Raw genomic sequence first — 905,761 nt, 5'->3', positions numbered from 1 at the left:
TTACCGTCCCTGACGTGTCGTCTGCAAAGTCCTAGACCGGAAGAGACGGTGATAAAGTGACCGTGTCTTGCAGAGTCTGTGTCAGGCAGAGTCCGGGTCTCGTTTTTCGGACAATTTCCAGCATTTTTTGATTTTTTGACAATTTTGAAATTTTTCAAAATTCCACCCACCTGATGCCTTGCAGAACCGTTCTCTCTCGGACTGTCTCTGACGAATGGGGTCTCTGCCTGACTCGGGCTTTGCACGGACCGGTCCCTGTATGACATGGCTCTGGCGTGACGTCTCTGAGAAGCCCAGGTACCGCAGACAACACGTAAGGCAGAGAACCTGACCGGCAGAGACCGAGTCCTGCAGAGGCCAGTTGGTGCAGACACCGAGGCAGGCAGCAACCGGGTGAGTTGGAGGCAGAGACAGGGTGAGGCATTCACCAAGTTTCGCAGGCATCTCTTGGGGAGAGTTTAGAAAAAATATTCAACATTTTCGAGAAATCAAAAAATGCTGGAAATTGAAAACCGCACAAAACGAATGTTTTTGAAAAATTTTAAGGTGAAATTTTTCAAATTTTTTGGACAATTTCCAGCATATATTAATTTTTTGAAAATTTTAGCATCACCCGCTCTCCGCCGGACGCAGTCTATGCCTCACCAGATCACGTCTGTATTAGTCTCTGTTCTGCCACATCCGGTCTCTTCGAGACCCGGAAATTTCCTCACACATACTCTGCAAGACACGGTCTCTTCATCACCCGCTCTCTGCCGGACGCAGTCTCTGCCTCACCAGAACACGTCTCTGCTAGTCTCTGCCCTGCCACATCCGGTCTCTTCGAGACCAGGACACTGCCTCACATAGAATCTACAAGACACAGACTCTGCATCACCCGTTCTCTACCGGACGCTGTCTGTGCCTTAAGGCAAAGTGAGGCCAGTCGAAGCCAGGCGAATTCAGGCGTGGCCAGGCCATTCAAGGCGAGGCCAGGCAAGGCCAGCAAGACCAGTTAAGGCCTGGCAAGCTAGGCAAGGCAAAGCAAGCAAGGCGAAGCAACGCGAGGCAAGGCCAGGCAAAGCGAGCAAGGCCAGTCGAGGCAAGTCCAGGCAAGGGCAGGAAATGCCAGGCAAGCCGGGCAAAGCGAGGAAAGTCCAGGCAAGGGCAGACAAGACAAGGCAAGGTCAGGCACAGCCAGGAAAGTCGAGGCAAAGAGAGGCGAGGCAAGGCGACACAGGCGAGGCCAGAAGAGGCCAGGCGAAGCAAGGCAAGGCGAAGCTTGGCTAGTCCAGGCGAGTCAAGTAGACGTAAAGCGAGGCAAGGCGAGGCAAGACGAGGCCATGCGAGACCAGGCCATGCTAGGCAAGATCAGGCAACGCCAGGAGAGGCCAGGCGAGGCAAGGCGAGGTAAAGCCAGGGAAATTCAGGCATGGCAAGGCAAGGCGACGCAAGGCGAGGCCAGGGAAGGCGATGCAAGGCGAGGCAAGGCCAAGTAAAGCCAGGAAAGGCCAGGCAAGCCCAGGAGAGGATGGTCGAGTCAAGGCTAGGCCAGTCGAGGCCAGGCAAAGCCAGCAGAGGCCAGGCGAGGCAAGCTGTGGCAAGGCGAGGCGAGGCAAGGACAGGCAAGGCGGGGAAAGTGAGACAAGGCGAGGCGATGCGAGGTCAGGCGAGTCAAGGAGAAGCCAGGCGAGGTCAGGCGATGCCAGTCGAGGCAAGGTGAGACCAGGAGACGTCAGGCGTGGCCAGGCGAGTCCAAGCATGGCAAGTCAAGGCGACGCAAGGCGAGGTCAGGGAAGGCCCGTCGAGGCCAGGCGAGACCAGGAAAGGCAAGACGAGGCCAGGCGAGTCAAGGTGAGGCCAGTCGAGAGCAGGCGTAGCAGGGCGATTCAAGGCGAGGGAAAGCAAGGCAAGGCAAGTCAAGGCGAGGCAAGACGAGGAAAGGCGAGGCCAAGCCAGGCTAGGCAAGAAGACGCAAAGCGATGCCAGTCGAGGCCATGGGAGACCATGCGAATCCAGGCGATTACAGACGAGGCAAGGCAAGGCGAGGCCAGGGAAAGCCAGGCAAGGCTAGGCAAAGCCATGCAATGGCGAGGAAAGGCCAGGCAAGTCCTGGGAAGGACAGGCGTGGACAGGAAAGGCAAGGCAAGGCAAGGCTAAGCGAGGCCTAGCGATGCAAGGGGAGGCATTGCGAGGCAAGGCAAGGCAAAGCGAGTCAAGGCGAGGCAAAGCAAGGCAAGGCAAGGTTACTCGAGGCAAGACGAGGCCAGGCCAGGCTAGGCAAGACCAGGCAAGACGAGGCAAGGCAAGGAGAAGCCAAACGAAGCAAGGCGATGCCGGTCGAAGCCATGCGAGACGAGGCGAAACCAGGCGATGCCAGGCGAGGCGCCGCAAGGTTAGGCCAGGAAGGCCAGCCAAGGCGAGGCATGCCAGGCAGGGCCGGGAAAGACCAGGAAAGGACAGGCGAGGCCAGGAAAAAGGAGACAAATCCAGGTCAGCCAAGGCCAATCAAGGTCAGGCAAGGGCAGGAAAATCAAGGCAAGGCTAAGCGAGGCCTCGCGAGGCAAGGCGAGACGAGGCGAAGCCCGGCGAGGACAGGCGAGGCGAGGCCAGGCAAGGCGAGGACTGGCGAAGTAAGGCGAGGCCATTCGAGGCCAGGAAAAGCCAGGCGAGGCTAAGCGAGCCAAGACGAGGCCAGTCGAATCCAAGTGAGGCAAGGCGATGCAACGCCAGGCAAGGCCAAGCAAAGCTATTCATTGCCAGGTAAAGCCAGTCTAGGCCAGGCAAGGCCAGGCAAAAGCCAGTCAAGGACATGCGAGACCAGGCGTGGTCAGGCGAAGCCAGGAGAGGACAGGAAAGTCCAGGCAAGGCAAGGCAAGCCAGGCACGATCAGGAAAGGAAAGGCAAGGAGAGGCGAGGCCAGGCGAGGAAAAGCTAGGCCAGCCAAAGCGAGGCAAGGCGAGGCAAAGACAGGCAAGTTTAGGCAAGGCAGGCAAGAACAGGTAAGGCGAGGCAAGGCGAGGAAAGGCAAAGCGAGTCAAGTCCAGGCACGGCCAGGCAAGGAGCCTTGACTTGCCTCTCTTTGCCTGGCCTCGAATTGTCTCGCCTTGGCACGCCTTGCCTGGTTGTACATGACTTTGCCTGCCCTTGCCTGACTTTGCCTCACCTTGCCTTGCCACGCCTTGCCAGGCCTTGAATCGCTTTTCCTAACCTCGCCTTGCCTTGCTTGTCACACTTTGCATCGCCCTGTCTCGCTTTCCATCGACTTACCTCGCCTTACCTCGCCTTGCCTAGCCTTGCATAGCCTTGCCTCGCTTTGCCTCGCCTGGCCTCGAATGTCCTCGCCTTGCCTTTCTTCGCCTTGCCTCGCCTCGCCTATCCTTCGGTGGCCTTGACTCGCCTTCGCTCGCCTTGCCGCAATTGCCTGGCCTTGCCTTGCTTTGCCCACCCCCGCCTTGCCTCGCCTTGCCTTGACTTGCATCAACTTGCCTCGCCTACCTTCGCCTTGACTAGCATTGCATAGCCTTGACTCTACTTGCCACGCCTTGCCTCGCAATGCTTCGCCTTTAGTGGCCTTGACTGGCTTGCCACACCTTGACTTGCCTCGTTTTGCCTGGCCTCTCCTGACCTCGCCTTGCATCGCTTTGCCTCGAATGGACTCGCCTAGCCACGCCTTGCCTTGACTTGCCTGGTTGTGTCCTACTTTGCCTGCCCTTGTCTGGCCTTGCTTCACCTTGCCTCGCCTTGCCTTGCCACGCTTTGCCTGGCCGTGAATAGCTTTGTCTGACTTCGCTTTGGTTCGCCTTGCCTCGACTTGCCTCGCCTGTATCACATTCCCTTGCCTTGCATCGCCTTGAATAGCCTTGCATAGCCTTGCCTCGACTTCCCAAGCCTTTCCTCGCTTTGCCAAGCTTTCCTGGCCTTACCTCGCTTGCCACGGTTTGCATCGGCTTTTCTCGCTTTGCATCGATTTATCTCTCCTTTCCTCGCCTTGCCACGCCCTGCCTCACCTTCCCTCGCCTTGCTATGACTTGCATCGAATTGCTTCACTTAGGTTCGCTTTCAAGCCTTGAGAAGTCTTATCTCCCAAGACGTGAGATGGGACATCGTCCAAGAAGCGCAAAAAACCAAATTTTTTTGAAAAATTCCGAATTCAAAATTTTCGTCGAAAATTTCGAAATTTTTTAGTTTTCTATGCGTTTCATGCCATTTGCAGCCATTTTTAATTTTTTTAAAATTTCGAGGATTTTTGAAAATTTTCGAAAAATCAAAAAACGTGGGAAATCGTCCAAAAAGCGCACAAAACTAAGTCACTCGTCCCAAGTCTTGAGAAGTCAATTGTCCCAAGTCTTGAGAAGTTACTTGTCCCAAGTCTTGAGAAGTTCTTGTCTCAAGACTTGAGAAGTTCTTGTCCCAAGACTTGAGAAGTCACTTGTCCCAAGTCTTGAGAAGTTCTTGTCCCAAGACTTCAGAAGTCACTTGTCCCAAATCTTGAGAAGTTCTTGTCCTAAGTCTTGAAAAGTCACTAGTCCCAAGTCTTTAGAAGTTCTTGTCCCAAGTCTTGAAAAGTCACTTGACCCAAGTCTTGAGAAGTTCTTGTCCCAAGTCTTGAGAAGTCAATTGTCCCAAGTCTTGAGAAGTTCTTGTCCCAAGTCTTGAGAAGTCACTTGTCCCAAGTCTTGAGAAGTCACTTGCCCCAAGTCTTGAGAAGTTCTTATCCAAAGTCTTGAGAAGTCACTTGTCCCAAGTCTTGAGAAGTCACTTGTCTCAAGTCTTGAGAAGTTCTTGTCCCAAGTCTTGAGAAGTCTCTTGTCCCAAGACTTGAGAAGTCACTTGTAACAAGATTTGAGAAGTTCTTGTCCCAAGTCTTGAGAAGTCACTTCTGCCAAGTCTTGAGAAATCACTTGTCCCAAGCCTTGAGAAGTCACTTATCCCAAGTTTTGAGAAGTTCTTGTCCCAAGTCTTGAGAAGTCACTTGCCCCAAGTCTTGAGAAGTTACTTGTCCCAAGTCTTGAGAAGGTCTTGTCCCAAGTCTTGAGAAGTTCTTGTCCCAAGTCTTGAGAAGTCACTTGTCCCAAGTCTTGAGAAGTTCTTGTCCCAAGACTTGAGAAGTCACTTGTCCCAAGTCTTGAGAAGTTCTTGTCCTAAGTCTTGAGAAGTCACTTTTCCCAAGTTTTGAGTTGTCACTTGTCCCAAGTCTTGAGAAGTCACTTGTCCCAAGTCTTGAGAAGTCACTTGTCCCAAGTCTTGAGAAGTTTTTGTCCCAAGTCTTGAGAAGTCACTTGTGCTAAGTCTTGAGAAGTCACTTGTCCCAGGTCTCGAGAAGTCACTCGTCCCAAGTCTTGTGAAGTCACTCGTCCCAAGTCTTGAGAAGTACTTGTCCCAAGTTTTGAGAAGTCACTTGTCCCAAATCTTGAGAAGTTCTCATCCCAAGTCTTGAGAAGTTCTTGTCCCAAGTCTTGAGAAGTCACTCGTCCCAAGTCTTGAGAAGTCACTCGTCCCAAGCCTTGAGCAGTTCTTGTCCCAAGTCTTGAGAAGTCACTTGTCCCAAGTCTTGAGAAGTTCTTGTCCCAAGTCTTGAGAAGTCACTCGTCCCAAGGCTTGAGAAATCACTCGTCCCAAGTCTTGAGACGTTCTTGTTCCAAGTCTTGAGAAGTCACTTGTCCCAAGTCTTGAGAAGTTCTTGTCCCAAGTCTTGAGAAGTCACTCGTCCCAAGTCTTGAGAAGTCACTCGTCCCAAGTCTTGAGAAGTTCTTGTCCCAAGTCTTGAGAAGTCACTCGTCCCAAGTCTTGAGAAGTTCATGTCCCAAGTCTTGAGAAGTCACTTGTCCCAAGTCTTGAGAAGTTCTTGTCCCAAGTCTTGTCTGCTTGTTTACGGCTGTGCCTCACCCGTCTTAGCTGAATTCAAATTGTTTTCGAAAATTCTTAGTTTTCTTCGCGTTTCACGCCATTTGCAGTCGTTTATATTTTTTTTAAAATTTCGAAAAATTCCCAGTCCCAAGTCTTGAGAAGTTCTTGTCCCAAGTCTTGAGAAGTTCTTGTCCCAAGTCTTGAGAAGTCACTCGTCCCAAGTCTTGAGAAATCACTCGTCCCAAGTCTTGAGAAGTTCTTGTCCCAAGTCGTGAGAAGTTCTTGTCCCAAGTCTTGAGTAGTTCTTGTCCCAAGTCTTGAGAAGTCACTCGTCCCAAGGCTTGAGAAATCACTCGTCCCAAGTCTTGAGAAGTTCTTGTTCCAAGTCTTGAGAAGTCACTTGTCCAAAGTCTTGAGAAGTTCTTGTCCCAAGTCTTGAGAAGTCAATCGTCCTAAGTCTTGAGAAGTTCTCGTCCCAAGTCTTGAGAAGTCACATGTCCCAAGTCTTGAGAAGTCACTTGTCCCAAGTCTTGAGAAGTCACTCGTCCCAAGTCTTGAGAAGTTCTTGTCCCAAGTCTTAAGAAGTCACTTGTCCCAAGTCTTGAGAAGTTCTTGTCCCAAGCCTTGAGAAGTCACTCGACCCAAGTCTTAGGAAGTAACTCGTCCCAAGTCTTGAGAAGTTCTTGACCCAAGTCTTGAGAAGTTCTTGTCCCAAGTCTTGTGAAGTTCTTGTCCCAAGACTTGAGAAGTCACTCGTCCCAAGTCTTGAGAAGTCACTCGTCCCAAGTCTTGAGAAGTTCTCGTCCCAAGTCTTGAGAAGTCACTTGTCCCAAGTCTTGAGAAGTTCTTGTCCCAAGTCTTGAGATGTCACTTGTCCCAAGCCTTGAGAAGTCACTCGTCCCAAGTCTTGAGAAGTCACTCGTCCCAAGTCTTGATAAGTTCTTGTCCCAAGTCTTTAGAAGTCACTTGTCCAAAGTCTTGAGAAGTTCTTGTCCCAAGTCTTGAGAAGTCACTTGTCCCAAGTCTTGAGAAGTTCTTGTCCCAAGACTTGAGAAGTCACCTGTCCCAAGTCTTGAGAAGTTCTCGTCCCAAGTCTTGAGAAGTTCTTGTCCCAAGTCTTGAGAAGTCAATCGTCCAAAGTCTTGAGAAGTTCTTGTCTCAAGTCTTGAGAAGTCACTCGCCCCAAGTCTTGAGAAGTTCTTGTTACAAGTCTTGAGAAGTTCTTGACCCAAGTATTGAGAAGTCACTCGTCTTAAGTCTTGAGAAGTCACTCGTCCCAAGTCTTGAGAAGTCACTCGTCCCAAGTCTTGAGAAGTTCTTGTCCCAAGTCTTGAGAAGTCACTCGTCCGAAGTCTTGAGAAGTCACTCGTCCCAAGTTTTGAGAAGTTCTTGTCCCAAGTCTTGAGAAGTCACTTGTCCCAAGTCTTGAGAAGTTCTTGTCCGAAGTCTTGAGAAGTTCTTGTCCCAAGTCTTGAGAAGTCACTCGTCCCAAGTCTTGAGAAGTCACTCGTCCCAAGTCTTGAGAAGTTCTTGTCCCAAGTCTTGAGAAATCACTCGTCCCAAGTCTTGAGAAGTTCATGTCCCAAGTCTTGAGAAGTAACTTGTCCCAAGCCTTGAGAAGTTCTTGTCCCAAGTCTTGTCTGCTTGTTTACGGCTGTGCCTCACCCGTCTTAGCTGAATTCAATTTTTTTTCGAAAATTTCGAAAATTCTTAGTTTTCTTCGCGTTTCACGCCATTTGCAGTCGTTTTTAATTTTTTTAAAATTTCGAAAATTTTTGAAAATTCTCAAAGGGGTACCCCTTTGAGAAATTTCAATTTTTTCGAAAAATTTCGAAAAATCGAAAATAGTGGCAAATCGTCCAAAAAGCGCACAAAACTAAGAATTTTTGAAAATTTTTAACTTTTAATTTTTTTCCGAATTTTCCGAAAATTTTTTAGTTTTGTGCGCATTTCAGAAGGTTTGCAGCGTTTTTTGATTTTTCGAAAAATTTGAAAATTTTTCCTTCTAAATTTTACCTGTCCAATCTTTATCAGGACTAGACTCCCAAGTCTTGAGAAGTAACTCGTCCCAAGTCTTGAGAAGTCACACGTCCCAAGTCTTGAGAAGTCACTCGTCCCAAGTCTTGAGAAGTCACTTGTCCCAAGTCTTGAGAAGTTCTTGACCCAAGTCTTGAGAAGTCACTCGTCCCAAGTCTTGAGAAGTCACTCGTCCCAAGTCTTGAGAAGTTCTTGTCCCAAGTCTTGAGAAATCACTCGTCCCAAGTCTTGAGAAGTTCATGTCCCAAGTCTTGAGAAGTAACTTGTCCCAAGCCTTGAGAAGTTCTTGTCCCAAGTCTTGTCTGCTTGTTTACGGCTGTGCCTCACCCGTCTTAGCTGAATTCAATTTTTTTCGAAAATTTCGAAAATTCTTAGTTTTCTTCGCGTTTCACGCCATTTGCAGTCGTTTTTAATTTTTTTAAAATTTCGAAAATTTTTGAAAATTCTCAAAGGGGTACCCCTTTGAGAAATTTCAATTTTTTCGAAAAATTTCGAAAAATCGAAAATAGTGGCAAATCGTCCAAAAAGCGCACAAAACTAAGAATTTTTGAAAATTTTTAACTTTTAATTTTTTTCCGAATTTTCCGAAAATTTTTTAGTTTTGTGCGCATTTCAGAAGGTTTGCAGCGTTTTTTGATTTTTCGAAAAATTTGAAAATTTTTCCTTCTAAATTTTACCTGTCCAATCTTTATCAGGACTAGACTCCCAAGTCTTGAGAAGTCACTTGTCCCAAGTCTTGAGAAGTTCTTGTCCCAAGCCTTGAGAAGTCACTCGACCCAAGTCTTAGGAAGTAACTCGTCCCAAGTCTTGAGAAGTTCTTGACCCAAGTCTTGAGAAGTTCTTGTCCCAAGTCTTGTGAAGTTCTTGTCCCAAGTCTTGAGAAGTCACTCGTCCCAAGTCTTGAGAAGTCACTCGTCCCAAGTCTTGAGAAGTTCTCGTCCCAAGTCTTGAGAAGTCACTTGTCCCAAGTCTTGAGATGTCACTTGTCCCAAGCCTTGAGAAGTCACTCGTCCCAAGTCTTGAGAAGTCACTCGTCCCAAGTCTTGATAAGTTCTTGTACCAAGTCTTTAGAAGTCACTTGTCCCAAGTCTTGAGAAGTTCTTGTCCCAAGTCTTGAGAAGTCACTTGTCCCAAGTCTTGAGAAGTTCTTGTCCCAAGACTTGAGAAGTCACTTGTCCCAAGTCTTGAGAAGTTCTCGTCCCAAGTCTTGAGAAGTTCTTGTCCCAAGTCTTGAGAAGTCAATCGTCCAAAGTCTTGAGAAGTTCTTGTCTCAAGTCTTGAGAAGTCACTCGCCCCAAGTCTTGAGAAGTTCTTGTTACAAGTCTTGAGAAGTTCTTGACCCAAGTATTGAGAAGTCACTCGTCTTAAGTCTTGAGAAGTCACTCGTCCCAAGTCTTGAGAAGTCACTCGTCCCAAGTCTTGAGAAGTTCTTGTCCCAAGTCTTGAGAAGTCACTCGTCCCAAGTCTTGAGAAGTCACTCGTCCCAAGCATTGAGAAGTTCTTGTCCCAAGTCTTGAGAAGTCACTTGTCCCAAGTCTTGAGAAGTTCTTGTCCGAAGTCTTGAGAAGTTCTTGTCCCAAGTCTTGAGAAGTCACTCGTCCCAAGTCTTGAGAAGTTCTTGTGCCAAGTCTTGAGAAATCACTCGTCCCAAGTCTTGAGAAGTTCATGTCCCAAGTCTTGAGAAGTAACTTGTCCCAAGCCTTGAGAAGTTCTTGTCCCAAGTCTTGTTTGCTTGTTTACGGCTGTGCCTCACCCGTCTTAGCTGAATTCAAATTGTTTTCGAAAATTTCGAAAATTCTTAGTTTTCTTTGCGGTTCACGCCATTTGCAGTCGTTTTTAATTTTTTAAAATTTCGAAAAATTTTGAAAATTCTCAAAGGGGTAAACCTTTGAGAAATTTCAATTTTTTCGAAAAATTTCGAAAAATCGAAAAACGTGGCAAATCGTCCAAAAAGCGCACAAAACTAAGAATTTTTGAAAATTTTCAACTTTTAATTTTCTACCGAATTTTCCGAAAATTTTTTGTTTTGTGCGCATTTCAGAAGGTTTGCAGCGTTTTTTGATTTATCGAAAAATTTGAAAATTTTTCCTTCTAAATTTGACCTGTCCCATCCCTATCAGGACTAGACTCCCAAGTCTTGAGAAGTCACTCGTCCCAAATCTTGAGAAGTCACTCGTCCCAATTCTTGAGAAGTCACTTGTCCCAAGACTTGAGAAGTTCTTATCCGAAGTCTTGAGAAGTTCTTGTCCCAAGTCTTGAGAAGTCACTCGTCCCAAGTCTTGAAAAGTCACTCGTCCCAAGTCTTGAGAAGTCACTTGTCCCAAGTCTTGAGAAGTTCTTGTCCAAAGACTTGAGAAATTCTTATCCGAAGTCTTGAGAAGTTCTTGTCCCAAGTCTTGGGAAGTCACTCGTCCCAAGTCTTGAGAAGTCACTCGTCCCAAGACTTGAGAAGTCACTCGTCCCAAGTCTTGAGAAGTTCTTGTCCCAAGTCTTGAGAAGTCACTTGTCCCAAGTCTTGAGAAGTCACTTGTCCCAAGTCTTGAGAAGTCCTTGTCCCAAGTCTTGAGAAGTTCTTGTCCCAAGTCTTGAGAAGTTCTTATCCGAAGTCTTGAGAAGTTCTTGTCCCAAGTCTTAAGAAGTCACTTGTCCCAGGTCTTGAGAAGTCACTCGTCCCAAGTCTTGTGAAGTCACTCGTCCCAAGTCTTGAGAAGTACTTGTCCCAAGTTTTGAGAAGTCACTTGTCCCAAATCTTGAGAAGTTCTCATCCCAAGTCTTGAGAAGTTCTTGTCCCAAGTCTTGAGAAGTCACTCGTCCCAAGTCTTGAGAAGTCACTCGTCCCAAGTCTTGAGCAGTTCTTGTCCCAAGTCTTGAGAAGTCACTTGTCCCAAGTCTTGAGAAGTTCTTGTCCCAAGTCTTGAGAAGTTCTTGTCCCAAGTCTTGAGAAGTCACTCGTCCCAAGGCTTGAGAAATCACTCGTCCCAAGTCTTGAGACGTTCTTGTTCCAAGTCTTGAGAAGTCACTTGTCCCAAGTCTTGAGAAGTTCTTGTCCCAAGTCTTGAGAAGTTCTTGTCCCAAGTCTTGTCTGCTTGTTTACGGCTGTGCCTCACCCGTCTTAGCTGAATTCAAATTGTTTTCGAAAATTCTTAGTTTTCTTCGCGTTTCACGCCATTTGCAGTCGTTTATATTTTTTTTAAAATTTCGAAAAATTCCCAGTCAAAAGTCTTGAGAAGTTCTTGTCCCAAGTCTTGAGAAGTTCTTGTCCCAAGTCTTGAGAAGTCACTCGTCCCAAGTCTTGAGAAATCACTCGTCCCAAGTCTTGAGAAGTTCTTGTCCCAAGTCGTGAGAAGTTCTTGTCCCAAGTCTTGAGAAGATCTTGTCCCAAGTCTTGAGAAGTCACTCGTCCCAAGGCTTGAGAAATCACTCGTCCCAAGTCTTGAGAAGTTCTTGTTCCAAGTCTTGAGAAGTCACTTGTCCAAAGTCTTGAGAAGTTCTTGTCCCAAGTCTTGAGAAGTCAATCGTCCTAAGTCTTGAGAAGTTCTCGTCCCAAGTCTTGAGAAGTCACATGTCCCAAGTCTTGAGAAGTCACTTGTCCCAAGTCTTGAGAAGTCACTCGTCCCAAGTCTTGAGAAGTTCTTGTCCCAAGTCTTGAGAAGTCACTTGTCCCAAGTCTTGAGAAGTTCTTGTCCCAAGCCTTGAGAAGTCACTCGACCCAAGTCTTAGGAAGTAACTCGTCCCAAGTCTTGAGAAGTTCTTGACCCAAGTCTTGAGAAGTTCTTGTCCCAAGTCTTGTGAAGTTCTTGTCCCAAGTCTTGAGGAGTCACTCGTCCCAAGTCTTGAGAAGTCACTCGTCCCAAGTCTTGAGAAGTTCTCGTCCCAAGTCTTGAGAAGTCACTTGTCCCAAGTCTTGAGAAGTTCTTGTCCCAAGTCTTGAGATGTCACTTGTCCCAAGCCTTGAGAAGTCACTCGTCCCAAGTCTTGAGAAGTCACTCGTCCCAAGTCTTGATAAGTTCTTGTCCCAAGTCTTTAGAAGTCACTTGTCCCAAGTCTTGAGAAGTTCTTGTCCCAAGTCTTGAGAAGTCACTTGTCCCAAGTCTTGAGAAGTTCTTGTCCCAAGACTTGAGAAGTCACTTGTCCCAAGTCTTGAGAAGTTCTCGTCCCAAGTCTTGAGAAGTTCTTGTCCCAAGTCTTGAGAAGTCAATCGTCCAAAGTCTTGAGAAGTTCTTGTCTCAAGTCTTGAGAAGTCACTCGCCCCAAGTCTTGAGAAGTTCTTGTTACAAGTCTTGAGAAGTTCTTGACCCAAGTATTGAGAAGTCACTCGTCTTAAGTCTTGAGAAGTCACTCGTCCCAAGTCTTGAGAAGTCACTCGTCCCAAGTCTTGAGAAGTTCTTGTCCCAAGTCTTGAGAAGTCACTCGTCCCAAGTCTTGAGAAGTCACTCGTCCCAAGTCTTGAGAAGTTCTTGTCCCAAGTCTTGAGAAGTCACTTGTCCCAAGTCTTGAGAAGTTCTTGTCCGAAGTCTTGAGAAGTTCTTGTCCCAAGTCTTGAGAGTCACTCGTCCCAAGTCTTGAGAAGTCACTCGTCCCAAGTCTTGAGAAGTTCTTGTCCCAAGTCTTGAGAAATCACTCGTCCCAAGTCTTGAGAAGTTCATGTCCCAAGTCTTGAGAAGTAACTTGTCCCAAGCCTTGAGAAGTTCTTGTCCCAAGTCTTGTCTGCTTGTTTACGGCTGTGCCTCACCCGTCTTAGCTGAATTCAATTTTTTTTCGAAAATTTCGAAAATTCTTAGTTTTCTTCGCGTTTCACGCCATTTGCAGTCGTTTTTAATTTTTTTAAAATTTCGAAAATTTTTGAAAATTCTCAAAGGGGTACCCCTTTGAGAAATTTCAATTTTTTCGAAAAATTTGGAAAAATCGAAAATAGTGGCAAATCGTCCAAAAAGCGCACAAAACTAAGAATTTTTGAAAATTTTTAACTTTTAATTTTTTCCGAATTTTCCGAAAATTTTTTAGTTTTGTGCGCATTTCAGAAGGTTTGCAGCGTTTTTTGATTTTTCGAAAAATTTGAAAATTTTTCCTTCTAAATTTTACCTGTCCAATCTTTATCAGGACTAGACTCCCAAGTCTTGAGAAGTAACTCGTCCCAAGTCTTGAGAAGTCACACGTCCCAAGTCTTGAGAAGTCACTCGTCCCAAGTCTTGAGAAGTCACTTGTCCCAAGTCTTGAGAAGTTCTTGACCCAAGTCTTGAGAAGACACTCGTCTTAATTCTTGAGAAGTCACTCGTCCCAAGTCTTGAGAAGTCACTCGTCCCAAGTCTTGAGAAGTTCTTGTCCCAAGTCTTGAGAAGTCACTCGTCCCAAGTCTTGAGAAGTCACTCGTCCCAAGTCTTGAGAAGTTCTTGTCCCAAGTCTTGAGAAGTCACTTGTCCCAAGTCTTGAGAAGTTCTTGTCCGAAGTCTTGAGAAGTTCTTGTCCCAAGTCTTGAGAAGTCACTCGTCCCAAGTCTTGAGAAGTTCTTGTCCCAAGTCTTGAGAAATCACTCGTCCCAAGTCTTGAGAAGTTCATGTCCCAAGTCTTGAGAAGTAACTTGTCCCAAGCCTTGAGAAGTTCTTGTCCCAAGTCTTGTTTGCTTGTTTACGGCTGTGCCTCACCCGTCTTAGCTGAATTCAATTTTTTTTTCGAAAATTTCGAAAATTCTTAGTTTTCTTCGCGTTTCACGCCATTTGCAGTCGTTTTTAATTTTTTTAAAATTTCGAAAATTTTTGAAAATTCTCAAAGGGGTACCCCTTTGAGAAATTTCAATTTTTTCGAAAAATTTCGAAAAATCGAAAATAGTGGCAAATCGTCCAAAAAGCGCACAAAACTAAGAATTTTTGAAAAATTTTAACTTTTAATTTTTTTCCGAATTTTCCGAAAATTTTTTAGTTTTGTGCGCATTTCAGAAGGTTTGCAGCGTTATTGGATTTTTCGAAAAATTTGAAAATTTTTCCTTCTAAATTTTACCTGTCCAATCTTTATCAGGACTAGACTCCCAAGTCTTGAGAAGTAACTCGTCCCAAGTCTTGAGAAGTCACACGTCCCAAGTCTTGAGAAGTCACTCGTCCCAAGTCTTGAGAAGTCACTTGTCCCAAGTCTTGAGAAGTTCTTGACCCAAGTCTTGAGAAGTCACTCGTCTTAATTCTTGAGAAGTCACTCGTCCCAAGTCTTGAGAAGTCACTCGTCCCAAGTCTTGAGAAGTTCTTGTCCCAAGTCTTGAGAAGTCACTCGTCCCAAGTCTTGAGAAGTCACTCGTCCCAAGTCTTGAGAAGTTCTTGTCCCAAGTCTTGAGAAGTCACTTGTCCCAAGTCTTGAGAAGTTCTTGTCCGAAGTCTTGAGAAGTTCTTGTCCAAAGTCTTGAGAAGTCACTCGTCCCAAGTCTTGAGAAGTTCTTGTCCCAAGTCTTGAGAAATCACTCGTCCCAAGTCTTGAGAAGTTCATGTCCCAAGTCTTGAGAAGTAACTTGTCCCAAGCCTTGAGAAGTTCTTGTCCCAAGTCTTGTTTGCTTGTTTACGGCTGTGCCTCACCCGTCTTAGCTGAATTCAATTTTTTTTTCGAAAATTTCGAAAATTCTTAGTTTTCTTCGCGTTTCACGCCATTTGCAGTCGTTTTTAATTTTTTTAAAATTTCGAAAATTTTTGAAAATTCTCAAAGGGGTACCCCTTTGAGAAATTTCAATTTTTTCGAAAAATTTCGAAAAATCGAAAATAGTGGCAAATCGTCCTAAAAGCGCACAAAACTAAGAATTTTTGAAAATTTTTAAATTTTAATTTTTTTCCGAATTTTCCGAAAATTTTTTAGTCTTGTGCGCATTTCAGAATGTTTGCAGCGTTTTTTCATTTTTCGAAAAATTTGAAAATTTTTCCTTCTAAATTTTACCTGTCCAATCTTTATCAGGACTAGACTCCCAAGTCTTGAGAAGTAACTCGTCCCAAGTCTTGAGAAGTAACTCGTCCCAAGTCTTGAGAAGTCACACGTCCCAAGTCTTGAGAAGTCACTCGTCCCAAGTCTTGAGAAGTCACTTGTCCCAAGTCTTGAGAAGTTCTTGACCCAAGTCTTGAGAAGTCACTCGTCTTAATTCTTGAGAAGTAACTCGTCCCAAGTCTTGAGAAGTCACTCGTCCCAAGTCTTGAGAAGTCACTCGTCCCAAGTCTTGAGAAGTTCTTGTCCCAAGTCTTGAGAAGTCACTTGTCCCAAGTCTTGAGAAGTTCTTGTCCGAAGTCTTGAGAAGTTCTTGTCCCAAGTCTTGAGAAGTCACTCGTCCCAAGTCTTGAGAAGTTCTTGTCCCAAGTCTTGAGAAATCACTCGTCCCAAGTCTTGAGAAGTTCATGTCCCAAGTCTTGAGAAGTAACTTGTCCCAAGCCTTGAGAAGTTCTTGTCCCAAGTCTTGTCTGCTTGTTTACGGCTGTGCCTCACCCGTCTTAGCTGAATTCAATTTTTTTTCGAAAATTTCGAAAATTCTTAGTTTTCTTCGCGTTTCACGCCATTTGCAGTCGTTTTTAATTTTTTTAAAATTTCGAAAATTTTTGAAAATTCTCAAAGGGGTACCCCTTTGAGAAATTTCTATTTTTTCGAGAAATTTCGAAAAATCGAAAATAGTGGCAAATCGTCCAAAAAGCGCACAAAACTAAGAATGTTTGAAAATTTTTAACTTTTAATTTTTTTCCGAATTTTCCGAAAATTTTTTAGTTTTGTGCGCATTTCAGAAGGTTTGCAGCGTTTTTTGATTTTTCGAAAAATTTGAAAATTTTTCCTTCTAAATTTTACCTATCCAATCTTTATCAGGACTAGACTCCCAAGTCTTGAGAAGTAACTCGTCCCAAGTCTTGAGAAGTCACACGTCCCAAGTCTTGAGAAGTCACTCGTCCCAAGTCTTGAGAAGTCACTTGTCCCAAGTCTTGAGATGTTCTTGTCCCAAGTCTTGAGAAGTCACTTGTCCCAAGTCTTGAGAAGTCGCTTGTCCCAAGTCTTGAGAAGTTCCTGTCCCAAGTCTTGAGAAGTCACTTGTCCCAAGTCTTGAGAAGTTCTCATCCCAAGTCTTGAGAAGTTCTTGTCCCAAGTCTTGAGAAGTCACTCGTCCCAAGTCTTGAGAAGTCACTCGTCCCAAGTCTTGAGAAATTCTTGTCCCAAGTCTTTAGAAGTTTTTGTCCTAAGTCTTGAGAAGTCACATGTCCCAAGTCTTGAGAAGTTCTTGTCCCAAGTCTTGAGAAGTCACTCGTCCCAAGTCTTGAGAAGTCACTCGTCCCAAGTCTTGAGAAGTTCTTGTCCCAAGTCTTGAGAAGTCACTCGTCTTAAGTCTTGAGAAGTCACTCGTCCCAAGTCTTGAGAAATCACTCGTCCCAAGTCTTGAGAAGTTCTTGTCCCAAGTCTTGAGAAGTCACTCGTCCCAAGTCTTGAGAAGTCACTCGTCCCAAGTCTTGAGAAGTCACTCGTCCCAAGACTTGAGAAGTCACTCGTCCCAAGTCTTGAGAAGTTCTTGTCCCAAGTCTTGAAAAGTCACTTGTCCCAAAACTTGAGAAGTCACTCGTCCCAAGTCTTGGGAAGTCACTCGTCCCAAGTGTTGATAAGTTCTTGTCCCAAGTCTTGCGAAGTCACTCGTCCCAAGTCTTGAGAAGTCAATCGTCCCAAGTCTTGAGAAGTTGTCGTACCAAGTCTTGAGAAGATACTTGTCCCAAGTCTTGAGAAGTCACTTGTCCCAAGTCTTGAGAAGTCACTCGTCCCAAGTCTTGAGAAGTTCTTGTCCCAAGTCTTGAGAAGTCACATGTCCCAAGTCTTGAGAAGTTCTTGTCCCAAGTCTTGACAAGTCACTCGTCACAAGTCTTGAGAAGTTCTTGTCCCAAGTCTTGAGAAGTCACTCGTCCCAAGTCTTGAGAAGTCACTCGTACCAAGTCTTGAGAAGTTCTTGTCCCAAGTCTTGAGAATTTCTTGTCCCAAGTCTTGAGAAGTCACTCGTCCCAAGTCTTGAGAAGTTCATGTCCCAAGTCATGAGAAGTCACTTGTCCCAAGTCTTGAGAAGTTCTTGTCGCAAGTCTTGAGAAGTTCTTATCCCAAGTCTTGAGAAGTTCTTGTCCCAAGTCTTGATAAGTTCTTGACCCAAGACTTGAGAAGTCACTCGTCCCAAGTCTTGAGAAGTCACTCGTCCCAAGTCTTGAGAAGTCACTCGACCCAAGTCTTGAGAAGTTCTTGTCCCAAGTTTTGAGAAGTCACTTGTAACAAGTCTTGAGAAGTCAATCGTCCCAAGTCTTGAGAAGTCACTTGTAACAAGTCTTGAGAAGTCACTCGTCCCAAGTCTTGAGAAGTCACTTGTCCCAAGTCTTGAGAAGTCCTTGTCCCAAGTCTTGAGAAGTCATTTGTCCCAGTTCTTGAGAAGTCACTCTTCCGAAGTCTTGACAAGTCACTCGTCCCAAGTCTTGAGAAGTTCTTGGCCCAAGTCTTGAGAAGTCACTCGTCCCAAGTCTTGAGAAGTCACTCGTCCCAAGTCTTGAGAAGTTCTTGTCCCAAGTCTTGAGAATTTCTTGTCCCAAGTCTTGAGAAGTCACTCGTCCCAAGTCTTGAGAAGTCACTCGTCCCAAGTCTTGAGAAGTTCATGTCCCAAGTCTTGAGAAGTCACTTGTCCCAAGTCTTGAGAAGTTCTTGTCGCAAGTCTTGAGAAGTTCTTATCCCAAGTCTTGAGAAGTTCTTGTCCCAAGTCTTGAGAATTTCTTGACCCAAGTCTTGAGAAGTCACACGTCCCAAGTCTTGAGAAGTCACACGTCCCAAGTCTTGAGAAGTTCTTGTCCCAAGTCTTGAGAAGTCACTCGTCCCAAGTCTTGAGAAGTCACTCGACCCAAGTCTTGAGAAGTTCTTGTCCCAAGTCTTGAGAAGCCACTTGTCCAAAGTCTTGAGAAGTTCTTGTCCCAAGTCTTGAGAAGTCACTTGTCCCAAGTCTTGAGAAGTCACTCGTCCCAAGTCTTGAGAAGTCACTTGTCCCAAGTCTTGAGAAGTCCTTGTCCCAAGTCTTGAGAAGTTCTTGTCCCAAGTCTTGAGAAGTCACTTGTCCCAGTTCTTGAGAAGTCACTCTTCCCAAGTCTTGACAAGTCACTCGTCCCAAGTCTTGAGAAGTTCATGTCCCAAATCTTGAGAATTTCTTGTCCCATGTCTTGAGAAGTCACTCGTCCCAAGTCTTGAGAAGTCACTCGTCCCAAGTCTTGAGAAGTTCATGTCCCAAGTCTTGAGAAGTCACTTGTCCCAAGTCTTGAGAAGTTCTAGTCGCAAGTCTTGAGAAGTTCTTATCCCAAGTCTTGAGAAGTTTTTGTCCCAAGTCTTGAGAAGTCAAACGTCCCAAGTCTTGAGAAGTCACTCGTCCCAAGTCTTGAGAAGTTCATGTCCCAAGTCTTGAGAAGTAACTTGTCCCAAGCCTTGAGAAGTTCTTGTCCCAAGTCTTGTTTGCTTGTTTACGGCTGTGCCTCACCCGTCTTAGCTGAATTCAATTTTTTTTTTCGAAAATTTCGAAAATTCTTAGTTTTCTTCGCGTTTCACGCCATTTGCAGTCGTTTTTAATTTTTTTAAAATTTCGAAAATTTTTGAAAATTCTCAAAGGGGTACCCCTTTGAGAAATTTCAATTTTTTCGAAAAATTTCGAAAAATCGAAAATAGTGGCAAATCGTCCAAAAAGCGCACAAAACTAAGAATTTTTGAAAATTTTTAAATTTTAATTTTTTTCCGAATTTTCCGAAAATTTTTTAGTCTTGTGCGCATTTCAGAAGGTTTGCAGCGTTTTTTGATTTTTCGAAAAATTTGAAAATTTTTCCTTCTAAATTTTACCTGTCCAATCTTTATCAGGACTAGACTCCCAAGTCTTGAGAAGTAACTCGTCCCAAGTCTTGAGAAGTAACTCGTCCCAAGTCTTGAGAAGTCACACGTCCCAAGTCTTGAGAAGTCACTCGTCCCAAGTCTTGAGAAGTCACTTGTCCCAAGTCTTGAGAAGTTCTTGACCCAAGTCTTGAGAAGTCACTCGTCTTAATTCTTGAGAAGTAACTCGTCCCAAGTCTTGAGAAGTCACTCGTCCCAAGTCTTGAGAAGTCACTCGTCCCAAGTCTTGAGAAGTTCTTGTCCCAAGTCTTGAGAAGTCACTTGTCCCAAGTCTTGAGAAGTTCTTGTCCGAAGTCTTGAGAAGTTCTTGTCCCAAGTCTTGAGAAGTCACTCGTCCCAAGTCTTGAGAAGTTCTTGTCCCAAGTCTTGAGAAATCACTCGTCCCAAGTCTTGAGAAGTTCATGTCCCAAGTCTTGAGAAGTAACTTGTCCCAAGCCTTGAGAAGTTCTTGTCCCAAGTCTTGTCTGCTTGTTTACGGCTGTGCCTCACCCGTCTTAGCTGAATTCAATTTTTTTTCGAAAATTTCGAAAATTCTTAGTTTTCTTCGCGTTTCACGCCATTTGCAGTCGTTTTTAATTTTTTTAAAATTTCGAAAATTTTTGAAAATTCTCAAAGGGGTACCCCTTTGAGAAATTTCTATTTTTTCGAAAAATTTCGAAAAATCGAAAATAGTGGCAAATCGTCCAAAAAGCGCACAAAACTAAGAATGTTTGAAAATTTTTAACTTTTAATTTTTTCCGAATTTTCCGAAAATTTTTTAGTTTTGTGCGCATTTCAGAAGGTTTGCAGCGTTTTTTGATTTTTCGAAAAATTTGAAAATTTTTCCTTCTAAATTTTACCTATCCAATCTTTATCAGGACTAGACTCCCAAGTCTTGAGAAGTAACTCGTCCCAAGTCTTGAGAAGTCACACGTCCCAAGTCTTGAGAAGTCACTCGTCCCAAGTCTTGAGAAGTCACTTGTCCCAAGTCTTGAGATGTTCTTGTCCCAAGTCTTGAGAAGTCACTTGTCCCAAGTCTTGAGAAGTCGCTTGTCCCAAGTCTTGAGAAGTTCCTGTCCCAAGTCTTGAGAAGTCACTTGTCCCAAGTCTTGAGAAGTTCTCATCCCAAGTCTTGAGAAGTTCTTGTCCCAAGTCTTGAGAAGTCACTCGTCCCAAGTCTTGAGAAGTCACTCGTCCCAAGTCTTGAGAAGTTCTTGTCCCAAGTCTTTAGAAGTTTTTGTCCTAAGTCTTGAGAAGTCACATGTCCCAAGTCTTGAGAAGTTCTTGTCCCAAGTCTTGAGAAGTCACTCGTCCCAAGTCTTGAGAAGTCACTCGTCCCAAGTCTTGAGAAGTCACTCGTCCCAAGTCTTGAGAAGTCACTCGTCCCAAGTCTTGAGAAGTTCTTGTCCCAAGTCTTGAGAAGTCACTCGTCTTAAGTCTTGAGAAGTCACTCGTCCCAAGTCTTGAGAAATCACTCGTCCCAAGTCTTGAGAAGTTCTTGTCCCAAGTCTTGAGAAGTCACTCGTCCCAAGACTTGAGAAGTCACTCGTCCCAAGTCTTGAGAAGTTCTTGTCCCAAATCTTGAAAAGTCACTTGTCCCAAAACTTGAGAAGTCACTCGTCCCAAGTCTTGGGAAGTCACTCGTCCCAAGTGTTGATAAGTTCTTGTCCCAAGTCTTGCGAAGTCACTCGTCCCAAGTCTTGAGAAGTCAATCGTCCCAAGTCTTGAGAAGTTGTCGTACCAAGTCTTGAGAAGATACTTGTCCCAAGTCTTGAGAAGTCACTTGTCCCAAGTCTTGAGAAGTCACTCGTCCCAAGTCTTGAGAAGTTCTTGTCCCAAGTCTTGAGAAGTCACTTGTCCCAAGTCTTGAGAAGTTCTTGTCCCAAGTCTTGACAAGTCACTCGTCACAAGTCTTGAGAAGTTCTTGTCCCAAGTCTTGAGAAGTCACTCGTCCCAAGACTTGAGAAGTCACTCGTACCAAGTCTTGAGAAGTTCTTGTCCCAAGTCTTGAGAATTTCTTGTCCCAAGTCTTGAGAAGAAACTCGTCCCAAGTCTTGAGAAGTCACTCGTCCCAAGTCTTGAGAAGTTCATGTCCCAAGTCATGAGAAGTCACTTGTCCCAAGTCTTGAGAAGTTCTTGTCGCAAGTCTTGAGAAGTTCTTATCCCAAGTCTTGAGAAGTTCTTGTCCCAAGTCTTGATAAGTTCTTGACCCAAGACTTGAGAAGTCACTCGTCCCAAGTCTTGAGAAGTCACTCGTCCCAAGTCTTGAGAAGTCACTCGACCCAAGTCTTGAGAAGTTCTTGTCCCAAGTTTTGAGAAGTCACTTGTAACAAGTCTTGAGAAGTCAATCGTCCCAAGTCTTGAGAAGTCACATGTAACAAGTCTTGAGAAGTCACTCGTCCCAAGTCTTGAGAAGTCACTTGTCCCAAGTCTTGAGAAGTCCTTGTCCCAAGTCTTGAGAAGTCACTTGTCCCAGTTCTTGAGAAGTCACTCTTCCGAAGTCTTGACAAGTCACTCGTCCCAAGTCTTGCGAAGTTCTTGGCCCAAGTCTTGAGAAGTCACTCGTCCCAAGTCTTGAGAAGTCACTCGTCCCAAGTCTTGAGAAGTTCTTGTCCCAAGTCTTGAGAATTTCTTGTCCCAAGTCTTGAGAAGTCACTCGTCCCAAGTCTTGAGAGTCACTCGTCCCAAGTCTTGAGAAGTTCATGTCCCAAGTCTTGAGAAGTCACTTGTCCCAAGTCTTGAGAAGTTCTTGTCGCAAGTCTTGAGAAGTTCTTATCCCAAGTCTTGAGAAGTTCTTGTCCCAAGTCTTGAGAAGTTCTTGACCCAAGTCTTGAGAAGTCACACGTCCCAAGTCTTGAGAAGTCACACGTCCCAAGTCTTGAGAAGTTCTTGTCCCAAGTCTTGAGAAGTCACTCGTCCCAAGTCTTGAGAAGTCACTCGACCCAAGTCTTGAGAAGTTCTTGTCCCAAGTCTTGAGAAGCCACTTGTCCAAAGTCTTGAGAAGTTCTTGTCCCAAGTCTTGAGAAGTCACTTGTCCCAAGTCTTGAGAAGTCACTCGTCCCAAGTCTTGAGAAGTCACTTGTCCCAAGTCTTGAGAAGTCCTTGTCCCAAGTCTTGAGAAGTTCTTGTCCCAAGTCTTGAGAAGTCACTTGTCCCAGTTCTTGAGAAGTCACTCTTCCCAAGTCTTGACAAGTCACTCGTCCCAAGTCTTGAGAAGTTCTTGTCCCAAATCTTGAGAATTTCTTGTCCCATGTCTTGAGAAGTCACTCGTCCCAAGTCTTGAGAAGTCACTCGTCCCAAGTCTTGAGAAGTTCATGTCCCAAGTCTTGAGAAGTCACTTGTCCCAAGTCTTGAGAAGTTCTAGTCGCAAGTCTTGAGAAGTTCTTATCCCAAGTCTTGAGAAGTTTTTGTCCCAAGTCTTGAGAAGTCAAACGTCCCAAGTCTTGAGAAGTCACTCGTCCCAAGACTTGAGAAGTCACTCGTCCCAAGTCTTGAGAAGATCTTGTCCCAAGTCTTGAGAAGTCACTTGTCCCAAATCTTGAGAAGTCACTCGTCCCAAGTCTTGAGAAGTCACTCGTCCCAAGTCTTGATAAGTTCTTGTCCCAAGTCTTTAGAAGTCACTTGTCCCAAGTCTTGAGAAGTTCTTGTCCCAAGTTTTGAGAAGTCACTTGTCCCAAGCCTTGAGAAGTTCTTGCCCAAGTCTTGAGAAGTCACTTGTCCCAAGTCTTGAGAAGTTCTCATCCCAAGTCTTGAGAAGTTCTTGTCCCAATTCTTGAGAAGTCACTCGTCCCAAGTCTTGAGAAGTCAATCGTCCCTAGTCTTGAGAAGTTCTTGTCCCATGTCTTGAGAAGTCACTCGCCCCAAGTCTTGAGAAGTTCTTGTCCCAAGTCTTGAGAAGTTCTTGACCCAAGTATTGAGAAGTCACTCGTTCCAAGTCTTGAGAAATCACTCGTCCCAAGTCTTGAGAAGTCACTCGTCCCAAGTCTTGAGAAGTCACTCGTCCCAAGTATTGAGAAGTCACTTGTCCCAAGTCTTGAGAAGTTCTTGTCCCACGTCTTGAGAAGTTCTCATCCCAAGTCTTGAGAAGTTCTTGTCCCAATTCTTGAGAAGTCACTCGTCCCAAGTCTTGAGAAGTCAATCGTCCCAAGTCTTGAGAAGTTCTTGTCCCATGTCTTGAGAAGTCACTCGCCCCAAGTCTTGAGAAGTTCTTGTCCCAAGACTTGAGAAGTTCTTGACCCAAGTATTGAGAAGTCACTCGTTCCAAGTCTTGAGAAATCACTCGTCCCAAGTCTTGAGAAGTCACTCGTCCCAAGTCTTGAGAAGTCACTCGTCCCAAGTCTTGAGAAGTCACTTGTCCCAAGTCTTGAGAAGTTCTTGTCCCAAGTCTTGAGAAGTCACTTGTCCCAAGTATTGAGAAGTCGCTTGTCCCAAGTCTTGAGAAGTTCTCATCCCAAGTCTTGAGAAGTTCTTGTCCCAAGTCTTGAGAAATCACTTGTCCCAAGTCTTGAGAAGAACTTGTCCCAAGTCTTGAGAAGTTCTTGTCCCAAGTCTTGAGAAGTCACTCGTCCCAAGTCTTGAGAAGTCACTCGTCCCAAGTCTTGAGAAGATCTCGTCCCAAGTCTTGAGAAGTCATTTGTCCCAAGTCTTGAGAAGTTCTTGTCCCAAGTCTTGAGAAGTCACTCGTCCCAAGTCTTGAGAATTTCTTGTCCCAAGTTTTGAGAAATTCTTGTCCCAAGTCTTGAGAAGTTCATGTCCCAAGTCTTGAGAAGTCATTTGTCCCAAGTACCCCTTTGAGAATTTTCAAAATTTTTCGAAATTTTAAAAAAATTGAAAACGACTGCAAATGGCGTGAAACGCGAAGAAAACTAAGAATTTTCGAAATTTTCGAAAAAAAATTGAATTCAGCTAAGACGGGTGAGACACAGCCGTAAACAAGCAGACAAGACTTGGGACAAGAACTTCTCAAGACTTGGGACAAGTGACTTCTCAAGACTTTGGACATGAACTTCTCAAGACTTGGGACGAGTGACTTCTCAAGACTTGGGACAAGAACTTCTCAAGACTTGGGACGAGTGACTTCTCAAGACTTGGGATGAGTGACTTCTCAAGACTTTGGACAAGAACTTCTCAAGACTTGGAACAATAACTTCTCAAGACTTGGGACAAGTGACTTCTCAAGATTTGGGACATGAACTTCTCAAGACTTGGGACGAGTGACTTGTCAAGACTTGGGACAAGAACTTCTCAAGACTTGGGACGAGTGACTTCTCAAGACTTGGGATGAGTGACTTCTCAAGACTTGGGACAAGAACTTCTCAAGACTTGGGACAAGAACTTCTCAAGACTTGGGACAAGTGACTTCTCAAGATTTGGGACAAGAACTTCTCAAGACTTGGGACGAGTGACTTCTCAAGACTTGGGACGAGTGACTTCTCAAGACTTGGGACGAGTGAATTCTCAAGACTTGGGACAAGAACTTCTCAAAATTTGGGACAAGAACTTCTCAAAACTTGGGACAAGAACTTCTCAAGACTTGGGACAAATGACTTCTCAAGACTTGGGACAAGAACTTCTCAAGACATGGGACGAGTGACTTCTCAAGACTTGGGACGAGTGACTTCTCAAGACTTGGAACAAGGACTTCTCAAGACTTGGGATTAGAACTTCTCAAGATTTGGGACAAGTGACTTCTCAAAACGTGGGACAAGAACTTCTCAAGACTTGGGACGAGTGACTTCTCAAGACTAGGGACGAGTGACTTCTCAAGACCTGGGACAAGTGACTTCTCAAGACTTGGGACAAGAACTTCTCAAGACTTGGGACAAGGACTTCTCAAAACTTGGGACAAGTGACTTCTCAAGACTTTGGACAAGATCTTCTCAAGATTTCGGACAAGTGACTTCTCAAGGCTTGGGACATGAACTTCTCAAGACTTGGGACGAGTGACTTCTCAAGACTTGGGACAAGAACTTCTCAAGACTTGGGACGAGTGACTTCTCAAGACTTGGGACAAGAACTTCTTAAGACTTGGGACAAGTGACTTCTCAAGACTTGGGACAAGAACTTCTCAAGACTTGGGACGAGTGACTTCTCAAGACTTGGGACGAGTGAATTCTCAAGAGTTGGGACAAGAACTTCTCAAGGATTGGGACAAGAACTACTCAAGACTTGGGACGAGTGACTTCTCAAGACTTGGGACGAGTGACTTCTTAAGACTTGGGACAAGAACTTCTCAAGACTTGGGATGAGAACTTCTCAAGACTTGGGACAAGTGAGTTCTCAAGACTTGGGACAGGAACTTCTCAAGACTTGGGACAAGTGACTTCTCAAGACTTGGGACAAGTGACTTCTCAAGACTTGGGACAAGAACTTCTCAAGACTTGGGATAAGAACTTCTCAAGACTTGCGACAAGAACTTCTCAAGACTTGGGACAAGTGACTTCTCAAGACTTGGGACGAGTGACTTCTCAAGACTTGGGACAAGAAATTCTCAAGACTTGGGACAAGAACTTCTCAAGACTTGGGACGAGTGACTTCTCAAGACTTGGGACAAGAACTTCTCAAGACTTGGGACAAGAATTTTCAAGACTTGGGACGAGTGACTTCTCAAGACTTGGGACGAGTGACTTCTCAAGACTTGGGACCAGAACTTCTCAAGACTTGGGACGAGTGACTTCTCAAAACTTGGGACAAGAACTTCTCAAGACTTGGGACAAGGACTTCTCAAGACTTGGGACAAGTGACTTCTCAAGACTTGGGAGTCTAGTCCTGATAGGGATTGGACAGGTCAAATTTAGAAGGAAAAATTTTCAAATTTTTCGAAAAACCAAAAAACGCTGCAAACCTTCTGAAATGCGCACAAAACCAAAAATTTTCGGAAAATTCGGAAAAAAATTAAAAGTTGAAAATTTTCAAAAATTCTTAGTTTTGTGCGCTTTTTGGACGATTTGCCACGTTTTTCGATTTTGCGAAATTTTTCGAAAAAATTGAAATTTCTCAAAGGGGTACCCCTTTGAGAATTTTCAAAAATTTTCGAAATTTTAAAAAAATTAAAAACGACTGCAAATGGCGTGAAACGCGAAGAAAACTAAGAATTTTCGAAATTTTCGAAAACAATTTGAATTCAGCTAAGACGGGTGAGGCACAGCCGTATACAAGCAGACAAGACTTGGGACAAGAACTTCCTAAGACTTGGGACAAGTGACTTCTCAAGACTTGGGACATGAACTTCTCAAGACTTGGGACGAGTGACTTCTCAAGACTTGGGACGAGTGACTTCTCAAGACTTGGGACAAGAACATCTCAAGACTTGGGACAAGAACTTCTCAAGACTTGAGACTAGTGACTTCTCAAGACTTGGGACGAGTGACTTCTCAAGGCCTGGGACAAGTGAATTCTCAAGACTTGGGACAAGAACTTCTCAAGACTTGGGACAAGGACTTCTCAAGACTTGGGACAAGTGACTTCTCAAGACTTGGGAGTCTAGTCCTGATAGGGATTGGACAGGTCAAATTTAGAAGGAAAAATTTTCAAATTTTTCGAAAAATCAAAAAACGCTGCAAACCTTCTGAAATGCGCACAAAACCAAAAATTTTCGGAAAATTCGGAAAAAAATTAAAAGTTGAAAATTTTCAAAAATTCTTAGTTTTGTGCGCTTTTTGGACGATTTGCCACGTTTTTCGATTTTGCGAAATTTTTCGAAAAAATTGAAATTTCTCAAAGGGGTACCCCTTTGAGAATTTTCAAAAATTTTCGAAATTTTAAAAAAATTAAAAACGACTGCAAATGGCGTGAAACGCGAAGAAAACTAAGAATTTTCGAAATTTTCGAAAACAATTTGAATTCAGCTAAGACGGGTGAGGCACAGCCGTATACAAGCAGACAAGACTTGGGACAAGAACTTCCTAAGACTTGGGACAAGTGACTTCTCAAGACTTGGGACATGAACTTCTCAAGACTTGGGACGAGTGACTTCTCAAGACTTGGGACGAGTGACTTCTCAAGACTTGGGACAAGAACATCTCAAGACTTGGGACAAGAACTTCTCAAGACTTGGGACAAGTGACTTCTCAAGACTTGGGACGAGTGACTTCTCAAGTCTTGGGACGACTGACTTCTCAAGACTTGGGACAAGAACTTCTCAAGACTTGGGATGAGAACTTCTCAAGATTTGGGACAAGTGACTTCTCAAAACTTGGGACAAGAACTTCTCAAGACTTGAGACTAGTGACTTCTCAAGACTTGGGACGAGTGACTTCTCAAGGCCTGGGACAAGTGAATTGAGAAGTCAGTCGTCCCAAGACTTGAGAAGTCACTCGTCCCAAGTCTTGAGAAGTCACTTGTCCCAAGTCTTGAGAAGTCCTTGTCCCAAGTCTTGAGAAGTTCTTGTCCCAAGTCTTGAGAATTCACTTGTCCCAGGCCTTGAGAAGTCACTCGTCCCAAGTCTTGAGAAGTCACTAGTCTCAAGGATTGGGACAAGAACTTCTCAAGACTTGGGACAAGTGACTTCTCAAGACTTGGGACAAGAACTTCTCAAGACTTGGGACGAGTGACTTCTCAAGACTTGGGACGAGTGACTTCTTAAGACTTGGGACAAGAACTTCTCAAGACTTGGGACAAGAACTTCCTAAGACTTGGGACAAGTGACTTCTCAAGACTTGGGACATGAACTTCTCAAGACTTTGGACAAGATCTTCTCAAGACTTCGGACAAGTGACTTCTCAAGACTTGGGACATGAACTTCTCAAGACTTGGGACGAGTGACTTCTCAAGACTTGGGACAAGAACTTCTCAAGACTTGGGACGAGTGACTTCTCAAGACTTGGGACAAGAACTTCTTAAGACTTGGGACAAGTGACTTCTCAAGACTTGGGACAAGAACTTCTCAAGACTTGGGACGAGTGAATTCTCAAGACTTGGGACGAGTGAATTCTCAAGAGTTGGGACAAGAACTTCTCAAGGATTGGGACAAGAACTTCTCAAGACTTGGGACAAGTGACTTCTCAAGACTTGGGACAAGAACTTCTCAAGACTTGGGACGAGTGACTTCTCAAGACTTGGGACGAGTGACTTCTTAAGACTTGGGACAAGAACTTCTCAAGACTTGGGATGAGAACTTCTCAAGACTTGGGACAAGTGACTTCTCAAGACTTGGGACAGGAACTTCTCAAGACTTGGGACAAGTGACTTCTCAAGACTTGGGACAAGTGACTTCTCAAGACTTGGGACAAGAACTTCTCAAGACTTGGGACAAGTGACTTCTCAAGACTTGGGACGAGTGACTTCTCAAGACTTGGGACAAGAAATTCTCAAGACTTGGGACAAGAACTTCTCAAGACTTGGGACGAGTGAATTCTCAAGAGTTGGGACAAGAACTTCTCAAGGATTGGGACAAGAACTTCTCAAGACTTGGGACAAGTGACTTCTCAAGACTTGGGACAAGAACTTCTCAAGACTTGGGACGAGTGACTTCTCAAGACTTGGGACGAGTGACTTCTTAAGACTTGGGACAAGAACTTCTCAAGACTTGGGATGAGAACTTCTCAAGACTTGGGACAAGTGACTTCTCAAGACTTGGGACAGGAACTTCTCAAGACTTGGGACAAGTGACTTCTCAAGACTTGGGACAAGTGACTTCTCAAGAATTGGGACAAGAACTTCTCAAGACTTGGGACAAGTGACTTCTCAAGACTTGGGACGAGTGACTTCTCAAGACTTGGGACAAGAAATTCTCAAGACTTGGGACAAGAACTTCTCAAGACTTGGGACGAGTGACTTCTCAAGACTTGGGACAAGAACTTCTCAAGACTTGGGACAAGAACTTCTCAAGACTTGGGACGAGTGACTTCTCAAGACTTGGGACGAGTGACTTCTCAAGACTTGGGACGAGTGACTTCTCAAGACTTGGGACAAGAACTTCTCAAGACTTGGGACGAGTGACTTCTCAAAACTTGGGACAAGAACTTCTCAAGACTTGGGACAAGGACTTCTCAAGACTTGGGACAAGTGACTTCTCAAGACTTGGGAGTCTAGTCCTGATAGGGATTGGACAGGTCAAATTTAGAAGGAAAAATTTTCAAATTTTTCGAAAAATCAAAAAACGCTGCAAACCTTCTGAAATGCGCACAAAACCAAAAATTTTCGGAAAATTCGGAAAAAAAATAAAGTTGAAAATTTTCAAAAATTCTTAGTTTTGTGCGCTTTTTGGACGATTTGCCACGTTTTTCGATTTTGCGAAATTTTTCGAAAAAATTGAAATTTCTCAAAGGGGTACCCCTTTGAGAATTTTCAAAAATTTTCGAAATTTTAAAAAAATTAAAAACGACTGCAAATGGCGTGAAACGCGAAGAAAACTAAGAATTTTCGAAATTTTCGAAAACAATTTGAATTCAGCTAAGACGGGTGAGGCACAGCCGTATACAAGCAGACAAGACTTGGGACAAGAACTTCCTAAGACTTGGGACAAGTGACTTCTCAAGACTTGGGACATGAACTTCTCAAGACTTGGGACGAGTGACTTCTCAAGACTTGGGACGAGTGACTTCTCAAGACTTGGGACAAGAACATCTCAAGACTTGGGACAAGAACTTCTCAAGACTTGGGACAAGTGACTTCTCAAGACTTGGGACGAGTGACTTCTCAAGTCTTGGGACGACTGACTTCTCAAGACTTGGGACAAGAACTTCTCAAGACTTGGGATGAGAACTTCTCAAGATTTGGGACAAGTGACTTCTCAAAACTTGGGACAAGAACTTCTCAAGACTTGAGACTAGTGACTTCTCAAGACTTGGGACGAGTGACTTCTCAAGGCCTGGGACAAGTGAATTCTCAAGACTTGGGACAAGAACTTCTCAAGACTTGGGACAAGGACTTCTCAAGACTTGGGACAAGTGACTTCTCAAGACTTGGGACAAGTGACTTCTCAAGACTTGGGACAAGAACTTCTCAAGACTTGGGACAAGTGACTTCTCAAGACTTGGGACGAGTGACTTCTCAAGACTTGGGACAAGAAATTCTCAAGACTTGGGACAAGAACTTCTCAAGACTTGGGACGAGTGACTTCTCAAGACTTGGGACAAGAACTTCTCAAGACTTGGGACAAGAACTTCTCAAGACTTGGGACGAGTGACTTCTCAAGACTTGGGACAAGAACTTCTCAAGACTTGGGACGAGTGACTTCTCAAAACTTGGGACAAGAACTTCTCAAGACTTGGGACAAGGACTTCTCAAGACTTGGGACAAGTGACTTCTCAAGACTTGGGAGTCTAGTCCTGATAGGGATTGGACAGGTCAAATTTAGAAGGAAAAATTTTCAAATTTTTCGAAAAATCAAAAAACGCTGCAAACCTTCTGAAATGCGCACAAAACCAAAAATTTTCGGAAAATTCGGAAAAAAATTAAAAGTTGAAAATTTTCAAAAATTCTTAGTTTTGTGCGCTTTTTGGACGATTTGCCACGTTTTTCGATTATTTGAAATTTTTCGAAAAAATTGAAATTTCTCAAAGGGGTACCCCTTTGAGAATTTTCAAAAATTTTCGAAATTTTAAAAAAATTAAAAACGACTGCAAATGGCGTGAAACGCGAAGAAAACTAAGAATTTTCGAAATTTTCGAAAACAATTTGAATTCAGCTAAGACGGGTGAGGCACAGCCGTATACAAGCAGACAAGACTTGGGACAAGAACTTCCTAAGACTTGGGACAAGTGACTTCTCAAGACTTGGGACATGAACTTCTCAAGACTTGGGACGAGTGACTTCTCAAGACTTGGGACGAGTGACTTCTCAAGACTTGGGACAAGAACATCTCAAGACTTGGGACAAGAACTTCTCAAGACTTGGGACAAGTGACTTCTCAAGACTTGGGACAAGAACTTCTCAAGACTTGGGACGAGTGACTTCTCAAGTCTTGGGACGACTGACTTCTCAAGACTTGGGACAAGAACTTCTCAGGATTTGGGATGAGAACTTCTCAAGTTTTGGGACAAGTGACTTCTCAAAACTTGGGACAAGAACTTCTCAAGACTTGAGACTAGTGACTTCTCAAGACTTGGGACGAGTGACTTCTCAAGGCCTGGGACAAGTGAATTCTCAAGACTTGGGACAAGAACTTCTCAAGACTTGGGACAAGGACTTCTCAAGACTTGGGACAAGTGACTTCTCAAGACTTGGGAGTCTAGTCCTGATAGGGATTGGACAGGTCAAATTTAGAAGGAAAAATTTTCAAATTTTTCGAAAAATCAAAAAACGCTGCAAACCTTCTGAAATGCGCACAAAACCTAAAATTTTCGAAAAATTCGGAAAAAAATTAAAAGTTGAAAATTTTCAAAAATTCTTAGTTTTGTGCGCTTTTTGGACGATTTGCCACGTTTTTCGATTTTGCGAAATTTTTCGAAAAAATTGAAATTTCTCAAAGGGGTACCCCTTTGAGAATTTTCAAAAATTTTCGAAATTTTAAAAAAATTAAAAACGACTGCAAATGGCGTGAAACGCGAAGAAAACTAAGAATTTTCGAAATTTTCGAAAACAATTTGAATTCAGCTAAGACGGGTGAGGCACAGCCGTATACAAGCAGACAAGACTTGGGACAAGAACTTCCTAAGACTTGGGACAAGTGACTTCTCAAGACTTGGGACATGAACTTCTCAAGACTTGGGACGAGTGACTTCTCAAGACTTGGGACGAGTGACTTCTCAAGACTTGGGACAAGAACATCTCAAGACTTGGGACAAGAACTTCTCAAGACTTGGGACAAGTGACTTCTCAAGACTTGGGACGAGTGACTTCTCAAGTCTTGGGACGACTGACTTCTCAAGACTTGGGACAAGAACTTCTCAAGACTTGGGATGAGAACTTCTCAAGATTTGGGACAAGTGACTTCTCAAAACTTGGGACAAGAACTTCTCAAGACTTGAGACTAGTGACTTCTCAAGACTTGGGACGAGTGACTTCTCAAGGCCTGGGACAAGTGAATTCTCAAGACTTGGGACAAGAACTTCTCAAGACTTGGGACAAGGACTTCTCAAGACTTGGGACAAGTGACTTCTCAAGACTTGGGAGTCTAGTCCTGATAGGGATTGGACAGGTCAAATTTAGAAGGAAAAATTTTCAAATTTTAAGAAAAATCAAAAAACGCTGCAAACCTTCTGAAATGCGCACAAAACCAAAAATTTTCGGAAAATTCGGAAAAAAATTAAAAGTTAAAAATTTTCAAAAATTCTTAGTTTTGTGCGCTTTTTGGACGATTTGCCACGTTTTTCGATTTTTCGAAATTTTTCGAAAAAATTGAAATTTCTCAAAGGGGTACCCCTTTGAGAATTTTCAAAAATTTTCGAAATTTTAAAAAAATTAAAAACGACTGCAAATGGCGTGAAACGCGAAGAAAACTAAGAATTTTCGAAATTTTCGAAAACAATTTGAATTCAGCTAAGACGGGTGAGGCACAGCCGTATACAAGCAGACAAGACTTGGGACAAGAACTTCCTAAGACTTGGGACAAGTGACTTCTCAAGACTTGGGACATGAACTTCTCAAGACTTTGGACAAGATCTTCTCAAGACTTCGGACAAGTGACTTCTCAAGACTTGGGACATGAACTTCTCAAGACTTGGGACGAGTGACTTCTCAAGACTTGGGACAAGAACTTCTCAAGACTTGGGACGAGTGACTTCTCAAGACTTGGGACAAGAACTTCTTACGACTTGGGACAAGTGACTTCTCAAGACTTGGGACAAGAACTTCTCAAGACTTGGGACGAGTGACTTCTCAAGACTTGGGACGAGTGAATTCTCAAGAGTTGGGACAAGAACTTCTCAAGGATTGGGACAAGAACTTCTCAAGACTTGGGACAAGTGACTTCTCAAGACTTGGGACAAGAACTTCTCAAGACTTGGGACGAGTGACTTCTCAAGACTTGGGACGAGTGACTTCTTAAGACTTGGGACAAGAACTTCTCAAGACTTGGGATGAGAACTTCTCAAGACTTGGGACAAGTGACTTCTCAAGACTTGGGACAGGAACTTCTCAAGACTTGGGACAAGTGACTTCTCAAGACTTGGGACAAGTGACTTCTCAAGACTTGGGACAAGAACTTCTCAAGACTTGGGACAAGTGACTTCTCAAGACTTGGGACGAGTGACTTCTCAAGACTTGGGACAAGAAATTCTCAAGACTTGGGACGAGTGACTTCTCAAGACTTGGGACAAGAACTTCTCAAGACTTGGGACAAGAACTTCTCAAGACTTGGGACAAGAACTTCTCAAGACTTGGGACGAGTGACTTCTCAAGACTTGGGACGAGTGACTTATCAAGACTTGGGACGAGTGACTTCTCAAGACTTGGGACAAGAACTTCTCAAGACTTGGGACGAGTGACTTCTCAAAACTTGGGACAAGAACTTCTCAAGACTTGGGACAAGGACTTCTCAAGACTTGGGACAAGTGACTTCTCAAGACTTGGGAGTCTAGTCCTGATAGGGATTGGACAGGTCAAATTTAGAAGGAAAAATTTTCAAATTTTTCGAAAAATCAAAAAACGCTGCAAACCTTCTGAAATGCGCACAAAACCAAAAATTTTCGGAAAATTCGGAAAAAAATTAAAAGTTGAAAATTTTCAAAAATTCTTAGTTTTGTGCGCTTTTTGGACGATTTGCCACGTTTTTCGATTTTTTGAAATTTTTCGAAAAAATTGAAATTTCTCAAAGGGGTACCCCTTTGAGAATTTTCAAAAATTTTCGAAATTTTAAAAAAATTAAAAACGACTGCAAATGGCGTGAAACGCGAAGAAAACTAAGAATTTTCGAAATTTTCGAAAACAATTTGAATTCAGCTAAGACGGGTGAGGCACAGCCGTATACAAGCAGACAAGACTTGGGACAAGAACTTCCTAAGACTTGGGACAAGTGACTTCTCAAGACTTGGGACATGAACTTCTCAAGACTTCGGACGAGTGACTTCTCAAGACTTGGGACGAGTGACTTCTCAAGACTTGGGACAAGAACATCTCAAGACTTGGGACAAGAACTTCTCAAGACTTGGGACAAGTGACTTCTCAAGACTTGGGACAAGAACTTCTCAAGACTTGGGACGAGTGACTTCTCAAGTCTTGGGACGACTGACTTCTCAAGACTTGGGACAAGAACTTCTCAGGACTTGGGATGAGAACTTCTCAAGATTTGGGACAAGTGACTTCTCAAAACTTGGGACAAGAACTTCTCAAGACTTGAGACTAGTGACTTCTCAAGACTTGGGACGAGTGACTTCTCAAGGCCTGGGACAAGTGAATTCTCAAGACTTGGGACAAGAACTTCTCAAGACTTGGGACAAGGACTTCTCAAGACTTGGGACAAGTGACTTCTCAAGACTTGGGAGTCTAGTCCTGATAGGGATTGGACAGGTCAAATTTAGAAGGAAAAATTTTCAAATTTTTCGAAAAATCAAAAAACGCTGCAAACCTTCTGAAATGCGCACAAAACCAAAAATTTTCGGAAAATTCGGAAAAAAATTAAAAGTTGAAAATTTTCAAAAATTCTTAGTTTTGTGCGCTTTTTGGACGATTTGCCACGTTTTTCGATTTTGCGAAATTTTTCGAAAAAATTGAAATTTCTCAAAGGGGTACCCCTTTGAGAATTTTCAAAAATTTTCGAAATTTTAAAAAAATTAAAAACGACTGCAAATGGCGTGAAACGCGAAGAAAACTAAGAATTTTCGAAATTTTCGAAAACAATTTGAATTCAGCTAAGACGGGTGAGGCACAGCCGTATACAAGCAGACAAGACTTGGGACAAGAACTTCCTAAGACTTGGGACAAGTGACTTCTCAAGACTTGGGACATGAACTTCTCAAGACTTGGGACGAGTGACTTCTCAAGACTTGGGACGAGTGACTTCTCAAGACTTGGGACAAGAACATCTCAAGACTTGGGACAAGAACTTCTCAAGACTTGGGACAAGTGACTTCTCAAGACTTGGGACGAGTGACTTCTCAAGACTTGGGACGAGTGACTTCTCAAGACTTGGGACAAGAACTTCTCAAGACTTGGGACGAGTGACTTCTCAAAACTTGGGACAAGAACTTCTCAAGACTTGGGACAAGGACTTCTCAAGACTTGGGACAAGTGACTTCTCAAGACTTGGGAGTCTAGTCCTGATAGGGATTGGACAGGTCAAATTTAGAAGGAAAAATTTTCAAATTTTTCGAAAAATCAAAAAACGCTGCAAACCTTCTGAAATGCGCACAAAACCAAAAATTTTCGGAAAATTCGGAAAAAAATTAAAAGTTGAAAATTTTCAAAAATTCTTAGTTTTGTGCGCTTTTTGGACGATTTGCCACGTTTTTCGATTATTTGAAATTTTTCGAAAAAATTGAAATTTCTCAAAGGGGTACCCCTTTGAGAATTTTCAAAAATTTTCGAAATTTTAAAAAAATTAAAAACGACTGCAAATGGCGTGAAACGCGAAGAAAACTAAGAATTTTCGAAATTTTCGAAAACAATTTGAATTCAGCTAAGACGGGTGAGGCACAGCCGTATACAAGCAGACAAGACTTGGGACAAGAACTTCCTAAGACTTGGGACAAGTGACTTCTCAAGACTTGGGACATGAACTTCTCAAGACTTGGGACGAGTGACTTCTCAAGACTTGGGACGAGTGACTTCTCAAGACTTGGGACAAGAACATCTCAAGACTTGGGACAAGAACTTCTCAAGACTTGGGACAAGTGACTTCTCAAGACTTGGGACAAGAACTTCTCAAGACTTGGGACGAGTGACTTCTCAAGTCTTGGGACGACTGACTTCTCAAGACTTGGGACAAGAACTTCTCAGGATTTGGGATGAGAACTTCTCAAGTTTTGGGACAAGTGACTTCTCAAAACTTGGGACAAGAACTTCTCAAGACTTGAGACTAGTGACTTCTCAAGACTTGGGACGAGTGACTTCTCAAGGCCTGGGACAAGTGAATTCTCAAGACTTGGGACAAGAACTTCTCAAGACTTGGGACAAGGACTTCTCAAGACTTGGGACAAGTGACTTCTCAAGACTTGGGAGTCTAGTCCTGATAGGGATTGGACAGGTCAAATTTAGAAGGAAAAATTTTCAAATTTTTCGAAAAATCAAAAAACGCTGCAAACCTTCTGAAATGCGCACAAAACCAAAAATTTTCGGAAAATTCGGAAAAAAATTAAAAGTTGAAAATTTTCAAAAATTCTTAGTTTTGTGCGCTTTTTGGACGATTTGCCACGTTTTTCGATTTTGCGAAATTTTTCGAAAAAATTGAAATTTCTCAAAGGGGTACCCCTTTGAGAATTTTCAAAAATTTTCGAAATTTTAAAAAAATTAAAAACGACTGCAAATGGCGTGAAACGCGAAGAAAACTAAGAATTTTCGAAATTTTCGAAAACAATTTGAATTCAGCTAAGACGGGTGAGGCACAGCCGTATACAAGCAGACAAGACTTGGGACAAGAACTTCCTAAGACTTGGGACAAGTGACTTCTCAAGACTTGGGACATGAACTTCTCAAGACTTGGGACGAGTGACTTCTCAAGACTTGGGACGAGTGACTTCTCAAGACTTGGGACAAGAACATCTCAAGACTTGGGACAAGAACTTCTCAAGACTTGGGACAAGTGACTTCTCAAGACTTGGGACGAGTGACTTCTCAAGTCTTGGGACGACTGACTTCTCAAGACTTGGGACAAGAACTTCTCAAGACTTGGGATGAGAACTTCTCAAGATTTGGGACAAGTGACTTCTCAAAACTTGGGACAAGAACTTCTCAAGACTTGAGACTAGTGACTTCTCAAGACTTGGGACGAGTGACTTCTCAAGGCCTGGGACAAGTGAATTCTCAAGACTTGGGACAAGAACTTCTCAAGACTTGGGACAAGGACTTCTCAAGACTTGGGACAAGTGACTTCTCAAGACTTGGGAGTCTAGTCCTGATAGGGATTGGACAGGTCAAATTTAGAAGGAAAAATTTTCAAATTTTTCGAAAAATCAAAAAACGCTGCAAACCTTCTGAAATGCGCACAAAACCAAAAATTTTCGGAAAATTCGGAAAAAAATTAAAAGTTAAAAATTTTCAAAAATTCTTAGTTTTGTGCGCTTTTTGGACGATTTGCCACGTTTTTCGATTTTTCGAAATTTTTCGAAAAAATTGAAATTTCTCAAAGGGGTACCCCTTTGAGAATTTTCAAAAATTTTCGAAATTTTAAAAATATTAAAAACGACTGCAAATGGCGTGAAACGCGAAGAAAACTAAGAATTTTCGAAACTTTCGAAAACAATTTGAATTCAGCTAAGACGGGTGAGGCACAGCCGTATACAAGCAGACAAGACTTGGGACAAGAACTTCCTAAGACTTGGGACAAGTGACTTCTCAAGACTTGGGACATGAACTTCTCAAGACTTTGGACAAGATCTTCTCAAGACTTCGGACAAGTGACTTCTCAAGACTTGGGACATGAACTTCTCAAGACTTGGGACGAGTGACTTCTCAAGACTTGGGACAAGAACTTCTCAAGACTTGGGACGAGTGACTTCTCAAGACTTGGGACAAGAACTTCTTACGACTTGGGACAAGTGACTTCTCAAGACTTGGGACAAGAACTTCTCAAGACTTGGGACGAGTGACTTCTCAAGACTTGGGACGAGTGAATTCTCAAGAGTTGGGACAAGAACTTCTCAAGGATTGGGACAAGAACTTCTCAAGACTTGGGATAAGTGACTTCTCAAGACTTGGGACAAGAACTTCTCAAGACTTGGGACGAGTGACTTCTCAAGACTTGGGACGAGTGACTTCTTAAGACTTGGGACAAGAACTTCTCAAGACTTGGGATGAGAACTTCTCAAGACTTGGGACAAGTGACTTCTCAAGACTTGGGACAGGAACTTCTCAAGACTTGGGACAAGTGACTTCTCAAGACTTGGGACAAGTGACTTCTCAAGACTTGGGACAAGAACTTCTCAAGACTTGGGACAAGTGACTTCTCAAGACTTGGGACGAGTGACTTCTCAAGACTTGGGACAAGAAATTCTCAAGACTTGGGACGAGTGACTTCTCAAGACTTGGGACAAGAACTTCTCAAGACTTGGGACAAGAACTTCTCAAGACTTGGGACAAGAACTTCTCAAGACTTGGGACGAGTGACTTCTCAAGACTTGGGACGAGTGACTTCTCAAGACTTGGGACGAGTGACTTCTCAAGACTTGGGACAAGAACTTCTCAAGACTTGGGACGAGTGACTTCTCAAAACTTGGGACAAGAACTTCTCAAGACTTGGGACAAGGACTTCTCAAGACTTGGGACAAGTGACTTCTCAAGACTTGGGAGTCTAGTCCTGATAGGGATTGGACAGGTCAAATTTAGAAGGAAAAATTTTCAAATTTTTCGAAAAATCAAAAAACGCTGCAAACCTTCTGAAATGCGCACAAAACCAAAAATTTTCGGAAAATTCGGAAAAAAATTAAAAGTTGAAAATTTTCAAAAATTCTTAGTTTTGTGCGCTTTTTGGACGATTTGCCACGTTTTTCGATTTTTTGAAATTTTTCGAAAAAATTGAAATTTCTCAAAGGGGTACCCCTTTGAGAATTTTCAAAAATTTTCGAAATTTTAAAAAAATTAAAAACGACTGCAAATGGCGTGAAACGCGAAGAAAACTAAGAATTTTCGAAATTTTCGAAAACAATTTGAATTCAGCTAAGACGGGTGAGGCACAGCCGTATACAAGCAGACAAGACTTGGGACAAGAACTTCCTAAGACTTGGGACAAGTGACTTCTCAAGACTTGGGACATGAACTTCTCAAGACTTCGGACGAGTGACTTCTCAAGACTTGGGACGAGTGACTTCTCAAGACTTGGGACAAGAACATCTCAAGACTTGGGACAAGAACTTCTCAAGACTTGGGACAAGTGACTTCTCAAGACTTGGGACAAGAACTTCTCAAGACTTGGGACGAGTGACTTCTCAAGTCTTGGGACGACTGACTTCTCAAGACTTGGGACAAGAACTTCTCAGGACTTGGGATGAGAACTTCTCAAGATTTGGGACAAGTGACTTCTCAAAACTTGGGACAAGAACTTCTCAAGACTTGAGACTAGTGACTTCTCAAGACTTGGGACGAGTGACTTCTCAAGGCCTGGGACAAGTGAATTCTCAAGACTTGGGACAAGAACTTCTCAAGACTTGGGACAAGGACTTCTCAAGACTTGGGACAAGTGACTTCTCAAGACTTGGGAGTCTAGTCCTGATAGGGATTGGACAGGTCAAATTTAGAAGGAAAAATTTTCAAATTTTTCGAAAAATCAAAAAACGCTGCAAACCTTCTGAAATGCGCACAAAACCAAAAATTTTCGGAAAATTCGGAAAAAAATTAAAAGTTGAAAATTTTCAAAAATTCTTAGTTTTGTGCGCTTTTTGGACGATTTGCCACGTTTTTCGATTTTGCGAAATTTTTCGAAAAAATTGAAATTTCTCAAAGGGGTACCCCTTTGAGAATTTTCAAAAATTTTCGAAATTTTAAAAAAATTAAAAACGACTGCAAATGGCGTGAAACGCGAAGAAAACTAAGAATTTTCGAAATTTTCGAAAACAATTTGAATTCAGCTAAGACGGGTGAGGCACAGCCGTATACAAGCAGACAAGACTTGGGACAAGAACTTCCTAAGACTTGGGACAAGTGACTTCTCAAGACTTGGGACATGAACTTCTCAAGACTTGGGACGAGTGACTTCTCAAGACTTGGGACGAGTGACTTCTCAAGACTTGGGACAAGAACATCTCAAGACTTGGGACAAGAACTTCTCAAGACTTGAGACTAGTGACTTCTCAAGACTTGGGACGAGTGACTTCTCAAGGCCTGGGACAAGTGAATTCTCAAGACTTGGGACAAGAACTTCTCAAGACTTGGGACAAGGACTTCTCAAGACTTGGGACAAGTGACTTCTCAAGACTTGGGAGTCTAGTCCTGATAGGGATTGGACAGGTCAAATTTAGAAGGAAAAATTTTCAAATTTTTCGAAAAATCAAAAAACGCTGCAAACCTTCTGAAATGCGCACAAAACCAAAAATTTTCGGAAAATTCGGAAAAAAATTAAAAGTTGAAAATTTTCAAAAATTCTTAGTTTTGTGCGCTTTTTGGACGATTTTCCACGTTTTTCGATTTTGCGAAATTTTTCGAAAAAATTGAAATTTCTCAAAGGGGTACCCCTTTGAGAATTTTCAAAAATTTTCGAAATTTTAAAAAAATTAAAAACGACTGCAAATGGCGTGAAACGCGAAGAAAACTAAGAATTTTCGAAATTTTCGAAAACAATTTGAATTCAGCTAAGACGGGTGAGGCACAGCCGTATACAAGCAGACAAGACTTGGGACAAGAACTTCCTAAGACTTGGGACAAGTGACTTCTCAAGACTTGGGACATGAACTTCTCAAGACTTGGGACGAGTGACTTCTCAAGACTTGGGACGAGTGACTTCTCAAGACTTGGGACAAGAACATCTCAAGACTTGGGACAAGAACTTCTCAAGACTTGGGACAAGTGACTTCTCAAGACTTGGGACGAGTGACTTCTCAAGTCTTGGGACGACTGACTTCTCAAGACTTGGGACAAGAACTTCTCAAGACTTGGGATGAGAACTTCTCAAGATTTGGGACAAGTGACTTCTCAAAACTTGGGACAAGAACTTCTCAAGACTTGAGACTAGTGACTTCTCAAGACTTGGGACGAGTGACTTCTCAAGGCCTGGGACAAGTGAATTGAGAAGTCAGTCGTCCCAAGACTTGAGAAGTCACTCGTCCCAAGTCTTGAGAAGTCACTTGTCCCAAGTCTCGAGAAGTCCTTGTCCCAAGTCTTGAGAAGTTCTTGTCCCAAGTCTTGAGAATTCACTTGTCCCAGGCCTTGAGAAGTCACTCGTCCCAAGTCTTGAGAAGTCACTAGTCTCAAGTCTTGAGAAGTTCTTGTCCCAAGTTTTGAGAAGTCACTTGTCCCAAATCTTGAGAACTTCTCATCCCAAGTCTAGAGAAGTTCTTGTCCCAAGTCTTGAGAAGTCAGTCGTCCCAAGACTTGAGAAGTCACTCGTCCCAAGTCTTGAGAAGTCACTTGTCCCAAGTCTTGAGAAGTTCTTGTCCCAAGTCTTGAGATGTTCTTGTCCCAAGTCTTGAGAAGTCACTCGTCCCAAGTCTTGAGAAGTCACTCGTCCCAAGTCTTGAGAAGTTCATGTCCCAAGTCTTGAGAAGTCACTTGTCCCAAGTCTTAGGAAGTTCTTGTCCCAAGTCTTGTCTGCTTGTATACGGCTGTGCCTCACCCGTCTTAGCTGAATTCAAATTGTTTTCGAAAATTTCGAAAATTCTTAGTTTTCTTCGCGTTTCACGCCATTTGCAGTCGTTTTTAATTTTTTTAAAATTTCGAAAATTTTTGAAAATTCTCAAAGGGGTACCCCTTTGAGAAATTTCAATTTTTTCGAAAAATTTCGCAAAATCGAAAAACGTGGCAAATCGTCCAAAAAGCGCACAAAACTAAGAATTTTTGAAAATTTTCAACTTTTAATTTTTTTCCGAATTTTCCGAAAATTTTTGGTTTTGTGCGCATTTCAGAAGGTTTGCAGCGTTTTTTGATTTTTCGAAAAATTTGAAAATTTTTCCTTCTAAATTTGACCTGTCCAATCCCTATCAGGACTAGACTCCCAAGTCTTGAGAAGTCACTTGTCCCAAGTCTTGAGAAGTCCTTGTCCCAAGTCTTGAGAAGTTCTTGTCCCAAGTCTTGAGAATTCACTTGTCCCAGGCCTTGAGAAGTCACTCGTCCCAAGTCTTGAGAAGTCACTAGTCTCAAGGATTGGGACAAGAACTTTTCAAGACTTGGGACAAGTGACTTCTCAAGACTTGGGACAAGAACTTCTCAAGACTTGGGACGAGTGACTTCTCAAGACTTGGGACGAGTGACTTCTTAAGACTTGGGACAAGAACTTCTCAAGACTTGGGATGAGAACTTCTCAAGACTTGGGACAAGTGACTTCTCAAGACTTGGGACAGGAACTTCTCAAGACTTGGGACAAGTGACTTCTCAAGACTTGGGACAAGTGACTTCTCAAGACTTGGGACAAGAACTTCTCAAGACTTGGGACAAGTGACTTCTCAAGACTTGGGACGAGTGACTTCTCAAGACTTGGGACAAGAAATTCTCAAGACTTGGGACAAGAACTTCTCAAGACTTGGGACGAGTGACTTCTCAAGACTTGGGACAAGAACTTCTCAAGACTTGGGACAAGAACTTCTCAAGACTTGGGACGAGTGACTTCTCAAGACTTGGGACGAGTGACTTCTCAAGACTTGGGACGAGTGACTTCTCAAGACTTGGGACAAGAACTTCTCAAGACTTGGGACGAGTGACTTCTCAAAACTTGGGACAAGAACTTCTCAAGACTTGGGACAAGGACTTCTCAAGACTTGGGACAAGTGACTTCTCAAGACTTGGGAGTCTAGTCCTGATAGGGATTGGACAGGTCAAATTTAGAAGGAAAAATTTTCAAATTTTTCGAAAAATCAAAAAACGCTGCAAACCTTCTGAAATGCGCACAAAACCAAAAATTTTCGGAAAATTCGGAAAAAAATTAAAAGTTAAAAATTTTCAAAAATTCTTAGTTTTGTGCGCTTTTTGGACGATTTGCCACGTTTTTCGATTTTTTGAAATTTTTCGAAAAAATTGAAATTTCTCAAAGGGGTACCCCTTTGAGAATTTTCAAAAATTTTCGAAATTTTAAAAAAATTAAAAACGACTGCAAATGGCGTGAAACGCAAAGAAAACTAAGAATTTTCGAAATTTTCGAAAACAATTTGAATTCAGCTAAGACGGGTGAGGCACAGCCGTATACAAGCAGACAAGACTTGGGACAAGAACTTCCTAAGACTTGGGACAAGTGACTTCTCAAGACTTGGGACATGAACTTCTCAAGACTTTGGACAAGATCTTCTCAAGACTTCGGACAAGTGACTTCTCAAGACTTGGGACATGAACTTCTCAAGACTTGGGACGAGTGACTTCTCAAGACTTGGGACAAGAACTTCTCAAGACTTGGGACGAGTGACTTCTCAAGACTTGGGACAAGAACTTCTTAAGACTTGGGACAAGTGACTTCTCAAGACTTGGGACAAGAACTTCTCAAGACTTGGGACGAGTGACTTCTCAAGACTTGGGACGAGTGAATTCTCAAGAGTTGGGACAAGAACTTCTCAACGATTGGGACAAGAACTTCTCAAGACTTGGGACAAGTGACTTCTCAAGACTTGGGACAAGAACTTCTCAAGACTTGGGATGAGAACTTCTCAAGACTTGGGACAAGTGACTTCTCAAGACTTGGGACAGGAACTTCTCAAGACTTGGGACAAGTGACTTCTCAAGACTTGGGACGAGTGACTTCTTAAGACTTGGGACAAGAACTTCTCAAGACTTGGGATGAGAACTTCTCAAGACTTGGGACAAGTGACTTCTCAAGACTTGGGACAGGAACTTCTCAAGACTTGGGACAAGTGACTTCTCAAGACTTGGGACAAGTGACTTCTCAAGACTTGGGACAAGAACTTCTCAAGACTTGGGACAAGTGACTTCTCAAGACTTGGGACGAGTGACTTCTCAAGACTTGGGACAAGAAATTCTCAAGACTTGGGACAAGAACTTCTCAAGACTTGGGACGAGTGAATTCTCAAGAGTTGGGACAAGAACTTCTCAAGGATTGGGACAAGAACTTCTCAAGACTTGGGACAAGTGACTTCTCAAGACTTGGGACAAGAACTTCTCAAGACTTGGGACGAGTGACTTCTCAAGACTTGGGACGAGTGACTTCTTAAGACTTGGGACAAGAACTTCTCAAGACTTGGGATGAGAACTTCTCAAGACTTGGGACAAGTGACTTCTCAAGACTTGGGACAGGAACTTCTCAAGACTTGGGACAAGTGACTTCTCAAGACTTGGGACAAGTGACTTCTCAAGACTTGGGACAAGAACTTCTCAAGACTTGGGACAAGTGACTTCTCAAGACTTGGGACGAGTGACTTCTCAAGACTTGGGACAAGAAATTCTCAAGACTTGGGACAAGAACTTCTCAAGACTTGGGACGAGTGACTTCTCAAGACTTGGGACAAGAACTTCTCAAGACTTGGGACAAGAACTTCTCAAGACTTGGGACGAGTGACTTCTCAAGACTTGGGACGAGTGACTTCTCAAGACTTGGGACGAGTGACTTCTCAAGACTTGGGACAAGAACTTCTCAAGACTTGGGACGAGTGACTTCTCAAAACTTGGGACAAGAACTTCTCAAGACTTGGGACAAGGACTTCTCAAGACTTGGGACAAGTGACTTCTCAAGACTTGGGAGTCTAGTCCTGATAGGGATTGGACAGGTCAAATTTAGAAGGAAAAATTTTCAAATTTTTCGAAAAATCAAAAAACGCTGCAAACCTTCTGAAATGCGCACAAAACCAAAAATTTTCGGAAAATTCGGAAAAAAATTAAAAGTTGAAAATTTTCAAAAATTCTTAGTTTTGTGCGCTTTTTGGACGATTTGCCACGTTTTTCGATTTTGCGAAATTTTTCGAAAAAATTGAAATTTCTCAAAGGGGTACCCCTTTGAGAATTTTCAAAAATTTTCGAAATTTTAAAAAAATTAAAAACGACTGCAAATGGCGTGAAACGCAAAGAAAACTAAGAATTTTCGAAATTTTCGAAAACAATTTGAATTCAGCTAAGACGGGTGAGGCACAGCCGTATACAAGCAGACAAGACTTGGGACAAGAACTTCCTAAGACTTGGGACAAGTGACTTCTCAAGACTTGGGACATGAACTTCTCAAGACTTTGGACAAGATCTTCTCAAGACTTCGGACAAGTGACTTCTCAAGACTTGGGACATGAACTTCTCAAGACTTGGGACGAGTGACTTCTCAAGACTTGGGACAAGAACTTCTCAAGACTTGGGACGAGTGACTTCTCAAGACTTGGGACAAGAACTTCTTAAGACTTGGGACAAGTGACTTCTCAAGACTTGGGACAAGAACTTCTCAAGACTTGGGACGAGTGACTTCTCAAGACTTGGGACGAGTGAATTCTCAAGAGTTGGGACAAGAACTTCTCAACGATTGGGACAAGAACTTCTCAAGACTTGGGACAAGTGACTTCTCAAGACTTGGGACAAGAACTTCTCAAGACTTGGGATGAGAACTTCTCAAGACTTGGGACAAGTGACTTCTCAAGACTTGGGACAGGAACTTCTCAAGACTTGGGACAAGTGACTTCTCAAGACTTGGGACGAGTGACTTCTTAAGACTTGGGACAAGAACTTCTCAAGACTTGGGATGAGAACTTCTCAAGACTTGGGACAAGTGACTTCTCAAGACTTGGGACAGGAACTTCTCAAGACTTGGGACAAGTGACTTCTCAAGACTTGGGACAAGTGACTTCTCAAGACTTGGGACAAGAACTTCTCAAGACTTGGGACAAGTGACTTCTCAAGACTTGGGACGAGTGACTTCTCAAGACTTGGGACAAGAAATTCTCAAGACTTGGGACAAGAACTTCTCAAGACTTGGGACGAGTGAATTCTCAAGAGTTGGGACAAGAACTTCTCAAGGATTGGGACAAGAACTTCTCAAGACTTGGGACAAGTGACTTCTCAAGACTTGGGACAAGAACTTCTCAAGACTTGGGACGAGTGACTTCTCAAGACTTGGGACGAGTGACTTCTTAAGACTTGGGACAAGAACTTCTCAAGACTTGGGATGAGAACTTCTCAAGACTTGGGACAAGTGACTTCTCAAGACTTGGGACAGGAACTTCTCAAGACTTGGGACAAGTGACTTCTCAAGACTTGGGACAAGTGACTTCTCAAGACTTGGGACAAGAACTTCTCAAGACTTGGGACAAGTGACTTCTCAAGACTTGGGACGAGTGACTTCTCAAGACTTGGGACAAGAAATTCTCAAGACTTGGGACAAGAACTTCTCAAGACTTGGGACGAGTGACTTCTCAAGACTTGGGACAAGAACTTCTCAAGACTTGGGACAAGAACTTCTCAAGACTTGGGACGAGTGACTTCTCAAGACTTGGGACGAGTGACTTCTCAAGACTTGGGACGAGTGACTTCTCAAGACTTGGGACAAGAACTTCTCAAGACTTGGGACGAGTGACTTCTCAAAACTTGGGACAAGAACTTCTCAAGACTTGGGACAAGGACTTCTCAAGACTTGGGACAAGTGACTTCTCAAGACTTGGGAGTCTAGTCCTGATAGGGATTGGACAGGTCAAATTTAGAAGGAAAAATTTTCAAATTTTTCGAAAAATCAAAAAACGCTGCAAACCTTCTGAAATGCGCACAAAACCAAAAATTTTCGGAAAATTCGGAAAAAAATTAAAAGTTGAAAATTTTCAAAAATTCTTAGTTTTGTGCGCTTTTTGGACGATTTGCCACGTTTTTCGATTTTGCGAAATTTTTCGAAAAAATTGAAATTTCTCAAAGGGGTACCCCTTTGAGAATTTTCAAAAATTTTCGAAATTTTAAAAAAATTAAAAACGACTGCAAATGGCGTGAAACGCGAAGAAACCTAAGAATTTTCGAAATTTTCGAAAACAATTTGAATTCAGCTAAGACGGGTGAGGCACAGCCGTATACAAGCAGACAAGACTTGGGACAAGAACTTCCTAAGACTTGGGACAAGTGACTTCTCAAGACTTGGGACATGAACTTCTCAAGACTTGGGACGAGTGACTTCTCAAGACTTGGGACGAGTGACTTCTCAAGACTTGGGACAAGAACATCTCAAGACTTGGGACAAGAACTTCTCAAGACTTGGGACAAGTGACTTCTCAAGACTTGGGACGAGTGACTTCTCAAGTCTTGGGACGACTGACTTCTCAAGACTTGGGACAAGAACTTCTCAAGACTTGGGATGAGAACTTCTCAAGATTTGGGACAAGTGACTTCTCAAAACTTGGGACAAGAACTTCTCAAGACTTGAGACTAGTGACTTCTCAAGACTTGGGACGAGTGACTTCTCAAGGCCTGGGACAAGTGAATTCTCAAGACTTGGGACAAGAACTTCTCAAGACTTGGGACAAGGACTTCTCAAGACTTGGGACAAGTGACTTCTCAAGACTTGGGACAAGTGACTTCTCAAGACTTGGGACAAGAACTTCTCAAGACTTGGGACAAGTGACTTCTCAAGACTTGGGACGAGTGACTTCTCAAGACTTGGGACAAGAAATTCTCAAGACTTGGGACAAGAACTTCTCAAGACTTGGGACGAGTGACTTCTCAAGACTTGGGACAAGAACTTCTCAAGACTTGGGACAAGAACTTCTCAAGACTTGGGACGAGTGACTTCTCAAGACTTGGGACGAGTGACTTCTCAAGACTTGGGACGAGTGACTTCTCAAGACTTGGGACAAGAACTTCTCAAGACTTGGGACGAGTGACTTCTCAAAACTTGGGACAAGAACTTCTCAAGACTTGGGACAAGGACTTCTCAAGACTTGGGACAAGTGACTTCTCAAGACTTGCGAGTCTAGTCCTGATAGGGATTGGACAGGTCAAATTTAGAAGGAAAAATTTTCAAATTTTTCGAAAAATCAAAAAACGCTGCAAACCTTCTGAAATGCGCACAAAACCAAAAATTTTCGGAAAATTCGGAAAAAAATTAAAAGTTGAAAATTTTCAAAAATTCTTAGTTTTGTGCGCTTTTTGGACGATTTGCCACGTTTTTCGATTTTTTGAAATTTTTCGAAAAAATTGAAATTTCTCAAAGGGGTACCCGTTTGAGAATTTTCAAAAATTTTCGAAATTTTAAAAAAATTAAAAACGACTGCAAATGGCGTGAAACGCGAAGAAAACTAAGAATTTTCGAAATTTTCGAAAACAATTTGAATTCAGCTAAGACGGGTGAGGCACAGCCGTATACAAGCAGACAAGACTTGGGACAAGAACTTCCTAAGACTTGGGACAAGTGACTTCTCAAGACTTGGGACATGAACTTCTCAAGACTTGGGACGAGTGACTTCTCAAGACTTGGGACGAGTGACTTCTCAAGACTTGGGACAAGAACATCTCAAGACTTGGGACAAGAACTTCTCAAGACTTGGGACAAGTGACTTCTCAAGACTTGGGACAAGAACTTCTCAAGACTTGGGACGAGTGACTTCTCAAGTCTTGGGACGACTGACTTCTCAAGACTTGGGACAAGAACTTCTCAGGACTTGGGATGAGAACTTCTCAAGATTTGGGACAAGTGACTTCTCAAAACTTGGGACAAGAACTTCTCAAGACTTGAGACTAGTGACTTCTCAAGACTTGGGACGAGTGACTTCTCAAGGCCTGGGACAAGTGAATTCTCAAGACTTGGGACAAGAACTTCTCAAGACTTGGGACAAGGACTTCTCAAGACTTGGGACAAGTGACTTCTCAAGACTTGGGAGTCTAGTCCTGATAGGGATTGGACAGGTCAAATTTAGAAGGAAAAATTTTCAAATTTTTCGAAAAATCAAAAAACGCTGCAAACCTTCTGAAATGCGCACAAAACCAAAAATTTTCGGAAAATTCGGAAAAAAATTAAAAGTTGAAAATTTTCAAAAATTCTTAGTTTTGTGCGCTTTTTGGACGATTTGCCACGTTTTTCGATTTTGCGAAATTTTTCGAAAAAATTGAAATTTCTCAAAGGGGTACCCCTTTGAGAATTTTCAAAAATTTTTGAAATTTTAAAAAAATTAAAAACGACTGCAAATGGCGTGAAACGCGAAGAAAACTAAGAATTTTCGAAATTTTCGAAAACAATTTGAATTCAGCTAAGACGGGTGAGGCACAGCCGTATACAAGCAGACAAGACTTGGGACAAGAACTTCCTAAGACTTGGGACAAGTGACTTCTCAAGACTTGGGACATGAACTTCTCAAGACTTGGGACGAGTGACTTCTCAAGACTTGGGACGAGTGACTTCTCAAGACTTGGGACAAGAACATCTCAAGACTTGGGACAAGAACTTCTCAAGACTTGGGACAAGTGACTTCTCAAGACTTGGGACGAGTGACTTCTCAAGTCTTGGGACGACTGACTTCTCAAGACTTGGGACAAGAACTTCTCAAGACTTGGGATGAGAACTTCTCAAGATTTGGGACAAGTGACCTCTCAAAACTTGGGACAAGAACTTCTCAAGACTTGAGACTAGTGACTTCTCAAGACTTGGGACGAGTGACTTCTCAAGGCCTGGGACAAGTGAATTCTCAAGACTTGGGACAAGAACTTCTCAAGACTTGGGACAAGGACTTCTCAAGACTTGGGACAAGTGACTTCTCAAGACTTGGGAGTCTAGTCCTGATAGGGATTGGACAGGTCAAATTTAGAAGGAAAAATTTTCAAATTTTTCGAAAAATCAAAAAACGCTGCAAACCTTCTGAAATGCGCACAAAACCAAAAATTTTCGGAAAATTCGGAAAAAAATTAAAAGTTAAAAATTTTCAAAAATTCTTAGTTTTGTGCGCTTTTTGGACGATTTGCCACGTTTTTCGATTTTTCGAAATTTTTCGAAAAAATTGAAATTTCTCAAAGGGGTACCCCTTTGAGAATTTTCAAAAATTTTCGAAATTTTAAAAAAATTAAAAACGACTGCAAATGGCGTGAAACGCGAAGAAAACTAAGAATTTTCGAAATTTTCGAAAACAATTTGAATTCAGCTAAGACGGGTGAGGCACAGCCGTATACAAGCAGACAAGACTTGGGACAAGAACTTCCTAAGACTTGGGACAAGTGACTTCTCAAGACTTGGGACATGAACTTCTCAAGACTTTGGACAAGATCTTCTCAAGACTTCGGACAAGTGACTTCTCAAGACTTGGGACATGAACTTCTCAAGACTTGGGACGAGTGACTTCTCAAGACTTGGGACAAGAACTTCTCAAGACTTGGGACGAGTGACTTCTCAAGACTTGGGACAAGAACTTCTTAAGACTTGGGACAAGTGACTTCTCAAGACTTGGGACAAGAACTTCTCAAGACTTGGGACGAGTGACTTCTCAAGACTTGGGACGAGTGAATTCTCAAGAGTTGGGACAAGAACTTCTCAAGGATTGGGACAAGAACTTCTCAAGACTTGGGACAAGTGACTTCTCAAGACTTGGGACAAGAACTTCTCAAGACTTGGGACGAGTGACTTCTCAAGACTTGGGACGAGTGACTTCTTAAGACTTGGGACAAGAACTTCTCAAGACTTGGGATGAGAACTTCTCAAGACTTGGGACAAGTGACTTCTCAAGACTTGGGACAGGAACTTCTCAAGACTTGGGACAAGTGACTTCTCAAGACTTGGGACAAGTGACTTCTCAAGACTTGGGACAAGAACTTCTCAAGACTTGGGACAAGTGACTTCTCAAGACTTGGGACGAGTGACTTCTCAAGACTTGGGACAAGAAATTCTCAAGACTTGGGACAAGAACTTCTCAAGACTTGGGACGAGTGACTTCTCAAGACTTGGGACAAGAACTTCTCAAGACTTGGGACAAGAACTTCTCAAGACTTGGGACGAGTGACTTCTCAAGACTTGGGACGAGTGACTTCTCAAGACTTGGGACGAGTGACTTCTCAAGACTTGGGACAAGAACTTCTCAAGACTTGGGACGAGTGACTTCTCAAAACTTGGGACAAGAACTTCTCAAGACTTGGGACAAGGACTTCTCAAGACTTGGGACAAGTGACTTCTCAAGACTTGGGAGTCTAGTCCTGATAGGGATTGGACAGGTCAAATTTAGAAGGAAAAATTTTCAAATTTTTCGAAAAATCAAAAAACGCTGCAAACCTTCTGAAATGCGCACAAAACCAAAAATTTTCGGAAAATTCGGAAAAAAATTAAAAGTTGAAAATTTTCAAAAATTCTTAGTTTTGTGCGCTTTTTGGACGATTTGCCACGTTTTTCGATTTTGCGAAATTTTTCGAAAAAATTGAAATTTCTCAAAGGGGTACCCCTTTGAGAATTTTCAAAAATTTTCGAAATTTTAAAAAAATTAAAAACGACTGCAAATGGCGTGAAACGCGAAGAAAACTAAGAATTTTCGAAATTTTCGAAAACAATTTGAATTCAGCTAAGACGGGTGAGGCACAGCCGTATACAAGCAGACAAGACTTGGGACAAGAACTTCCTAAGACTTGGGACAAGTGACTTCTCAAGACTTGGGACATGAACTTCTCAAGACTTGGGACGAGTGACTTCTCAAGACTTGGGACGAGTGACTTCTCAAGACTTGGGACAAGAACATCTCAAGACTTGGGACAAGAACTTCTCAAGACTTGGGACAAGTGACTTCTCAAGACTTGGGACGAGTGACTTCTCAAGTCTTGGGACGACTGACTTCTCAAGACTTGGGACAAGAACTTCTCAAGACTTGGGATGAGAACTTCTCAAGATTTGGGACAAGTGACTTCTCAAAACTTGGGACAAGAACTTCTCAAGACTTGAGACTAGTGACTTCTCAAGACTTGGGACGAGTGACTTCTCAAGGCCTGGGACAAGTGAATTCTCAAGACTTGGGACAAGAACTTCTCAAGACTTGGGACAAGGACTTCTCAAGACTTGGGACAAGTGACTTCTCAAGACTTGGGAGTCTAGTCCTGATAGGGATTGGACAGGTCAAATTTAGAAGGAAAAATTTTCAAATTTTTCGAAAAATCAAAAAACGCTGCAAACCTTCTGAAATGCGCACAAAACCAAAAATTTTCGGAAAATTCGGAAAAAATTAAAAGTTGAAAATTTTCAAAAATTCTTAGTTTTGTGCGCTTTTTGGACGATTTGCCACGTTTTTCGATTTTTCGAAATTTTTCGAAAAAATTGAAATTTCTCAAAGGGGTACCCCTTTGAGAATTTTCAAAAATTTTCGAAATTTTAAAAAAATTAAAAACGACTGCAAATGGCGTGAAACGCGAAGAAAACTAAGAATTTTCGAAATTTTCGAAAACAATTTGAATTCAGCTAAGACGGGTGAGGCACAGCCATATACAAGCAGACAAGACTTGGGACAAGAACTTCCTAAGACTTGGGACAAGTGACTTCTCAAGACTTGGGACATGAACTTCTCAAGACTTTGGACAAGATCTTCTCAAGACTTCGGACAAGTGACTTCTCAAGACTTGGGACATGAACTTCTCAAGACTTGGGACAAGAACTTCTCAAGACTTGGGACAAGTGACTTCTCAAGACTTGGGACGAGTGACTTCTCAAGTCTTGGGACGACTGACTTCTCAAGACTTGGGACAAGAACTTCTCAAGACTTGGGATGAGAACTTCTCAAGATTTGGGACAAGTGACTTCTCAAAACTTGGGACAAGAACTTCTCAAGACTTGAGACTAGTGACTTCTCAAGACTTGGGACGAGTGACTTCTCAAGGCCTGGGACAAGTGAATTCTCAAGACTTGGGACAAGAACTTCTCAAGACTTGGGACAAGGACTTCTCAAGACTTGGGACAAGTGACTTCTCAAGACTTGGGAGTCTAGTCCTGATAGGGATTGGACAGGTCAAATTTAGAAGGAAAAATTTTCAAATTTTTCGAAAAATCAAAAAACGCTGCAAACCTTCTGAAATGCGCACAAAACCAAAAATTTTCGGAAAATTCGGAAAAAAATTAAAAGTTGAAAATTTTCAAAAATTCTTAGTTTTGTGCGCTTTTTGGACGATTTGCCACGTTTTTCGATTTTTCGAAATTTTTCGAAAAAATTGAAATTTCTCAAAGGGGTACCCCTTTGAGAATTTTCAAAAATTTTCGAAATTTTAAAAAAATTAAAAACGACTGCAAATGGCGTGAAACGCGAAGAAAACTAAGAGTTTTCGAAATTTTCGAAAACAATTTGAATTCAGCTAAGACGGGTGAGGCAAAGCCGTATACATGCAGACAAGACTTGGGACAAGAACTTCTCAAGACTTGGGACAAGTGACTTCTCAAGACTTGGGACATGAACTTCTCAAGACTTGGGACGAGTGACTTCTCAAGACTTGGGACGAGTGACTTCTCAAGACTTGGGACAAGAACTTCTCAAGACTTGGGACAAGAACTTCTCAAGACTTGGGACAAGTGACTTCTCAAGACTTGGGACAAGAACTTCTCACGACTTGGGACGAGTGACTTCTCAAGTCTTGGGACGACTGACTTCTCAAGACTTGGGACAAGAACTTCTCAAGACTTGGGATGAGAACTTCTCAAGATTTGGGACAAGTGACTTCTCAAAACTTGGGACAAGAACTTCTCAAGACTTGAGACTAGTGACTTCTCAAGACTTGGGACGAGTGACTTCTCAAGACCTGGGACAAGTGAATTCTCAAGACTTGGGACAAGAACTTCTCAAGACTTGGGACAAGAACTTCTCAAGACTTGGGACAAGTGACTTCTAAAGACTTGGGAGTCTAGTCCTGATAGGGATTGGACAGGTCAAATTTAGAAGGAAAATTTTTCAAATTTTTCGAAAAATCAAAAAACGCTGCAAACCTTCTGAAATGCGCACAAAACCAAAAATTTTCGGAAAATTCGGAAAAAAATTAAAAGTTGAAAATTTTCAAAAATTCTTAGTTTTGTGCGCTTTTTGGACGATTTGCCACGTTTTTCGATTTTTCGAAATTTTTCGAAAAAATTGAAATTTCTCAGAGGGGTACCCCTTTGAGAATTTTCTAAATTTTTCGAAATTTTAAAAAAATTAAAAACGACTGCAAATGGCGTGAAACGCGAAGAAAACTAAGAATTTTCGAAATTTTCGAAAAAAAATTGAATTCAGCTAAAACGGGTGAGGCACAGCCCTAAACATGCAGACAAGACTTGGGACAAGAACTTCTCAAGACTTGGGACAAGTGACTTCTCAAGACTTGGGACATGAACTTCTCAAGACTTGGGACAAGAACTTCTCAAGACTTGGGACAAGAACTTCTCAAGACTTGGGACGAGTGACTTCTCAAGACTTGGGACAAGAACTTCTCAAGACTTGGGACAAGTGACTTCTCAAGACTTGGGACGAGAACTTCTCAAGACTTGGGACGAGTGAATTCTCAAGACTTGGGACATGAACTTCTCAAGACTTGGGACAAGAACTTCTCAAAACTTGGGACAAGTGACTTCTCAAGACTTGGGACAAGAACTTCTCAAAACTTGGGACAAGAACTTCTCAATACTTGGGACAAGAACTTCTCAAAACTTGGGTCAAGTGACTTCTCAAGACTTGGGACAAGAACTTCGCAAGACTTGGGACAAGTGACTTCTCAAGACTTGGGACAAGAACTTCTCAAGACTTGGGACAAGTGACTTCTCAAGACTTAGGACAAGAACTTCTCAAGACTTGGGACAAGTGACTTCTCAAGACTTGGGACAAGAACTTCTCAAAACTTGGGACACGCACTTCTCAAGACTTGGGACACGCACTTCTGAAGACTTGGGACACGCACTTTTCAACACTTGGGATAAGTGACTTCTCAAGACTTGGCACAAGTGACTTCTCAAGACTTGGGGCAAGTGACTTCTCAAGACTTGGGACAAGTGACTTCTCAAGACTTGGGACATGATACTTCTCAAAACTTGGGACAAGTGACTTCTGAAGACTAGGGGCAAGTGACTTCTCAAGACTTGGGACATGCGACTTCTCAAGACTTGGGACTAGTGACTTCTGAAGACTTTGGACGTGTGACTTCTCAATACTTGGGACGAGTGACTTGTGAAGGCAAGGCAATTCAAGGCGAGGCAAGGCCATGTAAGGTTAGGCGTGGCGAGTCAAGTCGATGGATGGCGAATAAACTCGATGGTAGGCGAGGTAAAGATATGCAAGTCTAGACAAAGCGAGGCTAGGCGATGTAAGGCGAGGCAAGGCGATGTAAGGCGAGGCAAGGCGATGCAAGGCTAGGCAAGGCGATGCCAGGCAAAGCGAGCAAATGGAGGCAAGCCCGGTAAGGCGAGGCAATCGATGCAAGGCGAGGCAAGGGTATGCAAGTCTAGGCAAGGCGAGGCAAGGCAAAGCCAGGATAGGCAAGGCCAGGCGACGTGACGAGATGCCAAACGAGGCCAGGCGAGGGTAAGCAAGGCTTGTCGAGGGATGGCGAACCAAGGCTAACCAAGGCGAGGCAAGGCAAGGGAAGGCGAGGCAAGGCGATGCAATGCGAGGCAAGGCGATGCAATGCGAGGGAAGGCGGAGCCAGGCGAGGCAAGGTGAGGTAAGGCGAGGCAAGGATATGCAAGGACAAGGCGAGGAAAGGCTAGGCAAGGCGAGGCCAGGCAAGGCGAGGGAAGGAGAGGCAAGGCCATGCAAAGCTAGGCGAGGCGAGTCGATGCAAGGCGAGACAACGCGATTCGAAGCGAGGCAATGCGAGACAAGGCGATGCAATGCGTGGCAAGCGAGGCAAATCGAGGCAAGCCAGGCTAGGCGAGGCGAGGCCAGGCAGAGTGAGGCAAGGCCAGGCAAGGCGAGGCAAGTCGATGCGAAGCGAGGCAAGGTGAGTCGATGCGAGGCAAGGATATGCAAGGCTAGGCAAGGATATGCAAGGCTATACAAGGCGAGGCAAAGCGATGCAAGGCGAGGCCAGGCAAAGCGAGGCAAGGCGATTCAAGGCGAGGCAAGTCGTGGCAAGCGAGGAAAGGCGAGGTCAGGCAAAGCGAGGTAAGGCCATGCAAGGCGATTCAAGTCGAGGGAAGGCCGTGCAAGGATAGGCGTGGCGAGGCAAGTCGAGGCAGGGATATGCAAGGCTAGACAAGGCGAGACCAGGCTTATGCAAGGCTACGCAAGGCGTGGAAAGCGAGGCAATTCGAGGCAAGGCGAGGCCAGGCAAGTCAGTCAAGGTGAGGCAAGCCAGGAAAGGCAATGCAAGGCGAGGGAAGGCCATGCAAGGCTAGGCGAGTCGATGCAAGTATATGCAAGGCTAGACAAGGCGAGGCAAGGATATGCATGGCTAAACAAGGCGAGGTAAGTCGATGCAAGGCGAGACAAGGCGAAGCAAGGCGTGGCCAGGCAAAGCGAAGCAAGGCCAGGCAAGGCGATTCAAGGCGAGGCATGGCCATGCATGGCTAGAAAAGGCGAGACGAGGAAAAGCGAGGCAAGGATATACAAGGCTAGACAAGGCGAGGCAAGCCGATGGAAGGCGAGATAACGCGATGCGAGGAAGTCGATGCAAGGCGAGACAAAGCGATGCAAGGCTTGGCAAGCGAGGCAAGTCGATACAATTCAAAGAACGGCGAGGCCAGGCAAAGCGAGGTAAGGCCAGGCAATGCAATTAAATTCAGGCAAGGCAAGGCGAGGCCAGGCAAGGCTAGACAATGCAAGGCGAATCCAGGAGATGCCAGGCGAGGCGATGCAAGGCAATGCAAAGCAAATTCAGGCAAGGCCAGGCTAAGCAAGGCGAGGCCAGGAAAGGCCAGCTGAAGTTTGGCGTGGCAAGGCGAGGCCGGGAGACGCCAGGCGAGGCAAGGCGAAACTAGTTGAGGCAAGGTGATGCTAGGCAAGGCAAAGCGATTTAAGGCGATGCAAGGCAAAGGAAGGGGAGGCAAGGTGAGGACAAGCGAGGCAAGGAGAGGCGAGGGAAGGCGAAGCAAGGAGAGGCCAGGCTAGGCAAGGCCAGGCGACTGTAGGAGAGGCCAGGCCAGGCAAGGTAGGGCTAGGCGAGGAAAGGTGAGTCAAGGCGCGGCCAGTCGAGACCATTCGAGGCAATGCGAGGCCACTTGAGTCAATGCGAGGCTAGAACAGAAGAGGCAAGGCCAGGTAAGGCGAGCCAAGTCGAGGCAATCCGAGGCCAGGCAAAGCGAGGCATGTCAGGCAAGGCAAGGAAAGGCTAGGCGAGACAAGGAGAGCATGACGAGGGAAGGCGAGACAAAGCGAGGACACGCCAAGCGAGGCAAGGCCAGGCAATTCCAGCCAAAGCCAAAGGTCAGTCAAGGCCACGCTAGGACAGGTAAAGCTAGGCAAGGTCAGGCACATCCAGGCAACGCAAGCAAGGCAAGGAAAGGCGAGGAGAGGCGAGCCAAGGCAAGGCGAAGCGAGTCACGGCTAAGCCAGTCGAGGCCAGGTAACGCCAAGCGAGGCAAAGCAAGGTGAGGCAAGTCGAGACAAAGCGAGGGCAGGCAAGTGTGGCAAGGCCAGGCAACGTTAGCCAATTCCAGGCGTGCGAAGGCGAGGAAATTCGAGGCAAGGCGGGGCCAGGCAAAGCAAGGCAAGGCGATTTAAGTTGAGGCAAGGCGAGGCGACACTAGGGAAGGCGAAACAAGGCCAGGCAACGCGAGGCAAGGCCAGCAGAGAACGTGTCTTGCATAGTCTGTGTGAGGGAGAGTCCGGTTCTCGAAGAGACCGGATGTGGCAGGACAGAGACTAGCAGAGACGTGTTTTGGTGAGGCAGAGACTGCGTCCGGCAGAAAACGGGTAATGCAGAGACCGTGTCTTGCAGAGTCTGTGTGAGACAGAGTCCGGGTCTGGAAGAGACCGGATGTGGCTAGTCTCTGTTCTGCCACATCCGGTCTCTTCTAGACCCGGACCCTGCTGAACGCCGTCTCTGGATCACCAGAACACGCCTCTGCTAGTCTCTGTCCTGTCACATCCAGTCTCTTCGAGACCCGGTATCTGCCTCACATAGAGTCTGCATGACACGGTTTCTACCGGACGCACTCTCTACCTTACCAGAACACGTCTCTGCTGGTTTCTGTCCTCCACATCCGGTCTCTTCGAGACCCGCACTCTGCCTGATAGACTCTCCAAGACACGGTATCTGCATCACCCGTTCTCTTCCGGTCATTGTCTTTGCAGACGACACGTCAGAGACGGTAATACAAAGACCACATCGTGCCTGCGAAAGGTGTAGGGACGGTCGCAGGTGGATGAAGAAGGCCTCAACACCATCTTGGTTAGCATAGAAGCTGCACTGAACTCCAGACCAATATCGCAGGACGAGGTAAATCCTGACGTACTGACGCCTGCGCACTTTCTCGTCAGGGAACGCCTCACTATGTTTCCAACAGGGCCAGAGCCGGTAGCTAGAAGGGATTTAGCGAAGGAATTCAGACGACAACAAAGGGCTATGAGAGACTTCTGGAGAAGATGGAAGAGGGAATACCTAACTCAGTTGAGGAGTTTCCATGATGTCCGCCAGCTGCAGAGAGGTTTGTCGAGCCTCAGACTAGGGGACGTCGTACCTCAGGAGGATACGCGCCCACGTCACATGTGGAAGAAGGCGCGTATAGAAGAACTTCCAGAAGGAAGGGATGGAAGGATCCGAACTGTCATTCTTCGGACGCCAGAGGGGTCTACGATCTCCCGTCCAAAAAATGTTTGAGAATTTTCAACTTCAAAATTTTTTCAAGAATTTCGAAAATTTTTGTTTTTGTGCACTTTTTAGACAATTTCCAGCATTTTGTGATTTTTCGAAAATTTTGGAAGATTTGAAATTTTTTTCAACATTCTCTCTGTCCCTGACACACTCTGAAGGACGCGGTCTCTACTGGACTGTCTCTGCACAATACGGTCTGAGTATTACCGTCTCTGATGTGTCTTCAAAAACCTAGACGGGAAGAGACAGTGATTCAGAGACTGCATCCGGCAAAGAGCGGACGATGTAGAGACCGTGTCTTGTATAGTCTGAGAGAGGCAGAGTCCCGGTCTAAATGAGACTGGATGTAGCATGAAATAGACTATCAGAGACATGTTCTTGTGAGGCAGAGACTGTGTCCGGCTGATGCAGAGACCGTGTCTTGCAGAGTCTGTGTGTGGCAGAGTCCGATTCTAGCAGAGACCAAGTTTGGATGTACAGACACTAGCTGAAGTGTTCTGTTGATGATTGGATGGGAAAAAGTATGAAAATTGTTCAAAATTTTCAAAAAACGAAAAAATGCTGGAAATTGTCTAATGAGTGCACAAAACCAATTTTTTTTTATAAATTTTTGAAGTTGAAAATTTAAAAAAAAAATTGTGCACCATTTGGACAATTTTCAGCATTTTTAGATTTTTTTAAAATTGTGGAAAATTTGTATTTTTTTTCAAAATTCTCCGCACCCGTTACTACTACAATCGGTGTCTGCCGCACATGGTCTCTGACACACAGGCCCTCTGAAGGACGCAGTCTCTACTGGACTTGGTCTGCAAAGACCTAGACTGTACGAGACCAGGTGACTGAGAGACCGTGTTTTGCATAGTCTGTCAGGCAGAGTACGGGTCTAGAAGAGACTGTATGTGGCAGGACAGAGACAGGCTTCACACAGTAGTTAACATTTTTGATGTTGCTATGTTGCACTGTATAATGCATTCCGTAGCAAAGAAGCAACAAAAATACATGAGAACAAATATGACCCATACTAGGATTTACTGTACACAAAGTCATATATGTGAGACGTGACGGAATGCAACTGACTCGGGGAGCAAATTCAATTCTTCTAGATGACTGTATCATTCATGACTGTTACCACTAATAACAAATGAATTGACAAATGTTCATTAGATTTGGTACAAGCATCATACAGCACACATTTGTACTTTCTATGACCTCATCACACAAAATGCATGAAATTAACAAATAATGGGGATGTGATATCCATTCAGTAACAAGTAATTGGATTTTAATGGAATTTAGTATTGGAAGCCACAGTAAATGTTGCATATGGCTGAGGGCAAAGTCAACCAGTCCTAGTCAAATGGTGACTGCTGCCATCTTTCTTTCAATTAAAAAACAATACTATGCCTGACATCCTTCAGATATCATGCCATCATGGCTATATTAACACTGAAACTTTATTAAATTAACAGTGATAGTGCACAAGATAAAAATTTGGAAATCACAAATAAAATCTGCGTCTGCTTGTCTCCAGATCGTGACGTTTGTCAGTAATGATCCACTCATAATCACCAGTTTTTGAATCAAACGTTCCATGTTGCAGTGATCTCAACTTCAGTGTGAACCGTGGCCCTAACTCTCGCAGTTTTGCTTTTCCATTAGAGGTGAATTCATACCTAGAAAAAAATATCAAAATTATGTATTTGACACTACATACAAAAATTGCAAAAAAATTATATGTGGAATAAACATAAATGCATCATTGAATAGATCCATCCCACATACGCTAATTTGAGAAAACAAATATTTTTTCATGCTTATTACAAATAGAATTTCTAGTCAGAAATATAACACCGTTGCCAAATATCCCACAGCAGTTTTAATCATGTCCTTATTAAATCATTTTGTTTCTCTAATTGGCTGATAACATCGCTTGATGAGAAATGGTAATCTGATATAACTGTAAGCCACAAATTTCAGGCTAAGAAGTTCGCTTAGCAGTCTATTTTACCCACTTGATATTCAGATGCGGGGAGAAAGTTATGAAGTGTCCAAAAAATAAGTACAATACCATTTCATATTTACAGTAGAGTGAGCAGCGTAGGGAAATGTGATTAACATCCTCTCTACAAAAATTATATTTTCGATAATTTATTACGTGGGTACGATTTTGAAGATATATTCATAGTGAATACTAGTAAGAATTATGAAAATATTGAAAACAGGTGTGAAGACATCACCTTGTCGTGGTGGTGGAGCTTAAGTACCCCAAGTGACCCCAAGAGCTATGTTGGCGGTAGCATAGCTACTGGTAGGGCCTCCCTAGCCAGATTGGTCGAGGGGGAGAGGTCAGACTAAGACAGGTACCCTGGTTCTCCAGGTTGGGGGTTGGTTGCAAGGCTAACAACCTTGCACCATAAAAAGGAAGATGTTTCGAAACTTCAGTCAAAGCCTCGGACACAATGGACCTAACAAAGGACCGAATAAAGAGGAGAATTGAGGAAGCTGTGGACCAAACACGGACCGGTGAGCCATAGAAGAAGAAGGTGTGAAGACATTAAAAATAAATAGTGTTGGAAATTTACTACACTTTGCTCTTTTGCTCTGAACAAAAGTAATATAGAATATGGAGCAAATGATGCATTGGGGGGGGCGGGGAAACAACAACAACAATAAACAAACAGTTTTCACAACAGACAAACCTGTGGTGTCTGAAGAAGATGTAGTCTCTCTGATTATGGAATGTTACGGCACGACGGCCCTTGAATTCTGGTTCATAATGGAAAAGTGCCGCTAGCATCCGGGACACCGTGTTACCTAGGTGGGTATTGAAATTGTTGAGGATCACTTCTGGACGATGCTCTGAGATTTCCTTGTAATTTCGCTAATAAACACAAGACTCATATTAGCCAACGATACTGATATTCATTTGGCAGAATGTACAGCTATAAGGCATAGTGGCATTTCAACATATACTTTGTAAGAAAGATACATTTCTTTGAACAGATACAAAGCAACTGTGTTTACATACCTTCAACTCAGGCGTCAGTTTTACATTACTCAGACGAAAATGAGCTGTAGGCCCTTCTGGTAAATGAATAACTAACAAACCATCTATACAAACGTTAAGGAATTATCACTTATATGGAAATAACACGATCAAATAAAACAAAATTAAAAGTTAAAAGAAAGCAGCTGATAAATATAAATAAAAACACACAATCAGTTATCACTTATGAAAAAAGAAGAACCAAGCAAAAATATTGATTTTAGGATTATTTCATAGACATGTTTTCCAAAAACAAACATTTTGTCGATGAACAGCTTGGAACTTTCTATACTATTTCCTGTAGTTCTTACATATATTGCTTCATAATATTACAATAAATAAAGGACCTCAGAATAAAACTCTCCAGAACACAAATCACACTAAAATATAAAAAGGATAATTAAATTTTTATACTGTTTCAGGCAAAAACCATCTGACAAGTAAGGTTAGGAATGCATGGACTTTTCTTCATTTTCAATGTAAGATTTAAAGGATACTTGGCTGGCACCTGTCCTCATTGATGACAATAATATCAGTAAAACCTTTACCAATAGCACTCTGCACCATTTTCTTGACACCTGATCTACTCCGGTAAAGAGAGACAGAGTTTGGGATGATACGAGTAAGCTCGCGTCCAAATATGCGACATTTCTGAAAATTACGGAAATATTATAGATCGTTGTAATCCCTACGTTACTTCCAGCTGTAATACAGTGGCAAATGTAAAGTTTATTAGTTCTGTGGAATTACTGTTCTTAATCTTACTGTGACCATCTCTGGATGTTTACATAGATCAAAAACATACACAAAATGGAGCACATTTTATAACTGATATTATGAAATGTCAAATTTTCACAAGAGTATCCACATTTTGCACCAAGATTCTGCAACTTTGTTTACAATAACCATTGGTTGTGCTGCCGGGCTGTTTTGGCAGTTTCACTAAACACACATTCACCTTGATGATTATAAACAATAACAGCTAATACAATGATTACAAATAGCAATATGGGAAGCTCATAGGTAGAGCTTGAAACCTATTTCCAATCTGCTGAATGCATTTATTCTGATGAGTACTCACTGACATATTCTCCAGAAATCAGGATGACTGCTAATGGTGAATAGGAATGGACATAAAAGGAAACAATCAAAACTTTCTTTAACGCACTACCTGAACATCTGCCCAGAGCAGAAGTAAAAGTTAAAAAAACATATCAGATTTCTGGGTCAAGACCTTTAAAAGAAAATAATTAACATAATAGTGACAGTAACAAGAAAACAACAAAAACAAGAACATTTACCTGGTGTGGGTTATCAGAAAATGTAATAAGAACTTTGGGCTCATATGTCTTCTGGAAGTAGCTGCTTAACTCATCTCTGTCCAGTTCCAAGTTCAGTTCCAATTGATCTTCCTCATCCATATATACTAACATTGTGTGATCCTTCTCTCGCATACTGTCAATAGTTTTTGGAACATTCTTTTGTGTTCCTGAATCATTTTTCTTTTTCCGTTCTTCCTTTTTTAGCTGTTTAAACAAAATATAATAACACATGTACACTTATGAAATTTCACAAACATATTTACAAAAACCTCCATTTGTCCCTATCCTGAAGAACTTCAATCCAATGCACACTTTTAAACATAAATTTGAAGGTTATTCTTCCATTTACAATAGCGTTCTACATTATCATAATGACAAATGAATTAGTTTTTCAACAAACTGGTTTTGTCCATGACAACCAAAGACGAACACAAGTGTGTGGGTCCTGTATGTAGTCAGGCTTTGTCCCCTCATATAAGGAAACATGAAATAGTCTCAGAGAAGTATTATGCAACAGAACTACAACCGATACTATAATTAAGGCTAAAATAATCGCTTACAAACTGAAAAAGAAATACTTTAATTCTACTACAATGAGCCTGGACCTCCGCAGGAACATGAGAATCTGTAGGTTATGTTACTTTTATCACACATACCTTACTCTTCAGGCGTTTGTCTTTTAGAACCTGTGCTCGACGGAGAGTTTTGTTTCTTATTTGGTTAGCAGACTTCAAATCAACTAAATTTATTTCCTTTTCATTGTGAATTAACTCTGCCTCTAAGGAATCCATGTCTATTTAGCAATATTACTTTTCAGCTTCCAACGCTACGATATACAAAGATATCGATGACACAGATGTGAACTTCGTCTCTTTCCGTCGAAACCTATTTCGCCTGAACTGCCATCTATGAACAAGCATGAATAGCGGTTGGTGCACACGACTGCCAACGGCAAATTTTGCATAAAGTAAAAACACTAATCTCAACAAAACAGGGAATAAAATTATAACAAAAATACAGTAAATATTCTGCCCTTTTTACAGAAATTAATCTTGACGCATCATGCATCATTTTTCCTAATCAATACCTTTTTTATATTATTTTAACATGTACTTAATAATTGTGGCATAAATAATATTATAAACCACAGGTTAGCAATTTTTTATTTGAGTTGAAAATGTCATTTTATAAATTTCTGTGTATACATAGTACACAAAATTCAAAATAAATCAAAATTACACAGAACACATTATAGTTTAATAACTTTCATAAACAGATGTTATATTCTTATTCAAATGATGCATTTTGTCCAGTTATTTTACACATGGTCAGTTTTCACATACTGAAACACCACATTTTAAAAATATAATTTACAATAACCAATAGCATGTGAAGGACTTTGTACACAAAGTTAAACAATGTCACAAGCTCTTAAAAAAAACTTTTGGTCACCAAAGAATAGCAATTAGTGGTAGCATTATTCAAGAACAGGGAATGCAGCCCTTCCCATACCATCAAAAGTTACTTTTCACTACAGGACTGATCATGCATTATACATTTTTAACTAAATACCGTATGTACTTCCTTCAACATGTAACTCTATTATAATGGTATACTATTCTGTCCACTGAGTACTAAATTACATATCATGACATTAACTCAACATCCAGATTAAAGATAATTTCTCCATATTTTCCAAAACTCCTTTACCAATTTTCATTCTCAACACAATACATAAATCAAGCATGATTCATGCACTTTGACATGACTAGATGCTAGTTTGGCTAGAATGATAAAGCAGTATTCAGGATTGACATTTACAGAATATTAAAACTATTTTATTTTAATAGTACCAATGCGTGAAGATAAATTACCAATAATAAAGAGAAGATCATCATCATGCTTATGTCCCACCACAAATCATAAATAAATCAAATTTCAAATGAAAAGCTTCAGTAGCCTCTAGGAAATTTCTAAAGCAAGTTACTGTATAATATGTTTGTGTTATGTTGTGAAGTACAGCAAAGTGGCAAGCATGAACTAACACACAGCCTTGCAAAACCTTCAGTAACTTAGATGCATAACTACAAAAAAGCATAAGAAAACATATTTTAATGTTAAAGTGTAAAAATAAATGTAATGAACAATGCCACAAATAATATTTTACTCTGATATGTTCCAACAGATATTAGTAAAAAAATTTTAACTTATTTGGAAAGCTGCTATGACTATGTATCTTTACTCTAATTTACAAAAGAAATAAGTTTTACTATGAAATACATAAATACAATAATACTTAAGTGTTTTGACAATTGAAATTAAAGAGTTTCACTTATATTTATTTTACAGTAAATACAATATTTTAAAAGTGGTGTTTTCTTATTGACTAAATATGCAAATAAAAGCTACCATTTGTTTCAGTTGACAGTGCATATAAAATCTTGTATCCTTCTGCATGGTGATTGTACCAAGTGCCAGATGACTTCCACAATTATTGCAGAACTTCTTTTGTTGCTATAATCCAAATCTCACAAGTAAACAGGTTGTGAATTTCAAAGAATTAATTGTAAATCTTGAAACCTCAATTTAATATAGAACACATGAAGAAATTAAATGCACAAAGTTAATTGATTTCATATAAATATATACTCCTTTTACACAGAATTTGATAAATTTCAGTGGTTATGTATGCTGAAGTTGCTGATGATACATAAATATTAATTTTCCACTGTATATCACAAGTTTGAGGACTGAAACTACTTATTTCAGTAAACTCTTTTTATTTGTTTCAATCAATAAATTCTGCTATTCTTTTCTACACTATTAAGTATTGCATTTCTAAAACAATTTAAGAAAAATTAAGTAGGCCAATCACATTTAAATAAAAATCTAACTGATACTTTGGGATTTACTCTGTCACTGTATGACTTGAATCTACCTGTGTGCAATACAAATAAAAGATGCTTAGTACATTTTTGCTTTTATTTACTTAAACTGAATATAATTTGCAAAACTATAGTCAAATTCTTAAGTATTTAAAAGTGAAATAAAATTAAAGCAGTTGATTCAAAACAAAATGACAAAATTAAAAACCTTCCATTCAGAGTCACAGAAGGTAGAAAATTCACGAACTTTATGAACTACAAGCAATTCATATTTAAAAATGTGAAACATATATTTTCAGGAGCAAAAAAGGTGATCATAATCACCTCCAAACTCAGTAACTTAATCAGCACACTTTCGATCACTTGGTTTATAACTTCCTTTTTGTGTCCTGCTCTAGAATTCTGATATAGCCAGTTACTGCTAACTGAACTGTAATAACTAAATAAATCACTATTACATAACTATAATAAGGAGTTTAAATGCTAATCATAAAACAAAGAATGCTGGAGTTTGTATAAAAAATATAACAATAATATTAAGACTCACCATCATCAAGTTCAAGAACTTCCACAGACCATGAACATACTTGAATGTGCTCAACACACTTTGATTACTGGCAATACTTGTTCTTCATTTATACATAAGGTCACAGCCATCATTCTTTCCTTGATGTACATTTATTGGGAGAACCAGGTATAAAATATTAATCAGTTTTAAGTTATATAACCTCTGCCTAAATATTTTGTGATCAAGACAATATAAATGCATATTTGAGTGAATGAGATACATACACTATGAGGTTATGGTTCTCATTGAAGTGAAAATGTTTATGTTGGTCTTCTGGGCCTGTAAGCAGATACCAATATTTTGGAGAAACATACTCTTAATTGGCTGGTATGGAGGGTCTCATATATCCATTACAATGGGCTTTCTTGCATGACTATGTTTCCCTTTGAGGAGTTTATATGGTAGGCTCAAAATGCAATTATACTGATGTATATGGAGCGCCATTGTAACTGGCTGTTTTATATTCTAGGTTAAAAGAATCTGCAGTTTGAGAATGATTTATTGAGAGTCCTTGCCCGTCTTTTCTGACACAGAAAAATTTCGCTAACTCAGTTTGTTGTCAAAATATTTTTTCAGTTGAAAAACAAAGACAAGGCCAAAAATACAATAATAAATATATCTTACAACCACACAGCCAAAGATCAGTTTTGTGCTAAGTATTAAAAAAATGAAGCAACTTATTCTTTGATTGTTTCACCATTTGGTTGTTGTTGAGAAAATGGGTTGATCCACCTATTTCAATGATTTTCTTCTTCAAAGAAAAATTCCTACAAGGAAATTAATTTTTGAAAAAGTTCTCTACATACATAGTACAGACGACTTTATTCGAGAATTTTCGTTTCTATTCAAGTCAATGCACGTGTACAGGAAAGTTTACGCAATTAAAAGCTCCATAAATGTTACACAGTGTGCTACGTCAAAAGCCAGCATTCAAGAAAGTATCATGATAACATTTTAGTTTTGGCTAACATATGCCTTGGAAGGTCATACAGGCTCTCCGTCCTGCAAGTCTACACTATATTATGTCTGTTCTCAACGAGCCTGTGCAAACAACAGGTACACATTTAAGCTAGGCTATGTTAGGCCAGAATGGGTGGCTATAAGCAACTCCCTGGCTGGAACTGCTATGATGACTTTATCTGATCATTACTCTGTGTTTCAGTTTATGGAGTACCATTGAACCACTTTTTATTTAGCCTAACATGGACACATTGCCCCTGAGGGCAATTGTCTTGATATAAAGAAACCTACTATAAGAGCTGCTCACTATGTGAATGGTACCATTCTCGTCCCACTACAGCACAGTATGCAATTTATTTATTTATTTATTCTTTCTATGGCTATCTGGTCCGTATTCGGTACATGGCCTCCTCAATTCTCCTCTTCCATTCGGTCCTATCCTCCGCTACCTTCTTCTGTTAGGTCTGTCTGTCCGAGGCTTTGATTGAGGTTTCGAAACATCTTCCTTTTTACAGGAGTGCCAATATATTGTTTATAACACTATAGCCCACTGTCTGAGATATTTATGAGTGCGATGTTTACTATAATACAGGTTGCCTCTTGAGTTATTAGCACGGTAACAATATGATTTTCATACTGCTCACAGTATGAGATATTTAGGTGTGTTACATTATCGGCACAATGTAGCCTACTGTAGGATATTTCAGGAGTGAAATATGCTGGTTGTAGTATAGCTTAGTATATGAGGTGCAGGGTAACAGTGTCATCATAATATAGCTCGCTAGACAAACTTGCATAAAGTAAGACTTTGACTATGTTTTGAACTTTCAGTAAAAATCTGGTAATAATATCGATCACTATTTGATGTATTATACAAGCAAGATTTCTGGATATAACAGCCCACAACTGAAGCTGTTACAGTGGGTAAGATTTTGGTCATTACATAGCCCATGGTACTACTACGGTACCATTCTGATTATGATATAGCTCAATACATAACCTATAAGGGAGTGTAACATTCTGTTCATAACATTAATACATATTCAAGCTATCAGGCAGGCAACTTTCTAACCCACAAGTTGTGCTCTTATAGATTTTACCATACCAGCCATAACACAGTTCACTATAAGCCATTAAAGTAGATACAATTGTGGTCTATATATAGGCTGAAAAGCTATTACACAGAGTATCACTCTGATCATAATATAGACCACTATATGAGCCATTTTGGAGGATATTATGCTTGTCATATAACAGCCCTATATAAGGGCTACAATTATTATAATATGAAATTTTATTTTGGTTTGTCTTGAAATTTGCACAATAAAAGAAGGTAGAGATCTTAAGCCAAAATACAAAGAAGATCAAGAGCAGACAGAAACTACAATACATGATTTTAATGCATGGTCGTTCTTCTACAGCAGTGATCCCCAACGCGGCGCCCGCAAAAGCCTTTTTTGAGTGCCATGCGTTGTTACGGAAAGAAGTTATACTGAACAATGAAGGCTGTTCAACCATGAACATTATAAAATCAAAGCACAGACCTCTACTTACTGATGCCCATCTTGATGATTGTTTGCGAGCAGCAACTTCATCCTACTCCCAAATTTGAAAAACTGGCTGATGAAATGCAGCGCCAAACATCGCACTAACTTCCCACTTGAGTAATAATAATTGTACTTATAGAAGTACCTATTTTTGATTGCACAGCTTCTTATATCATTAAACGTCGTGTTGTTTTGGGTATTATTTGGTGTCCATATCTTATTTGTCCACAGAAAAGAAAAGTTGGCTTTGTTAATTGGTTGGTGCCCGCCACGATCTCATAAACTCTCAAATGTGCCCGTAAGCACAAAAAGGTTGGGGACCACTGGTCTACAGTCACTGATCTTATATGATGTGACGTGCACTGTGTCTTTCAACTCCACACCGGGTCAGCTAGTAATAATTCTGATGTTGGTTAATGTCATAATGACCCTTTAAAGGTTAATAAATTTACGAATATTGTTTTTTTTCCTTCTGTTTTGTACTCTGGAGAATAAGAATGGGTTTAGGCGTCTGAAGTTTAAATGGACACAGAATTAGTTAATACCGCATATGAGCAGAATATTTAACCTTTTGATTTTTGAGTATGTTTGTCACATATCACCCATGTATACTGAGTTTCACAAGGTCAAATCACAATCACTACATTATGAAAATTACCATAAAGATAAAGCCTTATCACAATGTCTGTACACTCAGGTTCTGCATGTATATTGAGACCACTATTTTGCTGTTATGATGTAGACAGAGGTGATAAGTAGGATGCACATTCTCATAAACATCATTTTCTTGACTGGTATCTGGTTTAATTGTACATACGGTTTTAGGTTATGTGTATTGAAAATATTCTACACAGATTCTATGATTGTAGTTTGCTACAGACACTATGGATCATAGAAATTCAAAGAAAGAATGCATCCATAGCTTGAGTGGGATTTGAACCCAAGGGCCCTGCGACCAAGCGGCACAAGACCCACGCCTCAGACCGTGCGGCCACTGCAGACCCCCCTTTTTTATTCTTTATTAGCAACAAATCTGTGGCATGGGAAATATTAATTTGAAAGATTATCTAACTTGGACATAAGAATAAGATCAACAGAAAAGTTAAAATTGTCTTTCACGAAAAGGGAGGGCCATATCTGAACTGTGACAAAACAATAAAGGAATTTAGGTCATAAATATGAAAGCCATAAAGTCATGACATCATACTGTAAAGACAATCATCAGTATCATACAGATTCAGACCATACTTCTTCCAAAATGAGACTGCAGTTTGAGTCCAAGAAACAAAAATACAACCAAATTTAATTTGCAAAAAAGTTTCAGTTACGCAATACCAGTCAAGAGTAAATGTTTAGATTTGCAGATGAATATTGATTTGTCTCAATAAAACACCCTGAAAAAAAGCAAGGATTAAATGGCTGTAGGGCCTCTGGATGAGCACGTTTAAGATTGTTGAGTGGAGAATATGCCGAGATCCTTTACTCCTGCTTCCACGTGTTCAGAGAGGGATGAACATTCCGCGGGGAGATCTGGGTGCCGATATCCCAGCAGGAAGTGACACGTGCCTGGAATGTGGGCGGGGAATCCCACAGGTAGACAGTCACTTGGGCGTGGAGCAAAGGAGAAACCAGGAGTCTGCTGCAAACACCTGGACAAAGAAATCAGTATGTTTACACAGTTCAATTTTAAAGGCATAAAATGGATAGTCAGTCCACTATGATATTTTTGTAACCAGTTACAAAATACGTAACATGTAACGGCGTATAGTAAAATAAAAATTTCATCAAAGGGAATCCCAGTTAAAAAGCTGCGTAGAATCAAATAAATTATGAGTGATTCTGACGTGTGAATTGTGAGGAATTGGAAGGAATCAATACACTGTCTGAATGAACCGAGTGAAACAAGGGTAAGACTCTACCCTTAAGGTTTTCTGACCAAAATATTTTGAACATAAAATCGCAATGAACACGGTTTGAAATTACATCGCTCATAGGTTTAGGGCACTTTTCTACTTCCTTACCATGAAAGGTAAGATGTGGTACTTACTGGTATGTGGTCGGACTGACATTTGTCTTGAGTGGCTCGCTACCCGATTCGAACTTGTTTGCTATAGTGACGTTGTGCCCAAACAGACAGTACCGTGGCATCTTCTTACCAACTACTCCTGCCAATACTGTCCCCGTGTGTAGACCGATGCGCATCTGTCAACAAAGGACACATTCAGTGCGTTTTCATTTCCTTCCTAGAATGCACTCAGGCAGAAGATTAGGGGATATTTCCCCTCAAATCGTCCAACCTGTGACACAGTTATGCTGACAGAGAACTCACTGTATAATAGCGCAGTTTGTAATAACGTTAAGAATTTTTCACAGGTGTGGGGAGGGAAATTCCGAAGAATACATTGGTCTAATACTGGGATATTGGGAACGACCCGTTCTTCAAGTGCCTGAGCACTGCGGGTCCCAACTTTTCGTTGGCTTGATCTATAGACATTCGGTAGGACTCCTTGGACGAGGGATCGGCCCGTCGCAGGTCCTCTACCTGTACACAGGACAGCACGACACAGAAAAACGCGGACAAACATTCATAGCTTGAGTGGGATTCGAACCCACGGTCCCAGCGGCACAAGACCGCGCGGCCACTGCGACCCCATTGGTCTAATAACATTTCCAAAATAGATTATCAAAATCTATGGGCTTAAAATCCCAGTTCAGCTTCATTTCACAGATTCAAGTTTTAATTAAATTGTTCCAAACATGTTCTGTGGAGGCTCCAAATATCACATTTCATATCAACGCCTTTCATAATTTTGGAGATTAAATATGCGGACGGAAGTAAGCATTTTTTGCAATCTATGTAAGAGAGCAAAGTGAAGATATTTTAACCAAGTGACCCACGTTCGTAAACAATTTCTAAAACTGATATGCTTTGTTCACGATGTAAAAACGCATGCCACTCTTTGCTGCCAGTAGAAGTGCTCTTATGCGCCGATCACGCGATGTTTTTTAAAATCAGAAGTACGGTCAGAATATCAGTAAGATAATAAGCCTAAATATAATCCCGTGACATCCAATCATCACGATTTCTTCACCTCTCGTCATACATCTTGATATTTATGTGCTTCAAAAGCCTTTCTTACATCTTTAATTCCGTCTGTAATCACCAGAGTTGCTCTTTCATTTGACATAAAAAATCGTTTGTCTCATGTGAATCTTTTGTTTATCTCTAGCTTAAAAAATACAGAATCCATTCCCGTGTACAAGAATGTTTTGTTGTAACATTACGGAATACAATACTGATTTCAGAAAGTGTCTACTGAGTTCAGTAGATGCGACATCCTGGAGAAAATGTATGAAATCACGTACAATTAAATTAATGTAGAAACTGAATGAAAAGTTGGACCAAAATAAAAGATAATAGCACAGTACAAACAAAAACGTTGAAAATGGCAATAATTTGTACAATAAAAGTGAACTAAACATAGTAAAGGCAAATAATGAAACGGACTGCGCCAAGATAAACAAAAGAAGGAAACAATATAGTAGAAAGACGTTTTGGAAACTGTAAAATTCCTCCTTTAGAAACTCTTTCAAATTAACTTTCTTTTGTCATGGGTTATCCCTGAGTATTCTGCCATTAACGCATATTTGGTGCATGGAGGAAAGGATCATCTTGGCTAGGTTACGTTAGTTAGTCCAAATATGTTGTTAAATAATTATACGACGTATAATTAATAAAAGTAAATACATAACTACAACAAAAACAGAATGTCAATGTCTAGCTAAAACAATATTTTCTCTCGGACTTAATTTTTAATAAAGCATTCAAGAGTCATTACTTCTAAAGCCCAAAAGGAGAGTGGGTTTAGGACGTTAATAGAGGCAGTAACATTTGGTGGCGGCAGAGTTATTATCCGGATATGTTGGAAATTAATTCTCACATGATTATCATCCAAGATTACACTGCACACAGTCGTCGTGAAATATTAAAATCTCAGACAGGTATCTGTCAGAAAATGCGCCAAATATTTAATTCATACGGTGACATAATATTTGAAGTTATAGAAATTTCATTACACATTTATACAGCGGTTTCCGAAAGGTACCTATGGGTAAATTTACTACACAGTTTTTCCTGTTACAGATATATTACATATCATATTAGTATTATCACTGTAAATTGAATTTAACTAGATTGCTATATTATAGGAAGCTATGCATTGTTCTGAGAATTTTATTAAAATGGACCTTAGAGAATAATTAACTGGGAAAAATAATGAAAAAGATAGTTATAGATTATGCATGTTCTTGGAGGGCCCGAAAAAAGTCACAAACAAGTTAGGAAGCGAACACGTACCATAAAAATTGTGGCTCTGTTATTGATTCCGGAAGATTTTTAGAACAACGTGTGGTATGTGTTCCATAAACTGGGCTTTCCCTCGTACACGAACTCACCTTGATGGGTTTCCCGTCGTGTGTCCGATGCCTCGAACAAGTTTCAATCATCTTGAGCGCCATCCACGCGCTCTGTTGAGCGTGTGTTGAACTCTGTTTGTGCAGGCCACAAGCAACACAATATGCGTCTCCTATCGTCTCCACCTGCCACAATACAAAAACAGCCACTCAGACTTATGCTGCGAGGGTAGAATATTTTATTTTGTTACAAACAAAAATGAGGCCAGGAGGAGAATAAACTTGTGAAATATTTATTAATCAATTCAAAAATTATTTAATTTCGAAACTCTAAATATTTATCGACTATGGTCGTCTGGATTGTAATTCCGCATTATCCTTTAGGTGACTACCGACGTTTCGGAAAAGCTTATTTCCCCCGTCTCCTCCGTGAAGAATGTGTGGGTATCTAAATGTTCTGTATTGAAGAAGTACAACATTTCTGAGGTTTGGAAAGCTAGCGCCTTCAAGATGGACAGTGTACTTAATCAACAGATCTATGAAGAACGCTAATTATTGTCACTGGATACTAAGAAGATCAGGGCTATCTTACATACTGTCCCACATCATCTAGTTCAAAACATAAGCGACGAAAATTATAATTTCCGTCGCTCCATGGTCGAACTAATACGCCGTGCTTCATCGGCAACTTCTCCGACTTACTTGTAACGCGGGAGCAGATCATTCAGGCGTTACAGCTTCCACCTTCTTCCATCAGGCCATATTTAGGATTGTTTTGCATGCTCAAATATAAAATTGATAATGCTTATATAGAAGTCCACCTGGACGTAAACACCACAGATACAGATTGCTTGTGGATTATACTACAACTAATAGTAACCTAGTACTTAAATTTTCTTATATATTAACATATACATTTCCTAAGTCTGGATAAGAGCCAGTATTTGTCATCACACCAATTTATTACACGGCTCTTAAAAAAGCATGATACGGCAACTTAATGAAAGTTACATATTTTATGGAATCCTATCACAATAGAGATTTTAAGGATATTAATTGATAGCGTCAACGTTTTCCCTGTACCAAGAGTTCGCATAGACACAATTTGATATTACCGATGAAATAAATATAAACAATTTCTTATTACTTAAATACGCTATATCAACTACAGAGGTTACATCACGTCGAATAAGAACTGTTGGAAAGTGTCTAAGAATCGGGAAGTAGGAGGCTGTGACCATACCGTCATACGCCTTGAGAGACTGAAAAAACCCACAGAACCTAATTTAAGAAAACCTTGAAATACAAACCAAGAAATTTACTGTTATAGAGGTCCTATAGCGGTTTGTATATGGTTACGGGTGGCATGGGGAGAATACTAGAAGATTACCAAAAGACAGCCGTGAAAATAACGTGCAGCTGTCGAAGAATACTCTCGAGGGACGGGCAATAAATGCGCCTCTCCTGGACGCTTATGCGAACTATAAACGCACATAAAATGTTCGCTGCCATTTTATGTATGCGTACAGTTCTTTACAGTAAAGCATTTTGCTGGCCTAGATGTATGTTCATGTCTCGTCACTAAAACGTAGGACATGATCGTAAAAAATGTAAAAAAGTATTATGATACATGCTTCGAAGATTTATGGATTTCAAATGTTTGGAAATTTTTCGGACAGATGAAAATTACATTTACGACGAAATTTAGAGCGGGTAAAATTCTGGGAAAGTTTGCTGTTTCCTCAGCACACTGTTCACAGGCACGCTCGATCAGTGTTTGAGAACAAACTGCCGTCAGGAGCATTGTTTCCAATTCAATCATTTATAATAGTCTTGGCTTTCGATGCTAAATAACTTGTCCAGCTGATAAAGTGTTATTAAGTAACCCAAGACTATTTCTCACTCAAGTTTCTGTTATTTTCAAGACCCTCTGTTTGAAATTATTGAGTTTTCATCTAATTTAGAAGTATATATCAGAAAAAATTCTTACGGAAATTAACTTAAGGCTGAGGTTCAAAATTAAACTTTCCTTTTTGTCATTCACTCCTATTTCTTGTTGCTTATTTTCTCTTTCAGCACGATGTATGTTATCTTAAGAATATTACTTTCTAGCATCTTGTATACATGCTGTCTCCATATCAACGCGTAATTTGTTCGATTAGTCAGTAAAGTAACTGGGTACTGTCTGTATGGCCGTGTTCGATACCTGAGACACACAGAAACTTTTGTGTTTGGCGCAACTGAGTCCAAAATCTCTTCGACTGCCCACTCAGCTTCATATCAATTCATACCGATTAATGCATTCCTAGACATAAAGCAGCCGGAGCGTGAAGGTGATCACTCATTTTCGTGTTGTGTCGAGTTCCAAAATGCGCTGAGTTATATTTCCACATTCCCCATTAACAGTTATGGAATAATTCTTAGGCAGTGGCGAAACTTGTGTTTGTAATTTGGTCTTTACTTTAAAATATATTCAGTCTTATTTCAAAGAATTTCGTTAAGTCAGAAGTGTACCAGCTAAAATTGTAGTAATATTGCTCCTTCCTAATTTCAGCGTTTGCACTACAATCTTTCAGATTTATCTCAAGAATGAGTCCTTTTTATCGCTTATTTATTTTCAGAAAACATCTCAATATCTACTACGGAGTAATATACATGCGTTTTACAGATGTTTACACCTACCCAAAAACCGAATACATTTCTAAAGGCCGTCCCTCTCTGACCATTTTGAAAGGTGAATCATTTCAGATGTGGTATCACCTTTTAGACGAGGCATCAGAATTCACATTCTCACCCCAGTCTCGTGGCGCAAGCTCCCGCGTTTTCCCAGTTAAAAATGTAGCATTTCGCAAAACACAGCACGCAGCATCCTCTCATGGGACAGACGTGGAGACGCGCAGTGGACTAAGAATGTACGTATGTATATTCCATGAGCATTCAGAGTCATCTTTCAATAAAAGAGGCTGGCGAAATATTAGTATTATCAAGAGGCATTCTGTATCACATTACGAAACTTTGTTCACATCTCAAAGAGAACAGACCAGTTTCTTGCTATGAAGTTCTCTCTCCCTCGCGAAGTGAAAATTATAGGTTAGGTTGGGTTGAGTTAGGTTAGGTTAGCGGATGCCGGTTACAATTTTTGAGGCTCTTCTCTATTTCTTTCGATCCCCCAAGCACATTATAGAATTATTTTTATTATAATATTATTTTATTTAGTGTTCTGTCTGACGACAGGTCCATATGAACAGGATCCTTCCATCCTTTTCTCGGACTGGGACCTGTTCATATACGTTCTTGGCAGATGATCCAGAAGTGGTTTGCCATTGCCTTCTTCTGTGTGTGAATGGAGTAATTGTTGGGATGCCACGGAGAAACCGGGGAAGCCCCCGGAGGAAAACTCCGTGTTGCCTAGACCACGGCCTTGCCCAACACAAGTTATAAATTCGGGCACCGCCGGGAATCGAACCCGAGACCCCAGGATTACAAGGCCAGCGTACATTGTAAGACGTATGCGAAAAAGTATTAAATAAAGTAAGAAATAAATGAAAGCAAAAATAATGATAAAAAGTTTAAATTAACATGCGTCAGTGTGTGTGTGATTCGGCGTGTTTATTTCTCATTAATAACATACGAAACAAGTGATGGTTTTTATGAGCGTTGTGCGATTTGTGTCATATACTTCTTTGTTATTAAAAATATATCAACATGGTAGCAGAGTGCAGTTCCGTTGTGACAGCAATGTCAGACTTCCTTTTGATTTAGGAGTCTAAGATTTTATGAGGCGGTGGGCATTAAAATACCCCTGTACGTTTTTAAAAGTACTTTGTGTGTGTCTGTGGAAAGGTGGTAGAACGGCCGGATCGTGAGGCAAACAGCTCACCTCAGTTTAGTGTCTATCTTTGTTGTTGATCATTAATTAAACGCAAGAAACACTTTAGAGTGTAGGTTTAAAATTTACTTGGAAAATATTTTTATACTGACTTTCTTTGAATTTCTGTGCTAGTCAAATTAGGCCTACATGAGTTCTAAACATTGAAGATATTTTATTTCTTCATAAAGTTTTACGATACGAATTTTAGAACCACTGTTACTTATTATGATGAAGTTATTGAATATAAGAAAGTTCAAAAGCTTTTAACTTCTGTTAATGTTGATAGTTCTTATTCAGACTCTCACCGAATGTCTCTTTAGAGTTCTAAACTCTTTCCTCTCGATCCAAGACGTTCTTCATATTGATGAACTTGTAATATCCATTAGAGGCGTTATTGAAATGCGTGGATAGAAAATTTACATAGCGAAAGGAACCTGACTCGAATTCAGAAAACATTCAAAGTTACGGAGGGACTGCTTTTTTTATATTCAACTCACAAAACGAAATCAAAAAAGAACTTTTAATCTCGTTTTGGACAAAACATATCTTTAATGAGAAACATGTTTCAGTATTCTGATACACACTTTTCTAAGTCTGCTTAACAATGGATTTTTACACTCTCGTACTAATACTACAGCTGAAGTTCAGTTCATGTACGAGAGAGCAACTCAGCACCTTTCTCGCAAGAATTGTCCAGATGAAGGAAGGAGACGTGAAATAAGATATCATATTTTAAAATGAATTGAAATTACATGATTTATAACATAACCAGACAAGACTTGTAATTGACAACCATAAAAATATGTTATGACGTCTTTTGTGACTAGTAAATGGAATTATGTCGTCTCCCAATATTTATATTAGGTTTTCTGAAGATAAGAAGCAGAAGAGTGACAGTGGTTCCGACAGGCTTCAAGCAGAGTGGGCACTGAATTGCATACTGAAAATATTCGCTACATATTTGCTGAGCGCAATAAAGTAAATTACTAATATTATTACCCACTGTATGATTGGTTAGTCAGTGGGCTGGTCACTCACTACTCACAAATGCACACTTCAAAAGACCAAGAATCCTCCTAAAATGGAGGCCATGGCCCGAAAACTGGCCGAAACAAATAGATGATGATGATGATGATTGGTTTAACATTTCGTACTATCTGTTTTACTGGTCCTATCTTTACTTATGACATGTTGGTCCTAATTTAATTAAAATGTAACGTCTCTAGAATGTGGTATGCATCTGGTAACTCCCACTTTATTTAACGTTGCCTATTATGGGAATTCCGAAGGCGTGGCTGTATTATTATAGCGAGGCCAACTTCATTAAGCGTAATTTTGTCCACCGGAGCCCGTAATTCGGAGCAGTAACAATTGTAGCAGAGGGAAAGCTAAAACGCAGTTTCTGACCACATCGTAAATGCAAGTCGTGAGGAATGGGTAAGTGTGGGGCGGTATCGTAAATTATTGGTGTTGCATCGGAGTCGTAAATGTCTCTTAGGCATAGTATTTAGCGTCGGCTGTTACGCAGCCAAGTAAACCACAGTAGCTTACGTTCAGGTAACCGCACAAACGGGAGGGAGCAGTGAAAACGTTCTGAAGACAAGAACGACTCACGTGACGTTAACGTTAAATGTGTTGCGAGGAAGGAAATGGGGCCGGAATGTGTCAAATTCCGGATTCTCTTACAGCGGAATTGAAACTTACGGTTCAAATACTAGAGTGAATTTTCTACAGCAGTGCTTTACCAAAGTGGAACTCCGAATAGTAGTGTGATTTATAATGTGAGCTGTAATGTGCGCTTTAGGTTTTAAGTACGTGATTTTAAGGGCAAAAATAGACCGACGTATTATTTAACTAACTCCATGGAGCGAAATTCTTATTGCGAAGCTAACAGTCAATCACTTAAGAAATCATGTGCCGTTCAACAGATTCGGCTCGTAGAACCAAATAAGTCCACTCCAAGCTTCCCACCCTGATTCTCCTAGCCATTTTATTATTAATATCCTTTAGGCCTATATATTAAGGTCCTCCAAGCAGTCACTTTGAATGGAAAATGATCTTTCGTAAATAGAACATTTCTTTTCGGCTAGTATTTTATCTTATGATGTTTCGGATTTCTTCCAAATTAAAATTTGTCAGGAGTCGGTGTACCTATACAGTTCTGCCTCTGATATCCTCCATTCTCCATTACTCTGTGCGTGCAAGCAAGCCGCCATGCTAAAGCCAGACGTTGTATATCTTCATTTCTCTTGATGTTTCACTATAAGCATTTACAGTCCATTTGGCAAGGGGAAGAATACTGCACAAACAGCACTAGTGGTAACGTTTCGTAAGGTACAGCGGCACATAAAAGCAGAACAAGTAAAGTAAAATGTAATTTATCGTTGTCACTGATGAAGTCGTGAAATTTTGAACGGCTTGCTTCGAAATGCTTTTAACATTATAAAAAAAATTATAATTTATTGCTGAAATTGAAAAGCTGTGCATATTTTTAGGGCAGATATGAAGACGCTTAAATTTTACATAGCCATTAATTATTACAGGACTTTCAAAATAATTACGTTAAAAATAGTTTGTTAGCGTAATTTTAATTACCTTTGTTGATAAGTAAGAAAAGGTGTAAGCTCTTATAATTTCTATGAAAAGCACAAAGGGCTGATGACAACACGTGTGTATTAATTTTCTCAAATTTTCTCGGAATCCCTTGACCTCAAACGCCCTTAATCTGTGACTTCATTTAATATGTTATGTCAAGCTTCAGAGTCTTATATAACAACAGATAATATTGGGGATTTATATATATATAATCTTTAAGTTTCTTGACAGAAGCTTGGAAGACAGAAGATTCTGAACTGCGTTATAATTCTACCTAATATTATTAATTACAAGACGGGTTCCACAATTCTGCCAGCTCTCATTCTACGGTCAAATTGCATCCAATTTTCTCTATAACAGGACCTCTAATTCAGGCTTCTTATACAATTGCCCTGCTGATCTAATTCAATACGGCACGGAGTCCGTTCTGGCCTCCGTCTCTGGGGGTCCTTCAAGAGCCACTTTGTGGATGGGCTGGTAAACTGATAACGGAGACTTCCACCCAATGTTACATCGATCGCACGATGATTAATGATATGTTTCGCACTTGAGGGATCAAATAGGTCCTTACAGTGAGTACGAAGGAGATTACACAGGTAAAGAACCGGAAGTGTGTTAACGATCGAAGGGACTTAAATATAACAAAAAATTATCAACGGACATTTTCATTTTTGTATAATTATACTAGATTAAATTATTTCCTACTGTTATTATGTGTGAAGTTTGCACGTTTGAGAACCGGGTGCTGATCAGAATATTTGGTACTTGGAGACGGGCAATGCAACTGGGATCGAGAAAACTGCATCATAAGGAAGTTAAAAATTCGTATTCAACATCAACTTGTGTTAGGATATCAAATAAAGTTTAACGATAATGATGGGTGGAGCATATAGAATTTTAATGGGAAAAGGTGGAGTGCAAATAGCACTTGTGACACTTACGTGTAGATGTGAGGGTAATATTACAACCAATATTAAATAAATAGGATAAAATGATACGGTTCAAACTAATCTTGTTTAAAAAAATAGGGCCAGTGGTGTGCCCTTCTGACAAAGTGATGAACTTTTATGATTCCTACATTACTGAGAATTTCTTAGTCAGCCGTGTGACTTGAAAATCCGCAAGAAGGACTTAGTAACGAAACAAAATAATCTCACAAAGTACTTAGGAGTTTCCATGATCTTTAAGGTTACCAGTCAATACCGACACTTAGTCTATTTAACCCCGACATTGTTATACAAAACCTCAAACTTCTATGCAACTTATAATTTTGCCTAATGGAAAGTTGAAGTGTTAAGTTTTCGCCCTGGACCAACAATGTGAGGCTGTACCAGGACACGCGTTCACAGTTAAGTAATCTGATAATCGCATTGATTTTCTTTACGTTAAAACTGATAACTGCTGTTATGAAATTCATTTTCTCCTGAAAGATTTCATCTCGCAGAAAGATTGTTTAATTATATTTGAAATTACGTTATTTTTATACTAAGTGTGTGCAATCAGCAGCCAGGCGGACTTTCCACTATGACCCGTTAAATTCACTAACGAAAATATAACAACATTTTATTTACAAGCGTCTGGATACTGAATAAATAGTATCATAGAGAGAACTACAACTTCCTTTCGAATTCCTACTTACTCACCGTCGATGTATGAACTGAACGTACTCCTCGTTTCTGTTCTATGTACGTGATTTAATTTCTAATACGTTCTTATATTTCGTGAAATTTAAATATGAATATGTTGACGGTCTTTTATGTAACAGAAGAATGTTTGTTAAGATTACAAATGGCCTATTCGGTATCACAATTCTGAAAATAATATAACACATTTCATAAAACTTACAGGCCGCAAAACCCATCCGTAATGACACAAAGGAAATGTCAGGAAAAGTTTTCAGCTCAGAGAGGATACTTCGATTCACATAAGCAATTACATTGTGGGCTACTTCTTTCCTTCGGGGGGGGGAGGAGGAGGAGGAGGAGGAGGAGGAGGAGGAGGAGGAAGACGTGAGAAGGAGTCCATTTCCTTCGACAAGCCTCTTAAATTTATGGAGAAGCCGTTTGATTTTCTTTCTGAAGATCTATCACTTCTTCCAAGACAAGGAAACCAGCGTGTCTCAACACGACAATTTGACGTCATACTGGCGGTCTACGTTCGCCATTTCTTCATCGAATGGAAGTGTCGCTTTTTTCATCCAAAACTTCAAACACATCTTTTCGACAGCCACTTTGGTTGTAGAATATGATTTAAGAGAAATAACTTTCGATTGTGAACATTTTTCACTGATTTTCTTCTTTTATATATGGCACCAGAGACGTATAGACCTGTACTGGAAGAAGTTAAATAAGCTGTCAAATGCATCTAGGCCAGCAAACAGTAGAAGCAGGCTTGCAGGTCTCTGTCACACATTATTTTCAGGTAGTAGGGATGTTTAATATACGTAACTAAGCAATCGATCTGGATTAAATTTGGTATCAAGTGTCCAGACTGAAATTTACCAGACAAATTTAGATCTGGCCCATATTGAAACGATATAATCTCATCAAACGTAAAGTTTAAATCTTGTATCATTTACAAAACTGTTCATTGTAAAAACACTGGCCCACAATAAAAAAGACAGGCCTGTTTAAGACCTGTAATTATTATATGAAATATTTGTTGAAATACTTATTATTTAAGGAAGTACAACAGAAAATAATTTATATTTGTATGGAATGTTCGCGACTATTTTTGTAGCCGAAACTTAATTACCACATTCACATAAGTTCAACTCTGGGCATTACCTCGGACCATTTCTCTAAAGACCTAGAGCTAAAATTAAACCTACGGGGAAACTTTACTAGTAAAGCGACTGTTAATCCGTAATAGGCCTATGTCATAAATTTATTTAACATGCAAGGGAATGTACGAGATATAAAACACAAGCGGGCCACGAGGGATAGGCTGTCGCGGGAGAAATAAATTCGTACAAACACCAATGGTGTAGAAACCCACATATTGAATTCAGCCAGCGGGGAACCATGATGAAAGCTAAGATAATCCAACTCCGCTGAGCCACAATGTCCATTTCACAATGCGCACTGAACTGACAACTTTGTTTTTAGTGCTGGCAAAGTATGATAACCATAACCAATGACAAATACAAGCGAATGAATTCACTCACACTTAACATATTGTGCTCATACAAGAGATGGGTTAAAACAGATCTATGTCTCAGCTCCAAGAGTGTGAAACTTGTTTACAACACAGTTTACAGATTTTTTACAGTTCATTGGATGTTTAAAAAATAATTAGGTTAACAATTATAATATCGAGAAGGCAAAAAAGTAGCTTCCAAGTCACATACAACTTCAAGCAATTCCTAATCTGTAAAGTATTACTGACGTAGCGAAACACGAAACATTTTTGTGGCTGCAACAAAATGTCACGTGATTACCAGCTGTGACGTAGTTACGTCCCGTCCTTTCCAAATAAGACGAAATCGTTTCAAAAGTGACGTCTACGATGTCTTCAGCAATTTTATAAAAGCGTTTGTCTTGATTATATTTTGGCGTCATATTGTGGATCTAATAGATTTCGATGTGATTCATAGTCTTAACACAACAATTTACAGCAAATAGCTTTTACTTTACGTGCGTTACTTGTTCAGTGTAATTAATTCTTATTATCACACGTTATCGTGCTAAATTTTCCCATCATCACACATCACTATTTACAAATGGAACTTAAAATAACACAAAAGAGCATATATCCACAATACAGAACTTTTGATAATATTATAATGTAACAATAAAATAAGACGTTAGAAATAGTAATAATTCCATAAATATCACTAAATATGTTATAAGTAATGATGTCTGATGGAAAAAATTGTACCTGAAGCATGTAATAATATGGGGTAATGACGTAAAAATAAGTAATGCATCTAAAGGAAAATGTTATTAATGTAAATTGTTGTGTGAATCAAACTGAGATATTTCCTGACTCAACACATACATACTAACAAACCAAGTGGACTACCCGCCCATCCATTCTCGAAACAAAGCCATTCACCATCCTTTTCCTTACTCATCCACCCAGTCTCTTCTTCCATCAACTCCACACTCACTCACTCATACACTTATCCGCAAACACACACACACACCCGACTCCCTAAGCAGCCACCCGGCAGGACCTAACGAATCGGAACGTACAATATTGCTTCAGGTATCGATGTTTAACACAGGGGCTATTACGCAACCATTTCCATATCGACCCGATCGAAATATATCAATGTTTGGTTCCATTATTGGAAACTGGAGTAAAGTCAGCTGAATTACTAAGCCGCAGAGAACTTCGTCTTCTGTAATTGACCAAAAGCTTTCGCATGCAGATAGAGACGACACAGTTGGTGGATCACGTACAGACAAACGGCGTTAATACCATTTGGGTTATCACAGTGTTCTTGACAGATTGTTTTTCTCTGCAGATCTCACAGATTAGGCCGTCTGGCCTCTTTCAATTCAGATTAATTCTTATCGGAGTTTGTAAATAATGCCTAATTCGCCTTGATAAAACAAGCACTGAATCGGCTAACTGGGGAGCGCGAACGTGTGAAGGCTGGAATGCCGCACTGCACATTGGAGTATGCCTACACATAGTAAACAGTTTCCAAATCCATTCTTTCCGACACCTGCCTCATTGGCCTTGATGGTCGTTTATTGCGAATACAAATCTGTTTTACGATACAGAAGACAGTTCTGAGAAGTCAAGTATCTGTAACAGCTGACGTCTTTCTAGTGTTCTGCTGTTGCATGTCACGATAGAGGAAGTAATGCCATGTACTGCAGCTAAGTTTTAAGACGCTCTAAGGGGTGCACACGAAGTAACATAACATGAAAAAGAATTTACGCCGAAACAAGACTAAGAAAATTGACAGACTTACGTTCAGGTTCGCAGGTATGTTACATTTTTCTGTTCATAAAAGTAAAGCAGCGCAGATCATGACATGCTTTTGGCATTTCTCAGGTAATTTCTAGCATACGATATTACATTTTTAATAGAACTGCACTATTCTGCAACACCGTATTTCAGTTTGCATTATTCTCTAAGAATTTCCTTACGTGCAAGGTGTTTATTGATTGAATATCAAAGTTTATTAAATAAAATTTGCAGATATTATTAGATTCATATTATGTAAACCAACAAATACTTTCTACCAGAAGCTGAATCTTAGAAAACTCATGAAACGTGATTTTAGTTTAATGTAGAGTTATTTTTGGTCGAACAAACCTATATTACGTCTACCCTATCATTTTGGCGCAGGGTCCTAGTACAATATATCAAAAATTGTTATGCAGTTTCGGAAATAATACAAGCGGACAGAAAGGCATGTCGTCCTCCATGCATGTTTACTTCGTTAAATCTGCACAAAAAATGCTTAAAAACGTACATTCGTAGAGAAGGAAATTCATTAATCTTTCCCCAGAACAGCAGTACATTCGAGTGACGTAAAGAACAGCGTTCATTTAGATTGCAGTTCTACTGAAATATTCGCATGGTTGATGTTTGTCTGCATTTATTGAAGCTATTTTAGTTTCCTGCTCAAAGAGAGAGCGAGAGAGAGAGAAAGCAAAGCCCTGGTATGATTAACGATGAATTCTTCAGTTATGACAGGATATTAAGGGACCTGCTTCGGCCATCTAATGGTGAGTGAGTGATAGATAGATAACCGACATTTCTCCATTTTCTATATACGATCCCAACATTAAAATCACAGCATGAATTTGTACAGGGATACATAACGACTTTGTAAATTTTTATTCTCCAAGTGCTTAAAATAAAATTATAAAGACAGAGCAAGAAACGAATACCACCGAATAAAGAAGTATAGCAAATGGGACACGAAAATCAAGGTCTACACACAGTCTCAATGTATTCCACTGAAGTCACCAAAAAAATTCTCCATAGCAGCGTGAAATATCTGGCGTTATCAAGAACATCTACCTTGCCTTAGGGAACCTGTTCATTAGCTCAATAACGTGTTTTGAAATGTTTGTACCCTGTTACATTTAAGAAAATCAAATCAAATTTTAATAGAAAATGTATAATAATATAATACCAAAAATTACAATAATTCCGAACAATGCCATACGAGAGTAATATATCTCACCCTAATCCCGAAGTCTCTGATTTGAATTTCAATTAAAGAATCTGACTTTCGTTAATTTTTCAGTCCTACTGAATCTGTTCTTTCTTAAAATATACCACGACCGCTTCTCTGTATATTATTCGCTATTGAACATTAGTAATCACCTTTTAATAGCTCCTTCGATGCTACAGAATCTCAGCAGTTGATCTAGCCTCCGTAACAACCAACAGCCACAGAAGAATAAATATATTCTCAATTATTCATCATGTTCACAATTTGTTGACTTTAACCGAAATCTAAAGCCTTATATGTTAGTGTAAAATAATTCTACAAATTTCTCTTACGTCTATAAAATTAGTGGATAGGTAGAAATTAAGCAGAGTAAGTAAAGAGGTACAAAGTACACAAAGGCAAAGCAGTGAAGCGAGCAAAATGCCATGTGGAAACCTGTAACATTTGGAGTGGCGGTAACAAAGGAGGTAAGCCTTTTAGAGAGTGGGCTCAGTACTGTTTTGACAAGTCGCATATACCAAACAAGAGAGCGCCAGTGGCTGAAGCCCCATAATATTATCTTCCACTAAATGAATATTAACGCCTGTCTGAATCATTGATGTTCTCTTTCGTATATATGCTTGAATATAAATTTAGTCAGACATCACAGTATCTCAATGTCAGGGAAATCAACGATTATTGATTTGCTAAATTTTAAACATTTATAATACATTCTGCAGTGGCATAGATTTTTTTAAAATTGCCCCGGAACATATGCGTAGCTGTATGTACAGTACAGGTAATTCACCAGTAGTAAACAGTTCTTTCCTTCCTTTCTTTCTTTTATTTCTTCTTTCCTTTCTTGTGTTCTTTCTATCACATCCTGTCTCTAGGATATCAAAAATGTATATAATGCAAAAAAGTGACATATGTTGACACCTCTGTCTTCACTACGAAATAATATACAGTTTAATAGACAATGCGATGAACTTTGTATATGCGGTATTTCTCACCTGGCTGTGTCATGACGATAAATACTAATAAACATACGAGATGTCACATAATTTCGATATTTCTTCAGTGTTGGCAAAACGTAACAATGAAACTGGCACGTATCCGCGGAACATATCTGGGAAACATAGACTTAGTACATCAACTGGCCCACTACGACACTTTCACAACTAGCATTGGAACTAGTCACTTCAGAGCCTGAGGATTTATGTCTGGATGTTGAATTACAAACGAGTGGCTGTAAAGTACTATTCTGTACTTAAGTTTCAGAAAGTGAGCCATACAAGTGAATCCTTTTAACCCTTTCTAGTACTGAGGGAATCGGTTTGGCACGGACAGGATGAACGGCCATCACAAGAGTTCCCTTAGGATGTTTTCCGACTGACCTGTGAAAATCTATAGATACGTTGGTACATGCCGGGACAGACGCCCTCTAGATCAATATGAGATCTGTGCAGACGAAGTAAATTGCAATGCGTAGATTCTGATGTAACTCAGCGGCCTTGATGCACACTTATTTTAGACAAAAATTTCTGCTTAAATCTTTGAGAGATTAAGGTACATACAGAGAAAGAGAGAAGAAAAATCAAGAGCAGAGAGAGCGAGAGAGAGAGAGAGAGAGAGACTGCATTCGATACGATGAGTAATACATATTTAACCTCCTGGTGAAAATGGTAGGAGACGAGGTAGTGGTAGATCTTCAAAGTATTGTTCATTTATTAGTTGTAAATTTCAGAGAAGATTTTAAGGAAGCTATTTAATGAAGAGGGGTGTAATTTTCTTTTTTACTTACATTAGGAGCGATACATTAAAATTACTCGCGAAGTTAATCTAAATAGTACTGAAATTCTAGCACAAAGAAAACACAACGCGACACCATTACAAAAATCAGTTCGTTAATGATATTCAGGGAAACTGTCTACTTGAGAATCATACGAAACTCATATAATCACTTTATGGGCAAATTTTATGCTTTATGAATGTTAAATGACGTGGGGTGTACAATTAACACCATGCTCTAAAGAGTTAAAACACTCATGAAAAGATATCTACATTAATTTGATAAACCTTCTTTTACTCCTCATAATCAAGAAGTGACTGACGGAATTCACGTTATTATTATTAATAGTGTTCTGTCTGACGACAGGTCCATATGAACAGGATCCTTCCATTCTTTTCTCGGACTGGGACCTGTTCATATACGTTCTTGGCAGATGATCCAGAAGTGGTTTGCCATTGCCTTCTTCTGTGTGTGAATGGAGTAATTGTTGGGATGCCACGGAGAAACCGGGGAAGCCCCCGGAGGAAAACTCCGTGTTGCCTAGACCATGGCCTTGCCCAACACAAGTTATAAATTCGGGCACCGCCGGGAATCGAACCCGAGACCCCAGGATTACAAGGCCAGCGTTCTAACCGCTAGACCACCGTGGCAGGAATTCACGTAGGCAACAATAAGAGAGACGGCTCTGTTACAGACTGGGAATCTATTCCAATCTGCAGTTATTACACGAGTTATGACACCCTCGTCTGTGCCTGTCTCCAGTCGCGTGAACGGCGAAGTGAATACCGATTCAATTTCTGAACTCTTCACCACACTCATGTCTAGGTTATTGGGTACTAATGCCGATTAGACGTTTCTAGACGAGATGATGTGCAGATAGTAACCACTGCGTCTATTTCAGCGATTCGTTCCTCAGTTCTCATTTCATTTCACATGAACTAAAATTATACTCACGAGAATTGAGCAATTCGATATAACGGTATCGGAGCTTGCTTTAGATCTATCCTACACTCCGGTTTCCCAGATGAAAGATTTTTATTTTTGTTGCAAACTGTAATATGTTTTTATTTCAGAAAGATTATTATATTGTATAAGGTTATATACCAATTCTATACAGACTTGAATTCAGGGACATTTGTTTCCGGAGGGTTCCTTGTTTATTTAACAACGACGTATTTATTAAATCATAATGCAACAATCAAAGACATTAATGATGGCTGTCTTCTGGATTGGAAGCAAGGACCTCTGAAACGTCAGTAAACTTCTACCAGACAACACGGCGCAACAACCCAGAAGACAACCATCTTCAGACTCACCGCTGTGAAAACCTAAAATCCTAAGTAATCAAAGACATTTTATCAAGAAAAGGATTGCAATTCAACCACACATTTGTAACCATTCGATCAGTGAACAAATATGTTTACCTTATGCGATAAAACAGCTGATCAATAAAGAAATGTCAACTTTCCTACCAAATATGTTAACTGTACATATCTGACTGTTCTGTAACCCCCATGAGAACTCATCGCCCTATCAACACAGGCACGGTGACAAAATTTCACGAAACTGGATGTTTCAGCTTCAGAGAATGAAGTAAAATCCTTGCGTTTATTGACAGGACGCTCAAAGCAAGACAACCAACCTCCTGTCCGTGTCAGGCGAAATCCCAGTGTGCATTGTGTAGGAACTGAGGCTATTTCACGCACCGTGAGGCACAGTAACTGGAGCGAGGCTAAACTGTCACTGAAGACGAGAGGACTTCAAAAACCGGATTGTGTCTTTATCTCTGGAATATCCCCAGTAACTTGTTAATACCCCACATACATAACCCCGTGAGTCTGAAAATTAGGCGCTCATAGAGTTAATAAAATTATGACTATAATGGGATTATTGATTGATAATAATATGAGAAATAAATAATTGAATTTTCATTTGTTTATTTATTTACTGGAACATAAATACATTTTTTATGTGATAAGGGCACAACCAGGTCCGACAATTTTGTAAAAGAACTCGCGAGGAATACTAGTAATACTTGTATGTAGATTATTGTATTTAAGTGACAAAGGTAATAACTCAGATCCTTTTGGGATGTAATATGACTGAAAACGAGAAATAAGAACATTAATGTGATTGAGTGTTTAATTTAGCGTACTACGGTGTTCTCGTTGGTTTAACCACGACTTTCATTAAACTTGAAAATGAGGTGTTGAAATTACATGAATTACGTCCAGCAGACGATATTAGGATTCCAAGAGATTTTAACAGAAGATTTGAAAAAATTCACCAGCTTACCACATGTCTAGTCTCTGATAAAAAACGTGGAATAAATGCAAGACAAATTATGTCTTGTTAAACAGGAGAGAAAGGTCATCTCAAATTTCTTCAAAAATAATTTTCCATCTTCTGATATTCCTCTGTCATATGTATCGTATAATTCAAGGCTGAAAATCGTTTACAGAATGGAGATCTAATTAATGCGCTAAGGATAGTTTATAACCCCTTACCACCTCAAAACATTTTCCTTCGCGATTAAAAGAATTTAATATACATGTGGCGGTTTTCTGTGTAATATATATTTATTTATTTAAACAGTCTCTTCGCGGGAGTAGGCAACCGGAAATTAAAATGTCTGTATCGACATATATCGAATAGGGGTAAAAAGGCCCAAAACCCTATCCGGTCTGCAAGCCAAAAGGCAACAGTAACATTCATATGTTATTGAATAACGTCATGAGTAAGGCTTTCACTCAAAAAGTAACATGCTGCCTTTTACAGTGCGAAGTGGTTAGACCCAGGCCCAATCTACAAACTGGATGACCACCGATTTTCTGCTGTCAGCAACAGATTCCACATCAGGAGGTCTGCTCCTCCATCTGCAATCTGAGGATGTCAGCTGATGTGGTAATGCGTTTGACGTAATCTCAGCTTGAATTCTGGACAGAGAATTGTCTCTCGTAACTCAAGGTATCGTGTTTGGACAGACATTAACCAATTTCTCGTGACTGACAGAAAGTGCACAAGTGAGTCGTTGGTTTGTACTTTGGCTGCGCGTCATAAACCATGCAGAATCAGCTTGTAATTATGCCCTTTTTGCACAACGTGAAAAAAAATGAAAGCATGTTGCGATACCAACTGCTGTCATAAAATAGCCTGCACGACAAGAACACGAAATTTGTATGTAACAATGTCCCTGTACTCATTTTTTGGTTAGTATGTAGGCAATTTTACGACACTGTTTCAACTGTAAAGATTATACAAAGCTGAATGGGATAAAGAAATGTCTCTGTACATGCGTATGTAGATTGTGTTGTCAAGTGTGTTTTTCGAAAGTTTTTGCAGATCACGTAATTGGGGAATCATAATCCAGCATACACTTTTACTGCAAGGTGTGATGAGCGCAAGCCACCGCTTTGAGTTATAAAATTTCTTGTGCCATTGCAGAATATGGTCACTGCGCTATCATATTTGCTCCAGACTTTTGTATATGTTCGTGGTAAAAAAACTGGACACATTGTACAGTTAGTCTTGTCTGGGCCTTTGTCCTACAGATAACACCAAAAACAATTTTCTGGAAACTACCTCGAAAAACAACAAAAGCTCCATCAATACTTACTGTGCACTCAATTTTGTTTTTTGCTTGATTCTATCGTAAAGACAGACTTAGAGTTCATAACGTTTCATGTGCGCCAACTAATTACGTTTGAACTATCAGACGGATTTCAACAAACGTTACGTGCACGTCATTCCACTGAAATTAACAGTGCCTCTGTACTTTTAATTTCTTACAATCAATATCAACATACTCGCCGTGTGCATCAGCCATTACGGGATTGTGGTAAAATATATTTGAAAAAGAAAATATATAATTTCTCTTTCAGTAATTTTTACAGAACGAAATACAACACGGCTACCGTACAAGTTATGTAGTATATTTAATTTTTCAATTTGATGATTAGTAATGAACTATTAGAAATTCATATGAGAAGTTTGGTGTGATTATAAACCACAAATTTACTTGCACATTTCGTATATAAACTATCTAAACCGTAAGAATCACAAACATGGCATAAGTGAAACATTTGAGTTATAGCTGGCAAACTTAACATAGTAGGAAACTGTACTAGGAGAAACTGAAGTTGTCTAACTAAATTGTATAAATATAAATCCGAAGTATATCTAAGATATACCACACAGAGTGAAGCATTTGAAGTTAGGCGGGCATCATGTTCCAATAACGTCTTGTTTTAATATATTTTATGTGTAGTCAGATTACCGCGTGATATGCGAAGAAGATGAATAGTTTATTATGATATTATATTTTAAAAACTGAGCATTTAGAATCGATCTAAAGGCCTCTTTTATGTATTGTATGCAATAATAAGTAATAAGCAGTTGTTTTGTTATGTTGGAAAGTTAAAGGAAGTGGAATTCAAAACGAAAACGTAATTTCCTTCAAATGACTGTAAATAGAATATTTTTTTTTTCAGATCCATATTATATAAAAGTAAGAAACAAAATGAAATATCTTTTAGCTTATTTGGTTTTAAAGAAGGTTATGTATGAATAATTCAAGAATCTAACCGCCAGCACAGCATGAAGGCGAACAAAAAGCCAGCATCGAAAACATGCTTGCAGAAAACTAAGAAAAGCCTTCGAAATAAGAAAAGGAATAAGAAGTCTTAAAATTGAACCAGAGGGAGAATACAATTCAATACGAATTTGAAATTGAAATTTTAAACACAGTGTACAAGTAAATTCTTTGGTTCTACAAATCAATTCAAATTTCACTAAAAGGAAATAAAAAAAAAATCGAGGCAGAACATCTAACACAAAATTATGTAGGCCTATTTCATTCTATATTCATACTGTCTTAGTATGGACATATAAATTTTTTCCATAAGATTTTAGATTTTCTCGGCGATCCATTTACAATTTTCGGATATTTTACTTTCTGGTTTCTGGCGCGTGTATTGGTCAAACACGCTTAAAAATATAAGAGGAATATGTAACTTCTATCTTCAAAGTATAATTTATGTATTAACTTACGTTGGAGTTTCTCGTGGTTTTCCTAAATCCTCCCAAGCAAAGTCTGTGGGAGTGCAACAAAAGGCCAAGATGTCATACTTCCCAATTTATTATTCATAAGAATGTTACTATTCGGCATTGTATCTAACATATGCTATTTAAATTCGCCTTTAAATAAACCAATACATACGAGGTGCGATCGGAAAGTTTCAAGACTGCGCGTATAAAAACCCGTACACTTATCTCAGGTATTAAATTCATCCATCACTCTCGAAGTAGTTCCCCTGGGAGTGAACACAACGATCCCAGCGCCGCTGCCAAGCCTGGAAGCATCCCTGGAAATCTTTCTTTGTCAGCCTGTCAAGCACCATCTGCGATTCTGCCTGAATCTCTTGCCAAAGACTCGCCAAAACGGCTACGGAAACCTATGAAATGCTAAAGCAAGCATTTGGGGAGTCCGCAATGGGTCGTGCACAAACTTTTGTGTGGCATTCACGTTTTAAAAATGGCCGAACCTCTGTCGATGATGACGAGCGTTCTGGACGACCATCTTCGAGCACAACGCCCGAAAATGTTACGAAGATTCGGCAGGCCATTCACGAAGATCGACGTCGTACCATCAACGACTTGTGCGACATTGTTGGGATAGGCTATGGGACCTGTCAGCTGATTCTAAAGGAAGAACTCCACATGCGACGCATCATGACAACGCGCCAGCGCACACCGCCCTCCGCCCTCAAAGTTCGGCAGTTTTTGGCCTCAAACACTATGGCCGTCATCCCGCACCCTCCTTATTCGCCGTGTGACTTCTTCCTCTTCCCAAAGATGAAAATTCAGCTAAAGGGAAGGAGATTTGAGACGATAGAAGAGATTCAGGCAGAATCGCAGATGGTGCTTGACAGGCTGACAAAGAAAGATTTCCAGGGATGCTTCCAGGCTTGGCAGCGGGGCTGGGATCGTTGTGTTCACTCCCAGGGAAACTACTTCGAGGGTGATGGATGAATTTAATACCTGAGATAAGTGTACGGGTTTTTATACGCGCAGTCTGGTAACCTTCCGATCGCACCTCGTATGCCATTAAGTTACATGGAATCGATAAAAGGAGTGGAATAACTATGGTTGCGGCAATGTTTCCTCATTCCGAATTCTTCTATCGTCTTATTTTTTAAGTGGTGCAGACTTTTTCCGAGTTTCAACATATTTCACTTGTTCACATGCAACAGCAGAGCTTGGTGATCTGACATATAAAGTAGGTCACTTGTATGTCTAATGTGCAGGAACCGTACACATATCGACTGGCAGAGAAGCGGACATAGAGAGAAGAAAATGGTAGACGGAAAGCAGCAGACAAAAGGGTAGAATGAAGTGAACAGATCCATAGAACACAAATAAGTCTAACCTACAGGTGGTAAAATTTGAAATGACGTGCTGAAGTGCTGTCCACAATCAGTTCACAAATTATAATTTCTGTAATGAAAAAAAACTAAATCCCCTTCGTCCACTCACGTTATTTATTTTTACTTCACGTTTGAGTACACTGACTTTCCAAATATATTATTTATGAATTTGAACGTATAATTGGCGTTAAAGTTAATTTGTTTTGAATAAGTTAAATAATCTATTAATATATACAAAGATACTATTGCAAACCTAAATTAACCTAAGATACAAGTACTCAGTTAAGAATTATTTTCCATAGTATTCTATTAATATTTACCATATAGAAAAACGTTCGAGATGAAATTTGTACAAATTAATGAGATCTGTATTTTATGGTAATGCTCAAATTATTCTTTGTAAGGTAAGGTTCTTTAACAAAATCGATCAAGCGTGGCTTCAGCTTTAATATAAAGTAGATGCTACATTTAATACATACGACAAAATTTAAATTCCCCAAATAAATTTTAACGTAAACCCTAAAACCTAGGTGAAAGTGCAGCGGTTTCAAACGAATGTTGTCAAGATGGATTCGTCCGCATTCACTAGTGGTCAGAGGTCATACAAGAAGGGGCGCTATTTTTAGTAGATATAAATCGTTCCTGATGATGGAGACAGACAATGTATCTGAAAAGTTCGACTTCTGCTCTATTCTGACGCGGCCTGTCACCCGAGAGGATTTTATCACCAAATTTAATCTAAACCTATCAGAAGTTTAGGAGCTGAAACACGCGGAATCAGGTATGACTCGACAAATGTTGCGCGCATTCCTCCTTACTTCTGCGAGTGATACATGCCCAACCTATTTCACATTTTTCACACGACCATCTCAAAAATATCTGGTGTAAACAGTACAGATTATGAAGGACCGCATAGCATAAATTTCTTCATTCATCTGTTACTACTTCTTTCTTTGATCCAAATATTCTTCTTAACACCCTGTTTTCAAGCATCTTTATATACAAAGGATTTGAGGTTTTCACGGCGATGTTAATAAACATGGTGGTCTTCTGGGGTGTTGCGTCGTGTGGTTATATGACAGTGTTTCGGAGGAACATACTGCCTACATATTCAACAACAATCCAAAATACCACCATCTACAAAACCGACATATTTTGTTTCCTAACACTGAGACCAAGACTTATAACAACACAAACAAAAGGTCAAACTTACATCTCTTGATACCTCTACTATGAAGTGTGACATTTACAGTACTATTAGTTTAGTGACAGTGAATTAGTGTTTACAATAAATTCGCAAACGGCAATAGTATCGGCGATATGCCAAGGAGCGCATTTGGAACATGCGTATATGAGCTCTAATGGAGCACAAAGCTTCCCTCTTTTTCCGTCTTTGTCCCAAAGTTCCCGTTTCCAATCATTAGTCACAAACAATGAGAGAAATCCAGGGAGAGTTGCAGCAATGATGTCTCGCTATAGGTAATCGAAGATTAATTTCGTTTCGTGTTGTTTTACTGACACAGGTTTTAAAATGGATTAAAACTAATAGACTTTTTCGGTGAAACAGAAAAATCCTTTAATGGAACGTAATGTGTTTATAAAGCCGTCGGCGAATACAGCTCTCAAAAAAGGTTAGTTACAGGTCCATTTAAGTGCTGAAGTTTAGAAATTAAAGTGACTTATTTCAAAGTTAGTTGATAGAAGTTCATGGAAAAACTTAAGATGGCACTTTGCTTAAGATAATTCGATCTCCTTGACGAGGCTAATTAGAACCGTAAATCGATTAAGTTTCTGTGCATAACTTAAAGTAATGCGTATTCAGGCAACTTTATATACGTCAAATCCAACCTTAAATATTCGGACCATTGCCATGTTAGTAATTAATTAACTTGGAGAAAACATTACAAATAAAATCTCTGTGCACCTATAAGACTATATATTTATCGTCGTGAACGTTCTGTTACAACAATTTACAAGGTAACGATCACGGCCACACAGGGACTTTTGAATCATCCTGTATAAAGCTCTGATATATGACTTCAATTAGAGTGTGTCTGATAAAGGCATTTATAAAGATTTAATTAAATACCTTATTAAAAATTGTAGCCTGTAAAACAATGAGGACTTTGTAAAAATTACGACAGGACCAAAGTGAAGAATGTCCTAATTAATCACAGATAAAGAACTATTAATTAATACAAAGAAGTATAATCTCCCAATTCTGTCATAACTGTAAAGAAAAAGAATAAAGAGAGAGAAAGAGAGAGATCAGAGAGGGGGTATCGTGGTACATTAAAACGCGTCGGAAATGTTCATAACACGTTTTAAACATGTACCATTACACACGAATAAATTAATCGGTCGGTTCACCTTTCAATTAGGAGGTAGCTGGATTTCAGAGAACTCCTGAAAATTATACACGCTATTCTGCACCAACCAGTTCCCAAGCACCACTGATGTATCCCACATTAAATACGTACAATGTTGGGTGCATCCGTGTTATGCAAATTGAGACCAACAACACTGGCTTCCCAGCCATGCCTGGAATAATTATAAAGTTTAACATAACGATATTAACAAACAGCATGAACGTATGAATTCAGCATCAGTATCTACGCCATCTGGAACATATTAACATTAATTGAGTTGTTCCCACCTTGTTTAATCTTCATTTTTGCATTAAAATCAGAGGCATTAGTATTTTTAATACGGGTAGGAAAAAAAAAGTCAAACTCTGATGAAAGAATGAGAAAATACTCTGGTTATAGCAAATAGGTTATTTTTACAATTTCTCACTCTACTTAATTCAACCAGACGACGCGTGGTTAAAAATAAACAGTTACAGGAACATATATGCGTTATTATATACCGCCGGAATGACTCCTAAGCACTGGGCCACCGAAATTGTTAGCGTACTAGCCTTTAATTCGGAAGGCCCCCGGGTTCGATCCAAGTAAGAGTGATTAATTATCACAAAAAGTGATAAAATTTATGTCAGGATAACGACAACTGATCATCCGGAAACGAGAGTACAGTACCTAGAGAAACGTCAAATATTTCGAGTACATCTCAGAAACTTAGAAATTTCCAACACAATATTCCTACCGACATTCAACCATTGTCATAAACCTTACAAAGTTTCATCTATAAACGGGTTTAGAAGAAAGTGAAAGAGTAAAAACGTCTTTCTGTCATCTATTACACACTTCTTCACCCCGGAATCTGCCGTACTGGAGTCTGTCGGACCATGTAAGCAAGCAGGCGAGCGCATGAGTGCAACAAAGGATGAAGCTGTTCGGTCCTCACCGCACTTAGCAGGGAGCACGGATCTCAAACACTGCTGAGACGCGAGTTTGATTGATCACCAGATATGGGACTTTGAAACGTGTTTACAAACAGCACAGAATTAACCTACAGTGCAGCCATCTGTACGGACTCTCACTTATGTAGGAATTTAAGAATCATTGTAGATTAAAGAGCTATCTAAACAAGAAATGCAGAGCGAAGGAAACCACCACAGCATTTTTGGTATGCGATATTCTGTGGTATCGGCATTTTCTAACTCCACAGAGCAAAGTTATTCATGAGACGATAGTTTCATATGCACGTTTCATTTTCGAGATCTTGATACACGTAGGCACCTAGTTCATAGCAATTAGCTTAACTACTTTAAAATACTTATAAGTATTAATATTTCAAGATAATTTACTACGGTTCTTCCTTTGGGTCAACGTAACTACAGCAACACTTTTCCCTCAAACACCATAAATCTCTAATTCTGTTTGTTTCTTAGTTTATTTATTATAGTCGTCAACTACGTAGGCTACGATTTAGTATGAGAATATGACAACTGAGAATTCTAAACTTCAGCTCCAATTTTCCAAATGTAAAGCGAAGTATAAAAGCAAAAACGACAAACAGACGTCTCTAGAGATTTATGGTAAACGCAAATTCATCATTATAACACACACAAAACATTTCGGGAGTTGGCTGTACTCAAAACGTCAAGCATATAAAATATACCTCAGACAATGGATAATGTTTATCATAACATTAGAATAACTACCCAGATATTCAGTAGATAGCTTGAAAAAATTATAATGCCCTTGTGTTTCTCATCCCTGCCCCCTCAGTTCCCGGACTAATCCGGAGCAGAAGTAGCATGCCTTTATAGAGTTGATATTTCGTAAACAACAGGCTGTGGGGAAGGACAGTGAAATGCAATTTCCAGAGACCGATTACATTATTTAACATGTCATCGAGGAACGGGTAAACAATTGGAGGTTAGCTTCAATTACTATGTATGTAGTTGATGCGATTGTAAATCAGGAATAGTTTTGAAGCGGTATGTTGTTTCATGATCATCCACCCACTTTATGTGGGCGTCTAACAACCACGCCTCTCCACCCTCCTCCTCAACTTTTTCCCATGTTATTCCATTCGTGACATCTCTCCTAGTCTGTTTTATAATCTCCACTCTTGCGTTGTTCCATTTTGCTTTCATGTTCAAAGCTTTATCTCGAACACTCTCTTCTTTCAATCTTAAAACGTGTCCGTACAATCTTATTTTGTTGTTTGTCGCTGAATTTTTCTTTTCTTACTTCCCAGCTCTCGGTGTTTCGTTCTAGACTCTTAAAAATTCCATCTCTGCTCTGTCCGATAAAATGGGAGTGTTGTAACTTTTAAACAAATGAATTTGTCTCCTCTTAAACACCTGCCATTTCCAGGGAGTGCCTTTTACTAATTAGGAAAGTTGTCCTGCAATTTAATTCTATCTGTAATTTCTTCTTTGAAACTTACGTTTGTCGGTATTTTAACTTTATGAATACTTCAGAACCTCCACGTTCTTATTTTATGATTATACCGTTCACATTTCGCTTTCACCACTCTCCCTACCTTCCGACTTCTTTTTATGATCACACATTCATCTAAATTGACACTTAAAACTCTTTACACATCGTACCTACACTTTTAAATCTCTCTTCTAGAATGCTTTCATATGGGAACTGCGATCTCAATGTTGGGAGAAACGCAAGAAGGTATGAACGGGCCATAAATTGTTCTTCGCTTACGCTAGAGCGTATAGAACACCAGAATTCGCAGACAGTTTACGTTGTATAACTGTTATGCGTAGGTCATTTTAAAAGTAACAAGGATAAATAGGATGAAAGCGAATATTAACGTGTTCTACGTTCACCTCTTTAACCGTTTCGTTATACGCGGCGATTAGCAGAAACATAACCCCTGTGTATGACGACAGTCACATGAGCACAATTAAATAATTACAAATCCAGTCAAGAATTTCTAAAACTACGCTTGAATTTCATTTAAATGTCACATCGTATTAAATTAAATCGAAACAAAATATACTGAGTGAAACAATAACATAAAAATATTTTTAGAAAATTTATGGTATAGGGCACAGTTGCAGTTAATGGTACATATAAATACCAAAGGCTAAAACACTGTTTGCTGTAGGTTTCATAGAACTGCGAGCAGGCTGACCACGCACCTGATCATAAAAGAAGAATTTTTGTTTTATAAACTACCAGATCAACTGAGTGCAACCTTACCTTATATACGTCGAGTTGGCCACAGAAGACATCGAACTGATTGTACAGGTCCTGGAGCATGTTGATCACCATCATGGGCGTGGCTGTAGAGCAGATCGACGTGAAGCCGACGATATCGCTGAACAGCATCGTTACGTCATCGTGTGTTTTCGCCTCGATCGGCTGCCCTGCAAACAGCAGCTGAACAGTAAAAAGGCTTCGACAATTTAACTGATCTCCGATTTAGCCTCAAATTCTAAAGGTAAGAGACCACTTAGAAAACCAAGAAGTAGATGGGAGGATACTACTAAAATGGGTGTTGAACAAATTAGGTGTAAGCTGTGGATTGGATTTAAATGGCTCAAGCCGGATCAAGTGGTGTCTATTAATATTAATTGGGGTTACAGAGGAGCCTAGGTATTTCGTGTTATTCTGAATAACTCTCGCGTTACCGAGAATAATTATTTTCTATGAAGTTATTTATCTCCGAATTTAAATTAGAGACAACAGTAAAAGAACATAATTAAAATATAAATCCGTTTGTCTTATATATACTAGTTTTCATGTACAGGATAAAGTGTTTTCTGTCACGAAAATATATTTTCCTTTTACAAGTCGCGTACCCTACATGTATATGCACATTCAACACGTATTCATGACGTTATCAAAAGATACGCAATTTTGTTACTTAAGTACAATTTATTTTAAGGAAAATCCGGAGTTCGGGAAGAATGGGCGCTGACTTCAAAACAACATACAGCAGCCGCAAAACATAACAAACATAACGTAAGTCCATAAAATAATTTAGAGTTTTAGATTTAGACGCAAAACGTTGTTCGTACGGCTTAGCTGTTTGATACAGAGCTTGTTTATGGGCAGGTTGGATCCAGGGGTGACGAAGGTACTTTGCGCCTGTTAAATGAGACCCGCTGGGACCACTAACCTAGCCAGAGCCTTTTGGCGATGTCCGGGGGGAATATTAGATGCAGCAGGCTCACGTTCTTCTGACGTTCCTTGTCGACGGCTTGATTAGTTTCTTCAATAGAGTTCTTCAACTTATCCATTCGTCTGCGCAATCCATCCTGAAAATTACAAGATACGTCACCACTTGATAATTATGCTGTGAATTGTTTCAATTGAATAAAGTGTTCTAAACATGGGTAGTTGAACTGGCTCAACTAAACAATTAAACTTTTGTTTGTTATGTTAACCCGTGACACGATTTCAATTGTCACAGATTTCTGGACTTAAATTTGTTCTACATGTCGACCTGTAAGTGGCATTGCAACTTATAGATACACATATAAGGAATTCAGTTTCCTCTTGGATATAGAATGTTTAAAAAAAACACTCTGTATCCTACTGAAAAACGGATTTTGTTATCAGTCTTTCGCACTACAAAAGTATTTCGAGGAAAATGATGTTGGATTCAAGCGCCTTTTTATGTAGGATCTGTACATACTGTAACAAAATGAACCGAAATTAAATTCACCTGACAACTTGTAATTTGTATCGCAATACCAAATACTGTTGAGTAGTTTTGAACATGGAACATGCAGAGAGATGGACGAAGCGACTGAAGACACGACCTCCTTATGGCTCATTCACTGTACAGTGCGGTTATTTGACGACTGTGCCGCTAAGACTACCAAACGCGGCGGTCGACGCAGTTACATCGCAAAGCGAAGAGGTACTACTGTTTCTTATCGCCATCAAACGCCGCAGGATACCTTCAGTGTAAATTGATACTATAAACGTTATGCACAGAACTAAAACGTGAAGCCATCTTGTTTAATAGCGAAGATAATGTTCCACGTGTTCGTAACATCGCCTATAAAGGTGAATGATCGGCTCCACGCCCTGGGAGTCTTCACCCCAGAGAAAAAGCCCACTATACTTTGTTCGATGGGAGTAATGTAGAGGAGACAATCCTGACCCTCCTATACTGAATCGAACCTCGATCGTTTCTTCAGCAGGCAGTTAAATGAATGAAGTATCACAGTTATTATTATTATTACCATCGCTATCATCATCATCTATGAGGTGGGCTGTTGAAACGTTCCTACACAAAAGTAATATTTTTCATCCTGTCCAGTGTCTTGTAACCGCGACTAACCTGTTCGTAAATGCCCCATTTGATTCTATTCGCAGGCGCACGTGCTGTCATCATGACTGACTGAAACAACTTGTAAGCTGTAAGACTTGAGGTTCTCACAGCGGTGAGTATGAAGATTTCCGTCTTCTGGGTTGTTGCGCTGTGTAGTCTGGTCGATGTTAACCAACGTTTCAGAGGTCATACTGCCTCCTTCATCAGAGTATGAAGATTTCTGTCTTCTGGGTTGTTGCGCTGTGTAGTCTGGTCGATGTTAACCAACGTTTCAGAGGTCATACTGCCTCCTTCATCAGAGTATGAAGATTTCTGTCTTCTGGGTTGTTGCGCTGTGTAGTCTGGTCGATGTTAACCAACGTTTCAGAGGTCATACTGCCTCCTTCATCAGAGTATGAAGATTTCTGTCTTCTGGGTTGTTGCGCTGTGTAGTCTGGTCGATGTTAACCAACGTTTCAGAGGTCATACTGCCTCCTTCATCAGAGTATGAAGATTTCTGTCTTCTGGGTTGTTGCGCTGTGTAGTCTGGTCGATGTTAATCAACGTTTCAGAGGTCATACTGCCTCCGTCATCAGGGCGATTCATCGCCCTGATGACGGAGGCAGTATGACCTCTGAAACGTTGGTTAACATCGATCAGACTACACAGCGCAACAACCCAGAAGACGGAAATCTTCAACTTGTAAGCTGCTTACTGGGAAAGCATTTATCACGAGTTTATTCTTTACTCATGTTGACAGACAACATCCTTAGTAATACGTAATCGAATTCAGTATTGAATACATTTAATGAATGAAATATGACCATGTCGCTGGTTTATTTTTATCTGACTGCTGAAAGTTTATTACATAATGTATTTAAAACAGTAACAGAAAATGTGTTACAGGTCCATTACATTCGGAGTTATAAAACTGAGCAGCATTTTGTGATCTTCAAAGTAACTATTTTTTTCTCGCATAAGGATCACACGGAAATTCATTCATTACTAAGTTTTGTAACAATAAGAATTAATTTCCAGAATCTCAAAGCAATGAAGTAAAACTTTAATTTCCTCTCCGTTCCTTTACGAAATTATTGAGCAAGATTACAAGGACAATGATACATTTAATTAAGAACAGGAAGTTTCTTTTAACCAGCCCCAAAGAGACGGGACAAAGGTTGCAGTAATATATTAATTAAAGTTCTCTGTGTGCTAAACTAAATTTGTTGGAAAGAAAGCGGATCATCGTTGAATTCATAAAACCCGTTTTGGGCTAAAACCACCGAAGGGCACTAAAAACTTAAGAAGATTCTTAAAAAGTCACTAGCCCGAATTTATTGAAGAAGATTAAAATAATCTTAAGTTTGAATATTCTTGTGTTACGATTAATGAAGTTACATATTAAGTATTCTTCTAAGTACCTGCTTAAACACAGTAAACTCAATTACTAACTACATGAAGCAGAATTTTTCTTGTAAAGCTGGTAGTCGCTCACCTAGTCAAAATCATCTATTATGGAACCATGTTTCATTACCCTGTTTACAAGAGCCCTCTACCAGTCCTTATCCTGAGCAAGTTAAATCAAGTCCACATTATCCCTCCTTATATTTTCAAGATCCATTTTAATATCATTCTACCACCATCATAGTAATAAATTTTATTTAATCTCTGAAGACAGAGTTTGTAAGTACGGATCTTTGGCTGATTTCACGATATCAAGCTTGAGAAGAGAAAGACCTACTAAAGTAATTGCCATGACTATAAATTATACTTCATTTGTTCTTCATTGTCACAAAAGATACAGCCAGAGATATATCGGTTCTCAACAGCTTTGCATAACTCAGTTTCAGAAGTCAAGTAACAATTTTTATTTCAGCCATAAACACGGAACAGAAAGAAACGAAGTCTGCTATAAAGTCGAGAACTAACGACAACCTGTTAGGCTCATTAGTTGACTTGTATTATAAATACTCACATCTTTGATATCAATGATGATATTACAGTAGAGGTGGCTAAGGAAAACACGTATTAAAAGCACCAGTGGTACGCGTACCATGGGTTGAGAAACGCTGAGCTAGAGGTAAGGAATCAGGACCCTTAATTGCACAACCTGAATTCAAAAGAAGTTTCGTTTATTTCAGAAGATGCGTCCTCTTAAACCAAATTTGTAGCATACATCATTAATTCGTCTTCCTTTGCAGTTTCCCCTAATATTCTGCAGTCAATACGCCAAAACATGTTTAGGTTAAGTGCGTCTTAAAGTAAGTCAAACCTGAATAGACTACGAGGTACAAGACATTACTTTTAGACAATGGATTTTCACCATTGCTTTGTAGCAGGAACCACAGGACTGCCATTTCTACCAAAGCAGCTGCAGTACGGAAGACAAATGAGTTCTTTTAAAACCTGGAATCCCGTTAACAGCAGGCTTAATAGCAGGTCATGTTCACGCCAAAGAAATCTGCAACAGGATCTCTACAGCTTATGGAGTTCCCTTGAATAACAATTTATGCATAATGGAGCAGGAAAGTAAGAAATTTAAGACTGGGGAAGCGGATACATTAACGAAACAGACAATTTAACTTGTTTCATTAACGGTACGGGCCCTAATTCATAAAGAAGGAAAGTTTCCTAAAACGTACATTATGCAATATAACGTGTTTCGTACCACGCAGGATTTAGCCTAACAGTTCCTCTGTAGGTGCTTGATATAAAGCTAATCTCAGAACTATGGTTATCAGTGAAGTGCATATACAATATGAGTAATATGCTAATCTCTGAACAAAATTTTATCATCTAAAATTCTCTGACTTCTGTATTATATAACACCATGTGAAAAGGAGTTATACATAAAAGCTATAGATGTTAATGAGATATTAACTTTGCGATATAAAAGATTTTTCTAAATGGTTCTTTTCTTTAATCTTTTTCCCTTTCATTCCAAAATACAAATCAATCAACAATACCGTCTAAACAGTAACCTGTACAGAATCAGGCGTTCCTTTCGGAGAACCAAACAGGCTTCTTTCCAAACCACTGATATCGTAAGCACTGAACACACGAGGCTAATTTAGCTTACGCTTATCAGTATCTTTAGCAATCAACCATTTTCTCACATTAATTGAGTAGCCTAACAGGAAGTTCTCCTTTTGTCAAAGTGCACACAATGAGGTTGAAGCTAACACTACCAGCGACCTGTTCGGTACGGTCGGAGTACCCATGTCACGGAAGATATCGCACCAACATTCCGATGCAATGTTATCTGTCGTGAACATGACTGCACCAGCACAGTATATAACAGTATCATACGCACGTCATTGCCACGTGACATAAACATTAATTAGTAGGTTGATAAAGATGCTGTATTAACTATAGGCTTTGCATAAGACTTCGTGCGTAAAACAAACAGTTAAGTTAATTATTAAAATATTAATTTCTTTATGTTAATCTACAATGCTTCATAATTCTTCGCATAAATTAGAACTATAAATAATCATGTGGTTGCTATATTATTTAAAGTTATAAAAAGATTGCATAAGATGAAATTGCTTTTTTGCAGGTCTACAATTACGCAAAATTTGAAGGCCCTACTTTGTGTCTGGGACGTCTTTTTTTAACTGTGTGACGACAGAGCGATAGCGAATTATAAATCAGTAAATATGTGAATGGAAGAGGCAAATACCCAATTTGAAAGTAAACAGCACAAAATGAGGGAATCCACAAAAATTCTGACAGGATAATCTTCAGGCAAAGAGTAGAACCCAGGACCTCACGAATATAAAGTAATGGACTGGCACTCTAACAAACAGTTCGGTTTGATTACTTCTCGAAAATGAAGGGACTGAGGAACAAATTTCTAATGTTCTAATGTTAATTCTAATATTAACAAATTTAAAAGTTGAAGGCAAGCCGGTTGTTAAACTGGATGCCCTCTACCAGGGATTGATCGAGTGAATCTGTCTCTTAGTCTTAATACACAATATCATGGGATACTATATTGGATTGAATATCCATTTAGAACACTAATGTCACACGAAATATCGCATACGGTTGCGTGGTATGTTATACCATTACTTAATGATTAGTGGGATTCCAAGAACGCCTTGTCAAGGTTAGAACGCGTGTATGGAACTGAAAAGTATGTTGAAGCAAATTGGGCCAATTTGAAGGTCGTCTCCACAATTTTATTTGAAGTACCCAGTAAAACCATGGAAATTTCAAGTGAGGATAACTAATGCTTCACCGGAGATTCGAACCAGATTATCCACCAATTTCGAAAGAGAACTATATCGCCTCAACTGGTGAAATAAATAGAATTAATTCCAGAATCATATGAAGTACTGAGATGTGGATCTTCGATTTGGACCAAAATATATGGTACAAATAACGGAAATATGGAGACAAAGAGCTAAATACCACAAATCAATTTTAGCAAAAGTTGAAAATTACTGCATCGTTGGATTTAGCTTACTTTTGCATTCTCCTTTTCCAGTACTACAATGAAACCACATCCAGTATTCCACATCGTATATACATCGATACAAATTAATTCAATCTCACGATCAAAGACAGAAAATTGTTTACCCTTTCCAGTTTCGTTCTTTTAATGATGGTGATTTTTATTGTGATTAAAATGTTTTGTTGGTTTGGAATTTCAATTATGTAAAAATACAATTACCACATGCGGTAATAATACGGGTTTCTGAAATATATTGAAATATATTTACATATTCACTTCAATTCAATGCCATAAATTACACGGTACGCGTTAGCAGTTACAGTATGGAATAGGGGTAGTCTTCCGCTAAGGATTCTCCCATAAATCTGGCTTTATACGGGTGGTCTCCATGGAAACAACACCCCTTAATATCTGTAGTCTTTTCTTCACGTGAAATGTTTTATAAGTTGAAAAGTCCCCCTGGAGTGGAAGGACGAAAATAAGTTGTCTCATACTTCAGTTCAGAAGGTAAATTACGTTCAACTAATGGGCACTTGTAACAATGAATTTCATACAAGGCCACTGGTTGTATGAGTATTCATAAATAAAATAAAGAAAGGCATAAGGAAACGCTTTTAAGTTTCGTTATAATAATGAAATCTTATGATAACACGTACGTCCGAAACGTTGGCAAGCTCTTACAAGCCACATGGTGTCACAAACCAGATTATGGGAGCTAATTAATCGACTTTCGTGAAACTCGCTGTGATCAACAGTATTAATCTCACACTGACAGGATACTAAGTAATGAATCTGTGTAACTAACTTTCTGAAATGTCTATGTTGAGATGTTTCAAACACATCTACGACTACAAAAGTCTTGCAAATGCATAAAAATTCCCAGTCCTTCTAAGACTTACCTGTCCATGAACGTGGATAATCGCACATTTTTTCTCCAGTACACGAATTTGTGTATAGACTCTCTCGTTTGTTACGAAGTCATCACAGATACCGTCATGAAGTGGCATGTGTGGTGTGATGCGGCTCTACAAGGGGTTCTTCCGTTAACTCTTAGGTTAACAATGAAGCTGCGAGAACTCGGGTTATGAATTTTAAAATCTTCTCATCAAAGCAAAGGAAGGGATACCCTATGTTCCATCATAATTTGAATAATCGAGTCATCTTGTCTATAGGTAAAACATGAAAAGTAATGCAGTAGGAGAACCTGTGGAGAATATGAAAAGTCAAGAAAAGAAAATGAATACTACCTCACTTTCTTTGAAGAAACACAAAGAAAGAGAGATGTTAGTCGTTTATTTATAATGAAAAAAATATGTTTGTTTATTTCAATTTTCATTTTTTATGTCTACAAGATTTGTGTACTATTAAAGTCGTCAGTTTTATTTGAGTAATATTAATTATCCTTCTCGAAGGTATCACCACCTTGTCGAAGGCAATCTGCCGGGTGAGGAGGCTTGCGTGCTCAAATGACCCTTAGGGCTATGCCGGCCTGAGCTTCGGCTCATGGTAGGGTCACCCAAGCCGGACAGGTCTAAGGAGATGCGCTAGACTAAGAGTGATACCCTGGTCCTCCAGGTTGGGGGTTGGGTGTAGGGCTAACAACCTTTCACCTTTAAAAAAAATATGTGTTACGAAAAAATCAACCAAGCCTCGGATCAGGACGGACTCTTTGGCACGACCACGGCAATTGAAAAAGGACATGAGATTTGGTACCTGGAACATTAGGAGCCTCTATAGGGCTGGGGCACTGAAATCAGTGTGTAGGGAATTAGGGAATTATAAGTTAGACTTAGTGGCAGTGCAGGAAGTGCGATGGGAGGGGGAGGGCACGATCCCAGTGGACAATTTTACATTTTTCTATGGAAAGGGGAATGACAATCATCAGCTAGGGACGGGTTTTTTTGTTCATAGCAGAATTAGGGCAGCAGTTAAGAGAGTAGAATTTGTTAGTGACAGGTTGTCTTACGTAATTTTGGAAGGACGTTGGTGCGACATCATTGTCCTTAATGTTCATGCCCCAACTGAAGACAAAAGCGATGATATCAAGGATAGCTTTTATGAAGAATTGGAATCAGTATTTGATACATTTGGCAAGTATCACATGAAAATTCTGCTAGGAGATTTCAATGCAAAAATTGGGAGGGAGGATGTCTTCAAACCCACAATAGGCAGCGAGAGTCTCCATGCACTTAGTAATGATAATGGCGTCAGAGCAGTGACCTTCGCTACGTCAAAAGATTTAATTGTAAAAAGTACAAAATTTCCACACCGTGATGTTCATAAATACACTTGGACTTCCCCAGATGGCAGAACACACAATCAAATAGATCATGTTTTAGTAGATAAGAGAAGGCAGACAAATGTAATTGATGTGAGATCATTCAGAGGAGCAGATTGCGACACTGATCATTATCTGGTGGTAGCAAAAGTGAGGGAGCGGCTTTCAGTAAGTAGACGAACTAAACAAAATTTTGACACAGAAAGATTTGATTTGAAAAAATTAAGTGAGGGAGAGGCAAAGGAACAATATCAAGTTGAAATTTCGAATAGGTTTCAAATTTTAGAGACAAATGAGGATAATGAAAGTGTGGACATCAACAGGGAGTGGGAAAATGTCAGAAACTGCATCAAAATTTCAGCAAAAGAGAAACTAGGATACTACAGGAGAAAGCAAAATAAACCGTGGTTTGATGAAGAATGTTCAAAATTAATAGATCGAAGGAAGCAAACAAAATTTCAATGGTTGCAGAACCCAAACAAAACAAATGCGGATAATCTATGTAACGTGAGACGTGAGGCTAGTAGAACCTTTAGGACTAAGAAAAGGGAATACCTGAAGGGCAAAATTGCTGAACTTGAGACAAATAATAAGGAAAAAAACATCAGAGACCTGTACAGAGGCATTAATAACTTTAAGAAAGGATATCAACCCCAGACTAATTTGGTAAAGGATGATAGTGGCAATTTGCTTGCAGATCCAATAAAAATTGTGAATAGGTGGAAAAATTTCTTTAGCGAGCTCTTAAATGTTCATAATACTGGTGATATTAGACAGATTAAAATGCATACAGCTGAACTGTTGGTGCCAGAACCTAGCTTAGATGAAGTGGAACTAGCCATTGGGAAGTTGAAAAGTTATAAATCTCCAGGAATTGATCAGATTCCGGCCGAATTAATTAAAGCAGGTGGCAAAGGGTTGCATATGAGGATCCATAAGCTTATTCAGTTAATTTGGGATAAGGAAGAGATGCCACATCAATGGAAGGAATCCATAATTATTCCTATTTATAAGAAGGGGGACAAGACTGAGTGTGGTAATTACCGAGGAATATCGCTGCTATCAACCTCATACAAAATTCTATCCAACATTCTTTTGGCAAGATTAACCCCATATGCGAATGAAACTATTGGGGATCATCAGTGTGGGTTCAGACGAAACAGATCAACGATTGATCAGATCTTTTGCATTCGTCAGATACTAGAGAAAAAATGGGAGTTCGGTGGGACTGTACATCAGTTATTTATAGATTTCAAAAAAGCCTATGACTCTGTGAAGAGAGAAGTGCTATATAATATTCTTATTGAATTTGGTATACCAAAGAAGCTAGTGGGTCTAATAAAAATGTGCTTAAATGAAACCTGCAGCAAAATTCGAGTAGGTAAATATGTATCTGAGACATTCCTCATCAAGAACGGTCTAAAACAAGGAGATGCTTTGTCTCCCTTGCTCTTTAACTTTGCGCTAGAATACGCCATCAGGAAGGTCCAAGGTAGGCAGGAGGGTTTGCAATTGAACGGGACACATCAGCTATTGGCATATGCTGATGATGTTAATTTATTGGGGGACGATATAAATACAATAAAGAGGAACGCAGAAGTTTTACTAGAGGCTGGTAGACAAGTGGGGCTGGAAGTAAATTCAGAAAAAACTAAGTACATGTTAGTATCTCGTCATCAGAAGACAGGCGGGCAAAATTATCTTAGGGTAGCTAATAAATCCTTTGAAAGGGTTACAAAGTTCAAATATTTGGGAACAACAATAACAAATCAAAATGATACTTGTGAGGAAGTTAGGAGGAGACTAAATTCCGGAAATGCTTGCTACTTCTCAGTCCAAAATATTTTGTCTTCCCGTCTGATTTCTAAGAACCTGAAAATTAAAGTATACAAAACAATAATCTTGCCTGTTGTTTTGTATGGGTGCGAAACATGGTCTCTCACTCAGAGGGAGGAACACAGATTGCAGGTGTTTGAGAATCGGGTGTTGAGGAGGATATTTGGGCCTAAGAGGGAAGACGATGGGGCGTGGAGAAAACTGCACAATGACGAGCTTAAAAATCTGTACTGCTCCCCCAGTATTGTGAGGGTGATTAAGTCGAGAAGAGTGAGATGGGCGGGACATGTAGCGCGCATGGATGGGACAAGAGGTGTGCACCGGGTACTGGTTGGGAAACCTGAAGGGAAGAGACCGCTGGGGAGACCTAGACGTAGATGGGAGGATAATCTCAGGCGGGATCTATCCGAGATAGGAGTTGAAGGAAACTGGATTTTGTTGGCCCAGGACAGGGTCCGGTGGAGGGCTTTGGTTAATTCGGTGATGAACCTTCGGGTTCGGTAAGCCATCTAGTTAGTTAGTTAGTTAGTTAGTTAATATTAATTATGCGGTGGAGAGTGAGAAAGTGTACGAGCGTGCGCATGCGCTAGTACTGTAGCCAGTCCCCTTAGTAAATATTTAACCGAGTAAAGAATTTTCACGAAAATTTATTTATTATTTTATTTGTAGAACGTGAATCTTTCAGATGGCGGCCGCTCAAAACTTATATTTGGTTTCCATTTTGGCGAAAATAACCTCTAGACTACTGGAGAAAGACATGTGGAACTTTTAATGGAGCTACTGAGAAATATTCGGTTTCCATAAAATATGGAATTGTTTTGACTAGTTGAGCTTTATATTGTCCTCTCGGGTTGAACTTTTCTCGGCGGAGTTAACTCAAACAAACCACTACTCGTTGGTATAAAATATTTTATGCAGTTTCTCAGCCACACACATGGAAAGCAAGTAGATTTTATTTCAAGTTGCATCGAATATCCCCTGACTTCGTCCATGAATAAGAGAACAAGCACCAGAACTGACCTGTGCTCTCGCCTGTTCTCCGATGAGGATGACGTCACGAGTCGCATCGTGCAGAGGAATATCGGAGATAAATAGCCCGCGGCCCGTGAGACCGTCCAGGCCATCAAGAAATGGGGATCCGACGAATAAGATCGAATCCGATTCTGGACAAAACACCATCTGTCCTTTGAGTTCCAGACCCTGCAAAAGACATTGGCAAAATATGTTAATTAACTAGGCTAGCCTTCATTAACTGCGTTTGTGTCGGAAAAAGAATTCTCTAGGTCCATTCTTACATGTCCCCCCCCCTCCAAAAAAAATAAAATGGAAGAAATAAAATAAAGAATAAGAACAGAAAAAAATATCTGCACAATGTTACTTCTGCAGTAAAATGTGCATAAAATATGCATAATGTTTCTTCTGCAGTAAAAGGTGATGAGCTTCAAGACGCCATGCCATGTAATGGAATGTTCCCTTTGGATTAGTGTCCAGAAAGATACTGCAAAGAAAACCATTTCTTTTGATTCCCTTGAAGACTTAATGGGCTTTTTTACAGTGGCAGATGTTATCGAATATCAGAGAGATAAATCTCACTTTTCATCACGAGTTTTCACTGCCGAGAAAAGTTTTCAACAGGGGTGTGAAAAGTGATATCAATTGTATACCTACAGCATGGAAGTGTAATGTTTTCACATTCAATCTATTTTGTAAATAAATTTTGTAAATTGTGTGCCTTCAATGCGATTTGCAAAGATAAAGTGAATTTTGTTGCTGTTCAACACAAGTGAGATTCATTCTCGTCAACTTCGACGGGTCATAGTACGCTACTTTGACTCATAATCCCTTAACTATAACGAAGTATCAGTTACAAAATGACAGGCTGAGTTTCCTGAACTCCATAATTATCAGCATTTCAACTGTAAAATTTGGTAAAGTGGCCTATTGAAATAAAGAAATGTGTTATTATCTGCTGAAGTGTAAGGTTTAAGATGGATATTAATTATTTCGTAAATAAATGAAATATATTTAGACGAATCTCCTGTATGTTCCATCTTACTGCATTTAAAGGAGTACAAAACGCGAAAGATTTTTCTGTGTCTTGAAACCAAAGTTTTCGATCGTTCACTGAGGTCCCCTTTTTTCGTTAGTGTCCCTAGTTACTGAGCTACCTCGGTATAAACTATATATACATCGTGACTAAACCCTTTGTTTACTGCTCCATTCTCTTCCTGACATTTTATTTACCTCGCATGGTGTCGTATCCTGCGGACAAACTTCAGGACCTAGAGCATTCAGAAAGCGTAACCCCTCCCCGCATTTTGTATAGTGGCATCTTTCTTCCAGATTTATTATCATCGCCGTCGTCGTGTCTCTCCCTGTTCAGTATTCCTGCCCAGGTCCTGCTTCCTGTATGCAGGATGTGTCGTGCAGTTACCATCACACAGACATGACCGAGCTTAGTTTCGTCATACTCGTTACAAACCAACGGCCTCTTATCTGAGCAGACTTCCATGGAAAACTAATGTTACATTCTGGTTCATAGATGAAAGGAAGTTTAAGGAAAAGCATTGCACATGCCACCTCGTGACTCTCTTATTTTTTGCGGATGGATAATTTACTTTTGGTTCTCAATCCATCAGTTTATCTTTCTGTCTTCAAAAATGTCTGCAGAGAACGCAAGACAGATACATTCTTTCCAATTATTCAATCTATTTGTTAATACTAGCAAAATGTAACGAATTATATTAGTTTGTGATTAATTTCTGCGCATAATTCCCATGTACGTTAATCTGCCTGAGGTAACCTCCAATTTTTGCAGTGATGCGATAGTTACAGCAGTAACAAGATGCCGACACAAAGATTCGAGAAAATCTCTCGTGTGTTTCAGAAGTTATTAAAAACACAGACACAGGGACACGTAGATGTTACCATATCACATCCTTTATAAAATAAGAAATTAAGGTTATAAATACAAAGTATACCTCCATCTCCCGACTACGTGTTTGTTTTACACTAAGCTGAGGTCATGTCATTGTTCAATTCGTACGTAAATCTGGTTGACTTACCTCAGCGAGTCTCTCTTCTGCCTTTGAGTCCGGCCATCTGATAGCCAGCACGAAAGGGGTGTTGGCACGTTTCACTATCTCGCTGAAACAGAGAGCGATGCCCCTCGGTCGACGGAACTCGAAGTAGGTGGCGACGGATGTACCAAGAGTTTGAAAGTCGTGAGCGAAAAGTTGCATGAATCCCGCTCCCAGTTGCACCATCTCCAGCCGTCGGTCCACCACAAAATGCCACGGAAACGCCTTACAGAAACTTGCAACTCCCATCCGGAGATCCAACGCAGAACGGGACAATGACGTGCTCGCGACGTCATTCATACTTGTTACGACGTCCGCGTCATCATCGGTGTCGCCTTCTTCCGAAGGCATGGTGGGAATTATGCGGTACCTGGGAAAGCAAGAGTGGAAAGATGTCATCATTTTCCAAACTCGTTCTGAGTGATTCTGCTTAACTCAATGGCTTTTTTTTCCGTTTATTAAAAATACGAATTTATTGTTGCAAAACGGACTAAATTTGTAATATCACTGCACACATTTATAAAGTCGTTCTAACTTTTGTTTAAATTATCACCAGACGCCTTGAATGGAACCTGCATCTCTTTAAAGTAATTCTTTAACTCTGTTTCAGTATTTTCTAGCCACACATGCCTACAGTTTCACAAATTATCTATGCCCATTGGAGTTTTGCAATCATTCTGTATTTATATGCTGTTTGTATGATTATTTATAATACTAGGCCTATTTAGGCATAAGGTTGTCCGTTGAACCCAATTAAATTAAAGCCAAAACTTTATTTCCGTCAAAGTCAGCAAGCTTTTCGATTACAATCCTTTCTTATATGTAACAGTAAATTACCCGTAACGATAATCTTCCTGTTCTTAATTAAGCTTCATGTACGCATAATTTCACGAATTCTTAAAACTCTACTGAAGACGAATGGACAGCGTCACGCTTCGGCCGCATTACCTTCGTGAAAGAAGCCCTTGTCCTTGTTGGGTAGTGGATTGGAAGGATTCAAGAGTAGTGAAAACTAATTTAATCCGAATTATTCGTGTTTTTTTCCGTCTAATCACAATTGTATATAAATAAAATTATACATAAGATATTAAAATATCATTTACATATTTGGTACAACTTTTTACTACATGTTTATTTTAATATCTTATATATATAATTTTATTTATATACAATTGTGATTAGACGGAAAAAAACACGAATAATTAAATTTTAATTCACAATATGACGCAATTATATCAACTTAATTTAATCCGGTTATTTGTGCCAATGATTACTGATTATAACTTTTGCGGCTTTGAGAAAGTTCCATATGACCGATGTGTTATGTGATCTAACTTTCCTGATAAGTTTATTTTGTAACATTCACTTAAAAGGGGGTTAAACGTGTTAAAGCATAATTTTATCACTGGATTACGCATTGACCTCAGAAAAATAATTAATATATTATTAAAGTTTAATTTTGTACAGTTTATATGTGTAATCTCGTATTATATTCGCTATGAGAAGTTTATTAATCGCTGGAAGAGGAAACAATTATCTTTGTAAATTCGACATCAGGTAGACTGTGAGAAAATTGTGTTCGGCTCTTAACCTCCCGATACATCATAAGATCACCTAACATGAGTCTCCATGGAATTTAGGTATTGAGAAAGTTAAACTCCAGTTGAAGTACGATGGAATGAAAACACCTCCCCTGAAGTTAATGCTAAGTTCTGTCCTCTGAGGTTGAGTAAAGTATATACACTGTACTATATTTAGCTCTAAGGACACTTCAAACCGAAGTTAACACATGGTAACAAAATATTACGACGTAAATACTGCTGTACACCCACCTGCAGTACCGCACTGAACGCGTTATACACATCGTTTCAACTTAAATGGCTTAAGTTTAATTATTCGGTTTTGTCCGTCTAATCACAATTATATTTAAAATTTAAAATTTACAAATAAGATAATTAAATTATCATTTTATGTTCCACATCGAATAATCGATTTACATTTGGAACATTTTTACAACATGTTTCGGTTTCATCGAAACATCTTCAGGTGTAAAATTATATCAATAAACTTAAAACATATTGGAAAATAATATGGATATGAGCATCACAAAAAGCTACACAACAGAAATTGTAGTTGAGTTTTAAGTTTATTGATATAATTTTACACCTGAAGATGGTTCGATGAAACCGAAACATGTTGTAAAAATGTTCCAAATGTAAATCGATTATTCGATGTGGAACATAAAATGATAATTTAATTATCTTATTTGTAAATTTTAAATTTTAAATATAATTGTGATTAGACGGACAAAACCGAATAATTAATTTAATATTTGATTCACAATATGACGCAATTATACTATTTTATGGGTTAAGTTTATTAAAGTTTCTCTTCTATTTGTTAGGTCAACAAGAACGGAACGCTATATTCTATCCGCTGTACGCATATTTTCCAAATATTTTTTTTAAATCTTTACTTTAACTTATAAACAAATACGACTATTTATTGTGCTGAAAAATAAAGTGATTTTTTTATGTATATCATTAAATATGAAGTAAGTGAGAAAATGGTTTCAAGAGCGTTATGAATTGAGATTATATTGTACGAATTGTATGTCACATAACATTTTATTGTATATTAAAGTCTAATTAGCAGAACAGATTAAGTTCGAATTGTGATTCATGTAAAGACGGCCTCTTTCCTTGAAACTCGACTAATGCAGAAAAAAATTTAAATTCAGGCTAAAACTTAACGTCTAATCAAGATCAAATTCGTTAGTTTCGGACAGACGGATAGACAAGTCTTCCCGTTTTCGTTTTTTGAGAAAATAACTTCAACATATGTGTAACTAGTTTTAAAGATAGATTTTTACAAAATGTTTAAGATTTTCTCTACTTGGTTCGTGGATTACTTAACATACTATACCACATTTTTTGACTTTGTAAAAAACAGAATAATATTTATAACTGTCATAATGATCAGCATATTGGCAGGGACGAAATGGGGTGTGTATGTAATCTTCTTGGAGGTAATGCTGTAACATCCACTGGAATTTCCGAGGAAAACCATGCAATTATTTATACTTTACATTTTGTAAAACATTTTTACAGAGTGTAATTGTACAAGTATAGATGAAAAATTACGATGAGGGAACTGAAAAAGAAACGAGCCTTACCTTCGTACCAAGCTTTATGAAGATCGTTCTATTTATTCAGAAGTTTACTGGAGGCAAAGGGTATCTCACAGGCGAGCCCTTCTGTCAGGGAAACAGTGCTTACACACGGAGGGAGACTTGCAACTATTAGTCCGAACCGCAATGTTGACCGAGATTATAACAGTGTCCCTACAACCCATTCCGAAGTCGATCATGTATGCAGTCTGGGACCTCTGTTGACCATAGCTCTACCACACGTATTGAGATGGGATTAATCGAAGCGCACTAATGCTTGTCCCCGAGAATGTGCACGGACCTGAATAGAAGTACAAAGTGCGTGACTTTCCCGATACTCTGTAATACGAATATTGTACCGTGCTGAGTAAACACAATGATACTGTAAAAGAGGCTACATGTTTAGTAGGATAGATTGTTTCATTACTATGTCAATAGATCAAATCTACAAACCTGTTCCGAACTTTGAATCCAACGTAAACAGGTCAGTTAATATATTTCTCTCTTATACATAATTTTATTTCAGTTACATATACGGCCCCATTATTCCTAAATATTTATATATTAATAGATTATTTAAAGATAATGTTTATAGCTCAAACTGTATGAAATCTAATAACTGGATCTTTAATGAGTAATGAATTCGAAATGATATGAACGGAAGCTGTCATAACCAAATTTAAGGCAAAATCCAGGAATTTTTGAAGAACTAAAAAAAAACATGTTTATATTACCCGACAGTTAATTCACAAAACGAATTATTTTTGGTCAAATGTTGACTGAAATATGTCATACTTACCGGTAACGACCTGGTTCATCATCATCGCTGACGGATACTTTGGCGTCAGTACGGTAGAAGCGATCCGCGATGGCCTTCAGGCTGCCTAACAAAAGAAGTGCGACTGCAGGCCGCTCTGTGGCGAACAGGAGGTCTAGGTGACCTGCCGGGTCGGCAGTACACACGAAACTAGCACGCTCCGGCTGCCCCTCCCCCTGCAATACGTCGTGAACTCCATCCAGAGTGGTCAGAAACTCCTGTAGATTGCCTCCCAGGCAACGGAACGCACGTTCCATCAATCGCTTCTTGCATGTCGTTGCAATCAACTCCTGGCCCAGCTGATCCAAAAACTCTTCCACAGACACACCTGGAAGAATAAAGAACGTTTCTAGCTAAAACGCAAAAACAATGGCAGTCAAGAGTTACGACGGCGATGTATTTAGATACACAAACATGAAGATGGAGGTGACATGTTTCTCCGAATCGTTGGTAACCACGTGCAAGACCACACGATGGTCATAACTCAGACGTCCCCGACGGAGAGAGTATAAAGAGGACAGGCAGCAGTCTAACACAAATATTCGGAAAAGGGATTTACGAGAAATATCTTACACCAAGCTTTACATAAATAATTAATCAACTATCTAATCAGATAGCTGTCTTACTAACTAAATAAAATATTTAAATCATGGTTTAGCGTCACCTTATTCCCTGCGAAATTTTCAGGTATTTAGCTGTTACTTTTGCGTTGTTTAGTGAACCACATTTATTTATTTTCGGTTTATTTTACGTTGCTCTCAATAAGGAAGATTATATTACGTCGAATAATAAAGACGTTTAGCGATGTCTAAATCGGAAATGATAGGATAAAAAGGTTCTGGACTCATTTAAGGCTCTGTACCGGCATTTGTTGGTAGGAATTGAGGAATGCCACAAGACGTTTCCGTCACATCCAGTCTCCGGGTCGAGATTTGAAACCTGAACCTCTCGGAAAAAGAAGTAGGATAATTATTAACTCGGCCACGATGTTCATAGACTATATTAAATATTATGTATTTAATACAGTAACTTCCTTTGTTTACATATTTCAAATTTATGACAATCATATTTTTTCTTAGCATACCGTAACGTAAAAATATACCGGTATTATGTCAAGGCAAATAAAGATAGTTAAGGTTATTTAAGTACAAAGTTCTTTCGAGATACTCGTCGGCTAAAGTTCACGTCCACTTTGAGAGAGTCCGTTCCAGTTTTTGAGTGAAAACAATTTTTTGTTTCTTTCAGATGTCCTTTACGCGATTTGTACTTTTAGTTATGAACATGCTAGATTGAAAATTACAGAAACAACGGATCTGATTCCTGGCACTTCGGCAACTAATTGCCAAGCCATAAAGCCACTGAATAAAACCTTGCTATGTGCTATTGCGACTTCCACTTAAACATTTACAGCACCTAAATGATAATAAGAAATTCAGTTCTTATCTCGAATAAAATACAGTGCGTTTCCATTACAAGAACTAACAATGAATGTTATTTGGGAAAATTAATACTGTTTATTCTGAAAATAATACGAACCCATATATATGATTATGTTAGCAAAGTGCAGAGTTATTGAATATATAGTAACCACTAGGCTTTAAAAAGTTAATAGCCCTATATGATCCTAATTCAAATGGAACTGTTATATACGCATGGATGCATAGTCTAAATGTAATGTACTATAAAATTGCATTATGGGCTGTTTTAAACGGATTTGGTACCACGGAATCAGGAATTGAGTGCGAGGTTAATTAAAACATGGTGTAGTGAATCACCGATAATAAGAGTATAAAATGGATTTAGTTATCACTTTCCATGTTATGATGTTATAGTTATAATTCCCATTAGAATCTTAGATTTTTTTTTAGTTAATACGTGAAACGAATTTTTAGCTAATATTGAAAATGTTACTCATGGCCTTGATAAAACTACTTTTAATAGTACTATGAATATTTAATTTGAAAATCTAAATAAAATAATGGAATTCGTTTCATATAACACTACACAACTTATTGATATTACATTAAAATTAAATATTGTTTTCATTCACAGTTTCCGGTATCTCTTAGAAACGCGTGTATGTTTCACCAATGTATCTAATAAAAATACTTTTTATCTTCCCTGCCAGATCACCATGTCACGACGGAATTAGGAGACGGATTTAAAGCTCCACGCTTGCTACATCTCGGCAACACATGTGACTAATCGTTTTACTCCCAGGGAAGGAAACCCCGTCACCCGTTGAAACGAGTTTGGTGGCATCTTGTGTGGTGGCCAAGAGGAAATTCTTTCCTCCGACCGTGATCGAACTGTACCGTCTCATGCAATCTGTCTAACGCAGAATAACAGTTTTAACTTTAATTATACTGTAGGTATAGTCTTATCTGACTCTGTGTCAAAACAAATGTTTTGAGAAAAATTGCCAAAAATAATACTTGAGAGCAAAGCATCGAGGAAATGGAGAAACTTGCATAATGAGAAATTCACATTTCGTACAATTTATTTGATGTTATTAGTGTGATTAAATCAAAACCTCGGACAGACGGTCCTAACAGAAGACGAATGGGGGATAGGACCGAATTGAAGAGGAGAATTGAGGAGGCCATGGACCGAATACGGACCGGAGAGCCATAGAAGAAGAAGAAATACAGAAATTTAAGATGGATGTAACATGTAGAACGCGTGATAACCGGTGACATACATTCAAATTATTGACTGAGAATCTCGTGTTATTTTTTTTTATTTATTAGTCCACACCAACATAAAATATGAACAGAGCCTTGAGTTTAATTCTGGGAATCGTACGATGTGTGACAAATAATATAACTTTGTGCAGCAAATCATAACAATGTTGTATTGATAAAAAGTGTTAAAATAAAAACTGATCTCTTCATCATATCCACGGGTGGCCCAGGATTATTTTTCCTAAGCTTTAATCTTTATAAAATATTCTATGGGAAACGGGAATTTTCAATTGTCTGTAAGGTTATATGTACTACGATTATGTATGTAAAATTCTACTATGCAAACACACCGAGTTCAAAGTGGGGAATTGTAAACATAAGTTTAATACATTCAGCAAGGTGTTCGTGAAATGGATTTTTGGAGGAAAGTTTAGAGCCTGGGGAAGGTTTGAAGTTATAATAAAGTAATTTTAGATAGGAAATTGAAATTCTATGTATAACTTGAGATACAACAGAATTCAGAGGAGCAGTTTGTTGACATAAGTTTCAGATTTAAGATAAAAGATGACATGACGATGAATAGATTCCAGTGGACCTGTTAACAGTGAGGAAACCAACATACAAATATCAAAGATTTTAATAATGATCATGGCGACGTATTAGACATCAGCTGCTGCTAATCCGCCTGATGATTTAAAACTTAAGTTAACCTAACCTAACCTAACCTAAACAATAAGCGAACACGGGAAAATCTTACACCGCTTTGCGGTGAGCCATGCATTAGTACCCTCTAAAGAACAACTATTGTATTTACAACACTAGACACTATCCTTAGGCATGAATCTAGTGCACTCAGGTCTCGTGACAAAGACGTTATATGTATTTAGTATTTACATCCATGCATGCTACATTATCCGCTTACCTCACACGTCTAAACTTAATTCATTAACAACAGGAGGATATCAGCAAAAATACTGTAGCTTTCACTACTTTCTTTTAGTGTTTTCTTCCGCAGGTACATTCTACTAAACACGCTGTTCTCATCCTCCGTCTACATTTTACTTTCAAAGACAGGCCAAATTTCATATTCATATCAACTATGTATTTAATGAAACGTAGTGAGTGATACAATCATTTAAACAAAAAAGAACATTTTATGGTGTTCTTTTACGTGTAGTCATTTAGTGTCCATGCTATTTAATAATGAATTTCGTTTTCCTCATTAAATACTGAACTATTTTATTACATAATTTGAATCAGATATACATGAAAATTATGCTTAAAACACAATACGAATACTTTCAAAACTCTGATGAGTTTCACCACCTAATAAACAACTTTACAGACCAAAACAAGCGAAAATCAATTTGCATTTTCAATGTACTGCACATTTCTCTCTTCAGCCACACAGGCATATGTGCAATCGACATTCCAGGTAGAATCCCGTAACAAAGCACACTTTTGTCTGTTCATGGAGTTAGCATGAAGTTAGCTTCCCCACAGATCCAGTGACCAGCCCATATAATGCTCGGTTAAGGGTCAGTTTGTAATCATAACCATGTGAAAACTACGCAAAAGTTCCTGTGAACATACATGCAAAGTTCTATTACCATATTGGAAATGTAATTACGTCGAGAAATTAAATGTCGACATATAATCTAACTAGGAAATATGACCATTTCACAGATAAGCAGTTATTAGTCTATTAATCTGTGATGATGACGATGTGCTAAACTGCACACATTGCGTGGTTTGCAATAATACGGCACATGTTAATATAAACTACACAACGTTTAGGGACACATTAACCATCTCGTTGAGAGAATCTTGCTAGAGAACTAAACGGCCAAAGTTCGAAGCTTTCTGACGATGGAGCGTTACATTGTGTTACATTGCTCCATACAGCAGGGTCTTCTAAAAATGTTCCACGTTTTATGGAATCTGGAGGTTCATTGACACGCCCACCAGAGCTCGCCAATGGTCCCTGTTCTGATCCAGATGACTCCAAGCAAAGCCCTCCTATCCTCGTTCATTTGCCATTTATTATTATTATTATTATTGTTATTGAAATATAAATTCTCACAGGCCTGTTCGCTTCCGTATTAACAAAGTCAGTCACACTTTTGGGTCCGACGCGTCTCGACGACGCACTGCGTTTCTCCCCTGGTCTCCAGAATGTGTGTAGGCGTGACGTAAGGAGCAACAACTAATCAATCCGCCCGGTTACTGTATCACAAGGATGCGTGGCAGGTGGTGGCCGAATTGGCTGAACTGCACGGGTACATGTGTCAGGGCCACTCATTTCGACAGAAGCTGGTCGGAAGACCACACAATTGGTACGAAAACCTCCAACTGCGCTGAATTCTGGGCCCTGCGATCTGTCATTGACAAAGACAGACTACATCGGGATTTCTGTATGGCAGTCCTGTTCTCTCTTCCACCCAGTCCCTTATTCGTCGTTCCTTACTTTATTTAACGACGACTTCTCAACTGCAGAAAACGTATAGCATCGAATAGGAAACTGACTGTAAACCAATGTGGAGGTAAGAGGTCGTGGCTTGTTTTAACGTGATATCGAGCGTCTGCCTGCAAGGGCTGATAAATGGAAAATCCTCTCAGGGTATTTATTCTTTGGCTTAAAAACTGAGACAGTCACTTTTCAGATATAAAGCACAAGCGGAATTTTAATTACGGACAGACAACCTCAGGAAATATCCAAGGCGCCATCTGTCACAAAATACGTAATAGTAATGTTAACTATGTCAACAAGCTAAGAAACTGGCAGATTAACAACAGTTTTCCAGCGAATATACAAAGAAACAAATCTAAACTTGACAACTGAGAAGTGTAAGTGTACCCTCTTCTATCACTCATTCCCAGCTTTCCAACTGCAAACGCTTTCCACGAAAATAGAACTGTATAAAAAGTAAAGATTTTTATGGCTTTTTTCAGACGCTAAGTCAGAGGCCTGATATTTAGACACAGAAGAGTTTTCGGTTAGCTTACAGCAATGGCATAGAGGATAGAGCTTATAAAATCTCTGATGCATAGATAAAAAACACATTCAGATATTATGTTAAGTCTGGTATCAAAAATCATGAACGTCTGTGCATTAACTCCGAGCCAAGTGTGGGCATTTTGCTTTGGTTAGGATTCCAAATTTACACAAAGTACCGTGATAAACCGAAAATATATGTGTTAAAGAGAACTCTATACCATGACGCCAACAAGTCACCAACTAGCTAGTAATGCAGTCAATCGGTCAATTTAGTCAAGCGAGAAGTGGATCTTATTTGCACACAACTTACAACTTCATTAAAGCCAGATATGGTTTTATACAAAACACTTAAAAGAACTTTCCAATGCGAAGCAGGAGTGATAAGCAGCTCTGTCGTAAAGTACAGTCAATATTAAAACTCATGTTTGCAGTGACTAACGCACAGTACCGCTTCAAACGTTTACAAGCTCTATTAACGACACACAGGCCAACATAAGCAAACATGTTATTCTACTAAACATAAAGTTACATGGTAAAATTAACGACCATGCCACCTACCTTCAGCTTCTGAAACCAAATCGTAAATATCCTCTAAGTAAGAGTAATGATTGTAACTGCTGACGTCATGTGGCAGCTTCTCTTTTCTGAAAACAAAAGAAGAGATATTTTCTCGTAAATAGGTAAGGCATTAGTAACATGTAATTAATTCCAGGATAATTTCATCATATATCCTACACACACGTTGCAAGAGTACTTTATTTATATAATTAGCCTGAACATCTCCAATTCTGTACATTCTTATTGTCTCTGTAGGAACTTCGTAATCCAGGCAAAAATCCGACCTCCCAGCGGCCAACTCAGAAGAAAATATCTGGTAGCTATTAAGTTGGGCTACAGAACAGGGCTTAATATAACATTTCGCAGATCATTTCAAGAACATTAATTCATCTTGTGTCGATTTAATTACATATACTGCAGATTAAAGTAAATTAAAATCACACCCTATTCAAGACAACACACAGAAACTGACGGTCTTATGGGATATTGTGCTGTGCAGGATTATAGAAGTTGACAGACGTTTCAGAGGTTATCTGACATTACGTTTCTCCTCTCATCCTAACTGTATCTAATTCATGCAGTCAACGACAATATCTTACAACTCGATTAAAATAGAACCAAGGAAGTCGATAATAAAAGACTATAGCGTTAATACTAAATTAAATTGGTCCGTAGCAGTAATTACGTATTTTGAAGTTCTGCTTTATTTTCTATAGTCTTTGCATTCGCCTGAATAGAACCTTCCAAAAACTATATTTTGCTACGCCAATCACTTATGTCACTATTGGGCTGGTCCTGTGTAAAACTAGCTCTGCAAACACTGTATGATTTAAATACATCTCAAGACGGAGAACAATTTACAACATTATTATACAATAATAAGCAAGCGTGTTTGAAAGAGGAGATAGGATTTCCCCAATGCTTACGAACCCACGCCGACATCTCAATATTGTTACTGATGATTTACATTCGCCATCAATCAAGGAGGAAGACGCTTTGTTCCCTTCTGCAGACAGCCGTGAAGACAGTGCAGGAGAAGGATGTGGCAGACACCCCGTGCGCCGTTGTGCCGGTGACGGGGGGTGAGTGGGGTAAGAGAGCGTCGATAAAGCTGCTGGAAGAGGGAAGCTGATATATCTAAAATGTGTGTAATTGAATAGCGAAACAACATATTTTGGAAAATAATGAATGAAACAATTATGTATCTTCGTCTTGAAAAACCAATTACAAACGTTGATATATGCTTATATGTATAACTGTACATATAATCTTTCCAAATACGTAAAAATAACAACAATTATTCTTTCTGTTAAGATTTGGATCAACTAGGTTCATTATTTGGCCCTTTCATCTCCTCTGTAGACAGGCAAGGCATTTTTTTCTGTCAAAATAATGCTTCACGCTGATATCGAAGAGCTGGGGTTCCTTATTACATGTTCATTATATCTTTTTCGGTTATATTCAATTTATTCTACAATATTATATACCACAAACTCTCAATGTCTTCAAACCTCATTGTATACCTAATCGACGAATGTTCGGAAGGAATGCGTGGAAGGAATGAGCAAAACCACAAAAATTTTCATTCAAAATATTCGATGATCTGAGCCGGTACTTGAGCTTGGAACGTCCCGGATACGAAGGAAAAGGATTATGCAATTTAATATTCCAATACAATTTCCCTTAAGCACCCAGGTAAACCGGCGCTCAGCTGATGAAGTCTTAAGCCTAAATGATGAATATTTAGGTTTCATAAAAGCAGGACTTTAATGAGTGCTTGAATGGAAAGCCATTAGAATTTTAGCACGTTTGCTATATTTTGTCCCACATCTTGAGCTAAGCGACGACCTAGTTGGAAATAATAACCATTATATGGTCTCCTGCTTGAAATCATACCGCATTGCTTCTAGCGATGTTTTTGAAATAATTACACCGCTACTTAACTAATCGCTTTGAAGTGAATCGGCCATTCATCTCGATAAATGAGTTGAGATCCTGGTCACTTCAATTCACTCCAAGTAGGTTATCAGCTGCGTAACACTAGTAGCACTGCATTAGTGCACACTACGACAAAAGACGTGTCTAATTCTTCCTCACGAAACTTTATTCATTCTCCTCTCAGTTTACCGCCAATTTCTCACTTTCTTTTTTGTCTTGAGTTTTTGCTCTCTTTCACGCTTTCTTTCTTTTTCATTCACTGTTCCCTTACCCTTACTACTTTATTCTTTCTCAATCCCATTTTTACTGTTTTGGAGGAGGTAGAAAGACCATCATTAAAGATGAACAGGTCAGAAGTGAATCCCGGTATTTTATAGGGGAGAGTCAGAACCATGTGGAAAGCACGTCAAAATATTCTGTAGATCGACCAAGATTCGAACCGGGTAAATCCCGAAGCGTCGCCTCGACACCAGACTCCTCGATGCTGACACCGTCTTTGACGTACAACTATATACTTCACGCCCCACTCAACATTCGTAGCATATGATTCTGTAGAAAGAGGTGCCGTTATATCGGGGTGGGGGTGGGGGGGCAGTTTTAGCACCAACCATTTAGTCTACGAGTGACGCAGGTAGCAGACCATCGAGGAGTCCAAGTTAACTAAAATCCCAAGCGACTAAACGTGCAGAAAGCTTTCGCAGAATCTGGATCACGACAACTGTCACCGCGATGCAACGTACCGAAAATAAAGCCGGTTAAGGTGGTTACACTCCGCGAGTATTTGGTTGCTGCTGCCTGTTACAGTTACCGCATCACTGCACCACACTTCCTTTCCATCTCAATAATTTCAATTTTTTAGTCCAAGCTTATTACAGCTCGGATCTAAATCCCCAAGGACCGATTTAGTACGTCCTTCGAGTTCTATCTCACTGATCCACGAGACACCACGAATACCACAGAAGCTTTCATATTATTCCTTATTTCCCTTTAACCACTAAATTACACTTGGCTTCCATTTTCACATTATGTTATCCTCAGCGGGATCCTTTATACTCCACCATTTCACAGCTCTATGCAACGCTCCTTCATATTCCAAATACACCTCTTATTCTATCACACTATTCTTCAAATCTTCCTTCCTCAACCATAAATTTTCCTTAATGTCAATCCATATGTCTCCCAATTCTTACTGTAATTGGCTCACACCATCTTTCTAAGATCGGCTGCTTTATCGTATTCAATCAGGGTCTTTGTGTTCCAAAAATATCTCACTTCTATTTTACACACTAATGCCACACAATTTTCTTTAGAAAATTCTCATTCTCTGCTCTCAGAAATGTTATAAAACAAAGTCTAGCCATACATTCACAACCAGCATCTTGAGATTAGAGAAAGGGGTGTACAACTTTCATTAAAATCTGTACATATGAGAACATACTTAGCTCGATGCGTTGCGATTTTAAGGATTTATACTGAATGTCGTAAATTACAGATTTGTAGCTAATCTTATTACAACAAAATTAGTTACAACCAACAGAACATAATTTTTATGTAATATTAAACTACCCACCATTAATGCGATAGCGGACACTCCATGAATTTCACGTCACAAACGTCCACTATTACACAAATAAACAAAACCCCCCCTTTAATATGTCTTTCCAACGCAACTCTCTTTGCTAACAAAATACAAATTTACACAGCACTCCTGTTACACGAGGTGCATTAAAAAATAGTCCATTTCCAGTGAACTCATCACTGCGATAATCAGACCCTATTACAACCGACATTAATTCATTGCATATATTCAAAACAAAATTTCTTTAACATTTATTTAAAATTTGTTTTGTTACTATCTTTCTATCTTTTCCTAGGTCTCTTCCAAGTGGTCTGACCTTCATGTCTATCAATTAAAAATTCGTATATGTTTCTCACCTCACCCTCCCCTCATCTCATCCTCCTTGATTTTATACCAATAAAATCTGCGAAAAGTGCAATGTATAAAGCTCCGCTACATGCAGTTTTATTCAACTATCTTTTACTTCTCTGTTTTAGGTCCAAACTGGTTATTCTCACACATACTGATTCTCCAACATCCTCGATCATTTTCACCCTTAGGACGACAGACTCACACATTCCTACAAAATGAAATGAGGGCCACATTATTAAACTAAGATACACAAAACTGCGTATGTAGTATTTGTAAAATAAATTGTCGTTACTCTCTAAAATTATAATTGCTAGAAAGTATACAATATTTAAACAAGTATTTGCTAAACCAAGGAAATTTAGAATAATTTAGCATGTATATGATAAACCAAGTTCTTCAGACACCACAATCTTATAACATACGTGATATTTCATCTTTTAAGATGAAGACAGTATGTACCGCCAAAACGCTGGTATCTGCCAACAAGACCCCACAGTGTTACATACCAGGATACAAACATAAGACACTTTTTCCATATAAAGTCCACTTTTCTTTCAATTTCATAAGTCCTAAGCAAACGAGTGACTTGTTTTGATACGAATCAATAGCGAATTTTTCAATTAATTCAGAAGAATGTCTTTATGAATACAGAGGAAACAAATACGAATGTCCAACCCATCACATCATCAGAGAAGAACATTTTGAGAAGAAAGGAAGCTGCAAGAAAGAGACAGAGATCTATATGAATCCTGTCTTTAACAGATGCTCACTTCAGCATTTCAAAAATTCGATGATAACGCCTTACAACGTAAAAGGCAGAACTGACGAGGAAAAGATTTAGAGTGCAGGAAATTTCTGTACACATTTTACCGGAGAGGAGAAAAGAAAGTGCTTGGTGTTATTTCAAAACTTCGGGGATTTTTAACAATGACAGCTTGAGATATTTCCATGCACACTACGTACCAACTCAACCACCTAAGTCAATACACTTAATAATTTATGTTACCAGAAAAACAGACCCCGCCAAAGTGGGACAAATGTTAAAAAAAAAAGAGAAGATGTTACCAGATATTTTTAAGAAATTATCAAAACCATTCCATTTAGTTCAGTCAGTTTTAGTGTTAGGATGGATTACACATTGTAGGCCGATGTTTCAATAATTGTTATAATTTAAAATTGCGATTGTAACGTGCTATCATAAAAATGACAGAGAAGTTGCAATGAATAGTCAGTTATCAGTTTCAGGTCAAAACGATCGCACAACCGCCATGTTCTAATTCTCATGTTTTCGTAAAAAATATCTTACATTTAATTCTACAATTCTGATACATTTATCATCATACAAAATTATGAGCGCTAAAGTAAATAGCGCTTTATGTATTGTTTCTTATGCAGAGGTATTCAAAACGTAAATTAGGTCAACATATCCATGTTAGTTGATTCCAACTGTTTTCTATGGAATTTGACTTTCCTTCCAGTCGAATATGGCGGGGTGCCAAACATTGATTCGTAAAGTTGGCAGACACTCTACAGTCTAAAACGTAAAACAGGCGAAGGGCAAAACACAAGAAGATAAACGCACAATCAGAAGTTAAATAATTATTACACGTGGGATTAATACAAATTTGTGAGATCTGAGGTTGTCACTGTTGCGAGTAAGAAGATGGCTACCTTCTAGGTTGTTGCACCGTGTAGTCTGGTACAAGTTTACTGACGTTTCAGAGATGATTGTTGTTTCCATCAACATGGTATTAAACGCAAATTTGTTGCATATGACGTAAAACGTGACGTTCCGCACTTGCGGGACCTGATAACGATCGAGTTAGTCTGGATTGTGACGTCGTGTAGTCTTGCAGGTGGTTACCAACGTTTCGGATGAGCACATCGCCTTAATCCTCAGGAATTTATATGAAGATGGATAAAATGTTATCCTCCATAAAAAACTTAGATCTAAGAATTTGACGAAGTCATTTATAAGCAATGTGCTCAGGTTTTGAGTAGTTGAACGACATTCATTTAAGTGTATCACCGAACAAGTTGTAAAATAATCTATGGCCGTGGACGATTACAATTTATTTAAAAGTGTGTGACTATTGGTTGAAGAATCATACTGCTGATTTTACTTTGGGTAAGGTACAAATCGTATTTACGTTTCATCAGGAGCAGACTCTGATATCGTTATCTGGCAATGCGTCATCATGTTGACAAATTTTATAATTACTTTTTTTTAAATCCTTAATGGCATTATTTTGGACCTAATACAGAACCTATTGAATACCAGGCTACTATTCCAATTATAAATAATAAAATAGTGTTCAGAAGGTCTCAGGTTCGCGCCCAACCGTCGCCGCTGATATTAAAAAATTATAGAAATATATCAACATAATACCAGCCAACTGCCTGAAGACTGGAATACAGCCAACTTTTGAAGGACCGTCCGTATGAAAAATACCTCGAGCAGCAGACTACGTTATATTAATCCTATTAGCAGAGCTTCTCTGAATGTTCAAATTGGGCGTTCACCAGGACGTCAGGAAGACCCTGGATAAATCCCGCATCATAGTCACTCGTCGATAAGCTGGTGGGTACGCAGGCATACTCCGCTCAATAAAACACCTTGATAAATTTATGCACCCACGAGTTCCTTCCATCTCATCCATCTTGTTAATCTTCTTCGTCTCTCCTTCTTCCTCATCTTCTTTTCTGTCTTCTTGGCAGTACATAATTCCTTTCGGCGTATTTAGTTTAGTTACCTTAAGGCTACAAGAAACACTATTTTTTAGGCTCTGTGTCCATCTATTATTCTTGTTCAAAATATTTTTGCTTCATTACTTCCGTCACTCCATCAATCTCTTGTCCTTCCTGCCTCCCTTTCCTTCCTCTTCTGTCATCGCGTAACATGCACACACATACTCGGGCATTTCACCTTCAGTCTCTTATTCATGCTGTTAAAACTTTCAGTGTCTTAGCTGCTAATAGTTTCTGTTATCATCACTCTTCCCAAAATTTGTATTATTTCAATATCTGTTATATTTTTGTAACCCTCGAAGATGCTGTCAACTCAACGCGTTGTTTGTGACTTTCATCAGTCATTCCAGGTAAATATTCTAACACTACTTTAAAATATTCCACAATATTTTCCCTCAACATTCATAAATATTATTCCACTAAAAAATACAATACTCCGTTAAGTAAAAATCGCCAAATAAGCTAGGACACAATCTATGCTTCCCCTTCATACGTAAAAATTCTTTGGATAACAAAAGAATGGATTTATTATTATATATATGAAAGATATTTATTTCTAAATTTTTATTAAGTTTGTTTATATACGGTACAACAAAAGATTATATAATGAGTTTAGCGTCAAATACTTATGAAACTTAGCCTATTAGCAAGAATATAATTCTGGATAACAACATTTGGAGTTTTACAAAAACAAAGATCAATTTTCTTAAAATCGTGTGAAATGTTAATACAAAGTTGGCGATAAATTGAACAGAAGAAATTAACAAGTATGGTTTAGAAAGGAATGTTATGTGCATTCGACGTCTACATTATTTCGCGAAACAGTGCAAAGCTAATGCAGTAACGCGCAATGTGTATTGAACAAATACAAAAGTCGAAACGCACGGAAGGGGCAAACACGCACCAATCCGCATCCTAGCTGTTGTCAATGTGGTTTCTCCCACTGAGTGATTGATTGCGTCTCTTCCCACAGGACGTTAGTGCAAGCTCATCCCTTACCGGGTGTCACGACCCCATATTATTTTTGAAAAAATCATGGAAAGACTTTCATTTTTAAACCCAGGTGCCCATATCTGAGTCCGAAAACAATCTATCGGGGTTTGACTCAAAGTGAAACTCGAATACGTCATGCATCGTCATGTTATTCTGTGAGTGAATTGTCATACTGTTACATCTCTTCTCGGCAGATATTAAAACACTGTAGCAAAAACAACGTTAAATAAACAATTAAAGCCAGTTTAGAATCAAACACAAACACTGAAAGAAAAACCTCGTTCGGCATGTTCGCAAAACATGACAAACAAATATCGGGGCATTTTTCCACAATATTTGCTAATAGATCAAACTACCGCTCCAATGCCACATTTGTCTGTAAATATACGACATGTCCACAGCAATGGAAGTAGCGTGTTTTGTTTCTGGCACGCCATCAATTATGCATTCAACGTATACTAGTTCATGAAGAAACAAATTTCGCACTGCCTAATCCCGAAGTTGATATGAACTCCAGGTGTCTCTGCGTAGATAGACACACGATCCACACTTTTGACTATTCTTTCAATGACATGACTATAAAGCAGAACGTAAGGTCAATTCTAGCACACAGAGTTTTATAACAAGAGTTATACAGAAGATGATGAACTATGCCTGCACGTTGCTGCTCAAATTGTACATGCTTGAATCAATTAAGAATGTAAAGTACTAAATAAATAACTGCATGTTGTAGTAATTTTCTTTAGCAGGAAATATAACTCTGATTCCCAAATGTCCTTCTATTACAGAACCAGAGAAATGTAAGACTTGAGGTTCTCACAGCGGTGAGTATAAAGATTTCCGTCTTCTGGGTTGTTGCGCTGTGTAGTATGGTCGATGTTAACTAACGTTTCTGAGGTCATACTGCCTCCGTCATCAGGGCGATGAGTATGAAGATTTCTGTCTTCTGGGTTATTGCGCTGTGTAGTCTGGTCGATGTTAACCAACGTTTCTGAGGTCATACTGCCTCCTTCATCAGAGTATGAAGATTTCCGTCTTCTGGGTTGTTGCGCTGTGTAGTCTGGTCGATTCGCCCTGATGACGGAGGTAGTATGACCTCTGAAACGTTGGTTAACATCGACCAGACTACACAGAGCAGCAACACAGAAGACGGAAATCTTCAACCAGAGAAATCATTGCCATCTTCACAAAATCCCGCAAATACGTACCATCAGAATCCAGATTATCACAGTTCACATCCTGACACCTTAATTAAAAATGATTCTTTTGTCTAAACACAGGTATTAGAATTAGTATCCTTCGGATAAAAAGTTACATTCGTCCTTCATGGTATTCCTCCATTTTATGTGTGTTTACATTGCGGAGCAAATCTATTGTCCTGCAAAGGACACTTTCTTCCTTATCCCTCCACCGTAAATTTGTCTTAATATTGGTAGCATCATTGCCTATATGTTCGTCGTCTTTTCTTAAACCTGGATGCATATAGTTGAGGTGGGAAAGACCTTTTGAGAACATGTGGGAAAAGTTAAATGTCTACACAGGACAAATATGTTGCCCTCCATAATCGATCACAATATTATAAAACTATATTGAAGTTACTTAAAATAAAGATTACAATTCTTAAACGTCTTGCGTTGAGTGAGCTTTATTCCTGAGACTGGTTTTATACCTACAAAAATACATATTACCACAAGAGTCTAAAATGTTCTTCCACTGTTATATCGTGACGTAATTTGTGTCTACAGTAGCATCAAATATTTGTTTCATTAAATTCTGTAACCGCGTATGTATCTACATTACCCTGCTCTTTATCTACCATGTGGTTAGTATGGGTGTGGCTTCTCAGACGATAATTGAACTTGTAATAAGTAATTAAACGAGGCGAACGGGGCTTACGTGTACGTTATTCGCACGAAGTATAAAGCACTTGAACCGAGGTCTTTGTCTGTCCGTCAGTATGCACAGTCTAAAATTCATCATCAAAAGCATTAATAGATTTTGGTGAATGGATTTTAATTTTGCCTTTAATCCAATATAGCATTAATTTTCATGGCATTTCACCATGTTCTGAACAAGTAAAGGCCATCAGAAAACACATTTTGCACGACAGCAAATATTTACAATATTAATATTTCTGAGGAAACACATAATTAGGGCAATGAAAAAATGAGAAGAGCGAGACATATAGCACGCACGAAAGAAATAAGAAATGAATACAGAATTGTAGTTGGAAAAACTTGAAGATAAGAGAACGGGGTGCAGGAATGCATCATCGTCATCAAAGTTTGGCGGCTGTTGGAATTCGATGCGATCACAGTGCTTTAGATGCGGTTGGATGACCCTGGTCACTGGGAGACTGCAGAGATTACCTGCAACGTTATCCCGAGGCTGAGGCACTGTGAAACTTGTCGAGAATTCGAGATTGAGTTAGAAACATGGGTCGCACTGCTAAGGCAAACTCTAAATTTCGTAACAGATCAATGGCGAAGGGACATCATTTGGAGACATAAAGAAACAGGAGTAAAGGCACATGCAAGGCGTGAAGGCAAAGAACCAAGCATTCTTCCCCTGGTTCTATGTTTATATATTTGATAAGAGATGAGGTTGGTCCGAGAACAAATCAAGGCGTAGTGATGAAGACACGATTCCCTATAAATTCCGAATAGAAGATTAAAGAAAACAGACAAAAGAAAATCTTAAAAACGAGGAGGAAAGATATAAAAGGAAAAGGAATGAAGAAGGAAAGAAAAATAAAAAGTGATCCGGTATATAAAGCAAGAGAAGGAAAGAGGTTCGAAACAAACACAGAGACAACAGAAAGGATACTGAAGAAAACCAGAAATAAGGAAAATAAAAACATGACCTTAGGAATTTCAAAGACCTATATCTGGGAAACTAGTGGGCCAATCTTGTTGTGAATACCGTAGGACCTCTTCCTTCACCAGATCTCATTTTGACATGAGTATGGTCAACCTGGTATTCACCGTTTGGTAGAAATAAGCGTGAAAAGATATGACCTTGAGAATGTCAAAGACCTATATCTTGGAAACTAGTGGGCCAATCTTGTTGTGAATACCATAGGACCTCTTCCTTCACCAGACCTCATTTTGACATGAGTATGGTCAACCTGGTATTCACCGTTTGGTAGAAATAAGCGTGAAACGATATGACCTTGAGAATTTTAAAGATCTGTATCTCGCAAACTACTCGGCTGATCTTGTTGCGACTACCATATGATCTTGACTTAAGCACGGCCTCATTTTGACATGAGTATGGTTAACGAGCTAATTACGTTTGGCAGATATAAGCATGACAATATATGACCTTGAGAATTTTAGAGATGTGTATCTGGGTAACTAGTGGGCCGATTTTGTCGTGACCTCCGTATGACCTAGACCTATACATGGCCTCATTTTGACATTAGTATTGTCAACCAGGGATTTACGGTTTGGCCGATATAAGCGTGAAACTATATGACCTCGAGAATTTTAAATACTCGTATCTAGCAAACTATTAAGCCGATCTTGTTGTGACTTCCATATGAGCTTGACCTGACCACTTCTTGACATGAGTATGGTCAACCAGGTATTCACCGTTTGGTATAAATATATATACATGTTTTCATGTTTTATGTATATAAAACCTGAGTAATAAATATCAGTAACTGTAATAACCCACGTACCCATGAAACAATTTGATTTTGCATTGTTTCTGTTGTTATATAACAAAAGATTTAGTACTTATATAACTTTGTAAAATTGCCCTTCTATTAAGTTTTAAATTTTCATCAATACACACACAAATTTACGAACTCAAGACGTGTCCACCGTGAGACATGAAATGTTACTTCCATTATCACTGTCAGAATAAAACGGAATACTGTCACCATGTTGTCAATGAAATGGTGGCGATGGCTCTAGAAATTCTAGGACGTTTACGGGGTGTTTGAAGGAACAGAAGGGGCAAATGCATGCTGGTCTTGTCATACTTCATCGATCGAACTAATCTCATCCTCCAACCCCAACAGTCAACGTCCATTACAAAAATTTAACTCCCCCTATATTATCAGGTTTCTGGAAACCTCAAGGAACTGTCGTCGCGGAGAAAATTACTCCACAGAAGTGATGTGAAAACTACAGGCTTTGACTCACGGCTCTTCACCAGAATGTGGGGAAAAATCGTGATTCAAGGGCAAGCAATGGTTCTTTCAAAAATGTGGCATAATTCAAACATTTGAGAAAGACTACAACAAACAAGAGACCATTCAATAAGCAATTAAAATCATATAGGAAATGAGTATGAAAATGGCAGATTAAATCGGGCGAATGCACTCCTTCAGTCTACTATCTGAAAACCTAGATATTAAACAATTCTATGCCATAATTGTACCTCTTGCTTTGTACAGGTGTGAAACTTGGTCTTTTCATTATGGTAAGAAGTAATTGAGGTGCTGAGCAGAATATTTTGACTTAAGACAGATGAAGCGAAAGTAAGATAGAGGTAACTGCATAAGAAGAGGATGATAATTTGTACCATTCAAAAAATGTAATTAGGACAGTCATTCAAACATGATCAATCATATGGATGGACTTACGCAACAATCATGGGTAGATGAGAAATGAATAAAACAATTTAGCTGGATAGCCTGAAGAAAAGAGACGGTTCGGAAAACATAAGACTAGTTTGGAGGACCAAATTAAAACACACGCTAAAGAAATACGTTCGGATTGTATCGACTGGATTCATATGGCTCACGGAACGGACCAATGGTGAGGTCGTATGAAAACTCTAGTGATTTTCGAGTTCTATAAAAGTCGGAGAATTTCTTGCCTAAGTGAGCGACATTAGTTTCTGCATGAGGCGTTTGTTGCATGCAGTCATTTAAAATTGCATTCTGTTTTGGTATCAATTTATAGCTTAATGCCTTTACTAAGGCTTAAAATAACTTTTTTATAACAGTGTTCAAGAAAATATTTGTGCTTAATAGGGATTAAATAAGCGGGAAAAATACAATATTTTATAATGATAAACTTGGTCACGTAATGTTGTTAGAATACTGAAACCTACGATGTAGCTCAAATTTCAGAGACAATAAATTACTACAGAGTTCAAAAATTGAATGCGATCGAAGTATTAAGACGGAAGCTCAGGAGCCAGATATGAACTCTGTCGAGGTCGTGTTAAACGGCGTCCATCGGTGTTAGCGCCGTTAGATATTCTGGCCCATCTACCAAATTCTTAGTTATTTCGTTAATTGGAATTTAAGAGGACGTAACGTGTTTAGGGAGTTTCAACATAGCAAATTGTTGTCATAAGCACACTGGTAACTGTCGTGTTCCAGTCATGTAATCATTAGTGGTGTAATACTGGCACATAAAGTTATGTAACTTGCAAAAAATTATGTTAGTTGTTTTGCAAATATGACATTTCCTCATTTCAAAAAATACGAACTAAACATATTGACACTGTCTGTGGTTATTTACATTCAACGGGGCTTTGTAACTAACACCACATGAATAGTTACCCTGCATTCACGGACGAAATTAAATTCTGATTACGTTACATGTTAAACATTACAAACAGTACAACACAACCGCATTGCTCTCGGGATTCAAATTTCTGCCACATGATCAGTAACTCAGCACGATACAACCGCTAATGTTAACTTTCCAAGGTTGCGGCTTCATATCCTACGAAGTGTATTTTTATTACGTGTTCCCCTTTCCACCACACTTCATCACAAAATCTGGCATCTACAACTGTCTTTGTTAAAAAATATCACATGTCACCAGCTGGAACGACATCGGACTACATTTAATACACACAAGCAGAAAGAGGAATATATGAGAAATGAGATGACAACGACGTTATTCACTACATATTAGTTTATAAAGCTTATATTGAAATTATAAATATCACTCAATTTCCCCTGCAATGGTCAGTGAGCAGTGGCGGTGAAGTTGAAATATGCCTTACACTCTGACCACAAAAGTGTATAATGTAGAAGAACATCGGGGAAGGTAAAGGTCGACGAACATTTCAATTTTCTTCTCGACACAAGTGGTAAGGCACCTATGAATCAACTTGTATAAGCGAGTTTTGTGTGAAGAATCTTTTCGACGTAATCTTCTTTCAACATATAAAACAGAGAAAATAGTTTTTAAATGGCGGGTCTGCATGTCTTAACAGCCTTGAAGCTTATTTACTTAAGGTACAAATTTTTAGTTGCAAGATAAAGTCACACAGCCGATAATGTATCATAGAGCCTTAAAGAAACATTTAAATAGACTTTCAGACTATAATTATATTTACTATAGGCCTATTTAATGTTTCTTAAAACTTGCACGGCGTGTCTTTAAAATAAAAGACGTGAAATTAGATCTCAGCTTCTTATTGGCTGAAGTGTTTTTTATATCTGTGGTGTTACAGCAAACGTGGTTAAGTCATTGAGCAATTTTTTTAGAAAATAAAATAACTTTAACGTTATGCAGTTACGTACGATGTTAATGAATGGAAATTTCTGTGCTATAGTCACATAACTGGGTTTTTACTTGATAAATGAATTAATTCGAGTTTTATAAACTTATCTCATTTTCACCATTTACTGACTGTGCCACCACAAAGATTTTACGGATATGAAACTAGATTAAATTTTCCCAATTAGCTACTAAAATATACCACCAGTACCAAACAGAACTGAAAAAATCCTTTATGTCGTGGTCTTCTAGGTTATGCCACAGTGACTTCTTGTAACTGGTCATCAACGTTTCGGAGGAACGTACCACCTTCATCTTCATGGTGAAGTAAATTATCGCCTCGATCTTCACTCTAAATATGGAAGTCACACGTTCCTCAGAAACGCTGGTATATAAGACAAAACAGAATTACAATATATTCACCGCCGAGCGAACCTCAAATCTCAAGCGTAATTTTGGTTTCACAAATAAAACTTAAGGATGAATAGATTGACGAACTTCTCAAGATATTTCTTGTTCTCATAAAACCCAAATGATAATCAACGTACTTAAGAAGATAAGACATAACATCCTAACTTCAGCCAATACATTGCAACCAACATTCTTACGCATTTAAAATAATTCATCTTCGTATTATTTCCCATCCATGCCTGATTCTTTCACGTTTTAACAAGCATCGGTGCTTTTCAATCAAAATTTCACATACATTTTTTGGTTCCCGGGTTTTAAAATTACACAGAAGTCTCAACAGTTCAGTGTCAATGTGTTCGAATGTGTAACTGATCAACATTGATAAAGCGTTAGAATAATATGCGAAAGATAATTTCTTAAATATTTCTCTTTACGAAGTTTGCGTCAGTTAGCTTAATGCATTAGGGGATTCTGCAGTAGTGAGACGTGTTCTCATCCACCCATCGTTTTTGTCTCACTCTGTCATGATATGTCCACAGCAATAAGGCGCACCACTTCTTGATTACAAAGCCCTTTCTCGCTTCAGTACAGATGGCCATGCTTTCCAACTACTACCTTTACTATTGATCGGAAATGTTTGCAACGAAAATGGCTCGTACAGATCCCTCAACTTACTACAGGGGTGCCCAAAATGTGTTAAATCTCTGCTTTCCACCCGTACCTTCACGTCGCAGAACCTAGGTTTATACACCAACAATACCAGCTAATAGACACGATCTTTAGACAAATTAATCCACCTTTCACGCGCATCATGCCCAGCTAACAATCCTATAAATATAGTAAGTGAGCCATATAAATCACGTCATTTCTTATTATGTGATCTCGTAAACTCCTTCATCTTCCTTAAGATCATGTTTCTTTCTGAACAGTTTATCTTCAAATATTTGAAATTTGTGTTCATTCTTCGAATTAGGGGCCACACAAAACAGAGCGCCAACCATTTAAAGCCAACATAAATAGGTTTCAATTTACCCACGACAACATATAACCTTCGTACCTGCATTTTCTACGCCATAACGCGCAATCCTCTACAACCAACATAAAATAGTTTCACTGTATCGCATATCAAAAAGCCTAACCCTTTAAAGGGCAGCTCTAAGTGTAGGTAAGTGCCACCTGCTTTAACAATCTCTAATTCTGCATGTTCCCGACAGAGTGTAGTGATAGGTTTTGTGTGATTTCTCACAATATATAGGACTGTTCTTAACCGCCACTAATAAACTCATCTTTGAAATAGCTAAGTGTTGTTTTTTCGGTAGAAATTGAATCTTTAATTACTATTTAGACGATCTTCACCTTAAAGTGATTAACCTGTATATTACCTACATCATATCGTGCTGTCATTTTACAGCCAACATCAACAGTTTACGCTGGATTCAAAACTACAAAGTTTAGCCTGCAACCAAGTATTACCAGGGCCGTAATTATTTATACTAATACTCTGATATGTTTACTGATGTCAGATTAATTTACTATTTCGGAGGCTGAGGTCCGTTAGCTGTCACGTGAATTCAAAATGCCTCATATTCCACGAAGTCTGAAGGGAATTAAAGCGGATATTTGAGAATAATCCCTTTCGTCCGTCGATTTCATATATTCCGTCCGAGTTTCTCTGAAATTTGCAGCTGAGAATTGAGTACCGAACAATCACATATGCATAAAATTATGTTTTTAACATATGATATGTCGCTGCATCACATTCTTGCAAAGAGGTAAGGGAGGATCATTAAATTCTTTAACAGCGAGGGCAGTTTCATAAACTCACTACGACAAAAGTAATTTTATACCATGATTAAATGACATTAATAGGCATACTATTCTGAAACCAGCCTTGTGGAGAGTAACATTCCATATTATCATGGTGTAACATCCCAGAAGACAGCCATCTTCAGGTTTGAGCTGAAATAACAAGCATGGTCACGTGGTTCTTAACCAAATTTCCTTTCCTTGTTGACGGTGTCTGTACGTACGTGTGGATCTATTTATCAACTTTTGGACCAGGCAGTATATTTTTACCAAATTTTGTATGAACGTTATGCCATTGAAACCCTGCAACAGGAATTAAGAAACTACACGATGGATCCACGAATTAAATATGTGTGCGATATTACTGCCATAAAACACAGGATACTGAAGTTATACATGGTAATACATTTTCAAAAAATGTACAGCTTTCGTGAAAGTAACTTTCATACAACGTAAACCAACGCCATAGAGAATGGACCGCGTGCCTCAAGTTAGAGGTAGAATATCTGTCCGAAACGTTTGTGTATAATGAGAAGACTTCACATCAGAATAACTCCGAAAACCACAATGTTAACTAGATTTGTATGACACTGTACGTTATAAAATTTAGCCCTCCTTCCTGCGACAAAATTTCAGAACAAAATGAATAAGACAGAAGAAGGAACCTTACTTCTATGTGCAATAAATTAACAGAAGTACTTCAGAGAAATTAAAAGATAACCCTACAACATCCAGAACAGATGCAGTTTTAAGACCTGAAATGCACAAGCAAAGATACTTCGCTTTATCGTACATTTTCTGCGTATATACATACAGCTAGCGTACATACACACACATACGAGTTGGGTGAAACCTTTTGTCACCGGACCAAATAAAGAGCACATCTCTGTGAACAGAATTGTGCACACTTTACTTTATAATAGAGTGTATGCGACTGTACTTAACCCGATCAGTTAAACGCGAGTCAGGTCATTAGATATGCATCCAGTGTCACCCCCACACTCTCACCTCATTTCTAACTTCCATTTCGTCTCCTATATTTCCTGTAATTGGAACTTCCCGCTAACGAAAGAGGTGCCCAGTGCATTCTTGGCTGTACGCCACCCGTTCCTACATCTGAGTTCGCATAATCGTAACCAGACGCCATCAGCCTCACGTCTACACCACTCCACAGTAGGTATATATATCTGCACTTAACATGCTACGCAGACTACCAACAAAGCTTCTATAGCCGAATTCCTGGCGAATCTCACAAGTTATGTGTTGCTCATAACGGGTCCCGCAGACAAAGGAAGACGTTTACACACTTTTAACACTACAATCTCGGTTTGCAATCCGAATAAATTTAGAAGCGAATAAATTAGAACACTCAGAAGAGGAAGGTATAAATGAGAGGATAATATTAAAATGGACAACAAAGTAACAGTGTACGAGGTAGACTTGATCCATACGGCACAGGACGAGGTCTAGTGGTGGGTTCCTGTAAACACGTAGTCAACCTTTGGGTTCCATAAAATGTATCAATTGTTTTAACTAGCTAAGAGACTATTAACTTCTGAAGGCAGAGTCTAACTCCTGCAGTTCATTGGTACCTTCGGCTAACAGAGGAAGCACTTTCAGTAACACCGTCGAAGATGTTTAACTCGTAATTTGAGTTATTCCGATTACACGGAGCCAACATATTAAAATGCACCTAAACTTAGAAGGAACGGGAAGGAAAGGTGTAGATTTACTCCACTTTTATTACATTTTAAGCGTTCTACATAACACTGCTGCCTGAATGGATCTTAAAGGAACACAATGTGAGGGTGTGGATTTGGTGTACCTGGCTTAGGTTAGGGGACGGTTAGAGGTTTTTGTGAATACGGTAATAACTTTCGTGTCCCATAATCAACAACGCAGCCAAACCGGAATATTAAATATGTGCAGTTATATTATTTTCCGAATAGTCTTCTAGAATGCACACAGACGTACATAATTTAACATTATTTTTAAATGATTTCTACTGCTTAATTAATACACAAATAACTATTTGACTTATTTTGCAGTTACATAATTAATAATGAAAGGTTTGTGGAACGTGTCTTCGCCTGTGTTTAAACATGCAGCTAGGAATTCTTGTGTCTTGGCTGTCAGTATTTCGCGGTTCATAACAGAGAAAGCAATGTAATAAAGGGGGAAATGTGACGTCACATTTCTGTAATCTTGCCCTTTTATGTTTGTGTCAGAACAGATTTAACACTTCACAGTCTGAATTTAATTAATTGTTCCGCAGTGTCACAGAAACTCAGTGTTATAACTGGCACAAGTACAGAAACCACATTTAACATATTTTAAATAACATAACATGTTTCCATGCACAGCCTGTATATAAATGACGTTTAATCTTTTAAGCATTTAATCTGACTTCTTCTTAATTATTATCATATACTGAAAATGCATATCCGAATACTTCAACAAACTTATTGTATTAAATATTTCAGTATATAGCGAGACTGTTTCTATGGCCCAGTGCCTTGCAAAAGCAGTAGACTAATTATGATGTACGTAAAGTAGTGAGTAATTTAGACGAAGCCATCTTTCTACTTAGTGTAGCAAGTTTTACCTTCTAATCCGATACAGTTTTCAAACATTCATGTCTCTGCATTAAATTACGACAAAGTTGAACTAAGCACAAAGAAGTTCACGTCCTTGCATTGAATTCAACAAAGGAAGAAAGTTGTGGATCAAAAGTTAGCACAGCAATGGCACACTCACTGAGGCAGGTGAAAAACTCCCACAAGTCTCACTTCTCTGGATAAAGTAAAGCATATAAACGTTTGATGCCAAAATTCTGAGAACCTAAAAGGAATAAATTCAATGTAAATGTTGTACGATAATTCTCTGGATATTTGTGGCACAGGTTGATTCGTCATGCAAATAACATGTTGGGTATTAGTGTACATGATGTGTCATAGCTTAGGTGGCTGTACAATTCCTCCACTTCGCGGAGACCCAGGTTCAACCTCCGGTGACATCAAGTGAGATTCGTGGTGGACGAAATGGCAATGGAGAAGTTTTTGTACAATTTCCTCCGATAATAATAATTAAACCGTTGCTCCATACTCCTACATCACCGCTTCATGACCTGTGCGACAGACCTGTCAAGATATACGATAATTCTACACAGCGAAAAGCCCACAAGCCGAAAGGTCTTTACAATAACGTTTCCGTCGAAATCATAACTTGTATTTCATTTATGTTAACGATTAAAATAACTTCTCTGTACATTGCATGAGATATCACAGATTGATTTTGGTCATCGTAATATACGAATACCATCACACACAGGATCTAACTTTCTCACGAGTCGTATTTTAACCATCCTTGACTTACTTGCTGCGCAAAACATTTTGATGCAAGTTGAATTTACTCAATATACACAACATTCTGAAATGTTATATCGAGACAAAACTTTTGGAAAGTAGATACACGTTTCATAATGTAATTTTCATCGTAAACGAAAAATAACATTGCATCTATGAGAATCATACTGCCTTTCAAATTTTGCGAAAAAATTAAAAAAACGCGATAGGAGTTTAATCTTATTATAAATAAAATTAACATACAGTCATGAATATCAGCTCACAGATTTAGATCTTGTTGAACTGATATTGCCGAATGGCATGGCTTTTCAGTCGGACTATTTTCTTTGGCCCTTAATCTGCAGAACGGACCCGAAGATAAGAGACGCAGGAACAGGGGCGTGTTTTTAAGCTGGCAGAAGAGCTGCTGTGGGTTTAATGTCTCTCGTCACACAAAATTTAAAATAAATACAAGTGTCCGTAAGATACCGAGTACAAGGAGCATAATCCTCTCAGCTGGTAAATCAATTTTCGACCTCTTATCAAACCTAAGGTTCATTACTGCAATCACAATATTCATCTTTCAGTCCCTGATATAAATTTGAATGCAGCCAGCATCATCAATATATTTAGTTTCTTTAAGATCAACTTTAATATTATTTTCCCGTCGACTCCTAGGTCTGCTAAGTATTCGCTTACCTTCAGGTAACTCAACTTATATTTATATGTGTTTCTCACCAATCCATTACGTGCTATATTCTCGGCCTATCACATTCTCCTTAATTTAATTATTCTAATAAAATTTTGTAAACAGCACAACTTATTAACGTATTAACTACACAGTTTCTTTTATCCTTTTCTTATTTAATCTCTCAGATTCAACTATTCTCAGCATCCTGTTCAACACACCTTCAATACCCGTTTACCCCATACGGCGAAAGACCAAATTTCAAAATCACATAAAGCAGCTGAAATTACAGTAGTGTGTATATTAACTGTTACGTTTCTACACAGGAGACGAATTTTCTACCGAACGGCAGGAAACGTCTGACAAATAAAATTTAAAACAGGGACGCCACTCATGTTTTAATGAGTATTCATAAAAAACAGAAAAATAAATATTTCAAACCTGTCATCAGTCGACATGATTTTTAAAAATGGTTATCTGAGAACAGTTCACTGGGACAGTTAAACAACAAAGATCATTATAATAATAGAAAATTTTGGCCTATTCAAAGGTCAATAATCGGCTTGTATCAGATAACTGAATTGTTATATGGATCCTATAGAGAACTAAGGAGTTAAGACCAAATGTAACACTAAATTAAATATGCTTTCGTGGTAATCTTACTGGGAAGAATCGCGAACACTCTTTACGGGCATAAAACTGAATGTATTGGTAATTGCTGTTTCCAGAAAAGCACTGCCCCGTAAAAGAGGTGACTCTGTATGACGACAAAGATATATATATGATACTGTGAAAGAAATCAGAATTCCGTCAGCGTAGGTGCTCTTGCTGGGACTTCTACGAAACATCTACATAACTTATGAAACACTTCCCTAGGATTTCTCCAGGACTTCTCCAGAATTTCTCCAGCAATTCTCCAGCAATTCTCCAGCAATTTTGCAGGATATAATCACGTCCACCAAATGAACACAGTAGTAGTTCTCCAGGAAACTACTGAACAATTTATAAAACCATAACGTTAACTTACCTAACCTAACCCAACATGAGCTAACCTAACACAATACAAAATAACCCAACTAAACCTAACCTAACCTAACCCAAAACAACTCATCCTACTTAAATGTAACCTAAACTATTCCAACATAACCTCAACTAACAGAAACGCATTTGATCGAACCGATCAACTCTTACGGACTTGTAGAAAACCTCTCCAGGACTTCTCCAGGATTTCTCCAACACTACTCCAGGATTTTTCCAAAACGGACCAAGGACTCTTAGAGAACCTGTGCACAAAATTTCAGCACCAATCTAAGATTTATCCAGAAGTTCTCCAGCACTTCTCCAGTATATCTCAAACTCTCCTCAAAGACTTCTACAAAACATCTGCATGACTTTTGAAACACTAAACAATAATTTTCATGGATCTAGAAAGTGTACATGCTAAGTGGGTCTCTTTGCAAAAATGCACCAATAAAGGAATAGTAAACTAATTACATGTTATTGACAAGACGAGTTAATGACAAGTCATTCAGTTGGTAAAGAAATTCTCCTCCTCTAATGTAGACAGAAGTTTCATTATCATGTTCGCAAGAGCCATGCCATCCAAGTAAACGAGACATGCGCAAACCGAACTGCTTTCAAAATACTTAATTTCCACCAGTTCTATATGACTGCGAGTTAATGCATGTCTTCTGTATTTCTGAACCACATCCAGTAGAAAAGTAAAAACCCAATAACTTGTTAGGAAACCACAAACAAAACTGCCGATACACAACTAACGATCCATAACACCAACGTCCATATAGACTCGTTTGCTTCGCGTTAAGAGTCAATGGAGGGTTCTTAACATCACGACAATGACCCTTGAGTCTCAATAACAACGACAAAGTTTTTGATGAATTGAATGATTATTAAATTCTCGTGGAGGACTCCATGGAATTAGTGTGATGTAAGCTGTTCTTTGGCAAGAGCACTCTACTCTATGACTACGTCGTTATTAATTCAAAGAGATATTCACATAAATTACAAGTTATGAAAGAACAAGACAGATTGGAGCATTTGCAGAAGAGGGATAGATCTACAATGTAAGAATTGTGGAGAAGCAGTGTCTAGCAATAAGCTCTAAGAATCCCCTAACTGAGCCTGTCTTTTGTGTAGGGATTACTTCTTTTGGACGGCGCTGAAGGATTTCCTCTTTAATGATCCCTAATACAAGCACGACTTATTAAAATAGACCAGGTTTAATGGAAGTGCCATTGCTGTTCTCTGACGCTCAGTGAATTTGCATGTTAAAACACATTCTTAAGGGGGACTGAGATTTGTAATGGTCTTTAACTACAAATGGCTGTGGTGGCTTACAAAAGAAAGGAATATTATTATGTATTTAGGCTTTATACTTAGGTCCTTTCTTCATGCGTTCTATCAGAAATTTGTGACCGTATATTACTACCTATTCTTTGGTAGAAGAGAGCAGCATTTGCCATATAAACCTACCATTGCGTGACATATGAAACTCTTTCTAAACCAGTGTTCCTCTAAATGCTAAAGTCCTTGATGCTAACCGTACGTAAAATGTAGTTTTTTCAAAGCAGCCTGACATCAACAGACTGGAATACAGCACTGCACAATATTAAACTGCAGGATAAAATAAGCATACAACACTATAAGCCTGATCCTTCTGCTGCAGGATTTCGGATTTCGCCTGAGGGCGTTCGTGGATGATTACATATTAGGAAGGCTATATAAAGGAAGCAGAGAAGGCAAGAGAGGCACTGCGAGTGCAGTGCTGTGAGGCTGTATATACCAGTCAACAACAAGGAACAGTTTTCGAAATTCGCTAAGGGCACTGTTTGGCCAAACAACAAACAAATCCTTCAAAATATGGCCAAGTCCAAATATCTGGAAAAGGCGTCATTCATTCATTCATTCATGAGAAATTCAAGAACAGATTTAATTCGGGAAATGCCTGCTATCATGCGGTTCAGAATATCTTTTTCTTCTCGTGTGCTGTCAAAGAACGTAAAGTTATAATACACAAAATTACAATTATTCTAGTATTACGGGTGTAAAACCTGGTCTGTCACTTTGCGAAAGAAAACAGACCGAAGAGGGATAAAGTGAATGGAGAATGGAGTAAAATACATAATAAGGAGGCCCACAATTTGCCCTTTCTCACACATTATTAACGTAATTATACCAAGCCGGATAACATGGGCAGGGCGTGTAGAGTGCATGGATGAGAAATAAGCAAAAAATTTAAAAAGTTACTGAAGGGACGATATCACTTGGAAGACATAGGCGTAGATGGGAGGATAACTTTAAAATGGATCTCAAGGAAACAGGACCTGGGTTGTGGACTGAATTAATCGGAATCAGGAAAGGAAACGGTGGCAGGCTGTTGTAAACAAGGTAATGAACCCTCGGGTTCGAGAAAATGCGAGGAATTTCTTGACTAGCTGAGCTTCTCAAGGACTGTTCCATGGCGTTAGAATTTGTTTCAGTTCCCAATGGCGTGAGAACATATTCAGAATAACACAAAAGCAAATTCAGGCACTGTAACGTATTTAAAAACAAATTAGGCTAGCCGCGGCCGGCATACTTTTACCGTGGACTAATGGTTAATGGTTTAAGAAGACGACGAGGCGAATTCATATGCGAGAAGAAGGCTTTCAACGCAATGGCATGCTACTTAGCCAACAAGAAGCTGAAATAGAAACAGGCAACATTAATTACAGTTTTCGGAGGCATAAGTAGTCCACTTTGCTACAAAAGACGCTAAAGGTAATATGATACTTAAAACGCTGTAATTCCGTTTATAAATATTAAAAATTTTGCCACACTCAAGGGCTTCTAACAGAATGACAAAGATGCTAACAGTATGGCCACGTTAAAATTTTTTAATTTCAGCGTGTTTGTTTTTCTCTTCCTGTGTCTTTCTGTTTTTACGGAAACAAAGATCTGGTTCTTCTTGTTTTTATACTTCTACTGCTGAAAATTTTTAAGTGCAAGGTAAGACTGAAGATGCATGACAAAGTATAATTATCGATTTTTCTTTCGTATATTTAACTCTCTGGTAGTTTCATTAAACGAAAATGTCACTATGGTTGAAAGAACACGAGTAGAACTCTGTAATACGATCTTTACGAGCTTAATATCCTTTATCCTTTCCCCCCGTGGACTATACACGCGAATGAATCATTCTTTATCTATTCCTCTGTGACAGAGAGTCAAACTACAAATGTATTGTGTCGATTAGCCACCAGTTTACTAACTGCTGCAATACATCAGCTGCTTCTAATACTTTTCGTACTATCTTACAACTCAGTTTTCACTGCTACAAAAGTTGTTATCGCCGATGGTAATTTTGCTTACGTTAGAAATGGATTCGCTTTTTAATCTGGTGCATAGGTTTCTTTGTTATTACGCACCACGCCACGAAAATTTACAACGGAGTGAAGTTAAAGCTCCACTCATTCTTAACCTCGACACTAGTGGAGGTGAATAACTTCAAGCTCTGGTTACTTTATCTCTGGCGAAAAGCCCCTGTAGTCCATTTAATAGGAGACTGGATGTTAAAACTTAGTACTGTCTATAGGATTTGAGACTTTCGCGGCGAGTACAATCAATAAAATCTTCTACGGCAATCAGCCGCGTTAACTGTTTACCGTAGTAAACCGACGTTTCTGGAACAAACTCTGTCCCCATCTTCAGGGTTCTGATGTGACTGGATCCTCGGAAGTAGCCCAGTCACATCAGAACCCTAAAGATGGGGACAGAGTTTGTTCACGAAACGTCGGTTTACTACGGTAACCAGTTAACGCGGCTGATTGCCCGAGAAGATTTTATTGTTAGTATTGTCTGTTACTCAGGGCAGTATGGATGAACGTTGTGGAGGGAAACATACAGGCCTTGTAAACAAATGTAAGGTTTTAATTTTGCGTAATATAGCGTTTTAGCTAATAACTTTTAATTGATAAATTTCTAGTCATAGACTTACCGCCATCTGACTTCCACATGATTCATATTGCCAAGGTAAAAGTTTTTTCTCCTGAGTAACAATTCTGATTAGTACATTCGAAGGAAAAATACGGACGACAGAAGTACACGATTTCCTCATCACGGTAATCCGCCTAAAATTCGAGGTGGATACTTTCCGTGTAAATATCCGCAGAATTATTGCTACACCAACCTCATCGTGTATTAGTAAATTATGAAACCTAACTTTACATAAGCTGTTCTAATCTCAAGTGTATGGATTCCTTCAGTGGGAAGTCAGATCAGAAGACCAAAGAACGGAGTTGCGCGTTGGTACTGAACTCCCCTGATGGGAATTTCTTGACAAATAATTTTATCATTTGAACTTGATCTTGATTGGATGAAAAGTTCAATTACTGAATCTGCAAACTTCCAGTTGAAGTAATTAAGTTACAGTTGCTCTATGCTATCCACGATCAAATAGAACATAAATTACATCTAGTAATTAACGAAACTAATAACCAGATTCCAAAAACGGAATTAATTTTTCTGAACTCTGCTCTCCATTAACAATGTAGCAATAGTAAGCGGCACAACTCGCAATTTAAATTTAAATTTTACAGGCACTGATTTCAGCTCTCTCATAGACTCGACTGTCAGTTTTTTTTTGTCAAAATATAGGCTGCCATGCAGCTCAAATACATTTTATTTTTGTGCAAACTACAGAACGGAAATAAGGCGTGTGTATTTTACTTACAATTCTAGTGAAAGGGGATATTCTTCTAAAATTTTATAAAACTAGGATAGTCGTACTGAGATACAACGATAACTATTGGACACAGAATGCGGCTGAAATTAATTTTTATTAATTACTCAACAAGGGAAATGATCTAGCTTCGTTATCTGTCTTTTTATATTTTTTAAAGTTTTACAATTATATTAGTGTTCCCTAGGTGGATTATTTGTTTTTGTTTATATTTCTTCATTTTTTGCTCTGTGTTAATATTGTTTCTATTTTGGGTTTGCCTGTACTTGGCAGTTATATTTAATACTGTTCATGTATAAGTTTAGTTAATCCGTTTGTGTAATATTATCCATTATTATTTCACTATTATTGTATATATTATCAGTGTTTGCCTGTTATTGGCTTCTTGCTGTTGGCAAACACGTAAATAAATTAATTGAATTGAATTGAATAACTTCTTGAGAGTTGCGTCCAAAAATCCCAAGAAATAAAACGCGAAGGGTTAACAGAAATAGAGAGAAACAATGAACGAAGGAAAGAAAATGATAAAAATTGGTAACATAATAGTTCCAACACGTAGGATGACTTCTTTGTGATGACCCCTCGTGCTCTCAGAGAAATGAATAAAGAGTTCTATGGGGCTACACATGTGCACACAGAAGCGGTATTCACTCTACAGTGTCGGTTTAATAGTCCATATAAAATATAAGGTACTCACAGAAATTCGTATCTGGAAGCTGCTTCAATCTTCTCGAAGAGAGATGTCAACGCCACGTCAAGAGCTTCGTTCTGAAAAATAAAAAAAAAGCATGACTTCTATCACATTCTCTGCATCGCAGTTTCCGTAGATAATGTGAAAATGTTGATACAAGCCCGAATAAATACGTAACTACTAGAAACTGGGGTTCACACATTCTAAAAATACGTTATTTGAGACTCTGCATACTTATTATCATTGATGTTCGAGTGTTGCAGATAAGAACCCGCTGTTTCGGAAATAATCACGCTGCACACAATCAAAATAACGTACATGAAAAAGGTTCAGCAAGGAATCAGTAAATCTCGCTTTATGAAGTTGCTGTTCCAACCCACTGCAGACGCCATCGTGTCTCGATTTGAGGACTAAAGAGAACTCGTAAGTCAAAACGGATTGTTTTCGAACAGACGTTCGAGGGCAGAACACGTATACAATTGTTTATTATGAGGAAATTATTTATTATTGCACAGTTAATGGGGAAGAACATATTGAAGGTGTTTGAAAACGAAGTGTCAAAGAAAATATTTGGACTTTGGAAAGAGGAAGATACAGGAGAGTGGAAAAAAAATACAAAATATGTCTATTATTTAGGAGCTTTATATCAGTCAGAATCAGATGGGTAGGAAATGCAGAACATTTGGGGAAAGATGAAAGAAATGTGTGTGAAATTTGGGTATGAAAACCAGAAAGGAATATACTAGGTTTTGATTGTATTAAAACAGATCTCAGAGAAACCGTGAGTGAAGGGATATAATGGTTTAAAGTAGACCAGGATAGGAGGATCAACTGGTGGGTTCTTGTAAACGTAGGGCACATATTAACAAATACTCAAAATTCACTCTGCACCGTAAAATCACTTTGCAATTCTTATACGTACTAAATGTAATCATAAGTGATTTCGTAATAGAATTACCACATGATAGATACAAATAAAAGAAATAAAAGATAAACATTTCAGTTTCATTAAAACGGATCAAACAGCAAACGGAATCTCTTCCATTAGTGTATTATAATATAATGTTCCTCGTGTCACTGGATGCTATTCTGCATACAGAGACTTGTATTTGATTCCATTAAACTGTGTCTTGTTTCGTATATCTGATTGCACAAACTGTGTACAATGCATAGATTGGAGCCAGAATCGTCCTGTTTGAACAATAATTGAACCATCTGTTATTTAGGAATATCCCACGCTTGCGCATTTGTAAGCCTATAATTCTAATTGGAACAGAAGCTACTAAAATGCAATATGCATTTGTTTGTATTTGTCCAAAACAACTACAAACGGTTTCACACAGAGAACAAAATCAAAAACAAATATACTCTTGATCTGAAATTCAGTGGCAATTAATTTGCATTACATTATGTCCAAAGCGTCATTCCAGACTAACTTTCTGTAGGCCATTTTCTTCTGTCTATCAGGAAACGTTACTAGTATCATCATTAGTATATTTTAAGATGGCTGTCTTCGCAGTCACCACCGTAAAACTTCAAAACCTAATCAGTATATTTGATACCCTAGTAATTTTGAAGCAACTGACATACTTGGTATAAATACATCCCACTATACCACCTCTCACCGGTATTTTTTTTAAAATTTCTACTACCTAAAATACCAAACGTCTGTGCACATTTATGATGTCAGAGTGGGAATTAACGTACTGCTCTGGATGGCGTGAGGTAAAAACCAGTAACTTTTAAACGCGTATACGCCTTACACATAGCAATTTACGTACGATAAACTTAAAAAAAGTACTTAGTTCTTTAAATGTGTATTTTTGTATAAATGACATTCTTACGGGGAACATTAATCGGAATTATATAATTTAATATTTTAGAATGTAAAATTAATAGTTTAAATTGTTAATTTTCTAGGCTTTATCTATTTGCTTTCTTTCTTACAATTTTGTTCGCTGAAGATTTAGGTGTCCGCCACATTTCTTTACTTTAACGACTTACGATGCTTCTAAAAATCTCCAAATTCTCTTGGTTTCGAGTTCTTCCTGTGTCTGATTATGTAATTGGAGTGCTTCAAGCCATCTGCATGTTGCAGGCAATAGAAGCCAAGTGTCGAGTGGATTCTGAACACATAAACAATTGCCTGCCGCAACATTACAGAAGCATCTTATTTGGGGCCGTACTTCGTACTCGAAGTATATGAACTCGCGTTGAAACGAGACACAATATCTGGTTTTGCAAACATACGAGTGAAGAGAAATTAACACAACCTACTTTAAATTTCAGAAAGTGCCAATGTCTTCAAAAGTACATGAACTTTGCATTATAAAAGTTTAGCTGACGAATGTAGGCACGGTAATAGCCTACATGTGAAGTGGATTTAAAGTCGTTCAAAGTATATGTGGAATAGCGACTTTCTGACAAAACTGTGATCAGCTACATGAAGTACAGTCCTTGAGAAGCTAGCAGTCGCTCAGATAGTCGAGAATTCCCCGTCTTTCACAGAACTCGACAGACGAGTAGCGTCTTTGTGTCTCATTTTTTTGGAATTTCTTGTTAACTTCTCCTCATTCTTCTTTACAGTTACTTTGTGTATCATAACTTATTTCCCTTTTATTATGTTTCTTCTTCACCTTATTACTCGTATTTATCTTCGTATGTGATAAGTATCGTCATTATTGTCAATCTAACTTTGTTACTTTTCTCCATCTCGTTCTTCCCAATCTTCTTGTCTCCTTACCCCTCTCATTCTGCTTCTTATTCCTTCTCATGTCTCACATATTTTCTTTACCTGACCAACTTTCCACTTCTATTCGTGCCTTAAAAATATAGCCTACAAGCAACGTTTGGGGCTGTTTCCATGAGATCTGTTAACTCAAAAAGGTTTTAACCTTATTTGTGACTTTATTTAGAAACTATTTCCCTTATTCATTAACTACTCCATTACCTCTCATAAGATCGCATTAAAATTCTTAACATCACGTCGTCCTGTAATTCGTATATGGGAAATTATTAACAGAAAATTACTTATACTAATATTGGTAGAGATACTTTCCACAAAGGGAATTACAGGTATTTCAGAACGGGTAATACGTGGATAGTTTTAATCCCGCTTCTGCGGGCCAGACATGTTAAGAGGATTTGGTCCACGAGTGTCCTCTCAACAAGTTTAATTAAAAAATTCGCTCAACCTTGCCACGGCAAGTACATCACGATGTAACATGTATAGGAACATGCTCTAATTAAGTGAGTTACTGCTGTATGGAAACTTTAATCTTTACTGGATACAGAATACTGTTCATGTGCCAGCAGCGACCAAGCGTACGTAAAGTACATTTCTGTAAGAATGTTCCGGACACCAAGGTACGGAAAAGCTTTCAACATATTTCGCATGGAACACGGAGGAAAGTCGTAAGGTCAGACATGCAAAAAAAGCCCCCCCTCCATTATCATTTTATATTAGTGACATTGAGATGGTAAAGTTGCGTCATATTGTGATATAATAAATATATATTGTTTAAATCTTGTCCGTCTAATCACAATAAATATTATAAATATATATTAGTGACATTTTTAAATGCATCATACTACTATGAATAATTTACACTAATACTGAGTCATGCTATGTAACGTCGCCCTGATGACGGAGGCAGTATGACCTCCGAAACGTTGGTAAACATCGACCAGACTACACAGCGCAACAACCCAGAAGACAGAAATCTTCATACTCATCGCCCTGATGACGGAGGCAGTATGACCTCTGTAACGTTGGTAAACATCGACCAGACTACACAGCACAACAACCCAGAAGACAGAAATCTTCATCGCCCTGATGACGGAGGCAGTATGACCTCTGAAACGTTGGTTATCATCGACCAGACTACACAGCGCAAGAACCCAGAAGACAGAAATCTTCATATTCACCGCTGTGAAAACTTCAAATCTTACAGAGTTGTACAAATTCCAGACCTCAGCACTCGACTGATCTGAGTGGGTCAGCTTTGCTCTTCTACCGAATTTATTCCTACTGTAAGCAGAGATTGGGAGCCACTGATGATGCTGGATGCGCTCCAGAAACGGTCTACACGAAGTGTTGAAAGAGGAAGCATTCCTGCTTTAACGTCAATCGGGGTCATCCAGCTCTTCGCTGACTCAGCTGCCTCCACATACAGCGTGTCCACAAAAAAAACAAAAAAAACAAAAAAAACATACATACTGAATACGCACTGTTAAGTAAAGGCGGGGATCGAACTAAATCGGGTTAAATCTGAAGAGCAACTTTTAATATCGACTCTCCAACACGGAATGGCGTTAAATCATTTCATTAGCCGGCGATGAAACACGCGGACAGTTGGTCAGAAACGACCTCTTCATTATCGGTGCATTTGTTATTTATGTAAAGTTCATCCAATATACGAGAATAAACAAACATAATGAACGTATGTCATCATTATTGTTACGTAATATAATTTATTGAAGTTTTCTGGCTCCATGGGAGAAGGAAACATCCGACCCACCTCCCCCTTTATCACATCCTCTTCCTCTCGTTTATGCCCGACAGGTTTCCACCGTTCCAGCTATCCTGAGCACTCAGTCCCACCTCACCAGAAAGTGATAGGCTCTTTAACGCCATTTTGTGTCTCACTTCCCACTAGCTATCGCGTGACGATCATGTGGAGCAGTTTCTACCGACATCTGGACCTGTAATAAATAACAGCACGGCTCCACTGGGTAGGTCACTTTGCCTTGGAAATTGAGACCGTAAGGACGTTCAAAACGTTGAGGATACAGGCTTCATACACCATCAAAAACAGAGTCCACATGAGCAACGTTCAAGCCTTTATCTACTACCTTTTTTATTTGTTCTAATATTTTAAATGCAACAAACCTAAATACTAAAAGCTGTGTTGCGCAATCATTTTGATAGAAATTTAACATGTCAGTAAATACATTATAGTTATCAGTAGAAAGGACAGTGAGAAATATAGGCATATGAGAACATCACATTAGATTAGAACTGTGTGGTGTGAAATTAATGCATTATTCATACAACAAAATAGCTCTAGAACATACAAATTACCTGTTAAATAATATAAAGCAAAACCATTTATGAGCGGTCGGTTGGTGTCGTGGCGTTATCCCGCCAAAGCAAATAAAGCCACGGAATATTCATAGCCATTTCGCACTTGAGTGGGTGTGTGAGGCCACCTGGTACTTTATGTGTCACATAATCCGGGATCCGTTCCAGCATTACCGTGGTTTTATTTCCACAAATCTACGGATACATCCGTGGTGTTCGCAACTGCAATACGAAGCAAGGATCGGCGTTAGGTCCTTGTGCAAAAGTAGGATCGTGTCATGCTTGTGCGATATCGCAGTCTAGAGACGAACTAAATATATTGGGAATTGACATAGCATGCATTGGTGCTGTGTTAACCCGCTCAATATTATTCCTTTATTTTATTTTATTCTTATATTCCATCTTTTTATCTTACTTCACCTTTTGTTTCCTTTCTTCTCTCGTATTTACCTCTTATTTTTCCCCCTTTCCATGTTAGACTTCTTCTCGTCTTCTTTCCTTTCTAGTCATTTCATCATTTCTTCCTTCTCTTTTCGCGTCTACTTCATTCCATCTTTTCCGACCTCTCATTACATCCGTCCATACTTTTTAGACGTATTCCTTCATTTAATTTTTTTTTCAATTTCATTCTTCATATTTTTTCCTCGATTCCTTTATCACTTCCTCATTTCTCAATTTTCGCTTTAATATATAAAAAGGCGTACATACCCTTCTCTATTTGCACGTGTGTATACTGACAAAGATATGGCAACTTTCACTTCCCAGCACCCACATGGAACTGCTAGAAAAGGGAAGCAGATTTTACTGTTATATGGAGCAATATTTGACTCGCATCGGGAAACCTGTACAGTTGGCCGGTGTCATACAGTCCCAAGTAGGAGCCGGTCGGACAGCAGTTTCTTTCGACTTTATTTCTGAAAGAAGTGTATTTATATATATAAACCTTTGTGAGAGTATGTCTTTCACAATCTATCTCTGTGCCTTCCTTATCTTATTCCGTCTCTTTCCGTCTTTCTTCCTACTTTAATCTTCCATTCTTATCATCCTTTAGCAAAACGGATACCCTACACTTTCGCTCTGCAAAACAAATTGTGAACTCTACAATGTCAGGTCTCAAAGCTAATTCGATTGCTGAAGGAACGGAAACAGACAATCCCCTTGCAGCGTAGCAAACAGTAACACGAAATGCGTGCGTGTCAAAGCTTTATTAACAGCACTGACGGTAAGTATTTAGAGCAGATATCTTCACGCGGATGAAGCAATAATATTATTATTCAAAATGCGGCTTAATGGATACATCCGATTATATTACAACAGCTACAGAACTTAATTATTCGTTTATTTTTATAATGTGTTAAAATTAGTAAGCTATTTTCCATTTCATACTGTTCAGCTAAGAAATGGTCGTTAGTAGACAGAGGAACCAAAAAGTTACTGTACAATGTCGCGAGCCATAAGAATACGAGGTGCGATCGAAAGGTTTCCAGACTGCGCGTATAAAAATCCGTACACTTATCTCAGGTATTAAATTCATCCATCACCCTCGAAGTAGTTCCCCTGGGAGTGAACACGACGATCCCAGCCCCGCTGCCAAGCCTGGAAGTATCCCTGGAAATCTTTCTTTGTCAGCCTGTCAAGCATCATCTGCGATTCTGCCTGAATCTCTTCTATCGTCTCAAATCTCCTTCCCTTTAGCTGAATTTTCATCTTTGGGAAGAGGAAGAAGTCACACGGAGCTTAGAAAGGAAGTTGGGTTCGGTTCTTGCAAGATCTTTGAGCTCCTGACAAACGAGAAGTCGATTCTGCTTCTGGTCCTCAGACAGGATGCGTCGCATGTGGAGTTCTTCCTTTAGAAGCAGCTGACAGGTCCCATAGCCTATCCAAACAATGTCGCACAAGTCGTTGATGGTACGACGTCGATCTTCGTGAATGGCCTGCCGAATCTTCGTAACATTTTCGGGCGTTGTGCTCGAAGATGGTCGTCCAGAACGCTCGTCATCATCGACAGAGGTTCGGCCATTTTTAAAACGTGAATGCCACACAAAAGTTTGTGGACGACCCATTGCGAACTCCCCAAATGCTTGCTTTAGCATTTCATAGGTTTCCGTAGCCGTTTTGGCGAGTCTTTGGCAAAATTTGATGCAAACGTCATTCCGAAATCGCAGGAGGGTCGGTGTAATGCACTACCAAAACGCCCGTAATTAAGAAACAAATGCTAATTCGATGATGCCGGCTGGCACACTGATTCACTATGAATGTAGGCCGCACCCCCTAGCGGCAGAAGATCGTACTACATCCGGTTCGCCCTCTATTGACACAGTCTTGAAACTTTCCGATCGCATCTCGTACAGCGCCTAACATTCATTTCAGTACAAATTTTTCCCTGCTCTGTCTCATTTATTTAAATTTCCGGTTTCATGATGTTGCACATTAATTACCCGGCAGGTTTTGTGTGCATTGTTTGAATTACACGTCTAGAATAAATATATGCTTGTAGAAGGACAATACCTCAATAAAATTTCTCAATATACAGTGAGTAACACGATTTATTGACATGTTATAAAATACGGAACAAATTTGAACCGGCAGGAATAAAATAGGTAGGGTTTATTGATTCTCGACATACATCCAAGAGAAACGTTTATGAAAAAAACATGTTAGTTTATCTGTTTAACCGTGGAATTTAAACGTAAGATCATGTCATGACTGTCTCCTTCGGAACCCGTACCTATTCATGAACATATTTCCATTCCATTAAGTGTCTTATAACTGTGAAGTTCAAATAACGTCATTAAATACTTTAGAAGAAATAAAAAACGCCTGTTAGGACAGTAAAATATCTTTATGGTCCTAAGAACAACATATGCCATTCTTTTACTCACATGACAGCATGCAGTTGGTAGGAACATCACTTATGTTACAATGCAGGACGGACTCTCCCATGGGGAATCTGCCATTATGTCTGCCTTTAATTTGGGCACGAGGGAGACTAGTAAGGCCTTCCCTCCAAGCACGAATATCAAAGTAGTTACGAGGAATACTTGCTGCAAGGCGGTATATGTGACATACAGCGCCGGGGAAAATGTTAGCTGAAAGAATGTATTTTCCATCGTGTCTACACTGCAGTTGCAACTTTGGCTGTGATTATGGTTATATTCATGTTGATTACGTGATCGACCTGGTGTTTAAAGTACTTCGTATTATAACATTAAAGCATCAGAAATTCTTCGAAATAGTGTCATAAAGCATTCTCGCTTTTCCCGTGATTTCCGACTGGGTCCGGGAAGCTAATTCATAAAATTTAATGAAAACGACTTACAATTTAGAAGTTTTCAAATGCCGTCTTCTATCTACGAAGTTAAATGTGGAAATGGTTGGAATAACGACTGAATGAAATGATGACAATGTTTGGACATAAGAAGGGGGAGTAATAAATGAATAGTGGAATTCACATAACGCGGAGCAATTTCAATATTTAGATGATCAAATCGAGGGGGGTTAGATAGACAGAACACTTAGCACGCACGGAGGCAGATTGAAAGCGCTTAAAAAAATAATTTAGTAGTCGGAAAGGTCAGGGGGAAGTAGCCTCATAGAAGAATTAGACGGGAAAGAAATTAAAAATTAAATAAACGGCATACAATATTGTGAAATAAATTTAACTGGCTCAGGAGACGGTTCCGTAGTGGGCTTTTGATAACACGATAATTATATTTCGGGATTCATAAAACGTAATTTCATGAGTAGATGGTAACCATTTACGAGACTGCAAGGCGTCAGAACCCAGAAGATCAAACTCTACGTCTTCACAGCCGGTCCCACACAAGCATTTTGTATCTGTATTAGTCTGTCGAATTTCTTTCTGCCCTTCATCATGTGGATTTATAATTTTAAGCTATCTTCAATAATTTGTCTTCTCTTATTCAGTACATACGCCATTTACATCGTTTGCTACATGCACATTATTTTACGTACTTCGACGCAAATGGTGACGCACTATTTTAAAATAATCCACGACTGTTCCTCCCACATTCTTCTCTATTTCACATTCACCATCATTCAGCCATTAAATGCTTAATGACTTCAGTGACAGACTATCAGTAAGTTAACCAGTACAAAATCTTAAACAGGTTTGGGTACTTTGTAACCCAACTAAATAATAAGTTAACGATTGGGTTAAAAGTAAAGTAAAGTTTGTCCCACTATACGCCATGTAGGCGTTTGGGGTGAGTGGAGGTACAGCTTCTCTCTTCCTTGACCTCGGCATTAGATGGGGGTGAGTGGTCAGCATCACGCCCCGGCCGGCTTTACCCCCGGGAAAGGACCCCGGTACCCATTGTAGAGGAGGCTGGGTGGGCCCCAGAGCCGGTCTGGACGCAGAGGCTAGAGGAAAAATCCTCTGCCCCCGTCGGGGATCGAACCCCGGCCGTCCAGCCCGTAGCTAGTCACTATACTGAGCTATCCCGGCTCATAACGATTGGGTTAATAAATATAAAAAAAGAAACATGAGACGAAAATCTTACACAAGCTAAAGTGAGACTTTATTAATCACAGTTATATGTTCCAGCAGAGATTCGAGAGGCAGTGTTGTTATTCCCAATGCTAGGAATTTCTAGTTAGTAAGAGCATTTGTATGAAACGTAATTATTCCAACGCGCCGGTTCTCACTTCGCCCCATTGTCATGATGAAAAAGTGAAACTGACACTCAGCATGGACAGCGTCTATTCCCAGATCTGGGCCTGAATATAACGGTACTTCTCCTGGGACCAGAATGCGTTCTTAGTTAACACAATGGTGTACGAATCTCATCTTGTCATTTGGAATTAATTTGCATCACAATGAGTTGAAACTGCAAAGTGAAGAGTATGCCATCTATTGTTATTATCGCATGTGGCTTGATCATTAGAATTTGGCTACAGCGAACTGAGATCTGGTCAATATAAATTTACATTCCAATAAAATGTCAAAAAAAGAGATGACGTTTTAATTTGATATTAATGTCAGTTACGTTGGTGACATTTGACATTCTGTAGACTTACAATTTTAGGTGATCCATAAATCTGCACCCTTATTACTCTCGTTTACAAGAGGAAATATTATTCACACGTGGTTATTTTATCATTCCATCTATGCTTAGGTCTCCCGATTGCTATCATTCCTTTAACGTAATGCGAGTACAATTGTTTATGCCTTTATCTCTCTTCAATGGTCTATATGGCGTCTTCGTGGTATTTAGTTTTGTGTATTAGACACAGCATAAAATTTGGTTTAAGTACACACCTTGAAGTTCTTTATTATCTAATCTCCTGCTTATATTAATTACTCGTTTCTAGGCCCTAATATGTTTCTTGCAGATCGTTTTAAAATATACATTTAAAACATTTGTGTGGAAAATTTAATGACAAGTTTATCTATCAGAAACTCCTCTTAAGAATGACTTGACCCATAGATTTATTAATGCTAATTCATTTTAATAATTCACTATAAATCATTTGCCTCACTCTCTAATCTGTCGAAACAACCATGCAGCATTCAAGCGTTTGTGTTTCATATGAAATCCACGAGTTTCCTGGTCTTGAGCACATACGGCAGACAAAGATAATTTATAGCCACTCGTAAATAAAACACATAAATATCGGGTGGAGGGAAAACTAATTTATATACAATGTAACCAATAGTTTAAGTGTCGTGCAAGAAGTATTTTATGAGACACACACTAACCGTTTAACGCTGTGAACCGGTTTCCTGTTATATTACAAGAAAGAAAACGTATACTCCAAATGAGCCCAATTGATAAAGAATTAGAGTAAGATATTTTTAAGCATATAATATAAATTACACATACAACTATATGATTCCTCTTTTTACGTTTACTTAATTTCTTCTATTAAATGTACTTAAACCAAATATATTTTACTATATAGTACATTTCATTTTAATTTAAGGTGTTCAACAGACAAATGTTTTTAGAACGGCTATACAAACCATACGACTGGACTCCGTGTATACAGATATGTAAATTGAGGTGAAAATTAATTATCGAACCCACTTTTACGTACTTGGATTTCAATGTTACTTATAACGAAGAGAGACAATCCACAAAGCACGTCGTTACGTGAAATTCTAAACTGCTAGTCTGAATCATATTCATATAATGAATGTTGGTTTTTATATTTGGGTTTGGTTCGTTCAACATTGATGACGGACGCGGAATATAACGCTTTAAAACTTTTAATCAATGAATCAACCTAAAACCTTCGTTACTGAACAAGACTTTAGAGACGTTCAGTGAGAAGGTACAGTACGTTGTTACAATGCGACTGTGACATTTTTAAAAATTCTCTCAAATTCACTACAAATGACTGTCGCTTCAGGTCTCAATGGCAAATGTTTATCTTGTCTTAGAATGTTACGAGCTCTTAAAAGTTATTTGACTTGCACAGAAGTGCAGTGAGATTTTTGGTTTGCACGTAAAGACATACTGATGTTGATAAGGGAGGTGCGCAAAGTTCTCCAGAACCTTCAGACCGTTACAATTTAATGTAATCCTAACACACTTTAATTCAACTCACGTGAAATTGTAAGCCAGAGTGTTTTGTCACTAAACTGTTTATACTCTGTCTAAATAGCGGCGTTCGTCTTTAACAACAGTGAGTCAACATTTTCGTCTTAACTCCCTGTAACAAAAAGTGTGCCGACGAGAATGTCTCCGGTGTCGGTCTGAATGTCGAATGTGATACCGGCAAGCCATTTTCTTCAGTTATTTTTAGTCGAATATCATGACAGTCTGCACAATCTTATACGTCCTCTCAACTTATTCAGCTACAACTCATCTGCTTCATTTAACCATCCTAATAATATTAGGTGAAGTGCACATATTATATATATATATATATATATATATATATATATATATATATATTGTACTTTTCAGCCTACTCCTTGCTTCCTCTCTTTTGGGTGCGAATAGCATTCTCAGTACATCGTTCTCAAACACTCTCAGTCTATGGGCATTGTGGTCTCCTGGGTTACAGCGTTGTGTAGTCCTGTGGGTGTTTAAGATCTTCCACATATTCACAGCCGTGGAAACCTTTTACCTCTTACCCAATCCACGTTGTTCCCATAATAGAGACCAAATTTTACACCCGTATGAACAAATATAGAATTATATTCATTCCCAGGTTTTAACACAGAAGACGGAAAGATAAACATTCCGAACTGGATGGTAACAAATTTTCTCCGAATATAATTCTCTCTTATTAATAAAAGTAACTTTAACTTGCTATGAGCCGGGATAGCTCAGTCAGTATAGTGACTAGCTACGGGCTGCGGGTTCGATCACCGATGGGGGCAGAGGATTTTTCCTCTAGCCTCTGCGTTCAGACCGGCTCTGGGGCCCACCCAGCCTCCTCTACAATGGGTACCGAGGTCCTTTCCTGGGGGTAAAGCCGGCCGGGGCGTAATGCTGACCACTCACCCCCATCTAGTGCCGAGGTCAAGGAAGAGAGGAGCTATACCTCCACTCACCCCAAACGCCTACATGGCGTATAGTGGGACAAACTTTACTTTAACTTGTTACGTCTGTCAGATATATTTTAATATCGCCACATTCTTGAAGGGCTGACTAGCGATAATCAAGCAATGATTTTGCCCTGCATTCCGCTTACTTTTCTTTGGGTTTATTTCTATACAAACTCATTTAATAGATTTTAATACTATAAATAAAATCAATACCAACAGAAACACATTAACAGCTATGTATGATTTGAGATTTTCACAGCGGTAAGTACGAAGATTTCTGTCTTCTGGGTTGTTGCGCTGTGCAGTATAGTAGTACGGTAGATGTAGACAGAAATCGTCATTAACAGCTATCATATTTATCTTTTTATATCCCAAGCAATAATTTTAGACCATTCTTTATGGGATTTTTCAATTTCCACCACTCCCCTTCCTGAAGCAACGTTTGAAGTCTCCCAGTTCCAAGCTTTCCATTTAATTTCCACTGATTTTATAAAATATGTTCCATAATATTATTTTATTCTATATCATTCCTATAATTTCTTGATCATTCTGTCCCACAAAATTAGGCACTCTGAAAAGTAACAGCAAAACACATTATTTATCTTCCCGCTTACGTTTTCCATACGAAAAAATCTTATTTACTTATTATTTATAAAGCCATTAATAGAGCAGATGATATACGGCCAACTTGTATAATATTTAATAAATAATTAACTGGAAAGAATGTGGAAGGCAGTCTATTTCCTGTGGCCTAATTTGTGGTACTATCCCAGCCAGCATTTGCCTGGGGGATGTCAGATTAAATGAAAATGTGAATAAAGCCACGACGCTGTTGCAATGTAAATACGCCAGTGATTAAGGAAGTCACATTAACTGAAGAGAGATGCAGGTACTTTGATGAGAGAGATATCGTAATTGAAATCAAATTACACTCAAATTTCAATTTTGAGATAGTCTTAACAGAATGTGTGAAGATGATTCTGTTTTACTATTCCCCTTTTCGTCTTATTTCCGTTATTCTTTCGCTATCTCAATTTCGATAAATTTATTTCCTATATATGTTTACTCCAACCACTTTCTCATTCTGTCATCATCTTGTAAACAATGATTTTTGGGCAGACTCTCAATAGAATAAGGAAAACAACGATGTTTCTCCTTTTGCCTATCATATGAACAGGATTGTCAGACGTCAAGTCAGAGAGACTCATGAATAAGGACTTCACTGTGTCTTCATACTTTACTATACTTCTGCATTTAATAAAGAAGGATATACAATTTCTTTAATACCTCTTAATCTCCCAAAAGGTCTTTCTTTTCAGGTTTTTCACCCAAAATGTTTAATGTATTTCTTATCTTTCTGATGCGTGCTACGTGTCACAACCCTATAATCACCTTGACTTTATCACGTTAACAATATTTACCTATATGTTTGTAGTTTATGAACAATAAATAATGGAATTTCTGCGTGCAAGCTTATGTTTCGTTTTAAACATTACGTTTTACATACAACTCTTCTGAGAACAGCTAATACAGAACGTTTCAGTATAACATTATTCTCGTTGTCAGTCTGGAAGACAAAATATATCACAATATTTAACAGACTGACTAAAGAATTTGTTAATTTAACGACTAAGTAGGAAATATGACCTTCCCTGTGAATATTATTTTCTCTCCCTATACATTTCAATAATATCTTATCTTATAGGTTCTGGAGGCACAAATAGCCACTACTATTAAATACGTTTCCATTAACAAGTACGAAGAAACAATTAGGCGAGATATGAATAATATAAATAGAAGAAGCTTTGTAAATTTTATTTTTGACTTGGTATCATGAAGAAGGGATTTGTGTGCGAAGCCACATCCAAGATGGCAGTTCTAATACCGTTAAAAAGAGGAAAGCAATCCGATGGATGAAGCCGTAGCGAGGCGATTCAAAGGCAGCTGTGCCTCACAGAAGCAACGAACAGTGACACAAATTGGATGTGACAGAAACCACGATGGCTGAAAGAATAGAGATGAAACTTCTATCTCTGCTTCACTGTTGCCAGTCCACTTTTACACAACCTCAGTTTTACTCATTCAGATAGAGTCAACAATAAGAGACGGAGTTCGAACTAAACTGCTTTAGTGGTTATAAAATTATCATCACAACTACACACTTTCTCCAAAAATGATTAAACAATTATGAAGTATGAAGTGAAGCTTTCGCGGAGACTAAAGTTGATAAAGACTCTCGGGCTACAAACCGCGTCAAGTAGTTGAATAGTCAATGGCAGATCTATCTGTTCCAGTGCGTCTGTGTATTCAATGAATGAGGATTAAGGTTTTATGTTCCTCTGTATACCAACAACCACAAAGAATTTTTACAGAAATTCGCGTACTAGTTAATGAAGTACACTTATTTAGCGTTGTCAGATTTATGCACGGCTGTAAACAATTTTGTTAGGATCTTCTAAAGGCTGAAGTCTTGCTGATACCAGAAAGCATTACTGGACATGATTCTGAAACATTTCCGTCCACCCGCCCTGTTCATAAAGTCTTTGTCGAAGACGCATTCTTACTGTCATCCTAGCAGCTCCGTCACCTTGTCCCAAATTGTTACCACAGTTCTCTAGGCCTATACACATATCCAAATAGAGGTATTTACATCCTATATTTATATTACAATTTTGAAAGAATACTATAATCTCAAAGTTCCTTCCAGATTAACTTGTACTGTGAAATTATACCATATTTTGGATCGACAGTATAAATTATGCAGTGCCAATGGAAACTTTTGAAAACACGTAATTCAACTACTCGCTGAAGAGCATTTATGACAGTCGGATCTATTTATATCTGTTGATAAACTTACGTCACACGCGCTGCTATACTGGTTTTTCAAAAGCCAAATTCTCAGTTGAAGTCGGATGGAGATACGACAGTTATAATTAGTTTAACTCGATATCTGTGACGGGTAACGAATAATAAAATCCAGTGTCGTTGTAAACAGAACCAACTGAAAATAAAGGATAAAGAGAATGATATATGATCAGAGACGCAAATATCAAAATGCAATAACACCAACACAACACAATTTCTGCATTCTTCAATAAATGCTCTTTGGCCCTAGGGTCATTTTCAGAGTCGCACACAAGGTTATAATTAAGCACGCCAGTCTCTGATTATATAAACATACACTAATTATTTACAGTTTTAAACTGTTTAATTTTGAACGAAGAGACACTGGTTTCATTTCTCTTTTTCTAATGTTATTACCTTCAAACAGGTAGAATTATTAGTTTTCGGGAAAGCAACGTTTACGAAACTCAGTCCTAAACAATTAGCACAATTAAAAACAGGTATAATGAATGGAGTAACGTAGGCTGCAGGAAATGTCATTTCCAATGTCAGAACACAAGCCTTGTAAGCCTGGGGTCCCGGGTTCAATTCCCGGTGTTGCTCAAATTTATAACTTGTGTTGGGCAAGGCCGTGGTCTAGGCATCACGGAGTTTTCCTCCGGGGGCTTCCCCGGTTTCTCCGTGGCATCCCAACAATTACTCCACTCACACACAGAAGAAGGTAATGGCAAACCACTTCTGATCATCTCTGCCAAGAATGTATATATGTATGAGCAGGTCCCTGACAACCTGAAGAGGTTGGAAGGATCCTGTTCATAATATATGGACCTGTCGTCAGACAGAACACTACAAATAAATAAAGAACATAAACATTACCGAGGCTGCAACACTCCATTGTTACAAAATAATTCACCTTATGAACACCAACCATATTAAGGACGTAAAAATATATTATTGCCTTTGAAAGTAATGCAGAGATCAGTTTTAACACAGTAATTACATTTTAAGACTTGGTATATCTAAATGCAACACGGCGGAACGTTGCAAATGTAATTAATAGGCTGTCACGGATAACAGACGTGGAGTAATCCTCCAGCCTGGGGGTTGGACGGGGGGGGCTAATAATTACTTCAGGAACTTAATGATTAATACACAACAGCCCAAACTTTCACCATCTCCCTTCAAATTCTCCTTCTTCTGCCAGTTTGGTACTCTCTTATTTGCATACGTATAACCTCATCCAATGTCTAAGATACTCAGTGTATACCGTATTGATCTCATCTTATCCAATATCCAAGTACTAGCGTTCTCCCTTTTACCTTTCCTTACTTATACCTTCTCTGTGTCTCCTTGTTTCCCATTTCCTTCTGATGTCCTACCTTCCCACGCTGTTCAACGTAATACTGAAAAGATAACGCAGACAGAAAGAACTGTGTCCCTCTGGGGATATGCCGCTGGAATATCTTGGTCATTCCTCTGGAGTTTCGTGTGTGAAATTTCCAATGTGGAAGGGGATGAAACCTCTTATTCTAGGCTATCCTCTGTCCATGTAATGCTCTCATGATTGCCCCAAGGGCCTGTACTGATAAAAGTGGTTCACAACTCTGCATATGACGGTACACCACTTGTGAACAACCTCGAGAAACAGTAGTACAGTCTGAGTTAATAGATATTTAGTTTCAATATTCTCTTTAACTCTTTAGAGAACAGTAGATAACAATATTTACCATGTTCTTTGACATTCAACGGCTTATTTGTTCATATTTTTTGTTGGTATTTTTAGAAACATTCAAGTCGTATTGTAGTCCTTGAGAAACGTAATGTAAACACTATAATCGCCATCCACTTCGAGAATTCGGATTACTTTACCTACTCATTTATTTTCCATCATAATTAACAACTTCACTGAAAACATGCAGTGTGTACAACATCTTACTAGAGCGTGTCGATTCCTTCTTTCTTCATTGTAGTAGGAGAGCCAGATATTTTAATCCCGTTCGAACCAAAGTCTGAATTGCTTCCAACCAGCTTTCACCCTCATAGACCTATTGTTATCTTTCAACGTTTATTTTCGTTTCTAATCAAAAATTTTCCAAGAGCTTTTCTCACAAAAATTGTGTATCTCCACCCTAACCACACGCAAAATCCATCGTAGGCTTCTGATTTGTTATTCTAATAATAATATTGACTTTTATACGTCAAACGTTTCTTGTTGAGTAATATCTTAGATTGCTTATTTATTTGTTTCTTATGTAACAAGCATTTACCGAGGGCCGACTGAGGAATATTGCAAAAGAGCTCTCAGACTGCCAGCATAGAGGACGATATTTGAACTCGGTACCTCCCAAATAAAAACAAGGTTTGTTAACCACAACGTCTTGTCCCTTCTTTCCTTTTTAATATTATTCCAGATATAAAGGAAGAATCAGCATTGTTGTTGAGCTTTGTTTAACTCAGATGGCGCAGATTTCATACTCGTTCACTGGGGAGTAATCATGCTCTTCGGTCGTGGATGGAGACAGAAAGATGAATGTCTGAGAGAGGGAATCTGAAAGACGTAGTGTGAGAAATGGATTAACAAGGACGACGATCTGGAAGAAGCATGGGATAATTCAGTAATTCAGGGACTTTTCATTTCACATAATTGTTAATAAGTCTCTTCTTCGAACTTTGCAAGTTAATTTGTGAGTAATTACTTAATTACGGAACAGTAGTTTTCATTAAATTAATTAAGTTACAACGCAGTTGATATCGCTAAATTTAACACATACACGTAGCCTCAGGAGTTACATTATTTTATAAACAACGTTTTCTGGGATGTTGCGTCATGTGATCTCGTAGAAATTGGCCGACATTTCAGAGATTCTTACTGCCTCCATCATCAGGGCGACAATTTATATGACAAGTGCAATTAAATTCTCAAAAAAAAAATGTAAATCTGATATCATGGCACTATATTAGTCATTTTTCAGTCAGTTTTTTTTAAAAGTTTAAGCCTGTCGATAACTGTTGTGTAATTCTGACGAGATAAATCGGTTTCTGCACACACTCATCTCGACGTGACTATTTTGTGTGCGCTCATAGATCGTTGGTAAAAAACAAAAGCACTCAAATTTATCTGCGTATGAACCAATGTAGTGTAGATGTAACAGCAATTCTTATAAGTGATAAGCATTTCTATACGTGCTAGACGTGAGATGCATAAACTGTAAGAATCAGCGCAGGTAGTGTACCAACGAACTCTTTAAAATTGCATGTCGACAAATCTGTACGTTTCTTTCCCTTCAAACCAATTCCATCTTTTACTTATTCTGCCTCATTTATATGCTTCTCTCGAATGTTATCTGAATTGGCGAGCTTCGGTAAAAATCCTTCTGGGAACGATTTGAACAGGCAGTAGGTTTTATCGTACTTTGACTCGTTCTTCACTTCGTATAGTAAGCTCTGACGTCATTTCCCTGTTTTCTGAGCAATTTATTTTGTTGTAGGACATTTCTTGTAATTATGTGGAACCAAAGTAAACACAAATGACGACGACAAATTAGAATTAATTTTCAAATTTCAGGCAGCGAAACATAACGATAACTTCATATTCATTTTTATGTCCACTTTAATACAATCTTTTAAAACTTTCAGGATTTATGAAGGATTCCTAGAGAAGACGTGAGGATATTACCTCACCTTAATCTTCCTGGAGATGGATGAAACACGTAGAAAGCATTAAACAGATGATAAATTCGTACATAACTTTAGACAAAAGACGTGAATGGGTCTATTTGGGAGGCACAGGTGCAGATAAAGTGTAATTTTACAAAGTATTAAAGGAGCAGAATATGAGTTTTTGAACTGAATGTATGTGGCTCAGGGTAAGTGCAGGATATGTGCTCTTGTGAACACTGTTAATATAATTTCGGGGTTTAGTAAAATGCGGGAAATTTCTTGCCCACATTAAGGACTATCATCTTCTAACTAACTTCGCTCCCTGATTATGTCCATTCACTACGAAATGCATTTTAATTGCATGTGATTAGTTTCTCAATCATAACTTCAATTTTACACATCCCAAATTACGTGTTATTATGAAGCACGAAGTCTTGTACTAGCAGTAAGCCACATACCAGAAGCCACACAACATTCTTCCCCTCCCACCGTCCTCACAAAAGCGGACTCCAGCAAAATAAGAATGGAGTTCACAAGATTTCACCAGACTTATCTGATTCAGATGTCTGCAACAGCATGTACAAGTAACTAACTGCAAGGAGAAGAGTCCTTCTAGACAGGCGGGTAGCTAGTCAAACAATTTTCCGTTTTTTTTTATGAAACCCGAGGGTTCCTTCTAGTTTTTGCATGGGTCCGCCACCGACAGATGAATCCAATCCATATCCACCAAACCCATTCTAAATGTCCATGTATAGTTAGGTAAACGTAACATTTCTATAAATAAATCGAAAACGGTGGATTATAAAGATAAATAATTAGGAAATGTTCACTGTGAAAGGTTATAAAATTAAATATATAAGAAATTAAAATATTCGGGATGGCTTTCAGTTATCGGCCTTTAGACAGGCTATTCTGACTGTTGTATTTTGTTGTTTTACTCAGTCGATACAGGCAAATGCCGAAGGAACTGAACTTAATCCACAATCGCTTACTTCCAAATTCTTTACAATTCATTAATCATCGTATCATTCGACGCTACATTGGAATAGTCAGAGCAACTTACAGCGTCGTTAAGAAGACGTAAGTAAATAAACAACTTTTACCAGACTACATGGCGCAATAACCCAGTAGACAGCCATGATCAAGACATGTTCGTTACGTTATGTTCAGTCTTGCAATGCGTAAAACAGTCTTACTTTATTTCAAAATTCCTTGAACGAACTTTAATGTACAAGCATCACAAAATACGACGAATTTTAAGGTAATATATTCTGGTAAAGATGACCCACCCTTCTGAAACTCTACTCCCAATTTCGTTCAGCGAGATGGCCTTTTTGTGATCGGACGTCAAAGAGGACTTACACAAGCTGGAGAAACGACGAACTAAAATCCAGGCAATTCCAGAGAGTAGGGTTTCCATAACAAAAACCATCGACAGAGTTACTAGAAACTGTTATGTTCTGGCGTATAAAAGATGTCAAGAAGATTATCGCCATTCCTTAGTAAATGGATACGGTTGGTTGATTTAGAAAAACAAATACGCAGTATCAACATAGATGTCGTTCGTGTCGCGTTAAAGACAAAGTTGAAGGCAGGTAATACTAAAAAAGTTAGGTTCGCCACTGACAGAATTCTCAGATGTGATAACTTGTAAAACAACACATCTTGATACTGTAAGCAATATAAACACTGAAAATTCTTTCTATACTCGTCCTACTAATAATATAGTTACACATTATTATTAATTATTTAAATGCACTTTTCAAACGCCAAACGTTCTTGCTAATCCTGAATTTCTGCTACTCTAGTAAGATACCCATGCCCTCCGAACCATATAAATTCAAGATTTGAAGCTGTCATGGCGGGCGAATGCAATGAAATCCATTTGATCAGTCAGCAGTGACAATCAGCACTGACACGGCTGTTTGTTCGAGAATACTCCACTGTATCAACTCCACACTGCGGTGGCCTGATTATGCAAACACGAAGTCTCTTCAGTATATAACTGTCTCCTGAGATTACAGTGCTTCTTCAGAAGTTAAGAACCTGTCGGCTGGTCAAAAGATTTCCCGCAGTTTATGGAATCCGAAGGTTCTGAATATCCTTCAACTGATCCAGATTAATCGGTTCCATAACCACATGATAATTATTTTAAATTAAATATTATCCCCCATTACTGCTACGCGTCCAAAGCGGTTTATTACCTTAGGGCTTTCCTATTCAATACTGAATTTATGCTTCAGATGTTACAGAGAAAATACAGTGTCAAGAAGTCTGTGATCCGTTTGTAAAATTTGCTTAACAAAAGAAATACAGTTTTCCACAGAAACGTTGGCTTGAATACTGTAGATATTAACACAATTACATTATTAAAGTTTTAATGTAATGACGTATTAAGTCGGCAATGCGGTGTTTCCAAAACCCGCACAGATTCATACGGTATATTACATAACAGTTCGCAATTTGTTATTTCACATGAATCCCGCGGTAGGATCGCGTCCAAGATACTATCGTGCTTTTAGATAAAAGAAAGGATGGATGGAAAAATTAAGTATTGAGCGGGGTAATACTGGAAGCAATCCTGCAGTATAATACTTGGAACAATGTCAAGTGCTTTACGGACTTTGAGGAAAACCAAACAGGAAACAGGATTCAATGATTGAGTGTTATGTGTAGAAAAACTCATATTACTACATGTATGTAAATGATAAAATGGCATCTTTCAGTAAAGACGAATTTGTGATTATATTTCCTTGGCTTATTTTTCATTTTGGATAACTAGACTATTCCAAAAAAATGTTTAGGTAATATTTTATATGAATTATATAATAACAGAACATTAATTAGTTGCATTAATAAGTAATTTATCTTTTTAATAGGAAAGAGCAGCGTTTTATTTGAGGTAGAAAATATTTAAGTATTATTTAAATGAAGTTCATGCTTCAAAGAGGTAATGGGATGTGGTCCAATTTGAACATCCTGTATCAGGGATCTTAGATTTAATTAAGCTGGAAGGTGTCATTAATATCACTTTATATTAACCTCAGCGTACACGACAGGGTGAAGAAGGGAGAGGCGACGTGTGAGTGGATAAATTGACCTACACTAAAGTTTATATTGCTTCAACTCAAACCCCTTACTTCTTCCACCTTCATGAGGCAGGCCTTGGAAACGTTCCCTACGCCACGGAGAGAGAGTCCTTATGATTTTAATATAACGCATCAATTCTTTGTGCCAAAGAACCTTGTAGCAGTTATGAAACACTTCTCTTCTTTGTGAGTCGAAGATTAATTTTAACTATCTCAGGAGCTAATTTATAGCGAATGAGGTTTTTTGTCGGAAAAGGATTTCATCTTCCATCGACTCACGTTGTGGTTGTCGTGAGGGTTACCAGAAAATGTGATATATTTCTGAAGTTCTTGGGTGAGCCATTAGCCACAGATATATAATGGAACATTTAAAATTACCCTCCGGGCTTTGAACACTACCTGATACAGAATTTAAAATTGTTTAAGCAGTTTTCTGCAACGAGGAAATGCATTTATGCTCAGGTAAGCAGGGGTGCCACCTCAACAGGCAGGACCGTCATCGTTGGGCAAAGCAATAACGCGAATAATGCAGTTCTTTTATATTAAACAGAGTCTCAATTTCTCATTCTGTGGAACAGAAAACAAAAATAGCATTGATTTTGAGGGCAAACAAGCAGGATACAGAGCCAAGGGAAATCGTTCATGAGATTGGTAAGGCGCCAGGACAGACTTCAGTCTAATCCGTGGGTGACAGCTGAATATAATACACTCATAACTAGTCATATTACTTAACTCTGTTGCACGAATTTACATTATAAACATGAAACAGACCTACATTTATTAGGAATCTATTATACCTATGTTAATCCATGTCGTTAGTCAACTAAATTACGAATAATATTAATTTATTGAGAATATTGTTCGAACAGGGACTGCTCGAAATTAATTCTGTTAATGGATAAATATTTTGGGATAAAGATTATGAGGATAAAGGACATGGTTCAGAAATTCAGGACAGAATAAATTCGTGGCTATATATAATTTCGACGATGAGTTATGGGATAAAATAACTAAGAAACTAAATAAAATATTTAGATAACAATAAAAATTACATTAAATGATTGAGTAGTGTGCCATTTGAAATAGAATAATAATTATTAGCAATGGAAATGGATTATGGGGACGATAAGCAAGAATATTAAGGAAAGACAAAATCTGAAACATGTAACAAAGAAAAATGTGGGTTTACACAATTATATATTCGATGGTATAAAACAATTATCACATTACTCACACTTCCAAAAATAACAGATTACAGATAACAAACAAAGACTTATAATATGCGAGCCAGTAGCACAGACGTTGGTGTGATGTCATGGCAACCAGAATTCTTAAATAAATATTTAGTTCATAACTCAATGTAAACACAGTGTGCCACCGTTACAAAATAATGAAATGGCTGATGCTATTCACGTAAAAAGTAATGTTACATTAAGAAAATGTTCTTATGTAAAGCGGTTGTTAAAATATTCCGACCTAAATTGAATTCAAATAGCTCGACAATTTTTTTAGTGAAACTCCCCAATGTTAAAGATTATGGGGGAAAAAACGTTCTAGAATTGATGAGCGCTGCCAGACAGACGGGAAAATTGACCGAGCGACATTTATAGGCGCTCCGCAGAATTTCTAACACGCATAAAAACTGGCCACCGTAAATGTAAATTAGTGTTTCGCATACAACATACGCTTCCTTCAGCTCTACGGGATTTATTTGGAATGTTTCAGACGATGTAAATGTTTAACGAAATACTGCGAGGAATAAATTCTTATCGTATGTGGTGTCATAACTGTAACAATAAATTCGTATCAGCAACAAATGATTACGACGAACATAATATACACAATCGGTAATTTCGTATTCGTGAAATACGAGGTGCGATCGGAAAGTTTAAAGACTGTGTCAATAGAGGGCAAACCGGATGTAGTACGAGCTTCTGCCGCTAGGGGGTGCGGCCTACATTCATAGTGAATCAGTGTGCCAGCCGGCATCATCGAATTAGCATTTGTTTCTTAGTTACGGGCGTTTTGGTAGTGCATTACACCGACCCTCCTGCGATTTCGGAATGGCGTGTGCATCAAATTTTGCCAAAGACTCGCCAAAACGGCTACGGAAACCTATGAAATGCTAAAGCAAGCATTTGGGGAGTCCGCAATGGGTCGGGCACAAACGTTTGTTTGGCATTCACGTTTTAAAAATGGCCGAACCTCTGTCGATGATGACGAGCGTTCTGGACGACCATCTTCGAGCACAACGCCCGAAAATGTTACGAAGATTCGGCAGGCAATTCACGAAGATCGACGTCGTATGTGCCCCCATTTTGGAACAAACTTCCTCACTTTAGTTCCCTTCTCCTCGGTTGTTTTTCTGCCTCGTCCAGTCGTGTTAACTTTCGAGAACTTCGTGTCCCCGAAATCAGTTCCTTTCAACTGCCGTCTTCTATAATGGATATAAATACGCAACCGCCACCTTCCTACGGGATCTCTACTACTACCCTGCTGCCCACCCACCCCGAAACGATAACCAGAGTTTGAACCCTTGGGACGTTTTTCTTCATACGTAGTCCTACAGTAGGCGTATAGTTACCGCACTAAAAGGAACTTTCTTTTACATTTAGCAAGGAGAAACATGCGATGAGGTCCGTTAACCTATGATCGTACAGAGTAGGTCATGGATCAGTCACTTTGTCCTGCCAAAAGTTGAAAGCTGGCATGATTAACCCCAACCCCACGGGCCGGATATAGCTTTCCGTCGCCTTTATCCGGTCCGAGCAAGGTTTTACACTTCTTAACACTACACTACTGTCAATTCTGAACCTGATTTTTTCTTCGATTGATCGTAATAATTTAATCACATCTGGAGATTATGAGCAGATGGACCAAAGAACTGATGAACAGACATGGAGAAGCAAATGGTTTATTTTGGAAAGTTTTATTTGTTAACGTACCTAAGAATTGAACTCTTCGTCAAAGCGAAGCAGTCAAATTCTAGATGGCATGGCTCTGTGTGCTTACTAATTACATGTCGCATCTAAGATGCACCGGAAGCCAGCCAGTGTGGGAGATATATATGCAGTCATACATTATTAATATAACGATCTGCTCATCCACGCCAGGGTAGTAGTGAACGGACGCGAACAGTAAACATATATCCAAACCCAACACACAGGCGTATCATGAATGACAAGCAGGTACATGATGTAAGACTCGTGTCTGAGACTTATTCGAATAGACAGAAGAGTGACAAGATTGGAAACGAAGATGGCTGCCTTCTGTGTTGTTGCGCCGTGTAGTCTGGTAGGTTGGTAACCCTTCTACCAGCCAACATGGCCCATCAACCCAACTTCATACTCGCCACTATTCACAATATTTGAGATGTTGATGCTTACTGAGTTCAAAAGAGATCGATTGCTTTATGTGTTATTTAACGATACTGTATCAACTTCAGGGCTGGAATACAGTTTTATCTATGAATATGAAAACATAATTAGGGTATTACGTTACCTAATATTGTTATAACGCTGAAATTAGGCTATTATAATGCAACGTACTTGAAACTCGAATCTAATAGGTATAAAATAAATACAGAATTCTGGTGAAAAAGCAACTTTAAATCGGTAAATTCGTATTAAAATTGATAATCTGGGTCAACGTTGCCATTATAACATTATTAAATTATTTTTCGATTACACAAACCGAACTGAGTAATTTACTCCATTCTTTAATACGTCTAATTTAGAGACATATTTAGTAGGGAAAATACACCAAACACGTTTTCCTTTTTGTCCGTCTTCTTTACTTATTACTTTTGATTTTTTTTTCGATCTATATTAAAAACTAACTCAGTTGAACAGAGTTCTTCCTGAGAAGCAAACAATCGCTCGGGTGGTAAGATACTCCCCACCTTTAATGGAATGTGAAGATCATTACCAGATAAATCCAGTCCACACCCTCACAGTCTAGTCCTTTAAGATGTTGTTTAATATCACGTTCCCAGTTGTTTCCCTCCCTTCATTCCGTAGTGTTGTAGCTTCACAATTTGGTATGAACACTTGTCTATTGAACTTGCTACGTCAATCAATTATAACCGAGGAAGTGTGGAGTGTAATTTACAGCTTTCTCATCATCATTAAGCAAGCAAATTAATCTTGAACTGTGAAAAAAAGTTATAATGATTTTCCTTGAATCCAATGAATCGAGTTCATTATAAAACTCAGTTAACTTGACCGCAGTAAAAATTATCAGAATCCCCAGTTCAACGGTTAAACTAAATTGCCTCATAATGAGATGAAATATTTCGAGGACGACACGTACGAGCCGGGACCTCACAAGTATACTTTCATTTTAAACACTTCTTGCAAGTAATTTTTTTAAAAACCCATCTCTAAATGAGTAACTCATTATATACCTAAACTAGTACCGTGAAGAGATGTGAGTTTCAACGGCTCGTAGCCAAAGAACTGAAATTGGGGGGGGGGGGGGGGGGGGGGGGCTGAATCACAACTACTGTTTCATGCAAAACTTCTCTACAACAACAAAGTCTGTGATGCGACGCACAACTCGCAAGCTTGCCACGTGTCACATTATTTGACAGACTTCATATACACACACATACATGAAATGCATGAAAATATACACAGCATAAATCAGTGTAAATAGGAAAAAAATCTGTTTTAAGATGATATTAAAGTTGTATAATAATTACAGATATCACTGCTCTACATCGTTAATGGATTGGAAGCACATGCCTCTTTGAACAAAGCTGCGATAAATGGCATAATTAAGCAGACGTATGCAGTCAAAGTGTCTCTTAATTGTGCATCATTTGCGTACTGCATTTTCCGATCCAACCTGCCCCGTGGCGTTTTCATAACAACGCGCCCAGCCAGTCAGCCAGTCAGTCAGTCGCCCATCGACCCACTTTCCACCAGCAATAACGAGATTTTTCTATCTTCCATCGATCAGCTCTCCCCATTCGGAAACAAGATACGACTAGTTCTAACTCTTGTTCTCTATATGAATGAAACCCGCAACATGTTTCTGCTAACACAATTCACAGCTACGAGTTACAACCTACGAATGGTAACAGGGGTAATCAGTTCTCTGGAATACAACAAAAATCTACTAGTCACTACATTTTTGTCGCAACACACTAAATGACACAGAGTTTCCTTGAAAATTTCATAGTCGCATGACCGCCAAAGAGAGTGAACGCCTTCAATAAATCCAGAAGTTCATTGAAGTAATCACAAAACACCTCTACTAGACCCTATCTTTAGCCAGTTCAATCCAATAATCACCCATTTCAAGAGTTTTAAGCACGAATAGCAGACGAGAACCGCCACGGTGGTCTAGCGGTTAGAACGCTGGTCTTGTAATCCTGGGGTCTCGGGTTCGATTCCCGGCGGTGCCCGAATTTATAACTTGTGTTGGGCAAGGCCGTGGTCTAGGCAACACGGAGGTTTCCTCCGGGGGCTTTCGCGGTTTCTCCGTGGCATCCCAACACACACACAGAAGAAGGCAATGGCAAACCACTTCTGGATCATCTGCCAAGAACGTATATGAACAGGTCCCAGTCCGAGAAAAGGATGGAAGGATCCTGTTCATATGGACCTGTCGTCAGACAGAACACTAAATAAATAATAATATAAATAGCAGACGAGGTCTTCTTTATTGAGACTTTATGTTTTTCGAGTAGCAATTGTAATGGACTCCTGTAACTGACGTTAAGATGTTTTAAGATGTCAGATTGCGTCTTGTCACTAAGCCGCTCAGAGAAGACGCATTCAACCTCTGCAGCTTGTCATGACAGTGACGGTATTTAACACACAATGCAAACATCAAATAGAAATATCACCAACTCCACTTATAAAGTCCTTAAAGTCTGTACGTACACAAGCATGAGTTTTTGAAACTATTGCATTTCGAAAACTTATCCTATGCCATTCATCTGGTGACTCGATAAGATGATAAATCACACGCCTCTAGCTGGTTACGAAATGGTAGGATGGTCAAAGATCAAAATTTAATCATAAACACTGTGTTACATCGCAGTCAGAAATCTTGAGAGTTAAAAATATGTTTATACAGCACGAGAAAAGATTAAACCGTTCATTATCGTGTAGCAAAATATAAGGAAAAGGTTGTCGGTCCTTTTAACACAAAATATATACAAATTTTGTTTATTATTAAGTTCGGAAAGTTGTACAGAATAATAATTTTGATAGTTATTTTTGTATGACAAGTAATGTTGTGGTTTGGTATGACTCTACAAGTAACAAAGGATCTTATAACAGCTAAGAAACCTTTCCAGAGAACCTAGTATTACGGTATTTAGTTGGGTCAACGACACACTGACTCCAGTAGACGGATTATGTGTTGTCAAATCAGGCAAAGTAATTTGTGAATTTCGGATGGCGTGTTACATATGCACCGCTATACATCAGTATAGTATTTTCCGACAGAATTGGCTGCGATGTGGTTTTCAAAGTAGTCAAAGTGCTCTCGCATCATGACTCGGTGGAGTGCCAACGGAGGCTCTGACGGAGGCTTGTAGGGACGTGGGAGAGTACAGCCAACAGGAAGGGTCCATGGTTACCACTTAAAAATCCATCCGTGGTGTCAACACTAAACTACGCTTTTTATAACTCCTCTACAAAACCGGGCAACATGCTATGACTTAGTTCAGAGTTTCAGCGTTCAGAAGCTATGACTGATCTCTGACATTTAAAGACATTAGCTCAGTCCACAGCGATTATAATTTGAACTGACACAACTATATATCTATGTGAAAGTTGAAAGCAAGTGAGTGATCTGTTTAATGGCGCTGTATCAGCTACAGAAATTATCCGTGAAGGTTAGTATGCTTATGGGGAACCAATGGATAGGAATGAGGATGAAATTGGTGGTAGTACATAACTGCTAAATAAAGAACAGTTGAAGATTTCTGTCTTCTGGGTTGATGCGCTTTGTAGTATGGTAGATGTTTGCCAACGTTTCAGAGGTCATACTGCCTCCGTAATCAGGGAGATTCATCAAAGAGGCAGGGATTCGAACCGGGTACTTACTGAACACAAGTGTGATACGTTAGTGCTGAATTAGCTTGGGTCATGATTTTGTGTGCGCGTGTCTTTATAAACTACTGAAATGGAAGAAACTCATCAAAGCTGAACATTTTCATACACAATATACTTTCTTTCCCAAATCTCCCTGACGCCATTGTGAATATCATTAATGCATTTATTTTCATGTCAAGGGATTCATTTTAGCGTGTAGCGTTTGGTTCAGTTGATAACATTCAAGACATTTGGTTAATTACATGCCTTCCTTCTGAGAAACGGATTCAACTCGCAGGCTGAAGTTCAACTTACACGTCTATCAAATGTTGTCACAACACCTAGAAACATCTGTCATAATTCCCATAATAACATAAAGTGTCTTCTTACAAAACCAACTTTTTTTTAAAAAACTTTGTCATCAGTATTATCACCATCAACCAACTTCAGCAGGACACAGGAACTGTAACGGATATAAATATGCGACCATACAGAAAAACCGACGTAATATCTATGAACCTCAAACAGAAGTTTCAAGCATGAAATTGTCTTCAGGAAGGAAATATTTATTCCTGCAATTAGAGTTATAAGATTCGACTTAAATGTGACAGTTCAGTTTTCAGACACACAAGTGGTTTATATCGCCAGCAGATTTTGCTCTCATGTTTCGAAGCCTACTGTGCGTTTACTAAGAGAAGAAGCCTTTTTGATTATTTATTACTGTTGTTTTAAAGGTAATTAGCGACGCAACAGAAACATGCTATTAAAAACTGGCAAAAACTTACAAAGAGGTGACTATCTAAGGGCAAGAGTTTCAATTGAGTCTCACTCGAGTAGGAAACTTCCCCATTGTTCCTAACATCATTAACTAAGATACCGCAGGAAGTTGGAAGCAGAGCACGAGGGGTGAAGGGAGACAATGTAATTAATGATATTTGTTACATCTCAAGAGTACAGCAAACTGAATAACAAGTAATTCAATATAATGTAATAAGGAATAACCTGAAAAAGGTATACTGTTTGTAAAAGAAATTTACGATTTTGAATGTCTCAAAAAAAAATTACAGCTACTCTAAGACTATCGATCAATCGTTTTTAATATTTGTGGTAAAATCCCAAGAGAAGATAATAACTTTTCTCGCGTTGTACGTATATTGGTGCCATGTAACTGAATTATCTGGTTCACTAAATAATTCTGCAAGTCTCTGCTTAACCGTTACTGCATAAATCAGTTCAGTTAAATGTTACAATCTGCCTCTGCTAAAGCCAGTCTATGCTTCACCACCTTGCATATTCAAAGGCACTGAAGACGAGGAGAGAGTCTTATAGATTTTCCTTACCAATCTTTCCCAGCATCTCCAAACCCCCACTTAACAAAAAACGGCAAAGCATAGAGTGTACAGTGCACTGAACACCTTGCAGTTTCTATCTCGCAATTCAGGGTTCAACCTATGTACGTTCTGTCAAACAGAAAGTTTCATCTCAACAACTTTAACACTTCCCTGCTGACATAACACTGCATAGCCACGTACACGTATTGAAATAAAACATATCTTAATGCATATTATTTTATAAGATGGCTGTCTTTTACCAGACTACACGGTGCAACAACCCAGAAGACAGCCAATTTCACACTCACCGCCGTAAAAACCTCAAACCCCATATTATTTCAGTTTATTTAATGTGTTTTCTAAACTGAATATTTTGTACAGTGATAACTTAGAGCACAATTATAAACTGTAACATGGTAGTTGAAAAAATCAGAGTCGTAGTCAATTTTAAGGCACTATTCTAGCATTTATTTTTCTCAATATATCCTTTTGGATGCTATAGCCTATATATTAACATTATTGACTGTGGCATCATGTAAGGAATGTTACTGTATAATTATTCCTTTGTGTATATGTTGGTGCAAGAGTCATGACACACTTGCCATCCCTACAAGTTGTTTTTTAAATATTAAAGTAAAATATTTGTGTGTTATTGTAAAGGTATTTGGAAGGACATACATAAAAAATCGAATACATTAAATACAAAATCATCTGCAGAAAACTTATTCATTCGCGTTTTCAATTAAACTTTTTCATCACTCTGTTCAAGAGTGAGAATAAAAATAGAATGAATGACAGGAAGTCCGCTCTGTCACGCTGAAGATACTCACACCAGCCCATAAGAAATATCTGTTCTTTCATGTCGTAAATATTCAACACGGAACAAATGTTTCAAACAGAAATTCAGATTTTATGTCACGTTTTTTATCTCTTGCACAATGACCCGTTTGTAGAGATTTTAAAATACGAACAGATAAGACAGCTGAACAGACAGCACCTTCCTATTGTGTATTCATGTTAAGTATTTCGTGTAAATGACACAAATTTTGTCAGTTAATTAAATCAAAAACTGACAAATGTTGATATATATACACATGAACAAGACAACGGAAGAAATATGATATTCGATCTAAAAATAGTTAATTATATTTATTTTTAGACATAATATAAAGCAGGCTTTATTGCAACATTTAGTAACTTTAGCGCTTAAAACTATGTTAACATACACAGTATGATGTTGCCAGAGACATAAATGACTGAAAAAGACAGCACGTAATATACACTGTCAACAATTCCGGACATTTAAAAATGTTAATGAACTTGAATTAAACGTAAATTCAGCTCGATGTACAGAATTTTGTAATGTATGCTACAACGCAATGCACTTTTTTAACATTAAGCCATTTCAAGGAAACATATATTTCGCTTTCAGATTCGTATAAGGAATACAGCGTATACACTGCCGATACAAACTAAACTAAAATTCAATAGTCAACCTCAGCATAGGTTTCAAATACCAAATTTCGTCAGTTTTGAATTACAAAACGGACAGACGTACGTACTGACGATTTCTGGAAGGTCTGAGGTAAGAAACGAAAAAAAAACATGTCAGAATATCTGATGCGGGGTCTACAGTTAAATTTGGGTTCACCCGAATGGAAAGTAGGTGTCATCCACTCGCTGTACCACTGCGTCGGGGAACTCAATAGTCGAGCTATTTAGATTTTTGGAAGACGTGGAAGTTTAGCAAGTATTTTTAATTCTCGTTACAGATTCATATAATTGCCCACCTCGCGCTCTGGCTGCCTTTACCCTATAGGACCAGAATACGTTATATTTCGGACCGAATGGATTCCATGCACTTGTGGTCACGGGAAATAATGTTATTTGCTAGTAATTAGTTATTCAGTAAACAAATCTACACTGTTAACTTTTTCTATGTTAACTAATTACTCTTGAAATTTGAACAGACTGTGACACCTGAAAACAAACTAGGATAATTCTGAAGGCGAGCAAAGCGTGTTACCGCAAATGCCTCGCCTTTGTTTCGTTATTTCGTTAATTCTATTCAGGAAGTTTAAAGCAAAAGTAGGAGTTATACAGAACATTAGGGAGCTATTTTCGTTACTCTCCATAATTAATTCGGAGATTGACAGAGCGCTATCTATGACGTCATGCAAACTCGACGTACTTTGTCAGACAGAAGCAGTGGCAGACAGAGCTATAGATAGAAATAACAACAGAATGGCAAGTGTCAAAGTAGCATCTGAATACCAGTTTGTTCTGAACTTTTGAGTTCTCACTTTCACAGCTAAGAGGTGTCAATAAAGGAATTTTATTCCTGATTATTAAAGGTAACAATTTTAAACTATGAGCCGGGATAGCTCAGTCAGTATAGTGACTAGCTACGGGCTGGACGACCGGGGTTCGATCCCCGACGGGGGCGGAGAATTTTTCCTCTAGCCTCTGCGTCCAGACCGGCTCTGAGGCCCACCCAGCCTCCTCTACAATGGGTACCGGGGTCCTTTCCCGGGGGTAAAGCTGGCCGGGGCGTGATGCTGACCACTCACCCCCATCTAGTGCCGAGGTCAAGGAAGAGAGGAGCTATACCTCCACTCACCCCAAACGCCTACATGGCGTATAGTGGGAAAAACTTTACTTTACTTAACAATTTTAAACTAACATTGTACTCTCAAATGTTTTATTTTCTAAATTAGTAGATATTCTTTCATAGCTGATTTCCCATTATAAACACATTAGTATAAAATTCCCGTCGAAATTTTCTCATAGAAGTATACTTAGTAAGGTGTATTTTTCTGTGTAACATTTCATACAATGCTAATTTCTTACCGCCAAGACTCATTAGCCGCACGACCAACTCTCATCGAGGACCTCCCCTTGTTGGCTGTCCGCGAGTGCTTATAAAATACATTCACAGCTATCCTCCACACGCGGAGGTAATTTCCTCCATCCGGGGACACCAAGCTGTAGTGACAAGAGGTTAATTTATCATGGAACCTAAAAACTATTAATTTCATATCCAACTAGTGTTTCCAACTACACGAATTTCAATTCTTGACTATTCGACGATTACCTGTAACAGTATGCTGTATTCCAAACCACGCGCGGCCCATTTTAAACACCCGGCAACACAAAAAACATTTTTATATCCATTCCCTCCAAGCCGACATCAATAACAGACAACACATTCCTACACAGTAGTCGATTTCATGTCAAGTGTCGGCTTCCATTACAAAACGCTGCGCTGGTTTTAAACTTTACTTCGCCGTCTTCATATCAGTGCTGATTTTTGCATTTACAAAAGTGGCTTTGTATAACAAAGTAAAATACTGTATTGCATGTTCACGTAAAATAATATTGCAACAGAAAATAAATCTATCACTATGATATTTTCATTAAATTTTACGTAACATTAAATCGTAATTTATAGAAAAGTCTTCTGAAACAGGAATTACCAATCATTTACGCACAGTAATTGAAATTTTAATTGGTCCTCTGGTTACGAGTTATGGTCCATATTAAAATATGGAGCTACTTCATAATTTACTATTCACTATTTCTTTGCCAGACAAATTGTTGTTACCTTGTTTTCACAATGAATGTCGAATAAAATTATCATTAGGCTGTACAAAAAACGACAGTTATAATAAGATACAACTCTGAATTTCCGATAATGCATAGTATCAATATTTGACGAGAATGGGAATCTGATTAAAAGTGGAAATATAAATTTCAACTAGGTCTACAGTTTATGTCATACGCAGTGACGTGATACTTTTGATAAATTGACATTTGCTTTTCGAATTCACTGTCATATGAAGCAGGGGTTGTGATTGGCCGATATTAATAAAAATTAACATGTTCCAACAAAGTTGAATGTGGGATCCTTGGTACGAAATTAATCGAAACCCTTTTATTAGTTTGTAATATACAATAAATGATCTATTTTACACACAAAACGTTTCATAAAATATTAACATAAAATCAAAAAGAAATGTTTTATGAGAATTAATTTCTTCCGAGATGTTGCACGGTAAAGTGTGGCAGAAGTTTACGAATGCTGCCTCTAACATCATCTCTAAGGTTTCCGTATTCCTTAATGTCGAAAATCTTTCCAGTTCCTATCGTTCAGTATCTAACCGGCTACTTCGAGGCTGAAACCTGGATCATGATTGCAGAATCTGCTATAACCACACGGGACAGATTCTCGTGATCAACGCCAAAAGCTACACTCGCTTTATCTCTCTCCGCCTACAGACGTCCAAGCTATAGTGACGTACTCTTGGGACGTTCTCCATCCCGTCTTTGAGATAAACAAGTACTACAGCGCCATATCGGGAGACACGGGTTGTGTTCTCGTCCTCTCTTAACTTCATTAACTAGCTCTCTCGGACAATACGGCGCCTACCATGGCGGCTTTTCTAGTCCTACTCTGTGACCTTGCCTCTGGAGACAGGATAACTAGAGAATTTATGAACTACGTTAAAACTACCAGGCAAAATGCACTACCCCTACTAAACAAACCGAGGTCAAAATGGGTTAAATCTAAGTTACTGACGTCTCCAGTAAGTTTCAGTTAGAACTGTCAAATCAAGAGTTTAAAACCCACTGGTAATTATACCACCTGAGTTAACAATCAGTAATTCTAAATTTTTCTCATAGTGTGTATTTATTGTTTTTCACTTTACTTTTAAAATAAACAGAGAATATTTTATTGTAATGAAGAAGTGTTGAGTTTTCTACTTGGTACGATATGAATTCTTACATATTATTTAAATAAGCTTCGGTTAGTTTTCAAAATATTAAACGCCTATCATTCTGGATTCAACTGGCTTACGACGGTGTTTAGTAGTTTCTGTGCACACGTTATTTAACCTACTACAACGCAGTTTATACAAATACGTAAATTAAACAAAGCTTTTTATATATCATTTTATACGTCCATACAAACTCTTCAAACCTGTTTAAACTTCACTTCCGAGAAGTTGGAACTTAAAACATATTTCAGTTCACACAAAATAGTAACAAAGATGTTTCATATTTAAGGATACAGGGCTAGATATAAAGGCACAGAAAATTAGGCACATATTCATTTTTTTTAACCAGAGTACAGAGCATGATACATTGATAGCTTGAATATACGGGGAGAGATTGAATGCTTGTAAACAAGACAAAAACTAAATATTTGTGATAAAATTAAAAGCCGATTAAATCCGGGAAACGCTTCGTACCATTCAGTTCGGACTACTTCTCTTCTCATATTCTAAATAAAACATGGGGATTAAAATATATATGCAACTATAATATTAACAGTAGTAATGAGAAACGTGCTCGCCTATCTCTTATAGAATAACGCAGATTAAGCGGGTATGAGAACGAAAAACTGATATAAACATTTGAAATTGTGAGAGACTGGTTAGGTAATGGCGGCTTCAATTTGTATTCTTGGTAACGTGATTACATGAATGATGACATTAACCGGGGTGTATAACGAAAACGGAGAAATAAGAGACAAAAGTTGTTCCAATGTTCTGAAAATGAATAATACTTAAGTCAAAAGCCACCTAGACGGAATGATAAATGGGTCTCACATACAAAGAATAGGGATTTTATTATATTTCTCTTGCTAATGGGCGATGAACATGGATTTAAACCCAAGAACTTAGCCAGTTGAATAATTTTTAATGTTCAAGGAGAACACCACACCTTCGAGTCAAGTCTAATTCTCAAGTGAACAACACGGGTTTCTTCCCTGCACGAAGTGATTCTTTTAGAAGAGACATGAAGATAATTCTTTACAGAGATTCTGTGAGATGAAATACGAATACTAGCATAAAAATTATATATCATGAGTATACTCATCCTTTGAACCATCTTCGTGCACCCCGCTCCATCTGCAGACCTTCGAAACGGGACCACACGAACACAAATAGGAGTACCAACTATTTGACAATGTGGTCTATTGCGTACAAAATACTGTTGCAGTCCGTCGTTTTGGGTTCATATACTTTGGAATGAAGCGCAATAATTTACAATAACGGTCAATTACATTTTAAGTGGATTGGCCGAATGCAATTTCTCACTATTCAGGATTGACAGCTTTTCACGTTCCGTAACTCTGCTAGAATTGTAACATGTAGGCATTTTTTTTTATTTTGAACGTACACAAAACCTGCGCAATATAGATGTACGAAGCGGGTGTGAGAAATATCTCAAACAATACTGGATGAGAAACCTACAAAGATACCAATATGTGATTGCAATATTGTAAATCAAAAATAATGTGGTTAAACTGTCAATTACAAACTCTGGTGATATTGAGACATAAAAGACTATAGGATTGTATTTCATACAACTGAACAAATACCATAGCATTACATTCCGTAAAATGTGATTCCTCTATTTGAAATGTAACCTGAATTGTATCAAATTAAACAGAGATAACTGTTTGTACTTAGGATTACTACAAACACTATATTTATGTACGTTACAGAATTCGGTGTTTTACTATCTATAAAAAATTTCCTTCTACCTAATATTTAAATGAACGTGAACAGGATAAATGAAATGTTAGGAGAACAATACTTTGTATACGTGGTGGTGCCATCATAAAATTATGCTTTGTGTATTATATTACATCGTACAGTCTGAGCAATTTCTTTTAACGGTTGTAATGAACATCATACCACAGCAAGCCATCACACCTTTTAAAATTCTCATTTCCTGCCACAGGTATCAACACGTCGCCTGTACGAACCAATGATTTCGGAGCCGTGGAGAACCCTGACTGTTCTGCTATTGTACAAGTTTACGTTGCACAGTGTGGTAAAATAAATAATAGAAGTTGTTTATTTAACGACGGTTTCTCGACTGCACAAGTGCATGAATAGAAGGCTGGACTCTTAAATGGTAAAGTGTGTGGGAGTAAGTAAACTTTGCTAACATACCCAGAAAGCGACTAATAAAAAACATAAAAACCTCAAAATAATCTGCGTCTGGACCAAGAACTGAATTTGTACCTCAAGAAGAAGAGACAGGTGTGCCAACAGCTCAGCCGCAACTACATTTCTTAGTAAATGGATGATTAATGATGGTAAAATCATTAACGTTATTAACGCCCGACCAGGGTTCGAATAACAACTAATGAAGGAATGAAACCTTAGCATTTTAGAACAGACTGGATACCTCATCAACAACTACCCGATACGTAACCAGCTAGGACGTCGTCTGAGATATCGGCGGCTATACTGTGTTTCCAAATCCTTAATCACTAACCAGGCACCCTTCCAGACCATTCGACACAATTGATACATTGTCATTAAACACCAAAGAAATCAATCACTCTGAATACGAATATAACAGTTGATAAAACTGTGACAGCCAAGAACAACTCTTCATTCACGCTAACTGCAATACAGTTTAATTATTTTTACTGTATCATCATTCCTACAAATGTAAATCACAACAGAAAAACATTTAATACGGCAGACAATTTTTCCTTCCTACAACTAAACTTTGCAAAGAGTCATGGATGTTAAAGCTACTAAGAGATTTTTCTGATTTAAGAATAAAATAAGGGCTCTCTTGCTTACAGTATTAAATGGAAAAAGATATATAAATTTCAGTTTCGTCTCTAAATAAGTAGGCGCTTCTTCTTATGGCCATAATTCTTAAGGATTGCTTGGTATTCCAACTACACCACTGTAACAGGGGGGCCGAGGTGTCGGCGCTAAGACTTCCAATATTTCTTTTCAAAAAGAAAAAAAAGTAACAGAGTGACAGAAATACGAATAGAGAACTTTCCGTTGTGCCTTACGGAGATCAGCAGAGTAGGCTACAATAAAGCCAAGTTCAAATATAACACGAAGACGGAAGACGTTCCCTGAACACTAGCGAAAATTTAATAGTTAATTCTGTACAGAAACATTAATTATTCTTGTAATTCACGAGGGGACACTTTTATGTTCTCGTGTCCTGAAAGTCTCAGGATGGTCCTCTTTTCCCATTCTGAGTGTAAAGTAAATTTTTATGTGCGAGCCGATTTCACACTCACTCACTCACACACACACACACACAAGAACAAATGAAGCCCCGCGTACAGTGAGGAATTCCGCTCAACTTCTGCTTTTCATTTCTTTCACAATACTTTGTCGAGTTTATAGGTGTATAAAACTCATTTCGCGATAAATTCTACTTGCTCCATTATTTTGTAACTAATCTGACTTTGTAATTAATACTATTTCAGGTGTTATTCATTTCAAAACTACGCTTATTTAGTGTTCAAACACAAAAGCCGAAGTTATTCGGATTAGCGCATCAAATTACATTTAATTAGACTATATGATGTAACAAACAAGTGATAAAGCATTCAAATGTGAAATTAGCGGCGACATATTCATAATGATGAGTTTTATCATTTGCAATGCTAATCTAAATCTACCAGCGTTGTCATCTAAAGAAGATGTGATGGGTGGAAAATTGTAGGCGTAGATAAGTTGGTACTGTATTTAATTTAGAGAAATAATGTGTGAATTTATGAACTTGGCTGCACTGGTTTAAGGTACCACAAATGCCGCTTGTCATCATAGATATCAATCCTCGGGTTTGATAAAATCAGAGAAGTTGTTCACCAGATCTATCCATCAAATGCTCAATCTAACCGGAAGTTACTAAAAATGGACACGACATTACCTCTGCGCCTTCCTATTTTCATCATAAATAAAGAATGATGAGATGTGCATGTAGCATTCATGTGAGAAAATACGAAGACCGCGTAATACTTTTATTAACTGGACTTCAAGAGAACGCACGAGACTGTAGATCCATGATTTGATACGAGGTAAATATCAGATGTAGGCTTATGTAATGCTGGGGGCTTGACTTTGTAGGTACGATATGAGCTCCAGTGGTCACCTTTCATGCACACAGAATGACTTCTGGGTTCCAAGAAAAGCAGAGGTTTTCCTGACTAGCTGACTAACTATCAGTTTCACAAGAACTAACCTGAATAATTGAACTGTCAAATCGTTCCAGATATCAATATACGGCAGACAGAGCCATGGCAGTTCTAAGAAAATGGATCACGAGATAGAAGTAGTTTAGGTCGACAACGAACAAGATGGATGGAACAAGATTGGTCCTGGTAATACAACAGAAACAGACAAATGGGCCTAATCCGTACATTTGCAGATGCAGATCATAAGAGACGATGACTGCCTCTCCGTGACATACAAATAATGCACACGCTTTACACAGACCACAAATTTTACTGCCAAGAAACATTCCGTCTAGCAGTGAGATATACGCGCTCATTCTGACGTAAGAATAGTTTCCAGGTTAATACATTTTCATTAAAGAGCTGGCGCGTTACCTCAGGCATTTGTAATTAATTTGTTTATAAATCATCAGATGTAATAAGGCAAAGCTTAACTTAATGCTACTCGGTCACATAAAATGAAAGGTACCTACACACATCAGACGCACGGTAGTATACTGTTTGGCAACATAGGGCGTACCTCTTCAGCCCTTGCTAAAAACCGCAAGCAGAACATTTTTTTTAAACAACGCATACAGAAATATATAAATCAATTTACAGCATCCATGTGCCAGCTATTTAGAATAGGTTTTGAGAATGTTATTCTGAAGTGACCGTAGGTAGGACAGCCTCGCGCAAAGGAATCTGTGGTTAAAATATTGGTAAGCAGCTATCGACTATTGCCACCAAATATACATACTTTACAGATACACCAAAATACACAAAAATAAACATGTTATTAATAAATTTCATTAATTCGAACATGATACTCCACACTTTGGAGTCTTAAGGTGTCATAATTCAGTACAAGCTCTTACCTACTCATCTTTCAGTATCGCCTTATAATTTTTTAAACCACGTAACTTCTGTGCCTAAGACTGCGTCAATAATTAACATAATAATCGATCCATATAACGAGTTTTTATACACACGAAGATAATATTGAAGTGGATTTTGGAGCACTAATTAGGGCGACAAGAAACAGACTGACCGACTCCTGATATGAGAAATGACGGGTCGTTTTAATGACTGTGATAAAATTGTTAGTTTCGCAATAACAGGGAATCTCCTGAGCAGTCGGTAACAAATTGACGATGAATATCTGCGGGAACTGCTTCTTACTCCTTCATCGATTACATGCTCTTAAATTGAATATTCAATGTACGTAACAGCTAGACAAAGACGGAAAGTAACCTTTATAAAATGTTGCTATCATATATATAAAGTTGCGCAAATACCAATGTTCACTTGATTTTGTGCATAACATCCTGTTTTAAACAAATATTCTTTAAGCTTTCCATGTAGTAAATATTCTCATTTTACGTTGGATTGTAAATACAAAATGAAAACTGATATTGTTTCGTCCTCATCGAAATAATAATGCATGCTGAAATATAAAATAAATAAAACTGCAATTTCAACTTTCATTTATGGACTCTGACACAACTTACACATATCGGAATTACTTACTGAGCTACATTCCATTTTAATTGCAATATTAGTTTCTTAGTGATCACTTTCACTTGAGAAATCCGTCGTCCAAGTGAATAAACTAGTTAAATTAGAACAAACATCCACTTTCTTTAAAATCCCTATAGTTAGAAAGGACTTTTAAATTAATTACATCCAGCATTGGTCGTGCGGGTCTTGACCGCTCGAGCGCTCGGATCGTGAGTTTGAATCCCACTCGAAGAATGAATAAATTAGTTTTCCTGCATGGTGCTGTCCTGCGTAAGTGAGGCTTGTGAAGGGCTGACCTCCCGCCCAATTTATAATGCCATTAAAAATTTCAGAGGCAAGAGTGTGTAATGGATGCAACAGTTAGAGATTAGCTATTTTGAACTGGAAGACCCCGCTGGGCCTAACCCGTAAAAGCTAATAGATTAAGAACAACACTAATTATTTAGAAATATACTTCTAGGTTTATACATTACCACTACGACGAAATGGTCACATGTAATCTCAAAATTTCTCACCGTTACCATTTTCAAAAATTTTGTTCAACAAAATATGTAAGAAGGCCTATGTTTTTATCTATCGCCAGAATGCAATAGCTAATTTATTATTAGTATAAAACTGAAAGCTAAATATGAGTACATCGTAAAATCGACTGAAACGCTCGAATTTATATAAGTTCATATTGAACGTATTTTTTATTTATAGGCATATATTTCCGTGGAGTTCAAGACCCATTAAAAGGCCTGTAGTGCCACGTAGTAGTAGTAGTAGGAGGCATATTTTTCAGCCTTTTCTGTACTATGAAAGAATTAACTCGCTCTAAACACAGAGCATTTACTTTGTAATAAATTGTAAGTTCTTTAATACGAGTAAAATTAAGTTCCCCTAATATCCATAGCCATTTTAAGTAACAGTAACTTTAAAATAATAGAATCACAAATTACTAAGGGACTATGTAAGACTTGAGGTTCTCACAGCGGTGAGTATGAAGATTTCCGTCTTCTGGGTTGTTGCGCTGTGTAGTCTGGTCGACTACACAGCGCAACAACCCAGAAGACGGAAATTTAAGGGACTACAGAACGAAAATAATACTACCCTTGTCTGAATTGATCTCTACGCGGGAACAGATAATACGAACACGTAAAAATTAAGTTCTGACACAATACAGATAAGGCGATACTAAACATGAAGACAGTTTTTTTTTACTATTTATTATCCGCTGTCATGAGGTAAATTATTAATGACGGACCTTACTTTTCTATGCCTTTTGTCAGACTGTACGTAATGTGCACTATATGGTTTTCCTTTTGTTCGTGAGAGAATTACATGTTGACACGTCGAAATTAATTTATAAGCACCATCTGTGTTGATGGTACCGTATTGGCAGTGTGGCAATTTCCATTGATTTTCGAATAAGGCATTGGGTATATTGACGTTTCTGGTATTGTCTATGTTCATATTTATTTCTGTTTATAGACACAGCATCCGTCTCAATTACAAATTTAAGTTGAATTTAAAATGTTAGGTGAATAACAAGTTTGAAGGAAGTATAAAGAAAAATCACACTAAATATATAAGAAAATGGCGGTCCTTGGACCTAAATTCAAACAGAAGCTTCCAAAATATGAAGTCAGAATTTAAATCGTCATACTGGAGGTGTCTTGAATTATTTAGGAGTTTATAGCATCCGGCTAATTGGAACATGACTGACATTTACAAAGTACAAATAATTATCTAAACAACTGTTACCATCCAAAAAGTAAAAAAAGCATAATAAAGCAGGGTGGTAAACCTAATGAAGTTACGCACATCAGCACTTGTTATAAAATAACTTTTTTACTTTCAACATATATAATTATCTATTAGTCACCCAGCCAGCCAGTCAGTCAGTCAGTCAGTCAGTCAGTCAGTCTAAAAGAATTCCTGTAAATAAATGTTTGTATTCTGAATCCACGATAAATGAGTTTGAATTTTGGGCATGCAATGTCTGTGCCTTATAACGTAAATATTGATTGTAACATAATGCGCATCTTATATCTTGAATTTGATCTTTGTGTGTACAAAATAATTGTAGATCCCACCGAGGAATTCGTAGAAAATATGTATCAGAATTTATAGCTTCAGAAATTAATTCTGAATTGGAAAATGCTGAAGACCGTATTCGTAAATTATAAAAGAAGAAGTAGAAACGGTAGCAATTGGTAGTTTTAGAATGCAGATTAACAGTAACATAAAATATGTAAGCAAAAACATAAATAAATACACAAACTTGTGACAGAAAGTCAGATGGGTCCAATGAATGGATAGGAATTCAGCTCAAAGCAAACACACAAGATATCGAGGTTCGGCTGCCAGAACGTGACGTAGGGGCACTAAATGGTACCAACTTACCGGAGGTGAGGTGAGGGTTGTAATGGCTTCACTGAGGTGTTTGAGATTCAACGTCTGCTGATTGTCCACTCCCACAGAATCTGGAGGAACGGCCATCTGAAATGAACTCTGTCTAGACGCTGCTTTGCTACTACCAACTTCAACACCCGTGTCCACCACGTGTTCTGACACCCGTCGAAATGGGCACGCCATTTTTTCACGCAACAGTAAAAAAAACAAAGAATGCACAGTCAAGTCCCTATAATCACTGACGAGGAAACCAACAGATTAGAATAAGCGAACAGAACAGTCATGGCTGTATGGACGCCTTCTTTCGTACATTTGACACGTGATTTGTTTGATCACGTTACAGCTTATTTTATAATTAAACGAACGTTGTTTTAAAAGCACGGAGCTACGTACAGCAGAATCAGAGACATCCTAAAACTTATTTACTTTGATATTAGTGCAAACAGCAGTGTACGTAACTGGCGGAAAATAGGTACGTTATTTAACTTACACTTTCATTTCTGAAAACGATATCTGTAAAGTTAAGACATAGACCACTGTTCTCTTGAGGATATTTGTTTACAATCAAAGTAACTTTCACGGGCTATGTGGATCTGAGGCAAACGACACCTCTCTCTCTTTCTCACTTTCTGTAATTAGTAGAAACTTGTCGTGTTCAGCATTATCTTAAAACACAGCACCATCGCCATACGTCCACTCGGGCAGAGACGCCGCCCCACACTGAAGTTCAGAGTGAACGAGAATACCACTAGCGCCGCCTAGGGCTGCTTGAGGATTCCGTCAAACTCACAGCGGGTTAGTGCAAATGCTGACCTGAGCTATTATGCGCCAATTGAACGAAGTATGCAAATTAACCAATATCAGAGAGTTCTGGGTCTGTGCCCAATCAGTCCGCGTGTGTTTTCTGAAAAAACTATTTGACGAGTTTCGATAAAATTCGGTACTTTTTGACACATATTAAAAAATCGGTCAACTTTCACTTTAGTTTGTGTCTATTTAATATAATTACTATCGTACATCACATGAAGATGAAAGAAAACTAATATTTTTTTCTGGAAAACAGCTCATCGTGAAGGAAAATTGTTATTTAATTAAAATTAATAAATGCAAGAGCTGATGCCACTACGTAATGTAAGGCACACTGCTCAGCACCTAATACACGAAAGGTTAAACTGGGCGTAGGATGTAGTATAAACGGCATGAACAAGGAATTCATGCATCGACTGATATATACCAAAGTTGTCAGCAAGAACATGATTCATCGTGTAAGATTTGAGGTTCTCACAGCGGTGAGTATGAAGATTTCTGTCTTCTGGGTTATTGCGCTGTGTAGTCTGGTCGATGTTAACCAAAGTTTCTGAGGTCATACTGCCTCCAACATCAGGGGGATGTGATTCATCGTCATTGCTGATGGATGTTTTGGCGTCTGTTCGGTAGAAGCAACTACGTTCCATTTACCTCTACACCTGCCGTTAATCGTTAAATAAAAGGAAATGTTTCTAGCTGAAAATGAAAATACAATGCCAATTACGTGAAACGATGGTGTTACAGATAGGGAATCGTGGAGACGAGGCATATTCGTTCCTGCGAATCGTTGATGACCATCTGCATGAAAGTATGACGTCAGAACCCAGACGACCACACGTGACCTTGTCGAAAAAACACAGGGAGGAACACACGACACGATGCAGGACCGTAAATAATGTACAAGAAGTAAAAACAGAATTGTGACAGGGAAAGAATGTGGTGGAACGATAAAAATAACAAAAACTGCTTACTGTTGGAGTGAATTAAGGGAGTAACAACATGTCTCAAGCACTCACCTGAAGCCAACCAGAAGTGTTAATACCAACACTAAACATTAATATTTCGAAACAAAACATACTGTACAATATTACATAACATATTTATCCCAGAGGTAGCGAGCAATGCTTAATGCCTCCATCATCAGAGCGATGAGTACTCGTCGTCATGAAGACGGAGGCCGTAAGCACATCTGAAACGTCGGCAAACTTCTACCAGACTACACAGCGCAATAACCCAGAAAATATCCATTTTCATACTCGCCGCTACGAGAACTTGAAATCTTACTAGGATTTAATGTAATACACAAAATAAACTGTCTAGAAAATAAAACAAGTCTTTAATACTTTTCCAAGTTACAAATACCTATGAACTAATGGAAAGAAAAAGTCAACGTTCGTGGTGTTCCGTGGCTCTAACCAGTTCCACTTCAGTTTTATTTACAGTGAGTAGACTACTGTTTTTGACAACCTTTCCAGTCTGTCGCTAGGGAAACCAAGTTTGCGAGCAAATGAAAGATCCGATCAGGCACGTTAATACAATTCCGTCCTCACAAACAACATTTCTTAGGCTGCATGCTCGCCTTTGTACTTCATCCTACTTTCTCTCGAATGACTCACATTTATACACTTAACCTGTCGTCTAACTAAGAGCGAATACAAACGAACAAAGCACAGAGAAGGTTTAGCGAGATGTGTCATGAACAGCGAAAGTTTCAAGTTTGTTACGTACAAACGAACGTGGTCGGATAACATTAGTGAGTTACCTTTATTACAAAAAGTATAATGCAGAAAATGTAAAATTTTGTGAACTATAAGGCAAATAATTACAATATATTTTATGTTAAATTTAATAAGTATTACGTTTGCAGTTCATGTCTTGGCATAATACTCCCAAATTTAGCATTATCTCCTAGAGAACACTGGGATAGATTTTGAAGTAGGTCTCGACCAATTCCTTGAGAATAATTTTGTCTTTACCATTAACTGTTTCCATATCTACGAGGTGCGATCGGAAGGTTTCCAGACTGCGCGTATAAAAACCCGTACACTTATCTCAGGTATTAAATTCATCCATCTCCCTCGAAGTAGTTCCCCTGGGAGTGAACACAACGATCCCAGCGCCGCTGCAAAGCCTGGAAGCATCCCTGGAAATCTTTCTTTGTCAGCCTGTCAAGCACCATCTGCGATTCTGCCTGAATCTCTTCTATCGTCTCAAATCTCCTTCCCTTTAGCTTAATTTTCATCTTTGGGAAGAGGAAGAAGTCACACGGCCAATAAGGAGGGTGCGGGATGACGGCCATGGTGTTTGAGGCCAAAAACTGCCGAACTTTGAGGGCGGTGTGCGCTGGCGCGTTGTCATGATGCGTCGCATGTGGAGTTGTTCCTTTAGAATCAGCTGACAGGTCCCATAGCCTATCCCAACAATGTCGCACAAGTCGTTGATGGTACGACGTCGATCTTCGTGAATGGCCTGCCGAATCTTCGTAACATTTTCGGGCGTTGTGCTCGAAGATGGTCGTCCAGAACGCTCGTCATCATCGACAGAGGTTCGGCCATTTTTAAAACGTGAATGCCACACAAAAGCTTGTGCACGACCCATTGCGGACTCCCCAAATGCTTGCTTTAGCATTTCATAGGTTTCCGTAGCCATTTTGGCAAGTCTTTGGCAAAATTTGATTTGTTCATGAAAATCTGCCATTCCGAAATCGCAGGAGGGTCGGTGTAATGCACTACCAAAACGCCCGTAACTAAGAAACAAATGCTAATTCGATGATACCGGCTGGCACACTGATTCATTATGAATGTAGGCCGCACCCCCTAGCGGCAGAAGCTCGTACTACATCCGGTTCGCCCGCTATTGACACAGTCTTTAAACTTTCCGATCGCACCTCGTATTTTAGTTGATATCCATCAATCTAGTAGCGCTACATCCTGAAGCCGAGCATTGGCCTCCTCTCATTTGGGAAGTTTCCTTGTCTGTAAAGCACTGTGAGTAGTGAGTGACAGGTCCACTGCTGATACGGAGTTGTTGAATAAGCCAAGACTTAATTAAGACAAAACAAATAATAATACCGGATGATACTAAAGTCTAGAAACAGAATTTTAAAAGAAGGACAATTCAAATATGACACTTAGCTTAACCTCCAACAGACAAAATCTTGCATGAAATTAGAGGAATCTCTTAACTACAAAGCACAACTTCCGTTTTCGTTGTGAATGGTCTCTGTTGGAGGTCCGCATATTTTCGTACAGTTAGTATAAATCATATAGAATATGAACGGCAAAAAGTCCGTGCTATAAGCACCGGAACAGAGTACAGTCTTTTCAAATCTAACGACCTACGGAAAAGGACCGTAGCTACTCAGCGTGGCTGATTGCCAAAAAAAAAGTATACGGCCAACATAATTTTTTTATTCCGTAGAAATGAATGTTAGATCCATATCACCATTGAGGGAAGTTAGAAACCCTGATATCATTTGAATTAACAGCAAAAACTGTTACCAATCTTACAGATCACGATCACAGAATCTTATTTTCTTTTCTGCCATGCACAAAAAATTCTGCGATATTTTCCCTTTCTTTGAATTTGAACTCTGACATACTAGTTTGGTAGTATCTGAAACATCGAAAATTCTTTGTTCACCTTTCAACAGAAAATTATTTATCACACGTTGTTATAACACGCTGTCTGCTAGATTTAGGATGCTGGAGGAAATTGCATGATGAGATTCAGATGTTGCATCGATCAAACGACAATAGAGTAATAAAATCAAGAACGGTGAGATGGGAGAGTCATGTTTCATAGGAGCGATCAGGAATTTCTACAAATTTTTTGCCTTCGTTTACGAGCTTTCGCTTGTTCTTTCTAAGAAACTATTTTATTTTCATTAAATTTGGCAAACGCCAAATGAATCCAGCCTTCATACCCTCTTACTTCAAAACCCGTGTGAATACTATCATTTCTTCGTCTTACAAATTATCCCTCATTTCAATATATTTAAGGTAAAATTTTATATATATTTATTAATACCTCAGACGCTCCGATCACCTCACCCTTAATTGACCAATCTAACAACATTTGATGAACAGTACAAATTCTGAAACTCCTCATTTTGCAGTTTAATTCAGCCTCCTTTTACGTCCTTCGTGTCAGGGCCCAGTGCTCACCTCAACAGACTGTTGTAAAACCAGTGTCTTTAAATTACGTGAGAACAATCCAATAATTTCATTTCCTATTCCTGTAGAATATCAATGTGCTGGCATGTTAAACGTAGGAGCGTTTCAGGGACTGCACTATGACATGACGTTGTTAGAATACTGAATTACGTTTTGCGGCCAGAAAATATAAAAATTCTTCGATGGTAACTTGGGGTGTAACAATTAATACTAAACTGACAGCATTACTGCAACCATAATCCTTATATCAGCCTTACGACCTTGTAAGTTTTCTAATATGCTTCAGGGGCGGAAGGTGTTGCATTTTTATATTCAGTTTACAATACGTGTAAAATCGTTAAAGACGGATTTTGAAGCAAATCTTATATGTAAGCTTGACTTTACTGTATTATGTATGAACCTCGGATACCAAAAGTAAACTTCCATTGCTGGAGGCTTGCTGGACAAAGATGATAGTGACTGCTCTGCCTTCATGTGCATCAGAAAGTTCAACTTCGAACATATTCAATTTTAGCGTGCCCTATAGTCACGAGTCTTTTGTAAGTCAGTAAGAAATGCCATCAGACAATTCCACTTCCTGCTGAAATGTATGTCAGTGTTCAATACTAAACACTGAATAACAAGGAAGCCTTGAGGTATTTCTGCTGGTACTGTATTACCTGACGAGATGGGAGCTGATTTAAGCATAATACTAAAATTTTTAAAGATAATAAAATTTAAAAATGTATTGTTATGATAAGAGAAGCGAAGAACTTTAAGATATGAAATGAAAACAAAGAGAGAAGTTACATAAATTAGAATGATGGGCCGTGAACACTATTAACAAATTCGTTGTGATATATTTCAATGAAATAATGAACAGCATAACAACTACATCAGTAGCTCGCAAACAGCAAAAGGTATTTTCTTTTGCATATTTAATTTCCTCTATTTTCACTCCTATACTTTGTTTTAGTTTCCTTTATTTTTTTTAATTCCCTACTTTCGTATGTTTCTTCTTCTCTTTTCAGACTAAATTTTCCGGTTATTTCATAAATTCTGTTATCCTCTCTGAGTGTATTTTCCACCCATATTTCTTGCTCTGCACTAGTTCTCTCTCATTCGTTCACTACTTCATGACCTCAGGCTCTACCATTCACTCCATCTCTTCACTACTTTCCGCTCCCTTCACACACGCCTTCTCTGCTTCTAGAACTTCGATTCTTTCGCTCTCCATTACACCCGTTCTGTACACGAGATGATCCACACCCGCCCATATCAGCAACTTCCAAGCCGAAGCCCTAGTACGAAGCCTATAAACCCACTTAACATGTCAGCTAAACTGATGTCAGTCTGCATCATTTGACAAGAAAAAATCGTGATACGGAGCACTCTAACATGTGTAGTACATATTAACTTGAATGCCTTACCGTGTTACTTCCAGGTCTCTGTGACTGACTTTCGGCTCTTTAAAAAAACAGTAACATTTACATCCATTAAGTGGATTTCAACCACACAGTCTATTACATGGGTTTCGTATTATTGTCAGAATAGGCCCTCGACAATTATTTCCCTAAACAGCATAAACACATTGAATTTGTAAATGTGTAGACAATGTTCATACTTCTGAGGATTGAAACATACATTATCAAAACTTTGCCGAACCTCCAAGCAGTATAATAAAGTAATATCAGATATATTTGTCACATTTAACGCACTAGAATATAGCATATAAATCAACTGATCTAGTAACTTCAGTAAACCGTTATCTTCGAAGTGTCTTAAGTTTAATTAAACCTACATAATTTTATATAGCCCTAGGATTTTATTATATTCACGACGGTAAGTCCTTACAGAGATACCGATGTTCTCAAACCTGGTTTAGCAAGTCCTTACCATTTACATAATTCAAAATTTGCAAAGGATCTCCATTGGACGCTATCATAGGTCGGTCAAATCCAGTTCAAAATTCACATTCTATTTATTCAGTGTCTACTTTAACATTTCCTTAACATCTACGTCCAGGTATCCTATATGAACTCTTTCCAAGTGGTGTTCTAGTAAACGCAATTCTAGTACATAATAATATGCCTTTCATTGTGCAGAAAATTTACTTAAATGTTTGAGTCTGGTAACTGTGAAATTTCAAGAGTACTTTGGTAGCTTAATTTCTGCATCATAAGAACAAATACAATGTACTATTTGTACTTGCAATAGGAGTGAGGGCGGGAGACTGCGGGGGCATAGCATCGCAAAACTTTGAGTTTGATAATAATTGTTGTTCAGTGTTCACTGAAGCACACAGACAACTTGGTAAATGCCTTCTCACTTCTGTAACAGAAAGCGCCTCTCGGCAGAGGCGATTCGCTATGTTCCGCGTAATAACCGACAGATTTCTTCCTCCAGGAATCCCCTACGGAGTATTAACGGCTAGTGGTTGGGGTTTCTGGAAAACTTATTAATGTCCCTGGAATTACATTTTAGACAAGACCTAGCGACTCTAACGTCTGCAAGATATTTATAGCCAGAAGTAGAATTTGAAGATTGTCCCACCTCGTAAGTCGAACGTGGCCTTGAACAAAATATGTATTTATGTTTAAATTCATACATCCATAGAAAAATAAAATGTATATATTAATAACACATGCTTTAAAATATGTCTGAATTTACATGACCAAACAATATAATTAAAAGAGTAACTATTTCCGGAAAGTCGTTAAACTATTCAATCCAGTACATATCTCCCTCTCTTTCTTGAGAACAATTAGAAAGTTAAAATACTCAGAATGCTACAATTGTGCCTGTTGTATGGCCCATCTAATAACTTAGATAAATTACTGTATCCTCATGGCATTCGAAATAAATTCATGCTTTGTAACGGATGTTTTGACGGTTGAAATGTTATATAAAACAAGTTATAATTAATAAACATTAACGTTATACTCTACAACATCCTAAAATGCAAAATTCTTGGTACGGAAGAAATTTACAAAAGTAGTTGGAACACTTCATGCACTTGAAAGTCGCTGTTGCTAAAATATACTAGAACATATTGCAGTACAGTTTCTGTAATTACAATGTATTTTTAATTATCACTGCTAATCGATGTAGACAACGTGCTCTGGGAGTTACAAAGAAGCTCTCGCTTAATCAGATCATTTGCTAACCCAGAGAGCAGTGTGTTACCAGCTAACTTCCCAACAATTAAAGTAATCTTCGACTGACGTCATAAAGTCGACAACACACGGCATTTGCCTTAATTAGGGCAAGAGTGAGATAGACAATGACAAAGGCAATTAAGCAGTTTAGCTATCGCCAGTTAAACAACTTTGATTAAATTAACTGTGATTAATTTGGTGCAGTGTATAATTCAATTAAGAGCTGAAATGTAGTGACTTTTCATTTTTTACAACGGACAATTATAATAAGTATCAACAAAACCTCATGATTGGCTAATACTCAGATTAGAATATTTTATCTTCCCGGTTTTTTTATCTATAAATGCAAAAATTAAACAACACAAAACTTTTCTTTAACCTGTTGCTATACATGGGTGTGAACTTCAGCCCCAGAAATTAACACAACATAAAAACGTACGTTTTTGAAATGAGGAACAACACGAATTCGCAACCCAGAAGATGACCATGGACAGATTCGCAGTGAGAATCTCGAGTGTCAATAATATGACAGGCGCCCGAAATATGGGCATATTCAGATGCACATTTGACGGTGATACCAAACGAACCATAGGAAGTAAGAACATAAACATTTTGTAAAAATAAAACTTATCGACGGCTACAAATACTGCAAGAAATATATTTTATATGTTCGAAATTACAAATATACCGATGTCTCAAAACTTCAAACATTTTATTCTACAAATTTAACACAGTCTAAATCTACGCTGATATAAATTATACGCACATATAAAAAAGTTTCAAGAATATTTATTTCAAATTCTTACTACTCTCACTATAATCATCGAATCGTTTGGATAAAAGCAGACATCATAAGTTCTTCCTGTGACTTATTTCTTGTTACTGGCATAGTTGTTCTTCCTTACATCATTATAAGAAGTTCTGAGCTATTCCTTGCAGGAAGCGACCCGTTACAAATAACGTCGCATTCTGCGAGACGATGTTGCTTTGTTTCAATAGAACGCTCGCCCACACAGCGAGTAACACGTAGGACGTAAGTTTGTGAAAGTATTCAGCAATTGCCCTACTTTATAGGTATAGTCCATCGTTTGTCTCTCCTTCAGCAAAATCAAGAAACAGCAAAGACCGAGAGAAGGTGAATATAATAAGTTACGAAGCCGGGAAACAAGCTTTTTTTTCCCCGTCTGGCCTAGAACACAGTTTTCAAGTTGTGGCATGTGTCCCAAACTTTATTATGGGAAGAAAGCAGTTTTCCTCCACAAATTCACAACATCCGTATCACTCTCGTAACAAACACATTACAACTGAAGAAGATAAATCTATTCTCCGCCCACCCCACACAAATAAAAACAGGGTTTGAGTATGGCATAAATACAATTTCGAAAATTTAGAAGACATCAATAAAAAATATGTGTTCTTTACACAGACTGCACAAAATAAAGTGTAGTAGCAAGAATATGTATATCCGACCGTCTCAACAACATGTCAGCCCTGAAATTATTGAAAACATTTATACCGAATTTTGCATCACGGGTTTTAAATCATAACATGCATTAACTGTACAATGCCACAGCAATTTAGAGAATTATAACACTGCAGATACTCAACATGGAAGGGTTTCTGGGGATGGTTGTAGCTTAATTTAACGCACAATCCGGGTATTGAACAGAACGAAAATTATACAGAAGAATAGTCAGGATAGCCGACAAAGAAGTCTGGAGTCGAACTATGACCTCTTGGCGGGAAGTCTAGAGCAGTATCATCACACTAATCTCCTCGTTTTGGCCTCAGCAGAACTTATTAACTTCAGATCCATAATTTTGCAATTATCGGAAACTCCTAGTAGTTCGTAACAGCAGAACTGCGTTGAAACCCTTACTAATTAATCGTGACGTCGAACAACGTTAAAAGCAATCTATCAGCCGGGAAGAGAACTGAGAGCCGATCAGGGATAAGAAGGCGAGGAGATAAGCTTCATGCATAAAGCGGGACAATTTCACACATGAAACGGGTGTACTTTAAACGCCAATATGTATAAACCCACACGTAATTATCTCGTCCCCTTCCAAGTCTCAAATTTCGAACAAAATACGGTTCCCGGTTGAAACTGATTTTAAAGTTATGTACAAACCGTATCTCTATGGACAATAAAATATCCCAACTACCACCAGCAGCTGTGCGATTCCTGCTATTGAGGACCATAAATAGTCATGGAAAATCGAAGTGATTTAAGGAGTGTGCAGAAGGGGGAAATATACAGGCTGTCCCACATAACTCGGAACCCATGCAATGGCGTTGTTCTGCGTTACGACTAACTCATTTTCCGGTAGTTTAATCGCTGCTGCTCCTGCTGTGGTATGCTGTCGTGGCGGGTTCCACGTTAAGTGGGACACACTGTATTTGAAGAAATAGACCGTTAAATCGATGTCATTGTCAGGATTGGATGCACAAATTCCTATTAACAGGGCTCGACAATCACCCCCACAACACCGCTAGAAGAAATAAATAACTTTCCTTCTAAATCATTAAAAATTCTCCATATAAACATTTTTCAAACGGAGGTTTTATATCTTAATGAGGTCTATAATAACCTAATCAGAGCAATAAAATATAGTTTTTTTAAAGAAATAAGAGTCGCTAGGTTTGTGAAGAGATTTCTCGCATTCTTCTTGATATGATGAACCTTTTCTGAAGGATACGGTTACGAAAATACCCATTATACCTTTTCCCCACTCTCCTGTCATACCCCCTCTCTCGCGTCCAAATAATCTAATCAGTACTATTTTCAAACAACACAAATCTGTGTTTTTCCTCATGGTGAAAGATTCACATCTGAGTAAATAACCTAATGTCTACAAACCTATTTTACATAACCTACTAGATTTTTCGTACGTTGAACCGCGTTACAGAAAATTCACCATAATCACGTATCATTTTAACTTATGTTAAATGGGGTAGAAGAGTTCACTAAATGAAATTGATTATGTCGAAAAATGTAATGCAGACCCATCAATACGAAATTTGATCGAAATCCATTCAGTAATTTGTGGACAGAGGAGACGGAAAACGACTTTGCATCGGCTTACGAAGTGCACTTTCTCGTAACTAGTAAACTTATGGAAAATTTTTGAACCATTACAACATTTCCAGGGTGCAAAGCATACATGTCTTCGATACTTCAAAGTTCAGTACCATGAATACTAAGAATTGCAAATTCTTTCCATGGCACTAGAGACATTATTCGCCATTAGACAGGATGTTAAATTCTGTAAAGCTGTAAAAATATAGACTGATGGTTTCATGAATTTTCATAGAATACGAACTGTCTACAGTGTCTCTCATCGTTTTATTCGATGAGAACGGTTAATTTAAGACGTCAAGTTACAGGAAGACACTTCGTCTATAACGTCTGATAAACGCTTTGAATTTTTAATTAAGATCTAATTAAGAAAAGCGGAACTCTCTCTCCATTCAGTACATTCATTTGTGTGTAACTTTATACAAAAATGCATGTAACGCACACATTCGCAAGGTTATTTCGCTACTGCAAGTCAAGGGGTGGAAATCAAGTGAATAGGAGTACGATGAAGCAAAATATAAGAATGTGAGCGACAATGAGGTTAATGTGTCTGTCGGCGCTTATTAACACCTGACCATTTTGTGCTGCAAAAAGGGCGTGACTTGAAGGCTAATATAAAGGAATCAACTTATACGGAAGATGACAGAAAAAATAAGAAAAGTAGAAGACTTTTTTCTACGTCTTGAATAATCAATGCGGCTAATTCTCTTAAAGGGGATATGTTCGCAGAAATACTGTACAGTTGACAAAAATTTACTAATATGAAGCTTTTAATAAATCTAGCAAACGTCCTTAAATTGTAGTTGGAGATCTAATCATCGACAAACTAGCAATATGTTTCCTGTATCTGGTTGCTTTACGATAATTTGTCTATCTGTTTAATGCCTTCAATTTCATTACCGTTGTTAGCATGTGTGCCTATATTAAAAACCTGCATGAATCTATTTTTAGAATTCAATGTCCTTAAAGCAGCAATCAAGACTAAACAGCGAAAATCTGAGAAATTACCTCTTCCACTTAACGCAGACAAACTAAATTAAATTTAAATTATTTTATATATTTACAAACACAGGGATACCCATGCTGTTTTCGACAGAAATACTAAAATCCACAGCCTTCCAATAATCGATTCGTCAATCTCTAAAACTAATATTTAAAGATGTCACTTCAGGAATTTAGACATACGCGACACAAAAAAATGTGTAATAGTTATTCCCGATATTACAATTATACCTTACAATAAACGAAATAATTTGAAGACCTTGCAGAAAATATTCATGTCAACCCTGCGTCTACTTCATTAGCTTATTAGATATTGGTCTAGTTAGTTCAAGTATAAAGTTAAAGAGCGAGTTTAAACATTTTCAATTATATATTAGCGTTTATCGAACTTTTCCAGTTGACGTGCATCTGCGTGAGACTTCGAGTACCCCTTTCAGTGGTGATTTTATTTCTTTCGTAAACTGTGTGTGATACTATTGTATAAAACTGCAAGATACGACTGCGCATAGAAAGGTTTTTTGTTCAAATTCCAAACAAACGTTATTCAATATTTGAAATGCACTAAAAATATCTCAAGTACTCTCTGACAATGTTTCAGGTACCCCCTCTGACTACTTATGCCCCTGGTTGGAAACCAATGCTTTACGTTATTTTATTAACCTTACTACGAGTACTATAAGCGAACAAATATCTTCGTCGCCAACTTCTTTGGAATTCACTAGACTTGAAACATGTTTACAATAAATAAAGACAAGTATATGCCACAACATCATAGGATGAACATTTATAAAAGGACGGAAGCATTCTTTATGAGAATATGCACTGTAGTCATATGAGACCGAGAATGAAATACAGCATGCCACTTTTAATCTGAGTCTCCCGTACAACGAAAAAGTAGAAGAAATACATTCTGAATACTTTGATGGCGAATCCTCCTCTAATCCCACGTCACTGTCTGTGTGTCTTCCAAACGCAGAGACATAGTTTTAATAGAGATAAACTCGATTTCTTCTCCTTTTTCATTGTCACCACAAATCCTGTGCTTCATCAGTCAGACCTTTTTGAAAATGAAAAGAATTACTTTCATTAAGACATAGTAGAAAATCCGAACGGATGGATAGAAGAAGCAAGCCATTGACAAAGGGTAAAAATAAACGTAACTGAAGAAGAATATTATAAATGTGATGAAAAGACACATTGATGAGAAGAACAACTGAATGTCTTTCTTTATTTTGATTTAAACTATAGCTTCCGTGTAATGAATTTGTGTGAAATTCATGGTCTATATTTTCTAAATCAGGGCTTGGCAATATTTTCCTATCTTGTCATTTCTACTTTAAAATTAAAGGCCTTAATAATCCACGTGTGTCTGTATTGCCCTTAGCAGTTACCTTAACGCATTTCGATTAAATGTGATAATGGGAATTTATACGGCTTTATGGAGTAAATTTAATTTCTTTCTTATGTAATGTCTTGCAGTATTACCTCATCTTTTCATGGAGATAAATCATACGTCGCTGATTTAACGAAAAACTGCTCAGAATTCAAATGCGTAACTCACAGCATATAAGTCCTGTAAATTTATTCGAATTATTTATCGATCAGAGCATGCTACATCATAGATGGTTTAAACTTGATTCTGGATTTTGACTATAGTACGTCAATAAATGTTATTAGTTTCATATTAGGCAGGTTTTTCTCAATACACTATTCTCCCTACATGTGCCATAGGCCTATGCACTCGTCTTATCCCTTCGGTATAGAAAATTAGGGTGGCGTGGCAGCCAATGAAGGTATCGAAAAACAATTAGAATTTCAGATAAAATTTGAACCACCAAAAGTGGGTTCTGACTATGCAGCAGGATACGTACATTTTAACCAGTATTACAATAGTGGGTTTGTATCTGCAACAAATGAACATTAAGGCTAAAGAAAAGTTCAAAATCGTAACTAAAGCATCAAAAAATGTGTGTAGGGCTAGCTATTCGATAACGAAGCACACTTTTATCATTAAACTACCTCGCTGGCCGCAATGTGATATGGAAAGAGAAAAAGGCTTATGAAAAAGAAATGGCTGGTAATAGGATTCAGTTAGCCTAAAAACAACATTAGTTTTCCATAAAAGCCTGGTGAAATTCTTGACAGCCTAAATGTTCGTCATATTCTGAAGAAGGGCTCTCTTTGACAGTGTTATTTAATTTAGGCCTATCCACTGACCTAACGAGTTGAACATGATCAAGGTGGAGGGAGGACTCCGTAAGCTAAACCACAGAGTTACGCGTTCAGCGATGTTCTCCTGCGTCTACCGGACTCAGCAGCTGCTGCTGTAATTCGGATGTCTGAATAAACATCGTTGTGAAGTCAGATAAATGAAGTTTGTGACACTCATTCCACTCTCATTCAGCCTTCAAAGTAAATATCCTTTCGTTCTGTCGCGTGTTCATTATTTAATTATTCGGACTAAAGTTTACATCTCGCACCATCGTTCCATTCAAGAAACCGATGACTGAACAAAGTATTATTTTCTGACAGAAACCTTGTCACATTTGAAACCTAACTGACGAATTTGTGATTCTAGTCGATTCCTTTCATATCTAGAATAAGAAAAGAGAACAAACACGGAAAGCACAGTGTGTGCACTCGTATGTATGAAAATGCTAGATCTATTTCTTAGCAGAACAAAGATTTGAGCGTACATGAACACTCTACAACATTATGCTTTTCCACGGCTTGGGTCACTTACCAGTATCATCTTCAATGTTATACCCCCCACAGCAATTCTAAACATAAACAAGACTACAATTGAAATTTCAGTTAGGCTAAGATTTTGTGTGGCGTTCTGATATTTTAGAGTGCAGAAAGAACCGCTTCTGTTCAAGCCTTATTCTGTACAAAAAGGCAGTCAGTATTCTATAAAAAAGAACAATGCAATGTTAATGATGGTAACCACCTACAAGACTACAAGTGCCACATCACAGTAAAATATAATCCAAATTCTCAATTCCGTAAAAACTACAAATTTTAAAGCAAAATTAACAATCAGTGGTTTAATTGTATAAGCTTCTTCTATGCGACATATAGCGAATTATACTAGCAATTTTATGAAATTTTCAAGTAAGACTCTGCATTGTAAAATTATATTGTTATTTAATTTGTTTTGGAAGAGAGATCATATTCCAATATCAATAAGTATCTCATAAAGAACGTGATTAATTCTTAATGTATTACGTATTTCTGCTGGAAACCGGTAAATTTTCATTATCCTTCATCTCTTTTGTCCTGTTCCTTTCATTAATTTCTCCCCAAACGTATTTCTTTAGGGACTGCATGAGTTTCCTTCACTAGTCGGATTTCCAAATCAATAGAAGTCATTTTTAACTTCTGTTACAAAGATAAGAAGAGATCACTAGCGCGTTCGCTGTCCAGTTAAGAACTGATGGGAAATATTAAACCATTGTTCTCAAAAACGATGTATTTCACACAAACGGATTTTCTGTACCTCATCATATTGATTATACGGTGATGACATTTAACACTACTGTTCATATACCTACACAGGAATAAAATGTTTCCAACTCTGTATAACTTAAATTCTAGAGAGAATGTAAAGAGTAAAATTACCTTTCTTCTTAAATATGCTGGGGAAAGAAACTTAATTTAACTCTCTGCAAAATATCTTCTTCTATATTCTTTTCATTTTTTGAAATGACAAAATATTGTTCCAAGGGAAACCTTCGTAAAGTAAATTCAGACTTGGGTGAAATTTAATTATATGAAAGAAAAAAAAACCCAGTTTGGTTCAAAGTCCACTCCAGGAGAAGAAATATCTGTTGATGACGACCATATATTCCATTCCCAGCTATATGACATTTTAATGACGACAAAGATGAAGCTGTAATTATAGCAACCCGAGTTCATATAAATCTAGTCAAGCATAATATTACGTTAGACGTACCTCTAAGAATATTGAGATATTCTGAATTTTTATTTATGTTTACAAACGTTGCGATTTCGAAACGTTTAGATAAAGAAGTTTTACGTATCTCTGATTAAGGTTAATTGATATAGATAATGAAGTCTTTAGAATATCAAGCCTGGTATACTTTTCTTAGACAATGAAAAGAGAGTAGTCTTACATAATCCTTACAACACTGAAGTCTGAAGGTACATCCGGAAGAGTAAAATGATTTGTACAGTTGCGTATCGCTAAAAAAGGCTACAAACATAAATTAAATCACTCTGAATTAAAATCAAGTTTACGATGATATTAAAAAATTGTAACGTCCTCAAAATTAAAGTAATGAAATTCCAAAAAAATTATGGTGTCCCAGAAATTACCAATTATTAGAACATACAACCTCTTACTCTCCGGATGTTATTCATTTCGTCCATGTTCACAACCGATGAATAAAAGCACCTGTCTGTACCTAACAGTGCTGCAACTGAGATATTCGTCAGATTACACTCTCTTTTCCCAGTTCATATGCAGGCCTATGTAAAATAAATTTAAAAAAATAATTTCACTCTCAGATTTAAATAGATATAGTATTTTTACTTTTGTCCTGCACATGATTTTTATAGTGAACTGATTCAAAATGAATGTACGTAAACCCCCCTCAACCCTTAAAATATTACGCCTATTGATATATGTTTTAAATGCACATATAAAACATATACATTATTTACTTTCCATTTAGGTTATGTTGACAAAGCCAACAGCGAATGATTTGTAACTGTTGTCCATTGCACGCATACATGGTAACTGATGTGTTAAACGTAATCATGTCATATATCTCAAATGACACCAATCGTAAAAGAAATTTGGAAAATTTCATTTCAAACTGTCTAAATTCACAAATTAATTTAATATGAAAATTTCTTTCTTTCTTCTGTATTTTAGTTGGATTTTAAAAAATTAGGAAGAAATTACAAAACTAAATATGATGGCATGTACGAGTACGTCTCGCAAATAACCAATGTGCTCTTAAAAGTTATCTCTAATTACCATAGCGCTCCAGACAAATTGAATAACCGCCACTGATATCAGTATACCAACTTATAGCAAAAACCCTTGCACTTTGAGAGATCACAACTTAAAGCTAATGGATTTTACTAATTTGTAATGGTCATGAGGGTGAATCAGAAATGATCGAAAATTCACCGCCAAGTCCTACGGGCACATGAACCAAATGGAAGCTCATTTGAATCTCAAATCACCAAATTTGCAATTCTAATTAACTTATCTTTCCTTTTTCCGTCCTGCTTCAACACTTGAATCTACACTTCACGGGCATGTGACAAGGAGCTGTGGTTCAAATGAGCCCTCTTTACAAGTCCAGAACCAAGTAGCGTATTATAGCTGAAACAGTTCTGTTGGAAAACACGAAGGTTACGCAGTGAAGGAAATACTAATCTACCTCAAACGTGATATTTATATAACTAAAAGAAATCATGGACATAATAATATTAATCTTTTCTCACTCGCTCGTACATTAACTTTAACGAATAAGAAACTATTTTATAAATGGCGGATGAGTTTTGTTCAAAGTTCTCATTCTGAAAGTTCAAAGACTGCAAACATATGTTGAAGGTAAGAAGAAGATCAAATAGATTACCTGGGTCATACAAATTAAGTATTTACGAAATTTCATACCAAATAATTATGATTCATAGAAAGGATCAACTGAAAAATGTTTAAGATCCAACAGAGAACATTTTTTTTTTCGACAAAGTCATGACATTTTAGTATAAATGGACATAATGCGTTGAAGAACAAAGGCAAATTAAATATTCCCCTGTCTAAGTATTGTGGGATTACTTTGTTAAGAGTAATGTTAGTAATAACAGCGTATGATCTGAATCGTTCACGGCGACTGACATAAATAAAATCTTCTGGGTCTATCAGCCATGTCAGCCGGTTAAAATTCATAGACGGTACAGGGACCAGCTCCGTCCTTGGAACGTCGATAGACCTACATCGCAATAGTAGGTGCGGGGACTACACTTCAGCGATCCCCTGCGATGAAGCAGCAGACGCTACATATAGCTTAAGTAGAACTAAATTCCCAAATAAACATTGGAGACAAAGTGATGAACTGATGTTTTCCTGATTAAACAGTTTGTTCAAACCCTCCACTACGGAGTAAACACGGTAGATGGATGAGCAGAGTAGGAGTTAGACTCCAACATAACAGCACATTTGAACAATATTTATCACTATCAGATCTAACAAATTGAGGTTAGCAATCAAGAAATCACAAGTTTTCGAGAAGTTGACGGTAATATTCATTCAGTTTTCGGTGTGCATTTTCACCTTGAATTTGGGAATGGAATATGGAGGTATTTCTCTAAGGACACTAGGACGGGATCTACAAATCTACAACAGGCACGCCATAATCATTGGCGTGAGTTCTCCTCATCCTTTAAGACAATTGAAACGGACAAGCTGTCCGTACTAATTCTACTACAACTATCTTTGAAATATAGGCAAAAAAAGATAACTTAAATCCGAACGGTATCAAAACACAGAAGACCACAATTGACATCTTTACTGCTGTAAGAAGCTGAAATAGCAAATAGTTACAGTTCCTATAAAATGCTGAATAAACATTCATACTTGTTTCTCCGTGATCTATCCTTTAGAAATGTACATAAAAATATCACCCGGTTACTTACGACCGATAGCTAAACATGGCTAACTTCATAGATCAGATTCTGTCTTAAAAGGATGAGAATCGCTCATTTACAAACTGCCCAGTCTTTTATGAAGCCAGAAGGTTCACTTACTTGTCCACAAAAGCCCATCACTCGACTCCATGCTGACGACGATAAACCTAATCCACACCCGCAGACCGTATTTATGCGTGACAGTTAAGGTCCTCAGGCCGCTGAAGATTTTGTTCTTGGTCTTCTGGGTTGTAACGCCGTATGGACATGCAGGTAGATACTTCAAACCTGAAGGTGGAGACAGAACAAATGTATTATTAAAATTAGGTTTAATGCTATCCTATGATTTAAGTCTATATCCAAATATCGAATATACAATATCCGACATATCATAATTTTCTATGTTTTATTATCATAAAGAATTTGTGACCTGCACAAATCCCTAAACCATTTGTTAGTTAATACCAAATTAGTCGCTTAGTATAAGCCTCCCACTTTCAACTTATATTTCTGTGCACTTCATATTCAACCACTTGTTCTTACATCGGAGTAAGAGATTATGTTATTCAAAACAACTGGTGCAATGGTTCATTTTCGTGTTTTTTTTATTTTTTTTTTCTTGTCAATATTTTGGAATGTACATAGGGTGATTCGTCCAAATAATAACATACATTTCAAAGATTTATTAGCCTCGTACGTATATAACCTCAGCATAGTTATGAAAGTTTCCTGATACATCGTGACACAGACAACCTATTCGCCAAAACACTGTAAAGGATGTGGATTTTTATGTACAACTAGCTTCGACATAGCTTACCAAACTTTGAAGTTTAAATTAATGGTTGAACTTTTTTAAAACTTTGACAGATGGAGAATTACTGAGGTTTGGACTTGGTTCATACTTCTATAGAATTTCTTTCTGAGTACTGGTCTTGTTGCTACAAAAAAAAAGTAACTTACACATAAAGCAGTGAAAACGTTTTGCTGTTTCACTGGCTGAATTCTGGAAACGCAATAAATTATCTACAGCATTGCGTATGTCTTTATTGGCTTTCCTTTCATCAGAAATTGCCTGTCAAATACAATAAATCTGTCTATGCACAAGCCATTCACTGATTAATACACATGTACGGCAAAAGTTTATTTATCTACGGTAACCCAACATAAATGATTAACGTTCAAAGTAATATAGTTAACGGGGGGAAAAGTTCTATTGAATTCCTGCGTCATATAATGGGCACTTCATTTTCATAAATCTAATTTTATTGCACAATATATAAAGAGCAATTAAAATAATATACAATGGCCGTCAGATACACCACGCTGTTTGTCACTCATATTAATTTGTACATTATGAAGTAAACAAACACGGTTTAATTAAACACCGGAGTTAGTCAATCAAGGTACCCTAAATATTTTGAGGGATTGTTTTTTATGTTAAACCCTGAATCTTAAATCTATGAATATATTTTTATGCTACCGAATCCATTCGTTTACTTCGACGACTCGGAGATTTCTGCCCACTAACGAGATAAATGTATGAAATGTAATCGGATAACATTCTAAATAATTCAAGTATTCATTATTTTATTATCGTATTTACGAAACTTATGCACTTGACAAAATTATATTTATAACAAATTTGTATGTTGTTTCATTCAGCTGCAATCAGCAAGCAGTACTTGTTCATAATACTTATTTTCCCAACACTAGAAAATTACTTCTAATTGTATGCAACGTAGTAATATTGGCTTTCTATCAGTTAACACATTCGCTCGCTACGGCACTGTGACTTTGTCAAGGATTTTAGTTTTCTGGCTGATGTTAACAGTTAGTTATATATATAACTTTACTTGCAGTTGTTTTTTTGTTGTTTTTTCTCGTAAAGAAGTTCGTTGCATTACTTACGCAATTATTTCCTCATGCCGATTACAGTTACCAAGTTATATAACCGTATTAAGCTGAAATCCTAGTAAATGTATCGTTATTTTTACCAGATCAGTTGCCTTAATTAATTATTAATTTGTTTATAGACACACACCTTGTAATTCCTCATAACGTCTAACTGCAATTGACTATCAGAAATAAACAACTTAAATTTTATTTCACTTATGTAAAGAATACGTAACTCGTACTGAACATACGCGTTTCTGCCTATAGCACATCATCATCATTGTCCTACTTTAACGCACACATCTGTCACCAGACCACTGTTGTTGACCATTTTATTAACGTCTTAATATATGACATTTTCGCAATCACAGTCTTTCTGTCTATTTACACATTAAATCCCTTTTTTTTCGTAAATAATTTAAAAGCAAAACTATTTTTAAACCAGGGTGAATTAGATATCTTTGGCACAGGGTGTATTTAAGGTAAATAAATTTTCGAGTTTTGGCTCTATTTATATATTTATGGTCGATTATCATTATTCTGACAGATTTCTTAGAGTACTGCCCAAATATTCATCGAGTTCCTCGTTCAGTCTCAAACGTCTGTACTAATATTAACAATAAATTCAATAACAAATATCTGTATAATAACAGCCATTCACCTGAAAACGAGAGAAGAATGAAATTTATAAACTCTGTGCACATGAAAAACACATCATAAAATGGAAAATAATGTCAGCTTAACTACAGTCCTTATTTAGAACCTAAGCATCCTGCTCTTACTGTCATGTGGCAAACCCTGTGCTCAGAGTCATGCCTGTCACCCCAGGGAAATGAATGGAGCAGGTGACTATGTTAATCAATGGCTCACTTCGTGCTCATTTCACTATAAAATCAATTATCTGCCATTCACACTGTCGTGACTACACCCAGGGCAGTTCTCTAGACCACAAGAGAGGGCACTGTTCTAATGTTCTGTCCCGGACGTAAACAAAGCAAAAGGCGAGCAATGCTCAAAGCAAGGGGGAGGGGTTTCAAAAGGTTCTGACTGGAATACAGGTCCACGGTTTGCCAGATTTAACGTCAACGTATTAAGGCACAAATGTCCAATAGGAACAGCACTAAAAACTACAAATAATATTTACAGTGAAATGAGGAGAATAAATAAATTCTGAAAACTTATATTATTCTTCATTTAAAGAACTGATATAAATTCGCCCGCACTCCTAAACGCTTAAGACCAAAATAAATGAAACATTTTAACAAAAGTCCCTATGTATAAGTGAAAAACTAAGTATCTTACTTCGTGGTAAGAACACAAATTACAAGTGTTTTAAAACAAAGTGTTCAGGACAAGTTGTGGAATGATAATACTAGGAAAATTTAATGCAAAACGAGAAATTTACTAATTTATACAGGTTTCGTGTTATCGTTAGGTTAGTAAAATTTAGGAAGCTGCTATTGGCTGGGCTTCCGTCTGTGATAAAAAATGAAGTCTTATAGTAGAGGTAAGGGTCCACACGCACTTACCGTCGGCTCTAGATGCAGTAAGTGATCGGAGTCATTTTACTCCGGCACTAACAGCACGGTAAGTCCGTAAAGGGGAAGATAAAAATCCTGCCCCTGTCTGATATTAAACCTTTATCATACAGATCATAGAAAATAGTTTTACTTACGAGGTATAAGGATGTTGTAACATTTTGGAAAGTTCTTGTTGGACTGAACAAAATATATCTTATCTTACTTTCGCCCACAATGCTGCATAAATTTTCTCACTGCCGTACTGTACAGCATCTCATTTCTCAAGCTTATGTTGTGTGGTTCTGACAAAGAATTTTACACCGTTTAGTGATATCTGCTTAGAGGAGAGATGTTTTAAAATCACTAACATAAATCAAATGATATAAAATTATAAGATTATCAAATGGGTCATTCAATGTTATCTTCATTATTATATGCATAAACAATATGTAATATGTCACCATATAGACCATGTTTAAAACAGTTAATATATTTTGTGGTTTTTACGTTTATATGTAATATATGTCATACGGTGTTTCATCTTTCTAAAGTTTTTTTCTCCGTTTCGAGTCTTTACGACACAGCAGAGACAGCGATTCAGTCCCATTTACACTCTGATCAGGAAATCGCATGGGATCAACACCACTAGAAGCGATCCTCTCTTATCATCATAATGTACAGTTTTTGGACGTCAAGGATGTTTTCGGACGCCATTTCAATGACATATCGATATTCTCTTATCGAGATTTTCTGTTGCCGTAATACTCCGGACTTTTACTCAGGAATTCCTCAGATTTTCGGATGAGTTACCGAATTTTTTTAGATTTATTGTGTCTTGTTATTTAGAAGCGGACTGCGAAATAGCGTTTATAAGTATGTCAATTCCTCTTTCTTCCAAATTATTATCTCTTCCACAATAAAAAACTATTTTTTCATCTCATTCGACGTTATATACATTCGAACCGGGTATATTACGAATGCAAATATGAAGCGTTGCCTTAAAGCCAGTCTGCCCGAAACGACGGAATCACCTAAGTCTTGAATATCTCGGAAGACATTAAGTTTTCTGCCTGAATTAGTGATTTGAAGGAAGGCAAATGTAAACATTTTAAAATTCCTGATGCAAAACAACAGATCCACAGCCTATACTGTACTGTGGTCTGTCCCCACTCTCCCATTGTAGCAGGCGTATTGATTTGCGAACGTAAACCGTCCCAGAAACGAATTAACCACAGTGACTGAACAGAAAAACCTTCATGACATACAGAAACATTAAAAAAACTAAAACATTCATAGAAAAGGAAATTAATATTTAGAATTCCTGCATTAATATTATATGACAAATCACCTGATCTAACTGCGATATTTCGTTGTGAGAAATGGTCAAAGAACGCGTATGTTTAATTAAAACTTAGGATGTCAATAATGTTGAATAAATAACCATGGCTATCTGAAAAATTCCACAGTTGATACGTGCACGGCAGCATATCGAAATATTGAAATGCATTCACACTTATGAACAAGAATGGGGAATGATGGAAGAATACAAAGTAAAATTTCATAGTAAATATTTACATTAATTATACATTCATGCCCGAAGCAAGTGTTCATATTTTAATGTAGGCAGAACGAGGTAATTCGCGGTTTATACAGACAACTTCTACTGTGAAATGTACGATGCTACGATACATATGCTTATGGCAATAAGTTCGCATGGGTAGATAGCAAATATAAACGGAATTTTTTAAAACAATAATTTGTGAAACGGCCAGTCGCATGACAGAAAACGAGGTGAAAAGAGTGGATTAAAATGGATCGCAGGTATGGAACGGGAATGAAGCATACTAAGGATCGTATCTGAGAGATGAATTTGTTGTGTTCAGATTTTAAATTTATCATACATACATGAATACATGCAAACACGCATGCATGCACAGACATACATACATGCATACATACCAAACACACACAAACACAATACATTAATAAACTCCGTGATTATAAAGGTTAAAGCAGACTACATTTTTACCATGACGACTATAAATGTTCGACTTTTATTGCATTCTGACTATACACACGTGCCTTTGAACCGCATAAACTGAGCTTCGCTTTGATCCACGCAATTATTTCAGGATATTTTACACGTTTCATTTATTCGAGATAAAGCCACTTCTTGTAATTGTGTTACGCATGACTTTAAATATTCCAACCCACACAAAATTCAAGTTCAACGTGATTATGTACAAATCAAAGTGATCAGCTATATTAACTTCCTGCCCTCTACCTAGCCCTAAGTAGCTTTACATCCAGTAATATAGTACAATCGACGGGAGAACGACGAATAAAATTAGCCACTGAAAGCAAACACTTTGAGAATAACGAATACATATGAAAGAATTTATAAATTAGCACAACGTGAAATGAGTTTACGACAACGAATACTCGGTTAAGAGGTCTTCGTGTACATCACAGAGATACTGTGGTATGGTGTTTATACCGCGTTTCGTAAACGTGAGGTCTGATGTATTACGCAGATGGTTCCACAATGCATACATTGCCACATACGTTTAGTGAATACTGACACCTTCAAAGCAGTCAGCGTTTGACTTGTATTATACGTATTTCAACGAGTGTAATACACTGCTGAAAATAAATTCCCGAAAATTCTATTTTCTAAACAGATTCAAAATCAGACATATTTAAGAAAATTCTTTTCAGTAATATAAGAACGTTATCTATGGTCAAATCAGACGAGTAGGCTATTGTTACAATGACATTTGTTTGCCAACAGAAGATCGATTTGTGTGAAGGGTCAAATTTTTTCCGTATTTTTACAAATGCCGCGCAGTAATGTTTCAAAACTTAAAGTAAGAATATTCTGTAGAGGATTTATTTTGTATGAATGTATTACTATAGATAATTCATGCCATATTAAAGACGAGATCAGCTTTGTTTTGACCTCTGATTTTGACATTCGTATCTTTTTCGGTATCACAGACTGAACTTTCCATATAAGCCTTTGCTGTTTCGCTATTATCCCCCCCGAAAAAGTCTGATTATTCCAACAATATTTCTGAAAGAGCTGATAAAATGTATTTTTTCAATACAAACAAAACACTGTGCCCACAGAACACCAATTGCGATCACAAAGCACAGTGAATCCAAATTAGTATTTGATACAAAATCAATTAATCATGTAGTGTCATAACTCAACACATGCAAGTTTCTAGTGTAGTCTCCTGCTACTTCCAAATAATTCTCAGACATACTATAATAGTTACATTGGTGTCAATAATTCAGTTAGGGATTGAGTAGAAAAGTTGGATGAAAGGACACAGATTTACAGTTCTGTAGTAAGATTTGGAATACCTTTTCTACCTCGGAAGTAAATGCAACAACACGTGGATTGTGTGGGGTATCTGAAGCCGTCTGTTTCAACAACAGACTGTTATGATACTGGTAACACAGAGACATTACACGTCAGCTCTGTTACATTTTGGAGATGCAATAAGCGTAAACAAGACAAGCGCGTGCGAAGCCCTAGGAGGTTACACCAACACTGAATATTCTGACATTGTCTTCTTCATACAAACAGAAATTTCACACATTGAGACCCGAGGGTTGAAGCATTCAGTAGGTAGCAGTAGGATGAGTATTACAAGACCCGAGGCAAGCCAGTTTAATGGCCAATCCTCGTTGAATCCACTAAGCACAGAAATCGTTAACTGCTATGCGCCCATGTCGGACTTCTACTCCATCTCAGCTGTTAAGAGGAAATATAGACTCGGGTTCAATACATACTTCGCAGTGCATAAAATCATTTAAATAGAAGACAACATACAAAGACACGAACAAATCACATGTGTATGCCGTTCTGTGGTTAGAATACTTGCCATTACTTGAGAACTAGCCACAGTAATTTGCATAATTTAATTAGAAACTAGAAAACTTTTAAGCACGCTATTGCCAGTCAGAACTTCCACAAAGCGATGGAATTCTCAAACCACATATTACTGGTTCGTCGTAGGTCGCAAAGCATTATACCAAGTGTTCCAATTCAACTTCGGCTCGTTTTCACAGACTACGGGTTGAAAATAAAACTAACATTCGGAAAAAAAAGAGGAAACTTTTCAACTTTAAGTTTAGTGAACAACAAATTGACAATTTCATGAAAATAAAAAACAACTCTAAAGAACTAATTCCCCTAGGGTACTTTAGAAAACCTAAAAACTTTACCCAACAGCCACTACACAAATATATTACAAGACACACTACATAAGATTCTACGGTCAGGCGTAAAAGTATAATTTCTTTAAACATCGTGCGGGCCTGCCAACTGAAGCAAAGGAATATGAAACATAACTAAAGACAAACCCTACTTTAGGAATTGTACATAAAAGCATTCAACGAAACATACGTATACAGATCAATTAGACGCGTAACATACGGTTTGGTTTTGATTGGTTATTTTGAATTAAGGTTAGTTTAAGTTCGGTTGAATTAGATTAGGCTCGATTGGGTTGGATGAACTCTCGTTAAATGATGGCTGATGTTAGGTTAATTCGGGTTAGGCCTGGTTATGTTGTTTTAGGTAGGATTGTGTTACGCTGGGTGAGGTTGGAATACGTTAGGTTAGGTTGCATAAGGTTAGTTTGAGTAAGTTTGGATCATTTTCGGTTGGTTTTAAAAAAAATAAACTTTCAAAGTTGGCTACCTCGCAAAACGCGACGTCACATTCTGGTGATCGGAGGTTCATCTTCACATTTTTCGATAAAGTGAGAATGTCGTGACGCTCGTAGCGTCCCATAGCATGGCGTCACAACGTTCGTCTTCAAGATGCTTATCGTCCTACTCTCGTCGTCGGCCTTCCACCGTTGTGTCCTTTGCGCGTCCCAAGGCCCGCCATCGCTTTATTTGCAAATCCTCCGCCTGCGTCGGGTAGATAGGAGAATCGATGCCCGGCGTCGGTTTGCTAGTGTCTTGTCGTACGGCGTTCGATTACTCATCATCGCATTTTTTAAATCTTGTGTCTGTTACGGCGAGAATCATCGTGACAATCGCGTACCGTACGGCGACCTGATGTCCGGCTTTGCTTTTATCGGAATTGTGTCTGTTTCATGTGATAGGCGTCGCGACGTCAGGAGTCAGATTTATAGCTAACGGCACCCGAAAGCCACCATCGGTTTATTCAGAATTCCATGTTGATGTCGGTATATCGGCGTCGTGCCTTATGGAGTTCTGATGTTCGTCTTCCCTCGATTGAGAACCTTGTGTATAATCAAACGATAGTTATCTCGACGCTCGGGGTCTGCCTGCGTTGTGTTGTACGCAGCCCTGATGCACTTCGATTTATTTTGAGTCGTGAGTCGTCGTCGAGAAGATAGGCTCCTCAGGCAAGTCTTCGCTTTATTCGGAATCTTTTGTATTGTTCGGCTGATAGGCGTCGCGACGCCAGACTGCCTGTTTTCTTTATTGTTCATAATAAAAGTCGCTTTTCCAAAATGAACAATAAAGACGTAATAAGATTTTGATCAGTAAATGTAATGCTGCAACTCTCAGTTCACGTGCGGCTTTAGCATACTGGGTAACCGACTAGTTCACTCCACGGAACAGTGTGCCTCTCGCAAGGCTAGTCAAGATTTTCCCAGAAAAGCCGTGTTCACAACGACCCACTATCAGCATCTGATTCATACAAATCCAATCCACACTTTTTAATCTCATTTACCTAAGATTCAATTTATCATTGTCCACTTAAATACGCCTAGATCTTCCAAGTGGTTTCTTCTCTTCGGGCTTTCAAACAAAAATGTTTTATGAATTTCTCCGTTATCAATCTTTTAGTCTCACATTTATCTCCAAAATTCTGTCAGTTTACTTCTCTTAGGTCAGAAAACCTCTAATATGTGTTCGCTGCTTCTTCTCTCTTATTTTTCATCTCAGATTACAGAAATGGGTTAAGCCGATTCCAAATTTGTTTTGATCAAATGCATTATAAATATTTCTATACTTATTTCTGCCAATCCTCATAAAATACTAAGTCAATGAACGAGAAGTACAATTTCCATTAAGCCGTTCGGAAAAATTAAAAAAGAAACATAGCTAGAAATTTTGTGTTCAGAATAATTTGTTATATTACTTTGAATTTATAGTTTATAGCAGGGATATAGACAGAAGTGGCTACTTGAATAAGTGCATGTTAATATCGTCTCCGGTGTAATAATAGAAAATCATATTCAAGAATAATATATTCTAAATCATCAGCACAGCTGGTCTGTATAGAATCATAGACGTTATTTATCGGTTTAATGCTCGCCTAGCTCAGACGAAAATATCTGGTGGTGACGTCTTGGAATTTTCATCAAGCTGGCTACGGGGTCTCAGCACATCGCGTCGCGACGCGGAGACGTTGTAACGCCAAAGTGAATTAAGTAACAACAAACTACACATAATGGTTACCGCAATGTAAAATCTATAAGTTAAGCTGGTCTTTGTTCAGGCTAGATAGCGAAGTGAATTTAAAAATAGAAATTATTTAATCTAATTTATACAGTTTTAATGATTTGTTAAAATACGATGTCAGATCCATTTATTGCGTAGCTTTCATTACAATGGATAAAGTTTCTAAAATTTATAATATTTTACACCCGCCATATCAACTGCTGATATTCGAATGAGATATCATAGGATAAATAAGGATAGATGTAATTAACAGACTCATTCTCAGATCATTTCTGCGTTACTGCGGAAAAGTGTGTTAATTCACAGATTCTCGTGTCCTTGGTCACTTGAATAGCCCCATACGAATCTTACATAAATGCATCCTTCCACCTCTCGTTTTAATACTCTTTTGGTAATGTTAACATTTTCTTATAATAGGGCGTTCATTAAGAAACATTCTTCAAGAAAACTTCTTCCACCTCTCATTTTCTTATATGAACTCCATTCACAGCTAACTCCAGCATAAAACCTGCTGCAGTCTTACAGTGAAAATATGAAAAATTAAGACTCTGGTCGTTACATTTCAAAGAAGTTGCGATGTTCACTGTATATGGCCGTGAGCAACAATTCTGACGAGAACAGTTCTGCAACTCTGAGATGAAACTATTCCAGAAAGTTCTGACATCCACAGAGCAAAGCCTTGTACCTAGGGCTATTTTCTGTACACTCAAAAATAACACAATCTACTAACCGTGGTTACAAATGTGCAATATGGGACTAGTGAAATGCACAAACTTCACAGCAGAATGTGTAGTCCTTCTCCACGGCAAACGAGATAAGAACAAGAATGTTATCTGCATGTCTGAGAACAAATCTGATTATTCAGCAGTTTTAATTTGAATGTTTACGTTTCTTGGAGTCAGGCGGTGAGCGCACACAGAGTGTCAGTTTTTCGGTATGAAATTCGGCGTCGGCGAGACTGCATTATGAATTGTTAAAGTACATGGAACAACGTCCTCCTATGAAAACCGATAATCGCTGGTGTGGTAAAGAATTTCACCGCCTTTAATGAAATCCTTAACTTGATCATCGTATTCACAAGACACTTTTCTGTGCCAGATTAATCAAGTCCACATACGCATGATCCGTTTCTTAAGATAAATTTGTACGTCGCCCTCTATCTATGCACAGGTTTCTTAATTAATCTCGTGCCTTAGGGTTTTCAGACTAAGACTGTTATGAATTAATCGCATGTCTGCAATCAGTGATGTGTGCCACACCTATCTTAACTTTCTTCATTTAAAACATTTTAATTATATTTGATGATGAATATAAATTATGAAGCTTCTATTTATATACTTTTCTCTGACGTTCTGTCACGTTCTCTCTCAAATTCAAGTATTTTCCTCAAGTACTATGATCTCGAACAGTGATGATTAAGCTTGGTTCGTGTTGAGTCCTATTACATCACACTTAAATCGAAATTCATGTAGTTTTCTCTACAAACAACTCACAGTACAATACATCGTACATTACAAAAAATACAAAATTCCTCGACACCTATAACTTCTTTCTAAAATAATTTTTTGTGAAACTAAAAGAAAACATAACACACAACTAATATCTGTTTATACAGGAGTATTCTAAAGTATCACTGCTGTTTTATACATAATAGTTTTCATAGTGTTGTATGTATATGCTTATGTTGATCGTTACATATCCCAAATTAATGCATTATAAACAACATATAAGTAAAAATTGAAAGTGTGTTAACGTTTCGGGACCAAACATCGCGGCCAAGTGGTTCACTTCTTCAAATCTCGGTCCGGAGACCGGGTATAATTACTGAGGTTCTTCTTATTTTCCCTTGGTCCTCCAGGTAAATTACAAATTAGTATCTTACACTAGGCCCCAACCGCTTCCTTGCAAATATATTTTCCTACAATGCAAAGCAAATAAAGTCTGAACAATTGACAGCGCAGTTAAATATTGAAACCACAAATAATAATAAATTAATATAAAGGTTTACTTCTCGAAACCCATGTATAACGTGTTATGTCCAGAAATAGATTGTAATGCATCTCCAACAAGTAAACAATAAGCTAATGATCACAAAAACCCTTAAATAATATGTTTGAAAAATTCTGTAAGCTCCAAGTACCGATTGAATTATCTCATTATTCCATGACGAATATTCCGGAACAAATTCTTAGCAGACTTTCTCAGTGCAATGACAGTTACAGTTATAATACTTGCGGTTTCATTTATACTTTGTACAGTTCATCAAACGTCGAAAAACACCGGGCAGGTCACAGACAGGATTAGAGATGAGAGATTACATTTGGTTCGACCCTGCGCTACAACTTGTACAGGTCATCTCTTAAGATACCCTTCCCTATTGAAAATTCTTTGCAGAGCGGGAACATACGTCTGTCTTTCAAGGGAGCGACCGCTGAGGGCAGATCTGGAATGTGCGGTTCGCCTGGCATTCACGCCGCAGGCGAAAAGGGAACTAAGTCATACACGTACCATATTCCCCACTTTCCAAGTAATGTGGCTAGACAAATACAACTTGCCCTCCACAACAGAACAGAGAGAGAGAGAGAGAGAGAGAGAGAGAGAGAGAGAGAGAGAGAGAGAGATGGCTTTCATCTGTTGTAATACACAAACCTTCAGAAACCAGAGTAATTCATATCACATAAAATTGTTTGACGTCGGAGTTCTATATCGATATATTTCGAGAATTGGTCTAGATGACTGAAACTCCGATATCGTTAAGGGCGAATTTTTCGTTCAACTATAATAGTGCTACCTGCTTTGCAAGGCAAGACTGTATACTATGAAGTCTAAAAAGCAGGCAGCCAGCTGGTGACTATTTACAAACATGAGAAATACATAAAGATGACAGGAATGAAGCAATTGGTGGAACAAAGGACCAGAAAAAGAAAACGAGAGAATAAAGACTGAGAAAACAACTCGGATAAAAAAAAAACAGGGAACAATATCATCCTGCAATTCTCAAACCGACTCTAAAAATTCCTGAATTCATTATAGACTCTTATTATACAAACACGTGTTCCTGTGACTGTGTGCGTTTCCTTACAATTTGACTAGAGATAATTTGTATTAGAGACCAAAATTTTTCGTCTACTGACAAAAAATAAACTGGATAAGAACAATAATATAATACATATGACCATTTAGAAATACGCTGCTTGAAAATCGTCCGGTTTTTGAGGTTTGAACAGATTTTCTTTGAGCCAATATGGTAAGTTATAAAAAGTGTAATAATACAACAGAAACATTAATTTTAAGACATTCTGTCACGTATCCGGAATAGCTGGAGCAGAGAGGAAGGAATTAGTAAAGAATTCTGAAGTAATCCGCAAAACAATATTTATAATTTGTAAATTTCACTGAATGTTTGGGTGATCACATCAAGTAATATAGATTAAAATTTTAGTCAGATAAATAGAGGCAGTGTCTGAGAGGGTAACTGAGAATTGACAGAAGAATAACATTAAAATAATTGTTAAAGAAATATAATTACGGAAAAGACGGAGGACCCGATTCAGAATGTGGCCTGATGGCAGTTTCTTTATAACATGGTATTGAACTTCCGGTTTCCGCAAAAGTATGATAATTCTTGTCTAGCCGAGTATCTATTGTCATCTTAAGAAGGACTCTGCTTCATGAAGTTAATTATAAAATAACATCGACCTTGATGATGGAAACAGATAAATTCTCCGAAACAACCGTTTCTAACCCAAATACGATGACCACCCGAAAATATTTCAGTGCATTTATGCGCCGTAAAAGCTTAAATATTTCATGAATTTGTAAGCCAGCATCTACCATGAATCGAGGGAGGAGGACTGCCAGAGCCAAGTCTTGCTGATTACGTTTGTGCAGATGTCTCTGAAACTGGTTTATAAAAGCAGAAGCTCAGTCTAAACCAGCAATAAAATCATGAATGAGAGCTAACTCATATTTCCAAGGAAATGAAAAAATAAATTCTAGGTAGTAAATGTGAAGCAGGACATTGTCAACAGAAAATCCTTACCAAATGCCACTAAAATTACGAGCAATATAAAATATAAAAAATGTATATCATTCGAGCATGAAAACACGAAATTCATCTAACCGCCATTTAAAAAGTCAGTTCTTGTCTTACAGAAAACGACGCATCTGTGTTACAGTAAATTGTTGGTTAATGTTGTTTAAGGAAGTAATCATTGTTTATTCTCTTAGTTATACGAAATCCATAAATACACTCTGTGAGAAATTGGATAGTGTTACTGAATGCTAAAGCACGTGGTACATTGGGTAACTACAATGCTTTAAAGGATTGAAGTTTATGGTTATCGAGGCTGGCTATATCCGTTTTACAAACTTATATTTCTCAAAAGTTAATGGAAGATTAAAGCTTAATTGTTCAATAACAAACTGTATTCCTAATCTTCTGTTGACAGTTTAGGTTACGTACGCCTTTAGGACTCTTTTGCGTTCTTAAGGTCACGAGTTAATCTTTTTGAACGTAAATTTAGTTTAGCAGCAGAGGAAAAGAACTGCTGGTGAAAAAGTCACTAGAGCACCTCTAAATCAAATTACATAATCCTTCTGATGTATGGTAGCAACACTGCCGAGGCTGCTGGGGGAATTCTATTATATTCTTCCCACAGTAAAGATTAGCTCCAGTTTCTTATAAAGTGGAAGTACATTAGCGTAGGATACACTCCCTATATTTATAACACAATTTTATTGTAAAGAATAATGCAGATAATTTATTTTGTGTGACATACGCAAAAATAATTTTATAAGTTTATTCTTAAGATAGTGTAGTTGCGTCATATTGTGACTTATTAAATTAAAATTAAATTATTTGGTTATTCCGTCAAATCACAATGTATTTAAAATAAGATAATTAAAATAATTAAAATATCATTCTGTGTTCCATATCCAATTGTAAATCGATTATTCGATATGGAACACAGAATGATATTTTAATTATTTTAATTATCTTATTTTAAATACATTGTGATTTGACGGAATAACCAAATAATTTAATTTTAAGTTTATTCTGTCAAAGATCTAACAGAACTCTATGCATTGCTTTCCACTACGTTCAACACATTGGTAACACTATTGGGCCTTTAATCCCATTAAGATAGTTTTTAAAAAATAAATTATAGACTGTTAATTATTTTATTTAATAACGATTCACAATTGGAAGACTTTACGTTCAAACGTTTAATATGACGGTACATGATTAATTTAAAGGGATGTGAAAGGAAGGGATTGTGATTTATTTCAAGTTACTGTCCAAGCATTCCACTAAAATAAATGGGCAAGGCCGCGTTCAAATTCAATCAGGATGTGAGATGCAAGGTCCTTACGGCGGTGAACATAACGATGTCACTCTGGGTTGAGAATGAAGGTGGAGACAATATACGTCTTTCTGTGAAATGCTGACATCTACCTACGAGTCCATAAGGTGTTCGGTTAGGATGGCCAGTTTCCGAACACAGAATCAAATCCTGGACCTTCTAAATAATACAAATAAACCACACAGTTGCGAAGTACTGCGAGAAATTAGAAATTTAAAACTTTATTTGTCCCTGGGCTATTTAGAAAGATTTCTACAACTGCGTTCTTAAAAAGCGTCGAAAAGGTAACTAATATAAAATACGAAATGGAAAGAAATAATGATGGTATATTTTACGCAGTGCCAGAGAATTTGCCTGCAGGGACTTAAAAATAAAAATATTACAAAAATTGCAAACATGATAGTGAACTTCAAGCTAATAAAGAAACCTGAAACTTACTATACGCCAAACAGGAGTCGTAAACATTCAACTGCATTTTTCAATGTTGAACATTATTTTTTTCTTAAATTATTTAATGACACTATTTCAACTTTATTTGTCCAAATAGGCACACAGAATAGTTGTAAAAGGTATATTTGGAAGGATGTGCAACAAGATATAGTTACATGTTTTGTTGTATATCGTCCCAGAATTTGCCTGTAAGGACTGTTGGAAGCCATGAAAACTTTCAGGACTGACAGACAGACAACCTTCGAGTCTAAAATCGACGGCAGGATTTTCTGAATGCGAATCAAGAGTGTTAAGACAGTCGAAGAAGGTTACGTGGTGATGCCAATTGAATCAGTAACTAGGATGCAGACATTGTATCATACACGGCTATGTACGAGAGATACACCAACATTAATTTCTATTTTTATTGCTGATAGGGTTAGTTGCATGCATCGAATGTATGACGACATTTACTTAGGAAGCAACACTTCTCGCACTCACGCGTATTTGAGACTCATTTGAAAACAGAAACAGTCAGGGGTTATTACGGTCCTATTCGTTTCATATGGAAGCACACAGATTGGATTTCATACATGAGAAACTGTAAACTCGTGCATGAACTTCAGAGGAGTGTGACTGGCACTCAGTCAAATTAGTTCATTCCAAGAGAAACGTACATCTGACAACACTGTTGATACAAAGTTTGAGGGATACAGAGTGAATTAAAGTATCTTATATGTTTATGTCTTGACATCGTAATATAGCTTCGAAGTTAGTGCCTCGTGAACAAGATGTTGAGAATTTACATTCAGGCACATTGGGGGTGACGATTTTGATTCTATAAATTTTTGTTTACCGAACGAATTTAACTACTTCACTGATATCACTTAGTTCAAAACTTCAGTTAGCACTTGTTGATATTGTCATCGTTTTTGAAGGAGTCTCTGAAATGTTTCGGTAAATGAAGAGTACTGTGCCCAGACTTCTCGACCAAATAGATTATAAGTTAATCTATCAGCAGATCCGCAAGAATCTCCTGGGTAGCTACTGTAGTTTTTATTCTCAAGGAGAGCGGAAACATTAAAATACTGTAAACGTACAACAGGGTTCAGACGTTGAGTAATATTTAAGATCTTGTGTTAAACTTAATATGGCGACGACAGAGGTTCGTAGGTTTCCCTCAATAGACAGGTCTGAGGTGGGAATCTCTTTCTGCCATTTTATGTTGGTGGATTAAACATTTTCACCATATCATCCAGTGTCCCACATATGAATAAATATTTAGTTTCTTCTGTATGAGATGATAAAGTTGCGTCATGTGTGATAAATATATATTTGTTTAAATCTTGTCAGTCTAATCACAATAAAATTTCTATTAAATATTAAAATATTACTATAATTAACATTTAAATATTTAAAAATATATTAAATGATGTTCTCTATCGAAATGTTCGATTTACATTAGATCATCACTTTTTACACTTCATGTTTCAGTTCTAAAAGAACTATCTTCAGGTGTATAAAATTATATGTACTTAAATATAATTTCTTAAATGCAACTTTTAGTCAGATGTTTATCAGATTTCAAATGATGTTTTATTCCAGATTTTATTGTATTTTTTATCGTATTCGAAGTTGTTCTGTATGTACGTCGTGCTTAACATGATTTTGTGTGGGTGAACGTTTTGTTGTTGTTTTTGTATCATCCTGTAAAGTAAATAATATAAAGACTAAATGAATATTAATAAATTAGAAATAGAAAATAAAATAATATATTGATAATTTAATTTTGAAACATACCAGAAATGAAGATGTGTATATCCTTGTTTTCAGTTGGTTTTCTTCCGACAAATGAAACAATTCATATTTGATTTGATTTCCGCTGTTTTGACTTTTTCAAATATTTACGACCTTCCTATGCAAAAGTTCAGTTTTTTACTTCCGTATAAAAACGTTCAAAATGTAATTACATAAAATTCGCAGAACAGCGCAACTCTACTCTTCTACATTTATAGTTGCCTGATTATGATAATGTAATATTTATTTAATTTCAGACTAGACTTAATTATCTGTAACGAAAATATATTTTAAAATTATTGTATTTCCCCCATTCTTATTCCATATACTTTGTAATTTATTGCTATTTACTCGAGAATTACTTGCATAGAGTCCAATACGACATTTTACAAGGCGAGTGTTTAATGATTTAAAATTTTTTGCTATGCAATCCCTCATAACCTATTACAGACCTTGTACTGATCTTTTTATGAACACTTTATAATGTAAATTAGCATTCCGCATTATAAGTTTTGCATTAACTGAGAAAGAGCCAGTTGCTGGTTTGAATTTATACAGTCTTGGTAACAGCATTGCATGGAGTACAGCCACATTCAGAAATTAAGGTGTGGAACAAGGAATATATTGAAGGAAGAAAAAAATAAATAAAAGAGGAAAAGAGGAAAAGAAGGAAGGAATAAAATCTGGTGCAGTACAAAATGAAGACTGATATTTTCAACTAAGAGTATATAATGGCTGTTGTGCGTGACTGCATAACAACAAATATTCATCCCGTATGGTCCGAGCTACAGACAGAGTCATTAAATAAGCAACATATAGATAAATAAACACATTTAAGCACTATAAGCCGGGATTTTCTGTAATGGACATTTTATATTTAAACGCCATTTTGATAACTATACATCATGTTATATCCACATGATACTTTTTGGTTCAATTTCCACACGGACGTTTTTTTATAAGTGCCGATCAATAAGACAATAATTATCGAATATATGGACAGTGTATCAGAGATCTCATGCCTGCCATCTTTCGGAGAGCCGATTTATTACTGGTGGCGGAGTAGTCAGGCGCGAATCGATATCAGCGTACATCAGAGGACCGACTGTTACCTCCTCTCAGTTTCCCCTGACTTCGTGAAGTCTGCAAACCGCACCGCGTATCCCATTCGTTGGGAGAAAAAAGAATAAATCGCAGAAGACGTGAAGGACACACACGCGGTGGTGTTCGGCTTGTTGTAAATTGAGCTCTGCACTTCCTGTGTCTTCGTAAACCATGGTGAGTACAATTCAAAATCAGTGATACATGTTAGTACAACCTTTAAATGCGACAGATTCTTCAATTCATTAACCGGACAACAGTACACCATATATTAATCTTATTACTTACTGACTCCATGGAACAGAGTTTTCTTCTAAAGCTCATAGTCGCTTAGCTAGTCAAGATTTGTCCGCCTTTTATTAAGCACAAATGTTCATTTCGCCACTGCACGCTATAGTGAGTGAGATGAATCTGATCTGCATTATCGAAACCAATTTCGTTTACAACCATTTTAATAATATAAAATATTATTTGAACACTTTTATATTATTAATGACAGACGATGGGACAAAACATCGGTCGCCCGTTAAACACCGAGGTTACTGTGTCAACAATCATTATTAACAATCAATAATTTTGCATTTTTACACATTATATTTATGGTTGTAATTCTCAAAGTAAATATCACTTATTTACCTTAACATCATTAATTAAATTATCTTTAAGATGATAATGTTGCGTCATTATTGTGTTGAATATATACTTGCTCTAATGTAAATCGAAATAGTCGATAGAGAACATCATTTTAATATATTTTAAATATTTAAATGTTAATTGTAATAATATTTTAATATTTTAACATCTAATAATAATATTTTATTGTGATTTGACTGATAAAATTGAGCAAGTATAAATTATCTTTGTAATGAGACGGTCCTGTTTCCTTTGAAGTAGTAGCTGAATTTGCATATTGTGTTTCGATGACCTTCCGGCTTTAAAGGATCTCATTTGAACGTACTATCCTAGCCTGATAAAATCAGGATGCTGAGAAAAATATTTCGACCTGAGACAGAATAAAAAGAAGGTTGCGGGAAATTAGAAAGAGATGGATTGTAATTCATACCCTTCACCAAACATTATTAAGGTAAACATGTAAAGGACAGTAAGATTGGTGGGGCGTGTAACACGGATGGAAAGTGAGAAGCACATATACAAGTGTAGTCGGAAAACGTGACTGGAGAGTCAGTCTACTTACAAGACCTTTGCGTTGATGAGATCAGTATAAATCTCAAAAACAAATGCAGTATTAGAAGTGTGCTGGATATTCTCCAATGGTGGGTGAACTTATTAAAACGGTAATGAATTTAAAATGTCTCGGCGAGGAGTCTCTCGATCAGAGTAGCAGGATTCTGCACCAAGGACTGACATTATGAGTTATGTGTTGCATTTGTTACAGTACGGGTTTGTGAACTACGCACTGGAGTTGCTAGTAGTGAAGACGTTCGGAGAAGAGATATGGGAGAAAATTAAGTAAGTTCAAAAGTATTTTGAATCAGCTGGTAATATATACGGGCTATCTTAGGTGGCGGTTCATGAAAGGTGTCGTAAAATTTATTTTATAAGGTTAATTAACTGTTTGCATCTTTCACCGTACGACTAATAATCCTTGCAACTGACCTATTCGTACTTGTTTCAGATGAATCTTCTATAGGCGTCTTTAATAATATTTGTGAAGAATGCAATTAATCTTCAAACTTTCACACAAAAGAGAATTAACTGTAAAAATCATCTCATGACTTCTTTTACTTTAATTATTCATTGCATTAAAATTTTAGAGAAATAATGCGACAACAAATTTTCTATTTTTATCAATGTGTAGCAGCATAGTGACAAGACTTGTAGGTACCAAATAGTTCGCTCTAGGCTTTAAACTAAATATCTTCGGAATACCAGTATAGTGACTAGCTACGGGCTGGACGACCGGGGTTTGATCCCCGACGGGGGCAGAGGATTTTTCCTCTAGCCTCTGCGTCCAGACCGGCTCTGGGGCCCACCCAGCCTCCTCTACAATGGGTACCGGGGTCCTTTCCCGGGGGTAAAGCCGGCCGGGGCGTGATTCTGACCACTTACCCCCATCTAGTGCCGAGGTCAAGGAAGAGAGGAGCTATACCTCCACTCACCCCAAGCGCCTGTATGGCGTATAGTGGGACAAACTTTACTTTACTTTATATCGGTAGATACAGCTTAGATCATTTTACAAGCAATTTTAGGCAGTTAGCTACAAGAAGTGTGGTGTTTTGTGTTACAGATAAGGCAATCGCAGATGTAAGTAAATTTTCGGAGTTTATTTAACAATGTTAACCAGAAATCAAATCAGAATATTTATAGGCAATAACTACATGATTTGGAACTATGAGAGGATTTGTACAGGAGGCTTATACTCTTCGTAAAGTATTGATAAATTAAAGATTGCTGTCTTCTGGGTTATTGCGCCGTGTAGTCTGGTAGATTTCCACCGACGTTTCAGAGGTCATACTGCCTCCGTCATCAGGGCGATGAATTCACGGTAGTGAAACATAGGCTTACATAAAAGACGAATAATTTCTTGACCAATTTAATGATTCAGCTTTTAAATAAATAATAAACACGATGCTACTTAAATAATGACTTTTTAAAATGTTTAGGAAGGACGCAGAAGTGTGTATGGAAGGCCAGTTCCTGGTCCGTCAGATTTATGAGGATGAAATAACCTACAACCTCATCCACGCAGCTGTAGACGTTTTGCGTAAGTTGACACCAAATGTTTTGTCCGTCTTCACAAATACTTTAATCGATATGGAATAACGTTTCTTATTTCTTAAACTCCAATTTAATCTCATGTTTTGTATGTGTGTGAAACTGGATGTCATTCCGCGGAAAGAATGTAGGCCCAGACAGGTACATTAAGATTTTGATATACCAGAACCGTTCTTCGTCAAATTTTGTAATAACTATGGCAGTTTCTATTTATTAGATATTAATTCCATTTAAATTTATATAAACATTTCCCCTTCTCATCTTCTAGTCACAACATTGATTTGTGTCATTAGAACTGTTGTTATCAACATGACAAACAGTTTCGATTAAGTACGTTTGTTTGTATTTGATTTGCGGCTTTCTCTATTTTAAATTATCTTAATTGAATTTAATCGGATTGCTACTGCAAAAATACTAATACGTTTAACAAGCAATTGGTTTCACTGCAGTATAATTTGAAATATTTTTTTCCTCGCCGCTCACTTGTTGCCTTTGCGTGTTAAACTTCTTTATACGTTTGGCAACTTAGTTATTGCTACTTTGTTGTATTTATTATTTTGTTTTTGTGCTGGGTCTTTAATTTATTGTCTGGCTATTAATACTGCACACTATTATTAATGAATTGAATTATTATTGTAATTTTAGTTTTTGAAAACAAATTGCTGATGAGCATACTTTTAATATTTATTGTAGCAACTTTCATTGCTTATCGAAGACCGACATATATTTATTTTCAATCAGTATTTTAACACGTGCAGTTCTTTTACAGATGAGTTTTGGCATAATGTGTCACAATTAGCACAATTAGACACAACAAACACAACTATTAAGACATCTGCTTGTTATTCAAAAGGGCTAAGCAACTATTGTCAGTCACAAAACAACTGGAGAATTTACTAAACATATTTTAATACGCTCGCTTAATATGATTTAAATATTCATCCATATCACTAATAAAAAGGGATGAAATTTTTACAATATTGTAATTTTACTTGCAATTATGAAACCTTTTCTGATTTTGTTTGTTTATGTACTCCATAAGAAGTACATAAACAAACACAAATAATGTTAACTCCATTTGTTCTCTGTTATAATTATCTTTATTTTCAGAAATTCCGGCCAATTCAATATTGGAACTTTTTGGTAAAACATTCTTTGAATTCTGTCAAGATTCTGGTTACGATAAAATCCTCCAAGTCCTCGGAGCAACTCCGCGGGACTTTCTACAGGTAAGCGGAAATATGCTCATGTCCAGTAACATTACAAAACAACAAATTCTTTAATGGCCACGGGACAAAATTTGTGCCGGCCGGGATTAAAGTACGCTCGCATACTGAGAAGCTCTTTCTACCCATGTAATACAGAACAAAAAAACTTGTTTTATTTGCATGACATCAGAACTTGGACGCCCTGCACGACCACCTGGGTACCCTCTACCCGGGGATGCGAGCCCCTTCGTTCCGTTGCACAGAGCGACCAGAAGATGGGGCCCTGCTTCTGCACTACTATTCGGATCGCCCTGGATTAGAGCACATTGTCATCGGAATAGTGAAGGTCGTTCATCGTTTTTATAACACTTTACGTTTTCGTTGCGTAATTCAGTTCGATAGAGGTCTCTTAAGCTATCAGCCGTCTCAAAGCGAAACGAGTACTCCCAGTTTCAGAAACTGAATTGATCCATCATTGTCTCCTAAACACTAGCAATTAATTCCCAATGAGACAGCTGATCTCCCGAGAAGTTTTCGTTACCACTGTCTTTGTTTCTTGATGCATTTAACGACACTTTTGAAACTCTGTGAAAAGCGATCCCTGTGCCTAAACCCTATCATATAGAAATATAGAGTGAAAGGAGATAGAGTTCTGTGCGTTCTTAACTACGGCATTATATGGTGGTGATACGTCATAGCCACTTTCTTGCCACTTTACCTGTGGCTAAATGGATGTCTACTGTTAACCAGTGGATAATGGCTGTAGTCTTCAAACATGCTTCGACATAATGGCGAACTGAAAACTTAAGACATTATCCAGGTTGTCCAGCCCGCAAGCCATTAACTACTGAGCACGTACCCTTCAACTTATCATTAGACGAAGATGATTGAGAATGATGATATCTAAAGGACGTCTCCTACCTAGCTGTAGGTACGAAAATTAAATTAATGATTAAGGGTCAAAATACGTGCATAACATCCATAACAGCGTACTTGCTTTTTTAACTACAATAAAGTCATAACTATGTATATGACAAAAATTCGTAAATGGTCGCAAATGCGTAATAAATAGGACCACGGATTATGCTTTTGACTGTGAGTGTGTTATGAGCTTCCAGAGGCGGAAACATATTCTATTTTCCAAGCATTGCTACTATTAGCATGTTTGAAATATATCTGATATTGGGGGTGAAACGTTAAAATAAGAGGGATGGACATGAAATACGGGAGAAAAGTAAGGGAACAGAGGCACGAAAAGAAGATGGAAACTGAAAAAGATGTTAAGGGGTGATAATGTAATAACTATTTACCCAATGAATTTCATGGGGAATTTTGCACTAGTTAATAGGATCTTAGAATTCTCGCGAACTGTAACGTTCCTGAATTTGTTCTAAATAAAACAGAATCTTAATCTCTTTTAACAAATTAAAGAAGTTATAAATACAATTTAAATACTGACAGGAGATAATTAGCTCATATAAAGGTTCAGTGTAAGATGAAATGGTTAATACATAAATAAAATGTCATTACAATACACCATTTTTGGTTCAGACGGTGGCGAGCAAACTGCATGGAACAGAGGTCGAAGTTAAGATTCTGAAGACCAAGGAAGAGTGTGACCACGCCCAATTCCTCATCACAGAGTTATGTGGTCCAGGGAAAGCCTCTCGACCAGAAGTTACTCAGATTGAGACACTCTCTATAGGTAACTCGCAATTATTTATGATAAGAACATGTTCACATGATTATGTTATTTGTAACATGATGTATGTACAGTACATCCTTCCCGAAATAAGAATCAAGAAGCTGATGAAATGGCAAACTTTCCCAACCTTATATGTTTCAATCTATTGACTGATTCTGTGAATGATGAATTGGAAAGGATTAGGTTTCAAGCAGTTGTGGCGTAATTTAAAATGTTATTCCAACAGTTCTCTGGAGGGAGTAAAATTTTCTGCTATGTAATCAGGCAATTATCGAATGTAACACAAGATATTTGAAAGATATTCTTATGCAACCATAAACCTAGAACAAATTACGTATCAACAATTGAAGCAGGGATAAATCTAAAGTCCGGTTATTATATTCATTTGCATTTGCACTAGTTCAGATGCCCACCATAATGTTTCGAGGAACCTTCAAAATTTAAGGTGATTTAAATGTGAATTGGACAAAGTTAGTAAACATATCGTGCCAAGATATTGGACGACAGTCTGAAGATTGTGGGAATTGTGCAGAGCCCAAGGTGAGCCCGGCCACATTCTGTCGTGTGTTCCCGTTCCACCTGATGTTCGACAGCGATCTCAAGGTCGTACAGACCGGCAGCACAATAGCTAGGGTCATGCCGCGGGTCAGGAGACCCGGGTGTCGCGTCACCGACATTCTGGACACGGTCAGTTGCTATTTTACACGTTTGGTAACCGCGCTAGCATGTGTACGACTGTGTGTGTCTACGTGTATGCAAGCCTAAAGTATGTACGCCCTGTGTAAATAAATACGTTCGTGTGCATGCATAGCCTATATGTACGTAGACTATAAGTATGTTTGGTTTATTTGTCTTTAACAAAGCTGTATCAATCAGATAGAAACATAATTTTGAGTCAATTGAATAAAAATTTTCTTGGATATTATCCATCGTCTAGTAAATATAAAACGTAAAACGACGTTTCGGAGATAGGGATTAGCTCTATCTAGTGGGCCCAACTGTGTAGGAACCTGAAGACGGAGATAGAGTCCCATCTCCGAAACGTCGTTTTACGTTTTATATTTACTAGACGATGGATAATATCCAAGAAAATTTTTATTCAATTGACTCTTCACCATCGTCAAGAAGTTTTAGATCTGATATAATTTTGAGGGATTAGAATTGCCTGTTTATTAACCCTCTAGTTATAATTGTACATTCACAGAACTTTAAGGAACTATTATAACATTTAGCATGAATAAATTTACTAAAATCTTGAAAAATGTGAGTGAGCTTTATCCAGGATCCGGGCCGAGAACCGGATCTTGAACCGTCCAAGTACGATTCTGGGGTTACAACGTGAACCGCTGAGTCCGGTAAGTATATGCCTTATGTACTGCACGTAAGCACACTGCAATTCATGATGCACATCTGCAAAGTACCTGCTACGTCTCTCTCTCTCTCTCTCTCTCTCACCCCTGAATGCCGACTGATGTACAAATAAAGATTTGGTTGTTCCGTAATTTGGTTCCTTCTGCTTTTTTCGTGTAGTTTAACGCATTTCCTCTTCAGAGCCCCCAGTGGTAGTAGATGTACCATTCACTTTAACATTCACTAACTATTAATTTTGGGGTTTTGATATGATTTTCAGAATAAACAGCGATTTCTCCCTAAACAGTATCAACCTGTTATTTTATAATGGAGACGTGCTGTGTTTCCTTGGAGGTAGGAAATGACATTTTAAGTAATATTAGATGAGCTTCGTGCATCAAAGAATTATTATTACTGTTCGTAATGAAAAATCAACGGATGCATTATAATTAGCATTATTTTTAAATGCTAGGCATAGATGACAAATAATTCTCCCTGTTAAAGCCTACAAGTTGTATGCAGTCAAATGCCATGTACACGTGCTATAAACATCCACAAATCCCGAATTCTGTCTTTTAGAAAAGAGGTAATTTCAGATGCAAAACAACAAAAGAGTTAAACATTATTAATCCAACGTTAATTCCTTAATTAAAATCTGCATCATGTCTGTGGTTTCGTACTATGTCAATTGTCTATTAGGGAAATGATAAATATGAAGTAATAGTACTGGCGCTTTGAAATGAAAGGTAAGAGATTTCACAATGTAGATAAAAAAAATATTTCTCATTAACATTAATGGGTGGTTACAATTTATTATCTTTGTGTAGGTAAGACCACACTTAGAACTCACGTTCCAAAACATTCTGTCTCACATCAACACCGTGTACGTGCTAAAAACGAAGCCCGGGGTCATGGAAGCCGAGCATCAGGATGGCGCACCAGAATTCTCTTACCTCAGACTAAAGGTACATTCTGTTTACTAAAATCTTGAAATTACAACGGGTCGTTTACTTCATTCTTCAACTTACCTTTTGATCAGATTAATAATTTATTAAAGCGTCTATGAAACTAATGTAAATACGTAGAACTGAGCATACAACGACAAATGTTGACCGTCCATTCGCCAACTGCTAAAGAAGTTCATCAAAGACCAATAATTTAATAATCGGCTGAGACCTGTCATTTTACGGAAGCAGCCAACCATTTCTTAACGTTTTACTTTCACGTCTTGACAGTATTCTCAGCTTAGTGTTCAATTTAACGCGTGTGGTTCTTTTAAAATGGAGTCACTGCAGACCTATCAAACTAAACGGTCTATAGTGTGACGCTGCACTCTCGTTTTCTCAGGATAATGCCAAAGGATTAGGTGCTGTAGCTTAAAACTCTTGGCTACAAAGATTTTAATAATGGCAGTGTGGGTGTCTCTTGATGGACGTGCGTACAATTACAATATGATCAAATGACAATCATACATCGTGACATCCTTCAAATCAACACGTAAAAATAATTATTGAAAATGTGTTCACCGGAGCCAAACAGCAGGTCACGCCTAATTCGAGTCATCGTTCCGCCAGCGTTCGTCTTTTATTGCTTCCTCTCGTACGTTACATCCACCCGTGATCAGGCCAACCAGCAGAGCCCACATGATCCGGTAGCCAGACAATGTCTTTGGTCAGCAGGCATATATTTATAAAATAGCCTTGACTGACCACGTGTCAAGGCTTACACACAGTCCAACTGGCTGAATATCGCAGTTGCGTATAAGTAAAGTATTAAAACGTGAAATAAATTGGTCCAGCAGTCCCATTATGTGGTGGATTCGATCCCCGATAAGGAAATTCAGAAATCTGCTGTCTGTCCAGAGGGTTTCGCTCTCACAAGGCCTCCACAAGCTCTTCTTCTATTAAAGGCTATGGGTAAATATGTCCGCGACCCGGAAGCTACCTTCGATAAACACTCAATTCAAGCCGATGCAATGTTCTACGCACCCTTAAACTTGTTAAAAGGTAGAGTCGTGGCTAGCTCGGCGCTCCGGCTGCTTTACCTCTGTGCCACGTGAGGAGGAAGCTGAGTGGACCGCGAAATCTGCTGGAGTGTATGGAAAAAGGAAATGCATTCCTCTACCCGTAGTCAAACTCCGGCTGTCTACCTATTGGCCAGACAATTTTATGTGAAATTTTGGCTAATAAAGTATGAAGAGGTACGCATTCAGTGGATTGACGTAAATACGTAGGTGTATGGAAATAGATTTATTGTTCTGCACTTTATTAGTACGCATAAATTTACGAACTATATCCCACTACTTTCATTCATTTTAATATCTTCGGCATAATTCCATCCACTCCTTTGTCTCACACGTGATCCCTTGCCTTCAAGATCTTTCGCCTAGAACGTTGAATTCAGTAGGACCCATACATAGACTTCAACGAAGACCACTTTTATTTGAAATACGTTTTTGTGTTAATCTAGACGTAGAAGACAAATTACAGAACTGACAGAATCATTACTTTTGTCCTTAGGGGCAGATGCTGTATATCCCTGAATCAGAATTGGTTATCTTCCTGTGCTATCCAAGCGTCATGAATCTGGATGACCTGACAAGGTGAGTGAAATATTCAGATTTCTGTAATGTGATATTAGCAAGGAAGCCTGAGGAGTTAGTTATCACAAGAAGTAGGCATTACGTTCGTCGTAAACGTTGGTATCTACAAATCCACACACTGCTACAACCCAGAACAACACCGACAATGTATTCCTCCTTACAACCACTTCTGTTTCATTACACAATCCATGACAGAGTATCTGAATAAGAAAGAATACTGTTATTCGCAGTTTAATCGAGGATCACACAGACACATTAATCTTACTTCTAAACTGTGAAAATGACAAGAAATGCATCAGAAAGGAATACAAAGCCGGGTTCTTGTGGTAACATTCGTAAACCCTTTCTTCCGTAACAAATACGAAATTATGTGTACAGTTACTGAGTGTTCTAGTGACACTCTGAATGTTTCAGACGCGGTCTCTACATAAGCGACATCCCTCTTCACGACGCGACAAGGGACCTAGTGCTAATGTCTGAGCAGTTCGAAGCAGACTACAAGCTGACTCGAAATCTGGAGCTCCTCACAGACAAGCTGCAACAGACATATCGCGAGCTGGAAGGGGAAAAGCAGAAGACAGACAGGTTGAAGGAATTATCTGTATCGATTCTTAGGTTATTCACAGACACATATTGTCGAACAAAATGAGAGGATAATTGTACATATTCACTGATATTCATACTAATCACTTTCCGCGAATAGCATTTTTGTGATAAATTTGCAGTCTTACTTAGACCCATTTACATACAGCCAGGCATATTTTTGGCAGGTAGAGTACTATTTTTTGTGCAGGTACACATATGTTTAAGTTTTTCCTTAAGTGTACCACAAAACCCCTGCACAACTTGGCATTATTTAAAACCTTCTAAACATCGATCTTGTGGTAAGGCGTTTGCTTCCTTACTCTCAATCACACTGTTTGTTACGTATTAAATTATCTTACCAGGTGTTAGATAGATAATTTGGAAATTAAATTTTCTGCATTTGCATATAGCAGTAAACGCTGAAAATGCTCCTAACCATCACACAAGCACTAACAGAATCTCAAGACTGCATTAATACAGTCTGTGATACAGACGAAATTCGAACCACGTACCTGCCTAGTACAAATCTAGACAGTGTAGCTACACCAATCTGCTAGATATTATCCTGCTTCATCATATCTGAGCTCGTCTCATGCGTTGAATACTGTTGCGCAGGGGGCCATATTACAGGTTCCAAAACCTGTCTGGCTCGCAGTCAAATTTTAACAATACAATTTATATACCTTATATACAGCGTGATTCTCTCGCCAAACGCCCTTGACGTCGGGCAATAAAGCCGCCATATATACACCGATTGTGACCAAATGATGCAGGTACACACCTCGGTCCTTGAGAAGCTGCATCCCGTCACGTAATATCTGGTTAGTTAGCTAGTGTTAAGGTGCCCACTATTAGTAAGCTAGTTAAGTCCAGGTACTTTGTAATACTTCGTTTGCTTATGTTTTGTACCAACTGCTATCCTTCATAATTTCAACTCATCTTGACATCAGCCTTTTCGAACCATAATAAGATTCTTTATAATCTAGGACCATGATCGTTTCCTGCTACCTGTTATCGTTCACGTCACGTTGTGTGCCTTACTTATCAACATACATTAATGTGTTTCTACTGTATTACAGCCAGTGTAGAACCATGATCTTTCTATCTTGCTTGATATCCACGTAACTATTCTACTGTCCCTTATTCCTTCCGTCTGTGGTTAATTCCGTATAATCATAAGGCAGAAATGCCCAGGTCTATGTCAGAATAAGTTACACACGTAAATAAAAACATCTGGTAACAGATGCAAGTAAATCAGTTCCCTCAAGCTACTCATAATGAAAGGTCATTATGAAGTAATACTCCAGCTAAATTTTGTGTATCCCTAAAACCCACAGATTGCTCTATTCTGTGCTGCCGATCAGTGTAGCCAATGAACTAAGACACAAGCGTCCGGTTCCAGCACGACGATACGATTGTGTGACACTCCTCTTCTCCGGAATTGTTGGGTTCAGTGACTACTGTGCCACAAACACAGATTCCAGGGGGGCTATGAAGATCGTTCGCATGCTCAATCAGCTGTACACAGCCTTTGATGTCCTCACAGACCCCAAGAAGAACCCAAACGCCTACAAGGTACGTTTTGCTGATTCTTGGTTCATTTCACGACATTTTTCCAAATACATATGTTATAAATGAAGGATAAAATTAAATAAATGTGGTTGGTAGTTCGGACTTCCAACACAGTAAGAAACAACGAACAGTTAAAAGTTTCTTGTTAACAATGTTTGTGTATTATAAAAGAACATAAGGTTATTAAGGATCTCTACTTCCATGAAAAGTATGAAAGATTTATGACAGTAATATTGTTTGCGCATTTAATTTGTAATATCCTCCGTATGCAATGATAATGGACCAAGTATTTGTAAAAGAAGTATAATGCTTAATTGCTAATGAAAAACTTTCTGATTATTTAGTTATTCACAAAATGGCGCCACTGAAACCTACCCTGCGTCAATGTCTTCCTAGATATGTTTTCTTTTAAAGTGTCCTTATTAAAATTTTGTATTAATTTCTCATAGTTACCATGCGTGCAAAATGTCGTCCATCTCACATTTCTTAATTTATTAACTGTAATAACACAAACCTTTGAAAATAATTGCTATAGCAATATTTTTTAAAAAACAAGTACATAATATCAAATCGCGGTCTAATTGCAGGATATCCTTAGGAGGATGTGTGTGATTTTCTTCAGTCTCTCAGTGTGTTTCCTTGACATAGTAACAGATCACAAACGTCTACTATTTCCTCGCCATTTTAATCAATATTCTAATTTGGTTAGATATATGGCCATTACAATCGCTAATAACCTAAGAATCGATAAAAAAAGCTATTTAAAAAGGGATGAACCAGTTTTCCAATTCATTTACTGTGAGCATTTGGTTCTTCTTGGAAATTTTTATGAGCAGGTGGAGACGGTAGGGGACAAGTACATGGCTGTGAGTGGTCTGCCCGAGCCTTGCCAGACGCACGCCCGTTGCATAGCGCGTCTTGCCCTGGACATGATGGACCTGGGGAGAGAAGTTCAAGTAGACGGCGAACAAGTAGTAAGTTTAACTATCGCAGGATTCTTTTGGGTTGAGGCTGAAACCATATGTACTACGACTTTAAATAATCCTAATGTGCAAATTCTCTGATTATGATCAAGATGGATCGGTATGTGGTGTGAGAAAAATCTGCCTAAAAGTGACATTTTCTCAATACAAAACACACTAAGACTTTTCTGAGGTTGAATTTTGGCCTCAGCAGTAATAATCCTGCATCTGACGGCTTCCGGATGAAGCCGTTTAAGTTCCACAAGAAAACTCGTATACCAATCGCTGTTGCTCACCGGAGGATTCTGTACCTTTTAAATAAATCAGAATAGCCTTCATTTATTTATTTTCCCTTGTACTAACTTCCTGGTGGCAACTTTATATTTCTCGCAGAGGATAACGATTGGAATCCATTCCGGCGAAGTGGTAACAGGAGTGATCGGACACCGAATGCCACGCTACTGCCTCTTCGGCAACACTGTGAACCTCACAAGTCGCACAGAAACTACGGGCGAACCTGGCCGAATCAACGTATCTGAAGATGCTTACAGGTCAGTATTCGTATAAGTTAAGATGAGAAATGTTTGGGGGAAAAGATCGCTGTTAGACTGTAAAGGAGGCTAAGTCGTAGGCAAAATCTTAGGTCAAAATTCACAAAGTACTAACTTCAAAGTTTAACGTTATTTGATATGAGGACCACACATGCTATGGTTTTAAGCTGAAGTGCACATATGAGAGAAATATAGGATACAACAGTCTGAAGTTTTATTAGTAATTATAAATAAATTAAACGTAGTTGTCAGTTAATATCCCACTCTCATTAATTCTTTCTGAATACACTTATCACAATCTACTAATTTTCATAAAATAGTACAGAAATTATTCAAGCAAAAGTGTATTCAATGTAAAACAGATTCTTAAACACAAACAAACGAGAGACGAAACTGTCAACAGTGTGTGCCGTACGTATTTTTTGTACAACTCGACACATGACAACGAACACGGGACACGAGTGTAGCCCTTACTCAGTCTTCTAAAAGGTCCAAGTAATTCTGAAGGCTTAATGGTATTTTTAGACTCCTGATACCCAGCGGTAACTGCCAGTTATCTCGAAGAACATTCCTAATGACACAGCGACTCAAATGCTTCAGTTCGGGCGGCGTCAACTGCGATCGTGAGGGTGGTATTATTCCCTCCTGCAGGAGTCTTGGATGGAAGTAAAATTTGTTCATTCCAAGCGCATTCCTAGTGGCAACCAAGAATGGCATATTCAGGTCGACCACACCAGACGGAAATGCTGTCATTGTGGACACTGTGCGAAGCAAAATTTTTAAACAGGCTAAAGATTTTGCTGTTTGATTTAAGTGGTAACTGGAAACAACACAGAATGCGAAAGGCTGCCTTGACTGTTGTCCCGTCAGCATTTCATCGGTTTCGTACTCAGTCAACATATCGGCGCCATATCGCAACAAGAGAAGCAATACTTCGGCTTCTGAAAATTCAGCAGCGATACGAGCCGACGTGGCTCGTCTGTAAGATTCCAGAGGAATGTCAATAAATCTAATTTTCTTGCCGTTCTTTAAATTATCGTACTCAAGTTTTGCTTTTGTCGCATGCTTCAAGAAGTATTCAATGGCTGCAAGATTCTCTTCATAACTTTCAAAATCACTCTTCCATCCTGATATTACGTGCGTTGCCCGATTCCCAAAAATAGCACCTACGAAGAGACGTTCAAAAGTGCGTTCGCATTGAAAAATGTTGTTTAGGAGTTGAATAACTATTGAATTATCGTCGAGATTCCAATCAGAGCAGAGTTTAACCGCAATGTAAAGGATATTATGATACCTGCCCATGTTACAAAGTCTTTCACCGGAGTTTCCGGAATTCGCATGATACCGTATGGCTGCCATAACAGCACGACGAACTTCCGCTGCTTCGTCGCAGTCTTTACTGCGAGCACGCTCTTTAATCGCGGTGTTCAGGCGGTCCACAAGCTGCCGACGTTTATAACGCACCATTAAGTACCTTGGTTCCATTTGGCTAAGCATGTTTTCAAAGAAGCACTCCGGGAACACATCCATGAGGAGCTTAGCTTGTTGCAAACTTGCAATAATTTAAGTTTACCGCCTTGTGGCCTGAATGCTGTCAATGGTAATATAGTACCAGCTACAAATACCACTGAGAAAATTTTACGAGCTCACCAAAATAAGACATTTCTTGACGCTTTATCGAACATACAAAATTTCTGAAAAATTGTACAAATTAGATGTTCGTTATATTCAATAATCACTGTCCTGATGATAATCACAATCATATGAAATAGCACAACATAAGGAAACCGACAAATACTAATTACCGGAACAAGTATGACTCGAATTTCAAATCACATTTCCATAGATACGGCTGGTAATTTCGGTATAACAGAATACGAATATGTGACTTGGAGAACAGAAACCAGCTCGACTAGAATTACCGTAATGAGATTTTTTCTCTCTTATGGCTTCTTTCACATCACGTGGTCATCTTCGACTATAAGTATATAATCCAGTTTCACACAATCCTAAGAATGTCAAACAGTGCGTTTATATCTTATAACATTTTAAATACGATTTAGAGTGTACGAGAACGCGGAGCTTTGGAGAATATTTTGCTTTGAAAGGATGAAGATAGATGGTAAGACACTAAAATGAATCCTGGTGAAGTAGGGTTGAAAAGTGCGGAATGAATTAATTTTGCTCGGAATAGGGAAAGGTAGCGAACTCTTGTGAACACGGTAATGAGTCCTCGGGTTCCATATGACAGACACCTTAACACTTTGACATTACCACCTCCTCAAGAATCAGTCTTCTCCACGGAGTTACATATTTAAACGCATTTATTATTAATGAATGAGACAGTTGCCTTTCAGCTCAATCACAGATCCATAAAGGCGCTTATCTGTCGTAAAGCTTCATGTATTATAGCCCTCTGCACTGGGTATAAGTGACTGATTAGCTTCATATTCGGGGACCGTATCCCCGGGCAAAGAACCCCAGTACCCACTGGATAGGATGGAGGCTTAACTGTAGAAGATTGTTAAAAATATATACATCAGGTAACTCGGGAATGTTCTCATTTGCAGGTACTTGTGTCGGCCAAGCAACGCTGACCCACAATTTCATTTCGAGTACCGAGGACCAGTGACCATGAAGGGGAAATCGGAACCAATGAAAGTGTGGTTCCTTACAAGGGAGAAAGAATACATCGTTTGAATTCACTGGCCGAAAGTTTTTCTGCGTCTGTTCTCTGACGAGAACGCAACCATATACCAAAGACTTCTGTGTACAAACTAATTAGATAATGAAGTTTAAAACTTATTTCTTAGGTTATTATGTGTCACACTCTCCAGAATAAATAATAGGCCGTTCACACATTTCCTATAGGTTCATTAGATACTAATTGTTACAAAAATAACAACGTATTTTCACGTACACATGGGAAGTTAACATCACAATGCAAGCCAGCTGTTACTGATCCAATATCAGAAGAAGCCAAGCATTGAATCGGGCTGTAGAGACAATGAAGAATGTATTAGAAAGAACCTGAAGTAAGTGAACCAATATGGACGAGTTGCGAATAAATTGGCAAACTTTCAACACATATTAATACGTATAGAATAAATAAAACTGTAATAATATTAAACAACAAAATTTAATCCCATTCTGTTAAATTACAATCCTGTTTATTACACCACAGTGAAGCTAGTTTTGAGTCGCTCTGTTTGTATAAATACAATAAACATTATCTATGTGCCACAAAATAAAGAATGTCGATTTACATTCCTGTAGAACATTTAACATTTAACGTCATCCTCCTCTCTTCATCTCTTCTTTGTCTTTCCAGTATTTATTTCTAATCCACTAGCATATTTAACCGTTAAGAAAATTTAATTTACAAAATTCAAGAAAAAATATTTTACTTTTAGCAATATAATGGGTTATATACGCAGAAAGAATAATAATATTAAAAGGGACCTTATAAAAAGGACGTGGACTCGAACAGATCCACTGGGGGGGGGGGGTGTTCGGTGAATATGCTAATGAGCTTTCCAGTCCCAAGAAATAGACGTATTTCCAGGTTTCCCTTCCCAAGGGCTTCGGTCCATGATATCAGCATCCCAAAGATATCTAACAGATTGCGCTGTAAGTTCAGACTAGTGCGCCATCTTTGGAGTCCCATACAAAGACGACACCACTAACGATTTCACAAACGTCTAACGTTTACTACGTATCGGTCGGTAAACTAGTAGTTTTATTTATCTCGACGTTTTAATTACGTATACGTACCTGTTTACAGGACTTTATACTTAGCACACCACTGAGACAAACAACTGCAGAACTCGGTGCGTCCTTAAAGGGTTAAAATTTCAATGCTCCGTTCATTTTAGAGAGAACAAAATGAGGGCTTAACACCGCACAGCATAAATTAGAATTTTTACTTGTTAGAGACACCTCAAAATTGCATTCGCCTTGAACCATATCTCCGTGTGTAACCTACCAAGTGATTCTGCAATTAATCGCCTATAAGGTCGTTAGTAAATTATTATAGTAGTAGATTACTGACTCTGTAGGCTATTTAACGACGCTGTATCAACTATGATGTTAAATGTGTTGAAGAACTAAATATGAAGGCAGAGAGCGGTGCTGGCGTATTTCAAGAAACGTGGGATTGAGCCAAACAACGAAATTGGATTTGCAACTTTTTCCACACTACAATTTTTTTTTTACTCTAAAGTTGCCTTACAGGAAGAAAGCAGGTAACGTTATAAATACATAAACAGCCATGCAGTATTTATCTCATCCGTCGGAAAGTGCAACGATATGATGACGTCAGAACCATTGGGCCCATGTAATTTGTATTCAGAAAATCCATCCATGAAAATGTTTCCAGCGTACCAACATAGCCAGGAATATATAAGACCTGTGATAACAAACACTGCTGTGTATTTGGTTCCCATAATGCAGCACAATTAGCGAAGGAACGAGAAACTGCTGTCAAGGGCAAACGTCGCGAAACGTTCGTTTGGCCGCTCCATTTCAATGACAGTTGATAAAAGAAGAGATACGAATGCACAAGATTGGCACTGTGGAAAGCTATGATTATCAGTTCCCATTCAACGCAAGGCGATAATTAAATTTGCAAGAAATTTTGTTTGGAATAAAATGTACACAACGAGAAAAAGCAATCTTAATTGTGACCACAACTTATGTTTGGGATGTTTTTCGCTTCAATTAATTACAAATCATAAACATTAATTTGAAGACAATATGAAGGTGAAAATTTCAAATCTTACATAATTTGAATTTTGCTCTCACAATAAACAGACAGTAAGGATAAGAGTACCTCATAAATCGTTTGGAAATGTGATGGTAAAGTTCAGATGCATGGGAACTACAGTCACACACCAAAATTGTTACTTCATTTTTCTTGTTTATCTGTGCCCCAGTGTTGTAACCCAAAGCTGAAACTCTTGTCATTTCTGTCTACACTGACTGAAGAAATTATTTGCCCACCAACGATAGTGATAAATTTCTTTATTTCCCTTCGTCACATTTTATGATCTTCGCCAGTCTGATGCTGTAAGATTAGCCTTATAACAGTTTTATAACCACTCACAAAGAACTCCAATATCTGATATCTCCTGCTATTAATTTCAAGTGAGCTGCTATCTCTACCATAATTTTATCTTTTTTGTCTTGCAATCAATTAAGTTCGGGCCATCTTGATATATTAGTAAATAAGTGGACTAATTAAGAACTAAGAAACAGCAGTTAAATAACAATAGCATCTAAGTACATAATACCAGGCACTGTGTAATGTTTCTGATGAAGACACATAACAGCAAAATCGAAACAGAAACAAAGCAGGTCACTACCCATTTCGGCTTTCGGTTACACTACTGGATATCCTGAATACATTTTTTCGCAAATTATCCGAGATTCTGCTGACGAATTTCGGATAATAATTGTAATATTTAAAATAAAGTTAAGGTTGATCCTGTACTTCAGAACCGCTTCATGAAGATGTATGAGAAGTGAAAGTAAGCTTATATCTGCACGCATTGTTAACTTCGGGGGGGGGGGGGGACGATCCTGGTACCCGTCAGATAGACTGGGTGGGGCATCAGTGAATAATTACAATGACAATAGTCATAATAATAGTAACGACATTGGCGAAGCACAATAGGCTTTTATAATGCAGTAGACATCTGACACTAACAGGTACGAGGAAGTACGTGACATGTTATTTCCATGATCTTCGTAATAAATATCTGAGGTGAAAACGTGTTACATCACTGTTTCAAAGTTTCCTTCAAAACATTAAAAATGTGTTTACTAAAGTCCTGTACTGGTTACAGCACTTTTATCTCGAATACGAAGGAAAATGCAATATATACACATAAGCCACCAAATGAGCACCGTTTGAATAAACATGTAAACAAGAAATACTGAAATGTAATAGAAAGGAACCGGTAGACACAGTACACAAAAGAAACGGCACATAGAGGTCAGTTAAGTACACAAAGTAAAAGGCGGTTAGTATACATTAGCATCGGCATGTGTAAGATAACTAGAGCATACAAAGGAAGATGGAGGAAGGAGCAGATCAGAGTTCATGTCTCCGTTACTGAATCGGAGTGCCCCTCTATTTCTGGACTGACAAAAATATGCCATTGCGGTAAATTCTGTTTCAGGATGAAGTAACAGGCATTTCAGCAGCGAGCTATGTTTTATGGCCTAATCATTTAAATATTTAACATGTACTTTATGTTGATCTTTTTATTTCGGGTTGAACTGTCAGTTATCATCCTCACCTCATCAACAAAATATTAGTCTATTAAGATCTACATATATTTTAAAAGACACATATGTAGAATTAATATTTTCAATAAGTGAGGCTTTGATTAATGGAGTGGAAAGGCACAGAATGTTTCAACGAATAAACATATTTTCCTAGTGCGTTCTATGCTGTTTTCATACCGAAAATTAAAACCGGGACCTCTCTTATTTGAAGCAGGGATGCTAACCACTCATTCACAACGGTCGGTGTTAAATGTCACTGTCATTCACCCGATGTTCAACCTTCACGGTAACGTTGTCAGAGATTAATTACATAGCCATGTTATTTTTATGTTTCGTTATTATTTAATCTCTTTCCTTATTACCATTGTGAATATTTTGCTTCAGAATATTTATTTCTTCTGTCAAAGAAATATCACCAACATTCACAAACCGCTACAAAATTGAATCTGGCTACCGGTTCCTCAAAGACTTTTATACGACACATTAAATAAAGTGACTGAATTGCATTATAGGCTCATGTTAAACAATATCTGATTTGTTCTACTACGATCTTCTTGAAACGCCAAGTGCCAGAACATTCTAAGATGGCTGTCTCCTGAGTTGTTGCGCCGCGTGGTCTGGTAGAAGTTTACCGACATTTCAGAGGTCCTTGCCGCCTTGATGATGGAGGCAGCATGGACCTCTAAAACGTCGGTAAACATCTACCAGTACACAGGGCTCAAGAACCCATACGACTTCAGACTCACCTTCGTGAAAACCTCAAATCCTACCTAGCAGAACATTTATTGCTTAATCGGATATTAATATTCAGACTAAGTAAACAATGGAAAACACAAGATCTGAAGTGGTCAACGGATTCGGAGAGCCACAACAGGTTCTTTCTGAAGTTACCGAATAAGAAACGAAACAGCTGTTTAAGCTGAAGCAGACATCTGGCATTTGCTAAGCGTCACCTCTGAATGCTAAGGTGTAGATGATAAAGCGTGATCAATGTACAATGCATTCCAGTACAGGGAGAGTAATAAAGAAAATGCGGTGGTCATGGAGGTAAAATGGGCCCTACAGTCGCCACTTTGACTAGAATTAGACAAAGACAGTCCTGGAAACTTCTTACTGATATCATAACCATAATTAAAGAAGAATTAAGATGGTCTGTTGTAGGTATTTTAACCTAGATGAAAGCAGGAAAAATGTATGATAGTCCTGTAGTAGCTATTTTAATTCAAATTAAGGAAAGATTCCTGGAATCCTGTAGCAGCTATACCAACTGAAAAGTAAGAACATAAACAGGTGGGATATTTTAGCTGGAATGCAGAAGTATGGTAAGGATGATAATGACCGTATTGTAGTCGCTGTATTAACCCTATGTTGAAACTAACTAGTACTGTGCATTCAACGATGTGTGAAAACAAACGTACCAATTAATTGGCAATTAAGGAAACCGCACTATTACGTAATAATTACATTAAAATAGCATGAAAATTTCCAAAAAAAATCATTTATGGTTTGAAGCAATATTTCGCCGTAGTTTAGCGATACGAGACGCTAACAAACCCAAACCGAATTTCAGATAAAAGAATTTTATTTGAATCAGATCTTAATCTTGTACGCTAAGCAATCTCATTGCTAAGAGGTTTTTTCATCATAAATCTGCATATCTTACTATGCCAAGCTTACAGTAAAGTTAACTGTATTGCCCTAACAAAAATATGTGTGCAATTACCACATTCTTAATTACACAATTTCATCTATTCATCTCTTATTAATCTCTTTTAGTTTCATACATTTTCCAATATAACTCCTATTGATAGTTATCACTCATAATGTACATTATGTGAATACAAATTTACTATTTAAGAAGCCCTGCTTAAATTCAAGAAAAAATATATTTTTTAGTATCTTCATTCCTTACCCCACTGTCCCTTAGAGGATGGGGGACAATAATAATAATAATGTATTTTTACACATATAGTCTACGTGTGATTTTATTATTTAATCACGAATTTAATTTTTTCCCTTTATTAAGGAACGTTTTACGGCTACAGAAGATAACTATTATTTGGTACACATTCGTGTGTACAGATGCCTAAAGCAAAGAGGACAATAACCCTATTTGGACAACTATTTAGTAAAATTGCTACACTCACTTAAACACGGTTTTTACATTCTCAGTATTTTCGACTGGGCACTGACTCCACCCTTAAACACGGTTACCTGGCGATTCAGCCAGTCAGGAACTTAGCCAGCCATTTAGTTTTAAACAGTGTTATAAACAATAAACAGAAAACCACTCTCTCAGTCAACCAGCCGACAACGAAAGGGCGTACCTTTAGGTACAACACCGCTCGTTTTAACAGTTCGTTCCGTTAGAAATGGAGATTGTGTCTATTTATTTCCATTACCAAAAAATCCACACTGAAACTGGGACTAATGTAACTCTTCTAAAAGTGAAATATCATCAGCATCCTGCTGTACCACAACGCTGGCTAAACCGTAAAATACAAAAGCACTGACTGTCCAAAACATGAGCAATCAATCAATATTACTATAGCTGTCGCAAGAATTGGAGTTAGTTGATTAATTAGCCCTTTCTTCGTTACCAATGAGATATTATTAAAGGACACCCACCACTACTGAAAATGTGTTTATTTTGCAATCCTATGTTTTTCCTCGACAATTATATTATATACTAATGGTGTTTTTCAACGAAAATCATGTCCAAAATACTGGGTAAGCATACAGAAGCTTTAGGCCCCTTACTTCATAAAAATGTTTAATAGCCTGTATTTTCTTTTCGTACATAATAATTTATGTTATTAAAAACAATAAAATATACCTCTTTATGGTCATCTTGCAGCTTAAGTAGGGTCAGGTCTACACATTGGTCATTGAATATTTTACAGAATATATTAATTGCACATTTCATGTGTAACATAAAACATAGTATCCTAAATACCCGTTAAAATTTTATAATGAATTTTATACATAATTTAAACTATTTGTAATTTATATTTTCTGTATCATTGAATATAAGAGATTAAATTTCTTTAAATGCATTTACTAAACCCTGTGACCTGACAATTATCGTGTATTAAACATGGAAATAAGGATAAATACATTTCCCTCCGATTTACACTACGTACTATAGAACAAAGTACACAGTGTAACTGTCATATGTTCCTGCTAGATGGTTGACAATAATCGTTTACTTGTTTAGTGGTTTTGTAAATGCACTTGAACCTAAACTAACCTAACCTAGCAATCCTGTGCCCTTCATCTGCTTGTAAACACCACAATATCAAACACTTGTAGAGGAATCGATCCTCTTTAGTTTGTCACTACGACACAAAGCACCTCTACAAGAGTGACAGCTAAATGGACTAATAACATGGCAATTGGTTCAACTATAGGGTTCTTACAAAGTAGCAAAGCAAAACAAAATTGCAATCTGGAAACTAAGATAAAATTAAATGTACGAAACAGTCGCCAAATCAGAATCGTTTGTAAGTTAATAAATGAAGAATTATAAACAACTTGATGTTTATTGTATTTGCATATAACTAATGCAATGGAGTGAAGCCCTAATTTATGGGCTAATAAGTCTATCAAGTAGCAGAGACGTTACCCGCCTTTAATGAACCCAGACGGTTCATTATCATATTTACAACAGCTCAGCAATAATCCTATCCTGAGTCAGATAAATTCAGCCCAAGCCCTGACAGAATATTTACTTATGGAGGGGGGGAGGGCACGAAGATGGCAAAATCTAGGCTCATTACAAAATCGTGTCAAGAGTAAAAACTTAGGAAACACCTGTTACTGTTCAGTGTGTAAACTGATACTTCATCCGTGTAAGATTTGAGGTTTTCACAGCGGTGATTATGAACGTTTCAGAGGTCAAACTGCCTCCGTCATCAGGGCGATTCATCGACCAGACTACACAGCGCAATAACCCAGAAGACAGAAATCTTCATACTTCATCCCTTAATGCCTACATGATAAATATTATTATTTCTTTCCCTTTACAAGGACTAAAGACTTTGAATACTATCTGTTTCTAATACATTTGATTCTCCATCTACTTTAAAACCACACATTTATCAATTTAGGGGTACCGCATTTTTGCATTTTACTTGTTTCCAATTTATCTGGTCCTTGGTGAACCTTGTAACCATTAACCAGCTCTTCTGCCTTGTGGTGCATGGGAAAGAAGAGATGATATTGTGAGGCGGTCTGAATACATTAAGAAGGGGCGGTGAATCAATAACGCGAATTTTCGTGGTGGCTGAACAACGCTGGGACACGCATTTCTTCAGGAAGGAACAATACAGAGAACTGCTTGCCTGGAGTCCTTGAGGTTGAATCCAATAAAAACTAAGCTACATGAGTTTCAACGTACCAGTCTTCCAGTTGCAACGAAATAAGGGAACAAAATTAAAACAGAGGTCTTACTAAGATCAATAAGGTTTTAAAATCTGTAAGGCAATACTCATGTCTCGTTACTAGCCACTATTACATTATCAAGACACTAATACCTGCAATTCGTAAAGATTCTGGTATAATCACGTGCCTTTTAAGGACCAAATTAGTTACAGTCGTCATAATTTACTCGTATATAATTTGAAACCTTTTAATAAATTACGTTAAAATGTACACCTACTCTAAAGGAATATTATCATGTGTGAGTTTCACTTTAATGCCCAGAGAGACAGACGGACAGACACATTTTCTTTCGTCATCTCAGCAGCAAGTTCCTACCAGAAGCTAGACAGAAAGGATACAAGCAAACAAGAATGAAGAGTACAGTAAAGAAAAGAATATATATAAAATCATGCATACAAACAAAACTGTTTACACATTAAATAACACTTTGTGGCGCTTGGGCCAGTGGACATTAAGCTGAGTAACTCAATTTGGATAATACACAAACTCATGTGCATTTAAACGTTCAGTGTAGTATTACATGAAGTTTGGTTTTATAAAGTGCGACCTTTTAAAGTGTTTTATAACAAACCATCGTTTCATGAATTGTATGATTTTAATAGACAGACTAATGAATTAATGTTTTTTACATTGATGATGACCTCTTGAGGTCGAAACGCGTTTGGTACAAAGTGTTATTTAATGTGTAAACAGTTTTGTTTGTATGCATGTTTTTGTATATTAATACACTGCAAGGTATGCAAGTTTCTTTTTTAAAAAAAGAGAATGGCAGAGAATGAAATAGAGAAAGAACAAAACTATAAAGGAGACAAAGATGGAAGAAAACTAGTGTCAAATAAGAAAAAAAACGAAAATGATTTTTATCAACATGCATTATATATTTACAGTACTTTTATTTTCCGTCGTTACACAAGCTTATTGTTAAAATCATATAAAATTTCACATAAAATTGTTACATTTTAAAATTGACGACATGTTTCGATATACAATTCTATCATCGTCAGGTCTATCAAAATTAAAATTAAAATCTGGTGTATCTGTTGCTCTGCTTATATTGCTTATGTTTTTATCCGTTTTTATTACATCTCCAGGCTTCTTTCATTTAATTTTGGAGACGCGTCTGGGTGCCTATATCTGCAAAATCAATTTTAATTTTCATATCGTGATTCTGGCTACCGACATAGGAAATGGAATAATATTACTCTAATTTTATATTATTTTAAGGAATTACTCAAATATATCGTAATACAAGCAAAAGAAATACAATCACAAAATATAAAGTATTATAACATACCGGATTGTGTGTGAGGTGCGTGTCCGTTGTTATTGAATGGCAGACAGCAACTGAGTTGTAGGTATCGTGTGTGGCTATATATATTGGGTGAAAGTTGTTTAGGGGGTTGGGTCAATGGACTGTAGAATGTTAAATATCGGATTGTTCGTGTAAATGTTGCTGTCGTTTAGTGCAAGGTTTTGTTTATGTGTTCTTTGTATATGATATTTCTCTATGGTGTCTCTATGTCGTTTGTTTTGTATTATTTTTATAATGTCCATTGTATGTTCTATTTTGTTGTATGAATGTCCTGTGTTTAATATATGCTTTGCATATGCTGAATGGTCTTTATTATGTTTTATTGCTGTAATATGCTCTTTATATCTTTGATTAAAGGTGCGTCCAGTTTGGCCTATATAGGTTAACGGGCAATCATTGCATTTTAACCTATATATGCCTGGTTTTTCGTATTGATTTGTTGTGTCTATTTGTGGTTTTTGTTTCAAGATGTTTTTTATAGTGTTTTTTGTTCTAAATGCTATTTTTATGTTATTTGTTTTAAATGTTTTTGTTATATATTTGGTTTCTTTTCCTATATATGTGAATGTGGCCCATTTGTTTTGTTTATTTTCGTTTCCATCTTCATTTATGTTGTTTATATTGTTTATTTTATTTTTGGGTTTTAATTCATAATTATTATATCCGTTTTCTATTAGAATTTGTTTTATTGTGTTACATTCAATTTGTTTGTTTACTGTGGTTATGGGATATGTATTTTTTCTGTTTATTAAGTAGTTAATAGCCATCTGTTTATGTTCATTCGGATGGCATGAAGAGGCATGAATTATGGTGCTTGTATTTGTTGGCTTTCTGTATATTTTGAATTCGAAGTTATTTTCGTTTCGTATTATAGTTAGATCTAAATAATTTAATTTATTATTTTGTTCTTTTTCTAAAGTGAATTGTATATTTTGATTTATGTTGTTAAATTCATTTAAAACATTTTTTATGTCTGTATTTTTTCCATCAAAAATCATGAGTATATCGTCAACATATCTACTATAGTATTTAATTTGATATTTATTTAATATATTTACTATGTAATCATGCTCGAGATATTGTAAGAATATTTCAGATAATATGCTCGAGGTGGGGGCTCCCATAGGTAATCCTGTTTCTTGTTTCCAATATTCATTGTTGAATTGGAAATAATTTTGGTTAATAATAATGTTAGTTATATTTGTAATTTCATTTATTAGATCTATATTTATATTCTGTCTATTTAGAATATCTCTTACAATATCTCGTAGCATGCTTGTTGGAATATTTGTATACATATTATTGATGTCAAATGAACAAATTTGTATATTTTTATTATTATGAAAATTTAATTGTTTGATTTCATTTATTAATTTTATAGAATTTGTTATATTAAAGGTATTTGGTAAATTACAATATTAATATATAATATATAAGCTGTAAATTATATATTTAATTAATTATTCTTGTCCGTCTAATCACAATTTAAAATTTAAAATTAAAATTAAGATAATTAAAATATCATGTGATGTTCTTATCGAAACATTCTAATCGAATGTTTCGATAGGAACATCACATGATATTTAAATATCTTAATTTTAATTTCAAATTTTAAATTGTGATTAGATGGACAAGAATAATTAATTAAATATATATTTTCACAATATGACGCAACTATATCATCTTATGCATTATTTAGTTTATAAAACCATCATGGCCTATACATTTCCCTTACTCGATTTGCGTTCTTGGCTATAAAATTAAAGCATTTATTTTACATATTTTTCGATATTTTTATATTTAACTACCCACAAGAATACTTAGGACTTGAACTTAATTTTGCTATATATTTAAACCCTGTGTAAGATGCGAATATCATTTAAAGAAGATAGTCTGAACTTCGGGGCTTTTCCAAATAGAGTTCTCTGGTGTGTCAAATCATCACGTTTACTTGTGTGTGGTCCGTAACAGTGCCAGGAATTTAAACACAAATGCGTGAAATTCCTTAACTGTATCACCGGCGCCAGCTAGGCGAAAGGTGATCCTGTGGAAGAGAGAAGGCATTGGCCTGTACAGTTCTGAGCATAAGTATGGTGGAAGAGTCACCTGAACTCTGAAACAACAGTCGGATGTTGACAGTTCATAAGGACATTTAGGCAGGGTGCACACCGAAGCAACTAGTAACAATACTCGAACAGACACCATATCGCCTGAATTTTTACACAAAGCATCTAAATCGCTAATCTGCGAAAATTCAGGTGAATTATTTACCAAAGCATGGCAATTATTAATACGTAGCCTACGAACATTTAAATATTTGAATACGTACGTGAAGAATGATCCATAAATACCAATTTCACTTGCTTCTGGAGGGAAGCCAATAGCAGTACACGTAACATACGAAATAGCCTAGCACTGATGTCAACAGCCTTAAGAATGAGGGTCTCTGGACGGGTAACCTCAAGTGTTATCGTTTCAAGCATTCTGTCAAGTCACAGCTACCAGAATTGCATTCTCAACAAGCAACTAATTTCACCGGTAACACTGTTGACTTTCGGGTGATATCGAGCTAAAATATCGGCAGAACAAAGAGTATTCTAAATTTGTCGTAGTTTTCTTCAGTCTCTTCATGCGTGCGCTTGAAGAAAGCTCCACCATGTACTTACCTATTTTACATTCATCATAATCTTTGCAAAGTATCTCAGCAGTTGAATACGCATCGTTAAATAGCGTGATCAACTACTCCATTTATCTTTTCATATGTATTCAACTGACAAGAAATTTCCTGTTACGAATTCATAAACACATCGGCTACAACTACAAAGTGACATATTACTTTCCTACACTTTATCAATTATCTTACTATTTCCGACTCTACATAATCTCTACACCTGACACAGGACCGTTCAATTCCAGTAAGCCACGATCCTCGATAAACTTTAAAAAATCAAGTATTATATTATTAAATTAGAGATAGTATGTCTACCTAAGCATCAACTATTTTCTTCCTAAGGATTACCCTGCTTTCTAATTGGGGGTTATCGGGTTCGAGTCTCGGCACTGAGGCCGGCTAACCTGTTGTTATTTGTAAATTTCTTCAGTTTCTCTTGGTAATGCCGCAATGCAATCTTGAACTAGGGCACGACAGTCTCGTTCAATAGAATTCTGTCGATTCCCACTCAGTTGTAAAGACGTCGTTTAAACTTTCAGATCCTTCGTAGATCTAAATCTGACGTTGTCATGTTATGGTCTAATGTCGGACGGATTTCGACATTTTTAAAAGCAAAAAAGTAAATGTGACCTGAAGAGATAACATATCAATACGTACGGGCCTTACTAATTACCTGCCTTCAAAGACTTCAGAGGATCACAGATACGCTGGTCAAAATTCTCCCCACCCTTAATAGAACTGCAAGTCTCACAACCTAATTTCAAAATGACATGAAATTTCGTTCTCAACTGAAATATTCTGCGAGTGCCCCGGGAGTTAGGAATAGCTGGGTAAGGTGCAGAAGAGTCAGCTGGTTGTTGGTTCATGCGCTGTTGCCGACAGACCTTGCAAGTCAGCTCCAAGTGACCATAGGGCCCACACCGATTGTACAGAGCTGTGTTATATCCTGTTCACCTTGAGTTCCAAGGAGTCTGCTCTATCCAGCACCCGCCCAGCAAAAATGAAAGGCCAAAAATTATATAAGGTTAACACCTAGAATGAATACTAATAAAAAGTCTACTTATCCACTGTGTTCCTACATCAAGTCTGGAACTAATCAGTACTAGTAACCGAGACCGAGGGTTTGTGTAATCACATAGTTGCAGTGATACTGTTGGGTTTATTAGTGAGTTTTTTGCATTGAAACATATGTAGGCATATTGGCCTATAATTAAAATGAAATTACTAAAACTTGAACCGTTCATAATTTCTATAATGTTTAATTAAGGCTTTAAAAAATTGTTTATATAAATCACTACTCTATGGAGTGTATAATTAAAACAATTAACAAAAGTATGTATTAAGTATTATTCCAGTAGCTTGAAACATGGATTTTACAAGAGTTCTGAAGATACGCGGGTAGAACTAATTTGTCTTATGTTTTGTAAAAAAATTCAATATTTGTGTTAAGACGTTAAAGTAAGTATTCAAACGATAAGGGCCTAATTAACTTTATAGCATAAAACTACGCGAAATTTGTAGGTCACAAAATTCCTCTTTTTGTACGAGAAGTATCCTGAATGTGTCCAAAAAAGACTAAATTGCTATCTGTCTACGAAACTACCATGACCAGAGACCTTTCTGAGAATTTAATTTCTTTCTGCTAGTCAAGAAATCAATCGCTTCGTATGGAACCCAGAGGATCAGTACCGTGATCACAAAAGCCTACCCTTGTTTTCTGTTGTAGGCCAGATAAATCCAGTCCACGCCTTACAACCCTATCAATTTTAATGTTATCCCTCTATCTGCACCAAGGTCTTTATTTCCTTCCGCCCTTTCATTTTTATAGGGTCACGAGATCGAAAGGTGCAGTTAACAATGACCTGTTGCTATGTTGCAGAGATGCTCATGTTTTTGTTTCGCCGGACTGATGGCACAAAAGAAATCGAACTCTCTCGCCGAAGCAGCGAGAGTTTGTGCACAAACCGTGCCTCTCTGATCATCGACACGGACAGGTTCGGCGACGTTACAGGGCGATCAATCAGAAACTTTGTGCCTGACGCCACCAGTTCTCAGAGCACATCGGCTCTAGTTTTTAAGCATGCTTTGCAAGAAGTGTATAAAGTGAAGGCACATTCAGACCATTATAACAAATCATATATTAATAACCCAGAGCGGTGAACACAAAATAGAAATCGCTAACGAAACAGAAAAAGTGTTGTTATCATTCAGATAGTCAAGCATTTTCCCTGAGGTTCATTAGCACGTTCAAAAGATCCCTAAAATAATGAATAGTTTGTATTCATTATACAATGTATATAGGAATACAGACCTTGCATATATATAAGTGCTTAATTATGCATAATTAAAAATTAATTAAGTACAAGACTAGATCATAATTCTGTATAATTACTAATTTATGATCTTTTACAAGCATATGGGCGTTAGAAGTTTTTTTCCCATTAATTATTATAAATCCGAGGGTACGTAATCTGGAACTGTTGTACTTTAAACCAACATACACAGATATTATTCTGTTACTAGTTAATAACATTAATGTACCAGAACGCACAAGATTTTCTTCGAATCACACGATAGACCAATAGAAAGCAATTTGCATTTTTAAACTACATATTTTTTGTATCAAACATTTAAATTGGACAACGTGCATACAAAATACGATGTGATTGTTAAATAGCACAGAGGAAAGTGATTCTATAAAATTAGAAAGGCATACAGCTTGTCTCCTCATTACGAAATTTTAGGAATTTCCTACTCAGTTGCTATTTTATAGCTTATATTGTGTTGTTGCCTCTAGTCACAATTCCACGTCACCATTTCTTTCCGATAATGACAAGTCATTTCTTTGTATAAGCATCGTTTTCAATCAGCCAGAATAAATAAAGAAGCCAACATACTTTCACTTTCAGAGAAGCGAGCCACTCAGAGGAGGTTTTTATCCATGACTCCTGCCTCATTTCTTAACGGCTTAGGACGTAGCAATAAAATATCCAGAAGATTGGTTTCAGTTCTCTGAAATGAACACTTGACTGAAGATGTGTTTTGAGTTATTCACTGCTAACTATTAGCGAAAATACATCCACTTTCCTTTGAGATATTTAGTATCTTTCAGCGATTTCTTCGCAGTTCCTTCACAATGGAACTTAGGTCGTTATTCGAAAATATATGTGGCTGAGTTACAAATCCAGATATCAATAATTAAAGTAACTATCTCGGTAGACGCAGATTTTCTACACTAAATATAAATCAGCACGTCATGAAGATTATGGGTAACGATAAACTGTCTCTAAGCCACTGTTCAAATACGGGACGCCCCAAATAGGGGGTCCATTTTTATAGTCAGATCGATTTCCCTATATCATAAATAATTGTCACTGTAGACAAAATTTACTTGATATTAAGTAACCTGATTTTGAATCCTGACCCTACTTGAAGACTTTACCCCTTCCCCACTCTTGTTCTTTAGATGCAAAGATTATCATCAGACTCTTGTTTTGAGATAACTTCAATCTATGCTCTAATTTGAAATGCTTGTATCTTTAGAAACAGTCCAAGAAATTGTCAACTTGCTTGAATTTAAATTTAATTAAAATTAACAACGTCGGAATTCGAAGAAATATTTCCCAAAACTACCATTCAATCACAGAAAACTACATACGTATAAAGTGAGAGATACCTTTATAAAAATTGGATTCGCGTATTTCTTTGCTGTTTGATTTATTTAATTGTCTTATATCTAAGCCTACTGTACTCAAAGGATTGCATGTTTCTGAAGACCAAGGACTTGAGACTGTTCGAATTCAAGAAGAATCAAGTAAAAAATTTAAGACATTGCACAGTGAGAAGCTTCGTCATTCAGTAGGCAATGTAGTATTGTTCTTAGAGTGATTCAAGGACTCTACGATGGACTGGGCGCAAAAGCCTTTCCATTTTCCAGATTTATTTCGTCCAAAAACACACAGAAGAAAATATTAAAACATACATTCACCACTCTTTCACTTTACTCAACCTGAGTTCAGGTGCAGTCCCATCAATGTTAAATTTTGGTTGCCTCAGATACTCTGACTGGTGTGCAAAAGTTATAATCGATGGCCACCTAGAACGCGCATCAACACCTGTCAGATTTCCTTTGAATATTTTCACCGCCATAAACATCCCACTGGCTCATACAATTATACCCACGCTGAGCTGTCATTTTTCTGTAAATTACGGCAGTATTCACACCCTGCGACCACAAAAATCAAATCACAAAACTTTTTTTTTGTTCATGTATCCTGTTAATGGAGCAACCATGTTCAGCGAATCACAATATTACTACTACACAAAACGTAATGAAAACCAACAACATGCGAATGAGAGAGAACTCATATTGCCACCATTTTTACTGTCAACGCATCACTTTTGAGATAATCTAAAAATTTCATTCATATTTTCCTCTCGTTGTGTCTCTCACATACCGATGAGTAAAAGTCTCTATACCCTGAATCATAAACATCACATGTCCATCTAGCATGATACGCCTCCCGCTTGAGTAGCAAAACAAGCTAAGACTCATCACTTTGCATCAATAGTTTTTGTCGTCGCCAGGCTTGGCGATTTATATCATATGGTAATTCGACAACCCTGAATAGGTTTACTGCCTTTAAAAACACATGATATGTGAACAAATAAAAAAAGTAATGGGTAATCTGTTGAACATGCGACAAGAAAATTTTCACTTTAGAATCAGCAATATTAACATTCAGAACAAGTACACATACAGCAGTGGAAAAAGTTGGAATGCGAGTGATGTAGAATGTCGTCTGTAGAAAATTCCGTTCTTTATAGAAAGTATAACGGAACCAAATTTTATAATCTCTTACTCAAAATAAGAAGGAGACGATAGTGGACCAATGATGCTGCGTTTTCAAACAATTTGGGGTCAAATAAACTCACACTCGCAGCCTCACGAACACACAAAACAATCACTCGTGATATAATACGACTTGACAGTCGAAGAAAATCCACCACATGAAAAGGTTCTGAATTTCTAACACTAATTATCTTTAAGAACCACCTCAACATTCATTTCCCTTTCTGTCTAAGACGATGGTTTCTAAGACACTTTCCAACCAAAACCGTAGTGAGAAGGCCCATTGAAATTTCATATCTCCATCTCTTACACTCTTTCCTCTCTTTGTCACCTTCTTAAATTTATTATCTTTAGACTAATATGTAATGCTGCCTAATTGTAGCGGCACTTTTAAAATAGAATATTCTGCCATCTAGCACCATTACTGAGGACTGATACAGACACAGTCATAAACAGTGAAATATATTTGAATGTCAACCTGTTGAATACATTTATTCTACCAATATTTCGATTCATTTAGATATTCCGAATAAAATCTTGAATGCATTTCTCATCTCCCATTCACGTGATACGCTAAATATATTTTGTGAAAAGACCTGTCGTCCTGTTTGAGTATTAGCTGGGGGCTAGCAAACCCCTCATCGTAAAACAATTGCTAGTTAAGAGAGGTTGCCCAGGACTTCGGACTTTGTCAAAAGAAGCAGAGAATATTCTTCAAGGTTTCTCATTCTTTCTCGCTCACTATTTGCTTTGTTGTCCCTCGTCTTTGTTGCTTTGGTGTTTTTATTATCTGAATTCTTTTTTCAGCTATTCCGTTACCACAAGTGAAACCATAGTCGTCGATAACTAACCACACTGCAAAGAAACAGCCGTGGCTGAAACCCTGAAAACCGATAATTGCTGTTGCCTGAAGCGAAAGCTTATGTTCCAGATTTATCACTACAAGAGCCAATTCTTTTAATAATAATATGAAAGTCATGCTTGAATTATGTTAAGCTCCTGGAGGCCACAATTTGGTTAGAATGTGCTGCCTCTTTTGTGTGAAACACTCACGCAGAATAAAAACTACTTTCTGTTAACGACGTTTTCTTTATTCACATTTCACTCCATCGATGTACCATACGGTCAAGGTTTAGTGGCAGACATACAGAGGACTTATCTTGAATTTTTATTCTGGCCTGAATATTCGACGTTTTATATTACACATGTAACAATATTTAAATTACTGACGTGCGCATTCCTTTGCCAAATAGCTATTAATTTATATTAAATCAACTGAAATTTTATGGAAAACTGGTTGGGTCCCAGATCTAGTCAGAAGGCAGTTACGAAAAGAAACATTGCTTGCAACAAAGGACCCTTCTCAATGAAGACAGCTCCATTTTTATAGAAACATTTTGACTGAGTACGTGATACAAAAAAAAAATTACATGAATTACACTGATTATCACTCGGATGATGGAGACAGTAGGCTCATCTGAAACATCGGTTAATATCTATCAGACTATACAGTGGAACATCTTCACACTCGTTGCAGTGAGAACTTTGAATCAACCAACAGATTAATCCAGTGCACATTCTCAGACACTGCATCTGTAAGATTAATTTTAATGAAAAACACTTCCTACTAATATGCAGGATTCTTTATTGAAATCAAACGTTTTTGAGAAGCGCGGAACGTCTTATTTCTCTTACAAAGCACCAATTCTCTTTGTTCCTTAAACCATAATGAGATAATTACTGATTGATTCTTTCGTGATTTTATGACGATATTGAGAGCGCTGGTTTCAAAATGGTTGACTATAAACGTTGAAAATTTAAGCATGTGGAAGGAGACGTTTGTGACCTATTTTAAGGCACCATATCATCATTAATCTGTAGAAAATTAGTAAGAGAATGAAGAATCTCATTTAGGGTAACCGATATCCTAGAACGGATTTAACCGAATACTTCTCCAACATAGGTTACCACCACATTGCTTCGTTGATTAACTAGCGTTAATTTCTCACAGGTAAACATCAATCCAAAGAAGATTCACTTGCGTTACAAAATCGAGCACTTATCGGGGATGGTTCCAAGAGCAGGTGTCAAAAGCCAGGACTTACTCTCAGGAAGCTACATAGCGATTCGGAAAGATTCTCTTAGAGCGACAGATATTCGAAAGGTTATATGCCTTTCGCTTTGCAGACTGTCATTAACATCATCCAAATATGGATCAGGTCTGTTCCTACTGCATTAAAAATTCAGCTGAGCACTCTTAGCAGTTTTTCTGCCTTCATTTTGAGAGTTGTTTGTGCAGGCATTTCACTTAATACAACGTCAATGAACGTGCAAAAGAAGAAATCGGAAGTATCGAGAAATGACGAATAACGAATACATCTCATTTAATTATGGCGATACCGATATTATTATTATAAAATATAAAACTTTTTTAAATATAGGAACTTATATGTTCGTGTAAACACAAAGACAAATTAAAATATTCTTATCATAAATGTTACAGAAATTACACAGTTTTAAGTCATTTGTTAAAATACGCAACGAATAAAAATACACGAATTAGATATAAATTTTCAATCCAAAATAGGACAAATGTAAATGGTTCAAAACTTACGCAGCATGGTACAAAGTATATTACTAAAACTAATTCTGAAACAAAGCAATAAGGATCAACAGGAATTGGAAGACTTATATTAAGATGGAGACGATATGCTGAATAGGTTGACAGACGTCATTCCTGAACGTCGATGATGATCACCTATTCATATGTATGGATGGGAAACCAGTGATACATAATAGTGAAAACGTTCCGATGGATTCAACCCTCATTAAAGATCCAAATTGTCTCAGAAATTCTAAGACGGAAAATGATAGACGTCTAAATTAATGAACAAATAAATTATTTAATAGGCGGATTTTAAAATCTTAATTTGTTTAGAGCAAGTAAGCCATACAAAATCAATTGGGAGAGCGAGTGTTGTGTTTCCAGGGTCACATCCGAGTTCACAGCACGCCGCTGACCGCACAGAAAACAGTGAAGTGAAATCTTGTTCGTATCTGGAACAGACCGGTCGGAAAAATATGACGACAAACATTAAGTGGTTTCTGTAGCCTATGCTGTATAAGAAATCAAGGAGGTGTGCCGGAAGATGGCTTATGTGTATGGAATTCACAAAATTAAAATTAATATATTTCCACATGTACAGGTGAGGGAGAATTAACTGACACCTTTAAAATTCGCGTAACACCGTGTAAATACTTGTTAATGCAGTAATGTTTCATGTTACCTCGATAACTGATTGTTATATTACCCAAGTTCAAAAAAGACGTCAAAGGAATTGGTAGCTGGTAACAAAATCCCTCCAGAAAGAAAATACTCTCATAATTTAGAATATCGTATAATTAGGAGTAATAATTATAAATTCTCATTGGTTGAAAACGATGCGTCTGGAACTGTTTCTTAATGTCATGTCGTTTAACATACTGTCCCGCATTTGGATGGAGTCACTGAGGAAAAAGAACACGCTGCAGCAAAAATGTCTTCTGCTTGAGACTTGAATAGACGACCACACAAACACGAAGGAGCCGGTTAAATAACAGAACACGGACGAAAGGGGAGTCATGTCATGCAAGGGATAATTTTAATTGTATTTATCATTTAATAACGCAGACTTATTAAGTAAAGTATTACGAGGCAGGCGGTGTATTAATTATAAAGGAAAGGAAAATGTTGGTTTGAAAACCTCAAGGACGAGACCATTCGAGTTTTACATAAATAAGAGCGTTAAGATAAGGACTGGGCACAAATTAATCAGATTAAGGTAACATTTTGGGGTCCTGTGAACACGGTAAGAATATTCGGTTTCAATGAAAGCTAAGAATGTCTTCATAGTATGTGAAGAAATCCTTATACACGTGTAATGGACTTGCTTTGTGCCAGCCACCGAAGAGTAACCTTTGTTGTTGATGGCTTGGTGTTAGTTATTAATTTTTGGTTTATTTAACGATGCTGTTAGCAGCTCTGACTATATACCATCGGATTACATTATGATAAATAACGAATTGAAATGGATGTGAAATTGAAGCGGACGTTGCCTAATTGAAGGCAATATTCTGTCATATTTCTGGAGGGTCTGAATAAAATAACGAAATATCCGTCAGGGTAGCCGTTCCTGTAGTCAAATTTTGAATCCGGATTCTGTGCAGTATGGAGCAGGAGTGCTCTTAACTCTGCCGCGACGTTGGTTCATTATGCTGACGAAATGTTAAGGTGGTGAGATCAGCTAAAGCCGGCAGCAGTATTTTGACATATCGAATTGTGTTCAGGTATACTTGTGGGGAGGTGAGAGAGTGCAGGAGAAAGAGAGAGCTGACAGCCTACTTCCTCTCACCGCTGAGTAGAGGCGACTTGAAGAACAGCTCCTCCAGTACCTGTCCAGTCGGTCTCCAAGTGGAACACAAACACGCGCGCGGTTGGAACCCAGTTGCCGCGACCGGTTGCTCTCCTGCTACCTCGAAAACAACTTTTTCTCTTCTCGTTTGCCGTCCGGCAAAAGACCTCTCTTCTGGTCGAAGTCAGTAGTGCACTTTGTTCCAAAGTGCTTCGGCGGCGAAGGACTGAAGATTCCGTCTATTATTTCACAACTGTTCCCAAACGGGTGGGGAGTAAATACCATTTTTGCGTGGCCCAAGATAGTACGACTGACGTTATAGAAAAATGTTTTTTATAATGTTAGTGAAAAGTGACTTAAGAGTGTTGTGAAGTGATAAGAAAGTGACTTGCAAGCGTTAACATTCAACACGGAGAGTAAATTAAAGAGTTTTTCTCCATATAATAATTATTGTGCATTAAGTAAAAGATAACATAACAGAACGGGCTGTAATTTAAATAATTATCAGCTGTGATAACTTTATCGCTTTTAAGTTCAGTGTTTATCTGAAGCATGGAAGATCTGCTATCTTGATGTCTGTTCGCCGTAGCACTATACCTAGAAGTGATTAGCAGAATGCTTTAAACGTGTTATTCTAACTGTTTCGTAGAGCTGTACAAACATTATCTGTAACTGGGACTACAGTAATTCTGAAGACGTAAAAATGGATGACGCCTGTGATAGGTCGAGCACTCCCCCACCACTCCCTCCGAAGACAAGAAAGAGCATTAGTAACAGTGGTGTAATTACAAATAACCAAGTCATAAAGACACAAGTAACACCTCAGTCAGCAATAACAACGGTATTTAGCGCAATACAAACAGAAGACGCATCTGTGACGCACCAAAGTGATATTCTCAGCTTTACATTTCCAGAGGCACGATCTCTCAAACCGTTGACCGAACAGACGCCTCCTCCTTCACCTCACAATATCACCAATGGTAACCATCACGTGGTCAAGATTCGTATCAGTCCAGGAGACGATGCAATCACGAGTACTGCACAATATCCGACAAGTTTACAGCAATACCCGTCGCTGTGTGGTAAACCTCCGGTCTCGTCCTTAAGCAAAGCAGAGCCTCAGTCATTGAACTTCCACCCGTCACACTACACGTCTACCCCTACAGAAGGGTGCATCAGGATCAACGTGAGTAGTAATGACGCAGAACATCAGCAACACGAGGAAATAGTACGTCGCTCCACTACATCTATCCCTGGAAATTTTTTGAAGACGTCTTCGCCAGAACGTGCCAATCCCTATTTCTTTTATGGCTCCTACTCTTCAAACGGGATGGTGGTTTCCAGTGGCCAGTCCTCACCAAGTGATACTCTAGACAGTGGTACCTGCAGCGACTTGGATGGCAGCACCCCTCCGCCTCTGCCCAAGAAAAAATCTGTGACGGCGACAAAAGCCACCGTTACTGTCACCGTAAACGGGGGTGGTCATCGGCGTACAGGCAGTCTCACAAGCAGTGGTGCAGAAGTTGACAGTGATGACGAGGGAAGCAATATCAGCTGTGATTCCCTTAACAGCAACGAACTAAATGGGGAAACACCCGTTGTTGAGGACGCCAGAAATAACATTAAAGGTATTCAAGAAACCAGCAAGGTAAAGCCCCTTACGGAAGGTACGGTAACAGAGAAGAAGGTGAAGCCATTAACACCCCCCACGCCTCCAAGATCGAATATTCCACCTGTTGAACATTCACTTCCACAAGGGCTCCTCCAGGACATCAGAGCCCGTACAGCCAAGCTGACCATCGTTCCCTCACCCTGCAGTACCCTCACCAGAAAGACTAGAACCTGGGCAGATGAACTGTCGTCAAAATCTAAACAGCACAGCGAACTGAAGAATGCAAAAGATTTCAACAACACCAAGTTAAATGGCTCCGTATTCAAGTACCAGGATATCTCCCCTGTATCTACCCTTTCCACTTCCTCAGATGACCAGTCCAAGAGATCCATTGTGGAGGAAAAGACGTATGAAGAACGACAGAAGGCAACAGCTGAGAAACAACAAGCGTCATCTAGTAAAATATTTAGCAACGGTGAATTTTTTGACACCGATCGATTCTATACTTTTCACCTCAATGAACACGTCGCTGACAGTAAAGACCCCGTTCAGGAGAAGGGTATCGAGAACGAAGAAACATTCGCGGGGTACAGGGATCTACTGCAGGGAAAGGAGTCGACGTCCACCATCCGCAGTGCCAAGGGGACAGTGCGTGGTGTCAAGAACCGAGTCAGGGCGGGAATAGCAACCTTCCTGCAGCTGCACGACACCAAGGTAGGACATGAATGCTGTCTCTGTTGGGGGTATGTGGCTATTTTCTGCATGAAGTGCATTTGTTAGAAGCAATTTTGGATCTTATCGGTTCTTATTATTATAACGCTAATGCACTTTGTTCTCTACATAATGCGGGAGTCTACATTACCCAATTTTTATCGTAGCCTATCAAAAAAACGGAGTTACTGAACGGAATCAGACGGACACACAGACATTCGAAGCGCGTTCAAGTGTCGTGATATTCACATGAATTTGTTTCATACCAGAATTAAATGAAGACTTTCACAAGCAATTCCAACAATTCTTCCTATCGCTATTTCATTACCAATGGAAAATGTGCTGTGTTCACAACTTCGTAATATCCGATACCAACAGAACCCACTTTTGCGTGTAACTGATGCAAGTAAAGAAAGATTCCCCTTCTCTTTTGCCATAAGATACTTAACTTGAATCAGGCGGCGTGATCATTTCTATTTCGTGCTCGGTTCAAAAGTCGGTCGTAAGCCTACGCGTCCTGACTGTAATGCTTGCAGTTTTACTCCATTCCTCCACCAACATTCTGGGATATTACCTTAAAATTGACAAAAAGCACTTCCTTCAGTGCGCTCGATCCGTCGTTCATAATCATCGTTTCCCTCAGAAGTCGATACGTCACAGAACAATATCCTTTTACTATATATTTGTTCTTTTGGTATTTACCTCTGAGATGTCAACTTTCTACATGATTAGTACTCCTAACAAATTTGTCCTTCCGTCGTCAAGGCGATGAGTGCCCCGATTATGAAGGCAGGAAGGACCTATGAAAATTTCGTAAACTTCTCCAGATGACACAGCACAACTACCCAAAAGAAAGCCATCTTCATACTCGCCGCCATGAAAACCTCATACCTCAATTGTCCATGGTTCCTATTAAGCCCCATGCCATAAACACGTATGGGTAGCGGAATTGTGGCTCCACTTTCCTTGACCTTGGCACCAGATGGAGATGTGTGACAGCATCGAACCCCTGCTGTAGAACCGTAAAACAATCAAGGACCCTACATGTCTGGCTGGGCATATCAAACATCATCAGAAGAACAATTAATTTCGACTTCGTACGTGCCACAATGCGAGCGACTAACAAGATAAGTAAAACATGAATTGTCAATTAGCAAAACTCTCGGGTCGTCATGTTTATAAAACTCCAAGTCATTCCGACAATCGGTAGGGCCTACTCTTGTTTCAAGACATATTTTGTTGCAAAACTGCTTAATGCAGGCATGCACGCTGTCTCTCAGAAGACCCTATCAAAGACAATTCTTATTTTCCACGAAACTGAAATACGTTTTCCTTGCAATTATCTAATGTGAGGAACGTGTTTTTCGGTACAGCTTTTATTCATTTCAGCACACCATTGCAATGACCCAAACATGCAGAAAATAATATTACTTTTCAAAGGGTAGAGTATTTAGTAACATTTTACGTTTATTTCACTGGTATGCAGTGTATTTATTTAGATTACTTTCCATTAATTTCGATTATCACTTCAGTTTCGTCGAGTCAAATGAATATAATTATATTCCTTAATTAAAGCACTCAATTTCAGAGCTAGAATCACGTGATACGACACTCAGACTGTAGTAACAGGGCAAGCAATCATCAACTTTCACTTGTTATGCATAGAAAACGAGCAATAACACAATAATTAACTAGCCCCATGTGGCACAGCCCGTCTTGAGAAACTAATTAGTTAGTTAAAAAAAATTCCCCCCCTTTTATGGAAACAAAAGGTTTCGTTTTAACAAGAGTTCGCACTTGTCCCTATCTTGAGCCAGGTAGATTCAGTACGCGGCCTCCTGCCCTATTTATTTAATATATATTTTAATATTATCCTCTGTGCGGTTCAGGTTCTACAACTAAAATCTCATGAATTTCTCACCCTCCCATGCGTGTTACATGCCCCGCTCAACTCATCATCCACAATTCAATAACCATAACATTATTTAGTGAATACGAATTATAAGTTCCTCGCCGTGTAATTTTCTCCATAACGTGCTAGAAAAACGCAGTAGAGCTCTGCGCTTGTACTGGGTCGTAGCTTGAATCCTAATCTTACTCATCGCCAATGAACATCCTCCCATCTCAATGTCACCAGAAGGCGTATCGTTAAGCCCTTTGTATTGTATTTGAATCTTCTTTCATTAATAACCTGTATGTATACAAAACAAAGTCAAGAATTTCAAAATGAAAGTATCACGTTTGTTATAGGTCTTCCATATGAACGTTCAACAATTTAATTATTTTCACTTTTATTCGACGACTTAAGTCATATAAATATTTTTCCCAAACTGGAGGATATCTGGCAGTCATTAATTTAATTTTTTTAGGGTACCCAGTTAATTATTAATAACTAGAGAATAAATCTAGCGCCTAGGTTAAAAATTCTTGAAGCGTTACCTTCACTTCCACGTGGCCTTGTGTTTAGTTAAGCATCAGGGACAACTTAACCTTTAACTTAAGAATCAGTCTCAATGGCAACTGTGCAACTGAAGCTACAATATTTCCAAATTTAAATTATTTACCGAAACTGATTTTTCCGTGATTTTATCAAAAAAATGCAGCAAACAGGTATAAGCCCACCAAAAGACTGGTAACTGCCAGAGTGGCCCGCAATCAGGTACTGTTTTTTCAAGTAAAAATAAATTATTCTTAATCTAGCAGTTCTTCAAATCCAACAACTTGTAACGGATTGCTGAATTACGTAAGCTATTGTATTTCCTTCTCAGTGCGTGAGTGTATGTAGCCACAAGCAACGAATTATTTCCCTCATCTTCTTTCATAACGCATTTCCTAACCAAGCACGCCTTTGGATAAATGTCGCTATACTTTAAATTCGCGATGTCATTTTACATTCGTGCTGAGTGACGCGGATCTCGGCTAATGATAAACCCATTGACCTATAAATGAAGTCTGTAATGTCTGGTTCAACGAATCTCAAGACAGTCAAATGCTATTATCATACAAAAGAAGTCGCAGATACTAATGGGATGAAATGTATCTTCTTTGCACTGCGTAAAATGAATTAATAACAGGCAAACCATTAATATTTGTCATTATTCGTCATCTTCATTTCCGAAATTATTCAACAGGGAGTCTTCAATCAGGTTAATGAGCAAATATAATGTGTTGGTAACGGGGTCATCGGTTTACTTAAAATACAGAGCATTTCTTAATCACATCTGCCTTACTGTTTCTAGTCACTGCGATTACTGCATCAACAGGTGGGGAGTATTCCTACTCATACTCCGTTCTTTGCAATTCTGTACATTTCAGATCTCATTTATTTATCTATGATATAAATACAATGTTGTAAATATAAGTGAATGTTTGTGGTGTGCCAGGATTTTAAGGTGGACGTACGTTGTTGGGATGAGGGGTGCGTGAACGAACACGGGACAACTGAAATAAAGCTTAAGTTCACAAATGAAATTATGTTTTATGCCATACAATGATTTGTTTACTAGTAGCCGTATTTTAGAAATACCATAAAATCAAATTTCGGATTCGTGTGAAGGGACTACATAAACCTTTTGTTCTATGCTCCAGGTAGCTTTTAAAATTGACGTTCCGACATTATGTTTTGTCAAATACGGTGGAGTACTTCTCCATTAATGCAATTCTATACAAAGAACGTATACATACGCATGTTTTCCAATTATATAATTGCATTACACAACATTTATTTGTCATTCAGAATAATTTAATTCAACCTCCGATACGTGCTTATAAACTGAATTGGTGAAACAGCAATGGCTTAGTGATTTGCATATGCATTATGTAAATACTATCGGTGGTTCCACAACACACTTTCCGCTATTGTTTTCCGCTGTACAAAAGCCAAGTTTGCATCTCCTCATAACAAGTGTTCTCTCTGCGACCGATTCAATCACCCACTGACTAAGTGTGTCTTCGCAACTGCGTAAAGAGAATGTGTGTAAGGAACAGTGATAACACATGTACTACCTACCGAGATTTAGTATTCACTAGTTCTGAATTTTCTCTTCAGAATGTATTATTAATTTGTTTTATATTATTGTCAGAATAGACTGTTGTTATTTTTGTAAACAGCATTAGCCATCCGATGTAATGACGGAGATGCATTGTGTTTTCTCTGAGACAAAAACAAATTTTAAATACTACGTAGATGAATTTCGTGATTGAAATGGTTCAGAAGTGCAGTGTTAACAGAGGAAGACCACGCAATGTTCTGCCATACATTACGCTTCCAATAACATCGTTCCATAAATATTAAATAGTAGTTCAGTAGTAAGTAAATAGTAGTAAAACCATGCATAAAGAAGATTTTATATATGGTTTTATTGATTTTCATTAATGTTATCGAGTAGTAGTTTTCATTTACAATGCAGTGACTCACGTTCGCTTCTATGAACCTGATGAGTTTACAAGCGTATAATCGGAACACGTAGTTAACGATATCAATGACAAGCCTTAAAAGGGACAATGATGTAATGGAGTGGGAGGAAATGTGATTTTATGTGAGACAATGACGGCAGGTTTTAAGAAAGCTTAATATTAAATGCAGCAGGTAGCTGAGTTACAGAACTGGAAGTAATTGCTATTTATTACGAGAATCAAGTTGCTGAATATTAATTCTGATGGTATCTATAAGTACCAAAAAAAGTGTATGTTTCAGACTAGCTTGTAATTAATTTTCACTTCTCAAATAAGAGGACTGGCTGTATTGAAATTTCATGTCCTATTACTCGTACGACAGTTACACATTTCGTCTGTCAGCCAATCATTTACTTCAGTAATAGGCCCATCCCATAGCTACTTTCGACAATTCCTCAGTGTGTCAGCCAATCAATCACCGGCAGATTTCTGTATTTTATGCAGAGAGTATAAAACTGTGTCTTCCAAGAGTGTTCAATTCTAATGTGGGTAAGAAAATCATATATCTTATCTACGTAACGAATCGTGGTATTTATAAGTGTACAGAATCACTGAGATTCTTCACATATGAAACCGGGTGATACAGTTGGTCATTCAATATGTAATACATTCTACACTGAATTATAACCAAGAATTTCACTGACAAAGAATATTACAGAACTGATTTTTCAGCCGGATGATGACGACAACTTTGATAGTGTCATCACACCACACATCTTGTTACAAGAGTTGTGTCAAGACAGAGCCTGCCTTGGAGAATGGATCTCTGTGACCTGCTTTCTCCAGGCACACCCTCCACCGAGATATCTCTTTCTCTCACAGTCCTCCTCATTTGCCAGTTACCTTCATCTCTTTATATCAAACTACTTCAACACATTCGCTGCAGAAAAGAGATAGACGGACAAGTATGTGTGGCAGAGAGAGAGAGGCGATCCAGGTGAATGGCTTCTAAAGAGGCCAGACATTCCACCTGTTTCAATAACTGTGACGTCACTTAACCAAGGCCGGAACAAATTCACAGTGCAAAGATTAAGTATCGGAAGTTGTTTTAAAAGAACGTGTGACTTTTATGTAAAATATAAGGCCAACTTTTGGTTTGGAAAGGTCTTTTAGCGTTGACGGAAGAGGTATATGGTTTTACGATTTCACGGTATACTTTCTGCAGACGAAGACAGTGAATAGATCTGAGGCGATGGTACTGAGAAACTAGCAATTAAAACACGTTTGTACACAGAACGACACACGACTTCCTCATGCTTTACTGTGAGGAAATACGTAACCTACCCGAGTCTGAAAATTTCCGTTAACGGAACACCAAATTAATCGGGTTATCTGTTATACTAATCACAAATATTTTTCCAATACATGAGGCGTTACAAATTCAAGTCAATCATACAGTGTGAATCGAACAGGAAGGTTTGTAGCATTTATAATTAGTTCGCCTAAAAACACAAGGAAATCAATACATTCAGAATAATTGGTCCGTGGTCCGGATTCGAAACCAGATATGCCTACACAGTGAATAAGAGACAAATGTTTCACTGCTTCGTCAACCCGTTCTGTTGGATAGAAAAAAAATTCACGGTTTCGAAACTATTAGAATGAATATCATTAATTTAAATCGATCCCGTGCCAGTTAAATTCAATCAATATTTGTTTTGAAATGCAGTTTAACATGAACGTTCTACATGTGCCTCTGACAATAAATTAACAAGAATTTCCTGATGTATTATTGTTTTAACTTTCAAGTAAACCTCAATTATGTTAGTGAAATTTTAATTTATTCATATTTTACGTATATTAAATACTTTATTTAAATTGTTATAATTTACTGCGTTATACGAGTAGAATATGAAAGTCTTGACCTTAATAACAATTAATATATTTTCACAACTTTAATCGGAGTTGCATTTAATCATTTACAGGTCAGTGGTAACTATGTATACCACCATAACTTCATTTAAATTCTGTGATAAATGAATTAGAAAGTATGAGATGTTAAATGTGTCTCCCCTACCACGGAAGTTTGCTGCAGAAAAACTGTACGCTTTAACACCCATAAAATTAAATTCGCAACGATTATTTTCCGTCACGAAAGGATGAAACTAGAAGCATTGGGTTTGTACATTCAATTAAATAGAAAGTGGTAACAGTTTTACTAGCAGAGAAAAATAGCGTTTCCTTGGAACCGTTTAGGCTTGTGTCAAAAAAGAAATGGTTTGTCACAGTTCCTAGAAGTTCTTATGGCCTGCAAACATAAATATTGAACTTGACAAAACTCGCATAAAACCTAACGTCGACATTTATAGTTCAAGAACAAGAACGCTGCTAGACTAACGTACTGGTACAAGCTCTACATTTCATACAGATAACCATAGCTTCTATTTAGTATGTCATAAATATCTTCCATAAACTCCAGTTTCCTTTAAAAGTAATGTATTTGTAAAGTTCTGTCCTGGTTGATGCTGTGTTTTATTTTACACCAAAGTTATCCTGATCGAGAAATGTTACAACATAAGCGATAATCGACTCCCTTCGATCAACAGTGTGAAAATCTATTTTCCTGGGGTTACTCTGTTAATTTCCATGCCGTACATGAACCCGTGTTCACAAGAGTCCGCTATTAGTCTCTAACCTCAGCCAGCTGAATCTACTCCACATCACTGTACCCTATTTCTTTTGTGTCTATTTAATACTATCCTCCAAATCATCGCCTGTATTTCCCAAATGCATCTTTTCCACGGGCTTTCCAACTAAAAGTTTGCATGCATGCCTCTTCTCACCCACGTGTGCTATACGCCTCGCCAATCCTATAATTCCAAATCTTTGTAGTGTCCTGTTCTCAGACACCCTCAATCCACGTCATACTAGTCCCTTAGCTGCTTAATACTCTCCCAGTAACCACTAAAGTTTTCAGTCACAACCATCTCAAGAAATTGTACATAAAAAGGAGATGTCAGTATTATGGCACTCAATGACTTAAGACGACAGTTTATCAAATATACATGGACAATGAACAATGTCCGACACAATACTGCTACAAAAAGTCGCAATATCTGCAAAAATTTCCCATTAACTAGTCCTTATTTTTAATGTCCAAGCGATTCATAATCTACAACGTGCATGTTCAAATAGAAGACCAATAAGATATAAACAGTTACAAATATCAAGTAGGCCGACGAAGATTCAGAAAAGTTACGGACAGATAAACATACGGATTCCAAAACTACTTTCTCAGAAGGAGTAGAACCTGAAATAGAATATTTCTTTCCACTTGAAAGTTCTATATATTTTGCAAAATAAAACTTTCTATTTCCTAGTTTTGTTTAAGTTTAAAAATGAAAGGAGGCTTAAGAGTTATCCTGTATTGGCGAAGGATTGGATTACGAAAAAAAAAGTACGCTTTAATCTATTATTATTATTATTATTTAAGATTTAATCCTGCCCCTTCACACTTCTTAGTACTGTTTTATTCTGAAAAAATAAAAACTGCGTTTATTTATAAAATTCAAATTAACGCTCCAGACGCGGCAAATAACAAAAACTTCTACTATCTTTGTACTTCGCGTCCCGCACGTGCTGCATTTCCAGACTGACGTTATTATTTTTCAGCTTATTCTCTTCTAAAAAACCAAAATAAACTAAGAATGTGTGAGCATTGAACGATCGAGTTCACAGCCTATATATCCGCAATAGGGGAAGGGATTTGAGACCGACACTGGGACTCACCCAAGCTCCTATTCAAGGGTTAAAGGCGGCAAAAGCAGCCGGGACATGAAGCTGGTCATCTCTATCAAGTGAAATTAAAATGCGTCCAACTATACCTCCACTCCGCCATACACCTTGCAGTGCACTGCGTGCAAGATACAGCATTGATTTGCCATTAACACGTATCGGTAAAATAAGAAGTGCATACAAAAATTTAGTCTGACAACTTAAAGGCAAGTGACCAATAAGGAGACCAAGGCGTAGATTGGAGGATAATATTAAAGTTGACCTTAATTGAGGATGAGGATTTGGGCCGATTCATACAGAATATGGGCCAGTGGCTGGCTCTTGTAAACACGGTGTGGACACTTTCACGACTAACTGCACTAATGTAAGCTTTCCAGATGCTTCAAGGAGTTTGACTAAATTAGGCTTCACTTATGTAGGCCCGTCCAAGAACGTAAATCTTTTTATATATATGGCTTATGTGTTTAAAAATGAATCAGTCCTAAGAAAAGTGTCCGGCATGTAACATGCAAGCTGGAAATGTAGTATGAATTGGAGAATTAACAATTCTACAGAGCTTCATCAAAGCCTGTCCTCAGTTCATTTTATTTCAAGTAAATTTTGAAGAACTTCAGTACCGTATGTGAACATTTCGACCACACCTCCGACAGACGGTCGTGTCTGTAATTTACGTGGACGGTGGGTGTCCCTCGATGAACAAGTGGGCTGGATAGCACAAGCATAGCTTGCATGACCATGAAGGGTAAATCGACAGCCGTTTAGTTACGCCTAGTTTTCTTAACGGGAATTTCAGTCTGTAATTTGTATTTTTACATAACCTTAAAGCACTGTTACTTAAAGAGATCGTACCTGTGTTATACAACTTACGGTAATTTTCTTGGACTCAAGTTTCGTCTCATACTTTTCGGGTTTCTATGGAATGAGCAGAAATTGAATCCATAAATATAAGAGACATGATTGTATTCAACGCGTCATCGCTGGGGGTGGAAGATTTCTCGTTCTGAAATCTTCCAACAATACAGCACTGTTCCTTAGACTATGACATTTTATCCGCTGATTAAAACAAATTAACGAAGATACTGAATATGCCTGTCTTCTGGGTTGTTGCGCCGTGTATTCTGGGAAAAAGTTTACTGACGTTTCAAAGGTCCATTGTCGCCCTGATAATAAACATCTATTTCGTTTCTTACACAACAATTAAAATATCATGAAAAATATTAATTAATTCAATGACGTTTTATTATGCGATGAGCAAAGCAAGTATAGAAAATACTCCGACTTCTGTGAAACTGTCTCATCAATCAGAGACTGACGTCATGAGCAAATCAATTATCAGTCTACTTTCAAAGTTTGCTACCTGTTCACGTCATAATTTCCAATACCAAAATTCTGAGTCTGAGTTAAAAATACAAACCGTATCGATGATCAGATATATAACGTTGTTTGTTTAGCGGTATCTACCAACAACACAAAGATAGCGGTGGAATTGCCCACTGTGTGGATAATGAATGATACACGATACTTATGACAACAAGGCAATTACACTTACAGACCCCATCCATTTGCTGTGTAGGATGGAACTTTGTTAATTCATCGATCTGAATCATGACTAGTGTGGGTTGGACTAAACAAATTGCGTATAAACAAAACAGAGTTTTGAGTTGCTCTCTGTACTGAGACTTCTGCTCAGGTTAATGCCACCACAAGCCTAGCAGCAAATTATAGGAAGTGTATAACACACAATAAAGTGCATGTGTGCTCAAAACCGTGTTACATTTGCATTCATTTCTTTCACCCTCAAGTGTCGTACAAAGAGTCGGTATTCTAGACAGTAGGAGAATAGTTTTCGAGCTGTACGCACCCAGCCTACCATCTAGTGCAGCGTTTCTCAACCTATGGTACGCGAACTAAGTAATGAAATCAAAATATAATAATAACATAAATAAGTTTTCCCTGAACGCATGTGTTAAATTATAATTAGTGATACGCCAGCGAAAAAGGGGTGAGAACCCCTGATTTAGTGGGTAACATGGAACGTTGCCGAGGCTGTGAGTGAAAAGACAAGTCACTCGCTTAGTGAACAACTTCACTGCATATTATGGAATCTAAAATTGCGTTAGTGTTAACAAGAACTTGTCACTGACTAAGCTAGATTAATCTAATCCACATCCTAACACCCGACCACTTTAACAGGTTACATATTTTTATATAATCCTATACACGCTAATGTCACTTGCCTTCAGGTTTCCCTATTAAAACTTTTAATGCATTTCTCATTGTCCCCATGCGTGACACAAGTCCTTCCATCTTATCGTACTTAATTAATAAACCTAATAATATGTTGATAAAGAGTAGAAATTGTAAAACTCGTAATTAAATTTTACCTCAAATGTTAAAAAATGATGGGCCACGTCCAAGAACACACACAGTATCTCCATTAAAAATATTAGTTTGCTTTGCAGATAAATCAGCGCAGGCTACTATAAAAGCCAATGGCGGAGTGCATATCTGACTTGGCGAACAATTTAATGATTAATTTACAATGCTATTGCAGTTAGTCATTTCTAATACCTTCAGTCTATCCATCACTTTGCATATCCCTATTTGTTAGGGTGTTAATTTACCGTGCGAGCTCCATATGAAGGGAATGACATGCATGACTGATACTAAACCTTTAGACACATTTCATTAGAAAGGGTGGAGCAAAATTATGGCATTTGTAGCATTTCCGTCATTCGTTCCATAAATAACATTACGAGAGTTGTAGTAAAGGATGTTCATCAGACACAATGATAATTGTAAATCTGTTGTCATTCTCTCCGTCTCAGTACTGAGTAAATTGCCTGAAATTTGGAATTCCATAAATAAAATTGGTAGTTACGCAAATAAACTGTAATTAATCTTTTGTCCTCGATCTGGCTGTGTTACAGATGGATTCCTCGGTCAGTGCTCGTTTCTGGTATCTTTTTCACAAAAAAAAATCATGAATTAAAATCATAATTTTGAGATTTTATTTCAATTCCATCCCCATGTTAAGTTGGTCTCCTGTCATCAGGGTATGACGCATCTTGATCTAATGGATGGAGCAAACGGACACGACATAAAAAGCGTAAATCAATTCTGACGAATATGCAGACGAGGAAAGCCGTTAAGGGGTAGTCCTCTAGCTTCGGGCTGGGCTGGGGGGCCAACAGCTCCTAGTCGTATCAAACAAGCTTGTTACGAAATGTTGTACTCAGAATGGACGAGTCATGTAGCGCGCATGTAAAAGACGAGAAGAGAGCGTAGTACTTTTGTTAGAAAGCCTGAAAGGTAGAGAATATCAGACGACCTTAGCATAGATTTGAGGATAATATTAAAATGGATCTTAGGGGAATAGGGTTGGAAGATATGTATTGCATTTACCTAGGTCAGAACAGGGACCGGTGGCGGGGTCTTGTGAACACGGTAATGAACTTTGGTACTTCATAAAAGGCAAGAATTTCTTGAATCGCTGAGTGTACTATTAATTTCTCAAGAACGATTGTGTTCAATGGAGTTGATTATATTTCTTCAAGATATGCTCCAATATTATGTTCCTATCTACTTATATATCTTTGAAGTTGTCTCTTAACCTTCCGGAGTAAAATATTATATGAATTTTTCGTCTCTCCCATACATTCTACATGTTTCGTCCCCCTTAAACTCTTTGATTTGGTCACCCTATGAATGTTTGTCGAAAAGAACACATTACCAAGCTCGCCATTAAGCAGTTTTATCCATTCTCCTCTGCTCATTATATTACAACAGCTTCACATAACGCTCAATTACGATACAAATAAGCATCTTTGGAACGTATGGCATTATGCTGACGCGTTAAACCCGTAGAACTAAGACCCGAGGAGCTCCCCGGGCTCAGTGCGATAATCTAACACTTGGAAACCTTCCATTTATTTAGTATCCACGCCACTTACAGACAGGTCAACGCACTGTAATTAGCATTCGTATATCATAACGTGCATCTGTTCCATGCTCATTTTTAAGCAAAATTTGCACGAAACTTGTATATCCATGACATAACAAAACGCAGCACTGAGTATAGGAGTAACATCCTGTCCAAGTCTGATTAAAAGAGTTTTTATGCTACCTAAGCTTTGTTTCTACGGGAAATACATCCAGGATAAATTACCCAGTAAACACAGGAAATGCACAGTAAACTGTTCTCCAGCCTTACGCTGCTGAGTTTATTAATGCAAAATGTTTGCTGAAATGTGTATAAATTACAATGCTTTAAGTCAGCATGAATAGGGCCCTTCTTGGGAAGCCAAAAGCCATTTCAGCTAGTGAAAACCCTCCTCCTTTTATGGAACAGAAATGTTCATTACCGTGTTGACAAGAGCCAGTCAGTGATTGCTATCCTCAGTCAGATAAATCCATTTGACACCGTAAGGCTTTATTTGTTTAAGATACATTATATTACACACCCACATAACACCTAGGTCTCCTAGAACAGTGGTATTCAACCTTTTTTGTTCGCGTACCCCCAGATATAATTTCTCTTCAACTTTGTACCCCAAAAGTTGTTGGTGTATAATTCAAGTTATACATAGTATATAATCCACATTTAAAATAAATTAAATAAATTACATTACTGATTATTCAGTGTTTTTCATAAAATAATATATATATAATATATATATATATATATATATTTAAATTTCACGTACCCCCTAAAATGTCTTCGCGTACCCCAGGTTGAATACCACGATTCTAAAAAGTATCTTTCCTTTATATTTTCTTAACAGAATTTTTATGAATTTCTGATCTCTCTCATGTGTGCTACATTCCAGCCCATCTCATCTTCCTTTATAATCCTAATAAAGTTTCATGAACAGTGGGCCTATAGATTATTAAGCTACTTTTTTATTTGTTCTTCATTGTGTAGCAATCTTATAAATAAACAACTTTCTTTTCAATGACAGGTGATAACGAACTTCAGGCACTGACGCGGACAAAGTACAAGTTGGTTCAAAGTCCTAATACAATACTTGAGGTTTCTGGAGAAATATTTTGAGCAGAGAATATAAATAGCCTTATTTTTTTTAAATTCGCACCTTTTCCGAGTGACGATGCTTCTATGTTGATGTCGCTTTATATTATTGTGATTGTGTGATGGGGACTTAAGCTGATGAATGATGCTTCGAACACCTGTTGTGATCACGTGCAGTACATTCAGTGCCCTGACAAGTCCCTGCCTCATTAACTGAGAACTGCTCAAATGGAGGTTCTGTGACGTGACGATTGAAATATGCCATAAAGGCAGAATTAGCTTTTCTTCTTTGTTTCATTGCAAAAAATATTCAAGTAACACGTTATGTAAAAAAGAACTGTTCCCAATTTGTAAAATCGGCTGCCATAATTAAAGCGATATCAAGGTACTAACGTTGTAACTCGGAAAAGGTGGTGTCTGAAAAAAGAAAATTTATTTGCATTTTCTGCTCCAAATAATTTCTCCAACGACCTCCATGGGTATTGTAATAAAGCTCTGAATCGCTCTATAGGAAATGAGCTGTCTATAGGCAGATGAGTCGTGTTTATATACTATTGTAGAATACTAATAGCACCATTATTGGTCTTGTAAATCAGAAACAAGGCCTAACTTTTTACAACTTCAGAGAAAAGGAAATCTTGACCTGAATCCTCACCGAAGTTGACCTAGAGCAAGATTACAGTCGTCAGTCACAACGTAATGATTAGCGCTGTGAATGAACAAATATCAGAACCAATTACGACCAGCTGGAGTGTAAGCCAAGGATGTTATCACCAACTTTGTTCCATAGAAACTTTCTGAAACATGATGTGGTTAATGTTGCAAAAACAAAAATTCTCAAATTTATTTCCTGAAAAATCTGTTAAAAGTGAACATGCATTTTTAACTTTATTCCATATCACATTTATCGCTGAGAAGATAAGAAATGTGTAAAACAATTGAAAAATAATGGCTTCGGAATTCACCGAATTTGTTTAATTTAATTTAATATATTTTGTATTTTATGTTTCAGAATTTAGTTCCGTTTGGGACTGCCTCAATCTTGAGACATTATAATTACTTAAACAACGTTTTGTACAAATATCTATAGACCTACAAATAGACATTTAAACGTATAGACATATTAGAGCTGCTACATGAGGAGTATGCTTACCTAATACCCCCATTTCTTAATTGAACAAACAGTAAACACATGCACTGTGCTGATTTAGGTTTAAGCTGATTCACACATGGTTCCTTTCCGTAGTATTAACTATTACCGATGCATCGTGTATGTAAACATTAGCACCTGTGGTAATTTTGTAGTTATTCGACAGTTTTACTGCTTAAGTGATATTTAGCCCAGTGACTCATCACTTCAAAAATGCCCTCCTTTTACGAGGAATTTCGGAACCTAAGAAATAGGAACTTTGTACTACATCAAAATGTAGTGTTTACATTTCGAGCTGTATGAAATTTTTCACTTTAACATAAAAGGTGGAATTAAAATTAAATTATTTGGTTATTCCGTCAAATCACAATGTATTTAAAATAAGATAATTAAAATAATTAAAATATCATTCTGTGTTCCATATCGAATAATCGATTTACAATTGGAACAGTTACAACATGTTGTCTACTATTTCATCTCTGGTATGTTTATTTTACTTTCCTTATAATATTATTTATTTATTTAATTGTTTTCTATATTCGTCCATATTCATTAATGTTTCTTTAAATCATTTACTTCACAGACCGATGTAAACATCAAAAGCATCACTTCAAACAATAAAGTTCATCCATTATATGAAAATATCTGGACACGACCTCCAAAAACTACACTACGAAAAATTGTAAAAATTGTAATTGAGTTTTAAATTTAATATAATTTTACATCTGATGATGGTTTAATAAAACCGAAACATGTTGTAACTGTTCCAATTGTAAATCGATTATTCGATATGGAACACAGAATGATATTTTAATTATTTTAATTATCTTATTTTAAATACATTGTGATTTGACGGAATAACCAAATAATTTAATTTTAATTTAATAAATCACAATATGACGCAACTACACTATCTTATAAAAGGTGGAATATTATTTAATACTTCGAAGGACAAATTAGGAGACCCATGACGAGAAATTTTTGCGCTCCTATATATGATGTTATGTATAAAAGGCAAGATGTGAACTTTTAATGGGGAGCTCCAACACATCTGTGAGTTTGTCGATCAGTATATTTCGCGTCCCAAACCATTTAACAGGGTTAGATTAAACTTTGTAGGAACTGCTGGGTGAATGGCACATTGGTTCTTATCAGACCACTACTGGCCTGGGCTCACAATAGTTTTACTTGAAAGTCCAGAACAACCTATATATTTCTCGAAAACCGTCATTCCAACAACAACAAAAAACATTTATATGCCAGCGTATACACTATATATCACGTTGAGACCTGCAAACGTTGTTAGAAACAAGCCTACTTTTCGTTACGGTGTAAAAGGAAATTATGAGAAAACGAGGAACATAGTAAATTACGGATTATTAATTATCAATTATCAATTTAAAAACAACAAGAAATTATTTACGTACTTACACCTACTACTTATTGGGTTTATTAATACATCACTTTACTTGTAAAATTCATGAACTGTGAGATAACTGAAGACGTGAGATTGTAGTCAGGGAAATGTTCCTTTCCAAGTTGGAGTAGTGGGTAGGCTATACCAGACATGATCAGTACTCACATTTTGACTACAGATCCAAAGTAAGAACAGTTTATTATTACCCTCCCACTTGCGCCAAGCAGTATTTTCCTTTCAGGTTTTTCGACCAACATTTAAAATGTATTTTTCATTTTCCAGTGCTAATCTGTCCTGTAAACTCCTGATTTTCGACTTTATATATATATCTTGTTTTCATGTAAAATCCTGATAGAAAAAGAATACTTGGAATATCTAATCATAAATGGAAGGATAATATTAAATAAATCTTAATACAGTGCGAGGTTGTGGACTTAGCAGATTGTTAATTTCTAAGGGGGGGGGGGGGTTCTTCTTAATGAAGGTAGGTACTTAAGTGGCGACGAAAGTCCGTTTGAGGCTTAGGCCCACATGGAACGTGTTACCTTCTGTTGGCAACGTGTGATGAGACCATCCCGAACCCAAGAGCTGGAGTGTATAACCTTGTCGGCTGTTTGCTACTAATGCATATTCAACACTTTCGCAGATGCACTGCATGTCTGGAGCTCATCTCCATCTTCAACATGGCGACGTTAATGCAGTGATAACAAGAGACCCCACTTAACACGAGGCGGGATGTGTCACGTGATTATAATTAGGGTTTTAACAAAGCGGGGACATGCAAGATGAAACAACCGTAGGAAAACTTCAAATCCAACTTCAAATTCTTCTCATTGCGCCGGAAAGCAACGTTTTCTGATAATTTTTGGAAACGTGAATTGGAGATTTATGACAGGAATAACTCTCTCGATCTTAGAAGTAAGAGGATTTACAGTAGTCTTCATCGCACAATACATTTATATTCCACGTTAAAATTAATAATCGATTTAAGAAAGTAGACATGTTCTTGCGGATCTCATGAGAATATTACCATGCATAAAACCGCAAGATATAAGTGATATAACAATTCAGCTTTCGTTTGGTCATGTTCTGATTATGCGACTGGGGTGTGTACACCACTTTGGCACAGATATGCACTATGTACAGATAATGTAAGTTTCTCAGTTATTAACTTATTAAACCTATGACCGTTTCTGCTATTGGAATTAAAAAATAGACTGCGAGTACCAGAAACTTAGCTACTTTATGTTAAAGAAAATAGATTGATCTTCGTTCCGTCATGTCTTTACTTCTTTTTAGCAGAAATCTCGTGCGATTTCTTTATCGACCAAATGCTCATGCTGTGCAGAAAATGCATTACAACTTCCTGTACTCGTTGGCATTAGCAATGATGACACGTAAGAATTTGTACTTCTTTTTCCCGAAACGGATGAAGAAGCAACTAGCTGCTTCAAGTGCAATGCACCAACTGCTTTATACATACATTGTATTACAGTAGCACTGCCTTATTTGTGGTTTATAGTAATTACATAGCAATAAATAACAGTGTCTTAACACGAATTAGTAAGATGCAAACACGTTTAAATCACATGCAAAATTAAAACCGAAGTCGTATATACAGAATAATTTACTTTTCGTCAGGTAGTCGGACGCAACCTAAGAAAGACCTTAACAGTCAATTTGTTATTGGCTACTCTGTGAAATAAAAACAGGTTCATCTTTACAAATGATTGCGCTTAGCCTGTACAAAATGAGGCCCAACTGCAGCCGCCACATGGAGTCCTGTATGACATTGCGTATTACAGAATGAAATTTCCTTGAGAGCAAAAAAGTCACAGGAGACGTGGACTGCAAAGGGACTCGTTTCCTTGGATATAATGCGGTCGGTGTACGAAGCTAAGCTCTCATTAAAAGTTTTAGACTAATTTTATTTTTTCTCACCCGTTATACCTAAATGAATTTGAAAAAAAAAAATGATTACATGCATAAAACAACTTACAAAAAAATGTAGCAGGCCTACATGACAAATCAGCTAGGTAACTGTTAGCTTCACTTCACACAAAGTATTATTTTGAAAAGTAAAAACGAGAAAATCGAAAAGACTATTTGAAAAGACCCAAAGACTAACCTCACACGTCACCAGCACGCAGTTGTGCCGCCATCTTGAAGTGATTCACGTGATATTAAATCATTTTCTCCTAAACGGAGTTTCATAACGCTTGGTCTTTGAGTTCACGGCACGGTCGTATGTATGTCAGGTTCTCTAAATCTATTACCAACATAAAAATATTACGATGGTTTCTAATACTTACAGGTAACATCTATCACGACCTCTCCTGGCCTAGGGGGCACCTTAGCCCACAGGGCGAGTTCAGGTAGCACCAATGACAGGGTGAAATGAGGATGGTCGGCGGAGGGGGCCTTCAGTTTAATATCGCAACGAACCACTGCGGGGTCCTCGAAGACTTAACTTCTCCCCCGTGTTTGTCTCAGACCGCGCTGGAGGCTCCAATCTGTAAAGAGAAAATCCGTACAGACCTGGAATCGGAAACAGAACTTTTTAGTTTAAATTCCAGAGTTTTGATCTGAAGCGGCCAAGTTCTATATTCGGTAGTTTCTTAAAGAAATGTATACACCTGTCGACACCAATATGAAAACCTGCATTCATGTCACCACGCTCGACCGCCCAACAGTAAAATGGTTTATGTGTACATAAATGCATATTAAGTATGGCAACTTTGGTGCATGCATGACTCTGTTAACAATTTTTACTACCACTGTTGACTTGTTTCCGTTTTGCAACGTTGAGGCAGAATCCGCTCCACACCAAATTACACACAAAAATACTTATGCAGCACGACAGCCTTCGAGTTCCTATGCGGATCTTAGACTCAGAAATTATCGGCTAACACGCAGGTTTAGAAAATACGTCGTCGAAAGACGACCTACATTATACGGTCAGAGTGCAGGAAGGAAAACTTATTCATTATTAAGTATTCCGGGCAGCCATTTTTTTAAAATTAAGACAGACGTGCAACTTGAGGGAAAAATAAACATTACATTCCTAGCGAGAGAGAAATATATTTTTAGTAGACATACCGACAGCAAAAGACAATTTTTTTTATTTTAAGCATGGAAGGAAATCGATGAGAAGTTTGTCATTGTAAATATTAGAATCACGTTTTTTCTCTCTTTCGTGAGATTAGCCCTTGAGTTAAAATGAGAATTCTATCGGACCCTGGGTTTCATTACACTGACAGAACTACAGTCTCTACAAGAATAGCGGAATTTGTTGGAGCGGTAACGACTTATATTTGCATTTGGTACGTACCACGGACGCGTACATGAATATTTAACGAATTAAATAGAGTCCTTGGTAGTTCGTGTTTTCGTGGGTTGACTGAGATAACTTCGCAATTTTAAAACGAGGACACATTTCGAGTCTCGAAAAGTACAGTAAAAACATACATAAATTGTAATTTATAATTCACTTTTGTTATGTTTACTTTAATTTCCAGCATCGAACAGCTTCCTATAGGATCTTTTCAACAATTTATCTATCGTTATGGGCTATATATCTTGGACTCATTATGTATAATGCGTAACAATACCATATTAACTAATTCTTTAAGACATCGATGTCATTAAGCTTGTCAAAACAATATTTTTTTAACAAAGGTTTTTCATTGTATAAAAAACGAGCAAGTCAGTTAAATCCAATTACAATTATTACATTACTATATTATTATTCTAACTCCATCGAATGAGTACTTCTACAAGTTACCAGCCTCACAGGTAGTTAAGAAATTTCCTATTTTTTATTATATTTAAGGTAATGTTACTGCGTTCAAAACAGCGTGCCACCGAGCCTATCATTAATCAGATTAATCCAGTGCCTTCCTATACATTCTAGTCAAAGATAAATTTTAAAATTATTCTTCCATATACACCTTTGTCTTTCAAGTAACTTCTTCCCCTCAACAGTTCCTATTAAAAATGTATTTATAAACCTCCAATTTATAAACAGTACAAATTAAGATTTTCTGAGACGATTCTTGGAAAATATTTTAATAAAGTAAATACGGTGAGATCAGATACCAGGATTCTAATAATATATTTTTCTGTCCTACTAACTCTTTCACTTTCCGGTATCAGTGTGCGAAATTAAGGAATATACATTATTTATCGTCTTTATATATAGATATACATCAAGTATAGTGAGATAATGTTTATAACTATATGATGTATGATCAAATTATAATCGTTGCCATGGCAACGCTGTTAATGAGTTATCGGTCGTAAAGCCACTGCCTCCAAGGTCTGGCTAACAGCGCTAATGATCCGCACTTTTCTTGTAAGTGTGTTGTTCTTAACGGTTATTATTTTTGCGCGGGAAAGTTTATTAGCTTCTTTGGAGGTAAAAATTCGAATGGTCAAGATATTGACAACTTCGTTGATTAATGGTTTTAAACATAAAGAAGTAGTTTTCCGGTCGCATTAAGGCCAGACAGCAACTTCGGAAACAAGAATAATGAATGTCATCGAATTTTTTACCAAAATAATCGTCATCATGAAATCAGCCTAAACATACCACCCACTGTCTGCAGATAGCTATAGAACTGCTATTGCAAAATCCGAATAATTTTGTCAAGAACCCCACAAAAATAAATTCCGTGGAGGTGGTCTAAACAGATGAGAGAAGACGCAACTAAAGCAACATGGAAGTTAATGTGTGAAATAATTAATTTTGCAGCAATGCAGTCTTAAGAACCACGTACTATTTCGAATCCCACATGCACAACAGATATTATTTACCTTGTGGTCACAGAGAAAATATAACTCTGAGGAGCAGCGTATGTGAGAGCCTAACCAGCAAAATATAAAAACAAATCAATGTAACCAGGGTCTTATTGCCGTCGTGATGGAATGTGATGTAGCGTACACACGTTTCATGAGCCTTCTCTCAAGCGTTACCGAACAAATAGCCCAAAAAGTCACTTGAAGTATTTCTTCATTTCTTGCAGTCCCTTATATCCACCACTTTATCTCATTCCCTACTTTCTCCCATATTCCATGTGTTCGTTCTATCGTTATCTTTCTCCCCCTTTTCTCATTTATTTCCTCCCTTTGGTACTTGTACCTCCTTCCGTCCTTTCTCAAACATCTCTTCTTTTTCGTAGTAATTAAAAACTAATATTTAACTCTGTAATATAAATTTAAAACAGCTCATGGGCATAGAAATATAGCTTAAAACATGCCTACACGATAAAACAACGAAACACATTAGGCGAACACTCCAGTGCGTAGTTTAAAGGTTTTCCCCAGTTCCGCATCTATTTAAATACATATTTCCACTGCGAGCTAAAATAAATATCACGGGATGACAGCATTAAACTGGCTCTTATACTAGCCTACACGTAGGCCTGATATTCATTTCTGTACCCACGGATCACATTAGTACGAGGTCTAGTTATGAACTGGTCGAACGATGCACCTGCTCCCATAGGACCAAAATAATTTTCTTCTCTGTTCTGCGGTTCGCCCAGCCTGATAACCAACGGGTAGATACTAATTAGATCCAAGGAGCGTTATTTAATGCCTAGATCTTCCGAATAGTCGTTTCCTTTCAGGATTTTCAACCGTACTATGTATTTACGTATTTCTCATGCACACTGCATAACGCGACTCTATAATTCACTTAATTTTATCATCCCAATAATACGAAGGGGCTTTGGTACATTTGAAACTTTTTCTTGCTTTGTTAATGTTGTTCGTCCATTACGATTGCAGAATATAAATGTATGGCTGGCCAGAAAAATGAACTCCAGTGTCATTTGTTTGCACATCAAAATCTGTCATCATAAAACAGGAAATTGTGTTTGGAGCCATCAACGTTCATCAACTTTCATGTTTGCGGAATTAACGTTGTCTCATATTGTTACCAGACGACCGTGTTGAAATTAATTCACACAGCGTTCTATGTTCGGGTATTATCTTTACATTCATCACGAGTATACAATATTGTAATCTTTGGAAGTAAACAGCTTTCATTACATCACTTCAAGATGATACGCCCACAAAAGTTAACACCTGCGTACTGAATTATAATATGAAAGATAAAATAGCATTCCAGTGCACGTACAAGTAAAGATATTAGGGAGAGATACGCATCAGCTCCGTAATATCTCAAATATAAGTGCTTAGAAGACGGCAATCCAAAATTCAATTCAACTTAGATGTTACTGCACTCTAAAGGAATACCGGGGGAAAATTTTTGTAACCTATATCACTGAGGAACGTCATATCCGTTAGACGAAACAAAATGTAAGCGGAGATATTATTTCCGGTCAAACAGAGCGAATATACTTGTATTTCACACACGTGTGTTCGTAGACTTTGCTGATGTGCGCAACGTATCAGGTATTATAACCAATGGATTTGATACCGAAGCAATCTTACGCTCTGTAAAACAAGCACGTAAAAACTTAACATAGCACATTCGTAGATCTAGTAGCACACGGCTCTTGGATAATGAATTCGTTCCTCGCATTATCTGATTAACTCAGCAGGCCATAATTATTTTTGAGAAACTAACAGTTGTTCAGTTAGTCAAGAAACCATCCTTCCCTTCATAACTTATGAAATTATAACTTTCACTGCCGAGTTCAAAACAGCCTGTTCTATCCCGAAGCAGATTAACGTAAAGTTACCGCCATATTTTTCTAAACTGCGTTTTATCCTCCCGTATTCGTCTTCATTATTCAAATTATGTGAAAAACCAAGTTTTCAATTTGTTGTTTGTTATATTTTGAAGTTTCGTGTTCTGAACTGCAAAGTAGCGAGCATTAGCCGAATTAAATTTATTCTAAATTTATTCTAAATTTCTTCACAACTAAAATATTTTTTGTTGCCCTCATTCTCAAATATTTGAACTGTGCCAAATATGTGGGGAATATATTACTTGTGTTATTCTTATAATATTGTCCTACATTCTGTTTACAAATCATGAAAATGTTATTTGTCTGCTTGTTCTTGCAGCTGACATTGTGGGGAAAAAAACATTGAGGTGTAAATTTGTTTCGAAAATGAAATGCCGCTTGTAAACCTAATTGCCATTAGCGTGATTTATGGAAAAGATCAAACGAACAGATCTAATTTGCATGCTTTGATACATATGAAGTTATTTCAGACAATGCAAATAATTGAATGTTATTTAACCATTTTTGAAGTTCAAATGATTTCATGCTAGGTTGTTCTATCCCTGTCCACTGTAGTTTTCCTGAGACCCACCCGGGTCCCTAGTAGACAAAGCCACAACACAACAGTCGGACCTCTTTTCGTGTAACAGAAATTGTGCTTGTTGCTGTGTGACTGTGACCTTGCCTTTTTTCTCTGCATCACAGACCACGTTCCAACCTTCACCTTGAAAAACCTGACTCGGTTAACCTCACTCTTTATAAAGAAACGCGAAGCTGAAACAGAGAAAATTAGCGCACTTCTTTTTCCAATCGTCTTTAATTTCAGTTTGGATTATCCTCAAACCCTTTGCTTCTCTCGAATTTTCTATCATTGCCGTACTCCTGCAAACACTCAAAGTTGGAAGAATACAACTGTAAGTACGAATCGGGGAGCTCGCTTACTCAACCCACAACTATTCTTATTGAAATTCGGATGATAGTCGTTTCGAATCTCCTTCTAATCGAAACCAAATATATTTGGCTGAAACAGTTAATGATTTTCTCAGTACTTTCAAGCGAATTCCAGGACAGTATCTTCAAATAGTTCATGACAGCGTTTACAATAATAATTTTAACTTCCCCGAACGACGCTAAATGAGCGCTGCATTTGATACAGCAACATCAAATAATCTACGATCAATTAATAAAAGTGGGGGTAATAATCAGAAAACTGCGTCCAGGATTTCTCCAAGACTCTTCCAGAATTTCTCCAGCAATACTCCATGACAAAAAAAATCCGAATAACGTCTCCATGACTTCACCGACACTACTCCAGGACTTTACCAGGATTTCTCCAGGAATCTTCCTAGAATTATCCAGGATTTTCCAGCACTTCTCCAGGTCATCCCCACGACCACTCGATTAACACGATAGAAATTCTCCAGAAATTGTGGTAGCGGTGATGATATTCCTGTTTTTCGCCGAAGTCTGATTAATGTTCCGTAGATTAAATACAGAGTCAGAACAAACAATTCCTCTGCTGGATTCAGAGTCCGGAAGTAAACAGTTATTCCTAACATACGTTTGTTCGGCCACTGAGCCGATTCTTACAAGCACTTTGATTTAAAAGTATAATTTTAGCCGGTACTGCAGATCACTGAACCAATCCAGAGTGTTGTCCACTAGTTCATATTCTCGTAATACAATCACAGTAATTCGACGTAGCATGATGAGAATTATTGGTTTAAAATCTGACGGTGTGTAACGAAGCTTAGCAAACACGTCATAAATGTTACCGATTTGCCACGAACATAGTTTAAATTCATTTTTTATGTTGTGTAATGAATATTGGGTCCGCAGTGGCCGCGCGGTCTGAGGCGTGGGCCTTGTGCCGCTTGGTCGCTGGGACCGTGGGTTCGAATCCCTCTCAAGCCATGGATGTTTTTCTGTGTTGTGTTATCCTGTGTACAGGTAGAGGCCTTGCGATGGGCCGATCCCTCGTCCAAGGAGTCCTACCGAATGTCTATACATCAAGCCAACGAAAAGTTGGGACCCGCAGTGCTCAGGCACTTGAAGAACGAGTCGTTTCATGTATCCAAGTAAAGAATATGCTTCTCCCTTCTGTCATTACTGTATTGGCCATGTATAGTGTGTCACATCACGAAGGAACGATTATTTCATACTTTCAGAATAAGCAAATGTTCTTAGTGTCTACATCATATGTGCAAAATATACGGGATATTCAGTAGGAAATTATTGGGACTCGAACCCAGAATCTTTACTGCTTTTCAGTTAGGGAGATTACCATAGACTTGTAGGGACTATCTACACAGTTTTCCAAATTAACAGGATCGTTGGTCTGTCGTGTGGGTATTTCCGATTGTAGGACATTAAAAGGTGCGTGCTTTCGGTAGCCTTCGATGGTATAAAATCCATACCAAATTATGTCATGAGGACTAAAGTATTCAGTTCACCAGAAAAAACGGCAGTACAATTTAAAAATTCTTTGTGTATAAAGTAAGAAATAAGAGTGTATAGCCAAAAGAACATTTCATTTCAACTGAACACCAATAGTTAGTTCTTTCTGCCGTGTTTGGTGCTACTTATTTTAATCGTCATTTATTCGTTACACACTTTCGCTACACATAGCGGGATTTTCTACTGAAAACCTGTCCGTACATTAGCTATTCCTTTTAGCTACACACTCTGGTTAGAAAATTAAGATGAAAAGATAAAAAAAATTACAAGACATAATTAACAGAATAATGCAAAGGTATTGTGTTGTGTCGACTAAACAATGTGATTGCAGTGAACTATATCGTTGTGGAATTCTACACAATGCCACAGCCGAAATATTTTCTGTGACGAATCACCTATTCTCCGGCACTTTTTTCCGTATACGAAAATTTAGTCAGTCATTGTGTTGTGCGCAGTGACCATAATAACTTGTGGCTGGACATGAAATCAAATTTCGTGTTACAATGCAAAGCTGTTAAATAAAACTCGTGTAAACAACTTATCCTTTATAAGACGGTCGCCATTAGTCTTCAAAAAAATTACTTGTCAGAATAATGACTGCCTATCACGTTAAGAGGAATTTATGACCAACTACTGAAGCGAAATGTTTTCCTTCTTCAAATATACCACAGGCAACAGACAATATCCAGCATAATATTCACAGAGCCAATAAATGTTTCACACTTCTCATTCGTAGTTATTTTGACAATCACATTCCCTGAAAACAGAGCAGAGATTAACAACTACGGTATCACTTGATGATGATGATGATGATTCCCCAACATATAAGAACAGTCTACTTAAGTCCACATAGCAGATTTACCGTCCAATCGCCAATAGAAAAATGTCAAATGAAGCGCTTCTAATGCAGAACTCATTGTCGTGGCAATGTTTCGAAAGCAGAGACTCCAATTACATGAATTGTCAATTAACGAGTAATGAAAAGCTTCTGTCTCAAAACGCAAATTGACATTTGTTATGCAACAAGTAATTAACGTATTGAACAAGTCTGTATATATGAAAGCAATTAATTTCTGGCATATCAGTTAGCGAAGAAATTGGATGTCTAAGACTCCTTTCCCGGTAGGAGTAGGGTCTGTTTTCTTCACAACGTCCAGATTTGTTCTGGGTGCTTACCCAGTGTTTCCAATGTCATGTTAGATAAATGGTTATATAATCCAATGTACCGTGACTTGTGCACAAGCTTTCGTTATTGGATTTTACAGAATTGTGCTTCCAGATTTAATTTTTCTGAGGTTCTGTCTTCACAGACACACGTGTACGTTAACATTCCAGTAGAATTTTCGAGATATTTTAAAGGGCAGCTAACACTTCATTTCAAAGCGACATTTTAGTATAAATACAATATATGGCTGGTCGTATTCAAAAGAACGGTGAGTAAAATTATGTTACTAAATACGTGGCAAAACAAAACAATATTTATTGTGTTAGGATTGTAGAAAGACAGAGAAAGAAATAAGTCTGAATGACGGGGCTCAATTACAGCACTTTTATATTCCCATCAGACGATGTAATACACTCAAAGGTTGTGGCTGCAATATACCGAGACTGCATAACCTCTTGTAAATATAAACATGAGAAAAATGTTGGGTTACGCTAAAGTGAAAGTTTAGAAGTGTCTGTCAGCGTCTGTGCTGCAGAGATGAAATCTGCACTGCGCTAATCGCAGCTAAGTACTTTTTTCCCAGTCAATTTGTTCTTTGAAAGTACTCAGAAAACCCACAACGTGGGGCATCTGGTGTCGTAGCACAACGCCGTTCAGCCCATTTTTTTTAAAAAGACCTTATTTCATATTTTAAAGCGCTGAAGTTTGTAAGGACAATATTTTGAAGTGTCAGTCTGAAGCTATAACAAAGTTACCACTACAAATACAGGAGATAAAGCTGTCTCTGCTGCTTAATCAAGCACCACACTATGTAGATGAATGAAAGGGGGGCAGATCTAAAAGTTCTTGAAGGTTCGTGGTCAACTTCACGCTACGGAAACTTTTAGCCCTCAGAAATAGCATCTTGTCTAAACCGGACAAAAGAGTGGTGGGTCTCAGGGCCCTCTGAGGTACAGACCGTCTGTAGCACGAATGTTCTTTGCAAGATTACTGAACAAATGAGGCAGCAACATAAGTCGCTCGGCTTACTGTTGTGTTAGTGTTGCAAATGTAAGAGCTACAACACCAGGATAAATGTTTCACCTAGTGGCAGGTCACTGAACTGTGTTTGTGCACCATCTGGTCCAAGACCGTCTAATATTTAATTCGTATAAATTATTCCCTAAATTAGCGTCTCATAAAATTAGTCGCATAACTTTGCAATAAAACCGCAAGAGTAAGGTTCTAATGACGTTCCTAAAAGAAATAAAACAGTAATTTAGATAATTATTTGTCTCGGAGTTGCCTGCCTCGTTAGTTTCAGACTGTTTTTCCAGCCTCCAAGACCCGATTCATGTGACGTCACATTCCTTCTTTTTTTACCATTCGTACTCCTTTTTCGGTTTATCCTTCTACTTTCTGTTTTGACTTTTTATGAATAACATTACGGGAATCCATTAGTTTCAATACAAAGCAACGCCTGAAGTAGCCCCAGGGTAAGAGACAATGAGCCAGCAACTCTCTCTCTCTCTCTCCCCCCCCCCCCCCCCCATACAAGAGACTATTGAACCCAGCAAGATAGTACTCATGGAACTTGGTATTTTGAAAGACTGGTGGCAGTTTTAACATATATTTCTAGAAAAGTAGTGACGGTAATTAGAGAAAAAATTAATAAAATTAAATAAATGTAGCACATTTTCCAACAACTTTGAGCACAGCCGTTTAGACTAATACCTATAAAAGCAATAGATATTATTTCCTTGTACCTAGGAGCACAGTGATGTAACGAACTGGTGAAGTTGTTTAGCCTCAAAATATCTATGTTTTATTATTGTAAATCTAGGGGAAATGGAACACAAAGCCATCACTTAATTTACTCACTGGACTGAAGTCAACTCGATAAGATTAACTAAACTCTCCTCGATCAATTTCGTTATTCTGCCATTATATGGCATTCTGTCAATAGCTGAGTTTGTGATGCACAGTTTAACACAAAGGTTATCAACCCGCGGCCCGCCGATATGTTTTGTGCTTCCCTTATAAATTTTTGTGTACATTGTATCAGCCTATATGATGATAAATAGTTAGCTAATTTCAGAAAATATGTTTTGTTAATAAAGTCAGTATCTAGCAGAAACTTTCACTGTGATGAACTGTTCAGTTTAATAAGGGAAATCAGATCAAATACTAGGACACTTCTTGCTGATAAGCATTTGGAGATATGCATTCGAATCGCAACAAATTAACCTGATACTGAAATAAACGTTGTGCCGTAATTATGGAGCCACTAAGCACCTCCGAATCCCAGAGGACAGCCATCTTCACACTCGCCGCAATACTGCAATATTTAGAGGCTACAGACTTCTGACTCCTTCATTATGAAACGTAACCAAGGACAAGCACCAGGACGGCAAAGCCAATGACCGGTGGGGGCAGATTTTTGATTACCTTTCCTTACCAGATAGAAACAGGTAGTTCTGCATCATCATTAATCTAGTTATATATTTTTTTGCATCACTCCATGTCCCCACAATCATACACAACTTCTCTGACATAGCTACAAGCAACTATCTTAAGTCCACAAATATTTAACTTTAGGTTCGTGACGAAGCTCTCTAAAGTGCTAATGGTCGAATGAAATGGAAATACATCATGAGCTGTGACAAGGCAAGCAGCCTACTCTAAGACCACCATAACTTACTTCGAGGTGCTCTCCCGCCATTGGCATGGGGAGTCTCAGGAAGGTGGGGGCGTCCCTGAATTTACACCTGGTATTTCCGGAACACCATTGTACTAACCGGACCGATTTAAATCTTATAATTTAATTTTATTTAATATATGTCCTGCATTATAACGCTTCGTAATATATGTACGAGTATCAGCTGATCTTGTGAAAATACCCCCCCCCCCCCGGTCACAGGAACTTGCATTGTTCTTTACGTGGTCCTTACACGGTACCCGAAAGTGCATTAACATGTCAGTATCCGACTGTGGATCATTTTCTGATCCAGATTAATGAAATTCGTAACCCGACAATATATTTCTGTATTAAGAATTAAAATTAACCCTCCATGCCTCAAATCAACCACGTAGCCACTTGTACATTTTTTCCAGCCAGAGTTTTACCCACATTTCTCTCTTGCATGTATGTTAACTCCCTTTCAACCACATTCTTGATTAAATCACACTGGCAATAATTCGGTAAACGTACAAATCGTGTTGTCATGTACTACGATGGGAAGATTCCCCGTCCGAGAAGACAAATTGACGTTGGAATTTATTTCCTAATACAACTGATATTAGTCGAATTATTATCGAAGCGCTGTTTAAAAACCGGTCAGTATTTTTGGAATGATTAGGTTTTCTTCGTGCGTCGTGTGAGTGTGTGTGTGATCGCTCTCAGTTGAAGTACAGACATGATGGAAGAGAGACGGGCGGACGGAAAAATCTAATATCAGAGGATTATGAGAGGAGTTTTTTTTGTCTCAGGCCTTTTAAACACTGTTCGAAAGACTGTCTGTAATCGAACAACTCTTTAGAAAGTGATTAGGTAATAAACTCCTATAATGCTAGAAAACAAAATAAGCTGCTCTTCATGCAACAAAGAAGAGTTCTTAAGAACAGCAATTCTGCTTCATTATGAACAATGTTTCTTGTTTCGTACGACTCAACTTCCCAACAAAATCTGCAGGACTACACGTGCAAGTGTTTGTTAAATTTAAGTTTCTGGTAGTTCAGTTTTCCCTATTTCCTTGTTAATTTAACTCAATTACGTTCAGTTATTCTCTGTAGCTGCTTTTTATACTTAAATTGATGATCGTGTAATTTTCTGCGTTCCCCAGACACATCAGATTTTATCTCAGTATTTCCCCGAGCTCATGACATACACATGTTTTAATTCTTAATCACATTTTCTCTGTCCTCTGATAACATTAGCTCCCTTCGATCCAAATATTCTTCTGTACAACACGCATTTGAATTTAACTCGAGCTTATTATCAAAGCAGGACTATGATTCAACTGCATCTAAGGAGAGCAAATCGGTTTTCTCTTTGTCACTTACAGCGCCCAACGTCGCTCCATTTCGCTTAGAGATCTGTCACTTCCACACTCGACTACTGTCATTTCATTCACTTGTGATTTCCGATACATGTCAGGGAGTTGTATAACGTAGACTACACGGTACTAGAATTAGCTGTCAAGTAAAACAATTTTCAATCCACCTACCCAATCCGAATATTAGACGCGTGAACGTTGATTCTGAATCGTTAAACTGTGACGAAGTACAGAATTCAGATTTCATATGCTCTGGGAAATCTTTATTAGGTAGGACTTAAGGTACTAGACTTGCATTCGGGAGTCGCTCAAGATTAAGATTGCTTTTTACATGGGTCTCGACCAACTTATCAACTTGCTATGTTAGGAGATGTACGAAGTGCGATCGGAAAGTTTCTAGACTGTGTCAATAGAGGGCGAACCGGATGTAGTACGACCTTCTGCCGCTAGGGGGTGCGGTCTACATTCATAGTGAATCAGTGTGCCAGCCGGCATCATCGAATAAGCATTTGTTTCTTAGTTACGGGCGTTTTGGTAGTGCATTACACCGACCCTCCTGCGATTTTGGAATGGCGGATTTTCATGAACAAATCAAATTTTGCCAAAGACTCGCCAAAACGGCTACGGAAACCTATGAAATGCTAAAGCAAGCATTTGGGGAGTCCGCAATGGGTTCTGCACAAACTTTTGTGTGGCATTCACGTTTTAAAAATGGCCGAACCTCTGTCGATGATGACGAGCGTTCTGGACGACCATCTTCGAGCACAACGCCCGAAAATGTTACGAAGATTCGGCAGGCCATTCACGAAGATCGACGTCGTACCATCAACGACTTGTGCGACATTGTTGGGATAGGCTATGGGACCTGTCGGCTGATTCTAAAGGAAGAACTCCACATGCGACGCATCCTGTCTGAGGACCAGAAGCAGAATCGACTTCTCGTTTGTCAGGAGCTCAAAGATCTTGCAAGAACCGACCCCAACTTCCTTTCTAAGCTCCGTGTGACTTCTTCCTCTTCCCAAAGATGAAAATTCAGCTAAAGGGAAGGAGATTTGAGACGATAGAAGAGATTCAGGCAGAATCGCAGATGATGCTTGACAGGCTGACAAAGAAAGATTTCCAGGGATGCTTCCAGGCTTGGCAGCGGGGCTGGGATCGTTGTGTTCACTCCCAGGGGAACTACTTCGAGGGTGATGGATGAATTTAATACCTGAGATAAGTGTACGGGTTTTTATAGGCGCAGTCTTGAAACTTTCCGATCGCACCTCGTACGTAATGCATTACAAATTAATCTCATGCAGCTTGAGTTGGCACAGATATCAAGAAACCCATCAGGACAGGTATTGTGATTGAACCGCATTCCTCTGCTTTTCAGACGAAAAGTAAATACGCAAGATAAAATTGTCCTTGTGTGTAAGCACAGCCTGGATGTAACGCTCCACACGACCTAGGCACTATACAAAGAATAATAGTCAGTTTCACAATTCGTTCACTTTAATCGCGAAGAAAGAGCTCATGGGATCCATCAGATAGGTTGCGTCAGCCCCGGGTCGCTATTACCGGACGTGGAAGGCAGAAATATACTTACCCTGCAAATAATTAAAGAATATATTTCATTTCTGGGTCTTTTGTCCTTCAAGATGCACAAATCATTGACCCCACATTCCTTCAGTAAGCAGTCTTAACTCCGTGTTGGTGACAAATGGTGACTGTTTCTCCGAAACTCTAGCATCTACCTACGGGTCCAGTTGGCGCCACCACCATGCATATCTGACCTCTTCATGTCATAGTTCCATTGCCCATTCACGTTGTAACCGGTGTCAGAAACAAACTACTTAATAAATAGGCTTCATTCGCGGTCTTTTATTGATCTACAAAGAACACGCTTCAACTTTTTTTTTGTATGTGATAAAAGGCTACAGGATCACACACCCATTCAATACGGTTTGTGTGAGTGAATTCTACATAGTATTTAGATCTGGATAAGGACAGCCTCTACTGACAAATTCTTATTTTATCTAACAACGTATTTCAGTCTGCAGCATCGAATGATAGATGTTTGAATACTAAATCTGAAAGAATGTAGAAGGAAGTGTTGTTGGCGTGTCTTTAAGGCTATATCACAATAATATTAAGCTTTGTCTATTGTCTGGGGTACGCCTATATACTACGTTTGGAAGTTGATTAAATCGTTGTCACAAAGATTATAGAATCACTGTTTTCAAGGTGCCCGTGAATTTCCTCGAGTAACTCACTATAACCGTACAAAATCTGTCGAAACAGACGGACTTGGGGCTGATATTCGAAGTCGGGATGTCCTGAGTATGAACCAGGACCATCTGCTAAACAAAGCAACTGGTGAACGACCACAAATTATAAACACCAAATAAAATGTCTGTTACTGGATATAACCAGGGTAATTCACCTTCCATTCCAACACATTTATCAAAAATCCGTCTCAATGTTATTTCCAGTCACTTTGGTTTACATGTGGCAAAGTATTTCCCCATCAAAACGTACGTCACTTAGCTACTTAGCTGTATAACTACTAGCAATTTTAAGTATAAGTCATTTACCTACATATTCAGTCATTAATTATTCAGTTATACAATGAGCTAGTTGGTTGTTTTATTGTTTCCTTGGAATGCTTTTAAGTCGACATTTGAAGGAAAGAAAGGCAGTGTGTGGATAGTTACTTTCAAAGCGGAGTTAGCGTACCACAAGGACGTGAAGGTATGGCTGATGCAATATCAACAATACCGTGAGGAGAGGTGTTGGTATGTAAAATGTTTCTATGCCAACACAGGGCTACTCAAGCTATAAGCGTCGGGTCACGTGTTCAAATTTTTAACACTCAACATACGGTTAGACTGTGAGCTGTGGACAGTGTTGACCATGTCCTTTGGGGTCATTTCTAAGTGCGAAAGATGTACACAGTATCAATTTACTTCTCTTGAGAAAGCAGCATCTATTTATAGGGATTAAGCGTTAAAATGTGATTACAGACTAAGCTAACCCATAACGACAGTGGAAAAGTGCTCTAGAAAGATTACACATTCTTTATATTTAAAAACATTTTATCGTCATTGTTCTTCATGTCCAATTATTTATGATACAAAACCATTATTTAAATTACCAACAGACAGTAGAGGTGTTCTGTGTAGTTATGAGTTCAATTTCAATTAAATATACACCACATCAAAAATGTTACAACTACATGTTACAGAGATTAATAAAATACATATAGACAGTTTGCCGTTTTAATTGTCGTTTATAAGATGCTGCTATATTTAAAGTCTGTGTGATGTCTTAGGTGTTTAATTACAAATGTATTACGTGATATACAGTGAGGACATTTGGTCGCTGTGCCGCTAGAATTAGTGAACACGGCAATCGACCCATGATGAAAAAGCAGTGTCGCGTGCTGCCAGCACAGTCGCCAGAAATTCACTGTAGAAAATTGTTTAAATTTATTCCATTTGAGTAGTCTTCTTTGTTTTCCCAAAACTAGCCTTGTACATGTATGCGCATCTAAGGGCCTATTTATATTTTATTGGTATCATTATATTAACTCTTTTTCCTTGTATTTGCATTTGAACGTTTCAGCTACACATAATCTTCAATATATATTCATAGATCCGTTAGTGAATATAGGGACCTATATTTGATTTTTTTACAGACTGCGTGGTAGCAATGAACATGTAAATATGATTTTATTATTTTCTACCTTTTTAGTATCAACACATTTAACCCTTTTACGCAGAGCATTTGCATTTGACTGTTTTATATGCGTGTAATCTTCAATATATATTAAGATTTGTCACTGAATGTAGAAACCTGCCTGTAACCTTTCACCCACACTTGATTATTTCATAAGCTGCTAAGTGATAACTATTAAAAGCCTATAACTTTATTCATACATGTATCTGACCCTATCTACATCGTCCAACTTAAGGTAAGACTTGCACACTTCATACTTCGTTTAAACTTATATACTGTAAGTACAAACAAGTGGGAAAATCCAACGCGGTTAGCCAAACTCAAATATTCAACTTACTGTCAAGTACATGGAATAGGAAGTTATATCAATAGTTAACGCAAGCGAAGTGGTATCGTTGTCAAGTGATGGAGCAACAGAACCTGAATGTAAATATCTGACGTCTTAAATTTACTCTGTTCAAGAGGCTTAACTGACTGAATAACGCATGGAATATCAAATTTAAACAACTATAAAACTTTTGTAGTAAATCATGTCCATATATTAATACTGTGGCCGTATAGGACATGTCGCCAAAGCTGTAAGTCTGTCTTCAAATCGCAGTCAAAAGAGTCCATGTAATAAGTGACTTTCTGCTAATAATTTATAAATTACAGAGTAAATTTATGGGGCACAAAATTAATATGTGATTTTACAGGCTAAATTATCGGAATACATGAAGCCATTCCACCCTCATCCTTCCCATCTCTTACGTAAAAAGAAAAAGTTTGCAATATATAAAAAAATAATTCTGCGTACATTAGTTTTGTACGGGTGTAAAACGTGGTCTCTTATATTAAGGGAAGAACACAACCTAAGAATGTTTGAGAACAGGATGTTGAAAAGAATACCTGAACGTAAGAGAGAATAAGTTGAATATGCGTGAAACGAAAATTGTGACAATGCAGTAAGCAGTTAACTTCAGATTTAAAACAATTTTGATTACTTTATTCACCTATGAACACTAACCCTTCCCACCTACCCCATTCGTGAAAGTTTCAGGGACATGCAAGTTTGAGCATTAAGAAAGAACACTTCACATTATGAAAATTAATAATTTAAATGACATAAAGTGGCTGTCTTCGAGATATAGCACTGTCTAATCTGATAGATAATGACCGAAATTTCAGAGGAGCTTAACGCCTCCATCATCATGGTGATAAATCACTACTCGAATGATGAATCACCCTGATAATGGAGGCAGTACGTTCACACACATACAAGAGAAGAAAAGACGAAAAATTAAGGCTCCTTTTATAGTTACGAATTTAAATTTTTATACACAATGCACAATTGAGAGAGCCGCTACGTAGGCCATTTCGAGACTATTTATGAAGCAAATGGTATAATTTTAACTAATGTTGAAGTCACATGTGGTACAATAAATGAGTTTCATTGTTGTCTTGACAACTGGGTAACCTTGCAACATGTAGCCCTTGCCGATATGAATCCAAATTATGTGGAGTGTTTAAATCGGATGGAAACAGCTGTAGAGGTTACAGACTAGGGCGTTGTCAATTTGCAGGCTGGGCGTAGTCAGACAACGAGCTTGTATGATGACAAAGCATAAAGTAGTGCTCCTGTGAGGTCAGAGGGAAGTAAAACCATGGGTAATTTGAAAGCAGGCATCTGAAGTTCTGGCAAAGTCAGACATCATCAGTGATCCGGATTATATACAATACATAATGTCCATGAAGTTACTGTCCTTTAACCAGAAGAATAAACACTCCACAAGCATTGGAAAACGTGTTCCGCAATACAGCTGAAAGACTTTGCTGTCCAGATACACAGACAGTGCCCATGTAACTTCCTGACCAGTTGAACGACTATTAGGTTTTCAAGAAGCGTAAAGTATAACGGACTATACGATTCCAACAGCCTCCAAACTGCTACGAATGAGTCCGTAAGCATGTCACAGTATACGTCACTGGAAACCCTGCAACAGTTTTTGAGGGCGAAAGATAGAAATTCCTAGTATAATATACGAAGAAACATAAGCCATCAAAACGCATATAACTTTATTTATACATATCGATAATACTTTAGCAGAGATTTAAAACATTTTTTTTATTAACTACGGTACCACATTCTGAAAACTTTGTGTACTGCTTAGAAGTCGTATTTAATATAGTTCCTTACAGAGAACAGTAAAATTTAATATTAAGATTTATCAGACGTTGTGACAGTGTCTGATAGTCATATCCTTATTGGAAGCCAAGAAGATTGACTACATAATCTTACATTACTCACATAAATATATTCATTATGAAGGAAGGCAAGCACCGATTTTGAAAGAGTTTCTGAAGTAACTTGAAAGTCTCTTCGACGATTATTTTAAATGCGCTCAAGCTTAAATCACTGCTACAAAGGAGTAAAAATAAACGACGAAAATACTGAAAAATAAAAAAATTAAACATTTTGTATTCAACGAGAGTCTCGAAGTTTCTCGGTCTCTTTCGATTACCACAGGCCTATTACCTATTGCCACACCTTCCTGGAGTGTAAGCAGGTTCTTTTCCGCTTATTATTAAGTCGTTTCATTATGTAAGACTTTCTTTTAACCACAATATTACAGCCACAAGTTTGTAGGTAACATACAAAAGATTATTACTTTCTGAAACCGTAGGATGAAAAGTTTCACAAAGCCAATCAGAAATCTTTTGTATTATACGTTTACTTTAAACTAGCAGCTTGTTATGACGTATTATATTACAATATTTTCGGGCGGATTTATAAATTTATGATGTTCATTGCAATTTTTTTATTCATCTTTTGTTGACACACCTAAAGAATGCGAAAGCTTGTAGAAGCCAAGAGTCGCTTTTCGTGTATTTTTTACTACATTAAGTTACATGGCAGTCCCACAATGTCTTCATAAAATACTGAAGAGATTTCCAGCTGGTCAAAAATTCGCCTTTCTTTCGTGAACCCCATCTCCAGATAGTTGAATAAATTCCACACATACTGCTCTAAAATTCATTTTAATATTAGAGTTCCAAGTCAGCTTATGTCTTGAAAGAGGACTCTTCTCCGTGGAGTGAGTTTATTTAGAACTTTTTTCCCGAATAACAGAAGCTGTCTAAAGCAATTTAAATATGAAGTGCTTCCAATTATTTCTGCAGTAGGAACTTAGGTCTTACCGACTTGAAACATGTACTGTTCAAACGCAAATTTTATACATAACTAAAAAAAATATTTTCAGTGCAGACATATTAATTTATTCAACTAACTAGGTTTTATCAGCTAGCTAATACATTACAGGCAAGATGTTTTGTGTTATAAGCAATCAAACAAAATCTATGTAAGACTTGAGGTTCTCACAGCGGTGAGTATGAAGATTTCCGTCTTCTGGGTTGTTGCGCTGTGTAGTCTGGTCGATGTTTGCCAACGTTTCAGAGGTCATACTGCCTCCATCATCAGGGCCCTGGTGACAGAGGCAGTATGACCTCTGAAACGTTGGTTAGCATCGACCAGACTACACAGCGCAACAACCCAGAAGACGGAAATCTTCAAACAAAATCTAACATCACATGTGCGTGTTGTTACGGAAACAAATTTATCCAACAATTTTACCCCTATTTTTCAGAACTACAAGAAGGAGGAGGCCGGTAAAGTAGTAGTCTACACGACTACAATGGGGGTTGTGCGAGAAACATTCCAGGACTGCGTGCTTGTCAAGAAGATTCTCCGTAACTTGATGGTGAAGTATGAGGAACGTGACGTCTTCATGAGCAGAGAAACACAGACAGAGATTCGTGAACGCATGGGCAGTGACGCCATTATTGTGCCCCAGATCTTTCTAGAGGGTCAGCACATTGGGGTAAGTTTAAGTAACATACAACACGTTACACAAATGTTAGATCAAGCCCACAGTACCCTGTGTCGTGCACACATTGGGACACTTCTGATATTAATTGGCATGTCTATTCGTCGATGTGGTCCAGCGGTGGATCTTTTGGGGTTTCGACAAATCCGGGGAATTTCTTGACTGGCTGAGACACTAATTAACTCATGAACGAAGACTTATTCCATAGATTCAGTCAAATAATCATCACCAAAAAGTATGGAGCTTGAAAGATCTTTCAGTATGACACAATGTGAAGACTTCATTACAGTGAACTTTTCTTGTGCGAAAATTATGCTTATCACCTGAAACCTCTGATTATGAAACCAATGTGCTCAGCCTGTAACTTGTAGACTGGGGAGCAGTATGAAACACAGAAGGAAGTTAATAATGTGATCTCTGAAATGCTGTTATGCGCCTTTAATTATCTGCACGGTGCTTTTCTTTATCCGCTAAAGAAACTAGAAAGTTTCGCAACGTGAGAATGAGTCAGGTTCTAATTGTGTGCTTCTGTGAAAGAGCTGTAGGGATATGTCATTACACGTTATATCATAATTGCAATATGCACATTACGAACACTAATTACTGTGTAGGATTGCAGCACAAATTATTTGTTGTCTTTGCTTTGGTTGCATTATCAAAACTCACAGATTAAATTATGGTTGAAAACTGATGTACAGACTTTGTATGAAAAGTTACCACCTGGTAAATTCATAACCTGTGTCCCCAGTGGACTGTAATAGTACTGGCTTATTTTTAATAACTACAGTACCCATTCTCCAGGGGATCTATATTTCAATTAACTGTATTGGAATTGTTTGCCTCTTACATAATACATAGGCCCCTTATAAATCAATTTTAATGCTTATAACTACGTGTGTAATGAAATTAATTTTATACAACAGGCTTCAATAAAGTTAATAAAGACTTTACTTCCTTAACTGACTTATACAATTTCGGTTATTACAAGAAACAATTGAGTTATCTTCCTCTGTTAAATTGAAGTTTTAAGAAACAAGTTAGGAAGTGTTCCAATCTCTTCTTTGACCTCTGATCTTTATAAATGACCAGGGAATTCCCCGAGTGGGGATTCCCATTCAGATACTTAAGCTTGCAAAAACGTCTGCAATTATTTTCTGTGCGATATTAATCAAAACTGTAAAATTCGTGAAAACACACGTTTTCTGTTATTTATCACAGAGGCGCTGCATACTGGCAGGTCTTCTAAATACTAAATAGCCCTACATCGTTTTATGAAAAAAACCTCAAAAATTACATTACGCATAAAGACAGTTTATAAAATCTGCTCAATCATGAAATTCCCCGTCGTCTATGAAACCGAAAGGTTGATCACCGTGTTTGCAACATCCCTCCATCGGTCCGTATTTTGAACCAGATTAATGCAGTCCACACTTTCCAATCAGATTTACCTACCTCTAATCCATTTTCGTATTACGTAAATGAAACGCGGAAAATAAATGATGTACATGTTGACATATGGACGTATATTCCACTGCTACCGAAGGAATCGATATGGGCCTTTTAACGCTTGTCTCTCTTTTCAATACCAAAGCCAGATTGTCGATACCAAAACTTGCCAAAGCGTTTCCCCAGAAATGTGTTTGCACAACTGTACCCACCTGCTGTGAGGTGTACGAAATGTAAACGCATATTTCACTAAATAAACAAGTTGGTACGTTCGAACCGTACAGGATGAGTTCAGTTCAATCTTTCTGATCAATATTGAAGTTCATTGTCCTTCTGAAGGATCACACAAAGTACAGGCCCATCTGTGTTCACTTTTAAAAGCGAGTAATTAAATTAAGGATAATTTAATTCCTGTGAAAGCTTCGGTGTCGTTTATTTCAGTGTTTGTATTACAATTTCTTACCTAAATTGCTGTAGATTAAAATACACAGAGTGAAACTATTTTCGCACACGACTACTCTATAGTGTGATTCCTTGTTAAACAGTAAGTCGCAAATCTTATACAACATACGTCGAAATACATTTATTCATAATGTAATTTTCGTTAGCCTCCTTTTAATGTACGTGTGGAATATACTGTGGGCAAAGAAACGAATTAAGCAAATAACAGGCTGAATGGATACGTTTTCTTCTCGCTATACAGAATGTAATAATCAAAAAGAGTAGCTGTAACGTTACATACCAGCTTAATTGCTAATACCGTAATGGAGTTGACCTTGAGTACAAGAACTATAATTTTCAGTTAAAGGAAATGTTAATTCCATTATAATATACAATTACATTAATTTTATAACTTTTCTTCATATAAGAGCAGATATTACTAGACCAACTCATGATCCTACTGATAACTTTCATTACTTTCCTTGGCCCACTAGATTCGCGCTCTTTGAATAGCCTATTCAGGGGCTGTTTCTCAATCTCATGTCGTTATCGATAACGTAAGTAAATTTCGTACAATTTATGGCGGTGTACAAATGGGACACGCCACTGTACTGCTACATTAACTAAACTGCATTAGCAAAGGAAAGAACAGCGAAATAGGCCTATAGTACGTCTAATACACTGACGTGAACGATTCTGTATCAGTGGAACCAAAATTTTAAATACATTTCGGATGGTTTGTTGTTTTATTTCTGTGGACGGACTGAGCTGTTAACACTTTGACAACATAGATAAAAGAGCAACTTCATTCTAATTAGACGACATTCGAATCGGTAACCCCCACACTGATGAAGTCACATAATGTCATTACATACAGGTACATATAATTTGTATCTTAAGTACGTCATGTTTGTGTTGAATCAAATACATATATTTATTTTACAGTCTATACACAAACTTATTTATCACAGTTACAGTTTATCGTCTCCTGCTATCAGACGTAGGATACGTCACAAATACAACTTGATAATGAACGTCTGATATACAGACACCAGATCATTATGAAGACGGAAAATTCTACAAACATACTAAAAGATCAATAAATGCAATGCATCAAAATATATAATAGTTTTTAAAATAATATAGATTGATAAACCTGAAGATGATGTCATAAAACATCGAAACATGTCGTCCAAAAACAAAAATAAAAGCGCTGAATAATGTAATGTCGTACTACGATAAAGGAGCGCCATAAATATAACATAATATACTTTATACTGTAAATGTTATAATATTTTAACAACATTATTTTAAATAAGTTTGTGTATAGACTGTAAAATAAAATTTATGTATAGGTACATATAAGTTATTTTACTTGGAAGTTTTTGTATTAAGATTTTTTTGCTGTTAAAAAGAATGACGAGAGTGAATCAGTAGTTTATCGTGCAGGTCTAAATTTCACCATTAATTAGTTTCGTGTCTCATAAATGTAGCCAATTATATTTGTTTTTACGATGTTCTTCCCGCAAAGTAAAGAGCCCTTCACAACCCTGTAAAACAGCGTCCTAACAAAAAACCGAAGCAGGAGGATTCCAAATAAGTGATGCTGGTAGCCATACTCTGACGATGCGCAGCTGTGACCAATGGGATGAAACATCATTGTATGAACGGTGGCACAGTATGGTCAGTCCGTGTAGATTTTCCGTGCCATCATACTGAGCTTGTCCATGTCTAATTGTGTCTACGTGACGTTCAAACGAAAATAAAAAAATTTGCCTTTATATTCTTTATTCTCCCACACTTTAGGTGACGTGATTTCATATTATCTATGAGTTATTTGGAGGGATATTATTTCTATGTTGCACCCCATCACTAAACAACGTGATAGGAAAAACTAAAAATTGGCCATTCACTTCGTGCATTGCAAATCCTCAAAGAACATGAACACCTTCTGCACAGTTAGCGACAAAATGGGCAGTTCTGTAAGCTTAGGTCACGTTATGTTTCTTGTTTATGGCTAACAACAGGTGAAGTAATAAAGTTCGAGTACAGTAATGCGGTTTCACTTAAGTATTTCAGTGCTATTACTACAGTTGAAGGGTGGCTTTCTGTGACAAACGGTGTTCACAATAACACATCTCATACTGCCCTAAACAGTCGGCTCACTGTTAACCATGATTTCCACATGTCGCAACCAACACTTACGCGTGTTTATACGCCCTTCACTGACATCATAAACACAAAAATTCAACTGAATTCCATCCCAAGGGTTTGTAATACTTGTTCAGACATCTGTATGAGAACTGAAGCTGCGAAGATTCGAAGTTGGTCTTCTGGGTAGTAATGCCGTGCGGGCTTGTACGCAGACATCAACTTTACGGAAGGACATACTGTCATCTTCGGAGCTGTTGTTTCTTGCTGGTATACAGAGCTTGTAACCGAATCTCTGCGTGACTTATTTCTTTACATTCCAATTCAAATCTTCTTCCTAACATTCTCCATGCTACTTAAACTCACAATTGTTTAGCACTGCCGTTTTAAAAGAAAATCTAGGTTGGTTTCTATCGTAAGAGTAAACGACAGCATTCCACAATTTAAAACAAACATATAAAAATTTCTCTTAAAATCAAGTAAAGAATTAAGATATAAAATTAAATTTGGGGCGCCCCACCACAGTATGTGCTCATAACTTGTCTGGAATTTTCTCCCTCACATTAAAATACAGGGCTGAAGGCAAACGTACATTTAACTTGATGCCACTGAAAAATAATTTACATAACCCAACGAGTGAGGTTCGTAATGGTTATCAATTGTGGTCTTCTGTTTTGTAACGACCTGCGGTCTTGTAAATGAATACCAACGTTTCGGAGCAACGCATCGCCTCCATATTTAATGATGGTAACCACATACAAGACCACACGGCGTCACAACCCCGAAGACCACAATCGATATCTTCGTGGTCGTGAGAACCTCAAACCCGAGATTCATAGTCGAGATTCTGCTGTTGCCGCTCTGTTCAGTGGAACGGTGCAAAACATACGGGAGAGAAATTGGTAATTACATCAGAAACAAGAAAGAAATTTGCTCATCGAAGAGTAATGACTGAGAAGATTATTAATTACTGGATACTACGATCATTGATAACGAGTTCTTGAACAAAGTGTCATTAATCTGAAGAGAAAAACCCTTTGTCAATGGGTGTCTTTCATCGCACAATACACATCTATTTTCGGACTATCTTGAATATTACGTAGAGAAGTGATTTCTATTCATTTAATCTCTTCGAGGTCTCAATTTCGAGTTCATCAGAAATAGCAAATCACTTATCAGGTTAGAGTGATCAAGGTACAATGAAGCGGACGGGACTCAGCAGAAGGATCTCGGATCTAATGATGGGCTCCTGTCATCACGGTAATCAACATTAGCGTTCCATCATAAAGGGCGGGAAATTTCTTTACCAGTCGAGTATCATCAGCGTCCCTAAAATGACTTTTTTACAGGGAGTCATAAATGAATGATGCTAGGTTACTTTCGCAGAAAGAAATTTTTTGTTAAAATATTTTCTGAAATTTTGCGCCGTATAGTCTTGCAGAAATCGACCTTATGGCCTCCATCATCAGGGCGATTTCTAAAAGATTACACGGCGCAACGCTGGTCTTCAGCAAAGCATGAAGAAACAAAGGAAGATGTGACGAAAACGTTCTACTGCAGAATTTTCACAGGAATTCTGGTATGATTCAGAATATTCTAACCCAGCCCATAAGTTTTGAGTCTGAAAATTGAAAGTGCTTCCATTTTCTGTAACACAGGGCGTTGTGTCCATCATGGTACCCAATGAGACAGAACACAGAATACGTCCTACCAAGATGTTGTTCGCAGTAACAGACTACAGAACCATGACAACCGCGTTCCACTCGGCACAAAGTGGTCGTTCATGTCTGTCCCACTGACCAACTCCACTAAAAACTGTCTCTGCGTTGCCACATTAGCAGTATTACTTTGTTTCAGCACGAAAGAAAATTAAGGGCAATTTCATTCGGACTTTTGATCAAATAATAGCAAAATATTTCTACGTATCTTGCTTTCCTGACCTCCCTCTTCTACTCAATGTATTTAGTACAAGAACCCAAAAGTTTTCTTGTTCCATCACAGACTATTTTCGGTTGAATCGCAACTCGTTTTGCACAGATTTTACGTAGTGCTCATTTCAATGCAATTTCATAATTCATTTGTCTCGAATACTCTGCTGATTTGCCTTAACCTCACGAAACGTTATAATGAATATGACCCCACAACGAGCTTCAAAGTAATACTCGACCACTCTCCATTTAATTGTTCAACCTAATTTGTCCTCTTTCAAACAGTTACCGCCATTCTGAAATGTCGTCCTAGCGTAAATTTCAAGCCTGAAAATAAGTATGTAGATTAATTTTAGATATTTGGACGAAAAAGTATCTATTAATAAGTGGATAAAGAAGACAATTATAGTGATAAAGAGAATTCTCTTGAACTGGAAACTATGGCTGGTTCATTTCAGGTATGCTAAAACCTCAGGTTATCAACCTGCAAAGGTAATCTGTGTCAGTTACTCAATCTGATGATCAATCTGTTTTAATTAATTTTTACAAGTTTGTAACCCTTTAACACTCAGCGGTAGCTATGAAGCATATATGCCACCTGCTTTAATATTCAGTAGACCTAATTCTGTACTTTGCCTGCAGACTGTATCTATTTCTGGTTTTGCGCTATTCTCAGAATAAACAGAGATTATTTCCTTAAACAACATTACCGACTGACCTTTGTAAATGAAACAGGTAACATTTCATTTCATGAATTGTAAGGTTTAACACGAAGTCTGACGTTCTGAGTGACGGTAATTGGCTACTAAGTTTAAAAAATGTGCTCTGTTTATTGTTACACGCTCAAAAAATATATACAATTAAACCTCCTGACAATCATTAATATAAAACATTGGAGAATAATTTATTTCAATGTTTCGAAACTACAAATTTCAATACAGTAATTTGACATATTTACTTCAATATCGGCCAAAATATGCCAAGTATTTAGGCACAGTTCGTTTCAAGGCTTTATACGTCATGTCTCAGAAATAAATATTCCTACAGATATTTCGCCTGCTTTCATATGGTAATTAAACCTTGACCAGAGTAGAATCCAGTTAAGTAAACCTTGAAGTATTTCAGGCAAGTAAAAACCTGTTTTATCTTACTGTAAAGTGCATGGTATTTAGACAACTAATTTGTACGTGTAAGTTATTTTAAGCGCTTTTAATGAATTCTTTTCGAGCCTTCTAATGCAGAAACACAAAGGTGAAACGTAGAACGTCTACAGTTATCTGCATCTTTCAACTTATAACATCAATTAATTTTAAAGTAAACGATCAGCTCTAAGTGTTCTGACATAAAAGAAGTGATTTCTTTATTATAAAAATTAAATATAGGTTCGTGTATCTCAGAAGTTAAGCATTGTTTGGTCAAGAAATTTCACGAATTATAGAACCCAAAGCCCCATTATTATTCCTACAACAGCAAGCCACTGAAACCTATTCAGTTAATGCTCACAAGCTCAGAACCTCCTTCTGTGAAGTCAATTTTAATATTCGCTTTCTATCTCCTCTTATATACTACAGTATTCGCCATTGTCGATGTGAGAAGGCAAAGGTATTTTTATTTCTGTCTCTAAGCACCAAATAATTAACGATTTTTGCTAGTGCTGAGGGAGGGCTCAAAACTCTGGGCTATAGTATATGAATGTGAGTGCTCAACACCAAGCTCCGGCCATTTTATCCCTGGGTAAAGAGTTTAAGATACTCTATTCAGGGAAGAAAGCATACACGTCTTAATGTAACGTGTCCAATTTTGGTGTCCGATTTTAATCAAAATTGGAATGTGTCAACACATTCTAATAAATCTCCCTAATATATTACATCTAACGAAAATCCTTTCTGCCTATAAACAGACATACGACGAAGATAAGAAGCTCACGTCTTAAACTTTTCGTTTCGAACGTGCCAGAAATGAACTAACGAGGCAAGCAAAATCACAAAAGAAAATGTGTGTACTCCAAAGTAAGGTTCTCCTATTTACTCTTTGTTAAAGGCAAATTCAGTAATGCTCAAGGCATTTCGTATAACTTTAGAAACTTTGAATAAACACGAGAAGATTTGCCAGTAAGTTGTTTATATACGCTCGGCGAAAAGTACCAGAGATTTTACTTGAGAACGAAATAAATTTCCAGGCGAAGATTTCTTTCCTACTTACCCCTGTACCGTTTATGGTTTTGGAGCCTTTCAATATTGAGATCGCGGGTTTAAATCTCGCTTGTGCATACTTGTATATGTAGAAGCCTTGCGTGTCTGCAGGCACCCTGGGGCAATCTCACGTTCAAGAGGTCAGAAGGTAAAACCTACCCTAAATTAACCTTTTGAAATCAAAGAGAGAGAGAGAGAGAGAGAGAGAGAGAGAGATTCAGAAAGGATACCAGAAGAGTAGAGGCAAAAGAGGGAAATACTAGGGTAGAAGTGAGAGACATTATTTCTGGGGTGAGGAATTGGATCTTATTATTAGAAGGTTCCGAAGCAATATTCCCTTGTTTATTTAAAGCTTGCGACATAGGTTGACTCTTATATTACAATTGAGGCCCGCTCTCCAAATTTTACACTTGTCTTCTTATTTTTCTCTTTTTTTCCTTATTTTCGTGTTCCGTGCATTTCGACGATGGAAATATGAAGAAATAATTGATGTAATGCGCTGAAGTGTTAAAACTTGGACCTTATGAATTACTTGCTACACCAATAATAAACAATGTTCTGCGGAACCAAGGGGGTAGGTAACACGTTTCGAAGATATGTTTTCTGCAACAACGGTTCTTACTGAACCACCAATTTACGAATTAAATTCCTATCAGCATTACAGCTCACAGTTAGTCACACTACTGACTGAACTGGCGCAGAAACGTCTGGCATTGCAATATTACTCTTAGCGTGTTTATTTTCCGTCAGAATCGGCTTATGCATTGCGACATAGAGACTACATACACACAATGGGTAACTTACGCAATGTGCAATTGCCAAGCTATAATTCAGAATTGCTCGTTAAGCCAGGCCTCTCTTACCCTGCGAAATATTAGCGATAAGTCGACACGGAGGCTAGTGTGTAATTTTCAGAATGGAAAATTACAATAGTCAAAGACACTTTCACTTGAAATCCAGCTAGGGGCCAAGAATGCGTTATATCTTTAACGTAATGCATACCCGGACTACGAGACAAGAATCTCGCTTCTATTATAATAATGAATATTATGTTTAACATGTTTAAATATTTATGTATGGACATGCGTAACGACACTTCTATTAACTTCATTTACATTGCAAAGTCGGCGTCTTCTCTACGTTCATTGCGTTAATTAATGTTTCTCAAGTATTAAGTAACAATGAGGAGTGTCCGTAAAAGAATCTCAGAACTGGAACACTTGCGTTACGTAACGTCTTAAGAAAGATAGCTTAATGACAGGCACACTTCGGATAGCGGAAGTAGGAAGTCAGTGCATTCCTGTGAGTAGCAGGAGTCCTGTACTTCGGGCAGACACAATGTAAGTTACGAAACGAGTAACCAGCTGTGTTCTACAGGGTTTTTCGAACTATACCAGTGGATAGCAACACCAGCTGCTCCAATCAAGTGTGGGAGAATAGTACACTCTTCAGCAGACACATCGCGATTCGTTCAAAAACTGTCAATTTTGTTCTCCAGAGTGACTGTGAAATCCCTGTACCATCCTATCTCCTGGTCCCAATGTGTAATAATAACAGCACCTATGGAAGCACACAAGTTTATTGAAAGTATAATTAAATGAGGGAAGAGATACTTATATTTATACTCTAAAGGAAACAAGACTTAACAAAAAATTCCTTTCGTTACTTACCATTTCTCAATTTTGTGTGTTTCTGTTGGATATCAATTTGGCAAAAATGTAAGACGACGACCTAACCTTAAACTGTCAAGCAAGGCCATCATTATTTGCTACCACCAAAAAAGTAAATATGAAGCAAGAAATTAAAATAGAATTACTCTCAGCAACTAACATTAATATTATTTTAAAATTACGGAAGTTAATGTCGGCGGGGCATGTAGCTAGGATGGACGTGGGAGCCTACGTTTGGTGGACAGAACTCGTGATAACTTTGATTAATGAGAATAAAATATGAGGATAACATTAAGATGGATCTTAATGAAATAAACTGTTCGGATAGGACGTGAATGGAAGTTGTTGCTGATTGTGTCCAATTTACAGGTTTTGCTATAAAACCTTGGGGTAATGCAACCAGCGAGATAGTTAAATTATTAAAATTAGGATTCATGCTACCAGAACTCGGAACTGGTATCAGATTTCGGAGAACCGTTGTAACGGCTATTGTTATGATGAGTTTGAATTGCATTTTGCGAAAACAGATTATAATTCCCCCAGAGGCAGTTCTGCAAGAGTTGGTTGCATAACGTCCCTTGTGGTAAATCAGTTTGCGAATCATTCCGCTCATTAGAACTCCATCTGTGCTGTGCGGGACTCGTGCGTCCCTGGAATGGAAGGACGAGAAATGTAAGGCGCGGGGGGTGGGGGGTGGGGCACTAAGGTTGCATGCCAACGTGACCAGTATCGGTGCACTAACAGAACACAGGACACACAGCCCTGGCCTGCTGTCTGGCTGGCTGTACTTGGAATTAATTGTTTATGAACAGAGATAGCGAAGCGCTATGCATACAGCACAACCTCCTCGTCTATTCCTGCTGAGGCGATTTATGTTCTGTTCTGTTCAGATCATCTCCCCTTCGCCCTTCAGTTGCAGTTGCTCAGATTTATTCATCTAATCCTGAGTTCGGAATCCTTAAAATTTTCCTTTTGAATTTCAAAAACTGTACATAAACTAAACTTTTAATTCTTATTTTAGTATCCAAATTGTAAAACTTGGTCTTTGAAATAACAGATTTATATCCGAAACAAGTTGTCATCACGACCCACGAGAAATGCAAGCATTCCTCTAGAGCAAATCTTTATTCTTGTGTTAATCCTTTAGAAATAGGCCCAATGCATCCTAATGAGAAGGTAAATAGAAATTCGTTTGGTTTGCCATTTATACTGCTGGAATCACAACCGCGATAATTTCTCATTCCAAAGATCACTGTACTATGACGTGACGGTCTAGAAAGAGAAACTAGTGCATCAATAACTTGATGCGTTAGTAAAACATTTTGTCGTGATACTTGTGGCACACATCACAAATACCTGGCGCCTGGTATGAAGCCGACCGCGTAGGTAACGGCCTAGTTTTCTCTGCCTCTCTCTTACGAAGTATACACTAAAATCTCTTGCTTATCTTGTAGTCCTGCTGTACATTAATGGAAATTTTAAAATATACAGAACAATGTTACTCCGTAGAAGCAGCTATGATAAAAAGTTGCGAGCTTCTAAATTCGTTACGTTCACTGACTACCGTTGTTCTTGCCACAAGGATTAAGAAAGTGGTCCCTGTATACCGTCTCCTGTCTCCAGGTCCTCTTAATTTGTTCTTAAAACTGTGTGCTACATTTGGCCACTCACACAATTAGGGACACACTTATGCTCATGGCCACTGCTGTGGACTGTTAGCATTGTGACAAATGGAAAGTATTTAATAAAATTGGCAGTGGAACCACGGTTCTCTAGTTAACGTCGAATAACGTTTAACTGTAGAAGTATATTTGTACTGAAATAAAATTTTATTTACACATTAATGTATACCTTTACATCTTATCTATACGTGACGTCATCCGCGGACAGCTTATCTATGTGTTGCGTCATGTACTCAACACACTCACTCTAGAACCGTTCTTTGTTACCAAATAAATGGCCAAAACTCCTAAACCGTAAGAGTTAGCTGAAATCTGTTTGCAAATTTGAAAAGCTCGTGTTTATTTACGTATTTCAGTGGCAATATGTCCTGATCTAACTCTTACGCTTTAGTCGTGGCAAGCGGTTGAAGTTAAGGAACGAGGGTATAGTTATTACATATTTTGGGTAATTATTTCAACAATGTGTAAAATATGCATTATAGAATAAAGTAAACATCATGTAGAAAAAACCCTTTATTTACTCTTTAATTTACGTATGGGTTTATATTCTCTATCTTACATAGGTCTCGAGTTATTGGCGTTTGAAGAAGTTGCACACCAGCGTTACCTTACATCTTACAGTTTCCGTCGAGTGTACCGTGATTTTACAAACGTTATTCAACGTTAAAAAACTGTTAATGTTCTAATAACTTCACACGTTATTTTACATGCCTATCAGTGATCCGAGACGAGGAAAATGCAGATTTTGTTTTACATTCTACAGAGAGAAATTACTATATAAAGTAACTTATACGTTTCTGAAGTTTGATAAATACATCATAACGTTTCAGGATCCTATATCAAATGGCATGAAGATACTTCCAACTCAGAAGCACAGCAAATGCGACGGTAACGTTATTTTAGGGAAAATGCAATTAAGAGCGCTCTTGCAGCCAACTGCAGCATTTTGCCCAAGCCAGACGTCATTAAAATTCGCCAGTTCGTTGATAAATCATGAAATCAGCACATACAGAAACAAGCTGAAGTTGCCACCCATGTTTCCTTGTAAAGTATGATTTTTTTTCTCGGAACCAAAGTGTGTCAACATCTTGCATAAGTTTCTTTAAGCAGCCTGGGGCGTCTGTTTGATGAGAAAATCTATAAACATCGATTCAAATTTAATGAAAAGTAGCATATAAATATATATGATCGATACGAACAAATGTGCAAATGGCGAGAGCCCAGTGTAATTCATCAAGCCACCGTTCATCAAAATGCGTTCGATGATTAGAGTTACAACGCGCGAGAAGTCAGACATACGGACCCTGCCACTGTTCCATACCCTCACTTCGTGCAAACCTGAGTTTTATAAAAATAACATAATATGCGTAGTCCCGAGAATCCGAACTACGGACATGTTAATCACAATCGTGTTAAAAGGATGTGGATGTGACAATGCTATTTTAGCAATTCCTTTGTGGTGAGAGTACGACCTTCTACGTCTTGGATTTATGAAAGTACAATTTCATGCTCCCCTCCTCTGACCCTCTGGCGTTCTGCAGCGAACAGTTACAGGTGATAAGCCAGTGTTTTCGAAGGCTGTATCAACAGTCACGACTGCACGAATGGCAATTGTCATCTTCAGTACAGAACCTTTATTAGTATAAGAAGTTTAGTGATTTGGTATGCAACATTCCCACTAAAACATGCGAGACGCTGTTACGGCAACATAAGAAATTCAACTGCAAAGAACTACATAGTAAGAACAGTGCATTTAATACTCCTTGACCATCTACAGAGAGTACAAGTTATGGACAACGAACTTCGAGAAAATAAATTAAATACTTAAAAATTATGAAATAACTTTGTGAACATTCTATACATGCCATTATCGTAATGTATGTTATTATCTCCTAGTGCATACCTGTCAGGTTTCCCTCTATTTGTCCTTGCAAACCAACAGGTGCTGACCCCTCCCTCCCCCCCGCAACCCCTTTCTTTCACAGCATCGTTCGGTTCATCAATCGTACAATCACGACAAAGTTCAGCATCGCATGTTGTAACATCTGAACTTATGTGGGCGTGCATTGCAATTCATGCCTCATCCATAAAAAGATGATGAGGTAATCGCCATAACTATACATTAAGAGTTCCAAACTTCCTACTGAACAAAGCATAAAAGTATGCTAAAACATAGCCCCACATTTTATGTAGCCAGGCGCCGTCAACGATTAAAACTAAAAATGCTTTCGTGTATGAATGTGGCTGTCTTCTGCGCTGTAGCGCTGTGTAGTCTAGCAGTAGTCTACCAAAGTTCAGAGATATCTGCTGCCTTCATCATCAGGGAGCTTAATCACGATAACCCAGAAGATAGCCAACTTCATACTCACCGTCGTATATAATATCAAATCCTTCTGTTTTAGACAGTTTTTTCATCTCTTACCGGAAAAGCAGGCTTATTATACCACCATTTCATGGTAAAACAGATGGCCGATTTTAATTAATTCCTGTATGCAAATCACCCGAAGATTTTTAAGACCTATGATAATCAGTAATGCCAATACAGCGGACGTGCGACAGTATGATGTGGTAAAAACACCAGCGTCTGTTAAAATAGGGTCCTGAAATTACGCAGGCTAAGTTGAAAGAATTTTCGAAATATACTGAAACTTTGATTTATTTAAAGACGTTGACAACAGCTTGAATTAGTGATTTATACATTCAGATGACAGGAGATGGATAGCGATTTCCACTTCTAGCGCAATGGGGGTTTGGAAATTTTGATTTCCATAAAATTAGCAAATTTAAGAGAGACTTACTTCCAGGTAACCATTAAGTAACATTATACGCTCACTGCTTCGTAAGCAACATGAACATAAAACAAACTGAAAACCAAATAAAAGTGTAGTGTTACGTTTCGGCATCCAAGAATCTCGTACTCCGTTAGAATGAAAGCTTTACCTACCTGAGGTCATGTGCCAGTTCTTATCGTTTCTTATATCAAAAAAATGTGAAGCTTTGTCAGTTAAAACTTTTTGTCCCCTGCTCTAGATAACATATTAAACACGCAGATTTAATTCACATCCACAGTAAGAGAACAACAAATTATTATTCTGCCAATATTCTGCCAAGCATCATCCATTCTGTGAGGTATATTTGACATGCGTGATTTTTCGGGAGTTGGTTTGCTCCCGAAATACCTCATACATCAATACACGTCAAAAGGAGTATTGTGCTCAATTTAATAATTTTTTTATGCTCAGCAAGAAAGAACTAATTCCAAAAGTAAATGTATTGACTGAAGTCCTTCTTATCAAGTCTATGATTTGTTATCAAGTTATGATAAATCAAATATTGTCACATTCCTTCGACAAATCAATGACATTTTGCAATTCTTTTTCTTTTTCAGAATGCAGAAACAATTGAAAAACTGAACGAGTCTGGCGAACTAAGAAGGATACTGAAGCCATTTAAAGTGAGTAATAAACTTTCATGTAGGTCCTTAGTTCAGTGCTTTAATTCTCTTGCTGAATATAGGGTTATTACACTTAGAATCACGGGTTTTATGGATACATAACGTCAAACGTCATAAAGACTCCCGCTTTCCATTCATTATATTCTGCAAGTAAAATAACTTCACTTTAACTACAGGTTTAATGCCATATTTTCTCGTATAAGAACAGTGGTTTACATGAAATAGAGGTGCAGTTGTTCCTATATAACAGAATTACCAGGCACGTAGTGTAGCGTTTTCATTAAGCAGCCAATGTCCATTCAGCTATTAAAAGAAAATCCCTATTACGGAAATCAAATGCTCACCGCCACCTACATAAATTCTCTCCGCTGCCCGACGTTCAATGAAGCGATTTAACCACTAAAATGTATAAGAATTTTCAGTATGTCAGCAACAAGTTTCGGTATGCAATTCATTCTTAAGTTCTACAGCTTCGATTTAGAGTGAATACTGATCGATTCGTTTAAGATCTAAGTTATTTAACGACGCTGCTTCAGTATGAGAAAGTTAGATTTGTTCAGGGCAGGTAGGCCCTCATCCTAATATTTTATAAAATCTGTAGGAAATTAGCTATGCCTAGGAATCCCAGAAGTCGACTAAACGTTCTGAAAATTCTGACGGATTTTTATTTTCTACCTTTCTCGAGTAGAACATAAGAAAAATCACCAACGTTTCCGTTTTTAATCTCTGATAAAAGTAAATACAACGCAGACCATAATTCTCGAAAGTGAATATTAAGCCGTCTATTCTTCTGTTGCGATAACCAATAAATTACAAAACAATCCTGTTCTCTGAGAAACAACGTAAATTGCGTTTTCATTACCGTATGTTGCTTTGTCTTGGAAGCGTATTCGAATCACGTACGATATACATGGTGGGTGTGAACTTAATGCAGGGGTTTTATTGGAATAATTTTCGAAGGACCAGAGACTGGAACAAGGGTACAAAACACTCAACCCCAAGCAATGCAACAAGATTAACAGCAGAAATACCAGAGGCTACCTGAATTACCCATTTTCTTTTCTAGACTCTAAGACTGAATAAAGTAGGAAGAAATCATTACTTTGTTTATCTACGTATTTTCTCCAGTACAAATTTCACACAGGAGGGGGCTTATATGATTCGCCTCTTCACTAACTTCACTGAACAGAGTTCTTAAGAAGTTAAAGGGCCTTCAGACTCTCAATACTGCATGGAACCCGAAGATCCCATTACCATGTACACAAGAGCCCACCGCTGCTCCCTACCCTGAGCTAGATGAATGCACTTCACACTTTCGTTCATTGTATAAGATTAATCTACGTTTGATCTGTAGTTAAGACGTACTAGCTTGCTAATATAGCTCAACTACAGGCAGTAGGTACGTAAACGAAGGTATTCAAATTGCAAGTAATTTACTGAATAATTAACTCCATTAAGCATTCCTCCTTAAGAATCTCATAGTCGCTTGTCTAGTCAAGACCATCTCGGCCTCCTATATACCCGAAGATTAATTACCGTGCTCTCCACGTTACCTATCCTGAGTCAGGTGAACCCAATCTTCACCTCCTACACACTTTAACGTCAATCTTAATTTATCCTCTCATCTAGGCCAACATCTTCCATGTCGTTTCTCCCCTTCTGAGTTCCCGATAAAGAAATATACGCATTTCTGATCCCCCACATGCGCACTATATGCCCCGCCCATCTCGCCCTCCTTGATTTAATTATCTTAATAATACGGGGAAAGTACAAATTATTGATTTCCTCACTATGCAATGTTCTCCACCCTCTGTCACTTCGTCCGTCTTGGGTCTAACATTCTCCCGAACGCCCTCGACATTTGTTATTTATTTTTCATTTCATCTCTTTACGTTGTTAGGTAACAGATGGGAAGACAAAGGATTCTGAACTACCCGGTAGCAAGCTAATTTAATCTGATATTAATTTGTTCGTAAATGCGATTTTCATTTGTTATAGTCGTTCCCAAATATCTCAACTCTGCCAGATTTTCCAAGTATTTATTTAACTACCTTTATAGGCCTATAAAGATTTTGTCCTATAACAAGATGATGAGACAAACATATAATTAGTAGATATTCAAATTAACGAAATTTTATGGACAAATTAACTAGCCGGTTAGCTGGCAAGTTGGCACAGAAAATATATATATATACTGTTTAACGCATCTGTCAAAAAAATATTTGCGGAATCTGATAATTTTTTCACTGCAACGAGAAACATCTGCTCCTAGAACCAATCAACAACAAATTCAGAATTACATCTTCACTTGTGACTTGTCCTTGTATTCGAGACTGTGTTTGTACTGATTTTCACACCTGTATGTGCAGAGCCCTGACGCGTGTTCTACCTGCAAAGTCTGTGGAGGACATCGCCTTCTGCCCTGCTCCATTTGCAACGGCTCCAAGAAATCAGTACATCGCAACGACTTCACAGCAGAATTCGTGGCGCTGAAGTGTATGCACTGCGATGAAGTAGGCCTTGTCCGCTGCTATGCTTGCTAGCACCGGCTGCCTATACGTGAGGACAGGCCTCTCTTCATATTTGTCATGATATTTTCTACAAATGGATACTCGTCAATGGTTTGTGTCTTAAACAGGCGTATACAAAGAATTTGACCAAGTTTTGAAACAGAGAATATTAACGTTTAGTAGGGGTCTGGTAGCATTGTGATATCAGCACAGACTGATCTACCGACACTTACCCTTTTCGATCGATATAATCTCGCTGATCAATGCATACATGACATTTCTGATATTATGCACCTGAATATTATAATCCTATGTCAACAATATGAACATCTGTTACACCTAGCAAAAAATCTTTTTAATGTAACAAGATGTAATCGTGATATATCTGATGGATATATTAGATAAACGGATTCAAATGTCTGATTAGCTGTATGTATCATCCGGTTAGGTTCCCATCGTATTTGGTAACTCTTACATTGTTTAAGAAGGAAAATTTTAAGCATTACACATGTTGGAATTACATGAAAATGGCAGTATTTCAAAAACTTGCACATATGCTAAACTCAGCATCAAAATCAGAATAGCTGTTTGGCCACGCTTTTAAAAAAAATATCTGGAATGAATGTCAGATAAGCTGCCATACCTGATAACAGGAAGATGAGTTATCGGATGCTGACGATTCCGCAAGGACAGATGATATCTACCGCGCTTTGCGACAAAAATTAACTTTTGAATATATTCTACTGATTTAATTGTTGCGTATGTAAAAAAATGAGTAGCGGGAATTGTATTATAATATTGTGGTAAGTCGTCGCGATTCGAAAATATTATTATCTTCTCTGACTTTATCTGTAGTTTAAATGCCAGTTAATCGTTGTGTATCTTGTATTAAAGATAGCACATTGTAACTGCTACATACGATACATACCACCTAAATTCTTTAAATGTACGTGATATTACTAGGTTGTACATTAGGTTTATCAAAGAGAACGCAATTTGAATAGATTATAAGGCACGTCCTTCAAATACGAAAGCAATAATAAGCATTGTTACAAACAGCCTGTTAATCCCAAGCAATGCAGTATAAACAGGAACATTATTGGCATCCATGAATATCAGTCTCTGATATTTATGCATAATACTAAGTTAGGCAATCTAAGTAACATGCTACCCGTAGCCTTACAGACGTAAATAATCCTATGTTAGTTGCAATTAATTAGAATACCAGTTACTTTATACTTAGAATTTATAAAACTTTTGTCGTTAATAACCGAAGTCCGTGTTGGCCATTCTTACAGTAGTTTTGTATATCACATATAGGTAATATAAGACTTCAAAGAACAATTATAAAGGTTCTAACGATAGCGTATTGCAATTAGTACAGCAAGTTTTTTAATCCATACATTGTCCTATATTCTACAAAAATAAAACTGTTTCGGGAGCTGGATCTGCTTCCGACTTCAGGGGGGACGTACCTACACAGGCAGGTCGATTAGAGGGAACTAATCCCCACCAATGAACATCAAAGATATCGAAATAATGTTAAAGTACAATAAATAATATGTATTAGAAACCGCAAACATTAATAAACACTATACAATATACATATATGTTACTTATCACGTTATACTTGTTTAACTATTGTCACTATCAAGGGACACTGTTATGTTTTTTTAAATAATGATACATATTACTGTACACGGAAAGTAATACCTACTTTAAACCGCTTAGATATACTGCCGTGAAGTTTTGAAGGAAGTGATTTCCCTTGCTCAAATCTTATACGTTTCTTGTATATAGTTAAGATACTGTTTGTGACTCTCCCGCGTGACTGAACGAGCTCTCATTGATGATGCTATGAAGCATAATACTCTATTTTACAAGTGCCGCTACAATTAGGCAGCTTTAGATGTACTTCTAAAGGAGATAGGGGTACGAAAGGAGGTGAGGTATGTACATATGAAAGAAATTATTCTCAGTTAAATTTAAACGGGATTTCCATTATATAATTAAAGGCTAGTATAAAAACGTTCACAGTTACGTGGTTGGTAAAAGAGAAATGCGTACGCACTGGGAAGAGATAAGCGAAGTCTTTGTCTCTCGTGTCTTTCTCAATGTGATACTTGTTTCGTTCTTGTTGGGCGGACATTGTATAACATGTCGTCAAATTTGCCAAGAAATTGACTGTGAGTTTTTTTTACAAGTAAGACATGTCTTACCGCCATCGTAAAAATAATTAATTTTATACACACACTTTCAACTTCACCTGCATTCCGGTACTTCTAATTATGAAATCCAACTAGTACAAAAGGCAAATTTGTATGTAGCGAAATTCAAATTATCTACAGCGAAGCTCTGTTATAAAGATGTACTTTTCGAGCGGTAAAAATGTGGATCCTGGACTTCTGGGATACGAAGCCGTGTTCTCTTGTAAGTGGTTACCAACGGTTCCGAGAAGTGTATTATTTCCATCGTCGGGGCAAAAGTCCAGTCGGTACATGAATCGGTTTTTGCATGAGGATACTGGCCAATGAGAATCGAGAAATACGTAAGAGGATAAAAACTCCCTGATAAGGGTACTTCTAAGAATTGCTACTCTCCTCTTTCGCCCATATTTTCAGCTTTCTCCCTGTTTCTACACAATTAATAGTGACAGACGTATTTCTTCGAAATGATGGTAACCACCTACAAGACCACACTATACGACATCATAGCCTAAAACACCACAAGTCGTGTTACTTTGTCAAATTTGAGTGTCTACACAACTTTGCCCTGAATGCAGATTCATCTCGATTAAAAAAATTAACTTTAATGTTATGTTTATAGTAATGTTTCTCCTATAACAGAATTACTGCTTGATCAATTTATGGAAATACTCGCTGTGTTCTCAACCCTGTCACTTTCGTGATGGTGGAATTAAGTTTACTTTGACAGTTACATTTTTCCTCCAACTGTATTCTTACCAAACATAGTTTAGGATCAATAAATCCTTTACAGTATTTCCTGACTTGGTCCAGCAGTAATCATTCATTGTCGAAAGTACGTAACTAACTGTAGCTTAAAGCAGAACTTCAATAATTAAATACTTAGTTTTAAGTTTCACTTATACGAGGCTCGTCCACAAAGTAAGTTTCCCTGGGGCCGTTTACAGAAACAAAACACAATTTCATGGAAATATTTATTGCAACAGATACAGCAAGTGTCCAGCTATTTTTCAACATATTCGCCACCGGAATTGAGACATTTGTCATATCGTGGGACCAACTTTTGAATACCTGTGTCGTAGAAGTCTGCCGCCTGGGATTGGAACCACTGTGTGACAACCATCTCCGCCTCTCTGTCATTCTCAAAACGCTAACGCTGACCGGACAGGAATTTCTTGAGGTGTAGGAAAAGATGGAAATCACTGGGAGCGAGGTCCGGGCTGTAGGGTGAATGATTAAACACCTCCCAGCTGAACTCCTGCAGGAGACTTGCTGTCCGTCGAGCCGTGTGCGGCCTAGCGTTATCACTGACCGCACTTCACAGTCGGCGGGAGCTGGAATAAGAACCTCCATCTTCAACAGCTGCAACGATGCTACTGTGAGAACGCGGGAAGTGCCGTTAGTGCATGCGCCATGCTACGTCATTGCTCTATCACGTACGCACAGTCGCTTCGCGCAATATAAGGTTTGCTACCTGTGGGACGAGTGGGAAACTTACTTTGTGGACGCGCCTCGTACATATTTAACAAGAAAACGTGGCACAATATCCACAGAATTCTATTGTCACAAAGCGTTTCCTTGTCTGAGCTCGTGTATGATCTGAAACGTTCATTAATTGTGTGCAATGAATTAAAGTGATGGTATTTGTTTTTATAAATTTCACAAGGACTTAAATTGTCATCTCAAAACTTACTATGAGCTTATGTTCATGGTTTCAGTGTTACAATAAATAAAGCCTACTATTACTGTCCTAAATACTCTCACAAACACTCCTGTGTGTTGGATTGAATACAGTTGTCTAATGTTATCAAGAGAAACTTCTTTCATGATTAAATATTCGCATGGAATACGAACATGGTTGTGATGTACTTATGTCCGTCCAGTTAAAAACATCATTACAGCCTGGGAATTACTGATTAAAGAATGTCATGCACCGTGTGAACGACGGATTAAACGTACAATTTGATGCATGCGTCCCTCTTTAAAGCTGGGAAGCATCAGCACATTATTTGTTCGGGCGTCACTCCACTAGCTATTTCGGTTTGTGCTTCAGACAGTTCAGGCGTGAAATTAAAAGACCTTCGTAGAATGTGGCATGTAAAATGGAATAAAAATCTGCAGCTTGTATAAAAAAGGAATAAAGATATTCAGCATAAAATATACCAAATTAGTTTACTTTGAATAATCAGGTACTTCATTATTCTTTAATTTCTAATATTATCACCCTAAAAATTCGTTAAGTTTCTACAACTACTCCATACATGTGTAATGAGTGTATGCTAGACTAATGTAGGTTATTCTAAACGATTTGTCTTTGAAACTCCTTTTTCATCGCGTAGCTCCGTAACAGAACATTAGCACGAACTCTTGGGAAATTTTTAGGATGAAATGAACAAATATAGATCAGATTTGCTAGACACTCACCATTTAGTACTTTAAAAAGACTGTGTCATGATCACTGCCTCTTGTTTTATAGCGATTACCTACAGAATAACTTTCAATTTGGTTGAAATTCTTACTTGATTCGAATTTTAAGACCACTAGCGGCTTTAAACGTTATGCCTCTATTTCTGGGTTTTGGAATGGTCTGTAACGTCATAAGCATTACGAAAATGCTTCGCCGGAACACGGTCGTTTCGCCTAGTGACATCTTCACAGCATTACGGTACGTGAAACCAATTCCCATGTTAATGTAGCAATTTTGCGGTTCAGACGCCATGCAGTATTCAGCCTTCGGTCTGTCTCTCTGGAACTAATACTACCCTCACAACGTCGTCCTTGTGACCTTACACTTCCTGCCATGCTGATACCATTATGATACATGTTCCGGGTTCAAATATGGGCCGGGCAAGACACAAGGTATAATAACCGAGAATTTTAGGGATTTTCCTCAGTTCCTGTAGATTTAAACAACATATACTACAAGTTATAGCAATACGCCCATACATTCTTACTTGAGTATAGTCCTATAAGAATATACTTATTTAATCATCAAATAAAATAGAGTTGTTAATATCAGAGCACCAGACCAATGACTCTTACTGTTAAAATGGGTGGTTAGTATTTTTGCTTCGTATTCGGGAGGTTCCAAGTTCAATAACAGCCTGCATGTTGGTCATCCTCACCGAGTCCATTATGGTTTTCCTCAGTGCCTCCATATGAATGCTGGGATAATAAAATACTATGATTTGTTTCCTTCCACCCACTTTTAAATTCATCATTTAAAATCATCCTTTGTAAACGAGAAAGCGTTGTTAAACAAACAAATCAGACGCAACGCTAAAAATAATGATTATGAATTAAACAGAAATGCATATAGATGGGCACAGGTGGATCAACGTGATAATTTTTTATCATCAGGGACCGGAAAAAAGTGTGTGACAGCGAAAATGAGAAACATGATTAACAGAGTGATATCGGCAAGCTCTGTCTCGCTTTGTATGGTCACGCGTGCGTTTGTTCTGGATGCCTTCTGTCGAGTAGTTACTAAATGATCAAAAGAATTATTAATTGGCTTCGTTTCCAAGCGTCACAGAAGAAAACCAATTTAACAGTCGTTAAGTGGGAAAACCGAAGGCTTTCACGAGTTATTTTATGCAGAGGCGTAATTAATATAAGCTGCTGAAATCTAGTCACTGATACAAAATAAAGCAAAGCTATCCCTCTGCAGAAACGATACGAAAAAGCGGTCCTTGTAAATATTTGACAGCTGGCTGGGTGTATGCCGGAGCCAGGATTAGAACACCAGCCGCCCAGTTCGCACTTTATTCAGAGGGCATTTCATTTAATTTCTCCCCTGAAATAGCTTAATCTTACACTTTTACACTTTAGCCCACCTTTTGAGAACATCGAGTGATCGATGTGTTGTTTCAAGTGTAGGACTACCGAATAAGACCTGAAGACACTGCGTTAAGATTTAGAACATTCGAGGTTATTAGGCCCATGCCTAACCCCAAATACGGTGGACTTCCCCTATTCGGCTCTTTCCTACTGCTTATTCAATGCATTCGAGCTAGAATCCATATCACGACGTCTTATCCTCCTTGAAGTGCCACACCGTGATAACAAGGGACAATGTAGGATTTGAGGTTCTCACGGCGATAAGTCTGAAGATGGCTGTTTTCTGGTTTCTTGCGCAGTATAGTCTGGTGGAAACTTACCGACGTTTCAGAGGTCCTTGCTGCCTCCATCATCATGGCGATCGCCCTGATGATGAAGTCAGACTACACGGCGCAACTACCCAGAAGACAACCAGCTTCACAAGGGACAATGTTTGTGGTGTTCTACAGATACACCACGTCTGAAACACTAACAGATTTTGCTATTATCATTAGCTATCAATAAAAAAACTAGCTATAAATAGGCACAGAAAACTGTAAGAATTGGAGCTGCTGTGTTCCATGCTACCTGAAGCAACTGTGACAGGCAGAAGATAAATCCGATTCAAACTGATACATAAACCCACCTGACGTCAGAAGCAGAGCAGGAAATCTTTTCGTAACCCGCATGTTCACAAAACCTTTTGCCCTGTAATATGTTTCGAAGGTGTCTTCCTGGAAGGGACATGAATTCTTGGAATTTAGAAAGTGTTTTCCTGTGATACTTTAAACTGCAACATGTTCGTACCGCTTGTTCAATAAGCAAAAATCAATTATTATTGTATCAGAAATTTACCATAACATTTCCTTGCTATAATATATTGCACATACATTTCAGTCCTATTGAACTGTCATCAGTGTATGCCTTATCGTACACTTTACACATTGTTCGGATGCACAACTTTCGTACTAACACTGTTGTGATATAAAGAAACATTCTTGAAAAAAAATCAACCCTCGAAATTAGATGCATGTCAAGTCGGTTTCTTAATTAATTAGTCTGTAAAACAAACACCAAAAAACACAATTTAAGTGAAATTCGGTCAGCAATTTTGGAGAGAAAAAATACATAATCGCTCTCATATGCTCTCACTCCGTTATATTTGTGAAAAACGTTCATAAAATAATGGGGATACTTTTTAAAGTCAAAATTCATAGACTTACATTATGAAGTGTTCGGATACATGACAACAGAGCCCTTTGTAATGGAGATATAATCTGTTGTTCCGTAAGAAATAATGGGAAATATGAGCTCTTCTCGAAGATGCTACAAACAACGAACGGATCTGGGGACGGACAGAATGGTGACAAAGTCAACAGGCACTTACAAGAACTGCTGTTTACTTCCTAGAAATAATCAACCTGGGATTTAATGACAGCACAACCTTTGAAAATTAATGATTTTATTTTACACCTTCCCTCGTGATAACACTCTTTTATACTCTTAGATACTTTTTCCACTTCCTATTTATTTTTCTTTATCAGATATTTGGTTCCCATTTTAAAATTGTTTTCAGAAAAGTATCACCAAACAACACTCTCAAATTTAACAAGGAAAATTAAAATCTTCGCAAAGTTACAGGAAGAATCTTATTGGGTGTCTTTATCCCTACGAACCAAATGCCAGGGCCCAAACAGTCCTTTCATTTATGACACTATCTGTCGTAAATCATGGTTGATCCTTATAAAATTGAGCCAGTTTCTTCCACCCTTTCTCCAAGATCATGCCACTCTAAGCTCGTTTATTTATCTACAAAATCTCGCAGAAGAAAAGTCATTCATAATTTATTCAAAGCCTCGTAGAATATATACAGCATCGAATAAGGAGTAAATCATGAATAATGAATTGGAAAGTACAGGAAGGAAGCAGCACTGGCTTAATTTAATATGGTATCCCGTTATTTACCTGCAGGGACAAGGAAAACAATTACAAGTCTGAAGATTTCTGTCTTCTGGGTTGTTGCGCTGTGTAGTCTGGTCGATGTTAACCAACGTTTCAGAGGTCATACTGCCTCCGTCATCAGGGCGATGACGGAGGCAGTATGACCTCTGAAACGTTGGTTAACATCGACCAGACTACACAGCGCAACAACCCAGAAGACAGAAATCTTCATATTCACCGCTGTGAGAACCTCAAGTCTTACAATTACAAGTCTACCAGAATAGCTGGAAATAGAAGGTCCAATGTCTCGGCGGCGACGTTCTTAACAGTCATCAGTAAGCTATCAGCTATGTACTCCCCCCCCCCCCCCCCCGATTCTTCACTTAGAACTTCTTCAATACTTACAAAATCCAAAGCAATAATTTTGCGCAAACGTCATTTTATTGCTTGGAAATCGTTTAATGCATCAAATGGTCACTATGCGGCTCCAAAGAGGTTGAAGATTAACAAATAAAATGATCTGTAAAGATAAATACCTTCTTTCCTTATGAGAATATCATAATAGGCCTAAACAAAAATAGTTACGTTTTATTGTGTTAATTAAAGGATATTCTAGAAGGTTTTTGCATTTGGTAGGCAGTAGAAGATTTATTTCCAGAAGAGATAAATTTGTTATGTCCACTCTGTGTTGGTACGTAGCTACCAGTGGAGTTTCACTTTTTTGGCTTTTAATTCTTGATGTTACAATTAAACTGTCACTAATGTGCGAACAATAACAAAGTGAGAGTTCTAGATAGAGCGGCTGTAAACCATTATTGGTCAGTCCGACTTGACTAGATTAGACGAGAGTCGGACACTTTCGTCTAAGTCCGCATTCCCAAATAAATATACAATTAACGCTGTGGTTAAATAGAACAAGTGGGCGTTCTCGTGGCACTTGCAAAGGGCAATATAGTACTGGTGAACGAAGGATGACTATAGTTGACCTTACGTAAATTATGAAATCGATTCCTTAACGAACACATTCTGTGCAGAAAATCAAGCAAGTATGGTTTAATGAGAAACGCTTATATGTCTTCCTACATAACCGGACATTAAGAACAAGCTCCTCCTGATCTTAAGGATTTACTTGTCTGGGTATCAAGAGGCCGAATGAGACGTAAGTCCTCACATAACCACCAACAAGGGTCAAAGGGGCTACTCCAGCAATCCTTCATTAACTGCGGGAATTACCTTCTGTAAAACAACACTGTCAGCAGCCCTAAAGTAATTCAGGACACTCGGTCTTAGGAGAGCAAAATCTACCCTTAACACTCAGCATGACTAGGGAGATTTCCTTTACTAAACAGAAATGAAAGTGTATTGGCGTGTTTATAAAATATATTGGACTCAAAATGTCACAAAAGACCAATTCCAGTTTCGATCTAAAAACACGTAAAACAGGCTCTGATCGCCATTACAACGCCACCCCAGAAAATTATCTCATTGTTTGGAAGCTATCGATTTTTACTGTGTGTATACAAATTTAAAATCACAGATACCTAGAATACCACAATTGGCTAAACTGGATACGAAATAGAAAACCGCAGTTGGCGAAGGATTGTTTACGGGTATGTTCCAAATGCCTTCTCTGAAATTTTCTGTGTAATTAGTGCAATAAATCGTGCATAATAAACTGATAAAGTTTAATGTATATTCGTGTAAATATAAGAATCATTCGAAGAAATTAAATGCTCTGTCATCCAGCTGTAAGGTTTGGTGGAAATGCTTAAATTCTAAAGAAAATTCAAGGGGTCAAGCTTGAATTGTCATAGAAAAAATCCACCTCCTATTTGTGAGGAGATGAGCATGGCGCACACACAAGATAAAATACTCCACTCCAATACAAACACAAAAATTCTAGAATATTTATGAAAAGTCAAAGGAACATAGAATTATGAAAATCCAGGAAGTTCATGTTTCTGACAAAACCCAACCAAAGTTTTTGGAGATTTCCCTAAAATCTCGATATGCTAGTCTAAGGTCACATGCATAATTATTCTCGACATTATTAAAACGCGAACAAAACATCTCACAAGTTTCTTTTGATCTGCTCTTCTTTGCCATAAGATGAACTATTCACTACGCAGGTATCCTTAAAATGAGTTATGTATAATCTATTATGAGCTTCATTTAACTCTTCAAAGCACATTGGTAACTACACGCATCATCTCCTTTAAAACCCAATAATATTTACTTTGCCCATATTGTATTTATGGGTTTCGTATCCAAGTTTACTGTAAGAAGATAAATGCCTCTCTTCCCAGTGTGCAACAACGTACTTAACAAACATTTCGATTAATAATATAGTCCCAAAACCCACTTGATTTCCTATTGCAGAAACACTGTAATCAACAATTACCCTGGGTAATAACATTTGCTTAATTCTTATTAAAACATTATGTGGACGGGCGAATGAAGTGAACAACATCTAAAGAGACCTTTGGTTCCTTTTTGTATCCAGTGTACGGGCGAAATTCCGACTTAAATTTCTGTCAAATGTTAAATTAAGTTTCAATAGTCAAGTAAGCAAACACAGCCCGTTACATGAGCTTTGCTCCATTTCAGATATTATTCATACACTTTTCAATGGAGGCAGGAATTCAGTAACGGTAACTGACATTATCATCCATCTTGTCAGCCTTGATTTCTGTTCACATAGACTAATAATGGAAACGAACAGAATGTCATATTCAGCTGTCAACACTGACATAAAATATCGTCAACTACAGCTCAATAATGTAATTTCTCAGTGTGACAGCTTAGTGCCATTCCTACTAACACGCAAACGATATCTACGCATAGAATGTGGAAAGGTCGAAAGTCAATTACAGTGACGTGGAATTGTCATACTAAGTTAAAGTATAGGCGACGTCTGTTAAGAAATTAAGACTAATACCGATTCAAAAGTATTCTTGTAATTTCAAACGCTAAAGACTGAAAGACAGAAATATCTCATTTCCAGGACCACCAGTAATTAGATATTTTACAATCAGCAAAACCACCATCATCATCACCACCACCACCAACAGCCTCATAAACAAAACCACTAACTCTGCCATCGCCACCAAGACCACCATTATAACGATCAGCCCACCTCAACAATCACCAAAACCATCAGCCAACCAGCAGAACCATGAGCTGTACAAACATAACCAACAGCCTACCACCACAACCACCACCATCCCCACTGCAAAAAATACCGCAAGTGCCAACCAGTCAGCAAACCACCAGACGTAGTACCACAACTACAATCTTCAGAACTAAAACCATCACCCGAATCAGCATAATCCGTAGTCTCAACTCCGCTACCAAACTTGACACAAGAACCACAAGCAACCCACTATCACAACCATAATCACATAAAACACCACTACCACAGCGAGCTCCAATACAACAACCACAACTACCACCAGCCCCTCCGACCCCAAAAAACCCCCACACAACCAGCTCAAAAACTACAAGTATCTATGTAAGATTTAAGTACCTAGTCTACACCACCAGCTCCACTTCCATAACCATCAGGTAAACCATCACAAAACCCAACCAACAACAATAAACTACAACCAGCTCCACACCACATTAACCTCTGTTCCACCAAAAGAATCACCAGTCAAACAGCAAAACCACAATCCCCACCACCTCAGTGGTGGTGATAAACACGTGGGTGCAGATACAACTTCTGCGGGCCAGAGGTTGACCTTGGGCGATTCGTTTATGAAACTGTCTATATTCAGCTTTGAACCCCTTGATAGTTTAAAATTGCTGCTTGTCATGTGTGCGTCATTTCTCGTCGTGTTTTGTGAAAACCACTTCAATGCACATGTGCTTTGTGGCATAAACTTATCAAAGCCACAATGTGCATAGTCCGGATAGCTTACTCATTACGAGGTGGACAACCGCGGAAGGTTCACGACAGAGGGGCATATGAACGTCAACACCAGGCTCAAATCTTATCCTACCGGGTGGTAACGGGGGATCTTTCCCCGGGGGTAAAGCGGCCGGAACCCAAACATAATTATTCATATCTGATACCAACGTCTGTAATATGTTAAGTTTTACAACCATACATTTTTTTTCCCCATTCATATTGGTACATCTTTTTGATTTATTTTCTAAAGTATGACTTAACCACTTCAAATTCATTGCTTTGTTCCAAATATAAAAATTATCGTAGTGCGACACGTTATTACGATAGGTACTCAAGAGTTGACAAAAACAAAATGGATTCATTACTCGCTTTGTTTAACGGCCGAGAGATATAAATATGTTTATTCGATCTTTTTACGAGATTCACAGCATAACTTACATTAACAGATCACACATTATTCGATTTTCTTACTGAATAACGGCTGTTTACAGCATTTGAGAACAACGCAATTTGTATTAAAATATTCGTAAAAGAGTCTTGTTTTCTCGAAAATGTGGCACAAGTTAAATTATGTAATATTATTCACACACGGTTACATCGTATTTCCAGGATTTTAGAAGCGATAAAAAACTGTACAAAATATTTAGAAACAAATGCTCTTATCAAACGAAAATAAAAAACTAAGGACGTACTACCAGAATGCGTATTACTGGAACATAAGTTATTCCAGGGACTGCCAAATACAGCATAAAAGTTGCTAGTTATTAAATCTACTGAACTACACAAGCTACCGATATGGACAGACACGATTAGAAGAATCCACATAGAACGGACAGCATTACGTACAAAGACACCAGGTGTAAAATTTAATGAAGACTATAGTTCAACTTTGTATAGAATTTGTCCAGTTATTTCTCTCAATAGCTTATCAGACATATCAATTCTATAGTCGAAAAAACGTTCTAACGTGAAGTAAAAAAGTATTATTTTCACCAAATTCAATAAAATATCTTCTTCCGGTATCGGAAATGAAATCCTAAACAAGGAGCTGTAACTACGACAGAAACTATGGAGACTGTCTCAGTGTGTTGTGTTCAATTTAAAACTTAACTGTCCCAGTTTGGGCGCACAAATTATATTCGCAAAGGAACACAGCAATCCTAAGCTTCGCTAAAACACAATTTTTTAATGTTCTAATCTCCTTTTCCACTGACTATTAGGGATTTCGGTGGTGAACACGCCGAGAAATGTTTTTTTCTGGCTTCCTGTGTAGTCCTACCAGTAACTAACCATCTCTCGCTCTCTCTTTATCGTATGTCTGTGCAGGTAACCACTACACACGTCTTGCGGCAGGCGTACACTCACCATACCGCGATGTTTCTAACTTTGCCCTATTGATCAAATACCACTTTTAACCTCATCCATTCCTCTCCTAAATGCTCACATATTCTCATTGTCTTATAATTCTGTGTTCTCATACCAGAGCTTTGTTCTTGGTTAATCCGAGGTTTACTTATAGACAAGAGCAATGATGCTGACACGTCCAGACCGGCTCTAAGAAGCCCACACAGTCCCCCATAACATGCAGATACCTTGGGGCTTTTCCGTGTGTAAAACTAGCACAGCGTGAACCTAAGCCCTTATTTCATTTAGGTGCAAAGATCAAGAAAGCGTGGAGCTGTACGTCCATTCCCCTGTACGCACTCAAGGTGATGTGAACACGCGTATTAATTCGAACGTAAAGCGGACCCCCACTCAGCCTTCTGATAACCGACTGTAGTAGCCTATAGCAAAACATGTAGTTTGGACTGCACCATTACACTCTATTATGACAAATTAAACGCTAATAAAAGTACTATAATATAAATAAACTACCTAAAATCTTAGCCGGATGGACTGGATTTTTCGGTGGCTAGTTCCAGACCATAGTTTTTTTCAATTCCGGCGCGATTTATTTTTATTTTAATATTATTGCCGTCCACATTACGCAACCGCCCTAATTAGGTACTACGCCACGCTACAACTATCAATCCCAACTCCGGTTTCCGAAATAATGTTCAGTCCTTCCGGGAGGCTAGGCGAAATAGTCTAAGAGAAATAAAAAATCCCTTAGAATTATCAGCGTCGGGGGTTCATATTTGAACTTGAGACCTCCCGAATAGGAAGCAGGAAGACAGTTTTGTGCCCTCCTCTATCACCCTTGCCTTCTCTTGTCATCTCGTTTAAAATTACGAGCCTCTGACAACCGAGCAACGCATGTCGCCGAACCAACTAGTAGAGTACATTTCTGTTGAATGAGAATGAATGACTAAGTGATAAAGTGAGAGTTACTGATTTATGAAATGGAAGATTGGGTGAGTTGTCAGTAAGTCGAGAGGGTTATCAGGTCAGACAGCAACTCTGAGACAAGAACTCGAATCTCAATCAATCTGTCGGTCCCTCAGAAAACAGCGCGAATCAACAGCCCGCTCCGTACGGATGAACAGGCTATGGTGCACCTGTGCAGGCCTTAAGCCCAGACCCACTGCCATTGCCCTTGATAGGACAGGCGTCGCTCGGTTGACGTCATGGACCTGCGTGCTCGATCTCGACTCGCCCCCCCTATAATAGCCCACCCCCTGCCCTGTGCGTGACCCGCACTATGCAACACACCACCACTTCTAGTCTAGTCTAGCAACTGCGTTGGACTAGCCATGGGAGTGTTGAGAGGTCCTGGGTTCGAGCACCATCAGCAGCATTCACCTCAACACCAGCCTCTAAGTGAAGAGGCCAGTCATTCTACAGTAGCTAACCCAGGTAGGTCATCGTCTGTGTTGGACGCGTGTCATTGAAACGTGAGCAACAGTGCGCCTCTCTAAGTGAGATCAAACCAACTGTTGCTGACACTAGCGGTAAGAACTCTCTAATCTACAAATCTAACATCACGTCCCGTACTATTTAGTAAGTGAGGATATTTTACACGCTCTACGTTCAATTACGGCATGTCGTCTCAATTCTTTCCTGTTAACACAAAATATAATTGTTAGTTTGCAGATACCAGCCAACAGCATGACGCAGAATGTATTAGAATTAACGTCTCTGATCAAAATTACGACTATCTCACTGGGGATTTAAGACAAATAATTCCTAGTAATGAATTCGAATAACCTTGCATGTTACACCTCTCGTTCTGATTTATCTGTAACGTTTTTACTTATAACAACTTTTTATAATGAACCTGCAATAGTATAACTACAGTTTTTTATACGTGCTGTAGTATTTAAATGAGTGTAATAAAAATGCCTTAAATTAATTTATAAGTTCATAAGTAGATGATAGTATAAGTTAGATTGTTTTGTTTAAGTTTCTCCATACCAAATGTAATCGAAAATAATGAAAGCTATATCGATTACATTTGGTATTGACAGTCAGCACTAACAGCTTAATTTTGGTTCGTGAATATTATCTAATTTCAGTTAGTTTTAAAATAAAGTTAATCGAATTTCTAACCAGCAAAATATCAGTACATGAATGAACAATTACTCACTAATATCTGTAGGCGTGTATTTCAGGATCTGTTTGAAATATTTTTGATAGGATGAACGTTTAACTAAACTTAATGGAAAATAAATTTACGACTACACAGATGAAAACATGACGTGAGATTGATTTTGTAACAATACATATTACAGACTACAGCAATGAATGAAGAGGTTTGCAAAATCTTTGAGAATGCTCTTTGAGAATGCTCTTTGAAATTAGAGATGTTTTAGCCTATTAATTTATTACAATACGATTTTAAAACATATACATATACTTACTTTTCTTCTAGTGTGTGTACAGTTATGAAATGAGCGGAGTCCTGATAAAATGAACAGCAAGAATTGTCTGATTAAGGCCACAGACAGCAGCGGCTATTAAAGTTAGATGCAATTTCCTCTTACATTTAGGTCAACTCGGTTGGTATTACAACTTTTATGACAAGTGTATTACTATTTTTAACTGTATTCATAATTACATCTAATGTAAGAAATTAAAATAATCTCATGGACAATATGCAATGTAAACTCTGCTTTATCCGTAATGCATTAATCCGATGGTCTGGATTAAAGTGCGTTTGCTGTACTAATCAGAAAGAAACATCTCTACACAATTTTCACATAAAACTTTAAGCAGATAGACCAAGCGAAGTTTGTTGTAACAGTTTACTTTACGATACATGAATACGCATGCGTAGTAAAGACCTTTAGAATGCATACATTAAATCAGTTATACCGAATATTAATTCGTCTGGGTCGATAAGTCTTCACTTCTTTAAACTAAACGCACGTCACTGAGCATCAGTATTTATTGCATTGGAGTTCACTCACATTTGTTAATTTCAAACTGTCAAAATTCCTTTTATTGGCTTTAATTTCAGTTCCGCTACAAACTCTGGACTTGTGACACTCTGTATATTTAGCTTGACTGACTTCCAAAAGACTAAAGATACGTATGTGCTGTGCACTATAAGTTATAAAACAATACCTTATAAGAGTTATTTCGTAAGGCCGGAAAGTACGGCATCTTAACTTCGGAGATCTTACGAGTATACAGATTATAATTGTATGAGAAGAAAAAGTTCACGAAAACATATACACTTAGGACGAATAAAGAAAAAGATAGAGCATGCAGCCAAGAAATTAGTATGAGACGGACATGTAGCTTGGGTGGGAAACAAGAACTGCATACATGATTTTGGAGAACGGTCACCTGAAATACTGAAGTGGAGTCGAGAATATAACATTGAAATGAGCGTTCGAACTAGGATGTGTAGGTGTAAGGTGGATGGAACTGATTCAGAGTTATTTTTAAAGCAGAATGAACTTCGGGTTTTGCTACCACAGATTTAACGAAATAAGAACTGCTTCGTCTCTGTCCCATCCCAATTTTCCATTTATTACCACACTTCAAATAATTCATTATTTTACAAAGTAACCTAAATAGACGATACAGCGTTTCTATGAACCTATGTATAATCTAAATAGAAGTCCTCGTTTTAATATTAAGATTTTAGGAACTGAACGTGAAAATTAAGCCTTCGAATAATCTGAGCGACTCCGAACATTTTATGTCCTGTACTAATATTTAGTAGCAGTAGTAATATGCTTAAAGTAGCTTCTTTGAATAGAATTTTCTATGCCACACAAATGACATTTTTTTTCCATAAGCTCAATGTTAGACAGGAGTGAGTAAGCTACAGGACGGACCATTCAACAGTAAACTTGGCATGTGATCTTTAAGTAATACCGTAATACGCGGAGGAAGTAATTACTACCATCAGCATAATAACGAATTTCAAGACACATATTCATTTACTGTATCAGAGTTACTGAAAGCGCTGTCGTATGTCAGATAACGTGCATAAGGTACTTGATAATTTATGGATGCTAACTGATGGAATGGGAAGGAGAATAATGACCAGAAAAAGCTTCCATTGGTTGATTAACAGCTTTAATTATGAGAAATAAACTTTCTTGGGTATATGGGAAAATAATGAAAATTTGTATTCGGGAAACTTGCTAAAGAGCACGTTTACTCCATGTTATATGCCTCTTAGTCTCCGTTTCCTTTGTCTTTATCTTTTCCGAACATTTCCTATGTAAAATTCTTCACACTCGACTTCTTAACTTCTACATTCTAAAGACAATTTGCCAGCCAAATTCAAACAATTCGGTTACTCGACATTCTATTTCTTCAGGGTTTTCTGCTTTCAGTTCAACCTACTGTGCTTTATTCTAAGGTTTCGCCAGCCATAGGATTGTCTCCGCACGTGACCACAACGGATATGACGCTACTCAGCCACGTCTCTGATTAATTATCATCCTCGAATTGAAGATTTAATCTGATTTAACATTTCTCTCTAGCTTTAGACGACAAAAATACTCGCATATATATTAAATTCGAGCTGCAGTATAAATCATTTATTCTTGAATAGAAAAACGAATGAAAGGTAAAGGATCTGTCTTCCTAAACGACATTCTTTTAAAGGGACTGAAGAAAAGTTGTAAATGACGACGAGCATCTCCTTGAACACAGAGTTCAGATATAAAGAATGAATTCAAGGAAGTGCCCATGTAGAGAATAAACATTGGTTTTATATTTTACATGTTGAAGAATATGTATACCGAGATTTGTACGTGCTTTGGAATATTCTTATGAATGTGTATTAAAACATATTACATACAGCAATATGGGGAACGTCCTACTGTTAAGCGTTCATCCAGGTAAATGTTAATAACATTTATTTTCACCTTCATCTTAAATAATTCAAAAGTCGGTTAAAACTATCAGAAACCTTGCAGCAGTATCGTTGGAAGAGAACGTGTCCCCCTAAATCTAAGCACCACGCCTTGATTCTGTTACGGTCCTGGAGGTGAAACTCCATTCATTCCAGACTTCGACATTAAGGGCCTCGATTTCAGATTCATGCTCGGACATCCGATCTTCATTAAACACGAGGTTGTGCACACATCTACATACATAATTAAGCCACTGCATAAGATCCTATTGTTTCTGGAAAAAACACATTTCCCTCGTGAAATCCACACAGCACAACCCGCAAGCATCAGATCAATAATCTAACTGCCACGAAGACAGTCACCGCAAGGCTTCACGATGGTACTGAAGATTCGAAGGGCTAAGGAAACATCTGGAGCAAAGCGGGAAGGCAAATTGCACGCAATAATCCAACTGTTGCATCCTGAGAGCAACAGGTACCGAGTTTATTTCTTCTGGGAAGATAATCAATAATATCACAGCAATAAATCCTCTTTCCTCGACCAGGAGATGACGACTGCATACGAATGAGCCAAGCCCACAAGTGGGAGACAACCATGAGCAGATAGATACCACATATTCTGATAAACATAACTCCATCGGGAATAATCCTTCTTGAGGCAACGACACTCTCTCAGCTAGTCAAGAATTTGCACGCTTTTTATGCAACCAGACTGTTCATTGCCACGATCACGACAGCCTGCTCGAGGCCCAATGTACCATCTAGCACCGCGTCCATCCCCCAAGTAGGAATTTCGAATATTTTCGGCTGTCCGTGACTGCTTATTCATATATTCGCAGGTGCATTCCATTTATGGAATATTAAGTTACTTTGAAATGTAATCAGCTTCTGTCCAAACAAGCGAAAACCATAACGTGCAAATATTAAAGTAACTTACTATTACCACAGAGTACTTTAATAACATAAAAATACTACTTAGGTTCTCAAGGAGGACTCTGCTCGTGCATTTGGTAGAAATATCAGACAGTTTAAGTTTCAAAACAAATGTTACGACTATGAGATATCGTTGTAACATATCACAATATAGACAAATTTCAGAGGTCGTTACAGTAATCTGTTAATGTATCTTAGTCCATTAACAAAGAACTAAATATCCAAGCATTCCTATATAAAGTCACTTTAAACATAATTAGTGAAATCCGACCCAAATATCTGCTTAAATTATTGTAGGATCCGGGCATGGTTTTTGCGCATCAGAGCACCACAAATTCCTTTTAATTAGCCCATTCCATTATATTCTTAAAGATAAAATAATCTTACGGGTGCCATCGCTTATCTTGAATCAACTGAAGTGTTTTTGTTAAACTTGTCACAACAGCGACTGGCATCTCCGTAATGTTTAACTCTGTATCGCCATTAACACAAAGTCTAGACCGTAACACGTCCAACGTAATGACGATTTCTCGTGGTCTGAATGTCACCTTGTAACTATTAAACACCAGTGAAAATAAAATTCAAAGACCAAACAGTGAGTTCATTAGAATTACAACACGAATCGTTACATTTCCAAAGCCAATCTGAAACTTTAAACCTTTAATAGCAGGGCATGAATCTCAACATGAAAAACGAAAGTCACGTGAGAGTTTCTCCTCAATTTCAGGCAACCCAACGAGATATAAGGCAGTACGAGTTTAATCATCAAGCATTTCAACTGTCAGAACTCATAAAAAGAATAACAGCCTTCACGTTACAGCACTTATTCAGAAAACATGCCACTTTGTACACGTAACTATTCGTCTAGATTTTCAATATTGTGGCGTTGTTTTAAACCCGTCTTCTCTCTTATGTTAACTAAACTGTTAATTAAATGCGTGGCTCAGAGCCGACTAAAATCACTACTCTGTAAATTCCACCTCTCCATAAAAATACTGGACAGATAAAACGATTTCACGAAGCTGTATCACGTTCAATTGTTTTTAATATAACAATTCATCAAAATCTATACTAAAATTGAGCTAAACAGTAAATAACGACCAGCTGTGAAACGAATGGTAACTTATAATTTTGAATATATATTTCACTTCTATCATAATAACAGAAGAAGTGTTCCTCTAACTCCTCCTCTGGTACTACACTATCTATCGAATGGCAAATAACATTATACAGAAGATAAATATTAGTTATTGTCGAGCCTAAATATACCAGGGGCTAGAGAGGTAAACACTTTGTAAGGTATAATAAAGACAGCTGTGAAGTCGGTACTAAAATCTCTGACTCCTTCATAATACCTCAATATGTATTAATAAGGGTAAACCTACTAAAATGGTAAATGACACCATAAGAGATTTCACCACCACCACGTGAATCATCAGCCTACGTTTTTGACTTAAAACCTATATTTAAAAATACGTCTAATAGTTATTGCAGAAATCGGTTGATTTGTAGACAGGTTGTATTCTTAAGGTACCGGAGCCTAGGTTACAAAGCATTATTCCCACACCACGTGGCTCAACGCGTCGTTGAATCTACCTAATCGCGAGGCCGCGGTCGGCTCACACGGTATAGCAATTGTTCTTATTATTTTATATCGAGGTTGGCGTCGGAGTCGGTACATTTTTACCGATTCCGACTCCACCGAAATTTGCTTCCGACTCCGACTCCACAGCCATAATTTTGATGTAAGCTAACTGTAGTGTTTATCTGTGAGAATGTACCAGAAAATCATGCTCATTGCTCAAGGTGTGTTGTGTTCATTCATTATTATTACCGCATAATTAATTTCAGTATTTCATACTACTCATAATGAGCTCTTGGCATGCTTTGCATAAAAATTCTAAAAATAAATGTCAAAAGAAGTGCTAAGGTTTCCACTGCTTGCAAATGAATTTAATTCCACTGTCAGCTTTCCGGATCCATCGCTTTTATCTACATTATTAACCACCTACAAGATAACACGGAGTCGAAACTGAAGAACACCGCAGTCCGGGTGTAATCCATACTGGCTGCGAAGAGGTCAACAATATTAGTTTTCAAAAAGTTATGACAAATTTTGTTAGGTTAATGTGGAAGTAAACACAATTTGAGTAATTATGTAAAATTTCCCGTTACTCAAGGTCATATCACAATATGAAAACAAACGCCTTACTGTGTTTATGTAAAACTATTTAAATGACAATCGCCACTGGTGAAAATCTAGACGTGATTACGTTTATCACTGCAAAATGTGACAGGGAAGTTTATTTCCACTGGCATTACCAAAAACATACAAGATGTTCAGAGCATAGCAGATGGTGTTTCTGATCGAGCTACCTCGTACCTAGGATGGAAAATGTTAATTCAGAATCCTTTTCAGAAATCTACATTACTGCAACAAGTAAGAATGGCGAGCAATTGGAGCACACAAACAGAGATAAAAGAAATAAAAGACAAGGTTGGCAGATAGCTGACATGTGGTTGTGGATGTGGGCTATAAATGTGGCTGCGAGAAACACAATATGGCTGAAGAGAGTCATAGAGTGCAGAGACAAACCAAACATGAGGAGGCAACTGTATGAGCGCTTCAGAACGACAGCATAAAGTCACGTACCCACAACACAAATGTGAGATCGTGTGTGATACTAACAGCTGAATTCTGAATGCCGAACACGAATAATTAAAAAAGAAACAAATGAAAACAGAATACCTGACATCCCTAACATTACACACTACTCCCTCTGATGACGGTCACGTATAGACATCGTATCCGCTCAGGAAGACGTTGTCGTAACACTGATAACATAGCTAGAAATGATCAGTTCCATTATTAAATAACACAAGGGATTTCAATGACAGACGCATATGCTAACACAAAATTCAGAAAAAATATCAAAAACGCGTGTTTCTTCGTATTTCACCAGATTTAATCCCATCCGTTCTTGCATACGCTGTCTTTACCAAAAGAGGTGCAAAAACAAATACAGCAGAATAGTTTTTAATACGAAATTCACAATGATAGAAAGCCTATTGTTAAACACGCAAAACAGAATGTATTCACTAAAGCGTTGTTCACACAGAATTTCACAAAAATCAGTCGAGCAGCAATTATAACATTTGTTGACAAAGCCTCGGGTTATTTATAAACGCTTTCTCAACTGCACGTGTTATTTGTCATAAAACGTTAGAATTGCTGAAATTATGAATTGGAAACATTGTGAGGGGTAAAGGTTTAGAACCGTTTTAAGGTATTGCTCTAGCATGGCTGTATGGAAGAAGGAAAACAACATAATCATGTCAAGATATTCGGTTTTAGGGCCGATACTTGAAACCGGGCCCCCTCAAATGCATACGTTTCTTAAAGAAACTTGGAACGTTTTCGTAATTCAGTGACAGTGTTCCATAAAAGGAATTCCGATAACACGGAACCATAAAAAAAAAGAAACTACGCCAATAAACGTAACATAAATTCAGAAAAAAAACATAGACTGCGTAGAAGTGACGAGATCTTAAGGAGTACAGACGACTCTGAGAACAAATTTGTAACCAAGACTCGTAACATATGGTAAAGCTTAATGGTGACATGAAGTTTTAAGCTGCAGTATCAGTGCTGATAACCCTGAAGTGTGGTTGGAAATGAAAAGTAATAAAATTTGACCTACAAATATTTATCAGTGGTTTCATCAAATAAAATTAGGGTTTCAGTCGATTTCTCAATCCCTGGCGCTTTACTTCTTGATAGTTCTTTATGGTTTCAATTGCCCCATTTCTTCTTGGAATCCACCATGCAAGATTTTATACGCAGTACGCTTCATAGAATACCTGTTCTTCGCTACGAGGTTTCTGAAAATAAATTGTAATGAAGAATTCTTTTGCGTCATGTATTTCTATTAAACTCTCATTTAAAGCATGTGCCCAGGTTATGTGCAGGTTATAATAATATTTCATTTGCACGTTAAACTTCACAAATAATGCAAGCAATTATAGGACATTACCTGTTATGTGATATATAAAAGTTGGTGCATTGCAAGGAAGAGGCGTACAATTATTCTTACTTATTAAAATTGAGGTTGCAAAACCTAAAATATATCTCTCACAAGTTTTGAGCCGCGTGTTCTAAATATGAAATAGTTAGTGACAAAATAGCGGAAAATATAAATCGCTTTAAGCATTATAAATTATGTAACCTCCGCTAGACATACAGGCTAAAATCCTGGTGGTGAGTAAACATGGCACTCAGGCGCATTGCTGGTTGGCCAGCGAGCGGCTGGAGAACGCGGAGTCCACGTATCTTGGATGCAGGTTATCATCAGATGGAAGGTTAAAAGCAGAAGTTATAAGCCGTATTAATCAAGCGAAGTTCGCCTTTAGCAAAAAGCACAACCTTTTCACCTCTAACAGCATTGATAAACACCTCAGGAAACATCTGGTAAAGACATTTGTATGGAGTGTAATATTAAAGTAAGACCTGGACAATCGGGGAGGCAGAAAAGAAGAGAATAGTGGCATTTGAACTGTGGTGGACAGAGTGTCAAACGAAGAAGTGCTGCTGAGGATTGAGGAGGAGGAGCCGTGCCTCTGGGATACAATACAGAAGAGAAGAAACATCATAAGACATGAGGGACTGATTAAGACGATCCTCCAAGGTGCTGTAGAGGGAAAGAACGCTTGGGGCAGACCGAGGTTAACATATATTAATCAGTTAAAGGAGAACACCGGCTGTCCCTCCTATACAGCATTGAAGAGACTTGCTGAGGATTGAGAGAAGCTTGGAGAACTGCTGCCAAAGAATCCTAAAAATAGGATTGATTACAATAGAAGAAAGACAGACAGGACGAAATTAAAAGCAATACACAAAAGACTTTTATGCAACACAAGTGACATACAAATAACACATTGTATGTCTGAAAGTTAATAATTCCTACGATCTAACTGATACATACGACAACGAAAATTTATGAAAATAAATTGTTTAGCTATCTGTCAATATAAACCGAAGTACGAGCATCGCTATTACTGCACTTATGTTTTTTAAATTTTCGGAAACTACGCAAATCAAAATTTCACTCGTCTAAACATTAGGGGCATGTTTGCTACTATTTAGTTCAGAATACCTTGTCTTCCCGACTCCTGTCTGAAAAGATGACTACATTTTTCAAAACTATGGTTTTAGGTGTTGCTTTCGTATGGGTATGAAAAATTGGCTTCACACATAAGAGGCGTGTTTGAGAACGAAGAGTTGAAAATAATATTGTAATCTAACATCAGGAGAAAATTACATAACGAGGACTTCATGATTTGTACTCCTTTCCACATAGACATATCACTGTTGTGTTCAAACAGAGGATGGCATACGCGAATATGTAGCGCACGAGGGGAGGGTAAATTGAAAAAGAGTGAACACTTGCAAAGTTTACACGTAAAGTTGAAGATATTATTAAGTAAATACGGTGTAATTGTGGAAATGAAATCCATAAAAGACTATGAATTTATTGACCAGCTGGGCGGCTGTCAGCATCTCAAGAAGGACCCTGTTCGATTGTGTTTCTTCGTAGCAAAATGAATGGCACCAAGAATATTACATGCAAACGAGGCTTGTGTATTAATTTGCATTTACATACATATCGGACGAAATGGAAGCTGACCCATAAAGTACGTCAATGTTTGATGTTAGTAAGAGCGAGTTAATATTAATGTGCCCCTTCCCATTCTTCCATCCTTTTACTTAACATATTACCATACTGAATACTTCTCAAGTTTCCCATGTTCTACCTTTCAAAGGACTAAAGCAGGTTTCATGATACCTCGTAGTTTGAGAAGACTATTGGGCAGACACTGGAGGTGCTTTACAATAGTGAACGAACAGAACACAGAACGTAGGAAATATTTCCAATCGAAGGAACGGCAGAGGAAGATATGCTTCCAAGAGCAAAATCAGAGAACAACAACTCTTCTCAGCTATTATTAAACTTTCATATGCAAACAGAAACTTGCAGAATAGTTCCCAACAGATAATATCTATTCAGTATTGCACTGTGTGTATAAATAGAACATTCGATAGTATCATCAATTACGTAGTCAGTTTCAATTTCAGATCCGATGCATGTAAATACGTTGCCAAAAATATTTTAATGTATTATTAGAACCAAAACAAAAACGAAGTCACGTGTGGATTGCGATGATTATCTGTACGTCTACAACTCAGTATTAGCGACACTGCAAAATGATTAGAAGAAATGTTCTATTTGCCCCCCCCCCCCAAATATAGGTTACAAATCTCATTTCGTATTGCTAGTCTAGATAGCTGAGAGAGCGAAGTGAATGGTTTCGGGCTGGAAGACCGGAGTCTAATTGCTGAAAGGGGCAGGATTCTTTTTCCAAGTGCTCACAGGCTCTGAAGCTCACATAGGATCTCATAAAATTGGTACAGATAGCCACATCTCTAGGAATAAGACGACCAAAGCACGAATATGATCCAAAATCTAGTCACTGACAAGTTTATGAATGTGTGCGCTGTAGTTCTTTATGTATGTAACCCTAAAAGTTTGTAAGATGGTGCTTAGACGTAAACAAACATTTTTCGTATTTACGATTTCTTGCAATGGCTTCGAGAAACTTAATTTTCCAGTTGATATTATGGAGCCTGTACAGAGAAGAGAATTAATGGAACTGGAGGGCAACTGTGTGAAGGTTAAATAAACTACATTTACTCAGAAACCAAACGCTTTCCGAGTCACAGAAAAACAGTGCAGCCACATTTTTTTTAGTAACAACACGTATTAAGTTCAAAATAAAAGTAAGCCGTATGTTTATAGTAGACACCTAGTACATTAATTTTATAAATAGTCTTTCTTTATATATTGTTCGAACGCCATGAACAAAGTGCATTTCTTCTTTTACATTCTACAGAAGACTATTTACCGAACAGTAGAAACTAAGAGACTGCTTTGGGAATCCATGATGCTGGGTAATGATGCTTGCGAACTAACTGTGGGGCAAAAGAGTTCTAATTCCATCCCCTTACAACTTTTTCAGGTCAACAGGACCAAGGCAACCTGTACATGAACGATCGTTTTTAAGGTTTCCAAACTTCTATACAGACCTATCAATTTCTTATAACTTCCACCTGCTGATTACTTTGGAAGTAACCTACGGACAGTTTTAAATTCATCAGGAACATCACCACCCAGCGAGAAATTTTAGAAATTATGCCCTAATTTATTTTATGGTTACAAATAAATTTTTATAAGAGCACTTTTAACCCATTTATAACTAACAGACAATGCTGTAGGGACCTGAAACTAACATATTATTTCGGAGTTAAGCACACTAATTATTATCTCGATTTTGCATTTTGAACTCCACATTCTGCGTCTGCTTTCCGAAGATTTCCACGAACCTATGACGCACACGAAATACAATCGCTTAGCAACAGAGTGTCAGTCCATGTGAGCGGACACTCATGGCTCAATAAGCAAATGACGAAGTCGATACGGTACCCTTTTTAATATAATACACATACATACGAACAAATAAAATTCTGACGTCATTCAACTTTCGTCGAGACCACGACAAAGAGATAGTTGATGGCAGAAACAATATAAAACTATAATAGTTATTTATTAAATCACTGAAATCAGTGAATTTTTTTTTAATTTATACTGATGTGCGCAATTCGTTAGTATAAAATATTCCGCGTAGTTAACATTTTATGTGGTTCGTCGTTAATAAAGGTTAGAAAATTCCTCGTATAAATATACGAACACGTTATTTATAATTTAATAAATACGTATTGAAGCATATTAAATCAACGGTGTTAGTTTGTATTTCAGACCCTGATAGGTTAAATTTATTTATTTCCATCTTCCCACAATTTCATTTTCTGATTAACTTCTTTTCGTTCTTTATTGCTTTCCTATTCTCTTTCTTCATTTTCTTGTTCTGTACCTACCTTCCTTTTCCTCGTCCTACCCCCATCCTACTTTTATCCTTCTTATGTTCTCTCTCCCACCCCTTCTGTCACAATCGCAGAAAGCCATAGGATTCTTTAGTTTTCTTTTTTCAAAGTTAAACCGCTATGACGTGTTCACTTGTTCCTCCCTGGAATGATATGCAAATGACTTTAATGCATTACCTACATTACATAAATATTTGCTTTACCATCAAACACAAGATGGCTTGTTGTAATAGGAATCGCTCTGCTGGATTAAGTTCCTATTCCTGTACTTCTGTTACGTAGGCCCTTCGGGTGGATGCATTTTTATTGAAACTTTACACTATTTTATCTTAGTTAATTCCTTTGAAATTTTGCGGTATTTTACAGAGTTTCGAATTAAAACATTTATTGGATAGTCTATAGTCGTAGACAATAATACAACATAGAAGTTATTATTGAATTAACCAGTGCAAAAAGAAACATAAGTCACGACAAGTAACCGATAAAGGACAATGGATTCTGTTGTCATTGACTACATTAACACGTGCGTCGTGGACAACATTCTTCTTTCTAATTTGATAGGATAATAAAGAGGTCTTGTGATTATCTTTTGGAGTCACGCAGGACTTCAAGATGAGATATCTAATATCCCGATGGCTAAGAGCAGAGCGTTGATTACTCGCTTCGTAACTAAAAAGCTTTGATAACTTTTAAGTCTTCCGACCTCACAAGTCGGGTAGGAGACAAAAATTCATTATCGCTATACAAATATTAGTGAACGCAGTCTGGTTCTTTAACATGGAGAACAATATGCGGGCAATCCTTTGTACTAACGTGGCAGCACGATATTAAACCGTCCCTAATTAAGCTTTGGCTCTGTTATCGGTAGAATGGTATAGTGCTACAGAGAAGCAAATCTAGAAAGATAATTTTCTTAACTAGGTTAGATACTAATATGTCTAAAACAAGACTCCTTACGAACTAAGCGTACAAATAAGAAAAACTATAAGTGCCGTCTAAATTGTGTACATGTGTGTAACTCAGACACTCACATTAAGGAAATAATAAAGTTTGAAGGTGCCGATACACAGGGCTTAATAGTGTACTGGGACTTAAGTAAAAGGATATAGGAGGGCGACTCGAAAAAACCTGCACAATAATCAGCTTCACAGTTTGAAATATTAAATATTATTATGATAATGAAATCGAGAGCGACGCCACGGGAAAGGTGTACGAAATTTTAGTGGGGAAACCTGATGAGAGAGATAATTGGTAAGGCTTGGGGAAGCATGCAATAATAATACTGAAACGCATCTTTAGGAAAGAAGTGAAGTTGTGGACTGGATGCATCTATATCAGGATGGAGTCCGGAGGAAGTATCTTTCAGTCAAGGCAATGAATGAATCTCCAGATACCAACGAAGTAGCGTTATTCATTTACCATTTGAACTAGTATTAGCTGCTCAAATTAGAATTCTGTTCTACTCAGGTGCAAAGTTAAAACTTACAACGACGGATACAACCTCCAAAGAAGTGCTAATTGAGGTTATTCTAAAATGGACAGATCACGACACGACAAAATTTTAACGTCATCACATCGTGACAGTACAAATGAGAGCTACAAAGGAAAGAGTACGAAAGAAATAAATATGGAAATATAGAGAACTGAAAAGAATGGATTAGCGAAAAACAAATAATAAAGATATATACTATCAGATTACGAATTGGGTCGCTCTAAACCTGCAATTCATATTAACATCTGCCCACTGGAGATTTCCCCTTTCAGGATATCCGTAACAATAACGCAGCTCTGGAGCTTTGAAGTTTGTGTAGGACTTGAAGGAACATGCACTTGGTTAGATAATCCTTAAACACAACATTGTCCCGAAGACCAAAATTTTACAGGAGCTATGGATATCTACCGACATGCAAGTATGAGATATGGCTGAATATATCGTTCAGGCTTATGAATTTGTAGTACGTGGGAGAAGATATAGGCCCTCTGTACCGATGAATCATCGACATGTAAAATAGGATTAAAAAATGCAACGATACAGCACAACCGCGGCCATTTTTATACTATAATCTGTTTTGCTACGAATGAAAACACGCGAAAAGATTAACTGTATTTTTCCAAGTAACTTCTTTCCTATTTTGCATATTTAATTGTGTTAATGTGCTATATTTCACCAAACTAATCACACTTCAAATCTTTCAGAGTACAAAGCAATAAATTATTTTATTTTATTTCGTTAAATATTCAGCAAAGGGACATAAAAATTAACAGTTATAAATATTGATGGTATCTATGTATCGCATGGAAATTTTGTACGAAATATCGGTTTTCGGAAAATCGTTTAAGTTAGATGTAAATTTCAAACACACCTAATACAATTCTCATTTTCTACAATTTTTAGTATAGACATTAAACACAATTAAAATCTGTTAAACTTGGCTTTTGTAAAATAAAACATTTGGGATAAACGGACAGTCACTATCCCCCCATTCTGCTTTCACTTTATGCACTTCGTGCATAAATTGTCTATTTCTGAATGTTATGGCATGGCGAACAAAACCGATATCCACACTTAGACTACAGGAATGATAAAGCACAGATAATTTAGTACACGAATTGTGTCCCTGAATTCGGTTAAATTGTTTAGAAGCTACCCGAGGTATTCACATACTGTAACGAGCATTTATTGTCCCTACAGAATATGAAAAATACACTAAGCACATGAGGCACTGTATTCAGCCAACATTAATACTCAATGTATCCATCTCCAGAACGCAACAGACATGTTACAGTTGAGGGATATCACTCCCTGTCAATCAAAATTTAGTTACGTATTCTCGAGACACGAGCAATGCTCAGGTGTTTCAATAAACTGAACATTTAACGATACACTGAAAAATAGTTCCCTATTCTGTGAAATTTGATATACGAGGTGCGATCGGAAAGTTTCAAGACTGTGTCAATAGCGGGCGAACCGGATGTAGTACGAGCTTCTGCCTTTAGGGGGTGCGGCCTACATTCATAGTGAATCAGTGTGCCAGCCGGCATCATCGAATTAGCATTTGTTTCTTAGTTACGGGCGTTTTGGTAGTGCATTACACCGACCCTCCTGCGATTTTGGAATGGCGGATTTTCATGAACAAATCAAATTTTGCCAAAGACTCGCCAAAACGGCTACGGAAACCTATGAAATGCTAAAGCAAGCATTTGGGGAGTCCGCAATGGGTCGTGCACAAACTTTTGTGTGGCATTCACGTTTTAAAAATGGCCGAACCTCTGTCGATGATGACGAGCGTTCTGGACGACCATTTTCGAGCACAACGCCCGAAAATGTTACGAATATTCGGCAGGCCATTCACGAAGATCGACGTCGTACCATCAACGACGTGTGCGACATTGTTGGGATAGGCTATGGGACCTGTCAGCTGATTCTAAAGGAAGAACTCCACATGCGACGCATCGTGACAACGCGCCAGCGCACACCGCCCTCAAAGTTCGGCAGTTTTTGGCCTCAAACACCATGGCCGTCATCCCGCACCCTCCTTATTCGCCGTGTGACTTCTTCCTCTTCCCGAAGATGAAAATTCAGCTAAAGGGAAGGAGATTTGAGACGATAGAAGAGATTCAGGCAGAATCGCAGATGGTGCTTGACAGGCTGACAAAGAAAGATTTCCAGGGATGCTTCCAGGCTTGGCAGCGGCGCTGGGATCGTTGTGTTCACTCCCAGGGGAACTACTTCGAGGGTGATGGATGAATTTAATACCTGAGATAAGTGTACGGGTTTTTATAGGCGCAGTCTTGAAACTTTCCGATCGCACCTCGTATGTAGTATATGAACACTGAAGACCAAAGATGTAAGAAAAATAGCAAAGAACTCCACGAAGATAAGTTTATTCCTATGTAGTGAGTGACCTATCCATTCTTGTTTAATAAGTTTCACTATGTTCTCTGTTCGGAGGTGGGATCCTGTACAGTTTTAACACGGGATGTACGAAGGTAAAGTGAAATATGCTACTAGGCGTTGGCTTACTGGACTTTACTGTATGCAAAAGAGCGGATACAAGAGGACGGTGAGAGTATATTTTAAATAGAAAGTTGTATGCATGCTACGTCAAACCGCAAACAGCGTGCTACTGGGCATGGGGGAGAAGAAAACTATATATGGAAAGGATAAACTTTCGACACTGTTTTGTTTGCATATCCGTTGCAGGATATGAGGAACTGAACATACTGAACATGTGCTTGCAATAATAAATGAAGGCTAAGATAATTCTGCAAATAACATTTTCGCTCTTGATCGTATATTGTTGATTTCTGATGATGACATAAGCAGGTGATACTTTTCGTGATTTTATTTAGATTTTCCAGATGAAAATTTGACTACTGTAACATACCATAACCGCCTCATTCCAAAATCCTTACCTATTTACCATTCCTAATCATCTTCCTAAGTTATTTGGAGCAAAGTAACGAAACCCTTAAATAATACAAAAAAGAAGAGAGAGAGATAAACAAACGCAAGGAAGAATGAACGATACTTTAAATGTGAAGAGAATTTTCATTTGATTAATTAATATTATAAATGTTAAGATTTATCTCAGTACCAAAAGCTAATAAATTTCCAACCACACAACAAAATTCTCGAACCTAAAGCCGAAGAATTAGTGTTAATAAATCCGATATGTATTAATGATAATAACATAAAATAATTCAATATTATAATTATAGAACTGCTACATACAGCATAATTAAACTTAACATAAAAAGGAGTCAACATTCTTTCCACTTATGTCAATAAAGTAATAGATTGGATTAAAACGCTTCAAATATGATCTTCTGTGTGTTTCATTAAAGAGAAATGTCCAGTCAGATTACATTCAACGCTTTAGCCGTGTATTAGGACTTGAGCTCGATGTGTTTGAAACTGTAATTGCATTTCCATGCGCAATGTCAACAGGTCATCCCTTCGTGCATACGTTCGCAATGAACCATTACCTCACATGTTTATAGGTGAAATGATAACTGAAAAAGTGCGTTGCTGAAGTGAAAACAAAAGGTAAAATGTGGTATTTCTGGAACAAACACGGTCTGTACTTTGCATCTAACAGTTTAATAAAATTAATAGGAAAGTTACATTTCATGCATTTAGTTTATCTCAATTCAACGGATGGAACAAACATCAATGCCCGCGTTCTCAAAGCAGAGCACTTTTATGATACGTTTAGACGGTCAAGTTAATTTGCCATTCTACTGTTCAATGTATAACCAAGATCCTATTTTAATTACCCGATTTCTCAACACCTGTAAGTTAAGCCATAATAACGTTGAACAATGATTTATTCTCAAAATATAAATAGTTTCGGAGCCTGAATTAATCCAGTCTGTTTTCGGGTAATTGTTATAATAGGGTTTACTATTTTTCAGCTTATGTTTCTTATATTATAAGGAAAAACAGCCTTATAATTAACATCATCATATCGTACATTTTTCAGTGAAGATATCAGTGTTGGTCTTCTGTTGACAACCCTTAAGATGGGGGCAGTATATTCCTCCAAAACGATAATATCTACCCACATGTCTGCACGGCGCTACAGCCCAGGAGAGTAACATATATTTCTCTTCTAAATTGATATCTCAATAGGATCATTAAGACGGAAACCCTCCGAATCTTAAGCGCCTATTGCCTCTCAGATAACCCACTCAGTGATTCCGGTCTGGTAGAAAGAAGCTTCAAAATACACCGGAAAAATAAGCAGATAATTAAATACTGAATATAGTAGCAAACAGGCAACCTCACTATTTTTTTGAAATAAATAGATTCTTCGCCGTTTCACAAAACCCACAATTTCATCTTAGCCTGAGCACGACGAATTCAGTGCAAACTTTAACACACTTTTTCATATCAACAGTAATATAATCGATCAGAGTCTGCGATTTTAAAGTGCTGTCATTTAGATTTTTGGACCAAGATATCTTATAACTGATACCACGAAGCAAATTCCTTCTTGTGGCGCTAATAATCACTAAAATAGTCAAAATCCCCACCTTTCTTAGAACCTAAAGATTCATTACTGTGTTCACAAGAGCCGACCACCTGTCCGTGTCCATACCCTCACACCATATTTCCCTAAGCTACATTTTAATATTACCGTCATCTGCGCCATATTATTCCCAGTGTTCTATTCCCTTCAGGCTTGCCAGCCACAATTATGTACGCATTTCGCATCTCTTCGTGCGTGATACATATACGGCCTTATTTCATTATCCTTTATTTTATTATTCTAACATAATCTGGCAAGGAGTATAAATTACAAATGTAATCATTATGCAATTTTCTCCAGTCTTATGCTAATTCATCCTTAGATACCAATATTCAAAGTACTATGTGTATTTCTCATTTAAACTACCAGCATGTACAACTTGTCACACCCATCTTGTAAGCATTAGTTTAATTATCTTGTTAGCATTAGACTAGATGAGCAGTGAATATTATGACGGTTATTTAGTAATTCTCTTCATCCTCCAGTTACTGTCACATTCTACAATCTAAATAATACTCTCGGCGCTTTGTTCTCGAACATAGCCCGCAAATTCCAATTATAAAGTGCATACGGAAACTCATTAGGTGATATGGCTGTTTTTTTTCTAATTATGTTACGTTTCTTGCCAGCTTCACTTGCCATCAGACTTTCAGCAATGAGTAATTAAGCTAAGCGTACTAGTGAAATTACCAGTAGACAAAAGTTATAAACTGTAGGAACAACTAACGCGAAGATGTCGCGTTAACAAAGGCCCTCATACAGATGCCAGTTAAAATTTTACTGTTCGCTATCTCTGGACAAGTAAAGAGAGGGGAAGAAAACTAAAAATATCGAAGATTATTTTCGACTCATCGACCTTGAATTTTCAGTTGGTACGGACGGGCAAGTGAGAGTTTGTTTATCCCTGGCTATACGTTAATTAGACTTTGCGAATTTGTATGTATCATTCTCTTAATATCGATTAACTGCAGGAAGAAACAACAGTTAATAATCTACTCATGCAACAGGTATCACACTTCCACACTCAGAAATTTATTCATCATGCCACAATATTTCAAAATTCTAGGCCCCAATGAGATCTATATTTTAAATCATGTACGAATGCCAATTATGTGTACAACGCGTCGATTCTTTGATCAGAACGACTTTCTAATTGATCTTTATGTAAAGTAACTTCTGAACCAAAACTAAATTCAGACCTCCAATACCAAAATTGTGTCGAAATCTGTCCAGTAGTTTACGATATCAAATTAAGTGGACAAACTTTAGAATTGATAGCGAAAAGTAAATAATTTAAAGAAGGCAGTAATGAGACATTTGAAGGAAAGTAGGATTAAGATCTTACAAATATGTGTTATATCAGAGGCCCACTATTCATTCAGCACTATTAAGTGTCTATTTTGTTCTATGTGATATTTTAATAGGCATTAATGTAAAGTAAAATAATTATCTCCTAGAATTAACATGTTATTTCAATGTTCAATTTCAGCTCTTCTGATGTAAGCAACAAATTAGACTGAATGATGCTCATTTTCTGTGTGTTCGTCTCTCTGCCTTCTCACTCCCGACAGCTACAAATGAAATAACAAACAAAAGCTATGCTGCAAGCGAAATTATAGGCCTCGGTCCCTTTCCTTTATGCTCGTTACGCTAGTAACACACAAACCCACATACACTCCGAAACAGGGAGGCGTATTTCAGACCATGCAAAATTTTCGTGTGTGTGTGTGTTCCGAAGCAACTGTACAGTTAATTCCCATATACTGAATTCATATGAAAGATACTGTACAGTACAGCGACATAAAACTATCATTTCTAATGTCGACAGTTTCAAACACGTGTGTCAACAGTACACAAAACTACAAATTCTGAATTATTTATTTAATTATAATATAGAAGTCATAAACACGGTTTCTTTTAACAGGTTTAATAGATATGTCATCGCAGTCGTTTACATTCGAATTCAAATATGGACATTTGGACTATCCTCGAGTTATTATCAAAACAACCATGAAACAAACAAGACAGAGTACTTAAGATTTACTCTTTAAAATTGTATTCATTACAGAGAAACTAATAGCAGGAGCAGTTACAATTACTGGACCGGTCAAGACATTTTCACTGCTCTTAGAGAACCTAAACTTTCACAACTACATTTAAAAAACGATCGCCACAGGACCCTGGCCAGAAGACGTTCAGTTCAATCCCCGTGGTCAAACTGTTTACCTAAGATTCGTTTCGAAGTCACCGTCCAACTTTCATAATTCCTCACGGTATCACAATTAAAATTTTATATGCATTTTTTCCATCTGCTCCGTATTTCCTCCTCATTTATTGTATTATTACAAACGAAATATTAATTTGTGAGGTTAATAACATCAGTTGCCTAGATTTAAACAAAATAATATCGTCAGAGTTCTTCTGGGTTGTGACACCGTGTAATCTTGCAGATGGAATCCAGCATTTCGGAAGAACGTTTCGTCTTCATCTTCACGTTTGAAGTCACCGATACTATCTATAAGACTACAACGCGCTAGAACCCAGAGAAGAAATCGCCCTGTGAACCTAAAAGCTGAAAGTATAGTTCGTGACTGTAATCTTGAAACTTGCGGGGTGAGGAAGTGGGGTGAAGGAGGAAAGATAGCGTCTGCCTTTAACGCTTCAGACTTCCTGCATTCCTTGCAAGTCTCAAGATTACAGTCGCGAACAGTAAAAATCGTGAATTTCGTTGTACCCTTTCACTTAGATTTGCATCTTTATAACCTGCACCCGACCTACAGCACGAAGTTAATAACTGGCCTTCCTGTGTTCATAATCTCACCCTTTGCCTTTTCTTTGTTTCGCTGCAGACGAGCTGCTGAAGAACTTCGGATACCAGGTTCTCGGCGGAGTTCTGCTGACGGCAATGGCGTTAGTTCTGTTCGCGACGGTCAGCTACCACTGCGCCGCTACGTGGCGCTGGCTCCGGGGTCTGGCCAGAGACCCCGATGGACATGCACATGACGCCCTGGCCAAACAATCTGCCATAAGAATCAGTCATTCTTTGCCCGACCTCAAGACGGACCCCACCCGCCAGGAATACGTACAAGATCCCAAGGATGCAAAGAAGGTAACTCTCATACTGAGGGCAATTTTGAAATTGTTTCTACAACTCCATATCCTCGTAAATTAAGTCTAATTTGATATTGTTTCGTCAGCACGTTTTACGCCAGACAACACTACCATCCGTCCCTACGCGTCATCAGACCTTCCAGCGTCAACTGTCCCATCGCTTGGACCTCCCTAACATTCAGTTCAGCGTATGCAGCCTGGAACATAGAGCCGACTCCAGCATTGGTCTCATCAAGGTAAGAAGCAACCGTTTATGTTTCATTAACACTGCATCGCGGTTTCTTCCAAGTGTGGAAGAACGTCTTTCAAATACCGGATATCCTGCAGGTTAATTCCATGGCAATGTATTAAAATAAGTCAACATACTTAGCCAGTCACATTTCACACATTCAGTCTCATTAGACACTGTGAAACATTTGCAATTTAAAAACTTAAGATCAGAACTTGGCGGCAGATAAATGCAATCTGCATTACCGAACTGCTTTGGCAACAACTTTATTGTATAATTTAGGCTTTTAGGTAAGAGCAACTATGATAACTGTGTATTTACTACGGACTTTTTAAAGGTCAAGAATGGAAGACTGTGCACTGAATTTGGTCCATTATAAAGTCCAGTTTTAGGCTGTGGACTAATTTTGATTAAAATTAAAACTGGAGTAAAAACTAAGCACTATTTTGGAAACGTGCTTTTGTATTTATCAGTTGAATACAACCTGTATTTTACATCAACCTGAAAACAAGCTTGCTTCTTCCCAAGAGTGTCTCATCCTACAAAATTATTAACGACAAAATACAGATCTTGTTAAAATCTCCAAGTCTTATAATAAATATATTTCGATGTGGTGATTAAATTTCAAAATAGAAAGAGAACTATTTCAGAACTGTGTGGTGTGTTATATGTAGCGAAGAATGCATTTGAAAATACGTGTTGGGGCACTCTAGTGCGCTCTTATATCCTAAACAAGCACGCAATTTTCCCGACCATCTTTGCTCCGTTTAAAAGGTCCAATCAGGCTGACTAATGAACCCCTGCTGTATGCAATTACCAGACTTATTTGCATGTAAAAGAGATTCTGCCTCATACCACAACGGCCAGTTCATTGTCAGCCATACTTAGGACATCCACACGTCGCCATGTGAACACAATGACTACCTAATGTCACATCAGTGACATTGTTCTTAATCAGTACCTCTTGACAGTCGCAATGCCATCGAAATAAATCCATAAGTCTAGTCTCCTAAAACACCAGCTTTCTCAGTATGCAACTATGTTAAGTATTAAATAACTGTCTCTCACATTATCCCAAATCATTTCGCGGGAGTACGGAACCCGAACCCGATTAAGTAAAGTGACTGCTTATTAAATAAGAGATCTGTATTCTATTCCTGGAAGAGCAGTGACTTTTGCCTTCGTCTCTACATCCGGATAAACTCCGATGTCCATTCAACATATCTAAAGGGAAGTGAATTTCCCGAAGCGTGAAATTACCTCCATCTAATCAGTATATGAGCTATGTATACGTAAAGCATTCCCTACATAATACGTAAACCCTTCCATCCCGCGATACTTACGCGGAGGTGTAACTCTATTTTGAATTCTTAGATCCATTATATTCAGCATAAGACCTGCTGGCTATAAAATTATTTCGTAAAGGGACGTTCACTATGTATAACCCAAACAATATTACCGATCGTTACAGATTTTCTACTTAGTAGTAACATTAAATATTCCCATTATTGTTTTCCGTTATAACTGATTGTACTTCAAAAACCAAGAACCACTATTTTATTATATCAGAATTTATAATAGCAATAGGATTTGACTAATTGGAGACATTTCTACACGTTTACGTCGCTTATAACATTACAAAGTCAACCACAAAGTAACACATAATTTCTCTGTTATATTTCTGTACTCGATGGATGCACACAGATCAACCAACTTTTAACGCACAGCATATAATTACAACGGACGGCCTTCTTACGCATGAATCTCATCAAAATCTTTCTTAAATTTTCGCCACAAAGTGAACAGATTTGGTTGTGTGTATTTTGTACCCATTCTTCATTAAATTCCCACCCCAAACCAACCCCTAGAGTGGAATGTGGGTGTAACCACTTTTATAGACATGTCTAGATGTGGCGGTAGCTCAGAAGAACTACTTGTGACTATCAATCCACTTACCAATGGTGTAGCGGCCATATTCTGGGCTCGTACACGGGATGTACGTGTTCGCATTGTCTACTGCATCTACTGTCCTGGTCCTTTTCAAGCCATGCAGGTGAATAAGGGCGCATAGCCTCGAAAGTAACTAGTGTCTGCTAACTACTCATCCTCGACCTTCCTACCAACCTCCACGCTCTTGTGCTCGGAAACAAGGGCTTAAGACAAGCACAATTTCTTCTTAATCGCACCAAACATCAAATATACGTAGCTATAACCTCTGCACCTGAAATGGAGTCGTCGTGTAACTGAAGATATGAAAATGAAACCGTCTACCTTCCGTCCTGTAAAATTAATGCCCCCACTCTTGGTCTCAAGAGTTTATGAAAAATGGGCATCAATTTATGTCCATTAGTTTCCAGTTATCCTGCCTTATTAGCCAGGAAAAGCGAAGCGACGTATAAAAAATTCTTGTACAGACTTCCACATTAACTTTCCTTCTAACCTAAAAGTCACTGCTTAACGATTCCATATCAAGTAAGCAATTACTGACGCCTCGGGAAAAATGTTGGTGAAGTGCTGCCACCATACGGCATGGCAGCTCCTGCCATTAATCACTGCTCGGAACGTAATTACGTGGTGGTGTGGGGACACACGCTCAGAGGAGCCCGACCCGCTAAGGACACTGTCATATGACCGATCGAAGCGAAGAGGCTAGCTTGATTCATCTCGCCTACAAACGAGCAATGCAGACAAGGCACCAGTTTAGTTCTTTATCTGATAACGGTTACCGAGTTAGATATTCTCTTTCCTTCGTGCATATTTCATCAAGAAAGAATACACAGTTTTATTCCGTTCCAACGTAAATTTTTTGTACCTTAAAATTCGTTCTCAGAATAGTATTTACAAACTCAGTTCCTACCTCGGAGAAAACACAAACATCACTTGGATAATGCTGTGTATGTAAATAACAGCTGTTTATTCTGAGCATCATACGAAACACGGCAAAACACCCCGCAGGCAAAACGTAGTTACTAAATTCTACAGCAGGTGATACACATAATTACCACTACACTTCAGAGCGTTAAATGATACATTTCACATAGAACAAAATGGAATGCAATCACATGAAGAAAAATCAAAAGTTACATCAATTTCTTTAGAGTCAGTTGTTTTTTCCTTCATTTTAATTTTTTATCTTAGACAATTTTCATTTGTTGAAATTTTTCAAAACGTTTTACATTATACAGTCACGGGTAGAGAATTTTTTTTCTAAAGGAGGCAGAATTTTATGTATTCCAGGTTTCACTTTAGTCATGTCTTACTCTGTAACGTAATTTAAACTAACGGTCATGCTTTGTCGATTTTACGACAAGGCGTATAATTGAACTCTTAAAGGCACAGCAGCTTAATTAATGTGTGTAGACATCACATGTCATCTGAAGAAAGAAACTGAAGCAATGCTTACTCAACTGGAAAACTAGGAAACGCTGGTTCAATACTTCCCCCTACCCCCCACCCTCTCACTGATCGACAGAATAGAAAACCTCTTTCTTGGAAGTTACATCTGCACTGAATACGATTAATCACGCATTATAAATGGATGCGAGGAACCTTTTATTACCTCATAACGTTGGTAGTGATGGGGAGGTGTGAGTGGGTTTAATGGCGCGTCAGTGTCTGAGGCTATCCGCGCCGGTATAAAATTCAATTTCAAAGTAGTAGTTGTAGGTTATAAGAACTACCTATCCGCTGCTGATGCAAGCAACGAAAAGGGAGCGTTTAAAACTTTAAATCATGTCCTGTCTGTCTTACAAGCTCCATTAATGTGCACACCTTACTTTATAACGCATTTTTAGAAATGTAAATATAATTTATAACCAACCTGCATATGAATATGAATATCACCATGTGTTACATTTTATCTCATATTCGTTAATTCGCTTTAATTACGAACTCATCAGACGAAGAATGCAAATCATGATGATTCCCATCATGTAAAAATTGTCACTTCATCTCGTTCGCGTCCAAATATCATGGTAATTACTTTATTTTCAAACACCTCTTAAAATAGAATAATAAAATCTTCCCGGGTGACAAGCCGGATAAAAATGGAATCGTAGTCCAACGTTTCGGAGATACTCTCTGTCTCTATCATCAGAGAATGCGAAGGGTTGCTGCAGTTTGCTGTTTACATCTACCAAAAATGGTGTCCTTTCATATACGGCCTTTGGCCAATAGGGAACGCGGATGCACCCATCTATAAACAGTCCACTCTCTCCCTGATGATAGAGGCAGCAAGGACCTCTGAAACACTGGTAAACTTCTACCAAACTACACGGCGCAACAACCCAGAAAACAGCCATCTTCAGACTCACCGCCGTGAAAACCTCAAATCCTACAAGATATTTCTATGTTTACTGACAATAGCAAAGTTTTCGTTCTGTTCTGACATTCTCGGCACACGGTGAAAGCAAAACTACTGTGTGGAGGCGGCAGAATTGCGAAAGTTCTTAAAGTTGGTGCTTTCAAATCTACACGTGTGTGCTAATTACACTTTGCCGCAAAAAGTCCGAAACAAAAGTTACTCTTCGTCTGTGTACAGTACGAACTAAAAAGAAGTGTAAAGACAGTGAGAAGAAATAATTTACTAGATTGCCTCACTGTTTTGTAGTAAGCTAAGATAATTATAGACAAACTCAGTAACAAAGAGCACTTAACCTAGTTCCAAAAACATAACGTTTATCGCTTAAGCGTATTTCTCTGTCGCGTTACATATACAGAGTGAATTTCCTGTGAGAGTGATTTTCAAATTAATCTTACGTGATCAGATTGAACATTGAAATACTTAATGCCCCGTAGTATGTTACAAGTAATCTCTAGTTTAACATAGAGCTGTAGGATCTATGTAATACAAACTGTGTTTCGGAAAACTAATTTTTAAAAATATTTAAATCATTATGCTTCCCGAATAAACCACTAGGTTTCGCGAGATGGCTCTTCCACCGTCCTTAAATGAACTTGCACAGTCGGGCCCATTAGAAGAAGCTAATCTCGGTCTGTGGACCTTCTAATGGGTCCGACTGCGCAAGTTCATTTAAGGGCCCGGGAAGAGCTATCTCCCGAAACCTAGTGGTTTATTCAGGAGTATAATGATGTTTTAAAAAGAAAGAAAAAATTGAAATTAGTAATTCAACAGTATTTCAATAACATTTAGAGATGAAGTGTTTCGGGACTGTACCTACTTCTGTCTTCAGTAAGTGGTTGCCACTATAAAAACAAACGTCGTATATATTTATGAAAGTTTATTTAATATACATGAAATTTCGGAAGTTGGCTCTATTACCATTTTCAAATGATTATTCTACAACCTGTTCTGTTTTCAGATGGCATTTCCAAGATATACATGACAATTCGGCAGATGGCTGTACTCCTAATTTAACGTAATTCAGTTCTCAAATTATTGGTTGTTATTGTACGGGTAGATATATATTACATCGGTGGAATATTCAAATTAAAGAAGTTTTAGGAGTTTATAACATTCCTCTTTAGAGATGGTTGCTTTTCATACGGGTAGAAACAAAACAACGTACATTTGATATGTATTGCACATGACGTTTCGGTGTTGGATATACTTCTGTCAGTCATTTGCAATCTCTTACCGTTGTACTAGGACTAGGTTTTCCATCTTATCAAGTGTGAATCACGCTGAAACAAATTTACAGCGCATAAACTGAGCTCAGGTATTCTAAGGGAATATGTGTATGTTTCCATTATTTTAATTAATTTCTGCCTCGCTCAAACTGAACAACTGAATGACGTATTTGTGCGTACTAATGAATATTTATTATATTAAAACACAAATTTCATAAAACAACACATCCATTCTTCTGCACGTTATGATTAGAAAAGTGCATAATGATTATTAAAAATCCCATAAAATTCTATATTTTTTTGTATACAGGGAAAAATAGTCAGTGGGACTAATGCAGCTTAAAACACAACGAAAAGCCTATAAATAAATAAAAATATGCCTAGATAGGCCCTAATCACGAAATTCACATCAATCTGTCAATAAATTACGTGTTTCTCTATACTTCCCGAAAACTAAAGATTCAATTCAATTCAATTAATTTATTTACGTGTTTGCCAACAGCAAGAAGCCAATAACAGGCAAACACAGAATACATACAATAATAATGAAATAATAATAGATAATAGTAAACAAACGGATTAACTAAACTTATACATGTACAGTATTAAATGTAACTGCCAAGTACAGACAAACCCAAAATAGAAACAATATTAACACAGAGAAAAAAATGAAAAAATATAAATAAAAACAAAAAATCCACCTAGGGAACACTAATATAATTGTAAAACTTCAGAGAATATAAAAATGTATCACATACACATTTGTATATAATTTGTAATTGTCGATATTTACTGTCGATTAAGATGGCGCATCTTCAACTTTATAGCCACATAAAGGCGTTAACTTGGGAGCCTACTGTAAATAAACTTCCTTAGACATATTAATAATAGTTATATTTTAGATTATTATTTGTACTGTAAAATGAGGCATAGATAAGGCACCGATCCTTGAAAAATCAGGTGATATTTTATAGGTTTGATTATCAGAAATAGGTTATATCTATCAAACGTTTCTCAACAAACGTTTATGTACATTTCACGGCAGTCCCACTTCACGTCAAATTCATTGTACCATACCTAAATTAAAGCAAAGTCTGTTGTATGCGACTGATTCTTCATAGGAAAAAAGGCTACGTTAAACGAGACTACAAACATGGCTTACTCCATTTCGGTTTGCAACCAAATGGACCCAATTTCTTGACAAAATTATTGTTATTGTTCCCTATCCAGTGAAACGGATAATTAAAATCACAATGCATTCATAAAATTATTTTTGGTACACGAATTCTCCCGTTCTTATCTACGGTAACCAAGTTCCTCATTATGTCTACACAAAAAATTAAAACTCTCTAGGTGCCAGTAAACTCGGAGGAGAGAGATCATTTCGATATTCACATCAACTTCCACTTCGTGCTCAGCTTTATCTAAACTACAATTCGAGTATTACAAATCATATCTCCTCGTTGTTTCCTCTTACTTGCGATTCCATAAACTTTCCCCAAGGCAGAAATGTTGCTCCCAGCAGATTGTCTCTCTCTGTGCTTTGAATTTGAAGCATAAAGAGATTCATATCGACAGGTGATTTGCAAGGATAGAATGGAATCTGCAATACAGTAGGCTTATAGTTACATGAGGATTTTAAGGCAGCTAAGATTTTGATGTTGGTCATCTGCATTTTCATCTTCATTCCTGAAGATGGAGGTAGTATGTTCCTCCCATATGCAATGTATTTAGCAGAAAATCAACAAGTGGATATATTTAAATGATAATCTCTCTCATCTTAAAGAAGCCCCTCACTGTAGCGGCAACTTCTCCGACTGCAGTGTACTACATGTAATCTACATTCTGTCTGACAGGCGTTAATATTCTTCTAATTACCAGTACTGAGCACCAAGATATTTAAGTCATGTCTACAGATATTCCAAGCTTCCTCTCATAACAAAGGGTAGGGAGATTCAATACGTGAGACAGGTAACATAAGACGAATTTGCTTAACACACGAAGTAAAATGCCACATCCTGGTGAAAAAATCATTATGACGATTAAGTCTCTTATAGCCTAATCGCGAAGAAACTATTTCGCGAATGCTATCATCTCATATTTGTTTGGCCATCCATCGTCGGAGTGCGTTTAAAATTGCGGCCAAGCTCACCCCTTCATGACGATAATTACATTTTCTGCTGAAACTATCTATGAAACGTAGCCATACATACCAAAACAAATTTGTGTCGGATATGTCAATAATGACATTCACATAATAGATTTCCCCAAATGATACACATGCCAGCATCCAGCTTTGCCTTCAGAGAAGTAACCGTAGTTGGGAAGGTAAAATTATGGCAAAATGAGTACATGAAGCATTAGACTGACTCAGCTGGCTCATAAAAAGGACCAATGACAGACCCTATTGATGCATAATCCATGAAGGCGAGACTTTTTTGACAAACTGATTACCTGCGGACTTAACAAGACAGTATAATTATTTATTCGATTAAAACTTAAAATTAAATTCCTATCTGTCCATAATCTCCCATTTTACACGAAAAGCTAATCATTCCTGTGCTGCACATTGCGATTTTTCAACTAAATTAATAATATATAAATACGTACACAATATACCTTACATGGGGCTATATGACATTTCTAAACAGAACTTAAAAAAACTATTTCTTCCTACTTTAATTTTCCTCTGTTAGTCAATAACTTAATACAGCGTCGTTCCTATCCGGACCTGAAAGACTTTAAGGGTACGTAGAGGAACAAACCAACCTCCCGTTATTGATGAAGTGGTGCTTAAATAAGCGTGGGGATAAATTTACCATTTAGATAAAATTATCTACTTCAGTGGCTAACAGTCGGAATTTTTAAAATATCGTAAATTTTCAATGGATGAGTGGAGCAGTCATTCAATGTCGTTATTTAAAACAGCATTTGAGACTTTTTGCATCTCAAATTTCTAATTTAAGCTACTTTTTACTGTTACTAATTATATTATTCTGCGTATTTTATTAAACTATATAACAGTTCCCTAGTTACTTGAAGGAGGTCTAACTTTAAATCACAACTCTTTGCCTCTGAGAATGAAATACGCACGAAACTGTTGCATGTCATTTGTTACAGCCGGAGCTGTACAAAAAAGAGATGCTAGCACGTCAGACGAGCTCTGATAGCTCTGTAACTGGGGAGATGGAGTACTGTGGCAAGTTGCACTTCGCGCTCCGCTACGACTCGGAGATAGAAGGGCTCGTCGTCAAGGTAACCACAACCACTCTACAGAGTTGCAACGTAAACAAATGAAAGAGAAATTCACAGCGACCCGTTCACAATCTGATCCCGAGAGAGAAAAAAACAGTTCACTTTTACACGAGCAGAAATTCGTTTGCAAGAATGTAGAGACATCTGTTTTCCTTAAAAATGCTTCCATCAGCATACAAATTGGACATACACTTTATTCTTCTAGTCAGACGCTTAGCATATTTTGATTCTGTATTAATTGTAAAATGAGGAATCCTTTTTAGACATTCGACGGGACTGTGTCATTGAGATTGATCAATCTTAAGGCCTCTGCTTAAAACAACACAGATTATTTATATGTTGACCGCGATTCAAATCCAAGGCCCCAGTATCAGAAATAACCAAGATTGTATTCACCACAAATTAAAGGGGAAACAATGTTTTAAAAAAATCAATTTATCTTCCACTTCTTTAAAATTCAGTAACAGAATCATTAAATCGTGACATCATACTTATTTTTCTAAAAATCTGCACTATCATCAAAAGAACAATACACATTAATTTGACCATATTTGTTATTATTCTAAATTCTACGTAGAATGCAGAGAAACCTGAGGTAATTTAGAAATTCTAATGAAATAGAGATTTGTACAAGTGGAAATTATACACCTAAATGGATAAAAATTGTAAGTATTTATTTATTTCTTATTTCCTCGCAATACAGCCTAAATTTTTTTAAGAAAAGTATGATTCGTAAGTTCTTTACAGAACTTATCAAAATTTATCACGCTAGTCAGCGCAGTAAAGTGTATTTTAGTTCCATTGCTGCAAAATATTTTGTTAATTTATTAATTAATTCTTCCCTTCGCAATTCAATAATGATCTAATTGTGCAGAATAAATTTTAAGACACAGTTTTGATTGTATTATAAGTACGTTGCTTTAGATTCAGTAACAGATTTAATTGCAGGTTTTCAATTTTTTATTCTGTAGGTACTACAGGCGCAGGACCTTCCAATCAAGGATGTCAGTGGAAGCAGCGACCCATACGTCAAAGTTTATCTGTTGCCGGACAGAAAGAAGAAATTCCAAACCAAGGTCCATCGCAAAAATCTTAACCCCGTTTTTAATGAAACCTTTATCTTCAGGTGAGTACGCCCTGTGGGTCATTTTTGATGAATAAGTTCGATAAAAGTTAGCCTATCACATTTTCACTTACATCAGTACTGAGGTTGCTATTTTATTTACAACCCAGAACAAATGTCCGACTTTCCGGAACTGTGGCATTCCTGAACAGGTAACGTCGCCTTGGAATATAAGCACGTCATAAAGACGTGTAGTAAAACTTCACTCGTTCCAATGCTGACATTAGATTTAGACGACGTCTTACGTTCAGGTTCCGACCTCTTCAGCCCCGACGAAAGAGCTGCCGATAATCACTGGCTGGGAGACAGAGTCAGCGCCACAGCCTGTGTGAACTTGGTGGCGAGGAGAAAACGTCTAATCTTTGCGGGAATCGAACCGCTGTAGACAGTACAAAACACTTCACCGACTCAGCTGTCTAAACACAATTGAATTAAATCATCAACATCTGTCAGTGAGAGTTTGACCACTTCTTTGCCAGTTTTGGCGTTAATTAAGTATCTAAAAAAGTCACCTTCAATTTATTAATCCACGTGGTTTGTCAATACGTCAACACAGATTCTGTTATCGATTCTTCTAATTCGTGTCCATTTCTGTTGTTGCCCATCCATGCGTATTGAGCTGCTTAGTTTAGTTTCTCCCGCCACGTGCCGTAAAGGCGTTTGGGGTGAGTGGAGGTATAGCTCCTCTCTTCCTTGACCCCGGCACTAGATAGGGGTGAGTGGTCAGCATCACGGTCCGGCCGGCTTTACCTCCGGGAAAGGACCCCGGTGCCCATTGTAGAGGAGGCTGGGTGGGCCCCAGAGCCGGTCTGACACAGAGGCCAGATGAAAAATCCTTTATCCCCGTCGGGGATCGAACCCCGGCCGTCCAGCCCGTAGCTAGTCACTATACTGACTGAGCTATCCCGGCTCATGTATTTAGCTGCTATTCGCGTGAATTTCATGTGAATGGTTGTATTTCGGGTTTTGGCTTTTGTTCTCATTGTCCGATGAATTAATAATATTCGCATGTAATCAATAACAAGAGTTATTTTGTCTAATTTTAGTGTCGGATACGAGGACCTGAAGCAACGATATCTACAGTTTTCGGTGTATGACTTCGATCGGTTCTCAAGGCACGATCTGATCGGCCAAGTTGTTCTAAAAGGTCTCCTTGACAGCACAGACTTGCATCAGGAGCTGGAGTTTACCATGAACGTGCTATGCGCACCACAAGTGAGTCAGACATTTCATTTAATTACATAAATTTTTGGGTATCTGAACTAATTTGCACTCTTTCTACTAATCTGGAACGAAGAATACTATCGAACAATACAAAGGCCAATAATTATCCGAACTTGTAGGGAAGAATCTAAATTATTTCGGATCACTTATCAAACAATACATTAACTGCACTATGTAAATCTCATGGAACGTTATCAACAACAAAAATATACACTTAACTCCAGAGCGATAAGTTTTTCGTGAATTTCCTCAGTTCCTCCAGCCAAGAGCTGGGATAATATTTTGATAAAATCAAGGCAGATTCTTTTCATATCCTTTCCAATTTACTATTAAAAAATGTATTACTTGGCGGTATATAATCTGAACTGTTGACAGCGTCACCAAACAAATCACAAACACAATCATAAAACAGAATTAAAGCTGCTGAAATTGGTCTGTAGCGAACTGGACTGTGTGAGAAGCTGTTAACAGGAGGATGTTATGTTAAGCGATGTTTGATGATAATACAAAACCGAGAAGTGGTTTAGGGTGAACTTTTTTTTTTAATGTGGCACCATAATGATATTCTCATGCAGGCGACTGAACTTCGACTACTTAAGCTTAATTAATAATGAACTGGAAAAGTGCATGGAAGAAAGTTATAGTGGTATAATGTCCAGTACTATACCGGCACATATCACCATGAAAAGCATCAGTCAAGGAAGCAAGCCGCCGGGACAAAATATTGACCTGGGTCGTGTCGAATACGGAGCAGGTAGGCTAACGTCTCCTCCAAAACGTTTTTCGTCATTTATCACTAATATTATTATTATTATCCCATCTATCCACCACTTTATAGAGTACGTACTTCCATGTACCCGAGACAGACCTTGTCCCTAAGGTACATGGGGCAGCAGCTATTTCCGGAATCCATATTGTTTTTATCAAGTGCCACATGTATTATATAATTTTATTTTATGAAAGCGTCTTTCGGATTATGTTTGAAGTTCCCAAAATGGCGGTCTTCTGCAGTTCCCTGATGTCGTGTTCGCCCGGGATGTTGGCCAAATATTTTCTGAGCGACCTGGAGACAGTTTCTGTTGCCCCTATAACTTATTATTATTATTATTAGTAGTAGTAGTAGTAGTAGTATTTTATTAGTGTTTTTCATTTATACTAGTGTTTACCTAGGTATATTATTTTCTTTTTATCAAATTTCTATCTTTGTATTAGTCTTTGCCTGTCATAGGCTCTTTGCCGCTGAAAAACACTCAACAAACGAATTGAACTATTATTATTATTATTATTTAGTATTATTTATTGTATTTAGAATTATTAAATAGAATTATATTACTTAGGTATCGTATTTAGCCCATTTATTTGTGAAATATTATTCAATAAATGAATCGAATTATTATTATTTTATTATTAATATGGTACATTTAATATTTAGTTTCATTTGTTTGTTTCTTTTACTTTTATTATTATTGAAATAAATTAATTACTTATTATATTTTATCCTGTACTCTGGTTTAGTTGATTGGCTGTTATTGGCCTTTTTGGCTGTTGTCAAGCACTTAAATAAATAAATTGAATTATTATTATTATTACGCAATGCAGAATTAAAATCTACAGTTTTGCGATATTACTTTAAATCATACTTCGGGTATTATTACAGAAAACCAGAGTCTGGACGGCCTAAGTTAATCTTGCAACAGAGAAATCCGCAATTTTCGAAACTGTATAGCTCTTAAGGGCAAACTCAGAACTTTAATTACGATTTTTTGACAGTAATTTATGTACGATTAATATCAGTTCGACTTCTTGAAGCGGAAGCACAATGCGGTTTCGTATTGCGCTTTGTCTTTGATGCTTTTTCATAATCTACTGCGTATGAAAACATCACAGTTCACACTGAAATAGTTTACTGATGTCCCATTGCGCGTTCATGTATATAAAATGGAGAACAGAAAGCGATAATGAGAAATGCAGTCTGGTATAAACGATTCCATTCTCCCAAACAGTAGCTATGTTCTGAATTTCCCGGAATATGTTAGAATCTTCGCAGTGGAAACAAAGTAATTTTACTTCCAGAATATGAGTTACAAAACGGTAAGTTTAATTGTGTTTTCTTTAATACCATAACATGTTCATAGTTTCAATGCTCACATTTGTCTCAAATTATGTTGAATTCTGTATTAATGCACGTTTCAAATACTCACTGAGAGAGACGAGTTCAATTTTACACACACGTTAATAATTATAACGCCGAGTTACTACGAGCGAACAGACAGACATGGCGAAATTAATAATTATACTCTTGCAACTTCTTTGCGAACGCTTCTAGAAATGACATGATATTAACACAGAAATAAAGCAGCAAAACAGTAAGCATAAGATTTTACCGCACATCTGAAGGCAGTAAAGTCGAAAGTCAACTTGCAGGGAATTTCTCGATTCGACTCTTGGATGCTATAGTAGTTCATACTTTGACACATCGTTATGCTTAGTTAGACTTTCGACTAGGCTAGACTAGACGGCCTATTCCATAATAAATGGATCAGACGAATGCACAGGCCGACACTTGGAATTTATTTCTTAAGAAGAGGCCCTTTATTGCTATAGACGAGGAAGGTATGCATAGTATATTTCAGAATGGAAGGGGAACTTTTGTGCGAGAAAAGCAGCTGGGAAAGTGAACTAATAAGGAATTAAGACTCATGTATCTTCCCTTATACGCTGCAAACATTACGCAGTGCATCCCCGGATCACAATGAATGATAAGAAAATTGGATCTACCTCGGAGAGAAAGCAGGAGAAACGGAATATAAGCGGAGGCCCAGGTGCGCTTGAGCTAACAAACTGGCAGCGTGGAACGAGTTTTCGGACAGTAGTTTAACACAAAGGAAAATACTGATAGTGGCCCTGTTTCTTTAAACAAAACACTCCGAAGCGGAGCGTAATGGCAAATCACCTTTACACATGTAATAATTCACTTGTCTTATGCACAATTTCCTGACTAGGTGTAGTGAGCTTCTTCTAAACTAACATGTTAGTCACTACCAGAACCTGAATTTCGTTCCATTACGAAGTCCCCTTACTGTTTCAAAAGGATTTAACCACTATATTTGGCAGTTAATTCAGTTAGCTTTACCATTCGGGTGGTAAAATAGGCCAGAACAGCCACAAAATAGTCAAGTCTCTTTTTAAACTTATTTATCTCAGCCACAAACGTCATTCAGTCACTATGTTCTCTGTTTACCCCGTGATATATTGTATTGCACGTCGCATCTCCCAGGAGAAGCGGAAAACTTTTAAACTTTGACTTCCAGAGTAGAGAACTGGAGTCTTGAAAATGGTTATCGATTTTCAGTAACTGAGAGAATAAGTACACAGTTTACTAAAGGACGAACGGATGTCTTCCAGAACATTACTGTTCCTATGATTCTGGGTGCCGGATGCATCTCGAGAAGGCAGGCGAGCTGCTGTTATCCCGTCTCTATGCTACATCTTCGAGCTGAATGACACAGCTAACAACAAAGTCCATCAACAGACACGAATCTGAGTCAGTTTCACCAATCTCCAAACCCTACCACCTACCTGCCTAAGTTTAATCTTAATGTTATCCTATCATTTCCTCCTCGCTCTTTCACGTAAACCTTTCAGCCTAAAACTTTTAATTCAAAAAGCTTGTAGTCACTTAATATCCCAAAACACTTTCTTGACACGAATTCCAAATACTCTCACGTCTTATGGCTTCAAATACGTGTAATTTATTTCATTCCATCAACCACGTTTTATACTCACACTAAATTAGAGAAAAGGTTATTTTGTTTGCCGTCGTAAAATTATAGATTGAGGGAGTTCTCAGCGTTTCAAGACCTGTGGATACATTTACCCTTCTATCTACTCGTGGGCTGTTGAATTACAAATGCCAATTGATTAAAACAATGGAGATTGATTTCAAATGCTAACTTACTGTCACAAAGAGATGCAGATATTACTCCATATCCTAACAAATTTGTTGTTTTGCTACATTTATTATATAGATTTAACATTGCAAAAGTACACATCATAGGGCCGCCGGTTAAGAATCCCTGTTTAATACAGACCTGCCTTCTTCTCTTCCTTTTGGAAAGAAACACGAGAAAACCATTCGTACCTAACGCATAACTTCGTCGCTTTTCGAAAAATCTTTAAGCGATGTATGACTAGTGACCTGTTACATAAATATTACTGGCAACAGAAACATATGTTGTGAATAAACAGAATATAGGCAAGCAGGGAATATTCCTTGTCGCACGTGTGCTGTATTATACGCGGCCAAACAAAGCTGTTATCTGTCATGTGACGTCACTTGTTTCGGAAACTCAAAACTGAGCGGTGTGGAGAAGGATCAATGATAGAAAACCAGACCTCCTCCTGCACCGCTCCCGCTGAGCGTCCCTGAGAGGAGGGGCGTTCGTCGAAACATCGTTGCAGCTTAATGCTGACGCGGAGAAACCTGCACACAGACAGGTCCTACACGTGGCTTGAAGACAAAAGACGTCCTTTTCCATTCTTAACCTAAATCCCGAATTGCGTGATGCTAGTGTTCCCCACAAACGCAAAGCAACGCGAAAACAAGCAAATCAGAGACGTATTTTCAATAAACTCTAAGATGACAGGAAATTTTGGGGCAAGCACGTACTGTTTACGTTCTATTAAATGTTCAAATGTGGTCGCACATACCGAGGATACATCCAGCTATGATTTTGTAAAACAAATACAGATGAGCATATAGTGTCATTGACGCCAGTCTGTTTGTACAGGTCATATTTCAATACTATCTTCCAACCAGTTTATTTACTTCGGGGCTTTGGGCTAAAACGTAGCATTTTTCATTTGTCCCACGCCCATCTCATCCTGCTTCATTTGGTTACCTACACAAAACTGGTAGACAACACCATTAATTATGACGTTCCTCATCACGTAATTTTTTCCAACCTGTTACTACTTTCGTAAATCGTATCAGGCTGTTCTCCTCGGCAGCCTTTCATCAAACGTCTTCTTTTAAAATATAAGACCACTGCAATCTAATTACTGAATCTTCGAGTTCAATGACTCAAATACAAAGCACCTGAGATAGCGTGACAAAGACAGTAAAATAAATTTCAGATTGATCTGTTTTTTATGACTTACATTACATATAAAAAAGTCGAAGGTATGTTCATGTGTACAGCGTTCTTTAATCTGCTCATTTTAAACAGGAATATTCAAGAACGTTAATACATAATTCACCCGGTACAACTGAACGAATTTAACATATCGCATCATAGCACATTTATATAAACCACTCAGTAAACCACAAAGAATTCCGCTACTGCTCTAAAAAAAATATTGACTTCTCTTTACAATACAATGAGAAAGAGAGTTACATAGATGGGATTAAAAAGAACAAATATTTATTGTCCATCAGTATGAATGATTTGGAAAAAGAGTTCTATGTGAATGAACCACAAAGTAATTTCAAACTCGTTTTGCACCGCAGCTCAGTTGTTTCATAAAACAAAATTCACCTGCACTCGAAAGATAAGCCGCATTAATAAAGTCGGGTGAAGACTCGAATCAAATACGCAGAGTGAATACTAGACTGAAAATTGAATAGATTTTTTCTGCACCTGTTACAAATGCATGTGGTTTTCAATAGAATAAATTTTGTTGTACTCTTCATAAAGGAATCATAATTTATCATCATTATCACTGTCAACCTTCCACCTATTAGGAGCAGGGGGCTTCCGTGCTCTCATTCCAGCGTCTGTAGCGTCTCCCTAAGATCTCTCCACATTTTTTTTTTTTGGTAACGTAGTGAACTTTGAACGGTATTTTTGGCGGGACACACGTGTTTACCCAGGCATCTCTGTAATCTTCTATCAATATTTTTAATGACCCGAGAGACATAAGGACACATTTACGAGACCTACAAGTTACAGTGAAAGAGTATTCTTTATATCTTTGGTAGGTTTCCAGTGGTTACAAATCCAATTTATTCCCCCCCCCCCTCCCACCCTCAAAGAACAACGATAGGAGGACATTTCAACCGACACGGATTTGAAAAATACGCGCACATACGCTCATCAGATTAACTTTTGGACTGGCCTGAAAAAAAAACAGTGCTGTGAAGAAGCTACTTTCATCTACATTTCTATGCCAAACAGCGTTCTCATAATGCAGCGACAGAAACGCAACCAGGAAATTTAATTTTTTTGTATATAGGACTGTAAATTAAAAATACGTAGACTACTGAAATAAAAATAGGTTTTATTTCGCGAAAATATTTCATAACCAAAACGGATTTTCGCAAATTAACCCGTTTGCGATCCACTGGTACAGAGACAGGCCTATAAGTGATGACAGTTTAAAGTACGTAATATGGATTACAATTCGCTCCAGTTTTTTAACGAGTAATATGATTTGATAAAAGAGTTCGTCAATAAATTTTAACTTAGGCACGTTAAAAACACTAATGTTTTTACATCACCTGTGATCTATGTATTGCTGTGCTTTCGTGAACAATAGTTTCGGTAGTGCTTTCATCATAAATATATATATATATATATATATATATATATATACTATATACACATGACAATGTAGGTGTGGTATGGAGTGGTAACACTTTCAATTTCAGCTCGGAGCATTCAGAATGCAAAGGTGTACTCACTGTAAGTGGAAAGCGCAATGCGGTACAGTTAGACCTTTGCAGTCTTCTTATTACAAATCTTGTGTTTCCACTACCGGAGAATTGGAATGTGTGTGTGTGTGTGGAATTCTTTTATCTTTAAGAGTTTCAAACATTTCCAAATTAAACTATTATAGTTCTTATAACTTTTAAAGTTAAATAGGTGTCTTCTAAGCCTATATTAAGACAAAACATTCTAGATAAAACTAACTAATAAGTTTATACAGCGTCATTGTTTACACGGCAAATTATATGAATTTATAGGACGTATAACAGACTTTATTTAATGCATTAAGCTTTATAAATGTTTTTCCATAAACAATGAAGTAAACTCCGTTTCAAATAATTCATTTTCCACTCTTACACAGCTGTACTACATGATAGCCGGTGACCTAACAGTACTGGGTATTAAAACACCCTGGAATCGCGTTTATTATAAAAAAATTAGGTCGCTCATCTCTATGAAATTTCCGAAATGACACGGACCTAACGAAAAACATATTCATAATAAACGCAGCATAATGTGTCCATGTGTACGACAGGCCTTATAGAAGTTTGCTATGTAATAATGGTCTAATCACTTACCATTTTGAAGACATTTTCCGAACCCTTGGAGGAGGGGGGAGCGGTGATTTTTTTTTCTTGAATCTTCCCGTGAGTTTTAAGAGTTCCTACTATTCCACTTATCATCACAAAACTACACATTTCACCAGTTACAATATTTTGTCTTCCGTACATTAACGGCAGCCACTTCATTCACCGGACTTGAAACGATACGATTTTCGGCGCTGGGTACCCCAGAAGAGCATTTGGTCTGCTACAGCTTGCACTCTACCAGACCTGAAAGAATGAATCAGACATGCTACACTTATCTTGTCATCGTGCTACGCCTACATCATGGAGCATCATTTTCAAGGAACTGCAGACTGGGGAAAAAAACAATTTTGAAGCCACTAATCCTAAAACTTGCCACTGGATTCAGTCCCAAACCACTTAACCCTTTAAATCTCAGTGGTAACTGCATCACCTGCATTTAGTCAATAACAATGCATTTTGGAAAACAAACACGTGAAACAAAAGGTTTATATTTTGTGCGTGTATACACAAAACAATGAACAGGCGAGAAACGAGAGGAGATTAACGAATATCATATTCATTTAATTTCATCCCGAGTAATTTTAAAGCTGAAACATTCTCGAAATATCCATTGTACTTTTCTTACACTATAATTTTAACAACAATTTTTATTCCTAAAGGTCTTCTTGGTTTTATTCATGTATATATCGATCCAGTTTCTTTCCTGACTTGTTATTGAAATTTAGGGTTATATCACCAAATGTTCATTACCGTGTTCACATGAGCCCTTCACTAGACCCAATATGAGCTAGTTAAATTACGTTTCGTCGTTCCAAATAATCCGTCTACGTATGAAGCTCCATTACATTCCGTAACATGTCGGTTTTCTACTGATTTATTAGTTTATAGTGATCCTTGTCTGTCACAAGAGGGGAAGGAAGATATGAATATTGAGGAGGGGGAGTGCAAAATCGAGCCCTGATGTCGGTAATTATCAGAAACAAGTCCGTATATGAACTCAACAGAAGACCGTTTAAGTGAGGTTAACTGTTTCCTTTCAATAACTAGAGAGCCTAACGCGTGTCCTGTCCATTATAACAGGAGAAGGTGGACTTGGGAGAGCTGATGTTGTCCCTCTGCTATCTGCCCACTGCTGGCCGCCTCACCATGACCATCATCAAGGGTCGCAACTTCAAGGCAATGGACATCACAGGTTCATCCGGTGAGTTTTAAAGTAATGCAAGAACTAAAAGCAAAATGCAACCTCGCGCTCACTGACTTCAAATATCATTAAATAATTTTAAAAAGTAATTACTAATGACACTTAACATTGAAGAAGTGTTTTCTATTAAATTTTATGTTTGTAATTGAATGTGTCTTCCGTCACGACCCCTTGGGGACGGCGGCCCCCGCTTTGGGAAACGCTGTTGTACGATGTCTGTCATAACTGACGGCCGTAAGATAAAAACTTTTTTAAGAACACTTAGTTCCAGAAGTAATTTTGATTTGATTCCTGCATACCAATACAAACCTAAGAATAAATAATACAATAAAATAATAAATTACACTTACAAATAGAAACTAAGCTAATGGTAACATACTCTGAAATAATTTTTTCCCCCTGAAAATGCGGTTCCAGTCCGAAAACTGTAACGATCAAAGAAATCGAATGACCTTAAAAATATACAAAGGTGCCCAGAAGTTTACGTCAGTTTCGAGTTATTTCCTGGCTTCCATAGAACACTCGCATAATTAATACGAAACTGTGTAAATAAATCTATCGGTAGACCTAATTTAGGGTAACTATACATACTGTATCAAAGTCTAAGAGTCTTGGGCTCACAGTAACTTCTATTATTACTAATCATGGGCCTTATTTCATACACTTTGGCCAGTTGCTGCAAATATGAAACAAAAACACTGCTTCGTAAAGGAGTACTTTACAAAGTTCTTTTGATAGGCCGTGATAGATGAGACCTTTTTGAAATTACTGTCACTTGCCTATCCTTCCTCCATCAAACAACTTCGTCGCTACAGCAAAGATTTATGACCCGTAGCAAGACGTGAAGCGAAATGAGGTGGGAAGGGGCTATTAAGTAAAGAGAACTTATTTCATCCTACGCAAAAGAAGCCGTGGATAAATTTAGAACTAGTGACCGAATTCCCCGGGAAAGCATTGATTGCTTCTCCAGTCACCATAACTACGTACGGGTCTAACGCTGAGAGCGTGTGTAAAGAGGAAAAAATATTCTATCAACGCGTCGCTTGACTTTGGAGTCTGCATGGTATTTGCCCCAATTCACAAAGTTAACAAAACAAAATTCAGGTCTTGTACGTCCTCTAGGTAACGTCTTTGTGATTCTGCGGATTACTTTTTCTTACCATAGCTCCCCTTAAGGTTACGTTATTTTGAAATATTCAAGGAGAACAATCCAACAGGAATACACGACTTTCATCTTAACTATACACGGTGGTCTAGCGGTTAGAACGCTGGCCTCGTAATCCTGGAGTCTCGGGTTCGATTCCCGGCGGTGCCCAAATTTATAACTTGTGTTGGGCAAGGCTGTGGTCTAGGCAACATGGAGTTTTCCTCCGGGGGCTTCCCCGGTTTCTCCGTAGCATCCCAACAATTACTCCATTCACACACAGAAGAAGGCAATGGCAAACCACTTCTGGATCATCTGCCAAGAACGTATATGAACAGGTCCCAGTCCGAGAAAAGGATGGAAGGATCCTGTTCATATGGACCTGTCGTCAGACAGAACACTAAATAAACTAAACTAAATACACATATAATAAAGAACAAAATAAATTAGGCAGGACGTACGTATTTCCTACCTGTGTACTACCATTCCTTCTGGTCTACAATAGGAAACGCATTTGCTCGGACAGTCTAAAGGTCAAATTTTTTTTCAAAGAAAGGAGAATAAATAAATAAAGAAAAATTCAAAGTTGTTTCTTGTCCAAGAACTACACGGTCAGGCGCGGATGCACACTACGGCTTAAACTCAGCGCTGGAACAAACTGATCGGTTTCAAATTCCCGTTGTATTTGCGCCAAGAGAAATAAGAGGCGAAAACAATAGCACCTGAGATGTGAAGAGAGACTTAGAAATCTCTGCTACGATTTGCCTTTCAGTTCGTACTCAGTTACTGCACTGAATAAGCGCACTTGATAGAAAACAATTCTACGTAAAAATTCGTCTGCAGGCGTAAAATAAGTTTCAAAATATAAGGCTATTATATTACGTTTATTTAAAAACACAATTACATCAAGCTACTGGCTCAATATTTCACAATAAGTTCGCATGCTTTATTATTTATGCTATATCAATATCAGAGCTGTCAAACTCAAGATGAATCGACTCCTGTACATTCTGACACAAACAAATGATCCGCTTTATCGGAGTGGCCGACTTGAAAAAAGAAGACAAATTCAGCACTGATATTCTTCAGCACGAAGACGTTCGAGCCCACTATACCCTTGACGTATTCAAAGTAATAACACATCACCCTACACATTAATATAAATCTTCGAAGGCAGGTTCAAAAATAGTAAATAATATCAAAATATGTTCATGTAGTATGGATTAAAATATGTCGAGAAAAAAGGTACATCCATCTTCCATAAATATCACCAGCGTTATCTCTTTTAGTAGGTCTATACTTGATTGTAAGAACAGGTATTCAAAATAATGTGATGAGTCTTAAGACTTCTTACGTTATTAGTTATTAAGTGACTTCAGCGAACCGTTTCAACCGTAGAGGTATGAAACATCAAATGTCACGGAATATTGCAATGAATAGAAATCACATGCAAAATATTCTTGTGGCCTACTTCAAGATGTCGTGGGGGAAAAAGGAAGCTTCGCAAATCTCAAGGTGTTCCCGCGAAAGTGCGTCTGGATGAAACGAGCAAAACTACGAAAATCTTGTGCACAACTGCTGACCTCCTGGTTGAGAATCGAACCTGGTACCTTCCAGTACAAATATCACTTTACCGCGATATCCCGGTCCAAAGAATTCTACCATATGTATTCGATTACCACTTATTACACTGGTAGCTGTTTATACCACATCGTCATACAAATTTCAATTACCACAGTCGCTCCAGGCCATTTCGCGCCGTGGAAGTTCCTTAATAAAAGATGCTGTTTCATTTTCAAGGCTATATCACCGTATGAAATTTCGAAATATCGCAATGGTGACAGATTTTCTTTCCACTATACAAGTTTGGAAAACTGTTGAAGACAGGCAGTTGAAATTACCGATGTGGAATAACCATCAGTGGCATGACTTCGATGCCTAGACTCATAAAACTCGGAAAAAGCTTTTCAAAGTGTATTTTTATTCTCTCTTACTGTATTTCTATCTGACACCATAATTCTTTCTTCATAAGTAATTACACATCCGAACAGCACGAGACGAACAAACGCCTAAAACAACACACACATGATGAAATGTTCAGTAAATTCCATGATTTTACAAAAGAAAAACAGAGTGTGTGTACTAAATTAATTAAATAATATGCAACCAATAGCAATTATTATACATAGCTTGGTGTAAATAAAATCATCTCGGGCAAACAACCGCGTCAGTTAACGCGGCTGATTGCCCGAGAATATTTTATTGATTGTACTCGCCGCGAAAGTCTCAAAATCCTATAGCTTGGTGTAGTTTAAACTGAACCAAGGACTTCTACGCCGATCCCGCGCTTTTCTGCTTCCTAGCGAACACATGTTTGACCTACATTGCAATTCGAGGTAGCATAAGAACAGGCACACGCAGCGAATGCAGCAAATGCAATCTCTCTCTCTCTCAAAGGACGGCCGCCCTACGGGCCCAGAATCGAGCCCCCGATATCTGCGTCTTTCCGTCGGTATTACTAACGTCAGAAGAAAAGTTTACCAAAGAAATATCGCGTTCAAATACCACGCAAAATAATTAAACGAATTTACGTAAAGTTAGGCCTGTGGCATTACGACGTCCATGTTTTGTTCTAGCAACCTGGGAAACAGTCGAAAGATTTTAAAGAACATTTTAATATTGTCCTTTGACTCCCTAACAGGAATAATGCCCAAGCTGCTTGAATACTAGTGGCATTTAATGCAGTCTTCTGAAAATATGTGTGGTGACAGAGATTAAAATATTACACTTTTAAAGTAATGTTCTTTTGTGGAACTAAATTTAAAAAAAAAATACGGCTACTAAATCTGTAAATTAGCTTTCGGATTTTGTAACAGATTATTTAGTAGAAAGGTAAAATTTAGTATAGAAGTAATAAACATTAAACATTAAACGTTTTGTGTCAAAAATTACAAACACGGCGACGAGGAAACGTTTTGGGGTTACATTAGACAAATAACGTAAAGACCAAAAGAGAACGTATTTAATTAAGAGTTGAGCAATTAGTTTTCTTTCAGAAATTTGTTTACGCTTACATTCTTCTGGGATGTACAGTAATGACCGGTTCGATAGACGACCGATGTTTAACTCCTGAAATGTTTCCTTCCAGGAATTTGTGTTTTCGTCTATCCCTCCGGGGGGGGGGGATTTGGAACAGGAAGCTTTACCCCAAGATAGGCCACGACCCATGACCCAACAACAATACAGAGTCGAAAAACAAAATTTTTCTTCCTATTCTCAAGGGGTTAAACAGACGTGGCTCGGTCAAAGCAAATGGTAATTTCTTGACTAGCTGAGCGACTGTTGGCTTCTCAAGAAGGACTCTGCCACATGGAGTAATTACTTCTGGAATGTCTGTTTTCACGAGCATCTTACACGCATTAATAATCTGATAGGAACAGAAATACCTGGAGAGTTTTGAAATGTGGTGTTGGAGAAGAATAGAGAAGATCAGGTGGACGGATCGAGTGACCAACGAAGAAGTATTGAGGAGAGTCAACGAGCAAAGAAGCATTCTGCAGGCGATTACACGAAGGAAAGCTAACTGGCTGGGACATATTATGAGAAGGAATGGATTAATGAGTGATATCACCGAAGGCCAGGTTGAAGGAAAGAGAGGACTAGGAAGAAGATTGATACAGCTAACCGACGACCTTAAACAAGGAAAGAAGATGACGTTCCAGGAATTAAAGCGAGAAGCGGAGAATAGGGACAACTGGAGAGCTCTTTTTGGGCAGAGCAATGGACCTGTCGTAAGACAGAACACTTAATAATAAGTTCATGTTTTGAAGATTTCTGTCTTCTGGGTTGTTGCGCTGTGTAGTCTGGTCGATGTTAACCAACGTTTCAGAGGTCATACTGCCTCCGTCATCAGGGCGATGAATATGGTAACCATCGACCAGTCTACACAGCGCAACAACTCAGAAGACAGAAATCTTCATACTCACCGCTGTGAAAATCTCAAATCTTACAGTTCATGTCGTCTTTCCAATAAACGTATACAGTGTACGAAACAAAATCATATTTAAGATTTCCATTATATTGAAGGCTAGTGACATACAATACGGAAACTAGTTTAAGTAAACTGAAATTAAAGACTTCTATATCAAAATCCAAAACCCAAAATTCTAATGTAGTGATGACATAACATATAAAATTCAGCCCCTATGTTTCTGCATTGCACATTTGAATGAAAAATAGAGATAAAAATCCTGGGACGTGAGATTATAAAGGAAAAGAAAACAAAGAATTAAATGAGGGGGAAATGTTTGAAAGAAATGAACTTGCAACCTACGGGAGAGCTGATGATGACGAGGTTGAGGGGGAGGGGGAGGGGTAGGGGTGAAGAATCATAACACTACAAAACGGAGACAGGGAACAAATGAAAGCAACGCCGTTCTACGGTTCTTTTTCTACAGAAATGCTATGACGTCAGAGCTTGGGATTGGTTGCAAAACGCCGTTGCGACATGTATTGATCCGAACGCAGACCAGGAATGCTAAAACATTTTTGCTAATGGCTACGGGGGATAATATATTGCCGACATTTCGTGAATACCGAAAGGATTGCTTTGCCATCGTCGTGAAGGGGTTGGAAAATCAACAAAAAGGAACAGAAAGTGCAATAATTTAAATGAGATGTTACAGTCGGGTTACAAGGTCAAGGTTCCGAAGTATGCGTCGAGAAGTATCAACAGGTTGTTCCCGGTCTGTCGAATATAAAACAAAGCGTATAGTCATATCTGCGGAACAGAACGAGAGGTCGGGGATGTTACAGCACGTAATCGTTTCTCAGAATATTTAACGACGCTGTGTCAAATACAGAGACTGAAATGGGCCCATGTGCGTATTATCAATACCAGCTCGTCAATAACTGAAACTTATTACCCCTTGGGACGTAGGAAAGAACAAAACTTTTTTTTCCCTTTATTTAATAACGTTTCATCAAATCCCTTAGATTTTACATCGGATGATTAATGCGAGTGGTGACGTACGAAGGATATGAAGCGAATACTTCCGATACCTGTTTTAAAATGATTTTACAAAGCATCCTTAGGTGACTTAAGATGGAAAGCGAGAAAACCAATCGATGAAGAAAAGTTTTCAAAACGTTTCTAAAGTTGAAGACATACGTCGAAAAGCGAAAAAGTTTGTGTGCTTCGTCTTCAGAAATAATTCTTTACAGTAAATCAAACTTACTTTTGTAATGAACTCAGTAATAAGTTTACAGCTAATTAATTTTACTTCTAATGTTATTTCAATATTAACTACTGTGTGTAGAAGAATATCTGATATTTAATTTCGTATTAAATGTTGATATTTTGCCCACCTCCATTAAAGACATCTCTAGACCGGACTTATTAGGGTCTCTAATTAAGTTAATCCCTAGTACTTAACACTAAATTCAGTAGTATGGGCTAGCTTTGCCTTAAATATCCGTAGTTACACCTTTCCTTGACCATAATACGGAGGAAGACGCAGCCTCCGAAATGCGACATCTAGTTATTTAGGCAAAATAATTACCCAAAGAAAATTCTACCGAAAGACAAGAACCGAGCTAACTCATTCAACACACTGGGGCTTGTTTCATGATCATTTAATTCCGTGCACTTCTGACTGCCATTTATGTCACCGTGTTGTGATGGTAGTTGAATTTTTCATATCACTTAGAACTTTTAGAATTTTAGAACCACTGTAAAAGGAGAAAGCGTTTCAGTCCTGCGAGGAACTAAAGTCACTACAAAAGAAAACTTTTCTTTCAGAATTTCATTAAAGAGAAGAGTGAGGCTCAGGTTCTGAAGGAACAAATTTTATACACGCTGGAAGAGGAAAAATTGTGGCAAATTCACGAGTTGAGAAAACTCGTTACGATTCGAAGGGATCCAAAACTGTGCTATCTTTGTCAAATCAACTTTGATAATTTTGTGACATATTTAAGTAATTAAAGAGTGACCTAAAAATAAAACGGAAATTTAAGTCTTAGAACGAAACTTAAACTGCATGAACAAAAGTCAGCAGAAAAATGTTGCCTCAAAGTTTATAAACAACTTACAGACTTTGCGGGTTTCTAACTCAAAGAAAAACAAAAGTCTTTATGACATGGTCACATTTCTGGGATTTTATTACGATGGCGATAGACATTCCCGAGCCGCATTCAGTTTTGGATAAGTTACATTAGTTTTGAAAGAAAGAACCCTCCTACACAAGGTCTCCAATTTAGAACACCTTTCTGGTTTGTGGCCTTTGTTCCTATGATCTCTTCAAAAAAACTATTTTTTTGATGTTGGTATTGTTTTATACAGTACTTACTTTGCGGGCTACAAGAACCTCCATCACCGGGACTTTAAACCAGGGAATTCCTGCAAGCGTTCTTGTAACGTACCCCAGCAACTTAGTTTTAAAGACCATGACAGTGAAATGTGATTTTTCAATTGTAACTCGCATTGATATTGATATAGAAAATAAATAATTAAATTTATCTTTTGTGTACCGGATGTTGACGTCTCAGAGCAGTACGACAATTCTAGCACTATAAAATATGTACAATAAATTAATGGTAATTTGAAATGCTTCTTGGGCCGAAATCATAAATATTTACTGGAATTTAAAAATAACTATTCTGTCCGAAGCAATTCTCAAACGATGGTCCAAAACTCGTCTTTGCAGAATCTTTTATTGGATATATGAATGTAGAAATCACGAGATGACAAATATACCCTATATATATTGACTATAAAAATACCTGTTTCTAACAGATCCGTACGTGAAGGTGTATTTGTTATGTGAAGGGAAGAGGATAAAAAAGAAGAAGACAACTGTTAAGAAAGCCACGCTCTGTCCGGTGTACAACGAGGCACTAGTTTTTGATGTCCCAGCGGAAAACATCGAGGATGTCAGCCTGGTCGTCAAAGTGATCGACTACGACAGGTACAGAAATTACAACCTTCCATACAAATTCAGATTTAGAATATAGGCCTCATTAGTAATAATAAAGTGAAAATATATAAGCCTATCAAATTTGATTTTGATGTTTATTCATTGGAAATAACATCCATGTCGTGGAACAGAATTAAATCTGACAGAGTGCATCAAATGACCTGTACACAGGATCGGCCCTAACGAGCTGATGGGCTGCACAGCTATAGGTTCTAGTTTCATTGGAATTGGGCGAGACCACTGGCTGGAGATGCTGGACAACCCCCGCAAGCCAGTTGCCCAGTGGTACCCTCTCTTAGAAACAGTTCCAGGGCAGATTCCACTCACGAGCTCCCAGCCATTGCCTGTCAGTCTGAGTTGTCTCAACGGAAGGTAAGCATGCATATCATTCACTGTGGGAGTCTGACTACTGGCTCAGAAACTACTAATCCACGCAATCAAAACACTGAAGTTGAAAAACCACAAAGTTTTTAAGCACAACCGCAATGTAAGATTTGAGGTTTTCACAGCGGTGAGTATGAAGATTTCTGTCTTCTGGGTTGTTGCGCTGTGTAGTCTGGCAGATGTTAACCAACGTTGAATTCATCGCCCTGATGACGGAGGCAGTATGACCTCTAAAACGTCGGTAAACATCAACCAGACTACACAGCGCAACAACCGAGAAGACAGAAATCTTCACAACCGAAATGCTCTCACAGCATATCTGTACCTTTTAACAGACTATACAAAAGAGTTTATATGAAAACACGTATCAAGCCATATGTTTCGGATGTTCTAGAAAACACTTTCAATATCATTAAACCACCTATTTCAGGATGTAATATGATCTGTTTATTATCATTCCGCTTATAAAAGACACAGAGCATTATAATCGGAGCGTCCTAATGAAAAAAAATAAATCTAAAATTTAAGACGCAGTCTCATGTAGTTTTTCTTTGCTTTCAGGTGAAGGAAATCCTAGTCAACTCTGCTATATAACTATACTTCCACTTTACTTGGAAGTTCTATACAAGGAGCTGCTCAAAGATGTGACGGAACGTCTAACACTTCAAACAGAATCTTTCCTAAGACATCCTGTCATCCTTTCATCACAACTTTCCCGATCAAGGGAAACGTTTGTAAAATACTGCATCCGTTTCCCTATATTGTCTACATCCTTCTGATTTTCCTGTGGGAAATACTCTCCTCTCTTTGTTCTGAGTCTGGGCTCAGCTTCTAAACCAGAACTACGCATCTGTATCTTTTCACATTCAAAATATGCATGCAGGCTGACAACAACTCCTCTCTGTCATACGTAGGCTAAATAAATATATTAGTTACATCACAAGCTTAAATAAAATTAAGTTCTGTAAACAGTACCATATGGACTATATAATTAAAAAAATGAACATTTTATATTTACGTAGTAGCTCGAGTTAGAAGAGGCCCAACAAACATGAGTGATTATGAAATACAATCGTCGCCATATTTTATTTTTGGCTCGGCATATTTTTATTATTTATAACCATTAAATAATTATAATTATTGTGTATTAATGAAGCGCATATATAACAGCAGGTTCATGATGGTGTGTATAGAAATGAATACATTATATGTAGCCCTATATCTGCTTTAGTAAACGTTAGAGTAATAAAATATACCACTAAGTGGTATACTGAATGCTAGAGCAATTTCACAGCTCTGAGTTGAACAGAATATACTGACAATCTTTCCGACTGTCGTGGGGACCTAATGGTATTTCGCCCTTTCTTATCAAAAGAAATGTTATAAAATAGTAAATATTAAATAAGTGCATGTAAAGAAATATTCGTTATGTTCATTATACCTTAATAGGCTATTTCGCCAACCAAATCAATCCATTCTGCTCTACAAATGCTGATTACTTTAACAATTTCCCTTTATTGATGTTAAAAAACATAAAACTTTAAGACAATGCTCAAAATGGTAATTTTTAAAATAAATTTAGCCTCAACTTTGTCTAACGAAAGTAAATATTCTCTTTTCGAATGTTATGAACTTAATACATTTTTAATTCGGCGTATTTATATCATGTCTACCCGGTGAATCTATGTTTATTCGTTGTGTACCAAACCTTTTAGCAATAAGAATCCTCAATTACAAAATATGTACGCCTAATAATTTCAAAACACGTGTACAGATTCTAACCTTTGCAATTAAGTTCGGGTGTCCACCAACAGACAGAGAAAACAGCTGTATCTGTGTACACAGTTGTCTGTATCATCCTTCCCTATCACTTAAACTAAAAGACACAAGATGTCTCTTCATCTGTGTTCGTTTATCCTGTGTCTACCGAGTTAAAATTATTTGTTGCTTTAAAATTTTGAACACAAAAAAACAGCATTCTGATGACGTAGCTAGATGCTACTGGGACGCGGTAACACTGATACTTGTCATAAAAGTCAAAGGATCGGCCGGTAATTAACGCTGTAAATATTCGGCACTTTTCATGTCGGAAGGGAACGTACCTCGTACAGGCACCCTCATAAAACACAAAAAGGCCTATGAAAAAAAAAATTAAATCTGTTAGTAAAATTTTTGGTGATAACTGATATTTGACACAGCCAATGGAATTAAAATTGTTAGAATAAAACATTAATATTTACGTTTTGTCAAATACCTTAAAATTATAGTGACATTTAAAGTTTCCGTTGTAGCGAAGGACAGAAATGTAATTTCACATCATGGCAATTGTAAGTAGCATTTCCGAAAATGATAAACCACCTACAACAAGTCAGGGGTTATTTATGCTCTGCAGGCGGAGCACTGGGCCTCTTTAGACACCTGTAATCACTGAACGAATGGGAATTTTCCCTCACTACATCAATTACCTGCTCTGACCTTTGATGAGTAACCGCATGCATGTATGTACGTGCATGTCGGCGAAAAGATTAAGGTTATAATCATCAGCGATTTTTAAGTGCGGAGAATCTCCACAGGGTGCAGGCAAAATTTTGTAAAGAGCAAACACTAAGTTGTATTATTCCACTATTTTTCTAGAGAAATCAGTGAGAATTCGCAGAATATCCAATCAGGAGAGATGACGCTGTCTGAGATTTACACCAGTTCTCTAAACTCAAAAATGGGTTACTAGTGCTCCGCATTTGAACCAAGTACTCAAAAAAGGGGGGGGGGGTAACCTCTCCAGCTGAAAGATGGGAATATTACATATAATATGCAACGACCGATGCTTCCTATGATCATTCATAATCATCCTTTAATTCTCTCATGAGACGACACAGATCGTTTACAGTTGATTCGGTGGCATTAATTAACCCAATAAACGTTGCACTTATAACAGACATGCTGTTCAAACTTGCATCTCAGTTAAAATTAAATTATTTGGTTATTCCGTCAAATCACAATGTATTTAAAATAAGATAATTAAAATAATTAAAATATCATTCTGTGTTCCATATCGAATAATCGATTTACAATTGGATTATTCGATATGGAACACAGAATGATATTTTAATTATCTTATTTTAAATACATTGTGATTTGACGGAATAACCTAATAATTTAATTTTAATTTAATAAATCACAATATGACGCAACTACACTATCTTATGAATAACTTGCATCTCAATCTTTCCTACCAGTTCATATGAAGTCTGAAATTGTATAAACATAAAAACAAAGAAGTTTTAAATCGCGTAATATGTGTGACCTATTACATTAATCTATCGCGTTAAAAATTGTGATGTGTGGTCTCGACAGGGCAGAGGTAATTTATAATAGTATTTTAAGGTAATTACAACTCAATAATTAATAGAGCCAAACGAATCAGACACTGTCAACACCTTACAGAGTAATTTAGACTATATAACAGATGATTTAATTTATTTTCAACACCACCGATAACTACGTTCGATCACCATGTCGAGCTTTTGCAACATTTAAAATGTACAGCCTCCTCACTCTCTGAAGTTGAAATATTTCTGACGTAACAGTTTTCTACATTCAGAGCAGTCTTTGATGGTGGCGGCTAAGATACTATTACTGCTAGAGATAATTTTATTTATGGAATTATAAAGACGTGTCTTTGATTTCACACCTGCAGTTGTAATTTATGTAAAATATTTTGTAATTATTATCCACAGCCTTTTATACATAACGAATTGTACATAGTAGATTATAACGTATCGACTATATTATAGATAGAATAGTCGTTACTCTGTAATTAAAATTTATTATACGTACTGCCTTCATTAAATATTGGACAACCCTGTGCGCTATTAAAAAGTAATTGAGTCGAAGCTATCTTTGGTTACGCGTACGTAGACTGTACATTTCAGTAAAATATTTGTATCGATGACGTATGCGAGAAAAAAATGTGCACGTAAGGCTGAGACTGAACCTAAATTAGGATTACTAAAACCATTTGATAAAATAAATTTAAAATTGTGCATTGTAAACTACTAGAGATAAAGACGTGTTGGACTAATAAGGACGTCTCACAATACTTCATAAAGGCGAACAAAAAACACAGTCCTACTTTAATTCTAGAAAAAAACGTAATGTAATAAAAACCTTCTCATTGCCGGAAAGGATAAAAATCTGTCCTTATCATAGCCCAACTATGAAGGGCTGCTTGGGGACGTAATCTTCTTTTACATTTCGAAACCTTAGTGGAAAAATAGTTTCCATGTTGGCGTTCATACTGAAATTCATTGCAATAGCAATTTATCTGCGGAATTCCTATAAAAACCTAACAAAAAAACACCTCAGTCTGCATTAAACACAGTTTCTGTAAACAATGATCTTAGTTCTGATATAGGAGTCATTCAGAAAGCAGTAACCTAACTACTTTTAAAGAAAACCATAAAATGGAAGACACTTGAAAACAGTAAGATTAGATATTCTGTCGGGGAGAGACGTAATCCAATATATGCAGAGCAATGTGAAAGCGAAGATGGATCTGTAATTGTCCCCGAATATCTCACAAAATTCACGTTTATTAAGCTTATTAGATTAAAACCGCACACATAAAATGCAATCAAACAGATTAAATTACCTTGCAATTCCCTAAGATGCAAACTAATTCGTACTTTTAGAAATGTATAAATATGCCCAAATACAAGAAAATGTTATCTTTTGTCTTTGCTAGTTCATTATAGACTATGGGCTCTGTCCATTATTAAAGGTAAATATTTAATTAAACACAACAGAAGCAAATCAGTGTGACGTTTCGATAATTGGCTCTACTCCCGTCTTGTGGTGACGTCAAACATCACGGGAATAAAAGCGACATTACTGTAAAGATATATCGACAAACTTACGTGAAAGGGAAAACCCTTATTTAAAACAAAAGTGTCTATAATACTGACAAGTATATGGTATATAAAGTAGCCTACTGTGATGTAAAATGTAACAACTGTATTTTCCTACAATGTGAAATAATGTATATTATGTAATTTAAATGTTCTGGTGACTGAATTATGTTGGCTTTCAACTCACGTGCCTCGTGTCTTAATAAATGTAGTTACTGTTGAAATTCAGCCGAAATAATGTTTAAACTTCACCTCTTATTCCTTGCGGGTTTCATTCAGTATATTTGACCGCGTTCTTTTTATTTGGTTTTTTGACGTAATCTTATTTCTTAATCTTTTACGTCATTTATATATTATTTTTCTCCAACTGTACTTTTTAGTGATTGGCTGCACTTTGCCTTGTTTGGCTGTTTTCAAGCGCACGAATGAATTAAATAATATTACTATTCAAGACTGCTGAGTGGCTTCGAAATAAACATCTACACAACATTCACCTTCCGCGGCTTGTGTAATTGTGCCTATTACTAACAAATAATTCGCATGTAAGCGACTATTAATATCACTGCTGTAAAACAGTAATGGCAGGAAAGCTCGCTGGCCCACTGGTTCCCCCAATTCTACCACTACTGCAATATACAAGCAAAGTGACGTCATTCCTCAAGCATGGCGTGCCTTCATAACTCATTCGTTTATGAACAACTGTTATGAATTTGACATCATTTTGCTTCCACACAACATGGGGCGAAAATCATTTTATTGCAATAAAGCTATACTGTTCCATTATTTACGGTTCCTAGTATTTTGAGGTTAGTTTTACATTTATAGTAAATTCGTGCAGCTCGTAAATACACAAGACAAGAGACAGGCTGACACTCAATAACATAATTTACAGAACTTGGATCTGCGGAAAGATACGATGACGTTTCTTATTAATGACTGTATAATGTTAACTTTACCTCACTTTATTTTGAAACTCCATTACTGTCGGAAAATCTGACTACTTCTTCGCTACCCAGTTCTTCCCACGAGCACACAGCGACCGCGAACAAACAACTCAGTCCGCTACCACAGACAAGCTGGTTGTGATCGTACGATCACGTGTTATATGAAAATATCGTGAAGCATGATGGATTACGTGTATTTATGAAAACAGTCTAAAATCCACCTAAAATTATTAACGTTGTTATGACAGTAAGAAGTGTAGCCTTTTTTGCAAGAAATACTGAAAAGAAAATATTATAAGATGAGAAATACATAAAAATGAACAGATGGAAAGAAACAAGTATTTCATACTTTTATACCCATTTTTCCGATTCCACTCACCCAGATTAAATTATGTTCCTACAAATTGTCATCATTGTTATTATCATCTTGTCCTGCCATATCACGCCAAACGAGTTATTTTACGACGCCTTTTCAGTAGTTCAGTCTGTATAGCATCGAATGAGAGGATGACAGCGAATAATGAATAGGCAAGGGGTTAAATAAAAGATCCCAGTTGGAATTAAACATGGGAGCAATATCTGTGTCCCCAGGGTATGCAGTACCCAGAAGTGGCCTACCCCAGTGGGGGGAAGGGGGCAATCCATCTTCCTAAGGCCTGATCGATCTAATCTCAGTCGGCAGAAGCAAACAGGTGTCCAACCCGGCAGAGGAATACCAATAATGGGTTCCATTTCTGTTGTATCAAATTAGCAAGAAAATGGAATGCAAGGCAAATAAAATACATAAAATTCTAGAAGTGATTTTGTAATAAGAACTCACACATACTTCAAAATACAATAATATATTATCAACACACTTTATGTACAAATGTTTAAAAAGCACTCATCTTCCTCTTTTGAAATGAAATTCCACTTAGTATGTATATACATGTAGCCTAAAATAGACACAAGACAAAGTAAGCAAATTTTAGGCTGGTCGATGAGGAAGTAGTATTATTCAGTTATCTAACCCATTATGGGTAAATATTAAAGAGGACCATGCAAGATATGTAGCTTCAGTGCCATAAATAACTCTCTTTTTTTTTTAGAAACTGCTGCGCACACCTGAGTGAGGGGCTGCCTATTCCTGAGTTTGGTCCATATCACAATGCATGTATCCAGCATGACAACCACTGAGCCCTTCTTTGCATTACCAAACTCTGTTTTGACATAATTAATCAGACTTAATCCAAATGTTTTTGATGATATGCTGTCATAAATATGATTATTATTTTGGATTTTTCCAGCCACCACGATAGAAACGATGTCCAAAATAAAAATCACATTTATAACCAAACTTATTCTGTTACAGAATCAGATTAATTACAGGGTATCTTAAGTTAAATAAATGATGATGACATCCAGGTTACCATTTTTTTTCGTGTCTAGTACGCACCATTCAGCATGATGTGCATTGGTGGTTAGCAGGATTCACGACCCATCAGTACATGGGTTCGATCAGGACCGCGACATTTAACGCTCCTGCTGTGACCCCCTTTTTTACGAGATGATGAAAGTGGAGTAACTGTTGGGATGCCACGGAGAAACCCTGGAGGAAAACTCCGTGATGCCTCGACCACGGCCTTGCCCAACACAAGTTGTAAATCTGAGCACCACCGGGAATCGAACCCGGGACCCCAGTATTACAAGCCCAGCGTTCTAACCGCTAGACCGCCGTGGCGGTAGGTTACCATTTATAAATGTGAACATGCAGAAAAACAGACAAGACTTTTTTATTTAACCACCTTAAACTCTTAGACAGCATTGGTAATAGTGAGAATCACACCAATCTTTTGCACTTTCACTATACCATCATCAAATATTAAAAACGTTGCTGTAAAAGTTGTCGTACCAAGAATTGCCATTGCCCAATGGCTCCAGCCAACTTCTAGGGCAAAATCCATCAGAACTAAAAAAACAGAATACATTCTACCCTATAAGAGATCACAAAGATTAGCTAGACTTTTTCTTCAGAAAAATATAATTTATATGAAGCCTAAACTTCCTAACACAGCCATCTGCAACTTCTGACCCCCCAAATTCCTCATGAACTCAAAAACCTTCAAATTCCATGACAAATATTAGCGGTTACTCAGCAGGCAGGTCCATGTTTAACTAGAAATAATCGTCAGAATACAAATCACGGCTGATTACAACGATTAACTATAGAGTACAAATATAAAAGACAAAGACTCCTCGGAAAGGAACTCGGATTTTAAAAAATGCATCAGATTGGCAAGAAAAGTTTTCTTGTTCAGGTAATTAACACAGGAAACACAGCACTGTTTGATGTAACTGTCCACAAATATAAATATAAATATTCATCAATCTGTAATCATTACAGATAGTTAAATAGGTAGGAAATATGCTCACAGACACATAAACCACTGTTTAGCCATGGTCTAAGTTTTCTTTAAAATGCACTTACTTAGTCAATAAAATTTCAGTAAATAAATATGAACAGAAAGACGCGCCTCTACAGCTAAATGCTCGTAACTGTGCTGAGAAAATCAGATTTCAAGAAAAATGCTAAATGGAATCTCCGCAATGTGAGATGTACACTAAATTACAGTTGGCACAACTTGTGCTGTCAAACAAAAAAAATAAAATAAAATCTGATAATAAAAAGAAAAGTCTTCACACCAATCTTCTTGTAAGGCAAAACAAGTATTGAGGTTATGTAGAAAAATATGTATCTGTGGTCTTATTTAACATTCACGCTTGAGAACGATTACATAACACTTCTAAATGCCTTGTTGGATACATACTCACTGATTTCATGCAACATCATTCATAAATCTGCATACCTTATGCTACGTAATTCTTTTGAATCATAAATAATGTTATGGCTTGATCAGAACCAAGATTAATTTTTTCACACGTGCATTCAATTTCTAAAAAAAAATCAACTATTTCTATGAGACAGGCTCAGTGGTTATTATTACCTCAAGTACAATGAAGTAAGATCAATCCCTCGGTATAAATGACAGCTCAAAAGAAAACTCCAAGAGACATACAGATAAATAAATACAGTAGATTTATGAAGTTATTTCAATGTCCTCCAGTCTGATATTAGCAGTTCCTCGATGTGAGCAGAGTGGAACTCTCTTTTTCTCATTCAGACATGGTGTAAGGCATCAATGTGGCTGAACCAGAGGTCATAAAAAACTAACTGCATTCATCTAGTATACAACAAGGAGGGGAGGAGAGACATAACCTCAACATGTTCCTCTCAGGACTTATTAATTTTAACCTTTATCATACGAAAATAAGGGTTTTATATCCCCTGCTGGCCAATTTAACTCTGGGCTTAAATATTTTAGTGGTATGCTACCGTAATGCACGAACTCAAGAACGCCATGATACATGACTGATAAAGGTTAAAGACATTACTTTTAGATGTTACATTTCAAGTAATAATTAAGTTTCAAAAGAGATTTGTATCAGATAAAACCAAACTCTAAATCAATTCTATATTTGCCTTGCTCCTGCAGTATTATTTAATATACATAAATTTTACTTTAGCACCAAAACAACTCAAAACTCAGGTGGTTTCATCTGAATCATGAGTTTCTGGCAAGAGGCATGGTCCATGATCACAGTTAGATATTTTTATGTTTTGTGCTTGCATTTCTGCACATATTACTTATAGCACTTGGAGAAACAAAGCTTCACTCTCCCTTGACTGCCCAATATACAAAATTGTAGAAAGTTCAATCTTCAGCTGAAGTTCGTGCTCAAATATAGCGTCAATCATGCCAACAAACTATGCCCTGAACTGGTGACAGGCCCTAAGTCAGGCAACTTTACAATTGTCTTTTAACTAAAAAAATAAAATAAATCCCACATTAAATAATAATAAGTTGTAATTAACTTATTTAACTGCACCAAAGCACTGTACAAGATAATATACACACTGAAGTCACATTTTCCTTCACTATCAGCACAAGATGACAGACCACACAAGCAAATCTGCATACAATTTGTTGCACTTTAATTAATAAAAAGTATATAACTCTTAAAATAAGATTTCTTTTGTATTGACAGTGTTTTTTAACATAACAAAGTAATTAGTAACATGGAAATATGGCACTAATCCATATGAATAATGCATTGGCTATGTTTTAGGGTGGAGCAAGGGAAGGACCAGTGTTTATAACCCAAAGTTCAGCCCTTGAAGACACTCATAAATACATGGCACAATAATATTTATTTTGATCACTGTATAAAAGCCGCGTCATAATTCAGCTCGCTGAAATCTTACACCCTGATACTTTGCTGAATACCTTCCAAAAATACATTTTACTTGATAACATATTCCATAATGCAAAATTCAACCATGTACAATGCTCATTTGATTCTGTTAGAACCACATAAGCTCATACCCATGTTATTTCTATGCACTCCCACTCCTTATTGACATCTTAAGAGGCATTCAAAATGATTCTGAATATAACGAATCATTTAATTTCACCATGATGACTTCTACGTTTCTTTACAACAAACACAGATTGAATCTCCCGCTGCAACTACATATGACTGGTTGTGAAATCATGCAGTGTGATATGCTCGTGTCAAATGTCATCCTTTACCAAAGCAGATGATGCCTGGTAAAACACCCCCTGTCACACCGAAGTTTGAGTAATTCCTGTTGGTACCCAGTTCTGCCGATGGTTCAGTTTTTTCAGTTCAGAGCCCTCGCATTCTGAATCGTCCAGATCGCAGAAATTAGCTGAAAGGTCACTATTGCTGGTGCAACCTCCAAGTAGCGAGGCTCTTTCTCCTAAAACTGTAATGACAGAGCCATCTTCATCATCATGGTGATGTCGCCGGCTACTTGGGAATCCGTAAGGCTCCACATCATCTTCTTCAGAGTCATCTTGGGCACCATTGGTCTCCGTTTCACTGTTGATATTGTAACGTGGAAGGTAGGTGTTGGGATGGCGTAAATAACTTCCAGCTGAAGGAAAATGGAAGTCCTGTTCCCCACCACTTCCTCCACTGTCACGAAGATTGTTGTGATGCAGATGATGTAGAAGGCTTGGGCTTCCACCCCCCTCATCATATTCAGTGCCACATTCTGAGTCACCAACATATTCTGATTCTTGATCCTCATTCAGTGTCTCAATGTCCCGTGCTGGATCTACAGGTCCAAGCACTCCTGCAAAAAAAGATATGAAACCATAAGATAGATCTCATCTTATATGTATCAAAGCTAATATCCTCAACAATAATACAGCACAGCAACTCTTTTCAAGTTGAAAATACTTATTAGGTCACTTTTACATTACGTTAGTGCTCACTGAACTAGATGCTTCAACATTCTATTAACCATTTCATCTCACCCAATACATTAACATAAATGAATTACTAAACTGCATAATTATGAATTTTTAGTTCGTGCTAGTCTCAGCAGAATGAAGCATTTCAAGGAAGTGGGTGTCACACGTTTTCCCCCCGGAACTTCTTGTTGACATGTGTGCAGAATACTTACCTGGTGGAATTGTCATATTGCCCTGATGTGTGTTGGATTCATTACTTTCATTACTGTGGAAACTTGAAGAGTCAGGCACCTCACTGCCTGGCACTTCGGTGATGTTTGGGAGGGGGTTCTGACTGCGATTCACCCAGTCTGAACAGTCCCAGTGGTAACCTGAAATTTTACCACAACACTGAATACATAAACACAGGTAACTGATTCTCGAATGACTGATCAGTTACATCACAATTAAGGTATACATTGCCCATTGCCTGAGACATATTTAATATACCAACATTTAAAGCGAGTTCAATTCCTAGCTTCAGGTGATCAATTGTTATAAAACAAAGATTCCTCTACAGAAATATCCTGGCTGAACACCCTCCTGATATGTACGGAGTAAAAAGTAATTCTAATACTATTAAAGAACTCACAACATAAAAATTACTTTAGAAAGTATGTTTTTATATGCCATGGAGACGCTTGGGGGGGAGAGGAGGTACAGCTCCTACTCATTCTGACCTCAGCACTAGATGGGGGTAAGTGGTCAGCATCACGCCCAGTAAAGGACCCCAGTACCCACTGGATAGGAGGCTGGGTGGGCCCCAGAACCAGTCTGGATGCAGAGGCTAAAGAAAAAATCCTCTGCCCCAGTCAGGAATCAAACCTCAGTCGTCCAGACCATAGCCAGTCACTATACTGACTGAGCTATGCTGGCTCATAGAAAGTATGGCAGAGTCAAAATAAATTCAGCTACATAAGACATACATGTTACATTAGTTACATGAGCTAGTATTCTGAAATACTTGCACACACATGCTTTTAAGTACTGACATTTACAATTATTCACAACAACCAAGCTTCAACTCAAATTAAAATGGATGCCCATCACCAACTGCACAACACTTACCTCCTACAAGATGAGGATCATCATCCAAAGAACTGGTGGAGGTAACCGAAGTTCCCCCTCCCTGCTGAGTCCCTCGACCTATTTTTCCAGTTGGTAGGATCATTCCTCTTGATGACAAATCTGTAACCACTGGACGCTTCAAGTCTGAAACAGTGTAAGGTCCCTGATTTCTCAAAAACATTTACAGTGTTTCTGTGGTCATGTAAGTAAATTAATAATGCCTTAAAAGTATTTTGTACATCTCTTTAACCAGAATCTCTCATTCTACCTACAAATGAAAGGGGGCATTTAATGATAAAGATGGTAGAAGGAAGAGAAGACAGAAACAGCAGAATAGTAAACTGAAGTCACATTAATGAAAGTAATTAACGCACAGAAGAGACTTCAATTAAGCACATAAGGTGAAGGAAATGTCGTAAGCCAAGAATCCTTGTTTTCTTTCTTAATGGTCTTACTTTTTTCTGTGTATGTTTGTAAATTTTGGTCTGCATTCCTGTAACATGAAGCACAGATTGCATGACTATCTGCAGAACGTATTAGTGCCAGGTTAACACTGACCAGGCTTGTTCTAAAATGTGAAAAAGAAGCATTTTCCAGTGATAAACCATGGACATACACACAGATTTATTTATGCAAATATAAACATGTAACATACATGAATACATTACATTTATATTGATCGACTTACCTTAACATATGAATGAAGTACTGAAGAAAATAATAACAGCATACTAAGCATTGAAAACCAATGATTATTAAAGAAAAAAATTCAAAAAACTTAAGATAATAACAAAGTTACGATTAGCATAAGCAGTAGTACTATATATATTTAAGCTCAAGCAGGTGGGGCACATGTCACTTACCATTCTTGATCTTATTGGAGTCGGAATAGGTACCCATGTGATTGAGGTCAGTAGTGTTGTCAGCCCAGGAAGGTTTGTGAATGCTGTCCGAATCGCTGGTGGCCGAGGCGGGAGGCGGTAAGGATGAAGGAGCAGGTAACACAACGGGAGGACTTCGATTCAAGTTACGAAGGTAGTCAGGGGGGACATTCTCAAGCTCGTCGCCTGCCGAGCCATAGCTCCGCAAAGTATCCAGATTGTTGAGTACAGCTGCAGCCGAATGGCTGTATGGGGTGGGCTCGTTGTTGGAGCTAGGGGTGTAGGAAGCAGGGCGGGGCGGGCACTGGGGAGGAACCTGCAAACAAAACAGACAAAACAACACTGAGAGAGAAAAACCAAACACAAATTATAAGAAGAATAGAACAATAATAAATTGCAATCAGCAAGAAAGGAAGAAAATTACAAGTTCACAGAAATTATATCATGCCATAATTTTCAAGATGGTGGAGAGAGCAATAATAAGTAATGAATATTTAATTCCACATTTTACAAATTACATTTACTTACCATTTACTTGTCATAAAAATTTCAAAATTTTGATTCTTTTTCTCCTCTTTAACACTTAAGTAAAACATAAGCTGAATTACGTAAAAGCTTTTTCCTGCCTTTTCAATTTTTAGCAAGGCAAAAGAATTAAAGTTGAATAAGGGGAATGTTGGAACAGCAGTACAGCTTTCCCGTTACTTTCATGTAAGTTTCACATTTTTCAATTTTAACAAATGATCATCACAAACTGTGTATAGTTATATTTGAACAAGTGTAATTAATATATGGAAATTCAATATCACTTTTTGTTATCATATAAAATTTAAAGTCATAAATCCTTGTGCATCTGCCACTCTTTGCTGAGGAGAGAACAGAGTCACAAAATGTGGACTCCACAAACATGGATGTCTAATTTAATGTCGGCACGACGAGTGGTTAGACTACTCGGCTACCCTGACTGAGGTTTTCTGTGCTTTCCTCAGTTGTAAGGCGAATGCCAGGGTATAACTTAATAGGGGCACGGCCCGCCACCCTCCCCCCCGATCATGGAGGTCATCAGCTGAAGTGATCTTCCCCCCATGCCGCAGAGGCCTTCAGCCGAAATGGCCCCTCCCTCTCTGGGTTCATACCCCAGAGACCCAACCAACCAAATTCCTTTGGACAACTTGCCTGACGGGATAACCTCCCATCAGCAGCAACAGATCCCAGTTTGAATGGTCGAGGCTCCCGCAACGACGAAACCCCGTTAGCGTTAGCAAAATTTCCGTTCTTATATTAAGACCGTTTACCATTTCTAGCAATGCGCCTTGTGCGCAGGAATGGTTTCACCTAGGTAGGGACGATGCTTGCGCTTGCGCAGGCCTCCGCCCTCAGTTAGCTTTTTTTGGTTGGTTTGGTTGGTGGTTGGAAAGGGAGAGTGTTGAAGAGTGGTTGGAAAGGGAGTGTGGAAAGAACAGAGCTGTGAATTGGGCGTAAGAGAAGTGTGCGTGAGAGCCGAGAGAGTGGAGCCAACGAGAGGTCTGGTGTGGCGCTGAGAAAGGACGGGTCGGCTACATGTGAGGCACCGGGTACATGGACCGTGGCGGCCGACGAGCCAGCATGTGTCCAGTGGGGTGCTACGGGCCGACGCTGAGTATGGACAGGTCAGCTGCGTGAGCGAGCATCGGGTACGTGGACCGTGGCGGCCGAGGAGCCAGCGTGTGTCCAGTGGGGTGCTACGGGCCGATGTGTAAACGAAGTGTGTGAAGAGCGCTGAACTCGAGGGACCAGATAGACTCGGAGGACAGAGTGTGTGTGTGTGTGTACAGAGAACAGAGACACAAAGTGTGTTGTTGTTGTAGAGAGTTGACTGTAAGTGCAGACCTCTGTAACTGACCATTTCTGACACCAGTGTAACGTGGGACGGTATAAGACCTTGATTGTCAACCCTTGATATATTCTGGTTCTGACGTGGTGAAGAAGAAAGGCACTGTAAAGCAACAGACTGGATAAGCTGATGTTGCAGGTATAACTAAAGGAATTCAGACATTAAAAATCCCAAATAGGGCAGGTTGTGGGACTAAAGGAAGAAAAACTGTAGTAGAAACCAACTATTTATCATTGGACTTGTCAACGCTTCGGAACAAAATTGCAATTCATTATGATGTGGAATTTAAACCTTCACCATTTCCAAAAAGACTTTTGAGACGTGCAATGGAAGAATTTAGGCGGAGAAACTTTCCTGATCGATATCCAGCTTTTGATGGGAGGAAAAACTTGTACAGTACTCGAGAGCTGCCAGAGAAAACTGATAGTTTCATGGTGTATGATCAAGAATCTGTTAGGGTTAAACAGTGTGAGATTACTATTAAATACACATCTCAAGTTAATTTGGGATCCCTCTCTACATATATGAGCAGTGAAAGTACACTGGAAATCCCACAGAAAGCTATTCAGGCTGTGGATGTTGTCCTGCGCAATGCACCATCTTTGCATGGGTTTGTGCAAGTTGGACGCTCATTCTATACTCCTCCAAGAGGTAGAATTTTGAAACTCGGTGATGGACTAGAAATGTGGTATGGAGTGTTCCAAAGTGCCACTTTGGGCTGGAAGCCATTTGTGAACATTGATGGACACATAAAGGTTTTCCATCACCACAAAATGTTGTGGATGCCATTTATGAAATCTGCAGACCTCAAGATGACAGTGAATTGAACTACAATCAGAGGGAGGATTTCAAGAGCTATATCCGTGACTTAAAGGTTGATTACATGATCCCTAACAATCCAACCAGCAAGCAAATAAATCAGGGTTGACAATCAGGGTAGCAATGCCACCCCACGTTACATTACAATTTCAAATTACATAAATACAAGTATAATGTGAATTATGTCTCTTCAGATTCTGCATTTTCAGACCTATTATCCACTATGGAGAAAAGTAAGGTTCACATATCGTTACACTCTTTAACAAATTTCCCCTGTTTAATTACCTGGAATACTTTGGATCTTAAATATTGTACAAAGAATCAGAATATGAACCTATATAATTATATACAATTTATGATATGCCAACTAGGAATAACAAATTGTATGAATTGCTCTCACTACCTTGGAATAAATCAGACAGCGCTGCTATTTTGCTCCAACTAATGAAATAAATGTAAATGAAAAAAAGTATGAAAACATGCAGCATAGCAAAACAGAAAAACAATATTACAAGAATCTTAGCATAAGACAATCAGAACCACCTCTAAATCACTAAACATTTCAGCACATATAAAATTTTACTGACACTGTTCCCAATATATATATATATATATATATGTTTGGCAATATCAAATCAACATTGCCTAAGCAATATTAATGCTTAGATTGTGTTACTTCTAGAACAAGCACAGAATATTTTTCAAGTTATGAGCTGAAAATCTACCTTTATACAAACTGGACAAATACTCACAAATACTGCATTTGATCTTACAGAAAATATAAAGCAAAGTGTGTTGCTTTAAGGGTTAGCTTTCCTTTTACTAAAACAGTTATAGTAATAAACCTCCTGTCGGCATTCATTGTCTGTAAATTTCTGACAGTGGTGTAACACAATGTCATTTATGGTCATCTGCCTAATAATTCCTTATGACTTGTGCTTACAAGTCCACCAGAATACCAACATTAACATGAGAACCTAAAATCTCATGTAACAATGTGTATGGCCAATCTTTTGCACTTTTCACACTATCTAGATACACAATAAACTAGGATTCTTTTATCTTATTCTGTCACCTGATGAAGGAATTACAGCCAGTGACCAAAACATAATATAGTGGTTAAAATCTTGGATCATACACATTGTTACATGAGATCAGTCATAAACACCATGACGGACTGTTTACCATAAGAAAATTTCTGTAGAAATCGACCTAAAGTTAAAAGTTCACACTAAACCAGATCATCCATTCCCATTGCAAATGGAATGGAATCAGTAAGATGGAAAATACTGAAACGTCCTATTTCCACTATTGATGTCACTTTATGTTCTTTACATCCCCAAACCACTGAAGAAGGCAAAGAGTGTCGTGGATGTGCATAACTGGTGTTAATGAATTTTACTATAAGATATTCAGATTTGGTGACTATATACATGAACTTTGTGTGACTGCATCAATCAAATCTCTAGTAATAACCCCTGTGAAGGTTTCCATTGAACTTCTTTTATATGTATTTGTTTAAATCTTGTCAGTCAAATCACAATAAAATTCTTATTAAATATTACCAAAATTAACATTTAAATATTTAAAATGATGTTCTCTATCGATTTTTTCCTCAGTTTTATTTTGTATTGTTACTTGCAAGTTTATATGAGCTTCTAGAAGTTCACTGTGAATACCATAAGAGGATTTTTAAACACGACTTTACAATATTATTATTGTTTCTTACTGTTTGCTCTAAATATTACTAACAGGTGGTTAAAACATAATCCAAAAATTTTCATCATAGTATGTCAATAAATCACCTTACCTGTTTCATATCAGGCAGTCTTCTTGAGGTACTCTCCCCCCCGACATGCACACAATTATCACATCCCACAATATAAATGCATAGAAATGACATACTGATCTACATTGTTTATAAAGAACAAACAAAAATTACAAGTCAAGTTTGAATTTCCCTCAGAAAACTAGAAGGCAGTAAGATTTTAAGAATATGAACTGTACTGTACTAGCTCAGGATAGGGACCAACAAATAATTTTGTAGCGACTCATGAAAATTCATGTTTCATAATAATATTTTTTTTAAAAAGCTCAATTATTACTGTCTCCTCATGTAAGATTTTTAATTAGCTTTACAATGAACAGATTCATATCTGCGATAAGTTAACACCATAACCAATCATGTATGCAAAATAACAAAGTATACTTTTAGGAAATATATGTACACCATTGGAGAATGTTTCACATGACTTCCTAGATTTTTACATCATTCTGAACAAGAAACAAAGTAGTATGGTGTGAAGCACCAATATCAAGAAAAATCACTCTTTAAGTTTTACTTAAAATTCAGTACATTAACATTAAAACCATCCGTACACAGCATGCATATAAAAACCAACATGATCTACCACGCACGCACACACAGACATTTATGTTAACTGGAACCAAGTCCACAAATTACAGTAAAGTATGTGTGTGCATGTGTTTATAATGTTAATAAAATATTTATAAATACCTAATTTTTCATGCACTCAGTCTACTGCATTATCACTCATTCATACAGGCTGATATCACAACTGTTCATAAACTCTAATTCTAACAAGAAGGTAGTTAACAAAAATAAGGTTCTTTGTGATAGATCCTTACCTGACTGACTTCCAAATTGCTCAACTTGGAACCACGCTTGAACTCATTGTCGTTTGGGCGTGCAGAGTTCAGCTTGATATCCTTTCGGGTTTCATTGTTGATATTGTTGGCTCTTTCACGTGAGCGTTTCACTCGGAAACGACGATACATTACAAACAGGAAGACCAAAAGACACAGGATGATGACAGCTCCTATGATGCCAATCACCTCTTCCCACGTTACATTGTATATGCTGGATGTGATGGATGTGGAATGCAGTGGATTTGAGCAGTGAAGCCCTGTTACATTAGGTGGGCATATACACCTGCAAACGAAAGAGAGAATATTTACAAAATCATTTCTATTTTGCTGTGGACAGATTCAAAAATTAATTACCTTCCCAAAGACATAAACAGCATTTCACTGACAAACTGATTGACTAGCTAAGTTACTAACTGAATGACCTGCAAACATTACGACTAAGAAATTCAAACCATTAACACACATGTGCACCACCAGATCAAATTTTGAGCACTTCACTCCAATCCAAACATATTTCTGCAATACCAATTTTAATATTTTTTTCCCATCTCAATCTTGGCCCTTTCACAAGAAATCACGTACCAAGAAATTATTCTACACAACTTCTGTACCATTTACAGCACTAGTACCCAACGCGGTGCCCGTGGGCACCATGCGCCCGCCAAGGCTTTTTTTGGGTGCCAGCGTAGGTATGGAAAGAGGTTTATACTGAATAATGAAGGCCGTTCTACCACGAACATTATAAAATCAAAGCGCAGATCTCGACTTACTGAATCCCATCTTGACGATTGTTTGCGAGCAGCAACATCATCCTACACTCTCAAATTTGAAAATCTGGCCGATGAAATGCAGCGCCAAACATCGCACTAACTTCCCACTTGAGTAACAATAATTGTACTCATAAAAGTACGTATTTTGGTTTGATTGGTTTCTTGTATCATTAAACGTCGTGTTGTTTTGTGGATTATTTGGTGTCCATATCTTATTTGTCCAGAGAAAAGAAAATTTGGCTTTGTTAATTGGTTGGTGCCCGCCACGATCTCATAAACTCTCAAATGTGCCCGTAGGCACAAAAAGGTTGGAGACCACTGTTAGCATTACATGCCCTGCTCTTTGCTCCAACCTTGACTTATCTACACTGCAAACAGATGATTTAAACAAACACTGCAAAAATAAAGGTATGTATGAGTCAAAGTTGCTTGTTATGCAAGTTTCTCCAATAAACAGATTCCTAAAAGTTTGGCTTCAAACAACCAACATAAAGTGGAAACATCTTAAAGAGTAAAATAACGCACAGTATACCAACAACTACAGAGTATGGAGACATGAAAGAATTGTGTGTACATACCGATAGCTGCCAGGTTCGTTGATGCAGGTACCACCATTAACACATGGAGAAGCTTCACATTCATTCATATCCACAGCACACAGCTCTCCAGCAAAACCTCGACATTTGCAGATAGGCCCAACATCACCTTCTTCACAGACTCCACCATGACGACAAGGATTGGGACTACAGTAACGTCCATACTCACACCGTTTTCCCACTAGTCGAGGCGGACATTCACAAGAGAAATCACCACTTGCTGCTCGGCATCTTCCTCCATACAGACAAGGTGATGACGCACATGGATCAGAGTCCTTCTCGCAAACAGTCCCAGAAAATCGAGAATGACAATGACAATCAAATGAATCACCACCAATATCAGTACAAGTTCCGCCATTCAAACAAGGCTGTGAACCACATACACCAGGTGGGATGAGTGCCACTGTGGGATCACAACTGAATTCCACGTTGGCAAAGCGACGCAACACCGCAACACTACTTGCACCACTCATGTGTAATGGCACTGATACTCTTGCAACACGAACGTCATCCATACAACCACGAAAACCTCGCTGAACATCCTCAAAGCCCAATATAGTTGGGTGTTGTCGAACTTCAGCACCCAGGTAGAGGTCATCTGACTGAAGGTTCAATACATCATTTACTCCAGGAGCAGAGCCATGTGCTACATGTTTGCCATCTACAGTAACACTAGCTGTATTGCTCTCCCGCTCCAGGCGCACCTCATGCCACTGGCCATCACTCACATACACGCTGCTCACACGCACCATCCCTTCGCCACTGCCCAAATCAAACCGGTACTGCACCACACCATTTACGACCTGTAACAACAAATTCAGCTTTGTATAACCAATTTCTTTGAAATCTTGCTTTTCCCTATTCCCAAAATTAAAATTAAACAGTAAATCTTATGGACCACTACCTTAAAAAAAATTAAAAAGAAATTTAAAAGAAAGGAAAACATGGACAAGTATCCACACCCTATGTAGGAGACATTTTCTACACTGGACCACTAGAATAAGCTTATTTGAAACTTATGAGCCCTAAAGAGTAATGAAGAAAGGGAAGCCCTAATAAAGAGCAAATAATATAAGCCACAGACCATTACAGTGCAGTCGGGACACGAACACTGATAAACAACATATAACACATCAACAAAGGGGTTCAGCTTGTAAGATTTGAGGTTTTCACAGCGGTGAGTATGAAGAATATTCATCGCCCTGATGACGGAGGCAGTATGACCTGAAATGTTGGTCAACATCGACCAGACTGCACAGCGCAACAACCCAGAAGACAGAAATCTCCGGGGTTCAGCTTCTTTGAAGATAAGGAATTCTGTGCCAAAGGTCTAACAGTCTAACATTCAAATACAGACAGTCCCACTGCTGCTGCTTCACAGTTGCCCCATCTCAGAAATGTATTTCTTCAGCATTGCCATGGCAGGCATCAGTCAGAAAGGTCAAAAAGACAATAACTTCTGCAGGGATTACCCAAAACAGCAGCAGTAGTAGTGCCCTCAACATTAGTGGCCACGGAAAAATCTCAAATGTCTATAAAAATCATGAATGACAAATACCTCTGGACAATGCATATTAATATTTTGGTCTCCGTCCACCCAGAATCGGATGGCAATGATAGATAACTTACGCTCAACTTTAAAGTGAGAATACTTGTATATTCAAATTTCATTAAATACCTAGCTTTATTCTTGCTTTTACATTGCTATTGGGCACACCTCTGTGCGACTTGGATTCAATCATACATAACTAGATGGCTTACGTAGCCCGAAGGTTCATCAACAATTATCATACATGCGAAGAGAAAATGCATAATACTCAGTGGTATGAAAATGTTTTCCTTTCCATGTAAGTGACAATTTTGTAAACCATGTTCTTCATAATTTAGGTATTATTCTTTGAGTAACCACATTCCACATATTTAACACAAAAAGCATTATTACCTCTAGGATATTATAGTCAAATTTCCCGGCAGCATACATGAGATTTCCTGTGGGTTGCATGGTGCGTATCCGTAACGACAAACTCAGTTGATCTTCAAGTGTCTTCTTCACAAGTGACTTGTCAACCCGATACTGAGCATAACTTTTGCCAGTGAAGGACACTGGATTACGCGGTATGTAGCATGATTGATCATGACACTTAGAAATGTCAAAGTCACAAGTACTCCCCGCAAATCCTTCCGGACACTGACAGGAATAGCCTTGGACTGAAGCATCAGGTATACAGACTTTAAATACTGGACAAGGTTGGCGGGCACACTCATTCACAATGATCTCGCACCGTTCTCCTGAAACAAAATAATGTCACCTTTAAACTGAACTTTGAAACTACACTGTATCAAAACATAATCACACACATTCTACAATCTGTGACAGAAAACAAATATTTACATTTTTCATGGCCAGTAAAAGGCGATAATATTCAGGATTCATATATTTTACAAATACATAACTTTCTCAGTAATGAACACCATCCAACAAAATGAGTGTTTCACTATGACAACTTTCTTCTTTTGTCAGTGCAATACAAACAAAATGGATACAGCAGCTTACCTGCATACCCCTCTTTACAGTCACACAATATTTGATGCTGATGCCGTGGCGATACAAAGCTGGTCACATCTGTAGCAATAGGTGTAGCAGCAACTGAAGTGTCAAGTACAATATGATCTCTACATTCGCCATTTGTACAGTATTTAGCAGTACACTTATCACGAACTATCTCTTCTACAATAAGTCCAGTTGATTGCTCCAAAGCCTCCAGATGTTGCGTCAGAGCTTTACGAATGGCATCAGCTGAATGAAAACTTAAACTTGGTGCCATTGGCTGCTGAGGCTTTCTCACTGCAAACAGTACGTCCAGATCACGGCTTGCCACTTGTCGCTTGGATCTTACTTTCCCCATTGAAAGTCCACTTGGCTGGACACTGATAATGACTACATCTTTCGCACGTGCCCCAAGGGCATTCCTCACAGTCCTAATGAAGCCCTTACGATGACTAAGGACAAACTCTGAAGGGCTAACATCTCTAAAACGTACAATGACTGCATGTTGCAGCATTTCTTCTGATACTAGTTCCACTGAAACTTTAATGATGCTGTGGGATGTAAACTTTCCATCTGAGACAGTCACATTTATACGATATTCACCAACATCCAATCGAGGTAGAGCAACAAGGGTGCCATCAGTTCGATCGATTTCAAACAGTTCAGATGCTGGGTTCAGCACTACAGCACTAGCTGCTGTGTCAGCCAGCCCAAATGTCAGTGTGTCATACTGATCCTGATCAGATGCATGAATCTTTCCTACGATGCCCCCAGGAAATTCATCCAAGTATGAGTTCACAGAAATCTCTAAAGGTGTTACCACTGGTGGATACTGTGATTCTTCAATTACCTGGAAACAAACAGAGCAAATCTTAATCAATAAAGGGACCACTTAGTACACTCATACAAATTGTTTATTAATGTTATTAAACCTCCCAGTATCAGCCTGTAGAAATGCATGCAATACACTAAAAACAGCAATTATTTATGAGATCAGAGGTTTTCTTACTGGCAAAAATTTGAATCGTGGTCTTCTGGGTTGTGATGCTATGTAGTATCATACGATGGTTACTAATATTTCAGAGGCATCATAACCCAGAAAACTATAATCCACTGTGACACTATATCATTGCAGTATTCCAGGTGCACAAAGTACAGCAATTTAAATTCAGTGATTACCTTGACAACTACATATGTATCAGAGTACAGAGGAGGTGTTCCATTGTCAAACACTCGGACGTGTAACAGGTAGTTTTCCTTGAACTTGTGGTTGAATCTCATTGCTGTTCGTAAAATTCCATCTTGTTCCAGTCGGAATGCACCACCCTCATTGCCTGAACGGATATCAAATGTATATGGGGCAGCATTTGGAGCAGTGTCAGCATCTGTTACTAGGAACTTAAGTACTGTGTAGCCCAAAGGTTTGTCTTCCTGTAAAATGGACAACAGAAGGATGTCATAGCACCACCACTGAAGAGAGTCATGAGCAATATTAATGAAACCAAATATCTAACAAGAAAAAGATAAATAACAAGTAACAACTTAAAGAAAAATTACAAAATGTTACTGACTGTAACACTAGTTTAGTTCTCGCAGTTCTAGTAGAAATTCCCTTTATATTTTGAATCTAGAAGATGCCACCGTTTACTCACCTGAACAATGGCAGTGTAGTTAGACTGAGAGAAAAGAGGAGGATTATCATTGGCATCTGATATCTCAATATTGACCATTACAAAACTGAACAGCACAGGAATGCCACTGTCACGAGCATGGAGTTCCAACACATAGCTTGAGACCTGTTACAAAATTACACATCAGTTAGATTTCTGGAAGAGTACTCTTACAGAACAACACAAATAAATGTATTTCAGATGAATGTAAAGGGTATCCACTTTCGGTTTTAATAGCTTCAGACTAAAATAATATGCAGCTGTGTCTGTTGTGTCAATAATAACTGACATGGATGACATGTAAGTTAAAAATTTTACAATTAATTTTTTTAAGCATTATGACAATTATACATATATCAAACCCATAAATAATTACTAATAATTCAGTGTTTAAGAACAGTTTAGATTTTAAACTTTATGTAAGTTCCAAGTTCAGTTCATTTTTATGAAACACTTGTACAGCTGAAAACATAAATGTATTACCTTTTGCAGTTCTTCTACTTCCCAACTGACCATCAAAGCAAAACTTATTACTTGGTACAATAAGGAACATACCACATGTGTAATTATCCTGCTGAACTTCATCCACCATTAATTTTTTTCTGTGTAAAATTTCATGGTTCAGCAGAGGGCCAAGTTTCAGACTAGCTATACCACCAGCATACCAAACAAAATTGGAGTTTATCCTTCAACTGTTCACTTGGAAACAGAAGAAGAACCAACTTCCAAAACATCAACATAAAAACACTGACACAGTGGATGAAGTTCAACAGAACAACTACATACATGGGTCACATCATTAGAAATCTTTAAACCTAAGAAAGATACCATTTCTCGATCCAGATTTCCAGCAACTGCAATGTAGCCAGTTTTCTCATCAATAGAGAACTGTTTATGTCTGTCTCCTCTTGCAATAGAATAGGACACTTTCCCATTAACATCACTATCAAGGTCATGTGCCAATACCTGAAATTCATAATGTAACTTAACCCTTTGCCAATATAATTTACTTCATGGTATCAAACCAGCAAATTGTACTATGTTCTAGTATGTTGGTGCAAGACAGAGTTAATTCATATAGGAATTAAAGATATGTAATTGAGGGGGAGCTGTAAATGCTTTAAATGTGTTCTTGAATCTTAAAAGTCTACCTAAAATCTGAATAATAAAAAGTCTAACAATCACAAACATTACTATGGTCACTGAATGCCTAACGAGGAAAATTATTACTACTGTCCACAACACTTAATCTGCTAAGAAAAACCATTTTTATGTACCACATTTTAATAAACATAAAAATTCATGAAAATACACATGTATATGAACATAAATCAAAAACCAGCAATCGGAGAAGAAAGTTACCACTATAGAGAAAACAAACCATCACAAACTGTCACTGAACATCACAGGTCAGTGGTTAGCACACCAGCTTTGGATTTGGGAGGACCCTAGTTCAAATCTTGCATGGAGACCAGCTATCTTGCCTTAGGTTTTTCATGCTTTCCTCAGTCCTCCCAGGCAAATGTCAGGGTAGTTTCTTAAATAATGCCACGAACATTTCCTTCTACACCCTTTTCATCTCATTATTCACTAATCAGTCTTTAATTCAACACTACATAATCTGAGCTATTAACATTGCAGTTAAATAAATAACATAAAATAAATCAGCATACTTCTTTTATGAGTTATAAAACAGAAAAAAGCGTAAGTCAGCCACGAACAAATATGGTTTTATAAATTACCTGCAGAATCTTATCTCCTGCCTGTGCATCCTCCCTGATACGAGCACTGTATGATGCCTGGTTGAAGATGGGGGCATTATCATTACTATCTATAACTGAAATATTGACAGTAGCATGATTGCTCAAAGGAGGAGTCCCTCCATCAACAGCTTGGATTGTTAGGAAATAGTCTTTAGCGCGTTCATAGTCCAACTGTTCTGCTATGCTTATTACACCTGGAACAGAAAATAATTGCTTATTATTGCTCAACATGTATCACATCATAACTAAATCTTTAATGGCAAATTCTCTGTTTCAAAAACAAAATCCATAAGATATTTGAATGAAGCAACATTAACAAATCTGAAAGGAATGTATTCTGAATTAAAGGAATAATTGGGCAAAGTAACTACACTAAAAAATGCACAAAATAATTCTGACAGAAAAATGCCACTGAAAGAAAAAATATCGGAGGATTGTCTTCCTACTAACAGTAATACAATATATTACATATTTTTGTGTAATATTTTCATTGCCAGTTGAACAAAGGGTAAGTATAAAATTCTTTAAACATTTCCATCTTTAAACTTTTGGCACATGCACTGTAGGGGGTCAATCAATCTCTATTCCAAAGCATTAATTTATACTTAACTTCACTGCATGTTCTTTACAAGTATTATGTCAATACAATTATGTACAATTAATAAGTCCAAACACTTTAACGAAAAGTACATTTATATGTACCTGACTTAGGATGAACCTGGAATTTCTTGTGTTCATTCCCACCAACAATAGAATATGTGACTTCTGCATTGACACCAGTATCCTTAGATGTAGCCAAAACTCTGACCACTTCTGTTCCAACTGCATCTATCTCAGGCACAACGGCATAATAGTACTTGGATGCAAACTCAGGTGGGTTATCATTAATATCTAACACAAGCACTGTGAGAGCAGCTGTCTGAAACAACTGTGGTGTCCCCTGATCCATTGCTTGTACTGTGAGGTTATATGCAGCACGCGTCTCACGATCCAGAGGTTTGGCCAATGTCACAATACCACTGTCTGGTGCTATCTTGAAGTGACCATCAGCCGAGTCCACAAACGAATACTTGATCTTGCGATTGATACCTGAAAGTAATACACAATTTAAGTAAAATTTAGACTTAGCTATAAAGTTTTGGGCTTCAGTCATCCATACATATATACACCTATAAAACATATATAAATTAACTGGTAACATGCCATAACAGTATCAGTTTAAGAAACATGCCATGATATAGATGCAGAAAACCTCCAGCTAGAGTCTATAATAGGTTTCCAAGAAACTGGCCATGAAGTTCAACCAATTTATACACACAAATTAAAGTATCTAAACATGGACCATTAATGCAGCTCACCGTCTGTACTACATAACCACATATGTGCATATATGAACATAAGTAAATGATTTATTTAACATTCTGAGTTTTGACATAATGTAAAAAATATTACAAAATAAATTAATGAACTGTATAAACATATACATTCCCAAGGAGAACAGATTAACATATTTCTTACAACTATGCACTGAACACCTAAACAACCTACATACAATAGAAACATCTTAGGGCAAAGAAGAGAAACAGAGTATGATAATACAAATAGACCTTTACAGTGAAAAAAGTTCTATAAAAACAGTACTAAGTAAAGGTTGCCTGTGAACGCAGTGTTTCTGTTTTTGCCTTTCTTAATCAATAACAGAATAAAGCTTTCTGTCATCTGGGTTGTTGCGCTGTGTAGTCTGGTCAATGTTTACCAACGTTTCAGAGGTCATACTGCCTCCGTCATCAGGGCGATGATGACGGAGGCAGTATGACCTCTGAAACGTTGGTTAACATCGACCAGACTACACAGCGCAACAACCCAGAAGACAGAAAGCTTCATACTCACCGCTGTGAAAACCTCAAATCTTAAATAACAGAATATGTTGCACCATAATTTAAGAGGGAAAGTTGCTCACATATGCTGAAAATGTTTCAAATTGTATGACTACACAATATAACAACATATGCAGCATATGCATGTTCCTCTAATATAACAGTGCTACACATGTAACACTGCTTATATTGTTTCTTCACACAAGCAAACAACAGCAAAAAATTAAAGCCTGTTTCTGTAACTTATAACAACTGAACAATGTCATAACCACAACATGCATCTACAATGTCCAAATAAATTTTAAGACACTAACCTGACATTGAACTGTTCATCACAGATTTTTATTTAGTGCTGTGTTACTTGATTTTTTAAGTAATATCACTCACAGTGGCACATGACATTGACAGACATACTTATTTATAGAAGTTAAATTGTGCAAACAGACAACAGACAACACTCATAATTCATTTGAAAATAAAAAATATCGATTAAAGTGGTTTAATATAAAAATTAGAGGAATTCAGTCAAGGCAGAGCACTTTCTAGAAGAAGGGCTTGCAAAAATACAAAAATGAAAAACAGAAATGTCAGTAAAAAAGAATGGGGAAATGTGTACTCCAATGGTGTACACATACTTTGCAAATGCATTCTTTGTAAATATGCTTCCCTTTCGGTCTTCATGTTCTTATTCTAGATACAAATTTTTCCTATTTTCTATTATGGCAGAAATGAGAGCTAGATTTTTGTAATTTACAGCAACAGGCAAATCAATTGACAAAAAAAGGCTTATCAGCAATAAACAAACACTTTGTCCTTTCCTTGTCGTATTTCTTTAAATACCTTAGACCCAAGACATGAGGAATACATACACTTTTAGAGTTTCCAATTTACAAATGACAAAAGAAATATTCTCATTATCTTATTTAAGAAAGTACATCCATCTTGTGCTGCATGTTTCTAACAGCAGTACCTCAAAAAGTGGCATATTTGTCAGCGAGTGTTGCAAATAAAAACAATAAATCTTTTGTGAGGTCTGTATTTCATGAAATAAACCAAGATTTTGTACACTGACCCATTTTTACAACATCAATAAAGTCTCGGTTGATCTTCATATAAATCATGGGCTGTACTGGATCAACATGTCGAAAATAAAATTTCCCTTACCATTTTTTGTGCAGTCCCAAACAGTCCATTTTTCTGGTAATGAGTCACATGAATGGATGTGCATTATAAGTTAATTTTATGCACTTCATGCAAAGACAAAAATTAGCTTACAAGAAATATTAAATATTTTCAGAGTTTGAAAAGAATCATAACAATTTTGAGAGATGTCTCCATATAAAATAGTAGTAGTAGAATAACAACGTAAAAGAATAATAATATGGAGAAGTCATACATCGACTAGAAATCAGATGCAAATTAAAAGGAGAAAAATGCAACAACCTTAGAAAAAGTGTTATACATTTACTGCTATCCTCCATCTCATATGCCATAATTAGAATGATGGAATAATGACTACATTTTTCTTTTTATAGCAAAGAATTAGTATCTTGTCCATCAAAACATAAAAGCTGGATCATATTTTTCTTGATTTTATGTTTACACTGCACAATTATATTCAGATCAACTGAATATGTGATGGAAAGTCTTGGAAAGTAGCTGACAAAAACTACATTATATAACATTTATTTTTGTCTCTTCATGAACATATATTCCTTTTAAACTACACCGACAGAGAGAAAGAAGACATTTTTTCCTTGCGCCCCTGATGTTTCAGGAAAATTCTGAACCCATAAACATTACAAATATTTTAATATGGCTCTGAATGCAACATATGGGTAATAAATACCCACAACTTTTAACTAAGTTTATACACTTGACAGGAATCAGAAAGAAAATGGGTAAGGCACCTAAATAAATTAATACTGCAATTAAAATATTAACCATATCAAAGAATGGGTATTCAAGCTACTATAGTGAAAAAAACAAAAAAAAACATTAAAACTCTATTCTCTTCTCTGCATGTCCAGAGTTTGGAGTTTTTGAAATTTAGAAGCCCTTTTTCATTATTGCTCTGTCTATGATTTAATTATTCAGACAATTAGACATAACTGACCAATGAAAGAATAACAAATTATGACATGATCAGCTTACCTACATCACGGTCGGTGGCATGGACTTTGGTAATCAAGCTCCCAACCTGGACAGCTTCAGGCAGTATGAATAGAAATGAAGGTGTGAGGAGTATCTAACATCACAATATAATTCCCTATATTGATCATGATATAAAAATATGCATTAGAACAAATACACTAACTTACCAATGTCACGGTCAGTGGCATGGACTTTAGTAACAAGGCTGCCAACCTGGACATCTTCAGGTAAGGTAGCACTGTAAGAGTCAAGAGTGAAGCGTGGGGCATTATCATTCAGATCTGAGATAAGAAGTTCAAGCTGAGAGGAACACTCCCACCCTGGCTTGTCACGATCTTGGACATGTGCTGTCAGTTGAAATTTAGACTGCTGCTCACGATCCAATGGATGCACGGTCTTCAGGTGCCCTGAAAAAAAGGAAAGAAAGAAAAGGAAAAAAAACAGTTAATATGTATCGTCAAAAGAGAGATTTACCAATATTTCTATCACAAGTGGAGTAAATCCAGGGTTCTCAATCCATGGCCAGTGGCAATTTTAAAAGGCCTTCTTTTTCAGTTAAGAATCAACTCATAACTCTGTATAAAAAATACTACAAGCAAAAATATAACAGATGTAAGGCAGTTGACTTGGACTCAGTCACAACTACATCAAAATCTTAAAAAAAAACACTGTGGTGAGATTAAGTCAAACAAAAGCCACAAAGCTACTATTTAAGGATACCCCATATTCTTGACAGCTTTAAAATTTTCAAAATGACACACCTTAGAAGTAAACTTTTCTCCTGAACATATTATAATTATATCACTATTACAATGACAGAGAGAATAAAGAATAATGCCAAATGCATAATCAGAAGGAACAGATGCAATGAAACAAAGAGTACTTTAAATTGGGAGCAAATATTTTCTTAATGTGTTCAATGTTTATATCTGTTGACAAAAATCTACTGTAAAACTATTCATACCAGACAAAGTCAGAAACTATTTTTCTTTGTATTTCATTGAATGTTCATTATACTGAAAAACTTTTCAATTGAAATTGCAGACCTCCTGTCATATATCAGATTTTTATCAGCCAGGCAGTTCAGTCACAATAGAGACTATGCCATGTGCCGGAAAAACAGGGTTAAATTCCAGGCAAGAGCAAGATATTTTTCTTTTAACTACTGTATCATTTTCTGTATATTTTCCAGTGTTAAACAAAACTATTACTGGAGTGGACTCTGCTCTCACATGCCATTGAGTTTTCTGTTTGTTCACTAACTATAAACACATTTTGTAAAAGCTTATATACCTGCAGCCTTGTCAAGAGCAAAATGATCAGCTCCTTCCCCAGTGAGATAAAAACGAAGGTTTGCATTGGGCTCTTCATCAATATCTGTTGCAAGGACAGAAAGCACGTAACTGCCTGGATGAATGCCTTCAGACAAAACTTTTCGGTATCTGTACCGTAGGCAGTAAGGAGGGTTGTCTGTAAGAAAATTGCATTCAATGTAATCATAATTTGATTCTGTCAGCTGTTGATAACAGATAATCCTCTGAATTTTTGGTTGTTTACCAATAACTTACTCATTCACAGGCTCGATATACAAAAAATCCAACTTTCCTAACAAATTCCAAACTAGATCATGTCCTGTGACAGTCCAGTCCACATCCACATCACTTATTGCCATTTCAGATCTATTTTAATATTATCTCCACTAAGCTTCTCAGTCTAATAGATTTCATAAATATTCTATGCAAGACTTGTGATATCATGTCCAGCCAACTCTAACCTCCCCAACATAAACGTGCTAATAACAGAAATGAACATATCACAATATACCTCATTACATAATATCCTACATCTGTGATTACTTCATATCTTTTACATCCAAATACTTGCCTTAGCTTTTGGTTTTCAAACATCTGTCATTTATCTTCTCCCTTCACAGTAAGATACATCTGTTTCATAAACATACAAAACAAGAATAAAAACAGTGTTATTTACCATTAGCATCCAGAATATCAATGGTGACCTTCGTAGTTGCAATGAATTTTCCATCAGTAGTTGTGACATCTAGAACGTAACTGCTTACACTCTCTCGATCCAGAGGTTTCGCTACATACACTTCACCAGTTTGACGAATCTGAAACTGTGATCTAGGGTCCCCACCAGTGATGTAGAATTCAACTGGTGACACAAGATCTACATCTCGATCCTTTGTGTCTAATGCCACCACAACAGTTCCTGGTAGCGCATCCTCATTTACTGGCAAAAGGAAAGACAGATTTGTAGAGTTACATGCTAGAAATAAGTTTTAAATTTTAACTATATCCATACATGTCGCCTTCCGTTCCTTTACATCCTTCTATCTAATGTAGTTTTGAGGTTAGCACTAAATTCTATTTTTACATAGCATAATAGAATTTAAATTAGGGCAAGACTGCTTGCACCCACATCCTTTCCAAATCATTATCCACTCTATCATCCAGTGTTATACAACCTAAAAATTTAGTGTCATTAAATAAAACAAGAATAAATAAATAAATAAATTACATCTTTGTTAAAACATTACTGACATTGTACATAACATTCTGACAGTATAATCAAAGTCCAACAATGCAAATACCATTATCCACAAGTCGACACAGTCCTGAGATTGAGGTACATGTCCAGACCACCGTAAGCTAGTTTCATTGTCCTAACAGTACTAAATTAATAGTACAAATCATGAAATTATGGATTATGTAATAATCTAACCAACTGCTTCATTCTTTTCATGAACAAACATTTTCATGAACTGACTGTTTATGCACTCAGGTTTAGACAACTTCACACTAAAATAGCCCTAAAATAAGCTTCAAAATAAAATCCTATTTACTTTTCAACAGACTTATAATTCACTAACACAGCAGAATGTCTTTGTATTTTCATACTGTAAGTAACAGAATTAGTAACACAATGTTTTCATTAATAAACTTTCACTACCCTCATCTGTCTTCCGAAAGCTTCATAATGAGCACTTACCCGCAGCCACATAGTGTCGGTCTGTAAAAACTGGAGGGTTATCATTGTAGTCCTCGAGCTTAATATAAACAGATGTGCGAGCAAAGTGTTTGGGACTGCCATTGTCAGTGGCTACCACCTGGAATATGAACTCTGCCTGGTGTTCCTTATCCAACTGCACTAATGTGGTAATCCAACCAGTATAGGCATCTACTGCAAACACATTTGCCAGCTCACCGATGTCAGATCCAAATGCATAACGCACTTCTCCATTGCTTCCTTGATCACAATCATGTGCAATCACTGAAACAGAAGAAGATTACATTTCTAAATCTCATTTTAATGAACATTTAATTTTATTCACACCTCAGTAATTCAGTACTCACATATCTGCAGAAGCTGATTTTGTCAAGAACTTGGACGTATATGTTTATAGTAACATACAAGAGTCACTGTGATAAGTAATTCTTAGCAGTCACTGGGTTAAACCAATATAACATGCATTAGATTTTGTTCAAACCACCAGTGCTCATATAGCACTATATGTTTTGTTTGAACGTGTTATACTGCACCTGACACTAATTTATAATGAGAAACATGAAATTCTAGAAACTACAGTGCTTTGGAACGTACAGTAATTTTTCTCTAGTTTGAAATTACTTTCTCCTGTATTCCTGCTATCATATTGAGATAAAGTCTGTTTGTTTTGAAATGTAACATGAAAGCTTTCAATATAAATATTAATTACCAACACTTATCAAACAATGAATGAACCACAATGTTTAAACTCTGAAAGGGCACAAAAAAGCAGTCCTCCTTTGCTTACACTCAATAATCTTGTTTCTGTGCATGATTTTATATTACACTCAATAGTGCAGAAGGCACTAAAACAGAAAAAATCAGCCTTTCTGCTGTGAATGTGTTAACAGATATATTAATTGCTGTATTATCACTTAATTTACTGGTTCCTATTCTGAAAGATATCCAGTCCCTTATCCAAAAGGTAACAAAGTTGCTTTCCAGAGTTTCAAACTGACTTCCCTTGACACCTAAGGTTAAGAATACAATCATTCTCACACTAAGCACAGAAAAACAAAACAAACCTTTAAGTATAGATGTGCCTTCCTCAATATTCTCTGCTAATGTAAGCCGATAAGGACTACTTTCAAATTCAGGAGCATGGTCATTCTCATCTAGAACCTTGAGGGTCACTTCAGCAAGGGCAGTAAGTGGAGGACTAGAATCTGTCTCAGCAAGGATGGCTACCACATGTGAGTCTTGTAGTTCACGATCCAGAGTACGAGCCAAAGACAACTGTCCCTGAGTATCCACAGCAAACAGTGGAGTCTCCTCGCTGCCAGACACTAGTCGGTAATGAATTGACATGTTTGTCACCATCTTCAGCTTTGTTATAACTGTCCCTGTATTTTAAAAAGTACAGAAACAAATACCAAGGTAAATAATAGGTGAAAATATCTATAATAATCTATATTATACTGAAACTGGAGGCTTAAAACAGTTTTAGGTATTAATTTAAATAAACAAATTATAATTTTGTTGTGTCTTTGTATAAAATTCATTTGTTAAAGGTACTTATAATCAAATATATGTCTTATCAGACAAGGATGTAAATAGGTGCATTTTTGCAACTTGTAGTTGCAAATTCATCTAAAAACTGTGTTCACATTCTTCAGGCTTTTTGCCTCAAACCCTTCAGTTCTTCCACATGATGCATTGTACTGAGGCAGATAAACAACTGCACCTCTCATGGAGTCTGTCATTTCTGTCATGCAGAGTGGATTTACATACTACAAGGAGGTAAATAAAATTATGTATGTTCTGTGCATCATCTCCTTGTCACCAGAAAGAAATGTGTAACTGGCAGATAATGTATAACAGCTGGTGTATATCTTATCATCTGTATGTTTGACACTGGAAGGAGTTTTATAGAGGTGTTCCACATCAGTAAAAACATTCAACCTTAGGTCAGGCTCACTTTGGTAATGTAAATGTAGTATCTGCACTTCTGATTGCCTCTGTAAACATTAGATGTGTATCTGAAATAACTTGATATCAAAACAAATTATGACTGTAAAACTGCACACAGAGCAGTTAGAATGTATATTCGCCTGAACTTTCCGAACTTATTTGCAATTGATCTGAGCAATAACTTTTTAAAATATCACGACCTCGAAGTATAAACCAGCAATTTAAAAGATATTTGAGGTTACTATGGCAGTGAAGATGTCAGTCTTGGTCTTTTGGATTGTTTCTCCAAAACAATGGTGTCTACAAACAAGTCTATATCACAACATAGAAGACCTGGAGTAATTTGAAAAACCAACCTGGAGGAGAATTTTCTGACAAAAAGAACTTGTCATCTTTGCGTTCAAATATTGGTGCGACATCCTGTGCTCCCATCACATATACATCGATTGGAACATTACTATAAAGTGATGGTGAACCCCGGTCTTGTGCACGGACAAAAAACTGGAAAACTTGATTCTCTGAAAAATACATACAATTTCAAATTAATATTCTGTGATCAGTAACTCTCTCCCTTTAAAAAAAATCCTGCTGACTTACTATAGCCACTAACTTTCAGTTATATCTTTTCATATAAATTTACAATGCTGTAATCTGCAATAACTAACTTTATTTTCCAAATCATTACTTTATGGACTAATATTCAGATAACAAAAGGTAATTACTTGCCAGTATGTTTCTTAAATTTAACTTATTTACCCAACTTCAGAGTCCAGCCAAGTGCTAGGTGAAAGATAAAAGTTGAACTGCGGACATAGGCTCTGATAATAAACTGGGTTGATCAGGCCTATCTCATACCTTAGGGATGGTAATGAACAAATATGGAATATTGGTGTAATGAAGATTGGTGAGGAAAATCAAAGTACTCAGAAGACCTTCTCATTAACACTTTGCCAACAATAAATCACTTATAAAATGCTGTAGGACAGAATGTGAACCTCTTCAATGAAAATCTGATGTCCCAATGCCTGAGGTACAGCTTGGCCATTCAGTATACATATCTATTCAATAATTTTAAATTTATAACTGTGGATATAAACACATCGCAGTATTCCACTCACCCCAAGGCACTGCACTTTTGAGCAAAAAGATTCCCCCTGTGTGCCGATTGATTCCAAACAGTTCCTTCACTCCAGAAGATTGATTCTCATAAATGGAATATTCGATCTCAGCTGCCATGTCATCATCGACATCTACTGCTCTAACCTGTTTAAACACACAGAACGCTCATTTTGGCAACAATTATTTAGTTAGCCCTATTTCCTATAAGGAACATGGTCCATCTGTTTGTGACACTCAGTAAGTTTCTAAAACTGACTGATTTTCAATATTATAATAATCCACCACAGCTCATTCATCCATTCTCTTTGAGGAAGTTATGAACCTTAATTAACGTAAGACTTAAAATAAATCTCCACTCTTATCTATTAATGCAAGAATACAATACAATTTAAAATGTAAAGCACATGAACTTTTAAAGCTTTCACATATGTTACCCACATAAACTTATTATGCTACCTGGATGAACATAACAGTCATTTACACAAATGTTCTTGGAGTTGGACTAAAAGATAATGCATAAATAACTTATAATTTGGATTATAAATTACAATAATGGCATATATCCACTACAACACAAATTAAAAGACTCACCTTGAGAAATCCTGAGTGTGTAGTGAGGTTGCTTTGAATAGTGACTTTGTATTCTCGAAGCAGAAACCTTGGTGGATTGTCATTCTCATCACCAACCTTCACTCTAACTATGATGAAACCAGATCGACCTCCACCATCAGTTGCCATCACAGGGATTTCATACAGCTTCTGGGTTTCACGATCCAACTTCTTTTTAGTTATTATCTTTCCTAGAATAACATTCAAATACAATGCTCATTAATATTTAATTATATTAAGCAATTAACTGGATCTATATCTTAATTTTAAGTCTTTTGACGTTAGTACAGCAGTTCTCTCTTGCTTATACCGATTAATATATAAACTCTTTTCACAACACTTAAACTCTAAACACCAAATTGTAATTACCAGTATGTTATAAATTTCGCATTTGTGTAGACATGTCAATATAATTTACTTAAAATAGAAATCATCAAGTAACAGTTTTGAAAGAGGACAGTATAGAATGAAAGGAGCACTTTATAGATAAATAGCCAAATGATTCCAGTAATATGACAACACAATACAATACAATACCAAAGATAAGAGAAAAATCTAATATATAAGTCTTTGCATCCTTCTTCAGGGAAAAGGTGGTTGGAGAGCTATGATTAACATGGGTACAAGGAATTCCTGGATTGGAAATTTCTTGTCTAGCTCACTGCAGTTCAATTTAATTTTTGACAGATTTTAAATGATGCCTTCTGCTTTGTATAAATCTACAGATATTATGAATATAAAAATTTTATAAAAATAATGCTACATGATAAAATAGCAAACTGTTTTCAGTTCTATCTGTTTAGTTCAGTGTAGATCAGTATATTCAGGAAGTTGTTTGTTAATATCTGTAAAACTTTAAAAGTAACACATCTGCTAGTACATAAAATAATGGGGCATGAAATAAAATGAACATTGTCAGAACAGGGCATTTCAACAGTCAGATAGGCATGAGAAAAAACACACAAGTAAACAAAACAAATATACAGATATTACCTGTTATTTTATCTATTTCGAATGTTTCCCTCAATAGTTCAGATGGAATAGAGTATATGACATGTCCATAAATGCCAAAGTCCTTATCAGTGGCAGCAACCTGAGTAACTAAAGTTCCATGAGGTTGATTCTCTATAACCTTCACATCAATCTGAAGTTGAGGGAAGACTGGGTTGTTGCGATTGGCTGGCAAGATCTCTATCTTCACCCTTGTAAAGCTGGTGTATACACCATCCGTAACAGAAATGTTGAGATCATTTACTGGCCTCTCTGCAAAGTTCTGCATGTTGATCAGTGATATTATTCCTGTAATCAAATGTATTTGTATTACATTACCCTAAAAGACAGACAGAGAAGAAATGAAAAAAAAATTCTTAAATTTGGGATTACAATTTACATATAGTGATTTACAAAACTGCTAGCTCAAAATAAACATATGTTGGAATTAGAAACTGAAATTTATTCTGACTTGTCTGAATAATGCATCATATGTTACAGTTTAAAATGTAATTACCTGTTGTAGGATCAATGGAAAATGTCTGTTGCTGATTTCCACCAACAATTGTGTAGACAAGTCTCTCATAATCTACATAGTCAGGGTCACTTGCTGTCACAACAGTCACAAACTGGCCTCGTTGTGCATGTTCTGATAGGAAGCAAGTATATGATGGCTGTTCAAACTTTGGCGGATTGTCATTCATATCCAAAACTGCAAGAGCAACAAAAATACCAAATATATAAAAATAGCGAGCACGTCACTCCGCACACCAGTTCCTATTGGCTAATGTTCAGACGTGAATATGGGGCTGTGGCAGGTCTCTAGAGCACAAATGGAATCACCAACTACTTCAGTACCCTGACTTAGTTGCTGTGAAAGCTTCAGATCATACATTGGTCCCCATGCCCTACTGGTCTCTCAACTGGCCTGCCCTTGAAAAATTTGAGTTTCTTGTATCACTCATCTAAGAAACCTGTTCAGATAAACAAATCTTCTCGATACAGCTGCACTTGAAGAAAATAGTTCCAATTATATAACTGTCTCCTTTTCCCATTAGTGCTTATGACTTTCTTCCAAGTGCCTAAATTAGTTTTCCACTACTCACAGTCCGCAATAACTCACATGAAGATTTCTGTCTTCTGGGTTGTTGCGCTGTGTAGTCTGGTCGATGTTAACCAACGTTTCAGAGGTCATACTGCCTCCGTCATCAGGACGATGAATATTCATAATAACAACGACCAGACTACACAGCGCAACAACCCAGAAGACAGAAATCTTCATACTCACTGCTGTGAAAACCTCAAATCTTACAATAATTGACATGTTTATAAAATACAGATAACGCTTGAAAGTAAAATGAAGCAGCTCTGTAGTCCATACCTGTAACCCAAACATGGGCTGTGCTTGATAGACTAGGAACTCCAGCATCAATAGCAACCACAGTAAAGTGATGAGAATCATGCAGTTCATGGTCAAGTGATCGCTTCAGATACACTGAACCATCTTCTGGGTCAATATGGAAGTATTCTGAGGAATTGCTGGCATCAGTCTGGATCTCATAGCGCACATTCTGGTTGATACCTACAAGACATAGTACTAGTGTCAAGTTATTATATGTGGACCTAATATTCTACTTATTTCACCACTTTGCATGTTTCTAACATAAACATACATTTATCTAAAGCAATGGAGAAGCAGAATTCACTTCATGTGTCCACTATTCAACCCAGTGTTCTCAACCTTCTCATGGTAGCACAATAAGGTATACAGTTCAGTATCTACATGGCACATTAAATCAAATATTGCAAAGTTGTGTATGTGTATGCATGAAATTATAAATTATGTTTATATTATTATTCACACTTCACTGCCCTAATTATTTATATAACATTTTCCAGTAAAATAAATTTCACAGGTTAACAACATTTTAGTAATAAGCAATAAACATCAAAAAGGAGAGAAATAAAATACAGAGATTAGAAATAGTTGCTCTCAGAAAGTGTGGTATGTAATAAATATGAAAAGTAATGAAATCATAAACTTAGAAATCTATAAATAGAAGAAAAATAAAAGATATATGCTAACATGCTCACCGATCAGTGGTTTAAAAACACTGAATGAATGTCTTGTACATAAAATCTCACCCAAGTAACCTTTAAATACAATCTGATGAAGTAAGGAATTTATTTTTCTTCCTTATTACCAAACTACTCCTAGTAAGTTTTGGTACTGATTCTGTCACTTTCACAAAACTCGACACTTCATAAAACAATGGATGTTTTATAATATAATATAATATAGAAATCATTCAACAGATACTAAATTTATGTAGTTGCAATTATCACTTTTGGTGCTTTTCAAAATTACTAAAAACAGGTTTGTGTATAATACCTGTATCATTATCACGGCTGATGACCTTGAGGACTGACGTTCCAAAAGGAGTAGACTCGGAAACTGAAATGTTGTAGGCATCCTGAGTGAATTCAGGTGGACAGTCATTGACATCTTGAACCAATATGCTCACAAGCACTTCAGCATATACAGGAAATACTCCATCTGTCGCCCGGATTGTCAGCTCATACTGTTGCTTCTGTTCATAATCCAGCTCATCGACGACGTAGATAACACCTGACCGAACAATACCCCCAACCCTCATCAGTCAGCATGAGAAGAGAAGCAAGCTTAGCACACACACCTTGGACTGCTTGTACAAGGGACACAAAACAGACTAAGAGATATTTTTCAATGCAGCATTGTTAAACATGCCAACAGGTAGAAGCACTGTCTGAAAACTTACTTCTGAAAATATAAATTATTTGAATACATTTACTATTACACAGCTACCCCATGTAGATCTGCTTACTCACTACAAATGTTCTGCAACACTTTATCACGGTCACAGGATTGCTCTTATGAATAATCCTGTATTTAATGAAAATATGTGTCATTTTCCATACACCATTTATTTTCTTTAGACATTTCTACTTTCTCCACTTTATTTTCTGAAGATTAAATTTTAACAGAAGTTTCCAGAACTGTTCTCCCACAAATAATAAACACCTACTACAGCACAGTGTTTATAGGTTACAGAACATAGAAGCAGTACTTAACTGCCATGGAAAACAATTTAAGTTGCACAATGTTTATGTTAAACTATAAACTTCCAAAGATAAGGTTTCAGACAACATGAAGATTTTACTTCCACCTTCTCTAGTTTACAAAGTAGTAAGCTATAAAGCACAAAAATATATTTTACAATTACTTTGATTTTGTAGCTTAGCAATGGTTGACTAAAGAAATGTTAATATAACAAACAATATGATAACCATACTCAAGAAATTTAACAATTTTACATTCATAAGTATTGCACTTATTCTCAGCTTGACATTGGCCATATACTAGTGCACAGAGTCCAAGTTTTCTTACTTTTGCTTCCAACAGAGGATAGACTAGAGAAGGAAAGAAGAAAACTCAGGAAACACAAGGCACAAAATAGGTTCATATATTTAGACTTCTTTTTATAATGAAGGCAATATAGTAGATGGCTGTCTTCTGGGTTGTTGCGCCATGTAGTCTGGTAGAAGTTTACTGACATTTCAGAGGTTCTTGCTGCCTCAATCATCAGGGCGATGAGGAAGCAAGGACCTCTGAAATGTCAGTAAACTTCTACCAGCACAACCCAGAAGACAACCATCTTCAGACTCATCGCTGTGAAAACCTCAAATCCTACATAAAAGCAATATAATTTCTTATAATTCAAATTAAACTTCCTGAAATTGTTTCAATACTACTCTACAAAAACAATGCATAATTCTACATTCTGCCTCTCAAGTATTTCACCATGCCATTTTTTAAGCTCTGAAAAGTCCTTGGATACAGATTTTATTTTGAAAATATTTGTGTTAACAGAACAAGTATTACATTTGATGGAAATGGATTTATATCTGCAAAACTTACAAGCCTAAACTTCAGTCATCCATGTAACCCTCAGAATTACACTTCAATGACACATAAAAAACTGCAACTGGATACAATTCTGTATCCATCATTGTACCTCAATTTTTGAAAGCGTCACATTGTCCTCTGACATTGCACGTTCTACAAGTCATATTTTAACCTCCCAAAAACCACTTCACTCCTGACCAACATATATATTTTCAAATAATTAAACTTCCAAGAATTATATTTTTCTGTATGTTTTCAATTTGAATTCAATAACTTGAGCATGAAAGTCTGCAGGCAACGTGTGTGATCAGTTAGACTAGCGCACATACAAAATTAATTTTTATATCAACCCTTACAGAAGAAAGTGTCTTACAATAAACCCAGTTATCAATAACCATCTTCAAAGCGTGCATGTAGGTACTTACTGCACTGACCATTAGCAAATGCTTTCTCACATGACATCATGCCATAGCTGAACAAATGTGCAGATTAACATTACACATGAACTAATTTTACACAGTAATAATGCAGACATATAATTAAAACTTTAAACAATGTAATGGGTGCAAATAATGTAACTTAAATCAGACACAGGCTAACATACTATTATTTATTATTATTTATATGTGATTAAAAAACATTCACAGTACACTAAAAATAAAAATGCAAAAAAAAAAATGGAAAATGCAATTTATCAGCAAATTAAGAAGAGCTTTCCATTCAAATTAAGTGCAATTATTAGTGAATGCAGCTACAAAACAATGTTCCCCTGCATTCTATTACCGTTTCTTTCAGGTACAGGGGTTTCATTCTTTAGATTGTAGGAGTGAGTAAGTAAGAAAGAAACCCAAGTGATGTTTTATTTTGTTCAATGACTAATGCATCACAATTTAAAAATTATGGGATAAATTAGCATAACAGGACTATATTCAACATTCCAGTCACAACAGCCAACACCACTGGCTTAATACTGCTCTTTAAATCACAAAGTTTTATATCGTATATTAAAAAAGCAAACGAAAATACAATGACAGTATAATTTTGACAAGGTATGTTATGGACTGGTAAACATGATTAAGTTTGAAGCTTTCTGTCTTCTGGGTTGTTGCGCTGTGTAGTCTGGTCGATGTTTACCAACGTTTCAGAGGTCATACTGCCTCCGTCATCAGGGCGATTCATCATTAATTCCTGTCATGAAGATTTCTGTCTTCTGGGTTGCTGCTCTGTGTAGTCTGGTCGGTGGTTACCAACGTTTCAGAGGTCATACTGCCTCCGTCATCAGGGCAATGAATATTCGAAACGTTGGTTAACACTGACCAGACTACACAGCGCAACAACCCAGAAGACAGAAATCTTCATACTCACCGCTGTGAAAACCTCAAATCTTACATGATTAATTTTCTTTTGACAAAGTAATACTTCCCTTCTAGCCAAGTTCAATGAAAATCAATTACACTTTTATACACCCAATAAAATAGAGGCTTAATTCCCAGTGACTTACAGTATATTGTAGTATACTTGAAAGCATTAGTGCTACAATCTAGCTATGTACCCATGCTGTCACCACAAGCAAGCAAAACATTATATAGCTGACCTACAAGACACACAGACCTGCCATGGCCCCACCAGCCGAGCACATACAACAAACAAACACACAGTAAAGTAGATGAATTGATTATACTCACAGGGACCATTGTTACTGTCAGGGGCTGTGAAAAGGGAGACACAAACAACCAACATCAGTACTGTTACTTCTGCAATACCTGGAGTATGAAAATCCTTTGAGAGATGAGGAATAGTACTCACAGAAAATTATTTACTCGAAGCTTTCACCATCTCATTATTTTAGGTGTCAGAGATTATAGTTAGGAGTATATTATTATTTTTAACTACAAAAGTATTTGTTATGATGGCAGTTATTACTTGTACTTACTACTGAACACAAATATACAAGGGAACATTAAAGGTAACTGAAGATATTTCAGTTACCTTGCATCTGTGGATGCTGTGTGATTTGTACACCACTGATCCTCAATTTCAAAACACGAATGTTCCTTAAATTTCTAAAATCTCCTGATAAACACGAGTAATTTTTATAACTGTTACAAAAAAATACGAACATGAATTTCACAATAATTACTGCTTTCTGAAATAATGTTTATATTTCCAAATACATCCTTCAATATAAATTACCAGTTCATGATAGTTGAAAGAAAGTATTTATTGTGCAGATATGCTTATGCTGATAATGTATGAATATTCTAATTCTGAAAATTGATTTAAGTTGTTTTTGCATAGACAAAAACACACTTCTTAGATTCACCAAGGGTAAAAAGTACTTTTACATCAATGATGCACTCAATTTATAAAAAACAAAGGCAATAATGTGACTTATAAATCATGCATTACTATACAAAAACATTAAATGTCTTCACAGAGTGTGTATATTAACATTATTAAAACAATTTTCAAAAATATGAGCTGAAAAATAAGTTAAATACTTGATTTCTATTCATACCAGAGAAATGTGGTACACAATTTTATGCAACACTTTTCTACTTTGCAGCCAGTAAGAATAAGTAATTCAGTGCACATACTTTCAATCATGTATTAGTAGGCCCTGGAGCAAATAAACTGCATTCTATGTGTATTCAGTTCTAAACTTTACATCATCATCTATGAATAACAACAGGTATAAATAAACAGAAATACTGCTAATGGCCAAAATCAAAGTAGCAACGAAAATAAACAGAAAATTTGTAAGTACAATTCCTCTTATCAAAGGATGTTGGCCTCAGTCTTATATGGGCTTTGAAACATTCATAGAGTACATCAGTTCTCAAAATTTCAAAAAAACTTTCTTTTATTCTTCTCACCATTCAGGGATTCCCAAATATGCAATAATTTTAAGAGTGAACACTATCAGCACCAAATTTCCAACACCTGAGAAATTTTGATAGCGCATAAACACAATTCTTTCATGTGGCATGAATTTAAAAAAACTTAAGCAAAATTCAACTTCCCTCCCGCCACAGTTAGCCTCTAGCCAACGTTATGGACACTGTGTCACAGCAATAAGCATGTTAAGAATAACTTTTATTATCCCTTTAAAGCCTGATGAGATCTATATCCACAACCTGTTAAAATAATTTATAGCCCTGCATTTGCATACAGAGTGTATTTTTGTGTTTCAGGTGAATCTCACAGTAAACAGGGATTTCTTACTTAACATTAAACAACTGATCTTTGTAAAGGAGAAGTGTTATGTTTTCCTTGTGGTAGAAACTGAACCACAATTAAAAATCACTTAGACGAGCTTTTGTTCAAATGGTTAATTATGGCATATTAACTGGTAATGTAATGCAAGGAAACTTCATGTTTTGTTGGCCAGTGCTGGAATGAAAGTGTTATAAAATTCATTAAAAGATAATATAAATATATAATAAATTTACAATTAGGCCATATACAGAACATGCTAAATACTGGGGGATAAGAAAAAAACTGTGCAGAAATTATCTATATATGAATCGTTTAAACTGAAAAGGGATAAGAAAGAAAATTTGGAGAACTGACTTGCATCTATCAAGCTTTCCAGAGCCCGAGAATATAAGGTTGAAAGGCTGGATGTAATGGAAACCTACTGGATCAATATTACATTATGACAAGGTTCTATATTAAATTCATGCACTATTTCTTAGAAATGTAAATCAAAATACTTAATCTGAGTTATGAGCTAAATTATAAATATGCTATAGGTATATGTTTAAAAACAACTTTCAGTATCAAAACAAGGAAACCATTTTAATTTGACATTACCTTGCAGGGCACTGAAAACTATATTCAACAAACGCATGTATTTTACCAGAAATGCAAAGAAGACAGGTATGGTTCTTATTCTACATAGTATATTTGTAACATAGTATGAAATGCCGACACTCTTGAAAATTATAATCACATTATTTGTTATAAAAATTAGTTACTTCCAACTTGTGGTTATTTTGAAATTATCTGCATAATTCTGTTAACTGCAGCAAGAATGGCATTTCTGTATACAGCAGTGTTCTGTGCATCTGTAAATTTATTGGTCTGTTTTTATTCATTTAGCCTCATCCAGAAACAACAGAACGTAAAATTCAAATGAATTTACATATAAAAAAATATTTTTAAAAAACAGCATTTTCTTAATAAAGTTATATAAACAGGAAATTTGTGTTACAATAAGTCCTTCGCATATCAAACACCTTCTAAAAGTCATTTTAATAAAACACATTATATTAACATTTGCATCCCTAAAGACATCACTGCATTTCACTTAAAATACACTAAATTAAAATAAGTAGACTAAAAACTGTACTATCTTTATTTATTATATTATTATTATTATTCTGTTTTTTATTGTTTAATGTTTTTATTTAGAATTATTGAATTGAATTATATTACTTAGGTATCGTATTTAGCCCATTTACTTGTGAAATATTATTCAATATGGTACATTTATATATATTTAGTTTCATTTGCTTGTTTGTTTTTGTATTTGCAATGTTTTACTTTTATTATTATTGAAATGAATTTAATTATTTATTATATTTTATCCTGTACTCTGGTTTAGTGGTTGGCTGTTATTGGCCTTATTTGGCTGTTGCCAAGCACTTAAATAAATGAATTGAATTGAATTATGCTAAAAATTAAACTATGATTCACCAAAAATTCCTAAAATCTTAAATGGCCTATGAAACCTTGCCCTGTATTAAAGTCCTCATTATAATGATATTTATAAAATGCCAATTTTTGTGTAAAAATGAAAGCTTAGTTTACTCCTACTAGCTCATAACTGTAATACCATTACCACATAAATCAGTAAGAGAAGTGTAAAAAATATTCAAAGACCTTGATATAAATTAGATACAGCTATGCAAGATACATAAAGAAAACCCAGGTCCATAGAACTAAAGGAACAAATCACACTCTAAAGAAAGTTTAATAAATCAGTGAGTTAGATAGCAGTAATTAACAGGAAATGCACATAATGCTTAGGTAGAATATAACAGTGTACTGAGAGAGCATCCTTGTAGGTTTCATCTGTAGTCTACATTACCAATCACAGCTCCATCTGACCTTACCAGACATTTAACTACTTAAAATTGTTTCATAACTACTATAATCATGACTTTCAAGGTCTGCTTATTTTGTACAATTTTATAAATGGTTTCTACAGAAAAATTTTAATATCATTTACCAGGACTTCACATATTACCGACTATAAATTTAATTAATCAATACTAATTCATTGGAAAGAAGCCATTCCTGGAAAAATAACAGTTGCTCAGCTAGTAGAAATAACCTGTCTTTTAAGGAACCTAAACTCCGCTGCCACGTTGAAAAGAATCCGCAATCAAAGAATACTTACTTCATATTATACCAAACACTAAAATCTTCTGTAAAAGTAAAGTTTGTCCCGCTACGTGCCATACAGGCGCTTGGGGTGAGTGGAGGTATAGCTCCTGTCTTTCTTGACCTTGGCACTAGATGGGGGTGAGTGGTCAGCATCACGCCTCGGCCGGCTTTACCCCCCGGAAAGGACCCCGGTACCCATTGGACAGGAGGCTGGGTGGGCCCCAGAGCTGGTCTGGACGCAGAGGCCAGAGGAAAAATTCTCCGCCCCCGTCGGGGATCGAACCCCAGCCGTCCAGCCCGTAGCTAGTTACTATACTGACTGAGCTATCCCGGCTCATTTAAATCTGTATTATACAGTACAAAAGCTAGAGTAGAGAGTAGAGTAGCTAATTTAATGTTTGAGGGATGGTGTAATTGCTTATATTCACAGACAAAATATTTGAAAAAAAATTTAAAATTGCATAATATGTAGTCATTGGGCATGATTTTAATTGTTGATTTCCTGCAACAGCATGTTTTTAGCAATGTCCTCCTAACTCAAACTATTTTAGACATATATTAAAGAACACCATAATAGTTTTTAATTGTGTGTTAGTATCATATCTTCAAATATGAGATCGAAAAAAATGTGAGAAAAGATTAAAGGAAATAAAGGTATCAAGAGGATAAAGGAAAGGCAGAGTGTAGGAGGGGAATAATGATATGGCAAACAACTGAAAGGATTCATAAAGGAATAAAGGGCAAAGGAAGGAAGGAGTACAGTGTAAGTTCATATTAAATTCAGAACATAAACTATGTTGAATTCTCTGGCCAAATGTGCACATTATGACAGAAATATGTAAAACTTAACCTGAACATAACCCTAAAAAAGATTAGGCAAAAATATGAATATCAATGGGAATATCATGAGAAACTACAAAGCAATGAGCCTTACTTTACACAAACCTTTGAATATTTATTAATGTATGTAACATATTTCATGTAAATTCATAGCCATGCCTTTCACTATACCCCTTACAAATGGTAAGATCAAACATCTAAAGTATAAGCAATTCACAACATCTGCAAGTAGCATCAAATTTACAGGCATCTAACAGCAGAGCAGCACATTCATTCTGCTTTAAATGCATATACCGACACACTTGCGAGTACATACGTCTAGTTAGAACACTGCAATGCCCTTCCATTACACATGTCATCTACCAGTAATATGCACTTTCCATTCATTTTGTTTCTCAAGACGCAAATGTAAAACAAAATAGCCTGATATCTACATTACACAGACATGCAGCACTGGAGCAAATTGGTCAGGAAGTTGCCAACATTAGAAATAGGAAATGGTCATTACTTACCAGTGTTGAAATCAAGAGCAAATTCCTCAAAATCATTGCCCTTTACAATGCTGTAGATGAGTTTACGTCCAAGAGGTGAATCAGCTTGAATACTGACAGACAGGGGAGAGTGCAACTCGATGTTTTCTAGGACACTGTCAGTGTAGAACTGCTTGGCAAACACTGGCATTGATTTGTCTATTACTTTCATGTGGACAGGCACCTCTGTTGAACATGGACTGATGCCTATGGAATAATATATTAATTGATTGCACTGTATAAAAGTAATGTAAATTACGTAAAACAGGCAGGACTATCTATAAAAAAGATTGATGGTGTAAACCATATAGCACAAACTTCCTTACCTATGCACATATCAAGCTTCTGGATATCTCACAGTTACATTTTAGAACATGGGACCTTCGGAGATCTATTTAGGCTTACACCGTCTCTAATCTGATGAATAGTAGTTAATCTTGATTTTACAATTCTTCAGAAAATTTCCCATTTGTGCTTCTGTCCCCACAAAAACTATCTTTAATTTTCAAGTTATGAAGATGGCTGTCTTCACTGCTGAGAGAACCTCAAAACCTCCTTTACAAGTTATTAAGTTCATATCCACAAGTCATTTATCTAGAACCTAACTAACTCCATGGAATAAAGTCCTTATTAAGAAGCATTTTATGGAACCTTAAGGTTCATTATCTCTTGCGCAAGTCACCTGCTGGAGCCAATCCTGGGACAACTGAATGTAATCCACATACATCATAATTCTTTGGTGTTTTCTAAGTAAAATCCAGTATGTATTTCTCATATCCATAAGAGCTACATACCTGCTCATCTCTCATCTGCCTTGACTGCATCATTGTAAAACAAGGTGTTTCTAAAGTCACCATTCAGGCTGCTGATGTAACATCAGCATGGCATTTTTAATATAAAGTTATTATGTTCAAGATGTTCACTTCAATAGTCACAATTAAAATTATGATTCTGTTACATAGTTTTTAAATAACAAGTTCCTAAGCATTAAATTAAAATTTTTATAATATAAAACTTGAAAACAGCAAAATAAAAAACATGCAACATTATGGAAAATATTTCATAGATGAAAATGTCTTTACTTCAGTGTTTGTTTCATCAAAATATCAGATAAATAATAATGCAATCCTACCTCCATCATATGCTGCTATAATTAACTCATATTCCCGATTGTGACCCTCCAGGTTTTGTTTGAGAGTAACTTCTCCTGTTTTCCTGCAAACTTTGAACAGCTCTCCATGGCCTTTAATAAGTTCATAGCGCACTTCTCCATTCTCACCCTTGTCCATGTCAACAGCATGGACCTAAGAAAAGCAATAAAATGACCAGGTATCAGGACTCCTAATTTTACATCTTCAAACACTTTGTATAATAGTGGCTAAATTAGTATCTTTTAAACCTCAGCATAAAGGGAACAAAACAAATTTCTAAATATTGATGAGAAAAAACAGAATCATATGCAAGCTTCAATGTTTCCTGAAATATCAATATTTAAAATTCTCATTTTGGAAATAGACATATTCTTCTTACCTTTGTTATTGTATCACCTTTCTGGGCATCTACAGATACAACAGCATAATATGGGAGATTGACAAACATGGGGCAGTTATCATTGATGTCTAGTATAGTTACATTTGCCGTTACATGTGCAACTCTAGGCCGCTCTCCTCCTGAATCATCACTTCTGGCCTATGGAGTAAGAACAGGTAAAGGTAATGAGCTTCAGAACAACTAATAATCTGAAGAAGAATGTTTATATGTTCATGTTAACAGTAAGAGTAAAACCACTCGAGACACATGAAAATGCCATGAAGTAACAGAGAGAAGATTTCAGTCTTCTGGGTTGTTGCGCTGTGTAGTCTGGTCGATGTTAACCAACGTTTCACCCTGATGACGGAGGCAGTGTGACCTCTGAAACGTTGGTTAACATCTACCAGACTACACGGATCAACAATCCATAAAACAGTCATCTTCAGACTCACCGCTGTGAAAACCACAAATCTTACAAAGTAACACAGAGGTTTATAAAAGAGTAATGGCATCCTGTCTTCATTTACACAGCTAACTTACCTCAACAATCAGCTCATATTTGTCTTTCACTTCCCTGTCAAATCTCTTTCCTGTAGTTCGTATGGCTCCAGAAGTAGGTCCAATTTCAAACATGTCTGTTGGATTGAGGATACTAAATATCACATGTTCATTCAAGGCACTTCCCAGTACATTTACAACAGTGACAATCGTCACTTTCGTCGAGTTCTCCGATATGGTCCCTGTGTAGATATTCTTCTGGAAATATAGGCCAGAATTCTCAGATTTTTCAACACGGATATTCACTTTGGCAACACTGGAAAACTTGCCATCTGAGACACGTAACTGGAGTTTAGGGAAAGGCTTGATATTGTCAGGATCTATGACTGTGATTACTCCTGTATTGGCATCAATGGCAAACACATTTCCCACATTTCCATCAATTATGTCATATCGCAATCTCGTGCCGACAGATGAGTCAGGATCGGTGGCATTCACCTAGACATAAAAGATAAATCAATTCTGCTTTAGTTATAACTAATATAAAATATTCCTTTTCAAAATTGTAATATTTAGAAATATCATAAACTAAAAACATTCAATGCATTTATCAAAAGGTGTTTCTTCTACTTCAAACTACTTTTGTTCTTATGAATTTTATAAATTGTTAATTCTTTGATTAGTTTCACAACATGTGCCACAATACAGGCTTACCTGTAAAACAGCAACATGCTTATATGTCGGCAAAAGAAGAGTCGTGTTGTAAACTGAATGAAGGAAGCGGGGCGCACAGTCATTGACATCTGTTACTAAAATTTCAACTTTTGCCACTGTCTCTGATGATAACCTTGGTTTTCCAAGGTCAGACACTTTCACATGAAAAAGGAATTCAGATATCTGTTCATGGTCCAAAGTCATAACAGTACGGATGGCTCCTGTAAAAATACAAAAATTATTTGACATTTCTAACCACGTCAATACAAGCATATGCTATTCAAACAATGCAATGTGATATCATTTTTAAATGGCATGAATTAGTACAGTAAATACACACAGGCATATCTCATTTATTATTATTATTATTATTTAGTGTTCTGTCTGACGACAGGTCCATATGAACAGGATCCTTCCATCCTTTTCTCGGACTGGGACCTGTTCATATACGTTCTTGGCAGATGATCCAGAAGTGGTTTGCCATTGCCTTCTTCTGTGTGTGAATGGAGTAATTGTTGGGATGCCACGGAGAAACCGGGAAAGCCCCCGGAGGAAACCTCCGTGTTGCCTAGACCACGGCCTTGCCCAACACAAGTTATATATTCGGGCACCGCCGGGAATCGAACACGAGACCCCAGGATTACAAGACCAGCGTTCTAACCGCTAGACCACCGTGGCTTCGTATATCTCACATGAAACAGTTATGTCATTTGTATCTCTTTTCTTTCTCATATTTCGGATTTACTCCCATCTCAATCTGAATTATCATTCATATAAACTCAGAAGCGTATAAAGCATAGTATCATTTCTTTTCTAACAAAGAGAAGGGGAGAAATAGAAAAAAATGAGTTTTTTATGATTTTTAACAATGCAATTTTGCATGCCTATATTTAAACCACCCCACTTAATGGTACCTGCACCTTGTCATGGTGGTGGGGCTTGAGTACCTCAGTGATCCCAAGAGCTACTGGTAGGGCCTCCCTAGCCAGATTGGTCGAGGGGGACAGGTCAGACTAAGACAGGTACCCTGGTCCTCCAGGTTCGGGGTTGGTCGCAAGGCTAACAACCTTGCACCGTAAAAAGGAAGATGTTTTGAAACCTCGATCAAAGCCTCGGACAGACGGACCTAACTGAGGACCGAATGGAAAAGGAGAATTGAGGAGGCCATGGGCCGAATACGGACCGGAGAGCCATAGAAGAAGATGGTCCCCCCATAAAGATAAGTTCTCTAGTGTTTTTATGTCAGGCTACTTTTCATCAAATGTAGAAGTATAGGTTCATGTCTATAAAGTGGACTAAAACTGCACATGACAAATTTTTGTAACAAATATCACCAAGCTTCAACAAAGTCTTTTCCTCTCTTGTGACATTTACATGGCAGCCAGAGAGATCTGAGATCACGCATCATTATTCCTTCTTTTCTGCTCCTCAACAAATAAACCCACCTGTGCTGGAGTCAATATGAAAGAACTTTCGTGGAAGGGTCTCGATAATGTCATAGCTGAGCAAGGCATTGAGTTCCGAATCTTGATCGCGAGCTGTGATGACGAGCGGGGCACTTGTGTTGGTTAATACTAGGGAACCTATTGCAGCTGCCTCACTCACAGACCCAGAGTAGACTGGCTGAGTGAAGCGTGGTGCGTTGTCATTGCGATCCAATACATGGACAATCATGTTGCACCAAGCTTTTGCTCCAGCCTGCAAGAGCGCAACAGCACAAAAGAAAGATTAACTTCAACTTTAAACAGATGTTTCACAATTTACACTCTTGACATAATATTATTAGGATAATAAAATCAAGAAGAATAACATGGACAATGAATGTAGCATGTGTGGGGCAATAAGAAAAGCATACAAAATTTTGGTTGGAAAGGCTCAAGGAACAGACCATTCAGAATACCTAGGCACAGATGAGAAGAAAATATTAAAATAAATCTTACGGCAATAGCATGAGAAGTTGCCGAGAGGATTGATCCCGCTCAAGATAAGAATGAGTAACATGGTCTTGTGAGCATTTAGAACCTCTGGGTTCCATGAAATATAGGCAATTTCTTGGCAGGCCAAATACCTAACCTTAGGCTACCTGAATATGAATCAGAGTGCTAACCACACTCAAACAATGTTCAAAAACAATCTTACACTATCTAACAAATATGACTTAGCATCTGTTTTATACTTTTTATATCTCACAAATGACCTCATCACTAATTGCAGTACAGCCTCCAATCACAACAAAAGTAAGAAGCCTTAAGCAGTCAAGTTTAAAATTCATAAGTCCAAAATTTACAAGGACAAATCAAATATCAAATGCTACCCACAAGAGAAAGATATGTTCTTTTACTTACCATATTGGTAGCTTCTACTGAAAGATTGTAGAATTTATTTAGTTCATAATCTAACTGGCGTTTGGTGATAATCACTCCAGTACTAGGGTTGATGAGAAACATATCATCCTTGTTCCCATCTATTATTTCAAAAAATAATGACGATGTACTGCGTGCTTCAAGATGCTTCACGTATGTTCCAATTGGCTGATTCTCATAGATCTCAGCTGCATGTTCTTGTTTGCTGAATCTGTTCAACATTAACATTTCCAATATTTAAATATATAGGATTATAAACCACATAAGGTAGTAAAATGTAAGTTTCATTATTAACTTCTATAACCCTCTTAACAAGGCCCCTGAGCTTGAATAGTGAAAAGAGGAAGTCAAATTATGTATTATCAAAAGCCAACAGATTTCTAATGAAAACAATTTCACTTCATAATGGATATATATAGTACAAAAGTCATTATCCTGGTGCGTATATAAACTCAGCAGTATGCATTCATAAAAGTATTCATCTATTATCTTAGACATGTTTTATTACACTAATCTTGAAGGGAAGATGGCTGTTTTCTGGGCTGCGGTGCTGTGAAGTCTGGTAGAAGTTCACCAATGTTTCATAGGTCCTTGCTGCCTCCATTATCAGGGCTGATGACAGAGGCAGCTACAACCCAGAAGACAGCCATCTTCATACTAGCCATCATATGAAGCTCAAATCCTAACCTTAAAGGAAACTTAACCTCCCAGTACCCAACTTAACAGAATGCAATCCAATAATGCTGCTTTCACCTGAAAGTATACTTCACAACTGATGGGAAATATCTACAATTACTAGATTTATTAAATTTTATATCTATAAAATTTTGAGGTTCTTGAATATCATAAAATGTTAAATTGAGATTTCACTGTTTTCTGGGAAGCAGAATGACAACATAGCAATTTAAAAGTCAGCCTGAGTGGCTTTAGTGAGGAAATTTGGCTACATACCTCCAACATTACAACATAGCAATGATTTATAACTTATAACACAGAGTTACACACACAGAATTTAAAAACCGTGATATTTGGATTACGGTCTTTTGGTTTATGGCACTGTGCAATATTGTAGATGGTTACTAGTATTTTGAAGGAACCTATAGCCTCTGTATTTACATACAGAAGATAGAATTGATAAGTTCATCCTAATTGTTGATAACTATAAGACTACGTGGCTGCCATCACATGCTTTAAGACCACAAAGAATTCGTTTCTTTGCTCCTACAGCATATAGTCCTTACCTTGGAGGTGCGTTATCAGCCATTGTCACCATTATATGCACATGGATTGTAGAAAATAAGGCAGGAGATCCACTGTCCATAGCTTTAACCATAAGTGTGTATTCAGACATGACACTGTAGTCTAACTCACGTGCCACATTTACTATCCCCATCTCAGGATGAATGCTAAACACATTGCCAACATTACCTAAAAATACACAAAAAATAATTTAAGCTTGCAGGCCTACAAAAATGTTTAAGGCGAGTTCTTTCACCTTATCTTTTATGTCCGGTGATTTTCATGCTTCATGAAAGCTTATTTGATATGGGACTCATATCAAACAAAAAGAAATATCATTAGAATGTTCAATGCCAAACATTAATCAATTACTGTCTTTAATATCGCAAAACCAAGTTAATCAGCTTTGAATTGTTCCTGTATCAAATTATAGAATAACTTGAATTAGGAAGACACAGGTTATAGAATAACTTTCTTCTGATAAAATATGTATTAACAGAAATAGCCTAATATATGTATTTAAATTATAAACTAATTAATTTATCTTAGGAATTACAGAGTTAGCTTTATATCCTATGTACGTGCCTGTAAGGAAATTGAATATTTTACACAAACAGGTTTCCGTATAAAATGTCATTTAATATACACATTGGACAAATCTTGAAATGACTAACGTATCAACTACAAACTAAAATAACAGTCACTTACCAGATGTGATTGAGTAGGAGATCTTTGCATTCTGTCCACGATCTCTATCAATCGAAAACACCTGAACCACTGCGGTGCCAATAGGAGAAGTTTCGAACACTTTGCCTTGCAGAATGGGGCTAGTAAATTCGGGTGGATGGTCATTATGGTCATGGACAGTCACGACTACACGAGCATAATTTCGTTTCGATGGAGTTCCCTGATCCTTTACCATTACTGTCAGGATATGTTCTTCAATTGTTTCCCTGCAGAAGGTATTAGGATTTACTTGTAACTATTAACAATAAAAATTTGTCAGTAGAAAAAAGGTTATGATAAACACATACAGCCTTTTACGAGATTCCAGTGTGGTGTTCTATCACAGGATTCAAGCAAAAAAAAAAGAATATAATTACTGCTGGTGTTAATTAGAACCTAAAAACGTGATCATATTCAGACTAGTAAGGGCTTACAGTTTATATTACACTTGACAGATAGCTGTAACAATACTGAAATGACAAAGAAGAGTTGGGATAACATGTAAGTGAAAGAACAACTGAAATATAAAATTTTAAGTTGTGTTTAATAATATTTTTGTAAATATTATTCTGTTAAGAAAAACATCAGGGCTACTGGAATGGTACGATGAATTTCCTGCTGGATTTGAATGTGTAAATGCGTAAACAAGATTAACTTTAGCTATTTTATGTAGACAGCTGATCTACTTCTCACCATTATACATTAATTTTATAATAAATTATGTAAGATTATTATTTAAAGAGTCATGAAACTGTAATACCTGTCTAACTTTTCATTGAGGACAACAGCACCAGTAACTGAATCAATCTTGAACATGGACAGTGATGTGGGGCTGCGTGCGGCATGGAGACTATAGAATACCTTTCTGTCTTCATCTTCATCAGTTGCCATCAGTCGCAAAATCTCAGTTCCCTTATCCACATTCTCTGATATCTCAACACTATATACTTTCTGCGAGAAGTTTGGTCGGTGGTCGTTGATATCTATCACTGTTACATACAGCTGTGGAGAGCACAACAGACTGATTAACAAGAGCAAAATAATATATAAATAAAATGATCTGACTGATGTGTTGTAATCTCAGCCAATAACAAAATCAAATACAATAATTAAGTAAAAAAGCATGTCACAATAACCATTTGTGACCATAACTAGTAATAAGACAATTTTGGGTGTGTTGTGTAATTAACAAATGCTAGATTTAATAAACTCTTTTCTTTAATGAATTAATTCACTACATTTCTTACTATCAACATAATACTTCATACAACACAAACTTACTTCAGTGTATACTGTATGTACTCCATCTGTAACACTAATAGTTAAGTTGTATTCGTGTTGCGTTTCCCAATCCAGTTGTTTGGCCAGCAACACATTTCCCTTATCACGTCCAATGAAGAATTCATCTCGTTCATCTCCACCTGTTAAGTTTATGTTTATGAGATTCCATTTTTATTCCTATTTATCGGGGAAGTTTCTGACTAATAGAAAGATTAGGAGATTCTTAGTACTCTGCTGATTCTAATCCTAACTGTTAAATTTTACATTGACATTAAATCTATTATAATTAGTTGATAATAGTAAAAACTGTAATTGTAATACATATTACATCCTATCATCCTATTGCCATCTGACTAACTTATGGATCCATGGAATGTATTAAGAAGAGAGAGAGAGAGATATGATCAGACATACAACCATCCCATTATGCATTCAGGTATACAATTTGTGAAAAAAATACATAAAAATCTTTTCTTGTATTATATTCTTTTCTTAATTTTTTTCTCATATACACGCTTTAATGCTCAAACCACAGCGTGTTGGTATTCTCTCTCGGTGACAACACAAACTCCTCAATACAAATTGTTAAAACAAAGGTGGTTAGCTACAGGTGTTGCTGCGGTTGCTTACCCACAATATTAAACCACAGCAAGTCTCCATCCTCATCAGAAGCTTGGATAAGCGCAACTAGATACCCCACCGCATCACTCTCTGTGATCTCGACATGCTGATTAGGAAGCTTCACTTGTGGTGGGTGCGGTGATTCTCGAGGTACTGAAGCCACCTGAACTGCCACACGAATTGCATGACTGCGCTGTGGCTGGCCATTATCTTGAGCTCGAATCTATTCATTACAATTCATTATTAAAGATTCTTTGTTCAGGTTTACCTAAGTGTAGAAATGTGAAAAATGGTACCATGTTTCCACGTGGACACTACGAATCCATATCTAGCGTTGCAAATTTGAAGAACTTTTCAAAACTGGAATGTCATTATAACCAAAAAACTTTACCTATTTATAAATGGTTCAAGTATGACTTCAGGAAAACCACAGTGATCACATGAATGTTATATACTAGCAATATGAAACAGCGACTTATACAAAGGTATTGATAATTCGTGTAAAATTATTTTTTGTTTGTTTCAGAAGATATCCAGAATACATAATCACTAAACCACTATAATTTCAACCTAGTTGTATCAAGATAACTGATAATTCAATCCTCACTAATAAATCAACTCAATCCTGAAGCACTAAGAAAGAGCAATATGACATTTTAAAATGTAATATCACGTTATCAAGTAAAATTTGCAGATCAAGATATCTTAAACAAAAATGCAAAAAAGTATGTTTTATTAAAATGAGTCATCTGTGACTACAAACCTTGAGAGATAAGTGGATAAATGGGTACTTTAAAGTACAATTTAATCAATTTGAGTAATTAATTCAACAATAATAATACGTTATCCACAGCCGTTAGCTAATTAACTAGAATCTTATTTTCAACACAACAGACTACATGCACTTTAATGGTGAGGAAAAAGTGAGTTCCACAAAAGTCATTACAATTAATGTCACAATCAGCTTACCCTTAAATCATATTCCTGTCCTGCTGTGAACCCACGCTGTGAGTAAACAATGCCAGTTTTTGGATGGATTTTGAACTTCCCTATGCCTCGACCAGATTTGATGCTGTACTGTAGTTCCCCATTAGGACCAATATCTTTATCATAGCCAAGGACCTGTCAAAATAATTCCATGCTTATTCTCTTGGTTTATACAATAAAAACAAATTAAAGGTTAATATTTTTAAACAAACTGTACAATGCTGAAAGTGGGTTGCTGACGTATTAGACATTTCATTCATAATATAAATAAATTCTCTTTAGATGAAGCAGCAAAAATAACACACAAATGTATGCATTATCTGCAACAATATGGAAGTCATTATAATAGATAAGGAATAAATGGGCAACTCTTCTATGTTTATTTCAACAAAACTACAGAATTTTAAATTGCATCATGTACACCTTGCAATTAGATCAGCTAATAGGCTGTACAGAAATCTGTTAAAATACTGAATTAAATTTATAAGGTAATATCTTTAACATAATAATTACATTTAATCTTCTGCTAGCATTTTACATTTACGCCACACACTTCTCTTTTAACAATCCAATCTTTTCAATCAGAAGACAGTACATATGGGATTTGCTCTAATGAAAGTGATACTGGGACATGTTTGTCCAAGTACCGTAACATTCTACTGTTAATCATTATTCCACCAGCACCACATACTCATCTAACACGATCCTGGTACAAAAGGCTCGTTTCAGACAGCAGCACTAAGGGTGTAAAGGTCTCGATCATAAGTGACTACTAATCGAGTATAGCAAATTATGGCTGGATTAGTACACATTCCAGAATAATACACATTAATGGTTATTTATATTAATACTCTGAGTTCCTTATAAAATATAGATTTAAAAGAAGAATGATGATGTATTGTGATGTCAAATACAATTTTAAACAGATATACACTGCAATAACAGCAGAAAAGATGGTATGAGTACGTAAGTTATGAAATCAGAAAACATGTTTTAACCTAACTACAAGGTTTAATGGTTAAGCTACTGCAATGAAAGCAGTGATGCACAGTTGATAAATGTTAAACTATCATAACCATTTAGAAACACTAATATAATACTTCTCATCCTGTGCAGAAGAATTCCAGTATCTGAAGCCTTTACTTTTCATTCGCTATTTTTTCAGCAGCCAAATATTTTTACAGTTTACTCATACATTTTCCTACGGGCTACTACTTTCATCAGAATAAACACGTTTCTTCCAGAGAATTGTTTAATGAACACAAATAATAACAAACAGGCAGGCAGACAGACATTTGCTGATGAACTGCAAAGATTCTATGAAGGAATTCTTCTGTGGCTCACAAAAATTCATGAACTGTGGTGTATAACATTCTCCTGTCATTTTTCCTGAATTTATTGTATTGATATATAATTAATTAAAAATATTATATGTTTATTTTACATAAATTTTAATATAATCCTGCACTTAAAACATTCCAATAAATAGTGCAATAACTATTTTTCTGAAAGAAATCACGAATTAAGAAACGATTTTTACCGGTTTGGATCTTACAGCTGAATGAATCACCAAGACTGAGAACATAAATGAATTTCAACATAACGATCATGTATCCAGACCCCACTTTCAGCATCCTGCATTATAAGCAACTAAAACTTAACTATCCCACTTCTATGGTACAAGTTGTAAGAACTACTCATAGTCTAACAACATACACAAAAATACACAAAACAGTAAGGAATGTGGCATTAACTACAATCAAAATCTCTATTCAGTGTGTGTTAATAAGTGCACAGGTTTGAAAATGTTGTAGTTACATCGATAAAAATCCATCGACTACTTCTGAATTATTGCAAATAAAATTGTAATGTCATCTTTCAAGAAACATATCTCCCAAAAAGGTCAAAAAAAAGGGACAATACGAATATTTATATAAATATTTAATAATCAATTTAAATTCAGTACCTTGGTGAATGTTTCAGAAGGGCCAAATATACTTATTTCCCCTTCAAGTACAACCCATAAATTACAAAATTCATACATAAGCTTAGCAAACCTAACCTCACTTATTATGTCTGGAAGGCTGCCTACTAATATATACAGACTAGAAACCAAAAGGCATAGTAGCCAATGCTTTATAATTACACACAATAAGATGCATTATTAGTCAACACTGACTGACATTCCATATCAGAACAAAGTGCTCATTTGCATTTTTACATGCCCAAAAGCATAGCACACATATACATCCATACTCCAAACTAGCATCAAACAAAACACAAAATACAGAAAGAAAGGCAGGCACATACCATTAATAAATTTTTAAATGATGCTGTACATTGTCATACAAAGTACCCTGGCACTGATCTGTAGATTCCTTACCCTTAATATTGGTTCTCCTGATAAGGTGTCGGGATCAAAACTCTCCCAAGTGCCGTTTTCGAGAAACGTATCAACTGCTAGCTCAAGGTCCTCTGTGCCATTCTGTGTGAGGCGTAAACACAAGCTTGCTTTAAATGATATTGACAATGGTTGATGTGCATTATTAAACGGTTTATCAGAAACTTGATTTCTTCATATATTGATGATAGTCATATTATTATCATCATCTCTGGCTAGAAGTCAGTTATTTGAATACAGAAATAAATATCAATTATATTACAGAATAACAAAGATAATTATATTAGTTCAATCAGATGTGAATTACAATAAATAACTGCAATGATTTCAATTGCAAATCTTGCCAAATTTTCTCTGAACAGTTCAACAAATCACTAAAAATGGTTTAACACTCAATCCAAAAAAATGAAAAATGTCAATCGTAAACCTCAATGTAATTACAAATTTTATGATAAAACAGTATACCAAACACAGCTTCTGAAAGAATTCTACTTAATTAAATTAGAAGGATCAACTGATACAAATGTTAGTTACTATACCAAACTAAATTTTAAAAAGCTTTATCACTTTTACATCAAATTACAATCGGTGAACAATGATAACTGGCAATAAACTATCCGACCAATTGTACAGGAACCATCGTCAATAACGTTTAAGGGGAATGCTTACAGAAAGTGAGAAGGTCGACAATGATGGGGTATAAAAAGTAAGGCAAGATATTACACTGCACTGATCTTATTTTTATAAGCATGACCCCTTTCTCTACTTAATGTTGATGATCTGGGCACCCAAGACTATATTAAAAGTAAAGTAAAGTTTGTCCCACTATACGCCATACAGGTGCTTGGGGTGAGAGGGGGTATAGCTCCTCTCTTCCTTGACCTCGGCACTAGATGGGGGTGAGTGGTCAGCATCACGCCCCGGTACCCATTGTAGAGGAGGCTGGAGGAAAAATCCTCTGCCCTGTCGGGGATCGAACCCCGGTCGTCCAGCCCGTAGCTAGTCACTATACTAACTGAGCTATCCCGGCTCATCCAAGACTATATTGAAGACTTTAGAAACCAAAGCTTACATGAATATCAATAGTCATATAATGTAATACCTTTTAGGAAATAATGGATGTTTATTTTATTTAAAACACTCACTATGTTACCCTGGAAGCCATCTCTCTCTGATTTCCCTCAAAACATAAATCTAAATGCATAATTTAGGACATAAGGAAACATAAACCAATAGGGAATTGTTTTAAAATAATGTTTACACTGAAATAACTAATCATAATTTCTGACAAGACTCAGAAAACAGCCCAGCTTAAAGTACAGCTACATTAATGAAAATTTATTGTTTGAAGGGGCAATTTGTTCATATAAATTTTTGTTAAAAGTGTTTTACACAACAAAAAATGCAAAGATATTGCATTACTTACAAATTGTTATACAAGATTTAAATTTCAACAAAATATATGCTTTATAGAGGTATTCTTAACTTAATGCACACAGCATACTAATGGTGAATGTTGTTTAATTGCGTGTCCCACTGGTATTTAAATACCAGACAGTATTCGCAACTAGGCGCTTTACATAACATGGAAATGAAAAACGTTTAACTTTGTTATGACTCGAAACATGTAGAATAGTTAATGCATTTATTTTCTGTGATCATGAAAATTGAAAAAGTCATATTTACAATATATTTAAACTGATGGGAACAAGATACATAAAACATAAGTCTGACAAGCAGAGAAATAAATTTGACCGCCACCTTAAGAATGTCCCGCTGATAAGGTCTGGCCAGAACTAATTATAATAACATAGGTTAAACATATGACTGTACCTACAAAATTATACTGAGATACTGAAAATGACCGGTTCTTCAGTGCCTGAGCACTGCAGGTCCCAACTTTTCGTTGGCTTGATCTATGGCGGCGCAGTCTGAGGAGTGGGCCTTCTGCCGCTTGGTCGCTGAGACAGTGGGTTCGAATCCCACTCAAGCCATGGACGTTTGTCCGCGTTTTTCTGTGTTGTGCTGTCCTGCGTACAGGTAGATGCCTTGCGGCGGGCCGACCCCTCGTTCAAGGAGTCCTACCGAATGTCCATAGATCAAGTCAACGAAAACGTTGGGACCCGCAGTGCTCAGGCACTTGAATGGGTCATTCCCAGTATCAATTATGAAGAAACTACAGCAAACTTCAGGTTCATTTTTAATCTAATATAAATTACGTTAATGTAAAATAATATTTCATTCTTGGTGGAAAGTATACTTGATGAAGAGAACTTCTCAATTAAACACTCTATAATTGAAACTGTTATTTACTTTTTCCTATGCAGCTTCATCAACAAGGCACAGAAACACCCACTGCATTAGTTATTATGATGACATAAAGTAATATTTCCATCTAACTTGTATAAATGCCTCTGTCATCGCTGTACCGCTCAACAGTCGAGCCCCTTTAATGCATTTCATTTGTATCATGTGCACTAGAAACATGACAAACTCCGTGACGCCTAGACCACGGCCTTGCCCAACACAAGTTGTAAATCTGAGCACCGCCGGGAATCGAACCCGGGATCCCAGAATTACAAGCCCCCGTGGTGGTAGAGCTCTGACTAACACTGAAATAATGAACAGACAGAACTGATAACATCATGTGTAGCTCTTTAGACTTATATAAAAATCTAAAACAAATAATAAAGTAGACAATCTGCACCTAACAATCTTGTAAAGATATAAGACGATGTAAGAGTCATTTATTCCTTTTCTACAACACAAAACTAATTATACGTAGATCATTTCAATTCTAACATATTTCTTCTTAAAAAAATTAGTTTAAATATTGACAGGTACTGATGCATGTTTGTTTAACTAACTACAGTTCAGCGTACATCACAATGTGCGCCACAATACCATCTACCTCATAAGACCTGGAAGAGAGTTGCAAAACCTCACAGAAGAATGAAGTACATATGTAATACATAACACCACTATTTAAATGTGTAATCTAGCACACAGACAAGAAAGACAGCATACTATGAAATATAAGATTCCAACTCAAAAAAAGACATCGTATTGTTTTATTAGCCAAGCAGATCTCGTTAACAAAGTCATTCAGTGCAATTTCTTCCTAAAACTGTGAAATTAAACTAAAATGAAGGTGGTGCTATAACACAGTACAGTGAATTGAAACTGCAACACAAAAGTAAACACGATGTCAACAGCCAATGTAGTTAACTGCATAGTGAGTGGCATTACATGACGTCTTCACATAAATGACACTCAGAGTGGGTAACAATAAGTAGACAGATCAAGTCAAATGAGATAAAATGTGACATGATAAATATATGAACTATTTGTCCCAATTTCCATAGCATGCAAAAAAATTAAATTCCATATTAATCAAATGTTAAATACTGCTGTTATAAACTAGTCCTTGGACATTATGTGATTATTTATGGAGATATATTCAAATTATTGTCCCGCGCCGTAGCCGCACGATCTGAGGCATCATGCTTCGGACCAGCGATACGGAATGCGCGCTGGTTCGAGTCTCGGGGGAGAAGAAATTTTCTCATGAGATTTTCGACCAGTGTATGGGACCGGTGCCAACCCAGCATCGTGAGGAAATTGGGGAGCTACAGTGAGTAGCGTAATCCGGTCATGAAAACTAGCAATGGCTGGGGGTTCGTCGTGCTGACCACACGTCACCCTATATCTGGTTGGATGATCGTTCACCTCTGTTTAGGCATGTGAACGTGAGGCCAGCAGTCAAGCTAGTCGGCTTTGGCTCTCAGAGGGCTGTTATGCCACGGATTATTATATTCAAATTATTATTAAATACTGATGTAATGTTTAAATTGTGATGAAATTTAAACAATGAAATGGTGAGCATAAAATTTGTATCCATGCAAAGAGTGCTAACGTATGATAATATGTATGAGAAATGAAGCAAGGCCTGATATTTGATATTACATCAAACAGCGGACACAAAGAACAGATTTCCCCTTAACTGTCATACAATTCAGAATTAAAAGTTATCAATTTTGACACTAACCAACAGGCAGGACCATGTCCAATGGTGGACTTTGGTTCTAGCAGTGTCGAACCTTTGGGTTATGCGAATAAATTGTAAGTAGGGTTTGAGGTTCTCACGGTGGTGAATAAAGATGGCCGTCTTCTGGGTTGTAGCGCCATGTAGAAGTTCAGAAGTGTGCATGATGCTACAACCCAGAAGACTGCCATCAATATATTGAAGTTTAGTTAATTTCTTTTTATCAGACGCTGCGAAATAAATTACTAGTTCTTACAACTGCATTAATAATTCCCAATTGTATCGCTAAAATCATGATTATTCCGGTTACTGTTACTACACTTAAAATCTCGTAGAAATCGTATAAAATTATACCAAATACAGTGAAGATTAGAATACAGACTTCTGGTTTCCGGGAAAGATTTTTTAAATTTCCTTAAAGAGGTTCACTTATTTCCATAGAATCTTTGTGGATCTGAAGACATAAATACCAAATATCTGTCCTAAAATTGTAACAGTCAAAACAGGTTCCTTACCTGAAACAGAGGTTCATCTAAATTTGTAGACTCTGGAATTGTGACTTTGTAGAACATCTGTTCAAACTCTGGTGCATGATCATTTGTGTCTGCTACTGTAACTACCACACGTGTCGTAGAAGACAGGGCAGGTGTTCCATTGTCACTCACTGTCACCTACAACAGACACGTATCAGCGTGAGAAACTACCGGCTGCAGCGCTAGATTGCTGACTCATACCGTGAGACTGATTGATATGCTGTAATACCCATTAATAAACAATAGACAACATAATTAATTAATTAACAGTCTTAAACATGAGAGAGAAAAATAAAATTAGAGAGAGTTAAGCAAAACCAATTGCGCAGGTGACACGGTAGGAAAGTAATGTTGTGCGCATGCGTAACACCACAATCTTTAGCGGAAAACATCCGTCTTTAGTACGCGCGTTTGTCGCTTCCCGCTGCTACATTGTTCATGATCGATGAGAATCGATTATAATTCTTTAGTATTTCTAGTGTTATAAAATATTGCCTATAAACTTTACATCAAATCAGAATAAGCACGACATTTTTGGTCTACTTGTAATGCAGCAAAAGACTTCCCAAACCGCATGTGCCACAGGCATTTACTTAACTCTGGCCGACAGCAATATATTCGGCAAAAGATTCAGTGGCGGGTTCATTCAAACACAGCCTAAACTTTTAAATTCCATACGCGACGGGCAATTCTTTGACTATCTTATTAATTATTAGTTTTTCAAGAAGAAAATGTTCCATGAATTTGTTAATGATGTCTTCATCTCAGGCGGGATCTATGGGAGATAGGAGTTGAAGGAGACTGGATTTTGTTGGCCCAGGACAGGGTCCGGTGGAGAGCTTTGGTTAATTCGGTGATGAACCTTCGGGTTCGGTAAGCCATCTAGTTAGTTAGTTAGTTAGTTGTCTTCAATATGCAACATCTAACAAGAAAACTGATTTTATTTTTCTATTGCAAATATAAATAACTAAAAAAACGCAGGAAAGAAAGGGAATGGGTTTAAAACCACTGTTTACAGAAAAGAAAATCGCAGCCAAGTAGTTAGCACTCCTGTTTCGTGCTCGGGAGGTCTCTGGTTGTAATATCAGCTCATAGACCCGCTAACATGACCTAGAGTTTTCGCGTTTTCCTCAGTCTCTCCCGACAACTGCTGGGAGTATCTTAAATTAGGCCATGGCCGCAAAAGTTTTAGTCCCAGATTCGAAGTCGGGCCCTCCTTTATCTCAACCAAACAATCGTTATGAGGTTGTGCAAACCTGGAGATCAAAGGAAGTCCCGTTTTCTTCATTAACCCGCAAGGCAGCAACAGCAGCAGCTAACAGACGAACCAAATCGAATGACATGCTCTGAACACCTGGCCTGACCTCATGGCCTGTGGCGAATGGTTTTATCAGGACATGAGGTATTCTGTGAGAGCCGGATTACAGAAAACGGCCCCGTAAGCGCCTTGAACATCTTTCAGCTGTTGACTTGCCAGGCGGAATCAAGAAAATAGTCTCCTACTCATCTCAACATTTTATTACTGCTTGTTTTCCGCAAGACGCAAGGATATTAATTGTCACTGCTCAGAATATTCGACTTGGACTATGAAAATATTAGGGGTTTCAATCATCGCAATGGTTTTCCGGTCATCACTATCCCCACGCTAATGACAGGTGCAGGAACTATTTCGAGATAGTTATAACCGCAGGCAAAAGATTCACAAATTCTTAGCAAAGATTCCCTCTCCGACCCGCACGCGTGCGTGCAGCTACAGAGATAATATTTCCTTGAACTCGTTCGAAGTGTGTTTGTATGTTTGTGAGCTAGTATTATTCCAACCTCCAATATCAGTAAGGGCTTCTGCCTGAACTCATTCCATCCTTGCACGAAGACGAAATCTGTAGCGCATGAATGAAGAAGGGTTGACGCACGAACATAAGCAAAGTGCTCGTTGTATACACAACTAGAAGCTTTGGGCTGTACGTCTGATAATTCGCCTCGCTACACCTCATTTCTCATGCTACAGCCTGAGTTTATTATTACGGTGTACATTCATGCATAATACACAACGCAAGGCTCTACTGATTATACACAAAGAGTAGATCAAAATATGTAACGAAAAGAACCTTCAAACCATTATTCAAAAGTACACTCGAGGTCTGCAAGGGCCCAGGCCAAGTACCGCAGATAATGTTGTATCAAAAGATAGCAATAAAGTTTCAAAGTTTTCCAAATCGTGGAAAACTCGAAGGAAAGAGGCCACTCTGACGATCTAGGAGCAGATGACAAGATGTGGCCTAGTATTAAAACGTATTTTAAACAGTGTGGGAAAGTATGAACAGGATTTGTCCAGCTCAGGATAGAGTCCGGTGCTGGGGACTTGGGAACGCGGTAATAAACCTTCGAGTCAGAAACAAGTTAAGAAATTTCGTAAATATCTGAACAACTATATATACCTTCTCATGGACTCTGCCCCATGCAGTTACTTAGGAGTAGACGTTTCTTGCTGACAAGCCATGTCTTCAAGCGCTGATACAGAAAGAAAAACTTGGAACGAATTAAATTCTTGCCTTGTACATCTGTACCTCAATTCACTCGGTTTAGATTCTCCGAAATCCATAAAGCTGCATCCGTATGCTGCACGTCATTTATACTACAGGTTAGACGCGGCATATTGCGAACATAAGCCAGATATCAAAGAGATTTAGAAACAGCAAAGACTGCCACTGGAAAGAAAGGAATATCTAGCAGCTATATCAGACGTTTCAAGCGCTTCCAGCACTCTATAACTGAAGCCTGGAAAACGTTCTCCAGAAGGGATTTGTGGTCCATTTCCGGGACAGTTATTGGCTCTTTGGTTTCGACGGGTGAGGAAGAGGGTGTGGATGGAACAAAGGGCAAAGTGGAGGGTAGGATAAAGTGCGATGGAGGGCACTACTTCTCTGGTCTCATCTTTCTCTCCATCAAATCATACCACTACTGCCGAAACTAATAAAACACCAAATAATAAAATTTCGTAACCCATCTCGTGGATTTTATTCTACTTTCTTCTTTATGCTCCCATCAACAACTGTCGGCTACTTCATCATTACAAGTTTCGCTTTTATTCGCCATCTGGTAGCACTCCTTTGGCTTGAAGAATTAACAAAACTTGAACTTACTGTAAGAGCTCAAGAGTGTTATGACTGAGTAGGGTGGGCGTTTTCTGTTTTTGCGTTAATTAGAGGAGGGAAATAACGAACAGGAACGCCAAGAGCAGGCTTCCTTTGTGACGGGATTGTTTTTATTCTGCCCTCGTAACTCTGAAGTCTGGTTTCATACAGGAAGGACGTTACCGCTAACACAAAAACGTTCAGGAAATAAATTTACAGGACTTAATATTGTATGACATAACGGTAAAATCACAACTGCTTCCTTTTATTTATGCATTCCTTTAATTTAGCACGCACAGAGTCTCAATCCTAAGCAAAATTCTCATTTAAATGTCAACATATTTATACGATAAGTACAGTACCTAATGAGACAGGCTAGGCTAAGAGTCATTCACAATTACACTATCATTCGGCTTTGTATATCCATTACCAAACTGCATGCCTCAAGGTCACACCATAATCGCATACAAGTTTATACAACGATGCAACACAAACAACGGAGTCCAGACGAATGAAGACAGCTCAGAACTTGCACCGTTGCAAAGCCCAGCAACGCTGTGAGGGAAGGATGGGTAGGGGTCCGGTGTTGGTCAAATACTTCCGTGGCCTTGACGCATGAAATTTGATGTCCTTAATTAACCGAATAATCAGTAACAACATATTAACTTTCTCTCCAAACGTCGCGTTCCGTTTCATTTTCCGGGACGTTCTGGGCCCGAAAACACTTACTAAGCTTCATCACGGGTTTCTTAAAATGCACAGAGTAAATGCAGAGTTTGTATCCTAAATTCGGCAACAATCGATTCCTTCCGTAACCTTTCCAACTAATTAATCAATATTCTTCTTAACATTCGGCGGTACACCGACCGAGTTTCTGGCATCGTCGATGAATAAACCTTAAAATAAATTTATTCTGCTCACCTCGCCTTCAAGTTTAAATGGCATCAAAAATAAATAAATATATGCATGCATGGCCAACGGAGCATGCCAACAGAGCACCTGCTGTTGGGCTAGGTAACACCGTAGCACTAGAACACGTCTTAACCCCATCCCCTCTCCCGGTTCATGATACTTCCTGCTAAGAGGCACCGGTACTGTCAACATGCGCGGGATTTCATTCCCAAAAAGAAAAGACGTGGTAGATGGAGAATACGTGTAGTTACTCACTGTACTGACATGTATATGCTGTTAGGAACCCCTTCTAATTCGTGACAAGGAATGTCTACAGCTTCTCCTTAGTTGTAAACTATGTAAGTATACGGAGAGAAATGGGACGGGGTGTTGTCATTCATGCCTCGGCTCTCGGAAGCTCCAATGATTCAACAGCGGCCAATTACTTCACACAATCATAAGCCAACATTCGCCCGGTCACACGACCAGAAAACGAACCAACCACCCGTCCCCAACATCCCGTTGATTGGAGGCCAATTACGGAAATAACTGCACAACGAATCGGACAACCAGAGGTTTTGTCTGCAAAATAAATAAGAGAACCAACCAATAAACAATTAGCTCCGACAGTCAACCAGTCATTCAATTATTATTTTACCCCCCCCCCCCCCCTTAAATATTTTTATTTAGTCAGTCGGTCAATCAATTTCTAGACCACCAAATGCTTCAGTTAACCATTCAAGTGAGACACAATAAAGGATAATGGACTATAAATCCAACAATCAGCACTCCGTAAGTCAGCAAAACATTTCGTCAGTTTACTAGTCATTCCTATGAGCTACCCAGTCACATAAACAAACAACCACTCCCTTAGTTAGTTATATCAGCAATTCAGGAACTGATAAGTCAGCTATCAGTCAACAATACAATCACTCAGTCAGCCAAAGGACTAGTCTCAGAAAGCAGTAGATTAAAAGACAGTCCAGTAAGAATGGAAGAGACTGTATAATTAAAACAGGAAGAAAGCCGATTCCCTATCCAGCTGAAGCACCTTCTTTCCATATGTGTGAACTCTGGGAGACAAATCCTGTCTGGCTGACAGGCAGAGCTAATGCCACCCCCATCCCAACATCCTCCGGTAGCTTACAAAAATACCGACCGCGCTTACTTAAAACCTCTGACGTTAGAAATAAGTGATGTTGAGGGTTCACTTCTCATTCAGTTAGGCCGACCCTGCCACTTAATCTTTAAAGCGAAGTGGGCAATAAGAATGCGCAGACACACGCCGTTCTCTCCCTTGATCTTACAACAAGCTGACATTATTTCCTCAACAACGAATCTAATGAAATACTGTACACAGTATTGTTCAAACAGGATCTACTGTGCCAGCAGCGTCAAACTGAAGAATGGCTCGCTGTCTTGCAGGAGGAGTTCAGGTATTCACGGCAGTGTAAGCTTAAACAGTGACCTGTCTTCTGGATCATTACGATCATTACGGCATGTAGTCCGTTGATTTCACACAACCGGAACAGTACATTCTACGGCCAGATGGGATGGAACGAAAGACCTCGGCCAGAATAGCTAGTATCCGGACCAAGATTTGAACCCGGGACTTCTCGAATATGAAGGAATTCAAACCACTCGACCTAACAATCAGCGGTGACTTGTATAAATCGCAAAGTTCTAGTTATGCCCCAAATTCCCCGTCCCTCATATGTTCAAATATTGTCCCTGCCAGCCCGGTTTCCTGTAATTCCATTTTAACATCGCCTGTCAATGGTCAAGAGCCCTCACTTTGAGAAGTAACTAATTGTGAGTCACAAAATACTCAAAGTGCAACAGATTCTTTGAAAATGTATGCACGGCAAAGAAAATTCCCTACCCAAAGCAGGCCTTACAACTATCGTGGTGATTTTAGGCCTGTTTATAAACCGAGTATTTTTTTTTCTGGGTCGTGAGGATCCAATACACAGTGAAACGGGCGTGGCGCGGACAACAACCGCTGTCACTATTATAATAAACAATGCACACCGATAAATACAAATGCATAAACCTTATCTAGTTACCCAACTAAGATGACTGTGTTAATTATACCGTAAGCATATTAACATACTATCGATAACAAAACTAATTTAACAGATAGTGTACCTGAAGGAACTGGAAGCCATGACCAATGTGAACACTGACGTCACAATAAAAAGTAGGGACACATTTAGAGGCAGCAGGGGCTTCATATCAAAGGAAAGGGTCACATACTGCCTTAAAAAGCACCGCGTGTGCTCCCTGACAAAATAGGCCCCAAGTGTTCAACAAACACGCCATTTCCTTCAGGATAAGAGCGGGACCTATGTTACAGAGAGCACAGCGACTCTACAAACATTTTTTGAAGACGAATGGACCATTAGCTGGATGCTGTGGTCACTAAAGTGCTACTCAGGGCCCTTGGAGAGGAGTGTATGGACTCGAATTTCATAACGGATCTTCGTACATGTGGCTTCATATGTCTCGAAGGACAGCAATGTTCAAAGCCACAACTGGCTACAATATAATGCTTCTGTGATAATACGTACAACACTAGTATCTAGCGCCCCTACTTCTAAAATGCTCTGACCTTCTTCAGTGAATTTTGTGAAGTCAGAAGTCCTGCATCAACCAACACAACTAACACCACGAAGCAGAACACTTCTTGAAAAGCTGACATTTCCTAAGCTAGTCAGAAATTGTCCTTATTTCTTAAACCTCATGTGCGAAACATCAACCTCATGATACCCATATTCCAGTCAACACAACTATAATATGATACATTTCTATCACAAAGGCATGTTTCGAGTATTCAGTCACCTTAAGGCCTTGTGATATGATACAGCGTCTAAACGTATCATCTCGAAACATATTCAGATTAAGACAATTATGATTAACAGGGGGCAGTAGCGGGTAGAAACAGAAAATGGTGTACAAGTCGGAAACGGAGGATCGATCTGTCCGACGATAAAATGTTATGCCTTTCTCTTTATCACCGCCCTCAACAATCTTGGAACTAAACAAAGTACGAACGGGTCAGCACTAAATTACACTAGCAGAGTATGACCCATCAAATTTGACGGGAATAAACTTTTATGTTGAACAGTAATACAATTCATTGCAGCATTTTCTTTTCAAATCGCAATGCAGGTAAACAAATTTCTTTATAATGTAACGAAAATGTGAAAACATCTTCACGGCGACTAAAGCCTGCCAAACGCACCAACACAAAACCGACCGTTTGACTCCAGACTTCAAACTCAGTCTCCGGCAGACCCCACCATAGGCATCACCATAACATCAGAGTCGTCACCGTCAGAACTGTTTAAAATATTTTCCCACATCGCACGATCGTTGAACTCGTACAGTAATACAGTAAAGAGTGGCGATCATTGGCCATTATATTAGGAGCAGAGTGATAAATTACAATTACGGTATCATGCCACAGACGTAACTGAACGCTGGCCTTATGAAACTGAGTACAATCGTCAAATACTAAGCAAGATTGTCCGTTGTGACCAGCATTTAATTAACATCGTATGCAAATATAAATTTAATCAAAGGAGAACTGTCAACATATTAGCTTATTCCACCAGAGTATTGATACAAGTAATTGTGTGGTGTCAGTATTTGCCCACAATTATCCCGTCAAAATAGCTACAGTCTGATGAAGATCTTAAATATTCTACATGCCGAAGAATCACTTCCAGTCCTTGGCGCAATGCACAAGCTGGAAATGAAGAATTGAGCCAATCAATGGACTTTTTTATAAGGATCTTACAGTAACAAGTATGAAGATGACTCTCTTCGTGAGTTTTCTCCCTGATGACGGACGCAGAAAGTACCTATGAAACATCGATAAACTTCTATCAGACTACACGGCGTTACAACAGAAGGCAGCTACCTTTAGGAGCTTGTTTAATTGAGAAAGCTTCTTAGTACAAATACATTAAAGCTTTTATATTTAAATATTCCATTGCCCACTGTCTGAACAGAAACGATTTACGATTATTCAGAGGCAGGCTGTCTCCCTCTTCAAGTAGAAGGAACGAACGGGCGCCATTTCCTTATATAAAAACATGGAGACGCTTAGACTCAGAAAAACGTGTATCTTTTTATCCATATAGTGAATGGTTGCTAAATAACGCACTCAAATGATGGAAAATATTTTTAGAAAATCCAAACTTCGATTCTTTTACCCACTGACCATTTCAATGTAAGAAATAATATTTCATTCGCCGCCATATCAACAAGAACGCAAGGTCTTAAATATTACCATAACTGAATTGCTCATTTCGCAAGCTCAGTGGCTCAAAATAAATCTTCTCTCTCCGGTAGAACTTGTTCACTGACGAGAGAAAAGATATTCGCAACCAACATTCAGTATCAAGTTGGGAGACCATCTAGTAAAAACAGTGTCTTAAAAATTACACGGAGAAGAGTCCTTCCTCCTTGAGAAGCTGATAGTCACTCAGCCAAGAAATGCACCGCCGTATTGTAACCCGTAACTCCATCTCTATGTTCGCAAGAGCCCGCCACTTGTCTCTGTACAGGGCCAGATGCATTGAGTCGAACACTCTTTAAGTTACTACCACCCCATCCAGTCTAAGGCCCCCATCTCTTCAGGTTTAGTACTAAACTGTTTAACCCACTTTAATGTTACCCACGCGTGTTACATTCCCCGCCATTCCAAAGCTTGGTGCCAATGTCCAAAGAACAAATACCGGTGTCTTAAGAGTACGGCGTTGTCAATGCCGTAGTTTATTGTAAGCTCATGTCAAATAAGAATTTGTCAGCTACGTAAACTTACACATACGCCATGAGACCCTTAAAATACAGAGGACGTGACCTCTGTCCCACTAAAAATTTCGGCAAGCCAGCATCCTCGTTCATAAAGTCCTCAAAACTTTCCGCCCCACGTGTGGATAAGCCGTTCTAGACAAATTTACTTGTGATTAAGCCCCTTCTGTGACATCTCGGAACTGTTCCAGTGCTACCAAAGTGAAAAGCGAATTAAACGCCAAAGGCTTCCTCACCTCGACTCTGCCTAGAGATTGCAAGAAGAAAGTAAGGAAGAGTTTCTAACCTAACGTATTTACCTATAATATACAGTCGTAATAATACAAAACACAAGAACATTTTATTTAACACTTTGAAGACGAAACACTTCTCCATTATAAACATCAGTTGGTCGATGAGGTTTAAGAAAATAATCGCGGTGAACACTGAGAATCATTAGAAATCCATAAATGCACCAAGCAGTTATTGATTGTTAAAGGTACATACAGTTACCACTGAGCTTTAAAACCTGAGACGAGTTTACCTGCGTCATATTCCAGCTAAAAGTCAATTGCAATACGTATTTACCACGTGCCCAACAAATTGAAAATGCATATATTAAATCAATGTAATTCGTTATATATTTATAAAACTGACAAACTATCTCTCGTACGCTCCATCGTAAACACGCACTCTCACACACAAACGCATCCGGACAAGGGCACAAATTCTTTATCGGTACATGACAGGAAGAAATTCACAAGGCAGAGAGCGTTACACCGGTAGAAAACTAGTCAACGACTACGCTCAAGCCGTATATAATAATTCTCTGTGGAAATATACAGGTCACATTTCCTGTAATAATAGCTAGGCACACAACCTTACTTATAAGTGGAAGAGAGCTAGAAAGAATTGTGTGAAATATGAAGGAGGCACGCAGAACAAATTTCCGTGAAATTGTAACACTGGGAATAGTGAAAAGTAAGCAATTTCGTCTTTATCTAGTCTACTTTAAAAGTACATTCTTGTATATTCCTGTATTTCATCCTTGATGACTAAAAAATCCAACGCTTCAGTATTACTACAACCCACTGCAATCACTCACCTTAAGAAGTCTACACAGGGGATGGACTATAACGAGATTTTAAAAAATACACTCCAATGGAATAAAAATGTTCTTCAAATGTGTTATTCTCAATTTATCACAGCTCACTGGTATATATTCATCTACTAGATACAATTTTAATGTTGTAAAGCCAATGACATTTCAGATTCAATATTTATAAAGTAATCACCCATAAATAATATATGTTTAGTTCCGCAGTCACAGAAACTAAACCGATGTAGAATACGTTTTATTTCAAACAGTGTATCACGATACCCAGCTGAAATAACAAACATACCGCGTCTCACTGTTTTCGAGGTGTGTCTGGTCAGAATCGTAATCAGATTAATTTACTGAGAGATCTCAGGTTGTCACGGCGGCTTGGATATGGTGGATAAGAGAAAAATACGGTCTATCCCTGAAATCAAAACCTGGTTAATTCAACCCATAGCCACTCAATACACTAACTGTAAATATAAGAATAATAAAAAATTAATAACTACAGCAATCACTCGTCAACAGTTCAGGCTACGTTCTTGAAAAACACGGCCTATGTTTCCTGTACCTTCATTAAACATAAAATATGCATAATATATGTTTAAAATACAATAAACATAAAACAGGCCTATAGAAATTGTTAGACGAAGTACTGCAGCGATAAAGCTAGAAAGCTAGTCTCGGACGCCATTACAGTCTTTTCCACCGCAAACTTCGACCCCTTGATGCGTAAGCTATCAATTTTTTTTTCTGTATATAAATTGCCACCTTGAGACACACAACGGCAAATATCTAGGTTCGCGTAACTGGATTCAGTTTTAAACACGCGGATGCTTAGGACATGCAGTCAACAGATGTGTCAGTCTTCCATTTAATACTATTCGGTTTCCCTCAAGTCTCCCATCTGTAAATATCATATATAATAAAGTCTGGCGTGAGATAACATCTGCATTGGAACAACAGAGGGTTCTGGTTGTCATAGAAACTGATTCGATTGCTGTAGGGACCAAAATGCAGTTGCCTGTGGCGCTTTGCTACAAATCCAACTCTGACAACGGCGTCCCAGCTCCTTCCAAATGGCAAATTGTTTTTCTTCGATGGCTGACACTCCTTAAAAAAAGATCTTCTCGCTCGTTCCTTTTTCTTCCTTCCCTCCACCGGTCATTCCTGATATGCTGGAGCGTAGGAGCTCAGAAAAGGGAGTAAAAATGTTGCATATAAAAAAACTTCCATCTGTTTACACGTGGGAATGGTAAACCCATCCAATATTCTCCTCGCCAGAAAATAAAACGCAAAATAATAAAGGGGAGAAGCATATAAAAATTCACACTGAATGCCGCGCTCTACATCTGTAAAACGTAACTTAATCTTCCATCACAGATACAAAATGTCGTACCATGCTATGAAATACGTTTACTTGATGAAACAACTATTACACACAACATTACAGTTTAACGAGGAGGAAATTTCTTTCTGTGACAACTATTTGCAGCAGATTATTACCCTTATCAGATATAACTACATGTGTATAGCACACATCGTATACTAAAATTAAAACAACTATTATTTAACATAATACAATATCTAATTAATTATTCTTGTCCGTCTATTCACAATTTAAAATTTAAAATTAAGATAATTAAAATATCATGTGATGTTCCTTATCGATACATTCGATTTACATTTAGAATGTATCGATAAGGAACATCACATGATATTTCAATTATCTTAATTTTAAATTTTAAATTGTGAATAGACGGACAAGAATAATTAATTAAATATATATCTTCACAATATGACGCAACTATACCAACTTATAATACAATATCAACTGAAGATTGTTAATACAGAATAACGGAACGATGCTGGTAAACAGAGCAAGGATTTTATTAGTTTATTAAAACTTCCCATTACTTCATACAAAAATTGTTCTAAGACCCAACTTTACTTTCACTTTGATTCTGCAAGGGGGATCATTCAGTAGAGCTACTGGTTATGAGGCAGACAGCCGGAGTTCGATTCTAACATGGGCAGAAAATTTTCTATCAGAACGCAAAATCCGGCCTCGAGGTCCACGCAGAGGTCGGCGGAATGTGTGGCTGGCATTTTGCCACCAAGTACTGAGGTGAGATGAGCTGGCACTCAGCACCATGCCCCGATGGCGTGATGTTAGACACAGGGCCAGATTTATGTTATTTTTTTTAATTTGAATTCAGTCCACGTGATCTGTCATCAGAGTCGAGATAACTGTTTAGCGAGTTAAGAAAAAGCACTTGCTTTTCATATTTCATCTGAAGAATTGTTATAATGTGATAACAAAACATGTTAAAATTCGCAGCGCACAGTCAATCTCGATAATACGGAAATTAGAGCAGTAATTTACAGAAACAGCCTATACAGTGCTTGTTTACACTGACCACCTTTGCACGTACCTGTCCGAAATCTACGAGCTGCATGCAAACAAGTATTTATTGCTTGCGACTAAATAGCAAATACAAATAAAAATGGTACAACAAAGACGCCGTGTTTCTGCGGCAACTTCTCCGCCGTCCCCGTACGGCAAATAGTCTATACGAACCCGTGCAGGCGTTCTACAAACCAGCTTTCCGGTGATGTGCACTTTCCAGTGATGAAACGGACGGCACTAAAATACGTTAGACTTAAAAAGCATGCTCCCAGTTCTTCATCTGGTTCAGGTAATTTAACATTTTCCCTTGGGACAGGACCGTTTACGACACTACCTTCCTTGTCATCGGTTTGAATACGACACTTCAAAATATTTTTCGACTTAACAGCGATTCGATATGCTGCATTTAACACATGTGTAATACTATTTTGCCGATCAAAGAGACCACGCGATCATGAGCAAGGCTCTATACCGATCGTGGATTCGAATCCCACTAGATATATGGAAGTTTATTCACGGTATTTCGGTTGTTGTTGTCCTACGCAGCGATAGGTAAACTCCTGTCCCCTTACAGAAATTAATTATTCACCACATTCAAATAATGAAAGGAGTCTGAAGTTCTATCTCGATTTCCGGCTCTTTTGACAACTACCTGTAGATTGATACAATCTACAAATACGAGCTCTATAATTAAACAAACCATCTCCATATTTAAATAGTTCAAACAAGTAAAAGTAATTATGAAACTAAGGTCGTGTGTTTTGATGTTTGGGGTGTCTCCCATTGCCAACTAATTCTGAAAGGAAGCTCAGCGAGGCAGCAGATGGTAGACAGCACGCCAAGATACGAAGACGACTGTTCAAAAGCCACTAGAAAAAGTTTTTCTTTATTCATTTAAGAGAACTCTGCGTGCAAGTCTAAGAAGAATCCAGAAAGGTTTCCATATTGAGTGTTCACTCAAGAATAACTACTTTCTGTTTAGTATTTCCATGTAATTTCCAATAGTTTTCGTTTGAACCATACAGCACTAGAACCAACATGTCTCGTAGAGTTTGAATATATGAAGCAAAAGAAGGACCGGAAAACGTATTAGTTGCAGCATGTAAAGCTTACTGAGCTCGAGAATTCTCATGTCTGACGCATTCATAGTGGAGGAGGATGCTCGCTCCACGAGATGACTTCAGGAAACATTTCAAACTGGGGGAAATAATCAGAACAAAGTTCCAATAACAGTGGATAAAGTCACATAGCGGTTTACACAAATCACACAGAACACTTGACATATTATTCATATCTGTTACAAGTGTTGCCAAATAGATATCCCAGCATATGTCACAAAGTTATTTTATTGAACGTGATATTTGTGCAAGCTTACTTGGCAATATCATCCATTTTAATGAACTGCATGTAATCAAAGTTAGAGGTGCTCAGGATAAAACTGTCATCTTTTGTCTCTTTTGTAACTTCCGGGATTAAACTGGCTCAACATAATGCTCAATGGCGGCTCTTATGTAACCGGTAACGAACCATCAGAGTCCATAACAGGTAGCAAATGTCCAAAGTAGCTTATATGAAATAACGACAATATCTTACTGATTCGTCCCATCTAGAAACAAAACCAAGAACACGATCACTGAGTAATGTGTAATTAAGTACGTGCAATAAATTATTTGAGAATATTTAAAATGATGTGTATCTGGGACATGAGAAGAATACGTTGTTATTGAGATCTGTTACTCTTGTGACCCCCCTACTCCAGTCTAAGTTATCAAACGCTAAAGATCGGTAGGTAAAAAACCAATCTGAGACGGAAAGCCACATTCCACGCAGGTCATTAGTATATTTTTGTACCATGACAATGTACATAGCGGTTTCCTCGTAAGTCACTACCATGTACATATTTAAATACAGGACACCGGTGTTCACAGGGAATATATTCACCGACGTTTTGCTACTTTATCAACAACTGTTAACAATATCTGCTTCAGTCAACAGACATTATGGTGTCAGTTTACCTCTGTACTGGCAAAAAGCTATTCGACAAAAGAAACCAACCTAAAGGGTTCATGTCGTGGGCTAACACCGCGGACAAACACAATTACAAAGACGGGAACTATCTTGTTGGTCCTCTTGAGACATGCATGTGCTATTTACACAGCAGTCTATACGTGTATGTTCCGTTTTGTGTACGTATGTTAATCACTGGTGACGGGTAGCTGTGTGGAGATTAATGTGAAATCCGCATTAAGCTACACAAAGCCATTTACAGCTCCGTGAACTCAGCATACAGTTCACAGCGCGCATGCGTACTTCGAATGATCATATTCCTTACACAACGTTAACTCAATAACCTTGTCAATTGTACCAGTATTATAGGAGACTGTACTATATAAACTGCAGATGAACGGATAATATTAAAATTAGTCAATATTAATGTTATCGAGGACCTTAAGCGTAACGATTCTAAATAATATACATCATTTAATGATATGAGAAAACAATAATGAACAATAACTAGGTAAGAAATTTGGAAACAGGCGGTAGAGATCACTCGCCTGTGGAAACTGCGAAGTGCCTATCAGAGTAAAAAGATTCCCTTCAAAAGAATCAGCTTCACATATTTCATTTCAGCTTCAAAAATGCCGGATTATAATGTCCTTTGACCCATCTGCACAAAATGGCGTCTTGTGGCGAGTTTGCAACGATAATTGTCGTGACGAACTAAATTCTTGTCCGACAGCATCTATGTTAAATATGGCGTCATTACGCGGCGTTGCGAGACTTAACTGCGCTAAATTTGGCGACGTCGCCACGACAGGCGATGGTCTTCGGATAAAGGATATGCAAGATAATTGAGAATACGTTCCATGGACAGCAGGCATAGAGTAATCCTTCTGCTTATACTTGTAATGTGGGTTACCAGCTCACCGATTTAGATTTTTCGTGTTCTTGCTAAAGGTCGGATCCAGTGGTAGGTTTTTAATAACCCGCCTCGTGGAACTTCGGGTTCCATGGAAACAGGTGATAAGTTCAATGAATTTTTAACGTTGAATAACGTTTGTAAAATCACGGTACACTCGACGGAAACTGTAAGATGTAAGGTAATGGCGTGTAACTTATTCAAACTCGAGACCTATGTAAGATAGAGAATATAAACCTATATGTAAAGTAAAGAGTAAATAAAGGGCTTTTTCTACATGATGTTTGCTTTATTCTATAATGCATATTGAAATAATTACCCAAAACATGTAATAACTATACCCTCGTTCCTTAACTTCAACCGCTTGCCACGTCTAAAGCATAAGAGTTAGATCGGGACATATTGCGAGTGAAATACGTAAATAAACACGAGCTTTTCAAATTTGCAAACAGATTTCAGCTAACTCTTACGGTTTAGGAGTTTTGGCCATTTATTTGGTAACAAAGAACGGTTCTAGAGTGAGTGTGTTGAGTACATGACGCTACATATAAATAAGCTGTCGTCGGATGACGTCACGTATAGATAAGATGTAAACGTATACATTAATGTGTAAATAAAATTTTATTTCAGTACAAATATACTTCTATAGTTAAACGTTATTCAACCATGGTTCCACTGTCAATTTCTTTTAATGAAGACACCGACAGCTGAGTTGATTTCGCAGGAATTTCTTGTCTTATGCTAACGCCACACAGCAGAATCTTGTAAAAGAGACACAGCATCGTATTAACACACGTAACGTAAGTGTTCCAGAAAGTACGCGCTCTTAAAACAGAATACCAAACACATACGAAGGAATATAAAAACTGGGCGGGGGAAGGGTGTTGGCGGATGAATATAAATTTCCTCAGCCTTTTCGCTAACTGAGCCAATTATAATAAATCATAAAACTCCCTTTACTCGGATCTAAATTTTGTACATGAAACTCCCAAATCAAAATGCATTGCTCTACCACTTTTCCTCGTTACGCTCCTTTGCTCGTTTTAGTTCTGTATACCGGAGCTGACGTCACAGCAGCTCGTCTACCGGTACAGGACTTACCACGCCCCTCCCCTGAAGAGCATCAGGCAGTCAGTTCTTTTGAAAACTCGAATATTCCCTTTTAATTAAAGCATCTTTACTCTTTCTGCGCTCATTAATTATTGCCCACTGACCCCGATCCAACAGGAGCGCTCCTTTCATGTCTGCTTTCTAAGACTTTGGCAAACGAACATAATGTTCATCACTAAAAAAAATTGCTTCTTGAAACATGACAAACAGAAATTGATAAAATTTTACTTCTACTTTAATCAGAAGTCCTGACTCAGAAATCTTTTCATCCCTTAATTAAAATCAGAAAATTAGTCTCTCTTGTAAAGAATGGTTTTATGCTCTAGCCTTGCTGTTCTAAAAAAAATTCCGGTAGCATAAGACCAACAATACTCAACCAAACTCATCACTGAACATGACAGTGAGCCAATTCGACCCACCTCTCAACCTGACTGCCTAAGAACGATCCTTGAGCTATCCTACAAAGTTTCCTTAACGGTCTTTGAAGTGCACGTTACTCCTCATGTACGTAATATCTCATGGATCTCATTCTCAGGTACAAATAATTACCTGCGCACTTTGTCTACAAACGCCTTATTGATCGCAAATGAACACATACTTTCCCTTCGAGCTGTTATGTCACAACTGTTCCCAACCATTTCATCTTTGCACAAGTAATATGATAATCTTACACATTAAAGAAATTACTCCACAAGTGAAAAATGGAAGTGTTTCTTCGTATGTCACCTTTGTTTTGCGTTTTCAAGATGGCTGCTACATTCGACATTAACGGCGGTGAAATTAATAATTTTTCATATTGACACGACGTGACACAGTTTGATCCAAAGGAATAGTTTGTTTTAATCACGAAGAAGGAAAGAAGTCATTTGTCAGTTCTGACAGCTGTGCTATTAGAGCGAATGAAATTTCCCATCACATATCCATATCTACCACAATAAAATTGTGGTCCTGTAATTACTTACTAAAAGTGTTACAGTTTCAGTTTCAAAATTTATATATTTGTGATTTTGCGTCAGTTTATATAAATGCCTGAAGATGGCCTACAGTAGGGTTGAAACACGACGCCCAAGTAAACACCACTGTCCATTACCGCTTATTACAACTGATTTAGCCTGTTCTTCGGTTCTTTAACGGTATATCGGAATGTGATACACCCACGCCATTACGCCATTGTATCCTCAGGAAGGCGGTCATTCAAAGAATTCAGATAAAAATGGTGGGAAAATAATCAGAAAATGAACATTAAAAGCAAAAATACATTTAACCACTTGTATATTTATTAATAGGGCCACCTACACATATCTACCCATATAAATCACTTCTATGCATTTCTCTCGGTCTTAAGCAATGCTTGAAGCATTTCGTTACCTTTATAACATTTGTTTCAATCCGTGTAGCTCGAACCGCCAGAATGATTCATGTATAAAATGTTTCATTCCCTAACAGAAAATGAAATACGGTTTCACTAATATATTCTTATACAAAGTAGGAAAGATGGATTTATCCCTCAATTCTTTTACTCAAGGATATTAATTCAGAATTTTTAAAGACGGTGTCTGTAAGAAATGTTCAGGAAATACTTAACGTTAAAGCCCCGACTCCACGCGCTTAAATAACGCATTATATTAGCCTGAGAATGTTATTATAATCTCAAATATTACGAGTATTTCGCCCATAGTTTTTTAAACTGAATATTATAATCAGCCTACAATATATGTATGTATGTGTGCGTATGCATACGTATAAATACACACGTGCCAATGTGCATTAGATGTAGGTTTCATACGAAAATTTATGATACGAATGAGCATATCGGTTGGATTTCAAAAATTGTTCTTATTCAGTCATATCCCAAGGAAGTTTGTACAAAACCTCTGCGCTGCTGTAGAAGTTTAGATTTTGCTTAAATTATATTTAAAAATATATATATATATAATTTCATGTGCGTGAGAGAATAAATTCTATGACTAAAGAAATCAAAACCTAATACAGACTATCAAATATTTAACACGATTGCTAGCACGCCCTTGATTTTGGCCAGTCTTCTCTACCCTTGTTCAGCAACAAAATCAGAAACTGAAAAATAAATAAATACCATAGCTCGAAGCTCGATACTGCAAATAATGTTCACTGGTACATCACATCCTACCCTTCCCTGTATAAATTCTTGTGTAAGAGTTAAGTAATTAATCGAATGTTCAGAACCGAACAAGGCGCATGTGATACAATTTTTATCCCATAATGATCAAAACTGATTCGATTAGGCACATAAATATTTACTCAAGAAAGAGACAATGTAGTGAAACAGAGTTTCTAACAAAAATTCATGCTTTAAATTTTTAAATAGTCATTCATAAAACACACACACGACGACACATAATTTACAGTTCCATACCAATCGAAATCAATTCGTCTAAGCGCCTCGATAAACAGTGATCCGCCCCCACGTAAACTTTAGTCGACGGTAATTAACACTGCCTGTGGCCAAACAGTTTTTGATGTCGACATTTCTACTGCACTTTTAGATTAACCATTAGACCACCAGGGTGGGATTAATCTGGTTAGTAACCTCGGGATTCGATGTGCGAACCATTCTACGTTCATCCATTACAACTCTCAGCTAATATGCTCTGAACCAACTAGGCTGATAATAGTTAGTGTCTGTAGGCTTCACTCGCTAGTAATATCCACTGCAGCCATAATCATCCACATGCATTCACACAGAAACACGATGGGCCGATGTATGGCGTATGTTTTCCGGGTAGGTAAACCGACGCATGGCAAAGACGCGAATTCACTAGTGCGATCTGAAACTGGCAGATATCCATCGCTAAAATGTCGCTTTCTGCACTAAGGTAAAAGTAAACGTTTGTCCCACTATACGCCATGTAGGCGTTTGGGGTGAGTGGAGGTATAGCTCCTCTCTTCCTTGACCCCGGCACTAGATGGGGGTGTGTGGTCAGCATCACGCCCCGGCCGGCTTTACCCCCGGGAAAGGACCCCGGTACCCATTGTAGAGGAGGCTGGGTGGGCCCCAGAGCCGGTCTGGACGCAGAGGCTGGAGGAAAAATCCTCTGCCCCCGTCGGGGATCGAACCCCGGCCGTCCAGCCCGTAGTTCTGCACTAAGGTATATGTTAGGTGCAAAATAGTAGACGTTGAAAAGTTATATTTTAAAATATACCTTCTGCACTAAGGTATATTTTAAAATATAACTTTTCAACGTCTTACTATTTTGCACCTAACGCTATATATAGCAGGGCATAGTTTGAACCACATGTACCACCAATAACAGTAAGTTTTTCTTTATTTATGAGTCTTATACAAATTTCTGTGTAAACGGATTACTTCCTTAAACAACATTAATACATATATCTTAGTCATGGTTAAGCGTTGTTTTCTTTGCGGTACGGACTAAATTCTTAAATAATATTTGATGAACTTCTTAGTAATCATGTATTTGTCAACTTGAAAAAAGTAGACAGTTCCTTGCGTATATCTTGGTTTTTAATATAGTCATTTTAACATTTCCTAAAAAAATTTCCGCTGCTTCAATTGTACTAAACGTTTTTCCTCACAACTCAACTATCACTTTCAAATATCTGACAGTGGATGTGTCTGCACATTATCTGTTTAAACACTGTGCCCACTTCTATATCAGATTACGGAGATGACGCCCCTCATACCACTTCAAAACTCATTTCCTGGAAAGAAAGACAAAGTGTGCTTAAACAGTCTCGAAACCACGATGCGCGCGCCACCAAACACTCCACACAGACTAACAAATTACGTGCGAGGGGCGACATTTCTTGGTCTCTCGCCCAGGAGGGAGAGAACAGATCAAGGTTTTATGAAAACAAAGTAATCAAAATAACTTCTGGATCCGAGATAGGTAAGTATGAGAATGGATAAAACTATATAATATGGAGCATCATAATTTCTTCTTTTCAACAAAAACTCGCACTGAACAGACGAGAAATACACATGACAAGTTCGCCTTTCTCAAAAACACATGACAGTGTAATAAACTAACTTCTGAAATAAAATACTGATGTCGTGAAGATCTGCAAAGAATAATGAAACACCAGAAATTATTCCACAAAGCAGCTTATAATCAAACACGTGGCTGTAAACTTCTAAGCTGCAAGACGATGGGGCAGTGAAAGTTAAACAAATCGAGTAGGAACTTCTAAGAAAGAGAACATGAAGAAAGAAATTGCAAAACTGAATGGCATCTGACTCTGATAGAGACATTTTTGTCACTGGGTTACAGCGCCTTTTATAAACAAAGTGCCTTAAGTAATTTCTCGTTCAGCTTCAGTCCTTCAACAAAGCGAAGTACAGTTTTGAATTTCCGCATGTTTAGACTATCTCCCCTTTAAAAGGGGAAACGAATGATTGAACTCAAATTTCCTCTTGTTTCCGTACCTGTGGTAACAGTCGAGTTCTTAATAATAACAGAATTTTGAATTTTATAATTCACGCACATCAATCTTGGGGGGAGGGGGGGAGACAAAGTGACAGCCAGCCGGTAACTGGGTGTCAAAAAAGCGAGGTTGGCACCGAGTATGAACACACAGCACTGCAGCCAACACTGCGCGAGACGAACGTTGTCTCCCACGTGAAAGTCGGACTGTGGTTGGATCGAGGGAACACACAAAAGATAAATTTACCATATTCCACAAAATTAGTTCGAAATGACTTGTAATTTAAATATTTTTGCATGTTGATTCGTACAGACACACAATTCCTTCCCAGATTAGCTTTAAATTATTCCAACGATTTTAGACTGCGTGTATTTTTAACTGCCTGTACAATTTTTATATTAATCACTGGTAGACGTTTAATTTAGTTTTAATTGCGTTTTGCGTGCTGACAGTCGTTAGGTATCTCATATTGGTTGTCGTTACTGAAAACACGATTTAAAGTTCATTAATTATTGGAATATTAATGCGCAATTTATTAAAACAAGGAAAGGTCATACGTAAGAGCTTGCCATTTTGAACTCCTCATATGTTTATATAACTGACAAACTCGTAAAACATTTATATACCTCAATTAATTTTGAAATCAGGTCCTTTACATATAAGCCTAATATGCAAAGAAAGTTTACATATCAAGTAATAATTCGATACAGATGATTACATCCTAACACGAAGAAATGGGTAACTACATAATACGGAAGACGAAAAGTACAAACTTAGAAGAAAATCGTTTGGATTGGAAAATACAGCAATCAGGAAGTGGGTCCGAATATGAGCCAACTGAAAACAATTTTCATTATAAAAACATACCGTCTGTTTGACTTCCCACATCCTTTTCCCGGTCTTTCTAAAAGTTTACTCCCCTAATATGAAGCCACTGATTTCCGCAACATAAAAGTGCGAAGACAGTAAAACAAATAAGATATTCACACAAAATCATCACACAGTAATTAGATGTTATAATCATCCCGCTTTTCAGTGCATTGGATCCAGAGTTCGACTGGTTATTTTATTTTGTCCGAATACAATGTTTCAAAACCCGGCCTTACGTCATCTCTAAACCGCTGCTTTAAATACGAAGTGTTAATACGACATATCAATTTAATATGACCGTTCTTCGGTTATCCCGCATCTGCTTATCGACCTGTTACGATGGCCGTCGAAATGCGCATCTCCGACACTTCCTATTTCAACGTAGTGTTAACAGGATTCGTCCGAAGGACATTTGTTCCCGAGGTAAAGCTTGAATGCTGTACCCCCCCCCCCCCAATACAATCCTGGGAAAACTATGAAATTAGATGATTAAAAGGGTCAAGTCGGGCTGGGCACGAGTCAGAGGAAGTTAATTTTAAAGCAGCTGGTACAGATAGTTACCACTGTGCTTCAGAGTTTAAAAGAATATAGAACTTCCCTCCATCAGTTCTAATTAATCATCAGTAGCCATATAATCCAGGGAGATCAGATAGGGTCATTACATATAAAGAAAGAACCCCCAAACGGAACAGCGTTTCGAGAAACGTAAAGAGTTAGACTGGATCTTGTCGTCTTTCTTGGCAGGGGGGGGCAGGGGGGGGGGACGGACTAGGAGCGTGTCGGTTACCATTTTTATTACCCGCGACGAGCCATTAATTCCTCCTATCTAGAGAGCCCCCTGGGAGCATCAAACCTTACCTCTTAATCAGCCATGTCCCAGAGGCGAATGAGGATTGCACGCACAGAAGAACATCCCAGTTCCGCCCAAGCGCTTCGGTAATCTTTAACCTTGACTTTCTGACAAGGCAATTCATCAATGTCCTACGTCATGTTATACATCCTTCCGATTGTTATTGGCTGGTCTCACAGTTTCTTTGCCTTTAGTATGGTGAATCCGCTATCCCCGTGCACCGTAAGCCTTATTACGGTTCACTCAGTACGATAAAAACAATCGACGTGCAGGGTAGAAGCTTCATTAAGAAACAGAAATGTCAGTAACGTACAAGACATAGACATTTCCGCTCATTACGTACTCTTACATTGTCCCTTCCAAGTACCACACCTTAAAAAGTTTCTTACGCTAAGTGAGAGTTTAGTGTTTTGAAAAGAATTGCTATTACTGTTGGTAACAAATGTATGGCATACTTGGACGGAAACAGACGTAATTTGTTCGGTATTCCATCGCATTACCCGGACAGTAGTTAGCAAATTGGACCGAGGCAGCTCGAAATGAGGTGCAACTGTTAAATGTTGTCATGACGGAGAACATTACAGTTCCATAACAGAATATTTCTCGATGAGTTGAATAAACAACAAATAAAATCTCTGTACTTAAGCGGGTACTCTGCTACTGTTGAGGATTCAGTTCTCAAGCAATGTAGTCATATCACAACACAACAGAATATACGCACGCTACTAGCCGTAGTAAACAACTTTATACGTTACAGCAACACGTTCACGATAACATAAAGTTCCGCCTTCTCTTACGACGCAAATCCGTGGCTTAGTGAGATCTGAGTCCAAAATCGCAGTCAATTAGTTAATTCGTTAATTTGTCAGCCCGTTGAATATTTAACAGGATAGTCAAGTAGTAGTTATTCAATCAGACAGCTAGTTACTTACGTAACACGCATATTTAAACAAAAAAGAATAATCCTATATTACATCTGGAAATATTAAACCTCGTCTGCATGCCCGTCTCTCATGGCTTGTCCGTACATTCTATAGCGACGAAACTGTAACCAGTGTTCTGTGATGCCGGATAGAAACTCCACAAGTTGGAAACACATCCACATACTACACTTTCAAGAAGCTAGCCATGCAGTTACAACAAGGACAGCTTTCCCAGATGGGCGAAAACGCTAACCCTTAACTCAACCGATTTCGGTTTAAACTACTGTGTTCAAAGTTTCTGAAGTTTGTCTTGAAAGAAAGTGTTGAATACAAGAAGAGGTTGTTTATCCTCAAGTGTGTGGTATTTCTAAAAAAGAAACCTATACTATTGTATTTACAAACTTCTAATCTTTGGTAAGAGCTTCTACTTTGTTGAGAAGAAAAAGTTTCAACTGTAAAGACCTCTGGCTTCCCATGAAACTACGACGTTCAGGCACAAATTCCCTCTGAAGATGTCCATCTGTACATTCTGTACATATGAAATCCAGATCGGTGTTTGTTTGCTCTCACATATGCCTAAAACGATCTCAGTCATGCCCCTAGATAGCACTCGAGGCTGGTCTTCGCCTTATTCTAAATCTCATGTCAGCGACACTGAGCGTCGGGTTGCCAGTGTCATGTCCTATGGCGCCATTAGGTTCAGTGGTGTCCAGAAGCACAAATTTCCCTTTCCTAAGGTAATACAAGAGATAAAAAGCAGAGATTATTTGTGTAAATTTATGGTGCTTCGTGTCTCCGATGCTTAACTAATCATTACGTCATGCAGGCGTATGGAAGGTGTGGAGATATAGCTCCAAACATTCTTAACCTCAGTATTAGATGGAGATGAGAGGTTGGTTAGCTTCACACTCACGCCGCTTTGCATCCGAGGGAAGATATTTCGTACCCACTGTGTAGAAGGCTATGTGGGCCATAGTGCCGGTCCAGACGTCGTGGCAAGGAGGAAAATCCTAACAACCCTGCCTTGTCAGGAATCGAAACTAGGTCGTCCAGCCCGTAGCGTATTCACAAGAGTAGCCTACTGACTGAGTCATCGCATCTCAGTTCGGAGAGCAATGAAATTCAGAAAACAACATTTTAGTCAGAGCAAGGGAACTGTTCTCTGAGTCCCAGTTTATCGTACAGAAACCAACTTGGAAACTAACTCGAAGACATAATCTATTCTAGGAACTTGATAAATTGGAACTGCCTCCCGTGTGTTATTAACGCGAAAGGTATGCGGTTACAAGTTACTAAAAACACATTCTGCCCATTTTCACTTTTAAAAACAACTAGCCGTTTTGGAAAACAAGTCAATTAGGTTTCTACAGAGTCAAACAGTAAAAAAAAAAGTTAAAGTGCAGTAGCTCAACGATGAGCTTTACAGTGGTTCAATCGATAAATTTACTGACAAATCTAATTACAATGTATCGGCAAAATTCAATTACCTACATGAATATGCCCGTGGTATAATTGCATGCGTTTATTCAAAATCGTGCAATGGTTAGTATCACCAATATGTAACATAATGCAGGTTGTACAATTCAAATCAATGTCATTCGTGATTTAAACCATCTGTAATCACTTGATCAGTCTACCACCCCTCAGTATGATCGTTTCGCATTAGCTTTGACAGGTAATCTGAAAACTGTTAGGCCTACAGAGTTCGCAACTACACACAGCTTTTGTAACTCATTAATATCGACTTTGACATATGTGATGCCTCAAACGCGGAAGGTGATAAGATACGGTAAGACCACGGAAGTCCAACTTGATTGGTTCGTACGTGGGTCTCGGGTTTAAATCTCGACGTCGAGGATAACATGATGAGGCTATTCATAAGTCTTAGCAACATCTAAAGGAAACGCCAAGATAGTGTCTAAAATAGGCCACGACCATTTTCTTCAACGTCCTTAACAAATTTTTGTGCAATTCGGTGCAACAAAAACTAGACAATTCAAACTACGAAGATAAATGAATTAATGGTAATAATTATTTAATAAAAGCAATATTAATATGAGGCCTTTTCATACCCATACATAGCTCCATCGAAACAGATAATTCTTCGCTTATATTCACGTGGACTGTAACACAAATTTTACTGGCTTAAGCACGCAAAGTCGCATTATCGTCATCATGTAACTCCACAATTAGTCCAGGTTCCAAGAAAATTCGATGCAACCCACTCCTTGCAAAGTCTTCTAACATAAAATTTTGTATGAATTTATTGTGACTCACTCACAAAATAAAGAGTCCCTCTGGACAAGGAATCGGAGCACAACTTTCCAATGACTACGTTGCACGATGAAGTTTCTAAGTTCAGAATATTGTTACTGTGGCACAAACTAGCAGTTTCGAGTCTTCTAGTCGCAAATCCTCCTAAGTTTAGGAAAAACATATGACCCCCTAACTTCAGACTGAATGCAGAACGTTTATCCGACAGGCCTGGAACTTCTTGTGACAATATATGGCTTCACAGGGGACTGCACAGTCGTTGAAGCGGTCTGCAACACGTAAACTTACAGGTCGACGTCAATCTAATGCAGGCCTAAAATACGTAAAACTACCATCGAATAATACTCTGCAGAACGTAGTGGAAACGCGGGCATTGGGCACACACATACAGGCCAATACATAGAGTATATTGCAAATATATATTGAAAATGGGTAAGAAAATAAATACTTATCGTCTACTTGGTCAGAAAGTGTACAAAGCTGGAGTAACGGTCATCCACTTCCTCATTTGCATGAAAACGGGCTTTTCAGCGCTCTGTTGACTACGTTCTGCCCCTTGGCTAACGTGTAGCATCTCAACAGTTCGTGTACGTAATACTCGGATATCATGGACAAGACCATAACACAGAGAACAACGTCAGGGAACTTGCGTCTAAAACCAGTTCTTTATAGTCTTATGCACTGCGCATACCGCTAAACCTAATAATTATTCAAGACGCACTTGTAATGTCCTTTCAAAATTATGATGCGTAGCTTAATTTATGGAAAGAAACTTTTATGAATGCTACACAAACATTTGTCGTTCTTTGTCTTTTTCACGTGGGATGTAATTTAAATAAAAATGAGTTTCTATTTCGTGCGTTTCATGGCAACAATAAAAAGGTGAAAACCAACAACAGATGGCAGATAAGATAACGCAGGAGAGGCAGATCATTGTTGCAAAAATTGACCGTAGCATAGACACAATGTACAACTTACAGTCGGTAACTACCTTTCCTTGAATTTCACTAAATATTTACCATATTAAAAATGTTTCATGCACTATATAGGACTACCAATAATCTGTATAAGAAAACTGGCGAAGTTTAATTTGAACTCCATGCAAATTTAAGTATGCCTAAATACCTATAAGACCCACATCAACTAGAATAAGAACTTCTCGTAACATTTTTTAATGCAGACGATCAACAACATATTTAATTAAAATTCATTCACTAGTACACAAATAATTTCCGAGTTCCCTATCATGCGTTCACTTGTGTATCAACGAAAAGACGTGATGATAATCTAAGAACCAATTAACTCGTGGTTAAGCTACGAACATACAGCCCGCTTCCGTACTTTTAATTCGATAGACAAAGAAATATCGCATAGACCTTCTTACTCCAATAAAAAATCCTCTTTTAAGGTGAGACTTATCAAAAAGGAAGTAAAAATAAGACGTCTTGGCATATTGTCTCATTTGTTTGAATTTTAGACGTCGGAGAGACACACTAGAACCACTATAACGACGGTAGAGTTTTTGTAAAGGTGGTACGGATGACAATGAAGAGACACAATCCGGTCGCCAGACAACTGTGGCCTAAGTGACGTCAGACACACGATAGTTGCGACAAAGCGCCGATATTCTGCGACTCTTTTGTTATTTTCCTTCTTCTTTCGGACGTGCAACAAGAAGGAGAACACTTTTGCACTCTGGACAGTGGGATACAACCAGATCACTGCAGAGAGATGTGTAAAACGTTCTAGATGAAACAGAACAACGATACACCGTCTTACCGTAGGAGCTGTTGTGTTACGTTTAACACCAGGTATAGGGCGTCATATAAACGCTTCAAGCGTTAATCTTTTTTTTTTCATTCGGGGAGACTTACTGTTCGAAACTTTACCCCCTAATCCTAATTTGTCGTGGTTTTATTCAGTTACACTAGACGAACGCCAAGATAGTGCTTTCGAACAAGATTGCCAACACTCCCTCCTTCCAAATAAAAATCCCCCGCCATCTATGCAACCCGAACTTCGTTACGTGTTCACAAGAGTTTGTAACTGTCGCACGCCTGAAGGCGGAAGAAACTCCAGCTTTTTAAGAGGTCATATTCAATACACTTCAAGAAATGGACAATGCCCAAAATAACTGCGGTACAGCGCGGATGTGGCGTCACGATAAGCTCCCAGGTTTTGAGAGTCAGACCAAACAACCGCGACTGTTCGCGGTATACATACGCAAATCATTACCCCAAGCAAGGAATTATACTCGTATATGACCAGGTTGACAAATTATCTATCTAAAAACACAAACGGAATGTACTAATTTGAAACTCCAATAAAGTAGGTAAAAAGGTTTACTTGTACTCACCTCCAAAATGTGTTCGGCCTGGCTCTCCCTGTCGGGTTTTCTACTTGTTGTCTTAATTACACCTGCAACAAAAACAGAAAATAATACGATGCAGAAGAATATTAATCACTGAGTTCAATCAGGTATCATCACAAATTTTACGCAATAGTCAAATTGGTACGAACAATGGTTATATCGGATGTAGAAGTGTTTGGATTTCAGAATTAGTTCCTGACCAAATACTAAAAAGCAACGGGAAATCCAAAAACAGTGTATATATATATATATATATATATATATATATATATATATATATATATATTATTTCTACGATGCATCATCAGGTAACCTTCAGCTGCTTGAATTTTCATAATGCGATAAACTGTATTTTGGATACTACTGCGCTCTTTCCGAAATACACTAAAAATTAATAACATCCCACAGTTGTTTCTCAAAGATGAACAATTTTTGTTTGCTATATTTTTTAAGCCGCTCAGGTGTGTAAGAAGTTTGGAGACCAGCGATGACGGAGGCAGTACGACCTCTGAAACGTTGGTTAACATCGACCAGACTACACAGCGCAACAACCCAGAAGACAGAAGTCTTCATACTCACCGCTGTGAAAATTTCAAATCATACAAAAAGAAAGGATTTTAAGAAGCAGAAACTTCCAGTCTCAATGTAGGCTACTGTTTCAAATTTTACTTCAAGTACCGACACAAAGAGGAAATTTTGGATCACAGTGTAGAAAATCCACCACCACGACATAAAATGAACCCTCCCATCTCTCCTCTCTTACCCAACAACCAATGAAGAAAATCGATTCCTTAACAAGTTTCAATAGATTTCAGGATGTAAAGGATGGATCTTAAAAAGTTGTGGGCTACAACTTGATAATATCGAAAGAACGAGGCTTTAAAGTGGCGGTATCCCGGTCAAGTACCTAGGAATGATACATCCTGTGTAAACAGACCACTTAAATAGAAAGGAAGTAAGAAAAGTGAACAAATTAAAGTTAAACAAAGAGAAGGATAATATATGACAAAGAAAGGTACAGGAAAATAAATTGAAAACGTCAAAGAAAGAAATATACTGGAATTGATACTACAATAAGGGAATGGCCAAACTTCATACTGCGAAACTAATACGACCAAATTGTACAGGACACACCGACAAAACAGACAGTACTGAAGGGAGGAAATAGGATAAAGAACACAACTGGGCTCAGGGTACTGTCAGTCTCTGGCTGTGTGCAATATTCTCTGTCTGCAAAGCTTCCTTTCCTGTCTTCTGCAGACACGCTGAGACTACCATGGGCTAAGGAGCGGCAGAAGTGTAATACGAAGACAAGCAAAAGTAGCTTTTTGCAATCGATTCACAATCTAGAAGAAGGTCATATCGCGTGACCATGCACAAACTAAAGGATTCTTGGTGACTAGAGTGATTTACGGTTGGTCTACTAGGTTTTTGTTCTAATTACCAGTACCTACGTCACACAGCTTAGAACCAGGTTTGCAGTTTGTAAAAGCCTGAGGTTCTGGATATTAAGTAACGTTGTATTGCATTATTGTATACTCTCCTTCCGTCCCTAAAATTTTCACTTTTACGAACCCCTCTGTACCACAAGAGTGCCGTAATTTCTTCCCTCGTTTTTCATTCGAGTTTTCCAGCAGCAGTAAAAGCGTTAACATCGCATCTTTATATGTCTAACACCCTTATCAGCGTCTCTTCTCTCTCCTCACACATTTTCTCTCGTTTTCACCACCATACCCCTCCACTGTTATGCCCTCCCACCGCCCTGTAATAACGATTTCATCAACGTTTCCCAAGGGAAGTGCAGAACTACAGTGTGTTTCACTATTCTCTTCGCACGTGGCAACTCATACTAGAGGTGACTGAGATATCATTTCAAAATGCCACTCCTAGTAAACCCTTAGTTCCGCCAACCAGTGAGCGACTTGCAGGGCATTTGCCATTGACCCTTCAGACACTAGACATAAAATATTGAAGATAAACAAATGATTAAATATTGTTCCTGCGACTGGTTGTTGGATGGCACCATGAGAAAAAAAAACATTCTTTAAGGATAAGCACGACCAGATTCTCTGAAACGTCGACAAACTAGCCACAACTGACCGGTGTCCCTAGTCAAGAAGGAAAGTAAGATCAGCTACAACATACTATGAAATCTAAAGATTCTTTAACGCATTCTTCTACTGCAAAGTTTTTCCGAACAAAATTACGTGTATTTATCATTTCTTCCATGAGTGTTACATGTCTCGTCAACTTAACTGTCCTACCTCAACCTGTTTCGATCAATCTAAAATATTTGGCAAACTACAAATTACATGAGATTTGAAGTCCACAAGGCGGTGAAGACGGCGATGTTGCGCTGGGTCCAGGCCAGAATATGGAGACAGAAACGTTTTTATCCACCAATGAGTCCACAAGGCGTCACAACCCAGCAGAATAGCATAGCACAAATTGAGGATCTTAGTATGCAATGTGGCCCAACCTACTGCTACTTCCCCTATCTCACGCCAAGAAATTCTCAACAGCATTTTGGTACTCAACAGATCTCAGGATGTAAAGAGAATACTTCGAAACCGTACATTCATCTACAGTCCAATACAACAAATAAGTGGGGAACATAAAATGAAAGGATGGAGTGACCACTTTAACCGAACTGATACTGCATGAGAAGCAGAAGATTATAATATCATGGAACAGAACTTACAGCAGTTTCTTCACTGAATGTGGTTCTGGAACATTTTTAGTCAAATTCAGCACGTGTTCGTTTCTTCTCCTCGAAGAAGATAGAACAAGCCGCTAAATGGCCTCAAGAAGTTACAAAGTTGATTAAAGGCTGAAAGTTTCTTTGACTTCTAACCCAATATTGTCCCAAGAAACAGTATTCGCAAATGTTAAACATCGTAATAAGAGAGCATCTGAACTCAAACTATGCAATTAGCCCCTCCCAAAAACTAATACTTTAATGATAATATTCCACCTTCAGAAAACCCAATTTCCTTTCAATATTTACTATATCCACATCAAGATTATTACAAACGATTGATAATGTCTGCCCGTACCCCTTACAAGTATTTCAGAAGTTTCTTAAACAGTTTCAGGGTTTGGTTTTGAGGTGTTCTTTCCAAATGTTCTATCAATATCTGCACAGTATTTTAAGCAAACGATGTTGATTCCTGTTACTTACGATCAAATAATAGCCAGAACAGAATCTCGTGATTTAACTGTCTGCATTCACGCATCATCCTCAGTCTAGTGCAGATGTCAACAGTAAACGGATATTTACGTCTGCAACTCCGTAAGACATAGTGACACAGACAGGGCCAAATTTTCCCTCAGACCCTACCTAGGTATGAACAATGCAGACAACCCATTTACAAAACTTAATTCCATCTACTGCTTGGGGATATGCAACGTGTTCGTAAGAACTTGGGGGGGGGGGGGGGGGGGGAGAGAGAATACCTTTGTGCCGAAGATAAGCAAAAAGGTCTTGGAGATCAAACATTCCGCGTGTTTGTGACATCTCTTAACGGATTTATAAATTACAAAAAATGGAAACTCGGCCTCTGGGCATTACCCAGATCGGATTAAAACGTACACAGCAGATTTATCTGTTCAGTAGCACGGAAACGGGTAATAATACGATACAGCCTGCGGATTATGACGAAATTTATTTAATTCGAAAAAAAAACATACTGCAAGTGTTCGATGCGTTGGTAAATCTAGCTGATTATTTTTTTTCAAAACAGTCTGTGTAATACTACGTCTCGCCAGCTCCCTCTAAACCGATCTATACAGATTATTGATTGTCATTATAACATACATTTTAAATTATTTTATTTGTAAATATTAGTAGCACCGTTAGGATCAAACTTCTCTTTTGTATGGCAGCTAGCAATCACAGGGGCATAATGAAAACAGGTGAAGCTTGCATACTACAATGACGAAACACATCCAACATATCTGCCGTGTAACTACTATTAAAATATATAAATGAAATGTGCTAAAGTAGATGGCTGTATGCTGGGTTGTGGCGTCGTGTAGTCTGGTAGAAGTTTACCAATGTTCCTTCGTACTCACCGCTGAGAGAACCTCAAATCCTACTGTGTTAGAGTAGCAAAACTATATAAGCGCTCAAAAAATCTCTCTCTCTCTCCCCTCTACACGCGCACACACACACAACAGTTCTCTGTCAGCAGACAAAAATTGGCGACAACATACTTTTGGCTCATACTATTAGAAACGGATGGACCCTGTAGGCCTACAGTCTTCCAGATGAACGGTAATTTTAGAGCTTTATATTTATCATGTTATTATCTCCCTGTTGCCAACAGAGACGACCGTTTAAAGCGTGGCTAAAGAGATGTAAGATCGATGTAGGGCGAAAAAATGATAAAACTGTGACGCAAAGTGCTCTGAGCATTCATGATGGTAAGAGAACTACATCAACGAACACCAAGGGAGGATCAGAACTAAATGTTGGGGTAGGAGGAGTTCCTAGGGGCCTTAATGCATGTAGCACTGTCGAGGGGTAAAAGAAAGGAGGAGAGATGTTAAAAATGTGGGTTGAAGTATAGGATGTACGGAATTACCGTTCTATTCTATCGGTGAAAAACATATCCCAAAACCTCAACTGCTTCCCCCCCCTCCTCCTCCTAATTACTTGCTCCCATCATACTGGTCTTAAATTTCAAGAAACATAGGCCTTTAGACAATCCATCGCTTTGCAGATTTCCTCACTGACCACAATTCATAACACTGTCTGGGACATGAATTTCTTCCATCCCTTCGACGTAACTAAAATACCATCACTTTTACGTCCTAAGTTTTCAGCACTCGGGGGTTTGCAGCCTGTTCCGATTCAGAACTCCGAAACACTGGATCCTCTAATTAATTTGGTACAAATCGTTAAACAGATTATCGGTCCATCGCAGAGATTCTGCCTACGCAGCAATCAAAACAGAAAAACACTAGAAGCGGTTTCCATTCCACTATTCCAGTGTCCAGGCGATTCCATAATGTGCCGTGATCCCACAGAGACCGGATATGTAAACTCTAACTGATATGACACAGAGTTGTGTGTTTAAACGCAATACTGATTCTTAATTACAAGGAATGTTATTTAGACGTTTTGGTGTCCCGACGAAATGAGTGGGATTGAAGTTAGTGTGTACACACCAAGAGTTTATCTTAATCAAACTTCGAGATCGCAAACTCTTTCCCCGGTTACAAACTTCATGCGACTTCCATCACGTCTGGCGGAAGTTAATCTTCTTCATTTTGAGTTTGTGGGAGAGTGTCAGTAATGCAGGCCTCGCCCTGTAGTGACTCAAAATTTTAGACTTGGGCCTAAATCCCACAAACCTGTCCGATCCGCGAATTAAAAATATTTAGCCATCGGCGGTCTTTCCAAACAGGCCATTTAAAACAAACTGTAGCACACGGATCTGAGATATAATTCTATAAACTCGAAGTACGTGAACACAGCTGGATGAACTCAGTCCACGGTTGAACTCCTATCAGTCAGTTCACACAAGTCGACTCACAGGAGATCGATACTGACCACACCTACATGTGGCCTGCGAGCGGGCAACTTCGTGACAACGCATGACTGCGTGTGTTACGTTTCCGTCACTGTCTCCGAGATAAGTTGGCAATGCTGTGACAGAAACTCCCGGATGAAGATGGGATTGGTGATGACGTCGTCCTAGACGTCAACGGTTTTGTGATCACGAGTGAAACAGGGTCGGGACTTCCGCTTCGGCGGTCTGGACAGGGAATGCCACTACTGGGCCTCATGCTGCGTGCATATAATTCACCTCAGTTTCCTTTATCGTCCCTAGAGTCCTAGCAGTCGGCAACCAACAAAAGCTGAATTTAATTAAATCGTACGATACATCTTTTTTCGTTCTTAGCTTTGTCGGAGATTTCTCTTTTAAATAATACCTCTCTTTCACTTGAATATGACATAAATTCGTTTTTCTTTCCTTCCTTATTTCCATTGAAACTAAAGCCGCGTACTATGTTCTGTTCAAGATGTTTACGGAGCGGAAGTAAACACAGACGAGGAACACGAACACGAAGTGACACGCGTCGTTCACGATCACACGACGACGCTGCTATCAAACCCTTGTGAATTAAATGGGATTAATCTCGCGGTTGTTCGGTGGGAGGCGAAATACATGCAGTGCAAAGATACTTTCCCGGCTCTCGACCAATAGGAAGCCAAAATGACATCGCTCTCTGGCCAGGTGTTTGTTGACGTCTGCTCCATACACATCCTGAACAGACCATAGCAATCCCTTTTTTCCCCACTTCGCCAACAGGCACAACTAGACTGGACTCAATGGGTAACAACGGACATCCCGACGCGGTAGTTCGTTTCTTTGTCATAACTTGGAAGACGGGTCGCATACATTCTGCCTCTTTATTGCCCTCAGCGGTCCACTGAGGCCTCGCTCTTGCGACTACTTATCAGTGAGACTCTGTACCACGCAATGCTTTCCAGTACAACGAACGCGCATTGTTACACGTTCAGTATGAAATTCACTTCAGATCGATCCGTCTTTTAGTTCGTGGATGTAAAAGAGGTCTGCTGTATCAGCACGAATTACTTTTTTGCATCGAACCTGTACGCAGGAGAGGGCGAAATAAACTGCATATTGGAACCAACCTTCAACAAAGTGGTTTGCAGTTTTAATTTTAGGACATATCCGTCATCTGTTTTTTTTGTTCTCTCTATAAAACACAATTACACTTCTTGTGCTAAATTCTTATTTTGTCAATAAGAATGTTCTTCTTCCCCTTTTTTACCTGATGATGGTAGCAGAATCCAGATTCTTAAACGTTGTAATAAAAAATATTTAGACAAAACAAATCTGGACCCGGAACTTTCCGGATACGAAAGTGCGAACCACTCTACATCGTTTCTGATTCAAGTTCAATTCAATGCCTAGATTATTATCTGAACAACGACTATAGCTCTTTCAATATGTTTCAGTTTGTCATCGTTTTCATTTAGTTCTGTTATTTAGGCTTTGTTAGTATGGTACAATGTGGCTTGATTACTCTGTCGTTCGGTCTACGATGTATGTAGATTCTTTACGTCGGACGACAGGAAACAAGATAACAAAAGTGGTGAGAATCGAACCTAGGCCTTCAGTCCCGCCTACCATCACATTTTAGACTAATCTCTAAGGAATCTGTAAACGAGTCCAAAAAGACTGTATATTCGGCAGTTGAAAGTCTGACACGATACTTTTAAATTGCACAATTTCGTGCTCCAAATGTAATAAACACTTCCTTTCGTGGCTTCTTGCGGCCCATTACAAAGGTATAATTAAGTTAGAGGCGTATACGAACCGAGGAATTAAATCAGTAAGCCATATCGGCAGAACGGTGAATTCATTAGTTTCTCTTCAAATAACAGAGCTACTTAAAATTTCACACTCAGTTTTGCTGTAAATGCAAACACAACGAAATAAAGCGGCAAGGAGGCGTGAAGGGAAATTACACAGCCAGCGTAATCTTATACCTGCTCACTTAGATTCCAGCCTTAATCAGCATGCAGATTTATAGAGCTATAGGATTTATTCACAGCAAGGGACGGGGATAAGGAAATTGTTATCCACGGCAGGAGTGTCCAAAATGCGCCCAAGTGAAATAACAGTTTTGCGCCCATTACATCAAGAGTGAATTTATGTAAGCACGACGTGATACTAAAACTAACCATTAAGGGAAAGAAAGCGAGAAAGCAGTGGTCTGGATTGAACTGGCCCAGCATATGCAACAGTTGCGAGCTTTTATGAACGTGATAATAAACCTTTGGATTTAATTAAGTTAGAAATTTCGTGACCACCATCAGCTTTTCAAGAAATACCCAACACCATGTACAATGTTATTAATTAGTACCATTATAAAACACCATATGTGTATTTGTAGCAACAATTCTGTAGACTTGTAAAGGGAGGTTCAAAATTCGAATCTCGGCCAAGTTACTGGTAATACTTATTGAGATTTTCATGGTTACCCATGGTTTGCTGTCAATATTGTGCGTCTCATTTTCCATGTCTACCCGCAAAAGTAACGGAGAGAAGAAGCTGGAAAACTTGTTCTTCAAAGACAGCAAAAAAATTATTCCCTATGTTTAATTTTATGAGGTAAAGAATCAAAAGTGATGTAAGATTTGAGGTTTTCACATCGGTGAGTATGAAGATTTCCGTCTTCTGGGTTGTTGCGCTGTGTAGTCTGGTCGATGTTAACCAACGTTTCAGAGATCATACTGCCTCCGTCATCAGGGCGATGAGTATGAAGATTTCTGTATTCTGGGTTGTTGCGCTGTGTAGTCTGGTCGATGTTAACCAACGTTTCAGAGGTCGTACTGCCTCCGTCATCAGGACGATGAGTATGAAGATTTCTGTTGTCTGGGTTGTTGCGCTGTGTAGTCTGGTCGATGTTAACCAACGTTTCAGAGGTCATACTACCTTCATCATCAGGGCAATGAGTATGAAGATTTCTGTATTCTGGGTTGTTGAGCTGTGCAGTCTGGTCGATGTTAACCAACGTTTCAGAGGTCGTACTGCCTCCGTCATCAGGGCGATGAGTATGAAGATTTCTGTTGTCTGGGTTGTTGCGCTGTGTAGTCTGGTCGATGCTAACCAACGTTTCAGAGGTCATACTGCCTCTGTCATCAGGGCGATGAGTATGAAGATTTCTGTATTCTGGGTTGTTGCGCTGTGTAGTCTGGTCGATGCTAACCAACGTTTCAGAGGTCATACTGCCTTCATCATCAGGGCAATGAGTATGAAGATTTCTGTATTCTGGGTTGTTGCGCTGTGCAGTCTGGTCGATGCTAACCAACGTTTCAGAGGTCATACTGCCTCTGTCATCAGGGCGATGAGTATGAAGATTTCTGTATTCTGGGTTGTTGCGCTGTGTAGTCTGGTCGATGCTAACCAACGTTTCAGAGGTCATACTGCCTCTGTAATCAGGGCGATGAGTATGAAGATTTCTGTCTTCTGGGTTGTTGCGCCGTGTAGTCTGGTAGATGTCAATCAACGTTTCAGAGGTCATACTGCCTCCGTCATCAGGGCGATGAGTATGAAGATTTCTGTCGTCTGGGTTGTTGCGCTGTGTAGTCTGGTCGATGTTTACCAACGTTTCAGAGGTCATACTGCCTCGGTCATCAGGGGACGTAGCTGTAGATATATTCTGTGCATGTACCCTCGTAGGGTATATGACGCAAGCACGAGGTAGTAAAATGTGGACACCCCGGCTTTAGTTTAGGTTCATCTCGTTATATGCGATACGGAGTGGTAAATGTCAGCGAGGGAGGGTTTTAAAGTAATGTCGCCACCCCAGTTCGTACACAACGAAGGCCGCTACGCTAATCCCACCTACAGCAAATCCTGTGTGAAAGAAACCTAAACCCTCCCAGACCTAAAGGGCTGAACAGGTTTTAAGACTGGTATTAGTGTTGGCTTATCTTAATGTGAAACAATCATCATGATCAATACCAGATTCTACGAGTATAAGAGCATGAAGCTGTAACATCGAGACAAAAAATTTTGATTTTTCGCCTACAAACAGCAGTATCCTTAAAATAAGACTGTTTAAAAACGATTAAGTATGGCGCATAAGCACGTAACATACCAAGTGCCTCGTATCACAAGGAACTGTTCTACTTCTTGATATAAACTACGAATATTAACAAAAAAAACACAGAACGGCAGGGCTCACAAAGGCGGAGATGATACGGTGATTATGAATACTATTAATTCAATTGCATTACAGCTGGGGTTCAATGATGACAGCAGGATTAGCCACTCGTAACTGTACCACATCAGAGAGTAGGAGAAAGACCTGGAAATACGGCATGAAATACGGAAATAAGAAATGTAACAAAATTTTGATCGGAAAAACTCAAGAGAGCGCCTAAGAGATCCAGGAGTGGAAGGGATAATGCTATTAAAACAGATACATAAGGAATAAAATATGATAGCAAGCTTTAGGTGCCAAGAACGCAAAGAATGTTATCGCCACGCCCTGCCCACTACTAACACCTATTGCCGTAGTAGTGTAAGCCTAGGCCTACGATATTTGTACGTATAATTTGAATGTTTTCTTCACCTAATATTTATCACACATGGACAGAAACAATACGCAGCTCCGCCATTTAATCCCTCTTTGACGACGTCTCGAAACTCGTAAAAACAGCAGATAAAATTACAGTTCCAAATACTTTTATTCCCTTGAACAGGCCCATCAGAGGCAGAATACGCATTTCCGTTGTCTTCTTACCTGTATCGGGATTGATTGAGAAGAAGCCGCCAGGATTTCCAGCAGTGATGCGAAATGTCAGGCTCTGAGTAGGGTCCATATCATGGTCCTCTGCCTTCAGTTCCACAACTACCTTTCCGGCAGGAGAATTCTCCGGAACTGTCGGATAGTAAACAGGATCGACCGTGAGGGGGATGTTGTCATTCTCATTCTCCACAGCGATGAAAACCTGGAACAAATCAAGAGACAATTTATGACAATGAAGATAAAATGAGAAATTTTGTCATATAGGTACAGTGATGCACGTTTGAAAGATATAATCATCTCTTGCACTATTAACACCAATGCATCCAACTATGAAGGCGTATGGAGGACTGGAGGCAGAGCTTTGTGCCTCCATAACTGAAGTATTAAATAAGAGGTGACCGGTCATATTCATGTTCTGGACGCTCTGCTCCAGGGGAAACATAGCCAGCAGCCTCTGGAGAGCTGTGTCTGGACACGGTGCCTGCACCTGCCGAGAATCTAACCCTGGTCTTCGAGTCCGTCGGTTTACTGACTGAACTATCCACGAGATCTGGCAAATCTCATTTGATCTCCCTTGTAATATGTTTTCAACTAATCTGTCAACGTAAAATCGTTACTTTGAGCACCCGAATGCAAAAAAAACAAGCTCGTGACAGGACAAAAAAACTGTTGTTCTGCGTGAGCGACACAGATGATCCTCCAGAACAGAACGAGAAAAATGCGTAGAAAAAGTAGAGCCCTTGGATGGCACGTGTTACTGCGATGTTTCCGGTTCCTTGCAAAACTGAATCACATGCTGTTATGAATACAGCCCCACTCACTTTTTTGAGCAAAATAGAACTACTCCATACTATATTTCTCCATTTCAGTAGCAGTGGACAACACAGGTAAACGTAAGATTTGTGTGGTTTTTCACGTGATCAGTATATATAATTTTGTCACATATCCTGAAGACACAGGCAGTATGTCCCCCATACATCGCAAATGTTTTTATTACCACATGACGTCTTCAGAACACAAAACAGAACAAAACCGAAACTGAATTAAACGTTTGTACAAAAAAAAGTCAGAAAAACAGTAGATTGTACATAAATTTTTGATATCAAAAGTTATAAATAAATTAAACAAACATATACTTCTCTTTTGTTTACCGACAATCCGTACATTTAGTGCTTAAAATACAGCGTGGTTCATATGTCGCTTTACCGACAAAAGTTTACAAACGTTATCTTCCCTTAGCAACACTTATTGTAAACAGTATTTGATATTAAAAATTGGCTTTCATTATCTATTGTATTTATTTACTTTTGATTTTATATATAAAGTGACAACATAATATTTCGTTAGCGTTGTGGGCACAGTCCTGGTAACGCCAATTACGAGCCACTCCTAACAAATACCAGAAATTAATGCATTTACAGATAATTCATGTGAACAGACCAGCTACTTTAAGGTGAAGTCGGATAATTTATTCAGTCATATAATTAAAATAAATTTCGGCTTCGGAATAATTTTCATTTCTATTCCTCCCAGACCACGACTTCTTCTTTCCATAACTTTGCAATGCATGATTCATTATTAACCGATCAAACGATTCAATTATCTCAGCTACTGACGTCATTAAATAAACCATGAACACACTGAGGTCTTCTCGGACGATAATCCGTGTGAGAACGCTATAATCGAACGTTTCAGAGACTGTCTCTGCTTCTATCATCAGGCAGAGACAAGTCTCCGAAGCAATGGATCGTTCTGCACACTCGGCAGAGCAGTTATGCCCCTGACGCTGTGCTTTACTCTGCACGGTGAATTATTCCGTCAGCAACAGGGAAAGGGTTAGAACACCAACTGCCTGACACCGACACAGACAGCAGAGCAACAGAGAAGGGCTCATGGGAAAAATGTAGTGGCCACGTGGGTATCAAAAGACGTTTCTGAAGTACCTACTTTCCACACGAACAGGTCTAATGCATGTCGTGAAGTGTTCCTTAAGATGGTTTGTCCTTCCCTCGGGATATGGAGTCAACAGAACGAAACAGAAACTGAAGGCGGGAGACACGTCGTCGTAGACTATGCGAACTTGTACTTTTCAAAAAATAGACATGAGGAAGCATGCGGAGCCTTGCGAGACAACAAAGAACTCACACAAACAAAAAAGCATCCCCCACCCATATAGACAACCACACAAGACAGATCTACGATCATTTATATGTGCTTCTATTAACGCAGGTACGACATAAAATACACGTGTCTTCCAAATGAATTATCTGTGATATTTTCAAACCTCATTTGCCTAATTTGACTATTATAGGTGCAGACCTTTGATTACAGAGCTGAAGGGATTTATGATGTGACAGCACAGAGATCTTTTCTTTATAGAAATTTATATTTGAAACAAAGACTATGGTTGTTATAACATACTTTTTTTTTTTTTTTTTTTAGAAAATCCACTACGTTTATGGGCTCGAGATTCGGTCCGAAGGTGCGTCGGTAAATAACACGATAGAGACGTATACACAGAGAGTAAAATTCTGGTACTTTCGATATCTTTTAAGATTTTGCTTCTGAAAATCGCGAAAGTTGTGCCAGGATTGACTGGTAGCCAATGACCATTTCGTGGCCGGAGTGCGTTGTGAATGTCACGGTAATTACGTCATCACTAAGGATGCGCGAGTGCACGGCTAACTGGGCATTAAATCGACCAAGATCTTCACGTAAAGAGTCCGTTATTGCTGCATAATTTCAGCCAAAAATTATTAGGGTCGACAAAATTTTAGTGAAAGACGCCAAAATCAAATGTTATAAAAACCGTTCAGCGGTTGTCCATTTATTACATTTTGACACGCAGGCACGGAGAAGGTAATGGGCGTATTTCTTACAACTTTTAGTTGCGAAGACGCCTAAAAAAACGCTACCCATGTGGCCCACCCCATATGCTGTCATTTTGGTGACGGACCTGTCACGCCTCATGGAGGTAGAGTTATACAGACACCGCACTGCTGTTTCTCTGTAAAAAGGCGCGTGGCGCATCAAATTAAGAAGCGAACTGAGACGCAGCTATCCGAAAGGAGTCTGCATGTGACGAAAGTGTTAATGCATGATTTATGATGACTGCCAATCACTCACCTCAAGTCTAGCGTGAAGGGGGACTACGCCATGGTCCTGTGCAAACACCGTCAGCCAGTAGTGGCTCTTAGACTCCAAGTCCAGGGCAGCCAAGGTCCGGATGTTGCCTGCAACAAAGAACAGAGCACGTTAAATCTGGTTTCAAGAAATACCAATTGTGAATGAGATATTTGTCGTCTCAATTATGCTCGGAAATCAAAATGAAGTTTCTCACAGCAGCAAATGTTAAAGTGCGTTAACTTCAGAACATAGTTTAATTGTTATTACATAAAAGTCTTAACTATTAGCATGTTTATCACTTCACTAATCTGGATTGTCGCCTAATCCAGATCACAGTTCCCCCCAAACACGCGGATAAGCCAGGTTTACTGCAATATGAAATGAAAAACCAACTGATCAGTGACATAATGGAATAGAAATCAAATCACTCCAATTTTATTTCCTAGTTACGAACTTCTCCCTGCGAGGCCCCAACTTCGTTCCGAACTCTTACGTCCTCCGGCAAAACCGATGACGATGCGAAGTGAAGTCAGCGAATGGAGGACAGAAAGGAAATGGGACGAAAGACAGTAATGGCAAAGAAAGAGAGAGATAAAGTTAGCCGAAGTCTAGCTGTACATACATACCAGAGACGGCTTCGTCATCAATATTGGAGAGGGTGGGATAGTCTCGGCCGAGTCAGTGCGACACAAGATAAAAAAGATAGGGTCTGGGGAGACTGAGAATGTCGACCCCTTTGCTGCCATATTGACAAAGCCATTAGGAAAGCTGAAGGCGGGTGTAAAAGATGGCAAAGTAGTAATACAAAATAGAGACACGTATATAGTTCTACGACACAATGTTCATGAAAACAGTTCAATACATCTTCATCTTTAATCTCTAGACAAACTTGTAAGTCATTAAGTCTTTAGAAAACGATATGGCGGTGTTTAAAACATCGTTAGTACCACTCCAGTGAGTTGCAATAGGGTCCGTAAACATTAAGTAATCCATTGTCCACATATACACATTTTCAATGTCACATCTACAAACCTAAAGACTAAAAGGTACAAAAGTGCAACTTTAGACGTTTTATAACAGTTTGGAACTTAGTTCTCACCCCGAGGGAATAACATAGGTTGCTTCAGAATAAAGTTCTAACAGTAAAATTAATAGCATTATGCAGAAAATTCAATTATAAGGAACTACATGATATGTACTCTTCATCAAATATCATCCTGTCTGATCAAATCAAGGAAGGTGAAGTAGGCAGTATATGTAGCATGCACTTTGAGATACAACAAACGCAAAACAGCGTTCCCAGTCGTAGAAACGCGAAGATAGAGACACCCCTAATAGTTATTACGGCCCAAATCATGAAGATGGCAGCTTTACGACCTCGTCACCTTTACCCATTTGATGGGAGCCTGGGTGGACCACGGTGCCGGTCTGGACGCGGTATCAATGAGGAAATGACCCTAAGAAAAGGAGCACTTGCGAAACTTTGCGCCGGTCGGAGAACATGTCATTAAAATGTAATGGATCTTAATGAAATACGGAGTGAGATTGTGGTCTGGATTCAAATGGCACTGGGCTGTGACCAGCGGCGAGCTCCTGTGAATATGGCTATAAACCTTTTGTTCCATAACACGGAAATTTGTTGACTGGCTTACCGACTCAATAAGCTTCTCAAGGACTACGTTGTAAAATACTACAAAGGACATGAAACAAAGCAGTAATCATAATGTAAGATTTGAGGTTTCCACAGCGGTGAGTAGGAAGATTTTTGTCTTCTGGGTTGTTGCGATCGCCCTGATGACGGACGCAGTATGACCTCTGAAACGTTGGTAAACATCGACCAGACTACACAGCGCAACAACCCAGAAGACAGAAATCTTCATAGAAATCATAAGCTGCAGACAGAATCCTAGGTGCTTCATAAGGATATAACTTAGACGTGTAAACAAATCAGACAAACAAATCTGAGCGGCCATGGAAGCTAGGTGTAGTCGAGCAGCAATGGAGCCCGAGGACCAATACCGCGTCAACAGGAGCCCGCAACTGGTCAATCTCGAGATCCTCCTGCTTTGAATTTCGTTTTTCACGGCGAGAAGTTGTTACCCCTCGCGCAACCACAAAGTTGGAGGAGCACCCGCTATCGGCTGTCCGCGAATGCTCGGTCAATACACTCGAAATTCTGTCCGAACAGCAACTTGGTGGCGTGCCATGCCTTTTAACCCATCGCCTTTCAACGAGGTAGGACCCAACCGTTAACACCTGAACAAAATGTAACCATTCCCTTATCCGTACCTGTATACTCCAGACAGCTGCTAATGATAAATGTTCATGAGTCGGTACAAACGTTCTTCCACGCAGTGGAACGCGGCATATTGAGACGTAAAATGAAATACAATGTACGTTCCGGGTTGCTTGAAAAGGTAGAAAAAAACAGCTTTTAATAAACAAGGCAAGAGGGAAATTATGGACGAAGAAACTTAAATATCCTTTGCACACAGACATTACGCCTTAGGGTCTAAAATTAAATGAGAACTTAGTTTACAGAGAGAAGGATGACGCACTGAAAATTAGTAACTAGAGATGTTCTACTCATGTACTTTACCTTTTGTTTTCCCCAAGGAACTTTGCGCTGAACGCTAACCTCGATTGAATTACTGCATGGTAAACACGCACGAAAAGCTCATGGGAACTGGCTGGAAAGTGGTAAATAAATGTAACAGCATAGACTTTAGGCGAAATCAAGACACGAAACGAACAAAATGCAAGGAGGCCTTTCTTTGCTGGTGTTACTTCATTTTGGATGACAGAAGTGGACAGAAGCATAGCCTAATTCTGAGGGATTCTGTGCAGACTGCAGAGACGTGTCACCACAAACAGCGACTGAGACCACTTGCTTACTCGTTGCCACTAGAGGAAAAAGGGAAATGACTAAACATAAAGAAAGATTACAAGAAATAAATAAGGAGTAATGAAAGAGCATATAAAGTCCATGGGAAACAAAAAGGAGTTGGAAGAAAAGATAATGAAAGAACGAAGAATAAATGTCAGGATGTACTAAACGGAAAATAAAAAAGGAGGTCGCAAAGACGACTAATCTTTCACAGATAAAATGTACAAAAGAACATTAACAAAGGATACAGATAAAAATGGCGAAGATTCCTTAAACATGCATTAAAAGACGCAGAAAAGGCTAAGAACATTACTTCTGATCAAACGGAAATAACTACGGACATGCACGCAATAGACATCAGACCAAAACAGTAATTACAAATTACGATTAATTATTGTTCGAAAAGGTTGCTGAAATTCAATTTGGGGTGATTTCTTTCATACTGTAATCCCTTAATGTCCCTTTTTATTTCCTCTCTTTTTTCCTTCGCCATTCCTGTTACATTCATTAAAATATGAAACGTCATGCCATTTAACAGAAAGGTTTGTTGCAGTGCTCACAGAAGCCCGCCAACAGAACATATCACAAGCCAGATTGGATCAAGACCACACACTATTAAGATCCACTGTAATGTTATCCCTCCATTTTTGTCTAGTCTCCCAAGTTCTGTCTTCCTTCTTGTTCTCATATTGTAATTCTTCGCGCATTTCATATTCTTCTTATGCGCGCTACATTCCCCACCCATCTTTTTCCTCTCGAATCCTCTCGATCACCCTAATACTAACAACCTGACGAAAGAGTAGTGATGAGATCCACGGCCTACATTTGGGCCAAAATGCTAGCCGTACGCCACTGCCCCCCGGAAAACTGTTCGCCAAACAGAAGCAGATCTAACGAGGCTTTCAGCAAACGACGCAGAATCCGTGTGTTGGAAGAGCAGGAAAAGCTGTAATTGTTCGGGTGATGGATTTCCATGTGGGAGAGAAAGTAAACTGTATTCGGGAACAAGTCCAAACTTTCGCATTAAATAGTGATGAAGCACAGTGATTACACGGGAGACGACGAGTTATTCTGTCTAGTCCATTAGATGCCAGCATCTGAGGTCCTTCCTCTACTTCCTTTCGCTTTGTCATCAACCATTTTTAGAAGTTATCCATTGCCTATTCTTATTTGCGTTTTGGCAGTCGTGTGGAAACATAAGACTACAAACTAAAGAAAAATCCCATTTTCAGTATTGTGAGTCGCCCACCAACTATACTCGGAATCAATATCATTGTTTAACAAAAGTTTATTATTAAACCCCGCGATTCCATTTCACACCATCACCGTGATGGGCAGATGGTTTCTTAACTCATCTTATTTTATTCTCGGTGTCTAAAGACGTTTTCGCCCGTTTTTGCCGGAATACGGAAGTAGACAGAAACTGTGCGGTGTAACCGATTAAGACCCAGGTCTACCACTAGAGGAATTTGGCATTTTCTTAGAGCTCGGCGCCAGTGAGTCACTTCAAGGTGCCCTTTTCTCAGTCTCGTTTCCGCACTCGAGCCATTTTAGTCGTTGGGCAACTATCAGTTTACCCAACTATATATTTACACCTACTTTTATAGGCTATAAAAGCCGTTGTTGTAGAAATTGCATGTAATGACGTGTCAAACCGCCCTGCACGAAATAACCGAGTAGGATGATCTATCTGTAACGCTTAGAGTCGCATTCGGGAGACATCCGCTTCGAATCCCGGCCGGGACAGTGGATACTTAAAATAACTTATTTTGTTTGTTTTTTTCTTAGCAGACCATGGCAGCTTCCTATCCAAAAGGTGTGGTTACCCTTAACTCACGATCGATTTTTGTAATGTTGTTGGACCTTCCGGCTATAATACCAGAAAGCTAAGTTAATTATTAGTTTAATTATTTAATGGAGTTGATGTCAACTCAGCTGCACTAGTTACTCGCGTCCGCCATGAAAACCAAATAAAATCAAAACTTCAAAACTAGCTTTATGAACTAACTAAAAAATTAAGTTATAGAGTTGCATTTTTCCTCGTTAAAAGTAGAATTTAATACTCACACCACAGCTATTCGACTGCCTGGACCTTATTCATTCTAACATGCTACAGCTTAATGAGATGAGGGTTGGTATCGGATAGGATAGGCTCCGTGTCATAAACATATAGGCCTATGTTTGGGGTGTAATTCGAACACGTAACCTCGGAAACCAGATAATCTAGTAATGTGGTAATAAAATCCGCCCATAGGGTCGACCTATAATGGAAAATCTTTTGTCAAAGGAAGTCATTAAAACAACAAACTAACCTCACTGTAGCGGTAACACTATAATAATAATTATAATTATTATAATTAATATTATAAGCAGCTGTCTTCAGCAAGGGACATAATTAACTGATATAACTTCCGTAAGCGAACGTACTTCAAACACAACTCCAACCATGTAAAAAATTTCCTATAGACAAATTTATGACTCGCATAACCAGTAAAAGAAAGGGACAATGGAGAGAAATGAACGGCAGTACGATTGTATACTACAGAAGTTTTGATTGCGTGTGGGTGTAATCAAATGACTGCGCGAGGTATATAGCGTTAAATGGTATGGCGACAGTAAATAATGGAAAGCACGCGGAAGGAATCGATCCTGGTTCATTGTAAGACAGTGCCCCGTACCTTTACTTGCAGGAGCTGCGGACATCCATTAAAACCCTCAAGTCAAAATAACCATCTTCGGCCAAAAATTCGAACCCAGGTGCTCACAAATAGAAAGAAGAAAGTTTCTAACCTTTGTAAAGATACGTTCGGACTCTGTGAGTGACTTCACAAGAAAGAGAGAGACAGGCTACAAGTATTCGTCAGGTCAGAGTCAAGAAAATCAAGAAACTTTTTTTCTTTTTTTTGGTCATTAGCAGAGAAAAGTTTCCGTCCGCAAAGTCGCCTTCGAGACAGACCTCCTTACAAGTCTGGACAGTTTGCTGTTAATAACGTAACATTTTATGTGCAACTGAATCGAGAAAATCATTCATTCATGGATCAAAGGCAACTGTCTAGCTTTCAATTAAAACTTCTACATCATTCCGTAGCGAGGGGAAAAAAAGAGAGATATTTAATTAAACACTGCACCAAAGACTACCGATATCGAATTCAACAAACTTCTGCACAACAAAATGTCCGATGTGTTACTGAAATTAAACGTAGCAGCATACTTGACTTTCAGAACAAGCCGTATGGATTTTCTATTCAATTAATTAGTCGAGTAACAAACATAATTTTTTTTGTGATATTTATAGTTTTGTGCTGAAATTAGGGCACTCCGAATGCCACCATTAAGATCGAGCATGTTCTGTATTTCAATTGTAAATTAATGTACCCGGTTCGAATATCGGCAAGGTCACCACGTATTCCACTCGAGGTTCCCTAACTTTTACTCATTCTACGCGAATCCCGAGACAGTACCATGAAACATGGCGATACCGCACACTTAAATAGTGCTAAAATTTTCACTGTTTATTAACAACTTTATAAGTCACACAATGCTAAAATACAAACCAGTAACAGAGCAGTTAACACAGCAATCAAGGAATCTGAAATTAGGCTTGTACCCTTTTCTGACAGAATATTTTATAAGACGGTGAAAAATGTGGGACGTTTACGAAGCAGGTACTTAGGTCGGCAGGTCAGTTTAAGTCAATTCAACTACATTAACGAAACGAAGTGCAAAGTAAATCACTAAACATACACCGTTGTAACCTCAGTACCGAAATCCACACAAGATGCGACTGATTTAGCTGCATCACTCGGTCGCTACGGTTTCGTTTGTAATAACACGTTGCTCCACGCAAAGATGTGGTTTCCATTAGGTTAGGAGAGGCTGTATAATGCGTATTATCCTAGGCCAATTCCCCTACAATATGGTATTACAGTATAATCTAGGATCTAATAAATACGTAACCGAAATATAATTGTTCGCTGTATACATTAGCATAGTCTTAGCAGATCCATTCCAGACTCTCAAAGGAAACTGTGCAGTCTCAATAATATAATGAAACATTCATATATCCCTGAATCTGAAATACGTATAAACCCGAAACAAAATGTACAACATACTAGTACACCCAGGAGAGAACAGGGCCTACGGAATCTTACCAAAGTTTTGTTGAATTCCAAGCAAAATCTGTTGCAATGCATTAAAACACACCTCGCATGAACACTACACACTGACCATGCAAATAAATCGCGTGTGAAGTCGACAAGGAATCGTATGGGAATCAAAGACATTGAAAACAACATAGGCCTAAGTGATCCGTAGAAGCTTAGCAAGAAACCGGTCAAGGTTTCAAGCACTTTCAACCACGACTGTCTTCATGAGCCGTGAACATGGTGTCACAGCGTGATCACGACCAAGATGAACTTCTGTGCTTCTAGGCTGGGTTTTTATAATTCAACAGGGATGGATTTTTGACGGTCGATGGTCGTGAAACGTGGACACGGAAAAGTGCTTTCTACTCGCTTTAGTTTGGCTTTATCAAAGGCGGTTTGTTGAGACAACGAAATTAAAATGTCATGTCCTCCCTTACCTCTGCATCTGTCGATGTCTGTCAGTCAAAGAAACTCTGAAATGACAATGCATCATTCAGGTTTAAGCTCTTTATAAAGATACTCCCGTGAGATTTCGCCAGTGAATCGAACTTCTCACCAAACGTTTCTCTTCCTATATCTACTGCTTTCTTCAAAGTAGGAGACCACGAAACACCCTTCACGCACGCCTTTCGTTTCTAGATTTCTCTGTCGATTTGAAATGCGTGAAATCTTAACCCGTGTACAAAGGCTCATCAAGTTATATTCTATAAAATAAGCATTTCGCTGTTAAATTGCTCTCATATTAGTTCGATTCGATCCATTTGAATCTCTAGACTCGTGGATCACAGAGTCGCACACAAATCAGACCACGGGACAAAGAAGAGTTCGGTAACCCAAAGAGTACACAGACCCCAGTTTCGCTTCAATATTCTTGAGCTGGTATCTTTAAATCATTTCAGTTTAAGCTTCCCACTGCAATATCCATGTCAGCTCTCAATCTGATTAGTTCCACTTGGAAATGATCGTAGAATTTTGTCTTTCTCTCTTCTCCCAGCGATTTCTTCTTCCCTCGGCTTAACACAGATAAACTTAAGTGCAATGAAGTCAGGCAATGACGACGATGCTATATCCATCCCCTACCAATACTGCTATTTCAACCCCAATAAGCAGTCTTTCAAGGAAATGACCTCTTATCCCTCTCTTCTCTCTGCAACAGTGAATTAGCTGGACCAACGTGACAGTGTAAGGTGAAGGCACTTCGTAAAATACGTACATTTTGTGCTCATCCAAGATACAAAGGGTGACGCATTAAGAATTCAGTCACACATTACAATCTTCAAGTTGAGTTAACTGAAAGGAATAAATGGTCATGTGAGCTTCATTACAAAGCACAAATATTTAAAAAAGAATCCTCCTTTACTATTATGCGAAGACTATCGTACTGTCATCGGTGTTCATTTATTGTTTAATAACACCATTACCCGTTCTTCGGCCGGGCCTTTATTAACTGCGCCCAGAAAACAGTTAATAGTTTCCTTACGACATGGTCTTTTAGTATGCATGCAACATATCAAGAAATTATGATAAGTTTATGGTCAAGATAGGCGTACTGGAATTTTTACGTGTAATGTTACGCATGACATCGCATATTTGTTCTGGTATACGCTGTTTCTTGCCAACAGTCTCAATACGGACCCTAGAAACTATACAGGGAACTAATCCGTTCTATGGTACGACAGACTGTGTATATTTTTTAGTTGTTTGGAACACAATTCCACAATTCTGTATAAGTTGCGTTTCGCTCTTTTACGAAAAAAGGAATGAGCGTACTTCCTGGCTCTCCGAAGCTCTGAAACACAATTTTGCTGTGAGCACAAGGAAGTCCAGTGAGAAGTTTTACGTTAATGTGGCTTGCTTTCACGGTTTGCTGGTGTTACTGCAGCGTTACTTCTTCCGCTTACTTGCATTTTGGCCCCTTCACATGTTCTTCAAGTGGTCCGTGCTTCTGGTACCGCGCGACAGCTGCGAGGCCTGTTCTGGCGTCGTACCTCATTCAAGTGCAAAAAAGGCATTTTCTGTGCGACTCGTCTTCTGCTAGCCTATCCTTTTTCTTCAGTCTTTCATCTGATGCTGTCAAACCTACCTTTAATAATCGTTTCAATTCTGATATTTAAAAATAATATCTGCTTGCCGAATCGAAGCTATCTAAAATTCTTTATGAAGTCGATACTAAAATCTTCGTTTTATGTATGAAACACGCCCGTTAGAAAAAAAAAGTCCTCGAACGAAAATTACTCATTAATTTAAACGTAATAATCCGAAATAAAATCATCTACAAAAATAACGTCTACGATATAAACCAATGTCTGCGCACGAGTATTCATTTATTATCTTAAAACGGTTATGAACATTTGGGTTCCATAAAAGCTATTAGGTACATGAGCGACTATTAGCTTCCCAAGAACGTCTCTACTCCTTGGACTTACTATGCGTTCATTTATTTATATTTATGATAACATATTTGGTGTATCACAAAGACCCAACAGCATATGCATTCGAAACAATTTATTTTATTTATTTTTACACTTTAAATTTAAAACTAATTTACCGAATTTCAATTGCTCTGAAATTAATATTTACAGTATATAGTCTGTCGTCCCAGTAAGTCTTTTGGAGTAAAATATGTGATCTGCAAGTCATAAATCGTCTGTAGGCAGTGTAAATAAATGTAAATGATGAATCGTAAAGAATACAGAAGAACGCAATCATGGTCAAACACGTAACGTACCAGTTCAACACTTGCCTGGGTGGAATTAAGAAGAACGAAATACTACCGTAAAGAAACCTGGCTTCTGGTCTGGAACTTTCGGAACACGAAGCAGAACACAGAGACGTTTTGTGCACTAGACCATGAAGCTGTGCACACAGAGGCTACGTGATGAGTCGGGACAGTTCAGTGACTAAGCTGTAAGCTGGACGATGGGGGCTCCCGACAGAGACAGGGAGTTTCCTCTTCGGATCCACGTCAAAACTGCTTCTGAGGTTCACCCGGGCTCCCATACAACAGATACCAGGGGATTTGGGGATTTTAATTCTTCCCTGCGGTCGGACAGTGAAGCTAACCGCGCACCTTAATCTGGTGCTGAAGTTTAAAATGTACCACATAGTCCTGCGTATCCAAGGCATTTGATAACACTTGTGATAATGCGGCATGAATACACCAACTCCGTTTTTACTTCTATACCAGTCCCAGAATTTTAAGATTTAGTACATTAAATCATCATCAGCATACACCGGTAATGGATAGGTATAATCCATAAGTGCATATTACGTTTATGCTCCATCACTTTCTGGGGATTTACAATTGTCACCCCCGAGGACATTAAAGGTAACGAATATCATCATCACTCGCACAGCCCTCGTAACCGTTCGCCCCTTGCTACGAATTCCAGACAGCTCAAACTCGTTGAATTACAAGCTCAAGCATTTACTGACAAAGAACATCTATGGTGAGCATGACGATTTCTGTCTTCTGGGTTGTTGCGCTGTGTAGTCTGGTCGATGTTAACCAACGTTGAATCGCCCTGATGATGGAGGCAGTATGGCCTCTGAAACGTTGGTTAACATCTACCAGACTGCACAGCGCAACAACCCAGAAGACAGAAATCTTCATACTCACCGCCCTGATGATGGAGGCAGTATGACCTCTGAAACGTTGGTTAACATCGACCAGACTGCACAGCACGGCAACTCAGAAGACAGAAATCTTCATACTCATCGCTGTGAAAACCTCAAATCTTACATCTGTGGTGTCTGCCAACTATAGGCAATGCTGAACGTGACCTCGCGATTCAGCGTCTTTCCTCTTCCTTTCCAGAGACGCTGAAGGAACAATGTGAACGCGGCAAGAGCAACGGCATAGGTGTCTCCGTAGTACTGAGTCATGCTACGCCTTCTTCCTAAGTGTTTAATTACGAAAACTCTTAAGAATCAAAGGCTCCCCCAAGGCAAGCTGCTAGCTCTCTTGTTCAAGTCAGAGTTTTTGTCTCTGTTCCCGTTCTTTGAACTTGTCCTGGCACCAGTCACTCACAAATCACATCTAGAAAGCTTTACAAAAATGATGCGTTCACACTAAAATATTCGAAACGACGAACACGTACCCTTGGATTTAAGGTTCTAATTTAATATCTGTGGCCGGCTTTTGTCGACACGGTACTGAAATTTCAGGATCCATAAAAGTCAGGGAATTTCTTGACCAAATGATCGATTATTTCTCACGAACTCTGTTCTGCAATTTGCTGATACGCTGACGTGCCATTTTCGTGACAAAGTCAACAGACATTTTTAAGATTCCCAAAGTATTTCAACTTTTCTATATGGTATTTGAACTTCATATCCCTTAGTTTCAGCATTGGTTATGGTTACAATAAGAAATAACCACTCATAAAAATGTAAATATCAGGGACAATGACCCGAATCAATAAAGACAGCAAACAGCTATATATAATATAATTTCAACTTTGATAGTCCAGCCATTCATTCGAAGATTCAGAGCATCAGTGAAAAGGTCGGTGTGGGTGGAACCACCGTCATCCCTAGATGTTCCTGGCGAAGATGCTCAAGGCCTTTCCACGTACAGCCTGCTGTTGGTAAACTTCCAACAGTTCTATGGGCTGATTTATGAAACAAGATTATCCAATCATCTAATCATCTAATCTACTAACTATGGGTTACCTAATGCTACATTATATACTCAAATACACGAGACGCTAAATAACAATTTAATTACAGACTTACTCGGTGGTTAAAAGACTCATCTGCGGGTCTCAGGCTGAGCCAAATCTTAGGCGGGTTTAAGTCTTAGTTCACTCAAACAGTGTGCTCGAGTTCAAATTGGTTCGTGATGTAAGGATACGCTGTTTAGCACTGCCGTGTGTAGGTACAGGCAATGAGACGGACCAATACTCCATATAACAAAAACTACGAAGACAGCTGAAGCGCTATTAAAATACTAATGCAACGAAAATAGTTTACTCTTTATAAACATTACTCTGGTATTGGAAATATTAGAAATATGTATATAATTTTTGTTTAAAACCTGGGCGGAATATCAAAGCGTAAAAGACACGGCAAAGTTGAAATGGATCATAAATAAACTGGGTGTGAGGTTGTGGAAAGGTTTAATCTGGCTCAGGCTGGGGTCTTCTGAATATGGTAAAGAACCACTGGGTTCAATAAAAGGCGGGACTGAGCGAGTATTATCTTCTGTTAGGACTCTGTTCCATGGAGGTAAATTTTAATAGTTTCTCGTATTGAGAACACATATTGGCTACTAGGCGGGCAACAATAAACAGACTTCAGTATCTTCATATATGTCATTTTTCCTCAGTGCAAACCTGTACATGAACTTCTTCTTACGACTTCAAATAAAGACGTTAGCGTTGAGGTTCTGAGGAACACAAATTCGGGCGGGTCGAACTGACTGGTATATAATAAGTTACCTGTCTTCACTAATACAGATTTTAAAACGTGCCTTTAGGAGACGTATTTTGATAAATATCGACATCTCTGTTCTTACACGTACGTTTCAGCCGATGCAATTAATTAACTTACAGGCGTGCCATTTCAGAGCCTCAGACGTCAAGCCGGCTATAATTATACAGAGACCATGGGCGTTATTTCGCCAGAGTGGAACGAGGCTTGGTTACCTTACGATGCCCGACAGGTCTCTAGAATAAGTGTCCACAAGCGCCACTCTAATTGCTACGGCGTCTGGTACAAATCCGAACATCCTTCAAGTTCAACGCCATTTGTAGGCCGACCCCGCGGAATGATCTTGGGCGAAGATCGCATTTTTTTAAAACTTCAGTGGTATATTAATACTAAAGAGGAAATGCATACTCCAATGAAGAAATGTATCATCAAACGTATTATTTGTGGCTTTTCATACTCATATTACTTGGATATATTGCTGTATCGTTAGGAAGACAGAAAATTCATGGCCTGATTTAAAGTACTATCCCGGAATCTGCCTGGGATGAATGAGGAAACTCATGAATATCCTGGCAGGATAGCCGGTCTCTGGGGTAGAGACTTTAAACCTGGACCTCCCGAATGTGAAGGAATGCTAACCACACGTCCATGGTGTTCGGTGTCCATCAGTATTACAAGCCTGAAACATTTCTCAGTTTCACTTTAAAATGTGGAAATAGCGTTGTTCGAATCCCATATCCGGACCTTCATTTGTATACGAATACTAACAGAGACGCAGACAGAGCAGGGGCTAACGACCTACTGATCGCTCGCACACGAGTCGTGGCCAAACGCCCGCTGGCCCAGACTGAACAGAGGGCGACCACCTCCGCCGTCTAACATTGCGTAAGAAATTGTGACTCATCAGCACTATTCCTGTACACTGCTTGGACACCACACACAAACGTCACAACACTTCGCGCTCGGCCGGAAACTTCGACGCGAACACAAGCAGGCTTCACTGGATCTGTGTTTATCTAACTAACTGGATCTAGTCTTCGCCAAGCATTATCAGTATGACGTATTTACGGGTATGGAGATGTGGAGGACATTCTGGTAGAATCGTGGACGACCTGAAGAGAACAGACCACCTGGGCACTGTAGGCGTGAATGAGAGGATAATATTAAAACAGATTCACTCCGCTCAATATGAAGTCCAGAGGTAGGCTGTTTTAAAAACGACTATCAACTGTGGGGTTCCATAAATTAGTTGAACAGCTGAGCGATCATCTGCTTCTCAGAAAAGATTCTACTCGGTGTGACTGGCTGCAGACAAAGAGTCAAATTCGATCGATTCAAGACAACGAAGCGTGATAAATTCTTGTTTATGCAACGTCTCGACCTGCTCCGCTATCCGCTGGGCACCTGGGGTTGAAGTAACTGGAGCGTGAAGCTGAACACTCAGCTCCATCTAGCTGCGAGCTTAAGACAATGGACGCAAGAAGCACCTAAGAAAAGTCGCTGAACTTCTTTCTACCAGACAAACGGTGCAGCATCCCAGAATTCAGCCATCTTCAGGACTAGGTCTGCTAAAGGGAACGCACAAGGCCTCAAATCAACAACGAGAACAGGGTTGGCAAAGAAGAGGACTACCTAACCACAAGCCACGGACATGTGTGAGGACAACAGCAACGTAGCGGCGAACAGAAAACCTCAAAATCCTTTCCAGGAATAGAGTTCCTGGCCTGTATTCCGTCCTTTTATTGACTGAGATATGGCAGCTTATTTTGAACAAAAGGCAATAAATCGGGTATAGCTGCCCTCCTACCAATCTATATATATATATATATATATATAAATATATACCCAACAAGGAACTGATCAATGAACAATTGTAACGTTGTAGAATAACAATCCAGGGCAAATCCCAGTACCTGCTCACAGAATGCACACAACCAAGTCCTAATCCCTAAGCTCATAGAAAGATAAAAAAATGTTTTACAATTGGAATACAAGTAGATTTTCTTTTGTTTAGTTACTTACATACACTCATCCATTACCAGAATAGTCACATACCTAAAAAAGTTTATATTTTATGGGACATAAATCAAGCCTGAAATTCGTGATGGAACTCGAAAATAAACCAAGTTGCAGAGGAAGTTCCTGAGGCAAGGGGTGTGAGCAATGCAAGAAGGACAAATAGCATAGCATAAGATATTATCTTTCATATCACGCGTATTGGACCAAAACAAAGAAATACGCTGTACAAATGAGAAGAGACAGTTCGCACTAAGCGTCCTCCAAAAGGAGTGAAAAAGCTAGAGTGAAACAGGATTGGTTCGCCCTTTAAAAATGACGGACAAATTACAACACAAACTGAAATCGTCATGTTTTAAAATTCAGTGCCTAGCATGGCGTACGGAAGGTACAGCTTCTTGCATTATTGACTTTGATGGAGATAACTGGTCAGCTTCGCGCCCCGGTCGCCTTAGCCCCCAAGAAAAAGAATTTACATATCGATTGCACAGGCGGCTGGGTGGAAAAGAGGAAAGTCCAACCCTTGCCGGGACTAACCCCGCCAATAAACTGATTAAGTTATAATCAATCATAAAATTCTTGCAGCTATCTAGTTTAGAATCTTTTACCTTCGTACTCTACCTAAAATCCCAAAGATCAAAATATATAAAATGTATCTTTTCCCCTTATGGTTCATACCGATGTTGGTCTTGGTCCCTCATTCTAATGGAGGATATCTGAATCCTCAAATACCCTTTCCAATTCATTATGGATTATCTATCAAGTCATTCAATGATATACTGTCTAAGGTACTGACTGTGTCGTAAAATAAACCACAAATAAATAGCATAAGTGGTTCTCGCATCTGTGAGTCCGAAAATCGCTGTCTTCCGAATTGTAGCGTCGTGTAGTCTGGAAGAAGTTTGCCAGCGCTTCAGAGGTAGTTGCTGCCTCCATCATCAGGATAATGAGTGAAGTTCATGAGAAATATTCGAAAATAAAATATATTCCTCACATTAACATCAAACACTAAAGGAATTCCTTTCCAAGAACTGTTATTTAAAGATGACCGACAAACAAATAAAGATCGCTTCCTTCCATATCCTTTATGTTTTGAATTACCTTCCTGATCGGTCCATACAGAATACTGATCCAGATTAGTTTGTGGAAATGAGTCAGATATGTGAGCTGTGGTTAGTAGCACGGAGATTTTTTTTAGTTCTGTCCCACCTGCTGGGTGCATGTGACTGACGTCTCGCCATGTTTCAAATTCACATTCACATTATTCATATTTTATCTGGCTGGCCTCATGAATCACTCTGCCAACTGCTAACGAAACCTCTTTCATTGACTTTATTTGCCGAGGATCAATAGAGGAATGTAGGCCTATGTTATAAAACCACGAACCGTATTAATTATCTACGTGTATCAGATGTAGAAAAGAGAATCCGATATGGCAATACGACTGGATTCCTAATAAAATCTCGTATTATTTCCGTAGGCTACTATAATTATAGCTAACTCCAGTACAGGGCATCTTAAGAAGATAAAACAGGAGTTCGGGTTAGTCATCTTTTATGGAACAGTGTTCATACGAAACTGTCATAGATCTATCACTAGTAAGAGAGATCCAGCTGACATCTTCACACCCTACTTCTCGAAGACAATTTAATAGTATCCTTCATTTCCATCAAATCAACCATTATCAGCACCCGGCCCAAACACGATTACTGTAACAACAGCAATATTCAATTCATTCAATTCAATTCAATTCATTTATTAAAGTGCTTGACAACAGTCTAAACGCCAATAACAGCCAAGCACTAACAAAATACAAACCTTACAATACAAATACATACAAAAAAACTAAATATATAAATATACAAAATTATACAAAATTAATTTATTACGAAATAATTAATAAATAAAAAAGTAAACACTAATAAAATACAAGGAGCAAAATAAAAACAAAATATAATAAAATTAATAATGTATTGTTGGCGCTGGGCGACCGGGGTTCGATCCCCGACAGGGGCAGAGGATTTTTTTTTTTCCTCTAGCCTCTGCGTCCAGACCGGCTCTGGGGCCCACCCAACCTCCTCTACAATGGGTATTGGGGACCTTTCCCGGGGGTAAAGCCGGCCGGTGCGTGATGCTGACCACTCACCCCCAGTGCCGAGGTCAAGGAAGAGAGGAGCTGTACCTCCTCTCACCCCAAGCGCCTACATGGCGTATAGTGGGACAGCTTTTTTTATTGTTGGCTCTGTGTATAACTAAGCATCACCCCATGAAGAGCCAATCCCTATTTTTAAATCATCAACAAAACTAACGTGACAGCTTGTGGGCGTCTGAGATACGAAAAAAGCTAGAGCAGCTTAATACAGAGCCAACATTTTGTACGGAAAATGTTGTTTATTTTTTTATAATCTGACGACTGCTGTATGACACAAATTTATGAACCTAGCAAGATTTACAAACATAGCGATGGTTTGTAACGCTTAAGTTATATCTGACAAATTTTAAGGAAGACAGATTCTGTACTAGTGAAGCTATAGACAGAAATGGATTATTAAATTGCGTCCTTAGGCCTATTAATTAACTGTTCTTGTTATCCTTGCCATGTACAGTGAAACATTTAAAGGAGACCACATGTCGGAAGTCCCTCTCAGAACTTCTTGCTCTACTCCTGGTCGCTTGTAAGGAGCCTTCTAATTTATTAGCTCTTGGAACGTGCTGACTTGGAGAGATTCAAATGAGACTTCTGTCCTCTAGCTCATCCTAACAAAATACAGAACAGTATCCTTCCATTACCGCACTTAACATGGCCGACAAATCCGCTATTATGCAAGCCTTAGTTGGTCCAAGTTCAGCTTCATCTACAGCTGGTTTGACTTCTTCAGCATTCAGGAATGAAGCTGCTCTACAATAGCAAGAGTGGTCTTTTGCAACGAAGAACTTCTCCTTACTGAGGAAATATTGTTCCACTTACAATACAGAATATTATTCCACCATTTAATATTGCGGTAACTTCGGAAGTGACGGCGTTCAATTTGGCACAAAATAAGTTATAAAGAATGAAGGCACTGTTTACGTCTCTCTGGTGTTTGTAATTAATGAACTTTAACCTTCGAATGTTAGGAACTAGACAATTCGTTCATACACACCAGTCATTTATTTCCTTATACGTAGGCAAGTTGGTGTTTGATAATAAGAATGCAGGGTATGTGGCCTACATTACGCAGCCTCCATTAGGCTACATGGGTTAACGAAAAGTTTCATAACTGCTGGTGTGAGACATGAAATCTGGTCGAATGTAACAAGCACTTCCTCCAAATTTTATAAACCTAACACGTTAAATAATTCGAATACAGTTCCACAAAATGTTTTAATGCATCGATGTCGTCACAATATTAAAAAAAAGAAAAATAATTTTGCATGTCTGACATCGGACGCTTAGAAACGTTCAATACAAACTTCACACCTGTGATTCGCATTAAAATAGAGCAAATACCATACAAATGGCTCTTAAGCCACTCTGCGTGTGAACAATTTCCCATACGTAAGGAACAGAACACACGAAGAGACCCTCAGTACGGGATGGATGCATGGCCACTGCTCAAAGCGGATTACAGTCGACCGAGCTTACACGTCGCCCTGTTCGACGGAAACTCGCCAGCCAAAGTCAAGCTACAAAGAGGATGTGTACAGGCAGTCAAGAAAGGAACCTCCCACAGCTGGGACCGAAGTCCCTTGCAAAATCAGGAATGAAGTGTGAAACGCGAACAAGGAGAGGGCGTCATCTTTGCGGTATCGACAAGAAAGAACATGACAGCCAGAAAGTCAGTGCTGGAGTGAGGGGACTGGGGTCCATAATGCACAGAAATAACTTGCAAAGTAACCAGCCAAGCGAGTTTGTGGCTCCAACAGTGGGAAAACTCTAGAGCAGTTTTCACTTGGCAAACAAATACACAGCGCCTCCGAAAACCACATCCTACAGATCAGAACGAAGGACAGCAACATTAACATAAAATTATTACTTCGTAAAGGCGAGCGATTTTGATTCTAGTGTTTAATTATCCTCTGCAGATTTTCAAAAACATCGAGATGCATTTTCCTATATAGCCATAGATTAAAGATTGACACCCACAGAGCATAAAACAGAATGCTGGCTGGGAAATCACGAAAGAATGGGCAAATATTAAGGAGGATGTCAGAGAATAGGAAATGGGGGTGCTGTATTCCACCACCGCAATATTATTTCATCAACAGCACAAATTATGATAATCCTCATTATGCAATTGCATCTGTGCTCTCGTTCACGCTTTCCGCATAGGTCCAAATATCGCGCCTGCATCCCGTTCTCAAACACCTGCAACCCATGAGGTCCCCTTCGAGAGTACTTTGCCCAGCTGTCATGCGGGTGGCCGTGGTGAAGGAGAATTCACAGGGACAGACATTAAATTAGTCCGAAGGGGGAGGGGGGGCCGCACACACACAAATAGAGAAAAACAGAAATGAAAAAACTGTAAAAAGAAAAGAAAAACGGAGGTACTCTACTTGAACCTGGAAATGCACAGTTCCTGCGCTTAATTAAGCAACACGCCAAAAACTAGGTCCATAGTGGTGTGGAGACAAAGGCCCACAACCTTCACCTGAACAGTAGCTGGCGGTATCAACTTCACAGCCAGGTCGCTTTGACCCCACGGAAAGTGCCTGGTACAAAGCGGACAGGAGGCTGGGTGGAGTACGCAGCCTGCCTGGAACCGGAACCCCCAATCGGACATCCCGTAAGTCTAACGACCGTACAAGACAGAATGACGCGAAATACCATGGCTTTCGAAACGTCTGAAACTAGTTTTACCAGTATTACATTCGACAATGTCCATTGTCTGAGGCACACCTATCGCGCATCGGGAGTTGCATGTACCCCCTTCTTCAGATGATGGGTTGTCATCATGCTGGCCCGCACTTTGTTTTATTATAACATCATGCAGTATTCAAAAGGTCCTGGGTTCGATTCCTACCGTCGCATCTTTCTCTTAATATTGATGGTGACGTTTGGGATCGAAACAATGTCCTTCTGAATAATTTAACAAACTAGTACCATGATTCCACCAGACAACCGAAGCGGACCAGACATGACTGCTATCAGCAAGTATCGGTACGATGATAACCAATCATCTGAAGACCAAAACAGAGGCAATTCCCGAAACGTCGTTCGGACAGAGGGAAAAATACTACATAATATCAGTGTAAGCTGATCGGTCCTTACCGAAACATGAAACGATTCCTATGTTATACAACGAAGTTGTTTCAACTGGAGACAGTCAGAAGATATGAAAAGAAGGTAATGAACGACAAGGAGGTATTATACCAAAAGGAATTATTCGTAGTCTATTTTCAAGTACTGTCTTGTGAACCTCCTAAATAAAATCAGAAAAATCACCAAAACCATGAGAAAAACAACTGATCTGGTCGATTTCGCAAGGAGTACCTTCCGAAAGCGAGTACAGTGCATTACCGCTAGATGAACTTGTTCGAAACCACAGAATAACAGAAAAGATGAATACAAGTATCAGAAGGGCTTAAATTCAGCAATGACTGAACTGTTGTCCATGGCAGGGACGCTGAGTACAGCGACACTTTGCAAGCTTCTGGCTGAAGGAGGATCCAAAGAGACAGAAGGGACAAAATAGATAGTGGAGGGAGCAGAGGGGCGTCGTGAATAATTCATACGCTGCCTCAGAGCTCGGAAACCCGTGGCTTTCCTTCGCTACGGCGTGTCAGGTCTTCTCAGCACTGCGCTGCTTCTCGCACGAATCGTGTGCCTCTTTCCATAAAGACGAGAGAGGGGAAGACATTCTTCGGTGACGACGTCCATCACCATCAACGTCGTGTCCCTGGTCATCATTCCGACCGCCAAGTGGGCCTTTCGACACGTGTTCTACACAACGCACAGGCTGACTCGCAAACATCACAAGTTCGCTATAGCACGGTTCCTTTCCCTTAGCACGAAACGACAGCGTCCGTGAGAATCGTCTCGGAACTTGACGAATTAAAACAAAAAATTATAACCAATCGATCGGCAAAGACGACAAGACATTTTCCGGGGTTCTGTCCTTTCTAAAATCTCTTCATAGTGTCAAAAAAAAAAAAGGATGCCAAGTTTGGTTCAAAGCGGCGTATCCATTCTCGCGCTACGGGCGAACATACGTACATAAACACACAATATTTGTTTTACATATGAGACAATGAACCGGGATGGATATGAAAGGAAACGGTAGTTGATTGTCTTAGGCGGGCCTTCTTGACTTCTGTAACCATAGAAAGACAAAAAAATGCAGAATAACTAACCCCGGGACTGATGATTAAAATCGGAATCTCCAGGAATCGAACCAAGGAGACTACAGACCCAGCCGCGAATATCTTCTCTCTCGTCCTATCGAGACATTTAAGCAGGCTATGTAATTACAGACCTACAGCAGCAATCTACATAAAAAATTAAATCTTGTAGCTTCATAATCTATTATACATTGCATAAACACATAGATTGATCTTATTATTATTTCTTACTGATGATAAATATTTCAACTGTTGGCAGGAACACCTCGACAAAAGAGGGTACTTGGTAGACTTAATAGCAGATGGTAGAACAATATTAAAATCGATTTTAAGAAATAAGTTGTGACGGTGCGGACTGCATTAAGATGAGAAATGCCGTCGGCCATCTGCATACAAAAGAGTTGAGACCACACAAAAAGCAAGAAAAATAATTTGTAATCTATTCCCCGTTCCATCGCACACAATTCTTCTCGAGAAAGTGATCACGAACGAAAGAACAGTATCCATTGGAAATTGTTCACGAGGGATTTACAGCCATCCGCACTTGAAGAGTAATCTACGAAGCGGACAGACTGGAAAGAGAAGGGTTGAAAAGTTAAGCCTGCCTGTCGCAAGTTAAACAGAGTGGATAATTGGAAGAGGTGGGCTGGAAGATATTCCTCCATTCAATTTTCAGAACAATCCCTGTACAGGAAGCGAACTGAATTAAGTTCTTATTTTGATTCTGATTTCCCCTTCAGGTTAAAAAAAACTGATGAGAAAAGAAGTGGAAATAATCTTAATCAGTAGCTGAAGAACGAAAGTTTCTGTTTCAAAGTAATACGAAGTTTCTGTGTGCTGGACCTTACAGTGTAACGTCATTTAAAATTTAATTACAGTGCAGACGAACAAATTAGAAGGAAGAAAATAATAGAAGAAATAATCGGTATTCTTGAGAACTTTTATTACGAACTTGTACATTGAGCAAACGAACGCGCTAACTTGCGCACAATGGCCGACAGATGTGAATTTGACATATCGGCTTATTACATAAACTGTTCCGCTGGCTAAGAGTTTTGTGTAACGCGTTAAAGAAGACTGTCATTACCAACTGCAACTCTGAATCATAACAACAGAGTAAGAAACGATAAGCAAATTACTAAACTAGGCACGGGAGGTTTCCATGTCCTCATACTCTTAGCTAGATACAAGATTAAAGTGTTTCTGATCATTAATTTGTCATCAACTGTAAGTACCTAAGTAATTATCTCTATCACGGAAGTCCTCCTCGATAAGCTGAAACTCTCTCCGCTTATCAAGCAACTCCTCGCCACTTGCGGAACCCGAAGGATCACCACCGTGGTCTAAAGAACCCGCCCAGCAATATCCTGAACCAGACGAATCCTAGTGAGCTCTTAGGTTCTCACTGCGGTGAATATGCGGGGTGTTGGTTTTCTCTCTTCAACCCTGAAGACTGGCAAATCCGAAAAGCGGGTATCCAACTACGAGTCCACACATCGTCAAACGACAGAAGACCATCATCGGCAGATGACTCCAGTTCACAGCCTTACATCATATTCCTTTAAGAACCGCTTTAATATTCTTCTCCCACCTATGTTTAAGCCTTTTCAACTTCTGAGACGAAAACTGTGCATGCATTTGTCATCTTCGTAATGTGTACTACATGCCTCATGCATCACATGTTAATTACTTTCGTAATCGTAATAAAAGTAGCGAAGTGTATAAATTATGAAGCTCTCCATTATGTGAATTTACTGTATCATAATTACCCAAAAGTTTTATACAAACCTACAACTACAGGATCTAAAAAAAGCTTTCGATTGAACTGCCATCTACTGGACGAGGGTTGTAAAGAATTATTTAGTACTTTACTACACGCATTGCCTCAAATGCAAACACAGATTTCGAAACAAAACATTACCATTGCCACGACATGTTAAAATGTCGACTATTATACAATAAAAGATTCCACATTTTGATTTATTCTTTTCCACAGCACTGTACAACATAGAAAAGAAGTACAGACATGCTAAAAATGCACACACAAAAATTTCTTTACTTGATAATTATTTATGAGCTACGTCAGATGAAATTAATTGGTGTTACATAGTTACCATTATTAAAATTAAGTATGTGGGGTAAAACTAATTAGCAGGCCTGTCGATAATTTATATAGCCTACATGAACAGATACCGCCACGGTGGTCTAGCGGTTAGAACGCTGGCCTTGTCATCCTGGGGTCTCGGGTTCGATTCCCGGCGGTGCCCGAATTTATAACTTGTGTTGGGCAAGGCCGTGGTCTAGGCAACACGGAGTTTTCCTCCGGGGGCTTCCCCGGTTTCTCCGTGGCATCCCAACAATTACTCCATTCACACACAGAAGAAGGCAATGGCAAACCACTTCTGGATCATCTGCCAAGAACGTATATGAACAGGTCCCAGTCCGAGAAAAGGATAGAAGGATCCTGTTCATATGGACCTGTCGTCAGACAGAACACTAAATAAATAAATAAATAATACATGAACAGATCGATTATTTAAAGGCGACCAAGGTGGAGGCCGATGACAAAAATTACTTTCTTTGCCTTTCCTTTGTTAATTCAAATTATTGTAGCATTTCATGAGTTCAGGCATGCCTACGTCACCATGGATACTACAAGCAAAGAAGAGTGACTTACTAAATAAAACTCTACGTGGAAATTTATAACTTCCGTCTTAACAAAAAATTTTGGTCGTCCTTGAAACTGGGTTACAAACGTTTTGTGGCGCTCCTCTATTTGAAATAGGATGCAGCCCTCACGTGGAAAAGATTTGTTACAAGGCAATTCGCGTCACGCACCAGAGAGACCGGTTTGCTCAAAATTCGTTATTTGAACCCTCTAGAGTTCACATGGTGAAACAAAGTCGTGTCAGAAAGAATGGGAACAAGATAAATGCAACAGCAAAAGGAAAAAGGAAGGCTGAAAAAGGAAAAAATATTCCTTGAAGGGTTTGTTTCTGAGGAGAAGCGCGATGCCATTGAAAACACTTGTTGCCGCGTGTTTAAATGACAAGATACCCATATTAACAGAGGTTGGTTCACAGCCGTCGGTCCACGGAGTACGTGCTCCGCTTCAAAACAAAATAAAACACATTTCCTTCCTTTACACACAATAAATGCAAGCATTTTGCTGCAGCATTGAACGCTTGGGGTTCTGTACTGGAGCATTTTAGGAATGGTTTTACAAACGTAAAAAATACGTCACGTTAAGGACGGATGAAAACAACAAGAGTGAGCAGGAATATTCTAATTCGGAGAGTAAGTATTCATATGAAAACGTCTTCGCGAATTTTTGGCGAAACAACTGAAATTTGTTTTCTGAATCACACCATTAGGTGTGTGGTATCTCGCAGGATACGTCTGTCATAAGTCGAGATGAACCCCTTCACTACAATGATTCTACGTTCTTACACTTAGGTTAATAGCCTATAATCTATCACGACTTATATAACGTAATATACAAATCTTGAAATAATATACTGCATAACATACTATATAATATCCTGCAAATATACTGCATTACGAATTGAATAATATTAACGTTTTAATTATGCTTTAAGTCAAAGTTTTTAAACAATAGAAAACCTCTCAGGTTATTCTTGATTTGGCTGTAATCCAGATTAGCGAAATCGCACTTTATATTTCAAGTTAGATACTATTAGTTTGCCATGCCACACTCTTCCACTATCTTCGCACCTGATACTCTAGCCTCTATCTTATCAATGGCATTTCTTTTATCAACAGTGCTGGAGGTAATGCTTCCTTTTAACAGCACTTCTATAACAGACAGGAGTTGAGAGGATTAGAGTGTATCCTGATTTAAGAAAATAAGCTTAACCACGGTTTGCTACTTAGAACCTGTAAGTTACGTAACTGGATACACTTTGTTTCCACAGAAAACACAAATAAACGCCAGCACACGCTTCCTTTGTATCGCATATACACATTTATTGTTACACAGCTATTCAAAATGCATGAGGCTGATAAATTTATATTTGCAAGTGCACTATTATGGCCCGTAATACATGTGTAATTCTAGATCAATAACAATGAGAGACACTGCAAATTCCGTTCAGTCACGTGGATCTGTTTGCCCTGCTGACGCTGAGATATATGAGTCATGAGTCAACTTAAATCTTGTCGAGAGAGTTTCGAAAGGAGTTGTGATTCTTCCTGGATGTGGTGCAACCCCGAAGACTCCCTTCAGAAACAAAGAATAAGAGTCTCAGTTGTCCAATCTGGTATTCCGGGAACGTCTACTCGATCAGCCTCCACAAATGCTGTTCTTTCCCCCTGCCGTGTTCACCCCCAAATCTTCAGTCATAGTAACATTAATTTACTTTTTAGCGCTACATAATCCCGTCTGGCGTATGAGTGGTGCTTACACGTCTCATAGGGCACAGTACAGTGAGGGTTTCAACACCTTGCATTCACATGTTTTCCAGAATGAAACTTCAGCGTATTATTAAAAGACCACAAGATGAAAAGAAATACGGTGCTACTACAGAAGAGACAATGTACAACTTACACATTTAAATCAGAACCTTGCTGAGGCGACTTGAAAGCTATGCAGTGAAAGGCTTTAAAACCGTTTCGTATTGGCAAGTCTCCTATACATATGCATACGTATAACTTCTGAGAGTTATGGTGAGAGAAATATTATTTTAATATTCCCTCTATTGTGCAATATCACATACAACGAATAGCTTGGTAATTCTATTTTTACATTACCAACGGCAGAAGGATGTTTGCTTCTAATGTGCGAAGTTTCAAAGGGGCCTTCCTACCGACAAAGAACAGCTTTTGTGCATTCGTATAAGTGTATAACAAACGTCAAAATCCAAAAGTTTCCTATTCTGAATCAGAAAACTCCACACAATACGTAAGGAAACTACCCCCCCCCCCCCAAGACTGTCAAGTTTCAATATACAGACCCAAGGCTCCTCGAAAATCTATATGATTTTTAAAAAGTTCTACAATTTTCTTATATTTATCTTTGTGCTTTAGAACTTTTCTGGCGTCTCGGTTTTCAAAGTTCTTGTGTAACACTACGCAAACCATTGCCGTATTTTTCTCGTATACATTCCATACATTATAAATGCCACATATAAATTCTCAAGACACTATAAAGCTCGAAATTAAAGCACGCTTATAATTATTATACATTAATACTGGTGAAAAAGAATTCGATTCAGGCTGGCTTACGCACGTTTTAAGAGATCTCCAGGCAAGATTTTCATCTCTGCCGGATTAAAAGACCACACTTCGAAGCTGGGCAGATTGTTACGAGCAATACTGGGGAACGTATAACCTCATCTCCTGCCCTGAAAATGGAGGCTCCAATTTCCTCCGAAACGTTGGTAACCACCAACACTATACGGCGTCACAACCTAGAATAACATAATTCATATTTTCGCTGCCGCATAAACCTCAAATATCAAACAGATTTTATAATGATATACCGCTATTTTAAAGTTTGATTAAGCCCATAACAATACCATAGTAAAGAGACCATCAGAGGCAGAGTCGCTCAAAAAGTTGACGAGAAATGGAGTAATTGGAGCTAACCGGATGTCCCACGTGGAGTCTACAAGAGACGAAACAGATCACGAGCAATATTGGATTCGAGGATATGCAAAGGAAGAGGTAATGCCGACGGACATGATCCAACGGACTTCGTCTCCCCGACCCATTAACATATCAACAACAGGGTCAGAACTCAGTGGGGATGCTGGAAGGATGTTGCTGGGAAACCAATCCGCACAAATCAGGAACCTCTGAAGAAACCCTCCTGTTCTGTTTCCATTATCGTGTACACGAGCATAGCATCGGCTCACTACGGGCAACGTCACTCAGTGGTCAGAGGATGTGGTTTAAATATCGGTATTCCGGTTACGACCTCCATCAAGGTAATGGACATAAATTGTTACTAAAGCCTGTTAAGCAGATCAAGACCACTGCAGTGAAGAAGTGGAGTGGCATGCTTAATACATCATCAAGCAAAGTGTCTTGCTTTCATTAATCTGTGTTGGAGTACAAGAGATTCGAAACTTCTTGTACTGGCGTTCTTCCCTGTAACGCGAGAGTTAATTATGATTAAACATGCAATATCTATAGATTTCTAGAAGAATCTTAAGTGGTCTGTATCATTAGACAAGTAACTGGTACGTTGTTCACTTCGATGAAGACAACGCTTTCAAATGGCTTCGAACGGGCTTATATAGGACAATGATATTTAATCTTGGAGCAGATGAGTACAGCTTTTAGACTAAGATCTGGCAGAGAGCTCTTTAGCGTCGGCTTAAAAATATAGGTTCTGCAATGACAAACGTAAGAACTAGAAAGCCCTAAAATCTACACACCGACACACGCTGTAACTGAGTTTCATAGAAGTGCTACGTAACGCTTGAACCTGTAAGCATATTGCCGTCTCATAAATTCTTAGGATTTACAGTATGAAGAGCTATTAAACTGAAATGCGTCTGAAGATCAGAACAGGACCATTAAGTAATATAATATATCATGCACTGGAAAAAACACAAACCACACGACGACAGACGTGCTACCTGGATTACCCTCGTGTTCCGAAAACTAAGAACCTCCTTGTAAGGGCCACATTTGCAATCACATGAAAACACAGTACGGCAGTCCCTGAGGGAAAAGGAATTACTTCAATCCTCACGTCGCAACATCAGCTGCGTTCTAACCTAACCTAACGTCGGTTAATTGAAATAATCAAGCAAGGACAGCTTCGACACGACGCCACCCATCGAGACGCCTGTAGCAAGAAAATGCTGTCCAGGGCAGTGGCGTAAATCCACCTCGTTTGCTGTTACTTCGTTTATAATAATCCAGGCTGTAACACGAATAAGTTGGTCTTCCACTCTAACAGATTACTTCTCGGGATTCAGATACGATGATCTCTTAAACCAGGTCAAGGCTTACACACATCCATCTGTTTAACTAGTTACGGAAGTCAGGACTTTCATTGTCTGCCCATGCAAGCAGTTTCTAGAAACTGATTTATAACTTTCTAAATCACCCGATGTAATAGAAACGAAGAGATGCGGTTTAATCGAGAATACGCAGTTGGAAACTGAAGAGGTGCAGACGACGAGTTAGGGAAGGCTTTATGTCCCTTGTGCAAAGTGCTCAAAGATGCAAAACACCATCTCAGTTCGTACTAAAGTGCATGAATTGGCAGATAATTTGAAATGAAATAAACATACAGCTATGACGAAGAAATTATACTAGTGATCATTGACTGCAAACCTGAGACACGGACTCTCGGTTAATAAGATTCCCAAATGCCATAATTATCGATGAGCGCAGGGGTGGATAAACGCTGGCATGCGTGTTATTTAGGCACGTACCTGATGTGCGTGGGCAAAAGGTAAAACCAATTTATTTATTATAGGGACGAGGACTAATGCCATTGCAAATAACATTAAATTGCAGTGGAAATGGCGACTGTGTAGTAAAGTGTTACTGCACGGAACGGGAGAAACTTGATTTTATGCGCTGTCGAGTAGATCTGCCAGATTCTCAAAATACGTCTCTCTCTAACACTGCACTTCGCCTGTAACAGAATCACAGTCGTAATGTCTACTCGGCGTATCTAAATGACACGGCTTATATACGGCCAAGCTTCACGGCATTAAGTTTGAAAATTTCAAAATCTTTAGATGAGGAAGATTCAGTTAGCAGTTGCGTGTCTGTTAATCCGCATGTCCTGGTGAAGTCTTCAGATTGGTTCGAATATTTATTACATATTACGCTTAAAATTGATTGATGACTTTCATTTTGGGCTTCGTCGATCAAGTGCGACGCCTACTTTACATGAGGGTCAAACCGAATTTCATGATAATTTTAAAAAATAGCTCACTTTGCAAAGAACGAAATTAAATTTAAAAAATGTTTGCTAACCTTCAACACAGTCTTGTCTTCTTGTCTCCTACCCGTTCTTTTGTAAGGGGTTTAAGAGCACAGATTTAGGGCGTCTGAGATCGTGGTGCTGAGGACATTATTCGAACCTAAGACGAATTAAGTGACAGGACAATGAAGAAAACTCTAAAATGAGGAGCTTCTTAATTTAAACTCTTCATCTGATGACTATGATAATTAAATCGGGAAGAATATGATGGGAAGGGGTGTGTAGCATGCATGAGGGAACAATTCTGGTTGAAAACCCAGAACAGAGGAGACCACTTGAAAGATGTGGGAGTAAATGGAGGGATAATATTAAAATGGTTCTTAAGGCAATAGGATTGGAGAGAGTCGAATACATTTGCATGGCTCAGAATATGGACGCGTGGAGTAAACTTGTGAACGTCATCATGAACGTTTGGGTTCTATAAAAGGTGTGGAACTTCTTGAAAAGCTAAGAAACTATCAGTTTCTCTAGACACTGGTCCATACAGTTAGATTCTACAGCGCGTACAATTTACGACATAAAAGGGAAAGGTCATTCAAGCCTTTTTTCAAATTAATTTTTGTAAATATAAACAGTGGACAGATACAGGCCACAATAAAATATACCCCATAATTTTCAATGAAACCAGCGGAAGAAATATATCTTCCATAGATTTTGACAGCAATGGAGATGAATGATTTATTGGTCTCCGTAACATGAAATTGAAGCATTTCTGTAGAAAGTTCATATAAGACACTTCACTTAAAAAACAAGGCCTGCTCTACGCCACTGATTTCCAACTCTGGGGTAGGAGTATCGCCTAATCCCACTCCCCCCAAGTCTTCCCTGTCGCCCCCTCCCCGCATACCTAACCAGTACCCTACCGCTTCTACTAATGTTCCCACATTCAGATTTCGTGAAGTCGTGTTGAATTTATAACACTATTCCCGTTATACTGTTGCAGGGGAGAACAAGTACAGCAAGAAGTCCCATAATTTGTGCTCTTCACTTCAGATTATAAGAGGGACTAAATTAAGAAGGCTCTAATAGGCAGTTTGTGTTGCACGCATAGGGCTATCAGAGGAATACGTAATTCTGGAAGAGAAATTTATGGAAATTTGTTCCTTTGGAGACGAGACTCAAGATCTGAGGACAGTGTGGAAATTTATCTGGAGGAAACCGGATCCAACATTGGGATTAATGATAAGAATTGTGATGAGCATTTAAGTTTCATAATAATTTAGAATCTGAGCATTTACGGTATGCGCTGTGTCAAAAGCTGTCAGTGAGTTAATTAACTGCTTAACTGTGAAGTGATTCATTTACCTCAGCCTTACCACCACGCCCCCTACAATCATTAGCATAGCATGAACTAGCGGGCACAGCAACACAAACTGTAGGCATTATTGTCTAGGACTGGAAATGACAAATATTGTTAATGTGTTTGACTGTACACATTGCAGTTGAAGCTGCAGATTACAACGCGGCTACAGTAATGACACTGCAGACAGAGCAGCGTATAATACTGCTGACACCGTTGGGATGGAGTTGCTAATGATACAACCTCACGGCTGGCTTTACTCTGGAGAAATAACAAGGATAGCCTCTGCCAAGTAAGTAATGCTCCTCGGAAGGGTACATCTCGCCGTAGCGATGCTGGCTCCAGGCGACCCTCCCTTTGCTGCGTCTTTTGTTGTTAAACCACTGGCATATAGCGTCAGAGGTTACAACATCAAAGTCGGTTTTACTTGGCGGAAAGACGAATATTGTACACTTGAACAGAAAATTTGCAGAAAAACAGGACTGAGGCATTAATTTTAAAATGTCTGAACACATTTTATACGCGGTTTAATGGATTGAACTGCCCAGCTGAGCGATCATTAGCTTCCTAAGGACCTTGATCCATGGATTTTTTGTGCAAATAGGATACTCAACGTGACGATTCCTTACATTCTCACAGATGTAAAACAAGGAATATAGACATAGAGTCAGAATATAGCAGCATGGACTTAGAGAAAGATCCTACATTACGATTTAAATTTAATAAATTCTCCGAAAAAAAATGAAAGACTTAAAAACCGCACCTTAACAGAATATGTATTCTATTCCGTCAATGGCGATATTATTTAAGGTTCTCCTAAATACAAAATTAGTGCCAGAAATGGGATAAGACTCAGTGTACAATACATTAACACATTTCTCCAGTAAAAACTTTGTATGCATATGCCCCACATATAATTTAATGATTCTAAAGACAGCAGGCACAGAACTCCAAAACAAGTTAGAAGCTCCTCATCTCGTAATTTAATCACGACACGTTTCTTCATTGATTGCCTGTTTTAACGAGGCCCTTACAACTGCGTAGGCTAGTTAACGTCAAGTGGCCGGAGCAGGTCTGAAAAAACCACTGCGGCATTTTTCCGTAAGGGCTAATGAGTGCCGAACCCGGGACCTTGCAATTAGAAGCAGGTGCACCAACCACTACAGCCAGTCTTTCAGTAATAGATGCCACTAACTTGGAATCCTATATACATTATATAAATACGAAGCGAAACTGAGTTAAGCCTTTAACAAAAGGGTGAAAGGACAATGTAATTTACTCAGAACAAAACGGGAAGGAATTTGCTATGACGATGTATACTAAAAGCACTTCTTGTGGGATTCGTCTGCGCTGCAGGGCCCAAGCTAATTTCACAATACCGCCGTCTCTATTAGCAAACTTGCCCACCTTCCGTAGCTGGACCACTCTAGGCTACAGTATTAGAACCACAGCAGCAGCAGCAGAATCGCTACCTCCACACAAATTCCAATGACAGCAGGAGTTCCATTTTCCAAGAGCTCTCTCTGCCTACAGTGGAGGACAGCCAAGACCAGTAATTTCGGGGAGACGAGACCCTGGCGATCCACTTGCCAAGAGCAGTGGTGGAGGGGGCTATTATTCTAGGCACGTATGTTGAATACAAACAGAGCCATTCTCTCGGAATAAAGCTGCAGCACAGCGGTTACCAAATTTTCCTCGTGTTTTGCATATAGGCCCATTACATGAAGGACAAAAAATATACATTCTAACAGGGATATGAAAAACAATTATGCTTTTCGGGACAAGAAAGGAGTTGCTACATCTCAGACAAGATTGCTTAGAAACGCAATTTTAAGTACAGGCAGGGAAGTTACAGCGAAGTTAGGCACTGCTCACAGTTCTCTTAAAATGCAGTCACATTCTTACTCCGTTATATCAACATTAAGAGTGTTTTGCTGAGGTCGTAACATTCTACACGTTCATCTCCCACATTTCATTCTCACTCTAATTAATTGCCTCATGGCATAGGCAAAAATAGATTATTATAATCACCGTGACATATAAACAACCTTTTCCATTTAAATTTCCTCTAGCTTCAAAAACCGATTTAACGGGGAAACGAGATGTGCAAACCTACAGCATTTTGACAGAAAATCCTCCTAGAAATAGACAATTTGCAAGACAGAACAAGGGGCAAGGAGGTATCAAGATGAACCGAAGAACTATGTTCTGAGGATGTAAACTGGACTGAACTGGTTTCAGATCATGGCCAATGCCGTACAACTGTGACGTTATCGAAGTCTTAGGATCCGTTTAAATACAATTCTCCAACCTACATATACACGTCTCCAAAGTGATCTTTTCCGGCTGAATATATTTTCCATCTCTTTATGTCACGAGAATTCCCCGCCCTTTATGAAACAGGAAGGTTCATTATCCTGTCTATTAAATCCCGCTAAATATCCCTATCCCAAACCAAATTAATCCAATCCACACCCTCCGACCCTATTTAGTAAATATCAATTTTAATATATAATTCTCCCACCTAAGCCTACACTGGTCTCTTCTATTCGGGCTTTCCAACCAAAAATTTTGACGCATTTCTCATTTCCCCCAGCCGCACTATATGCCCCACCGATCACATCATTCGCGGCTCGATGGCCCTGGAATTTAGTGAATTGAATTAGTTTACGAAAATAGCAATGAATGTATAGTTGTAAGACTAAACAATCACAAGACATGGAAGTGTTTACAGTTCAGAGCCAACATGGAAGCAGCTTCTCGCAATAAATGGTAATTTCCTGAACTCCTCATATGAAGTGATGAAACAAACAGAATCATCAAAACCATAAACTCATTAACACAATGATGTTCTTTCAGAAGCACTAAGTGGTTTAAACTTAGGCCCCCATTCGCCAAATAACCCGCTTAAACTAGTTCCTAGACCCTCTACACAAGCTGCATAAACTAGAGTTGAAATAACCTAAAAACACGAATGGACATCCCCTCTCTATTACTGCGATTTCATGTATGATCGGATTAGACTACAATTTACTTTAATTAATTAATTTTCTACCTGTACTACTCTAGTTGCCTCTTCTATTTGTTCACACGAGGCTTGAAAACCTCATCTTACAACAGGCACGTCAATAATAGAGAGGAATTCACCCAACCCTCTGACATAACCTCAAACCAACTAACTCATAAATCCATCTAATATTACACGTGTGCCGATGCCACAGTTATGGTGACGAAAACTTATTGATACAGCTTACAAAGACAAGCGCACCAGTAGACAGGCAAGGTCAATTTCCATGGCTCGCATATTATGACAGTAAACAGTAAAATACATACACACATACGTTTAACCATCCATCTGGAGTGAATCAACTTCTCGAGCGATAACCAATTGAAGTTACTTATATTCATGCTTCGGTATAAAAAAAAATGTTATATGGAACTTAGTTTTGTATTTATAATCTGCATATTTATCCGTCTGTGCGAATGGCGATCATAATGACAAAGGATGCATTACAAACTCTCAGGGTACTAGCTGGATTCAAGGGAAATTTTGCCACCAGGGTTAATAAACAAACAGTTACTAAAATATACAAACTGGGTGTACATTTATACAAATAAGCGTCAACAACGAAATACTATTTCCTCTGGACAATGAAGAGATGCAAAACAAAAATTCTGTAAAGTGGATGAAACTTTTCAACCTGGCTTGTTCAGTATACGTAATCGTAAACAATAACACTTAGTAATCAATCATCATTCGGTTCAGAACATTCACCACTTTGTTCTCTTTGTACACACCGATAAAATATACGCTATAACACGTCATATTCTACGCGACACATCTAGTTTTATCCTACAAATATTCGGTGTTGAACGATACTGGACCTCGTCTTTAACAATTCCTTTCCGTTTTTATAGTTTGGTCATTTCTGAAGTAAAAATATTGTGATGTTTCAGGTTCTCACGGTGATGAGTACATTACTGCCTTGTGGTGTGTGTGTTGCAGTCACGTGGAATTCTGCAGACTCTTCAGCTGTCCCTGATGTCTCCATCATCGGGGCGATGATTCCTGTTGACGGAGGCTTCTACCAGACTACACGGCGCAATACTGCAGGAAAGTCATGTTCAAGTAGAAACACTGTCTTCGGTGATCAAGAAAATGTTCACGACCAGAGGGGTAAACCGAGACAAATCATCCAGAAAAATGACTAGATACTGATGACGAAAATTGTTTCTTGTTTGTCAAAAATTTGATAATTTGGCCCACACAGGCTATTTACCGAGAGCTGTTCAGAAGTAAAAACAGCCTGAGCGTGAAGCTAAGCACTCACATAACTCCAATGCCTAGGGTAAGAATGCACAGAACTCTGCGCTTTCATGACGTAGTGTGAAACTCAAAACTACGGACACGGAGCAAAATCGAAATGTAGGTCATTGTGACGTCAATGAAAAAGAAGAAACTCGTGTCCATAACTTGCTCTTTCAGCAGCGGGCAATGCCTGTTCATACTGGCAGATAAACTCAGTGAAATAATGAATGGCAAACACTTTCTCTGTTATTTAAACGTCATCACGAAACGACTGCTGTATTATGGACTCCTGGTTGTTAACAGAGCCTCCACACTGAACAGAGCTGTATGTACATTCAGAGTGGGATTTCAATGTGACTTACGGCCGAACGAACTGATAGACAACAGACAGTGTGTCAAAATACGTGCCGTCAAGCCAGCGATTGACATTTCCGGTTGTGCGGAGGTTACATCGAAGCTTGCAGAGCCGTAAAACAGAAGCGACGCCCAGCGCCACGGCCACAATTGAACACCGTCACAAAGGCGTCGGTCCATTCACACAAGTAATTTCGAACACAAATAGCACGTGTCTAATATCTTCATCACTAGAAATGATAGCTGCAGATGAGAGTAATACCGCTCAGTTAAAGGACTCGCGTACATCACGAAAAACAGGTTTACAAAAGTACAATTAAAGGACGAGTTCGGAATTATATGTATTAAACATTATGTTTTAAATGATCTCATGTCTTGTAACATCTTTTATCTGTAAACAAACTCAGATAAATATTTCTTTACATTCAATAAAACTGGTGCCTTCATCGCATATTGCATTAAAATTGAAGAAAACGGATAATCATTACCAAAGGAAACGGTTTATCTAACAGTTTCTGCTTGTGTATAACAGAAAAAAACAGTAGTTATAGCAGGCGTACCTAATCGAACACAAAGCACGTAGTCACTAAAACGAACAGCTCTGCACACTGCAACATTTTTTGTTGTGGTAAAACAGCGAAAAGTTTAATGTGCGGACTGCACACACCTACTGCTTCCTGCTGCAAACTATCAGCAGTCCGTGAACAACCAGTCTAAAATCCCGGTAGGAGCTTCGACTCATTCAGTGATATCATCGTTCTGGCGAATTTGAGCAAAATAGTGAGACGTGGTCTTGATGTTTCCCACTTAACTGATTTTGAATTAATAGTTGCACACAAAAATGATCCATGGTCCTTTTTTTTTTAATTTTACGCGATTATATGAATTAATATATATTTAATGTACTTTCAAGCAAACAAAATTACATTCGGATATTTTTGTAGTCTACAGATCTAGCTTATAATGTCGTTTAGGCTTTTAAGTAGACACCGGCATATTACGGAGAGACGTACCATCTCCATCTTCAGCCCTGAGATAGTAGGCTCCGAAATGACGGCATATCGCCGCCATGAGAACCTCAAATGTGACATTTTCCGTTGCCTGTCACTTGACAGAAGTGAATAGTGTCTACAAGAATACAAAAAAGACACGTCCGCTTTCAAGCGTCTATCTTTCTAAACGCTGACTATGTTTCAAGAACAAAGCCCTGAAAGTGCTGTGAGCTATCCCTGATTACATCATGTATCTTCGAATACTCCATTTCAAACGTAAAATTTTCTCGAGAAAGCGCGTTACGTAGCAGCAACTGAACCGAATACACTAAGATATGTACGTATTGTGTACCGTCACGAGTTCCACCCATTCACACTCAGGTTCTTGTTTTCTCACTTAAACCCCCCCCCCCCTTTCCACCACCGACATTATTACTCAACTCCATACAGCACTTCACATTCCCTCCCAAGATCCCATCAACGTTTCTTCCATACTGATCCTATTAATCCGGCACGTTTCGAAGTGCTATTATCACTCACTGAGTCCCGTCAGTGGCGTTCAGCATCCAGTTGTTCCTGTTATCAGTCTTATTCGCTTTGTCTAAAAAAAACCGGGGTGTAATTATCTATTTATGCACTGAGGTACTTATGGTACAAATTCTGTTCCTGATCAGTCTCTAGCGAAATACCGGCGGGGAGACCAAATATCTCAAACTATACCACCTACTGATGCTAAGACATGCATCAACGAGGCCAAGTGACCCACAGAAGCTAAACTGTCTATCAACAAGAGCCATACTCATAACGCAATGCTGCTGTGCTCTTATATCATTTGATTAATTTTATTTCAATTTGTCTGTAATAAGTTAAAAGAACCATTTTATCGACTATTATACTCTCAGCGACGCGGTCTCGATTTTAGCACTGGCGCTGAGTGTTCGATTGGGCGATCTGGTACCTCTACGTCTCCAGGCAAATTCTGTTACAGTTAAAATAGGCCACAACAGTTTTTCTTGCATATAATTTGAAACGTATCAATCTTCCAACGCTACGTAACTTATCCTTCAAAAAACGGTGCGTTTAAATAAGTCAGAACCCCCAACATTATATTAATTCCCAGTGTGCAGAGTGCACAGCCTCGCCAATTTGTACATCAGGACAGATCTAGGTCAGCGGCTAACATGTCCCCGTGCTTAATGAAGCACATGCCACGAAAATGTATAGGAGAGTTGAGATCCAGCTCTTGGCCTCGGTATAAGTCAGAGGTCAGCTTCGCGCCTCTGCCGTTTTGCACCTTCACAAGCGCAGAAGGGAGGTTCGGTCGATCCCAGAACCAGTCTGGCAGCGGTGGCGAAGAGGAAACGACAAATGAATCCGAAACACCAGGAATCTGATTTGGACGAGTTTAGGTCAGGGTCCTTAGGTGGCTGTATCGTCTGTTGTTCCTATACTTGCATTGACAATGTATAATTCGAAGCAAAATTGCGCCCGTGGCTTGCTGATGACAATCACGATTTAACATAAACACTGGGGAGTATACTCCACTCACCTTTCTAATGAATGATTACAATATCTCAGTTAAAGTGGCACAGAAAGACACGCCCTACTGTAAAGCCGAAACGAAAGTTGAATATCTTTAGTGAAGCCGTTTCCAAAATCCTGTCCGGAGTCCTCGTTCACGAGGGCGAATGATTATGCAACAAAACACTTATTTTACACAGTTTCTTTCGTATCTGCCCCACCTGATCTTAGGGTAGGCTTATTAGCAATCTGTGACTCTATGAATACAGAATAACTTGAAATAGTTGCAAAAATACTAAATTTAATTTCATTGAGGAAAGATTTTCAAAACACACCTTTAGAAATCGCCCATACATATAGAGGATATCTGGACGAGTACACCGAACCTGTAATTGCACTTTGATGGCTTAGTGCATCATCATCGCACGCCACTGAACGTAACCTTCCCGTCATCAAAATGTATATAACCTCTTTGCTCATTATCTCGATAAATGTACCGGGGGTAACGCGAGGGCACTTGATGTTCTAAAGCCCTCTCCAGTCTAGCGCTAGCACGACCTACTCGTCCCATGCCTACTTTTATCGCCAAGTGCGTGCCCATGTCACAGCTTACCACTTCTATTAATATGTTTTTGTACAGCTGTAAAATATCGGGCGGAATATGAAAACATTTCAAGTATAAAAAGAAACTGAGCATCAGAAATCAAAGTGTAATATGACTTGAACTGACCCGTCAAATACTTAGAATGTATAATGCACATTCATTTGAAACACCAAGATTCCTTCCCTGACCGGGTTTGAAAACATACTAAAGAGAACAAATGAACTTACCAAAGAGGGCGCAGTAGAGGCCTAACCATGATCTGTACAAAGACGGCTCAGAAGATGATGGTAGTTGGCGTGTATTCTGCCCGGGCAGTGGTGATACTACTTCTGACAGTAAGTGTAGGGTATGGGACCTGTCTATCCCTTGAGCAGGGACGTCGACAAGTATCTTGTTCGAGGGATGGAGAAGAGTGATGCTGTGGGGTTTCATTACTTGTGATTGGAGAGGCGCCACTCGAGGAAATAAGCGTCTGTGACAGAGGGCTTTGATTGTCCGTCACTCCAACCCAAGGGGTCTATTGTGATTGCAGTAGCTGGAAGTAATTAGACGAGAATTTGCTTTTGGTTTGTTGTTGTTGTTGGTAGAGAGACAAGGAAATAGTAAGAATGAGGACTGCCTTTAGAACTTGTTTTCTGTAGATTTTGACAGATTATATAAAACTGTATTCTTTTCCTCCTCTGAGGCTACAGTTAAGAAGAAAGTGACTTGATTTGCAGCAAATGTGGGTGTAGACTTTCCGCTTTCGTTAGCCTACCATATACATCTTTCAGAAATATAACATATATCATCATTAACAAGGGACACACATTCAGAAACAATTTTAAAAGTACCCTCTCACACACAAGCGGTCTCTCACATACAGGTGTTTCGACTACCATAATTCCTGACGTTCTCTTTGGTGCTACATGCTGTACCACTAACGCCCTATCAGCTTAATAACGGCCTATAAATCCCATTATGTAATTTCTTCCATTCTAATGCTACTTCCTGTTTTGGACCAAATGTCCTCACACATAACTTCGTTCTCATACATTCTCAGCCCATGTCAACTGGCATATTAACCCTGAATATGGAGGCGACAAGTTCCTCCAAAATGCTCTTAGTCACCTATACTACCACACGGCATACCACCCAGAAGACGCAATCAACAACTTCACAGCCGTCAAAACCTCGAATGTCAATCTCAGTATGCTTTCTCGCTATGTAAGACCATATTTTACACCCATACAAAACAACAGACTGAGATTAAAGAAAGATATAAATTTCACTATGTTGTTTTTTTACCTTGTGTACTTTTTGTCCCCTTGAAGCTTGCAGTGGAATCTTCCGGCATAAATAAGGAGTTGGTAATGACGAAGCCCTGAACGGGATTCAAACTTTGTAACTCTCACAACTTTGGGACTTTTTATTATACGACGGCCTTAGTAAGAAGAGAGAAATGCTTCTAATATATTTCTCGAACTTGAGACGAAAGGCCTTTCTCTTTGCTAGGAGGAAGCACACACAGGTTTAATGCGCCTGGTAAGGAGTGAGTGAGTTTGAGTTTATGGATGGTGGAGTAGAAACGCCATCTTGTTTTGTCCGGCCCCATTCAAGGGGCGGGCGAAGAAAACCTGAAGGACGAGGGTTATGAGTTACACTTCAGAATAAAAACAATATCCCAGAGTGCTCTTATGCACAGTCTTCTCTTCCGTGGGAACAGAAAAGTTGCTAGGAATTCACATTTCTTCAAAATTCTGTCATTCTTTACGACTCATAATTCATATTTTTTAACTTCAACGTGGCAAGAGTTTATTATTCTTCTTGTTTTACATGCATGCTAAGTTATTTGTCTAAAAATTGTTTAGAGCCGCTTGTATTTGAAGTTAGGTGCGTTTCAATCCACTACCTCAGAAACATCATGTCATTCACTGCAGGCAGAGAGACGTTCAAAACCCACAACAGGTTAAGTACAAATTTTAGTTAGTCCATTTCTCGGTTATTTAACGCCGCTGAATCAACTCCAGATGTCACATAACGTCGAGGGATGTTGCTGATGAAGAACAACAAAAGGAACGTTGTGGCTGACTGGTCAACACATCGTCATGGCTGCGAGATCCTGGGTTCGAATCACGAACCGGAAATCAATTCAAATTATAGTTACTGTGGTTTCTCCAGGTCCTTCCACGCGAATGCTGCTATTGTGCCTTGAATTAGCTCACAATAACTTCCTTCCATTTATTTTACAATTCGTTATTCATTAATCATCCCACCAAACGACTCTGTATTTTCTGAGCACCGTTATATAATAAACCATAAATTTCATCGCCCTGATGACGGAGGCAGCATGATCTCTGAAACGTTGGTGGACATCTACCAGACTACACGACGCAACAACCCAGAAGACAGAAATCTTCATACTCATCGCCCTGATGACGGAGGCAGTATGACCTCTGAAACGTTGGTAAACATCGACCTGACTACACAGCGCAACAACCCAGAAGACAGAAATTTTCATCGCCCTGATGATGGTGGCAGTATGACCTCTGAAACGTTGGTTAACATCGACCAGACTACACAGCGCAACAACCCAGAAGACAGAAATCTTCATACTCATCGCCCTGATGACGGAGGCAGTATGACCTCTGAAACATTGGTTAACATCGACCAGACTACACAGCGCAACAACCCAGAAGACAGAAATCTTCATACTAAGAATCGCCCTGATGACGGAGGCAGTATGACCTCTGAAACGTCAGTAAACACCGACCATACCGCACAGCGCAACAACCCAGAAGACAGAAATCTTCATACTCATCGCCCTGATGACGGAGGCAGTATGACCTCTGAAACGTTGGTTAACATCGACCAGACTACACAGCGCAACAACCCAGAAGACAGAAATCTTCAAACCACAAATAAATTAAATTTAAAGAATAAGGAAATATTATAAAGAGGCAGCCTTGACTTCATAATTTTTCCTTTGAATCTGTTTAAGCTGAGGTACTACCTTGTCCACGCAATTGTCTGCCCATATGCAGCTGACGATGCAACTAAGTCGAGTGAGCAAATCGAACTCTGTATTTGCAGAATACAAGTCTCGATCGCCACGGATTCATTAACCTGCTTCGGCTAACCTGTACAGAGCGACTATCTGTGCTCTTGAAATATCTGCTGAGCAAAAGGATTACTTCATGTCAATGTATAGTAGCAATAAGAAGAATTCGGTGATCAAGACAACAAAGAAGAACATCAACTAGGCTACGCGGAACCTAGAATTGGCTGAACGAAGTGTAACGCAGGCAACGACCTGCGGTTGCATAAAACACGATTTCAGACATGGCCGTGATCCACCGGGTACAAGAAGGGTTCGATCTGTCTACGGCAATTGAATGTTTGTGGGAGTCTGACCAAAGAAATAATGACGCTAGGGAACAGAACCCGAACCGTCCCTAGAAGGGCGGACGAGCAAAAGATGCTAAAAAGAAATTTGGGCTGCTGATAACAGGATTTCTCTTACATCGAATCCCTCTAGTGTAATTATTTTAAGCCAGGTGGACAGCAGAAGTTTCTTTTGTGCGCGCGTGTGTTAATTGTCACATATACTGAATAGTAGAATGGTGACGTGGCTCACCACCGGTAACTACAGGGTGGGTGGGAAGTAAGTAGGCATTCAGATGGTTATAACCTCTATATTTCCAATGCAATAGCGATTATTTAATGCCTACTTACTTCCCACCCACCCTGTACATCTACATAGCACACACTACTTAACAGGTAAGCTGCTTAAGGAACAGTCCATTACGTGGTAATTACAACTTTTTTTTAAGTGTTCTGTCTGACGACAGGTCCATATGAACGAGATCCTTCCATCCTTTTCTCGGACTGGGACCTGTTCATATACGTTCTTGGCAGATGATCCAGAAGTGGTTTGCCATTGCCTTCTTCTGTGTGTGTGAATGGAGTAATTGTTGGGATGCCACGGAGAAACCGGGGAAGCCCCCGGAGGAAAACTCCGTGTTGCCTAGACCACGGCCTTGCCCAACACAAGTTATAAATTCGGGCACCGCCGGGAATCGAACCCGAGACCCCAGGATTACAAGGCCATATATATATTTTTAAATTCTGGGGTCATACCAGTTTCGAAAACTTAAAGTGAACGACATAAGAGTGACCAATGAAAGCAGTGGGTTTTAATAAACAATAAAACTATAACGAAAAAATTGTTGTGTAGACGGAGTGTAAACCTAACGATCAACACACAACCGGATTCATCCCTTGAAAATCGGTGACGTGGCATTTCCAGGGTTTATTCTGCTGTTGTGTACTTTCGTGTTTGTTTGGTGGCTTGAAGATTTGACAGCTCTCTCGAATGAACAGCTTAAAGCGAGTTGAAAATACGGGCAGCAGTCCAGTCAATCTGGTGCAGCCATTGTTCACTTCAGGCGCTCCTCCTTACACGAAGCCGTGCGTGTAGATGCAAGTCGATTTGAATTGATACGAAAATGTAACGATACCCCAGTTTTCTATCGCTTTGTACCTTGAATATTTTTTATAGATGTCAGTTCCTACAAGGGCCGCAAATTCGTTTCTCTACGCTTGGCGTTCATCACTGCCATCCACGGAAGAAGTGTCGTATGTTTCTGCCAGAACCGTCCAATACATTGCGTGAAGAGACATTTTAGACAAAGACCCTATCCGCCAACAATGGCTACCTTCAAGTCTATGTTCGAATTGTCGATATTCTCTATTCTTCACAGAATTTACTCGATGCCTTCATGGTGGCGTTTCATTACAGTTATTTATCGCTTCTCACTCTTTGATAAAGAAACTATGGTTCATGGTAGACTTTAGCAAAACAAAAAATAAAACTTCTCTCATTTCTTTCAATTGTTAGTGTCGTAGTTTGTATTCGTTGCGAAATAGTATCAAGTCAAGGAGGGGGGCGGTGTGATCGCATGAGTTCATGAGATCGAAATCTTCACACGTTCTGACGAGATCAGAAGCTTTCACGTCTGATATTGATATCTCCGACAATCAGTCGCATGACCTCGGATGATGAAAGCAAAGAAGATATCTGAAACCCAGTGTTTCTGCGCCCAAGACGATGTTTTCTGTCTCATTAATATACGTCATCCTTAAGAGTACATCACTATCAAAGTGGATTTTTTTTAATATTAACCACATGCTTGATTTATACGTATAATGCATTATACACTGTCGTAAGATGTATCCTTCATCAAATATTATTAGGATGATAAAATCAAAGAGTATGAGATGAGTGCGACTCAGAACACATATAGGACAGATAAGAAATACGCACAAAATTTTGGTTGGGATGCCTGAATGGAAAAGATCACTAAGAAGACCTAGGCATAGATGGGATCAGCCTAAAGCACCGTCCGCTTTATTCCTGGGTAAAAAGCCCTACGGTGCCCATTCAATAGGAGGCTGGGGTTGAACCAAGAACCGGTCTGTATGTGGTGGTAAACAGGAAAATCCTTACCGTTAATCGAACTATGGTCCTCAAACCCACATCTTATGATTAATACCAGCAAGTGTCCCGAAAACTTGTGATTCAAAGAAGTGTTAGGAAAGAAAAAGAATCCTATTTATAGACAGACTTAATATGAAGCAGGCCTTCTTGCATTGACTTGAATACAATATTGCTCTCTGTGCATTTATAATCTCAATGCTGCCTTTATGCTGTGTGCAACTGAGTTTGTAAATGTTTTCTATTAAGCGTCAGCGTATTATGACGAAGAGAGTCTTTGACGTCGGAGAATTTACATGGTAACCTAAGCCAGAACTGATATAATTTAAAGATTCGTTGGTTTATGTCATTTAATCAAGCTTTTACGATATAAAGAAATGTATTTACTTCTGGATGATATTACACGATAATTACATGCTTATGAACTAAGAAGATTTTTGAGAAGAAACGATTGTACCTATTTGAAGTTACTGTCATCGGTAAATTAAGAAGATAAAGATGTCAAAATAAAATCAGTCAGATCTGTGATGTGCCTCTCAGTTAAGATTAAGAAATAATTTATTTCTAATAGTAACAAAGATGATGAGACGGGCGCCAACTGTAGCACGCTCTTGATCCTGCCAGGAATCGAACCCCGCCTGTCGCCTTAGTCAAATTCTGTCAGTGCGAAACTTCGTAGTGAACATATTTTTATTATAAATGCGGTATTATCACCTGTGTCTCAGTTATGGATCCCGAATGTCATGCAATTTTAGACCGGGTGTTATACACAGAACATAATGTCACAGTTCCGAGTACCGGAATGAGAGCTAGGAATAAATGGCATTCTGAAATAATCTGCTGTTAGTACGACATGGTTCGGCTTATCAGCGACACGGTGCGTGCTTCTGTCAAGGAAAACATTTTTGACAAATTGTTTTTCAACGGCAGGCAGGTCACTTCATTATTCTGACAATGAGAAAGAGAGAGGGAGAGACGGATTCTGGTATCTCATAGATGACAGCACCATCCACCCTACGCATGATTTTTTAATAATAAAGAGAGAAGGATGTAACAGCGAATTCCTTACTTTTCTCCATTCCCCTGTTACAATACATTCAAGACGTCAGCGCCCACAAATACAGTTTCTGAAGCAATGCCATTAATTCCCTCATAAGAATGTTATATCAGACAATGAAAAAACGTAATTATTTCTATTGGTAGAACATATCAAAGGAACCAATAGCAACCAGGCGCTGCAAAGACCATGCATAAAACTCAGGTGAGGCAAAATTAAACATCTACTTAAGTAAGCACCACACCATGGAACGGAAGTACAGCTCCTCGGATATAGATGGTGGGGGGTGGTTAGCTTAACGCCCGGTATCTTCTTGCTTCCGAGGAAAGAACCCAGAATCCACTGGATATGAGACTGGCAAGGCCGTAGAGTCTGTCCGGACGTCGCTGCAGAGAAAGACGACTTGAGTTGCCAAGATTCAAACCCCGTCTTCCATCCCGTCGTTAAGTTTCTAATATCAGAAAGAAGTCTACTTCATACTTTATTATGTTTTTCCTGTCGAACTACTATTTCAGTGAATTTACTCAACAAACACAATGGAAATGTTGCCGTTTCAAGTTAGAACCACCACTCTGTCCCTCAAACCTGAGCCATTGTTATTTTCCCTTTGACAAATTAACTGTTCGTTCCGATAATGTTAGGTGCAATATTACAAGACTGTCAAGACTTGCATAACGCCTTAGTTTCGCATTCTGAGAAAGTACCAACATAAATTAGGGTCTCATGTCTACTTCCCCAGGTTTCAAATCCATTTGTATGCAACATAACCTCGATCGCGTAATACTGGTGTCATTAAGAGCAACGCGCCGTTAAACAAATCAAATTAGTTACCCTTAATGTTTCCTGTGCAATAAGTTGCCTCTCTATCACGTCCTCCATTCAATACGAACCAACCGCCCTCTCCACAGACAAGGATGGACCCCGTGGCAGTAACGAGATTAAAAGGAGAGCACGGTACAAGAAACTGCTGTTGCTGCTGGCTTGATCGACAGATGATGGATGCACTTCTACTGCACACACGAAGAGAAGAAGTTGTGGTGTTCGAACTACGGTACGTCTCCCCAGTGCCTAGCCAATTTAACGACGCTGCTTCTATGAAATGGTTATCAGATGGGTAGATAAACAGTTTGAAATAAATTGAAACCCAAATGAAAGTTTAAACTTTTTCAAGAACAAAGGGACAATAGAACTAAGCTTAAAAAATCCACAACTGAACATAAATCAATTTACAGAAAAGGAGTAGGGCAAACAAGTAAAATATGACGACAAACTAGAGTGTAACAGGCTCTTCAACCTAATACCTGAAGAGTAACATGGGCTAGGCAAGTCGGACGCATGGTAAAGATAATAAAATGCAAACAAATTTGTTGCAGACAAGCTTGAACGAAAGAGGCTACTCAGGAGACCTAGTCATTGATGGGAGGGCAATATTAAAAGCGGAACCTTAAAGAATAGTGTGCAGGGATGTGGACGGCATTTATCTGCCTCAGGGTTGGGTACGGTGCTTGTGAGCAGAGTTCGGTAACAAATCTTTGTGTCCCATAAAAGCCGATAAATTTGGTAAATAGCTGAGCAACTGTTAGCGTTTCGAAAGAAGTCCTCCTACTCGCAAGAAGATGCAGTGATATATTCTGCATAATCTCACTTTCAACAACACGAATTTCGTCTAAATAATATTTAAAATTCAGTTCCCACCCACCTCATAGAAAACAAAGCTTCTCCGTTAACAAAAACTATTGGTTAATTCTTTTTAAGAAAATGATCATGTTTTATTCTGAGAATCATACGAGGCAGTTACTGATTTTTAATGCAAATACTTCAAAAGGTCATTGCTGTTCCTTAAACGTTTAAACAGCATTATGTCTTTTCTACATAAAAGTTTTTTAAAGACGTCTTCTACCAGTCAGTGTGACCGAATTCAAAGCCAAGATGCTAGATGTTTATTTCCAAACCACCCTTTTTTATGTTTGGGAAGCACGTGACAAATTCTAGACAGAGGATGGATGAGACACTGCAAAATATGACAGTGTCATGTTCTCCTGACGACCCTCAAAAGACGTGCTTACGAATGTGCCTGCCCCTTATTATGCATGATTCCCACCACAAAAAAACAAGTGAAGTATGGATCTATATTGCATTGTTTCTTTCTTATGTAATTTCCTCATCACATTAAAAAAATCACTGATTTCATGTCTGTGAGCGTGTTCACGCTTATTACTTTTAAAACAAGTTACGGATTTCCATGAAATTTGGTAAGGACATGATATCACAGGGGTTGGCAATAAAGTTGTAATTTACTATCATCAATATTATTTGCAGGAACAATAACTATATTTTTTAAGTGAAAGAGGCACTGTCATCCACTTCTACGTTAATAACTTACGATTCTGACATTCTCTGTCGTCGCAAGAGAGTTGAGGTTGTCACAACAGTAAAGACGTAACTTGTAAGTCCATACGTCGTTACGAAACAGAAGGTGAAAACCGACAAGATACTTGTTAATGATTCCTACATATTCTGTACGAAACACTTCTTCTATGTCAACAATTAATAACACGGCGACAGTGGTAAACTTTTATTTTACTCCGTGCTCAATGATAATAATATGTAGGCCTACTACATAGTTACTATTAGGTTAGTGGAATCAAGTAGGCTAGGATGCAGGAGATAATGAATACAGAATTTAAGTAGGGAAACCTTTCGAAAAACTCGTCTTCAAGTACGGAGAATGAGGGGATAACATTAAGATGGATATGTTGTGAGGATAGAATAAAGGCACTGGCTCAGAATCATATCCAATGACAGGTTCTGGTAAAAGCTGTGTTGAACCATCGGCTTCTGCTGTGGGCAATCAGAAACTGAATTCATATATGTAAGACTTGAGGTTCTCACAGCGGTGAGTATGAAAATTTCCATCTTCTGGGTTGTTGCGCTGTGTAGTCTCGTCGATGTTTACCAACGTTTCAGAGGTCATACTGCCTCCGTCATCGCCCTGATGACGGAAGCAGTATGACCTCTGAAACGTTGGTTGACATCTACCAGACTACACGGCGCAACAACACAGAAGACAGAAATCTTCATACTCTGATGACTGAGGCAGTATGACCTCTGAAACGCTGGTTGACATCTACCAGACTACACGGCGCAACAACACAGAAGACAGAAATCTTCATACTCTGATGACGGAGGCAGTATGACCTCTGAAACGCTGGTTAACATCTACCAGACTACACGGCGCAACAACACAGAAGACAGAAATCTTCATACTCTGATGACGGAGGCAGTATGACCTCTGAAACGCTGGTTGACATCTACCAGACTACACGGCGCAACAACACAGAAGACAGAAATCTTCATACTCTGATGACGGAGGCAGTATGACCTCTGAAACGTTTGTTAACATCTACCAGACTACACAGCGCAACAACACAGAAGACAGAAATCTTCATACTCTGATGACGGAGGCAGTATGACCTCTGAAACGCTGGTTAACATCTACCAGACTACACGGCGCAACAACACAGAAGACAGAAATCTTCATACTCTGATGACGGAGGCAGTATGACCTCTGAAACGCTGGTTGACATCTACCAGACTACACGGCGCAACAACACAGAAGACAGAAATCTTCATACTCTGATGACGGAGGCAGTATGACCTCTGAAACGTTTGTTAACATCTACCAGACTACACAGCGCAACAACCCAGAAGACAGAAATCTTCAAACCCTGATGACGGAGGCAGTATGACCTCTGAAACGTTGGTTAACATCGACCAGACTACACAGCGCAACAACACAGAAGACAGAAATCTTCATACTCTGATGACGGAGGCAGTATGACCTCTGAAACGTTGGTTAACATCGACCAGACTACACGGCGCAACAACACAGAAGACAGAAATCTTCATACTCTGATGACGGAGGCAGTATGACCTCTGAAACGCTGGTTAACATCTACCAGACTACACGGCGCAACAACACAGAAGACAGAAATCTTCATACTCTGATGACGGAGGCAGTATGACCTCTGAAACGCTGGTTGACATCTACCAGACTACACGGCGCAACAACACAGAAGACAGAAATCTTCATACTCTGATGACGGAGGCAGTATGACCTCTGAAACGCTGGTTAACATCTACCAGACTACACGGCGCAACAACACAGAAGACAGAAATCTTCATACTCTGATGACGGAGGCAGTATGACCTCTGAAACGCTGGTTGACATCTACCAGACTACACGGCGCAACAACACAGAAGACAGAAATCTTCATACTCTGATGACGGAGGCAGTATGACCTCTGAAACGCTGGTTAACATCTACCAGACTACACGGCGCAACAACACAGAAGACAGAAATCTTCATACTCTGATGACGGAGGCAGTATGACCTCTGAAACGCTGGTTAACATCTACCAGACTACACGGCGCAACAACACAGAAGACAGAAATCTTCATACTCTGATGACGGAGGCAGTATGACCTCTGAAACGCTGGTTAACATCTACCAGACTACACGGCGCAACAACACAGAAGACAGAAATCTTCATACTCTGATGACGGAGGCAGTATGACCTCTGAAACGCTGGTTAACATCTACCAGACTACACGGCGCAACAACACAGAAGACAGAAATCTTCATACTCTGATGACGGAGGCAGTATGACCTCTGAAACGTTGGTTAACATCTACCAGACTACACGGCGCAACAACACAGAAGACAGAAATCTTCATACTCTGATGACGGAGGCAGTATGACCTCTGAAACGTTGGTTAACATCTACCAGACTACACGGCGCAACAACACAGAAGACAGAAATCTTCATACTCTGATGACGGAGGCAGTATGACCTCTGAAACGCTGGTTAACATCTACCAGACTACACGGCGCAACAACACAGAAGACAGAAATCTTCATACTCTGATGACGGAGGCAGTATGACCTCTGAAACGCTGGTTAACATCTACCAGACTACACGGCGCAACAACACAGAAGACAGAAATCTTCATACTCTGATGACGGAGGCAGTATGACCTCTGAAACGCTGGTTAACATCTACCAGACTACACGGCGCAACAACACAGAAGACAGAAATCTTCATACTCTGATGACGGAGGCAGTATGACCTCTGAAACGCTGGTTAACATCTACCAGACTACACGGCGCAACAACACAGAAGACAGAAATCTTCATACTCTGATGACGGAGGCAGTATGACCTCTGAAACGCTGGTTAACATCTACCAGACTACACGGCGCAACAACACAGAAGACAGAAATCTTCATACTCTGATGACGGAGGCAGTATGACCTCTGAAACGCTGGTTAACATCTACCAGACTACACGGCGCAACAACACAGAAGACAGAAATCTTCATACTCTGATGACGGAGGCAGTATGACCTCTGAAACGCTGGTTAACATCTACCAGACTACACGGCGCAACAACACAGAAGACAGAAATCTTCATACTCATCGCCCTGACGACGGAGGCAGTATGACCTCTGAAAAGTTGGTTAACATCGACCAGACTACACGGCGCAACAACACAGAAGACAGAAATCTTTTGACTTCATATAGTTCATGTAATACCAAACTGGCTTTTCCTACACAGCATTTTTCATGATTTGGAGCGCCTATGTGTTAGTACCTTCGCCCATTCTAATAACGACATACCACTTAGTAGAAGAGAAGAAAATTACGGAAGCCGGGAGCACTCACTTTATTATAAGTTTGGGGCCAGTGAATTAGCATTTTTATAGCGACGATTATAACCTCTAGTAATATGGGTACAAAGGGAAATCACGAGCTCAGGTGCAGGGAAACTTAAGTTCTTAGCACAAGGTGTGTTCACAAGGTACACGCCGCATTTCGCTATGGACAAACAGAAATGGCACGTTCCATTCTAATGAGTGGTAAGAAGAGAAAAACACAGATAAGACAGCGCCTGCCTTGTCACTTACATATGCTTATGCACGTGTATTTATAAATGCACCCCGAGAAATGAATAGCCTAACAACGAATTCAATGAAAATAATTTCTGAACGAAATGGTTCACTGCAAATAAAACTAGGGCCATGACTTAAGTTTTCGAGACCACATTTCTTCATCTAAAGAGTATTCTATAGGTTGATGTATTTGGACTTCAGAATATTGCGGAATATTTAAACTATAAAGTACAGTTCCCGTATCCAATGATATGGACAGAAACGAATGTAAACTTAAATTTTTGGTAACGATGTGTCCCAATAACCTCAGAAAATTTATAATGTGAATCAGCCGCTGCTTAAATTCATTCCTTCTCTTCCAAGATGTGTAAACTAAATCGCATATAACTTAATTGCGATGATTCTTCCAAAACGTGACTCGCTCAGCTAGTCGATAGATATCCTGAAAGTCAAATGTTCATTACCTTGTTCACAAGAACCGGCAATTGTAGCCTATTCCGTGCTAAATCAATCACACCTTCACATCATAATTAATTTTAATATTATATTCCCATATAAGTCTATATCTCCAAAGTAGTTTATTTTCCTCAGGTGTCCCCCATAAAAATGTTGTGTGCATTCGGGGCGATGATATTAAAATGGATATTTGGGAGATCAGGTGAAAGAGTGTGCCCTGGATTTTCAATTCGTTCGGATACAGAAGAGCGTCCGTGGGGTGTGTTGTTACCACGGAAATTTCTAACTTGCTAAGCAACTACAAGCTTCACAAAAAGGGACTCTGCTCCATGGAGGTAGTTAATTAATTATACTACCGTTCATGCAACGGCCTCGTGCCGAAATATCGGGTGCGACTGGTTCTTTGGACGGATGTAAGTTTATGAAGACACGACAGAGAGAGAAGAAATGAGGCTAGGAAGTGATGGATGGTGTTCTCTTACAACTGAACTGTTTGTGCAGCTAAAGCAAACTGAAGATTCTTCTCCTCTTGAAGTGTCTGCTCGGTGTAGGATGGGAGACTAGTGGTGGAAAGAACAGAAGGAGGTTGTTGCGAGGATTTAGTGACTACAGGCACGCGACTGTGTGGTCTGGCAACGGAAACAGGATTACTCCTCAGTCACGATTCACTGATGCGTAGACAGTGTTTTGAGGAGAACGGGCACATGAAAGTGGCTGCGGCAAGATGATGCAGAACATTACGTAATCTGTACTTCAGGCATGTTACTAGGACGACTAAACCAAGGAGTAGACATGGACAGTGTATGTAGCACGCGTGCGAAATGTGTACAAAATTTTACTTGAAAATGTAAATACCTTCTCAAGAGTACAAACACATACGGCTATACTAGTGTATCAAATATGCTCCAAAGCCTATATTTCTTTTGTTGCCTGGAACTGTCTTCCCCACGGGTATCGTTTTCTGCAATTTTAATACGGTCTGTTGGAAGACAGGCCTCTAGTTTCAGATCTAATATTTAAAGCCTCAGAGAGAACGAGTGAGAACCCATCGAGCGTAATCGAATGAGGTGAGGATACTGGGATGGCTATACATTATCTTACCCCGCATTAAAAACTACTCAGGATATAAATCCTCTGGAAACGAATGGGGATCCCATGCCCAAGAAGGGGAAGGTGCCCATTACTTTAAAGGCAAGGGTGCCTGTCTTCAGAACGAATTTGCGAAGCGCGTGTAATTTATGAAAAGTTCTGGCATTATAAATCGGGGAAACGTGGATGGAATTGACATTCAGAGAGCCATTAAAATTATGCTGAGGACACTTAACGCAATACCGTAGTTGCAGCTAATTTACTTATAAGGATGTATCACGTGATTCTAATTCAGATGTTAGTAGTCATTGCTGGTCATTTTATTGCTGCATTTAAATGGTTACTCTAATCAAGCGGTACAAAGGGAGAATAGATTCAAGAGACAAAATATCTGGTTCGGAACACATGACATAAAAGATACGATTTAAAACATTTGAGCTCCTTTAGCAGAATAAAGAGTGAAGCTGCCTTGGTGATGGCCACTATATTTTTTAAGGATACTAAATTGTTTGAATATTTAGTATGCTAGATTATGAAAACTAAAGAGTATTCAATTGTTTTATATTCAATTCCAAACTAACGCAATAGTATGATGTAACACTGTTTAAGTTCTTTAATATCTGCTTCATTTGGAATATAGAGAAGAATAAGACAAATAAGAAGGGTAGAAAGAAATTCAGCGATAAAGAAGGAGAACCGCACAAAATAATAATTTTCATACAGATGTCATGCGTACTAATTAGTTGTTTGCCAGCTTCCAAAATGTGCCAGTCATTTATAAACAAAGTGCACAGCTCAGTGTGGTATCTTATACACTGGAAGCAATGGGTTCCGTTTCCAGGGTCAATAGGGCCATTTTATGATGTAGTCTCACCTCCCTACCAACCTAGTTAAAGCTTGGATAGAAGGCGCATCCCATGTTACGACAGAATGACGAGAAGCAAGTAGTAAAGTTTAAATTAGTGCTGTCTTGTATCATTTTGGCCAGAGTGCTTGCTAAATGTCTGGTCGTAAATTTCAAGGCTCAGACAAAATTAAACGCAGTCCTCGTATACTGCAACAATTCAAGAAGTTTCCAAATTTAATTTCCGAAATTAGGTTTCATTCAAACATGATTCTGTCACATTTCTATAAAATAGTGTGACCATCTGATGGAATATTTTAAAGTGCAAGGAATGTCCACACATAGAGTGGCAACTGAAAGTATAACGTTCCTATCGTATTTCACCTTATACCGCACTGGCTTCGAGGCTATTCTAAATACTGTAAGGTGGCATCGAACAAATTCCTAGCGCTCTTGCCAACGATAGAATCCTAGGCGTCGATACTGAATTATATGACCCTACCGTTTACGATGAAGTGAAAATGTCACATGATCGTAGAAAGGTACGAAGTCGATGCAAACTTTCTTCACCCTCCCACACCACCTTATTAGACCTCGATTTTTGTATATATTGCATTGTACAGATACAAGTTTTTCAAAGTGTGAGAACAAAAATAAAGAAAGAACGAAATGTATTGTAACTAACTCCTCCCAACAATTTCACTTTAATTATTACCAAACCACTGACACCTCGGAATCCAGCTGTAAAGTAATAAGCATCACAGTGCATGATGTGCATTATATAATTCTGCCACATCACAGGCAACATAACAGGCAATAGGCCAATGAGTTCCAACAGACTTTAAATAGTTAGCTATTTGATAAATCAATTAAAACAAATCATACCAATTACCACGCGAATTAGCCCGGTAAATGTCCTCTTGACTGTCTCATTTATTAATGTACCACGTGACGCATAAATACAGTTACACACACCGAGCAGAGTTTATTTCATTATGAAGCAGTCTTTGTCATGCCATACACATTAACAACTGATTTTCCTTCATAACCTGCATAAAAGCGCGCAGTGCACGTGCACATCTAGTCATTAAGTATTTTACAAAACCCGAAACTTTAAAAGTGTTCACATGAGACCGCCATCCGCCCCTCGCCAAAACAACGGGTACAGTTGTATTTCCGCATACGCCTATTTTAATAGACATTCTTTAGATACCAAGCGGGATTGCATGAATACTGAACTTAGAACCTTAAAGTAACCTTAAAGTAAGTCAAGGCAAGATCTCACGACGTTTATGTGTAGGCGGTTCAAATTTAACTTGGAATTTTGATCACAGCCTTCTAGTACATGGTCTTATCTGGTTCATATAAGGCGGTTTTCCCCTACATCTACACATTATCCCCCCGCCACCCCATCGAAAGCAAAAATTACACCGAATCCCTCAGTCGCTTAAGAGGAACGATGACAGTTCCGGATAAAAATTGAAACGTCCTCATAGTTATCACGCCACGTCTCATTCAACGAAGTAAAGCGTTGAAGCTAAACATCGACCAGACTACACAGCGCAATAACCCAGAAGACGGATATCTTCTAAATAAATGCCGTTGAATATATAAGATCCAACCAAGAAACAATATCATAGCGAATGATTTCAGTTATTTATCTTCGTGAGAAATAAAACCTAAACGCATATGAGTTGAAATGTAAGTGCCTTCTGCTACACGTCATCGCTCAAACCACGATGACAAAAGCAGTGAAAGGGTATGCATGTTATCCCAGAGCACGGCTGAGTCCGTATCTCAAGCTCACAGCAGTCAGACTTGTTAGTTTCCTCCGCAGAGACTGAAAGTTTTACAATGGAAATCGGATCAGAATTGTCTGAAAACTCGAGCAGAATGGTAGAAACAAACCCAAGGGAAAATTACATTTTCCAGTGAAACGCACGTATTTTTACCCGGCGCTAAAATTCTTTGGATTCGCTACCAACATTGTCAACCCCTTTCTCATCCTACATAAGCAACTCTGAAAAACATCTCAAAAAACAACAACAAACCTCTCAGAGAACGTAAGGACGGTAATGTTTCTACAGCGTTTATAACGGCTTGGGGATAAACACAGCCTAAGGGCTAACCTCTCAAATTATTGCCAAAATTTATAATACATGGAATTTTACACGAGCGGTGTCTTTTCGTACACCGCGGTGCGCTTAGTTAAACTAATATTTTCTTACCAAAAATCCTAATAAATATATAGGAAGACCTTACAGAACTAAATCTAAATAATAAACGAAATCAGACAGAGCATGCACTTAATCATTCAACGCTATCTTTCCCATGTCTAGAATACACGAGTCTTTACTCAAACGTCGATACATGCCTTACATCCGTACTTTCTGGGCGTGTGGGGTAAATCAACTCTTATGCAGCATTCCACTTCCTCGGCAAGAGAAGAAATGTCCCTTCTCTTATGAAACCCGATGGTACATTACCGTGTTCACAACACTCCTCTACAGCGCCATAATCCAAGCCAGACTAGTCCAATCCACATCCACCTGAATTTCAATAACACGGGGAAGACTTTGTCAATTCTAATGCCAGCATTATCATCTTACGAAAATTTTATGGCCTGGAAGACAGAGTTTCGTTTGAACTGGCGATGCTTGTTTCTATAACAAAGGGAGCCGAAGCAAACTTCCCTTGGTTCCCCCTAAGGGCAAATAATTTTCCTTTTTGCGCCATTTCCTTCTGTTTGAAGTGTAAGACTCATTGGAACAACTTTATGACTGTAACATTATGAGTCGTAACTTTAAAGTGAAGCCAGCGAAGAAGACAGATAACATTGATAAAAGCAACTTATTTTAATTCTGGAATAATTACAGACATAGAGTTCTTTATTTGAATGACAAACTATTTCAATATCTAACTTTTCAAAGAAACCGTCCAACATGAATGTCTATTTTTTACGCCTCAATAATGAAAATGGGGTCCTTTGTTTTAGTTTCCGTAGCTAACCACAGATTAAAATCAAATGTTTGACAAGATGCAGATGGTTCAACCTGATTTTTAAACTTTTGTGAGCACCACAGAAATCGCAACAAAATTAAAATCTACGTTCACTACTATTTAAAGCTTTCAAGTTTCAACATTCAGTTTCCACCTCAAATAAAATACGTGTTGTCATTATTATGATCAATCTGTTACTGCTGTTTAGGGAATCATTGCTTTTTAATCTGAGAACCACAAAAACTCACAAACAAGCTCAACTGGCAATGTGCAGTTATTAAACATTAAAGCAGGTGGTCCATATAGTTACCACTGTAACGTAACAGTTATATTAGCCATTAACGTGCAGACTCAGCAGCCGAGATAGATCATGCCAGTTCTGAAAAGAAACGATCTGTCAGAAACTCAACCCTTGATTTTATAGAGGTGGAGAAGCCATGCCCTGTTCTTAATATTCCAGGCGCCCTATTGTATTTTTAGATTATGCACCTTGTTTAATTCCAACCAGGGCGACCGGACCGTGACAACCTAGCGACCACGGCGACCTGACGACTGTGTGACAATGGTGAACGTGGCGACTATGTCGACAGTGGGTGGTGTTAGAGAGGCTCGGCGAGTTGGGCGAGGCAGGCAGGTCAGGATAGGTTAAGGTACAATTTGGCTGCACGCGACAGAGACAAGCGACCGAGGCAGGCGACAGAGACGGGAGACGGACACATCGCAGCTTGTCGCCACACAATTTTGGGGTGACGACCGAGACATGCGGCAAAGTGTTTGTTTTCTTTGTTTTGTTGAGACATACGTGCACATATTCTGTGAAAAATGAGTACAAAAATGCTTCTAAAAAGGTTACTCGAAAAATAAGAAGATGATGTGTTGCTGTGTTATTTGTTGCGAAAGAAACAAAGAAAACCTATGAGTTCAATATTCAAAACCAGACGCGAAGAAGGATCTTTCTGTCGGTGGTCAGTGGTCGGTTTTCTGCTACTAATTCTACCAATTGCTCATCTTGGTCACCAGTAAATTTAATTTCTGCCATTATTTTACTCAACAACACACGTGCTGCCTGAGCCCGTCGCGAGACACTACTGGTTCGAGAGCGGTCTCCTGTGCTTTGTCTCTGTCGGCTGTCTTTGTCTCGCGCTCGTAATTGTACTTCATACGATTGTACAGAGAGCAGACAGGAAGCGACCAGTCTCGGTCTCGTAACTCTGTCGCCTGCCTCGGTCGCTTGTCTCTGTCGCGTGCAGCCAAATTGTACCTTTAGGTGTGTTTATCGTTATCCACTTCTTGGCGCTCGGCGCCCTGATAGTTTACGTAACTACGGCCTACGTCGGTTTGCTAGTGTAGCACGACTACCGAGGCTTCTCTCTGATATATGAGTCGTGAAGTTTGGAGTCGGTTTGCCCGAATCGTGTTTCATATTAACGTTTAGACGTTGGTGTCTTGGACATGAGCTCCGCGACCTTTGGCATTGGTTTTAGACGTGGTGTCCGATGGCATTCATAGATGCCTTTCTGTCATATATGGCGTACTGTGGAGGGCGTCGCAACCCTCGGCGTCGGTTTAACAATTTATTGTTCCAAAGCATTCCTAGTCTCCCCAAGCAAATTAATGAGTCTTTTAATCCGGTTGCGACGATTGGCGCCGAGTCGCTCGGCGACAGCTATCCGACTTTACGTACAAAGGCACACGGAATGTCAAATATGCAAAAATAATGAGATCTTGTGCGCCGTCGCGACGATTGGCGTCCGGACGCTTGGAGTATGTTTTCCAAGATCTTGTTCAATGACATTCCCTGGCTATCCATGAAGAAATACGCTGTCGTGGCCGACTTAAACGTGCTGCAGCGTTTTACTGGACAGACTGAGAAAAGTCACAAAACCACTCATAATAAACTGTAACTCGAAGAAATCCGAATGATGAAATGTCCGAAAATATGCATGTTTGCCAGCCATTCAACGGCGAAGTGGATGGAGGGGAGGGGGAAAGAGTTTTGTTTTCTCTCCTTACCTTATCCTATATTTATACAGCTCGTTAATGCATGAATTAGGTAACCATGCTGTGTAGAAGGTCACTGAAGAAAAGCACGTGCCTTGTTCCGCCTCGAACTCACTCCTATGCAATATAAGAGTGTTTTATGTATACACAGCTTTTATTTGACCATGACGTCAGTACAAGAATGCTATCGCATTCCTGGAGAAACGTGAAACTCCGCCAGACAAACGGTATGTGTACTATGCACGCCAGGATATGTCTGTAAAACGCGAACTTCAGCCTCATTAACAGTGCACAGCAGCAACCGTCCCAGGCAAGGAAATCAAATAGGATTATCCCAGAACCAATCTCTTTGTTACATTCCATATATGCTCAAATTGCTAACAAATGAACTGTTGCGAAATGTAACTAGATGTTTTATATTAATGTCTTTCTATCTGTCCGGTATCACGATCCCCAAACACTGTGGATCATTCTAGTACTGTGGACCCCCTCCCCCCCCAAATTATCTCGCCCACATCAAAAGAAACTAGGTGGCCACTAGAGGCTTATGGATGTGGAGGAGAGAAAAGTCCTGACCCCGCCAGGAACAGAACCCCAGGCTGTGCAAACCGTAGCCAATTACCTCACTGGCCGAATTCTTCTGACTCACTCTATACTGGAGCGTTTTTTTTTTTACAATTTCTGCTTCTAGTTAACATCCGCATATTTACTCCGAAGCTACTGGTAATCGCAACAGGCGAAATAAGTATTACAAAAAGCAATTTCCTCACGAAGTCATTCCTAGTGAACGCATTCTTAAAGACAGCAGCCTCTTACGCTTACAATTCCAATCAGTGTTTATCTGCTTTGTCGCGGGATGCCATGGCGAAGAGCAAATCCCACATTACACGATTCGTACCCCTTCCGTTACCGTCTCTTTCCCACCTCATTCAACGCAATGCAAGCTCTACAGACGAAACAGCGTCGTTAAATAATCTAATGATCAGTCGACAATAATATTAGGAAATAAAACTCCGTCCCTCGCCATACTAAATTAACAATAAATGTACGAAAATTCCTTTCAGGAAGCAGAGGGGAACACATCACTAAGCCCCACAAAGAAAAAAATTGGGGCCTACGTACTTACACCGTTTTAAACATTTACACCAAACACACAATTTCTGTCCACTGGGAGATATTCAAGATTCAAGAATGAAGAAATATATGCAATTATTTGTCAACTGAGAAACATTCAGAAGTGTCAAACATCTGTGAGGTGGTCGACTATGGTGTAAGGGTCGTCTGCGTGGGAAAAGTACCTTCTGTGAAGGAGGGTACAACGAAGAGAGAAAATTAGTGAAAAGTAATAGGAGAAAATAATGATAAATAAGAAAGAAAGATAAGAATGGTAATAGGGAGAGCAGAGACGAAGTACATTGCAGTTAGAAAGCGAATGTTATTGGATGATTCACCCATCTCGTTAGCTCCAGCATTAAGAAATCTTATGGGCCTACTTGAAGTGGATGGGTATTCTTGAAGTGGAATGGACGGAAGGGGATGTCAAGTGTGGGTGTGATTGCTGCCACGTATCACACCCCAAGAAGCAGGCTATACATACAAAACAAGGCCACCCCTGTAAGTGCGTTTCCCCACACGTACGCACATAACGAATTCGCTGTAAGTGGACTTAACCATCATCAAACAGAAGTAACTTAGAAAATCGCTACTAAGCAACGAAATGTTAAGCCCACATCCAGCAACGCTGCAAGGTCATACACGTTACAACGTTAAAAAAAATTCAATACAATTTTCTTATTCTGAAGACGTCATCATGTTATAGGGGAATTTACAGCAGTGTCGCTAAGAGAAATTACCCCGACAATTCTAAAACTCGAATAACATGTATCAAAAACAAAGGAAAATATTAGGATGTAAGGACTTATGAGAAGAACTGATGTTTATTTCATTCACTACATTACCTAAAAGTAAGATGCAGCTGGTCATCAAAGAGAATTTTTAACTCACCATCAAAATATTGGTCTCATTTTTACGATGAGGGCGACCATGAATTGTGATATGGTAATATTGTAGCCCAAAGCGGCAGAGATATAATGTCCGTGTCTGAAATTTCTGGGGGAAACTAAGAAGACCTACCAGGTGCTGGGACCTTCCGAATACACATGAGGGCTATGCTGTCCAACATGGCGTTCGTTACGCTGGTGTTGCCGTCATACGAGGAACTCGTCACTGTGAGGGCAATCTACAAGGTGCGATCGGAAAGTTTCTAGACTGCGCCTATAAAAACCCGTACACTTATCTCAGGTATTAAATTCATCCATCACCCTCGAAGTAGTTCCCCTGGGAGTGAACACAACGATCCCAGCGCCGCTGCCAAGCCTGGAAGCATCCCTGGAAATCTTTCTTTGTCAGCCTGTCAAGCACCATCCCAGGGGAACTACTTCGAGGGTGATGGATGAATTTAATACCTGAGATAAGTGTACGGGTTTTTATAGGCGCAGTCTAGAAACCTTCCGATCGCACCTCGTAAGATCATATGGGCTGGAAATGTAGTACGGATGTTTCATTATCCGTTTCTTCCTTTGTACCTCTCCCACCTCCAACTTTCTACCTTTCCTTATCTTTTCAGTTTTCGTTCCCTGTGTCTATCTAACTCTCCTTCGTGTCTTCTTTTATTTCTGACTATTAGTGCTCCACGAAACAACTAAAAATTTTCATCGTTAACACAACACACAGATAATAACAATTATAAGATTCGCCACTGATTCACTCCCTCTTTCTTCTGTTTTGCATTTCGGTCTCCCATTTCATCTTCTACAACTTCCATTTCTTCTTTTCCTTCTTTCTTCTATCGCCTTTCCTTCTTCGTTATACTTCATTACATTCTTCCTTATTTGATGTTTGTTTCATTTAATATTTTTTTCTAACGTTTAATTTATCGCTTGTTTTCTTCCTTACTCTTCCTTTGGTTTAACTGTTTCCTTTTCCTTTCGCCCTTACTTCAGAGAGGAGAATCCATCGAAATGACTTAGCAGTTTCAAACGAAACAACCTCTCATTAATGCAGCAACAGCTAACTGTGCACTTATTGCGAGATTAAATTAAGCCATTTAGTTCCCGCCGTTAGAACACAATCAATAATTAATTAAGATCATAATCAATCGGAACAGCCTAAAAGTAAACATTCGTGACACAGTAATTTGACTAAGTTAATAATACCACGGTCGGTGCTACAAAGTCCCGTAGATTGGATAACGATAAGCCAGTTAACGGGCTACCTACCATGGGCAGCAGTCTGTCCGTCTCACGTGTTATGCAACTTTTCATAAGCACCTTCCGTCTCGCTTCTCGATACTGATCATTTTCACCTTGCGTGTGCAGCAGAGAACAATATTAATTTTAAGCAAGGAAGCTGTAATGCAATGCTAGGTTATCAGACGCAGGATAAATCCCTGTGGCAGCGAGTAAGGTAGGATACTGCTGTTGCTTTACATCTAATCCTAGGTCTGCCGGACATACTTTTCCCATAATATTTGTGACTAAAATTGTGTGTGTATTTCTTATCTAAACGTAAATGCCACAAATCCTACCCATCTCATTCTGCTTGAATGACACGCGTAACAAATGGTCGCACCATACAAATGTCAATGATCACACAGAGATGTGTTAATATAAAAATAAATAAGGAAATGTTAGTTTAATGTGGACTGAGATAAATAGTTTTACGATCGGGTCCTAAAGTGGGCGGTGGCGTCATCAGTGTTGAAGATTAACAAAGACTTGTAAGTGTCATGGTGTTACGAGAAATTCAATACGAAATTCAAAAGCAAGTGTCTTATGACGTAACGAGAAATAAGCAGTGTCCAGCCTCGTACAACTGTGCACTCAAGATTCTCACGAGGTTTGATGAGTAAAACAGAAAATTCAGATACATGATCACGACTTTCTACGGACAGCCAACAGTTTTCGTGAAAAGCTGTCAGTTCACTTCCATATAAATCCAACAGTCAGAAATATTTTCTTCTAAAAGTCTTCCAACCTGAAGCCCATCGAATGGCCCGGGGGCTCTTTACTCAACAGCAGACCGGTCGTAGCATGAATTAACTCACCGTCACCTAACGCCCTCAGCCTGGACGTCCTCTTCAGATGCTTTCTGGCGCAAGGACGATTGTTATGTTTTGTACTAAAATTAATTAACGACCAAGACAAAACTAAGAAATGCTGTAGAATTACGTATGTTTGATGACAATGTACATAAGGGTATGTTTCAAACCTCTTTAACAATAAGGAGGAATTTGCATCAGACTTCAAGAGATACAAACGTCTGACAGACATCTTGTGACATTGCCTACTTCAGCTGTCAGATCGCTTTTATCCTGGGGTTCAGACACATGATGAAGTACTTCTGCTACACGTGTGTTAATCCGTTCATGAACAAACTACATTCCTAAGGTGACACAAATACAGTACGTGATACCCATGGCAATGCGCAGAAGTTGTAACTTCCCTTTTCTGCAAGGAATCACACGGTTTTCTGCGGAGGCAATGCTGTAAGTTGCAGCATGAATGAGCGGGTTTTTTACTGACACGTTAAAAATATCATTACATGATTAATGGGCACAGTTTCTCAACTACGTTTATTAATGGCAAAGTAGTCCCTGGACTTAAGCATCCCGCCATGGGGTACGGAGGTAAAGCTTTGCGTTCTCTAAACCAGCGTTTCTCAACCTATGGTACGCGATCCAATGTTGAGTGGTACGCGAAGGAATAAAATCAAAAGATAATATTAACATAGATACGTTTTCCTCGAACGCATTTGGTTAGTGGTACATTTAATATGTCAAATCAGAATTAGTTGAACGTCAGCGAAAAAGAGTGAGAACCCCTGTTCTAAAACATTTAGGCCTATGTATGTTAGCTTACAGCTCGAGAGCGGAAACACCGATTTGCCCCAGAATTGGCATGCTTACTTCTTGAAAGCGGGAATATATTTTATAATGGCAACAACTCCGAAACAATTATGCTGGGTTCGAGTCTCGGAAAGGGTTGTTTCTGTAACTCGGAGACTAAACACGACAGCAGAACGGCGCCTTGACCAAAGTTGTTTGTTTCGGCAAGCAGATTACATGAACAAAGGCTACAACCCAAAAAATCTCCCGGTGAGAATGCGTTTGCAGCTTTGGAAGCTAAACATAATAGGAAAATGACGCCTAGACCAAAACTGTTCATTTCGGAGAGGAGATCACAGAAACAGAGGTCGCAAACGCGAAAACTGTCCAGGGTTCGAGTACCGGCCAAGACGCTGGGTCTGAGGATATAATAATAATAATTCATACGATATTCAGTAATACGTACTGAATGATCCTACCTATGACAAGCTTTCGACCATAAGAATCTTTAAGAAATGTGAGCATTTTCGTTTTAATTTCTCCGTAGTAACACTGCTGGCACTCTGCTAGTCACAGTATCCACAAGCAAGTTCTCCTTTGACTTCTCTAACTTCTGTAATGCTCGTAGTCGACAAGCCCCCCCCCCCCCCAAAAAAAACTACTACTACTACTCTTAACTTGCAAAGACATGTGCCAAATGAATACGAATTATGGTTTCAGGGCGTTTCTTTTGAGAACCAACAGCTATTCAAAGAAGTGTTTCGCTCTCTACGAAACCCGAAGGCCATGTATCGTTCGAAAGAGTCTGCCACTGGCCCGGGACTCGAACTGCCGGGCGTTCAGATGTTGGTCAGTCACTTTAAAGTCTGGGCTTAAAATAATGTCACGTTTACTTTTCCGTTATTGCTTTGCGGACGGCGACGTCGAAGTTGCTGTGGACATAAAAGTGCCATCTAATAATTAAAGTACATCACATAAAGCTGCGCTGTTATACAGGCATTATACACACTATTTATATAGGGGTCAGTAAACAGCATATCCTACAGCAGACCTATCATTTGAACATTAATATCATGTATTTCCCTAAACCTTATGACACATAACGTCCCTTAACATTTAACGTAATACTGCAGGAGTGTAGCTGTAATGGATGGAACAAGTTATTGGACTGAATTTATTATTATATCTTTAAAACTTAATGTCGTATTCTGAAGAACGTCAAGCTACAAAAATGAAACGTCTCCGTTATACCTTAACTTTATTCGTGCACTCTGACATGCTTCATAAGACGTCTGTCTTCTGGTGAGCGAGTAAGGATTTTTATGTCACTTTAGACATCAGTGAACAGCATACAACTGTGAGTTTATATAAACGAAAGAGTCATAATAGTTAATTTGTAGACTTATAGGCGTACTAAAAACTTAACTTAAAATGAGTTTAGACAAGAGGAAAACGGTGACTCTAGACGTTTTGACGTCCTAAGATTCCCTTGTCCTGGGGGTGCCTAATCTGTTTTTGTACACCATAAAACTAAAAAAGTTTAATATTACCAGACCCGGTATTTGTTCTCCGGATACCATGTACCACTCACACGTAAAACCTTCCTTTCACCTTCATCCGACATCTGTTCTCAGTTTTATATATTCCTATTTTCCGCATTTATCTTTATGTAATATAGGAATCCAAAACGCGCAGAACTCCGCAATAAATTAAAACATGTCGAAACTATTAAATTAAATTAAAACAGCATACGATCTAATCTCGACGCATGAAAAATATAAGCGGTTCTATATTTCTCTTCATAGTTAGGCAACATATAAAAATAATAATTCAGCAGCTGACTTAGGAATATAACCCCTACTTCTTTAATAAACTCAAAAGGTCACAGACGTGTTTACTACTGGATTCTATGCTGAATCAAATGTTTCAAACTATAATTTTGCAGTGGGATCCCCTTATTTACGTCATCCTCCAAACCAGTCTCTCCCCATTTTCCAATTGTCTCCTCCGAGTTACATTGTTTATATGCATTTAGTTTAATTTCTCTTTCTACTTTTTGTTGTTTGCGCTTATATTTGTATTTGGTTTTTATTTAATCTTCTTGCGCTGACTCTGTAATTGGCTCCTGTAGCTGTTGAGTCAGCACGTTAATTAAAAATAATTTAATTTAATTTAATTACTTGCAAAGCTGCCTGTTTTAATTGCTACTCCACAAACAATTTCAATATTAAAATGTTAGATCTATTAATATTTCTGTGCCAAATGATTCATTAGTTATCACCATCAAGCCGACAGTTAAACAGATCCTTGTAGTCGCCATTCTACAGTTTTTCTCTCCCCATACACCTTCAAGGTGCGGGGCTTAGTCAAAGGGCAAGCATTATTTTCACTTCACCTCATAAATTGCCGAATGTGCATACAAATGCAAACGTAAGGCGAAATAATATCAGGGAGCAAGGAACTGTTTTGTCCAAACCACACGCACATTCGCAGAATTATGTTGTGTCCACAACAATCAATATGCCCTCCTTCCGCGTAGTAATGGACTACTAGGTTCGGTCTACGCTTATCTCCCGTGTTCATCGGATGATTATTAACGGAGCACCAGAGGTAACGGCTACATGCAACAAGCTATTGATTAAAACTAATCAGTGAAGCGAGAGAACGGTGCAACTATTTCGCAGACCAAATAATAATTTTGCTCCAAATTAGTCTCTGTGCATGCCCAAGTAGAAACCCGGATTCAATCCGTGTCAAATAATTCGATTTATAGCAGCGGTTTGATCAGTCAAATGTAAGGTAATACTGAACTGAACAAGAATGCTGCAGAGAGTAAATTATTCCAGAGGCGTATCGATCATAACCAATGTTTAAATCTCAAAACTGATTTTTTTTTTATTTTCATTACGAAAATGCCTGTTTTGCTGAATAGTCAGTAACTATTAAGTATTTTAGGTATTGCTGTAGGCGATAACCGGTTATTTATCGATGTGGTTATCAACTTCGAAGGTCACATACCTTGAAGGTAAATACCTGTAAGGGGTTTCTCATGGAAACATGGAACCGCAGTTTAGGCAGCTGGCGGGTAACTACGTGTTTTAACACTTCACAGCCCTGCTGAAGTTAGTGTAATTACAAAACTTTTAACGATTTCAAAGCATTTCTGCGAACGTAAAATCCGTTTTAATTTGACTCATTACACGTAATATCCATTCAGAAGGTAAATGTTACGTAGTAGAAATTGTAAACAATAAACATCCGTTAAATAAAACTGGAAAAACTGTATATTTGTGCACTTCAATTTTACGTTTTTAGACGGCGTAAGGGAAGACGAACAATTCTGAACTACGTGACTGCAAGCATCCCCCGAAATTCATGTGCTCTTAATTTCTGTGAGGCCTAAAACATCTACCTATCAAAACTGCTTTCACGCTTAAATGAATATTAAAATACTTTCAATATAAAAACACAGAAAAATATACAATACAATATGAAGTCCATAAAGTAATGTCCTTACTGGAAAGCTAATAGTCGCTCAGATGCACGAGACTCCCCTCCTAACAACCACGTGAACGCCACTGGTCCCAACCCTCGGTCAAAGGGATTTCAGTCCACGCCGTCATATGCAATTAATATGGCAATGTATGAGTCTATTCCTGTATGCATACACACACAATGCATGCACTCATCTATTCAGAACACACATGTATAAAATCCTGAAATATTTAACATTTGACTAGGTTAGATTTCAGGGAGGTTGGGGGAAAATTACCAAGAATCTAAATTCATTAAACATACAGTCAAAAAAGTATATTATCGATATTTGTCAGGTTTGGTGCTCAAGGAAATTCTTAACAACGTCCACGGTATATCAATATCGCTCATATAAGTACCGTATTACGTGGCGTCACTATTAACATACATGGCAAATATATCATGTTTATGCGTACATTAAGGCAAAACACCGAAGGGAAAACAGCGCCTTTGTCATTAACTCTGGTAGTTTGAAGAGTGGCATAGCATCTCCTTACCTATATTTAACCCTACGCATTTACCTACATTAAGACGTTATTGTGTGCAAACCCGATCAACGTTTTATGTACTGTTCCTTTCATATAATTCCGCATTATTGTTACTTACTAGTATATTATCTCCACTTAATAGTACCTGCACCTTGTCGTGGTGGTGGGGCTTGAGTACCTCAGTGATCCCAAGAGCTACTGGTAGGGCCTCCCTAGCCAGATTGGTCGAGGGGGAGAGGTCAGACTAAGACGGGTACCCTGGTCCTCCAGGTTGAGGGTTGTCACAAGGCTGACAACCTTGCACCGTAAAAAGGAAGATGTTTCGAAACCTCAACCTCGGACAGACGGACCTAACAGGAAGACCGAATGGAAGAGGAGAATTGAGGAGGCCATGGACCGAATACGGACCGGAGAGCCATACAAGAAGAAGAAGACTAGTATATTATATTAATATTACCTTGAAGTATGAGTATTTTAAGTGGATCCGTCAGCTAGTGAAACCACACACTCTGTACCGCATTACCTTCCGCGTGCTCGTGTGAAGAGTCTGTGAAGCATTGGGAACCGCGGTCAATGGAAGAGGCAAAGCGGGATCTTATGCAGAAGAGCCCACCTACCATGCCGTCTCTTGTGCACGTCCATAATTATCACGGTGGGCGCTTCTCCCAACGTCAACTTCCTGACAGTGATGTGTTCCAAACTTAAATTCACTAAACTGTTCAAACACCTGAACAAGCCTTGTTGTAACAAGCGCCTTCACAATTATGACGACTACAGTTCTGATGGAAACCACTTAGAAGTCGGGTTATTATAACATGAAACACAAGACTGCGTCTGACAATTCAGGTATGAGTTCGCTGCGATTAATATTTTATTAAATTAAAACTTAGTTCTAAAACCACGACAGACCCAATCTGCCATCCCTACTTTCCCTCTGCGTACGGATCCGTGCCCATACATGTTTAAGTACGTAATGTGGATATTTTGAAAGCATCGTGTTTACATGATAATGCAACTGACCCATACAGGAGATAGTAAAACATTTATAAAGCGGTGAGGGATGAAGCAGTTTGAAGATACACAGAGAATACAATGTTAGAGTATACAAAAACTGTACTCAGCTATCGCTGTTTGCTGATTATACATTCTTCACCAAATATTAAGCCTGCTCGAGTGATTAGGTAAAAGAGGATAGGGTGGGTGGAACACGTACCATTAGCAGAGACGAGAAATGTATACGCAGAATTTATTCGGTGAAGGGTGGAAGGGGCGAGATAAGTTGTGAGAAGTACGCATCACATGGAAGAATAACATTAAAATGGGGCTTAACCAGAATTTGAGAACGTGGATTGCATTCATCCGTACTAGAAAAAGTCCAACACGGCATTGAACTTTTGAACTCTATAAAGGACGGAAAATTCTTCACCACCAGAGAGAGAGAAAACTTCTACTTCGAGACAAGTGATGTGCCGAGTCAGAGATGAAGCCGGCAACCCAGGATCAAGTGCATGACGATGTGCTGTTTGTCACGGCTATCACACACCTCGTGGGGCGATGACAGACGAGTACTGAGCAATGGTGGAATGACGATTAGCAGCGGAAACGGAAGATCTAGTAGAAGAACCTCCTTCAGAGGCACTTCGTCGACCACGAATCTCACTGTAAGTCACCGCGAAATGAACCGGGGATGTCGCAGTAAGAATCCAAAGAGCAGTAGCTTCAGCTATGACACATTATTCCGTACCTTTGTTTCCGTAACAGTGTCTCCTATTCCTCCCTAAAACACTAGTTCCTTGCGCATACAGCATTTCAGTATCACTCATACGTAACAGTCGAATAAAGGACGGTCATGGACCACGCTTTGCCCGAAAATGGCAGTGATCTGCTCGCCAACATGGCCGCCAAAGTAGCTCTGAGATCCACCTAGCAGCCAGTCAATGGTAACTGTGAGGGACAATTCCACGGGAGTAAATCGACTAGGATGGTGCCGAGGTTAATAACCCATGGAGAATCACCTCCATTACACGCCTTTATGAACGTGTGGCCACAGATTCGAGTTCGGAAAAAGTTATATAATAACCAAATAATACATTCTCCTGTTATCTATTACCCTTTGCATCGCCATCACATTGTATATTTGGCATTTCCCATGCTACAAACGGGATATATCGTTCTAACAGGTCAGTATTTCTCTTATGTCCTTTCAGGCATAATAAGTGAGAAAAAATCGGTTAATGCCACCTTTTAACATGATTGTATGTAACCATTTGCAGAGTCCTACAGACCTGGTAAATTGGTTGCCATGAAAGTGCATTACTAATGTACGATCCCTTCCTGAAAATACGGGTATTGGAATCGTTCACATTATTTGGTTATGTAATAAAACATAAGTTAGGCATGAATATGACAGGGGTAAAGTGTTTTATCTGACAGAGTACGCAATGTGTTCCTTTGTTTCAGCTCAAATGAACCTATTCGATTTATATTCGCAATTACAATTTATATCACACAATACAATCTAATTTCAATGTGTTCGGTACAAAACCATGTTTACCGAAGCATAAGATCAGCAGATCCATTGTTACCAGCTTCGTCACTAAATCGGAAATGCGAGATAATGTAAATTACAGAATAGCCAATAGGCAAACACTGGTCACAACAGCAAACGCGTCGCTTCTATCTAAAAACTAAGGTTTGCTATCATTTAACACCAATTCGAAACGGAAAAAAACCCCAGATATTTTAAACCCTAACGTCGTGGTTGCGCAATTCCTGCTTCATACCTGGTAAATCCCGGGTTTCATGTAATCATTATTTATAATGATATACCGTCATCCTATTATTTCATCGTACTCGTATGGCAATAGCGGTTACTAGTGGTTGTGCTCACTAATCTTGTTTATATTAAATATTTAGGTCCTTGGGTATTTTCGAATGGTTAGATGTTTTAGTCGTGTTTGCATTAAATACACAGGTCATTCACTTCCGCGTCTTCTCTGACGCCTCAAACAGGAAGATTTTCACCAGTATAACCATTCTGAATCGCTATTATTGTACCGAGCACAATCAAGCAATACGACGAGAGTATTTACCTAAAGCTTCTATAGCAATGTAAGGGATGCTTACGGGTATATGCTCCCGGGTTAGAATCTCCATGCAGAGACTGGCCATACTTTAAGTTCTGTGGGTTTCTTCAGCAACTTCCAAGAACAGCACATCAAACACAGGGCATCGTCTCGTACTTCTACACAGGAATTTTCCCATCGATTCGAGAATAGACCTACAAAGCTTTTGCAGCTGATAAAACATCGTTTAATAAAATTGCGTGATAATGAGTGATTCTATTTCTTCACATCCAGAGAATCTGCGAGTAACAGGTTACTACTTTACGCTAAAAATGACGTCATATATCATTGGGATTTTTATAGTATTCATCTAATTCTCATAGTAGATACCGGAAACTTAACTTAAAATAGGCAAAGATCGCTTCCTTCGTAATATTTCTAGTTCAATATTGATTAATCGTCATGACATTGAAGGTTATACAGTCTGAACTACTGGAAGCGTCATAAAATAGAATAAACAAATAGATCTATAGCTAAAGATATCGTAACCTAAAGCAGCTAAGAATCAACCAGACTTATGTGCTGAGCGTTAATTCTAATGTACCTTTGGAAGCTTAGATTTCAAGCCTGGTTTCAACAGTACACATACCCAATAACAAATTCTACTTTAAATGGGCCTGAATATATTCAAAATGCAGATGCAGCATGTACAATATTTTCGTCGCGACTGTACGAGCAGCATGCTGTTAGGTTCTTAATTATAACTTTAACAGGAAACGTCGAAAGCTTTTGGCGTCGAGAATAGTGGAGCTTTAATGGGAAAGTTTTGTAATCAAAATTCAGATATTAACAGTCTGAAATTCCATGTGACAGACGGAAATATGGTGGTCCAATGAAATGGACTGATAGATAAGACTGGAGAAAGGGGTAAATAAGCACCACGCCACGTACAATTACAAATCTGCCTACGTTTCTAATTAAGTGCTTGGACGGCACTTCACTGTGACTAACTTCGACATGTTATACGTAATCCCAATGAAATATAAGTATGACGTCCAAATGAGGTGCATGATCCTGTATTTCACCCACGCTTCATATAAATAAAATATCTGTGACTCAAGTAGATTCATTTTTCGCTCAAAAACAATTCATACGTATAAAAACACATTAGCAACGCCATCAAACGTAAATGACCAGGGGAGTGACTACTCATTGGCTCATCACCGCAGACTTGACCATTGTAATTAAATAAACCCAGGGACATTACACACATGACAGTTGTTAGTTATGTGTGGGCATCATACACATACATCATAAACGTCGTCGTATTGTGACGGTTGTGGGTGCCACAGGAACTTAGGTAAATTATGAGGTGGTGTCATAACCGAGGTAAACAAAATTCTTCGAAATAGAATAATGCATTTGACAGTCAGTTAACAAAATTAATTCCTATAAAGAAATTACACAAATTTGACTCTTGTTCCCTTCCGCGAGGACAAGTTAGGTTAGGTAACTGTCAAGTTCTTGATTGCAAGTTCCTAAAAGCGTTTTTCTAATAATACTGAGAATTTTATAAAATATATGCTAATACTAAAAACTGGTCTACATGGCACAGTTTGGGAGAGTGTAAACTGGTCCAATATAGAGCTAAGTAGCGGACTCTTAAGAACACGGCAATAAACCATCTGGTTCCATAAAAGACGGGTAATTTCGCGACTAGCTGAACGTCTTTCAACTTCTCAAGGTCTCCGCTGTATGTATTTATTATAAGACTAATTATGAATGTGTGTGGCAAATACAGAAATGCACAGCCGAATTCATATGGCCGGCAATTAGTTACAGACAAACGTTATCCAACACCAACCTAAATGGGTGCATCCTGTCTCGCTGAAGCTCTCAATTATATCTAGTGACTTAAGACAATAGAAAAATCTTCAAAATAACGGATATTGACCTGAGAAGGTTAGTTTAAAGTTGGACAAAACAGTAATTCGTAACAAAATTTTATAGGGTGAGACGTCCAGTCCATTGACAGATTCGCCATATTGAACTGCTCTGACGTCGGAGTCAAACAGATGAGCAGCGCTGAAAAAATAATGTCCGGGCTCAGGAAATAGAACCAAGAAAGCGGTTTCTTCGGGGTATACGAGGGTCGGGGTGAAAATTGCTGACATCTCGCCAATCGAACGCCGGAATTGTGAGGGGCAAGGTGAAGTGAAATGAACTGAAGTAGCTACACTTGCTGGGATGCGGTCCTGAGGGGTGAGGACGAATTACAAAACGGTAATACTCAACTGGACCCGGTTCCGGAAATGAGAAATGAAGGAAATGTTTGCACTTTCAGAACAAGGAACTGGGAAACGGGGTGATAAGAGGTTAAGTGTATCATTTAGGAGTCTGGGCGCACTTTGAAGACGACTGTCTTCTGGGATATTGCGCCGTGAAGTCTGGAAGAAGTTTATTTCTCAGCGTTTCAGAGATACTTCCTGTTCCATCATCAGGATAATACGGGAAGCAAGCAAGCACGAATGGAACGTCGGTAAACGTCATCCAATCTGCACGGCACAACATCCCAGAAGACAGCCATCTTTATACACGCCGCCGTGAAAACTCCAGATCCGACCTGAGTGCACCTAAATTTCTTATAACGCTGATAAATTTATCTTTGCTTATTTAATAGTACTTTATCAACTACCAGCCTCACATTTTGAATTACTGGTTCCATTAATCAAAGTTTTTTGGAACATAACAGAATCCAGTAATACAGTTTTGTGTGAAACAAAAAAACCTGTTTCAGACTGTGCCCAACGCGGGAAAGTGCACACCAAATAAAATAATTAACTTGGATATCTGAGACTAGGCTACGTTCCAGGTGAACGTGGTTCGATTCCCGGCACGTCAAGATATTTTTCTTCGCCACAGCGTCCAGACTGACCGTAGCCAACCATGGGTAACGAATTTGATTCCTCGGAGCTATTTAGTGCAAAAGTTATTAATGACTGAAGCTATGCCTCCATTCTCCATATGTCAGCATGGCGTGGTTCTTAATTAAGCACCAGGGACAGTTGAAATTAAGAACGAAAAGAAAAAAACTGCTTCCAGTACATTAACTCCCAAACAAATCATTTAAATGCAACTCGTTGAATAGAAATCACATGATGAAAAATCTTAACGTTGACTGCCCTACGACGAAGCCGGTTTAAGTATCAGTTAACAACAGACTGTAATAACGTAAGGAACTGCAACGTTCAGATTACACACAACGTGAACACAAATAGTCTGAGCGTTAACAGAAAATAAACGGTAAATAGAACTCAAAACTTATTGCATTGGAAGGAGAACTTCAAAATAATTTGTGGTATGCGGGAGAAGTACACGCCCTTTCAATCTTTCTGCGTTTTAATCTTTTTCGTTTTAGAGAGGAGACGAGAGGATATAGGATTCCGAACTGAATGTTAGCAACCATTCCTTCGAATATAAATGTTCTTAAATATCTAATTTAATTTAGATTTGTTACTATCTTTTTCCAATTACCTTCAGTCTTTATACTACGATTTTCTGTTGCGTTCTGGAGACCAGACATCAACATACAGGACCTACTTACTTGTCTATGAGGTTATTTCTACACCAGAACTCTTACGAAGGACGTAGTACAATTAGTTCGTGAAGCGAACCCAATATGATTATTCAATTACTAGTTCACAGGACAGACACGAAGACCTTATACCCTGCATGTCCTCACGATAATGGTACGATGAAATCGACTATGCACTTCGGTGTGTCTATACGGAACAAAAGAACTGTACTATCCACAACAAAAATGGAGATACATAAAAAAGGATGTTTATGACACCAGAACATACTCGGTGCTAAAAGTAAAATCCAGCTAAATTGAATTTCACCGTCTACACGTTCTCATCTCCCTTCCCTGTTGTGTCTTGTTTTCTATTGGCTTCACGCTAGAATCCTCATCTCGCTCAGACAGAGCGGAATTACTAGAGGAATCCTACCACAGTACCCTTTCCTGGCAGAACAAACATATTTCAAGTTGACCATCACGAAATCTATACCCGGTGAACACAGGATGGGGAGTACAGTGTCGGCCAGATTGATTCATAAAGTTTTATGGTGCAGACACGAAGGCATGAAAACCTTACAAGCGTGTTTCTTCCTCCTAGTTAGTTCCACTTCTTTGAGGTTATTAGTAAACCAAACAACCCTGATACGATTAACTGCGTATTAATATTTTTACAAGAAAAGAAATATAAAATCTGTAACAAATGTTTAATGGAAAAAAAAATTCTCGTAAAACACTGCCCAATTTACTACTCAACGGGAACTTAGCTTCATCCTATTTACCGTATTATACACGAAACCAAATAAATAACAAAACAATACACTGTCATGAAGCCATGTTCTGGTCTGAAACATAAACAATGACAAACATTTGTGTTCCGTAATAGTTGGAGCAATTTACTGACCAGATTCTCAATCTGCTTGCCAAGTACTTTTGCTCCATGGCGTTATTTGGTGCAACGCAGTAGCAAACCTTGCCAATTATGCTAAATACTATACAGGCCAGCGAACATTTTGCACCTGTGGAATAAGATCGTAGGTGTGATTTAGTTTGGGCAAAGATCCTTCAGGTCTGTCGGAAGATGGAACAGATACACGTGAGGGAATCGAATTTATCAGAAAACATTAATACCATTAGAGAACAGCGATATTTTGGGAGCATCAGTTACAGAAAGTTGGCGTAGCAATTCTCAGTGTTGTTTCGCCCCGAGATCTGTCTGTTCTGTGATCGGATCGCTGTGCCACTCACGGGGAGGAAGGTTCAAGCATTGGATGAATGTGAGGATGTGAATTATTGGAAAACCAATGAAGCGTGATGAGAGGCGAGGGGTATGCGGAGGTAAGTCGAAACACGAGGGGAGGAGGCGAATTTTTCCTTTTATTTCTTTCTTTCTCGCCTTTTTTAAGTGTTTCGGAAACAGTTCCAACTACGATACAAGCTTGATCTCATATTTTCTGAATCACATTTTTATCTTTTTATGTAAACCCTGATTATTGACGGGGCAGGGTTCCATTATTACTACAGATGCACATACGTGCAGAGCAAATTTCATACATTATCCTCACTATTCCTAATTACTGGTTTAATCTATTGTGAAGCTCCTCCCACTTTATTACGAAACAATCAGTTAATCACGCGTCTGAGAAAAGTAGCCTCCAACATAACATGTGTGATCTACAATTTAAAATCAAAGCTCAGAGAATAGTATCATCCCAGTAATATAAAAAAATATGTTACAAGCATGAGTGAAGAATTATCTTTTCCAGAGACGTGGATAACACTTTACTACATAATAAACTAGGCATCGCCGTGGTAACAGAAACTTCACACAGCAGCTTGGCCAGTCTTGGTGTAAATATTTATCTCAAAGTTAATTTTCAAAATTAAACAGAAGCAATGTAGCAAAATTTATGTGGAGTACTGACGTAACACAGCGTTTTATTTTATTATGGGTACATGACGTGACTTGAATAACTTAAAGAGGATTTTACAGGTAATGGGATTTCCCTCAAGTATATATGAAGATGTAACATGGATTAATATCGACGCAGACGTTATTAAAATTCAAGAAGTGGCAATGAAATATTTACGAATTGGCAAGAGATGTACTACATGTAGGAATTAAATACGTATTCCGTAAATACAAAAATATAAATGGTTATAACATATTCATGCGAGGGAAAAATAACAGGCTCCAAGAACCTCCACCTCATTAAGCTTGCAAACCAAAATCATAGGCCCCGAACTGACATAGGTAGACTATTTTAAAAACAGAAAGTCTCTGAAGCTGCTCGTATAAACGTTGTATTCTGCGCAGCTTTTTGTAATTCGAGGTGTAAATCGCTTCATCAACTTTCATGTGTCACACCAGCTTCCTCCGCCGGTATCCAAGTTGTTCTGGCCTCTAGTAAATGCCAAGAAATCGGTCCTTTGTATAGGGCGACTTATAACGAAGCAAACAGACTGGTGATAAGAGTCTGAATATATGTTCTGTACTTTTCATATTCTCCAGTGTGCGATGAAGAAAAATAGTATTTCAATTTACTATTAGGTCTTCCCATGCACAACTTTTAGTAAGAATGTTTATTACGTCATGTTACGAATACTGTCTTACAGCCCAGCATCTGTGTAAGAGTTGGCAAACTGGATGAGAGATACTGGTACCAACTAAATAAAGTAGAGGACTGATCTTCTAACCATCTTACTGATAACGCAGTAGGGGGGGGGGGGGAAGGGGCGTTGCGCCTTCAGAAGAATTGCCCGTCTTTATTTGTAGCTGTAAGAAATGAGCTCAACAAGAAGCAAGGATGAAGCAGCGAAACAGAATTTAAGACGTGACAAGAAAAGTAGTCACAAAAGAAGAAGAAAGATAAGGGATTTGCACTTTATTCCCGCCGCCACTCGAAGCAAAGTACGAAATGATTGGCTCCTTCCATCCCCCTGCCACGGCTTATAACTACACAAACGTTAGGTGAATTACATTCATGTACAAAAATGGAAATGAAAGGAAAGTCGACTTCTGTATTTCAAATGCGACTACATATTAAGACAGCCAACAGAGTTTCATTTCATAACAAATACGTAACAAGAAGTATGAAAATACAGTCCCTTCATTTTTATTTGCGTTCTTAAAGAAACAACTTGGCTATTTCAAAATGACAAAACTACAACAGTTTTCTCTTAGTATAGCGTTAAGGCCATAAAACCTCTACACAATTTCACAGATCTTCAGTTAAGATTTTAACAATAAGCCACAGTATACTGAAATCGTTGCAGCCTTATATCTGCCAAAGTCAGCAACTTAAGTATGTGAGAAACTTAAAACAAAATACATTTTAAAATGGTTTTGACATCTGTCATTATAATACCCTTGTTGACAGAGCTTAAGTAGGTATTGAAATTTATTATTTTGTACTATTTCTTTATTGACAGAAGGCACTTTCATGGTTTATGAAGGACTGCATGTAAAAACAACTTGTAATCGTATGTTTAACATTCTGAGAATCCAAGCAACTCAGCCAAGGACAAGGTGTTGTGCTCGGTAGAGCAGTTGCCACGCTGCGATCTGTTGAGACTCATCCCCTCGCTTGGATTTTTGCTACTACCACCAAGATCTGCACCGGCGGCGGCTCCAGGCGGGCTCGCGCCCTGACCCTTCTTGTGAAGAACTAAATCAGATTGTTGCTAGTTCAAGGTATTCCCATAAGCATCATTATCTCACAAGACATCGGTCATTCAAACCGCGGTATTTTTCAGGGACGTAACCACCGCGGATTGGCGTGAAGGGACTGCTGTATCCAACTCCCATTTACGGCTAGTTCACCCACGATTTCCCGTTACAAGCTTCGTGATCAAAACTATATAACCATTTCTCAATTGTCCCGATACTTGCAACATATTTCGGAACCCCACTCTTTTAGACTGAGTACAAATCGTGTAGCCCCTCATTATGTGTTGTTGTCTAGTATTTCTTACGTCTAGTCGCAAAAGTAATGTATTTGTCCTGACCCCAAACCTCTCTTTATTTGGTACTCAAAGTACAAACCGCAAAGATGTCAAATTGAGGAAGCGTTAGATACGTAGCACCTCTAATAACAGTCGTGGTATCAAGGAGTGACAATTTTCCTGCGAAACCTGAGTACTCAAAGTTGTGTCCTTACGAGAAAGATGATAAATGGGCAAAGTGAACTGCCCGCTAGGAGTCCCGTCAACGCTTGACAGAATTCACTCAACTCATGACATGAATCCGGGCCGTAATTACTTAAGTTCCTATGATAGACGTTTCGGAGACCGAATAAGTATAGGACCTACAAGTATTTTGATAAAATAAAACATAATTATTTATTCCTCTATATGAAAGTTAAATAATATTACGACTTTGTTACATATTTTCCTTTCGTGACGAACCTATTAGTAATATCTCCAAAATACTGAATACGCCATTGGCAGATTGTTGTAAATTAACTTTAAAGCACGTGATCAATCTTCAAATAAAACCAATACATGTAAAACGAAGTGTAAAAAGAGGGGATATTTTGTTTCATCAAGCATAGAGGATTTAGGGGGATTGCATTTTCATCGGAATACTACTAGTTTCCAGGATGTATAATTACTGTTTCACATTGCTGTATATGGATGAGCTTATTCGTCTCCTCGGAATTACTGCCTTTTGTATTACGAAACGAACTCGCTCGCTGCCCTCCTTCTAATCGACGCCTGGAATTACACAGAATTCCAGTTACTCCTGCAAAACAATGATGAATGTGGAAGGTAAGCTATGGAAAGGGAAATTTCTACACTTCGAAATAACTGAACAAGTGAAGAAAGTGAAGGCTCCAATAACATGGCATTTTGATTCCCTTGCTATGTAAAGAGTGCTTAATAAGCTGACAGTCGCTCAGCTGGAAAAAAAATCCTCGCTTTTTATGAAGTCCCAGGAGTCATTACTGTGTTGATAACATTCCTATAATGTACCTTATTGTGAGCTAGATAAATCCAATCCACATAACCGCCAAACTTTGTTCCTATCTCTGGGATAATTAAATAAAATAAGATGAGTTGGAGATGTAGAACGCAGGACAGAGCCAAGATATATTTATTTGTTCTTATTTAGAAAACTTCTCAAAAAAATATCACTAGACAGACGTGTAGACAGATAGGCGGAATCGAGAAATTTCTCTAGGACAACATTATACCGAGCTAGCATGAAAAGGGTATCTGTATTAATAATTTCTTTGAAAGCACTCATTATCAATCTTTGCTGGCGTAATAAAATGTACGTGACTTGCTTCACGTAAACGTCAGCTATCAAAGATAAAATAATTAGGAGACTAAGCCAACCGCAGTAATACACTTAACGTAATGAAATTGCGCCTCAAACAAGTAATTCTGCCAGGCCAATGGCTTCCTCAAACAGTTTCAATTTCTAGACGATGCCGGGCCCTTTGGGATTACGAGCATTCCCTGATCCAACAGCATGGTGCAATCAGTGGCCCTTTGCAAATGTTGGCAATAGTCACTTTGACAGCTGCTGCAATACAATGGGAGTCTGTAACCCACACAAATGCTACTGTGCTCAATAAAGATCTTGCATGATACAGACAAGGGAATTACTCTACATAATAGAGAATAGCATTACCCCAGTCACGGCAAACTCATTTAAATCTTAAAGCACGGGTACAGTTTCTACAATGAACTCAATGTAAGATAGTTGCAGGCAGCTAACGACAAAGATTGTCTCTTTCCTCATCCCCCATGAGGTTAATGTGGGTAGCGAGGATGGAGAAGGCACTGCTTCTCAGCTTCTAACACTTGATACTAAAAACATTCCAGCCGGTTGTATAGAAATACATACCTACTACTCACAAGATGCAAGAAAGTTTCCAGAATAAGTTATAGAATAAAACACTTTCAATATGCCCACCGCAGAAATAAAGTGACAACTCGGTATAACAAACCAATAAACATAAACAGACTCGACAGAACTGTCATTGGAGAGAAATGAAGTGGCCTGTACGAAGGAAAGCGGGTGGCACAAGTAGGTGCCCAGAAGTGTCCAAAACAGCAGCCATAGTTCGCGTCGATCACTTTAAAAGCATAAGAGGTCTTAAAAGATAGCTACGAGGTGCGATCGGAAAATATCAAGACTGTGTCAATAGAGGGCGAAACGGATGTAGTACGAGCTTCTGCCGCTACGAAGTGCGGCCTACATTCATAGTGAATCAGTGTGCCAGCCGGCATCATCGAATTAGCATTTGTTTCTTAGTTACGGGCGTTTTGGTAGTGCATTACACCGACCCTCCTGCGATTTCGGAATTGCGGATTTTCATGAACAAAGAGTGTGCATCAAATTTTGCCAAAGACTCGCCAAAACGGCTACGGAAACCTATGAAATGCTAAAGCAAGCATTTGGGGAGTCCGCAATGGGTCGTGCACAAACGTTTGTGTGGCATTCACGTTTTAAAAATGGCCGAACCTCTGTCGATGATGACGAGCGTTCTGGACGACCATCTTCGAGCACAACGCCCGAAAATGTTACGAAGATTCGGCAGGCCATTCACGACGATCGACGTCGTACCATCAACGACTTGTGCGACATTGTTGGGATAGGCTATGGGACCTGTCAGCTGATTCTAAAGGAAGAACTCCACATGCGACGCATCGCAGCCAAGTTTGTGCCAAGGCTCCTGTCTGAGGACCAGAAGCAGAATCGACTTCTCGTTTGTGAGGAGCTCAAAGATCTTGCCGGATCGCCGGATTTAGCTCCGTGTGACTTCTTCCTCTTCCCAAAGATGAAAATTCAGCTAAAGGGAAGGATATTTGAGACGATAGAAGAGATTCAGGCAGAATCGCAGATGGTGCTTGACAGGCTGACAAAGAAAGATTTCCAGGGATGCTTCCAGGCTTGGCAGCGGCGCTGGGATCGTTGTGTTCACTCCCAGGGGAACTACTTCGAGGGTGATGGATGAATTTAATACCTGAGATAAATGTACGGGTTTTTATACGCGCAGTCTTGAAACTTTCCGATCGCACCTCGTATGAAGGTGGAATAGACTTAAACCAACCCCGCTGACGACAGAATACAAAGAAAACTTTCCTTGTCAGATATATCGCGTTCCGTTGTGCATAAATAATAAGACTTACTGCTATAAGCTCTTCCCTCAGGAGTGTAAAACACATCAAATATAATACCGTTTCTCCACAACCTGAAACAACCAATGTTGTCACATCCACTTTAAGAGAATTACACGCGACATCGATACTTGATTCCGGAAAAGAATCGGGTATGGACCCAACAATAAGTCGCATGTGTTCCTTCTTCATTACCTTTCTCCACCAAATATTTAGAATACAGTGTGTCCGCATACACACATTCTTCCATATTGTGGTTATTGATGTCATAAATCCAATATGTCCGGTTAAACACGGCTTCGATGGAGGTAAACTCCTTTCAGCCTTAGGCAGTTACACACTTTAAACAGCTGTTCGGTAATAACTTTGAATACACTAATTACTGCATTTTAAGCGAGTTCCCAGTACTCCAGTTTGTTACAGCAGACTGTACTATAATATTTAAAGTTAAAGCAATATAAGTGGCAGTAAGAATCGTGTGTATAGAGATTTGCCCTTTAAAAACTAAAAGGGATGTTTTATGGAATCTGTTGGGAAAACTCGAACATGGGGATTCCCATTTAAAAATACTTCCAATGTCGAAATTAGTGGAACACGGTGACCTAAACACTACTAAAGTATCATCAACGAAATGTTACAAGATTTTAAAATTTCTTGACTCCTGAGCGACTATCAGCACTCTCTTCCATTGAGTTACTAATTGTGACGATGGCAGCAAACTTTAAAGAAATAAATTTCCCTTTGCTTCCAACGGCTTTTCACGTGAGTAACTAACACTATTTTTTTACCAACTGTGTAAACAGAAAAATAAACATCAACTAAAGCGAATGAGAAAGTAACAGACGGACCTACACTGAGATAGCCCTTAAAACATTTGTTTCACATTTCGACGATAGACGTATAGCCTACTGTAGTGGGTAGTTACGTTGTATTTATTTCTATTAAGGGTAGTTTTCAACTTATCTCATCTCTTAAAGTCGTAAAAGTACAAGAATTGGCAGAAAAATACAACAAAGACACAACTAAAATACGAAGTTAAAAGATACAAAGTGGTGTAAAGGGTTAAACGACGGGGAGACACTTCGCACCCTGTCCCGTCGGTTCCACTCAGTTGTCGCACTATTTCCGTTGTCCAACACAGAACACAGAGCGTCAGTATTTCACGTGTGTCTAAAATATCTTTCTCGGCATCTTGCTGTCAAACGCACTCAAGATACATTTTCCCAGAACATTTCAGATCCTTACGAAATAAGTTGCTTTCGAATGCCGCGTGACTTTTCAGTATTTCGGTTCAAAGTTGTTGAGCTGTGCTAGATCATGTGTCTAGGAGGATTTTATTTCTTTCAAAAATAGCTTTAAACCTAAGGGACTGTGTTGAAGATCAATTTCATAAACAACTAAAATGACTAGATTAAGTGTTAATTTGGAACAAAATATGTTGCTGTGGATTATACATATTTCTTATTCAAAGCGGCAGCCTTTTCCGTGAAGTAAAGAAGGCAGAACCAAGAATTACATTCTGGCGAGGTTTCAAGAACAAACTTGCTTAACAATCTTGTTCCAACATCTTACAAACTGAGAGGATAGATTTGGAACTACACACACAATAATGTCTTGTAAAAGGGTGTGGCTTTACTCCATTCATAAAAGCATACAAAAAAAATAAATTAAAACTAATGGCGAGGAAGCAGATACCGTATCTACAAAGTATAACAGTTGGTTTCGCGAGCCCAGAAACAACGCTGGTCCATATGGAACGATCCATACGGAAACAACGCGATAATCATTCGTGATGGAAGAATATCTGACAGCAATAACGGATAAGAGGACCTTTCAATATGACAGCTAAAAGAGCCTCAAACCCATGGGTTCCAGAATCTCTTACCGAGCGTAAAAAAAAAACAGACCTATGGTGCCACCTACATGTGATTTTGAAATAACAGACGTATCTTAATGAAAATTGGACCGAAGACAATTCCGCTTGTGGCAAACACGGATTTGAGGTTTCTACGGCGGTGAAGCCATCGATCGAGGTCTTCCGGGCCGAAATGTCGTCTAGTGTTTGATTAACAACGTTACGCGTGAACGATCTACCTGATGATGCAAGTGGTACGTTCATAAACCACCATACAGGTGTCCAACCAGTGCCACGACCATGAAAACCTGACTCTGGCAGTGCATCTTAGGAAAAATGTGTATGATAATGATAATGTCAATCACAAATGTTAAAAGAGAGAGACCTTTAAGCAATGTCGAAGAAATTAAGAGTAGAATTGTGAACAGAAAAATAAATATTGGCTTTACTACAACGAATTTACAGCTTCTATTATTGTCACAACAAAGGCCTGGATTAAAAAAAATTCACGTAATAGTAGGTATCATAAATTCTTACGAGAACTTACGGGAAGGGTAATACGTTGTTACTTGCAAGAATGAATTTCCGATACACAGATTTAAAATAATAAGTCAGTATAATTCGAAATCCATGTTCAGTTCTATAACAACCTACGCCCACTTTCTTTTGCTTAGGGTGTACGAATAAGACATAGTCACTTAAAATTACCACTGTACACTCTACAAGTTACATCATTCTGCGTACTCGTGATTATACACATACGAAGACTCTGTTATTTGTATATATTTATTACCTAAGATAGCTGTGTCAGTAGACTGACCATCTACTAGCTAAAGCATGCCTTGCCTAGCTAGGGTGACCTCAGGGGTCACGGCGGGTCTTTCTCCTGGAGTAAAGCGGCGACAGAACGAAGCTAATCGCTCATATCCACCTAACGCCGCCTCATAAAATGATTTGGCGCTTTGCCTCGAAGCTCCCTATATGCCTCTAATAGTTTGAGACACAAGGCACTTTTTACGTTTGCCCTATTCGTTATTTATTTGCTAGTGTATTATCTAGAATTATAGCTAACGATACATGCCAATTTAATTCAAGAAGTACAACAAATACATTGGCGTATATCCAGCCCTGAAAACAAGCCGGTCAAATACATTAGTTCTGATTCACTTGACATGAATAATTAAGAGAAAACAGGTCATTGTTTTTTTTTTGTCAGGTTGAAACGAAATCCACGTGAATTACGAAATATTCGTATTCTCAAGATGTGATTACTTCCGAGACTGAAATGAAACTGACGGGATGATACGGGGGTTTTCCCCCTTTTATTTAATGCTGCAACCCGGCTTGAGCATTCTCTTAGTCTAATCTTTGAGATTATCTTAAGTCTGCCAGTTCCTTTCGATGGAGCATATCTACCTTCAGAGGATAAGAAATAAAGGCGAGTAGACTTCCATGTAGTGGGCGCGGTTTTATCCATCCTCGCCCTGCATTACTTTACTACAGACATACGGATGTCCTCTTGGATAGTAGAGGCCTGTTTACACTTAGGAATACAAATTTGAATAAAATAAAATAAAATAAATTAAATAAAGTAAATGTACTGATGTGAAATGGCATTTAACGGGAAATTTCACACAGACCTTTCATTAAAACTCGGCGAAAACGCAGAAAATTTCAAGGGTATGTCAGTTATTTCGATATTGAAAGCAAATTTTTAACAACCAACATTGAGACTGAATCTAACTTTTGAATACCCAACACTTTCCCTCACAATAATTAAAACGAAAGTACTGATGATCTATGTAAAACCGTGACCATAAATTCCACTGCCAAAAGATAGAAATTATAACCTGTAATTATCACAAATTATTCAAACATTCAAACAAAAACTGAAACAATATTGGCGTTTAAAAATTCGAAAAAGTTTTATGATTAGTTTAAAATAACAACAGCCAGGCCGATAAATGAAGCGGTGTGGTCCTGATTTTGGAGTCGTAAAATAAAAAATGTTCGCTTAATACAGATAATATCCAACGAAGATCCATATTCCTAGACAATACACATTCTCTAATCTGAAGGGAAAATGAGCATGTTTTGGAAAAACGCCAATGTAAATTGATTTTGTCTACAATATTTTATGACATCATCCGCCGTCGACCCTGAAGTCACCATATGGTCACCTGTAACGGGACTTTTCTCCTCATAACATCAAGGTTACATGTAGAAGTAAATGAGAATGGTGATTAAAGGCACAACTGACATTTAAGCATCTGGATTCTGAACCCACTAAACGACCATCATGAAGGGACAAGTAGCCACGAAGGTAAAGTACTTATAACTTCCTTCAGTGGCTACAACACGCATGTAATAAAACGAATCCTACATCCATGTGGGGTCCGCTGTGGCCGCGCGGTCTGAGGCGTGGGCCTTGTGCCGCTGGGACCGTGGGTTCGAATCCCACTCAAGCCATGGATGTTTTTCTGTGTTGTGCTGTCCTGTGTACAGGTAGAGGCCTTGCGACGGGCCGATCCCTCGTCCAAGGAGTCCTACCGAATGTCTACAGATGAAGCCAACGAAAAGTTGGGACCCGCAATGCTCGGACACTTGAAGAACGGGTCGTTCCCAGTATCCCCAGTACATCCATGTATCGTCAACAGACACACTCATTTAACTAACTAACCAACAAACTACGTTGCTCCTGACTCTAAGAGCAAATAAGATTGTTTATACCCTCATCTTAATCTTCCTTCTTCAGTATTTGCCACGTTTTCTTAAGAAAACCTTTTTTATTTACCAACTCTTATTTTTCTATACACATCCTTAAAAAATGTCCGTCTTTTAATCATTTCAATGTCATCATGCCGCGATCAACAAGTATAAGAAATTTCACGGCTTTCAGAAGTTGGATAAACGAACTGAAAAGTCCTGTGGCATATTTCGGTATGCTCCCTAACTTAATGCAGAACTATGTGCCTTAATAGCAATAAAATCCTGGAAAAGTCAAAGGAACATTCTTTTTTAAGTTCCAGCAGTTTTCAAACAATATTTCCGCTCCACTAGTCAGGATTCCAGACTTGTCCAATATCCTTTCACTCCACATGCACGAAAAAAAGAGAAAAAATAAACACTTTGAAGGTATAAGAGGAAACGTTGGAGGATATGAGTCTTCAGTCATTGTTCCGCGAAAAATCTGTTTCCGCAGTCTGGCAGGGTGTCAGTTGTGAGCACAAGAACATTACGCCACAACGCACTGCGTGTGAATCCCACTCGATTCACACTCCTTTGTGAGAGGTTTCCATACAAAAACCTATTTAAAATAACACCGAAGCGACTTTGGATTTGCAAACTCCCAGACACCTCGTGCAGCACAGCTTGCGAGACGCTCGATAGCACACACGACGCAAAAAAAGATCAGTAGCTTTCATAATATCCTACGTAATTTAGGATAACTGGATACGATAAATGGGGTTACGTTATATGTTACATTATATCACTGTGATAGTCAACTATCCCACCAAAAAACCTAAAAAAATCGTATACTGAAATACATTCTATGATCAAAGACAAATCCTCTGTTATATGACAATCTTCTAATTTTGTTAAATGAAAGTAACTAAGTTCTTCAAGTAACTCTAACTAACTAACTCCCTGGTAGAAGGAACCCCAACTCGAGAAATTACACGCCTTTTATGAAACCCGTCACTGGTCCCTGAACCTGATAAATCCAGTCAAAATTTCTCTAACATAAGTTTAAATATTATTCCCCCAACCCTGCCCATGGCTATCGAATGGTTTCAGCGCTTAAGGTACTATAATGCACTGGCGAATAGTATAAGTTCTACAATTGTGCCATTTTCTCCAGCCTCCTGTTACTTCGTCCTCAGCTCTGAATTTCTCGTCAAGGTCCTGTGTTCGAAAGCAGACCTGCCACCGAAGTACAGACGCAACTTTTTTTTACTCAGAAGTTCTTATTTTTTAAAGTAAATTTTAACGCATTAAACATACTAACGGTGAACTTCCATTCCGGCCAAGAGCGCTGTAATAATGTTATTCGTTCTGAGCACAGCTTAAGATCCCGTTACCAGGACCACGTCAGCTGGTCCGCTTTGTGCACAGCAATATAAAAAATAATCCGCGTGACAGTCTCTTGTGCACGCAATTGCGAAATCAGTGAGGACCCTCTGGGAGGAAAACGTTCCATGACTCTCCGCCACAATCTCATTAAAGCACCCCCCCCCCCAACTTAAGCTAATATTTCAGCTTACCTGCTTCCACTATAATAAAAGTACAGATGTACTTTACGGTTTGTCTGCAGCTGCCTTGCAAAATGGATTAGAACACAGAGAGTAAATGTAAAATTACGGTCAAGTTAGAAAAAGTAAGGCATAAAAAATCCAGCGTATGCACCAAAATTTTATTTTTAACATTCATAATATGGCTGACCAAAATAGCGTATAAATCACAAAAACTACTATGCTATTAATTACCTTCGTGACCAAACTTAGGAACTATCAGCTTCGCAATATAATGTTCCATGCATCTATTTTTCATTCAGAACAGGTCACAGAATTTTGATACACCTGACAAAGTTTCATCAGTAAATTTGGTGATGATAGTCATGGCTAATGGAATAACGTGGTATTGCGGTTTCTAGTATCATTTCCATTTGTCCAGCTGCCACCCCTTTCCCTTCCAGCCCCCTACCCCAAAACCAATCCTAACATTCACTCAAAGCGGATAGAAGAGAACACAATTCGTATGATATTTGGTTTAGTGTCACAGATGTTGAATAATAATAGTACTGGATGTATCCATATCTCAGGCTAAATATTTTTATGACAACTGCGCATTCGGGACGCTATAAGAGCCGCTGAGTGGCTCTCGTTCGCTTAATCCGATCCTTCTGCCGCGCTGATATTTTAATTAATATAAACCACGCAGCCCAAAATTGAGAGCTGTTCTTTACAGAAGCGGGTGGATTGAGATTACAGCTGGGGCAGGAGAGATGGAGGACAGGGTTATGGGGCGAGAATGGTAGTCCTGCTGGGGGCAGATACCGACCGAAGTACAGCAGACCCGTATCTAAGTTACTTGCGATTTAGTGTAGTTTCAATGGGCGTTATTTGCATGAGGCGGTGAATTAAGATAATGCCAGCCAGCCGAATTATCGGCAGACTCGATGGCAGGAGTCAAAACTTTAAGTGAGAAAGCTGCAAGAAATATGAGCAGAAAATGAGATTTCAAAACTCAATTGACAAACAATGGTCAGAATGTGGTGCCTTTGGGTGATGTTTAAATTGACCACATCCGGCCACCTTAAGAATCTGCAGCATTTCCCTTCATGACTCAAATTCAACACTTATTAAACAGTGGGATACTTGGGGCCGCATACCGAGTATAATTTGAGAATTGGTTAGAGACGTATAGGGTGTCGCAGACGGCTTCGAGGTTGTCATGCCAACCACAAAAACGCATATGGAACACAATTTTCATAGGATACAGGGTGTTGGCCTCCGGGGCCGAGATAGCGAAAGCAAAACCTTTTGTGCTGTCACGGTATAAAATTGGTCTTATAACATGCAGGCTTTTTTTCTGTCCATTTCTTGTTGAACATTAGAACGTATTTCGTTTTCAATTATCAGGGTAACTAGAGACAACTCTTCCGGTTAACACTCATCGTCCATGATTGCTGTTTTGTGAGATGAAATTCAAAGCCAGAATTACAAAACGAATTGCTAGTTAGCAGGACGTCATCATCCCACTCCAGTGTCGAGGCATTAAGCGATTGGAAATCACTTCAATAAAAATACAGCCACACAGCCAAGCTCAAATTGTGCGTAAAAGCATTGCTTTTAGCTCCATAAGATGGTTTCGGAGGACTACTGGTACCACGCAGCATTACAATCCAGAAGACAAAAATCGACTAATAAAATTCCTCATTATGCTGTTTTCTCCATCCCGGCCTAACTTCCTTCCTGCCTCCATCTTAAAACCTGGAAGTTAAAACGTATCCATCTTCAGCCCTGAAAACGGAGACGGTATGTTTCTCCAAAACGTTGGTGTTTACCTACAATTTCACACGACGTCAGAATCACGATGTTTACTGAATCGGAGGCTTACACATCGGTGCATAACAGTTTTATGTTCCTTCTTGCATTGCAACATCAGAAATTCCACGCATGGGCAGTCACGAGTCCCTTCCGAATTGTGGACGTAGCTGCAACCCGCAAAGCAGAAGGTACTGGGTGCAAATGAATAATGGAAACTTGCCCCTACTTTACCCCATTATCCCTCCCTCACAGCTCGACTAGCCGCGTGAACCCATTTCAATTCCAGACTGATTAACGTTTCACAACACAGAATGCCGGAGGATCAGGCAAGCACGGGAACAGCAACGAACAGTTGGTGGGGGTTGTAGGGGTTTCGTCTAACTAATTAGCACGAACCTCAGCCACAGCAGCATAGGGAGGGTGGGAGGGGACTGGAGGTAGGGACAATTTACTGTGTTGCATCGCCTCAGTTAATTGATCGCACACATACAGTTCTTAAAACATTTTCGTTAAACTTCTGACGTGTCTTCTTAACGGTTGTCTCCACACTGTACCGAAACTGGAAAACACCGTCACGATGATTATCACAACGGGGAATTGTTAGATCCTCCCCTCATTTTAGATCGTACTGCATTGGCCGTGACAGATTTGCGTCGCGTATACTAAACTACACTCACATCAAAGTTCTTATAATAAGGGTCATGCGGGTTGCCTAGTTCCCAGGGAAACGAGATACGCAGTCAGACGTAGATGGGCCCTTAACGGTGTTCGCTCGACCTTTCAGGCAATGGGCTGCTGAATCTGCAGTCAAAACAACGTAAGAGGTGTGATGGGTAACGTCCTGCAAATTATGGTTGTAGGTTAATGGAACGTAACAACTTAAATGTTAAGATATACACGTGAGTAATTTTTTCATCACTTATAATAAATCATCTTCCATAGAAACCAGATATCTAGTTTCACGTCCACATAGAACAAAGGGCTAAAATGCTCGTTATGGCTACTGCTCCACATATTCATAACAAATGGATTGATTTCTCTATTTTTTCCTTTAAACTTGACGTCATCAAGTAACGTTCCATTTTGACACCACCCAGTGAGTGTTACGCATTCTACATCTTAAAATTTACATTGTTTACACTGTCCATTACAACTCCATCCATTTTAATTAACCTGTATCACCTTATAAGGATATTAAGTAATGGCATCGATTCCGATTTGCTGAGAAAAAGATTTAAAATACAGCACAAACTGAGCTTTACTAAAACAAACTATTATTTCATGAAAGGGGGTCCGGAAAGTGAAGACGGCAACTTTCTGTTTCTAAAAATTTTCCCCTCGGGAATCGTTCTACCACAGAACTCTTTTAAGAAGAGCTTTCATTTTTAGCAAATGGGACGAGACATGCACAGAGGGCGGTGGCTGGTATTAAAGTTGGGAGTGATGTAAAGTGGAGGGAAAGAAAATATGTTTTAATCCTCCCATAACAGGCCGACAGAAAGCAAGCAGTCTGCCACATCAGAGGAGCATCTGGAGGAAGGGCTATTTCTTTATAAACAATTGGCTGCAGTGAAACCTCTCAGAAACAGAACTTCGATTAAACAAAAAGTCTTTATAAGAAAATATAAAATAGTTTTTTTCATATACTGACAAAAGTTTCAGACAAAACGAACTACTTCCATTATTATGGAGCCCCGAAGAAGTTCCTCGTTATTTAACATTATACTTCAGAAACTTACTGTGGTACCCTTCTTAGCAATGTGCACTTATTATCTTTCGAAACAAGTAGCCATTGTTTAAATTACCATCCCGCAAAAGACAACGTAAATGTATCGCTGGCTCCTGACACAGAAATAAATAAGCATGATTTTATTTGGAGAAAAATAATGAAATAAATTAGTCCTTCGTTTCTTTTTATCACCTGTCCTTTTCGTTTCCTTTCCTACTTTTTTATCATTCCCCTCTCTAAGTTCTTATATTCTTCCCTCTCGATCTCGCTTTATAATCAACAAATTTATATTTTGTTATGCAGATCCTTCTATCACGAAGCGACTACGTATTTGAATGACAAAATTAATGTCGAAACTAAAAACAACTGAAAATCATCAATGATATTTTCGAAACTTGTCATCTAATACCAAATCATTTTACCTCAGCAGTTTGAACAGCTTTGTCAATTAACCAGGCAATCGATTGCGACAACACATCGCGCACACAACGAATAAGCGGTCCGGGGTTTTCCTCTCTTGCTTTTTGCTGCAGTAAGGGCAGTTCGTGTGGCCAGGGATTTTTCTTCAATTGAAGTTTTCAACTTTTAAAGCTCACTCTCGCCGACTATATAACTTCAAAGCAAGACTATTGCGTCCTTATTTCCTCAATTTTCTTTATCCCCTTCAGGTTGCATTTACACCAGTATTGCCGAACTCTTGCAAGTTACTGAAACGAGCAAATGTGATTCTTTCCTTTGTTTCGCTTTCTTTTACTTTTTCATTCGTTTCTTTTCCTCTCTCTGTTCACTTTCCCTTTACTTCAAACTGCAAAAGCTGTGACGGAAATTCCCAGTAGAGACATTACGAACGAAGCCTCTGGATTGTAGCGTCTCTTTGAGTGGTAAAGGTAATTCATTGTTTGTGTTTGCGTTTGACGCCGTTTTTGGATGCCTCCTCTTTAGCAGTTCTTCCCTTCTGACGACGTTCATAATGGCCTCTTGCCCGCCCTCTCATTGAAGTAAACCATCTCTTGAGCGACTGTGAAGGGCATACTTGAGTAGAGGTCAGACAAGTGGCATGTAAGTGGTGCAGAAACTACTGTAGTATTCTAAGAGGAAGGCGGGTGAGTGACAGTTTGTCACGTACAGTGGAAGAACTATAGTGTTACAATTTTATCAAGATTACCCGCTTCAATCTAACTGTCCGTGTTACTTTAAGGAATGTGATATCCGCAAAAAAAAATTAGACTTCAAAATAACTATACATGACACCCAATAAAACAACTCGTTACTTACCATGAAGGTGCGTTAACCTCTTTCCATCTGTTCGCTACGTATGAAGGTTTATCGCTAGTGCGCTCATAATGATGAAGCTTGCAAGCTAATTCCAAACCTCTTAAGCTCTGGATCTTACCTGAAATAGAACGAAAACAAAGCTCTTATTGGTAACTGGTGTTACAAACACCACATATATTAAGATGTGTATCAGTAACAAGTGTGGGAAAGATCAGAGACCTACATGAGAAGATAATATTAAAACGCATCTTGGAGAAAAGTGTGTGAGGATGCAGACTGGATTCAATCTCCCTCGGAATTCCGTGAACATGTTAAATAGCACCGTAGTATCACAAAAGCAGGAAATTCCTTAACCAGCGGAATAGAGAATCAAACAAAGGAATCTAATAAAAAGTGACTGAGGTTACAAGGTAAAAAATATATTATAAAACTCCTCGTTATGCAATGTTAAAATTCCCGCATTACTTCGCTTCTAGTACTTTCGAGTCAAAAGGAATAATCATCGTACCCTACTGCAACGACGAATGAAGCCGGCGGCGAAGAGGATGGCCAACAGCGGAGGAAATAATGCGCCATGACGATCTCTTAGAACTTTAATTGCCCGGTAAACATAAACGGGAACTCGGTCTCCTTGATGCAAGGCTATGCTGGCCCATTCGTCCCAACCAGCAGCCTCTAAATGTTTCAGTCCTTACAACGTAAACTCCATTTTAAATCGTATTAAAAACCTGAAAAACGATTACTACAGTGTGACTAGAATGTGTCGCCACTGAATGTAACCACTTTAAAGTAGCAATGGGGAACACGAAGCGAGAGTTGGCGAAAAGAACAACAAAAGCAAACCGTTTATTAAGTACAGCCATTTAATTGGATTATTAGTTAATATCACGCAATTTTTCACCTCTATCCATGAACCCAACCTCAGATAAGGTTCTCACGATGGTAAAGATGTCAATGTTTGTGTTCTGGGTTGGTACGTGTGTATATTTGTAAAGGTACGCAGTTTTGTAATTTTCTAGTGTCCGGAAAGCCTGGAGGATGAACACGCCCTGTCTACTTTGTTTCCCGAGCGACACCGATGGATAAAACGTGGAGTTAAATTTATCTTTCAGATACGCGCGCCTTAAAACATTACTCGGCGAACCTGTATATGTTATAATGGGGTAGTGCTTCCACAAAGAGGTCAGATCATCCGGTTTGAAACGAGGCATTATGCTGTACAGCTTATGTTCGCTCTCACGTTCTGGTACGATCCCTGGCGTTGCTTAATTCAAACGCTCGTATATGGGATATAATCTACTTTGCAGGATTCGAAACGGTTGAGTGGGCTTGCTTTCCGTCAAAAGCGTCTTCAGAAATATTCCAAGTAGCAACAAGGCCCCAGTCACTGTAACAAGACAGGGAGTGACGGAAGTTTAATCCACTGCTTCTGTTTTCCTCCCGAAGTCGCTGCCTTGTTGTTCAGGAAGAACTTCGAGAAGACGGAAGTTCCTGGGAGGATCAAAGGAGTCGTACATAGCAGTAAAAGTCTTGTTAAGTAAAGATAAACTAGATTAAAGAATGCAGATTAGGGCATGGTAGCACAGCAGACCATGTACTGTGCTAGCCGCACTAACTTCCTAGAACAGACATCTTGAAAATATGTTCGCAGCTCCTTATGAAACCTGCACGTTCGCTTTGTTTCATATGATTCCCAGCATAAACAGCGTTAACAAACCGATCTTCGCAATGGTGAATTGAAGTATTAAATATTAGCAGAGTACATGCAGTACTACTGAGAATAGGCACCGTGGCGACCTCACGACCATGGCCCCGTGGCGTTCAAGGCGATAGTGCAGACCTGGGCGACCACAGTGTTAATTACAGCTACAAACATGAGGAGTCGTGGCGATCTACCGATTTGGGCGACTAGTATGTAGGACTCTGGCGACTTAGGCTAGATTAGCGAGATTTTCTAGTTCCACTAAGATTGGATTTGGGTAGGTTAGGTTTGGTTAGGTAACGTTACACTACGTTAGGTTAGGTCGATTAGTCTGTGGTGTGTTATGCAGTGTTATTTTATATTCCATTTTATTTTAGGTTGAGTTACACTACATTAACTTGCGTTTGGTTCGTTTCGTTTGTTTTGTTGAGATGTTTTCTTTGCTTTGGTTTGGTTATATTGGCTTACGTTGTACTGTGTTGGGCTGGGTTGGGTTGTGCTGATTTTTATTGGTTTATGTTAGGTTATCTTGGAATGGTTTTGGTTTAAACTGTTAGATTACGCTGAGCTGAGTTAGGTTACGATATGTTATATTTTGTTAGCGGTATTTAGTCTGCTTTAGATTAATTTCTGTTATGTTAGGCTGTTTTCATTTGGATTAGTACAGGGTATGTTAGTTCGGTTTTGTTTGTATTACGTTACGGTCATTTCAGAGACAGAAGTGTTGACAATTGTCTATTTCGAGATGCTCATTGTATGATTACAGTAAAATCCCTACAGATATAGGGTTTACTCAGTGGTGCATAACACTGACTACCGTAAACTATATCAGGAACCACATTGGCTTAGCGCCTCAAACCGTGTACAGAACATTTAATATGACTATAAAGAAACATTTTCTTCAAATGCCTTCAATGCAATATTACATGTTTCACAAGCATAGATGGCACTGTTGCAAAACTACGTGCTATAAATCAACGTTTATCATATTTTTGTTCTGTATTTCGTTAAACAATCGGCTTTTAAATCTAATATTCAAAACAAAAATTTAAGATGTAAATGAGATCTCTTATTCATATTTTACAGCGCTTCTTGAGGGATGAACATTTTATGTAAGTTTCGGGTTATATATTGTGCTGCTACAAACCAAAATTACATACGCTACACAACTATTCCTCTACTCCCCTATAAAACAACTTAAATCAAAATGCATTCAGTGACTTCGAAAATTAAAATCCACCAACATCTTTTTAATAAGCATTAAATAACTCGATAATAATTCACGCACATATAATACACATGTCCTTACCTAACAACACTCACACTAAATTCACACGCGCAGATACGCACGCACAATGTCCACTGAACACCAAGCCTGATCCGTTCTGTGCGACGCAATTAATTCAAGACGAATGACGGTCACCTGAAAGACACGACGGGCTATTAACCGACCGCATTCCTAACCCGCACAGTAAATGGATCTACTCTGTGCATTGTCCAAGCGTACCAAGCCGTTATTACCCGAAACTAAACACGTTTTCCACAAAAGTAGCTTCAATTCAACAAACATGTTACGAGGCCAACACAAATCAGTGAGGGGGCGTTTTGGAAATTCCAACGCTTCTGTGAAGCTTTTAACAAGATTAAAATACAAATGTTTCACATACATCCGTGCCAGCTGTTAGTAAAGCTGGATTTGTATCATTGACTCTTTTTTTCACATTAGTATACGCTGAACTTCAGTTCATCACCATAAACAATAAAAACCATATCATCAGCTTTCGCAGGTTAGGGATTTTACATCCTGTTCAAGAAATATGCTTAGACTGTGTCTCTGTCGCCCGTTTCGCTCCTTGTCAGTTTATTTTATGTCAATCCCATTCAGTTTGTATAAGTAATTATAACCCGTATTAACAGTTAATATTAATTCTAATCTATTTCAGAAGTATCAGTAACGGAATTCTAGTACTTGTGAACAGGCAGTCGTAGACAATTCCCAAAACTAAATCTGGTGCTTCAAAATTGACAAAATAAATGTCGCTTTCTACACATTTATACTAGCTTAAATCACGCGACTTTGGCACTGGTTTTCCAAACACCCAAGTTGGATCAAATCTTCGCTTCCTCTGAGCATTCTCTCAGACAATAACGAAGTCGTGGTCTCTGCACCAAACTTCGCGACGTCCCACAGATGGATGGAACCTAATACGAGGCTCCGTGTCTACGAAGCAGCAACAGCTACGAACAAGTTCAAAATTTAATATTTCACTCAAATCATTGCTCTAGTCACGCAAACGACTCCTAACACAGGAAACTGTGTTTGACAATGCAAGTAAGTATATAGGGATTATTGTGATAATGGTAATTGTCTTCGAACGTTGTTTTAAGCACCCTAAAGTTACACGCATGTTCAAAATAAACGGAGGGCTAGATGACCAGTCCATTTCATCTTCTCTTACTTAATTATCGTAATAATATCTGGTAAACAATTTAAAATATTAATCTCCTCATTACGCTGTTTTACTCTAGTCTCCTGCCAGTTCATCCAAGTTCTTCCTTAATCCATCTTAATTTAAATACTATCGGAATGTTTTATTTTGATAAGAATAGAATCCTTCTCTAGATTAAGGATCGTCTCTCATGGCAAACAATGTAGCCAAAGCTGTCACTGTCCTCCCAATGAAAATCTCAAAAAAGTATGCCCTTATGTAAAGTGGTAGTAAAGACTACCACATCTAAATAAAACTGAAATGCCCCAACAATTTCTCCAGTACCAAATCTGATCAAGATCGGTTTACCCGTTCTCGAGTTATTTCACGCTTACGGCCAGAGATGGATGAAAAGGGTGAACAGACAGCGGACCCACCTGAAAACTTAAGCAAATAAGACAGCAACAACGTGGCAATTGTACGAACATATCTACACAACTCTGATTATACAGTAGGCGTAATCTGATGCAGCGAATGCGACAAGCAAGGAGGAGAAACAGAGATGCATGAAATTACATTGTTGTCAGACAGTTAAGCGACCATGTGTGTGGAACATGTGATAATAGTATTGATTCGATCATCGACTATTAATAGGTACCTTGCCCTGACTACTCCATTGTTCCTTTCGAAATCTGATTATCATACCTACAGGGGATTCAGGCAATGCTGCGTCAAGCAAGTTATAATCTAGGTCTTCGTAGATTCGCAAAGCGTTCTGATGTATCGATTCATACATAGCTGAAGACCTACGATTACATACTATAAGAGGAGAAACCGAAATATATATACCGGTCATTTCCAAGCTTTTTTTTTTTCTGTTTTGCAAACCTCGTTCGTTTTAAAGTTAAATATAGCGGATACTAATTTTTTTACAAATATAATATACTTTTCACCAGATGATAACCTCGGTACGGCAATGCGAATAAAATACTATAAATAAAACCCGGATACTATGAACGAAAATAGTTGTGAAACCCAATTCAGACTTCAAACAGTGAATAACTTTCCTGAAATGATAACCACATCAAAAATAAAGCATTCATGTATTACGAATTGGGTCTATATGTCAACGGACATGCATACTAATTTAGGTAATCAATCGTTTCAGCTCATTTCCGTGGAAACACAAGATATATAAAAATTAATTTTTATCTGCGAGGCATGAACATCCAAGATCATAGATCAACGCAAATTCATGCTCTGTCCAGTTTACCCCTGGGGATAGCTGGCTGGGTGGATCCAACAGCTAGGAAAAACGTCTGTTGCCTGCACCGGGATCAAACCCCGATAGTCCAACTCCCAGCTATTCACTATAATGACCTATTTGTAGCTAAGCATATAGTAAAATGGTAACATTAAATTTCAAATGAATTTCAGTAAAATGCTCATCAGTACTTCTTTTTCTTGAGTATAGTACTTTATACATTATATTTACTAACGTAAATATTAATCGTCATGCCATTAATAACATCCACACACCGTTGTGGGAATAGTTTAATTTCCTTGTTTCTCTCATTCCTGGTCTAGAGAGAGGAGTATCAACTAACGAACTTCTAAATTCAGTCGCGGTCTGTTGATAATTGGGTTATCCTGTTATAAGCCAATAATATTGCGAATTTCTGTGCATTAGACTGCTCATATTTCAATCAAGTAATTGTATTTATGTAAACTTAATATACGTTCATGCAATTGATTGAAAGTGAATGGTTGCAATATAAACCGTAACTGCCTGTTGTTTAACAGCAAAGCTGTTATAAAATTATATTTGTAAATGTTAATGAAATAATTCGGTCCGCGACGTATTTCAAGTCATTGGTTTGTACAGCGGCACACGTGGCGCATTGGACATGACGATGAATCAAACCTCTTCACTAAATCGTTCCCAATATCACTAAATGGGTTAGTTCATGTTGTTAAATGTGCAACTTGTGTTCGATACAATCAATCCCGGTTCGAATGTCAGTCGCATATTCCTCATTTTCGACAATCCTTTTAGGCATCGTATTATCCTAAATAAAACAGGAATATTTCTCTTGTATTACTTTTCATTCTAAAATCTCGTTCGACACAACTTTTTTTCAAGAAACAATTAATCATTAAATATCTTTCAAACTAATGAGGGTTAAACTTTCAGCAGAAATTAATTTTCTTCGTTTTTCGAACAAGGTCCATCAAATTAAAATTACTTACAGTTTTGAATGGTAGGATGAGTGTCGATCTCAGCCAAGTAAGGCACTATCCTAGAACTTCCCCAGAAAGGCTGACAGAAAACATGAAAAATCTTAATCAGCATATCCGATCTCAAAGTCGGCACACGGACCTGGGATATACAACATACAAAACCACGTACATCTTACATCGACCAGTCGAACTCAGCGCCTCTAGTTCTGTCCACAGAAATAAAAAAAAAAATAAACAAATGAAGGGACCCCTGAGGTAAGACAGAAGTTTGTGAATGCTACTCAAGTGGCTGATTAAGAGTTCAAGATTTTCTTCAATAACAATTTGTTACAAATTATATACGAAACTCAAAACACAATCTGATCTAAACTCTGAGAAGTAGAGGTATGGAGATATATATCTATCTTCCCTCTTCAATGAAGTGTGATATAATTCATCCACCACTTCATGTTTTATTGACTACACACAACAATCCGTCCCTTGTCACTTGCCACTATATACAGACTCCAACTCCATGCGTTATCTTCACTGTGAAAGCTGAGTATATTTCATACAAGTATGTCAGATAAAATCACAAATGTAAATCATAACAATTACCTTCACTGTCAAAGTATCAGAGAACAAACAAGCAAAAACAAAACACAGAATGAATAGTTACGTCTCTTTTCTCTTTTCCAGCTCATGTTATGTATAAATCATGTGCGAATTTCAATTGCGTCAGAATAATTCTTAAACAACGTAAGTTTAGTTAGGTTTCAATGAGGAACGTTTCAATACTTAAGTACAATCTCTAACCCTTGATCCCTGAGTGTGTGGCCAGGTCTCACACTCCCGAAAGAATAACAAACATGAAGGTAATGTTGACACTGTTTCGAAACAGTCTGGCATTTATGTATATGGATGGCACAGCACTGCCACGCTGTTGGCTTAGCGCCTGTTACTTAAACAGGAGAAACACGGTCGCCTTCACGTCTTCATTAAAAGCTTGTACATTTACGCGTGGCATGTCAGCAAATATTTCATAGCGTCATGTGCATGTAATTCGCCACAATAAAATGAACACATAGAGGAAAAAACCAGACATAGACCTATTTCATATACAGCATATATTTTAATACAGAATCCCAACTAACACCATGAAACAGGATCCTTCTTGAAAAGCTAAGAATCGCTCAGATGACCAATAAATTGCTAGCAATTTATCTAACCAGAAGGTTCGCTGCCATTTTCATATAAATGTGACACTAGATCCACGCCTGGGCCAGCCGAACCCAATCTACGTGTGCATCGTACATAAAATCAATTTTAATATTATCCTTCCACCTACTCCGGGACTAAATATAAACATGCACTTATAAAATTCAATATATCTTTACTCCACCCATTTGTGGATTACGTTACGATTCTCTGAATAAACTCAAATTATCTACCTAAACAAAATTAATCAATTTTATCTATGTAACCGAGAAGTGTTATGTTTTATTTGAAGTGGGACCTGAATTCTTGAATTGGCCAATTATTTGGACAAACTTCGTCCTTTGCCTCTATCTGAGAAACCATGTCAACAGCCCTAACCAGTCACTTCATATGATTATTGTCTCGAAAGTCTGTCACAAAGCTAAAATAAGATGTATAAGATGTATTTTTCACACAATATGCAAATGTCAGTGAATGAAAACAATGTGTTCCAAACAAACCAGAACTGTCTTTAATATAAACACTAGATAGACACTACCTGTTGTGCATACCAATGAAGACACGAGACAGAGAAGAAGCAGTTTACCATGTACTTCATAGCATCGCACAAGACAAGAAAGTCATCTTAAGCGACGAAGATGACAATCACGTTATGTACTGGTGCAATGATTGGCAGGCTAACCCAAGTACTGTTTATTTCTGTCGTGGTCGCTCCCCTTCTGCTGATGATCACTATATCCCCCCTCCCCCAAAAATCAACTCCGTGGAATCCGGTTGGGTTCTCGACGCTGGTTTTTTTGGACGGGCGTGAAACATGGTCACCAACATTACAGGAAGAATGTCGAGAGAGGATGTTTGAAAACAGGGCGCTGAGAAGAATCTTTGGACCAACGAAGCAACAAGAGACAGAAAACTCCTTGATTTGATCGACCAATAATATTTGGTGAATATAAATTACAGTTCCTCACTATTACCTGCCCACTTTAGTTTCCAACACTTCATTATCCTAACAATTTAGCATGTACGTTGCAACGATCCAGTAGTTAATTACACCAACAAATAATTTCCTCAGTCGCCACCTGTTTTTAAACTTAGTAAAGGATGGACACACACATTACCTCTTTAGCGTAATTCCGAAGGTCAACTCTGACCTAAGAAAATCACTATAAATACAAAGTCAATCAATAAAAGCATTAAAACGGCTCTTGAAAAATAAAATATGTAAATGTTGACTGGATTCAACTGGCTCGGGATAGGGTCGTGGCATGCTCTAGTGAATATAATGAGCCTCCGCGTTCCATAGAAGTCGAAGGTGTTCTTGACTAGTTGAACTACAATCAGTTTATCGAAAAGGACTTGGTTCCACTGGGGTAGTCAGTCAAGAGTCTTGTTCCTCTGCACCGAATTGCTTCTAAATGGAAAAAGAAGACCGAGTTCATGAATCTACAGAAGACTGATTGACAAGCTGAGCTAAGAACAACTGCTTCGAATTTTCAACACCTCATCTCCTGTGACTCAAACCATCCACCAAAATCTCTACAAACAGGGGAAAGCTTTTTGATAGGATTTGCTTGCACTAAGGGACAAACAAGGCTAGGACAAGTGACGGCAGGCGGCCACAAGAGTGGGTGAAGGAAGCTGAAACTCGTCTCCAAATAATAATTATACAGCACAGCTACAAGCAGTGCAACAAATGAACTAAATAAGAACGAGAAACCTAAGTGATTGTAGTTAGCACTTGGTTCGCACTGAGGAACTACTGGATACGTAATTCAACCCACCAACTAGAAGCAACTTACTGCGGCTGCCAATATAAACGCAGAATATGGACACTCTATTAAGTACACTCTCCTAATTCGGTAACGAAACCCAAGAAGATTCAGTTGGGTATGTAGCATGCAAACGAGATGAGACATGCATATGAAATTTTTGTTGGAGAACATAAATGGGAGTTCAATTCTAAAGGGTTTTCTGACGACGGTAATTTACACTTAAAATGATTCATTGTCAGAACTGTTTCCATCGTCTGTACTTTAAAACCACGACAGAGACTAGCTCTATCTAAGGGACCCAACAGAGTAGGTACCTCTCACCTGAAAACGGAGACAGAACCAGCCTCCGAAACGTCGTGGTTTTAAAATACAGACGATGGAAAAAGTCCTGACAATGAATAATTTTAAGTATATAAATGGAAGTGATCTCATGCGGGATTCTGGTACAGAAGGGATGATGTAGGTTAGATCCATGAGACTCAGGACAATGTCCAAAGCGGGATCTTGTAAACAAAGTCGTGAAATTCAGATTTGAATAATTCTGCCTGATTTTACCCTAATTTCACTGTTTACACAACTCTTCGCGTCGCATTTTAATTTAAAATGAAATGTTAACTAGAACTGCAAGTTACTTCAATGACTGCATTACATCAGGCAGTCAGAATAATTAAAATACTGGTAAGATACGAACGATTGTTTAATTCTAGAAAATCCGTTGAGGGCAATTTTAAGTTAAAGAATCCACGGGTAACGACCATCTACTTCAAAATTCTTCCTCGCACAATATTAACAACCTTCACGCAATCTTATTCGAAACTATATGAATTTCACAGTCGATACAGCGTCGTTAAAAAACTAAAATGCTTCCTGATTCAAGACAGATCAGCGGAATTGACGTCGGGCCGCCTGCAGTTGAACAATCAAGTCAGAGGACCAGAGTTACCTCGAAAATTTAAACTCAACTCTCCACTAGCACGTAGCAGTATCGAACCTTTTTTGTTACTACATACTACTTCAGGGACCACCCAATCCCCCACCATGTAACGTGACGATCCCACAAACAGCAAATATCCATTTGGCGGCAACTGAGGCCATGTGGCTTCCAAGAATCTTTAGAACCTTCATCAAAATTTTACTTCGTGTTCTCTATTTTATAACAAAGTTTTATGTTAGCTTCATGTCCAGGTGTAGGTCCATGTCTGTGTCCTTGAACGTGTTTGTGTGCGTCGTTTGCAGGAAATAACTGTTTTCGTGAAGCCATGTATAAACCCCACGCCACTGGAAGGAAACACGCTATTATTTTCAATTCCCTGCCATCAATAGCATTAAGATGGCGGACATTCAAAGAAGACTTCTCAGCCTACCTTCCAGATATCCTAAGATTTAGTACAGCAGTAAAGGTTTTGAATTAAAGGGTACCTTATACATAATATTTTCTCCTATTTTCGTCACTGAGACTTTCTTACAAGACAGCAAACATGGTATTATGACTGTTAACAATTTTATATCGAGCAAACCTATCGATTAGCAGTACCTGAACCCTTTCCACCTCGACAATACGACCGTTACAAAAAGACTGAAGCACGTGTAAACAGGTGGAAATACACTAACCACAAACTGACATAAGATTTATAAACGTTCTTTAATATAGTCATAAAATGCACACACATATTCGTCACGTAAATAAATTCTGAATATCTAGACAAACCAATGAAGCAGAGAACATCCTGAGAAGCAAATAGTCCCTCATCTAATCAAGAAATTTCTCGTCTTTTACGGACCGATTAAGTTCATAACCCTGTTCACAACAGCCAAGGAATGGCCGCTGGCCTGAGCTCAATTCCGCACCCTTTCGTACTTTTCCTGTAAAAGCCTCGGTCTTCCAAGTGGTCGCTTCCCTTCATCATATTTTCCAACCGATACTGAGCACGCATTTCTCATCACTCTTAAGCGTGCACGTGCCTCGCCCACTTCAAACATCTTCTGGTCGTCCTAATTTCTGGTAAAGAGCAAAAACTACGAGTCTCCTAAATTTTATGTATCTTCCAGCCTCCTGTAAATTTCTTCCGCTATGATCCAAACATTCTCCTCAGCGCCCTGTCCTCATACCTTCAGTCTCTCTGTTTTCCCTTATCAGGAGTGACCAAGTTTCATACCCATACCAAACAAAAGGTAAAATTATAATCTTACGATTAGGATTTAATCGTAGAAACACGTCACTTATAATATGTTCACACAATGATAGTATGTATATCGATGGTCTTAGGACAACAAAATATTTAAGCATACAACACCAAAGGACAAAATGTTAAGTTCTTTGCACGTAAACTACGTAAGACGCAAATAAGCTTACAGTTGGGGAAAAATGTGTCAGCCAACTTCTCGGAAAACAAACACAAAAATACAAGACAAGACACTGGTGATAGAGAATTATAAATAATTACTTAGTAGTAAATTTGTCGCTAACGAAGAGAGAGACAGCGAAGCCACGCGTGACCGGATAAAACTGGGTTACTATAAAGTCCAACATCAATCAGTTGACTTCCAGCTATGCAAGCAATTTAGATTTAACGTCATTCTCTGTATGCTCATACATAAGCCCTTTGTAGTCTGAAACAATATTAATTTCCATCAATACACTTGTAAACAGGTATTGGAATATGACGCCCATTATTAACCCGACAAAATCAGGCAAACGATGTCGAGCAGAGTTGCTAATTTGTTTTCTGGAGTATGGGTCCCAAATCTCATTCCTATGTTCCAGTTGTTAAACATGAACACACAACTATTCATCAATATACACACACGGGGTTTACTCACGAGAAAAGCAATTAGTTGTACTTAGAAACGGAATGCATATAAAATTACATGGATACGTGTCATTGCGAGGTCACAAACCTAATTCAGCACGCCCATGTCTAAGCACATAATATATAATTATTAAACCAGGCACAAAGTTATTTCAATTAAAAGTTGCATTCCTTCATTATATGCTAATTATTCCTGTTGTGAGTTCTTCCTGAGAATAATTCCAAAATTTTGATTACAGCTTTGTATAAAGTAGAGGTTCTATTTGATCGATACAGAACAAAACGGCATTAGTCAAATAAAGATTAGTGAGGAAAACCGGTATCAGATGTAATCAAAATCAGTAGCTTCAGAAATGAAGCACAGACGAAAACACGACCTCTACTTAGTGCGTTCACTGTACATAAAACCACATAAAAAGTAAAGTAAGTGCTTCACATTTCTGAACTATACACGGTGGTCTAGCGGTTAGAACGCTGGCCTTGTAATCCTGGGGTCTCGGGTTCGATTCCCGGCGGTGCCCGAATTTATAACTTGTGTTGGGCAAGGCCGTGGTCTAGGCAACACGGAGTTTTCCTCCGTGGCATCCCAACAATTACTCCATTCACACACAGAAGAAGGCAATGGCAAACCACTTCTGGATCATTTGCCAAGAACGTATATGAACAGGTCCCAGTCCGAGAAAACGATGGAAGGATCCTGTTCATATGGACCTGTCGTCAGACAGAACACTAAATAAATACATTACAGTATGTACACATGAAACGCACTTTAGGGTAATCTGAAATCTCATTAATTATTAAGATATAACATGTTGAAAGGTTGATTTATTTTTAAAACCAGTTCCAGCATGGTCCCATAGTTCTAATGATTCAGCCCACAGCTGCATTTTAATTAGTCCACTTCCCTCCTTCACCTATATCTTGGCACGTATTTTGCTTTACGAAGACTATCGCTAACAAGAAGACGCCCTCACACAGCGAGCTTCAAACTATCAGTTCTGACGTTACAGCTTAATTAAATCACGAAGATGCAAAATTGCCACTCTCGAGTCTACATCACGAAAATACGAAACATTTAGGTGAGAGACGGCGAGCATAAAGATTACTGTCTTTTGGGATGCTGCGACGTGCAGTAAACAAATTGGATGACAATTCGCCTTGATAATAGAAGCTCTAGGATCGAGGACCGCATGGATGGGACAAGAGGTGTGCACCGGGTATTGGTTGGGAAACCTGAAGGGAAGAGACCGCTGGGGAGACCTAGACGGAGATGGGAGGATAAAGTCAGGTGAGATCTATGGGAGACAGGAGTTGAAGGAGACTGCATTTTGTTGACCAAGGACAGGGCCCGGCGGTGGGCTTTCGTTAATTCGGTGATGAACCTTCGGGTTCGGTAAGCCATCTAGTTAGTTAAGATCGAAGACTTTTCCTCTAGCCTCTGCGTCCAGACCGGTTCTGGGGCCCACCCAGCCTCCTCTACAATGGGTACCGGGGTCCTTTCCCGGGGGTAAAGCCGGCCGGGGCGTAATGCTGACCACTCACCCCCATCTAGTGCCGAATTCAAGAATGAGTAGGCGCTATACCGCCCCCCTCCAAGCGTCTACATGACGTATAATGGGACAGCTTTGCTTTACTTTACTTTTAAACATCTCTGAAACAGAGGCAAGTTTCTGTCAGAATGAAGGACGAACATCCCAAAAGTCAGCCATCGTTAAACGAAACATTTAATTCATATTACTAACTCTTAAGGAGTTGATCTGTATCTTACTAGAAAATATTCCAAAGAAAGATATATTTTTAAAACTGCCAATCGAGGTAACGTAAATAAATTTACGCGAGAAGTTGCTGGGGCATAAATCTCAGTTTAATTGGAAGTGTCCATCAGTATAAATACTTGTTTAAAGTTTAATTATATTTCTGATATGCTTCCTTCTGTACCACCAACACCTTCATTCAAAGGCGTGTGCACAAAGTTTATTAATACACGAATTTAGTGCGACTCGATCTTGTGGCACACCATTATTCAAACTATTTTTTCTGAAGAAATAAACTAATTTCTTTCAATCAACACATTTCGGTTTCCTCTTTGGATAAACATGTGAATGCAACTATATAGATCTTAATTCCGACACTAATAAATAACAGACATAGATCCTGGGTTGGGGTCCGCAGTGGCCGCGCGGTCTGAGGCTTGGGTCATCTGCCGCTTGGTCGCTGGGACCATGGGTTCCCACTCGAGCCATGGATGTCTGTCCGCGTTTTTCTGTGTTGTGCTGTCCTGTGTACAGGTAGAGGCCTCGCGACGGACCGATCCCTCGTCCAAGGAGTCCTACCAAAATGTCTATAGATCAAGCCAACGTAAAGTTAGGACCCGCAGTGCTCAGGCACTTAAAGAACGGGTCGTTCCCAGTATCCCAGTTCCTGGGTTTAAACCCTAGTGTTTAACATGTTTGAGCACGACTAACATCAGTGACCGAGCATGAATTCTTTATTCCTGGTGTTTTCATAAAACTGTCTTTAATAGCAGAAAATCGTACACTTTTCATACAATTAGTCCTTAATATATGCACACAAAGAGTACCACGTATAAAGCTCATCATCCTGTTTTCTCCACACCCCCCCTTCTCTTACTACACTTCAGATTCAAGTACGCAAGTCGTATGTATGTGTACTGTATGCTGGCAGCAAATTTACGTAGCAGGCTCGCCTATGTAATTGTTTATCTAGAATCCGACAAAGCTACGCCAACCTTGGTCGCCTTTCATTCTTTTCTCCTCTCCCGACTTTCTTACGACTCGGCGTTGTCCATTCATAGTTTTAACAGTTTTCGCTAAGGGCCACGCTGTGGCCTCTCTTTGAATAATGATGCTGTTTGTTTTTTTCATTCATAAACTGAACAGGTTGGCTTCTCGCCTTGAACCTACTCGTTCTCGCCCACGTTCTTAGTCCTCAGTTCATTCTAGTGAATTAAACTGTTATAACAGGGATGCACAATTCCCTCGCTCAGAAAACTGTCAGAAAATTCTATGCACAGTGGAAAAGTGAAACATGTGCGGGTGGAGACCGCTAACTATGAGAAAAGACGTTGTGCGCCTGCTCACATCATTAAACAATTTATGCCCGCTAATACTTATTAATAACACTGTGTCCTCACTAACATGTATACCTTGCATATTATCAACGTCCAGGCTCTCGGCGTCAGCTTCCTATGGTTATGTGGTTCCCGATAATCATCTCTGTTGTATGCATTGTGGATCTCGGCGTCTTACATTTCAATGTCAGTATGGCGGCGTTAGGCTTTGCGACGCTCGGCGTCGTGTTTCTAGCATCGTGCTAACCGGCATCCCGAATCTCACGTGATTCAAATATGGTAATGTTGGCGTTGTCACTCCGCTCGGCGTCGGTCTTCGTACTAGTTTCGAATGACATCTAAAAGTGTATCCGAGGTAATTGAGGCGTCTCTTAAGGGCGTCGTGATTACTGTCGTCGCGACGTTGCAATTGGACGCCATATTCGGGACAGATAAACCTCAGGATGTGATTGGGCACGACGCTGGAAAACCGACGCCAAGCGTCGTGACACTCGACGTCGGGTCTCCATCGTCGCTTGTAATGGCATCCGGAATATCACCTGCGATGATTCTCAAGAGATAATCATGCAGAGTTTGATGCAAATCGGTAAGACCGTTCTCGACCTATAAGCGAACAACTACATAGACCCATAATTTTAACTTCATGCATTGATAGGTCGAGCTTCGCCTTTCAAGGGTTAATCACAGGGTAATATTTCTTGACTTGATGTAACCGTGCGAGAATCTAACACCCCACCCCCCGGGTTATGTCATCGCTCAAGCTCTGATGTAGTTCATCAGCAAACACTTCTTTACTTTTTACTAATAAAAATTCCGACAGGCCTATTACGGTTAACGTCACATACACGACAATAAATCTGAAAATCTTTTAAAAATCCCCTTTTTGGTCTTATGATCTCTAATTACGCTCATGGCTAGGCTAATCCGACTTCAATTGACAAATGAGTATTCAATTAATTTTGTCTTTCTCCATTTATAATGTTGCCTGGCTTGATATCACCTCTTCACGACTAATAAATATCTTACTTCCAGTACTGGAATTGCACTAATATTTACTTTTAACCAAAACTTCATGACCATACAAATCCCACACCTCATGTAATTCAGTGCTTACTCAAAAGGCGCTATTTTATCTCACAGACTAGGTACATGTATTTATACCCGAGGATGGAGACGGAACCAGCATGCGAAACAACTTACATCTTTCTTATTCAGACAAAGGCAAAGCCATTGGAAATATTCCAATGATTCAACTGCTTCTTGTCTACCGATCTTTATCGTTGTATTTTTAAAAAACCAGACACGCTGACGTTATTATAAGGGAACGCAGCCTTGTTTAATGTATGCATGAGTCTGCAGCTGCACAAACCCAACTAAAGCATCATGACTGCACACGAGCCGCGTAACCAATCGTGATTTCTGCATCAAAACGTGAAGGGTGGAGCAAGATTGGACGATGATGAGAGATGCTTTTAAATGCATAATGCATTTATCATTTTTAACCATGAGTTATGCAAACGTAAACACTTCGCATTTTAACAACGGCTCCATAACACATACTTTCGCACAACATTGCAACCTTATTTTATTACATCTCATAACAACTTTTCGAAGGCTTTAAATAAGGCAAAAACTGCTCTAGTAAAATAAATCGTGGACTGATGATGATGGTGACCGGAATCTGACTTGTATATAAATTAAAACAGGAATGGAAGTCCTTTAGATAGAAACCCGAAGAATTAACTTTCATGGTTTATTTAACAACATTGTCAACAGCTCAAGCTACATGGTGTCGTATGATAGGATAATTATTTAGGAATAATGTGGAAAAAATATCCCGTAGAATAATTTAATGTATTATCCCAGGTGGGGCTGAGAAAATTATGAACAACCTCTGTTACGGCAGCCTGTCTCCGGGTCTAGAACTGAATCCAAGACCGTGTGATTACTGAGTAAAAGCACTAAGCAAATGGCCGCCAAGTCCCCCCGCCTTTAAAAATAAGAGAAAAGTGGTAGGACTCCTTCAATGGAAAATCAGATCATCTATCACAAAACAACACTGAAAATCGCGGACAAATACCCAAGCTTCCAGAGGGATTTGACTGGTGCCTCAATGTCTGAGCGCCCCCCCCCCCCCCCCAAGATCCCGAATTAGATCGTTTGACTGCCGAGTTCCGAATATAAATGAACACACTTCATTAAAACCAATACTAGCCCAATAACATCGATAAGATTCTCGTGGGATAAAAGTAAATGATCAAATACTTTGCTTACTACGTCACTTAATGGCCAAATTCCACCTCATTAAACTGTGAAGCTTCTAGAGTTAATGAGCTGCGGATAACTAAGTAAAATGACAATACTGGACAACGGAAATTCCCATTTCCGACTGGGGCACTAACATTAACATTTTTAGATAGCATCTAGGAAAACATAAGTTTCTTAAGTAAGTGGCAAGATCATCTGCTATTTACGTCTCCATGAATGCAATTTTAATTTACTTCCGTCATTCTCAGATATCCTGTGACAAAGTCTTTGATTTCCTAAATTAACCCACTGGTTTGTTCTTGCATCCTCTTCGCGAACATCTGCATTGTTTACTCTTGTCGGCCGTTCGCTTTTGTTGCCTTGTCCTACAGTTTGGGTTCGTTTAAACCTTATTAGGATCCGCCCGACTATGTTTTACTTCTCCTTCATGTTCCATGTGCCTGATGGCATAATGAGACAGTCTTGTATCTCATTTGTCATTTGTGCTTCATATATCTGGTCAGCAGAAACGGAAATATTCCAGGAAGGAATGTGTTTCACTGTCACGATGTGAAAAGCGAAACGCTACTACAACGTTTAATGTGGTGAAGTTCGGTAGCCCCGTTATATAACAACGTCAGTCATATATTTCATAATTGTTACCAACTACAAGGCTGGACTTTCAAACCGAAACTCTGCGGGTGGAATTTAAACCTCAAAGGGGTATCTAATCCTGCGTGTATAATGTGCGCATGTGCTTAAAATTACAAACAAAGCAGAAGCTGGCCAAAATATAACGTCTTTCTTGCGTTAATTTCTGCCACGGATTGCAATTGAACTGAAGTGTCACATAAAATTTATTTTAAATATATATGATGATCTGAAGAGACCAATTAATTGGGGTATGCTAGTTTGTTATAATTCACTTCAGATACTTCTAATCGCACCACTTTATTTCCAAAATATTAATATTATGACAACTAATTTTTAAGGTAGTATATTTTCGTCATATTGTGAATTAGGTTAATATTTTAATATTTTCCGTCAAATCACAATTTTAATAAGATAATAAAATATTTAAAATATCATTTCACGTTCCGCATCGAATGATCGATTTACAAATTGGAACGTCTCTTACGACATGTTTTATATTTTATTATCTTATTAAAATTGTAATTTGACGGAAAATATTAAAATATTAAAGTAATTTTTAATCACTTTTAAAAGTCTGAAACAAGACTTGATGCTCTCAAAAAAGGACATAAATAATATAAGTCCAATAAAGTCTTCTCGGACGGTCAGCTGTGTAAGAACGGCATAAGAAGTATTGGAAGACCGCCATGGGTATAAATAGGCCGTGTGTTCCGTTCCACTCATCACGCCAACTTTGAAGAGAGACGCAGAGACAGTATCCGAAACGTCGGATAACAACGTCATTCTCACACGGCTTATCACCCGAGAAGATTTCATTCATTGCATTCAGTCGTCATGAGAACTTACGAGCGTCTGAAAACAAAGTAAGTTGAGAAATGAACGGTGTCACATAACAAGGAATTTGATTTATACGCATCACTTGATGTAATCAGGTTAGTTAAACGAGGGAAGTTATGCAGTAGAGCCGAATACCAAATCAAATTACGTAATTTTTAGTTTAGAATCGTCGAAGTGGATCAAACATTAGACCGAAACGCGATTTCCATGCATATTAGAGTGAATCAAAAAATAAACATGAAAGAGTTAATATATTTTCTTTCTCACAAATAAATCTAATCTGTCGTGGCATGCTTACTCATTCATTCAGGAGCAGAGATGAACAGGGGGTAAACAGAAGGTCGACCACAGATGATACAAGCGGGAATGAGTGCTTCAACGCTCCAAATTGATGATGTAAAGTGTGGAGACCATATTTACATTCGTGTCTGGCGGGGCACAGACATTGAGTCAGTATTTACATTGCTTTGAAGTGTACGGTAATATTTCGTACCCCTGGATAAGAGGATGACACAAGCGGTGTGTCCGTGTGCTTTGCCACTAAACGCAATACAACGCCATCATCGACTTCAGCTCTAACAAAATACATCAACCGGGTTCATTCATTATCAAATTAAAGCCCACGCCTATGTGATCGTTTGGGTGGTTGTGATGAAGTGGTTCCCTCATGTGACGACTATACTAAATGCAGTGCTGGTTCAAAAATACACCCACCTTTTTCGTTTTACTTTGATTTTGGGGTTAAATTTTATGGTCCTCAAATTGAAATTTAAAACCTGATTTTTCCAAGGATGACATCAGGATAAATGGTCCTAAACATTTGGTGCACAGAACACTACAATAAAACAAAGAAATGTTTACCCATATTTGTTCACAAGTTCCTTTTTCCACGTTTCACGTTTAAGAAAAGTCACAAAAGACCGAGGCAATGATGTATCAACATTAATTTTAGGAAAGTCACCTTTATGGTCATTCTTCTTTAATTCTTGACACTGCTCGCACAAAACCAGGTTTCACTATGACAAACGTGAGCATTATCTATCTGAAATGTCACGAGAACGCCAACTATGACCTCAATTTATTATTCAAGATACTGTCACTTCCTCTGTCAAACACCTAATGATTTATGAATTCCACTAACCGTCAGCCGACGGTTCTGTTCCGATCAGGAAAGCAGACAAACACACATTCTTCAAGAGCGCAAAATTGGACACAACATTAACAAAAATATGTACTGTTACATTTAAACCTTGACCACAAACTATCGCACTGAATTAACAATTACTGCAATACATACAGTTAAGTGCAATTCTTTAACATTTCAGAACTAGCAACGCACTCTACAGGATCTTTTAAGGCTATTCTGCAATATTATTACTGAATAGTTTAATATCTGAGATAAGTGCACGGGTTTTTTATATATATATATATATATATATATAGGCGCAGTCTTGAAACTTTCCGATCGCACCTCGTATAGTGGAAGGACTTTGTCTTAAACATCATTTCAATAGTGAAAGAGATAGACGCTACAAAATATTAGAAAGATGAAAAGAGAATGATGTATGATATCAGGAAAAACTACAGTCATTCACTAATTACACTACCACATCACGACACGCTCACTTCCAAAATATAATTTACTAGAAACAGTTACACTTCCAAAAGGTAAATAAGTAGCCATGCGATACGTCAACAAGACAAATTATTAGTTTCTATACGATTCAAAAAAAAAAAATAAACTTGCACGGAAATTCGCAACAATTATTACGAACCCTTGAACGCCATGTGAAACTGGCATGAGAGATTTGTAGTTCTTTCTCATACTTTGAACAGTTTAATAAAGCAGCTCAATACACACTTGCCGTTAAGAAATATCTTACAGAATGTTCGCTAAGAAAATAAACTTCAACTTTACAAGTCCTCGCATGCAAACAGCTGTGGCAAACAATTCAATACGTTAGAATTAAATTGAATATAAAGATCGTCCAACTTAAGTGGGAAATCTAATTAGTGCACATATCCTTATGTGAGAGGCGGTCTTTTCTACTGTCAGTAACGGCTTTTTTGTTCTCAGAACAGCAAACACGCCATGTTTATGTCTGATATAAGGTTTCGGCACATGGATCTATACCTGTATTCAGATCAAGAAATTTCGAAAGCAAGAACATAAACCAACGCCCTGTAGGTCGTGACGCCGTGCAGTCTTGTTGGCGATCACTGCCATCGGCTACTCAGTGAATATTCTGCTTTACTAAAATCCGGTCTCCATCTTCTACTCTCCCAAGTTACCATATCCTTACCTAACCAAACGTCCTGTCGTAAGCATGTTGCACCCTTACTCCCACATTACCGAACGCATGAAACACGAGTGGGCAGGTTACATACGCCACACCTTTACTCCAACACTGCAGGTGTACTGGGCCAAAAACCGGTCCAGCTGTCATCGTACTGGAGATTGGAGGGCAGTAAAACACATTGAACTTGTTCTGCCATAGACTCCACTCCCTTCTTACGCCGCTGCCAGTCGTACTGTGGGCACATTCTCTTATGTTCGTGCTGTAATGGCAACAAGATAATTGCAGGGTCACGGGTGGAGGTGCAAATGAGATTATTACGTTTGGTAGGACTCCATGAACAGAGGAGGGCAAGGGGTCGTAACACGGAACAGCACAACACAGAGAATACGGATAGTAAATTCGTGCCTCGTCGGATTCAAACCCACGGTCCCAGTGTTTGATTGGTCAATACCCATGCACTGGACGGCGCGCTCACTGTAATAGGCCTTCTGTACTCTACCCTAATATTATTAATGTGATTCAGACCAGGTGCTGAAGGCATTCCCTGGTTTTATGGAATTCGGAAATCCTTCATAGTGATCAGAAACCTGGCCGTACAATCCTACTTGAAGACAGACCTATCAAGTCATCCTCACGCTGCATCCGTTTTAAAGATTTGCTGATACTTATTTTTATGGCCGTCTAACGGACGGTTTCAAAAGTTGGAAATTCACCAGCGCCTTGAAAAATAAAAACAGTAGAAATTATGAAGTTCCGTATTTCTCCGTTACTTTATTTTCTTCGAGTAGAAATATTGTCATATCTTTCTTCCAAGACACCTTTAGTGATTAACTTTTAACTCGGGATAACAGATCAAGTTTCACATTTACACAACAGATATAATTATAATTCTTACATACTTCAATTTTCAGGCTTTATGAAACGAGGTGAATAGTCTACATATTAAGGTGCATGCAAGAACGCATAAATGCATACATACATGTAAGAGTGTGTGTGTGTATTTTCATACATTACTTGAAGAAAATTCGTTGTTTTCCAACAAAACATTTCGGTAAGTGAAAATTTAACGGACTGATATCATTCAAAACAACCAAGAGATGACAAGAGTGACACATGACATATTAGAATTAACATCAACATTCTGACAAAAATTAATATAATGGATGTACAAACGGGTCCATACGAAAACGAACAAGACAAAAAATTCAACAAAAATTCTCCTAGAGACGATCACAATCAGACAAGAAAAGCCAAAGTGCCACTGCTACGAGTAACCCAGAACCATACTTTATGCCAGTTATTGTCAAACATGTATAAATACATTTTAATTCTAATGGGTTGCCACAAGGATCCTCGTAACACAGCTTCGGAATCCCAGGCATCGATTGATCAACAGCATTTGCCGACTAAACAACATATTCGTTGAAATAATCCAGAAACATTTCCATTTCCTCATATGTGAATATGTCAGTTCAACCTTCACTCTCCCCCCCCCCCCCCCCCACAACCTAGTTCTCTATCCGGTGCGTTCCGCAACACAGATAAGGACACTGAAATGACATCTGAAAGTGATTTCATTGGAGCTCCAAAGGAAGGAACAGTAACTTGGTGGTGCTGTGATCACGTTGTTAAACATCCGTTAAGTGTCAATGAGACAAGATTGTTTACCAAAGTCTTGCGCTACCAGTCTCTGGAATTTCAATAAATTAAACTAATATATTTAAAGGACTAGTAACTACAAAATGCTTACAACTGTCTGACAGAAGATTATTGACAGATAACATTAATAATAATGCTGCTGATGACAATTATATCAACAACCATGTTCAATTGGAACTGTTGCAAAGAATATCAATAACGGCACCAAACATCTGCAATAAACTACTGACAAACAATTGAAAAGCCACTGGTAATAGAAATCTGCGTCACAGACTGCAAAATTGTAAATGATAATATCCCATTACAACGAAAATTGCTCATTTTTACAGAGAAACAACTGAGCGCGCGTAACAGACAATAACTATAGGTTATATACGTGTACTCGAAACATCCCGTACTAATCGTTCAAGTCCAGCCGTCATGTAGAATTAATAGTAACAGGCAAAAATTATAAAAGTAACGTTTCCAAATAAGTACTAAGATAAAAAAAAAGTGGACAGTCAGAAAGGAACAGCCGAAATATGATCTTAAAATAAGTCACTGAGAGCCTCCTTCCAAATCCTTACCTACTCACAAACCCAATCGATCAGATGAATCTCGTGGTTTTGTTAAAATAGATAAATCGCAAAGGTTGTTTAAAATCTGAATTTTTTTTTTTTTTGGGGGGGGGGGGGGGATTACAGAGTTCCTGGTTAGTTACTAGACCCCCGCAGTGCCAACTACTGTACTGACAGCGGCAACCACAATAGTTTGTCTAATTGTAGCATTGCAACACCCATCTCCACGTTCATTAATCACAATTTGGTACTCCAGATGTAGGTAATGCACTGCGGGCAAAATGAACCAATTTCGTGACTAAAAAGGAAAGAAGCTCAAATATTTATTCCCGTGAGGCCGAGCATGCAAACATAATCCCCATCCCACCCTTTGTCAACATTTCACACTCACATTCGGCCGAATAAATGTCGTCCGTGGGGGATACACGGCTTCATATGGGTATGCGAGGTCCATAGAGAAGTAAATAAAATCTGTATACAAATAAAATTCTGTTTGACGCGTTGATGAATACTTGGTTGCGCTCACTTGAATCAGCTGGTATTTCTCGTTGTACTGAAACGATACCAGACGGTGATACAAAACGGGCGGGAAATAAATGTGGGAGAATGGAGGGGGGAAAAGGAATGGTAAACAAAATCATTTACCCTGTAACATTTCGTAATACGCTGGCTTTAAATGTTGCCCTCTTTCACCAAATTCCAACGACGACCACCCTTTCTCAGCTGTCCGCAACTACTTATTCAATATACTCCCAAATAACTCAACCCCCCCCCCCCCCGGTATCTGGGTGTCGGTAGCCAAGATTCCAAAATCTAATTAGCTTAAATATTCCAAATTACGTCGAATTAAATTGAAAATAGAAACAAAACTTTTCAAACTCATATATTTCTACGGAGAATGTGACGGGAATCTAAAGCTACTTATAATTAGTGTATCAACGTCCACATCTGTGTACATTGTGTATGGCCATTTTAAGGTGTAGCAACACCTTAAACAATATTTATCCTCTTCCAAACCAACAACTTTCACCCAGCTCCACTAACAAAACTAAAATTCTCTATAGGTGCCATCGCGGTAGATGGTTCTGGATTTTAGAAACAATTCTGTAAGCGCACCCCTTCTTTGTGGATGGTAGAAGCCTTGATAGCAACCCTCCGCTAAATAACATAGTCCCAGGTTCATGCACCAATATATCTGTATTTATCACGCACATCGACGGTAGACAGAAGGGGTTGTCCCATATAGAAGCCAACCATCCCAAAAGGCGAGCAGCAATCCAGTTCGCACCGACATCCCTGTTACGATAACAACCCTCTCTCTCCTGAACTCCACCCTCGAACAACCCTTTAGCAACCAGCGTCATAATCCGATAATTGCATAAACCGTCCCCAACAGACTAAACAAACATAATCCTATTAAATGGCAATTACATACCGCTATTTTCGTAATTCAGTAGGATTTTCATGGCAGGTGGAGGCTGATATTAGATCTATGTTTTTAATAATGGAGAAACTTGAATGCTGTTTTTTATATTCAGTTACAACGCACTAAAAGAAGCAATATTATTTTATTTCGTATTCAACGCCACCTAACTCGACCAGGGGTTAATTTAGTTAGCTGTGTCATTTGACACAAAACTGCGACAAAACAAACCACTGAACACGAATACGAAAGCAAGGCGAATTTTCCATCTGAAGTTCTGTATGCCGCGTCGGAACTCTGGAAGGTGAGTCTGCACACAGTATGAAACCAGACCACCGTTCGCATTAAACATATTGGAAACTGATATAAGTAGGAAAGTTCAAGAACTTCGGAAACACAATAAGTAATCAAATGAGGTTCGTGATGAAATTGCCTTGCTTCCAAGAATCCTTTATCTACTCGTCTTACTTCCAAGAAACCGAATACAATTACGCATGCAGCCACATTCATTTTCAAAGGGTCTCTCGAAAGTACAGAAGATAATTTAAAAAGTTAATCCATTACAATGTTACCTAATGTCGCAGTTCAAAAGCTGGCACTACTGCGACGTATTCAGCATGTTCCAAGTCCGAGTGAGGTCAGGCGTCTTAATTAAATTAATTTTTCCTAAGTCCACCCACAGGAAAATCTTAATGTCGTAAAATAAGGCATAAAAGCCTCCTTCCATATCCCTACCATTCAACGTTACGTAATATATTGTCAATAGAAACACGTCGAGACTGAATGTCGTTGAGTGGTTATCACCCCCTCTTCGTATTCGGGAAGCCCCGAATACAATTCTTGGCCTGAAGATCGGCAATTCTTTCTGACAAAATGTTCGTGGTCTTTTTCAGTCACTTCAGGTAAATGACGGGATATTTTGCGTAATCGATAAATTGATGTTCAAATTTCAACGATAATTAAGTGTCACAGCAAACCGATGCCAATCCAAATTAAATCTACTCGAGAACTTTTGTTGAAACCTCAGTAACAAAGTTTATCGAAGTAAATTCACACATTCGGGCATATAACATGCGGACGGACTAAGTACGCATTTCATGCAAACGGCTATAAAACTTGGATGTCTTTAAATTATGGATTCGAATAACGTGGCGGGGGGATAGGTTTTAACAGCGAGACTGACCACAGTGACACTTCACAGCTTACTACGCAAACCTGCGATGGTTTATATATGAATAAAGGGGAAAAAGGGAAAGGCCCTTTCTCATCCCACATAAAACACAGGAGAAGGGGGTTTAATAATTAGGGCAGCCATTTGAAATTAAAAATTTAATGACGTGACAGAAGACGTCTCTCGTAACGCCGCGGTCCCCCTCCTCCCCCCCTCTCTCTCAGTTGTGACATACCGTTACATATTATAAATAATAAACCACCGCGACCGGAAACATTTTGTACGCCATGGCGAGCATTTTCTTTACGCTCTGTATGTACGATGTATGTGACTGTTCCGGAGAGAACAGAAGAGCGAGACAGAAGAGTTGAATAAAGGCCAAAAGCTCCCCCGAGGAAGAACACAGACAAGCCATATGTTAAAAGAGAAACTACAGGAAGCAAGTAGGGGGGGTGAGGGGCAGTCTGGTCCATGACGCGTGCATCCAGCTTCAGAACTTCCGCTACTCGGCTCTAGCAAGCACAAGAGAAGGCGGGCAGTATGCACACTGCTCGATGTGGCTGGGTGTGACAGGCAATCGACAGTGCCAAAGACGCGATTAGACCGACACTCACTTACGTCACAAACTTATCTGAACATAACTTGCGTTACAAAATATATGATATCACATTCCACCTACAGGTGCTATATGATCTAGGCCTCTACTCTAGTCTATGAACACCAGTGGCAAACGCCCCAACCCGGCTAGCAGTTCGTTACGACACCACACTACAGTCCACAGACCAGGAGAAAAGCCCTGATAGGAATTCGATATACGAGCATGCGCAAGATTTCGCGGTGAGTGACGACTCATGCTAAAAGCATTCGTTCCACAACCACTGAACGAACAATAGACGACAGGCTTTCATGTGTTCTAATGGGTATAGCTTTAAGATTACCTCACAGGGGCACAGCGATTTAATCTAGAATATTATCACAACACCCGCAAAACACATTAGAGGTGCAAGCTACTCGTAACGGCTTGATGTTTTCAGTCTGTGTGTAGTAGCGTAAAAAACTGACGTATCACACTTCCCACCAATAGCAGCCCTCTAGTCCAGCTGATAAGTAACATTCCCCCCGTAACGCACCAGAAACGACTTCCGGCCGCATAGCTTTTCTCGTGATCTGTGGACAGTAGAGACACGGAAATGCTTACTATACGACACAACAGCAGCATCTTAATATTTACATATCTTCGCACTGTGGCGCGAATGTTGGGGGGGATTTAACAATACTGCATTTCTGCACGCCCTGACTTCTAGACGCTTGGTGACGGGAACAATTGAAGCTCGTCAGAGTACGCCCTTCCCCAGAAGTTTGTTATTTCATCTCTCCTGTGGTTAAATATCTTCAGTCATCTTTTCAACACAGCATGAAAGTAATCAAAATTCTCTCCAACTTAGGCCTGTAAACTTTGACTAATCTGAGATACAAGGTTACCACGGCAGTGAAAATTGTCCATACCAAAACGTATTTGGCAGAAGTTGAATGTCTTGATGAGATATGTGCTTTGTATTATGATACAATCTTCAGCGAGATAAACTTTTTTTCGAAAACAGTAATTAAGGCTTATATAAAGTGAGGATAACATAACCGACCGGAATGAAAATTAATTGATATATGCGCCACGACCTGGAATATAACGCAACTTCGTTCAGTGGCCTTGAAGACAGACAATAAACATACATTATACATTTATTTTAAATGTTTTGCGAATGATATGGAAGCATGTAATCTCACAAAAACACGCGTTTCTCTCGGTGAAGGACAACCACTGTCACGGAGAATGTTAAGACAAACAAAATATCTGGGGATAGAAGAGGGTATAATAAACAGAGAACTTCCTGTGCTCTGGGCTTGTTGGTGCAGGCAAGATCCCTAGCTTTCTGGCCAATAAGGAAATGGAAACACTGTATGTGCACAGAACGCGAGGAACAAGAGACAACGAAGGAAAGATCACGGAAATGAAACAAGGGAGAGAAATTAATGAGGGAATGAATAGCCCTGGGCCATGAAGACTTAGCCAGGGCCTTTATGTTAAGTTTTCTTGTAACGCACAGTTTCGTAGCGCGCTGTCTGGAAGAATCTCCTGTCTTTTCGAGATGTTCAACCGACTTTTGAAACTTACCAGATTAATTACAATGTATCTGTAAACGCACTTATTTCCAACTATAAAAGTGACAGTGGAACCACGGTTCCGGAGAATTTGACGTAAATACGTCTATACGGAAAGGAAGTTTATATATTGGCTTTATTCTAAATATTTCCTTTATACATGCTTTACGATTGCGTAAAGTTTGATTAAGACATTGCTTATTTAACTTGAATTAGTTACGCTTAAGATGGGTCTGTGGTAGATGAATGTAATGTAAAGTAATGTATTTTAATGTAATGTAACGAAATGTAATGTAATGTAACGTTCCTAGGTAACAACAATTCCGAGTAAACACGACGTTCCCTAGGTACACCTGTTACACTTTTTCGTTTCCCTTTTTCGTTACACTTTTTGCCGAATGACCCTTCCTTATAGACGTATTTACATCAAAAACACATATTAGCTGCAAAATTCGTAACTCGCTACTGTTAATTCCAAACTGCGGGCAGTTTCAGGGGTAGTGTGTAAGTTACACTTCGATATTTTTCCTGTCGGTGTTTGTACGCTAATTGAAATCTAAAGGCAGAGGAGATGCTTGGTAACCACGGAATTCTTCAAGATTACCCGGAGTCGGGGCCCAGGTGCCTTTAGCGCCGTGGAACCAGTCTATAAAAATTTGCATTCCGTTTCTTGTTTCGGTCAAAATTAACATCTTAAATTTCTGTTGCATAGAATTTAAATGTTTATACTCTTTGCCTACCCAAGTCTTCGCAGTTGCCTTTATCGGTACATAAAAAATCAATAACGTCGGAGAGTCACTATTACATACTTTTTAATTACACACCTTTCGCTTCGCTCAAGTCTGCTCCAACTTGACACAGCACGGCTTAAAATAAGTACGTAAGCAGTTTCTTACTTCCGTACAGCTAAACACTTAAATTATGCATTCCCAGTTTACAGGGAGCTGAAACAAGGGAAGAATGTTTCCTGATCATATTTTAATTAACCTGTGGTGAGTTTTAGAGTCTTCAATAATTTGTATTATATTTAGTAACGTGTAAAAATTTGCTAAATAAAAGTCTTCGTTTACGTTACGCCTGACTCCATTCTACTGCAAATTCCTTGCTCTTTCTTTCAAATATTTGTTATCGACACCTCCATCCTTTGACTTCGACCCTCCTGAACATGAGACAGATGAGAAAGAAAAACCTTAAATTTTAAAAACTGGTACCGAAAATCCATCGATCTATTTTAGGCATAATTATGAGCCCGGATCCTTTTTATCGTCTGGCGTAGGCATGCATTCTAAGTTCGATTCGGCTTCAGACTACCGTAGCGACTGCACGAATGGAAGCATAATGTTAAGGGGGAATGGTCCCGAAATGGCAGCCAATTCTGAAGTCTGGCAGTCGCTACTGCTTAAACTGTGCGTGCGTGTGTGTGTGTGTGAGGGAGCGAAAAAGAGAGAGATTGGGGCGGGTCACAAGACACAGGCTTCCTCTGGAGCTGGTTCAAAATAATTCATCTCTCTTCCCCCTTCGTGGCCCATCTATCTCCATCTTTTTCACTCGCACACTCTGCCCTCACTTTACCCTTATATATTGTATTTCTGACTCGTTTCCATCTCCTCTTCCCTTCTCTCGTTCTCAGTACTCATCTCCACCATCCACCTCCCTACTCGATGCAATGGTCACATGGGGTAGCATATTCCCTGTAGACTCCTTTAATCTATCTCTTTGGACTATTCCCTTATCTTCACTGCTGTTCGTATATCTCTACTTCCTTTGGCTCACATACCTCGCTTTGAATCACGTATATATACGTATATAGAAAAAACAAATGGCTTATTCCAAGGGTGTGAATTATTATACAAAGAATAGACAGAGGAGGCCCGTTATTACCTCCAAAGGAAGTTTTATTTTTGTTTGCGACTAGCTGCGGGATGTCGAAGGGGCGCCTCGAATTTCACTGGAAACAGGCGAGACTCAGGCGGAGTTTTAGGACATTTTTAATTTGAATGAAATAAAAATTGTTCCTATGTTAATAAACAGCATATATCCCATATTAACGCCAGTGTGTACCGACTTCTTCCGTATTTATTTATTTCCTATTGTGTCCTGACAGGGAAGAGACCACCTGGAAAGCCTGAAAGTGGATGAGCGTATATCATTACCACCACCGTTACACACCTAGGCAGGCTGAGAGCAGAACATTTCTATTCAACACCACGTAGGATCTATCTATTCTTTGGAGACGTCATTCCGTGGGAAAGTAATTAATGCGACCCCAAGAATAGAAGCAGTAATTCCAATGAAAGGTGCTTGTTCATCGCGATTATAATATCTAACTCCATGGACCAGACTCTTCTTGAGAAGCTGAGAGTCGCTTGGCTAATAAGGAATCCCAGGCTCTTCTTAGAAGCAACAGGCTCATCGCCATGTCCTAGGGTCTTCAGAAGCCAATAGTACGCTCCCCGTATTTTATGGAACCAAAAGGTCCACTGCCGCGTTCACGTGTACATCACGTGGTACTGCTCCTTATAACAGATTCCTGACCCCCTGTCAAAGTCATTATTAATGATTATCAATTCCTACCATGGAAGGTAAGAATTCTTTGTCACTACCATGCTTCCAGTTAGAATCATTTTGGAAAGTAGGCTCAAGACGAATATCTAAAGGAATCGCTAGTCGCGACCCTAACAGCACAAAAGCTGGCCAAATGAACGAAGGATTCAGGGAGGAGGGTAAGGTTAAAAAACTTGATATTTTGCCAAGCACATAAACACTTCACCCGACTGTACCGCTCAGCTCTCCATCTGCTTCTGCCGTACCACCAAAAACTTTTAACATGGGCCAACAGACCCATCCAAAAACAGTTAAACGTGGATGGGGAAGAGACAATATTGAATTCAGGAGAGAGACGGAAGACAGCGATTGATATAGGAGAAAAGGAAATCAGAAAATATATGAAGATCACCAGAAAACAGCATGACGGCTCTCCATTTAAAAGTCAAATAAAACAACAAACAGCCAGAGACCCACCCTCGCGGACAGAACCCTAACCTGAAGCTGCTGTTTGTCTCGAGCATCGGAAGACATAAAGCGTCAGGGGTTTGCACAAATCAATTCATAGTACAGGTAGCCCTCGATTTACGCCGGGGATGCGTTCCTGGACGAACCGGCGTAAACGGAAATTGAAACTCTTCTGTAATGTAAATTAATGGGAAGTCAATGACATGCGTTCCCAGCACCCAACCATTGACGAGCAATATAATGGCATTACATTTAAAGCTCTGAAATAATGTAAATAAAATAAAGGGAATTTAAAAAATATATTTTATACACTTACCCGGTGTCCTACGGGAGCGATTAAATGCGAGCGGTGCGAGTTGCGTGGGTGAAGCGGAAATATCAAACTGGCTGTTTGTGTGGCGCTGTCCTATGTTACAGCGAAGCGGTCGGCGGCCAAAGTTCAAGATCAAATATTTTGATATTTTCGCGCAGGTCGCTGCGCTGGCCAATAAGGCGCATGCGCAAGGAAGCTCTGACTGTGCAGTACAGGGAAGGGGCATGCGCAGGAAGGCCGTGTGTTTCTCTCACGTAGGACACAACAAGCTATTCCCTTATGTCATATGACACCACATGCTCCTTATGCAGCTCGCACAGCTCGCTTCTTATCGCTTACGTAGGACATTGCCTTACAACCGGTAATTCGTTGGTCCCCGCGATTTGACTGCCATTCTTTCATGTTATTGATGTGTACATGTGTGCATAAAGGCAAACTCGCATACGAGGTGCGATCGGAAAGTTTCCAGACTGCGCCTATAAAAACCCGTACACTTATCTCAGGTATTAAATTAATCCATCACCCTCGAAGTAGTTCCCCTGGGAGTGAACACAACGATCCCAGCGCCGCTGCCAAGCCTGGAAGCATCCCTGGAAATCTTTCTTTGTCAGCCTGTCAAGCACCATCTGCGATTCTGCCTGAATCTCTTCTATCGTGTCAAATATCCTTCCCTTTAGCTGAATTTTCATCTTTGGGAAGAGGAAGAAGTACACGGAGCTAAATCCGGCGAATAAGGAGGGTGCGGGATGACGGCCATGGTGTTTGAGGCCAAAAACTGCCGAACTTTGAGGGCGGTGTGCGCTGGCGCGTTGTCATGATGCGTCGCATGTGGAGTTCTTCCTTTAGAATCAGCTGACAGGTCCCATAGCCTATCCCAACAATGTCGCACAAGTCGTTCATGGTACGACGTCGATCTTCGTGAATGGCCTGCCGAATCTTCGTAACATTTTCGGGCGTTGTGCTCGAAGATGGTCGTCCAGAACGCTCGTCATCATCGACAGAGGTTCGGCCATTTTTAAAACGTGAATGCCACACAAAAGTTTGTGCACGACCCATTGCAGACTCCCCAAATGCTTGCTTTAGCATTTCATAGGTTTCCGTAGCCGTTTTGGCGAGTCTTTGGCAAAATTTGATACACACGCCATTCCGAAATCGCAGGAGGGTCGGTGTAATGCACTACCAAAACGCCCGTAACTAAGAAACAAATGCTAATTCGATGATGCCGGCTGGCACACTGATTCACTATGAATGTAGGCCGCACCCCCTAGCGGCAGAAGCTCGTACTACATCCGGTTCGCCCTCTATTGACACAGTCTTGAAACTTTCCGCTCGCACCTCGTATGCATATAGTTGGTTTAGTATTTTATATTACGAAGCTAGTATATTATCATTCGCAAAGCATCTACAGTACGGTTACTACTGATTTAAATGACTAATTGGTATAAACTCTAACATTACCTTAGAAACTTATTTGAAAATATTTCACATTACCTACCCTCCATTTTCCTAACTTTAATTATGACATACGTATCACAGTTCAGTATTCTAGAGTGGTATTAGAACGCCGGGGGTACGCCTTTTATGTGCTAGTTGGTCCGCATTCACATAAAAATCTGAAAACGTACAGCAGCAATAGAAATTAAACAGATGAAGTCGAGCGAAACGAATGCTAGAATTATACAGTCCTGTCTCTGAGAACGTATAACACATATGCATGCAAACCCAATGGCAAACGAATCTACTGCAGCCAATAAAACTTCAAACTATTAACGTGATCTTTCCCCATAACTGACTGCACATTCATAAAACCTAACGTCTCGGAAACTTTAATCAGAAGACACGATCGGACAACTGCCAACAAGAGGCTGCAATATGAGTGGCAAAGTACGAACGTTAATATGTTTCGTTACATGAAAGAAAGGCTGTGGAAATAATTAATTTATAGACGTTTTGTTCGGATCATTCAAATGTTCGGTTCAAACACAAATCTGTCTCGAATTCTGCCGATTTGTGTGTATCGTTTCGTTGCTTGTTTTACCAAGTCCCTCCGGGCCATTACGTCCTTCCAAATCATTACCCATCGTCATTCTTGATCTACATACTTCCTACATAACATTTATAAATCATACAGCGCCCATAAATAGCCTCATGAAGGCATAAGCTCTAACTTCACCCTTTCCAAAATCACACAGACTGGTCCTTCTATTTTGGGACGGGAATGGGGCGCCAACCTGCAATGATACTCTCAACGAAGACGCCTCTGACCTCAACATCGTACGCTTTCATCTAATATTCACAAAATTCTTCAGTGCAAGAACCTGGCCTATAATCCCGCTGAGGATGTGGTATAAATTCGCATCGCAATCAATTAACTTCGGCCACGGAGTTTATACTGAAATTCTGTCTTATATAACCCTGTCTTTAGGAACCGAACTTCAGTAGGCTGTACCTCCTGGCTGTTCTGCGGATTCATGTTCGAAACGGGAATGAAGACTCAGCCAATGATGATGAACGCAAGTTCGAAAATGCCAAATACTTCGACTGACGTCTGCAGAATCGAAGCTAATATAGCTAACGGCTAAAGATAGATATAAATTTAAATATTTATGCAAGCAATGACAATCCTCCATCCCTGTACTTCTGCAGCATCAGTTGCTTTATAAAGACGCACACTCTTCAGCATTGAGCTACGGCGTTTTCAGAAGCAAAGAATTGGTCTTACACGCTTGATGTTTGAAAACCCACACCAAGATTTTTTTTCCGTTTGTCCACTGGTTCAATATAGGCCAACATACAAGAATGGCATTCGGTTTTCGAGAAATTGAATAATAGGCCTCTATAAAGCGTATTCATGTTCAGACTTTAATTTTCTATCGCCAAAAACTGCGATCGTAGAAGGTTAGAACGTACGTACGTTCCCCACGAAAAGTTTCAAAAATGCTACCATTAACTTCAACATGCCTGCCAGCCTGCATCCCTGTGTAATAACTCAAGTACAGCTGAACGAATTTTCATTAATTTTATACTGGCGAACATTTCAATTTTGTTCGAATGTGAAAACACTAACGCACACTTCCTACGCGCATCTAGAGATCAACTATGTCTAATTCGCTAAATATTTGTCGTTCAGAAAACTGTTTCGAACAAAAGTTGTAGAGAACGTGAACTCCACGTGTATCACCCGATAAACTTTACCGTAAGTTTCACTGTTTCGGGGATAATTCTTTTAAAAAATAGTTAGCACTCACGAAATGGAAATATGCAGACATAGCGAGAAGTGTTACTCTGTGGCTGCATTACATAACTTGTTTCTCTAATATGTGACTACTAAATACTTAAAATATACTGCCAAGTTCAAATTCACGTCACACAAAAATTAAAAACATGTTGGGTCGCGGCGAAAGTTGCCAGCATTTCTGAAACTCTCGTCCTTGGTATGCGAAGTTCCTAAATACGGATTTGCCGTTCTCATCGGACAAGAACTTAATTTCACAGATTTGCAGTTGGTTTCATACGTTCCGAGAGAAGTGCACTGGAAACTGGAGTGGAGTCGCTGAGAATACTCAACACACATCATTTAGAAGCGTTCCCTCGTTACATGTTGCCGCATCGGGCGAATGTAGTAGACACACGTTAAGTCCAGTCATGTGTATTATCCCTTAAAAGAGCTTACTATACGTTTTCCACGACAGTGGTTAGCATACTTTCCTACAAAACTAATAAAATAACAAACTACACAATCCGTAAGACGTCAGCGATAATTGTGACATGCCTACAACAATGTTCATAAAACAACAACAAAAACAAATTAAACATACCGAATCTCGCGGTTGAATAACTCGCACTCCTATTGTTTAGAAAGTCCTTGGTTCAAATCAAGACCGGAAACGTATTATATTTCCAGATGTTATTCGAAGGCCTGCCAGACAAATGCCGGAACAGTACTTTAAAATCAGCCACAACCACGTCCTTTCCATTCAGTTACTAATTAATAATTCTGTCATTCGACGTCGTAAAATATAAAGCACTGAAAGCGTCGTTTCATAAATCCATAATGAATCCGGTGAGAGTGGGACAATAAATTACTTAGACCCATATCCAATATTGTTTTTGTGGAACCCTGATGTTGATGTTGACAACTTCGATTCCGAAGCAGCTCTTTGCTTACGGATTACCGACTACAATTTTGTATGCATTTCACGTCTCTCACATGCGATAATGCAATACAGTTCGCCTGAAGCCTCATAACCTGACAAATAAGCCGTACCAAGTCCAACAAAATCAAATTTGCCAACTGACTGGGCAAAGGAATGAATTAATATGGCATGGGAGAATTCAATCAACGTGTTATCTTAAAAGCAATTATGTAAATGTTTGGTGATATTTCATAATACGAAAATCCGGAGAGAGCTTCCAGTCCTTGGGGGTCATTGTATTGACAAATGAATTTCCTGCATCGCTAGTGTTCCATCACAAACCTGCGACAATTCCGGCTAACCACTAATCCCATACTGGAATGCAACCGAAATGCAATTTAATCCCAACAGAAGAGAACAGGGGGGCCGTGATTGTTTTGACTGATGTCCGGTTAGAAAATTGACACTGCGTTCGTGGATAGACGGTCGGTCGGACAGACAGACAACGGTTCGTGATGTATGACCGTGTACACTAAGAGGAAGCGAGGATGGTGCTGCATCGTCTCCTGCTGTTGACAACCCTTGTTTACAATTAGATTGGGGCTGCGTTAGGAGGGTTGAAGAATATTTCCAACAGGGGACCAATGAGGAGAGAAGGGTGTTAACGGCTTACCTATATGCAAGAATGGATAGACGAGTTTTGAGTCAACACAAACAGGGCCTGGATCTGCTGATAATGTCGGTGGATTCTGTGTCAACAACTGCCTTTACGTCGACTCAGCTTCTCGAAATGAATGACGCAACTAATTCCACCAAATTTCATTGCGATTTACGTTTGATGAACCATTGACCGACCGACAGCTGTTCCTATAACTATGAGACTTAAAAAATCGCTTTAAACCAACTCCTCGTTTCAGCAGTGGCTAGAAAAGGTATTTTCAATATTAAAACTATATTTTTCCTTTGAACATCAACAGAAAAATACCACTCCGGAGGCCTGAACTCGGACTGGAGGACTGCATCAATATCGGTCTCAAACAACATTTGACTCAGGACAGAGACCCAGAACCAGATAAAGAACCTCGGGGTTGCATAGAAAGAGGGAAAATTATTAACCAGTTAAGCGGCTACTAGTTTCTTAAGAAGGGCACACCTCTATAGGGTTAGTTTCTTCCAACAACCACACGATTAAGCCACTGGGTGTGTGACAATGAAATGTGACTGATGAACTCCATGCCGGCTGAAGGCATTATTATAAAAAACCACTAGAGCTGCTGTCATACCTTCCCAGCGACCAGGACTAAAACATGGGACAGTTCTACACTCCAACAGGAGAATAAAAATAGAAATCAGCGGTCCACCTCCTCCCATGTTAGATACATGTAACAACACTTGTAAACTCGTTGGATGCAAAGCAAAGGATGACAATGCGAGAGCATTTGGGCGTGTTAACAAAGTCGTGAACAGTCGGCTTGATGTCTACAGGAGACCAGAGACCATATGACAAGCCTGAGGGTTGAAGAGGACACAGGCGCCAAGCAGTTCTTCCGCCACAGTATTTATACCGAGTTTTCCGGATGTTGGCGTACACATGCCCCAGGACAGATTAAAGAAAAACAAAATTACTTGGTTACAAAAGCACAACACGACTAGCCACTTGTTTATATACACAACCACTTTGTATAACAATGACGGAAACCTGTGTTTACGAATTCGGGGCTGTCGAAATGACACACAACAAAAGTTATTTGTTTAAGGACTCGGAGGAGACGAATGGACTTCATAAAACTTCTCAAATCTGTTAGTTTTTTCAATCAGCTCGTTCGAAGCTGTAATACCTTTGCAGCTGAAACAGCTGAATGTGGTCAATAACACGGGAATTAGAAAATTTCGTTAAAAAACAAGGACAACTCTCGTGTTCTAAGCACGGTACAAAGCTGCTACTACTTCTGTACCTGAGTCATCGCAAGACATTATAATCGGCCACCACGATCGGCTTCATGTTTTCTTTACTTCAAAATAACTCCAAAAATTACCTTTCAAAGTAAGCAATTAAGATATGACTTCTTTAACCTACTCGTATTTCAACCAAGTCATTTTTAACTGTGGGCAAATTTCTTCACTGAACAAGACCCATATTCGCTGAATGAAAATCAAATCACTGTAACATGCCCACAGATCCTGCGACATTTAAAACATTTACAGGGAACTGATGTATATGTTCTCCCTCTTCTGTCTGCTGCTCGAAAGAAACGTTCAAGAACCCGTGACTAAAAACACTTGTGGGGCAAAGTGGCCCATCTACTCCCACCTAACACGCCTACACATATAACCACAGAAAAAGAAACGGTGAGTGAAATTTCAACCATGAAAACGAATCGAATTGCTGATGCAGAAAATGGACCCTTCATTTATCCTCCTTCTATCTGTTCCCCTCTCTTTCACAACCAATGCTCGTGATTCTCAACATAAGGACAGTCTGTGCACAGGATTGGATGATAAAATACAGACTACACTACTCTTGCTAAAGACTCCAGACGTTCACAAATAAAATCACTAAATATGAACCGGCGTTCATAAAATGTTTTTAGGTACACTTCGGTGCAAACTAATTGGTCCGTGAGCAATGGTTACGAGCGACTCAAAACGGTCGCAGAGGACGTCTTGGCCACGCCATGCTGAAAACATTTATCTCCAGATTTCATTCGCGATAGAACTTCAAGCCATGCAGTCGAATATACACTACGAGTTTCGCAAACACTCTGTTTGTGTTTTAAGATTTCGTTTTGTTGACAAAGAGTGTTACACTTTCACTGAAGTGAGATCAGTCAATCGACCTGATGATGGTGGCAGGCAACAGCTCTGAAACGTCGATGAACTTCTACCATACTACACGGCGTAACACGCCAGAATTCAGTAACCACGTCACTCACTTTGTTACTTTCAATTCGAATCACGCATTTTTTATTACACTTCTATCTTCCGTCTGAAATTGCAGTGGGTAATGAGAACAGATAAAGAGACAATCGCTGGTGATAACCGACGACTTCCTTGACAAACTGAACCCTCATCTCACGTACACCAACCCCAGAGATCTGAGATGGAAGGAGCCAACCGAAAAGTTAACTGCTAATGATACATTGAATGAGACCCAACATTCACGACCGAGGTCCACAGGACTAAACGAACAAGAAGTAAACATACCTCTCGAATACCTTAATATTTCAGCTACTACCGTCTTGATATGTAATCAGAGTTCTGAAAACGTTTTCACGAATTTAATTTTGCAGAAAAACTGTCTCAAAATATTGCACTTACTCGTGGTGTACAACAATTATATTTTGACGTGAGGAATCTTCTACATATTTTAGAATGATATTTTTTACCCCAAATCACTATGTGTAATTCCATTATAATAGACTCTCTTTCAGCTATGTGGATGTAACAAAGTTAAGACATCATTTTCACCCCTCCCTGACAAATTTAATTAAAATTGACTGAATTATTCAAAGGTTATGAGAACAAGAGGATTACAGACTTAATACGGTTTTCGCTCGGGAACGTTACAAAGAGATATTTACCAGTGTCGATCCTCACCCTCTCCCTACAACCCGATCTTTAATGCCTAATATTTTCAGAAGAGTTCGATAGACACATTTAATGATCAACACCAAACAGATCACAAAAGAAATTAAATCACAGAAGCTTTGCAGTTCATTAGTTCACAGCAGAGCACTTCTTGAGAATACAAGGGTCTCTTAATTGGTCAAGGAATTCCTTGACCTAAATGGATCACGAAGGTTCATTACGAAGAGCCGACCACTGGTCTCTATCCTGAGCCAGTTGAATCCTGCCCATATAAGCATACCATATTTCAATAAGATTCAATTTAAAATAACACTCGTAACTGAAAACATCTTCGAAGTTAACTCGTTCCCTACAGATTTTCCCGACTACAATTTTGAAGATACTTTTCACTTCTTCCATGCGTGCTAAACTTCCTGTCCATTGCTGCTTCCTCTATTTGATTATATTGATATTATGTGGTCGGATCTCCCGTTCTAAGTGCAGAAAGAGTTCAGATAATCCGAAATCCATTTCTAGCCTCTCAACAAAGGAAAAACACGTGAAGCCCTGACTTCGCATCCTCACGTGATTCTTTAACATTAATTACAGCGCCACTGGTTTAGTCGACTGGCGTGTGTGGGTTTGGGTGGGGTGTGGTTAAGCCTCTTTAGGAAGGCGTTCTTGTAAACTAATGGCGCTGCACTTCCGGTAGCCCGAGGTGCTCCTGAGCAGCCACATCAGCAGAAACAAGAGAAGACTACGCGAACAGAAGCTGCATTAGCAGTCCGGGTCGCACCAACATAAAGACCTGAAGCAACGAGAAGAGAAATGCAGGATCCTCAGTCCAATAACAAACCTCCCTGCCTCCGTCTAAAACTTGATCAATACAAATCTCGTAGATGGTAAATATATGAGAATATAAGTACAGGCATCTAGGCTACATTATGCGTGCAAGAGTGAAGGTCCATTCTCATCCATGCGTAGTTCACTCAAGCGGCATATTCCCTTCATGTTTTTCCGACTCGAATTTTGTTTGAAATTCTCATTTCTCCATGACTGCTGTATGCCCTGCCAATACTACTTTCTTGGAATCACCCCAATAATTATCGGTAAAGAGTGTAAGTTATGAAGTTTCTCATTCTACAATTTTCTCCGTTCTGATGTTACTCCATTCCTCTTAAAGTCCAAATATTCTCAACGTCGTCTTTTCAAACACCCTCAATCTATGTTCTTTCGTTAAGGTGTGAATGCAAGTTACAGTAGCCATGTTTTACGCGAAAAATCCAAATGCAAGTTCGTAAAACGTCTCTCGTTGTGTAACTTTACAACACAAACATACAAATTGTTACTGTCATTACATACCGCTATATTCCAGGTAGAAGCCCATCTCATCTTTTGAGTCTTGTGTAAGAGCCATTACACATGTCACTCTGACTCACATGTAACAAAGAAGGAATTTATAGAGTCACTCATCACAAGGCGAGGAAAGGAGAGAATTATAACAGCAATGCGTCACTTCATGTCTGCAATAGGACTTTGTGAATGAGATACTCCTGAACTTACAAGCAAAGCTATTAAAGGACGACTCCTGGTAAAAAGTTACTATACCCGAAAAGTAGCTTCAATGGAACCTGAGCCTAGAGTTATTTAATGATGCTTCCTCAATTGCTTGGGACTCATACAGTCCAGTGATAGGATAACTGAGAATAATAAACTGAAAAGCATGTGGGTGGAAGCAGGCGTGACCTATTTATAGTATTATACTAGTTTGGAAGGAGTCGTAAGTGGCATGGAAATGCTTTGAACTCAAGATTTCCTGAATACTTCCATCACCAAGATTCAGTTTGTGAATATCTGAACTAAAATTAATATTTAGTCAATTGAGTTTTCTGAACGCTAGCCACAACAAAGTTCTGCACACGCTATCGATTTTCCTCGTACGAAACTTTGCTGCCGTAACTGCAGGTAAACATCAGCTCCAGAATCTTCAGAGTACTTATATTCACTGCAGATAAGTTTCTATACTATGAAGACGGCTTTCCCAACCATGAATTGCTGAGCTCAATCAAGCAGTGACAAGACTTCCATAAGAAGAGCCTGAAATTTGAATCTTCTGTTCCTTTAACGACAAACAAGATTATCCTGGGATAGGAATATTTAATCCGGTTTGCTCAAGGCACATAAGATACTCTCATAGTTTATTTCTGTAAAGCACTTCTGAAGAGACTTACAAATTAAATTAGCTGTCTTAGATAAAGGATAGTGGTAAAATCTGACTTGAGAACTATCATGTCAAAAGCAAGGTACACAGGTGGGCGTATTAAACGTTCATTCAAAGACATCCACAGTTTCAGTATTCTAAACAAATTTATTCCGCTTGATGATTTACTCAGTGATTGTCACCAGCCATATCACGTTGAAAATATCGATTCTCATTCGATCACCAAGGGTGAGCAGCACCGACCAGTACAGCTGCTTTAACGTTTAGCGTAAGTAATTACAGTCGACGAGCTAACTCAAGAGACCACTTGGAGTCTTACGGCCTTCAATAGACATGGTGCGATAATGTGGATTCGTCTCAAACAGAGCTGTGCATTTTCTTAAGCATTAAAAAAATAAATAAGGCTCTTTACGATGGTAGGCTATTTATATGTATCTGATGTATATAACAGCAAGTGTCACAGACCGTAGTACCTAAAACAAATTATTAATTAAGGTAGTAAGTAGTAAGGATCGAACGGGGCACGAACAATTTTCAAGTGTAAAATTGAAAAGAGAATAGAAAATATTAATTACTTCTACCCGTGCCGAGATCCCCTCTAGAACTGCTACTCGGCGATGTCTTACAAATGAGACCGGTTTAATTAAATGAGGCACAGCAGTATTCATCCCCACCACTGCCACAGAGACTCGAACTCGATTCTAGTTTATGTAATGCGGAATGTAAAGTTGAACAACAGAGGGGAAACAGGTGAGGTTCTATGCAGGAAATGGTTCTACTCGTACACACATTGTGTCCCCTTGTCTTTCCTCCGTCGTCGTTAGCATCATTCACATAACAGCACGAATGAACTGCCTCGCTCTACGGAAAAAGATATTCATGAACTTAAATACAACTTTTATCCCGGGTAGGGCTTCGAAATTCTCGACAGTATTTCGCAATTGTAATCTTCAATGCATAAAAATTAAAATTCCCCAGACATTTAAAATTCTCATTATACGATTTTCAAATGCGAAATTCACTCTCGCATATCGCTTTTAACAGACAACTTTGCGTTCTGACCATCTTCGTACTTCTTGTATTCCGTATTATGGTTCAACGTCTGCAAATTTAGTTATTGGTTATATATCCTTGGTACGTTCCCAAGTAACGGAATATGAAATGTTACTATCATACGTCATACTTTTCCTACCACTCCTCGCCCCGACCACCCGCTCCATTTCCCAGAAAGACTACGACAGACTGCAAAGACTTGAAGTAAGAGATCGACAAAGAGCGAGAAAAGACAGACAGATCGATGTAACTTCGCTTCTGTAATAGCGTCATTTGCTCCAGAACAGGACCATCGTGAATCTTGCAGTACTGTGTGAACATTAAACTACTCTCAGAGTCGCTGCCACCAAGAAACTCACTCTCCTTAGACTTCTATACAAGAGTCGTAGAATGGTAGAAGAAACCCCTTGTAAACGTTATCCTGGAACGGACGATTTCGAACCAGCTATCCTTCCAGTAAATACATTTTGTAACTCACTGGGCTATTTATAAACTCCTTCACTTGGAAAGGGTAATGTTTCTTCCATTCGTTGTGGACCATATACTGGCTGGTTCCATTAATGTGAAGTGCCGAAATGCGACGGACAAATGTGTAAAACTTCATTTAACAGTAAATATTACAACTTCTTAAGAACTTACTTCGGTGTGAAAGGGCAAGTTATCTAATATCATGCAGAGTCCCTCTTAGGGTCTGATAATCGCTCGGCTAATCAAGAAATTTCCCTTATTTTGCGGAACTCGAATGTTCATTGCCGTGTTCATAAAAGCCACTTACTGGACTCATCCTGAGTCCGTTGGATACATACTAAGACGTCACCCCCGGTATATTTACAGGGCACTTTAATATTATTCCCCACCTACGCCTACTGCCTCCAACATGGTCTCTTTTCTGTCGGGTTTTGAACTTCCCTTCGCCCTTTCCGTCATGCTCTGACGTAACAGGAATCCTCATATGAGTGTAAGGTTACGCTATTGTGATAGAAAATGTACTATGTATTTGTGCAAGATATATTTCTGACAGTGAAGAATCCTCATGAGGGAACTGCCTCAACACAACCACATCGATCGTGACATATTCCACAAGACAGTACCGCCTCCTTTCCACCAACAAATTGGAACTGGAAACCCGTGGTTTCCCCAAGAGCCTGTGACCTAGTTACTATCCACATTACTTTCCATAACAGAACTTCTATCCTTTTTTCAGCGTAGCCTACACACAACACTGAAATATAGGGGAGAGCACTGTATTTTCTGCAATTATTATCATTCTATTAATTAGGGTGGCTGTATCTGCTGTTTCATGCGCGTTGCAGTAAAATCATTTGCCCCAACCAACATTTCAATTACTATTATGAAATACGGAACCTACTCGGGTTCATTAGTGATCTTTTATCCCACTAAGACGCTGATATGAAACTTCCTATAGTCTTGCGAATGCTGTAAGATGTATAATTAGCAGACTATTATGGTCTCTGCTGGAACGTCTGTGGCATCATGAAAGCAAGTCAGACGTGTACAAGTGTATACACATTCAAACACCAACCTCCAGATCAGGCTAATTAGACGTCTCTGTGGACGAGCCCATGAAATCAGTTCACTGAATATTGGTTTCTCTATTTACCTACTACCAAGCCATATCACAGTTTGCAGGTATTTCCTGCAAGCCACACTCTGTCCTGTGCCAATAAAACATCGCAGATTAAACACTGAGGGCTGATGTAATATCCTGCACGAGTTATATAGGCTGGGCTGATAGCGTTAAGACTCAGACCGGCGTCCAGAGGCGGTAATTGACGTGTTCATTTCCAGTTTTTCTTGTAAGAGGTGTTACACCATCAGTAAATAGTTCTGATACCGTGGGACTGCGATAACTCTTGAAGAAGATAATACAATAATTCCGCGTTCTTTTCTAGATAATGACTACCTTTACAGCACCCAGGGCCAAACTGTACGATTCGTCTATGTCACTAGCTTGTGGGTAGACAAAAAAAACGAAAGCGCTTATGTACCATGTAACCTTAAGACATTAAGACAGCGTGCTACAAAGTACTACTGCTGGGAAATCATTTTTACAGTGTTGGCAGTACATGCTTACCTACTTGCTAGCCAACCCAAACCCCCAGATGTCCTTGATTTTATTACGTGCAGAGGACGTGGAACGTACAGATTCGCCCCAAATACTGTACCTCTCAAATGTTACAACGTAAAGTAAAGTAAAGTTTGTCCCTCTATACGCCATGTAGGCGCTCTTCCTTGACCTCGGCACTAGATGGGGGTGAGTGGTCAGCATCACGCCCCGGCCGGCTTTACCCCCGGGAAAGGACCCCGGTACCCACTGTAGAGGAGGCTGGGTGGGCCCCAGAGCCGGTCTGGACGCAGAGGCTAGAGGAAAAATCCTATGCCCCTGTCGGGGATCGAACCCCGGTCGCCCAGTCCGTAGCTAGTCACTATACCGACTGAGCTACGCCACACAATAATAATTATAAATATTATCACAGTGTCCACCTTCAAAAGATATGTAGGTAAGAGTCAAGGAATAAATCTTGTGTTGAAGAGAGACGCTCAAAGCGGAGACAGTAATTGTAACGGTTGGGTATTGCATGAATGACATGGCTTTATTTTCCTCCTAGGAACATTCAGAATTTGAAACGAAAGGTGTGAGCACTGCGTATATTCAGGTACGGATGGCACCTTTTCACTCTCCTTCATTTATGATTTTGTAAAGTTATAATTCTAGGTGTGCGGTTTATGTGCGTGTAATTCAAACCATGCACGAGTGTCTCTTATTTTTGCAGTTACGTGAAAGAAAGTAAATTTATTTCTCAATCGACTGAATGTAGAAGAACGAAACCGTTCTGAAAATACCAGTTTCCTACGGAACTCTGTAAACACAAGTGGAAGACATCGCAGTGGAAATAAAATTAAATCTAATACTTAACTCGATGGAAACAAAATTAACTGGAAGTCGAATCGGTGAGAGAATTACTTAGTCTGTAGCAGTACATCACTTATTCCCCGAGTATCTACAGCCTTAATACAACTTAGATTGTATATGCAAATGCTCCGAGAGTGAGGGAGTCCATTTTCATTCGTACCTCCCGTAGGGATAAAAATTATTTTAAAAGTTTGAAGGAAGCTTAATTAGACTTACGTAATGTAACACACTGTTTGCGGTACGACACTGTTAATGTTTATGCAAAGGAGAATGAATCTCTTGGGAAGTAATCTCTACTTCTTCATGTCAGACCATCAACGTTTCTCACCTCCTTTCTTGAAGTATTCGTTTTTCATCTCTTCATGCTTTTCAGGTCGATAACATTTATCAAGATGAATCTCTAAAGGTCTGTGGCACTTCTTACTTAATTACACTAATAATATGTTGGGCATTGCACAGTCTGCGATATAGTTGATGTACAAGACGTTTCGGGAGCTTACTCTACTCGCGTCTTCAGGTGGTTAGACACCATTATACTCTCTATTCTTGCCCTAAGAGTAGTTACGACGGCGGGAATCGAAACACGAATGGGTTGATCCAAAACGTCCCCCTTAATCTTATAATAATAATAAAATTACCACTTAGCCTATAATGACAACCGGTCATGGGAACAGAGGTAACTCCCGAAACGTCGCGCCGTGTAAATAGCAGAAAACGGACACTGTCTACCATAGCATTAGCAAGATGTCAACAACTATATAAAGATAACGATACAGACATGTCTTCATGACTAAGACCTCACATAAAAAGTGATACCACGCAGGTGGACACAGCCGTAGGATACGTCATACGACTCGCATCTGGGAGATATCCTGTTCGAACACTGGCCATGAACCCGTCCGTGAATCCCTTCAAGACATCCGAAATTTTAATTACGCAGGTACATCACATTACAGCCAACCCCGGTTATACCGAATTTCTTCTGACGTCCACATTTCACCGTCCACTCTGCAAACACAGGACATTCGTTGTCCGAGGGCTACCGGTCTCACTAAACAGCGTTTGTCATACACTGAAAATGCATTCGCTTCCTCTTTGATCTTAGAGATTATAAAGTCCAGCCTCTGGGAACTACGTAGTTCGAAATCATTGGTTTCCGTGTTGAAATTAAACTTGAAGCGAAAGCCATAGCACAGAAAAGTGAATCATATAGCATCTAAAATTAATATCCCAAATGTGCTTCAACTAGGCTACATATGAAACATCACAGGGAACAGATGGCGTATCAGATGCTTCTAAAATAAAATGGTAGACACTTTCGTGTTAGGCCCTATGCTACAATCATTACTACGATGGTCAAATCAAGGAGGACGTAATGACAGTCGTCTACATAGGAGAATAATATTAAAATGTATTTTAGGGAATGAGGGTGGAAAGGTACTTACTGGATCTATCATATGCCTTAGGATAAGGACTGGTTGTTGGTCCTGTGAACACACTAACAACGCTTTCTTTGGGTTCATCATCCGGTGTTTGATTTCCGGTAGAAGCAAGAAAATCTTTCCTTCGCCACCGGCTCTAGGTCGTATCCAGAGAGACGTCTGGTACTTACAGCGCTTCTAGCAAATTAAATGGACCGGGAGAGGGGAAGATGATTGCTCACCTTCAACATTATCACAATAAATACCACACATACCACTACTAGTGCCGAGGTTAAGAATGCGTGGATTAGGTATGCCTTCACTTCCCAATACTCCTTCATTACAGTGCTTAACAGGACACAAAGACACGTCCTCGTGGCTTGTGGTGTTAAATTTAGGACAGAGGTAATTTTCATCCTTGCCTTACAATGAATACGATACACAAACAAGAGAAAGAATTTTTGTAGAATATAATCCAGCTTTCGATATGAATAAATATCATGCAGTCGTGAGCGTGCCATGTAAACAAGAATCTATACAAATAAAACAATACTACTAAAGAACGTACTAAAAAATCTACGCGGTGGCGTACAAATCCACGCATTTCCGGGGACAAGACATTAAATTAATCACGAATGCCGTCTACTCTAGTTTAGGTACAGAAATAATGCATACTTTATTCCAGCTGCACGCAATCCACGAGTAAAATACGCCTGTCTAAAAACGCAAAAGTTCCCCACAACACACAAGAAATAAAAAAACGTACTAGAGTAGTGCTGAGGAATATTTCCAGTAGGGGAGAAGGGGGCTAGTTGTTACATGGGCAAGTTGTTATATTTTAGTTAAGTGGTATATTGTCTGTAATTAATTACTTAATAAATGTCAGAATTGTTATTCCGTTTACTAATACAATGTGTTGTAACAATTTTCCCCTTCACTGTAACTAACACCATAACAGGACACATCGTTACAAATCGCCTTCTCTTAAATAAACAAGTTTTGTGGCGAAACAAAAATAAATAGGCCTTTGAAAAAATGTTATTAATATAGCCGAATAATAGTACTACCTGAAGCCATAATTGCTAACTTCGTAAATTTTAAGAATAATTGCACAAAAAAAATCGTAATTGAAAATTGTAAGAACTAGCCCCAGTCTCCCCTAACGTAGCCTACTAACACTTACACAGTTCCCATGCGTGAGATTTTTGTTACATTTTTCCCACTTCCACCAGCGATTCAACCTATCTTGTGCGGAAATGGCCGTGGGGTGAAAAGAAAAGGGGTTGTACTGAAATATACGTCTGGTAGCTTACATTATACAGCCACCGCCCAGCAAGGAAGAGGGTACATCAAAACAATATGCTCTTACTATCTCTCAGAATCCATCCCATCAGCATAATGCTTCTGAAACGCAGACGTGACTGACAGCAGATATGGGAGTGCGAAAATTCACCAGAAAAAAGTATAAAGAATATGGAAGGGATAAAGTTTCTTATACTTCAAAATGAAGGCAAGAAATGGATGACCGCAGGCTCTCCAAAACCACCAAATCAGCAAACCACAGCAGATAAGCCATCTAGTCCAGACATTATCGCTTTTACTGAAACCGAAATGTCATCAAAATACCCACAAAAAAGCGCCACTGAATTCTACGGCTGGGATAACAACAGGAAGATCTATCTTGTGCTAATACATTTGTGAAATAAAAAGTAAGAACACATTAATTCGATCTAGTAAACTATCTTGTATTACCCGTATCAAAATCTCGGGGGTTCTGCTACCAGAATGAGTTAATATGATGTTAGAATCGTCAGCTTACAAGGTAGCCAACAACAAATGCTAATATAATATCCATGCTTCGAAGCAAGTGTGTTAATACGTAATAAATAATATCGTCACCAGCACGTATCTAATTGCACACGATTTACCCCTTATGAAGTTACTCAGGACACAGCGGTCAGTTACTCAACGCCTGCGGTGGATTACAAGAAAGAGGTACGATCAAACGAAGTTTCGTGGCGTGCAAAGTTTCTTATGCGTGTACAGGTAATCGACAGCAAAACCACAGATACTGAAGCAAGCCGTATCAGTTAAAGATTTCGCAGCTATAACGCGACTACTGTGCATAGCAAAACGTGAGCTGTTAGTGCACGCCCCCCAAGTGATTTATGTTGAAGATTTAAAATACTTCTGTTCAGATTTCAGATTCTCACAGCGACGGGTATGAAAATGGCAGTCTTCTCGGATAATGCTCTGTGTGACCTCACAGACCTACTGGGTGGAGCTTAAGTGCATCGACCTGATGATGGAGGAATTTAACTCATATGAAACGTCGGTCAATATCAACAAGACCATACAGTGCAACATTCCAGAGGATAGATATTTTCCTGTAATATTTGTTAAGGACGTAATGCAAAATACAATCATATTCTGTCGTTTTAGCTTCATTTTGTAACATAAGATCTTTTATAAGTTTCAGGATCTTATAGGTATTGCAAAGAATAACTATAAACTATGACCTACGACGCAGTGTGCAGTCTAATTACTACTTAGTAGCATAGACTACAAGTTTGACTTTTATTCTCTACAGGAACGTAAAAATGTTTCATTATACCTTTCTCTCTACATCTCCATGGCCGAAATTTAAAATGTAGGCCTGTTCATCTTTAACGCTGTAGATGGAGACAGCATGTTTCTGCGAAACGTTGTTACGTACCTATGAGTCTCCATCCTCGCCGATGCGAGAAAGTTAAAACCTCGTCAAGAAAAGACGGTGGAGAAAACCTATTTTCATGCACAGCAGGATGTACGAGAAGTGGAAAGGTAGCACACGAATTTTCAAACTACTTTCTTACAACTTCTAGAATCTTACTAAATGTCATGTTCATATACGTTACATACTCCTGCTTCGAAAGCTGTAAACCCCGACTTAAAATCTTGACTCAGAGACCGGATCTAGTAATTCAGTTTTTTCCGTAGTTTCTTCCAGTCCCTCCAGGCAAATTCCAGGATATTACCTCAAGTCAGGCCACAACCGTTTCCTTACATAACCTTTCCAATTCAACAATCTTTAAATAAACCACAAATCAATTAATGCTGTATGCACTTCGCACCTTCCGTAGGTTAGATTCATTTTAATATTAATATTATCCTCACAGATAAGCCATCAAACAAAATGACTACCTGTACGTCTGTGATGATGCACTTTCTGGAGCTTCTCTGTAACACTGAGTCATGTATTCGCTCGAGAGCGTGTCCCCAGGGTGGCTGATAGGAGAGGATGCCGCTGGATATGTAAGCTCTTTCGAATAATCAATAAGAATCCGTGGACCAAGAGGGTGTCCGATGCATGGAGACTGTGGGGCAGAAATACGAAACACTCGAGTACTGAAACAGCGGAAGAGACGTTTTAAAGTTGCTAAAATAGTTGTATGTACGAACGCACTTTAAATTTTAAACAGCAGTCTTCATGTTCCACTGTAAAAGCAAGGCAACTTCATTCCTGTTTTGTGTCGGTTTAGAGGATCAATGTTGAAGCAGATTAAAATATCGACGTCGCATTTCATATCAGGGAATGGGTATTCAGGAACTTATCTTAAGAATCGAAAGTATTCTATTCTTACAAATTTGGCAAGCTTTCTTAGTACAAAGTAATGGAATGGAAAGACAGAGTAGGTTTCTCCGTGTCTCCGAAAGTATGAAAGGGATTTCCGCAGTGTAGTATAGGATGTTTGTACTTACGGAAGGCAAGGAGCTGCACCATTCATTTCAAATACGAGACAGAAAAAGAAAAAAAACTTCTAAAAAGGCACAAAACAGATATTAATTCCAATTTCTTACCCAATTATTATAAGACGAATACCTCACCTTTTACTTGATAATGTAGAACGCACTTACCTCACCCCCTGTTCTGAGGGGGGAGGGTTAAAGAAAAGTGACAGTGGGGATGACAGGGCGCTAAGGGTTAATGGTACAATAATATAGGTTTATCTGCCCACAGAACCCCTTCCAAAGAATCTCGCAACACCCCCTCAAGAACTTCGTTTTCTCCACATCGAACACAGCAAAACAGAAAAGGGTACAACAGGCAGCGAAACACAGGAGAAGGAAGACAGTAGGCAACGTATTAGTCAAGATGAGCCTTCCCTTCTCGTCTGGAAGTTGTGAAACTCTCTTTTTGGCCCCATGCCTTTTCTTCCCTTAAAATAATCTCGAAGAAAGTGGTAGGTTTTGGCTCATAAAGCCGGTAGCTATGGGATGGGAGCAGTCGAGCCACCAAAATAGCATCAAAAACCTTGCAGCTGAAACAGGCGTAAAGTGTTCATCTGTAATGACTCCAGTTACCTTCTTCTATAGTCGGCGCAGTAGTTTCTGGCCGGTGGAGAAGCTGGCGGACGGGCCTAGTCTGTGTACCTGAGGTGGCACGGTCAGTGTATTTCTTTTGTTTGGGCGTTCAGTCACACAAGCTCCTCGGTGCAGTCAGCATTATACTATCGCAAAAGAGACTCGCTCCTAGTCTCCCCCCACCGGTCAAAAACTACTGCGCCGACTATAACAAAATATATGTAAAAATTTAAAAATTCAGAATAAATTGCAAGTAAGTTGGGTTGCCGGGTCGTAGGAAAGAAATGCGCAACGAAACATGTAACTGAAGATGAACTTCATGCACATCGAAACACTTTCCATCTGAAGTGATGAGAAGAAAAGTCAGCCTGGCTCTTTGTGTAAACAGACAGGAATAAGCAAACACTGTCGCCGCCAACTTATCGCTTTGTAAAAGTCGGTAACGTCAGAATTATTTGCTTTGATACAAGACAAAGCACAAACATTTCATTTGTGTTTCTCCTTCAAAAGGCATTCAATTAGTGCATAACATAAAACTTTGGCGTTATCTGTTTTCAGTTCACTGAGTAAACTTGTGGTTACAACAATGTGGCATCTGCTACGTCTTTCTTTTGTTTTGTAGACATGGTGAGCTGAAATGGAGCCAGTGTACGCTGACGGCAGCAGATCGCGTCGTGCCCTGCTCTTCTAACACAGACACGTCACAAAACGGACACTTTTGAAATCGGCTTTACTTACTCGTAACTAACTTCGTGGTCTTCCTTGAAAAGTTGATAGGTATTCCAGGTGGTGGGCAGATTTATATTTATTGTCTTCGTGGAGCCCAAGGATTGATCGCGACGAGACAAAATACTGCCATAAAACCCTGTCATGAACTTGAAACCATCCCATAACCGCACACACTTTTCATGTGCTGTGTGAGTTTCAGCCTTAAGGGTTTTCAATTAAAATTATATGTGTTTCCCATTTCTACTCCTGCGTTCTACGTGTTCCGCAGAGTTCATCCTCCTTGAACTGATGACCGAAACAATAACAAGCGAAAAGTGCTAATTATTAAACTAATTATGAAAATTTCTTCATAATTTCTTAACTTAAAAATATTACATTTAACGTCATCCATGAAACATTGTCGCTACGAAATAACGGCCTAAAATACCAATAATCCAATACAGACGACGGTTTATTTAACGAAATTGTCAGTAAATGACAGAATGAATAATAATGACAAATCTGAAGGAACTGAGTAAAACTATAAGAAACCGCAATCAGAATAGCCTGTCTCTGAGCTCTCTGTTTAAAACTCGGCAACTTCCGAACAAGCGAAGTTGCCTACAACTATTCAGCGACGATTAACAACAAGAGGCTGGAGAAATACGCAGACTGGCGAACTTGATGATGATTCGCAATTTTCGTCAAATATTGGGTTGAGTGTGTGGGGCATGGCTGACAGATGAGGAAGGCTACAGAGGGAGGCAGATGCAATGAGAGAAACAGATCATATTAAATTCGGATTAATCTGCTCAGGGAAGGATGCGAGGGGCGGTCTTACGAGAACGGCAATACGCGAGTGGAAACATACAATGGCAGTCTTAGGGCGCACACTTTACTCACAGTACAGATGAATTCAACAATACAAGCAAATACCGGAGTTTCTAGTGCAATTTTTCACTCAACAGGCAAGTTCATGGTATACTTTATCCTTCTTTGCCACTCCTTAAATTCAGTTCTTCTGTTTCATGGCGCAAGAATCAATTTGATTTATTGTCAGTGGATTTATACCTAGAGTACTAACGGAAACGACAGAGGTAAGGGTAAAGGCGAGAGAAAAATAAAGAAAATAAGAGAGATAAAACAGCATCACGAAGAAAGGAAGTAATAAACCCACATGTATATCCTCGACGGGTTCCCGTGTTAAAGGTCACCACTTGTTACCGACGAGCTCATGAAGACGAAAATGAACCCGAAGGAGAAATAAAACCACAAACCGAATGGAACTGTGTTCAGCCTAAAGCATGGGGTTCTCACCCTTTTTCGCTGGCGTACCAATAATTGTAATTGAACACATTAAATGTACCATTAACCAAATACGTTCAGGGAAAACTTACTTATGTTAATATTATCTTTTGATTTTCTTACTTAGTTCGCGTACCACTCGACATTGGCTCGCGTACCACTCGACATTGGCTCGCGTACCATACGCTGAGAAACGCTGATCTACAGGGAAACGTGTCGCAGGATAGAATATCCTTCTGCGAGGAACAGAAAATTATCCGGCATGCTCAATCAGACACGTGATGACGGCAAGAAGTTAAGATTCTTTCTTGATTTCTGAGTCAATTAATACCTTTTCAGTGACAAATTGAAAATAATACGAAAATTATTCTGACCTATTTTGACATTATCTTACAAGTTCTGGTAAAATCAAAATGAAACCTCTTCAAGAAATCTGATTTTCGAGCTGAGATTCCACTCGGAACATCCAGATACTAAGAATACTAATTACTGAATCACACTTTTCGATACTTGATGTTAAGAGAAAACTGAACTACAAAAATATGTGCCAACACGACGACGTATCACAGTTAATGATAAGAGGTGGTCCGAAACGTCGAAGTGTTTGATTTCAATTTCTTGATTCAGACATACACAACTTTTATCACGGATAACAGATGGGCATGGATCTGTGTAATACAAACAGCAATGTCTAACTCAGCGGTTCTCAACCTTTTGCAGATCTGGGGTCGCACGCATCCCTGCTTATAGACTCGCGGGCCGCAAAGTTATAAATTAAATTACGAAAATGCACTGAAACCTCATACCAATTTACGTAAACAGCAGCAATACTCTTTTTTAAAAAAAACATGGTTTCCTGTCACTCAATTTTCGTGCATCCCTCCAGATGTTAGCACTACGACACGCTCAATTCTTGATGTTACGCTCTCTGTACGTCGTTTAAACAACTGCTCAAAGCAAAGGAATCTTCCAAATACCGTTATTAACGAGGCGCGTGTTCTCGTATCAGGTCAAACAATGTGACACAACATTACAATAAATGTACTAGAATCAGATAGGCTGATGCCTGAGCTGGACTTCGAACCCCCTACCCCTCGTATACTACACGAGTGCTTACGACTACAAAGCTTTATATGCAAATTTCTTATACAATTATACTGTTATGACTTTACCTTATATATCATATCACATGTAGTATACAAAAGTTGCCTGCAATAATTAATTTACCTTTATAGTGGTTCCAGCTACCTGACGTTTCATAAAACTTCTCCAGAGCTCCTCTCCCTGCGTAGCTGTGGCTGAATTTTTCATCAAAACCCTCTTTACACCAATTTCTACTTTGCATTTACTCCAGATTACACTCTCAGCAGGGAATGGAGGCGGATGAATTGTATACTATATTAGCAGGAATTGTCTGGTGTCAAAGGAGAATAAGAGGGGATAGTGTAATAAATCCCGCACGCTGCTAGATTAACTTTGCTTTAAAAACTTTTTTAAAATAACAAACTCGATCATTAACTTTTGTTAGCTTTAAACAATACAAAACAAAGCTGAGTTCTTAAAAAAAACTGTCTGCATACTCGTACCAGGCAGATTCATGATGCAGATCATTTTAATGCGTTTGGTGATCCAGTGATCTGATCATTAGGAGACGGGCTTAAACACGTCATGAAGACGTGTAGAGGGCGTCGAGGTGAGGCATGGAGGATTCAGGAGGAACACACTCTCCACTCACTCATTCTATGGTGCAGGATATTCTTTGAGAAGTCGATTGTATACTTGGCCTGTCAAAGAACAGCCTATTCTCTTTATAGAACAAGAAGGTTAATCACCGTGTTGACAAAAGCCCGCCACTGGAATCTATCCTGAGCTAGCTGCATCATCTCTTCCTGGTCTCAAGAAATAAGCATGCGAAGTTTGGTACAATCGGTATATACATTCTGGATGAAAGCGAGCAAAACACACACACACACCTCTTCATATGCAAGGTTTTTAGGCGAGCTTCGGCTTTAAACGGTTAGCCAAGTCCCCGCCCCTAAAATTTATCGTTTAAAATTCACTTTAATATTATCAATCCCTTAAGTCTAGATCTCCAAAGTGGTCTCTTCCATTCATACACTTCCCTACTAAAATTGTGTTTATTTTTCTAATCTCTCACATGAGTGCTTCATATCCGGTTCATCTCATTCTCCTCGATTTGATCGCTCTAATTATATTTGGCGAGTATAAAGTAAGAAAACTTTCAATCTGTTACTTTCTCTCTTCCCCCCCCCCCCCAGGTCCAACTGACTTTTCCTCAGCAACACCCTAATGCATAATCATCTTTCAGGACGAGACGCAAACGTAACTTCCATTAAACTAGCAGGTGAAAGTTTAGCATTGTACATTTCAATCTTCACGGCTTTAAAGACGAAATGAAAGATTAAAGATTCTGAACCGAATCGCAGCAATAATTCCATATTTTTTCAACCTTCGTCTTGGTTTGAAAACACTCACAACGTTCCGAAAGCTGGATCTGCTTCCGTCATCAGATGAGCAACCTGATCAGTTCAGACCACTTCAGAAAGCTAAATCTCCATCGCCATGGATCATCTCAGATAATGATTCGCCTTCCCAGAGCTAAATATGTGTTTAAATCCCCGCTGTGAAGTTGACAACTCCTCCCTTCCCAACCGAGCCGAATTACGGTCACAGAACGTGTACTGCGCTCCGTGTGGCTGACTCGTAAGTTTTTCTAATAATACGAAATAAAAGTTGCAAATGTAAACTCTCGGATATGGGCCTAAAACTCTAAAAAGATATTTAGGAACAGAACCATCACAAATCTAAAGGTCCATCTTCCCTAACAACTGAATTTAATTCTGGTAATAAATTGTGAAATGTGTTATTTCAGTCTTTGGTCTATGATAAAAGGCTAATTGTACTTGACCTAATTTGGTGCATAAAGCCAGTATGTCTCCGTTACTACATCAAATACTCTCCCCATCCCAACCAAAGTAAATTAAACAAACGAACAGCCCCGGATTCAGAAACGTTGTAAAACAACTGCACCTCAATAAATTATCGTAAGTATGACATGAAAGGTTTTGATTTGAACTGTGAAACAGAGTCTGGAAATAGGTCTACGAACAGTATACTCCTAATTTGCCGGCTTCGGACACCGTAGGCGTCAGCCTTAACATATAACAGCTGGATAACCTTCCTGTGCTACAGCAGAAATGTCACAAATATGCTGTTTCGTGGCAACAAGAACACAACGTGTTTATACATTACGGGGTGGCGGGATGTGCTAAACACACAGAACTAACCTGCTGTGTTGTTTTTACAGTAGCAAATACGTTGTATTGTGGTCTGGATATCTCTTGCTGCAGTAAGATGAGAGTCTGTTTCGAATCGATACATCAAAATCTCAATGGGTATTTCGTGATTGATGAGCAACGGTGGACTACTGTTTGATTATTTATTTCCTTTATCCATGAACCTGTATAGAAAATGGGGTCGTACATGACAGAGAAGAGTGTACACATTAAAAAAAAATGTAACGTCAAGCCAAAACGTTTACCTCATGCATAATGGTAATTCATAGATCTCTGTATCGTTTTCTAAACCCCCAGCCTCCTATTCGACAAATAAACCACAAGGCTAAATCCTCTAACGGAAGTTATTATTTATATTTATAACTGCGTTGTCTAGGCGACGTGCGTCATGAACTGTGAAAGCGGTATCTAAACTGCGCGTCAATAATAGTCCTAATTCGTAATTTAAACGCAGTATTGTTCCCTGATTTCATTCAACGGTAGTGGCTTGAATAATTAAATAGCAGAAGGTAAACAGTTTCGACCATCACGGTGGTCTAGCGGTTAGAAGGCTGGCCTTGTAATCCTGGGGACTCGGGTTCGATTCCCGGCGAATTGCCCGAATTTATAACTTGTGTTGGGCAAGGCCGTGGTCTAGGCAACACGGAGTTTTCCTCCGGGGGCTTCCCCGGTTTCTCCGTGGCATCCCAACAATTACTCCATTCACACACAGAAGAAGGCAATGGCAAACCACTTCTGGATCATCTGCCAAGAACGTATATGAACAGGTCCCAGTCCGAGAAAAGGATGGAAGGATCCTGTTCATATGGACCTGTCGTCAGACAGAACACTAAATAAATAAATAAAATAAACAGTTTCATAAACCCAACTATGCTATTCACATGAATATTGGTTGCTTCATTTGATCCTTCATAGGCCCAAATATTTTAGAGACCTAACTAAAATACGAGTGTTTGGTGTCACGAAGTCATGCAAGAGACCAAATGGAGTATCATCGGTGGATAACATAAGAGTTTCTAAAACCCGCCGTGCCACGAAGTGTGGGGCGTGTGTGTTTCGATAACAGGTCATGATTTCTGGCAATAGTAATACAGACTTGTTCGGTCCTGTTTGCCATCTCACCGGATTATACTGCTGTTTATGTTTAATTCCTTGTGTCACAGCAGTCTTTCGTGACTTGCGTTATGAACAGAGCTAAACTGGACATCCCAACGGGGTCCGATTCTGTAATTATCTCAATTCCTTCACAGACCAATACGACTACGACCTTCTATGTTTACGCCACCATTTAATGTCCCCTGCCCTGACGTAGAAAGCCTCAGTTGGGCCTGAGAATGCAGTAATGTTTCAGCCCTTATTTTGAACTCCAAACGTCGAACAGTGCAGTCGCCGTTTTCCTCAGATGGGACGGCAACCTGAAATACAGCACGACTAACTCCTTTCAGATCCTTATTCACTCAACATTCATGATCATCTTCAAATCTCATTCGACATTATATAGCCTCTACAGGACAAAGATAGTCGCTAAATATTCTAAGATCTAACAATAATATTAAAAAGGTTACCTCCAGTGACGAAGTTTCTACTGTCCAAACTATGATTACTTATACTTTTCACTGTGTGTACCCATCCCATCCGTAATAATCCACACACAAACAGCTACAGAGGGTGATTTTTCATGTGGTTATTTCAACTTCATTCGGGCCCACATGCATACTTATCAAAGTGTTTCGAATGTCTATACGCACAAAAGATAAAAATGTCAATATTATAACAAACGCTACTAGCTGGTAATGGCCAAAATGCTCCCTTCGTTAAATGCTTTGATTCCCGTTAAAACTGTCTGAAAGGCTGTCATTAACGCGTATCTGTTTCCACCTAACTTTATATGAATCACTTCTAACTTTATGCCTTCTGTTGCTGTGTCCGTTTCATTTGAAATTTGAAATCTCCGCATCTAGTCGTCACTAAAACAGCGCGTTCGTAGGACTCACTTTGAAGTTTTCATCATCAGTGAGCGAGACAAATGGGATGGGAGGACATACAAAAGAGGACAGTGATGACGAACTGGCGGGAAGGGGGGGAGACAAAACTAAAGCGTTCAGATAACGAGATTTGGGAACCAGTGCCGTTGTAATGATGTTAAAAGTTCTGCATCACAGCAGAGTATCTAATACACAGTGACGACCTCTGCTTTGTACGTAATTTTTGGGGTTGGAATAAATACGATTAAAATGAGGGTACCAAGTGACATTCACAAATAAAAAAATATAATATATTTAAACCATCGTATGCTCTTACAAAGTAATCATTTTATCATAAATTGCGTTCATATTTACATTCGGGCGTGATTCGAATCAATGGCCATGATAGTAATCCCCCATTCTAATCGACGTGAGTTAGGAAAAACGTTTCACGCATTTAGATGTACCTAGACGGGGTGAGAGATGATCATTTTTCGGTAGCAATGTTACGATAGAGAGGACTGGAAAGGAAACTGAAACTATTTGCGCTCTTTTGGTTCCTGGATAATTAAAAAACACGATCTGACGGAAAAATCAATTTAGGTTTACCACAACATAAAGCAAAATTCGTATAGCAACAACTTGAACCGGTCCACATCCTAAAACTGTTAACGGTGACACTGCAATGAACAGAAAGTTGAAACCCCATCTGACTCAGTATCTTCTCTATTTTTATAACGCCCGGGCCAGAAATCAAATTACTAAAACCGGCAGCGAGGCATATGTATCACAAGCCTCAGTTATCAAACGCTATCAAGTTGGAGGTGGTCTACAGAGTGTTCAGACTGAGGTCTGTCGTGGTTAACCTCTGAGCGAATCGCGTAGTTCAGGACAGGAACCAGCGCCAAGCTCATGTGAACAAGATACAGAATTCTCGGGTTCCACAGAAGACGTGGAATATCTCTACTAGTTCATCCTTCGAAGCCAAAGCTCGTATAAACATTATATATGAATTCAGTCCGTACCGCAAGGAAAACATAATTCTTCACATCTGTCGTGTGAAATTATCTATTAATCTGTATTAATTTTTAAGAAAATATGAACACTAAGGTATTTTAAACATCACAAGGGATGGAGAAATTTCAATAAATAGCCTACTTAAAAGTGATCAACGCTTTTGATGTATGGCCAAGTAATATTTGAGACTGAGAACTGTAACGTCATATAACGCTTCAAGCAGCTAGGAGAAGTGACATTCCTGCGACTGATTCCCAAATGCACAGTTGCTGGTGTCAATGCAGGATTCGTGGTTTCCTGCAGCTCTTTAAGCGTAAAGTTACACGTGCTGAATTCAGAACGCAAAGCAGCATAGAACTACAAGGCGCGTTCATTCAAACGCGGCGACCGTAAAATCTCCGTCCGAATCAATCAGCTTCAACGTGGGCCTTTCCAATTTTTTTGAAATTAAAAAAAAATCAATCTCGTTGTACGGATGAGTTGGCAGATATATTCCACAGGTTACAAATTAAAGTACAGCCAGGGTGTGTGAAAACCTTTCATTTCTCACGTTTGCTTTGAAATGTGTAGAGAAGTTGGAATACAAAATTAGTAGGGATGTGGATTTGAGAGGATACTTATGAATAGCTACAGAACGCAGATATCACAGTAAACGTATCGAATTTTAATACATTTAACGTAAGAGCATTTTATGTGCGATGGCGAGAAATCAGTTTTGAGATTAATTATTCGGTTGCATATGACAATAATGTAGAATTTATTTTATTTATTACATGAAAGCTATACCTCATTTTGTGTAGGAAGGGCCAGATCTCATTAAAAAATAGGCCTGGCATGAACCTACACAAACGATTTTAATGATCACTTCTTCACACTTATTTATTTTAACTTATTATGTCAGATTTGCAGTTTTCAAAGCGGTAAAGATGAGCTTGTTGGTTTTCGGGGCTAAGCCCTGAAGATGGAGACTTTTTACGCCTAGAGGTGAGCTATGTGAAAAAACTGTCTTACCTTCATTATCGGTGGAGAAGAGGCCAATCCCGTCGCCGCCTCGGATGGAGTAGGACACCCTGGAGTCATCACCTAGTGGATCTGCGTCAGTAGCCACTACAGTGGTGACCACTGTTCCCACAGGCTGGTTCTCGCGAACCGTCGCTGACACAACAAAATCACTAAACAGCGGCGGGTGAAGATTTTCATTCACATCCACAACTTCAACTACGACGTTCGTGTCCGTGAAGAGGGAGGGGTTACCGCGATCACGAGCCCGCACCGTCAAACTGTGGACTTGCCGCTCTTCGAAATCCAGAGCCAAGGCTGTGCGTATTGTTCCGGAGAGTCGGTCGACACTGAAGTTACCTTCTCCTCCGTCCCCACCTCCAACAAGGGAATATCGAATTTCACCACCTTCACCAACATCCGGGTCAGTTGCACTTACAATAGCCACAACACTTCCTACAGGTATATCTTCCCGCACTTTAACTGTATGGGAAGGTAAAGCAAACGCAGGTGCATTGTCATTTTCGTCATCTATAGTAATACGAACAAGGGCTTCTGAATATAGAGGCGGTTTGTCACTGTACTTTCCACCACCGTCTGTAGCACGAATCTTCAACTCATAAACGTCTTGCCTTTCACGATCCAGACCTGACGCCACGGTGAGAACGCCTGTCACTGGGTTCACAGCAAAGTCCTCAGTGTCTGTCACCAAAGAATACCTCACTTCCGCATTTTCGCCGAGATCTGCATCGGTCGCATTTGCCCTGAAAATTTCGGTGCCGTTTCGGGCGTTCTCAGTCACCCGAAAACTCGCAACGGCTTTCTCGAATTTTGGTGCATTGTCGTTCACGTCTTGAACGGTGATGGAAAGAAATCGGGATGACGATTTCTGCGGCCGGCCTAAATCATACACACTGATGTTAAGATGGTATTTACTCTCGCGTTCTCTGTCGAGGAAACCGATGACCTTCAGTTCTCCTGTATCAGGATCTAAGCGGAATACGGAGTCATGATCGCCATCAGAAATTCCATACACTAACTTTCCGTTGTATCCAAGATCCCTGTCGCGTGCTCGAAGCTTGGCAAGAGAGGTGCCCAGATGAACGGATTCGTTCACGCGTATCTCTACTGGAAAGTCTATAAACTCTGGAGTGTGGACATTTTCCCCGTACCGACTTGGCATCATGGCGAACTCTTCTTGCGGTCCATAGCGTCCAAGCATGTTGTTATTTTTCTCCGCAGCAGCCAACACTTCCGTCAACCTCCTAGCAACCCCCGTGTCTCTACACTGGAAGCTTCCGCTCACGTCAGCTAACACTCTCTCCGGCGACCCTAGATTCTTCTTCCCATTCACTAGCCTGATCATAACACGCATAACGTCCGAGAAATGAGTTCCATCTGTGGCTGTTACATTCACCTCGCGTTCTGACACCTTCACGTCTGCCAAGTCACACGTAACACTCAAGACACCTGATGTCGCATCCAGAGCAAAGCAGCCATCCTCGTTCCCAGAAATAAGTCGATAGCTGATAATGCTACCAGCGTCGAAATCGATTGCTGAGAGAGTAATTACTTCTGTTCCTATCGTTACGTATCGCTGCACGTTTCCAGAACATTCCACTTTCTCGAATTGTGGCCGATTATCATTCACGTCCCTTACCCTGATCTTTACCTGTATTTCTGTTTGGCGGCGGTATGGAAGTCCCCAGTCAGAGGCTCGTATCCTCAAAATGTATTCACGCCTCATGGATTCGTAGTCTAAAACAGTAGTTGTGCGCACAACACCCGAAAAGTGATCGATTTCAAAAGGCACAGGGTTAAGGTTTACAATACTATATGATATATACGCGTTCTCACCAGAGTCTTTGTCCCTAGCCGTAACCCTGGTAACAGAGGTACCAGCAGATTCGTTCTCGTCCACCCAGACAACGTCTTCCGGAGGATCAAACAAGGGGTCGTTATCATTAGTGTCCATTACATTTACCTTCACTTTTGCAGACGACTGCTTCCTAGTGCCAGCATTTCCCTGGTCTATTGCTGACACGGTCAGCGTGTAAAACGCCTTGTGCTCGGCGTCCAACGTTTCTGCTGTATACAACATACCAGTATCTGGATTTATGTGAAACTCACCGCCCTCATTTCCACCTACAATTTCGAGGAATACTTGTGCATTCTTTCCTTCATCCGCATCTGTCACTTTCAGACGGATAACCGGAGTGTTGACAGGGGCTGTTTCCGGTACATCGACTTCGTATATTTCTCGGTCGAACACAGGAGCGTTATCATTGAGATCGGCAAGATGGACAGGCACCGACTTATAAGTTTGTCTAGACGGGACACCTTTGTCTGTAGCCTTGAGTGTTAAATTATAACCTTGTGGTGCACTTTCCCGGTCTAACAGATGCAATACTTCAATGTTATATTCACCACTTTTACCTCCAGTTTCTTCAGCTGATCGAATTCTGAAATGCCCGTCTGGATCGCCGTCGACAATCTCCAGGCTCTGAATTTCACCGTGTATACCTTGGTCCCTGTCAATTACACGGACTATTGCATATATATCTGCATTGGAGTGTTCTACGATGTCAGGTAAATGGTGGACGTATATCTCAGGCGAGTGCAAGTTCACCTGCTGAACTTGTATAGTGATCTTCGCTGTACTAGCCTTGCCAACTGTGCCTGATCTGAAAAGAGCACCCCGATCCTGTCCGATAACAGTCAGTTCATGCCGAGACCTTTCAGCATACCTCAAGGGCCTCGTAAGTGAAAGTACTCCAGTCATCGGATGCACAGAAAACTGTTCCTGGGTCTCATGAAAGCTGTAATATATTTCACCGTTCCTACCCAAATCAGCGTCCTCGGCGGACACACGTAGAATGCTCCGATGTAACGGGGTGTCCTCCGGAACAGTGGCTTCGTAATCAGTCGGATAGAAGAGGGGATTGAGGTCATTTGTGTCCAGCACCTTAACGACCACCGTCGTGTCCACCTCCATTACACTCTTCTTGTTCCGTCCTTCTCGTCTCGTTCCAGTCGCCCGCACTTCTAACACGTATTTATCTTTTCGTTCGCGGTTCAGAACGTCGACATTACCTGTCCGAGTTCGCAGAAGCAAGAAACAGAAATCGCCAACTAACCTTTCCTCTGGTTTGAAAAACTTGTCTCTGTCACCACCAACGATCTTGTAGCGGATTTCGAAATCTGGATCATTCTCGACCGTTGCGATACCCATCCTGTCTTCCACTGTGACGTAGGTTTTCCCCACGGAATTCTCCGGGATACTGACATTGTAAAGTGTCCGAGTGAATTTAAATTCGGGCGGAGCGCGAACAGTGGTTGCTGGGGCATCATTCCGAGGATACGATGTTGACGTGCTGGGAGAGGGTGTTGACGTTGTCGTTGAAATGTTGGCGGAAGTAGCCTTGCTGAAAGGATCAGCGGAGCTACTGCTAAAGCTGCTGGTAGTACTTGTGACGGTTGACGGAGACACCGTTGTGCTGTCTCCGCCTTGTGACACCCGCAGAAGCAATGACAGGGTTGCCAATAGCCAGAAATATTTAGGAGGGTGGGGCCACCGTAACTCCATCCTGCCTTGAATACACGGCAGTGTCGATGGGTTTCAGCTCATGTTAACGGACAGCCCCGGACGAACATCTAAGCGAGTGGCGGAATCTGTAAACAGAGAAAGAAAACGTCTACTATGTGGTGGCCTAATGCACGCTGTTCGTTCAATTAAGTACAAATCATCGGTTTAAATTGTCAGAAACAGCACACGTACATAATTATAATCGCTCAAAAGGCTAATAATTATAGCTGCTGACTATCATTGGGTATAATACAAATAAATAATTGTACTGAGTATAAAATAAAAGTAAAAGTCGATATTTTGGCATAAATGAATTCGTCATTCGCAAAACCATGCTTTTTTTTCAGTGCGATATTCAGCAGTTCCTACAAGTGACACAATCCTGGAAAAACTGGCAGGAAGGAAATTCTGACTTGGGCGATCCCAAAATACGTCACGACACTAAATTCGTGTGGGTTTCTTGGATGTTTTCTTTAGCTCTCTAATGACACACAAACTTCTGCAGTAATATTTCTGCTATTCCAGCACCAAGCAGACCTATGCATGCAAACCTGTGTCACGATAATACATTTTAAAAGACAGAATGCAAATCGCAATTGAAATTCACAGAGGGTATACGAGGAGAGCTAGTGTGGTTTGAAGAAAGACGAAATTACGAAACTGTTAATTAAAGAAATAATAAAACCAGACTGCAGCCACTGTTATTAAAGAAAAATGCCAATTGTTTCGTGTCCATGCTGTGTACTGGAACGAAACTCCATTCTACCCATTAACGAGAGACACGATCTGCAAATGTATCGTATAGGCCTACTTATTATTTTAATGTCACACTTCCTGCCTTCCTTCGAATTTCACATCAGTTCCTCGGATCATATTAGCACCATTCAGAAATATCCCAGTAAAACAATGAACGTCTGAAGAAAATATACATGACAAAACTGACCCTTCGTGTTGAGTAAAAGAGCAGACTTCAGTCTTATTTAGCGCAACTCGTGGGCCTTGGTAAGTTTCATTACAGATACAATCTTCTGATAAAGGTTATTTACACTACGAGAGTTACATTGCATAATCAGATTTTCCATTTCCTTGTATTACGAAAAATATTCACCTCGTCAAAACACGTTTCGAACAATTTCTTTGGGTCTTAATGGCGCCTATAAATTCTCACGAATCAGTTTCACGGTTACCAATCTTTGACATGACCGTAAGAGTTCGATGTCAGATTCGTATTAACAATTAAGGCAACACGAAGCAAAACTGAAATCGTTTAAACATCGTTTACTTCAGACTTCCAATGCCAAAATACGTCAAAATCGATTGAATGGTTTCAGAAGTTAAGATGCGGACATACCGCCAGATGACGAACTTCCCTTATATGCGATCATACTGTCCACTGTTTGCAAGGTGGCGCATAACAACGTGGAAAAATATTAGTCCATATTTCTGCACTCCAACATTCGTAGACGTTAATGCAAATGTAATTACCTGTTCGTGTTCCAATGCACTGATTCACATTACGAAAATGAATTAAAGTTACAACAAAAACAAATGTAACGTAGTTTTAAAGTAACTTGTATTTTACCTTTCCCCTGCTGAGAGAGACGTGTACGATGAAAACCACGGCTTTGAGAATCGCAAAACCACGAACTGTTCTGTCTATTTCAGCAGGTAGCTGGGGAACCACACACAAACAGACATACGTGAATGTGTCCGTATTACCTTACACGAGCGCGCTGTTTCCTGCAGTCTACACATCAAAGTAGCGACTGGTATCAGTGCGACGCGGCAAAATTTAGACCCAGCCTCTCGGTTTTATCAATACTCGGGGAAACAACAGAGGCGGACTGCCTGCTCCATTAGCAATGTAACCACACGTGGCCATCCAACCTACATACAAGTAATGAATTTGTTTGCAAATATTAAGTAAAATAGAGCGTTGTACGGAATTAATTACAGAAGTTCAATAATGAAGTAACACGATAAATGTGCAGGAATTCATCAACTGAAACCACGAAAAATCACAGTCATGATAGCAGTCTCCAGAACGACAGTGGAGCCCAGGACCTGAAGCGAACAAAGACGTTCGGTGGACTAGCGTTGTCGCCTAATTAATTGAGAGCTACGTTCTTATTTACTTCTACAGGTAAACCATCGTCTGCAGACCCTCATTCGTAATTGGGACCTCAGGAATAGGACGCAGAAAGGCCAACCGCGCCGACATAGGCCATGACGTCATATTTCAGCAAGTTCTCTACGTACCAAACTGGCGCAACCCGTTTGCAGGATTTGAGGCTTTCACAGCGGCAAGTCTTATGATTGCCGTCTACTGGGTCGTTGCGTGGAAATCTACCAGCCAGACAGACAAACAGACTAGACTTATCTCCTGCGATTCTTGGAAACGCGAAGTTACGTATAAATTGTGTCTGGGGTCTTCTGCTATACGCATAGCGAGAATAGAAAATTGCGTCCCTCCAGAGGGTTACGCTCATCCAAATATGATACCCCATATACAGTGACCTTCATGTCCATTTGCTGAAGATGCAAATACACTATCATTACAGATTAAAACCTTTCGTTGCAAGTTAATAGGACAGCAAATATTACACTGGATAGAAGTCACAAATTGTTTTCCGTTTAGAAGACAGTTTCGTATTTTCATGTTTGCTTGCGGACCGCGCGGTAGAACGTCGACACACCGGAAGACCGCTTGTGTCCACTGACAGCTCTTCTTTTGTGATGGCATGTTCGTTTTTTTTTTTTTGTGTTTCTTTTTTTTTTTGGGGGGGGGGGTTAATTAACGATACGGATAAAGGGAAAAACGGGGAAAGACGGGTGGCGACAGGACAGACAAATTAAAAGAACTGGAAACGAATATAGGAGAAAGGCCGTGAACGAACACAGAAAAGAAAGATATGAAAGCGACTGGGGGAAAAACTGAAGAAACCATTCGTGCCCAAATTTGAAAACATTTCTTTCTTACATTAGTTTAAAAATTAAAGCTGTAGTTCTTATAAAGTCTGCACTTTGTGTCGTCTGACGACTTTTTTTACAGAGAAAACTGGTAAAATTATGTTTCAGTCCCATGAAAAGTAGCAGTTTACATTGCATCGACAGTAACCAAAATTAAATTCGCCCGACAATATGCGGTGTGAATTCAAAACCGTTCAGTAATTTCGGAGACATGTCCTTCCCAATGTCCTAGCATTTTTCGCACTTCGTTGAGAAATAAGAGTTTCAAGTGGACAGTGTTGCTTTTCACCCACATAATCTGGCTGAATACCTGCGTAAAAAAATGTTACAGCATATTGAAAGCCAGTACAACTCTGCATAAAGCTCACATCTGGGAAGAGGGCGGGTCGAGATATGACATATTACATATGATTAGGCGCCAACGTTATCTCCCTCAGACGATAGTTATCAAGAATATGATGCAATGTGGGCTCCATGCAGGAGCTACACTTCGCATGACACACCTCTGGAGCCTCTCGTTATCTTTAAAAACCATGCAAACCTGAATAAAATACTGTCTGGCCGTCTAACAAGAAATTACCAGGTTTTATACCGGTCACATGCAGCGAGGATATTTGTTGTGTATTTCTGTCTACCTTCACCTCCGAGAAGATCAAGTCTTTGAACGTAAAATATACCTCGGAATCCAGGTTTAATACAACGTGATGAAAGATTGTCTAAATCCCTAGAATAGCAATGCATTGTCCAAAATTAGAACCCATAAAACGCCTGGTTAAACAAACCAAGACACGTACCCTGTGTACAGAACTGAATTGTCTGGGTGTGAACAGAGCTTATGTTTGTAAAGGTACACCGTGAATCTATGGCGAAGGTGTGGACGTCTCTCTTTGGACAAGAGAAAACTTACAAGTGCAAGCATTACGTCAGATTTCTGACGTGACAACGCGTCGGAGAGGGAGCGGACACGATCCGACTGGCACAGTCCTGTTATTTCAATGCGTCCACTGAGTTTCCGCTACGCACGAGTTGTGTCGGTGTTTCCTGACAGCTGTCTGATACAGGGGCTCCAGTTTTGAGAAGTTGTGGCGAGTCACTAATGTCGCTGAGCATAACTCTCAAGCTACTATGGAAATAAACCGTTGATGCATCCACACAGAGGCTGTTACTACCGCTCTTTCCTCCACCGACATCGGAAATCAGATTCCCTTCACGCAGCAACTATTACATTCCCTCTCCTCTTGCCCTACAACAGAGGCCACCATAAAGAAGCAGAACTGTAGAGTACCAATATATGAAAGTTCACTTCCCCGCAACGCATTTCTTTCTCGCAGGCTTCATGTTCTTTCAGAATTAATTACTCTTTTCTTCCTTTGTTAACACAGTAGTCTCAGGTTCCCCGTATGGGTAATTATGGATGTTGCAATAATCATGTTACCATGTGTACAGCTACGATTCATTCAATGTATCGGATTACGGCCGAGTCGGTAACAGGCTGCACTGCTTCGTCACCGAAATTAGAAGCAAGCCTAATAGTAGCACGATGTGGGCGAAGGGAAGAAGGGTGACCAGGTAACTAGATGAGCAGTCAGAGGGCAGAGGCGAGATAAACCAAGACACTGACGCCATGGACTAGAGCTCTGCTTCAGAGATCCTCAGCTAGTCAAAAAATTCCTTGTATTTCATGAAACAAAAATGTTCATTAGCGTGTACACAAAATACCGATAATCCTGAGCCAGATTAATCCAGTACACACTGTTCAACCTTGTTTCCAGAAGACCCATTTATAATCTCCTCCCATCTACGACTAGATCTTCTAGTGATCTCTTCCTTTCAAGCATTCCAACCAAAATTGTGTACGCATTTCTCATCTCTCCCATTATATATGTCCAGCCTATTTCGTCGTTCTTGATTTGATCATCCTAATAACATCTGATTAGCAGCACAATGTATAAAACCTCTTTTTGGGCAAAATTTTCAAGTCTCTATCACGGACCCCTCTTAGATCCAAATATTTGATCAGAACCTTGTTTTCAAACATCTTAAATGTGCGTCAATCCCCTGATGTGAGCGCGAAGGTTACAAACCTTTTGCGTATTTCAATGTTCATGTTATTAGACAGAACGCGGGAAGACATAACGTTATAAACAAGCATAAGTCTAGTCTAAATTTCCGCCTCGGTTCCTGCATTTACGTGAAGTGGATATAGAAGAAGAAGAAGAAGAAAGCAGAGGGTTCAAAGTGAATGAGAGAGATGTGTTTCACGCGTTTCAGAGTAAAAGGAAAAGGGTTCAGCACTCCTTGAACACATGTCGACTGGTAGACGCGAGATGGCGGTCGATTTACGAGGGGGGAAATGGATGTGCACTCGACGATAACTACCAACTGGTAACCTGGAAGTAGTTTCGGATAGAAAACCCTATCCCTTACGTCAAGGGTTTAAACACCTTAGAGACCTAGGCTGCATTCACCCTTTCCTATCTACTCGCAAACCGCTGAGATGTTTTATTATAACTTCGTGACTATTCATTAGAAATTCTGTCAATTTACGAAAGCGAAACAGACTGGTATTTACCGGAAAGTTAATAATCTTCTCCAACAAATTTGTTCATTAAAATTCTGATTTCTGACGTAGCCATTCATATCATACCCTACGGAGAAACAGCATTACAACAATTTACATATTGGATGGCCACATTCGGCCCGGGGAGCTCTGGCTTAAAACCCTTAAACCAGACTGAAGTCTTTACATACACCACCAACTCAATGCACCGTTTGGTAATATCGTTGGCCGATTCTCAGAGGCTTGGAGGCCATCTTGACGAATTTTCTTCAGCACTGTGCAACCTTAATTGCAACGAAGATATTAAGTTTGTCTGGGCCGAGTATTTTATTGCAACATGCTTTATGAAATTTTTAATATAACTCGGTTCACCGCAGTAATAAATTAAAAACGGGGAAATTAAATTCTGCCTTTCTGTTGCATATCTGTGGATTCAAACAGTTCACAACCACAAACCATGTTATAAAAAATGTAGTTCATAAAAATGTGTGTTTTATGTATTTCTAAATTTCATTCTCCATATGCAGCAGAGACTTTCCTGGCGAGGTAACAGTCATTCAAAATGGTCAAGACATTCTCCGCCTTTTTTAAAAAAGAAGGCCCAATTCCATGTTGATACGCACAATTTAAAACACTATACATTTCATACAAAATTTACTTCAACTTGAGATTGCATAAGGAACGTGAAAGTAGAACTGGGCCCACATCCTACAGCTTACTTGCCGTTCCATGTTCTTACATAACATAAAAAAGAGAACTCAATGAATTTATAATGCATAAACCTGCAAACAGTCCGTACAAATGTACGATTTAAGAAACGAGGTCTAGAAATGATTTTCCAAGAAGCCTATACCAAATACTAACCCCACACAGAAGCGGCGAGAAGTGTTTCCACTGGAAATACCGCTTCCAGTTAACGGCGGGAGGTTCGTGGTTAAGTATTTGTCCGAATCCTAAACAACGAAGTTCATATTCTAACATATCGTTATGCTAGGCTCATTTCGTCCGATGGTTAGCAGTGTTTAATTCTCAGTGAGCAATTTTTCACATCGTGAAAGCAGCTCTAGCTCACCGAAAAACAAATTTGAGTCAAGGCGGCATAGCCATTACATTACGTTTGAAGGAAATACCAGTACGTTTCAGTTACGTGAATTTAAGTATCATATTCGTTCGTTAACATTAAATGCAACTGTAAACATGATTAATACTTCATAACAGTCTTTACGGCAAATATGATAACGTTCAAATCTACACAAAATACGAGTATATTAGAACATTGCTTAATTACACTTCTTTGATTTGACTGGCCATCTACCACAACTTGCCTCTGACTTCCGAAATTATAAATTTAACAAGCTATCTGATTTTGAAGAGAGAGGTCAAGAGATGTCTTCGCCACTGCAAAAACAGAATTGCCTTCGGGGTGGCCTCTCTCCTGACCAAGTCGTATCAGTCTAACTTTTCTATTCATCTCTGAACAGTTTACGACATATGTAGCCAATGAAAATTAAAATCTTTTCACAGAAAGGGTTAATTGGGGTTGGGAATGACATAAAACAATACATTACGGAGAAACGAGTAACTTTCGATACACAGATACGATGCAAGAACATTAATCCTGGCGATAAGATACGGTTTAGAAAAAAATCCACTGTTCTGGTGGTGAACATTCAGATTCTTTAATACCGCGGAGAGAGATCAAACTTTTTGGCCAGCAGCTGGGTTATAATTTTAAGTACACAAAAGTTCCCCCTTGACCCATCTCCTGGGAAAAATTGGTTGCAGTCCGCGGGGTTCTTTAGTTCCCACCCAAGTACGCGCTTACAGATACAATTCATTGCTCCTCAGCTCAAGTGACAAAGTTTTTCGAATGGCGGAAAATGTATTTAAACAGAAAACCAATAGGCTGCATCCATCAGAAAAGCAAACACTTACGAGTACACGTGGACAGAAACCGCGCCTCAACCACAGAATAACATTTCCTCCTAACCAGAAGAGTGAGATGTCTTCAATACTCCCCACATCAAATGCAACTTCTATTACTTCGTATTTTCTTTTTCACTAAGACGGAAAAAGATAGTTACTACCTACCAGTACCCTCGTTTTCTCCTGTCACACGCAACTGGCACAACTCCCTCTGGCATCACTGTGCATCATCTTGAAACCAGCGTCGCTCACGCTTTTCAAGATGGAGAGCGTCTTCTTAGCTGTCACGTTCCTCTGACACGCGTCCACGACAGATTCCAACCCCCAATGGCCACAACCCTAACAACACTGAAATCCACCCCAATCCAACCGAGACTGAATATAGTCCGGGTTTCTTTTACTGTCCCAAGGGAAATGTATTTTTCCCTTTACCGTCTTACATCTTCCCTGCCTTACTGATTACAGCTTTCACCGCAACTCAAATATCTTGCACTTAATAATATTTATATTAAGCAAAAAGTTATTTCTCCTTCAATATACTAAAACTCTGGCCCACTAGACAACTGTTTCCAGGAATGCTTCGTAATGAAATACGAGCAGAGAAGGGCAACACAGACGAGAAAAAAAATTGCGGAAATGCAGGATAGGGGCGATGAGTAACAGCAACATGACAGACGAAAATATTGCTGAATATTTCAAGATGTCCAAATGATCTTATTTAAGTTTGTGAAGAGAATAAAGAAGAGGATGAAGTTGTTTAGATCTTTTTCGCTCAACTTCAATTACAGAAACATAACGTTCCCTACAGAAAAAGCGAAGAAAGCATTTAGAAATAAAATTGCAAGATACGTAGTAGATCATATTTCAACTTCGTTTCTTGCTATTTGAAGAATCCTGCAGCCCCTGTCGTATTTACGAGCCTAATTTACATTATGAAGCCAAGGTTACAAAATATAAGGCGAGAAAGAAGGGTTGAATAGGGTGTGGCATTTTTAAAATGATATATAAGAAACTGTTTTTATTGGTTATATTGACTGAAGTATGTTTACGTTTTAAATTTTAATATCTTACATATCCATTCAAACCCCAGTAATGAAAAAACGCCGAACAGGGAACGTTAAGCCCAGATTCTAGGAACACAGAATGTTTTCACCAAGACCTATGCTATAAATCACTGCCCCCAATTCAGTTATCGATGTATCAGATAGGCAGGCCTCTTCAATTCGCTAGAATTTCATCTCAGTTACAGTACGCCAATTCAATTTCACGCCTATTCGCACAATGATAGGCACATCTCCAATCAATTTCACAAAAAAGTTATGTTAATGTTATAGAACCAATATTTTAATCAGAATTTTATAAACATCAATTTACTGCCAGAGTGGGGCTGTTTGTATCCAAGCAACATGAAATAACAGGAAATGAAGTAGACCTAGCAGGGAGATACGGAGTAGTGGATGAAGATCCTTGTACTCACCACCCAGGAGTTCGATTTTCAACAGGGACTGGGATGTCTACGCCATGACAGTTTAAAGTAAACTTTAATAGCCCAATAACAAAAAATAATACCTCTGTCTTTGACAAAAGATGTTGCAACTTTCAACAAAGTTTTAAAATTTAGCAATAAAAATTGTTTTCATCTGTCAAATCCTTTCTAGAACAGCGGGTCATATCTCAAGACTCTCGAATTCAAATGGAAGTTACATTTGAAAGCTGGTGCAACTGCAAAGTGAATCTACATAAATAGCAGGAGAAGGCATCACATGAAACAAAGCGGCCTCGGCACTGTATCTTGTGAGATTAGAGTGCAGCGGAGTATAATGGTATCCCATGCGAGACAAACCCATTATTAATTCTGAAGTTCGCCCTACAGTTCCTCTGGAAGACATATTCACAACCGACGGAACATAGTTAAGTTTCGTCTTCCAGTCCTTTGACATAAGCAACTCATTCTCACTAGGTAGCAGTCGACTGTAAGCAAAGCAGAGCGTGCCTCGTCTCCTGTACAGTTTTCCGAAGTCTGCGTCGCTTTGCCAGTTGTATAGTGTTCTTATCTACCATGCGCAAACCGCCTCTGAAATTGACAAAATAATCAGGGCAAGAACTGCCGATTCTGTGCTTGAGAGGATAACACGAATGAACACGGTTGTATGGGGGGCAATCTAGAAACAAACAGGGATGAAGTAATGTAAAAGAACTTCTCTACCACTGTAAAATAAATTATCAATAACCAAAATGGGTGAATAAATAATATAAAATACGATGATAGAGTTTCGTCATATTGTGAAAATATATATTTAATTAATTAATCTTGTCCGTCTAATCACAATTTAAAATTTAAAATTAAGATAGTTAAAATACCATGTGATGCTCCTTATCGAAACATTCAATTTACATTTGGAACATCACTTTCTCACTACATGTTTCGGTTCTTAGATGAACCATCTTCAGGTGTGTAAAAATTACAATTATATAAACTTAAAACTTAATCATAATTTCTTATATGCAACTTTTTTGTAGTTGTTTATCAGTTATTAGTGGTGTTCACTTCCAGATTCCATTTTTAATATATTTGAAGTTGTTCTATATATGTGCGTCGTGTTCAAATAAACTTTTAGGTTGGTGAATGTTTTTGTCGATGTTTTTTATATCAGTCTGAGATGAGAGGTGTAGATGAGATCCAACTGTCTGGAAGTACTATCGTATTTGAAATATAAAATACGTTCGATATGATCCAAAAAAAAATCTGAGAACAAGCAGGCATATAGTAAAGTCCTGTGGGTTAAAAGATTAAAAACGAAAGATATACAAAGATTAAATAATGTTAAAGACATTCCCGGTCCCAGTAGAACTAGTTACTCCAAAGTGGGGTTATTTGATGTAAAATACACTACTTGCTGTTATAAAAGGAACTATAGACAAACAACGTATTTTTTAGTTAAGCGATTATCAGCTGCTTTTTAAAGAGCGCTTTGTTCTACGGAATTAATTATTTTAGTATAACTAGTATGACTATAAGTAGGTTTAGTTGGCTCGAATAATTACCGACTGTTACGTTTAACAACTTTTCATTTACAGAATTTTTTGGCGAGGCTCTTTGGCACGTGGTCACAAAAAACCTTATTTTGCCCTCGAGTACAAATATGTCGGCCCCTGTACAATTAACACCAATAGGTTACTGACGTATTCTGAAAAAAAAAACACGATGACAATGTAGGGCGAAAGTAAGACATTATGAATCTGGTCGTTATTCATTCACCTTCTCCGGATCGAACACCCTTGTCAGAGGGGACTTGCTTTCATTTAGGGTAAGTTTAATTCTTCTTCTCCCCTCTTACAACGACAAATATCCTCCCGCAGGTAGAATAAATCCCGAGCCACATTCAGTATATACGGAATATATGTATATACGAAGACCGAACATCAGTGCAACAGGTTTTCAGCAACACAGGAAGAAGTAGGTGGCGTTAATTTTGTAGAGTATGTAGCTGCCTACATAGACTGAAATATTTCCCCACGACAGCACACATACGTGCAGTGGAAAAACAGTAATTCCAGGTCCGCTGAATCCAGAGAGGCCCACTCAACCGCACGTAAATTAAGCTTTATTCCCACCTCTCCATTCCAAGTTATTGCATAGATTTGAGCAATTAAAAGCTTTCGGTCCCTTGTCGTTATAGGTAAACTTCCTAAAGCAAAGGATTTTCATAACAGTTCCCATTTAAAATCCTTACTAAATGCGATAACAGTACAACAAAACAAACTGTTATTATTAGGTCCAGGTCTAACAGTATACATTCTTTTTTAGATGATATTAGAACAGACCTCAAAGCAATAAAGTAGGAGGCTTAGAGAAATTCGGTTAGAGAGTGTGGAATTAATTCATGTGGATCAGAACAAGTACCATTGGTGGGTCATTGTGGACACGGTATGTACCCTCAGGTTCCATAAGGGCCGGGGGATTTCTCGACTAGCTAAAAACCTATTATCCTCTCAAAAAGGCTTCCTCTCCATGGAATTGTTCGATATTGGCTACAGGTCGGCGTTCATACAACGAGTAATTTAGCTTTTGTCATGTTGGTAAAATGACAAGTAGGCCTGTCTACAGAAGTGGTTTCTGCATGATAAAAACAGATTAATTATTAAAAAAATCTGATGTGTGATTTTACAGAAATTAATCCTCTAGCAGATATAATCATAGTAGTCAGACTACGTGTCACATCTGTCGAACCCCCCTGATATTAGTGGGAAGCAACCCTGATTACTAAGCAATAGTGAAATAATCTCAACCCGATAGCCGCACCCTTTCCTCAGTCTCCCAGGAAATCTCTGGCATAATATGTCCATACCGTCAGTTTGTCTGTGTTGACAAGTCGGTTGAATCACAGTTATTTTCAATAGCTCGGGTGTGTATTTATAATAACGGCCCATTAATTATTCTGTCATGCAATATTAATCCCTATTATATTACTCACGCCGTGCTAAAGAGTATCTGGCCCCGGAAAATGTTCCCCGAAAGGACGTCTTTTGTAGTTTCACGCTGAGTTCCTTACCAAGGTCATATAGATGCTTTTGAAATGATGGTGATAAGTTCCAGTTGCACGGATTTTACGGATGTCACCTTCCATTTCACAACCCGCATGCGCGTAATTTCAGTCCGAAGTTTTGCATCTGTCAAATGGTATCGAATCTTCAATTAGTAAACATGTTCCTCTTACATGTCAAAGACTGAAGTACGATTCGTTGTGTGGTATGGTTCTGTCTGTTTGTAGTACACTGATTATAACTTCTTCACTTTTTCAATCAAGTGTCTTTGGCAAATATATGTTCGTATCATTTGACCGTTATACCACCTTACTCCTGACTATTAAAATGTAGTTGTGTGCACTTTCTCGTGATGACTTATACACTTTTTGTTGTTATTGTTCTTGATATTTAATGTGTAAATCTTTGGGCATATTTAACATAAACGATGTCTCTTTTGAGGGCACACTCCATTACGAGAAAGGGTCTAGATTTATTATCAAGACCGATTATTTGTTTTTATTTTGTTCCTTGAGATGTATTAGTGTTAAATATTTTCACTGATATTTATCTGCCTTAGGCACTTTGCTGCTGGCAAACACTGTATTACAGGAATTTAATTGGATTGTTGTTGTGGCAACCACAATGTTTCATTCCAAATGGTTACTGCACCCACAAACTCATACCACACATATCAGCTTACCTACAAATATAATTAATATCAGTATTGATCCAGTGTTTAGAAAATATTTCTGAGGGGTAAGCGGAAAGAACGTCAATTTTATCGCTGTCCCACATTTGAGATATTTCGCTTGTATTAACAGTTTCTGTAACGACAAATTTCAGCTGAGTATGTGACACAGCGTACAATCGAATGGTAAAAGAAATTAAGATGTTGAAGAAGGGAAGTTTATTTATAATAGGTCTATACAGTCCTATTCGTTTCAACGAACTGGGAACAACCACGAAAAACCTCACACGAATTCCAGTTTTGGCGCCAGGAACAGACATCCCGATTATGAATCCGAAGTGACTACAATGCCACAGTGACGTTTGGCTAAGTTAAAAACCTTGACATTAAAAAATGAAGAACGTTAAAAGCAACACTCAGGAAAATTCAGAAGCATGCACGCCAACCGAAAGGGAGCATTGCTTCGAAAAGGTGCTGGTCAGAAGTCCCTTCCGACTTCAAGCGAAGAAAGGTAATGGATAATTTAAAGACTCAAACGCTATGCATTGAATCTGCCATGTTGGATCCAGTGCAAATATTTTTGACATAAGGCCTCCTTAATCGGGTATTCAACACGATGACGTCTTCTTGCGTTAAATGGACCATATGCATGGCCAACAATAGTTTCATAAAACCAACACAGCATCGACAATTGATTCTCCATCCAGGGCCGCGTCGCGAAAACAAATGCAGCCAGCCTGCCCGCAACAGTGCTTCATTTGCCGGGTGAGGGAAATCGATCACTTCGTTAATAACATTCCCTCGAGTCTCCTTTTGTTTAAAAAAAATCGTTTGGGGCACGAAGGGAAATTTATATGTAGATTTAAATCCATTCTATGTTCTAAATCTCCTTGAAAAACGCGTTCATCGATTCACGTCACTGCTACCAAGCCTGCATAATTACATCATACGCTTCAAAATGCAGATCAGAGTTGATGGCCGTATTACTGGTAGATTATTTATGATAGAAGATGTATTTTCCCTTCGTGATTTGCAACTTAATCTCAACCCTTATTACACATTTTGTATAAATACAGGCTAGTAACAGAAAACACTTTCAAATTATCACTTGACTGTATGTAGCATCACTGCCTAAGTAAAGTTGCTTATTATGAAACCACACGACATTAACGTCTCCACACTTCTGTACCAACACACAACAATACATTTTGTATTGTTGAAAAGGGAGCGTAATTTGCCTACGTCACAGCTTTTCTATAGTCGACAGCAAAATCCTACCAGTAAGTTTTAGAATTGCAAATTTCAGGGATTGGAACGGAAGCGACCATGGCTAATTTCCAGCAATTGTCTAGAACGACAGTAAAATCCACAATGAACAATAGGCGTTGGAGGGGGGGAACATAAGCCCTGACCAACAGAAAGTGAGAATAAGCATATTTATGAAGAGCGGAAATTTCAGTTTCCAAGTTCAACACACGGAACGGTGGGCTGTAACGAATACTATGCTTCTCCTTAGCGCAGTTGTCATGATTCTGATAGTTAAAAGAGTCCATGCTGTTACCGATCCCAAAAGTAGATCACCTGTTCACAAAAGCCGGCTATTAGACCAGTCATTAACGCAATTTTTTTAATCAATACCCCTCCATACGCACTCACGCGCGTAAGTGTTGTCTCGCAAGTGGTATACTTCGTTGGGGCACATTTTTTTACCAGTCCAAAAATACAAAACTTATGCCAGAAAGTAAATAAAGCCACATACTCACACATCTAGCAAAGAATGGCTGAATGTCATGTTCATTATTCACAGTTAAAAATAATAGTTGAACATCTAATCAAAGAAAATGAACCCAGTAAACTTAGATACTGCTACATATAAGACTATAACTGCAACTTTGTATAACCATAATTAATCCCAGCGTTAAGGGGTCGCGGGAATTCATGTAGATGGCAGCTATCCGCGGAATTCAAAAGAGGGCATTAAGTACGAGACTCATGCCACGGGGCCCTCCCACTCATATTAAGTGACGGTAACGAAGAAAGTTAATTCTCTCATCAGTAGCAGATGCGATAATGCTTCTGGTCGAAGGAACCCTAATATTTCAGAATTTTAATGCTTAATTAAGGCCAAAAAAACTAAAAATGCTCAGTGGAAACATCATAAACTTACAAAATACGACTGATGTACATGGAAATGTTCCGTATTACCTTACCATAACTAACTGAAACTACGGTCGTAGAGCAAAGGCGTGCTTCAGAAAGTAACAATATCTCAGCTAGTTAACGCACTCCCGCTTCTGGGAAATTCATTTCCGTGTGCAAGAGAACAAATGTCTAGTCCCTACTCACAGACTGACGAATCCAGTCTACACCTGGACATGCATTTTAATATTGCCCTCCCATTTCCGTACTTGACATTCTAAACAATCCAGCCACGTCTGAAGCCCTGCGTACCTTTTCACCGAGTCCGGCACGCCTACGTCTAATGCGTGTAACTTGACTGACCATCTTTATCGAGAAATCAGTTCGGCAATAGCATAAACTGTCGATAACGGAAAATGGACTAAATGGTAAACCCCCTTTATCGGAAAACGAAAAATGGCTCTCTAGGTCGTCGGCCGACGAAATGTGTGCAGAGTGGGCTACTTTAACGGGCTTCTGGAAGAAGAATCGCAGAAACAAAACGAAACAATGAAAGAGACTGAAAGATGAAAATATGTACCGATCACTGCAAACCGTAGTCCTACTTACTGTTACAGGCTACAGCACGGATTTCTGATATGTAACGTGGACCATCAATATACGAACGAAAGAAGTGCTGATAAATATTTCATATCTAGAAGTACGTATGTGGGTAGTTAAACGACAACCCTCCTGTCTCATAAGTAATCTTCAGTTGCATAACGATTTCGTTACAGGCAGATTTCTTTTTCCAGATATACCTCATGTAATGGATTTACAAGGAAAAATGTTCCTTGAGTCGTAACGGTTAAAGGAGCCTGTAGCCCCAAATAAGAGGCCTATTCTAAGGAATTATAAGCCAATAAGAGCACAGGTTCCCCCCTTTCTACTTCCCTGCCCAATCCATTTTGGGGATAAAAGCGTTTCATGTTCCTCCTTCTCTTTGTAGTTGCAAACTGCAATTTTAATTTAACTACGTTATTCTGGAGCATCGAATGAAATGTTTCCGTAGCGACTTATTTCGAGATTCAACATATAGCTTTTATGTGAATGCGTTACATATTTTTTATAGTGAAAGTAAGACAAAAACCATTTCGGAAGTACATTGTATTATTATTAGTTTTAAACAAAATTTTCTATTACTTTTATGAAACAAATTTCTCTATTGTTCTTATTATAAATATTGGATCATTCCATTTCTTCCCTAACGGCAACACAAAATTTCCCTTCCTCGGCGAACTTCCGTCTCGCGGTAATAAACTGCTATGCAACTAAAAGAAATTCAGTCCAGCCTAAGCACATAATGCCCAAGCTTTGTCATATTCCTTTGCCGAGAAAGTTCTGAAACGGTTGTTAATTAAAAATGATAATGACTACTACGTGAATACAAAATGTTTATCTTATGATCAAATAATCGCATAATATTATTAAGTGACTAGTAGTAACAGAAACAGGTAAAGTACGTAGTGTGCGACAGAATACCCCAACTTTGATGTAATTCCAAAACTATATTTAAATAAAATTTATCAGACTTGTGTGATATTTATTTTTAGGCTCGTGGTTTGTCCATAATCAGAAATGCCTACGTTTCTCTAAGTTGAACAGTCTCGCTCCTATCCTGTGCAGGTCAATAAACAAAAGCCTGCATATTCTGTTCAATTCCGTTTTAGTACAGTTGGTCTATGCAATATTTCATCAGGCTGAACTCTCCTTAAATGAGTGAAATTTAATTAAAACACATTAGAGTCTTTTTCTGATAAAACATCCGTTGTCTGTTTTCAGCCTATGTTACATTCCATTTTCTAGTTACAATGTTCATATGATATAACAGATACAAAAACATACAAAATCCTGTAAAACATTTAAGCGCTAGGCGTCCAGCTATTGTTATTTTTAATCGGGGAACGGTATGGAACTTTATGAAATTACCATGGTCCGGAAATCCTCACAAAAAGAATTCTGTAGTTATGTAAGTTATAAATGTACGTATGGCATAATAATTTTGGTACGGTTGTTCTATAAACTGAGATTCATTTTTCACACAAAACTTTTATTCCATATATTCTTCATTCTGGTAAGTAGCCTGTTTAGCTATTTCTGCACCAGACGCGCGCAGAACCGCATGTAGGTCTGAATGTACAGTGTCCATGACCGATATTAACAAAAACTGGAATGTGCTGACACATTTTAAAAAATCGCTCCAGTAGGCTGTGAAATGTCATTAAAAATCAAATCAGATCGGCGACTCTACAGTTAATGTAAACAAACGGACGAACAGACATGGCGCATTTTTGTAAATGTTCGCCCTGACCTCATCTGAGCGTCAATTTATTTTACTTCAAAGACGTAAGCCTCAGAAGACACAGTAATAATTAAACAGGTGTTGATATCTTATTTCTGATTGGCGTTCTTAAAGGCTTAAATACAATTAAAATTAGTTTTGAGAGGGCGCTACGTCACTTCCCCGTGCCGAATTACACTACACTAAAAATAAAATTACGCGTACTAGGGGCCGCATAAGCGCTTCAGTCAAATTATCAATAGTAATTTATTTAGGCCTTCCTAAGAATGCTTTATCTACAGGTAAAGACGGCTGCTTCTGTTGCTTAACTAGACACCACGCCATCCAGACGTATTGAGGAGTGGAGATATACCTCCACGCATTCTTAACCTTAGCTTTGCCATTGCTGAAAGGGCTCCCGGCATCCAGATATCGATTGCACAGGAGACTGGATGCGACGCAGAGTCCATCTGGACCTGGAAGCGGCTAACAGAAATATCTTTTAATCCCACTGGGACTCGAACCCCGGTCGTCCATTCCTATAGTCATTCACTACACTGGCTGAGTTACCCCGGATTTTAATTGAAGATAATGTGCATTACAGGGATGCAGAAAGCTTCTTATTATACAGAAAAAACTGCGAATTCGTCTACACTTTACCGCACAACGTTTTGAATACTATTGTTCCGTAATTATCACACCGCAAAGTCATGTTCATCACAGACGACAGAGGTTGTAGCAGCTGAATTCGCATTAAACAGACACGTCTATAATTTAACAAAGGTTTCGTATTATAAAAGTTTTAGGTGCCGGAGAGACAAAATCAGACAATGAACAAACAACGTATAAAGTTAAAGAAAACATACGCTGCTTTTGAATAGCACGTCATTAAAATTAAACAGCGTTGTTGTATGTTCAGAAAATAAATTTAATGGAACTCTGAATCCTCAAACACTCTAAATATGTCTCAATACATTTATTTACGGGTTGCATTATATGTATCATGAAAATAACAACAAAACACAAAGACACTCTGACGGCTGACTCTATCACAAACAAATCCTAAGACTACACAACACGTATCAGTACCAGATACTCGTTCCTGTACTGTACAAACAATGAAAAGATTTAAAGGTAAAAGGTAAATTCATGTGTTTGGTGTTTCTTTATTTACGGTTTATGTAACAGAGCTGTCAGAAGTTCAACCTCTACAGACCCGAATTATAGGATGATTTATACGTAATTGGAAAGATGGCTTTGGCTTTACCGCAGTATTTCCTTAGTATGCCTGAGCAAAACCTTGAAAAACCTCGAGGCCGGTGCCTTCAAAACACGAATTACTGAACTGTGATTACTAACTACTCGGAAGTTACGTTCGATGACACAAGATAAACTTGAATATGCGGTAAAATCAACAGCATGAAGACGTATATGGGACTTGAACTACTCTACCCCCTCCCCATTGTAGATCACGGATCTTGATTTGCTGACAGGGTACTTTACCCCTACGAAGTGAGACCAAGTATCCTCCGGACAGGAAGAGGTGGGACCTAGAAACGAAGTGGATTTGGTGTAGAACGAAAAAAATTGGTGACATTTCACACATTATAAACCTTCGCACTAAGTAGATGTATTTTCAACTTCACGCTCCAGCCGCTTTGGCCCCAGTACCCATTTCAGTGGCTGGGGGGAAAAACGCCAACTAAAATATATCATAAAGTGAAAAATCCCTTCTCTATACTTGACTGTGAGAACTGCACTTTGGACTTAGTATCACTATAGAGATTTGATTAAGTATAATTAATAACACGAGAGAGACGCGTAGGACGTACGAGAAAATGAATAAATTATACCTAGTTTTTGTTGGAAAACCTCTAAATAACAGATGACCTACGCGTACATGGAAGGGTAATATTAAAACAGAACAATGGGAAACAAATCTAAGGGTCTGGATTAAATCTGACTACATAAGGGTGTCCAAACTAAAGTTGGTTATAAGCTGAAACAATTAATCAGGATATTTAAATAGGAATATATTAGTAATCCGAAAACCGTCTGAAGCCGAAGTTCGCCTAATAATAATTAAGAATAATTCAGTTCGTACTGCAAAGAAATATCACTCCTCCATTACAAAGACCAATTGGTTAATGCCGTTTAACGAAATTATCCATGTCTGCCCTGATGTTCATAGGAAACGCATAAATACAAAATACAGTTACCGACTGTTAAAGCATTATATATATATATATATATATATATATATAGAGAGAGAGAGAGAGAGAGAGAGAGAGAGAGAGAGAGAGAGAGATAGTTTTGCCATTGGTATTTAAAAGTTTAAGGGCGAGGTCAGGGAAGGAGCGAGAATGCAATATAAAGGAGTAACATCTGTAGGGAAAGCTTTAATCCTTCACTTGCTACAATCCTCGCAATACTCGAGCACTGCTACCAATACGTTGGCGCAGCGCCATTTTTACTCCCCTCATTATTACCGTTTCCTTAATGTGAAACGAGGGTGCTTAAGATGGCTTCGAAGAATAGAGAAATTAAAACTATTACTGCGTGGTTCCAAATGTAGTTATCATAACAGATGTTTCATTTAAAACGAGTTGTTACATAAAGATGAATTAACTTTCTTCACCCCATGGACATGACACAGAAGTTAACTCATCTGTGTGATACGAAAAGGAACGTGTTCAAATTAATATAAAAATTCCAAGGCTTTCGTCCAGTGTAAAATTAGGACAGTACGCACACAGTACAAGTCATAATGCTATAATTAAAACAACAGATATTCACCGATATTCTCAATGTGATAACATTTTTAACTGCATACATTTTTATAACTGCAGAATCGAATGCTATTATTTTTTGCAAATTATGAACTGGAAAGGTCGTGGGAAAAGCCTGCTTCAAGACACTATAGAAACATTAACGCGGAAAAAATTAGCAGTACCAAGAATATGATGTCAAAATTCCAACATCCAGCCTTTTGAATAAAAAGCAAGAATGCTAACCACTCGTTAACATGGGCTCCACCCTGTCAAATTATGACTACATTTGGCATAATCAATTTCACACACATGTCCAACATAAACAAGATTCTAAACCGAAGATTCCAGTAGCAAAAGCACCTCTTTTAACGTACACACGCGGGTAACCAGAATGATGGTTCCTATATCACCTCTGCGTGACGCAATAACCCCTATGTTCTTATATTTCACGCGTGACGCTATTAAATTGTAGACTATTGAAACACGTTAGGTACTTAACAATGGGGAAAGTTGTGTCGAAACGGTTAGGCGAAAAATACATCGATGCTGTCCATAATCGAACAAAGCGTTCTGTCATATCAGCTGTGTTTCCTGACAAGTGGGAACTTCGCTGCTGAAAGGCATGGAAGGGGTTGGCAAATATCCTGTGTAGATTCTGGGGACGAGCCCCCGGGGGGGGGTGGTACAAGAGAAGATCATATAAGATGGGATAGGAAGACGATGCCGGAATAACTATTGACACTGATGTTTTTGTCACTAAAACACAAAAGCGGGGAAAAGCACACAAGTTTTTTTGAAAAAAAGACAACACACCAACCATTAAAACGAACGCTATCGACTCGAATGTGTTGTGGGGCAGTGGAGGTTTATTTAAAACCTATCTTGTTGCGGGATCGAGATGGAGGTGAGTGGTCAGCTCCACGCTCCAGCATCTTTGACCCCGGTTGCCACTGGCTGGGTGAACTCCAGATCCGTTCTGAGGAAAATCTTTCCGATCTGCCTGGAATCAAACCCCGATCGTTCATCCTGCACAAGTTGAGTTATCCTAATGCCTAAGTACCACGCAGTGGAAGTGTATCTTGATACGTAAAGCAGCATTGTAGCCTCAAGCTCTAGGTAAGGAGTCACCAACGAACATTTCCTGCGCCCGGCAACTAGGAAGCTCTTGTAAGAAGAATCTTCCGAAAAACATTCGAATTCAAACTGATTCTGCACAGAGACGGTCACTAAGACGAAATCTGAACCGGGGCTATTACGAGTAGATCTATGGAGTTAGCGTAACATTGTATGAGCCGAACGCGGAGAATTGCAAACACAACAGCTACAGAAATGGATTCTTGTAGAACAAGGGTGCAGAATGTTGTGGTAGTATCGACATATTAGAAGAATGGAAGATGAATGTTGGCGACCGAATTTTAAATTGCAGTCCGGAGAATACAAAAAGAAGAGGTAGAATGAAAATAAAATGGATAGGTTAGATACACATTCGTTTCTAACATACTCTGTGATCTTTTATTCTTATTTCTCACCTTAAAGTGGAGAGACAAATATCTGCAAAGCGCCACACTACAGATGACACACTGATTTAAGAATCAATATCTGTTTCCCTTGCATTACCTTAAAAAAACGCCACATTTAAAATATTTCAGAAAATCGATTAGACCCCTACGTCACGTAGGATTAGAAAATAATATTTCGGGTACTCTACACATTTATCTATTTATTTTGAAATGACGAGCAAATACTCTTATACATAGAAAATATAATTAAGGGTGATTTAACTGCAGATTTTGGGTAACGTGTAAAATCTGTGGGGCAATTCAATCCGCTGAAAACAAAGGACCAAAAAGTAATTATTTTGAACAGGGATAGGAGTGCGTCGCTTACGTAATTCCGACATCTCTTTCAAATTATACAAAGTAAATAAGGAGCGGCACAAAACCTTAATTATGCCATCAGGATCACGTACATTCGCGACGTGCATAGTGCGGGATTACATCCAAACACCTTTTAATACACGGGAAGGTGGTTTCTGTCAGATTGCACTGCAAGAAATATACTCATTCAATTCGTGGCGATATTCAAACAGACTATATCTAACATCACAGTCTTCTGGAAATTTGTACTTATTCAGAGAATGTACTGTAATAAATCACAAAACGAGATTCTTTCGACTTTGATCTTCTGCGTTATAGAGCCGTGCGGACTTTTAGGTGATACGTATGCTGCATTCAGTTTCATCGCTGACAGCTGTACCTATAACTGGGCGTGAAACAGTCGAGTTGGTACCTCAGACCAACGGAGTTCACGATGCCATGTCAGAATAAAGTTATTTATATTTTCTGTGGAGTGTCTGGAAAGCCATTGGCAATAATTCGCAGCTATTTAAGCCTTTCTGAATTTTTCTCGCACGCTTCATCCGTCCTACAACTGGCAATGCCTGCTTCAAGCACACCAGCAAGTCTTCTTATACGTCCGTACTTTCATCGTATACTCTTTCTCCTGGATCATGAAACCAATCGATAGTCCACGCTCAATCTATAGTTCTAAGCTCAATATAACAGACTTCAGTGGCAGTAGACATGTTTGTGTGAAGAGATACTGTAAATGGCGTGAAGTGAGGTACTTGACATTGAGATTCCAGCCGTCGGTGTGAGACGTCACAACTGGACAGACAGTAAAGCCGTCATTTTGAGTTCAACTGTTGCAGAAGCCATAGTTATGAATGGAAGGGAGTTACGATGTTGGTGGAAAATGTATTCTCGTCAGATGTTTCGGGTTATGACTATATATCTTGGAATGCAGAAGGGTGTGTTAAGAAGGGGTTGGTTGGGATCAGCTTTCTCCTATAGGGTTCTCCGTCATAATCCGTCTATGAACCCTAAATTTCTATCTTGCTACACGTCACAATGATTGAAATGGAGACTACACTACCAGCATCTACACCTCACGTAACATCTCAGCATTCTCGCTAACAAGCATTTAAAAGGAGAGAGACTACAACTCAGATCACATGCTAAATTACAACGCAACTGAGCGAATTCTTAGCTCCTTAAGAATGTCTCCACTCCAAAACGCTAGCACGTTGCTTTCCCGTAACATTTACAGCCCAAATTTCGTGCGGAAATACAACACCAGGTAAAAGGATGCCTTCATATATTTTAATACGGAATCATTACATTTATTTAAAGGTTATACACTATAAAATCACAGTGGTCAGTAAGACAGAGTAACTGAACTTTACAAATAAAGATATCACGAGCTGAGAGTTCAAGACGTGTTGTTGATGGCTCTATTGAATACATAATCGAAAAGAATTTGTTACGCTCTAAACTCATACATATTAATGTACCTCAGAGATTTTAAAACACCAAGAAGGTTGTTGATGAGTCAAATCAGTACAGGAGTAGCTAGCTGACTTTATTATTGCTACTTGAACACAATATGATCGCTTCTCTCTCGTCACCATTTTTTGTAATCCTAAAACGAGGTACATGTAAACTTCAAATAACCAGCGTGATTCGAGACCAGTCTTCTTTGTACTTTGTAATTCCCTACTATGGACGAAACGAACACGGTGGCACGTGCGGAATTATGACGCCGAAGCCACGCTAACTCCAATAAAGCACGGTTCCGAAATAAAAAGAAATTATGTCGATATAATTTTGTTTCTCATGCGCTTAAAAATTACAGATACCAACCTAACCTAACCTAACCATTGACAAATATTAGCTGAGGAACGTAATCAGCATTTGTAATAAACAAAGAAACAAGTCCTCGATTTACGCGTTTTCACTTTACGCTATGTATTCGAGAAATTTCAATGCTGCGTAAGTTAGGGAAGGCTGTGCATGTAGACCTTGAATATATATTAATTTCCGTTCCTTCGCCGAACAGTGAATGAGCAGACTAGCACTGTTCATTTTCCAGATCTGATGAGGAAAATGTCTCCGAATGTAAATTAAACTCAAGCAGTAGGTAGCCCTACGTTATGAAGGTACTGTATATACCGTTAAAATATTGCTGTAGCATTTGGCGTTAAAAAGGTTTACTGCATTAGATACAGGTGAACAGCATAAGTACAGATTGACAATTACGCAGTAAACTGGAATACTCCAACCAACACCAGCCAAAGGGAAGGCATGACCACAATTTGAACAGGAAAAGTAGCCATCTAGAGCCACTGTGTCGCCACTGTCTAGTTTGAGTGGATACAATGAATCGCTGTTGGCCATCAGTTATATATAACATACGTGATGGTGTGTAAACAGCTTGTTCCAGTTTGTTACCACGTAGTGACACACGTCGGGAAAGGAAGTCCTGGACTCCCGTCGCTGCACCCCACCTACCGGAAATTGTAGCCAGAGAATTACCACAGTAACAAATACTATCAAACAGCGTGACGTGCTTTCAACATAGCAAAGGACGGCATCACTAGAAACCACAACTGTGACCGCTGAGTATTCAAATAAATTTATTTTTTGTACTGGTGGACCTACTGAGTAGTCTCACTAATAAATATTTCAGACTTCTGGCTAAAGACATCTTAGTAATGAAGATTTCTGTCTTCTGGGTTGTTGCGCTGTGCAGTCTGGTCGATGTTAACCAACGTTTCAGAGGTCGTACTTCCTCCGTCATCAGGGCGACGAGTATGAAGATTTCTGTCTTCTGGGTTGTTGCGCTGTGTAGTCTGGTCGATGTTAACCAACATTTTAGAGGTCGTACTGCCTCCGTCATCAGGGCGATGAATCCTGGAGGCAGTATGACCTCTGAAACGTTGGTTAACATCCACCAGTCTACACAGCGCAACAACCCAGAAGACAGAAATCTTCAAACATTCAAAGCTTAAACTCACTTAAAACTATGTCACTCGTGTCAACTCCATCCTCCCTTATCTAAAACACCATGAAAACAAATCTGAACCTCAACTTTTTAATACCAAGTACCAAACTTTGTTTCATACGAAATTAACGTAAACAAGTACACCAGTTTTTGATTCGTGGCAAAGCCTACTTGAAACCCTGTACTGTGTGATTTAAGAGCTAAAATAAGAGACGGAAGAAGTGGAAGGAAGGACAGCAAGGCCGTTTGGAGGAAAGTGCATTTGGATGTCAATCTTAGTAAAAGACGAAGTAGAGAACCAGATTTGTGGTCATTCATCACAGTAACAGCTCTGTATATATGTGAGTGTGTGAGTGAATGAGAAATACAGATGGGTGAGGTGAACAGGGGGCGAGTTGACATGCTCCAAGAGTTAACACTGATAGATGAAGCCGTCTCAGTTTCAGCAATCAAGTTTCATAGTAGCAAACGTTGTTTTCATTTCATAGTGCAGATAGGAGCAAGGTGCTAAGTGATGGACAAGGAAAAATCTAAACAACTCTTTAACTGCTCCTACGGGAAGATATGTAATTGGAAAAGACGTCTGAAGGCTGTATTTAACATCAAGAACAGATATGGGAAGTATGAATGTGGTTATATGAGATGCTCCTTTAGTGGCATAACCCCCATAATCAACCAATCTATAATGAAAAGCTGATCCAGACCATATTCGCCTGCAGCGAAGGCAGAGATGTTCGTGCACAAGGAACATTATATCCTCATTCCAAGTATTCACTTGCAAAACATAACCATATACCACTTATGCATCTTCAGCTCTCGTGTTACCGAAGCCCTTCTCACATTTTTTTTACCCGTGATTTTTCCCATCAGTCGTCAGTAGTATGCTGGTATATACATAACCTCAAATCTTTCTTACTGTATGAACTACGTACAAGTTGTATATGCCCGAACGAAGTCAATCAACCACCTAAGATCTATAAAAGACATACAAGAGGCGATGAAAATGTAAATATATGAAACAAGGAGAAACAGAGATAGAGAAGCAAATGCAATTAGACCTCAGTTTAATAACCAATTACTCAAACATTTGCATATTCAAGTCCCGTATTATGTTACCATGAGAAATGTCTGAGGTTGCATTTTGGTGAGTTAATTGTTTTTGCGAAAATAATTGTTCGCTTTGGATGTGAATTACATGGAAACACGAACTTTAAAATAATAATTAACGTTCAAGTGATACAAGGAAGTTGTTGATTTGTAACTGATATTACGTATCTTGGGACACCAATAACAAAATATTTCATTAACCATTTGAAACACAAAGCTAATATTTATAAATCCAAGCCCTGTTTAAAAAAACAACACAACGCGCCCCTGATGTAAAGATTTTCTCTTTTATTCTGTTTTGGGGAAACAATAGCTGTTTGATAGGAGAATCATACGAAACCAACAAAAGAGCTCTGTGAACGAAATACAGAGATACTGAATGTCAGAACGTGGTAGATGCAGATATGCTGTTCCTTAAAGGATTGAAAGAACAGCTCTATAAACTGCAGGATATGTAAATTAATAACACGTGTAGGGTTATATGTTAGTCTTTATATGAACCAGACCACACACTTTCCGCATCTATTACATACAGAATCCATCACGATAAACAGATGCAGCAGCATTAAACTGTCATGTTCCATCCAATCGCAATTAACGTTCAACACTGACAATTTACTGACAACAGGATAACAGTCCGAACAGATTTTACATTAGAATGGTTTCAGTGACCACAAACACAGCCTAACCTTCAGCAAGTATTGTGTTTGATACCATAAGCGGGAACCAGGGGGCAAGTCTAGCAGAGTCGATACGGCAACTGTCAGAATGATAACTATGATAAGTTATGTCCATGCAGGACAGGGACTGACACAAACGCCCAGTTAAAATGTCCCGATAAAAGTCAACTGACATAACGTCAAATCAAATTATAGTTTATGCCGAGTGTTGTGATCTACAATCTGTGGTAAAAATCACTGTAATATAAATACAGATTTGTCGTCACACTTCAACGTTGTTGTTTTTTCTGATTCTTTGTGTTCGTCACATTTCGAGAATCCTGCATTTGGCATTGCGTTACAGTCCCTTGGTTAACAATTATTTGGCATTCGATATTCATGCTACTAGTTCAGTCACTCGCTCAGATTTTCATAAACGAAGAAACTAAATCGAAATTTATATTTCATGAGCCATCGTGTGTTGAAGTTCTATTCCTCAGCTAAAATTATAAATGTGGTGTTGGAGAAGAATAGAGAAGATCAGGTGGACGGATCGAGTGACCAACGAAGAAGTATTGAGGAGAGTCAACGAGCAAAGAAGCATTCTGCAGGCGATTACACGAAGGAAAGCTAACTGGCTGGGACATATTATGAGAAGGAATGGATTAATGAGTGATATCACCGAAGGCCAGGTTGAAGGAAAGAGAGGACTAGGAAGAAGATTGATACAGCTAACCGACGACCTTAAACAAGGAAAGAAGATGACGTTCCAGGAATTAAAGCGAGAAGCCGAGAATAGGGACAACTGGAGAGCTCTTTTTGGGCAGAGCAATGGACCTATCGTAAGACAGAACACTTAATAATAATAATAATAATAATAATAATAATAATAATAATAATGTAAGTTCGACGCACTTCGCACTACGTATACCTCAAATCTCCGGACAGGTGGAGGGCCAGGCTATTACTTCAAAACTCGTACCTTTACAGGGCTGTGACCTGCAACTTTTTTTTTCCCGAAGTGCAGGCAACAACTACAAAAACATGACGTTAAACACAGTAGATCCACTGTGCTATTTCATCATACGGAATGTGAATTCGTACGAACAATTTCATGAAACGGCTGGCACATACCACAGTCTCGCGTACAGATTCATGGACGAGAATTTAATTAATTCAGAGCCGTTTACATAACGAGAAAGTCCGTGATTTACACAGCCCACCTGTAAAATGTAACGCAACACGTACTTGAAACATAGAAATCACGATCGGCTGAAACAAAGGTCGTGTAACGAAAACTGGATACATGCAGACATGCAGAAAGTTTTGCTACCGAAACTTCTTAGCCATGTCGCGTAAAAAAATAAGATATTGCTACGAAGAAAGTATTAAAGTAGATCTCAGATGAACTGTCTGAATAAATGTGAACAGGGTGAAATGCACTGTTCATTTAACGAAATGAACGTTTTAATATAATGTCTAAATTGAGCCGTATTATAAGATCGTGTCTATAATAAATAAACAAAAGGGGCACATTTCAAATCTTGTTAGCATTTCATTCTTTTAATTCTTGTACATCTATGAGTCTGATGCTACAAAACGAATCGGTAACTTTTATACAAAAAAACTTTCCATTTTGTTAAAACGTAGATGCTGAAACAACAGAGGAAATTAATCATCTGGACATCAGAGTCCTAAGGCAGAGAAATGTAATTTTGATAAAATTCAGACGATTGAATTACTAAGCTACGTTTAAAATGTTGTTGCTGGAAACTTATTGTGTGCGGTTTATTCTGGTTCGCAAAGAAAGTTCCTTAAAATTATTTTTGACCTAAACAAGATAATTCCGCCAATTCGCTCCTGCAACTTAGTAACCTGAGTTGAGTAAGCACAGTTTAAGGAACTAAGTGTTCAGCTTACTAAAAATTACATATCGATTCCATCGTCGGGGCGAAATTCATCATCGTTCGATTTTAGATTATCTACTGTTGAATTCAACCGTCCCCACGATTATGACTGTTATTATATAGCAAGGATGTTCACACGAAGAGTAATGTTTTAACGGGCTATTGCCGCTTACCTCGAGAATAAGAACCCTCTCCCTTTCACAGTTTTTCTCCTTGCAGGCCTACTGTAGCTGAAGTCTGCTATTCTACCTCTGAGCAAGGGCGCATGCAGACAGCTTATTAATCACTGTTGTAATGACTCCATACAGCGTGTGAGTCTTACACACCGCAACTACAGAAATGCAGCAGCTACCGTCTTTAACTTCGGTACCTATCAGTAAAGTGAATATACAATTTCACGTGAATATGTGCGAGTGTTATGAATTATGATACAATTTCTGCCATCTTATACACGCCGATCATGTTAATAACATAAGGCCACGTGTCATAAATTATATTTAATGAGCGGGCGGCATTTCAGCGTATAAACTTCGCCAGGGAACGTCGCCTGTCTCTTCTGGTGCACGCCTGGGGGTACCGGGAGGTAATATCATCACAAACCTCGTTCAGACCCCAACTGTGGTTAATAAATCGATAAACTTAACAGTTTCTGAGTGTCCTCCATCATCACTATCCGACCACTGTACCCTCCCATCTACTTTCCGACACGTATGCACAATGCGACATAAATCATATTTCGTGATACGATAACGTTTCGACAAGGGGCAGTCATAGCCTGCAATAATAACACCTTCTAAATTTATAAGAGTTCTAACTGACCTAAACCCTTCAGCAATTCTTTACAGCAGCAGCGACAGCCAACACGAACATTTCAAATCCCTGATCGGGGCAAAGACTGCGTAAAACAATAACTATAATGTAGGCTTGTAGTTAGATGTAATAAAATATTAGTATCAATACATCCAAATTTTTAGAAGAGTTTTAAAAAAATAATTAGAAATCCAATATGTCATGCTCTTCCGTTCACCAGTTAATATAGCTCCCATTCTACATGACTGAACTACATCAACTTTGTGCTGTAGGCTTACAATAAATGTTGTTGACCTATTTTGAATATGATTTTCCTCTGCGATACTGCGCCGTGAAATCTCGCAGATGTCATCTCAATACACGCGTCTGTGAAAACCTGAATTTTCACTATTTTCATTTCGATTTAGTTCGGGAGAATCTCTCGAAACACAAAATAAAGAAATCAACACAAAACTCGACAGTCTTAAATTATCACGTTCCACGTATTATCACTTTACACAAGAATATATCCATTATGGCAGTACAGGACTGTAACAAAAGAATTAACTATGTACATATTAAGATATTACCACGTTAATCTATTGTAATGGAGTATGCGTGAGGCGAATAAATTGCTTGCAGAAATGGATCCGCGTTCTGGCAAAGTACCAAATAGCTTCAACTCATCAGACATAATTAAATTTATTCACCATTTTCATTACGTCCAAACATAATTTCTTAACTTAGTGTACGAGAAGAGAGAGTTTTCCTATTCTCTGGACTGCTGCCGCTTTCTGGATGGTATTAATTCTGCCTTTGCCAAAGAAACAGGATGAAATATGTACTCCATTACAGATCACAGAAGCGTCTTGGTACTTAATTTGTTAGTGTAAATTACTGGTTGGAATTTGCACTTCCTAATGGAATTATTCATTTCAGATAAAACATACTCTTTCAAAACTAATCACACTTCATATACCAAAGTGCACTTTTCTGTACTACAAATTCTTCCTGAAGAAATCACGTAACTTTCGATCCGTCTTTCTTAACACCGCAGCAGATAAGGTTACAGGCCTTTTGTCAAGGTACTCGGTTCGACTCTCAGCTACATGACCTACACTGACTATATCTCATTATTCTCCTTTCCTTCTGCAAGAGAATGTCGAAATAGCACGCTGAAATAGGCCGCGACAACCTCCGTCTAACATCTTCCCTACTCCTTACCATTCAAGACCGTACCCATCTCATTCCACACGATAATACAACCTACGAAGTTTACAAAACAGCATAAAAATCAATGCTGTGAATTTTGATTTCCAAGCGTCCTTCAATCAGACATTTGTAGTTCGGCAATTTTCTTCCGTGGCATTTACGGGGACAGTGAGGAAAATTTCACAACACCTCAGTCGCGATAACTGATGGCCAAGCCGAGATTTGAACTGAGTTGATTCCAGAATACAAATCCAGACGCATCCCGACCTGCTCCGCAAATGTCTGTACATGTTCTGTGTTTACATTTGCGAAATTCTCTCCATTTGTTATGAAGAATGTTTTCAGACCAACACTAATATCTCGATGTCATCCAAATCCGAAACTGCGAAAATACAAACGTGAAATACGAAAAATGATACAAAGAAAAAACTAGTTTCTCTAAAGGGGGTAAAAAAAGCTACAATTTCAGCCATGACATTATTAAAACACAAAGTTATGACAAAGTAGCGTGGCATTCTGTGACTTTATTTGTTGACGGCAAAAGCAAGGGGGTAGGGGGAGGCGGAGGCGGAAAGACAAAGTTGCGAGTGATGGTGGGGTTGGTTGTAAGTAGTTTCTCTTTTGGAAAAAGGGGTGAGGTTCTTATGATCGAAGCTGCTCAAACTATTCTCAAGGACATATAAAAGTCCGATATTAGCCCTTCAAGGGGATGGCAGATGTGCTGAATGTGCATCGTAAAAAGCACCCTGCAACCATCCAAGCTTATATCTTGCAGTGGCTTTAGGCAAGCAACAAAATACGAACCACTATATGGCATGTAAAATCAACAGAGAAGAATATATTCAAATCCAAAAAAAGAAAATAGTTTTGTATTATTTGCAATTTATCACCACTGACGGTATAAAACTATGACTAAAGGAATAGAAAGTTATTCAAAGAAACTGCCATAAATTTACAAGTAGAATCTACAACAGTAAGACGCGGTCGCGTAGAGCAAAATCTCTGCTCCTAAAGAGAATCGAACCAAGCTCGTGTACAACAACAATTAATTATTAGAAAGGCAACAGTGTTAAGTTTTAATAACATACGAACAAAATTAATGGCACAGACAGTCGAGAATCTTGAACATGCTGTATCATAAAATGTGATGACGTAACCCTGTGTAATCTCAGCGGATAAGAATGCTAGCGCTCGCTTTCTTTAACATCGCTGTCTTCTGCGCGGATATTTATACTTAATGAATTAACAGCGTTAATAGTGAGATGCTAATACGAGCATCTTGCCACATATTAGCTGCACGCTCCTCCGGGTTACATTACCTGTTTTTGGAAACAAGCCAGCACACATGCAGTAACAAGCCGATGAGCTGTCAGAAACAGATCAGACCTGCAGACATCCTCCGTTGCAGAAATCTTGAAAGGCTAGGCCTACTAATTAATTTCCTGGGTGCATAAGTAACGAAGAAAATTACAAGACGACGAGATTTCTAATTCATGCTACTCGCCAGATGTTATTAAAACGATCGGATGAAGGAGGGCCATGTAAGCTGGCTTCAAAGGTAAATTTTTATTTTACATTCGAGATGTGCATGGTTCGTGTCACAGCGAGAGCAGGGTTCCGCATTTTGTGAATAAGGGACCCGCGAGTTATGTATTAATATGTAATTAATAAACCGCCACGGTGTCTAGCGGTTAGAACGCTGGCCTTGTAATCCTGGGGTCTCGGGTTCGATTCCCGGCGGTGCCCAAATTTGTAACTTGTGTTGGGCAAGGCCGTGGTCTAGGCAACACGGAGTTTTCCTCCGGGGGCTTCCCCGGTTTCTCCGTGGCATCCCCACAATTACTCCATTCACACACAGAAGAAGGCAATGGCAAACCACTTCTGGGTCATCTGCCAAGAACGTATATGAACAGGTCCCAGTCCGAGAAAAGGATGGAAGGATCCCGTTCATATGGACCTGTCGTCAAACAGAACACTAATTAAAATTTAAATGTAATTAATATCAATATGCATTAATAATGGTAAACCTACTAAAATGGTAAATGACACCATAAGAGATTTCACCACCACCACGTGAAACATCAGGCTACTTTTTAGACTTATAACCTATATATACGTCGAATGGTTATTGTAGAAATCGGTTGATTTGTAGACAGGTTGTATTCTTAAGGTACCGGAGCCTAAGTTACAAAGCATTATTCCCACACCATGTGGCTCAACGCGTCGTTGAATCTACCTAATCGCGAGGCCGCCGTCGGCTCACACAGTATAGCAATTGTTCTTATGATTTTATATCGAGGTCGACGTCGGAGTCCGTACATTTTTACCGACTTCGTCTCTACCTAAAATTACTTCCGACTCCGACTCCACAGCCCTGTGAATAAGTTCAGTCTCTGTCCAACCCATCGTTTGCTTGTGGCAGATATGGCGCTATTTAATTAATATAATATAACACAGCAATAACGGGGTCAATGTCTTCCGAAAGACGTGCAGTGTGTATTATCTTGATAGCATTCTACAAATTTATCCTAACATTATATTCGCTGAACATATAAGTCGGCTTGAACGATGTTATATTCAATTTAGTAAAGGCAAATTACATAACACCATCTTGCTGTTTTATTCTAACCAAACGCATCGCAGCTGAGGCACGGATTATTACATAAACCTGGGCGGAAGCCCCGTAAAGGAGGCAAATGAGATAATGAAATATACATATATATGCAGTAGTACTACTTCCATCACAGGAAAAACATTAACTCTTTAGACGTTACAGTATAAAGGATGAAGTTGTTCCAGTGCTTAATTAAGCGCCAAGCCAAGAAGATGTATGGAAGAGTTGCATTCTTAACCACGGCGATAGACGTAGGTGCGTGGTCAGCTTCACGCCCCGACCTCTTTAACCACGTCTATTGGGTAGGGCGCTAGAGTGTCTCTAGACGCAGTGGCAAATACAAAACACATAACTCCTTCCGGGAATCGAACACCGGTTGTCAGAAACTAGCGCAGTCACTGAAACATGAGAGTCATACTTGTGAGATCCCATATACGCTGCCACATTTCTCATTTTCAGAAGGCTTAAATTGAAGGAAACATCAACAATCCCTGATGATGGAGGATCCTCTGAAACGTCGATCAATATCTACCAGACTACACAGTGCTACATACCAAAACACAGCCATCTTCTAAAGAGAAAATAAAAAATGTAATTTCGTTACATAACTTCTCTCGTTTTGTAATTACGTCCATAGAGCAGAGTCTTTGAGGACAGAGTCAAGAAATCTCCCGCATCATATAGGACCCCCCAGGTCTACTGCCGTGTTCACAAGAGCCCAGCGCCTATCCCTACCCTCTGCCAGATCAATTCAGCCCACACCCTCCTTCACTATTTAAGATCCTCTGAAAAGTCGTTCAACTCCCGCAAATCTGCATGACGGCAATCTTCATTTTAACATTGACCTCTCAACTACGTCAACGTCTTCCGAGTGGTCTGTTCCCTTCTGCCTTTGCAACCAAAATTCTGCACGCATTTCTCTCATTTATGCTATATGTCCTCCTACTCCATAATACAAACAATCTAATAGCATATGGTAAAGAAAGAGAATATTGAACCTTATCATTATGCAGTTGTATCCACTCTCCTCTCACTTACAGTCACTTCGGTCAAAATATTCTGATGAGTGCTCTGAACACCCTCAATGCGCTGTTTACAAACAGTCCATAAAGTGAACGAATAATAGGGAGGTCGCATCTGTCCATTCGCATGTTACCTACAAACTATACCTGATCAATTTTGATTACGCCTGTATCTTAAATGAGGAATTACACCATAATTTTAGTGTGACGCTCGACATATACATAATAAGTAAACGGGCAAGTTGGTAATCTAATATTTAGGAGACAATGTTTGTGCATCCCCGAGTTATAAATAAATAAATATATATATTCATTAATAAACATTCTTCATTGCAAGAATAAGTTTCAGACGCACGGCACAGCACTGCAAAACTCATGAATCAGTTACATTCTCAAAGGCTTTTGCCGAAAGCTAAAACATAACATTTACCGAATAGCAAAATGAGCTACAGGTACGAAATACGTAACTAAGGCAACTCCTTTTCACCGATATGAAAGGAATGCATGTGAAAGTCTCTCTCACACGAGGCTGGTTAATGGCTTGAATACGTAAATAAATTAATTCCAGGTAAAGAAATCTGTTCAAATGAAATCGTGTATATCTTAATGTAAGGACTTAGAGAGAGATTAGAAATTAATTCTGATCGTGCCAATATTACCTTGTACACGTGGACAGAAGTACACCCTGTTCGAAAGAAACCCACTGCACCATTCAGACCTAGTTACAGTGGTTAATTTACATATAGGCGCATAAAGTAGGCCTAGTGTAGCCTATATCAAGATCATGGCATAATCAATGTCTGTACTGTACAAAACTCGGCCTCCAACGCTCTGAAATACGTTTACTAGACTAAATTCCTTGGTGAACCAGGTGAACTCTAAGAAGACTGCGGAAATTAATGGCAGATCAGAACTGGTACGCAAAAACAGCTTAGTAAAATCACAAATTTTCCTGAGAAGTCTACAACAAAAGCCAGTTTTCAAACAGAATCTACATGAAAAACTATTTATTCTACAGCCACCAACAAACAATGTGGAAAACTACAATGATAATATTATTATAGAAGCACAGTGGATCCAGTGATAGGCTTAAACTAATGTATGCAAAAGATGCGTTGTTTCCAGCCGAAAAGTATAGAAATCCTGAGAATGACAATGTTTAAACAGAGAGATACAACTCTGTAAATTATAAATAAAAACAGTTACATGAATGGAACAATAATAGCAAGTACTGATTGGATACACACACGCGTCTGCGCCAATGTGTACCGACGAAGGAAACCGCGTGAAGCCGACCATCCACCTCAATAGAACGAAGAGGTTCAGAGAGTGTTAATTTCAACCGCACTGCCCTCATTCTTGAGTATCTTGGTAGTTAAATAACGATGGACTCTATCCGAGCGAAGAAAATAGATTCTGTGCAGCGTACAAAACATGGTAGAGATGGTGGAGGGTTCATTCTAAGGGGACAAGACCGTTGTCAAGTGCGCTGGATACGACTTGTAGGGAATCCCGCTGTGTCTACTACACAGACCTATCCTCAAGAACATAATTTCTCCCCCTCACAGCTCGCAATTCAATCAGATTTTCCTTAAATTCCACTCACAACTTTGATAAGAATTTCCAATGAGAAAGTCGTAATCAAAATAATATTGCAATAAATCATGAAAAACAGTTCATACGTAAAATACAACAAGGAATAAAAGTGCGATCATCAGTAAGATATGTGGGCTATGCAGCACGCATATGGAAATGAGGTACGCACGCAAGATTTTCGTTAGAGTTCATTTGGAAAAACTATGTGTAAATGGGAAGATAATATTGCTATAAACTTTAAATAAATAGGGTAAGGGTCTGGACTGGGTTTATCTGTTCCAGGATACGAATAAGGGTCTATTTATATACAAACGTAAAGATAACGACACGAGCACGACACGAGCCCTTACCGATTTTTCAGAAAATATTATTCAACGTTTTTCAATGGAATTGTTTAGGAAAAATATCGTTGGATACGTAAGTTGGGCGAGACTCGTTCGTGGAACGGACGAGCTCTGTGTCAATATAAACAGTTCCATTTAAAAACGTTGAATAATATTTTCTGAAAAATCGGCAAGGGCTCGTGTCCTTATCTTTACGTTCCTATATAAATAGACCCTAAGTCGTAGATTCCATTACATAGGGCAGTAAACCTTCGAGTTTCGTAAAATGCAGGAAATCTCTTAACCAGCTGAGAGGCAATTAGCTGTTCAAGGAATCAGTTCACCCTGCAAATTGCTCAATGACGTTCGGTTACATCATTCGTATCTGAGTCAAATGAGCAATTTTAGATTCAACTGTCAACACTCCGGAAAACAAATTAAACTGTATCCACGCCCCCTCCAACTTATCATTCATAATCGCCTTGTTATTCGAAGGTATATGACCTATACAGATAAAACCGCGTTGTTAAATAAGCCAACACTGCACGTTATTCTGCTAAAAGAAAAAGAAACATCACATGAACCGTGCTTACTGAGACTTCCCGTTGCCTATGGAGATTAGTTCAGGCTCACTACACTTTTGCATTCGCTTCAAACACATCGCGAACAGAATGCATCACGAAGTCTCCATATTACGTTTATGAAAAATGATCCACATTTTCCTGCTGGAACCGTTGAGTTAAAACTTTTTGCATGTACACTTAGCTATTAATTCTATTGTGAGTTCGTACAGCAGAACTTGTTACTACTGTAGATAATTAGCGTTGCGCAAGAAATTTAATTACTCCTTTCGCTCGCACATACGAGCACGTGGCTATGAAACCACATCACAAATACTGACTGCAGATATACATAACTTTCACAGAAATAATAAAAATCAACTTGATACAGGAGGGGAAGCTGGATCAGAGAGAGAGCGGGGTGAGGGGGAAACATAGAATTTTATAATTATAGAATTGGCTTTGGGGAGGAAATGCAGTGCAATGTATTTCATTCCCACTAACATCAGCAAACAACCTGTGGGTAACAGAACAGGAAGTTAAGCTTCTTGTAGCTCACGAAGTGTTCAAGAGAGACAGTCAGGTACTAACAAGGCTGCCAACAGATCTTTACTCTGTTAGATACTTCAAAATTGCTTTCTAGATCCAATTTAGTTCACAACTTTAGTGGGGAAACGACAAAAAGAGAGATGTGAAATTGCGAAAGGGATGAACCGGAAAAAATATCATTGTAAATTGCCGGTGAAAGTAATTCGTGTTGCTTGGCTGAACATTCTTTAATATAACTATTGACTGCACTCTAAAATCAATATAGCTAACCTCACCACGATTATCTGCAAGAGCTGGACAGGCAGCTCTCTCTGTAGCTGTTCTTAGTGTTTTCCGCTGTATATAGATAAAGTTTTCCTTTAAACTGGAGTGCTGAGTATTTCTTACTGCACCTACCAATCTTTACTTTTAATGGGGTTGCGCCATACGCCATATTCTTATTTAATTTGCCCGGAGGCACGTCAGTATACGACAATTTGACGGTTTATTTGCCTTGTATATCAACAGACGCTGATAAATAGATAGATATATGTTCCCGCTGACAAGAGTGAAAGACAGTAAAATGCTGCACAATAAATTTATTGGCCAATATGTAATTTGATCCAAATTACAGAACATAAACTGCCGCATCTGACAGCCTGGCGCTAGATAAATTGGTTCGATACAGCTCGATATATCACTTCGGTTCAGGGCTTGTTGAGAGACGTTTTCTTCACCACGTACACATTAGCCGTGGAATCCACCCATCCTCTCATCCAATGGGTACTATGAATCATTTCCACGGAGTAAAACTGTCGGAGCGTGAAACTACCACTCACCCCATCTCTTGTCGATGATAGCAATGTCATTAGCTAACTATACCTCCACTCCCCTATACGTCTTTACGGTGAGGTGCTGTCGAGTCTAACCATTAAAAATCTGAACACATACAGCTTGTTATTACGAATGTGAAACCTTCATTTCTCCATTTAATTGATTCTTCCTTGTCCTGGACCCTTGCCTTAACACTTCCTTTCCAAGCAGCGTGTTCCATCTGAGTACAAGATCATGGCATACAACACAAACATAACCAATCAAATAAGATCACCTATCTTTAGGGTTCTGGAAAGCAGACAAGATGTTGAAATAACTCCATCTTGCAGAGTCCTTCCGCAGAAGATAACATTTGCTCAGCTAGTCCAGACATTTTGGGCCTTGTTTTCAGTCCGAAAGTTCTTTGCCTAGTTCATAACAACATGTCACTAATCCCTATCCTCAGCTACATGAATTCTCCCTCTCGTCGTAATTATTTACGATCGACTACAATAGCAATCCACTATCTACGTCTTGGTTTCCAAGACGCTTGCCGTTATGAACTAAGCAACCCTTTCTTTTTCCATTTGTGGCCTTGGATTTCATACAGATGAAAACAATTTATGGTTAGATATTTGCCCCTGAGTGCTATGTCTGGCTCGGCATCCTACCCAGGTTGTCCTGTACAAAACAGATCGATCTTTCTGGTACTTGCAAAAATGTTTGTGTAAGAATAATGGAGCCAGAGAATTGGCTAGGGCATTCCTCATGTTGAGTCATCAGGACTTGTACCAGAATAGACACGTCTGAGAGAACCTTTTATACTCGTGCACTTAAGTCTGCTTATAACGGTATCCCATAGCATCAGCTCGGAATTTTCTGTTCCGCATATGTTTCCATCTGTAACAAAGATGCTGTATTTCCATGCACAAAAAAGTACATTTTACATAACGAATGTATTCACAGGGTACTTACTACCCAAATCACAATACAGAAGTCCAGGCTAATACATATATTGTATCCTATAGTGTTAATGATTTTATAAAAGGAAATTTATTTTAATAGACGCTAACACTTCAACTACATATACATGACGGATATAAAAATTTCCTTCTGAAGCTCATTTTAATCGCAATAAAAAATCCACAGTTAGACAGCATTCATATCTGAGTATCTTGAATAATTCCCCAAGCTGACATTACTTTCGACAAACCACCTTTCGAGTTAAATAATTTTCGTAGGAAATCATACTTAGGGTAGTATTTAAATGGGTCTTAGAGAAATTGGGTGTGAGGTTGTGGACCGGATTCAACTCGCTGAGTATAGTATCGAATTGTGTGCTCTTATAAACATGATAATGAAGCTACGAGGTCGGTAAATACAAAATGTGTTGACAAAATAAGTAACTACCGATTTGTGATGACAAATCTTAAACGTACAATCGGTTTGTTAATTAAGCTTCGAATACTGGAACTAAAAACAGAGGATCGATGGGTTGTTGGGAATGTTACGCAATTCACAGTTCTCATTTGCACGATGAGGGTGAGACATGTCACACTGAACAACTGTGATCACGCGTGTGTCTGTAGGTTATGTCAGGACTGAAGCTGTCATTAACACCGACACGCGCAAAACGTCAGCAACGATGTACCAACACTGTCATTTCTACGGTCTGACCGTCGATCGGTGACGTCACTTTTTGTCCAAAGTGACGTGTGGGAGAAATGGCATTGCTGGTGCTGAGTATACAAAACATGTAGCAAGCGGGAATCGAACACAAGCCCAACCCCACGTCAGTAGTTTTCAGGGTTATCTTCGATAATCAGCATGCTGTCATAAGGAAACAGACATCCCGTGAGAAGTCGAGGGCACTGAAATTTATCTTATTCGGTTAAAAAAACTACAATATTTTTTTACAAATACAGTGCAATGTAGCGGAGTAACACTAAACAGCCCAGATCGTTTTATAAAAAAGACGGTTTCAAACGCTTCGGACAGAAGAATGGATTATTTAAAAAATTCTATACAAGATGTTCAAATTGGCATTCGCTTATTTGGCATTTTTCGTTTTCACGGCGGTGAACACGTCTTGCAAGTTTATACCGACGTTTTCGAGGAACGTATTGCATCTATCTTCAGGTTTTTTGGAGGCGATAGATTGCTCCGAAACGTCGGTAACCACCTACAAGACCACGTGGCGTCACAACCCAGAAGACCACAATCGATAGTCACTTCTTTAATCGGTTAAAATATCTGATCTACAGGCATCGAAATGAAATCCGTCAACAGGCAACATATAACGGAGCACAGTTAAACTAAGGGACGACGAAATTACCATAAGAAGGTACGGTATCTCAGTCGCCTTTGTATTCTCGCTGAGAATGTGCGGACATGTTAAACAACCGAAGAGAGACCAAAGTGTTACAAAGACGCAAAGATAAAGGGAGAAATTTACCGTAAACTTTTGCTACTAGTACGTAAGCTGATGGGGACGATGGGCATATCATGTTAGTGTTAGGGTACTGAAGAGACCTTACGTCGGATCCTTTACCACACACACCCACATGGGTTCTGTTACACAGAAAGCGTTAAGACTCCTCCTTTGAAGGGCCTGGAGTAGGTAGTGTAAACTCAAAAGGTAAGCGTGCTGGGCTTCATCAACACCTTCATCACATTAGCATCACAGTTTAATCTACACGGGAGCGAAAGGACGGTCACGTGAAGTACATGAGAAGTAAATACCGACATGACAGTTTGTATCGCAAATGAAGTGCTGGCTGGGGTGGGATGAACTTGAGAATTACGTTCAGCTGAGTGGATTTTCTACAACCCACAGCATGTTCAATGAACTTAACAAAACCCACGTTGGCTTCCACTGTCTTGGAAAAAAAGACACCGACGCACCCAATATATACAACGTTTGTTATTCAAACGGGGCCCGCAGATCACCTTCCAGATATACAGAAATTCGAAAAAGGTCCTTAGTTCTAAGATCATATGGCGTTCAATTTGAGGCATAAACAATCAACGAGTATACCTTTGTTTTTACCTCACATCTAGACTGACAGTGAAGCCAAACCATGCTCCTATCTAAAACGTAACTGGGGTTGTTCCCTGGGGATGATACAGCATCAATCACCTCCATCTAAAGAATACATGGATCTACACCCCACTCACCCATCCGCCATTAAGACGCAGTGATAAATTATTGAGACGAACAGCTAAGTCCGTGTGGTGACTGGGCTAGGCAGGGACTGGAATATTTCTCCACTGGGGTCCCTACCAGCCTATCTAATGGGGACCGAGGACTCTCGGGGGTCAGAGCGGCCGGGACGTAAAGCTGACAATTCACCTCCATCTACAGTCTAACTTTGTGACGGTTGTTGGCTTAAATGGACACGACAATCTTCACCTTTGGTTTTGTTTTCAAATGGTGATCTGGTCAACATGTTGTCAAGTTTCAGTCCGTGCATGATCGACGTGTTGCTATTACTGGAGTACATGCCTGCCGCAGACAGTCTCAACAAAAGCCTTAAATATGATAAACACAGGCTGACAAAACAGTTAATCACAGGCAGCAAACTCAGATTCTCACCTAACGGCCGTGAGGATGACGATGACTGTCTTCTGGGATGTTGCGCCGTGTGGTCTGGTATGTTTACCGACGTTTCGGAAGTGTCTGTTCTCATCACCATCACCCTCATAAAGAAAGCAATAAGTCTGAGACGTCGATAAACTTCTACCAGACCACACGTCGCAACATCCCAGAAGACAGTCACTTTCAGTTCATGGCTGGTTTACTCAATCAAAAAAAACGCTTTCAATACAGAAATCATCTGGAAGACCACGGGCTTCAAAAAGAAAAGATTGTGAAATGCATCTAAACCCTACGCAGTGAGAAGCACAAATTATGAAATTCCTCATGAAACAAATACTGTTTCTTCGTCTCTCTTGGTTCCTAATATTTTCATGTGCATTACCGTAGTTAGTACTTTCTAATTTTATTATATTGTTGAGTTATATTTCGTCTACAACGAACCTACCTTCTTGATCACAATGTGGCACCTCTACAGCTCCCACTGCAGTTTTCAATGCTTGTATTCCACGTGACATTAACACATTCACTTACGTTGAACTTCCATAATAGTCCACAAAGTATAAATGCTGTTTCAATCCAAAGTTCCAGCAAACTTTTAAAATAATTTGTGGTATGTGTAATAGACTTCAGTCGTCATCTACCGCCCACATAGGACTACGTATCGTTTACGTTAAACATACACAATATTCGTTGACTTCTGGATAGAAGTAAATGTTCTTCTGTATCTGCATAAAAACGCACGCCTAGAGTTTTTGACACACAGCACGGAGAGCGTTCTACTCATCTAAGTCTTTTCACTCGGCACCCTGCAAGTTTGTTCTAGCAGACTGTTGGCCAGTTATGGACTACCCTTGAACACCAGTCCCTCCCCACTTCTTAACCCCCGCTTCGAGCCACGCTCCTTGGCACACAGCGGTGTTCTCTTTGTCCTCAGCAGAACCTTGGACCTGAATTCCATGTCTATTATGTATTTGGGAAAAAGGTAGACAACAGGGCTGGATGCAAGGAAACTTCTACCTCTGTCTTGCCGGTAGCATTTTTACAACCTCGCCTCATGTTATATTGAAAGACTTTCCTTACTTGCAAGCGGCAGACATTTTGTGGAAGGTTGGGGGGGGGGGGGGGGGGGGCATTTTCTGGAAAGAGACTTGTCTGGACACGTCACTATATGCGATAAACAGCAGCGGAAATATTTTCTTCTCTCTCCTCTGAGTCTGAGGTAACATCTTCATACCGGACACAACTAACTTCAGCTGTCAGCTCCACAGTTGTTACGAACAGCACATGGCATATACATATTTTTTTTTGGAAATTTTACAAAAACGCTGTCTCCCATGAGGACAATTTCCCTGAACTGGAATGTTTTTGCTTTGTTTATTCTTCTTGTTTAGATTTCTTATTGTGCTGTTCATTGTATACATCGAATAGTGTTCGCCTGTAATACAGACACACGGCTTCACAACCCAGAGAAATTTTTGCTGTTGGCAAGCACTCTAATAAAGGAATTAGAGAGTATACTTATTGCCTTTCCTCAAATTCTTTCCAGTACCATCTTGTACATGTTTTTCTGTCTGAATCACTTTCATATAAAAATGATTTCGGACGTGTTAGGTGAACTTTTGTTTCGGCGTGGTACAAGCCAATAAAGAGATTCATCGAAAATAGTGACATATTGTTTACCAAATCGAAACTGGGGTCTTCAAAACACGAAGCAGGAGTCAGAGTACACGTAAACAGAGTTCTGTTATGTGTTGACACTCAGAGACAAAGAGTAGCCTATGCCCGCAGGATCTCAAGACACAGACCATAGAATAATTTGGTAAGGTCAGTAACGCTGCTGCAGCCAAAGGTCTAAAACCTGTTGTACAGCTGCAGTACACCCTAGCAGCTTTACATGAGGTGGTCCATATCTAAACCGGCTCGAACAAGCCACTTGCAGTGTCAACTACGCCTTTGCACTATAAATAACAAGCACGTAGAGGCGTAGTGCTTAATGAAATAGGCATTCTATATCTTTGTTTTACATCTTCAGACAACTCCAACGTGATCTTTGGTGTGACAGGTTGTGTCGAGATTATATAATATTATTCAACACTGAGGACATGCTGAATCAATTACTTCAGTGAGTCTTTATGTAAGGAGTTATCGACCCACGACTCGTGGGCAGCATTTTTATTGTTGTATCAAAATATACAATAAAATTAGCTATGGCCTGGATTAAATATTTAATTTTAAGTGAGAAATTAATATAAATCAGAAGTCGAACAAGTTTTAGAAGACAGTCAATGAGTGCTTTGTGAATCTGTGTTAATAAGTACCATTTGTAATAAAATACCGCAAAGTTTCAATTATTATTTAGTGTTCTGTCTGACGACAGGTCCATATGAACAGGATCCTTCCATCCTTTTCTCGGACTGGGACCTGTTCATATACGTTCTTGGCAGATGATCCAGAAGTGGTTTGCCATTGCCTTCTTCTGTGTGTGAATGGAGTAATTGTTGGGATGCCACGGAGAAACCGGGAAAGCCCCCGGAGGAAAACTCCGTGTTGCCTAGACCACGGCCTTGCCCAACACAAGTTATAAATTCGGGCACCGCCGGGAATCGAACCCAGAGACTCCAGGATTACAAGGCCAGCGTTCTAACCGTTAGACCACCGTGGCGGTTTTTAAGTTTCAATACACTGTTGTAACCCGGAAGCCAGAGAGTCATTAAGAAAGAATATAGCCATAGATCTTGAAAGGTTGGCAACCCTACATTACATTGTGAAGCAGGATAATGTCACAAAGCGCCACGATATACTCGTTTGCATTTGCTGCTACCAGAGTGTCCACCGTCAGAACTTGGCTCGCACAGTCAACCATGACGGATATTGGCTGTTATATTAAGAGCACATGACCATAAACATGAGACTGTAACCAACATTCGTTTTCTTGTCTTTTACTGCAATGTCAGAAAGCATTGCACCATGAACTTATCAGATAAGAAATTTCAACTCACGCATTTTTCTTATCTACACATCTCGACATTCAATTCGATATAACCTTCGTTGGGTCTATTGTTTAGCGAGGCATATTATTAAGGTGTGTAAAACTAGAGTCTGGAGGTAGAAAACTGAATCTTATATTCCAAAGACAAACGACAACGAATAGAAGAACTTTGTACAGCTCGTTCTATCGATATTCAACAACAACAAAACGCTTCCGCGTCCAGGGTAGCCAACTGCTGAACATTCCATTATTCCTCATGCATGTTTATAGCTAACGCCCCCTTCTGTGACAAAATTACATTCCACCGTTTCGTCCATTTCAAACAATTACCAGATACTTAGCCATGCCAGTGTTTTAACACACGCACTGACGGTTCACAACAAGAACGGAATGGCGTAAGAATGTTTCATGTTACGTAAGTCGTTCATGTGACAACCTCTCCTATGTCATTCATCATGTATAGATTTCCAACGCAGAATATAGATCGAGAACTCATACTTCGGAAAGGATTATTAAGTGAAGTGGAAAGTGACGTGTCTTCATGTTAGGGGGAAAAAACCCACAGAAGTCTTCATTCACAGAGTTCTTGGTTTCCAAATCTGTGATTACGTAATATATGGGAATTCTATGTGAAAACAGATAGTGAGAGGGACTGCCAATATTTACGCTCGATATCGCAATAGGAACCAAACTGATTCTCAGGAAGATGAATGTAAAAGACATGAAGAAAGAATACTGCATGTGACAATGGCAATTACAAACAAAAGTGGCTGACACTGTAATTTGCCAAATTTCGCGTATTTAAGGGAAAGAGCTTTCCATAATTGTGCCAAAATGTTGTCACGACGAAAGACGAAATGGTATGCAATCGGATTTTGTGCCGTACAAAACATATATACAAATACAAAGTTATATACTTTTTCCGCGTAGCGGACCGAACTTGTATCAGAGGAATATTGTATTCTTATACGTGGTTTCAGGTTCTGACGGCAGTGAAGGTAATTTGTAACGCAGTGTGGACTTGTAGGTAGATATCAACGTTTCGGAGGAACACACAGCCTCCATATTCAGTTCCTTGAGTAGACTCGCTAAAGCGTGTCACATTTTCATACAGTGCCTATATTCAAATAACTTTATTACTTGATCGAACTACATTACACCTTTTTATTTATTATTTAGTGTTCTGTCTGACGACAGGTCCATATGAACAGGATCCTTCCATCCTTTTCTCGGACTGGGACTTGTTCATATACGTTCTTGGCAGATGATCCAGAAGTGGTTTGCCATTGCCTTCTTCTGTGTGTGAATGGAGTAATTGTGGGGATGCCACGGAGAAACCGGGGAAGCCCCCGGAGGAAAACTCCGTGTTGCCTAGACCACGGCCTTGCCCAACACAAGTTATAAATTCGGGCACCGCCGGGAATCGAACCCGAGACCCCAGGATTACAAGGCCAGTGTTCTAACCGCTAGCCCACCGTGGCGTCATTATCGAATAATAAAACACAACACGGAATACACATGAATGGGTCAGTATAACCACAGACTCGAGGAAAAAAACAATTAGAAATTCAATTAATCCTCGCCCATCTGTAATAACGGGCACGTGTTTATATCATTATAAATACGGAAACGAAAATAGAATTGTACACGTTTGTACACATTTACCCGTTGCTATAACATGCAGGAAATGCATGATGACAGATACTGTCATTTCCGTGTTGGAAATGCAATGGGAGTGAGTGGCAACGTTGCATAGCCTTCACGGTCCATGTCTCCTGGTAATGAGTGGGTCTGAGGACCGCCAACGGGGATAAATGGGTCAGTAGCCTCCAGGTGAAGCCCATGTGGCGAACTGGCCGGCCGACGACATGAAGAGCGGCCTTACATCTTGCAAGGAACAAGAAGACAAGAAAGAAAATAAAATAGTTAAACAACCAACGAGTCACATAACTATTCGACAAAAATAGCTGACATTACAAACGACCGTCATTTGGACAATTTCTTTGAGCCACTCCAAATTCCCAGGCTTCATTCCTTTAAGATGTTTTTATACAATTCTCCCATTTTCGCCTAGGTCTTCCGAGTTATGTATTTCCTTCACGTTAAATGCATTTCTCATCACACCCAAGCGTTCAACAGTCCTCGTCCTCTGTCCTTGATTTGATGATCGCAAGTTAGGAAGCTGCTCCTTTGTTGTCTGTTTCGCCCCTAACTGTGAGTTTTACACCACGCAGAATAGGCAAATAACGCGGGACTATCATCAAGAACCCATAATCTACAATGATTTCGCAAAGAAAATCTTTCCGTATCCGTGCGACCATTCCGCCCCTGAATATACCGGCCGCGCGACACGAGGCAGAGATAAAGCAGAACAAGGCGTTCAGAGCCAATAAAAACTCAGGCTTTTGTGTAGTACCTACACAACGCGTTAAATATGAAAGTGAGGAACCTTCTCTCTTTGTTGCGTCACCAAGAAATGCCACCTGCCTTACCAGGTAGAACAAGACCCAACTCAATGCTCCTTCCTGTGTATTGTAGCAGAACCACTCTTTACGTCTATGCGTACATCACACTGCACATGCGCTAAAGACACACCAGGGTACACCGACAAATCCCGATACAGCGCCCCTCTGTATACCGCCACTAAAACCTCAGAGCAGAAATTCTTTATGTAATTTCATATAGAATCACCAGGATCTGGGAGAATACAAATACACCATTAAAAATTATAAGCATGATATTTTGCTACCTAAGGAAAAACTCCCTGGAGAATTCAGTTGTAAAAACACTGCACGCAAACAACCTACTCAGGTGAAACATCGCCTATACGGACTCGGGGCGTGGAGATCTGGGAGCTTCGCTGTTACTCGGAAGTTAAATGGCGACGTTCTAAATTTCGACAGTTAATGAAACTGCTACTGGGAACGGCGCTGATTTGAAAATGAAAACATTACCCAGAATAAGCCGCTTACGGTAATAGGTAACATTCCAAGAACTCTAGTAGAACAGTTTTAGATCCACCGTCGCAACACAACCCCCGGCCCAGCCCTTCGGTTGAATAGGTGGTGGATTCTTCCGTAATGAAAGTGCCTTGAGTAACTAACTGCCATGCCTCGTAACATTTTAGTGAAATTATCCTCGTTCTCTTCCATTTAGAGTTAGATTTCCAGCAGGGACATCCATTTTTATGTTAGCTACGAGGTCTATATCGGCTCTGGAATCCACCCACCCACCCCCTGTCCCAAGTATTCAGACCGACGTTTACTGGAGGAAAAACGGCAGGATCGCGAAGCTGACCCCTCATATTATCTGTTGCCTAAGTCCAGAATATATGGAGGTTTACTTCCATGCTCCCTACACGCTTCACACCCAGCTTGGGTCCATCATGTTTCGTGATATTATTACACAAGCCATCTGTTGGTTTCCACACTGACCCTTATATGGATGAAATCTTCAAACTGTTAGTATATAATCTTTCTTCATTAGTTCTACCATATCACAGTATGTGGCACTTGAACCTCATAACATTCCTTCTTCCTAAACTTTAAATCTTCATAATACCTCGCTTTGACACTTATCGAGTTTCATTAAACTTCACGTGATATCCGAAGAGCCTGCTTTTATATTAATGTACGTGAGTCAGCAGCAGGCCTATATTAAACTACTTTATCTTTCTCCCGTAAAAAATTTAGTCTGAGAAGTCTTGCTTCCGTTACAGCCACAGTTCATAACCTCGCAACATGCTGTAGGCATACACGCATTTCAAGTGCAATAATTACGCCCACATAAGGAGGTCAAAGTTATTAACTTACAGAAGTATTATAAGTGCTATTACATGTTTCAGATAAGTGTTATGGGTACAGAGTCTAAAATTGGGTGCATAACTGCCGTCAGTCTGTCCTGGCACGACAGACAAACACTCTAATTCCCGGAAGCGTGGGAACTTCACAACTTAAAAAATGTAAACAGTTTAATATGATATCACGACGGTGTACTGAGGAAAAATAAGTAAATTACATGTATAGGTACACAGTTCTTACGTCTTAACGTCGGGACGGTTCGGTCAGCAAAGTGAAATCTAAGTAAATTTGTGGAAAACCCAGTCACATCAGTGTGAGTAGCAGTAGTTTTGCCTTTAACAAATTAATGGGCATTTATTTTGATTCAAATCTGTCCATGCCTTAAGTTAATTGCATTTTTATATAAAATATATTTGTAATCTCAAAATTCTTGACAGAATATAAGAATAACACTAATTCTTCCCACTAGTCAGAGGCGGTAACTAGGGCGAGGTAAGCATTGACGATAATGTTATTAACCTTAATTTGCCGCCATATTACTTCCTCAGCTTAAGCAGGTTCATCAAATAGCTTCAGAACGTATAAACTTCTCTTTAGTTGTGAATTAGTTAATAGCGCAAAATAAACACGTGGCATTTAACTCTATAGGCCTAAACTCAGCGTCCTCTACTCGCCTCTGTATCATCCATCTGCATTTTGTAACTCACTGTATTTACGGGTTTTCTGTTACTGCAGAGTAAACAGCGATTAGTTCCCCAAAAGCATTAATCAATTGATCACTGAAATGGAGACGCATTGTTTGTGTACTAACCGAATTTTTCAATATTTCGACGACCTTCCAGCTTCAAATATCACTGTCAAGAGGAGTTTGAAAGAATTGTCTACGTGTATCACACGTTCAAATGTTTGTGATATTGAAGCACTTAATAAAAATGATGTGATGTAATACTTTAAACCAGGTAAGCAGATGATCCTGATTAGAGTCACATCAATGCATCGAGGTGAACTGGATTCATCACCATGGGTTCACGGTGAACATTAAAAAAGGGGAATTCTTTTGTCACTGAATAAACCACTTCGACCGCCGTCAAAGGAAACACGACTAAAAGGGGTAAAAATGCAACGAAAATAATAATAAGAAAAAGAATGCCTTTAGTTCTGTCTGTTCAACGTACACGTCGAAGTCCTCGCACTTGGATGATCACGATATTCAGTCGTGTCCTCTGTCAATCTTGTTTGGTCAACTTTTAGCTCCCTTCAGAGGAGTCAGCAGATAACACGCATCACCCCGCGTTCTTTCACGACTTTTTACAGTCCGATCGGACATCTCTGAACTCCATCTAATCCCAATGCAATGGAGATAACTGTCCCGCCATCGGTACTCCGGATCCTTTTCATGTCACAAACCGAGGATGTTTCAGTAGTGGGGAGGGGAGTGCAGTCTATTTTGAGATACAATACCTGAACTATTTGGAGGAGTGACATTCAGCAAAAGGCAAAAGAGAGGAGTAAAGAACAAAAACAAGTAGGGAAATGTACGCACTGAGTAGTAAGTTAGGGCCAGTAGCCAGGATTTGGTCTAAACGAAAGGCGTTAGCGACGTCAAATCGCGGTTTCTCTATGCGCTTTCATGCCCACTTGTCCGGCTCGTTACAATCACGGAGGATTTCATGTGGTTGCGAGGCTGGCTAAGGACTCCCCCACCCGGTCACTTCTGCGCACAGAAACTTAGGTTTATTTTCATGCAAAGTGTCTGTTACTGTGTCCCAATTTAACAGAAACTGCAATTTGTGCAAAAACTTTAGTTTGATTTTGTTACTTAGTTATGTTTTAAATTTTTACTTCATCTTCCATCTTCCATTCTTCACTTTTCTTCCCTGATTCCGTATTCATTTATTTTTCTCCCTCTGTTCATATTCCCTCCTTCAATGTTTTATAAAATTTGAAATCCTCAAGAGGTGTTGTTATGCGATGAATTCGAGCATAACTGATCAGGCAGAAGATAAACGACGTTCGGTGAGATTAAAACTCCTGCGAGTAGGACGCACAGAGCTCCACTGACTAGCCCACATCACTGTTCAACGTAACATTTCAGTAGGCCATCCCTTCGTAGTCACTGATAGGTCGTAAAGAAACATTTAACCAGTAAAGGGACTGAGAATACGAAATGAGAGAGTGTATTTTTTCGTCGTGTGTGCTGCATGTGGCTTTAGTATTGTTTTATGGAACACACAATTGGCAGGAAACCCTCACGCAACAGCACAAGCCACGTTATAGACACCACTCGATGAAATTCAAATAGAACCGATTTCAATACGTGCAAAAACAATTCTAACTAAATCCAATACAGCTAACCTCAGATACAAACACCCAGTAATCGAGCTCGTATATCCAAGCTTGGTACAAACAGTACATACATAATCCGATCTGGGACGATATGAAAGAGGAATCTCCTCCGTAATGTGGATAAGGATATTAGAACAATGAAAACAAAAAGAAAATATAAATTGTTCAGCTTTACACTATCGTAAACAGATTTCGGAATTAAAACAGCAAAAACGTATACCCATAAAATATAGCCTGCAGATACACGAGCAATTTTACGTGTGGAAACACAATACACATTTCCTAAACCAAATAATACGAGATTGATTGTGTGATTTGTGCAGTCTGCAAATGCTGCAATTGCAGAGGATCCCGTCAGTCACAGTATTTGTAATGTTGCTTTCGAATCGTTCCAACTCAGTTTCTAATGCGAGGTCATCCGGAGGGTAAAGCATTTGCCTTTGATAACAAAATTCATGCTTTGATGTGATATGAACAAGAAATATCCAAATTGAACTCTCATGATAGTATATTGTATTAGGCCTACATTTTTTGCAAACAAATTCTGACGTCAAATAAGCTTAGTATTATTATTATTATTATCATCAACATCATTAAGTTGTTCTATGCGCAGAACGTCAATTAGTTGGGGCTGACATCAATAAAATTACCTCAAAAGACGAAAAAAAGTTTCTAGTATACCACAAGCTGTCCACCTGATACACAAATGCTGAAGATGTAGCTGTATCTTTTCCACACAGTTCAGCGTGGTGGGCATAGACGTCATGTATTACATGTGTGGCCATGTAGAATCAGTGTCTCAAGCCAACCAAAACCCTACTGACTGCACTCAATTGGTAAGGAGTGGATATATCCTGCCTCCCTCTACACTGATGTTACGTTACATTAGTAGGAGGTAGATTTAACAAGAATATCTTCCTGTTTCTCTATTGTCATCACACTTAACAACATCAACCCTCTTTAAGGCACACTGATATTGCTTGGTTCTAACAAGCAACTAACACCATGGAGCACAATCCTTGAACAACTGATAGTCGTTCACCTAGTTAAGATATTTCCTGCCTTTCGTAAAACCCGTGGTCACAAAAGCCCGCCAACGGACGATCTTTCGAGCTAACTTAATCCAATCCATATATCTCGTTTGCTTTATTTCCATTTTAATATTTCGTTCCCAACCTCGTTTCGATCTCCCATATATCCCAACAAAAATTTTGAATGCATTGTTGTTTCAACTACATGCAGTATTTTTCCTTTCGAACTGTACACAACCTCCGTTTTAGAAATACGCATTTTATTTATATTTAATTAATTCACACTTCCTAACGTTATTCTTCAAGTAAAAACAGGTACGTAAAATCAATTTTAAAAAGCAGTGAAGCCTATACAATAAAATGCAAAAAGCAGTAGAACATAGTAACGCTGCAAACAGACTTTCTGTTTCTGAAACCGTAACCTGGCCCGAAGTCAGGAGTCACGACTGCAGGGGATGCACACTATACACAATATATTACAATGGAAAAAGCCTGGAGGAAATAGCAGTGATAAACAAAATACATATAAACCAGAATAAACCTCAACAGTGCTCGGGGACATGGTCGTAAAAGGGGTGTCCAGAGCAGTTTCTCAGACGACACACGACATGAGTTCATATAAGTGCGGTATTAGTGAACTAGTGAGACTTTACAGCGTCCGATTTGTCATCTCCTCGGCCGATGCTGCTTTTCTTTTTTTGGGTGTTCTCTACTCCTTAACGAAACCGCAGAACGCCTTATGGCCACGTCTTGTCCGTCCGGCTTTCAGCCGAAATGATCGTGCTGCCATATCAGAGGCCAAAGGAATTAGTCCTGCTGGCATTTATCAGTGATAATATAAACTATTAGATTAATATTATTAAGTTTCTCTATTTAAAAAGTGATTTTATGTAGGAATGAGGACTACGTAGAAAGATTTAGCACACTCCAAGGATTAGTTGACATATTACGCATTACAGATTTTCACAACAAATATGTCATTCTCAGAACAGCCGTTATCGACACCTCGTTTGCATACAGTGTAATAGAGATTACTTACAGTAATTTCGAATGTTTCCACTTACTCTACACTTTACTGACATCGTTTGTACCTGCATAAACGACGTACGCTACGTATTCGTTATTATGACTGTTGCTATTGTCATGAAGCTAGTCAATATGTAATTTTCTCCATGCTGATATATCCTTTCTCTTTGATCCTAATACTCTCCTCACGACTTCGTTCTCAAATGCCCGCGATTAAAACATCTTGCACGATTACGGGAACTAACACGGATAGAACTTACCACGATAATCTCAAGAGCGATGATGCCTTCACGCATTTCTATCGTTTCTGGAAGTCTCGACACAATATCGGTGTATCAGATGATATTCCATACCTGAAATGAATCATAATAATTCTATAAAGTTCTACAGATTATGAAATTAAAACGTAAAATTAACAAACATTTAAACAGCACTTTTTGTATATTTAAATGAGATTAATTAGATTAATTTTATTGCATAAATTCTGTAGATGGCTGATTGGGGTCTCTGATTTAAGTGGTGTGGACAGTGACCTAGACCACGTTCAGGATTTATAATAATATACTGATCTTATAGCAGTACTGTTGCATCACACATTGGAGAACTGTACTGCATCCCATGCACAGTACTCACAAGGTAGTGCAAAAATACATACTGAATCCAGGTTAACATAGAACTAACATTGCACAGCCATTTACATTAGGTCTGTATAATGGGGTGACAACGCACCGTTGTGACACTTCACATCGTAACCATAACGGGGAGTTAAAACTCTGAAAGCAGAATTGTCATCATCCGTTTCCTATGCAGAAACATAAAAAAATAAAACATGATTTTACCGTACAACAAAAATTACAGTTGACATATAGTAAAATTATGTTTTACTTATGTTTATTGTTGTTTAAAAGAGAAGAGGATAAAACAGGAAGATTATGCAGGACGAACGGAGATATGAAGGATGCACAAAAATACTTTCGTTGGAAAACTTAAAAGAACTCTCAGGAGACATGGGTGCACACACGAGAATAATATTAAAACAAATCTTAAATAAGCAGGCCCCGAAAGCATGTAGTGGCTTTGAATACGGTCCAGAAGCGACCTCTTGTGAATGCGGTAATGAACATTCCAAATTCATTTTAAAAGGGGTACTCGTATACTAGCAGATCCACTATCGTATTTTCTCGAGGAGAATTCTGACCCATGGAGTTGGTTTATAAAACGTCTTTCCAACATATTCGTTGAGCCATGTTTTCAATAACTTAGATACCCCTAATTTTCTATGAGGTTACCATCTAACTCTCTACTGGAAATACCTAAGGGTTTTTTTTTTTTTGTTTCCACATAACCCCCCCCCCCCCCCCCCCCCCCTTCATGCCGCGGTCAGTCAACCAGTCAACCCTGCAGCATTCTGTTGAAAACCACACGCCCTCTTTGTTCATGAAAATATACCCGCAGCACAAAGAAGAGCGTAAGAACAAAGGAGTATTGGAAACCTTACAGGAATTAGGACTTAGGGGTATCTAAGTCAAGCTCCACTGACCAACGAATTAAATTAGCTTACCTCCCTTCGCAGAATTAAGAAATGACGACTTTCACTGCTAAACGTGGCATTCTACGCCGCGTCTATAAATCAATCGAACATTCCAGAACCTACTATCTAATTATCCACGAGATTCATATTATAATTGAAAGTATTGAGGTTCAAGATCGTTTGTTCCAGCAGCACAAAGTTACTTACTTCATTTCGAATAGTTATTATTAAGTTATATGCCGACACGTATCAATTCAGTGAGTAATTAAAACTGAGAATGTTTGGACTCCAGAGAGAGGAAGTGACAAGAGGCTGGCGAATACTGCATAAGCTTCCATTAATTTCTCCACTCTTCACGCTTTCAAACTGAGGATGGGTTGCGAGGGGCATGCGAAATGTTAGACGGAAGGTCCCACGAAAGACACTTTTTGGGCGTGGAGGAAAGAATAATATTAAAGTGAATCTCAAAATAATATAAGGGTCTACTATAGATTCATCTAGCTCAGCATACACAGCAGTGGTGGTTATTGTGAATGCGAAACCGAACCTCTGAGATTCATAAAACTCGAGAATCAATCTACCAGATGAGCGACTGCTAGCTTCTCAACAAAGATGTACCCACAAAGTAAAACACTCATTTATTTCAAATGATGTTAAAGAACAAATTTTAATGAACTTCATGCCATGATAATAACAGCTCTACAAATTCATAACCTTGACTCAAGTCACGCTCCGGCCGTTTTACCCCAAGAAAAGAAAGCCCACTGGTCTGTACGTGTTTGTACCTGACCTGGGAAAAGAACCCCGGAGTCAGTTACTTCAGCATGCGCTTAGTCAAAAGGAACAAGTAAGGAAAAATATAAGCATTAAGGAGAGAGAGAAACATAACAAGATTTCTGTCTTCTGGGTTATTGCGCTGTGTAGTCTGGTCGATGTTTACCTACGTTTCAGAGGTCATACTGCCTCCGTCATCAGGGCGATAACCCAGAAGACGGATATCTTCATACTCACCGCTGTGAGAACCTCAAGTCTTCTTTTATTTTGTTTTGAACAATGTGAAAGGTTGAAAAAAAATAGTTCCTCTTCAAGGTATCGGCACCTTGGTCTCAACATTTAAAGAACGAACACAAAATCAAACGCGTTTTACAAAAATCCCATATCATTTTTATCGTTAGTCATAAATACTTAAGTGGGGACATACTTTTCGTCCGGCGGAGAACTTTGGTAATCATCTCACGACCATCGTACCTAGTTTAAAGACGGTGAGGATATTCCTCAAGTTTATTGTTGCAAGTTGGAAACTGCCGGCTGTCCTACGTTTGCACATTTTCAAAGCAACTTAATGGCTCGAGACGACAGTGCGAAGCAGAAACTAGTCAAATTGCCCATTTACTCACTCAGTGCGAAGTTATAGCGTGTGACCCACAGCGCCCCCTGGGACAAGTTTCTTGGGACTGAAGAGTTTTATTTTTGCCCTCATGTTTTTCTTGAACAAAGGTGAAAACATCTACAACAAAGAGGCGGGACATCCACATTAATGATGAAAGAAGAAGGGAAGAATGAATTAAAGAATTAAAAGGCGGTCAATCTGAGAAAAACACATATCTTGAGGAAGATCTTACTTACACTTCATTAATTTAAAATGTGTTTTCCAGCTATGTAATAAGCCTCAGGAAGAAAGTTTGATCCTGGCTTACAGATACCCATAACATGGCGTGAAATAATAATAATAAAGATGTATAATTTGAGGTTTTCACAGCGGTGAGTATGAAGATTTCTGTCTTCATCGCCCTGATGACGGAGGCAGTACGACCTCTGAAACGTTGGTGAACTTCTACCAGACTACACAGCGCAACAACCCAGAAGACAGAAATCTTCAATAATAAAGATGATGATAATTTAATTATGCCCATATGTAAAACAAAGCACTAATTCCCCAACATTGTTCCTTACACAATTTTCAAAGTAGACCGCCCATGTCGAGTCTTTTTCACATCCATCAAAGAGTTTGAAGAAACTGACTGGGCAAACATCTTTGGAGTTGGCAATCCTGATACACGATCGCGGAAACAATCTTGCAATTAACTACAGACTACTGAGAATAAATGTATTTTATATAACAATAACTGAATAAAGTTTTCATTTTTTGCTGGGTGCGGCGGCACCATCCAAACCCCATTACTTGTTGTTTCCTCCCACTGGAGTCACGTGCCCGTACCCAGTTTCTGCAGCAGCACTTTGACCCTTCCAGAACCCCGGGGGCGACAGCCATCATTCACCATGCAGTAGACCGTATTGTATCCTAACTAGTAATTTTGTCGAATCTTCTTTCTATTACAACATGAACAAAACATCTGGCATAACCGGTTCATTCCAAGCCGCGTAATGGAAATATAACATGCCTTTTCGTAACCTGTCATAAGATCAGTTCACAACGCTTAAGTTACATCTGACGTTCAAATCTTTCAGTTGTGCTCTTTTTCAAACCTGTCGGATCCATATTGAAATATTCAGGTACAAAAAGTCTAATTCTTTTTTTAAGTTTTGGCTTTGAAAGGAAAAAAAATACTGCTGCTTTGATTAAGTGGAGGTATAAACATTCTTAACATCGACTACATTACCATTGGACAGACGCAGTGTGGGCCCCGGAGGTAGTTTCGACCTCGTGGCAATGTGCTCGGGATTCGCTTCGAAGCCCTGAGGAAAACTACGCAATATCCCAGGACAGCCTGTTAACCAGCAAAGATTCGATAGCGTACTTCCCGAACAAAAGCCTAGTAGCACGCTACCGCGTTTTCCACAACTGGACACTAAGTTGGGTTGGGTTGTGAACTAGGCTTTAGCCAGCAAGCCACCAGCATTAGCTCATACTGAAGTCAAAATGCTTTCGATAGAACGAAATCTTTTACAGACTAATAACCAATACATTATGGTAGGACAGTATCAATTTATCTCAAAAGCAAATATATATCACACCGATCGCTGACCGTGGAATCAGAACCGACAAAACATGTAACTAAACTGTCCAGAATCATGTATTATCTTGCTTAATAAAAATAAATCTATTGACAGTGGAAGATATAGTGCCTTTATGTTGAACTGCACACCTAAGTTTCAAATGTGTCTAACATGCCAGTATATTGCCCTTGTAACGTTGCTCACTATCAACGTCGAAGTCAACTTTAACTCCAGCGTCGCGTCAGCTCAAGCATCGGCTTCCAACGATAGTTCTATTCGGTTTCGGATTTTTAGTCATATTCTGAAAGCATTACTAGACGCAGAAGCATCTTCATCATTGACCTTACTTACGTTCTAATTATTCGATCAATCAATAACGTTTGCGTGGGTAGTCGCCCTGACGATGCATTAAGCACCTCTGAAACGTCAGTCAATATCTACCAGACTACACGAAGCTACATCCCAAAATGCAGCCATCTTACTACGTTAAAATGAGGAGCAAACCAAGCAAATGAACTATTCCGGGTTTAGCATGTTTTCACATCTGTTCCAAAATATTCGTCTTCTTTGTTAGAACTCTTGAAAGATGTCGGAACAATGCAGCCATTCACATTATTTCTGCTCCCAATGACAAGGCGTCTAGGCTGCAATTGTTCTCAGACCTGGTCCTGACATTCAAGATGGAGTCTGCATACATCGGCGAGGTGATGGAAGTTGGAAATGTCGTGAGAAAGAAATTCGAAATCTTGAGGACAAGCTCGATATTAGTCGTGAATATAACAGAAACGAAAGGCAGAGCTGAGGTGAGGGGTAAAGGAAACTGCTGCTACTTCTCGCTTCAAATACTTTAGTACAGTGGAATTCAACCTTTTTTGTTCGCGTACCCCCAGATATAATTTCTCTTCAACCCCCAAAGTTGTTGGTGTATAATTCAAGTTATACATAGTATATAATCTACATCTAAAATAAATTACACTACTGATTATTCAGTGTTTATCATAAAATAATATATATATTTTTTTTAAATTTCACGTACCCCCTAAGATGTCTTCGCGTACCCCAGGTTGAATACCACTGCTCCAGAATACCTCGTTTGAATAGCCTGTTGTAGACCAACTTCCGAACGTAGTTCACTTATAAACGTAAACAAATTAGGAAATTCACGCAAAGCGTAGCAAATCTATCGCGTTTTCCATGTTAATGCCTCTAAATGTTCAGTTTGTGAATACTGACCTTTCATGCCCTTAAAAATATAAAAAAAACAGAAGAAGCCAACGAGTATAGACTACAAACATAAAATTTAATCAAAATCAGTTCAGAAGTTCTACTTACATGACATGGCACAGTAGAATCCCGTTATTTTAATTACGAGTTACTCATAAACCACGAACTTTTAAACATAATAGAGATAAACTTCAATACGTGATACAGGCCTGTAAGTTTGCAAGACAATGTTCACTACTGTTACCTAAATTTCTCTGATCTCCTCAGAGTCCGTCATTTCACGCCACGTCATGCCTCGTCTTCATGTTTCATGGAACCTAACAGCCTGGTTTAAAGGCGCGCGCACACTCGCATAAATCTCGTACCAACAATCAAAATGGCATCCCCACGTCTCGGTGTGTTGTTCCAGCCTAAACCTCCACAGCTGCCGGTGTTGCTACATCCCAAAGTTGCTCCTGACATGCACACGACTATGGTTCTTGACATTTCGCATCCCCCTGTCTGGAGTCTGGAAGAATGTTCGTGACAACCATACAGCTAATTTTAAACTAACTACCTCGTACCCCACACAAGTTGCAGTACCACACGGAGGGAAACTACAACGAAGTAGTCATTTCATACCTTGGGATGAGCTTAGGTAAGTATGAATTATATAACAGACTTGCCACACAGCCGGTAAACGGGAATGCCAGGCTTCGGTACTGGCAGATGCGTTGGGCTTTATCTCTTGTGATCTTCTGCTCTCCACACACACGCTCAAATCTAGGTTTTCTGTATTTCGCCGTGATTCGTTTTCATTATAGATTGATAAAGGTACTGTACCTCGTAGAAACACTAAAAAAAAATTACGGACGTTTTGGAGACATGATACTCAAAAGTGTCCACAATGAATCTTTTGGATTTATTTCCCAAATGCGTTATTCGTATATCCTTCCGGCTTGTGTTGTAGGGAAACTTTGAGGTTCTGTTATTATACACTGTGATCATGTATCTTTGTGTATCACCTGTGATCTCAACATACGATATTTCCACACACTGTGACACTAGTGGTATATTCGCCACAGAATAAGAAACTCTGACTTGTGTGATATGATTCCAACTCGAGTTTCTTCCCCTCCCACTTTTCCACTGGCAACACTCTTTGCTTTCTAGTTCAAAAATGTACAGGCTTCAAAGTTCTTATAAAGGTAAGATCAAGAGAAAATGTAATAACGTGTGTTTCGCTTTCTTCTCCTTTCCAAAAGCATTTAGAGACATCAGTGAGATTTAAGGAAGAAGTAGCTTTGACATTTTCAACAGTAATGAACAATAACGAAGCGGAAACAGTTCTAATATGATGGGTTGCCGGTTTGTTGTCGTAGTCTCTCTTCTAGCCTCCATGTTTCGAAAAGAACGCCGTTCTTCATCTCTGCTGTCACGACGACTTTCCTTTCATATCCCGATAAAGGTCATTGGGTATCCAGCTGGCGAGGGCACTGAAGTCTGAACCTCAGCACAGAGATCGGCGAGAAGGCGTATCAACACGTTCAACTGCGCGAAAAGTTCGTGTCTCGCCACATAACCATTCGCTTTGGTTGAGGTGTCAGATTCGCATTTGGCGTCATCTTTTCTTCTGATATCAACGTATCAGTTTCTTGAGACATTTCAAGGAAATCCTCGTTCTAACTGACTGCAGACAGCGTATGAGAAATCATAAGGATCAGACTCTGAGGTGGGTTTTTAAAATGGTTCAGGATCATAGCCAATGAATGGCATCTTCAGTACGAACATTCGGATTCTACTAAGAGAGTTACTTAGTTGTACACCCTGCAGACTTAAATATTATATATAAAATATTTATTTTATTATTTGTAGTTATTATATATATATTATATATTACACACACACTATAATGACTACCAAAATCATAAAATGTGGATGGGAGTGGATGCCTCAGCCGCTGCTTTGTAAATTGACTCAGGTCATAATAAAAAGGAAAACACAGTGGCTACTTTACACTGAAAACAGGAAAAAATATAAGTTCACTCTGTACGCTATGTAAAGATCAGAGATACCAAGTAATGATGTGCTTAACTGCTTCACAGGGCGATTTAAAATTATAAACTCGTTAAAATATGCTGCAGTGTTTGAAGATAAGGTAGGGGACTTCATATAACTACGCCTATTAATATCCATCCCTACAGCCTAACCCTTTATAATTGATCCTCTAAGAGCTTGAGTTGTTTTAATTTCCAAGTAGTCTTGCTTAATTGAAATTTACAATATACCGCAGCTTACAGAAATTCATATCTCGTTGCTGCTTGTGAGCGTAATGTATACCGAATCTTTATAAAAATGCATTAATCCGTTCAACAGTTTGTATGTTAAAAGCGATTTTAATAATTCTCACAAAACTGTGAGCCGTTCAGCACTAGGAGCATACCAGGTCTGAATGTGAATGAAGAAGCAATAATCATGGCCGACGATTAAACAGCTGCTCTAGAAATTCAATACGTTTCCAAGGCAATATTACGAACAGCCCTCACGCCCTGTGTGAACAACGCAACACTCAAAACCAAAATTATATGAGTAATATTACTAAGTTATCCAGCAGCAATGTGTATTTCCTCTGAAATGATAAAAACTGCCATGAATGCCAACAACAGGCTGTCCCTAAACTTAAGTATCAAGGGAAAGAGAGAGTTCTATGTACCCTTAAACTCTGCACTGGGTGTGAGAGGTTAGCTTCACAGTCGGACAGCTTTACTCACCGTGAGACACGGAAGAAATATCCTAGCCCCTCTCGGGAATCGAACTTCGGTCGCCAAGCCGCTACCTTGTCACATGAGCTATCTCGGCATTATTTCATAATAATTCAGAATCCAGGGTAGAAAAAGCACGTGCTTTGCTTCGACAAATTTTGTTTTAAGGATATCTTTAACTATTAACTGCATTGGAGTTTTTGGACCACAAGCTTTTATAGAACCTTCGATGATACTTCCTACCTTTAATCTAAATTCTGGATCCTGTTTATAAAACTCGGCTCATGCGGCTTCAATTTAAAACGTAACTTCCCTGTTAGAACGTAAATGCAGTATCTTCCATCTCTTCTGCTGCAGCCATTGGTAACAACAAATTTACAATTTTTGTGGTTAATCAACGGTGGTATCAAGGCTTCCCTGCTTCTCATTTCCTACACAACATATAACGCTACTTATAAAATTAAGATGAGTGAACAAATATCACCCCAGAATATATCAATGACGACGATGATCGATGTTCGCTGAAGAACAAACTTTCAACCATATTAATAACAACAAAGAATACGGTGCAAAAAAATGCTAAGTACGTAACAGATTAGCACAGCGGCAGGGTACATGACTTTCGTTCGGTACGTACCATTCCACTATATCGTCCAGCAACATAAAAGTAGGACAAATGTTACGTCACCCCCCCCCCCCCCCAGGTGCATCACAGCCTAATTCGACGCTATTATAACCCCATGAACTGATACATTATCGGAAAACTTCGTAACAGCTAAGTTATCCTATACAAGTAACTGGTACATAAATGCATATGTACAAATACATACACGCCCATGTGTACTCGTGTGTTGCCTTCGCCTCAGGGTCGAGTTTTTTAAATAGCCTGTAGTTGAATGTACGCGGAACCAATACAAGAACACATGCGTACATACCATAAGAGGCTTTATATGACATTATAGGCCAAACACACAAACGAGCATGCATGTAGACAAACATGGAACACAACAATGCCGAGTTTAGTGTCTTACTCAAGATTTTAAAACGCAACCAACCCCCCCGAAGGGGTTGGTTGCTTTTTAAACACTTGATCAAGCTCTCCCGAAAGGGGGTTGGTCAAGTGTTTTAACCCTCCATTCGGGGGGTTTAGTTCAGTTTCTTACACAAGATTTTAAAACGCAACCAACCCCCCCGAAGGGGTTGGTTGCTTTTTAAAAGTTTGACCAACCCCTCCGAGGAGCTCCGAAAGGAGCGTTCTGCCCTAGTATACAAAAATACACACACATTACAAAAAATTACATTAAGTTACGTTAAGTTATGTTAAATTAAATTACATTGTACACACACATAAACAGGTAGAAATCATTTTCTTTATTGTAGCGAACGCAAAATAGACAAGCCTATAAGGAGAACTGGAGAATTGTGGACTCATACATTCATTTATCAGTTAAATCATGCAAAGTTTGATGAAGTGGACAGACATGACTCGTGACATCATCACGTTTTCTCAGCTGAAAAGAAAGAGAAGATTATGTGAAAGACTTGACAAATCAATCAACAGCAAGAGGAACCAGTCCAAAGAGAAGGCAAAGGCACGTTTCTGAAACGAAAACGTGACAACGAATGCCTGAAATGTCAAAGTAGCGAAAACCCAAGAGGTGCTTGCATTTCAACTATCAGTCAATTATAGAGCAACATAATGGTATTTTGTTGTTAGAATACACAGAAAACCTCACTTCTAAAATCCCACGCCTTTTCAAAGAAAATCATTTCTTTTGTTATCAGAATTCGCCTTGCCTTCTTCCCCATCTTTAAACGCCACAAAGAACTGTAGACGAACTTTTCTATTGATTCGCTCAAGGTCTAGTGCAAATAAATGGTTCATTAAGGTTGCGCATTGTTCGAAGTCTGACCAAACACTGATGTCAATGATCAGATTAAACAAGACAACCAAACGTCGTGGTCGGGTAGTTAACACTCCTGTTTCGCAGTCGAGTAGTGGAACCACAGAGTCTTTGTTCTCTTCTTCAGTTCCTACAGCAAACGTAGTTTCCTAATTATCATTCACAAATCACCCAGCCCCAAGTCCCTGACACATAACCAGCTCAGTTTAGAAACATCAACAATACATCAACTGCAATTCGTGCAATAAATTATACTAATCTACACATGTGATTACGAATTCAGACTAACTCAATGAAGGAGAATTATTCTTGAGAAATTTATATCGCTAAGATCGTCAATAATTTTTTTTTGAACCGAAACTTCGTTATCGTATTCATAAAACACTTCCTCCGGACTTATACTGAGCCAAATATAATCATGGCATACCATAATTGTTAAAGGACAATTGTAATATTACATTTCCACTTACTTATATTTCTTCCAACTGGGCTCTCATAACCAGGTTTTATGACTAAAATGCTGCATGAATTTCTCATATCCCCAAAAATGGTAGTTGCCTCGTCCATTGCATATTCCACAATTTTAATCGTTATGTTTAATAATTGAGTTTTTCACTCATGATGAGAGGTATTCTCAGTCAGAAGACTCCTCGGTATAGCGTATGCCTTTAAGAAACCCGCCTGACGGTCATGGTTCGACTACAGTCCTCCCCGGTAAGGCAATAACATCAAATGAAATAATGATAATACGCATTTCGGCCGACTATGAAACGTCTGACGTTTATGGACACATGAAAACCGAATTCGGCGCACCGTGCATTATGTATAAGAACACGTTTGACTGCAACAGCTGTTACTGTAGATGAGGTGTCTTACTTTTGCCAACTGTAATATCGCTTTACCTCAGCACCACAGACGTAAGGGCTGCACGCAGCTGCGCTGCTATCATTACTCATATCGTAAAGTTCTGTAACCCAAGCACGTAGATCGTCATGCTGACCCCTTATTAAAAAGAAAAGATCTCGCCGAGAAACATGAAGAAAACTACAAGTCCATTTTATTTCTAGTGTATACAGTTCTCGTTGATTACGCCACAGTACGGAAGTAATCTAAATTTCCTGCGGAATTGTTTCAATATAGAAAGCAAGCCATTGTTCCTTCCATACTAGTTCCAACATTTGCTACTAATGGGTACTCCAATCTTGTTTAACTCACATTGGTAAACCGTCTCTGTTCGTGGCACAAATGTTAAATATTTTTAAATATACTACCGATGTAAAAAAAAAACTAAGGTGAAGCGTATCTCACAACGAAACAAGCGATCAATTTATCTGTCGCCGTTGGTCTTATGAGTTACAACGTTTCGGAGGAACATGCTGTCTCTACCTTCGGAGCTATCCACCTACATGACTGCAGGGCTTTACACTCTACAAAACTTAATTAACATCGACGCCTTCACCGCTGTAAGAACCTTAATTCCCTTTCGGGATATTACGGAAAAGTACCTTAAATTAAGCCACCTAGGTCACGACCGCTTCAACACACACATTTCGAATCCACTAACCATCCTACCATTCGGCTGAATATAATACGAGTTAATGACAGCGTCGTTAAATAAGCAACAAATAAATTAATAAGTAAACATGTAATCTACCCCTTGGTCTCCGAAGTAATCTTCTCATCACGATTACCGACAAAACTTTGTATGCCTTTCACATCTACATTTTGCTTATACACGCCTCGCGAATTTCACTGACCTTAATTTTGGCTTTCTTAATACTATTTATAAAGAACATAAATTACAAAGCTCCTCATTAAGAAATTTTAACCATTGTCCATCGCCCATTCCCCTGCTGTGTTTGGACAACTTAAATTTGAACACATTACATGACAGACGGCGTTACTTTGATGTATTATTAGTAGTGAAACGTTCATAATGGCTTTATTACCTGTCATTCGCTTTAGGAATCTGCTGGTATCACGGTTTAAAAAAAAACACTTAAAGAGACTTCAATATTTCCCACACTTCGTTTACACGCAATAGACATCCTGTTAACTGCAACGTAGCTGCTAATGAGATTTGTAATAAACCTAATGTTAACATGCTCCATCCTGACTGATACTTCATATTTGCATGCCTGGAACTGGTCCGTGTAGCTGTTGAGTTGACGTTAAAATAAACAATTCACTTAAAATTACCATCAAAGCAAGTTTGTTCCAGGTACTTCTCATTCAGCATCACGCAATGAAGACGTATGGAATAGTGCAGGTACAGCTCCACTCTTTCTTGATCTCGGCACTACACACTAATAATTTTCGGAGCTATTAAGAAGCTAGTTAATAACTGCTATCTGATAGGAGGCTTAAACTTACAATTCACGAAGCTTACAAGAATCAAATAGTTAAGTCCCTTAACTTTAAGAAAAATATAATAAATATATTGAGTTCAATCCTCTTAAAAGCAGTAGATTATATTTTAATTTGTGTGAAGTGTCTTTTCCCTTATAACAAACGAACAAAGCCAGAAACTATACAAGCGTCTTTCAGCTATTTGTTCTTATTCCCTGAACACTGTAGACCAGTGGCATTGACGAGTGGACCTGCCACCCACCACACACATTTGCCTGACAAATAAATCCCTCTGTAGAGGATGGAATATCGGTCTTGTAATCCAGCAGTGCCTGGACTGTGGAAACGTTCCTTGTACATGACCTTACTCCATGAGAGTGATTCTGTGACCATAACTCCACTTTGTCTTCTTGGGGGCAAAGCCTGAATGTTACACGATCAACAACTATTACTACATTACACAGAGGCTCCAACAGAACCATCAGTCCAACCGCTTTGCGCTCCACGTCCATCAAAAATAGGGGACAATGAAGGAACGAAATAAAATAAGAAACAGAACAGAAAGGAAGTTCATTAAAAAGAAATAGACTGAAATAAAGCGATAAAATCACAAAGAAAGAAAACAGAGTGTGCTTTTCACACGGAAACATCCTGGAACACATCACAGGGTACCGGCAATGTGAAACCTCACTCAAGCGATGTTGCTTAAAAATAGTTAACATCACAACTTGCCTCCCCCTTATTCATCTTACTCCCTACACGTACAGACGTCTCAATGCCTGATTCAGCTACAGCTGATCTTTTCACAGCTTCTTACACTTTCCATTGTCTCTCTCACAAGGCAATTACGTATTATATGACGTGACTGAAAGACAACGCGCCGGCAATCCAATGCCATCAGACAAAAAGTCACATCACATGTCTACAGGTCAGATAAGACAATCAAGAGACAGACTGATATTTGGAGATATGCTTCCCCCCACCTGTTTACATAAGCATTTTTGTCGTATTATGTACTGGATAATGCACATGAGGGCTTCAGTGAAAGGCGATGGATACTAAAAGCCAGGCAGGTACATACGAGTAATTTGTCTTCTTATGCTTGAACAGCTGAGACCACCAACGGTGACATGTGAAATACATTTCGTATGACAACAGTAGCTACATGGCCCATTAAGCAAATGTTCTACATCACAGTCTCTCTGCGTTCTTGGGGAGCCAACTGACTAAACAATTTCACAGCAAGTGACTTCTTCAAAAGTTGATGGTTACACAGCTGGTCAAAGAATTCTCTACTTTCAAGGACTCTGGCTGTTAAATACACTATTTAAAATTCGATTATTAAATGCTATACTGAACCAAAATATCATCACAGTTTTACTCCGTATTTACTTAAGCACTAACAAGTAAGTCAACCTAACCTAAATCAACTAGCCGTATATTGAGATTTTATTGAAGTGACATAGACATGAAATTAATCTATCCGTGACATCAAACAGACGTGAGTATTGTCAATCAGATTCCTACAGATCGGCGGAAATATGCGTTTGAAAAAATAACTTTCGAAAGGCCTCTCATCGGAAAACCCCATTGCTCTGACGGTGATCGTCATACACATTACGCATGAATAAATTCGAAAATAGTATCCCAAATTTAATTAATTTTAATGTTGACGGAACACGAAAATTGTTATTTTGTTCGGACAATTATAAAGACCATTTTGAATAAGAACATACTTTTTTGAGCTGCTAAAAAAGTAATGGTTAATTTTGTTTAAGGAAACAACGTTTTTTTCTGAGAATCATATTGGAATTATGAATAGGCCTACATTCTGTGTGCAAATGGAGAATAAGTGAATGTTATGGCACGCGGTTCTTGTACGTAACTCCATGCTTAGAAGCGCTAATTAAAGAAAGAATAAGTCATCTGAAAGTACCTATTCAACGACAATGAATAGTTTTAAGCTTAGATATGTATCACACCCACATTTCAAAACCTGACCACCTGGTACGCTGACTGCTCACCACGTCAGTACACGGATCTTTTGGTTTAAATATTGAAAGGATTTTCATGTTTTTAAATGCAGTGTGCATGTAGAGTAGCTCTTATGAATGGCTCGGCAAAAACACTCCAAAGTTTTTACACGTTAACAATGAAGAAGTTTTACTGCTACTCAGAGTCAGTATGGTATTACATTTCATTACCTGCTTCGCCAAGGAACAAATGCAGTAACCAAATACTTAAAAGGAAAGATATTAAACTAGTTTTAAATTATGTTTCAAGTCTTGTTCCAATGTCAGTTGAATAGCACTTTGCAGAAGATTTATTCTAGAGCATAGCCTCATTGCCTTGCAAACAACTTCTACGTCGATTTAGATGACTAGAAAGCCAAACGTAAAGACAACAAATCAATTTTCTGTAAAATATTTGTGGATATGTCATTTTTATTTCTCCAACTCCCTCCTAGTCACAGATTTACAGAATTACAACTGCAAGGTATAGAAGGTCTATTACTATAAATAAACAACTAATATAAGTATTTGGTGTTCTACGTTAGTTCATAACACAAGCCACACATAATACTCCACTCAGATCTGTACTAGTTGGAGGTGGACGGTTGGCTTCAAGCTCCGATCGTATTAACAAAGAAGTAAACGTCCCTAGTATTAATCAGACGGGAGACCGGTCAGCACGTTGCGGTGGGAATGAAGGTCACGATTAAATATTCTGGTCGTACATAAAATAGGATAATTTACTAAAGACCTGAATATTAAGTGGTCTGTGGTGATCATGTGATACGGAATTACATGCAGGTTTTGTCATCGCTGTAAATGTCGTAGAAAAACAGCGTATTACGTCATTTATGTACAAATGCCATGCTCACTTTACTGTGTTTGTGGAGCCAGTCAAAATGAAGGCAGGCATGATGAATGAGTGATAGCTTTTATGGTGCTTGAAGACACAGCGGTCGTGTCTCGTAAATACACAAGAGTAAGGCGGCCCTGAGACGAGACAAACGATGCACAATCTTCAAGTGCGAACCTCGAGATTCAACCTGATCAAAAGCACTGGCAAGTCACCGTGATTTGGCTTATAAAATATGCACAACACAGTTTTGGGAAATAATCCGCAACAAATGGACGTCAAAGTCAATGAGGCACGAAGCATTCCGAATGCATTCGGAAAATATGTGAAAAACCTGAACTTTCCACTTCTCGTTTCACACATTCAGAAGAGAAAACCAGATGTTGAGAGCGAGGTTTTCTCGACGACAAGCATAAAGACAGTCATATTTTACAATTCCTGGTACAAACTGACCGACATTTCAGAGGAAAGCTTCTACGACACTACACCCTGAAACGTCGGTCAATTTCTACCAGACTATACATGATGCAACATCCTACAGAGTAGCTACTGTGTTTGAAACTGATTCGAATAATTATTTCAAAAATACAGGTTGCGCTGAAAAGCTATTCAGTCCTTTGATTTCCTTAAACTCAAACTAATTTAACTGCATAGGTTATAGCACAGCGTTGAATGATATAATGGTTAATGAAAAAAAAAATTAAAGGACGTGAAGGGAAGAAGTAATGGCCGAATTTAACCTGCTATCCTGACATTTCCCTGAGACGGCTTAGGAAACCCCACAAAGGACATTAATTACATTTATGATACGAAACATATGATCCAATCCAACATCCACTTTTACATTCCCTTTAACACACGGCACATAGTCTGAGGATCAAATTCCTCACCAGAATAGGAGCTGTAGCAGGAGGGAGTTCGCCTCGTCCCATGTGACGGCGATCACAGGCCAGGTGACTGGGTGGCTGGACCTACTGCTAGCAGTTATGCAATCCGATAACCCGGGAAGGTGTCAACTCTACACCTATATATATAGGCCACCACGACGGCGAGCCAGGCAATAACGCCGTGGCGTAGTCCTGTCCGCAAATAACCTGACAGGGTGAAATGGGCAGGAAGGAATACGAACAGGAGACTGGCCCTTGCTATGGTTAAGATCAATCTAAACCAAGAGTCCCTGAACGCAAAAAAGCAGAAAGCATACAGGGAAGCTGACAGTCACTCAGCTGGTCAAGAAATTCTGCGCATTTTATGGAAATCAAAGTTTCGTTAACGTGTTCACAAACGAGAGGACAGAAGAATGGATGTAAACAAACACTTCCCCTCTTTGTATATAGTGCCCGTTAAATAATTGTTAACTTCTTCAGAATCCGTGGACAATGGTGTCTGTGAAGAGAAGCTTTGTGAAACGAATCTCACTACATCGTGTGCGGGAAACAAACTAAACTACTGTTTCCTGTGCCCTGTTCCATCCCGTTATAACCCAGGAACCGCTCGCACTGCGCAAGTGGATTAATTAAACCGTTCTTTTAAGTATAAACAAGAGAATTCGTTACACTGCAGTTAGCTGTTACATCCCACATACGCGGCTGTTTCAAATAACGTCGCAAATTGAGCATTTCTTCATCATCACGTAACACTGCGCAATCAAAGTATTTTAACGTGAACATTTTAGTGTAAACTACTGCAACAACACTCATCTGCAGGTTTCCCCTGATTTAATTCTACTTGGCCTAAGAGTTATCTACTGTATTTAACGAGTGTATTTTTTGTAACGTTTAACTATATATTTAATCTTGTCCGTCTAATCACAATAAATTCTTATTAAATATTAAAATATTATAATAATTAACATTTAAAATATTTAAAATATTAAATGATGTTCTTTATCGAAATATTCGATTTACATTAAGAACATCATTTAATATTTTAAATGTTAATTATTATAATATTTTAATATTTAATAAGAATTTATTGTGATTAGACGGACAAGATTAAATATATATTTATTATATCACAATATGACGCAACTTTACCATCTCATAACGTTTAACTACTTATGTGAACCATTTGCTTACTTTATGTGAAATCTTCATAACACATTGAATTGTCCTTGTGTAAACGTATGTATCACAACTTATTCTACATCTTACAGTCACCTGACTAACTTACGAGTCCATGGAATGTAATAAATGTGTGTGTGGCATATTTCTACATACCCTTACCGCATTCATTTTGGACTGAGGAAAACAACGAAACCTCACGCCCTCATGCTAAGTCCTATATTCGAATAAGGCACCTCCAGAATACAAGTTTGATATTAAAGTTGAGCTAACACTTTTCGGCATAAATCCAGAAGTTTCTAATTCTGTAATCTGTGTATGAAAAGGTCAAACATGAGACAATCTACGAGATACACAAGCAAGTAAGACTAACATTATCAGCCCCGTCTGTCAATTATAATCTTAATGATCGTATCGTTCAAATAAAAAATATACATCGTCCCTGAGAGAACAATTTTTTTATAAAACTTGATGCCACGAACAAGAACTATAATAGCCGCTTCCCTGCGAACGAAAACATTTCGAAAACTGGAAATAACTTTCAGGGGGACAAGCTCAGTTGCGTTTTAATAAGAAAGGCACAAGCCTGTGGTGAATGTGCTATCGGAAAGATTTCGGTTGGTTGCTTCAGAAATACCGCTTTGAACGATGGAAGGAAGGGCCCTAGCGGTGTGGTAGGGAAGGCCGGAAGGAAGATAAATATTTAGAGAAGTTTCTTGAATGAATCTGAATGAAGATTCACGGAAATATGGTCCTCCTCCACCCTGTGGCCTTTCCCCTTCCTCCTGGGATAGTCAAGACTTTCGCCACCGTGTTCAAAACAGATCGCCACTGGGTCCCATCGTGCGCCAAATTAATCCATTGTACACGCCCTCATGCATTTATTTTAAGATGTATTTTAATACTATCCTCCGAACTATGTCCAGACCTCCCAGAATGCATTCCCTTTAGGTTAGCAACCATAATTTTGTGTGCATTTATTTCTTCAAGCTTGCTACAAACACATACGATTTACCTTGATTTTATTATCCTACTAATATTTGTTGAAGAGTTGAATTTACGAAGTTGTGTGTTATGTATTTCCTCCATCAACTTGTTACTTGTTTCTTATTAGGTCCAAATATTCATCCCGACACTTAGTTCTGGCAAAGCGTTATGTGTTTTTTTTCCTTTACCACGAGAGACCACGTCTCGCGGCTAGGTATGGTCACTATAAACTTCTCATTATAAAATTCTGTGAATCGATACGAGCACTGCACGTAGGTTTCTGCCCTCAACTCCATTCTCGCCCCATACAATCCACTGACCGTTAAATATGTGCCCCTGGGAGATCTGACCTACTGTACGACAGAATGGCAGCTTCACACACAGAACATGCCCCATAATGGCAAAAGGTAATGGCCGATGCAACGTAACAGAAGGTGAGGCACAGAATCAAAGAACGGTGATTTCTTTCATTTTAATTTCATTCTTTGAGTCATTTTCTAACTGCTGTAGATAAATGCAGTACTAGTATATATTATTCATTATTTGTAAATAATTAATTGCAGTATTCTAGAGCAGTGATATTCAACCTGGGGTACGCGTACCCCCGGGGGTACGCGAAGACATCTTAGGGGGTACGTGAAATTAAAAATATATATTATTTTATGATAAACACTGAATAATCAGTAATGTAATTTATTTTAGATGTAGATTATATACTACGTATAACTCGAATTATACACCAACAACTTTGGGGGTACAAAGTTGAAGAGAAATTATATCTGGGGGTACGCGAACAAAAAAGGTTGAATACCACTGTTCTACAGGATTGGTTTTATCTACAAACTAGGGGAGCACTTTGTACTTCCTGGAACTAAATTCGACGCAACCTAAATAGTTACATCTGCAGTTCTTTCACAAATGTGTACAAGGATTGTCAACGACATTTTATAATTACATTAATAAGGAAACGTTTATGACTACTTAATCTGTTATGCATACAGTATTACAATATTTGCCATGTTAACGCTGTTAGGGGATTTTCGACCAAATGGGACAATGTTTATGACTATGTGTGTGCGTGTGTGACCTACTTAAATTATTATGACTGTCGCCATGGTAATGCTGCATATCATGATAATTACCATCAGTATCAACGATATAATTTTGGAAACCTGATCATGAAGTTTTCGTAGAGGGGGTGCTGGAAACATTATTTTTCGGAGCGGAGGCAAGTATGGAAAGTGCTGCTGGAATTAATGGACATCATTAGCGAGCTTCGTGTTCTTCACACCCTTGTTAGATATTTAAGCGATCATACTCTTTAAAGTTGATACAGCGACAGTTTGGGGCGGCGCGCGTTTAGCGACGCTAGAGAGGATCAGCACACGACGTAATTTGCGAGCCGATGCCCTTTAGGTATTCCCAATTCCCATTACCATGAGGAGGAAACCGATCGACCGTAACTGGTGCATACAGGGCGTCCCGATTTTCGTTAACTTTTGCTCGTTACCTTCGAAGGCGGATCAACTCGCATAAAGACACGTCCTCAGAACGAACATCAGCCACAGACGCGAGGCAAAGAGCTTGATTCCGATGCTATTTCTGATTCCATTTCGTTTTCCTTTCCTTTTATTAGCCATTTCTCTCCCTTTATACCATTATTTCTTCCACCCCTTTTCTACTTTCTTTTCTTACACTTTCTGCTTTCTTCTTTATATTTTCTCTCCTTCTTTGCATTATTTTTGCCTTTCCCTTCATATTTCCCTCCGTCCTTCCCGATGTCTCTTCTTTCATTTCGTCCTATTCTGCCTACATTTCTTTATGTTCTGCTTTTACCTATCCTTAGCGTGTAACGACTGAGCTGAAATGAGCTCTCAAAGCACGTATAATTTGTTAGTTATCTAAAGACGATTAGTCAGGTTCAGGGTTAATGTGCTTTTGTTCCTACTGTTTGTGGTGTGATATATATATGTTTTCAGTTGTCTATAAGGCTGCTGATACTACACAGACCTACTGCACAAGGTATTACGATCTACCAATAATAACATCACACACAGGAGTTTCATACGATCAAGTTTAAATTCGTAAGACTTGAGGTTCTCACTGCCTCCGTCATCAGGGCGATGAATTCATCGCCCTGATGACGGAGGCAGTATGACCTCTGAAACGTTGGTTAACATCGACCAGACTACACAGCGCAACAACCCAGAAGACGGAAATCTTCAAGTTTAAATTCGATTTAAAGCTTTCGCCCTATAAGACTTTTTTGCGCAAATTTAAAAATTAATCATACAAGGAACGTCTGCAACACATAAAATGGTGCACGGTAAACAAATTACAAAAACTTACTTAAAACATTAACATATGGTGTACGCTAGGGCTACACCGTCGAATGTGATGGTAGTTATGAATGATGAATCATGAAGAACTCAAAATTATGCTGTAATGGTCCATCTTCGTGTAATAAAGCGCATGAGAATTAGCCTGGCACTGCAGATAATCACAAAGAAAATAGGGTTCCTTTTTCTGGTCCAGATTCGAACCAGGATTGTCCATAATAGACAGCAGATGTGTTAACCGGTATCGGAGATGAAACGAGGACACACGCGCAATGGCAACCACTCCTCCTCGGTACTTCGAAACTCTTCAAGAACACCAACAAGTCGGGAGAGAAAAACTGTGATGTAGTAAAAGCACTGACATCATTAAATGGTAACTCTGTCCCTGCGCTTAAGCCACGAGAATATATAGGGGGCGTGGAGGTGAAGTCCCATGCATTAGACCCGGCAGTGCATGTAAGAGGGGAGTGAAATGCTTTAACCTCCCTTTGGCCTTTGGAAGAGACTCTTCTACGCACTGGAGTAGACTAGGCAAACTCCATCTTCGGTCTGTGTTTGCCTCGTAGTGAAGGATAGGGTGATTTTCATGATTACATACATGTGAAAAATTTCAAATCTTTTACTGAAACACGTTTTCAGGAGAACATAACGTAAGAGTTACTGAACCTCGACACTTAAGATGTTATCACTGACACAAACACGTCCGTTAGTAGTGGCATTACGAAATGCCATTTCGAATCATTTAAATCCTAAAATGTATAACAAAAAGATTTACTCTTTAAATATGCCTCCGTCTACATATTAGAATCATGTCAAGTGCTCTTCATTAAGTGGTACAGCTGCTGTATTTGCATTTGGCGCGTTTTAAAACTTAACATGAAACTGAACTAGAAAAATAATGGATTTGTGGATCACTCCGTGTACACACATTCAGAGTATGTACAAAAAGCACTGAACCTCTGTACAGGTCTGCGGCTTTAGTTAAACATTGTGTAAAGCACACATTGGGTTGGGTAGAGAGTGAAAGAGGTTAGTCGAGGGTAGCAGGCCTTGATTAGAACTCAAAAAGTGGGAGGGTAATTAGCTTGTGAGGCAATTAGTAACAATTTGCCCTCACTATTAGCTACACAGTCCCTATTCTCGAATTTAATAGAGCACAGGTGCACCCCACTGAGAACACATCAGCGCACAATTTTATTTATGGTTTATTTAACGATGTCAGCATGTCATACTATATAGCGTCAAATGATGGCATGATTACTAACAATAAATTGGAAAGGACCCTGAAGATAGCGGTCGTGGACTAATTTAAGGTGTTATCCTGGCATTTGTCTGAAGAGAGGGGGAAAATCACGAAAAATCTGTGAGGATACCCTATTTCTGACATGAGATTTAAACCGATGCTTACCACTCGGCCGTGGCGTTCGGTGTTAAGTCGTCTCGGTTCTAACGCCGCGTGGACTCGTACGAGCGTACCAAAGCCTCCACTTCAGCCCTTCGACGCCGGCGAAAATTTATTGAAACTTCGTGCTATTTTTTTAATGATGCTAACTCACTACCACAATTAGGTTCACATACTGCCCAACATCCTGCTGTAACAAATTTGATGACTTGGTTATTTTCTTTAATGCTTCGCGTACAATTGTATAATTAATTTAGGCGATAAATATTATCGTATTTTATTATACAGGAAGACGATGTTTCGAAAATTTGGGCGGGCCGCGGAAAAAACAAATCGCCGATCCTCGGGTCAAGAACCTCTAAGCTAGGGCGTACGGGCCTATCCAGGAACAACCGGAGTCTGTTATTTCGCCTGAAGGAGATTTTCATCACGATTAAACAGGAGGCTTAGCTTGAAGTCAGTTAATCTACTTGCTGAAGAACAGAGCGAGGCGGGGTGCTATAAAACCCAGTTCACGACTTGATCTCGATAAAGCTAAGTCAATGAAGCTGCATTCGCACTATATTAATGGTTGCGATTAGCGACTTATATTAAGCAAACACAAGGCTCTAGTCTACTGTACGTATTAAGCGGGACTGAACCTCTCTTCCCTGAGAACAGAATATACGTGTGTAATTTTCACACAGCTACTGGGTGGATAACAAAACGTTTTCTGCTCTGCGAACCGAATTAAAATTCTTGACTGAGACCTAATTAAGCAATCTTCATTGAAGAACGAACCATAACAATAAACATCACCAACATTCATGGTCTTTCAAACAGACCGGATAACTTCAGGTTACTTCACTCAGGTCGCACGTTACCAAAATTAGCATTCACTTTCTAAACTTTTCAATGTGTCTACTACTTTTTGTGTAAACTCAGCAGATGCACACGTTAATCTAATAAGTTAGGATTTTCCAATAAAATACTGCTGTCATTTTATATATCTTATACAAAAAATAAACTTTTAGAGTACACAACCGGCGATTTCAGAAAAATTTATAGCTCAACGGTTAAACAAGAGTGGAAAAATATATGCTTATTTGCGAACGAGTTTTCTAGAATAAAGCAAAATATGAATTATCTTTCTCGGCGACTGCTCCATATTACTTCAAACTGCAAAAATGAAACATGTCACCTATTTACACTTCTGTAAGCTGATATAAACCATTTTCTAGTTGGTTAGCTTCAATGTTACGCATAAAAGTATTAGTTAATGAATATAGTGTTAACTTAAACTCTTCACCAGCATCAGTAAGGTAATTAAAAAAGAATAAAACCGAACATTGCAGAAGACATGGGGAAAACAAAACAATAACGTTTCACAACCACAAAATAAAATTACTTTATAAACATTTATTGTTTGTGGAGACTGATAAATAAATATCTGCATTTGGCATCATTATACGGTGTTTCCTTTCACTGACACCTTACCTGTGTCCTCAAACTTCCCACCTAGTAACCATCTCATTAGGTGAGTATTTTGAATAGAACTGTCTTTACTATAAAAAGATGATCATGTTTTTATGATATAATGATTAACTGAAGGAATGACGCCCGTCCTTATACATCCAGCGTATTTAACGTCATGGAAAATACATGTCAAAGAAAAATACGATAAATGAAGAAAGAGAAGAGAGGAAGAGATAACAGTTACGGAAATACATAAAATAAGAGACAAGTCGCATCATATTAAGCCTCACGTCGCAGGTGGTAATGGTCACGACATTATTAACGAACAACGCCTTCAACTGTATTTCTGTGTGGTAAACTACAGCATTTGCGGGCTGTCCCAGCCATTATGTTTATTTCTGTTTTCTGCTTCTCTAGATATTCAACGTTTCGCATACAAGACTTCTATGCTTTTTACATGTCTCGTTTTCCAGACACTAACATGCTCATACCCTCGTCCGTCGTTAATGTTCCTTTTCAGAGGTGTACAGTGTGTTCCGAAACATAGACAACAAATGGACAACGCGATTCGCTGGAAGAATGGAATTAACACGGATTTGGAATATAAAAGGGATTGGCAAAATACGATATTTAAAAGTATTCAATATGGCCGGCGTCTATGTACAGATAATAACGGTCATAGTGGTGATGGTGGCAATAATAATGAAATAATAATGTTAAATAATAATAGCCTTTTATCAGTTCTTGCTTTATCATACATTGAATAAAGTACAGTCATCGCAGAAACTAATATAACACAAATGGAAACTTAAAACAAATTCCAACTTTTTCGGCTAAGATCTGCAGACATTTTGGGTATCATATTTTTCTTTCTCACTTAACATACCCGAAAATTTGCATAAGATGATCGAGTGGACTCCAATCGAAATTGTTTCTTTCCTATCCTAACACCAATAAAAGTTTCAGAAAAGTTTTCCGACTGATTATCCATAGCATTACGTTGGTCTACCCACAAACTATGTTTAATGCCAATAAATTACAGCAACTTGGCGATGTTTTAACTGAAGAATATTTTTAGAGAGGTTCAGCTTGCGGTCAGTTAAATACGGATGCATCCAGTTCCCGAATAAAAATACGTGCTCGCCCATGGTAACGACTACTACCTCGGAAGACGCGATGTCGAGGAGAGCACAGGACTAAAAGTATCCACATTCCGAAGGAAGACACGGAAAGGGTTTTGAAGCCGGTACAAGCAATAAGATATATTCATGCCTCATAGTCAGGGGTAGATTCGGCCTTAGAAAAAAACGTTTCAGAACAGCCCCTTTCCAGTTTGCAAATCCGTCATCAGCAATAACCCTATTCCAAGGGCAACGATGAGTGTACGGAAAATTATTATCAACATTAAACTCCGTATTGCGGCGAAATAATATATGCGGCCGTCATCAGTGACGAGATTTTTACTTCGAACACACTATCCTCTTTATTTTAAATTCGCAATTTATCTAGTCGATGTTTATATTACACAAAATTTCAACATTTGGTTCTCCGTCCCTTCTCAATTTTTCCAGGGTGCCTCATAGGCCAGTTCCCTCTTATTAGTTAAAAATCAGTTGAATAAACCCCGTATTTCACGATTTCTACAGCAAAATAACTGAATATATACCACCTGCTGTGCACTTCTGTGCCGCATCTAATATAATACGTCAGGGGTTGGGCAACCACTGTAACAAATGTAAACACTTTGCTACCCCTCCAGTTTATTAACCACTACACAGCAGTTACTTTGTACAGCAGCCATGTTATGTGACAGCCCCCTGAAAAATCCTGCAACAGTTTAATTTTAATCCTCTCCGTATTCGTCTCTTCTTTATATTCGCATTCAAGCTAAAGCTCTCTGGCTGAAAGCAGGACTACAGAAAATCTCTAAGAGCACAAAAATATATTACGATAACTGAAACCATCTTTATACAAAGATTTGTTAAACTCGTCTCTCATTTATCACATAAACCGCAATACAGCTGTAAAAAACAACTTTAGCTCATCAAAACGTTGTCTGTTCTGTGTGAGGCGTGGGCGTGGTTACCAAAGGCTAACACTGGCGCTAAGAACAGAAAGAAAGGAACAGAAAAGGATGAACACCTAGACGGGAATAAAAAAGAAAAGGGACTCTGGATGAAAGAATGAAGGCAAACAACCATGGAAAGGAAGAGAAGAGGTATGAAGAATAAATAGAAATTAATGGAAAGGAAGATAAAGAACGAAAATAGGAAAGTGAAAACGAAGGTAAGAAATCACAGCTAAGAATAGAAATGGAGGTATGCAGAATGCAGGAAAGGAAAAGACAGACAGTAAGAAACAGTATATTTTTCTGAACTCTGTCAAATTATGAGAAATGCAATCTGCAACGGACGTAAATGTGAAACATTCGGACTGCGTGTACACTGTAAAAATAAAAAATAACACTACGGCATGCAGATAGGATTTGATGCCACAGACAAACATTCCGGTTATTCGAGCGTACAGCTTGGAGTCCGAGTTTTTGATTTTGATCTCTCCCGGAAGGGCAATCATGTGGAAAGAAAGCGTCAGTCCACTTCTCCCCACGTAGTTTATACAACTTCAGTAGCGTGCTGGTGCCTCCGTTTCTGTAGAGTTGTGCACAACGCTGCACGCCGCAACAACAGAGATCACAAACTCGCACAGCAGAGAAAACCTCAAACCTTACAAATCGCTCCACAATTTAAATTAAGTTGTTCACAACAGTGTGGTTTATCTGTTGAAACAGCTTACAAAAAGTGTGCTAGCCAGTCAACCAAGTCACTAAGGCACGGTTCACATTACGCGGTTTGCGCCGCGCGGTTGTTTTTACTATAGATGGCTCATTAAGTGTTCACATTCAACCGCGCGGCGCAAACCGCGTAATGTGAACCGTGCCTAAGGCATCTCAGACGTCGTGATATTTTTATTGATTATCAGTGAACGGAGGAGTCCTGCGCCGTAGCCGCGCGGTCTGAGGCATCATGCTTCGGACCGGCGATACGGAATGCGCGCTGGTTCGAGTCTCGGGGGAGAAGAAATTTTCTCATGAGATTTTCGACCAGTGTATGGGACCGGTGTCAATCCAGCATCGTGAGGAAATTGGGGAGCTACAGTGAGTAGCGTAATCCGGTCAGGAAAGCTAGCAATGGCTGGGGGTTCGTCGTGCTGACCACACGTCGCCTGTATCTGGTTGGATGATCGTTCACCTCTGCTTAGGCATGTGAACGTGAGGCCAGCAACCATCTAGTCGGCTTTGGTTCTCAGAGGGCTGTTACGCCACGGATTTATTTTTTTTTTTTAATCAGTGAACGGAGGATACCAGACGAATTCCTTCTCTGTTCGTAGTAACGTTGTTCCTCTAACGTCAATATATCATTTTCAAATTTCTTACAGAACTAATTAATTCAATGGAGCAAAATCTTTCTTGAAAAGCTGATAGTCACTCAACTAGTCACAAAATTTTCCTCCTCTTGTAGAACCCCGAAAGCTCATTATCGTGTTTATAAGACGGCATCAACAGCCCATACACCGAGTCAAATGAATCCATTCCACACCCTCCCGCTCTATTCAATTAACATTCATTTTAATATTATCCTCACGCTACGCCTAGGTGTTCCGAGAGGTCTTTTCCCTTCAGGGTCTTCAGCTGAAACTTTGAACGCTTTTCTCGTCGCCGCCCCTCCCCCGGACTGAAAAGAAATTCTGTGTTGAACTGCAAGACCAGGGCCACTGTAAAAATGTCAACCACCAAAAATCTCGCATGGGGTTGATCAACGTTGCAAATACTGCTACTGCTAATACTAAGAATAAGAATTGTAATAATAACAGTAATGCTGCGTTTTTTAATGTGGAGTAGAGAAGATACGTGAATAAGCTAGATCAGTGGTATTCAACTTGGGGTACGTGTACCCCCGGGGGTACGCGAAGACATCTTAGGGGGTACGTGAAATTTAAAAAAAAATTATGATAAGCACTGAATAATCAGGGCCAGATTTATTACATTATTTTGGATGTAATTTAATTAATTTATTTTAGATGTGGATTGTATACTATGTATAACTTGAATTATATACCAACAACTTTGGGGGTACAAAGTTGAAGAGAAATTATATCTGGGGGTACGCGAACAAAAAAGGTTGAATACCACTGAGCTAGATCAATTCTATTATTGAAGATGGCAATATTCTGAGTTGTTTCGCCGTGGAGTCTTGTAGAAATTTGCCGACGTTTCAGAGGTCGTCGCTGCCGTCATCATCATGGCACAACAATCCAGAAGACAGCCATCTTCAGACTCACCGCCGTGAAAACCTCAAATCTTACAATTATGTTAGTTATTACGTCATTCTCTTATGGTGACTGATGAAAACCACAAGGAAAGATTATCTTGGACGGGTCTTGAATGTCATTTTCGGGATGTAAGCGAGATTAACTTCACACTGACAAGTGCAACACGGCCAGTCATTCTGGATTCGTTGCAACATAGTGAAACTGCACCCAGGCAAATAACAGCTGTTATAAAATTGTAATATGGCAGTAAAATTAATTGAGAAAATGTTAACGTGACACCCGACATTACAAAGCCCCATTCAAACATTGCATTCCATTTTTCGAATTTGAATAACGGTTCGAATTACAAGTGGACGAGACCGCAAGAAATGTAACGAATATTAGATCTCAGAGTTGTATACATTAATGTGTTCCCCCCAAATTAAGTTCCATTTCATTACACGAGATGTTGCAATGGACACAAGGCAGTTAACAACATAGACGAGTACTAGATTAATCTGGCTTAAGACAGGACCCGCTTATAAATTCCAGTGTAAACAGTAAAAATTACTTTTCTGTGCGTCTTTTAAACAAAGCCCACAGAGGGAGGATCATACACACTGCAGTCGATGTTTCGAATCCGAATTTACTGAGTGGGGTATCTGCACAGACAATGAGGCCGGAGAAATTTGTGTAAGCTTCGTCATTTGTAATCTTTATTAAATATCGTTAAGATAGTAAAATTAAGTATGGTATGCCAAAATGACTGGGACAGATTTGCGTGTTTACAACATTTTCATCGGAAAACCCGAGACCTACACAACGATGGGAAGATAATATTAAAATGCATCTTAAAGAAATTGTGAGAGGGTGTGGACTGGATCCACCTCCCTCGGGACATGAACCAGTGACAGATTTTTTAAACATAAAACAAACCTTTGCATTCCACAAAAGATAAAGAATTTCTGCCCCAGAAGCGATACACTTAGCTTCTCAGCAACAGGTTCTTGTCTGCAATAAGCAAGCATGAAAGAAAGCCAATGAGATGTGGAAAATCGCGAAAAATACCTGTGGAAAATTAAATAGGCTTACACTCAAGCAAATTACAATTTCTTTTACACAAGATCAAAATTCGAGGGGGCACAAAGTGTGGAAAAGCAATTACTTTATAGCCACAAATGTTCGGAACAGGAGCCATACCAAACTCCCTTCCCACTTATCTGGTATTCTGCAGGTAACTCGAGAATCTAATGACTGAAGCAATAATTCGGTCCACCGCTATCGTTGGTAGAAGATGAAGCAGGATCATAAATCTTTTGAGACACAATTCGATACGCCATTACAGAACAAAAGAACCCCCACAGCAGTAAATGACATGCTAATGCTTTGGGCCCATAAGGAAGGGGTTTCGTATTACACGTGTCTCGTACATTCACAACTACATGGAGCAGGAAAAAGTTGGTTGTATTCTATAAGATGGCGCCCTCTCATCTGCACCTGGGTCTTAGGAAAGATCTCTTCCCTTCCGGCTTTATGATAAAAACTCAGTACGCATTTATAATCTACTCCTGCGTGCTACATGTTCCGCCAATCTCATACTACTCTGATTTATTTTCTGCTGTGTTGTGGGATACTGGATGTTTGCAGAACTTTTATTCGTGTCTGCAGGAGTCCTGATTATCATACTTTGAGGACCTGTTGTAAAAGGAGTGGAACAACTTTAGAAACTAGCTCAAACACTGAAAGAGTTTACTTTTTAAGAAGACTAAACTTCATTAACGTTTCCTCGCGAAAATATTTGTCACAGACAGTAAGTCATTAGGTATAGAAGCTCAATTCATTTCCTTAAACAGTCAATGCTCTTCGTTCACTGAGAACTGGGTTCATATATTTATGGACAAGAGCCAAGTGCTATGGAGTACCAAGCCTTTGGCAGAATATCCTGAACACAAGAGGGTAAGCTTCCCATTCGTACTTCCTCAAACCTTATACCATGGAAATTCGATGCATAACGAACCGGAAAATTACTGTCTCTTTATCAAGGCTTAATTCAAGCTCGCTGTTCCTCTACCTCCTACAGGAGGATCACTTGTGTGACAATCTGAAAGAATTTCGAAACTGCAAAGCTTATGCAGTTCCTTGCACGGTTTATGTTCTTAAATGCTCAACCAGAATTGAAATCCTTTCAAGCAACAAATCGGAAGCTTTTCTCCACACGCTCATCAAATTCAGATCAATGCGTCAGCTGCTTTATTCAATGCATGTCACAAAAGTATGGTGCAATGATACAATAAGTAGCCCAAACAGGATCAGAACTTATCAGATTGAGTTTCTTCATACGTTACGTTCCTTATGCTGAACACAAACAGAATAACATAATCGGTATTACGAATAGGCGATGGGCTAAAGGACCGCATTCGATTCCCAGTATAGGTAATTACTTTTCTTTCGGGTACGACGTCCAGACCGCCTCTGCGGCCAACCACTCCCAAATGTTCCAGTGTTGATCTCGTACATCAGCATAGTTTTATAAGAAAATGTAAAGGGAAGATCAAACTTGAGGGACCTAGATACAGATGGCAGTAAAATATTAAAATGGACATTAAACAAACAGTTTGTGAGTGTGTATAAGAGTTAACTGGCTGAGAAAAGGATGGCTGACCCTTGAAAATATGGTAATAAACTTTGCGGCTCCGAAAAGAGCAGGGAATTTCATGACCAACTGGATGAATATCAATATACACAAAACTGCTCTCAGCTGGATGGAGTTTAGGAATGTATTAAAAAAAACAGCCGCGGGGGACCGCATTCGGTTTCTGTTGCCATGTTGCTCCATGCTAGTATGCATCACGCGAATGGCACCCCTATGCATAAACGTATTCTGTGATGTTTCCTGTATCTACCATATTTTTAGTTCTACGTTCAAATTTATGCATAAAGGGGATCTGTGAATTGCTGTTAAACACGCTAGAAAAGTACCTGATACATCGGCCGAACCAACGCCCCACCGCTGTTTCCGACAAAACCCACACTACTTAAAGTTATTTACGTTAGCTACTCTGCCTGGTCCCATTTTATTATAATTTAAATTAAGATTAATTAAGGGTTTACAGCGGAAGGAGAAGAAGCACTTTAAATAATTTAACTCCGCATTAAAAACGCATTTTCATTAAGCAAAAAAAGTTTGTATTTAGAGAGAAATTTTGTGGTTGTTAGAAAAAGACCACTTGTTCCCTTGGGAGAAGCTGTTTAGCGACTGGTAGCTCAAATTCATCTCTCTAAACCTTAGCCATGCTCGAAGTCCTGGGAGAGCAAAAATTTCCCTCAGAGAGAAACATGTGACTACAAACGTAAAATGACACAATGTTTTCAAAAGGACAATTCGAACACACTCGGTGACTCTGTGGAACGAACGCTGGCATACCTTCTCCGGGGAAAAGGCAGGGCCTCTGCAATTGTCCTCCGAATTGACTAAAGATTAAATATTAGGCCAACAGTTTGTTCACATTGATTCGCCTTGCATAGCCTCGTTCTTTACTCACCGCGTCCACTCCCTACTTTTAAGTTTCTGTGCGTGGGGAAATTCCGGTCAGCCCCAAACTAGCCAGAATTGTCATGATATGCGTGAATTTCCTTACATCTTCAAGCTTTCAACGTGACGACAGAACATAATGTAGTTCAGTGTAATTATACCAAGACACGCGAGCTCGTGCTTTATTAGCAGCTGAAACACACTTCTCTGTCGTCTCCATTCAACAAGCAGAGACAATATTTTGGACCTGTTGAAGTGGCTTATGTGACAAACATACTACCGTAGTATCTTTACTTGCCCTAACTGGACAACAAACCTGTGGGACGCTATATCGAAAACTCCACGCGCAGATATGGCCCACTCGTTAACACAGCGGTCCAGTTAGGGACCACGCGAACCGAAGTTCTAACACTTCAGACATTAGGAAAGGCCGAAGCGTTGTCTCATTATCCCACTCATGGCAGTGCAATGCTAGTTCACACACTGTAAATGAAACACTTTGCATGCAATGGGAAGAGTCTCGTTGCAAGAGGCCTAGTTTGCATAGCCTATGTAGTCATCAAGATAACACGAAAATCAGATTTCACAACTTGTTACAAAAACAGTGTAGAAACTTCAGTCCTCTGACTACGTAATTTGCTGACCTTGAACTTTTACCAAATAAATGGCTGATTACCGCAGTGGTATAAGGAATTCGATAAGAACTTACCAATAACTGGGGCTGTTACTAAACTCCGATTTTGTAAACCGAAGATTAAAGACAATTATAATCTGTTATACGATCCAGAAATTCAGTGAATCTGTGGTGCTTAGTATACACACCGTGGCTTCATGCATAACCAACACTTAATCTCCTGATATGGATAACAGTGGTGCCGAGTAATACATGTCACCACGAAGATGTATAAGAGGCGTGGAGGTACTAACATAGTTCGAAGAATGCATGAGTTTCGTGATCGCGTCCAGCATACACGTCCGTGGTATGATGCCAGGGCATAAAGATGGAGGCCTCGGTCCCTCCACCAGCATGACGACATGAAAGTGCACAAGGGGCATGAAGGCAAATCTCAACGCAATCCCTCGACTTCGCCACTGGACGGTACAGAATGCTGTGCGGGTAGCAAGCAAGTAGGCGAAGTTCAATGAACGTAATGAATAAACCTTGTTATGCGGGTAGCGAGCAAGCAGGCGAAGAGGACAAGTTGTTCTGCGTGACGTTTACTGATTACCTGTCTGGACAGTGTCGACCGCTACTACTAAGACTGCTACTGACGGCACACTAGGTTTCCAACTGCTGGGAACAATTGCTCTTCCTTTATGGTGCGCCCCCAACCGACGATATTCTCTGTTATCTTCTTCGACAATGTCACCCCTGATTAATTAGTGTAATTACAACAAATGTAGCAGTAAAATATCACGAGAAATGTTTTGATTACAAAAGGAAAAATGCATCAACTACCGAACTACGGGAAAGAGCGATTAAGCCGCACAAATTCCCATACAATTGCGATCTACATCAAACTTCATCTCTTTATGATGAATAGCTCACGTGACTTCATATTACCCATTAATAGAGGCAAAATCTTTAATTTGTTTCGTTTTAAAGAACAATTTTCAAGAAACGTACAAAATGACATTACAGGCTAGGATTCTTATCTGTCCGAGTTTAAACGAATAAATATTGTATTACGAACTCAAGAATAAAACTCACCAGAACTTGTAAGACTTGAGGTTCTAACAGCGATGAGTATGAAGATTTCCGTCTTCTGGGTTGTTGCGCTGTGTAGTCTGGTCGATGTTAACCAACGTTTCAGAGGTCATACTGCCTCCGTCATCAGGGCGATACTCATCGCCCTGATGACGGAGGCAGTATGACCTATGAAACGTTGGTTAACATCGACCAGACTACACAGCGCAACAACCCAGAAGACAGAAATCTTCATACTCATCGCCCTGATGATGGAGGCAGTATGACCTCTGAAACGTTGGTTAACATCGACCAGACCACACAGCGCAACAACCCAGAAGACGGAAATCACCAGAACTTGTCTGATGAATTCATTTTCGTCCGTATCGATCTCGTAATATGCAACATACATTACTTCTGTCGCTAACAGTAGCTTAGCAAGTCAAGAAACTCCACGCCTTTAAAAGAACCCCAAGGTTAATTAATGTTCACACCAAGCCACCATTACACTCTGTCCTTGGTCAGATGAATCCAGTCCACATTCTATTTAAGATAAAAATTAATATTATTATCCCATCTATGCCTCAGACTTTCAAGCGATGTGATGCCGATTCACTTGACAGCAAATCATTGTCTCTTGTATCCGGAAGACTGTATTTCGGAGTCAGTGCAGATGACTCACGAACATAAATATAGTAGATATTATTTTTGTATTCCATATATCATCTCAATAAATCGTAAAAATTCCGCTTTTATGTCCTTATTATGGCCATAAGCAGGCTTTCAAACAGCGCTTCATCACAGAATACAAAAAGGGTTTGGCGATCACCAGAACTTCGTTCTTTTTTTTCTTTTTTTTTTGACTATTTCTTTCTTCACCTCTACAGGCTGCCAGTAGGGAACTCTTGTAGCACAGGTCGTGAAATTACCAACCGATGACTCACATTTTTCGTGTCGGTGCATGTTAAATATTAACGCATCACCCCTTCTACCAAGACCCCCCCCCCCGGCCCCTCTTCCCATGCAGCACATTCACTCGCTTGTAAGATCATATTCAGGGCAAGAGTTGCTTATCACATAAACATTTCCAGTTTTATTGTATTTCCTGGCTACTCCTAACTAACTTCTTCAGCTTTGCGCAAAATTAATAAAAACACACAAAAACAAATCTTATCCTGCACATCATCATTTCAAAACGTTATCCCTAACCCCACTGATCTGACCCTGAGAAGAAAGTACAGGGGAGATCGTTGAAGGGGTTCGCGAAACATAATTTGAGTGTTCTAGCCCACAAGAAAAACACGCATGCCTCAAAAATCTTTTCGGAAATTGCAACTACCTCCTGCATGTGACAAAGAGGTTACAAATTTTGATCTGAGTTGTTTTACATAAGTTTTGTTAATTCACGTTCATCTTTAGTTTTAATGAACTCATCCAGGGCTACAAGTCACGTCAGACGGTTGAAAGACGAACACACCAACGTTTCGAGAACCATCTTCGTCCTAGTCTTCAGGGTACTGACGTGGTTGGAGGTTGTCCTCCGTACCCTGAGGACGAGGATTAAGATGTTTCTCGAAACGTTGGTGTTTTCGCCTGTCAGTCATCTGACACGACTGGTAGCCCTGATATCCGAAGTGTACCAAACAGGCAGTGGTAATGAATAGCACATTCAAAGTGCTGTATACTAACTGGTCTGAATCTTAAGTTATTCCGCTCTTGTCCTCAACACGGCACTATAAACCACCTACGCTACACACGCACGAAACGTACAACGAACATTTTAACAGTTACAAATGCCTTGGCTCGTGTAACGTGTTACTTTCAACGTGCCCTTCTTTAACACTGTACCCAACCTTCCTTACACTAACTCCATATTTTCACCCTCATTTTCGAATTTATGTTGGTCATATTTAATGCTGGCTATAACCCACAATGACCTTCGATTCAACCCCTTAGTATTTCTGTATTATTATAAGGTAGCTACACAGTTAATATGACAGTGATACATAAATTAAACTTTTGTAGGATTAATAAGAAAAAAACTTCATGTCTATATGATGAATATATCCCACATTCAACATTGTTTATCTTTTAAAATTAGTGACAACTATATGTGGACCTACCATCGTATTTAACAATCGATAACTGTGCATTTCCCACAGAGTGCATTTCAAGGTTTTCGAATCATTCTCATAACAGCTTTAATTTCGCTGAACATTGCCCATTTGAATTTTGAAATGGAGACACGCTGTGTTTTCCTTTAGGTAGGAACTGAATTTCTAAACATTTCGAATATATTATTATTTATATGAGCTTCGGTTTAGAAGATTTGAGGAATCTTATAGTGGGTTCATATCTGCATTTCATTCTATCGCTATGAACAAATCACTAGTTAGTTTTATAGTGATTAATTCATACGGTCAGTTCAGGAGAGCGTCCATCCAACCCGAACCAAAGCAGACGGAATAATTACCCACCGGAGACTCCGGTCTGATTTTGCTGAGTGCATGAAACATCAGACTTCATCGTGCAAAGCTTTGCCAGAGCAGCGAGAGAAATGTACACAAAAATTTAAGTCCGAGAACCTGAAGGGAGGAAATCACTTGGAAGCTAGGCAAATTATCAGAAAAAGGAATGGCACAGACAAGCAATTCCCCACTTCGCTTATGCTGTCACAAAAACTGTCGTTATTTCCTTCCCGCATCGTAATTTAAAAATCGCGATCTCGTAAGTAATGACTTCGTTCTTAGTTTTCTCTTAGAAACCAAAAGTTTCTTTTGAATATTAGGCCCTCTATATTTTTTCCTCTGATGTTTCACTTTGTACGTCAGATACGATTACTTTCATTTCCGCTGCATAGCGAACTTACAACACAGAAGACTTCTGACAATTCATATTACTTCATAAACCCTTGAATTCCGAATGCTCAATGTTGATTATTATGACGTTTCTTAGATTCTGATGGCACGTAATATTAAAGAGACAGATATGGTACGGCTCCTAAAAACAGCTAATTCTGTACACCACGAGCCTGTATCTGCTCAAACCTGAGTATATCTAAAGGAATTCATTCACGTCTCTGTATAATAAACTGTATTCCTGGCCATAAAATTAACCATAAGCTATATGTTATCTTCCTTTTGTTTTATGACAAGGTAGTTAGTTTTTAAACCACTTCAAACATCCGCATGTAGAAGGGTTACTAACTGAATGATAAAGAACTCCCTCTGTTAGGAACTTAACCTGAGTTAGACTCATTCTCTCCTAAATACCCGAGCATTTATTACCAGAACAGTGGCATCAGATAATTTTAAAATAAAACAAGAATGAGAAATATGCAATACGGGAGAACTATATTCAAATTCCGGCGCCCGCGTAAGTAGCCTGATGTTCTCGATATTAACCTACTATGTACTTCGCAACATCCATCTCTCTTCTCCCACAGGATCTATAAAAATATGCCCACATAGATAATCGTAAGATCTTCTATTTGCAAGAGACGATACTGTAACCAACAATATTGAACTGGTCACTGAACAAGAAGGGAAGAGGTCACTCGGGAAAGCAAGAATGATAAGAAACTTGATGTTAAAGAAACATGGATATCGTATGTGGACAACGTTCAGCTGTCTCAGGGTACGGTTCTGGTGATTATGGTAATGAAACTTTGGATTCCATACATAAATTACCCGAAAGAGCACGACAAAAATGCTCCATGCAGATTCGTAGTCTGCTGCCCCATTCTCACAACGTTTTTACTGTTCTCTGTTTTTTCTTACAAAAATCCAGTAACCATAATCAAAACTGGGCTCGTATGGTTATTTTATACATTACTTTTTAGCTCCTCTCTCAATGACGTGTTTTTTTCTGTCCATGGAATAGCAACTTTTCAAGCTATGCAAAATTACTTAATACCTGCTGCCTGAATTTGGTTTAATTTTTATTTTGCCTAGTCCGGAAACAGTGACATACAACAGCAGAGGTGACACTATTATTTTATACAACTTTAATTGTGTGTCCTGTCTAATGTTCTTGCCAGTGATCCCTCTGACGCCGTCGCAGTTTGCTTGCAATTCATCCGGCCCACGAATTCGATGCGGAACCAGAAAATAAAGCAGATAAAACGAGAAACGTAGATTAACAGAACAATAGCTGGCGGATGTGCAATACAGACACGTTAGAACAGAGCTTACAGCCCACATCCAAACAACTCTATTTACAAACACAGCTTATTGAGTAGATTCGACTGGCAATGACGTGTCGGGATGTTCAAATGCGGGCCACGGTACCGGATATAGCCTCCGGACAGACTTTTCATTGTTTTCCGAAGTTATTCCAGGTGAATACCGGCAAAGAACTATCATAATCAGTCACCGTCGTCTCCTCAGCAATCATCTGAGTATCGCAGCATAGGCCTATCAGTCACATTCCATGCTAAAATATGTATGTTAGCAGTTAATAATGAAACTTTCAACCACCAACATAGAATGTCGCAGTCGACAGACTCCTGCTTCTCATTCACGCGATGACTCTGTTGAAAAGACATGATGGTATTTTTGTTTTCTGGACTTCTATAATTTGTAGCATAAATTTCATGAAAAGTATTTCCACGCCGTAGTCACTACACACGCAAGGAAACGTTCATAAGAATATAACTGCAAATTCCAACTCCCAACTCCTCCTGGTATTACGTTACTACATGCAACAAATATACGTAAAACAAAAATACATTTACAGGTTATAACGCACGTAATCTGTGTTTGCAACTGTGCTGCAATTATTAACAATCACAAACTCACCATTAATATAAAAAAAACATTCCATGAGAATAAGTCACTAATCTGTCAAACCCTCAACATACACTACTGGTAAGCGCCTAAGGCACGCCACACGGAGTTCAATGACGTCTTTAACGAAAGTCATTTAGGTACGAGACAGGAGACAAGGTCAGTAGACCTCGAAAGTTGCACATCTCGGTAACGATACCTGTATCAAATCGCCGTGAAGTCTTCTGTTCGAATGTGGCCACGGCAGATCTGGTCATGAATGCGACTACGGCGGAACACGAGATGAAAACGGCTGTAGACAATTTCAACAAAAACATTACAGTTCACGTGTTCCGCATCAAATATCCTTCACCGTCCACTGAATACCGCATTTAACGAGTAATTAAAGCACAGGGGGCAAACCCTCATACCCGACGCTGGCAGGGAAAGGCAGGCAGACTTCGTTCAGCTGACAGATGGCAGTAAAGGTAATGGAAAGATGTCCACTTTACACACAGAGAGAAGCGTTGAACTTGTACGAGCAAGACGTGAAGAGATGGATTGAATGGATGTGTAGAGATCTACAGAAATGAATTAGGTTGTCTGTCGAACAGATAAGCAAAAGGAACGAATTACAAGGATCAACAAAGAAGTTATACACGAGCCCGAGCGTGTTTAAAACCTACGCAGTGACTTTAACCAAACAAAAGAAGATATTAGGTTTACCCTACCAAACAAACAGTGTGTTTCCTTTCCATTCACGAAGTACAAGTCGTGCTAACTTATAAACCAAAGTACGAAACACAGTTATTGAGAGATTGAAATGGTAAAGCGGTTTGACTTGTATTCGGAAGACAAGCGGTTTGCATATCCAGTGTCTATTCAGAATTAAAATCTAAACTAGTTTTAAAAAAAAAAAGCATAACCTACTTTCTTATTCTGAATTCAGCCAAGTGCTGGAGTCCGGATACCATGGTTAAACTTCCTACCGGAAAGTTCTAAGTTTTATATTAACTCTTATAATTCCAAGAACATCTCTGGATCACCCACCCTACTGTCCATATCGTTGATTTTCGGGTTTTTTAAGACGCTGCTTCAACCGCAGAGGTTACAAAATGTTAAATGTGATCAGATAATTATCTAATATGGTGAGTAATAAAATGGAATAAGTGCCTCATTAACGGCAATGTCTTGGAGTTCGCATGATGAACCTGAGGAAAGAACAGAAAAACCTCAGTCGGCCAGGCTACCCGGTAACAGCCAAGATTTCGACCAATATGTGACCCGCAGTGTCCTGCATGATCTTGTAAGTCAGACTTTAAGTTGAATGCCAGTGTGCTGAACCCAGTCATAGCCAAACCATAAATTGGGACGATAAGTGACACATCAAATTGTGAAAAAAACAATGAGACAACAAAAAGACATACGTCAAGTGCGTAGAAAATAAAGGGTATTTGTGTTCGGCAGAGTCAAAAGTCCACAACTGCAAAGCGTACTCCAATAATTTACACGCACATGGCAGAAGAAGTACCGGAAACTAGCACAGTACACACAGAAATTAAAAATAATTTTGTAAAACAAATAGGCCTACAGCTTCACCGTCAGCAGGACAAATATACGCTTACAAAACCTTTAAGCATATATCCTACTGAACTTGTCTTAAGACTCCACACAGAACGGTCATTCTTCCTTGGGAAGACAAAAGCCCATCACGTAGTCAAGAAATTCCCCACCTTCCATAGAACCTGAAGGTACATCGAAAAAAACTAGTGTGCTTACGTCTTCCAACTGGCATTTATTACTTTCTACTTCAAAATCAAAACTTTGCATGCATTTTTCCTAGCTCTCAGCCAGTTTCCTCCTCGATGATGTCAATGTTACACCGAGAATTAAGCTGGACGTAAAGTGGACCCTAGCTGACACGTTCGAATAAAGTTGCAGGTATAACAAATCAAACGAGAACAAGTGGTACAATGGGAGACGGTTTATGGAGGCAGTACCAAGGGTTTGTTTTATACATCTGCGTGAAACAGCTGATGATCATGAGGGCATGACCAAGGGCAGCTAAAAGACATCCCAGCCAAGACTCCACTGACAAGCATTCCATTATAAACGGGCTCTGACTGGCATCAGCTGAGAAGGAAACAACAATACTAAAAGATGGTTTTAAAAGTAACTTCCTTACTGGACGGAGCAGAGTCGTCTTTGAGAAGCTAATAGTTGCTGAGTTAATAGAAAAATTTCTGGCCTTTGTGGAAACCGACTGTTCAGGACTGCGTTCACATGAGCCTGTTTAATAGTTCGTAACATCCGACTTTTCACGGTAAATACCTAGAATCCCGCCCAGCTACCAAGATACACGGTCATCCGCCTTCAAGACCATACGGCATTAAAATCTTCATCTCCAAAGATGGCTGCATTCTGGATTGTTGCGCCGTGTAGTCTGGTAGAAGTCCATCGGGGCGAAGGTGAAGGCAGCAAAGACCTCTGAAGCGTTGGTAAACTTCTACCAGATACACGGCACAACAACCCAGAAGGCAGTCAGTCACTCATCACCCTGATTAGCAGGTGCGACTACAAGCTTCTCAAGTAAGACTATATTTCTTAGAAATAGTTAATAAAATATATGCACATACATTAAAGAGAAATAATGTAAGATTTGAGGTTTTCACAGCGGTGAGTATGAAGATTTCTGTCTTCTGGGTTCTTGCGCTGTGCGGTATGGTCGATGTTTACCAACGTTTCAGAGGTCATACTGCCTCCGTCATCAGGGCGATTCATCGTTAATTCCTGTCATGAAGATTTCTGTCTTCTGGGTTCTTGCGCTGTGCAGTCTGGTCGATGTTAACCAACGTTTCAAAGGTCATACTGCCTCCGTCATCAGAGCGATGAATCGGTAAACATCGACCAGACTACACAGCGCAACAACCCAGAAGACAGAAATCTTCAAGAGAAATAATGTTTATATGTATGCATGCATGTACGTACATAAAAGTTTAGATAATACATAGACAGGCCTATGATCAGAACACTAATGGCTAAAATAGCTGCTCGTGGTTACGACCTAATCATGAGCTATATACTTGGCACAAAGGCAATCAATTCTAAACTGATTCACTGCAACATGCCCTAAAGGCAGTGAAATGTCTGCCGCTGTATAATATATTATTATATGTGCCTGCAGCTGTCCGATTATACACCGATTTGACAGACAGAGACTAATAATAGTTGTGACTCTTCTGTGATCGCCAGTCACAGTCACAGTACTTGTTCTGTAATGGTGACGACAGACAATGAATGCCTGCCAAGGAATGAAACTCTATATAACCGGATGTGACAATGGACGTCTTTACAGACGCATGTGTTAATACCCAATATTCGAAGCACTGCAGTTTTTGCATGGAAAACGAGGGTATGGAGGAGATTTATTCAGCCTTGTAATCTGTTTTATGTTGAAAGCTAATTTCACTGCGTACTTTTACCTTTATGCAACTAAACATCCCAGAATGAAAGGCGTAGTGCCAGTCTATCAAAGGTGTCATCAAATATTAAAATTGAATTCTTAATACTCCCGCTCCATACACGGGGGGCGGGGAGGAGAGGCGTTCGAGTAATTATAGGCACGGCGGTGACTTGTCCAGAATAGGATTTTCACAGTTTTCTTCTGACTCAGGTAATGACTACGTAATTCACATCCTTCGCAACTGAAAGCGACATTTTAAATTACGCGCATCGATAAACATTTAAAGCACACCGGTTAACTGTATGCACAACCTATTTCAAACATTCAATAATTCTGTACTTTGTCCACAGAAGTATTTATGGCTTTCGTACGATTCCCAGGATGAAGGGAAAAAATCACCCTGCAAAGAATAAGCCAATGGAATTTTCGAATTGAAAACTCGTGTGTTTTCTCTGTGCCGCGAAATTGAATATTTAAATATTATTTAGATTCTTTAACCATGAATTATTGAAGGCTTTGGAACTGTTGAAAAACCCTGACAGAAATATTAGCACTGTTTACATTACGGTCCATTTGCCTCGAATCCAAAACTTAAAATAAAAACTAAAAGAGAGAAACATATTCTCACGGAAAAACCCTTCATTCAAAATTACTCTTTCCTCTAATTGGACTGTTCGTATTTTACTAAAGATTCCCTACAACGAGCAGGAAATGTAAATTTCGAAGAGAATTTCAAATGAGCATCACACTGTTTCGATGTAAAATGCCAACATAGCACGATTACAGAAGACAACAGGTTTATAATAAATTTACTTTACAGATCTTTAGTGCAAGCACAGAAGGAAAAGGAATTCTGTTTGCGACTGAAATGCAATGTATTCTGTACACACACCAGCCACTGGGATTAATGATAAAGTTTCGAAGGGTAAAAGGGGATTCGGCTAAGGAGCGAATATAAGCCTTTATCTAGAGAAGAACATGTTCCCACGTCATCAAACTTTGAAGGTAAAATATAAGTAACGCGGCTTTGCAATATCATCGTAACAGGCAGACAGGAAGACAGATCTTAGCCTAGTTTATAAGGCGGTGGTGAAAGGGGTAGTTTTCTTCAGGGAGTGTAAATGACGGCGTAGCTTCACTCTGGAAACGTAATAATGCATGTGTGTAATGGAAGATGAACAAATGAGAATGGAACCGGCTTGGAAATATACTCGCTGACAGCTCGTGTTTTGTTGTGCGCTCAGTCAAGGCGAATACTTCATAGAAATATTTAATATTGTCTGAGCTTAGAGGGTTTTTTCTTCTTCGCAGAGTTCTCCGGCTCGGATCATGTCAAAATCCGCCCTTCTCGAATTAAATTACTTGGCCAGTCGTCGGCGAATATAAAATACTTCACATACTTTCGACATAGAGCTTATTACTTGAAATAAATATTCATTCAGAAACGAACATTGTTAGATAACCATGGCAGAGTCTGTGAGATTTCAGGTTCTCACGGCCCCGGGTATGATAACAGGTGTCTTGTGGATAGAAGCACCGTCTAGTCTGATGGACGTTTTCCGATATTTCAGATGTTTACTGCGTCCACCAAAGGGTGTCATTTATCGCCCTAATGATGGAAGCTGCAAGCATCTCTGAAAAGTCGACAAACTTCTGCCAGACTACACGTCACAACAACCCAGAAGTCAGCCATGGTTTCTCTGTGGGCATATCACACTAGGAGTAACTCGCCTCTTCTGCTTGGTTTATTTCACCACAAGCAATTGCATGTCTCCTTAGAGCACTTCAATCATCCCCATAACTTACACTTCATACACAAGAGAGGAAATAATTTTCTTTGGGGTTTGGAGCAAGTTGTTCCTCTGCAGTTTAACTTTGCAATAGCATTAAAGGTGAAAACTTTTCACATACGTGGTTGGGCAGAGCCTTGTACGAGGGTGGAGGGGGGGGGGGGGGGAGAGGCCCGCGAAGACAAAAAATAAGATTATAAACAAGGTGATAAGCTGAAAACTTATCCAATTTGTCTCAACCGCTTCCACCACCATCGCAACCCTCCAACATAAACCTAACAACCGACACTTCTTCCCTTAACACCCTATTCATGCCACATCAGCTTGTAACTACTCTGTAAAATTACAGCAACACACAGGAACTTAGCTCGCATTTCTCCATACTCTGTAAGTTCTCTCTCTTGCATACAGACTTAGTGAAACCCATGGCGGTCATGCTCCTTTAATTAACCCCATGGGTCAGAGTCCTTCTCAAGGAAGTTAATAATAGTAACTCCGCTGGCCAAGAAATTTTAAAAATTTTATGGAACCCAAAGGTCCATTACTGCGTCCATCTGGACCCCACCCTAAGCCAGATAAATCCAACTCATAAATTCATATCCTATTTTTTAAGACCCACTTTAATATTATTGCAATATCTACGCGTATCGTTTCGAAATGTTCTCAAAACGTCAGGTTTTCCGACTAAAGACAACTATCCTATTTCAAAAATGTATCGCATGTTCAATAAATACAGAATGTATCATTTAAAATGCAACACAAAACAACCACGTACTGCGGTAAAAAAAAATTAAATCAGAAGTAGATCCGCCCCCAACCTCACCCTGGTTGCTTACGCCAACTGCGCAGGTGCAAACGAGGTGTATTCACAAGCAGAACGTGTGTTCATTGTCGGGCATTAATTCGCATCGAAATCGTCTCCTTCTGAGTGCAGGCATCGAATGGTTAGCAAATGTGCTACAGCTCTTGCCTGACTTTCATTATGGAACGCAGTATTAGCTGACGGGTTAGCGAGAGACTGTCAGAACCATAACTAACAAGAAATAACGAGGAACATCATATTTTGTGGTGACACTGATAATATTTTACAGTTGAAGAAAAGACAGACAGAATCTCAGTCAAGGTCCAAAATACATGATCCCCGCTGGCATCTCGGATGTTTGGCGTCGAGATTCAGTCGTTCGTAATTTATTAATCATAATTTCTGTAACAAGTAGAACAAGGTCATGTTAATTTAACTTACACTTCGTAGATGCGTGTCTTGGGGTTAAATCTACAAGCGAATATCGTATGGATTTCAAATAAAATTCTCCTCAAACATTTCCACTTCAGTCATCATCATCACACTTTACTTGTAAAAGCAAAAAAACGTACGTATGAAAAATGGTCCAATTTTTATGCTCACGTGTGATATTTTGCTCAGCAGACTCATTAGCGTAGGTTTGAATGATTAATAAAGCAGCAGAAAGTTCTTTTTTGCAATGATCTTTTAACAACTGCATGTTATTTACTTCCGAATGAAATAACTTCCTTATCTGAAGATGGCCGTCTTCTGGGTTCTTGCGCCGTGTAGTCTGGTAGAAGTTTATCGACGTTTCAGAGGTCCTTCCTGCCTCCATCATCATCCTGATGACAGCCATCTTCAAACTCACCGCTGTAAAAACCTCAAATCCTACATAACTTATTATCTGATTATAAAAATTGCGTTCCTAAGTAATTTATCACTAGTAAAGCTCTTTTTGAACGACCTTTTATAAGATATATATATTATTTCATAATAACGTTAAATTTGTTATCTGACTACTAAAATTGCAGATTTAACCTCAATGTTTTAAGCAATTTTTTCTCTCTATCTTCTTCTGAAACAACTGTATTAGTTATATAAGCCAGCGACAAATCAGATATAACGTTTATTAGGTTTGGTGAAAAGTGAAGTGAAGGCCTGTATCACTCGCACCAGGATGTAGTGACTGCGAAAAACTACGAAATTACTGTCAATATGAGAAAGCAGAACTTGATAAAGTATCGTATAATTAATATATGAATATGGCGGAGGACCGGACTGAATTGTTTTCGAGGAAATTATTCTTCTAACCAATCTTCCAGAAGCACTGAAGAAATGTAAAAGAATAAAAAAAAACATATGATGAAGTTCTTGGGGTATCCAAGGACTGAACTGATAAGATTCAGCGTGATAGTGCATATGAAGTATAGGTAACCATGAAACTTTGGGCAGCTGAAAATCAGGTAGGATGTTCTGGAGTTTCACGACGAGGAACTTCCCACTTGCAATACAGTCTCGCCACAGCAAAAACGAGTTGTCAAAGTTTTCTCAACATCCACCGCCTAGTTCTGGCTTCTTCACGGGGTTCAGTACGCAGCTACAAGAACAAACTTTTATTTCAGAAGTGTGACCAGAATGTCACACAAGCAGTCGATGTTTCTAGCAGGGTCTGTGCTTTGTGTTTCTATTTTAAACAATTAAGTGTTATTTGAACAAAGTGAGAGCAGTTAAGCGCATAATGTACGAACATATCCGTCAGTCCGTCCGTCCAAGTGCGTTTCATCTCCAAAACTAGTAAATGGATTACAATTGCAACTGGCGATTTGGTGAGATGTCGGACATGTTTAAATTTTGGCTCACATTGGTTCAACATGACGCAACAGAACAGTTCAATCAGTTGGAAGGAAATACCGGCAGGGGCCTGACATTTTCTCTAGGCCCTCCCCTGTCCTTTTATCTAGCGAGTACCTGGAAGATCAAGAGTAAACCAGACGGAACTTTAAGCTGACCACTCACTTTCGTTTACTGCTGCGGTTAAGTACAGGTCCTACCTAGAACAAATTATTTAAGGACGTTATCAATAACTCAGATCATTTAGCGTCGAATAATAGGATGGATGAATTAGATCATTTTGAGAAAGAAACTGGCCGCGGCCTAATTTAAGATCCTATTCCGGAATTTTCCCGAAGGGACCTTCAAAAACCACAAAAACCCCGAATCAAGATCACCGGAACCTGGGCTTAGGTTTGAATCTGAGATCTACCAAATACGAAGCAAGAGTACTAACCAATCGACCACTACGTTTCATCTTGCGTCATCAAGGTTTCGTGCTATGCAACGAAAATGTAACCCCGGTTTTACATATTTTTCAATATGTTTAATATTTAACAAAATTATAGTAAAATAATGTGTTAAATGTAGTGCGAGTAGCTATGAAACAACAGATTTGTATCATCATTTGTATCGTCTAGGTCAATGACGTGCGGGAAATAGAAAGTCCACTTGTACAATACGTCTACTCCAACGAAGGCTACCTTCTCAAAGTAGTACCTACTGTAATGATGCAGTTTTCTTTGAGCAAAAAGCCACCTGCAGTACAGAGAGTTTCAAATGATATACATTGTAAGAAGTGAAATGTTTTTATAAGAAACTGCATCATGCACTTACATGAAACACAATATAATTTATAAAGGTTACTTTTATATTATAAAGACACAGTGTGTGGTCTGCTGCGGCAATGCATCAAGAAGGACAAGAGTTCGACGATCTCCAGAGGCACCACGAGTAAAATACTGTGTGACCAACTTCAAGTTACTAAACCATTTATTGTTCGCATCTCTACTTGTACTCGTAACAGACAGCTACATACATTACAGCCTTATACAAAGCTAAACAGAAACCAGATTATACACAAGACGTTAAAGTTTTTATGGAGTTGCTAGATATCAGTCAGAGACAAGCGTAACACGAAAATTCAACAAGAATAAATAATTAGAATTAAAGTAATATAATTAAAACGGAGACAAAATTTATTGACACTTCACAATTATCGTATCGAATTAATAACTTGTCAGCTTGTAACCTGACTTAGTGACGCGATCGCTACCAATTCTTGTTTAAGTGACGAAACTTCCGGGTTTTGCTTAGGTGTCTTAGCAATTCGCACTACAAACAGCCAGTTCTGTTGAGCTGCGATCCTTTGCCTGGGCTAATTAGACGCTGATAATAACAGCTTAGGCCGGACAAGACTGTTTTTCTTTATTTATGTCTTTTTAAACGACGCTTTCATATCGAGAGGCTAATTTCACTGATGCTGATGAACCCTTGTCGAAAAGGTTACTGAGAACGCGCTGCGCGTTCATTTTGAAAGGTAAGATGACATTACTAATTAAAGAGAATATAGAGATATATGAAATTCTTACAAAAGTTCATGACACCAACTGCTTCGGTTAATAACTTACAAACTGTGCTCCGTGAGACCTGGAGTTTCGTGAGACTTCCCAAGGGATACGCTGACATGATTACGTACTAACACCGTAACAAAACTCTTTTGATCGGCGACACTAACCAAAACCACAATTCGCCACCTGACACGATTACAAGCCAATTCTATTTGCCCCAATCTTCAAAACCTTCCTTCTTAAAGTTCAGAATAATGTTACATGGGATTAACCTAAACCTCCACACATGGATTTCGATTAAACTTGGTACTGGATAAACATAACAACATTTAATAATTTGACTTCACTTCGTGTAAGTATCGTAGCCTACTTTAAAAACTCAACCCTACCTTATCCACATGCCCTAACATGGCTAAGATGGATTATAAAACAAAGGAAAATGCCTTCTTCGGATCTGATATTCGTATTTCAAACATTTCTCGATGTGGTAAACATATAGCGACATACTATAACTATGTAGTTATCCACTGTAATGTCAGTAGTTTGCGACTCGTTTATAGCTTCAATAAATAAACATAGGTTCAATAAGGCATAGAAAACAACAACAAAAAGGATATGGATTAGTAAGGTGAACTTTTGTTAGCGCGTTCAAATCTCGAGATAAACACCAGGTCGACTCAATATGCCATTCAACGAGTTAGGAGTTTAAGGGTAATTAGATTATTCAAAATTACTTCATGCACATTTTCCAACAAAGGGCGCGAAAAATCATGGAAGTTAAAGCACCTCCAAGCACAATAAAACCTCGACAGCCTGTAGCGAACCACGTAATGTATAGTGTTACAAAATTACCGACAAATCAACTTCTTCTCTTCACGTCGCACGTACGACAGTAGTTGTTAACAGCGGTTGATCCACGAACAACACTCTACATCTCTTTTAACAAGCCGTTCCTGTTTTTATTATAATTCCTTGACAGGACAAAGAAACATCATTTCGAATGTTACAGCAATCTGTACTTCGCTGTACTGGGAAATGTAACACTCAAAATAACATCACGGACTGGTGTCTTTACTTAGGAAGCATTCTGTATTCTTCTGATGACTTCCACTTGTTATCATCCCCCTGGATAAGGAGGGTGTAACCATTGCGATGCACTCCACAATGATGCCGTGCGGCCATTATTAGACAATGGGTCTTGATTCCTGATTGCCTCAGGTTTGCCCCGTGGGAAACTTTACTAAAAGTGTAAGCCTATATGGAATGAGAAAAAGAAAACGAAACAGCCATCAACTTCTGCTTCAGAAGAATGCAGTGACCTTCACTTCCCACAGCACAGTGGAACTGACTTCTGTAGCATCCAAATGTTTCCATATACAGCCATTAAAGCAAAGAGTAAAATAAGAGTGGGAACTCTAGACGAGACTGTGCGTTATTAATTATCTTACTGAAGTGAAGGCTTAAGAGGGGTTTGGAAGGGAACGAGCATTGTAGGTAGGCTATGAGACATTACATCTTTTGTCTTCTTCATCAGCTGCTCCTGACTGCTACGAAGAATATCCTCCTCCCCCCGTTCCTTTTTCGTGGGATTGATGGCGGTTGGTTATTGCTCAAGGAAGCAACCCACTAATGTGCCTAATCCCAAATAAATGGGCCCATCATTAAGCAAAGTTGTTTCACTGCGTTAATTTTAGCAGTACGCCATGCAGGCGTATGGGGGAGGGGACTGAGTCAAAAGTAAAGATCCACGTGTTATTAACCTTGACGATAAATGAACATGAGCAATCGGCTTCACACTCCGACCGCTTTACCCCCAGTACCATGTGGATAGGTGGCCATGAAAAACGTTCGGAACAAAGTATCTGTCTCTGGCGGGAATCAAACCCCGTTTGTCGAGTCCATAATCAGTTGGACTAGCAAGGTGGATATACGAAACGAGGTGAATTAACACAGACAATGTTTTGGATGAAGATTTCTGTCTTCTGGGTTGTTGCGCTGTGTAGTCTGGTCGATGTTAACTTTACGTTTCAGAGGTCATACTGCCTCCGTCATCAGGGCGGTGAGTATGAAGATTTCTGTCTTCTGGGTTGTAGCCCTGTGTAGGCTGGTCGATGTTTACCAATTCATCCCCCTGATGACGAAGGCAGTATGACCTCTGAAACGTTGGTAAACATCGACCAGACTACACGGCGCAACAACACAGAAGACAGAAATCTTCATACTCACCGCTGTGAAAACCTCAAATCTTACAATGTTTTGGATATTAACTGTCGAGTTACGCAGATATCGAGGACATATGGCGATTAATAAATAACTTCCAAATCTGAATGCACAAATGTACCCGAGGTAATATTTAACACCGTAACTCACACGCGACAGATTCCTTCTTTTTCAGTATTGCCATTCAGTTAACTGAATCCTTTGTCCTTGCCGGCAATCAAACTCCGGTCATTCCGATATTACACTGACTGAGCGCGAATGAATTATTTGCCGAAAGTAACACGTCTTACTTGCAGCTATCATTTAATTTATTGCAGCGTGTGGCTATGGCATTTTGGAACGTAAACTGTGCTCAAAAGAAACAAAGACCTCACAACTTGTCGCAACAGATTCGGGAAAGCAACTAGTTGTATTTTTAGTTCAAGTGTTCAAACTTGTTTTGTTCATGGGCCTGAATGTACTCTCTACATTCAACCGAATTTTTCATCTTCTTGCACATATTCTTAAAGACTATGATTTTACAGTACTTATCATTACCATCGAGCTTTTGTCTAACTCAGCCGCGTTAACACAATGTACGGGTCATGTCTACTAAATGTCTCTAACAAACATTTTTTTTCCGCAATGCCATCTGCAAACGAACGGCAATGAAACTTCGGTTCCTAAAAAGTCGATAAATTCCTTGACGAACTGAGCGACCGTCACCTTCCCGACAGGGACTCTATTCCACGGAGTTAATTAGTTATTCCGTATATTATTAGGTTCATCAGATAAAACTGAGCAGGTTAGAACAGAGAACAACTATTCCTAGGAAGCAAACAATGCCGGTCGGGTAACGACTATACTCTTGCAAATTATTTGTGTTTTTCCAGCGTTCAAGTCTAATATCGAAACAGAAGTTCAAACTACGTGCGTGACCCATCTTCCACAACGACATTAACATTTTAGAATTAAATGCGACATCTTATCAAATGATGTAACGTCGTAAAATAACTAGTCAAGAAAAGAAAAAACATTTTGCTAACAAATATTGTATACTATAACGAGGCCCCCCGAAATACCGACTAAATCAGATTCTTTCTGAGGAAATATCATGTGTTATTAGAATCCTGGACCAGACAGGGCGTGCGTTTCGGATAATTTAGGTCCCCCCCCCCCCCGTCTCCTGTCTCGGACCGGCATCACACACCTGGCTGTCCGACCCTGCTCTTACTCCACCCCTGAGACACGCAAGTATAGGATGTCCCAAAAACCAACAACACATGCCACTGTGTGGCCTATATTTGTAAGCCTATGCATCAATTTTTATTCAAGGGTTGGAAATTAGAAAATTAACATCAGGATGAATACGTGGATAATGAGGTACGTAGCTGTGTAACTTTCTTAGGCCTGCCGCTCTCAGCGTGACAATGCCGATGTATTGCGTAGTAGGTTCGTGTTGTCTTCTGCAGTTCGGAGTACCTGTACATGGCAGATCTGACCACAGTACAAAAATTACGTCAAATATTCATAAACATAACACGGACAACTCTTTCAAACAATAGTTACAGATCCTAGCGTTGCTTATATTTTGTGTCAATGTACAAAATTCTGTTTTATAAAATCAGCAAATTTGTTATCAGTTAAGTAAATAAAGAACGATTTCAGCTTCAGGTAAGCAGATGTTGTAAATGTTCGATAAGGTTCAGAGCCAGTGTCTTAGGCGCGGCTTCCGAAATACCCTCGCCCAAACGAACACCAAACTAAAAGCACGTTTTTAACATAACTTAGGTCTAAATGCGTTAGGCGTGAACATTTAATAAACAATTAATTTAATGTAGAAAACAAATTATGGAATTGTCTGTTTCCGGACGTTAACACTGGATGTCGTCCTCAAGTCTTTACATTATTTCTGGATCCCTGGTGACATTGCTTATGAATTGTGCAATTAGTCCCTAAAAATCGACCGTGTCTCTAGATTACATCGCAATTTTCCAAACCGTTGATCCGATAATAAGAACTTAATTTTCTGGCCCACATATTCCCCAAGACGGGCCCGTAAAGTTCTACTGGATTACAATCTGATTATGATCTAACCGTGGCTTTCAAACAGCGAATCAGCATTCCACTTGCGACATGCCTTCATATCCGTGATAAAGATTAATTGAGATAGGAAATAAAGCACACAAAGAACGGGAAGAACTAATGAAAGAAACATATAAATACAGTGAAAGAAAGAGGAGAATATAGAAGGGGAAAGCGAACGCAGAAAACAAATACTGAAAAAGAAAGAAGAAAAAGAATAGTGAAAGAATGAAGAATAAGAAACTGGAAGAACAGACCAAGGGTAAAACAAAGAGGAAAGAAAGAGACGAAAGGAATTCTTTGTCTTTAATCTCTGTTGTGACATATCAGAGTTTAAATTGTAAAAGGTGATATAAGTAGGAGCGACTATCTAGAGCAGTGGTATTCAACCTTTTTTGTTCGCGTACCCCAAGATATAATCTCTCTTCAACTTTGTACCCCAAAAGTTGGCGTATAATTCAAGTTATACATGGTATATAATCTACATCTAAAATAAATTAAATTAATTACATTACTGATTAATCATATTTTTTTTTAATTTCAAGTACCCCCTAAGATGTCTTCGCGTACCCCAGGTTGAATACTACTGATCTAGAGAAATCAAGGACAGAAAAATGATTCAATATGAAATTTGGTACACAACTCAGCAATTGTATCTCTCGAACACGTACGGACGACGGAAGATCACAGACCGTTCAATTCTTTTCGCACTGCTCACGACTTCAACGGACAAGCTGGACAAGGGCGGTCGGCATCATCGTGGGAAAGATGCTCTCTGCACTTCGAGGTTGTTACATCTTCTGGTCCTGTCGTCTCATTACTCATCTTTACCACTTAACATCTCAAGATGGCGTCCTTTTCATGGCTTTAATGCAACCTATGTATAAATTTAATCATGTTACTTCTCCCCCAAAGACTTCTTTCATTATTTCTTAATGTGTACACACACACACATTTGTTTCTATTTTATTTTTCGCCTGCATCTTGGTCCTGATCATCCTTGGCAGTCCTTTCTTTGCGTTAGTGCTACAACATTCATCTTTCACATCCATCCATTAGTCATCCTAGCAACGTCGTACAATTCTCTCCCCCTTCATCCTGATCCTCTATTTTGGGGCCCTAATTTCTATTTCCATCACGATTACCACGCATAATTTGAAACTCATGGTGCATGAGTTCTTTTCAAGTTTTTACGTTCTACTCCAAGTACTTAACCGCATGACGAATGGAGAGATGGGCTACAATTTTATTTCAAGGTTGACAGGGGAAACTATGTGGTTTCCAATCTTCAGCCACAGAAAACGTGTCCATGGCTTGGAAGGAAAGTTACTGAAATGCTGTTTAGTGTATTCAAAGAACACAAGACACCTTACAATTCATTATTAATTAATCATCATCCGACGCTTTGTAATCTGAGCTAATACAAGCATCGTTAACGGAATAAAAGCACGAATAATCTGACGTTAGTAACAACTTGATTGAGATTCGATCGGGGTACCTTCCAAATACAGGTGCAGAGTTGCCGGTGTCTCATAAGCAACTTCGTGGTCTCGTAGTCATTAGCGGCGGACGTGATCAAGTCAGCTAGACGACACATCGTTTACTCCCAACGAAACGTTCAAGGGCGTTTTACGAGACTGACGAAACGTAGTTATAGAAAGGCAATTCAGACTTTTATTTATTTCCGCACGACCAATCAATAGAAGCTATAAGCCCACTCGAGAGAAACCATTTACTCCGAAGAGGAGGAAGTCTGGTTATTTCATTCGCTTGAAGTGAGCAACGACGGAACTCTGACACGAGCCGACAGTTTCGTCCGAACTCAAGCATTACATGGGTCCATCCGCTTTAAGTTACAGCGAAAGGCCATCTCATGAATACAGGATCTGAGGAACGAAATCGTAGAGCGAAAGATGTCAGGCCGGGTTCTTTAAAGGCTGTTTAAGCATTGCAGATCAACTGCTCACGTTATTTAACATGGAATAAGACCAGCAATCTTTCTTATACTCCAGCTGTTTGACCCCTTCCGATTCAGAATTCTGAAACCATGAATCTTTTAGACACTTGGGTATCTGTCACGGCTCCTTGGACTGCAGACTGGCCCACCAACATATCTACGAATTAAACGGTACAGGAACGCAACATAGCAAAACGCAGATAGTATGTGCCTTTGGCAGCCATTACAGTCTTTGCCTTATTTAAACAGCGCCACGAAAAATACACGCGAAATCCAGACAGAGAATCTAATCTTCGAATACGTGTTTACGACTCAACAGGAAGATGGGGTTACTTGGCGATCTTGGCAAGAAACAGAGGAAAACGTTGTGGTCTATTTTAAGGTACTATGGCGGAATTTGTCTGGAAGGACGGAGTGTAGGCAGAGGCTGGCCGCCCCTTCGAGGAGCTTGAAAACCTGGAAGTTCTCCAGCAGGCCAAGATTACTAGGAGCTGTAACAAATACTGCATAAATCAACACTGAAATCACCAAAGTTGTCGATAAATAATTTCAACCAATCCCAGACCACAGCCATTTTGTAAAAAATCAATAACAACCCGAAAGAATTTTTCATTTTAATATTCTTTAACTGGAACTGCAGCAGCTGAAGGATTTTCTATGCATAAAATCAAGGCAGAAGAGCTACTTCACACACAAAGCAAATAAATAATGCTGCTTAACTGTAAGGAAATATTGAAATATTGTTTGAAATATATTAATCACCCAAGTCCTTGAAAATTCCAAGAATTACTCTCGGTATATGTGAAAGCTAAACGCAATATTACTTTCATCTATTACGCTTAAGATTAGTATCAAGTACAAAGCGCTTGATTGTCGCTGACATCAGATACCCAAACACCATACATTCGCACACTGGAGTGAGAGAGTGTTTTATGTAGGTCATTTATGTTAGAACAATGACCGTTTGTTTTGATTTGACAGCCTCCTTCCGAAGTCGTGAATTTACAAACATTCTGAAACTACACACACGAAGTTAAACTAAACAAACATAACCTAAACTAGATCAACGAAAGGAACAGGTGTTCGCAGCCACTGTGGCCGAGATGGGCAGAAACGAGTGTGCAAGATTTAAACTACATTCACAACCCTGTCATTTTATTTCGTATATTTACCTCTTTGATTGCCATACTGGTATCAAAAAGGGAAAATAAACACAAACGAATCAAAGATGAACTGCAATAATCAGTGATATAAAAAGAAGGGGCATGTATTTACTTTATACAGCAAAGAAAACATACTTTCATCCCATGTTTACAGCGTATACCATTTCGCTATTACGAACTACATACCAACGAAAGTGGAGTACACGGATGGAAGCGATGTGTGGAAACCACTACGATTTCATGCTAATTTCGTCTTAGATAAAACGTCTATGCAAGGCCAGAACGCGAGTACTCTGAGGTGAACGCGCTCACTAATAATTCTAAACTATACAGCCTACACAAAATATTTATTTATTCCAGATTCGTTCGGTTACTTCGTTTTCAGACCTCTTGTGTTGTCCGATGTGTATGACTTAGTCTTTCGCCAGTCATCAATGGACTACAACAAGAGAGAGAAAGATGAATGGAAGGGGAAATATGTTAATGAGATACATCGGTCCACTCAATATTTACAGAGATGACATGCGGTCTTGGTTAACAGATCATAGCTAATCTTAACGCAGCCAATAGCGTTCCTTCACTACCACAACGTTTACGCTGGCAAACGTAAAGAAACAAAATTCATCTTAATTACCACGTCAAACCTGTGATTTATGTTAATAATTAATCAATTATGCGCTTTTCATACAAACATGTTTTATATTAATATTACAAACATGTCCAAACGTAACCTGGATTTAACACACAAAAAAATCGCGTACGAAGACTGATGACGGTAGTCCTTGAGTCTTTGACGCCGTGTGGACCTGTAAGTACCAGAGTCCCGGAGGAACAAACTGCCTCCATCTTCATCGCCGTCAAAAACTTGAATCTCATGTGCATTTAGACTACACGTCAGATTTCTCTGGACACGAGACTGAGGACACTCACAGTAATTGGTAGCTCCTCTATCAAAATTCGACCAGGATACTCCCAGAATACCCACGTCGCCGATGAGGCAACGGTTTCACACATCGAGACTCTCTCCCAACAAAGAGCGCGAAATTAATGCAATAAAACAGGAATTTCATTTAAATAAGTAAATCAGTTATATCACCTTAAAGTTTGTGTTTTTCACAGTATTACATGCCTTTGTTAAAATAATATTTGCAGGAAACAAAATGTCATAAAACAAGCAACATTTCTCTTTCTGCTTACTTGGGTTTTTAATGAAAAGCAGCTTTAACGAAATTTTCAAAGTAGCTTATTACATTTCATATTCAATTTACCAGCAGACAATCTACCTTTACTATACCTATTGGCATGTTCTATATACACACACCAGGTTTCTGGCTGGTAATTATATTTCTTTTTAAACAAACGTCATCTTCAGAACTTCGTAATACCTGCGTTGTTTTAAATTTCAATGTATTTTTAAGTGAAACAACTCAACATGCACAATTGCTTTATACCAATTATAACCTACAAATTAATACAAAGTTCAGATCATATTTTAAAAATCGTAAACAAATGAGCCAAGTAAAATCATATCAGTAGCATGTGAGTTTTTAACGGCGGCAAGTCTGAAGATTTCTGTCTTCTGGGCCGTGTAGTCTGACAGTAGTTTACCGACGTTTCAGAGGTCCCTGCTACCTCCATCATCACTCATCGCCCTGATTTTGGAAGCAATAAGGATCGCTGTACATTTTATTATTTCCTACTTTCTGCTCTCATTTATTTCCTTCGTATTCCAAGGATTACCCGGATATAAAATTTGGCACCTATACGAAATGCACTCTTGCTAGCTCGTATGAGAAATGGGTGCCGTCAACTATAGACCTCGAAGGCCGACATATCAAAATTCGGAACCAAAAGCAGGACCACATCAATCGTTTTATATTTCTACCATAGTTTTACTTTCAAATTCTACACACGGGCCACTTTTGTGCTGAGAGCTGTTGTGTTTGATGGTAGGAGATGGATTCCTGTAACATGACGACCCTCCCATACCTCATACAGACGTCATTCTTTTTCATTATCCTGGCAAACATTGGATATGCATACAAAAAAACCGACAAGACGAAGGCAGGCAAAATTTGCGTCGCAAAAACGACGATCATATGGCGTCTCATTTTAAAAACACAGAAGTAAGTACATTACACTCGCATTTTGGGTAAGAATATTTGAACACTGGCCACGTGTGTTAGCGCGTGTGGAGGTTACAGGGCATATCGATCAGCAAATTCAGAACAACTGAAGTCAGTATATGGAAACAAAAAATTATTAACATACCTGGCAAAGAGAAGTAACGAGAAACAGTAGAATAAATCAGGAAGACGAAACGGAATCAGAATGAATGCTCACCTGAAACAAACAAACAAATCATTTATGTGCCTGTTACTTTCTTGGATACGGAAAATTTGGGCTACTTGAAGATTTCTATCACAATCACATGGTTCTGTGTTGGCAAAGAATTTGGTGACGTCACATATCATATTAAACTGGCAGAACTAAATCCTGAGATAAATGGTTTGAGCATGGCATGACCAAGATGTCCGCCACAACCGTTTCGAGCTGCCCGAAACAGTCGGTCGCACGCAAGGTTGCCAATATCTACACCACTGAATGAATTACTTCGATATGTCGGTTCTAATGTGCCGTCATTATAACAGAGCAGACCTACATCACACGAAGACGAGGTTCATGCTACAGAAGGCGAGGGTTTACTTGGCGCATAGGAAACAGGTAATCTCTATTATTAAGATACCAAAGTTGAATGCGGCTATAACACTAATGGCAAGATAATATTTTAAGATATATGTCTTCTGGGTTGTTGCGCTGTGTAGTCTAACGTTTCAGAGGTCATACTGCCTCCATCATCAGGGCGATGAATCGCCCTGATGACGGAGGCCATTTACCTAACAGGTAGGCCTAGAAGGGATAATCGCCCTGAAGTTAAAGGCTGTTGGATCGTGAAGGTTAAAATTTAAGCTTAAAATTTACTTCTAAAACGAACGAACGTTGTGTTTGAGTTCTTGGCACTCCCAGCTTCGTATTCGGCTAGTCACGGTTTGAGATTTTGCCCCGGAAACACGATTATCCTCACTGCAGTCTCTCGAGATTGTCTTCAGTCTCCCATCCACATTCTATAGGATACCAGCAATTTGAAACAGCACTTGCAATCAATTTTACGGTTCATTTAATGTAATTTCGTATGCAAATAGACAACCCAGTTGAAAGGGCAGCCTCAAATAAGGCAAGAATCAATCCACAAAGCACAACGATTAAGAATATGTCAGAAAACATTTATTTCCATTCCCCTGTAAGTCTTCATGCTGTTGTACACTTGGAAACAGGATTAGCTATCAAGTCAAACACTGCATATAGTTGGGGTCGGCTTGAGAGCTTACACACAGTGGGCAGCTGTTCGCATCACGTCAATAATTCACTAGACTGACTTCCAAGTCTGTCAGTGTTTAAAAATCAATACTGGAACTTGATTTTCAAGTTCATTTCAAGTTGGTCTTGGTAACAGTATTACTAGTGAAGCTATACGTCTCTCAGCTGGTGCTCAATTGTAAAATACGAGCTGGCCAAGAAATGACAGCTCCTGGCATATAAGCTTGCCTATAATAACCAAACACCTAAGTAATCGACTAACGAACAAACCAATACATTCTCCAACTACTGAGGTACATAGTCTCAACTAAATATGGATGGTTAATTAAATAACTCTCTTGGGAGGGGGGGTTTAGAGTCTCCAGATTCTTCATATTTAAAATAACTTTCTTCTTTAAATCCGTGTGTGAGTGAACGCGTGCTGCCATCTATTCGCCGCCGAGGCCCGGTTTCCCTCCCTGGTCGGTCCGTTATGGAATTTGTGGCTGACAAAATGGCAATAAGACAGATTTTTCTCCGAGTCATTCGGTTTTACCCTGTTCCATATTCACTCACGCAACATCTTGGGTATGGACAACGGGAGAGAAAGTCTCACCCCATCGCAACAGCAGACCTCCGCGATCTCCTGGTGTCACCTTAACGACGAACAATTTATTCTAAACGAAAAATTTAAAGACGTGTATAGGAAATCGTTTTCTGTTCCAAATCACGAACTGTGACCTCGAGGGGCGCGCCAATGACTTCGAAGGCCCTTTCACCAAGAACTCAAGTCGTGCCCTGCGAACATATATCCTGTTGGCACAAACTGCATGCCTTGTTTTCATTTTAATTGAATGCAACCTGTATGGTCAAGGAAATCAATTAAGTTTAACATTTTATTTAGAATGTAATAATCTATCTACGATTCGAAGGCCTTATCTTCATTTCGCATTTGTGTCCTCCAGATGAACAGAGAAGACATAAGGACAGTGTTAAAATGGATCACAGGAAATTGAGTTGTGAAATGGACCGATATTCGACTATTTAGTACATTCCTGTCAAACTGTGGAGTTTGGTTCCAGTAGCGATGAACTTCTGCAGTTTATCACAGGAGCGGAAGTTTAAATGGATATTACCTAAGGAGGAGCGTAGTGATTTATACACGTCACAAAGTAATGTAAGGGTCGTAAAATCTAGGAGGCTACAACAGGCGGGATGGAAGTAAAGAAATGCCTACAGAATTTTTATGGGCAAACAACAACTTGGAAAATATTGATTGAGATTATATGATAACATTAAGATGGATCTTAGGTCTAGAGGTAGGACGCTTGTTAAAATTGGTCTAGGGTCATGTCCAATGAAGTGGTTTTGAATCTTCGGATTCTGCTACCGCAGAGAGTGTTCGTTTGGTAAACATGAAGGCTGGTGGATAGAAAAGCAAACGTGACATCCCCATAACGTGTTAATTTTATGCAATGAACGCTTTCCAGGTACAGAAAATTAGTAATTCCCAAAAATAATAATCCTGGACTTCTCGTTATAACCTCTTAATGTTGTCATGTACTGGCATTAAGAGCATTTTAATAAAATTACTTCTACTGACATTCAGGTCCTAGCTCATCATTATTACCAGTCAAATTAAAATTATAATATTTTGCTGCAGGTCCAACTCTTAACACTAGAGGCTGTAACACGTGTTGTTTTTGTTCGGTGGTTTAAGAGAGCACTATAATCATTATTTTTTGGAGACCAATGCTTCCAGGTCCTGTTGAAATAACAGTTACTACCATCAGAAAGACGTCATTTGCACAGGTAGAAAATACGATGCCATTAAATGAGAATTATGAACATTCAAAGATTGTAATCAAATTTAACGAGCAGCGAACACTACGTAGCGAACAAAAATAATTATCTTAACAGCGCTCTTTGGTACTTTTACAATTACATTACTCTGAATTAAAAGTGTTTTGATGAATTTAAAACGGAATCCAAAGGCAATACGAGTTTTCGCCACGCTGTTAACAGCAAACGAGGCCGTACTCAGTAATACTAATGAAAATGGGTTGCTATGGCGTCCACCGTTCCAGTGCTAAACTAATTATAACGTTTTCTCATAAAAAACATCTTTGTAACTTCTTCGCTATTTTCCTCTGCACGATTCGATTATAATTCTGAAGAGAAAATATGCAGAAAAATATAAAATTACAGATCTTAAATATGTAATGTTTAAAATATGTTGTAGTCTTTTTGACAAGTGAATCGCTTTGAAAAATTATAGGGGGAGTGGTGGTAAATTAGGCAACAAACTGAGGTAAGTAAACAATGGAATCAAATGTTGATAACTCGTCAGAATAAACAAGTTAAGCACAGCTATTTTGAGGGGATCTAATTACAGTGTACCTCAAATGATGCAGGATAAAATGAAAGAACACAGTATAAAAATTCGTTTGTATCAGTTTCTGATATGTGCTGTAACTTACAGGATGTAGAAGAAATAATGTGTAGATAACCAAAAAATGTGTCTCTAACATGTAGCTGTTGTTAAAGCTTTGAAGAATGAACATTTTGAGCGATAGTGAACACATTTCGAAATAACGGTATTACATGAAGAAGTTTATATACAATAATAGTATAACTAAAGAGCAGAATAAGTGTATTCAACGGTTTTAACGTACGGCATGTTTTCTTCTAGTATTTACAAATAAAGAAACTTTAAAGTACACTTAATTATATTCTTCCGAAATTATATTTTAATTCGGGCCCATACCTGCGTATTCTGCCGTGACGCAACAAGAGATTCCGAGGTTCATACTCGCATTCGGGCAAACGCCCACATGAGCTCCAGTGGCGCAACCCAACATCCTTTCACGTTCGTTGAAAAACTGGATCAGACGCGCCGGGTACAAACACGATCGAATGTTAAGAGTGACGACGACCACACCTGCAAATATGCTGTTACGTTACGACACAGTGAGCAACTGTGAACCCGACTTTGCAGTTCCCACAAAACTATTTAATAACAACTACACGGTTTTCAAAGTCGTAAAATGTCAAGGCAACGCATACGGTTAATAGATGTGAAACAGTAACTGTCATGGACCTACAACGTACAAAGAACTTATTGCCTCCAACGTTACGCTGTTCATGCAAGTTTCACCAGCATCGCTCAGTTAGTGTTTATATTCGACAGGCATGTTTCCAGGAAGGACCTCTACCAAGACTACCTTCGGAACACTAACAATTAAAGTTCGTGCATGGTCTCAATTAGTAGCCTTGAATCATAAAAGACGGACATGGAAATAAGCATAACACTGAGTAACGTGTTGACTAAAGGTAAAAAAATTAATTTTATGTGTCAATAAAAATTCGCAAAATAATTAGATACTTGGAGTTAGCAAGAGGTATGTAAATCCAACTCATTTGAATACCATTACGTAATAACGCCCAGTCTATGTAGCTCCACCCTAAATTTGCGCAGTCATGCATATATTCCATTCATACAACCGCGTCAGGTTTCACGTGCCCTCTCTGACCATTCTCTGAAGAAAGATAATAAAATGGATGTCAAAGAGGTAATACAACAAACCAGGCTTCCTGTCGGACACAGCTTTTCATGTTAATTTTTCAAGGACATCTTTACTTTGTTCACAAAAGTACACCATAAGTCATCAAAGTTTATCTCTTCAACAACGTTTACATTTCTAGGAGACGTATATATTAGCCAGTGTCGCAATTCCACCAGACAAAAAAACTTAAAACTGACTCCAGGCTTATACGACCACAAAGAAATTTAAAATGTGACAGATCCAACTCATATGAATCTGCTGCAAGTGGTTTCAGCAGACATATTTGTGGTTTATTAGACGACGATGCCAACAGCTCAGACTACATAGCGCCGATGGTAAGATAATGCGTGACAAATCGGAAAGGATGTGCAAGGCAGCAGTTCTGACCAAATTTAAGATACTATCCCAGCCTTTTCCTGCACGTACTGAGAAAAACTACGAAAAATCTCAGGCAGGATGGTCTGGCTTCTTATTCGAAATACTCACCTACTTATCATCATGAATACGTTCATTCGACACTGTGCATAACCTCAAAGTTGAAACAGTACCATTAAGTCACCTAGGAATCAACTAATTACTTAGCCTATACTCTGCAGTAACGTCTTTGGCATTACTGAACGAGGAATAAGGAAAACGACTTAAAATCCGTAATAACTTCTAGTCTTTTAAATTTAATTCAAACTTAGAGATATTATATTCTGGAGCCCCAATATGCGTTATGTAAGCAAACTTCAGTGGCAGTCAGCTAGGGTGCCAGGGGCGCTGTAACCTCGCAGACTGAGGCACAAACCATGGCTCAGTGCGACGTAACGGCTTCTGTTCCCAAGACGTAACGTAGTAGGAAGGTGACTACAAGAAACAACCAAACCAAAAATATTGGGCCCAAGGTTTGCTCATATAACAATCGGCATTCGTAAAATATTTAGTTGAGTATTTTAGCTACAGTTTTACACACATGGGAAAGCACAACACAGGTTTTTATTCTTTCTACATCATTCTGTTTCTTTAGTTTGGTAACACTGTGCTAGCAGAAGCCGAGAGTCCAACGCCGCTGATACAAAAGCCCGCCACTGGACACGATTTTTAGCTGCACGACAGCCTCTACTGTGCTAATTTCCAAAGCAGGACGCCATTCCACCTCCAGTGATAACAGAACGACGAAATTTCCCATCAACATTTTGAGACCGCGTGGTCTGTGATACTATAAAACCAAACAAAAATTCACAATTCTATAGAAGAATTCTAATTCTTCTGGGAAAAATATACACAAACACCAACATATTTCTTATGTCAAAAATAAAAGTGACTTTATCGAAAGAAGTTCACTTATACAACTTACATAACTATTTGCAACTTTCGAAAACTATTTGTGCAGGGATCCGCTTTACTTGGCATTTTAAAATCACCCAGCACACACAGAATTTGCAACGAAGTTTACATGCAACTGGACGAGAAAAAGATTAACAAAACTGTTTTGCAATATAAACAGTTCTCTCAGCATCCTGAATCAGTTTACAGAATAACATGAAAGTACTGCTAACAGTTGCCATGGAGATATTTTGTTAACCCCGCAAGCTGGATGAGATGCATGGATCAGTCGATGTTATTGGAATGGTTACTATAACCAGTGGAGAAGATAAAATGGCACCCGTTCACCTCGAACAAGCCAGTCGACCAGCCGGTCGAGAAGGCAACTGACCTGATGCCAGCTGTACCGGTAGCCATTAATGTTTCTTGAATCTTCACTACAAACGAACTGGATCAGCACACAGAATACAATGTACCTCAGTGTCAAACTAAAGACGTAACTTCATTTACGTAAAGTGAACCTCTCTCGCTGACTGATTTACAATGTTTACTCTCATCATATCCGGAAGAAAGAAACGTAAAATAATAGAAAACGCAAAAAAGGAACACAAAGGAAGAAACAAAGAAAAATGAAAAGTACAGGGCGCAACAAAAAAAGAACAACATAAATATAGATCAAAAAACTAAAAAGAAACATTTGTTTCAGTCAATGAACTGTTCGTTTACTTCTCGTCATGGCCGTCTCCAGCACAGGACAACGTACGACCGGTCTCTTTATAACAATGTCCTCAGAGCCTTGTTACGTAATCTCTTCCAGATTCAAAACATTCTCCTCGCCATCATATGTCCATCTTGAGACTATATTCATAGCAAGGGGCCCTACTCCAGACCTACATATAATGAAACAAATCTATTAATCAACTAAATTAATAAGAATGAGAAAGTAAATACATAACTATGTGATAACAGAGAACTCTATGTTCAACGCCCTTCGCCCTAAATCACAATCCTGAACCTCTCGAATTAAGTGTACAGAAGCACGAGTTGTTTCATTAAAGTAAAGTCAATTTAATATGATACATTTTCTACGTGTTTCAAATGACCTCTTTCCAGGTCGCCTCCCCACTAAATTTCTACTGGTACATTTTCCTTCCAACATCCTGACTACAGACAAACCATAAATTCACACAGACTAACATAAACGTGGTGGAAATTAACACATTCACAGTGTTTTTACTGTTCACCTCTCGCGTTTTATTGGCGGAGAAATCTCGCGGTGCGAAATATTTTTTAATTGATGGCGATAACTGATGAATTACTGCAACTTCATTTGTGTTATTTGTATGGTGACATGTTATAAACACATTTTCAACAGGCATTCATTCAGATGTCGTCTGTCTGAGTCCTGAATCAACTACAAATGGGCCTATTAATATTATTAGCAATAACTGACCTATTTTCGTAACGATTTATACAGTCACGTAAAGGAGGAAAAACATGACAACTATGTGACACACTTTTAGGTGTTTACGGATACACGTGAGATAAATCCGAAAGGCCGAGCAACAAGAAGACCTAGACATAGATGGCAATTTAATAGCTTTTGCAGATAGAGAACAAATTGAAGTGACTCTGAACAGGGATCAATGACGGACTCGTATGAACACTGCAATGAATCTTCAGCTCCGTAGAACGGCGGGAGATGTACTGACCAACTCAGCGTCTAGAACTTTCTGGTGTAGTTAGTGACAAGAAAACCATGGCAAGTGAAATTGCATGGCGATGTTACGGCATATTTACTATCAGTATGGCATTAACATCTGCTCACAATGTGTAATCCTTCGGAATCTTAAAATGCATCAGCTTCAACGGCGTGTATAAATGACTGGTAGAAGTCTTGTAAGGAGCCAACAGAATGAGGCAGGGTGTTTTGTTACTCACACTTTCGGAAAATAGGATTAAGGATTATGTTTCGTCGTAAAGGGGGGCGGGGGCGGATGTAACGCAGGCATTTCCCTCCACCTTGGATTAGGTAAGTCGTCTTTGTTAATCCAAAGCAGAGGGAAATTTATCCCACACATTTATGCAGATTATTTGTAATACCTACACGGCGCAAGCCAGCAAGTCTCTGTCAACGTCATACTATATCCAGCTCTCTTTTCTGCAAAACTGCCCTGAAGAGATGAGGAAAAAGAGAAGCGAGAATAAGAGAAGAATAAGAAAGAGCAACAGAAGGAAATGGGGTAAACGTAAAAGAAGATAAAACATGAACAGAACTAAACGGAGAAAAAACATTTAAGTGTTTATGATACGAAAGGTAGGCTAACAAAATTCATCTTCTTCTACCAACACAAAAAATAATCCGTGCTGCAGGGATATTCGTGGTTAAGGAACGTGGATACCCAATTCCGAGTATCAACCTCACCGTGCAAATACAATAATAATATTCTTCGTACTTTGGGAAAATTGTTTTACTTGAATCAGCGGTTCATAAGCTTAGGGACACGCATCGCGTTTCCAGGAAGCCACCGGAAAATTTTTAAAACATATTTTAAGGCAAACCCGCATAAGAAACAACCACATGAGCTGTAGTAACATATTTCTTCGGTTTAAGAAACATTTTCTGCATTCTCTTTAATCCGTATGCAGGTAGCTTCATTAAGTAAATCACTTCTAACAGCGTCAGGGATTTTCAACACGGGATGAACCAGACCTATCCCGTGAATCAAGTAAGGGAGATACAGGAATTCGTCGGAAAAAAAAATCTTTAGATGGATGGCAGGTCGTGATACTTAAAGGGAAACGAGAAGAAAAAGTGAAAACGCATGTAAGCTGCAATTTAAACGACATCATCTTTACGTATGCTACCACTTACAACAAATATTAAATAACTTAATATTAACGAATGTGTAAAACTTGTTCCTTGAAACAAATCAATATCGAAAAGAGCAAACATGCTTTTCGTCCTCGTGTTTCGCAGTCGACGAATAACGTTCACCGTTCCAAGCGTTATCACAAATTTCAATCACGAAAAATAATAATAAAAGCAGAGAGAATACCTTGTACTGTATGGTAGTCCATTATGAAAAAAAAGACGAATTACATTTATCTGTACTTCCAATGGAACCTGAATATACACTGAACAATTCGGATGCGTTGGTACAAAAATATTCAATCACCTTCAATTCAATTGCAGTTTCTATGTGATTCTTTCTCCCGGAATCATGAACTAAATGCGACGCAAAATGCAGACATATAAAGAGTCGGTATTCATGTACCCTTTTTATTGTTCTCTACTTCATGTCAGTATGACATAACAATTCAGCTATGATTCCACGTGGCTTCAGTTACAATGTAACGATACCACACACAGATATTCCAGCAGTAAAATAATATGATGCTCTCATACATTGTTAAAATACGTAAAATACTGTAAAATACATACCTACACATGCATAAAATACCCTCACGATGTATGTAGGGGTGCATGAATATCTTGTACGCTTAGGAAGGAAACTTCCGTTTGACGCAAAAATATTGAACGTTGTGAAAGGATCAAAACCAACTTTAAACCTTCCCGTGTTATGGAAAGGAAAACTTCAACATGGCCCATATGACGAGAAATATCAGCAGTTTGATCTCTCACATACTACAGGAAGCACTTTTTAAAACTAACTTAAGCCACAGAGAAAGGAAAGAATCTCAAACCAACACGTGACACCCAACTGTACTCAACAGGAAACACTATAAACAAGGCAGAAAAGACGACTGCGAGGATAAATGCACAACTTCGTATTCAGTAACCCTTCAATCTGGATGGTAAAAATTACGAATAACCTACGGCCACAGAAAGCACCGACAGCTCAGGACGGTTCTCTACTGGACAATGTACACACATCACACAGAAGTATGATCAAATCACATCAAAGGACGATGAGTGGGTAGCATTCAATGCGACGAGAGAAATATTGTAAAGTCACTCCTTTGCTTAATTAAGCACTGTACCATGAAAACTTGCAGATTAATCTCAGACCTATCAGCTTCTCGCTCCGACCGCCTTAACCCCCGCAAGAGCCCCTAGTACTCACTGGGTAGGAGAAACAGTTTCTTCCCTTCCAATATGTCGACTAAAATTTTGTAAGCATTTATTATTTATATCTCACGTGTACATTCATCGCCAATCTTATCCTTCTTCACACTTGTAACTTGGTCAAGAGCATAACCTCTTAGTAATTACTATGCAATTGTATCATTAGGAAAATTAACTTTGTTTTTGCCATAAAGGGATTAAACTTACCGGAACTTCATAATGCTGGAACCGCAGACAGTCACAACCAGACGCAGTTTGTAAACTTCAAACAGTTGAAAATGTATCGCACTTCTCCCGTCGTATTTAATGACTTTTTGTAGAGAACACACAAGGGGGCCTAATCCAACCATTTGATCCCACTGGGAAAACTGCAGCCGACACGACCAGAATGACAATGAGGACGTACGGCGTTCACTTGTGTCAGTCGGCGACCGACGAAATGGTGGTAGTCGCAGTGTCTGCGGTCCTGATCATATTCCGACTAGCGCAGGATCACAAACGCCGCTGAAATTTCAATCGTGCCACGCGGGCGGGCATTTAAAAGGAAGGGAAATGGTCGGCAAGGGGAGGTGAGAGGAAGAGTGAGAAACAGGCTAGAATATTCCTCTAATTCATGGCCATTAAACCCTCGCAGCAATCCTCGTTAAGTGGACATACGGCCATAAATCTGAAGCTATTCAAGTAGATTTTAAGCACTACCGGAATATACGACGACGCAAAAGACGCCTGGTTCATCATCACACAGGGGGCCTACTACACTCCGCGTCTCGTGTTCTTCAAGTGTTTGGTACAGAACGATACTAAAGCTAAAGAAAACACTTGACGGTATTACAGAAAGTGACGTTTCATAGTTGCGATTTGAAAGCCAAACTTGCCTTGTGCAAATATTTACGCGCCACCTGGTAGTTGCCTTGCAGAGATAATGATCTAGTTAAAATAAGCTAACAATAATATAGCATCAAATTTTCAAAAAACAGTTGTACTGAAAATTTTTCTGAAGCATTCAGGTATACAGGGCTAGTCTAAATGATATTCCCAATTTGAAACACATGTTACTCACGTTTAATGAAATTCAGATGCACAAAATTGGTACCGATGGAAGGAGAAACTCTCCAAGTTTATGTTAGTATACTTCGCGGCCGCGTAGTAACACTGTTCGCCGCCAGGGGCGATATGAGGGAAAATGGCTGGCATCGAAAACAGGGGAGCCTTTTGTGTCCTGGATTTCCACGTTCACCGGTCTGTTATTAGTGTGCAACGGCATTTCCGAACCAAGTTTGCGGCAGATCCACCCAGTGAGTATACAATTCGTAAGTGGTATTCCGAATTTAAGAATAGGAGCTGCATCTGTAAGAGAAAGTCAACCAGTCGCCCGTCAGTAAGCGAGGAAACAGTGGAGCGGGTCCGTGCAAGTTTCACACGCAACCCGCATAAATCCTCCGTCAGAGGCAGCACGGACCTTGGTATCCCACAGAAGACTGTGTGGAACAAAACTTGGAGGGTTTCTCTTTCCATCGGTACCAATTTTGTGCATCTGAATTTCATTAAACGTGAGTAGCATGTCTTTCAAAACGGGAACATCATTTAGACTAGCCCTGTATATCTCATCCAGAGAATAATATAATTTTCATACAGCAGGTGTTGTTCTGTCTTTGCCTTTCCGAAACCATTCTATCGTCTACAGGGCCATTAAAATGGGTGTTATTTACAGAAAAAAAGTGGGCTAAAATGTACATAGAGACCAGATTTATACTTTATAAATAATTCATCAATGAAAATTAAAAATTAAGGAGGGCAAGATAGTCATTGCATGCAGTACGCATGGCAGAGATGTGAAATTAACAGAAATATTTTTGTCACAAAAGCGTAAGAGGACATCCTACTTCTTGTGGGCCATCAGATTTTATAAGTGCGGGAAATTTTCTGATCAGCTGAACGACTATTATGTTATCAATAATACTATATAGGTTCCAAAATGTACACTTCCATAAAAAAATTTATCAAAACAAGGAAGAACTGTTATTATGCCGACAAGGTTTTTGTAATTAATCTACTTAGTCTCCCTTCGTATGTGAAAGTAAAGCCATTTTGAAAGTGTCGTGCCATTAACATCTCAAGCCGGAATGAAGTTCCACCTCTGTCCACACCGCTCTTAAACCTCGTCAGAGAAACGAGATGTGACAGTCCTAAAGTATACCACTGAAATGTCTCGTTCTGACCTTATGTCCTTTGACTCTTGTTCACAAATCTCCGAATACAATGACCTACACAAGGACTAAAGACGTGACGTCATGCATATTAAGTTAATACATAGCAGAGCACCATGAAAGAATACAGTGCCATGCCAAGACGAACTGCAGAAATACAATATGCTTTGCACATCACACAAGCGAATGCACAGAAGCTCAAAACGGGTTAGCTTAGCGATAACGCACAGAATCCCACTTAAGGTATCATCACCTGTCCCGACTGACGTCTAACATGTTTTTCCTCCGTCACCCTAGGTGAAAACCGAATTTCGCATCACAGCCCGGAAGAAAACAAGCGACGTTCGCATGAATTTTCTAATTAAATCCTCTGCGTTTCCATCGCCTTTCAGAGGCAGCCTGCAACGGAGATAATACATAATTTCTGAGACGGAAAGCGGAAATACAAGACATGGAGATATGGAACAATCGTTGTCATTTGCCTTTCAGAACGAGAACACTCACCTGAAACATGGAGGAAACACAATCATCTTATTAAGTTTTCAGCATCCATGCTGTGATCCTCTCACAGTAGCCTACCCTGCTTCCAGCGACGTTCATACGGTATAAAGCCGCCTTCTTAATTATATGATAAAGTAAATTTTATTATTAGAGTGAGCACAACCACCAGCATTTAGACTTATGAATGTATGCCTGCCCTGCGTTTATGCCTTAAATTATCAGACAAGGCAGGGGATAAATCAATTAAATTTGAATAATAATAATAATATCAGTATATTAATTCTTTACGCCATCCTATACGAAGGAGCTAAGTAGATTAGTACCAAATAATAATTTCTCAAACCAATTAAATTATTTGTTTCAGCCTTAACAACTTGCCCCTTCCTTGTAACAACTAGCTCCATTTCGGGAAAAATTATTACAGAACTACATCTGTTAAGTAAATTCTATCTACAGGAAAAAGTAACTGAGAAAACAAAAATAAGCTCTTTATTTAGACAGCCAAACAGTTTTGATATATGACGCCTTAAATGCTGTTCGCGTTTATCCAACTGAAAATGTTCCGACCACCTGATCATGGCGGAATAAGAGATTAGCGGCACACAACAGTCTATCCTACATTAAGAACAGACTATTGATCTTATGGCAACTACACTGCAATGTATAGTAGGCACTTGTCCAATTGCGCGTTTAAAAAATAGTGGGCCTAACAGTCAACCCCTACGAACGCACACTTCGCTACCGTTTACCGTCCTGGGAACACCGGGTAACAATTGCGAAACGTTCATCAGCGACTACGGTTCTGATAATATGAAGCGATTTTTAAAATCTCGTTCAAAACAGCAAACTATATATTGCTCGTAATATCATGTGCAGACCGACTCCGGGGTCCAATAAACCTTCTGTAAAATGGCACTGGAGGCTTTCCACCCAAGCTTAAAGCGACTGAAATAAACCACGAGGCAACACAGCTGACACTAGCGCTGAACCTGAGTTCCACTCGCTTGCAACCAAGTCATGGATGGGAGTTCTTGTTCCTTTCAAAGTAATAAGTGGAAAACAACTTATTTAAACGAAAACAACTTGTGGATCTGCGTTTGATAAAAAATTTGCACATCTGTTTTTCCCATTGTTTCGTAGCTGTTCTATCTCGCATCGGACGAGTTCGAAATGTCTGCAAGTCCTCAGACTATATCAACAGCAGAAATATTGTTTCCATATATCTCCTGAGAGCCACAGACGTAGTCTCTACCAATATTATGTTAGAAATTAGGTCTACTGGTACGCCTTGCAATGAATCAACACAATCTTTTATTTTTTACAAAAGAGAATGGGAAATGCGTACTCAGAGACAACCTCAAAGATAACAAGGTCTCTAGAACTTACCGAGACACTTCAAAGACTTCTAACTTATTCTTCTCTCCCCGTATAATTCAATACAAATTCATTTCAGATATATGAAAAAAACAGAAACCACTTCAAAAGCAGAGAAAAAAAGTCTATAAACGTGGCGCTATTAAAAATAAGTACGGTGTTCTGAGTTCTTGAAAATCTGACGTCGTTAAATTAAATTTTAGAATAGCAAAATATCGTGGCGTTCTGCGCCAGGGTTACTGCTCATTTGCTACTGTCAACTGGTACGTTATAGAGCTGTCGTTTACCGTATATTTACATAACGGGGGAAAAGTCTGAGTGACGGACTCACAAAAAAGACTCATTTAAGAGGAACATAAGGGTGCATATTAAAAATTCAGAGCACTGTTCGCTCCAGAAGACTGAGGGGAAAGTGTGTGGGGCCCCCAGTCACTTGAAAATGCAAGCTCTATGTAATGGCAACTCAAACATACAACGAGGAGGAAAAGACAAGGAATATGTTCTAAATTATGTAAGAGAACAACGAAGTTAAAAGCGAGCAGTTACGATGATCTCACCAGTTCCCCCCCCCCCACCTCCCAGTCTTCCTCCTGTGAGATTTGTAACTGAGCGAGAACAAAGAGGTTGAAGGGGGAGGGGGAACATGACAGGGCGATCTATGATACAATCATCTATAAATTGGAATACCGAGTCAATTCCACGAGGAAGATTGCAGATGATTTCGTTACACGGCGAGGGTGTGCGCAGAATACTAATATATATTTCGGACTTTGAAAATACGGGCAATTCCCAGCTCAACTGTTAAAGTAGAAAAAGAACATGATCTCTGGAGAAAGGATAATAAATTTGTACTCGACAACATATTAACTAACTAGATGGCTTACCGAACCCGAAGGTTCATCACCGAATAACCAACGCCCTCCACCGGACTCTGTCCTGGGCCAACAAAATCCAGTCTCCTTCAACTCCTATCTCCCATAGATCCCGCCTGAGATTATTCTCCCATCTACGTCTAGGTCTCCCCAGCGGTCCCTTCCCCTCAGGCTTCCCAACCAGTACCCGGTGCACACCTCTTGTCCCATCCATGCGCGCTACATGCCCAGCCCATCTCATTCTTCTCGACTTAATCACCCTGACAATACCGGGGGAGCAGTACAGATTTTTAAGCTCAACATTATGCAGTTTTCTCCACGCCCCATCGTCTTCCCTCTTAGGCCCAAATACTCGATAACATATATATGAAGGAATGTTCAATCACTGAAAAACCGAAAAATTTACAAAAATTATTTCAGAGTCAAGCTCCCATTTCAACTGCATCTGAACAAAGTTGGCGTCTTTACCTCAAAATAGTAGGCCCAATGATGCATGGTTAATGAATGGTTTTCTTTACAATACCATGATTTAATGATAACAAAACAAGGAAAGGAGCAAACACTTTCTGTTTACTATTCATCTAATGATATGTTGGCGTTCTTTTCATTTACTGCTATTCCCAACAGAATTCGCGCACATGGTGATAAAGTATCTTTACAATAATTTTAAATACATTTTCAGTGCGGTCATTTTACTTTCCTGTTCTGTGCACTAAAGCTGAGAGGTGAAATCGAATATGGAAACTTTAATATCGCTGCCTTGTAAGTAGACGACTGAAAGCAAATCGTAAGTGGCATCCTGGTAGATCGCAACTCTTTTACGTCTGGCTACTTAACATGCGTACATTTTACAGAACTCTTTCAGAGTTTTAGTGTAGCTTAACAGCTTTCATAGATACATTTACGTTTGAATATGATTACAGTTGCTGCATTACTAAATAAAACGTAGCTAAGTTTGTAGAAACAAAACGAAGAGCAATGAGACCAAATTTTTCCAGCTTCTTCAGTATTCATAAAATTCGGTATGGCAGATCAATGGGAAATGGGAACTGGGATTGCTTTTTTTCAACTTTAAGTCTCTTCATCCAATCATTTCCCGTGTGAGATAACTTTTACATTGAGAACCCCAGTCTCTGTACCCCCATACACTCTTTCACAATTACGTCACAGACCCAGTGGGTATTATAACGGCAGCACGAGCCGTCCAGCTGATACAGATGAGTTGTGATTCATAGCGATACAGTTTGCTCTGCAAGAAGAGCTTTCACTCGGAAACCGATCCCTTTAGGGGCTATAACTAATAGGTTCTGTGTAACACTCGTAAAATTATTTCCGTGAAACGTAATGGCGATACGCATATCAAAGTGACCTCCAAAACATTATTATCTGCAGAACACTTTCGGGCACAAAAACCATATACCAAATTAAAATAACTACAATTATAAAAATTACATAAAAATAAGCAAGGCGCAGATCGTACAGGCCCACACAGTCGGTTGGGGGGGGGGGGGGGGGCAGGCACAATTTACCGGAGATAAAGCAGTCAGAGCAAAAAGCCAATCACTGTCTAAGTAGTAATGGATGCGGTGGGGCATCCCCTCTATGGTCTCGTGATGTGGTACTTAAGAATTCGCACGCATTTATCAAAGGGCGCGTTTTAACGTACCACTCAGAAAACAAGCATTGTTTAATAACCCTTCATAGCCAAGTAACAACTATATTCACGGAACCACCTTCCTTAAGATTCAATAACTGCATTTAGTCTAGAGAATATATTTATGGGTTTCACAAGATTCCCAGAACAAGCAGCGATTATTTCTCTAAACAGCATAAAATAATTTGTCTTTGTAATGGAGACGCGTTTTGCTTTCTCTGAGGCAGTAACTCCAATTTGCAATTACAGACCACGAGAACCTGGAAACCCGAATGAGTGGATTTAGTTTCGGCGTATAAATTTGCATTAACTAATAGGTGAACTAGGCTGTAGATAGAATGCAAAATTTGGCCTAGCTGAGCAATAACTCCCAATTACGGCTGCATAATGTTAACGTTCTGCAAGGCATCTGTGCCTGATGCATTCTGGATGGGACATGAATGAGCCAAACGGAGTCGAAAATTCTCATTGTGCATTATGATGGGGAATCCCTGGAATGCATTGCTGTGCTGCAATAAATCATGGCTGCAGTTGCGTCTGGATCGTAAATGGAATCCCTGTCCCCAGTTACGTTCCTTTTCAGCTTCGTCAATCTTCTGGAATTAATGTCCGCTTCGTTGTTTTTACTAGCCATGAGGAGAAACCAACAAACAGACCCAAGTGGAACACTCACCTTCCAAGATCGATTACCTGGACGAATATTATACACGAGTTCAAAAGTTCAATACAACAGCTCTCTCTCTCTCTCTCAGCCAAAGCCCTCGTTATCTGATAGGCTGTTTGTAGGGCTGTCAGCAGACTGAACCTTTAGCTGAATTAACCACTTGCCATTAACTGATTAATCAGGAAACACACCAACTCTGTCACGAAAAGCTGCAGCTAATTTGTCTCGTCCTTTCACAGTCAAAGCAAAAGTCCTCTAGACAGTTTCTTACTCGTGTTCGTTGGTTTATTTTAAGACGTTTATTCAAGCGAAAAATTGTACCGATACTGCGCAGAACTGAATGCCTATAAATTATATGTAAAGCAGTAGTCGTCGATTTTTTTCTTTGTAAGTACTCGTATAATGGGACTGAGAAAACTAACTCCATGGAGCACTGTCCTTCATGAAAAGCTAACAGCTGTTCAGCAACTCAAGAAATTCCCAGCCTACTATAGACGCTAATTAACGTGTTCACCGGAGCCTGCCATCGGTCGCTATGTTTAGCCAGACAAAACCAATCGATTCCCCCCCAACACTTATTTTAAGGTACATTTTAATATTATCCTCAATGTACGACGGCCTCTTACCTTCAGGCCTTCTAAATCCCACGAAAAATCGAAGGAAAAGTAATTCATGATTCTATGCAGTTTTTGCGGGGTCAGATATGTCTGAAGCAGTGAATGAACCAATGGTCAGTGAGATACGTAAGGGCAGCGAAGAATATACAGCTAATTTGGAAACGATACCCACGCGAATTTCAAGACAAAAGAGCAGGAAGTTGTTCAAAACTGTGTTCCAAGGGGCTTCAGAATTTATACTCTTCTCCAGATATAACTGCGGTGATGAAATCAACGCAGGATGAAATGGGCGGGACACACAGAACGCAAGGCTGCAATGAGAAAATCATACAATTCTGGTTGGATAATCTGGAGGGAAGAGATGGCTTGGGAGACCCAGGCGTAGGTGGAAGGATAATATTAAAATATATGCTCAAAGATAGAATGTGAGGGTGCGAACTGGATTGAGGATAGCGATCGGTGTGAGGCTTTTGTAAACACGGTGATAAAACGTTGGGTTCCACATACACTAGGGGATTTATTGACGTGTTAAGCAACTGTCAACTTCTATGGTGTTGGTTCGTTCCGATCCAGAACTACTGTTGTTTCTATATGGGCATGGGAGATGCTGGGCGAGTCTTATTCAATAAACGCGAACAGATGAAAAATGCTGAACTAAGCGCTTGGAGAAAAGAATAATGTTACATTATTTCACGAAGACAGGAAGCTATTTCAGTGCACGGCAGGTTCCAGTGGAAGGCCAAACGCATTCAAAGATGAAATGTGAAGCCACTATTGTGGTTGCCCCTTCAGAGCAGCCTGTACTTTCCTGACTTCCGCCTCTGATAGCGAAAGACTCCTATTGACAGTCATCTCACCTTATCATTTATCTCCGTCAAAGAGGAGCGCAAGTCCGAACTAGTCTGTGGGCACAATCGCATCTCTCAGAGTTCATGTCATATAATAGTGCGGGGGAGGGGCAGTATTTTGGGGGTGATTTTTATCGCATTTATATTCCGTATTTTATTTAAAAGTCATGATCAATCACTAAGAAGGCGACCACAGCGACACCGCGCATGACTTGTATTCAGAAGTACAGGGTTCAAATCCGAAACGTAACAGATTATCGGTAACAGGTCCTTCGTATTCAATTTTCGTCCAATGTCGTTGTCTCTATAATTTCCGATTCGCCTTTCATGACCAACCTAAAGCTAATAATTTGCCACTGTATAACTTTAATAGTCGATCGAGTGTCGTTGAATAACAATAACTAGCTGTGTGTGATAATTTTCTTTATTTTATCGGCCTCTAAATTGTTTTTTTAAAGAATGACTGTGTTACAAAATGCTGAATACTGCTGCATACATTTCCGGATACAATTCCTCTCAACAGCTTCATTGCCGTTCCGACAGACTGATCAGTCGCATGCACAAATTAAATTTTATACTGTACAGATGACAAAGCAGAGAAATATGCACACTGCAGTGTTATTAACTTTTAAAATAACATCGCATCGGAACAAGTTTGAAATAAAATGTGTAGGCCTGTATTTTACGCTATGTAGTCGATAAGTAGGATTTGAGGTGAGTTCCACCAACGTGTCAGAGGTCATACAGTCTCCGTCACCAGGGCAAAACGTTGGTGGATTACCAGATTACACGGCGCATTAACCCAGAAGACAGGAATCTACAAAGAATCTTTTTTAAAAAAAATTCTACAGACTCCTGGTACTTTATTACTTCCTCTTAGATCAAATCCCTCGTTCAAGGAGTCCTACCAAATGTCTATAGATCAAAGCCAACGAAAAGTCGGGACCCGCAGTGCTCAGGCACTTGAAGTACGGGTCGTCCAAGTAGCCAAGTATCTTAGATCCAACCATTTACTCATTAACAACATTCTATTCTGCAGGTTCCATACCAAGAGAAGTATGTTTAGGTCCAAACATACATATACTTCTATCAGTTTTGGAATTTTCGGAGTCGAGACGTGAGAAAGGAGGACAGAGATACGAGCTCCACATAATGCGTTTCTGACTTCTCGCAATGTAATGAATCCAGATATCAACATTCTCAATCTGATGATATCTATATCCACAATAATGGACCGACAGTATCGGTTTACTCAAGACAATAAGCGACTTTCAAGTATTTGTAAATGGAAAATAAATAAGACAGGGCAAATACATCAGAAGTGAATTTCATTAAATTTCCCTTCCACCTTGAATTTCCAACAATGTTACCAACACAACCTGAATTTTGAAATCCTACACCCACTTTCACGATTCCCTTTATTTGAAACAGTGGGAAAACAACTGTAACGTGATTAATGACTGTTGTCCTTAATATGGTTTATTTTACACGGCATATCACTGTGTGACGGGCACAAACTGGTCAATATAAATTAAAATTGCCAATTTCAAAACAAGGTCGTTTTTGTGACATGTACGCGGGTTTATTGGCTGGAAACACAATCAGACATATTATATATTTAAATGAATATTGGACACATGTTATACATTACTCATGAAATGGCGTGCTCTTATGTATTTAGTTAGAAATGCAGACAATATTTCGCTCTGGCCGTCGGATAAATTTTACTGATTTTTATTTGCGATGTAAATAGCATCATTTATATGCAAAATTAAATCCATAAGCTTACAATTTTAGGCTTCTTTTATAAGTCGTATTATAATTTGGGAAGACACAAACAGAAATGACGAAATGCAAAGAGAGAAAGAGAGAGAAATTACTGTTCACCACATTCGAATTGTAGCGAAAATTCTATAATGTACACAGTATGTTCAGGTGACTTTCGTTATACACGGTGGTTGCGTTTCTCCGAATCACCGCATGTAACGAAAACGGGAAACGCATAACAATTGCCATTTTGACATTAAACTAGCGCCAGATACTCTGATTGTAAGCATATCTTCTGCATCACATCCCCTGACAAGCCTGATAGTAATAAGCATTAGAATTTGGTCGCGGATAGCATACTGATGCTCTCCATAATACCGCAATAAAGCAGTGTACATGCGAAAAAACGTGTGTAACGAGAGTCATCTGTGATCACATTAATGAGTATGGTAGTAAGCACCTCCGAAACGTCGGTAAACGTATACCAAACTACAAGGCGTAATATCCCAGAAGTCCGCTATCTTTGCTTTAATAAGATGGATGTCTTCTGGGTCCTAGACACGTGTAGTGTGGTAGACGTTTACCGATGTTTCAGAGGTCCTTGCTGCCTCCATCATCAGCACGATGAGTGAATTTACACTAATTCAAAACTGTTTTCTACCACAATCTTCGCATCCACTTTAATCTACTAGCGTACACTTAGAAGAGTTCAAACTGAGAATTTTCTGTGCAGTTTTCTCAGCCATCGTTTGGTTCACCCATCTTAATGCCACTCTACACAGCATCCCGTTCTGAAACACCGCGTCTGCTTTTTGCCCATTAATGTGAGACAAAATTTCATACCCATACAAAATAACCAGTAAAATTATATGCAGTTGAGATACATAGATAAATACACCACGTTTCAACGTATTTAAGACGTACAAGTCCCTGCTGTTGAGAGTATATATAACCTGTAGCAACAAGTGGTTCTGTATCTACGGTGTGTTTCGTACGCACACCCCAAGGCTTGCTGTGTTCATGTGACGTGATATGCTTAAATGCAATGACCTGGAGATATAGTGACTGTAGAGTTCATTGTCCATCTACACAGGTTATAATGCGGATACCACTGCAAACAAATCGCTGGATCCTGATCATTCAAACCTAACGTCACGATTAACTGTTTAACATTCGTAGTCAGCATTAAGGAGTTACCGGGTTTTGGTCCTGCGGACCCCTTCCCCAAAAACCATCTCAAACATTATGATTATATAAAACGTAGAATATACACGGAAGGCAAACTAAAATATTTTTCGTAATGCTTTTACTCCAATGTGGAAGAAAATATGTGATGAAAGATGCTTAAAATTTGCAGCAATATCGCATAAGAAAGATTAGAATCTACCCAACTCGTGAATCCCTTAGGCACAACTCACGGACCACTCGCTGAGAAACACCGGCCGTAGTATATTTCAATGTAGCACACAATGGATTTGCCAGGAACGACTGTCAGCAGGGAAGGTATCATGGCAAAGAGCACACACGTCCGGCTCTTATTCGAGATTTACACTGCTGAAATTCCAGACGTCGTTAATTTTCTCCAGGCTAATGCCTATAATACAGAGCCATAAAATAACCCACGAGAGCTTAACTCACAACCATTGGTTCGAATCATTCGTACATTCCTTTTCTTCATTGCACAGGCAAACCTCAGGAGTTTATACCGTTGTAAATCCATCTATTTACGTAAGCTTCAAACAACGACTATACCAATAGCACAGTCAGGATAGCAGGTATCCATGCCCACATCCGAACCCGGGACCTCTCAAATATAAAGAGTAAGTACTAACCACTCCACCTGCATTCGATCTGTGTGTTTGAAAGTAAACAACAAACAGAAACGTTAAGTTTGCTGCTGTGCACTGAGTCAACGTCATTCAGATCTAAAATACATACAAAATAAACGGAATCCCACGTTCACTTCAGATGATAAACAGAAAGTGCTTCTGGAAAGGGCAATGTACTATAGCCATAGCACACGCTGTAAAATTTGTCTGCTCTTTAGAAGCCTTGTACTTTGATGTGTGGGCGTTTGAATACTTCTACATTATAGTAGTTCCGAATAAATTCTTGTACGTGTTGCATGGACGCTGTGAATAAAATCGAAGTATCCAGTGTTGTTAAAAAAACAAAACAATTCCAACGGCATACTATGATGTTCAATACAAAACGAATAGCTTCCAAAGAAGCTGCAACATGAGAATATCAGACCACTGATGTGCAGAACAGAACTGACACGCGAAACAACCGACATATGTTTTTCATGTGATCAACTTCCACATCAGACCCAAGAATATATAAATATTACAATTCATAATCAGCGGCGGAATCAGAAGACCACCAATAGGAAGGATATGACTCAATCTTTCACTATCTGTATTTCACACAATAATGACAGTACAGTAAACAAAACAAAAACACCATGGCGCACAGCACTTTACAAGCTAACAGCAGCCCAGCTGGTCAATAAATTCACCGTGTTCAATGGAAACTAAATGTTCATTACAGTGTCCACAACAGCCCACCACTGGACCCTACCCAGTGACAGCCGAGTCTCGTCAACCTCACGGACCATTTTTAATATTATCGTCCTCAATCAAGGCCTCAGTATCCGAAGTGGCAAACAAGTAGGTAGGTTATAAACGTACTAGGGACTATATAGTAAGCTTCATGTGTCACTGAGCATCATCTGTGTAACACACATTAAATTTAGAACACAAAGCAAGATTAGTATATCACTAGAAAACCTCAAATGTAATTCAACGTTCACACATATGGAATTAAATCAGCCACGCATGAACCGTGCGACTTACATCGTATAGCGCGTTATAGTAAACTCGGAAGATTTTAATCCTACGTTGGATTTTAAAACATAGGACGTATGAATTAAGTCGCGTCCAAAGGACACGTTCACAGAATCCTAGACAACACAACCCAAAGAAGACGAGAAGCCACCGGAATATTCCTGGTGGCTTCCCCTTGAGCACTTCAAGTTTCACTTTCAGACAGAACGTTTGTCATCCCACATCTTAAATACCGATGTATTTTGTTGGAAATTTTGGAGTCAACATCATAAGAAATGTCACATCCCAAGTAACTGAAATGAAAGCAAAAGCGAAAGGATGTAATAGTTCCTTTTGTTCTGGTCGTCCGATACAGGCAGGCATTTGGAACGTTATACTAAATTTACATTAGAAACAAATAGCTTCTTACTATTGTTTTCCTTTTATGGACAGACAGAGCAAAACAAAAGACACTTTCGTCCTGCCTCTGACAGATTTCCATAGCAGATGTTTTCTCTACAAAAGGAAAATCTTTCAACGATAGAAATAGAACAATCAGTATATAAGGTAAATGTACGTCATTAAGAGCAATTCAAAGCTTCGAGTCAGTCATTAGGAAATCATTCGTTATACGACCGAGGAAATGGCTTGTGGCTAACGTCTGCGACGAAGATAAGCCAAGAGGCACAGTGCAGAGAAATTTTACTCACGCATCCACCTTTATCACCCTGGGGAAAATCTTTCACGTTCAACCCTACTATTGTTTATATTCATTCCTTCTGCGTGTAGTGGTGGGTGTCACAGAGTACCAATTTATTTCCTTCAACGTTCAGAACACTTCATGAGCGTGTAAAATTGTATAAATGTGTAATAGATAACACGTAATATTTCTGAGGGAGGTGCTGCATACCGGTATATTCAGTTTTCTTCTTGTACAAACTCGACTTCAAGATAATAAATTAAGCACGAATAAAGCATAAATTCATTTCATAGTAATTTAATCCGAGGGAGATCGACGCCAAGAACACGCTTTCTAGAGCAAAACAATGCAGTCATCACCAATAGACTACAGTAAGATTCACGAATGTGACCTACACAAGTGATTCTAATTGTTTACAACATCCTCGAGCAGTTTAGTGGAACACACTTCCGTGATGTTTTTTTAATACTCTCTGCATTTGAACTCATTACCATCAGAACGAGCGCTATCGTTCATTTGCTGTTTAACATAAGCAACATTCGACTTACAAGCCATCATCAGTGATTTCCTTACACAGTTGTGGTTTGCACGCCAGCCTCCATTATTCAAATTTCCACTTGAAAAACGTGTGTAACCAAACGTCCATGTTTGTTCACGATCTACATTCATACCAAATAACACACGCTTTGCTCCAGTGGCTAATCACTTATCGCCATCAAACGGAAATCTAAATGGGCATATGTTATTCGCAAAGCTGCCATGTTATTTATATTCTTTGTATATAGCAGAAGTTACATATTTTCCCCATGGCCCCATAAATCCCGCGAATATTTTCAGAATTTGCAAGAGATACGTAAACTATGAGCGATGGATTGAGAATTTTGCTTCCGTGCCTGAAATACCTCACAATACCGCGTGTCCTATCCAAACAAATTCTCCCACAAATATGCGCACAACTTGCAAAATGTTGTTAAGGGTGAGAATTACGCTTCATTTCAAACATCAACACAATTTTATGGAATTCCCAGAGTGTCGAAATTTTGACTATATAGCAAGTCTAAACACAAAATAAATACCATTTTGTTACAAGTGTGTATACAGGAACAGCTTATTTACGACAGAACTGATTTGTAGCTAAAATAAAATATCGCTTACTTCCGCGCAGTTCAAATAAGATAGTAAAATTCACATTGACATACTGATATGGAGAATTCACTGTGCGTCTCCTTCAGCGACGGAAAGGAACAGTGTGGTAGGGTACCCTAGTCGAGATGATCCACAGCCAACTACCGAGTACAATAGCATTCTCCCTCAAACCATTTACTCTGCGTTGTTTGCACAGTACTCCCACTGTGAAATAAAATAACGCGTACGGTATTCTAAGCCACACCGACACCGCGCACGTACTTAACAGTATCTCAATTTCGGAACAATAGCTTATCTGGTGTTTCATGCTGGAGCCGGGGCTGGATACAAATCTTAAGTAGTCTTACTGACCACTGAAATCTCTCAACAAGGGGCCTAAATCTATAATTGGTCTAACCATACAGATGTTGAATTCCCTCCTAACCAAAATTGGACCTTAGGACATCAGAATTACCACAGGAAACTACTACAACTCTCCTACCTTGTAGGTCCTACATTGTAATCGCTTACGACCTGCTGAATGCGTGCTTGATAATAGTAATGGCAAGTACTCGTATAACCGTCCTGGGCAGCGGAGCGCATTTGTATTCCAGTAGCAGAGTCATGGAGTGTAGTACCACGCCTTGCTTTCTAGCTCACGTCATGGAAGTGCGCCAAACTTGTAAAGCATGAATCACATCGTGTTACGTTACTTTCAGGGGAAACCGATTTAGCCCGTAGTTCCATATTTGTTTCATTTCCTTTGTCAGGATTGAGATTCTAAAGGTACAATTTGGCTGCACGCGACAGAGACAAGCGACCGAGGCAGGCGACAGAGACGGGAGACGGACACATCGCAGCTTGTCGCCACACAATTTTTGGTGACGACCGAGACATGCGGCAAAGTGTTTGTTTTCTTTGTTTTTTTGAGACATACGTACACATATTCTGTGAAAAATGAGTACAAAAATGGTTCTAAAAAGGTTACTCGAAGAATAAGAGAAGATGATATGTTGCTGTGTTATTTTTTTGCGAAAGAAACAAAGAAAACCTATGAGTTCAATATTCAAAACGAAAGAAGGTTCTTTCTGTCGGTGGTCAGTGGTCGGTTTTCTGCTACTAATTCTACCAATTGCTCATCTTGGTCACCAGTAAATTTAATTTCTGCCATTATTTTACTCAACAACACACGCGCTGCCTGAGCCCGTCGCGAGACACTACTGGTCCGAGAGCTTTGTCTCTGTCGCCTGTCTTTGTCTCGCGCTCGTAATTGTACTTCATACGATTGTACAGAGAGCAGACAGGAAGCGACCAGTCTCGGTCTCGTAACTCTGTCGCCTGCCGCCAAATTGTACCTTAAGAGAAGATGTGAGGCATCTTCGAAAAAACCTCCTCTCCCACGAAGCTAAACATTCAACCTGAAAACTGACCAGTAATGAGAACGACTTGAATTGCGTTGTTCGAATCTTTGTCATGTTTTTGATGGAAAGGGGGAAAAAGATAAAGAGAGAGCAAACAAAACCGAAAAAAAAAAATCAGAAAGACGGAACGTAAAGCGAGAAGTGATAGTTCGACAGAAAGAAAGCAAAGAAATTAAAAGAGACAGAGAAAATTCTATAAAACGAACAAGAAGTGAGGTGTGCAACAGCATACACTTCACATGTCATACAATGGAGACAGATCTTATGCTCGTGTGGGTCTGCTTAGCATTGAAACAGCACAGACGTCAGATTTTCAGTGTTTGTGACAGTTATCCTATTACTTCGAAATGCTGGAATATTTGTCGCCCTGAATATAATAAGCAAGCAAACAGATACTGTAGAAATCTCATCTGAATAAACACACAGAATCTCGTAGGCAGATCATTCATATCTTATCGAGAAAGAACACGGCACGTTGCCGTATGTGGACACACGTGTGCAGGATTTGAAAAACAATGAAAGGCGGAAGGTGTCATGACCTATCCGAAAGCGAACACAAAGCTCAGTTTAGATCGTTTGTTCAGACGGAGCATGGAATAAAATTGTTCGACTTGTGATTTATCGGCCGGCAAAATTGACTCAGAAGTTTAGCGATAACCCTGTCTCTTTTGGCGAAAAACACTTCATCCTAAACTTTCAGCCGTCTTGAAAATAATTTCATATTATTCTCTCAGCTGTGATTTTGTGTACACGACGTTGAACTTTCATCCGATGATGATAATAATAATTTAAAAATTTTAAGATTTTCACGGCGGTAAAAGGTGTCCATGTTAGTCCTGTGTGTTGCAATGTGTGGACAGGAAGATACGAGCGTTTCTGAGGAACATATTGCCTCTTTAGCCCTGAAGATGAAGGCAGTATGTTCATCCGAACCATCAGCAACTACCTGTACGTCCACACGGCGTTACAACCCAGAAGACTAACATGGGTAAGACTGAGTTTCCCATGAGTGTTACATGCCCCACCCATCTCATTGTAACAATACCCTGATATTATTATACGTAGTTAACTTTGTTTCGTTGCATTTATACTTACTTACGGACGAACAAAGCAGATTTTTCAGCTTAAATTGCGTGGGATTTTTCAAGTAGTCAAACAGGGGCGATCTGACAGCAAACAACACGAGAACACGTGTACCTCCAAAGCAGTAATTACATTTAACTTTCTGCAATTACACACTTGAATTTAATTACAGAAACCTGAGTCTTTTGTGTCTCGGGCTGCTGTGGGTTTTGTTCCTGAAAATGAAACTCACTGGCACGATCAACAGGGATACGATAACAAGAGAAAAGTCTGCTTCTGCACCTAAAATCGTCGATGATCTGTTTCACAACGTAAACATTCTTTTGGGGATTTAAAATTATTCAGCAACTTGTCTATCGATTCTTTGTTCTTCGCGTTACGTATTTCCGTCTTTTTGTTTGATTCCTTTCTTTTATCTTTCCTGTCTTTTTTCTTTGTTTCTGTACCATTTCATTCCATCTTCCTTTCACACTTTAGTTCTCATTTCCTTTCTTCCTCTGCCCTTGTGCATCTCTTTTTCCTTTCATTCTCCATCCTTATTTTCAGGATTTACCACGGAGTGTGCGTGTCTCAGGTGCAAGAGTCTGATTCTTGTTGTCCTTGAAATTCCATGATTTGGTCAGCTACTCCTCCACACGTCGCGACATATGCATCCTCATGAGGACTAGAAAACAGCACGAGCTCACATCAGAGTGGTTAAAATTCTGTTCAAAATTTATTAAATGACTTTGGGATATTATCTGAACAAGCTAGCTTACTATTTCAAAATACACAGATTAAAATATCAAGACACGAAGTAACACGGAGAAATCATTCAGCAAACTGTCTGTCCGCATTCCTGTGAATGGTAAATCATTAGGCAGATTATTTTCACACCATTTCTCGTAACAGCGACAAGAACTGAACTTCCAGTTGCCATGACAGACCTCATTAAGGGGTTTACAAACGTATCAGAACAATTTGGTTCTCATTACCGAAAGGTGCAACCAAGTGGACAGTACTCCTCTTTATACTAAGCAGATCCAGGTTTAAAATCTCGACCTGTAGATCGGCTTTCCTCAGCCTCTCCAGTCCAATACCATGATAGAACGTTTAATTAGCTCACGTGTTCCCTTCAGTGTCCTTTTCATTTCACGGTCACTAATTGTACAATTATTAGATATTATATAGTCTCAGCCACTGATAAAAAAACGAATTTTCTTATAGTTTAACATTCAACACCAAATAAGTGTCAGTTGCCTGCCTAATGTTATCAGTGACGCTGAACGTGTAGAAAAACACTTGAAATCTGCTGATAAATATTTCGAACAGACCAAGGGATTTATTTGGAAGAGAAACTGCCCCTGGCTGTACTCGAAACAAACTATAACTTCGATTAAAATATCTGAGCTACACTATTACAAGTGCTTTTGTAACAAAATGTTATTTCATTATTTTGAAGAGAGAATAGCAATAGTACCGTGAATTTTGGGGGGTTGGGCGAAACTCCTAATATCATTAAGAGAAATTCATAGGTTTCGCTGAACGCAGTTTGAGAAACACTGATCTAACCTTCTGATAGTGACGCAATAAGAGTACAATCCATGCAAAATTTTTAAAAATATTGACACGAAATGTTAAAAATCTGGAATTTTCAGATAAGTATCATGTGGACACAGACGGCGAGAAAGTCCTCCCTATTATGCGCTCATTTACACATTTCATGCGAAGATCGGCTACACCGGCTTGTATGATTGGTTCACCACACTTCACTCGCTTCTGTTTTGTTTCGGATGACCTAGTCAGCTGCATCAACTCTCGCTGCCTGCTCTGACCTACCAAAGCAGCGCATCGCCTCGGGCGAAGGATCAATTGGCTCTCCAAACAAGCGTTCCGACAGTCAGCTGGTAGGATTGGAATATACAGGTTGAGTCACTCTGCTCTTTACCGCACATACATGCACGTAGCCCTAAGCGGCAAACAGAAACATAACTTCACGATACATATCAGCAGAGATAGCTGAGTTAGGACGCCTAGGGTTCGATTACCAGCTGGGACAGGAATTTCTGTTCACTGCGAAGTCGAGATCCAAATCTTATACCCAATGAGCACCACGGAGTATTCTCCGGGGGCAAAGCTGCCAACGCCAGAGAGAGATAGACCATATCCCCGATACAGTGCAGAATTTAAGGACATGTGATGCTACACTTCCGTTAGCGAATGCTCCAGAAATTCAAATAAAATTAAATTAAACTAGATATTGCTAGAAATATAGATACGTAATTAAACTATACACACATATTAAAAGTGTCCCGGTTCTGAACCAAAATCTTTAGAAAGAAATTTTCGCTGCTCAATTAATTAGTTTTCAGTTTCTGTACAAACATCAATCTTAATCAAACATGGAGGTCTCAATGCCTTTCGCTGATTTACGTGTTGTGGTGTTTAATTACGTACAAGGACAACTTTTACCACACTAAAGTTCCTGACTCCTACTACCATTTCTGAAACCAAAATTCTATTACGTTGTGTAATCCTAATAGACTGCTGCACGAAACTGCACACAAACTGGATGACCATATTTCTCATTAATACGCAACTTTCAGAGAACACGCAAAAATAACAATACTGTGATATAGTTTATCCAATAATGCAAATGCCATCAAACTTTGCAATAACAAAATATAGTTTCCAGTCACACTTCGTTAATGCATAAGTTATTTCATACGTGATTCCAAATAAAAGGAGAAGCACACAATAGCCGATTCATCATTAAATACGCCTTCGACACATATTTACCTATTAATTACGGTCAACAAACATAACGCAGGTCTACGACGTTCTCTAAAGCAATAAAACAAGACACGATGGCAGAACCGGACAGAGGGAGGCCACATACCTGCAACAGAAAAAACACATTAATTAGAATACAGAATATGAGTCTGTAAAGGTACGAATTGCTAATAAATAGATCTTTACTGTCTAATGAATTAATGTTCCGCGTTTCTGTTGTATCGCCATGTCAGTAGTTAAGGTTGACAGAAGGAACGAAAGACAAATAAAGGAAAGGAACAAAAGAGGAAAGGAAGAAGAAAGAAAGACAGATATGCGGGAGGAAAAGGGCGGGAACAATGAAAAAAAAATAACAATCGAAAATTAGACTATATATGGAGCTGCCAAGTAGTATTTGAAACACAAAACTAAGAAAAATTACGAAAGACTGCACAGGTCCGGTTTTAATCATGCAACATTTGCGGAAAATTTGATTCGTGAAGCGGCGAACTGCTATCAGCACTCGAAACGCAGTTGCTGTAAGCGAGTCTGATTCTGTCATATGACTGTCAGATTAAAGTGCTAATGATCTGAAATGACTGTCATCTACCCTCATTTAGTACAGTCGCTTTCCATTACTAGGATCACTGTCAGTATCACACACTGTACATTAACTGAGTCAACGCAATCCTTATAAATACACATCGCGAAACTCTCACTGCATCCTGTCCATCATACGTCGCGTGTGTTGTTAAGTCTAGCATAATTCAAATTAACAAAATCAATTCCAGGGATTAGGTATTTTAATGACGCTCTTTCAACTGCAACTAATGATATCTGATATTGTACAAAAGGCGAATTTGTATATTAGCATACTAGGCAAACAGGACTCAGAGCAGGGGTGGGGAACCTGTGGCCTTCTAGGTCCTTAAGTGCGGCCTTTTGACTGAATCCAAATTTTACAGAACAAATCCTAGGATCAACTGAAACTGAGGACCTCCATGCTGGAACCAAATATTCAAATGCTTTCCAACAAAAAGCATACACAACAAAGTCATTAAAAGATTAGTTAACATTAAAATTAACAAATAGTTTTCATTTTTTTTAAATTATTAAGTACATAGTAGTTAGATTTTTAAAAAATAATGTACATTTTTAAGTATATCTAATTGAATTTTCTTGAATGTGGCCTTATTTGATTACAGCTAAATTAATGCGGACTTCCGACATAAAAAGGTTCCCCACCCCTGACTCAGGGTATCGAAGTCAGAACACGGAATCGTAATCGTAATGAGAAATGCAACTTGGAATGTTGCGTTTAATTGCGTTATATCTACGTTATGTTAAATGATATGTGTACAGCCATAAATTGATTAGTGATTAAGATATGTTTAAACAACGTACTTACAGTTGGCACTCAAGACGGAATAAGAGATCGAAACGAATTCAGAGAAAAGAATTAACGGTGTTTCGTACTAATGTATGTTAACATTTTTCATTACATAAACACTAACTTCTTATTCCTTTGTATCCACTTTTGAACTAACATGACAATCGCGAAAGATAGGGATAATCCCACCTGCAAATACTTTTCCCCACAAACAGGACGCATCACGCTTCGCACCTGAGTCTGTCGGGTCGAATTAAAAATATCTGCATCGCCTCTGTTTACGTATCGACCAAAAATCTGTCTTGCTCTGTGTACTTTAGCCTGTAGCAGCGAGGTTTCTTGTGGGTGAGGGGGTCCATTTGCAAGTATTTAAGCCAACTATTTTCTGGGCATACCAGAGCTCGGGAAAATACTTGGTATTCCCTTGAATACCCATGCTGCTCGCATTTATCCTAATAAAAAGGGTAAGAAGTTAAACAAGAAAGTACGTATAAGACAGAACCGAGCCACGCTACGTTCACAAGTTTAATCCTTTGGAAACATTTCGAATTACTCGTAACATACCATATAAAGAGGTCTTACACTAACATCATGCCAGTGTGACAAACATTCAAAGATTATTATTACAAGCGTGTTTCAGATGAAAACTCCTCATATAGCAGAGTGCCTCAGTGTCATCAGCAGATATTAATCCACTCCTATTCCAGCTTGCGCAGACAAACAGGGCACCAGGAAAGATGCGTTTACATACGGTAAACAGCCTGATGATGATATATTAATCTTAAGACACAAAGCTATTTATCTAACACTGTCTCTCAACCAGATACAAAAACAAAGACTGAACAACAGGGTAACAAGGAAAATTTTTGACACACTAATAAAATCAGTTCGACAAGGCAATATTTAAATATCGATTGACATAGCTACTAGTAGTCACTCTGTGCCATTATGCCGGTGGTTTAGTAAAATTTGTTTTGGGGCATCGTTTCTGTCCAATGGTCTATTTTATTTCTGAATAAACAGTGGGCTTCGGACAAAGTACAGCGAATACGTCGTGTAAATAGTTAAAACCGTACATTTTCCTGCTCCGTTCGAGGGCAGACAATAAAATTGAAAAAGTAGAAAAGCGAATGAAGTGTGCACGCACAAACACAGCAAATGTTGCTATCACAGTACGTTGCCCGCCAAAAAATATGTTACCGCCGTTGTCGCAGACAATGGCGGTAACATACAACGATACTGCAAAGAACGATTAGTATCGCAATCCTCGTTCGCTAACAGTCTTTATTGCCTGGCAATGAATGATACAAAACCCTACGGTGGTCGTCGTTGACAGTATGGAACGGAAATACAGGTTGATTCAAAAGTTTATGAGCACGCGCACACACGCCTCAGATGACGCACGTGAATCGTGTAACACTATTTTAAATTATGTCACATTTCTAATACTTGCTGTTCTTACTGGTGCAGGCGGACTTTTGGATCTCCCCTACAAAATATACGTGGAATACAGCATGTGCAAAACCTCGTCGTAGGGAGATCGCTTCAAATATTACTATCCTTAACAAACACAAATTATAAAAATGTTTAAACAATTATGTTAGTATCACTAGGCAATTAAAAACTCCTACAATAAAGTATCAAAATTAGTTATTACCTCAGCGTGCCTTATTAACGTAAACTAACACGTGGCAAATTCTTCTATTTCGGGGCAAGGAGGGGACATTTTGAAATGACTGCTAGTGTGCCGAGTAAAAGATTTCTATCTTCATTCTACCCTGAAATCAAAAGCTATCTGTTCCCCTGAGACCTTGGCAACTACGTACAAAATTACGTGTAGTAACAACCCAGATTATGATTCGGATATTCATGGACGTCAAAATCTAAATCTCACAGCAGAGTGAACAAGTGAAAGGAGAAAAACTAAAGTAGTGGAGGAATGGTATTTATTGTGTAAGACTTGAGGTTCTCACAGCGGTGAGTATGAAGATTTCTGTCGTCTGGGTTGTTGCGCTGTGTAGTCTCGTCGATGTTTGCCAACGTTTCTGAGGTCACACTGCCTCTGTCATCAGGGCGATGAGTATGAAGATTTCCGTCTTCTGGGTTGTTGCCCTGTGTAGTCTGGTCGATGTTAACCAGGCAGTATGGCCTCTGAAACGTTGGTTAACATCGACCAGACTACAAAGCGCAACAACCCAGAAGACGGAAATCTTCAATGGTATTTATTATTGGGGTGACCTGATCAAGGAAGGTGAGATCGGCCGACATGTAGCAGGAACAGGAGATACGAGAAAGGCGTACAGTACAGTCGCAGAACCTGAAGGAAAGGGACAACTTTGGTAAATTTAGGTGTAACCGGGAAAAAAAATGTTTTTAAAAATATGGTTTGTAAGAATGTGTCTTAGATTTGTTTGGCTCAGGATAAAAACCAGTGGCAGCGTCAATCAATTTCTGACTTCCATGAAAGGCAGGAGATTTCCCGATTAGATAAAAAACTATCAGATTCTTAAGGACTCATGCGTGGAGTTTGTCAGTGTAAAAACTTCAGGAGACCATCCGTGGTCAAGGTCCACGAAAGCCAAACCTATAAATAAAATTAAACAAGAGACCATAGTCGCATTAAATTAACATAAACGCACATATTATCTTCCCACCATACATCCTGGTACCAGTTTTCTGTCTCACTCACCAACACCGCCACTGTACCGAACTAATAAGCCTGTTAGACGCAAGAATGGATTCCATCCTGCTATCTGCCCTAGGGGGTTGAGAGTGAGAGGGGTGGGTGTTGACGACTACTGGTTATATAATAAACCACAATGCGTCCCTTTATTCTGCATCGCTACCACCAGCATCACAAAAAGAAGATAGACTGACTGCGCCTTCTTGTAATTACTACGCGCTAAGCTTCATCCACATATAATGACCTAAACAAAAGGATCTCTAATGTTCGCGACTGTGTAGTGAAATCGATCACCTCGAATACATTCATCTGTCATAACAAAAGGTCGGAGTTTACTTGAGAAGCAAGCAGCAGACTACAACTGGATAGTTCACAACAGTTTATCGTGGATGATACATTCTAAACCAAGTTCTTTAAAAGCTAACTGTTGTTCAGCTAGACCAGTGGTAGTCAACCTGGGGTACGCGGAGACATCTTAGGGGGTACGTGAAATTTAAAAAAAAAAATATTTTATGATAAACACTGAATAATCAGTAATTTAATTTATTTAAGATGTAAATTATATACTATGTATAACTTGAATTATACACCAACAACTTTGGGGGTACAAAGTTGGAAGGGAAATTATATCTGGAGGTATGCGAACATTAAATGGTTGAATACCACTGAGCTAGACTACAGATTCTTCGCCTTATAAGATTGATTTTAATATCATAACCCTACCTGATAACTGTCTTTCAAGTGATCTGTTCCCTTCAGGTTTTCCAACAAAAACTCTTTCCACTTATATCATCTCATCCATGCCATATGCTCCATCCATCTCATCTTAACAATATTTGCTGAAGAGTGCAAATTTGCAATTCTAAGGCTGTCAGTTAATCTGAATTGGTCTGCTGGTAGACTCCTAACTTGAATGATGATTTTCAAAACTTTCATCTTGAAACACTGAACGAAGTTCGCTTTTTTTGTAATTCATTCAATGTTAGCCATAGCTCAAACGTTAACATTCTGGAGTAAAAATGCATCAAATATAATATCGAAATTCAATAAACGTAATAGCTCTTACGATTAGGGATAACATTCTATTCTACAGGTCGCCTGGCAACCCTAAAAAAAGCTCACATTCTTCAATAGCATAACAAGCTATTGTCGAAATCAAAGGAAAGGAACAACTTGAAAGATTAAGATATGGACGGGACAGTATTAAAATTAATGTCAAGTATAACTTGAAGCTTTCGCGGTGACTGTGATCAAATTTTCTCGGGGCCACCAGCTGCTGAATTCGGAGAAAACGTCCAACGTTTCGGAGACCGTCTCAATGTCTATCATCGGGGAATGATGTGGTGGAAACCGCTGTCTTTTGTTAAAATACAATGACCATTGGTCAATGGATGCAAGGGAACGGACATACAATACATTATGTTTTCAACAACAGATAAAATAACTGGTTAAGACACGACATAAATATAAAAATCATTGTACACATGCTGAAATAGTTTCATTTTACCTAACCTTGACCTCAACATGACATGAGTATGGTCATTTTGAGACCTACTGTTCGGTAGAAATAAATATGACAAGAAATTACTTTTAAATTACCTTAAAAATTCAAAGACCTCTAAGCGGCATACCTTTGGGTTCATATCGGCGTCACCTTTTACCGATAAATTCCAGTAAATACGTGTTAACGACACTCATCAGAATCAGTAGAACAGGAACATTTTGAGTACTGATAATTTTGAATAGTCAGGAATATCACGATACTTCCGAATACAAATACTGATTCCTCCATCTTGTAAGCAAAGTACAATCAGAAGTCTAGGGGAATCTACAAAGAAACCAAACGAGACTTGTATTAGGCCTATTATTTTTTATTTCTATCGATCAAATTATCTCCTTGAATTATTTATATTTGTGAATATATTTACATTAAATGCATTGCAAATTGATGATCACCAGCGGTGCATGTGTTTCATCTGCTGGTGTTATACGCAATACGTCCATCTGCATAACCATAATGTAGAATGGTAATGGTACATCATCACCTAATTACACAGCCCAGTTCGTATAAGCACTGTGTGGATATCGTATTTGAATCTAAAATCAATGTCCATATTGATAATGCTAAATGAACCTCCCCTTTTTCTACCTTAATGCAATTAGCGCAATTAGTCACGTCACCTCACCCTTCAAAACATTTTTAGTAATGAAACACCAGTACGTTCTGTTCACGTTAGAAATATCAGTAACATGATTACAGGCTAGGCCTATATTTTAAATACGGCAAACGGCAACATACCAGTTTTAATCTTGAACTTATCTTTAAATCTACAGTATGTGTTACTGGCGCGTGGAATAAACAAGGAAAAAGGAAATGTATTGTTATTATTGTTAATATTATTAACCAGTGGCGTTTAACTGTGAGAGGTTGTGGCTATGCCCGTCGATTCCGACCGTTGTTAATACTCTTCACGATACTAACGAGATATGTCGCTCTGAAGCAGGTCTTTCTGCACAGTACATGTTCAATATGTAGCAATATCGATGCAAATAAACCTGTATTAGTATCTCTTAACACATCAATCCAAGTATAGGCAACAAGCCGCAAAGCGAATTTGTAACTTGCCACAAAAATGTAGTACTCACACAGAAAGAAGTATTTATACTGAAAATCCCGCTTATAAAAGGTTAATAATCTAACGCTCGACAGTGAAATGAGATAGTCGTATTTCTTGAAAACAGGAGTTATGTGTTTCCACCCTACATCAATTTCTAAATGAAACGAGCAGAATATTCCTCATGATAAAATGTCAACTATGAACTACGCAAAATTCTGTGAATATACATGGACATTACGGTATCAAGTCCCACTGAATACCCTCTTATCATTATTCATTTATAAAACAAAACGAACAAATTATGGAATAGGCAGACTAATGACGCCTTGTTCAAAACCATAAAACATAATACGTCAGAGTATTTACAAATTGCGGTATTTAACTGCGAATGTTAAACGTACTCATGAGTGGAGATTCAACCCAAATATTAAAAGGTCATAATTTCAACCCTGATACCCTACACCGTGCATGATTAACGCGTTTAAAATAATGAAATTCCACGCAAGAAATTTCGATCCAATTACTATATTAAACGTATAATAAAGTATAATATTTACCTTTTACTTTAGTATCGACTTTTTCACGGAGCCTGACAAGCATCATACAGAACAACAATTTTCAGAAACTGCAGTTCGTCACACAAGTACTTTGCACACAGATGGGACCCCGGCTAACCCAGTCTACGGTGACTAGGATGGAGCCCAACCAATCTCTGCTCTTTTCGTGGGCAAAGCGGCCGGGGTGTAAAACTAACCACTAATGTCCATTTATCTACGTCTAGAACCAAGGTTAAGGATATGTGGAGCTATACCAACACCGCCCCTACTTCTCCATGGAGTCTTGCTTAGTTAACCATGGGACAACTGGACCATTTACTTTTACACAACACGCAGAAAATAAACCATAATGAGGTCGTCGTCTTGAGTGGATGCCCCCAGTGTGGAGGAACATAGGAAGATCAAAAGGTAGATGGATGAAGGAAATCCAAGATGCACTGGCAGAGAGAGGAGTGATAGGGCAGTGGAAAAGTATTAATAGTTAATGACAAAAAAGAACATGAGAATGCAGAACAACTACAGTTTCATGTTATATACACACATACGTACACACGTGCTATATAAATACAACCGCTGGGTTTGGAAACATGACGCGTACTTCTGGTTAAAGCACCTTTCGAATGTTTGTAAAAAAAAAAAGTTTAATATTCTCCAAAACACAAGGCAGTGTTCGGCTCAACAAGTAACACACTTCATTTTCTCCTTACCCAAAATCCAAAGTCGTTACTCTTTACAAATTAAAACCCGTCACTTGTCATAGTTGGTAACCCTAGTAATGCAATAAAAAATTCCATCTATTTGTTTTATGTTAACATGAAAGAATGTACTTAAAAAATATTTCAAAACCCTTTTATGAATAGAAACCGTAACAGCGCAGGTTTTTGGGCAATGTACTTACACAACCAGAGTGACGAAGAGTGAACACCCACATAATAACAAAAGCTATATAAAAGAACTTAGCGAAGTAAGCCAAATCCAAAAGAAAGGGTATTTAATACCATCAACAAAAGATGCTTTGAAAGAACATGTTTTATAAACCTGTCTATTTATATCCTTTACTAAGCTCTGACAATAACTAAAATAATGTTACAAAAAGTCCACATGTGTAAATAAAAGTTAAACGTAAGAGTGTTTTGCTTGTACGATTTATGACGAGGGAGAGTAATTACGAGCTGAAGAATCTTCACACAAAGGAAATAAAATAACAGATTCTTCATTAGTTCAGTTTGTCTACTTGTGTCATCAGAGAAAGTATAATTTTTTTTATATATATATATATATATCTAATACTTAGTGACAGAAAATAATTTAAACATAAAACGTTACCAACAAATTCATGCCCATTTACGTCTCTATAGTTGGGCGTATAGTTAATCCATAAAGTTAGGGTTCAAATGGAAGCCGGCGTACGTCGATGTGAAAGTTTACAAGGTATGGTCTTTGTTATGGCCTCTTCCCGCCAGCCTAGGGTGAAAGCAGGAACTCACGATTCAGCTGGGAGTGCCTCGATTATACGATAATAATGAAAATGGTGATGGTTAGCAGAAGGGACTACAGTTTAACGTGAAACTCAAACCACGGCGGAGGCCTGGAGCGGAAATGTCTGCAAAGGATCCGGAACCCAACACTTTCAGCACAGGAAGTCAGTTCTTTCCCCTTGTCCAACAAGTCCCTTCGATTAATGTTCGTCTGGAACGAGTGACGGAAAGCTCTCCATGAAACGCAAATCATCTTCAACTCTGGGTTATACTTTTAATTTCAAATATATGCTTCAAATATTCTGTAAAACACAACAGAACATCTACATGAATTTTAATACATTTCTCTAGGACTTCCCCAGGAATTCTCCAGCAATTTTCCAGGATAAGCACAGATCCTCCAGATCAACACGATAGTAGTTCTCCAGGAAACTACTGAACCATTTACAAAATCATAACTTTAACTAACCTAACCTAACACAATACAAAATAACCCAACTAAACCTAAATCTAACCCAACCTAACCCAAAACAACTCATCCTATTCAAATGTAACCTAAACTATTCCAACATAACCGAAACTAACAGAAACGCATTCGATTAAACCCATCAACGCTTAAGGATTTCCAGAAAACCTCTCCAGGACTTCTCCAGGATTTTTCCAAAACGGACCAAGGACTTCTAAAGAACCTGAACACAACTTTTCAGCACCAAACCAAGATTTCTCCAGGAATTCTCCAGCACATCTCAAACTCTCCTCAAAGACGTCTACAAAACATCTATATGACTTTTAAAACACTTCGCTAGGCCTTCTCCAGGACTCCTCCAGAATTTCTCCAGCAGTTTTCCAGCAATTTTCCAGGATATATACACGTCCACCAGATCAACACGATATGAATTCCCCAAGAAACTACGACCCAATTCTATATCCACAACTGTAACTAACCTAACCCAACACAACCTAACATTAAAGACACACAACCTAACAAAACAATGTCAAAACTACTAAATATTTCAAGTACTCTAAACGAGAATCATAAATTTATTCTCTTTAGTAGATGGCCGCCATGAAACATCGTGTATATTTTTGTCTTCTGAGTTGTTGAGCCATGTAATCTGGTAGAAGTTTACGGACGTTTCAGAGGTCTACCTGACTGCACGGCGCAACAACCCAGAAGACAGCCCTCTTCGGACTCATCGCCGTTAAAACAGGAAACATCGTGTTACCTGTACGAAAGAAAGAAATAAACTACATCACTGATTGATTAATTTGTAGTCTGTTAAGACTGTTCTACCCGTACAATGTTTAAATTGCTTTGTGAGAAATTGCAATCTTTTGTATTTAAAATATAAGTCTGTAACGCATGAGACCTTCCTAGAAGACGAGATAACCATTATGCCGACTGAGATTATGCAGGTTTCGTCCAGCTGAGTGATGAATTGTTAGCAGCTTAAGTACAAGTCTGTCCCGAGGAGAATGTAATCTATGTCGTTATTTGTCCACGCCAAGTTTTAGTGAAAGCATTATGGCTCTACTTTAAACGTTTCCAGGTTACTTATTTTCCAATCTATTAAATTAACGGGGTCGAATGATAAAGAAGACTTCCGAGTAGTGGATAAATTACAGGACACAGGCATTTTAAAATGTACTTACTTAAAACGAAAAGTTTAAATTGCAACCTGTACGTCAAATTTTCTGATTGCATGCCTTGGAAAAAAGCGAATCTAACAAAGTTATCAGTTGATTATTTCTGAAAAATACAAAAAAGGGCACGGTTTATTTTTAATGTGTAAAAACAGCACACCAAAATTTTCCAATTAGAACACGTGGATGCTTTCAAGTACAATTACATTAAGAATTATATGGAACTAAATCTGTGAACTCTGTCCTGAATCCAGACACGGTGATGATCCTTCTCGTTCCACAAATACTTGGGAATTTATTTACTATCTTATCAATGATTAGCTTCTCAAGAAGGCTGTGAATAATTCATTCCGTGAACACACAACACTTCTTTACAGTAATGCTAAAAATGCATATATTCCACACAATTATATGCTTTAAAACAGCTACATGTTTGAACTGTACACAGATATCTTGACACTAATGCTGCAAAGTGACAAAGTAAATTATCATCATGATTATAGACGGTATCTTACAATGACACGTGTGTCAGGAGACATACAGAAAAATTATATAAATACACACGAAGTCGTAGTTTTGTCGTGGACGTAGCTGGTGGGTCGGTTAGAATGCATGTACACTGTGCACTATTGAAACAAGATGTGACTGTCCCTGTATAATATTAACATCTTCCTAGAGCCATAATTGAACTTAATGTAGCCCTGAGGGACTTACATAATAACGAACTTCACAGATCGATGCAGTGCCATGAATGCCTGGATAGATATCCTAAAACAAACAGCTCCTAACATGCTGCATGTACAATCGCAGGAAGACGGAAAATACGAGACGAATTATTTAAAAATTACGTAGTATAAGACTTGACTGCAAATTGTGGGAAATACAAACACCATCGGACAAAAAGACAAGATAACACATATTTTTTCTTAATTTATCAAATTCCGACACCCATTTTACCAAGTTTCTTCAAAACGTCGGCCTGTTTCTTATTATAAGAACGACGTTTTCAGATATTTCATGAAACAATCGTGAACCGTGATATCTTACTTCGAGGTGTAAAAACGTACTGTTAAGAGTGTGAAAAGAGACAGACTCCATAATGTTACGTTCTTATGTAAATGCTGAGAGTCGCTCAGCGGGCTCACATTTTCAGACGACCTGTCCATGAATTTCTAAACAACTCTTCATCCACTGAAACTTTATCTTTCTGCAGATACCCGGCGACGAAGAAGATAGTTAAACAACGCAAAGTGGCAGACGATAATTAGGTAAGAACACTTTCAATTTCTTAGTCGGGTTCCTCGGCCCGGGGCAAACTAATTTAAATGAAAATTATAGCTGAAACTCCAGATTAATTACGAAATTTAATAAAGCAAATGAAAATGTAGATTCCCTATTCTTTTGCATAAGTAGAGATACGAATACAGTTAATGCTCTGACTTAACAACCAACAAGATGCATTACAAAACATTAAACTACTTCAACAGAGTGCACGGCACATCGCATATGGATAAATAAGAAGATGGGTGAGAATCATTCTTGAGAAGCTAATAGTTGCTTAAATTGTCAAGAAATTCCTCGTATTTTTCCTACCGTATTCACATTCGCAACTGGACAATAATCAGAGCCAGATTATTCCAGCGCACACCATCATGACCTTAGCACTTTAAGAGCCATTTTAATACGATTCACTCATCTACTCCAGTGCCTCATAAATATTCCCTTCGCTTCAGGATTTCCCATCTAAAATTATATACGCATTTCTCATCTTTAGAACAAAATCAGCACTTGTTCCGAAGGTCATTAGTATTCAGTGTGAACGGCTATATGACTGGTGATACTGAGGGAAACCACGAAGCGCCTCATTAATTTCATACGGTTTTTAAAACACAGTCTCCCCCCCCCCCCAATGCATAATTTGTGTTCGTAAAGAGGAAGTGTGTTGAGAAAAGAATCCTTTGAAATTTAACATTCAGCTTGCTTCACACGTTACAGAACGTTTAGCTGTGAATGGATACCAGTAATTCAAGCATCCTACACTGATCGATAGTGGGTGGTCGTCACTAGCATTGCTACTGCGTCTGCTATCAAAAAGGGCATGCATCTTCGTAGCGTATCTATTTGCTTTTAACGCAAACTGGTTTTTTTTTATTTTATTTATAAACGTACAAAGTGCTACGGTCGTAAAATATAAACACGTTTTCGATCCAGGATTCGCTTTACAACACACACACAAGCAGCCCACGCGTTCTGATATCCCGTTCTTCGTGGTGATGCATCGAAGTTAACGCACCGGTTAACTTGATTACATGTAGGCCTACCACAGACATAACACACAAATGTAAAAAATAAACAATACGGCAGCAGAATGACAATTTAAATTTGATTAAAAGACAATAAGTTCTGTTTAATGCCATTTAATGTACTTGCTTTTTTTCGCAAAGTTCCTCATCCTTGCTTCAACAAGAATTATCGATTATACAACTGAAATAATCCATAACTTTCTGATGCAGATGACTAAGATAATTGCTTAAAAATCGCCCGAGTTACCACAATGCTTTAATTTGCCTTAATAATCTTTATATATTAAATCTTGTCCGTCTAATCACAATAAATTCTTATTAAATATTAAAATATTACAATAATTAACATTTAAACTATTTAAAATATTAAATGATGTTCTTTATCGAAATATTCGATTTACATTAGACCATCATTTTTCATGTTTCACGACATGTTTCAGTTCAGTTCTAATATTTCGATAAAGAACATCATTTAATATTTTAAATATTTTAAATGTTAATTATTGTAATATGTTAATATTTAATAAGAATTTATTGTGATCAGACGGACAACATTTAATATATACTTATTATATCACAATATGACGCAACTTTACCATCTTAATAACCTTTGTTTAGATACTAAAATAACTCAGAACTAAGATTTAGTCGGACGGAAACTAACAATAACATTAATATAAATTAAATTGTGTCACACGGGCAATACATGCAGCTATTTTTAAGGGCTGCGTTAAAAATAAAAGCCGAGAAGAAAACAAGGTCTACCAAGAAATCCGATATATGGAATGTGGTAATTCGTCCAGAGATGCTGAAGTGAAAAACACGTATTGAGCAAAGACTCTGGAACATGTGTTTTTATATAACTTCAGGGTCACCTGTGAAAAATAAAATAAAAACTGCATTATGAGCTCAAATTTGTATACGTTTCAACGAACCAAGTCATACGTTTTAAATTGGATAAAAATTAAGCATTAACATTTCACCTCGTAATTAGAGCCCGCCTTCAAGGTCCTTCAAAGGCGCCAACATTCCTCCTTGCATAACGCGACGGTCACGCTTTTGGCTTGTACACAAATGCTATCCGATTAGAATCCCTCGTTCAAGACGATCAAGATAAGTCACTACAAGGCATGGACCTATGATTAAGAAAGGCCATCACTCATGATCCGTAATCAATATATTCGGTTTGATACTGATAACTGTGCAAAGCAGATTAGTCCAAGAGGAAGTAACGAACTCGTCCATTAGAAGCAAATACTCGCTTAGCTAGTCAACAAGTTCCTTGAATATTACGGACCACAAGGATACATTACTGTGTTTACATGACTTCGCCACTGGATCGTACATTAAGTCAGATGACTTGAACTCCCACATCTACGTTTCCTATCAGTATTTTTCATTCAAATTTCCAAATAAAATTATTCCACGAAGAAATTTAGTTTAATCCTAACCAACATTATGTAATCAAATTTATGAATTAATAATATATGTATGTAATAAACTGAATGTCATATCAGAGAAAACTTGTCCATCCGTCCGTGTTGAAGTAAAATATAACGTGGCGGCTTTATAGGATTTAATGACATAAGTTATTTAATAAATCTGTTCCCACTATACGATAACAGAATTATTTTAGTAAATAATGGACAATGAGCATGCACAATTATTCAAGGATCTGGAAAGAGATGGCTATAACTTATTTGGATGTGCCAAGCCTGAACCTGAACACGGGGCTACATAGCCACAGCTTCCCTGACCTTCTCTGTTGATCCAGACAAAATTTGGTACTGATCTGCACTTAAAGGTAAAGTGAAAATATTGTTACGATTTTCAATGACCCACTATAATTCCTGTTTTACGAGAGAATATCAGATGATAACACAATTAAAACTAATAACATGGTAGGAGAGCGAGACATTATAACGAACAGATACTGGATTCCGGAAGGAGCAAAAATTCTTCTCTTAGACACTATAGTCAGATCGGCTCTGGGGTCTACCCAGCCCCATAATCTGTATCGAAGGTTCTTATCACAGGATAAAGCGATCGTAGCTCCACCAAATACCAAAGATAAGAAATCCATTAATTTTTCTTCCATTCTCCCATGCATATTTCATTACACAAAATCAAAAACTTTCAATTAATACATTTCAATCGCACGAGCTGCATATTTTGACTGGCCATCTAGAAAGATGTCGCTCCCCAGTCACACCTGGCAAATTTCGGGTAGTGCCCTCGTTCCACATCCTTGCCAATTCATTGTTCCCGTCATTCGACGCTATACACATATTAGGGATGCACGTTACAGAAAGTAAACGTCAAATGTTACTTACGGAAGTTTCGTTTAAGAATCTAATTCTCTGTCACTTTATATCAGTTAATTGGTTATGTAAAATATAATTAACGGTCCGAGGTAAAAAGTGACAACGTGTAACAAAACCAGATAAATGAAGGTCGCTATTAAAGGTTGCATGATACACGTAAGTGCGTGAGCGACCACGTGTGTCGTAACAACTTGCTAAGCAGCATATTTTTATTTGGCTTGTATCTACTTGATGCTCCGAAGTAACTTGGGGAGGTGAGGTTAACCTTTGGAGACGGTCAAAACTGCAGTAAGCAACTAAATATGATACGCCAATAACATTTTTTTTATTTGTAGTGTTCTGTCTGACGACAGGTCCATATGAACAGGATCCTTCCATCCTTTTCTCGGACTGGGACCTGTTCATATACGTTCTTGGCAGATGATCCAGAAGTGGTTTGCCATTGCCTTCTTCTGTGTGTGAATGGAGTAATTGTTGGGATGCTACGGAGAAACCGGGGAAGCCCCCGGAGGAAAACTCCGTGTTGCCTAGACCACGGCCTTGCCCAACACAAGTTATAAATTCGGGCACCGCCGGGAATCGAACCCGAGACCCCAGGATTACCAGGCCAGCGTTCTAACCGCTAGACCACGGAAAATTTAGATGATATGCGGCCTGGATCAAGCTGCTTATGTAACTCTTTACAACAAAATATAAAATATTACACACTAAAACATAAAACAAAAATATCAATAATGAACAGCGTCTTTCAAAAGCTAACAGTCGCTTGCGTAAAGAAAAAAGTTGTCAGACTTTGATTCAAAGTCGAAGTGCATTACCATTCCCAGCCACTAGTCCCGATCCGTGCCAGATGAATCCAATCAAAATCTTCACACAATTGTTCTATTCTAACAGTATCCTTCTATCTACGCCTAGTTCTCGGAAGTAATCACATACCCTCAGAGTTCACAGACTAAAACGTTGCGCGGTCCTAGAGAGGTAAAATAGAGGGAGTCTAATGTACGAGTGGTCCAAGCTTTTTCAAATAAGTACGTCATGCAGACGCATGCGGAAGTGAACGTGTAGTTCCAAACATTCTTAACCCCTGCACTAGACGGAAAGACCTGGGTCTCTAAAAACCGCCTCGAGCAGTTTGTTTCCTGAGCGCAAGTTACGTAAGGATGCTGTCAACATTAAACCACTGCACTTTTCTTTTTAGAACATGCAATGAATAAATTATTACGTGCTCAAGGCACAGCACAGTCGATATTTCGACCCCTCTACCGAAGATTTCCTTCGGCATGGCATTGATATGATAGACGAATCATATTATCAATTCAATATACACACTTTTTCTGAAACGATCACAGCCAATACAACGAAGTACATGACGTCAATGCGGTCCCGGGTTCGTCATAATATAACCAAATGACCTTGAACTTGCTAACCCTTTGAATGTTTCTACAGTTTATTCAGCAGAGACCAACAAACACTGGGGAGAAAGCGACTTCATATTCGCTTTATATCAGCCAAGAACCTGGAAGTACCACAAATGAAGGGGGATGAGATGGACGAGACATATAGCATGCACGACAGAGAAGATACATAATCATACAAAATCTCAGTCAGAAAACCCGAATGGAAGAGATCACTTTGAAGCCCAAGGTGTAGATGGGAAGATAATGTTAAGATGGTTCTTACAGACAACCATTTTATGAAGACAGCAATATTCAGACTCATCCCCGTGAAAACCTCAAATCCTACACGACCATTTTATCTTCGCGATGGAGATGCATTGTGTTTTCTTTGAAGTAGGAGCTGAATTCTTAAATAATATTTCGATGATATTCATGCTTACGAGAGTTTAGTGGCCCTGAGTAAGTAAATTTGGACTAGGCGTTCCATTTTCAGACCTTCCGGTAACACGCAACACGTGTACGAGAGGGCTAAAAGCTTTTCATGTATTTTCTTTTTTCCTGCAGGAGTCGAGCCTTCTTTCAATGGACTATCAGTAGGCCGACGAGAGATGCGTCGACTGAAATGCGATCAAGAATGGAGCGAACACAGAGTCTATCAATGTGACGTAATGTAATTCCGCTGGCTAGAACTCAAACTGAGATATGCGCCTACCCACACACACACACACGAAAAAAAATACATCGTAACGCACAGAGATCAGACGTCATCTGACGAGTATTATACAGCGTGTCAAAGAAACTATTGTGATTCACCTCATCTGTCATTCTACTCAGATACTATCGGAATCGGAATTTTACGTCAAGAGTCAGTGGAAGGTAACTCATATCTTATCGTGTCATTGTTCAAAACGTAAAGATTATTCTCTGAAAGCCCATCGGTAAATATACATACTGCCTGCTTAAATATTAAATATCTCTTCCATTTTCCGTGGTCTCGTATGGTTTTCAGAAGAAATATCTACAATTTTCCTTTACAGCGTTAATGAATTATATTGTATAATTTAAACGCGTTGTGTCTTCTTTGCGGAAAGAACCGAATTTGCAAATACTATTCAGAAGAGCTTTCATATAAAGCTATAAGTTATACTGTAGACAACAGCTCATTAAGGGACTTCATAATTTGTACTTTTCCCCAGTTATTATTAGGAGGGTCAAACCAAACGAGAATTAGATGGGCCTGTCAGAGCTGAGAAGTACCTGTGTGAGTTCTGACGAGGAACCTGAAGGGAGATCACTTGGTAAACCTAGGGGTTTCTGGGGAGATAATACTAAAATGGACAACTGAGATGTAATATGGAAGGGTGTGGGTTGGATTCATATGGTTCCGGACCAGTGGCGTGCTCTTGTGAATACTCTAATAAACCTACGAGTTCCATAAAAGACGGAGACTATCTTGACTAGATAAGCGACAGTCAGCTTCTAAAGGACTCTGATCCAATGAGTTAGCTTTTATATTAGAGGTGGGAAATCACGTTTCTGCTCAGGGGTCGCATGGGGCAAATCCGAAACGATTCTTTCTCATCTTCGGTTAAAAAGTAGTCAATTATTCTCTGCAACTGTGAATCTAACCAGATATAAAGTAAGATTATTAAATCGTGTTTTGATTATGCATTTTGGGTGAAATGTACAAGAAGAATGTTCTCTGAACCGTTACAAACTTGTTAATTTGACTTCACGTTCATGTGTGGGTACGACACATTTCGTAACAATATCTGAAGCAAAGCTTTCATCACCGAGAGGTTACAGTACTTGCCGACCCAGTTTCAATACCCGATCCATCGATCGATATCAAAAAGCTGCTCTGGAACAGACAGGAGGACTTTCTAGAGTCAAAATGCCTCTGACATCTGCTCCAATATCGACACCCCCTTTCACTCTTTATCATTCGGATCGCCGATGCTGTGGTACATAGTTAAATAGCTAACTCATTAATCGATCACTGATACAGAAAGTAATGGCGCGAATTTGCTTGTGTCGCAATTGTGTCAATTGTTCAGACAGAAATGTCACGCAAATTAGAACAACAATTTTATACACTATGAGGCATACCACACTAGGTTTAACGGATTTGACAAAAGACGTATGTTACATATTGTGGTGAGTGGAATGTTGACTAAATACATAACACTCTGTCTCACATATCGGATGCAAGTTCAGTCAGGGTGCAAAACATAAACGTATGTGCATTTAACTGAAGAACGGAAAATATTACATGAAAAGCTGCATAGTTTCTAGAGCGTATTCTTCACCATGTACTGTTAGAACGATCGATTCATGAAGATGAGATGGACAGGACATAACTCCAGCGCGGGTCACCGGAAAACCATACCAAATTTTAGTACGAAAACCAGAAGGAAAGAGGCCACTTGGAATACCAAGATATACGGGTATGAGGTTAAATCGACTTTGAGTATGTGAATCGGATTAAACTGGTTAATGATAGGAATCGGCGGCGAGCTCTTAAGAGCAAAGCGTACATTATCTTTTCAAGGAATCCTGTTCCATGACCTCTCATACAAACTTCAGGAGTGTAGCGACCGCAAATTCCTCTCAGGGATTACTTTACCCTGTAGGGAGAGAAGTCTGATTATCTTTTCCCTACTCCTGCACATCACCTACCCACTCACAGATACATAACAGGAATATCCAGAATACGTTTATGACACGGATAACAATTATCTGCTCTGTAATGTATCTATTTTGTATTACGGATCTGCACAAAAAAAAAATTCTCATGACAGTTTAGTCATGACCAAAGTATCAGGCCTTAGAATGTTCGCAGATTTTTTAAAAAACTAATAATGACAGCCATTATTACTGCAATGGGTGTGAATTCGAAACCCTTTTTTAAGCCATTAGCTATTTAAAGCAGTCTTGCGAATTAATTGTTTTGCTATTGCCTGCCTGGTTGGTCATTAGCACCAATAAAAAAACATGCGACGATATGGAAATTAGCACTAGGGAGGGGTTAATCACTGTCCGTGGTGGTTTCTGGCGTCACAGAAGTTATGATGTCATCTCACCACGTTATTCCACTTCACTGGCATGTCTTTCGCCACGAGGCGTAAATAATATTCTTGACTAGAAATAAATATAGACCGACTTGTAGGGAGCCCACTTCGGAGACGTGGGTGTAGGCAGAAGACAACCCCACCCCCCACCCTCCACTTTATCTCTTACCTTTGTCCCTACTGAGTGTACACTAACTTCAAAAGTTTTGTCGACTTATGATAACAAATGGGATATTTCACACTCTGAAATTCCCACAATATTTCTGTGAGAAAAAATCCCATATCGCAACATGCAAAAACCCATACGAAATCAAAATAAACTGGTCTCGAACAGCCTGACATTTGTCGGGAGACACCGAGACATAAGACGATTGAATAAACCTCAATCAAAAAATTCAGGTCTGCGGACTGAAATTCGAACCCTGGACATCAAAAATATAGAGCAGGAGCAACAGACGCTCTTTTTCAATCCGAATCAAGAATGCATTTTATAACCTAAAACAGATGACCTCGGGTTCCTGAAGGGGCGGATTTCAATGTGACAAAGAACACTGCACCTGTGGGGCCACGGAACAGACAAGATAAATTAGGAAAACAGGATGTGGAGATGTCAACAGAAGTGTGTCAGTGCAGGTTCCAGTGGGAAGGAGTTAACTTGCTTTGGGGGAGGGGGGGGACACAAACAGTAACTTATTGAAGGGGTGAATGCCCACCTACTGCTCAGGCAAAACTCTGTGTCGAAGAAGCAGTCAGTGAGTTTGTAAGACAGCCACATTCACTTCTCTGGAACAGTCCTTTCGCAAGGAGCGAATGAGTGTGTGGGTGATTGAGTCAATCATTAGTAAGAAGGTCAATCAAGCGAAGATGGACCAAGTGTTTGGTATGTGAGAATTAAATGGAAGGGAGCAGGACAGCTTGTTACTACGCAAATGAGCCTAATAGGAGCCGATCATTTTAAAATGAGTTCAAAAACGTTTCCATGCATCTAATCCTAGGCATGATATAAATATAACAAGAAATAAGAAGACAAATATTTCTTGAGAGAGTCACAAGGTTTATGATTCTGTTTCCAAGCCAATGTGAAGGTATACACGGCATTCAGACACACGTTCGTGTACTTTGGGCATAACGTTAGGCTAAAATATGCTTACATAGAAGCAAAACGAATTACTTAACTTTCCTTGCGACTAACTAAAATATCTCAGGCGACTTCATTATGCGTCCACCTGTCTGAAACTTAATTCACGGTAAAAATGAACACGAGACACACTTTTACACAGACAATGTGCGAGAACATTGCCCTCATCTGGTTCAGCTATGCACTGACGTGAAAGTTTATTTATTTTTAATTACAGATAAAATACACCCACAGTCAGCATTAGTACAACAATTGCGTACTTTGCGGTGAATTTGAAAAGCAATTCTTTGAAAGCTTTCGTTAGTTTCTTAGAAACTGTGACGGACATTATCAGCAAGCAGTTTCGTCTAACTGAAGCGGGCTCCTCGCTCACATAGCATACAATAGAGAGTAATAAAGTGGACTCCCAATTCTATGGAAACGACAATCGGAACAGATCAAAATTAAGTTTCAGAAATCAAAAGCCATTAATAGGAAAACCCATATAGACAGTGTGAGTGAAGACATGAGAATGAAGACAATGGATTTTTGTATCTACGGGACGAAGGAAAACCCTGTAAGGCTCTAAAAAAGACTGACCATCAATCATGTTCTTTGCTTTTGTGCAAATCGTGAAAGACAGACGACCTATAAAATTGTAATTCTCTAATAGTTCAGACGAATACCAGCAGTCTTTGTCCGTGGAACCGTTAAATATATATATATGACATCATTTTCGCAACATGGACAAAAAACAAAAAATAGCAATTGAACGTTAAGGAATTTCTTGGGTTACCTGTAATTAGCGTTTGTTCCTTACCGTCAATTCGTCGAATATCTGGATCTTGTCTACGACGTTACGAGATTTCAGGTTGTCGTGGAGGCGAGTACGAAGACGAAAGACTGCTGGTATATTGCGCAGCGTAGTCTAACACAAGTTGACTGACGTTTCAGAGGTGTGTAGAGCCTCAATCACCGGTCCATAACACTGAAGATGGAGGCAGTACGCACTTCTGAAACGCTGTCAACTTCAGAGTTCGTATGCTGTCGCTTTGGGCAAAAAAACCCATTATGAATCACTATAAATAATTACATTCTGTTGAACTCAGTTCGGAAAATAATCTGTAGTTTCTGCGTATGTTTTTATTTACTCTTTCTCTCGTATATACACAGTGAACACTGCATAGACTACACACGATCGTTCAATTATTCAATATCTGTGGTAAAAAAAACAGAGAGGGAATAAAGCCAAAATATTTATTTAACAGCGTTACATTTTGATATGTAACTGTGATGGTATGGCGGCCAGATAACAGTGTTAAGTAATGAGATCTCGCGAGTCACATCATGGGTCGGTAACTGTTCTGTAATGTAGAATCCTGTGGTGTTTTTAATAAAGAAAAAATTCCATCAAAATTCTGTCACTTTTATACAACAAATTCACAGTTTGTGCCACTGCACTACAATGGTGCAGTAAAGTGACAGGACCTACAAATTTATTGTACAATAGCAACGGCACTTTGAAGAACGAAGCTTGCAACTATATTTTGAAAAAGTTTTCATTGTGATAATTTTATACGAATTTCAGAGTTACACAACGAACAGTTTAAAAACAATGGAATACAGGAACTATTTACAATAGATGGTCAAACTAAATTCATGTAAATTCGTACTCAATTGGGAACAGCAATGAATATTTGACTGGGGAATTAATCCGCTAATCCTCTGAGGTCAAAGAATTGATAACCTTGCGCACGTTTGTACATGTTTACTAGATAATACATAATATTGAGCGTGTCTCAAAAGGAACTTGGATCAAACAGAAATCTTTATTGGGGAGTTACAAGAATACAGAGTGAAAAGTAATGTAACATTTACTGTAATAAAAAGGTTATATTTTAAAATTTTATGGAAAATATGAACAAGAATTTAGGGGGAAATAATGAGCTTGAATGTTTTCTTTTATTCCTTACTGTACTTTCCGGAATGTACTTGAGAAGAAACACTCCTGACACAAATAAAAGAAAAATCCAAGGAAGACTGTCGACAAAGTATGTGCAAAATACCTTAATGGGTCCTTACAGTAATGAACAGTTAAATATGCACTGCTCAGTAATCGTGGTATTCCCACGCCTAGAATATGTTTATGGCCTCTGATCTGGTTCATAAATTCATATAATGTGAAACATGGTCATCTAGACCAGTGGTGGTCAACCTGGGGTACGCGTACCCCCGGGGGTACGCGAAGACATCTTAGGGGGTACGTGAAATTTAAAAAAACATAGATATACATATTATTTTATGATAAACACTGAATAATCAGTAATGTAATTTAATTTATTTTAGATGTAGATTATATACTATGTATAACTTGAATTATATACCAACAACTTTGGGGGTACAAAGTTGAAGAGAAATTATATCTGGGGGTACGCGAACAAAAAAGGTTGAATACCACTGGCCTAGAGTACTTGTCGAGTTTGGTTTACTGGGTTTGTGATGTTGTGTAATCTTGCAAGTGGTTTCAATTCTAAAGATGGAAATTACACGTTCCTCCGAAACGCTAGTAATCACCTACAAGACTAAACCATGTCACAGCCATGAAGACCGCAATCGACATCTTCAGCGATGAGAACCTCAGACTTCACACAGTAGAATCTGTGTTACATGCAAGCCTATGAGACATGGAATTGATTCAAGTCCCTTGTGAATCAGTCAAACGCAGGACTTAATGCATGAAGAACACTACGTCACATCTTTCATAATGCTACACTAATATAACGTGACGCACTCTTGGAAAACACAACCCGGTGTTCATAGAAGGCACTCGCTGCTTATTCGATTCTTGTACTCGTAATATCCGATTACAACAAACAATCTCAACTGAGGAACTCTACTGCACACATGCATATAAATACAAATATATACACACATTATTTCTTAATTTGATTAGCTGCGATTTCTTAACTGGATAGGGCGGCGAGTATGAGGATTAATGTGATTCAAAAATTTAAGAGACAGATTCCAAAACCCACAAAGTCAGTTTTACGGGCTTCGTAAAATGTCTGATTTGACGTCATTTTCTTAGCCTCTGATGAGTAAAAAAGTTTCCAAAACGTACATTGTCAAGAAAATCTGGAAAATGCTCATCTCCGGCCTAATAAAATAAAATAAAATCAAAAAAGGACTTCAGATCACACATTATCTTAAAATCCACAGAAATGTACTTTCTGCAGTTTTGAATAAAACTCTACATTTGGGATAAATGTTAAAACAAATGGAAATAAAGCCATGTACAATCTGTCAGTACAGACAACCTACGGGCCAAGAATCGAACCTCGGTTCTCCGGCATATGATACACTCAACTGCTATGTTTTGTTGAACACAGTAGCAGATGAACATAATTACTGATACAGAGTTTTTTTCTCATTCCGTTATTTAACTTGGGACTATGGAAAGTTAAAACTACAATAAAATTCAAACAAGTTAGCAACTCGGTCAGACAGAAAATACTGGCAATTATTAATTTCCATTAGGCTTTGATTTGATCTGCAGACACACTAACTACGGGGCTAAAGTGATAGCCCATAAAGCATTCAAATTGGTTTGCGTGCAATGCAGACACAAGAGAAGTGTTTCGAGTCAGCAGACGATGGCGAGGAACTCGTAGGATTACACAGATCAGTCGAACTCCATAAAGCCGGTGGGATAGGGTGGGGACAACAGAGCACGCTGATACGGAACAGGGTGAACACAAGAAGTTAAAAGATGAATAGGAAACTCGTTTAAGAAAACAAATCCCATCCCACCCCGTTGTTATATGTGCTTTGTTCCTCTATTTGAATGGGAACAATGGGACGAACTATGTACAGTATACTTTCTGAATTTATAACTTGGGTTCTAAATGAGAACAAAAACAGACATAACGTACATCTGTTGAAAATGACTTAACATGCACTTCGAATCCCGAAGATAGACGCTGATACTGATTAACAAGAAACAACTAACTCCATGCAGCAGAATCATTGCTAAACAGTCGCTCAGCTAGCCAAGAAATTGTACGCCTTTTATTAAACACGTCGGCTCTTTGCTGTGTTCAAGTTACAGCCACTAGACCCTATCCTGAGCCCGCTGAACCCAATCCACAGACCCACATCCAATTTTAGATCTTTTTAAATATTACTCTTAATATTCTTCCAAAAAGGCTACGCATGGGTTTTCTGTACTCAGGTTTTGCAACTAAAATATTGTGTGCATCTCTCATATGTTGCATTCATGCTACATGATCCGCTCATCTCAACTTCCTTGTCGTGGTTACCCTAGTAATATTCCACATACCCCTGTTACTTCCTCTCTCTTACGTCCAAATATTTTTTCTCAGTATCCAGTTATTTCCTTAGAAAATATAAATAAACAGAAACAATAGTTCTCCTTAAACCGTGAGGTGATGAATCTTCAACAGTGTTGCCGGCAAACGGAACTGGGAGTTGCATAAAATGAATATAAAAATGCTACTCTAAAATTCTTTCATCCCATCCACTACACGTTTAGTTTAGTCGGAAAATTTTAAGGAAAGGCGCCACTTGGAAAATCTTGACGCAGACTGAATTCGCAATATTATGTTTCTTAACGGGCTCAGTTTACTATAATGTGTCTAAATATTGGCACATACCTCACATCTCAAGACACCAGCAGACCGTGCTTGGCTATGTAACTCACCTGTAACAAGTAAAACACCAGTTAGCATACTATATTTTACAACACACAGAATCATAATCCGATATTGACAACATCGATGAGCCCCCAATCACTAAAAAGACTATTTCTTAAATAAATGGCGCCAGAGAAAAACACTTTCATGTCATCCAACGTTCAGGCGAGATTCGTGTGTCCATTATGAAAGGTATTCACTGCAGCTGAGTTTGTACCAATCGTCACAACAGTAGACTTGTTTGTAAAAGCGATTTAACTCTGTGGCATTCCAAGTCGCGTGCTTTCGACCCCCAGACAAATAACAAACTTGATTATCTGTCCGCATAATTTGTCGTTCCCTGCATATTTTTAAAATGTAAGACGTCAGATGTCAAGTCGCCTCTACTTCGCGTGCACAACTGGAATCCACGAATAATACACATATTTCTGGTTTGAACCGAGCATTTACTTTTCTCGAATATCCGGAAGACAGAAAAGAAAGCTCTGGCTATTATTAAACCCGTAATTATGCGGATTTCAAGGCTGACCGTGCTTCTGCGAAATAGGGATTTGTGGGTAAGTCCAAGATCAAAAAAAAAAATTAAGCCGATGATGAAGCAGTTCTGTCCCATTCCTGCCTTTGCATGACGGTACTAACATGGGGTAGGCCTACCTATAGTATAGCTTTAAATTCCACTTTGATGTTTTCGTATTTGCGCTCACAAAGGCATAAAAGTTCTCGGTAATGACGATAGATGGAAAATATTCTCTTTTAAAGATATTGCTACAAATAGGCAGCTTTTAGAAATGTCTACTTCCAATAAGTCGAACGGATTATTATGTCATTGTTGTTTTGAGTTTAAATAATAGATGGGGAAGTAATGCGGGAGGAGGCAGGGACATAGATAAAAGGACGAAGCATAGAACGGATAGAAATAAAAGGGCAAGGGATGAAAACAATAAATAAATAAATAAATAAATTAATTAATTAATTACTCGTCTGAATTTCAACGGGCCTTTTCCACTGGAAAACAAACATCGAAGAATACACTGGAAACAGTGTTTAATTTAACTTACCATTCAGACATTTTCCTGGAGGGACTTTGGAAAATCAGAAAACCTTTAGTCTAGTTACGTGCTTTGGTCCGGTTTCAGCAGTAGCCTATATATATAAACAGCATTCAGAAAAATTACGTATGTGGGGAGAAGAGAATATACTCGGTCTACAAAGGCAGTCAAAGATAGTTCCTGACTATGGTGTAGCTCATTTTGGTGAGCACAGGATTGACATATTTATGTTGACATTAATGTCAAACTGCCGTTTACCGCGTAAACGTTACATTTAATCCCTCGGAAAATTCATAAAACAATTTCACTGTGGGTATCGTTCCATAGTGCTGGAACAACGAATAACATTCCAAGCGGTAAATCAGTGGATTCAACAAAACACGTTCAACCGCTAATCAATAGTTACCCCTCATCACTGGATATGCCACCCACAATTCTGACCTTTACAGCGGTCGAAGAAATGTAATGTAAAATTACATTCGTGGGATAATGAAATAATAACAGCGTGGCTGTGATGCGTACGCAAGATTTCATTTTAACAAGACTCAAGTTAGTTCCTTCCAAACAATATATTTTCAGCATCTTCTTCAAGCCGGAAGCTCTAACACGCCGGCGAACCGATGGTTTAGAACCCCTGACCTGTCCCCTGATGACAAAACACAATGCAATGCTTAACATAACAAGTAATAAAACGCAGTTCTATCAAAAACCAACAGTGACCTTGAAATAACCACAAAACGACCTTCTTTGAATTACGGAACAAAAAATAAAGAAAGCTGTACATCATTCGTAAACAGATGTTGTCCCACGTATGAATATTAGTAATCAGGCCGCACCCAGAACTCACTCAATGGTTGATGTTGCGAACAATACGTTTCAGGAGTGGCCCCTTTCGGCCGTCTATATCCGTCTGCCTTCGCGGAACTCGTGATTCTCTGAACGTGCATAAAACATAACCTCTCCGAACTGCCAGCTAGTCAGTCTGAAAGCCTGCAGTAAAATTCTATGGACCAGCTCAGTCGTTCAAATTAGCAAATTCATCATCTTCAACACAATCACATTCATAGCCTGTTCCGTAGATCTCTATTTTCACTGGAAAATTTTATCGGCTTTCCAGCATTCACATGTCCCGTGAACCCAAAAATTCAAACCCATGTGGTCACGGAAATTCATACTAAGAGTGTAGTTTGTGTTATAAATACATCATTGCATTCCCTATAAATCTCAGACAATTTATGGGCATCCGGTATTTGTTCTGTTGTTCAGGTAATTACAACAATAACATTATAATTATTTTAAGCCACATACCAATTTTCAGACTACATTCCAACCTTGAGTGAAGAAAGCTGGTGCATATCACAATTCTTTTTATGAGTAAGGCCACTGGAGACGACCAGAACCTCGTACTTCTGTGAGTAATCAGAAAATGGCGGAAGGTCTATCTTGTGAGATGGGAGCAACACTAGGGCCACTTAATACAAAATCCTAAAAGTATGTGTGGTAACAGATCATCTAAAAATAAAAATTTACTATTGTGGCTACACATGTTAAGCTTGGCCTGACGCTAAGATCACAGACACATTAAAAAGTTCTGTACGAAATACTGTTTGTGGGTCTATAATTACAAGTACGAAGAGAGTACAAGACTGAGGTTATATTCCACAAATGTTATCAGATGTGGATAAAATCCGTACACGAAAGCACCACGTTCTTACACCCCACAATAATAACCGAAACAGTCCCATAATAGCAGAAATAGCATTCTATAACGTCCATAACTGCAAGAAATAACAGAATGGGAGCGAATCGGACTCTTCGTAAGGCCATCCACGTAGGACCCGAGGACAATAAGACATAAGCTAAATTTCATCTGACTTTTATTATACATTTACATTATATAAATATAACTTTAACAAGACAATATTCGTTGGAAACTAAGAAAGCAGGTTTTATGGATCTTTCTTCGAAAGCCTTGCTAATAATGAATTATATCTTCTCAACAATCACAGGGTAGTCGTACTGTATATGGTGCAGCTAGTCACGAACTCGTGACGTTCAAGAACATCAGGTGTGTCTGGATTTATGAAGATATTCTATAAACGAGATAACGAGGAAAACTTGTGAACTGCTAATGCCGACATTAATAATGTTTGTTAATAATATTAATCTAAAGAAGGAAGCTAGGCTTGGATGGGAGCATACGATTGTACACGGAAATGAATGTAGCAGTGGTTTGGATTAAAGCGGGTCACAGTAGGTACCAATGGAAGAATTATTGAACACTCCGTTGAATCTTCGAATTCCATAAAGTAGATCGTTGCCACGGAATTTGTTTATTACCTACAAATCAGTAGTTTATCTCACAGACCGACCAACTTTTAGAAAAGACAAAAATTGGTCTCTGAACTGGTCACTTCCGCTCAGGGTTTCCGGCCACATTTCTGTACGTTTCCCTTATTTATTTAGAATTTCGCCTGCCGAGAAGAAACTACAACTGGCGGTACAGCAGCGAACGGTCTCAAAAGTAATCAAATTACAAACTAATTTCTTCTTCTCTCAGCCCCTCTCACCAGCTCGCCACCTAACCACAAGTGGCAGGTAAATGTACAGTGGGGCGTGGAGCACCCTTTCCTGACAGTATAATTAACGTTACGTCAGAAGCCGAGACTCATTACAACAATTAACAGTACGTAACATCAGCCCTGCCGATCAGGCAAGGTTGGTAACAACACTACAGCAGCCGCTGATTCGAAGTTACAGGTGAAAAAGTGGAACACCTGGACGACGTGTCACATCTCCATCATCAACGTTTGCACAAAGTGAATTTCTTCTTGTGCTATCTCTTCCCTTTTCTAGTTCTGTATAAACATATCGTTTTCGTTCTCTCCCTATGACTCTTGTTTTCATCCTCATTTTCCCTTTTTTGCACAAGGACTCGTTGGAAACTCCCCATTCGTCTACACGAACAAGGATACAGCCTCAGAATCTCTCCAGAAATTATCCTCCTCCTCCTCCTAATGGATAAGAATTTTACTACCCGGTCCAGTTCAGAAAATCAACACTAGGCCATCTTCCTAGTTCGCCGATATCGCCCCTTTCATGTATTTATTTATTATTTATTTAGTGTTCTGTCTGACGATAGGTCCATATGAACAGGATCCTTCCATCCTTTTCTCGGACTGGGACCTGTTCATATACGTTCTTGGCAGATTATCCAGAAGTGGTTTGCCATTGCCTTCTTCTGTGTGTGAATGGAGTAATTGTTGGGATGCCACGGAGAAACCGGGGAAGCCCCCGGAGGAAAACTCCGTGTTGCCTAGACCACGGCCTTGCCCAACACAAGTTAAATTCGGGCACCGCCGGGAATCGAACACGAGACCCCAGGATTACAAGGAACGTAAAGACAACGACACGAGCCCTTGCCGATTTTTCAGAAAATATTATTCAACGTTTTTCAATGGAACTGTTTATATTGGCTCCGAGCTCGTCCGTTCCACGAACGAGTCTCGCCCAACATACGTCTCCAACGATATTTTCCCTAAACAATTCCATTGAAAAACGTTGCAAAATATTTTCTGAAAAATCGGCAAGGGCTCGTGTCGTTGTCTTTACGTTCCTATATAAATAGACCTTTAATCTCGTTTTCGTTCTTGGGCGATGACGCATTGCATGACGGCCTGTCTCCAACTTCCCCTTGACAGATAATCGTAATTTAACCGACGGAGTAAGGGACATGAAAATCAAATCTTGCAGAAAGCCCTACAGAATAACTGCTTTGCTGTGAGTTTTCAACCACAGTTACCTTTCCCTTCGTTTTTGTATGTTCTCCAGTGGCTTCCTGCAACATTAAACTCCAGCCTCATAGACACCCCTGGAATAACTTCCCAGTTCTCGACACCACTATTGCAACTATGTACAAGTGTGTGCGTGTGTGTGTTATCGATTATATGGCGCTGCGATGAAAGTTCCAGCGGCAGCAGGCAAGGCGAGATGGAACGAAGGGTGGACGTCCACTCACACAGGTACGAACGTGCATAACCTAACTGTGTATAATAGCTTAACACAATTTCACATAGTTTCCTGTCCAGCAGCAGTATGCTGGGCAATGCAAATGGTAATGCCATCACAAAAGGGGGAAAGAGCACTTTCAAGTGACTGCTTTTCTGCTATAAAGGTTCAACGCCCGTCGTACAGTTAAGGCAAAAGTACAAAAAGCTAACATCCCCTCCGGAAATAAGTCAACTTGCGTCAATTTTCATTGAACGTCCGGTTAGTGGTCAGCATAGATCATATCTCGGAGGTCCCGGGATTGATTCCTGACTTCCGAACGGTTGCAAGTGCTTTTCCTTACTCCCCCCCCCCACGACACAAACCCCATCATACTGACTTAAAATAGGCCACGGCAGCTTTATTCCGAATTAATCAGCAGCCATTCTATCATTCGAGGCAACCCAGCTGAAACAACGTCGTTAAACAAATTAATAAATAAATATTGAAATTTGCTCCATAAACACTTGAGGAGCTTAATTAAGCTCTGTATCGAGTCGTGTTCAAGCACATACTATTCATGTAGAAGCCAGAGCGGCATTTCACCACTCCTTTAACACTAATTATATAATCATATCATTTTAGAATAAGTTTAGCCACACAGTCTAAAATTTCCATCGCCCTGGATCAATGAATAAAGTCGAAACGAATATGTTATAGCAACACAATTAGGTGAACAGAAATTTGATGGCAGTAACTACATTGATATAAGCCTATACATGAAATATACAGGAAATATTAGTCTAAAACGGATTTCTATTGTTTCAGATGTTACGCGATTCCACCCTTGGGACCTATTTACTTAAGTCTGATCCTCTATCTTGAGTTTATACTACTATTTTTTTCTCTCTCTAGCTCTCGCCTTTTACATTCTTATTATTATAATTATGCCGTCTCCCTTATTTTGCATACTCTTAATAAAATCAGCAACCAACTCTCTTTTATACATCTGATTACTGAAATCATCTTTAATATGCAGAAACATCAGTATCAAGCTGTTTTTCAAAATGGACTCATGCGTGAAAATCGCTGCTGGAATGTTTTACAAAGACCAAACTGTCAAAATCTTCTCTTGACATCCAATTCTGACACTTTAAAATTCACCACTACTTGCCTGAACAAGTTGTACAAAACAACAGATAGACCTATTCATAAATAAAACAAAAATATGCTGAAAGAATATATTAGGCTTAAGGCAACATGCATTTTAAACGGGGGTGAGATGGGAAGGGGACTGTCTATATTTAAGCTGCTGCTATGATTTGCACAAGTCCCTGAGGCTCTTGTAAATATTTAGTTTTCTTCACCAGAAGAAAACGTGTGTCCGATGCTTTCTGACTGCACTCACAGCTTCCTTGTCACATAAGTTTTCTTCCCGTCCATACTATAGAAATCGTAAACACAGATATTACGATAGAGACGCAAATTCTACGCATCGACACAATTAAAAACACCACAAAACTAAAATTACAACAGAAGTTAATAGAAGAATGAATAAGGAATATTTCATATTTTTATACACAAAAAGTTACCACCAGCTGCGTCTGTACAATCACTGCACTACGCTGACGAGGCAGGGACGTGTTTTTTTGTAACGTTTCAGATTCTCAAGGCGGTATGACGATGTTGTTGTGGGTTGTGACACCGCGTTGTATCATAAGTATATATCAACTTTTCGAAGAAAAATGCTATCTTCATCCCTTAAGACGGAAACAGCGTGCTTCTCCAAAACGTTGGTATCTACCTATGAGTCTGCTCTATGTCACAACCTAGAAGAGTGTGGTAAGCAATTTTATCTTTTCCACCGGCTCTGAGGTTCACTAACACCCTTCCCAATGGATATCAGTGGCTTGTCACCCGGAGGTAAATCGGCCGGGAAGTGAAGCTGATCGTTATGTATCCATCTAGCACCAAGGTTAAGAATTCGGGTAGCTTCACCTCCCCCCCCCTTCCCCCCAACAATTCGTGTTCAGGGCGCGGTGCGTCATTAAATTCTAAGACAATGTTTTACCATCAACCCTACACAAAAAACTATTTTTCTTTACATTAACTATATTTACGCTGGCAACATACTGTGTCCCAAATACGTCACATGCCAGGTACAACGTTTCGTAAAGGAAAATACAGAGCACTGCGGTTTAAGACCGTTTCATCGCTAGTTAAATCATCGTATTATTATTACGTGAAGAGTAGGTCTTCAGATTATGAAGAGTCTTCTAATTTCAAGAAACGAATTAAACTCGATGCAAGCCCTGTGCTCGTATTGCGAAAAGGGACTGCTGAGTTTTGAAATGAAGTTTGAACTTGCCATATGATATTTAGAATCGTGACGCATCGGCAATTCGAGTGTGCGGAGCAGTGGATGTACACTCCCGACAAAGAAAAAGACCCACGCCAGAACAAACCGTTTCTTATATGGATGGAAAAAATTGTCCAATAAACAGTACAAAACTGTCTTAGAGGCTTCTCGTATAAAGTTTCATATGCTTAAGGGGATGTAAAATGAACAAAAAAAAAATTAGTTGGAGAACGTCAAGACAAGTAGACCACTTGGGACCTAGGTGTACATTTTCACCGCCTTGATAACTTAAAATCTTGAAAACAAAGTAGTGCACTGATCATAATCCAGAACGCAAAGTTATTACATGGAGTTAATAAAGCGATGGAAGAAAATTTTATAGCAGGAAATGGAATGAAATGCTGTTGCAGGGCGTGGGAGCAGAAGCCAATGAAAGCAGCGAAACAAGTATAAAAGGGAATGTGGTGAAGGCAAAGGCTGAGGGCACAAGAACTCAACCCTTACGAATCTGCATAAAGTGAAAATACGTAGAGACACAACATTTGTACGATTTGTTCATTTCACGCCCTCGCAGAAATCTAACATAACGTGTGCTGTGAGTGGGTTGATGGGGAGGCACAAATTTATTTCAATTAAATTAAAGAATAAATTCCGAATGGCTAACTATTACTCTCAGTATTACTACCACTATCAGTGCGTGAAGCAGTCACTGAATTAACAGTAGCAGCACGGACCAATGGAACGACAAAAGAGTGTTCAGGTAAAAAAAATATCATTATTACTATTATCGTGCTTTGCGAACTACTCATACATATGCAGAAACACATTTGAATTAAAAATGAACACTGTTTAATGAGGTCGCTGATTATGCCACTGTATTTTTAGACAGTTTCCACAGAAACAGAAAGAGTCCGTTCCAAGTGTTACTGCCGGGTCCTTGAGGCTATTATCTTAACAGTCCTACTGTTGTAGCCGACTTCGACCGCCATGATTAAAGGCAATTAATTTTTGAGAATTCTCATAAAGAGATCACAGCAACTAGGAAATATTTTTCTTTGGCCTGCTTACGTAAATTTATGACCGCGTATAAAACTGATATAACTTGCGACGATGACCACCAATGGAAGCAAGCGGCTCTGGCCATTAGCATATTCATACTTTAGTAAGGAACGTCTACTGGTTGTCAGTCCACGCATCCCACTCCTTTTTATCCTTGAATATTTATCGTGTATTTACGTCGTCCATCACGGGAATGGGGAAAAGAAGACCAACAAATCATATGGAATCTACTCATTAATAAAGTCCGGCGCCTATATGCAAATAGTGCACCAAAACTGCGAGGATTTTTCAGCTTTGCATAATTTTTATTGCAAATCGTGAAAACAACGGCGCTGCCCCAGATTAAGTTGAATAAAGACCACAGATATATGCAACGAATCAAATAAATAACCGTAAACTCATTAGAACGGAATTGATCTACATAACGTGCGTCTTTCACAAACATTGACGTGTTACAGCATGAAACACAAAGTAAGTTTCCCTGGGGCCGTTTACAGAAACAAAACACAATTTCATGGAAATATTTATTGCAACAGATACAGCAAGTGTCCAGCTATTTTTCAACATATTCGCCACCGGAATTGAGACATTTGTCATACCGTGGGACCAACTTTTGAATACCTGTGTCGTAGAAGTCTGCCGCCTGGGATTGGAACCACTGTGTGACAACCATCTCCGCCTCTTTGTCATTCTCAAAACGCTGACGCTGACCGGACAGGAATTTCTTGAGGTGTAGGAAAAGATGGAAATCACTGGGAGCGAGGTCCGGGCTGTAGGGTGAATGATTAAACACCTCCCAGCTGAACTCCTGCAGGAGACTTGCTGTCCGTCGAGCCGTGTGCGGCCTAGCGTTATCACTGACCGCACTTCACAGTCGGCGGGAGCTGGAATAAGAATCTCCATCTTCAACAGCTGCAACGATGCTACTGTGAGAACGCGGTAAGTGCCGTTAGTGCATGCGCCATGCTACGTCATTGCTCTATCACGTACGCACAGTCGCTTCGCGCAATATAAGGTTTTCTACCTGTGGGACGAGTGGGAAACTTACTTTGTGGACGCGCCTCGTATTATATTATTTAGACTTCATTGACAACGACGTCCTGTATAAAATCATGTGGCTAGTCTAGAACGTTTACCGGATGACGGATAAGTAGGATCGTATGAATCCAGATACCGATATTGGAATACGGAATGAAATAATTAAATTGCGAATGGCTTAGCCCTTTGTGTTCCCACATCAATTCATCACATATATATAATTTCGCATACTACCTCACTAGACAATGTCATTTACACCCGAGCCCACACAAAAAATAAACGTGACCCCTGAAAGCAAACTAAATTATTCGTAACTCCCTGGCAGCGGGCAGCTCCATACAACGGAGGACGAGGCATGAAGCTGACAACTCAAATGTATCCGGTGCCTAAGTTATGAATATGTGGAGCTATGCCTTCACTGTGCCATGCGTCTATTACGGCGTGGTGCTTGATTAAGCAGTGACAACTTCACCATTTACGACTGTAAAATAGCCGGACTTTGATGAATAAACAAAAGCGAATACCAGCTGTGGTAGATCACCGCATTTCTACTGAAGCGGATTTTACATCTTGACCGAAGCAAAATACAAAAACCCTCAAGTGAACTGCGCCATTCAATATTGTTGATGCAACATCACGAGATAAGACTGAAAATCGTTTCCACAAGTAAGAATCAATATTTTTTATGGTCAATGTAACTAGTGGAGACATACAAGGGCCTTCCTGTTACTATTTTAATGCCGAGTTCCGATATTATTTTTCGTTACCAAATGGGCCTCGAAGACAGCAGAATATGAGAAACACTACTATGATTTTTTTAAATTCCACAAATTTATAAGAACATTTTTTACATAAAAAGCGACACAATTTTGTAAGCGTCGTAATTCAAACTCATTTTATCTGTAGCTGATTTATCTTCGTTTTTTATAGTTTATACATTTGAAAGTTAGCAATATTAGGGTCGACAGACATCAATCGCCATTTGCAGACCGCCCTGTGTTGTGTTCAAAATGTAGTTGACGATACTACGCGCGTTTTCCTCAAAACCATAAGAAATCGCCATTGTCTGAAGAATGGCAGTGTAAGCAACAGCCTCAAGACTTAAAAATATTCCTCATGATTCGCAATGATACGAGGTGCGATCGGAAAGTTTCAAGACTGTGTCAATAGAGGACGAACCGGATGTAGTACGAGCTTCTGCCTTTAGGGGGTGCGGTCTACATTCATAGTGAATCAGTGTGCCAGCCGGCATCATCGAATTAGCATTTGTTTCTTAGTTTAGGCGTTTTGGTAGTGCATTACACCGACCCTCCTGCGATTTCGGAATGGCGGATTTTCATGAACAAATCAAATTTTGCCAAAGACTCCCCAAAACGGCTACGGAAACCTATCAAATGCTAAAGCAAGCATTTGGGGAGTCCGCAATGGGTCGTGCACAAACTTTTGTGTGGCATTCACGTTTTAAAAATGGCCGAACCTCTGTCGATGACGACGAGCGTTCTGGACGACCATCTTCGAGCACAACGCCCGAAAATGTTACGAAGATTCGGCAGGCCATTCACGAAGATCGACGTCGTACCATCAACGACTTGTGCGACATTGTTGGGATAGGCTATGGGACCTGTCAGCTGATTCTAAAGGAAGAACTCCACATGCGACGCATCATGACAACGCGCCAGCGCACACCGCCCTCAAAGTTCGGCAGTTTTTGACCTCAAACACCATGGCCGTCATCCCGCACCCTCCTTATTCGCCGTGTGACTTCTTCCTCTTCCCAAAGATGAAAATTCAGCTAAAAGGAAGGAGATTTGAGACGATAGAAGAGATTCAGGCAGAATCGCAGATGGTGCTTGACAGGCTGACAAAGAAAGATTTCCAGGGATGCTTCCAGGCTTGGCAGCGGCGCTGTGATCGTTGTGTTCACTCCCAGGGGAACTACTTCGAGGGTGATGGATGAATTTAATACCTGAGATAAGTGTACAGGTTTTTATACGCGCAGTCTTGAAACTTTCCGATCGCACCTCGTACGTGTCTGTTACTACTTCTTAAGGATCAAAGTACACAAAGTTTGCTGAGGCTGACAAATAGTTCAGACGAACAATAGAGGACACGAATCAGCATACATTTAAATTGCTTTCGCATTACACAGACACATGATTACGTAGCAAGCTGCGAATTGTCCAGACATTTTAAACTCAAGGCACGTTGTGGCACAGTAGGGATCAAATGACAGACATGCAGATCGTATTATATATTAATGCGCATACCAAGGAAGCTTATCGTGGTCAGCACTTCACTTCGCTCCCAACACTTCCAAGACTGCATTGAAATTAATTAAATTCTAACATGCTTCCATATTATTTTGTCTTATTCAGCTTTGCCTTTCTCTTCGTCGCTGTTTTCGTCTGTCTCCGTTGTTTCATTATTATTCTTCCTGTTTCCCTTCTTAACCCTTTCCACATATATTTACCATTTCATACAATTAACATTCAACGTCTGCCCAGTAGTGGATTGTAAATGCGTTTAATAAGGATCGTGAATAAATCAAGAAATAAAGAAGTGTTCGTTTTCTCGTGAACGGTTTCCGAAAACGATTTTCAATCGTCTCTCTTCTGATATCCATACATTATCCCTTCTTGTCTCTGTAGTTAGCATATTTTGTACGCAGTCACTACTGTGAACGCCCTCATACAAACTGTTATTTTTCTAACTGAAAGCGTATGATGGACGTCGTTTAAAAGCTATGACCACCTGTACCCCCCGTTCCCAGGACCATGTTCGTCCATCGTGATAGAGAACCAGTGTCTCCATCAAAGCGAAGGATTAGTGTGTGGTCAATGCGTGACGTAACTGCAACACGACCTCAAGGGAGAACGGATAAAAGAAAGATATAAGGAAAGAAGGAAGAAATACAAAGAAAGAACAAATAAACATGCAAAGTCCAACTAATACTGGCATCCACAGACGACTAGTTAAAATCTTCGGTGATGAAACCGTAGAAAGGGCACTGTCAGCTGATGAGTATATTATAATTCAGCATGTTGTACGGGTCAGACAAAGGTCTAGTCTGTCATTATTATCAAAAACATCTCAGGCCTACATTCTGAAATATAGTGCAATTAGCAATGAACTTCAGAACTATCCAAGCACACAAACAAACACTTATTTGTATGATTTGAGGTTTTCACAGCGGTGAGTATGAAGATTTCTGTATTCTGGGTTCTTGCGCTGTGTAGACTGGTCGATGTTAACCAACGTTTCAGAGGTCGTACTGCCTCCGTCATCAGGGGGATGAGTATGAAGATTTCTGTCTTCTGGGTTGTTTCGCTGTGTAGTCTGGTCGATGTTTACCAAAGTTTCAGAGGTCATACTGCCGCCGTCATCAGGGCGATGAGTATGAAGATTTCCGTCTTCTGGGTTGTTGCGCTGTGTAGTCTGGTCGATGTTTATCAACGTTTCAGAGGTCATACTGCCTCCGTCATCAGGGTCATACTGCCATGAATTCATCGCCCTGATGACGGAGGCAGTATGACCTCTGAAACGTTGGTTAACATCGACCATACTACACAGCGCAACAACCCAGAAGACATAAATCTTCATACTCATCACCCTGATGACGGAGGCAGTATGACCTCTGAAACGTTGGTTAACATCGACCATACTACACAGCGCAACAACCCAGAAGACAGAAATCTTCAAACACTTACTCGTTTGAACCAAAGGAATTGTAGTGGTCCTGTTTTACTTGTGGCTATTTACTGAATTGTTCTTTAGCCACTACCACCATCTCCGACGACAAAGTTACAGTCAAAACCTTATGTTACCAAATTCAACAACCAAATTACCCTGTATGCGCACTACGATATGCGCTATCACGAAAAAGGCATTTAAGCCCAGGGCACCTTGCCAGGGGCAAATCGAATGCATTCACTGACCCCGTTGCTCGCGAAAGTGAGTGGCGACACTAGCTACTGGGCAAGCGCTCAATGCGGGTTGACGACGACCACGGCGCTGGTAGCCGATGAGGTAATTTCTCAAGCAACGTCTACCGGGACTGAACTCAGGCTATGCGGTCCGAAAGCAGAGCTTATAGTGACGAAGACGGCAACAATGGGAACTGAAAACAAATCGTATTTATGACGAGTGGAAGTGGATGTCTGCTTCGGCGAAAAACCTTCTCTTTCCAAATGCATTCTTTGCGATTTTGCAAACACTTCACTGACTTTGATGTTTGTTAATTGTAGGCTGAAATGTACTGCTGTAAGTAAAAACATACGGCTGAAAATCATTCTCACTGCAGATACAACACTGAACTGCGTAAAAGAAATGCTTTTCGTCTCTTCCATTGTATTTTGTTAGATGCTGAAAACACCGAGATGAAGTTTAGAATAAAATTGTCTGTTTGATGAGGTCCATTTATCCATGCACGTCTGTCAATTTTTGTACGCTGACAAATGTTTTCAGGAAGTCGTTAGTTTTATATTAGCTTCATAAGACACGGCCTAAACCAGGGGTTATACATAACATGCAACCAAAATTAAATTCTATAAACACATTTTAGTGCTGCTATAAAAACCAAATTTCGTCAAAATCTATTAAGCAATTTCGTAACATGCGGACAGAGGATCTCCCCACCATGTTTTCATTTTGTTCATTTCGTATAACAAAAAATGTCTAAAAACCAACGGTTCAAGGGCAATGCCTAATACGTCGACGCTGTTTTTCTGGGTTGTGACACCGTGTGGAGTTGTAGCTAGACACCAACGTCTTCATCATCAAAGTCCACACGGCGTCGCAATCCAGAACAATATCGCCACCTTCACCGCCGTGAGATCCTCAAACCTCAAGCACCGAAGACGTCTAAACATACTAGTGTGAGGAAAGCCAAGAGATTTTCAGTCAGGACATACCATGTACGTGGAAGGATTCTAAAAAATGATAGTCGCTCAGTTGTTTCCACATGCAAGGGTGCTATTCGCAGTTGTTTGACGTGCATGATGGATGTGTAAATCTTGCTAAAAATACAGGCCATATATGTTACAGAAACAGACATAATCTGTGACAGATGAGAAAAACGGAATAAAAAGAAAAAGTTCTTCTATCTTGGACAGCTTGAGACACGGATGTATCGTAGAACAACATTCTCATCCGATTCAAATTTCAAAACTCTTATTACACGTCGATTCTTAACATATTGTGTGTACTGATCACCGTCCGTTATCCATTAGAAAGATCCCGTGCTGGTATTTACATAGTAATGAATGTTTATTGTAAAAATCATATAAAAACAGCATTTTTACCATAGAGTGTATTCGGTCAGAGTTACCGATTGTTAAAACAGGTGGTATATGGGCTATAAATTTGTTACCATCGGGCTTAAAAGGGTGCATTATTAAACCACGCTTGTTGACAGAGAAAGCACGAACAGAAACAAACAGAATCACCACAACCACCAGACAGCACAACTATGGATAGATTTTTAAATATACTTTAACATATTAAAGGATTAAGTGCAGAAGTTTAAATACGAACTCTTCATGTTTATACACAATCTGTCAAACGCTGAGTATACAAATGATGATGAAAGTGAAGATTAGCAAACATAAAAATGTTGGCATTCAATTAATCAGCGATTGGAAATCGGTATTTGTGTTTCCGATGCCAGTGAATAACATGCCTTCCTAAAATTAAAACGAGTTTTACAATCGGGACAAAACAAACATTTGGTCAGCAACACAAAATATGGACTGTATTATTCTGTTAAAGACAAACTCTACGAGTAGTACATAATCTGTTAACATTACACAAACACTCCCTATAATCGAGACGTTTCTGTGTTAATCCACAATAATAAATCGCTTATCTGTATATTTAAAGACGCTACACCATCTACTCCTGTCCAATAACCCACAGATAATTTACCACTTTTGTCATAAACGACTGCAGCGAGCAGGTTTACGTAGCGGCACGACTTATATATATTCGAAGGGTCTAAATACCGGAACCGAATGTCAGCAGGATTAAGTGCTATCCTAAAGTGCCTTTGGGCTTCTCCTGGTGTCTACGGATTAGTTAATTTCCAGATTAGCAGACCCAATTTAAAATAGACCACTAATTCCTCATGACCCATGCAGGCCTACTTTCAAACAAGCTGTCTTCTCAACCAATTATTTACCCACCAACCATTCATGATCATTTTCCATGTCATTCGATGCTGTAACTCACACTTACACAGTTCAAACAGAGTCGTTAAAATTTAATAATCCCAACGCGTATTTCTTTCCTTTATTCGACGGCATGTGAAACAGCCGTGTTAAAGACCCAAAAATCCGTCTCGAGTGTTTCTGATATACTTCATTGCGTATTAGTAGTATTCTGCAGTGTCTACATTTCCACATTCCATGTTAAACAGTGACCTTGGTTGCCTTATTGAAAGAAGAGTCAAGGAGGTTCACTTACCACTGTTGTGGTAAGTGAACCTCTACTCCTATGATTCTCCAAGCCTCCCGAAATTAATCCAAACCTCCTCCCCCACCACCATCACCAGAAGTTGCTTCTCAGGATTGTATTCAAGAGTCATACGGCTCCAATCTCAATTAGATTATCACCTAACCTGACCAAAGTTTTCGTGGTTTTTCACACTCTCCAGCAAATTCTTGGGTTTCGCCTTTAAAACGTCAATGACCGCCTGCCTCCAAACCCTTATTTACTTACCGTTCTTGACAATCTACAAGTCTCACTCGGCATTATGTAACCAATTCACCTGAAAACACGTCATCGTACTCAGTGGGTTGCCAGTCATAATCCACATTCGGAAGGAACCCGGTTCGAATCCCGGCATGGGCCACGGCTTTACTGAGGAATTTCGTGGTTTTAAACAAGTGTAATACTAGGTCAGTCACCCCAAGGGAAGAACTTACACTGAGTGTGTTTGAAAACAGAGTGATGAGAATTTGTGAACCTAAGAGAGAGGACTTAGGATTAAGGCAGTTACATAATGTAAATATAGTTCACATAAGGTGATGTCAGTAACTGGCAACATGAAATGAAGACATTTACTTTTGTGCAATGAAGAAAACAGTACAGCCAATAACAAAAGAAAAAATAATTTAATTTCTACTAAATTAACCTACTGTATGGTCGTATAATGCCTACACTCTGAAAGATTAGTTTGCTACTATAGACTGGTTATGCAAGCAAGAACGAAATGAATTAATGAAATGTATGATTTAATTTAATTTGCGGTAGCTGTCAACTCGGATGGCTGTAAAATGAATTATTACTGGCAAAGACCAATATCGATCGCCCTCTACTCATGCCTTAGTATAGAATACGAGTTATTACTCCACAAATAAACATATTAGTCGAAATAAAGATAACCAAGCAGCACGAACTGACAAAGCCCTGACGACTGAAAGCCTGTCGTTAAACAGCAGCGTCTTAACTGTGGAGAACATTTGGTTTTTTTGAGATAGCAAGTTACACGTGGGAAAAATACTGTCTTCTGGGACTTTGCACCGTGTAGTCTGATACCGACGTTTCAGAGGTGCTTGCTGCCATCATTATCAGGGAGAAAAGTACTGACAGATGTGAGCGTCTTCGTAATTTATTCACAACAAAGCTAACTAGATACGTACATGTGGTACAAAACACTGATGAGAGTCCGTGAAATTTTCAACAAAGTGAATGCGAATGTGTGAGCAATCATTCTTGAGAAGCTCATCCAATCAAGAACTTCCCGATGGTTCATTAGCATGTTCACATCAGCACGCCACCTGTCATCTTGAGTAATTAATATAGTCCGCACCCTTACACACTTTTTTATTACATTTTAATGCATATTTCATTCTAATACTTAACTCCCATCTACGCTTAGGTCTTCCAAGCTATCTCTCATCTCCCCATGTAACCTACATGCTCGGCCCATATCATCATCCTTCATATGAGATCGTTCTAGTAATATTTTGCGGAGAAAACAAGGTATAAATTTCCTCTAATCAAGAAATTCCGTGACTACTGGAACCTGAAGATTCATCGCGATTTATTGAGCATAATCGAACTTATTCTTTTTATACTATTCTTCCATCTACGCCTATATCTTCCAAGTGATCTCTTCCCTAAATTTCTCCAACATCCACCACTCAACCCTCCTCTAAAACATCTGTATACCGCAGAGATTTACGTCACTGACTCTATTCACAGTTGCAAACCCAAAAACAAACTTAGGTAAGGGACAAACTTTGCTGTCAATTACCCGATAATTCACCAGATCTTTCAGTGATACGTGAATAAGACACGGACAGCTGAGTCCATTACTACACCTGTAGTTAACAATTAGGGGAAGTACGTCTTTGTGCAGGTATTAGCCGATGACATCAGCGTCATGACATGGGTGGAGGAGAGATACGTGCAGATGAATACTGATTGTGACTTTGAATTCATGCATCAAAAGGAAACAAGATGTTCTTCAGTTTATGCTAAGTAATTAATAGAGTTTATACTAGTATCCCGACAAGGTTAGAAGACAGTGATAAAATACGTGACTTGTGTTGGAAACAAACGTAGTAGCTGAACACCGAGTTCTTTTAGTGCCAAATTTATTCTCTAAAATAGCTTCAAATAGGTCACGGACGTTCCTTCCTACACAATTAAAATTCGTTATTCAAGATCACTATAGCACTCGATGCACATACGAATCAACTCTGAAATTCTAATATAATGTTCTTGTCCCTTCCTCAACCACCGTCATAGTAGCAAGGACTTAGAACGGTGTTTAAATAAGTCAAAGTAATACCCATGATTTAGTAACACATCATAAGGCACAGGAGGGGTGGGCCACATAAATCCAGCACGCACCAATACCACGAGATTAATTTTAATATTATCATCCCAACTACCTAGATCTTCCGAGCGGCCTCTTTCCTTCCGGTATTCAAGCAAAATAATTTGTACGCACTTTTCTTCTCCTCCAGGTGTATTTTAATTACATTTAAGTACACTATTGAAATAGATGTTACAATTCTTAATTATATTTTACGACTTTTATACTAAGAGCTGTGTTTAAGGTTGTGTTACAATTCCATCTGAGTTTCATGTAAAGTAACAACTGCACTAGACAGATCCGAAATAAGATGAAAATCACCAGACCAAGTCACAGCACAGCTTCCTCAACAGACGTTTCACCAGAATCTGTTAAATAATTTCCAATAAGACAGGCGTGAACGGGCAAAAACCATCTCCGCATTATAATTTCTAAGATTACGTGCTTACAAAGAAACACATGACGTAGGTAAATCAGGTATCAGCTTCGCTTGTCAAATTGAAGGCACCTCAGAACGTGAAACTCTTATGATCTTCAAAATTAAAGTCGATTCGTACAGCCACAAAGAGGAGAAATGAAATTCAGAAATGACGACTGAATCGTGCAATTATTTCGGCCATAGTCTTGAATCGCGCGTAGTTCATAACACGTCCCAAACATCCGGTATTTAATTAAACTTCTGACAATAAGCAGTAGGGAAAATTTTCTCATTATTTAGAGAAGCATAAATCAATAACCACCCAGTAAACCAGTAAGATCTTCTTGTGGAACTAAACACAATTTCTCATCCCGTCCTTCTCCCAAAGTTTTGACGTCAATTAATGTCAGTTTACGGTTACTTACGACAGACACTATAAGGGAATTTCACGGCTGTTCATGAGGAGTCATAAGTTTCAAACTTTGATAAAACGGAAATAAAGCTTTCACTCTGAAGGAACATGACGCTACAGCTGGCAGTCACGAAGTAATTCAAGGCACTGAATTAGAAACAAACGTAACTTGTAATGTCTAGCACCAAAAGATACAGATTTCTATAACAATACACTAAGGAAAGGTTTCGATATCGCAGACTGCTAGAAACATTTACAGAAATTCAGACAGCCAAACGGAAAATTAAAGTATCCAGACTGAGCTTTCTCGTTTTTAAGGCAATTACAAGCAGCAAAAATACGTCATTATTCTACGTTATTTATGTATTTATATATGTCTGTGCCTGTCAATTTGTCTGCTCGCATGTAACAACACGAGAATTTCTAAACAAATATTCGTGGTATCTGACTGCATAGTTTCACTAAAATTTTCGACATGTTCCAACTTTGATTAAAATCGGACAAAATTAACGAACACTTACATGCACTTGAACGAACGGAAATAAAATGGTACACACTTATCCGATCATTCACAAAAGTCGAAGGTTATTATTTTGGCGAATGTGCCAGAACTGTTACGCTCCGTGTATATTTCCTAACTTGTTTATCAGTTCCTTCAAGCATATTTCAACAAAGGCGAGGAAAGTAACTAGCGACATCACCATTATATTTACTACCCAAAAGTGACATCATCTGCCTCATGCAGATAACCACTGACCTTTTTCGGAATAAAAATGTCAACACAATACCTTTTTCTCCCCCAACAGTTTAAAATTAGCAACTGAGAGCACCCCGATATCCTCCATTTCACACTACACGGCCAACGGACATGGCACCGAGGTTTTACACAACAAAGGCATAAATACATCATACAACATATTTTACTACGATTCAGTGGCTTTCTATAATTATACTTACAGCAAAAACGTACCTAGATACCCGGATAACACAATTTTAGTCGGAAAACTTGAAGAGGCGATATCAACATAACTTAAAAGAATATTTACATGTACTCTCCACCTGAATATCATCTCATTGCAGTCTCTTAAATTACAATACCGTAACACAAAATAATCTTTACAAACCACTCAGTTCAAAGTGAAGCACTATCTTATTTTACGCAGGCTAATTTCGATCACAGGACAAGGTCTAGTAGCGGGCTCATGAACACGGTAATGCACATTCGAAATCCATAAAAGGCAACGAATATCTTGACCAGCTAAGCGACCATCATCTTTTGAATAACTTTGCTCTAAATGGAGTTATACGCATACGAAATGTGTTCAGCAGAGTCCAAAACCATCCCGATACGTACGTCTGTCAGCATTTTTCCTTTGTCGCAGCGTCAGGGGGCTGGTAAGTGCTTCCGAGGACTACTTCTACACGAGTAATTAACTGACTACCAGAGAAAGTAAAAGAACCAATTTAAAAAGAAGCAACATTGTAATAACAGATTAAAGTATTCTTTCGACTATATTTGTACGGAATGACTGATAAGGCCTATCTATGGTAGTACTATACATATGCCCCCCCCCCCAAAAAAAAAGTGCCACTCCAGTCAGCCAAGAAATGGCGTCACTATATAAATATATCGTCTTACTTCACGAGACACTTGTCGCAGTCTCTCCACTTGCCAGTGAGTAATAATTCCATTGTTTGCTAAACACACACGCGAAGAATGGGTATGAAACATAACACACAGGTGCCTTCTTTAACAATCACATCGCTAAACCAGAAATAAATAACCGTATTAACTATTACAAGGTGTGACCTGTGGCTAACCTTCGACTTGTGCATTCATAGTAGCGAAACCAATGCTTCGACACAGCGAAACACCGGAATAATTACTTTTATGTTCTTGTTTCATTTTGTATTAAGTGAAAGTGTCTGCTGGCGGAGCGCCACGGCCTTTCCGACATGCGTATTTACTGAGACGGCACAGCCGTCAAATATCCTCACTGCACTAAATCATCTTATTAAAAAATGTAGTAAAAGGAATGACAATGAGATAAGATCGGCACAGAGACTGTTTTCAAATAAGTGTACTGTGACGGGGTGCCACGAAATTTTAAATATTTAGAAACAACAGTAGCAAATCCGAATTGCATTTATGAAGAACAATTATTTATTTTAATCCGTCTGATCACAATATTTAAAATTTCTTATAATTAAGATAATAAAGTATCATTCATGTTCCATATCGATTGATCGATTTACATTTCGGAACATTTACACAACATGTTTCAGTTTTTATAAAACCATCATCAGGTGTAAAATATATCTAAGAACTTAAAACTCAATTATGATTTCTGTAGTTTTTTGGTGATGTTTCATTACGTTTGTTTTTCCATTTTTGGGCGAAGGTGTTGTTTTTCTTAAATGTTACTAGATGTACATATCGGCCAAAGATGTAGGAATGAGTGTCCCGATATGTCCAGAAGTACTAGTGTCTTCGAATAGGTGTTTTAAGTTCTTAGATATATTTTACACCTGATGATGATTTTATAAAAACTGAAACATGTTGTGTAAATGTTCCGAAATGTAAATCGATCAATCGATATGGAACATGAATGATATTTTATTATCTTAATTATAAGAAATTTTAAATATTGTGATCAGACGGATTAAAATAAATAATTGTTAGAATATTCACAATATGACGCAATTACACTATCTTATTTATGAAGAAGTCAACAACAGATTAAATTCAGTTCAAAACAGTTTACACTGAGTCTTCAAATACACGAACATCAAAACACACGAAGTATAATTTTACCGGTTATTTTGAATGGGTGTGAGGCTTTGCTTCTCGCTCCAAGACTACATGTTGAAGTTTTTTGAGAGGAGTCTGATAAGAACATATGGACCAAGAACAGAGAAAGTAACGAGAAGATAAACACAAACGCACAACGAGGAGTTTCACATCATGCACCCTTCACGTAATATTATTAAGGAGATCAAACGAAAGAGCGTAAGATGTCAGTGACACCCAGTAAGCACGAGAAACATGAAAAACAAGCACAACATTTTGGTCGGGAAATCTCTAGAGACGAGGCAAGTGGGCGTGGATAATACGAGCGTAATATCAAACTAAATCTTAGCCTACATAAGTAGGGTGTGAAAGTGTGGTCAAACAATGTTATAGCTTCACGTTTGATAATAGTAATCTGTGGCTTTAAAACCCAGTGTGGGTCTTGGCCGCCTCTCCTGAAAGTTACTTAATCTATTAGACATTTGGTGAGATGGGCGGGACATGTAGCGCGCATGGATGGGACAAGAGGTGTGCACCGGGTATTGGTTGGGGAGCCTGAGGGGAAGAGACCGCTGGGGAGACCTAGACGTAGATGGGAGTATAATCTCAGGCGGGATCTATGGGAGATAGGAGTTGAAGGAAACTGGATTTTGTTGGCCCAGGACAGGTTCCGGTGGAGGGCTTTGGTTAATTCGGTGATATACCTTCGGGTTCGGTAAGTCATCTAGTTAGTTAGTTATTATGCATTTGCTATGACTCCTTGGAGGACTGGTTAGCCCGTCGCAAGGTCTCTATCTGTACACAGGACATCACAACACAGAAAGACGCGGACAAACATCCACGCCTTGAGAGGGATTCGAACCCACGGTCCCAATGAATAATAATTATTTGCAGTCTGGTAATAATTCATAATTATATGTTTTTCAATAAAAATACTGTGTAGAATGTGTTATTGTTATCTGATTATATTACCACAAAGTACTGAGTTAATAAACTACAAATATTAATTGATTTACAACCGAATTATGTGATAAATGTTTGTATTTACAGCGTCCCTTTAATATCATTATTTGCGTAATGTAGGCTAGAGTAGATCAACAAATAAAACTTTGCTCATCGTGTGCCAGACAATATGGAAATGAGAGTAATGATGCAGGCTATATTTTAGCTGTGTATACAATTCAGTATGTCCTACTACTAAATTTTTCTGCTGAGTGGCTACATTCCTACTTCGCATAGGCCTACAAGAAGTTCTACTTTGATCGGAAACCGGATAATATGACTGCAGACATTAGTGGCTTTTCTCAGTCCATTCAGATAAATTATGGTGGCTTCCTTCTGTATCCTTTCTAATTCAACCATTCACTGCATCTTACCATTTACACTATTCGAATTTATAAAAGTCACAACTATCAAAATATTCTTAATATAATCGTCAGAGAAAGAAGTTATATTCTTTTGTTTATTCGGCCAAAAAAACATATCCATACCGAAAAAGTTCTCATATTTTTTTCGGAATTAAACTATTTTAACACTACAAATCTCATAATTCTGAATCCACATGAAAACGTAACAGAACGGAACAGAACAAGGAAACAAATTAAAAGAACGCAACATTCAATCAACGCTGTCCTGCCTGCCTGTGTAATTCCCCAATTCCATTCCAGGAAGGGAAATTATCACCCAATTTCATGACATGGAATTGAACACTGCGACCACAGAACCCCGTTTCCTTTGCAGTACACTGTCCGACAAATGAAATCGATAATCACATTTACGTACGCCATTTAATAACACAGAAACGCATAGCCCAACCCCACCACGCTGACTGATCGATTCTTTGCTTATTTAACGATACTGTTTCAAACTTCACCAACTCCAGACCCTCTGATTGCTCATTATGCTGATGACATGAACCCACTATGGACCCTGCCTACAGTCTGTTTCAAATTAAATCATCCTAGGTACGAATTTGGAAGGAGCAAGGAGGTGGCAATTATCTCGAAATTTGCCTGGGAACATGGTAGGGGGATGAGATACCTTTCAAATACAAGTCTATAGTATTACTGCTGCATCAACCTTCTAAGTGAAACTGAGTTATTGAAAATAAAATGCGGTAACCGTCTGTTTGCCAAATCGTCATAATTTCTGCCTTGTCTTTACCATGTGCAATTGCAAGCCAGTGTTGTTCGAGCACATACGTGGCCATGCTATGTCCAGTAGGCCTACAAAACCGCAACGCATTCTGTCTAGACCTCGGACATTGGTGGAGTCAAGCGATCAGATTCACGTCCCAGCCGTTTCACCTCCGGAAGAGCCCTAATATATATGAGACAAGACAAAGTAGGTCACACAGCTGTTGTGGACGTGGAGAAAAATAAACGATTTCTAGTGCCCCTGTCAGGCATGGAACCACGGTCATACACCCGCCACTTAGATGACACAAACTACTGCGTCTCCAACAGTTTTCAATGTTCGAGTGTGTCTCTGTGATAAGTAAATCTAGAAACATAGTATATAAGAGCAGAAGTAACTAATTAAACTAATTAAAACAATAATTGGTTTTATAATTAAAATCTCAGTCAGGATACCTGGTCTCTGAACCGAGATATGAGTCCGGGACATCCCGAATACGAAACAGCGGTGTTAAAGAATCAACTGCGACGTCTGGTACAATATTATGTCCCGTAATTCAAAACACAAGATTTCTATTGGGCCCCGAGAAGTTCCAGAATAAACGATTATGACAACTGTCAGCGTTCCTGCTTCACGGCACCGAACACCGGCCATGTCCACAGCAGGTCACTAAGGAGTATAAATTATACTGCGTATGTAATGACAGTTTCTGTGCTAATAAATTTCTCTACGATTTCTACAACTTTCTCATACACAGAAACACAACGACGGAAACCCATTTTTTTTTTTGCAACACAAGAAAAGAGATGACAAAATCCAATATGTTCTCCGGCCCAATAAACTCGCTTTCCAGAGCTTGTCGAATTAAATATCTAGATTCCCTTGATATCTAACTTCGTTGCATACGCAAAACTCAAAAGCTAGTATGGAAGTTATTAAAACTGTTTCCACATTTCCCATGTCCAAAGTATATATAAAAAAAGGGGGACGGAGGAAAATTCCCATGATACCTCACGGAATGCACCTACACACATATAGGAATGAAACTAGCTCAGTATATAACCGTGCCTTGCCTTTCCTAATAAAACAACACCCCCCAGTTGGTCCGTGTAATAGCTAAGAGTTATTGATGAAGAATAACCCCACATTCACCGAGTCATAACCGCAATGGTAATGAAAACTTATGACGGCCAACCACCTCTTGCGCCTGGCGGGTTACTTGCTATATCTAAGTTGCACAACTGTAAATTGTCCAAGTCCATCCATTTCTGTCGACCACAAGGGTCATATTTCATTACAGTATACAGCACGGATGGCTTTTATTTCGAATGTTGGGAGTCGTCGACAAGTGCCGTGGTTCAGATTTGTTAAGGCCAGTACTTTCGTCCCTTTCAAGATACTATGGTATTCCACGTGACTATTTGTTCTGTCGTGTCAAAAGACAGCAGACAGGAAGCTATTAAAACTGAATGATACAAATTAAATCGACATATCTGTCCTCTCCTTTTGACCTTCGTCTTCGTTTTATTTGATTTCTCTTCCAAGGCCCGCCCACTCCTACGACACACACCCACCCACCCCCTCACGAGACACAAGGACCAAAGCGACCGCGAAGTCTCCTTCAGAACAGATTGCCTCTTGTGTGCAAGAGCTACACTACAAAACTGCACGTCACTGTACTCATGCAGTGGCGTGCCACCCGTATCTTCGCTGCATTTTCTTCGGAAGCCAATGCATTTAAATTTTCGAGGGAGCATTACATCGTAGTTGCGTCAAGTACACGATCCAGGTTTGATTTCCGACAGGGTAAACGTCTCACAGCGTGCAGATCGACTCTGGGACGTATTTACCCTCCTATCCTATGGATACGTGCTGTGAAGTAACTGGGGTGTGAAGCTAACCAGTCATATCCATCTACTTTAAAAGTTAAGAATGTAAAGAATTCTTGGATCTATACTTCCACTCCAAAATACGTCTTCATCACAACTATTAGTATTGGATGGAACTTCAGCAATAGATCACCGCCTACAGTTAGCTCTTTCTATTTGCGACGAATAATTTTACGCTGCAGAGAGAGAAATTTCTATAAGAAACGTACAGAAAAGAAAGGGGTGTTCACATCTGGTGTTAGTCGTGATGATGGGAAACAAATAACAAGCAAAATAACAGATTTTGAAAACCTGCCAGAATACGAACCCACCTCCATATAGTGCCGAGGTTATAATACATGCAGCTAGTTATACCTCCACACCCACATACGTCTTCAGGGCATGGTACTTAACTCGAGCTTGACAGCGCAGGGACAAGAACTCCGGCGAGTTAAATCAAGAAATGATATTTAGCTCGGGGGATGAGCGGTGGACAGGGAAACGAATACATTGATTTTTGTATACTTATCTCAGTCATAATATAACAAACACACCAATCAAGGAATTCACCTCTACTTCATTCAAGTCAGACCAACGAAAATCAACTCAATCCAACTCGGCTCAGAGAAAGCTCTCAGCCAAGTCAGCAAAACCCACAAAGCATCCAGCTGCACAGACAGTTCGGTACCTGCGATCGTTGTCAACCGAGTACGGCTTCGTTTGGTCCAACTAAGTGCCCTAGTGCCTTGCACTGCACACATTTCAGTACATGCTGTCAACGGTCATGTGACGGTTAATTAATTACGGATTTACCTCTTTAAATACTCAACCTGAGCAGAATCACACGTGTGTAAAGAATAAGCATCCGCTTGCAAGGGAAATCCCCGAGGGACCAATTACTGACTTTCACCTCACTAACCCTATAATCTATTTCAAAGCAGGCTATGTAAGCCTACTTGCTGGCAATGACCAAGTCTCTCTCGTATTTCTTTTGCACTTACCCAAGTGACTCTTCCCGTCTGCGAACTAAAAACGTAAATATTACAATATTTATTTTTTTTATTTAGTGTTCTGTCTGACGACAGGTCCATATGAACAGGATCCTTCCATCCTTTTCTCGGACTGGGACCTGTTCATATACGTTCTTGGCAGATGATCCAGAAGTGGTTTGCCATTGCCTTCTTCTGTGTGTATGGAGTATGTAGTAATTGTTGGGATGCCACGGAGAAACCGGGGAAGCCCCCGGAGGAAAACTCCGTGTTGCCTAGACCACGGCCTTGCCCAACACAAGTTATACAAAACTATAATTTTATCTCCTGTTTTGCATTAGCGAAACTTTGTCTCTGGCAATATGGGAAGAAGACAGACTGAGAATACTTGAGAACAAGGCGCTGAGAAGGATAATTGGACGTAAGACGGACGCAATGACAGTTGGAAAGAGAAGGGAACAAATTGAGGAATTCTGCAGTTCACCAAGTATTACTGGGATGATTAAATTAAAGAGGATGATAAGATTGGGGTATGAATGAGGTGTGAGACAGGTGAGAAATGCGTACAAAACTTTAGTTTGGAAGTCAGAAGATGAGAGATGCCTCGGCAGACATATGCATAGATGGGAGGATACTATAATATAGCCCTAGTTAAATTTAATTTCCATGCCGAGTCAAACTAAATTGGATCACCAAGTCTGAGTGTAGTCCCCAAACACAAATATTAACCTTAAACCACAATGCAGTTTCGGAGATGAAAAGTTTGGATAGGCGGACTGACATTATACGTTCACCTTACGTATTTCTTCTAACGTGTAAAAAGCTTTAATAAGTGCGTAACTACTCAAGAACACACAAATAAATAATAAACGTAAGCACACGAAAGGCCTGACCACCTTAAGGAGAGACTTCATTCCGCATTCCCTGCAATGCACGCTGCACGCCACTGAAACACACGGTCTTCTGTAGAAGGCAGCAAAAGAAGAATGAATGAAATTGGGACCAATTTTTCAACGATTCAATGAAAGAGTCGATTGGATCGCGCAGTGGCACTAAAACTCTCGATAATCGACTGAGGGCGACGGCCATACATTCGACGGTATAAAACGAGGACAATGTTGCCAACTTTACTTTATTCCAGTCATTCCCTTTTTTTTGCGAATTTAGCGTAACTACTTCACGTCACTTGGCACACGGTGAATATGCCAATGAATCTTTATTGACGGCCTGAAACTTTCTCTGTTCCAGGAGCAAAATAAAATTGACTCAGTCTTCTAATCTAAATACAACTTGAAATGTTACTGTGTAGAATGGAAGGAGGTCCACTTACGTGGATTTATAAAACTTAAGAAGGCTAATTTTCTTAAGACGGCTGTCTTCTGGGTTGTTAATATAGCACCAATTTATCATCCACTATTACATTTCACACTGTTCTCAATCATTCAAAACGTTTTGGCGCCCCACTCTATAACAGACATCAGGCAATCATTCTGTTAAGAGCTTAAAAGCACGTGCCACATGGGGAGTGTCTGCGTACAGCAATGGTGATTGCTAAGAGGAGAAGCGAACACGAAGGCTAGTAACTTTACAAGTTAGTTTTAAAAATGCAACCCGACATAAAATAGTAATTAGTAAGTAGTACTCATATCATTATAAATATTTAGAAATTAAATTCTAATGCGTATGATTCAGGCGACAATACACATTTGACAACTCCTACATATTAGTATTTCACAGCTTCACGAATCAAAACACTTTTAATACTTTATTTCAAAAAACAGTTCCTATTCATAATTCCTGCACAAAAATTACAATTGTTACAAGCAATTAATCTTTTGCTTTAAAACAAAATACTCTATATAGAACTTAATCCATATCACGTGCATCGCAAAAGCTTGTACCCCAAGCACGTCTCCATAGCAACACGTACGAAAGAACCACCAACGAACGTAAACGAAGACCCATAAGCCCTGTTAGTAACGCCATCTGCAGCAGCATCCGACAAATTCAGTGAAGTAACCAGAGAACCAAAGCGTGATTATAGCCTTCAATTACATTTAGTCTAATAAAAACCCAAGGGTCCTCACAAATGTTGATCATGAAAGAAAATTTTATTCACCTATCCTCCCAACCTCTCAATAACAACGCGGCTCACGTTAATGCAAGTGTGATGATAGACCGTTCTTCAGATATTCCAAACACGAAAGCAGCTGTGTGGTGGTATATCATCATCGACAATAGGACTACCGAGGGAGAATGAATTTACATCGAAACACAGTCACAAGTAAAACACATGAAACTCATTTGATGTTATGATAGCAGACGTCAAATTTTTCGAGAAAAGCAAACCCACTGGGGTGAAGATTTATTATACTAAATTCCTACCTTTTACAATAAAAACCTTTGTGATCACCAGCAACATTCTATATACTAGCAAGTCATAAAACCACAAATTCCGTTAGCCTTTATCCACTGATCAAATATGATTTATTGTGGTTTCCTAACTAATCAAGGCTTTCTCATTTTGAAAAACGTGAGCATGGTCAACAAAGCAAGCCGTGTTACTTCACAGAAGTACATTTGTCCAGTACCGCAAGACGGAAATGTACTAACTTAGATACTGAACACTGACGGAGGACACTCTCAAACACCTTATTCCATAGCAGATTATGTAAATGGAAACTGCTTTTTTGTTTCCGAATATAAATCAATAATCTGCAATAACAGTTTAATTATTATTATTATTTATTATATTGTATAGTGACCGACTACGGGATGGACAATCGTGGTTCAATCCCCGGCAGAGGATTTTCTTTTAGGCCCTGCGTCCAGACCGGCTCTGGAGAAAATCCAGCCGGGGGGGTGATGCTGACCAGTCACCCCTATCTAGTTCCGAAGTTAAGAATAAGGAGCTAAATTCCTCTCCCCTTGAGGGCCTACATGGTGCATGCGCTTATGTATTGGTTGTTAAACTTAAATTAAAAGTGAAATGGTTAGATTTCTTAAAATCAGCCAAAATCAAATTTAATCAAAATCATTTTATTAGTTCTCGAATTGTTTCATGCGCACGGACATACACATATGCACAGCAAATTTCAGACGTACGCTACGCAAACTTGAGAAGAAGCCTGGAACCTGATGTAAGCCTACACACTATTTTAAAGGTATCTTAATGAAAATCTTAGCTTTAAAATAATTTAAGATATTTACACAAATGTCTTAAAATAACAAGCAACTTCGGTGAAAGAACGTTGTTAGTTCAACACACTACGACATGAATGTCACAAGAAAGCATCGGCGAGATTTCTGATGACACGCCAAACCAAGAACAAAGACAGAACTCATAAATTTGAGTTAAAATACTTAAAAGATCGTAGAACGCTACAGGCCAATCCCTGTAATACATAACGCCTGTACAGGAACGAAAATAAAATCAAATTGTGAAAGGTCGTATGTACAACGTTATAAACTTGATTAGACCCACATTCAGACGTTTTAAGAAATATATTTAACATCTCATTAAGTTGTACAAGGTTCGGTTTTAGTAAACAGAAACAAGCATTAAGACGTTGCCATAAAGCTATCAGCATTATTACGAGCATGTAGAAAAAAAAAAGTAATGTAGACCACTCATGCTATGAACAGAAACGCACGGAAATAACTTGTTAAAAGCAAAAATATTAAAAAGGAAAACATACTGTAAAGCATACGAATTAAAATGGGGAAGAAAGAGTTCTGCTTTTCAACATTATAAGGAGCTTTACCCTGATCTGTATACAGATACTGAATTGTGAACAATAAAGTTGTTGGCCTGTTGACATTTTGTATATGGAACCTTCTCTTGAGGTCCAGACTGAATGAAGCATTCCTAATCACCTACTTAAAGGGGGAGGGGGGACGAAACCTCAAAGAAGATTTCTCAAGATTCGTTTTGTAAGTGACGTTACATGGAAAGAGCGGTTTTACAGGCCTAATTAATCAGAGATCAAAGAACACTTAAATTAATTATGTCATGGCTTAAATGGTTTCCACATTCCACTCCCACTTATATTCCTGTTTTCTGTTGTTTCTTTCAATATTAACAACTGATTAACTTGAAAGGAATAAACAGTTTAGTCAGTAAAGTGAACTAGGTGACCGCGGGTTCACTTCCCCGGAGGATAGGATTTTTTTATCTACGTCACCACAAGACAGAGTCTGGAGCCATCATTATCACTTGTCTGAAGGATGTAAGGAGCATTTCCCAGGGGATAAGCAAGGGAAGCGTGAAGCTAATAAGTCACCTCCAAATAAAAACGAGCGAAGATTGCGTAACGTTGAACCTCTACGAACGTACGCGTCTTCATGGCGTAGTACTTAAGAGATACATTAACTTTACGCAAAAATTCGTATGGTAGTTACTGACAGTCGAAACGCGGACAGCAATGCAAAGTCTTCTGGCTTGTAACGATGTGCATTATGAAAACTGTTTTCGCCCTGTTCGAGAGACCTCCTTCACGCGAAATGTCAGACGCTTCTTGTTACAACGCCACATTATAAAGGCTACGCCGTGTACAGATTGGCTTTACGCAGGATTTGAAGCCTTACGATGTGCAACCATTTGTTTCTCTTGAGTTGGTTGTTCAGTCAATTACTCTGCTCGCCAATCTTCAGGATAATATACAATTAACGCTAATTTGTAACAGGAATTACTTCCTATTCCGGTCCCCAGATTCAGTGGCCAATTCATAATCGTCATTTGAAAACATCGGTACGATAAAATTAATCCTTTTGAAGATTACAGTCGCTCAGCTAGTCACAAATATCCCGTCATTGTGGAACAAAAAGTTAATTACTAACTGTGATCACAAGAGGCTGCCACCGGGTCACAACAATCGACTTTCTTATGTCTGCGTCCTCAGCTTCAAGACGTTCGAAAAAGGCGTACACATACAAAGGGCAGATGCGAATGTATTGAATAAACACTAAAGGAGAAAATACAACGAACGGTTGGTCCTTCAGCTTGGGAGGTGGAGGGTGAGCGGAGTGCTAACAACTCGAAGTAAAAATAAGAATGTTAGAAAATGTAGCACAGGGACGTTTGGCCATAGATATCATACTTATCACATCGCCCGTATTTTCCTTAACACAAGTGTTAAAAGACAGCTAATTTCCCATGCCAATTCAACACAAAACAGGGTTCAACTTAAAATAGTCATACATGCAGTCACATTTAGTACAATTTTCAATATGCACAAAAACAAGCAATTAGAATCTGAGCCGCTTCGGGTGGTTGTAAATCCAACTATTCATTCGATTATAGCGGGTGCATGTCAAACATCCATCACTTAACCCCACGACTGACATTCACCATTATTTTCGGTGAGTTTTATAATACACGCCGCTGTATATAGATCCGTGTATTATAGAGATCACATGGCGCAATAAACCTGGCGTTTGCAATGCAACTCATTCATTCAGCGATCGGTATAAAATACGCCCTAATTTGTACCCCCCCCCCTAAATCCTACCATCAGGGCTGAACAAACTCAATACCACTGGTTCACTTTCATTAATTTACTACAAGTTTAATTATTTGGTGGAAAATATTGCCTACAACAGAGGAAGGAGCAGAAGGCTGAGGAAAAGTGTGTAATGCCATTATACGAGGTGCGATCGGAAAGTTTCCAGACTGCGCGTATAAAAACCCGTACACTTATCTCAGGTATTAAATTCATCCATCACCCTCGACGTAGTTCCCCTGAAAGAAAGATTTCCAGGGATGCTTCCAGGCTTGGCAGCGGCGCTGGGATCGTTGTGTTCACTCCCAGGGGAACTACTTCGAGGGTGATGGATGAATTTAATACCTGAGATAAGTGTACGGGTTTTTATACGCGCAGTCTGGAAACTTTCCGATCGCACCTCTACATTTCGCGTCAGTTATACTATCCCAGCATCTGAAAGGGGAAAACTGAGAGAAATTTACCAAATACCTAAAGCCGAGATTCAAACCTGATACCTCCCAAATACGAAGCACTCAACAGCGACGTTCTGTTTTTATAACTGTAATATACTAAATCCTTGCAAGACTATCCCTAAACACATGAAACACACTTCAAGTCTTCTACACTTGAAGGACGAGATTGTACCAACGCAAAAACAACGCGTTCCTTTATTTAATGGCGGAGTGATCCAAGGGAAAAGGAGGATAAGACCGCAAACAAGGGAGAGGAACCCACAACTTTGTGTACCACTTTGGAAAGCTGTGTTTCTTAAAGTTTCCATGCCAAAGTTTCACGTAAAATTAATAAAGCTCGTACACTTAATAACACTCAAAAACCTTTCACAAGATAATGTTTAGAGGAACTAATATAACATGGCAAAGTTAACTACGGTGTTACCGATGAAACTTAATTCCAATATAAGCACTAGAGACTATGTGAAGCAGGGCAAGTGTTGTTAGGCCGAGATAGGCATGGTCTATGGAAAGACTGGCAGGCAGGGTTACACGTTGGGAGGAAAAAAAACTTTAGGCTATACAAAGATTAAAATCACCAAAATTTCGGTCCGTTCTGATATTCAATTAAAGAGTGGGGGAATAATATTAAAACTGATATTAAATGAATAGGTTATGTGGACATGGACTGGAATAATCTGGCTCAGAATATCATCAAATGATGGTCTCCTTTACACAGAAACGGAAGATTTTAAGCTTGGAATTTCTATACCAGGTGAGCGACTAATGGCTTCTCGTCTCCAGTTGTACTGACTATATCTGATAATCGTAATGCAAGAAAGTGCAGGCCGTGAGTCCTTGGTCAGTAAAATAACTGGCGTTAGCCAGGACAGTCGGAATTCAATTCACGACAGAGGCAAGGGTTTTTCTATTACCTACTAAGTGTAGACCTTATGAGCCGGTCTGGACGCAGAGGCCAGAGGGAAAATCCTCCACCTCCGTCGAGGATCGAACCCCGGCCGTCCAGCCCGTAGCTAGTCGCTATACTGACTGAGCTATCCCGGCTCATAACGTTCGAATGCATACACTTTTACCCAGGGGACGAGTTTACTCGTGATTACCAGCAAAATGTCAATATGTTTTCATCGACACTCTGTGCTTCAAACAAAAATTATACAGCACTTAGACTAATATTTCCTATGGGCTGAAAATTTTATATTTCCTCACGCTCAAAACCAGCCAAAAGCACGTGATTCACCCCTGTTAGGGTATTGTCAATGGAAACAAAATTGAACTATAAAAGCCAGGGTCCACAGTTTTTCTTACTGCAAGCTGACATGCATAATGCTGATGGAATATGTACCGGTTGCTTTATAATATTTACATCCAATTAAATATATTTTCGTAAATGCATGCAGGGGGGAGTAGTATAAATGTAGAGGGGGGAATGTGCGAATGGGGAGTGCTTTCCCGCTCAAAAATGCACCTACAAGATAGACGAGACTCTGTTGTGTACTTTTTTTTGGTTTGTTCGTTCGTTCGGAGTTCGAAACGTGTATAGCACTGCAAATTCAAAATGTGCACATCACAACAAGCGTGCTGCCATGTTTATGTTGCTTGTATTCGTTTCACCACTGCCGTCATTCACAACACAACCAACCAACTGTTCTGGTTTCAAAGGGGCACAGCACAGTAAATGAAATTCAGTAGGAATCGTGAAGCAGACATGCATAAACATCACCATAACAAAAAGTTGAATTTTCCTATACCATCTCTCCAGGTTCGTCAAAACACGTAACCCTCGTACATGCAGGGGAGTTCCCCTTTGTGTTGTCCCGACATCAACACAGCGAGTTTTAACCGACCTACTGAAAATACTGGAATTTTTGTGGTTCTTAAGTATGAATACGTAAACAATTAAAATACGTAAGTCCTAGATGCCGTGAGGTTTCGTGTATCTGCTATTGATGCAGTATCATTTCATACTACAAGAATAACTTAATCCATATAAATTGTTTTATAAGTTACACGTAATTAAATTTTCAATGTCGTACTCTATCACATCCTCCCATCCCATCTCTGACGAAAAATTCTGGGCAAATAATCTGCTTATCAAACTGGCCTGGAATCATAAATGAGTTTCACAGTCCTGGTAGACCTGTTTTCACATACGTTCTCATAAACTTTCCCAACTTATTTGTACAAATCGATCTACGTAATGGAGACAGAACTTTATAAACATGCCTACAAACGATAAACACGTCTTGCAAACTTTCCATCTACAGAAACACATCAAACTATACCACATTCTTCCATACGTGAACCCTCCTATTATTTCATGTTATATCTCACAAACAGTATTAACGCTACTCCGGATGGACTACGAACTGGACTTAACACAAACGAGATTGTCAGTTGGATGATGATGATAATCATCATTCAAGTCATGCTCTAAGATATGAATTAAATGAAATCAACATAATGTTAGCTTCGCATTACATCACGTATTTAAAATGCAACCACGTACCATGCATACCAAGTTCCCGTCAATAAAGGCAGAAAACAAATGACGTCATAAGTGGCATGAACCGAACACAGGAAGAATGCAGTAAAACCTTCGTACTTTAATTAACGGCACCAAGTGTGCCACTTACGTCATAGCATATATTTATCACAAATAACGAAGACACACAGACAAATTGAAAACGTGGATATGAAGCGTAATGATTGTCAGTCGCCTGTTAAGTGGGACTATTGTCGACGCGGCATGGCGCGTACTCAAGTTTGTGGACGGCCTGCAGATATGAATGGTAGCTGTGAAAATCAAGAACAACCAGCCATCCACAGACAGTCCATAACACTTCAACTAACAGCGTGCTACGAAAAGCTGAGAAATACATACCAAATTTTGGTCAGAAAATTTTAAGGGATTTTTTTTTGGGAGATCTATTGAAAGGGTTTCTAAATAAAGAGGATTGAAGGACGTTGGTTTAATGAGGATCAGAATTCAGTGACGGACTCACTGTGAACACAGTAACGAGACTTGGGATTCCGTAAAAGGACAGTAAGTTCTTGAATAGAGTCTCGACTATCAGTGTCTCGGGGATTCAGCTTTGTGGTGTGGGTTACTGATTTAGTGTTTCAATGCAATTCAATAAGAGCTGAACTCCGGCTTAATTAAAAGGGAAGGGACAGTTTATTGAAGGGCATGAACTGAAGCTAGTGCTTGTCTTTCTTGTAGCCTCTACGTGTTTACTGTTATCTTCACACATTGAGTTTTCTTTCCTTTTTTGTTTCTTAGTAGGATCTGAGGTTTAAACAACGATGAGTACAAAGATGGCAGCGTTCCGGGTTGTAGCGCCGTGTAGTCTGGTAGAACTTTACCACGATTAAGAGATCCTTGCTGCCTCCATCATCACGGCGACGAAACATTGGTAAACTTCTAGCAGACTACACGGCGCTAAAACTCAGAAGACAGCCACATTATTTACTTTCTTTGTACCTTGTATTTTTTAGTGTATTCCTTATTCTCTGCTTTTATATATCTTTCCTTCTATTTTGTTTTCTCTTAGTTTCTATCACCTTCTTTTTCTATCCCTTTCTTGTTTCTGTTTTCTACCTATCTGAAAGTATTATTTATTTAGTGTTCTGTCTGACGACAGGTCCATATGAACAGGATCCTTCCATCCTTTTCTCGGACTAGGACCTGTTCATATACGTTCTTGGCAGATGATCCAGAAGTGGTTTGCCATTGCCTTCTTCTGTGTGTGAATGGAGTAACTGTTGGGATGCCACGGAGAAACCGGGGAAGCCCCCGGAGGAAAACTCCGTGTTGCCTAGACCACGGCCTTGCTCAATACAAGTTATAAATTCGGGCACCGCCGGGAATCGAACCCGAGACCCCAGGATTACAAGGCGAGCGTTCTAACAGCTAGACCAATCTACCTTTATTTCTATTCAATATGACACAGTTTCGTAAAATTACAGAATGTAACAGGCGATTGTAACTATCCCGTTCCTGTCTTGGCACGTGATGACGTCTATCTAAACTATGTGTGGCAGAACAGGAAGTTTCCTTCTCGCATGCAAAGTTCCGTAAATCTCGTAGGGGAGCTTTCGTTAAAGGCGCGGTGTTAAACGGGCAACAAACAATTCACAAGTCATCACTCAGTTGTGCGATAGCATCACGCGTGGTCATGAGAACTTCTTCCATCGTTTCCCCTTCGGCGCCCGCCGCAAACATGTGCTCGAAATATACCTCTTGTAGCCGGTAAGAAGGGATTAAGTCAATACATATTACGTTTCAATTAAATTTATCTGACCTTCAGCTATGTCACTGAGAAAGGAGAATAAAAGTTGGGAAAGGATTCTCACCCATTTCGGTTTGCCAACAGAAATTTTGCATGAACCTACTCACCTTTCCTATGTTCAATTCACTTCATCTTACTTGATTTGAGGGCCTTACTAGTCGCAGGTGAGGATGATATTTATGATATTTTCTATAAATTTCTGCTGCTTCTTATCTCTTACGTCCAAACATTCAGAACTTTGTTCTCAGAAACCTTCGAACTACGTTCTTCCGTTGTTATGAAAGGTCGTTTCACATACATACATGACATCCAAACTTTAGCTTCTGTAGGCCTACATTAAACAGCAGACCTAGTGAACAATCTTGGTGTGACTGTACAAAGTAGCCCATATGCCTCCCTCAATTCGAAACATTAGAGACATATTTCAAGCATCAGTCACCCTCAAATCCTGAATGGCGGAAGTGACCTTCAAGTCTACACCGCATGAAAGCAGAGATGTCTACAAAACTAGCGATCACCGAAGATAAAACCTTCAATCGAACTCGAAACATTCTATTCGAAGTAGTAACTTTGTTCTTTATGAGGAACATGGGTGAATAACGTTCCTGGTCCGGTAAGTGGTGTGGGATGATGAAGATTTACCAAGACTCACCCACGCTTTAAATACAACATGAATTACAATTACTCGTAAGTAAATTTAATAAGATGCTTTTTAAAAAGCATACAGATATCGGCGTTTTTCTGTAGGAGAGGAGATTTCGTAAGTGGCACAGAAGTCGACCACGACTAAAGTGAACACACAAAAGTTCACTTGTTAGTAGACTGTGTCATATGGAGTTCCCGAATCTTGTAACAAAGTTCCCATTGTGAACTGTGCAGACTGTACAGCACTTGTAAAAATTCGAAAGCGCCCAGAATACAGGTGCGAGTCAAGGATTATATCTAAAACAGGCCAATAGTTCTATCATAAACAATATTTTCACTACAGTTTCCTGCATCCACTTAAAATTTTATTAGTTTTGCTGCCAGGTGCATGAAATTCATATCGGATGTTAGGTTTATGGATACTTGCACGGTATTTCATCACATCCCCCAGTAGCTGGAAAGTAAAATATTCCAGCTCTTTGTTACAATGCCAGACGACGACAGTTTACGTAAGCCTACCTATAAAAAGGTACAATTTACTAGTGAATAACAACACATATCACTACAAAATGTAAGTATAACTTAAGAACGAGTGCAATGTTCTATGTAAGATGACAGAAACGTAATAAAACGAGAGAAACAAAAGCCTATGCACTGCAATGTACTTCTGAACACGGCTGTATTTTGGGATACTGAGCCCTATAGTTTGGTAGAAACTGACCGACGTTTCAGAGCTGCTTAATGAATCTATCTACAGAACAACACGCCAGAAGACACACGTCTTCATAAGACCATTAAATATCTAGTATAAACTACACAGAACTTCCCAGTAATTACCTTAACACCCCCTTACACATGAACTCAAGAGTGGACAGTCTTACTAGAAGGCAGCCTTTTCGAAAAAGTGCATTCCCAGATGCTCACAGTTGTTTTACTGAATACATTCCCACCTAAACAATGCCTCACAATCATTTTTCAAAAGCGTAAAACCAAACAGGGAAATGCTAGGGGATTGGGTTTTAGGTTATCCACAGACACATGCATTTTACCACGCCTAAAACATTTGGACGGCAGAAGGACTCAACAGCAACAATAATAATAATAATAATAAGTGGTTAAGGTAATGGGGAGAGGTATTACCTTTCACCATCATAGTCTGACTAAGCTGGACACTGGCCCTCACCCAGTGAAGCGCAATACAGATGCTAGGCATCCAAGAGCCTCTCCTTGCTCAAGACCGTCCGTGCGTGGTGAAGAGCCACATCCGACTAGAGGTGACCCTGTTATATAACAGAACACGGCGGATCTAGAGGAGTAAACCTCGATAAATAATCCCTTAGTTCAAAGTGTGGACAACCGTGCAGCTACTACCGAAGAATGGAAAGACAAAGATCTAGAGTACAGGTCGCCTAGGTACTCCAAGGGCTGAGGTTGGTTACGGCAACGAGGCAAATCAACGCAGGCCAACCATGGACACGCACAGCCAACAAGCCCAAGACTCACAAGAAAATCAATCAAGAAAAACAAGAGTGGCTTGGACAAGAGAAGAAATGAAGGAAGTATATAGTTTGGTGTCACATGTATTGTAAAACATTTTATAATATATGTGGCATTTTCTAAAAACAATATGTATGCCGGAAATAGCTGCTGCCCTATGTACCTTAGGGACAAGGTCTGTCTCGGGTACATGGGAGTACATACCCCATAAAGTGGTGAATACATGGGATATAATAATAATAATAATAATAATAATAATAATAACTACTGCTGCTACTACTAAAACTAAAACGAGCAGTTGGTCCGAAATTATACTTGGAGAAAATTACTCCACCAAGCTTCATGAAGACTTACATAAACCAGAGACCAGGTTTACAGGCGGCTAACTGGAAGAAGGGTGAGGGAGAAGACTACACTGAACGGAAGTTTACAAAACTGATATTCTACCCTCGCTCGCCATGTCTGGTACAGCATCCAAAAGAGCGTAGGGCCGTCTCATAAGCCAATCAATAATTCTACGGCACTATTGCATTTCTCAAACACTTCTGACACGAAGCCCTTTCGCGGTGAATAACATATCCTAAACTACAGACATACCCAAAAACAAAGCGGTTTTTTTTTTGCGATACATAATTTGAAGGTAAAAACAGATGCCCACTATACGCCACGTAGGCGCTTGGGGGGAGAGGTATTATAGTTCCTACTCATCCTTAACCTCGGGCACTAGTGGGCGCTTTACCCCCGGGAAAGTACCTCGGTACCCACTGAATCGGAGGCTGGGTGGGAAGCAACTCTTACTTCTCTTCCTGGGCACAAGCTTGATACGTCAGGAGCAAATTGGTTCGTCCCTTCTCGAGCCATGAGCGCGAACGAAAAACACAAAATCGACCCTCCTTGTCCCCCTGTCTGTCAGTCACGTTACTATATGACTATATGACGAGATTCATGGAACACATTGTTGAGCAACAATGGCATAAAATCTAGTGCAAAATGGCTTGACGACATTGAACACACTCGCCCACAAATGACCTCGGATGACGTAAGTGCAACAACGACTTACATGACATGGAATGAAGAACGCCTTTGGAATGTTCGTGTACTCTAAAGAGTGTGTCTTTCCTATCTTCCTAATACTGAGGACGTAACAGGCTCTTTAGCCTAATGCGTGAAGAAGGTTAAATATCGACACTGCCGTCACTCCCTACGCCTACGTTCAAACTGCTTGGGGTTCTGCTTTATTATGCAGACTGTTATGTTGTTGGTGACGTTAGGGATAAGCTTCCTATTGTGTACAGTTCTGAATGCTCCCTCTTTGCAGCGGCGCACTACCCCTCAGAAGGTGCCACAACCAGATGGTCTCAACATTATGCAGCAGTAGATGAGGAGAATGGGTTAATCTTTTATACAGCAAGAGTACTGTCAGATATGGGGTGAATAGTGCAAGTTCTCTCTCTCTCTCTCTCCCCCTTTTGATATTGTGCACATGTCCAAAAAACGGTGCAGAAGTATCACAAAAGCCCTACGTTCAACCCTACTGGTACTGCAATTTGGGGGGGTCAACAACCAAAACTGCTGTGCTAAGACAGCAGTGTCGCACAACTGCGAACAAAAAGTAGTAATATTAGCCTTCAACAATAGGACATTTGTCGTAACTGCCCATAGGTTGAATATTATATTTTAATACTGGGTTGTGACGTGATGTTCCTCCTTTCGGCCCCCCGCCGTCTCCTTACTTGATTACTCCAAGTTGTCACATTGACAAGCAGGAATTTTTATTGAGATAAATTCTATAGGCGAGAAACCAACTCTCTTTGCTACCGATTTCTGTCTCGAATGAAAACACAGCTGGTCGTTATGCACCCGTAAGGTGCATTTTAAATTAATAGAAACCGTCTAAAACTATAATCACTCTGGTTACAACTTTTAAAGTACACAACCAATAGAAGAATATTTCATTTTTCAGTTATCGAAATAATCAAATAATTTCCTAATAATCTAAGTACAAGAATGAAACAATTTCGGTTAAGAATTGTATTATTACAGCCATTTAAAAATAATGGTGCAAAATGTTAAATATTTTCGAATTATAACGCAGGCTCTTGTCAACACGGTAATGAACCTAAGGGTTTCATAAAAAGCTGGAAATTCTTAAATAGTTGAATGAATATCAGCTTCTGAGGAAGGGCTCTACGTCATGAAATCAGAACTACAACATAACCTAAAACAAAAGAAGTCCTACATTCCAGAACTCAACAACAGCCCAACCCCAGCAATTATATTCAAATTTGTATTAAATAATTGTATTTGAAAGCAAGACAGCGTCCACTAAGCAAATTCAGTCACATCCTTGGGCATATAATAACCACAACCTTGAAACACGCTAAACAAAAAACAATATTTCACACAAATCAGTTATGACTGTCTTCGTATTCCAAATTGCCATTATTTTTACTATCCTCGTTCCATTCCTATCTATGCCACTACATCTCCAATTCCTTTTATCCATCTAACTCTTGGTCTTCCTTTCGTCGTCCGTCCTAGTGGCATCCACTCCAGGACTTCCTTGGACCATCTGGTGTCTGCTATTCTTTGAGCGTGTCCATTTCATATTAAATGTTTTATTATTATATCATCCTAGGAAGAATTTTGTAAACCCATTTCTTCTCAGACATTTCAAGTTCCCACTAATACCCTGATAATGGAAGCAGAAGGCGCCTCACTAACGTCGGACAATTTCGACGAGACTGCACAGCGCAACATCCCAGAAAATTGTCATACCCATGTACTCTTGCCGATTTCACAAAAACTCATTTCCGAAGCCAATAAATTATTTAAATTATTTATCTCTTAGCGTCTCAGCAATTAAATTTAAAGGCAAATGTGTACTAGAACCTTCTTTATTCTCAAGGTCGCTTTACCGACGTGTCACTGCACTATCCAAGGACAAAAAGAAAACACTTTGATCTATGCAGCCAATATTTTGAATTTATGAACCCCGTGACCCGAACCGCGTGCCTGCAAAGATAAAACTAACGGTGCAATAAATAAGAGTAATGTAAGCAAAAGTTATTTATTATAACACATTTTTATAAACTGCATTCACACGTTTTGATTTATGCATAGCCTCATAAAAGACTCTCGGCTGACACTGAATCAACTTTAGACCATAATTAGCACCGGAGAACTGTCATTAAATACAGAATACAAAATAAGAATAGACCATGGTCAGTTTATATGCGGACCTACTACCTGTTTCTAGTTTTATCTAGAGACGCTTTAACAAGTGTGTGTTACTTTACATAGAGTTTAAGATAGTTAGGTACAATAAACTAGGGATGTGGAAGGAACCTGTTCGGATATACAGAAATAATGCCATCACAGAATATACCAGAATAAATTGAATAAAATCCTGAGTCAATACGTAAAGAATCTGAATATTTCATATTCAAACCAGCTTCCTCTGTCCTATAAAGCAAAAACAAATTAAAAAGATACTGAAAGAATACGGTTCGGGTGTAACTTATTTCGCATTTGGCTAACACAAAAACCTACATCCAAAATCACTGGCGCCTCGGTAAACGAGTCCAAGATGTAAATGTAACAAATGCCAGTAACGTAACACCAACATAACAATTTCGGCAAAATGAAAATTAATGTTAGCCAAATTATGATTCTGAACTTTAAAAATCTGATACCTTATCACTGACCTACCACGTGATCAAGGAAATAAAATTAACGGATAATTAAAGAGTTTGGATTAACGAATTGTTCATAGTGTCAAGGTTAAGACCTCCAAGGACATCATTCGTCTGAAAGGCATCGTACTTAACCATGACATAATTTAACTTCAGATTTCAAAGACTAGACTGACACATTATTTACGTGCGATGCAACACATGTAATGTGGAGTCTGGACACATCCTGTTTTAGCACATTCATAGTGTAACAGCAAAACACATCAGTCACCAAAACATTATATTATTAACAAGTAGAACAATGCATACTCTTATATTGTTTATTGATATCAGTCTTTGTAATTAGATGTAGTGCTTGTAACTTCACTTTGAAATAAAACTTTCTTCCGAAATAAATTTATTTTCCGATCTGAGGTCTTCAAAAGCGAAAGCTTATGGCACTGTGTAGTCTTGCATGATGGCTACCAATGATCAACAGTTCACACACTGGATACTGTGGACTATTCAATCTAAGAACTGATTCTGAAAGAGTTATTTTAACGACACGTCGTGTGCAGAACGGGTAAATTGGCAAGTTTAAAGGGAATGCAGGTAAAAGCAATGTGTGTTTATTGTTACTTTCCAACTGAGTGTGGCATTCTGCTCACGGACAAGTGGGAAAAGTTAAAGGCACTTACACATGTCTGCAAAGCGTAACTGAAGTTTCTCATAATAAAACGTAAGATGGGATAACATACGAGTGCAATTCAACAGCAAACAAAATATCCCATTAAAAGTAATGCAGAAAGATACGTTTTTGTTAATTTTGTATGTTCTAATATTACAAAACTTTGCCTATAAGCACAAAGCACAGCAGGGCATAAACTTTACTTGGCTATGTTTTGCCATGCCAGTTATTACTCTATTAGTATGTATAAAACTTAGACTCCGAGTGAGAGACAAATTCAAGTTCCCTCGTACAGCTTTCCAGCAGTAGCGCAAATGTTGGTGCTTAACATAACACGTTATTGTGGTGGTAATACGTACAACTAACATTCTAAGGCGTTGGGTTCTCGAATGACCATATTACGACAATTCACTAGGTTTGAACGCAACAGCAGTGGAAATTTTATTCAGAGCGACAATTTATGGCATTTCTCGAATCCAACAAGCCAAAATGCACAGCTGTGCTAAAGCAGAGATAGACAATTTATTTTACTACAGTGCCACATAGGATCGAGGGACATCACTACAAAATTATGTACTCGAAGAAGTTGTTAAATCACTGTCAGTAGGTGCTTTGGGTTATGACGCCAGGCAGACTCATAGGTAGATGTCAAATATTAAATTAATTATTCGGTTTTATCCGTCTAATCACAATTATATTTAAAATTTAAAATTTACAAATAAGATAATTAAATTATCATTTTATGTTCCACATCGAATAATCGATTTAAATTTGGAACATTTTTACAACATGTTTCGGTTTCATCGAATCATCTTCAGGTGTAAAATTATATCAATAAACTTAAAACTCAACTACAATTTCTGTTGTGTAGCTTTTTGTGATGCTCATATCCATATTATTTTCATATATTGGAGCGAATGTCAAAGTTTCGAGATAGAAAAACATCCCTGAAGATGAAGACAATGCTTCTCCGAAACGCCGGCATCTAGCGACGAGTTTACACGCCGCCACAACTCAGAAGAGCATCACCATCCTTACCGCAGAGAAAACCTCAAATCTCAAAACTGTCAATTATCCACACAGACTGAAAATAATAATGTGCGAAAATACAGAGATTATAGTCAATTCAGACACGATATCTAATCTCTGATCAGTATTATCAAGGTGGTAACGCATGAATTAAATCAAATCTTGAATGGATTTACTGATAAGAGTTATAAGCGTAGCAAATTTTATATAGTACTGTACCAGGGACATGCCGTCTTGCATTTACGTCAAAACATCGTTCTTCAACTTGTTTTAAAATACCCTCTAGACCAGTGGTATCCAACCTGGGGTACGCGAAGACATCTTAGAGGGTACGTGAAATTTTAAAAAATATATATATTATTTTATGATAAACACTGAATAATCAGTAATGTAATTTATTTAATTTATTTAGGATGTAAATTATATACTATGTATAACTTGAATTATACACCAACAACTTTGGGGGTACAAAGTTGAAGAGAAATTATATCTGGGGGTACGCGAACAAAAAAGGTTGAATACCACTGCTCTAGACAATGCATGGGAAAGTAAAAACTACCTACAGGTCTACGCATACCATGGCGAGACAGCAGCACCGCCGACCCTTAATAAGCCAGCCAAACCTAAACCATACCACCAGAGCAAATTTCAGCAAAATAAATTCAAATGTAATTATTTCGTTAAACCTTCGAATGGCCTTTTCTGAGAAGTTCAAACAAATTGTGATTATTTTAGAAAAATCAAAATAGTAGCGACATTTCTCAACTTCTTACCCCCACACCCTTTGTCAGAAGAGTTCAATGAAGCCAATTAAATGTTATCAGAGCAATGTACAAATCCACGTAATTGAAAAGGAAGCCATACCTCGTTCCACTTAGTGAATTAGTTCAAACTTTCAATTAAGGCAACGAAAAATAGCGAGGCAGGTATGATACAAAGTATGAGAACAAATACAAAATAATATCTTTAATTAAGAGTACAGTCGTACACACAAAGTATGAGCTGTATTCGTTGCCATGTACAAATTACAGTTACATCGCAAAACCAAATTCTTACACTTCTCAGTAAACAGTTAGCTATGTGGTCAATATAGTATAAAGTTGTACAAGTACTAAAATTACATTTCTTCCACTAAGACCAGTTTTTACGCGGTGAAGATATCTCGTATTTATAACTAATTTTAAAACTTCGTCGAGAAGTTATGCCAGTGAGTCAGCAACTTCGTTTTATATAATGCGTAAAAAAAACTTGATGACTTCAGAAGTCTAAACATGTAACTACAAAAACTCTAGGCTACTGTTTAAAGTTATAAACAAAATACAACACAGTGTTATTCTGCACATGACGGTTCAGTTCACTAAAGGCATGATGATGAAATATTAAATAAACTAGGTTACTGCACACTACAAACAAAGTGTAGGAAGTTTTACTGTAATCTGAAGTGTGCATATTTCCAAATGCGTTGTTACCAATTTTGCATCCGACATTAGATAGTATTTGTGGATACAAACCTGCTGTTGGCACAAGTAAGAAGCACTACCAATATTACATAGCAAAAAGTCAGAAATTATTTCACCTCTGTATATCCCGTCTGACCAATGAATGCTATATGTCTTCCGAGGGCGCTCTCGAATGTTTACCTTGTGACGTAGGGCAACAGAAAAGGCAAAGGAGAGATAGGACGTGCAGTCTAACCTCTATATATCTTACGTCACTAGTCAACAAGTCACGGTTTCCGAAATTCACCACCGGCACTCCTCAGTCAGACAGGGTATATTTCATTAAATACAGGCCTCAACGTACTTAAAATGCTTAAAACAATTAAGAAATTAAAATTTCGCATAAATACGTGAAGTGGCGTGGGAATGAAACAAACGGACAAGCCGTCCCTATTGTGTGTTCACTACATGTACGTCGTGCAAACTACTGGCGCGTGACAGCTCGAATTTTTTCAAGCTGCCGAACCAATCGCACATAGGCCAGTATTATGAAGTTTATTACAGAGTTTACGTCACGTTTAGGGTCAAAACTGCATGTACAATTTTAAGGCAATCAGCTACGTTCAAACTGAACTGTCTCTCATTAAAATTATATATAGGCCTATTCTTATTCTTAACGAGGTCCAAGACAAATATCGAAGTACAAGATTCGAACACAGAACTTCATAATTAATAATGATCAACTAATACAGCTAGGGTTCTTAAATCAAGGTGCACTAAGCCTCAACCTTCAGGACTGAGGATGAAGGCAGTATATTCCTCCGAAACGTAAATAGCCTAAAAACTCAAAAGACCACCATCTCTATCCACATCGCCGTGAGAACCTCATATCCCACATTCTGGATATACACTGCATGTTACCGTTATGCCAACTTGTCCAATACAAACTTTGCGCCCACTTAACTTAGATATATAAAATTAATAATGTACTTTTACTAATGGGTTAATTCCTTTGAATTAATTATGAAGATCAAGATAATATTCAATGAAACCAAATAACACGTACCGTACAAGGAATTAGACATAGGATATTAAAAAAATAAATTAGTACACACTTCATACCGTCGGTCATTTAACTATGAACATCCACAAGTAGATTATTATCACTGTTGTTAAATGCACCGTATTAACCACGATTATCGTTCTCATTAGCCCATTTCTGTAGGTACAAACTCTTCAGCTTTCTTCACACAATGAACTGTGTTTACTGTAAGACGTAGAACAGGAAACAGGAAGTAGTTACGACTGCAAAATTACATTATTATTGTTATTACATGTGCATAAATGGGGCTCCATAATTTGTACTCGTGACCAAATCAAAAAGAATGAAATGGAAGGAGTATGCAACACATACGGAAGATAGTGGAACTGCATACAGAATTTTAGTCGGAAAACCTTGAAGGGAACACGCTATTTGGGAGGCCTGGACGTATATAGGAGGATAATATTAAAACGGATAATCAAATTAGAATGAAAAGGTGTGAACTGGGTTTATTTGGCTCGGGATTGGGCAAGTGGTGGGATCTAGTAAACACAGAAAATAATCTTCTCGTTTAATGAAAGGCGGGGAATAAGTTTATGTTGGAATCAAGTGCAGCAAAGCTTCCAGACACGCACACTTATTTTGTGCGAAGCGAACAAGTATTATTACCATATTAGAATTCAGTTCAATGGAAAATGTATTATTAAAAGCACATGTACATTTGGAAAGAATTACTTGCACATGGATAAGGAGGGTAGTTAATATAATATGACAAGTTTTAGAGAGACGCCCAGAAATATACTTACATATTTATTATCATTTAAAATGGTAAACGCCCATGTGTGGTTATTAGTTCATGAGGGTGTGAGAGAATTAAGATTTCTGGTAATATTTTACTATCAACTCCGCGATATAAAATGAGGCGAGATTCCTCGTTTGCTACGTTTAAGGCTTTGAAAGATGGGATCTACTTCTCGTTAAATGTAATTTATTACTGAACATTGACGTTCGAGTTGCTACTGTGTGACGCGATACTAACTTTGAAAAAGCGACTTTTTCATGGTGAGTCAGGCGGCAGACAAGCACATACCCGTGAGTACGTTGTATTGTCCATAATTAATGTCTAAAGGAGAATGATGGAATTTGCTTACCGGGGGTCTTGTAAAATTATCATTAACAGAAAAGGTGGCTGATAATTATCAAGTCTGTCTACTGTCAGGAGTGGGAACAACAGGGCCCCTAGAATCGCATTAGGCCACTAATCATTCACAACATAATGAGCTGTTGTCCAAGGGCTTCAGTACGCCCACAAAATGTATGCAGGAGTGGGTGTCGAATACCTACACGTCGGACCCAAATTCAGATGAATTTTAAACTTCACGTTCCGGTACCAAAAACTTAAATTCAGTTCGGTTCATTTCCTTTATTAAAGAGCAGAACAGGCTATCGCTAAAACAAATACAAACTCGAAAATAGACATAAAATCACGCTATTAAAAGTTGTCCTCCGGGGAAACAACGTTACATCTGAAAAATTATTTACAGCGTTGGAATATTAGCTGAAGGACTAGACCCCACTTTCGTTTGCAGCAAAAAATTGAATGGTTCATTATAGGTTTAGAGGGTTCACGAAGAGTGACATGACAGAGCGATGATAAAATTTTGGGAGGCACTTTAACCGCTGAAAAATATAGCGGGCGTAGGGGAAATAAAGAAAGCATACAAATTTCTGATTGGGAACCCTCACGGAAATTGACCACTTGAAACCACACATACTTTAATTCAGTTCAAAATCTCCTTATTTCAGGTGTTCCAACACACGAAAGACAAAGTGTAAAAGTAATCCTGCACTCTGTCTCTAACTTCAAGAGAGAGAAAAAATACGTGAATTTAAAACAGAGTAACGAGAACCGAGATGTAGTAACAGATAGGCCCAAATAGACGGCAATTGATCGTCGGTTTCCACAAAACAGGGAACGTTTAAAATTACACTTCATAAGCAGTGACAACTAGGAACAGGGCAGCGTTATGCAAACACTTGCCATTTAATTCGTTCGAATTATGATACGGCCCAAATAAGTAATTGGTTTTTTTTCACACTGAATTTTGCAACAGTGCTGACGTACGGTATGCGCCCTAATATGTAACTTCACATCCAGACCTAAAAATAATTACAATCATCTACTCTGCTATGGCATATACAGACACGTGGCTAGAGAGAGAAAAAAATTAGTTCATTTCAGAACGTGTCTGACGAGTAACATCACATTCCACTACGTCAAAATCTGTTCACAAAAGCAAATGAAGATCGTGCTTGAATGTCGCTATATTTTCCTTCATATGTTCCACGTCTACGGAATAAATGTAAACATACGCCGAGCAGATATCAATTAAAATGCTGTCCTATTATAGGCCCTCAGAAGGGACATGATATGTAAGATTTGAGGTTTTCACAGCGGTGAGTATGAAGATTTCTGTCTTCTGGGTTGTTGCGCTGTGTAGTCTGGTCGATGTTTACCAACGTTTCAGAGGTCATACTGCCTCCGTCATCAGGGCGGTGAGTATGAAGATTTCTGTCTTCTGGGTTGTTGCGCTGTGTAGTCTGGTTGATGTTTACCAACGTTTCAGAGGTCATACTGCCTCCATCATCAGGGCGATGAGTATGAAGATTTCTGTCTTCTGGATTGTTGCGCTGTGTAGTCTGGTTGATGTTTACCAACGTTTCAGAGGTCATACTGCCTCCGTCATCAGGGCGATATTCATCGTTAATTCCTGTCATGAAGATTTCTGTCTTCTGGGTTGTTGCGCTGTGTAGTATGGTCGATATTAACCAACGTTTCAGAGGTCATACTGCCTCCGTCATCAGGGCATCATCGCAGTATGACCTCTGAAACGTTGGTAAACATCGACCACACTACACAGCGCAACCCAGAAGACAGAAATCTTCGGGACATGATATGTTTATAACTTAACAACAGTATCTCTCTCTCTCACACACACACACACGCACACAGCATGCCATTGTGACAAAGGCCGACGTTTAAATGCGACATATGTCTTTAAGATTTCCTAACTCAAATACGTCAGCTCAATGTGAACAAGGCTTTCCACCTGTAACATCCAACGATCTTAACAATGTTCATATCTAGTATATAGGCATCCTACGCCATCGTTTTGATTCTAAGTAGTCACTGAACTGATACACGATGCGTCTAAGCGATTTCCTGTCGAGAAATTGGATTGTGTCGTTACGATATAGGTATATTTTAATATCAAAACATTACTTTACATTCAATTACCAAGCTTGTTCACTTCACATCTAAAAGCAATCATGTTTCAATTATTTTCTTAAGATGAACAAAGGGTGGTCGTAACATCTTTGATGAAGGGTAGAGGAATAACGGGGAGGGGGGGTGGAAGGGAAGGTGAGGACTGTTAATGGCTGATTGAATCTACAACATACCGACAACAGCATCAACACGTGTAGCAGAATGAAAGACCAAAAAGGACAGTTGTGGCTTGTATTCGGAAGTACACAATTTGAATACCGGTCTGAGCTTCGGTACTGTGACTTCCTGTCTGAGCCAGTTTAATCCAGTTAACACGCTTACGTCCTCCTCACCTAACAATCTATTAAACTCCAATCAGTCCTTGTGTCTCCGAAGTGGTCTCTCTCTACGAGGCTGCTGCATTTCCAGCCCAATTAATATTTCTTGCGCATTCGACAGGCATACCAATTCTACGACAGGCAAACAGAGACTTTCTTGAAAGAACAGTAGCAGAACAACCACTGAAGAAATTTCGGTCTTCTACTGATTACAAAAACGCGCACCATTTGACTCTATTTTGAGCCAGCTGAATCTATTTCACACCTTCACAAACTATTTAACTAAACATTGCAATATTATCCTTCCTTCTACGCGTACGCCTCTGCAGTGATACTCGAGCAGAGTGACAATTTTTGCCTTGTTCAATTTTTTGTTTAACGCCTATAAACAGACACCAGAAAGTATTGTGGTGCTTGCTACGTACTTGGTTTAAAGCTTGTTTCTACACCTCGAGAACGCCGATTTAGAAGCTGTATACTTCTTATACCACCAGACGGCTTACTCACTGCAGTCCATCCGGAGTAGTTGAAATTCAGCCTTTTCCGTCACACCGTAATTATTCCAATTCCGTTTTAATATTATCCTCCCATCTGCGTTTAGGTCTCCTTTTCAGGTTACCGAATACGAATACTGAATACGATTAATGAATATTAATCAATTTATGAAGTACAGTATCAGTATCCGCAAATGGTCCCTTGCTTTTCTAAAGGTTCCTGCAAGAGTTCTACACTTGATACAAATGTGGATTGCGTAGCAGCAACAAGTCACCACTGCTTCTGTAATTACGTAACTAACTTGTTACATAGTCTTCCGTGTATAATAACAGCAAACCTTCCTGTTTTCACAGTAATTTGCACGTGCCAACACTCAATTTCAGAACAAATATGCCTTTATCTCTTTACATTCGAAACATGCACCGTCAGGAAATCAATCATCTGCATCTACTGCTACTGAGAAGCTCAAGTCTGAAATTATGTTCCGTTCTTTCACAAAATCTTCCATTCAACAACGAGATTTCTGACACAAATGTTGGCAGTATTTATGTATAAGACTGTGTATTTCATCATCAGAAAAACGCAGTCACCACAATGACATCTATTTATGGCCAACCCATTATCTTATTAAATATTCATACAAGATGCCAATCTCAGTTCAAACATAGTTATCGTACGTTAATATCTTGTTCGAGATGGGAATGTTTGTCCGCGTTTGTCTGTTTCATGAATTTCCATCTTGTATCTGCTAAATCATATGGCTCCTTCTGTAACAATTTATAAAATCTCCAATAATAATAGCGAGTCTCTGATCACAGTAATGCTGAAGCACCATAAAAGAAGAATATCAACGGAATGCTATCAAACAGTGTACAGATCGCTTCTGTAAGAAAACAAGGATATGGTCCTTCATCTCAAATATCAATTTCACTTAAATTTATTTATTGTCAGGACTTTTTTCCATCTAAGGGACCCTACAGAGTAGGTACCCCTCACCTGAAGACGGAGACAGAACCAGCCTTCGAAACGTCGTGGTTTTAAAGTACATACGATGGAAAAAGTCCTGACAATGAATAATTTTAAGTGTAAACTACAGTCGTCAAAACCCTTTAGAATTAAACATCAATTTTATACAGCTGTAGCGCCTTTAGGACACTTTTTCGGACACATGAATACACGATATTCTGGAGTCCCTGATCAACATCACACGATTCTCAAATGCATTGCGAAGTTTCTCAGTGAAAGTTCTACGACGGATTGAAACATCATACAGAGTATGTTGCTTGCACTGTAAGATCAAATAGTTTATTAACGTGACACACAGAGCTTGTTCAAATATTTTAGTCCGTGGTTGCACTATGCTTTATCTGTTTATCTTTCACATCATTCATGATCAAACTACCAACGCCAAAACGTAGGTAGACACCAGTAACGTTCGTAAAACGGAATGCGATCAAGGACTGGAATTATCACATTTGTACGTAATTATTTGCCATGTACGGAGAGCTCGTTTTTACAGCCAAATACTTCCGCTTACGAGTACATGAAATAGAATGGCGACAACTTCATACTTGTGTGGTCCTTGTAAGATATAAAAGTGATAAAACACGAATAATCTAACCTCAGAGCACCTTATCATTAGACTTTGAATAAAAAAGTACACACGCCTTTATAAGCATCGTAAATACCAGCTGCTTATCTGTTGACAAAGACACATCACGACCTACGGGAGGGACAGAAACCATCTTGCTACGGGCCATATTACGAGTTTCAGAGAAATTTAAAACAAAGTGAGGGGTAATACTCTGTACACATCATCGGTGAGTGGTCAGCTTCACGTTACAGCCATTTTATCCCAGGAAAAAGAGATCCCGGTACCCATCGGACAGACTAACCCCTATAAATCACTGTGATTCTGATCAATTTCCCCTATCCACAATTGATTCTGCGGACAGACTGGGAGAAAACGCAGTTACTGAAACTCGGGTACATATACAAATTTAACTAACACCATGGGGTAATTCTTCTTGAGAAGCTAATAGTAGTTCAGTGTACACGAGAGACCGGAACAGTCCGGAGTCTCCCACTGCACTTCTTTAATATTCATCTTAATATTATCCTCCCATCTACAATTAGGTATTTCAAATGGTCTGTTCCGTCAAATTAATAATGGTGGATATACCAAAGACTAATTGAACAACGATTATAATATAATTTTTCACTCAGCTTCAACTTGAAACGCCAACTACTGCAATTACAAGGGACTTTGCAAGGCACAGTGATGTCTACACTATGACAGTCAAGGTCGGCCTTACAGTGTCTCGCACCGACAGTGTACTTCGACTTTGTAATCATTCTCTAAACCTGTCATCGTTTTATTTAGCAAAGTGCTGAGCTGCTGTCGTTTGAAGAAGAATCACATCACCTGTGATTGAAAGAGAACCCCTTCCCTCTACACTTTGAAGGCGTGCAATTTACTAATCCGTTCTTTAGTAACAATTACGTGGCTGCTGAGGTAAATATTCAGAAATACGTATTAATATGCATCAGCCATAGTGAAATACTTTGTTACAAACTTCCATTAAAGGTTTTGTATGTATTTATTCTTAGTGTATTTAACGAAGCAAGAAAAGAAGCCACTAGGAAGACCTACAAGCAGGTGGGAGGATAATATTAAAATGGATCTTGGAGAAATAGGTTAGGGTGGTACGGACTGGATTCATCTGGCTCAGGATAGGGACCGGTGGCAAGCTCTTGTGGACACGGTAATGAACTTCCCGGTTCCATAAAATGTTGGAAATTTCTTGAGTATCTGACCGACTATTGTCAGGAAGGACTCGGCTCCACGGAGTAAGTAATTAAAGAAGTTATCAGTATCTCAGAATATAGCGTCAAATAATAGGTCGACTAATGCATCAGAAAGGATATGAAATTTCGCAGTCATGGCTTCACTTTAGGTTTTATACAAAATGTTCATGGAGTAACTGGGAAAAACAGCGAAAATCTCTCCGGATAGCCAACCTCCGGGGCAAGATTTCAACCAGGTACCTCCAAAATACAAAGCAGCGGTGCTAACCACTCCGTCGCGACGTTCGCTTCCTTACATGGAGGATCAGCTACTGGCCCCTCCATTTTTAGACTACATAAGAGGTAAACAAGATAAATATAAGACCTAGATGCTCTGAGCTGATTTCGAACTCGAGTTCCCCGGCTGAGGGCTGTCTAAAGCTGTGCAGTAAGTGAAATCAATTCTTTGGTCAGTGCGTTTATCGCTGTTAAAGCCATGAATGTCAAGGCGCTTCAAAGATAAGTCAAGAGTCAAGACGAACGAATGCAATGAACTGCAACGCGTACTGAATCAGATGATTCACTCTAAGGAGAAGTACAGTCTGTTGAATCACGTAAAGATTTTCATTCCAAGCTACGAGAATTCTTCAAAGAAAGATACAATACTTAGCTGTTTCCTTTCTTTTGGACTTTGTCCATTGTCTCTTCTGTTAAAAAGTCTGCAAGTCTCAGAACCTTACAAATCACTACGTATCGATGGATGGGCCTTCCTTCGCCTTCAGGTAAAAAAGGCGACAATAGATTTGGTGTCCTCCCTCACGTTCGAAACGTAATGATTTTTAAGGTTTCAAACTTTTTAAGACGACTGATAAAGTCCAAAAGAAAACAAGCAGTAATACAGTACCACTGCCAAAAACATTCAAAGAGATACAATTCACTGAGATGGTGCAACGATGAGGGAGTTTCGTGTAATCTGACAATTCAGGTTGCAATGAATTAACAAGCGACACGTCAGACGAACTCTCAGCGCTGTCTGCAGCACACACTTCCATATTCTGGCTTTGCTGCTTCCTACCACGAAGCATTACGTTCTTCTCTTTAACTTCGTCCCAAAGTTCCGCATAAAATATTTAGCGGCTTGAACCTGTCTTTAAACTTGACTGTACTCCTCTCGCGCGCTCGAAATTAACCATCGGTCGACTAGAAAGAAAATAAAAATCCAAGAGGATAGTTGCGAGCAGACAGCCGTCTACCTCCTTAAAGATAGTACTATTCGTTCCAAAAACATTGCATTTTTAAATTGTTTTTCTTCAACACATACTGTAACTAGGACAAACAAATATCAGTATAATTGTGTGTATGAGATACAAAGTAAAGATGGTACAGTAAATATGTAACGGATTCTTAGGTTATTGAACGATGATTTTTCGCCTTCATATATATTATATGACTTGAAATGATTTGTGTACATTTGGGGACTAATGTGACACACTATATGAAGCTGCTATATCTATATTTTCTTGGAGAGAATTCTACAAGGATCTTCCGGAAAGACACTGGTACCCAGTTTGACAACAGAATGAATGCCCAGTCATCAGAACGTAAACTTCAACACCACCCGTACAAAAACACAACTGGTGAAGAAACTCAGTCACTTTAATCCGACCCATATTACTAAAATTTGTTTCTTTACAACGTACCTTAGTATTAAGCATATCTATCGTTCTGGGACTTTCAATAACCCGATTTCAAACAACTTTTCATAAACATCACGTTCCTTCTTTTATCAACTCGATCTTCCCGTTCAACCCATCATATTCATTTAACAGCCTCAATAACACAGGGAGTCTGACATAAATCACAAAGTTCTTCATGACGTGATATATTTCACCCTTCAAATTCATTTCCTAGGTGCCCTCTCCCCATTTCGCAATGCCCACATGTCCGTGAGAGATATTAAAAAGCTCTCTATTAAATTATATTTTGTCAGAGTTGCTATTTGTTTGAATTTAATATATATCAATCACTTATTGAAATACTGCTACAGCTGAACTGAACAGGAGGTTGATTTACAGTAGCAAATAAATCGAAATGAACGTACCATGAAACTGTGGGGTATGTTTCGTATGTAATTATCCTAAAACCAATTTTGATACTTTTTCAGACAGACTACAAATAATTTTGTGATTGTAAACAAAATTGAAATAGTTAATATAAATAATTATATAACCCAAAAATATGTGCATATGTAAGTACTGAAAACCATTTTGGTCACGAGTTTAATAATATTGATGAACACCCCCCCCCCCCCCCAAAGCTTATAAGTACGGTTTTTTCATGCAATCAACTGTACTGAAACAATGATGCTGCTTGTTTCTAACAAACTTGTATTTACCGCTTGTAAGGACGTGTTTTGTATAAATTAATATTCTACCGGCTATGCGTCTTTAACACATTTCATAAGGATATTGGCAGAAAATTCGACTTCATTACGAAGTTAGTTTTCTGTTCACCTAAACCTAATTGCCTTGGATAATTTTTAACGATTACAAAGAAGCATGAAAATGGTCCTGGCCTATTTCAATATATTATTTCAGAATTTGCCTGCGGGGACTAAAAATTTAAATCAGGACAGCAGAATTCCAAGCCTACGTCTAAAACCGATAACTCACGAATACAAAGCACGATTGCTGGCCATCAAACCGGGACACCGGTTTCTGGCAAGAAGTTCTAATATTATTAATGGAGGCAGTCGTCGTCACAGTACATACATGCACACCTTTGCTTAAAAAATAAAGTAGGCGAATGACCGACTACACAGATGTTGCTGAAAATGGAAACAGATATCCCTTCGCATACAAAGCTGAATCAGCCATTACGTCATAACACACATGAAGAAAATAGTAAGTACTACCACTCAAGAGAACAAAGGTGGGAAATTAAACCTTATAAGGATTAATTCTTTACAGTAGACATGGAGAACGTGTCTTCAGCTGGGTTCGTTCTTCAAAGCAAATCATACAAAGATAAATCCACATATCCTATAACGAAGAGTCGAGATTTGCGGCCACAGAAATGGCGCTTAACATCGGTTATCTTACCAATATTACAAGGCCGTGTCTGCAACAGAACATATTTGCTCTCTAATCGATATAAACATCGACCTTTGAAGGTCCTGAAACTCATTATTTTATTACAAATAATAAAAAATACAAAACAAATTAAATATGACCATATTAAAGAGTACTAACATAAAAGGACACTAAAAACTTTAACATTTCTGTTGATGTTCTTGTGGGCTATGGGGTCGCGCTACCTCGATTCATGTGTAATTTACCAACGAATCTGGGAAACACACTTTCTCCATCTTCAGCGACGAAGTTCTTACTCTTAACCTGTCATGGACAAGTTGTCTTCCGATTCAGAATTATGAATTAAACAGCTTATTGGGTATATGGTAGGACTCCCTAGGAGGAGGATCGGCATACTGCAAAGCCACTACCTACACGAGACAACACAAACAAACACAAAATAAATACATACATACCCAGGATAGGGTTGGAACACAAGTTCGTACTCCTTCAGATTGCCCTTTCACTGTTCTAAACTTACTTCATGTAATTTCCAGCATTCTTAAACTTTCCCTTTTAGCATACGGCCCCCCCCCAAAAAAAATGGCTGAACAGCAATGAATTGGTCAAAGTAACACAACCGGTTCGTAAACATTCGCAGAAGGGTTCACGTACCATTGACTAGCTCGTGATCTAATAGAACAGCGTGGAGCGTGCAGCCTGCACCAGGCAACTTTAAGGAAGCATAACACGAATTAGCCACGCTGGCCTTGTAATCCTGGGGTCTCGGGTTCGATTCCCGGCGGTGCCCGAATTTATAACTTGTGTTGGGCAAGGCCGTGGTCTAGGCAACACGGAGTTTTCCTCCGGGGGCTTCCCCGGTTTCTCCGTGGCATCCCAACAATTACTCCACTCACACACAGAAGAAGGCAATGGCAAACCACTTCTGGATCATCTGCCAAGAACGTATATGAACAGGTCCCAGTCCGAGAAAAGGATGCAAGGATCCTGTTCATATGGACCTGTCGTCAGACAGAACACTAAACAAATATAAATACGAATCATCAAATCTAAGTAGCCACGGCATTGCAGAAAATGGATTAGTGAAAAATACACCCACTAAACAGGATGCAAAGGAGTGGCTACTGTCAGCTTAATTATAACCTTTGGCACTTAAGTTATCTATTTAAGGTTAGGAAGATAGCTGTCTTCTATGCTATTGCGTCGTGTAGTATGGTAGAAGTTTACCGACGTTTCAGAGGTTCTTCTTGCCACCATCATCAGGGCGACGAGTAAATCCTACCTATTTAAGGTTGCCTAATGGAAGGTTGCCGAAGTGTAAACACAAGTTGGTGTATACTGATAGGATTTAACATTTATAGTCGTTCAAAATTAAACATCGACACCTACAGATTATGTGTCACCTCAGCAGCGGGCTGTTGTGAACACCACAGCAAAGGGCCGTTAATTTCTTGACCAGCTGAGCGACTATCAGCGTCTCAGGGTGTTTGCTCCATTGAATTCGTTTGAATTCCGACTCAAGACGCCTAACGTATTATCGTTTCTTCCAGTGAGCTGGATAACTGTTGGTCTGCAACAGCTATTAGAAGCTTGTGCAACAGACTCTGAGGTGACTGAACTGAATTCAAGTCAAGTTTTCCCGAAACGCGTGTGGAATTGAACTGACGTCAGGATCGGCCGAGACCCTGAGAGAGGAATGAATTAAAAGTCAGGACAAGCTGGCCCTTGTGATAGAAATAATGAAATCAAGATTGCCGGCCTTTTGTGCAACATCAAATTTTAAGTGACACGCCAAACCTCGTAGCAGGAATTAACAGAAGTCTCGACTCCGATGATCTACACATTAGAATCGAATTCAAGTCTGGATTAGCTGTCACTTATGTTTGGATTGAATTAAAGTTATTCATTTGCGTCTTCAGGCACGTAAGTAACAAAAGCTGCCTTTCATTCCAGCTGCAGGTATCTGCAACCAGGCAGCAAACACAATGACGTCATCACTACTCATTTATCCTACTTTTGCTGACAAAGAAAATACTGTACATACTTCATACAAGAAGGGCATAAAGATTAACTTCGTAACAGCATTCCGTTTTGGAGATAAATACTGGAGTATCCACAAACAAATCCGTATTGTTATGAACGCCAGGTGTCAGTTCATCTCCGTAACAAAAAGGCACTAGATCAGCTTTTGTGTTGTTCTATCTCCGTCTTGTCTCCACATTGGAGATCGTAAAGAACGGTTCTCCACTTGGCGAGAATTACTTCACAAAACAAGAAGAAGGTACACGATTTCAAAATCTCTTCTAATGAAATCTTGTCTGATGGAAACGAGGATTGAAACGAAATGGTAATTTCATGGCGATGAAATACTAAGGGTCGCAGAGTTTCCGCGATGGTGTGTGTTCATCTCCCAGACACCGACCATTCTACAAGAGTGACTGAAATGGAACAATGTCGTTCAGCTGTGAAGCGATGGCCTTATTCGAGTAAACAACCAATTCTAATTTCGGCATAATTTACGGAAATCCAAAACTGAAATTGATTTACAAATAATATTTTATAGCGCACAATCTGAAGCTTTCATGGTGACTAACAAAAAAAAATCTTCTTGGGAGTATCAGCCATGTCACTTGGTTGAAAATCACCAATGTTTCTGAAGCCATAACATAAGTAAAATATGTGATCACGTCGAAACCCTAATTATAGGAACACAGACGGTCCCCGAAACATCGGTGATTTTTAACCAAGTGAAATGGATGATATCCCGAGAAGATTTTATAAATATTTTATTGAATACTTATTATCTGTCTTCATACAAAAGTCATCTATTACAGACAATAATTTGTTACAGTTGTAGCTAATATGTTGTAAGTTTCTAAAAAAAACATTTTTACACGGTCATGTTATTTTACGTTATAAAAAATCATAAGATTACAGAAAGTTTCCTATTTTATCTATCGAAAATCCTTTAGCACATATGACTTACAGATGTATGGTTGTTACTCCCACTCAAGGTATTCGCTTTTTTTTTACTGGACTCACAGCAAGACATCAGATAAAGGGACAACAAGTTCACTGTATCTGTGATCATTTGATGATAACCTTGACTGCCACTTTCAAATCCTGAGAAGGTCGGGTAATGAGCTAATCACCACGTCGGTCTACAGCCTAGAACATTTGCGCAACGCTGGTCTCAGACTGTGAGCATTAGCACAAACCCAGGGGGAATCTAACAGCTTCCGTGGCAGATCGAGTAGAGGGCAGTACGAAAGATACAGAAAGCAAATAGATGCTGTGCTGTCTTCTCAGTTTCATCATGATCAGATGTCTATCACGAGAAGCGAGGAAAAATAACGTCCTTTATGAAGCCAAGTAAGTCCACGAACAATTTGACATTGACATTTCTTTAACAGAGCGAAAATAGAGGGTAATTTAAGACTGTGTAATTCAAGTCGAAAGAACACGTGCTTTGATTTAAGCACCATCAAATCTGCTTACGGATATCGAAATCCCAAAGGACCTTAGAGTTTTATGGATGTCTTCTGGGTTCTAGCGCCGTGTAGTATGGTAGAAGTTTAGCAACGTTTCAGAGGTCCTTGCTGCCTCCGTCATCAGGGCGATGAGTAGAGGTACTTAGAAATTGCTGTTCAACACACGTCATAAGCAGCCCGAGTATTTATGACGCATATCACAAGCATGTTCAATAAATACACTTTCTAAGACGTATGCAATTTTATTTCCCTCTTTCCAATATGTTTCTCCATCAAAGTAAATATTCATTACACATTTTATCGACAGTCGGACTAAAATCTTACCCGTTTACGACAATGTAATTCCACAAAACGCAGTACAAATAAATATTCAAGCAGAAAATTATTCATCAATTTCTTGGTTGGATTTTATTTCCATGTCAGACATTTTCAGTTTATTATAAGTAATCTTACATTCATTTTCAACCAAAATCATGTTCGCACCTGAACATATTTTGCGAGATTGACGTGAAAAGCGGCCTAGCAACCAAGGTGACTGCGAATCGTGTCAGAGAGGAGGTTGGAAGAGTCTATTACACGGACCAGCTCTTAATTTCATTTTTGTACCATTAGCACTGGTTTGTTATCGGGCTGCCTTCTGATTGGAGCATCCTGTATGTTCAGTCCGAAACATTTTTCACTTCTGATACACTTATTAACAAAATGGAAGACGCCCACGAATCTGTTGCACGTACATTCCATTTCCATTGCAAAAATGACTGTACATCAGCTCTTTATTGTATCGTATTTTTATACTTTAGGGCATATCACGGCATTCATATTCGCTGCGCTCTGACCACTAACGACTGTTACAGCTGTAATGTCAACTCGAACTCGAAGCATGAGTTGTTGCAGTGCTCCAACTTGACGTCAAATTAAACTGTAGGTTATGACCACTACGCGGGGGGGGGGGGGGGACGCTGTCTGCACGCTTATCAGGAACCACACTCCAGCCGGTTCTTGTAAGGTATACAAAAGCCAGTTTCGTAACAGTGTAACTACAAACGAACCAAAGACACCAGATATAGGAGAGAAATTCTTATTTCTAACACAAAAATCTCAGATTAAAGGAAGCGATGTAAACAATTCTAGCGCTTCGCCAGAATTTACCCTTGCCCTTTGTGTGAGTGGCGCCTGTGACTGGTGAATGCTTCTGTCTGGATAGGACTTCGCCGTCAGACCACTCATGATCCGGGAATATGAAATGTTTTACTGCTTAACACAACAGCGGCATATTATTATTACCAAAATACCTTCGCATTCTGGTGTGATTGTTCCGGGAGCGGGGGAGGGGGGGGTTTGCATTTAATAATACTACACACACCCCACGTGACACCTGGGATAGATGTGCTCCGAGGCACCTGGAAACTGCAATTCAACTTCAACTCATCTCGCAATGAACCACGACTGAACAAAACGCATGCAAGAAAATGTTGGAAACTCAACCGAGAAATAATTCAGGATGTCAGTTTCCTCATAGTTAAGACCCTTTCCTACAAAGACTACTGAACAACTAACTATAGAGATAGATTTATTTTGTTGATAAAGCTTGGCATGCAGTTTCAAAAGAAGTAAACGTAGATGGTAAGTGCACTGATTAATTTTATTTTAATGAGCTAATGACTGAATTAACTATTATACACATTGAGCTTAAGCTCGTTTCGTACAAGTCTGCTCTCACTCACAAATAAAACGAAAAGATTTATGTTAAAGTGTACTTGTTCTGCCAATGAAGAGCTACGTTTGGTTTCAAAAAGTAAGAACACAAATGGATTCTGGGGACATTCGATAATAAGACTGGAAATTTCACCGGATCGTTTAACAAGTCGCGCGCTAAAACGTACGCACCATTTTGAACACACGACTCATTAAAGGCATGAATCCACTTCCTTTTCCTTCCTTTACGTACTTTCAACCACATGTACATTAAAATATCTTCCTCACTGGACGACGTCATGTCATCAACTAGAGAAGATGTGATAAGACGCAGACACGTGCTACTTCGGTGTGCGGACTCGAGTCTGAATCACGAATGAAGCAAGACTGCGTCTTTTGTCTCATGTCTTGATGCTTGTCTTGACGCAGTTGGTGTGCGGCTGCTCTTACTTCCGTCACACATAAACGCATATAGCCCTCAAGGGACCGTTATTTTTGTCAGATTTCAACCAAAATTGGAAAGTGTCGACAAAATTTTGCAACACTGTCCAGTATCAAATTCCACAAATATCTCTGACGCCGTTTTAGAGTTGTTGAATGAAAGCTTGATGAAGACAAAAGATGCATTTTTTTTTGAAACTTTCATTTCCAGAATGCTAGATACCGAATTTCCACATCACCTGTACCAAAACGGAAGACAGTCCATGGATACAGAACAGTGACAGCTCTGTCGCTGAACAGCTGGTCTAGCCGCTTAGGTAAGGAAAACAAACAAAAACCAGAATTAGAACGCGCAAAGATAATATAATATTTCAGTTGTATATAACAATATAAAAGCTGTGTCTGACATGACCGGAAACCTGCAAGTTCATCCTCTGCTAATTCCTGACGAGCTAACCGGTAACTGAACCTGATCTGCTAGCCAATTTCGCATTCGAGGCTGCTATTTACGAGTATAGTATACCAAAGCCAAATTGCATCCCGCTGAACAAACCTAGCAAGGCGTAAGCCTACAAAATTAAACCACGAGTTCTCAACAAACCAATGCATGAGTTGTCACCCAGACTATAACATTACACATACCGGGTACAGCATCCAACAGAATGCGTTACTTCCAATGCATTAATCCAGAAGGTTATAAATAATAACATAGGCCTGCCGCCAGTTCTTAGAAAGAAAAACGCTAATCAATTATTGAACAGTCCACATCATCAATCAAGTAGAGTTATAGCTACAATTTTAAAAACTTTTACACTGACAAGAAGCCAATCAATTTTCGATTTCGATACTGTCTCAGCATGTGCTTATTTCACATTTTTAAATACGACTTTACGTCTGAGCTGATAAGTAACAACATTTTAGGAAGCTGTACATCGTCCAATTATAACACCATGAAAAGGTAAATTATAGCCGCTCAGCTAGTTAATAAATAACATCGCCATTTATGGAACCCGTGTCCTGTCCTGAGCCAGTTTAATTCAGTGCACGTCCCTACGCGCTTATTGTTTTAAAATCCATTTTAGTATTGTATCATACGATCTACGTTCAATCTCCCAAGTAGTCTTCCATTAAAGGGTTTCCGTCGATAATCTGAATGCATGTTAATAACGCTGAAAAACCACGCGAACTTTCGGTACAAGAACTTTTAACCACAGTTAATTAAAGTACAAAGATGCACTGCTGCACACACAGATGCACCAGAATATTCCAGAAAGAGAAGGAATACCAATTATTGGACTATAGTGCATGAATTTGGCTTTACGAGCCTAAAACCTAACCGGTTCTGAAAGTATAATATAATTTTTTAATAATAATAATAATTCAATTCAATTCATTTATTAAAGTGCTTAACAACAGCCAAAAAGGCCAATAACAGCCAAGCACTAACAATACAAACAATACAATTAAAAAAACTAAATATATAAATGTACAGTGTTAATTTAACGCAAAATAATTAATAAGTAAATGAACTAAATATACCTAAGTCATATAATTCAATTAATAATACTATATAAAACAAAACAAAAAACTTATAAAATAATGACAATAATAATAAACAACAGGGAGAAGTTTCCACTCCCAAATTCATTTCCCTACGATTAATTTCATTAATGGTATTATTCTCGCACCTACACCTAAGCCCGCAGGTTGGCCTCTCCTTTCTGGATTCCCAAACAAAACGTACGAATTTCTGATCTTCACTCTGCCGACTTCATCGTCGACTTCGTTATTCCAAAATTATTTCGGGAACAGCACTAATTGTTAAGCTCTTGACTGTGTAATTCTTTGCGATCTCCAGTCAGTTCATCACTCTTGGGCGCAAATATATTCCTCAGAACCCTCCTCTTTACACCAAGGAACTGAAAAAGCTTTTGATATCTGGCCGCAAAAAGTAGTTTGTTCCCAAGCTATTCGATTACATTCTAATATCGATAAGAATCATTAATATACAGGATGATTCTAAAAGGACTTTACATCTTTGAAAGTGTATAGAAATCTGACACCTCAAACGATTATGTAAGGTTTCTGATTAAATTTCTAGATACCTTCAAAGTTGTAAAGTCCTTTTAGAATCATTAATATATATTGTGTACAGTTATCAGTATTATTTTTAATAGCCTGAGGATACAAAACGTTTTTGAAATGCGTAGTACATACGAAAGAGAGAGTGGTACAGCAAGCTGGTCAAAGTGAACCAGCGCCAAGCGTGTGTCAGCTGGCAGAGTCCTATTCTTAGAAAGCATTTGGTTAGGTACAGAAATTATATGGATATTCCTAAAAACATTAAACAAGTGGACGCCAGTTCATGAACTCCACCTAAACGATACTCAGACAAACAAAAACATGACGAATGTGAAATAATTTAGTTTATTTTAGTGTTTATGACACATTTTACAGCGAATCATATATTTATAAATAAGCAGCTTAATTATGGGAAATATAAAATGTTTATGGGAAGTGTTTTTACCTAAATACCATTTTTGATTGCAACTATACACCAATATAAATTACGGTACTGTCTATAAAAGGGCAAAGTCCTCGAGAATGGAGAGATATTTACAGAACCCGAAAGTTCATTACCTTGTTCACCAGGGACCGTCACTAGCAGCTATCCGATGACAAATTAATCGCTTCTAATCATCTCATTTGACAGTCGTGAATTTGTGCAAATCATTCTGTTCATGTTGCTCTCTCATACGTTTGACGTGTATATATTACACACTGAAGTTTCCCCAAATGCTCAGTGCCATTGTAAATTTTCGAACACCTATCGGCAGCTTTCAGCAATACAGATGGCCATCATCATCGTCCTGATGACGGAGGCAGTACGCACCTCCGAAACGTTGGTCAACTTATGATACTACAGGCGCAATATGCCGGAAAGCTGGCGGCTAATATGAAAATTGTCGTCTTCCGGCTTGCTGTAGTATGGTAGATGTTTCAGGGTGTCGATGGCGGCAACAAGCACCTCTGAAACGTCGGTAAAATTCTGTCAGACTACAGAGCGCAACAACCCAAAATGACAGCTATCCTCAAGATAGAAACAATTCACACGAATCACAATACATAAATCCATAGACAATTTTGAAAAAAGTGTAAAATACACCAATCCGAAGTCAGAACTAGCAAGTTCTTTGTAACTTTAGTCGGCTTGCACAATCAAGCTGCATTTCTGTCGCTATTATTCATTCGCGTTTTGTAACAACTTCAAATTCTACAGAATAAACAAGAACAAAGGAAGGACGTCACGCCACTGATACAGATGCGGTCCTATTATTCTTCTGTTCACAAGAATGTACATGAGTCATCCTGTTTCTTACCCACAGGCAACGACCGATACTACGAAGCACGACTTGTAAATGTGTATTTTGTGCAACTTTGCACAATCCGCGGAAACGCACTCGTAACGGTATTCAATATTAACCTCCCGATTACGAAGATGTGCATGTAAGTGGTTAGCATGGCCGATTCGTATTCACCGCGTAGCACATTCGATTTTTTCCCCCTAAGGTATTTCATTTCTGAGATTCATAATTCTCCATAGTCCAAGAATGCGAATGCTGGGATAGTATCTCAAAACAAGTAAAACACCTTCCTCCCACCTCAACATTCAAAGTCATAGGCAGGGCCGTTGAACAAACGACTGTTCAATTATTCGTAAATTTGTGCTATTCTAACATTCTCCCACGAAAGCGTGCAGCAGAACTGTTGGATGTAAAACTATCACAATGATTTATCAATCTCCCCGCTTCCAGTCTGACCAGATGCCCACATTCTTCGGTTCATTAGAATATAATGGAAATGCTCCCACTTACCTTACTGTCGACATCCGTTTCTTCTGAATTCCTGATGAGTGGTTCGGTTACCTCAGAACGTTTTCTCCAACTTCCCTCCACAAAAAATACACTTAAACTGCGTGTTAGAGGTATCTTCTTCATCCACAATATGTATTAAGAAAATATGTAGGAATAGACTAACAACAAAACAACCACTTCAAACACTTCTCAAAACTATCATGAAATGCGCAAAATATCAGAACACTTACGCAATTCCTATTCATATATGTCACTAGTGTCGTGTTGAAAAAAACTGTGCAAAGAACGAGTTGAGCGGGATTTGATCGCGTTACGTGAGCCCTAGCTCTAACCAACCGGCTTCCAGACACGTCGCCTGTCGCAACCCTACTGACTGAAGAGCGAAGCCTAGCGGACGGTCGGCACGCTAACCTGTACTGGGCTGCCAGACGAGTTCACTAGCAGTTGGTTGCGGGGGGCGGCCGTCAGACTGCGGACAAACAGGGGCAAGCTTTAATAAGACCTTGAGGATGGCTGCGCCGTGTGGTCTGGTAGGCGTTTACGGACGTTTCAAAGGTGTTAGTTCCATCACGGCGGTGCGAAACAAACAAGAACGAAGATGAGTATGTCACAGACACTCATCGCCTTGTTTGTACGTATTTGTCACAGTTTTTCGCCTTGAACCGCAGGAGCACTGGAATCGCAGGTCACATGACGCAAAGAATGAGTCTCCGCCGTTGATGCGTTCTGTTTTTGTACTATGTGGCTCGGTTTTTGAAGGTGTAAAACTTGGCGTCTCTGTGGAAGCAACACAGATTAAGAATGGGAATTGAAGTTCTCACGGCGAAGAATATGAAGATCGCTGTCTTCGGCCGTGTGGTCTGCAAACCACACAGGCGCCACATTCCAGAACTTCGACGCGAGAGAGATGAAATTATGGGAGGTTGGAGATAAATCCGTGAACAGCGTCACAATTTGCAATATTATCGAAATAGAAACAAAAGATAATAAAAAAACATTTAGGATGATATGCATAGAACATGCAGCAACTATGATTTAAATGAGAAATGCATGCAACATTTCGGTTTGGAAACCATAGATATGAAGACCTATGGGAGGAGAATAATATCAAAATTGAACCTTAAGGACAAGGTTGGAGAGTGTGGACTAGATTCATTTGGCACGGGACAGGTACTGGTGTTGAGATTTTGTGAACAGGCAAAGGAACTTCGGGTTCAACAAAAGACGAAAACAATTTCTGATCGTAAAATCATTTTCCCAAGCAGATCTCTGCTTCATATAGTTATTATACGTGCTACATGTCCGGCTCATCTAATTCTTCTTCATCTTAATCAATCTTATTATTATGAAGGGTACTGTAACCTTCCTTCCGCTTTGCCTTGTCACTCCACGGAAGTTGCCACGGGTTCAAATCCTGTAGCGTGCCCGGTTGTCTGCGGTTACAACTTAAGATATATTTTTAGGTAGGTGGAAGGATATAAAGGAATATTTTGTGCGGGTTCTGTCGGTGAACAAGAGTCTCAGGGAATATACGGGGAAACCGATGGTTGAAGCACAAAGGAAGCGAAATCTCTTGTCTTGGGCAACTGATAGACGACACTGAGATGTTCTTGGAGAAGTACACTTTTATTGTCACTCGAGACATACAGACACTTAATGTAAGACAGCGCGATGATTCGGATGTTTGTCTTTATATGTTAGATTTTTAGGTTCAAGTAGAATGTGTCTGATCGATTGGAGAACAAAACGTAAGCAGCCGAACAGTACAAGTGCCAGGTTAAGAATACCCCCTAACCCTGTAGTTGTACTAAATTTTGAATTGAATACGGAGATCCGATTCGTTCCCCATGACGTCAGAAACAGGCCGAAAAGACATATTCAAATTTCATTTATCCGTCGCCCCATAGCTACCGTTCTTTGACAATAATCATTCCTTATCTTGAAAGGCTTAATTTTTCGCCTCGTAAACAAGTTTAACGAGTGCTAGAGCTTTGTGGAAGTCATGTCACCGCTAGACGGAAAGTCTGGAAAGAACGACTGATTGTCGCTTCTCTTTTCCAATTTGATACATTAAACAATGCCAACGTTCACGAAATTAATTAAATTTGGATGAAATAAGGCGTATCTAATTACCATCTAACCACGCCTCCTTCGTTTTGACGTGAAAACGTCTTTAAAATCGATGCCGGGTGTGGGGAGGCAATCGCGCCCAAATGAGCGACAGTTTCTGTCGAAGTAATTTCAAACTTTAATAACTCGGCTAAAAATAGACATAGTCTCGTTCTAGAGAGGAAGGATGAACGTTTGTGCCAGTACCGCTCCGACATTCGTGGCGGCCGAACGTCGCGAACTGCGCACGCGCAAAGTGAACTCACGATTTTCGACTTTCCGGATTCGACACGTGTCCATAAACGGGATCATATCTCAGAGACTAATTATCCGATCCGAGTGAACCAAGTGTTGTTTTGAAGAGGAGTGTATATGTTACAACTCATCTTGGCCTCCAAGTGTGTGTCTCAAAAACTCAAAAAGATACGAGGCTGTGAATTTGAAAAAGTTTGAATATTTCCCGATTTTCTTAAAATGTCGCGATATATGAGGGCAAAGTACAACCAGAACTATACACGATTGACGTTTTCACGAAAATAACTGCGGCAGTGTTCCGACACTGCCTATCAATTTTTTTTATAAACCAGATTAATGCGCCAAAGTCTGGTTTATCTTTTCATCTCAAGATTCAGCCCGTTCGGGAATCGAACTACGAACCTGGACTGGCACAGTACACTTGAAGGTGGTCATTATACAACAAAAACAACTTTAGAAAATTACGTTATTTCGATTAATGCACTGAAACATGAGAAAAAATATTTACAGATGTATCCACTTAAATAAATATATTAATAAAACATGAAAGGACATCAACATACGTGTGAAGATACAAGAACGGCTAAAGATTTATCAACACACTTGGCCAACTGAATCAGTCACTGTCATAATCCTTTACAGAATCAGCAATTTTCTATGTATTTGAGGAAAAATGTATAGTTACAATCAATGGTCTTCCTAAATATAATCTCGTGAAAATTCATTAACGTCTTCCTCTGTAGCTGATACATTCTTGTTATATAATTAAGGCAGTTTTATTGAAAAGATTCTGTAACTTGATTCTAATTGTAGTGTACTTACTGGGTTAGATTAGTGTCGAAAGAGAATATGCATACCCAAAGTAAACAGACTTTGTGATTATTTCCTCTCGCTGGTTTTTCTCATTTTCATAATAGTAATAACATTACAGTATGTTAAAATGAGACCTGTAGGACCAGAGCTTAGAGGAGTTCATACTGAGTTATCACATTTACGTATTCCTTCAAACGCAAAATGAGCGAGAGAACTCATTATTATAGTGGTTTGAGTAAACCGGAAACTAAATTAACTGTGTCGTCAGGATTCATATTTCTGACAGACTGTTATTTTACGGGGCATTATAGGTAGGATTAGTGCACGTTTACCTGCCTGCCCGCCTAAGCTTCTGCAATGCGCTTCGAAGATAATCATTCAAATCCAGCTCCATGCTCGCGTCTGTTTAACAGAGTTCTTTATACCATTTCATCGTTTTAACACACACCATAGAAATAATATACAAAGTGGTAGGCTATGTAAATGGGGTCTTTATCCTGGCGTCTCGAATGACAGTCAAGTTTGAGTGATAGAGATGAAACATGCTCTAATTTAATCTTGCCTTTTGGATAAACAAACGTCTCTCTTTTTACAGTTCTAATTGTAAATTAAGTGCAGAAGTCGTTAAATGCGTGAAACAACATTTAAGCTTATACTTCTGAAGTGTATTTACTCTATATGATTGTGTAACTAAGAGTCCTTTCATTGTACCTTAAGCTTTTAAATACAAGAATATTCCGAAGAAAAGGCAAGTCACGAAATGGATTAAGCCATAAAAAGGGGTCATAGGCCTGTTGGAAGAAACTGTTTAGGAAGCTGAGCCAATAACTGCCAGAGATGACACAACTATTTGGCCTAATTACTTTTTAAGGAAAGGAAGGCTTATAGCGTTGTCATGCACTCTTATGCGTCACTGTGTCTATATTTCTTCCTCCAAATAACTTTTGAACGAAGTATACAACACTACATCCACACCTTTGTGTAATATAATTCGTTACTTACAATAAAAGAAATATAATAGTAGCCTGAAGTTCTGTGGTGGAAACGACGCAGAGTCCGTGAGAAATCTCCCATCTACGACCTGGTCTCCAAAGCGGCTTCCTTCTTCAGGATTTAGGAATAATTTTTTTTTTGTTCATTTACCATAAATTCTATCAAAGTATCACTCAAATTGGACAAACGAGATAATTAAAATTACAGATACAGGATTCATCCCGCTATAAATATGAACATTTATGTTTTTATTTTGTTCCTTATATTTTATTAGTGTTTTACACTTATATTAGTGTTTACCTAGGTAGGTTATTTTCTTTTTATCAAATTTCTATCTTTGTATTAGTGTTTGCTTGTCATAGGCTCTTTGCTGTTGGCAAACACTCAACAAAGGAATTGAACTATTGTTGTTATTATTATTATTATTTAGTATTATATATTTTATTTAGAATTATTAAATTGAATTATATTACTTAGGTATCGTATTTAGCCCATTTATTTGTGAAATATTATTCAATAAATGAATCGAATTATTATTATTATTATTATTATTAATATGGTACATTTAATATTTAGTTTCACTTGTTTCTTTCTTTTACTTTTATTATTATTGAAATAAATTAATTACTTATTATATTTTATCCTGTACTCTGGTTTAGTGCTTGGCAGTTATTGGCCTTTTTGGCAGTTTTAAAGCACTTAAATAAATGAATTGAATTTCTTGTACTTGCGATTACTAACCCTTTAAAATTAACATGTCTTATGGTATTTCCTGTTTTGCACTCAGCTCCGTTCAACTATCTCACGTGATATACTAGATACAAAAATAGAGAGAGAGAGAGAGAATATAATTATGTTTCCCTTGGAGTCTCTCCATGTAGCAGACAAGAACTAGCCTAATTAATGTCGAGTATATGTCACTTCCATAAATATGCATTTTACCAAGTCCTCACTCTACTCGGCCTTGGCCCGCGTTAAGAATGGTCGGCACATCCAGCGACACTTGTACTGGCGCTGTACAATACAGACTCGAAGTTTTCAATCTCAACACCATTATAACATAATATAATATAATAATGTGAAAGAGACAAGAAGACCACGTGGCACTTGGCACAGAATCTCCTAATATTCCTTCTCCTGCTGATGTCACTGATTTAAATTAACTCTCTCCTTCTCTCTGCTTTTCTTGTCATCGCTCGTCGTAATTAAAGTTTCAGTTTCAAGAATGTCGGCTGTCGCCCGGAGCCAGTGTGGCATCGTCCTGCAGCCTGTGGTCCAAGGTGTCACCTGTTACTGCAGAACAGCGTCAGAACGGGGCTTGTTTATTACACGTCTGTCAGGGATGTCCAAGGTCGCGTTAAATAATCGATTTATTTTTCACAGACGGGTTTGAATTTGATCCGTAAAAGAATAGACGACACGGGAAGTTGTGGGCACAGCTCGGATTTCGTATTCAAGCGGTTCTGGACGGAGGATTTTCATGTTTTTCTCAGTACCTCACGGCTAAGAGAGTACCTTTACAATACGAAACAGTCGTCAGTGGGGTATCCACAACCGAAAACTTACACGGTTTCCCTCAGTGATGCAAATTGACATTTTTTGTTCATACTTCAAATAGAATTACAAAACGTAAGTGACCAATCCCGTTAATCCAGTTGATTATACGTTACGAATTGACGGTCCGAACAGGTGAGCTCAGCGGTAATGTGTCTAGCTCATTTTTGAAAGGTTCCAGCTTCGAATCCTGATCGGTTTCCGGTTATCGTATTTGACTTCATAAGTGTCTCGTGGAGCGTGTGTAAACCCAATGGAAATGAGTAAAACAATGATGAAATAAATACAAAACGAGATGCTTCATGATCTATTCATTCCATTTTTTATTACTATAATAATTAAACAAAGTAAGATGAGATGGGTGGCAAATGTAACATATTGTGGGAAACGAGAAATGCATGTAATTATTTTGCAGTAAAATCTGCAAGAAAGAGAGAATATGGGAGAACTGACCGTAGATGAAGAGCAGAAATATGATAAACTGTGGCTGCTTTCAAGTATTTTGATACAGGATCCAGTGTTGCGCTATTTTTGAACACAGTAATGAATCTTCGACTTTCAAGGACACTCGTATTTCTTAATCACCTAAATGAAGTATTAAATTTTCAAGACAGATTCTGTACTGTGAAACAAATTTTTTTTAGTACAGAATCTTTAAACTCTATCAAGTACATTTTATTCATTACTAAATTAAGTGTTCTATTAGCAGTACAGGCGCTGTGCAACAAGCAGACCAAATGGGATCTGATAGGTGACCGGATCGGTTTCCAGTGTCCGTCCGCAGTGACACGGAAAGCTCTTTACTCTTGTGTAAATCGCTGAAAACGGAATTCCTGTTCCCGCGTCCATCATGTGACACGACATGAAACCTCTCTTGGTGCAATCAATCAGCTTCGGTCAGTAAGAGAGCTGGAAAGGCAACGAGAGGAGACCTGAAGACGCCTTCCTGCCCTCCTTTCGTGCTTACCGCTTTTGTTTCTACCGTCATATCATCAATTTTGGTTTAGCAGAACAGAAACGCCGACCTACGTAACTTCCGAAAATGAAAGCGAAAACTGAAGTTTCTTACACTAAGTAAACAGAACTACAAGAATTACAAATATTTGGCTGAAACGATAACCGTAGACAAACAGCCTCCTATCTACAGCGTGTGTCGCATGATGTTTGCCAGGTGGTAAAGCATCCAGTACGTGGTTACTTTGTGCCACACTACTCCTTTACGTCTTTAAAGGTTTTGATGCGATTTGACATTACGACAGTCATGGGGAATGCTGTTCGTCAAATCGACGGTAAATAAGAAACTTAACTAAAACATATGAGATTTAATTGGTAGAGAGTAGTGTGAGAATTTACATGTACGATTATTCAATTACATTTAGGTCACAGAGTGTTCATAAAGTTGACTTGCTGAGAGAGCAAAATGTGAAGACCAAATATTGAATTTTCTCTATCTCACTCGATCTGCGCTTGGAGCAAAGTCATGTGTGTGTGCACACGGGAGAATATAAGTAGCAAGACGTGGGGTACATGACTAATATAATCCACCATACTTACTTCAGGACTTTATTAGAACTTATAAAGTGCATATTTACAACAGTAGATATTCTTTTCCCCACTTAATGGTACCTGCACCTTGTCGTGGTGGTGGGGCTTGAGTACCTCAGTGGCCCCAAGAGCTACTGGTAGGGCCTTCCTAGCCAGATTGGTCGAGGGGGGACAGGTCAGACTAAGACGGGTACCCTGGTCCTCCAGGTTGAGGGTTGTCACAAGGCTAACAACCTTGCACCGTAAAAAGGAAGATGTTTCGAAACCTCAATCAAAGCCTCGGACAGACGGACCTAACAGGAGAGGAGAATTGAGGAGGCCATGGTCCGAATACGGACCGGAGAGCCATAGAAGAAGAAGAAGAAGAAGAAGAAGAAGAAGAAGAAGATATTATTTTCAACATGAAACATATTTCAAAGCGGCACAACAAAACTACAATGGAACAGCTCCTACAAAACTAATTTCAATAGACATACAAGTATCTGTTAAGGAAATTAGTTTTCTTGTCTCATATAATCCATACACTTCACTAATAAAAATATAATACCAGTTCCCTACAATAGGAACTTTTATAAACATTTTCGAAACATATATTAACACATTTACTCCCAGACTAGTCAGGTGGCCCTGACTGATCAAAGTTTTGATAATGTGCTGCTTGGTCAGGACTGACGAACACCTCATGAGACGTTGACAGATGAGCGTGGAAGAACGGTGGAATGATGATCTTCAGTGGAAAACCGAAGAATTCGAGAGGAACCTGCCCCAGTGCCACTTCGTCCAACACGAATCTCGCTTACAACCAAATGAGACTGAATCCTGGTATTTGCGACAACAAGCCAGCGTCAAACTGCCTGATATGTTTATGGTGAAGTAACCAGCTGAAGAGATTGCTGGAAAGGTATGAAACCTGAAGTAATTAACATGTATATTTCTTAATTAGTATTGCAAATAACGTGCAGTCGCTTATTACAAAACAACAAGACGGTTCAAGCTTTTTTTTATCTGTGTGATAAAGCAATGTATCTCACGTTCCAGCAGGGGAGTACATGTACTCCTGGTTCAGAATCCCTGGCCGGAATTGCAGTTAATGACCTTGATATAAGCTGCCTTTTCCGGATGTCTGTAGCACTTAGTTCTGTCAGATCTACTTACTACAGCCTCATCGTTGGCTTCCCAAAGCCTTGCTCTGTGGTCAGATTCCCATGGGAGAACGGTCAGCCTGTCAGGGCATTTTCTTTTGCAAGGCTCACAGACTTCTTGGCTAACTATGGCCTCTTGAAAGGTTTCACTTTGCCTTCTACTGCGATACAAACCAACGAAGTAAAGGTAAAGTGAACACGGACCGCCACTATACATTCATGCTACTTCCTCAGAGCGGAACATTCACAGTTCCAGAAGGTGGAGAGAGCTAGAAGGAGGCCCGACTTTGAATACTGAAAACTTAAACTGAAATAAAGCAATATATTTTGAAGACTCTTTGTCAAGTGTCATTTATTCAATCCTCCTTCTGGATTGTGTATTGCGTTGGAACTATTCTAATGAAGAGATATGTCAGAGATTAAGACACATGACTTCTATTCCGATTCTCATCTCAATTTCTCGTGGATATATCGTGGCTTACCTCAGAATCCGAAGGTGAATACCATGATAGTACTTAGAAACAGGACACGACGACACCCTTCTGGATTCTTGCCTAATATAATTAATGAATAAATGTCTATCTCATTCGACGCTCTGTAACCTACTGAGATGAATCAGCGCCATTCTTTAATCTATGAAATAATAAAATCCAAGCAAATATCAGAATAGCATGGACTACAGTCCCTGAGAAGTTAAAAATAATGCAGGTAGCTATAAACTTTCGTGTGTTTTATGGAAAATGCATAATCTTTTGCGTGTTCACTGAGTATACAGAATATTTATTTACCTTTCGTTCTAATATCGTATTACCAACGCCTCGGTCTCCCAAGGGGTCTTTACTCATCAGATATTCCGTCTCTAATTTTGTGCAAACTTCTCATCTCTTTTAGGCTTTGTGGTTTAATATTTGCTGTTATCAACAAAGATAAGGCTGCTTGCCATCTGCGTCGCTTCTGTTTTAATACTTTATGTAGCATGAACGCAATTTTATTAATCCTAGACCCTGGCTGTGTGCGTGATCCATAGCCTTGGTACAACATGGCCTGCAGCGATCTCTACAGGAGACCGCCGCAACACGCATCCTCCTCATCCCTGGAAAATTTTAAAACACTTTCGAACCCAGCCACGGTGCTAGGAATATCATCAGCCTTCAGGGAGCGTTTTACTGACTCCTCCTTGCTACTGTTCATGACTCAGGACTGTCCAAATTCTAGACAAAACAAATCTAACTGACTGAAGAATCATCATTAATATCTGTATTAATCGGTGAGATGGGAAATACATACAAAATTTTAGCCTGTAAACCTAAAGAGAAGTCACTACCTGGAAAGATAAGGCGTAAAAGGGAAGATAATATTAAAAAAGAAGGCGTGAATGTGTGTGTGCATTTGGGTTCCAACAGACCAATGGGAACTCTTTTTTTACCGTTGAGTCGCCCTGATGATGGAGGAAATAATTCACTTCAGAAAAGTCGATAAAATTCTACCAGACTGCTACTACGAAACTTTCCAGAAGACAGCCATCTTCTCAATGTATCTTCCTTTTTCCTAGTAGTGATAATAAAAGGACGTGATATGAATACAGGGAGTGACCAAGTATTTTCTGAAGGCTTAAGTATTTAAAGCCCAGTGGTAACTATATGTATCTTCAGTTTAACATCAGTAACGCTCCATTTTTACCTGCCGACTGTATTTATTGATTTTGCGTAATTTTAAGAAAAATGCCTGTTATTTCTGTAAATAGCATTAACAAATTGATCGTTGTAACTGAGACGTGTTGCGTTGCGTTTGCAAGAATTGAACTTCTAAATATTTCTTGGACAAGCTTCAGCTTCAAAAGCTAAATTAATAGATATTGTCTCTTTAGTTTATTGGAATTAAACAAAGAAGTTATATATACGTTTTAATAATTCTGAGAAGTCAGCTTTTTTGTTTAATGTTAATTCAGTTTTATTTTTCTTTGTTATTCTGCGTTGTAAACTACTGCAGCGAATGTAAAATCAAACAAGGACATTTTTTGAGGGGCTGTTTTGTAATAAAACGACTTGACGAAATTATTACGCCCTTTTTCAGAGAAATCTGACACGAATGCAAAATTTGATACGTCGCCGTCTGGTACTAAAGACAAAATGTAATTGATAAAAGAATTTGTAGGCGGTCCGCGTTGAATTCCATCCTGAAGTGCAAGCGATTCAGAAAGGTTTGAAAACGACTGTTGTAGGTAGACATCGTTCCAAGTTCTTAACTAAACGGCTCTGAGTAGAGGTAAGCTACCGACGTCTTGTCATATTACTGTATCCGCATGCTTTATTTCTCTACGTAATGTAAACGCATAAACCAACACCGGAACTCGGTGTTAGAGAAAATGCACTCCCTTAAAATGTATAATGAAAGTAGACAACGGTTCGAGTATGCCTAATTACATTAGGAATAAAAGCATTATAATATTACATTTACTTTAAAACCCTTTAAAAGGCAAGGTCTTTAACCCTTTTCTGCACTGCAGATGAGTCGTAATTTGAGTTTGTGCAAGTTCACGGTGCTATAGCACTGTAGTAAAACATTACTCATCACGTCTCTCTGAGTAAGAATCTATGTTGAAATGTACATGAAATGACACAACCGTACACCATGAGACAGGTACTTAAGTAATAGTCCTATTTGATAAGGAGTAAACAAATCAAAAATAATTAGTACGAATGAGAGAGATGTGAAGTACATAAACATTTTGATCGCAATTCCTTCACAGACGACAACACATGGTTGATGCCAGGAACATATTAAAATGTATCTTAAGCATAAGTTGAGAAAGTGGATTGGATTTATCTGGCTCAGAAGGGTGACGAGTAGGTGGATCTTTTGAAGCCGGTAATGACTTCCAGGATCCATAAAAGGCGGAGAATTTCTCGAGGAGATGAGCGACTGTTTGCTAACAAAAAACACTGTGCTTCATGAAAATAATTTGTACTTGATGAGACAACAAGGGAGCATAGCAACATCTTATTCATAACGTCGAAACAGTCCACCATATGCAAAACTGCAAACAAATGTGTTATACAAAAATTACATAAATCAAATAGTCAGAATATATGAATATATTTTCTGTATGCTGAGTGCTAAACTTTGAATATTTTCCAAGGCAAGCAACTACATATTCCACTAAGGCAAGCCGACGAAATGAAACAGTGCTCAGTTCTGAACGTAGCTTTTGACTAACCGGTGCATTCCTGACACTGTTAAGATGGACAGAAGGGTGGGAGGGGGGGGGGGTTGATGTATCCGTCAAGAACTGCGGCTGGAGGAAGCGAATGGTAGGAGTCCGACATAGCAACTTGAACTCTGCTCTCGGTATTCTCCATCTTCAGCATAAGTTAAGAACGTCTGCATACCAAAGACAAACTCTAGAAATCTAAGCTTAGCTAAATGATTATCTCACTAACTACTTTTAACTAGCCAGGTATCTAACGTGCTGACTAATGTCTGACTATGCGTGTGTGTAAGCGTTCATGCATGTATGTTTCTACCCTGATGATCGAAACAGCAAGCACTTCTGATACTCCGCCGAACTTCTACCAGACAACGCTGTGCAAGATCTCAGAAGACAATCACCTTCAAACTTTATGTTGTAACAGGTTATTTAGCTGTTTTCTATAAAACCTTTACCTGAGAGTGTTTTATCCAACCATTCATAGCTCTAATGCTATAAGCTAGGAAACTGCTTCCTGTAATCTTATTACCAAAAGCTTCATACACACAGCAAAGTGTACAGTGTCATAAATTTTATCGTACTTCACGATTACTTTCCGTTTTTACAACACTATTCACTTTTATGACAAAGGAAAGAAAAACTTCAAGAAATGTAGTGGATATCGTCACTTTGTTTCATAAAATTGGTTTCATGTTCTTGGAGATGTAGCATCCTCGCCATTCGATACTGCGACACTCACAGTATGACCAGCCCCGGAAAATATGTGAAGTAAGATCCCACATCAACCCCTGCTCTTGGGAAAAAGTATCCTCCCCTTCTGATAAGCCACATTTTCTCTCTTCTGCTGGCCATCTTTTTTCAGTCACAGTGTTGCCAATATTAAAGCGACTAAGTAGTGATTTGTGTAATAACACGCCGAGCGAAATTGTTCACAGTCGGAAAACAAAAAATACTGTGCTAAGAGTAGGTACAATAGTAATTCAGTGCGTAGTGAAACCATCGTTTGGATAATGTGTGAGACGTACATGAGTTCGACGTATGTCTAATGATAATGATAACGAGAATGATATTAATATTCAATTAAATTATTTTATTTAAGTATTTGCCAACAGCAAGAAGCCAATAACAGGCAAACACTGGTATATATTATCAGTGTTTGCCTGTTATTGGCTTCTTGCTGTTGGCAAACACGTAAATAAAATAATTTATAATAATAATGAAATAATAAAGAAAAATTCTACAAAACGAGATTAATTAAACTTATACATGAACAGTATTAAATATAACAGCCAAATACAGGGAACCCCAAAAAGAAACAATATTATACAAAGCAAAATAAATGAAGAAATATAAATAAAAACAAATAATCCACCTAGGGAACACTAATATAATTGTAAAACGTTAAAGAAATACAAAAAACAGATAACCAAGCTAGATCATCTATAATAATAAATATAATAATAATAACATATATACCCTAAGCTGATATTAGCCAACATCTATGCTTCTGTTGAATAGTAATTCAATTCAGTTATTTATTCTTTGTGCGTTGACTCAACTGTCGTAAGGAAAATTACAGAAATAACACGAAATAAAAAAAAATGCAAGTGAGATTACGTAACTGTGCTGTAATATAAATGAAAACGCACATAAGTAACTAGCAGACAGAAAATTACAGTAAAGGAATATGATTTAGCGAAACAAATTTGTTCCCGACTATGTCAAGAAAATATATAATTTTGATGCTAATAATACTTATAACGATGATTATCATCACAGCAGTCTAATAAGAATAGCAGCATCATATGATTCGTGCTGAAGCGGGCCACCAACAAGTTTGTAAGATTTTTATTCTCAATGAATTCTGGTTTCTCTGCATTTTCATAGAGACGTAGAAGCCAAACAGTTTGTAGAAGAAACCACGTATTTTTCCACCACGTTTCTGCTTGTCTGCATTTTTTACACAACTGAAGTGCTGAGAGCAAGAAATGTATGTGTTAACAGAATTTGTATTGGACATAGTCTCTTTTTCCATGCACAGATAAGATACGATTGGATCATTATTTCTTCACTTCACTCCACTCCAATTTCTTTTTCCAACTCACACAACATCTGCATGAAAACATGGAATTTTAAAGAAGGACAAGATGGCTTTCGTAGAATACATTTTAATATGCGAGTAAATTAAAAAACATTGGAAAAACAGAGCGTATTTAGTAATTGACCACACTGAACAGGCATCAGATTTTATATACCCGATTTGTTTTTCCCGATTAAAAGAAAACTTAAAGTAACTTCGTTATTCTAAAGCTAAGGTTGATCGAAGTTCCAGGAAAAGACCAGAGTTTGTCGACTGTCCGTTCCGGTCATCTCAGATCCTTCGTGCAGGTATAATTAAAAAGAATGTGTCGGATAATTCCTTTCAAAAGCTAAATTACCTTTACTCCGAGAGCAGCCAAGTGTCGAGTCAGATATTAAATCCCTAACTTAGAACCGCGTTTACGGCAAAGTGCTAACGTGCTGCTTAGTCAGGGTTATAACACACATCACGAGGCGGTGATAAATGAGCGTAGGAAATCCGAAGAACTCGGAGAAAAACCTGCTTCATGACACTTTGCCTACCACGAATCTTATGGAATAATTTTGAATATTAAACTACAACATTATAGAGGCAAATAGAGCTTATGGGCATGTCATAACTAAGGAACTGACCTAGTTTTACCAACTTCGACTATTGTTACACGCCAATTGAGATCATTTTGACGCCGTATTTTTAACTCTTAACTTCAATGTTTCAAAGCACCATCTCTGAACGTTTAATATGACTCAGACTAGGAATATTAATAGCAGGCTAATGCATCTATTATCATACGTATTGCTAAGGAAAAGCCAATCTAAATTTTGTTGGCAATGATGCACTGCCATAAGGTAGTTTGTCCATTGTCTTTTTATTTTAACAAAAAATCAAAATTCGAAAGTCTGTACGTTTCTGTTATGGGCCCTGTCGTCGTCTTTAAGCAAGACGGTAACTACTCAGCAGTGACCTATAGATAAAGCTCTTCCTACAGGCAAAGTCATTCATACATACGTAAATAAATACATACATATATACATACACGTATTTCTACATTTCATACACGCACAATAATATATACATAAATGCTACTATATACAGCATGTACAGCCAAAATCTCACTTATATTTTCTACGTTAATTCTACTATTAGTGAGAAATACATAATGTTTCACTCAATCCTCCCTCGTATAATGCACAAGGAGGATATATTTGTGTTGTCATAGAAACAGTGTTGTGGCTTTGCTAAACTTTTCCAATGTTTTGTGCCCTGGCAAACAATGAAGTCCGCGTCTTGGAGGTCACTATTGATCCTCCTGTGTAGATGACGAATGACCATAATTAAGAGAAAGAGCCATCCATAGTTCTGAGCTTAGAAAGAAGTCTGAGGTGATAAGTGTTCAGTAGATTCTGCCTAAGCCAGAAATTTCTCTTAGTCAGCCCGTAGGATATTTCACACTGCGCAGCCATCTTAATCTTTCGACAAATAATAACAGGTCCGTTTTCATCAAAAATTTTCAGCGAAATGCTCACATTAACACCGAAGTCCACGGAGAAGAGGATTTTTTTGAGAAGCTGACAGTCGCTCAGCGAGTGAAGATCTCCTCGCTATCAGATTCAGTAGAAAATTTCAACTTGAATACAAAACTTCCAAGCAAGATGGTGAAGAAGATATGCCTCCACGTTCCTCTTACGGACTATCTATTCTACTGATTAAAGTAAGTATAGTCAGAAACCACTCAATCAGAATAAAAGCTGCCATGCAAAAGCTTCTTTTGTCGTTCACCGATTAGACCCAAGTCTGTTCCGAATTCATGGAAATGTTTCGAATCGCCTGCCAATAAATCTACATACTTCTAATATTTTAAAAAAATACAAGTTTTGGGTATCTGTCATCGCCCATTGTATTTGAAAAGCCTGAATATAATAGTAATCCACTCTTACATTTATTGAGAAAATATTCTGGCTCCTTTTTATTATTTAAGCTTCAAATTTTGCCGAATCCGGTACATAATTAAAAATTTAAATTTCTTTGCTTGGATTTTAATAATAGCCTTTTACTTTTAACAAAGATTTTACATATAAAGGTGCTGACACTAGTATAACTTTATAAATGTTAAGCCTGTTTCTTCCCTTACTTGTTTTTAATGTTCTGTTTATTAACCCTTACAGTCCTTGATGTCTATGTATAGTATTTTAATGTTTGTTTTATAGTCTTAAAGAGTCCATCTACCGGGTTGGTCATAGAATTATATTGGTTTAAAATCCGCTTTATAACTGATGGTCTTAATTCCTGGTTATGAATCTATCAATATTTTTTTCCCAAAAGAATTCAGCTTTGGTACTGTTTTAGTCAGTATTGACTTCCGGTGTGGAATGTTCCGAATACATAACTCTTGTACTCGAAGAAAATGGTACAAAATGACGAACAGTTTATAAATATTAAACCCAAAGGACAATAAATATTACTTATTCAGATGCTGAGGAACTGTAGCGACTTCTATATTTAGAGATGCTGTGTGTAATAGTAACAATATTGTCGGTATCTGCAATGTGCTTGAAACAAAGCATTTCGGATATACAAGAGATTTATTTATTTCCATGCAGATTACGTTAAAATGCGCATTAAATAAAAAGCAAATGTAAATAAAGCAGTCAACTGGAAGGGGCATGTGTACATTTACGAAGAAAAAAATTCCATTAGTTTTGATTGCATAAAATTACACAAAATATGACCTACATGAAATAATGTCCTACTATAAATGGGCCTGCATTACGAATCACCGTCTGCTACTTGTTACAGTTCAGAGTGTTTCTACTGGACAAATTTTACACAGATTTTGCAAGAAATATTTAAACAAAAGACTGGTTAGCAGTACTGTTTCGTACTTCTGAGGTCCCAGGTTCAAATATATCTGTCGAGACCGGTTATCTCGACAGAACTTGTAATGGTTCCCATCAAATGCAGTGATCGGACTTCAAAATAGGACTCTGCTCCATGAAGTTTGTAGAAGTACAGTAAACATCACGAATTTTCTCGTTATGTAATTGTTTCTATCTGTCGGATAGTTAATCTCTTTCGTGAATAAAGTTTGTCACAAGTTAAAAGCACAGTCAGTAATGGTCTACTAAAAACGTTGCTAGTAACTGTGACACAATGAGTGAGAAGGGGAGTACATTTCGAAATACGTTAAAGAGTCTCTCGTAATTACAAAAATGACGCTACACAGGATGGAACTTAATGGCCATACGGAGAAGAGAGGTAAACACAGATAACTGTTTTAAAACGAGACAGTAAAATAACACGAAAACACAAAGACGAGTAACATTACGGGAATGAAGCCACAGAACCCGAAGTTCTGAGTTCAGAACGACAGGGAAAGAGGAAATTACAATGAGGACATCCAAGTGGAGAGAGGAAGCTACGTGAAGTGTAAAATGAAAGAATTCTAGAATGACAATGCCTTGACATCGTAAAACGCTGTTTGTCGTTTAGAGCTTGTTGGGTATTCATTTTTATTAATTAAAGCTTCATAGAGGTAATGGAAAAGACACTATAAACAATCCCGCCAAAATGTGTTGAAATCGTGCTGCTACTAAAGTGGCTAGTGACGAAATTGATCATTAGGCTAATTAACGACGATGTTTTACCTACAGAGATTTTAAAGCTTTAATGGAACAGAAAGATGGTCATGGAGGATGATTAGGCAAATACCTGGAAATACCTTAACATGGAATTCGTATGGAGGGACTGAGGAAAACTACGAAAGACCTCAGAATTGTAACACGGCGACTTTCTGATCGTGACGCAGCACAGCGGTCGCTTAATCCAATGAATATTTAACGCTACGCAGGTGACTCTATCGGGCTTTTACAAGTATAGAAAAAAACATTTCATAATGAAATAAATGAAAACAGACTGTACCTAAAGAACTGAACACGCATGCACACAGTCATCCACAAATTAGAATTATTCGTCATCGGCAGAATCTACTTCAATAAACTGAAATTTAATTTGTTATATGTCCAGATCATATTAAAAAGTCCATGGTATGGAGACAATTTGGATGATAGATTTAATGTGATAAATCTAGAGAGGTAGAAGAATTGTAGAGGGGCAAAGGGCCCAGAGGGAAGAGAGTTGGGCCTGCAAGTAGAAGAGAAGTAATGGATTTGAGGATGCATGGAGAAGCCCATCCAGTTGATAACACAGTGCTGAGTCAACGCGCTCCATTCTACCTCACTGCTCCGTCGACAAGTGTTTTTGCTGTAAACGGATTGGTCCAGCAACGTCCAGTGGCGTGCCACGTAGGTGCCTGGTTAAATGTTTCGTTATACTTTGTCGGAAAGTATTGAAACTACGCAAATAAATAACAAATTTCTGTCTGCTGGGAGAATAAACGTCATATTCATTCGAACATGTTTATACACATAGATAAATACGTAGTCTGGAGAAATAAATCGTTCACTTCCAGTAGGAAAATCAGCTCAAGAATGTTAGATTAGGTCTAGGTATAAACAAATTAAAATAACTGCAGTAAGTGTGCATATTACCCACATAATGTATTTATTTATTTCTGAATGGTTATCAGTGATTATGTTCCTAATAGCGTTAACAAACTGATGTTGAGGTACGTACTGAATGTTTTGGTATTATTGGGGCCAGCTTCGACTTCAAAGGATTAATTTGCATCACTTGAATTACGAGAAAATACGGATGAGTGGGAAACTCGACAGTCCTAATATTCTATTATTTTATTTCGACTGTCTTACTAAAACAAATCTTAATCTTATTCACGTTGTGTGTATTACAACATAAACGTTCGTAAATAAGATTTTTAAACGATATAGGTATAAAAATAGTTAACAAAGCAAGTGCTTACAAATTAATGAAGGTGATGGGATTCAGAAAATATTTTAATATTAAAAATTCCTTTCAATTACGATGTCGCGAAAGACTTTTAGACAAAATTAAATTAGATAAATATTTGTTTTGTTTAATTTTTTAATTTTTATATGGCTGGAATTCATACTATAATTTATTTAGTACACTTATAAATTCTTTGCTTTTAAAATTATTATTCTTAGAAGACTAAATTAATATTGCTGCTGACATAATTTAACAGCCTCCAAAGATCCTCATTCCGCTTTCACAAAGACACATAGGCCTATGTTATTGCTGCTGAATGTAAAGTGTTTTATACTTTCTGAGATTCAATTTCGTTTTATGACGGATATTAGTACGTACATATATACACACACACGCATAGGGAATGGAATTGGGGATGAGGGGGTAAGCAGAACGTAACGTTGTCTGCAGTTCTTTACCCAGAGACTGGAAAGAACAGATGCACTTAGCAACACTCCTCTTTTGATAAAACAGAATTTATTATACTTTTCAGATTCAATAGGATAGATAATACTCGAAATTTAATAAAATAAGAGACATAAAGTAAGTTGATGGAAGGATATGAAAAACTGGCACTAATTTGAGAAAGTGACTTTTGGTAGGACTAATCGATATTGTGTTGTGTTATAGCATCATATTCCTTTTATGACTTGGTACTATTTCTTTATTAGCTTAACCCCCTCACACCATTAAAGGAATGGGCACTTTAGAGGCTTCACAAATTGAATGAAAGCTTCACTCTCCATAAAAAATTCAGATTTAATTTTGCCAATGAGGTTAAAATAATATTTTATGATACCTTGTATCATCTAACGTAGACATGAATTTCAGACAATTCCGCTGTCAGCTCTTCTCCTCTGTCCTCTCTGTACAACCTTCACAATGCTTCCTTTTAACAATTACGGTCTGACTACTGTATTGGCAACTCAGGCATATATCAGAGCATATAACTGTAAAATAATTATCACTAATGAGCTTGAAATTCCTTCAAGATTAACATTCTCATACTGGATTTCAAGTCGTTACCACATGCAATAACTAGAAAATTGATTTTTATGTTTGAATTCACATTCCTGCCTCTCATACTGAGGGATACGTCCTTTTTATATTACCTTAGTTTAATTCTGTTGGGTTGAAGAGACACGGACTTATTCCCGAATAGTTACGAAATCGAACATGACCTCGGCCTACTGGTGTTGTTGTCTCTCAATGTAATCCATCCGTTTCCGATAGAAAGATTCCATCTACAATATACTCAACAAATAATCAAACTATGTGTAGCAGAAACCGATGAGGGATATGGAGGAACCATTAGAGTCATCGATTATGGTCGTGTACGTCTCTGTTATTTGAAACTCCAGTGAAAAGATATTCAGGAGGTACTATGCACGCTCCCATTTCATTATCCCTATAATTTTATGAAACAGATCGCCCAGAACTCACGATAAACAACAAAAATACTTTGTAAGGATTTTATTCTGGCGTCATTTTGTATTCAGAGTGAAACCAGGCACTGGAACTAAACCTTGAATCTTTTCACAGGAAGAATGAAATACCACAAGAGGTTCGACAGCAATTGTTTGCTGGGGGATAAAGGGAAGGTTTTATAAAAATATATTTCCCTTCTTGAGTGCTTATACAATGGAAACATTGTTCTCTGATCTCTTACGAACTACAATATGGGGGCTAGCCACACATACAGAATCAGAGCACAGAAATGTGCACATTATATTTTCTATAAACTATTTCTATCAAAATCGCAACACCTCATAGTTAAAACTTGTTTAATCATTTGAAGCACGAATCTCATGTAAGCAATATTTAAAAATACAGTTTCTGCCTCAAAGAAAATAACACGTCTCCATTACAAAGATCAAATGACTAATGTTGTTCACGGAAATAATAGCTGTTTGTTCTGAGAAACATACCAAAAGGAACCCATAAATAAGTTATGTAGACAAAATGCAGTTACTGGATGTTAAAGCGGGAGGTATATAATGAAGAAACAGGAGGCTCTAGGAAAACTTACGGTACTCAGGTTTCATTAAAGAAAAATGCCTTGTTTCGTATTTTCTGAACCATATAAATAGCACACAACGACAGCTACTGTACAGAACAAGGATGCATGGGACTTTATTAGAGTTCAGTTTCTCAAATAATTAATTTGCTAAATGTCTCAAACGATAAATTCAAGTCGTACCTTTACCTCCACATGAAAATTCTTAGCATATTAATAATAAGCATGCCGTAATACAGCGGTCTAACTAAATCATCCATAACTGATGTTTTTCGTAGTTTACCCCATTTCCTACAGTAAAATGCCAGGATAGTAGCTTACCTCAAAAAATTCACGACCGTTTCCTTTCCAATTCATTATTCATTAACCAGTCATACCTCTTTTCACTAGTGGTCTAAGTACACAAATGGCTAGACTGTCCTGAAGGAACGTTACCAACTCAAGTGCAAGAGAATCTGTTGACCGACTTGCAAGTCTGTG

At 38.8% G+C, this 905,761-nt stretch overlaps 9 protein-coding genes across 22 annotated transcripts; 4 read left to right on the top strand and 5 right to left on the bottom strand.

The window, feature by feature from the left end:
• The first annotated feature begins 56,549 nt into the window (after nt 1–56,549).
• Nucleotides 56,550–58,020, top strand: LOC147873046 (uncharacterized). Its single transcript, XM_087354131.1, has 2 exons — nt 56,550–56,624; nt 57,550–58,020. The coding sequence occupies exons 1-2, from the start codon at nt 56,550–56,552 to the stop codon at nt 58,018–58,020; spliced, it is 546 nt and encodes a 181-aa protein (XP_087210257.1).
• Nucleotides 58,021–59,450: 1,430 nt separating this feature from the next.
• On the bottom strand, nt 59,451–63,276 carry LOC110840162 (putative ribosome production factor 1). Its single transcript, XM_022085002.2, has 6 exons — nt 63,039–63,276; nt 62,362–62,586; nt 61,558–61,711; nt 61,043–61,125; nt 60,714–60,895; nt 59,451–59,687 (listed from the first exon to the last, which is right to left on the bottom strand). Exons 1-6 carry the CDS (start codon nt 63,171–63,173, stop codon nt 59,513–59,515), a joined length of 954 nt encoding a protein of 317 aa, XP_021940694.1. The 5' UTR covers nt 63,174–63,276; the 3' UTR covers nt 59,451–59,512.
• Nucleotides 63,277–63,527: 251 nt separating this feature from the next.
• Nucleotides 63,528–396,125, bottom strand: Gycalpha99B (guanylate cyclase 1 soluble subunit alpha 2). 4 transcript variants are annotated; one of them, XM_022085005.2, is made up of 14 exons: nt 396,012–396,125; nt 380,434–380,688; nt 288,422–288,622; nt 212,325–212,492; nt 149,851–149,921; nt 123,080–123,165; nt 116,822–117,167; nt 112,839–113,223; nt 110,794–110,973; nt 100,058–100,196; nt 99,136–99,302; nt 72,798–72,941; nt 70,390–70,544; nt 63,528–69,991 (listed from the first exon to the last, which is right to left on the bottom strand). In XM_022085005.2, the coding sequence occupies exons 4-14, from the start codon at nt 212,340–212,342 to the stop codon at nt 69,787–69,789; spliced, it is 1,896 nt and encodes a 631-aa protein (XP_021940697.1). In that variant the 5' UTR covers nt 212,343–212,492; nt 288,422–288,622; nt 380,434–380,688; nt 396,012–396,125; the 3' UTR covers nt 63,528–69,786. The 4 variants fall into 4 exon arrangements, with proteins under 4 accessions (XP_021940697.1, XP_021940699.1, XP_021940698.1 ...); XM_022085007.2 differs by lacking the exon at nt 396,012–396,125 and adding an exon at nt 395,243–395,667; XM_022085006.2 differs by lacking the exon at nt 396,012–396,125 and adding an exon at nt 395,308–395,667.
• Nucleotides 230,780–247,307, top strand: Gycbeta100B (guanylate cyclase soluble subunit beta-1-like). Its single transcript, XM_022085008.2, has 14 exons — nt 230,780–230,946; nt 232,166–232,239; nt 233,394–233,494; nt 234,616–234,734; nt 234,904–235,059; nt 236,265–236,418; nt 236,951–237,105; nt 238,596–238,733; nt 240,288–240,370; nt 240,785–240,955; nt 242,293–242,530; nt 243,364–243,501; nt 243,883–244,040; nt 246,611–247,307. The coding sequence occupies exons 1-14, from the start codon at nt 230,944–230,946 to the stop codon at nt 246,738–246,740; spliced, it is 1,818 nt and encodes a 605-aa protein (XP_021940700.1). The 5' UTR covers nt 230,780–230,943; the 3' UTR covers nt 246,741–247,307.
• Nucleotides 244,294–245,772, bottom strand: stops (SOCS domain-containing protein stops). Its single transcript, XM_022085011.2, has one exon. It carries the CDS (start codon nt 245,568–245,570, stop codon nt 244,515–244,517), a length of 1,056 nt encoding a protein of 351 aa, XP_021940703.1. The 5' UTR covers nt 245,571–245,772; the 3' UTR covers nt 244,294–244,514.
• On the top strand, nt 268,032–329,577 carry LOC110840163 (uncharacterized). The gene is made up of 4 exons (XM_022085003.2): nt 268,032–270,326; nt 307,807–308,040; nt 322,945–323,010; nt 325,380–329,577. The coding sequence occupies exons 1-4, from the start codon at nt 268,704–268,706 to the stop codon at nt 325,551–325,553; spliced, it is 2,097 nt and encodes a 698-aa protein (XP_021940695.1). The 5' UTR covers nt 268,032–268,703; the 3' UTR covers nt 325,554–329,577.
• On the top strand, nt 340,050–391,122 carry LOC110840166 (synaptotagmin-10). 2 transcript variants are annotated; one of them, XM_022085010.2, is made up of 10 exons: nt 340,050–340,190; nt 361,467–361,726; nt 361,815–361,964; nt 370,667–370,801; nt 371,773–371,927; nt 372,971–373,139; nt 381,526–381,646; nt 389,584–389,755; nt 389,936–390,136; nt 390,710–391,122. In XM_022085010.2, exons 1-10 carry the CDS (start codon nt 340,088–340,090, stop codon nt 390,711–390,713), a joined length of 1,470 nt encoding a protein of 489 aa, XP_021940702.2. In that variant the 5' UTR covers nt 340,050–340,087; the 3' UTR covers nt 390,714–391,122. The 2 variants fall into 2 exon arrangements, with proteins under 2 accessions (XP_021940702.2, XP_087210066.1); XM_087353940.1 differs by having other exon boundaries at nt 340,188–340,285.
• Nucleotides 396,126–396,822: 697 nt separating the features above from the next.
• On the bottom strand, nt 396,823–885,047 carry kug (FAT atypical cadherin kugelei). 8 transcript variants are annotated; one of them, XM_087353699.1, is made up of 47 exons: nt 884,664–885,047; nt 705,279–705,371; nt 648,782–652,441; nt 496,894–497,000; nt 493,762–493,969; nt 483,454–483,515; nt 455,374–455,529; nt 450,796–450,897; nt 448,395–448,547; nt 447,435–447,648; nt 446,805–446,944; nt 446,284–446,525; nt 445,506–445,750; nt 444,800–444,986; nt 443,541–443,769; nt 442,641–442,893; nt 441,196–441,416; nt 440,524–440,979; nt 439,984–440,142; nt 439,586–439,757; nt 438,436–438,660; nt 433,375–433,398; nt 430,136–430,372; nt 429,125–429,325; nt 428,261–428,455; nt 427,747–428,052; nt 426,736–426,944; nt 426,144–426,288; nt 425,382–425,543; nt 424,140–424,457; nt 423,058–423,339; nt 422,038–422,298; nt 421,342–421,518; nt 420,216–420,455; nt 416,720–417,106; nt 415,997–416,211; nt 415,083–415,220; nt 414,237–414,380; nt 413,764–414,015; nt 412,591–413,434; nt 411,979–412,325; nt 410,019–410,839; nt 408,650–408,953; nt 403,291–403,624; nt 402,428–402,571; nt 401,533–401,691; nt 396,823–401,199 (listed from the first exon to the last, which is right to left on the bottom strand). In XM_087353699.1, the coding sequence occupies exons 3-47, from the start codon at nt 652,353–652,355 to the stop codon at nt 400,664–400,666; spliced, it is 14,487 nt and encodes a 4,828-aa protein (XP_087209825.1). In that variant the 5' UTR covers nt 652,356–652,441; nt 705,279–705,371; nt 884,664–885,047; the 3' UTR covers nt 396,823–400,663. The 8 variants fall into 8 exon arrangements, with proteins under 8 accessions (XP_087209825.1, XP_087209824.1, XP_087209827.1 ...); XM_087353698.1 differs by lacking the exon at nt 705,279–705,371; XM_087353701.1 differs by lacking the exons at nt 705,279–705,371; nt 884,664–885,047 and adding an exon at nt 694,272–694,589.
• LOC110840636 (uncharacterized) lies at nt 583,867–620,269 on the bottom strand. Of its 3 annotated transcripts, none has more exons than XR_015536522.1 (3): nt 619,786–620,269; nt 588,211–588,328; nt 583,867–586,007 (listed from the first exon to the last, which is right to left on the bottom strand). XR_015536522.1 is itself a non-coding variant. In XM_087353706.1 (3 exons), exons 1-3 carry the CDS (start codon nt 620,006–620,008, stop codon nt 587,926–587,928), a joined length of 369 nt encoding a protein of 122 aa, XP_087209832.1. In that variant the 5' UTR covers nt 620,009–620,269; the 3' UTR covers nt 583,867–587,925. The 3 variants fall into 3 exon arrangements, 1 of the variants encoding a protein (XP_087209832.1); XR_015536523.1 differs by lacking the exon at nt 619,786–620,269 and adding an exon at nt 596,318–597,041; XM_087353706.1 differs by having other exon boundaries at nt 583,867–587,953.
• Nucleotides 885,048–905,761: the final 20,714 nt, after the last annotated feature.

Source organism: Zootermopsis nevadensis, unplaced genomic scaffold (genome assembly GCF_977971745.1).
Source record: "Zootermopsis nevadensis isolate Lab colony 2312 unplaced genomic scaffold, Znev_1.0 Znev_ptg000022l, whole genome shotgun sequence".
NCBI lineage: Eukaryota > Metazoa > Arthropoda > Insecta > Blattodea > Termopsidae > Zootermopsis > Zootermopsis nevadensis.
The sequence above is the reverse complement of the archived record's forward strand: the minus strand, read 5'-3'. Positions and strand labels throughout refer to the sequence as shown.

Excerpts from the sequence above, each read along its gene's own strand:
- LOC110840636 (XM_087353706.1), bottom strand. The coding sequence starts at position 620,008 with ATGCCCCTTCCCTGTACTGCACAGTCAGAGCTTCCTTGCGCATGCGCC. Across the intron at positions 588,329-619,785 it reads TCGCTCCCGTAGGACACCGG|GTAAGATCCAGAGCTTAAGA; the intron begins GTAAGTGTATAA and ends GTTCTATTTCAG. Across the intron at positions 587,954-588,210 it reads GAGGTTAACGCACCTTCATG|TCGCTCAAGAGATGGTTTAC; the intron begins GTAAGTAACGAG and ends TGCCCTTCACAG.
- Gycbeta100B (XM_022085008.2), top strand. Across the intron at positions 234,735-234,903 it reads CTCCGCGGGACTTTCTACAG|AACTTGGACGCCCTGCACGA; the intron begins GTAAGCGGAAAT and ends GCATGACATCAG. Across the intron at positions 244,041-246,610 it reads GTATCTGAAGATGCTTACAG|GTACTTGTGTCGGCCAAGCA; the intron begins GTCAGTATTCGT and ends TCTCATTTGCAG.
- stops (XM_022085011.2), bottom strand. The coding sequence starts at position 245,570 with ATGGATGTGTTCCCGGAGTGCTTCTTTGAAAACATGCTTAGCCAAATG.
- LOC110840166 (XM_022085010.2), top strand. The coding sequence starts at position 340,088 with ATGGGAGTGTTGAGAGGTCCTGGGTTCGAGCACCATCAGCAGCATTCA. Across the intron at positions 371,928-372,970 it reads AATGAAACCTTTATCTTCAG|TGTCGGATACGAGGACCTGA; the intron begins GTGAGTACGCCC and ends GTCTAATTTTAG. Across the intron at positions 389,756-389,935 it reads AAAGTGATCGACTACGACAG|GATCGGCCCTAACGAGCTGA; the intron begins GTACAGAAATTA and ends ACCTGTACACAG.
- LOC110840163 (XM_022085003.2), top strand. The coding sequence starts at position 268,704 with ATGGATGACGCCTGTGATAGGTCGAGCACTCCCCCACCACTCCCTCCG. Across the intron at positions 270,327-307,806 it reads TGCAGCTGCACGACACCAAG|AACTACAAGAAGGAGGAGGC; the intron begins GTAGGACATGAA and ends CCTATTTTTCAG. Across the intron at positions 308,041-322,944 it reads TAGAGGGTCAGCACATTGGG|AATGCAGAAACAATTGAAAA; the intron begins GTAAGTTTAAGT and ends TTTCTTTTTCAG.
- Gycalpha99B (XM_022085004.2), bottom strand. The coding sequence starts at position 193,521 with ATGGCGTGCCCATTTCGACGGGTGTCAGAACACGTGGTGGACACGGGT. Across the intron at positions 72,942-99,135 it reads GCCAACTCGACGTATATAAG|GTGGAGACGATAGGAGACGC; the intron begins GTAAGGTTGCAC and ends GTATTGTGGCAG. Across the intron at positions 69,992-70,389 it reads GTCAGTCCGACCACATACCA|GTGTTTGCAGCAGACTCCTG; the intron begins GTAAGTACCACA and ends TTCTTTGTCCAG.
- LOC110840162 (XM_022085002.2), bottom strand. The coding sequence starts at position 63,173 with ATGGATTCCTTAGAGGCAGAGTTAATTCACAATGAAAAGGAAATAAAT. Across the intron at positions 62,587-63,038 it reads ACAAACGCCTGAAGAGTAAG|CTAAAAAAGGAAGAACGGAA; the intron begins GTATGTGTGATA and ends TTGTTTAAACAG. Across the intron at positions 61,126-61,557 it reads TGAGGACAGGTGCCAGCCAA|ATGGTTTGTTAGTTATTCAT; the intron begins GTATCCTTTAAA and ends ACGTTTGTATAG.
- LOC147873046 (XM_087354131.1), top strand. The coding sequence starts at position 56,550 with ATGACGAGGGAAGGCGAGACAAAGCGAGGACACGCCAAGCGAGGCAAG. Across the intron at positions 56,625-57,549 it reads AATTCCAGCCAAAGCCAAAG|GGACGGTCGCAGGTGGATGA; the intron begins GTCAGTCAAGGC and ends CGAAAGGTGTAG.
- kug (XM_087353699.1), bottom strand. The coding sequence starts at position 652,355 with ATGGAGTTACGGTGGCCCCACCCTCCTAAATATTTCTGGCTATTGGCA. Across the intron at positions 441,417-442,640 it reads TCATATTGACTCCAGCACAG|GAGCCATCCGTACTGTTATG; the intron begins GTGGGTTTATTT and ends GTATTTTTACAG. Across the intron at positions 426,945-427,746 it reads CGAAATAGATAAAATAACAG|GAAAGATAATAACTAAAAAG; the intron begins GTAATATCTGTA and ends ATGTTATTCTAG.